At 37.4% G+C, this 1,153,433-nt stretch overlaps 4 protein-coding genes and 1 long non-coding RNA gene across 19 annotated transcripts; 3 read left to right on the forward strand and 2 right to left on the reverse strand.

Annotated features, from left to right (window-relative positions):
- The first annotated feature begins 9,832 nt into the window (after positions 1-9,832).
- Positions 9,833-71,711, forward strand: COL9A1 (collagen type IX alpha 1 chain). The gene is made up of 38 exons (XM_054279915.1): positions 9,833-9,960; positions 10,287-10,360; positions 11,756-11,833; positions 11,969-12,101; positions 18,996-19,392; positions 24,341-24,418; positions 25,162-25,182; positions 26,178-26,252; positions 26,816-26,851; positions 26,960-27,022; positions 28,926-28,979; positions 29,584-29,619; positions 34,445-34,468; positions 34,784-34,837; positions 36,384-36,437; positions 38,002-38,034; positions 38,129-38,185; positions 38,902-38,955; positions 40,170-40,223; positions 42,406-42,459; positions 43,835-43,888; positions 44,547-44,600; positions 44,783-44,836; positions 44,944-44,997; positions 45,211-45,264; positions 46,361-46,405; positions 47,219-47,272; positions 47,370-47,423; positions 56,025-56,078; positions 56,833-56,904; positions 60,789-60,824; positions 60,928-60,972; positions 62,716-62,748; positions 65,346-65,492; positions 66,699-66,753; positions 67,698-67,886; positions 69,888-69,965; positions 71,173-71,711. The coding sequence occupies exons 1-38, from the start codon at positions 9,947-9,949 to the stop codon at positions 71,355-71,357; spliced, it is 2,760 nt and encodes a 919-aa protein (XP_054135890.1). The 5' UTR covers positions 9,833-9,946; the 3' UTR covers positions 71,358-71,711.
- A 5,235-nt stretch (positions 71,712-76,946) lies between these two features.
- COL19A1 (collagen type XIX alpha 1 chain) lies at positions 76,947-254,871 on the reverse strand. 4 transcript variants are annotated; one of them, XR_008483184.1, is made up of 51 exons: positions 254,733-254,871; positions 252,638-252,764; positions 244,197-244,271; positions 243,587-243,686; positions 223,556-223,679; positions 222,886-223,161; positions 221,063-221,143; positions 218,712-218,837; positions 218,169-218,231; positions 210,631-210,684; positions 187,856-187,900; positions 168,716-168,769; positions 161,472-161,525; positions 160,736-160,771; positions 148,670-148,717; positions 134,683-134,736; positions 127,420-127,473; positions 122,914-122,976; positions 122,097-122,141; positions 121,124-121,159; positions 120,188-120,223; positions 120,026-120,079; positions 118,042-118,095; positions 116,409-116,462; positions 115,082-115,171; positions 114,401-114,445; positions 114,196-114,273; positions 113,265-113,300; positions 113,124-113,177; positions 112,985-113,038; positions 110,688-110,729; positions 109,576-109,629; positions 108,693-108,746; positions 105,578-105,631; positions 104,604-104,657; positions 102,434-102,478; positions 101,777-101,827; positions 101,649-101,693; positions 100,789-100,815; positions 100,236-100,289; positions 97,583-97,627; positions 95,468-95,512; positions 95,296-95,358; positions 93,796-93,831; positions 93,604-93,648; positions 90,994-91,164; positions 89,994-90,060; positions 88,010-88,165; positions 81,553-81,630; positions 78,676-81,328; positions 76,947-77,143 (listed from the first exon to the last, which is right to left on the reverse strand). XR_008483184.1 is itself a non-coding variant. In XM_054279127.1 (50 exons), exons 2-50 carry the CDS (start codon positions 252,726-252,728, stop codon positions 81,192-81,194), a joined length of 3,357 nt encoding a protein of 1,118 aa, XP_054135102.1. In that variant the 5' UTR covers positions 252,729-252,764; positions 254,733-254,871; the 3' UTR covers positions 76,947-81,191. The 4 variants fall into 4 exon arrangements, 3 of the variants coding, with proteins under 3 accessions (XP_054135102.1, XP_054135104.1, XP_054135105.1); XM_054279127.1 differs by having other exon boundaries at positions 76,947-81,328; XM_054279129.1 differs by lacking the exon at positions 254,733-254,871 and adding an exon at positions 253,607-253,685 and having other exon boundaries at positions 76,947-81,328.
- A 22,900-nt stretch (positions 254,872-277,771) lies between these two features.
- LMBRD1 (LMBR1 domain containing 1) lies at positions 277,772-347,170 on the forward strand. Of its 2 annotated transcripts, none has more exons than XM_054279884.1 (16): positions 277,772-277,877; positions 278,336-278,512; positions 286,553-286,613; positions 291,109-291,206; positions 292,171-292,238; positions 296,641-296,729; positions 300,572-300,645; positions 320,090-320,215; positions 322,618-322,770; positions 327,205-327,269; positions 328,024-328,126; positions 329,123-329,227; positions 329,661-329,810; positions 334,880-334,955; positions 344,950-345,041; positions 345,202-347,170. In XM_054279884.1, the coding sequence occupies exons 1-16, from the start codon at positions 277,818-277,820 to the stop codon at positions 345,319-345,321; spliced, it is 1,617 nt and encodes a 538-aa protein (XP_054135859.1). In that variant the 5' UTR covers positions 277,772-277,817; the 3' UTR covers positions 345,322-347,170. The 2 variants fall into 2 exon arrangements, with proteins under 2 accessions (XP_054135859.1, XP_054135860.1); XM_054279885.1 differs by having other exon boundaries at positions 292,174-292,238.
- An 87,517-nt stretch (positions 347,171-434,687) lies between these two features.
- On the reverse strand, positions 434,688-879,890 carry ADGRB3 (adhesion G protein-coupled receptor B3). Of its 11 annotated transcripts, none has more exons than XM_054279269.1 (33): positions 879,643-879,886; positions 876,157-876,925; positions 701,866-701,976; positions 699,573-699,602; positions 696,552-696,713; positions 689,245-689,409; positions 686,181-686,345; positions 685,146-685,310; positions 678,408-678,509; positions 677,738-677,844; positions 662,802-662,996; positions 656,276-656,344; positions 651,696-651,804; positions 623,999-624,145; positions 623,197-623,272; positions 614,317-614,419; positions 608,335-608,378; positions 530,857-530,983; positions 529,133-529,236; positions 526,340-526,442; positions 477,352-477,502; positions 476,720-476,789; positions 471,902-471,968; positions 469,696-469,781; positions 466,107-466,205; positions 465,623-465,794; positions 459,291-459,386; positions 457,911-457,950; positions 454,723-455,366; positions 454,451-454,564; positions 445,456-445,491; positions 437,428-437,532; positions 434,688-435,507 (listed from the first exon to the last, which is right to left on the reverse strand). In XM_054279269.1, exons 2-33 carry the CDS (start codon positions 876,908-876,910, stop codon positions 435,319-435,321), a joined length of 4,707 nt encoding a protein of 1,568 aa, XP_054135244.1. In that variant the 5' UTR covers positions 876,911-876,925; positions 879,643-879,886; the 3' UTR covers positions 434,688-435,318. The 11 variants fall into 11 exon arrangements, with proteins under 11 accessions (XP_054135244.1, XP_054135245.1, XP_054135246.1 ...); XM_054279270.1 differs by lacking the exon at positions 879,643-879,886 and adding an exon at positions 879,392-879,520; XM_054279271.1 differs by lacking the exon at positions 879,643-879,886 and adding an exon at positions 878,141-878,562.
- Positions 879,891-880,072: 182 nt separating this feature from the next.
- LOC128938791 (uncharacterized) lies at positions 880,073-927,540 on the forward strand. The gene is made up of 3 exons (XR_008483186.1): positions 880,073-880,155; positions 905,380-905,430; positions 927,247-927,540. It is a non-coding gene; the product is annotated as an uncharacterized LOC128938791 (long non-coding RNA).
- The last annotated feature ends 225,893 nt before the right edge of the window (positions 927,541-1,153,433 follow it).

Consider the following 1,153,433-nt stretch of genomic DNA (forward strand, 5'->3'; position numbering starts at 1 on the left):
TCACCATACCCCAACACAAGCAGGATGTTTGTGCTCTTCTGTCCAGTACCTTCATTATTCTAAGATTTCGCTCAAGAGAACTCAGACCTAAAATGATCCTTTAAATTGCTAACATAAGTTAAAATATTCTTAACAATTTAAACACAACTGTCTGTCTCAAATAGAGTATAGTACCCAATAGAGTGCTGCTCACATGTACCTGTGTTTTCCAGATGGATTCACAAGGGCTTGAGAGATACTGCACTCCTGGAAATCATCTGATTATGCTCAAAACTGTTAATTGCAGGCAAGCAGCTACTTGCTCACTCTTTCCCACTACCTAGTTTTATTCTTAGCCTGGAAAGACTTTGGTTAGAAGAGACAAGGTAGTTAATTTTCTGTGTCCAATTAGTTCTTGGCTTTCTTACAAAGCTTCCAGAAGGGAAGTGAGTGATTTTGCAGTGGGGTTTTTGTCTGCCAGGGATTGGCCTGGGATCATTAATTCATTTCACATGGACTATCAGACAGGAGATACTAACAACCTTTATTTCGTTCTGAGTAAGGCTGAGTGCTGACCTAGAAGAGGCAGAAGTCCTCTCCCGTGGCTAATCCCCCCTTCCTTGAACATGCATCTTCCCTTTCAACTATTTAAAGTGTGCTGTAAATCTTTGCAGCAAGTGGCTGCTTTCTGGAGTGGCTGCAGCATGCAACACTGTCTGCATAACCCAGGCAAGATCTCAAGTTTTGTGAAGAAATGTGTTTGATGGTTCAGAACATTGTAGTGAGGTTATTTTTATTTCCTTTTTTTTTGTGTGCATAGTTCCTTTGGATGGAGATGAGAATCCTGCACACAGGAGACATTCCCACTTGGTTTTTGTGGGGAGGCACCTGATTCTTGATTTGTAAACCATAATAGCAGCTAGATTTGAATGCTCCTCTTCCTAATACTTTTGCTGGAGGGCTTTTTTTAGATTGATACTTAGTTTAGGAAGGTATAAGAACAAAGTACCATCTCAACTGTAAGCAAAGTTAAAAAATCTTGAGGTACTTAATGTGAAGTTGTACTGTTAAAAATATTTACTTCAACCTTACATAAAGAAATTTGACCAAAAGACACCCAGAAAGTATAGCATCTTTGGATAATCAACTTATTAAGGTTTGTTGTACATGGAGCCCACTGGTGGCAAAAAAATCTGAATTAAAAAAATAACAACAGTTGTCTTGGGCAATCCAGCTATAGAACATAACAAAATAAATGAGAAAGAAACAAAAGAAGTTCTGTGACATTTGCAGGAGTGAGTGACTAATTTACACATGACAACAGGAAATATCTAATCATGTATGAGATGCAGTTCAGAAAATTGCATCAGTAACATGGGAGACAGAGAAGTTTATACCACTACATAATCAACATGTATTTATTTACAGGCAGGCCACCTTCCTCCTTCAGTGAGTTGCAGTAAAAGATTTGCTGATCTTTTTTAAAGTCAACCATTAAGACATGAATCAAGATGAAGAGATGGTAAACATTTTTCTGCTCAGACTCTTTTTCTCCTTTTTTTTTTGTTTTGTTTTGTTTGTTTTTTTTTTTGGTTTTTTTTTTTTGTTTGTTTTTTGTGGTTTTTTTTTTTTTTAAGAAAAGATTCTCATGTATTTTTTCCAGAAGAAATATCTTCCAGATATCACTGTAAAATGTTGGGGTTTTTTTTCTGAATTCATGTGGTCTTGCATGTCTCTTAAACATTTCTCTTAAAGTGAGCACAAGATTCCTCACACACTTGCAGCAGAAAATACCTACTTACAACCACACAAACTAGATGGAAAAAAACTATCAAATCACTTGTTTGTGGTAGTGAAACTCCTTCTCACATTTATTCTCAAGGGCAAGAGAAGGAGGAATGAGGCAGATGGAGGTTCCAAGGTGCTCTTCATATGTAGAAGTGGAAATCTGCTTGAACAAAGAGTGCAGTCATCCTGAGAAGTTCTGGAGTCTCTGCCCTTGGAGATACTCTGGTCCCAGCCTGCTAAGGCCCTGAGCAACCTGCTCTGTCTCTGAGTGTGATTCTGCACTGAGAGGAGGCTGGACCAGGTGGTATCCCTGGATCATTCCTTCTACGCTTCTACATTTTTGGGTTCTTTTCCAACATCCAGTCTGTGAGGTGATCTTTGAGAATCCTCTCTGGATACAAGAATAAGACTTCCATCCCAGTATCTTGCACTCTGAAAATATTAGGAAACATAAGTAAAATATTCCTTTCCTTCTCAGACCTTGCTTGGCCTTTTTTTTAAGTGTACTACTATGTCTAAGTCCTCTGAAATGTGTTCTGGGGTTACAAGGGCAGTCTTTCCCTTTTGAATGTTCAGTATTCCAAATTGTTTAAGTATTAAAGGAGAGGAGCAGCTGTATCATGTCAGATCAAAGGTCCATCTGGTCCAGTATAATTTCTCTGGTCAAGGTAACAGTGGATGCCTAGAGAAGCAGGTAAATGTAGCACAAGTACACAGGAACATTTCTCCTATGTGTTTTCCCAGCCAGTATCTCTTTTTGGTCCCATAAAAATTTTAGCATTTTCAATGGTGAATACTAAAAGTGGTGGAAAAAAAAATCTCACCCCTCACCTATGAGTGGTATGGGGAAGTGCTGTTTGTTGCTTATTTTAAAAATTCTGGCTTCCATCTCTCTTTGTAAACTTAGTCCTTGTTCTGCAACAGAGTGACAACTGTCCTTTACTCACTTTACCATAGTGTTTAGACTTCATTAGATCTCATGTTTTTAGGCTTGAAGAATCCTCATCCATTTAATTTTCTCCCTACTAAAACCAGTTTGAACCTTTGATCATCCCTGCTGACCATGCTTTATACCACAGCAGTTTGATGGTTTCTGCTTTCCCTAATTTCTCCTAACATACAGTGTGTTTTTTGCCCCCTGCTGAGCACTAAGGTATGCTTTCATAGCTCTGCCTCTGACAGCTGACACATAACTTTCTACAACAGTAGAAACCACCATAAATTTAGGATAACTTGTTCACTATTATTTCTTAATTATTTATATGGGATTTGACCTGCTATTTTGTGAAAAGCTTACTAGGTATTTTGAGAACTTCCAACAATTTATACCATCAGCTTACACTGAACCACAGAATCACAGAACTACTGAATCACAGAACTGCTAGGGTTGGAAGGGATCTCTGGAGATCATCTGGTCCAACACTCCTGCCAAGGCAGGGTCACCTGGAGCAAGTGGCACAGGAGCACCTCCAGGCGGGTTTTGAATATCTCCAGAGAGGGACACTCCACAGCCTCCCTGGACAGCTTGTTCAGTGCTGTGTCACTCTCAAGGTAAAGAAGTTCTTCCTCATGTTGAGGTGGATCTTCTTGTGTTTTGGTTTATGGCCACTGTTTCTCCTCCTGCAATTGGGCACCATTGAAAAGAGTCTGGCACCAACACCTTGGCACCTGCATTTGAGCTGTGTCCATGTATCAATAAAATCCTCTCTCACTCTTCTCATCTCTAGCTCCTGCAGTCTCTTCTCATAAGAGAGATGCTCCAGACCCCCATTGCATTTAGGGCTCTCCAGTGGAGCTTTTCCAGTAGCTCTTTGTTTTTCTTGAACAGTGGAGACCAGAATTGAGCACAATATTCCAGCTGTGGCCTCACTAGGGCAGAGCAGAGGGGAACAATCACCTCCCTGGACCTGTTGGCCACACTCTCCTGATGCACCCCAGGGTACTTGGCCAGCCTGGACACAAGGGCACACTGCCAGCTCAATTTTTATTGCTTGGGTAAATTTCAAATGCTCATTTTTATTGCTCAGGTAACTTCCTTTATCTGCAGATGTAACCTCTCCATTATATACCTGTCTTCCAGATCACATTTATGAATATTTTGAATGGCACAAGCTTTTGTACAAGTCTCTGTGGGACTTCACTAATAAGCTTCCCTCTGCTTTGAAAATTATCATGAAATTTGCCCTTTGATTTCTTCTTGGTGGTTTTCATTTTGGCAGCACACTGTTCCCATTGTGGCATAATGTTGGGTTCACTGGGAGAAAACAAAAGGAATAATGTTAAAAAAATTTTGTGGTTCTTAGTTTTTCTCAATGAATTCCTGTCCAGAAGAATTTTTTGCAACTCAGTAGCTCTGTTGAGGTCAATAACCAGGTGTAACTGGAAGTACAAAATCAGTGCAATGAAATTGCAAACCTTAATTATATAGATTTAAATACTTACAAGCTTTGAATATTATACTTCAAGTATTTAATTATTGTGTTGTTATATATTTATGTCCTTTATATTTCTTGTAAGAAAATAACAATTTTTCAAATTTGGAACAGTTCTTTTGATACAGAACATGTCTTGAAGATGAAAATATATATTCTAAATGTCATCAATTCTATATAGAGGTCTGTGTGTGCCAGTTTTCTGTGGTCTTAACACCCCACTTTGTTAATCACAGCTTTCATTTCAAAATGAACAGAGCACCCTACTGTCCCCATCCCAGAGCTGTTCAGGTAGTCCTTAAATAAGCATGAAACTATACAGTGGTGTCCTGATCTGTGAAAATCCTGAAATTACTTCGAGAAAATCAGAGGACTTTGCCATTTTAGAAAAATCCTCATGGTCATTGACAATGTGAAATAGCTTTTTTTTTTTTCCCTTATGCCACAAAATTCAGAATTTGTGCCATAGAATTTGCTACTTTGTGTAAATGAGTAGCCATGTACATGCATTTCTTTTCTTTCCCACCCTGTCAGGGTCTTTCATTCTGAGAGATCCTGATGGATGGGGGGAACCTGTCCTATCTCTGGGTCCAAGCAGCTGGAGCTCGACTGGGCTGAGGACAGGAGGCAGGATGCTGAGTCTGGCCAGGGGAGGCAGGCAGAGAGGTGGGGAGAAAGCCTGGTTTCTGCCTCAAGTAATCAAACACTAATTTTATTTTTATGAGTATTTTTACCTATGAGCTGATGTTGTGATGTTCATGTGCTGGTGTAAGAGAGGAAAAACCTGATCCCATTTCAGATATTTTCTTACTGGTATCATGATCTCTTTCAAAGGGTATTTGATGACAATAAAAGAAATTATGCTTGCTGCAGTCTTTAGAGATAAATATTAACAGAACTAAGTACCATCATGTCAAAAATTACAAAAAGTTCAATTAATGTAATTTTGGCTAGAAAAGAATCTTAATATATTTAGAGGTATTGGAAGAGAGAACAATATAGAAGAATATTATCAAGACTCATTAAACTCTGACTGAAAATACTTCCAAATTTGGGGTGGCTTTTTGTTTTTAGTTACATGAAATTTGGATCTAGCTCTTGGTAGTAGTATTTGCTATTATAAATGAGAAAATTTCACTACATTTTATAATCAACAAATTAATAAATATCAGAGCCCATTTCTGATATTATTATAGTTTTTGAGAATGTGTGTGATCAGTAGATGTGTAAGTGAGGTTAGAGTAATAATCTCTGCTGAAACACAACAGTGCTCATGGCAATATTAGCATAGTTGCACTTGAAATCTGTTTAACTTTTCTCTTTCTCTGCTGTTCCACTGGAAAATTAATTCTGCTGTATTTAGAATAATCTGAAACACTGACTGTAACATTTGGGGAAAATTGCTGTCTGACACCCCTGGAGACAACATACAAATCTTCTGACCTAGAAAGAAATAAAAATAGGAATGATGCCACAATATAGACTTTGATCCAAAGTTAATGGGAACTGCAAGCCTCATCCACAGAAAGAATTATTATGGCAAGGGGACATAGAGCTAAGATGGAAGTTTGTCTGGCTTCATACAGAGATCATCTCTATTTGTGCTCCAAGAACACTCCTGAGGGATTTGTTGAATTTTGTACTCTACATTGGACAGCCCAGGTGTTCACAAATTGGCTGCAGGGCCAGTACAGTGAGGTTCACCTGCAAAGAGGATCGTGCTGAGGAGATGAGAATCTGGCCCTAAGAATTCTCAGGTTTCTTTGAGTGACCTCTACTAGAAAGAAGCTGTTTGGTCTTTATGCAAAACAGCATCTGACAGCTTGGAAAGAAAAGCTGTTTTTCTTCCCATGCCAAAATTCACACAATTCTAGACAGAAAAGGACATTTTTATGATGAAGGTAAGAACTTATTGGATAATAGATTATTTGTTAAATTCCAATGATGTGTTGGAACCTGACAAGGATTATAGTTTTGCTATCAATTCAATTACCCTACACTTGAGGAAGCTGGTTTAATTATTTTTTGTTGGTTTAATTAAAAGGCGCTTAAGTCAGTGCAAGTTTTGCCCCTGATGTCAGTGAGATCAGTCCCAGGTCCAAGTTACCTTAACTCTTAGCATGATTAATAAAGAGTAGGTGTTTCAGAAATGCCATCATTTACAGCCACCCAGTTAATCTCAAACTGAGAGAGCCAAACACAATGTTACAACAAACCTACTCATGTTAAGAGTGTGCTATGTGCTTATCCTGAGGTCTGGTAAAATTCAGAGAGAGCAGTGACCCCTATGAAGGTTGGAATGTATAAAGTGGATTTTTTAAATTGTAAACTGAACAGAGAATGTGGCCATAAGAGGCTGAAGTCACATGAAAAGACCGAAGGCACAATTTAGAGAAGGCCACATGGGAGAGGAGTGTCTGTCTCCAGGAGATAGGCAATAAATAAGAAGTAATTCCTCTCCTCTCCTCTCCTCTCCTCTCCTCTCCTCTCCTCTCCTCTCCTCTCCTCTCCTCTCGAGGAGCCACGAAGGGCTGGAAGCACGAACCACTTGGTTCTTTATGGGATCACTCACACAGGCAGAAGCTCCTCTTAAACAGGGGCAAAAACTAGACTTCCTCCAGTTCCAAAGCTTGTTCTTGAGACCCCAGTACCTGCACATGTGTCACAGATACCTCAGGGGAAGAACAAACTGGCCTAGGTCCTTCTAAAAGTTCTGCTCAAAAGTGACATTGAGCTGCTTCAAGCCCAGACAGAAAATACACATCAGGAAAGGATTTCCCCCTTAATTTAGTCATCCTAAATTGCTGTAAATTCAACCTTCAACTGAGAAACCTTCTTATTTGCCACGTGGTCTTCTCTAAATCATGCCTTTTTTGTTTTTAGCTGGATAGCAGCTTCTGAAAGTCCAACTGCAGCCACCTTGCTGCAAACAATTCACAGAGACCAGGCTTTATATCTGCAAGAGAAACTGGGTCTACCCATTTGCTATTTCTCTCCAGCCACATTCTCAGAGACAGCTGTTCTCCAACTCAAGCCACACAGATGAACAGGAGTATGGAATGAATATGGAATAAGATATTTGAGGAATGGAATGTGAAGTCAGGTGTGTAAGAACTTCTCCACATGCTAATGAAGTGATCACCTTCCTACATAGCTTATTTTCAGGAGTCAGCATTTGAGCAAAGTCACCACTGTTTTATTCATCCACATTCAAAAGATGAGCAGTTAGTGTTTAGATGATGAATCCCTGAGCAAGGGATCACTGAGGTTTTCTGAAAATAACTATACTGGCCCAATTCATAAGAAGAGAAAACTATGAAGTGATGTAGAGTGACATCGAAATAGATCAGCTAAACATGAGTGTTAGTTGGTTGGGGACTGTCTCTGTGATAGCAAGATATGTAAGATACATACTCCATCTATCCCACTTTACATTTTTTTGAAATGGGAGTAATATTGGCTAGGTCATGGGGCTATTAAATTTGCTGCCACTAGTCTGTCAATTAGTATTTTTCTGGCTCTTTCAAGGTGATGTGATAGTTATTAGTAGAGCATCTAATCAGGAATTTCATCACAGACTGTGAGTTTTCCTTCAAGAGCAAGACATCAAAATGCACAGAGGACAAACAGAGGCTATTAGTCTTCTAAAGAATTTTTCTTTTCCCCACAAACAGAATAGTAAATGTATTTTCCCAGCTTTAGTTACATACTATCTCCCATGCTTTATTTCAGTAAAAATGTCTTTTGAAGATCCTGTATTGGAAAAATACTCCAGACATAAAAGTAGTTCCACCCTTGAGAAATGTTGTAATGAAATGCAAGCAAAATTAGATTATAGATTGCCCAGAAACAGAGTATATGTTCTTTGAATTTCTCTGAACAAGACTCCCCCTCTAGGAGAGGATGATGGGCATGTGAATTACCCCAGACACAATGGATGGCAGACATCTTCACACCATGTACCAAAAAACATTGCTAACTTCCTGTAAGGTGCTACTAATTAGTTCCATATCTAACTACAGAAATGGCTTTTTCTTTCTTAATACCACCTCAAATAAATTGGCAATACTAAGCAGTCTCAAAGGCAAAGGAAATGCCACAGCTTATAGACAACAAATGAGATGGTTTGGCACTTGACTCTTTTCCATTCCTTCACAGAGTTTCTGGTATTCTTTTTAAGTCCTGGGTGCTCTCTGTCATTCCTTCACATGCCGGGTTCCCCTTTGTTACAGCTTCAAGTGACATCCATGAACTGTTCTTCCTCCAGCTCCCTATGGACTCCTTTCAGGCCCTATGGCTACCATTGGATGCCACAATGGAAATACCTGCAAGGGAAATCAGGCACTTGGGTGTGTGGTGATTTGGGGAAGCTTCTTGTGAGATCAAATTGATACTTCACTTTTTTTTTGTTTTTGAACTCACAGAGGTTTCATGTGACAACCCTGGTGTTGATATGTAATGTTCACAATTGTGCTGGACCACAAGGGTCCCTGGGTGTATCTTTGCCTTGAAGGGTGAAAAAATGGTATCACTAAAGCTTCACTGCCTTAGGCATAAAAATCAGACATTCATGGCAAACTGTTCATGTGTGTGATCCAGCCTCACCCTTTCTAAAAATAGATTTTAAAATTGTAAACCACATTAACATTGAAATTACCAATACTGGGAATGTGATTTACAGCTAATTGGGATGAAGGGATAATACACTACCCAGTTATTTATCCAGACACTTATCAGACAGCAGAGGTTATTGCATTTCCTATATTCCACACTTTGAAAGATCTGGAAATTTAGGCTGTTATTAACCACAATATCAGTAGTCTAGAGAAGATGAAACCTTACAAATGTGATGTATAAGAATAACCTAGCATACTTTTCCATACATACATGACTGTCGTTCCTGTGAGAACCTTCTGGCTTTTTATTATAATTTCCTTGATCTTTGCATGCATACAGATTTCAGTTTCTCTCTCTCTTTTTGTATCCGGGAGAACAAATATGAGTAAATGTCTTTGTGTGTCCAAGTATATGTAATCATCTCTTTGGAAAGGGAGCGCTTTATCAATGGCAACAGAACAGGAGTCTGCTTAATAATAGTACCTATGTGTATGCCTTGGAGGTTAGAATCTGAGCAATGAAAACCCTTTTACATAACCTGTTTTATTCAGAAAAACCAACTGGAACCTCACCAGACAGGCTTCTCATGATGAATAAAACAGTGAGAAATGGAAATACCTTCTTTATAGGGCAGGGATTTTCTTCTTCTCAGAACTTTTAGTCTTAACACCCTATCAGGGCCACCAGCTTCCTCACACCTCCTGGTCCATATAATTCTTTCCCCTGCCTGGCTGGACAGCAGATCCCACCATTCAGAGACTCACATTTTCCGAACTGTGAGTGAAACGTGAGTGAACTCACATTTTCTGAATCTCCCTACCCTTGTGCTGCTGAAAGAAGCAGACTTTAATTTGCTCTCTTGGCTTCTTTATATTCAGCTGGCTCCAGAGGTCCGCCCTCAGAGCCCACCAGGACCCACATGTCTGTCCAGCCTCCACCTCCTTCCCTTGGAGAGATTAAAACCAGCCCAGCAGCCTGCACCTCCCTCTCTGCAGGGTCCTGGTGGGGCAGGAGCTGCTGTCTGCACCCTCTGCTGCACTCCCCCGTCGGACTAATGAGAGGGAAGCAGGCAGTGTGACGATTTACCCTGCGCATTCACATGAGAGAAGTGAAGAAATCCAGCAGTGAAGATGAAAAGCCACTGGTAAGAGAACAAGTGGGATTTGGAGACATCTGTAAATAAGAGATTAGAACAGTGAAAGCTGTCCTTGCCAGCATTATACGAGTGGACTACAACAGAAAGAGCTTTCTTGACATATTTTATTATAAGGCAAAAATAAAATGTTGTCATGTAAAGAAATTATCTTGCCAAAGAAATTGTCTTGTCAAATCTGTTAGCAGATCCTTAGGTGGTATTTTATCCTTAGGTGGTATTTTATATGTTTAATATGCATGGCTTGGGGGAGAAATTTAATAACAGAACCTGTCAGAAACTATAGATTCATGCTGGAGTTTTCTTTCTGTTTACAGGAAAATTACAGCTTTCTTTTACCTGTGTAGTTTTCTGTGGTCTTTCATCTCAGCCACCATCCAGCACCAATCAAGTAAGGAGACAGACTTTATCTACATTTTATCTTTGTGTAATTTTGAATGTCAAAAGAATTATTCTGTGTTTATTCAAAACTAAAATCCTCTGTAACTAGCCATCACACAAAGTGAGAGCTGTCTATGTGCATTTATATATGCATGAATGGGTAGAAGGATATATATGAAAACCAGGAAAAAAGAAAGAGCTATGTGTGTTGCTTTAAATTTGCTACTAGATGTATTTTTAAGGTAAGGATTAAAATCTGGATGTAGATGGCAAATACAGGACACAAACCTTCCCTGTCTTTCAGTGCTTCTAGTTAGATATTCTGCTACATGTGGCAATAAACTGGTCCTACTTTATTTGCTGGGCATAAAATGTAAATGGCTGGATGTCAGCCATGTGTCTCATCAAAGAATATAGAATGAGGTCTTTTCTAAGGTGCAATGTGTCAACCTGAATGTTCTCTTTAAGCCTATGTTGTCAGAAGGAAACCCACATTTAGGGTTGAGCCTTTGCAGCACACAAGAGGCTCTCTGTAGGTTAGAAATGCTTCTCCTTCCAGCTTCCACTCTTCATTTTTCCCTACCCACACTCTGCTAACATTTTCCAGATTGACTTGGTACTAGACTTGTATATGGCTCTTAAACTCTTCAAATAAATGCTTGTTTTTCCTTCTTTAATTCTGGGTATCTTGTAGGTCTTATGGCCATGACAAGGTTTTTTGATATATAATATTCTGAAAAATAGGATTTTTAGATTTAGTTTCCTCAAACAAATTTCTTCTACATTCTCATTTTGGTAAACAAAAAGGTCTATAAGGTCTTCTTGCCACCACATTACATTTCATAAATGTTTATTTCATGAATGTTCATTTTCTGATCAAATCTGCCACAGAGGAAAGTGGGAAAGCTTGGAATACCAGAGAGGATGGAAAAGATGCCAACTGATTCACAACAACTTCTTTAGTTGGCATGAGGTTTGTTTAAGTTTCCCTGGGAGTAGAGAGACTGTTGATTTAGGTAACTGGCCTTTTTTTTTTAAGTTTGCTTGAACCACAAAAAGTTACAACCCAAAACCTCCTTACACAGCAGTTCTTCTTACACTATTACTATTTCTCAACAGCTCTGCTAGAGAAGAATTATTACAACACTCTCATTTAAAGGCTTGAAAAAAGATCAAATAGCATATCAAGTTCCTGTTTTTAATTTGGAACTCTCTAGAAAAAGATTATTATTTTCTTATACCTCTTACTTTACTGAGTACAGTTTAAATTATTATACACCTCTAATTATTATTATTTATAGCTCTGTTTAATTAATAATAATCTTACAGTTGCTTCCATTGATTTTATACGGTGATCTGTGGCAATGTGCAGGTGCATGGTTAGTAAATTCACCATTTTTTGCAGGACTTCCAGCTATTCTGGGTGCCAGTCACAGAATTGATATCTGCCCAACAATCAGGATTGGCCAAGATGACCTACCAGGCAAGTAGCACCCTGACTTTTTCAGGAAAAAGCTGCTGTTAAAAAAAAAAATCAGGTTATAGTCATCTCTGTGACAGCACAATTCTGAAATAAAATGAAAGTTACATTATGGATATGTATACTTTTTTCTTACAGGCTTTGACCTGATTTCTCAGTTTCAAATAGAAAAAGCTGCTTCCCAAGGGATTATCGAGAGAGTAGTGGGATCCACTTCTCTACAAGTAGCTTATAAATTGGGACCCAATGTAGACTTCAGGATACCAACCAGGTAATGCCTTCCTTGTTACGCTTTAAAATATAGATATTTTGCAATTTTATCTTTTAAGTGGTAGATCTCCCATCAGCTAGATCACCTAATTTAAAAAGTTTTCAGAAGAGGAAAGAGGAATTGAATTTTTTTTTTCATTGCTACCACCAGATCAGACTGATTCTGTAGCAGCAATTTCAGGGACTTCCCTCTAACCACTGATATTGCTCAGAGTGCTTTAAGATTTGCTGATGCTAAGGGATTCACCTCTAGAAAGCAATGTCAGAAGTTGCTGATGATTTGAAATAGGAAGGCAAAAAAATGTAACAGGAGGAGAGGGAAAAAGTTTTCTTAAAATATTGACACAAAGGGATCTTTCTGAGCATGTGAGGATTGCAGAGATGAGGTAGGAGAAGAACTCACTGATTCTGAGGTGAGGGGGTTTTTCATTGTGTGCTTCTTTTAGGTAACAGGTACATGAATGGTCACTTAATCTATAAAAGTTGAAAATTATTATTTAGCATGTTACAGTGAATTTGTGATAGAAGTCAGGATTTAAGGATCTGATTGTGTTAGTGCTTTACAGGCCAGACTTGCTGCTGGTGAAGGAATAGAGACAGCACAGCAGGATAGAGATGTCTTTGCCAAATTTAGGCAAGTCTGGATTCTGTTCCAGCACCTTATGTAATTAAGAATGCCTCAACTTAGCAATTAAGTGGCAAGACCATTTACTGGACTACTGTTTCAGCTCAGAATAATTGGATTGTGAAGTGTTTCTGTCTTACTCCACCTATCACTAACAACTTTTCTAGCTGCAATCCTCCCTGGCTCCTACCTTCATTGCCACTAAATTAAGCTACTTTAGAGCTTAAGTGTTTGGTTACCTTGGGCTCATGGCTACTTTCAGACTCAGACACAAATCAGGACTGCTAGTGCATGAATGTGAATCCAAACACAGACAGCAAATGGGATCATCACTTCACTAAAAATTGGAGATTCTCAGATGAAAGCAGCAATATTTTCATTTTCCATGGGCTAGAATCAAAGGCACAGGTGTTTTTGACTCCGTGCCAAGGTTTCTGAGCCCCATGCCAGAGTCTCAAGTCCTCCAGGGCAGCCAGAGGAATATCCTGGATCCCGACATTTAGGCTTTTTGCTATAGATGGTTCTAGTGAAATATGTGCTTGATAAGCACAAGTTACCCCTCAACAAACCTATGTCGACTGCCTTACTCCAGCATCTGAGCTGACTCCTGCCATTGGGGTCATTGGCCCAGGAAATTAATTGAAGGTTTGAGCCCCGACCGTGCTCCAGTTCCTCAGTGTGCTGCTCCTCTGTTCCGGGGCAGAGCTCGCTGCTCTGCTCCAGAGTTATTTTACAGCGTGGCCCCCTCAGTGGGCGGGAAGGGGAGGGAAGAGGAGAGAAGGAAAGGCCAGGGCAGAGAAGGAGGGACTGGGCAGGGCTGGCAGGGCTGGGCAGGGCAGGGCAGGGCAGGGCAGGGCAGGGCAGGGCTGGGCTGGGCTGGGCAGGGCTGGGCAGGGCAGAGCTGAGCTGGGCAGGGCTGGGCAGGGCTGGGCAGGGCAGGGCAGGGCAGGGCAGGGCAGAGAAGGGCAGGGCTGGGCAGAGCAGAGCAGGGCAGGGCAGGGCAGAGCAGAGCAGGGCAGGGCAGGGCAGAGCAGAGCAGGGCTGGGCAGAGCAGAGCAGGGCAGGGCAGGGCAGAGCAGAGCAGGGCAGGGCTGAGCAGAGCAGAGCTGCCCGGCCCGCCCCGGCTCCCGGAGCTGTCCCTGCCCGCGGTGCTGAAGAGGCGCCGCCGCGGGCCGGGCTCACACGCTGGGCTCACCCTCCGACCTGAGCGCCCCTGCTGCATCCAGAGGCGGGGGAGGGAAAAATAGAGTGAGTTTGGGGAAAATGGCCAGTCTGGCTTTCCCGAGATGGCTGGCTGATATAGCCCAAGTGCCATGGGAGCAATGGGGTGGGACCCTCATCAAACACGTTGGCAAGAGGGAAATAATTTTTTAGGCTAACACATGATGATTAACACTAGGGCAGAAGAGCCCATTTTAGAGTGGCTATATGGTATGGGAGTGAGAGCTCAATTGGATGGGCATGGCTCAGCATTCAGTCTCTGATGTAGCAATAGCTTATGCCTTGAAAAACTCACAGAACTTCCTTTAAATGCTACCGAGTTGTAGCTTGGTCTTTTTGCTGCTTTGTGTGCTTGCCCAGAAGTATATCCTAAAATAAACCAAAAGGATTGCACACAAGTCATAACTTCTGCTTCTCCGATAATCCAAATAAATTTCCATTGGCCAGTGCTTCTTCTAGAGTAAAATCTGCTGAAGGATCAATCCAGTGTTCTCCATGTAATGGCATGGTGTAATAACTTGGTGTGGAACTGCCATGACATATAGCTGTTTTCACTGGATGTGGTGAACCCATCATTTTTCAATTTAATCTGTGTATGTGTTTAGGCGCCCACCTGTTAGTAAGTACAAAATTAATCTTGTTGATTTGGATAATAATTGTTTATTTTTAATGGAAATCTTTAAAAAATATATATATTGACACAAATGACACTTTTTTAATATGTGGGAAAAGGGCTAATTATCATTGTGCATTGGATGAAATCCTAAACCTTTGACTTCATGAATGCAACTGTCATAACACACACACACAAAACCCCAAACAAAATAGGGAGGAAGTTTATAAAGCTTTATCAGTATACTGGAAATATCCAGAGAATTTCAAAGGCCTATTTTCTGGCACTTTCCCCCCACTTTGGGAATATTGCTTTTCTGTGAAGCAGCACTCTTCAAGTGCATGTGCTCAAACATCTGGGGTTTTTTACATTCAGCCACCCAAGCTCTTCAGGTGCTTTTCCTTTCACATTATGAGTATGTTATCCCACCCAGATATTGATGAGGATGCTGAAATAGAAAAGACAAAATGCAGCTGGGAAGCTAATTAGGTCATAAGAGAATTAATTAGCTTGGAAGTGGCTGTTTCTGAAAAATAAAGATCAGCTGAGGGTAATGAGTCCTAACAAATGACTTCTGGTTAATGACTTAGGACAGATGCTTTTAAAAGTGCTGAGCTAAGTTTTATTGTTATTGCTTGTTCAGTTGCTGCCAGGCAGGGTGTGCCAGGTCAGCTGTGAGTCCAGGCAGCTCCAGGAGAGGCAGCATGGGTGTCTCCAGATTGACCAAAAGAACCCTCAACCCTGGGCACACGATACTGCATTATCATGAGAATGGCCACAGCAATTTCCACAGCCACCTCCAGTGGGTTGTGCTAACATTTCTAAAATCTTTATTTAGCAAAGACTAAGTTAAGTCAGTGAGCAATGGAGTTCACCTAAGAAATTAACTCAAAACCCCCCAAATCTAATAAAATAAACAGTTACTCTGTAGAACTTAAATAGGTATATAGTTGAGCTTCTAACATAAGTCTTCTGCTCTTGGTGAATCCTGGGCTCACTGGGATGGGTCAGGTCTTTCCTCACCATTGTCAGATGACTTACTTTGGTTGTATTGAAGCCTGGGTAGGACTTAGCTTTGAAATCTCAAAGAAATCTTCTTGTTAAGTATTCATAATATAGGATTAGTGAAAATGTTAGGTATTTATTTAAAACTATTTAAAAGAAATAGTAGTGCTTCAGAAGTTCCCCTAGATGAACTACAAATGTTTCAAACTTCCCACCCTCCAATACTTTAAAAATTTAGGCAAATAGTCGAATATCTGATAAAAAAAATTGACCTAATCTTGTATTCATAAAACAACTGAAGCAGTTAATAATAGTATGAGTATACAAGAAAAGCAGGACTGGAATGCTTTCTTACAAACTGAAGAAAAAACTAAATTAAAGAAAAAGATCTGATGGCTCATATCCTGAACAATTTTAAGTGGATAGGAAATAGATTAGGAATAAATCTGAATTTTGGCCTTTAATTATGTTTCCATATAAATTCTTTCTTTGCTCATTTACCTGAACCTACGTTTAAAATTGACTGGTTCTCTTCCATTAATCAGTGGAATTGAAACATCTATGTTAAAAACAATTTCCAGAAAGAATTTGAGTGCTTATACAACTATCAGCTGCTCAATAAAGTTACAGCATACGTCACTATTCACTTTGGCAGTAAGATGGAGGGATAGCTTCTCTACAATTGTTTATTTAAATATCATGCTAAATTTGCCATGGTTTCCAAATATTTAGCATTTTAAGTTGCTGATTTTGGAAGGGTTTTGCATAGATAAGGATTACAGGCTTTGGAAAGAAATGTGTTCTGAAATACAATTAAACCATTAAAGGATCATTACTGTTGGAGTAGCTGAGATGAGCATATGTCTCTGCTTTGCTTGTAGAATTATAGGTATAAATCTTACACAGTAACAGTCCCCTGCAGAGTACCTTTCTGGTGATGGGTCATGCTTCACTGTGTTGAATCATGTTACTCATACTGAATCTTTAGTCTAAAGGCAGCAGTTCTTCTGGTTGGTTATTAGTCTTTTTTTAAATGGGAATACTTTTCCATGTTTGTGCTCTGAATTTTTATCTTTAGGGTTTGATATATGTATCTTATAATCTGATTTTCTCTTACCAATGTCAGAAGCTCTTACATTATTTCTCTTCTTTGCATATCTTCTGAAAAACTGAACATATTTCTTTCCTATTTTAATGTCTTATAAAAGGAGAACCCATGTCATGTCTTGAAAAATACGAAGTCTATAGCTAAATATGGTGCAAAGAATTCATTTGTCAATCTGGCATAAACAACCTTCTAATCAAAAAATTTGTACATGTACTAGGGTTTTTTGTTTCTTTTCTTGTTTTGTTTTTTTGGCAGTAGAGTTGTGTCAGCTGAGGTCGAATGAGAATGTGTGTGATAGTTTAATGAGTATTGTCATGACAACAAAACTTAGCAGTGCAGAGAGATGCTGAGAACCTCTTCACAGAGGATCTGGGATTAGTACTGCTTCTTTTAGGCTCAGTGTATCAGACACCCTGGTGTCACTGAACTTAACAGAGAAAGTTGAATGTCACAAGGAGGCTATTTAAAGATTACCTAACAATACCACCTTCAGTGTGGTAGTAGAAAAACCAGCTCTTCTGCAAGAACAAATGAGATTCAGCATCTGCAGAGATAAATGACCCAGCTGAGCTAAAGTTTTAGCAGTAGAGGAGATTTTTAAAAGAGACTTTATAGAGGAAGGACACAAAGAACCATAAAGGATGTGCTGAACTGGATCAGAAGCTTAGTAAGAGTGAAGGTATGTCTGAATAGGGAGAAGAACTATCTTCCTGGAGAAGAAAAGAATATATATGCTTATTGCATAGGCCAGAAATGTAAGACAAAGAGGAATAGGGCACAGTAAACACTGCAAAGGGCTCAGAACTGAAGGCAAGCTACAATATCCACAAGGTGACATTGTATCTGAGAGGGCAGGATAAAAACTGAAAATAAATGATGACAGAAAACAATGAGTTAGATAAAATCCTATCAAACAAAACCAGGTGGGGCAGGACTTCATCCTCAGTCAAAAGACACAATTCAGAGCAAAGCACAGACAGATTAAGGTACTGGTAAGGAGCCCCCTCTTCCAGCTTTGTCTATCTCCACACCTTTTATAATGAGCTAAACATTTCCCTGCCTTATACCCCAGCTCTCAGGTGTGTGCAAAGGCTCCTGGGGAAAAGGAGAGACACCAGCACTGCGGGTACTTTATTTGTAAGCCGAAGCTGCTGCTGCTGCCAGGCTTGCTGCATCCTCCCTGAAATCTGCTGAGGCTGTGCCGCTGCCTGCTGGAGCACAGCTGCACTGCAGCTTGGGACACTGCAAACTAGGGAGATTGCTTCTGGAAGTACTCTCTTTCTAAATCAGTAGTCATCAAGCGTACAGAATAAGAGCTGACAGTTTTTTTGCTTTTTTTCCCCCATAGCCCAGATTCTGAGATTCACTAATGCTATATAAATAGCTGCTGAGATAGGATTGATCTGCCACTCAAAAATCATCTTTGTTCAAGATGTCTACTTGTTTGAGAAGCTATCCTAATGCAAGCTGGGACAAAATAGCTCTGCATGTCTTCATGCTCAAGAAATTTATTTAAACTTATTCTTAAATGTGGGTAGATGGCAAGTAATGTATTGATGGTGACTGAATATGACACTAGAGTTTTATGATCCATAGAATAAATATGGAAAGACCAATTTCTTAAATATTGTACTGTGATACATTTGAAATAAAAAATGGCTTGACTGTTTTACACATTGACACAGCCAGTGCTACCTGTGTTTCCAAAGCTCACCTTATAGGAGTTGCTAAAATATGAGATATTTTATATGCAGCAAGTCTGTTCCCTGCTACTTGTAGTCTTGTGGTTTAATGTCACAGGACATAATACACTTTGAGTGTGGGTTCTCACCACATATTTGTCAATGATTTCTGCTGAAGTGATAGCTTATACCTTAACAAAGGAGTTATTGGCAGGGAGAACAAGAAAATGCATTTGCAAAAGACATTCTTATGCCTTCAAAATCAAATCAGATCTGCACTTTCTCCCTGGTCATTGTAAAGTCCTAAAATGTTGACCGACTTTGTAAGTCTGACAATGGGAAACAGGATAATTGTAGGACATACTTTCTATATCTGAAGTAGGAGTTAGTTGTGTTCCATCCATTATTTTTAGAAAGGGTTATCATAAAAATTGTGAAACATTGGAAGAACCCACACTTCTGAATCAGTTCTTCTGTCATTACTAACACCTTCTTTTGGGGCTCAGCATGCAGGAGTGCACTGATACAAGAATGGTTGAGATATGGTTCCACTGAGTAATGGTTTCTCATTAGTCTATGGTGTACGTGGAGCTTTTCAGAACAAGTACAGAACAAATGTACTGTATTTTAATCCTACACAGTGCCATATATTCCAATGGATTGCCTGATGAATATTCCTTTCTAACTACCTTTCGGATGACTGGGGCCACACTTCAGAAATACTGGACTATTTGGCAAATTCAGGATTCTTCAGGAAAAGAACAAGTTGGAGTGAATCTCAATGGTCAAATGAAAAGTGTTGAGTTTTCTTATAAAGGAGCAGATGGAAGACACCAAACAGCATCATTTTTACATTTGCCTTTCTTGTTTGACTCGCAATGGCACAAGCTTATGATAATTGTGGAAGCAAACAGTGTCACACTTTTTATTGACTGTATTAAAATAGAGTCCTTAAACATAAAACCAAAAGGGAAAATCAACACTGATGGCTTTGCTGTGCTTGGAAAACTTAAAAATAATCCTCAAATTTCAGTCCCGGTAAGTTTCAAAATTTTTATTTCTTCAAAAATAAAATGTTTTACATTAAATATGGGGTTTTGTGAAATGCATATTTAAGTTATTTCTGAAAGCAGAAATGGCAGAAAATAACTCATTGGCAGGTAAGTATTAACTTTTTTTTTTTAATTTTTCACTTATACCTTGTAAGTTAAGAGATGACCCAGGTTATGCCTAAATTTCAGTAATGAAAATTCCTAGACATCCCTGTACTTGTTACAACTTTGAAGTAAAAGAATGAAGTGAGACATAATTTTAAACTATATCTCACACTGTTTGCAAAAAATCCCATGGACATGGGTTAATCACTGTTGTGTAAAACTGAAAGGGAAAACATTGCAACAAAAGAAGCATCTCATATTTCATCACCTCTGTATGTTTAGTTGCAGTATTGCACTGGATTGAAATCAGTTTTACATGAGAATGCCAGCAGAAAGCTGCCCCATGTGTCTGAAGGGATCAATCTAACATGCTGTTATAGATGTGGATGAGGAAATTTCAATAGCTGAAAAGTCATACTAATTCTGTTGAAAACAAGAGTTAGTCTTTGAAAATGTCATTAAAATAATCAGCTGGAGCTGATAATGTGGCAATTAGCATATTACAAATTAGCATATATATCTTAGCTTTGCTAACTGCTCTGAGCAATACTGATGGATGCGTGGATAGGTGGGATGATGAAAACATTAAAAGTTACATATATTCCATGCATGTTAGTAGGATGAAATGCTAATATTGTTTTCCTCTTTGGAAAGGTAGATTAAATGCAGAGAAATCTATTGGTATTAGTGCATAATCTTACAGCACCTGGTACACAGTGCTAGAGCAAACTGTGCCCTCCAGTTAAACACAGAGTCATCCCTTTAAAAACAATGAGGGTTCCTTTGCTTCTTGAAGTACATTCCAAATGGCAGGTGACAAGTGAGGAGAGAGATGTGATGTCAAGGCCATCTTGGCCTTCTGTTGGTGCTCTGACTGACCTTTGGCCAGGATTGAAGAAGTGAGGAAAAGCAGAAGAGAAATCTTCTTGGAATCTTATCCACTTTCCTCTCCAGTCTGTTCTGCAGAGACTTTCTCTTTTCAGCAAGGTATACAACTGAGCAGCATTGATCACCCAGGGCTCTGCAGGCATTTGGTAGGGAAAACTGTCTGGCATTAGGTTCTGCCTGGCTTGTGCTCAAGACTGTACATCTTCAGGCACCAGTGTGGGGCTACATTAATTATAGGACAACCTCCTTTAAGGATGAAAGGACAAATGGAATTAAGGAATTTCTATGATTCACCATTTATAATGCAAAATATTTGTTTATAACTTAAGCATGTTTCTGGGAAGATTTGGTCATATGAAGTATATTTTGTGAAAAAAAGTAAAATCTTTGCATGAGTTAGGCTTTAAAACAGGAGTATGATGCACACTTCTGGACAAAAAGAATAATGAAGCACTGTAACAAATTATCAGGGAAGACAGAAAGTAAGCATGACACCATATTCTTAAACTGAGTTTGGATGCCTAAAATTACACTTTATTTTAGACAGAGCTGACTTAGGACTCACTTGACTGAATTGCATGGCCTGTGCTGGGAAGCCCAAAAAGGCAATGGTAGTGGTTCAACCTGATATTACAATAATGTAGATTTAAGAACCCCATAACCTCTGAGATGATGATAAAGGAATTACACAGTCAGATGGACTAGTAATTTTAAAATGTCTATTTATATTGCAGAAATTTCCGTTTTAGCCTGTGTACTTTATTTCTCTTTAAATTGAGTAAATAAATCTATGTTTGGGGCTATTCTAGTCTTTAACTTGCTTGACTGTAAGTTTAAATATCTCAAAAGACTTGGTTATTTTATATGCCCTCGGCACAGCTTTTAATTTACTCCCAGGCATTGTTAAAGTATATTACTTCCAGTGGTAGAATTTTAAAAGGACATAAATTATGTGTTTCCCATTCTTTTTTGCAGCATTCTGGTGAGGGCCCTATTTATCTTGCAGAATAGGTCAACTTCTCAGAGGTGCACTGTAACACATATAATTTTAAAAGGGATTCTTTATTGCTTGTTATTACTATGAGTGCCTAGGAGAATATTAGATACAGCTCCATTAGAAACTCCATCTTGCCTTTCAGCCTTTACAAAGATTTATTCCAGGATTTCTGGAATGCTTTATGGAGGACAAATTTTTACACAGATTCACAGCTGCATTTTATCTTTTCTTTTTTAGATAAAAGTATAAAAAAGTTTTGTCTTTTTATTGAAAAGTAATTAATATAATACACTATAAACTCTAAGCAATATGAGATTTAGCATAATTTCAAAAGTGAAAATGAATTTACTTTCTAAATTACATGTCTATAATAGGAAGGCAAGGGAATTAATTTCTTACTGCTCAAATTATAATTTCTGTGAGATTACATAATTGCCTTAATTACTGTGATTTCAGAGGCATTACCATGTTTTTTTCATAATAGATACCAAACACTTTGCTAGAAGTGACTCTTGGTCATTATTTAATTGACATTTCATGCTGCTAACTGGCTCAGGGAAGCTACATGACTTGTAACATCTAACAGGAAGCTGCTTGTCAATATTTGTTTAACAGGGATTAATTTACACCACAGAACAGATTGTGTCTGTGTGCTGTAAAAAGTCACATCTTGTCTTTTTTTCACCCTGTGAAATTTCACATTCAGAAGGCTGAACTTCAGCTATGGAAAGCCAAATAACACCAGAATTGGCTGTAATGTTCAAAGGTTTTAAAAAGAGGTGCAAGGAGAAAGAAGCTCTAAAAGCCTGTTTCAGAGATGTTGAAAAATGGATAAAACATGATTAAAATAGCTCTGGAATGAGTTGCAATTAAATGTATGTAGTTTATTCTTGGTCACTTAACAAATGTACAAACAGTTGACAGCAGACCTCTCTTAGGAGAAATGTAGATGTCCTTGACAAGGTACTGTAGATAATCTCCAGGTGGAAAATTGCTTAGCTGAGTTGTGCTTCCCCAGGAGGGGTGACTTCCCATGGATCACCACCAAGCCAGCAATAGCCCCTATGGTGCTGATAAATGCATTCCTGTGACTGATTTTATATGGAAAATACTACCCTACATATTTAGGTCTCATTTGCATTTTACCTAAACTTCACCTCTCTCAAATAAAACACTGATAAGACAACTGAATTATGAGGTTGATATTGAGATGTGCCAAGATGGTGGGCATTTGCAGGAATTTCTGTAGAACTTAAGATGACAAAACAGTGAACAGTCAGACACAGTTAATCATACCTGTGCTGACTAAGAAATAAAGATGAAACAGAAATTCTGTAGGAATCCTGCCAAATGTGTGTCAGGAATACTGATCTATGGGCTTTAAACATTCCTTGTAGTTACATCTAGATAGCAACTAAGCCCCACATGGCCACTTGCTCACTCTATCCCATGGTGGGATGGGAATTGTAAAAGTGAAAGTAAGGAAACTTGTGGATTGAGATAAAGACATTTTAATAGGTAAAGCTCAAGCCATGCACACAGGGAAAGCAAAACAAGGAATTAATTCCCCACTTCCCAATGGCAGGCGGGTGTTCAGCCATCTCCAGGAAAGCAGGGCTCCATCACATGTAACAGTGACTTGGAAAGACAAAGAGCATCACTTCAAACTCTGCCTACTCTTCCTTTCTTCTCCCAGCTTTATATTCTGAGCATGACATTGTATGGTCTGGGATATCCCTTTAGTCAGTGGGATCAGCTATCCTGGCTGTGTCCCCTCCCAAGTCCTTGTGCACCCCCAGCTTCCTCACTGATGGGGTGGGGGCAAGGGCAGAAAAGGTCTTGACTCCATGCAAGCACTGCTCAGCAATAACAAAATCACCCCTGTGCTGTCAACTCTGCTCCCAACACAAATCCAAAACACAGCTCCATACCAGTTACTGTCAGGAAAATAAACTCTTCCTCAGGCAAAACTAGCACACCATTTTTGGGTTTAAAAGGTTACATTTTAATATCTTTGCTTTATGATTACCCCTAAATTATCTGAGGTTCATTTCTGAAAACTTTATGACTGCACTTACTTCTTAATAACACTGTATATTGATAACAGTGGAATACCTATATGAGAAGTCTTCAAAACAATGGCATCCTTTAAATCATCTTAACTTAATCAACAAGATCATTGTGAAATACTGGCAAGGGAAAAGATGTCTTGACAGCGAGGCTAGAACATATTTGCCCTTCTCTCACCTCTCCTAAATCAATGGGAAGCCAGTCACATCTTTTACTACATTGTGACCAGAAGAGTTTTATTTTAAATTTTTTTTAAAGTTAGAGAGGTTTCTTATCAACTTTTGTTTTACGCAGCCTCAAGCTGTGTTAGCTCTCTTCTTTTCATAGCTGCTACAGAGCTGTGTTTTGGATTTAGTGTGAGGATACTGTTTACAACTTACTCCTGTTTGGGCTGTTGCTATTGTATGGCTGCCTTGTAGTATTAAATTAGTATTAGTTCTTTTATATGTATATTATGGCACTCAATTGGCTATCATTATGATGGTTTAAAAATAAGAAGTGGATAAAGGAGGGAAAGAATTGGCCCACAAAGGATGGTGTCAGTTAACAGATAAAAGAAACAAGGGTACTCCTTCTGTTGTGCTCCAGTCTCAGCACTCTGGAAACCTTGATGGCCGCAAACAAACAGAACAGTAGAGATGTGATAAAGAGGATTTCAGGAGTGGCAGCACCTCGGCCGGTTTATGCCCTCTCTTTAACATACCTCCACAGTTAGGGATGGGCAATGCAGGGCAAATCCCTGCTCCGCCTGTAGCTATTGACATGAAATACGTAGCGTTTAATCCTCTGCCTAGTGTGCCAGTATTCCACCTCTTACGTGCTCGGTCAGCGTGACCCCTGACCCGAATTAACATGATCTTTTCTCCTTTGCCAGTTCGAGATCCAGTGGATGGTGATCCACTGCGACCCCCTGCGCCCCCAGCGCGAAGGCTGCGGCGAGCTGCCCGCTCGGGTGAGACACCTGTGCTGTGCCGTGCCGTGCTGTGCCGTGCTCTCCTGCGCTGTGCTGTGCCATGCTGTGCTGTGCTGTCCTGCCCTGTGCCGTGCCGTGCCGTGCTGTGCTGTGCTGTGCTGTCCTGTCCCGCTCTGCCCGCCGCTGCAGCCCACGGGAGTCTCATTATCTCTCCCCCCTCCTGGCCACCGATACTCTATTTTACCATACCTGCCCGGTATTCGGTGCTTTTAGCAATCCAACCCCCCAGAGCAGCAGCAGCAGCCGCTGCCTCATTTTAACCCTTCAGTGACTCTGTTTCTGCCTCTCCTCTGGCGGCTGCTCGCCTGTTCCCTGCGGGCGCTGTGCCTGCCCTGCCCTCAGGGGCCGTCGCGGCCGCCGCCGGCTCCGCCGCCGCACCGGGGCCTGGCGGCGGGAGGCCCAGGGGCACCGCGGGGTCGGTGTCCGACCCGGCAGCCGCAGGGCAAAGGGTTAAGGCGCTGCCGGCGCTCCGTCCTCGCCTGCCCGGCCGCCAGTCCTCCTCCAATCCCCGCCACCCTGCCCCGGGCCGCAGCCGGGAGGGGCTCCGGCCGCGCTCACCTTGCCCGCCCGGCCCGGCAGCCGCAGGCTGCTCCCTCCATCCATGGCCCGGCGCCTCCTGCCCCTGGGGCTCTTCCTGCAGGCGCTTTGCCTCGGCCTGGCTCAAGTAAGTTTGTTCTGACTTTGACTCTGCTTTGTTGTTTTTTATTTTTCCTCCCTCGCAGGTAACCCAGACGGGAATCGAGGTGAGTGCGAGGGAGCGGACGGAGCTCGGGGTGCCGGTGCAGAGGGAGGCACCGAAGGCAGCTCTCCCGACCCCCGGAGGGTGTTCGTGCCGTGTCCCCCCAGCAGCTGCGGGTGACACGGCCGAGGCAGGGCGGTGACACCGCCTGTGCCCTACCTGGCGAGCACAGGGCAGGTGGCACCGGCGGGGCTGAGCTCCACATGCCGCTGTCGCTGGACGGGCTATTTCTGGGAACCCTGGTGTGTGGAGGAATTGTGTCCAGAGCAGCAGCGCTGTGGGGACCAAGGGTCCAGGCTCAGGGCCCGGAGCAGCCTGCGGCTCACAGAGCCCCGTTGAGGGTGCGCGGGCAGAGCTGACTGCAGGGAGAACAGAGCCCCCCATTATAGGCACGGAGATCTGGAACTGCCTTTCCCTGAGTTTCCACAGGCTGGCGGCGCCTGCTGCCTCCCCCCGGGAGCCCGGCGCTTTGAGAAAGAGCCTCTGTAGATGTTCATGTAATCCCGAGGAACCAGGGGAAACCGCTGAGGCTGTCAGTGAAGCACGGGTGATTTAAATTTTCCTTGCTAGTATGAGCTCTTAGGAAAAGCGTCTCCTTTGTGTTGAAAGAAAGAGTAATTAGTGTTGTGCGTTTTGGTGTTTGATCTGCAAAGATCACTTTTATTTCTGCCACGCTGTCATTGCCAGGGGACATTCAGATCCTGCTTGGTGGGGAGTGGAGCCCACCTGGCCCTGGCAGCATTGTGGGCACAGGAAAGTGGCTGGGCCCAGGGAGGGGGTTTAACACCTTCCCCATTCCTTTGGTGAGGGCAGTGTTGCCAGTCCTGATAGTGATAGTCAAAGTAGGATACAGGGCCTGTGATATACATGGGGTGAGGATGCAGGTCCTTGTCACAGCTGTGACCTTCTGACTAACCCATAGCCTCTAGCTGTGTTCCCCCCAGAACGGCTCCATGGCTTGCCAGGCTCTAATTGCTCCTTTCTTTTACTCCTTGTCAGAGAGGCCCCCCTGGTCCACCAGGCCCCCCAGGTCCACCAGGGCCACCAGGAGTTCCCGGTATTGATGGCATTGATGTAAGTGTTTCCCATGCCCTGCCTAGGAAATAGGAAATGCTCTGAGCTGGATCTGCATTATCTGTCAGCCTTTGATCTTCAGGAGTTTGAATTTGGCTGCAGATACAAGAAAAATTGATGGGTCTCATGCTCTGTAGTGGGCTGGAGTGAGTGGAGGAAGCAGATTTTCAGATTATCTTTGGTATAGAAAACTCAGGATTATTTATTTTGTGTGATCAGCATCATATGTTGGGATTATCTGCCATTAATGGGGTGTAAGGGTTTTATAAATCTAATTTCAAAAGAAATTACGTAGTGATGCCCACTCATACTAAATTCTGATAAGGATTTGTGGCATTATTCCTGATAGGAGCTACTACATGTGTTCCCTTGATTCCTGTCAGAGGTTTCTCTGATGATTTCTGTTAGTCTGTAATAGAAATTATATGGATTTAATATTTATTTTCTACAATAAGAGTCAGTTCAGGATTTTTTCTGGTAATCTGTAAATCAGTGATTTTCATGAAAGACCATAAAAGGTTATTGCAGTTCTGACTAATACATTCCTTTTCATATCTTGGTAGGGGGAGAGAGGCCCAAAGGGCCCCCCTGGTCCACCGGTAAGTGATTGCAGCTACTTTCATTTGCTTCTGCTAGAGAAGAAATTCTGAGTTTTGTTTCTGCTTCTCTCTGTGAAACATGTTTAACTGTCCATTTAAATCCTGAAGGGTCCAGATGGGGATGCAGGCAAGCCAGGATCCCCTGGGTTGCCAGGAGAGCCGGGAGCTGATGTGAGTACATTTGATTTTCTAGAATTTCCGTGTTTGTTTGTTTGTTTTCTTCAAGAATAAATAAATAAATAAACAAAGCACGGGGGCTGTCGGTGCTGCCACCTGCCCTGGAGAGGGCACTGGGCAGTGATCTCAGGGATGACTTGACAGTGCTGTGGCCTCTGGAAGCCACCTCTGGTTGAAGGGCAGAGCAGCAAGGGCATGAGGAAAGTCTGCTGCTGCATCTTCCCATCCTGTGGAAAATAATAGAGAAAAGTTTCAACGTCATCTAGTGTTGATGGCCTATTAGGTCATACCTCTTAAATAAATTTGTGGCTATAAAAATGCCTTCAAACATTTTTTCGAAGCTTCATATTTCTCTCTCTTGAGAGAACTGTTAAAAAGCACTTCTTGTTATGAAGCAAGATTTTTGCATTAGAACTTAGATGTTATGCCAGGAGGGAGGCAAACTTATGTTTAATTTACAAAAACTTTTAAAACTTTAAAAATTTAAAATACCATAAATAAAGATTGTATACAATAAATCAGTGTGTTAGAGGGTATTGCAAATTATATAAATGAAAAAGCCTAGTATCTGTTTAAGATTGCAATGTTGTTAAATGTTAATATTTAATTTGCTTTTGGGAAGAGAATTAGTGGACACGGAGCTGGAAGAGTCTTTAACTAAACTGTTCAAATTTCATATCTGTAAGAAGAAATGGGCTTTGTGAGTGAAATCTCTTACCACTTCACATCATCTTGAAAAAATACAGGCCCACAACCCATTTGTACGTGTCAAAACCCTATAAGCAGATCTTTTAAAAGGCATTGCCTCTTACAATTTTCACCTCAGGCATAGTTTTATTTTCCTTCCCAAAATTAATGGGAACACAATCACATGAAACAGAATGCACTAAACTCAGCTCAGCTTTTGGTATCTGTTCACACTTGTGTATTCCCTCATATTAGTGGATGAGTGAAAATTTAATACCAGAGTACAGTCTTGAAATATTGAACCTTTTTTTTTTCACTTGAAGAAAAAAGAGACCTTACTGTACTTCCACTGTCTATTCAACCTTTAATTGGTGTTTATGATTTATAATACCTTCTGTGTTTAATTGGTGAGGCAGTTTTGACTTTTAAAATCTCATTTATTTCAAAAATTATTTAAGTGTCAGGTTTAATAGACTGTAAAAAGGTACTGTACAGTAATTGCTTGTAATGATCATGTAAGCTTTCAAAATCAAATTGTTGGAAGAATTGTGTGAACACTGAATTGCTGGAAGTGTACCAAAAAAGTAGAAGTGTACCAAGAAAATAAAAGTAATAGATAAATATACAAGAAAAGCTCTCCTGGATATCAGGAAATTTCTAAGCCATATAAGCTGACTATAAAATTGGAAACAAAAGGAAAAATAAGAACTCCAAATGAATTCCTAGTTACAGTATCATGGTTAGATAGTTTTAATGGTTTTAATTAGATAGACAAATTCAAAGGGTAAATTTAAATTCAGCCTGGCAGCTTTCTGGGGTTTTGTTTTGTGTTGTTGTTGTCAATGAAACTTTTATTTGAAACACACAACATTGACAGTTTTTGCTTTTAACCTTAGCCGTGAAATAAATTCATCAATCTCCCTTTAGGAGGAAACAAGATCATGTGAGATCACATGCTTTATTTAACTGTGATTTAACTGAGTAATTCTTGTAGATACATATCAGAGGCACTGATGTTTGTCACTAGAAGCTAGCACTTTAAACTTGTGCAGTTCTATCTGTACATGTAAATAAATATTTGGATTGCAAGGCTCCTGCAGTTACTAATTTCATTTAATAGCCTCATTTTTCTGTGTTGTATAATGTTTTTTGTTGTGATTAAGAAAAACACATAACCCTTGAATTAACATTAGATAACTTACTTCCAAAGGGATTCACAGGACCCGATGGCTCACGTGGAGCCCCAGGACCAAAAGGACAGAAGGTAGGAACAAAATTATGCATATAATGATGGATTTTTGTTTAAAGCAGCATATTTGTTTGTCTCTCTGTGACTGATAAGATGCTGTAACCTTTTTTACAATCCTAACATAGCTATAGAATACACATGTACTGGGCCCTTTCCACACAGCACAAAGGAGGCTCCATTGCCACAGCCAGCAGTAAGGAATGCTGGCTGGCGTTATGTTGTTGACATTAAGGTTGAGCATCTTCAGCAAAGTTGAGGCCCTTTCCATCTTGTATTACAATTGTGCCATTGTAATATGCAGTGGGAACCAGCACAGTGAAACCTGACTTCATCATCAGTTAAACAAACGAAATATAAATCAGAAGTCAGAGTAAGAAGCATGCTTGAGTTTTGGGGGGTGGGGGAATAAAAGGCCAGAGGCTGTTTCTTTTTAATACTGAGAGTCTTTCCATTCTATCAAGTCTTACTGAAACCAGCATAGCATTAATGAAATTAATAATACTTGCAGACTATGTCCACTTAATGATACCCTTCAAAAGGTGAGAGAACATTTTCCTGTATATTGCTTAAAAAACTTGATGCTAATGCCTCTTAAAAGCTCATTTTTGTTCTTTTAAAGGGGGAGCCAGGACTGCCAGGTGCTCGTGGACTTCCAGTAAGTAATGCATTTAGTATACAAAGAGGATATTTGCATCTTAAGTATTATTATGAAGGCTTCTTACCATTAAATGTAGTGAAGAAAAGCCCAAAAGTATTTCTGAGGTTTCATAAGTTACTTTAAGGAACAGTTTTGTCTTCGTATCTAAGTGTGCAAATATTACTGAAAGGTTATGTTTGGTTTGAATGCTGTAGAAAAGAAAGGAACATATGCAACATATTCCCAAGGTTTGGACTTTTACCATTCTTTTCCATCTCTTTGTGAAAATGCTATGGAGATGAGAGAGCCCATGTTTCATTTGCATATGGGAGTCTACAGCTATTCCTGTTTTCAACTTCTTGCCATGTGTTTAAATGGCATCACTGAAGTGTAAATTCAGTGAGACTCCTTGTGCTGTTTTGCAGTTCTGTATGAAAACAGGCCAAAATATGAGAAAGGACATGCAAAGAGTACTGTTCCAGTTAGCATGCAGATGGATCTGACATCCATTTTTAGGGGCTGAAAATAATTGTAAGTTTTAGGAATTTTGCTGGTAGAGAAAGTGAATTATGGTTGGCATGTAGGAATTTAGCTTTGGAAAAACCTCAAGGAACATGAGTAAATAACAAGATGGCTAGAATAAATTATAATAAGACAGCATATAATTAAAAGTTAATTAAAAATTAGAACAAAATTGGATGAATTATTTAAATTAAATAGAAGAGGTATGGTATTCTAGTATAACACTCCTTGTGCATTTGTATTTTTGACCTTTTCCTATTAACTTTCATCAGATTTATATTTAACAATTATTTTGATAGTTGGCCATAGAGAAAATTATAAAGTTATTCTTGAAGATGTGACATTATAGACCTGTTCAAACTCAAGATGAATCATTTTGTGGACACTTCAATTTTCATGGAGGCTCATTCTTACCTGAAAATTTGGAAAATAGTTAATATAACGGCTGGCTGGTCTGCAGGCTCAATATATGGGCTGAATTTAGTCACAGAAAATGGCAGAACTGAGGTAGGTTCTAGGTAGACTGAAACCCCTAGATTTTTCTGTTAGAGAGGGGTTTTTGTTTTGTTTTGTTGGTTTTTTTATGTCAACTAGATGGGGAAGTAATTTCTGGGTTGTAGGCAGTGTATATTACTAGATACAATCTAGCTGAAAAGAAGAGGTAGTTAAACTCTGTCAGGTGTGTTTGCTCAGATCACATGGGAAAAAATGATCAGAGGGATGGACAACCTATCCCATGAGGAAAGGCTGAGAAAATTGTCATTGTTCAGCCTAGAAAAGACATGGTTTGAGGCTGACATAATTGCAGCCTTCCAGTACGTGAAGGGACCCTACCAGAGAGCTGGAGAGGGACTTTTTACACGGGCATGTGGTGGCAGGACAAGGGGGAATGGCTTCAAGCTGAAAGAGAGTAGGTTTAGATTAGATATTAGGAAGAAATTCTTTGCTGTGGGGGTGGTGAGGCACTGGAACAGGTTGCCCAGAGAAGATTTGATTGCCCATCCTTGGAAGTGTTTAAGGCCAAGTTGTATGGGGCTCTGAGCACCCTGGTCTAAGGGAAGGTGTCCCTACTCATGGCAATTTCAGCTAGGTGATCTTTAATCTCCCTTCTATACCAAGCCATTCTGTGCTTCTGTGATAGGAAAAAATGGGGAAATAAAATTGATTTACTGAAATACTTGGTTAAAGTACTGTGGCATTTTAGCCTGTCAGCCAGAAGAAAAACTGAGTTGGGGGAAACATACATGGTTTTAGCTCACCATTTGCAGAATAATGCAAGAATAAGTAATTTAAAACCCTTCAGAATAAGTGGATGCATAAAACATGTACAAAGAGGGTTAATCTCAATTCGGAGGTAGAGACATTAATTTGGGAAGGCAGGAAACCGGTCCAACTTGTCAAGGTAGAATGCTGATTCTTTTCAGAGCAACAGGACTTTTGTCACCATGTTTTGAAACTGTAAAAGCAATAAATCTGATAAGATTTTGGAGCATTGTTCAAAGCTGAGAGATTTTGTTTGCCCTGAGACTTTCAATCCTAAGGTGATAACGCTTCAGTGAACCTCAGTAGGGAATGCCTTGGGAGTTGTTCTGCTTCTGCTTAATAAGCAACTGAAGCTTGTATTTTCAGGTGAATCCACAGGAATATTTATAATGAGGAAAGGAGAATTCCAATTTATTTTAAAAAGAGAAAAGATGGATATTCTTAGTCAACTCATGTAATTTCCCTTGTACTTATTAAGATTTATCCTTAGACCTCACATGTTAGGAAGAAGCCTAGTGATTGATTTTGTAGCTCCATTGATGTTAACCCATACATGCTGAGTCCATATAGAGAGATTAATACTCAAAATAAAGCTCATAGGGAAGCCTGTATAAATGCAGTTTTCCTTCTGGGGAATGGCTGTATGCTACTGAAGAAGTCATGCAGCTATTGGAAGATTCTCAAAATGGCCAGCACTGGTCATCTGACCTTTAGTGAGATTGTACCTACTAACAAAATCCACAAAAACAAAAAAAAACCAAACCAGCAACAACAACAATCCCCACAACACTGTTACCTAAACAAACAAAAGACCCCACTATAGAATCCCAACAGAACCCACATACTGTAAAAACAAAACAGAAAAATAACCCCCAACAAACCAGTAGAAATGGTAGTGCCAGACTGCAATGGTTCTAATTTTCAGATTCAGAGACTTTTGGAGAAGCTCTTTCTACAAATGTGAAGTAATGGGTCTGTTTAACCTTTGCACTTCTTTGGTTTGATCCATGAAACCTCATTTACCAGAAACATAGTGAGCACAATTATGAATCTGCATACTGCCTACATGATTAATGGAGTGCTTTGGTGTAATTATGCACTGCTTTGAATACTGTCAGTGGCTTTTTGCAAGTGGAGTAGTCCCTAGATAGTTATCCAAAGACTTCATTTTTCACAAAAACTCTTAAGTTGTTAAAATGCTCAGTACAAACAAAATCAGAAGCCTTGGGTACAACGCTAATTAGTTTTAAATTATTATCACTGTTTTTCATGCTCCTCTAGTGATATTTATCAGCCAAGTTAGGACTTCTGGGTATCTTCAAGAATGAATATTAAGGACATAAAGTTTTATATACAGCATTTGCTTCTCTGCTGCTGTCACCTCTTCTTCCCCACAATGTACCCTGGCAATCTTCAGTTATCATCCCCATTTTTTACATTTTTTCCTGCTTCATAATTTTGTTTTAATTTATTCTCTTTATCTCATCTATTTGGCGGATAATCTTTTAAATGACAAGGTTAAAAAGTTCTTAGAATTCTTGTGATTGATTCAAGTAACTTTTTTTTTCAAGTAATTTAAATATGCTGGTATCTCTGACCTGTCCTGGTAGATGGAGCTGGGGCTGCTACATTAAGTGCATCTATTGCACTCTTCAGTCCATTCTCTCTTTTAGTTCCCTCCAAATTTTCTATGAGCTGATATTTGATGTGGCATATGGGGAGGACTGTGTGTATTTAGTGACAGAGAATTTGAAAATATTTTAGGATCTGCTAAAACACAGTGTCCAGCACAGGGTACACTTGCAAACACTGGGTTCTTTGTGGTGGATAGCAAGGGTTCTTAGCAGATTACAGGCTAGGTGCCTCTGAGACAGGGGATTGCAGACTCTGGGTTGCTGGCCAGAGTCCCTGCATTTTGCAAGGAAGGTGAGGAGATGCAGTGGAGTGGTCAGAGGAGGGGAGAGCCTTCTCCTGGGCCCCTGTGTGGGCTGGTCACAGTAGCTGTAGCTGCTTCTTCTGGTGTCATTGACCTTCCCTGCCTCTGGTAGGGGGTGTGTTAGGAAGGGGTAATCCAATGAGACCTGCAAGCAGGTGGTTTCCTTCTTTCAGAGGCAGAGGATATTATAATATTGAATATGTGATGCAGTGAAAGTTTGATTTGTCCAGTCAAATATAGATATATATGTGATGAATTGTAGCAAGGCATTATGTAGGTTATGCAAGCTTAATTTCTGCTGTGTATTAAATGGTTAAAATGGAATGATTCTAATGAATACTTGAAATTTTCCCTGTGTTATACTGACTTTTCTAAACAGGCTTACAAGTACAACCCTGGATTGACATTCAGCCCATTTGCCTTATTACATCAAATCTCCTGAATATTTAAGTATATTTGGGATTTTGCATTTTAGTGTTTCATATATATCACCAACACTGTTCTCCATAAAATTTTCCATTTGCTTTAGTAGTGCAAGACCAAGGGATCTGTTTTCTTAGAGGGAGTATATCATCCAAATAGGCAGAAACACAATTATATCTTGGGCATTTCTCGTTAAAATGATTCAGAACAACACTGATGAAAAATATAAACAGCAGAAGTTTGGTGTTCTTTCTCATAACCAAAAACCATAAGTTTAATGGATTTAGGCCTCAGGGAAACATGTGGGGAAAAAGTTCACTTTTATTATAAATTCAAATGTACCTTTAGAAGGAAATTATTGTAGCATAGATATATTTATCGTGGTACCTTATAATTAGCTAAACACAAAGCCTTTAATGTCTTCATTCCCTTGTGGAAGTACGTATGTTTATAAATATGTGTAATGGTACTGCAAGGCAAGTTAACCAGTAATTTAATATTCTATGCTGATACCGACTACCTAATAATAAAATTGATTTTTAAGAGTAGTTAAACAAGTTTTCAAAACAATTTTGCAGAATCAAATGGGGACTTTTTTACACCTTTTTTTTTATCTGAAAGACTCTGTTCTTGGAAAAGAGCTTTACTAAGTTTGGAATCCTCCCCATATTTCTGATCTCTTTTTTCCATATTTCACAGGGCAAGGGGCTTCTTGGGCCACCTGTAAGTATCAATTTTACAATTCATAAATATACTGTTCAATGAATCTGTTTGAATATTTAATAAAGCTATTATACTGCAATTGAAAGTAATTCAGTGCAAAAAGAGATGGGTTTAATCCTGATGTTCTGTGGCTATTATGTATGTTTTCTTCCGCTACGCCTGAAGTGTTGTGTAGGTCTGTGGTATATGGGGCAAGAATATTGGTGTCTGAAGGCATGGTTTGTTGTTTGTGAGAATTCCATGTTCCCAGTCCTTGGATGTTTGTTACATTGGTGTTATATGGTATAGAAATATTATTTACTTTGGTTGTTGCAGGGTCCAGCTGGTGCAGCAGGACTTCCCGGGGAAGTAGGTCTTGCTGGTCCACCTGTAAGTACTGCTGTGTTTGCTGAAAATGCAGCTTTATTCAATTAATAGAAGGTATTTAAAGAAAAAATGGGCCATCTAAATAGTATTTGGGCTATCACAGCATTTCCAGTTTTTTTCTCTGTCGTGATCAATGGTAGAAGAAGGATTATGTTTGAAGCTCATCAGAAATAAGAACAACATGTAGCACAAAGTCAGGGCCACCTGTCAGATTAGAATTAAACATTTCAGTGTGTCCCATACCTAATTCTCTTATTCAAGGAAAGCTGAAATAAAAAAGCAAACCTGACAGAAAGACAGGAAATGTAAACCTTAACTACTCAAACTACTGATTTTCATTTGCACACCAGCAGTGAGTATGGCAATTCAGTGTTTCTTCTCTGTCTCACTTTAAGTGTGGCTCCATCTATTGACCTTACTGCTGAACTGTGAGCTCAGTTGCACCACACTCCTGTTTTGACACCACACTTAACTGAAATGGAAGCTGAAACCAATTGGTACTTTTCTACTTGAAATCTGAAATAGCATTAAAATTTTATTTAATAAAACCTACTTTTAAATGCAATTATATAAATGAATTTAAAAAAGAATATTAAAAACTACAAATTTGCTTCAGAAGATGATCCATCTAGCTCACTGTCTTGTCTGTAGGAAGGGCAAGAATGGATACCAAGGGAAGTGTACAGGCTATTTATAAAATGGCATTTTTCTGTCACACATTCTGTCAGTCAGTTGGTAGTTCAGAGACTGCCTGAATCAGAAATTGCATCTGTGATGCCTTTTCAAAAGCTGCATGTGAGCCTATTCTCCATTAATGCAGTCAGCATCTGAATCCATTTATATCCCAAGCCTCCATAATACATTGTAATGATGAATCCCATGATATAATTATGCATTGCATGGAAAATTTGGCTCTATAGTTCTCATGTTTTGAGATTTAATACCTTTTCTATATTAATCTTGTTTATTGCATTTATGACTTAGTGAAATGTAAAATTAATATTGAAATGACAATATTAAGTTAAAATATGTTCTCTGCCCAATTATTAGATCTATTTTAATTAAAAACCTTCAAAAACTAATTTGCAGAGGTTCCATATTCGCTTTACTTATAAGAGCACTTAGCATCAAAATTTCACAAACGGGAAAAAATTCTAACTTGGCAAATTCCTCTTGTGCTCTGAAAAAGTGGATTTTCTCCTCTGTCTCCTTTTGCCAGTTACTATAATTCTTTTTGTTCATAACTTAATAGCAGTTATAGAGGAGGAGTGCATAGATAGTCCTGTGGTCAGGTGTTTCAGTTTTCTAAAGCAGGTGAAAATGTTTTGCTTTTCTTGTGACTCCTATTTCACAACATGGCTGCTGTTCTACTGGAAAAAGTAATTTTTCCATTCTGTTCTGGGAGTCGTGTTGAGTTGATGTTTTACTGCCTACCCAGTCTGTCCTTTTGAACCCACTTAATTTCTCACTGTTGTTGCATGCTCTGATTTTGTGACTGCTGTTTGTTATTATTACTATCAATCAACTAAAATATTTTACCCTTTTTAAGGGAGATCCAGGAAAAAGAGGGCCACCAGGACTACCAGGACCTCCAGGTCCTCCTGTAAGTGAATATGTTTAATATGTGCTTACATCTGAATTTTGTGTTGTTGCTGCTTGAACAAATCTTCTCCCCGAGTTCTACAGCTGAATACTGACTTTAGGATATCAGAAAGATTTTGATCTTCCACTTAGAAAGCAAGTTTCCACTTTTTATTGTCAAAAAAAGGCAGTTCAAAATGCAAATTTTGTAGCTTCTGTCAGGATGCCTTCCTGTTTCTGTAAACTGCAAATTCACGGGTTTTAAATTCCCCTGTGATCATAATACTGTAAATGTAGTCTTTGTTGGGCCTCACTGGTATTACCTCAGCAGAGGAAGGCTTTTCTCTGTTAGGAGAAGAAAAAAATATTTGGCTCATGAGGCAGAAATACAGACTTGCAGGTAGGTTGAGTTCTAATGTCTTTCTTGCAATCAGATCTGCTTGCAGGGAATAAAAGAAAGCTTTATAGCAGTGCTTTGCCTCTCCAGGGGAACAGCTATCTTTTTTTAACCTCTGGGGAGGAGGGATGTGTGTTATGCCTTTATCTTGTGGCAAATTACCTGCCCAGAGAAATAAAATGGAGAGCTTGGCAGACACATCTCAGTCTGGGGGCTGGGAAATGCAAACCACTGGGAAAGGTGTTGTGCTGATGTCTTCCTCTGCTGGGAACCTTCTCTCCCCACTTTTGGGACAGATCCTAAATACATATGCTTTATTTATGCTATGTTTCTTGTTTTAATGCCAGTTGCCAGAGAATTGGAGGCAGCATTTCAAAAAACGTGAATGGTAAATTGGAGAAGAGTAGTCAGTGGTGTATTGTGCTTCTATTCCTTAAAGTTTTGTCTGTTTTAGGTTTCTGGAGTGCCACAGTCCCACTCCAGTTGATAACATTACCACCCAAATACTCTTGGCTTTTAAAAATCCTTGTGCATACAGGACCTTTCTTTAGGAGCTTATTCCTTAAACTCTCCTGTGCTTTTCTCTGAAACAGTGTGCTCCCTCCCCCAGAGCTCCAGAGAATCCAGCTGCTGCTGTGAAATAATCTTTCTCCCTGTTGTGCCTCATAAACCTCCTGTTAGCTTCCATCAAGTATTTGATTTAATATGAGAAAAGGCCTTCCCCCCACTGAGTCAACCTCATTGTACACTGATGTCTAGTTTATTGCAACTGTCATCTACCAATACTTTTGGGAAAATTGTTTTCCCTGTAAAAATAATTTTCTCTGTAAAGACCTGAATCTTTTGGTGAATGGCACAAAGTTATTCTTATTGTAGAAATTGCCTTGGTTTCTGTAGGAAACTAATGGGGTTTGGATATATTTGTTCTATATTTAACAGAAGGTATATTTGATGTAGTTTAAAAAGCAAGAGAAATATTTTGGGGATTTTTGAAAAGCTGTTCTAAGATAAAGGATGGGACCTGCAGTCCTATAATAAGGTTAAGGTGCTTTCCATGTGAGAGATGCTTTGGTTGATTGTATTTCTGATTCCATTTTGGATAGTAGTTTTGTCTAATCACTGTGTTGCCTAATGACTCATGTCTTGCTATTTCTGTATTGCTGATTTTGATAAATTTAATTTAATTTAGGGAACGATTGGCCTGCAAGATGGTGACCTGTTGGTAAGATTATTGTCCATGTTTTTATTTCTTTTTAAGTAATCTCAGACAATCTTATTCAGCCTAAGGGGTAATAACTATGTGAATGCTTTTCCAGTGTCCCAGTGCTTGTCCTCCTGGCCGTCCAGGACATGCTGGCTTAATGGGTATGAAGGTAAGAGAGCTTGTTTGTTCCAGCATTCCTTCCAGAGGTGCTGTCTCAAGGCACTAGGAAGGGTAATTACTGACTTGAAAAAGGACATTTCCCTGTTAATTTCAAAAAAGATTGCATCACTGTGGTTGCTTATGGTTATTCAGCTCTTGACTGCCAAAACAACCTGTTGTTGTTGAAATCTCTTGCTATTCCTCTAACCTTCACTGTAAAATTTATGTGTGGTCCTGAGAGGATTAAAGTGTGAGAAGGATTGCTTCATTCACTTCCTGGATAATTTGTGCTCTGACTCCGGAAACTCTAAATATTTCCCCAAATCCTTGATCTTTTTGACTTCTTTTTCTCTTCCTGGGAGACCTGTAACATACTGAATTGGAATTCGCATGTTTTGAGTCTCCTTTTAGCTAAGATTTTTTTAAAAGATATTCTTTGCTGGTTTCCAGAAATACTGTTGGCCTCAGGAAATTTTTGTTGGATAACATAAGAAGTAATACTAACCTGCCAAGAAATGCAGCCTTGTTAGATCCAGAAGCAGAGATTTTGAGCATGGTACTTAGTAAGTAGTGTTTCCTAGACAGGTGAGGAAGGAGTAGTGAATGGGGTTTGAGAGGGAAAAGCAAGACAGCTCTCAGTAGTCTATGTCTGCTTGGGAAAACTGTATTTTAATTTTGAATAGTCTCTATTTATTAATTTATTTTGGTTTTTTGTGTTTATTTTAGGGGCAAAAAGGTTCAAAAGGAGAGTCTGGTGAACCAGGAAAACAAGGTTATAAGGTAAAATAAAAAAAGAGGAAAAAACTGCTGTTGTTTTTAGCAAACTTACAGTAGTTTAGCCTCATCTTCAAAAACAGTATTATATTCTGTTAGAAGTATTAATTGTTTTAACAGAATGCATGAAGTGATACTACATATCATGGTGCTCCAGAGTAACCAAAGGCACTTCTCTATTCTTTATTCACCTGTACAATCTATTTATTATGATGCACAAGTCATACTCCTCTTGCTTTTGATTTTGATTGTTCAATTTAATTATTATAAAACTTATGGGGAAAATTAAAGCTAAGTTTATTAATTGAAAAACTTTCAAACGTTTAAATGCAGGATAATTCCCTTTATTTACCAAGTTAGCTGCAGCACAGATGAGTACTTAAATGAATAAGATGGAAAAATACATTTGAGAGGGAAAGGACATAGTGTAAGTTCATAAAGAGAGGCCAAATCTGATTCGTCTTGAAAACTGAAATGTTAACTCTCTCAAGGTGTTTAATTTGAATTAACCTTTTTATATAACCTCTTTAATATTGAAATATTTACAAGTAATTTTCAGATTTGCCCTGCCTTTGTCCATGCTTCAATGCTGCAGGGAAAACCATTAGAGAAAACTTTTTGCACTTTTAGTCTGGAAGAACAAGAATTCATAGAATCCTAGAATATTAAGAGGTTGGAATAGACCTTAAAGATCATCTAGTCCCAGCCCCTCTGCCATGTGCAGGGACACCTCTCACTAGAGCAGGTTTCTCCAGGCCTTACCCAGCCTGGCCTTGAGCACTGCCAGGGTTGGGGCATCCACAACCCCCCTGGGCAACCTGTTCCAGTGTCTCACTGCCCTCACAGTAAAGAATTTCTTCCTACCATATAACCTAAATTCCCCCTCGTGCAGTTTGTACCCTTTACTCCTTTCCTGTTACTGCAGTTCCTGACGAAATCCTAAAGGCGTTAATGCCAAGAAAAATGGAATGACAGATTAAGGGTAAAATATCATTATTCTTTGTACTGAGGTTTCTTTAAAATTACCCTTTTGACTAATAATTTAATTGAATGTGAACCTAAATTAGTATCTTTCTGAGGAAGTGGTGTGACTTCATTTGGATTTCTTTCAAGTGGGATATGATGACAGAAAGCATTAAGTAGGACATGCACCTCATACAATGACACAGCAGTATGCACAGTATGGATTGGCTACAGATTCATTCCTTTTGCTTTCCCAGGGTGAAGAAGGGGACCAAGGACCCAGTGGTGAAGTGGGAACTCAAGGCCCTCCAGTAAAGTATTTCCTTTTAAAATCTTACTCATTTTCTTCCTAATGGCATATATTTTTTTCTTATTATTGTCAGAAAATAAATATTACAAAACTTCCATACACCTTTCTCTTTATTCTGCATTATTGTCTATGAATCAAAGTAGAATTATTTAAGTCCCTCCTAATCTACATTATTGCTTGGCACAAAGCTCCATATAGTTCTATGGAAAGGCTATCTTTAAAAACTATTTCATGTCCTCAATTTTGTGTTCTGCTTAGATTGTGAAAATAGTTGCATTTTTTCACCTTCTTTTTCACAATTTTGATGACTCTGACTTCATTGTTTTTGAAACACAATCAGCTCTGAAATTCAGACTTAGCTAAGATTTGAGGATGAAGTTGTGACCACTGAAGAACAGGGTTTTTTTTTTCCTGATGTTTTTTGCCTTTTGCACAGGGAGTATCCTTCAATCATATCTGGTTATTTTATTGTCCTGAATAACTGTGCTTCATTATGACACATAGCTCTTCAGCTTGTTCCCTATGAGGAGCTCTTAGGGTTACTGTGACTGGAAAGGACAAGGGAACAGAATAAAGGGGTCATTCTAAGGAGGAGAAACAGGCATAACACCTTTAATTTCTATGGTTTATTTTCTGATGGGGTCTCATGTTTTTTTCTTAGCTGTAAAATGCCATTTATTTAATGCCATTGCTGTCCAGATTTGATGCTATACAGGAACTTACCTTTAGGCACATGACACCTAAATGCTAAATCACAAAATTCTCTATGAACATAAACATATGACAACATAAACCTCTGGATTATGACTAGAAAAAGGTAAAGAACAGACTAAATAAAGGAAAGAGTCCATTCCTTCTGATGATTGATCCTGAAAAGGTATCCCTGAGGCCCTGATGCAGACAAAGTGCTTAGGTAAGAGGCAGCTTCTGCTGTCTGAAAGGACTGTGGGGACCAATTCATTTTACTCATTTTTATTAAAATTTATGATTCATAATATGCAGAAAGTGATATCAGATAGATAATCCATGTGAAAAAGGACACAGAATGCTTTAGAGGCACAGATGGAGAGTCTGTGGACTCTGCTGTATCTCCTTATATGCTCCTTACATAAATGAATGAATGGGGATGAGTATCCAGTCTCCACCACAGCACCTGCAATCCAACCAATGTATTCCACTGACAAGATCTGCATAAGATAGCCACCCCTGGGAGAGGTGTTGTTTTTGATAGAAAGTATTGGATACCACAGTGTGCTTACTGTGATCTGAGGAGCAGGAGTAAGCTGTGTTCATCTCCCTTGTGGGGCTGCTGTAGTGCTTGTTGCATTACCATGATTTTCCCCACCTTTTGGGCTGACAAGGTTTCAAATGTTCTGTGCAAGATTCCAGTCAGCTTTGTGAGGAGCAAGTAGAGGCTGCCAATGTAGAACCTGCTCGAGGACTGGGTTTGCCCAAGCTGTGGGGAATGGCCTGTAGCTGTTTCAGTAATGCAGCTGCAGGACAAGCATGTTATGCCTGGGGGTTTGGTCTCTGCAGGGAGGAGACATCTCAGGCAGTGTCAGTCTCTTGGGAAGAGGAAGACAGTGAAGCCAAGTTTCCCACAGGACTCTTTTTGAGGGAAAGTGATAGAGAGAAAGTGATGACAGCTGTGATGATGGTTATGATACATCTTCCTGCATTAGGATGTCTACTCAGTTTAGCCTCTTAGTGAACACATAAACTTAGCACTTGTACTCTCAAAAGCCTTGCTCTTTTTTATCTGCCCCTGGGGCTCTGTCAAATCTCCTTCATCTGTCCAATCCCCCACTTAAGACAACTTAGCACTTTTGCAAATTTGGTCATGTTCCTTTCACACAAGCTGCAGGTCAGAATGCTTCAACTCTGAGGTAACCAAGAAGAAAAATTAATGGGTTTTTTCTGTCCTTGTGGTGTATTTGTGGTTTTATAATACAGCCTGATAGTTCTGTTACTCTTTTTAAAATTCTAAAATTAGTAAAATATCAAATTACCATATAAGTTAAGAATTCTAATGCAGCAGTAGTTAGAGGTCTCCTTTAATACTAAGAAAATAGTTGAAATAATTGTTAAGAAAGGGTGTAGAACTCTTGAGTCTTCTTTCTGAAAACTAGGACAGTTCTGATGAGAAGAATTAAGCATAATTTGAATATACTTTTCTATTTCAGGGCATTCTAGGTATCAGAGGTATAACTGGTATAATGGGACCTAAAGGTACCAAAGTGAGTATTAACCTTTCTTCCTATAACATTGCCTGTATTTAAAAAAATGTACACCTCTGAATGTTTTAAAAGCTTATTTAAGCTTCTTCTTTATTTCACCTGTATTTTATTTCTCCTGCCAGCTGTATTTCCATAGCTACTGCACTTCTTGTTAGGAAGAAAGGTAGCTCAGTCCTTCTGATTGATAAAAGACATGTAGTCTTTACTCCTTGCCCCCACTCCTTGCATTTATGGCAGTTTTACATATATGCAAGTTTGTAGTTAGCAAGATAGCAAGTTATAAGAATTATAAACTATAGCACATTTTAATTAAAGCTAAAATTTATTAAGTACTCCCTCTGTGATTTGTATCTTCCTAAGGCTTTTTACTTCCATCATCATCTGAGTTTTAGTCGGGAGTTTTTATTGAGAGTTTGTTCTTTTCCCCATTCTTTCTTTGACATCTCTGTGTCTTAAATTGCTGCCAGTGGGATTAATATTTATTGGGTTCTTACTTTGCTGGACAATTTTCCTTTTGTTTGTCTAAGTCTTTCTGTCTTTTGTTACTTCAAACCTGGGTGCTACATTTCTATTCTCATGATCTTGTTAAAGCTGTATAGTAAAAATTTCTGAAAGGAGTAGAACACAGCAATCCTGCCATTGTCTCCTTCTCCAGAAGTCAAATCATGTAAATCTTGTGATCATCTGTCCTTAGAGGCAACATCAAATTTCTCCTGATTATGAATCTTCTCATGATTGATCCTTCCTAACATCTTGGATGTGTTGGCTAAGCTATTACTATCTTGTACTTCACTCTTCTGGCCTTTGTGTGTTCTAATTCTTTGCAGTTATTTGCCTATATTTTCTGTAATGTTTTGTCTACTTTAAACATTTACTACATCTGTTTGACTAATGAGTTCCATGTTCTCTCTAAATCTTTTTTAAAACGTTTTTTTCTCTCCATTTACCTTTATTTACAGGGCATTGATTGCATTGTTTCCTTGAAACATACGCAATAAAAATAGCAGCAGTGCACTTGATGATTTCTCTGCATAATTTGATGTTATTCTATTATGTGGTGAAGGATATAGTATTATTAAAGAAGACACAGAGATTTTTGAAGTAACATGTAAAGGTCTACCTCCTTCCTAGATTTTTAGAGAGTGATTTGAATGTTGTTTTTTGACTGATATTTTTTTAATATTTAAATATATTTGCTTTCATATCTCCACAAAAAAAAAAGAAAAAAATGGATTTTTTTTTTTTAATTGGAGACATAAAGCCCTCTCATCTGTAGAGACTTTGTAGCTCCTAGCAAAGCAGGAGGACATATAAGTTGTTAGTGCTCCAGCAGCTCACTTTAATATCTGTCTTGTGTTATCTATTTGTTTGGTAGGGAGCTCGTGGTCTTGATGGTGATCCTGGTCCCCAAGGTCTTCCTGGTGCACCTGTAAGTAGAGTTTGGGGTTCTCCCAGCACTTCCCAGTTAGTGCAGCTTTGCAGCTGTGAATCAAAGAAGCCTCTGATTAATCCAATTCTATTGATTCCCCACAGGTGAATAAATGATATTACAGTGATACCAAGTAATGTCTTAATGTTCTCAAAGAATTTGAGGTAGATGAACCCATTTTAACTTCTTAGTATGTTATGGTTTCCTCTTCCTGCTGTGCATTAGGGTGGCTTGGAATTTTTCAGGTATCAAACCAGAACAAAACTCATACAGGGTGATTTGGGCAATTTTTGTTGGAGGTTTTTAGTGTGTGTTTTATTTGTTTGGGGTACTTGGTTGATTTTTTTTTTCTTAAATTCTTCCTTCCTCTCTGCTTCCATAGCTGGAATTTGTGCTTGTAACTCTGTGTTAAACAAGTGCGACATTCTTTGCTTTGACACTCCTGAATGCTCAGGTGATGATGGCTTGAGCTGTGTTTTTTTAAAATATATCTGTCAACTGCAGTTTTAAAAAACTGCATTTTTAAGTATAGTGTGACTTTGAGTTGTCTACTTTCACCAAATATGAATTATATTTGTTGATTTTCTGAGAGTTTTAGCTAAAAAATACAAGGAAGTTTATTCTGATTTTATTTCTAAAATTTATTTTTTTTCTGTAGGGGGATCAAGGACAGAGAGGTCCACTAGGAGAGGCAGGTCCAAAGGGAGAAAGGGTGAGCACAGACAAATTTTGACTCTTGTTGACTTGCAAACATTAATTACTTAATGGCATATAAACATTGCATAACTGGTACTCTCTAAATAATGTATATCTGAATGAGTATGCATTGACATTCTTTTCAGCTGCCATTTCATTGTCTTTAGCTTAATTTTTAAATATTGTTATTATTCTTAGGGTCCTCAAGGTACAAGAGGAATAAATGGCCTCCCTGGGCCTAAAGGAGAGCCTGTATGTATATTTAATTTATTTATTTGCTTCATTCAATGCTACTTTGCATATTAGGACTTAGGCAAAATCTTTTCACTATTACAATAATTTTTTTTTCTTTTTTCCAGGGTTTACCAGGAGTTGATGGCCGTGAAGGGATCCCTGGCATGCCTGGAGCTAAAGTAAGACACAACTGGCATGTTTATGAGCTTTGGTAGTGCCCTAGATTTGTTCATTAATTTGTGGCTGCTGCTCATGGCTTTATGCACATTATTAGGGTAATTGAATTAACATTTCTGTACTACAGATCCAAAAGTATGTCAACTCTGTGTTCCAGAAATAAAATTTTCCGTCATGTTTGATTTGCATAAATTACAACTTAAAATGTTTTACAGGGTGAACCAGGAAAACCTGGAGCTCCAGGTGATACAGGGCTCCAGGGATTGCCAGTAAGTATTGAGTATTTTACCTTTGAAAGGTAGGCTCAGTTCAAATCATAGAAAGGCTGTGTATTGGTTGATTTGACTCTGATGTTGGAGTAATTCTAGTGAAAATCTAAGCAAAAGGCTCAGGGGACAGTGTGTGTAATGCAAGGGGAAATTCTGCTATGTGTCTGCAAAACCTTTGTACAGCAGTCTAAATCTCCTTAGGATGCCATTGTGGGGAGCTTGGCCTCACAATACACTTGTGGCCAGGATGTGACTCTTCTTGTGTTTCTCCTACCTGAGACCCCCTGGATCCTATGGTGTCACCCCATAATTAGGGCTGGTCTCTTAATATTGGCTGGGGCCCAGCTATTCCCTAACTGGGCAGGAAAAGCTGAGCTGCAAGTCTGACATACCTTCCATGAACAATCATCCTTTGATATTCTGCTGGCTCAGAACATCTGGAATGCATCACACTCCTGCTTCTTTCTGTGGGTGGCTTGGAGGTCTCCAGTGTATTCCCTGTGGGGAACTTACAGGGAATCACTGGTGCTTTATGGCTCTTGCAGAAGGTAATCCTTGTGCATTAACTAAGTCTGCAAACTGTACCAGTTGTCAAAAACTAAATAGAAACCCCTTTAAAACACTTTGCTATAGGAATAATTGCTGTGAGGAATAGTAATGGAGATGTTTTAAGACAGAACTGGACATAAATTTGTAATACTAAGTGAAATCCTGAGCCTGGAAGACAATTTAGTAAAAGCATACTTGCTGTGAGCTGTTGCAGAGAAGTGAGGAGGGAATGAAAAATGTCCAAAGGTATCTGTAAAACTCTGCATCTCCAGTCTCAGCACACTGGGACAAGCATGTATTTCTAGTCTAAGACAGAAAAAGTCACAACTCCTCGCCTATCCATGCTACCTTTGCAATTTATGAAGAAAGATTAATACTTCTTATCTGTTACTTTGTAAACAGAAAGAATTCAAGCTTGGTCCCTTATTGAATAAGTGTTTTAATATAAAATAAAAGGATTAGAAATACTCAAGCATGAGAAATATTTTTTTAGACACCATTTCCAATCATCTTAACAACAAATAAATGTAAATCTTTTTTCTTTCAGGGTTTCCCAGGCTCTCCAGGTATGAAAGGCATTCCTGGCCCAAAGGTAAAACATCTTGAGTATTGTTTTTCTTATCTAAAGTACAAATAAAGTGCTAAAGTATCTAAAGTTCTAAAATATTCAATGAAATTGTACTAACCTTCTTGTGTTAAGAGACAAACCTTAGGCAGAAGGAATACAGTTTTTATTCAACTTTGGCCTGTACATTTTCATGATTCTTGTGCTACATTATGTGGTTTTCATTATTCTAGGCATTAAGTAATACCCTAAGAAGGCCATTTCCTTTTAAGTTTGTGGAGATCGTTGCTAGAGAAAGATTTTGATGTGCCTACCTCACTGCATCTTGAAATGAACCATCTTGTAATAAGAATAGTATTTATAGCCACCCTAAGCTGTTTCAATCACAGGGGTTGTTACCTCTATTTAGGTAGCACCAAATTGCAGCATCAATTCCAATTTAGTTTAAAAAATTGTTGTAAGATTGAGAAGGAGGAATGTTTAAGACAATGAGGCTTGAGTTTAGCTGTAAGTAATTGAAAAAGAAAACTAGACTGAGACATGACTTTTGTCTGAAATTACATGGAGTGATATTGCCTTCTGCGATTTGAAAGCAGCAATCAAATCTATTTGGGATTTGTCAGCACATAAACAGCAAAGGAACTGAAATCTGTTTTTTGAAAAATTAGATAGGAAGTTTTGGTCAAAGTTAAAAGAACACTAAAAATAAGGCAGAAGTTATAACATTAACACAGGCTGATTGTGTTTAGACCTTACTGCTTTGCTTATTTTAATTTTTGATTTCAAAATGGAAATGCAAACCATTGGCTCTGCTAATATTTTTCATCTTCTGCCCAACAGGGTAATAAAGGTCCTCCTGGGGTGCCAGGGTTAATGGGAAATCCTGGTAAACAGGTAAAACCATTAATCTTATACAAAAGATCTAGAAATATGTGTAAAAAAAAAATCACTTCTCCAATTTGTTGCATTTCAAATTTGTTCCCCAAAACAGGGTCAGCAGGGCCCAGAGGGAGAAGCAGGTCCAACAGGACCCCGGGGACCACCGGTAAGTATGGAAAAAATTTCTAATTGAGCATATGTAAAATTGCGGTGTCTCAAGATAGGCTTGCTGAAGCTATAGCCACAAGGTAAAATTATTATTTATCTGAAGTTCTAATTTTGAGCTAAATACCAGTTCTTTACCTTCTTTACCAAGGGAATGTGCATTGCCACACAGAGAAATACAGTCCTATATATATCCAGTAATGTCCTGTGGTTGTTTTTGGTTTTGGTAACAAGTTAAATTTTTAACCTTTGTTTATATTCTTCTTGTCTTTGTCTTTAAATGTTCTGAATAAAAGACAAAAGAGAGGGAATAAGTGTGTTTTGTGACACACTTATTAAAAGCTGGAAAAAAACTCCTGTTCTTCCACTGCAACAGTCTGGTTGGCATTATTAACATTGATATAGTGGTGTGAAGAATAACATTTATCTTTCATTGGAAACACTGCTGTTGTAATTTCTTTCCCTGGAGATTTTCCTTGACACTAGAAAGATTTGGAAGATTGGAGAAATTGCTGCTGGGCAGGTAGCTTGCTGCAGAAAATAAATCTGCTAAGAAAAGTGAACTGATGGTATTTGTTAAGGCTCAGTTTTGAGGACAAAGAACAACTGGATACTGGAGAGTGTTGGGTACTGCTTCCTGATCCTCTCTAGAGGGGACCTGACATAGTTTGAAGCTGCATAAGGCTGATCTAATTTCCCTTTGCTGTTAATCCTTCTGGGTGGAGAGGGATGAGAGGATCAGTGATTTGAAGAAAATTTTCATGCACAAATATTCACTCTGATGACATTAACCAGACTTCAGGCTCTGCAAGCAATTGCTTTTCCAGGCTTCCCTCTTGCCACTGATACCCAGGGGATGATTTCCTGGAATTTCCTGAGCTTCTGCTATAATGCAGTGACACAAGTTTTGCTCGTGCAGTTGTAGAGTGATTCTCATTCAAGGTTTAGTGAGGTACTGTCTGTGATATATTTGTAAGGGTCAGGAATATCTTTTCTGAACTAGCTCCTAAACATGCACCAGCAGTCACCCAAGTAACAGATTCCATTCTCTTCTGCTTTTTTTTCCCCCTGTTGTTTATGCTGTCAGGTGCTAGATGTATTAATGACATCACATTTATTTTGGACAGTTTTTGCATTGCTGCTGTGTCCACAGCTGCCTAAGGATGATACAGAAAGGGGATTATAAGGGCATTTACTAGGATGGAATACAAGCACCTTCAGCCTACCAAACACTCAGCTTGCAAACAAGTTTTTGTTTTTGTCTTAATTTTTATTCTTTATATTTAAAAGTGTTGGGTACACTTGAAAAGGTTTTCAGCCCTGTTCTTAGGCTGATACTGTACACTTGTGACAGGAACAAGAATTATAATTGAATCAGACCAAAGTAATTGCCCACTCTGATAATGCACTGTAATCTGCTGAACTATTCTTTTAATCCTTTCAATGTGAACATGAACTTACAAAACCAGCAGTCCGTAGAACAGGGGTTGACACACAAGGTTAATTATTAGTAACCCTGTAGATGAACAGAAATACTTAAAGCACATTAAATAGAGTGATATTTCTTTTTATCACTCTAGAGACCAACAAGATATCTGGATTCCTTGCCTTTATTTTCCCTGTGTTTACAAAGTGCACTCAATTTGGAAAACATGTAAAGATTAGAACCAAAGCATAGAAAGAAAACTTTTGGTCAATACAACATGGAGAAAGGAAGTAAATTATTGATGATGAAGTAAGCTTGTATGTATTCCATCAAATAGTAAGCTGCTTCTCATCTGTAGTTCCCTTAAAGCCATGAAGAGTCTTGGATAATAACTATGTTGGCTCTCATCAGAGGCAGCTTTAGACTACAGGCAGCATATGACTGGACTAACTCTCTAATTTAATTTTATTTTTTTTAGGAACACTTTACCTACACAAAAAGGGGTTTTTTGTTTAGGAAGGACAGAGTGTTGAACTACTGAACTTCAGAGAGCTTTGGTCTAATCTGAGTCAATATTTATTTCAAGGGCAGAATAAAGAAGGTTTTCTCTTTCTTCTGCAGCATGTACATGTAGCAGATACATTTGAACTTCAGCTTTTAAGATTCTGCCCTTCTATTTTTAGGGAAAAAAATAAATCTGCTGGTTAAATAATTCTACGTGGCATGATTTTCAAACTTCTAAAACTAGACAATTTGGCAATAAGTTGAGAAAAAGCAATTATAATTCAATTGTAATTGTTCTAAAGAGAATTTTTCATATATAATTTTTTTCATTTCTTTCCTAATTTGAATTTTTTTCACAGTTTTAACACTTGCTTGTTTTAGACCAAAGTTGCACAACCAAATGCTTTCAAAGCCTGAGGAATTTATGGTTACTCTTCAGGTATTTTTCTTGGCCTAGTTCTTCTTGTTTTGAATTATACACTTTATAATTATCTGCAGTTCTTTCTTTTTTCCTCTCTCCCTTTGCTTCGTTTTATTTTTGCTATAGAAGACTCAGGCAGAAGTCAGGAAGGGTTGGGCTTGTTCCTTGGAGAAAGAAGAAACCTTGATGTTTTGCAGGATATGGGGAATTGTAGTCCCCTAGTATATTGGTTGCACAGCAACAGCCACATGAAATCCTCTTCACTCCCCTATTTCACTTACCCCTGTTCTTTGCATTGCAACTGTGGGAGACATCATGGCTGGCAGCTCCAGAAGGGCCAGATCTCTAGAGAAAAAGATGTCTGGGCAAGATCTGTGGGGGCATAACAAAGCTGACTCTGCTAATATGGCCAGCAGACTGGTATTTGCATTAGGGAAAACCTACATGCCCACATTTGTGTTATATTTAAAAATCATGGGACTTTTCAGCTTTTTCTACTCTCAAAAGACATTTTTTGAGAAAAATTTTTCACTTCAACTAGTTTTTTGAAAGGTTACACAGGAGAGCTCTATCATAAGTGTTTTTTGAAAGGTTACACAAGACAGCATTGTCATCAGTGGCTCTGTGGGACAAATAATACTTTTGTACTGTTTGCCAAATAACTTGTAGAGTCCCCTGTCATAAACCATGTTATTTCAGTGTATTGTATTTTTAAACAGCTGTTGGAATGTAGTTGGAAGATATTGTTACTAAACAGAAGATTCAAATTTTGGCTTTCTGTGAATCTGTAAACTTTCACAGTTTCACAGGGCAGATACTAAATATTTGAAATACTAAATACTTGAAAACAAGATTACTAGCTCTAGTTAAAAACTCATGGCAAACTCATGCATTAGGAGACTTTTCCCTCACCTCTGACATAGATCTCTAAGAGAAACTTGCTTTAAAAAGTATCATTGTAGTCTATTATTGCTTTTCCTTAAAAAAACTTCAACTTGCATCTGAGTGTGTAGGGGAAAAAAAACCCTTTTGCTATCCATGTGTTCAGTTAACTAGAAATGTGGAACAATGTGGAAATTTTGTATTTTATTTATAAATGAAATATATTCTCCACCCCACTCATGGTTAACCTTATGTTTTCTTCACATTGTTCTAACCAATCCAAGTAATTACCAAACTCATTTGTGATTTAAACCTTTCTAAGTCAGTCATCATGGCAGGTGGGCCAAGGGAAGGAATTCTCAAATGTGGGAGTGTCATTCCTAATCAGTGGAATTTAGTCATGCTCCCTAAGCTGCTTAACCATTTTCTTTCATATTTGCTGAGATTTAGTAATCTAATTTAGTTTCTCAGAAAATACTGACCCCTGCCTCTGCTTTTTCATCCCTTGCTTTTCTTCAATTATTTAACCTATAAATTGCTAACATTTTGAGACCCTGTATTGCACCCTGTGGTTTTGCAGAGAGCTTGTAATATTGAAGTAATCACTTAAAGTTCAATACGTGTCTAGCAAACTGAGCAAACTTCATGTATATGCAGGCCAGCATTCATACATGTTGCTTTGTAATTAGGAAATAATACATGATTTCCCAGCATTGCCAACACAGACTGAGTATCCAGCTGCCCAAGATTTGATTCCATAGCCCCTCTGAGAGACTTCCTGGTCAGTTGGGCTGGCTTCCTCTCTGGAGGTTGTGTCACTATAAAGAGAAAACCTGGAGAGTACCTTGGATTTACTATTCAAATGTCACACAACCCAAAGTTATAGGAGAATGCTCTTAAATTACTTTCAGCTAAATAACTTTCTGGTCTTTAAAGGTATTTCTGTCCTGCCTATGCTGAAATGTAACTTTGGTTACCCTATGTAGTTTAGTTATAGTAACTAAAATGTCGATTTTCTGTCATATTCCTTTTACACGACTGCAAGGGAAATAACGTGTCACTTTCTGTAACTCTTCATGGTAGGATGAAATGTCCTTGTCTCAGTTTATATGCCCTGTTTAGGAATTAGTGGACATGTTTTTTATACGTAATTTCAGACATGTTCCAAAAGTGGCATCATAGTTTACATTCAAGGTAGAGCTAAAGGAGTTAGTTAACATTAGAGTGTTTATAGCAGAGTCAGAAGGGCAGAGCATGTTTCCATCTTGGCAGGTACTTTTTATCCAGCAAACCTAAGTCTCTAGATGAATGTGACAAAACTTTTTGCCCCTGCCCAATTCTGCGGCATGGTCTGTACAGGGTAGCATTTTTTCTGTCATGCTTGCAGACTACATATCCCAGTCAAACTTTATAAGCTCCAAGCCTCTTCACTTCTCCTGGTATCCACCCCTGTCTTCCTAAATGGCATGGCCAGGTTCTTGTCTGATACCTCTTTGTTTACCCCTCCGCCTCCAACAACTTTCTTTGAGTTTTGGGCATGGTAGACCTCTGGATGTCAGCGAATATCACAGTGTTGGCTTCTCCTCAGCAGTGTAGACTGTAACCTGGGTAAAAAAATGGATTTGTTGTGGAGCTAGTGTACTAAAGCTGTCCTGGAATTCAGCTAACACTGCAGACACAGTCAGAATGAAAGGTCTCTGCCCTCTAGACTTGGCCACAGTATCACTTATGAAGGGAATAACACCTAGTGGGTTGCTGCTTCTGGCCAAAGCATGGCTTTTTTAAGAGGAGGGAACATTTCATGCTACATCCACCTCTTACCATTATCCTGAGCAGTACAATTTAATTATGGCAAAGTTGCAAAGTTACATTTAAAGTCTCAGAGAAAGTTACTTGTATATTTACTCTTCTGTCAAATATTAGTTTACATACTTGGGAGCTTTTCAGTACTGTATTGAGGGTCAAAGAGTCCTGTTGATGCTTCTGTGGATAAATCCTTGAACTTAAATGAGTATTTCCTCTGAGATCTTGCATGACAAAAATTTGGTGAGTTTAAGTCTCATAAGTGTATAGTTGATAAATGGATTACATTTTGCAAAAAACTTTGAATGTGATGTTTAAAAAATCCAAAATGTACTTTATTATTCTTTATTCTGCGCAGATTTAATTCTCTTGGCCTACATATTATTAAATATATGTCCTATGACATATATTTAATAATATGTAATAAATTACTTATAATTAATGATAAAATTTTGAAGTAAAAACTCTTAAGTAAAGGGTTATTACAGTATATGCTGTGGATTACCTCTCAATGGATTCTGCTTAGTGTTTCAATTATCTGGCCAACCAAGTGAGATGCAAATTACCTGGAATGTATTCTCATTCTTATTATTGTTCCACTTAATTGATGAACAGGAAATCAATAAGACAGTGAAACTCTCTTAGCATGCAAATGCATTCTGTAACTGTTTGTGAGAATTCTACAAAAGGATCAAGTCTTCAAAATTTCAGTGAGGATGAAAGCCATCCCAGATAACTTAAAGGAAGATCAGCTGTAAATACTGTAAGGTCTTCTTATGTATGTTACATTAAAAGGCTGAATATAACAGGTCTGTGAGAAAGGCACCAAAGCTTTAAACATATTGAGTGGTTCAGCTGTCGTGCCTTGAAACGAAGGGAAGGTAAATTTTGTGCTAACCACAAAATCTAGCACAGGAGCTGTGGAAGGGCTGCATCTTGGTGGTGTTCAGATTGCAGTGCTGTGCCACCATTTCACACTTACCATTTTGCATGTGCCTTTTCCTAGAAGCATGGAATGTTCACCAGCATGGATGCAAGTCTCTGTCTGTCTTAGCTCACTCTGAACTAAAGTGGCTTCTTTCCCTCAAGCATTTCACCTCTAGGAAAAGCACAGATTCTGAAGTGTGTCAAAAGTGCATGAAACCGTACAGATTCTGGCAGTCTTTTTGTTAAATCCAGTGCTGCATGCCTGTTGGTTGTGGATGGCCTGAAGCTATGTACTGTTACACAGAGGGCTGCTGTGTAAGAAAGGTGGGCTGAGGACATGGCCAAACTGCCTTCTGCTCTAATTCCTGCCTGTAGTGACTTACAGCACAGAGGAACATTTCATCTGGCCAAAAACAGATGTCAAGACCTGAACCAGCTGTTTCAGAAACCCTCCTATAGGCTGTGGGGAAAGTTAGGTGCTTCTAAGATGTGACTTATGTTGCATTTTAGATGTTTGCGTGAGGACATTTCAAGATGCCTTTTTTTTCTTCAGAACTATGAGCAAGCAGCTTACTGTATAACCTATCCTAGGGCCATTTCAGTCTGATATAACTTGGAGGAAGCATTAAAGTCTTTCTAGTTATGCCAGGGATGGGATTCCTCATTCTTTGGGCTCCAGTTACTCTTTTACTTGCTAAAACACTGCTGCAGATCTTGCAGTGGTGGCCCATAGTTTGAAACAATCTGTCCTTACAGACATAATGTCAGTGTTTACAAGGAAATACTATCTATGCATTTGTATTCTGGTCTTCTGTAAACTAACCTCCTTCTTTGCCTCCTTAGAAAAGCATTTTGTTTGACAAAGTGCCTGTGGCAGACATTTGACAAAAGATTTTTTCCGCATTTGAAATAAAATGAAAGTTTTTTTCTTGAATTTGGTGTGAACAGCAGGACTTTTGACATGCTTAAGAGGTTTATTATAAGATTTTAACTCTCTAAGTATTATGCTGCTTTTGTTTCATCTCTGCATAGCAATGACTGTTATGGGTAATGAATGACTGTTATGGGTTTCATGAGAATGATATGAGAAACAAGTTTCTAATGTTGATCATAATTTTAGTCTTCACATTTCCTGCATCAGAAATATAGCAGCATTCCAGGTCAGAGATGTAGTTCAGAATTTTGTGATTAAATAAAATTGTAATGCATTTTCTGGGTTGTAAGATGAAGGTGAGTTAGGAGACATTTTTCATTTCTTTCTTTTTTTTTTTTTAATAAAAAAGCTTCTAGAAATTATGCAAAGTGCTTTGCTTTAAAGTAATAGGTGTTTTAACACCATAGGATATTTTGAAGGAAATGAATTGAAAAGTCTGTTTATGTTTGGTTCTGTGATCTCTCCAGGGTACCTAATTATTTCTTGAATTGTAGAATTAGCTTTCCTAAGCTTGTGTGAGAAGTTGTCATTGCATTTATGACCTAATGTAAAAGGCCATGTCTGCCATCTCCTTTTATTTAGTATGCCACAACATTTCACAATATTTTCTTTGTTAGGAAAAAATCCCCTGTATTTAAAATTATCCATTGCATGCAGCCCTAGAATGCTAAGTTTTGATTCAATCTAAAATTGTCTATGTAATTGTATAATATTTTATTAAGGTGAATAGCTAATAACATAAATTCTTGACATTTTGTGATCTTAAATGTATCTTTCTTTTATTACAAATAGCACTTCCATAGTCACACTGTGAATTTAAGAAGAGTTTCATAAGTGAGACCTAAGTTGTGTTGGGAGATTGTTTGAATTTATCTGTCCAGGGATATGTCTGTATATGTGAGAGTAAACCTCTAAAATTGAGCTGTTCTGAAAAGTTTAATCATAAGAGACAAAATCTTTTGAGAAGGGTACTTTAGTTTGAAAATTGTTTAAAATCTTTGCAAGTTTGGCTCAATGTCAGATTTACCCAGAGTGTGTATTCAAGTGGCTGCACTAAGAAATAGTGTTGTAGCACTCATGTGAATATGATGATCTGAATGGATAAACATGTCTGAAGTGAAGATATAAAGATGCAGTAAAGCACATATTTATGCTTATCACTATTATAAATAGTGACTTTTAAAAGTTACCTCTCCCTGTAACACTCTAGACTTTTTTAAACCTGAATGAGTTTGTTAAGCATTACTTCTATATTCACTTTTCACATTTGTGTATTAGGGATCAGGTGCTTTAAATATGTAGTCATGTCGGAGCTCAGGTGATGAAAGTAAGCAAAAGCCTAAAGTTATACATGCCTGCCAGAGTTGTCATAGTGAAGTGATTGTGTTTGTGACAGGTAACTCTCAGGTGTGATCCCATGAAGGGAACTTCTTTTTGCTTAATCACTCAACAAAATTATTTACTTGAATCATTTAATGCCAAATAAAGGTTATATGCCATGGTTAAATAAAAATGTTTACTCAGAAAGTTTCACTGGTTTTAATGCCTATGGTATTTTTGCACTGTGAAAAAGAAGTCTCAATTAAACCCAACAACTAAGTAGTGTAAATCACTTAATATTAAGGAAAAAAAATAATTATACTTTATTCCCAGATCACAAGAAGAATTCCAGGAAATAATGTTGTCCCTCTGTTTTTGCTTCCAGGGTAGCAGAGGGGAGACAGGTCCTGCAGGTCCTCCAGGTTTACCAGGGAAGTTGGTAAGCAATTTATTTCTATATTCAGTATTCATTTTACTTTCAAGGAGCTATAGTATCATCTGAACTACACTTACCCATTTATCCATGCAGGGAACTGAAAATAACATTGAAATGAGTGGTGGTTCAGTTTCTTTTTTAGTCCTCTGTGACTGTGCTAATATTAGAAAATGCTGTTTTAAACTGCATGGAGATGTGTGTGACTTTTTTCTTCTACTTGATAAGCCCATAAATCCTATGACATGCAAAGCTGAGCGGCACACTCCTGTGTGGGCTCCTGGGAGCAGGAGCAGTGAGAGACTGCCTTTCTGCTAGCAGCTATGTGAAACTAATGAGTGGAGCACATTGTGAATGCCACCTTTTACCAGAGGCTCCAGCAGTGTTTACACAGAATCAGTCAGAAGCATAGCTGGGGAGGTCTTGCCTGAAAGAGCCTACTGTTACAGAGGAATGTGCAAATCGCAGAGTGCAAGATCTTGGGAAGGATTTTTAAGAGAACCAGTCTGTCTTTGAGGGACTGGATGGTAGAAAACTCTGTAAGTCATTTCTGTTGGGATTGTCAGCAATAAATTCATAGTAAGATTCTGTTTAAAGTGCCGTACTTTGGATCAGCCCAATTTGCATCAGATAATCCTCTTGCATCAAGCTAAGTCTGTTCTGGGAATAAGGTTCTGCCCTATCTGCTTCAGGGTATGACCCTTAGTTGTTCATTCTAAACAAGATTGGCTAAGTTTACATCCTTGGCTTATTTTCACAGGGTCCCCAGGGTAGTATTGGACTTCCTGGACTGCCTGGTCCTCCAGGCCTTCCTGGTGGTAAAGGTGACCGGGTAAGAAATGCACTTGTACATGCAGCTTGGTGTCAGGAGTAAACACAACAAGTTGAGCACTGTTTTCAGTTTTTCCATGAATTAACATGTTTTCTTGTTTTGTGTGTAGATATTTAACTGCCTGAAAGTGGTGCTCTCTGTGCCCATTAACTACTTCTAGCTCATAAATGTGTAAAGGAAAAGTCTTGACAGTTCCACTTAGGGGACTGAAATAAGATTAGTGATATATAAATTATTTTGGTTTTTTAAATTTGAATCATTTAAAGACCTAAATTGTACTGCAAATCATTGACACAGCCAGATATGAAGTGGTCAGTCAGGATCTGTGGTCACTATAGAGCTTTGCAACTTCAGCTCTCACCTACTGTAGTAGTCATGCCTGTTACATGTCTTGGGGCCTCCTATGGAAATGCACATGCTAATGCAACTATTGAGACACCTATGCCTACATGCAGAATTACAGGATGTAAATACTTCTTCAAGTATTTTGTTGAGAAGGAAGGATTGAGCCCCAGGGCCCAATAACTGCAGAATATGTCTTGCTTTGCTCAATATATGTTAGTGAAGACAGTGCATAAAGGCAGAGATGTTTCTTATCTTCTCTTGGCTATAGGAGACTGCAAAGGATGGAATTTATTTGCCTAAATTCTGACATCTTTGATATAAAAATTTTCTCTACTGTGCCTTACTTGAGGCATGTCTACATGAGTATCAAATGAATTACACTTGTGCAGTGCCTCTTACATCCTCCTGACAACCAGGGCACTGTTGGACTGTTAGTCAGACATGGGTATAACTGCTGTGGAATGTCTCAGCTGAACAGAGGACTCCTGCCCTTGGTATGCTCCCAGTGTACATCATAGGGTTTCTGGATAGGGTTTGCTGTTGTTTTTGGCAGCTTTTTAAAAAAAGCTATTCAGGTACTTAAAAGCAATCTTCTAAGTCTTTGATGTTCGTGAGGTATTTTTTTCATGTTTGTTTGGTTTTCTTTTAATGCTGAGATGAGGAGATGTTTCTAGTCAAATGTAAGTAGTGACATAAAGCAGTCTCTTTTTATTCGATTGGTAATGATTCATATTTGAGACTTCTCCAGAGGGAGATTGAAGGTACTGAGGAGGCAAAGGTAGAAGGAAAATCCCTAACATTTGTTGCAGTGCTGACAACCTCCCTCCAAAGGTGTTTGATTTTCCTCATTTGCCATATAAACCATCTGGATCTCTAGGATAAAAATTAGAATGTTGATACTGTAAACAGACCTAGAGAGATCCAGGCTACAGCCAGGAGGTTTCTGAGTATCTAACTGGCAGATGACAGTAACTTATGCCAGGACCTTTTTTAAAAACCTGAGGTCAATTTAATGCTCTGTGGAAATACCTTAAAGTCCAAAGTGCTAGGAATTATTTCATCCTATAATTGTTTTTTAGCTCTCCGCTTGTATCCTTGATTCATATTCTATTTTACAGTTGCATGGAGGTTGCAGTGAATTTTCTGGGACATGTTTAGCATGGCTGCAGCCTTGCCAGCAGCACTGACTTGCAGTATCTCTTCTGTCACAAGCCTGGAGAGCATTGTGTCACTCTATTCTTCCTCTTCACTTCAGCTTTTGCAACTGCATCAGTCTTACACGAACAACCTTGTCAGGTTGGAAATAGCCATCTCTGTAGCCTGTTAACCCCATCCTTTGGGTCAGCCCCTTCTAGGAGTAAGTTCTAGGCTGAAGTAACCTTTTTTCACTTTCTGATTTCAAAACTTCGTGGTTTTGTACACAGGAATGCTATAAAGTTCTGTTACATAGCTATATATGCATGGTAAGAGTTGATGTAAATAGCAGCCAGAAGCCTGTAGAATTCATGAATTTAATATATCAGTAGTCATTCTTGATCCCGAAGCTGTTAAATATTGTGTACTATCTGTTGACATCTTGTTTTCATGCAGGATTTATTCCACTTGAGGAATAAATCACCACCAAAGATAGCACCAGAATTTTTTTTACTGAAATAATATGTAAAAGTGAGAGCTGACAAAATTCAATGGATATAATAATGATTGAATATTACAAGGGTAATATCACCTGCTAACAGCAGGGTTGGTGTTCCAAGCCCACATGGACCAATCCTCACCATGTCACTCTGTGCCTGGATGGATTATCAGGGTTGGAAAAGGAGGTCACAGCCTAGGCCTTTGCCTCTTTTGGAGCCTGAACCAGACTCAGCATTCACCACTTAGGCTGCTTCTGATTCATGTATTTTGGACTGGTTTCATACACTCGGGTTCTGTCTATTTTAGTCAGTTAAACAGCACTGAGCTAAGTGCCAGACCTTGGCACTGCAACATGATCCTTTTTGCTGCTAAGTAGTTAAAGGAGCCCCTGGTACAGTTTTGGATCATGCTGTCAGGCAGTTTTCCAAAGAGTTTTTGTGTATTATTTGAGAGAGATTTTTGCAAAATAGATAGGCAGTATATCAATAAAAGTGAATATTTTCATAGTTTAACATCTTGCCTTATTTCCTCCATTGCAATTTTTGGAGTCAGTGTAGAATTGATTCCAGTAGTTTCAGTTGTGATTTTTATATTTGCATATACAAACACTGCAGGACAGGCTCACAAAAGCAATAGATTCTTCTATGTCAGCTTTATCTATTGGCAGTTTTATTGCTATAAGGAAGAGTAAGGGGAGAAAAAGAACCCCCAAGATAATGTTAGGTTGGAAACCAATGTCTTTTTTATGTAATTGGGAAACCTTAACAAGGCACAATGTTGAGAACACTTCAGACAAAATAGTTTCAGTGTTGTTTGACAAAGTTGGAGTGTTAAATAGTTCTGTCATTTTTACTGCTTAGCTTTGTGGATAATTTAGTATTAGCTCTTCATCCTCAAGAACATGAGAACGTGTCAGAATTCATTAAATTCTGTAAAAGCTGTGAAAGCTATACCAGTCTGTATGCCTATATCTTATGTGAATTAAATGGATCTCTGAAATGGGAGAGAAACTGCTGCATCTCTGTCTGTTTTACAAAAAACAGGATTATCACATACAGTTATAGTTCATTTGGAATGCATATCCTTAAACATGCACAGACTGGAAAGAATATTAAAAGGATGGTGTGACTGGTTTTCTAACAGAATACAAATCCAAAAAGATTTTTCTAAATGATATACTGTTCTAAAAAAGTAGTAGTTTTGCTCTAGATAAAAATTGCATCTGTTTGAAATTAATTGGGTCATTAATTTATTTCTCTTTGTTTCCTGCCTGTCCACATGGGTATGTTTTGTTAGAGGATTCTAAGATGAAATATAATCAAATTTCTTTTTAAAAAGGAATATTACCTTTAAGATACAAACCCTTCAGCTTTGACTACAATGATCAAAATTCTAGACACAGGTTTGCTAAAACACATTGAGAATTAAACAGCATGCAGGACGAGATTGTGGCTGTCCTTGTGGATGTCTCTCTGCTTTTCCCACATTAGCAGGGCTGGTATAGCCTACAGCAATATGGAATATATAATGGTGCTACAAAAAGAGATGCACTTACTGGATTTATTTACTTGTAGCTTCTAAGCAATTCTCAGAGCAGATCTGTAGCAGCTGCAAGAGCATTTGTCCTGTAAAGGGGAGATGTACCATTGGACAGTCAGAATCTGTGCTGTACAGTGTGGTAGTGGATTATATGTTCCATACTAGTACTTGCCTTCACTTTGTCACATAGATTACATTGTAAGATTTAAGTGCTTTCATTGTAATTCTTAAAAATTTGCAGCTTTAAAAGTCTCTTGCATGACTGTGAAATTTAGGATCAAATAACATTTAGTGTCCTTTTAGAATCTGAACTTTAAAATTCTGAAGAGTTCTTATCTTTTTATTTTTAATCTTTAATGTTTTAGGGTTCAGTGGGTGAACCAGGACCTAAGGGTGAACAGGTAAGTCGTGTTAAAGATCATGGGACTTCAAAATCACAGTACCAAATGTTACATAATGTTAACTTTATCTGAAGTCATGACAGTCTGTCTTTCTTTGATGTAGGGTGTACCTGGAGCAGAAGGAGATGGAGGAGAAAAGGGTGACTTAGTAAGGCACTTTTTTTCCCTTTACTTGATATAATACTATGTTTTTGTTTCAAATTAAAAATACAAAGTATTGTTGGAGTGCTTCAAGCATTATGTTTGCATCACTGAAAGGCACATTTCAGTTTTATACCAACTGGCCCTTGCAGAGCACAGCAGTTCTATTTGCCTAATTACTCTTTTCCTGCTATTTGGAAAACACTGAAATATACAAGTTCTGTTAGGTGTACAATGTAGTGCAGACTGCCTTGAAGAAAAAAGGATGTGTCTGTGTTTGTTTGTATATACATATATATATATATATGAGATATATATGTATAAGGGTGTTTATATATAAAAATATATATATACATGCATACACAAGCACACAGATTCTTGATGTTTGAGGCAGTGAGGATGAGCAAGTAGTTTAATTCAGATGAAACAGGAGGAGAGTTAATGAATATCCTTAATGAATCACACTTAAAGGTAGTATTTTGTATTGTCTTTATCTTTGGAAATATGATTTGCAACAAGCTGTTAGAGGAAAAATGGACTGGGAAGAGGCTGTGGCACTGTGATATTGCATCCATCCATCCATCTGTCCGTCTGTCTGTCTGTCTATCTATCTGTCTGTCTGTCTGTCTATCTGCTGCAGGAGTATGGCATGTTGTGAATTGACATGAGTAATGTCTGGGTCAAGTCCCCTTGGGTAAAGTGGGTTTGTTTCTCTGCCAAAAGAGAAACCTTCTGGTCCAGTGGCTCCCATGGGGCCTCAACCAGCAAAGCCAGACCTAATCTTTCCAAGGGAAGTAAACTGCTCCCTATTCAAAGAATGGCAGCCAGGTTGTATGCTGGAAATGAATGTATTTTTCCCACAGGCTGCAATTTTGAAAGCCTTAGTCAGCATTACAATTACTGTACAGATTCCCAGGAAGAAATAGTATAGATTGTTTAAGTGTGCTGCCAGCTAGTCTGGTTCTAAATTGATAAAAATTATTTCTATTTCAATTATTTCACATTTATTAACAAACAGGCCCTTGACTGGAAACCAGTTTTTTCACCAATGGCATTTAGGAACTGGGAAAGTACAGTGTACAGAAATTACTCAAAGTTTCTTCAGTGTTATGCTAATCTATTTCCCAGGTAATTAAAATATTTTGAAAGTTTTTTTTTTCAAGTTGAGAGGAAAATTACTGAATAGTGGGATTGCTATTCTCAGTCAGATGATCGAGGGATTTTTGTATCATTGAGGCCAGGAGAAAGATTGCTGGAAATAGGAACTTGCAGGGGTTTGGCTTCTTCACAGAACTTTAGGTAGTTTCTGTTGCAATTTTTTCAGCACTAACACAGCCCCAATATCCATAGTTCTGTTGCTTTGTAGAAACTAGAAAATCCTGGTTAGAAAAATGCTTCTTCTAAAGGTTTCCAAGAAATCTATCTAAGATTGTCCTCTGGTGTAGCTGTGTTTGAGAGGTTAGAGCCACATGTCTAATTCCAAGAGAAGCAATACAAAACCAATTATAACAAACATGCTTTCTCATTTGAAACTTACAGAAAAGTTTTTGAGAAAGGAATTGTATGAAACCCTCTCAAAATAAAGGTTCAATTCTCAAAGGAATTGTAATTATTTGTGGGGCAATTTTGCATAAATCAATTCAATATATGAAATTTCTTTTTTATTGAAAAAACATTGTGTCACATTTACTGCTTTTGTAATGTCTGTGGTAAGGAGACTCTCTTCTAATATAGTTTGTCTTCTTTTTAGGGTGACATGGGATTACCAGGAGCAAAGGGAGCTGTAAGTACAATGAATAGCATTGCTACAGAAATATAGAGATCTAGTAGATCATATAGATGGTTTTCTCATTTTAGGAAAGAAAAATGCAAATAACAAGGTGACCTCTTTATTGCAGTTAAATGGAATGTGTTTTAGCAGATTTTCTTCTGTTTAAATTTTGAATACAGTTAATATAAAAATGAATTAGCTTTGAAAAGGAATTAGTTTCCTGGATTCTAACTCCATAAAAGAGAAGCATCATTCAGCAGCAGTTTTCTGGCCAACAGTTTTTTTTCAAGAAGATGAAGGCACCCTTTGTACAGTAGGTGTTGGATAGAAAGGAGGCTCAGTGCAGTGGCTGTGTGCCACTGTTAAAAAGCTGGCAGCAGGATTGTGATGTCTGTGACCCTAGAAGTATTTATGGCCCAGCTTCCTTTATTTTATTTTTATTGTGTTTTTATCTTATTTTTATTCGTTTTGTTTTATTTTACTGCAAAATGATGACTTTGATGTGGAAGGTGAGCGGGATTTGTATGTCACATAAAAAATAACTGGGGAGCTGAATTCATTCTTTTATTTCAGGATCACTGAAGAGTTGGATTGTTACAGCATCTGACAGTATGAACTGTGATATTAAAATACCAACAGTTCTCCCTATGGGGAACTGAGGCTGAGCATAACAAAAAATCCTGTGCATGTGTTAGTAGTGTTCTGGGTAACTTTTGGGCTAAGCAAATGCAAGCTAAAGAGTATTTACTGCTGATGAAGATCCTACAAGAAGGACATGAGGAAGAGATAGATTAGAAGAGAAATCCACAATTTTATCCACTTAGATATTTCAAATCCTCTTGAGAGCCTAGAGTGTTTGTATCTCAGTGAGCACCCTCACAAGAATGAGTAATCTGTCTGGGATCCTGATAACTCGCCAGGCTGGGAAGAAAGGAATGATGGCTTCCCAGTTGTGTAGTCCATAAAAACAATTATTCTGTCTCCTTAATGTATCTATCAAAGCGTGTTCTTTGGGTTTTGTTCTGATAGGGGCAGCCATCGGCTGTCTGGGATGCAGCACAGCTGGAACCAAAATGGTCCCACCTTGTGGATTTAACTGATATACCACAGCTGAGAAATTTGTTGTTTAGCATCTCTTTCAGAGGGTGTTACTCTCTTTTCTTTTTTTTTCCCCCAGTAGATTTGGGAAGTTGTGAGTATGTAGGATTTTTTTTTCCTGCTCGTTTTGGGCTTTTTAGGTGGATTTTTTTTCTTCTTTTCTGCCATATTTTTCGTTGTTATTATTATTATTGGTTATTAGGAGCAAATTAACTTGTATTGAAAGAAACTGTGGTGGTTTGACCTTGACTGCACATCAGGTGTGCAAAAAAACCATACTGCCACTCCCTTCCTTAAAACTGGCCAAGGAAGGGAAAATACAAAAAAAAGCTCATGGGCCCTGATAAGGGGCCAGGGAGAGATCCCTGACCTGTTACAGTCATGGCCAAAACAGACTTGGGGAAATTAACTGATTTATTACCAGAGTCAGAGTAGGAAATGGGAAGTAAAACAAAAGGGGAGCACCTCTGTCCCCTCCTTCTGCACTGAACTTGGTGTCTTCAGAACTTTTCATTTCACATATTCTCACCCTGCTCTGCTCTGGCTGTAATCATTTCTGGGCAATAATTTTTTCTTCCTTAAATATGTTGTCCCAGAGGCTTTATTAACATCACTGCTTGACTTGGCATTGGCCAGTAGGTCTCTTTCAGAGCTGGCTCATGTTGGCTCTGCTGGACATGGGGAAGCTTTTGGCAGATTCTTAGAGAAGCCACACCTGTAGGCCCCCTGCTATCATAACATTGCTGCTCAAACCCAATACAGTAATTCAGAGGTGCCTGCTGGAATAGGTCACCCTCTGCATGGTATTTAATAACTCTTAGTAAAATTACTGGAGCAGAAGCAATAGCTTTGTTTTCTCAGTGTACTGAAGTGGATATGTTGACATAGTCACATCAATCCTTCCATTCCCCAGGGTCAGGAATAGCTTTCTACCCCTTCCCTGAGTGAAATAAGGCAGCACTGCATCTGTTCAGGCAGTTTGTCAATGTCAGTTGGAGGGAGGATGTTCCTTTCCCTCTGCCAGCAAACTCCAGTGCAGGCACTAGAACTAGCTCTGGCAGAGTAAACAAAGCAAAAATGTGTGTTCCCAAACAGCCTTGGGCTACACAGTAGAGGCTCACACCGTGCTACTCTCTAGAGAAGGACATGAAAGGCATTTGGAGCAAGAAGGGACCTGGAATTTTCATACCTTAAGCAGCACTTAATGTCTAGAAATGTTCCATGTTGACATACACAAGGGCAGAGAGCCATCTTGAGCATGTCACTATTTGATTTACATATGTTACTATCTGATTTACCTGTTTTGACAGATTATTTTTCCACTTTTCCCCTGTAAGAGACATCTTAAAAATCATGCAACTACTGACACCAGTTGCTTACTTTAGAAAGAAGTTCTGTTGAACAGCTGCATTTCAGCAGTCATTTCTTTGCATATGTGAATAGCTCCTGTTGTCAGAATGAGTCTATCACTAGTACAGCATTCTATTGAAATTCCTCTCTTTCCTTGTCAGGTTGGTAATCCTGGAGACCCCGGTTCCCGCGGGCCTGAGGGGAGTCGGGGGCTCCCGGGCATGGAAGGGCCACGTGGCTCACCTGGACCACGAGGCTTGCAGGGTGAGCAGGGTGCCCCAGGCCTGCCTGGCAGTGAAGGTCCAGCTGTAAGTACTGTTTTCATGACATTGGTATCTTCTGAACCTTTATCTCTCACTCACAGCGCTCCATGTTTTGCATGTGCGTGTGCCAAACTCTAGTGCCACAGCAGGCTGAAGTACAGCGTGCCCCTCATCAGACACAGGTGTACACCAGAGCAGTCCTGGGTTGAACAGCTACACCCTTGGGGCCCCAGCTTTCAGTTCAGCTCTGTTTTTTTATGCCCACCTCACCCCTGTAGTGTGCATGAAACCAATCTGTGTTTGATACAAAGGAGCATCACTCAGACTTTACCTTGCTAGTTAAGTTGACATCAGCTGGAATAGTTGCACTTGCAGGAGCTGGAACACCTTTTAGTGACTCATGGATTGTTTTTAGTTGGAATACAGTTAAATTTCTTCATAGTGGCTTGTATGGGGTTAAAATATAACCGCATACAAGTGCTGAAAATAATCTTTTTAGCATGCTGATGGGAGCAAGTAAAAGGGTAATGGTTTCAAAGTGAAAGAGCATAGTTTTAGATTAGATACTAGGAAGAAATTCTTCACTGCAAGAATGGAGAGGTACTAATAGGTCACCCAGAGAAGTTGTGGATGCTCTATCCCTGAAGAGTTCAAGGCCAGGTTAAAAGGGGGACCTGAGAAGGAGGGTTGGAACTAGATGGTCTCAAAGGTCCCTTTCAACCCAAGCCATTCTGTGATGTTTCAGTTACTCATGAACACTGCATAGAATCAAAGCCTCTCCTGCTCCTTACACTGCACCATCAGTGAGTGGGTTGAAGGTGCACAAAAAACTGGGAGGGGGCACAGCTGGGAGAGCTGACTATAATTGGCCAAAGGGATATCCCATACCATGTAGCATCAAACTCGGCCATGTAAGCAGGGAAAACTTGTGGGAGTGGTGAGCAACTGCTTTCATTTGTACCACTTGCACTATCATTGTCTCTTTTGTATTTCATTTTCTTATTCTTCTTCATCTTCCCCTTTTTCCTACCCTTTCCTCTTCTTCTTCTTACTTTCCTTTTATTAGACTTCTTTTTCTTCCCCTGTTCCATGGGTGATGACTGTGGATGTGAGCAGCTGTGTGGTGTTTGGCAGCTGGGGTTAAAGTGTGACAACTGTTTATTGACAGCATTTTTTTGAATCAGGCACACTCATAAAATGTAAGTGTGACATCAACTGTTTTATTAAAATCCTCTTTTTTTTTAATCCTAGGGAAAAGAACCAAGTGATCAGCACATTAAGCAGGTTTGCATGAGAGTCATGCAAGGTAAATAGGCTAAAAACCATTTGATGTTTCTTGTGCATTTAAATTGGGATCAGCTGTTTCTGTGAGGGCAACTAAGATTTCCCCCATGCTTACCCAGAGCAAATTGTATGGCCTCAGCAGGGGACATGGTGGAAAACTTTTCCACACGTGAATGTGGATGCAGTAGGAGGAAGTTCCTTATTTATATATATTTTGTAGCCTCATTAAAATGCCTGTTGATTGCACACTACTGCTGTTTTAAGCAGGCCATAGTCCAGTGTAGCTGTGTGAAATAAATACATTTTGTATTCAAATCACTTGCTGTGTTTACATACATAAAAGTACAAGCTTCACTGAAAGATCTTTAACCTTTTGTATTTACTATTAGATTTCAGCAAACAAACTGTGCAAAATAGGTGAAGAGGAGTGCAAAGAGAGGTTTCTGGAGATAACATACTTTAAAATTAAAGCAATACAGGGATACTCTAAATTAACCCTAATTTGCTGAGTTCTGGACACACACAGAAGTTTAAAGCTTTTCTAATATGTTTGGGTGCATGGATATTACTGAGATGAGAAATTTATGCTGCACTATAAACACAAGAAATTTTTCACTACTTGCTATTGAAGATGTCTTTTGGGTTATTATGCCTCTGTAATGTTAAGAGTTTACTGAATGAAATTGCTGCTCATGTTTTAAAAATTTTCAGTAGTCACTGTTCTTGATAATGCTCAACAGGGTATTTAAAAAAAGACCCTCTATAAATAGGATTAATATCTTATTCTATAATAAGAGAATACCTTATATGTAATGAACTTTGTAAATAGCAAAGTAAAAAAAGGAAGGTGCTGTAGTGTAATCTGTCAGTTCCTGTAGCAGTGAACATACATTTTCTTCAGTGATCATGGGAATCTCTTCATTCTTGTTCACTTACTCCATAACTCTGTCCTCCTGCTCATTGCAGAACAATTGGCTCAGCTGGCAGCCAGCCTTAGGAGGCCAGAATTTGGTGCTCCAGGTCTTCCTGGCCGACCAGGGCCTCCAGGTGCTCCAGGCCCTGCTGGTGAAAATGGTTTCCCAGGTCAGCTTGGGCCCCGTGGCCTGCCTGGCCTGAAAGGTCCCCCTGGTGAGATTGGTCGTAAAGGTCTTAAAGGTAAGAAATTCTCCAGCTGGCTTCCACTTGGTGACTGCATTAGTTTTGGTTTTTGGTGGTTATTTGGGGTTTTTTTTGTTTGTTTTGGTCTTGCTGCTGTTGTTGCCCCCTTCCTTGGTTTACAGGTTGTGGATGTATGCTGCACACATTTGAGCTCCAAACAGGATGAATGCAAGCTATTGGTTACTGGTGTGTCAGTTACCGCAGTGATTAAAGGGCTCATTGCCTTCAGCAAGACTTGTTTAGAAATCTGCTTTTCAGCACCTAAAAAACCACAAAACCTCAGAAGTCCATGAGAGTGAGAATCAATATTAGGACTCAGCTGCTTCCTTCTAGTTCAGGGCAGACGCCTGTCCCTTCTCACATTGTACAAGTCATTGATGACAAACACCACATGTGATTCCAGCACTGGTTCTCTTTGCCCCATTCAGCCTGGCTGTTGACCTAACTTCTCCAAGAGCTGATGTAAGCAGTCAGTTCACTAAAATCCAGTCTACTTTTCTAAGCACACCGAGCTTATCACATTACAAAGGACTGATAATAATCTGCCTTTTTATTTGCATATAATACTTGAGCCATTTAACATCATTTCACCAGGTGCCAGAGTCTATTGATTCTTTGGAAAGGACAAATCCAAATAAAACTGACTTACATTTTACACAGAATCTTTGATCTAAGTAAATCTCTTCTGTTCATGACTGAGAGGTTCTATTTTCCTCCAGAGAATTACAGGGTAGAATTTTCTGCAAAGTCTTATGGCGACCACGTATTAGTTTCTATTCAGCGGTGGTTTTGATTTGTTTTCCAAAAAGGAATTATTTAAAATTGTCTTTCTGCAAAAAGCTGGGCTGTTGCTGGAGTAGGGTGTTTACTTTTGATTCAAGGTTTATTTGAAAGTGAAATTTGGAAAACCTTTGAGAGAAGGAATAGAATACAAACAAAGCAAAACCTAACAGCATCATTTCTGAAGCTTTGTTGCTGTTTTAATTCAATATAATGTCATCTGCAGAAGAAACAAAAATAAGAAATACAAAGGTGATGTATGGGATATGCAAAATTTGATTCAACACACAGCAGGCTACACTGTATTAATATTAAAAGAAAAAAAAAATAAACACAGCATTAAACTCTCCCCAAAACAAGCAAAATACTTATCATAACTAACAAAAAGCTATCATAGCTGTCATCAAATTCTGAGTTACTTTAGAGTAAACCTTGCAATACCATTACAGATACAAGGGAAGTGATGAATGCTCTCATGTGCAAGAGCTATAATGATGGTACATGGCAGCCAACCTGAAAACTCTCAGTGCCTCACTTTGAGTTCCTGGTTCTGATAGATTCATAGATAACAGTGAACAGAATTTGAACTTTACAACCTAAGCAACAAAAAATGCTTCCTCTTACTAAGATGATTCAGATTTGGAGCAAGATATGGGCTTGAAGAAACTCTGGGTGTCTACTGAAGGAAAGTCTCCATGACATTATTATATGAGAAAAGAAATTATTTTGTGAAGGTAAAATTATTCCTTATGTGAGTATCAACAGAATACTGTCATCTCTGTAGCCACCTTTTGTCTCTTCTGCACTGGCTGTCTCGAGGATCAACACTTGAGAATTTTTACTTCTTAACTGAGCTTGTACAGTTTTGCAGAAGCCAGTAGTGTCAGTCTGTATCCCAAATATCCTGAAATCCTGGGACTTTGGTTTATTCCTGTCATATGGGCTGTGACATATTTCATGTGGTACTTACTGTCCCAGCTCTATGTGGTTTCTTTCCTCCCCAACCTGTCTCCTTCTTAGTGTGACTCAAATGAGTGAAAAAACCTAATCAAATCCTAAAAATTTTACACAGATATGTGCCAGGACATCATTGAAAGATGCTAAGAAAACATACAGCCAGCTGAATTCTCTGCTTATTAACTGTTCACTTCTGAAAGGGGATTTACAAAAATGATACTCCAGGCAGACTGTAACTAATGTGTCATGAATTTGCTTTAGGTGAACCAGGAGAAAGAGGAGAAAGAGGATTTCCAGGCAGAGGACTGAAAGGTTATCCTGGACCAAGAGGTCTTCCAGGTAAATATAAGAGGGTGAAGATAGAGAAGATATATAGTAAAAATTTGCTCAGAACTGATACTTCAAGCTGCCTTGAAAAGATAAAAGGAGTCCATTAAGCAATAAACTCTGAAATTACAGTTCTTTGTACTTTTTACTTCATAGGTGGTGTCAGAAATCAGGCTTAAAAACTAAAAACCAAAAAGCCACCTCCTCATTTATTTCAGTGATTAGAATAATCACTGAAAAAATTTAAAGAAAGATTAGAAAAATTGTAAAGAAAGCATTTAAAAAAGGAGGCAACTACCTACGCATGAAAAAAAATCGCCTGTCTTAATGTATCTTTTATATATTATGTACACATATAATTATATATGAAAATAAACAAAAAAGGCCATAACCGCCAGATTATCTCACTGGCAGGCACAGCAGTCTTTAAAATCTCCAGTCATAATTTAGGAGATTATTTTATTTCTGTGGTAATTAATTGCAGGGTTATATAACATGGCTCCAGGAGAGATTCCTGCTGATGGCTGAAGCACAGCTGGCCTCTAGTGGCCAGCGAATGAACATAAATATGTTATTTGCACCAGTATTTCTACAGTAAATTTCTGTGTTTATCTAGCAAGACAAACTAGTCATATTTGTTCTCTTGTGAAAAAGGAAAAAAAAATAGTTTAGTATTTACTGATCCCACGGATGTCTGTGTAACTCAGAGGTGTTTTCTGTAGAAATTTATCATTGGAAGAGGCTTCCTGAAATCACTGTTTTTCCTTTCTTCATTGAAGATTTAGAAGGAAAAACTACTTCAGTGCTCAGCAGTTCAAATCTTTACATATATTTCCCCAACCATCTGAGTGGAAAAAAAAATTGACATTTCTTTTTCCAGAGAGCTAATGAAATTCTGTGTTAGCAAGTAGCATCTACCCTGCCCTAGGTCTTGGCAGCAGGGTTGGCTGAGTAGAGCACCCTGCAGAGCTTTTTGTACAGCAGCAGACCTGCACTAGTACACCTGGAGAGCAGTGGGACTGAAATTTCATTGCTGTAGCTGTGTAATCACAGATTGGGTGTCAGGTAGAGGAAAATTGTCCCTGTAAGCTGGCACCCCTCTTGGGAATCCCCTGAGAGCAGTGAAAAACCATCTTCATACAGCTTTTAAGGACAGGGTGCTAATTATGCTATGCAAGTCCTATGCTGCCAAAGTTTAGCCCTGCATCCACTTTTGCAGGTGAACCAGGCAAAGCCAGCTACGGGCAGGAGGGCCGTGACGGTGACCGAGGTCCCCCTGGGGTGGCCGGGCAGCCGGGGGTCCCCGGGCCCCCGGGCCCTCCTGGCCCTCCTGGGTACTGCGAGCCAGCCTCCTGCAGGATGCAGGCGGGACAGAGAGCAGGGAAGAACGTGAAAGGACCCTGAGAGTGCCACCGTGTGTCGCCGTCCGTTCACATCCTGCACGGACAGCTGAGGACGAAATCACGAACGAAGGAGAGATGCAGACACGGACAAACCTTTCAACCAAGGTTTCAGTAAGGTGTTTTTAACACAGTGGTTGTACATTCTTCCAGAAGGAGTGCTTAGCAATACAAGCTGGAACAATGGTGCTTTCAGAAATACACAGGTGCTGCCTTCTGCCTTCTCCTTTTGGGGGGAAATAAAAGGTACTTGTCTATTTTTATTTTTGATTTTGTTTAAGAAAGATTTTCTGTGATTTTTTCCTCCTCCCCTACTTAATCCCTATGTCCCTGTATGATGTACAGTGAAATAATGTCTTCAGTCATCAAATAAAAAAGGATAGTTTTATTTACTGCAGCTGTATCTATTCTTTCATATTTCTAAATTCTAGCACATACTCTTCATGCACAGTCACTTCACACGTGTCTTGCATGAAATATGCTAAACCTCCTTCAGCTCTTCAATTCAATCACAGAAACCCAGGTGGGAGGTTCTTATGAAAACCTGCCACCCCTGGCACTGTTTATGCTGCCAGTATCTCTAAAGGTAAAATCACAGGCTCACCATGAATAACTCGAATAACTCATGTGGAATAACCACTTCATTTTTTCACTTCAATTTGTGTTGCATTTGTAATTCCATATGAAGCCCATTGCAGCTTGCCTTGTTATATGTCACATTAAAATAAAAGGCTAGTAGCCACTATCAGCAGAATTTTAAGTCCTATAAATATGTAGTTTTCCTATAAAAGATTACAAGTCCCCAAATTAATATTTTTTTAAAATATATGGTTGCATTCAGTATTGATGGCCAGAACAGCAGAAGGCAGCCATTAGATGGCCCAAGTTGCCTTTTTTAGATACTTAGTTTTTAGAGGAAAATGTGCAATGTGGGTATTCTGTTCCTCTCTTTAGAAATTGAATTATTTTTGGTTTGACTTTACCTCTCTGAACTTTATTCTCTCTTCAAGACAACGATGAAACCACCCTATGATATTTCTTTTCTTCTCATTATGGGCTGTCCAAATTTTCCTATACAAGCTTTGGCACATTTGTTTTAAGCACTGATTTTTCTCCTAGCCCTTAACTGTGTGCTCATGCTTCAAACACTTGATGCCATGTGACAACAGAGAGAAATAACAAGATCCATGGAGAATTTCGTTTTGCACGTAACATGTAAGATAACACTAAAGGGAAAAGTACAAGTATGATGTTTGCTTCAAAAGGAGTTCTTGAAAAAAATAGTAGTTAAACCTACCTCAAACCAAAGTCACCAAAATTGGCAAGTGCAAAGAATTTCATTTGTGAACAAATCCATAAGACGCCACACAAGGTGAGTGGCTTGGGAAGACATAAAGGGGTTTTCAAAAGTTTTTGAATTAGGTCGGTTTTTACTGTCTTGGAGCAGAGTCCTCAAAAGTACTCCTTAGGTAGTGGAACAAATAAAACACTAGTAAAAAACCCTGTAGTTTCACCAGCAAACTTTTATTTTGACTATAAAGTGTGTAAAACTGCTGAAAAGGAAAAAATCTCACCTGATAACAGAATGAAAATATTGTTTTCTGTATGTAATGCATAAACATATGAATCAAAAGAAGCAAACCCCCCCACATTTAAATATAACTGTGAAGCGCTTTAGAAAATATAGTCTGAAAAATGCATAAAATTCTACAATAGAAGGAAATTCATGTAGGAGCAAAAATATGCGTATGTAAAATTCAAATAAGAATTATTACAATCAAACAAATTCCAACATTGAGAGTCAATTCAATGCAGAATCTTCATAAGTGGACATTTTAACATTGTGACAGATTTTCTGCCTTTGAGCTGACTCACAAGTTTTAACTTAAAGAACAGAAGAAAAACTTCTCAGGCCCATTGTAATTCCTTATGGGATGCAGAGGTTAATCTAATTCTCAATTCCAAATCTTACACAAGAATGGAAAAGAGGTACTTGACAAATGGTAGACTGTACACTGGAACATACCAGAGATGGGATTTTTAGTAACAGCACATTCAAGTAAAATAAAGATTTAGAAAATAAAGACAGGATTATGAATTTAAAATAAAGATGTATTGACTATGGTGATACAGAAAAAAGATTTTGAATAAAGTTAGAAGATACAGTGCAAAGAGACTGAGAGGTTTCACAAGCCACTGTCAGTGTGCCAACAATTTTAACTAGATGGTCCTGAAATCTTGCTGAAATCCCAAGTAAATCTTGTTCTCATCTCCTTCAGGTTCAGCATCATAAAATTCTGTGAGATTTATTGAGCACAAGACTAGAGAAAATCTTTTACCCACCATGATCTCTGTCTTCATTTCTAGTTCTGGAAGTTTAATTGCAGGGTGATAAATATATATATATTAACTCCTCAGTTACTTTGGTATAGGCAGGAACACAGAGAAAATCATAATGAGAACCAGTTTACAGACTTGTTTTGGTTGGACAAGAACTTCAAGATGATTGAGTCTGACTGTTAACCTGGCACTGCCAACAAATTTGGTGGCCTTCTGGCAGGGTTGTAGGGGTGATGGAGGAAGGAAGAGGAAATGACATCATTTATCTGGACTAAGAATTTGACACTGTCCTACACAAAATCCTTGCCTGTAAACTGGAGAGATGTGGATTTGACAGACAGACCTGGTGGCCACACTAAAAGAGTTGAGGTCACTGACTCAATGTCCAAGTGGAGGCCAGTTCCTCAAGGGTCCATATTGGGACTGTTTAGTCTTGCTGGTGCCATGGACCACGGGATCAGGTGCATCCTCAGCAAGTTTGCCAACAATACCAAGCTTTGTGGTGGGATCAACGTGCTGGGGGAAGGGATGGGACATAGGCTTGAGAAGCGAGTTCATGGGAACCTCATGAGCTTCAGCAAGGCCAAGGTCCTGCACCTGGAACTGGTGATGGGCTGGGACAATCCTCAGCATCCATCCGTCCATCCATCCAGACTCCCCAGTTTACAGAGCCTTCCTATCCTCCAGCAGATGAACACTCTCGCCCAGCTTGGTGTTGTCTGCAATTGACTGAGGGTGCCCTCAATCCCCTCATTCAGGTCACTGATAAAGACACTGAACAGGACCAACCCCAATTCTGAGCCTTGGGGAACCCCACTAGTGACCAGAGGCCAGCTGGTTTTACACCATTCACCATCACTCTATTAGCAAGAATTCATAACACTGCTGCCAAATATTGAGCTAAGATCTAGATGTATTACACAGCTATAGATTATATACACATATAATTAATATATCAGTTTATATATGTTTTCTGCCTCAGCCATCACTGGGTTCGAGCAAGTTACTATGAACTCCTGCCAAAAAATCTTGAATGTTTCACAAAGGCCAAAGTCTCTGTAGCCAAAGAAGCTCTAGAGCACTATTTGGAGCTCCCAAATTATGTATGAAACCAAGGCTAAGGAGGATTACACTATATTTTGTGTCCTTGAATACTTCGTCATGATCTGAGCTCATCCAGAGCCAAGCACAGATCTACAACAAAATTTGTTTTCCTTCAGATATGAAAAGTGTCAGCAGATGGTATTTTGAAGGTTACTTGAAGGACAGAAGGAAAAAGAAACCAAGTTTCCCAAGAAACATTTGTTTCAGAGACAGCAGTGTTAATTCATCCTGGCAGAACACAGCAGTTGTGCTTTACATACAAAGGCCGCATTTTTGCAAATGTTGTTAAATTGCTTAGATAATTGTGTGAAATGTGTTTGCTTGACCTGCTCATCACTGTATTATTTTTTGGCCATGTAACCTCTGCTTCCTTTATACTTAAAAAATGCAGTTGCTGCATCTCCTCTGCTCATGGGCCACAGGTAGAGAAAAAATATCTATATTTTGTAGGGCAGGTTCCTCCTGTGGGATTTGCTACAGCTTCAGTTTTATTCCCTCCCTTCAATTTTTTGTTACTCCTGTTTTCTTTTGCCTGCTCTCTGTGCATTCAAAAGCATGAGTAAACCTGACAGCTTCAGACAATGAACAAAACAAAATTTCTGGAGTCACTATGAAACTGGAAGAAAGAAAATCAAGTAAGTGGTGAAATTATTACCTAGAGTCCTTTAGAATGCCATCAGCCTTTTTCCTCCGGGGAGAGTTAGACAGGACGAGAAAAATGAAAATTCCTACAGTTCCTAAAGCTCAGGGAAACAGTTTCCTGAATAAAAGTGATTATCTCCTACTTGGGCGGTAAGTTTATCTGCATTCAGAGAATGCATTAATTTCCATAAATTTTATACATATTAAGACCAAGGTTTTGCATTTAGTTGGCTTTGTTTGTTGGTATTTTAATCCAGATTGTAGAGCTCCGGGCTTAGGAAGCACAAGCCTGACTTCAGCTGGGGTTAAAATCCAACCCCCCAAATTCAGCCAACCCAGCCTGACTTCTCCCCAGAGCTCACTGCAGTGGCTTAGTGCCTCTCCTTTCTCCTGTCTGCAGCTGCATCCTCCCTCTCGTGATTTGACACAGAATGAAAGGCTGTCATTTTTGACAGAGCCACAAACAGAAAGTATGCAAAATATTTCCATTTCCATCCATCCTGTTTCAGATGTACATGGCCACACAATAATGTAAAAAGTTATTTTTCTTCCACTTAATACATTTCCATTGAACTGAACCTTAAATGCTGCAAACCAAAAATATAAGGAAGGATGAAAGCAACCAGTCATCATGTTCTGTGATTCATTCAGTGACAGCTGCATACAATTCAGAAATGAAAGAATACAAAACACCAAGGTGTGTCATTGAGAATCCTTCAAACATTTTGACTGGAAACAGAATATATTTACATTAAAACTGCAGTAAGCAATTAAATGCATTCGTGTTTATAGAATAGCAGACTAAAAGAAAACTGCTAAAAGACATGTAGACTCCAATCTTTTTAGCTACAAACTTATTTTTGTCTAGAATCTGTAATATTTGTTAGCAATTAATATTTGAAAACCACATTTCCTTACATTATCCTGAAGCTTGAATTTTCCACTTAAATACCAACCATGACAAAGTCAGGTTTAAACTTGTTCTCCATGGCTTACACCCACCTATGTGCATGGAGGTGATTTAAACATCCATCCAGTACAATCAAATTGAGGTGGACATATCAGGTTTCAGGAAAAATTTGCATGACTTGGTACATCCGGAATCTATGAAAAACTCAATATGAACACACCCCAAATCAGCAATGTTTTGATTCTGAGTTACTTTTCTTGTTCAAACATTTCACATTGGAGCAGCATTACTACTGCATTGGTAAAATGCAAGATTAAGAACTGATTTTACGTAGTCTGTGTGGAGAAACAAGTTTATAAAATGCTAATTTAGCCAGTGGGGTTTTTACAAGATTTTCATATAAACATTTCAGAAAGAAAAAGAAAAGAACTGAGTGCACATAGAAATGAAAAATAACATTTCACCCTTGCAAAAAAGAAGATCCAAAATACTTTGTGTGATTATCCATTAATTAAAACCCCCACTTATTTAACAGTTATGCATACCTAACATCTGTCATAACCCACAATCATAAAATGTAAGGGAAGGATGGATAATCAATCCTGTTTCTGTATCACAATGCTCTTTTAACATTGAAACCAGATCCAGCTTAAGGTAAGAAAATTGATTCTCAAAACATTGCCAGGCTGCACTGCTGCCCAATTGTACCTGGGATGCTGCTGAAGCTTTACTAACCAGAGGTGACTCCCTCCTCCCCTGGGGACAAACATCATTGCAGGGGACATGAATGGTGCCTGAAAATGAGATGTCACCACAACACATTCTTTTATAACATACATAAAACACAATATAATAATAAACACAAATAAAATCTTAGCTATATTATCTTACAATAATTATCCAAGAAAGGCAGTATTTCTGCAAATACCACCATGCAAACAAAAGAGATTTGAAGAAAGAAAATAGAAAAAAGTAACCCTCAAGAACAAAATCAGAAACAGAGACTGTTGTGCTGTGAGAATACACATGGCTGGCTCTTGTTCTGCTGGGCCAGTTATGCCTGGGCTGTAATCGTTGTACTGAAAGGGTGTTTTGCACTCCACCATGTGGACAGCAGGAGATCTGCTGCAGCCTCGGGAAAGCTTCCCTATGAGGAAGTTTCTGTACTCTCTTTAGGCAAACTGAGTAGTTCTGTACGTTGCTATTTAAAGAAAATCCCAACATGTGCTTAATAGGTGATAAAGCAACTCGCCATAAAATATAAAAGTCTGACCCTGAACTAGGATAAAGCTTAAAGAGCTTTTAAAAAAGGTTTAAAAAAAATTGTCAAAGTTATTTCACTTCTGAGTCTTGTTGCATGTAAACAAACCCAAAGCAGAATAAAAGGCCTTATGCTACTGGAAAAAAATAATCCCTCGTGTTTATTTCCTTGCAGTGCTTACTGCAGCATGAACTGCTCAAAACAGATATAAAATTGATAAAGCAAATTGCAAAAGAGATTAGCATCCCCTCTTCCCTCCCTGGCCTCCTGCCCAAAAACTAAGACAACATCAGTCTGAAACTGCAAAGAAATTTCAGCGGCCAAACCTGAAAAGCATGCAGACACATGTTTCCAGCTACTTTCCACTTTCAATTCTAAAAATGTGAATTAGGAGCAAGCCAGTGTGAAGTAAAGTTAAGCTGGGATTAGCTCTGCTCTACCCTAGTGAAGAGAGTGGCATCTTAAAATAGGTACTAAGATAGCCCATATAAAAAATTACCCGTTTTCTCACATGAGAAAATTAAATTGGGCTTTTAGCAAAATAAAAATAATGCGACAAGATAATTGCCAAAGCTACCTGCAAATCAACTGAAAGCATTCAAATACATTTTAGAAAGACCTTTCTCTTTAAGCCTATAAAAAGAAAAAGGCATCTGTAGGAAACATAGATGAAAAAATAAAACTTCTTCAAATATAAAAAGTGTTCTGCTTCCCAATAAGTTCAAGTAAATTAAAATACAGCAATTGCATCTGGCAGATAACAGATGCTGGGTTTCAGCAAGCTAAAAACCCCAAAATATACAGATACCACCAAAGTGGTACAATGGTCTATGTACAGCCTTCCAGGATGGGGCTGCTTGGGAACCTCTAAGTCACTCAAGTACTAACACAAGACAGCACCCTTTTCAATATTATCACAGAAAATGAAGTTCAAAATTAACTTCTGAAGTAAAAAATGTTTAGATTATACATATATTGGAATTACTAGAGAAGTAACAAAAAAAACCCCCAAAAACCCAAAAAAACCAAAATCAAAAAGAAACAGAAAATGTTTATGCAAGATACCTGACCAGCAGTTCCTTTCAGAGAACGGACACCAGTATGTGGGGCTGCTCCTCTGGTGTCCATGTTTAGACACTGGGATGTGCTGTGCCAGGCTGTGCTCTCTGGCTGGGCAGACCCATGGCAGCAGTCGGTGCCTCAGTGCCCTGTCTCAAGCTGCCTCACCATTCCCAGCCCTCCCACAGCCCCAGAGCTCTGAGGACCAGGACTGGAAGGGTGACCAGTTCCACAGGGCAAACCAGAACATTCTCCATGGGCACAGCAGTTCTGCAGTGGGAGCAGCTTGTGTTGAGCTGAGCTCAGGCAGGACCACGTGTCCCAAATGCACCTTCACCCCAGCAGGACAGTGCTGCCCACAGGGCAGGGGCTGTGCTGGCCTGGAAAAGGGACAGCCATTGCCTCCTGAGGAGTGAGGGCTAAAAGAACAGGAGGTGTGAGGACTGGGTTTGCCTGTGGGCTTTTGACCCCATTCTCACAAGGAAAGATAAAGCACCCTGACTCCCCAAGGCATCCCCAGCTTCAGGGTGAAGTGCAGCTCCTTCAGGAGATAGTTTCATGGTGTGCCACAGGTTTTCTGCCATCCTCATTCCTGCTGCCCTCTCCTGTCCCAGGTGTTTACTCTCAGCCTTCCATCCCTGTGTTTCCTTTAACGTCCTTTTGTAGCAAGCACCTTCTCTCCTCCAAACACCTAACCAATGAACATGTCAGGGATCTGTGCTTTCCCTTTCAGAAAGTGTCCTGAGTGCCCCAGCTGCTGCCTGAGTTAATTCTGTCACCTCTTGCTCTCACCTTGCTCCTCTGCTCTGGGTGCAAGTGCTAGGAACTATTTAGAACAAATGCCAATGTGCATCTCTTGCTAGAGAGTCCCACCAGTCATTCCTTAACTGCTTTTGAGCAAAACCCAGAATTCAGCCAGATTCATGTATCACAACAGCTTCTCTGGAAGCCAGGACTTCCAATTTGAGAATACTTCCCTGGTAGCTCAGTACTGCTCAAGCACAGTTATCCAAACTACTTCCCTGCCTAATGTGGGAGAGTGACTGCCTTCCAAACAATGGGATAAAAGCTCTCAGTATGGCTTTGTACTACAGGAGCATTTTGCAGTTGTGGGTTATAGATGTCTGTGTTCTCTAAGCAGCACGTTCACTTTCTATTGCCCTGTACAAAATTCCACAGGACTAACTTAGGGTCATCTCTTTCCTAATAACCAGAAGTGAAATTTTGGCCATCCCTACTCACTCCTTTTCAGGATCTTCTGTGTGATCAATTTTCTTCAGATTTTCTTTTGCTCAACCATTTGAACTCTACATGATTTACACATTGTTCTGTTTTGTTCATCATTGGCGTTTTCTGTTCCTGCAGCCTTTACTAAATGACTGAAAACTGGATGCTGTTGCTCTCAGCAGTACGCCTTTCTAGGAGAGTTTTGGATTTTTTCCGAATTTCTCTTGAACTAAAGAAATTTTCTGTCACCAGTAAATAGGATCTGTGAATTGTGCACTGTACAGATTCCATGTTCTTCTCAAGCTGATTTCAGCGTGTGAATATTGCAGGAAGAGGAAGAAAACAGTGCCATCACCAAGATTAGAGGCTTGTGAAGTTCCATTCTTGGAATATGCACTCACCAGCCTCTGCTCTAAAGCAAGGGGTCACCTTTGCTGTAGCAGACTTAATAGCAGAGTAGCTTGATTCCAGACCTTAGTAACCTTACTCAGTCCACCTAATGGTTAGAAGGCGTGCCAGCTCTCAGTCCAGAACACTGTCAGCAGCCTCTTGCACTTAATATCTGGGGTATGCGTAACCACAACTAAAGGAACACACAAGCCCCTAGCTGGGACTAATTCCAGTCAGGAGAGACACTTCTGGAGCTACAGCCGGTGATCTTCCAGTCAGTCTGAAGCTCACTGTTGGATGGGATAAGGAGACCACAAACACATCTTTGTTTCCTTCTTTGCCATCTTGGATGTGCCTGTGATGGTGGGCAGCACTCCTGGAGCACGGCAGACCCTTTTCAGAAGGTGAGCTGGAGCCTCCTTGGGGGACACGAATATTGAGTCTGAACAGAGTTCCCAGTGCTCCAGCTCAGGTCCTGCATTCGCCATGAACGAGTACTCTTTGTGACTTCAGAAATGTATTTTTTCCATTAAAAATTCACCACCAGCAAGAAAAATAAAGCCAGCTTACATATGGAGGCATACATAATGTCTTAAGTTATAATAAAATATTTTTTGTTTGAAGAAAGAAGTTTATGAAAATTATTTGGGCCTATTTTCTGTTCTAAACAAAATAAATAAGAGAAACAACACATGGAATGCACTCTGGAAAATACATGACATCATGTCATCATTATGACACTGCAAATAACATAGAAAAAGGCTCAGTTTTGTGCCTTACAAATTATCTATATACCATGCAGTGTCGAGAGAAAAAAAAATACACCAAATATTTCAAAAAATTAAATAAACTTATTGGAAAGAGTGAAAAGTGACCGTGAGCCCAAGTGTCAGGGGGGAGGGATTTTATTTCCTGCTGGTGCGTGAGCGAGTCTGTGACACATGGTAGTAGCAATCCGCCGGGTTGCACCTCCCGCTGGCTCCAGGCGGCCCCTGCGGTCCCGGGGAGCCCGATGCTCCTGGTGGGCCTGGCAGGCCTGCAGCTGGCAAAACAAAGCTACAATTAGCAGGGTCCTCACCAGAGCACGAGCAGTGCCCTGCTTTCCATCACCGACATCAGGTGCGCTCCAGCACATCCGCAAGGAGGCAGGTGGGGCTGACCTCACGCTGCGATCCGGCTCGGGAGGAAAAGCAGGAGTGTAAAACCAGGAGAAAGGCCTGTTAGTTCATAAATAACAATAGCAGAAATAGATCTGGAGACTTGTACCTGCAGGGCCAGGTGGTCCAGGGTTACCAGGCAGTCCAATTCCAGGCTCGCCTCTTTCCCCTTTCTGTCCTCTATAACCTACACAGAATAAAGATATGAAAATAAGAGCACCCTCTTATTTTAGGTAGGGATTTTCTGTATATCTTGTTGACATGAAATTACCAAGACAAATATAATTGGGAAAGCACATGCTCAGTTCTCTTCTTCAGAATTCTTTTTTTTTTTCGACACCACTCTTAAGTTTATAAGTTCCTTCTGGAAAATATGAGCATTTCTAGCTGTAACTGTTACATCATTTGTCAAAGGGCTCTTGCTTTGTTCACTAGCTTGACCCTTCCCCAAGATTTTAAGTTACCTGAAATTCCTCTAATAAAGAGCCAAATGCAGATTTTACACTCTCTGTTCTGCATAAATCCTTACACTTGCACTTTTTGGACTTTTTGTAAAGTGATAGTTTTATGATTAGAGATTCTCCTGTATGTGAGAGAAGTCCCACTCCCTGGCCAGTGTTGCCCAGCTCTCCTCACATGGAATGAATCATCTCTGGACCTTGTGCAGATTTTGGGTTTGAGGTTTACTTTGACCCAAGTAGCTGCATATCATTAACAAGATGTGGTTAGTAATCATATTTTGAGTACTTGAGTCCTTTTCCTTCACAGGCCATAGTTTTGAATTTATCTAAATGCTTCCACCTTCTCAGGTGCTGCAACCCATGCCCAATCTCTGCTTCTTTTTCCTTGAACTGTTTGTAAAAGTTTTATTAGTTGGAATCTTTAGAGCAGAGGACTTATTGCCATAGTAAAATATTTTCCAGATTATTTCAAGTTAAGAATGTACCTTTATTATGCAGGAGAAAGGATGAAGGCATTTTTAGAGGAGACACCTGCCACAAACCCTTACTTCAAAAGGGCTTACAAGGAAACACTTCTGTACCCAGCACTTCAGATGCTGGCATGTAAGGTGACAAAAGTTTAGGATTAATTTGCTGATTTCTGGTCACATTTGGAATGAAAATCTTCCTGCTTCAAGGACCAGTATATTTTTAGCATGCCATACAATAAACTATTGAGTTCCTCCTCTTGTGAAGAACTGTTACTTAGTTTGAATTAAAAGAGAAGAGCACAGCCATGCCAATCCACCTGATGTCCCATGAGGGTGCCAGATTTACTGGCACTGACAGGTGGATGGTGAAGGCTCTCTTTCCAGTGTGCTGTGGTCTGTGCAACACTGCTACCTTACAGGATATTCCAGAAGGAAATTACTTTGAGGGCTGTGGGTACCAATTCAGGGTTGCTACAACAGACATAATGCAGTAGGAATGGTACACAGAGCATTCAAGCTTTCTGTTACACATAAGCTCATTATACACTTCAGCAGAAAGTCTGCTATCTGTTGCAATCATTCCAGCTTTCAAAACAGAGCATCAATCATCTTACTCCTCTCAGCACCACAACAAGGAAATTACAGTGAGGCAAGAATGTTATAAAATGCATGCAGGGTGCTATACATAACACAACTAAAGGAAATCAACAGTTTAAAAATCTCACTGAAACCCAAATTCAAATTAACCATGCATTCTGGTCACTGAGTTATGTTAAGCAGAATTGTACAAGGCATATACACACACAAGCTATAAAGACTAAGAAAAAGGAATATGCAGGTATTTGTATTGGATTTTGAATCTTGGATTTACTCTCCAATGACCACAGTAATATTTATAACTACACCAAGTTGGTTTGTTCTGAAAAATCTCGTGCAACTTCTAGTATTGCTGCTTTTTGCAAAGCTCAATAATAAAACCACAGGATCCATTACAAGCCCTATTTATTTTATATTTCTCAATGTTTTTTAATTTACAATCAACAGTTACAATGCATTTCCCACTACAAACCCAGTTAACTCTAATTTTACAGGACTGCTGCCACTAATGATTTGTTTTCCATTTCTTTAGTTATGGAGAAGAGAGAGAATTCAAAGGTACCATACATCACATTTACAATCTCCATGATAAACATTACTGCAGGTCTCTGACACACCATAATTAAAAACAACTGAGATAGACTGAATGATTCTGTCAACATCACTGGAACACAAGAAAATAAGGAAAAAAACCCCTACAATAGGACAAAGAGCAGCATGGTTTAGTGATAAACCATTATTGGCTGTATCCAAATACACGTGCAAGGGTGTAGTTTTTACATGGTGGCAGGTAAGTTCTGCTAGCACTGAAGTTTAATACACAAATTCCCAAGTACCTTGTGTAACAATAAGGCTTTATTTAATAGAACGCAAGAATTTTAATAAACAGACTTATATGTAAACAATGTGAACAATGTAAGTTGTAATTCTGGCAGAAAAATATTTGATTTTTAATGAGGTATATTTTGCTCAGAAGCAAGGCCATGATTACACCTCTAGAGGATAATATCACCTTCTTTCTGAGCTTAGACTGACAAACTCATACACAGTCAAAGGAAAATATTACCATACACACAAAACAGATTTATTGTTTTTAATGTAAAGGCACATATAAGATGCTATCTACTTTTCCTGGTAGAATTACAATTTCAGTAAGAGGCACCTGCTTAATTAAAAAAGTAACTGTTTTAGCAGAACCTTTCATTCAGGTCCTAGAAGTTTTGTTGTGATTTCCATAACCCCAAATGTTACACACACATACCCAACGTGGGCAGTATGGTAAACACTTGGTAGCAGTATATAGCAAGTTTGTGTTCATACAGATAAGCTTTTGCTCACAGATGAGGAGTCACAGCTGGAATTCAGCTCTCAGTTTGGTGCTTGCCACAAACAGCACAATCAGAAGTGTCACTACTGCTACACCCTTGGCTCCACATGGAAATGACAGAAGTTCATGTCCATGAACTCAGAGGTGAAAGGTATTTAAACTGCTCCAGAAGTACTGCATCCACATCATGGAGACCCTCTTCCATCAGCATGGACAATGCAGCACCCGAAACTAACATGTCAAGTATCTGAGAAATCTGAGGTTCTTTAATACAAATGCAAGGCAAGGAGATTGCCACCACAGGGAACAATGAGAACAAAGTACCCACTGTGCTTTCCTGTGCAAATACTCTGTGTCCTTAAAAAGCTGCAAAGCAACAGAGAGGGTGCCAAGACAAAGCCCCCTCATCCAGCCCCCAGTACATGTTCTGACTTCCTTCTGTGTGTTACAGCTCTCTAGCTGAGGGAGCAGCTGGGTTTCAAATTAAAGTAAAACAGGTTAACTTTAACCTCCACAACAGAGAGCACTTTGCAGGAGGTATCTTGAAACCAGTGCAGCCATTTCAGAAGAATGACTGTCTATAGACAACATCCACTAAAATGGGTTCCTGATGTCAGCCAAGGTTTCTATAAAAATTAGTATTTATAATAAGAGACATAAACTTTACAACAGAGATTACCAATAAGGATAAGGAGCTTTCACTATTCATTGCATGGTATTTTTATTTTCTGGGCTGAGCTATTTTTTTTGATTCCTTGAGGCTACCACAAGTTACGAGGACCTATAAAAATATTTTCCTCAATTTTACAGAAAGTCTGAATTTTAACTAGGATAGAATCTTTTCTCTATTGAAAAAAGAAATCAAGTCATATTAACATAAGGAATCTCTGGATTGTTAAATTATCACAAGGTGCAGTTCATCTAATGGACCAAAATTCCCTTACTATTACAATTTTAAAAATCCAATTAAGTCAGTGGAGTTAATTGAGCTAGATCCTCTTACACATGACAAGCTGACTGTTTGCAGATGGATGACATTGATATATCTTGTTTGTAAAGACCTGAAATAAACTTCTAATTCTGTAGGAGGTTTTAAGGTACAAACATACCTTAAAACTCATGCAGAGTAAAGTCCTTCTGTTCTCCCTTAAGGACATGCTGTACTTTTTACCATTAGTCCTGCCTCAGAGCATCAGCTTGCAGGTGCATAGGTTTTGAAATGAATATATATATATATACGTCTATAAAAAAATCTTCCATTGGCTATTTGAATACCAATTATGTGTTTCACAATTTAAGTTGCAATTCTATTTTGCTTGCATGCTATATTTCTAATGACAACATCCTATAAATTATATCTACCTGAACCACGGGGAAGTTTGTGAGGAACACCATGAACAACCTTGCTGAAGGCCAGCAGGTACAAAATCTGGACTTCCTTAGAAGGGAATGAATCTCTGCATAAGAGTTTAGCAATTCTTCAAATACACTTTTTGAAAACCATGCCTATAAGTACAAAAGTTAGTATCTTTCTTTTTGCTTCTGAGACTAACCCACTACCTATTAGTTTTCTGGGCAGAAGGAGATTCTGTTGGAATCCGCACAAATCATTCCTGACCAGTTTCCAGGGGAACCAGCACCACACTCAAGGTGTATGGAGGGACCCCTGTGAATCCTCAGATGAAGTTAACACCTCTCCAGACACCCAGCAGCATCTGGCTGGCTCTAGCAGGCTCTGCATGCAGCATCACAAACAGGACATTTCACAGAGGTCCTGTTAATTGCTTGCCACAAGCATCCACTTCTTCTCACTGCCTGTGGGGGACAAGTGACTCCCTCTGCCACGTATTACTGCACACAGCAAACCCCTGGAGCTGGCAGTCTGGGCTACCCCCAGGTGAGAAATAGAACTAGAAGTGTCTATCAGTCAATACCAAGCCTGTATCAGGACTTGTGCACACAGCATGCTACCTTAAAGGACCCAGCCACACATGCACGTAATGTGCTTCACCAAGAAGTCTTGTTTGCTATGTATTTTAGGGCTGAAGACAAGCTGGAATATAAAAAGATACTTTTCAATCTGCTCAGAGATTTGAATTTCTTTTTACTCTTGGCACAAAGCAGTAACATGCACAGGAACAACTGAGGAAGGTGTGAAAGGTATCTGTAAGTGTGCACCTCTTACAGGACAGTCTCTTATTCACAGTATAAAAAAGAGGCAAGGTAAACTTCTGGTTTTCTTTCCTTGGAAGTGTAAATTTTTGTATCTTTTTATGTATCAGAGAATTAAAGGTTTCACACTTAGCTTACCTTTTACTAATCAAAACCAAGTATTGAGCATATTGGTAAAATAAATGGAAATCCTGTGTACATGGGGCACTATTTTACTTAACTATAAGATATGGAAAAGCAGCTTTTTTTTTTGTTTGTATTTTTCAAGCATAGCTATCATCTTTTAGTCTTGATGCTCACTAGCTGGAAATGAAACCTAGTGCAGCGTTTCTCTTCCCAGAAGTGTTTGAGACTATCCAGTACATCCATCATCATTGAACAATCTGGCACTGACACTGAAGGTGACTATTTGCAGTGATCTGAATATTTAGGTAACGATGAAGTCAGTGTTGTAAGATTCTAAGCCTTTTATTGTTTTCCTTGATGCTTTATTCTTGTTCTTCTCATTCTGAGCTCATCACATTTTTCAAGCTTCTGTCAGTGGTTTGCGCTTATCAGTGTTAGTAAGTCCTTATTCTTCTGATAGCTTTAGGATCCACACATCTTCAGCTTTGCTGGTATGTTCTTCATTCCAGTCTGACTTGCTCTGACTCCAGAGCAGACCAAACTAACAAAAGATAATAAAGAACTACCTACAGATAAACTGCAAATTACATGTTACCCACCCACAAAATATTATTCATCTATAAATTCTTTTTTCTTTCTAGTCTGTCCTCATCTTTCTTTTAATCTCTGAAAGGCTGGCTCTACAGTAGAGCACAACTACAAAGATCCTGGATCCCTCAGAGCTAATTTTGCACGAAATGACACTTTTGCAGTAAAAGTAGTTCACAGAAATGAGAGTCCGATACTGTCCAAGTGCATTGCAATGCACAAATTACTGTTTGGGGTACAGTTGATGCCTCAAGTTAGTGAAAAACTGATTGCTCTGATTTCTTCTTTTATGAAAATAGGTTCCTTCACCATAAGAAAAATTAATTTAGTAATATTTCAGTTTTCACTGTTTCTTAAAGAAGAATATTTTTCTTCAGTTTTTCATGCCCTGTATTTTCTCAGGATATGAGCTAAGAGCAGTTGGACCAGGAGACAGAAAGATTTTATTTTCTTAAAAAAGATGGCGTCTAAATATGAAGCTGACTCTAAATAGCAAGAGTGTTGGCATTGTTTTTCTTCCTTATTCAAGTATTTTGTAGGAAAAAAAAAACCTACTACAGTAGTTCTGTCAGATTTAGATATCTGTCAATAATTAAATTTATAACTGATTAGAATAAAATGCACTGATTAGGAGTTTTTAATCAGTAAAATTCACGCATTTACTATGGGTTAATATTTAGATGTGGTCTGTAAAAACATAAGTACATAAGTTTAAAGTTAATCATTAGAAAGCTAGATAGCTAGTCCTGGCTTATTTAATAAACATTAGCAAGTGTATAACGATTTCAAGATACAGCTAAAAGGAACATTTTTTTGAATGCCTACCTTGAATTCCACGTTCTCCTGGTGGCCCTGGCAAACCATCCTTTCCTGGTGGCCCTGGTGATCCATCTTTTCCTGGGGGCCCTGGTTTTCCATGAGCTTGGGAGGCAAGCAATGCAGCAGGCAGCTTCAGCTGGGATACAAATTGACCCATCCTTTCTTCATGAATCAAAGACACAGGAAAAAGTTGGTAAGAAATCTGCTAGCAAAAAAGGGGAAAAAATCCCCAAGCCCCAGCTAAAGTTTCTGTAAGTACGGTGTTTAATTCTTCTTAAAGTCAAGGTATTAAATGCTCCAATAAGCACTGAGACCTTCAGTTCCAACTCAGATTCATGTCTGAGTCTTTACCCTTTGAAATAATCAGAATTAATTTGTATAAAAGTTTCTATTACTACTCTCCATTACTAACATATTCCAATATTTCAAATTATTTCTGACTCCTGTTCATGGAAGTACTTAATACACATAGACAGAATAATTAGTACTTAACACACTGATGGAGGACTACCTTCTATTTTTGTAACTCATATTAAGCTGCAAAGTAGAGATTAAATCCTGTGAACAGTTCTTGGAATGTGCTGGAACCCTGAAAACTGTTATAAAAAACCTGAAAGCACTCAGCAAAAATTGGGAATTGCAGATATTTTAGAATAGAAATTTTCATGCTAGTGAGATAAAGTGTCCTTGGTAATATTTTACTGTTCCTTAGAGGTAGGTAACATAGGTACTAACCTTGGCGCTGTCTCATTTACACCAGATTAAAGCCCTAAGCATTCCACAATTTAGTGGGTATTTACAGTGGTAGAGTTTTAAGATTTAAGAAAAAAATTAGAGAAGAGTGGGCATCAAACAAAAAAGAAGGAAGGTGACAGAAAGTAAACAAAATGAAACTGGAATGCCAAAACTGGAAGATCTGTGGGAACAGTAGCGAGGTGTAGAAAAGGGAATAGCTATAAAGACAAAACTACTTTATTCCCTGTGGGCAGGGCACCTTATAATGCCTTCTTTTTGTGAATAGACTAAATATTTGTTACCATTCTATCTGAATGGGAAAAGGAAGTGACTTCACTCAACAAATTGCTCTTGAAATACATTATAGGTTGAACTCTGAGGGGTAGCACCCTGGGGAAAGGTGATAATGCACAAAGTGATAGCCTTGTTACAAAGCGAAAAACTGCCTGAACATGTTAAGAAGTCTCAAGCTTTAAATAATTTCTTTTATCTCTAAAAGACAGATTTGCCCACAAATATTATGACAGAATAACAAAGCATATTGAGGACATAAGAAATTCATTTTGCAATGGAAGAGAAGATACTGTTAAGGCGTGTTCACGAAAAAACTTGTTTCAGAAACCTGAGTCACAGCTTTTCTACCATGGTCAAAGGAATGCTGGGGAAGAAAAATATTCCCTTTTCAGAGTAAGGACTCATCTAAGAAATCCTACATAATACAAAGGCTTTGGCTGAAGCTGGTACTTGCCTAAAACTGTGCCAGATGATGGTGGTCTGGCAGGGAGCTCTGGAACTCAGCAGGGATATTTGCTGAGAAAACTGCAGAGCAGCTTAGACCTATATGACTGAAGGCTGTTGAACCTTTCTCTTATGTAGACAGTCTGCCACTAAGTGGGCAAAATAATTAGGTACATCTGTGGTCTCTGCTTTAGTAACATTTCAATACCTTAATGGTATGTAGTAGATAAACAGTATCTGCAGTAATACATGATACATATATGTGCCTACAATGACACTTCTGTTTGCTATTATGATTTGGAGCAGACTACTCTTCAGTGCTGATCGTTTACATAGGAAATACTCTGTTTAACAGATACTCTAACCTCTCATTGCTTGAACAGAATCATGTAAGATAGACTTGCTAAACACAGCTACAGCAACAAGGTGCCTGCTAAGTCCAATGTAAGTTAGATGACATGTAAAGAAATTTAGTGCAGAATTTCAGATTTAGTTGTATAATATTTCCTATTCTTACCTTCAAATACCTTAAGAACCTCTTGTTTGATATATTTCTTTATTTCTTCAAGTGAAATTGCATCAGCCTGATGAGGAAAAAGAAAGGTGACATGTATCAGAAGGAATATGCAGAGGACAATTTATGATGCTACAAAAATAAGAAATGCTCAAATTAGCATTACCAATATAAACCTTTCACCAACAGATAAGTGTTTTAATTTATTTTTGTTATTTATTTTACTGCAAAGGCCACTTTACTGCAAATACATTATAATATTGTAAAGACACTAGTGGCATGAAGTGGGAGAAGCACTCCCAGCTGCCAAGATGACCAGGATGTGATGAGTATGGAAGCTACCTTGAACAAGACAGTAAGGATGATCAGGAACAAAAATCTGCTTTACTTTTTTATGGCATCTTCCAACTTCTCACCTGCCCTGGGGACTACTTGCTCTGAGGCACTGCTGACCAGAACAGAACCATGGTCCCAGTAACTTCACTGGAAAAGTGTTTTAGAGCTTTACCTTACATGACTGAGGTTAAAAAGAACCCATAATATGGATGTGTGAGCCTGTGTCCTCATTCAGAAAAATCAAGATATCTACAACTGGCAAGCAGAATTTTATTGTCTTTCTAAATTTTGATTTCTCCTCTATTGAGAATCAATTTTGGCCACCTCCTCTTCTTTCCCAGTTGCAAAGGCTCAGACTGCAGCTCTTAATCTTATGGAAAATATGAAAATTAACAGTACTGAGTAGTTGTATTGGTATGCAGGAACTAAAGAAATAAATAATTAAAGCTTATCCATAGCAGATGTTTTAAAAAATAATTAAAAATAACTGCCTGATCATGTGGATATATTTTTTTCATCTTAAATGAACAGTGAAATTATCTGAGAGAAATCCTTAGTTTTTCTAATACTGTGCTATTTCTCAGTTGAATTTCCACTGCTCAGCCCATGTTACCTTCATAACTTGTCTGAATACACAAACAACCAAGATTAACTTATATTAACTTACTGGAAACCCTGGGGGTCCTGGTGAGCCTGGGGGGCCTTGATGACCTGGTGATCCTGGGTAGCCTCTGTCTCCTGGAGGGCCAACAGGACCCACATCCCCCTTTTCTCCTGATGGGCCAGGCTTCCCTCGTTCCCCCTGGGGACCTCTGTCCCCTGGAATACCCTGATCTCCCTGTGTAAAATAAAAGCAGAAGGAAAACCATTGCACATCGTGGAACAAACCTGAACAGCCACCAGAGAATGCTAAAGAGAAAATTATTGCCTGTTCAGAAACAGACTGAATCATGCAGGGAAGATGATTTTCCAGGCTGAACCTTGTCTCTGAAAATATATTTTGTTTTCTTGCACTTTTGATGTTGTAGTCGACTACAAAAAGAATAGCTTGACTCTGTAGCCTACTTTTCAAGGACAGAACTTGAGTATAGAAAGTTTTTAGCCCTTATTCAAGGAACTAAGAATGTCAATTATGTCATAGGTATTATTCAGGTGCTCAGATTCACACAGGCAAAAGACACCAGGATGTTTCCTGTAACTTTCTTTAGAAGCCTACTATTTTATGTCTTCATTTACACAAAATTATACTTAATCCAAGTTATTTCCAGTACTCAAAGATACTAGGAGGAAGCTGGAGAGGAATTTTTAAGAAGGACGTTTAGTGACAGGACAAGGGGTAATGGCTTCAGACTGAGAGTGAGTTTAGATATTAGGAAGAAATTCTTTACTGTGAGGATGCTGAGGCACTGGAACAAGTTGTCCAAAGAAGCTCTGGATGCTCTAACCCTGGAAATATATTAAGGTCAGGCTGGATGGGGCTTAGAGCAACCTGGTCTGATGAAAGGTCCATGGCAAGGTGGCTGGAACTTGATGATCTTTAGAGGTACCTTCCAGCCCAGGCCTTTCTATGGTTCTGTGATAGATAAGTTCTCAGGTTTATAACCCTGCAGAGTAGCTACAGATAGCTCTTCTACCAGAGATAAAGAAAAAGGCAAGTTTCTCTAGAATCATGGTACTGTGCCAGTGTGAAGCTGATCCTTTTCTTATAAATAATCCATGTTTTACAGGCTGCCAGTGTGTAGGAGGCAAATCAAATATTACAAGCATTTTTTAACTGCCTCCAGTGTTTTCTTCATGTTTTGAAAAAGGTCCTTGTAAAAATTCATAAAATAGGTCACATATTCCTCCAGACTCCTCTTTAATTGTACAAAATTAAATTGTACACCATGAATTGTACAAAATTCAGGACATTTGTGTTTTGTGATCTCTGCCTAAAGTGCTGCTTTATTCAGCCTTTCTCCTTTCTAGCATTCTCCTATCTCTTGTATTTTATCTTTTACCAGATTCTGTGCAGAAGGAACTGCTGTTTTTCCTGTGTTTGTACCTGCTCTACTCCAGCAGGTTCACAATCTGTGATCAAGGTCTGGAGGTAACGGCAAAAACCAAGCAAGACACTAGCACTTGTATCTTTGAAATCTCTAGAAAACAGGTTGGTATAAAACATGTTTTCAATCTAGTTTGTCACTCAGTTTACAAAGTACTAATAGCAGCAGTGTTTAGTCACTCAAAGGATATATAAAACTATTTCAGCCCAGGTGGCTTATTCCTTCTTAAAATGGATTCTATGAGGGCATTCTTATATCAGAAAAGAAAAACTCAGGAGTTTTATTCTTTCCTTCCAATTTTGATGCTTCTCTTTTCTGTAACTACAACAGCTGGTCTCAAACTGAAGGAGCATGCTGTACAGTAGTAATAATAATAATGGCTGCAAGAAAACCTTGACTTTATTTTCTGTACTCAATGCAATCTCGCTCACAAATGCAGGCCTGTGTCCTTAAAGGCAAAGCCAGAACCTTGCAAACAGTTTTTAAGGGATAATTGTAGTAATTGTTAAACCCTCATGTCTTGTCTCTTCAGTGTCATGAAGCAGCATTTCCTTTTCCAGATTAAACAGGGAGACGCTTCTCTGAGTTATCAAATAAATGTGGCAGCCATGTGATTAGGACATCAGGACTTTGGGAATGTTATAAGAAGACTGTCTTTCATATATATATATATATATATATATATATATATATTTATATGTATATATATATATATATGTATATGTATATATAAACTCATCTCTCACCTCCCATAGCCATTCCTGCCCACCATGGCCTTGTTCCCACGATCAGAACTGTCTGAAGAATTTGGGAAGCAGTCAGGTATTGCACTGGCATTCCTGCTGCCTAAGTGTGACAAGCTTGTTTTACATAAAACATGATTTGTGTCTGTGACATAGAAAGGAGGACAACAGGGCAAGTTCATGGCTTTTGTGAAGTCTGACAACAGAATAACTGGATTATCTGCTTTCCATTTTCAGCCTATTGATCAATTTACAGTGTCCAGGCCAACTGTGTGAGAAAGTCTTTAAAATGTGTTTTTACTCTAAATGCAGAAGCCAAATCAACTCTAATTCCTTGAAGCGGTGTCTAGGGCCTAAACCTCTTAGATGTTTGGGTGACTGCTTGAAGTTCACAGAGAATTAATTTCTTGATTTTGCCTATAAGATAGGTGCTGATGAGGTGTTTATATGCTCAGTGCAAAGAGAAAAGTTATCATAATAGGGACTTACACGTTCTCCTTTGGGTCCTCTGTCTCCTGGTCTCCCCACAGCACCCTGAAATATGGTTTTTGAAAAAAGGTAAACTTATCAGTTAAAGGCTTTGTTGTGTATTCATGTGTTAGCAGAACAGAAAGCAACTGCCTAAGATTAACAGCTGTGGTTTCTGTGAGGAATAAAATGAATAAAAGCATGTTTTCTTACCGGAGGACCTGGCAATCCATCTTTTCCATTGATTCCCTAGGAAAAAAATTAATATGTTTATGTGTTTTTAAAGTATAAAGGGTAAAGCTCAGTGTTTAGTGTCATATCAGTAAAAGCTCTGAAGCTGCAGAAGAAGCAGTTTGTGTGGCTACAATATAGAAATACAAAGAGCATCAAGATGTGCACCAAATCTAATGATCATCCAACTTTAAATGACAAATTATAGGGAAACTTTGCAAATTTGGAATATTTGCATATGCACATGCACTTTTGCAGTAGCAGCTAGCCATAATACAACCATGGGAGAGAGTTCTTGTATTCTAGATATTAGCCCTGGTGCTGAATTACCCTTCTGCTCTTGCAGAGATTATGCCTTACTATTACAAATCCAGAACCATTCTTTGGTTGTCAGGACTTGCAGCATGGCACAGTTTTGGTCTCATGGGTTAAAGCCATTTCTTTCCCTAGAGAAGGTGGCTGCACTCATAGCAACTGCCGGAGACAGTTCCAGGCCCACATTATCCTCCAGACTGGAATGTGGCATGATCTGAGAGTCCTGGGTGGTATGGGCCAAGATAATGTCAGAGAGTATATTAACAATTGTACAATGCCAGATAATTGCAAGATAAAGGCTCTGGCAGTGTTTAATTTAGTAGGATATTTATGGATCTGCACATGTAGCAAACTTACAGCTGTGAGTGAGAAAGGATGACTTGTATGAGCAGAGACAGCAGGAATATTTCTTTCTCCTCATATACTGCAAAGTGGAGTTTGGCACAGATTAGTCGCCTTGGGCTAATTTGCTGCTGTAACTACAGAAACTGTGTGTTCTTTCCAGGCAGAAGTGTAAAGTGGAGACGTGCTGACAAGCTGCAAAGCTCTGCTGCTCATGCTCCCCCCCAAAACACCAAGGTTCAGGGGAGATGATGAGTCCTGCACTACCTTGGCTGAACCCCTTCTGGAATATAAACTAGGTTTGTTCAACCAGCTCAGACAGGGCTGGCTACACTGCTGTCACACTTTTATTACATAAAGGGAGCAGATTAGACATCTCCTAAGTGAACAGTAAATGCCTCAGCTGCTGTGCTGCATCACCTGTATACAGAAGAGTCTCAAAGTTTATTCAGTCATGAAGCCCACGCTTCTCTATCTAAACTGAAACTGAGAACCTGTTCTGTCACCCTATCCTTTACCGACTGTGCTCAGTGCCTGGGCACCCCTGGAAAAAGTACAAGAGGAAACTTTATGTCAGCAAGATCCAAATGACCTTCATAAGACCTTTAAAGGCAACATCTTAGTAAGATTAACTATTAAAACACCACAATACCAGGAATAATTCTTTTTTAGATGGTTAATATTGAGCAGTGCAGCTCTGTGTGTTCTTCACATGTTACCTACTCTAACACAAAGCAAGATGCAATGTCCTTTCTTTTGTAACTTCTGATAAACTAAACCACATCTTTTTGTAGCAAGTTATAAATTCAGTATAAAATTCCTTACTGGTTTTCCTTGTGGCCCTTCTGGACCAGGGAAGCCTATATCTCCTATAGGTCCTCTTTCACCCTAAGGAAGAAGAAAACACACATGAAAATACTGCATGAAAAACCTTGCATTAGGTGTCTGAAATATTTGTTTGCTATTGTAAGAATCCAGAACTCAAATCTGTACTTACAGGTTCTCCTGGCAAGCCTGGGGACCCAGGAGATCCCGGCTTTCCCTGCAAAAAGAGAGTATTACACATTCATATTATTAGGAAGCCAAATGAAATGTACCTCTATATCAAAAATAAGAGAGTATATATATATATGGGAGAAATATTCATGGTAATGCTCATTAATGCTTTAAGAAAGGAAAAAGTCATATTTAATGAACAGGCTCTTGTTTTAAATGTTACTTAGTTGCTTAGTTTTGCTTATCCTTCTTGAATACTAAGATGCTTTCATGAAATTTTTTTTACAACACCATGATTTTCATCTTGAGAAGTCATAGTCAGATCAAGGTTTTTTAGTGTGTCTGTAAAATCAAGGTTTTTTCCTTCAGGTAATTTCTAGTCCTGATTTTATTTTTTTTTTTTGTATATGACTTTACTACTCACTTAACACCTTTTGCAAATTTTCTTCTTTTTTTTGGCCATTTCTACTGTCATTTCATGTTCACCCTGCCAGAATTCACAATTCTCTCTTATGACATCATTTAAATGTTGATTTTAAGTGCCCCTTTAGGATGCCCTTCTTTTAACAACTTGGACCTACATTTTATGGAAGTGTCCTTAGAGCAGATCCTCAGGTGACTTTGTGCAAGTGAGAGACCAAACCCATCAGCACCAGGGACAACTCTGGGAACAGCAGCACTGAGGGTTTGTGCTGAAATGGGCACTGGGGGCAATGCTTGCAGGATCTCAGTCCAAGCTGCCCCGACAATCTCAGCAATCTCAGCAAAAATCAAAGGGAAAATAAGAGGTTTCCATTCTCAGGTGGGGAAAAGGGTTCACTATTCCATCTAGGGAATGATGACAGGTACAGAAGACAAATTCTTTTCCAGCAAGATATGTGGATATGTCTCAAAATCCTGCTAGACTACTGAAAAAAATTTGTCTCTCATATCTACTAGTTTGTTGATTAAAACTCCTTAACATAATTGTGAAAAAATCCAATTTATTTCAGGGGAAAATATTTTATTCCACTGGATTCTATTAGAACTAAATATAGTCAACAGAATGTACCTTCACCCCTGAAGAAGGGGGCTCATTAAATATTTCTTATCCAACTTGAATAGAGAACATCCAATAACTTGGGAAATTCATAAGAGTGGAAAATTCATAGGAAATGCACAACTGTGCAGTGTCATTATTAACAGTGCAAAATCTCTTTCAGAACAACAAGCTTTGAAATTCTTACATCTGCTATAAAGCTCAGAGAAATACTTTCCCCCTTAAATGTGCAATTCTTTTAGGAAAACTCAATGAAATTAGGCTATTTAAGATTATGTTCTCTTGGAACTCACAGTAAACAGACTAAATCAGTGGCTAATGGAAATGGGACTGTGTAGACACATACTTCTCTTTATTTCATGAAACACATATTTATAATTTAAACAGCTCCTGAATGTGTTGGTAGCTGCCAAAATTTAATAATAAACCTATTTGCATATAAATAACTCTGTATTGCCTCCTGAAATATGGATAAACTTTTTTATTAAACAGTAAATGAAATCTAATATCTTCATTTCCTTTAGGAACACAAATGAATAATTATAATTTCAATTTATTATTAGTTACTTTTACTTTCACCTACAACAAAGTTCCTCTATGACTTTCAGAAACTCCTCTGAATACCATATGTAAATAGCTGACAAAGCACTCTCCTAGAGCAAATGTTTGATTGACTTGATATGCAGATCCCTGTGGGCTGCAATAAATAATGTTCATGATTTTCCTTTGTGATAGAAAGATGCTCAGAAATTTGTGCATGCCCAGGAACACAAAAAATGTCTTTATCTATATTAAACAGAGGCAATGGGAAGAATCTCATGTTTCTTAACTAAGCATATGCAGCTTTGAATTCCAGCTTTATCATGCATTCACTTCACTCTGTCATTTTAATAATAATATGAACCCTTGCTGCTATTAAAACTCTAATTTCTTTAGGGAAAACCCATAATCATACCTACACATAAAGCACAAACCAAGCGCTGGTGTCCCACAGTGACTGAGACTACAGCTCAGCACCTTGCTTGACCTGTTTTTTCAGCTTCTAAAACCAGAGTTTTCTTTAAAGAATATACATACCGGTGTCCCTGACAGTCCTGGTGCTCCAGCTGGTCCACGGTCACCCTAAAGAAAAGATAAATCTATGTTTAAACTAACACAAGCCAGAAGTTTCTTGGTGGATTCCCATTAAAACCCAAGGAAGTGAAATGAAAATGAGGACAAGAGCCAGGTTAAATACTAATATTTATCTGTGCCACTGGCTCATTGTACAGACTTGAGCAAGTAACCAAAACCCTGTTTAGGTTCTCTCATATAATGTTTCCCTTTGTTTCTGCACGAGACCTCCCTTGAAAAGGGATGGAAAGTCCCTGACTTATCTGGATTTCTCCAAATAATTATAATTTGTGGTCATAGCAATGACCAAAATTTACACAGGGTAATTCACTTTCCTATCAACATACCCATATTTAAGATGTATCTTCCAAAGAAGTTTTTGCTTTCCTGCTGCCCAGTTATCCCTTTACTACAAGCCAATGTCCTCTGCTTGTGCCGCGGCCCTTTCAGGGCAAGGGTTCTTGTTAGAGCACACAGCCACCTCTATCTGTGCTTTAAGCTAGGACAGTGCTGTGGTTTTGGCTGGAACTGATGAGCTACAGGGACAAATTCATCGTTCTTGACAGGACTGTAATCCAAAGCAGACACACAGAGCTCAGCAAGTGGTAAAACTCTGCCCAGAGGTGTTTCCCCACTGCTGACGTGTTGGTCTGCAACACTGTGCCCTGTTACTGTAACGTTGGTCACAAATGTGAAAAACTCAGGCTCCTCTTTTCTGAATTTATGTCAGAAAACCCTGGTACTGTTGAAGCCATACTAACAGGACAGTATTTTTCTGAGATGGGTTTATGTTACCTGGAGCAGATGTACTAAAGCTCTGTAAACATAGCTACAGCCACGTTGAGTTCTGCATAAGAGCCCCAGGAAGTTCTGGGATTTCTGGTTTTTATTCTTATAAGCAATGATGGTTTGTCTCATCCTCATCATTCTGTTGAGGTGCACAGTGCTATTGCTGTTGATTAGAAACACTCAGCTCCCTTACACACAGTGTGGCAGGTGACAAGTTACATGTGTGACCTGGAGTTGGGGGGAAGCAGCTCCGAGGACACAGCTCAGCCTGTGCTGTCCTGGCAGCAGTGACCCAGCGAGGAGCATCCACCTCTGGGACAGCAGCTGGGGAGCACGGAGTGCCTGCAGCAGGCAGGACATGCTCCCTGGAGCCCTGCACTCTGCCCCAGGGGCTGTTCTGAATCCAGGACTTGTGGTATTTTCCCTATAGGCTGGCTATGATAGTGAAACTAGAAATGACTAACGCTTCCCTTGCAACATTTTTTTCTTTCTTTCTTTTTAGGGTTATTCTGGTCCTTTCAGCAGTCTGGCTTTAAGCACAGCTGCACCAGCCTCTGTCAGCAAGCCTGAGGTAGGGGACATTTTATCCAGAGGACATGAGGAGTTCATGAAATCACTGTGAGATTACAGCCAATGTTGTCTGTAGTAGATGGCATTCTGCTACACAGAGGAGCATCATGGCTCTATATTAAAACCCAGCATGCACTATACTGCTGGGATTGTCAGGCTCTGAGATTCTGTTAGGCATTTCTATTTTCACTTATTTGCACCACAAATATGAAATTCTGACCAAATTTAGTTAAGGAAACGATATTTCTACTTTGGGAGAGGGCCAAACACTCACTCAGCTGGTTTATATGATCTGATCCATTGCTTATTCCCTTTATTTAATTCCTGTCCCCACTTTGTCTCAGTTAGACCTGTAATGTCTCCCTGTGTTTGTTCATTTTGCAACCAGACTAGTCTTTAATTGCTTGTAAATTGCAGAATTCCAGAGCACGAACCATCTCATGTAATTTAAGCATCTAGTACAGATCTTAGATCTTGTCATTATTTAGCTCTTTCACAAGACCTTGATCTTGTCACTGACTGAACAAGTAGGAGGAATGCACAGTGATATTGAGAGGGAAACTTTTAATTTACATTTATTTGTGATGAAAAGTAAGTTTCAGTAAAGTAATTTTGCATTAAGTCATTTAATAGCATAATTCAAATAAGCTAAAAAACATTTCATTTGCAAAAAAATTTACTCTTTTTTCTTCCTAAATTAGAAGATATGGGGAAAATTAAACTGCTTTTGCTGACAGAAAACATATTTACAGATTTTTTTTATTTCTCTGCTAAATGTTTTATACTTTGCTATATTTAGAAATGAATACTTTTTTTATCTTGACTTTTTTAGCCTTTTATAAAAGCTTTTCTTTAAATTCATAATCAGTCTCCAAAATTAGAAAGTAAAAGGCTGAGAACAAGACAGGCGGACTGTAAACAAAAGATGATGTTCAAGAGGGAACAAGAACCATACAGAGGAAAATATTAACAATATTACTCTCAATTATAGTAGTATTCTGCCAAGAACTCCTACACACAATTTTCCATTTGCAGAAAATGAAATTTTATGTTCAGTGAGTATATTATTTACACCCATGCAAAGCATGTTTTTTGTTTGTTTAAAGCAAGAAACCGGAAAATATAAATAAGTATGCAAAGATTTTTCTCATAGAAACATTAACTTACACATGAAAAATAAACCAAACAAGGCTTCAGAAAACATTTAGCTGCAGATAGGGGCTGCTAAGAAATCATGCCTTCTTTTTAGGAGTCCTACCTTTTCCCCTGGGAGTCCTTCCAGTCCTGGTAATCCCATTGGTCCTGGGTCTCCCTGTTTTTTAATTTTTTTAAATTAAAAGATTGCATACATTAGAATTTCTTTATTCAACATGGGAAATGTTGAAGAGCAAGCAACAGCAGATTATTTAACTTGAGATTACTGTAAAAGCTAACCAGTTATTAGGTAAACAGATTTTGTTATGCCTTATTTTACTGATTTACAAATTAAGCTTTTCCCAGAGGTTGTGTGTGAGTATTTGGCTCAATGGTTTAATTTTGATGAAAGATGTAATACAGAATTACAGAACTAGGTGCTGGTACAAAAAGCTGTATTCAGCTTCCAGGCATTATGGTGAAACAAAAAAAGAAGTTTTGCGAATTTTTTTGAAAACAAATTATTAAACTGTTTTAGAAAACTGTCTTACAACTCCATGTTTGGCTGTCACTGCTGAGAGGTTTTGGTTTGGGTTTCTTATTGTCCTTCAGAAAGTACCATGTGTCAAACTACTTGGGGAATTCTCTATAAAATCAAAAAATACATACATACATACCGCTGTTCCAGGATCCCCTTTCGGACCCTGCAAAAAAACCCCAAAAAACCAAGCTACATTTAAAGAAAAGCAGTTCCATGATAAGATGTTTTTTTTAAATGACTGCATTAGAGTATAGTTTGCTAATGCAGTGCCTTTAGAATCATTATTCATTCCAGTCCCAGCTGATTAATTTAGTACAAAATCTTAGTAATATTTTGGGTTTGTTTTGCTGTTCCAGCATACAGACAAAGACAGCTCTGTTGCTTGGTGCCAGCCCATAACTGTGGTTACCAAAGAGACAATCTAAACAGAACTTGCTTATGGTGCTAAAAAGGAGGAGAATGTAAATAAGTGCACAGCATCTTTAGATCCATGGAACCAAAGCAACACTGTCCAGCTGCAAGGTACTGCATGCAGTGTGAAAGACACCAGCCCTGTATTACTTCCACAACCTAATTCTTAGTTTTACACCTTTTCCTGCACTGTAGCAACATGTAGTGAATCAGTGACAGAACTCAGATCAGAATTCCTGAGCTTCTCATTTCTGGCACCAAATTTCACTACAAAACTATGCCTCCAAGAACTATAAATACAAAATTACACATTTTTAGTATAAGAATACTTTCAATAAAGGCTCCAATACCAAATTATGTACCATTTCTGCAGCCTTTACTTGTTAGGATGAAATGATTTATTCAAAATAAACCACTCTCCAAAATGGGCTAAAATGCTTGGCAAACATAAAATCACAGTATGTATGCTACATACCAATCCTTATTAGTGACATCTTTCACAAATAAAATGCAATTCCATGCAACTAACCCTCCTCTGTTTCTATGCCCTTAGATGCTAGAAATGAGATTTCTGGTAGCACTTACTGGAGGTCCTGGTGGACCCGGATAACTCGCGACACTCACTCCTCCCTGTAACAGCAAGATTAAAAGTTGAGTTGGGCTAAAATTGGGTGGGGATTGAAAAAAAAGCAATTAACATTAAAGAGAAATACCTGCAGTTTATATAAGCTGCTCATTCCATTTCTTTCATTGTAAGGCATACCCTTTAAAGCATAAAAACCAAGTAAGTGTCACTTATGAATTATAAAGGCAGAACTATTGCCCTGTTCAAGTCCCGTAGTTCAGCAAAGCTGTGGTATCCTTTTTGTTCTCAATCTGCCAAAGATTCCACATTCCAGAAGAACATAAGATACACACCAACACAACTTGGGGCTTTTTTTAAAATTATAAACCGAGAAACCTGTAAATCAGTGTGCATCATTTTTTGATTTTTATTATTATAATTCTCCAGAATAAATTTTGTGTTAGGTACTATTCCACTTAATTTAGAGTCCAGTGAGCTCCACAGACTTTCCCTAGGTTGCCTGGGCTCTCTGATCTCAGGGATCCAAGCTGTCAATTTTACTCTAATAATATTGGATTGGTTAAGTAATTTGAACAGGTTTCTTAGAGGGCTTTAGTGATCTGAACTTACTCAGTGATGAATTGAGAGAAAAAAAATGGAGTCGGAAACCTTTCGGAAAAAGACACTGTTACCTTCCTGCAATATTAATTTTTATTAGACCAACAGTCAGTTCTTTATATTGCATTACATTTTACCCACACATTGTTCCTAATATAAATTCAAGATATAAAACAAAATGTCTCACCGGAGGCCCAGGTGGTCCAGGTTTCCCAGGAGAACCTTCACTACCCTAGTACAGCAAGAGATTGATGTAACTCATTTACTGTAACTGGCCACATCTATTCCACACTCAAGCCATGATGACCACAATGACAATAAACAAGAGATACAGTCAATAAGAGCAGGTAATATCAAGAATAAATTCTCCTGCAGTGTTCCTGTTTTAGCTTTAGGGAAGGCATGAATCATTACTTTTTACTAGTTTTTATTTTGTTAGTTAGCTTTATGTGTAGTAACTTCCTTATGGCAAAATAACAGTGGTAACCTGGGTTGGGAATCATTTCATGTGTACCAGGAGGGCGAAGAAGGAAAAAAAAAGAGTTGTTCATATGAATTTCTAAACAACTGGCAGATAAAAGTTAACATGAATTTTATGCTTTGTTTATTATTTTGCAAAAGCCAGTCCTCAGCTGATCATTCATATGTAAAAAAAGAAGAGCTACAGTTTCAGAAATTCAGTTTACGTAGAAACATATTGAATATAAATTAAGATTTTTTTTTAATAATCTTCCTTACTAAGAGATAGAATGAATATTTTTTTGGTTTTTACTGTAAAATATTCATCCATTGTTACCTGTATCTCTAGCCTGTTCTGCTATTGTGTACTGAATTGCTTATATTATACAGGGCATAGCTGCTGAGATTTTTACCCAGCAGAATCATCAGGTCTGTGGATAGTAGAGCTGCAAAGTTTTCAACATAAAATTTCCCAAACAAACTTTTCAAAATATCATCACCACAATTCAGATAAATACACTGTACAACTTGCAACAAGTCTGTCAGAATTTTTCACTGGCTTTGTTGGATCTTATTTAATGCATGTCAGTGATACACTTAAGTCACAAATTTAAAATTACTGGAGTGGCAAAAATGAAGCTAAGTGCTCAATGCCAATAATTAGCTCAGCACAAAAATATAATTCTTACTGAACATTAATACTAGGATAATTTACAAATGGCCCTGTTAATTGTTAGAAATTGTCAGCCTCCCAAGAGTGGTCTGAAGAACTTCATGGGGAATTAAAATCCTATTATTTCAGAAAGCACATTATGTGATCAATTCTCAAGTGTGTCCCAGATGAAGGACAGAGGAGAAATTTACTGGGGCTTTATTTCAGTTTACTTCATTACTCTTCAGCCATGTCACTTTTTCCACTTTTAGAATGATGACACACGAGCTGTAGAGCAGGGGCTTCTCTTTCCCACCTGTGCGTGAGTTGTGAACAAGGAGCTATCAAAGATATGTGTTTTGCATTCAGTTAGATAAAAAGGAAAGAAGTGGGGTAAATTTCTGTTACCGTGATCTGCAAGGAGACAACTCTCATTCAAATTTTATACTGAAATAATTTCAGAGCTTTACAAAACAGTTTTCTTTCTTAGTCATACCAAAGTTTTGTGGGGAATTAGAATCCCACATGTGGATATGGCAGTGCTAGGCCTGGAAAAGCCCAGAGTACTACTGCAAGAAAAGCTGTATTCCTACACAAAATGTAGAACTTGACCCAGAAAAGATTTTGCGGCGAAGTTTGGCTCTGCAGTATTGCTCTGATTTGAAGTAATCATGAAATTGAATTTGACCTCATAATATCAAGTTTCTGATAAAAGAACATAAAAAATTTTGAAAAAAGCACTTCTTTATATATATGTGTGTATGTATATATATATATATACACACACACACATATATATACATATTATATGTATGTATATATAAAAGAGTGTAATATAAGTATAAAGTCAGCTCACATAATTTTTCAGAATAAGTAACACCCAATAATTTTCAGTTCTTGTACAACTGCTTTTGAATATAATATTCATAAAAGAATAAGAAGTACAGCAAAAAGTCACTAGTCATATTCTATGTCAGAAATATATTTTCACTTTCCTAAACCTTATATATTGTGTTATGCCTAAAGAAAATTCTCTGCAAAAAAAATACACAAGGACCGTACTTTAAAGTATAAGCCCATATGCACAGCCCTGCTTAGGGAAAGTTGTGGTGAAACACGAATAAAAATTTGAAATTTGAAACATTTTTGTTACATTCTTATACTTGTTTAAAAGACCCCCAAAACACAGTGTAATGGGATTGCAAAACCTTCACAGACCTGTACCAAGGTCAAAAAGAAGGAATACCTTTTCTCCTTTTGCTCCAGCTGGACCCGGATGTCCAGGTCTTCCTGGGACTCCCTGCACAACACAGAATTGTTTGCATAAGTTAGGAAACAATGACACACAATATTTTTGCAGTGTCACTAAGTTTTTAAAACATGCTTTTTGGAGGTATTTTAACCTAATTGTACTTCTCCTTCAGGTTTAAATATTTCTCTTCTCTTTGTTACAACAGCTGTGTCCTCCTGATAAGTCCTTTGAAGGGTAAAACATGTCTTGACCATTGCATTTTCACCTTGGCAAATTAAATGTGGTGACCCTAACCAGCATATCTTGATCCAGCTGAGATTCACATTTTACTGCTAAATGCCAATTTATGTATTCCACATTAAACTTCTTAAATGTGCTACAATTTTTGAAAGAAGTATTAGTATTGTCATGAAGCCTAGGAATGAATAATGATCATACTAACTAATGTCATTCCCATATGTAGAAAAGAACATTTGAAAACATTTCAAAGAGGACCTCTCCCAGTAATTCCAACAATTTTAATGATATATTTCAGTGTCTTTAAATATTGTCAGCTTTTTCTCATTCTTTGGTTTTGAATTGTGAAACCAAGTAATTACTTTGCTTTTGCACTAAATTTTTTTTCAGAATGACTAGCTGGAATTATTTTTAGGTTTTATTACTAACATGACCCTAACTTGGGTAAAAATACACATTTAACTGCAAGTTTGCACATCATAAATCATGTAACTTCACAGATTCTCTATTAATGTCAAAACTTCAAATCTATTTAAGTTCCATAAACTTTGAGTCCAGACAATTATGGTATTTTCAGTAACATCAACAGCAGTGTAGTTTACTTCACTAGCGTCAGAATGGGGAAGATTTTATTATTAATCTCCTAAAAGAGAAAAGAAAGGACTAGATCTAGGCAGTTATAGCAAGCCCTACAGAAATAAATGAGATCACAGGTGATACCGCACACTTACGGATGGGCCACTGGGTCCTGACACACCTGGCAGTCCAGGAGCACCTTGGAGACCCTGGAGATTAAAAGAGCACATGTCTAGTTCCTCTCCACTTATACTTCAAAAATACTTATATTCAGCATGTCCAGCAGCACCATACCTGCATTACAGTCTATTTTCTTCTAAAATGTAGGCCTTATTTTTAGTAATGTCTAAAAAATAACCACCCCACCAGGTGGGGAAGAGAATCAGGTTATCACTGAACCAGGTTAGAGGCAACTTCTTTCTTGAGTGATAAACACTACTTGTCCTTCAAACTTTCACATTTTCAGCCTACATTTTGTAAATAGTTTTGTCCTTAGTTGTGCAGATAAGAACAGATGTCAAACTTTTCATTAGAGATTAATATTCTATTTTCTTTTAATAAAAGGCCTTTTTTTTCTGGTGAGAAGACACTTAAGCAGGCTTGTCACTATTACCTGATGCTATCTAAATGAAATGGTACTTTCTGCCTCATTTTTGGTTTGGCTTTTTGGTAATTGAACATGACATTTTACATAGTATTTAATGATCTCCTTTCCTGCTTGTATTCTATTTGATTGTCTGAAAATCAGTGGACTCTAGTATCTACTTACTAAACATACCAGCTGTGCAACTCACTGCAGTGGATGGAGGTGGGATTTGAGACAAGTCTGTGCGTCACTGAGTGTCTTTGCTCTGCCACACCAGGCTCCGGTGCGATTTTAGACATGTGAAAGTGATGTACTGATGAGAGCTAACACTCTTGGTTCTCCCTATAATCCACAAAGAGAAATGGATTCTTCCAAGCAGTGATTGATTTGTGACATCTGTCCATCCTCTGACAAGACAAATCCCCTCAGAAAAAGCACATTTCTCATTTGAAATGCAATGTTTAAGAAGGAATGGCTAAGGAGGCAGCCTAGAAAGCCACAGTGGTCAGGAACCCTGAAATTGGTGCTCTGAGGGGGAGACTGAGGGAAGAAATTTGGCGAGAAATAAATCAGCAAAAATGTAGAGATGGAGAGATATTGATTTTTCTTTCTTGCTCCTACACACAGAGAACATTGATCCACTTCTGCAGCTTTTCAGAGTGGCAAGGTAACTGCTAATGTGCTCTCTGCTCCTTTTGCACTCCTTTACCCTGATGGTACATTTACATGAAAAATTAATATGAAACCAAAGGAACATCTTCTGTAATTCTTACTATTGATATTAAAAAAACCTCTCCTGAAAAAAAGAAGTGCTTTGAAAATGAAGATAGCAAGTTCACCAAAGATTAAAGGGTGATTGGAAAGCATATGGAAGTTAATGAGCATATTTCAAAGGGCTTCAGGTAGGTCTCTCTCTCTTTCTTCCCATTTCTTCCCATTCCAATAAATGATCAAAATAAAAATATTGAAATTTGTAAAAAGAAGTTACTTTTAAAATGTTTTCATACATGTTTCTGAAAAGAAGTTTCACTTTCACCCTCATGTCATATCCAAAAGTTGCTGCAAAACATTGAAAATATCAGAGCTCACCAGCTCTTAAAAGGTGAAGAAACATATGAATGATGAACTTATTAACACAGCATTAATGAAAAACATACAATGAATTTGCTCTAGACTCCTTTGAAAAAATTTGCCAGACATAAAGTTGCTGTTACCTTATAACTTCTTAATTCCCTGCAATATCTTATTTATGTCTCATCTGTTTAATAGTATTTGAATTGTCAAAATTGTTTTGCTAATGCCTCATTCCTCCTAGGGCTGACTGCTAAAGGTATCCCATATGGCACACAAAGTATGTGTTACCCTTCCATTTATTTTTTAAGTAAAATTATGAATGAAATTTGCTTTTGGCTGCCCCATCTTTTTAGGGAATACATTCTGAATTCCACCTCAGGAGGCACATGAGTTGTGAGGTCTATATATCATCATCTAAAACCAAATATATATGTAATATATATGTAAAATATATATGCAATGAGCTCTATATATTACATATAAAAATAAAGAAAAAAACAAGCATGATACTTTAGGCTGACAACATGCTAAATTCTGGGGCTAACAGTAGCAGGAGCTGCATCTTTTTCTTCCACATACAACTGTGTACTTTTGTAAGCCAGGAATACTGATAAACACATTTTTTTTGGGAAAATATTCTCTTATTCTACTACTCTTTAAAAATTCTTAAAATATCATGGCCTTAGTGCTGAAGAAATGTGAAATGCTTATAAAGAATTACAAACCCCTCAATCAATACACTCTAAATTCCTCTTGTATTTTCCAGATGCTGTGTCTTGTAACCAGCACTCCTAAATTAAAATAGACATGTTTAATCCCAGTTAAGTAGTTTGGAGGTTCAAAATGCTCACCACATACTTTTTAATGGGCTACTTATTTTAACTCCTCAGTTGGCTAAGGCCACTAAGAAATTCATTTATTTATCCAGATTGATTTCCCTAATAGCTTCTGCTGTGGTGACTTTTTTTTTTCTTTTGCACTGATAGTGTTCTTGAAATGTTAACTGCAAATATTTCAATTGAAAATGAAAGCTATAGCAGCTATTTTGGATTTGGCACCACAAGTCATTTGGCTTTTTTTCCTTCTCTATAAAGACATAAAAATAACTCTAAGAATGTAATATAAGATGCAAAATATTGTAAATACTTTAAATTCAGCCTATTCAAATATTTTTCAGTTTCCACTTAATAGTAGTTGCTGCTATTACTGTTCCCATCAGATTATTTGCTTAATGGGAAGTTTTCAAAAGTGAATTCTAAAGGGGAACTACCAAAACGAAAGCAAGTATGTTACAGACATGAAGTATTTTCTGAAAATATTTGGCATTAGCCTCTTTATTGCTGTATCTTATATCCTTAAAGATTAGCATGCAAATGTATGTGAGGCTTTAAAATATACAAATGAATAAAAATTCACTGATGAAAACCAAATCAATGTTATTTAACTGAACAATAATATTCAATCCTATTGAAAAATCAGGATCAAGGGCTATTTATAGCACTACATTACTATCTCAGCAGTTATAAAGAACTAAACATTCTGTGCATTTAACTTTCAGTCTAGGTCTTTACTCAGGTTCAGATAAGAATGTAGAAATGAAGTAATTTTACCTCATCGCCCTTTTCCCCCACAAGCCCAGGAAATCCACGTTCACCTTTGCTTCCCTATGAAAACATAATATTCAAACAAATATTTTCTATTAGAGAACAATGAATTTCATGCTCTGTAGGGCATTTTATATACACTCAATGAATGCTAGCATGATGCCCTTACAGCCATAGTGCCTAAAACATAAAGCAAAGGACCAAAACCATCTGAAAACTTCCAAATAAACCTCCCCACAAGGTGAAAGGAAATGAGTGGTTTGTTCCTAGGAGGCAAAATACTCAAAAGACCTTAAGATGGAGACATTAACACCAAAGAGCTTGAGTGCTTGCTGAAATGGAGAAAGTTCACTTCCATGGGATTAGTCCCGATGATAGGAGCTATCTATATCTCAAACCATGTGGCTTTTTATCTGATTCCAGAGAAGCAGGATTTTGATTGATGCCAGTGACCCTTCAAGGCCAGGGAAATGGCTGTGCTGCTCCCAGGGGAACAGGGGGCAAGGGCACACGGTGGCCCAGCTGTGTTGCACACGAGGGAGATGGGGGAAGTTTGCCTCTTCACTGCAGGATTCTCACCCAAAATGAGTCCAGAGACAGCAAAGCACTGCTGGGCACTCAGATCTGAGCCAGCTTCAATGGAGGCATGACACAGAAAAGCTATCTGGGCCTGGGACTCAACTCAGGCTATTTTACTCACTCAACCTAGACAAAAGGCAAAGTGACACATGAAAAGGCCTGAAACATAAAAATCATTTGAACTTTTAGGCTGCCCAATGCTGCAGGGATACAGATGAGACAAAGAAGTCAAGTCTCACAAAGGTAAGAATCCGTCCTTTTGCTTTTAACAAGAACCAAAGCAATGAAAAGTACACTCTTCAAAACTTACTTTTGGTCCTTCTCTGCCAGGAATGCCTGGAGGACCTCTTGTGCCAGGATCACCCTGTGGAGCAGACAGAAGATGAAGTGACAAATAGATGTTTTTATGACATAGATCTGATCCATGCAGACTGATCCATGCATACTGCTTCCTTCCTGTCCTTCTGACCAAGCCTCTGTTTTTAACCCAAAGCTTCTCTTCAGTCCTTGCTCTCTTCTAAACCATGTACTTGCTCAGGGAGAATTCCTTGTTTTCCTCCCTATCTCTCACACTCTACTCAAACCATGCAAACACATTTTTAGCTTTACTTTGGATAGCCCCAGACACACCTGTGTTTAGCTATGAGCATCTTCCTTTCAAGGATTAGTCAGAGATGAAGGCTACTTGTTACTCTCTCCAGCTTCAAATCTGTAGTTATTTAAAAGTAAATGACCCCTGCATTGCTGAGAGAAGCGTTTGCCAGCTAAATTGCAGTCATACAGAAGTGCTAACCCAAAACCCTGAGAAATGAAGAATGAAGCTTAAAGAAGCAGCAAGAGAGAGAGCTCTGACAAGAAAAGCATGTACAGCAGAAAGGCAGCACAATTACAATCAAAAGGAAAGACTAAAAATAAATCAGATTTGGAAACGAGAAAGTCAATAAACCCTAAGTACATGTATTAATAAAAGGCAGTAGAAATGATGTGAGCTTTTCATATTGAAATACTCCTGAGCACAGTCTTCATTTCGGAATATTGCAGAACACTCCAAATTTCATTACTTTTCAAAATAATATCTTAGAAATTCTAGACTATTTTCCTCATTTAATATATTACTGAAATTAATGCTAGAAAGTAAAGTGAAGAACAAGGTTTATTTGTAGCAATTCATACTGTGGGCTGGATATGCTGAATAGGCCCTTGCTGGCTACTATCTCCCTTGCTGTTCTAACACTATTGTGCAAAATTTCTATAAAACATATTTCTTGAGTGTTTTTAAAAAGAAAACAAAAAACCATCACAATACTATTTTAGGCTAGCCCTGTAAGTCAGAAGTGAACCTATAGAAGCTGTCAAGTGCACATGTTTGTTTAAAAAGCATGTTTATAGCAAAAAAAGACATTTAATCTCTGAAAAATTTACCTTCAGTATAGCACCCATGTCTCCCACAAGTGGAAGTGCAACCTGAAATTTAAAAAGGCATCTGCAGTTAATGTTTTACAAAGCACTACTGATTCTGATGTGTTTTCATTGCTTCTAAACTTACTATCATTACACATAGAGTTGATTTTATATATATATATATGTTGGTTCAATCTACTTTTTGTAGATTGAATGAAAAGTCAAAAGAAAAAACAGGTTTTCAGGTATAGTTAAATATCACAGTCTACCCAACTTACTGATTGTAATTCTTAACTACAAATGCAATGAAATGTCTCAAACCATGACAACAGCCTAACTCCTGAATATACACTAATATTGTTTTTGTAGCACATCAGCAACAGCTCAATGTTACTGGAATGTCTTGTACTCTCACCTGATTATCTTCAATTGCTTTCCTCCTCCTTTCTCCTAGGCTTTGACTCTACTGTCATCTGTAGTACAAATTATGGAGATGCCAAAGCTAACTTCAATAAATTAGCTCAGATACTGGAAATAATCCAGCTACAGCAACAAAAGCAACATATGTAATATTTTCCCTGCATTTAAGCATTAATAATTAGTGTGTTACTCCTTGGTGCCACTGCTAAATTGCTACCAATACTAAAGCTGAGCCATTTAAATATCAGTCAGTGGATCTATACTGTACTGAAACAGATCCCAGATTTCCCAAGACCTGCCATTAAATTTATCTTTAAAGACTCCCTGTTAAAAACTCATTGCCATGGTTGTCATCAGCTTCATTCACAGACTCTCCAATTACTAATTCTCTTTTTTCTGACAATTCCTAAATCTAAAATCATATCTATCCTGGGCATACTATAAAATTAGACACATTCAAAACAAGCTAACTTTTTTTTGTTTAGCATGTTTCAATTCTTTCAATCTTAAAAAAAAAAATAAAATATAAGCACTTTCTTTAGCATATTCCAAAGACTGCCAGTTAAAAGCAATGAGTGTCAAAGATCAGCTCAAGAGATGCACTGCTGAATATAATTAACCAGAAATATAATCAGCACACCGTCTATAGAGTGGCATAACCACCTTTGAAATCATGCCAAGTTGTTTGTTAGGGTGAGACAACACCACCTAGCACAAGTTGAGGACATTGTTATGTAAGGTGTGAGTCCATCCTCTGCACAGAGGTAAACTGTACATAGACAGGATCAGCTGCTCTTAAAAACCATTTGACAAGACTTGAAAGCAAAAACCTACGTGGCCTGACTTTTCACCCTTCTCCTCAGGACCTTCTTCAGCTAGGCAGGCTATTACCATATCACCTGTTGGTATTCCTACTGGACTAGAAGTATAATTTCCCCAGCCTCTCCCCCTTTCTAATGTTATTTTAGCTGCTCTATCAATGTCTGGCACAGACCCCAAACCCTGAGTGTGGAAGGGTCCTCACCCCAGCTGCAAAGGGCACACATGTACGAGACCAAGCCAAGTGCATTTGTGCCACACAGCCCCCCTGCTCTGGGTGTAAGGCACGCCCAGCCTGGCTGCAAACACACTCTCCAGAGCCACACATCTGTGTGTTGATCTCTGAAAAAGTGTATGAATTATGCTGGGATTTTGGGAGTGTTAAAATGGTCTTAATTCTCCAGATTCACTCCTGCTTGCTACATCTTCCTGGAAAAAAAAAAGTTTTTTCCAAAGAGAAGAGTATTTCAAGAGAGAAAAAGGCAATAATTGTCCTGTTTGTGAGTTTTACCATTTAGACCTGTCTGTTTAATAGCAGCATCAAACATTTTACCTACATTTAGTTTACAATGTGCTGTGCATTGCAGACTTATTCTACTTATGGATTTTGGGTTTCATTATTAAGCACTTTATCCTCATCTCTCTTGAGGTAAATCTCGTTGACTTCAGACAGCCTCTGAATTTTGATTACATCTTCAAAAAGCAAGCAATCTTTCCCACTCCAAATTCAGAGTTTTATCTACTTACCCAAATGAAATGAAATCACTGACAAGAACTGAGAATGGGGGAGACCTCTCTTTCCAAGTTTGAGAATAATCTGCTAAGTGACACTCAGCTCCATGATTTTTGATAAGCATTAACTACATGGTAATTAATTCTAAGCTTGAAGAAATATCATGACAGTCTCAGTTTTATTGAGGCCACGTACATAATGTGGCTGTTTTCTGTCTTTCCCAAGTAAGTATTTCTACTTTATCTTCATATCACTGGTTCTTCTAGGCTTGCTGTGCTATCTCACCTCATATAAATTTAATATATTTGCACCAAAGCAAATGCAAAAGCTTTCCCTGTACACGTACAGGATCACCTGGAGGGCCTGGTAGTCCTGGCTTTCCATCTCTTCCTGGGGTGCCCTAGAAACAAATGGAAAACTTGAGGGCCTAAATTCTTGATGAGGTACACAGTACTTTTTCTTGTATATATATAAAACTCACTTACATTAATACCAGGGGTACCTGGAGCTCCTGGCAATCCTGGAGGTCCCCTAGGGCCCTAAGAGCATGAAAAGTCATTTAGGATATGAGAATACCTTTCCTGCGAAGTACTGTTTTTGTATCAAAGAGAAAACTTATACCCTACCTGCACACCTGCTGATCCAGTTGGACCTATAGGACCCTGTAAGAAAACTCCAAATAATCAGCAGTTACACTTCCTGGGATAAGGGAGATGAACTTCACCTAAAAATGCTGCATGTGGGATGTTTGCGCAGTTTTCACTTTGAGAAAGGCTTACTTTAAGATTTGGCTTTAAATCCACATGTAATTTTGCCAAAGTCAGAGACCTCAAGACTTTGAAAATGCCCATTTTTTAGGGCAAGCATTTCCAAAAATGAATGATCTGTAGTGAAACTTGGTATTTAGCAAGAAGATTCATTAAAAAAAGCTAATGAGCAGTTGAATAGAAACAGATAATTTACATATAAATGGGTAATTTTTTAAATTCAGATTAAAGATAATATTTTCAGTTACAATATTTTCTAAGTATTGATATTTTAGATTAATACACACGGGGTGAATGCCTAGTCTCCTTTCACAAATATTTTCCCTTTATACCAGAGCACTGTCCATAAACTGAATTGTATCAGGTGATACACAGTGGTTGACCGAAGAGAGATTGCCTCAGTGGAGAGGCAGAGATTGTTTCACTGTAAAACTCCTGCAATAACATGTACCTCCTACCAGGTACACCATCAACATCAGCAATTCTTTTTACTGCAAACTCTGAAGGCACTGCAGGTGGCTTTATTTAAAGGCATTAAAAAGAAAGAAACCTGGGAAATGAGCAGAATAACTGAAACAGTTATTGCTGTACAAATGATTTACTATGAATGCCTCAGATGTTTGTGTCAACTTGCTGCATGTTTGCATTTAAACTGCACAGCAACCCTTGAAGCAAACTGGGAGCTGGGAGTCAGGCCAGAAGGGAGTTCATGGCTTTTTACTGTGCTCTGTTTGCTGTTGCTCATTGATGAACAGCAAGAAGCCCAAATTCTGGGTGCTGGTTTACTTACTGGTGATCCCTGAATGCCTATTCCAGGGGGCCCCATCTCCCCAGGTGCTCCCTGTACACCAGGTAGTCCTCTTTCTCCCTGTGAAAGGTACAAGGCCTTGCATCACAACAACTCTGAAAATGCAAACTATCATATTATCTTTTAAAATAAAATAAAATAAAATTTTAAAATATTTTTAGAAACAGAAATAATGTATTTGGCCTACCTTTGGACCCCTTGGACCTGGGTTGCCAGGAACACCAGTGGGACCCTAAAAGAAACCCAAAACAAAACAAAACAGGAAAAAACCAAGACAAAAAAAACCAAATTATGTTTTGAAATCCAAGAGTCTAGATAAATTTAATGGCCAAAATTAGCAAGTCCTTAGAAATAGACTGTGACAAGTTTACATATCTTCCTTGTTAGTGCCAGTGTCACTAGGATCATATGTGATACTTACACTATCTCTAGACCACACTAATAGACTTACACTATTTCTATATTTTAGTGCACTTATAATACCACCGTAAAATATATTTTGATTTTGAAATTACAATTTAAAAAAGACTTGCTTTATGGATTTTAACTGGAAGTGACTAAGTTTAGATTAGTTACTAGGAAGAAACTCTTTACTATGAGGGTGGAGGCACTGGAACAGGTTGCTGAGAGAAGTTTTTGGATGCCTCATCCCTGGAAGTTTTCAAGGCCAGGTTGAATGAGGCTTTGGACAACCTGCTCTAGGGAGAGATGTGCCCTGCCCATGGAAGGGGGTTGGAACTAGATGAACTTTAAAGTATTTTCTAACACAAACCATTCTGTGATCTCTTTCCTTGCACAGTGAGAATTCTTTCCCAGTTGCCCCTGCAGAAAATAAAGTCAGGAGAGACTTTTCAGATTATGGACTTACTGGTGTTCCAGGCAGACTTGGTCCAGGAGGCCCCATATCACCTTTTGGACCTGGATGTCCAGGCGGCCCCATAATCCCACCAGGGTCACCCTACAATATAAATTTGAATCACCAACTGAAATGTGAGGATTTTTCCCTATGAAAAATCTCTAAATATTATCAAGTTTATCATAGAAAGTGCCAGTACTTTGAAAAGATATAGAGAAGAAAAAATACCCTCATATTTTCCTTCAGAAAGTTACAGAATTGGATACATGGATCATATAACCATCAACAATAACCAGCATTCTCTTGGTTTTCCATGCTTGCAATGCATCTGATCTACATTTCTTGCTCCCCAGGCTCCTAATATGGAGGTTGTCATTAAACTCTGCCAACTAATTCGTAACAGCAGCTGAAACAACAGCTGTCACTCCCAGCTATCAACCACTAGTGCTAAACCTGGGGTCTTGAGTGTGTTCCTCTTTACACCTCTGCTCTTATTTCAATACAAGCAATGTCTCTTATTCCCCATGGCTAAACTCTGCTGTTTTTGCAGTAAAATTGAGCCTTTTGTTATGCTGGCCTCTTGTCCCTTGCAGGCTCCTGCAACACCCTTTCTGATTTTTTCTGAACCACCACGTCCCATTTTGCAAAATGAGTATATTTTTGTCCTTGTTCCAGTTATTTTCTTTGCCTTTCTTTCAGCTCACTTCAGACTGGAGTTTATTGGTTTCCCTGGTACCCCACAATGTATAAATACCACAACACATCCCATAGCTCAGAGCACCCCTGTATATCCTCATTTTTTCTCCTTCTTTACATTTAGTATATACACACATAATTTTTAGTTCTTGCTGATGGAGATGAATTCTAACTAAGGGATTTCTACACAGCAAAATACAATGTCCTAAGGAGCTCCAGTCTTAGCTTACATGTGAGCCAGTGCAGCTGCCCTAGAGCTCTGCCAAGACGAGTATGTCTGATTGTGAAGTGTGATTTTACACATTAGTCTGGGTAGGACACTACCCTGAAAAGGTTGTTCTGTAGTCAGGACCTGAAGTGACATTTCTGCACAGCCCAGATCTAAGGGCACAGTCCAATCTCTTTGAAATACTACTTGAATTATTCATCTAAAGAGCAACTGGGTTGCCAAACTGGCCTGAACCATCTCCAAGTGCAGAGATGTTTCTTCTCCAAGACACAGGGGGTTGCTGCTGGTACATTTTAAAATCACTTCACACAGCAGCCACACAGATGCACTACAGAAGAATGGAAGGTTTCTCTCGAAGTGAAAATTTAAAATGCTTTAACATATCAAGCTTAATGAAAAACACTTAAAACATACCTTGTCTCCTTTAATTCCTGGGTTTCCTGGTACCCCAGGATCTCCTGGTAAGCCCTGGAATCAATAAAAATATAACTGTACATTTTTATAGCTATTCCCTTAATGGTTATATAAAAACACAGATGAAAATCAGTTTACACTGAAATATTTACTGTGCATTAGTATTGACCCCAAATGTTAAAGACTATAAGTTAATGAATGCCTCCATAATTAAATATATAAATCATTTTTCTTTAAGTTAAAATGTAATAATCAAGATTATTTTCTGGACCCTACTGGGGAGAATTGCAGAGACAAAACAGTTTATTTCTTCTATTTCAAAGTAATTCCAAGTCTTGAAAATCAACTGTTTTTTCAAGGAAAGAAGTAGCACATAAAAACTTGAATTTTAAGTAAGTGTCTCATCTCTTTTGCCCATGGAGGGCTGCATGATTTCCTGTACTAGTTAATTATTCAAACTGATATCTTAAAAGCCTCAATTAATTTCTAATACTTCACATTAGTTAATCCAACAATTCCTTTTAAATGTTTTAGATGTGTAATGGACAGTCAAACATTTTCACTAAATAAAGTATGTTCCAGCCTTTCTTTTGTCTAAATCTTCTCATCTTTCACATTTTGATTTTAACTTCAGTATTTTCCCTTTTCCTTTTCATGAAGGATTTTTATAAATGCAGAGAAATGAAGATAAATGAAAAAGATTAAAATCTAAATAGAAACTATTAAGTAACAAGTAAGGCTTAATTGGGTTCTTTCACAATACTGCAACAAATACAGAAATTTTTTTCCATGATCATTCAATGTTATTTAACCAACTATTTAGTCAAGCATTTTGTTAAGATACCAGTAATTTTCACAGTAAAGGATAAAATTGCCCAAACTGAACAGTAAAATCTTAGTATGAAACTTAAGCTGGACTGGAAAATGAACTCTCTAAGAAAAAGACAAGGAAACACATATTGTTTTAATTTTTCTTCTCAGTGTAAAACACAGTTTTGTGTACACTGACATATGACAGATGACAACATTTTCATGCCAGTAGTGAACGTTCAGCAGCTGTGTTTGCTTTCTCTGCTGCATTCTGTACTTAGTACAGACGGCTACTCGTTTCACCCAGGCATCCAAACTAGAAGCATAAGAAAGTACCCCAATGAAGAATATTCTGCTTATACCAACACAAAATCATTATGGAAATGAAAATTTATGCTTACTGATCATGGCCTACCCTATCCATTTTTGATATTGGTATAAAATACATACAGCCTCTCCTCTCTCTTCTTTTCTAAGGATTTCCCAAATTTTTTTTTTAGTTGGGCCAAACTCAAGTGGTTTCTTAGGAAAGAAAGAAGTAATCCTTATCTGCTAGATGACTCTTTGACAATGTAATTTAATGTAAAAAGTAACCCCAATATCCAGATCCACTCCAGGCTATCAAGCAGTGTAAGAAGCACGATATAGATGGTTTACTGAAACTCAAGATAATAGCCTGTTGAGGGAGGCATCCCATCCTACTGTGCTTCAACCTCTGATAGCTGCAGCACCACCCACAAAGGAGCAGCTCTAGTGACTTCTGTGGCACTGCTTCACTGTGCACACACCCCAGCTACAGCTGCAGAAATGGCACAATACATACAGCTTCTCCTGGCAGTCCCCTGGGTCCAACAGGTCCTGGAGGGCCTTGCAGTCCCTATGAAATGATATAATACACACCTGAGGTAAAAGTCAATCAACTACTGCAATATGGTGTAAAGCATTCTTATATGTAAATATATTAAAACATCAGGCATTAAGAATTGTCTTCCACATGGAGTAAGAAGGACAGAGTTTGCTCATTCTCCTTTACTCTAACATTTAGTTCTGTAAGTCTTGTGGATGGATACATACAAAATCCAAAGTATGTATATATAGCAAATACAAGTAAATACAAAGGGAATACTTAAAGGGAAAGACATAAAAAAAGAACATATCAAGATTTCAAGAATCATTTTTACGACAACAATTTTGAGGCTTCTATAGCCACATCCATTCTCACTGGGTCTTCTTTTCATGATCTAAAAATTAAAATACTATCCAAAATAAATACTGTTGGGTGGCAGTTAGATTTAATATTTCTAATTCTATCTGTGTTTCATACAATTCAAGGCATCATGAGAGATTCTCAAGAACGTTTTTTCATGGAATCACACAATTGTAGAATGGGTGAAGTTGGAAGCAACCACAGTGGGTTGTCTGGTTCAACCTTCCTGCTCAAGCAGGGTCATTCTAGAGCACAATGCAGTTTCAATGAGGGAGACTCCACAACCTCCCTGAGCAATTTGTTCCATTGCTCAGTCACCCACAGAGTAAAGAAGTTCTTCCTCATGTTCAGGTGGAATTTCCTGTGCATCAGTTTCTGCCCATTGCCTCTTGTTCTATTGCTTGGCACCACTGGCAAGAGCCTGGAAACCTCATCACCTCATCACCACTTATAAACAGTGATGAGGTGTACTTCTTTTCTCAAGGCTGAACAAGTCCAGCTCTCTTAGTCTTTCCATGTAAGGGAGATGCTCCAATCCCTTAATCATCTTTGCTCTCCACTGGATCTGCTCCAAGAACTCCATGTCCCTTTTGTTCTGAGGAGCCCAGAACTGGACACAGCACTCCAGATGTGCCTTACCAGGGCTGAGCATAAGGGCAAGATCACCTGCCTCACCCTGCTGACCATGCTTTTCCTAATGCACCCCAGGACACCATTGGCCTTCTGGCCCACAAGGGCGCTGCTGGCTCATGGTGTTGTCCACCAGGATCTGCAGGTCCTTCTCCAAAGAGCAGCTCTCCAGCAAGTTGTCCCCTATGGTTATTCCTCCCCAGGTGCAGGACCCTACACTTTCCTCTGTTGAGTTTCAGACAGTTCTCTGCACATCTCTCAAACCTGTCATGGTCCCTCTGAAGGGCTGCACAGCCCTCTGGGGTATTGGCCTCTCCTCCCAGACTTTGTGTTGTAGGGAACTTGCTGAGGATGCCTCTGTTCCTTCATCCAAATCCTTGATGAACCAACTAAACAACACTGGGCCCAGTACGGAACCCTGGTGGACACCACCAGTGACAGGCCTCCAGCCAGACCCTGTGCCATGATTATGAGCCTCTGGTATTTGCTGTTCAGTTCTGAATCCATCTCGCTGTCCACTCATCCAGTCCACACTTCCTGAGGTTTGCCTGTGAGGACAGACTCAAAGCCAGGCCATGACTGCTGTAATATTATCTGCTGCCTGACAGGACTAAGCAAAGGAGCTGCTCAAGTACTGGCAGTGATTGCTCCTTGCCTCACTAAGCATAAAGAGAATTCACCCAGCTACCAGAGGATTTCTAATTGCAAAATGGGTGCTCATATTCTCAAGTGACAAAATAACACCTGAGTGTTGCTTGCATATTCCTTTCTGTGTGACACTGAGAGCAACAAGAACTTAATGTATAATGTAAATTTTATGTAAAATAGTCATGATCCAAGCACAAACTTTTGACATAAATTATTTGCATTCTTTGCCCATTAATACTAGATAAAGAGTTGATAGCTTCAGAGTCCTGTTATATAACAGCATAGAATGCAATTTTTATTGGATGAAATAACTTTCACTTACCTTTGATCCTGGATTTCCAGTAAGACCAGGTGGTCCAGGATCTCCCATTTCACCCTAATGATTTTGTTTGAGAAAACAAAGAAATCCAAGTTTACTGCTATGTCTCCCAGTATCAGCTATGTATACTGGCAATGTATACAGCATGTACAAGTCCAAAAATACCTTATTTCCTTTTGATCCCTCCATTCCAGTCTCTCCCTGAAAATAGTAAATGCAACTATAAGAAGTTAGAAATTAAAGTAGGATCAAATAAGAGCTCAATTTGCTACCTTAAAATATTGTTATGCAGTTTGAAGACTTAAATATTGAGAAAATATAAAATAATTTCTGATGCCTTTTGCAAACTCTGAAAGACATAGCAACCTAATTTCTTCTGCAAGTTTTCCCAATGTTTTAAAGGAAAAATGTTTGAAAACACTATATTTTCTTAGCAGCGTTTCCAGTCTATTCATCACCACTACATCTCTTCTGGTAACCAATATTCACCTCCAAGCCCACATATTATTACAGTAGGACTTATTCTGATTATTATAATATGTTAATAAAAAAATCTCAGTAACCTTGAGTTTTATATTTAAAAGCACAACTAGTTTTGATCAAATATCGTAAGAGAGGACAAAAAACTAATTACAAATACGGAACATAGGTAAAGAGAGTCTTACAGAATGAGTGTTCTGAAAATTTGTCTCAAAATAATAAAAAAGTTATGCACACATTAAACAGCTGTATGAGAACAGCCTGATGTTAAATGCCACACTAGTGGCATCAAAACAGCACAGTTCAGGCCACATAAAACTTTCTGGAAAAGCTGAAAGAAAGAAACATCAGGGAATAAAAAAAAAAGCATGTGCTCTAAACTCAGTTCATGGACAGTACAGCAACAGAAATGCTGAAAATCAGGGCACCTCTGTTTTTTATTTATAACCTGGGAGACCTTGATGGACATGTACGAAGGAGACAATACATATGCTATTCCACATAATCCCTGCATCTAGTGGATGTCTACAAAGAAAAGAATTACAGAATGAATATGGTGTGACAGTAATCTCAACTGTGTATTATTCACAGCAGTGAATATTCAAAACATGTTATACTTACTGGGTCTCCTTTGTCCCCTTTTTCAGAAGGCTCTCCCTAAGGAAAAGTAGAAAAGAGGTTAACAGATTTATTTAAAATGGTAAATAGCACATATGTCTAGTTTTGCTGAAGAGTCCTGGAAAATGTGGCTATTTTAAAACCGTCTAAAATACAAATATATGTATTAGAAAGTTTGCTTGAGAGATGATGTTGATTTAATGCCAAGACCATGACATTCATGATCCCTTCAAGCAGGAGCACAAGGGAGGGTCAAGAACATGAACTAAAGAGAGTAATTATGCATCCAAATCTGAAAAATTCTTAAGCACAGGTGCTTTATAACACACAGAATCATAAATGTGTTGTATCAATGGAGTAAAAATACTGTTTCTGCCTGCATGAAAATTATATAGGAATATATAGGTATGACCAAAGAAATCAAGAAGCCTCACAGCTGAATGGGAAAACAACTATTAATCAGTAGAACTATGTACAGCACACATTCCTAGAAAAGCAAAATACACTTCTGTTCCCAAGTAATACCTTCTGAATCATACTGTAAAATTTATGCTTAAACTAAGATATACTAAATAAGAATGTTAATGTGCAAATTTTAATAATTTAAAGCTTCTTGTTTTTTCATATAGATATTGAAGATCATAACTTGAAAAAGTATGACTGCCACCTAATTAATGAGGCAGCCTCTGATCATAAATATATATAAAAATAATTTTCAATAGGTATTAAGTAACGGTCTGAATGCTATTAAAGGTAAAGGCTTGGTGAGCTGGTAAAACAGGGAAATTTACTTGCCTATGTAAATACCCTCCAATAAGGGGCTTGAATAAAGTCTAAGGACATTTAGAGACGGACAACTTTTCCCATATCCAAATATTTTCCCTTGATCTCAGGTATATTTTACAAGATTTCATTCAAAATCAGTACATTGCATCAACTTCTAGCACATGAGCACAGAAGTAAGGAATTAACTCACCTTTTCTCCTTTTGCACCAGTCATTCCCAATTCTCCTTTTTGACCCTTTTAATAAAATTAATTATATTTAAAATCTTTGTATTCTGGCAAATGTAAATAATCCCCTCCTCTTCTTTAAATGTACTTTTTTCTGTGTGGGCTACAAAATCTTAACGATTATTACAATGGAAATCAAGCTTAAACATCTGCAAATGAATTTAAATGGCTGTTTTCTATAGAAGATCTGCAGGCTTCTCAATAAAGTGTTGTCAATTGTGTCACATATCCAGAGCACTTGTCTCTTCTCTTAAAAGTTTGAAAGGCATGCAATTGTTAAAATATCAGTGAACTCTTTACACAGGACAGATACCTATAAACAATGAAGTATGCATTCAGAATTATATTTCCATGTAATTTTTAGAGGCTGTCTGTGAGTATTTTTGGTATAGAAAGCCTCATCGCTACAGAGAAACTGCTTTAAATATTCATTATTTGCTATCCAAAATATTTTCTGAATTTCAACTTTTTCAGAGTCTTTCCCACATAACTGGCAAGGCAGCTCATTTGACTTCTCAGATGGCATTATAGAAACCATCCATAATTCCTTCAGCATTTCCCCTTTCTATTTATACTAAAGGAGAAAGGATCACATGCTGCCTCTGCAGGATAACACGATGAGTGGATATTAGTCTACACAGATCAAAGTGCTAGTCATCTCAAAAATCTATTCCTTCAAAGCCCATTGGGATAAATCAAATAAAATGCACTGTGTTGAGGGCGGCAGGGACAGGTTGGGTAGGCCCTTTGAAACTTCTCCAAATTCATCCCAAATGCTTACAACATCTCCTTTCTGGCCTTTAAGTCCAGGGGTCCCAAGTATTCCCAGTAGTCTTGTGTCACTCTGGAAAGAAATATTACCACAAATATTAGAAAATGCCACCATTTAGTTCCAGTAACAACTTGTTTACCATAACAATTTATTGTAATTAACCAGCTGTAAATTCAGAAGTCCTAATTTACCACTAGAAAGGGAATAATAATAAATGCCCTTGCAGTACAAGTAGGTAATGTGTTGCAGAAAACATCCTTTATCACACATTCACATTCCTGCCACACTAGCAGAAAATGAAAAAAAGCATAAAAGACAAATGTCTATGTTACCGATTGCTATGCAAATCTATGATTTTTTTTAAAGTTCAACACAAATAACATATTTTTATGGTCATTGTTACAAAGCATTTCTCAAGCATGTTAGAAAACCCCCAACTTCTATGAAAAAGAACTGAAAGTTTTTTACTTTGGAGTACCATGAAATGTAAAAACCATAGATCTAATTTAAGTCTACTCCAGTAGAAAGACAAAGGACAGGGAACAGGCTCCTCACATTGCTTCTCAAGGAAGACAGACTTAAGGACCAGAAGGTTCAGGTTCTATACTTGCTCAGCTGTTATTGCACTGCATTTATTTACTCTTCTGTACAAGGTAAAGACACAATAAAACACAAAGCAAATGGTTTCCTTTTCACAAAGTCAGACATCCTAAGGGGAACATGTTTCTTTGCAATGACAATGGAAGAAGAAACAAAACCCCAATAACACTGAAAAATGAGCTCCTGCCAAGAGCCAGGGAATCCCAATCCTAGAACACCTGCCACTGGGGTGAGCAGGAACCCTGAGTAAGCCAACTCCCCTTGTCACATCCCAGCTTCCATAGCTCTAAAATGGGAAAATATCACAATGAATAAATGTGCCATTTACACTGTATTAATATTTTCAAAGATAGTAACTGAATATAAATTGAAAAAAATCAATAATTATTTTAGAAATGCTAATTTCCTGATGGATTCTCCTTGGTGGTTAGGGTTTGTAACACTGTGAGTATAGTAATTATCAAAATCACCTTCAGAACAAGATGCAGAAACCCAGATACCTGAGTACTGATGAGAAGTAGATGACCACCACTGGGCTGAGAATCCAGGTGTCTGTTACTGTGAGTACACTACAAATTATGATTTTACTCAATTGTGGTTTTTTTTGTATATATGAAGGGAGAAAAAAGGGGAAAAGGCTCTTAGACCAAACAATTACCCTTACACTCTTTGCATTTTTATAGGTAATTTGCTCTTTAAAACCAAATGTTGGTAAAATACACCCAAGCAAAAAAAATCTTAGAATGTTATTACTGAATTATCCCATAATAGTCTAAAACTACTACAAATTATAGTGACTCCAAAACATTTCCTGACCAGATTATGTTATAGTTTCAATTTCTTTGTGTTTTGGTTTAATTTTCTATTTTTATGTGTTGGAGAACATTGTTGATGAAACTGATTTACATGCCCTTTCCAAAGATATTTAGAAGCAAGTTCAGCTAAACGATCTTATATCTCCATATGGAAAATGGGTAAGTACGAGGGATGACAAACAGAGGCCTTGAAGACCCAAGCAAAGGATAACAAGGTCTGAGAGTATAAAAATGCAAATCATGAGGCATTGTGCATCCATCTCTGAAGGAATGTAACATACAGGGCAGAACTAGTTTCTTGGCAAAAAGAAGAGAACAAAATGCGTTTATTGAACACATGTAAAGCATCTGATTCATGCTGAAAATGCAAAATACATAACAAGAAGGAATATAAGAGCTGTCACCTGTAAAGACAGGCACACAGGAAGAATGAGGGCAGCAATGCTCCAGCACTGTCTCCCACCCCATTAAGAATCAATGCCACTACTTATCCTCAGCAGGTTCCTCTCACCTTCATTAAGGCAAGACTGCTGATCTTGGTTTGCTGTTCAGCACAATTTGCTGCTGCAATCAGCAATTGTATTTATAGTGCTCTTTCACTGTATACATGGATCAAGTACATTATGCTTCTAAAGGCTTGCACTCCTGCCTCCTTAAAAATCACTCTGATAAAGTGATTGATGCTGACCCAGAAAAATCCTGCTTGCAATAAATTATTTAAATACATTGTGCAATTACCAATACTTAGTACAGCAATCAGAAATTGCCATACAACAATTAGAAAATTTGCAAACAATCAGATAATAAACAGAGAAATTAGAAAAACAGAAAAAACCATTGTTAATTATGATGGGCCTTAAGAGCCAACACATTTCTTGGTATCAGTTTCTCATGGTTCCTAGAAATACTAACACAAAGAAGCCATACTAATATTCTTAGGATAAAAAAAAGAAAGGTGTGAAAATACTTATAACAACTAAAATGTGGTCAATACCTGAACACTTTAAACACCCAACCGAAAGAATACCTTGTGACATCCTTGAGAACTTGGATAAAATGATGGAAGATGACACCACCATTCCCTGTGCTGTAGGGAACCTCAAAAACCTCAGGGTATCACTCAAATATCATTTCACTAATGGTAACTGAGGCACACTGCAAATTCAATACTGGACTGTGAAAGACTGCTTAATGTCTCCAAGGTGCTGTGGACAAAATCAGCTTCTGTCACAATATGTAACAGCATGGAGAAAAGACAAGTTACTGGTGCATACATCTGCCTAAGTGCATCAATGGCAAAGCAGAGAAGCTGCTTTTTCTTTGAAGACCTCTTTGTCTTGTCCTTGATAGGAATATCTCAATCCCATCCTAAAATGTATAGGAATTAATAGGTTTGTTGTTGTAGACTTAAGCTGACTCTAAGAGTCAACTTTAACTAGAAGTTTGCATATTTAGAACCTTCTACTTGAATCAGAAAGCCAACTCCTCTTTCATCTGGAATCAAACAGCATTTCCTTGTTGAACAGTTAATTGCTTAAGACAGAGTCATTAAAGTCTTCAAACTAGACAGCTGAAGTAAGAAGGAAGTTGATAAGTTATGCAGGATTTAAAAGATAATTAATTTATAGACACAAACCATCTGGTCTACATTTTTTCCAGAAGATTGTTAGTTAGGAAATATTGTCCACCTTAAGATTACTTAGAGCATTATAGTTATAAGAAACACAACTTTTGGAGACAGAGGTGTGTAATTTCCTGGAGATCATCACTGTTTATATTTCCTCTTGCAGAATTAACCTTAAAGAGACTATCATGATTTAAGAGGTTGATAAGGTAGAGGTGGGGAATGAGTTACAAAAAATATGGTATCAATAGAGAAAACATTGCTGGTATCAGTGAAAGCTTTTTGGTAGGAAAAAGAATCTGGTAAGGAAACCAAATGTGAATGCCAAAATATGTAAAACTTCAATGCATGTACATGAAACAGGAGACCAATACAGAAACTAAGCCTCTAGGCATAAAAAATGCTCTATGCTTAACTCCTAATACATGCTTCTAAGGTGATATACTGATTTGGGATGGATTACATATCATAATTAATATCAAAGAAATCACTTCAGTGATAAAAGCAGCTGGAAAGGTATGTTTGACATGAATTTAACTCCAGAATCCCTGTTCAAGGAAAGATTTTAGCACTCATCTGGGAATGCTAAATAAGAAAAATACCCTGAATACATGTGCATTCTATTCATGTATAGTTAATGCATTCTAATATTAAAATAAATGAATGAATTCCCTCCAGGCTTGACCTGCATGACTTAAGTTGTGATACACACATTAACCACTGTACTGGGGAAATAATGCTGGAATAGTGCACCTTGAATTTTTGAACAAAATGGTTTTCTGATTAGAGAGGTTGCATACTCGCAAATCAATTAAGCAAGCTCCTCCATTCTCATACACTGGCAGACACTACCACAGCTTAAATGACTTGATATATCTTCAGTAAGAATGTAAAAGCTCTGTCAAGGTGAACAGAGTCCTATGCAATTTTAACATTTTGAGTCTTTTAATTTCTTTTTGCTGCAGGTGGTTTTATAATTGACACAGTATTTTTATTAGTCTGTAATACAAACATAAGGACAATTCTCATGGACTGCTGGCAGATATTTTTTAAATTATGCCTCCTTGTCTTTCTACTTTACTCTTAGAATCATGAGAGAGTTGGTCAAGAAAGAAATATCAAGTTCAGTTTAAAGCAATTAAGTTTAGAAATGGGGAGCTGGTGCTTCACACTAACAGCCAGGTGGTCCCCACATTTCCTTTCTGAGTTTCACCAGTCAAAACCAAGTAATCAGAAGATGGATGGGAGGCAAGACACATGGCAGCAGGATAGATGACAAGGCAGGAATGTGACTGGAGTGTGGACTGAAACTTGTAAAGGGATGCAGAAAGGGGGCAGGAAAGAAACTACCTTTTGAATTAATTTGAAATTAGGTTTGGAAAGTGGTTTGGAATGAGGAGTCAAAACTTTCATCATTTCTCCCTTAGATACTACTTAGTCATAAACCCACACAGACACCAAATCAAATCTCCATACCTCATTATAATGCTTGTTCAATGAATCCAGGATTCCTTTTAGTCCAGATGGGCCCTATATGGAAAAATATGCATCAGAAGGTCATTTTAATTTAACAAATTTTATGTTTGTTTGCATATTTTTTTTAAAAAGCAGTGGAGATATAAAAGTTGTTGATTTTTTTTTGGGGGGGTGTACAGTAAATTGTCTTCTGTAACTTCATTATTTCTTTTTTCTGGCACAGAGGAAGAAGAAAGTTGTTAAATCTGAATTTTGAAAACCAGCAACTTATTGTCAAGTGAACTGGTCAGTCAGATCTGGCAGCAATTAAATCCATATAAATTTTAATGCAAGTTCCTTCTGGTATGAACAATATTCTTGTTCTGCAGCATTTTAAAGCTCTTTCTAATAACTCAAAGCACAAGTTTTGATGTAAAGCAGCTCCTAGTGTGAGCGAACAGCTAGGACTTTAACCTGGGAGTACAGTAAGTGAAATTGAGGAAAGCAAGAATTCTCCAGAATAATAACTTTCTAGTTTTATTAGCATTGAAAGTTTTTACTTACACACATATTTAATCAAGAAATTCAACACTGTAAAAGGAACTTACTGATAAAATTAACATTTAGGACAGAAACATTGAAAAATGTGCTCAGGAAAAAGCATTTTTGGACATTAAACCTGCCCATTTTTAGGCATATTCTGCCAAAAAGCATGCCCTCAATGAAATTTTTAAGTTTTATAGATGGAGCAGAACACAGAAAGTACTGTCAGTTCTTAAGCCTCAATTAAATTTACAAGTTAGTGTAGTTACTCTCTTTGAGTTGAAACTTTCACATAAAGCAGTATGAACAACAACCACTCATGATGGCTGTAAGAAACATTTGACTGTATTTATAAGATTAAAAAATATCAAGTAAGTAATTTAGCCTGATTGACCTGGATGTAAAACAGACAGGGTGCAAAAGCAACTCTCCTCCTCTGGGGCTTTTTATAATTACAATTTATCCTCTGCAGCTTTTGTTTTAGTGTGGGTACTAGGAAAACTTGGAGGCCACTTGAAACATCTCAGGTGTTTCATTCCCTCCTTCTTCCCTAAATTGGAAGAGACAAAAATGTCTTCCTGTTAGTTTGAAGTGATTTGTCACTTCAAATTTATGTTAAAATTAAGATCAATATGGTCGTGATGTCTTCACTAAGATCTCACTCCACTCTGATTTCTGACGTTAAGGGCAGAATTTTTATTTTACTATCCATAATAAAGGTGGAAATTCAGAACTGGGACTGAAGCAGAATGACACTGCCTAGACATCTCAACATCAACACTGTAAACCTGCTGTACTGAATCCTTTAATCCAGGATTCCTGGAGACATCTGAAATCCTGCAGAGTCAAAAATAAGAACTTACTCTCCCTTTGCATTTGACATCATGTATCATTCTTCTTTTAAAGTTTTTCCACAACTGAAACTGCTGCAGCCACACAACCCAGGAAGTAATTAATGCTGCCATCAACCCCAAACTCTCAGATATTATTTGCACATAAATAAACAATTTTTGACAGGATGAAAAGTACATTGGTACAGTTATGAAAAACAAGCATATCCTCAAAAATCGCCAGAATGTCTCATGACTAAGACAGTCAAAGAGAACTTTAGGCATTTGGGTTGCATTCTTGACTATGCCACAGCCTTTGTGTTACCAGTTTAGTATTTCCGTTTTCCAAAAATTTATATAAATTTAATAATTTTATATTTCTATTTTTTTTCTCTAATAAAAAACTAGTAAAACAAGTGTACAACAACAGAAGATATTTTTATTCAAGACTTTTTCCCAAATCACAGTCTCTTTTCTTCCACAGTTTCACTACACTAATATATTTGCACAGTCTACTCTGAAGTCTCTACAGACTAAAAAACCCCAGCAGCACTGGTTTGAACGTGGAGAAGCAATGAAATTAACAACAGTTGAAGAATTATTGTACCAGAAGTTTCTAGCTTTTGAATGAAAATTTTGCACATCTGCCACTTTGAAGCTCACTTGAGCAGGGTTTCCTTTTTTTCTAATATCAAGTTGTGTAATTGAGAAAAGCGAAGCACACAGAGTAGAGTTTTATGAATAAGAGAAGAACTGAAAATGTGTCCTGATTGTTTCCCAAAATTGCAAACAGGTTTCAGATGTTATTTCTACAGACAAGGCAGGAATAAAACCAGAGGTGCTTAAACGGAAATAGCTCCAAACTGTGAAATTACTGGGGTTTACAACATATTTTCCTCCCTTAACTTTTATAGTTCACCTGCATTTCTGTAAAGATGAGACCGTTGAAAAAATCGACCCAATCTCACAGTCCATGCAAAAAATGGGTAACAAGTAAATTGCATTGGTTGCATCTCAAAAATAGGCCATTTCAGAGAACACAGTCTGCAAGTGACTCAGTGCAGTTACTTTATCCCTGTATTTCACTTTGGAGTCTGCCCATTAAAATAAGACCCAGTTTTTCTGTTTATTTTAATGCAAAACCTCATGAAACTCATCAGGGCAGATGTACAATATTGCATAACTATTCCAAAGAGCAAATGGAAAAAATGATGAAAACATGATGCCTCTCACAATAGGACATAAGAAAGAAATTACATTTTTATATGGATAAAAAAACCTTTATGCATAGAAACAAGCAATATGACCAACCTCTGCCAGCCTTTCCCACACTATAATGGAAGTGTTTCCAATATTCTTCTAAGAAGCAGCTGAAAGTCCAGGAGAACCAGAAATGCTACTGACAATTTTCACTTATCATTGCTTTGATTTCTTCTTTATTGTAATTAAGTGATAACATTCACTCACTCCCAAAATATTGGTAGAGAAATGACAGTATTTCCTGAGGCAGAGGAAATGAAATTTCCAAGGTGAACTGCTGGCTACTTAAGATAACTAGTTTGGGGCCACTGACATAAGTATTGAATCACAACAACAAAAGTGCATGTAATTAAATGAAGTTCAAGTGAACTCCTTTACTGCATCACATGCAATGCAGACAAAAATTAAACCCTGTTTTAATTTAAAACTTTAGGGAGTAACACAAAGCTCATCTTCCAAGCAAACATATTGAGAAGATAAAAAATATGAAGTTCAGCCGCTTGCAAAGGTAAATGATAACCTGAATGATGAGCTTCAAAAGCTATAGCAATGAAAAATGAATCAATTATATCTATTGGTTGAAAACAATAGCTTAGCTTTGGAAGTATCAGTTTAAGGGAATGAATAATTTTGATTACAGTTTCCTAGCCAGTGAGTTAACACACCTTAGGTTGCTTTCCCACCTCTGCCACAGGTAGCAACACTGGACAAGATTGTGTTTGCCCAGAACAGGCAGCCCTCATGTTTCTAACCTTTACAAGCCAGCACTGATAACATTTCACTTCTGCTAAAGAATAATTGGGCAGAAGTCAGACTCATCTCAAACAAATTTTTTTACACTGGTGCAAGTCTGTAGCACAACTCTAGCTTATCACTCTTGATTTTAAAAACAAGTTAATCCACTAAAATGGAAGCTTATTAAGAAATGGAATTACTCCAGTCATAACAGTTCCAGTAGAGACAGAGAAAATTAGGATAGGAAAGATAAAGTTAACTCTCAATAGAGAAATGAGTAAAACTCCTATTGTCTGTTCTCTAGCCCATCTATGTAAATAGCTATACCTGATGATTCATGTCAAGGCAAAAATAAATAATCAATAAACCCCCAACCTCAACAGTGACAGACATCAGGGACCCCATCCTGTGTTGCTGAATCCTATGGAATTTTAGTTAGCAGCTATGGAAGAAGAAAGCAACCAGCTCAGTTCTGCACTCAGATCAAAATGCTGTTCTTACAACCTTAAAGCATCCTATTATCACAGTAATTCTTTTTGTTTCATAAAATCAGCATTTAAATTTCAGTGGAGAGCCATGCTGAGCAGGGTAACAGCATGTGACAGTCTCTCTTTCAAGACTTTAGAAGAAAATGGAAGTAGGCAAATACATAAAATACATTTGAAGGGTACAGAGATATTGATTTTACAATCACAATTTTCAGAATGCTTGTGAGAGCAAAGTGAATAGTGTGTTTAACAGAAGATTTTCACTGCTATCCAGGAGCTTTGGAAGTGGAGAAAAGGTCAAAAAGCACTAGAGGGAGCTGCTGCTCCACTTGGATTCTTGTATTTAGCACAAATTGCTACTCCCTGGATTGAGATGCTGTGAGCTCACATCTGGGCTCTCCTGTACTGAAATAACAGGACAGTAATCAAAACCAACAGCAGACATCAAGGATGCACACTACCAATTCTGACCCAGAAGGGAATCAAAGAACACCTCAAAAGTCTAGAATATGTAACAGACTTTAAACTAATACAAAGGAGGAATATGTTCCATAAATTCACAAAAATATTTTTTATAGCTGATCAGTAAAATTCCTCATTGACTCCTTGCCTTTTTATGGGCACAGGACTTGTTCCAAAGAGAAAAAAAAATAACATAAAAGAAAGGATAAGGAAAAAAATGACACAAAAGAAATTATATCTGGAAGAAATTTCATAGGAAGTCCCACTTTAACTGAGCAGTTTCATTACTAGATGCCAATCAATCTATGTTTCTGACAGTGATAAAGGTTTTTAACCAAAGCTATGCAGATGATGTTAAGGGACTAGAAACTTACACCAAGCATTAATTTTACTGAAAAAAGTCCCCAGAAATTAGCTTAGGGGGAAAAAAAGAAAGAAGATGAGATATTGGGAGAAGGTTAGGAAAATCTAAAATGCTGCCATGCTACAAGTAGATTTTTGACTGTCAGCAGGTGCTTTTACACTCTTGTCACATGCAAGCACAGCATGCATGCTGATGGCAATTTTTGTAACTTTCCAGTTTTCTTTAATTGTACCCCAATCTTTTCCCACAAATCCCTGCATGTGCACATTGTTATTAGGACTGTCCTTTATAATAAATACCCCGAGTATTGTATTTTCTTATCACAATTTTTGTGGGTTTTTTTGTCACTACTGAGCACTTGACTGTTCTAATATATAAATGAAATACTTAACATCATGGCATAAACTGATAAATAAATTAGGTAAACTTATTAATTTCAAACACACACTTCATGCTGTAGCTACCCTAACAATTAATGACTGAATCTCCTTTTTCTCAAAAAAGAATTTCCTATATTTTTGAACACCAGCCAAAACCCTGGTTTTTTTTATGCTGGAGAGTCTAACTTTTACATATTCAGACAATCTTTTAACCACTCTGTGCTGTGTAGGCCAAAGTTATGACAGCAAGCACCCTGCAGGTGTGAGTGCTCTGTTGCACTTCGGGAAAGCCAAAGAAAGGGCTAACCATGCATCCATGTGCATGAAGAATCTGCTTACTATTGGGAGAGAAGGGCACCTGGAAGCAAAGCAAAACTGAATATAGTTTGAGCCTTGAGAAAGAGAGGGGGAATGATGGATCCTGTTGAAGTTTTTTTGGTGCATACAAGCTGTGGCACTTGAAGTATGGGGATCCTGCCAATGCATGTTAGCAGGCATTACTGCTTTTAGAGTATGCCTTTTCTACGTGTTATCTTCCCAGCCTTGGAAGAGGAACACAAGATGGTGGTATAGCTGTATTCAAAGCAAGGAGTGCATCAAGAGAGTTATACCAGAAACAAATACTTCAAACCAATATTTAGGCCATGGCTGTTTAAGGAATGCTTCTCTGTATGTAGTCCTAGGCTACAGTACCCAACACAGAGCTCCTTGTAGTGATGTTGCCATGCTCACAAAGTTGAGCTTTCCACTTGCTGTAAGAAAATCTGAGCTACATCTCAGTAATAGAAGTGCAATTTAGCTTCCTCTCAAGATTTCTGGTATATCTGTCAAGGATCATACATCTTCACAAGCCTGACCTGCCAGCAAATCTAGGATGGCAGAAATCTGTAACACAGAAACAGCTTTTCACTAGCTCACAAAATGCTAAGTAGATTAGGTCTAACAATGACCTCTGCTATGGTTTGCTTTTTTATCCTTTAAAGGTTATATTTGGCACTTGTATTAAGAAAGATTCTGCATCAGTCCTTCCCTCTGTTTGGCCTCCTGCAATCTGCAATACCATTTCAGCATTAGGACTGTGCAAAGGACTCCAACAAGCAAGGCTTCAATATGACTGTATGCAGGGGGAAAGAGTGAAAGCGAGGGATTTTTAACTGGTTTTATGCAGGATAAACAAAGTCCATCATAAACGCCTCTTTCTGAACACATTTTGCAAGAAAAAATTATTTATGAAATGCATGCAGTTTTTGTTTTGGATGAGGATAGATGACATCTGTTTCATTTTAGTCATTGTATCCCATGCAGCAGTGCATTATTCTCTGCTCTACATATAAGACCAGGTTGAAACATTTGAATCAAATGTTCAGATACATAAACCACTAGCCTTTATCCAGGTAAGTAAAAGAAGGAATTATAATGTTTTTTGTTTTATATTAAGAATGTAAAGCAGCAGAAGTTTACTTAATCCACAAATAGGTGTTTTGCATTTGTGCATGACAGCATTTTTACAATACAATGTACAGAGAATTTTACAAATATGACTAAGTCTTCCACCAACAAAAAGGGCTGCTTTCATTGAAGACTAATATACATTTATGCCTGACTTGAATTTTAAATCCTTTATCTTAAAAAAAAAAAAATAGAGAAGAAAAATAAAATCCCAAACCTCTTAGATCTGAGCTAAACCCTTTAGTTCTCCACATTACAAATCCTTTCATAAAGTCATGTATTTCTTAATCTTTTTAATTCTTCAGTCAACTCATTTGAACTACAGCTGAGTGCTCATTCCAGTGCTGGGTATAATCCTCCCCATCATTCAGACAGTTGGCACATGCTTCACACAGTCCTTCATCTTTCAAATTACCCCTCTGAGACAGAAATTATCCCTTTTACAGAGCATCACGCATTTTGCAAAGGGAATGAAAGCACAGTATTCACAGCTAGCATACATGGCCAGTCTTTCTTTGAAATGCCAATTTCTGCTTCCTCTGCTGAAGTTTCCATCTTGTTCTTTCCCTCCTGTGTAGTCCCTCCTACTTGTGGACCCAGTCCTTTTATTAATGCTGCAACAACAGGCTACCAGTAGTAGGTGTTTGATACAGCAGAGTACACACAGATCAATTATTTTAAACTATAATTATGATCCAGTAACCTGCTATAAAAGAGTTAACGAAGTCCAAGGACAGAGTGAAAATTTCCCATTCCCCTCATTAGTTACTCACAGGAGGTCCTGGTGGCCCTGGTTTTCCTGGAAGGCCTGGTTTGCCTCGTCTGCCCTGGAAACAAAAAAATTACAATAGACATTTATAAATGCTGTGGGTAGGGACTGATTTGAAATAAAAATTTTAAGAAAAGATTTGTTGCCTTATATATTAACAAAAAAAACCCCCCAAAACAACAACAAAATCCATCCAAAATGAATACTCTCTATCAGTCACTGCAATACTAATATGAGTATTTCTAGGATTGTTTTTAATAGTTATAACAAACTATATTTGTATCTCCATCCCAGCAACGTCACATTTCAAAGCTTTGTCTCAAATATGAGTTCACATTGATAGGGTTATTAACAAAGCACCTTGATGAGGCGTAAAGAAATCACATTTGTATGAATACACTGGAGCTTGGGATGTAAAACTGTGCTGCAGCACAGTCAGTACATATGTGCTACATAATCCAATTAACAAACACACATACCTTCTTCTCTGGGATGTGATAATGAGCACAAAAGCCAGAGATTTATTTGCACACACAACTCACCTTCTTTGTGCAATTACTACCACCTGTGTATATATAATACACATGCAAAATCATTTGCATTAAAACATAAAGTCCATAAAAGTCTACTTAAGGGAGACTTTGCACTCAGTTTCTAAAAAACACATGCATATGTAACTATTACAATTTTTTAGTACAGAGTTTGCTTGAACAACTGTTTTCACATATGCTTTTTTATAGGAAGATCAACATAAAAATGGAAGTAATTTGCAAGAATTAACATCTTTATTGCCAAGCTGAAATCTGATGCACATTTTTTAGAAACAACAGCTGAGAACCACTAATATCTAGGTGCAAATGGCAAAGAAGAAAAATGTTATATCCATTAAGAGTAAACTTTTCCCTTGCATTTGGAAAATGTAAATTAATGTTAAGCATTAGAGGGAGTGTCCTGGTGAAAAATTGGCTTAAAAAGTGAAAAAAATAAAATTCTGGCTGATAGTTCACAATTAACACATGGAGATATTTCAGTAAGCTCTGTTCCTTACTACTAAGTCTGCTTCTGTAGTTTCTTAAATAACAGTGTCATATAGGCTGCAGCAGTATTCTCAGGAAGAGAAAGAAATCCAGTTTTGCTATTTCCAGGTGAGAGCCTTGATCATGAAATGCACAGCATGAGAGTGCTGTAGGAAAGCACTCTCATGCTGTGCATTTCATTAATCTTGATCTGTGCTGAGGGGATGTCAGTAAGGGTGGAAAATCCCTCTCCCTCCCACCCTGCAGCTCTCCAGAGCAACCTCTTGCCCAGAAGCCAGGGACTCTCCTGGCAGTGGTAGGTATCTCAAGCCCTTCAAGCAGAAGAAGAAACAGAACCAAGACTGTGTGGATGTGTTTCAGCCATTGGGCTGTGCCACACAACATGGACACTGCCACCACGGTTTTATCATCATCCTCAGCCAGTCAGAGTGAAACAAAACCACCTCAGCATTTTTGGAGTGCCAAATTCCTGGGTCTTAACTAGCTGAGACATGTGTCATGTGCTGAGCTGTTTAATCCCACCAGTACTTGCACATGCAGAGCTCTAACTGGGGCAGCTAAGGGTAAATTTTTAGAGCCAGAATACAGTCCCAGGTGCCTAGGCTGGGCTCAAGGCTCTGCTGGCCCTCACTACCCACCCCCAGCACGTCCTCTGCTGTGCTGGCAACACTCACCCTGCAGCCCCAGGACCAGCTAGGCTGGCAGCTCAGCCAGCAGGTTTTGGCTTTGGTGGAGCAGGAGAACTGCAGGTGGGGCAGGTTTTGACTTTGGTCAGCTCACTGATGCTGCTCACCCAGCAGCTGAGGAGCGTGCCTGGCCTGCCAGGGCACACATGCACAAGCACAGGGGGCTGCAGAGCTACATCCGTACTCTTGGACTCATCTCTACTCCGGAAATACAGGTGGAAACTGATATTTCCTGACTTAAAAAAAAAAAAAACAAAAACAACAGTAAACTTCCCTTAGAAAGAAGGAAAAACAGACTGAGGGGTAATAAGGTAATAAACAAAGATAAATTACTCCATACTTTTAAAATAGTCCCTCTGAGTTATAATGATCTACAGTGTTGACTTCTTGAAGCACCTTCCTTTTCCTGTTTGAACTTATCTAAAGTATCCTGAGGATGACACTTAAAGTCACAGCAGTCTAAACAAAGTATCAAGGAAGTGTCAGGATGAAGAAGACGGGGCTTTGACTGGCAGACACAACTGTGAACGAGGTGTTAATTACACAGGAAAACATGGAATATGTTGGGAAGGCAATTTTATCTCTGTTTACAAGATGGACTAAAATATGATTTATGACATAACAAAGACAAAACTTGATTAATTTTCTGAAAAAAAACCCAACCCAGTTATAAAAAAAAAATGGGGATAGTTGTTTTTCACCATTTATTAGTTACTAAAACACATACCCAGTGAAACACAGAGGAAACATCTGTCCCACTTTTTATCCCATCATTATATTATTAGCCATTATACAATGTTGCATGTAAAACAACCTCACAGATCATTATGAGGCATAAGCTTTTTATAGAGTAATAAAAGTCCTTTTTTTTTGCCTCCAAGCACCTTTGTAACCTGTCTGGTATTTTAAATTTAATACAGAAATGTATGAAAGGTCACTACCTTTCAGCAGTCATTCAGATACAGAGACTTCAATGTCAGGAATACCCAAAACTCCCCCTACTTGTCAGCACTCCTGCTTCTCTTTGACTTCCCAGCATCAGCAGGGGAAGAATATATATATATTTACTATAGTAAGAGTGTAAGTAGAAAATATTGGTTTATGTTTTTGTTTAGGGTAATTAAAACAATTAGAATAATGTTTTTGACGAGCCCATTATGATGCTGCCTTGGGCAGACCATGAGCCAGACCATGACTAAATATTTACATTTTGATTTTGAGTCATCCTTCTGGCAAGAAAGAAGAGAAAAACATCTCAGTGCCCTCTCTGGTTTATAGAGTAGGCTTAGCAGAGTTCCCATCTCCTGCTCAGCTGTGGGTCTTGCTAGCCCCATGAGAGCTGTATTTATTGCCACTGTGCAGAGGGCTGACAGCCCACACAGGAGGGCTGTTACCTTCATTTAGCTTAGATCACTGAGCAAATATTGAGGTTCTAAAACCACTCAAAATATAAATAAATGTCCTAGGCATCATATTGTTCCTTTAACTAAATAAAAATTGCATTACCACCTACATTCACTTAAAAACGATATGTGGTGTCAACAAGTTGTCTAATCCTACTTAGAATACCTGAAGGAGACCAAAACAGTTGCTGGCTATTTCCTTTGTGCTGCATATATCTTTGCTGCCAATCAAAGTGATAAGAAGTTTTCTAAATGTTCCTGCTATTGTATGCTGCTCCCTTGACTCCTGCCCCAACTAATTTGTACAGCAGGCTACTTTCCTCTTTCCCAAAGGACAGACTTCAGCTGGATCATTCAAATGACAAATCATTCAAATAACAACTGCTTGGTTAGGGGCAAAAAAAGATAAAATACTAAAAATAAAGTAAATGAGAGATTATATGCTTCAGGAAACCCAGCTGAGTGCCTAGCTGAAGTATGTGGTCAGCTGCATTCTTTATTTCTCTTTTCCTTCACCCCTTCTGTGAATTGAAATGACTTGATGAGCTTTGCCTGACATGAGATGGAAAGCTGCTCAGAAGAAAGCTCTGGCCATCCTCCCATAGGATTTGTGCTCTGGTTCTGACTGCTGCCCCTGGGCACTGCTGCAGGTCCAGCACACAGTGCAAGAATTCAAAATCTGTATTGTAACCCCCTGCTGTACCATGCCATATCCATCTACTCACATCTCTCTAACTTTGGAAGAGTAAGATCTCTAATCCTAGTGTTTAAAAATAAACAGTGGATTATTTAAGGATAAAATCAAGCAGTTACGTAGGAACACTGACATGATTTATGGAGTTAATAATTTAAAGACTCTACACTTTAGTATGAAGGTAAAAGTTCTTAGAATAAACCCATGTGAATTTTCAAGGGGAAGTGCTAATTAGTGGTTATTGAAACACATCATCACATTTCAAAACAAGAAATAGTTCTAGGGAAAGGAAAAATCTGGGCTTTAAAGTCTTAACTACTGTAGTTATGCAAAATTAATGAGGTTTATGTAATTTTTTTGCCAAGCTACACTATGATTCTCTTGGTTAATCCTCAAAACCAGCCTTAAAAAGGCACAGATATAACCAAAACAGGAGGCGAGTGGGGAGTTAAAGACCCCTGTCTCACAGTGCCTGACCTACTGATGCCAAGTGCCAGTTCCAGTGCCCACATTATCTCAGATTACAGCAAGAGTTGGGATACTCTCTCCCCTAAATTGAAAATCCATGTTGCAGACAATGAAACCTCGTTAACTTCAGCAATACAGTGTTAGGATTTGACTGTACAATCCCGTCTTCAATCCTATTAACTTTGGCCTTGAGGACGTATGATGGCAACCAGCATATTACAAATTAACCTCTGTATGAGATGCTAAACCTGAACAAAAATCACAGGAAATAAGGCCTGAAGGCAAGAAATTAAAACATTTACAGAACTCAAGTGCAAGACTGTTCACCATACCCCACTAGAACCTTTCACAGAAATGTGGCTCACAGAAGAATAGAGCACACAGAGCCCAATCCCCTCTTTGGGAGAAAAGTCAGTAGGGAGCTCCTCACTGATGCAGAAGCCTTCCTGAACTCAGTCTTGGATTTCCAAATTCATTTTAGGAATGATTTACAAAATCTCTAGTTTCTTCATTGTGACATTATTAAAATGCTTAAAGGGAATGCTTAGCCAGGCTACATAAAATTGAAATGAGTTTAACAAACAAAACTAAGTCCCTAAACAGGTACAGCATTGCCAAGAAGTCAAATGCCATGACCTCTTTTGCCAAAAAATCACTAGATGAAATCCATCACAATGTTTCAAGTGTATCCATAAAAATTCAATTTCATTTCACAACCGGAAAGAAATAATTTTCAACTATACTTACATAGTTTATACCTTCATTTTCATTATTAGATATAATTTCTTATTCTCTCATATTTCTACACCTTTGGCTAATAGACATTAAAAGAAATATTAAAAATACAGTATTTGGAAGAGAGTCTGAAATTCTAAAAGAACCTCTTAGAAGTTACACCATTTCTGCCATTCCATTAAAAGTTAGGTTTTAATTTCTACAGTGGAAATTGACAACGAAAAAAAAGAATTTTTCCAATTGAAAAATCTATTTTCAGCTTTCTAAATCACAACTGTTTCATTCCATTTTTAAATGCCAAAGTGGGAAAAATAAATATTTTTAAGCTGTATCCTAATTTAATGGATATGTATTTCAATGTGGAGACATTCTGGGAGAAAAACTGTTTTACATTAAGCATTTTTGGACTCTTAAATGTCAGAGTGAAGGAACATACAGAATTCTAACTTAAAGATGAAATCAGATTGGAGCTTTGCCTGTTTAAAAACAACTTACATCAAAGTCAGGGACTGAGAAGATGAAAAGAGATTCCAAAACTCCAGAGTTTTAGCTGTGAAGAAAATGTTTTGCATTGCGCCAGGAGCCTGACCTGCAATGCAGACATTATCGTTGTTCTGTAAGGTTTGTTTTATAATTGGTTAAGTGCAACATTTATTCACTGAACTAGAAAAGAAATTATGTCAAAGAAATATTAATGTTCTATAAATCAGATAAATGCAATCTGAATTTAAATTAATTTTGATGTCACTCTAAATAATTATGTTAAGAAAATCTAACAGTTCTCCATTCATTTATTTATGAAGATTTTCCACTCTGTCAAACTAACTTTGTTCATGCTTAATTAGAAAAACTTGTAATCTCAGAGAATAAGCTGATTATTAACATAAGGCAAATATTGTAATTCCACAGAGTCCCTCCAGATGTAATTTTAGTAAAATCAATGTTGAAATACTAGATATGACAACAGATTCTTGGTTTTATGAGGTATTTAATTTATTACTAAGATAATGCTAAAATAACTTCCTCTTAAGTGAAGTATTTGGTATTATAAACACAACTATTGGAAATAAGGAAGTTCTTTCAAAAATATTTACTTCAGGACACCTGCAACCCAAGGACACCAATCCCAAGGAATTTAAAGTCAAGGATATGGCTGTGATATTGCAGAATATTTTTAAATGCTTTAGCCCAATTCACCACTGGAACCAGGGAAACCACCATGATGGAGAAATAATCTGCTTAAATACATATAAAAGACTTTAAAAATTTGTATTAATCCATAAGAATGAAGTTGTGGTAGCTATGCTGAGAATAAGCTAGAGCTAGTCACATAAAAACCACTGAATTGTCTGGGTTGGAGGAAAGTCTCGAGATCACTCAGTATAATCCCTGTCCCAAGCAGGATCAATTGTCCAGGACTGTGTCTACTCAGCTTTTGAATATCTCCACAGATGGAGACTTCACAACCTCTCTGGGCAGCCTGTATCAGTATTTGATGAACTTCACATTCTTTCTTGTGTTGAGATAGAATTTTCTGGGTTTTGTTTTTTTTTCTTTTTTAAAGATTTCTTACCCCTTGCCTCTTGTCCTGTCACCAGCTGTTACTGAGGAGAATGTGTCTCCCTCTTCTTTATTCCCTCACATCAGATATTGACACACTGATTAGATTCCCACTGAGCCTCCTCCTGGCTGAAGAGTCCCAGCTCTCAGTCTCTCCTCCCAAGGAAGTTTCTCCAGTTGCACCTTGACACCCCTGAGGAAATCTGTGTCTTCCTTGAGGTGGTCTCACCGGAGCTGAGCAAAGGGGAAGGATATTTCCCCTGACCTGTTGGCAGTGCTCTTTCAAATGCAGGCTGGGATATTGTTGGCCTGTTTTATGCCACAAGGATGTGCTGCTGGCTCATGGTCTGCTTATTGTCCAAAGAGTTCTTCTACACAAAGCCTTCTTCCAGACAGTTTGTTTTCAGTGTATGCTCATATCTGGGGTTATTCCTCCCAAGATGCTGAATTTTGCATTAGCTCTTGTTGAACTTGATTTGCTCTTGATTTCTTCTGCCCCATTGTCCAGGCTGTTAATGAGGACACTGGACACTCCTGGCTCTAGGAGCAGCCCCGTTAGTGGGGTACACCACTAGTGACTCATCTCCAATTGGACACTGTGCCCCTAATGAAAAACTTCTGGACCTTGTTTTTCAGATGGTTTTCAATCCACCTCACCATCCACCCATCTAACCTGTACTTTGTCAGCTTGGCTATGAAGATAATGGGACATACTGTCAAAGGCTTTGCTAAAGCTGAGGTTGGCATTCACTGCTCACCTCTCATCCACCTAGTTAGCCACATCATATTAAAAAGCAAGGTATTTCATCAAGCAAAATTTTCCTTTCATAAATCCATGGAGACTATCCCAATCACCTTCTTGTCTTCCATATATTTGGAAATGGTGTTCAGGAAGATTTCCTCTTTCACATTGCCAGGGATTGAAGCCTATTGACCTGTAGTTCCTTGCACCTTCCTTTGTGAAGACAGAAGTGATATTTGCTCTTTTCCAGTCTTCAGGAGCCTCTCCCAGTCACCATGATCATTCAATATAACCAAGAGAGGATTGTATTGTGTGAGCCCTGTGGACAGACAGCTGTGTCCTCCATCTGGGTACGAAAGTCTGGCAGCAAACAGCTGTCACTGCTCCTTCCATAGCGCTTGGGTCCTGTGCCTTGTGAGCACCATCCCTAAGGATGTGCATGCTGAACAGAGAAGGTTAGCTGGCCTCTTTGTGCCCGCTTGCACGAACTGCTGAGCCCCCTGCTGCATCTCCTGGCTGCCTCTGCCATGGCTGCACAAACTGCTCCTAAAGAGGCCTCATCCTGGCACGGGCCAGCAGGGGCCTGACGTCCCTGCTGCGGCACTGCTGCTCAAGGACAGAGCTTGTCAGAAGCTGCCAGAGCCACCCTTACCTTAGCCTCACCTGGAAGCAGCAGGCATCCTCAGTGGCTTCCCAAAAGTGCCCAAATCCCAGAAAAAGTGCCTAGAAGCTTATAGTAAAGCAGGACATCCCTGATATCTGGGGGAGAAATGATGCATCTGACTCCATGGATATCAGAAAGTTAATTAATTACTTCATTATACTATATTATTCTATACTATATTACACTGTATTACATTGAATCTGCACAAACCTCAACTCCACTCAACTGCACAGAATCTCATGACTGTCCACCCACAGTCCTGACACACACACCTGGATTCAATTGGTCAAGGAATCAAAACACACCAGAATCCAATTACCAATTCCCTTCAGGTAAACAATCTTCCACAATGCATTCCACTTGTTCCAGAACACAGGAGCAGTAAATGAGATAAGAATTGTTTTTTCTTTCTCTGAGGTTCAGAGAATGTGGATCTCAGAAAATCCTTGGGAAGTTGTGCCTTGCTTTTTTCTGTGACGAGAAATGCAGCCACAGGAGCTCAAGAAGGCAGCAAGAGGATTGTAAAGAAGCAGAAACTGCTGCACAAACTGCTGTGTGTTTCAGCTGTGTGCTGGGCCTGGCTCTTCTAGAGGCCAGCTGAGAATGCAAAATCATCCTGTCTAGATTTCGCAGTATAGCTATCTAATAAAATTGCCTTGATTCTTCACATTAAGAAAATTCTTGGAATTCCCTGAGGTATTATATTTTTTAAATGGAGTAACTTTCAGAAAAAAATGGTATTTATAAAAAATGCACCAAGTTCAGGGAAAATCCCTTCTACAAAGATATCCAACTGAAATGAAGCATTACTTCTCAAAACATTTCGATATTATTTTAGAAATATAAAATTAATTGCATTTAACATAATAAAGCCAGAGTCTGGAAAGCTTCATGTGGCCCGTAAACTATAGGTAGTAGAAATTTTTAAGAATACACAGCAACATAGCAAAATTATTTGAAGACTTCAGAAAATTCTTTGCATGGGGACTGAAGGCCCCAGTGGAATTTTTTCAGAAATTAATGGAATAGTGATTTGATCGTAGAGAAAAACTCTAAATACCTCTTCAATATAAAGAAGACATTTAAAAACCCAGTTGCTAGAGGCTAATGGAAGATTAGATACATGCTAAGTGTAAAATAAAATGAATATTTTGAAATGTGTGATTGACAAGAAACACTGGAAGAAAGAATTCAAGGAGATTTGCAAAGAGTCTGTCTTTGATATTCTTTGAAGTGAAAACTGGACGTCTGCAAAAGATGAGCTTACCTAGAAAGTGCAAGATGACTGAGAAAAGTAATGGTTCTGCACAACACAGGAATCCAGGAAGATGGTGTGGTAGCCCACTGTGATTAAATTCCACGCAATGCTAGGTTAGTACCCAATCTCAGTATGGTTTGTGGGTTGGAAATACTGGACCAGGGACTTTTCTGAGTAATGTGTAATTACCTTCTGAAGCTCCTGATGTCATTCTGAGCAGTTGTATAATAATATCAAGTTGCTACAGCAGTAACATGCCTGAAGTCAATGTGATGGACACTGAAAAATGATGTATGAATGCAGTGCCTGCCCACAGAGCAGTTTAGTGTTTCTCATGCAGGAATGAGTAGCTGTTTCTACTGGCCCTTTTCCTTCAGTGACCAGAACTAAAACCCAAAACTCCTGCTGATTAAGGCCTCATGTCTAACACAAACCACCTCATTCAGGATCAAAAACCTTAAAAAATGTTTTACAAAGTCACTACTTGTAGAACAAGAGGAAACACCAGACCTTTTAAGAAGAGTAAACGTTTGAGGACTCCTTGAGCTCATAGGAAAACACAACATTGATAACAAATGTGAATGGTAAGTGTCAGGGGTATCTTGGCAAAAGGAGAAACACAAGTCTGTACATGCTCACAAAAAAATTTAACTACATTCACTGATGACATTATTACAGCCATTTAAATGAGTATTGTATAAGTCTCTGGTTGATTGAAGAATCAGAAATAAGTTCACTGTGTGCTCTTTGAATTTGGCCAGGTTGTGATATAACCAGGTAATGATGTCTTCTGCCATGACAATTACTTTTGCTTTCAGAGTAACAGTCTAATTAAGGATGGAAAATATATTTTAAGATTTTTTGTAGAGCTACTGACAGTTCTAGGAAGTTTCTTTTGTGTATATGAGGCTTGGTAGTAAACCATGCAAAATTGAAAACAAATTCCTTCACTTCATCTCAAAACTCTGTTCCTCCCTTTTTAGTGCTGTGTAAAGAAAACAAGATATGCAAGTCTGAAGGTCATTATTTGTACCCATTGCTCACAAAGGCTGCTCTCCTGCATAAGCCAGCCACAATGAGAGGAGATAATGGGGATGAGAGGGAAAGGTGTCACAACAAGTGAGGAAAGAATGGGAACTGATGAGTCTACTCTTAGAGACACAACCAATACTCATGATAAATGCTAGACTATTAATCCAGTTGTTTATTCAGAAAATAAATATTTATGCATTTTGGTACTAGAATAGTATAAGAGAAGTAATATGATTATGAATCCAAATTTTATTTATCGTCACATTCATTGTTCTCCATTACTTCATTACCTGAAACCCTGTAGTAAATCTGCAATTTTCTGTTAAATAAAGCCAAAAAATAGCCTGGTCATCCTGATACAGGGCCCTTTAATGCTGTTCAAAACTAGAATTTTCAGGGCTTCTCTCTCCTTCCAAATGATCTCCCCATACTACATTTCTGTAAACATATCACACTAGTGCACTGCTTTCTGCAAACCTTTTTATTCTTTAGGAGATCTGGAAAGTATCCAGCAAGACCAACTAAGATAGAAGATATTTCACACACTTCTGTCATCAATTTCCATTGCTGACCATCATCTAAACAAGTAAGAACCTAAACTGCTCTTTGATGTGGGAGTAAGATGATAACCCAGTATGACCATACAGTAGTAATATACTATATTACTATATTATATATACAGTATAATATATCAAAGACACACAAAGTGACATATTCAGTGTTTTAATAATTAGGCATGGGCTCAAATGACACCCATAACTCTGGTGTCTCTGGTCTACAGTGCATCTATCAGAAAAAACTGTTATCACCTTTTCTGAAAAAATGTATTGATCCCCCTTTACACTTGAAATAAATACACCACTAATCTAATTAAGTAATGATGTAAATTTGCATTCCTAAGCCTATTTGATGTACATGTCAACAAGCATTTTAAGGCTGACATAAGTTTGAGCTCAAAAACCACAGTTATCTTTATGTTTATTATAATAATAGCAACATTTACTCAATTTCTATAATAATTACTATATCTATTTTTATGATGTGATTTTTTGTGCAGATTATTCCTGTGAGGTGAAAGAAATGCTACTATTCAGACTTATTCCTCTCACTAGGGGCACAATTTTCCTAGTTCCCTCTTTAGTGAATGCAGGGAGATGGGTGCCCACTCTGGGACAGGACACCTTTGGTATTTCTTAGTAGTTCTAATATTAAATCCTGATCTCTGTTGATATAATAAAACCTCACTTAAAACACTCTGAAAATGAAAATGCATGCTGTTTTTCTTGCTTTTCACTCATTTTCTATTGCCATTTACCTGTCACTAGCTCTAACCTGAGCCTTCTATATGTTTCTTCAATATGGCCATTAACACTGTTAATTCTTCTTGCTTCAATGTGTATTCTGAGGTCTGTAAGTTACACACTGTATGATTGTCCTTTCAACTCCTTACTAATCTAAGACCAATTTTCAAAGGAGCATTTAAAAATGCTCCAGATGCAGGTAGATTAAATTTTGAATATAGCAAGTACCATATGAATGGCAACTTAAAATAAAAGTTCATGTTCTCAAAGTGAATAGATACTTTCAAGTGTTTCTGGAATGGCTTTTTTTCCCCCTAATACGCTACAGTTCCAGTCTTCAGAATGGACACAATATTGTTTTAGGTCTGAATAATTTGTTAGAGAAAAAAATATTAGCTGGTTACACACTCAATAATATGCTTTAATCTTCAAAAGACAGCCCATGAGAAAAGCAATAACTTCATATAATGTGAAAGATTTGAAGGATCTGCTGAAAGTAGAACAGAGGAACATGACATCTGTAATTGAATAAAAAGGAGCATTTAATAGCCATTAGATGTGCACTGTCCTGTTTGTCATTAAACAGAGCAGAGATCTTGTTACAAATGGTATGTTATTGTGTAATTAAATGTATTGGAAATGCAAGAGCACATGGGAGTTGGATTACGCCTGCCAACAATGTTGTTAATGCTGGGGCGGGAGTGGCCAGCAGAAGGAGAATTGTGAGCATCTCACTGGTAGAAAGATAAAGACAGATGCTGAGACTCCCCACTCTGCTGTTCCCATTGTTTGGCTCATGGCAGCTGTGTGCATGGTGAGATTACAAAACCATCAGTGCTCCCATTTTTATAGGGGCTGGAGTGTGACAGCAGCTCAATTTTATGTGTGAGTAGGAAAATGTCCATGATGAAAGTATCAACCCACTAACTAATTCCTACTGCAAAATGAAAAAAAAATTAAAAGTATTTCCAAATCAATTTATCCACCGTTAAATATAACACAGTGTGTTAACTCTGAACTTTTGCATAAAAAATGAATTTCCAAGAGTGAAGTTTCTAAAACACAAGAATCTTTATAACAGTTCCTAAAGAAGAATCAGTCTTTTTGCAGATTCAATACTCTACAGAACAACTCTAAAATATACTAAAACAGGATAAAACTATTTTTTCACAGTATCCTATATATTTAATTGCTTAACTGTAATAGTAATAGTAATTATAAAATTCTTAATAAGGACGTCAATATGCTAGTAAGTGTGCTTTAATAACATTTTCATCACACAACTTTGAATTCGGCATTACTACACTGAGTTTTTCTGATCAGATTCTCAATCCTCAGCGAGAAACATAAATAAACTCAGCTTTCTTGTCTTCGTGTTCAGCTTAAATGGAATTTAGTACTATTTTTAAAACTTAACAACCAACATAAAACATAGCTTTGAGGTCTACATGCCATTACTCATTTTGTTCAAGGGCTAGTCTTCTGTTAGTTTTATTACTATTATTGGAATCATTCAATTAGCCTTTAAAAATTCACTGTAGTTTACTAAGATCAATGATGAGAAACACTTAATCTTTTTACGTCAGATATTTTAACTGTGATATTGAATATCAAGATGCCTAAATAAACCAAGAATTATTGAGACCCCACTTCAGAACTGCAAACTGGGCACACACTTAATTTGTAAAAATATTGAAATGCTTGAGTCTTAATACCTTTCCAAACTTTTAGGAACATACTAGATTATAAATTTACAACAGTGAATTAATTCTTGTGATACCACAATCATAAGTGTTTGTTATCTGCTCTAATGAATTATCAAATTCAATAAGTCAGGGAAAATAAAAACAACATGGAGAAACCAGTCAGTTCATTACTTAATCATATTAAAATTATAAAAACCCAAAGGTTTATTTAATGTATTTGGCATATTCTGCACCTCCCCCTCCAGTCCCCTTTACTGTGTCATTTGTACACATATGTTGGGTGCTGACAATTGCATAATGGCATTAAAAGACCTGGGTCAGCATTACTGGTTTCTGCTAATATTTTAGATAATGACCCTAAATTCATATCTTTATATATCTTAGATGTTGCAAAGTATAGTTCACCCCTACTAAAAAGGGAAAACTGAAGTTTTAATATTATTTCAGTTAAAATTACAGCAGAAACATACTGCACAAAACAATTGTACAATACAATACATCTGTTCTGCCAGTCATTAAAACACTTTAGATAGTTGAAATTGTTAAATCTCCCTCAACTGAAGAGAATCCTCAAGTGTCAAGGCTCAGTTTGTTGTCAGCATGCTTCATACTCAGCTGCTACCTCACCATTTTTTATTAGTGCTAGGCAGAAGTCACACATCAAGCTGTTAGCACACTGACCAGTTGTTCACCAAGTTTACTCACCCTCTGACCTTCTTTGCCAGGTGGACCTTGGGGACCCTCCAGCAAACCCTGAAAATACAAACATTAAACAATTATAACATTCAGTGCTATTCTCATCCTCTTTTCTACAGAAGTAAGACTAGACCAAAGCTCCAGATGGCAAGACACGGCATTTATTTCTAATAATAAGAATTGCCGTTTCCTAACAATTCCTTTACTGTTATATTAGGGTGCAAGAAAAAGCACAAACAATAATTATTAATCACATGCCATCATATAAAGGCTGTATCCTTTGGAAAAGAAGAGGTAACTCGGCACTAATTAAGCATAGTTGTATTTAACTACAATATTACTTGAAAAGTGATTTATCTTGTTAAGTTAGGATGCCATAAAAATTGACCAAAAAAGTTATTTTAAATGAAAGACAACTTACTCTACAACTCAAATTCAAATATAGGCACTGAAGGGGGAGGGGAAGGCAGGGAGAGGGAACTAAATATAGCAGAAGGCCTTATGCTCACTGCATCCTAAGAACCAGCCCTGTGCTGCTTCCTCTGCAGTTCTGGCTTGGCTTTTCAAAACACTTCAGGGTCTCTTTTTTTCCTCTCTCTCTCTCCTGAACAGGCGCTGGAGCTTTGAGTGTTTTGAATACATCCTTGACTTGTGAGATTCCTTCTGAACTCAATGCAAGGATCTGCCTTTTTCAGCCAGAGACCAAATCACAGAGCAGGTCTGATGCTTTGGGGATTTAATTTTATATCTGATTACTGTACAATGTAATCATAAAGCCTTCAAATAACAGCTCAGAACAACTTAGAACTGTCATTCCCCCCACTCTCCCTTTTCTTCATGAGTCACCTTGGAAAACAATTTAAAAAATTACATTGAGGAAGCAATCCAATTTCCATTATGGCAACAAGAAATGTGAAATAATTTTAAATGTAATCAGTAAAGAATATGTAACAGTTCTGCATTGTATAATTAAAAAACAAAAGCCTTGCATGTTATATTCTTATAGATGTCACGCAATTAAAGAACTTCTGTTTTGTTTATTTAAGAATTTTAAATACTAATATTTTAAAATCTTTAAAATTACTCAGACTCATGTGTTGCTTCAGCATGATTTATATCTTTGGTCAAATTCAAACAACTTACTTAGAATCAGTGACACACATTTAGTGACCCAATAAGGGTGAATTGAGGTGCCTTGACTATCATAATTTTTTTAAGTACCCAGATTTCTAGAAAGGAATTTAAGAAGTTCGTTTATGATCTCTAATTCCCAAAATAAACTTGAGAAAGTAAATAGGCATTCCAAAGCTACTAGCTCATACATTTTCAAGTAATGTTTTAAATTGATTAGAATGTAGTCTGACTTCAATTTTAAAACGAAGTGGTCACTTCAAGAGCTTTTCCATTTCTACCATTTCTCCAATTTCAAACACTGAAGCTAAAAATATATCTTAGACAGTATTTCACTACAGGATATTTCTCTTATCATTTCAGTTTATAATGTAAACAGCATAAGGTGCAGGATCTTTTACAAAACTGATGCACACCATGTCCATCTTTCACCATAAGTTTATGGAACTAAAATATGCATGAGAACGTGTGTCCAACAAACAATATCATGGTAAGTTAGTTACAGTGCAAGTTACGTAGCTTATACATACACAAACCCATAAAGGAGCATGTCAATGTGACCTCTGTAAAGCTTCTTTACTTTCTCATCTAGGTAGTGTGGAACTTGCAGTGTTCTGTCTAATGGTTAGCAATATTCTAAGTCTGTGAAGAAATTCTGAGAATTCAGGAAGAGGTGGAATTTTGTTTTGTTAATTTTTCATTTTAGTGACAACTTTATGCAGGGGAATGAGATGAAAACCTGTAATGTCCATTTTATGGGGAGGAAATTCTTAACCTCACATATCTGTACAATAAGGCTCCAAGGGGACAAGAATTCCACAAGAATGCAACTGCACAACAGTGATAATTAATAGCCAACATTTTTATCCAAGGAGTACTTTTATTCTTTTTCTTCTCTCTACAATATTATTGTCAAGAAAAAGGAACCAGATAAGGAGATTTATCTTCAAGGAAAGGGAGGAGAGCTGTGTACAATTGGTAACTAGGCAGGGAGGACTCCCCTGTACAAGGAGCCACATCCTGATATTGAAACTGAGGTAAAAGTTCACACCAACCTCAGTGGTATCTTCCGTTTAAAAATTGATAGGACAACATGGGCCATGTTAACCAACACAGCTCTAAAACTGTAGTAACTTGGCCAAAGTAATGACTTAGCAGTGCTATCCCTGCTCAACATTCACTGAAAGAGATCATGGAAAAAAACTGCAGAAGAAACCTGCAGGAGAAATGAAAAAAAATACCTTCTACAGTGAATTTTCTCTAAAGGGACGAATAAAAGATCTACCATTGAACTCCTACAGAACTTGGCAATGAACAGAAATACATGTTTGTAGGAAGGCAGACTAAACTATCTACTTAGGTTGCATTCCTATTTAATTTCTGGAGATCTTCCTTTGGAGATCAAAGATCAGATTTGACTGCCACCAGCTATGGATAGCACAGCTGGTCAGAGGAGCCCACCACCACAGGTAAAGGGATAGAACATACACTGAATATACATATCTATAGCTATCTATCATCCATCCAATCTATGGTATATGGGATATACTGAGGATTGTGTTCTAAACAGTACATCCACATTTATGTCAGAAGGCAATCTATTCTACAAGTATAAAGTCTCCAGTAAGCAACAGCCAAAGCAATTAAGATCACAGAACCACAGAATGGTTTGGGTTGGAAGGGACCTTTAAAGGTTATCTAGTCCAAGACTCCTGCAATGAGCAGGGACCTCTTCAACCAGACCAAATTTCTCAGAGTCCTAACCAACCTGGACTTGAATGTTTTCAGGGATGGAGCATCCACCCACTCTACGGGCAAACTGTTCCAGTGTTTCATCAACCTCATTGTAAAAAAACCTCATTCTTGTATCTAATCTAAACTTACCCTCCTTCAGTTTAATACCTCCTTCAGTTTTATCCCTTATCCTATTTCAACAGGCTCAGCTAAAGTCTGCTCCCACCTTTCTTATACCCTTCAGGTATTGCAAGGCAATTAAAGTCATTCACTATGTGTCACTGTCGCTTTGATATGTTTGACCTGGCAAGAGCATGGCTATGGTGATAAGCAGAACAATGTCTAGGAACAGCACAAGGCACTGTGAGGTATAAAACCAGGCTATTGGTGTGACATCAGGCTGGCAGGAAGATATGCTGCATCCTTCGAGGTCACCTAACACACATGGGCTTTTCCTGACTCTGCCAGGCCACCTTTGAGGCTGAAAGGTGCCAGCCTTCTACCCACCTTGTTGAGCAGTGGATTAAAATAACATATACAGTCTATAAAGCCTGTTCCTGCCATGGACAAGCAAGCCCCTTGGAGTAACATACCTGAAGGAGCTTGAGGAACACGAAGTGGAAACCTCTACAATATTGCCGTGTAGCTTGGGGAAAATTAAAGCCAGTAAAATGCAGATGTTCTTAAGTGCAACTGAAAGTTAGAAAATCTACCACAGTGAGTGAGGGTGGCTGTGAAGAGAGATGATACATGATGCACTGGTAGGCACAAGAGGGTTGTACAAAATCTTGGAAATGAAGAGCAGAAACTCTGAATCCCTTTATAAGAGGCAAACCATAAAGGGAAGTACTGACAAGGGAAAATATGCTGGTTAGCACAGAGAATTGAGAAAGCAACCACACTGTGAAGAACATGTGGGCAGATATTTAAAGGAAATATCATCAAAACTTAGTGTAAGTTGATGGAAACTAGGAAAAACCAACAGGTTTCAAAATGCTGCAATAGGGAGTTTTTAAAAGAATTTGTATTGAAAATATCTGTAGGATATACCATTTTAGTACTTTAACAGCTAATATTTTTTGAAAGTATCAGGTGATAAAAATTAATAAAAATTATTTAACTTGAGACAGTAGAAGAAAAATATGTTAGGAAGTTACAGAAAAATCAGTGAACAGTTCTGCCACTTACTGTAGAAGGGCTAAAATCCTGTCATGTGACTCTGCAGGTAAAAAAGCATTTTTAAATACCTGATACATCAAAACAAGCATCTGCAGAGACATGGTGGAGGCACTGTTCATAAATGTAATAACTCAGAGAAAGTGCCTAAGAACATATTCTCAAAAAAGCCAAGTTTTCATTGTGACTCCATGGTGAAACAAAGAATGTTAAAAAAAAAAAGAAAAAAACCCAGCTGAAATAGAATAGTGAGGTTACTTAAAGCTGTTATTCATCTGCTTCTCACAGAAGATTATGGTTGATGCCAAGAGAGCAAAATATTAGACAATTACATATATTTTTGGGATCGTGTAAGTTGCTTCAAAACATAGCTGATAGTTTTTGAAGCAGAAGGGTCGACAGCTGCCTTATGTACTTGTAGGTAGTGTTGCTGGAATACATTCTGAGCGAGAATAAGTTTCCTTTTCAACATATATTAATATAATACAAAAGTTAGCAATAATAATGCAGGTCTAATTAAGGCACAAAATTTATTTCATTTATTGACTGGTTTGTGTGTTCTATACACAAGCTACTTTCATCCAATGTTTCCTCACTATGAATTCCAGCAAACACATGACCTCAGTTTTTACAGAATAAATGCTATTAGATGGGGAACAAATGTATGCAGTTTAGTAAGATAAGTTAAACAAAGACAGAGACAAAGTTTAAATTAGGCATGCATATATGCCTTGTGATAATGTAAAAATAGATATTTTTTTAATCATTTGAATATGCAAGCTTTTATATTGACAACACTTGCTATTTCAGAAAGACCCAGCTATAATAGATATGATTTTGCCATGCAATTTCAAAACATTATGATGATAAATAGAAAGGTATGGTTCCACTGATACAGCATCACTGCTGAAACATTTTTACAAGTAAACTGGCAGGCAGTTCCCATTGCAAGCAATTGATGTAGTTCTTTTAAACACAGTCCTTGTTCAGGATTAAGAAAAGCTGTCACATTGTTGAACTAAATTTTCAATGATCCCTCTGTAACCTCCACAAGTAGAGCAGCATGGAATCATGGTAACCAGCATTCAGGTAAAAAGTGACCACAGATTTCCAAATTCCTGACATGGAATGGGTGATCACAGTGAAGAACTGCAGCATGACTGACTTGAAGAGCACTCTCCAGCCACCCAAATACTGCTTGTGGGGTGGATGGTACTGCTGTGGCTGCACTGATGTAAGAGTGGCACAGCATCCCAAACAGGATGCAACAAGATGCAGTTCAATAGGTCTTAAAGGCATCCACTTAAACTGGAGATGTTTGTAGAGAACAAGTTCTACTGTGCAGGTCACTGTGATCCTTCTACCCTATTTTGAGAACATTGTCCTCTTTGGCCTTTACATATTGAGAGTAAATGAATGGCTTCCTCTCAGCTAAAAACAGACAATCACACTCAGCAAGCAAAGGAACTCAAATATGCATAACTTTCCTCCAGTCAAGATGGTCAAAGTGTTGGTTTCTCTGCTATCCTCAAGGCAGTTTGCTTGCTGCAATAGTGATGCAGCCCTATCTTGAACCCCAAACAGGAGGATGAGGAAGTGAGAGACCTTAAAATTCAATTACCATAGTTTCCTCCTCTTGCCCAAAAGATTGTCCACCACCACCCACACGGAAGCCCACAGAGCTTGCAGACACACCCCACTGTTACAAATCTGTTACAATGGGAAAAACGGCACAGGAAAATCAGAGGAGGATGACTAATTTCCTGTTGTATTACCATTTATAAGGGAAATTAAACTACCTCTATCTTAAGCATTTCCAAACATGACCTGATCTCAGTCACATCCTTACTGAAGTACCTTGAGACAGCAAGTGGAAAGATTTCTACACCTGCTGGGCCCCTTAAATTTACTGCAGTGACCATAATGTTCTGCTGTTACACCACTTTTCTTTCTAAACTGCTTTCAATCCATTTACTTCTACAGAAAAGGAGACAGCATTTAACAGCAGCATTTCAGTCTGCCAGAAAACATGATAAGCTACATTTTCTTCACCTTTTTTTACTGGAGTGAACAGAAAATATGTTCCTCACTGACATCATTATTCTTTGGATTTGGCCATTTCTTTAGCTCTCTCTGTTAATTAACCTTAAAATATACTTTCCTTCAGAGACAATAATTTGAAAGTGAAATTGAAAGGGTAATTTCACTGAAGTTTACATTCATGAACTGAGTACTTTTATCAACTTAGGTTTATTTGCTAAGCAAAAACAAAAGTATAATTAAAATCCTGAAGTGTAAATCAAAATTATTCATTACATTGATGTCTACTGCATATGGGACAATTTTCAAATCATTATTGTAATGAAGGACATAGAAATCACACTCATGCCAATCTATCAGAGTAAGAATTATTGAAAAACAAATTTACTGTAAGGTTAAGGCTTCAGTCGTCACTTGAGCCTTCACTATCAGTATTACTGCATAAAGAAGATTAAAACCTCACTGTAACTAATAAATAATCTTCTATTTCAGCAAATGGGTAATCTTAATAGCACCTGCTCCCATAATTAAAAAGTGCTTTTTGAAGAAGAGGATATTTGTAAGTTATACTGTGGAAGTTAAATGAGCACTGTATTTAATGACAAACAACTAAACAGTTTAGTATTTTCAGGAAATTAATACACCTCATTTAAAAAGCTCAGACAGATAAACTTCAGATTTTCCTTAAAGTAAATGTATGAAAAGAAGAGATTTAGACTGAAAATGTAATTTGCAGTCTATACTTTCTTTAGTTAAACAGGATTACTTTCCTTCACATCATTACATGGAAAGAAAGTGAAGGTAATATTATTTGACTGCTTACTACTGGAGAGTGCATGACCATTTCTTTAGCTTCACATGAATAACTGAGGAGAAAGTTGTGCAATCTGTAGCTGATGTTTGTTTAGAAAGGGGAGAGCCAAAAGTTACAGTGGAGCTTGCCTAGACCTGAATCTGCAACTTCCTCCCACAGCCGCCTCCACACGGCACTTGTGCTCCAGCTTCCTTGGGATCGCTTTAACCAGAGCCAGGAGCCAACATTCCAAATATCTGTTTAGTAAGCAAGTCCTGAGGACTTCTGTCTGTGACCGACTTAAGCCTTGGCTTCTGAGTAAACACTTGGTGCCATCTGGGTGACTATTTTATAACTCCTGAAAGGGATAGGTTCTCAGGAACGTACGGGCGGACGCTCATTTTCCCCAGGAACTAAAGGCAGGGTATCGAGTGTCGAGGGGAATAGTTCTCGTATATTTTACAAGGGATGGCTGTGCTACCTTCCCTCACCTGTCACTCTTGTGACACAGCACGCACAGGCTTAAGCTGGGATACCAGAGCGGGCAAGCTGCGGAGCCAGCTGTGACCCTGCAGAGCACAGCCCCCAGCTTCTGCCTCTGAATCCCACATCTAGGCAAAAACCACACTACAGAGCAGTACAATCCCTCCTTTTTACTCACTGAAGGTTCACCAGCTACAATGCAATTTATCAGGGAACTTCAGCTTTAAACATCCCCCATATTGCTTCATAAAGCTGACATAATAGAGGAGAAAAGTTCAAAATTTAATCACAGCATTTATTCATAAGACACCTGAAAAGTACTAAAGGAAAGAGACATCTACTACTTAGAGAGCAATTCAGAGCATACCAGAGAAATTAGAGACAGCATAAAAAAGGCTGAGAATCAATCATGATTTTGGACTACTCCCATAAAAATACCACCATAAATGAGAAAAAAAATACATACATATATCTGGACTTGGGGAGTGTTAACTGACTCACAGAAACGCAGGAAAACTTTACGCCTTTAATAAAAGGGCTCAAATATACACATATATATGTCAAATTTACAAAAAATGTATTTGTATGAATAATGCCCCAGTCAAACAAATGTACTCAGAACTATTGAAATTGCTAATTTCAATAGGGTTCTATGGAAATCCTATCAAATTTAACATATATTTCTTCTTACAGATTAGCATATTTTACATCACAATGCTGTTTCTTTTCTCTAATTCTTCATGCATGATTGATGAAATTGTACTAGGATTATGTATCTACTTTAAATAAATGCACAGAAACACATGGAATTCTAATCCCATCTCTTTCTGAATTCTGTGCTATTGCTACAAGTGAGAAGTTTTGTTAAACGTTAATGTTGTTGGGATTAAAGTGTGAAATTTCTGTTAACTCACATCAAACAGGAAGATCCAGAGCTCTACTTTATTTTTCAGACGCACTTTCTGAGCTAGGAAATTTCAATTTCAAACTCAAAAAATAATTTTTGCATCTCAAAAAGCAGTGCTATTGTTTTGCCTGTTTTGCAGTTTGGTATGTGCTCATCTATCTAATAGGTTGCTACAGCTGTTGGGTATTTATGAATTCTGCCATACATACTGCCTTGAAGTTTCCCTCATTCCATACTATAATGGCTATATCTGTCAGTTGAACACTTAAAAATATATTTTTTCCCTCGAGATACCAATCCCTTCATTCTCTTCTGTATTTTCTCATGTTCCTATGTTGCTCATGCTTCTGAGCTGTGTGGGATTTCCTACTCATCAGGGTTGCACAAACACCTTTAGACACAGAGGCACTGGCATCTTTTAGACTTTTGCAGGTGCCAGTAGCACAGACAGGAAAAAAAACCCCAACAAACCCAAGAATTTCTACTGCATGCTGTTACATATTTGTATAGACTACCTACAGGCAACTCTCCCTGGACCAACCAGCTGCTGCAGTTTTTTGTTACTTTCACACTCCCTGTGCTAAGGATAGAAGCATGGAACAGGCCTGCGTATGGGAAGAACATTCTGACCCTGAACAACACCACTGATGGTCTAGTTTATACTGAAATAAGAATATATGATAGACCTCATACAGCTTGCTCCACTGATGTATGATTCCTATGGAAATAAACAGGAATGGAAAGGCTGCACAGGGCAGCAGAGCTCTGTATGATGCCATCATTTACCACCTGTCTCTGTGTGCAGAGGCACTGGGGCAGAAGGTCGATGACCCAGGCCCAGTTGTCTAGTTTAAACAAAAGCTGGTCCCTTTTAATGTTCCCTTCCTCCCTGCCCAAAAGTCATACTTAGGACTTAGTTCTAACAGTGTGTCATCATTTTCACTTCTCTCCCTGCCCCCCAGCATAATTCATTTATCTTTCAGATAAAAATAAATAATTTTCACATTAGAAAAAAATACAAATTACTGGAAGCAGGGGATAAATTTATGACATTATGTCTTCATCCCAAATGAATGGAACATTTTAAAACTTTAACAGGACTCATAATTGAAACACTTACATCATATTTTGGCTATAACAGCATGAATGGTTCTGACACAGTAAGTTCTCATTAAGTGACATATGAACGGTGATATTATCTGACCTACTTTTTATTCACAGCAAGATATGGCATCTTCCTTTCATGATTATATATTGAAACAATCACAGCCACACAGAAGCCACACAAATAAAATCACTCTGAAAACTGAATTTTCCGTTACCACCATCACTCATGTAATTAATATTCTTTTAGCTCTTGCCAAGAGAAACACACAACGATTTACAGTGGCCAAGAGAGAAAGCCTTCCTGCTGGGCTGTGCATTCCCACTCTGTTGTAATCTGTCTTCAAATTGCTAAACCCATTCACACTCACTCTTGTCTACATCACTTACTAACATCCCTCTGAAGACTACATCTGCTTTCCTAAAATTTAAATCTTTTCTTTTTAAAAGTGTAGAGGTGACCATCAGTAAATGCACCAACACAAAGACACCTTGCTGTGGTGGAATCAATGAACTATAACATTTGCAAAGCATTCTGCAATCAAAGAAATGCAGTTCTTTGACATCCATTTTATGAAATTGGATCACTTCAGGTACAGTTAACCTGAAAGCAGTGTGCCCTGGCAGCCAGGCGGGATAAAACTGTTCTGGGAGGCATTGGGCACAGCATGGCCAGCAGGGCAAGGGAGGGGATTGTCCTGCTCTACTCTGCACTGGGGCAGCCTCACCATGAATATTGTGGGCAGTTTTGGACACCACAATATAAGAAAGATATAAAGTTCCTAGAAAGTGTCCAAATGGGGGCCACAAGGAGAAAGAAGGGCCTTGCAGGGAAGAGCAGCTGAGGGCACTGGGTCTGTTCAGCCTGGAGGAGACTGAGGGGAGACCTCACTGCAGTTACAGCTTCCTTGTGAGGGGACAAGAAAGGGCAGGCACTGATCTCTGCTCTGTGGTGACAGTGACAGGACCCAAGGGAATGGCCTGAAGCTGTGTCAGGGGAGGTTTAGTTTGGGTGTCAGGAAAAGATTCTTCACCCAGAGGGTGGTTGAGCACTGGAACAGGGTCCCCAGGGCAGTGGTGACAGCACCAGCCTGATAAAGTTCAAGAAGTATTTGGACAGTGCTCTCAGGTGTGTGGTGTGACTCTGGAAGATGATCCTGTGGGCAGGGCAGGGAGTTGGACTTGATGATCCCTTCCAACTTGTGTGTCCTTTCTAACTCAGCATATTCTCTGATTCTTGGTATCATACTACTGACCTCTGAGTATGATTCTTAGGAAAGCTAAGTGACCACAACTGCAATTTAAGACAATGAACACAAAAAAAAAAAAGAGATTTAACATATCCAGGTACTTCTATCAGAACAGATGTACTAATTTTTCAATCACTTACATAAAAAAACTCAAAAAGACTCTTCTGTGGTGTTAGAGCACACACAAAATAGATATCCTCAGGTTTTTTCCCTGTCTTATCTTCAGATGTGTCTGATTCCCATTCTTAAGATCCCTTCAAGGCCTGCAAGAATCTATCTAAAGCAAGACAAACTCCAATGCATCTACTACAGTAAAATTTCAGGTTACCAATAATATTTTAATAATATATGAACTCTTCCAACACACAGTTTGTATATTCAAGAACTAAAGGACATAAATGGACCTGTTTGCCTCCAGTAGGATATAAACTGCAGCAAAGAGTCACTGATCTTGGGACAAAACACTAACTTTTTCCCAGGAAATAGAGATACAGGACATTATAATTCATAATCCAAAAAACAAGAAGTCTAAAACACAGCAACTTAATTTTGACACCTAAAGAGTAGAATTTATTTTTATCATATGGGTCTCTGTTATATCCTTCCATGTTTGTAAGCTCTAATGGAGATCCTGCTGCTATAGTGTTGGAAATTAAGGGAGGGAAAAGACCATGTATAAACTATTTACATTATAAATGACAGTTCTTTTGAAGTTTATTTAGGATTACATGGGTAATATGAACAGTATAGATGCGGCTCATAACACTGAGTCTGGGAGAAGAGCTACTCATGTTGTGAAACTACAGCCTGGGAATTTGGAACCTTTTCTCATCCTTTTCTTTTTCCATTTTCTTCACACTCTTTTGCACCATTTGGAACTGGTTTTGCCCAAATAGACTGTTCAGAAGGGAAGGGCTTTTCATTTCAGTTCACGAGCAAAACCACTAGAATTCATAGAATTCAGACAGAATTTTTTACTTTTATGAAGCAAACAAGACCACCCTGCAGAGTTTTGGGGACACTTTTCTTCATGCTTTGTACATGCTTGGGGCCTGGATTGCAAGGAAATCAAGAACATTTTCCACCATCCATACAGCAGTGTCTAGCCAGAATACAATACCCTAAAAGCCTTGATCATTTTTGCAACCTTCTACTGAAAAATGCTTTCCTTAAAATAACAAGGGAACTCCTTCACTAGAACAAGTCTATACTATTTATACATGGAATAAACAAGATAATATCCTTGTTAGCATTTGGGAGGAAGCAAGATGTTTTCAACCTGCTTATTTTTATTTATATTTACAGAATTTCCTACACAAGTCGTACAGAAAATGCAGAGGCATTCTGAAGAAAGGGACTTTTAGACTTATTAGGGGGAGTATTCACATTGCAAATTAGTGAAAAACATGCAGTATTTCTTAGGGATTTTCTTTTGGCTGTACTTTACATGTACTCACACTCAAGGCAGCTGGTCCTGGAGGTCCTGGATCTCCCTGGTTAAAACAGGAGAGGAAGTAAATCAACAATCTCTTTAGTTATACATACTTAATCTCTAGACCTTTTAGAGAATATGCAGTACTGCAGAAATTATTTCAGTACAATCATTAAACATGTTGATTATGAAAATATGTGAGCAAAGTGATTTTCTTCTCCAGTAATGGCAGAGATACACACAGTTCACCACAGGTTAAAGGGAAAAAAGTGCCAGGCCTCTGCATAAATGAATCACAGCTTAAAAAAAGCAATCCTTCAAAACACATTTCCATATGTCAAGTTACAAGCTGCAGCTTACATGTACAAGGTGGCTGCTGAAGCCAGTGTGACAGCTCACATATGTAAAGAAATCTGACATTTTGAATATTCACAGAATTAGGTCACTGAGGTACAAATCACATCTGAGACCATCAGGTTTAGTTCATGGGAGCAAATTAGTGCAGCCAGAGAGCAATTCAGAAATTGCTGATTTAACACCAAATTTAGGCTCTTGCTCAGACCTCCTTTTAAAATTCACTGTGATAAAGGGTACTCATCTTTTGCATGTACAGTTAGCCTGTACTCATATTCTTTAACCCTTAAATTGCACAAATGGCAGCACTGGGTGTTTGCCACACATAGTAATGGCAACATGAGCAAAATTGAAGAATATCATGCACACTCACATAAACATACAACTTAATAGATTTAAAAATGTACCTTTTCTCCTTTGGGACCAGCCACACCAGGACTACCAGGGTCGCCTTTCAGTCCCTGGGCAAAAAGAGAAATGCGTATTTGTTGTCATCTGTGAAAAATTCTAGGATGAAATCCTGTAGCACTGTGAAGTAATATACACTAAACAAATAGGCCTTAGAATTCTATCACATTTTTAATGCTATCTCGAAATACTTTATTTTCATTATTTTGTCAACAGACACATATCTATCAGAGACCACATGTGTCTTCAATACATAATTAAACATACAGAGCCATTCTACTTTATTGTGCCCCATTTTGGTAAGTAGTGAGAGGAAATGCAAAGTTCTTTTGCAGTCTTGCATGACCAAAAATGATAAAATAGAATATCCGAGAGGGTGCTAGTACATTCACTTGAACTCTGCTAAAATTGGGAAAGAGGCAGAGGTGGACAGAGACCTGCAGATTTTATGTTTCAAGTAGCAGTGCTGAACTGATGAGCTCCAGGAAAGTACAGCTCAGAGCTGCTGCACATCTTCCAACACCCTCATTCTCACCAGTGTTCACAAAGGCAATTAGAGAAATAATTGATTTCCTTCATACCTCCTTCTTTAGTTCTGCCTCCACAGGAAAAGCAATTAGTACTGCCCAGCCTTACACCTTGCATCCACAGCCATTTCACACTCCCAGGTCAGAGTGGTTTGGGTTGGGAGGGACTTCTCAAGATTATCTGGTTCAACATCCCAGGCAGCAAACAGGGACATTGGCAACTGGATCAGGCTGCTCAGAGCCCTACCCAACCCACTCATTAATGTTTCCAGGGATCTACAGCCCCTCTGAGAAACCTTTTGCAGTGTTCACCATTTTCATAGTAAACTGTTTCCTACTTACACCTAGTCTGAATCTACCCTCTACAATGTCTCCTATACAACTCTTCAACTAAGAAGTTCTCACCAGAAGCACCAAAAAAAATCCCCATCAAAAATCTTTAGTACCCAGCACACAATCTTTGTTGTCTTCTCCTTGCAGCAGAACAAATGGAAAAATGAGGGATTTCAAAATAGGCCCAGCAAATTCAAGCCATTCTACAGCAATGAATGAACTTAATTATCATGCTGTACCATGCTACCAGGAATTCATTTTTATTTAAGCCAAGAGATTTGTCTTGTGCCTTCCCTCTGACCACTGCTTTAGTGGCATGAGAGACTGTGCATATTGAAAGGCAGAGACACCTCTACAAGTTCAAAGATTTTACTTAGAAATGAAATGGCAACAATGGAGGCAATACAAGACCAAATTATAATAAGATGCTCCACAAGCAGACCACCATCTTTATTATTCTGGAGGTTAAATAGGTCAAGGGTAGAAAAAAGTAATTTACATCTGAATTAGGGTTTGCAAACTAAAGTTCTTCCCAGCTCCCTTTTTGTCCTTGCAAACTCTCTTCCTCAGTTTGCAATTATTAGGAAGATAGAGACAACTGGCACGAAAATGGTAACTAACATCTGTGCCTTGGTGGGTACAGAAACATGAAATCAATGAGTGTTCTAAATACTGCGTATTTGTGCAACTTCACTTCCTGCTAAAATTACATTAATTCACCATCTGGAAGGAACATCATTTAGAACTATATGAGCATTTAAGTACCCACTTTGGATTAAATTTGTGGTTGTTGTAAATACCCCTGATTTAGCTTTGATTTGTTCTTTATTAAGCTTGCCAAATATGTAATAGTTAAATCAGAAGTAGTTTTGCTGTTTGAACTTAAAAAATGTAATAGGCAGATGGATTCAAAAACCAAGCCAAAAAATTGCTTTCTTTTTACAATCTGCATATTTATGACATGGCTTTAATATTGTCTCCATTTGCTACATTTTACTTTCAACCTCCTTCTGAAAGAATGCATAAAACACAACCAATCCATATATTTAAAGCCATTTAAGGGATTTTTCAGGTATGCAAACTGTATGGATTTGGTTCAAAATCAATACTAGCAAATCTGCCATGGAACAATAGTTATGAGTTTAGGAATTAGCTCTTAGGCTGTATGTTTACAGAAGATAAAAGATAAGGCTAAAAAAAAATCTGCATCTCACAGATGGTGACATATATCTGTGTGTCTCTACTGAATAGAAAATACAACTGCAGATGAAAGATGCTGAGCCTGAGCCATGCACTTTCAAACTATGCACCTTATTTTTTCCTAATTGCTGTATTTAAAGCTTTTTGCAGTCTATCTGCAAGAGCACCTTAGTGAGGTGTGCAGTCTGTCAGCTACTGCAGAGATGATGACCTCAAACAAATACAATCGACCTCAAGTAAAAAGGACAAGGGGAAACTACATGTTTTACAGGAAACCTTACAGTGTTTGAAGGAGGATTTTAAAGGACCCAGTGTTATAGGCCCACTATAAGTGTTTCTGGTTTGCCTAGACATTATATATGCATTTAAAAATATTATAGTAAGTTCCAGACACAGTGAATGCTTGCAAAAAAACACATCTGGGAATGCACCATGCCTATTCTTCCCTTCAGTCACCCTTTTGAAGCTGCTGAGAGGTTTAGCTGCTGGCTCACTGTCTCTGAAATGCCATAAGAAGAAAGAATTCCTATGCCAAGTCAAATCTGCAGCCCCTTTAACACAGTACAGTAGGGTATTCTGTCTCTGGCAGAGGCCAGAACAGGATGTTTCAGTAAAATGAATGTGGTTATCTAAACAGATACAATTTGGATGATTTTAGATCAAGCCTTAAGTTAGAAAAGCTCATTTTCTGCAATGTTTTAGAAGAACAAGGTCAGTTTTAAAAACAAACAAATTTCTATTGATCTAAGGGGCCTATTGACCCCTTAAGTTAGAAAAGCTCATTTTCTGCAATGTTTTAGGAGAACAAGGTCAGTTTTAAAAACAAATTTCTATTGATCTAAGGGGTCTGTTACCAGATTTGCCTGAAATTTAGGAACAGATTAAAAATTCCTCCTGTAAGAGTTAATTAATTGGGTATTGAATTCTATCTCAGTCTAATTCTAGCTTTTTGGGACCAATATAACAATATACATTTATGAGCTCATGAACAGTCTTCAGCTAAAACATTTTATCCTCTAAAAGGACTACAGCTTAGTCTTTTTACAGGTCATTATAAATTTACATTAGGGCTCCTTTTTGAAGGAGGAAACCAAAATGTAAAGCAAGCACTAGAATGTGTATATACAAGGCCAACTGAAAGCTAACAAGATAACAATACTGGAAATAGAAAAAATGAGAAATGTTCTAAATACATATATAAAATAAGACTGATAAATATAATGCAATTTCCAACCAACAGAGAAATTACTGGGACAAGTATATCACAAATATCTGTAAGGGTGTGAGTTGGGGTCGATAAGGGCAAGATTAAATTAGAGGCAGTGTTTTTGTTGGAGAGGATGACAATGGTGCTTCTTCTGGTGGAATGAATGAAAAACTGATAAAACAGGTAAAATGTATCACCAGCTGACACCAGGTACTTTTCTCAATGAAAAATTGCAAAGATCAGCTGGACCCCAACCAGAAGACTCCAGCAGCTCCTTGCAGGAGCCAAATGTTGCCTACTGGAATTGCACCTATTTGTACAGCATAAACTGTGCTGCACACATGTGGCAATGGAAAATGCAGTCAGACTGCAATCATATATTCAGGAGAACAGGTTTTCAACTCTAAAAGATATCTTTTGGGGAAAACATAATTTGTTATTTGCAATCCTGTGGCCATCATTAGAGTAATCTGGTTCAACGTCACATCAGGGGGAAATCTCCTAGAACAATACATATTATCTAATGTACTGGAAATAGGGTACACAACCCAACAATTTAACAACAATGTGCTACCCCATTATTACAGATCAGATCAGTTATCTCTACTGAGTAACAGAGCTTGGGAATACTCTAAGAGCAGAACTACACTTCCTGCACAGACCAGCCTTAAAATCTAAGTTAACAACATCTTCAAAGTCAGGTGTACAATGCCTACCTGGATATGCTGGGATAACTTTCCTAATTTAGCAAAGTGTTTTCATAGCTCCAAACAATATACTTTTTTTCAGTTTATGTCTCAGGTGTTTAAAATACTGACACTGCTCTCTTCTCATTAATGGAATTCCAAAACTTCAAAGTGATATATTACTAGAATTCACTGGACCCTAAATTAAACCTACTATCTTCTAATACTTTTGTTCCTAGCAACATTCTCAGACTCTAGATATAAACAAAAATCATAACCAACTTCGCATTTTTAAACAATAGGATAATTCTCTTCCTATTCAGGTATTTCCTTGCAATGCTAATACTAAGAGAGTTCAAGATTAAACAGACAGGTCCTGAGGGTGTGAAGGTAAACAACTATTGCTATTACAACAAGATGCAAGATCCCTTTAAAAATGATCATACTTCTGATTACCTTTTCCCACAAGCATAAAAATTAAAAAGGTCTATTACGTTTTCCATCTTTCCATTGAAAACCTGGGATTCTTTTATTGCTTACTGAACTTAAGAGCTTCATCTTCTGACATCAGGTATGTAAAGAATTAAATTTTAAAAAAGTCACTTATGATATTACCTCCCCCGGCAAGAGAAATAAAAATAATCAGGTAAACACTTGCTTTAATACATATATTGGATTTTAATTTTAGATTTAACTTTTTTTCCCCCACTTACAAAAAAGACACTATTCCTCTACCAGCTATGCATGACACATGCTGACAGATATGATAAAACTTGCTGTTTTGACTTACTTTTGCTGAAGGATTTAATTTATGTCAGGAAATAGTAATTGGCAGTATCCCATGGCATTCATTCCTACCTGCACCAGTGATCAAGGAAACAACATGACTCAAAAAAAGTCTAAAAGTTTCTGTGATAAAGATCTTCTTTTCACTTCAGATCAACAGGCAGACATATGGATATAACAGAGAACATATTCCACAGATAGCTTCATGGATATCTATATTGCAAATGTGTCCTCATTCCACACAGGCTATGTGTGTTTTTAAATTTTTTTTCCAGAGAGTGTCTCTATGAAGCTTCATTTGTTACAGTGGATAGCATTAATAGAGAATCACAGAATCATTAAGGTTTGAAAAGACTTCCAAGATCATCAAGTCTAACCTTTCACTGATAACCACCTAGTCAACTCGACCAGACAACTCATAACTCCTCAGTTATAAAAGCAGACAAGTCACACACCCAACTGTAAAACAAAATATCCACAAGAATGGTGAAGGGAAACAACATCTTAAAAAAATTACAGGATTTCAGTGGCAGCAATGTGTCACCTGAGTTTAATGTCAAGTGGCTAAAAGAGTCTCAAGGATGAAAGAGATACTATTCAATCAAACTGGCTTTTCAACCTATGAAAGCAAATACCTGCTTAGAGACATGGACATGTACTACAGGAACTCTATTAGTAATATATTAAGTTATTTATAGCTACTCCTTAGGAAACTAAAAACAATGGCAACCACAGTCGTAGTATTTATAGCAAGTATTCATGTTGTCAGATGGATTTTGAATAATGTCCCAGGCTGGGACACAGCATTGTAGAACTTGGCTTAGATTACTGGAGAGATAAACTGGGAGATGTGCAGAACATTCAGATATATTCACGGCTCCCGCCTCGAAACCTGGTTCTCAATGAGATTAACTGAGCCAGTCAGCTCGAGTGAGAGAAGAGGAAATTAAAACTTTCTAGATATTTCATCACTACAGCCTAGACTCCAAACCAGGTCTGGCTTCCCCTCTGTCATGCTACTTCTTTCTAGCAAGATCTTTCTGTACAGCTAAGAAAACACAACTTAGCAACAGCAAGCAAAAGTTTTCTGTGACACCTACTTTTCTGATTTTGATTAAAATACATTCAAATATGTTTCTACCATTTGTTCAAGAAAAAATGTTCAGTCATCATCTTCAAGTTCTTTAGAGGATGGAAACCCTCACTCCCCCAGGCAGAGACAACACCTGCCAGAAGGCAGTGCCTCTAGCTTTAAGTGTTTTCAGGCTGCTTTTATACAGCACTGCAGATTACACCAATGTAAGTAGGTTAACTTGATTATGGCAGAAATATCAGATGTTACATTTCTGCTTGCAGAGCAAGTTAGAGAGACACTTAGAAAGTAAGAGTCAATGATACATAGACCTGTAAATTTAAAGACTGATATCTCTATGCAGAGTGATAATTGAATTCAAAGCATCTTATGTAAGCATTACTAAAGGAGAATTATGTGTGGTTTCAAACAATACAATGTTATACTGCCATATGCAGTTTTACTTCAGTTTTAATGTTTTAATGACAGTTTCCATAATAATAATCTACCATTTACTGACACATTGCAACAGTTCAGTAAATATTCAAAAATATGAATGTACAGTATTTTTCACTTTCATAGTGCCACTATGTTAAATATGCCCTAGAGTTAATTAGATCCTTGGTATACCTTACTCTTCCTAAAAGGTTGATGGAACAAGATCTCATGTAGTAAAGAAGATCATGTAAGACCAACACAGAAATGTCACCAGAGCTATGGAAAGAAACACAGATGTGTTTTTTCCATGCTGTCAGCATATATGTATGTATGAGAGAAGGATATGGTTCACCTTTACAGACACAAAGTCTACAAGAGAATACCTCTACAAATACCTAAATGTAGTTTCAGCTTAGTATACAGTGCATGTTGTCACATGAAGGACAGCCACTTAAAAATAGCCTGATTTACCCAGCATTAAATTATAATTACCTAAAACAGGAAAAATATTTTTATGGTTACAGTGTGCATGGAAAGTCAGGTGATGTAAAGAGTGTCATAATTTCATAGCCTGTGTTACTGCATTTTCAGTACCCCCAGCTAGACTGCCATAGTATTTTTGTGTTAAATGCTGACCCTTTAATTCCTTTGGAAAAGCTGCTTAAAAAAGGATTACTGAATGTTTTTTCCAACTCCTGTATCTGGATTCTACTCCTAATGTCAGTCATTCCCCATCTGGGAGGTGCTCTCTGCCTTCAACAGCAATGCTTTGCACCTGTAGAGCCAAGATCATCCAGCATTAAAACCTAAAGCCAGGGTAACCCCCATCAAGGTCAAGAGGGAGAAGGACAGGAAGAGGGTATAAAGCAAACTTCATCAACAGGAATACCCAATTTCTAAATCCATCACTCTACTTACATAGAGTCTGAATTGCATTTCTTACCCACCCATCCAGAAGTTTGTGACTTGACTGTTTCACTATTGTTCCATTTACCTCTGCTCCAGGAAGGCCTTCTGGTCCTGGTTCTCCTTTATCTCCTTTTTCACCCTAAAAGAATTAATATTTATTTTATTATATTTACTCATGGCACATAATAACCCACAATACTTTTAACAGCAAAAATATTTTACCCTTCTGGTCTGTTCTACATGTATATTTCTGGATGCACAAGCAAATCTATTCCTCACATTCCAAAAGAAATTCTTTCCAAATAAATGTCCCTAAAATATGTCTAGCACTCTGATAGGTACAGTTCTCTGTACTTCCTCGTGTCATTGAACATCCATAAAGACTCACCACAGAAGAACATTCTTGTTTCTTGTTGTTTTTCAAAAAGATGGTGGTGAAACAAAAATTTACACAAGGAAACAGTTTAGTTTTTGAAAATCATAATCTTAATATTGCATTATTTTTTTAATTCTGAGATGCAGTTTTCTTATCAGATGCTTAAAGTAAGTGTTTATTTACAAAGTCCTCAATATTATTATTTGTCTTTGACCCATCTGGTATATGGTTCACTATTTGCATATGAAAAATGGAAAAAACTTTTGTTCTGAAAATTTTCTTACAAGTATGAATATGAACAACATGATTAATCAAAAGAAAAAAAATGGTGGGAAGGTTCCTTCAGAATTGACTATAGCTGGTTCCTGAGTTTGCTCATGAAACACTGACTACAAAACACAATAATCTTTTTAGAACACATGAAAGAATTCAGTTCCATATTAACTCTAACAGCCATACTATCCTAGTTAAGACATATTTTATCAAAGTGAATAAAATACACCTGAAAAGAAGGATAATTTAAGAGAAAACACCTCCCAGAAGCAACAAGCTTGAAGAGCTCTACAATTGAATCTCTGACCCTCAAATGAAGCTTGCCAAATCAAAGTAAGTAACCATAAAGTAACATAATTCTGATGGAAGTGCAAGGACTGACTTAATTAGAGTCTAAACTCTTCACATAAACCAAAGAAAACAAAGAGCTCTTCACCAAATTTCCATTATCTCCAGGGGACTACATTTGCCTGAGCAGAACCTATTCGTTATATCAGCATCATCTTCCTAACTCTGTTAGGTAAATGGCATTGAGCTGAGATCATTCAGCTAACTGCATTTGTGACACAGCCCTGATTCAGAGCTATTTCTCCCATGGCAATGACAGAGGGCTTTTCATCTAATAATCAGTTTTGCAAAATGAGTGTACGAGCTTTGCTGAACAACTGAAGCCTACTAACAAATTAGCAGCAGCAAACTGTGAATCTAATAATCCCACTCCCAAGATGGCTTTGCTGACTCATTTCTTCCATTTTAATACATCTTGTTGATAAGAAACTTAATGCTACACGATTGTTTGAATCATACAGTTAAGGTTTTCCCTCAAGTATTCCCTTTCTTACTGGTCAAAAAAAACCTCCACCACATAAATCTGTGCATTTACTGCAAAGTTCAAATGACACCAAACAGTTATAGGAATTTAACACTTATTATTTTAGTATGTTTAAACTATAGAGTCCTCTTTGTTCTATGGATTGAGATACTGGTTGAGAAAGTAATTTTCTTTCACTGTCAGTTTAAAAAAAACCCAGTTGAAATCCCAGGCGTACTGTTCTTTTTAAATAGCTCACTTAAACTTTTAGAACTGCAAAAGTGACATTTTACTTTTCATCACCGTGACATACTGAATACTTAATACTGCGTTCAGGGTATTTCAACTAGAATCAGTTACACTGCTGCAATCTTGCAACAGTTATAAAGGTACACTCACATATTTGACATAATATGTCCTTATCTGAATATATTTTTAGAAGATTTATAAATTTATGGAGCTAGTTTTTTTATTCTATGGCTTGTATATCTGCTTTCACTTTAAGAAAAATGATGTAAATATGTACAGATTTGTTTCAGAAGTAGTAGCATCCTGTAAATGCCTTGATGCATAGGTGGAAACCTAAGGTGAAAGTTTCTTGTCATAATTTTTTATGCAACATCTGCATTGCCATAAAAAGCTAAACAGAGAGCCTAGCTAAAAGATGCCTGTTTCTTCAGCCTCAGCTATCATTTGCCTGGCTGTGAGATGAGCAGTACGTGTTGGTGAACATGCCTTTTCCTCTCCAGCAGGCAGACAGTGACTTCAAAATGCCACCAGGCAGCTCTAGACACACAAGTGTGGCTGGTGAGTGCAGGGAAGAAAGAAACCTCCCATTCCTTATGGTTTACACAATATTTGGGTTTAAGAGGTTTCTCAGTTTCTTTGACAAAATGATAAAAAGCACCCTCTGTTAATGAGCCTTGGACCTCTGCAGAGCCTCTGGCTTTCTGCCAGGTATGCAACTTTACATGAACATACCAATTTTTTAATGGAGTACACAGTTTGTACTTGCCAAGCCTATCATATGGAATGTCCATGTTCTCTGTGAAGCCAGAATGCAAACCAAACAGAGGTCCAATTTCTACAATTTATTCTCAAAAGATCTGAGCCAAGTCATATTCATTTCTGTCTTTATGAAGCACACTATACTGCATAATTAACAGCTTCAAATCTAGCCAATTTGCAGAGTTGCTGAAGCCACTCTGCAGTGTAGAGGAGGCTGTTAATAATCAACATGGCTTTGTGGCAATGTACCTTACAGATTACCAAAAAGAGAGAAAAATGTGTTAATGTCACTTTATATGAAGTGCTCCTGCCTGCTTATACTACAATCAGATGAGACAATTAAAGACTATTTATTGCAAAAACAGGATGACAAAACTATGAAAGCATCAAACCTTTTTTATTAGTTAACTGAAACTAACCCAATGTAACACTGAATTATTTGTTTTTCTTTGGGTGAATTCTGCACTCCATTACCCGGATGGAACAAGCTGATGGGGTTGCTCCAGAGCAACTGCTGGGAGGGATTCAGTCTGCTGTGTGTAATGGTGGATGCACTGAATTCAGTGATAGTATTCTTTAATTAGGGCCAGGGGTACATCCACAGCCTCTGCAAAATGAGAGTAACAGCCTCCAACTCACTTGTCTACTTTAAGATTGCCCCATTTTCCTTGCACACTATTTCCCCTGTGTTAGAACGGCAAAGAAATATATTTGGAAATAAAATACATTAAGACCTTAAAATTGAACTAAAAAGATAAAGATTTTTCTGCAACAGTGCCCTGCTAATTATATAAATAAGGAATTCCTGGTATCAGTTTTTGGAAGAATTTTAAAGTGCCATTGTTAATTAGCACTTGCTGAATTACTCTCCAAAGTACACAAACTATATAATACCACTAAGTCAGTGTGGACACCTTATAATTTTTAGCCTCTGAAACTCCATGATTTTACCTACATGTCTTTAAGACAGTTATGATTTGTCATTTTTTAATACTTTTTTTCCTGTTATGTTACAGATCTGTCTCAGCAAAATGTTCTAAGTGAATTTTATTTTCTTGTGACCACTTCTCCATAGCTTCTTTTAAACTGATCTCAGCTCGTAACAATGCTTATTGATTTTTCTTGAGTAAGTTATGAATGAAAAAAAATCTACACCTTCAGCTTTAACAAACCCAGCCTTTGTTTCTTTCTGATTTTCTGACAGATGTCTGAAGAGCTAGGGTTATGAAGAGCTCCACCCCAATAATATTCTTATTGCCTGACCTGTAAATCTTCCACAGAGTATGGGATGGTATGCTTTAGGAAAGGGGCAATACACAGGACTGCTGAGAGACTGTACCATTTAAAAGGAGTGGAAAGCAAGGCAAACTAGTGATTTTGACTCAGTTTAGACTGGGAGATACTATGCAAGGAAATGTAAGAGTGACACATGAAGCTCATTTCCAAACAGTCTGTAACCCTGTAGCACACAGGAGTATTTCCAAAGCAGGATCAGAAGGCGACAGTGTAATACGTTGCAGAAGTACACTTCTATTACAGAAAACAATAATCAGCAGAGATGATCAGGAAGGATGTCACCTTGAAGCCTGTGTCTTCCCAAGCCCATATATTTAGGATACTCAGACAAAGCAATAAATGAGGTTGTCCCAAAGCTTTATAGAGATCAGATGGCTCAGGAGACACACTTTTCAAGAAACAATGACCAAAAATTGATTCCAAACTCTGCCTTTGCTGTCTTGTACCAGAGTCCTAAATAAGTGTTGTGCCTGAACATACTGGATACCATGTCAGGAAAAAGATCTTTCCATCCTGTTTTTCTACATAGACTGAGCAATACTGAAAATATTCACAATGGTTAATTACTGCTTGTTGTCACACGTCACATTCCTAAGCAAGCTTTAAGCACTTCTAACCAGAGAGGCCATATAAAGGCAACTAACCACCTCAACTAAAGGCAAAACCTTAGGCACAGAACAATCTGAATTCAGGCCAGCCCAAGGCTCCAACGCTGCACCAATGAACTGCCTCATTCTGTCAGCAGGAATAAGGCAGCCATCCATTTTTATTCTTTGTAGAAAAACATTAAAATGGAAAATTATTTGGATCAGTTAGAACAGCAACCAAAGAAAAAACCAATCTAAAAAACCCCAACTCAAACCCCAAGTCCAGCAGAAGTTTCAGTGTAGTGTTCTCCAATAGAGATATCCAATGCACAGAGAACAAGAATAACCCCTGGAGCACTACTGCAGAAAAGTATCTGGATATGGTTGTGGATCACATAGTACATGGAAATCTGTAACACAAAGACATTTTTAAAAGGCTCCATTCTCCATTTGTAAAATGCAAGGTGAAAAAACCCAGCTATTCTGGCTTACTTGCCACTGATGAGAAAAGTGAAAAATAACACCTAGTTCAGGGCATCATATTTTTCTGCTCTTCTCCAAGCTAGAATGACAGAAAGTGTGAAAAATAGTTAGGAGGTAAGAATGAACACAGGACATGCTGATGGATCTCAAGTATAGGAAAAAATCTTGTAAGTGGGACATCAAGGTTTCTATACTGATAATACAAATAATAGATTTCATATAATAGCCAAATAGGGTGTGGGGGGGGAATTTGTGTTAAAAAGGCAGAGGAGGACTGTAATGATCTAAGATTAGAATGAATTTGCTTTAACCGTAGATTTTGCTTGAGAATGCTCTAAACAGACTTGATGATTCTCTATTGTATGTGTGCCTTCCTGTAGGTGAGGCAGATACAGCCCTGAACACCATTTCAGGATAACATTTCCTTCCCACTCATCCCTACTGCTCCAGGTTCTGCTATGAGTGCTCTCTCTTTAAAAATGTGCCAAAGTCACATGCTGAAATAGTTTTAGCTTTTCTTAGGATGATGTCCTTGCTGAGTGAAGATTACAGTGTTTGCAGGTACCTGTCTTAAAGAGTCAAAGCTCTCTCATTTAACAATGTCTCCTTTTATCATAAAGGTGTTGAAAGACAGACAAACATTAATACAAATGCCACAATATACAGAATAACAATGTGATCGAGATGTTTGCTCTGTCCATGTGCCATTACTGCCAAGCACGATTGAATGCGTTCAGAGACACAGAATAGCAAATAAAAATTAAACCAAATAACACAGGCAAAAACAGGAGTACTCTGATAAAAATATTCTGAAGAGCAAGCAATCACTTTGGATTGAAGGACTGCATGCACATTCATTCAGGTAGTTTAGGTATACATTCCTTTCTCACACATTCCTTATGAAAGTTCAACTCTCCCATGGCAGCATCGACAAACACTGATTTCTAAAACAGTCTATTAATTCCATGGCACCCTGACAGGCAATAAAGTTTCCTCAGTCACAGTCTTACTGAAAACTCTTATAACATAGGCTACAGAACTATGATTGAGAACCAAGCCTTAAATAATGTCTAAATCTATTATTTCACAACTAGAAAATGCCACAGCAAGGCTACCAGCAATGCCTTATTGAAAAGACAGGTGAAGATTCCTATGATCTCTTAATGTGTTCCTTACTAAATCTCATCTTGGTTATCATCTTCAGTGTAACCCTCTCCTGGGGAAAGCTAAGAGATTGCCTAACATTCCCTAGTGCTGACCAGAGCCATTGAAGATCATTAATGAAATGAATACTAAAAGGGATTCAAATGTACTGTGGCAAGTGGAAAAGATAAGATACACAGAACACCTTTTCACCTAAGAGATTTGGTAAGGTAAAAGAAACATAAAGACACAACTTCATCCTTCTGGGTAATAGATACTAGCCAGCATAAGAAAGAAAATACTGAGATTCTGGCTAACTCTTGCTTGCTACAATGTATGCAAATTTAATCACAATCACATATTTAGTTTTTTTCAATAATAAATGTCCCAACATAAATAATTAATGACCTAATCATGCTTAAGATGCTCACACTGGCTTTTCTTTCTGCCACATGAAATTTAGATTTTTTATTTTGCAAACTTTCCTTTGCATGCTATCCTGCCACAGCTCATGCTGTCATGACCACTTCAATTTCTTTTTTCTTTTCCTTTAAACCTTTCAATGTCAAGGAGAAAAATTCTAATAAAATCAACAACCAAAACTCCATTCTTTATGGTAATTATTTGATCATCTATTCCCAGCCCTAACTTGATAGAAAAATTCTTAACCCAATATTAAAGCTTTATTCATAGACATAAGAAAAATAGTACAACCTAAAGCATGAAAGCATCTGAAAGCAGAGTTTCAATCTCCTAGATAATAAGTATTCTTAACATTCACTTGAATATATTAATACTCTCTTCAGAAAGTATCATCAGTCAAGCAAAACGTGTTTATAAGGAAGAGTCACAAAGCTTTTTCATGGTGATCTTAATTTTCAAACCCTACTTTGTACTTCTGTGCAAAAACTTTAGCGGGTGCAAACAGTAGTCTAACTCCTCAGAAAAACCCAGAATATATTTTAAAACTCAAAATCCATCATTCTGAATATTAATGAATATTCTATTCTTTACTCACTCCATCTGGCTGAGCTCTGCAATAAATTTGACACACCGAATACCATTCCAGTTTAAAAACTGGTGTACTACATATAATTTATTGTGCTATACCTTTCCTCATAATCCAAAAGCAAAAGCCTTTCTAAACTATAAAGACTCCTGAATTCAGTCAGACAACTCATACATGTATCTTTCCATGCAGAGGCCATAAAGGGAGCACTCATGGTCCAGTCTTCCTCTCCTTCTACAGTGTCTCTGGCTAAACTCATCTGCAAATATAAAATCAACAATCATTTCTGTGAGTCATCAGTTACATCCAGACTTGACTACTCGCCAAGAGCACGTCTTAACTTTCCAGTGCCTCATATCTAATCTATGTTTGAATTGTTTTAAATATTTCTTTCAACATTTTTTACTTGAGGAAGCTTCCTCTTTTTGTCACTGTGAAAAACACTAATTCTGTTGGTCAGCAAGAACTGGAATTATCTTGAAGTAGTTCTCTCAGATACAATCCACATCCAGAGCACAGACAAAATGTTTTTCATCCCTTTACACAGCTTCCACTTTGATCCAGGCTATTTTCACAAATACTCCCTCATCCTGCTCTCACCTACCCATTAGGATTGTCATAGTTAAAACTCCAGTCATCATTTATCTTCTCCTTTGATGGTTCTCATCCACACACACTTAAATACCAGGACATCTAAGTGTAAAAATCAGTGCACAGTTCGGCATTGCAGGGCTTACACAAGGTCATCCCATTTATTTTCACACACTAACCACTCCCTTCAACTCAATTTTCCTCTAGTGTTATGAACACAATATCTGCACAATAGATGTAGCATCATTTTTGGTATTATCAATTTTTTAATTAGCCAGTCAGGTCTGGTTGTTCAGCAGGTATCCATCTTCTGTCTTAATTCTTACATTTTAGTTCTAATAACCCTTGTATTAAATAAACGGTCCACTCTGTCTTTGTACATTGCATAACACAGGGGATTCATAATACATGTCTCAGCTTGCACAAATCCCTGAGTTATTACAGAGTTTTGCTATTACATCGCTCAAGAACAAAACTGAATTTGGCTCTGTTTCCCCTCACTGATCTTCCCAGTAATTTTAAACTTAAGTATCTTGTGTATCTATCAATAGATTAAAACCTCGAAAGAAAAAACTGTCTCAATAATGAGCAGATTATTTTTCCATTTCTTAAGTAAATACTAGAAATGGATTTGACTTGCAGCTACAATTGTTTAAAATTCTATCTGCCTTTTAGTGGGGAGGTTTCTGTTTATAGAGGGTTGGTGTCAGTGTTGAATGAAGATTTTTCCGTAGGAGGAATAAACTAGTTTCTTTTCAGGGCTTGTCTCCTAAGGCAACCGAAAGCCAATCTGTTCTTGACATCAGGTGACAAATAGTATTGCTTTCACAGAATGTAGTATTTTTTAGACACACATGCTTTCATGGCTTTGGCAGGGGATTGCTATTGTTATTTATACTCCAAAAGATGTTCTGCAGATGGTTAAAGCCACATCAAGTGTTTGCACAAGCTGATGGACTGCTACGTCTTTCCTGCCAAAGGCTGCACCTCTAGCTTGATTTCTGTCACATGATAACCATAATAATAGCCTTTCCTGTAGCTGTGACTATTAACCATGTTCATCAGGCCTACACAGAGAGCAGTATCAGTTTTCTCTATTTTCTTAGACTACAATAAGTAGTTTATTAATGTCATAGAAATCCATCCTTTGTATCCAGGAAATAGGTGTTTCAATAAAGCTCTCACAAACCTGGTAGAGTTTAAAGATGTGGCATGTTCAGTCTCCTAATGGGTATTTATCTGAGGTGGAGACTTGATCTGTTCAAAATACACCCACCCTGCTCAGTCAGACTTCACTAAGGTCAGTTCAAAATGTAATTAGAAAAGTAGGAAATTTCTGCCCTTTGCACACAACTTAGTAAATAGAGATTTAATAGAAGTTTTCTCCCCTTTTGAGAGGATCAAAATAAACAGCTCCCACCTTCCTGGCAACTGTCCATACAATCAGCCCATATAGGTTCTATGAGTACCATCATAGAACAACTACATTTTTCTTCCAGCTGAACCACTGTGCACTGAAGGGTGGAAAACCAACGTGTCTAGAATAAATAGGTGGGACAATATTCTGCTGCTGAATGGGAGGAGTTATCTTTAGAAAGGTCATCCTGGAAAATCTGAACTATCTCTACTGGCCAACTACCAACAAGAGGAGTTTAACTTACTGCTAGCCTTCAATAGGTAGATAAAATGCTACCAGGATAAAGCCTTTTTCTTTCTCTGTGCACAAGATATACTTGCCTCAGCATATCAGAAAGATCAGTGATATGTTCCCTGTAGACATCTAAGACAACTCAGCCTTCACCTACTTTTCACCTACTGTCACAGAAACTGTCAGCAGGTGCTGCAAATTAGCTGCTCTTCTAATCCAGCTTCTTTGGCTTCTCAAACTGAAATTTAACAACACACAAAGATGACAAATGTGCATACTGTAAAATGCAGCATCATAAAGCTGCTGACGGGGTTAGCTACATTAGCACATCCTTCTGTACAATTTACCATTCTTGAACTTTTGTGCAGATCCTTTATAACAGCCTTTATACCCTTGACTTCCATGCCATGTTATGTCAGGTCTTCCTCAAAGTATTTTTTATTTATGTCCAGATGAGCATAGAGTATAGCACAAAAGACATGATTTATGGAGAAAATGGCACAGAGTACTAGATGCTAATACTGTATTGTGTTGGAGTCATTCCAAACCCACACTGAAGTAGCTCTAGTCTGAATTCAAGAGCCATTAGAAATTGCAGCAACTTAGGCTTATTCCCAACACACATCTTTCAGAGTAGCTTCATCCAACAAGAATCATACTGTTCTCCAACCTCAAAAGTCATCCATATAGGTCTGCAGCACCTTTTAGTCACTTAAATATGCCTATTCTTCTGAATTACTTTGGTTGCTGAAGAATAGCCACATACCAGTCTGGAGAAACAGAATGTGCTGGGATATAAACCCAGTAAACAGAGGCACTTTCTTGGTCTAAACAGTTCCCCGACTTGCTTCTTTTACTAGGAATCACACAAACAGTTGCAATAGCAGTGCATGGGGACACTAAGGATAGCAAGAAGCAACTGGAAAGGAGGAGATTGGGAGGAAGACCACTTTTATTACTGACAGTATTACGTTAATAAACATCAACTACTGCTAAGTGGAGGGAAAAAAAGTGCTTTGGAACTTAAATATACTTTATGATGTATATTGCTGGCTTTTCAGAAGTAACATCCACATTTGTCTTTGCAGGTTGTAGAAAGATTCCCCTGCTCATATGCACACACTGAGTTCTATTTTTAGTATATTAATGAAAACAGTTCTGTCATCTCCTCTTCTACAGTGACCAATGTCTATGACCATTTTGTTGTTTCTTCTTTCATCGCATTGTTCATGAGTTCTAATCTTTTCCTCATTGAAAACAACTCTCACTCAAAGTTGCAAAAGCTCACATACAGAGTCCATTGACTTAAACTTGCTTAAGAAAAAGAGGATAGATTAAGATGACATAAAAGAAAGAAATTGTTTGCTGTCAGGGTAGTGAGGGACTGGAACAGGCTGCCCAGAGAATTTGCCCAGTCCCTGCAAGTGTCCAAGACCAGTTTGAATGGGGCTTTGAGCAACCTACAATCTATAGGTGTCCTTGCCTATAGCAGGAAGATCGGAACTAAATAAGATTTAAGGTTCCTTCCAAATCAAACCATTCCAAGATTCTGTGATTTCATCTACAAATTTTCATACTTGCATTCATGCCTATTTTATAAATATTAAATAAAAGAATTTTAAAAGAGATTTCAAAGTATGAGGCTAAACTATAGGAACTGCAAGGCCCCATAAGCATGTGTGCAATTTATGCTAAATGTTATTTTCAAATATTGCAGCATCAATACTCTTTATTAAATTATCCTATTTTTTCTTCTCATTAGATACCTGTCAGTAAAGTCTTTTTCATAAAGAATAATCCGCTGAAACAGTTCTCAGTTGCTAAATCTGCTAAATGTGCACCATGTGTTACAGGTTAAAATTTTTACATTAATTTTAAATTAATTACCATTTATTAGCTACCAGTCAAAAAGCTTACAGGTTTGTTTCCAAACTAGCAAGTGCTTTCTCTAGACATTACAGCTGTAATAACATCCAGTCTTCCATCTCTGGATATGTCTTCACAGAAATCTCCAAAAGTAGCACAGAAGGCACAGAATGTACTGGAAGCAGTACATTCAAAGGACTCAGCACTCTGCTCACACTGTTAAACCTCATATCTCAACAGAATTCCCCCTAAGGAAGCTGCAGTGCTTCTGATACCCCAGAGAGCTCATCAGAACAGCCATGGCTGTTTGTGCAGAGTACTGTGTGAGCTGCCTTGCCCGGAGATCCACATCTGGGCCTCCCATGCAAGAAGCTTTCTACACTGTGGGTGAAACTGGAATTCGGGGAGCTTTGTGGACCAAAGTAAAGTACAGAACCACAGAATATGATGAGTTGGAATGGACCCACAGGGATTCTGTCAGGCTCAAGTCGCTTTTGAAAAATTGTACTCAATATATGCAAATCACCATTTTCAGAGCTCAAGATAAAGATACCTTTCTAATGCCAAAAGCCCTTCATACCTGTCAAATTTGGATGTTTCTAGTCCAAGGCAGAAAGAGGGTGAGAGTCCACACACACATTTATGTATTATAAAAATCAATATTCCGCTAATCTTGTTCTCAGCAAGACTTGGAGTATTTACACTCAAAACTGTTGCAGACATCTTTTATGAAAAATCCTTTCCTTAGGATTTTTCCTCCTGAGAAGCTGAGAGGCCTCAGGAACAAAATGTAAACATTGATTATCTGCTGCTGTGGAATGCAACAGGTGCATCTGTTATTGGCCCATATTGGTTGTTTCTAATTAGTGCCCAATCACAGCCCAGCTGGCTCAGACAGAGAGTCCGAAAAACAAGCTTTTGTTATCATTCTTTCTTATTCTATTCTTAGCTAGCCTTCTGATGAAATCTTTTCTTCTATTCTTTTAGTACAGTTTTAATGTAATATATATCATAAAATAATAAATCAAGCCTTCTGAAACAAGGAGTCAAATCCTCGTCTCTTCCCTCAACCTGAGACCCCTGTGAACACTGTCACACAAAACCATTTTGAAGTACACAATAATCTAGTCAAAACAACAAATTATAAAGGATAAAACAGATGAGGATGAACTATGACAAACTCAATACAGTCATTATAAGATGAAATGACATGGCAAAAGAACATATGAAGTTCAGTGTAGATATACATCAAATGATGAAGATTGTGAAATCCTTATATCCTCTATGTAGCCATAACATCTGTGAAGACAAACACAACTTACTAAATGGAGTGACTGTTAACAACCAGTTCAAAAGGATCAAGAATGAGATCCTGAGACCTCACTCAAAGCTAAAGAGAGCATAGAAAAGTCCCTGTGAGGAGACAAGAAGGCAGAGAGGATAAACCAAAGAATTTCACTGTGATATTACACAGACTGAAGTTCTTGTCTTTTCCACCTTTACACACTGAAGCAGAACTCAGTAATATCCAGAAGCAACTGGTAAGGATGATCCAACAGAGAACATATTTCATAGTGGGAGACACTAATTGCTATTCTTCAATTTGAAAGAGACAGCTCAGGAATGTGTAACAGAAGCTTATTGATTCTCAATTGATACTGAAAAGGAGAACAGGAACCTTCTGAAAGAAGTAGGGGCCACCAAATCAAATTAAGAGGAAGCAGGTTTCAAATAAACAAAAGGAAGTGTTTCTTCAAACACAAAGATAAACACTGTAATTCCTCACCACAGTACATTGCAGATGTTTAAAGTTTACATGAATCCAGGAGAAAACTGTTCTTTCTAGTGGGAGAAAAGTCCATTGAAAACTACTAAATTCACTGAAAACACATCTGCTGAGATGCAGTCTCAAATAATTGAAGGCTGGAAGAGTACTGTACTTGCTTACTTTGTCCTTACTTTTGTTCCCAGGGCACCACTTCAGGTTATCATTAGAACAGGATGCTGAGCCTGATGAACCTTTAATCTGACCAAATGGGCATGTGTAAGTAAATTAAACAGCGATAGATCTTGGGACCTGGAACTTGGTCATCTATATCATTTAATTGATAGACCCCAGCTGTGAAGGTTTTTTGCAGACATTTCAATGAGTCAAATTAGCATTTCCTGATATAATTCCCAGGCAGAGTTCAAAAGCTAGGGACAATTTCCAACAGACACTTTTGATTAAGCCTGTTTCAAAGGGCAAGAGCATTAAACAACAGGAAGATGGCCAGATCATGCCGAATACCACAGAGCTACTTGATAAGCCCTGGTGATGTTTAGCTTACTAGGATGCCAATGAGCCTGCATTTATTTCAGGGAGAGAAATAAAAGAAAGTGTAAAGAGGTAACTAAATTGTTACAAGATGAGAAAATCTTGTATACTTCTCTTTACAGCATTAGGAGACAAGTATGAAGTCTTTTTTCACATTTATATTCAGCTGGTAAAGCACTCAGTCTTACCTGCATGAAACAGGATTTCAAGGATTTCAAATATTCTTCTCCCTGCCCCAATAAAGCATCTGCACTGATGGTTAGCGCAGGTAAGAGACAAATTTTAAGCACAATGGCAACAAACTCCACTCATCTCCAAAGAAACCAGGGAACAGGACCCTAAGTCTATAATGCAAATTGCACATTCTTCCATTACTCCAAGGACATTAAGACCATGTAGTCCATGGCTGCACCAAGATTTGCAGTTTATGGAATTTACTCTTCTAACCTTTTGCTCAGACTGAAGCATTTCTAGCAGAAACTACAGCTCATAAATAGAAGCACTCTACTAATACACAGTGTTACTAACTGCTTAACTTAATAGTATTTTTTAGCATTTTTAATTATAGACGTTTGTCTTCCATCTATGCAAAATAGCTTCTATTTTTCAAGTAAATTGGAAGCTTCCCCAGTACTTGAGCCGTCTGGTTTTACCACTGAAATTTATGTTACAGACATTAGAATACTAGAAAAATAATGACTAGCTTCAAACCAGCATGTTAGACCTAGGAAAGGTGACTCCTTCATTTCCTTATGCTTATTTAAGAAAAGCATATTAAAGACTGAAACAAAAGCCTTCACCTGGGGACACCCTGGAAGTTTATAGCCCTCTGTGTTCTGGAAGGATAGAAGGTAGACAGAGGAGTATTTTATTATGTGTGATAGAATGAAGTAGAAAATGCTGAACCTCCAGGAAATCTTCTTGACAGTAAGATCTATTAGGAATTGTCTTCTAAAGGAAATAGATGAAGCCCTATTTCCTGGGATAATTCAAATTGTACTTCAGAAAATAGTAAATATATACAAAGAACATCCTGCGTTTAGAAGAAAATGGGCAGATGAATTTTTTTTCGACATTTAGGCTGGACAAGCCCCAGACTCCTCCTCTCTTCTCATATGTATACACAGGCTAAAGCACAATTAATTAAGACATGCAATATGTAATGTAAAAAGGATGGAACTCTGGGAATAATAAATAACTATATTTATAGTTTTATTCTCAAAGTTTCCCTTTTTCAAATACATATAACTCTTTAATTAATATCACTTTACTAAGACATATTAAACACAGAATTATAGTAAAATAATAACTTTACCAGAGATCAAGTGCTTACAAGTGCATATCACAGCACACAAACTGCAACATAGCTCATGTCCAATGACATTCAGTTTTGAAATCCTCAAGTGTGAGAAAAAAGGGAATATGCTTATTGAAGGAAAAAATCTTCCAAGTCTTCTGAGATATCAGTGAGTCCTGTTATTTCATTATATAACAACACACCTTGCCTCTCTGACTTAAAACACAAAGAGGGATTTTATACTAGCATTTTGAAATAGTTAAACAAGGCAAAGAATTTAGCCTTGCTCTCTGAAATGACTCCAAGCTCTGTGAAATGACCAGTATCTATTAGTGACAAACAAGTCATGTTTGCTTAGCTTAATCAACATGTAAATGTTTTGGCTTTTCTATCACCACTTTTTGAAATAAAATTCAGATTTGTTCCACATATACTGAATGCTAAATGTTATTGAAATCGATATGGAGTTCACGTTTCATGTGTCCCAGAAAACTGAACTCTCAGGGTTCTAGCTCATTTACAGAAAGAATCATATCTGTCAAGTGTACTAATGAAAATACATATTCTAACCAAAAATGTACACAAGACGACAGAAAAAGTGGGGGACCTGGTTAAAGAGTACTAACTGGAGTGACCAAAGGAAGCAATAACCAGGAGGAAAGAGAATTAATTACAGATTTAAAAATAGGAAAAAGGTATCTGAGAGGTTATTTGTCTAATTTGGGTATTTAGGGTGGACATTAGACAAGTTCTTCACAGAAGGAGTGACTGGACATTGGAATGGGCTGTCTAGAAAGGTGGTGGAGTCACTGTCCTGAAAATTTTTAGAAAAAGACTGGATGTGGTACTTACTGCCATGGTCCAGTTAATAAGGTAGCGTTAGGACATAGGTTGGACTCGATGGTCTAAAAGGACTTTTCCCACATAGCTAACAGGCACTGGGCCTGTTCCAACCCCCAAGTGATCCACATACTTCTACCATCAAAATAAGTAGTAATAAATAAGATTTCAGCCTGTGCAATTTCAAGATAGGTCTGAGATCCTGAAACCTGCAGAGGTTGAAATCCAGACCCAAACCTATTTATCAGGCCAGATTGCTCAGGGCTTGCCTTGAAAGCCTTAAGGAAAAGTTGCTGCTGGAAAACCACCTTGGGCAACTTGTTCCAGAGCTTTACGGTCCTATCACAGAAAACTATTAACTGGACATTAAAAACAAACAAGTATGTATGTTCAAAAAGAAATGGTCTTGCCATTCTCTGTGTTTATCAAATTAGAAATAAATGTAAGGGATACCTTGCATAATTTTGATGCTATTAACAGAAAATGACAAAGTCACTTAAGATAATCTCATCTCATGAAGCAAGTCTTTATTCCCTTTTGTGTTACCCGGATAAAAAGTGCATACCACTGGAAGAGGAAATTACTTCTGTAATAAACAACAGTGTTAAAATTAAAAACCCTTTCCTAATGGCTACACAGCATCTTCCTTGCTGCATTTCCAGCCCACTGCCCTGCATGTACTACAAACACACAAACTGACCATTTCCTTCCTCCTTTGCAGCAATGTTATGTATTTGAAGGCTGTTCACATATTTTCAGTGGACTCTACACTAAGAGTAAATCATGCAGTCCTTCCTCAAAGGTTCTGTATTCCTGAGCACCAGTCATTCCCAGTGCTTGCCGTCAAACTGAAGCCATATCAACACCAAATAGCACTTTTTAATAGGACTTTTTAATTTGTGTTGTGGACAATACTTCACTTTGGAACATCTTAGTCTTTCAGTTGCAATTTCATTTTTATTTTCAGGCTACATCTCTGATTTACCAACATTCTGTATTTTAAAGCTTTCTGCTAGTTAATATCAGTACCTTCTCATTCCTATCATCATGAAATGTAATAGTCATATTTTCTATCCCATACTGTAAAATTAAAATTCTAAGCAGTATTAGAAGGAGAACAGATCCCCATGACACAGTTTGCCTACTTGGCAGCAAGCCAATTAAAACTGCTCTCAGCATATACGTTTTCAGTCACGCTATAAAAGGGTAAACCAATGTTTTTGTTGCAGTTATAAGACTATCACATAAGAGTGTCATTATCTATGTAACACAAAGAAAACAGAATACAAAGGAGAACTAAAATAAATTCATAGTGAGAGTATATTTCCCTTGGAGGGAAAACTTGCAACATAACACCTGAACTTCTTGAACCACTATTGGCTCTTGTAAGAGAGAACCAAGTTCAGCCATGACCAAAAGTAGAACAAGACTTTTGGATTCCTCAAGAAGAACCAAGTGTGGCAGAGAAACCCTTAAACAGCATAAAGAAATCTCCCTCAATAATTTACATTATGGATGCTTCCCATAACTGTAATGTACAAATGATCATGCACTGTCACCTCAGCTGTCTCTGTCTCATTGGTGTCCCCAAGGCTTGCTCTGCCAAAGCAGAACCTAATACAAAAACCCAACTATTTTCATTTGATAAAACAAGTTATAAGGCTGGGTTGGTTTCAAGTATTCAATCCTAAGAAATTATGGGGTCACTAAACCAAAAGTAGAGAGAGGATGGTTTGTTTCCATGTACCTCTGCAGGGAGTCTGGAATGGCAAATACCCCAGGCTGAGGTAGCTGTGCCCCACCCTCGGTGATATACAAAATAGCAAAATAGTGTGCGCAAAAATTTTGTTCCTTAATACGCAATACTAGGTAAAATTTTGGGTAATAGGAAAATTTTCCATTTCAGGCTTTGTAATCATGTTTGTTACACAGAACGTAGTATAGCTATTTCATTTTGTGCTGCTATGTAAAAATGCAAATGTGTTGAAAATCTTTTCTATACTGGAGTTTAGTAGCTGAAACTCTACATTGTTATTCTTAAAAAATTATTTGAATTAAAGCTGAACTGAATAACTGCTGAAGACCCACTTCCCATAGCCTTCAAACACACACTTCCCACACAAATATGATGTGTACCTTCTGATGAGGTAGCCCAAATTATTTTTGAGTGATGACTGGTAAACAAAGAACCTTCCACTCTTATATTTCCTTTAATTTGAAGGGCAGTTGAATGCAGCATTAATAAGAAATAACAGTAAACATAATAATAAACACTGGGAGTATTTTAAAATAGGACCTTTTAATTATCATCTGAGTTTATGAGACAGAAAGAAACAAAATGGTCTAAGCATACTGGTTTAGTTTCCACATAAGAAAAATGTAACTACCAGTGGTTGGGTCATTTTATCTCTCCTTTAAAATCAGGGAAATCAAGCAAAAAGAGTGGCAGCAACAGCTGGAACCATGTGCCTGTGCTCAAAAACAATTTATTCATAAAACTCGAGGAGAGCATAGCACAGCTGCCGAGCAATTATGGGGAGGGGAAAAAAAATTAAAAAAAAAAATCCACAAACCCTTCAGAACTGATGAATGATGATACTACCAAGGAAATAAGATCTGTCATTGGAGTGAGAAACACTCAAGCTTAACAAGTGGGTTTTTTCAGAGGCTGAATCCTCACATTATAAATGTTAGTTGCTGTGGATGCTGGTTTTTACTTCTGATACTTCTTCCTTCTTGGCTACTGGGATACTACCTCTTAAAAAAAATCCACATTTTAAATCTCCTTCAATTCTGTTAATCCATAGGATGCTTTCTTTAAAATATGAACACTGGAAAGCTGTCTGACACTTCTGAAGAGGTATGGTGGGTGAGTGAATATATCCATGTCCAAAGCAGCCTAACTCACAAATATATTACACTTTTTTAAATTCAGAAGCTGCCACCTACTCTCTATTTTCATCAGCCTGAATATTGCTAGAATAGCAGCTTCTGTCATTCTTCATCTTTATGATATATAAATTCAGCAGAAATGCTTTTCTGCACCCTTTTTAGACAATGGGCTGAAGCACAGAGAAACTGCTTGTTTCAAGAAAGGATTCTTATTTCAGGTTGCCTAATCCAGACCAGACAAAACTAGTGAGAAACCAATAACCAGGCATGAACATGGTTAAGAACTGAAATTACAACTACAAAGTATCACCACTGTTACTTGAATTCCTATTAGACAAGCTGGTGTCTGGCTCTTCCTTCCATTTGTACCTAACACACTTTTTTGCCTTTGACTGATGACCTAGGAAGACTTACCTGTCAGAGATAACACGAGAAGATTGGGTTGCATCATCTGATACCACCCAATGCTGGCATCCTATCAGCCAAGACAGCCTTCCACAAGGCCAGTTTAGCTCCCATTTTAGTACAGGCTACTGAACTATTTCCTGCCACTGCAGAGGTTCTGTTGGTTCCTCCAAAAACTTTTTCTTAGAGAAAAAAAATCTAAATGAAGCCCTGATGGCACTCAGCAAATACATAAAGAACTTCTCATTCTTCAGCATTTACATGTCAAAAATGTAAGAATTTTATGAATAATGGGTTAAGGTAGACAGTCAGAACAAAGCTCTACTTGGTTTGCCATATATCATATTGTTAAACCAATAAATCACATGGACAGAATAATTTACCTTTTCACCTTCTTCACCTTTACTACCTGGAAAGCCACGTTCACCCTGGAACACAAAAGGATAAAATACAAATCTCAAACAAATATTGTTCAAGTAATTGTATTCTTTAAAATAATTTTACTGCAGTGAAGTTTTATTATGAGACAAAAATGAAGTAATTTGGATCCTGATTGTCTCTCATTCAAAAAGGTGGGAAATGTCTACAAAAAAATGATATGGCTTTCCATAGTTTTGTCAGTTAATAGTAGTCATTTATTTTTCCATTCATCCGAAGGGATTTTCTCAGATTTAAAAATTCTCAACTATTTATTGACTCTAGACCTGCTTATTAAAGTACTTCTATTCGTCTGCAGAACCAATTTTAATACATTTATTCCTATTAATACCTTAATTTTAATTTTTAAATATAACTAGTCAACTGTGAAGGTCTCCTACCCAGATAAACTGAAAAAATATACAGATACGATTTATGAAAAGAAAACTAATTTCTTTAACTTTGAAAAGCGTATGAAATGACCCAAGTATTAAAAACAAACCAAAACAAAGAAAGAGAAAACACAGAAGGGGTGAGTTTTAAACTATTAACTCAACCTCAGTTTATTTCAGCAGATTGAATTCTTTTTTTGATGGTATTTCAATTAAAAGGCCTATTATAATGGTCTTTCCAGCTCTAATTTCCTAACTTTAAGCTCAGAAAAGGAACACAGTGTACAATGTTACTATGTTAACATCTTCATCAAATGCAATCTGCAGCCTGTCTATATTATACAAAAATAACACCGGCTCTAGGTTTTTATTAACGTATACTTGCATGTTTTGTGAGACATGCAGAAGACAGATGGGCAAAATCATATACAGACAGCACAAAAACGACCTAATTAAGAAAATGCAAACTTTTCTTTCTCCCTCAAATCATCTAGCAGGAGATAGTTTGCATGTTGTTTCCAGTCTCCAGAATTCAGTCTCATGGCCTCAGTACAACACACGTTATTTATACATCTGTAGACAAAAAGAGTGGAAAATATCCAAAGAGAAGCTTATGGTGTTTTTAAAATTCCTTTAAAAAAATTAGACACAGCAATGTCTAAACATCTTTCACCCTTCAGAGAGTGTAATTTCCTTAAATAGAAGTTTAAGGTTTAAGTGAAGTTAACTAGAACAGCTGGCTATAACTTGAAAAATTTGTAGCAGCATTTTGTCAAATCTTTCAAGTAACGTATGAGGTACTGATCATGTACTACACATCTGGGAATTGAATTCAAAGCTTTGGAGGTGTACAGACATATAAATTATCAAATAGTTCTGGACTTTTCATCACTTCCTACAGTGGCTGCCTTTTACTTTTTCATTTTGGAGGGGGTGGCTTATACAATCAACAGCTCAATTTTAGAAGCAAGCCTGAGAACAAGCATACAAAATGGTATCTAGTGAAATAAACTGCATGTCCTCACCTAAAAATGAGAGGCTAATTCCTGAAATAATTTACAAATGTATATGACTTCAGTTCATCTAGCTTCCATTTTTTGTGAAAATTTGTGTCAGATATTCTTTTGAAGCCCCTTCCAACCTGTGTTGTTCTATGATTCCCATTCTTCCCCAACTGCTGGACACACAACACAGATAACACTCTAAAAAATTTGTGGAAGTGTTTTCTTCATTTAGCTTTCCCCTTTGTGTTTTTACTCAATCCCAAATTCATTATATGAGATAGAGTCAAAATTTCTCTAATTTTAGCTTGTATTCATTGCCTCTCATCCTTTCATTGCTAACCTCTGATAAGAGTTGACTCTCGCTTTTCCACACCCACCCAGAATTTGCAGACAGCAATGAGTCAGCACACCACCCACCAGCCCTCACTTTCCAAATCACCTCACCTTAAGGCTGAACAAGCCCAGCTCCCTCAGCCTCCCCTCCTACATCATGGGCTTCAAGCCCTGGTGATCTCGGTGGGCCTCTGCGGGACTCCCCCCAAGGAGCTGCTCCTTACCCTCTCCAGGGAGCTCCGGAGTGGATGCAGAGCTCCAGATGTGGCAGCACAAGCACTCACCAATCACTCTTCCTGGTCTGCTGGACATGCCCCTGCTAAGGCAGCCCAAGATGCCTTTGGCCTTGTGCGAACAAAGGGCGTCCAGCAGAACTCCCAACTCGCTTTCTGTGGAGCTGCTTTCTAGAAATGTGGCACCTGGCCTCTACTGTGGCATAAGAGTATTCCTTCTCAGAGGCAGGCCCACATGTTTTTCTGTGCTTAACTTTAAGAGCTCTGTGATAGCTCATTTCTCAATATTGTTCCTTCCCTACCTTCCAGCACACTGAGACTACTTCCCTGCATTTGATAACATCCATAAACTTTCTGAGAACCCTATCATGCATGTTATTAATAAGGACATTAAATAACATCCAGTATTGCCTCATGGGTATGACACTTGTTATTAGGGAGCAGTCAGACTGCATAGCATCATTCCACCTTTGGCCCCAATCTTCCACCCACTCTATTGTTCATTTATCCAGTCAGAACTCCACAGATTCTAGTGTAATTATGTGTCTGAAGACTAGGCCAAAAGCCTGGCTGGAATCAAGGAATACAACACACACTGCTCTCCCCTAATCCACACTGACAGCCATTTTATCAGAGCAGGCAATCAGGTTGGTCAGGGTGATTTATCCTTGGTAAATCCCTGCTGGCTGTTCGCAGTGACCTTCTAGTCCTTCCTCTGTTCAGACATGCCTTCCAGGATTTGCTACATCATTTTTCCAGGGACAGAGGTGAGGGTGACTGGCCTGCAGTTCAATGGATCATTGAAGATGGACATGATATTTGCTTGTTTCCAGTCATCAATGACCTTCCCTAGTAATTGTAATTTTTTGATAATGACAGAGGGCAACCCTGCAGTCACATCAGCCAGCTGCCCCAGCACCTCTGGATGCATAATGTTTGGCATTGTGTAAGCATCCAAGTAGCTTAAGTGCTCCTTAACACTCTCTTCTGTGGCCAGAGGTTCATCATTACACTCTCTGCTAATATGCTTAAGTAAACTGGGAGGCCTGAGGGCAAAACTTATTAGGGAAAAAAACAAGGTGAAAAATAATTGGGTCGTCTTAGCCTTTTGCACACCCCTCGCCCATTAAGCAGCAGGTCAACCTTTTCTTCAGCTTTGTTTTTGCTGTGGATGCAGTTAACAGAAGCTCTTAAAACTCTCTTACTAGTTTCAATTCCAGAGGAGTTTCTGGTTTCCTAACTCCATCACCACATGCTCTGGCAGTGTCTCTATGTTCCTACTGGGTAGCTCACCCGTGCTTCCACTGCATACTTTCTTTTCTGTCTGAGTTCAGCCAGAAGCATCTTGTTCATCCATGCTGGCCTTCTGCCATACTCACTCAACTCCCTGCATAACAACATGGAGTGCTCTTGGGGTTTTAGGAAGCTGTCCTTGAAGATTAACCAGCTGGACTCCTCAGATTTGCAGGACAGTTTCTATCATTCCTTGGCTTCCTCTTTGCCAGATACAAAAAATTTTTCTCCTTGATACTTTCCTCAGATGTCTTGTTTTCTAGGCCCCTATAACATAAACTAATTCCCTGCTGGACCCTCTCTGGTTTCTCCACATCTCTTATGGAAGTGAGGGTGGAGGACTCCCCCAAACATGACACAGCATACCAGGTGCAGCACCACCAAGCAAAGAAGTGAAAATATCTCCCCCAGATCTGCTAGGTGCAATTTTAATTATATAATCCAATATAGTGACTATATAAGTAGGAGAACGCTGTTAGCTCATAATTCAGTCTCATGTCTACATCCCCATAATTTTCAGCAATGCTGGTGTTCAACAAGTCAGTTCTTGCCTGTACCAGTGTTAGTGATCAACAATGCCTTATTGTTTCAGAAATAGACCAGATTTTTCTGCACATATTTGAATTTAAAAAAAAAATGCAACTTAGAGAAAAAAGGAAATATAGACAGCAAAATGTAGGTAAAGAAGTTTAGGAAATTTCCACTTGACAGTATAAAAATTATAACAGTATTAGCCACTAGTAACTTATTTCAAAGAATACAAATAAAAAAGTGAAATTTAAGAAGTACCACATGTATGGCTGACTTAAATTCTCTTTTGTGTGGCCAAATTCTCATATTAAGTTGGGCAAAACATTTCACACAGATCTTTGATGGACAATCATTGATTGCTTGTCCTGATATCACTGAAGGATTGCTGATCTCATATTCAGTGTTTTAAATATGCCTGCAGTACAAGCCAGTGGGATCCTGGCTTTGAGTGTAGAAATGGATAGACTGTGGTAATCTTGTTGCTGAACAAAATGCTGGCTACCCCATCTGCAGAAAATAAGTTCCTTCCTTCCTTCCTTCCCCTTGTGCTATATTACAGGAAGTGTCTGCCCTAAAGACATACAAATTGCATCAAGGTCATGTTGCAGAACATTTTCTCAAAATTTTAATAACAACAAAATAATGGGGATTTTTTTTGTGTGGTCTCTAAACTTATTGAAGCAGCAGAACTATTTCCCCTACAATTTTCTAAAAGGAATTAGCAGGACAGCCATTAAGATTTACTTCCAAATATTTGCAATTAAAAGCACCTGCAACCAACAAAAAATCCGACCATGAAAAGAGGCAATTTTAACAAGTATTACCAGCAAGGTCTATTATAAACATGTCTCTTTTTGCAAGTTCTAGCCTTCCTACAATATTCCACTTCTGGAAAGGAGCAAAATGGAAGAGTGGAAGAAAAGACATGTACAATTTGAAGAATTGAGCAACTGGTACTAAAGCAAAACAATAGTGCTGGCCAGGTTTGTACCACAGCACCACATGTCCTTTCTCTTTTGAAAGAGAAGTCAATAGTAAAGTTCCTCTTCCTCTGTCACATTATATAACTGAGAAACTGGATATGTAATTCAAGTACCATTTATGTAGATACTGGATAGCTGGCAAAAAGGATGTTGAGACTGCAAATGGTTAGAAGGAAACTTTTTTATTTGTTTGGGTATTTGTTTGGTTTCTCTTCTAACTTGGAGCTAGTAATACTGGGTTTGCCAGGAGCACATACTAAGGCAGTTTCCCCCTGAAACAAACTGTACACAGACATCATTTTACAGACCTGTCTCATGACTGAGCTAAATTAAGAGAAAAGGGCATCTGGACATGTATTGCCTCTCATTCCTTTTCTATGGAATAGCTGAATTAATTTCAAGAGTTATATTTTTCTCCTATCTTGTATTTGGTTAATATGTTTTTCACTTTTAAAATAATAGGCCATTAACAATTACAGGTTATCTAATTCGGTAGCAGATACAGCTGTAGGTTGCTTCAGACAACTAGACAACAGAATTTAGAGAATTTTGATCACATGAAAAGCTTTCTCAAGCTTCATTTCAGGCCCTGTTCTGAAGAAGACAGTCCAGAAGGCACTTGCATGCTACCCAAGTATTTAAAACCCCAACAAGTGTGCCACAGCTTCCACTGTCTTCCCAGCACCTATTAGGCACTTGAGCACACAGGGATCTACCCTTAAACCATTAGGTCCAACAAGGAGCTGCATGCACAAGGCAGGCTGCTGGTTTCCAGGCTCTGCTCAAAGGGCCATTCCAGAGCTCTCCTTCATCTCCAAGTGCCCAACTCACTCAGCAGGGAGAAAGGCAAATCTTGATCCTCTGCAACCAGGCAGGCTTGCCCTACTTCCCAAGTGAATGTTCTATACAGGCTGTTAATTTACTGTGTCCTCTAACCCATGTTTTATAAAAAGAGTAAAGTAAGTAATCTGTACAGTTGACTGTGACCCCTGGCTCCCAAATTACTTTCTCCTTACACTACCCATGAAAATTAAGGATCTGACTTGAACTTGCAAATTCCATTCAGGGAAACAAGATGCTTAAAAGTTATATACAGAAACTGAGCATAAGTAAAACCAAACATCTAGTTAACCAAAAATATTTTTAAAAGGTTACTGTTCAAACTGAGCAACACAGTAAACTTCCTCCTCAATATTTGAATAAGGAGTATTTAAAGAAAAGCAAACCTTAAATCAAGAACTTTGAGTTGAGAGCTAGACAATTCAATTCTGCATTTAATACATAGCTTTACAATGAAAAAGCTATACTTAAAAGCCTAGTGATATCTCATTTCGAATTAAAATATAAAAAATTGCAGTAATTTCCTTTTCCGTTCCTTCTTAGCAAAGTGTATTAAATAATTACAGACCTAGTGAGAACCTGGCTCTGGCACTCAAAGCTAAGAATCACCCTCCATTTACAGATTCATGAAATACATCACCATGAATACATTAAATTTTTTGTCATAATTAAACTATAGTTACTGAACTGAATTCTGGTAGAATTCATTTCTGCTCATATGGCTTCTAATAGGAACTTAGAAGTCTTATTAAAAGAATCTAAAATGAAATCCTTTCTCCATTCCATTCATGGATGTGATGTCCTTGACAGCAGTTGGCCCTAGTAACTTGTACACCACCCAGTTGAGTTTTCTGTTCACGCCAAAATTCACCAACAAAACAAAGTTTTGAAAGTTCCCTTGCTTGATTCCAAGCCAAGCAGGAGACAAATGACTCAGAGACACAAAAAGAACAAAGACAAAGGGAAAACTCCAGGCTCTCTTAAAAACAGAAAGAGCCAATAAAAGAACGAGTATTCATCAGAATGATGCAAATAATTAAGCAAATAAATACAAAGCCCTCATGACATACAACAATTAAAATAAATCTTAAAATAGCTTGCTAAAATGGCATTTTTGTAACTCCACTTATGGCACAATTTCCAACTTTTTCTTTCCAGTTCCTGTCTATAACAATACATGGGAAAAAGTAGAGGGGAAAAAATCTAATTAATCATTACAAGTAATTGTTAGCACTTCATTTTCTCTAGATTTACAAAATGGATTGTGAAAAATTTTCATAGTCTGCTACCAGATAATAAAATTTCACCTTCCCTGCTATACTAGATCACTGTAAACTAGAAGAACACCCCCAAAACACAATCACAGATTTTTTTTATGAAAAGAAGCCATAGGTCTTTTGTCTTGCATCGTTTAATCAGTGCTCTACAGATTATTATTTCTTCATGCAAAAATTCACTTTTACATCAATACCATCAGTATTGGTTCTTATTAAATCTAAAATGACTGATGTTGTAATTGCTTTAACTGTTTTGGAAATGTGTAATGTATTTATATACATAGTCCTTAATATACTTATAATTTATTGAGTTTTTCAGTTTATAATTGCACTGCAACAACTTATAAAATTAGAGAAGAATTCTGAAGGCAGAGTAAAATGCTTTGTTGCTTTCTATGTGTGTATATAACAACATTCTTAGAATGGATTTATATCAGTTTTTATCCTTGATTTCCACATTTAGCTATTTCTCCCTCCCAAATAAAGGATTTCCACACTAAAAAATTGAAAACAATAAAAGTAGAGGCTATCTTAACATATGAGTATATGAACTTTATCAGGAGTCTTATCTGCACTGTGAAATAACATTGGAGCAAAAAATTAATTAGGAATCACATTACCTAAACACACACACACACACAAAAAAAAAAAAAAAACAGAAAAAGAACAAGTGTTGAAAGAAACTTTTATCAATCACTTGGAATGCGTTTTGCTATTTGGGCTATTTAAGGCACTAACAAGATTTATAATGGCAAACATACTGGAACTTCATGAGATTCTCTTCAAGGCTGGGAAAGAGAAACAATTACTGTAAAATACTTTAAGCATTTTTCAGACATGGTTCTATGAAATTAAAAACAAACAAAAAAGAAACCCAGAAAAAAAATGCCACCAAGAAGCAGTCAGATGTTTCTCCATTCTCAATATGAAAACCACACATTTTTATTTTTAAATTTACTGGGGCACTGCCAGTAGCTTGATTTACTAAATAGCCTTGATACTCCAGGGTTACTAGCAAGGAAACTCATCTTAATAGAAGCAAAATCAGCACGGTCAAACACTAAGTAGTGTTTTGATAATTTATGGATATGTGCCTTCCATTAGTCTAAGTATGCCAGACCCTTGGAATAATCTAATAGCCTGGTGTTTTAAAATGAGGACAACTATTTTTAGCATTGCAGAAATGGAGCGGAATGTTCAACAATTTACTGTCAGTGGGCTTGAGCAGCATCCTCCCCTGTGGAGCACATACCCAGCCAGTGCAGAGCCACCAGCAGGGGCAGAGCTTTGCCTTAAACAGATAAAAATCCCACACCAATTACAGTCCATTGTATGACACCTTTCTTAGCCTACTGGAATATTTCCTTGTTTATTTAAACAGGCTCTTGTTAATGGTCTGGATCACTTGGTAGAATATTAGCTATGTAAAAATGTATTCAAAATATATTTATTTAAACTTGCTCCATGAATTTCCTGGATTACTCATGTCAAAAAGTTTCTGCTGAACATTATGACATTTTGGCTTCACTGCATCTACCAAGCCTTTCATTCCCTCTTGGTTACTGCTGAGCTACCAGCACTTCCTGAGTTCTTGCTCAGTGCTATCCTTGTTGTAAACTTGATCCGTGTGAGCAAGAATAAGATCCTCCCTTAAAATAACCTGATGAAGAAGGGCTGTGACAGGTAAATAGTTCATTTCCTTTGCTCTGTCCTGCTTCCACAGTGGCGCACATACACTGTGGTTGGGCCACGGGGGTCAGGGCAGGTCAGAGGGCTCATGTTCAGTAACTGCTCAAGGGAAAGGCAAATGGCAATAACCCTACTGTCTTATTTGCATATTATAACACGGACTGAGTTCAGAAGGCACCAATTCCTCATTCCCATCACTTTCTGTTACCCATCTTTGGGACAAGACTGACTTGCCTATTCATTCAGGCAATTGGATGTTAATATACTCCACATTATACTCCACTTGAAAATCTAGATTTTGATGCTTTATATTCAAACTAAAGAATCAGCAGTTGTAGGCAGCTCAGAGCATCAGAGAACATTCCCAGAGGGCTCCTTACTCCAGACTGCACTCTCTTTAGTTGGCATTGTTTCCTTTTTTTGCTATGAGCATGTCTCAAAAACCATGCAAATCACACAATATCTATATTCAAACACATGAAGCATATCTATACTCAAATACATAAAACATATTTTCATACATAAAGTACATAAGTCAAAAGTTTGTTCCTATACCTTTCCTCAAAAATTATTTCCACCCAAAAGAAGAAGTCAGAGAAGTTGTTCTGAAAAACCAAAGATGAAAGGATCACACCATTTATTGACATGCACAATTACAGCCAGGTACACTGCCTTTTTCCTTTTTTATTTTTTTCCTGTTTTCTTTGGTAATTAACAGACTAAATCTTTGGGACATATGTCAAGGAGTGGTTTCTGTGCCATCAAAAAAGGATCAGCAGAAGCAGAGCCTCTGCTATCAGTAGGTCTTCTTTCTGCCTTTGGCAATTACAAGTGGTATTTACTGCTATTGCATGTCCTTGAAGAGGGGACAACTTAAAAATACAGTGCAGACACAAATTAAACATGGGCTGGATAACAATCCAGTTAATTTGATCTACAACATCATACACAGAACATTAAAAAAATGCAAAAAAATTTTACAAGAACATTTCCTATGGAGTAGTGAGAATATGCAAATAGGATTCTGGCTGAAAAAATTCTCAAAGACTTAAAAGTTCTTATAGATGAACAGTTTAACAATTAAGTCTAACCATCTGAGTATTTTCATTATCTGAAGTAATACCATTGAAAAAAGTTTGAAGCTATCTTTTAGTCAAGGACAACTGATAATTTATTGCAACTATGTTTTTTCCCCTTAGAGCAGCTCTGTCAAAAGGAAAATTGCCTGACCTACACACCATCTATTAATTTACTGCTAATCCAACCATAACATAACATTAAAGCAAATCCAAATCCTATTAAAGTTTCAACAGAACCGGAAAGTATTCTAATAGATCTTGCTCAAATAATATTTGAAATGTAATAATACTAAATGTATGTTAAAAAGCATTATTCAATATGAACATATTGCTGAGGACTTTCAAAAATAATATAATATGAATATTATTCTGAACATAATAGTTGGACCCTCAGGCTTATAGGAATGTAAACAGCATTGGTCAATCTCTTACATCTCAGAAGCTATTCTTTATAAGAAAACTATCATCAACATCATCTTCATCAGTATCCAGTTCCATAATCTGAAGGAGGCAGGAGGCAGATTGTCAGCTGGTACAAATGCAAGTTTAACTAAAAAAATTCAGACCCACAGACCATTAAATATTAACTTTAATGTTTAACCACCACAGATATGAAATGCAAAAAAAAAAAAAACAGTAGAAAAAGCAATTATTTAGGCTGAACCAGAGACAAATAGAACTGCAGATAGACTGAAATTTCTAGTCTAAGAACTAATTCCTATCAGTATTTTTTCTGAAATGCCATATTGTCAGTGTGTTTGTAGCTGCAAACCTCTTTTGAACCACTGATAAATAAAGCAAGGTACAGTTTTTAGGCCTCCACTTCCACATAGATTTTTAAGGCTTTTCCAAGAAATGTCTCTCCTCACTTCCAAAACAGTAATTTTGACATTTACTGTCAAAAGACAGACTTTTGGAGACAGATTAAGAGGATATACCAACCTATATAATAATAGGTAATTGCTATGTTGTTAAGACAAACCGGATATATTAAGACTAACCCGGAAATCAGCAGATCTACTGTCAGCACAGGAGCCCTGGAGCTGCTCCCTAAAGGTAAGTCTCCATTTCCATAAATTCTGAGAACTTCTGTGGGTAATGATGACATCTCAGCCTAGTAGGGTTGTAATTTTCCCTTTCAGGCCTTTTTTTAACCTCTTTGAGGCTTATTTCCCTACTCTGCATACTGCATCTGGGATGCCTGACCGAAAGCAACTTCTCCGCTATCTGAGGGACACAAATTTTTGTGTGAGTTTTCAACCATTCTCCATTAAAGCCTAATGTTTATTTAGAGAATCAACACTACTCTGACACCCATTTCTCCAGCTGCATTCCTTTCTCATTCTGTGGTTCAGCAGAAGTTCTGCCAGTACAGTGTATTCTAGAGGGTGGTATTTCTCCTGGCTATCTGACAACACTGGCAGTATAACCCTGTCACCACAGAGAGTCATGCATTTTTCTTAATAGATCCTGAAGTCTTACCTCTTTCCAACTCATGGATTTGATACCAGAAGACCAAAATGTTCAGACCAAAGTATGGAGAAATGGGGTGGGGAAGACAAACTGGCCACAGCTACTCTTACATTACATATCCTACCTGCTTAGGTTCCCATTAATCAAAGATGATCAAAAATCATCCTGCTACTCTTCTGTTTTCATTGCTGCCTTGGCTAGCAGAGCTGCTATCATGGCACTGACTAACAAATGCCTTCTTCTCATTAAAACAAAACCAATCCCTTTCCCCCCCCAGACTGTCACTGAGACAATCTCTCTCCATTTATGCCATGTGCTGTAATGCAGCTTACAGCAAAGCTTCAAAAATTCATTAAGGAATAGCATGGTCCACATTGTACACAATTCCCACCTGTTAAATAGTTTCCTACCTTTGCTCTTCTATTGTGGCCTTGGGTGCACCTCTATCAATACTGTATGCTCCCCTGGACAGGGAGTTTATTTTACACCAGGTTTGTGCTACTCTGTCTGAGAAAGTCCCAAAACCTTGTCATGTTACAGGAATACACACTAACACAGGGTATATGGCCACAGCCCAGAAGCCTGGCACTCTCCTTCCATTCATACTTTTAAAGTGACTTTTCATTCTGTGAGGTGGACAGCTAAATAGAAGAACTGTCATTCACAAAAGAACGGGAGCATAGTGAAAGGGGTGTTGATTCTGAAGAAAAAGCATTAGTTGACTAGCTTCTAGGTCTCTGTAAAAAAAAAAAATTCTGTCTTGTGTGAGGTACTTGTTAAACACAAATCAAACACCTGTCACCCAGCTGGGCCACGTGTGTCACTGCTGAGCCATCTGCAGGAACACACTCCGTGCCAGTTGCTTTACTTAGTGTGGCCTGGGAACAAGAATCCATTAGACAAAAAGTCAACAGTGGAATTAGCAGCACTTTTTCTTTTAGTGCCCTTCCACTTACTTGTTTGACTTCTTGTGTTACTATTTTTGGGAGCCTCATGCCAGAGAAACAGTGCTGACTGCTGATTAGACAAGACTTGGCCCAGCCTCAGCGTGTCACATTAATTTAATCGGTTCAGGCTTGAAACATGCAATATGGATCTTAGGTGTTTATAAATATGGGCTAGCAGTGAGAACTAAAAAAATAAAAATACATTCTGGTTTGCAATACCTATGAATGATTTTACTATACTAATAAAATGGAAGTTTTCTTTCCAACAATTTGGTATCTGTGAATTTAAAAAAGCAATTTACATTGAATTTAGAATATAAAAAACTGTGCTACAATTTTAGTGTGTTTGGGGGCAAGAAATATATTCATTGACATTAAAAATGTACATATGAGCTACATTTATTTAAATTTTAATAATATAACTCACCCACTAAAAAAAGGGCAAAGGAGAGTTAACAGGCCACAAGTCACAGCAGCCAACAGTATTATCTACAACCTCCGTATAATTTGTACTGTGTATAAATTTTTTACTGTATGAAATAAAGAATTTTTTTAAAAAATCTAATGTGCTGCTCATAATAGCAGTTATTAACCAGGCAGAAAATACTCTTATATATAATTTTAATGAAGCACAATAACACAAGTTATCCATAATTATCCTAATATAGATTAATGATTCATCAGATCAAAAGATCTAGTATTGTGTGAAGTTCAATACCTAGAGCCTTAAAAGAAGACAAAGAAAATGAAGTAAAATGTGTGAGACAAGATGTACAATGTGGCAGTACAGTGAGAAAGTTCCTTCCTCCCCAATTAGCCCATTTCCTGCAACACACTGCTGCCAACTTTTACAGTGCAATAATGGGTACTTAAAGCTCTGCATTCTGATGAGATGTGGAAAGTTCAGAATATCAGTTTCATAAACCTACCATCTCTAGCCCTCAAAAAAGAAGGGGAAAATCAGGGAAGATTAAAATCTATGTGCCACAGAAACCTTCCAAAAAGAATCCAATAAATACAATTTATGAACAACTGAAGAAGGATCCTCAAGCCTCCCCTGCCCTTTCAAGCTCTGTAAGGTCCTGACTGAAGCTTTTCAAACACAGTTAAGAGCCCCAGAGCCAAGCAGACTCACAGCTAGAGTATTCATGACTCTGATTAAGGAACAAAGGGCTGCATTTAATGACTGCATTATTTAACAACTGCATTATGTTTTACTTCCACGTTACATAAGGGGCTAACAAAGGCCAGCCCTGCATGGCACCATGCCACGCTCTGCTTTGCTCCCTGCATCCCAGACCCCTGGAAAATGAATGGTGACCTTTGGTGGCTTTGGCCACACCTCACATCACATCACAAAGGCGGCTGCTGAGCTCCAGGTCCAGGAGCAGCCAGGCTCTGCTGGTTATGGCAGCTGCAGCGCAAATCCCAGAGGGTACATATTCCTCCCACTCTTATCTCACCACTGCCACCCGCCTGCAGGACAGCACGGCTTTGATGCCAAGCAACACAAGTAATGTCTGGCTCCAAAATCACATTTGTACTTCTGCTCTACTGAGACAGACTAATCTGTTTTTGAGGGAACCCATGAGAGCACAGAAGACAATGCTGTAACTTTCCTCAGATGGAACTGAAGCATATTTCCTTTCCCTCAAAAAGCAATGATTCCTTAATTAAAAAATGAAGTCTTTGCTCACCAACACCTACAGCAGTCACCAGCACCCTTCCCTGCAGAATGGAAATAACGCCCAAGCAGTGTCACTGCATGCCAGGTAATTTGATTCCACAGAGCTTTCTCTGGAGAACTGAACTGAACTGCTGTCGTTTAGCTTCAGGAATTGAAAAACCAAGGAGCCCGACAGTTCCTGGAGTTGTGAACTGCAAAAATCACCTAATAAGGCAAAAATAAGTCAGCACAGCAGACAGCTCTCTGGAATCAAATTTATGATCAAAGGCTATTCAAAACACTTTCTTGTAAAGCTAAGGAGAGAGCAAGAAGGCAAGAACCATACATGCTGAAGAAATGAAACAAGTTTTGGAAAGCAGAATGATCTAAAGTCTATTTTCCAAGTAAGATAATTTATTTCATTTTTAAGCATATCTATGTATCACAAATCTATTGAGACCTACTATTTTCACATGTGTATCTCTCTTAAAATCAGATGTATATTAATGTCACACTAGGATATCACTGAAAACAGAAAAAGAACACAAACCTTGTAGAAAATTTGTTGCTGCTATAGAGGGCATCCAACTGCCTGATTTACCATCACCAGCATTTCTCAAACTCAAGGCTTTAAACACAGTGGTAATAAAGTTTCCAATTGTATCACATTCTTACAGCTCACAACTCTCTTTGAAAAGATTTCTGATGTCAAATATTTTTCCTATGTTACTGGTTATGTTATTTTGTTTCTTTTAGAGACTCCAGAGCAAAGCAGCACAAAGATCTTTCAAAAGTTGAATAACTAACACAATTTATGCCCACACATGATCTAAGAATATTGAAATATAACTGATTAGCAGTGACGGGAGCTCATAAATTGGATGTCACTTAATAAAAGACAGATAAACTGAGTAAGATGGCTTTAAGCAGTACCTATCCCAGTGCTCCACCCGCATTTTGTGTAAGATGGCTTTAAGCAGTACCTATCCCAGTGCTCCACCGCAAAGATGCTGATGAGCTACTTCGGAAATATCCTGATCCCTGTCAAGGATCTGTACAGGACATGAAATGTGGAAGGCAGTATGTCCCGAGATCTTTCAAGACAGCTGCAAGGAAAAGACTGCATTACTGAAAACTCAACACCAATGTCTCCTCAGATTTGTACACTTGCATGAGTGATTAATGCTCCAAAAGCATACGCTGAACTGACACAACAGGCCAAATATCCATGGCTCTTCTGCAAAGTCAAATATGCCCTGGAAAATTCTAGAGTTTGCATGGTCTCGCTGGAGCAATGGGCAAAGCAGAACAATGGTCACAAGGATGTTTATGATGAGGTTTTGATTTGGATGTACATTTAAAACAAGTTTTCAGTTGTGGATTTCATGACACAGCTGGCCCTGAAACCCTGACCCTGAGGTAACTCAGTATGGAGATGGGTATTAAAAACATTTCTGAAAGTAATTTGAAGTCATATGCTACAGTAGCATATAACGTTGGGGGGTTTTTTTCAAAATTTTAAGTTCATGTATATAAATTAAATCATATTGGAAAACAAAGCACTGGACATTTCTAAGTCACATTTTATATTAAGAAAAGAAAAATCTTATAATGTAGCCATTTTCAAACTCATTTTCTCAGGTACCACTAAGGGAAAGGAGACCTCTTCCCACCAGGCAGTGGATGTTTCAGGAAGCTGTCTTGATAGCATTCATACCACAAACAGTATCTCTATCACATTTTGAGTAGTCTTTTTCTAATTATTTCCTTACCTGTTCCAAATATAAAGAGAACCCTACTCCAAAGGGATATTCAAATTTATCAAAACTGAAATCAACAGTTTGGTTTCCAAGTCAGCTAAAACTGAAGACAGCACAGTGATATCGGACTTGAGAAAACTGAAGTACCAGAGGACACAGTTAAATTAAGAAAAACAAGACTACAAGCAGCATTATTTATACCAGTACTCTTATCTTCTAGCTCATAAAATATGTGAGTTCATGTACATTTTGTTGGTTAATCGTCACACATACATGTGCTTGAAAACAAAGGGCTAATCCTTTTACAAATACCTGCTGAATGGTTTTACGTAAAACTCATTTCATGTAAATCTCATTTTCAATATCCAAACTACAAATAGCACTCCTAGAGTTGGTAGAGCTCTTGAAATGTACTCTTTTTTTCCTCTGTTCTGACTTTGATCTTCATCATATTTTACATGTGATTTTACATGATCTCTGTCACTATGAGTTCTGTACTGTGAATTTTATACTATGGATCATTAGAAAGCAATTACTGTAGAGGTTTGGATAAAGGGGATTGGACAAACCCAGTTTAATTTGGTAAATATTCTGAATATAAATCTGTGTAGAAATAAACACTTTTTGATTTACATAAGTATGTCTTTCTCTTTTTAGTCTAAACTATTTTATTAACATACTGCAGAAGGATCTATGGAGTGTAGTAGCAAACGCACAGCATTGAATATCTCTTTGCTTCACGCTTATATGCAAGACCAGCTATTCTAAAAAGCTTATTCAATGTATTTAATATTTTAGGAATAGTGTTCGTAATCTAGATTGCAAAAACATCAATGCAAAAAGTTAAAACAGTAAAGTTAAACCATTTGAAAGTCAAATATTCAAAGTGAATGTTGTCACAAGTATTTCACAAACTGGAGTTTGTGGTGTATTAATTGTATCATTGTATCATGAGGAAGCACTTACTATAGAGGTTTGGATAAAGGGGAATGGACAAATCCAGTTTAGTTCAGTAAATCTGAATTTTCTGAATTATCTTACTGCCTACATCAATTTTATTTTTCAGAATGTAGTCATTGATAAAGAAGAAAAAATATTTTCATAATAGAAAAATTAGAAAAACATTGAGTCCTTTGAGCCTTCCTCCCATCAGCCCATTCTCAGAAGCATAAGGAGTTTCTAGCTAGCAGGACCCATAACACACACAAGCCACAGAATCCTTAAGGTTGGAGAAGAGCTCTAGGATTGAGTCCAACCATTAACCTAACACTGACCTCTCCACCATTGAACCATGTCACAAAATGCCACATTTTTGGAATGTTTAGAGAAATGTTGACTCAGACCTCTTCCATGGACAGCCCATTCCAAAGTCTGATCACCCTTTTGGTGAAGTTTTTCCTAATATGAAATCTAAACATCCCCTGGCGTGACTTCAGGCCATTTCCTCTTATCCTGTAACTTCTTCATGGGAGAAGAAACCAACACTCACTACAGTCTCCTCTCTGGTACCTGGAGGGAACCATAAGGTCCCCAACTCACCAAGAGGCTTAATACTTTGTATCAAAATACCTGCCCCAGGTGGCTCTTATCTCAGAATCATGACCTCCTGCTAAACTTCTCAAGCATGCAGAGATGGTCTACCCTCTAAAATGTACATGCCAAAATGCTTGAGAAATTCACCATGACTGTCAAGGCATCACAGACCAGCAAAAACTAACCCTGTAACCCTCCAAACAGGACTCCATCCCTTAGCATGCAGAACTCAAATAAACTTTCAGTTTCAAGCTTCATTGCCATGGCATTATAGAGCCAGAAGCAAAGAGAAGGAAAGGATTTAACTTATTTGGATCAGTAACACAAGAAGGAAAGTCTCAACTATACAGAGGAAAATTAAACCCAGCTTGTTTCAAGTTTACAAAAAGCTATGAAGGAAAGTAAAAAAATGAGCTCCCTGTAAGTGAGAACACTGAGATCAGGTGGTTGGTGGAATTTCCCCCCCCCTTATCCTCAGAAAATGTCCAACACATTTTTAAGGCTTGAGGACTTGATCTTCTAATCATGGTCAAAGTGCTGTCAAACTGTTCGGAAAGCCTGGAAATACCCCATATAGGGAGGATCACAGAATCATAGAAAGGCTTGGGTTGAAACAGGTCTTGAAAATTATCTAGTTGTTACCCCACTGCCATGGGCAGGGATGCCACCCATTAGACCAGGTTGCTCAGGACCCCATGCAACCTGACCCTAAACACTTCCAGGAATGGGGCATTTACAACTTCTCTGGGCAACCTGTTCCAGTGCCTCACCACCCTCTGAGTAAAGAATTTCTTCCTGACATTTTATCTAGAGCTCTCATATTTCAGTTTAAAACCATCCCCCCTTGTCCTATCATTATCTGCCCTTGTAAAAGGTAGCTCTCTCTCTTTTATAAACCCCCTGTAAGTAGTGGAAGGATCCATCCCATCATATGCTTTGTGCAGAGCCACAACACAAAACACGTCATGGAGGTCTGTAACAATCCCCCAGCGGGTGCTGTGGAAAGGACCTGCATTTGACCTGTATGGAAATAAGATGATGTTATGACTTCAGTTAGGGAGAAGCCTGTGGGCCACACAAAAGGAATGTTTTCTCTCCATTTCAGTAGTACAGGAAGACTAGGAAAATAATTAAAGTTTTTAAAACAGAAATATTTTACAGCAATACATTGATGTTTCTCAGGTTATGCCAGTGATGTGACCCTGTACACAGCAGTGAGAGGTGAAGCCCATTTTTAATGGCTGAGCAATCAATTTTTGTTGCCATAACGAATCTAATTGCTAGATCAGGATTGCTTGATTTCTAGAGCAGATAGGTGACTGTCATATTATATCTTAAAGCAGTCCAGTCACCTCAAACCTCCACTTCAGAGACAGATTTAATTTCTCATGCCATAACCAGCACTCTGGCTATAATCCAGTTACACTAAATGACTTCAGAAGTGTATCCAGAGGCATTTTCACTTGCTAATCACCAAAAAGTAGGCTAACAGTGCTTCCTTCAACACATTTCTTCTGTACTCACAGCCTTTGCTGACCATTGCCAGAAGGACAGAGCCTAAGGTCTCACACATGTAGGGATTCTGATTAACCGCAACTTCCAGCTGTTCTTGTATCATGGTTTGACACATTGAAGAAGTGTGCCTAGAAGGCTGAGCTACAAATCAGTCTCCATTGCAAGAAAGGGATCATGTCACTGTATTCCATCTCTTCTGATAGTCCAAAATGGAAGCAAATTTCCCTCCAAGGGAAGCCTCCTACCCTCTTATTTCAGAATTATAAACAAGTACCTCAGAACTATCTCCTCTGATAATCTCAAGAGTTTGTCCTGTTGCTCTAAGCATGTTTTACTATTTAAAAGAAAAATCTCTTCAGACATTTTCCTGAAAAAGGATGGGGAGAAGGAACTAGATAGGTGGACATCAAATAGACAGTCACATATGTAATGGTGCTATCTACTGTTTTGTGACTTTGGGGGCCTGAGGTAGGGCTCCACAGGATCTGTGTTAGATTCTTGACTCTCCAGATTAGTCATAAGCACCATGACACTGACTTCTTTTAACCCAAAGGCAGATGGGACAACAGGCATCTAGTGGTGTGCCACCAGTCAATGAAAACCTCATTTTTTACTTTGGCAGCTTACAAGAACTGCATCAGAAAAATCAAAAAAACTGGTGAATTATGGCCAGAACATTCCTCTGCTTTCTTTAGAGTGTTAAGGTTATTCTTATATTACCATAGAGTCATCAAGCCTTAAACTCTGTTCTCTGTATTAGCCTTCAGCAGATCCATCCTCTTAAAAGACAAGAGCCTCCTAGAAGCCTACACCACTCACTTGTGCACCCATTGGCCAGCAGGCTGTGGCAAAACCACTGCAGCATTTAGTGAATGGGAAATTATCTTGTCAGTGACAGTATGTCTTGAAAGTGACAGAAGGCAAAGTGTCACATTTGAAGACAGACTGAACAATTTTCACACTTAAGATCCCTGAAAGTCAGGGGCGTTTATGAAGACTCACAGATGCCTCACCATTTACCTGCATCTTGAAAATTAAGTCTATGAGCATCCAGCACTCTTCTGGGAGATTCTCCTGTAAAGATTCTCTCAAGTAATAAAGCCTATTGATAGTATTATTCTAAGTTTAGTTTTTCACTATATCAGGTATGTTTAGGATAATAAAGCTAAAGAAACAGAATTTTCAACAGCCAAGTTTATCTCATTCTAAGGTAAACATCTAAAGTAGGTCAAATGAATTGATATTGTTCCTTGTGCATAACAACATAAGTAAAATCTATTGCTTATTTATTCTCTGAACCTTTTCCCAGGGAATGAAGTATAAGCAAAGGAGTATTGCAGTGGATAGGTTTGGGAGTACTATCAAGAGCACTCCTGTTCTTTGACGCCTCAATCTTCAGTTAAATTTTTTAAAAGAGTATAATTTATTTTTCCTTCTTCCTGTTTCTAGCTAGTGACTCAGGAGCACATCTGCACAATGCTCAGAAACACACAGTGCAAAAACATAAGAAAATCCATACTAAGCAATTTAACATCTCCAGCAATACTTAAAGCATACTGACAGATTTAAGAATATATACAAACAGCAGTAGCTCCTCAGAATGCTTTCCCAGCACTGCACAGTCTGCACTTCAGCAGCCTGAAAGGTTGGAGATGCCTTTGCAAACAACAGTGCTTGGGGTATTTTTAACATAGAGTATGTTGAGTTGCAAGGGAGTCATCAGAATATTTAAGTCCAGTTCCTGGCCCTGCACAGAACACCCCAAGAATCCCATCATGTGCCTGAGGGTGTTTTGTCCAAATGCTTCTTCACCTCAGGTTTGGTGCTGCTCCTTCACTTCATTGTCTTTAACTCTGTCTTTAGCATCTGGAATACTACACTTAGGGGAGCACAAAAAATAAAAGAGTTTATAAATGTATATAGTTCTTGATGCATCATCTGGGTGAGAACACTTTAGCACCTTCCACAGCACAAGGAAAATATTCATTCCAGTTCCAGGAAGGAGCTAACACACACAGCCCTGCACTACTCCACACAGACATGACCATTCCAGCTAGCAGAAGCTGGATAGCTGGATCTCACTTTCTTCATCTAGCTATGCATGCACAAAACACTTGGCTTTCTTTTTTTATTTTAGAAGTTTTAAGCTTTGACAGTTTTGAAATTCATGGTAGTTCATTTTTAATTCACAGTTCATTTGTAATTTGTATTTTATATAGGCTGAATTAAAAGAATTGTAATGTTCAGAAAAAGTACAATGTCTGGATATTAAATAAGATCTGACTGCTGAGCTTCATGTAAACTAACAGGAGCTTTGGGATTTGGCCTGACAATGAATTTGCAAGGCACTTAGCAAAAAAACCCAAACAATATTAACCATGGAAACTGCAATAATAATAACTTGGACTGGAAAAGTAACCTAGCCTGGTAAGTTTATAGCAAGATAACATCAGAGTAGGAGCTATGGAAAGAGCCAAGGGAAAACACAGCTTCACTCTAGATCAATCTCAATCTACAATGCTCTACAATAACTCTTTCCATTAATTCACATTTAGGAGCACGGTAAAGTAAAACACTTTCTATCTGGATCAAAACAAAGGTTCCTCCAGTCAATTACAGGACTACAGTTATGGCAACAACAGATGTCTACAGAAAAATATAAGAGGGCAGCCACAAAGACTCCTCCTGTGGCTTTCCCAGATTCCAGCCTCTTGAAGTACAAGCAGACTGACACACTCAATTGAATTTTACTCCACTAATCTTCTAATACATTTTCAGACTTTCCAAGTTCTGTGTAGTGTTCAAACTGTACTATTGTAGCAGGAAGAAAGAGCCTATCTTTTCTTTTTATCCTTTTTGAACCTCTTATCAGATAGGTTTGATGCTCTAATATTCGTACAATGAAGAATAAAATAAATAAATCAATCCCTATTAATCTCTTCTGCTCCATTCAGCACTGTACAGAGAACAGAACATGACACGTTCTTTCTTAATTGTGCCTTTTTGAGATTGAAGTCCACATTGTCAGACTTTAATTGGAAGATGTCTGGTGCTCTTGATCACTCTTGACACCTCTGAATCTTTTCTGGTATTATTAGATTCACACGGAGGTGTGAGAACCAGAACTGTATACATCATTCAAGTTGCAGACGGATTCATTAAAAATGGTGACATTAAAACTCTTTTGCTTTGTTCCCTATTCTCTTCCTAGTAATTTGACTAGTGCTAAACAGTGAGTCCATTTTTTCCTTGATCTGTAATTCCAAGATTGCCTCCTGAGCAGTAATAGCTAGTCCAGTCTGGCATGAAATGCATAATGCTTCCTTTGTTTTCCCCTTCATCTGTATCACTTGTCTATTGCTTCCTCTGAGTCTTACATACCACTTGGCAATTCAGTTCTTCAATGTTGCAAATTCCTTTGAACATCTTTGCAGCCTGTTCTCCATTTTCCTACCAATATAACTTAACGTCAGCAACAAATACCTTGATTTTCACTCTTAACTTTGCTCATATACATCTACCTCCCATTTTTAAAAAATCACAAATTGAGATAGAAATAATAAGTAAAAATAAAAGACAATTTCATTATTTTATGTCCTGTAAACCCACAGGTTTTAAGCCTGACAGCAACAAGCTGTTTTCTCAGTGTTATGAGGGTTGTCTCTACACTGAAGATTCCAGATATTAGACTTATAGACTTCCTCTAATACAGGTAAGTAGCACTGAACCCAATAAATGCATGCAACTGTCTTATTTTGCACACTAACATTCTGAAATGCAGTGACACTTATCCTTGAATACACCAGTAGGCTGGCATGCCTTCTTAGCCATGGCTATTCCAAACCTTTGATTAAGAAGTCAGTGGTGTTTATCTCAAGCTCCACCAAGCAGACTGCTGAGTGCATAAGAGCTCTTATCTAAGCTTGCAGACCACAAACTGAGCAGGTGGAACAAGAAGCTTCCTTTAGCTCTTATATAACCCCACTTCTTGGGGAAAAACCCACAAAACACACATATCAGCAGATCTGAACAGCTTTTTCAGTATGCTACAAAAACATGGCAGTGCAGGTAAGACATTAATGTTCTAACAGAAATGTTCTATCCTCCCATTTCTGTAAACAATTACAGAGAAGCCACTGACACAATGAACACTTTCCATGAGTTAAACCACAACTCAACAAACAGGAACATACCTTTTCACCAGGCAGACCTGCAACACCGTCTGGTCCTTTCACACCCATCTCTCCCTGCGAAACAAATTGATCAATTAGAAGCTCCACAGACTTCTGACGTTAACAACTACTCAAGTCATATCAGACTCAATAGAAAAGTGTCTTCTATCTGATTTTTTTAGTAATGCAGCTACTGTGGAGGAGGATGCCTTATGTGTCATACTAAAATCAGCAAAATAAATGCATTTTAAACACCTATAACATGAATTAAGTCCTTCATCATACAAATGCTTGCACATCCACAGTTCCATAAAAGCAACTAATTTTAAAGGAATTCATTGCGACAGAAGACAGAAACCAAGAGGGTCCATTTTCAGTTCTACACTGAGAAAGCTCAATGTGTAATACAGATTTGTACAAAGTCATGTGCCCTCAATATTTCTGAAAGGCATTATTAAAATTTCTCTCTCCCTCCCTTTTCTCCCTTTAGAGAAACCAAACCCCATATCATAAGCAATCTATTAGAAAATCTTAGTTTTGAGAGAAAAACTGACTCTCTTCCATAACTCTCCTGATTGGTTTGGAGAGTTATGGAAGATCCCAGCAGGGATTGGACCATAAATTGGACCATAAGTCTTAAAAATTACATAAGAAAACATCAAACCCAGAAATGTTGCTAAATAATGTAAAGTATAAGGTTTCAAAAATTTGAAATAAAATTATTTGGATGCCACAGGAGCACAACAAAAGCACTGAAACCATGTAGTGTTCATTTAAAAACAAAACAAAACATTAGGTATGCCTACTTCTACCAAGAAAAGAACATTCTCCAGCAAGAATAACATTATAAATCTGGTCTGAGATTATTAATCTTTCTGAAGTTGAGAAAGGAGCAGTAAGATTGGGCAGAAATACACAACAAGAGTTGTATCAGAATCATAAAGGTTAAAAAGTTCCTTCAAGAGCATCAAGACCAACCTTTGACTGAACACCACCATGCCAATGAGACCGTAGCACTGAGTGCCATGTCCAGTTGTTTCTTGAATGCCTCCAGGGAGAGTGACTCCACCACTTCCCTGGGCAACTCATTGCAAGGACTGAGCAGCTTTTCAACAAAGAAATTCTTCCTCATGTCCAACTCGAACCTTCTGTCGCACAGCTTGAGGCCATTTCTTCTTGTCCTGTCATTGGCTGCCTGCCTGACCCCCACCTGCCTACAACCTCCTTTCAGCCACTCGTAGAGAACAATAAGGTCACCACTGAGATTTCTTTTCTCCATCCTAAATACCCTCAGCTCCCTCAGTCACTCCTCATAGGACTTGTTCTTACTGAGTATGCACTGTATGCCCTCACCCAGACCATGGATAAAGATATTAAACAGCTCTGTCTCAAAAATAGACCAAAATCCTGTATGCATGAATAGCATGAATCCACTGGCACTGTGAGAGGTAAAGGTTACCGTATCTAATCACCCACAGAGTCATTCTCTTATCTATGCATCCTCTGTTCCCTTCTGCCACTTGCCAGTATTTCAATAGACCAGTACCACTTTGTTACCTTCAGTCGTGTATTTTTATACACTGAGTAGTCTAAAATTACACAGCCTGCTACATGCCAGGAAACCTTTAGCCTGTGTGACTTACCAATTAACCAAGGTATGTTTACACTACTGTTCCACTAACTGCAGACAGACTCCCCGTCTTGAAGACAATTATTTTCCACTGCAAATTAGATCTGCAAGTTATGCTTCTACCTTCTAGTTGTGATTTTAATAACCACAGGTGGAAAGGTGGTAGTTTTTCATGCCTTTAAGAATATAAATATCAGATACTATAGGTATCAGTATTCATAGTACCACAGAGTAAAACCAGAAATATAGGAAATGCATCTTTAATATTTTTGTATTTTTCTTAATGGTATTTTCTTTTCCTTCTGCAGGCCTTAAAGTCCTTCACAAAAGTGAAAGATAAGTTGCTGGGAAAACAGCTTTGTAAGGTGGTGAACAGCAGTAGCAGAAGACTGGCATTTATAGGTTATGAGGTACGCACAGTGTAACAGCCAAAGGTAGAACCACGAGCTGTAAATCTACTGTCAGGATTTACAAAGGGTGACAATGAAAATCCTTTTTAACTGAGCTTCTCATGGGAGGGCAGGTGTTCAGCCATCCTCAAGAAAGCAGAGCTCCATCATATATAGTGGTGACTAGGGAAGAAATGGTGTCACTCCACGTCCCCCCGCTTCCTCCTCCTTCCCACTGCTTTATATACTGATCATGGCACCATGTGTAGGGTATTCAATATCCCTTTGGTAGTTGGTTCACTGTCCTGGCTGTGTCCTCTCCCAGCTCCTTGTGCTTTGCCAGCCCCTCACTGGTGGGGTGGGGTAGGGAGCAGAAAAGGCTTTGACACCGTGCAAGCACTGCTTGGCAATAATGAAAACATCCCTGTGTTATCAGCCCTGTTTCCAGGACTAATCCGAAACACATCCTCATACTGGCTACTGGGATTAAAATGAACTCTGTCCCAACTAAAACCAGGACACAACATCACCAGAAATATTCTGGTTAAAAAAAAAAAAAAACAAACAAAAAAAACCCCAGAAAACAAAAGTGTCTATTAGCAAGAAGGAAAAAAAAAAAGAATTCACACTCAGAGAATATGCTGGGAGAAAGAAAACTCATCCCAAAGGCAGCATCACTCCAGGGTTTCCCTGGTACTGTGGGAGCAGCAGTGAGTATACAGATAAGGAAGTATCACTCCTGTTATTCCCAGCAGAAGCCCCCAGCTGTGTTCTGTCCCATCGGAGCAGGAGCTCAGCTCACCAAGGCCTGAGCTGGGTGTCACTGGTTTAACTCCTGCACCAGTGACAGTGACTGCTGGCTCCCCTGCTCCTGTTTCGGCTCTGGAATGGCCCCACTGGGGAAGTGTGACATTCTCCCACACCCTGAGCACCTCAGAGTGGTGAGGACTGTCGCAGACATCTTTTATGGAAAATCCTTTCCTTAGGATTTTTCCTCCTGAAAAGCCGAGAGGCCCCAGGAACAAAATGTAAACAATGATTATCTGCTGCTGTGGAATGCAACAGGTGCATCTGTGATTGGCCCATCTTGGATGTTTACAATTAAAAAATTAATGGCCAATCACAGCCCAGCTGTCTCGGACAGAGAGCTGAGCCACAAACCTTTGTTATCATTCTTTCTTATTCTTTCTTAGCTTAGCTAGCCTTCTGATGAAATCCTTTCTTCTATTCTTTTAGTATAGTTTTAATGTAATATATATCATAAAATAATAAATCAAGCCTTCTGAAACACGGAGTCAGATCCTCATCTCTTCCCTCAACCTGAGACCCCTGTGAACGCCGTCACAAGGACTTGCTGCCACCATCTCCCCTCCTCAGGAAGACTTAAACTCAGGGCTGAGATGAGTACTGGAATGGCAAATATAGTAATAAAGACAGTAAGTCACATTTCAGAATTTTTAATAAGAAAAAATGGTTGCCTTCCTAATGATATTTTCCCTTTTTAGTTTGATAACTTGGACAATTAGATGGTAAAACATAAGTGGGAAAATCCATAAATTCTTAGGTTGGTAAGCACAGTGTTTCATTCTGCTTATTGTAAGATTTTATTCTACTAAGTGTACTGGCAATTCCTGACTTTGTCATAACTGAAAGCCAGCCATATTTTGCTCAATTTTCTTCTTTTTCTTGAATTCCAGCTTCTAGGTCCCTATCAATAACCTCAGCAAAAAAGACTGGGCCAGAAAGGAGCCATTCTCAAGGCTGCATAGTACAATAGATATGCTTTAGGTGGAATCAAGTTGACTGGATTTTAAGAGGAAAGTCAGAGCAGAGGAAAGAAAGACTAGCAAGGAAAATGGAGAGAAAGAACAGGTCAGACATTTCATTTGTTCTCCAGGAGATCTTTTTTTCGTATCATTCTATTACAAATATTTTCCTAGTGCAATAATACATTGCATAAACCTATCTCTACCAATCCCAAAATAGCCTTTTAAATGTCTTTTTCCTTAAGTAAAATTTAAAGTAATGAAGTTGAATAGCAAAAAATTTCTCCGTAGTGTACATCAACAGGCATTTTAATATTTGAAAGCAATCTGCCTCTGGCTTTTTGGTCCCTACTTCACTTACAGCATTAACTAATGACCTATTAACACAGCTAACACTGGCTTAACATTTTATCAAAATATTTAATTCTGTTTAGATTTCAATTTAAAATATTTCATGGGCACTTAGTCTGCTTAAAAGAAATAAAAGTAGAAAACTTTTTTTTAGCCTCCATGGGAGAGAAAATCAGTTTATAAATTCAGCATATATGTAATCATTCCAATTATGGTCACACATATTCTGTCTTTCTGAAGAATTTCTACATACTGAGGACAAAACAGGACCTTTACAACATTATTAAAAGACATTTGCTAACAACAAATATGTTTGCAAGATTCTGAGTAGCTAAATACGATGCTGAAGTAGTACAAATTGCGACCAAATAAAAAACACAGTAAATATCTCACTCAGATCAGCAGAAGATATCAAAATGTGTTAAAATCAGAGAAGACTTGCACCTGATTTGTGTCCACTTGCAACTTGTGAGATACACTGTGCTAAGGATCAAGCTGCCATGAGAATATACAGCATATTATTTAGGGATAGTCCAAACTGTGCACTTAGTAAGCAGCAAACAAAGTTGGTCCAGGCAATTTTTCCAGTCTTAATTATTGAGAAATTAAAAACCAGTTGGTCCCTTGCTGCAGAAGCTGATCTCCCAGTAAAAATATCCTGCAGAGCAAATCAACTATTCCATGCCCAAAGTATGGGAGATAAAAGTTTTGAGTGAAGAACTGTCCTCATGAAGTCATAATGGAAGGCCAAGTATACAAACAGGAAGGTCATTCACACCAATGGCATAATTTTGATCAGTGATGCTCCTGTGCATTCAGATGCACAGCTTGCCAGGGATATATCAGTATTTGCATGAATGCTTGTTCCAGTGAAAATATGGCACTCCAGTCCTTTGGGCCTGCAACATACTTTGAATTTTGGCTCAGACCTGTTCAGGGGTACTAAGATAAGCCAAGAGTAGGAATGGAGTGGATACAGGCTAATAATTACATTCAAAATGCCTAAAATGGCTTATAAATTACATACTTTACACTACTGATAGCTTAGATGTTCCTGAATAGTCTGACCTTAGGGAACAGTGATTTTAGACTGAAGAGAAGGGCAATTTTGAGGGGCTTGAATGTAGCCTAATATCAATCTGTGTCAGTAGAGACTTCCTTTTCAATCCCATAGCAACAAAAAAAGACATAAAAAATTAACATTTTCACTTGGATGCTGCAATGGCACAGACATGTAAATACAGTTAGTTGGATGCCTATAGTAAGAGGATTTAGAAACAAAAGAAACAATAAAATGAGAAGCTGAACACAAGCAAAGGGGGAACATGTGCTTAGGAGCCACAGAACTCAGAGAAGACCTGTTTTTTGTAACTGGCCAGCAAAGTTATCAAGAAGCTGCGTATTTTGTGTATATTACATTACAAGACACTCAGCCAGAATCTGTTAGTTTCCTTTACATAATCTGACAATAAGTCATGTATCCTACATGACTGGAATGTTCTGGAGCCTTTCTGCCTCTTCAGGTCTAATTATTGATGTAACAAGGCCGTCATTGAGAATGAGTCTTACTGAAAACTTGCGTAAATGCAGAGTCAGTGAGAAAAACGGTATTAAAATCTCAGAGAATGTTGCTTTCAGCTCCATCATGGCAGCCACTATTTAACACAAGATTTGTTTGCTCCCAAAGGTCAGTGAGCCAATCCTGGTCACAGTCATACAGTCATACTGTGCCCTCCATCCAACCCCCTTTCCCCATCCCCCCAAAAAAGAAAAAAACCCCACCCACTGTAAAGCCAGGAAGTAACAAGTACTGGTCAATTGCAAGAAAAGTTCAAATTAAGTAGCTTTCTACCTGTTTGGTGTTCTACCCCTGACTTTAACCTGCTGATTCATTCAATTTTGTGGAAGGACATTCATAAATGTCAATATACTTTCTTTAGGTTAAACTTCTGGGTGCAATGGGGTTCATTGACTCTCAGACAGTTCCATGCGCAGAGAATCCATGCAATGAAGCTCTTTTTGAAAAACAACTGGGAGAACAGAACCTTACATGTTTTGTTTAGAGGTAGTATGCTTAGCATGGTAAATACTGCTAATTTGCTGGGAGATTAAATGTTAAAAAAATCAGACTTGTGAAGTCTGTTTTCCCAGCTTAGTAACAATAATGGTCTAAATGAATCAGGTCAGGAGCAGAAGAACTGTTCCCCAAACAAATGCCAGGAAACTCCCTGTGCTGGTAGCATAAGCTAAAACTAAGAACTGGCAATTGTTTAATACACTCCAGATCAAAACTTCATGATTAGGTCTGAAAACTGACAGCAGTCCCTCTAGGTTCAGCTGACAATATAAACTAATGTGACTGAAATTTTTTTTTCACCTAAAAATACGGCTTGTGTCAAAAAGTGAAATATATACTGGAGGGGAGGAGTTATGGTTGGGAGAATTATACTGTCAAGAAATGTTCTTAATTTCAACCAGCTGTGTAGATAAGCCTTCTCAGAACTGAGCCCTTTTCAGCCAGACACTACAGCTATAGGAACAGCCCTGGCTGTCTTCACAAACTATTTCAGATCACATATTAAATGGTGTGCTGCAAGGTAGGATGTTGGGTTAGGATACCTCCATCTAACCTCTGGATTAGGACAGTCTAGGCATCTTGCTCTCATACAAACTGCATTCCCTGACCTCATTTCCTATCTCACTGTCTTTGTGGCAGATTTACAATAGTTTAGTCAATTTGCCTCCTCTAGTAGCACATGGAAAACACATTCCCAGCTGTGTCTTAATTCAGCATCCTCCAACAAAATTTAAGGAATGGAGTGTGAAAGGAAAACATTTGCTATGTTGACCTACAGAATTAGGAAATTCCAAGCTACATAGCGTAAGAATATCATGGTAAGCATTACAGGAAAATTCAGAAAAGCCCAAGGAATGGACCAGCTGGCCTGTCCTAGAGACTTGCCAATGTCAGATTCTTCTCTCTTCACAATAAACAGCTTCAGGTACGAGCACTGTCAAAGAATATATGGAGGTCATATTTCCTACCCTCCTACTGATGATTGCAAGGATGATTCCATCACATGGGATTCTGTCCATCAGCAGTGATGCACACACAGGAGATGGAACAATTCTTGTCAGAATATATACATGCCTTCTGTACAGGGCTTGGTGACAGGGCTGGGGAGGCATGTGCTTCCCAGGCAGGTAAACTGTGCTCCACAGAGCGATGGGGTGACCCCAAAGGGGGGCAGCTGTAAAATGCCTGGCAGGGAGCTCACACACACAGCCAGACACTGACTGATAAAGGATCCACCCTGTGTTCAGGCAAATTCCTTCATGGAATAACAGAATCCATGTAATTCCTATTTAAGAAAGATAAGCCAATGACAAGGCTTGAAAAAGAGAATTCAAGTGATATTTTACCTTTTCACCTTTCTCTCCTTTGTGGCCTGGCAAACCAGCTACTCCTGGTAATCCTGCTTCTCCCTGATTTTAAAAGAATTAAAAAAAGTCAACAAAGCAGATCTAAAATATATTTGGTTAGGTTTCCTGTCTTTGTCACAAATGCCTAACAAAGCAAATGACTCAATAAATATAGTGCAACACCCAGGAGGAGTATTAAAAGAAAACAAACATTGTGTAGAATATAATTCATTCTCAAGTGAAAACATTTACACTAAATATTATGCCTAAATATAATTCTCAGTTTTACCATGGTACTTTTTTGGGTGTATATTCAAACAATTAAACCTTACTGACGTCTCTAACTTTACTTTACTTTTTGGATTTAACTAAATTCAAAATGTACTGGTTCTTAACTGGGAAATACAATATAAATATGTTACAACAATACTACAAATCAGTAAAATTTTTTCATGACTGCAAAGAAAACCAAACCCAACTGTTTTTATATCCAACAGGATTAAACAGCATGATGCAGTAAAAAGCAACAGGAAAACTTTATACTTTATTTGGAAAGCAGTAGCATCTCTGTGTAGATTCTTGCTGCATCCCTGGAAGTGTGTATATTTTGCTGGCATGAGCAGTCACTGGTGATGAAGTTGTAGCCAGTAACCTCTCCTCATGTGAGCACTAAAAAAAAACCAAAAAAATATTTTCTGGTTTTTGGCCCACTTTGGTTAACAGGTAAATACCATCCAACCTTCTGTTCTATCTTCTGTTTTAATACTCCTGTACAAACCATACGTGGAAAGTGAAAACAACTTACAAAGAGAGAAAAAAGCTGTAAAAAAATCAATTCTAGATATTTAGATCCTTCTGTTCTAAAATTGATGCCAGTTAAAACTGATATGACTGTCCCATTTCTTTCTTCCAAAAGACAGAAGAATAAAGAGGAATAAAGTCTCCCAAAATCAGAAGTAGTGAAACAGAAAATATCCATGAGGAGAAATAAAAAAGATAGTACTGCACAGTCTCATTCTGTCCTCTGCCCTGCCCCTAAGTGCAAAATATAAGAGTGCAAAGGAAAATTTTTTGTTTCCTTGTCATAAAATACTTCTGGTATAGACAGTTTGGAAAAAACAAAAAAGCCCTGAAGCCAAGATTTACCTGTCTGTGACTCTTGAGCCAACCTGAAGAGATACTTCAGGACAAGTCAACAGAACCTGCTAAACTTCAGTAAGTCTCATTAAGATGTAATGAAGTTTTTTTCAAGCCTTCTGTCAGAGAAATTCCCACAGGATTTACTGCTTAGCATAGAAATTTATATCCAAGTATAAATTCCTTCCCTTAAATTACTGAAAATGTGGCTGTTATATTGGGTAAGGAAGTTGTGAAAAAAATAAGTCAGAAAATGTAATACTAGTTTTAATATGAAAGTCATTAACAAGCAGTCCACCTTTTCTTACATCTTAAACATACATATGAGACTATAAGATGTACAAATGAAAATGATGGTGCTTTTAGCTGCATAGAGGAGTGAATATTTATGTGTTATTGATAAAGCCTATTGTTGAGCTTTTTGTCTTCATATATAATTAGGGTTTGTTTTGTTCTTGCTTTTTTTGCTATTGCGTCATAACTGCTCAATAAACTGTATTTCCAAGCACTAAGGAGAACATACAGGAATGTAATTAATTCCACTTTTTCATAAGCTTATACATTCAAGAGAAAGTCTGCATTTCCATCAAGACTATATTTAGAAATATATTTGAACTATTAGTCATTGTTTAAAATTGAAATTTGCCCCCTGAAATTAGACCATGCTTCTGAACATCAAGCAGTCTTGTGGTCTTCTGTTCTTGGGCAGATTTCTCTCTCCCATCCAGGTACACCTTCCCCTATCTCTTTGTGGATGTAACCAATCAGTCCTTCTACATGCTCAGGGTTTTTCTTGCTGTCTATACCTTGGTGGTGATGGCACTGTCCACTGCCTCAGAGGAGCCTGATCATATGGACTACTTATGACTAGCAGGCCAATAATTTAACACAATGTCTTTCTGAGGCTATTTATAGTCTGGTTGGGTTTTTTGTGTTTGTTTTTTTTTTTTTTTTTTTTGGCGGGGGGGGTGTTCTGTTTTGGCTTTTTTTGTTTTGGTTTGGGTTTTTTTTTTTTTAATGGGCTAGATTGAGCAAAATAATTACATCTACAACTTCAAGTTATGGTTCTACTGTCTTCCAGTTTACACTGATTCTTGTCTATCAAAACAAGAGGGAAAAGTGAACCCTTTAAACTAAATCAATGTTTTCCCTCATGTTAAACAATATATACACTTCAGCATGTGCATTCTAAAGAAGAAAGTATTTCATAGAATCATCAAAGTTGGAAGAGACCTCAAGGATGAAGTTCAACCATCAACCTACCACTACAACTTTCCAGTTATTAAAGACCCATTCCTCCATTTCAGTATATTAAAATAAAGAAAACTCAACACCACCCTATTTTCCTTCTCTTCCACTGTCATGAAGACTCTTTCATGGGCTTTGCTTATTTTATCTGTAAAGCTTTACAAGATGCAACTGGTACTGAAATGGCCTCTGTTGTTGGAAACCATTCTCCAGCCATCACAGTGATTTGTTTCCTACACTGTGAGGCTTCTTTGGTTACTAATTAGAAATTAATCAATGTTAAGGAATGCATTTAAAAGGCACTAGCAGCACCTAGTGCCTTTTGTTGATGTTCCATTGTACCATTTATTTAGGCAGCAAAAACTATGTACCATGACTCCAGATATGGAATTAATTTTTAGGAGGTAATTAAATTATCACCTGTGTTGAAAATTTTTTACAGCTCTTTAGCAGGAAACAATAATGCAATTTCTTTTGTATTAACATTTGAATTTTAACAGAAAACTTACCAAGTCTGCAGATATTTCACAACATGTATCTTCTACTGCAAGTTGTGAATTACAATACACTGCTATGTGGTGAAGTTCAATCTATTAAGGAATACAAAAGAGATTAATATGAGGTGTAAAAAAATATGTGTCATGGCATGCTTTTTCTTATCTTGAGGTAGTAAACTTTCTCTTTGAAACACTGCATATTTTTAAAATGCTAGAAAAAGACAAATCCAAAACAATTACACAGCTCCTCATTTAAGGAACAAATTATGCAGTCTATTACTTTGACGTAAATCACATTTTAGATTTCATTTATTTTCATTTAATCTGTATCCATCTGTATTGGTTTGCTATATTACACAAGAATTTTAGCCTTGTAGACATCCTTTACAAACCTTTTCAGGAAAGGTAATTTTCCTCTGCAGGAAACTAAAATAAAGGTTTGATAAACTCTCTATCACATGCATCCATTGCTTTGGACAGACTTTTTCCTGGACATTGCCACTAAATCACCTGAAGAGCAAAAATCACAAATTCTTTATGTACAGCTTTTGTTTCAGAGACTTTGGGTGGATTGGAAAGACGAGAAGCAAGTAAAATTCTAACTAGATATTCTTGTCATCATATTCCTCTTCTTGCATCAGTTTTATATCCTTTTAATCTCCCTCTTGCACTTGGTATTGAGAAAAGTGACTATTGATATAGGATCTGGTCTGCTGTCTTCATCAGCTTTAAGCCCACAATGTTTTCCTGCAAATGTGGAAATCCCAATTGATAACTTCCACTCAGAATTATCCAGCTCATACCATGCAACCAGCAGAAAAAACCTGCTTCTTCTGCTGCATGCTATTTGGAAATGAGGACACAGAGCACACACTTCAAATAATGTTGAACTCAAGTCTGAGAAAATAAAACAAAGCATGAGCTTGGCTCCATGAAATAAGAGATCTGAGTCCTGGCCAAAGAGCTTAGTGCCCCACAAGAATGACTCCTCCTGCAATGTTAGCTTGCAGTTAAAATGTGCTGTTTTCCTCTGGAGCCCTACGGAGTACATAACATCGCTGAAGCTTTCTGATGGTCACTATAAACCCCAAGACAGATGCTTTAAACCTCGTAGCTGCATGTCACTGTACTTAAACTGATATTTCCTGAAGATTTCAAATTACTTGCTGTGCTTTCAAATTACTTTCCTCCCTGCATGAGGAAACAGAAGAGAGCACTCCCAGGACAAAAAATACCCCAGAATATCATGGGGTTTCCTTGAGTAATTCTTGCACCAAAGGCTGTAGGAAACACACCTCTGGCCACTTCCTAATCACTCTCTTTTGGATAAGGGAGAGACAACTATGAACAATGTGCCCCTATTTCTACATAGCTGAATTACTCTAGAAGACCTCAATACAGAGGTAATCCTTAATTATTTTGAGTCTCCCCTTTATCAAAGACAAAGTGCAACAGACGACTGATACAAACCTATAAATAAATCTTACTAAAAATGAAAGAAAATAATTAGGACTGCAAGTTACCTTTAAACACAGAAACACTATATCTGTGGTAATTAGGTGGCTCTTTCTCCAAATTAAATACAGAAAAACAGACTCCTTAAACCAGGACTGAGTTCTATGCAGTTACTTTGGCAACAGCTCTGTCTTAGCAGATGCTACGTAATTGAATAATGTTTAGAGAAAAACACTTAAGGACTTCAAATTAAGAATACACACTCAAAAATAATGACTGGGTTTGAACATTTTATCTATGTGATTCTATACAACTGTGTTAGTAAAAGCGTGGCTGAAACATTACTTCAGGTTAACTGTTTGTCCTTTCACACTACTCACATCTACAGGCTTATCATCCGCAGCACGAGAAGCAATCAGTGTCCTTCCCTGCAAGTCAATGGTGAATTTTTCATCAGTCTGCTTTCTTTCAATTAAATTACAATCCAAATAGAGGGAAATGATCCCTGACTGCACGCTAATACCAAGCTTATGCCACTGCCGATCAAACAATGGATAAATTTCTCGACTCTTAAAAGTGTAGTGCAGTATATTTCCCTGAGAGGATTTGGTCATATACTCCACCACCTTTTTTGTACCATCCAGGAGGACAGAGATCTGAAAGCAAGACAAAATAAGATAAGTGGTTATTTAAAAGTTATAAGAAAGAAGCACATATATAAACCATATATAACAAAAATATTTCAACTACATATACTGGGCAAGAATTATGTTATGAAGCATTCTTTGACGTAACTTGGTAAATACATATCACCTATAAAACAAAACGCATTTATTTTATTTTGCAGTCTAAACTGAATAGATTTTGCTAAATTTCTGTCATTCCTGCCACAAATTATCAATTATTTCAGAGCAGTCTGTCTATTTCACATTAACTTTAGCTAAATCCATTAATGAAACATCCATTATTACGTGTGCCATATTACGTGCGCCATATTACGTGCGGGAAAAAAGAAACTTTTTGAAGGAATAAATCAAAGATGACTCTAACCTCAGGTGTGTCATACTGATTTAAAACTTGCCATATATACCAACGCTCTTTCTTGGTATTTCGCCGTACACGGAACGTAGCAACCAGAGAGTATTCTTCAGGAAGCCCATTTGGAAATACTTGCCTGGAACAGGAGGGAGGAAAAAGATCTCTTGTTATTCTTATACAAACAAGCACTGCTTAAAAGGAATGAACAGAAATAATACCTGGCAAAAACAAGAAGCCAAACACTCAGCATTCAGAAGTGTTTCTTCTCAAAAGTACAATTCAGTCTTTTTATAAGAATAAATGACTGAAAGTTTTTAAATTCATTTTCATTCTAAATTTTTTAGCATCTGTGATTAATATAAATAGGAGTCTAAAAAGAAATGATGCAAAGTGAATATCCCACATGAAAGTATTTTAAAATACTTCTTTTTCCAGTTTATTGCTTGGCATAGATAAATAAATTTTGTAGAGGATTTGTGGAATAATCCCGATCCTTGGAGACTTTCAAAACACAGCTGGACAGGGCTCATAATAACCTGCTCTAACTTTCAAGTTGGTCCTGCTTTGAGCAGGGATTTGATCCAGTGACCTCCATGGGCAATGACTCTGACATCTTGAGCATCAGAACAGTTGGACTTTTAGCAAGCTTGAAAACAAATAAGGAATGTGTTTTAGAACAAATTATTTTGTGTTGTTTGATTTTGTTATTACTTTCTCACCTAAGATGCATCAATGTCTCAAAAAAGTCTGACCTATATCACAGGATGCGCCTCAAGACCACTTCCATGAACTCTGAAAAGTCTGCATTTCACAAAAAATAAAATCTGTACCTCAACTCTGCAGACTTTGGCAACCATTAAATATACACTAATCCTCTACTAAATAAATTAAGATGGTACAATCAACTTATTTAATTTGAAGCTTCTGCATTTCAAATTATTTCTTTTTTAAGACAGAGGTAAGAAAATTAAAACCACAGATCTGTACACAACACAGGAGTAGCAAAAGCGTTCACATTGCTGTTTGCAATCAGCTAGCCATGGTGCAAAAAGCATTCCCTGGATCGGAGTTCAGGAAACCTGTGGACCCCCCTACGCAGCAGAAAAATTTCCTCCATTTTATTTCCCACAATCACATGAAGCAAATGGTTTAATTCTAAAAAAATACTGATGGGATTACAATTATAGAGCAATGTGCTATAAAGCTTTTCTTAAAAACAAAACAAAATAAAACAAACAATAAAGGTGGGGGCAAAGAAAGAACAAAGCACTACAGCTGATGAAACAATAGCCCCACAACCCTCCTAGACACTGTTGTACTTAGGAGCTCAGGAAAAATGCCTCCTGTGCAGAGAAACCTGCTCTAAATCCTGCCAAAGAGCTTCTTTAAGGACTAGCACCTATTTAAGTTTCTCATGTGGGAATCACACTTCTTTGGCTTATTTCCCACAGCTGATTCCTGTTTTATCCTCGGACCAAATTGGCTGCTGTCCCACATTGTTAGTGGACCCATATGCTGTTATACAGCTATAGACATTGGAATGTCAAAAGGCAAGGCAAAAGAGAATAGACTTGGCTGTACTTAGACCTAGATTTCATACTTTGTATTTCAAATATAGCATAAAGAACATGTTTCATGATTTATAAAAAAAATACCTTCACCAGAAATGAGTGTGTGACTGCAGAACAATAAACTATCTGGACATGGGATCAGCCCTATGATTTCCTGCACTCCAGGCAGGCTAAGGAGATGGTATCTCAGGTTTACAGCTGTAAGCTAGACAGGATATCTGGCATCTGATGTGGATGGGAGCATCTGATTAGCTCTCCAAAATCAATTAACTTTCCCAGCTAAGTTCCATTCTGGGGACACTGGGGAATTCACATTTATGGACAAAGGACAGACAGCTGTGGAAAAGAAATGATCAGAACTCTTCATCAAATGAAAAGAGGGGAACCGTGATTGTTACTGTAGGTCTGGAAGACAAGCAGAAGCAGTCTTTGGGCAAGGTGGCACTATTTTCTGCACTCCCACACCCACCCTCCACACCACTGCTTTTCACTGCATGCCTTCCTAACGCTTTCGCAGCCATCTAGATGTATGACAGTATTAAGTCTTCTAAAATTGTGTTTCTTTCAGAATTTTCTCAAATAAGTTTGGTTGTGTGAGTACACATGATATAAATTTACCTTCCTTAACTGTTTACCAAACGATTCAGGAAACAAAAGAAGAGCTAAGGTATGGGCCAGTGTTACAAAAACCAGCAGGAGCTCACTCTAACTTCCCTTACCTCTGAGCTGACAAAGAAAACTGTATTGAGAGAAGTGAGAAAAGCAGACAACATCAAATTAATTCCTAAGGACATGAACAATTGCAGTGAAGTCAACTAAAGAGGCAAGATTTAAGCAGAACCGGACCAAGGATAAATTCAGTTCGTTTCACAAAATAACTTAGGTAGGAAAGTACTTCTGGAGGTCAATGGATTTAACCCAGGGCTTAAAGGAGGGACAACCTGAAAATTATATCAGGTTACTGTAAGTACTGTCCTGCTGAGTTTTGGAAGTATCTAGAATGGAAATTATTCCAAAACTCTTCGAGACACTTGTTCCACTATCTGGCCAACAAAGAGCACAAATTTAATATACAACCACCATATACCAAAGATTTAACTTAACAGAAGCAGTATATTTATTCTGAGAAGAGTTATCATTGGTGCCTATATGAAGACTCCTTGGTGACCAAAAAATCATTAACAGATGCTTTAAAGTATACACTTCACAGTCAACCCTTCTAGCTAGATGGTGAACATGAAAAGGAACAAAATAATGGGATGAAATATGCAGAAAACCTGTCTGCTGTCTGGCTGTCTGCTACCATACACAATTTCCCCTACGCTCTTCCTCCCTAATCGGCTTCAAGTGACTGTAACAGAATATAAAAGCATGCATTGAGCACTGAAGTGACTGAGGTACAGATGATTAACAAGATACTTCAGTGATATTTAAGTATTATTACCATGGCATCTTCTACTCTGTAAAATCAGTTAAAAATCCTCAAAATTGGGCAAAGTATGTACATGTTTTAAAGAATAAATATAATGATATTTGATGAGAAAAATAAAAGAACAAACAGAAAAATGAACATAAAACCTCATGTTGGAACATGAGAAAAGCCAAACCAAAATTTCATGGAATACTGAATTTGAAATTCAGAAGTTTTGAATGTTTACTATATTGTTTCACCTGCTTACATCTACAAACATTTAAAACCTGAGAAAATTTATGAGGTATTTTGTACAGGGTGAAAACAATAAAGGAATGGCATCAAACATTAATAAAAAAATTCAAAAGCAAGTTGTTCCTCAACCCAAAAATCCCACAACCCAATATCCACAACTCAAAATATACTCCAACACAGAGTATTTAACCTTTCCACATGGCACAGTATAAAAACAATAAGAAAAGGAGAGACAAAAAGGGTGAAGGAAACCTACACCAAGCTCACCTCAAAGTCTACAGATGTACACACAGTACAAACAGAGAACATGAACTAAGGGTAGTAAATCATGGTGTCTACACCAAAAGCAGTAAGAGAGATGACAGGTTTTAAGCGAGTTATAATGTTACAGAAATATGGGTAGCAACTGTTAAGTGTGCAAATTTATCTGTAAAGACAAGACAAAAGAACTTAGAAATTAACACAGACAAGCAGATGAGGATATCCTTGACATCTGATCACTCAACCAGATGCCTTTTTGGACAACAGTGTCTCAACAAAATTACATCATCAGACTTGGGAGCAAAAAAATTGAGGTCTCCATGAAAAGCAAATATCCTTCTCAGTGGGACAACAACTAAGTTCTCCCATTTTTGTTTAATTTCCTTACCAAACAAGACATCCTTCCCAGATAACTGCTCAAACTTTTAAGAATATTAAAAAGGTTCCCTCTTCTTCTTCTACACTCAAACACTCATGTCTGCTGTGGTTTGTGTTGAATTCAATGCTGTCCAAGCTTACTATGTGTGACTGAAGCACAGTCAATGGCTTAGGCTCCTCTAGGGACATGGGCAATGTTCTGGCATCTCTGCACACATCTTTGAGTCACAATGGAACTTGGGTGGGAGTTACATGCCTGTCTGCTTAAGCCATGGTGCTTCTAAGCATGCCTGGAATTTATGCCCAGACGCCAGGGGAAATCAGTTGTCCAAAATTATTCATTTTAGGTGCCACTAGGGCTTGGGTGGTGCTTGAGAGTGGGCAATTTGAATTATTCTCAGACTCAGGTGCCCAGAGTCTGATTAAATTATACTTTAGGTGAAATTTCAGTAGTTTGATTCTCTCCCTCTGTCCATATTGTCAGTAATATATAATAAAAAATTCAAGTTGACGAATGGAGCACTGTTTTCTCAAAGCAAAGCACACCCTTGGTGGAAACTACTGAAAACAATAGCAGGAATTGAAACACATGAACTGAATACAGAGGTTTGAATTTACACCACCCTGGGCTGCTGGACTGAGATGTACTGCAAATTACAGAAGCCTCAGCTGGTAAAGTTGAGAAGACCATCAATAGCCAGCACGAAGTTTTAGATTGTACATAGATATGTTACAAATCCATACATTCAGGTCTTTCTTAATGTTTCACAGGTTGAAACACGAGGCAGATGCAGCCAGAATGGTAACAAACACACATGTTCTTGCAACAACTGTGTGCCACTCTATCAAAGCACATGTATGCACAGAATTGCAAAGGCTTTTGCTGCATTCTCCTCCTTTATACTGCATCAAATGTAGCCATAATTTTTCCTAAAAGCAGATGTATACTATGACTGTAAATTATGAGGTTACCAGAAGAACAGTTATAGGAATGCTGCGTGAACATTACCACTGCATTTGTTCATACCTTCCACTGTTTATAAAGATTAAGTATAGAATGATTTTTGGCAAAATATTTTATTTATTAATTAGTTTCCTCAAAAGTTCTGAAGTGCAGATACCAGCTGGAATTCCTAGTGCTAGCATACTAAAAGAAGTAATTATGAATGAATTAACTGTGTATTCACTGTGCTATAAACAGTTTTAGTTCTATCTTTGTAATACAGCATTGAGTTACCCATATCAAATTTAGTAAGGCAATCCTTTATTTACCTTTTGTTTTTATTTTTAAAAAAAGCACTAATGGAAAAGCAGTATCTATTTTTGAATCTTATGAACTCCAATTGTTCCATATCGAATGAGAATACACTACAGTATATGATAAACTTCCGTATTTACAAGTATCAATGAAGCCTCCAGCTCGCTGTATATCTTCCAAGAAGAGAAAGATGAGCCAACTTGCATTTCCTGAGAGTGAAGTGAGAGATGTTTTGAGTTTATGGCAAGACATATCTTTTCCAGCTGACATATACCATTACCTGGTATATGTCACTTGTAACATGACAATGTTACAATAATTTGGTGACCAGAGCTCAAGGAGTTGGTTTAAAAAACTTTCCTGTATTGGGTAATGATTTATTTCATATTTCATTGATGGAGACACTGAAGTGTTAACTTTTTAATGTTTGCACAGGGCTTAAACTCAGACCTGTTATGAATAAAAAAGTAAAGCTCAGGTGGACCAAATACAAAAGTCTCCACATTATTATTAATATTTCTACAACAAATTGCTATATTTTTGATTCTCAGTTTTTTTACCTAACTTGATTGGTACAAAAGGAGAACAGGAATCAACTAACTAGAACAATCTACCAAACCCATCCTAGAAAATGTATTTCAAATTCTTTTCAAATAAAAGCTGAGAACAGCTGTCTTTTCTGTCAGAATAAGAAATAATTTCCTTCCCATCCATCTTCCTCAAATCACTTTAAGATGCACTATATAGTTTCATGTTACATTAGGCCTCAAGTTGTTTTCATACGACACATTATATGATGCAACTCAAGGGAAACTATTCAGACAGCTTAAGAGTTATTAATTACTTAGGGAGAGCTCGACCCACTCATGAAATGTACTGCTGAAAGCAAAGCTGCAGATTATTTTAACATTGAGAAGAGAGATTTACCTAATATTTCATGTACTTTGGCACGTCTCTGCTTTCATTTACAGAACAGGTAACAACCTTAATGTACAGGTTGTTCAGGAATTTTTTGAGTGAAAGTCAATTGTATTGATATCAAAATTTTAAGAGCATTTGAAAAAACATTGGTTTTAAAGAGTCACAGAAATACCAAAATGGTTATGCCTGTGATTTTACCCTAGGGTTTCCAGCATTATCCTGAATCCTTATTTACAGGAATTATTGGTAAACTCCTGGCCCTAAAAGAAGTCAAAGGCCAGTCTTCCTCTGATTTTAAAGACGTCAGACTAACTGTCTGCTTTCCAATTTTAGCCTTTTTCTGTGTATTTTAAGTTTTCTGGGACAAAAAAAAAATAGTAATAAGTAATAAGAACAAGACAATTAAAAGCAGTAATATATAATAACGGATATTGAAAATACAACATTTTTTCTTCTCTTTTTCCCTAAGTAGAATTCTGCTGAGTTTTGATGAAGTTTTTAGAAATTTCAAGTCAACAAAGAATTTTGGAGTTTTATGTTGTGGAAGGCAGCTTTCAGCTCTTTTGATGAAGTGACACACTTGCTGGTTTGAGCAGCATGGGGCAGAGGGATATCAGAAAGTGTTGTTCAATTCCATGATTCAGGGTGGAGAGGAGATGTTTTCCCCTGTGTGAAAAAACTAGAGACCCATGTCTTTCTTTCTTTGTTCCCCATCTCTCAATTTGTTTGTTCTCTGGTCATCTAAGCAAAAGAAACACTCTGAACACAAGATCTCTGTTCAGCATAAGTCACAGCAACATCCATCTACACTGAAAATATAAAAATAACCAAGAGAAAATAATCTGTTTTGAACTCCAATCATTTCCTGTTGAGAATTATGATCCTCCTAGATATAGGAAGGCCTCATTCTGCTTTCGCTTTAGTACTGACGCGTAGAACTTTACACACGTGCATCCCATCCCCAGTTTTGTAATAGGTTTCTACTTCTGTGATTCGCTGTAGGGACTGAAACCAGCCTGCACTCATGAAAACCTGGTTTTGTTGTTCAGCATGAACATCCCAGAAAGCTTCAGTGCTTTTCCTTACTCAGAACCACACTAGTAAATTGATTGACCCTATAGAAAAATTTCCTTAGGGTCTGACATTCCTCACAAGGAACACACCAAAAAAAAGACCAAACTAAATTTTCCTCTTTGGAGATTATGGCAGAATCCAGAGAAGTGTGGTGATGTGTCCTTTTCTTCAGTGGGTTTGTGACTGTCTCCAAAGATAGTCTTTGTTAAAAATTTAAAACTAAAATGTGCTTAAGAGAATGGCAGAGATTTAAATTGTCTTCAGCTCATTCAAGACTCGCATCAATATTTTTGGCCTTTAGAGATTATGCAAAAATGTTACTTTTCTGTCCTAAATATCCTAAAATCAAACTGTGGATGGCAACCATCAGGAGGAGAGGACAAGAACTTAAATAGTTTCAGAGGAACTCTGGATATTTTTTCAACATCCACCCCTATATTTATTTTGACATTTTAGGAGCTGTTTTCTAACTGACATGGTCCTTCTGGTTAGCTACCAGAAATGGAACAAACACAAGAGGTCTAGTTATTAGAGTAGTCTGTTATTTGTCAGACTCTGAAGTCAATGAGATATTAAGTTCTTATGCTAAATATGATTATCTACTGTGGAATGAAATTATTCAGCTGATCAAGAAACCTTCTGATGATGTTAATGAAAAAAATTATGGTAACCTATGGCAGGCAACTGACAGAGAAAATTGCTCTGCATGCATTTTTATATGCTTCCTACCCTATAGTAGGAAGCAAGACCTACTGTATAGTATTCAATATTTGTGCATTTAAGTGGTTGCTGTTGCCTGGAAAAGTAAAGAAAATTCAAACTACAACAGACAATTTGTCTACTGGATGCCATGAAGATCGAGATAAAATGCATGTCATATTATGGAAAGGAGGGGTGACATCAGGAATCACTTAGCTTATATATCCACAGAACCTTCCCTGTTGGAGGAAGAAATCTAAGCACCCACTTGTCCAGATACCTAGAGACACTAACTGATTGCACAATGGTCTCTTTCGTTGGGTACAGAGGAGGGTGACTCAGCTTCAGCAGAGCTCCATGCTGAGAGACTCACACCCTTTTACTTCTCATGCTGGGGTTTTGGAAGGCACCTTGTGTGTTTCTGCATGACATCATGCTACCCAACCTAAAAACATTATTTCCATAGAACACTCAATTTCTTCCTGTTTAGTCTCCCCTCATCCCCATCCCAAACTTCGGGTAGCTTTTTACAATGAACCAATGGAACAAGTACTAGCGAAGTGAACTGCTGATTACACTTGGAACAGGCTCTCCCTTTCCTTCCCGGGTTCATTCTGCCAAGTCCTAGACAACCCTGGCTGATGGTAAAGGGCAAATCATCTCACAGGCCAGAGTCCCTCTGATGAAAATGCTGAGCACTCTCAGTGCTAACAGCATGGCTGGCAGTGGAAAGGGAGAGCCAGGACTGCTGTCTGGAGTGCAGCTGCACCAAACTAAGAGGTGCTTTTTTTGCTAACCCCAAATAATTGTCTGGATAACTAGCCTCCTCCTCCTCAGCATGCAGGACTGCCTATAAATAAACAAACTCATTCCTGGCTAAAGTTGCAAGCAAGCTGTGCTAAGAAGTGCATGAGAAAAACAGCACAGGCAAGACCAAAGACATGAGAGCCTACAACTCTGTTACAAATGGGTATATCTACCTGCCTTGGTTCCAGTCGATCTCCCCAAAAAAGAAGGTGTAAGTAGTGAAGATTGAGTTACCAACAGAAGAGATCTGATCCAAGTAAGAAAGAAGGTTAATGACACCAGATAGCAGGGTCAGACCCGAAAAAGTAGCTGTCAGCTGCAAGAGTGAAGCTACAGAGAGAACATGCTTTTGCTTTAACACCCCCTACACACAGCATGACTAGTCTATGCATATTTAAGCCTGGTGTTCTGCTTACACTTAAAAGGATAATTAGATAAATAAGATGCTCTTTTACAGTATATAAAAACTGTGAACATTCACAAATTTTTAGTGAACGAGTATGGAAAAGAAATTATCAAAAACCACATCAGAAGACTTACTAGCATTTTCAGAAACTGGAAATTATTTTTATTAAGTCTCAGGACTTAAACTGTATAATTAATGTCCAGTTTAAAAAAACAAAACAAAAAAATCCCAAAAAACAAAGAGTATATACAGTATATACAGCTTAGCCTGCAACTCTCACAATTTCTCTAATAATGACATTTTTTTAAGGTACAGATTAAATGGGGTTAAAAATAAACGCAGTTTAAAAATACCCACATAGCTATCTGCTGAGTCATAACTATATTTAACAGGATGGACCAAAGACCATCCCCAGTGATGGGGACTTGCTAACCCTGTTACTGTCAAATCGAGCTGGGGAGTGTCCAGGTATTCCCTTTAAAGTGCTAGGAGAGAAACAAAAATCAAAGCTTATAAAGAGAGCTGGGGCTTTGCATCTGACTCAAGACAGAGGTGTTGAGAGGATACCTCAAGTAGTGATACAGATAAGTCATGAAACATTTTATTTAGGTGAATTCTAAGCTTCACATGAAACTTGAAAGAACACTGAATATGACCGGGAGCCCTTCTCAGACTGGGGAATTAGGCTAGATGTCTTATATACAAGCAAGGAAGCTTAATATGGTAGGAATTCACAAACTTTCCTCAAAACAGTGAGGAAAGCTCACTGCTCCACAGCAGAAAAGAACTGTGCATTAAACCAATGCATCAGCTACAGCAACTTGAGGTTAAATCATCCATGCAATTTTCATGCAAAATAACAGAAACAAAATGAGCCATTATCATCTCTTTCAACACTACGACTGAGATTAGAGTCTGTACTGCTGATGAAAATTCTAAGAACACTATATTATGTAGTGTATATATCAGATTAGTAGACAAAAAAGTAAAAAAAGTTATAACAGTAAAGAAAATATTGCTATTATCACCAATATTTTTCATTAAATAAAATTGTAACATTGAAGCATGCAATGAGATGAAAAAAATATTTTGCAAGTTTTAAAAAGGAAGTATTTGGTTCTCTCATTACCCCATTACAAAACCTGCATTTTGATGAATTCACTCTTACCCTATAATTTACATGGTTGACAATGAAATTACATACCCAATACTATGGGAAAATACATTCCTAAGGAAAAGAAACTATTTACAGAATAGTTTATAATACAATCACAGAACCCCAGAATGGCTGAGGTTGGAAGGAACTTCTGGAGATCATCTGTTCCAAGGCCCCTGCTCTCGCAGGATCACCTAGAGCCAGCTGGGTAGGAGTAAACACTCACTTGTGTGGTAGAACAAAATCAGCACAAGCTTTTTGAAGAGATTACTTAATTGTAATTAAAAACGTTAGGGTGTTGGAAGAAATATATTCTTAGGCATAATATGAATTCATATGAGTATTTCTAACTTATTTTTAGGGAGAAAAAAAGAAGCAAAGGTATGTTATAACTCTTTGATCTTTCAAGAACTCTAATTGGTTAATGAGTCATGACTTTCCTTTCCACGAAATCATTTCAGCTATCTTGAATCACGAAGTGTTTTTTCAGTCCTCCTAACATTTTCACAATAAACCAATCTTAAGTTTATGTAATTTCCTGGTAGCATAGCATATCTGTCTCCACATACTAACAGTAATGCAATAATTTATCACTTTCTAAATTGAAAAAAAGTTCTCTGGAAAGAAAAATAGACTATTAAAAAAAGAAATTATTTCAAAGTTTTACTCCTTTTTGACTTAACAGATACCTGATGGCATTTCCTTTTCAGACATTCAAATCATCATATACAGCCTCATTACTAAAGTACTGCTAGAACTTACATTTTATATTTAGTCCTTTTCTAATACATTTTCTTCCAATGCCTCTATCCATATGATTATCTTATTAGTTACTGTCCTTATCATATATTGTTCACAGTTCATATTAGAATATAATGCCATATGCTAAACATTCTAATTCTCAGCAACTTATTCTCACAGGAGATATTTTAAGAAGTCAAACAAACTACTGCAATAGAAGATTCACATCCCAAATCTTCCTGTTTTCAAATACCACTTTTACCCATAAAATGAGTTAGCATTATCAACTAATTCTGAACAAGTCACTGCTAGATGCCCATCCTGAACAAGAGCAGTAATTTCACGCTGCAATTGCACATGCTGCACTTCAAAGTGCATCCACCACAGAGGGTCCTCAGTGCAAGAATTGGGCTGGAATGGCACTTCTTCCCTGCAAGCCTTGGCAATCAGTTCTCGTTACTGTATACACTCCTGGTGAATACTACTACACTTTTTGTTTATTTCATAGATTAATTTAAACTGGCAGTCACCTAGCACTCTGAACTGCTCCTGTAATAGACAGATCCAGTAACAGGAAAAAAAGGTGTGTAGAGTCATGGCCCCTCAATAATGTTATTTGTGTTGTTACTTCTCAGGAGTGGTGCAAAGCAAACCTCACGTGCTTTAACCAATTAATATTTTTGGAATATGCATTCAAAAGTATTTGAGTAAATCAGTACTGCTCACCATAGATTATGAGCACACAAATTTCTTACCAAACTCTCATAGAATCATAGACTCAAAGAATTGTTAAGGCTGGAAAAGACCTTCAAGCTCATCAAGTCCAACCTAGCACCACCACCATGTCCACAACAAATCATGTTCTCAAGTGCCATAGCCATTTGCCTTTGTACACTTCCAAGGACAGGGACTTCACCACATCCTGGGCAGTCTGTTTCAACGCTTTACAAAACTTTCAGTGAAAAAAAATTCCGCACATCTAATCTAAGCAGAACTCTCAGCAGAGTTCACAAAGAAAACTGAGTAAAAGAGGGAAATTGAAGTTGATCAAGAGCTTCAACATTAACATTTTTAATATAGGTGTATCAAAAATTAGTAGTCTAATCCCCAAAAATGAAAGATACATGAATTTTCCTATGAAAATTAGAAGCACAATGCCATATTAGGAACAATAATCAATAAGTTATTCAAAGCCTAAACTGTCATGCCAAATCCCAGAGTATTTTTAGGATTTTTTTTAATAGAATTTAGAGATACTGGAACTAGTCACACTGACTAAATCCAAAAATAACATGATCTCTTGCATGTGGTTCTGTTAATATACCAGTAACTGTACATCTTGTTTCTATAGATTACAGATTGTTTCTCAAGTTGAAGTTTATTAAATCATTCCAAGTTTTGAAATGAGTTTGCGGCATGACAAACATTCACTTGAGACAGGCAAGACTGCAATCAGCAAACTCTCAGTGCTTAGGATTGAACTCAAATTGATACCCAGACCTCTAAGTGAAAAACCCAGAACATGGACTGTACTGTCCATTCAAAATCCAAGAAGTATTTTTAAAAAATTGTTAATTTATCTCTGTAAACAAAAAAAATACTTCATAGAATGATGATAAAAACTGCAAAGAGCAAACCACATAGAAATGCTAGAGGCCAAAAATCTTTCAGAACCAAATGAAAATAAATGAAAATCAGGGTAATGAAAAAAACACCAGGCAGTTTCACTGTGAGACAGACCATGAACTATTTTTAGGTATAAAACCTAAAAACTCAGAGGCAAGATGGAGGAAGGGTATGATATCTCTATGACATGTTTAAACAAAAAGCCCCAGTATAAACACAGATATAGCAGCACAAACGTATTTTTCTAGGTGGAACTTTAGTTAAGAGGAGAAATGCCTGACAGCATAGCTAAAGCAAACTAGATTACACAGTGTTAAATCACAAAAGCCAGGAAAAGAAAGATCTGATTTATTACAGGGTTGTTTGTTGTTTTGGTTTTTTTCCTCCGCCTGCTGATAAATTACTTTTGAAGCACGTGGCACCATTGCTTCAGCTAGAAAAATTATATGCATTTTATAAAGACACTTGAATCCTCTCAGCTCAATCAGCAAAACCGATAAATGATCATTCAGTCTCTATATACAACATAATGGGGCTACAGTGCGTCCTCAGCTGCGTGCATTATGCCCAGTACATATCATTGAATTCTGTGTGGTTGCTTATTGCATGGCTGCAGATACCCACAGCTATTCTGGTTTTCCAGAAAACTTCATCTGTACTTATTTTGCAACCATGCTTTTGTTCTAAGACTATCAAACGCAGACCTTATTAAAGACTTAGATCTGCATCCTCCCTGTACTCGTTTCTAACAGATTTTTCTTCAAAAAAGGTGGCCAAGACAAACCAAGAAAACACTGAAAAGATTTTAAAAATCAGCATGTTTGGCAGGGAGTAAGAGGCATGTAAACTTTTCTGAAAGTTCCCCACACTCTGGAATCACTTGAGGCTCCTTCAGTTAATGTACTGGTAAATTGAACAACCTTCTTCAGAATTTGTGTCCAAGTTTTTGAACAAGGGTCATTGAGAAGCATCTAGATTAATTTCTCCTGCTGAATGTAGAAATCAAATAACACAACAACTTTGTCTTGCAATTGCAGTATCTATGAAAATCTATGTTTTAGAAAACTGAAACATAGTTTTGGCATCCATTTCAGATGAAAATAGAAAGGAATTCCCTACAGGAATACATAGCAAAAGTGAAATTGCAGATGCTGCTGTTTCAATCAGAACACTGGGATTGTTTTCCACAGCGCAGGTTAAACCATTAAAAACTCAAGGTAGAGTTTCAGGGTTTGTTTTAGCTAAAGGCAGTGCTGCTGGGGTTGGGGGCAGCCTCTCCTGCTCCTTCCCCACTGTGGCTGCTCAGATAGCACAGCCACAGGGATCAGCCACCAGCTGAACAGAGAGGCTGATGCTGATGTGGAGGAAGTGAGATGAGGCTGAAAGATGGAGATGGGTGTTGTGAAAGCAAGCTCCTAATTTTATTCTCTTCCAAATAATATTTCTGGCTTTGTTTATTTGATTTTGTTTATGGCCTGCCATGAGGCTCATGGGATTCCACACAAACACTGCTTGCCTCCTGCCCACTCTGGCTGTGGAGCAGTGCCCTTAAAGCGCACACCTCACAAAAGCCTCTTCCCTTTATTTGCAAGTGCTTTACAGCAAGAACATCATCACTAGGAAATAAAAGGATGAACACTGCTTCATCCAACAATGGTTTACCAGTTCAGCTGGTATGACACCGCTCCACTGAGTGTTCCACTCTCAGGGGAACACAATACAGATCAAAGAATTCTAATTTGTTACAGACAGTAGCTTGATTTAAAAAGATTTTCTAACTCTCTGTTCCCTCACAGTGTGCTTTTAATCTAAGTGCTATACATTTTTAAATGTACTCTTCCCCTCTGCCACCTCGGTCTTTGCCTTTGTTTTCCCAATTCTTTCTGCATAGTAAATTACATGTTATATTGTAGGATGATTCAAACTAATATGGACATCAAAATCCTTTAATACCTGAATGTTTAATTTTATAAAAATTGCCATATTGTACATTTTCAGGTAGAAACAAGTCCCCAAATGCAGAAAGACATTGACAGGTGATTATTCTTTAAAAGAAGCATTGGTCTGTCATTTTACATGGTAAGAAGCCCCATTTTTGTCCTTAGCTGTGAAATGAAATAATTGGTATTTACAAGGTGGGTATAACACCAATTTCATCTTTCAACAGTAATCACTGTATTTTCCTTCTTTTTAATTTCTGAAATAGAGTAAGTGTTGAAGTTTCTGGAAATAAACACAAAATATACTATTTCAGGATAAAAGAAAGTTTGAATCACTACAGTTTCTGATCCACTGCTTTAAAAGACCTGAAGAAACATCAGAAATTGTACTACATTCAGGCTCCCACACTCAGGAAGCAAATTCCAAAGGCAAGGCCTTTTTCTTGAAAATACCCTGCAACTAAAATACCAGACATTTCAGTCTTAGCATTGTTGGCTTCAACTGCTCAAATGACCTCAAATAAATGTGTGATATAGTAAAGGAGAGGTGTTTTCTTGCATAACCATCTAATATTTTAATAGACCAAAGGTTAGCAGGATTTAGTGTGAGCATAGATAAAAGCTGGTTTGAATAATTGTAGCTGCTGTCTCAAAACTGGGATAATACCTCATTGCCATTTTCAGTCACATCACGCTTTAAAAGTCTTCAATGAATTGTTTTGGAAATCAGTGATTATCATGTGTATCTATTCTATACCATTTATAAGAAAAATGTATCAAACTTCCTAAAATGCGTCTTAAAATGTTTTTCAAGAAGACTGTTGAAACTAACTCTGATGTTCGAAACAAATGCCATGTGCAAAAATAATAAAAAGTCATGCCCATGAGGATCTTCTTGGAGAGCTGAAGTTTATGAAAGGAAGCCAATATTTTTTAGTTTGGTGAAGAGAGTGTTCTCAGCAGATACAGCCAGAGAACAGACAGCAAAGCAAATGGTTGCAAAATCACATCGAGATATGTGGCTCTGGGAAAGCAAATTGCTGTCTGTGAAAAGGCTTCTAACAGTGAGCACAGAAACCTCCTCACCTGATGCCAGCTGTGCTCTAGGAAAATGGAATTCCCTCCACATTTTTTTTGCAATTAAATGCTTAGCACTAAAAACAATCAGAAAACCCCACATAAATATTATTCATCACCAATTTCTGTTCTTAGCAGAAAGAATCCTCCTGCCTGGAATTTACTGAGGCAAGTGGGAACAGTATTTCTTCCTCCAGAAACAAGACATCCCAAGGAGGTGAAACACTTTCTCTGAAATATGACCCAAGCCACAGCTCTTCTGGCAGCAGTGAGTAACAACTTTGCTGGTGGAGCTCATAGTCCAAATACAGTCAAAATCCAAGCTCCTTTGTAGTATCTTACAAAGAAAGGGGAAGAATTCCTAAAAGAGTCGTGAGAGCAATCCCAACTGCTGTAACCCAGATCATTTAACAGCCAGCTATGATAATCTCCTCAGCAAATTAATATGGTTTGTCAAGCCAAACAAACTACAAAATAAGAAAGCTGTGACTGTGCCATGAAGATTTGCCAATCATGAACATGCATTTCAAAAACATTCTGAAACTCAGCCGAAACCAGCTTATTATCTCCTTTATTGGTGCTTTAAGAAAAGGAAAAAAAAATGGCCCAGCAGCACCTCAGAAAATTGCGAATGAGGAGCAACTGATGTCTGATACATCTTTGGAGAAAGACAGTGAAATAAATTTATCATAGAGCTATTTAGGGCAACTGAAGAACAAAGATTAGCCTAAAAGGTTTCATGTCCAGAAGGACTGAATACTGCTGGCAGGTCTAAAGGAATGCCACCAGCACAGAGCCCTGTTCTCCTTTATCAGCAAACTCTGTGCCACACTGGAATACACTACATGGGCAGAACATGTTAAAGTCTGGAGAAGAAATATGACTCTATAAGGTATTTGTTGAGATAAAACTAAACCATTATATAGTTACTATTTTTCTATGATTCTGTGGTGTGATTATGACTATATAATTAGACTGTCTGCCTAACAGTACTTTACTACAAGTTTATGACTCAAAAGCTCTGTTACACTGCTTTCCTCAGGAATAAGTTCTGTTAAAGTTCACTGAGAACTTCAATAAGCAATTCAAAGTTTTAATAAGAAAAGTATTACTGGCATTACATTAATATTTTACAGTCATTTACATAAAGCATAAGAGCTACCCATCTGCTATCACAAGACAAAGTATATACAGAACTGTGCCACAAAAAAAAAGAAAGACCTACAGCTGAAGTCCAACATAAATAAACATAATCAATTTACCAAGCTGACAGTGCATTGTAAATTATTTACAACATATAAATAGGTGAAACACTACTCCAGGTCCATTGAAAAAAACCAAAATGGCATCAGAGAAGAAAAATGGCACAGCATAGCTTTCTATTACCCACACTACAACTGAATGAATGAAATGCAAGAGGAGATGTGCCAAGTTACTTGATACTTGCGAGTCAGCTTAATCAGATACTCTCAATTTCCTGAAGGATGGATAACAAACACTGTTCTGCTGCTTACTGCACACCACGTCTACTGAAATATTTTCTGAGGCAGAATGATCCCTAAAGCCGTCTAATAACACAAGGGGTCTGGAACCACACAACCCGACATAATGTAAGAGAAGTACGTTTAAATAAAAATAATTAATTAAAAGATCTTGTACATGGGTAACTGAGATAGTAAATTATAAGGTTATGATGACAGATACCCAAGTTTCTGACTATCCTTTATTGTAACCCTACCATTTAAAAACCCAAAACTCAACTTTGTGCTCCTCACTGCCATCTGCCCTTAAAGAGCCATCCTAAAAGTTCAGAAAAGTTTAAAAAGCAACACACTTAAAATTTTAAAAAACTATTTGTCCGAAGTATTCTCTCAATACCAGAAAAACATTTTATATTCAACAAACTGAAATAATTAAGAACAGAATTCATCTTTTAATGACATGCATTTGTGTGAAGAAAGGTTAATAAAGGATGAGCAAGATTATTTCCATGAATAACAAGGATTTAATTTTAGAAATTCTGCAGTGCTTGCATGTTATTGAAAACCATTTTAACCCTTTCATTGTTCAGGAAGGCACATGTATGAGGTACTACTTACTTGCACAGCAAGTTGACTGAAAATCTTATCTCGTACCTCATTATCATCAATAACACAGTATTAATTTTCTGCCCAACTATATTCATTTTTCTGCCTAATTTTATTCATATATTAGCACTGATATGCATTTTATTAATCATCATCTCAGTTGCTTCATCCAGCTAAATTTTTCATCCATTAGAGATGCATATTTCTAGGGAAAACTAGTAAGATTTTCTCTTTCATTTTACTTTAATGGGGATACACAGAATAAAATAACAGGGACAGTGAGGAATGTGAGAACCAAGAGACCACGAAAGCCAAGCCACCTCCCTCCCAGGTTTACCCCTAACTGAAATTCTTTAGCCCCTGCCCAAGTTACACTGAAAATGGGGAAAAAACAGATAGCCATTTTTCTCTCCTTTCAAAAAGCTGATGACATAAAATATAGGAAAAAATATATAGTAAAAAAAAAAAAAAATAAGCCAAACAAAACAACCATTGTGACTTTCCTTGCAATAGCTGGTAGTTAGGGCTTTGCTAGGTCATAGCTATCAGCCATGGTGTGAATTCCCCATTTTCATTGCCTTCATTAATAAACTGTTTTCAAAAGAAGAAAAAAAAGACAGTAGTATTCAGGCCTACTAAATAAAGCTAAGAAAAAAGCTTTATGTTTTTTAACCTCAACATGACCTCTCAGACCACTTCTGAAACCACTCAGAAATTCTTAGAAATCAATACTTTGAATCAAGAGTTTTACCTCAAAGTAATATGAATTTTAAATAATTAACCCTTTTGCAATTTCTATCTCATCTCTGTTCCATTTTTGGCACTAATTTTCTCACTGTTTCAAAATAAAGTCGGCTCACAAGATGCATTTCTTAGCCCTACTCAGGTTCTTATTCCTAAAGGAAAATTGCTCCACATGTTTTGTTATTGCTTCAATTTTCTACCTTTCTGTAGTTTCATGTTTCCCTCAAATTCCCATAAATTGGATTAAAAGGCTTGTAAAAAAGGAAAATTTATAAAAAGGAAAAATTAATATTTTTTTAAAGGAAAGTTTTCTTACTAAAAATCTCTCAAAATAATTTTTGGTAAAAACATTTATGGGTGGTACCTACTATGTCCTGTTACTCTTCTAAAGACAATCTGAATGATATTGGAAAGGTCCTAATAAAAGAAGAGCACTCTTTGTCTCAAGTAATTTTGTCCATTCAATTTTCCTTCCATAGCATCCAATGTATTTTAAAAAAGAGACAGTGATTAGTTTAATTTTGCACAATTACACAAGCACAAAAATTTGCATTTACAGTATCTAATATATCAGAAAAACTGAAAGAACCTAAATGTTCTAAATTGCTAGATGAATTCTTTCCGTAGTCACACTCCTCCCACAAAGATCATTTGTTTTGTGTCTGGTTGCCTCCAACTCTGCTCTTCTTCCTTCCCCCTGGCCTCATGCTGCTCACAGACCCTCTGTGCTATGCCCAGGATCCAAGCAAAGGGGAAGTCCAAGGGCCAGGTGTGTTTTTTACCAGGCAAGCTGGAGCCAGACCTCTTGCAAGAGAAAATACCCAACCTGAAGACATGGGAATACAGTTGCTTCCCTCGTCATCGCAGGAACACGCTGTACAGAAACCACAGTCCCATGACTCAGAGCACATCTCAACCAAGAAGCTCTGAGATGATCCTCTCTCTCCACTGAGCTCAGGGAACTTGAAACTACATTCCTAACTGCTTCTTGACATTTCCTTGTCCCTGTGCAAACTGAAGTCCATCCAATCCAATTGTGCCCTGATCTCTTTCACTCTCCTGTTGATTTTTCGTGCAGTCTCTGCTTTTCATCCCACCCTGTGCCAGAATAGGATTTTGCCTACTTTCTCCTGTACACCTAATGCCCACTATTCTGTTGCTGCTGAAAGGCAAAATGTGAATACCAGGAAAATTTAAAAAAAATAGCATTCAAGGAAATGGTGATACTCTCTCTCTTTTTAATCTTGACAGCAGTAGTGAGAGAGAGGACAGACAACTTCACTGAGAGGAGATTAGTATAATACTTCCTGTCATACTGTCATACCATGAAAGTTATATGTTTCCTTCGTTTTATAAATATTAATGTATTAACAGTGGAATTTTCAGTATTAGAATCACGATTTGAGAAAGTACTATTTACAATTAACTTACTACCTACGTACTCCCAGATTCCAGAAGGATAGCACACCAAAATCAAAATGCTTCCCACAGAACAAAATTGAAAAAAGCCTAAAAACAGCCATACTGCTTTCTGTGGCGTTCTTTAGATGCATGTTCAGTGATCCAGTTAATTAGTAGCATTGAGGCTGAGCTCTATCTTTTAAAAGCTAAGCATGAAAATAGTGTCTTACCTTGTATCTCTAATGAGAGGTGCACTTCCCAGTTTAAAGCAGATCTTTTCCCCACCACAAGATGTTTGCCTTAAAGAAAAGCTTTCTGCCAGATCAAACCCTGTAAAATAGAACACAAAACAATACAATTATAATGGAATTTAAATACTGTAAGTAAAAAATCATTTTTAGCATACTTGAATACAAGTATATTAGCATTTCTAGAATATAGACAGATAAGATATTTTGAAAAGTAGAACGTGAAGTCAGAAAAACTTTCAATATTTATTTTATTAGAACTATTCATGCAAAATTCACTTGGGTAGATGACTTTAAAACCTGAAAAATTAATTTGCTAGTTCTTTTATCATCTGAATTGATAAGAATGCAGGATGATCGGAAAAACACATGGAAATTAGCGTGGCTGCTGAACTTGAACCAATATTTTTGGGGAAAAACATGTTCTGGGATGCTGTCACCTTCCTGGGAGGAGCAGCAGCTTTTGGTGCTTGGGGATGGCATTCTGTCCTAACCTTTCAATTTTAAAGCCAGCTTCAGTCAGACTATAATTACATCCAGCAAACATTAGCAGCTAATTAATACAGATATCCATATTAGCTTGGTCATTTACCTGATACACCATGACTGTCTCTGTTGATTTGTTTGAGATGACGGGAAACAGTTTTCATTAAAGGACACACAGCACCTTCAAGAGAACACAGTTTAGTATCTATGGTAAAATGGTATCAAACTAACAGAATTGAACAAACTATCATGGTAGTTTTGGTAATATTGACAGGAATGTTTCTTTTTGTTGCTTTAGGATATGAAAAGCAGCAATAAACCAAATTACACAATCTAATCAAAAGCAAATTTTATACTACACTTCCAATAATACAAGCAGATAGAATTTTTATCACATTTTAATTCAGCTGCCTGTGGTTAAAGTTCATATAAACATTAGCCAGAAGAAAACCATTAAATTCTTACCATGCTGTTTCCATTTATAACACTCTATAAAGCAGTACTATCTGTTCCAAGTTCTTTTTGTATTTCTCACTGTGTTACTAGAAAATATTTTCCCCCATTCATGAATATGAAACAATATTGTATTTTGGGGAAAAAAAAGCACAAAAATTAAGTAGGGGAGTAGTCTGGACCAAAGTATTTTGGTAAGCAAACAGAATGTTCTAAAATTTGGAACACGGTAAACTGAGGTTAAATCTAACTGAACCCTTAGATAAGACACTGTATTATTAATATGCAATATTAATTATTATTACTTCTTACTTGCACTAAGTCCTTTATGCTTTTTTTTTAATAGATATACAAGGATGTCCACTTTTAAGAAGGAAATACAGGAAAATGTCGCTTTTGTGCAGGAGTCTGAAATAAGGCTTGCTATTTAACAAGTTTTGCAAATAGCCCTGCTAAATCCTAAAAAAAAACCCTAGTAAATCAAAGATGACAAGTTGTGATATTTGGCCTGTCAAGCACAGAGCTTTGTGAGCTAATGCAACTGAAAACATGTCCAAGGTGTATCTGAAGCTGCTGAGCAATGAAGGTCAAGGCACCTTCTATACCATTAGTTCAATTAAAAAAGTAAGGAATGTCCTACCATTAACCTGGAAATTATCTATATTTGACTGTTTCATGAGAGCATCCAGACCAAACATTAGTCTTAAAAATAGCTTAATTTGTAATCTTAAAGAATGTGAAATTTTTCATTCATTCTGTAGTTATGTAGACAGCATATTTTCCTTCAAAACTCTTAAATGCTATTAAATATATTTCAGAATTTGATCTCAATTAAGAATGGCTAATTGGAAATAACTAGTAAAAGTGACAATATATCATATAATACAGACATAAAGATATGCCCTGATAATATGTTTAATGAAAGCTATGTCAACTATTTAAAGAACAGACTGGATGAAACACTTTTTTTTTTTTGTAAGATTCATTAAGTTCCATGTGCTTCACATGTAAAATTACAGTTACAACTAACAATTGACTACTACAAGTAACATCACAGATAAATTAATTTACTTCTAAGGCTCTCAGAGAATAAATTTTTTCTTTCCCTCATACAGATCCATAAATACGTGGATATGCATGTTTTTCCCTGTACAGATAGAGTTTCATGATAAAAGAGATGAAATATATGTATGAAAAACTCCGTAAATTCCCATTCCCCAGAAAAGACACTGAACTGTAAAGAATATTCATGTTGAAAACTCTGAAGTGAAATCTTTCATCATTCTTGGTTAGCAGGAAGTTTTATACAGTGAGAAAAGCATTTGCTGGAATTACACAGTAACACAGCAATTTCAATACACCAGTTGATATATACACACATGGCACAGAAACAGGTTCACCTTAGATACCCTTTAGTTTACAAACCTCAAGCTTCAATCAAATACAGATTATTGAACTATAGAATTCTATACACAGCCACTCTAAACCAATGAATGCTGTTAGGGTACATTTACATAACTATAGCTCTAAGAAATAAGCTGACATAAAGGAAGCCATTTATGGCTGAAGTCACAAAAGAATGTCAGACATACATGGACAGATGTTTTTTCTTAAATCAACAGGTTTCCTAAGGGCCTTTTTCAAAAATATTCAATAAATTTCAAGATAGATTCTCTTTTTGGTTAAATTCTTGGCAGTACTTATAAGAGCAGACAAAGAGTATTTATTGCTGATTTTACCCTAAACTGATGTAAGCTTTTGAGAACTTGGGACACAAGTGTGGTTTTTTTTTTTCCCCCAGCATTAACTTACATGAGTGTTGAGCAGTGAAAGACTAGAAAGTTTGAGCCTATTCCCCACAGCCACTTTCTTCCAAATAAAGACTCAAGCCTTAATTTTTGTGCTATCCAGATGATAGCGATGATTCCTCACATGCCACAGACTGGACCATGGACCTATTTTTATCAGTGGCACAAGAGTCACAGCATAGGCAGGCCATTTAAGTGTTAGTTATTTATTTGTATTCCACATCCCCAAAAGAACTGAAAGAGTTACATGAATCTTCTATTGCACTCCTTTAGTTCAGTGCTATTCCTTCTACCAGAGAGCTAAGGGAAAACGCTCAAATAACAAGACCAAACTCTCTCCATACCATGACTGACAACTTTCATTACTATAGAGTGTTGAAAACTCTTTCTGCAGTTACAGCTTGTATAGTTAACCTCTTCCACGATTTTTTTGACTGCTAGCAAATCCTTAAATTTTCTTTAGCCTGAGACAAAACAGGCAGTTTGCCCATTCAACATGTGGGCAGCTGAACGACAAGGTCTACATGAAGACATTCAGGAAAGAAAAAGAACAAGATAAACACTTGCTCTTAATCCAGTGGGAAATCATGAATCTACCTGGCCTGTTAAAATACATTATTATAAAATTCATGAAATAGTAAGAAGAATAAGCTTACATTTATGCACTAGATTGCCCTGCACATGATAAAACTGCATCTGTGTAGACTGAAATAAAAAATTCATATTAAACCAGTGATATCATAGGTCAAGTTAACGTATCTTTAAATTAATGATATCTTTACCTATCCATAAAAAAAAAAGTTGGCCTGGATCTTTATAAAACAATGAGTTCCAGCTATGAGCTTATTAATATAAAATCAATCCAATAATCTTGAAAATATCGATTTATTCAGACCAAGCAGGTACATCACAGATCATTGTCATCTCCCTCATTACTAAGATTAATAAGAATTTTTTGGGTTTTTTTTCTAATAGCATAATTTAAAAAAAAAAAGGCATTGCATTTAGACATATCTGTTGCAACATGCAATGGCGCATTCCAAATTCCTGGAATGATCAGGACACCTGTTGAAGCACACTGCAACTTCCATCTAGGCAACATGCTCAGCTTTCCATTCCATGCAAACAAGGACAAAAGAGACTGTGGTGTGTGCCTCAGTCTCCCTCTTACAGATAGATATCTCTTGTGTGCACTTCCTGAGTGGGAACTGAAACTTCCAATGGGCAGTCTTGGCTTCTCCAGATTAGTGTAACCTGTAATGGCTAGATTCATATCACAAGTACCCATCTGCTACTTTATAACCAAACTTCACATTCAAGTGAAGTTTTTAGCCATCTACCACCACTGACATGCACATTGCAAAGGCACTGAAGCTTCCATCAGTACCCATGACCACACCAATGAATGTGGCCAAGCACCAAAGCCCAACCTAATGTATATCCACGTCCTGTGGGTGTCTGCCTGACTCAAGCTTCAGGCAAAAACCCATATTACCTAAATTTTTCTCATACTTCCCATACATGGATCAGGCTTCATAAACACACAGACACAGGCAACCTCTTCAGAGCTAGCCACACAGTTGCAAATATCAGCAATGATATCCAGCAAGCCCACCTCAAACATATTCATAATGAAGATAAGCAGATCCAGCTGGCTTGCTTTCAAGGTCAAGAATTCAGATTTCTTACATATCTCTAGCCTCAAGTATACAGGCATGTGATTTTTTTGTATTCTGTTATTTTGCTCTGTAAAGAATATTATATTACATTAAAATGTATATGTTAATTAAGACAAGGGTGGGAAGAACGAAGGGAACGTGATACAGTAAAGAAGTCAACTTCAAGTCTGGTGACTATTTAGATGGTTGTGAAGTAACGTAACAGCATTGGCAGGCAGAATTAAGAAATCCAAGAAACAAAGTTCAAGGATTAGGATATTCACACTAGGCCCCTGGAGAACTAAATTCTCCCATGAAGAGTAAGTAGTGAAAAGCAGGACTTCATATTATTTGAGACAACCAGCACCACTCAACTTCAACTTCTCAACTTGAACACACTCAACACACCTCTCAACTTCATTGAGACAACCAGCACCGCTTCACCAAGGGTAAGTCTTGCATGACTAACTCAGTGGCCTTGCAGAATGGAGTGATTGCATCAGTGGACCAGGGCAGAGCTATGGATGTAATCTGGATTTCTGCAAGGCCTTTGACGTGGTCCCCACAATATCTCTTAATTATAGAGGTTGGGATTTGCTGTGTGGACTGCTCAGAGAATGATTAATTGATTGGACAGTCACATCCAGAGGGGAGTGGTCAACTCCTCAATCTCCAGATGGAAAACAGTGGCAAGTGGTGTCCCATTTGGGATCAATGTTATTTAATTAATGAATGACATAGATGAAGGGATTGAGTGTACCCTCAGCACATTTGCAGATGACACCAAGCTGAGTGGTGCAGTTGACACACCTGAAGGACAGGATGTCATCCAGAGGGACCTGGACAAGTTTGAGAATTGGGCTCATAGGAATCTTGTGAGGTTCAACAACCTCATGAGATGCTGCACCTGGGCAATGCTCAGTATCAAAACAGGCTGAGGGTTGAAGGAGTTGCGAGCAGCCCTGACAAGGAGGCTTTGAGAATACTGATGGATTGAAAGCTGGAGATGAGCTGACAATGTGTGCTCACATCCCAGAAAGCCAATCATACCCTGGGCTACATCTAAAGAAGCATAGCTAGCAGATCAAGAGAAGTGATTCTGCCCATCAGCTCTCATGAAAAGTTCCCCACCCTGACTACTGCATCCAACTCCAGGGCCCCAGCACAAGAAAGATGTGGACCTGCTGGAACAGGTGCAAAGGAAGGCCACAAAAACGATCAGAGAGCTGGGGCATCTCTCCTGAGAGCTAAGGTTTTCAGCCTGGAGAAGAAAAGGCTCCAGGGAGACCTCACTACATCCTTCTAGCCAGTGGGCCTGTAAGAAAGATAGTTACAGCCTTGTCATCAGGACCTGTTGTGACAGGACAAGGCCTAATGGTTTTAAATAAAAGAAGTTAGATTTAGACTAGACTTTACAATAATGGTGGTGAAACACTGGAATAGGTTGCCCAGAGAGGTGGTAGATGGCCCATCCCTGCAAACATTCAAGGCCAGGTCAGATGGGAATATCAGGAAAATGAAGACATTGTATATGAGAGATACTGTAGGGTCATTATATTGATTTGGAGAAGTATCTAGCTGTACTAAAACATTAAAACCAAAAAGCTGAACTCATTTGCATACTTGAAATCACTCACTGTATTTGGGGTAAAGCGCCTATCTAAAATCATGATCCATAGCCAATACTTTTCACAGCACGTTCCATGTCAAAAGACAAGGAAAATTCACCATGCCTATTAGTCTCAGGACTCTGTTTATACTACATTTTTCATGGATTAGTAAGTGGCTTAAAAAAACTCTAATTGTAAAAGAAAGTTGAAAAAGAAGCAATGATCTGGGAATGAGACATAATAGCAATATTCTTAATATAAAACTGTCAGGAATGATCAAGTTAGAACTTCACATGTCACTACAGAAAGAGCTAACGTCCACACTCAAACTCCAAATATTCCCAATAATAATAAGTTGACAACATGAAGAAAGTATGCTTGCAGTCAGATCAAAAATATGCCTCTGGAAAACTCCTGAACTCTCTCCCCTCAGATTTGCTATACCCCATCATGGGAAGCGAGTGCTTCCTTCTAATGAACACGAAGCACATCAAAACATGACCACTGAAAGAAATCTTCTATGTGAATCTAATGCTTACTGGCACCCTCAGAGCCTAAGGAGGACTGCTCCAAGAAGATCCCGCATACTCTCTCAGCCTCTGACTCTTTTTTCAATTCTGGCATTTATTCATTACAATATTGGTCCAATGAATAAGTCAAAGTATATTCAGCATGTCTGCTCAGAAAGCTCAAATCACTCCTTCCCCTAACACACTTCCTTCTCTCACCACCCTCAAATTAATTCTAGTCAGCACTTTTCCATGTATTTGAAGCCATTCCTTTAGATTCAAGTAGATTGGGTGAGAAATATCAAGATGTAAATATAATAATTTCAGATCCTACCTAAATGCGCTTTGCTGGAAAAGTTTCCATTTTAGCCCAGAGAAATAAACGCTATGCATATGTTGTTGAAGGAAGAAAACTAAAAAGATTGTCTGGGCAGATATTGAAGGACAGATGCTGATTTAAACAGAACTTGTACATGGGAGGGAACAAAGGCCCAAGAAAGAATAACTGAATACAAGACAGGAAAAAAAACCCCAAACTTTTAGATATTACTCTCTCCATGAAGAAAGCAGATTTCAAATCTGTAACACATTCACCTGCATACAAATTATAAAACTGGAGCAAGACAACTTTGCCACACAGAGGGCTCAGTTCAGCTGAACGGAGGGGAGTAACAAAAGGTTGGCAGAAGGATCTGTACCGCTTTTACCACTGCTCCACTCCTGAGTCCATTCCCAACTCCTGCTTTCTGGTCTATAACTCACATTTCTTTTTTCAATGCAAACTCTTACTAGAGTCTCTTTCCTCTTATCAACTGGAGTTTATCTCTGGGCTTAACTCACACACCTGCTGTTGGCAGAGCCGCTCAAGCTGGCAGCTATCAGCCTGTTATTCCTCACCATCTGCCTGTACCTCCACAAACCGAAGAAGCCTCTTTCAAGTGCACCCTCAGTTACTCACAGGAGAGGTTCAACCTCTCCTTTTCTTCCTCACAGTTCAATTAGACCCATATTTGATCTATTTGTGGCAATCAGGCTAAGGAAAACTGCAACTTCACCATGGGCTGCTTAGCTTAGCTACAACTTCTAACAGAACGTACTGCACAGTTCAGACACACTGAACTGCGAATAAACAGTGTGCCTGCCACATCTTCTGTGGCTGGCCCAACTTTTACTAAGGCAACATTTCATTAGGAAAAGAAAATATAAAAGAAAAGAGACAATGCTTCCTGGAATTTTGTGTTAACATTTTTCAGTCTGTATCGCTTGGGGACCTTCCGTACTCGCACCATTTTAGCACTTTAAAAACTTCCCTTCTGCAACCCACTACCTAGCAATAACAGAGTAAAACCTATTTATCTTCTTTCAGACAGAATGATTTCACAGCTATGATGTAGGCTTGCTCTCTCAGAGGGGTTAAGAATAATTCATCAGCAGAGCACTTAGCCTCACTGCCCTAAAAATACAAGAGGAAAAAGACTTTGACTTAAATTCTGGCTCTTCACAATGCATTATTATTACCTCAGAGCCCACACATTACACTTATTATTTATTCATTATTACTGTTTATATTTTCCAAGGGTAGTAAAAGGATTATTTTCCTAGTCATGGACTTTTAAATTTCTTGGGCCTGAGTTATAAATGAGTTATTGAAATTCAAAGTTGTTGTTGTGTGTATAGTTTCTATTATCTTTCATAAGATTTCTGGAAAGGAGCAACGTTACTAAGAGTTAATTTTATTTTTGAGAAAAAGCCCAAGTCAATTTAAATAGCAATAAACATGTTCTCCTCGCTAATAATTGTAGAAAATTATAAGTTGAAGTACTTGCTGAGGCTGAGTAATTCTATAAAACTAATGTTCCATATTTGACAAGCACATATGATGTGTCTTTAAGACAGAATTTGCCACATTCTGGAGAGGTAATGTAGAGTTTAAGTGAGAACACTAGGTAACATGTGGAAAGTAAAAGAAAGAGGAAAACAGAGAAATATGAGAAAATTTGCAGAAGATGGGAAACAGCTTTTAAGTTAAACAATATCTTTTTATTTCTTTCCCCCATGTTCTCAGGAAAAAAAGGGTTTTTTTCACTCTGTGTGAAATATATGACCCAGTTTAGGGATTAAGTAGAGGTGCAGTTAACATGAGCATTAGACTGTTTAGGTTAATGTGATAACTGGTCTGCACTAATAAAGCTACATGATTTTGTTCACAAAAGTTTTGCAAACTCTGATTTATAATCTTGTTTTGTATGGTAGGAAAAGAAAAGTACAAAATGAAACTCCTTAAAACTACAATTACCTCCAAACATGAATCTTCCAAGCACAGGAAGCAGAAAGGCTGCTCTGGAACTACTTCAAACTTAGTTCATTTCAGAAAAGAGATTAAAACAACCTTGTACAATTTTATTTGTTCATATTGTTTATTTTCTATGTGCTCTTGTTATTTGCTAAAAAATTTTCAGTACTGAGATTTATGCCTTTGGTCTGTGATGGACAAGAAAAATGGAAGTACCTGTGTGGTCACTGACAGCCAGAGAAGTAGAAACAGGAAGGAGGAAGACTGCCATACAAAGCCAAACTATGCAAGATCCAATGTACTTCATCTCCCCCTGGACACATGTGAACAAACAGCTACAAATCTGAAACAAAAAATAAGCATATTCAGAACAATCTCGTCTTATTCTTCTCACCTCACCTTGTTAGAATGCTGCAAACAAGAACTTCTTAACTGTGAAGAGGAAGTTGCTAGTCATATACAAGTGTATAATTTACCTGTTTAAGGAGCTACAAAAAAGATTTATGCCAGTTTGGAAATAAATGATAAATATACTCCTTTTTAGTCCTTTATTAATGCATGCAAAAGTAACACCTTAGAAATACTAACTTGGAGATATTAATTTTAAAGGCACTGAATGTTCATTTCATTAGTAATGACTAATTTTCTTTTATATTTCTCAGCAAATTATTTTTCAAAATTCAATATATTAGTTAAACTGTTTGATGTCACAACACTTACAGTGACTGCTAAGGTAGTCCTCAAATGGAACAAAGGCAACATGCAATTGTTTAACCACAAAAGAAACCAAAATGCAGTATTTCTCCACCTTGCAAAGTGCCTAGAGCAGCCTATACTGAATTTCTAGTTTAAATCTCACAAAAGTACAGGCTTCAACAACACAAACTGGTACTGTCATTAGAGGACAAAAGCTTCTTTCTAAGCCAACTGCGACATATAAATACACATGAATTTAATGAAACACAGAAAATATCTAGTATTTTTCTAATCACATCTTCTGTAAGAAAAGGAAATCACATACCTAAGATGCAATTGTTATAATTATTTTCGCAAGGCACCTTATTTATCATGAAAGATATCCTGTCATATGCTGACAGCAACTACATCATGATTAACTTTTCTAGCCTTCCCACCAGCAGCAAAGCGAATACATGTTCAAATGAATTATCATTTAATTTCCTGCACCTGCCTTACAAGCAGGCATCGGGATCTCAGCAGAGCTGCCGCTCCGGAGCTCTGCTTTTCTGAAGGGCTCTGATCACCAGCACCGCTCCCCCCTCGCTGCCGCCGCACCTCCGGGCTCGGCTCCTCTCCCGCCGGCAGCTCCGGGAGGCTCCGCTCCCTCGCACCCCCGGGGCGCCCGTGCACCACGCGAGCCCCCGGCAGCGCGGACTGCAGCCCGGCAGCGCCGTGTCCCTCGGATCGAGCCGCGCTTGCCGGAGGGAGGGCTCAGCCCCCGGGCGGGAAGGCGAGCGGGCAGCTCTCCCAGCCGGGCAGCGCCCCCGCCCCGCCGCCGGAGCCGCTCTCCGGCCCTGGGCTCCCTCCGCCGCCCGCCCCGTCCCCCCGGCCCCTGCCCGGCCGGGACCCGGGCAGCGAGCGAGGGCAGGCGGCCGCCGCCGCTTCCTCCGCAGCCCCGGGGCGGAGGGGGCCGGAGCCCGCCCGGCCGGCGGCGCCTGCGAGCGGGGCAGCGCCGGGGCGGCGGCGGCACCTGCCCGGGCCAGCAGGTGAGGGCTGCCCCGGCCGGGGCGGCATCGGCCCCACGGGGCCGGGCCTGGGCCGGGCCGTGCCCCAGAGCCGCGGGCGGCGCGGTGCCCCCTCCCGCCGGGCACTGCCCGCCCGAGCCCGCTGCTCGCTCACCCGCGCGCTCCTCCCGCTGCGGGCAGCCCACGGCACGCGTGCCGGCTACAAGGTAGGCTTTTACACGTAAATATATGCACAATCAGCACGGTGGCAATTCGCAACAGTTTAATCAGTTTTGTAAATTACTGCTCATTTAGCAGGGCTGTTTTTATTTGCATATCTTAGCGTACACCTATTGTCACCCATTAGCATATACAATGTATTTACACAATCATGAGCAGAATACTATGGCACAGGCTGATTACAGTACGTTAAAAACTTACGGTATACATCATGTTTATATAAGACACAGTTAATATTAGCAATGATAAACTTAAATGACAGTTTTGGAAATCAAAACCAAAAACCCTTGAACAAAAAAACCTCAAAACAAGCCAGGAATAGTGTTGCGTGTGTGAGTGTGCACATGTAAGATGTTTAGATAACTGACTACACATAGTGAGTGGCTTACCTTTAATTTTTTTATTGGTGTGTCCCCCAGAAGCACTGAAAATGCCTGTACAGAGCTGCTGTAGTGCCGAGGAGTTGCTAGAGTGAGTCTCCAAAGAGTGGTAGAGGGGGATGCAGCTCTGTCCTTATTAGTCTCACAGTGTGACCCTCCCACTCAGTGAGCACAGAATACTCTGCAAGAAAGAACAAACAGCCACCCAGACACAGATTTTACATAATTATATGTGTGCATCCCAAGTCAGGTAACAATATAAGAAATGTTTGGAGCTTTTCTCTCCTTCCTCCTACCTCTCTAAAAGCACCCTCTCAGCAGTTCCATAAATTAGACAGCCGTGGTATGAATGCATGAATGAAAGAGTATCTGGTTTCTAGCTGTGAAGAACCAATTATGTACATTATTATACTGGCAGAAACTAGCTTTTATCTTTTAAGTGTAAGCATACATTAATTTTAGATACTTTTATATACTTCACCATAAATTTAAAAATCAGCCATGCAAGCAACCAAGAGAGTACACCTATTTATGGCACTGATGCTGCAATGCACAGTGAATTACAGAAATTTGTTCTGCCTTTTAAAATCTATCATTTACAAACCCGAATGTTCTTGCACTTGTAATATCATCTGTCTGTGATGGCATGGTGAGACTGAGCACTGCCACTGGCTCTTAGCTGAATTTGCCAAACTGCACTTTTGTCAGGTTCTCCAAGTGTGCTTGTGGCAATTTTCTGAATTGCACTTTAAAGATGTGAACCAGATGGAAGGACAAAGAGAAGTAAAGCAGCTAGAAACAGATATACAGAAGACAGAGAGTAGGGTCTCAGTATATTATTTATTTATTTATATTCAAGACATATTTTACCTTTTTCTAGTTGAATTATTCTGACAGGAGAAAAAAAGGAACATGGTCATATGAAAATTTATCAGCTTAACATCAATTTAGCCAATTGGTCTTCAGATCAGAAAATATATAGGGTAAACTTTCTTCTAACCCCAGCTCCCATACCCCAAATCCTCCCACCCACTCAGCAGATTTTGTTTCCTCAGTGTTTCCTCATTTCAATCAAGATAACTAGCCAGTATAACCAACAAATCACATGGAAAGACATGATTATCTTCCTGGTTTGAATTTCAAAACAGTTGTTGTTCTTCCCAACTTAGAATCACGAGAGAAAGATGAAATTGCAGCTTATGTACACATCTGCTGGGGTGTTTTATTCCACGGCTTGCCACAGGCTTGTGGTGTAACTTTAGGCAAGTCACACTTCTTGCTTGCTCATTCTGAGACTTACAGAAAGTAAAGCTGTCTTACCTCTCAGGGTGAGGTGCAAGAGCCGAATCCCACAGCTGACAAATCATCGGAGCATTCTTCTTCTCCTTCAGACTGTTCATTTGATAAAGGCCTCAGTGTTGAGCCCTAATTCTGTGTTTCAGAGTTGTGAGATCCTCAGTTGAAACACCCTTTGTGAAAAGCCTGCCCACAATAAAAGGCATAATCTTTTTTTTTTTTTTAATTTGAGAAGAACTGCATTTCTCATTGCACTTTCAAGCTACAAGATTCTAATTTTTTAACTTCTTTTTATATGTCCTAAATACCTGGATTTATCTACTTTACATGAATGTAAGCAGTCTCATTAATTTCTATCAAATATGAGCTCTGAAGTTGCTAAGCATTTTAATTGCATAAGAGTTTGCACATACAATCAGTTTATCCTTTAAAGAAATATTTCTTCTTCTTAAAATTTCAGTAATGCTTCAAGGTCCAGACCAAATGTGATCTTCATTTCCTGTAAATCAAGGATGTTGCTTCCCTTGCAAAATACTGACACTACAAATAGAAAACTAAGTATTTTATTTGGACCATGTAAACTTAAAAAAATACTTTACATCTGCATGAAAGCAATAAGTAGAAAAATTAGAAACTGCTACAACCTTCTCTGCCTAATACATACACTTCCTGTACTCTGGGCCACATCTTCAACTAAACTGGATTATTCCAGTTCGCATAAATCGAAGGAATTACAGGCATTTATACTAGTTGAGGAGCACCACGTTAGGGACTGCCATAAGCATTTATGGACAACACTGTTGACGTTATTTTAAAACCAGTTTGAATGACTAGTGACATGAAAATTGGGGAAAAGAAAAACCTTACTGTTTAAAAACCTCTGTCATGACCTCCAAAACCTGGTTTCTCTGTGTCTCCCATAATATAGGAAGCAAAGCCACAACTGGTGACATATCTGTTGCTCCCAGTAACAGCTTAGAAGTCCCAAACACTTCCTCACCTGCAGTTACTGATGCACTCCCGAGAAAATATCTATACATTGTCTTAACTTCTTTAAATCTGGGAAGTACTGGGAAAACTGATAAGCTGAAGCAGCAGCAGCCAATGGATGATATCCCAACTTGTCTTTGCAGCAACATATTTTTCCAGCTATCTCAGAGTTTAGCTAAAGCACACAGAAGGCAGAATTAGACCTGGATCCAGGAAATAGTCAAGGAAAATACACCAAGAAGCAGAAAGTAGAGAAATTTAGGTTTGAAGCCATACTTAGCACAGACATGCAGAGAACATTCCATCTCCTGTGCCAAGGCAAAACTGCTCCACTGAACAGCTTTTACTACAACTACAGTTGCAGGCAAGATGCAGAGGGAAAAGGTGAGAGAATCAGTGGGCTAAAGCACTGACTTTTTTTATATAAAACTTTTCTTTATTGCTAACACTCACTTTCACCCTTTGTTTCTTTTCTTGTCATGATTAGTTATCCAAACCAGCCAAGTTGCATAATTCGCTCTCTGTGTGGTGTTAACAGATTTGTCTCCATCTCGTTAGACCCACGTTTTAAACTGTTGCTTACAACAACACGCATGCAGGAATGAAGCTGTAAACTTGGACAAAAGTCTTTAAAGGCAGCAGTATCCTACTTGAAAAAAGTTTTGTAAAAGGAGATTAATTTGAAACGCCCCTTACCACGCAATTTCTCGCTGAATGTAGTGCTCAGTGTTTCTGTTCTGTTGAGTGAGCCCTTATGTGGCATTGTTCCTTGCCAGATGATCCTTTCTGCCCTCTGCAAGATTTCCCGGTCACGACAACTGCATTCCACTGAAGCAATTAAAATATAAATGCTTTTAAATACATGAGACTGAACTATGGTGAACTTAGACGAAACAGGTGGAATCCCAGCCCTGGGGAAGTTAATGGAAATTTTAACATTGATGTAAATGGAGCAAAAATGTCACTCAAATGAGGGCACTTTGGCAAAAACTACATAAAAAAGGGAATTATTTATATGCATGTGCACACATACTAAGCACTCCTAAGCAGCAAAGCCAACAGAAAAGCTGGATGTCACTTCGTTTCTGCTATTGGAGACAAAAAGGAAAAAACCCAACTGCTACTTCTTCTACTGCATACTTAAGCAGCTCTCAGATTTTCAGTAGAGGGGCCAAAATAACTCCAAAAAAAATACAGACAGAATACTTACCATTATAGTTTTGTGGTATTTGTTGTCTTAGCTCAGGCCTTTTCTCTACTCTTTGACACTTTACAATTTGTCCTAAAATAACCAATTGGTAGTAAATATTTTGGTAGTACAGCAACCCAAAAAAAAAAAAAAGAAAGAAAAAAAGGTACATTCTTTATCTTGGATTCCAATGCTACTGATAAACCCAATCTCAAAAATATAATCATTCACAATGTTTAATGTTATCTGGTTCTAATGTGTATCATATTTTTAATAGTGGCATTTTAATTCAAAATATACACATTTCAAAGTAAATAAAACAATGTTGTGATATATTGGTTATATTTACCAGTCGCAAACGTGCCAAAAGCTGTATAGCTGTATCATATGCTTTGAACAGCATTCATTATTATTCAAAAAAAGTACATTTCTCAGTATATACTGAGAAATGTAGTATATACTACTCTTTAAAGTTTTAGTTCAAAAATTCAAAAGCTAAGGTATTCAAACCTGAAATACTTCTGGATTTGTAGAATTCAGTAAAACATCAGTCCAGGCATAGAGAAACAATGCTAAGATTAATAGCAATAAAATGTTCCTTATCTAGTGAAAGGCACACTTTCCCTTTTCTTCCTATGGATATAGATATATATATATATACATATAGCCATACCCTAAACAACTTGCAACAAGTTCTATTGTTTCATGAACCAAAGATACCCCAAAAAAAAATTAAAGTTCACCACAGTTCTTCTTCCTCTTCTTGCCTTCATATGGAATCTGGTCTACATGTAAAGCAGAAAATACATGCGTTATGGTGGCTTTTGTATTGCACAAGAAAAAAATAAGTGGTCAAACAGCTGATTATGGAAAAGAAGAGCTGAAAGGCAATTTTCTAAAACAAGTGAAAGCACGTCTTCTGGCTTGTTTTAGATTGAAGTATCCATTTGTTTTTAAAAGTCATTATACATAATGAAAAGGTCATAGCCAGGTTTTAGACAGCTTTGCTGGGAAGTGTAGCAATTTGCCCAATATTTCTATATGAATATGGTAAAATCCTACACACAGTCTGAAGGCAACTATAAATCAGTAAAATGTGTTAATTTAATATAAAATTGAAATTTGTTAATTTATACAGTGCAAATATTAGGAAAAGGAAGTTGAAGAGCAAAAAAAAAGATATCAGCAAAATTAAAAATCCTACAAATAGATTAGGCTGTATAAAACCTGCATGTTTAATGGGCAGAATTATTTCAGCTCAGAGAATACTCTATGCCTGTTTTCTTTCAACTTCAGCAAGATGAAGCAGAGATTTTAAATTGTAACAAATATATGTAAGAGTTTTCAAGTCTCAGTATTAGCCGGTGTCTCCTACTGTTGTATCCTTTCTAGCCAGCAAATTTGCCCAAATAGTATTTAAAAATGGAATACTACTATGATAAATAACCCACTTTTTAGGCCCATTTATAAAGAGTTTCAAATTTTCAGAAAGTAACTTCTTTAAATTTGCATATGCCGTACTAACTGATATACAGTGACCATCAGTTTTATCAACACACAGTAGCTAAAATTATATTCACCCATCCAGGATTCTGAGTTCATGCAGAGTTATTTACTATTATGCTATTTCAGTGCTGTCAAGCAACATAAAAATGAAATATTAAAATGACAAGTATTTTATTTACATTTATTGCTGAATAAATAGGTGCAATAATCTAAAAATTCATAATAAGTGCATATTTAATCTGTATCTCTGCATTCACATACTTTATTTGCCTCTCATCTTGAAGTAATAGTCTCAGGGTTTAACCATTATACTTTTAAGAAAGTAGTTTTGTAGATTTATGTAAGCTTGATGTGTAAGCCTAGAGCTATCTTGTTATGGTCTCTGATGTAAAAGAACCATGAATTCAATAGTGTCTAAAAGACTGCAGCTAGAAGACTGAAGTACATGCAAAAAGAGAAAAAAAGATCTGGCTGTCGCATGCCCTCTAAACCATCCTACTGACCTATACATATTACAATCAATGTCCTGTATCACCCTGTGTATTTATGTATTTTTGGGAGCTGAGGATTTCAGCACTAGTAGAAGATGACAGTCCAAAGGGAGAACCTATTAGGCCATGTTTGCACAACTACTTGTGTGTTTATGCACTGCAATTCGCGTAAATTTTCCTGTTTACTAGGAATGAAAATTCCAATGCTACCTCCTACAAAGGCCACTGTTTAAATAAATGGAAGGTTCTTAAAATAAATGTAGCCATGTAATGTATCAAGTGTACCATTTGCCTCAATCTCTACATTGTTTATTTTTGGCATGTCAAAACTGGTTTGTACACAATGGAGAAATTTAATTTTGGAGCAAGGCCAAGTGATTTAGCATGAAAATGCCATTTTGATGAAGCCTGGAGTTGCTACAAACTGCTTTGGTTTCTTCCCTTTCCTGGTAAGTGGAACCCAGATAAATCTTGTTAGTAAACCGTGTACTTAATCTTGCCAATTAGGCATCGAATAATTGTGTTGGAACCAATTATTAATGCTGGAACCAGCTATGTTCAAACAGCTTAGACTGGCATCCTGCAGCTGTTTAATGAGGTTATATTTTTACATGACAAACATTTTCACATTCTGCCTCCTAGGGTAAGCACATGATGAAGAGGAAGGAGAGGAAGGAAGGAGAGGAAGGAGAGGAAGGAAGGAAGGAAGTAAGGAAGGAAGGAAGGAAGTGGCGGAAGGAAGGAAGTGGCGGAAGGAAGGAAGTGGCGGAAGGAAGGAAGTGGCGGAAGGAAGTGGCGGAAGGAAGTGGCGGAAGTGGCGGAAGTGGCGGAAGTGGCGGAAGGAAGGAAGGAAGGAAGGAAGGAAGGAAGGAAGGAAGGAAGGAAGTGGCGGAAGGAAGGAAGTGGCGGAAGGAAGTGGCGGAAGGAAGTGGCGGAAGTGGCGGAAGTGGCGGAAGTGGCGGAAGGAAGGAAGGAAGGAAGGAAGGAAGGAAGGAAGGAAGGAAGGGAGGAAGGGAGGGAGGAAGGGAGGAAGGGAGGGAGGGCAGTCCTGGCTCCAGTGTTGATCCAGCTGATGCTCCAAGAGTTCATGGAGATGCTTTTTTGTTGCCCTTGTAGCCCTAGAGTTAAGTTTCTTTCTCTCCAGTAAGTCAGTTAGCATGTACAATTCATTCTTCTTGACTTTTCTGGAAATGGGTTGGAGGGCTTCAGGGATCCTGGGTGGTTTTGATCCTCCCTTACAGTCCATGCCAGTTTCTCCACCTCATTCCAGTGCTGTACTGCGTTGCATGTATCTCCAGGAGTCCAAACAAGGACATTTTACCCAGGAAAGTGCTGCTTCACCTCCATGTTTCCCCCTTTTCTCCAGCCACATCTTGTTCTTTCTCACAGTGTATTATTTCCTACAATCCTTGGTTGGCTCCACCCCTATCAGTGCATGAGACATACACATCAGCTCTTTGTCTTCTGGGCTTCTACAAAGGGAGATATTTTTCACAAAGAAACAACTTTTTTTGTAATAAAATTGTGTTTGTCCAATTTTTTTAGCATGAACAATCATAGCTTGACATGCTTTCAAACCTATGTGTGAAGAAGTAATTCTGGTTCCTGTGTTAAAACTAAAAGGTCAAATTTGTTTAAAAATAAGAACTTGCAAACTGTTCTAGGACTGAGCTGCTCAAAGATTCATCAGTGTCATTGAGCCTATCTCTCCTCTTTGAATATTGCTCCATTTCCTAGGACTTAGAATAGAGGTTACTTCTTTAAGGAACTGTTAATATGTTACAGATATTTCACTGGTCTTTAGGGAACTTTAAAGTTTACTTCAATGGATGATTTGATGCCTGGAGAATAAAATTAAAAAAAAAATAGGTTAAACCAGAATACACTAAGCCTGTTGGCAGGAGTGGGGAAAAAAACCCAAACTAAATCAAATAAACAAAACCAAAAAATCTCCTAACCACAGAAGGCCTGTAAGGAGAATACATAACCAAAAATGAGGCACACATTTCTGTTACACAGGGTTCATCATTCCCACAGAATTACTTCTTGCAATCAGAGCCTGGGTTTGACTGCCAAATTAGACTAGCCTGGCTCCAAATGACGAATCTGGCAAGCCTCCTTCAGAGTCCTCCCTCGTACTGAGCTTTACTGCATAAATCAGTGGGAGTCTGAGTGTATCCCGTGTCTGCCTGGGGCACATCCCAGCAAACCTCTGGAGAAGGGTTACCAGTGCACAAAGAAAGAAGCTGTCTATATCCAAGCACACTTCTATATCCAAGCACACTTCTGAATTACAGCAAGACACAGGATTACACACACATTCACTTGATTTTCTGTGTTCCTGCGGTGTGAAGACCACCCAGTTAATAACCAAAAAATGGTTTAATCACAAGTTTAAATCCAGATTTAAGCACTGTTAGTTCAGGCCAAAGGAATTATAGAAGGGAGCTATGCTTCTATGTAAGCAAACAGCAAGTAGGCTGAAACCTGAATGCAAGTCATGTGAGGCAACTGAGATGTCTAAAGGTGTAATTTCCTTTGGAAAATACAGATTTGGGGTTAACTGTTCTCTCTCTTGATTTTAGAGTGAGAGTGTTCTTAAATTCAACATGACACCTTAGTTTCTGAACTGAATCTGGGTGTGATTAAAGGTTTTATAGAATCTGTGGACTTTTAAGCAGTTTAAATAAACTTTATGACCAGCACAGCTTGTAGATATCTTTAGATAAGGTAATCTTATGTACCTAGAAATATTTATACTCCTTTTATGGCTGAAAGTTAACTACAAAAATGAGCTACACTACTGCAACACATTTTACAATTATGTAAATTGTTCACAAAGTAAATTGGGCTGATACTAATAAATTAGTCAAATTCTATGTTCAGAGGACTTAAAGGAATATTTCACCTGCAGAAGACATGGTTAAATAAGAGTTTTCAGTTACATCTACATAAAGACCTTCCATTTACTTTTGGACCAGGTCTCCTCAAGAGTTTCATTAACACAAACTCACCTTGGCCTATAGCAAAGGTGTGCACATCCTTTTTAAATATAATCTAACTTTATTATGTAGGAGATGATAAAAATTTAAGTAGTATTTTCAGTGGAGGACTTCCACTCCTGTGATTTTATCAGAGTATTAAAGATGAACATTAAAATTTGTAAAAGAGCATTTTCCACTTGCATTTTAGATCCAGGCAGTACTGAGAGGTAATCATAACTGCTCAGATCCCTACCTTACTATAATTTCTCGTGTCAAAAGTTAATTCAGAAGTCTTAAATACTCCTCAGTCTATGTCATTGCCATCACTTAGAGTTCAAAAATTGTCCCATCAAACTCCCCAGTCCTCTGCCTTCCTGCATGATGACAGCTGTCTCTAGACTGGAGAGACAAGGCAAGGAAAACCATAGAAGGAAAAGGGGCAGGAGGCAGGATGACATTTAGCACCTGGGAGGCGAACACTGCTCACCTATATAAACTTATCAGCATTAAGACCAAGAACGCCACAAGTCAGGAAAAAATGAAAATGGAAAAAATACCCTTCACTATTAGAATAGCACAATGAGAAACCCTCTTGAAAATAGCTTCATTAACCTAATTTCTGCTTAAATAATACTTAAAAAGAAATCTTAGCATGGTTCATTTAAAAACAGAAACATTTTTAAACATGTTAAAAAATCCTCATGTAGAAATAAATTTTTGTAATTCCTTTTCTTACTGTTTTTCCTGAAATAAACTTTCTCCCACAGGAATGACCCCAGTTCCATTAATGACCTTGCCTTCTGCTGTGAGATTTGCTTATTTAGCACATGTTTGTTCTCTCCTGTGCTGCTTGCAGGATGCCAGTGCTATATAGCTCCACTCCAGGATCTCACTGGAAAAAATGAGAAAAAGAGAGCTAAAAAGTCAGTGCAAGTAAAACACCTCTGTTTTTCTGCTGAGCATGGGAAGTTCGGTTGATTTTTTACTTAAAGTGAAATTTTGAATTCAGAAAGTCAGAGTATTCTCTGGCATAAACTTAGTTTGGGCCAGAATGTCACACCTGCTTTCTGTGACCTCCCATCAGCAGCTGTTGCTGTGAGTTAGGAGTGTTGGAGACCTCAGGGAAGCCAGGATCCCACTCTAAGCACAAAGTATGACCAGTGCTTGCTGTCATCCTCAGAGAGAGCACAGTTAAGAAATAAATATACCAGAAAGAGACTGCTTGCTTGGATTATGATATGCCTTTATCTGTTAAATAGTCTTATGGAATCAGAAGTCTTTTTTTCTATGTACAAATTTAGGCCATTCAACTCTTTCTGAATAACAAAGATGGATTGAGGAGCTTTTGTTTTATTTCGTCTGGTTTTTGCTACAAAGCACTGTGGTTTTGTGGTAGGTAGGTTTTTTATTTGGTTGGTTTGAGTCTTTTTCTGGAACCATTCCTGCTCATTGACATCAATTAGCAAGAAGAATGCTTGGACAGTGGAAGCTAACACAATGGCAGAGCCACACAATCAATACCATATAAAGCAGCAACACAGCTACATTACTGCTACTTAGCATTTCTTACTGCTAGATCCCAACTTTTTTAAAGCCATCCCAGTGTGTGTGAAGCTATTGTTACCTCTCTTAAAAAGTTTCAACTTTCCAAAATGCTGTATGCTGCTCAGTAAGGTTACCTCTGCAGTATTTGCTCCCACAAATAAAACCTGATATTTGATTTCACTGTATCACCTTTTTCCTGGGCAATCTTAATGGCCCTACAAAAATGGATGTACCATTATTTCCTACTCAATCATTTTCGTGTCCACAGCAAGCTGTTCACAATGTTTTCTAGCCGAGGAAAGCAAAGCCTTGCATTTAATTTAATGATGTTTATCTCACAGTAAGGCGATAGTTTTGCAGCAAGCCAGCTGAGCAATCTCCAAATTTTAAGGGAATGTTCTAAGTACATGTGAGAACATTATTTTTCTGACAACTGGAAAACTGGAATAGGAAAAGTAGGATTGAAACAAATTTTGAAATTGCTTAGCAATGACTGATCTAACTTGTAACTGCTTATTTTTCAAAAATATTTGATTACTCACTACTATCAAGTAGGATAGTATACTACTATCATTCAGAGCTGCTTTCTCTCATACAAAAATGTGCATTGAGACCTTGCTTGCAGACCTGCTTTGCTTATAAAACCAGTCCAATTTTAGTGGCAGGCATATGAATTCTCTCAAAAACCAATATAGATATTGCTAGAGAACCCTGTTGTTGAGGAGAAAATAGATAGCAACAACCAAAATGAATGATTTATGTAGAAAGCTATCCTTTGGATGCCAGGTGTGTTTTAGAAAGTGCTCATGTTTTCAATTGATGTAGTGTATTATTTTTTTGAATGCTACCACAAGTCAGCACAAGTAAAACCCAAATGGAATAAAGCATGATAACATCTGCAATGGCTAGAACTTCAAAGGTCATCAACATGAAACCACACATGAGCAAAGATGATGGTGAATATATTAAAAGTCATAATACAAATACTTACACATTGGAAAATCAACCTGTAGAATGCTAGAAAATATCACACACACTCTGAACTTAAAAGAGCACAAAAATACAAATGAACTAATTTATGCAAGACCAACAAGTATAAGTTATGTTGTTGTCATTGTAGAACACAGGGCAAAACATACATACGTGCTGAATGACATTTATATTGTAACATTATGGAGTTTACACAATGGAGACTGTGCACAAACTTGGCAAAGTTGAACTGACACCTACTGTAACAAAGAAACTGGAAATTAACTGATTACACCAGGTAAGGCGGGGAGAAATTTGAGCAATTTCTACAGAGAATGACGTTACCAGTGTAAGAGTACTGGTGTGAAGTGCTACAACAATAGTAATCAGCAGCAGGTAGTGAAGCAAGCCAGGGCTTGAAAGCCTCCAAGGAGGGAGGCTACATCTCTGCAGACATCCTGCTCCTCTGTCTGACTGTCCTCATGGTGAAGAAATTTCTCTTCACATCCAGTTGGAACTTCTCTTGTTTCCACTTGTGCCCAGCTGGCATCCTCCTGTCATGTACTTTCAAACCTCTCAGCTTCATTTTTCTCAATGCCCTGTGTGTAGGCTGCTATTAGGTGTCCTGAAGACTTTTCTGTGCTAATCAAAGATCAGTCCCATGCCAAAAAAATACCCTCCTGGAATAGCAAGTTTGCTGACACAGAAAGCAAACTGTGTCTTTCTTGCAGACTGTACTTGCTCTACATCTTTTATGCAGCCAACATGGAAAAACCAGGAAAATCTTTGCAAAAAAATGAGGGTCAAAAAATTTGGCTACCAACACATCTGGGTTTATTTTCAACTCCTTCATACCAGATTCCCATCAGGGTTTGTCTTCTTGGAGTGACTAAAAACAAGCTTTGTGGGGTATTTTGGTGTCCTTGGTTTCTGCAGAAAGTACTGCCTGTGCTCGTGGTTCTTTTGGGCACTGGTCTTTCCTCTGGCTAAAACTTTGGAGACATTGTAGCAAAGAGTTACCTTAAATAGATGAAATTTCTGGTAGACTTGTTTTATTTGGTGACTATAAGAAAGCAAATAATAACCCAGTGAAAAATAGAAATGGAAAGGGTTTTAACATCAAAACAAATACATGCACAAAATAAATACAAGCACATAATCATTTAAGTGAAAACTTGCCATGTATCGTTTTACAAAAAAAAATGTACATTTCTAGTGTTTTGCACTGAAAAATACTATCTGTATCACTTTGTTTTTGTGCCAAAAAATGGGGACAAAATCCAGCAAATGAACTGAGTGCTCTGTGACAAAGCAGAATAGCTGATAGTTGCTGAAATAAGGGAAGGAGAACAGTCACTGAGGTCTGTCAATACGTAGAAGAGATACAGGATTGTACAAACTCCTGTTAGTGTGTCTGTCATGTAACAAGGGACACCTTGTCTGTCATGGACAGGGACACCTTGCACTAGATCAGGTTGCTCAAATAAAAGACCAACAGAGACTGGAAGATTAAGGTGAAAAGATTAACAGGATGATATTTATTATGACTTTCTATCTGTTCTTGAATAACCAAGTTCATCAGAGTTCAGAATGAAAATGCTGTGGTTGCAAATATTGGAAAGAATGTTTTAGGTAAGTTAGTCATACATTGATAGAAAAGAATTCTTTCTTGAATATATAGTGAAGAAATAGCAGAGTTTATGTAAGTTCTAGCTGTGCATATCTACAGAATTGGATATTTTTATGATGGCACTGAATCATAGGTTTGAATGCTTTGGAAAGCAATGGTGCCATCAATAGTGACAGAGCTTGACAAAAAAAGCAAGATTTGGAACAATCCATTTCAGTTTTGAAAAACTTGATTTAAAACTGATACATACTTAGCTTTAAAAAGATAAATAATTCACATGTTACACACCAAGTCCCGAAGCTCTTGCTGTGCTGAGATTTGGGCGGGAACGCGAACTTTGTGCGAGCGATGTTTGGGAGATGCGGCTGTGCCGGGGCCTCGGGCGCAGCCCCGGCCCGAGGCGGCTCTGGAGCTGCGCCGCGCGCGCCCTCTGCTGGCGGAGAGCGGAGATGCCCCGGCCGGCCCCGCGAGGCCTCTGCCGCCCGAACGGGATCCTCGCCTGGAACCGCCGCCATTCCTGGCTGTAAATTGATTAAAAATATTTATTTGAATCACCGATTAGAAAACTGTGAGTTTCGATATCACTCTTCCTCTGTTAATATCATCTGTTTCCCTTACATCCTTCTATGATTATTCAACTGCCACCCAAAGAGGAAAGCAGTTCGCCTGCAGGAAATAATGACACAGGAAGAGCACCTTAAACTAAATCCTTGCCAAAAACATAGAGCAAGAAATATTGCTGTGACGTGCATCCATCTCTGCTGTTTCCCTTACCGGGTACAGGGAAGATTAAGCCTTAGTGGTAGCTTGAAGCCCCAGCGTTCCTTTGGGTCTTGTAGAATAAACATTATACAAGCCAGAACTTTCAATATTGAATCAAGACTCTGAGATTGCTCCTCACTATGTACATACACATGCCTGTCTCTGCAAAGCTGGTTTAGAATCATAGAATGGTTTGGGTGTGAAGGGACATTAAAGGTCATCTAGCTCCCATCATCCTGCCATGGACAGGGACACCTTGCACTAGACCAGGCTTCTCAAAGCTCCATCCAACCTGGTCTTGAGCACTGCCAGCATTGTGGCATCCACAACTTCTCTAGGAAACCTGTTCCAGTGCCAGAATCAGTTATTCTGACTCCATCTGCTTAAAGTTTTTGCCTCAGGTTACAGGCATATACAGAGTATGTGTGTTTGCTTCCATATTCACTGAAAACTAACAGATAAGGATCCACATCATTATGGAGCATACATTACAGATAGGACAGAAATGGCAGAAAGTAGAATTATTTGCTCTTTTGTGAAGTCAAAACTACGGAGGTAACTACTGCTATGCCACTACTGATCAAAAAGGTTTTAATGATAAATCTTCAGTCAGCAGCTACAATCCCATGCCATTCTTCCTCTCTAGGATATTGCTTTGTACTACTGCCCTACTATCCAATTCCTGGTGCAAGTGCTGAGAATAATGATTTCCTTTGCATTGTCCAAAATATTATCTTCTATCTACATACAGTTGGTGTGCCAGTGGCATTAATCACTGACATGTTCAGGTTGGAAATGACTCTCAGCACGCTCCTTGTCCAACCTCACACCCAAAACAGGGTCACAATCAATCCAGACCAGATTGCTCAAGGTTTTTTCAGTCAAATTTTATAAACCTCCTAGAATAGATGTTGCAAATCCTTAAGGTTAATTATCCTTACATTTTTTTCCCTATATATTCAGTCAGATCCTCCTATTTTAATGTATGTCTACTGCCACTTCTCCTACTGTGCCCCACTGACTGCACTGTCTGGCCAGGCTCCCTGCCAGCCTGCTGTTCAGGTCCCACAGCCATCTCTTCTGTGGGCTGAACAAGCCCAGCTTCCTCCCCTCTCCACACAAAACAAGTACTACACAGTCCAACACCCTGGTGACCCTCCCCTGAACCTACTCCAGTTTATCTGTCTGTTTCTTGAACTGAGAAAATTAGATGCATCAACTGTCTCTTTACACATGGAAGCGTTAAGCCTGTTTTTTGCCATTTTGAAATAACAGGCAACTTCTTGTGCTCCTGGGTATGGGCTTGAGGCCTACTTTGAGAGAGGAGGCTCACCTGTTTGTACTGTTCATTATAAAAATAACCTCTTCTATGCTGCTAGACAGCCCTTGATGCCCAGGATTCTTTATGCAGTCCATATGTTGGGTTTAAATAATGTAGAAGGCTTTGAATCAGTCTTCTGAGCCAGAAGAAATTCACCTTTATCATGAAGATTACCATCTAACTCCATCAAAGTGACAAACCCCAGCCTTTGTTGATGTCCTAGAACTGGCATGCTGAGCTGAACTATCTCAGAGATAGCAAGTGAAATGACTGAATAACTGTATAGCTTCTTATATTGACCCTTTAGTGCCAACAGCAAACCCTTTGGAACATAGGGAAAGCTTAACAATCTCCCCTTGCAAATCCTGTCCGTTCTGGCACTCCCCTGCTTAGGGGCCTTCTGAGCTGGAGGCTGTTTCTCTGTGCTAGTGCTTAACACTGCTTGACAGACCTCTCATCCATGAATTTCTCTATTAAATTTTAACATATGCATACTTGGCATTCAAATCATCCTATGTTAAGAGCATCTTTTGGTTGAAATTTCATGAAGCACTCTCTTTTTAAGTCTGCTGCTTGTTGATTTATTTTGTGCCCATTTTCTTTTGATATGAATATGGCTAATTGTTCTCTATTCTCTGTTCCTTGTGCCAGTCAGAACCTTTAAAATGCTATCACTTCTCCTTGAGCAGCATCTTTTCCAAGATGGTGATTCCAAATTACTTTCTGTTTTCTCTATGCAAGAAGGTACTCCTCACTTTGCTCACACTGTCAGCCCCTGAACTATCAAAAATTTCGGGTAACTTTTTGACACTGATATCAAAGCAGCTCACTGTCCATGGAGCATAATGACAATTACACTGTGCCCTTCCCAGTAGTATCAATACTTAGCTAAACTTAGTGGCAGCTTTTCCATTAAATTCAGGGGCTCAGAATTTAATGTATTGTTTTGCTTACTTTCCATCTTGTTTCTTCGGTGTATCCTGGGAAGATCTCCAGATATTTTCCTTCCAAGTTTATGCCTTGGTTGTAATTTTCCCATGTGCAAAAGACTAGCAGTAAATTTAATAATTTCAGACAAACATGCAGAAAACAGTACTTTAGATGTTCTAATATGATGAAGGAGTCAGTTCATTGTTTGATTAGTGCCATGATAAAAATACTGTGGTATTCTCTTTTTTCCACTGAAAATGGCAGGCTGAAAGTTTTATGGGAAAACAACATTCACACTCATTTTTGTTGTGGGAATGTTCACACACTTCTGTAGTGGAAGTTCACAGTACTTTTATTCTTAACACTTCATGCAGAACTATAATTTACATTCAGAAAAGCTTTTAATTATTGAGGAAAAAAATGAGCTTTGAAGGCTTCAATTGTTTTTACAGCCCTTCTTAAAGACAATAACCTACACTCTCTATGTCCTGGAGAAATTAATCACCTCTTCTGCCTTCAGAATCCTATTTTAAAATTCTGGTTTTGTTCAAGTAAACAAACTAAGGAACCAAGAATAAAAAAAAAGAACCTCCATAAAGATTACTGTGCAGTTTTTAGCAATTCATTAAAAGAAAACCACTCTAAATTCTTCCATAGATTATTTCTAAATTTCTGATTCAACTTCTTATTTTTATTTGCATGTTGTGACCTTTAGAAGGATGACCTCTGTTCCAAAATAAATAAAAACTTCAAGAAAATCTCTTTTACCCTTCTTCAATACTACCACAACAAGAAAATACACACACATCTTGGAGCACAGATTAGCTATTCCTCTCCACCTTGTGACAGTTCTGTGCCTTCATTAAGAGTTGACTAGTCTCAAACTATGCCAGATTTTCTTTACATGTTAGAAAGTCACATGTTTTGGGGACTGGGCTTTGCCATTTTAAGTACTTCAACTAATATATATATTGATTATACAAAGTTATAGAAATTATTTATATAAGTTATTTCATTGACTTTATTATAAAACTGTTGTTGAGAAGGCCATGCTAAATAGACACAAAAAGTGAACTGATGGCACAGAAAGCCTGCCTTTAGGCTCTGAAAATGGTGACTCAACCTTTGACTTGTGCTACCCAAAACCAATGTCCAGTGCTGATGTGTATGCTGGGGAGAACACCACTGTATACTTACCCACTACATGCATTTTTTCCCTCAATTCTACTAAATATTGAGAAAACCTTATTCCCAAACCAATGGAACCATCTCTTTTCCTCATCATTACATCATTATTTCTTTTGAAAACTCTTTTCTTCCCTCTTCTTACCCAAAATAAGAATTGAGTCGATTTAAACCAAAATAAAGTCAAACTGAAATGTTCATGAAATGTTGAGTCACTGATACATCACTATAAAATACTGATATTGAAAAAGGTTTAAAGAGAAAATGAAGTTTCTCTTAGTGAAAAAGAATGATAGACTGCACTAAATCCAAGCACTCTGAAAACAGGTATGACTGAGGATCTTGAAACAAGGAACAATTTAGGATAAGGAAATACAAGCAGCAAAGATGTGAAGGTGGCATCACGTTGTTCTTTCTGTATTAAACTAGCAATAAATAACATCCAAGTTTGTGGGTACAGCAGAAAATCATACTCACAGAGTGAAAATTAACTATTACTGGCATTTATGAAGAAACCTAAAGGTGTGCTACTGGTTAAATAAGACTAAGTAAGCACTGAAGTACAGTGATGGAAGAGAGATGCACGACACACCAGAAATCTGAAATCCAGCTTGATCTGCAGTCGTAGTAAATGAACTACAGCATCACATCAAACAAAAGACATTTCAAGAAGTTACAGTCAATTTTATTCATAGAAGTTGAAGCACTTGAAAGAAAGTTGTTATTATTCCCAATGGTTAATTGTATGTACTTGGAGAGTACTAGGTCCAATGTGTTCTGTGCCATCAGGTTTTATTGGATTCAGCCACATAACATAAAGAATGATTACACCTTCAAGTATAAGATCATGACATATTTTGTGAAATACTGTTAAACCCAGTTTCACTATCTTCTCTTTTGACATGAGAAAAAAAAAATAAAACAAGTAGAGTTAATAAGGGAATTTTAAATTATGGCATTGCTATTAGCCCACACATTTCCAGCCCCCTTGAAACTTGGGGGATTATCAAGTGGTGACACGAGCAGCTCAGGCAAGTGAGAAGCAGCACCTGCTCCCTGTTGGTATGTACACTATCCAGCTCAAGCATGACTCTAATCCCTCGTCCTGGTCCAAGTGAAGATGGTGTCTTGTTTCATATACTTTAACTTCTATAATACCAATCATCTTCTTTCTCTGTCTTTTTACCACATGAATACTTTAGTAAAAGTAAATTCCACAAGTTATTAAGTAGCACCTAAGACATTTTCTCTAGTTTGAATTTATTTCCAATATACATAAGAATTACTATAACAGTTCTTTTTAGACAAAGATTTTATTTTGTAAGCAATATAATTAAAGTTTCTTTTAAAATGATGTACTTTCATTATAACACAAAATTATTGTAATCCTTTTTTTTTTGGCATTGTGCAACCATCTGGTGTGGGAAAGGAGAATGGTATTTAGGGAAGTCCACTGATATAATTCTTTATTTTTTCACACTATGGCTACTACCAGCACAATGCCTATAAGGTTTTGTTGAGGAATACAGTAACAGCATTCTCTTCAGACTTATTCTATTTTCATTCACACATTATCCCAATGACTCACTGAAATCCTCATTTTTTAAGTACAGTGAAAATTTTTAAAGAGATATTTAATTATTAGCTTGCAGTTATCAACCCCTGCTACAAACATGCCCAGAAAACCTTTACAGAAATAATTTTTTGTACTCTTCTCACTCTTGACTCCATACATGATTTCCTACATGCGTACTTCTATCCACCATCACTCTTTGGAGCATTCACTGATCTTGCTGCACATGATGGCATCCTGATGAAAAGCTTTCATTAGCAAGAGCAAAGAAGCGTGAAAGAGCACAAGACAAATTTCTGTGTGTAGGCAGGAAAAGAGGCACATCCACTACTGAAGTGTAGGAGAGAGCTGCACAACAGCTCTCTACAGGCTGTTGTGGGCCTTTCTACAAGCCATGTGAGCTTAACCTGGCTGTTGGAAACACAGCACTGCAGCCAACAGTAGCACTGCTGATCATGAGGATCCCAGGCACTCAATGTGGCACCACACTGGCTTTCAGCTTGTAGGTGATCAATAACTTTGGTATTAATGATGCTGCTTCACTGGCTGGCTCATATCACAACCATCTACCTTCTCTCAAGCACTAAGTTTCTGCAGAAAAAAGTACATTTGTTCTTCTCACCTCCTCTTCCATTTGTAGAGAGTGGAAATATTTCTTCTGTACTGGTGAGCAGTTGCCTCATTTCTTATTTCTTGACCCATGGTCTCACATTGATTAGTCTTACTGACTCACTGCCTTATGTAATTTTGTTCTGCCCTTGCTCATTTTCACCCCATGACATAAGACTGCAATTGAGTAAAATGCAGGTAGGCTTGGTTCACTACATCCAGCCATCCTAGAAGCTGTCTGCAGTGACTGAGAAACACAAACACGGCCCTGATATACTAGGAAACATCTAACCAATTTACCCTCAAGTGTAGTGCTGCCAATAGACAATGTGAGTACTCAGGAATCTGATCTCCAATTTATCCATGAGCGCCCTCTTACATAAAGAGCTATGTGAATACAGGCATGAAAAATGCTAGTCTTAAGTTCCTCAGGAACAGCGACAATGGATGAAATTTCCACCTCCTCACTAGAGTCAACACACCAATTGAATACCGTTTTTAAGATTTATGTTTCTAGGACTTTTGTTGGTACAATGTGTATAGACAAAGGTCATTATTTGAACATTTAAAAAAAAACCCACAAGCTTTGCCATTAAACTGGGGAATAAAGTAAATTGATCCTCTAAATTTTGTTTGTAGATAACTCCTGAGATAAAGATTTTCTAATTTTATTAAAATAAGGGATAAAATAATTTCAATTTATAAACCCTGAACTTTATGGAATAAGAAAAAAACATTCAGAATGCTAGTGGTGACATGGTATTGAAAAAAACAAACATATTCAGATACCATAGTGGTAACATAAGAAAAATGTCCATTTTGCCTGTACACTTCTTCACTTCCTGTACTTAAAAGCATTACTTCCATTCCAACAGAAACTGGAGTTCTTCCTTTAAACTATGAATTACCACTAACCATTTAACACACAGGGACACGGCATTTTTTACTGAAACCTTGAAAACCTTGCCCACTACCCAATTAAACCTAGGTTATCAACAATATTTACCAAAAAATAATAGATCTGACAGAATGATGGGAATTTAATATTACCATTTACTGCAAAAATATAGAAAGATTTTAGCAAAAAACTCAAAGATTGGATTTTCTGTTAGTGGAAACGCTATAATTCTGCGTGGTTGATTTTTTTTTTTTTTCCCAGTCCTTGTTAAACTATACGAATTCAGCTGTTTAGAATGAAAAAAGATTTTTTGATCATGTTGAAGTACACTTAAGGCTTATTTACTACAGCAAGTTAAATATTCATGTTACCATTTGATTCAGAACAAAAAGAACTCTGGTAGCATAGAGCTATAGCTTTTTTTTTTATTATTTTAACAGCAGCCTTAATTCTTAAACAGTTACAGGTCCCTGATGTTTGGTATATCAATATTTTATTGGTAAAGGTGTGCTGTACAAAACATAAAAACTTTATATACTCCAAGGGCAAATTACTTCCCTTCCCTCTTGGGAATAGTTTATTTTTAATGTAGTTCTTCGAGGGCTTTAATTCTTCATGGGTTCTTAGGCAATTTTGAATTACAACATACATATTTAATAGTAATGACATCCAGGGAAATATTTTCTGTGGTGGAGATAATACACACACATTAATAGTAAAATATACAAAGAAAAACCCTAAATCTCCAACAACCAAAAGGACGTACACAATATGCTTACTGACCTGTAACTAATTATAGTTATATAGTATCTGCTGCTTTTCGTATCTGACTACAAGGTCACCTGGATTGTCATGAACTATCCATTCAGCTCATGAGCTGCACAGCCACTGCACAGCCACCTGCTTACTGCCCTGCCTCACACCTTACAAGACACAGCACAAACACCTGCCCCTCCAGAACGAGCCTCCCAAAAATACTTCTCCACCAGCAGACCCTTCATTGCAATGCTACAAGATCACCTAAAAACTGCAGCCATAACCAACCATCCAAGCACCTTGTGAATATTCACCTCATTGTGCTCCCACCTGCACTGTCCTCACAGGAGCTTTTGGCACAGGTATTTGCCCCTGCAAGCAACGTTTCCCTCCATGAGTCAGCACAGCCCCTGCAAGTGCCTCCCTGCAAGGTTTGCAAGCTCTCCAGAACCCTCCTCAGCTCCATTATCGCTGGTTTAACGAATGCTGCCCCGTGCATGGCATGCATTCCACACTGCCCTGACAACAAATTACAGCACCCATCCACTGCTCTGGGGCACAGCTTCCAATTCTCCTGTTCTCCCAAGCTCAGGACCCTTTCTTGCAAAGCTGCAAGCCTATCCCAGCTCCTGCTGCCCCAACCACCCCACACACAGCCTGTGAGCGCTGTCACAACACTGTCAACACAGCAAACTTATCAGCCACTTTGTAACAAAGCTATTCCACCACACGAGAACTGGTCCACCTGAGCACACACCTCAGATGCCCTGGATATAGCTCACAGGCACCACCACACACTATTGTCCCACATAAATGGTCCCCCATATCAATTAAGTCTTAGCAGGGTCAAAAACCAGTCTGGGTAAGGCTCTCACAGCCCTTTCATCAACAGATTTCTCAAGGTTATGAGCCCACAAGAAGTCCTTCCATTTACCTGACCTCACACTTGGTAAATGAACACTGTTGATACCAGGAGCTCCCATCACCCCACTGGCCTCACAGCACCTGAAAGTTCATCCCTCCCAAGCTGAGCTCTCCCTGCTCAAATCAGTCTCTTTTCTCAAGGCTACAAACAAAACAGTCTGAATTTCCCCTCTTACTTGGCACGAGTACATTTGTTCTCACAGCAAATGGAAACACAGAAAACGTATCTGTTGTTTCAGGACATGAATGTGGCCACCCCTGCCTGCCTGCTTAGGTCTCCGAGCCCCTTGTACCAAGGCTGAGGAACGAGCAAGGCTCTTAAACATTTCCACCCCTGAGCTGCCTGTGCACCCTGCAGACACCCAGGACAGCAGCCCACGCTCCGGATGGGGCTCCGGGCTATCCCTGGGCCCTCCTGCAGACAGACAGAGCCCTTTGAACCCAACCTCACAGCCTTAAGCTGAGAAAGAGGAGGTTCAGATTAGATATTGGGGAAAAAGTCGCTGTTAGGGCGGTCAGGCATTGGCATAGGTTGTGGTGGAGTCCCAATCCCTGGAAGTACAACAAGAGATGTCGGGGTCTGGTGCTGGGTGATGTGGCTTCATGGTTTAGGGGCTACAGTGGCAAGTACCATGTGGAGGGTCGGACTGGACGAGTTTAAAAGGTCTCTTCCGACCTGATGATTCCATGATTGTATGCGTGCAGCACTTAGAGCAAAATAGCAAATAAGACACGCGGCAGCACCCTGCACATGAGGGTCTCCCACTCCCCGTGCCACCAAACCCACACTCTCGGGAGCACGAGCTCCGCAAGGCACCTCCTAACCCCGCACCCCTCCCGGCTCACGGCTGCCCTCACAGCGGGCACGGCGTCCCACCAGCCCGGGAGCCTGCCCGCAGTTTGGCACTATCGCGATTAAACAGAGCCCGGGCCAGGGGCAGCGAGGCGCGGGGCCCCCGCACACCCTCCCGGCACTGCCCTGACGGAGCGGCCCCGACCCGCCGGCACCGCCCGCACACGGGCGCGGCAGGGCACGCAGGGAGATGGTTTAGATACTTTTACAGCAAGAAGCAAAACCAAAAGGATTGAAAGTGCTTGATACCTCCTAGCGCACCTTTTACCTTTCCTCAAACCCCTTCCAACCCTCCCGCCGTCCCTCAGGCAAGAGTCCGCTCGGACTGAGCGCTGCCCTGTCTCAGGAGGGAAGGACAGGAAACCCTTCTCGTGAGCAAGAGGTGAGGACAGCTATTCATCACCCCGCTTTCCCCTTCCTGCCCCCCGATAGCTGCCCTCTGCCACGGGACGGGGCCGGGGAACTCCCGGCTCCGGTCGCTTCAGCCCTCGGAGCAGCGCCGCTCTCCCGTCAGCAGCGCGGGCGGGGCGAGGGCAGCGCGGGCGGGGCGGGGGCAGCGAGGGCGGGGCGGCCGGGGCACGTGACGTCACGCGGCGTGGGGCGGTTGCCGCGGTGACGCGAGCCCGCCCCTCTTTAAGCACCGCCTCGGCGGGGCGGCCGCGCTGCCGCTGACGGAAGTGAAGATGGCGGCGGCGGCGTCTGACCTGCTGACGGGATGGTGCCTCTTCGGCCTGGCGCTGCTGGTGAGAGGCGGCTCTCCCGCCCTGCCGCGATCCCCTCACACATCCCCTCCCCTTCCCTGGGCCAGCTGCTGCTCCCTCTTCGGCCGCTCGCTGTTCCAGTGCTGGTCTCCTCGCCCATGCCCCTGGGGCTGCCCCGGCCGCGAGTGCTCCCCCGCGGGTGCCTCGGCGGTGGTGCCGCGGGGCAGAGCCCCGAGCTGCAGCGGGGGCTGCCTTGCCCCTCCGCCCGGCGAGCCGCGCTGTTTGTGTTGTCGCGGGTTCCGTGTGTGAGCGCTGGTGGCGTTGCTCAAGCTGCTCTTAAGGAAGAGTGACTTTTGTGTGGTCAGTATAACCCGGGTGCTGAGTGTTCAGGTAAAAGTGTGCTGATGCTATGCCAGGCATCCGTACAGGGTCTAACATCAGTACCTACTTGCTGACATTGTTGTTATACAACTCATAATTGTTTTTCCCGTGTGTTTCAGGCGATTTTAATTTTCTGCTGGGTTTATGTGCGCAAGTATCAGAGTCGGCGGGAAAGCGAAGTGGTTTCTACCATAACAGCGATTTTTGCCTTGGCCGTTGCTCTTATCACATCAGCACTCCTGCCCGTGGACATATTTTTGGTCTCATATATGAAAAACCAAAATGGTACATTTAAGGTATGGACTTTAAATAATGTTAATTGCCTCTTCAAAACAAGCACTTGTGTTGCAAAAGGATGCTCCTGGGTTGTGAAAGTGTTTGGAACCAGTGCTAATACCTGTTTTAGTGACTTGACTTTTCTAAAAGCTGGGTACTAGTACTGTGCATAAAACACTCATATCTGGTATTTGAACTGGATTTCGATTTTGACTTCTATGCTTTCTCAGATCTTCTGCTCATTTCCAAGTGCTTGTTCCTTCTGTTGTGCATTAGAGTGAATGTACTGTCCTGAAGATACAAGCAAATTGCTTAAGGGTTGCTTTTTAGTGCCTCATGATGGGGCATTGTAGAATAAAACTTGTTGCACTTTTGGTCAAAAATAGACTGTATAGCCCCTTTGTAACTTAGGATTGTTTTGTCTTTTTAGTCAGCAAAAAAATTTAGTGCTGGAACATTTAAACATTTATAAAGATTTACTGTGGTAATCTACCTGCAATGTAAAGCTTGAATTAAGCATTTTGAAAGCTGCAGGAACCCTTGGCAGAGGGGAATGCTGTAGTATCTCTTTTTGGCTGATAAAGCCTTAACTGAACTCCTGCATTTATAAACTGTAGGGGGTTGCTGTGCAAAATGAGTTCCTAATGAGATGAGTACTTGCTGTCATCTGCTCTAAATATTTCTGTAAGAGATCTTCCCAATGCTTCAAGTATTACTTGAATTTTCAAGCAGAGTTCTTGAAGATATTGACCCAGTGTCTTTGTGAGCACATTGTGAGTAACAAGAGGTCGAACTGGAGCATGTAGCTAACTTCAATAACAACTTACTTGGGTTTGGAGCTTAACTGGATCTCTTGTAAAAGTTCTGATCCTGAAACAAGTGATAGTGGGAGAAAGGGAAATGCCTGCTCACCAGATTGTACTGCTTTCCAGCCTTACTTCCAAAGGAAGATACAGGGCTTGCCCAATGTGTGTAATGCTTCAAAACCAGCTTGCGGCTCATACAGTGCTTTTTGGTTGGTGCTTATATAAATGCAAGTTATGAGAAGCCTTTAGAATGGAGCTGTGATGTGTTTTTTGTCATCTTTATTGCTCCTAGTGAATACAGAATAAATTAAGCTGTTACTCAGTGCTACTCAGAAAAGTGTGTTTTCAGGCCTTGCTTGTTTGGAATTAAAGACATTCTAGATGATGGAAGAGATCTTTCACATGTCAGGGTTCTAGCAATTCAATGAAAACGGTAATCTTAAATACATTGAGCTTGACTATCTAGAGAAATAACCATGGTGCAACTAAGTCCAGCTAAAAAATACACATCTAGTGGGGCCTAAGCAGAATTCTGTGCTGCAAAGGACACGTTTTGCTAATGTGTACTTTGCCTGATTAGAAACAAACCTGTGAGAACAGGTCATCAAAGGTGGTCGTGCAGTCACTACAAATTTTTACTTAAGGAAAACTACTTATAATACTGTTTTTTGTGGGCTAGAATTCCTTGTTAATGGACACATGTTGTGATATGGTGAGGTGGATAGGTGCTATTTAAAAATTCTACTGAGAGCAAGCATTCATGCTTGTGGTGAACCCTTTTTTTGGAAAGTACCTTTTTGCCTATGCTTTTGAGGCTTCTTTGTTCTGCTTAGTTCCTAAAGTTGGCAGGTACTTCTTATGGCTTGTTAAAATACAATTGCTCCATACTGCCTTAAAGAAGCATTCCTCTGTGGCTTTTAAGTCTCAGCTGAATTGAGTTTCTAGCTTTGCAGAAATAACATTAGATCTACTGACATTAATGCATTTGATCCAAACACAGGTGTTGAAATTATGGTATAGAAATATTAATGTGGCCTTCTAAGTGGAGTGAATCTGAAATCAGTCAGAACCCACAAACCCATAGGTAAACACAGCTTTATTGATTTGGTAATTCTAGTTCAAGGGGTAATGATGTAGAAGGCTGACAACATCTTAAAATGGGGCACATGGTGTCCTGCACAGGACTGGGAGTGCTGATCCTGATGGTCTCTTCCAATTCAGTATTTTCTATGATTCTGTGGTCTTCATTAATTGTTAAAGCTTTTAAACTGTCCTCAGTAACATGTGTTTCTTTCCTACCATTGCTTTGCAAGTGGGATAGACTGAATTGTGTTTGGAATATTTCCTGAAGATTGCTGGCCTTTCTCTGGACCATTCTTTCAAATCCAACACTTCCAAGACCCTATAAATGATGCTGGGGTCTGAAGGACTTGCTCTGGCAAGAAACCTTCGTTGCTTTGGATGGGCAGAGTGAGTTAAGTCTTTAATCTTCTGAGTGACTTTTTGAGGGAGATCCAGGTAGCAGATGTGGATAATATTCTCTGTAGATAAATTAGTAGTTCATCAAAAAACTCCAACAGGATGATTTCAGAGCTGATGCCAAAAGAGTAGTGGCAGTTATCCAGATTCTAAGTAAAAAATTCTTCTTCTGTGTGTATGCTTTTCCTCTATGTCCCAGCTGTGATTCCTGGTATCAGTGGCAAGAGTCATGAGAAACAAGGGTGCTCAACTTGAAAGAGGTACTATATGTGAACTTCCAGTTCACTTTTGATGTATCTGACCTTACTGTCAACTTGTGGATATAGCTGAAGGTTTACAAGATGAATAAGCTTGTAGCAAACCTAGGGAGAATCACATTACACTAACAGCAGAGGTTAAATTGAAGGCTTTGATGGTTCAAAGTTCTCATTGGGAATTGTGTGTGTGTCCTGTGACAAGGGAACGTGGTATGTCCTGGCTACAAAGATTGGCTGAACTGTAATACCCAAGCAGAGTCTCTTTTTCTGGAAGTTATGAATATTATGCTGCTTTCTGGAGGAATTCACTTTAAAGTGTTGTGTAGCCCTTTTCCATGTGTTCTGAAGTGCCTTCCTTGGCAAGGGCTGTATGCTGAGCCTTGGTCAGCCTTTGTTAACTTGAGGTTTTATTAATTTCAACAGGACTGTTAAGATACTGTTTATACATCTTTCAATTACTACAAATAATGGTTTGTGGTGAAATTGGCTTGTAGTATTTAGCACATAATGGTGTATCTCACCACATTTTGAGACTTAACAAATATTATTTTAAAGTTTTTATACTGCATGAATTGAGCGGGTTTGGTACTGGCAAGTTTTGCACAGTAGTTACACAGTAGAATTCACTGTAACACCTTTTTTGGAGGGTAGGATTACTTTGATTCCTAGTACTGTTAAGTAGGAAAGGAGGATTTTGGTTTAATACTAATGAAAACTTGAGTATTACCTTGTAAGTGAAGTCCTCATAGTGCTCAGCAGCAGCATTTCAGCTCAAAGGTTTCCACTGTGAGCACTGTCAGTGCTTTAGATTGTTTCATAGGATTTCAAATGCATCCAGTTTCATCTGATCTGTTTGATCTGAAAACTTGTTGGACTTACAACAAGCACACAGGAACAGAAAACTTTGCCATAGCTTAAAAACATAATATTTTTGCTGGAACCCAAGTTCTCTGGGTCTGACCTACAAGTCTCGTAAATATTTAAAGCATAGCTGATGCTGTCTTGCAGCAGGAAGACTACTTGAAACAAGGATGCTTCCTTTTCTGTCTCTTTTCCCACTGTTCTTGCAGAAGGCAGAAAAGGTAATGAAACCTTTCATTTCCTTTTTGAAATGTATGAATTCTTGCTAGTGCATGAAGTTAAAAGCCAGTGGCTTCTTTCAGTCTGATTAAGACTGAATGTGTCACAAGCCCTGGGTGTCTGTGTGAGCTGTTGAAAGCCAGTGGTCCTCTTAATGATTCTAAGAGTAGTGTCTGCTTGATGGGAGGTACTTTGTGTAGACCATTTAAGGTTTTTTGCATCTTACTAGGGTGAGAGGGGAACAACTCATTATGTAGATGCTCAGAATACAAAACCACTAGAAATGTCCAGGGTTTTTATTTTTAGAAAGGTGCTAACTGAGAAGTTATTATTGACTGAGACCATGCTTCCTTCCCGAGTAAGAATTACTACTTATGAAACAAGAATACTTGGCCAAAATTTTGTTGCTAGGCAGATGAGGCTGAGATGTGCATGTTTCTGGATGCTGCTTTCCATCTGGTAGTCAAAATCCTGGCACTGTCCCATTTTTGAGGTAACAGGCTGGAAAATATGAGATCTGGGTATGAAATTTCCTCATATCTAACCATGCTATGACTCAGTCTCCAGTCTTTCATACTGCATCTTCCTTTTGTTGCCTAGGCTTTGGGAGAGGCTAATCAGAAGAATGAGTGCTTCATCTGCATTTGATGAAACATCACAAATACTGAGACCTGTAATGTTGCATAACTTTAGGCTCTGTTAAGGGACATTTGCAGAGATTGGGAGCTAGCTTCCCTGGGTACTCATCAAAGTCTTACAGGGTGCAGCAGTGACAGTAAAAATGTCAAAATTAATGGGGATGAAAGAATGAAATTCATGGCTGTTCCTCACCAAAAACGGTGGAAAGTCAGATTAACTTGCAATGGTTTTATCTGTGGAAGTTATCTGTAGAGTTCAAATAGTACTTTTCTGTTAAAATATGTTAACATGAGTCACTAGCTGGACAGAGTTGCTGGGAGAAAGACTCTGCTCAATGATTAACACAGGAGCAAGTGTTCTTTGTAACTGATTTTCCATTAATATAATTATAAAATTAATCTTCTAAGGGAGCTTTGCTTTGGCTTTAGCATTTAGGTAAACTTAGTGTCTTAAGCTGCTTTTTTTATATCTTTACTTACACAGCAACATTTTATGAGCATATGTACTTTTTACACTAGTTTTTAACATGACCTACATTACAAAATACTTAAACATAATAGTTTAATATGGGTCATTATGCTCATTGCACATATCATTGCAATTTGTAGTTTCCCTTGTCTCTCAGTGCAATGCATTGGTACGGGTGTTTTAAAGGTGATATGTGTTTGCTGAACTGCATGGAACAAAGTGAAGTACAGCACAACAGTGTGGATTGCCTGAGTTCTGCAGGTCCTTAGAGAATTTGTGGTCCCATTTTGACCACCTTAAACTGTTTGTTGAAGGCAGTATGGATTTTCAGCTCCCTAATCTATTGTGCTTCTAAGCCACTCATTGTATATACTGTAAGCTTGGTTGTAATGAATGGAAAAGAAAAAGACCAGATCTAGGTGGCTGCTCAGATGGGTTCTCAGCTGAGTCCTGGATGTGCTAGTTGAGTTAATTCCTGTACCTAGCAGCTTAGTGTGTCACCAGAGATGTTAAGGCTGTTGGAGCTCTGATACTCATTAGGTAGCAGTGCTTGCTTTTGACAAGACAGTGCTGCTGTCTGTAGCCTTTGAAACATCTCACATGGACTGTTACTGCCTTTGAGCTGCTGATGGTGTGTGCATATGGATTATCTGCCAGTTAGAATGGAGCATTTTGCTTTGTGGTTTGTTTAAATGTGGGCCTGTGGCAGCTGACTGAAAGCTGACATAATAATTATGATATACCATTAAATTGGCTTGCATTACGTGTTCTTCTTGTGAGGAGTAATGCAAAGTTTGTGTTCTGAGGCACAGGTAAGTAATGGTGAAATGCACACATGTGCAATTTGAGCTTGTTTGGTGTAGTATAGCAGCTCACTATTGTACTATGGTGTAGTGTATGTTTCCTAGTATACTACTCTGGTCCTGTGTGCAACTTAATTTGGAAAACAAAATGAAAAGCAATTGCAATGTTTAAAGTTCTTCATCTGTATTGTGTTAAAAATGCTTCTCTGTAGCTGAAGGAGAAGCAGTTCTCGGGCAGCTAAGCCATTTTGTATTTCCTTTACTAGCTACCTCTTCTGTACAATGGCTGTGTCTCTTAAACTCTCTTAAACTTTGGGTCTCACTGTTGCTTTTCTTGCTTCTTCTTGGTTTTTGTGCATTTTAAATGTCTCCATTGCTCATAGGAGAGACCTTTTTTCTAATAGCTACTTGGAATCAAGTAATGCAAACAGTCCAGTTCAGTCTTGATTTTCCCTTAGCCTTGATTAAAGTAAGCATTTTCTTAATACATAACATGAGGCAATTTACATGTTCTGTATCTGTTCTTATTCTAGTCAAATTCTTTTGTGGTTTATTTTAATACAAATGCCTAGAAATTTCTTTTTTAAAATGCTGTTGGGTGTGAGCCTGGCAGTCTTCAAAGACTGAGCTTATTGTGTACCTGACAGATACTTCAGGTGTTGCTTCTGCCCCTTCTGCTATAATATTTTTCATCCCTTTTTTTTGCTGATTAGATGTCAAAATGGATGTGTATTTTTCTGCTCAAATTCCAGCTGGATGATAATCTAATTTAGTTCATACAGTGAATTTTAAAACTTAATGTAAACTGATCTACTGGAAGTCTTAGTATAGTAAGAAAAAGGAAGCTGGTGCTGATTTTCTGAGAGATTTGAAAAAGTGTTCATGGTATGTCATCAAGCCCATATTCCAGTTGACTTTATGCAGTTCTGAGGGAACTGAAAAACCAGATGCCAAAGTGTCTTTATGTCTTAGGGGAGCAATGTTTAAGTAGTGTGCTCGTTTGCATTTTCATGTCTCCTTGTTAATGCGTGTCTTTACAGCTAAAAGGGATTGACCTTACTGGTTTGAAGAAACTCCATACTTCTGTATGCAGGCTTTGGCAGTACTGGGTATTTTTTTTTCACCAATTCAGTTATGTTGGTGTGTTCTCTAGCTTTTAAAGAATTGTGCTTGTGGATAACTACTTTCTTGCTCTTGACCACGTGTAGATTGGATCCCACAAAACTAAAACAATTCTGAAATATGTTCAACCTGTATGGGCAGCATTGGACCATTTTATTCAACCCTTGAGTTTCTGTCAATGATTGTCATAAAGTATTTAGCTTCCTTAAACCAATAGTTTCTCTCTTGGAGGAGAGGGAGTGGGCACAAGAACTTGATTTCATCCATCTGGCTGCAGTTTCCAATGTAGTTAAGAGTTGTATTTTCACTTCCTTTGTTTCTATTCTCCAGATCATTCCCTGGGACTGAGTAGTGCTGTTACTTTTGCTCTTGTTGAAATAAGGGATATAAGTGCTCTTGGAATTTAACTTGTAAAATTAGATATTGCTAAGTTGAATATTCATGTAATTCAAGTCTTTGTAAAACAAAAAAGTGAAGTGTTGTACTTCTGAAAAAGGAGATGATAGCTTAAACTGATGTAATAACTAACAAGTTAATGAATTATTTCTCACTGAGCATAATAAAAACTTCTTTTGTATTATGTCTAAGTATTGTTGCATCTGTGTATGCAAATTTTAAACAAAGCTATTCTACAGCGGAGATATTGTGTACATTGTGTACTTTGTCCAACTGTGTGGCCATGTGGCCCATTTTTGTGGCCTTGTTTTAACAAGAAAGCAATTAAAACAAGGCCACAAAAATGGTCAGAGTTGTGGAACACCTCTCCTGTGAAGACAGTCTGAAAGAGTTGGGGTTGTTCAGTGTGGGGCTGTTGTTGCAGCCTTTCAATATAGAGAGAGCTTATAAGAAAGATGTAGAAACAGTTTTGAGCAGGGCCTGTGGACACAGAAGAGAATGTAACAGCTTGACACTGAGGATGTAGATTCAGCTATAAAGAAGAAATGTATGGTGAGGTTGATGGTTCTCTGGAACAGCATTCCCAGAGGAGTTGTGAATGCCCATCACCAGAAGGATTCCAAGGTCAGGTTGAATGGGGCTTTGAGCAACCTGGTGTTCCTGCTCATGGCAGGATGGATGGGCTAGGTGATGTTTGATGTCCCTTTCAACCCAGATCATTCAATGATTATCTTCCCAGACTCTTACAAAGATACTGTGGAAATTAGCAGAACATATATGGGAGCTGCCAAAACTGCTTAATGATCCTTTGGGTCTAAAACCTTCCTTTTGTGAAACTGTCCTGTGCTTATTCCTGTTTGCCCAGGGGTTTTCACTGTTGCTAGCACTCTAGCATGGAATTCTTTAGAAGTAGCATTTTTATTTCTCTCTCTTTATTTGTGTTTAGTGGTTGATTCTCATGTAGTCTTTTATTACATTTGCTAATAAATGCTTCTATCCTTTATTGCTAGGTCTGGGCTGATGCTAATGTTTCAAGGCAAATTGAAGACACTGTACTTTATGGATATTACAGTAAGTATTTTAGCTGCTTTTTTTTTTTTTTACCAAGTAATAGGACCTTCAAGTGAAGTGATGAAGTTTTTAGAGGTCATATTGGGTTATCCCTTTTTGGTTAAACATGAGTCTTATACTTAGTGCTCTTCAGAGAATATTTTTTATCTTCAAGAGCCCCCTAAAACTGCAAGTATACTGAAGCCAGTTCATGAAAAGGCTGATGGTTGCTGTTGTGTCATCTGTGGTTCACATGTTTCCTGTGTGTGTATTTAGTGGTCCCTTAAGGGGAACACGTGGTTTTGCTGTAGCTTTTATGGCATTTAACATATGCAGCAGTGTGAAACTCATCTACCACGTATAAAGTTCATGCAACCATGAGTGCAACACTTAAAAGTGTTCAGATTCAGCAACTACTGTGTTCCAAGTAGCAGTTACTGTGCAGGAGCATAAAGGAGTTAATTCAAAATGGTCATCCTAAATAGAACTGATGTTTAAAAAAGTGACTGAAATAAAATAACTGTTCACCAAAGATCTGCACAGTCTTATATCAGTTTTTTAGCAGTCCTTATGAAACTTATGAGAAGTTTTACTACTACTGGATATATGTAGTAGGTGTAGAAATGTGCTCAGCACAGTTTGAGTAAAATGCTTGTTTCAGTTAATGGTGCAAGCTCTGAGGTGGTTGCCTGCTTTTGGTCACATTTCCAAAGACTTGAAGTTTTTTCTTTTAGATTATTGTGGTTCTTTTGAAAATATTTTTTAGTTCAGGAGATGATTTAAAATAGTGGACTTAGTTCATTAAATTAGATTAATTATTGCCTGCCAATGGTAGTAACAAACTAGAATTGGCTTCACCCTGCATAAAAATGAATAAAGTCAAAAGTAGTAAGAAGACTTCTGTTTTCAAAAAACAACTTTTAACACAGATTCTTTGCTTTATAATAGTGGAATTGATATGTATTTGATTTCTTTTCTTTGTAGTTTACCAAAGTCTTGTTTAATAGATGAAATATTTCACAACTCAAAAGATGGAATAATCTTCAAGCTCTTCTGTGGTCTGTTTTCCGTTAGATTTGTGAAATGATTGATTGATGAATTTCTGTAAGGTGTTTTGGGCTAGCTGAATGTTTTAATAAGTCTTGAACTAATTTTTAAAAAACTTAAAAAAAACCCAAACTTTCCCAACTTAAATTGGGAAAACTGCTTTTGTTTTTGGCCTTTCTGGACAGGTCTACTTGAAATACTGTAGGAAAATGTCTTATTTCATAGCATATCCTCCAGATGGTGGTAGAGATTTAAACATGGCTTTAAAATTGTTTTCTCTTGCTATCTTAATTTGAGTAGATACACTTTTTCAAAACTGGTTTTATAACTAGAGCTATGTTGAAGTGAACAATCATAGTAACTTGTTTTTCAGAGGTCTCCAAAAATCATGTATAAAAACACAATGCCTCTCCTACATCATCTAGTGCCCTGCTGCTGTTGCCCAGCATAGTGCCATAACAGCTGAGAAGGAGAAAGTTAAGCAACTCTTCCATTGGAATACTATTCCACTTTTTTTTTGCTATCTTCCTTAGAAAGTATTTGGTAGTATTTTTGGTTTTTTTGTTTTTTTTTTAACAGACAGGATGAGCAGTAGTGAAGTACCCTTTTGTACTTAGAAGATGAATACCAGATTTTCTTGTCTCCTGAAAATGGAGAATAACTATATAGTTACTACTTGACTTGTACAGTTGTATTGACAATTTATGGTATTATTAATTGGTGGGCTTAGGTCATTGTCCTTCAATCCAAGTCACTTGTAATTGTAGCAAGAATGTGGAGACTGGGATTTAACTGATGTTTTAGAGTATTAGTCATTACTTTGCTACTTGCATTGCTTTTTACTTATAAAGCTGTAACTTAACATAGAAAAGCTTTTTTGGTTTTTGAGTAGGTGTTAGCCCCCTTGAAAAGTGTTCTGTTTCTCATTCCCACCTGGTTTCTTGACTAGACTGATACAAAAGTAGAATGAGTTTGTATTTGTAGAATGGTAAGTGAGGTACCTCTCAGAGTGAAGCTTGAAATAGCTGTGTCTTGAAGTGGGATTTCAGCAGCCTAAAAGCTTTTCTTAGGAAATCAGTACTAATAATTGCTTTGAAGCCATAGTGGCTTAGTGTGTTACTATTTCTAATCCCAAATGTAATAGAACATGCCTCACAGTACTTTAGTGATTGAACAATGATCAATGGTTGGCAAATGCTCTAAAAAAGCATGTCAGTTTGTGTGGAAGGAAAACTCTCTTGCAGAAAGTGTTGTAATTGAAAACTGTTCGACACTGTTTACTTTGTATCACAAAGAATGAGGTTGAAACAACTGACAGTAACCTGGAGATGTGTTGTGTAGCTCTTCCTCTAGTGAGTAAATGCTACCTGTTGGAGTCACCTCGATGTCCAGTGTCCTTTGATGAAATTTTGTGTTTGGTGACAGGGTATTATTGGTAGATTCTAATCTGCTTGTGAGATAGACCAAGATCTTGACCTACATGTGTTAGGTGAATCCCAGCTACAGTGTGACAAGGACTGTCTGCTAAATTTTATGGGATCTCTTCATGTGTGCTTTGAGATCTATGCTAAACTTGAGATTTTTAATTTCCTTTTTGAGTCAGCAAAAATCTGGTGATTCCTAGGTTAAAATTTGAGTAAGAATTTATCCAAAAGGTTAAGTGGTATTACTTGGACGATTTTTACATGGAGCTTTGTCTGCTTGCTGCAAGTGTTTGATAAGTCATTGACACAAGAATTTGGGCTTCTGGGAACTAAGTGCAAAGCAAATATGACTTCATATTTTCATGGTCTGGTTCTAGGAGAAGCCATTCTCAGTACTCTGAGAGATCTGTAGCTGTGCTTGACAAATACTGTGAAGTTGATCTACAGAAACACTTTCCTAAATAGGGTAATGTTTCTGAGAGCAATGTGCTAGAACATAAATGGAAAGTCACACTTATTCACAATATTGAGGTAGTATGACTGCTGCTGTAGAATGCCTAGGAAGGCTTCTTTTTCAAGTTTGAGTTTTCAAGGTGTTATATAGCACTGAATTTGCTTTTGGCAAATGTGACAGTTCATGAACTAACTGAGAACTTGTTTCTCTTCTTGCATTGCCATACTAAATACACCAAGCAGTAGATACCTTTAACACTTTGAAACATTTTTCCAAAGAATGAGTTCTATTTAGATATAATTAGAGATTCATATTTAGATTCTAGGTGTTGAAACTTATTTGGCTTCTATACTAGCTTCAGGAAAAAAGGCTAAGATTTCTTTGGGGCATGTGGGCACTGTGAGGAGTGCACCAGCCAAGATAAGAGGTCACAAACTTAAGTTGGGAATGAATGTATTCATGGGAAGGTGTTAATTACATTTATATGTATATGTGGAAAGGTGTTAATTAGTCATGCAAAATGGGGCAAAGATGAAAAATAGACAAACATTACAGGACTTATGTAGTCCTGAGTACTCTTATTTATTCCTTCAAAGGTGCAATTTTGTGCTGGCACAAGCAGTCTTGGTTGTGTAGCAGTTCTGACATTTTGAAGTCTTAGTAAATTATTCTAGGATACTTTTCTTGTGGGGTGCAAATACTGTAACATACTGCTTTCACAGTTTTTAGTTTCCTAATGGACTTCCCAATGTTCATAGTATAAGATAATGTGGAATATTAAAAGGTTTTCCTAAATAATCATGTTCTAAAGCATGTTCAGCTTATAATACAGACAGCTGAAGATTTAAACTTCAAGTTGTCTACCTGAAGTTGGTCTTTTAGCCACTGGCTAATTGATCTAATTGATTTTGACCAGCTGTCTTAGTGTCTTCAAAACTTGACAGTATTTGTAAAGATGTGTGTTAAACCTTTTACTTTCTTATGATCACCTGAGCATCAAAGTGACATGACAGAAGGACTGGTTGGTTTAGTGGCTACACAGTTAAATATCTGTTGCAATCTCCAATTAGTCCTCTTAAAAAGGGAGCATGAACTGATGATACTACACTGCTACAGCTTGTTTTGTGTTGTTAATTGAGGTCAGTAACAGCCATGTCTTTCATCCATGATGTACTTATGTTAATAGGAGAATCTGGTACAGAGTCCAGTGATCAAAATACCTTTAAATTAATTTCATTTGATTAACATTTTTTGAACGATAATTGAGTGGCTTAGCTTGCTTTTATTCACTGCTTTAAGCTGATGTGCTAGTATTGTATATCACTTGCATGCAGTTGATTACTTTTAGTCTTTTGTTATTGCTGAATTGAAGATAGATCTGAAATCCTTAGCCTGAAAGGGTTCACTTTAAAGTTCTTTGGAGTTCACAAAACGGTAGTAGTTTGTATGCTGGCTAGTGACTTCGACTTTTCAATGCTTGAAATTAAGAGCTAGAATGAGAGGAAATGAATGTTTTACTCTTTCCTTTGAATTACTGTGTGGTAAATGAAGTGCCAATGTAACTGTCTCTTAATTTAATTCTTCCTCCTAGCTCTGTACTCAATCATTCTGTTCTGCGTCTTTCTGTGGATTCCCTTTGTCTATTTCTACTATGAGGAGAAGGAAGAAGATGATGGCAACACATGCTCAGTAAGTTTACTCTAGTAAATGCACCAAGCAATGAAAAGGCAAATCATTATTGCCAAAACATGAAAGCAACAATGATTTTTTAATTTACAAATGGTATTAACATTGTGATATTTAAGTCTATTGCTATAGTTCCATAAAAATCCTGGAGCAGTTCTTAGTAAGACCTAATCTGGCATTGTCTAGTCTAAGCACTGTGGTCTTACATGAAATGAAACTTTAGTGAGATAAGTAATTAATGTCTGTATTTTCGTGAAGTCTTGAAACTTTCTAAAAATTCTTTTGAGGAGAATGTCATGCACAGGAATTTAAAACTTCTTATGTGAGACTCCATAGAATAAAAACCATATATAGTGACAGCTTTTAAAGTAGAGAATAACAAGGTGGTTCTGATTCTGGAATAGGTACTCAAATTTTGTCTTTCTACTGTAGTGTTTGCTTTTTTTCCGTGAAGTAGGTGGTAGTAATTTACCTGAAGCTAAGATATTTACTTTTGTAATGCTCTGGTTTGAGACCTGCCAGGGAATACAGTAACTGCATGCCAGTAAGGTACTATGTTTCAAATGAAAATATTTTTCTACATAATCTTCTGATCAATTAATCATGATTGTTATCCCTTCTGTTTAGTTGTAACCTTAACATAAGAAGACTTCTAATAATAGCCATAATATAGAGTATTAGGAGTATATATTTTCTTTTAGTGTATTTGCAGTGAATATATCCAGGCTTCCATCCACAGCTGCTCGGATGCATAGCTTATGGTGGAAGCAGAGTTCTATGTCGTTGTTCACAGCTCTCAAGCTATGAGATATTTCAAGAATGTATGCTTATGAGTTATATATAAAACTACTCATGCTCTTTTTGGAGGTTTTTTGTAGAATACCTATTATGCTAAGTATAATACTTCACAGTTTGCACAAATCCCTTTATATTCATTTTATGTATTAACTTTCTCTTTAATATTCAGCAGGTTAAAACTGCACTCAAATACACTCTGGGATTCATCACAGTTTGTGCAGTTCTTCTGTTAATTGGGTAAGTATTTGTATTGAGCACTGTTCTATGCAAGATTTGTTTATCAGAGTTCTGTGCCTCTAAGAGGTAAATTATGATACACTCAATCTGTATAATCAACATCAGCTTAATCACTAATAGGGCTTAAGTATCCTGAGAATTGTGTACCTGAAAAGTAAGAGTTTAACTGGAAGATGATTCTTACTTATGGGGGTGCTTGTGTTTCCAGGCTGATTGAACGTGCAGTGCAAATTGGTATCAAGGACATGGTGGCTTTGACACAACTACATTAATGCTTCAGGGTACAACAGGAGTAAAAAATTTGTCCTAATCTATGTTCATCAAATAGCTTTTTGCTTTTCTCAAGCGCTCTTTCTGAAATGGACTTTGCAAAACAGCTTCTTAGGAAAATTATTAGATGCTATGTGCTTATACTTTGCTAAATAGAAATGTTGTCTGAAGAATGTTAGTATGAGGTTATATTTGACTTAATTGTGCCTTGTATGATAAAGCTTTTGCTTGTCTTTGTTTAAAAGGTAAATGTTACTGAAGTGAGTAACCTGTTTGCAGCAAGTGCCATTGTTCTGAAACTCCAAGTAGTAGCAGAAAATTGATTTCAGATCACCATTAAGCATGACATGTGCACACCAATACTGAATCTTTCTCATGCCTGCTGTATCATAAGCTTTTTAGCATTTTGACCTCAGCAATAAAGTTGGTAAAAGTTGCAACATGTATGCTAAAATGATCCATGTCAGAGTACTGGAGTGTGAAGTAGAAACTAGAGTGAAATTAATGCTTCCAGTTGTACACCATCTTACTGGAATATTGTTTTAGTTTTGATAGAAGTTAAAGGTATGTTTCTATCAAGTCTCTTGTCCTTTTAAGTGAAAGTAAGGTATTTGCTCTTATAAGAGATTGCAGGAGTTTGTTACCTTAATCATTGTCTAGAAATGTTGCTAAAATTTCTGGCAAAAGCTGTTTCTGACAGTTAGTTCACATCATAGGTATGGATCGATGTATTGTGTTACACATCCAGTTTGGAAATCTTTGTAGTGTCTCTAGTAGGTGTCTGCTGAATCCTCAGTAACTGAAGGCATGTTTGTTCCTCCCTCCCAGTAAGACAGAAGAAGGTAATTCTTGTATTTCCCTTTTAAGAGAAACTACAAGACTCCCTTCAAGAGGAACAGGTTGAGGAGGCAACTGAGGTGTCTGTGCTGAAGAAAAATGTGAACTCTATTTCCAGTATAGTTTTATTCTAGATTAAGTAGCATGTGTCTCAGTGTTTATGTATATGTTTTTTCTGAAGTTACCTTATTCAGCTGTTTTCGTAGCAAGGAAGTGGCCACAGAGTTCCAATGTGACCAGAAAGAGATGAACATGTTGGAGCTGAAGCTTCTGTCTGAGTGGTTTGACTGTAGTGAAGAATACTCTTGCAGTAGTGGGAGATTCTCTCTGGTGGTTAGGATCAGAGTAATGTTAAATAGGCTGGAATTTTATGTTCTGGTTTTGACTCTAGGTGTCTGGGCTTAATGACCTAGAGTGCTGCTGCACACAAGTTGAGAATTAGGGAGATAGGAATATTTCCTGCTGGGTGCCTAACAAATAGCCTTTTTCCTGTGCTTACATGGCTGGTGTCTCATGCCAGACAACCTCCATTCTGATTGGTTTAGGAAGTAATCTGTATGATTAAAAAAGGCCAACAAATAGTTTAAAGTCTACATAAGGAATTTTTTGCCTCTTCCCTGGTCGGCTGTCCTGAAATGAACTATAAAAGCTATATTAAGCTATTAAGCTCAAAGTTTGAGTGTCTTTTTTTACTGGGATGTTGCCCTGCTCCACTAGAGATCATTGTGACTTTTTTGGGAAGCAAATGTGTTTAGTGCCACATAGTATTGGAAGTTTTTCTGACTTGATAACACAGCTCAGTGAGCAGGATGTTGTTGTCCAAATTATCAGGAGCAGTGTTTGTACTACTTACTTTACTTGTCTGTTACAAAACAGTTGTCTGGCAAAAATGTGCATGTCTGAAATACTTAAATCCTCTGCACACAAATAACCTGATACAGAGTACCATGAAAAACAAAGTATAGGGCAAATTTATACTGGGATGCTCAGAACTAGTTTTTACTTATCATGACTTTCCCTTCCCATAAGCTAGGCCCTTTTCCTCTACTGTCTCTAAATGTCATGTGCTTCTCAAGGGGCTTGACATACTGCAATTTACATTAGGGAACCCTGAAGCAGTCTAGTATGGAAAAAAGGCTGTTTTTGAGGCTAATGAACATTTGGTTCCAAAATGCCTGCTTCTCTGGCTGTCAGTGTTTAGAATTAAACTGGTTACCTTAGATTTTTTAGAACCATTAGCTCTTAAAAAGCTATGAATATATCTAATTATCCTATAAATAGTTATGCAAATTATATGACAGCAGAATACACTTAAGGAAACGAGTCTAAATCTGGTGTGTTGAAAAATAATTTCCTAAGGATGACAGTTAATGGCACTCTGATTTAAGAATCAACTTTATCCATCTACACTTGTGTATTAGCCCTGCCAAGAGTGAATAGTTTTAAACTGCTTGTCTTGCATTTACTTTCCTTTTTCTGCAGCCTAGATATTGACCTAGATTTTAATCATAATTTACCAAGGATGTGTTTTAAACAGCGTAGCAATTTGCGTCTATTCTTAAAATTACCACAGTTAATAATTTGTGTCCAAAACTCCAAGTATCAGACACCACAGCTGAGCTGTTTTGTTTGCTTGCATTACCTAAATTTATAACCCCTGTGTTCCTTTCTGGGGCCTTTGGTGCATGGAACTTGAGCAGGAGCAGAATCAGATGTCCATCTCCTTCAGTCAAGGTTTATCTGAGTACTGATTTAAGAGTATAATGTATTCAGTAGCCTCTGCTCTGATTAGTGTCCTTTGACATGCTGGTTCAACCAAAAAAAAAAAAAAAAGGAATCTTGTTGTTCTCAGTGGGAAAAAAAAGGCAAGCAAGTTATAAATACCCTAAAATGTTCTTCCATCTTGTTTGTTTCCTGCATGTGGTCCACAAATAGCAAATCCATAGTCGTGCTAAAATAAAAAGGACTTGAGCTATGTTCTCAGTCTCCTTTAACCATTTTTAGCAAATAAACCTCCAGTTATTTATTTTTATCATTTATAAGTAGAGATGTTGCCTAACTTGGTTTTAATACCTGTGTCTTCATTTTGTCTGGATGCTGCTGTACAGAAAGCATTACTGCTAGAGGCAGATACAAGAGCTAAATCCTAAGTCAACAAGCATGTGTCAACTTAAGCAAATGCTAGCCCTCAGTCTGCCTCTTGCACAGTCAAGAAGCTTTCTTTAGAAATTAAAATCTTGAGTTTTAAAATGTCAACTTTTTTTTTTTTTTGGCAGAGTGTCAGTATTTTTTGGTTTTGATGTGATGATTATGTGTGCGCACAGTTGGTGTAGCCCTAACCTTGTAAGCAAAAGCATGTTTTGTACTTTGAGACTGCTCCTGGAATATATGTATTTGTTTGGGACTTCAAGCAGGGGTCTAATCATGTCATAAAAATAATATCAATTTCTTACCCAAGTCCAAATGATAGTTATGAACATTCTTTCTGGACTTAGGTGTGAGTTCTTTCATTCTTTGCCTAAAGTGTTTCCCTCTAAATCTGTCTTCCCTGTGACTTGTAGACATTCTATTTCATGTCTCAAAGCTACAGTCTCAGTGTTTTTTTTGGTATGGAGGCACTGTTTTTGCAGCTATTACAAACTCAGCTGTTTTGTCTGTACAGGTGCTGAAGAGTTATTCTTATTAGTTGGCTTTAGATGGTGAGCCTGACAACAGGAAGCTTTCAGCCAGGGGACTGTTTTACCTGACATTGTTCTCTGAGCATTCTTTGCTAGTGTGCTTATTGGAAGTACAAAACAACTTAGTGAAGTTCCCTGCAGCTCAGTTTTCTGGGCTAAGTACAGAACAAAGAATGGAATGGAGCAGATGTGTTTAGTTGTAATAATGGAAGATAAACATGTCCCTTTTTATTTCAATGCTTGTTCAAGAAATCATTAATTATTTTATTTTGTGTATATTTGAGAATTTGTCTCAATTGATGCTTAAAGTGTATTTGCTCCTCTGCATATGAGTCAAATCAGGATAGTACATCTTATGTCCTTTAATATACTTGAGTGTGGAGTCCTTACCTCTTTTAGGATGAGTAAATAGAAAATCACTTGTTCATTGACCTCAGACCTGACTGTACATGCACATGCATGTACTCTGCTGATCTAAATGCAGAGGAGAATGTGAATAAAATGGAACACTGCCTTTTCTTCAGGAATGAATGGGTTTCTATTTTCTTAATTTAGAAATAGAGTTCTTCCTATTTTTCAATAATTAGGGTAAGAAAGATTTTTTTTCTGTATTACAGTGCTTTTGTTCCTTTGGATATTCCCAACAAGAAGAATTCCACAGAGTGGGAGAAAGTGAAGCTCCTGTTTGAAGAATTTGGAAGTAGTCGTAAGTTTGAGATTTGTTCTGAGCTTTGCATGAGTTGCTACTCTACTAACCTCTGCCACTTGTTCATTGACTGAACAAGATAATTAACTTCACTGGTGGCAGTTTTCTAATTTTTCTCTGACTACTTACCTAGAGTAGGTCTTTACAATAAGACTTCCTGTTCAGAGCAAAACAAAAATTAGGACTATTGTGAAAGCAGACACTGCCAGCGTCTTGTCTCTGTTCTTTAAATACAAGTCCCCATTTGACAGCAGGGACTCCAATGTTGTGTCCACTGATATTTATGGTGGGGAGAGGGGATACTTGCTTCCATAGACTTCACTTAGCTCTTAAATGCTGCTTGGATGCTGAAGTTCACTGACTTTGAGGGTATGATGAGTGTGTGATGGTTGTGAAGACCATTGTCTTGTGATGGTCTTCATTCATTTACCCAATGAAATGCAGTACTGCTGTTCACTGTAAAAATGAGATGAGTTGTTCTGTCTATTTGGATGGGAAAGTCTTGTGGGTGTTACAGCTTCTTCCCTTTGCTCTTACAGTACTGACCTCTTCTAAAATTGTTGTTAGTAGTTGTTATACTTTACAGTAGGGCTGTAAAGAGCTGTTGAGAAGACTAAACTCCATGGAATAGTGTTTAACACTTGTGGTGTAGTTCATGTGCTTAGCCAGGGTATGTTTTCAGGGTAAAGGTGTGAGGGAAGTGTTTTATAGGTGAGCTAAAACAGACTTGATGTCACTTTTCAAATACATTCAAGAAAGGGTAACTAAAAGTTGTTTATCAGTATTGGTGTCTGTGTGAATGTTTTAGGCTATAATCATACAAGCCTTCATCAGGTCATATTCAGCATTAGTCTAGGAATTCTGTACTGAATATAAGTTCCCTGCAATGACATATACCAAACACTGACAGAGCTGGCTAATCCCTTCAGGACCCATCAACTTTATATGTACAGTTTGCTTAAGTATTCTCCAACCTGATCCTCTTCCACTAAGGGTAAATATTCTTCCAGTTTTTCTCACTCTACTCCCTGGCCTGGATTTCCTGAAGTCTAGTCTTTTACTAGGAAGACTGAGGTAAAGAAAGCATTCAGTGGCTCAGACTTGTCATTGAAAAGTCTTGTCTCACCAAGTCCCCTGCCCCATTCAGCAACAAGCCCCTCTTTTTCCTCTCGCCACTTAAATACTCAAAGCCCTTGTTTGCTGTAACATCCTTGCAGGGTCTTTAATCATAATATGTTCTGTGCTGTAATCTGTGCTTGTAAGCATAGGAGATGGGGAGGACAAATCCATAGCTTATTGAATGTTTTGGCTGTCTGCTTGTTGATGTTCCTCTTGCTTTGCAAAGATTATAACAGCTCAGGATAAAATGCTGCTTAAAGTGTTTGTACAGGTTGTGATAATGGTTGAGCTGAGATGTAAGCTAATGTTTCCAGGTGACCTTGATATGACTGTAACAAAGTATTTGGCTGCTTTTGCTATGAAATACAGTATAGCCTATGTTTATTTCTAGGAAAGTAAACTGATTAGGATGCTGGGTTGGGATGTGAAAGTCTGATTTTGTTTTCTATCAGCCTTCTCTTGTGATTTGTAGTTTCATAGGATAATTCAGATTGAATAAACCTCAGGTTATCTATTCAAATCTGCACCAAGAAGGAGGTTGTAAGATCAGACTGGGTTGCTCAGGGCTTCATCACCTAGCTCTTCAAAACCCCCCAAGTTTGTAGACTGAACTCATTCTGGAAAAATCCCTCACCTGTTGTGGATATGCTTGCTGTCACCCAGCTGTCTCACACTTGACAGCTGTGCGCCACTGAAGAACCTGGTCTCCCCCTGTTTGCTAAGCAGACAGGATGTATTGGGGGTCTCCAAACCTGTCTCTGTTCCAGGCCAAACAAGCCTGACTCCCTCAGCTGCTTTGCACAGCATGTGCTCCAGCTTCCAACCACTGTAATTCTTCCCTTAGCTTGCTCACATTTATCGGTCTTAACCTGCAGCAGGGGCCTCAGAACCGGTTGCACTGTATGGTCCCTTCCTTTAATAGATGGACGTGCTGCTGTTGATGCAGTCTGGGATGCCATGGGACTTCCATGCTGGCACAGCATGCTGCTGGCTTATCTTCAGATTGCTGTCTCCCAAGACCCTCATGCAGGGATCCCTTGTGTTTTCATTGAGCTACTCCACAGACGGCAACTCTCTGAAAAGGGTTCTTTTGTGTTCCAGGTGTTGGAGAAATAAGGACAAAATGCTTGTCTGTTGTCTTTACTTGTGCCTGTTGTCCTGTTTTTATATTTATTTACCCCTTTCCTTTGTCTGTCTGTAGTGGCCCAAGAAATACAAAGATCTTGAGATGTAGAACAAACATCCAGTCATCACTTGGTAGTTGGTTCTGCGGTTATGAAAGAGATGCAAACTCATCCACTGAGGCAAAGCCTGATAATATACTGCTGGTATACAATTATCAATTTTTCAGCCAGTTAGTTTCTTAATGTTGCATTGAGCACAGTTCAGACTTCTAAAGTGGATATTGTATGTTGGTTTCAAATACTTCAAATACAGGAGGATCATCAGATACGGTGTGTAAGTACATTGTGTGATATGTTACAAATAGGGGCCACCTGAGGGGTATTTTTTGCCCCCTAAACTTCAAAAACAACTCAAATTTTCACAGGTACTGAAGGAAAAATGGTGCTAGGTGGGTTTTGGTAGGTTTTTGGGTTTTTTAATAAGTTTTGAACATAGCTGTATTGTTTGAAACACAGGAACACATTGCTTTTAGCTCTGGGGAAGTTGTTTGGTGTTATCTAGCAAAAACAGTGAAGGAGAGATTTGAGCAGTGAAGTTGGATTTGGTTGTGCTATTCTATTACTTTTTGGTGGTTTTGGAAGGAGGCCTGTAGGGTTGGTCAGAAGAGGGGTGCAGTTTCCCATAGAGTAAGGTTATGATTTCTCAGTTGGCGACTGCTTGGTGCTGTGCTCAGTAAAAAAGAATGGAAACTAGCCAATGAATGGAAGCAGGCTAGTATATCTGTGTGAGTAGAAATAAAAGTTATTGTAAATTTTTGAGTTAAGTAGAGGGGAGGACATGGGGGAAGACAGTAAACTCTGGTTATGACTGAGCATAAACATGAAATTGTTTGCTGAAGGTCAATTTCTGTGATTTACTATAAGTTTCAGTGTTACTAAGTGACCAAAGCCACTTGTGATGTCTTGTGTGGTGAGGTCAGGGACAGAAGATTTTAGTGAGTTAAATGCCTTTTATTTGGTCACTCTTTTACTGTCTCTTAAAATTACTATAGTTATGAGGCTACATTAACTCTATAGTCCCCTGAGCTTTGTCCAGTTTGTTGGTCTGTAAATACATTGAGTGAAGCTGAGGCTTTTTTGGTTGGTTAGAGGATCCATACTTGTCTGATTCTGGATAATACTGTTAGTAGGAGGAATCAAAACTAAGTAGCAAACAAAACTAAGATGAACCATCCAGAATGCACATGAAAGTTGTGCAAGTTACCACAGCGCCCTGGGAGGCCAGAAATAGGTCTTGAAAGGGGTATTAGAAACTTATGGGAGCAAGTTCATTAGTGTCTTTTCAACCAGTTGGGTCAATGTAACTTCTGTGAGCTTGTGAGAATGACAAGAGTCTCTCCTGGATCCTGCAATTTCATATAAAATCTGTTCTGGTCAAAAAGCTCTTTTAGGTAAGTTTTTCATCTGAGTTATAACTTTTAACTATGTTTTCATCTTTCTCATGAACTTAAATGTGTTCTGGAAACTAATTTAGGAAGAACTGTTCTTACACATCTACTGTATTTTCAACAAGTTGTTTTTTTTTTTTTTTTTTTTCAGATGGCTTGACTGCACTTTCATTTTCCATTAGCTCCTTGACTGTGATTGGAATGTTGGCAGCTATCACTTACACAGTAAGTTGTTATGCAGCGTTTTCAGATTTTTACCTTCATGATACTTGTGGTTATCACAGTCTCTACCTGTGTGGAAAACTTGTCATACTGAAAAGATTCAGCAGTGTCTTTAGCTCTGGATTTTCATGGTTTGTAGTAGTCATTCTAAGTTCTAAATTTTTTGCTGCAAATTTAAGGACTGCTGTTTTGGTAGTGAGCAGAGATCAGACTTAATTCTGATGTGTTTATGGAAGGGGATGTCACATCACTTATGACTTGTAACACAGTCACTGACTTTATTTTTTTTCTCCACTCTGACATTAGGAATTAAATGTTGCACTTTTTTTATTCATTGAACTGTGGCATAACCTAGAGTTGATATGGAGCTAAGGTACTGCAGTTCCTTATGAGAGGGATTTGGAAGGGTTCATTCTGTAACCAATTGTAAATGGTATGATTAAGGTTATGTTAGTTTAACTGCTTGACTCTTGCTTTTACATAGAGAGAAAAGGAACTGTTTTAACTTACTGACATTGGTCAACATTTAATGCTTATGTGGTCATTTGCTTTTCCAATTTATTCTATTTCTTCATTCAGTGAATAATCAGCATGTTTGTAATGCTACATGTTTTAATTTGTTGTCAAGGTAAAATTTTGCAACAATGAAGCAGCTTAAAAGCTTAAGATAACGGGCTGATAACAGACAAAGCTTTAAAGTTTCTCAGAAATTACTGTTTTTCTGACAGGTTTTTATCTTTAGATTCATGTCCTTGCTAATATAATGTTTTCTTCCATTGGAAGCTGACTCTAACATAGTTGTTCCTATCTAGATTTGCTAGTGAATTTTAAGTGCCTTTGTAGCCATAGCTTGTGCAATAAATTATTTTGAAGCATTGGTACCCAAGAAGGTGTCTGTTTTAGGCAAACTGTAAATCTATAAAACTTGAAAAAGGATTTAAGAAAGAGGGAAGGGGGTAAGTGCCTATGAAATACTGCCTTTAGAATGTTAAATGAGTAACAAGTGCAGCTAATGATTTTCTGTCTCTCCAGCTGGTGTAAGTTACAGCAGAATTATGGAGGGCAGTTCAGTACAGGTTCACAGATGTGTCAGACCCCTGACAGCTTAGTGGCCATCAGGGTCTGTGCAGTAGGTAGGAGAGCAACTGGGTGGATGAACTAGTGGGTATTTTAGGTGAGCTGAATTGCTCTCAGCCCCATTGGCGAAGTCCTTTAACCTGATCAAGATGATAAATTTTATTACTTTAAGCCTTTTCTTAAAGTGACATGGGTCATTAAATTATTCAAGCTAGCTTGCTGACATCTGGATCATGTAATGGTCAAAAAAGATCTAGACCTCCACTTAGCCTGTAATAATGTGCCAGATTTTAATTAGTTTCCCTTAATTAGGAAGAAAAGATCCATTTCTTGTTTGAATTGCTGAAGAGCACATACTGTATTATTTTAGCTATGATGCTAACAAAAGAAAAAACACCTTAGCTGAGAGAATGATACCAGTGTTTTGTTCAAACAACCAAGTATGGTTTTTATAACTGTTTGCAAACATCTAAAATATGAGATTGTGAAAATAAAGCCACTTTATTCCTGACTGAAGTGTAAACAATGTACAACAAAAACCTTAGCAGATGTGGCACTTTGTGATATGGTTTTGTGGGCATGGTGGTGTTCCATCAAAAGTTGGGCTTGATGATCTTGGAGGTCTTTTCCAACCTTAATGATTATGTGATTCTTGGAATTTTTTTCAATTTACTGCTAATATTTCCTACTTCCAGTGTTATTGCCGACTTATTTTTGAACCCATACTGGTTGTAGGCACCATTCAGCTGAGTATCACAGTATGCTTCTGTCTTCAACACTAGCTGAACCTGGAAATATGTGGAACCTGGAAATCCATGTTCAATAATTCCAGTGTTCTGTATTGTCTGTGTTTTCTCAGATGAAGACAATACCTAAATCTTCAATACTGTTGCTTTAGTGTCAATGTAACTACAACTTATATAAATACTGAGTGATAAATGAGGTGAAACATCAGGCATGAGAACTAACTCTTATCTGAATGTCTTAATTACTAAGACTTTTGTGCTAATTTGTTGCTTTGTAGACTTCAGCTGAGCTGTTTATGCAAATGCCTGGAGTGTGAAATTGATTTCCTTTATTTTTAACTGTTGTATTTCATTCTTCTGTAACTCTCTGTTTTACAGTAGGTGTTAAGGGAGAGTGGGAGAAATGGAGGAGTTATTTTACATAAGTTTTGGGCATGAGCTCACACAGGAGTGGGTTGTTATGTATGTCTGATGTGGGGTTTTTTTTCATTGTTTGCAGGCAGTTGTAGAATCTTAGCAGTGAGCTGGCTTTGATATATGGGTGGACTGAAGTACAAATGTGTCACAGACAGTGAAAAACACCTATTAGAAGGTCTGTTTTCCTACCTGGAACAGTGTTTTCTTTGTTTTTTTTATGAAAGCTTTAGAGCTTTCATGACACCTTTCCCACCAGCAGTGATGGTCAGGCTTCCATATTTAAGCTATTTTCACCTGCAGCAGCATGGGCTGGACTTATCCCTGTGGTATGACATAATGCAGAAATTGCTTTAGTAATGAAAAGTTTCTGGGTTGTTGTACTTGCCTGAACTTCAGGGAGAGGTGGACTTAGAGTGTCTTTGCCAGTTTGGATTACTCCACTCGCTCTACTTCAGAGCAGGAGAACACAATTCTGGAAGGAGTGACTCTTTTCTCTTGCTAGTTTCCCATGTCTTTGTGTTGTGGGGTGGGTTTTTTTTGCTGTATTAGCCTTGTGTAAAAAAATCACCTCTAGGTGAGACAGACATGAGTGCACAGACAAGTCTTTGTTTTTCAGGTAGCCTTCTGCTGCCTATCAAATTGTTTATGCCAGTTTCTAAAGGTGGGAGATCTTTGTGCTTAGTCATCAAACCACTCTTTGATCATTGGTATTAGTTGTTGTTTTTAAGCACAGAAAGAGAATATTATAATGTAAGAGTGAACACAAGAACTAGGACACCTATTTCAAAATTTTCCACAAATGCTTAGTAGATGATGGAAAAAAGGATAGGGATACCATGTGTGGTCTGAGTTCCTGTGTCTCTGGACAGAGGTGATCTCAGATCTGTGGTTTACACAGTGAAGAGTTCAGGATTTGTGGTATAGATGTATCTGAAATTTTTTGATTTTCCCCTGACTTCTGCATATCCTCAACCTGTTTCAGTGCCAGAGTTTGCTATTCCATTCTTAAAGGGAAATTAGGAACAGGTCTATCTGGTCTTCTATGTGCTCATTCACAGTAAAGAAAAAAATCTTAATGCTAAATGCTTGCCTAATAAAGGTTGTATTGTAATATGTTAGCAAATCCCTTCATACCTAATTAAAAATGGCCTTACATTGAATGCCTACTATAACAGAAAACACTAAAAATAAATAGGAGTGCTGTGACTGCAGTTGACTGATTTCATCTTAAAATGTTATTTACGGAAGAAACCATGAAAGAGATGAATCAAGTGATTTTATTAACGTCTCTGGCAGTGCAATTTATCCATTCTGCAATTAGTTAAATGTATGTTAACAGTACTGCTTTGTGTGGCCTTCAGCATGAAGAATTAGATGATGGCTGCTCTAAAATTGAATTTGTGTTGTGGTAATATGCAATAATGTGAGAAGTTGGAGGGAAAAGGCTTTGGCACTGTCAGCAGGTAGCTTTGAATTCGAGTAGAAATGGAGAGCAAAAGCTCACTTCAACCTGTGTATGTGCCCAGGCTTCCTTTATGAATGCATATCCTCCTGCTTCCACAGGAGAAGGGATATGGCACGGTGGTGTTACTGAGGCTGTAAATGGCTGCAGTTTCAATTATGGAACTAACAAATTTACCCCAAGGACTAATGTAGTTAAAACCTAGTTTTTAACCATCAGTCCAGTGTTTGGGGCCTCTCAAGGCCCTGATTGGTTTGTTACATTACTCTGAAGTACATGGTGAACTGTTAATGCAATGAAGAACAGAATTCTTATCAGATCATATTGTGTTGTAGCATTTGATATGTTGGGATTTGAGGGTGAAGGTGACAGTTGAGGGACAGTACAAACTGAAACATCGTGCTGGACTGGATTTGCAGATAACTGAGCACCTGTGTTACTGGCTATGATACATACGTAGGTAATACTACAGTTCAGTGGGGTTGTCATTATATTAGATTGCTGGCTTCCATTTTCTGTGGCTTCAAACATCAAAATCACAGTAAATTTGATGTAGTGGTACATACAGAGAAGAGCTTTTCTTGCAGTTTGAGGGGAAAATGCAGAGTTCTGCTTTTGAGTTGTGAGCTTTTCCCCGGCATCTGAATGGGGTAGGATGAAGTACACTGTTAAAACTGAAATTGCCAAAAAAATCAAATTTCTTTGGTATGAGAAGTTCCCGATCTCCTCAATTTCTGTGAAATACTAGTTAAAAGATTTTGGAGGTATTAGTAATAAATACTGATCCTGAAAGCATCTCATCCCTTAAGGTAAATCACTGGGGAGGGCTAATAGAATGGAAGAAGTTAGTGGAAAAGTTGCTTTTCCAAAAAAAGGTCAGTGAGAAAATTCACAACTCCTTTAATTGCTGAATTAGCACAGAAGATTGTCTATGTATTTGGTACCTACTAAAAAGCAATAATTATTATAGGAATTAGATTTTAATTCAAGTTTCATGCTTGCTAGGAAATATCTCAAGGAATCCAGTGCAAAGTAAATGCTTTATGGTATTTCTTAACACCATGTCATTCAAATGAGAAAATGAGTTGCAAGGAAGATGATTAAGGAGTATGTAGAGGATTTTGACTTCACACTTTAAATGGACCATAAATTTGTTTGTTCTGTTTAGTTTTCCATGTGGTGATATTTGGGGCAGTCCTGCAGAATGTGGCAACAGTGTCTCACCTTATTAATAAGTCCATAGCAGTAAATTCTCAAATTCCTTCCTTACATTTGCCCTAAAAACTTCCACTTAACTTTAAACTTTCACTTTTTTAGTTTTGGGTTTTTTGATTTTGGGTATTTTTTTTTAAATTATGGTCATTGCACTGAACAGTTATTTTTCCTAAGGTACTTACTTTTTTCAAGATGTGGGCACAGAACTGAATTGTCTAAATTTCCCAAAAGCTTCAACTGTAGCAGGCATATAGCTTAGGACCAAAGAAACCAAAAATTTATTAGATGTGCGGTCAGCCAGAATGCTTTTCAACAGCATGACTTCTTTCTAACTGTGTATAACAGTTTAAATGAGTGCTGTCTCCTGATCTTATTCATATTGCTGCAGTACAATTTTTAAACATAATTCAGAATTCTGGAAGCCAGTTTATGGACAGATCTGCATAGCACTTAATTCTGAAGCTTCAGAAGTTTTATTCTGAAGAACACTTTTGAGTTAAGCTGTTTTCAGAGTAATAATTCCCATGTCAGGCTTCAGCTCTTCCCACACTACTGTACTGTTGCAACAGGCAAACACCATCTCTTGTTGGTCATGTGGCTTAGCCATGTTTGGAAAATCTATTTCTAGCTCACATTGAGCCTCTCCCAAAAGATCCTCATAGAGAAGCTGATGAAATATGGGCTGGATGAGTAGATAGTGAATTGAAGATTGGCTGAATATCTAGGTGTCGCAGACATTTTTTCACAGAAATCCTTTCTTTCAGATTTCTGCATTTTCTGGGAAGCTGAGGGCCCCAGAAGAAGAATGTAAACAATTGTTATCAGCTGCTGTGGAATGTAACAGGGACACCTTGATTGGCTCATGTTTGTATGTTTATAATTGAGGGCCAATCACAAGAGCAAGCCAGGGGACCGAGTCCCTGGGCACAACTTTGTTTGGGATTCTTTCTTTTCTATTCTTAGCTTAGCAAGCATCTGAAACTTCTCTCTTTATTCTATTTAGTATAGTCATAATGTATTTTATATCATATATCAATAAATCCAGCCTTCTGATCAAGCAACAAGATTCACCGTCTCTCTCTCACCAGCAGCGACCCACTCAGGCGCTGTAACATCTGGTGACCCCTCGCGTCAGAGCAAAAATTAATTTGATAAGACCAGAGGAGCAAAATTGCTGCACTGGGTAAAAATCCTGTATGTGTAGCATTTGATGGTTGCTTTGAAGTGACCACAAAGAGAACCTTCTTCTGGAAAACCTTCAGGAAAGATGATGGAAAAGAGCAGCAGACCTGTGGAGCTGGCCAGAGCAAGCTGGACTCTTTCAAAAGGTACTGTGGGCTTTTCTATCCCTGATGAACCAGCCCTTCGTAGTCTGTGGCTGTTTGTATGGCAGACACATGCCTTGCCAGAAGAGATTCAATTCTCCCCTTCAGAGGAGAAACTTATAGCCCTCTGGAACCATTGGTCTAGAGAAGATGGTTGCTTTTTGTCAGAAACAGATCTCTATAAATTCTTTAGATGGGCAAAGCTTTTTGGGTTCTTTACTGATGTCCTGTACGCTTTAGATGCTTTTGTCTGGGAGTGCATGGACTCCATTTTCCAGTTCGTCTGGAGCCAGGGACGTGTCCTGCCTTCTATCTACCCAGCATTTATACAGCTTTTCCCACTTCTGAAACGCAGAACAGCTTGTTTCCAATGGATTTCTAATTGTTATGGCCAGGCACCGTTTCCCCCCTCCTTGGCAGAAGACCCGGTGGGTGATGACTTTGGGCTTTTCCCCCCGCCCTGCTTCGCGGCGGGGGGGGCTGAAACTTCGCTGGGCGAAGAAGTTTTTTTCACTCTTGCTCCGGAGCATGCTCAGATGGAGTTTTCTCCTTCCCCCCCTTCTCTCTCTCCGGGGGGATGGGAGTGGCCGCTCAAGCCAGCGCCGGCCTCTCAGACTCCGCCTTCAGACATGGGGGCGGCACCGGTCTCTGAGGTTTCTCCGGTCCTGCCAGAGCCGTCACTCCAGGAGATCCCGTCTCCGCCTCTCCAGGCTGTCCCGCCCGCGGTTTCACCGGCCTCCCCGCCCCCTGAGCTGTTGCTAGGCAACGACAAGGATGCGTCTCCAGCTTCCGGCTCAGCGTCGGAGAAGGCAGAAGAGACAGCACTTCCTGTGCTTGAGCTGTTGCTAAGCAACAGCGATGCTCCGCCGCTTCTCCCGGTTCCGCTGCTGCCTGTGCCGTGCCTGCCGCCGCTTTCAGAGCCAAGGGACGCAGCAACAGCGTGTTCCCGCGCATCCCCGCCGCCTCAAGGCGAGACAGTTCCTGTTCAGGATGGGGCTGAAAACGGCGCTGAACCTGCGGGACCCTCCGAGCAGCCCGCGGCTGATCCCACTCTCAGCGCGGTTCCCTCCCCAGTTCCGGCCCCCCCCTCGCCGCTCGGACTGGCCGCTCCAGCGGCTCTGGCGTTGTCGGAGGCTCTGTCCTCCGTGTCGGCGTCAGAGACTGCCATGGCACCGGCGGCTGGTTCGAGCCCGGACCGTCCCGGACCGGCTGCCCCCGCAGCTGCCCCGGCCGGGGGTCTCTCCTTCGGTGGAGCGGGGGCTGCCCGCCAGCTGACTCTTGCGGCAGCCCGGCTGCCGGCTTTCAAGCTCGGTGGTTTGGGGGGTGGTGTTTCGGTTGCTGTCCCATGGAGGCTGCCGCCTCTCCTGCGTCCTAGTGGCATGGGGGGGCAGGTGCATCCCGAGAGCCCTGCCTCTGATCCCCAGCCCGAAGGGGATGGGGATGGTGATGCCACGGGGCGGATGAGAGACAAACCCGATGCAGTGCAGGGGAAGATGGCACAGCTGGAGGAGACCATAGCTGGTTTGCTGTGGGAAACAAACATCTCCAGACCCCAGATGGGATTGCTGGGGAAGGCTTCTATTTCCTCACTGCTGGCATGCCTCAGTGGTTTTGGGGAAAGGAAGCATCTCACTACCCGTGCTGCCACTGTGCTGGCAGCAGGGTTCAGGCCTGCGGGAATGCGGAGCCTCTGTCATGGGTTTGGCCTGGGCCATTGGGCTGAGAAAGTTTCTGGGCCAGGGCCAGCATTTGGCCTCCTGATGTTTCTGGGGGTTGTGGTCTATCCGACAGGCCCTGGTCCCCCTTTGTGAGCCAGTTTTGGGGTTCCTGGTCCAGCATGGGCCAGGGCCCCCAGGGCCTTTACTTCTCTGGCACTGCTCTGCTCGGCTGCTGCTCTTTTGCTTCTCGATTAAAAAAAAAAAAAAAAAAAAAAAAAAAAAAAAAAAAAAATTTTAAATTAAATAAAAAAGATTGAAAATAGCGGGCAGCAGCTCTGAAGCACTGAAGCATTGAAGGGTCAGAAAAGGACGTTCCAAAGTTGTTCAAATTGTTTGAAATTGTTTGAAATTGTTGTAGGACTGTCAGTGGGTTTTTGATAACTATTGATAGGATTCCTTTTGCAGCAAGTTTGTTTTCAGGACCGAAAAGGACTCTCAGATGTCCAAAAGAAACAACTTCAGCTGATGGACTGTTCCTGAAACTCAGCTGCATGGACTTGAATTCTCTTTGCATTGTTTTTTGCATTTTCTTAGATTGTAGGATTGTTTTTAGTGATTTGTTAGTATTGTATATTTTACAGGTGAAGAAATTTCCTGTTCATTCCACATCAGCATTTTTCTTTTATTTTATACAATTTAGAAAGGTGAGATGTCGCAGACATTTTTTCACAGAAATCCTTTCTTTCAGATTTCTGCATTTTCTGGGAAGCTGAGGGCCCCAGAAGAAGAATGTAAACAATTGTTATCAGCTGCTGTGGAATGTAACAGGGACACCTTGATTGGCTCATGTTTGTATGTTTATAATTGAGGGCCAATCACAAGAGCAAGCCAGGGGACCGAGTCCCTGGGCACAACTTTGTTTGGGATTCTTTCTTTTCTATTCTTAGCTTAGCAAGCATCTGAAACTTCTCTCTTTATTCTATTTAGTATAGTCATAATGTATTTTATATCATATATCAATAAATCCAGCCTTCTGATCAAGCAACAAGATTCACCGTCTCTCTCTCACCAGCAGCGACCCACTCAGGCGCTGTAACATCTAGGCCCTCTGGATGGTGATCAGTGGCATGAGCTCTAGTTGGAGGGCAGTGACTTGTGGTGTATGGCAGGGATTGATACTGGTTCCAGTCCTGTTCAGTGTTTTCATTAATGATCAGGATGATGGGGGAGAACCCTCAGCAAACTTCACACAGAACTGGGAGAATACCCTCTGGAGTTGCTATTGGAGCTGTCCAGAAGGACCTTGCTAGGCTGGAGAAATGGGCTGACAGGAACATAATCAAATCCAGCAAGGGAACATGCAAAGCTGAGGAGGAATGAGTGTGTGCATAGCCAGGGGAACCACTCAGGAGAAAAGCAGCTCTGAGACTTGGGAGTTCTGGTGGATGCCAAGTTAACCATGAGCCAGGAGTGTACTCTTGCTGGGAGAAGGCCTGTGGTATCCTGAAGTGCACTAGGAGTATTGCCAGCAGGTTGTTGGTGACTCTGCCTTTATTCTCAGCCTTGGTGAGGCCACATCTGGGGTTCTTGTCTTCTCAGTATGAGAGAGATGGAACTGTGGAAGGGAAACTGGTGAAGGACTGCAAAGATAATCAAGGAACTTTCTTCTTATGAAGGACTGGGAGCCAGGACTGTTAGCCAAGACAAAAAGATGACTTAGGGGAAGTCTTATCAACATGTGCAAGCATCTGAAGGAGCAGTACGGAGAGTGTGGAGCTGGGCTGTGTTCACTGGTACCTAGGGATGGGACCAGAGCAGGAGGCACAAGCTGAAACACTCTGCAGGTGTCTGACCACTGGCACAGGTTGCTTAGAGAGATTGTGGAGTCTCCTCCTTGCAGATACTCAGGAGCCATATGTACAGGGTCCTGGACAAGCAGCTCTAGGGAACCCTGCTTGGGCAGAGGTGTTGGACTGGGTGACCTCCAGAGTCCATCCAAACCTCAGGCATTCTGCTGTGTGGATCTGCAGGGTTTACAGTGGTACCAATGGGTCACATTGTACCTCATGGTGTGAGGTGTCTTCTCTTTAAGCTTGGGTCTTGTCTATGAAAGGGTTGAAGTGACAGTGATTGACAATAAGATTGGTTCTTTATTGGATTAATTTTTTCTACAATACTGGTTTTACTGTTAGAACCTCATTTAGCTTGTGTTGGATAGCTATTTATTCCATCACAGCTGTTAATTTGTGGAAAAAATAAAAGATTTATTAGAGATTCTTACTGTGATTTATTCACCTCAGTACAACTAGTATTTCAAGAAGTGTGCTGGGCACTTTGTTGTAAAACTACACCATGTCAGAAAATAAGTAGTTATGTATTAATAACTGCTAGTTTGTGCAAGATTATTCTGTCAGAAGATAGTAATAACTTTGAAGTGCTTTGATAGGTGGCAATTTTCAGAAGCTCACTGGGTGAGTGAAAGGGAGACTGCCAATTCAGAGTAGGGGAACAACCCAACTTTTAATACCTGTTCTTAATCTAAGTAATGCAAATTTCTTTTTCCTTTATTTTGTAACTTTGCAACTTGGTTGGATGAAAAGCAAAGTTGCTTCCTTCTGTGAATGGATGTAAAAATATAAAAGCTGCGGTTATGTTTCTTTTGACTGACTTTGGACTGATACTTTTTTGTATGTCTTTTTAGAAGATAATATTAAAACTTCATGTTGGGTTTCCCTGCTGAATATACCAAAGAATAATCTTTCCTTGATTTTAATTGACTGTTTGGAAGATCAGGAAGGGACAGAAAAGATGCAGCTTGTGTATGCTAAATTTTTAACTTGTTAAGGGAAAAAAAGTAAAATAGCATAGGTGAATAATGTAGATGAAGTCTACAAATGTTCACTTTATACATTATTACTGGCAAGAGCATAAACATATTTCATTTTCTCAAGTACTTGCAATGTTTAAATGAACAACATTATTTAGATCTATGTCTTAATATGTCTTAATTCTCAACACAATTCTTAATTGTTGGTTGCTTATCTGTTTTCAAGCTTTATCACAAAGTCTACTTTTTTGGTATTATGTAATGTATAGTACTGATGTACAATGCTTGATACTTAAAATTGTTTTGTAAGACATGTGAACAGGTGATCTTCAAGAGGGCTCTGCAAGTCCATGACCTTGATGATTTATACTGACAGCTTTCTATGCCTATAAATATGGAATAGTAACAAGAAAATGATAAATTAGGCCTGCAGTGCTATGCTGGTTTTGGCGGGGGGAGAATTTGAAACAGTTTCACAGATGATGTAATTTGCATCTATTCTTTCATTAATGTGTTTTTCATTGAGATGGTTCTACATGGCCTTAGGTATTAAAACAATAGTTGTTGTCAGCTCCAGGTTGCTATTTGAATTTGAGACAGAATAATGAGTTGCTCATACAACAGTAGGCAGATTAATTTTTGAGTGATCTTGTGCATCTCACTTAGCATGTCCTTGAAGGATGTAATTTTTCTGTAATTTTTCCAAACATTTAATAAGCATTATTTGATTTCTTATGGAACTATAAAATGCTCATTTTTTTCTCCATCCTGAAAGAAGAAATGTTAGAAAGCTTAGCTTGTCTACTCACAAATGTGATGACCTTTTCACACCTAATTTTTGTCTGGATTATGATTTACTTTTCTGCAGTTGATGTTATTAACAATCAAAGAGCTTAAAACCTTTTAGAATCTGCATAACATTAAAAGCGCTCATTCATGAATGATCTTTTAAGCAGATGTCAAACAGCTATTGAGAAATTGAGATTCATCAATTCATCGTCATTACTATTTTATAACTTCAATGCCAGTTCTGAAATAGAAATGTAATTCTTTCCTTATGTTCACTTCTCTGTGAAGTAGTAAATAACCAAAACAACAAACCAGTTTGCTTGTTTTAACAGCCTGATTCCTACTACACTCTTGGAGAACTGTAGATATTAAACTGCTGGGTAAATTGTTTTGTACTTGAAAATTTTAGAGTTGGCAAGTAGGTAAATCTTTTGGTTGTTAATGCTTTTCTAAGCCTGATGGGGCAGTATAGAAGGTGACTGCTAGGCAAAATAATTCTGATCAGTATTGTAACTGAAGTAGAATTAACTCTTTCACGAACGTTTTATCCAGCAAGCACAAGTTGACAGTGTGTAGTGGAACAGCTGTAATGTAGAGGCTGTTGTACTTGGCTTCTGTATCCTAGAAACTTTGACAGCATTTTTTGTCCACTTGAACGCTGGCAAATAATGAGTCCTAATAGTGGAGAGAAAACACTACTATGAGAAATGAAGGTGAGTGTATAGCAGGATATGGTAGGGATGAAGAATAGAGAAATGTGCTCAGTGCAAGATTCATGTTGAGTCCAGCGGATCATGCAAGAATTGCCGTAGTGAACCTGTTTGGTCAATCTGTTCCACCCTTTGACATGTTTTTTACAACAATGTTATTCAAAAGTTATATGCTCTCATAGCAACTGAAGACTGGATGCTAAAACTTCTTATGAAAAACTGAATTTTCACCAGATAACATGTTGAATGACTTTTGAAGATGCATCGCATGAAATTTTTAGAGGAAGCAAATAGCCAACTGTCCATGAGAGAGCTTGCCGTCTTCAGATGCATTTAGTAGGCTTTCTCCTTTAGCCCTCATAATTTAAGGGAAGATATATAAACTGTTGTTATTATTTGCCATGTTTAATGATGTTGTGGAATTAAGGTTGTTAAATTCCAATTTTTATTTTTGAATGGTAGTACGAGTCAGTAGTCAAGAGATGGGACAGGTGGCTTTAGAAGAAAGGAAGTGATGAATCCTTGGAAGGTCAGATAACTTTTCAGAAGAGCTGTGCAGTCAAGCTGCACCAAGAAGGTACAGTTTCAATCAAAGTGGAGTCCCAGTTCCTCTTTCACAAACTCAGTGTTGCTTGGTGTGACTCCTGAAAGTGCACCTCCCTTGAGGCTGTTTAATTGGACTGACCAGTGTGCTCAGTCAGAAGCAGTGCTGGCAAGAATGCCTTGTGTCCATAGGAAACTGTTCAATATAAGCAACTGAATTTTGTCAGTTGTTGCGAAGGCTAAAAGGTATCCTGTGACTTCCCTTGTGGCTAGCATAATTGAAATAAAAAGCTGATTAGGCTACTAGTATATAAAAGCATCTTCTATACCAAAATAACTATTTAAATGGAGGGGGTTTTTAACTGGAGCATTTGTATTAAAGAAAATTAGCTCATACTTGACTGTATTTCCTAAATCCTGCATATATTAAAATAGTTTAGCTGGTTCTAACTTGAATAGATGCATTTTTGTCAGTCCAGTTGGTAGAACTGAACATTTTGTTTTTCATGGTCACACTTTGAGGTGAAGTATTGAATTAAGCTGTTGTAAGAAAATAGGAATATGAATATTTGTGTCTAAAGCTGAGAACATTTCTGTTGTCTTATACAGTGGTTATAAGAATTCTCTTTTTAATTTGGCTTTTTTATGTGACTTCGCTAGAGGGCACTGCTGTGCAAGAAATGTTTGTCACTATTTATTTCTGCACCTCTTGCCCAAGATTAGATAGACATCTTTTAAAAACCTCAGTAATAACCACTTTAAAGCCACTTGCATGATATATAGACCCCCTAATAATAAATGTAGTAGGAAGTCTTTCTGATATGCTACACAAGTATTTTTCAATAATTCATTGAAATCACAAGTTTATTTCTTAAATATCTTTAACCAGAAAGAGCTGTTAAGCTATCTTTATTTTTAGTTCTGGTTGTGCACCAAGCCGATGAGAAAATATTTACTTGTTCTGCTTGATCTCTAACAAGGAGGGATTATTCTGTTTGGGCCACAGGTTAATCATTTGACCATATCTTACTAGCTGAACATAGCAGATTAGAAAATGAAACACAATCAACTTCCAGTTAAATTATAATGCCTGATGGCTTCAGGCTTTTTTGTGGTAGGTGTTCAGCTTTAAGTCATTTAACTCTATTTTAAAGTGATTTAGTATATTAATTTTAATGTGGTTTGCTGTCTTCCTCTCAACTGATCTATGTGCTTATGGCTGATGTGGCTGATAATTAGGTGTTCCCACCTTAACATTCCCTTTAAATTATATTCTTTCATAGTTTGTGCAATTTTGAAATCTTACACTAGAGGTTATAGTTTCCAGTTGAAAACCTTTCTGGATCTTTTTAATACTCAAGAGTTTATCCCTGAAGTAGTTGCTTGATGCAACAATGTCAGTAAAACATGATTTTGCAACTTCTTGCAACCTCACTTATGTTCTCTTTTCTGTTTCTGAGTGACTATTATCAGCATGGTGGGCAACTAATAAGAAAGACTTCCCTTATCTGCCCATGGGTTATGTGAGTGTGACACGTCTCAAGTGTTGCAATGTGTTGAGTGTGCGAGAGACTAAGAATCAGCACAGCAACTCTTCCTTCTAAATCCCAGCTGTGAATGACATGAGAGTGGCTGAATCTGCTGCAGGATGAGAAGGAAAGGGACCTGGGAAAAGTGGAGATTAAGCAAATTAGACACAATGCTTATGTGGTTTCTCATAAGGTATTGAATACTCAGTCTGGAGCATGGATTTTATTGGGTTCAGTGGCATGTTCAGAGAACAGGTAGAGCATGCTTCTTGCTGCTCTTCAGTGCCAACTGGTACTGCATAAAGGTACTGATCTGTTTGTGGCATTCATGGGAGTGACAGGCTCTTCCTGTAGATGGATTTATTTTCAGGTTACTGTCTGACTGAACTACCACTTCCATGAGTAACAAATAGACAGGAATCTCAAAAGCTTTGTTTAGACTGTTCTCATAGGGTTGAGAAGCTGGGTTTTCTGTTGCAGTATGTTGTTGTGTTTTTCTTCTTATCCTTTAGCGTAGAAGGCCTTATGCTTCAAAAGGTCTGTAAGTAAAAACCTCATCTATCCAGAGGTGCCTGTGGACAGAAACTCAAGTGAGAGCAAGACAGCTTCTCATGGACAGCTACTTCTAACTTGTAGTTAATAGGTAGTGAGCTCTCAGGATTTGGCTTTCCAGCCCTTAAGCTAAATGATAGTGGTGGTCTCTTACATTGAGCACTTGTGGTAATTTGAGAGACAGGAGATGTCTCTAAAATAAATTGGTTTAACTATAAATTGAAATTATTTTTCTACTCAAAAATGTGGTTTCAATGAAGCTGATCTGGCATCCAAGCAAGAGCAGAGATAGAGCCTGAGGCCTTAGAGATGAATCCTTGCAATATGTGTTATCAGATACCAGCCTGAACACTTGGTGTTTGGTACCAGAGTCAGTTCATTTTTAAGAGCCTGTGTTACAAAACTACAGGTATACTGTAAATGACTGTACATTTGGATGTCTGGTTACTTACTCTTTGGTAGTGTCTCTCATTTGATTTAACAATTCTAGACCAAAAAATTGTCTAAGAATAAGTCCTGGAATCTGTTGTTTCAGTGGTATAAATATGTCAAGAATTAATTATTTGTTTTATGTAAGTTCATGTGCATCAATTAACTTGTGTTAACTGCTTTAAAGGCTCATTTTGATATATTTTGATTCATGTTTCAAACTTTGAACCCACAGTTTGTTTCAGGACTAAGACCTCTCTTGGCTGGAGTGTGCATCTTTGGTTTGTTTTCCTTGGCTATCCTCTATACATTGTTTGCTTGTTAAGTTGCAGATGCCTAACATAATAGCCCTTGAATAATTTAACACTTGTACTAACCCAAGGGATTAAAACTTTGTCCAGGGCAACTTTGAACTTCTTTATCTGCCTGAAGGGAAATGCAGCCCTGAAAATGAGCTAATAGAACTTCTGTTGAGACCTGTGACACATCACATGGGATGACTCATTTTCTGTCCTTCATTCCATATATTGTTATCTTGAAGGACCAATGTGTTCTTTTCCCACACTGATGATGGGAGCCTTACTTGCATAATCATGTTACTATTAGCATCTTCTGTATTCAGAGAAGGACCTTAGACAGCCTTTATCACTGGAGCAAGCTTGATGTTCAAGTATGTAGTTCACATTTTCAAAAACAGCAAAAACAATGCATCACTTTGACAGTTGTATTTTTCTTTGTAGAAACTTAAACTAAGCTTTAAAGCCCTGGATTTTATTTCTTAACTATTTCATAGAGTGAATACTTGCTATGTTAATTGATATGTTAGCTGTTTGAAGAACAGGTGGAAACCTCAGATGTTGAAATCTAATTACTTCTAAGCTCAGGTTTGTAAAATTGTTCAGGCACATTTTCATAGTAATGTCTTACATGTTTCTGCATACTGGCACTGGCTAGAAGTGTTTTGTGTTCCGGAGAGGGACCTCAGGTAAATTGTGACTTGCCTTTTAGTTGACGGTGTTCACGTGTCCCCTAAATTCTGTAGTTACACTGCTAGTGACCTGAGTGAGCTCCTTGGGGTCAGTATGGGCCCAATACTGTTTAGTCCTCACAAATGATCTGGGTGATGGGGTCGAGTAATCATATAGTTGGAGAAATATGTCAGACTTGGAGAAGTAGATTGAACCAAGAGCCACCATAGAGATGTTGACTGATGAGAGAATTGGCCAACAAGAATATCAGGTTTAGCAGATCTTAAGGGGGTTTATTGCAAGCAACAGTTAGTGCTTGGGTCTGATCAGCTGGGAGATAGTTCTGCTGGAAATGACCTGGAAGTCCTAGTGGGCAGCAAGGTGAGCATGATCCTTCAGTGTGCCTTGCAGCAGAAATACAAACAGTGTCCAGGGCTTGCCTCAGCAAGAGAATAGACATTGCCATTGTACTTGTCACTTCCAAAGCCACATCTGGAAATTGTCTGGTTTTGGTCCCCTAGATTATGAAACAGAAGCTCCAATGAACACTTATGGACATGATTACAAAGTTGTAGAGAGCAACCCATAAATGAAAACTGAAGGAATTTGTTTGGTCTAGAGAAAAGAGTTGTAGGAGAGGGCTGTTCACAGAATCAGCTAGGTTGGAAAAGACCTTTGAGATCAAGTCCAGCCTATGACCTAATACCACCTTGTCAGCTAGACCATAGCACCAAGTGCCACATCCAGTCCTTTCTTGAACACCTCCAGGGTACAGTCACTCCACCACCTCCCTGGACAGTCCATTCCAATGCCCAATCACCCTTCCTGTGAAGAACTTCTTCCTTATGTCCTAAACCTTCCTTGGTGCAGTATCCTCTTGGCCTGATGCTGGTCAGGGAGAAGAGAGGTGATCCTCATCTGGCTACAGCCTCCTTTCAGGGAGTTGTAGAGAGGGATAAGGTCTCCCCTGAATCTCCTTCTCTCTAGGCTAAACAGCCCCAGCTCCCTCAGATGTTCCTCATAGGATGTATGTTCCAGATCCTTCAATAGCTTTGTTGCCCTTCCCTGACACATTTCAGCATCTCAGCAGCCTTCCTAAATTGGGTGCCCAGAACTGGATGCAGCACTGGAGGTGCAGCCTCACCACTGCTGAGTACAGGGGTACAATCACTGCCCTGGCCCTGCTGGCCACACTCTTGTGACACAGGCCAGGATGCCATTGGCCTGCTTGGCCACGTGGGCACACCCTGGCTCATGTTCAGCTGGCTGTCCATCAGTATCTCCATGTCCCTTTCTGCCTGGCCACTGTCCAATCACTCCCCCAGCCTGTAGCACTGCAGGGGTTTGTTGTGGCCAAAGTGCAGGACCTGGAACCTGGTGTTGTTAAACCTCCTGTGACTGGATTGAGCCCATTGATCCAGCCTTTCCAGGTCCCTCTGCAGAGCCCTCCTACCCTTCAGTAGATGAACTCTCCCCCAGCTTGTTATTTGCAAATTTGCTAATGGTTGACTAACTGCCCTCACCCAGATCATTAATAAAGACATTAAACAGAACTGGGGGCAGCACAAATTCCTGGGGGACACCATGGCTGCCAGCTGGATGCAGCACCATTGACTACCATTCTCTGGGCCTGGCCATCCAGCCATTTCTTAACCCAGCAGAGTGCTCCTGTACAAAGCTGCTGGCTTTTCCAAGAGAGTGCTATGGGATATGGTGTTGAAGGCTTTGCTGAAGTCTAGGTAGACAATATCTGCAGCCTCATGTGGGTGGCAAAACAGCTTATATACTTACATACTCTCAAAGGAGATGGTCTGAAGGGAGAGCTGGCACACAGACAGTTGTCAAGCCCAGGCTAAGTTATGGCATATTCAAAGATACAATCAGAAACAGGCAGTGCCTTGCTCTGGGCTCAGCATGAGACTTTAGTATGTCGAAGTAGGTTTCTAAGCAGGTCAAATCATGTCTTGTGTACAGAAAACTCATGATGTGACAGCATGTATGGTGACGTTTTTAACACACTAGCATTTGTGTTAGATCTATTCTCAGTAGAAAATGTAAAGCTGTGCTTGAAGGAGGAAGTGGTATTTTTGTGAATATCTAGAAAACTGCTCTTCAAACTTCTGGAAATATTGAAAAGACTTGTAGACATGACCATTACAGACATGGTTTAGTGGTGGACTTGGCAGTGTTAACTTACTGGTTGGACTGGATAATCTTAGAGGTCTTTTTCAACCTAAACGATTCTCTGAAGTTAGCAAGTGTTCAGATATCAAAGACTCTAGTAAAATTGTGTGTGTTAATTGCTGAGGGAGGGAAGAACGTTTCTGCTGAGCTCTGCACTAAGAGCAACATATCATCCACAATAAACAAATTACAAGCTTATGGCTAATGTCTCTAAACTGCCTGGAGTAACTTCTGATCTTGGCCTTGATCTGTAAGAATCATAGGGTAACAGAGAGAAAGTAATGCCATTTTCTTTTTTACCTTGCCACAAATATGTTTTTTTGTTAGTGGAAAGCTTATGGACTTTGCATTGGAAAAATCTGGGTGTACTGTTGATGTAGAAGCTGGCAAAACACATTGAATGACATAGAATTTATAATGAGGAATAAATTCTGAGGAAATTTATGAATGGTTGTCTGAGCAGTCTTGGAATATAGCTGAGTTCAGATGTTCACATAGCTTTTACTGCCTTTTTACTGCAGAATTTTGGTTTTAGTAAATTCGGTACTTTCAACTCAATTTTATTCAAAAGCAACTTGAACACTACTGGCTGCAAAGAAATTGTGTATGCTTTGCTTCTAAAACTACTAACATTCATTTTCTAGAAGTTTCTGTATTGCACAAAATGTTGATTTTGATCTAAAATGGGAAGGTTAAGGTTTCTGGAAGCTATGTGATTTACAAAAGAACAAGGGCTAGTTGAATAAATCATCCATGTACTGTGCTTATATGAAATCTGAATAGATGTCTGAGTAGTCATGAGACACTTAAGTACCACTGGAATGATGTGGGATGATGGAATTTGCATGGCATGTTTGTTTTGTGCAAAAGGGGAAAGGAATCGGATGCCTTCGTAAGAGATGGGATGAAAGAAACACCCATTTGTGCTGCCTCATAGCTGTACAACATTGATCAGCCTTATCAGATGAAAATATATGGCAGAAAATTTGAGTTTGTATGTTTCCTTTTTATTTAAGGCTTATGGTATGTCAGCTTTGCCTCTGAACTTGATTAAAGGAACTACCAGTGCATCTTATGAACGTTTGGAGAACACTGAAGATATTGAAGAAGTGGAACAACATTTATTGAGGATTAAATCAAAGGTGAGATCTTCTTTGTTCTCACTTTCTTAATGATTTTTTTTTCTTGCTAACTATGGGCATGCTGTAGAGTCTGTTCCAGAAAGAATAGCAAGTCAGAAATTAATAGCTTGCAGTTATTTGAGTTACTTTGAAACGTGTGTGGTCGCTTGTGTAGCAGGGATTACATGTTTTCAGTCCTGCAGCAGTAGTTATTTCTGTTTAGCTAATAAGTGTTAACAAATTAAGCTCAAGCTTCGCCAGGCCTGCTTGGATGGAAGAGATGCTTCGTAGGTATTAACCTCACTTAGTCTGCTACCAGAAACAGCATCCAGTTTGTTGATTTACTCAATGCAGTACAGTTAACACTGGATACTTGCTACAAAGAGCTGTCATGATTTAGATTCATCAAACTATTAATCATCTTTAGGAATAAATAACAGCTCCAGATATTCTTGCTTCCCAGTTAATGTACCTTGCTGTTATAAATAATTTTTTTAGGAAAAGCATACAGATGGAAAGCTGTTCTGAGTCCTAAATATCCCTAGGATGTGAACACCATTTGTAAACCCATAATGGTTTTGCAGCTAATGGGAATGCTGTGCCTCATATAAGCAAGACATTTTTAACAATCTGAATGCAAGCCAAAGGAGGGTAAGATTTCTTTACAGACAAGATGATAGGGGAGAATCTCCCACCTCTTTTTTCAACCCATTTCAGATTGACCAGTGTTTTTGCAGCCTTGATTGAGAAGAGTGACATTGAGGTGCCTCCCTTCCCTCCTGGCAGTCCATCTGTGCTGTTATATGCTCTGTGATAGTAGACCTTAGAGATGTTGAAGCAGTTCCAACAGTCTTCCCTGGATACTTGGCTTACCTCTACAGTGTGGGCATCTTCAGTGTTCTAGACACTTTGTCTGTTTAAATGATCGTGTTTTGGTTTTGCACAAAGCACTACAGCACAAAGGCATCCCCTACTGGAATCAATATGAGAAAAATGAGAAAGCTGTGACAAATGGATCATTACTTATTATAGAAGACATTGTTGATTATGATAATTGGCATGCAACTGATCTTACTGTTCGGTCTGGCAAGACTTTAGGTTCAAAAACTCGGAAGTTCTTAGTTTATGCCTATATTGTAACATGACCTTTAGTGCAAAGTAATTTTTCTTGGTTTATGCATTCTGGTCAGGATTCTGCTGCATTCTGTAATGGAAATCTTAGTTCTTCAGTTATGTATGCATTAAGTTGTGAATAAAGTGTTACTGAGACTACTATACAGTAAAAACTAAAAGTATGAAGGTGTGCTACTGAGATTCAATATGTAGTATGTTCTTGTACTGTTAGTGCATCTGGTAGGTTTATTTCATTAGTCTTATATAATTGAAGCTTGAACTTGTAGATTGGGAGCTTGAACTGTTGTCAAAAAGTCCTTTTTAAGTCACAGAGGTGCCATACAGGGTATAATATTGTGTTCCTGTTAAAACTACATTGTAATCTCCAATTTAAGTATTATGTACAGCTATGATGTGGTCATAATCTTTTTGAAGAATTTATTTCATTTTTTTTCTTCAGTGTTATAAACTGTTAGATTATTTGTAGGAAGGATCCTTTAAAATAAGAAAATTAATAAGGAATTTCAAGACTTGAAAATATCATTTTAGTGCACTTCCTACTATAAAAGAATCTTTTTTCCCCAAGTATGAGTTTGTAATACACAAGCATCAATGTTAGAAACAATTTTGGTTCAGCTCCCTAATGCCCATTTTGTTGCTTTTGCTTATACCAAATAACTGAGATGTGAGCATGTGCTACTCACTTTACAGCCAAGTGTAAGGGTTCCTGCTCAGTGTAAAGGCTCAAAATTAAAATATTTTCCTAAACATAATAATCAAACAAACTATCTGGTACATTCACCTAATTCTTGGGGTGATGCTTCCTCTTATCTGACCTCTGTTTGTTGTTCAAGAAACATAACTGAGTATCAAGTGGAGTATTGGAAAGAAAATAAGAAGTGCTGATAAATTAGAAGTTGGATATATAGGCTTAATTGTGGAATTTAATGGAAAGTGACCTGAAAATCACTATGTTCAATCCGCCACACAAAATGTGCATCTTTCAGTTTAGATTGGGTTATTTAGATAATGACTGTGCTTTTAAACTATTTATAACAATGGAGACTCTCCACCCTGTTGAAGTTTTTGAAAATTTTTATTATGAAAAGTGGTTTCTGCCACCTAATAGGAATTCCTCTTGTTGCAGCTTGTGACTTTTGTGCTTCATGCTCTTGATAGTCATAGGAATTATCCATGCATGAATTATATACTAGTAATTCTTTAAGAGTTGTTGTAAATAATTGAAGTAGCTGTCAAGTCTATTTTCTTGACTTGGTGGCTCTTGATCTTTTGCACTCTTTTGTTACCAGTGCAGAGATGGTCGTCCTCTGTCGTCGAGGGATAGACGGACACTGCAGCAACTGGAAGAGAGGTTAAGGACACTTCGAAGGAGAGAGAGGCATCTGGAGTCTATTGAGAAAAGCTGGTGGACAAAAGCTTGTGAAGCTATTCGACCTCTAAAGGTAAAACTTCTCACTTTTTGGCACTTAAATTGAAATCACTTCCAACTTCCTTTTTCCCACATAAATCACAGGTGAAGTTTATCACTTACCGCCCTGAATATCAACTGCGCTTTTTTTAAAATTAACTCCAGTACTACACAATGATAGCCCTATAGTGTGTTGCCCTGTTCTTCTAAGTTCCTCAAAGCCCTCTGATGTTTACATTTTTTGCAATGGAGTTCTCACACACTTTTGTGTAAATAATGATTGTTTTTGCATTCTTTTCTGGAAGAGGAGAAAGTTGATGAACTGTTGGTTTGACCAGTGTCATTGGAGAGGTGGCAGTTGCATCCTCCAATCCACTGTCACTTTTGAAAGTTTATCAATATTGGAGTTCGAAAATAAATTGCCCTTCTTTTTACCTTAGATGTTCCAGCATGTGTCTTGTTTTATTTTGTGCCCTGTTACAACAGTAGTGAACTCTGAGCTGGTGGAAAATCTTCTACTTTGTCTCAGCTCTGATTAAGATTAAAAATGAACAAATCCTAGCTGATTTACTGTGGTGCTTCTGCCATAGGAAATCTGAATATCTTACTTTTTTAATCAAAAATATGAAAATGGGAAGAAGGAAGAATTCTATGGCTGTCAGTTAGCTTAGGTTAATCTAAATTACATGTATCCAGCAGAAATGAGAGACACTTTGATAATATATGCATTTGGAACAAGCATCTTGCCAAGGAATTACTTGATAAATAGCAAGCTACCTGAGTAGAATGTAATGTCATGATACTTAACCAATGCAAAGGAGATGGTTACTGGGGTAAAGCTTTTATCTTGCTCTCTTTGATCTTAGGACTTTGATTTTCAGTAGATACCTGGTTTTGAAGACTAGTACCTTTATGAACAGTATTGCCATATAAAGTATTTCTTGCCAACTAGATGTAGGAAGAAATTTCAGCATTACTTTCAACTGTAGGCTGCTTTTGAGAAAGCTGGGAGGGGGGTGGGTAAACCATTTCTTCTGTCATTGCTGCTGTTAATGCTGAGTGCTGGGCTGAAATTGCCACTGAACAGAAGCTTTCAGTGTGAAATTCTTAGTGGCGTTATCTTGCTATGATACATTACAAATACAGACTGAGTCTTTCATTGAAAGGACAAATATCCCTAACTATTCATCTTAACAGTTTGGAGGCCTCCTTTTGATTTAAAAATACTTAATACAGCTTGTGTATAAGGTATTAAGCTTCTACAACTTTTCACATAAAGCTCACATTTGAGAAATATGTTGGCCATATATTTTGTCTCTGGGACTTGAACGTTTCATTGTGTTCTCACAGGAAAGCATACAATAACATTAGTTACAGCTTATCACCCACAGTCTGGATGGTATTCCAGTGTCTCCTTGTTTTCATGGTTTGAAAGCTTTGTGTTCACTCAGTAACTGTGACAGTCACTGTGAGTTGTTGACTCATGAATCACAGACTAAAGTAGAGTTGCAGGTGGATAATTTTTCCTGACAGATTTTTCTTAGACTATGGTTGTGCTATGAAGCATGTCAGAGAACTTGTTTACTTTGACTAGAGCTGTCCTGTGAAGGTGGTAATGTCCATCACTTAATTGCATGTTAACTCTTTCAGAGCTGTTTTAGTGTTGCTTGAAGAGCCTTTGGGATGTCTTTGCAGATATATAACTTTTGAATTGTTCAGTTGGGCTTTAAGAAAAGGTGAAAATCTGTTTGATATCCATATGTAGTACTTCTGTTCAATGTAGAAGTGCAGAAAGTATCTTGGAGCTTTGCTTACTGTTTTACAACATTTTTACCTTCAGTGCCTTCAATTTGGATATTACTGTTCAATTATGTGACTGCTTCTCAGACTTCAAGAAAAATTCTGTTTCCTGTGAAGCAAGTACTAGATGGAGAATCCTTTTTCTGCTTTATATTTGGGATGGTCAATATATGGGAGTTGCTGGCTCTTATTGGGACTGACAGAACAGAATAACATGTTCAGGAATTGCATTTAATCTTCAAGGTCTTTTACAGTGTTAGCATAGTGTCTGCATTCAAACTTCTGTTATGATATGTCTTTGTATAGTGTCCTCAAGTGTTCTTGCTTTAATTGTTTCACTGCTGCTAAGTATCTATGAGCATGTGATTTGTTGCTAAAGGCAAAACTTTTATCTTTAAGTAGAAAGCCTCATTTGATGATTATTTTACTCAGAGATGAAGCTGTTAGGTTTTCAATTCAGTCAAAAGCTTCACATCTTAAGATCCCAGGGAATTGAGTATTGGCCAACATGAGGTTGTTAAGTAATGTTAAATTAATCTAATTTCTACAAAATGTGACATTTCCTTTTTTATGGATTCTTACACTTTCATCTGATACTCTCAGCAACAAGAGAAATGTTGTATACTATAGGAGTTCTAAATTTTTTTTAGGGAAAACAAACTCCAGAGCACATAGCTATGTGTGCTCAATATATGAACAAAACTATAGGATATGAAACATGGAAGTCTGCTCAAAAAGCATAAGTTTGCAGTATTGCATCTGTATTTTCATGGTGTAATTCACAGCTGTTTGGAGCAAACTGGAAATGCCTAAAGTAATATGAGGAAGTCAAGTGCTCTGTTTTGAGATCTCCATGAGCAGAGATGCCCACTCTTTCCAAGGCTCAACTCCTTTTGTCCTGACTCTGGAGTGGCACAGAGGGGAAATAGGGAGTTGCCATCAGTCCATAAAACTCTACTCTGCCTTTGCTTCCTCTTCACACTTTATTTCTATTCCAGTTTGAGTGGACTCCATGAACTGTAGTTCCTCTCACAAGCACATGTGGGATCTCTGTAGGCTGCAGCTTCCTTTAGAAAATATCCTCTTGTTCTGATCTGGGGCTCTCCATGGGCCAAGTGTGGTTATTTGCTCCTGCATAGTCCTCTCAACAGGCTGGAATAGAAATGTCTTGCTCCATTCTCTGGAGCAGCACCTCTTTTGCTGAGCTTGGTGTCTGTCTACAGGATGAATATTAACAGTTTTTGGAAGTATTTTTGAGGCTTTTTAACCAAGTACCAACTGTTTGTGGATTTCTTAATGTTAGATGTCACTTCATAAGACAGGCATATTCCAGAGGCGATGCAAATACCTGTCTAGTGGGCATAGCTGGCAGAAGGTAGTGAAGAATTAGGATATTCAGACTCTTGGTCTCTATTGGTTTTCAATATCCATTTCCCATACAGCTAATATCTAGTAGGATTTGCTGTGGAGAGGTAAAATCTTTGTACATGTAATGATGTGGAAATGCAGAACTTCATACTTACCTTGATATTGATCTCTAAATCTATATCTAATAAGACCTACATAATTTGAGTTGTTCTGTAAGTGATGTTCTAATATTGTGTTAGAGTTTGCAGATGGAAGTTTATCTTCAGAATTTAATGAACAAAAATAGCATTGTATCTCTGAGAGTCTTTAATGAGCAGCTATAATAAAGTTCTTAACCTTTTCATGATGGTTGTGTGCCAAGTTTTGAGGCTAATAAAACTGTGTAACTCCCTTATTCACGTGGAAGACCGTGCACTGTGTACCTGCGTTTAGAATTTCGAAATGACTTTGTCGAGGTCTCAGGTCTAGCAATCTGAAAATGTTGTTTTGGGAAGTTCAGTGCACTTACCTGATTGTATTCCATGACTAGGGTTTCTAGGAAAATACAGTGAAACTGTTGGAACTGTAACTGAATGAGTTTCATATCTGGGCTCTCTTCTGTGTATCATCCCCCAAACTTTCAGGGGAAAAGATTGTGAGGGAGAAAACCTGTCAGGAGGGAGAATAGTTTCCTGAACTAGCTGGTAATCCAGGAAACACAGTCGGTGGTGTTCTGGTTGAGATGGCTTGGAGAATCAATTCTTGGGGGGAGTGCTGTATTTGTTAGGCGTAACAAAAGCACTTCTCTGTGTTTTAATGAAGACCTGGCATTTGGGATTGGTTGAGTCTTTGATCACTCCCAAGTGTCTTGGTCATTGTGCATTTCAGAATAGTGCTGCAGAAGGGCGCTGTTACTCAGGAAGGGGTAAGCTGTGCACAGGTTGCCTCCCACTGGAAGCACGCATGGGGTGGTCAAGGCTTTCCAGATAATAAAGAGAATACAGGTTGTGAATTCTGCTAAATGCTATTTTTGTTAAATGTAATGTGCCATCTCTTCTCTTAATGTCACTTTTGACATTGGGGTAGATTTTTGTATTACACTAGAGCAGGTGATATCAGTACTTGACAAACTATGTTTACATGGTAAAAGTTTTGTGATCACTTGTCCCAAGTATTTACCAAAAAGTTACTGTTTCAAGTGTATTTAAGCTGTGAAGTGCTCCAAGATCATTAGTTTGTTATTGAAACAAAGGCAAGTGTTCACTTCTTGCATCAACTGCCAACGCTTTCAGTTAAATTGTTTTAAATTTTTTACTTGTAGATTGTGTGGGGAGTGTTCTTCATCATTGTGGCCTTGCTCTTCACTGTCTCTCTGTTCTTGTCAAAGTAAGTGCATTTCAGCATTTTCCTTGACCATTTAAATTACCTAGTTTCCACTCTGATAGAAAAATTTGGATGGTTGCCTCAACCCCCTTCTTTTCAATGTTACATTTCTGTCAGTAGAGTTACACTTCTCATTATAATAGTTTATATTGAAATGGAGCAAAATGTACCAAAGCAAACTGAAGAAAGAACATTTTTTTAGGTGGGGAACAGTTCTGGTTCAGCAGAGAAATTAAGTATATATGTTCAGGAAGTTTGAGTTCAGGTGACAGAAGCATTCTGCTTGCTTGTATGAGTCTTATTGCAGGTACTTTGACTAGTTAACAGGTGCTTAAAATCTTGCATAAATTACATGTTTAATCCATTTTCATGTGCATTACACACAGAAATAGTTTTATAGTGTCAAAAGCAACATACCCAGCTGCAAATCTGGTAGATGTCAGCGTGGATTGACACTAACCAAAGGTCTCAAATATTGGCATTTTTGATCTGTTAGACTGGGAAAATATGCTTTATGACCCCCCAAACCAGGGAAAAGCAAAAATGCTGAGGAGATGCAGAAATCAATGTATCTTTCACAGAACAAGTGCAGTGAGTGTGGTAAAGCAAAGCATGTGTCTGTATAGATGTTAGACAGCTGTCGTCTCTGGGATTAGTTCAGTTTGTTGTTTTGTTTTCTTTTGAGTTGCCCTTTTAAAACTAAAGACAGAGCTCTGGGAGAGCCACAGTACTTACCCGGTTTTTCTAATTACTGCAGTTTGGACAAAGCTCTGCATTCAGCTGGCTTCGACTCAGGATTTATAATTCTAGGAACCAATCTGACCAATCCATTGAATATGCTGTTACCAGTTCTTCAAAGGGTAAGTAAAGAAGTGCTGATGTACATATGTAGGGATGCTCTTCCCAAGTAATTCATTAAAACAATATTGTCTAAATGTGTGTTCAGTAAAAGCAAGGCAACTTGTTATTAGTTACTATCTACTGATATGAAAATCTTGGGTAAGTGAAATCTAGTTTGGGCAAGGAAGGTGATGCTTGGAACTGATTTCAATGTGATGAGAATACAGTGGCAACAGAGAATGACAACTGCTATCACTTAGGCATTTTTAGTCAAGTAAATGCAACTTTTCACTTTTTAATATATTGCACACTGAAAAAATGCAACATTAGCTGTATTATAGTAAGGCATTAGTGTTGGAAGCAAACCCAATGTAAAACCATGCATCAGTTAACTTCAGTAGAGTTGGATGGCAACAAGTGCACGCACAAATTTGAGTTTGTGATAAGTAAACTGAGAAAAAGAAAAACTTTGGTATTAAGCTAGTGCTCTATTCCCACTCCAGTTGAGGTATTCCTGTATTGTTGGTGTAATGGGTCAGCACAATGCTTTGCTTCCTCATAGCTTTTAAAACTGTTGAACATCTAAGCTTGTAGTTCACTGAGAAAAGTAGTGTTCAGCAGCACAATATTATGTCAAGCTTTTATTAATGTAAATCTAAGTTTTGTATGCAAATATGATCAGAAAAATAGTCACAAATATGCAGTCCTAAAATAATTGTTGCTACTGTGGACTTGTCATTCTGTGGGTGTATTTAAAATAATTAGGTATTTCTTGGTCTAAAAATGCATAACACTTCAAAATTAAGGCATGTCTTAAATTAATAAAAATGCTTAATGCTTTTCCAGATTAATTGTCTAAGCTCTATTAGCAGCAAGCTGTGTTAGCTATATTTGGAGTCAGCTATGTAAAATAGGACTCTGACTACCTCAGATATAAGCTATAGAAGTAGAAGCTACTTAGTTTTGAGTGGGAGAAGAGCTTTTTTCCTTTTTAACTGCTTGTGTTCTTGTTTTAGGTTTTTCCACTTGATTATATTCTTATCACAACCATTGTTATGTACTTTATCTTCACTTCAATGGCAGGGATTCGAAATATGGGAATATGGTTCTTCTGGACAAGGGTAAATTAAAGAGTTTGTTTCTAATACTCAGATATTTAAACAATATGTGCTCTTGAATATATTTAAGATTTTTGTAGTGCTTCATGAATGTGGGGTGTTTCCAATAGCATTGTCTGTATGTCTAATGAGTGCTAAAAGCCTATTGTACCATATGCCCTGCTTTTGGAAGGTGTTTCATTTTACCAAGCTATCAGACTTTTGGGCCATTAATACAAATAGAACTTAATTTGGTTGAATAGCTGTGCTTTGCATTTTAGGTAAATACACCTGAAAACCTGCTTTGAACCACTGGAATTAAGTTGCCAGAAGATAATTTTAGCAACCTCCCACTTCTGGCAGTAGATTTAAAACTTACTTGAACTAAAGAGCTTTCTGAATGCCTTCAGAAAAATAAGCTATTTCATTGTATTAATATTTGTTTTTCTGATTTTAGCTTTATAAAATCAGACGAGGAAAAACTCGACCTCAAGCACTCTTGTTTCTCTGTATGATACTTCTGTTGATAGTTCTTCATACAAGTTACATGATTTACAGTCTTGCCCCACAGTATGTAATGTATGGAAGCCAGAAATACCTGGTACAGGTGAGATGCCTTTTTTTTTGTTTAACTTTTATTTTCTGTAGTAAAAATGTACTGTTTACAGAAACTCTGAAAGTCAGATGCATTTTCAATTTTCAAAGAGATTTTGGTAGACATTTTCTTTAATACTAGAAGGGCTCTTGGTAATACACAAGCCAAAAACTGATTGTACTATACAGCTTAATTTCCCAAGAAATTATGACTTAGTCATCTCAAGACTTAGTGTGAAACTGAGGTTTGTTTTACTCCTTCTGATAAGACAGTTGATAGCTTCCACTAGATCTTGTGCTGGTCTACTTAGGTTGCTGAGTGACTGCAGGGATAATTATTTTGAATGTGTAAAGCTGTGTACAGAATGAAATCAATACTGTTCCACAGTTGATGATTTTTTATCATGACAGTAGAATAGAATTGGTACAGTAGAAAATAATAAACTGAGTGGAGCTAAGTGTGTGCACATTGATCACATTTCAGGCACTTTGGACTGTCCAACTTAATGAAACTCCAGGCAGTTCTTGCACTGTAAAAAATTCTACAGCATTACGCAATTAAAATTTTATTTCTGACTTTGCTATTGTACTTTTGTGTATTTCAAGGTTTTGATTTTTTAAGTCTTTCATCTTCTGTACCTGAAGAATTAAATTATTGTATTACATCTTAGTTTGAGTGGCAGCCTGCATATTTATGGGGAAGTTCAAAGTTGTGTATCAGAAGCATCTTGAGAGGTTTCATGGATGGCTGTTTATTAAGGTCTGGTATCTTACAGGGATAGAGTTCATTAGATCTGATCTTGCAAATGTAGACAAATAACCAGGTTATGAACTGGTTGCTTATTCAGACACAGTGAAGTCAAGATCCCTTGGTGTGCTGTTTGATGTTTAAGTGTCACAAAGACAAAACAGTTGAGCTGGAGTGGTCAAAAGAAAAGATTTAAGTGAGATTGAAGTGGTTGGATGCTGCTTTGAGCTTTTGGAATATCTCTGTAATTCTCTGGGAGGGTGTTCCTGTGGGAGGAGAACACACCTGCTTTACAAACCAAGCACCTGCTGACATCCTTCAGCTGCAACAAATTAGTAATTTTTGTACTTTATTACTATCAATTCTCTTAGTTTAAACAGTGGATACAGAATTCTTGGGGCAAAAGGATTACAAGGAGAAATTGAAATTGGAGTAGTGTTAAATAGGCTAGAGAAGAGGAACTTGCTCAACTTAAATGTGTTGGTGTGGTAGGATTGTCACTGCAGGAGGTGGAGGTCTCAGTAAGTGCTGCTCACTGCTGTCTTTACATTTGAATTCTCTGGTAATGGGCAATTGGTCATCCTGATAGCAATCCAAGCACAGTAATAGAATCACTGTAGGTAATGTGAATATTTGGTATTTAGGAAACTTAATTCATTCTATTAGATTGTATGCTAAATATACCTAACACAAAATAAACATGCTTAGGTATGCATTGGCTCAACTTGTCAAAATTAGGGTAGTAGTAGCTTGAAACTAAGATGGAAGTCAGTTTAGGTGTGTTTACACAGAGCTTTATCATAAAGTTTGTAGATAGCATGGAAGATTTGAAGAGAAAATAATAAGGGCTGTAGCTAGCAGTTTGTTTTGCTTTATGAATAAAATAAAACGTGTGTATATTACAGGAGGCAGAAGGATTGAGATTTAAACACTTGCATGTTAGCTGTTTGTGACAAGAAGTATCTGAAGAAAAATACATAATTTCTGAGAAAAAAAGGGTCAAGAGAATAGAGCACATCAGTAGAAAGGCTCTTGTCATTCTTGCAGCTATTGCAATATAATCCTGATCAGCACTGCAAGAAGGATTAGCTGCAATGGTTGAGAAGAGCTGTAACTTTGTGGTTGAAGGATTACAAAATGTTCTGGTCAAGGTAGCCATCCTGAGTATTCAGGTTATGTCTCATTTCAAAGAGCTGTGTTTAAAGTACATAATCTAATTTGAGTAGAAACTGGTTTTATTGTTAAAATAACATGAGACATAAAGAATGTGCTGGTAAATTACCTCTGGGCTTCTCTGGCATACCAAATAGATACAAGGTTTTCTGAAAACATCCTCTCCAAGAGTATTTCAGAATGTATGAGAAACATTTTCTGTGTCTGACTACCTTGGAAACGTGGATGTTAAATTGTGAGATTTTGTAGTGAGGAGAGATGGAGTCTGGGAATGAAGAGAAGCAAGGTATTTTTCTGTGGAGGTAGTAATGAAGAGGTTCTTAAGAGTTATTGAATTGGTGATTGTGGATTTAGGAATATCCAGGAACACAACCAGGAGCAGGACATGTGAACTAGGCACAGCAGGCTTCCTAATGATGAGAACCAGAGAACCCTATGCACCAGCTCACTTTGACAGTCCATGTTTTCATTGTGCTCTCACACTACAGTTGATTTCATCCTTTAGAATTCACCACTGGTAACCAGCAGTGTGTAAGAACCAAGCAATAAATGAGCTTAGGAAAGCTTAGTGGATGGATGGGCTGACAAACATGTGTATGACAGTCTGGTGGCTCATAGACTGTGTGAAAGGAGCACTTCCCCCCTCTGCTTTGCTCTACAGTAATTCCAAATCTAGTGATGTGTAAAGCTAGGTTGTTATCACAATCCATAGTAATGCATGGGATAGGTTAGGTTCCTGTTTGAATCTTGGACTGTTTCCTTTGGAGACTGTTACTCTTGGCAAAAGCTTTTAATTCTTTAATTTGGAAGTGCTGGTAACTTTTCCTTTTAACTGAATATATATATATGTGTAAGTGGAGCTTTTGTGAGGCAATTAACATTAACTAGACCTGGGCTACTTGCTTTATTAACTCTGAGCACTGGTATGTTCAAAGCATGTGACCCCAATTCATCAAAAGTGTCTTCAGCTCTGATGTCTGTAGGAAACTTTTGAAAATTTCTTCTGGATGTTGTGCCCATACCAACTGAATCCCTCTGCAGGAATTTGTTCAACTTTCATAGCTCTTCAGACACCAAGGATAGCTTAGTTTCACCTCTTGAAGCAATTTGTCTTAACTGTTAATCAGCAATGACTCTTTATAACCTTTCACAAAGAAAGAATTGTATCCACATCTAGGTTACCTTCTTAGCTTTCTAGCAAGAAATACTTGAGGTATTATTCCTATTTCTGTTCAATAAGGCCAAGGGTTATTTGCCTTTGTCTGAAAGAAAGACCACTGCTGCCTGATATTTGTAGCCAGTGGACCTTTAAGACTTGATTGAGCCAGACAGGAATTAAAAAGCCAGTACTTGCCATAAGCAACATGGATACTTTTCCAGACTGGGGACCAGAATAGCAATGATCACTTTCTTTTTCAGTCATCACATAGATAATTTGGAGGAGTGGAGCTGAATTGCAGGACTCAGTCTCTCCATTGTCAGCAGCAGGAATCCAGAAGTATCATCCCTTGGATGGCTAAGTGTGGAAACAGATCTTTTCAGGTTCTTGGTCCTTAACATAAGCAGATACTAATCATGTAGGTGTAACAGGCTGTATCCAAACCCTTTATATAATAGCTTGCTATTTTCTGAGGTGTCCAAAATGTGTCAACCCTTGAAGCACATACTGGGTTATTGTCCATAGTTTTGTCTCATGCTTGACCTTGATGCATCCTGCTTTCTACTTTGGAGTAGATGGGATAACTCACCACTAAAGTTTTCCTCTGGCAATACTTATACTAAAAATGTCTGAAATTATAGGAGTGTTCATGGAGAACAGTGATGTAAGACCTGGAAAAAGGCATAGATGTTGTCTAAAAAAGCCCATAGGTCTAGCTGTCGTTGTATTTAAAGTTCTGGTAATATGGTGAAGTGAATGAGGATAAGGAAGGCAAAACTTTGAAATGGCTATGTTGTGATTGTTTTGTGCTGTTGGTGTGTCCATGGAATTTTACAAGGTATGATACTGTTCTTCTGAAAGAAGTGCTGGCTATGACAGCAGTGTAAGCTGGAATAGTGACAGTCAGCTGGAATACATGCTGGAGATGGGAAACTGCTAAATGCACACTGAATGATTGAAATTTCATGTGTTCTGTTCTTACCCTGTTGTTTGTCTACATGTTCTCTTTTGTTCTTGATCCCTGTGACTAACTAATATTCAATTTAGATCCATTTTTTACGACAGTCTCCCCACTTTCATGGCCTTGCATGAAACAAAACTAGCTGTGTGTACAAATTGCTACTTTTTTGTACAGACACTGAGTTGTTTCTCTTGACTGTTCAAAGTGAAAGCTGAATTTGCTTAATATTGATAAACTTCCTCAGAGAAGTTAGAGCTTAGTTTTATGTGCCAGCTTGTTCTGATTGCTGATATGTTTTAAGGAACTTCTTTCAGTCTGAAGAAAAGGTGTTGACTCTTACTGATTTCTTTAGAGGATTTTCTGTTTGGGAAATCATGAGGGTGCAAGGAAGTGCAAGTAGGTATATTACCCTTTAAAGTGAATCAAGGTATAAAAAAATCATTGTAGAGCAAAGGATTTACATTGCACTCTGCTAAAATTATTCACTGATTTTTCAAAAATGTGGAACACGGAGTTCATGTTCCCTGAAAGGGTCAGTTTTCCAAAGATTTGGGACATTTAAGCAGGTACATTTGGGTTTTCAATAGTTCACTCAAGCATAATTTTTCTTCTTCCACTCTGGCAGTCCAAGTATGTTGCATGCAACAATCTGCCTTTTAGGCCAGAAGTAAACTGTATTCATTATCGTTATCCTTTCTAACAATTCTGTGATGTCTTCATCACCAAAGTTGATTTTCAAATTAATTTTATGCACAGTTAAAAGGTTTCTTTTCAGACCTCAAGTATATTTTTCACAAGTCTTCCAAAAGAACACAAGCTATTGTTTTGTTAATGAAGTCATACTTAGAAATGTTCTTGTTTTACTGCTCACAGCTTACTGTGTTTATGCTGTTCAAAAATAATACTTTTGATTAGTCTACAAGACTTAAGGGTTTTTTAAATTAATTCCCTGGAAAATATATTTGGTTTCTGCATTATCATTGTCTATGGAAGACCACTTCATGAAGACTAATGTACTAATTTTCCATATTTACAATGCAGAGTAATAAGACAATTGATGGTCAGCCAAGGAATGTGACACTTGTTTCTAAAGACTGTGATGCAGATGCACCTGAAGGTAAGATAAATTAGTTGCTTTTATTTCTATTGTGATAGGTACATGCTCAGCTGTAATAAGCAGCTTAATCTGTCTTGATGGCTTTCATTTGCCTAACATGAAGCTTTGATGTATAGTTAAGGCTTACTTTATTCATTTGAAGAAATGACTATTTTTAGTAGAAACCATGGGTAACAAAGCATTCCAGTTAAATTTAAAATCTCACATTTGCTTTAATGTGTATGTGGAAGATCTTAAAAATAAATCCCAGCTGGTGAATAGCTTAGCATTGAAAGTGCACTTCACTGTGTCTCTTTATCATACAAACATGCAGACAAGTATTCTATTTGGTCTCTCAAGGTACTCAGGAAAACAAAGGTTTGAGCTTCTCAGTGGAACTTGAGATTCTCAGTGGAAACTTACAGATAAGACAACTACATAATTTTTAATGAGATGTAAATGTGGGCTCTTCCATGAGCAACAATAGCAGTAGAATTAGAAATCTTAGACTATTTTTTCTCTAATTCTCTTAGAGGTATGCTGGGGATAATAGGGAATGATAAATTTTCTCAGCTGTATTACTAAATGCCCCCTTTTTGACTGTTACTTGGGCAGAAGATGTATTATGGTTGTTCTGGAGTTAAGTAATGACTAGCAAGCAGATGGATAGTGCTGGAGTGTTCCTTGACTTTCTATCTATGCAGGCCTTAGTGGCTGATTTTTTTTTTTTTTGAGACTAGTAACATTTTATTTAGTGCTTATTCCTCTGTGGAACTTGAGTAAGGTTGTGAGTGACTTCTAGCCTGGTTTTATTAAAATACCAAGCTACTTGAAATCATGCTAGTTTTATTTTTTGCAGTGTTCCTTTACACTTCCTTTCCTTCTGTGTATATACGGTTTTTTCACAGTTTGAATTGCAGAAGGTATTGCAATACTGATAGTGCTCTTTAAGGTCACAAACATGTTGATTGCTAACACTGATCTCAGCATAAGATTTGTACCCTTCAGAATGGTCCAGACTTTTTTGAACCCAAGCCTTCAATTGTTCTTACTCTGGCCAACTTTCAGCTCCCCTGTATGAACAGCAATTGTATTATGCACTCACAATACAATTGCTGTTCATACAGAGGAGCTGAAAGTCATCTGTATGTAAAGCTGCAAATGCTTTACAGCGTTGGTTTGTTAATAGAAAAGATAAATAGTTGTCCTGTGTTCTCCTCTTATTATCAGTATTCTGTAACACCTGATTTTTTGGACTGCTTCTTGGAGTTCTTAATACCCACTCAGTTTTGCTCTACTTTTATTATTGGAAAGTATGAAACTTAATTTATTTTTGTTCTAGAAGAGGTAACTGGACCATTAGTTCTTTGTTCTGAGTCTGTCAAACCAGGTCTCTTCTGCAAGGCAGTTCCCTTGTATTTATCTTCAAAGTTGTTGTGTGTATCTTCAAATTTAGTATATATGTTAGTCATGTTCCTGGTGGTTCGTAGCATTTCTCAAGGGTGATTTTTTTCCCCTGTTTTTTTCCCTTAATTAAAACATTAATTCTTTTTTTTTGATGGCTGTTTTTAGACGTAATGCAGTTTCAAGTATTTAGATATTTTGACAAATATAATTGTTCAATTAATGTTTAGGCTGTCCTGTTTTTGTGATTAAATATAGAAAATTTGGCAAAATTTAGAAGAACAAATTTGTTGCCTTTCAAAATGAGATCACTTTTGTCCAAATTGTACAGATGTTTGTTTCTTGTAAGCAGCTTCTTGACTTGGCCAGTATCTGCTGAAAGCAGAATATACTCACTGGCATTGATAATCTTGTTAGTCTTGACCTTTGTGAGAGAAATTAAAATAGTCTGATTTCCTCAGACTTTGCTTAATTATAGAAACTGGGGTTAGATTTAAATAAACTTGCTCAATTCCACCCATGCTTGAATTTTTTTGAATACTTTTAATACATTACATGATTTTCTTTCTTAGTTTACTTTCATCAATGGAAACAATATGCTGATGCTTAAAACTAGTCTTCTGATGTACTGAACAGAAGTTGGTTTGTGTAAATGATGGCTTTAGTTTGTCATCATGTTGTTGCAGTGGCTATCTCTGAGTCATGGTCTCCTTTCTTAATAGAAAAGAGCTGAACATGTTGATATGCTGTTCTGTGCTGAGCTGGTATAAGTAGAAAATGGGTGGATATTTTTTAAATGTGAATATCAATGTGATCAAAAGGCTTAAGTAGAGTTGTGTTAACTGTAGGTAATACATTCAGGCCATTCATGTATTTTTATAATAATTTTTTTATAACTGAAAGAAAAGCTTATTTTGTAACAATCAACTTTTTAAAAAAAGATGCATCAATGAAAACACTTCAATGATTGTTTAATCGAGTCAGTTTTAGAAACTGGAGATGTAATCCTTACCTTGGAATACCTGCAATTTTTAATAGCTGCTAACAAAACTAATGAAAAGTTGATGCTACTGTTTTTCTGTGATCAGACAGAGCATCTTGACAAGGCAGATATATTTCAAAGGTAGGAACTAAACTTTTAAATACAATTTCTCTTATTTTGAGGGATATTAGATATAGGCAAAAATAGATGCCAATAACTTTAAGATAAAGAAAGGTTGGTCAAGTACTTTCAGTTTGAATTGCCTTCTTTGGTACTAGGGTTTTGGGTAAACCAGTGAACTATAACTACATGCAAACATTGATTTGTCTCCTCAATTAATTTTGTTCCACTTAAACTGATTTAATTCTAACAGGTGTTTTTCATTAAACATAAAGCAAGCAATGACTTTTTAATGGCTGTGCTGATAGATAAGCTTAAAGCAATCTGCTGTCTTACTGAATGCTCAGATGTTGGAGATATGATCTCTACTTACTGTTACTAAGTAAATTATTGGTTTTTTTCTGAGATGGTAGAAGAGACCTGATCAGGTTGTAACAGCTAATACTTCAGGCTGTATTGGGCAGTGTTTCCTGTAGATTTGTTTCAAACAAATGTTTTGTTTGGTCCAAAGGACATTTTCACTTCCTGGAGAAACACAAGGCAGTTAAAATGCAATCTTACAGAAAACACATTCTTGAGTATTTACAGTTATATATATGTTTTAGCATTGTTATCTGCTTTCATTCATCAAAGCTTGTCTCTATTTATTCCTGATATGCAGGAGGTAAATCTGTTTTATACTCAGATAAGGGCCATAATAGTGTAACTACATGAAACAGAATAAAGACAAAAAATAATAGGGCAGGGTACATCTTTTAAGACAAGTACCTTTTTTTAGTTAATCGTCTTGCACAAAAAGTTTGTGTTTTGGTTAACTTAAAAGGCTCTTTAAGTAATCTTTCGGGGGCAGCAAATTATTTTTGTTCTAAGTTATATTTGTTATAGGCAAAACAAGCTTTAGTTTTCCATGTTCAATACACTTGGGCAAAAATATCATTTGATGACTGTTCTCAAGGCTAATGACAGCTGAAATGTTGGGTCCACAATTCACTTGAATATAAGGTAAAGCAAAGAAGTTCAATCATTTGATTAAGCCTCTTGGCAGCAGGATTAATGTGTTGAAAACTTGGTATAGGTTTACCTTAACAGGTTAATGGGATTTAATGTAAATGAGCAATGACTCAGCTGCAAGCCTGAACTGTGAGATCTGACAAACACTATCTTCCTCTTTCTAGATTAAAAGATTTAGTTTTTAGGCATCACTCACTTTAAATGCATAACTTGCTCTGAATCCCCCTTGGATTCTCTTCCCTCATTGAGGCAATGAGCCCTGCCCAAGGCCTGTTACATGCTGGGTACAGTCTATCTGCTTGGCCTTTTTCAGAGACCTGAGCTGATTTGGAGCTACATGTGAAGCGAGAAAAAATCTGATTTCTTAGGCTTTGAAATTACTTGATCTGTGCTGCCTTTTAAGACACACTTATTAGGTAGAAGTCAAAGTGTTCAGGACCTCAGGCTTTATTTTTGCCTGAAAAAAGACTAGATATAGACATTACTCAAGCTGGAAAGGAGGCCCAAATACAAATGCCAAAACAGGAGCATGTTCTGTTTCTCTTCTAGAGAAATGCAGGAGATGTGCAGAGGGAAACCACAAACAAGTTTCTAAGAAGCCTCTATTATTATTATATTAGTAATTTTGTATGAAGAGTTGTATGACTATAGGTTATCACTTCCAAACTGTCGTTCCGAATTAATTAATTTGAAAAGTTACAAAATGGTTAACATAAAGTAAGGATTTTAGTGAGTACTTTACATTTTCCTGTTGCTTTGTGAATGACTTCCCTAGTACTTTACCCTGAATCTTTACTTAAACCTAACACTTTCTAAGTCCTCTATAACCATAAGAACTCCATATAGATAAGCACGGTGGTGCATATCTAAACACAGAAAGCCCTTTTTGGCACCTGTAAACAATATGAACAGCTAAGACTGCTATAAATATCTTTTTGCAGTACATTGTTCACTGACGTGGAGGTCTGGATATGTCAATTCCAACAATTAGTTTTCCTAAAGGAGGTTTTGGGAAGAATGAAAATAGTAGGTTAGGCTGTCTCCTGCTTTCTTTGTAGAGTTTTACATCTGTATTCATCCCTACAGTATTGCCTTTGATGTTTATCACTGGCTACATCCTTATAATAAGAATTGTTTGCCTCTAGTTACTTTAAAATAAGGTTTTCAAGGGAGACTCAGAAAATGCCTCTTGAAGAGCTTGAAGTTTAAGGTGGCAGTTCATAGGTGTGAAGTAACAATTATGGCTTGTGTTAAAACCCATGTGCCCAGTTGTACACAATGTTTCAAAGGATCTCTACTTTCAACAAAAGCACTGAGAATACTCTTTCTATCAGCAGGCTGATCCAATGGTTTATTGCTTCCCTGTAGAAACTGGGTATTATCTCTTTGGAATTAAAGTGGCTTCAGATTTAGCTTTTGGCAAATGCTGTACCTTTTCACTTTATACATGGACTTGTAGCATTAGTATTTTCCTCACTTGAGGGTACTTAATAAACATTAAAATCAAGTCATCCTTTAAACTTATGAAAAACGAGATTAACAGGTTTAGCTCTTCAAATCTCATTAAATGTTTTTCACCTAGTCTGTTAATACATGCAAATCTTGGCGCCCTCACAGATCCTCTGTAACCAAAGTGGAATAGAAACCTTATAGCTGGATGAAATTTAGCATTATAATGCCATAACTGTGCTAGGATGAACTCCGTATCAAAAACAGCCAAAAAAGGACTGACAGACTCTTTGAGTGTATAGAGGGAAGTAGTGAAAACTCTTGCTATGTTTGGATGAAGTTTGTTTCTGCTTGGTCGTAAGATGCAGAACCTTCTTTCTACAGCTAAATCCTTCATTCATACATAAATGCAAATCCTGTTCCTGCATGTCACTTCATTTAAATTGGACTGTTGGGGAAAAAATATGACACTCAGATCATTCAATAGGATATTATTTTTATTATTTAGCATTAAGTAACTTTGATTAGTGACTTTTTTCTTCTTTCAGCACAGAATCTTGGAGGATCCTACTGGAAGCCTCCTTATGCTATAAAGCCCTGCCATAGCACTGATGTGACTTAAAAATTCTTGAGCCACTTAATGTAAACATTTATAATGTGTAATTATCATTAAGAAATTTTGTGACTGCTGCAGTTGTTCATTTACTGTAAAATAACTCCAAATAGCAATTGGTTATCTAAACTTGTAACTTTTGTTACAAAATCAGATCTATTTGTTATAAAACCAGACTGATTCACATTGATTACATCATTTTTTCTGCCCGTCTAGTTTTATATGAGGTTGGGATTGATTTGCAGATAGACCATGAGAAGTATCATACACAATTTACCTGTAGCTTGAAGCACTGAAAAAACACAGTTTGCTCTCTAAATAATTTGTCCCAAATAGCTTTTTCCCACTCCTCATTAGTTCCTGGTTTCCAGGTTTCTGGCTCCTCCTTAGCCTGCTAAATACTTTCCTTTGTCAGGATTTGATTCCAGACCTACTGAGCAGCTTCTGTCGAATAAGAGCTTTTTGGACTAGGCTTATCTGGCTAGACTTTTGGTCTCTACAGGTCTAATTTAGGTGCCATCTCACTACCACTTCCAGCTGAGCAAGAAAAAGCTGCACCAAAGCCGGACAACTGGGATGAAACAGCAGGCAGCTTTTTTTGCTTGTATGTTAGACCTAGATTTTAGAAGATTTTAGATAGCTGCAAACTGTTGTTTAACATCTGAGTGATTTGATACCCATGCTTCTGTTGTGCTCTGTAGTACTTCAAAGTGCTGTCAGCTTGAAGTGTTGGAAGCTTAGTGATTCACATCCCTAAGTGGGGACTTATTGTAGCTACATACAACCAGTTGAGAAATATTTTCAAATCCCTGCTATATGTGAGTAGTATGTGTTCCAATATGCTTTTCAGTCTGATAAGGGATCAAAGGTGTAATTTTATTGCAAAGTTAACCTTGAAGCAAGTGGTGCTGAAGCTGTTTAATACTGGCATTATTGTGAAAGCTGAATGAGCAATGAATTGAAATTTAAACAGTTTCTGGGAGAAGTTAGCTGAGAGAAAGATAACTGGTATAGGATGCCACAACCCAAAAGTTATAAAAGCTTTGTTTAGGTGATTAATTCTAGCTTGTGAAACCAGAGAAGTAGCAACAGTGGAGGGGCTGGATTGCCAAGTGCAAAGACAGGCTCAGCAACTGAATGAGGCTACTATTAATTCTGTGTGTATATGTGTGTGGGCATATATATCACAGCAGAGAAGAATATGGAATAAGTGGGGATATGCTCAAATAGTATATTTGAAAAACACTTGTAGAAACTAATGACAAAGGGGGTAGTAATTTTTTGCTGTTTAGCCAACAAGAAAATAAAAAAATCCTGTATTTGTGTCTGGGACAGCTGTTGCTGTCATTCCATGAATCTGTTTCCAGAGAAATGAGGAAGTGCTATGTGAAATACAATCTTTACCGTAAACTTCTGTGGACTTCTGAAGCACTGGAATGATCTGAACACTATGAAATATCGATCAAGATTTAGGTTGTGAGATGATAGGTACAAAATGGGGGAATTTTTAATATACCTGTTAATATTCTCCTTTAGAGACTCCTGAAGCTTGCTTTGTCTCAGCAATTTCATCTGTGATACAAAGCCATACCTGGAACCTTCAAAGAGCAGCTCCTTTTTGCTATGATTTGCAAAAAGCTTGATTTATTGACAGGAAGGTTTGGATTTTTTGGTAGCAAGGCTGTATGAAATAAATGTTCTTGGATACCTGAAGCTATGCCTTCAGTACTTCTAGGGTCTGAAATTTTGCAGTGCTTAGATGTTCAAGCACAGTAAGGATGTAGCTTTTCCTTTGGAAGTAGTTTTGAGTATATTTTAAGTAAAACTAAGTTTTGCTTGAATCTGGGGACATAGACTTCATCTGTCTTTGGATAACGTTCTCATTCTGGGGTTTTCCATCCAAAAATACCATTGGTATTTAGATTTGTGTTGTTTCAATATCTACCTTCATGTAATGATTTTGAGTATGCACAGGACCTAAGAGGTCGTCTGGTCCAGCCTCCCAGCAAGGGGCAAGGAGTGCAGATTGCTCACATCCATCCAGCTTTGAATTTCTGAGGGACTGCCTGCTTCAATGTTTGCCTATGCTGATTGCCTCTCCTACTATTTCTTGGTGCAGCTCTGTCATCTGTTGTACTGTTATGCAGGTCTAGGAGGAATCTCATTGAATACTTTAAGTCTCTACTAGACAGCAGAGGCAGCAGTAAGACACTCCTGCTTCAAGGGGCTTGAAAACAGCCCTCTCCTAAATCTGACCATCTAGTGTGTTGGACCTCTGCTCTTTATTTCTCTCTAGCTTGATCTATGGATTTACAGAGGGTATAATCTGTTGTCTAGTTGATTAATAAATAAGTAAAACAAGTGTACAGTATTGACTTTCAAATAATGCTAATGTTTATAAATTAGGTTGTTCACAATGAGGTGTAACTCTTCCCTAAGAAACTATTTCCTTCTACATACTTTTGTGAAAGCTAACTGTGTTTTGAGATGTATAAAAGACTGACCTCAGCAGTAAGTTCTCACAACTTGAGTTTTCTGTGCACACAATCATGTTTTAGACTTTAATATTTGGCTTTGAACAGAATTATCATTGTAATTCATCATAAGCTAGCTAATTCACTTCCTGAAAGAAGCCTTAATTTGAAAATAGCACATTAAATGTAACTATTTCTTACCATAATGAAAAACTTCATCAGTGGACTCAAAACAAAAAATAGTTGACTCTTCTAGTAGTAATGACTATTTGTAGTTGTCATTCTTCATTTTGAAATTCTTTTGTCTTGAATCCTGGCTGTTTAGCTGGGTTCCTTGGTCAGCACTACATATGTACATAGAAGATACTGTATTTTTTAAATGGTGACATTTTAAAAATGCAAAAAAAAATCAAAATACAAAAAAAATACAATATCTGTTGGAGGCTTGGTAGCTTTCCATGTGTACTTTTGTTCCACATGATCAAGAGACATCTAATACTCACATTGATCATTCTGGATAGTAAGTAGCTATCTTAATTTAGGCTATTCATTATAACTTATTCTACATTGAGTCATATGGAGGAGTCAGTTAATGAAAAATGTCATGTCAGCCTATTAAGTAACATTTGTTCAGAAACAATAGCTAAAATTTAGTTATCGTCTCTTGCAGTGTTGCACAGAAATATTCTTGCAAGGTCAAACTATTCCAAAATATTTATCATAATCTATTTAATCCAATTATTATGAAGTGCCATCTGAAGATCTTTTAGTTGTTTTTTAATTCAAGTAACCAGCTGGAGAGCTGCAGATGGTATTGACAATATTATCTGTAATTCTGAAGTATCTTCACTTCACTGGCATTTCTTCCTTAGATGGCTGTGGGAAGTGAGCTATGTAATTATAAAAGTAGTGTATCACTCAGAGCTTTAGAAGGCAGGAAATCTTTACTTCAGCTGCTCCTGGGGAATATTTCCCAACCTGGGGTCTGAACTCAGGGACAAACAGGCAGTTTCTGGGTTACTGACTTTCTCTGGTGTTCAACATGTTTGCACACCAGTTCCTGCTCTGAGATGACCTTTAGGTGGGGTTTGAAGCATAGGAAGCATAGTATAAAAAAACAAGATGACCAACCAGGAATTGATATTTTAGCTTAGCCTGAACTCAGTGCCTGCCCTTCCTTGCATTTGAGAGATTAATGAACTGGCTTGCATGTGCTGCTGGCCATCCTCTAGCATGACCCCTTGAATGCCACAGATTCAGTGTCCTGTACAAGCCTTTACTCTCTCTATCTGCGTCTTGAAAATTCCTTGGAAATTTGATTCTTAATTTTAAAACCTCCCAGTTAGAAATGAAAGACAATACACCCGCATCAGAAAATCCTACTTCAATATTCTTGTTGTTAGAGAAGTAAGGTTTAACCAGTACAATCAGGTCTTGTGTACAAATAAGACTTCTGTTATCTGGGTGGCAAAAGGCCCAGTACATGTTGGAGTTTTTTTGTGTACATGTAATTAATTGACATTTGATTTTTTACAAAGCTTATGTAATCCTGGTAGCAACACAGTTTTTCAAAGCCCTAAAATCTGTGTTTTAATCCAGAACCTGCTTTGTATGGCTGTGGTTTATATAAAATGGAAAGTGAGTTCCCTTTTGCACCAATTCTAATTAATAATTGACACATCTGCATGGGAAATTGTCCTGAGTAGTAATAGGGTTACCTATGCAACTTGTAGCTTTGTGTAACCTGTCATGGTCACTACCCTGTAACAAGTGTCCTTTTTGTGTACATTCTTGGTGGTAAATTCTCCTCCTCCTTGGTAGGAGAGTGAATTAGATGTAATAGAGTGTAATTGTTCTGCAGAGTTAAATATTGCTAAATGCTGCTAAAATATTACACTACTATATGGTATTAAGCTGATTTTGTTGTTCTGTGTTAATCAGTACTATTTCCTTTCAATTTAGATCAGTGTATTGTCACTCGGACGTACCTCTTCCTTCATAAATTTTGGTTCTTCAGTGCAGCCTATTACTTTGGGAACTGGGCGTTCATTGCAGTAAGTACTTGGAATTTGGAGACCTCTGAATCGAGTTGGGTAATTTACAGTAGTTGCCATTGCATCATTTGCATCACCACACTACAATTTGTTTTATTTATATTGCATTTAAATGCCCCTGAACTCAATAACAGTAACACTTTTTATTTTCAATTTGCAGGTCTTTTTAATTGGATTAATTGTTTCATGCTGCAAAGGCAAGAAATCAGTCATTGAAGGTGAAGTAGATGATGATGATTCAGATATGAGTGATGATGAACTGTCTGTTTATTACCATTGACAGCCTTTTACCTTCAAGATGAAAAAATTTAAAATTACGTTGAGAGTCATGCCCATGTGGAACTTGTATCCAGATAAGCATCTTTGCACCTGTAAAAATAAATGAAATGAGAGTACTCACTTAAAGGGATAAAAAACCTGAATATCACTTTGAGTATCACTGTTAAATGAGAACAAATGTTGAAGCAGAATTTGAGTAATATATAGAAAATATTGTTTTATGATTAAACATATATGTAACCTTCTGATGTATAATTTGATGAACTGTTGTAACTATTTCATAATTCACAATGCTTTTCTGTTCACTTAGGTTTTCTTAAATACTTTCATGCTTAACTTGTAGGACTTTTTTATTCATAAATACAGCTAAAATCCTGCAAAACAGTGCAAATAGTGCAGGAAAGATTTGGATGAAGTTTACATTTTCAGAAGGACTTGACTTAACTTCTGCATTAGTTTTGCTGTAACTTCTGTATAAAACTAGAGCTAACAAGAGACTTTCCATTAAAGTATGCCAAAAATATTGTTTAAATTGTGAGTTTCCAATCTGTGAAAAATAAGTAATTTTCATACTGTGATTTCCACTGAGTTACCATGGAAATCCACTGGTAACTATGAGGTGGCTTTTGCTCTCTCAAAGGAAATCATAGTGTAAAATACAGTATTCAGCACTGATGCATTGTTTTAGTATGGTTAAGTTCTGAAACTTCCAGGTGCCTGATCTAGTCATAACCAATGGAATAATTAAGATGTGATTAATTTTTAACTTATTTTTCTCTTTAATGCAAATTGTCTAGTTTGAAGTTCTTTCAATATTTAAAGTAAATGTTGTCAAGTTGTTTACAAACCAATATGTTTATATAAACACAGTTCAGAAATATTTTTGTCATTTGTGTTGTCTTTGTAAATTAATCCTATTTTAGCTATATAGTTACTGAGCTATATTTCTAAGGATGAAAAAAATCTTCATATATCCTTTGATGGACTCTGAAAGAGAAAATGTTTACAAGGACAGGCTTTTAAGCTTCTAATGCTACCTGAGGGACATTACAGTCTATGCAAGCACATGGAAAGGCTATTAGTCTTTTTTGTAAGACTAATTGTTAAATAGTTATTAGAATGTAGGGTAGTTATCAATATTATGTCCTGCTTTTATGTTTGCAAACACTAAAGTTATCTCAAGAACAGTCTGCCTATTTCTGCAGTATTTCAGAACAGCAGACTCTCAGGAACTTCTGAATTCTAATTTAGTTTCATTATTGGAGAAGATCTTGGGTGAGTTTTGTAGGTCCTGCAGGAACACAAGGAACTGATGTTTGAACTATAGGAACAACAAAACCTGATATCTTTTAACAAGCCTTGTGTGCTAACTGCTCCAGTAATATAAATGTTGATGTGGCAATGTGGAAGAATCACACACAGAATAAGCTGAGTTGGAAGGGACCCACATGGATCTGGAGTCCATCTCCTGGTGTTGCAGGTGGCTCATAAGCTGAAAATACATAGTCAGGTCTGCTCAACTGATATCAATCAGTCTGTTTGCTATCAATGTGACATTTGAAAGGACAGAAATGTATTCAAACACTGAGAGTAGGTACTGAAATTTGACTAGGCAGTCTAAGCTGTCTGACTAGAATTAGCGGAATATTATTTAAACATGACAACTGGAGAAGCTTGCAAGGAATTAGTTATAAGGAGTTCAAGTAATTCAAACAGAAGATAGAATGTGATGTTGACTGTCTGGAAGCTGCATCAAGAGCATAGCAAGAACTTGAAGTATACTTATTTGTAGATGCCCTAGTGGAAAGCTTACATGAGACAATTTAAATAAAGTTAAATGCTCAGATGTCCTCCTTTCTTTCTGGGTTTTATTAATTTATCATCTTCCATTTTAACCAAAAATTGTAACTTCCTACTTACAGATTTGTTTGAAACACAGCTTTGCACAGTTATACCCATTCTGCCCTAAGTTTGCCCTGGGGAGATCACTGCTCATTTGGGGAAGATTGTTGGGAAGGTGTTGGTTTTGTGCCATGCAGCTGCTTCCTGCTATGTGCAGGCCTAGGGGATCACTGGCCAAGGTGCCTGGCCACTGCCTAGGTACATTTTGTTATAGGTCTCTTATGTTTCTAGCATTTCCTTAATTTCCTGGAATTTCTCCCCAGTCCAGTTCTGTTTCCTGTCTAAATAATCCAAATGCAGTAATACAGTGATCTGCCTTTGAAATGGTGACTTTCTTTTTAATTGGAAGACTCAGTAAGTACCAGATCTTTTTATCCAGATATTAATCAGATTTATAAGCAGCCCATTGTTAATTGCAGCTATCAAGAAGCAGGCTTCTCTAGGAGAGTTCAAAAGTTACTTCAGACATCTGCTGTCACCCTCAGTCATAGAAGCAGTAAATAACTGCCAGCATTCATAATCAGAATTATTCGTCACCTGCCACTTCCTCACTAAAATTTTTCAGGAGTTCAATGAACCATTTGACTGACAAGGTTTTAAAAGATTTTCCATGCACTAATGTAATTGTAATGAATATCCACTCAAGAATTCATCTCTAAATACTTCATGTGATGGAAACTTGACTTTTTAGCTGTGCTGTGACTTTAAAATGAACTAGAGGTGTTTTTGAAGTTTACTGAGTGAACTCTGTTTTTCTACATCCATTATCACCCAGTCAAGAAACCTAGCAGTGAAGTTTAAGACAGCTGTGACCTAAAATACTTGGCTTTGATCAATACTTCCAAGAAACAGAACTTCCAGTATGTTTTCATTCTAGTTGTCTCTTGTGTGGTCTTAAATACTTGCAGTTAGAACAATTCATTACTTTTCATCCACAAAGTGCTACTATAGCAGCACATCTACTCATTTAGCTGTTAAATATGAAATGATAATCCAGTTTTCTGCAGTTTTAGGAGCAAATTTGAACTTTGCAGTCATGTTACAATAGTGTTCTACCTTGCAAGCAAACATTTAATATCTTCAACTGAGTCTTCTGAGATCTGTTTTCTGAACTAAAGTCACTAAAAGACATCAGAAATTTTTCACTACTTTCTTTAAATGAGTGATATTTCAAATCCATCTCTGACGTGTGAGCTTTCAAAACTTCTGTAGTGCTATTGTCAGACCTGCCCTAAGTTACCTTTGTTGTTGCACTTCTCTAGTTAGATTCTGCCATGTTGGAGGTTCATGACCATTTAGAAACTAGAGAGCCTTAAATCTTGCTGACATGTCAAATAAAGCAAGATTACTCAGAATATGTTGGATAGAATTCAACAACATGTGCCAAATAGTTTCTCATTTTGCTATTTGGACTGCACTGATTGGTAGTTTATTCAGAGTTCCAGGTCATAAGTATGATAAAGCCTGTAATTGTTTGCTTGTTTCATATCTGAAGCTGAGACTGTGCTGCAGATTTCCTGCTGATTGTCAGAAAGAAGTGAAAACTCTTTCCTGGTAAAGATGAAAAGAAATACCTGCTAACTTTTTTGTATTTTCTGCTTTAATTTCAGGAAAATGATTGCAGGGTAGGCATGAGATTTTTGCACTGAATATTTTAATGTACTTCTGGGTAGAGTGTACCTGTACAAGAGCCACGCTGCAGAGGATGGTAATTGTGTGCTCAGAAAATTTGACTATTTAAGCTGAAAGCTAATGAACCTTTTCAATGCTTATGATTTGCTTCTGAATAATCAGTGTAGACATAACTATGCAGTTTTTTTGAGGTGTCTTATACTGCTTAGAAACTGTATTTCTTGGATTGTCAGCTTTTATTTGGCTTTGTCAACACAAGTTAGTTGGACAGTTTGAGTTGGCCTACAACAGAGTTTTGAAAAGCATTGCCCCCCTGTAGAAACTATTATGTGGTTTGTCCCAAAATAATGCAAAGTGCTGTTATGCATAGCAGAGGTATGAAGTGTTTGTTGAAGTGTTTAAGGTTGAAGTGTTTAAGGTAACTGGTGAGGTGTACCAGCTAACTTCTTTTTCAATAACTAAGCAGATACTCATTCATCCCTTGGGACTGCACTGACACAGTTCTGGGCACAGGCAGGAAAATAAAGCCTTGCTTCAGTGATAAAGCAAAAGAAAAAATATATATCACTTTCTAAAATTATCAAAATAATTTGAAATACTCAAGCTGTAACATTTTTCAGGATCTCAGGTTAAAGATTATGGTTCATATTGAAAGTACTTCTTCCATTTGTGTAGATCTGTTCTCTTTTAACCTTCTGCAAGGTCACTTTTCTTGCAGATAAAGCAAAGAAATGAAATTGAGAATTACTATCTCTTCTCCTGCAAATGTGTATTTTGTATGTACTTCCCAAAAGAAATAAAAGCCTTGTTTTGATTGTGGCAAGATACAATTTTCTATTAATACTCTAAACCAAATTCTGCTTCTAAATTAAGACACTTGCCAATTCTGGATAATTAAATGGATCAGAAATTCTTCAGCTTCAGTGAGATGTGGTTATTACAAGAATTATCTGGAAGCTGGGCTATTTTTAACTTCCTTCTATTCAGAGAGGTTGCATGAGTGATAGCACTTGTGTCAAATTTATAGCTATAAAGAGGGTTATTTCTTTTAAATAAACAGACAGTTTAAGCGCATTTGACAAGCTGTATTTACAGCTGTCTTCCAGATTTACCTCTAGAAATGTGGTGTATTCAGGAGGTCAGACAGAAGAATTTGGGTTTGTAGAGGACTGGTAATAGTGGTAAGCCACAGATGTAAGTTTTGTGATCCTTCTGTATTGATGTTGAGTCCTTATTTTGTATGTTATAAACATCTGTGTTTTTTCATAAAGAAAATATTGTAGGTTGCCTATGAAATAAAACAGCTTAATTTTTTTTGAGCATTTTTGCAGGACAATTTCAAAATCCTTATCATGAGAATCCAAGTCTTGCATAAAAATGGAGATTGTGGGACATTCAAAGTAAATGTGAAGCTGAACAAGTGTGTAGTTCCTACTGAAATTCCAGTCTGGATATGGTGCTTTTCACTAGTATGTGTGGAACTTCCTGCAAGGAAGTAAAATACAGATTAATACCTCTGCTTCTGCTACGCTGCCTAAACATTAATCATGACATTACCACTTGTGGAGAGTTATTTCTTCAGCCAAGAGTACTTCAGCGTCAGGACAGCAAGGACTTGATGTGAATGACTAGGAAATTTCTCACACATATAAGCCCCTTCCCAAACTTACAGCCTATGGACTTATCACTATATTAGGCTTTTGAAAGAGTGTCCTGGGACATAAATATATTTGATTCTGACACTTAGTATGTAAGTTAAAGATACCATATCAGGTCCAACAGTAAATCTAATGCTGCCAAGTCCACCAGTAAACCATATCCCTAAGCATCACATCTACAGGTTTTTGAGTTCTCTGAGTTTTACTTAGTCTTCTTTAAACTTTTAAATTAGAAAGCACAAATCTACATCCTTATTGTATGGTACCTTTACAATCTTTCCAAATAAAAATGGTAAGATGCTGTTGGCAAGTATATCTGATTTGCATGGAGTGTTCTTTTGGAATGGACTAAGGAAGAAAACTTCTGTTTATTGAAAAAAAAGTGGTGCAAAGTCCTGAATCTAGAACAGCTTTTTTTAAACTTAGAAGTTAATTTCTTAACAATGGATGTATCTTTGCATGGAGAAAAAAGAAATCATAACTAGAAAATATGAACTCTAGAGGATTCCTCATTTTCCCAGCTATGAGGCACTATTTTACTTTTTCAGAAATTTGTATCAAAGTAATAATATTTTTATTAATTTCCTTGTGTAGAAAGATAATGCCTTTTTAGTTGTGCAGAGACTGATATCAGAATATTCTAGGATATGTTTTTCAAAAATGTTGAGGGGAGCTCCTACTGAAAACATCAAGGGGATTTGGAACATGCTGCTTTGTGCTTGTAGAACTTAGGGAAAATATAAACCCAACTGTTTTCCTGTCTGTTCATAAAGTAATTAAATATATTAAAAACATACTTTTAATGAATGGAGTTTAAAATGCTATCAGTTTTAGGTATTTGAAACTACATTCCTGAAAAATTAATATTTGACTAATTCAATCACTGCAGAACAGGTTTCAGACTTACCTGGACTTGTCCCTGGTTCTGAGAGGCAGCAGAAGGTACTGTCAGAATTGATTATAGATCAATTGTGATCGTTCCTGAACTATCTTTGAGCATAAAGTTAAGGGACTAACTAATAGAGAATGGGGTTTTTTGTGGAGACTTTTTAATGTCTGTCTCTTAGTCCTGTGCTGTTCTGCTTCACAGCTTGTCCAAATGGTACCTGACAGTATTCTGGAAGAGACTGGCAGCTCTAGGAAACAATTGTTCATAGAAAAGACAAAGGTTGAGAGAAAAGACTCTTGCACGTGCTAGATCCACAGCATTTAAAGTTTGCACCCCAGAAATCCACACTTCAGACAGTCTGCTATCTAACAGCTCAGTGCTGCTTCACTCCAGGCTGATTTGCATTGTGGAGAGTCTTTATGCTGCAGGGTGGCGTAAAGCAAAGCTGAGTGCTGAGAAAGGAGCTTGCTGTTACAGGTGTGCAGGACCTCAACCTGATCTCTGGGTTTCCAAATTTTGGTTTACAAGAAGGCTTTCATTACTGACAGAGAATCAGATTTCTCCAGTCCATCACTGGGCAAGTGATGTAGTTGAAGTTGTCCCTGCTCATTGCAAAGGAGGTTAGACTAGATGACCTTTCAGTTCCCTTCTGATCCAAACCATTCTGTGATTCTCTTCATGGAGTCATAGAATCATATTCTTGATGAGTTAGATCTCAAGAGCTGTATCACCTCTTGTGGAATGTGGCAAAGAGGAACATTTGGTAGAAGCTGAGTGGGTGTTGATCCTGGATGATATGACCTTCCACTTTAGTTCTTTCACATTCATAGCAAAGGTAGATTAAAACATGTGGGCAGAATTTAGTCTGAGCAAGTCCTATCTGAAAACTGAGCCATTTAATTTGAACAAATTTATTCTAGGTATTTTTAAAGCTTAGTTCATGGTTTGGGTTACCAAACTTTCTAGATAATCTCTAATTAAGGTCCCTTGTATATTCAGAGATGTCGTTCTCTGCAGATATTGTATTATCTGACATCTGACTATTTTGTGCAGGCTGGCTGCAATATCTACGCAGTACTGCTACATCATTAAACTGTCCACATTTTGGGTGAAGCAAACTTGTTTTCACACCTGGAAAAGAATGCTCATCACTGTGTTCTGAGGGAGAACTTTGTCCCTGCTGTTCAATTGGATGTATTATAGACTTCTAAACATCTCTTGACATCAAAAAGGAGAGTAGAAACAGCAGCTTCTGTGACCTATTGCTCTGTGGCGTGTCCACAAGGCAAGGGTGGTGGTGGTGGTGGTTTGACCAGAGAGTGGTGCATCTGGCTGGCAGCAAATTAGAGTTTTTCTGGTCTTGGAGGCATTCCAAGAATAGCTAGATTGGTCCTCCAGGCTTGAAAAGAGCTGTATTGTGGCATAGTTCAACCTAAAAGTACATTCATTGCTCATCCAGCTATGCTGTCCTGCTGAACAAAAGGTTTTTCATGTTGTGGGACCAGTACGACCTCGTGAGGTGTGTGGAGCTAGCACTGATGTGCAAGGCTTGCTGAGCAGACAAATGGTGCCAGTTCCAAGTGGTAACAGTAGAAATCCACATCCTACCAATAGGAGTCCTGTCTTCTGGAGATGAAGCATGTCTATTTTTTGTTTTTGGAAAAGCTCAAGATCAGCATCCTGACAAGCTGGCATCCTCCTACGGTGGAGCAAGGAGCTGTTTTAATGCCTTTCAACTGCTTCCGCAGATTTCCGGTGCCACAGTAGAAATCATGTGAGGATGGTTCTGTCTCATCCTCTTAGCAATGTGTGAACAGGCCCTGTTTTGACAGGCTTGCTGGATGTGTGTTCACAGTTCCCAGTAAGGCTCCCAGGTCCCATGCCAAAGACATGGTGATAAGTACGTCATTCAGATTTGGCAAATCTATCATTGGGCTGGATGAATAATGTGGAGAAGGGCTGCTCTTCATGCATGTGAATTTCTGTCTTAAGGAATGTACTGAAATAGAAATGTTTTCATATTAGTGGCCTGTTTTAGGCCAGTGCCTGAAAAAATCTTTGTAGCAGCAACTCTGAGTTGTCTCATACGATGGGGATGTTTTGAATTGAAGAGCTCATCTCAAAAAAATGTAGTGTATTACTCCTGGTAGTGTTACATTAAATCTTATTCCATGTGTTTCTGACAGGTTCTATTTAGATTTACCTATTCCATTTAAATTAAAATTAGGACTTCACTCACTGTTCTCCAATAACAATTTTTAAGCTTTTCCATATAACATTTTCCATTTTTTTTTTCAGCCTATATTTTAAAATGCTTTTTCAGGACTCTAATCCAATCCTGTGGCAAATGATCTTTAAGTGCCTTGAGAAATCCACTCATTTTATGTAATAACATTGCAAAATTTATCCTCAAGTAGTGTTGGAGCTCCACTTAAATAATCTGGTTGTGTAGTTGAATTCTCCTAAGCCATGATCTTCTCATGGATAAAATAAACTATATGATCTGGTTGTACCTTGTGCCCCATTGTTGCTCTCTGTGTATTGTTTGGATTCTTTCCAAAACCATTCCTGATGAGTCTTTTGCAGATCCTGAGCTCTTTAACTGCAAAGATTATGCTACTAGTTGACAGATGTACTTTTTAAATTTCCCTTACATTTCATCACAGCTCATACAGTATCATTATTTTTTGAAATATGCCAGTACTCCTAAATCTGTAGTGCTCCTATGTGAGTTTTATAACATTGCAGTTATAAAACTTTACATGTTGGCCTTGAGTGTTAAATTGCATGGATGAGAGCTGTTCTCCATACTGAAATGCATTCAGCTGGCTGCTCTCATTCCTGCTGTGCTGAAGAGGATCCTGCTCTGTAGGCACCTACCATGGCAGTCATCAATATGAAGGAAAAAATAAAACTCTCTAATGTGCTCCACTCAGGAGTTTGTCAGATTCTCTCTGAGTCTGCCCAGCTCCAGCAAGCCATAGCCAGTTTTTAACTATCCTTAAAGCACTTCTAGTTCTTTACTGTAGAGTTATTATCTTCCAAGAGCAAGTAATGAGTCATATTGTTTGCATATTATGTGTTCATGGGGTTAGTTCTTAGTTATGAAAAATGCTCTTCCACAGCAATGAAGTTAATTTTAAAAAGTTCCTAGGGTGGGAATGGTTGTGCCAAAGAATTAAAATAACTTCCATTATGTCTCATCTTGCCCCAGAGATAGGAATGTGAAGCATAATTTTCATAATGTGGACACTTCTGTAATATTAATAAAATGTGTAGTTTGGTGTAGAATATAAAGCTTAGTCAGTTATGTTGTATTTATACAGAATTCTCAGAAGTGGCAGTTATAAAAAACAGGGGGAGTTCTCACTCTCAATTTTTTAACTAGTGAAATACAAAAGTATATATTCAGGAGTGAAACAGTGCCTGTTTGTATTAAGAGTAATCATACATTGTCCCTTAGGTAAGGAAACAATAGGATGAGTATGAAATTGAGTCATGCTGAACTGCTTTAGTAGCTTGCTGCCAAAAGGGACTGTCTCTGCATATTCCTGCAGCCTGTAGTGCTTGCTTAATCTGTTTGAGAGCTCACTCAGTCTGCTACTGTAATAGCAAAAATAAAGAGCAGCTAGGGAGCAGAAAGGAGGGAGCACTAAGCATGAGTGGAGTGGGGTGATGAACTGGGGAAGGATAGTGACTGACCTCAGGACAGCCAGCAAGTGATCACATTGTAAGGCTCTTGAAAAAAATATTTTCCATCTGTGTAAGACCCCAGAAAGACAACTGTAAGAACTAAGGTGCTTTACCAGAAAAAGAGAAATATCTGTGTCAGAACAGCAGACTTGGATATTAACGTGGATGTGATGCTGTCTTAGCCATGCTGGAGGTCACTTGGTTAGCTAAGGGATATCTATGTCCTAGGGAAGTCTGGTTGCCAAGGGCTTCTTTTCCTGCCCCTTCTCTTTCTCTACCTCTGCCTGTCATCATTTTGTCATTTTACATAATTTGTACTTATGTACTGCTAGTATATGGTGTCCTTTTGGCCTTTTTTAAAAATCTTTTTGGAATGTTTTGCTATACCGTGAATTGAAATAAAAATGGTCTGAATGGCAAGTTGATAACATGACATTTGTCAGCTGAAGATGCAGCAGATCTCTGCAATGCCTTGGCTGTGCCCAGATCCCTTCCATGTTGTTCAGGTATCCAGAGAACAGCAGACTTGCAGGGACTAGGGAACAGCTGTCACCTGCAGACAGAGAAGGCAGGTTTTTTTGACAGGTCACCACAAAGGGGTTTTTGAGTTGTGCTGAAGCACTGCAGTGCACATTTGATCCTTGAGGGTCCACAAGGAACTGATGAGATAGGTGAACTGACTGACTTGTCATTGCCTGCCAGTTCCTTGGAATGTGTGTTTGCACTGCTTGAGCAGGTGGGCTCAGTAATCCTTATGGAGTAAGTCAAGCTCAATTACATGCCTAAAGGGGGAGCAGCTTAGACTCATCTTTGAGACAAAACTAAAAGAGAAGAGCTTTATTTACAATAAAAAAGAATCCTGTGAACATCAGAAAACAGGGAAAGACTCCTCTGGAATCGCTGGTGACTCAGGAATCTCAACATGCATTGCCTAAGGCCATCAGAGGATTTACTAAATTTTTGTTGAGCCAGTCTTCACTGAAAGGGTCAGTTAGCAGACTCCTGTGAGCTGGTGCCTGAAAGATTTAATCCAGTGATGAAAAGGTAAAATTTAGCTTTGTATTAAGATAGACATACTAAGAAGGAACTTCAGTAAGATACTACCAGTTGGGTTAAACCTGTTGAACTTTGTCCTAAAATTGACCAGATTCTTCTGCTGCTGCCTGCCCAAAACCTGTCCCACCTCCCCATCCTGCCTGAAAAAAGGCTGATGAAATAACAGACTCTTTCAGCTCTTTTGGGTATGTCAGTGATGATGTGTCACAAGACTGAAAAAAAGGGCAAGGTGAGTGTTTCTTTTACTTGTAGAGCTGAAAGTAGTATCCAGAAAAAGCCAGCCCCATCAGCTTCCAAGAAAAAAATGGTTGAATAGTTGGTAGGTACCTGTAAGCTTCCCAGCAGATAAGTCATAGTTGCCATAGATTTAGTGAAATCAGTTTCCTACCCTGAGAAAGGTATGGGCACTGTGGACAGGGAAGGGCATTTTGACAGTCCTGATAGTGTTTTGATAAGCAATCTTGGGAAACCTCCTGGAGCCTAAATGCGGAAGTGATTGGAGAACTGCACTCAAAAGGTGTTAACTGATCATTAATAAACCCAGAAAAATGTGTTAGGTTGGGTATTTTTGTCTTCCTTGTATTCAGTGTTATACTATAGTAACATTATGATTGGACCAGGATGATGAAATGTAGAATAGATTTAATAAGCCTGCAAATATTTTAAGTTTTAGGAGGAATACAAGTGCTGTAGAATAAAAGAATGAATATTTAGGCATTCTGAAAAATTACAAGAATGGTTGATGTGACCAGATAAAGCCAAAATAAAGAACAAATGGCTACTGGGTCTAGCTTAGAAATTTCTCTGAAAATTACTGTGCATTACAAGATGAACAAGTACAGTTTGAGGCTACAGGTTTTTACAGCCCTCAGTAAATTTATGGGAACACATAAATGGGTAGCTGACCTTCAAGAACTGTGAAATCATTTTTTCCACTTAAAAATGTTAAGACTTGACCAGGAGGAATACATCCTGCTGCTCTGGGTACGGCCTTTAAGAAGCTTGAGAGCAAATCAGATAAAATTCGTGTGATAGTAACAGGAGTGATTAGGTGTCAAGACATGATTTGGAGGCACAGGCAGGATGAACTTCTAGAATAACTGTTCTAATAGCAAGAACTGTGAACTTTTGGAACATGTTGTTTAGGAAAGTCATGGATGACCTGTGTCTAACCTGTTCTTATGCTTTTTTTAGAACGAAGGTGGGGGTCTCAAGGCACTGCAAAATCCTGTGTTATGCTTCCAAATGCTTATGCTGTTGAAGACAGGCTTGCAAACATGCTGCCCAGCACACATTAGAGCCTGTATCTCTAACTAACATCTGTCTGTGAAGGTCTCTTCTTTGTGAACAATGCTTCTAACCTGCTGTTCAAAATTTTCTGGTAGTCTCTGTTACACCTTACAGGTGATAGTATAAAGATGTATTGGTTTGGCATGGCCTGGTTTTTGGTACCGGGGGGGGGGGGGGGGGGGGGGGGGGCACAAAGATGGCTCCTGTGGGAAGCTGCTGGAAGCTTCCCACCATGTCAGGCAGAGCAAATCCCTGATGGCTCTGAGGATGGACATGCTGCTGGCCAAAGCTGGGCCAATGAGAGAGGTTGGTAATGGCTCTGTGATGACATATTTAAGAAGAAAATCAAAACAAAAGTCATGGGTTTTGCTTCTAGTCAAAGAAGAGGAGGAGGTGAGAACATGTGAGGCAAACAACATGGCAACACCAAGGTCAGTGCAGAAGGAGGGGCAGGAGGTGCTCCAGGCTCCAGAGCCAAGATTCCTCTGCAGGCCATGGTGAGACCTTGCTGAGGCAGCTGTGCCCCTGCAGCCCCTGGGGATCCATGGGGGATGCAGAGATCCACCTGCAGCCCACAGGGAAAGTGCCCATGCCGGAGCGGGTGGAGGCCTGGAGGAGGCTGTGATCTGTGGGAGACCCAGTGGAGAGAGAGGGCCCTTGTTCCAGGCTGGAGCAGCCTGTCCTTGGAGGAGTGCACCCTGTGAAAGAGAGACCCAGGTCACAGCAGGTTTGAAAGGACTGTGTGCCCGTGGGAGGGACTCACTTTTACAGCAGGTGAGGTCTGTCTGCTGCTTGTGAGGTTGGATCCACACTGGAGGAGTTCACTGAGAACTGCCTCCCATGGGAGAGAGACCACGGCCTCACAGGGGAAGGACTCCTCTCTCAGAGCAGCAGAAGAAAATTTCAGTGATGAACTGACCAAATCCCCATGCTCTGTCCCCCTGTGCTCTCAGTGGGAAGGAGAGAGGGGCTTCCTCTGATTCTGTTAGTAATAAATTTCACTTGGCAACTTAAGCTGAACCTGTTTTTCCCTTGAAATTTTTCTCACGGTACTTATCTCACTCATGAAGTGAGATAAGCCTTTGTTAACTTTTCTCTTTTCCTTTCCCTCTGTTGCCCAACTGTGGCAGGGGAGGGTGAGCAAGTGACTCTCGAGGGTGCCTAGTGCTGGGCCAGTGACAAACCACGACAAAAGGAGATTGGAGCCAGGAGCATTGGGCTATAATTTATAGCACAGGGGTATTTTCATGGGGATTTAAAGCATTTATAGATGTCTAGGTTGCGCATCTTTCAGAGGTTGAATTCACACTATAAAAAGAAGTGGCCCATTTGACATTAAGGCCTCATTTTACTGGTTTATTCAAAAAGAAATTTATCCTTTTTTCAAATATTGTCAAGGAGCAAATGAAGAAAATATTGCAACTGTGACTTCCACTGATTTCTCTTTAAGAAGGAAAAGCAAGGCTGAATATCCACTGCTGGTGACTGCCAAGATAAATTGGGGCAAAAATAAATCTTTCGAAAGCTGTAAATCAATTTCAGTGACAAAAAAATCACTCATGAAAACAGGCTGTTTTGTGACAGAATTTCTGAAAGTTAAGCAAACAATGTAGAGCAAGTAAAAATATGAGAATGTGCAGCACTTAAGAGGTGTACCATCCCCCTCCCTCCCCATCCCCCTGTTAATTAGCACTGTGTTCCTGTTTTTACATTAGAACACTGATAGTAAGTGCTATTCAGTTAAGATACCACAATGATGTTATCCATAGAACCAAGTGTACAAGAAAAGTACAGAAAAATGCTGTGGAAGAAAATGCAATTGATTCAATGACTTACTCTTGACAGGTTAAATATTCATCTTCACTGTCTGTGCATTGCTTGAATATAGGTTTGATTATATGTTCCAGTCTTTTCTTTGAAATTGACTTCAAGGTATTTTAGGGGGGGATTTGACTCTGTTGTGCCCCTGTGAAAGGCAGATAATGACACTTACCATCTTTTCTGGACTTTCTTCTCTTCAGGCCCCTGAATTTCATCAGTTCTAATGCAGAAGAAAGGTAAAGAACACAGTGAGAGTTGTAGTGTGGGTCACACCAAACACTTTTCTAGGCCAGAATTTTGAAAACTCAGAGATGATGATAATAATGTCTGATACTTTCTAAAACATCTCAATATCCACTGATTCAGTTGGGTGTTGCCTTTCTTCTTTTCCACACAGAATTCTTGCCTTCTTTCTCTTTCCCTTTTGTGCTTCCTCTTGTGACTCTCATGTACTGAAATTTTTTTTGTGATTATTATCAAGAAACAACATGTCTCTCACTTTATCCTAGACTTTCTCATTTGAGTCTTCTACATTTGGTAATTTGAACCTATTTTTATTTCATGTACTGATTTTTTTCAAGTTTCAGACTGCTGAACAGCTCATGAATTCTTGTCCTTTGTCTGCTAAAACTATCATTCTGTAGTAATTGGAAAAATCTCCCTCCGCCCCACCCTATCCTTGTCTCCTAGCTATCCTAGCCAGCAAATTTGTCTTGAAAGCTATGTTCTTAAAATCTCTGCTCTTCCTTTGTTGCCTAACTAAAGATGCATTAGTATCATTCCACAGCCAGTTGTGTACAAGATTTGCCTCTTACTGTTATCTTTTCAACTAATTTTTCTAATTTATATGAATAAACTATAGGAAAATATTTTTCTCCAGCTTGGAAGAGGTAGTCCACTATTTTTTTGCTCTAAGACATTGATGAAGAATCTGTATTGTATTGTACTTGTTTCCACAATGGAGATCTAGATACTGGAGTATCACTATGTTGAGCACTTCAGAATTTTTCAATAGGTATTCAAAAAAGCCCCAAAACCTTGACTTGTCTGGTCTTCATGGTTTGGTGCTCTAAAGTAGTCCCTATATCATGATGAAGGGCTCAGGTTTTTGATTTTTCTTTTCCTTCCCTTCATGTCCTCTAGTTTTATTGGTTTGGACACAATGCCAATCCAATGTAGCTGTTTGATATTTAATTGGTTTACAGCCTAGACAGATTCATCTACTTCTTAGACATGAGTAATAGTAATTGGAGGGAGATGCATGCTGATATCGATTGGGTATGACTGTAGGTGAAGACCTTACCTGGAAGATTTGGGTTTGGCTTTCCTTTGGTCTTGCTTTCACTGTAGCCTTGTCCTCAGCTATCCCAGCTGTGTGCTCTGTCTTTCAGGCTGGTGGCAGTCTCAGCCAGCGTTTCAGCCTCTGCTCTCTGAAGTTTCCAACTGTATCAAAGCCAGTAGCTATTGAAGGAGAGCTGTACACTCCCCTGTCTCAGTAGTGCCCATGGCCACTGAAAAAATACCATCCTTCTGGCCTCAGTGGGCTGAGCAGGGCCAGCAGCTGAGCACCCACCCAGCTGCCTGCCCGCTTTCTTCCCCTCTCCCCCACAGCAGGATGGAGGAGAGAAGAGCAAAACCAGGAAAGCTTGTGGCTTGAGATAAAAACAGTTTAATAAGTGAAACAATCTGTGCACCCAAGCAAAGCAAAATAAGGAATTTATTAACTGCTTCCTCTCAGCAGGCAGATGTTCAGGTGCTTCCCAGACAGCACAGCTCCATCTTGTGTACTGGTTACTTAGAAAGACAAAAGCCATATCCAGGAGTGTCCTGATTCCTGCTACCTCCTCCTCTTTGCCCAAGTTTTTTGGGTTAATCTCAATGTCATACCATATGGAATATCCCTTTGGTCAGCTGGGGTCAGCTGTCCTGTCTCCTCCCAGATTCCTGGCTCACCCCCAGCCTGCTCAGTGGGGAGCAGCTTGAGGAGCAGAGGTAGCCTTGGTGCTCTGCAAGTGTGGCACAGCACAGCCACAGCACGGGGGAGTGACCTGGGCTCCAAGTCACAAATGCAAGTGATCATGTACTTCAGGTCCTAATTGGAACAGTAGCCTATTTGCATCATTTATTTCTGAAATTAATGATAAAAGTGACATGTTCATTTCTGAGAGGTCTGATACCTGTGAAAGACTTAAAGGGGCTGCTGTTGGTGCAAGCATATTTACCTGGCTGTCAATAGAATGCAATGGCAGTGTGATAAAACTTGTGCTGGCAGTAAAGCATTGCTTGGCCATTTCACATATGGGGTGAGACAGCTGGTGTTTGAACTGTTCTCAGCTTCTCTGGGGTCAGGCTCCAAGAATTTGTGAGGCTTACAGGAGCCCTTTAGCTGTTTTTTTTTACCTTTCTGTATTGTAACTTTCTGCACGGTGTCTTACTGCTAACAGGATGGACAAAAAGTGCTTCTCCCTTTACCCTTCCACAGTCACACAGTGATGCTGGGCTTAGAGAACTGCTGAGGAAGTGGGAGAAGTCTGAGGAAAGAACTGACACCATGTCTGCTCTGTCCGGCCTGAATTAATTTATTACCTTATGATGCTGACACAAATACTTTTTCTTTTGCCCTAGGTGCTGTGGCTAAAATCTTTTTATATGTCTTAAAGTGTGTCAGGTTCTGGAACTGTTTCCCACAGGCACCCTGAAATTTCAGGAAAACATGCTATGTTGTATATGACTGACTTTGTCACTACTTATGGATACCTGCCTTGATCCTAATTAGAAAGCAAGCCAGCTGTGTGTTCCACTCTTAACTTCCTGCCCCTATTCACTTTGCAGGGGTCTAAAGTGTGTAATTCAAGCCTGTGTAAACCCACACTGAGTACTGGGTGATGGAATGCTTGGATATAATGACTTCATTCTCTGGACTGCACCATCAAGGATTTTACTAGTTTGGGAAGAAACAGATGAGTGGCCACATCCTTTTGTTGCAGCTCCCAGCACAATTTCAGAGCATCATTTACTGAAGGGTCAGGACCAACAATGCAGAAATTAAGCACCAGACAAAATGAAGCCTGTTTTGCTAGCAGCCTGACCATTCCTGTGTCTCAAGTGCTGCTCAATGCTGCAGAGCAATTTAACTCTGCTCTGAGCTGCTAAAGTGATGAGGGGTGAAAAACAGTACTTGTCATAATTTCTTCTATTTGTATGGAATTTTATCAGTGCAAATGAAGATCCAATATTCCTTTCAAAGCCATAGCATATACACAGCACCTTCTTCGTAATTTTTCTTCCTTGAGCCATTTGAAGTATTTGTGCAGGATGACTAATAAAATTCTCATTAAGTTTTCCTCATTGCCTTGTGAAGATTCACTCTGAAGACTAGTATTAGTTGCTTTGTTTCAAGGGATGCTATAACTAAAATTCTTGCTCTCAAGTGAAATACATTATACTGAAGAGATGTCAAATGTGCTCAGTTCCTGTTACTGTAGGAATTCATGAGTAGCAGAAGACTATTTTATAATTCTAAAAGCCTTTCATTTCTTTTTGTAATCCCATTTTATTTGAAGAGGAAGCAAGCTAATGTTTTGACTCCAGAAAATATTGTCTGAAGGGTCAGGAAAACAGGCCAGCTTCATTTCTCCTAAGAAGTGTAATGACAATACAAAATTATCACTATGAAAAGAGAAAATAAGCCTGGCTTTTGTGTCTCCTGAGTGTCAGTTCTTTTCCTGAAGGCTCTGCTCTGATTCAAAGATTCACGTTGATCTTAAAATGTCATCCAGCATTATTCTACACAGAGTTTGTGCAGGAATGTGCTGCAAATGAAATGCAACTCCCAGCAGCTGTTTCTGCTCTAGTTTCTAGATGCAAAAGTAAACCCCAGCTCCTCCTCATAGAATCAGGAAATCAAATGTGCTTGAGCTCCTGTGTATACCCTGGGCTTTGGACAAGGCTTTGAAGTATGAAGAGTGTGGAATAATTGTATTCTCTAGCCAATTTCAAATCTGTTTGGGAAGGGAGGTTGTACATCACAAGACCAGGAATCACCAGAACATCTGTAATTGAAGATAATTTTCCTTGATCTCCTAACAGGAAAATAGCGTAGCAATTTCACTGGCTGAAAAGCTTCAGTTTTCAGAAAGATAGAGACAAAAATCCCAGTATTTGCAAAAGAGTACTGGAAAAGTGAAACACTAATGATTGAAGTGGCCACATGGCTGAAAGCCCACAGAAATGTGTAAGATAAGGATGCTTTTCATATGAGAAAGGACTGACAGAGCTGGGAGAAGAGAAAGCTCAGGAGGATCTCATCAATGTATAGAAATACCTGAAGGAAGGCTGCAAAAGAGGACAAAGGGAGGCTCTTTCCAGTGGTGCCCAGTGGGCACAAGCTGGAAATTACTTTTCTTAATGTATCACCCTTTTCTACATTGCAGTAAGGCTCTTGAAAATTCCTTTCTTTTGTCTGCTCACATTCTGTGTCAGTTCTCACTTTCAGCTTGATTCATCATCTGTTCAGTCTCAGGTTTTGCCATCTACTTGAGATACACAGTCTCCTTAAGTGCTAATGTCTTCACACTCAAAGTCAATCTTCCCTTGCTGACCTTGATGGAATGAGTGAGGAACCCGTGGCTTGCTGTGGAGGGATCATGACAAGTGCCATTATGCTCGTGTGTGCCTATAGTAGCATCTACACATACATGCAGACATATATATGCATTCATGTTTCTCTTAGCCATTACACATGCTTCATGTTGGCCCAAATGCCCTTACAACCTTCCTGCCCTCATCTCCTTCCAAATTTGTCCTCTTCACCTTAACTAGATTTACTCAATAGTTGACTGTAAGTGGTAGGAATGAGAACACTCTCTTTTAATGGCTTTGTTAAATGTCAGCAATAATGGAGTTCAATCATGATCTACATCTCTTGGGATTCCTGTAGCACAGACAGATGGTTTCTGCTCCAATATTGCTCAGTCTCACACTGTGGGGAATTGTATTTTCAATCAGAAATTAAGCAGAAGTCCCCATATATTTGCTCATTACAAAATGACACATTTGTTATTTAAATGTTTTTTTCTTCCCATCTTTATATTGTTCATTGTTAAAGATTATCCTAGACTTTACACTGAGGTATTAATGATACAGTTGGGTATTTAAGGTATTCAGAAGAAGTGATACAAAAATGTGGTACCTTGCAAAAATCTATTTGCAACAGCTCCTTAGAAACCATGTGTGAGAGCACTATAGTCGTGCTGAAGAACTTCACATGAATACTGATTTAAATTCTATTGAGAATATCATTTCAGTCTAAACTACTGCCTAGATTAAAAAAAAGAATAGCCCAGCTTTGCTTTTCTATCACAGGTTTGGCTCTTTGTGCCTACAGCCACACTTTGTATCTCCATCATTGCAGCAGAACTTCTGAATGTTAAGAATAGTATTGACTTTGGAGAATTAATCCTTCTTTTTACTGAATGCCAGATGAGACTTTAGGAGGCCTGGATTTTTTTTTTTTTTTTTTGATTGCAATAAGTGGTATGTATATAATAAATTCATCAGTTCTCTTTTCAAAAGACTATTTGAGCACTTGCGAGGATCAAGCCACAGTAAATGAACCACGATTTCCTTTTATAGCCTTAGTAGTTTATGCAGGCATGTCTCCTCTGCCCCAATGGCAATGAAACAGGCCAAAAAAAGTGAAGATTAGCTATATCTAGAGTTGCAGATGGTCTTGTTTGCAAGTAAAAATGGTAACTTTTGTCATGAATCACAGAATATGCTGAGTTGGAAGGCACCCACAAGGATTATTGACTCTAGCTTCTGGCCCTGCACAGGACCATCCCCAAGAGCCACACCCCGTGCCTGAGAGCATTGTCCAAACACTTGAACTCTGTCAGGCTGGGGCTGGGACCACTTCCCTGGGGAGCCTGTTCAGTGCCCACCCCTGGGTGAAGAAACTTATCTTGATATTCAACCTACACGTCCCCTGACACAGCTTCAGGCCATTCCCTTGGGTCCTGTCGTTGGTCACCAGAGAGCAGAGATCAGTGCCTGCCCTTTCTTGTCCCCTCACAAGGAAGCTGTCACTGCAGTGAGGTCTCCCCTCAGTCTCCTCCAGGCTGAACAGGCCCAGTGCCCTCAGCTGCTCCTCACACAGCTTCCCCTCAAGGCCCTTCCCCACGTTTGTTGCCCTCCTTGGACACTCTCTAATAGTTTAATGTCTTTCTTACATTGTGGTGCCCAGAACTGCCCCCAGTACTGGAGGTGAGGCTGCCCCAGTGCAGAGCAGAGCAGGACAATCCCCTCCCTTGCCCAGCTGGTGATGCTGTGCCTGATGCCCCCAGGACAGGGTTGGCTCTCCTGGCTGCCAGGGGTGGCATGAAAAGGGAGATACTTTATATGTAGCAAAGATTTCTTGTAAGGGTTATTTAAAGTGTAATTTTTTTTTTTTGTTGCTTTCCAAAAGGGTACCAAAGGCCATTGCAAATTATGTGGAACCTTTAAATTCTGGTCCTGATTATTTTAGAAATTCAGGACCTCTGCTGAGTAACTTTTAACAGCTAGTTTTAGCAGGACTTTTGTGAATTGGCAGCAATCCAACTCATTGACTCATGGTCCTAGAAAGTGCTATGGATGATTTGTCTAATGGCCCAGCACAGTGCTGCAAAGAAGAGTAAATCACAGCATGAAAGACTTGGATGTGTGACCAATGTGTTTTGTTCACTGGGTCAGGAAGTAATTAGAGGGAAGATTCAAGCCCTGGCACACAACTGGAGTTATCTTGAGGAAGAAAGGTAATGCCATCACTATAAGCTATCAACCTTGGAATGCTTCCTCTTTGTCCCCTAAACTCATCAACTTAGAGTCTAGCATTAACTGCAGCACTGGTAGGAGTAATTCCTATTCACAGATACAAAAGCAGAAAGATGTGAAGCGTTTGCACAAGCTGTTATCTCGTGTCATAAGTCTTCTTTCATCTCCCTTTTCTGTCTTAACGTTTTGTTTACTGACATACAAAAGAAAAAGAATTCTTTGCTTGTGTGCATGTGTGTAAGCTTTTAGGAATACCTGGATAGTGCAGATAAGGAAGGTGCCAGAAAGAAAATTCCTTTCAGCTAAGTATATTTTTTGAAAAGTAAAATAGAAATTTTTCCTAACTGTACTGAAATATAAAAAAAAGCTGTGTTAAATACTTTTTTTCTGTCAGGGCTGTTTGCTTACTTTTTTGGATGCTCTATTAGACCATATATCTGAGTAGGAAAGGGAATGAGAAAGGTCACCTAAAACTTATGTGAGAATATTAAAATGGCTTTTAGGCTGTGATTTAGAAAAAGGAATAATTTAGAACTGTACGAACTAATAATTTAGGAACTATAGAACTTAACCAACAGCAATAAATAAAGACATTACTTGGATGAACATTTTAGAAGATGGCTGTACCATTTTTTAAACAGTTTGTAGGGCTAGATTAACAGCAGTATTAACTTTATGAATCCATTCATGTTTTCAGGCTAAAACAGCAGGTATAACCCACAAGTGGCATTTTTAAAATTAAAATGTATGGTGTTCTGAAAGAAGAGCCATATTCTTAGGACTACTCACAATGTGCAATAGAAGTCTGATATTGATCCAGGAGAACGTATCCAGTTCTTGACTGCCAGAAATAGAGGAACTCATGGCATAGTAAATGTTTTACTTCTTTTCCCTGAGCATGGAGAGGTTGCCCTTTATATTTTGTCAGGTTTCTCACAGGGCGAGTCTGCCTCTGCATCCAAGAAAAGAAAGAATAGAGGATGCAGTGTCAAGTTCTTTTCTGCAAGACTTCTTCCTTATCACTTCTCTTTTTGGGTACTGTTTGTTCCAGCCAGGCTAGTCAGGTGTTCCAGGCATGGCTGCCCTGAGCTGGAGAGACACCATTTAATCCTTTTCATACAGCAGCTGAGAACTGAGCTTGCCTGATGGCCATCTCTCTTCATTTTCCTTACACTTGCTTAGACCTCCAGCTTCCTTTCCAGGTCCAGTTCTTTTGATTTCTAGGGAGAAATGGTATGCCATGTTGTCTTTTTTCCCCTTGTCCTCTTAAAGATAAATGGCATTAAATGCCATATATCTGCATTTGGGATGCATTTCCTTGCTTTCTCTGTTCAATCAGGATAAGATCAATTTTTTATTGAACTTGTTTACTCTGTGAGTGTGCTCTCTTGGAGCTCTTTTACCTCTTTCATTAGTAATCTTTTACCTCTTTCAGTAGTGCTATCTTTTCTGTTGATGCAAAGATGCTTCCTGGGTGTCTGGCTTTGTGCAGAGATAGAGAATGAGGTGTTCATTGTCTTCCACTTCTTAAGAGGCTTGCCTCTTGGCAATAAATAGGGTAAGGCTGAACTGACTTCTTGCAGATCTCTTGTTTCAAATATGTGAAGGCTTTTCCAGAATCATCTGTCCATGAAGTTTTAGCTCTCCATATTTGTTATCCTTATGGTAGTTAGGCAACCAAGTAGGCTTTTGGAATAACTATCAGTTACTGAGTGCTGTGTTAGTAGATTTGTGTGGTGAATCCATGGGTGTTTCCTCTTCTGTTTGTAAAACCAACCTTGTTTACTCAACCTACTGTCTTCTTATCATACAGTCCCCTATAATATGCAGGTTGGGTTTGATTCAGGGTAGTCTCTCTCTCCCAGCCCCATGTTTCAGTTGTGCAGTAAGGAAAATTGGAGTGTTTCCTATCCTGCCTGTGTCGTTTTACCCTTATCCACTGAGGTGAGGCTGCAGTGAGAGAACCAATTCAAATCTTCCTTTTCTTAATGTCACTCCTACCTCAATGAGCATGTCTTCTCAGAACTTTATTTCATTTTGCCTCTTTTCAGAGCAAAATCTTAATGAAATTTGCTTCAAGATGTTTATTTCTTCTTGGAGATTGTAATAGAACCTCTGAAATGCTGAGCTAAAATGGCTTGCTATTGTAAAGTGAGATGATGCTGGCATTGTTTCATGTATTGCATGGATTTGAATTATGACAGCACTTTCTCAGTAAATGGTTTTGAATTCTTAACATGCTTCACTTGACGTTATTTTTGTCATCAAAATTAGAAATAATTAAACCCAGAGAAAATTCCTTTTCATTCAAGAACTCTGTATATTTCCTTAGTTCTCACTCACTTGTACTTCATCTAGAGTTGGAAACCACCCATGAAAGAATGAGTGAAATGTGAAAAATTATTTCCCCAGAGCTTCTAAGGATGACTTTCATGCTGAGGTTGTTTAAGAAACAGAAAACTATTTGCTGTCTCCGTAGCAATCAGATAAATCCTGTGGAGTCTGGATACCCAGTTGTGGATACATCAAAAATGATGTACTTGCGTGCTCCTCCAAGTGCTTCAGTGTAGCACTCAGCTCCCACTAATGTTCACAGAATATCCATTAGGCTTGCAGCCACTGAACCTGACTCTGCAACTAAATTTTACTCATCATTGCCTAAACTCTGGTACCTTCAAATCTCTTCGTTTCTGTCATATAACAGTACTGGCAGAATTGACAAGACAGACATTTGCTTTTGGAACACAGATGTCCCAATCCACATTCAGATGTCACTTAACGAGATTAAGTGTATATCTCCCCTCCTCTCCTTCTTCTTTTAGAGACCATTGATTTTAGAATCAGGGACTGTGAAGTTTTTCTACCAGTCCTTAAGTTTTATTGTCTTGTAATAAATCTACTTTGCACACACTACTTAAAAATTCATTAAGTGAAAGACAGCAAGCAGAAAAGGCTGGGGCTGTCCAGGCCAGTAGTTAGGCTACCTGCTAGGGAAGCAAAACAGCATCATTTGATTGCATGCTTCAATGAATACTTAATATAAAATACTGAAATATTCATTGGTAAGTGGAAATGGTATCTGACCACATAAGACGTAACATGAAGTTTAAATTAAGGCAGTCCTACAATGAGCCTGAGGGAAAAAAATGTCCAGCATCTGACATAGTGTATAATTACCTGGTTGTTAGGAAGTATTGAAAGAAAACTTGCTGACAGTGCTGTTGAGAAATGTTTTTATGGGCTTTTATCGGGAGTTGAAGGTAATGTATAATTGTTATAATGTAAGATATGTAACTTATTTCTCTTCTATCAGGCCTGATGGGACCATACAAAAATTATTAAAAACATAATAATTTTAATATAATAATAGCATAATTTATATAATTGTATAAATTATATATGATGTATATTTATATAATTATATAAATTTATATAATATTATAATATTATGAACATAATAATTAATAAAAACAATATAATAACAGACAGAAACCCCACAAACAAACAAAACAAAACCAAAAACAAAATAAACAAAAAACCTCACAAAACCCCCCGTTCTCATTCAGAATAGCTTTGTCCATACCAGAACTGTAAAAGACACTCTGCATATTAAGTAGCAGATTAAATCTTCAAAAAGGAATAGGGACATTTGCAGTGTGCCCTGAAGTGATGATCACTAAACTAAGTTATTTCGGTGGGGAATTTGTTATACTGCACATTAATATTTTGCTCCATAAAGTACAGGACAGCAGGCAATATGTTATAGTGAACTAGAGAAGTCCAGGCTTTCTGTGAGGGCTGCATAGGTGTTAACTCATAAAAATGTGTTCCTCAGTACAATCCAGGTCCTAATAATGAAGTGGATATTCGGTTATTGGGTAGATGCAAGTGGTAGGAGGCTGTAGATGGATGGGCATGTCACAGAAAGTGCCACCAAAATTGCCATTAGATGGAAACCTTTGTTGGTAGCTTCAGCTGAAAGGTCAAATCCTAAATGGACAAAGAAATTAATCTGATATTTCTGTCTTGCCTGCTGATAGTAATTAGTCTGATGGATCTATTTTGTCCCTTTGCTGATCTGAGGTGTTTGAACTCTGTGGCATTTTAAAAGATTCGTGTCCCCTGTAAATTCTCCTACGTTTGGAGTTCGGGTAGGCGGTGCGTGGGTGAGGTGAGCAGCTCATCACTCATTGTGCACTTCTGCCCATCAAACACATCTCCTACTTCTTTCTCAGTGCAGAACACTGGGTACAATTTTGATCCTCTCTGAAAAACATTGGGAGAATATTTTCAATAGCACAGGTAGTTAGCCTTCAGATATTACACTCTTCTTTAAAAGCAAAGTAATCATTAAGTAAATGTTTTCTTCTTTGCCAATAGCTTCTAAAAGTTTTAAAACGAAGAGACTTGTCTGAAAACTTGTTTGATGATATCATATAAATGTGCCTGAAACTGTCTTTTCATGAATTTTTTAAGAATTCTGTATTCAGGTAATTATTGTTTATTGAGAAATCATTTATTAGGGGTTTTCTTAATCTCTGATTAAGTGATATAGAGGTAACGATTTATTCTGTCCTCACAGTTAAATTTGGTTACAAAATTAGCTTGTGTTTAGTTACCATGGTGATAAGATTTTTTTTAATATAGCTTTGTTCTTTTCCCCTTTTATTCTTTGATGAGCAAATGTAAGCTTCGAGACTTTTCTTAAGCCTTTACATGAACAAAAACTTGATGTATAAAATGTTCATAAATTCCAACTGAAATACTTTATCATTGAGGTCAAGAAGAAATATTTGCAGATGTATCTTTTTTTTGTATTTGTAAGTAGCCTCTTTTTAAGCTATTGATCTAGGCAATATATCTCTAAAAAAAGTGCTAAATTGGCAATTCAATAAAAATGTAGTGATTTTGGCTTCCTCTTTTAAATACCTTCTAAAGAACAAAAGAAATTCTGGCCCATCCCTCTTCAACTGCTAAGGATACAAGTTGTTGATTACTGAATCATAAAATCATAATTGACTAATAATTAAACTTCCCATGGACATGTACTGATAAAATCACAATAATGGCAATTTTTCCAGAACTGAGTATTCAGTGCAAAACTGAATGCATGACCACAGGATGTATGCTGGAAGAAGACTTGAGGGGTTGTCTTATATGTCTTCTGCTTCAAGGGCCAGAATATTTCCTAGGGATGTTTCCTCTTTTTATTCTTGATGACCTGTAGCCAAAACATCACAGTTTCTCATGGATAAAAAGAAATGGATGAAGTACATAAAAGTGCTTGAAACTCAAATGTGGTGACCTTGGATTTATATTCTTTGTCTTTGCAGACATGTCAGGGAAGCCAAACTGATTGCACATTTCTGCTACAAATCCTGTGCTATATAACCCAACTTCTGTAGCAACTGTGCATGAAAAGAGGTTCTCAGAGGCACCATGACTTTTGTGACAGTATTAGGGAGAAGAGAAAGGAAGAAGGGGCATTACTGATGGACATAAGTGTAGGAGTTTTCTCTCAGAGAAAAGTAATATTCTCTGTAAGACAATACTCCTGCAGTCAAGACTACTTCTCTAGTGAAGCTACAGATGATTTGATTATATCCTTACTCTGCAGCTTGATTATAAGATCCAAAGATGACAAGATTAAGGCAAATTCAAATTAAATTTTGAGTCTTCATGCATTTTAAACTTGAAGATATATACAGTACTACCAACAATGAATAAATTAATTGGAACGTTTCAGGAGGATTCAAAAGCAAGATGTGCAGCATGTAGGAGGTGAGTGGTGTGGACAGAAATAGGAAATGACAAGCAATGTAAAATTGTAGAAGTAAAAATATTTAATTGAATTTTTGTGATTTAAATAACCTGTCACTGAACACTGAAGCCTTTGGTGCAGAAAAAAAGTATTTCAGGTAGAAATGGACTCTGATCTGTTTTTTTTACTTTGGTCCACACTTCGGTCCAATAAAGAGATACCTTATTCTTAAATCCCTGGGTGTGGACAGCCTTTTATATTTTTTTGTGATTATTTTTTCCCTATTATCTTAGAAATTAAAAAAAAGGCAGGTTGAAAGTTCTTCTTAAGGTAGTATTTAAAAATATCTACTGTCCTTTTTTTTCAGAACATAGAGTGTAGAAACACTACAGATGACACTGTTTTTCCAACTTTGTAAAATTTCACTTAATTTCTAAATTTTTTTGTCTTTATGTTTTCTTATATTTAAAAAAATCATTTTTCTGTCTGATTTGTTTGCTTACTGTTAAAGGAGGAATGAACACAGGAGGCATGATCCCTTTCTCCAAGCCATATTTGATTAGAACTAACCATTTTTCAGGTGTCCCTTTAAGAGTAAATCACAGCCTGTGCACCCCTGACTGCCTGAATACTGTGGTAGAAGTTTAACAGCAAAACCTCACCTTGTCCTCTAGGATTTAACCTTGTCACAATCACTTAGCACTTAAGGTAAGAAGAAGAGAAAAAATTGTTTAAAATTAACCTCATTCAAAATACATGAAGTCATCTTTATAGTGATGTAAAGGAAACAAAAAGGAGTCAGTGCTGCAGGTTTTTCCTGTTATTCACTGAAATTTTTTTGTCTTCTGTTGCCACTTGGCCAAGTGGAAAAATGGCACTGTGATAAATTAGTCCCTTAGTAGATTTATTAGGACGCTAATCAGATGTTTGAAGTGAACTTTATTAGAACAACTTTAATGATTGAGCCCCTTAGCAATAAGAAAATAATACAACTATTATTTTGCTACCAAGCTTCCTTTCACCTTGCAAGCACAGGGAAAGCATTCTTCAGAAAAATTTGCCTGCTTTGTGATGGCTTTTTCAGTGATTTTTCATGAACTTAGTCACACAAAAGGGTGAAGCAGTTTAATTTGTTTAATTCAAGTACTGCATATAGCAATATTGTCACTAGCAATCCATGGCACCCTGCTGTAAAAAATGGACCCCTGTTCCACTTAAAAACTGTCCTGAGGCTGGGATGCAGCATGAGACTAATTATTTGGGACCTCTCTGTCTCCCCACTGGTGTGAGAAGTACCAGTTCTTCCCCTTTGTGTTTCCTGGTAATTGCAAAAACTAATTTTTATTTTTCTTAAGGAAAAAAAAGAGAAATAAACAAATAAAAACAACAACAGCCCTCCCCTACCTTGATGTACTGGAGAAGAAAAAGATATTTTGCTGCTGCAGCCTGTTAAAAATGGGAATCCTAAGGAGGGAAGAGATAATCTGTGTCTTTCTCCTGAACAGCTTGAGCCAAGCACTCAGGGAACACGCTGGGAGTGTAGGGCAGGATGGGCTGGGAGAACCAACATGAAGACCCTACTGTGAATGCTCTCCATAGAAATATATTATTGGCAGACTAAGTAAAATATTTTTTCCCTTCTCTAAATGAATTTTTACTACTAATAGTTATACTTTAATTGTGTCCTAATAAGGTTTTGTGTCTCCAGGAGGCACACAGTGGAAGAAAGGGCATAATTTCATTTCAAGTCTTTGGCCTGTTGAAGACCCTGCCCCAGTTCTGCAAAGTCCTCTCTATGTCCCCAGCCCTGAAGGAGGAAGATGATCCTTTAAGAAAGTATCTCCTTTTTCCCATCCTGTCTGCACATTTTTTGTTGGTATAGAGAAACTTAGGCTTGGAGCTTGTGTCCTAGCTCTTGTACACATCCAGTAATAACTGATTATTTCTTAGAAAACAGCAGAGGATGTAAAAGTTCTTTTATTGCAATAGCAACAGTCTTTCTGTTTCAGTTTGTGTTTTCTGAATCCTCAAAGCACCAAGTAAGACAAGACTTTTGTAGCCAGAGGACAGAATGAACCACAGAAGTTATTTTTGTCTTAAGTGGTAAGCAGAAGTGAAAACACTTTGCTTATCCTGCTAACAGAAGACTTGAGTTTATGTCAGCAGAGCAGGACTGAAGTTCACTGTACAGTACCATGGGAACCCCATGAAAACCCTGAGAACTTCTTTCAAACACTGACATCCAGACCTTGTGTGAACCTGATTCTGAGCTCCCTTGCACTGGGAGGGCTGTGTTTGAACCTGTGAGGATTTATGTGCGCTGCCTTTGCCTTTCTGCCTGAGCTGCTTTCAGCTGCTGCCCTCCCAGTCCTTGAGTGAGAATGTGCATAAGCAGCTAAAAGATGATGGCTGTACCTCAGGGTTACAGGGGTCAGAGGAATATACTGCTGCCTGCAATGGGGGCCTCTGCTAGGAAGTTTGGTAACAATTTCTCACCCAGCTTAAACCAGAATTGTCAATTCCAATTCTCCTGTTTGAGGCTGTGTCTTCTCAAAGGAACATAGAGATGACACTATACGGTTGAACCAAGGTCCCAGTTCAGCCAGCACACACAGTGTTTGGCACTGAAAACTTGCAGAAAGCAGAATAGGACTCACCTGTTTATTACCCTGTCAGAACTCAGAAAATTATGACATGAGGTTGGTATTGAGTAACTTATGATGGTACATTTAGATGTGTCAGAATACATGCTCTCTGACAATATCCTTTTGACACTTCTGCCTTTGTGGCCCATTTTCAAGCCTCTCCCTGTATGCAGAAGGGTCAGGAATATAAAGTGGGTTTGTTGATTTTTGTTTTGGTTTGGTTTTTTGTTTTGTTTGATTATATTTGTTTGGTTTTTTGTTTGTTTGTTGTTATTGTTGTTTTGGTTTTTTGTTTGGTTTGGTTGGTCTGTTTTGTTTTGTTTTGTTTTTTCCCCTGGCATTTCTTTTAAAAGTTAATTTAAATTGGTAGTAATGTTCTAGTATCTTCAGACAGTAACAAATCTAAATTTTTAAGATAAAACCCCATGATTAAAATCTATGTACTGTCAACACAAAAAATTGGATACAAACGTTGTAATTTAGTCTTATTTTAGATATAAATTATATGGATGTCCAATATAATTCTTATGTCTATAATCATGGTTCCTCTTAATTTACTGTTTAGCAAGTGATTATCCCAATAATTCCTGGCCTTTAATATCTGTAATAAAAAATTGTTTGCTTTCTCTTTTCTGGGATGTTCATTTGCTCCAGTAAATGTAGCCAAAGTTTTCTCCACAGCACAGAAAAGCAGCTCTATCAATGGAGATTTTGTACATAATTAGCAGACTGTGGTTAGAATTAAAAATTATTGATTTTCAGGGTAAATTATTATTTGAAGATTTATGCTTAGAGCCATACATTCAGTGTTTATATCTGATGCCAAGTTGCAGAAAAATACTCCTGACAATGTTTTCCTCATGCCCTGTACTGACTGATTGAAATTTACAGCTGACCTCCCTGACAATAATTCTGTCAGAGGATCAGTCCTTCAGGCAAATTGCCAACTCAGACATGAAAGTCAAAAATGGAAGAATGCAGAAAGCCTTTTCCTTTAAAAGGAAAAGATGTAAATTTTCTGTAGAGATGTAAATTTTCCCTGACAAAGCTGGCATTGTGGGCTTCTTCTGCAGCTTTCTCCTTTGTCATTTTTCTTCCAGCTGAGGAGAGGAAAATGATACTTTTCTTCTTCCAGAGCATGTCCAATCATACTGAAATGCAGTTGTACTAAATGCCAAGGATTCATTACTGTTCTTGAAAATTTGTCTCTGTAATGGAAATTTGTAGCCTCTGAGAAAGTTTCAGTTAGTTCCCAATTCCAGGTATCAAAATTACTTCAAAATGTCAAAATAGAAGAGTTTCATTATGAATTTATCTAAGGAAAAGATTATTTTCATTGTGGGGTTTTACTGGTAGGTCACAGCCCTTAAGAGCTTTATGGCTATCAAGTACAATGCACTGTAAGAAGTCCCAGTGATTCATTAGGACACAGTTTTTTATTAACAAATTGATATATGGGACAATTTCACAGGCATTATGTTGCTGAAGGTGATGTTTTTTAAGCTGGAAAATACATTTAGCCATTTAACTATGTTCTGCCTTATGATTCACTTACAGTATAATTAACAATTTCTGTACCCAGACTGGGTACCCTGTAGAACAAATATTGTGTATCAAAGATCAAGAAAATGAATCCAGAATTTAATGAATAATTAACACACAGATTTCATAGGTAAAGTGCCTTGGAAACCCCAGGGATGAAAAGTGCTATGGAGAAGTACTACTCTGACAGTTAGGGTGAATTTATTTAGAATGCAGACATGATCTCAGTCCAATTCCTGCTTCTTTTGGACCCTTCCCAAGTAGTTACAGTTAATTTATTTAGACTCAGGTCTTTGTGTCTGGTCCCTGTAATAGACCACTGCCCTCATGAAGGTGTTTTTCACAGAAGCAGTCAGGAAGATGAAATAAGATCCCTTAGAAAGGCCAAAAAGCTAACAGAAAACTCCCCCAAGCAAGAAGCAGCAGATGATGCACTCAAATTTATTTTTCTTTTTTGCCAAAAGGGAAGACATTATACATGCATATATATGTATATGGAAATTAAAATTTATTGTGATGTTGATGAATACTTTAAAAGTCTAACCAAAATACACCAAACAGGTATTATTAGTCCAGCTGCAGGGATACCAACACTCATTGTCCACGCTGATTTAAAAAGTTGAAAAATTTGCTTTTCTAACACAATAACATAAGGAAAGCTTGTAGATCTTGTTGCTTGAGTATCATGCTTATCCTTCCAATGCAGCTTGGCCAATGCAGGCTGACAGCTTCCTGCCTCCTGGAGCAGAGGGGCAGAACGTGTTGTGACAAAGTGACAGCATCCTGCTGTCCTCAGCAGGAGGAGAGTGATGGCCATGGTGGGGCTTTCTTCTCCTCAGTGGTTTCCTTCTCCTGAGCTGCCAGCTGCAGCCTGGCAGTGCCCCCAGCACACACAAGTGGCTCTGGTTTGTCAGGCAGTGGCTGGAGACAGGGGCTGTGTGTGCCACCTCCTCCCCAGCAGGGCTATCACCAGGGCTGGAGCTGGGGCTGGGGAGGCAGCAGTCCCTGCCCCCAGCCAGGGCTTAAACCTGCAACACTGATCAGATTCTCCTCACTTCTCTCTATTTAAGTTATTCACTAGTTAGCTTTTTACTAGTAGACTTGGAAGTGAGCCACAGATTTGTGATTAATTCAAGTTTTGCTGATCTAAGCTTATACTTCTGGCCAGTCTCTTGTTGGCAACAGCAATGTTTATTTCATTGTCTGATTTAAATGCTGTCAAGACTGGCTTGAAAAGCACAAGCACTGCTTAGGTAGTTCAAAATATATGACAAGTTATAGCCATAACATAAAAACTAAAGATCATGTTTCTAACGTGAACAGTTCAGTGCCTGTCACCTCAAAATGAAAGTTTTAATCACTGGTAGTGATAGGGTCCTTCCTCTAGGGGAAACTTCAGTGGAATCCAGAACTCATCAGGAAGTTTTCATTTGACAGCTGGGTGCTCACAGGGAGTCAGGCTGGGCAGCAGGACACTGAAATAGCTGCAGAGCCTCGAAGCCTCACCTGTGCTTGCAGCAGGTCACAGGAGGGAAAGACCCTGGTTGTCTTTGAGCTGTGCTGTCACAGTGCAGGAAAGTGAGATACCAAGGTGCTGCTGAGAGCACTGGGCCTGATGAGAAGCACTGGCCAGGGCTGCCCCTGAGGGTCTGCCCTAGGGCGGCTCCAGGGACACTATCAGATGGTCCTGACAACAAGTGTGATCACCTGATCTTATCCTTCTATATATTTTCTACAATAGGATTGGCACAGCCCTTTATACCATATTAACATGCAAAATTATCTCCTTGTTTGCCCCTTCTAGCCTAAGGAAAAACTTTTATTTCCATATAGAGGCTGTGTTTTCTTCTATCTTCAAGATTTTCAAGTCTAACTCTATATATCTTAAATTGCCTCTCCTGGGAACTTCACTGACTTGGAAGCCATGTTCTGAAGAGAGAAGCTTAATTAACTACTTCCAAATAATGAAAATCAAACAATTTAAAGATTTGTCTGCTTCACGGCAGAGAAAGACCTAGCTAGGTTTCCTCCTTCGTGTATTCCATGTTGCATATAAGACACTCATCCAGGATGCAGAAGACTTGGTTCTACTTTCTCAAGGAAAAGGATTTCAATTCCATCTCTTCTCTGTCCCACCTTCTTGGAGAATGTCTCACTGCTGGACTTTAGGGGCTGAGAAAAGGAATTCAATTCTCTGCCTTAGAAGTTCTGTCACTGACGTAAGTACTCGAATCCTTGTGCCTCCGAGTGTGGCATAGCTGTGTATCCTACCTGGTTTGCACAGCTCTCCCTCTGTGTGGGAGAAGTTCTAGCTTTGACCTCTGCAGCTGGGTGGATAATATGTTTATAGAACATTCACCATGAAATTAATAGAGAGACCTATAGACACAAAAAGAGGTCTTTATTTTTTGTATGCTTATTTGAAATATGCAATAAACATCAGAAATCACAAACCTGAACCAATGGAAATCAGTCATAGGGATATATATCTATCTATATCTATATCTATATCTATATCTATATCTATATGGTGTGTAAAAACACCTCCATCCATTTTTCTTGGTCTACATTGATATTAAGTTCATGAATTAATAAAGTACATCTTCAATCAACAGTTTTATGTGACCAAATAAATAGGGATCAAGCTGAAAAGAGATGATTTAATTTACTGATTTCTCTTCATTGTTAATCTTGCTATTGCAGATCAATCACTGCAGTAACTGGTAGAATGTTCTGAGCCCTGGAATTCTGCATTTTGGGTGGAAAAAAAATACACTGATGGATATAAAAAAAAAGAGTGAAACCTGAACAATCAAATGAGATTTAATAACAAAACTTTCTCATTTTCCTGTGCAAATAGTTCTATTGACTTTTGCAAGACTACTATGAAGTGAAACTAGTAATTAGGGCTGTCAATTTCTAAAGGATTAATCTCTTCCTGCAACAGAGAACCTTCCTTTCTCCCCCTGCGTTATACAGTTAAATAACATCCATTTCTAGTGGGTAGTTTTTTCTGCAAAGGATTGTTTCTGACTCACTTGTAAACTTAGAAGAGTATTCTAATAATAAGGGCAGGTTTAGGTGAGATATTAGGAAGAAATTCTTTACTGGGAGTAGGGTGGGGCACTAGAACAGAGAAGTTGTGGATGCCTCATCCCTGAAAGTCTTCAAGGCCAGGTTGGATGGGGCTTTGAGCAACCCAGTGTAGTGGAAGGTGTCCCTGCCCATGGTAGGGGGTTGGGATCAGACAGTCTGTGAGGTCCCTTCCCACCCAAAGCATTCTGCTGTGTTCTGTTCACAGCGCTGATGCTCTGGGCTTACACACTGACGGTCTGTCCCAGCTTCTTAAGATAGTACCATGACAGATGTCTGAGCTCTGTAAGACTGTCCCCTTGTAAATGCTATTTCTGTCCCTTGTTGCTTACAGCTATTCCATAACTCTATCTTTTGTGCTTTTGAACTATTCTTAAAGAAAGAAGAAACAAAAGAACCAGACAACACAAACCCTGATTCAACAGTGTGCCACACTTTTGGAGTAATTCTTGAGAAAACAATAATTGAAAAGTTGGAGGTGAAAAGGGGTAAAATCTAAAATGATGTAGATGAGGCCACACTGGCAGCAGTAGGGGCTGTGTCGGGGCCCCTGTGAGGAAAGACTGGAGCTGCTGGGCACAGCTAAGCCTGCAGCCAAGGTGCTGATGCCTTGAGGAAAACATATTTAAGAAAGGGCAAAAAGTGCCCCAGGGAAAGGAGGAGGAAAAGGAGGTTCTCCGCGGCAGAGCAGTTATCCAGGCTGCAGCCCTTTGCCGAAGCAGGGGGATATGACCTAAATCAGCTGCAAGCCATGCAAAGCCCTCACTGGAGCAGAGAAAAGAGAGACAAGGAAGGAGTAGCAAAGAGAAGCTGTTAGGGTCGGACCCCAAACATCATTCCCTGTTCTCCTGTGTGGTTCAGGATAAAGGAAAGGTGTAAAATTTGAGAGGGAAGGAGGTAACTGTAGATGTGGAGTCAGCCTGGGAATGGGAGGCAAGGGGCCAGGTGAAGGGTGTTGTTTCAATGTCCTTATCTTCTCCTCCGTTCTGCTGACTGGAAGGGAAGCAGGAGGGTGAGAAGCTGGGTGGAGGTTTGGCTTAGCCAAGGCTAATCCCCCACACAGTTTAATTTCATACCTTCTTTAATAATTCTTTCTTACCTTTAGTAGCTGGAGTCAGAACTTGATGTCCTGCAAAAGCTCTGTTAATCTTACCTCTCCAACAGTTTGTCATGACTGTGGGTGGAAATCCAGTTTGAATTCTGAGCAGCGAGGGAAGAGGTCACTGAGACTTTTTTTCACAGAATCATAGGATGGCTGAGGTAGGAAGGGACCTCTGGAGGTCATCTGGTCCAACATCTCTGCTCAAGCAGCTTCCCCTACAGCTGCTTGCCCAAAACTGTATGCAGACAACTTTTGAACATCTCCAAATAGGAGGAGATGCCCCAACCTCATTGGGCAGCCTGCTTGGTCACTCTCACAGGAGAATTTTTTCCTTATGTTCAGGCAGTACCTCCTGTGTTTCAGTTTGTGCCTATTGCCTCTGGTCCTGTCTCTGAGCACCACAGAAAAGAGCCTGCTCATCTTCTGTACACTCTCCTTTCAGGCATTCATATTCACTGATGGGATTCCCTGCTGAGGCTCCTCTTCTCTGGGCTGAACATGCACAGCTCCCTGCTCTTCCTCACAGAGGACATGCTCCAGTCCCTTCACCATCTTTACAGCCCTTTGCTAGACTTTCCATTGTATCTCCCACGTGAAGGGCAGCCCACACCTGCACACAGTGTCTCAGGTCTTGCATCCCCTGTGCTGAGTGGAGTGGAAGGATTGTCTCCAAGGACCTGCTGGTAGCACTCCTCCTGATGTCTCTCAGATGCCACCAGCCTTCTTTGCCACAAGGGTGCATTGCTGGCCTGTGCTCAGTGAGGCGTCCACCACACCCTCCAGAGCCTTTCCTGCAAGGTGGTTTTCCTGATGGTGGTTCCCCAGTGTACACTGGTACCAGGGATTGTTTCTTCCCAGCTGGAGGATTTTGTATCTCCCTTTGCTCTTCATGTGGTGAGCTCTGTCAGCCCATTTCTCCTGCCTGTTTGGGTCCTTCTGGATGGCAGCACAAACCATTGGCACTTCTTTTATGGAAAGAAAGAGGATCAAACCTGCTGGAGCATTAAAGGAGGCAGTTTTCACTGGAGAGGGAACCCCTTCTCTAGCCACAGATGGCACAAATCCCATTTGAAGTTCAGTTAGATAAGGTTTAGAAAGCTTTGTAAGACATTTGTTGTGCCTTTGGAGTAATAAAGTAGTTTTTGTTCATGCTGGTTATCAAAAGAATAAAATGTTCATCTGGCAAAGGGTCTATATCCCAATTTGCCCAATTGAGTCAGGGAGCTTATATGAGAAACTCAAGTCTTAACTTTACAGAAATGCAGCCAGAAAAAATGTAGACCTGAGAACCACACCTGATGTGAGTTGCATACTAAGTATGCTGAAACATAAGTCACCTTGTCTTCTAGAATAAGCTGGCAACTTCAGTTAAAGACAAATAAAACCAGTATATTTGTGTTTGATTTTGCAAAAATTGTTTGCATATGGGGAAATTGCAAAGGGAATATTGACATGGCAACAAATTAATGTGTTGACACCAACTTGGTGAAGACAATTTCCATAATTAATCATAAATTCTTATGTTAACATATTAGGTAGACAAATTAAAATGAAAAACTATTCAAAATGAAGTGGTTTTTAAGAGTTCTTCTATCATTAGTGCTCCTGATTGTTGTGAATTCTTTCTGCTAGAACACATTAAGGTAAAATAGGGAGCCAGATCTAGACACTGAGAAGTAAATTAGGTTCTTGATTCCTGCAGTGTTTGCAATGACTATATTCTGCACTGTCAGTGACAAATCCATCTGGTGTAATTGATGTTGTGTGAGCCCTGTCTAACCCCATTCTAGTTGGAACACAGCAGAGGGAGAGTCTCCTCCTAATCTAGGAGCATCCTAGGTCTTGTAAGTAAATCTGTATAGCCAAAGCAGCTACAGGGTGGTGGTGACAGATTGAATGTGGAGGCAGCTCTGAGGGCTGAACAGTGTACAGGTGACTTAATCCAACCAAGCTCCTTGTTTAGGAAATTGAAGGCTGCCTAAAGGGGTGGAATTCTTGCAGGATGGACAAGGACTGTGTAATAGATAACTCCACTGACAAAGGTAAATCAGAGTCCTACATAGTTGTGGTTTGTGCTGATTTTGTTTTCAGAGGCAATCTCGAGGTAGTTTAGCTGAGCCTTTTATTGATGTCAACAGGATGCTTGCAAAGAACAGTTATTTCAGCTTTAACATATGTAGAATGGAGTTTCATGTGGTGAGTTAGAAATATGTGGAAGAAACATGATAATCTACAGTGGTGAAAGTAGTATCATAGATCTGTACATTAGGAGTGATATTTCTGGACTTATGAGCCAAATTCAGAAATGATCTGCTAAAGTTTAAGTGGGGGAATTTATATCTTCATAATATTCTCTCGTATATGATCTGTATCTCTTAGGCTAGGTATATTACAACCTTGTTTTATATCGTTTTTTATATTGGATCATGGCTTGCACTAGATTTTTAGAATTTACTTGTTCAGAGTCTAGCAGAATGGTGTGAGACAATCAAAGCAGAATAGCATTAATTTAAAGAACAGCCCTTGAGTCTCTTGAATTTTCCTTTAGCATGGGAACGTATACACCAGCAGAGATAACTTTGTTGTAGGCCAAATTAAAAAGGTCAGGTTTATAGGTTGCAGTGTAAATGAATCAGATTCTACAGGAGTAGAGAAGAAATAAAAGCAATAGCTCAATCTCCCTTGCACCCATTTGCATTCACCTCTCTTTTAAGCTCGGTGAAGCTGGTTTTTAATGAACCATGAACTCTGGTTTTAAAACACTAATGTAAATTCTTCCAGGTTTGATTAGCAGAGCCTGCAAGGTATTAATTTTTTAATGGGATGTTCTGTGTGAAGAAGATTTCTGCCAAAGTGTATCCTAAAGTCATACTTAAGATGGAAATCTAAACAAGGTGCCAAAGGAAAAAATGAAATAGAATTGTCAGCTAAATTGTACTAGACAAGATTATATAATGAAGACTGTAATATTACATTTCAGTGGAGTTCCACTCTCAGAATTACTAATAAAACACTGAAACATTTATTAGGCTCAATTATGCATATCTGAAGCCATTGTGTGGAGCTCTTCATTTAGCCACAGTTTTTAAATGAGTAAGATCGAACAGATGCATTAACTCCCTTGTCCCCTTCCCAAGCCTTTATTCCACCATTAGGTTTGCTAAACTGAAGTCCTCTGTGCTTATTCTACAAGCCTCCACTCAGAGGATGGCTTCAGAGTTGGATGTGGGCACCTCTCAGTCTGCACAAGGGCTTAGACAGCAGCAGCAGAGCCAACATGACACACATGGGCTGTCCCCATGTTTTGTCTTGTGAGCTATTGGTTTGTCACAGGCTGTTTGCTCTGAGCCATTGTGGAGTTTAAGAAATGGATGGCTGTTTCAAACTCATTTGAAATTTAACGGCCACCATGACAGGGGTTAACCTAAAGCAACTGATATATCCTTGAGTATACTGAGGATCATATTTAGGAAGATATTCAGTGTTTTGATAGAAGAGGAATTTTCCCCCACACCTAGACAATCCCATCTTGCAGCTTAGGTCACAAGTTTGCCTTTGTTTTATTTATGATAAAAAGTTTTCTTTTTGGTTCTTTTATGAAGATCACTATGTCTGATTCAGTTTAAAAATTCTTTAACAGTTTATAATTTGTAGCCATCTGTCAGTGGCCTGGTAATGCATAATGACTATTTTCTGTTCTCAGGCATTAATACATTACTCTGAAGCATCTTTATCCTAAGCCATATAAGTCATTATAATTTATCCTACATCCATTATGCTTTAATTACCTTATCATCTGTGCAGATTATGGTTCAGTATTAAAAATAAAAGGGAGATTCACAATGTTTGTCAGAAGCAAGTGCCCTTTTTGCATCTTCACCTGCTGTTTATGTTTGCTCCAAATTAGGCTGAGGTTCATAATTGGAAAAATGAAAGAGGTTGTGTGGACTGAAAATCAATTTGGTGCACAGAAACACATGGCACAAAGAATGTTTTCTTATGAGACATTTTTGCGTTTTGCCTTTTTGTGTACCCACAATTATTTATACTAATTATAGCTAAAATACCTCTCCCTTACATGCACATGAGGCTGGCAATTAGACATGACCTCCAAACCCAGAAATTTGTAAGAAACAAGTTAGAATTAGAATGCTGCATCCAGGTCTGCATTTGTCCTGGAGCAAAGGCAATGTTCTCTCTTCACTATGCAGAACCACAATTTCAATTTAGAGCAAAGGAATTGGCTCTTCTAGTAATGTGCTATTCAGTTATATCACCAGAGGACATGTTTAAAACCCCCTTTTGGTTGAATTTAAGCCAGTTCCTTAGCTGTATGAATGGCCTTGTCTCTGAATCTGATGGCGCTATGTTCACAGACCAGCTGAAGGTCTTGATGGATTAAGGACAATTGAAAGCACCTGATCACCTAAAATGCAGGGTGGTGGCCCCCTGTGCTATGGAACTGAGACTCCCATTCCTGCTGGTTGGGAGCCCTTCTCTCTCATTTATGGATGGCAGACTTCCCTGTTTCCTCATTCCCCTGCTCCCTCTCTTTGCTTGGGAAGGCATCTCACCCTGATTTAGGCTCTGTCCCTATTCAGTCAAAGAGTCAAGACCAACAGCATTTTAGTGCAAGGTCCAGGCAAAATTTCCTGCCATGTGATTTTGAATCATGCATAGAAATAGGCCTTAAAGACCATAATGACCTAGAAATAAAACAACATACTTCCGAGACAATATTAGTATAGGAGGCAATATAAAATCTGTTCATTAATTGGAGGCTTCCAGAGTCAGATATGGAAAAGTGCCTGCCCCACATAGGGTGAGTACAGTTTTATGAGTGTAGCAAATTAGCATAATTGACAAGAATTCCCAATTAGAAGCACAAGTAATGAGGTAAACCCTCTCCTTGGTTCCACCTCCTCTGGAACTCCCCCTTTCTTGCTACTAGCTGGATTAGTTGTTCTTTGTTTATGAGAAAATATCTCAAGAAGCTGGTTTTTACCTTGGTTCCCAGAGGAGGCAAGATAGGAGAGGAGCTTTTGTAATGTGTTTTGTGTTTTTCTGCCTGTCAGGGTAGGAAAAGTACTGGAGTTAGCTAGTAGCCATATAACTATACAGCAGTAGTCTACAGAGCTATGAATACGTGTGAAGGAAATATAAAAGCAAAAATCATTTTGTCATCGCTGCTGAGAAACAAAGAAGAACCTGCAGAAGGGTATTCTTACTATTTTATTTAGAAAACTAAGTCAATGAAAGTAACTAAGGTAATATAGACCAAACATTTTTTTGCATTGGGAAGTGGCAGATAGTACCAAAATTATCATGTGTTATTCAGGTTAATGCTCTATTTGTGCAGCTTCATCAGTAGTTTTCACTCAACTTTAGTTGATGGGGTAGAGATACAAAATAAATATGGTAATGTCAAGAAGTTAAATTATTATTTTCCCTGCAACATATGGAAGCAGCCTTTGACCTCCCAAGTCCTACACTTGAGGGGTTGGAGAGGTGTTAATTTTGAAATCTTTCCTGCTCCATATGCTGTTCACCTCATGATGTGGCAACAACTGCTTTACAGCACATGCCCACTGTGTCTTTGCTCACCACATTGTTGCATCTTTACCATTCTAGTCCTGTGTGTTTTCAGCATTGGTTTGTGGTTTTTTATTTTTTCTGTCACATGAGTTCTTGTGGATTGTATGGGCTAGATGTGTCTTGATGCAAATGGGAGACAGGAAGGCCACAATCATATCATTTTAGACAGATACCTTGTCAAACAAGGACACGTGGCACACTGGGACAAAGGACTGAGGTGGGCCTGGGACACAAAGCTTTTGGCACCAATCTTGATTGCCAATAGAATATTTTGGAGAAGGGTAGGATTGCTTGAAGGGTTTGTGACCAATGATAACATTTTTGGCTATAATGTGTTAGTCTCATAAAATAAAAGATATGTAAGTACTTCAAGGTCTGAGGACCTTGTTACATGGATGAAACAGTTCCTTTGACTGTAATGATTGGAAAAACTTCACAGTCAAAATAAATCATACTTGATAGCCTTTACCAGACTACCTAGAATGCTTCACATTTTCATGTAAAATTGAATTCTTCTTGTAAAGATATATGGTGAGGAGAATGAGTTATATGGTGATAGACCAATAGCTCGAGTTATGCAATAACTTCAGATCTTCTGTACTACTGTCTCAGTTCTTCAGTTTCAAAAAGGCACAAATGTATTTGCTTAATTAAAGATTGAAATACCATACTATGGTAATGAGACATAAATATTCTCAAAATCAGGTATTCCAACCCCACTATTCAAGGTTATATGTATAGAGTAACCTTGTGAACTGCAGTAAAGGCAAATCCAAACTGGCATTGCAAGAGCCAGCTGGGATCTAGAAACCCTGTATCTCATTTTATGCAGAATGGACATCCAAGCTGAGACTGCCTGTTGATTTGGATCAAGTGTCAGATGGCTTATTCTATCTTCAGATCTTGGTTGGATGTCCATATTATATTTCAATTGTACCATATAGGAGGACAGCCTTTTTCTTCCTTGGTGCAGGGATCTTTGCCTCACTCTTCACAGATGAAAGCAAGTGAAATGTTTTTTATGTCTATGCATTGAGCAGTGTTAGCCTGACCTGGATTACAAGGGAATAGATTCCAATCTCCTTTAAAATGAAGAAAGATTTCCTGAAAGATGATTCTAGTTTTATCCCATCATATATAACTGACTTTGATGAATATTATTTTTGAAGTATTAATGAAGTATAATAATATGGGTGCTATTGAATATTAAAATATTGAATATTAAAAATATTTATATTTTTCCTTGGATTATATTTCTCTGTATTTCATATTTGATCTTGCAGGTACACTTTAGGTGTTAAGTTACTGTTACTAAGTGCCAGTTTGCAAGAAAGTAGACTTTAAGGAGTACTATAATAAACAGACCCAAAAAATGCTGTAAGAGGCTGAGTAATGTACTGAAGAATGAACGGTTTTTGGCAACATAAACATATAATTAATATAAATTACAATTCATAATATTCCATGATAGTCCTAAAAGTCCATTTCCTGAGGACAAATGAGTAAAATGAGAAGGTAAACTTATGACTAGTTGCTTGGCAAGACTAAATAAATTAATTGTAAAGAATGGAAACATAGCTTTTATGAACATGACTTACACATAGCCCTATCTCTTCCTACAAAGATAAATAACCACAAAACCCCCTCCACAAACTTCCTTTTTAAAATCTTCACCACTATCAAAAATTTGCCTCAGCAATGACTTTGTGAGACTGAGTGTCCTAAACACTTTTGAAAACAGTATGCTAGAGATAATAAAGGAGTGACTCAGTGCTTTGGCACACTCCTGAAAATGTCAACAGTTGGGACCCCAGCTATCAGCAACAGATGGGAAGTGCTCAAGCTTTGAATGTTCAGTAGGAGACCACAGCAATTCTGTAAGCATGCCAAGGAAAACATCGAGTTGTAAGAAACAATTATTAGATTTGTCTTCTCGGCTCTTTAATCCTTAAACTTGATAATCAGGGCTTTCCTTCATGTCCACCTGATTATTGGGCCTTCATGATCTTTTCTTGTGAAAAAACAGTGGCAAAGCTCACACCAGAATGAGAAGTACCTCTCAATTTCCTACATCCTTGAAGAATTTCAATTTACGTTGTCTTGTTGTGAGGTTGGCTGGGGATATTTCATGTGGGAGTTGCAGAGTGCAAGGACAGTTTATTACTGACAATATTAAAGTCATTTTACATGGCTGGTGAGGCTTTTCTCACAGCACAGTTTATTAATGTCCCCAGCAGTTTTATTTATAATTTGCCCATTTCTACCAAGCTGTGTGCTGAACATCCCATCTCCCTGTTGGGCCTCAAGAACAGGTAACAATGTGGAAAAAACTGCAGTGATTTTGATGTTCTACTGACACTCAGCTTTCTATCACCATGCCAACCTAAGAGAATAAATGCTGAGGCCATTGTCCAGGGATGATGGAGGCACATTTGGCAGCCAGCCAGGCAGGGACCATACTGTGCTCATGCTGGCGGCTCAGATAAAGCATCTGTCGGGGAGGAGAGGCTGAGATGATACTTCTGACACCTTTTGGACAAGACTTGTGATTTGATGTTGCATGTTTGATTGTGGCTGCAATACTGAATCCTTATTTTCTCTTGGATAATCATTTTGCAGCACCCAGGATAGGATTTTATGGGCACTATTCTGTTTTCTGTGTGTAGACCTTGCACCTGAGCCATCAACTGTTAAATCAACCATTTCAAGGCTTCCTTAGCTCTGGAGCTGTAACTACAAGTTTAACTTTTTCAAAACATAAACAGCTATGACAGGTGCAGCTCACCCATGAAGCAGAGCCTTGCAGTGCTGCTTATTACAAGGCTTCCAAAACTGTTTGTTGGTTTCCAGGTGATTGCAAGATATCAGTTTTCTCTAACAGAACACACACTGTGTGTGAGTAGTCAACTGGAGATAAAAAGGGCAGGATTCTGCCCAGATTATTGGAAACCTAATCAGTACAGCTAACAAAGTTTAAAATACAGTTTATCTAACCAAGTTCAGATGTCTAAGTGATTTGAACTAATCCTGAGTCACCACTGACTCTACTGGATAGATCTTCCTTGGCCATAGTAGGAACTTGGACACCTTGTGTACTTGTGGACAGCTGTGTACATGTGTAAAGGTAGGTGTTTTAGTCTGATGTCTAATCACACTTTTCCTTTTTGGGTCATGTACTGTTAGAGTACAGAGAGTAGGATGGACATTAACCCTTACCAAGAAAAATAAAGGCTTTTAAGATAGACTTTTATTTTTCCTAAGCTTATTTTTCAGTTTCAGATTTAGAATATCCTGTGTCCAGTGAAATTCCATATGTTTGGAAAGACATGTCCTTTAGTGGGCACTGTAAGAAGACCAAGCAAAAGTAGTATTTCTGACTACTTGTTTAACTGTGTGTGTTTGTATTCTTTAAATCAAATTGGAAAATTCCGAATTTAAGCTTAACTATCAGAGCAAGCAATCATTAATTTCAACTTGTGAAATGAACAGCAATAATAAGCCTGTATTTTAGAAGCATATATGTATGCATACCTAACTCTAAATCTTTGTATAATTAGGCATAGTTTCCGAATAACTAATCATTGTTGTTTTTTCCAACTGGTATTTTGGAAAAATATATTAGACTGACGTGTCACAATATAGAGACCAATAACTTCTCTGTAAGTGTCATCAGTTTGCTGGTTAAGTGCTCCCACTGTCAGGAATCTGTATGGACTCAGCTCCAAAATCTCCCATAAGCCACTGTAGTGAGCATTCTGGATATTGTGTTCCCCCTGTGATGGGCAGAGGGAGCGCTACAAGCTGTGTGTGCCTCCCAGCAGCTCAGCCCCTCCCTGCAGAGACATGCGCAGAGAGGTGAAATTGAAATAGTTTTTCCCTTGAGGAGCATGTGATAAATAGTCATGACAGCAGTCAAAGGAAGGATGATATTTTTAACTTCTGCTCAGCTTAAGCAGTCTTGTGCAAGATAACGGAGAAAATCTGTGGTAGAATGAGAAAATGACTTTTGATACCCTGAGTCACAGCTCAAGGCCTTGCCAAGAACATGCTTTCCCTTCAGGGAAACTTTCCTCTTTTTCCATAAGAATATTGTCCTGTGAAAGTAGGATGATGTCAGTTCCCTGTTGCTTTTTAATATTCCTGCTATTATGCTACTGCTGGTCAGACAAAGAATATCAAATAAATAAAACCACCTCCACATGTCAGTAATGCACTCTTTTATTAATCATGCTGAAGGTAATTATTTTAAATGAAATCTGAGGTGGTGCATTTTTCTAGCTTTTCAAGTGTGTGAAAAAAAATATTAATTCCAGCATAGAAAATAAGGATAAAAATGATCTGAAATCTATGTATTCTACAAGGAATAAGAAAAATAAGCAAGAACCTTTTCAGTCTGTTAATGATGCTGTGGGAGCTAAAAAATATCAATAAAGAGTCCAAAAGAGCTGATTTAAGCAATGATCTAATGAGCTCCTATTTCATAGCATGAGATTTTTTCTTTTAAAGGGACATAGTTAAATAAATAATCTTAGGCATGATCTTGTTTTAAGGTCATTCTGATTTTGTGGAAATATCCCTAGTTATGCAAGCAGTTATTTTTTTTCCTAAAATATTTTACTTTAGGAGAAAGATAATAACTGATAAGATAGTAACTGTTTACAGGCTGTAATGTCCTTATTTCCCCTCAGTTTTTGTGCAGGAGCCAAGAAGTCTTTCCATATTCTTTTTTTTTTTCCCAATTAATCTTAGTAATTTCCTTATGATGAAACCAAATCAATTGCTTGTAATCAACTGGGAATTAAATGCAATTGAAATATAAGTAATTTAAATGGGCCACAAATCTCTTTCTGAAGTTTGACTAATAAAGAAAGAGAGGGGCGTTTCATCCAGATCCACATAGGTCCCCAAACTTTCTTGTTTCAGAAATATAATGACAAGATTGGTGATTATACTTTGATTTTCCTTTTCTTAGGGATTGCTACTGTGACATCTACCTAATGTTTTGAGCTGAAGTTCCACTTTTTTTCCCCTAATCCTTTCTCTCTGTCTCTCCTTTTCCCTCTCCCTCTCTTCCTCTCTCCTTCCCTCTCTTTTCCTCCTCACCTTGTTTTGTTTAGCCAGTGCTTCCGAAGACCAGAATCCTATTTTGCAACTAAGGGAAGGGACAAAAAAAACCAAACAAGTGGCCCAGAGAAAATATAATTTTCATTTCAGTTCTGTCCCCTACTGCATAAACAGGTATGATTATTCCTGAAATCAGCTGCCAGTAATTCCGTATGCATCTCTGCTTCCATCAACATTGCCTTGTGAAAATCAGTCAGTTGCTGCTTGCACACTGCCCAGTCTACAGAGTCAGTAAAATTCAACAGCAAAAATGGCTCAGCCTCTCCTAGGGAAGGTCAGCCCCATGTTGAGAAGGAAGGAAGCAAGGAAGAACTTCCTCTTGTGCTACCAGAAGTGAGAGGTTTCTGGAAAGGAAGTGAGAAGCAAGAGCCTGGTAGGAGCACTGTTGCAGTGGAAGGAGGAATGGGGCAAATGCAGTTACCAGATTTGAGGCAAGGCAGAATGGAAGTGATCCGAGCTGAACCTTACTTGGTCTCAGTAATTCCAGTACCCTGAAGGGACCAGTGGTGTTCCTAGAGGTGCTCAGAGTCCAGGGGGATGGCTGAGACATGTGAGTGAGAACATGAGTCCCATTGCCATGAAAGGATGTCATGCACATGGTTGGTGCCCTGTTCTTTCTTACACTGAGAAGTTGTACCCACAGAGGCAAATAGGAGATGCAGATGGTTGCCTTGAGCTACCCTAACAGATCAGCAGAGACCTGCAGAGCTTTCCTGGCAGGAATATACCGAACATGCAAGTGGCGGCAAATCAATAGGAATCCTATAACTGTCATTCGTGTGTGAAATCTTAAATTTCACGGTACCTTAAGTCACAGTTATGTGTCACATTAACCTACCTTTGAGAAAGCAGTAAGTTTCAAAGAGGAAAAGGTGTCTTTAAATGGAAAAAATCTATCTTATAGTTGGTCAGCCATTAATCTGAACAGAGTTTAAGACTTTCAGACTTGTTGATTCATATATCAAAAGCAGGGCTGCGATGTAAAGGTTTATGGCTAAAGGCGAGGTAGGTTAATTACTAACCAATGGGCTGAATCCTAAGTACTCTGCAATGTGATTTAAGTTTTATATAATGGTGATTAATTAATGCACAGTGTGGAATAAGACCAGGTAAAGGAGGGAAAAATGCTGGTGGAACAATAAAGATGATAATTTACTGTGGTTATATAGAAACGTTCTGTTCTCTTTTTCTGAAGTGCCCAATAAGTTCCTGAGAACCAGGGACTTTTTGTAAGTAAATATACCATTATTTCCACTGCCATTTGATGCATATGGTGTATTTTCCAAGGTGTTTCAAGATAAGTCTCAGCCTATAAACATGATCTGTCTTCCTCAACCAGCTCTTAATTATAACAGATTTCTAACTGCAGCCTGTTAACTTATATATGTGTCTTTAGATTTCAAGGTCTTTCTTACAGAGGTATGTTACATTTGCCCCAGATTCTGCACAATGATCTTTAGATAAAATTAAGGGTATTCTTAGTGGAAATAAATCCTCATTTTCAGACCAAGAAGGGATTTTACTGCTGGTAATGTCTTTCAAATAACTTTGTTTTTCTCCATGATCTTTCAACCAAAATGTCCTTGCTCTGCTCAGATGAGGCTATGGGAAATATAAAATGACTGTAAACTCTGATGGTTAGTATTGAATTTTACTAGATTAATTGATTCATGATATAGATACCCTTCCCTTCCCTTCCCTTCCCTTCCCTTCCCTTCCCTTCCCTTCCCTTCCCTTCCCTTCCCTTCCCTTCCCCCCTACAAAGCTACAGATGAAGGAATTGACCCTTGAAGACCATATTGTCTATTCATATAATTTAAAAATTACCCTCTGTTCTTCAACAACACTTTATGAGTGGTATGTTTGTTCTTTTTATTCCACTTTTAAATATCCTTGGGTTTTGTTTGTCAAAACAAATGCTGAACCTAATCTGGATTCCTTATCTTGACAGCATCTGCATCAGACCACAGCCTATTGTGAGGCCAGGCTAGTGGGACTGTAGGAACAGCACAATCAGAGGTCATTAACCCAGCAGGAAAATCATTTGCCTCATTGGCTGTGGGTGAGAATAAATTGGTGAGATAGCGAGCACAGGTTGTTCCTTGAGAGTGGCTGAAGCCACCCATTTCTAAAGAATTGCTGGCACGTTGGAGGCAGTAATTTAAAAAAAATGATTGACTGACACAGCTTTAATTTATAGAAACAACAAATGATCATTTCAGTGTATGCCATAAGGAAGGTATTAGCTAGTGTAGCTTTTGATTCAATGCCTACATTGTGATTTTTTTTTTATTCTTATGAAGGCAATATCCATAAACATTGATGGAACATATCTGGTGATTTGAAAGCAATAACTGCAATCTTGGGTGAAAATTTGCATCTTTTAATGCAGTTGAAATCTTGAGTAGCCATCAATAAATCAATACAAAAAAGGCCCTAAATCACTGTAAATATCTATAACTATTTCTTTCTGACTGAAGTCTAATCTATATTGAGAATATAAATGATGACTTCTATGCTTTATGTGATACCCTCTCTTTTCCGAATTCAAGAAATATGATATACAAACACAGGTTAGATGAAGTAAGGCTGTAACTCACTCTGTGCAGGGTTGTTTTATATTGAACAGTCGTTCAGGTTCTGGTCATTTAAATTCAGAGTGAATAAAGATGGAGTGTACACATTTTCCTTTGGATGCTGGTTCCTTGATTTTTTCCCACCTAATTGGATTCCATTTCTCCTAATTATATAGACTTTTGCTATTATAAAGGATTAATTTTCTTTTAAAGAATGTATATGGGCATTATAAGCAGATTTTTTTTCAAAAAATAAGCTACGCTATGCCAGTTTCAAGTGGTTGTTCTGCTCAGTATATAAAGACTGACTAATAAAAAACATCATGCCAAATATCTGCAATATTTGAAGAAAGAATTCAGAGTCTGGACTGTAGCAGTAGAATGTTTCACAAAACTTCAAAAAAGAGAAAAATTATAAATTCCAGATTATTAAAGGAACTTTGCTCTGTTGCTCTTAACCACCCTTAACCTCATTTTCAGTCCTCAGTGCTTCAGAACTGAAATCCTATGCAATTTTGTCTGGGAACCACTTGATTTCTATGTTTAGAGCAAGCTCAGGGGGCCTACACAGGGGACCCTTTTCCTGTCTTTATGTCAATTCACAGCCCATGATGTCTCCTGAAGCCCATTTCTTTTTTTCTTGTGACATGTTGGTTTTTCTTGAACATTAATTTTCCTATTAGAGGTTGCATTCAGCATAGCTGGTGGAGTGTGTGCCTGGGGAGGTCATGGGTAGTTCCATATGGCTTGGCCACAGCTTGAAACACCACACAGCACCCCCAAACTGCAGCCGGTTGGAGCCCCATGATCCTTGGAGGTGACCAAGAAAGGCTGGGAGCTGACAGAGGCAAGAGATACCTGTGAGCTCACCTGAGGAGTTACATGAGGACACATCTGGGAGACACAGGAGAGGTGCAGATGGGGACACAGCTGGAGTTTCCCTCACGGAAAGGAGTGCTCGGCGACCGAGCTAGGGTGCCTCTGAGGGACTGTGGCCATGGGTGGCCCATGCCAGAGCAGGGAAACTCCTAAGGGGGTCCAGTCATGGGTGAGTAGAGGGGCAGTCAGGAGAAAATGAGTAAGAAGACAGAGGGGCAGAGAGAGCCATCACACCCAGACTCCAGCCTCCTGCTCCATCCATCCCACAACCAAGAGCTTAGGAGGGCTGGAGTGCAAGAATACTGAAAATGTGGGAGCTGGGATGAGTAAGGGTGAAGGAGAGCTGCTGAAGGGAGGAGAAGTTTGGGCTGAAGCTGGGGGAAGGAGAGGAAAATTGTTTCTACTGGTACATTGAGTTTTATTTATTAATCAACATCTCTGAACCACTAGCTAAAAGTTTATGTATGTTGCCACTGAAGTAAACTAGGTGTCACTGTCATATTTTCTGAAAAATCTCCTTGCCCAGGATTCTTCTCCTGAGAAGCCTCAGAGAAAAAGGAAACAATATTATCTCATTTACTTCTTCTGTGTTTTGCTGCTTTGGAATGTGGTTTGGAGATTGTTTATGCAACAGGTGATTGTTTCATTGGTTTCATGTGAATTGTTTTAACTTAATGACCAATTATGGTCAGGCTGTGTTGGGACTGGAAGGAATCACAAGTTTTCTTTAGTATCTTTTAGCCTTCTGTCTGTATCCTTTCTCTATTCTTTAGTATAGTTTAGTATAGTATTCTTTAATATAATATAGATCATAAAATAATAAATTAGCCTACTAGGAACGAGGAGTCAGATTCATTCATTCCTCCCTTCGTCGGGGGTCTCAGGAAATAGCACAGCCAGGTACAATTGTATGAGTTGAGATTGTTTTTCCTGCTTTGACAAGGCCCAGCAGCGCAGGGGCTCGGCCTCGCCGCGGCCTGGGCTGGTGCTGCTGGTTCACACCCTGAGCTGGTGCTGGTGGCTGCTGTCACTGCCTGGCAAACCACTGTCCTCCGTGTCTGTGGGGCTGGGGGCCACTGCCAAGCAGCAGCTGGCAGTCTGGGAGCTGGGGAAACAGCCAAGGCCAGAACTAAGGGGAAAAAGGCCCCACCAGGAGGATCATGCTCCTCCCTCTGAGGATGGCAGGGCGCTGGTGGTTTGTCATAATGTCTCCTGCCTCTACTGCTCAAGGGGCTGGAGGCTGTCTGTCTGCTTTCACCAAGCTATGCTGCAAGGACAAGCATGATACCAGCCAGGAAAAGGGATCTGTATTTGTAGACTTCTCTGTATAACAACTTTAGAGGTATTAAATGGGCTTTTTAAAAGTCAATTTGGACAATAAGTGTTGGTATTCCTGAAACTGGGCTAATGGTAGTGGCTATAATTTTAATTGATTGTTAAAGCATTCACCAACTTAGCAGTACATTTTAAACTCCTCAAATACAGTTTTTTCCCTTTCCCTCTTTAAATTTTTGAGAATAGCAAAGGAGGACAGAGAATAGGCAGACTTCCTGCTAGCATATTTTTCAGGTGCGGCTCTAAGGAACAGAGATCCACTTTTTCAGCTTGCATGTCTCCTGCAAGTCTGGGATTTAGTGACAGGATTGTCCTTTGTTTCATTGGACCTTTCCTAGAGAGTGCAGTGCCACATCTTTAAACTGCCAATAAAAGGATGTCCCCATGGAAATGCAGGACTGGAGAAGACCTCACAGGATTACCCAGCATAATCCTTTCTTCTGAAGCAGCATAAGGATTCATTCAGAGATGAATATCAGAGGCATTAGAAACTTTGAAAGGAAGTATTTGTACAACTTTCCTATGTGGCATTCCATTCTCTGCATCCATTAAAGAGTTTATCATAACAGGATATTTTTGCCTTTGAAATTTCTGGTTTTATACATTTGTCCATGTTTTCTGGACTGTGGGCAGCTCTGACAGAGCAATAGTGCACTACCTCCAGTTGCCAGATCAGATCAGTTGCCAAATTCCAAACATCTTGTAAATGTAGGCACAGGGCAATGTTACAATGGATTCACAGTTCACTACTGCTGCCCAAACAAAAAATGTTTATGTACACTGTAATTGACCAGTGCAGATTCCTAACTTACCTGTCCAGATTTCTGACCTACACCATGTCTGCCTCTCCAGCTTGGTGTTCCCTACCTGGCCTGCTCCTTTAGGTGAGTATTTAAATTGAGATCTTATCTATATTTTTCACTGCCCCTGTTTCCTTTTATCACACTTCACTTCCCATTCCCCTTTCTTTCACTCACTTAAACTCCTCTGACCTCTGTAGCCACATGTTCTTTCTCACCCTGCGCTTGCAGCCAAGCTGTGTCTCACACCTCCTGCCTTTGGTGCCCGAGCAGCTGCTGCTGAGCACGGCCTGGAAGTGGCTCATGCAGCCCTGCTGTTTGTGTTTATGGTGTGAGAACAATCGATCCAGGTCATATTTCTTCAGCCTTTCCAGAAGAATGTGTCTCCAGACAGTTGCTAAGTCCTTGCTAAAGCAAGATACATTACATCTAGTGCTTCCCTTTAATCCATTATGCCAATTATATTGGCAGACAAGGACATTAGGTAGGTTTGACATCATCAGTTCTTAACACACTCAAGTGAGCTGTCTTTTATCATCTTACTGTCTACTGCTGCTTTTGAATTGATTGGTTAAGAGTTTGTTCCAGAATCTTTCTGGGAATTGAAGTCAAGTGCTCTGTAATTCTCTGGATCCTTCCCTTAACCCCTCTGCCCACATACACCACACATTCCCATTTTCAAAGTTTCCTATTTCTAGTCCTTTGGGACTTCTGTGGTTAAAACTAGGTAGACTTCTGATAATGTTCTTAAATCCAAAGGGATGAAAGTGGTTTGTCCTAATTCCTTTTCCCTAGTGCTTTTGGTGAGTATCATAAGACCTTACTGAATTGAATAAATTTATTTACTAAACATTGAACCTCTTTTTTTGGCTTAGTTTCCTGCTGGTTGTTAAATTTAATTTCATTAAGCCTCAACAAACTAATTTTGGGAGGACTGAAGCCCAGAATATAAACATTTTCTGCATCGCTTGCCATTGTTCTTTTTTTCTGATCCTTTAACTTCTTGACAGCAAGGGAATTCCTTTAATATTTCTTGAAATGTATTTTTCTCATAGAAGAAATAAATCCTGTTTGACAGACTGTAATCTTCTTCATCCTTGCTTTTTACATGCTTAAATCTAAGCAGAGAAACAGTCCCTTAGAGATGCCTAAGACCTTACATTTGAATGAAGCAAGTGTCTAAATGTCTGGATTAAAAGAGATAATTATACAAACATGGGGAAAACTACTGTGTGGAGATTAGGAGCAGCATTGTCTGTTAGGCATAATCACTGGCTTCATGCCTCTTTAACACGAACTTTGGATCTCCTCTGTGGTTAGATTGCTTCCATCTTTGTACCTTTCAAACAAGAATTTCTCATAAACATAAAAGCCATGTACATACTTGTATTATTTCAGTTGTACACCTGGGGGAGGGCTGAAACAGTCTAAAAATAATCTTTCAAGTGGAGAGCAAAAGCGCCATGTATGAGTCAGAAAATATTTCTGTAGGAACTACTGTTCCTTTAAAATATCAATTTATATTTATGCAGCACTTCCCACTGAAAGAACTCTATATTTTTGGAAATGCTAGTTGATTCTCCTGTGGTGAATCCTAAGAACTAGGAAGGAAACACCTAAAGTTTAGATGAGGAGAATCAAGAAAAGAGCATGAATCACTTACCTAATGTTACACAGAAAGCCTCTGATGGATCGGATTAAAAATCAGGTTCACAAGTCTTTGTCTTGTTAGCCTTTCCCCATAAATTTAAATAACTTCTTTCCCTATAAATAGAAATAACTACTTATAGTAAAATTACCTTTTTTGAAATGGAGTTAACTGCTTTGCTCTAATCATATTAGGAAATGTAGTATTAATAATAATAATAATAATAATAATAATAATAATAATAATAATAATAATAACAATAGTAAAGAAATCTCTTTAGTACCCATCTGTTGCAACTTCCTTTCAAGGACCTGGTCTACAGAGAAGCTTCACTGGGTATGCAAGATTCCTTTATTTTAATTAGAACATTAATATTCCCACTGTTTCCTTAGCTTCTAAAGCTAATGTCAATCTGTCCCCCTCCAGTCACTTGGCAAAGAATGTGATGAGAGTATCAGGGTGAGGTTCTTTTTGCAGGGCTTTCCAAGTGACAAAACATAAGGCTGTGTTGTTACACCTGTCTTTTTTCTTTTTTTGTATAGCAGTACCCATGCAGACAAACTTCACGTTATCTCTGTACCACAGCAGGATTCATCTGCTTTGCTCCTTCACTCCCCTGAGCAGCATTTTCCGGTATTTTGAACTGAAGTGAATTATGCAATGAAAGTGCGTTTAAAATGGTTGCAATATAACAAACACTTTACCTCTCCTAATAACAGCAGCAACAATAATAATAACAATAATAAAAAGCCCTACCAATAGGCATATTGCTTAGCAGCATGACACATGGAGCTGAAGGGACTGCTGGAGCCCATTGGAATTGACAGGGATCTGCAGGTGACTGATGGAGCCACCCTAGCTGGCAGTTCTGGGAAGCAGCTGGAAAAAAAAAAAGGATTAAAAACCCCCAAAATTACTAATAGGAGAGGGCGGAACGAACTTCATGATGAGAGGCATAGTGTGATACAAGAAAAGAAAAGAAATAGTAGAAGGTAAGGAAAAAAAGTGAAGGGGAAAAGCAAGATAGAGTAAAAAAATTACTAGGACTCCATTCAAGCAATTGCTCTGTATAGAAAATATGATTAATGTTCATCTCTAAACAATCACAGGAAATAATTCCCTGTGGTAAGTGTGAAGTGACATGAATAGGAAGATTTGGGTATGAGCATTTTCACAACCCAAAGTGCAGTGATCCCTGCACTTGCTCACTCACACACTTGTGTGGACTGGAGAGGGAGCTGGGAGCCATGAGCTGGACGTGCTTTAGGGACCTGTAATCCAGCTCCACTGCTTAGAATGGCAAGGGCATAGCAGGAGTGGGGATTGTTCCTCTGTGCTCTGTAAATTCGATGTGCTTGAATATTCATACTATTTGAATAGACATAAAAACAGAGGCCATATCATTCATTGTCAGTGTGTGCACCTTTGGGATCACAAGTCAGGCATCACATGCTTTAAATTGATACATGACTACCAGATTTTCAGCTCTAGTTTAGACGTATGCAGCCACAGAGGGTGTCTGAGCTGAGCCAGGTGTGTGTTAGAGCAGGTGTGGGAATACAAAGCATGTTTTCATTCCCCAGCATTTGAACTGGCTTGCGCTATGTTTCTCACGGGATCCAGTATTCCCTTTCTATAGTCCTTTGCAGTTTATACTCAGACTTTCTATGTGTGAAAGTGTGCACATCGATAACTGTCAATATGCTTTGCATTTCTTTTAGTACTTCTTACCTGAGGGCTTTCAAAATGTTTTAGAGTTTTAATAAAAATGAATATGCATTGTGCCCAAATTCTGCTTACTCTAATGCCAATTCATAACTGTGTGTACTTTAATGGTGGTGCCAGATTTACACCACAGGATGTAAGCTGCTGTGCCTGCACTGATAGCTTTGGATGTGCAAGAACACAGCACACCACATGGCTGCTCTCTTTTCCCCTGAAAGATTATAATCTCAGGAGTACAATGTTATTGGAATATAATATAACACAATGTGGCAACTCTAACAAAAGCACAGTAGCTATTCAAAATGCACTAATAATCTTTTGGGAAACAATAGAAAAAACTGTATGATGGGTTGTATGACTTCAAGAAGTGTACAAATTATGTATTTGATTTCAGATGATTAATTATAGCAATTCATTTTGTACTACAAGGGAGAGACATTTTAAATCACATTTTTTGTAGTTTCAAAAACTGATATTTAGTATTTTGACATGATTCATTTTTTAGTTACTGATATAAATTTACGTATTTTTTCTCTATGAGAGAGAATACCAAGCATCTTTACATTCATGTGTTGTCAGCTACTGCATAAATATGTGAAAGTGAAAAAAAAGGGACTTTCCAGTCAAAGCCACTAAATACCTCTAAGTCAATGCCATGTTCCATTAGTTTTCTCAGTAAATATGGGGCTTAGCAATGCTTTCTAAAGAATTTTTTGAAATATGAACAGATATTATTGAATACTTTCCACATTGAATGTAGTGGAAATGCAAGCAGTCTTGAGAAACAGGAAGAGAAGATAATCTTACCAATTGCTATGCTGGTTAATCAAACTTAGATCTGTTTAGCAGTGGGACCCTAACTGAGTTTCCTTTCTCTTCTGTGGCATGTTGGGTATAATATTTGAATGTCATAGCCCATTTGTTTCCTCCTCTGAGTATTCTCTCCTGGTAGGCTTTAGTGATGATGTTTCTGTGTGTGATTAAAGCTTTCAGCTGTGCCTGGGTCGCTGGAACTTTATGGGCTGAGGTCAGCAGGCCTTCTAAAACCATCCAGGGGTTTATACTGCATGTCATCTGCAGTAATACAGTGTATTTAACATCAGTATTCAGGAATTTCTCATAGATACAGAGCTCTGTGTACTCAGTAATATATGTTATCAGTGTTGGGCCTAGTGACTTCTCCTAATGCTAAGTCAAGCTCAGTATCCTGATCCCTGCTTGCCCTTCTTGTTCTCAGCTCAGAGTTTCCAAGGTTATGTCAGCATTGCACAGCAGAACCCAGTGCTGTGGTTCCCCAGCTGGCACCCAAGCAGCTAGCAGAGGGGTGGAAAAAAGAAATAGGGCATTATGTCCAGGATGACAAACTTCAGGACACCAGCAGAAGTGCTGACATTGGCATGGATGCATGCCAGCTCCTGCAGAGACAGACTTCACTGCTGTGCTCAAATGGACATAGCCTAAAACAGCTCCTGCCAGTCTGTAAAGACCAACATATTGGTACCCTTACTCAGGTACAGGTGAAATCAGTAACTCATCTGTTCAGTGGATAAAGTTTTGAGGTTGCTTTGAACAAAATCTGTCAGGAACAAGGAATCACCTTTATATCAACAACTTTAATGCTGTCAGTTTTCCAGAGAAAGTGCATGACATGTATATTTTTCTCAACAAAACCACTTCCAAAATCTGGCAATCTGGGAGTCTGTGTTTCCTGTCTCCCTCTTCAGAGAAATCAAGGGAGTAGAAACTTTAACCTTGACCAACATTACTTTTGTCACCCTCTGCACTGGAGGCTGGTATTAAATTCTGGGATAGCAAGAAGGGAATGGGCACTTCTGTGGAACCAATGGTTACTGCTTGCAGGCAGCTCAGCTGTGTCAAGCCTGGCTGGCTCCTGCTTGTGTAGGCTGCTTCTGGGGCTGGTTTCACTGCTGGTGTCACTGAGATTGATGAGGTACTGTGGGATAACTTCTGTTCTCTTACTCAAAAACAGCTTGTGTGGCATGATGTCTATGGTCATTTTACCTAGCAGTTACCAGTTTTTAAGGGGTGGCAGCTGTCATCTCATGCTAGCTAAAATGGTTAATTCAGAGTTTACTGCATTTCTGGTCAGATTTGAAGAGATGAGGGAATAGAATGTCCTTCATGTTTCTGGTCCTCTATTTTCTTTCCTCCTTGCTATACCAGTTTAAGTGCCAAATACTGTGTGTGCCCTTCTCTTCAAATGCCAGTCTAAATCTGCTGCAGCCTAGGGTTGCTACATGTGTTGGTCTGACACTCTCTACCTCTTTGGGCTGTGTCAGTGCCAAGAACTGTCATCTCTGCCTGTTGCATACACTGTGTTTGTTTCTCACAAGTCTTTCAGATAAATAAATGAAAGAATTTGTGTAGGTGTTTTGTTGGTTTTTTATTTTTATTTTATTAAGTTGTTGGTTTTTTTAAACTCAGCTGTCACCTCCTTGTTAGAAATGTTCTGTTCTTGGTCTTGAGGGAGCTCTTAAATCCAGATATGGTGGGTGGCCCAGATGGCGCCTCAGCTGAAGAAGGAGGTCTGGAATAGAGTGGAATTTAATACTCAGCAGTGTGCAGGCCACTGCTGTGTCTCTGAGGCATTCAGGGTACAATGCATTAGCCACCTCAGAACAAATGAGTAAATGAACAGAATTGCTGAGGAGAGGGCAGAGAGTGCATAATTGGCATCAACTGTGTTATCAGGACATGCTTCAGATGACAGTTTTCAAAAGACATATGAGAAAAGGACCTACTTAAAAAAGACATGAGAAAAAAAGTCAAAACCAGGCTTGTGCCCATTTCTGGTGGTTATTCAAGTGGAAATTTAAAGATCCTTCAGTGCTTTCTGAAAAGAAAGAAAATACAGCTTTTCTGGCCTGTACTCCATCAGCCAATAAAAGTGACTTTTAACTTAAAAACTTCATGTGAGTTACTGCCAGAGCTACAGTAGCTATTGCAATTGCCAAAAGAGGCATTTACAATGCTGGTATCTTACTTATTCCTATGAATCCCCCTGAGATGAAGACAGCACTCCACATAACCCTCGTCTTTATTGGAAATTACATTTCTAGATACACAGTTTTATGTAGTCGTTCCATTTTGTCCCCACTGTGACACTCAACCTCTCCTTGTCGTATCAGTCTCCTGCAGGAGTAGATAGAGATGTTTCTCTACTGCCTTCTGCACTCAGAGAAATGTTGTATCTATTACCAGGGCTTCTGATAAACTGAAAACCCAAGTGAAAGGAATTCTTCTGTCCAAGAAATGACAGTGGTATCCCAATTGCTCAAAATGGTTAAACTGAATTTCTCATTAAAAAAACCTCTTATTTTACTGTCTATCAATTTCCTAAGCTTTCTAAGCTTTCATAAATTAAATAACATTTATCAAAAAACCTCATAAAAATTCTTTGATACAGTGTGAAAGCAGTCAATAGGGACCCTTCTCTCTTTTCCACTTTGAGTTAAAAACAGAGACCCAATTGAATGCTCTTGTATTTTTACATTACTTTCAGATTATACTGGATCACATTTTCATCAGCCCGTGCACAATTATCGTAACAGTTGCATGGGAGCACATGTGAGCAGAGCAAGTACAGCTCTGTGCACCCTTCACCCCTCTAGCTGTTAATTTGCTAATGAAAATCTCTTCAGTGAAAATGAGGAGGACAGTCTCAATATGACAGTGGATCTGAATGAAAACTTTGCTATGTAGTCTGGAATTTTCCCTGTTTTTATTTGAAAACTAGCCATGCCAAGAACTGAAAATGCCCAGGTTTGAAAATGTTTATTTATTCCCAGTTTTATGTGGCAGATAACACTTGGTGCAGTTTCCAAAGGAGCTGCTCACAGAGCTGGTAACTGGCATATGAAAATCCTGTGGGCTGGCTTATGATGAAGGCTGCATTGTCAGCTGTGGGCAGCATCCCTAACTGGGCTTTAAGAGTTTTCACCCTGCACTTGCAGCACTCAACACAATGAGCACCCCCTCCAGCGTGGCATTGTGTCAGCTGTCATCAGCTGGGACACTGACACTAGGGAAAGCTGGGGAGTGAGTTTGGAGGTAACAGTGAAAATTGAGACTGAGATGGGAGACTGGTTTGGGAAACCTAGTGGACCTGAAGTAAGAAGGAGAAATGTGAGGCAAAATGTTACTTCAGGTGGAACCTGCTTGTGAAGAGGAGATAATTGACTTCTCCTGTATTGTTGAACTAGCTGGTGGCAAGGCTACCTGGCCCAAAAGAAACTATATCAGAGGCAGTTCTAATAATTTATGGGTACGAAGTATGGATGAAGAACTCCTAGGATCAATGTCTATTCTATTTACTAGTGCAGACAAAATCTGAAATTATGCTAACTAGCTACTGCAATCAGTTGTCCACTTCAGGCTGCATGTGTTTTTTGCATTACATAATAGCTTTCCTCTTGACTTATATGACAGAAAAGCCTTCATAAGGAAAGATAAAAAAATATGTTAGAGGAGTATTTTCAAGGCTGCAAAATCAACCTTTCAAAAATCTGGAAATACCACAATACCTTTGTTAAATATACATTAAGATAGCCTTCAACCACATAAAACCACATGCTGTTTTTCCCAGGACATTTTCCTCACTCAGTGCATACAGTAGATACTCTTGTTTTTTTAAATCATGATATCTCCCAGTAAACAGCTTTTATTACAGTCCAGGTACATCAGTTTTTTTGCTGACCATCATGGAAACCATCTGAGAATGTAATTTTGTTAGTTTTTGTGAGAAAAAATATGAAAACTCAAACAGAGGAAGAGGTTATATATTAAGGGAAGAAGGAACAATCAGACTTATACTGAGTATATTCATAAGGGTGTGGTAGACACTGCTGTAGTCAGTGTGGTGGTCAGCTGGGTCAGACATCACCTGGAAGCAGCAAGCCCAGCTGGATGCAGGAGTGATTACTGGACAGTAAACCCAAAGTAGCTGTGGCTTGGTATGAGCACAGACTTACGAGGGAAATGTGGATGTGAGGGTGGTTGTAGCTGTCCCTGTAGAAACATTCATAGTGCTCTGGGGGAAGCTGTCAGTGTGGGCTTGTCAATTCAGCAGCACAGCCATGCTCTGCTTGTGCTCCCCTCTTTTTTTTCCTCCTTGTTGCTGGGGTGCTAAGAGGACAGAGTTGTGTGGCTGCAAAGAGTCAGGCTGTCTTGCCTTAGACAGTTTGCTATGAAGAAGAATTATAGCTAACACAGAGGTTTTTATTTGTTCATTCTTTTTCCTTTGTTAATGTTACTATTATTCTGTATTCTTTATGCATGAACATATTTTATTATTATTCACAGAATCAACTAGGTTGGAGAAGACATTTGAGATCAAGTCTTACCTATGGCTGAACATCAGCTTGTCAATTAGACTGTGGCACTGAGTGCTACATCCAATCTATCTTTAAACCTCTCCAGGAATGGTGACTTCACCTTTTCCCTGGGCATATTATTCCAATGCCCAGTCACATGTTCTGTGAAGAATTTCTTCCTTGTGTCCAACCTAAACCTCCCCTGGCACAGTTTGAGACTGTGTCCTCTTATCCTGTCACTGGCTGCATGGGAGAAAAGACCAACCCCCACCTGGCTACAGCCTGCACTCAGGGAGCTGTAGAGAGAGAAAATGTCTCCCCTGAACCTCCTTTCTCCAGGCTAAATACTCCCAGCTCCCTCAGCTGCTCCTCTTACCCACTCTAGACTCCTCACCAGCCTTGTTGCCTTTCTCTGGACACATCCCAGCACCTCAACATCCTTTGTAGATTGAGGGGCAGAGAGCTGGACACTGCACTCAAGGTGCAGCCTCACCTGTGCTGGGAAGAATCCCTGCCCTGCTCCTGCTGGCCACACCATTGCTGGCACAGGCCAGGATGCCATTGGCCTGCTTGGCCTCCTGGGCACACCCTGGCTCATGTTCAGCTGCTGCCAATCACCACTCCCAGGTCTCATTTTGCCTGCCTCTTGTCCAGCCACCCTGTTCCCAGCCTGAAATGCTTCAGGGCATGGTCATGGCCAAAGTGCAGGACCCAAAACTTGGTCTTGTTAAACCTCATATCCTTGGATTGGACCCATTGATCCAGCCTTTCCTGGTCCCTCTACAGAGCCCTCCTACCCTCCAGCAGAGGATCACTCTCTTCCCCAAACTTGTTGTCATCTGCAAATTTGCCAATGGTTGACTAACTCCCCTCACCCAGATAAGCCATAAAGACTTTAAACAGGACTGGGGACATCACTAATCCCTGGGGGACACCACTAGTGACTGGCTGCCATGTTAAAGAAGAGTCTCTATTTCTAGTATTTTTCCTCAGGGGGTTCCAGGTGACATTTACTTATGGATAGAAGAATTGTCACTTCCTGTTTCATGGGCTGTACCAGCATTCAAAGATCATCTAGCAAATGGGGCTTTTCTGTGACAGTATGGGCGTCTGTTCCACCTGCCAGTGGCTAATTCACTGGTACGTACTCTTAAACCTATTGGACTTTGCTCACTCTTTTACCTGCACACTGGTCTCCAATTTAATTAATTACTGACCAGTCCCAGCAGTATCTTTTACCCTATTAAATTAATCACCTGCCCTTTCTTCAAAGCTCAGCTGGCTTTCTATAGAAATAAAGAGTTACTTAATTTAATCTGAGCCCTTTTACAGTGCTTATCACATTCAGTCTCTCTACCAGACTATCTGTGAAGTTGACCTGGCTTCTCAGAAAAGGTTTCCTCTTTCCTTGTAAGTGATTTCTTGAGTGATGCTCCATTTTCGAGGAGACAGCATAATTCTCTAATGGCTCTTTAAGAAATTAGTCCTCTTCTTATGGAAGGGTTGAAGAAGTCTGGGCAGCAGCCTCTTATCTGGCACACTTCCATTCCCTGCAAATGGTAGTTCTCTCCTCAAGCACTGATTCCACTACTTTGATGACTGCAGTCTTGACCTTTTTATGAACTTTTCTTCCATCTCCAGGAAAGTGTGTTTGAAAATTGTTTCAATTTATGGTGCCTTGCTTGACTGTGCAAGGTTTTTTGTCTGATGAACACAGAGACCAATTAAGTACAATGAGGGTCCTTTATTTGTCCTTCAGATTTGCATAAGAAATTGCAGTTTTGAAATAGAAATGGTTTTGAAGGAATATAACAGCTTAGAATTTTCAGGTACTAATTTTTACTATGCTACTAACAGAATGTGAGAAATGGTCTCTCCTCCTGAAAAGCATTCAGTCCTCAGCAGCCTGTTAGCATAAGTAGCCTTCAGTAAGAATAGTCCTTTAAACATTGTTCTCCTGGAGTCGTTCAAAATTCTCCAACATTTCCCCAATTGTGATCCTAAATTGAGGCAAACATTATTTTTCAGACAGCATATATTTTGCATGCAAAACTTCCTGACGTTAATAATTCATACTGAGTAGCATTCAACTTAACAGTTTCTCATTTGGCTGAATAAACAACATGGGGCTGTTTATTACAACATGGGCAGCTCAGCTGGAGTAAATTAGTGTAATATTGTCTCAGTCACTAGAGTTACAGCAGTTTAGACCAGCACGGGCTTTTGTCACATATTTTTATTTAGGTTTTTTTTTTTTCATTTACTCTGGCATTCTTAACTGTAGGAGATGGCAGCTTCACAGACATAATTCATTCATCCAGATAGTTCCCTTGGGGGCCATCCCCTAACTATTCCCTTTGGAAAGTAGGGAGGTATGGTATTCACTTTACAGATGATCAACTAAGGAACAAAAAGTGATGCTTTTTAAAGACATTGACATTTCTAAAATGTCCACTGTCTTGATGCTGTAAAAAAATTGCATCACAGTATTGCAGAACCATAGAAATATTGTTTGGAAATGACCTCTGAAAACCTTGATTTTTTTCACCTACCTGAAACAGAACAGGTTTTCCATAGCTTTGTCTAATCAAGTCCTGAAAACCTGCAAGCACAGAGTCCATAGTCTCTCCAGACAACAGGAGTCAACACTGAATTGACCTTCTCATGATTTTTCCCCCCATCTATTATTTAATTTGAATTTCCTAAACCACAACTTGTGGTGGTTGCCGAACTTTATATCACTTTAGCTCCAGAACTTTTGCAATTGTTTGATGTAGTCATAGGCAGGTAGTTAAATCCCCTCTTACCCACTTTTCTGTTGCATTAAATCAGCCCAACTCCTTCCAGATGTCCTTGCAGCCATGTACTCTCAACCTTTGACTATCTCAGTAGCTCTGTACTGGATCCTCTCCAGTTTCTTAATATTGGATTTATCCATTATAACCTGCCCTTTCTGTACCCTAATGTCTTTAAAAGTTCATTCCAAATACAAATACTGATTAATTTTCTCAAAGCCAACCAAGATAATTATTCGTAATATTTTCTAAGGAATTTAGGAGACAAAAAAGATAGATACGATATTAGAGGTATTTTCAAAATTACCCAGATATCCATCAGCTTCTTCAGAGTAACCTTGGCTTGCTTCCTACTGACTCTCAGGCAGACTTTCACTTACTGGCCCCAGTGTAACTGCATATGAAACAAAGAATGTGCGGATATAAATTTAAATCAAGATCAGGACATTGTTTGTGGAGCAAGGATACGTATAAAGGTTTGTTTGGAATGGTTTACAATGATTGATAACCTCCCAAGTATTGGATTCTTATTGAATCCACCAGAATTCACTTAACTATGCTTGCAAGTATTTTTCCAGTCTGGACATTTGTTGGTTTGCACAGAGTCTTTTAACATTCTGCATCTTTATCCCTGTAAATATCCCCAGAAACTAAACAGAGGTAGTGTATGATCTTTGGATATTGTTCAATCTCTAGAGTGAAATGACTAAGGTTATTAACATTGTTTCACTTATTTATATTGCCATTGCCTCTAGGAGCTGTGATCATTAACCAGAGGATCTACTTCAACTCCATGCACTGTTTGAATGCAGAACAAAGAAATAATCCCTTGTCCAGCCTTTATGCAGCATGAGCATGAGGAAATAGGAAGCAGATGGGTATAAACACAAAAGCAGGAAAATGACATTGATCAGAAGGAAAAGCAGGACTGTCAGGGTACCAGAGGATACTTTGAATTTTTGTAGGCATCACAGTATTGGAAAAGGAGTGGGTTCTCCTTTGTGAAAGAAAAATGGGATTCAAGTAAGGTCTGGGAAAAAAGAATAACAGCTTTGCATCACATTTATTGGCATAAACTGATGACAGAATGCCCATCACAGGACTCCTACATGACAGTGTAAGGTTTTAGTGAGGACACAGTAAAGAAGATAAAATTGTCTTTTCTGTTTCCCTGTTGTTTGGTGTAAATGACAGACATTTACACCTGGAGGTACAAGTATTTCTGCTTGGAAAGGTGGAAGCTGAGGCTACCTGTGGTAACTGCTGTCTGAAAAGAAAATGTGTTAAATCTGTGGTAGATAGCAAAGAGCCAGGTGTGTGAGCAATTAATCTTGGGCAGGTTTTTCTCACTCTAGGAAAAGGTAGGAAGCAGTGGGGACAGCTACTTTGTAGAATACTGGGTTTGGCACTCTTCTTTAAGCTGTAGCACTACTATAACTTCTCCCCTTGGGTGTGTTTGGCTTTACCAGCTTGGCAATATTTCTTCTTCAACATAACAGAACCACAGAAGCACAGAAATCATCAAGGCTGAAAGAGACCTTCAATACCATCCACTCTAACCACCAACCCAGCACTGCCATAATCACTCCTAAGCCCTATCTCCAAGTGCCACATACAGACACCTCTTGAACACTTCCCGAAGCAATGATTCCATTACCTCCCTTCGCAACTTATTCCAATGCCACATCACTCTTTCAGTGAAAATTCTTTTTTTCTAGTATCAAATCTGAACCTCCCCTGGCACAACTTTAGGCCATTTTTTCTCATCTTTTCACTTGAGACATGGTGGAAGACACAGATCCCCACCTCGCCACAGCTACTTGTAGAAAGGAGTGAACTTCCCCCCAAGCTTTCTCTTCTCCAGGTTAAACACCCCTGGCCCTCTCGGGTGCTCCTCATGGACTTGTGCTGCAGACCCTTCACCAGCTTTGTTGGCTTCCTCTGGGTTTGCTCCAGCACCTCAGTGTTGTTTTTGAAGTGAGAGGCTGGGCATGATCCCCTGGTTGTCCTGCACATGCTGTGATGGCACTCAGGATGATCTGCACTATGGCCTTCTGTGGTACTGAGCTCAGGCTGACAGTACTCTGGATAATATTTCCAACCTTTCTCGTAGATGATGTTGCATTTGCTAATTTCCAGATTACTGGGATTTCTCTGATGAACCAGGACTGCTACTAAATGCTTGAAAGTGGCTTGGCTTTTTTGCTGGCTTGCTCATTACTCTCAGGTGAATCCCATCTGGACCTGTAGACCTATGGGTGTCCAGTTGGCATTTTCTCCTGGATTATGGTGCCTTCACTCATCTCTCGGTCACAAACTTCCAGCTCTGGGAGCTGAATATCCTGAGGGTAACCGGTTTTGGTCTTAAGGACTGAGACAAAGAAGGCATTAAGTACCTCTGCCTTTTCCTCATCTGCTGACACTGTGCTCCCTCAGCTGTGCAGATTTTGCAAGGACACGAGTCCTGCAGCAGGCTGCCGTGCTCTGTAGTGCTGGTGGCATGCAATGATGGCACTACTCTCATCCCTTTTGCTGGTGATTGCTGAGATGGCACCTAGTGCCCAGGACCTGCAGTGAAGTTTTGACCACCTGGATAAGTTTCTGTCTCATTAACCCCTTCCATTATTTTTTAGCTCTTAACACCAGGTGGTAAGCAACAGGAGGATCACAGACAAAGCAGCCATTTAATTAACATATTAGTGCACCATCTGCCATACCTTCCTGACTCGTGAGAGAAGAGCTCTGCTCTTACTGCTCTCACCCTCCTTACTATAAACTTTATTAAGAGTTGAGAGATAGGGTGGCATGAAATGTAGGAAAAACCAGAGAAGCTCTTGATATATAATGAATGGCATGAGCAGCTATGCTGAAAGTGGCATCATAAGGGGAAGAAAGTGGAAAACCAGAGAGCAGGTCTACTGGAAGAGTGGTGGCTGTATGAGAGGATAAGAGTTGTCCATACTGTTTAATTCTTCTCTCAGACTTATTAGAAAAATCATTGTTTCTTTTGATATCAAATAGCAGGAAGTGGGTTCCAGCTGGTCCTGGGTTTGCCTGTATAAAGTATCTTTGTTGATTGAACCACTGTGAGACAATGGAAGTATGCAGATTAATCTAACCTGATTAACCTAGAAATGTACAGCTGAGTTAAAAGGGTTTTGTTTCAAATTCTAAACATTCTTCTGAACACTGAGATGTGCCTTTCTTACCATCCTGCTGGCTTTCACTACTTTTGCAAGCCCTTGTTTTCCTGAGATTTCCTGAGTTTTCTTACTCGGGTACTGACAAGTAAGACTGAACCTTCTCGTCTTAGAGCATTTTGCCTGACCCACAGTCCAGAAACCACGAGTGTTAAGCCCAGGCACACCTATTACTCTTTTCTGTGCAAAAGAATGACATGGAAACATATTACAAAAATGAAGAAAAATATATGACATGCCATAACTGTGAAATAACATTTACCTGCAAAATCCTTCTAAGCATACCAGAGTCCTCTTTGCATAACCTCTATATTTTGTAAACAACGTGGAGGGCAAAATTAAATAACAAACGCCTGCATTAGCTTATATTATTTTAAAATAATATAAGCTAATGCTAATTTTATTTTAAAATGATGTGAAATGCTTATAGTGATAAAATCTAAAGCTCTTAGATCTTGAATAAGATGTAAAAGATTTGAAAATAATATGTATATTAATATGTTATTCTTACAGGTCTTGTTGAACTCATGTAACTCCAGAATAAGACAAGCATTAATAGACGGGTCAAGTCACCTAGAATGTTTTTCTAGCTGTCTTTTCTAGTTAGTGTTTTGAAAGGTTATAGCAAATCAAGTTTTTCTTATTGCAAGCCAACTAGTTCTCCAAGGTGTGTGACATTTCAAATAACTTTGTGGAACAAAATAAAATGAATTCTTATTGGATTTGTCTCAATTGTGTTGTTGAGTTTGAGACAGAACTATGTGACTAAGCTCTGAAACACACTTATATTTGTTCTTTAACCTTATCTGAAGATCTTAAGATTTTTTCCTGCAGCTTGTCTTTCAGAAATTTCTTTCTAGACAGCCTTTTGTTTTTCCCTTCGATGTTATGCCTCTCACCCAGGCATCTAGCACAAAGCCAAAGGAAGTGCCAGGTTAACACATGTAGTCCCTACTCCAGCTCACCCTTTGCTTTCTAGCCAGGCTCAGGTCCTCCTACTGCTTGTACATGACATGATAGGGATAATCTTTGCTTGTCTGACCCTGACTATTTTATTCTCATCCTCCAGGCATTTTGCCTGACATCTGATACTATCTGACATGACATTCTTTCAAGTCCCTAGAACCAATGTGCAGTTTTAGATACATTGCTCTGTCATTTTGTTTCACCTTTCTTTGTCTAATTTCTTCTTTCTGTGCCTGAAAGCCTCTATTCTTACACTTGGATTTACCTGCTAGAGGCTTACATTAGTATATCTTAATTTTCTACCTTAAAAAAAAAAGCACTGTGTACTAAATCTACATATTGGTTATCTGACATGAGTTTCTTACATCCACAAAAAAATTATTTAAGGAGTAGTCCAGTATTTAGATTTAGGAGCATATATTTCTTAAGTGTGTCCTAGTTCCTCCTTCATTTCAAATGTAAAGGCACATTGTCATTTACATTCATATTTTAAAGCAGAAATGTCAATAAAAAAATCTTTATCTGCCCACTTTGTCTAAGAATGACAGGTCTGGAGTCTTCAAAGATTTGAAGGTGTTCTTTATTAAAGCTATTGTTTTTTTCTGGGAAAAGCATGAAAAATTAGACTGACTAGACAGTGTTGCTTTTTATTTGCATGAAGTCAGACAGAAATATTAACAGACCAATTAGGCCATCTTCCTGCAAAGCATTAGATGTATTAGTAGATTACTACTGATGCAGAGAGACAATTCCTTTTATGTTTTTTATCAAATACTTTTCTCCTCTGTGTCTTTTAAAACCTCAGTTGTTTGCTAGAGCTATACAGAAAGCCACTGCAAACTGTTGCTCTTGAATTACTAAACATTCAAAAGTACACTAGTAAAACACTTTGTTATATTCCTGTAAAAGTCACCACGGCCATAAAAAGTCAAATTCTTAAGTCATATAGCATTTTGAAAGTCTACAGTAATAGCTCAGGAAAGCAGCTCACACTGTTACCAGCAGCACTGGAGATTTTTATAATAATTTACAATACAATATGTCAAGAACAGACAGGCTTTGCATTTCAATTTTTGCATTGGGCCACATGCAGCAAGCAGTGCATAAGACTACTATAAAAGCACAGATATATTGAAAGAATATTCATCCTTTTATTAATGATCCTTTGAAGAGGCTTTCACATTCTTACATGTATTTTCTTGCAGAAACTGTCCACTTGATCTATTATATCCAATAAAGAGACCTTGTTTGCATTGACAGCTGCAGTCTTGGAAACAGACAAATGGAAACTCTCAAAATTAATGTATTGATAATGGTTATCTTTATACTCTTTAGTTCTGGTGTGTCAGAATCCAAAACCACAAATGGTTTTAACTAATCTGAAGGAAAGCAGACCTTATTTTTGTTTTATATGGCAGCACTGACATGCTCTGCATCGTAAAAGAGGAGTGTTGCAAAGGGCAGAGATACTCACCCTCCTGACCAGGCTGCCAACCCTGCTGTGTCCTGGGGAGCAGCTGCTCACTGGAGTAGCCCCCCTGACCTCAGCCAGTGGCACTGAGCAAGTAATTGGTGCTCACAAGTGAGTAAGGACATGGACCTGAGCCCAGGGCATGGATCTGAACCCAGGACATGAACCTGAACCCAGGACATGAACTTTCACCTGAGGAGCAACACTGGAAACATCTCAAAATACAATGCAAATCAGAAAGTCTCCTGACCATGACCATGGTGTTTTATAAGAAGGTTTTGAGTGATGTTATTCTGCTCTGAGTCCAATAGCATCCAGAGCTATTGGAGGTTACATGGGTTTCAGGTCTCTCTTACCTTAGACCTTGCATTGAGCACATCTCTTTAGGTCAAAATTTCAAATGCTGACTTTTTTTTATTGCCATCCTTTGCTTGTATATTTATGAGAACTCAAATATTTTCAGAGCAGGGACCTCACATGGGGTACAGGTATTGTAGATGCATGACTTGCAGGTTTATTCACAGCTTCTACTGTCAGATAAGCAATAGTAATTCAAATTATTCCTGATGTGCTTCATTTCAAATAAGCACCAAGCCTTTTCACCCTAATGTAGCTCCTAGCAGATCTCTGGTTAAAAAGCTGTTTAGGCTGGGCAAGTACAAAGGCTTATGCACACACAGTAATTCTTGAACAGTCTAAGTATGGGAGATTTATAGCTAATAATAAGTGACTGTGGAAAGGGATGCTTAGGGTCATTGCAAAATTACAGGCTGAGTCTGCCAGCTAGCTGGTGGCTCTGATCAGTTCAAACATTTGGTGTTTTATCTTCATTCAAACAAATGTGTTTATACATGCTGGTCCTGGCTGCCAGATGTCACCATAGATCTGAAACCTGAGGGAGGTTTTGATGCAGAAATGACTTTAGGGAGATGTGGAAGAGTCGCATGGAGTATTCATCATTACAGTAATTAATGTAAGCAGTAATGACCTCCAGGTCAGGTAGATTCTTATCCTTAATGACTGTCTGAGCAGGGAACACTGCCTCAGACCACTAGCTCCTCCAGACAGTCATTTTAGTGAGCCTTGACTGCCAGTCATTCTTGCCCAGTATTAACAATACTCATAACTAGTTTCCCAAACTTCCCCTATCATTCAGTGGCATGGAGTGCTACACCTTCTTCATATTCTCAAACAGTTTAAAAGTGTGCTATTTTACATAAAATTTCCTGAAAAAGTGATTATCTGGCTAATAGTTCACAACTGACTTGTGCCTTAGTAGAGTGGATCAGATATTTACCATTTCCCATACTTAATTTAATTTGATGAGAAAAAGCATACTGAGACTAAATATTTTTGTGTGGAAATAATCTTCCTGGGACATGATAGCATGGAAAACAGCTGCAAACAAAATGGATTATGATGATTCACATCTATTCATATTTACCTGAGTACATAGCAGATACATAGAGGTTTTTGTCTTACTGTTTGCAAACTAGTACTGCCTGAGCTCATTTAATTGCTGTTTTTAAAAAGTGGACTCAGGTACTAGTTTCTTCTGCTGTGAGAGTTTAAAGAACAGTTTAGCATAGCATTTGTTCCATTGCAATATCTCTGCACATCTTCCTAGAAATCCTGAAAAGGTCCAGGATACATAAAAGAGATGCATTCCATTCTGCAGCAAACAAATTGAACTTATTTCAGTAGATTCAACATTAGATGGTATTAGATAACATTTTCAAAGGTAATTCATGTCATCTGAAATGCAAGAGTTTGCAACTCATGGTGATATTTCTCTTGTTACTTTGCCAGCTCAGGGTCTACTTAAGGAGTCAGTAGTTGTCTGTGCTCCCAACTAAATTTTACAATGTTCTTGTTTTTGAAGAAATCTAGTTGGTCTTCTCATTTTGACAGAATAACTAAATAAGCCTTTGGAGATAACTAAATAAGCCTAGCATAACATTCAGTTAAGTAGTTAGAAGGCAAATTTTCAATACCTGTTTCTAAATTTATTCTGGTGAGGTCATTATCTAATGGTTTCACATCTTGATGGAGGAATGGAAATGAGAATCAAAACCAGTTATACTAACTGGATGTTCCAATTCTGTCCTATTAAAAAAAAAAAAAGGTGGTTGAATGGCTCATTTGCCATCTTAGGCTGGGTCACAATTGATTAAAAATAATAGAAATGGACTGTAGAGGTTTTGGGAGTCTTCTGAGAAGATTCTGGGTGTTGACACATGAAAAAAGTACTGAGGTGAAACCAAGCACTTGTATTACCAAAAATGTAGATTTCCTTCATATAGTGATGATTTTATGACAGGTGAAGCTGAAAGTGAAACTATATAATTTCTGGCTTGTAAAATATCATTATTAATATTGTTGAAGATACTCTCTTTGCCCAAAGCAAAGTAACTAACTTTTTATTTACAGATAAATTAGTGGGAAACTTCATATTCATTGAACTTTGTATACTTTGAATTATTTTTTCCATCAGTTTAAATAAATTACAACAGTCCTGTTGAAGATGTACTACTAAAAATTTTTAGTCACAATTCAGTAGAAAATGAAAAAGTAAAATATTTTAAAAATTATGTTAGATCTATAAAAATTTTCTGATTTGGGAAAAATGGAAGGATTTTCTGAATGTTGCTAGCTTCAGATATAACTTGGAAATGCAAATCTATGGATTGTCTTATCTCCTAAAATTTTGTAAAATATATGTGTTGCCAAAATAGTTAAGGAACTGGGTGTTGTCAAAGGCTCATGTCTCTTATAAATGTATTTAGAAGTTTTTAGCTAACTTACTGCAGCAAATAATTCTGTAGTATGACTTATCTCCTTCATGAATTACAGTTGTCTTCTATAATTTCTAAAAAGATTTAAAAACTCAGAGGAATATAGTGGAAATCATAGTGATTTGTTCAGCTGTGGTATCTCATCAACCCTTTCTCCTTTGTTTCACACAGATTTGAAGATTCTGACATTTTAGTCAAAATGTTAAATCAAACCCTTCTGGGTGAAAGTAGATGTGCCTCTGTCCATTTGTGCAATATCTTTCTGAACACTAATTTTAAAGCCAAACTTGCAATTATATTTGTTTTTAGGTGCCTATCCACTTCTGGGTTAAACAAAGAGCACTTTCATTACCTATTTGAATTTTGGTCAAGGATTCCATTACAAAGAAATGCAAAGATGAACATTGTGAAGAAGTCGCTCTTTCTATTACTGCTTCTTTCCATTTCCAGTTTCAACTCCTCATTAATTTCATATTTACAAAACACAGCTGTGTTATTTTTTCGACCTCTTTGTAATGAACTTCTCTCTCTCCTTAAGTCTCTTGGAGTACATTTTGATTTTTCCTGAGATGATTTCCAGCTTTTTGATGACACCTTTGCACTTTTCTTGCTCATATAATATGTTTGACTTTTGACTTTATAGAATTTCTTGCCATTTTTAAACACCTAGGGGTAAAAGCTTTAATCCCAAATGCTTTTCAAAGGGTTTTTAGTTCCATTCAACATTTATTATACTTTCATCTTTATAAGCCCTTGTTTATCTATCAAAAAATGAAACTATCCTCCCTGTCCTACCCTGCCCAATTTTCTCAAGAATGTCTTGCAATTCAGAAGCATCATGGATTATAATTTTATGAGATTGAAGGGAATTTTGATAGGATAGGATTTCTGGAGGTCATCTTCTTCCATAGAGGTAGATCATGTGCCCCAGAGCTCTGAATGTTTTGGAGACTTTCTCCACTTTCTCCAGGACTTCTGAATGTCTTAGAAACCCTCTCTGCTTTCTCCACATCCCTCTAGAACTGTGGGTGACCAAAACTAGGCACTAGAAGCTACTTCAGATGCATTTCACCCCTGCTGAGGAGATGGAATAGAGTTTCCCTTACAAGCCATGCTCCTGCAAATGTAACCTGCAATGTGAACTCTGCTATCATGGGAGAGCATCTTTTCACCTCAGTGCCCCCTCTCACCTCACCTTTGCAAAGGTTTTCAAGATACACTCTTCTAAGTTTTTGCACTCATAAGAGTAAAGGCAAGCACATGGGAAACAGATTTGGAATATGATTAAATGATGGATCTCTACTCAAGGAGCCAGTCTTCTTTCTCTTGTGGAAAGTGGAAAATTTGTTGCAAATAAAGTAATTTGAAATTATGTCCTTTTCTCTGCTATGTATACATAAACAAAGGGTTGGTGTTTCTTTTCCTTAATTCCATGTAGATTACTTCCTTCATGTGCGTGTCTCAGCAGCAAGCCACATTTTTAAAATACTGTATTCAGTAATATCAACCTGTTACCCTGACTTGTGTTCCTAAATCATTCAAGGACACTAATAGTCATAGCTGTCAGAAATCACATCACTCACAAATCGTGTGTAGATTCAGCACATCCATCTAAAATGAGTGCTGTTAAACAAACCAGCCCCAGCAGATTTGTTAAGCAGTATTCTCTTGCTTTAAGCTTACCAAAAAGTGTCTTTTTCTGCAGGCGGGAAAAAATGGCACTGAAAAATATTATTTAGATGGGAGAACATCAGGCTAAGCCTTCTAAACCCCTGATATTGGAAGACAGTTGGGGTCATCCAAAATAAGTCAATTTAACAAGAATTCATGTGTCATGAGTGTTAGCTCTAAGGGAGCTCAGGCAGCTGTTTAGCTGAAAGGGGCTAACTATTAAATTGTATTGAATTGTGCTGGGTTGTGCTAAGTTTCAAGTGCCTCATTTTGGTGGCCTCTGGTTCAAGAGGGATGCTGCATAACAAATGTCAGGCCAGTCATTCCCCCTATACCTGCAATTAATTGCACACTCCACACAGGTTATTCACAGCTCTGAGCTCCAGAGGGTGATGGAAATGTTCCTCAAGGTTGTTAATGACTTTTTTTATGTTCATAACCGTTCTTATCTTTCATTATCTACATCCTCATGGCTACTACAGACTTACTTCTGAAAAGTTTTGAATTAGACCAGTGTTTCTGCAGCCTCATGGCAATATATTCCTATGGCTATGAGTCTGGGAGGCAGGTCAAGAGCAGCCCTCAGCAAACAGGACTGCTTTGGTGTGAGAGGCTGAAGGGAGTGACTTAGTGACTTTCCACGTGTTTGCAAAATCTCACTGAGCTTTTTTTACTCCTTGTTTGGCTTCCAGTTGCCTTATTTGTATGGCAGCAAGAAATTTCTGGACCAGCCCAGCAGAATGTGAGTTACTTTATTCAGCTCTGGGGGACAGGCTGCTGTTATTTCAGGTGACTTGTGCCTGAGCATCACCTGAGATGAGGGCTGGATATTGAAAAGGACATGACTACTTGTTGCTCACAAGTGCACTCACAGTTACCAGGAGCGAGCAGATAAGCCTGCAGAGATTTCAGGAACCAAGGTCTTCAATTGCCCATTTGAAAGTTTTTATGCAGGGAACAACAGAATATAGCATGAATTCAAATATAACAGCAGGCCCTTGGGATACAGTAAGCATGGTCAGTGTGGGTACGCTTTTAATATTAGCTTAATATAACGTAAGGTAAGTGCACTTGTAATATAAGGTAAGGTGAGTGCACTTGTAGCACACTTAAGGTAAGTGCTCAGTGTAGCATTAGAAGTAGGAGGACATTTCTGTACGTGCTCAGCTGTGGGCAGCTCATACATTTATAGCAATTGAATGCTGAATCACCAGAGTTCCTCTGTACCCTGAGATTTTGAGCTACAGGCTGTGGATCCCTCGGTGCAAACATTAGGTTGTCTCTTTCCCAATTAGCAGTCGTGCAATTTCATAGCAGGTTTGGGGATTTATGTAATACATTTATATAACATTTTATTTTATTTATTTTTCTTTTAATGAAATATTTTCTAAAAATACATGGTTTTCTTGGAGTATCATCTGCTTTTAATAATTTTAAGATGTGGAGAAATACATGTCATGGGGATTTCAGATATGAGTTGCAACAACAACCAGTGGAACCAAGCATTGTCACTTATGCTGCATCCTAGTCCTTTTCAGCTCTATCTGTGACTGACAATATCTGTACTTCCATCTCACCTCTCTATTATTTTTGTGTTCACCTCTTGCTCTGTTGGGGAGCTCCCCTACTGTAACTTTTATCATTTTATCTTGCAGAGTGCCTGGCTCAGGACCACTCTCTTTTTATTTTCTGTTGAGTCTCCTGACAGAACCACTCATTTGTTTTCTTATCTGTATGTGCTATTCTGAGCCTGCATCTTATTATATTCATCTTCACTTAGCTGGGTTTTTTTTCATTTTTCTCTTTTTTAAGAACCTCTGTGCTTCTAATCCATAAGTCATTGCAGGAAGGACACACAGATTGAAAACCTCTCTCTCCAGGCAGAATGGTAAATTGCTTTTCATTATATGATTCAGATTTCTTAAAGTCTTCAATTTTACCTAGATCCACTTCCATTGAAAAAACCACGACAACATCCACAGCCAAGCAGACAAATCAAAAATACCTTTTGAGAATGATGTTGAAAGTAAATATTTTATTTTGCATCTATTTAAGTGAAATTTACTGATGGAGTGCAAAACTTTGATTTTTAAAGGCAGAGTAGATGTGTTCATTGCTAAAAACACCTGATGATTTACTAGAATGGCAAAGAAAAATGCAGAATTTCAGAAGTGAGATCTTGCATGGCAGCAGTGAGGATTGTGTCTTGCCTGGTGTTCACAGCTTTGCTTGCAGCAGTCTGGGAGTAGCTGGTGGTGGGATGCCTCATGGTCTTTTTTATAACTTGATTTGGTGAAGATCCAAATGAAGAGCCCTGATGTCAGTGTACAGGAATCTGACTTGCTGGAGTTATTTGTGGAGCAAAATTGTTCCTGCACAGATCAAAATTGTTCCTGCACAGATGCATTTCTTTTTTTTAATTCCATTGGTCATGCACTAATGAATTTCTTTCAAAAGACCAACTCAGTTAGTCAGGACAAAGTTGAATTTTGATTTTGTAGATGAAAAGTGAGGCATTTCTTGGCCATTGAAAACCAGCATCTCTTCTTTATTAGTGAGGATATGGAACAATGAAGAAAATAATGAAATTGTTGTGAGATATGGAAGAGGTAGGAAAGCACATTTTAGTATCTTCCTTAACATCTTTCTGCAAAGAAATACGGTCAGAAATACATGTAAAGGTCAGGGAAAGCCTCCAGCAGCTGTGGAAGCTAGTTTTGTTTCATTCTATTTTTAATTTTTTACTTTAATTTTTTTTTTAGTTTACTGCAATTCCTGAGCCCTTGCCCTATCTGTAAGAAGTATGGAATCTTTAGGCAGAAAATAATTTCATAGCCTGGCACATTTGATGCACCTATTGTACATTGTCTCCTGTCCTCGTGCTTGTACCAATCTGTTAGGATGGCATGGTTTCATGTTGGTCAGATTTACCCTAGGAAAATAAACAATCTGCCAAAATTAGTCTGAAGCAAGGAAGAGGATCCTAGTGACACCTTCCCCTCCTCAGAGCATCTCAGATCTGCAGTATCAGTGCACTGGAGGCTTGTGGGGTTAACTTCTGTTCCGTGATTCCTCTGCAGAACAAGAGGAGCCCATCCCGTGTTCCCAACTTTTCAGATTACACATGCACTGATCCAGGAGAACCTCGGCTTGAGCTAAAATCATCCAAATCTGCCATATAGCAAGTTTCACTCAAAGAAAGATGTCTCAAATGTGCAGTTCAGGTGGAAAGCTGGGTTTTGTCTGCCTTTTCTCTGATGTTGAAAATATAACCAGCTGAGGTCAGAGTGACTGTGTTCAGGATCCGACTCGCCACATAAAATTGTTTTTACTTACTACAGAGTCACTTGTCTCAAAAAGCCTAATGCTTGGCACTTAAAATAATAGCTTTGCTAGGCAGGAGGTGCTATTTTTCCACTTCTGGATTTTAAGGACAGACTGAATGCATACAATAAAAGATTACACAGCTGTGTATCTGTGACATAATGTATCTAGGAAACGCTGCAATTATGAAAATCTAATGACTAGTTGTTAAAATTTTCAGAACCCTAACTGCAGGTAATATAATGATTTTTTTAATGTTGCCTGAAAGGGAAGCTTTTAGAAAAGTTCCAAACAAAACTGAAATTCTCAATGTTTCTGGAAGGTTTCAGATGGTATTTGGGACATCAGTAATGACAGCTGGAGTTCAACTTCTGCCTCTTGCCAATGGGTTGTCCTTGCCAGAGTCTTCCTTAAAACAGGAAAAGAAAACAAATGCATAGATGTATTTTCCTGATTTACATGAGAGTACTACACATAAAGAGAGATTGATAGAACAAAATTAATCACTTTATATACACATCAAATGTGCAAATCTCTGTTTACTCTACATGGGAAAAGAGCTAACTAGACTTTTCTTGCTTTGCTTACACTTGTATGAATAAAAGACAGCTCTGATGAGGCCTATGGATTTATTCCAGATTTATCTGGTATTATGAAGAACAAAACCTGTCCTAATTTGCTTATCTCTTCAGGTAAGGTGATCTACCTGCAGTTCAAGTAATTTAATTTGCAATCTTTCTCTTTTTTTGGAGCAAAATTATTATGGTTCTTCTGTAAAAGAGAGGGATTTTCCAAATACTCAGGAATTTGAAACAGTCAGCTTATGCATCTACAAGAATACTCTGGTGAAGGGAAAACCCTGAACCTGGGTATTTCAGAGAGTACCACAGCAAATTACACCTCCCCTGCTGACCAGAGCAGACACTGCTGCTCCCCTGATTAAATGGGTTCCAAATTTTGATGCTTATACCTGCATCTTGCATGTGGGAATTAATCCTCAATGTGACTGTATTAGAGCTGACAGCCCTCTGGGCCCCTCCAGCTGTCACCAAAACAAATTCCTCACCCTCCTTCCTGCCTGTCCAGAACGCCTCAGGCAGTAGGGCATACATTTTTCTTGTTTGTGCCCATCCATGGTGACACAGATGACAGCAAGACTGCAATAAAGCTGAAGCATTCCCTGGCAAGAAGAACTCTCTGGGTTCTCTTTCTCATGCAGGTTAATTCAGTTTTCATATTTGACTCTGATGCTGTGGATGTGTAGCATGAAGCTAAAAAGCCTACTGGCTTCAAAATAGGTGCTGCTGATTGCAGTCAGGGCTGCTGACTGGTGTTTCACAAACATTCACATCCTGGGGAGAACTGTGGGGTGATTTCATGAGCTTTGAAGTAGAAGTGGAACTAACTAGCACACGACTGTGTGTCAGTTCAGAGAGAGGGCAAATAGACATCTGGGACACAAAAAACAGCTGCTGAGATGAGGCATCCCTTTGAAATGCTAGTAAACTTTGCGATAGTCACTTCATGAACCAGGAAATCAGTGAATTGTAATAATTTGGTTTCTGATCATTGTGAAATTCCTTTGATGAGTTGCTAAAGGTTTTTTTGAAGAGGCTCTTGAGATAAAAATGCCACTTAAACAGCCTTACTTAAGTCTTCCTGTCTTCAATCTATTTTAGACTCTCCTTTTTCTCCTGTAGACCCCTTAATCTTTTCAATACTTTTCTTCAGGCAGCAGGCCAGAAAATAAGAGTCCACAAAAAAGCTCTTAGTGATTCCATCATTCTTAATTCTTTAAGAAGAAGGATGGGATATTTGACTCCTTTTTTCCACTAAATGGCTGAGACAGTTCACTTTGTTTTCCCATCCTTCTTACATCCAGACAATCAGTACTGCTGTCAAGAAGGAATGGCAGGAAGGTCAGCGGCAGAGGTAGAACCATCAATTTGCTTCTGCACATCCCAGATGTGTGCTGCACATCCCAAATGGTGCCAGGCAGGGGGTAATGGGAACCCTTCAGCAGTTTTAGGCCTGAGAGAAGGATGGAGGATTAGAGCCTTCACTTCTCTCCTGCTTTGTAATAAGGACTAGCACCAACAGGATCTTCATGCTGGAGTGCAGTAAGGGTATGCAGCCATCTCCCCTCAGGGAGAGAAGAATGGGAGTGCACAAGGGTGGGATATGCTGGTGCTGGGATTTTTTTCTCCTCTCTCATCTAAGTGTTGCTAATTGCCTCACTTCTTCATGGGCCAGCAGAGGAAGGAGATGGATTTAGGCCTGTCCCCACACTAAGGGCAGGAATTTCAATCTGGTGGTGACAGAGCTTCAGCACAGGTGGAGGAGGACATGTTGACAAGCCCCTCCTGGGCACATATCTGCCTGTATTCCTAGTGGGGTTTCACTCTGGGAGAGTGGCACTGTGCATCTTCTCAGGAGCTGGGAGAAAGAATCAGTTTCTGGAAAAATGCACAACCAACCTCCTGGTGCCTGACAGGTCTGTGGCTGCTGGGCCATCCCTTCTGTGTGACACCTCCTTCCTGCCCGGGCCTGGCAGCCTGCTGGGGTACAAACCCACCCAGTGTGCTGTCCTCTGCTGTCAGACAAGGGAGAGGGTGGCAGAGCAGCCAGCACGTTCCTGTGCCTCAGACCTGCAGAGGTTTTTGGTGGACAGAGCATCACCTGAATGCACACACCTGCTCCGTCTTGGAGCAAGCTCTGGGGACTTGGAGCAGAAACTTTCCCTGCCCAGCCTTGGCATTTCCCACAGCAATCTAACTGCAAAAAACAATGTGGTATAACACAGTTACTGTGTAAAAATAAGATTCAAAAATATTCATCACACATTTTTGAAAATGGATATATTACCATCCTGAAATATTATTCATACAGGGTTTTTTATCACTATCTTTTAATAAGTGGTTAGCATATTTTGAAAGATATTTTGGGAGAATGGAGAATTTATTAGTATTCACTTTCAAAAATATAAAAAATATATTTTTCTTAGTCAACAGTGTAATGAATGTTAAGCCCCATCATCCGTCTAGGGTGGAAAATCTGGAAATTTAATAAAAGTTATAACTGTATCAATATTTACCCTATAAAAAACTAGAATCAATATCTAAGTCACAGTACAGGTCACAAGTAGTCAAAATACAGTGATTAAAGAGAGATAAATACATCCTGTTGTCTTTGGCCTGTGTGATAAAGTTGAATGTGGACTCAAAGCTGACAAGCATTTCCTGATAGAACAGCTGGTATGGTGGCAACTGTTTAATTATCTGAAATACATATTTGCAATTAGACAGATTTCCTCAAATAATCTTGCTTGCTCAATATTTTTACCTGTTCAGTAGGTCTTCAAGCAATGTGTGAGCTGCAGCCTGTTAAATTCCAAATATTATTTCAGGAGATCCAGCCTTGCAGAAGTGAAACGGTTTGAAGATGTGACAGTTGTAGGAGCTGATTGTTTTTGTCTTATTTTTGGTAGTGATTAGATTTGAGCAATCTGGTCCAGTGGAAGGTGACCCTGCCAAGGCAGGGGTGTTGGAACTAGATGATCTTATGGTGCCTTCCAGACTAGGACATTCTATGATTCTGTAATTGTACCCAAGTCAAGATGCCATGAGGATGGCAGTAAATGGATGAGAAGCCAGGTGGGTAAAAAAATTGTTGAACTCAGAGAGTTTGTGGGTTTGGAGGCACACTGTAAGTGCAGCACTGCAGGGGTCTCTTTTGAGACCTGTTCAATTTGCCAAATGTGCAAGGTAAGGCATTCTTATCAGGCTGGCATCAAACCAGGGCAAGGAGCTGGTGTGTCCAGGCTGGGCTGCCGCGCAGAGACATAGGAGGGATGGGCCAAAGCACTGTTCAGAAGAGAGGTACACCAGGATCCTGGGCTATTTTTTTTTTTCAATAATAAACCTTTAGTTGATGCCTTTTATCACAATGATTCAAAATCAGACAGCATATCTTCAGAAAAAAAAAATCTTTACAAAATTACCCCTCTCCAAAATGTTATCTGCTTATGTCCTTGCTTGCTAATACAATGCCACACAGCTGGCCAAGACTGCAAGAAAATGTTCTGAACACAAAATTTCAAAATGGCAAAAACATAAAAAATTACTTGAGAACCCAGTTTTGTGGTCAAGTACTTAGCAGCTAATAACCCATACAAAATGTGCTATTGATTTGCATACTTATTGTAAACTCGGTGGTGTCTTCAGATCATCGAAGTTTCAAAAGTTCTCCAGTGCTTTGTGATTTTAGGTGTAATGAAAATGGAAGAAATGGTTGTCTAGCAGAGGTTTTAACCTCCTACTTAGATGCAAAACCTGGATCTTGTCCTGGGATCTCATTCCAAACAACATGAAAAATGGATATTTGGTTTTTCTAACTTTTTTTAAACTTTTTTTTCCTAACATTTGGAGACTTTTTGCATTGAGTTCTTAAGAAGTTGTGATGCATACTTTGAAGGCTGTCATCCTCAAAGAGGGTTCTTTATTAAAATAGGGGGCCTCTTGCTATGCAATTATTAATTGCTGTGAAAAGAATGATCTTTACTTCCATTACCAATATTAATTAATTTCTTTACTGCCATCACAGTTTTAGAGGAACACAGGGTGTTAGGTGACCATTGTAAAGTAAACAAAAAAAAATTACTTAAAATCTTCTTTTAATTTAATATGAATCTTTGTAATGAGCTTTTTCAAAAAAATGAAAATTTCAGGTCAAAGTAGTCTCTTCACTTTGAATATAGGTACATGTGGTAATACCTTTTAATTGCCTGGATAATTGTCCCTGTTGTGGTTTAACACCAGCACTGCACAGGTGCTCACTTTCTCCTCCACCAGAAGAATCCAGGAGAGAGCTGGAAGGGTCAAGCTACAAAAATCATGGGTTGAGATAAAGACAATTTAAAGCCATGCACATGAGTGAAGCAAAACCAGGAATTAATTCACTGCTGCCCATGGGCAGGCAGGTGTTCAGCCATCTCCAGGAGAGCAGAGCCCCATCACAAGTGACAATGACTTGGGAAAACAAACACCCTCACTCCACCCTTCCTCCTTCTCCCACCCACTGCACTCACTGAGCATGATGTCCCATGCTCTGGAATGTCCCTTGGGTCAGTTTGGGTCATCTGTCCGGGCTGTGTCTCCTCCCAGCCTCCCACGCAGCCCCAACTCCCTCCCCAGGCTGGTGGTACAAAAAGCAGAGAGGCCTTGGCTCTGTGTGAGCCCTGCTCAGAATAACAAAAACATCTCTATAATTAATCAACCCTGTGTTCAGCACAAATCCAAAACAGCCTCATGCCAGCCACTGTGAAGAAAGTTAACTCTACCCCAGCCAAAACCAGCACGGCCCCAAAAGGTAGCCATCAAGTTATAACATGGATCTGAGACAGATGATTTGGAACCTTTTTTTTTTAGTTATGTATTATGAAATTATGGAGAGTTACTTCAGACCAAGAATTAAGCATGTTTTAAAAGCTTATAATATTCTTTTATTTTCTTAGTTGAGAGATAATGATTTTTTAAAAATATATTTTCCATATAAAACCTGAAAGCCACCATTTGTGTTACAGGTTAGGGTTGGACTGTAATACAAAACATTATTCCCTCCTTTCTCATGCAATGATAATTGGAGGGTTTTTTATGGTGTAAGAGATTTTCCTTTCTACTTCTGCACAATCTCCCTTGAGAACTGGTTGGTTTTAAACTAATTGGTTAGGGAGCCACTGAGAAACCATCCCTATGTTTTTGTGTCAATTATAGTGTGTAATTTTTTCTCAGATGGCATGGCCTGGGTCTACCCACTAACTGCTAGTGGCTTTATCTGCTCTGAGGGGGGGATTGGCTTTCCTTCTTTGCATAATTATTTGCTGGTCAGAAGACAGCACAAGGAAGCTGGAAAGCTTCCCCATCCCACTCATCTGAGAAAGGTTTGAACCACCACAGTTTGAGTTTCATGAAGGCATCACACACTGTCCCTGTTAAACCTACTTGTCATCTCCTCCAGTCTGGCCTCTGTGTAAACAGAAATAAGAGCATTGGAGGGCTAGAGTCCAAAAAAAAGGTAGCTTGACTATTGCCCAATTTTTAGGAGATTCTCACAGAGTGAAAATCAAGACTGCAGTGCCAGGCAAGCATTCATATTCTAGCACACCACTTGTGGCTGAAATCTAACATCAGCTCAAAGCATAACAATGTAATTTTCCTGGCTCCATAACTCTGTCATACCTGCCTGACCCATAATTAATCTTCCAGAATTTATTTCTTTACAGTCTACTGATACTTGGCAGCCTTAATTGTCCTGGGCTGGGGTCCTTTGCCTCTCAGGAGGACAAGAATCTGGATAATCCACATACAGGATTTAGAGGTGTAACAATAAAATTATCGAGAAAGTGAATGTTCAAAAGAGGGGCAGGCAGGGTAGATTCTGATTAAAAAGTGGCACTGTGTGATAGTGAGGGTAGCTCTGACATTCATAGAAAGTTGGGAAATCCAGCATGGCACCCATAATCCCAGGCCTTCCTTAATTAATAGCTGGAAGCAGGATATCCTGGAGCATCTGAGAAACTCCTCCCCTGGAGTGGGATTCCCATGTAAACACTAGTATCATTGTAGATGTGGGGTGAAGTTTTCATGTCCGGGTGCAGTCCCCATGCAAATGTTTCACAAAATGTGATTCATCTCATACCATCTGCATCCTTCTTCTGGTAAAGCTGAACTGCCTTTCAGACTCCATTGACTGTATTGACCTGTTCTTCAGTGATTATAATGGGAGTTTAGACTTTAGCTCACGAGTTGATGTCTAAATCCTACTAAATCTGATGCTTAATTTAGAAGAATTTTATTGCCCTCATGAGGCTTTTAAATTCTTTGTGCAATCAATCTGTACTTAGAGAGCTGGCTAGGTCTAGCTGGGCTTCAGAAGTGCTTCTCTTTTTCTGCAGGTTGCAAAAATAGCCTGGATAGCTACAATAGGCAGAATTAGATTGCCCTGCAGAGTTCTGTGCCTGAAATATTGATAGGACGATGTTTGGGTTAGAATTCTAAATTAGATAGAAAGGAGTCTACCTATCTGTCTTTACAAACCATATATAACTCTTGCTTGATTTAGGAACCTAATTGCTGAAAACAGCTCTGAAAATATTTTTCTAATACATAGCTCTTGAAAAGAGCATGAAAGAAAGTGGTTGAGCCAAGGAGACACCAAATAAGAAGCTGAACATCTACATACATACATACTAATAAAATCCTGTTTGTTTGTTTGTTTGTTTTTAATACTGTGAGGTCCTTCAGGTATCACTTTTTGTAATTTCCTGAATCAATAATTTAGGGTAGGGACATAATTCAATAAATCATTCAACTGATAATAGGAATAAACACTATTTTTTTCTTAAAACTGGATTCTGAGAACTAGATTTTTAAAGTATTTCAATTCTTAAGGATTTGCTCCACAAAAGGACTTGGATTTTTTGATGGTCAGCATTGCATCATGTAAGGTTTAGGTGCCTGTTTCCTATTTTTGCCTCCATGTGTTGGACAAGGCACATTATCTGCTTATACAGTGCATACAAAGTATACATCTCCAGCTGGGCTTCCCAACAGCTGCCCAAGGTAATCACCAAGAAAACAAGCACTGAGACCAGAGCTGTTCCTTCAATCCCACCTCTGCTGAGGACCTTAAGTCACAGGGATGAGCAGACACAACAGCAGATCCCAAGCCCTTCCCTCTCTTAGATGCCCATTCTGTGTTTTCAGGAAGAGTCAGGAAGTGATGGGCATCACTCTGAACACAGAGCTAGAGCAAGGAGGTTCACCAAAATGGAAATAAAAGCTGAGAATTCAGCACACTTCCAGAGTGTGGGAAACAGCTATTACTCCATCTGAAGGGATTCACACAGTCCTTGCTCACTTTTGGACTGTCACCTCGTCAGTGGGCTGTAGAGATCTCTGTGAGTCTTGGTGCAACAGTGCAACTTAGGAAAGAAAATCAGCCTTCATGTCACCAGGGAGAAGGAGCAGCAAAAAAAAATTATTTCAGTGTACTCATCAAGAGAATTGCTGAAGAGAAGCTGCTGATGCCCATTTCTTGCTTAAAGGGATGGTGCATTTTCCATTATACAGTTAGATAAAAAAGTGGAAGTTTAAGTATTTCTGTGGTTTTGTTTTCTCCTACTGAATAAAAAGGAATTTTAGAAGCTTCCTCGTTGAGTTTTTCCTTTTTCTGCATGAAACAAACAGAATACTCTAATGAGTTTTACTGAGAGAATACTCTAATGGATTTACTGAACTAGTTTAAGAACTTTAGCAGACTTAAAAAAGCTGTAAAGGACAAAGGGATAGTTGAAATCAGAGAAGGATTTGTACATGGGAACTAACTGAGCAGGGGTTTGTAATCCTGAAAAAAGAGGCTACTGTGGGGCCAACAGCAGTAACTTATATAGTTGAGGGAGGAAGTTGAATTGGTTAGTTATTAACTGTTCTTCATAAGAAGTAATGAGGTATAAAATGACACCAGTGAAGAACAAACTAGAGGATCAGTACTGTAGCATAGTTAATTGGAGTAACTCAGTGCCACAGGATGGTCCAATGCAGCTTAAGAGGCAATTTTGTCAAAACCAGATAAATGGCTCTTACTTTATCCTACAATTGTAATTAATGGACAAAACACTTCCGTGGGAGTGCTAGGGTTGGTAGCCATGCCTATCTTATCTGTAATTGAATTTCTCTTAGTGAGGCCATTTGTGCTTTCCTTGCAAAGAAAGATGTTTCTAAAAAAGTAAGCAGAAAAGATTACAGCATTGCACTGAGGGCTGGCTAGAAATGAACCACAGCTCCCCAAGCACATCTTCAGCTGGGTACCTCTCAGCTGGATTCCTCCCTCAGCACATGAGAAGGGGTTGGATTGCACAAGTGAGCCCTATGGCACTTTTCTGAGAGAGGGAAATAAAGTTTGCTCCTAAAAATTGCTTCTGGTGCCTTATCCAGAGATGCAGCACAGCCTCGAGCTAACACCCGAGGAACCGAGACTCTGCTATCAGAGCATGTCTCCATCTGCTGATTGCCAACAGAGATTCCCATATCCCCTCACAGAGCCCAATGGAAGGCATTCTCCTGATTCTGTGATGGATCCTTCCAGGGGGGAAGGATGCTTCCTCTTCCAAGGGGGAAGGAGGACTTTGTTAAACCTGGTCTGGCAACTATGAGAAACAGAGAGAAGCCAAAGCATCACAGAGCATTTCTCCTGATACAGCTTGGGGCTTGGATGTGTTTTTGCTTGCTTCATTGTTTGTTTTTGTTTGTTTTTAAAAGAGATCATCCCAGTTTAATCCTGTGTAAAACAATATTGGATGATTTATGTCTCATTGTCATGGAAATGAATGACAATCTCAAAGGAGGAGTGTCAGGACAACACTTCCAGGAGCACTGACATACTGCTGGAGAAGAACTCAAACTCAGCAGTTAATTAAATGGAAAAGACCTCTAGCCCTTTATGTCTATTTCCCAAGTCTTCATCATAAACAGTAATTAGCATTAGATGTATGCCAACATTAAACCACTGGCACTCCAAAGGTGCATCAGGATGGCAGCACTGCTATCCCCCTCTCATCCCTTGTAGCATCACTTACACTTTCCTCCCTTCTTATCTCCAAGAGATATTCTAGAGCGTGAGCTGAAGTTTAATCGTGACTAATTCATAGTTTACCTCCACGTTTCTGGGGTAAATAGCATCACTTTGGCAAAGGCCTGTGTAGCAAATAATTTTGGTAGAAACACAAAACCCATTTACACTGCCTTGGGTCTGAAATCCTTGACATCTTGAACTCTTGTTGAGTGATCTTTGGCAGCTTGGCTAGATTTCCTGTATGCACTGCTTCCCTACACTGAAAAGTCCAGACCATATTTTCTTTAGCATTAACTTGCCAGGGGGAAAAAAAAAAATCTTTTCCTGAATACGCATGTAAGAAGGAGACAGAGAAACTGCATAGGGTTCTACACAACTGTTAATGTGTATTTAAACCGTTGAGAAAACGAAGCCTTTAATAAAAAAGATTTTTGCCTCCTGTATATACATCTAAGGAATATGTATTTTGTGTTGCTTCTGGGTAAACTCTGGGCTGAGCTCAGCTGCCTCAGCCTCCTCCAGTGTTAGTGACAGAAACATTGGCTGAGCCCTCAAACAGCTGAACCACCCTCAAACACCTGAACCTTTCTGTAGCTGCAGCTGGGCCCCAGCTGGGGTAGCCAGGCCTTGCAGAGTGGCACGAGCTGGCAGGCAGATGCAGGGCCCCTGTCATGTCTGTGTCTAGCATGATTTAGGGAGTCCTGACTTAATTCTTATTTGCATATAATAAAATGCCAAACATCTGCTCAGTGCTTTATCTGCATTAAAGCCAGTGCATAAAAGTTTGTACTCTCCTGCTGGGTTCAGTCTGACATGCATCATTTCCGAGACATTGAGCAGAAACTGCAAGTATGAGTGGCATCTTGCTTAGGGGAAACAAACTCTGTTTTAATAGGAAGTAGCCAAATCAGTAGGTAAATATACTGGGTTTCAGCATAATTTTATTTTCTAAATATGAAATACGTAAGAAAATAAAAATGCCTAGAATTTTCTGCTCAGAGCAGCACCAACTCTTAATAAAGAGGCACTGAATGTTGCTGCTCACTGAAAGTCACATCTGTGACTGCCGTGTGATGCACAAACACCCAGGCTAATGCTAAACCTGAATCCACTGGGTTATTAATAACAGCACAACTGGGTCAGCAGTGTATTGAGTGTAAACTGATTTATCACGTTTCCTGGGTAAGTTTGCAGCCTACCCTAAGCTTTCTGCAGTTGTAACTAGACCATCATTGAACTGGAGTTGGGTGATATAAAGCCTATACAAATAATTTCTGCATTACAGTTATTGAAATACCCAGGTGTTCAAGATTTGTATTATGTTTAGATCAGTCAGGGAGGATGCTAAGGCTTATATCTGGATTCAGGGGTCTAAGCTTCCTCATTTGGGTTCAAAAATCATAAATTTGTAAAACATGCTCTGAGACTTCTTACCATATGGAATGAAATCCTTAAAAAATGTGCAGTTTCTGTTGTATGTAGTGAGAGGTTTTTGGTGCACTATCTGATCTGAAAAGTTAGGAGGCTGCATAGCCAGCCTTGCCATCTGCCTCCTTCTGCATCAGCCTCTTGAAAAACAGCCAGTTCTGTTTGACTGATGTATCACAGTGTAGAATGACAGAACCATAGCAACATTAAGGTTGGAAAAGACCTCCAGGATCATCAAGTCCAATCTTGACTGAACACGACCTTGTCAACTAAACCACAGCCCTAAAGTGACACGTCTAGCTGTTCCTTGAACACTCCAGAGATGGAGGCTCCACCACATCCATGGGCAGCTCAGTCCAATGCCTAACCACCCTTTCTGTGAAGAAATTCTTCTTGATGTTCAACCCAAACCTCCCCTGATGCAAAGGAGGCCACTTCCTCATCCTGTCACTGGTTGCCTGGGAGAAGAGATCGACCCCATCTGGCTACAGCCTCCTTTCAGGGAGTTGTTGAGAGGGATAAGATCTCCCTCAAACCTCATTTTCTCCAGGCTAAACAACCTCAGCTCCCTCAGCTGCCCCTCATGGGACTTATTCTCTAGACCCTTCTCTGGACATATTCCAGCACCTCAACATCCTTCCCAAATTGAGGGGCAGAGAACTGGACACAGCACCCCAGGTGTGGCCTCACCAGTGCACAGTACAGGGGGACAATCCCTGCCCTGGTCCTGCTGGCCACACTTGCTGACACAGGCCAGGATGCCATTGGCTTTCTTGGCTGTTGGGCACACCCTGGCTCGTGTCCAGCTGCTGCCACCAGCACCCTCAAGTCCCTCAAGTTCTGCTGGGCAGTTTTCCAACCACTCTGCCCCCAGCTGTAGCACAGCATGGGGCTGTTGTGACCCAAGGGCAGGACTTGGCACTTGGCCTTGTTGAACCTCACAGCCTTGGCCTCTGCCCATGGATCCAGCCTGTCCAGATCCCTCTGCAGAGCCCTCCTGCCCTCCATCAGATCAACACTCCTGCCCAATTTAGTGCTGTCTGCAAACTTACTCAGGGTGATAGTACTACATCATCTAACCTCCAGGCACCTAAGCCAGTTACTAGACCTGGCACCAGGCTGGTGGCTAGTTATTTCTTACTTGTTTGAAGATTTAGACCCTGAGGCATTAGATTAGAGAAGTCCTCATTCAGCATGACGTGCTCACTCAAAGCAGGCCAAGGCAGGCTCCCTTTTGTGGCTTAAAAATACCGTATGGCCTGAAGAAAAAATTGTCAAACTGAAACAGTTTCTGAAGATTGGTCCTAAGGTTGATCCTAAGTACTTTTCTCTTAACAGATGGATGCTGATCTTCCTCTTCCAACTCTCTGGGTTAAGTTCTCACTGACACGCCTCTATTCTTATCTTTTCTTTTCCTAAGCAGATTGGTGGTCATGTTTTCTTCTTCTCTAAGATCTCTCCAGCTAGTAGGCTGCAGCATATTCACTTTCATAGAGCAGGAACCAAAATAGTTTTTAAAACTTTCTTCTAGAACTCTGACATCTGAAGATTTGAGATATCCTTCCATCTCTGTACCCCACAGATATGTTGTAGGTGAGATTTTTGAAGATCTGGTTTTGATTCTATGCATGGAAAAGGAGATTTAATCTTCCTATTCCTAATAATTTAACTGTATTTTCAATACAAAGAATAACCAAATTCTGCTTGTGATTTATGATGAAACTGACTAAATTTTTGGGGTTTGGTTCATTGGTTTTTTTTTTTAATCTAAAATACTTAGGAACTTTTTTATATTGAGAACATTTTTTGTTATACAGCAAGAAGAGCATGCACAAGTTTCTAAGTCAGTGGTTATTTTGGGTGCTGCGCATTGAAACTTAACTTATTTTCAATTATTTGTCTTTCTACAACTAGACAAAAATTCTAATAAAGCAGAAAAATTGTAATAGTATTCAGACAAGTCCAATTTATATGGTACATTGTTGGAAAAAAACCCCTAAGAAAATGCAGAATGGCTGCAAGCCTAATACGATTTAGAAACTTTTTGCAGAAGCTACATACAACATGCTATTAAAACTGCAAATACATATTCAATACTTGTGTTTTATAGAAAATTGTATAAATATTCAAATTTAAGAGAAACAATATGGAATAAAGTGCACTAGGAAACTGATATGTAGACAAAGGTTTATTTACACCATACAACATTTTAAATATTTTATACACAGCTGCAGCAGAGAAAGCTATTCTGAGCTTTCCAGAGAAAACTGCAATAATAAAGATGTGAAATATATTATTCATATAAAAGTGAGATTATTACTTTATTGCATTTAAAGCAATGAAGAATGTAGCTCAACAGACATTCATTTAATGACAAAAACTTTGCTTTTATATTATAAAGTAAAAAGTGTAGTAATGGCCAAACAGACTGTTATAAACTTTAAAAACTGCATAAATATATACATTGTGCTTCATGGTGAAGTTTTTTGAAAACTAAACCAGATGAAGCTGTTACAACATGAATCGTTGCTTGAGGTTTATCTATAAAGATTACCTTACAAATCCATTCCACGGGTACTTACAACACACGATGGTAAGAATTGTACACCTGGTTCTCCACTAGCCGCACTAGTGGGAATAAACTGTACGAAAAAAACCACTGACATTTGGCACAGGAAGAGCCTGACATAAAGGAGTTGCAGTGTTCAGACAGGAGTGTCAGGATCGTCAGGATTCCCAAAGTCTTTTTACTGTCAGTGCAATGAATTATTTTTACTTTGTTTCTGTTTTGTTCAGTTCGCTTTTGTTAAACTTCTGTTTGAAAGTCACCTTCTTGCACGTCTAAAGGCAAGTTCAGACACTTCTCCCATTCTGCTGGTCTGAGTTCTAAAGCATCTTTTGCCTCTGTGTCTAATACATTTATCGTTGTATAGTGTTGGTAGTCACCTGGGGTTTTGAAACTGTCCCATGGAGCCTTGCTGGGTCCTGAGTTCTCCTGAAGACCAAAGAAAGAAGAATTAAAATCAAGGATGAAATAACGCAGTTTCCATTTATAAGGCTGATTGCTGACGTGCTCTCACGAGACACAGAAGCTGGAGAGGGGAAATGGCTTTGCAGGGAGCCAGGCTGGCGGGTGCTCGGCACCGCTGCGACTCTTTCTCTGTGAACAATCAGCACTTTGGCAGGCTCCTCACCTGAGCTGCCAGCTAAGCCCTTTCTTTCACAAGAACCAATGTGAGAGGAATGGGCTGAGAGATCCAGTACCAATAGACATCTTTCTAAGAGTGGGAGAAAAGAGGGAGAAGAGAAAGGAAGGTAACAGAGAAGAGTTTGTGGCTTGAAATATGGAGTGGATTGAAACAGAGACTGCCAGCTGGATTTTAAATTGTGGCAGGTGCATGGCAGAATGACAGAAACCTTGAAAATGCTGTGAGAGCCACCTTGCCTTGCAGGTGGATGAGCTCATGTATATTAGGATTAACAGACTGAAAGGTGGTTATTTTCTACTGAATGATTTAAAATTTTTTTTTAATGCTACCTTTTATAAGGTAAAAGACTTGATGGACCAATTTAATTAGAGATTTCTGCAGTAATGTGATGGGTGGGATTTAGTTGCTAAAATCCAGTATTTTTGCACCATCTAAGATGCCTTTGAACTTTCTGCTTGATCTCCAACTATCTTTCACGAGAGCTGCAGGTCTCCTTTGAGCCCTGTATCATTGCTGCCTGTACTGTGATGTAAACCAAGACCTCTGTCTAAAATAGCCTGAGATGCCTATATTTAGGTACCTGGATCACTCTCTGACTGTCTCACAAACAGACCATTCCTCTAGGCAGCTTTTATTAGCAGACTTTTCAAAAGCACAGCACCAATGTGAAACAGAGTAAACACAACTCTTCCACTGAGATTCCCTTTGAGATTTTGAATTAATTCAAGCTTTATGTGAATAGCAAATCTCAAGTAGGGAGACAAATGAAAACATTACATGTCAGCTGATCTCAAAAGGAGGAGTGAGTGAGAACTTGATACAAAATAACACATATCACAGATAAAGGTTCATCAAAGAATCAGGGCTAAATTTCTGCTGGATTAAGATGATGTAAAAGATGTAAATCCATTGGCCTCACATCTGCTTAATACCTCTTCTTCATGTCTGAAAGCAGCTCTTCTGAAAAAGTTATAGAATACAATGATTCTAGCTCAATTCCATTTAATATGCAAGTTTCACATTATAAAATTATATAAAAATTATTACTAATCCAAATATTACTGATAAAAATATGTCAGACTAAATGAGCTGTTTTAATTAGGTAGAATCAACCACTTCCTTGCTCTCATTATCAGGTGTAGTCAGAGTGTTATGCATGTGTGTATGAGTGTGTGTGTATAAATTTGAATTATGATGATAGCAGCCTCAACTCAGGATGATTTAATTTTTGCTTTTCCCATGGTAAATATTTATAAATCTGCTTTGGAAAAGACATGGCATTACAGAGATCTTGTGTGCTTTCTGGGCAATTGCATGAACAGGTAAACCCATCTGGACTTGTTTGTAGTATCTAATTTATTATCCCCTTGCCTAGCTAGAGGAAAAGCTTTATTGGTCAAATTATATCAGTGAGCTGCTTTTTCTGAATAAAGGCCCTTAGACACAGCAGGCACATACAGATTTGAAATGCATTCCCTGCAGCTCAATTACTTGTCATCTATAATGATGTTAGTGAGTTAGTTGTGGTCTAATTGTAGAATGCAACGAGTCTTGTCATAGGCTGGATTACTGAAAATAGCTCTGGTCCTCATTTCTGAGGTACCTAAAGGTGAGGTCTTCTTGGGAAATGCACTGGACTCAAAAGGCTCTTGTTTCACTGTTGTTTAGGATCCACCATATTTTAAATATAATAGAAGGACACTTACCATACTGCCTGATTTTGGTACATCCCGAAATCTGTCCAGAGTCTGAAATTTCTGATTTAACTCTTGAAACAATTCCATATGCCTCTTTCTTGTATGCATGACCTTCTGCAAAATGGAATATACTTGCTTATATATATAATTGAATCTGGTTGTTTTGTTTTGCGTTTTTTTGGGGGTTTTTTTTGTGTTTTTTTTTTTTTTTTTTTTTTTTAAGAGAAGCATTACTTTTTCCAACATAATAAAGTAAATTGAATTTGGCAGGGTCATTTTTTCCCTATAGATTTGACCAATGGAAGTGAATTGCCCTGGCCATTCTCTCTGCTGTGTTTAATGTTCCTCCTGTGTACAAGAGACTGTTTTAACCCTATGTTTATTAAGTTGTTGAAATTAGAGGCCACTAATGTTAGGTTGGAAGTTTCTTGAAAGTAATGGCAATTTCTCAGAAGAATGTTTTTCTCAAATATCAAGAATATTTTCTAGAACTTCTATTTTCAGCATAGATGCTTAAATTTTAATTTCTATAGGAAAGCAACAGCACTTTTAAATGGTCCCTGTTGGAATAATTTTTATGAGAATGCTGCACTCAAATCTTGGCTCAAAATGGAAACCCCCAAATGTTGTCTTTTTAATTAGACATCTTCTTGTCATTCAAATCATCATAAAATGCAGTGGAAATTGCATTCATATTAAGAAAAGTAGGCACATTTTTTCAATTTTACTTGCTTTCTTATTTCAAAGAAATTGTCCTCCCTCTAGCCCATGCTTAGGGCACTCTTCCACAGAAATAAATTATTGCATTCGAATATTGGCATTCCTGTGGAAGAGGGGTGACCCCAAAGAGCCCCCACAATGCACACCTCAGTGCACAGGCCTCAGCTATGTTCCTGCCTGGGCAGCTACTTGGAGAGTGAAGCCCGTTTTCAAGCCTAGATTGTGAGCTTTGCCCATCAGAGCTGTTTTCAAAGGGAATTCATGCTCAGTAATGGATTCAGAGCAGCCTCTGGAGCCAAGCTGAAGGCTGCTTGCTGTTTGACCAGTCTCATGGTTCTGTGGCCTGGAGATGGGAGGCTCTGAGGATGCTTCACCTCAGCCCAACAGTGGATGGACTTGGCTTTGCTTTTCTTAAGCTCTGCAACTGCTTGAACTTGAATTACAGCCAGGGCAGCAACCAGGAATGCTGACAGACAAGGTGCAGGACACAGGCCTTTGTGCAAGTCCTGACTTTGTGTCAAGCCTGATTTTCCCTGGAGTTGTGAGTGAAACCCTGAAAACTTATGTATGTGGTGCTTGAGTGTGACCTTTTCCATCAAGTAACACCCCTGCCAAGCCTAGGTTAGTACCTTTTAAAATGGAGTGGCAACAGCTGACTCTCAATATTCCTTTATCAATGCCAACTTTGCCCTCCATTTGCATTATGTCTTTAGAGATTTCCTGAAATGTGTCTGCTCTTTTGGCCACGAATTTCTACTGCTATGCTCTAATATCTTTATTAACTTTAATACAGCCACACAGTAGCTTGAGAAGTTGTTCACTTCTGAGGAAAGGAGTGTGGCAATATGTCTCACAAAGAGACATGAGACATCAGCAATTAAAGACCTATTAACTTGAGTTGTGGGGTGAAAAAGGGAAAACCTTTTGCAGTATTTGGTAATAAACTCCTTGCAAAAGGTAATTTAACTAGACATAGCTAACAAAATTTATGAGGGAAGTTTTACTTAAGTGACTTCCTAGGGATTCTTTTCAGATATTGCTGCTATGGTAGACAAGAGTATTTAGCAATTTTCATATACATAAAATTTAAAAAAAAAGGGTTCTACCTCAAATATTATTATTGGTTTAAAAAAGGAGACATGGTCATGGGAATAAAACAGTTTGGTGGGTTAAAACACTAGCTCTAAAAAGCAGGAAATAACATAAGGCTGTGAAACAAGTATCTCCATTTGGAAACTTTTTAGTAGAAAGCTGGGAATACAGAGAAAGCTACTTTCTGGTATCTTTTCCTTAATCATGGACCCAAGATGTCATTAAATAGCAAACATGAATAATGCAAATGTCTTACTCAGTTCATTACATTATTCCTGAGGAGAAGCAGGTGGGAGGAGAAATAAAATACTTGCACTGGGAACTCTGCCAGAAAAAAAAATCTTTACATTTTATTCTTTATAGCAGCATGACTAGTATGAACATGTACCCATGGATCTTTTGGTTACTTTGTGTTTTCCTGGCTTCCATTCCATAATTCCTATCCACTGACACCCACTCCCTCCCTATTGCTTATAAAGAACAATCTGAACTGAAGGTGCAGCAACTTAAATTTCCAACTTTAAGTCTCAATTTCTAGACTTTTAAAAAATTTTTGGTTAGAAAGCACCATCTTATCTCCTTTCTAGAAAATATGCTTGGTTGGGTAACTCTTTCTCTTTTATGAGAAAACAACCTATAAAGTATTTGTACCATGTTATTCTTGTTTTCTCTATTAAATGAGCAATGTGGACAACACCAGGTTATTAACCTTAGAAATACTAAGTTTTAACAATACAAAGCTGGAGGTCTTGACCACTAATACTAGGATGACTAGCATCAGGATCTGAAAAGGATGGAAAATGAACTTGTGCTGCCCTTTTTTCTTTAGGTGCAGCTGCACAGATGCCCATTGATGCTGAACCCTGCCAGAAGCACCAGAGTCAGCCACCAGGCTGCAGACACACATCTTGTGGTGTCTCCTGAAGGTTCCATAAATCCTGTGCCCCACACCCTAAAGGGGGTCAAGCTGAACTGACACTTCTTCCACATTTCTACTCTTCAGTCAGACAGAGTGTGTGTTTTGAAGAGTCTATGCCTTGCTCTGATGATCACCTACTCACAGAAAAGGATTCAGAGTGTGGATGGCTGTCAGCAAGATAGGGAGAACTTAGAACATAACTCTGTAACCAGCTCCCTTTTCATTTTTGATAGGGCTTTAGCTGAACTCTAACTGAAGACAAATATACTCATGAGTATTTAATGACACCCCACCTGCAGTACTGTATGCAGCTTTGGGGTTCCCAACAAAAGGTTCATGTTGGAGTGAGCGTAGTGGAGGGTGACAAAGATGATCTGAGGGCTGGAGGGCTTCTATGAATTCAGACAGAGAATTTGGGCTGTTCATCTCTAGCAGAGATGAGAAGCTTTGGAGAGATTGTACAGCAGCCTTGCAGTACTTGAGGGGGTCTGCAAGAAAGCTGGAGAAGGACTTTTTACAAGAACATATAGAGACAGGATAGGTGGTGATGGCTTTAAGCTGAAAGAGGGTGGGCTTAGATTAGATATAGAAAAAAGACTTTTATGATGAAGGTGATGAGACACTGGAACAGGTAGCCAGAGAAGTTGTGGATTCCCCATTACTGGAAGTGTTAAAGGCTGGGTTGGATGAGGCTCAGCCTGGTCTAGTGGAAGGTGCTCCTGCCAGCAGCTCAGGCTTGGCTCGAGATGATGTTTAAGGGCCCTTTCAACCTGATCTAGTCAGTGATTCTATGATTTGTGGTCAATCTCATAAATACCAATATCATCATCATCATCACCAATACCAGGTAATTTAATTTGCCTTGGAGATTTTCTACATTGTTGCAATTAAAAATGGTCTCTCTCAAATCTTGTAAAAAGCAGCTAAGTAGAAAGAACAGATGGGGGAATGCCTTCCCAGACCTCTAATGGAAACATGCTGCTGTTTCAAGATGTTATAGGTATGATCAGTTGCCAAACTTGGGAACAGGAAATAATTTTTACCTGCAGGCATATTTATTTTTTACCTTTGCCTTAAAGAGATGTCTTCAGGTTAGTAAGAGAATGATTTTAAGCTTTTGTGAGTTATAGTAGCATTATAATAAATAGCTATGGCAGATGAAATTCTGAAAGAATGCAGCTCCAGCAAGCAGTGATCAATTTAACACTATTGTTGGTGCAAGTCTACTGATCTGTGGAAAGGAAAGAAGACAGTCTAGTATTCACACTTGTTCTGTGTATCCTTGTTCTCCCTCAGAGCTAGAGATGATTTGACTTCTGGCAATCAAGGTAATAAGGAATTTTCTGAATTATTTGGCATAAATGTTGTTAACAGAATAATCCAATGAATGGCTGATAGAAATGAGAGAGTGGGGTGACTGGGGAAATCCAAAAGTCAGAGTCTCTCATGGAATGTAAAGGTAATTGTGATCTTGAATCCTAAAATGCATGCCAATAGTACTGTTTAGCTCTCCTGTATGTTTTTGTAACTGCCAGCATTCACCTATTATAAAGCCCTCCTGGGAATTTCTACAGCATCTGTATTTCTGTTCAACATAATTATAATGAATTTTATTTGATCTGACAGCTAACTGTTAGTGCTGAGACTTAATGAAAAAGCTACCTGTCCATCTGTAGAGAAAAAATGACAGGAGTTGGAGGGCACTTAGCTGGGGTTAGCACAGCCTGTGGCAGAGAGGATCCAAAATGTCCAGACCAATAATTTTGCTCATGTTTTGGACACCAGACTGCATGAATGAGTCCAAACTTATCTTTATTAATAGCAAGAAAAGAGCTGTAAAGTTATTTTATGTTGACTGTTCATTTAGCAAAATTCAAAGTTCAACTAGATTAGTCAGTGTTTTACAAATTCTAACTGTGGACAGTATATTATGTAGCAGAAACTATTAGGTATAGACTAAGCCCTGTTCTTAGTTTTGTCGTGTTCATATTGCATAGCAGGTGGCTTTGTGTTCTTCTGTGGGTCTTGGAGAAAAATGGACTTTTTTCCATTTTATGTATTTTTAAATGTATTTTTATTGTTTTTGTTTCAAATTTTTTATATGAAGGTGAATGTTCCATTGGAAGCCACTAGAATAATCTTATTTTCCTTTTTAATTTAAATATGAAACCATGAGTAAGTATATAGTAATAAGTCAAACATGTCCAAAACTATTCTCTGGCAACATCTAACAAGGAATGGTCTCCATGAATACTAAACTCTATTAAATTCTCTTAGTCTAAAAGCAAATTGTCTGTTGTGAATGGTACCCAGATTGAACTGAGTTCCTTAATGACACTCAAGAGTTTCTTGGAGAGACAAGGGTGGTCTAGATGAAAATAGTGATAGTCTTTCTAAAAAATAATCCATTTAAAAGCTGGCATTTTTGGCACCCAGGAATATTCCCTCAAACGTCTAATTTGTTAAGATTGACATAGCTGGAGTATTTGACTTGAATGTGTACAGAGACATGTGTGAAAGGTTGAGGGTGTAGAGACTGCAGAGAGAGTGTCAAAAGGAAAAGGACAGAAGTAGCCAAACTTGTCCCACCCTTGTTCACATTGCATAATTAACGTTTGTTATCTTCAGAACCACACCCATGTCATTTCATGATTTGGAATCCTCAGAAATATGGAAGGGCATTGTCTCAGAGAGTGCCAGCTGGCACTGGTCACAGACCAAGCAGAGAAAGTGTTAAACATTTAAGTAGAATGTTCAATCCCTTTGGCTTGATCTTACCTCCAGACTGTATTCCATTTTGCAGCCAAGCTGCTTTGGGGGATCCAAAGAGCAGCGTTTTGGCCACACCACATTATTTCAACATTTTTTGGCTTTTTAATTTTATTTTACCTTAGACAGCCGTGCTATGTGTAAGGATACAGAAAAGTCCACAGACTTAATCAGAAAAAATCATAAAGCTGGGGGGTGAGATGGGGTTAGTCTGCATCAATACTTGTAAAACACAGTAGCAACTGGCACAGTATTGCTGAGGCTCTCAGTTCCTCAGCACTCACTCCCAGTGGCCCCATCCTTTCCTTTTTACAAAAAAGTATTTTCCTGCATTTTAATAGTAATCCTAAAAATGCCAGGCCATGGAACAGCAATACTGCAAACAAGTTAAGAAAAAGGTGTAAATAAACAACAACACACAGCTGGGAGAAATGGCTGGTGCCCCAGAGGGCTGTGTAGCCCTTCAGAAGGACCAGGACACGTTGGAGGGGTGAGCAGAGAACTGTCTGAAACTCAACAGAGGGAAGTGCAGGATCCTGCACCTGGAGAAGAATAATCCCCTGCACCAGGAACGGCTGGGTGCTGACCTGCTGGAAAGCAGCTCTGCAGAGAAGAACCTGGGTGTCCACGGACAACATGGAAGAAGAACCATGGATAACAAGTTCTCCATGAGCCAGCAGTGCCCTTGAGGCCAAGAAGGCCAATGGTGTCTGGGGTGCATTAGGAGAGCATTGCCAGCAGGTCTAGGGATGTGATCCTGCCCCTCTACTCAGCCCTGTTGAGGCCACATTTGGAGTTCTGAGTCCAGTTCTGGGCTCCTCAGTAGAAGAGGGACATGGAGCTCCTGGAGCAGCTCCAGGGGAGGGCAACAAAGATGATTAAGCGATGAAGCATCGATCTTTTGAGAAAAGATTGAGGGAATTGGGCCTGATCAGCATTGAAAACAGACAACTGAGAGTGGACCTTATCACTGTCCATCAGTATCTAAAAAGTGGTGTTGAGGAGGTTTCCAGGCTCTTCCCAGTGGTGCCAAGCAACAGGTCAAGAGGTAAGGGACAGAAACTGATGCACAGGAAGTTCCTGAATATGAGGAAGAATTTCTTTGTTGTGCAGGTGACTTTGCACTGGCACAGACTGCCCAGAGATGTGGAGTCTCCCTCACTAGAGCTATTCAATAATCATCTGGACACAATCCTGTGCCATGTGCTCTAAGATGACCCTGCCTGAGCAGCGAGGTTGGACCACATGACCCATTCTGTGGTCACTTCCAAAATAACCCATTCTGTGAGTCTGTGAAACCATGAAGGCAAGAGAAATTACGTAATGAGGAATTCTGTTTCTTGAGAGAAATGTGTACTGCATTGTGGGTGTTTATTTGGTGTTGGATTATGTTCCTGAGTGACAGGAAGAATGTTTTGGTATCTGTTGCCACAGAGAATGCTCTCATTGTAATATTTCTACTTTTCAATGACAAAACCACTAAAACTTAGAATTCTTTATATCACCACAGTTATAAAAATCCTGACTGAATTAAATTTTAGAGTTGCTTGCTCATCAGAATTTTGTTATTGTTTCATGTATTTCTTCTTCCTTTCTATGCATTTATCCTAAAGCATATTTAGGGTACTTGCAAACAGGGGAGTTTTTGAGCTATGGTTGATATGAGCTGATCACAGGCTTTCAAATTTTAGCTCACAATCTGTAGGTTCTATGCAAATATAATTGTTCAGTTTCTTTGGAGACACACAAAATGTATTATATCAAACTACCTCTATGCATGAATAGACAACCTATGTGAAAACCTCAAATTATGAACAGCCCCTTGAAAACTAACTGCTGTATTCCTTCTGGTAGAAATGAGAGAGAAAAACTTCAAACAAATCTCTAAGAGACTTAATCATATTGACTGAGAACAAAATGGTCATTAATGAACACAACTACACCTTCTCACTTGACAGGATCTAAGTCAGAAATTATGCATATCCAACCTAAAGAACCTTACATGAACCTAATTTTTTATATAGCATGTGATCCATAAGCTTTCACACCTGCAGCACTACATCATTCAAAATCTGACACATCCATAATCACTACTTGGATGTGAAAGTCATATTTCAGTAAAGTAGTATTGAAGAAAGAGAAAAGAAATTATTGAAAATCTCTTGAGCAAAGCAAACTTCTGTGATTTAGCCTGTCCTATAAGAGTGTCACACTGTTCCAGTAAGTAGTTAGCCAGCCAAAAAAAAGAGAAAAAAATCAAAAAAACCAAACCCAGATGAAAATGAAAAGGCAAAGAATTTAAAAACTGAAATCATGATGGTTAATATTGCAATATGACAGTCTGATCTCAGAATATTTTGCAAACAAGTTGCACCAAAGTAGTTTTAATGAATTGTTCATCATGTTCTGTACAGCACCAATTGAACAACCCTATCATATTTACTAGGCCAGAAGGCTAAAATCTGCTAAAATGAACACTTCACATTTACTTTTAGGAAAATACTTTTAATATTCAGGAATAATTCAGTAAAACTTACTTCAAAGTCAAGGTCCGAATAACGTGATTTTCTTCTCTATTAAGCAGTAAGAAAAAAGAAAAAAGAGGTTTTATTAACAAGGGGACTATTCAAATCATATTAATGAGTCTAAATAACATTCTTTTTTTCCTATCAGGTATTTTGTAAGAAGATAGAGATTTTTATCTTGATAATTTAAGAGTAATGTGTGACTTTGCATAGTTTATTAGACCAGTATCATCATATTTTCTCTGAAATAAACCAGAATGCATTTCAGTGGGATGCATAATGTGCATGTTATTTGCATGCAATTGAACCTGTTGGTGTATAAAATATTTCTATATTTTCTGTGATATTTGAAAATTATCATCATATTTATACATTTTTACACAGGTAGCTATACATATCTATGATTTAGACTTTTTATAGGTTTACAGAAATTGATTCTTTCCTACATCAGGCTTACATTGGTACAACTCCATTGATTTTAATGGAATAAATGACAGCAATACCAAGCCAAAGCCACAGCTTCAGCTTGTTTGTTTGCAATGGCAATCTGAATGGAGAAAGCAATGACTTTGTTTTAAACTTATGACAAATCTGATTCAAAGCATCTGATATAAAGCAAGAATGACTTACTAGTGAAGTAACCACTTGTATAAAATGCAACAGAATATGATTGCTTAGACATGTTACAAATAATTTAGCACAGAATTTTTTAGATCCAAAAAGAAATCAATTACAAAGTCAAATTATATCAAAAAGAAGCAGAAATATTATAGAGAAGGGATAAAAATATATTTTTTCTTTTAAAGTTGGAAATTAAATGGCTTGCAATAGATTAAAGAGATGTAGAAAGAAGAAGCTAGGTTGTGAGAGCTGAAAAGAATGCAAAAAAATTGAGAATGAAAAAAAAGATACATTTGTCTTCAGGAAGGAGGGTTAAAGAAGAAAAAAGTACTCCCAAACCCAAAAAGGCTTGCTTTGAAGCTTAACCCTAATTTTTATGAGAGGGTATGATGGCTTTAAGTCACAGTGAAGGAACCTTTTCACACTGCATTTAATTTCTTCAGTGAAGAAGAATCAAACTCACTAAGTCAAGAGGAAGAATCTTCCTGATTTTGATTTTATCTGGTTTAACAAACCTGCAGGTTTTAGTAAGCTGCTTTGTTTTCCTGAAATTGAAAGGAATGACTTTACAAGTCTTCCGGCTGTAAAAAGTGGAAGATATTTGGTCCCTGAGCCCTTGATTATACCACTTTGTGACATATTGTCTGGTTTTGTAGTGAAATTTTAATGCTCCATTCCACAATAATATAAGGAATATTACTGCAACACTGTTGACACTGATGCCTAAAGGGTTCTGAGGCTCTATAAAAGAACAGTCTAAGTTAAAACAACCAACAAAACAAGCTTTGGAGAAGCTATCTTTAATCATCCAGGCCTAATTTAAAGAGAATCTATGCATTTGTGATGAGGAATGATCTACTTTTAAGGTACAATTAGACCACATCTACCATTGAAAAGGCTCAGTGACTACAAAATAAGAAACATGTAGAACAGATAATGCAGTGATATTTACAGAAGTAACTTTGAAAAATATTTTAAAAAGCTATTTTTAAGTTAGAGTTCAGTAATAAACCTGATACCAATGAATCCTAAGTAAAAATATAGCAAATTTAGGAAAAAAAAGTTCAGTTGGCTAGGCACTGTGATTTGTAAAATTGAAACTTTTGTATATTGCTTTGTGCACTTGACTCCAGTGAAAATATTCCTGGCATAGCTGGATTATTAGGTTTTGCACCCAGACAACTCTATCACTGTTTACATGGTGAAAATACATAACTAACAAACTGCAAAATATTCAGTTGTGCTACTGTCAGAGAGAGGCAAGTATTGCAATTCAGCTGTTAGTTCACACCAGTTATGACTAAACAGGTCATATAGCACAGGTTTTTCTCAGTGAGGACTTTTCTAGGGCTCAACACGAACCTATCACAAAAGCATTTATTTTAAACTTATATAGTAAGGAACATCTGTTCTGAGCTTGTGCTTCACATTTTTTGTGTGGCTGCATACAATGAAATACAGTACAAGCGCTGCCCGAGCTTAAAACATAAAATGTGTGTAACTGCCACAGGAGCAGAAAAGTTCTGCAAGGTTTGAAAACCAAAGGATGCTGATTCTGAATGTGATCCTGAACCATGGAAAGTTATTTGCAATATTGTCACTGACAGCACTAGGTACACGATCAGGTCCTCCTGGGTGCTACATCATTGTCCTGAAATGACAGCAGTGCTATTTTTTGAGAGGGGGAAGCATGAAGTCATTAGGAAACTTACAAGGATGAAGGAGTTTCCACTTAGTCTCATTTGGAAATTGAAATTTTACTCAATTGTTCTAGTTTCTGTATGATATATAACAGCCAAGAAAATAGTTGCATTAATTGTGACTGCATATAGTCTTTTCCTCTTATATGAAGTTTGTTATGTCTCTTTTGGCTGATGAAAATGGAGCTTTCCACACATACCTAAATGCTTTCAGAAATCAACCATCTAGCTCATTCTACATTAAACTGACAAAAGGCAACTGAGTGGAATAAGGGGGGAAATTTCCTTGTGTCAAATGAGCTGCTGAACTGGTCACATCAATATGTTTCTTTCCAAAAAGCTGTTCCCTTTATGCACCTGCAAAACTGAGAATTATTTTAGCAGCACAAAAATTACACTGGAAGTTGGTGGGTTTTTCCCAAGGATCGGTTGGAGATTCACTCAAGTATTAATGTTAAAAGAATACAAATAACAAAAACCTGTAAAGGATATTATCTGTGGTTTGCCTCATTTAGTATTTTGTATTTGACCAGGTTCTGCTATGACATTTCGGAACGATACAGAGAAGGGCAAGTATAAAATCACATTTCTACCACAATACCTTCCGTAAGTCTTCGGTAGTTTCAGAATTTCCTTGGGAGGAGCTTATTCTGAAATCTAAAATGTGCTGAGGTAGTGAATTCCACAGTTTAAATATGTAAAACATGACAAAGGAAATTAGGTTGTTTATCTCTTTGACATCTTATTGATGTTCCTCTTTTTGATATTATAAGACATGAATAATAGTTTCCTATTCGCTCCTCACTCATCTGTTCTCCAAGCTGAAGAGCCCCAAATGCTGGAGAACTGCAAGGGTCAGTAATAAAGGGAGTGTATAAAACCTGAAGATCCATGCAATTAGTTTTGCATGGAAATTACTAAGGGAATTAATTAATTAATAATTACTTAAAATTAATAATTACTAAGGGAAATAGTGGAAGTCCTTCACTCTAGTCTTGAAAGTGAAGTTTGACTAAGTTTTAGAGAAATATATTGCAGATGTTCTTGCAGTGATAGAAAAGATGACCTGACAAGAATTTTTCCATCTCTGATTTCTATGGCTCTTTAACCTTAATTGATAAAACCCATTTTATGTAGAAAAAAACCCCGTACCCTTCATGCCAGAGCCAAAATAAAACTCTGTGAAAAAAGATTTGTGGTAGTAATTTATTTTAAATCAATTTTACTTTGTGCTAATCATGTATAGCTTCTCTGTGTAATTCCAGAACAACTTTAAACTCTGCTGAGGGACAAAAATAGAATTTCGAAGAATAATTTCCATACACCAGGACACACAAATCCGCTGGCACCAGGAAAGAGCTGCTCCTACTAAAAGACTAATAAAATCCCTCTCCATGTCTGTAAAATGACAAATGCCTGTTTTCCTTCTTATTCTACTCTGCATTACACCACTATCTGATTAATTACATCAGATACTCCTAAAGATATATTTCATTGTGTAAAGCATAATTGAAACCAGAGATACCATATTATAGAGAGGGCTATAACCATGCTTCCATTAATATAAAGTCCTATTATCAGCAGTTTATAATTTGCTCTGAGATAAGATTTGACACACAAGATCTTCGCCTGAGGAGGATTTTTTCCCAGAACAAAAGTAAAGAAAAATCTGATTTGGCCCTCAAGAGATATAAAGGTGGAACATATAAGGATGGTTTTGATTTTAAATGCCTTTTGTGTATATATAATTGAAAAACACTCTAGTTTTTTTTAATAGAAGATTGTTGGCTACTAGCTCATAATATAAGCTAGACATAAAGGCAGCAAATTTTCATGAAAACAAGAATTTAATGTGGGGATTTTAAGTCTTTAAACACACTAGCCAATTCAGTATGCCAATACACAGCATAAACATAACTTCAAAGATCTCACTTTAAAAGTATTCTGACAAATTATTGTGTCCTGCTGCTCCCTGTTTTTATAGGGCAGCCTGCATATTTATTTTATCAATCAGCTAAGACCACTTGCTTTGTGTTTCTGAATGCTTTGAGGGAAAATGTAGCACTTGTTAAATAGACAATGATAAGATAAAGTCTGCAATATATGCTGCATTTCACAAGACTGATTAAAATTTCAATTCTTCACATCTTCAGTTACTACAACAAACTCTGCCTGATTCTACCCCTACCTCTGTAAGATACCCTGAAAATAACCTGCCTCAATTTCTGAAGTCAGAAGACTCTGGGACCTACTCACTCAAGTGAAAGAAAGGGAGGGTTGTTACAGGGCCAGACTTCATTTTACTGAGAGTCACAAAATTGGCAAGAGCTGTCTCCACAGCTTATTGAAGAATGAAATGAGGAATGGGAGGGATAGAAATCTGAGATACAGAATGCCTGAAAATGTATGCAATGTGGAAACATGATAAAAAAGAAATTCCTGTGGTGCTCATCTCTATATTTTTGTTCTCTCTTTTTTTTACTTCTCATGTCATAAATCAAAATCACAACATTTTGCTTTATTTCCCTGCCTGATGCTCAGGTACTTTATTAATGAAATTGACTATTTTAACTTTGTATTTTTTTCCTTCTTTTCCTGGTTTGGGGATTTTATTATTATTATTTTAGATTTTGTTCCTTCCCTGCTGTTTTTATCTCATTCTTCCTAATACCTTAATTTTGTTTTTTCTCCATTTCTGCCATATTTCCCACCTTTTTTTAAAATTTTTTTTTCTGCTATTTACCTATCTTTAATTTTTCTTTGCATTTCACTATCTTAAACATACCCCTTCATTTTCTCAGCTGTAGCAGTATTTTCTTCCTTAAGTCCCCTGTCAGTGATTTGGCCAGGGACCTACAGAGTTGACTGAATGTATTAAGAGCTCTCATAAATGAATACAGAAGGATTATTTTGGTCACACAATCAACTTAACACACATAAAAATCTCACAGCAGAATCTGAGACAGAAAAACAAAGAAGATAAGAGTCTGGAAAGAGAATTCCAGTTCTTTACGTGACAAATAATTTGTGAAGTCCTTTCCTTCCCATTCTTGTAAAGCACATGACATTTCCCCACCCCACCCCCCCTTAATAAATGTTTCTATTGCCTGTATTTGCTTGTTTTTAATTTTATAATATTTTATAGTCTTTGTCTTTCAGCTCTCTTCCATTTCTGCTCACACTACACTAACCACAGTTCCCTTCAAAGAACCGTTCATTCTTCCACAAAGCTACCAATGCAAGTCTCTTCATAGGTATCTACTTCTTCATCCATTTTTTTTGCCCAATAAAAAGAGATTAATTACTTTTCCTGGAAATATGTTTCCCAGATCAGCTTCTTCCTCTACATTTAAACCTCCTAACTTTGCTCTGCATCTAAGTGTCTGGGAATGCAATACTTCACTTCAAAGTAATTTCATTTTAATGAGCACAACACTCAGTGTACATTTTCAAAACAAAAACCAATCCAAAAGAGTGTATTGAGTGTTCTTTTCATTAAAATCAAAACACTTTGAACTGAAGGAACGTACTACAAGCCACTTTGATGCCAAGGTAGCAAAGCCAGTTTTAATCCATGCATATAAGGAATGTTCAGGAGATTAAGCAGATGTTCGATTAGTCCTCCTCAGAAACACTGTGTTGTGCTAATATGCCTGCCTGTGCCTATAATCATGTAAGCACTGTTGGGTGCATACCAAATAAAATAAAAATCACCAATTTGCACATTGCAAATCTGCACATCCTTAAATTTATACTTATCTGGGCAATACTTGTATGTAAATATTATGGCATTTTCAAGCTATCTTTTGCAAACTAAAATTCCTCCAGACATAGTAAAGCATTTAATCGTTCACATCTAAGCATTTCCTTCAGAAAAAAAAATAGATAAAAAAGTTTTAGAAGAAAGTTTGTGACAAACAATAGGATGCATCTGACTAAATTTAGGGCATAACATTTTTGGTGCTTGTGTTTGAACTACTCATTCTGGCTTTCTCTATGGAATCTGAAAAGAGACACATGCACTGAGGTATGTAATTTACTTCATCCTGGAGCAGATGTCTAAAAGTGGCCTAAAAATGGCTATTTGTCTCAATTGACTCTATAGGGGAGCCAAATATGAAGAGCTCTTTTTCCATTTCAGAAGGGGAATGTCTACATTTAGATATTTAATGGTAGGGTTGGTGGATCCTCCCTTCAGGGTTAGAAGTCAGGATATAAGTTTTTGTGCTGATATTGTAGCTGTGTTCCTGCTACAAGCTGACAGGAGGGGGAAGCTTTCTGCTGCTCCGGATCTTCTCCTTCAGAGCTGGTCCAGTCATGCTCTGTCAGGAAAGAGGTGGGCAGGGTGATCTTGAATGTCCTGCTGCAGGTTTTGCTGCTCCATAATGTCTGACAAAGCCCTGTCTTTTGAAAAGTCTTGCAATCTTCCAAAAACCAAATTCCTTGCCCCCTCACTTTTACTTTGTTTAAGGCAGCCGCAAAAGTTAATCCACTGGGTCACTTCCAGCCAATCACATTTTGGGCTTTGCCTCAACCCTTGCTTCTTACACACCTGCATAGTAAAAACACAATCACATTCTTTATCTGGCTGGATCTGCTTATCAGGATCTGTTTGAGACTGATTTTCTTCTACGTACAATTTTCTTTCATGCTCCTATCTTCAGTTCAGTGCAGCACATCCTCATCCAGTAATGTCAGGAATCACAAAGGCAGACACAAAAGCCAAAACAGTTTCTTTCATTTCTGACCTGCCACAATATCTGTGCTTTTTTCCTAATACATGGGATTATGCTGGGTTTCATGAGGTTTACAAACATAACTGGCATTCTGGACCAAAATACAGCCTTCTAAACCTAGTATGCTTCCCAAGTTAGAAGGAGTTACATATTTACTATCTTGTAATATTTTACTGCATTTTCTACTACATAGTTATTAGTCCCTCCTGAGTGCAAAAATGATATACAGAATGGTGACTGAGACTCTGTGTGTACATCCCATCTTAGAAAGTTAAAATATGATACAAATACAGTTAGAAAAATAACTTTAAAGGAGCAGTACATTATACTGATCAATTTTCAGGCCTATATTCCAAAGTGGTGTCAGGAACTATAATTTTGTGTATGCTGAAGTAACTATTGTCACAATTTTTACAACTTAACTAAGATCTGCTCCTTTTTTTTTTTTTTTAAGGTGTCCTCGATGAACTTTCTCACCAATGGAAGAAAAGAGGCATCACCAGAAATTTATTTAGAGTGGAGGTTTGGTGGCAAATATGTCCATCTTCTCAAAGAATTATGAATCTTCCTCACATATCCATATGTCTAATATTAACTGGACTGGATTTAAGCCTCTATATCTGACAAAAAATGATCTGAAAGATGGAATTGTGGATAGCTGGGAGAGGATACCGCTGGAAGGTGACCTCATCTATTTTGCTTCTGGGGTTGCATTAAATTTGAGAACTCCTGTGCATCACGCAAGATCTATTAACTAATATACCTGAACTGAGGCCTGTCACTTCTTTAACAATGCAGACTTGCTCTGAAAGAGCCTGTCTGTCTGAGCACTGAAAGGGCAAGGACTTAAACTATCTTCTAGAAATAATTTTGAAAATTCATTCAAGATTATACATATTCACTTTAACAACAACCAAAACATGGATAATTTTTGATTCCTTGCAGATCCGCACACTTCATTTTCTATTAATTTTAAAGTTAAATCAACTCTTGCAAAAACTGATTGTAGTACACAGACAATATAAACGGCACAGAAAATATTTTGCTTTCAAAGCCTGTAAAGAAAGCTCTTGAAAAGAATCTAAATTCTGATCTTCTGCCCAAACTCTTTGTAAAACTTCATTTTCATCAAACTTCAATTCCATTTTAAAAGAAACATCTATACGTAGCCACCATTTATGAAGTATCAGCTGCAGTTGCATCTAAAAATTGAAAAATAAGGCTCAGTCTCTACTTCCCTACCCAGACAGGTCTAAACACTGTAGAGTAATAGCTAATGGCTTCAAGTTCGCACAATAAAGCAGAATTTTTTTCCATGCGTGACTTCTTTCAGAGAATGAGCGAGTACCATGATTTTCTCATTTGTCCTTCTCTGTCCCACAAAATGCCATGTTTCACAACATTGTACGTGCTGGTGAAATGTATTCCCAGTTCTTAAGGAGGTTCAAGTATGAAATAAACTCCAGCTCGCTCCTGGCTTTCACATGTAAAAGCTTAATAAGAATGGCAGTATTTGATGCTTAGGTCTTAACCATTTATTTCAACAGTTTTCACTTTGAAAAAGTTTAAATCCCACAGACAGATTGTAGTAATAACTGAAAGCCTTTTAAAGGCTTTTCAGTTCACTTTTGCAATCTGACTGGAATCTATGATACTCCACATGAAGCCCACCTGTACCTATTGCACACATCAGTTGTACCAATGCCTGCATGCACACGCAAACAACACTAAATCAGTAAATGGTGAACTGTTGGATGGAAGAATCCAAGATTTACCCCAATGAGAGCAGAATCAGACCTATCATATCTGAGACAGATATGATTGTCAGCAATAAAATGGCAAATAATTTCAACCGCATGTGCTTGCAGGTAGGGCCAATGATAAGCACTTGTATCTTGCAGGAATAGTTTTTCTTCTCATAGCAACACAGAATTTTCCAGTGAACTTTACCTGGTAGGTCACGAAATCCTCAGCAGTCGTGTGGAATGTTAAATCTCCAGAACTATATTTTTTCATACAGACTGGCTCTGAAACTTTAGTCTTGTTTTCTAGGTATAAACACTTCTGATAATAAGAGAAATATGAACAGCAGTGTATGATCCCAAACAATAATTTATACTGAATTAAAACATTAGCTTCACCCCTCAGACACAAGACACAATTTATTGTCTTACCATAAAATTAGAAAAACAGAGCATGCAATTTGTTTATGCACCACTGACCTCTAAAGAGCTCATTGATATTGTGGATCCAGTTTCACTTCTTGATAATCCTGCATTGTCATCCAGCTCTGAAGCAATGAAATTTTTCACTGCTGTGCGGGGCTCAAACGGCAAACTCTGCATATGTTCTTGGGTGGGAAGATGCTGGTCTAAATTGATATTAAATTGGTCCATTACAGAGGGATTCATATTGAACTCTGGATTAACTTTGTAGTGCAGCAGCCTTTCATGAGGCAAGGTATCCATGCCTATATTCATCTTGCTTTCATCTTTCAGGGATGGCTGGGTATTTACTGAGCCCCGGGGCATGACTATATAGTCGCTCTCTATCATCCGCTCCTGAGGATGGACTATGTCCATATCTGCACCTCTCAAATTGTCGTCAGTGCATAAATACACAGTCCTCCTCAGCTCGCTGTTGTCTTTTTTCAAGCACTGATTGGCCAGTTCACTCATACTCATAGGCATGTGGAGACCTGTTGGTTGCTGGATGATGACTTTGGAGATGATGTTTCCAGGCAAGGTTGAATAGCTCATTCCTTCTGGGTTTGGTCCCTTTTCCTCCTCTTCATCATTTAGTGAAATTCTAGAAAGTGTTCCTGTTATAGTGGCTGCTCTGCAAGGTCCAATGTCTTTATGCAGAACTGTGGGCCAGAGAAGAGGATTCTTACAGCATGAAACCATATCAGTCTAACACTGCTTTTTCTTGTGGCTTTATCTAGCAGTGCTTCTTTACCATTGTATCTTCTAAAATATTTTCTATCCACTTATTAGCTTCCATGTTATAAATATTGTTTTTGGAAAAGCTTTTCTGTGGTTTTGGGTTTTTTGTTCTCTTAATTTGCTGTGTATAACTGACACTGATCGCTGACTAACTTCAGTCATTTATATGAATTAAAACCACTTCATTTGTTCCTACTGACTTCTATAGATTTTAGGTGAGTTACAGCTTAAGCACAAGCCTGCCATGTGGAACTCATTAAGAGTTTTCCAAAAAAATACAGTATGACATCCCTACTGCCATTATTAACTCCACATAACCTTCTGGAAAATGTCAAACAGATTGTAAGGCAGAATCATTTTGTCAACCCATTGTAATGACCTACCATAAGACTGTAACTATGAGCATGTGTTCCTAAACTCCTAAATGTTCCTTTTCACTGACTTTTAAAAACTCTTCTCTGTTAAATTATGTTTTAAATAAAAGTGACAAAAGAATTACCACATTGGGAAAAAATTCCATTGGTATCAGAAAGAATATTTTACTGTATCTGGAAAGGTTATAAAGAATATAAACATGTTTTATAGCAGAGTCATAATCCACTTCTGTTCTAGGCCTAGACCTTTCTGGTCAAACTTGTAGCAACATTCAATGATTTTTTGGGGGGCGAGGTTTACAAGTAAAACTTACTAATCCTGTTATAAAATTCAAAATTTCCAGAAGCATTGAAGAATGGCTTCAAAAGCAAAGCAGCTATTCAGTTATAATTATTCATCTTTCAAAAAACAAACAAACAAAAAAAAAAAAAAGAAGAAGAAAAAAAGTACATCTATAATCCAAAATCTGTAATGAAAGAAAAAGGGTAGAAAACAATTAAAGTAACCAATTGCTGGACTTATTCCAGCTGCCTACAGGGATTTTCTGGTCCTGGTTGAAAATATTTTCATTCACACCAGTGCTATTTTATACAACAAGACCCAGCTCATGGGCTGAGACAGAAAGAAAGATTCAAGTATCTAGGTTTTACATTTGCATAGATTCTGGTTGCCCAAGGGCTCTGATGACCCAGATCCCCCTGTACCCGCCTGTCAGTTCACTGCCTTTTCCATAGCAAGCAGCTCATAAGACATCTGATTTTCCTTCCTCACACTAAACTAACTCTCATTTTTTCCCATTATGAAAATAATGATTTTCTTCTAAATAACAGTGCACAAATACCTGAATTCAGTGTCTGCTTCATTGCTTCCAGTGACACTCGTTCAGACATTTCAAACAGTGATCTATCCTTAAATTTTTTCATTATCAGAAAGTGAGTTCAAATGCTTATCAAGTAAAGCCTGTTCATGACAGCATTCAGAGTCAATCTCCTGTAGGACACCTCTGGCAAGGCCCTCTGTACTGCAGAGCTATATTATCACAGAGGTGGGAACTACATGGATCTACACTGGATTTTTGTCTGTGTTGGATGGTGACACACAGGCATTTGTGCTACAATGCACTACCCTGATTCCTTCAAAATACATGTGCATATTAAAATAGATCTGTGGGGAAGAACTAAGTCTATATGGCAAGAAACTCAATTGGCACTTTTTTAAAGGTGAGTGACTGGAAACTCAAACTTCACCTTAATGAGATCAGCTTTCTTGGCTCTGCATTTAGCCAATGAAGAAAGAGTGTCCTTTAGGTGGCTGATGCAGAAGAGCTAAATCAGGCTTCTGCTCTGACTCACCCCAGAGAGAGGACACACTCTCCCTTTATTGAAAACTGAGGGTGTTTAGGCAAGACTGTTTCCCTAGGAAAAACTGTCCTTTGGAAATATCTCCTAGATTTAAATATTTCTGTGGAGTTTAAATAGTAATTAATTTTATACTGCACTATTTAAACAAGGTTGGCAAATAGGTGAAAATTTGTTGTCTTTAATATATGGAAACAAATATAGCCAACTGATTAAAGATCACACTACTGAAATATACTTCTAAAACCTGCAACTTTTCTCATTAAAGTGGAATAAAACTTAATTTGCTTAAACTATTGTTGATTTCACTTAAAGTCCTAAAAAAAATTATCAATTTTAAAATGAATGGAAATTGATGCATCTTTCATATACACAGCTGTCAAGATACACTAATTTTTTTGTTGTTGAAGTAAAATGATGTTTTCACATTTGCTTGTGTACCAGGGAAGGAAAGCTTAATGCATTAAGAATTATCTTCTTTCCACAACTATTTGCTTTCTAATAGACAGTCACACCTTTGACTACTTTCTAAATGCTCAATTCTAGTTAATGGCCGTAGTAACACAATTAAATAATGTATTCAAAAAGTGACATCATTTTCCACATTTTATTTTGTTTAAATTAATAAATATTTCCTACAAACAGCTAAACCCCAAAATTTTTCTGGTTTTCACTTCACAAGGAACTTGTACAAGACTATTTGTTGGCTAAATACTATCTCAATGTTCTTACCTGACCGACACGCAATGTCTACATCCTTCTCAAAATCAGTCTGTAACAAGAAACAGTGAAACAGGACAGCCATTAATAATTCAAAAATAAACCACAATACCTTTTTGCCAACTAGCACTTCCAAAATGTCCTACTTACAGGGTCATAGTCTGTTAAAAATGGTTTCTCGCTGCTGAGAAGGTGAAGTGTATTGTTTTACAACAGCAGAACTTTATAAATTTCCTAAAGTACAGCTGGGTGGTTTTCAAAGTATACTGCCTGACCAGAAAACATAAAATAAAATAGGTGGAAGTAGAGTATATAATTTTAATAAAATGATACAGTGTATAGTTTTTAAGGTATATGGAAGAATAACTTCTATATCTCACCAAAAGATCTTCTTTAAGGAAGATTTTCATGGTAATGTTAAGAAAAAAAGTATGAAAAATAACCTGAAATACAAATTACTGTGAATTCAAATAGTCCATCCTGTTTGAAACGTCATTAATTTGTGTAAATGAAGTCCTTATGTTATAAAAAATTGTCATTTCTTTTTATTAATGTAGTCATATAAAATTGTTGTACTCCCTGAAAACAACTATTATTTATTTCATTATTCAAAAATTAATTGTGAGAATAAGGAAGAATTTTAACAGTTCAAAATCAAAGCACACTTTTCCTAGTTAAACAAACTATTTTGTTAGAGAATTTATTGACTTTTTCTTTTTTTTTCACAAGAAGTTTATTCCATGCTAAATGTTCAGTAAAACTGATCTCTTTCTTGCTTGTGAAGTCCAAACATTAAATTCTTTTTTTGATTCATCATTTTGAAGGGCATCTGCTTGCTGCACCTTGCATTCTTGCTGAGCCTTGCATGTCTTTAGGGCCTGATTCTGACCCCATTATAGTCAATGACAAACTGGTGTTCAAAGTGAAGAGCCCACTATGTTGTATTAATACATTACCTAATAATAGTAGCAAAATTCACTATCTCTTAATTTAACACACTAAATAGATTCCCCCTGTAGAATGTCTAGCACTTTCTCCTTATCTTGTTTGAGAACATTTTTCAAGACCTCATGAAGGGAAATGCATCAGTACTCTACAGCAACACTAGAAAAAGTCACAATATATTATTAAATTATTTTTTATTCTCTAATTTAAGATTCTTTTGTCCTACAGAACACTGGTGGAAGATACCAACTCACTCTGCTCCACTAAATAAACACACCAATAATTTAAAACTAGCTAAGATATTTAGGCAAGCAGATAGTAACCTAAACAGTCTTTTGCTTAGGTGTAAATATTTCAGCCATACAAACTTGTCACATACAACACAATAAGTTTTTCTTTCTATTAGGAACACTAAATTCATAGTCAAAGAAGAAAATAAAAGCTAACCATGATTTGAGCATGTCCATTAGGAAAAGAGCTTGAAGAATCTGCATTGATTGGATCCTGGCAATTTCTTAGCCGACATCTGAATGCATCTTGAACCTGTGAAAAAAATATACTGATTCTTGTGAAACATTGTAGACTCCTAGTAGAGATTAAATTAAATCATATGGAATATGATGCATGACTTTTCTTTAGCCCACTTCATAAATCAGAGGCAATAAACATAAATGGCTATTTCTGTCATTTCATACATTTGTTATACTTTTTGGCTGCTTTGAATTTGTCAGTCTATCACATAGAGACCACAGAATTAGTTTTATGTATGGTCAGAATTAGCTACTAGACAGTGATTATATGGTATTTAAGCCACATTTGTCTTGGTGATAGTATTTGGCTTTGTCTTATTCACTTTGGTAGATGTCTGATAACAAGATTAATAGACATACTGTTAACTGTTAATATTGCAAGATAAAGTGTATCTTCTTCTTGATAAATATATTATTCTTGAAAGAGTTCTTTACAGTTACTGTAACCAGACAGTTATTGAAATCAGTTCTTAACAAGTATTGTAATCTCCTAATTGTACTTTAAAGAGTAAGTCTATTTGAAAGACAATACTGATTCCAATAATAATCTTTAGCTCCATGTACAGGGAATCTAATGCATCTTCTAGGAGTAAAACTCTCCAGATGAGAGAAGTATCTTCAATGTGAGCACACAAAGAAAAGTGCACTTTTTGCACATAGACAGATTTTTTGAAAGTACAAAAGCAAGATGTGACTTGGGAAACAGCTTGGTTGGGTGATCCAATTTCTTGTTCAAATATAAAAAGTACTACGAATGAAGTGCCTATAAAAAACTACATTCCATTTATTATCTGTAAAAATTACTTGATGTCTTATTCAGAATAATTAAAAGGGATAAAATTGTCTTCTACTTGTGGACATTTTGTGAACATCAGAAGAGGATAATTCATCAATTGTTGCTAGTGAGAGGCAGTCCCCTTTAAATGTATCATATTCTAATGTGAGTTGTTGAGAAGCTATCACAAAAGCAAAAATGAAATGAAAAACATTCTAAATAGCAAGCATTTCATTAAGGGCTCAACCATTAAATGAATAGGAGTGCTTTGCAGTCTTGGTAGGTGACTGCTACAGGTGGAGGGAGCAAAAATAGGGCAGAAGGAAGAATGAAGCAAGGTGGGAAGGTCTGGATTGATTTCAAAACAACAAGACTTACCACACGTTGTAATTTAAAGTGTGCTGTATTGAAACTCAGATTGTGATTTTAGGTCACTACACTTGCTTTGGTTTCCCATGTTTTTGATTTTAATTTAATTTGGCATCTCCCAGTTGCTGCAAATTTAGTCCAAGTCTTCTCTCACTTTATCAATGCTAAAGTTAGGTCACACTTCAGAGTTTTATACTCTTGGATAAGCACTGGCACAGTGATTTGACACAAAATATAATAAAAAATGCTTTCTTCAAAGCATCCCCAGCTGTGCTGAATCTCATCTCCAGGCACATGATGCTTGACTCCAAAGCATAGTTACTTCAGAACATACTGTATATCTCACTCCACTCTGGGCCTCCTACAGTGGGCCTCCTAATTTTTGGGACTCTTTGTACATGGAGGTTCCCCAGTTCTAACGTCTAGAAATCTCAAGAATCTCATGCCATATTTTCAGTGCCTTCTACATTAAAGCAGTGAATCTTGATTTTAGGATCCTCTTGAATGTGCATGTTTCTTACTATGCTTCTGAAGTGCAAGCAACATATGATCTGAACATGTTAACAGAATGTAAAATGTAGCGTTATCCAGGATACTGACATATGTCTCAATTTTTAGATGTCCTCACCCAAGTCAGAATCAAAATGGTTGAACTTTCTAAATACCAACTTGCTCTTCTAAACTGCTTGTTCAAAATTGTTGTTTGAGTATGTAAAGATTGTGCTGTCTTTACATTTTACTTTGAAACATAATCTTGTTTTCTCCCCTGCCTTTTAACATCAAGTTACAAGATTTTCTTAGAGCCAGGCAGAGAAGGAGAGACAGATGTGATGAACGTGCAGATACCAGGGAAGTAGTTTCCTTAGCAACAGTAACCAGCTCCAAGCTTTTATAACTTACCCTTGCCCTACTCATGTACTTTTTATTTTTCTCCTTCAATTCTGAAATGTGGGCTCTAGACGCCAACGATGAATTTAATCCAAATGCTCTCTACGTTGCAGAGCACAGCTAAAGAAAAAATTACATGTGGATTCCTCCCATCACCAGCATTAATATAAGTTAGTAAGCGCGATTCAAATCAGCTTTAAAGCATCTTGTGTTCAAGCAGATCAGGCAAACTGTTTTGCTGAGATAGATAAGCCTCAATGCTGACCCCTGGTATCGTTCTGTGACACATCCATCACCATCTTCCAATGCCCAGTTAGGTGTTGAAACAGGAAGGTGAGAAAAAATAAAAGAACAGCTCTAGGCTCTCTGGGATAAGAAGGCAAAACGAAGCAATAATATCTAACTACTTTGCATTTTTCTTCCAAAATTTCCAAATAGTCTATTAAAGGTCTTATGCTTAAAAAGTATCATATTCTTTCTTGAAGTTAGGAAATATAAGTATAGAAAGATTTAATGCCTTTCCAAAAGACACTGAATTGATGGTGGAGAGAAATAGATGACACATCACTTAGTCCTCTTCTTTGTACATCTCAGTTGGTAAAAATCCCTGGCTTCCTAACCCAGCTTCTGTCACAAAAGGTGTTCAATACAGTGTGTTAGAGAAAGTAACAAATATTTCCATCATTTATCCTTATGTCAATACAACTAAGAGAATAAAAAGGGACTTTTATATATAATTGTAGAAGTCTGTCTCTTTTTGTGATGTAATGACAATAAAGGCATAGTAAAGCAGGGCTGTCCTCTTTGTTTGAATTTTATGGAGATATACTCCTCCCAAAATTTTTTTCCCCCTGACAGTCAGAATTATTGTTTTGCCTGTGCTGGCATGCTATAAATATTAGATCAATCTTATAGGCTATAACTGAGATAGCTTTCTAGCTGTCATCAAGAGTGACAAATATTCTGGCAGGATTTCCTTGACAGGCACTGGCAGAGCTAAATGCTCTTGCAGACAACCAGAAGCACCAGACTATTCTTTCAGCTGGGAGGCACCATGTGCAGTGCAAAGATGGCATTGCCCACTCTGCATGATGGCCACTCTCTTGGCCTGTACTCACCTGAGGGTCTCTGGAGCTGGAAAGCCAGACTCCAGAATCAGACTGAAACATAACTTACTGGACTTACATCTCTCTCTGTGTAGTAGACACCTGACTTTGCTGCTACTGACTGAACCAAATAAGTTTGAAATTAATATTGATTCAAGAGCATCAACTTGAACTTCATGCTTCTTGAAGAAATTTCTATGAATTTTTTTTCTCATATGAAAAACATCTCCTTAAGTAATTCCTCAAGTGCTTTGACCAGTTTGCAATTTAAATCTGGAGGACTAAAGAAAATTAAATGTGTTCTGTCAAATAGAGTTCAATCAGCAATATACCTAGGCTTCTTTGTCTTCCACAAACACCACTATCATAATTTTGGCTGCAGATAATCTGCTGATTAGTGAATAAGTTGTCTCTGTACATTGACTTCTGCCTAAGTTGTCACGGCTGAAGAAGAAACATCTCCTCCATTTTGACAAGGCAGAACCTTATCAAACCTTGGTGCTTTCTGAGCCTCACTGGCAAGTCTTCTCATGAGATAATTTTTTAAAAATACCCTGTAAATAGATTATTTAGCTGCTTTATAAAATGCCTTTCCTCTAGAATTTCCATGTTAGAACCACAATGTGTAACTGCTAAGACTGACTTGATGGAGCAACTTCTGTTAGTTGTTAAATTGAGTAAGGATTCTTTGCATATATACATATATATATATATATACATATATATTATGTCTGTGTGTGTATGTGTGTGTGTGTGTGTGTGATTTGCTAAACAAGCAGTGAACAAAATAAACCATAACTAGCTGATTTCCTACACATAAATCTAAAGAAAAGATTCCTCTAGAATCATACTTATAAGTTGATATTTTTGCATATTGCTTACATGAGAAACAGTGAGCTAAAAGTGGTTCCAGTCAAGGTATCCTAGGAATTTGAAAATTGAGTTTACATATCGAAAAGACTAATTCCACCTCAATCACCACAGTCCTACCTGTGAATATAGTCAGACAAGAATGTTTCTATGAGATGTTCAACATTATTGAAGTATTGCCTGGGAATGAAGTATTTGCAGCAAAGAGCTGCCATCAGACTAGGAAATCCATCTTTAATTCAAGGCTTAGGGAATTGTTGGCAGATATCTGTTGATATTAATCTTTCATCAACAGTCAAAATACATTTTTTTCCAAAAAAGCTTCTTGGTCGTGGCTCCAAGCCATAGTCAGAGTTCAAGGGTGTCTGGAAAACTCTTAGTCATACAGTTTAGTTTTAGGTAGACTCACGAGGAGCAGAGAGTTGGACTCCATGATCCTTATGGATCTCTTCTTACTGACAATATTCTATGACTATGAAAGATAATGTTGTTCATAATGCTTTAGTTTTGAATTTTTCACATGTAACTGTGAGCAAAAGTATATATTTTAAAATAAAAATTATTCCCTAGGACAGTCATTGGGACCTTGTATGTCCTTTCTAGGCTAATTAATAAACCCCAGTGGATACAAAAATTTCAGAGACAGAAAAACCAGCATAAAACCACTCTCTTCTACTAAAAATAGATGCAGTGTCTTACCATTATACCAAAAGAATATATGAAATGAGTGCTTTCAGATTTACAGATGAGACTACCCTCTTTCTCAGATGCAAATCATATTGGGAAAGAAATTACTGAAGAAAATAAGGGGATTGCAAGGCAGTTCTACGTAAAATAGATTTTTCTTGAGTATTATCTCTTATTCTGCACATATTTTTATCCTAAACAAAAGTCAAAGGAAGAAAAAAAGAAAAGGTATTAAATGAGGCAAGCCCCTTCCAATATGAGAGCTGATAAACCAAGAAATACAGAAGTTCATCACTCTTAACAGAGTGATTCAAGTGAGAAAGATTCAGCACAATGTAAGGTGCTAATTTTTGCAAGACACTGATTTTTTCTTTAAATATTGAAAACTTCATTATTTGATAAGATAATCACATATGCATAGTGTGAAGGACAGTGATATAAATCTCATGCAAAGTGGCACAATGCTGAAAGAATTGAATAAATTATGTCACTCATAATTATTTTTCATTAATATACTGAAATTCAGTGTTTAAAGGGTGTCAGTGGTGAAAAGGGACACCCCTGTGTGAGATTCCTCACTCAGCATTGAGAAAAAACCTTTCTTGAAACATCTTCCTTAGTTATTTTTTAGTCCTGAGGTTTTCAAATAACTCTTTCCCATCCCAGGGAAATATGCTGGACATTATAATCTGGTTTTCAGGTTGAAGTTGATAAATGAACAGCACATAGGTATGCCCATGGACCAGGAACTACTCTCCAGTCCAGCTCCACCTGCTCATTTTTGATGGAGAGCCCCATTACCACAGACCTGCCAACAAAGCTTTATGCCATGGCTCTCAAACCCATCTCAATAAAATGTGGGGTTAGTTAGCAGGTTAGGCAGGTTAGAGAAGCTGTCACTAGAGCCAGATTAAAGAGCACCTGTGTAGGAGCTTTGCCATCAGATTTCAGTGGTGATGAATCCTGTGGCAGGTGGCACTGAGCTGTGAAGGGCAGGCCAGGGTACTGCTAGTCCTTGCTGTTCTCACAGCATTCATCTGTCTTCATCCTGCTGTCTCCATAATTTTAGTATGTACCTGAGGTGGTAGATCTCAAAGTATAGATCTTCACCAACATAACACATCATCTCCTTGTGCCCTCTTTCAGGGACAGTATAAGCTGAAAAAATGTTGTGTTTGGTCTTGTTTTAGAGAGTGTAAAAAGCTATAGCTTTTGATAGGGCTTCAGAAGGGCATTCATGTTCATCTTTTCCTGTCCTTGTTGGGAAAGACTGACACTTAGAAATCAACTATACCTGGGACTGATTAAAAGACACCTTGAATTAAGTTGGTAAAGTTTTATACTGATATTTTGCACTTGGAATTAACTTATCTCCCCCTTCTCTTCCCCTTTTGTTCTTTCTCTATTTCACTTGTTCCTATACATGTCACCATAAATTATTTTTCTCTTTCTATGAAATATATTTCTGCAGAGCAAGCTGTATACACCATTAAAGAGCAGTTGGGAGATTAACAGGAGCACAGCCCTTTGGAAAACTGGGAAGCCATTTCTCACCTCCCTTCGGAGAATACAATGGACCATGACAATAACAAAGCCTTGTAATGAATCAAATACTGCAAAAAGTATCTGAAATAATATTGATCTTTTGTCTGTCATGGCCAGAACTGCAGACATCCAAGTCAGTGCTAGAAGTGGCAACACCACGCAGGAGCTCCAAAGGGATGCCCTATTAAAAAAAAGAGAAAAGCAGCATATTGAAAAAAAATATTAAAAGCTCACCATTAAATAAAACGTATTTAAGGATGTCACTTTATCAATTTAACTTGAAAATTATAGACAAGAATGTAACAGTTGTACTTTACATTCTAAAGAATATCCTGTATTCAGTTAATAAACTCATTCGCAATTTTTAAAAAAGTATTTAAATGTGCTTAGCACTTTATTCAGTGTTAGCAAACACAGTTGTCATAATCAAACTATTGTCTCACATGCACTGTATAAGATTTGTAACAAGAAGATGTAAATGATCAGGACTAACATGGCATTACTGGCGGTGGTGGCTGACAAAGCTGTTGTTGAAACTACTCCACACTTGGCACATTTGAGCGTCAAACCGCTATGAGGCTCACTCATCTGACTGCAAACAAACAGAACACCCACAAAAAGAACAAAATATTGAATTGTCACCAAAAAACGTTGCTACTGAAATTTAGCTTTTAAATATGACGTCATGCAGAAAAAGTAAGTAGACTTATTCAAGATGAATGCTCTATATTGTTGCAAAACTGTATTTCGTACTTTACATTACTGTTAGCTTCACATGTTAATGTTATGGGGCTTAATTACATGCAAACTCTATTTCTTCCACTTAATCTAAAAAAGGCCCCAAATGTGATCAAAAACTGCTCAGTACACTGAAGTAAACATAAGCACGTGCTAATATAGACACAAAAAGTGAAATCCCTCTATTCAGACCTGATGAAAGAATGTTGCATCCAAACATGCTTGAGAAAGAGCACAGGTCACTTAAAAGAGAAGTGTGAACTATGGACCATTACAGAACATTAATAGGGAAAGAAACCTGCAAAATTTATTCAAGCCTCAAATCAGCATGTCCATACTGTATAGACAGATTTTTACTAGTGACCTGCATGGCCCATTAATATCTGGAATAGATTTATTCATGTCATGTGAAGGTCTGAATACAGGGCTTGAAACATATGGAATCTGATGAAATAAGTATCAGTTGGTACCAAAAAAGGGTGACCTGTTTTGCCTTTGAATACAACACAGTACACAAGCATTAAACTCAAAGCATTTTGTATAGACAATTGCACCTCTGCACCTGTCAGAAGAGTTAAAGGACAAAACCTGGAATTTAAGTTTTCCATACAGCATGCAATTAGCTTCTCAAATCAGCTTAATAAATATTTTTCCTATTCCTTCTCTTTCTGCTATCAGAAATGGGAGTAACCACAGCTGAATAAGATGTGACATAGCTGACAGGAAAGATATTTTACTTATTTCCAGCTGGAAAGTGGTCAGCATGGTGAACATAAGTAATATTTTGTTTTTTTTTTTTCCCAGATATTTCAACCAACTGAACTCTTTGCTGTTGCTAAATCCAGCACTCACAAGACTTTTAACATACTGTCCAAAACAACACTGAACTCCAGTATTTTCCACTTTGAAAAACTAAATGAAGATTTTCTACTAAGAAGTGCAAAGTATATTTCACATAAAAAGGCAGTGTCTTCTGTAAGAAAACAGTGAGAACCAAGACCTTTTATAAGATGATTTTGGGGTGAGAAAATAACTCAGTGAATCCACATCAGTTGGTATCAATTAAAAATATAGATTAAAGAATGAACTAGAAAAATGCCTTGGGTAAGTATGAACTAAGCTTGTGAAAGTACTTTCTGTCTTTGCCTTGCAGTGCTTCAGCATTATTAGACTGGATTATTCTCTTTACCTCTACAAAACTGCTCTGGATCTTGAAAATAATAATGGAACTTAATGTGTGTGTAAACCAAATGTAAATGTTCAGCCTGGGTATTTGCATATACTTCGTCTTTTAGCAGGAAAAGGATTGAGGTTGTGATTGAGATCCATCAACATATTTTTTTTCACTTGTTGATTCCCCATATGCTTATCAAGGTGATATAAGTATTTGGAGTTAGTATATTTTGTCCCATTCACTTGTTTTAAATCCTAGGACTAAACTTTTGACTGAACTTCTGACAAATATAAGTTCAGTGTTTGCCAGGAAGAATGAAGTTGCCTTCCTGAGAATGGCTGGCAAAAGATACTTGAGGTATGAGTGACAATCACTTTTCTAGAGGGGATTAAATGCTGAACCAATTTCTATGCCCCAAAGAATGACTCAAGAGATGTCATCTGCCAAGTAGTATCAAGGAATGCTGTTGCTAAGCCACCATCTCATAATATCGCACAAATTAAGATTGTTTCTCATCAGGGTATCTACATCCTTTCCCAAAATAGCTGGGTTATTTCTAATAGAACAATCTATGATTCTTTATCCATTTATTTTAAAGATAGATTATTTTAAAATAAAGTATTTCTTTACTAATTTGCACAATTCAAAAACAAGCTATTTATTTCATCAAGAAAATAAAGTATAAGCAAATAGATTTCTATAGCCTACAACTGAGTAGCTTGAGGAAAAAAAACAAACCAAAAGCAGTTAAATCTAAGTTTGAATATCCCTACAAAACTTACAAAGCCAAACCTGTGGCTGTTCCAGCTCCTTATATCACTGAAATTAGAGCATATGTGAATTTGAATTGGTGATTACTAAGTCATTGCTACTTTTGAAATAATTTGGGTAGTTTTATAATAGTCTAGATTTCACTAGTGTTACTACAGAGTTCAGAATGTTGATGGAGCAATGTAGACAAAAGAAAGGTTATGAAATTATTATTTTCTAATGAAAACAGATGAAAACAGAAGAAATAAAAATACAGGGTTTGGTACATGTTTGTCAAAATGATGGTGGAAGAACTGAAAACCAGAAATACTTGATTGCATTAACATGAAATGCAAATGACACTAGCTAAAGTATTTATTATAAGTGTACTCATCAAACTTATTATGAATGATACTGTTAGTTACATGTAATAATGTAATTTAAAAATAATTAAGTGAATCTGCAATAACTTTGCCCATAGCAGTAATATACATAAAAATGAAAATACCATCATTTATCATTGTTAAAAACTCAGATATTGATGGAGTTAAACTACAACCTGGCCCAAAATACAATACTAGAAAATAAAACTGTAAAAAATCATTATTCAGAGTTTAAATACACTTTCATAAGCATTGGGAAGGTGATGATACAGTTGTGAAATATTTTTCTCCAACATGCAATGAATATAGGTTTGCTGCTGCAGTACTTCATTGTCACCCACTCTAGAACAGTTTCTGATTCCACCACTGTCATAATCTTTTCTTCTCATGATAATAAAGAATTTTTGTGTTAATACAAGTAGGTAATCAATAAGACACATTTATCTTTTTTTTTTCTTTAACTCTTTAACTATGGGAATTTTTTACTACGATGTTCTTTTACGCTAATTTAGAAAATACACCTATGTAGATGTTATGTAGATGCAACAACAAAGGCAAATTCTTAATGTAGTCAAAATGGCAGAATAACATTGACCTATATAAGGGGTATATTGCTGTAAAATACATTTTATAACTATTAAAACAAATGAATAACACTTATTGCCATAGTAATTAAATTTGACAGCTAGACAAAAGTAATCAGTTCCTTCAGTACACACAGTTCACAAAACTGTTATCCTAACTACAATAGCTTTACAAATGTAACCATCTTGTGAAACCTCTGCTCAGATTCGTAAATCCTCATTCTTATTAACTTAATACTGTTGTACCTGTGTTTTGTTTTGTTTAGCTTTTTGAGTTGCATTCCCTCAGGATAATGCAACAGCAGCTTTTGAGATTATTGGAACCTGTGAGAAACACTGTTACACCGATGTAAAAGTTCATAGCACAATCAAAAGAATTTTTGTTGAATATCTGTAATTGAAAACTGGTCATAAAATTTTAATATGCTTTAAAATTACCCAGCTGTTGCTTACCCCGCTCTGTGTTTGAGTTTTTTATCTAGGATTCCATCTCTGGAAACAAGTTTATTAAATACCAAAATGCCAATCACCATGTTGACCTGTCAAACAGAAAACAAACAGTTGATCTTTCAGTGCCTAAAATAAAATATTGTATCCTGGCTCTATTGTATTATAGGCCAGCAAAATGCCTCCTCTTACATTTCTGAGCATTCGTGTAGCAATGTCCCTGAACACATCGAAAGGTTGTGACAAAAAGGTGACATAATCACACACACTGCAACAGGCTCGTTTTGGGACCTTGAATTATGCTTGGTATCAAACTGTATATGTGTACATGTCTGATGGCCAGAAGCTTGAGTAATAAACTTTAATGTTTTGTCAGTTTTAATTGCACCAATATATATCCTATTCCAGGAAAACTACTGCAATTTGAGTTCCCTGCACAGGGAAGAGCACAGTTCCTTTTTAAACATTTATGGCCCATGTGGGTGTTCCCACTTATGCAGAACCTGCCTGTGGTTTTCCATATCTTCCTGCACCTAAATCACTGCCTATGTCATTCACCAAAATGTCAGTTTGGCTGCAATTTAATATTTTTGTGGACCAGATAAATTCCTGGGATGTCTGTTTAGCCCCACTAAAGTAAATGGTGTTATGATCACAAACATGGGTTGAAGATCTAACCTAAAAAAGACTTAAATGTTTCAGCTGTCGGACTTTGGCACTTAATGGACATATTAATGGCATTTAATGGACAACTTAATGACTGTTATTATCCATTTGTATTATTGGACTGAACTCTATTAACCTGTCTCTGCATGGCCCTACAAATAGGTAATACCAATTTTTGAATCTATTAATGTTCCTTTTTTAAAATTTATTAAAGAAGGAAAATCCTTTTTTCCTGTCAAACTAGTTTTTCAATACCTGTGCCAAAATACCTAATTGTTGCTAGTCTGCCCTGCCAATTACTTTTCAACTTTATTTTCAGCATTAACATTTTCCAGCTGGTGTTACATAATTCTTTGGCTTCAAACACTTAGGCTTAAGTGGCTGCATGGAACAGCTCCTCTGCACAGCTACCAGCTAATGGTAGGGCAAACTGCGACTGTGAACTTCCAACATCTCCGAACAAAGACTTGCCAATTAAACAGAGAACATACAGTTACTTCCATGTGAAAATTATAACTGGTTTTTTGTAAACATCCTTGGCTCTTCTACCATGACAGGGACTGTGAGTTGTACAAAAGGATCCTGGCTTGACTCCAGGCAATGATGAGACAAACTCCATGGGAGTAGTAAACATCCATTTCAGGAAAATTCATGTAGATGAATAGCTTTATCTTTGGTGACTAATAAGACTGATTCTCTTTTACAAGAGAAAACCAGAAATAACCAGTGCTGATAGAGTTATCACAGTATAAAATTTCTGGAGTGGGAAGAGGAATGAGATTCAAAATCTGTAAGGGAAAAATGCTAAATAAATTGTTGTAAAAACTCCATACAGACTGCAGAGCAGATGTCTGATAGCCAATGGCACAGGTAGGATGTAATTCATCTTACCCTGAAGTAGACAGCTGAAATACTTCTGATGATTTGATCTCTAAAAGTATGTATTTTTCTTCACTGACAATGAAATATGGCTGAGATAACTGACTTAGATGCAGAAATCTACGTTGCAGATAGCTACAATTAGGCAGAAATGAATCCTACACCTAAATGCATGTCCAGAGATGTGGAAGATCAATACACAGACGAGTAACATTTCCCAGCTATGAAAATTTTTTCTTTGCCTTCAAAAACAGTAGCCATGGAGAACTTGCTGGCAGGTTCCACTCCTTCTGTTGCTTTTGCTGGCACAGCAATCCAATGCCAAGCAGCACTCTATCAAGACTGTCACTGACTTTCACAAGGCAGTGACAATTGCGTAGATGCTGCTGATAATAACTCGGTGATGCCTGTAACAAGTTTTCTGTGCCACTAATCAGTACATTACTCTTTCACAGCTTACTGTGTAAACATGGAGAGATAATTGGTATAAAGAAGTGATATAATCAAATGAATCATGCATTCAAAATACTGAAGGTATGTTAAACAGACAGCAATGATCTCCGTATTTACAGCAAAATGCATAGTTGATGTATATCTAAGCTTTATAATGGACATAGCACTTTCTGTCATTTCATACAAAAATAGTGGGAATTAGATTAATGTTTACCAAGACAACAGCAGCTGCAGGTCCAACGAAGGCATAAAGTAGCCCTCCTTCCAGAGACAGCCAGCAGCTGGAAAAAACATTAGAGAAGAACTAACACAAATTAAAAATAAGCGTAACACACTGTCAAGAGAGCATTAATAATTAATGCAGCATATTTTTCTGACGTATGAGATTCATCTGCACACACAAAAAAGAACTGCTTTGTTGATATGAAGCAGTAGAGATAGTGAAAGACAAAAGTGAAAGATATTTCCATTACCAGTGGTTAACATTTCAAAATCTTTAACATGAGTTATATATAAACTGAAATGGCCAAAATGTATAAAGACCAAAACAGAAAGTAAGTTTGCAAAAATGTATTGAATCTCCTCTAATCACGTATGATGAGTTAACTTAACAGGCCTTGCCAAATAGGCATCTAGAAACATTTCTAGCTTACCATATCTGATAGTTCTATACTTAAAAGTGGTGAAATGGTCAAGCACCTGTAATACGGAACTTCAGAAAAAAACAGGTTTCTACATATCCTGTCATTTAATAATTGCTATTAGAACTACACCTTAAAGATAATATGTCCATTAGAGAAAAATCATTTACGATATATGATCTGTTCTGTATTCCTTCTAATATTTTGCAAACAATTTAAATGTATATTTTAAAGCATCTGAAAACTGTATTTTCTGGAGACCTCCTAATCTCAAAGAGTTTGTCATTCTGCATCAGGGTTTTCACTAAAAACCATCAGATTTCCAAACACAGAGCACTTACAGAATCAAATTCTAAATATTTGATATACTATGATGTAAAGCTTTTCAAATCTGCAAAAGAACAGGAGCTACACACACTGAAGTAAATGCAGCTGTGCTATTTTTCCAGTGATTACACATTCAAAGAACAGCATGTTTATTTGAATGCATGATCACACCTACATATGAGGAAACTCTAGCATATACATTCAAATAATTTACTTGGATTTCATATCCAGAAACATTCACATCAGAATCATGCATATCTTCTTTATTTTCCATTAGTGCTTTTGTACTTTCCAAAACCAAGTAAAATAAATGCAGACACACCATAATATTAATGGTCTGCTAGGGCTGGTATTCTCACTGCAAGGAACAAAAGCATTTTCCATTGCAATGAAGCCATGTGAAAACTGTCACATGAATGCAACAGCACCAGTGTGCTAAATTCTGGAATGATAAAAGGATGCAAATAGTTCCTATCTGCTTCACAGTTAAAAAGGTAGTACATGCCAAGCTATTTTACATCCCACTTCAAAAACCACCTACAACACTAATGTTCAATTTATTTTTGCAATATCAAAGAAAAATGCTTTCAAATTTTTCTGCTGCTTTTCCTGCTATTTTTTCAAAAGCTAGGTTATTATTGTCAGTCTGGGAACACAGACTTCTGAGAGGGGGAAGTGCACATTCATAGAGCACTTCCTTACCAGTATGAACTTTCAAACTTAGTGAAGATGACCACTTGGAGTAATCAGGACTTGTAATTAAAATTTTCATGTTAATGGGAGACAGAAACAGCAGTTCATAAAAACAGTTGTTGATGCATTGTAGTTTGAAAATAACTTCAGTTACCTGTGCTGAAAAAAGGGTCCTAAATAAAAATAAAAGTTTCTATCACAAAACACTTTGACATAAAGGAAAAATGTTTCCCTCTCTTTTCCATATTATCAAGTAAAATGGCTGTTCAAAAGTGATTTCTGCTTAGAGGCAGAGCTGGAAAAAAATGTAGAGGTTGTCCTTTTTTTCACTTAACCTCATTTTTACACAATCTGAATTTTCAACAGTCTGTATTTTCACCAGTGTGTGACATCATTATTGCAATATATTCAACATTTCCTAGCTGATGACTGAAATTAAATTTTCCTCCATCTTCTTCTGTTGAGGACTGACTGCAGATAGATTTTCAGGTGCCTTCCTACACCACGAGGCAATTCCTGTTGATTTTTTACTAGTTTTCCTTCTCCTCTTTCTTTGCTCTGATAGTTTTCCCCCCTGTGTTTTATAGTTGTTTTTATTTTGTTCTCATGTTCTCTTCTTTCTCCCTGATGTGCACATAGCAGAAAGCCATATAAATTGATTAGTGTTAAGAGCAGCCACTGGTGGCTTTATGGGACCATGTTACATGATCATAAAATTCTGCTGAGTGATGAAGCATCTGTACACTTGCTCCTGTGTCCTGTACATTTTGTGAGATGTTTGATGCTCTCCAGGAGATTGGTTCCTTCTTTTAAGAGAGCATGGCAAGAGTATGACTATGATAGAATTTTAATTTTTGCTGCTACAATAAATTCCTGGAATTTATCTCCACTGTATGTTAACACGAACAGTTCACACAGGTTTATTAACCGTAAGTTTTAGTAGTGATGCCTTCCTAGCTGCGAGTGTCTGAAAAGAGATAGCAACAATATTTAGTAGATTAAAGGCTGGAAAAAGCTATTAAGCTTTCAGACACATTACTCTTTTCCAGATAACCTGAAATATCTAAAAGCTTGTCTCTGTGGGTTTTTGAATTATTTTTAGGAAATCTCTTCAGCCTCTATCTCTATCCCTGTATCTCTATCCCTACAAGTGTCTGGGTGAACTATTTTTCTTATGCAGTATAAAAAATACATAAATATAACTGTCTAATAATTAGGACTCAGAAAAAAAGACAGAAATCAGAGATTGATGATCACAGAAATGGCTCCAGTGTGAACTATTTGAGCACTCTCATCATACATACACCATAGAGAAATGAGACGTGCTGCAAAGATTCTTGAACCTTCTCCTTTTCCATGAATCTCTTCATGTGTGGGACTATGGAATCAGAATAAATTCCTTAATTTTCACTTTTAATGTTCTAAAAATGAGCATCTTGAAGGGCATGAATTGTTTGCAACAGGGTGTGTTTCTGATAGCAGCATGTGTGTAACTGACTGCAACCGATTAGGCAAAATATAGTGTAAGCAATTAAAAAACTTACACAAGTGCTTTAGTTATGGTAGGAGGAGCAGGACAGGAGCTCTGCTTTTACACTGCCCAACAGCTGTCATGAGACAAAATTCTTTGCTGCTTTCTGGAGGGGGACAGCACATCAGCTGGTGATGGAGGAGGAATCTCCATTCCTTGACTTCACTGTTTTCCTTATGTAAATCTGATGTCAAATGCCAAGAAAATATATTTGCAAATAAGATGAGAGAGCTGAATTATGGTTCTATTTGTCCCTTGTACGCCTTCATTTGATCTTTTCTCCCATAGTACCATGCCAGCTGCATTTGGATCCTGGGAGAAGAGCTGCTACATGTACAGAGACCTGCTCTTTTTTACTTTCCAGGTTGCTCTTAATGAATGATTTGTTGCTTTGTCTGAATATTTCAGAATATCCTCTTTTAAAAATGCATTCAGCCCAGGAAGGAAGCAGGAAGAAATGTTAACTAAAGCAAGTACTCACACATGAATGATTTCAGTAGAGAAAATGTAATAGGATTAATCCTGCAAGGGACAGAGCTATTACATCCCCAATGGGGGTCTGGACATCCTTATTTAGTGATTTGCAATTCTCACAGCCTAAATGGTTTTTCAGTTGAGGTTCATAATAAAAAAAATAATAAAAAAAAGCCAGCAAGATGAAAAAAGAATTCAGAGGAGTAGGTTCTCAATATAACACTCAAAAAGGGACTAAGACCACTGTTGCACTTGCCAGCTCTAAGTGTAATTAAGCATTTCAATTACATAAGACATTCCTCATTGAAAAACTCAAGATGCACGTTGTCACAGTTTATAACTACAGAGCTTAGTGGTTGGAGCCAGAACTCAGGAGGAGGTTTGGTTTTGTATTCTTACCCACCCAGAGCTGGAGTGCCAAGATGATGAGACATACAGGGAAGGGAGGGGGAATCCTGATCTCAGTGATGATGCTAAAGAGAATAATTAAATATTCATTGAAGTGAAGGCTTGACCTAACTCATCCACATTGCTGATGAATGCCCTCATTACCAGTCTACAGAGTCATATTTCCTCTTTCTGTCCAGATGCATACTCAATTTCTTAGGCAACGTGAGGAGAGCTCCAAACAGGCTGACCAGAGGAAGCACACCCTTGCATACATAATGGTGGTTGGAGTGCTCCACTGGCAGGAGGAAGGCTCAGCTCCTTCTTCATCAGAAGACTGAAGGGCAGCCTCTCTGAGGAGTCAATTTTCCAAGGTGCTAAATACACACTGGAACCAGCCAGGTGGCTAAACTGGTACTCAATTAGTTGAATGTAAATGAAGCACACACATTTCCTCTTTTCTGTCTCCCAAATACAGCACAGTCCAGGAAATGGGCTGGATCAGGATGTCCAGGAGAGAGGGGATGGATGGGAGAACTGCTTTGAGATGTTTGAAAGGCTTTGGCTCCAAGCTGCTCAGGGGCATTAAACCTGAGGTACCTGCTTGGTGTGCAGAAACCTGACTGCCAAAGAGGCTCTTACCAGTACAGTTTAGGACATGTTTAAAGGTTGGCAGAACACTTAAGGTTCTCTTTTGTAAATCTATATAATGTTAGCTGTTTATGTGGACCCGATGCTCGGTGCTTCTTAAAAGCTTGCTATTTCAAAATCTCAAATGAAATATGGGATTCCTGGTGCTTTGCTGAGCTCAGTCCAAGACTGACATGCTGTTTTCTCTTTGTTTTTATATGGATCACTCAGTGATTCTCAGGGCAATTCCAGGTGTGAATGGATAGCTGTAGAGTGTGCTATGCAGTTCCTGATGGGTATGACAATCTTGGTCAATAAAAACATAGTTTATCATTTCAGATTGACTTACTAGTGAGCTGTTCCATATCCTTTTGTCTTGGTAAAGCCTATTGATATTGCAACCACTAATGCTGGCAGTCCTGAAAAAAAACCAAAACAATAATAATCAGCAGATGCTGAGTAAAATATTGCTGTTCTGCCTGGACAAAAAATGACAGGGCAAGCTAATGCGAAATGGGCCATTTTACATGGAATTAATTATTTAATGAAGCACATTGCTGTTGTAGGGTTTGTTTTTCTAAAGCACTGGCAGGGAGGAGGACACTGTTTTCTGCCCACGTGTACTGCTTTCATGTAGCTAAATTACTGATACATTTGACAGGTCTTAGCTTGAAAGGGGTTTCATGAATATTCAGAGAATGTTTCTTTCTTGTTTTATTTGGATTTCTTGATATTACACTACCTTGCTGAAAATCCTCTAAAATTTTGTTAAAACATATTTAGAAAAGAATGTTACATTATACACCAGCATACCTTGAGCTTGACATACAGTGGAGAAACTTCTAACATAGTTTTCCTTTTAGAAACATGCTGTCTACTATTTTTCAGTTTTACTGAAGAAAATGCTTATATTATTAACATTACCACTGCATTAAATGTTTCATTCCAATGATTCTTAGGAAATTAATTTTACTGACTTACCCCATCCAAGGCACAGGAAACGCTTCCTTATGAGTCGCGTCCTAATTTTTCCAGTAACAGCCATATATGACTGCCACGCTTCTGTCAAAACCCAACAGAATGAAGCTAAGAAGAAGAAGTGTAAAAATGCGGTGGTTGTGGTGCAGATGCCCTGCAGGGAGCAAAGAGAAGCTCATGCTGAATACTTAGGGACAGTCATTTCTGTTTTCAATTCAAAGAGCTGTCATATTCTATCATCTTGACCTTTATCCTTAGCATCAACTCTCCCTTTTCTCCCTTTATGATGTGGTGGCCACAAAGAGCAAGAGAGAGAAAAATGTTGATGGGGATTAGGCAGAAGAGGTTTTGACTGGTTTTCTTAAACACTGAGTGTTCTGAGCAGAGACAAAAACACAAAATAAGTCATGCCAGCAGATTTTTCTCTACACATTTACTTTGACCAGGGACCATCATAAAGCCATTCTAATTCTGTAACTAGTAAGCCAGTTACAAAATTACTGATTATAAAATCACATAGAGCTGAACAGAGAAAATGTGGGGATATAAATGCTCCTAATTACCAGTTACATTTTATTTACCTCTATGAAGAAAGACCCTAATTATAAAATTTAAAGTTGATTTTTTTTATTTTTCAAATATAAATTTTATAGAACATTAGCTTTAGATATTTTTAGGCAAGTTTAAGTATCATAACCCTAACAATTGCCCTGGATATTGTTTTTATGGGTATCAGTCATTTGTCATCTGAAAAGTATTTTGAGCACATGCAATTGACTTTCTTTTGTCACTGTAGCCCTTAATTAAACTTGACACTGTAGCTTGCGTAAATGAGCTTCTTGGCATAAATGATCTGTGCTCCAATGTGCTGCTTAAAATGCCAGCAGCAGGCTATAAAATGCAGTCTGCATAGTACCCCAGAACCAAGACCACACCAGTAATGTTGAGAATATCACTAGCACAATTTATCCTTAGCACAAATTAAAGTGTCAACATTATGTTTAGATTAAAAGGAAGAACAGTTCACACCCCCAACATCAATGAGGTAAATTCATGGAAAAAATAAAAGATATTACTTTATGATTATTTCTTTATGCATCATACACATCTAATAGCTACCTTATGCTTAGCCTTGTATTAAGGCTAGTCAAGAGCTTTTACTAAAATCCCAGTTGAGCAAATTATTTAGGGAGAGAATATGCACATTCCTACTTATATATAGGTGCTTGCACATATTGCTGATTCAAGGCTGATAGGAAGGATACGACATTTATGACACCCATGTATTACACCATCCATGCTTTTCAGTTCTTTTTATGTTCTCAATTACTTCCCAATATGTTTTGAGTTGAATTTTCTGTGGTGTTAATTTTCCCAGATTCTTATTTGAAATCAGTTGTGCTGGGTAATTCCAACAGTTATCTTAAACAAATAGCTGATATCAGCTGACATTAGCATTAGCTGACATTTGAACTTTCAAAAATTTATGCACTTGAGGAGTCAAAATGTAATGTTCTCTTGCTTTGAATTTACAGATGTGACAAACACCTTGTCTTCAAACCCAGTATCAAATTATCTATTTAAATCTAGAGGAAAGGGGTTCTGTACAATGATATGCAAGAGAACTGTTGTCAATAACAAAAACCAAAAACAAACCAAGTAATGTAAACTGGAAAAAAACAACAGATCCTGAAAAGGCAGTACGTATTCCATCCTAGGCTTTGCCATTAATTCTTATGTTTAGATGTCCCTAAGGTATATGGATTCATAAAATCTATCCAGTTGAAGTCTGACTAATAGCAGTGTTTCCTGTGTATGAAAAAAATACCCCAAGCCCCACTTATTTAAAATGAAAGTTCTGCATTGAAACACACAATAAATACAACAGAAAATTCATAAACGTCCTCTCTTTAACTAACTGGTTCATATGTTATTAATTCCTATTATGCAATTTTAATTTGCTTTCCTCTCAATGTTCTTGCAAAAGCTAGAGTTCTGTCAGAGCAAGAATTTGACAACAAAATTACTTTTGAGGAACAGTACAGAATCTTTTATGGAGGAACTGCATAGGTAAAAACACATCCTGAAAAAAGAAAAGGTGAATATACTATTTCCCTTATAAATAATGTAAATACAAATAATCCTGATTTTTTGGTGAAAACACTGCTAACTCTTATGGTTGGCTTGAGTGCCCACTGTAGGATTTAATTAATAATTTATCCTCTATTTTGAACAAAAGAGAAGATGAGAATAATCTGAGACAAATGTGGACATGGCTACTGTGGAAGAAAGAGCTGTGATGAAAATGTTAATGATAATGTTGAGAAGAAAATGAGAAGACAGAAGCAAATTTTATGAGAAGTGATCTGTGCTCTAGCTGCAATATATGACTGTTGATTATATCTAATTCTTGTGAGCAGCAGACAGGTCTTTAATGAACAACAATGGTAAGTCTGTACCACTGATATAACAGTGTATTTGCATCACATGCCATCAGAAATATGCAAATCAGCCTGCAAACATCACCAAACAACCACTGTGGGGTTGTGATGACAGGTTCATGTGCAGGCAGAGCTTGCAGAGAACTCAGCTTCCCTCCCTGCAAGAGGAGCAGTCCTGGCACACAAAACTGCCCCCTCCCAGGCAGGCCATGGGCTCAGCACAGCCATCCAACACCCCACTGGAAATCTGGCTTTTATGTACTTCCTTATCCTTCCCCTTTGATAAATAAATAAGGAAACAATGCTGTTCTGTCTGGAAAAGCAATGCATCTGGGAAGTCAATTTCCAAATAGAAACAAAAATCCATTTTAACTGAAGGTTGTTATTAAATGAGCCATTGAATATGTCTGATTTTAGAAATGTACATTAGCATTTTTCTTTCTCACCAAGTTATGAACTACTGCCAATTGTTCCTCTCTCTCCTCTTCTCCCTTGGCCAGGGACCACCACCTCCCCTCACCTTCCTGCACATGCAGCAGCATCACTCAAACCTTGTGGCTCAGCACCCCAGAAAGCTGCAGTGTGTCAGCCTGCCTGCACCAAGAGATAATGATACACATCTTCCCCATCACTTTAGGAGGAGATGTCTCTCATTTGCTGCTAATTCTAGTTTATTGAAACTCACTGAATTAATCACCTGTGCTGAGGACCTGTCAACCTGCAACAAAATTAATTTAAATTTAATTTATTCACTATTTCTTCACGCTTCTGAAATTAAGTAAACTTTTACTCTAACCTCCCCTCCCTCCCATAGCTTTTGTTCTTGGCTCCCCATATTTACTCATAAGGAAGGGGAAGGAGCTTTTCTGTCCTCAGAATGCATGGTTTCATGGACTTCAATTGAGTCTCAGGTGTTAAGCTACCTGGAATACCTAACTAAGAGCATTCATCCCTTTTTAATAAACAACATACTAATGAAAGCAAGAACACACATCAGGCATCAAATTATTTCCTTCTCTCATACTTGTAAGACACCTACTTCAAATGTGTGTACTGAAGCACAGCTGAGAAATCTAAAAAACAAGGAAATTCAAAGCTACATTTTCTAATCATTAATATTTTTATATAATAATTACAAGTGAAGTTGAGAATACATCAATTTTTATGACCTGCAAAGTAGGTCACAAATGTAACCTCAAAATAAGAATTTCTCAACATTCTTTGAGCATTTGGCTGCTGTGTTTTGGATTTTTTTAAAAGAACAATGGTATTTTTTAAATAGAAAAATATGTGTTTGTTTGTTTTTTTTTTAAATAGCAGTGTCTTCTGCTAGATTTTTCACACAAAGGCAAAGAGGGTTAAGTAAGAACACCTGATTTGTTTTCTGGCCCTGAAACCAGTTGTTTTCCCTTCAACAAACTTGTTGACTCTCTTTGGATTTTGATAAACAGTATAAAAATCAAAGCTATTTGAAGATGAAAATGAAAAATGAAATCTGTATTGGTGGCAGCAAAATGAACAGGGCTAAAATTCACTCAGATTATTAAATGAAGCAGAAATAAGAGGTAGTAGAAAAGCATTTAAAAAATAAAAGTTCTCAGAGATTGGAATCTTGCCTTTGAGTTCTCTCTGCAGAGATAAGCCTAAGGAGATAAATTAAATGGGTGCTATTCTTATGATGTTCTGATCATGCACTGAGTTCATAAAGAGCACCTAAAGACCAGAATAATGAATAAATGAAACAAAGAGCAAAAACCCCAAAGATAATGCAAAGGACACAGTAAAAAGCAGAAAAGTAATTCTATAACAAAATTTGTACATTTTATTTTCTTTTAGTCACTCTTAAGCCATCTACTCTCAAACAGTGCATCTTTCCCCTTTTTAAATCAAAAATGTAAATTCATAAAATAAGATACTGCTTATTATTCTGAATTTTATTTTTTTATTATCACCTATTTTTAAACTGACTTGGGCAATGCCGTGTCTTTGTCTCAGGACTAGCAGACTTCCAGAATACAGGGATACAGTATATTGGCCAGATAATATTGAATGATAGATTAAATACTGATTTCTAGAGTAAAGTGATGTGTTAAAATAGACTTTCAGAGACTGTGGGACAAAGAAGTAAGAACTTTCTTTTCAGGAGTGGTTTTCTGGAAGAGAGACATGTTTGCAATAAGAAAAAATATGGCTAAAGAGGCTGTTTCTTCAGTTGCAAACGTATTTGAAACTCTTAGGATCTTAAATGTCTGAGAAAACATAGCTGAAGTCTTTACAGTTCTCTTCCAGGATCATTAATACTGTTGACATCACAAAGCTTTGAAGATACCCTTTAAAAAATCCCATGTTCCTTTCTTTTGACAGACTGTGCTGCTACCACCACTTGTTCTAGCAAAGAACTCAGGAAATCAGATATACTGATATTGTAAATAGCAATATAGTAGAAATAATTGTTCTGAAATAATGTTATTTGTGTTTTCAACCAACATCTATGAAAGTGTTTATTTTAATTAACACAAAGGAAAACTTAGGGATCTTCTAAAAGTCATTTCTGGTGTCCTTAGCAGTTGAAGACTCAAGTGGTTTAACTTCACTACATTTTGCTCTGATATCTGACATGATAGCCCAGAATAATTATTAATTGACTTAAATTTGTGTGACGAGGTATACAGTTAATTATTATACAGAAGGATTCTATATGCAGTACAAGACAACACGAATGGGAGCCTTTACTTGGATTTTTAAAGCAAGCTATATTTACTGTGCAGCAGCAGTAATCTTTGAGCAATTAGGTGATCTGCCTTACAAAGATAATGAGTGATAACTAAGGACACAATTTTTTGTCCTTCTACTCAATCATTTTGTTTACCCACAACAAGCAAGATGCCTTTCTAGGTTCTGATAAATAGCATATAAGATGGCTGTAAATGACCCAGCTCTTTCTGCAGTTCCTTTAATTTTGTTTACAATTGTGCTCCCATCTTTATCAACAGCACGGCAATCTCACAGCGAATGTTTTTCATGATGAGATTTTATTTTTCTTTTCTTTTTGTTATCACATGTGAATTATCACAATAGTTGCTAAATGTTGGGCCCATTTCATGTGCCCAGTCTTAGGGTGCAATATAATTTGTTCAGCTACTTTGATTTAAGGTTTTTCTTCTTTTCTGGAATCTGTCTTTTTATCTGACAATATCACCACAGCGATCCTTGCAACAGTATAAGTGTATCTGGAAGTAAACTTACAGGTCAAATTGTAATTTTTCTCTGCATTTGTGCTTTGCACATACACTTTTGATATCCTTCTTACTGTTTTCTCCTAAAGTTTCTTCAGATTTTACTAACAAATTCATTTCCTGTTCCTCTTTTATCAAGATTTACCTTGAAGATATTTCTAAAAATCACCCCTCTATGAGTAAAGCATTTACAATCTCTTTTCACACTTACTAGTCAGAATGTCTCCTATTTTTCCCTGGTGCAGAGTTCAATAGAAGTGCTGTTTATATGTGATCCACTATGTCTATGGAGCCTTCTTTTTAACTTCTGCCCTTTGGAGTTACTTTTCTTCAAAGTTCTCCCTTGATAGCTGTCACCTCTACTACTCATATCAACAACCTCTGCATTTAAATTTTTTACAGCATAGTTGTACTGCAGTTATGCCTATGGAGAACTGCTGGGTTTTATTCAAAATAATTCCTCTGCTAGCCACTATTCTCCAGATCTTATAATACATATAGTACAAAATAATTCTATCAACTGGATATGAAGAGACAGTCTCCTGGCTTTTGGGGTGAAAAAGAATTCAATAAAGTTTCTAGCTGCATGTGCAAACCTTTCTCAGTCTGTCATGTGGCAGAATGTCTACACTAGTGACTGCAAAGGTATCCTTTATGCACTGGCATGTGCATGAATTAGTTAGTAAATTCCTTGGCATAGTTTTGACCTGGGCCAAAAATGGTTCTCCCAGCCCAGGCCCACACAGAGACAGAAAGAGAGCCTGGGCCAGGAACCCTTCCTGATGGTCAGCTGGCACTCAATGTCCTCCTGCCCTGGGGGGCTCGGGTCTAAGGGAGGGAAGCTGTCTTGTGCTAATGTGCCTTGGGGCTATAGAAATATTTGTGTCACATTTTGGTGACTAGGAGGGACAGAGACAAGATGTCCAGCTGGATAATTCATATTATGCTGAGCTATGACTAATACACAAGACAATAAAATTCATTCCATGTTGTTTGCAGCATTTTCTGGAGATTGTCAGTACAAAGCTCAGGCTTGTATTGTTTAACTTAGAATTGCTTTCTTGGTGACATGCCTACAGTAAATTGAAAGGCAGGTGGAAGACAATTCTCACACAATTTCCTTACACTCGTACTCATTTTAGTCCTCTGCCTGGTTTGGATTGTTATTGCCAACAGGTTATATTTAAGCAAATGAGTTCTGCACAAGCAGTATCACAGAACAGGTTACTCAGAGGCAATTTAATTTCTTCGATTAAAAAACCTGGCAACAGAATCTCCTCCCCTTCTGCCTTTGTGCTGTGAAGATGTGTATTTTCCTGGGCAGGCAGGGAATGAAGGAATGGGATCCTCTACTCGTTCGCAGTCAGTGGAAAGACTCCCATCAATTTAATTGGGTTTTATAATGGGTGTTACACCTATAGAATAAGGGATGAAATGTGCATGAGCAGAAGCTTGTGATCTCACTTCTTATCTTAAGTGCTTTAAATGTTTACAAAGTATTGGATGAGCATTTTTTCTGGTAAGTGAATATGGCCTACTTCACATCATAAATGTATTGTGTTGACTTTTATGTTAAACACTTTAAACAAGGTAAACGTCAGCTCTGCCAGGACAAAAAAACTCAGTATTTTAACTGTGACCTCAATAAGTGTGTTTAGAAGTTTGTAAAGCTCAGAACAAGAGGTTTACAGGCAGAATAAAAGAAAATAAGAGGCCCTTTAAAACTCCAAAGCATAAAATAAATTTATACAAATTTTTCCCAATTCCTTCCTGTCTAATTAGTCTCAAATTGCTATCACAGTGCTGTAATAATGACGCTTCCCTGTACCAGAGAAGACCCTTTTCAGTGATGATGCTCAGTTTAGGTAAAAAAGTGGAAGTCACTGGTATGCTTTCTTGAAACAACTTCTTCATTACTGAGTTATTGAGGAATTAGAATTAAAAAACTGAATTGATATTGATGCTGTCTTGAAGAATTGCTCTATAAAAATAGGTTTGTGAGGTTTTGTGTTAGAAAGTCCGAAAGAATTATTATTTAAAGAAGGATATAATATAGATTTGTGGATAAAATATAGATTTGTTTTTTGAATTGATGGACAAGAAAAAGCAACCTGGTCTCTGAAAACCATTGAAAAATTAAGTTCTTGTATATCATTGTGGGTAACAGCAATATAGAAGCAGAACTGAAGGTGAAGTGTGAACAGAAGGGACTGGATTCATATGGATGCATGCACAGTTTGGCCTGAAAAGTCTCTGCAACCAGGGAACTAGTGACTCAGAGGAGAAAAGAGAATGCATGCTGGCTGTCAGAATGCTTCTACCGGGCTGTCAGAAAGACTTCTACTTACTTGGGAACTATGCAAATTAATGTATAGATTATGGATCAGTAATAAAAACGCTTCACTGATGGTATTACACTTTGGTTTTCAGGACAGTTCTTTCTCAGGAACTGTTTTTAGGCTCTGAAAATTCCATATTGCTTTAATTTTAAAATATGGAATGTGTAGTGTGCTCTCTTAAATGAAGAGAAATGCTCTTGGCAGATTTGAAGAGATAATAATGAGACAACTATGTTAGCAGTGAAGAAAAAGCTGTTTCTCTGTAACATATGATGTGCTGTATAATCATTTCAGCTTACTAGGTAAAGATATTCAGCTTTTTAAATCTCTCTTTGGGTTGCTGCAAGTAATATTAAGTTACAAGAAATATTTGTTTGCTTTAGCTATATGGCTATATCTGTTTGGAGAATGGAGAATACAAGAGCCATTAGTCAATTAGTGTGATGAGCAACCCGTGTTCCAAAGGTCCTGAGTCTTCCCAACTTTAATTTATTTAAAAGTTCATGATGAGGGCTGTGTGAGTAGCTAGGGGCAACGAGCCAGGATTGGAAATGAAGAGGTGGCTGAGCTAAGCACAAGGGTTACACCTGAGTCAGCAATGTCAGCAAAGAAAAGAGTGGTTCAGGGCACAGTTGAGAGGGATCTCCCTACGGAGCTCTGAGAAAAAGAGGAGGAGGTGTCCAGGCACAGACAAAGGCAAGGAATTGAAGGAGCTTCCTTGAAAAGATGGTGTAACATAAGGTAGTGGAATGGATATTGATATGTGGGACTTCAGATTCCTACATGAGGATCCAAATGCAGCCAGTACAAACTGATGTCCTGGTGAAACAAATTACCAGAAAAAGCTGCCATTAGGTAGGCAGAAAATACTGCCTTGTGTTGCCCCCCCAGTGCAACACATTCTTGTAAAAGAAATTTTTCCTCTAAGAAAATGTTATCACTTGAGTATCTCTACTCTTAAATCAGATCATCTGTTCGTTCTATTTCAGATTTTGATGGTATTTGCTAACAATAAAATTGCTGTAATTTTAGGGAGTTTCCTCAGCAATCAAAATGATGCCTAGAATGAGAAGTTCAACAACAAAGCCTGCAGTTGTCTTTCAGTTAGTCTGACTGTGATGATTATAATCCTGCCATATGAAAACAGTCCATCTTCCTGTCTGGGACACTGGTGTCAGCAAACATCCCTTCTCTGCATATCTGTAAGAGTTTCAGCCCTTTACATGATTGACTGAAACCACTGAAGTGATAGCTTTGCAATGCTATTACAACAGTGCCATATGTCACCTACCTTCATTCTTTTTCTGTTTGGCTTGCTTTGTTTTTTTTTTTTTGTTTTTAATCATAGTGTGTACATATGTCTTAAAAGTCTTTATCTAAGAATAATAAAATGAAAAGGATGATTTTGCCCCTAAGAGCATCCTCAATTTCAAGCATGCTCAGTTTTCCTCCAAGGACAATGTCTTTTGGGATTAGCAGTTTGGACACAGTAAGAAATGGTCATTTTGAAAGAAGTAGTTTAAGTCCAAAATGGAAAGAATCCAGGAAAGGGAGATAGTATCTACGTTATTGTGGCAATCCAAAGTCCTCTCATACCACAAAACTTCTGTTTATTTTTCAAAAATAACAGATAAAGCAATTTTTAAAAAGATATGCTATGGTTACATCTATTTGTACTTGCTAACAAAATGGATAAGAAAGCATTCACTCATCCTGCAGCCAGCTGGAATGGTACAGAAAATGTCTATGTAAGTAAATTTCTTTCTACTCCAAAATAAGGTGGCCACATCCAAACTGGTTTCTTGCCAGTTCCAGCTATCCCAAGCTTGGGGATAATGTGAGCTAGTGTGGGACAAAATCATGCCAGGAGGCATGCTAATTATTCCAGAGTATGGATGACTTCATGCCAGTGCTTGGGGTCATGCCCGCCTACAGAGTCATGTAGAACATTTTGACTTTGTTCTCTTACCCAGCAAAACATGAAGTGGGCTGGAGCAAATGTGGTGGACTGACCTGGGCCAGCAGCTAAGCACCTACCCAGTCACTTGATCACTCCCCCAGCAACATGGGGAAGAGAATCAGAACAGCAAAAGTGAGAAAAACCTGTGGGTCGAGATAAAGATGGTTTAATAAGTGAAGGGGAAAAAAGCCTGCACCAAGTGATGCGAAAGCAGTCACTCACCACCTCCCACCAGCAGACTGTTGCCCAGCCAGTCTCCAAGCAACAGGCACCTTTAAAAGACCAGGGCTGGTTGTATTGCTGAGCATGTTGTCTTACAGTATGGGATAACCCTTGGTCATTTGGGGTCAGATGTCCTGCCTCTGTTCCCTCCCTTCAAATTCTTGTCCAGCCAACTCACTGCCAGGGCAGCTGAGAAACAGTGAAGGTCTTGATGCTGTGTAATCATTGCTCAGCAACAGCTAAAACATCAGTGTGTTAGCAACACTCTTCTTATTCAAAAATCCAAACCACAATACCCTACAGGATTCTGTGAGGAAAATTAGCTCCATCTCAGCCAAACCCACTACAGAAACCTAAAAAAGAGCCCAAATGCAGTGTGTGTGCACGTGTCCCCACACATGCTTATCAACAAAGGGCAACAGATGCTTTTGGATCTGTTCATAGGATGTGTAGACATACACATACAAACAGGCACTTAAAAAAATAATGTAAATGTTTCTGAAAGTTGTTTATGGGATACATATATGTATCCCATATATCCCCATATCCCAGTTCAACAATTTCTATTGTTTCTTTTAATTGAAACCCCAAATTTAATTTTTTTTCAGAAATATATATTCTTTCTCTGTAGATTTAAAATCACAGCACATTATCACCCTAGAAAAGCAAGTGGAAGTAGAGTGACCTTTGGATGGATAATGCATTGCAAAACAATATTTTCAGCAGACAGAAGACAGAGGAGGCTGCTTTGCAGCTCTGTATCAGATCTTGTCAACCTGTGTATGTGAGAGTGAATGCAGAGTGAGGGGAAAGAACAGAATCTCCACTTTGGGGAACTGACAGTGTCAATACAATCTTATTATACAATAGCATCATGAATCACATTAATTCCTCTTATGGTAATTATATTAATTTCTAATGCCTTTAATGCATTAGCCATGGGTTGTTTCAGAGCCCATCCATTTTTTGTTTATGCAGAGATACACATAATGGCAATGAAGCTGCCTCATCCTCACGATTAAATTGCATCTGGATTTCTAATTTCTAATAGAGGGCTTTATTAAATACAAAACATAGCTACAAATAGGTTATAAATTTAGAGTCCCTCTAAATACAGAAGAAGGAAAACATTGAGTAATTATGTGTTTCTAATGATATTAATGAAATCAGCGATTTTCACATCGATGGAAGATTGTAGAGCTATGGATGCCTATGCACACTGAGATAATCAAAGGAGGCAGTTTCTTGTCATTTTTTACCATGGCTACTGGAATCAAATTAGATAATTCATGGAAGTTGAAAGATAAAAGCAACAGTATCCACAACCAGAGAGAAGAGACTGTGACCACACATGTATATGGAAATTTGATTGAGAATGGGAAGGACAATAGGTTAAAAAGTCAGCTAATATTTTGACATTAGCTTCTATTCATTGCTTGCACAAGAAAGAAAAATGTCAAGAATTTTTTTTTCTTATAAAAGGTGAAACCTGTTAATACCTTAGCATTGTCTTCCAGAAAGGAGGAAATTGTGTGGTATCACATTCATTCAATTCTCTTTATCTGCTATGTTAAACCAGTAGGATAAAAAGGTTTAATATTTATGAAAAAGCAGTGAGGAAACTTTCACTGATTCCTTTAGCATGATTTAAAAAATTTGTAATGTTGCGATTATTAAAGAAGAACACTATGACAACCTGGTTGTTTTAAAGGAACAAAGGATGAAATGGTTTTGTAGAACACTCATATGCAGCAGAAGTTGTAACTAATAAAAGCTCCTTTATCATATTACTTCAAGCCAGGTTTCTTGAAAAAGGGGAATAGCAGTCTTTTATTGGCTCTGGCTTTCATGCCTGTGTTCCACTTCCCTCTGCTTCTTCTCACAGAGCCACAGAAAAGGTTCAGCTGAGTTAGTCCATACTTATGATGTAAGGTAATATGTCAGCACAATCTGGAGGAAGAATCTGGGACATCATTACTTTTAGGATAGCACTGGTTGCTCACAGATACCAGTAGGAAGAAGGCTCTTCCTCCTATATGTTCTAAATACATTCTCCCCATGGAAGTCTCTGTAAGGAGCCTTGTGAGCACCCAAAGCTCTCTGCAAGGCCTCGTATCTACTGGTTCACTTTTGTTTAACTCCCAGGGTGTCTAAGAACATGAGCTTCCTGCTGGGAACAAAAGAGGTTTCCAAATGAGGAAGGAAAAATTTTGTGGAGAGAGTGAATAGAGATTTCAGCAAGATGATCTACAGAGAACTAGTGCCTAGCAACATGATAGCTTTCTTCAGGAGGGCATTACCTGTGCTCTTAGATAATGCTTTCCAAGGAATTTGAAGAGCTTGCCATTAAAGATGCCTACAGCAATAAAAGACTTACAGTGTCTCCATATTTCAGGAAGCAGGAAGAAACCAAAAAGTCTACAGGATCAATTTAATATAAATTAAATCCAATATAAATTTCTGAGCAGTGGACATCTAAGCAGTGACAAGAGGAAGCGGGCAGTATACAAATTCCCCATTAAGAACATTTATTTAAAAGGTATTTTATTCTTGTATCACATGAAAGAAGCTGGCCTGAGATTCCCATAGTTATTTGAGCTATTTAATAGCTAGATGCTGCTCCATTCAGCAGAACAGTGGCCACTTAAACACATACACACAGAAGATATTAATATTTTATAAGAAGGTGATTTGTAGTCTCTAATAGTGTATGAGATCTGTGTGAATGAACATATATTTTACCAGAGAGGATGGACTTGCACAAGCCTACACCTTTATTTCTTTCACCTCAGTGTTGTGAACTGTGTGTGCTCTGTGCCCAAGTCAGGCTGCAGTTTCCCTGAGAGAGGAGGCCCTGTGAGAGAGGTGCTCTCCCTGTGCTGGTGCAGGACCCAGCACTCCAGGACACCTGATAAACATGATTGCCAATAACATAATCACCCAGGGCAATGCCTGGACAGAAGTTTAATTCCAGCACTGTCTTCACCCCAGGGTATATAAATTTGCTTTTGACACAAATACATCTGTGAAAGTCAGGTAGGAAAAGGGCAAGTTCATTTCTTGAAGTCCAGTTTTACATATTCGTCAAAGGGCAAACACAATTTCTCAGTTCACAAAACTGCCAATTTGTCTTCGGCCCACATATCTGAAGAAGGACTGATTTTGCAGTGTTACTTACCCAAATCTATCACTGCTTAATAAATTACTCATGTGTGTCTGGCTGCCTCTTGTCATTGATTTTAGTTCTAGTCAGCTTTAATTGTGCTGCTATTTCCTCACTCTTTCCTTCATTAATATTACCTTCTCAATTCATGCTAGCAATATAGTTTCTAAAGATAAATTGTTTTCAGCCCTTGAAGGTGGCAATGCTGTGATGGCTTTATGGTAAGTGCTTGCTACTAATTACTGTAGAACTACTGTTGAATAAACTTCATCCAAATGAAGTGGCTATTTAGTGGCTTTCTTTTCCCTCTCTCCTGTAAATAACTTTGCTAATTTTAGCAATTAAAATATTTTTTAAACTATTTTTTTACTCTTTTATTCTACATTTAGTTGGCCAGTTTTAAGACAGCTTGCCGTCTGTATGTGGTACGAAAATACTGGTTGATATATTGACACTCTCTTTAAAAAAAAACCAAAACTTTTCTGGTGAGAACACCCATTTTAATTACTCACTTGATCTCAGTAAACTACCCCAATACATTCCAAAACTTCCTCTTAGAGTTTCTTATTCTAAATCAAACACTATCTAATATTAAATTTTCAATTAAATAAATTGCAGAGTTTATAGTATTTGTGAGAAAATTGCTGGTGCTCAAAAATATAAGCACATTCTGATGAAGCTGAAATGATGACACTTTGGCTTGTATCACAGCACTCTGGGTTTTGCATGAAACATAACAGCCAACAGGATGCAGCCGATCATCTGCAATTTTGTCTGAGTGTTGGATACACATGAATCAGTCTCATCTGTGGTGCTTTTTAAAATTTACTTCCAGTTATTGTGAGTGACTGTAAAGACAAACAACTCTGCTCAGGATACAAATGATGTAATTTGCATTCAAATAAAATTTTAAGTGTTAGAACTAGGATGCTCAACTTATTATTTGATTTTTAAGTCATTGATACACAACAAAAATTGAAATGTGGAATCGCTGCTTCAGGATTTGAAGGTAGCCAAAGCGATAAATGAGTTTGAAGTGGATTAGAGAATAGCCTGACTGATGGATGCTTTGGATGGAGTCCTGGCTGAGAAAATCTTTAAACTGCTGAATGCAAAAAGTCATGAAGTGATATCAGAGACAGGATCATTCATGCTCTGTTTCTGTAGTCTTTCCTGCATGTCTGGTTAATGTAGACAGCACAGTGCAGAAGGCAGATCACTGAGCTGAGCTGGTACTGCTGTTCTTATGTTCTAAAGCTGGCAGGTAGCAAAGTTATACCAGACAATTTTAAAAATCAGGTCACTTCATGGGGGATAAGAATTCTTCAAGTGTGAAGAAAAGTCCTTTCATCTACACAGTGAAAAGAAGCACTCCTCTGCTGTCTGCTTCACCAAGGTCCAGATCCTCAGTAAAACTCTTGTGCAGGTAGCCCAGACCAGCACCAGCCACTTTCACTCCAATGCTGCACAGGACTATCATCCTCACATTATTACAGACAGCACTCTTCAGTTTAAGCTTTTCTTCCCCCAATAAAAACCATACATTTCAGACCTACTATTCTTACATTAAACTTTGGTTTATTACAGCTAAATAGGATTTTTTCAAAAACAAATTTCCTCCGCTTTCATAAAGATATCTTTTTCTCTGTGAATTTACCAGCTGTTTGAGGCAGTAATTTTGGCAGTTCTTGGGGTATAGTCCTATTTCCTGCTTGTTTGTGGGCATTTTTCATGCAACAGCAGAAGGGACAGGCAAGAATACAGTGAGCCAGATATATAAACCTGCCAAATAAGGAGAGCTTAGGTACAAAGTGTAATATCAGAAACCACTTGTTAATGTACTGAGAATGTGTAAATCTGCTACTACAGTAAGTGAAACTGCTAGCTGGTTGGATGACCTGGGAAAACTATTCTATTTTCCTGCCTGTATTTGTCTGCCTCAACTGAAAAACAGTGATGATGACACACACACCACCCTCTTCAAGCACAAACTCAACAATGTTTACATCTATGCATGTTCGGAATAATTGCATTGCAAGTTGAATGCATTTTTCTTTTTTCCTAGTAATTCTTTTCTCAAAGAACAGGAAAGAACTTTAGTGAGATCTTTGAAATATCTGTTTAAGCAAAAGGTCAAATACAAAGCAAACAAGTGTCTATTCTTCCAAACTCAACAGGTGTTTGTATGTGGACATTGCAAGAAGGCAAAGAGAGAAACAGAGATTAAAAAAAAATCTAAATAGGTTAAAAAATGTTGCCATAGAGACTGATTCAGACACCACAAAAATAGCTTCATGTATTGTTTATATTGTCCTTTTGCCTTCTGCTATTCTATCTGACTGAAGTAGACAGCCTCAGAAAGATGCCCAGAGTCATAAAAAGGCAAAGTAAGAAGTCAATGAAGGATCTACCAGGTTATTTTGAATCTGCATGGATATCTGAAATACTGGGTTTAATTACTTGATTCAAAGCCTAGTAATGGAAGACAGGCCAAGAAATTTGGCTTTTTATAGCTGTTTTGTTTTATAGAAGCTTCCTGAAAATTCTATAAATTCTCTTCTTTTAAAATGAAAAACTGTATATGCTTATATTTTGGGGTTTGGTTTACTTTTGTGAGTTGAAAATATAAGTAGCATTCTTGAAATTGAGGGCTGGTGATATTTATTTCTCTCATAGTCTTACTGCATACTTGTAGCCAGTCAAAGTTATTTGGAGGATTGAGTTTCTTTGGGTGCTTTTCTTTCTCTTTTGTTTTATTTTTCCCTTTGATTTTTTTTTTTTTTGTGTTTTGGTTTTGTTTTTGTTTATTTTTAGCAAAAGAACAAAGTGATGATAAGAACATTAATTTTTCTGTTAACAGAAATATTGAGTTTCACACTCAGTTTTGATACAAGAATCATTGCCTGGTCTTTCCTGAATGTGATAGACACACTTCTTGACACATTTTTCTACTTCAAAATATATATTTCTTTGTATTTAATTTGTAAAGCAAGTTTTTAGGAAAGGAATGCTTTGGGTACTGAAACAGATATCTTCAGAAGGAAAGAAATTATTACAAAAATAAAAAAGAAATGGAGTGTATATGTTTCTAATAAAAAGGCACAACTGAGAATAGTAGCTGCACTGCTTCCCATTCCTCTTGTGGCTTAACCCCATTAAACAGGACCAAGCAAGCCTTGCACTTGTTTAGTTTATCCCAGCCATTGGACTGTTTCACCTTGTTGTAACCCCATTTTATAGTGTGTTTTGAAATTGATATGACAGGCATATTTATACATCACTTTTTCCAGAGGTGAAGGATCTGAGAAATGTGCTATGATGTGTTAACAAAGCCACTAGAATTAATGGAATTATATCTGCCAAAACATGGTCATAAATTTCAAAGAAGAAATCTTCCTAGTGCAACTGGAATTGAATGGGCCAGATCTTTGCTCTCGCTGTGCCTTTTTGTGCTGGCAAGGGGATTGTTCACCATAGGAAATTCCAAAGCCACAATACTGGCAGATATTTCACCCCCTTTGCCTGTGGGGTGGAAGTCTGGGGAAGGGAGGTTTGCAAGGCTCACCTGACCCTCACAGCTGGGCCTGGGTTAGAGCTCCTGCCAGGCACAGATGGGTTTGAGTGCAAAGCTCACCCTGATCCACAGCTGTTGCCCATACTGTCTGCTCAAGAGATTTGTTTTGACTGTTATTTCTGGTGTTGGAAAATTTCAGTTTGACCACTAGAAAGGAGTTGTGCCTTTATATCTGCACATGAAACAAGGGGCTGGGCAGTGGTCTGTGCAATTTTTTAGAGGAGAGGACTCCAACCTGCAGAAGGATAAAGACAGTAAGCAGAAAGAATGTCCACATTAGAGATTTTTTTCTGCTGAAGCTCAAATATTAAGGTGTCTTTGTTATATGTGGCCACCTACAGTGGTGCAAGAAGTGGAGAGAAGCTTGCTGTCCAAAGGAGGAATACAGAAAAAGAAACCTTGCAACAGCAGTGCAAGGGTGAATTAAGGAAAAAGAGGAAATTTCTGAAAGAAACTGAACTCCATCTCCTTGCAGTAATGAAGCCAAGATTACAAATGTTTGTGTGATAAAGGCTACTGCAAGGGCCTTGCTCTGTCTGGAGACATCAGCAGCATCAGGGGCTTGTAACATAATTTGCAACATCAGGCACACATTCTGATTCATGACACAGGTGACATTGCTAAAGTCCCTATATGCCCCTTCCCAGAGGGTGAACGGAAGAAAAGGATACAACAAAATGCAAGGAACTTTTCAGATGAATAGACTAGGCAAAAAAAAAAAAAAAAATATTTGATAATGCCAAATCTATTGAAATCTATTGGAGGGTTCCAGGAGTAAGAGAGGGGGGGAAAAAAGAAACAGGTTTTAGCTGCTGCAGTTCAGTCTTGCTGAACCCTGCAAAAACAGAATGTTAAAAGCAGACACTAATAAAAGACAAGATAGCTGATAGCATCAGAGATGCTAGTTTGCCAGCACAGCTTTATTTAGACCCAGATCTCACACCAGGAAAAGTGAGGTCTCACGAAGCCTTAAAAAATAGCAACATCGTTTATGTGTTAGCAGCAAAAGAGGGATTTTATCAGGCAATTTTGAGGAAAAGAGAAAGTCACAACTGTGAAGAATTAACCAAAGCCCATCAGGGAAGTTGTGCATTTATAAGGACACACAGACAAAACCATTTGCTGTCTGTAGCTCACTGGGCATTAAATTGAATGTCAGTGACCAAAGTGTTCTCACAGTCAGATGTTATTGTAGGTTCCTGGCAAATCCACCCAGCTAAGGAACTGCTGTACACCTGCAGGAAAGCCCTTATCAGGAAGCTCGGTATCTAATGGGTGTTGGTCATGGACCTTCACCATCTGAGCACCTCTAGAGCCATCATTCAGACTGTCTAATTGCAATGCCTGTCCATTCTCTCTAAGCAGAACTGGTTGTGGTTCAGACATGGCTCCATCTATAGTTCTCAATATCCAAATATATGGCCAGAATATGTGCACTTACAGCAGAGATGTTAAAAAATATGGTACATTAGTAAATACAGATTTGAGGTCCAAAAAATGGGTATCTCTCTGACTGAAATATGAATTGGGAAATTCATAAGTGTGACATAAATAAATAGGAAATTCAGACAATTTTAGAAAACCCTTTACTATCAAGGGTGCCTCTAATATAAGACAGTACCTGGCTATGATGAATAAATTATTTTTAAAAACTATTTTTAATTCTTACATTTATAGAGTCTCACACATAACTTTAAAAAATTACAGAAAAAGATGAAGGGAACCATTCTGAGACTATATTTTTTACAGAGTTTTTTCATAACAAGACCAATGTTGGTTACAGCATCTTGTAATCAGCATGCCATAGACAAACACATAGACAAAGTAGTTGGAAGAAGACCAATGAAGAGTTATGGCCATGTGAAAAGTCCTTACAGAAAAGGACTGATGGAGGTGGAAATGGAGATACTAGCAATCTTTTTTTTTTCCCTATCACATTATAATGAAAAAAAAATTTGAAGGCTCAGTGGAATTCTCTGGTTCAAAATCTTTGTATCACATTCTACACCAGACTTCAAGATATTTTGACTGATTTTTATAGCACTGAGTGCAAAGACAAAAACATTTATGACAGTGGCCACTATCCACTGCTTAAATTAAGCAGCTACCAACACAAGGAGAAAAGGCTTTAAAGAAAGATTTTCAGGTCTACATTGACCTTCTCTTGGAAACAATTCCAGTATCTGACAGTTAATTTCAGCAAATTAAGAGATGAATAACTAATGGACTAGACTTGTGAGAAACCTGCCAAATTCTGCTAAAGAGAGAAGTATTAGTGAAGTCAGCATTCAACAAACTTACTATTGTTTTGGAAAGATTGAATTGATTGCACACAACTGATGGCCAAATATTGAGGAGGCAGCACTTTCTAATCCATATTGTACTTCAGGAAGAGATCTCTTCCAAAATTTGAGAGACACATGGATCAAGCAGGGTCAGCACACTAAGAACAATAACTTATATGGTGGCTTGTTCTGATTGAGTTCAGACACTAGGAGAATAAGGTGATGGAAATAAGCAAACAAAAAAATATACCTTGTCAGATTCTAGAATACTCTCTGGCAAGGGGCATGGAGACTTTTTAGTGCTGTTATTTTAGACTTTACTTTTGGACTTTTTTTTTTTGTTTGGGGTTTTGTTTGTTTTGGTTTGTTTTTCCTACAAAGAACATAGGAAAATTCCTGTAGCAGTGACTTTGCTAGATATACCAACTTGATTACAGTTTCAAGACTTCATCACATGCACACAAATTAAGTCAATCAATATTTCCAAAATGCAGACCATGACTAGACTAACCAGCTAAGGAGGGATAGGCTATGGGGTCCAGTACCTGGCAGGCGATTGTCCGTACTGTTGGAATTCTGGCATGATCTTTGCCATGGTCTCTGCCAAGCAATACCACTCTGTCTGATACTCATCACACTCCACTGGACTGCACAGGCCAAAAGGCTGCATGGATACAACTTGCCTCTTCTGGAATGCAAGAGCTTTTATGGCAAGAGCCAGAGAAGAGTTCCTGGCTCATTTAATTGATTGCAGATGTATAGACAAAGCCAAAGTCTCTGAAACCCTTGTAACAAAACATGGATCTTTTATCTTTGTGAAACCATTTGATTAATGCTTCTTCTACTGCCTCAAGGCTTAATTTAGAAGCCAAAATTTTCAGAAAGTTTTCTATAATTTCTTTTTGCTCAAACATGCCTGGGTACTTATTATATGAAATATTAGTGATAGCCCCTCTCTTCCCCTGCATTTCTGAAGTGAGAAAAATAATATTTCCCTCCAAAAGTACTGTAAGGACAGATACAGTGATGAATGTGAAACTCCCAGACAATGAATTATGAGAACTACATATTTTTCTTTAAGTCAGAGGATTTTACAGAATTTTAAGACAAAAACCAAACTAATGCTTTTATTAATTATCACTAGTATCTTCATGGAAAATGTTATAAAAACAGATAGCTTGCATTGTCCCCTTCCAGATACATGCTGTCAGGAAATCATTTATATTTCACTTACATACTAGTTACAATAGATAGATTTAGTAAAAGACTTACATTCTTTTCAGTTTTTCCAGATTCATCAATAGTAATATTTGTACTTCTTCCCTTACCTTGACTTTGTATTACCCATGTATAGATCAACTACAGCTGTAATAATTTCAAAGTTTCTACTACTTGAACTTCTCTGGCCATTGCACATCTTTGGACTTATCCTTTCTCTTGATGAATAAGCACTAGATGCCTCTGTATTTATATACCTATATATTTCTTAACTTTTGCTAATATGACTTAGAAGCAGGAATACCGTTCTCATTTTGTGGCACTTAGACCCGCTTTGAACAACAATAAATGGTTATGTGGAGTCTTTGGAAGTAAACAGTCCAGCCTTCTATTTAATTCTTCTAAATAACTCCAATTTTTCATAGAGTAGCACTTTCAGCTAAAACGTTTCAGATGTCCTCAATGCATGTGGCAGATCCCCATTTTTTAAACAAGACCTTTCTTTCATCCCTGCACTGTTGTGTGAGATTACTACAGAATTAAATACTACAGAATTAAATAGGGATTTGGAATATAGCAAACCTCACAGTCTGGATTCTTTCAGTTTATTGCCCTTCTTAACTGCTGATACTATTCAAGATGTATTACTGTACTAGTGCAGAACAATTAAACAGGAATATTATGCAAAAGCACTTTCACCTTTCCTATTAAAATATTAGGGATAAATTATTCTTTTCAGTCATTGTAGATGAAACAAAAAAAATTAAGGAAAGCAGGAAAAATTTAGTTCATCTAATAGGAAAAAGCTTATAGTCAAGTATGTGCATTTACACTCCACAGAAAATAACAAGCATCAACATTAAAAGATAAATATTTTTTGTACAGGTGACAATATAATAAATATTGTTTGTATGTTCAACACTAGTAATTTTAAATGCAAAACAATGGATAATATGGTGCCAAACAAAAATCTGAAGAACTGCTATTAAAGCCTTATGTAAAGTGTTGTATATAAAATGGTCTTAAATTCTGCAGTGTTCTCCTTGTTTGAAAACTGTTCTCTATATTTGTAATGGATGGCCAGTAGCAGCTCACAACAAATGAGAGAGTGAGCAAGTCAAAGTAGAGATGAGAAGACCAAATCTGCATCTATAGCCTGAACTTTCCATTGATGCACCTCTAGATGCCTAAGCACCCACAATAATTTGGTCTTCCCTTTGGAAACCCCCCCACCCCCCCCCCCCCCCCCGTATTACACACATAAATCCCCTTCTTTCCAGAGGGTGTGTGTGTAAGGGTGGGGATGTTACTTTGTGTTTGCTACAAATTCATTTCTGATACTGATGGATGGATGGATGATGGTTGTGTCAGATGGCTGTTACAGAAGAAAATGAGGAACATTGTTTCTTCCTCTTCTACACTAGGTGGTTTTGATGGTCTAGCAACTTCACATTTCAAATTGTATTGTTCTCTGTTGATACAGAAGTTTGCTGCACAGCAACAGAAAGCATCCTATTTATTACAAACAAGGGGCAAGATAGTTTACTCAACACTTACAAGTACACTGGTCAAAGTCACTTGGCTATTATTGTCAAGGGCTATTGTATGCAAACACAGTTTCACTGCTACTTCACTTCATATTTGTAGCTCTTATGTCTAGAATTTTATATTCTCTATTCTCCACTGCATAAAGAAAACTACAGGCTTGCCTTGAAGACAATAAAAATTGATGTCTGGCTTTGCACAATTTTGATAGTTGTATATTCCCAGAGGTTTAACAACAATTTAAAGCACTAATATAATTCTATGTGCCTTTTACATCAACATTAACTTTTTAATTGAACCAATGGGGTTTTTTTGCTCTTTTAAAAATGATTTTTCCTTTAATCTTTTTAAGTTTTATTTACCATTGTTGTTATATCCTTTCCTTAATTTCTGTTACAACTATCAATCTCCTCTGAACAGACTGTTCAGTATTGACATTCTCCTTCTCTCTTCTATTGTCCTTTTAGCCTCATTTGCCCCTGGCATACTTCTCTGTCATTAAAAAAAACCCAACAAAACACCCTTAGTATTCCCTATGGAAATATCAGATTCTTAATCAGAGGGGGACACAGAAAAAAAAAAAAAAAAAAAAAAAAGGTATATTTATCTAAAGCTTCATTCTGGAAAGATGGATTTGCAATTTTATGTCCTATACAAAAACCCTTGTATTTTATCATATTGATGTGACCATAATCAATTAAGTCTTGTAATCATTAAAGAAGGACAATACCCTGTCATTCCAGAATTCTGACCCAATAAGTCTAAGGTTTGCAAATTCTGCCACTAGCTCCTACTCATTCTATGTGTGTTATTGCATTTTCTCCAGAAACCACATTTCATGAATGATGGATAACACACCATTGCACTGGGTGCCATTGCAGGCAGTCAATGGGTGGTACTCATTCTCTATTAATGGTCCACCCACTTTACATCATCTTCTCCACTTTCATTTGAAACGTTTGAGTGTCTCCTGCAGTATCACTAAACAGATCTGTCCACTCCCTTGACAAATCAGAGGGCTGGGCACTCAGCAGCCATATGAAATTCAACAAGGGAAAGTGCCAGATTCTGCACCCGGGCAGGGGCAACCCTGGCTGTACAGACAGACTGGGGAATGAGACGCTGGAAAGAAGTGCCACCAAAAGAGACGTAGGAGTCCTGATCATGGCAAGTTGAACATGAGCCAGCAGTGCCTGGAGCCAGGAGAGTCAACCCTGTCCTGGGGGCATCAGGCACAGCATCACCAGCTGGGCAAGGGAGGGGATTGTCCTGCTCTGCTCTGCACTGGGGCAGCCTCACCTCCAGTGCTGGGGGCAGCTCTGGCACCACAATGTAAGAAAGACATTAAACTATTAGAGAGTGTCCAAGGAGGGCAACAAAGATGGGGAAGGGCCTTGAGGGGAAGCTGCGTGAGGAGCAGCTGAGGGCACTGGGCCTGTTCAGCCTGGAGGAGACTGAGGGGAGACCTCACTGCAGTGACAGCTTCCTTGTGAGGGGACAAGAAAGGGCAGGCACTGATCTCTGCTCTGTGTGACAGTGACAGGACCCAAGGGAATGGCCTGAAGTTTTATCAGGAGAGGTTTATGTTGGATTTTAAAGAAAGGTTCTTTACCCAGAGGGTGGCTGGGCACTGAACAGGTTCCCCAGGGAAGTGGTCACAGCACCAGTCTGACAGAGTTCAAGATGCATTTGGACAACGGTCTCGGGCATGGAAAATTGAACATGAGTCAGCAGTGCCCTGGCAGCCAGGAGGGCCATCCCTGTTGGATGTGGTGTGATGCCTGGGGGTGGCCATGTGCAAGGCCAGAAGCTGGAGTCAATGCTCTTTGTGGGTCCCTTCCAACTCAGTGTATTCTGTGATTCTGTCATTCTGGGATTGTGCCATATTAAACATCTTTCAATTATTATGATAATTTTGCTGCTTAGGTAGGAATTTAGGACACTTCTGTTCATCTGGTTGTGGTTGTCTGGCTTGCCTTGCGGCTTAAATGCTAATATATGTGATGTACTTACATGGATCAAAACCAGCAAGAAAGCTTTATGGAGCCCTGACCTTGCTTCACAGTTAGAGAACTTGCATAAGATAGTAGAAAACTTCACAGATATAAATGGACTTTTGTCTAATCAATTAATTAGGCAGTTTTGAGGTTAAGTTGCTTCTTACTCTATTTGTGCAGTTTAATTGACAAATCTGTACAAATATGACAATCAGATTTTAATGGTTTTTCCAAAAGCTGTCCTTGTTGAACTCTTTAGTGATATGGAATTTTAATTAAATACTTCAAGACCTTCTTGGTCTTAAAAATGTAATATGAGTATGGCTTATTTCTTTAAAATGTTCAAAAAAATAAGTTTCCTTATTGATCAGTTGGGTTTTTTAATACAAAAATCTTACAACATTTTGTAATGAGGTCTTCAGGAAGTGATGTAAATCATATTCTATAAGATAAATGGGTAAATGAGAAGAGAAAAAAATCAATGCATCATATCATACTCTCTGCACAGCAACTCAGCCAAGCATATGTGAACAGGCAGAAACCTCTTGTTTTACTTTCTATAAAGAAGGTGGGGGAATAGCGTTTGGACCTGTACAAGAAGGATAAATAATATTTCACATGTTAGATTTTGGGTTTTGTGCTGTAAGGTCCTTCAGTTAGTCCCACCATTCAACTGATGACTCTAAGACATTAACAGACATTATTATTACAGAACTTCAGGGGCAGCTATGATCAAGTCCTTAAAATGTTAACTGATTATGTCTTTTGTAACTGTAAAGAACAAAAATTCTGCTGCCTCTCTCCCTCTGAGAAAATTCACATTCACTCTTCAGATTTTATAAGTACTGAGCTATGAAGCTTACCTTTCTGTCACCAGATGAAATCTGATCTTTTTGCATCTTAATTTTTAAAAGAGTATACAAGTTTTTACTTTTATGTTACTTATGTGAGTGATGTGAATTTTTGTAATGACAGAGATACAAAGGACATTACTTGCACAGCACGTGTGGGAAAGCAGAGAGAAAACTGCAAGTCTGATTCTTGAAATGGAAAAGCTTGTACAATATTGTCAAGATAAGGACAAAGACTGTTATAAGCAGAGAGCTGTAGGTATGAGAGAGAACACAATATTCCCAGTATTGGCAGATGTTTCTCTCTGAGTTGCTCTCATTAGTCTGTAAGTATGTGAAAATAAACTGTTATCCTCTACTTTGGAAAGGATGAGTTTGGTATATGAAAAAAACACAGCCAAGGTGATAGTGGGATCTCATAATTAAGCTATATAATGTATAATAAATTAATTTAGAAGAAAAAATAACCTTAAGGCTTCAAGAAATTGTCAGTGCCTGGTGTTTGTTCAGAGAGATTTGCTACGCAGTTTACTCTGCAAGCCTCAATATACTTCTGTTGCAATGTCTTCTTTGCCAGTCGATCAAAGAGAAAATTGAGAGTGGCTGTAAAAAAATTTGCCAGCAATTGATGGAGTGTAATGGAGTGTAGCTGATAGAGTACCAATAGCTTGCTATGCATTCTCCCCTTAAAACAAGACACCACTAACGATTCAGGCATAACAGGGAGAAGTTTCCAAACTTCATGTACCAGCAGACTTAGCCAGCAGCTTTAAAAAGCCAGCTTTCCTAGGTACTCCAGTGCTAGAGTGGGGGATTTTATTAGGAGGGTCCCTATTCTCTGGAGGGTCTGTGGGACAGACAAACTGCACTTCCTCTGCCAGCATTGTGGCCTTATCCTCAGCCTGTAGCTAGGTGACTTCAGGGAATATTTCACACCTGGATCTTTTCTCAGTGGGGAAGACTGAAAGTGGGTATTTTTGGAGTGAAACATGAAAAGGTACTTTATTGCAGCAGAGTAGCAGGATATATACTAGCAATAAATCTGTAAATCACTAAATAGGTGTTTCCACAAGGCTTTGTATGGTGTCTCCTCTCATCAGGGCAGGACACTAAATGAGTTTCCTGTTTGACTTGACAAAGGATGAAGGTGGGGAAAAAAGCTGAGTGAGAGAAACTAGCAATGTACTAAAGTCACACTAGTTGCATCATGTTCTAATTGTGTTTGATAGGTTGGAAAAGAAAGGTATCTCCTGCCATTGTAATGCTGAATTAGACAAACTGAGAAACCTTGCTGCCTATACAGAGGTGGATAATGACAACTGTCATTGCACAAGTCCATTCTGAAATATTATGGTATGTGGCTGTGACTTTGCTATGTTCAGGTCTTCAATTTTTTTCAGTTAGTCAGGTTAAAATTAATAACTTCTCTCCATTATTGTGTTAGCCTATATGCTAGAGGGATGAATGCAAATAAATGGAGGAGTGGAAGCTTAATCAATTGCTGGAGACTCAGTAAAGCTTTAAAGACATGTAGAAGATACTGAAGACTGTCCTGAAAGGAACATGTTGCCATTGATTTGATTTAGTCATAAACAGCTGTGAAGATTTGCAGTAAAGCAATATTCATCTTAAAATTTCAGTAGTTTATGCTCAGACTTGTCTTCAAGATATTTTAGAATAAACTTGACATTTATGGAAAATATTCTGGCAGTAACTGAATAATTTTGATTTTCAGAAACAGATCCTTTCAGAGTTTCCCCCTTTAAATGTCAGAATGTTTTAATCTTCATTATTTTTATACCTGGAAAGGATATTGGAAACATCAAACAACTCCATGATTGATACTTTCACTGATCAACTGAGAGTGCAGGAAAACTTGAAATCAATGTAGAAATATAAAACAGGAGATATAATACTGTGCTACTTATAAGATGGTTTTCTAGTTTTATTATTCTCTCATGAACTTTAATGAATTAAAACAAATTTTTAGTGCAACTTTTCTTGTTAATTGCAACTTTTCTTGTTAATTGCAAGAGGATGGCTGTTTCATTCTGCTGTGACTCCTGGGAGACTATCAGAGATACTAACCAAGCCTTGCTAGCTCACCTTGGCAGGGAACTTGTTAGCTCTCTCCAAAGGAGGTAGGAAACACATTTTTCTTCAGATATCTGAGAATGCAGCCAAAGAAAGGGAGATGGAATGAGCTGGAGTTCATTGTTCATTTCTGATTAATTTTGTACTAATACAAATTACCAGTAATGGGATGAATTCTGATCCAGAAAAGCCTGTATTGAGACCTTAAAGACCTTCTGTTCAAAAACTATCACAGCCTTTAATATATATATTTTAATTTTTTAAGACTTTAAGTTGTATTTTCCAAATAGGTTAGTTGCCTTCTCTAAGGCTTTAACTCTGCAGTTTCCGTCAATACTGAGGAATCAAAAAGTCAATAATTACCATAAAATGTACTATCATTTGTTCAAAATTGACACTTAAAATAAGAGATAAGAATGGTCCTACACATTAATGAATTGCATGCTATTTGTACCTGCACATTTCTGCTGCTCTGCTTGTAACTGTATTTTCAAAATAAGACCAGTGGTTTAATCTTATGGCTGATACAGGAAGGCCCATCCTGGAACATCTGAGATTTACTGATTACACGCTTAATAAAATAAAGGCTACTAAATATTCACAGAAGTCTAGTGACCAGTACCCTGACAACGCAGGCTCTCTACATCCCTATGTAATTAGACACATTGTAAACACTTCCCCACATTCTTTCACAAAAGGTGGAAAACTAGTGCGTCTTCTCTCTGTTTCAGAGACACACTCTGTCTTGCTTTAAGAACCACAGACCATTCTGGCCTCAGCCTATGTATCTGTTTTGATAGTGGAGTGAGCTTATTCCACATAAGTGGAAACTCTAGCACTGTGATTTAATTCCACCAGTCACTAGACTTCTGTGCATATTTAGCAGCCTTTACTTTATTATGCCTGCAGTTAGTAAATCTCAGATGTTCCAGGATGGGTCTTCATGTGTGGTGACAGTGTACAGAGCACAATTCAGGAACAGATGCAACAGGTGCACACACACAGAAGTCTTTTCCCTGTAATGAGTTTGGTGCTGGTCTACACACGGCTGCTGTTGGAACATTCTATGAATTGGTGTGTCAGGAACAGAGCTGCTATGGTCCCACCTGGACCCCTGGTCACTACAGGACAGGAGAAAGGGGGAATGGAGAAAAATGTCCTCTTTTTCTTATTTCTGTAATCTTGGCTTTGAGATTGGTCTTATGCTACTGAAATAATACCACACTGGGCTGAGAAGCTCACATTGAAATGATCCTATGAGGGGTGCTAGACACAGCCTTCTGTCCATTTTAACTCTGATGATACAGAAGTGTTCCATTTCAGAAAAAAATCCAAAAAACAAACAAAAACCCCAGCATGAACAGCCACATTTAGTTACTAACCTAAAATTCTTAAATCAAAAGCAAAGTATGTCAACTGATGGGATGTTTTTTGTCAGATGAAATGATATAACCCAAGTTTGACACTACAGAAATTAGCCCAATGCTGGCAAAGTCAATGGAATTTAGCATGCTAATTCCAATAATCTACTTGGCTCAGTGCCTTGTGGTCTTGCCTCATGAGGCACTCACAGCACAAAAAATGCTCCATTTTAAAGAACACTGATCAAACATATAGAATTAGATGTGTATTGCTGAAATATGTTGTCACCAAAAGGTGCAAAAAGCAGAAAAAAAATATTTAAAGTGTTTAGTAGCTGGTGGGATCAAACAGAAAGAGTCAAGGCAATTTAAAGATTTCACTGGATTAAAGTGTTATCACAGGATAACAGTCTCCCAGTGATCGATTCTGAGGATATTTACCTTCAAAATAAGAAATATTAAATAGTATCAAAATACTCAAATCATCAATTATTTTCTACTGTACTGAGGAATTAATCAACTGAAAAAGAAAGATAATGAATTATTGGTGGTGGACTGGTGGAGCAATCAATTTAAATTAAAGGTGAATGGTTAGGTTGAAAAATCATGTTTTGTCTAATTAGAACCAAGGACTTGCACACAGTCGTGAAGAGGCAAGATGAGAGCCAGGGACAGAAATAAACATGTGTGTCTTGCTCCCCCCACAAAGTGGGAGGGCTGACCTGAACTTGGAAAGGGCTCTCTGATTTTAGAGCAAGTAGAAGTGCTAAGCTTGCAGTGGTGACCTGCAAACCTCTCCCCAATGCTTCCTCATTTTCCAGTTTAGACATTGCTGACTCAGCACACTGATATCTGCGCACACACTTTTTCAGGACTCCCAACAATTTATACACTTTGAGCAGAGGAGCCTTGCCATCTTATGTAAGGGCACAGATGGCATTAGCTTCTATGGCTTTTCTGACTAAGAACTTCAATATTACTGAATTAACACCTAAATTCTTGCTGCAGATCTGGGCCTGAAATAACATAGCTGGCTCAAACGCTTATGGATACAAAAGATACGGGATTTTAGACAGTCATTAAATTAACTCAGTACAAATTAACGTGCATACATTGAGAAAACATCATGCATATGACATTTTATTTGTGTATGTCTGTTGCTCTAAAACATAGTTATTTTTCAGGTTGGTCATAATTTTAAATTTTTATGCAAGACAGAACTATTAAGAAGTCATTTTTTAAAAAGAATATAATAGTTTGAGTTCACTTAGGTACAACTATATTTCTACTATATAAAGGGGATATTTATACATGGCAAACAACCTGGCAGAAATCTAAATAAAAATAATATTTTGGGTTTTTGATAACTGAGATTACTTGTTCGAATGTAATGTACACAAAACCAGTTTAAATATGCCTTTAAAAAATCTACAGGGATCTTTCCCCCATGTCTTCACACATTCAAGAACAAAACTGTGAGTAAGGTTCATAATAAAGTTCAGAGTCAGCAAAAACTTAGACTCTCTGGAGTCTATTCTATGTGCTGCTACTGCAGTAACAATGGTATGCTCATTTAGCATTAAATAGATGATTGTACTTGACATTATGTATGAAAAGCTCTAATCCTGAAAGCTTGAGTAATCTAAAACCCATCCCTGACAAGATTTCACTGCTGGAAGCCTAATTTCAAAATGTCAGCCAAGGCTGAGGAACCATATATTGCATGCTCATTAAATGTAATAAATCCATTACAAAATTTTCAAAATCTGCTATAATCTTGCCTGCAACTCTGTAATGGGTGTGAGACTGTACAAAAATGAAAAAATGTTGCCTTTAATGCTATGTAATATATGAAAATAAGGCTAAATAAGGCTAACAGCTTTCATTTGCTTAATTGTATAGGCTGTAGCCAAGATTTATCTTTCTGCGAATTAAATGATACTTCTTAACTATTTATGTCATTGGAAATCTATAAAAGCTCTGACTTGAACCAAAACTGTGAAAGTTCAAATTTTAAAAGTATATTTCTTTATCTCAGTGCATATCATCACAAGAGAATGACAGTAATGGTAAAAATTTAGAAAGAATGTGAATGTCAACAGCTTTATCACCTTGATTTCTTTTTCATTTAAATGAAACTTGACACTGAGATTAAGAATCTAAACAAATCCATCATGTATGTTAAATATACCATTTTAACGGTCATATTTTGTCACAAAGTGTGTACAGAAAGCAGTGTTAGAAAATAACACTGATGAGCACACAGAGCAGCTGGTGTGAAAAATGGGATTCATACGTTTAGTTCCTCCACGTGCCAGGGAGCAGAGCTGTGCACCAGTCCCAAGGCAGCCCTGGATGCAGCACTCCATCACTGGGACCAGTGGGGTTGTGTACAAATCTTTGACCAAGGACCAGCCTAACTGCTGCTGAAGGAGTGCAGCTGATGTGTATTTAGGCAAGACTGAAAACTCTCTAAATATGATTAAATCCTATTACAGTCAACCAACAGCACATTCCTGTTATGGAAAGATAATTAATATCAACACTTCCATGAATAAATGCTTGGTGTGTTATAATCCTCGTTTAAGAAGGTGTTACTGACAGGCAGTTTGGTTTCACACAAGATCAGAAGAGAAAAACAGTTTTAAAAATTTAAATTATCTCAAGTTAGCATTTGAATTCCACAGATGCTGCTTTGTATATATTAGCCCTGAGTTTTACCTTCCACTGGTTTCAGAAAAGCAGGAGACTCCTAACTATATTTTAACATGAATACCTGTAGTACAAAACTTGACAGTGGGAAAACTTGAATTTATCCCTTTAGCAAGAGCATAGCTTCAAGGGAGAAAAAAAAAAGCAGTGGTGTTTTTTCCTTTTTTTTTTTTTTTTTTTTTTTTTGGGAGGTTTGCTCTGTCACTGTAGAATTGGTGGGCTCTCAGAACACAGAACAGGATGAGCCCTTCAGAGCTGGCGCTTGGGGGAATATCTGGTTTCTGTATCATACATGGGTTTGGAGGCAAGCAAAATCCTGAGCAGTTCAAATCCATAGAGGGGAACATTTTGAAGCAAGTCTGACATAGAACCTGGAAGTCATAAGATATAAAAAAAATTATTCTTCAAAAAAATAATTAAAAGTGTCTGGACTTAATTTTCAAATACAGTGCAGTAACCTCAAGTGTTTCAGTCCTTCCAGAAAGGACAAAGTCATGAAGCTATTAGAGTTGGCACAGAGTTCTCACTAACTTCATTTAGTCTAGACTACTAAAGTTCGAGTGATATTTCACACATATCAATGGGGATGTGCCCTGTGGAATGTGCCTAATAGTTAAAATACAAACAATTTTAAAGCTCCCTGTCGTTGCATCTGTGTTATCTTTTGCTACTATAAGTTAAGCTGCCACAATGTAAGGGGATTTCATGACTAGTGTGCTTGAATATCAGTATTTACAAGAAATGATTAAGTTATGAATACTCTCTTATTAAGAAAACCCAAGTTAAATGATAAACACCATACTAAATTCTCTAGTTAGATTAATAAATAAATCAATTCTTTCTACCCTAAAGACAGATAAGGTAATGAAAACCAGGCTAAAGTCCTCCATGTTACAAGAACTGGTGCTCATACATGGTAACAGCAGTAATAGAAAAGCTGCAAACTGAAATCAGTTCAATAGTAGATTGCAAATCTATACTAATGCTTCTCCTGCTGAGATGGAGGAATCTAGAAGCATAAAGAAAGTGGCACAGTCACTTAAGAGAGCCCAGCTTGTCATTTCTTTTTGTGAAAGGACTGGAACACCCACTGTCCCCTGGGAGCCTTTAGGCAAATCAGCCACACTAGCTGCTTAAAAATGTGAATATGGCAGCCTTGTCAGTATTGTGATTGCTCACAGAAAAAATTAATATAAAGAGTAATAAATTCATCTGGATATAACATCATGACTATTTAACATAAGACATGACTCGATTCTCAGATCACTGAAAAGCAGCTGCATCACTGTGCAAAATAAGATCAATTCAAGCTGCTTGCCCACAGATCTGTAACATGTTCACAGTTTCTCATAGCCATAAAAATTGCTGATACTTCTAACAAAAACTAAAATTTCATGAATGTGAGACAAATGATACAGGAAAACACATGATGTATAGAACCAGGTGTCAAATATGTACAAAGATATCAAGTGTGCTGTTTGAGTAAAAACTTCACCTGCCACTGTCACCCTCTTTAAAAGTCTAAGCATTATTTTTAACTCTAAAATATTTCTGAACTAATTACGGCTTATTATTATTTGAATTCTTCTATTTGGTTGATACTAATCTCATATGAGACTGAAGAGGTATATAAATAATATTAAGAATTCATATGCATTATGATATTGCAATATTAAACAAATTTTTTTGCTTTGATTTCAAAAGAAAATTGCCATGTTCATTATTTTCAAACATATCTTCAAACAAAGGAAAAAAATAAAATAAAGCATATTACCTTTTGATTGAATAGTAGATTCCCCATATCTCTGTGTTCAGACATTTTTGTGAATTGGTTATATGTATCTGGCACATTATCTTTGTTTACATAACTCGCTCATATTGGAAATGCATCAATGCTGCATTTTCACTTCAGGGTTCTGTGCCTGTTTGATCTAGTCACTAAAGAATTGTATTCTACTCTCATACACACTTGCACATCCCATCATAACTAAACAACATTGTGTATTTAAAAAATATTATATGACAGATTCCTATTTGGAAAATCCTACACATATCAGCGTATAAAGGCACACGTACATTCACAAAGAAAATTCCATAGGACTTAATGGAGTTTTTGTTTTTTAAAATTTATTCCAAACTGCTTTGGAATTCTGTATTTTCAAGAGATTCACTGAATAATCCCTAAGAATCTAAAACAATGATACAATATTTTTAACTTTTTTTTAAAAAAGAATAATGGAAATACGAAATATTTACTCTTTTGAAAGAAACGTGCAAAATTTTCAAAAGGGTTTTAAATATGTGGACTGTGAATTACTGGAATTTTCATAATGGTGTTAAGTATGTGGACTGTGAATTACTGAGGCACAATGACTTAAAAACCATTTGGTTCACATAGCTGTGTGATAATGGTTACTTTAGCTTTTTTAACCTTGCCACAATCATTACAACAAATGACCTATCTTGAATGGAATTTTTGCACAGGTCCCAGAGCTTTGGTAGGGCAGGAATTCACTGAAGAATTATGGTCTGATTCAGTTGTAGATGCTATTGACTATCACATTCTGTTGATTCAACATCCTGCTTACTATAACTTCGTACAAATGGTTAGATCTTCTAATGTCAAATCCACTATAACTCAGGATACAGAAAACTGTCCCATTAGAAAAGATGGCTTAAAAAGAATTAAAAAACAAAAAGGATTGCTATATGCATTGCAAAGAAGAGCATCCCACAGGAAAGCAAGTTAATACAATGAAAATATAAATTTTGCTTCTGTGTTGGAACTGCCACTGTTAGGTTTTTATGACCTCTTTTGTAAAAGTTTGCAAAAGTATAGCAAATGTATGGTATCCTGTTATTTTGGCAGCCATAGTCAATGCAAAATGGTGTTCCTTGAATGGGTCCTGTCTGGAATGCCTTAATCCTGTCCCAGCAATATTTGTGAAAATCCTGGGCCTTTTGCCACTCTTTCTCCAACATACTGCTAAATAAATAGCCATTATTTCCAAAGCACTGCAGGCTTTTAAAGTTAAATTTCAAAGCTCTGCAGGATTTCATGCTACACAGCCCCCATTATAATCTGGGGGTATTGTGCAACTTAGAAAGCACTGTATGGAAAATCTGCCCCTAAATGAGACCTGGGAGGGAATAAATCCCATATTTGGAATTAGAGAAACTAAGGAAACAGCACCTATTCTATTACTCCTTGACAAGCAGCTAGAAGAAATGAAGAAGGATATATTTGCCAGTGTATTCAAGCTACTTTGTGCTGAACTCTTGAAAAAAAGCAATTGCAAACTAACTGCTTAACTAGGCAGCAGAGGCTTTATGGCCTGTCTACATTTTGAAAGGAATGCAAAGGAGTTGAATAATACTTCAGGACTGATTTTCACCATTTTTCACTTTACCTAGTGATTCATACTGATGTGCGCTGATTGTGATGGTCTTCAAGTAGTTCTGCTGTTTCACTTTTCACATTTTGCAAGGCTTTACCGGCTGCAGGTATAAGTTAACATCCAGTCCTGTTCAATATTCTTGAACCAGCCCATAGTTTAACATTGATTTTAAAAGGTAGACAGAAAAAGATGTAAATGACATCATGTTCTGAGCATCAATCTAATGTTCTCAATCTCTGATAACACAGAGATAAAAAAAGGCCTAAGATCAGCCTGGAAAGTGGGTGTTTAATAAACAACCTCTTTCTTTATTCACTGAGTTAAGTTTTGTCTCTTTAAAAAGTTTCATTCTGTTAACAGGTTAAAAAAAACCCCACAATTTTGTAAAAGCAGATTTGATTTTTAGAAGGTAGTATTGGCCACAAATTAAGGGAAGAGCACCTGGTCTACTTTAGAATATAACAGAGTACTTCAAGACACAAGTACAGCAAGGAAGATAGTGATGGTCAGCTTCCTAAAGAAATAAATGCTATATAGTGTGATTTCCCATAATAGCATAAAGCCACACAGGAACAGGACAGTCACATGCCAGAATGCATATTTTCCTGAAGGGACTTCAGAACATGCTCTTACATCATTAGGCTATTTTGTACCTGTGCATGAGGCAGTTTCTCAGTCCTACTCTGTGCCATGGGGCTGCAGGAGTGTCAGTGATGCATTAGATTGCTGTCTAGCTTAGGACATAACCCCTAGCCAGGGCTAGTTAATTTTGAGTGGAAGCCTCCTTAATTCATTCCAAATTTGCAAAATCTATGACAAAAAAATATACGACATCATTGCACACTACAATTCTATATTAAGTATAAATAGTGCTATAATCTCTGCTCCCCACAGCCTTTTAAAATATATCCAACAACAGAAAGAAGAACAAAACATTTCTTGTGAGAAGCACTGCAATGGAGAACTAACTCCTTGTACACAATATATGTCCCACTGGCACCTCATAAGAGTCTTACTGAGCTATCACATCTCATAACCACCCTTTATTTCTCATTTTTCTATCTATGAGGCAGAGCTACTGCATTCAGTTTTTATAACCAAGCTTGAAATGTTCAACTCATCCTCATTGAGAAAGGGAATTTGATAATTTGAAGGCAATAACAGAAGAGGATAGCCATTACTCTAAAGAGATTATCTGTTGAGAAGATTGACAGTCGAGTGAAAAATTGGACAAGAAATGTAGAGGGACAAAGTGAATAGGAAGATCTCTGGCTCTTAACTTAGAAAATTAAAGAGAGGCAGAAAAAGGGGGTGGAAATAGAACAGAGAAGGAACTTTCCTTCCTCTAATATGTAAATCCTTAAGGAAGTTGCTTCTGTCATTGTCCAAGTTGGAGCCTCCAATAGTCCAGGAATGTGATGAGCTCCTCTATAAGAAATGATCTGGAAACAAAACATGCCCAGTTGGCCAGCGCCATTAAGACTTGAATACTGTAGTTGGATGCTACTTCTCTTAAGAGTTTCAGTTCCTTGCTACCATCAGAAAAATTTTCTCCAGTGAAATACAAATACTGAAGAAAACCTATACGATCAGAAGGCAAAACTGGTACCCTTTAAGCTGTCTTTCTATTTGGAAATGGAGAAGTCCTGTGTAGAACTCCATGAATTCCCAAATATTGGCTTTGATCATAATGTTGGATGACAAAGAACTGGCATGAAACAACAGAATGGATGAGAAAAGCCAGACCAAAAGCATAAGATCACAAATCATAAAAGCAAGGCAAGCAATTAATGAAGAAAGAAGATAAAAGAATTGAAGGGAAGAAAAGAAGAAGAAACCACAACTGATGAAATCAGAGACTATGCAATGATATTTTTTCTTTCTTAGTCTTTAATTCGAAAACAGATTATTTTTTCCACATGCAGGTCTGAAAGAGAAATCTCCAGTCACTATGAACACTCCTTAAAAGAAGTTGATAAGAATGGAAAATGCAACCTTTAAAACTAGGACCATGCTCCAGAGCAGGAGCAATGCAAAGTGGTGCTTGGCTCCTAACAAGACAGTTCAGCTGAAAAATTCTTTCTCCTCTCCAACAGCCAGTGAAAGACATTACACACTTACTCCTGCCCAATAATCATGAAATCATAGAATTGGTACACTTGGACTTCTGAGATGATCAAGTCCAATTGTCAATGTAGCACAAGTTATCTACATTTTTTAAACTAGGAAACTAACTAGGAAATAAAATAATTTTACTGTGACTCCCTTCTCTCCAGAGCTGGAAGTACCACAGTTCTGTTTTCAAGAAGGATTTTTCCTTGGTGCTCAAGAGGAGAGGAATGGGTGACTGTCTTGTCCACTGAGCATGTTGGTCAGCTCTTCTCCACTCAAACTCTCTATGGCCTGGAAGGCACTGCATACAACTAAAGACACAGTAACTGTATTGCTAGGAACACATTATCTTAGGTTCTAGCATTTTTCTTCCTAATTGGAAGTCATTAGCATATATAAACATTCTTTTTCTGAAATGCTTTGAGCTCTGTTCCAATTTAGATTCTGTTATTCTGAAAGGTAAATAACCATAAAAATATTAAGCAAAATACAACATGTCCCATAAAGCTCAAAGAAACATAGATCTTTACCATACAGCTTTAGATGGAAAGTAAATGCTTCTGTGTTGTTTTGAGTGTGTGTGACTTCAAATTGTTCCTAAGTAGCAAAATTATCATTGACTAAGCCCAGGCATTTTATTATATACAAATTATATCTTATTAAAGAATGCATTAGTAGCCTTTTAAAGGAAATATAATCTATTCATTTATTTTAAGTCATTAACCGCATGGCTAACCACATGATTAACCCCTGGCTCTATGTCTCACTGAGTCTTGCATTAAAAATTTCATGTATATGGGATGCAAACAGTTCTCATCTAAAACAATATGTACTAACAAACAATCTGCAGAAAAAAAAAAAGTGCCTCAGTGGGAGGAGATGAATTTTTATCTGGCACAGAGCTATCCATGTGGAATGCACTAAAATCAGAGAACATCTAAGATCAAGGAGTATCTTAGGGAAAGTAAGAAATGCACTCAACTCCTTCTGACCACACATGTGGCCTTCTAACTTGTCATTCCTAACTTTCAACTTGTAAATCCCTAAATCTTTTCTGTCAAATTCCAGGCTGGAGCAACAGACAAACCCCACAACAGTACATGAACATGGTGGGCTCCTCTGTAGGAAATGCCCAGCTGGCCAGAGCCATTAGAGATTTGAGTACCATACTTGGATGCTGCCTCTCTTTCTTACGAGTTCCTGTGCTTTACTGTCATCACAAAATTGTTCAATAGTGAAACTGAAATGCTGAAAAATCCTACATGATCAGAAGGTAAAGATGGTATCCTGTAAGCTGTCTTTATTTGAAAGTGGAAAAGGCCTGTGTAGAAGCCCCTGAATTACAAAATGTTGGCTTTTATCACAATACCATTATTTGCACGCATAACTTTATAGAGTAGAAGTTGAGACCTTTCTTCTCTGCTATGTGTTTCACTGGTACATCAGTTTTTGAGGACTAAATATTTAACCACTCTAATCTGCTCTACATGTGGAGTGCTCAGTAGGTGACACTTCCAGACCAGTTGGAAGCCTCTACTTATGCAAAAAAAAAAAAAAAAAATAAATTCTTTGGTTCCACTCATGTGTGACTGTAATCAATAAGAGCAAAGTTTGTCCCCTACACAGCACTACTGCTTCTGGTACAGCTTTTCCCTGTAGGTGACCCTACTCTCACTGCTGGGTGAAAATGGAGCATCTCTTTTGCTTCATTTTATCTGTCAGAGTTTCACATCCAGCCTTCTTCATAACATCCACTGCTTCTGTGTACCAATCAACATTTCTGTAGTCAAAATCCTCATTAATGGAGAGAAAACAGTCTTAGTACAGCTGAACAGGTCCTCACTCTGTTTCTAAAGGAGACGTGGCAGATCTCAATGTGCTGACATTGAGAAAAGAGTGCAAGGCTGATACATTTACTCAAGCTTTTTCCTATGGGAGGGACAAGTATGAAATAAGTTGAGGTTCTGACCAGAGGGAAAAATAAAAGAAAAATATTTATATCCATTAATAAATCAAATGGAAAATTTGTTGATGTTGGAAAAACTCTCAGAGCCTTAATGATAGGTTTATTTTTATCAACAACAACAATAATTAATAATTAATGCTTTATGTCTCTCAGATCCATCTTGGCAACTAAAATTAGCAAGTATAAAATGTTACATTTTAGATAACATTTTTAGCAGCGCAAAGTCTTGCAGGCTATATCCATGTCCATCACACTCTGGATGACATGATATAACCAAATTACCTCTGGAAAATTTATTTGTTTTCCCTCTGCTCCTCTGGAGGGAATTCCCTTACTGATGCTCTGCGACCTGCACAGATCAGATAACTGCCTGCAGAGCCAACAACTAAAATCCTCTGAACATGAAGCAGCATCTCTAAACCAACTGATACATACGGGTTTAGAGCACTCTGGTTAATGTTTTATTATAGATCTATTCTCATATTTTAAAAGCCACAGGAAACAGAAGCCTCTTGCAGATCATGGTGAGAGAACCAGACTGCCACAGGGGACTATCATACATATGAGCCTAACAGGAACTTTGGAGAAGAAGGAAGCTAGGGATTGCACTGGAGGGCGACCTGTTTGTGCATTCGTTATCATCCATTCCTTATTCCCTAGTTTTCAACACCATTTAGACAAATTCCTTCCAGAAGTTTAAGCTTTTGTAGTGCACTAGCAGATTTCTGCCCATCACTTTCTAAGGGAGACAACTGAATCCAAGTGCCCTAAACCAGTTCTTCTAGATGACATATGATGACAGGTTTAAATATAGAGAACAAAATGACCATGAGCTGAGATTAGAAAAGCCCATCTGAGTTATTATTTAACACTAGGAGAGTGTCACTGACAGATACCAAGGTCCAGTTGCACTGAGTGTAGCGTATACATACTTTGAATGGCAAATCTGTAAAGTGCTCCTTTGCCAAAAAACAAAATCTGGATTTGTTTCTTTGGCTCTGCTTTGCTCATCATACCTACCCACTGAAATATTGAAATTTCAATGAACTGAGATCTCCAGAGGCTCCAGCACATAATGAAGTCATCATGGCATAACGCGTGTCATATGAGCTGTATCAATAACTTGTGTGTATGCTCCTAGCCATGGCAACTGCAAGGCAACACAATTTGGCTTAGTTCTGATTCATTCCAGGCTTTGCATTTGCTACTGGAAAATGTGTGCACTGAGATTAATGCCACAACTTGAAGTTTTGAACACTTCCTATTTGCAATCAGCAGGAAATTTCCTACAGTTAAAAAGATATGTTTGATTGTTTAATGCCTAATATTTAACAAGGACAGATACATTCTTTAGGTATTCACGGACTATGACTGAGTCTTCCCATTAATGTTTAAAAAACTCTCTAGAATATGTTTTTACTAGTGTTAGGTATTATTGCTGAATCCTCTTTCCCAAAGGAAGAATCCTTTAGAAGTGAATGAAAGAAAACACTTGATCAGGTTTAAGTCTTACATATTTGTTTCTGCAGTGATTTTTATCAGCTGCAGTTTCTGAATAACTACAAGAGACAAACTGAGTCTAACAACTGTTCTTGTCCATCATTAATGCTGACTTGATACCGAGGTCTAACAATTATTCCTAGCAAAACCATTTTTCTTCCACTGTAGTACAACTGCTATGCCTTGTCGAATCATTCAGTTCAGTAAAATGTTATTACTATTCTGTATTTACTTTAAAAGATAAGCAGTGTCAAAATTAAGGTTTTATAGCAATAATTAAATTGCTAATACTCAAGCATGAATTCTGATTGATTTGACATAAAAGGATATACAGTAAAAGACAGAGACTTAAAAGCCCTCTTAAATATAAGAAGTGTAATATCTAAATATTGCAAATAACAACAGCTTTACAATTAATCCCATCTTTTTAAACCCCAAGTTTCAATAGCTGTACATTCTGACACATGAGGTTTTATTGTCCTATATGGCTCAGCTAAGCTTGTTAAGGAAGCCATTCTCTTTCTAATCTTTCACCTAACTTTAAGTGGTATTTAAAGAAAAATACATCCATTTAGACTTCTAGCTCAAAGAAATTATTTAGCAAATATGTGATAGGTTGCAAATGCAATTTTTCATTAAATGGAAAGCACAGAGCACAAATTATATGCCACGCCACTAATTAGAGACAGAAATGTAATCACTTACTAATGGAACAAGATTTTGTGCCAAACTTATTCATACTTCCTTCCAACTGCTGGATTCCTTGTGCCAGATATATTTCCATTTTCTTCAGGAGAGAAAGATACTAACATGTTTTCCATCCTGTTTTTAAACCCAGAAGTCTAGTGCATACTGAACTTTCTTGACATTACAGGAATTCTATCAACTTTAACAGCTTGAGGCCATTTTGTTACAAACATGTACACTTCCCTGCAGGGTTCTGGAAATCTTACAATTACATTCATTAAAAATGTCCATGATTATAGCCAAATGCATGTTTTGTAGATTTACCTTTGCAGTTTCCTTTCAACAATTATTCTGAGCATAACTTTCTATTAAATTCCACAAAATACCTACTTATTCATCCAAAATGTCAATTTGATATGAATTTTGACAAAACCATTAGAAGAGAAAAAATACCAGAGCACATTTACTGTCAAATTTGTCAGTACCAGGCTTAATGTCTATGGTATGACTCACTGAGATTCAACAAAATAAGCATGTATGTCCATGAAAACAAGTATAAAAAGGTCATGTTTCAGCAGCAGTCCAAAATTAGAAGCATTACATGCCTTTTACATTACTATCAAGAGGATCTCTAGGTACATAATTTTGGGTCCCTGGTCATACCTAAGAGTGTCCCTTTATTTGGCAAGCTGAGCATCCCTCTCATGACAAAACCCTACTGTAATTCAGAGAATCTACCAGCACTGGTATTTCTCATGTCATAAATATGCTCAGATCACACTTGCTGAATGCTGACTCCATTGACTTGGGCACACAGTGACCACCATCTCTTTCTCAGAAAGCAAAAGCAGGAAAGGTCAGAATTCATGTGACCATCCTTGTCTTTCCATCTGATTGTTAACCTCAGCCTGGAACAGAGATTTGCACACTCTTGTCCCACTCCCCATGAAATTTTACTTAACATCACCTTAAAGAAAAGACAGAAAGTGGAAATGAGAATGAAACTCTAATCAGACCAGTCAGAGAATCAGATCAATCCAACAGTCATTTTCTGTTAAAATGCTCTCACTGCTGTGATTGCAAGATATAGGGCCTAAAAACTGTGACCTAGGAAAATAAAAGCAAAACTGTACAAATGAACTTCATAGTACATGTCAAGGTTAAAGCATACCATATGTTCCTAAAAATATGCAGACCCAACAGGGAGTTGTAGTGATGTATAAATAAAAATCAGTACAGTAGGTGGACAATCTTTTGCAAATTTACACTATTATTTGTTAAATAATAGTCCTTTAAAAGTGACTTTGTTTTCTGTTGTTTCATTCTGTTACACAGAAGGAGTGATGATGTAATAATTACTATTTTAGGGCAGAAGATATATGTTGCATTTATCTCAGAGCTGTGATTTTTGATGTACTATTTTATCAGGTATCTATTAAAAAAAGTAAATCTTATTGTGTTTCTGTATCTGTTTAGGTTTATGTGACAAAGACTTTCTATGCCTAGATTCTTGGAAAGGGTAATTCACATATGAAAATTCATTGGAAGTTCAACTTTTGTATTACAATGAAAATAACCAAGTAACTTGGTTTTGATGTTGCTATTGTTATCATACTTAATTAAACCCTTTAGTCCTGTGATGTTAATTGCCATGGTAACTACATTATTAAAATAATTTTTACTGTTGCTTAGAATTGTCTATTGCTTCCTCTTTCTTAAAAGTAAGATCATGTAAGTGAAAGACATGAACATTTAACTGTTTGTAGATTGTTCTATTTCCCATTGACTACCTCTCTATTTCTCTTGAAATTCAAAAAATAGGCAAAAGAGAGGTGTGAAAAAGGTATGAAGCCCAAAAATAGCTGCTTGAGTCATCAACAGATTGTCTGAAATAATTCAGAAAGGTGTTTGTTAGAGAATGAGCTATTTTTCTTAGAGCTGTGGAGGTGAATTCTGGAACAGAAAAAACTACTCTAAACAGGTTGTGAAGATCAAGGAGGAAAAAACACACAATTCTGGGAAGAGTAGGACAGCAGAGAGTTACCTCAGGAAAGTCTGAGGTAGCAGCATCTCAGAGCAACCTGTCAGTGCCTACAGATAGGTCACTGACAAGATGAAGTCAGGTTCTTCACAGTGATGGGTAGTGGGATGACGATGGGCATAAAGAAACAAGAGGAGATGGATCCCAGGTATATGGAAATACATTTTGACTGTGAGGACAGTCAAGCTGTGGATCAAGCTTGCCAAGGAAGATGTGATGTTTCCATGCCTGGAGGTTTTCAAGACCTTACCATTATAAAAAGCCCTGAGCAAACTGTTCTGACCTAACAGCTGACCCTGCCTTGAGAAAGAAGTCGGATACATTTTCCAACCTTAACAGTTTTGGGATTCTAAAGTAGTTCTAAAAGCTTTTTAAAAGGTTCTGGGGATAGGAGACAGAGAACACATGCACCTAAAATCTAACCAATTTCTTCTTTGTAACCTGCTTACAATCAAAATGTCTGTTTTGTTTAGATATAGCAAAGTGAATGATAAAGTGGATGTATTTTGAGAAACAGTCTGACAGGCGTTTTTGAGAAGAATGTTACCTTCTCCTCCGAGGCAGGTAACAGTCACATGAATGACAATGTTTAGTGATCTAGGGTAAGAAAGATCTGCTCCCAGAGGTTCTCTTGAGAATCTAAAAGCAGGTAGTTAATTCAGCTGATGTTAACAGGTTTTGTCAGAATTTGGCATGGTAAAACAGCATTGCTTAAACAGACCTACTCCTGTAATAGTTATTCAGCTAAATTGGCTTTTCTCCCTTTTGTTGTTCCAGAGTTTCGAAACACACAGCAGACAGATGTGTGTGGTGCAGTGCACTCTGACTCCTGACCTATTCACTGCTGTGTGTCTGGGATGGATGACCCATACCAGAGACCCTCTGGGTCAGCTGTTCAAAAAGCTGTTACATGCACAAAAAAAAAAAAAAAAAAAAAGACAATCAGCAGAGTAGGTGTTAATTTGGAAGTCAGATACTGACAAAAATGGAAGGATGTATTTTCCCAGGCTTCAGCTTCTTAAATGGAGGGTATTCCCTTGAAGTTCTACAGAAAGACTTGAAATATGGAGTGCTACTGCTTGACATACTGAATTCCCTGCTTCCTCATTGATTTTCTAAAACAACCTTAATGCTGTGTTAGCATCATTTCTCTGTTCATTCCATCTGCTCTGAGGTCTCCCCCGCTGTTTCCTAGGAGATATATTGCCACGATGCCTGCATCTGCAAGTCAGTGGCAGATATGGGGCAAGAGGCACGTGCTTAAAGGCAGCATTAGTATCACCTGAACATTTGCAGGTTTCTCAGGGGATCCCACCACCCACCGTCTCTCAAAACCTGAGGGAGCTCCAGTTTTGCAGTCAGCTACTTCAGAGTGCTATGGGAATGGGAGGTTTGGCTTCTCAGCTTCTTTCCACTTCTACTTGTTTCTTTCAACATAACACCTCTATTAAAAAAATACTAAAAGTGGGTTATTTTTGTCCAGTCAGTCGATTTACTGAACATTCTAATCTTATTATCTACACATTTTCATGGGGTTTTGCTTGTTTACAACGTCAGGCTATTGACAGTTTATGTTATGGTGATCAGGACAGGCCTTTTTCATATCCTTTAAGTTATGGTCTAAGACATGAACTTCAAAATACAATAGTAAGCATAATAAACTCAATTTTGCAATTAAACATGAATGACACAGAATATCAGGGTTACTAAATCTTGCATTAACATCTTCCCTGCTCTTTCCATAGCAGACACACAGAAATCTGACTATGGCTAAAAATGCACGGAGTCATACAGCATTATTAAAGCATGTTTTAAAAATATTTTAAAATATGACACTTTTTCACAAGTGACCCAAATATCAGCAATGAACCCTTAATTATAGCCAGTATCAGATTATATAGAAAATAATTAACTTTTCCTCATATGTATAAGGAATTCTATTGGTTTTTTTCAAAACGCATTTAGCTTTGTTTACTTCACAGGAAAAATAAATACACAGGAATTGTTTATATCAAAAAGCAAATGTGTTTTTGTTTAGGCAAAACTGTGAACAAACCAAGGTATTCTCTGAATGTATACAAAAGGAAAGAGGATTTATGAAAAAAAATCCACACAATACTAATCAATAACTTATGGGGGTAGGGAATCTATTCATTAAATGAGATCAGAAGCCTAGTAAAAGTTTATAGCTTAAATGTTAAAGGGCCACATATAGGAGAAATATAGCCATTTTTCTAGATGGAAAGAAGAACATTAGGAAACATAAGATAGCAAGAGTTATGATATAGTGAAAGCTACAAATCACTGATAGATATTTCCTAAAAATACCTGTCAGTCTCTTCAAAGTAAATATTTTTATTTGAAGTAAGTGTAATCTATAAAGTAATGCTTTTGTAGATGCTAGGGACATCCCTCAGGTTTTGTGAAATAACAGATATTTTAGCAATTAGGTTATACATTAGAATGTATAGAAGTTTTACCCTTCCTTAATTCAGGACACTTAATTTCAGAGTTAAAACTAAATTCAGTGGTTAAAGTGTAGCAATTGCATATTGTCAAGTTTAAATATGATTATGCGACTAACATTTAACAGTGGAAAGAAAACGAGACAGAAAGAAGTACTAAAGTAAATTAAAATGCTTCTCATGCACAGTATAACACCAACTATACTTAAACAAGATACATAATTAATTTCATAATATTTTTATAATTTCAGCCTTCAATGACCTGTATTTCAAAACAGGATCTGACAGAACAGAAATCTTTTACACAGTCTGAAACATTAAGAAAGCTTTGAATAAAGTTCTGTGTTTTCCAAGGTTTAGGGAAACAATGAAAAAATCAGAACATTTCTCAGCTGTGTCCTTCAACAAAATGCAGAACATGTTTTGCTAAGAAGGAACAAAGGGGCAAAGCTTTTCTGTTGACAAAAGGCGTTCTGCTATCCCAATCCAAGCCTTACAAGGGAAACCCTACTCCCCTCCATGACTTCCCTCATGAACTACTCTAAAATGAGCTGAAATGATCCATGACCTAGACCTCTGTTCTACTGTTGGTATCCTCAGATTACTTAAAATGGACAAAAAACATCACTTTTAAACAGGTAATATGTGAAATGGAAAATCTTTTGGAGCTTGAAAAAAAATAAATCCCTTCTACATGTCCTCAGTAAATATTTTGTCAATTTCTGACCATGGGAGGCAATCTATTTTACTGATAAAAAGGACAGAACTTAGTTGAATCAAAGAGAAAGCAATTTTCAAACTTACTCAGGTTTCATTAAAAGAAGCTTTTGCAAAAACATTGATGATATACTCAGCTTTCAAAAAGCAGCGATAAACCTAACATTATAGAATATCTATGATATTTTTAAAACCAGAAAAAAAAATAACAAAAAAACCTGTGCTTATCTAGACCAAGACACTCAGTGTTTTTCTCTATGTTGTAGATGTCAATGGGTGTAATTAAAACAAGCCGCAGAAATTTCTTGGAGATTGAATAGCACTGAAGTTAATAGAAGTAGTTTGTGAAGTGTTTAATACAGATAAAGGAAACTACAAACTGCAAACAAATCAACAATATGCTGTTTGTAATAATACATTTTTAGAATGCTAAATTTACATACTGTTCAACTTTAAACTGGAATTCAGCTTTGATGACATTTATGAGGACCTACTCAAAAAGCAAATAAACACAAATATAGAAATACAGACAATTTCAATTCAGAGCAAAACTAAAGCACAGAGAAATGGGATATGCTTCAGTACTGTGAATATTAACATCATCATGTGGATATTAACTAGCTACCCCAATAAGGTAAGAATAGTGTAACCAGAAGAATGACAATGGAACACAGTAAACAAACTCAAACTTGGCATATTATGTTTCTCAAATGTTCTCCAATACATTAAGAAAAAAAAGAAGAGCTCCTCTTGCCATAAAATACTCCTTCAGCATTCATTCATCAAACAAGTTTTGCTGACTTGGATATTATATTGTCTTAATAAAATATTCCCAAGATTTCTACCAAAATTTTCAAACACTAAAAACCTCAAACAGTTTCACTTCCAGTAAATAATAAAATCTCAGAAACAAATCTAAGATATTTTTAATCTTAAATCACAGGTCAGGACCTGATTCTCTTTCTAAAGTTTTCATGTACGAATTTAATTTTCCAGCTCAGAAAATGAAAACATAATTTTTCCTACAGTTGCCAGTACTGCAATCTAGATGTATAGACTAAAAACCAAACACTTCTTGGGATCATATATTATCTTGAAAATGAAAAAAATCAGAAGTTGAATTCAAATACACCTGATGCCTATACACATCCCTACTTACAAACACAGTGAAGTCATACACAGATATGATTGTTTTTTATTTGAGTAAATCTTCACTAAACAGTGGTGTTAGCTGGCCATTTTTATTGATGGTGCATTCATAGGCCAGCCTCTAAGAGCTGCAATATATTCATGTATCAGTCAACATTGTGATAAAAATAGTTTTGGTTTGTAATAAGGGATGTCTTGCTAGATATAGCAGATGTATTTTGCCTTTGATCCTTTTGAGGTGCTCCCTGGCTAGAAATTCCTGGTTGGTAGATATATCAAAAGCAAGATGTGGGCTTAAAAAAAAAAATGTGTTGCAAGAATTGTTATTTTACAGTAATTTTTCAGACTGCATATTAAAAGTATTAACCTCGTGATGTGCTTTTTCTGTCAATTATTTCCTTTGAAATCTGAATTTTTGGAACTGTTGGTCTCAGAAATATCTCAGTGTAATATCTCTGTCTTTTGAGAAGTTCAGGAAGCAGAAGTGAGGGAGCTCAAAGAGATTAAGACTAATAGAAAGGAACTGGATTAAGAGCATGTTTCAGCTCAGAGCTCCCTGAGTCAAGTATCAGAGAAAGGCTGCCAGCATATCTAGGAAATGTGTTAGCCAACACAGTTGTTCTGATACCCTCAAACTCTGATTCCACTGTGGCAATGTACACAGGAATTTGCATCTACTGAACCGTATCTATTCTTGAAATGCATAATAAAATAGTATATATGACTATGTATGAAATTCCAGGTAGGATTAATTCTGCACTCTCTTATACTGAAGTTGTTAGTACATTGCTTTTCCCTCCCTGAATAAAATCTGTGAGAGTTACATGGCTTTCTTCTGGAAATCCATATTTTGCTTATTTTTACCTCTACACACTTTCAAAATTTTAAAAGCATATTAACATCTTGACTTCAATAATTTTGTTACCATATGTGCTGGAAATGACTGTGCTTGGTTTGGATATGTTTTACAAAGTACAGCTATGTGACTTGCATTGAATTTATGAGAATTTTGGCAGCTAAACTGCTAAGCACTTATTTGAGAAGAAGTAATGATTAATTGCAGGTGTGTTGTAGAAATATCAGTTCCTATAGCAGATGACCAACATTTTTTCATTTGATATCAGAAAAATCAAGATAAGCAGTGCATTACATAGTTTAACATGGTAGGAAAAAAAACTACTTTACAAGCACTTGCTTACTCCAAAACTTCACAGCATTCTATCACATATTGCCCAGTTAACCAACTACATCCTATTTTCCATTCCAAGCAATCCTGTAGTTATGGTTGATTTCAAGCAACCACTCATTGACACTTGTGAAAGCTGCCTAGCAGCACCAGGCACTGAGTGATTCCTCCAAACATTGGCAATCCTGCTGTTCTACAGGAGAGGCACAAATGCCAATGATGTTCAGAGAGCAGATTATTAATAATCAGCAATACATCACTAAGTGAGGTATGTAGGGTTATTACTTTCTTATAGCTACATCAGTCAGAGATCTAACTGTTCTATGGCTTGTTATCATGTCTATTTCTGCACATTTTCAAGAATTGTACTCCAACTTCTAAGCAATTTCTACTTGCCTTTCGAGTACCAGTGTGTTAATAAAAAGACAAAAACACTGTAGCACAATCCTATTACAACTATTATAATGAACCAGTATTTGTGCTTTTGATGTTGAGCCTTTGAACTTTTTTGCTTTGAAATTTAGTTATAAAACACACAAGTCTACCACAGAGAACACAGCTTATCTAGAGGGAACAATACCAAAAGGGATTTTTGGAAGGGAAATAAAGACTATGCAAGATGGTAAATATTTTCCCTTGTCTCTTAATATTTTACCAAAACCACCAAGTCCTATGAGTATAGGACTAAATTGATGTAATTATTTTAGGCTAAAAACAAGTAAAACAATGATATTAATCTTTAAGGGAAAATTTAATACAATCCATCTCATACCTTGTTATGTGTCTGAGTTTGTCCAACCAGGATAAGGATATTTGATGAGATAATCGACAGGCAGAAATTGATTAGAATTATGGACCTCTCAGATCTGATGTACCTGTTTAAAAAAAAAGAGAAAAAAAAGAGAGTGGTACAAATTTTATAAAAGGAAAACAACTACTAAGTCACACAAAGGTTTGATTTAGTTCTTGCATTAAATATTGCAGATACTCTGAGAGGTGTTCCCTTACATGTGCTCAGAAAGAGTATTAGAGAGTTATAACAATACAAACATGAAAACTACAATATTTTGATAGATATTGCACAATTTCCTCTTAATATCTTCATGTATTTTAAAAATAACCCACCAATGATTCTTTTGAAAATTGCGGGCAACATGTTTCTAACACCATCCTGACAATAATGGGCTTACATGCATTCATGTCAGGAACTTCTTATGCTCTCTGCTTGTCCCTGGGAATATCCACAGCTGGCACAGACCACTCATAATTACTAACTTCAGCAAAAATATGGTGATTAATATAAACAGAAGATTTGATCCATGATGTGTAAATAAGATGCAGGTTGGTGGATGATACTGTGGCAGTGAATTTTGAAACATGTTATTGGGGCAAGGATAACATTAATCTTGATGTTCCAATAGTACTGTAATATACTCATAAGATTGAATGGCAAAAACACCCAAATGTGTACAGAAAGATTAAATTATAGCAGTGAAAATCACAGTCACCCTTGCAAACTTATCATATTCATTTTACAAATATGTTTGGGATGAAAAAGTCAAAAAATCTTATCACATATTTGATTTCAAGATGTAAGTGTTCTCATTTTTCTGCATACAGCCTTTCTATATGCTACAGGACAAAAAGAGAATGATTATGGTTACAACGGAAGTGCCTTTCTGACCTGATTTTTAGAGCTGTTAACAGTAAATGCTGACTACTAAAAAAAAAATGAAAGTTTAGGGTGTTCAGTTCCTCTGAAGACCATGCCAGATCTTTATATATGCTATGACCACTACTATATGCTTCTCACTGGAGTTAGTCAATATAGCTGTCTCTTCCTGGGATCTACACCCATAGCTAACTCTGAGGAAGAAATAAAAAAGGCTGTTGAACGCACAAGAAATGCTGAGCTTTGGTCATGAAATTAATTATAGTCCTTCTTGTTTGCATATCAAGAGATGTAGCATTACGCTTTTCCAGTTAGACAGAACAACCCAAATACCACAATCCACGTTCTTCCTTAAAATATAGCAACATTCTGGTTCTATGTATTTGCAAACAAATACAAGAAGTCCTGTGTGCCTTTGCTCACACAGAAAGCCCACTGCTACTTTCTAACTTGTCAACTATTGATTCACCTGGGCCAATTCCCAGCCCTGAGTGCCCATGGATTACAAAGGACCTTAGTGGTTGAGTAAATACAGTGCAACAGGAGCGCACAGCATTGACCTAAGCCATAACACATAACACTTCATCTCCACTTAGAAATTCACAGTATCATAGAATCATAGAATTGCTTGGGTTGGAGGAGAACTTAAAATCACCCGGTTACAACCCCCTGCTATGGGCAAGAACACATTCCACAGGACTAGGCTGCTCAAACCCCCATCCAAATTGGCTTTCAACACTTCCAGGGGTGGGGCATACACAACTTCTATGGACAACCTGTTCCAGTGCCTCACTACCCTCACAGTAAAGAATTTCTTCCTTGTATCTAATTTAAATAATGGAGTAGACCAGTCACACTGAGCATGACAGTTTTTCTATCCAAGTGCTAAATATAGTGGGAGTGCAAAAATAACACTATAATTCTTTAGATGGGAGTTATATCCTGAAATACTCTCATTCTTAGTTTTGACAGACAAGAATTCATAATTTTTATAGTCTTTTATGATAACTTATGTAACTGGATATTCTTAATAATTATATATATTTCTAATCCTGAGTCTCTGTGGTACATAAGAGTGATAGAGAAATGGGTGTAAAATTATCAAGCTGCTTCTAAAAACAAAATTCTATTGGTTGGTTTTAGATTACTCTAGAATTTATTGTTTCATCCCCTTGTTTCTTATTACTTTCATAAGAATTTATTTTACTTTAATTATTGAAAAAAGTGAAATGAGAATCCATGTTCACTTTTTAAAAACATTTATTACTTTGCATGACTTTTTATCTTATTTTTCTGCACTAAGACATTATGCTATTTCTCATTAATTCTCAGATTAATTTAGTCCATGTGTATTTATTGCACTTTTAAGTCAATATAGTATTTTAATATTGCATACTCAGGACGGAAAGAAAATCTATCACTGGGATGTACCATCACACTATTTAAGACTATTTAATTTATGGTCTTTATTCAAACGTATAACTGATGTGAAAAAACTCAAAATCAGCTGACTGAATCTCCCTAAATGTGCCACTGCAATATTATTTTATCTATAAGTTTTATTTAAAAATGTAAATGGGGGAAAAGCAGCTAAAGATATAGGCCAGAAGCCTAACATGAAATACATAATATATAAGAATCCTGCATTTAGCACTATGAATACCCCACCAATAGAGGAATACCATTCCCACTGAAGTGGGGAAAGAGAAGAGTGGGCTCTATCATCATTAGCAGGCCAAACCCGTAAAACTGATCAATCTCATGAAAAAATGCATCAAAGCATGCACTACGTTTTCCTCACTTTCCAAACATGGCTCTAATGCTCTTTTTGAACTGCAATTCCAATAAATATAACAGTGTATTTGCATTTAGCTTTCTCAACCCATTACATACCTCCATAATGCTGCATAGACAACTGCTAGAGTGATCAAGGCCAAGCAGGAAAGACCACTGCCTACTATTAAGGTCACTGAGGGTGTACCAGATGATTCCATGATCTGTAAGTTACAACAGGCAACCATGAAGAAAAAACATCCTCAGCACTTAAACCAACAAGTCAAATGAAAAAAAAAGCAAAAAGAGCAAAATTAAAAACAGACAAACTACTGCAGATTGTTTCGGTAATATTAGTTATGAGGGAGAAATCAACTTAATTCCAAAACTGATCCCTACATAACTCTAAGATCTGCTTAATACATTCCTCAGAGGCCTCTGAGCTTTAAAATGCCTTGTAATACCTGCATGATACTTTGAAAAATAAACTAGTAATATTACAGTGTAACAGGAGACTATGATGTTAGCACAAGTTTAAATGACTCCCCAGTTAACATCAATTAAAAGATTTATTTCTCTTCAGAATAGCAATATTTATAATTGTGCATTAAACATACAGTTTGGTTTCACTCTAATATATTGAAGACTATACAGTAATTTGTCCCATAATTTGATTCATGCTTGTTGCAGAATGACCAAACTTTCTGACTTTTAATAACTTTGACTTCAATCCACTGTTCTCACATGCTTAATTTTCTTGGGCCTAGAAGGAATGGCAGGATATCTATGGCAACAGTATCATAAGCCTTCATAAAAAAAAAGCTTCAAATTCAGAATTATTTCATTTTTACTCTGTGTGTTAATAAAAAATGAAAATAAATTAATGACCTTGAAAGCAAACTAGCTTTCCCTGCTCTAAGGCAAGCTATTATCCTTAGGTATCAGGTCAGTTTTTCCTCTCTATATATATGTGCTCATGTTCTGAAATAGACATGGGTTTTACTAATAAATATGGAAAAAATTTTAGATCTAAAAGTTCTAAAGGATATCATGCCTAGTTTACTTAAACGCTTTTTAAGCTTCAGAGACGTATTGTAAATTACATTTACCAAGATATCTTTTGCCACCCAAATAGAATATAAGACAGATGTACTTTTAGGCCATATCTCAGGCAGAAAGTAGTATTTTATTTCAATCACTTTTTTTCCAAATGGATTTACTTTGCTATTAAAAAGAGTCTGTTTGTATGTTTCCAAAACCAGGAAAATGAAATCATGCTTTAGCAAGATAACTTCACAAATATTTGCTTTTCAGCTATTTTTACATTCAATAATACTGGGAGTGTCTGCTCATACACTTAATGTCCCCTCTTTCTTGTGAAAACTTGATTATTTTTCTTACATCATATCAACAGACTACATAGAAAATCTGTGCTGAAAACGTCCAATGCAGATCTGCAATCTGTTTAACTACAGTATCTAGGGTTTTCCTACCAAGAGCAATAATAGAGACCTGTACGTTCCCTTAATCGTTCAATACAAAAGTTTTCTACACATTTGCACCACAATTACAAGGCTTTCTCTAAAAAATTTATAGAGTTCGAGAGCATGCAAATTTCCCTAGGATTTAGTTGTATCACAGAATCTGGAATTCATTTATCTGAGACACTGAAGACACCAGGAGACTAACATTTGGCTACCTGCAATATTAAACAATTCCTCAATGCAACGTCTGCAATATACCTGAGAGGAAAGCTGGACCAGCTCTCCCCTCCCCCCGCAGTCCCCCCCGCATTCCCTTTTCCATTAAAACCGGATTTTTTTCCCCCCCTCTTTGTTACTTACTATTTCTCTAGGTTGCTGAGCCAAAATGGCGAAGGTAGAGAGACGATCACATAAGCATTTCGTATGGGATGCATCGGTAAGCACAGTTTTACATCCCTGGGTGGACCAGGTTCCCAAAGAGTCGTTCCTGCAAAGGAGAGAGAGAGGAGGGGGTGGGGGACACGGGGGTGATTACGCCTGTCGGCCGGTGCCGTGAGGAGACAAAGCCGCGGGACGGGCGGAGCGCGCCGCGGAGTTGGCGGCGGCGGCGGGGACTTGTTGTGGGGCAGGGCGGGCGCGGGCGCGGAGCTGTCCGGGCGGCGGTGCTGAGCGCGCGGCCGCTGCTGCGCCGAGCCCCGCCAGCCGCGGCAGCAGCCGCCCCCTGCGCTGCCAGCCACCTCCGAGCCTCACCAGAGCACTGCGAAAAACTCATCGGGGGAAGAGGGGGAGGCTTTGTTTCTCTCTCTCTCTCTCTCTCTTTTTTTTTTTTTTTTTTTTTTTTCCCCTCTCCTTTTCCTACCCGCTCTGTTTCTGGCCTTTTGTGAGAAATGTGATGTTCTGTAGTTGCGGTGTCTTTTTTGGTCCCTTTCTTTCTCCACTCCCCCCCCCCCCCCCCCCCCCCTTCGTGTGTGTGGCTAGGTTAAAAGCATGTGGTTCTCAAACGTCTGCCTGGGTTATGCCAGTTGGACCGGGAGATGCCGGATCTTCTGTTCTGACTGCTATTTTTGCTGAGGATTTGGGATTTTTTTTTGGTTGTTGTTTTTAGCTAGCAGCCTTAGAAATTTCACCCTGGAAACGGCAGCATCAGATGCCTCCAACTCTTGCCTTAGCTCCAGCAGAGGGGTGGATTTCAGTACAGCAGCACACATCACCAAAGAGACACACGAGTTCGCCCTCCAGACATCACTCAGCCAACTCGCCTCTCCCCGGCTCCCTCCCCCTTCTCGAGTCCTTTTCTTGGGGTGGCAGCACCAAGCTAAACCCCAAACCAAAGCACTCGTTTGGTGGCACCTTTCACCAACCACCCCTAAACAAAACACGATGATTAACACAGCCCCCGAATTCAATTAGACATTCAATATGCTAATGTGAGGTCTGAAACCCACCCCAGCAGAACAATAAAAATGGTATCAACCCACGTTTTCTTTGTGCAAGCAAGGAGAAGGAGAGGGAGAGACAGAAAATCATCTCTCCTGTTTCCTGAACTGCAGTGGGGAGGGGGAAATATTTTCTACAGGAAAAAGGGGTTGGTTTCAACTGAAGAAAACATATTATCTTTACATGTGTTATATTTAGAGAACAACTGGGTTTCTTTCATCTTTTTTCCCTTTCTTTCGTGTCCAAGGAGCAACTGCAGTGACTCTGCTGCCAGCAACAGCATGTGTGCTGTCAATTCCTGTCCATTTCACCTCAGGTCACTAAATGACTTTAAAAAAAAAGAAAAATGAAGGTCGAAGAAAGCAGAAGGGGGAATAAAAATTTCCAGTCCCCGTGACCACCCTTGTTTCACCTCTTCTGCCTTGACAACACACCTCTGTAAGTCATTCTATATGCCAGGGCCCTCATGCAAAGGCAATTTGTTATCCCAAAGCCTGCTCTCAGAGTGCAGTTCACCCCAGGCCATCTCAGCATTTTGTGCCACTAGTTTTTGAACACACCAGATGTAACCCTTACACACTATTGTCTTCAAAACAGAATCCTGTAATAAACAAAACAAGCAGTGACTGAGGGAAACAATTGAGAGAAAATCACCAATTCTTCAAGCCACTAAAGCAGTTTATTAGCTTTCCCTTGCAAATTGTGTTTTTCAGAGAGCCATAGCCTAAATCAACATCCACTTTGAAAAATAGAGTTACATATTTTAAACTCAAAAGCATTATCTTCTGGATAACTTAAACAATTTATTTTATTAGCTTTCTTGTCTCTTCTCTTATTGTGGCACACAGTTAAGGCCAAATGAAATGCATTTATCTTTTCTGATTAAATACTAAGGATTGATAGCTTAAGAGAAATTGACATATTTAAAAACAAAAGGTATTCTTCATCCTGAGAATAAGATTCAGTAAACTGAATTCACCCTATGCTGAAAAGCATTGGATGCACAATACATCCAGTTAGCACTAAATCCTTGCAAAAGGTGTCCAATGCACAAGAGTTAAAGAAGTTCAAATTATAAAATCACAGACACCAGTTTCGTTTAAAACAAAGCATCTGTTAAAATTATAATTATATTGAAAGTACTATAAATCATGGGCAGACCAGCAGATTTACACAGGTTCATTCAGTTCTTCAAGTCACTTGCACAAACAGAAATTTCCGGTGATAGAGTAACTGAACCACAATTCAATATATATTTTGCAAAATTTTTTCAATACTACTGAAAATTTTGTAGAATTTCCAAAAGCAGTCTGAAATGAACACAGGAGTCTAATTGGACTCCAAAATAAGACGTCATGTTAGGAGCCAAGTCAGTCTAATATGAACACTTTTTGCATTTTATTGTTCATGTTTTTCAGTGATAAACTTCAATTTCTTACTTAACAGCATTATGTTTTTATATGTTCCAGATCAAAATTCATTAAATAAGTTCCTTTTCTCTCTTCTAATCAGTGCAGTTAAAAAGGAAAAAAAAAAGCCTCATTAATAAATATATTTGTAGTCTGTTGAAATTACAGCTAATAGAAGCTGCACAGAATGTTACACTAAGTCCATGAAAGAGACTGAGCAATGAGAAGGACCAGAAGAAAAGCATAACTGCAATTTGTTGCATGAGGCTTACGCCAGCAGAACAGCAAAAGCATGATTACTAATTCCCTCAGAGATGCTGGTAATTTTGACTTGTTGACATAAAGTAATGATTTGGTTTTAGGTATAAGTAAATAAAGAATGGAAATATGAAATAAAAATGGATATATTGCATTTAGTACATCTCAATGCATCACTTTTTATGAAGCACTCCATCTATGATCTGTCCCTCAATGCAACTCTTCTGGTCTAACCAGAATCTATCTCACACATAGAAGCTTCATTGCTTTTCAGTGTGATTTTCTTTGACTATGTGTCTAACATTTAGGGTTATCACATGAATATGCAAAAGGGCACCTATTATTCCTGTGGATCTTTCTTGTTATGCAGAAAGCTATAAAGGAGTGACAGGTACTATTAACACATGTTCTATTTATATCTAGGGAAATTATTGAATTGAAAATATCTAGCAAATATAGATGTAGGTTCATGCCCATTATTGGCAATTTTTGTACTCCTCTACTGAATTACAGATGATTTAATCAACCTGGCAACAGTCCCATGATAGAAGCAAAGGAATTCCCAAGAAGCATAGATTCACCATTGCAGATCTTGTGTCATCCTGCAGTTGAGGCAGCGAAAAAAAGCAGAGGAATCAGGGAAATAGGGGGGAAAATTCTAAATAGGATGTAATTTGAGCCTAAGGCTTTCTGGCTAATCTGGCATATGGACCAAGAACACCCTCAGCTCCAATGCTTATCTGTAAGTGTGCCCTTCTCCAAGGAGTCTTGCAGCTAGTGGAATATGGGAGTGTCTTTTCAGTACCTTTTCAGAGTTTAAGGTGAACTTCCTAGTTCTATGCAACAAAAATGATGGCCAAATGATATACAGAAAATTATTTTAAAGGTGTATTATATGGAAGGGAAAAAAAGTGAGTCTTACTCAAATAATGTTTTATACAATATTGCAAAACTATGCTTAGTACTGAAAAAAACTGATATTGCTATCTCAGATATCAAAAGGGAAATGTCATTTAAAGACAGAACCATCTTTCTAAAACAAAAATTTCACTGATGACACAATTGCTTATCTGACAATGACAATCAGGCCACATTTTATATTCTAGAAGCTGCTTCCTTTATTTTGTAGTATTTGTCTTGGTCTCATGACATAGTTATTAACAACTTACTATTTTTTAATATAATTAATAATAACCATCTTTTACTAATTGAATTGGTTTGTTTACTTTAACTTCCTGATATATAAAAAATCAGTTTTGACTTTGTTATCAGACACACTCACTTAATAAAGGACTTCACCTCATACCATACACTGTCTACTTTATTAGTGTATTTTGAAGAAATATTTTTCAAATGAAAAATTTTAACTTTTTTATGGAGATTCTGTGAGACAAATGAGCTAACAACACCTAAGCAAACACTTTTCCTCAGACTAGCAACTAGTGATCCAAGTAGTTGCCTGGGTTTTGATAATCATAAACAAAGAGTTAACATCTTGCTATACATCTATGATAGTAGTCTACTCTAGTAATTTACTAATTGGTAACTGGTTAAATTAAGATAAGAAAGCTTTTTGTTGTATTACTTAGCAGAAAGAAGCTGTTAAGTATTTAATTACAGCTTTGTAGAAAGTAAACTACACAGAATTAAAGAAATTATAATATTATTTCTGCTGAGATGATTTTAATTCTTCTTAATTCTTGTGTGTGTACATTTCTATAATTTTATTTTTCTGTTCAACTAGATGCTGTTTTCCTTTGGGACAGAGTTTGGTATTCCAACTTCATTCTCAGTAAAGAATGATATATAATGATAAGAAGCACATGGAAAATGCAAACATAAGAATTTTTTAGACAGCAAAAGGCAACAAAAAAGCTTGTGGCCCTTATGAATAGCAGGCTATAAATATCACTGTGCCTGTTCAGATTTTCTAGCTGGCACATTAGTGAAGATGAAGTCCTTCCCACACCTGCTTGCTTCTTTGCACCTGGATCTAAAATCCTAGAGAAGCCATAGAGAAGGCTCAATGGCAGGAGCTGCCTTTCACTTGTGCATGTTATACATCTGAGACAATGACCTAACGCCTAGCATGCACAATTTCTCCTGTGATCAGTCCTATTCCTACCAGCACTATATGGCAACACCGGGTTTATTGCCACAGTCTTTCCTAAAGTAAAAAAGTAATATAAAGGAAAAAGATAAAAAGACGAAGAATATGTGGATATGAACACACTTTCCTTAATAATGTCAGCCATAAAACTGCAATTTTAAAAAGTATTGTTTACTCTGAAATTTTTAATATGACTACTATTAAGTCATTATGACTCAGGGCTTTCTTTCCCCTCACCGAACTAAAAAAAAAAAAAAAAAAAAAACCACAAAAAACCAAAAAAACCCCAACAAAATAACCCTCCAAAAACCATGAAATCGTGGAAATAAAACTGAAAAAACCAACTGCCTTAAGACTACATGTCTAAAATACTGCAAAAGTCCCAAAAAGGACATCTGCATTTGTGTGGTGTCAGAAAAACAAACTGGGAGATGAATATCTTGCAATTGGATTTCCAACCAGAATACTATAGGGAGTTCATTTTCCCAAAGACTAAGGCCACTTTTCCAATTCAGACATTGAATTGTTTAATTTTCCTCAAAGACATTCTTGTGAACATCTTTTTTGTCAAAGAAAACAGAAATCTTTGAAAATTTAATTTTCTCGCTGCTCTTATATTAAAAGTAAATCCTATATAAATAATTGTTTTGTAAAACAAACATGCATCTGGGCTGAAAACCAAGCTTTATTTTAATATGATTTAAACTAGAGATATTAAACTGTAAAAAGTAGGATTTGTAACAGAGACACTATAGTTATAAGCATATGTTGTTAGATTAACTTTCTAATAATGTACAACTTAAAGAAGTTCCATGGGAAGGATCAAAAATTGCCTTGGTTATCTGTTTGGCTGCAATAAATAAATGATTCATCAAAAGGAGAATTATGGAAGTGAGTAGTAATGCTTGTGGTAATATTTTATTAATTCCTCTATTTCCCTGTCCATGCAGTTTAGGGCGTGGTCTAGCACACAGTATGTTTGAAGTGTGCTGTAATCCATAGTTGCCCTTCTAATAGCATACTGCAAGTGTATCAATGTGTAAAATGAAAAGAATTTTTAAATAAATTAAATTACAAAACCAGGATGAAACTAATACTAGAAGTTTCCTGCCTCCTACTGCATAGTTCTTGACTAGTGGTCCTCTGTACTACTGCTACTACACAGATTTATCATTATTTGATTTATGGGATTCATTCATGTTTTTGAACAACATTGGATAAACAACAGCCGTTCAGCTCCATTTCTGTGTCCTAACAAGCCTTGTGGATTGCATTTGAACAAGACCATTTTCCCCTCTTCTCAAAATTATAGAGAAAATCTCCTAAGAAGATGAGTATTGGTACATCAAAAATTTGGAAGGAAACCAATCAGTTTCCATAGCTTTATCTCTCTCTGACTCTGCAGATGGTCTCAGAGAAACTACAATTGAAGTACTGTGTATACAATGCCCAAGGATGTTGGTGTCTATTTAGAATTTTTGAGAACTATGTCTTCTTTCCTCATGAACCCCCAAAATGATTGGTGCAGACAAGAGGCCCTACTTCCCTCCCAGGTTATCTTGTCTCTTCCTAGCTTGTCTAGGAAATCTTGTTGAGTTCTTAGAAACTATGTGAAGCAGAGTTCTAATCAAACTAAAACAGACTTATTGTGTCAAATTGACAAACCATACTATTGGTGAATCTGCGTTCATGAAAGTTCCTATTAAACCTCATGATCAGACTTAGTGTTTTACAAGTAAACCACATTATTTGTGAATCTGTGTTCATGGAAGTTCTTAATGACCTGGACCAGATTTATAGGGTTGAACTGGTAAGCCACAAAATTGATGAATCTGCAATTGAGAATGATACCCACAGTACTGGCACATCTGAGGTCTCATTGAATTCAATCAGACTTAGAGAACTGAATTGGTTATAATCAGAAATTAAGCCTAGCTGTACTGAGCCCCTATGGTCTCTGAGGACTACCTGGAAAGTAAAAGGGTTTATTTTCCTCCCAGTTTCTACATTCTTAATGCAATACACTCCTTACAAAATCAGTAAAATCTTTCATGTTCTTTTGTTTAGCCTACAGATATGTATATAGCTTTATGGTGAACTAAGGAAAAATTGTCATGTGGTGCTTTCCAATTGATCAACCTAAAAAATCTTTCATACTCTACTATTATTCACATGGATTCCTAGCAAAAAGGAACCTTGTAAATTGTCTATGGCCAGAGGCTGGGAAAAGTTAGGGGCTCAGAAGTGTATCCTGGAAATTAAGAATGTCAAAACTTGGTATCTACTTTTAATGTTCCTTCCAAAAGACAAGCAATAAAGCACAGTATCATTAGTTCAAGTTTCAAGGCCAGCATGACGAGCAGGGAGAGGAACAGGTGTGGAACAAGTGAGGGAAAGAGAAGAGATTGGGCTTCCATTAGTGTTGCTGCTACAACATCCTATGCTATCCTACATTATATGGCCAGACAAATCTAAAACCATTACATGTCCAACCTTCTCAAAGCATCCTTTGGATCAGACTTCAGAGATACTGACCATAATGTAGGAAAAAAGACACATAATAAGAATGGCAGAAGCAAACATGTTAAGTGGTCAGACACTGCCATGATGCTCATTGCTGTGGTGATGCATGTGAGAGCCAAGCTCTTCTTTGGTGCTAGATGTTTACACACGACCTTTCAAAATCTCGAGTTAGGTTCACCTCAGACAGTGGAGAGTCTCCCTCTTATCTTGCAGCTCAATGGTTCTGAGAATATGTGAGTTCAATATCATGCTGTTTCTGAGGGGTGTTTGAAGGAAAAGGATTTGCAGAAATGACCTAACCCCAAACTACAGCATATTCTGGAGTAGGAGTTCTTTCACATCTTCTTGTTGAAGTCGAATTCTGCATTGGGCCAGAAGCTAAAACAAAGCATGGACTTTGTAGCCACAGTGTAAGAAGACAGGGTTTGGCATCTTCATTCCAGTCCTGCCACATTCAATGTTACTTAATCTGCAGATTAAGCATTCAAATTTCAGTATTCCATGTTGTCTGAAGATCCTCAGATTTCATATTTGTTCCTTCATATCTTAGCTGTATGACTAAGAACACTCCTAGTTGTCAGCATCTCCTCCCCTGTATCTTGTGATACCACCTGCTGCTCTTACACAATCCTACTGCATATCCAATAACTGCTATCCATGGGTTCTTGGAAGAACATGCCGTGGGCTATGGCAATTGGAGATAAATTATTGCCCTAGTGTAAAATTTTAAAGAAAGAAGACCTTTTTCTGTCTCCTTACACTTTGAAAACAAACTTAACTCACGCCAGATTGAGATAAAACAAACAACCAATAAAAAAATAGGACACAGTTACAAATGTTTGTAACAAAAAAAAAAAAAAAAAAAAAAAAAATAAAATAAAACTGACATTTGTTCTACTGACATGGAGATTATGTCTCCCCTTTTATCCAGCTGTTAGTCTGCAAGATTTCTTAAAAATTCAGTTTACAAAGAGTTCTATCTTCTCTATGTGTTAGGCTTCAGGTTATGTTCTTTTTCTTGTGTAAGACACTTGCTTTTTATAACCAATCCTTTTTTGTAAGTCCTTCCCGGAAGCCTAAACAGATCTAATCTGTTTTTCTTCAAATGCATTGATTTCTTTCTTATTTGGGAGATTATCTGACCACCCCTTTTAATTAAAATGAGTATTCTTTTTTATTCTTCCTTAGAGATGTCTCTTTTTTAGATCAGATGTTATCTTCTGTACCTGACTGGCCAATTAACAACTGCTTCAATAAGAGTAATCCTTATCAACCTATTCTCTCTTTGGTGAGTCAGCATGCATCCTGGCTGAATCTCCACCAAATCTTTCACTGGTTATCAGGCTGCACATTAAAAACACATTTGATACAAATACCTCAGTAGGAAAAAGGCATATAGATTGCTGTTGGCTCTTGACTGAGATCAGACACGTAGTAATAAGCCAGTGACAAGGGGTTGTAAGGATTGATGCTTCACATTTTGGTTAGGTATTTTCTCTTCTGCAAAAACCTTAATTACAGAATGTAAAACAGAGCAGTTCTTTTCCTTTCAGATAGTCAATATTTAGTTATAATAGGAAAGAATAAGATTACTGGTGAATAGAGGGAATTAGACAAGCCTCCTTACTCCAAAATGCCCTACAGCCTAACGATTTCATTCTTATAGCATGGAAATTTCATTCTTGCAGCACAGTGATTCACTCCTCTCAAAATGGCCTTGAATCTTGCAATGATGAGACCCCCACCATGAGTCTCTCCTATCTTGGGTGAGCTTTCTAACCACTGAACTACCAGACAAAAAGCTTACAGTACAGGGCTTCATACATGTGCTGTCCATGTTTTAAGCATCAGTCAATTCACTGTTAATAAAGGCCACAGTCAAGACTGACAGAGAGATAACCTGCTTAAGTACCTTGATGAAAGTTGATGCTAAGGTTCTTCCGAGCATTTTAGAAGAAAGACTTGATGGCCAAAACAGTTTAATATAAACCACAAAATATCCTCTGGATTTAAGATCCTCCAGAGTTGTACAATGGCTGGAGAGGAGGGCTGGCAAAGCCAATTAAGGATTGAGTAGTGGGTATCTCTGTATCTCATATAATAACTCAAACAATTAAAATGGGGCAATGCAACAAATCTGAGTGAGCAGTTGAGATGTGCTGACTTTTTACATGCCCAGCTATGAGCAAATAAAATGCAACACAGCTAAACACAAAGCTTTTTCAGAGATTTTATGATCTGGTTAAAAACTGAGAGTAAATAATCCAGATGTTGCTAAGCTGGTAGATGTAAAATGTATATTGAAAACTCCCTTATTCACAGAGCTAACTTCTATATCACTATAAAGTAATGTGTCTTTTTTGTCTTTACAATTTCAGTTTTAAGATGTGGGAAAATCACTGTGGTTAAACAAAGTCAAGTACAGATTTAGGAAACGGAGGTTCTCTTGTCAAAAGAAAAAGGAAAATGCAAGAGACACCTCCTTAGTGAATTTTTTAGCCTTTTCTTTTAGCACTGACATTACTGTCTTTTGGTCAGGTTTATTACCTTGGGACTTATTAATGTGTCTGCTTAGCTTCCAAACTTAAAGTACCCTCTTTGGACCCCAGCCATGTGAGGTACTGCTCATCTGAATCTTCCTGAGTGTTGGTATGTACAAACCAACTGCCCAGAAAGGTAAATTACAGCTAACCAATGTTTTTAATACCTCCTCACACCTGTGTAATGGTAGCATTGCCTAAGAAAAAAGCCAGCTGATGATGCTAATCTCTGGAGATAATACCCTAAGTGTTTCACTGAGGTTTTGGCTAGGAGTGCATGGAAGAAGGATACGTGCATCACACTGCACAAAACATGAAAACAGACACTCTGGAAAGAGTGATGGTCTGCACTGTGCCACGTCTGAACAGCAAGCTTTATGTACTAGGGATTGTGGCCACTCAATAGTAAAAGGGCATATGTTGCAGAGGAGGCCACTGTGGTCCTCAAGGCCCACAGGTGGATTCTGTGGATATGCTTCAAATTTAATCTGCACATGTATAATATGTTTGATGCATTCACAATGCAACAGATAATTTGCATTTGTAATAATAATATATCTGGAAGTCGCAGAAAAATTTACTGCGCTGAATTTAAGTCCTCTTACTCCTCTGGTAAATAAATCCATTTCAACTAGTCACATGCCAGCTAGAATGTTTAGACAAATGTGACTGCTGGCATTAAAAACTGAATAAATTGTTTAAGAGATTGGACAAGTGATTTTTTTTCACAGTCTAAAAAAGGGAAGAGAGGAGGTGTTGGGGAGTATGTGCCTTAGTAGGTGCCAAGAAAGTGCCTGAACAAATGAGTAAAGATTACTAGCCTATCCACTTTCATCTCCTCAGAAATTTTTTGTTTTTGTGTGTCTTCCTGATGGGAAGTAGCACCAATACTCCACAGGTACAAGAGTTGTAACAATGGGGTTATCTTCTATCCACTGATGAAGTTGGTATGGTCTTCAGCCTTCAGATATGATAGAAAAAGACTGAAAAAAGTGTCCTGCAGTAATCAGTGTTAGTATGCTAATGACGGCGGGATAAACTGGTGAGGGCAGAACCATTATGCAAGATGGGGGAATAATACAGAAAATGGGGGAGCAATCAAAATAAACCAACAAAACACACTACAACATCAACCTTGAAATAGACAGTGTCATACTAAATCTCAACATAAAGCAGAGATCAGCTTGAGGACTGAAGGTCAAAACCAAAATATGAAGGTTCAATATGAAGGTTCAATATACATTCAAAATAAATACAATCAAATACAGTGCTATACTTATTTCCTTCTATTTTCACACAAAGATAGAGATGCTTGCAGCACTTTTTATATTTATCACACTGTATTACTTAATATATTGAAAATACATGTATCTAAAACATATAAAATAAAATTATTCAGTTAATGTTGCAGTTTTTTGTTCTCATTGGCATGAAAGGCATATATCATCATGTCTGTCTGTCTATGGTATGTCACACAGATGTGGCATGCTTTAGTTGAAAACTCCAAATCTGAAATGCCTCTCCCTCCAGTCAGACATAATATTGTAAAGAGAAACTGCTAGAGAGCCTTTTTACATTTTGAAGTAATTTACATTCTGTTATGTTCTCACACTACTTGATGTTTTAAAAGTGCAATGAAAAAGAATACAATTAATTTGGATTACACTACTTGATCTGAATTCCACACAGACTACATAGTACATGAAATGTATTAACTAGAATATATCTCCTAGAAATTACATAATGAAAGCAGTTGCAATTATTGTCTGTGCATGTAGTATTCAGGAAATGTCATGAATCCACCTCATCTCTGTGCATGCTGTATATTGATTGGACCTGTCAACTTCAATGGAATATCCTCAGTATAACTCACATCAGAACCTGGCACTATATTTTGATCTCTCAGACAGCTAAATTATATCTAAAATTACATATAAGCAAACATCTTTCTATTGACTATGCATTGGAGAAAACTCATGTGTATATTTTAATTCAAAGATGCTGGAGCATGTCAAGTGCATGATGTGTTCTTCAGTTATATTCATTTTCAGCAGGGGTTTGGAAATAGCAAAACAGAAAATATGACTACGCCACTCTAAAAAAGTCTGCAGTATGCCCACATTGTGAATGCAGTATGCAGTTCTGATCTCTTCCTAACTCTAACAGATCTAGTGGGACTAGAGGGATCTCTGGAGAACATGGGACAGCTTCTATAAGGTAAGTCCCTCCAGCCTGGGTAGGAGGTGGTTGAGGGAGCTCTGATAATATTTGTAAGAGTGCCATGGTAAAAGTGAACCAGAAATGATTGTTATTCCTTGTAATATATGATCTAAAGGCATTAAATGAAGTTATTAAGTTGTATATTTAAAACAAACAATAGGAGGCACTTTTTTTTTTCTCACAGGGCATAGTTAAATGATGGAAGTTGTCACCACAGGAGCTTATAAATGACAGAAGATTATGCGGACTGAAAGAGCAATTAGATAAACCCACAGACAAAAAAAATCTTTTAAGGCTACAGCACACAAAGATAAAAAACCTGACTGTACATCCCAAATGTGTCAGAATTTAGGATGTATACCAGGGGAATAGCTACTAAATAAGTACCTTGCTATTAAGTACTCTTCTAGGCATTTGTTAACAGTCTCTGTAGCAGGCAGGATGCTGGGGCCAGACTAATCTTTTGCCTGTTCAGCCCAGCTTGTGCTTAAATTATTATTCCTGATTTAAAGGATTTGCTTTCAAATGAATTGCATTTCAGTTTGCTGACTGTTTCACATTGCATGTATGTCATTGAGGGGAGCATATCCACTGCTGGCACAAATGGCAGTGGTGCTCTCTTGCACAGTGTACAATGGGGTTTCCCAAACCAGGGGAATATCAGGGAAGCTAAGAGAGCTGACAGAAGTCTGCAGCTTGTGTGGTAGTGGCTGACAAGACCTGGGCAGGCCCAGAAGCAACAGTGAACAATTCTGCCCCCCAGAAAAAAAAAGAATCCTTCAGGGAGCACTACCAGTCAGGGCATGGCATGGCAATTGGTGGAGGGTATGCAGGAAGAGCACAAAACCCCTGCAAGCTCAACCAGGAAGCAGTGGCATCTACCTGGCAGAAAGCTACAGCCTCTCTAAGCTCTGCACCCAGCATGACTGATGCAGCTGCCCACAGTGCTCCAGAGAACATGCTGACACTCAGAAGTCAGCTGCAGGGTGTGCTCTGCAGAAGGGAGGAGTGAGTACACCTCTGGGGAGGTGCACCCAGGTAGAGGAGCTCCTTTGATTACTGACAGAGCATGACAGAGAGAGAGACACCACTGGAATTTCACCCTACTTTGCCTGTGACAGGCCTGACAGGCAGAGGATGCATAATATGGAGGATTCCCTGTCCACTTTCACCCTGGCAGAACACAGTTACTTAATGTCTAGAACAGCAGGCACATTTTCCCTGACTTTTCAGGTGCCCTGGCCTAATAGTGTGAGGCTCTGCAAGTAGACCTGAACAACAGCAAGGACAATGGTTCATCTAGCTTGGAAGTGTCCTGAAAGGAAAAGGAGTCCAGGAAGACCAGACACTCCTCAAGAAGGAAAACTTAAAGATGAAGGAGTAGGCCATTACCATATGCCAAAACACAAACTGGACAAAACACTGCTCTGTTTGAACAGTGAGCTTTGGCTGGAACTCAGGGTAAAAAAAGGACTATATCACCTTTGAAAAAAAGGGCAGGCAATTCAGGAAGACAAGGATGCCATAAGGTTATATAAGGAGAAAATCAGAAGGGCCAAAGCCCAAGTAGAACTTAATCTGGCTAATGTTGTAAACGACAACAAAAAAACACATCAGCAACAGACAGAATCTACTAAAGGGAACTGAGAGAGCACTGAAAGTGTTCACCAATATATTTATCACCAATATATTTATCACCAATTTATACCAATATTTTATCATCAATTATTTACCAGCACTCCTGTTAAACCAGGGCAGTGTCAACTGACTGGAAGTTGGCAAATGTGACTTCCAGCTACAAGGTGGACCAGAAGGAGGGTACAGAGGTCCACAGGCCTGTTAGTTTGGCCTTGATGCTGGGGAAGGTCATGGAGCAGATCATCCTGAGGGCCATCACACAGCAGGTACAGGGCAACCAGGGGATGAGGCCCAGCCAACGTGGGTTTAGGAAAGTCAGGTCCTGCCTAACCAACCTGTGACCTGCCTAGTGGATAAGGGAAAGGCTACAGATGCAGTTTTCATTTTCCCAGACATTAGCAAAGCCTTTGGCAATGTCTCCCACTGGATTGTCTTCAAGAAATTAACTACTTAAGGCTTGGATGTATGAACTGTTCATCACATAAAAACTGGATGTCTGGGCCAGAGAGTCGCGGTCAATGGAATCAAATCCTGTCTGCAGAGGATCACTAGTGGAGTTTCTCAGTTCTCAGTATTGGGGCTGATTCTGTTTAAAGTCTTTATCAATGTTCTGGATGAGGGAATTGAACTCAATTAGTTCACAGATGACACTAATTTGGATGGGAGTGTTGATCTGCTGGAGGGTGGGAAGGCTGTACAGAGAGATCATGACAGACTGAATCGATGGGCTGAGAATGATAGCATGAGGTTCAACAAGGCAAAGTTCCAAGTCCTGCACTTCAGTTACAACAAAGCTTGGGGTGCTACAAGCTTGGGGTAGCGTGTCTGGAAAGCTGCTTAGCAGAAAGGGATCTGGGGCTGCTGCTTGACAGCAGCTAAACATGAGCCAGCAGAGTGCCTAGATGGCCAAGAAGGCCAATGGCATCCTGGCCTGTATCAGCAACAGTGTGGCCAGCAGGGCCAGGGCAGGGATTGTACCCCTGTGCTTGTCACTGGTGAGCCCAGACATCAAATCCTACATCCAGTTCTGGGCCCCTCACTACCAGAAGGACATTGAGGTGATGGAGTGAGTCCAGAGAAGGGCAACAGAGCTGGTGAAGAGTTTGGAGCACAAGTGCTGTGAGGAGTGGTTGAGGAAGCTGCTGCTGTTTAGCATGGAAAAAGGAGCTGGTCTCTACAATCCCCTGAAAGAGGATGTAGAAAAGCAGGAGTCAGTTTCTTTTCCCCAGTAACAAGTGACAGGACAAGAGGGAATGGTGTGAAGTTACACCAGGGAAGGTTCAGATTTGACATTAGGGAAGATTAGGCTAGTCAAGCAATGCAATAGGATGCCCAATGAAGTGATGGATTCACCCTTCCTGGAGTTACTTAAAAGACGTGTAGACGTGGCATTTAGGGACATGGTATAGTGGTGGACTTGGCTTGATAATGTGATGGCTTGATAATTGAACCTGATGATTTTAGAGGTCTTTTCCAACCTTACTAATTCTATGATTCTACAGGCATATTAAACCCAAAACATAGTGCTGAGACAGCAGTATCTTAGCTGTATCTCAATATAAAGTGAGGTGCTACGACATTCTAAACTTACAAATTTAATTTCTTGGCACCACATAAGTGGACACTGAACAGAATTTAATCTTTATTGCTTTGAATTAATATTTTGTCTCATATGAGAGAGAATATCTTATGTCCTTAAATTTATAGTGTAGACTTGGGATTTTACAAGTACATTCACATCCTGAAATGTATTATTCTATTAAGATATGTATTTGTATATATATATGTGTGTGTTTGTGTGTGTGTATACACAAATACATTTCTTAATAGAATTATTAAGAATTACTTAAGAGTATAAGAACTACTTAACAGATGCTGCAGTAGGGATATTTGTTATTGTATCTTGTCTGATTTCAATATATTTCATAAGGTCTACTTTTAGATTTACACTATCAATGGCTTCACACTTTTTATTCTGTGCACGAGCTTAACTGTTAAGAACTTACAAAAATATTTGCTACTTTTCTTCACAGCATTGCCTTTTTCTCTATAAAATTATGCCTCCTGACCCTTAGAATGGTCAAGTTTTAATCCCAAGCCAGTAGCATCTACTCTGTATTTAAAAATGTCACTGCTTTTAAGTCCAATACCTACTAGTCCTGCAGGGCTAGAGGCAATAACTTGTAAAGGGAAAAATCCTCAGCTTTGCAATTGGTCTCACAGACCTTGCTTCTAACCCTTCAGTCCTGTCAGCTATCAAACTATGAAGTCATGACATTTTAAAGAAAATGTACAGAGGAGTTATTTTATAGGAACAGAAAACCACTTTTAACTTACCTCAGAAAATTTTTATTGCTCTTTCTTGCCCTATGCTTTCACTGAGTAAAATATCTAGTTTTACAGGTGGGTGCATATGAAAATAGTACTAGTAAATGCTTTAAAGAGTAACTCATTCTATAGGTTATATGCTAGAAACAAATATGCAAAAATGCTAGAAATTTTTGGAAAAATAGAGGAATGAAACAATCACTCAAGGTCAGAAATACAGAAACAATGACCTCAGCTATAATTTTTCTTGTGTTTTAATGTCTAATATCTTTTTATCCTTCAGGCCATCTAATGTTAAAACTAATTAAAATGATTGCAACATTAGTTGAATTAAACCATCCTTCATTTTCAATGGTATCTTAATTAATACTAATATGTAGTACAATGCAAACTGTAGTTTCCTGTAGATTTCTGTGGAAGAATTATAAGAATACTAGTACCACTACTTCTTGATGAGATTAAAAAAAAATTCTTCAGAAAAATGTTAATTCAATCACTTTAAAATGTCAAATATTTGACAGTTCTATTTTTCTATGTTTCACAAATACCCAGTTTTTAAATCAGTTGACTAAAAAAAAAAATCAAAATGAATGGATTTTAAACAGAATTAATTCCACTTTTACTGAAATTACTGTCTTCAAACTCTGGGCTGTTTTTCATTTCAATTACTTTAGCTCTGGAATAACTTTCTGTGAGTAAAATTCAGGTTTTTAGTGTAGGAAATCAAATTCAAAAATGCCGTAATCCATTACTTCTCTGAGACCATGGATCAGCATAAAATTTAAATATGTCTATAACTTCACATGCCAGTGATTTCAGCAGATTTCCTCATACAGTCAAAGGTATTAATATGCTCAAGTTCCATGTGAAATCACAGATATTTCCATCTTAAAATCACAAAACATCAATGAATCAAAATTCAAAAGTAAGGATCAGTGGTCACATATTCTAGACAGCAAAATACTATGCTGCTGTACTTGATAATCAGAGCAGATAATTCTTGAACTTTAATCCTGATGACCTTTAAAAAATATAAATTCAAATAAATGATCTTTATAGTCTTACTATAATTTCTATTAATAATATAAATTATGTTTCATGATTAAACCCAGAGTGAAGCAAATATTGTAAACAGATTTATGTTAATTTAATAGCTTTTTGCAACAATTTGCAGAATTAGCAATCAATTCCAACTTGATTGCAAATAATAATGAAAATCATTGAAACACGCCTATCAAAACATGCTCTAAAGGCCCCTCTGTACATGTAATACAATTCTACCTCATCAGCCCCTCCTCACCAATTTCTAAATGAAAAATGACTGATAATACATTCCAAACTTGTCATTTACATGATCTAGAATTATTTTTCTTGATGTTTCTCAAATGCTTCAGTTCCTAAGAGAAGTCACTTGAAGTCCAGAGCACCTATACAAGATTGTTTGCACAACTTGTGCTGAACATCCAGGAAAAGACACCCCACCTTATTAATTTATTGGCAATATCAATAGGCAATTAAATATTTACTAGTAGTTGCAGAAAATGTTTCTTTGTTAAGCAAAGTTCATGTTAACATTGTCTCACTTAATTGTCAGTCATTACTGCTCAATGTCATCGGGAAATGTACATTTACTGGGAGAAATACTGGTACATGTCCTGGCAAAACTCAGTAGATGGCAAGAGAGATCATGCTGCTCTACTTTCTACCTGGATACTGTAGTTTTTCTATGAGCGAAATCGTGTGAAACTCATGTGAAGTTTCACTGCTGACATGAAATGGTTTGAGTAGAGACAGTTCCACGGAAGTACCTATTAAAAAAATGAATGCTTACATCTGAGGAAAAAGTATTATTGATGCAGCTGCCCTTGTGCTACTCACAGTGTTAAGTGAGAACTGGGGCTGGAAAGGGAGCCCTTATTGACAGAGTACAGCTAGGGATACAAGGATGGCAATGCAACTTGAGAAAGACCATGGCCTGGGGCAGCTCTGAGGAAAAGAAACACTGCACTACTTGTGATGGGTGTCAGGAAGAAGCAGAGCTTATTGCATAATGCCTCTGTGCATATTCTGTCCAAGAAATTCTCTTATGTCGGTACATAGCAGATGGCACTTTAATTAAAAGTTCTGTAAACTTTCCTAAAACATCTTCGTGATTTCTGTGTTCAGCATGTTTATGTACCTCCCCCAGCAAATTAACACGTTTTCAAATATCTTGTCCTCATTTAACAGTGATGTATGTGAACTGCTTCATGATGAAGGACCAATCCAGCACTACCTGCATGATGTTAATAAAAGTTTTGCTCAAGCCTTTAGTAAATGTGATTACAAAAGTGAAGAATGGGACAAGAGCATGAGGGAAAATGGTCTTGGATATGAGGAATAAATATTTAAGAGTTTTTGACAAATGAATACAAAAAAATTATTGGTTAATACCAATTTGTGTTTTTAATAGCATTAGAAGTTAATTAGAAAAAATAGCAAAATTATATGAACAGATGTTCTGTCAAATCATGGAAAACATGTGTTTGTAAGAACAGTATTTTTCTCAAAACACTTAATTTCTGATTTAAAAGTTAACCTTAAAAGACATAGTCTTTTAATCAGTTTTGTAAAAATTACTTTAGAGATAAATATAAAGACTAAAAATCAAGCTGCACCATTAGATTTCAAAACTAGTCTGCCATTAAATCTTGTTTTTCCTTTGAAATTAAATTGTTTACATAGTATTTTTGTTCCTTTGAATTGAGAAGGGAAACCTTGATATACAGGAAACTTCACTGTTCATATAACTGAGACTCTAAGCATTCACACAGTTGTCTATGCAATGTTATACATGTAGATAGTCCCATCTTAGCATATTTAAGTCTATGAAAAATCTGGTCCTAATGCTACCACGTATACAATGAAATGGTGTTTTTGAAATCTGAAATGCAAACGGCAGCAGCAACCTGTTTGTTTGCTAATTCTGTGTATAGTTTCACAGAATTTATATAAGAATTTATGTATGTCCTAGTGTAGTCAGCACACAGTCTGTTTCCTTATCTGTACTCATGTTCAGAGATTTCCTGTGAAATTGCTGCCAGAACCTGAAAAGGTCACATTAAGGTTTTGTGAAGGGCTTTCTGGATATGTTGCTTCTGTGTCTGTGAGGCAACTTATCAAACACAGCCATAAATGCATGTAATGTAAGCACTGCTTTCTGTGACAAGCCATCATATTAATGAAAGGAAGAGGCCTCCAGCTATTGTGTGACTCCAACATGTTTTCTTTTACCTTTGGGTCCTTTCACAAATGCACACCATGCCTTATACACAGAGAACTAGAATAATCATTTTAACTGTTCGTTTTTTCTTTTGAGTAAATGAAAGGAGGTTGCTCCATGAAAGAAAAGACAGTATATAAAAATACCAAAGCTTTATTTTGGAAAAGCAAATTCTTCACTAACTCCCAAGGGAATTGTGTGGAAAGCTCATGCACACACAAAAAGAATGTGTGTATATTTATGACTCAAGCTATGAAGTTACAGCAACATACTGTATTTCATTTTGTATTCACTATCAACCACAATTGCTTCTCTTTCCAGCTAATCTTTCATCTCTGCAGTTCCTCTTTTGAATCTCATTAGATTAACAGGTCACCAAAATATTGTTTGATCATATTATTCAACCACTTTTCTTCAGCTTATGAGTCAACTCTGCAACATATGAAAGCCACATCATTTTTGCATTCATTTCCTGTAACATATTTTAAAAATTTAGAGCTAAGAAAAGATCTATTTCTTCCCACCTTCTCTTCTGTGTCACAAGGTAGTAGGTATTTTAGTTCAAGACTAACATGAAAAATAGCTAATTACACAGATTTCAAACTCATCTGACTGAAAGATGTGCAAAATCCAACAGATAGGAATATGCAAAATATCAGGAGGATATGCAGAAGAAATTAACTCTTGAAAGACAGGCAACAGCAGCATAAACTGGATTACTGGAATCTTATGATGCCCAAGTAGACCTACATCAATAGCTGGCATTTGGCTATATATTGTTGACAAAATTTGTGATCTGATGTTTGATCTTACTATCTTCTATTCTGCTTAGTGTCCCAAGAAATGTGAGACATGAAATATTCCCCTTCCTTTGCAAGTCCAATGAAAGTAGAAACATATATATGTATAAATAATATTTTGATAGTTTAATCCTCTATCGAAACCAAGCATCAGGGCAATGTTCAAGACACAACGCTTGATGAAAAGGCAAAAAAATTGGAGACAGCACAGAAGAGAGTAACAAAGAAGATAAAAGATCCAGAAAACATGACTATGAGAAAAACTGTAACAACTGTGATATTCAATTGAGAAAAAAGAAAACCTGAGAGGAAACTTGACAAGAGTTTTCTCATGTATAAGAGGTTGCCAGGAAGAGAAAGTACTTTCCTGCTCTTTTCTGCCAGAGACTGGAAAAAGGTGCTCAGACTGAAGCAGGAGTTCCTAAGGAAAACTTCTTAGCTGTAGACACAATGAAGCCTTAATCATACTGCCTTGGGGAGCTCTGGAATTGCCATCATCTCAAATTTTGAAGCCTACAAGACATTCAACTGGGAATGGGTCAGAGGCAAAGGTACATGATTTCTTGAGCAACCTCCTTCAATATGATTTCTTCTAAAGGGAACTGCAGTCCTGAAAGTGCTGAAGTGCCTTCCACTACCAATGACTGTAACAGGACTGTGCTGTAGCTGGTACAATTGAGCATAAACTTGGGAACTGGACAAGGTAAAACTTGGCAGTCTATCCTCAAGGCTTAGAAAGCTGTATGACTTCTTTTTTAATTGTTGTACGTGTGTCTCAGAATTTGCACAGATGTGACCTATTAGATTTCAGAACTGAGCTGACCTGTTTTACAAATGCAAATGTAAGATCCAAAACCAGCTGAAGTAAGCAGGAGAGTTTCAGCTGGCTTTGATGGCTTTGGAGCAGGTTTGTGTGTGTTCAAGGTCATATATGGGCTTCTGTGCGTGTGTGTGCTGGGGAGAGGAGGAAGGAAACATTTTTACAGCCACTTGCTCTGACTTTGAAGTGTTGGCTTTGTGTAATTGACTCAGGGGTGTATTTAAACTGCCTCATTTAGGAATTGCAATTACTGTGGTATTCTGGCTCAGAACAGAAAAAGTGATACAGCCTAATCTCTGGGGTGGACATGCTCCCCATTTGCCAGTTAAGAGACTTAATCTCTGTGCTTATATGAAACGCTTATTATAATCTGAATACATACTTTACAATCAAATTGAACGTGTTTTTAAGCATTGGGCTTATCTTAAGTGTGTGAACGGTGCTTCAACAGGAATATAATATGGAACATAAACCTGAGTATCGTGACTCACAAAAAAAGGAAGTAAAGTTTAAACATTTAAAAGGTCATATTTCATTTTCAGATGATGCAGAAACTATTTCATACGTTCTTAACAATCAATTGGAAACAGTTGAATTTTTTAGCAATTTGTGAAGCTAATTAGTTGGCACACTGAGAAATCCAGGCTATAAAGCATACCATAGTCAATTCAATGATAATAAGAAGTATTTTTTAAAGTTTTTATTGTTCTATACAGGAACAAAAAAAATATTGCAGAAAATTGATTTTCTGTGGAAAAGTTCCCTTGTTAAGCATTGTATTCATCATATTGAAAAACAATGAGATTTGTAAAATGGACTAATATCAAACAGTATTACAAAGTTCTTTCTGCCACAAAGAGAAACTCAATCTGTGAAACTGAATCATGAAGTAGTCAGTGACCAAAAGCCTAATTTTCTTATACAATGACCTCCTGTGAGGGTACCATGTTCTCTGTGAAGTTATTTAGAGTTGACAAGACATATCACCTCTGGGAAGGTAGATAAGGCTCTATATTGCACATTTTATAATTCTGGAAAAAACTTTTTTTTTTTTTCCAATTACTGACCTCTGCAAGCAACTCCTGTTGAGTTAAATGGAAACTTTGAGGACCAAAGAAGATATATGCTAATATTGTAGTATAGTACATATAAACAATTAAAAAAATCAAAGCTAAAGTGACTGGCAATTAGAAAGGGCACTTTTATAAAAGCTCTATCTTCTTAACAGGTGTCAGAGCCCTAATTTTGCCAACAGGCTTTGATTATTCTGGTGAATTTATAACTTTGTTTTTCTACAAACCTCCTCTGTGACCTTTTTCCTCCCAACACTTCCCAGAGGCCTGGCTTCCTGTGCTCAAGGTCACTTCTGTTCTGCCAGAGCTGGTCTTTTTGACTGCTGCGAAAACACCTCTGCCATAAGACAGAAGGTGTGAAAAGCAGGACCTCCCAGCAATGCTTCAGCTGCTGTCCCAGGGGCTGTGCTGAAACCCAGGTCCCTGCCCATGGCTCATGTCTGTGCTGTTGTTATGATGTTCTTGGCCTTGCACCATGCCAGTCCTGACCTTGCTGACTTGACTTCCCAGCTTGATCTCCGACCTGTCACATCACTGCAAGCTGTCTGGTGATCAGTGGGCTATGGCTGAACCTGCACCTCTCATCAGTGGTTTTGCTGTAAGCTCCACCTTCCATCAGGACCCTCTCCTGATGCTCTCTGAGGTCAACGTGCTGTACCATATTCCAAGTACATGTAGACAAAGGACATGTATAATAAGGATAAGATTTTTTTCTCATTTTTTGTCTTAATCCATTGAGGGCAATAAAAAAGCTTCATCACCTTTCTGAAGAAGCTGGGATCCTTATTAACCAGCTTTAGGAAAAACTGTATTATCCAGCACAATGAGCAATGTTATGCAAATTAATACAATACATTGAACAGGAAAGGACCTTGAGATGTCTTTTCCTATGGTATTGCAAGAATGGATTACAAATGTCCATTAATTAATTACACTAATCACAGCTTTTTTTTTTTTTCCCCCTATATTACAGGAAACATTTGAGTTCTGTTTGATTCTTCCATGCTTTCTTTGAAATCTTGGCCAGGCAGCAGGATAGGGTGCTGTCACTCAAGGCTATTTAACAAAAAAAAAATCCTTACAGGTTTGCATGCTAACAACACTATGATAATTTCCCAATGCATCGTATCCTGTAAGCTGACCCTAGCAAAATTGAAAAAGTTTTATTTGTACTAGTAAGGTTTATTTTTCTTCATTTAAGAAGAATTTTCTCTATCACTCATATTCTATGTATCCATCCTGAACTCTGGTTTAAGGCAGGTCCATAAACACAGCTCTATCATGATCCCATATACAAAGAATACCACAGAAAGCTTCAGCATTAATAGAAAAGAACTACTTTCTTAATGGAGGTGAGATGAACATTGGAAAAATTCTCTTTTCTCCCTTCTAAAACATGGTGGGATGCAGTGTGTAGATACTAGGCATCTCTGACTTAGCCATTTGAGAATGATTGGAGAATGCCTAGCAAACTCAGTTTGCTGTGACAGACCTAAGGCTTTTAGGTTTGGATGGGCCCTGGATGATCCAGGACTACTGGGTAGGCCCTGTGTATTTATTTTGTGCTGATGCCCTTAGCACAGGGGGAAAATCAGGCACAGAGAGTCATAATTTTGTTGTGTGTGAGGGATGTGCCCTGAAATATTTGCACTGGCATTAGTACAAGGGAAAAAAAAGTTTAAAAACATCTATGTGTATTATGAAGGGGAGAGAAATTTCTCATATTTTTGTTCTCTGAGGGGACAGAGTTACCTGTATCTCACCCTCCAGGATGGTGAGCCTTGCAGCACAGGGCTGCAAGTAGAACCCCAGGGACATTTCAGGCTGAAATGAACCACAGACAGAACACAATTATGGAACCAGTAACTAAAGTAGATTACGACTGTCTGTAGAAATGCAGGTATGTCCCATTCTTGAAATGTGAAACAGTCTTGGACTGTGACCTGCTTTCAGGGCTATGTCAGAATTGCTGATACAGAAGATATCCAGGATGGGAACATGATGAAAACGTGCCCAGAATACAGAATTTTCCCTTCATTATGTTTTCTTGGAAATCAATTTAGCTACAGAAACAGAATTTATCTAATTTCATCCCTCTACTCCTATTAAGCTATTTTTTCCAGAATTACTCAACTTCAACAACAGTAAATGTGGTTGTGGTTGAAACTTTTCTTTGAGAAGGAAGTTCCAGGCATTCAGAAGGAAAGTAAGGGTAGAATTATAGCTTCAAAAGCAAATACTTTTAAAGGCCATCACCGAGTTCATCATATAAAAGGCCATCATAAAAATCCATATTATAATAGATGTGTGCCTCATTGATCCTCCTTGATGAAAGCACCTAGACAATTTTCCATAAACATGTAATGTTGTCTACAACTGTAAAGTATTGAATTAAGCTTCATTGAGATGTCTGATTCTCCATGTCTATTTCTACTTATGTACCCAATACTGAAAAGAAAAATATTCCAGGTACCCTTCTTCAGTATTCCATACTGTCTGATGTAGTCATCTCTCTGACCCTGCACTGCTTATTATGAATCACATTATGAGATGACAGTTTTGCCCCTTCTCTGTTGATTTGGGTTTGGTCCTGGTTTTTTGTTTTGTTTCCTCCTGTTGTTTTTGGGTTCGGTGTAGGAATTTTTTGTGTGGTTTCTTTTGTTTGTTTGTTTGACAAATTAATTTCAATTTCTCTAACTTTTGCCTAAATTCTCATGCATGAGGCACTTGTTCTGGTTTTGCTCAATTGGAACAAAGCTGGTGAAGAATATTTCAAGTCTGCCTTGAAGTTCCTCCTAGCAGATAAAAAATGAAAAATGTTCTGCTGACAAACTGTGCCAAGGGTTTTCCTTTTCTTTCCTTTCTCTGTAAGTTTACTGCAACACATGATATTACACACTGTGAAATTTTGTTTTCTACTCCTGAAACATGTCTGGTAATTACTTGTATTACACTTGAATGCTTCTAATGGATTTAACACCCTACACACAACTTTTAATCATCCATGTGGAGTCAGACTTGAGGCATTCCAGGGTTCAGTAATCAGCCCTTTGTTATCTATTATCAATGTGTAACCACTGGATATTTATCAGGCATTATACTAATTACAGCATGGGAAAATACTTTCACTTTTGGACATACACTAACATGGATTGATTGATTCCTCTGCTACTGTTGTAAAAACTTGAAGGTAACCTGGGAGTGCTTTCTAGCACCTGTGACAAATTGCTTTGATTTTTTTAGTAACAAAGTAGTAACATGCTCTCAGATGCTCTCTATTTTTCTGGCTAGGATTTGGTACTTTATTTCTTCAAAATAGCAGGTGATCATGTCCTAATTACTCTTCATGGTTTCCCTTATACCTTATACTCAAGCTGATGGTTAAACCAAAAAGTGTTTCAAACCCAAGGAAATATTCCCTGTCAAACCATCTCAGAGAAACAGTTATCAATTTGGTAGATCAGAAGACATGAGGCCAGCAGGACTAGGGAGTGACTGTCCTTATTGTTTACAACTGCCTGAAAGGAGGGTATGGTGTGGTGAGATCCCATCTCTTTCCCCAAGTAACAAGTGACAGGGCCAGAGGAAATGGGCTCTAATTGCATTAGGAGAGGTGTAGATTGGATACCAGGAAAAATTTCTTCACAGAGAGGATTGCCAGGCATTGGCATGGGCTGCCAAGGGAAGTGGTTAAGTCAGTATCCCTGACATATTTAAAGATGTATAGATGTGGCACTTAGGGACATGGTTTAGTGTTGGATTTGCCACTGGTACATTAATGATTGGACCCAATGATCTTAGAGGTCTTTTGCAATCTAAATGATTCTATGATTCTATGTGATCTGTTAATATCCTAACTTTGCTTCAGGAAACCTTATTCATACTCATGTTAGTCACTTCAAAAATTTGTAAAGGACCCTAAAATTAATTTTAACTTTTCTCTTATAATTAGATCATTTATTCGAGAATCTTATTTTTTCCTACTAATTCTCTTGAACCGATAGTTGTTCTATTTGCCTTCGGATAGGCACTTGTTCTTTTAAGATTAGTTTGGCTTCAGATCACAATACATTAGCTAGCTTTCATCATTACAGTCACCAGCAGTTCCTTGAGAATCTAAGCAGAATTTTTCCTAGTTAGCCTCCAACCTTTAATAGTTATCTTTGACATAAGTAGATATTCAGTTCTTTTTAAGAGGTGCTTTGAAGTGTTATTTCTTGGTTCTACTTAATTCTATACAAATTAGACTGTCTTACCTCCTGTGGCTTGATCAGTTCCACAAAAATTTCTCTGCAGGTGTCACACAGGTTTCTCTCCTCAAGGTCCTGATTTTTAATCTGTACCTCGTTCTCTTTAACAATCTGATCTGTCAATGTTGGCCTAAATTTCATTTGTATGCTGATGACAGACAGATTGATGTTATAAAATTAGCCCTTAATATTCCTTCTCATCTGTGTTGTCTGCATGCCAAGCTGATTACAAGGTTTGGACATTTAGAAATTTTGTTCAATTTAATGCCTCAGAAATATATGATACCTAAGGGGAGCAGACACCATTTTAAATCCTCATTCTTTTCTAAATCTGTCATTATGGGCTCACTATAAGGAATTCTGCCACAGAGAGGACCAAGAATCAGATCTCATAGCACTAAACCCATATGTATCTTTTTATACACCACAGAGTTGTGGCAAGTGTGTAGCACTAGAGTTCCAAACCAACATGGTACACACCCAATAACAGTAATCACAATAGCCACTGGCAATTTTTAACTGAAGAAACTGAAATGGAATTCAAGAACTATTTTGCCACAATTTTCAGAGTATCTTTTAATTTTATGTAATTATAGATAGATTTTGGATCATGTCTTTTAGAACTTATTTGGAGAGCTTCAGTGTTCTTAAAATAATTTTTACACAACAATTAGATTAATATTAGTAGATGGCATCAAACTCAGATGCAATTCCAGTGGACATGCATCAATGAGTGTCTCCAAAATATAGTTTCTGGCGGAGCTCTTGAAGAGGTTGCAGTAAAAATCTGAAGCCAGGTTTTTGTTTTCTGGTTTTGTGTTTTATCTGAATATAAAACACAAGGCAGAACTTTTGAGTTTTGCTTACTCAACAAATAGTCACTTAGTTTTAACAAAAAGCAGAGCCTACTTTTTCAATTAATTCATAGTTAAAAGACTTGAACCAGCCAAAATCTGAGGAATTTTAGTCTAAAATTTGAAAATCAATGTTTCTTTCAATAGGGTCTGGAATTCAAGGCAGACTGAAAGTTTGCATAAAATTTACACAGTCTCCATTTCCAGCTTTCTATCTCTTTACATGTGAAATAAATTTCTAAAAAGCCCCCAAACAAGTCCATAAAAGTAATCTCTTATCTCTAGATGAAAGGAGGTCAGCTGATCATAGGTTCTCATCTCACGTCAGAATAAGAACAGTATGTTCAGATGGTCTGCTACGAATAAATGCCACATGTATTTTTCATGTCACAAGTTTTTGTCATTCTCATATAAGGCTTGCTAAATATGTAAGGTTCCCCCTGAGGATTTCTAGACAAGAAATTTTTCAGTGATATTAAGTGATTTCCTCTTTGTCCAAATGACAGAGGAATTATTTTCCTTTCTTTTTCTGAAGCATGGGTATTTAAGACCCAAAATTCCTGAATATTTACAAAAATTGCCCCAAAATTCTCTAGTTATGATGTTACTGGTTTTCCTTAAAGTCTATAAATTTGTATAGAAAATAAATTTAACCAATATTCCAAAATGAAAACTTCTGTCAACATGTCTTATGAGCAAATATTTTTATTGTGAGTAGTTGTTTCTCCTGCTGCTCATCTAATTAATTTTGTTCTTTTTCTTAATGCTTCTCTGTAACTGGGTATAGGGAAAAATGGCTGGAAAACATAGGGAAAAAAATCCTAAAATAACTATACTGCTTGCATGTAATTTCTCACATCGCATTGCCCACTGCATTGATTTTCTCTGTGTTAAAAGCAGGCTTTCCTGTTCAAACAGAGCTGACGGTGGCAGAGAGCCAACTTGCAGCTGGGCTGGGAACTCCCACAGGCAGGTCAGTGGAGTAGGAGAGTTTAAAACAATACATCACTGCACTGCCCTTCTTTTCCTGGTGCTAACAACAGCAATGGGTTCAGGATCTCATAAGGAAGATTCTCTGGGTCAAATCCACAGCTATAATGTGATCCTTAACTGCAAGACTTCAGGTTAAAGCCAGCAGACAAAGTGAGTGATGTGGTTACTGACTGAAGCTAGACTCTCCAGAAAAGAGGAACAAAGAAAGTTGGGAACTAATTAATTTTATCTGCTTACAGATGTCATGCAAAAAGAGAGCCATCTCCACTTCCAGGTTAAACTGTGAGCATTTTGGAGGCACCTTTGGTGTGAAGAAATGTCACTGGGCACTGCATACATGCAAAAGTATTCATCCCATGTAGTCAACCTAGACCATAAACTTACCATGAAAACTGTACAAAAATTCATATGCATGGATATTCTTGGAATTTATTCGTAACTGGAGTCTGCACCATCTTTGGCATTGCAACAAATATCTTTACACCAATCTTTGTCATCCACAGTCTTAAATCAGCCTCAGGCAGTTCAGAGCTACATGGAATTTAGGCTTGAAAGGGAGGGCAGACAGCTGAGAAAGGGGCTGTACCCCAGTCTCTAAGATGCAAATATTTCACAACATTTGCATCCCTTATTCAGATAAAAAGTCTGAACTTTGGTGTTCATGTTAACATATTCTTTTACAGATAATGGAAAGTATATATGAATGTAAAAAAAAGCCTTAACAAGAATGAAGAATCACTCTTCCAACTACTTCTGGTTAAGAGAAGACATAGAAATCCAGTTTTAGGCAGGGTCAAATAAAACTCAATATCAGGATACCTGCATCTCCTCAATTTTGATTCTAGTTGCTTAGTCGTTAAACCTAATGCATTTTCAATATTATTTGTAATATATTGAGCCAGTTTCACTGGTGACTGGTGTGCTTTGCTTTGCTTGTTTGTACTTCTTCAGATATGCGCAGCAGGCATGAACTGAGTTTATTCAGCTGATTAAGGTAATTGGCACCAATGGAGCACTGTGAGACAGAATGTACCAGTAAATGTGGCCCTTCTTTAAAAAATCAATGTCAAGTGTTGAGCTCCCTTCTACCTCTTTAGCAAGCTAAGGAGGAATACATTGTTTTTTTATTTTAAATATAAAGAAGGTCACATACTTGTTTACATTTTTCTGTGACAACGGTAATATGCTTGTGATTGAGTGAAATTTTGGGCAATTTGACACATTTATGGGGAGTGTCGTGTGTGTAGATGGCAAACTCAAATGCCAGCACATCAATTCAACAAAGTGTGCATTCAGATTTCACTCTTGTTCCCTCACATTTCTGAGCATTCAGATGGTTTAAATGAAATTATAAAAGTGCTATGCATAAATTTTTGTGTTTGCATGGAATGCTGCTCCACACTCTACTTTGCAAATGTCCGGAAAATTCTGGGTCAATGGTTTTACACAAAAAATATGCATAAAAGGGCTGAGCATCCAGCAGACTGTATCTGAATAGTGGAGAAACTGTTTTCTCTGACTTTGTTTTATTTATAAACACTGGTGCACTATGAAGTAGTCCTTCATAATTCAGGATAGGTTGTGGATAGAAAGCAAAAATTATGCATATACATCACTAAATCTTGCATTGTAAAGCCTTAGAAGAAAAGCTTCAATATACATTCTTGCTGTTGTGCAAGATAAAAGGAAGAACTGAGGAAAGACCTGGTTCTCTAAATGCTGATCAGCTCCTGGCTCTGGCTTTCCCAGCCTACCACAGGAGATCATCACCTGGTTCTGTCAATAGTAACTACAGACGAGTTTTTGTGGGCCATATATAGAAAAACTTAAGGATCTGCAAGTAGTCTGAGGTCTGTACATATTCTGTGATAGAAAATGAAGAAAATGTCACTTTCAAAAAGATACTAAAGAACTTAGCTTTCCCCAAAAATACTTTGACATTCACGATAATTAAAAAGAAAGGTTTTAACATGACTGTGAAAAATTCAAGAGCATCAGAAATGGAACATATGAGTTTATATTTATGTAGCTGGTTCAGTTCAGGATTTTTTAAATTAACGATTTAAAATGAAACTAAATTGTAATTCTAGTCGTGTATTTGTAATTTAATTCAGAATTATTTCAGCAGTTTTAAAAGGTCTTCACTTTGGAAAGTTTAGGATTTGGATCTAGAGTACACAGCAATTTAAAGTTATTGGAGCGCTTCACAAATTGGAATTCTAATTTGGAAGAATGAAGGTCTCCTAAAAATATGAAGCATACCAATAATTTTAAATTATTTTCTCATTTGCAAGCTGAGAATCCCTACCATTTAAAAGAAAGACATGTATTACAAAAAGTGAACTGCTGCAATAATTTCAAATCAGTGAGTATGGTGTAGAGCCATCCTGAGGCACTGAAGTGCTCCACTTTTTTATGGAAGACTTTCAATCTTTAAAAAAAAGCAAGTCTAATAGTTTCTTCTTGGCAAAACCAAAATATAGTGAAGCTGTTTGAGATAAGCAACATCCATAATATAGAGGAGTGAGTAAACATGGACAGATGGACAGATGGACACAAAAACCACATGGGTATCTGTGAATACAGCTGATAGTTTAGTTTTCATTATTTATAGGTGTGCTCATTTATCATCACTTGTATTATATATAAAATTAGCAGATCAGCCTACTTTTTTATCCTCCACTTGATGCTCTTCTCTCTGTGTTAAACTGTCACTATTTCCCTAGTTTTGGAAAGCATACATATTTGACCTCATAACCTCTAATATCTTCTTATGCAAACCCAATGATCATCCTCGCTGTTTCCTGACTAGGTTTTACAACACAGATTCCTTGATGATTTTTTAACTTCAATTTCAGTTTTCACTCTGCTCAGAACATTTCTTTTACAGGTTCTTTAAGATCTATCATGTGATTCTGATTATATCTTTCTGAGGTTTTTATTTTTCCTTCCACTGTGTGTGATCTCAATATTATTGATCTTTCTTGAGGATCTCAAAAAGAAGGTCAATACCTACAGCTTTTTCATCTCTTTTGAGCCTCTGCAGCTAACTGTTCTTTAGGCAGTTTCTTTGGAGTTCCTGCTTTCTTTGCCCCATCAATTATGAAAATTTTGAAAGCTCTCCTCTTTTCTGCCATATCTGCATATGAGTAGCTCTGAATATCACATTCATTCAGGTCACACTGACTTTGTAACTTTTTCAACTAAGTTTCTTTTTCCTTTAATGATTGTGAGAGAAATATTTGGAAAAAATAACAGGTACAAAGCAGGTAAAGTAGGCCAGAGAACAAAATCGACCTGAAGAAACTGACCACTGAGTGGAGTTAGTTTGTAACTAATTAAATAAGTTTCTGTTAAAATGAGTGAACACATCACCGAAGTCACTAAAAATGAGGGAAAACTAGAGAGTTGTACAACTGTGTATCTGAAAATAATTTTGCAAGTGAATTCTACATTATTTTTATGTCAGAGGTGATAAAGCTTTGGTACAGAAAAGTCATTTTCCCAGCATCATTAAGTATTACTGGGAATCTAAAGTGTGTTCCCAGCCAACTGACCTCTCTGCTTGGCAACTCTGCTAGCAGTGCAATCTCTCCATATCACCTGCAAAAGTACAAGCTTCAGAGGAAGCAGAGACGGGAATAAAACACCACGAACAAGTATTCACTGCATTCAGTAGTGAATTCCTGAGATACTCAAGAACACCAAAGAGAAAGACCAAAACTGGAATGGTAATGCTGGCTTCAGTTTTCATGTTGCTGGAGAAAACAGATTCAGAAAAGCACTGGAATATATTAATGAAGAACCTGATAGGCACAATGAACTTTTCACTTTCGAGAAACTGTATAGTTCACTAACAAAGTTACATTTAAAAAAAATCCATTAGATTTCCCTTATGTATATGTTACACTTTCAAAATGGCAAAGGCTTAAGATTAGGCCAAAGTTTAAAACTGTGTTCTGTTTTTCTTCCTTTTCCTAATTCCGCTTTCTAACTGAAACTTTCTAATTCCAGTTTCTACCAACAATGGCTAACTCTAAACTTGTTTTTCTCTCCCTCTGCCATTCATTTGATAAACAGTTCTTTTCCACGCCAGTCCTTTCTACATATCTCTTAAGTAGCTGCTGAAGCCTTCACTTCTACCCCACCAATCTGGAAATGTTTCTCCATGTACTTTGAGTCACCCTAATTTCAAAGCTATGCCTTCTGTCTGTGACCCTTTGTACAACCTATACAAAGAATAAAAGTACATACTTGGAGCGTCTCGTGAATATATTACCAAAGAAACTCTTGGTGCTTGAACAAGGAAAACAGTTCTGCTTCCAAAATCTTACAGTGTAAGAGAAAAAAACCACTATCAATGGTTCAATGTCTTAAAGTAATTCAATTGATACAGTTTTAACTTTGCTTACAACATGTTAATTTGGGTGTTTAGCCAGCAGAGTCTGTTTTTCACAGAAGTTCACACTTTGTTTGAATATTTTCTTTTCCTGAATACTTTGCAGTTAATTACAGCATAGGACACTTCTCCCACAGAGACAGGTTCTCAGCCTTGCCTCTAGCACACATTACAGTGTATCTTGTCAGCATTATGTTTGTTGTTCTTCATGCTGTGCCTGGAGCCAGTCCAGCCTATTGTCTTTCTCTGAGTCTGAGTTCCAGCCTCACCCACCCCCTCTGTTCCTTTTGTCCTGTCTGCCACCGTGAGTTGTGCTTTTATTTCTACTGACCTAAATACTGACAACTCACCTTTTCCTCCTGAGTTGTTTCCCCTTAGCTCACATACAAAACCACCCTTGCTTTCTTTATAATGCATGCTATTTCTGTGTGCTTAAGAACTTTCTAAGAAGCACAACATGTATTACAAATCCAGTACTAATACAATAGAATAATAACAGTACAACAGAAGTAGTTAAAGATGCAGATACAGTTTTTTCAAAGTTATGTATAATTTCAATTAATTTTAAAAGTACAGGAGTACAGGGAGTTTGACTACAAAGACAAAACACAGGCCTGACCTCTCTGATGTCAGTGATAGTAAGATCTGTATACCACAATAAGATCTTTGACCACCAGATTAGCCCTACAACGAATTATATACTCAGATCTTCTTCACAAACTCCATTTCTGTTGGCTTCTGAGTAACCTGAAACTTGTACTTCACTGTGTTGGAGGTGCTGATTAGTATTTTTGTGTTTCTACCCATTTGTCTAGTATTTCCTAAATAAAATTCTGAAGGAATAAACTAAGTATAATTTAATTTTCCTCATTTTTAGTGCAGATATACAATCTGGATTTTCAAGAATTCTTTTGACTTAAACCTCTGAAATGCAAACACAAATTCTGCCTATCTCAAAATTGTTGTAAATTGAACTTACAGATGTATTGTAATACAAGGCAAGAAGAGCTGAACAAGATTGAACAGCAGCCAGCAGCAACTTTTCCATTTGTGTCTGTAAACACCCACCCATTTATACATGTTGGTATAATGAAAACGTGTGCTGAAGTATGAAGAGTTCAGGACTCATAAAAATAAGAGTTAATTTTTGAAATAAATTATTTTGTTTATATATATATATATATATATGTATGTATGTATGTATATGTATATGTATTTTCCTTTTTTTTCATTATGACTCCAGTTAGCTTTTGTTTAAAGGTGACTCAACTTCATTTTAAGTATCAAACCCAGCTAGAGAAGTACACAGGAAATCGTATTGAACTATGGCCTAATGAAGGAGAATTCTCTTTACATAAGTCATCTTTTGTATGTATTTTGCCACCATTTTGCTACTTAAGTGAATAAATTTCTTTTAATTAAAAATATTATTTAAAAAATCTCCAAGAGTTGTTTGTTGGTTGAGGAAAAATGTTATTCTTCTAGACATTTTGTGTCAGAGAAGAAGGTAATGAATCTCTTTGATCTATCTTTGGAGCACTCCAGACAATGGCAAGCAGGTTGAGTCAGATGTCAGACAGATCAATAGCTTAGAGGTGATGGAGTCATTGGACAAGCTCAGCACTAGCAGAAGGAAAGAAATGGTCACAAGGTATGTTTATGGGGAAATAGAAGTGATTTCAAATTAACATAACAAAGAAAATTAAAACTGCTCTTAAGCACAGATTCTGTAGAATTATAATATACAATCTCTCTCCAATGTAAACTAGGTTCCCATTAAAGATGCACAGTGATTTATATAAAACAGAGCTGTAAGTAAGGAACAGAAACAGGTGATCAAAATAAAAATACAGCAAACTGAGAGTGTTTGGGAAAAAAATGAAAAGTTCACATGCTGTTCACCACCTTTTAGCATTAGTCCTTAAATCTTTTCTATTAACTATATTGAGGTTTCCTGGATCATCTCTACCTAAAGTATACTTTCCTAATAGTGAGCTGACAAAAATTATACCTAATAAAGTAAAAGTCTTAGAACACCAAATGCCATGCAAACACTCAATTAACTTGAAGTAGACTTTTCTCATGTGGCCACTACTGTACTAGCTGCAGAGTTTTGCGAAACAATTAGAGAGATAAATTGTGATTAATGATGCTTGGAGATATGAACTTAGATTAATATGAAGGTTTTTTTCTTTCTTTTTATGTTAAAGTGCCTGTGAAAATATCCTGAAATTATTTGCAAATGCAGGTTGAATTTGCTGGGCAGATGTGTCGGGAAGAAGCAGTGCAGAGAAAATTCACAAAAAATTGTAGTTGGGAGAGATGTAGTTCTCTTTTTTCCTATTCCCTGGGTTAAAGCACTGCCATAGGGTACAGAAAGCCTTGGGTCCCATTCCTCTGTATTTCAGGAGGAATCTGAATGCCCTACTTCTCAACAGAGTGTCCTACTGTTCTGAAAGAGAATTTTGGTGTAAAACTTCTCAGTGCCTCAGGCTGAAGCAAAAGACATCAGCAGCCAAAGTAACAGAAGAGGCATGTTTCACCAGCACTTTTACCTAGAAGTTAGGAGGTAGGTAATTTCCCATGTTAAAGGAGGGAGGTTTATAATCTATTCTCCTGTGAATCTCTAATTATAGGTATGAAACAGGGCTGTACCAATACTGACACTGAGATCATCTTCTCACTTTCATTAATTCAGTTCAGTAAGAGTTGTTTATAGTTTCAAACACATCTTTTTGCCCTTACCACTTACATAACTAGCTCTCTTCCCTTTCTCCGTCCTCAAGACATATTCATGGTCTCAATTCAATTCCCCATTGTGTAATTGTGATGTAGAGCTTTTGGAAGGCAGATTGCTGGGTTAAATCACCCACAAAGTGTGGTTATCTTAAATCCAAAGGTGCTTGTTACTTCCCAGCAGCATGTTTCCCTTCATGGTACTCAATTTGTAGACTTTTGTTGTTGTTGTTGTTTTAAAACATGGTGAGACTTGTGAGCCTTTTTCCTCCACTAGAAAGATAGTATGAAACAGAGTGAAACAATATAACTAAATAATCATGGCCTGATAGCTTGACATTGCAGTTCAATACTTCTAAATAGAATAGCACTGATACACAATAATTTTGTGGTACATCTATGGAACATTAAGATGTGTTTATCAGTAAGTTGTAATTGGGTATCATTTCACCATGACTAGCTGCAATTTCATCCACTGAAAAAGTGGCTCTTTCACCTCTGTGAGTCTGCAGAATTCAAATTCAGTGCAGCAGAATACAACTTTCTGACAGAGATGTACACTCTACAGAGGACACAAAGGGTTCCTTCATATAAAAGCAACAAGAGTTTCACTTTTTTTACTTTTTGTCAACAGGGAAAGAGCACAGTTTAAAGAAATCCATATCTAAAGATGCAAACTTGTACTGATAAATTCACACAAGCTGTATTTTGGCCATCTGTGATCCATTGTTTTGTAACAGGAAGACAGCTTTTTATGAGCATAACCTATCTTTAATTATAGACACTGCTACTGCCCTTTATGCAAATTTTCTTGCATTCAGACTTTTTTCTTCTGTGCTCAGAATATGTTTACTGTAGCTTTCTTACCTTTGAGACCACACTTAATTTACTATTATAACCACACTGTGACCTGAATGAAACATTTGGTCTCTCTGATGTCTCTATGCAGGGCCACATAAGAATCAGTTAACAAAAATTATGAGTCTGAAACATATTTTTTGCCCCTATGCAGCTGGAAGATCTTTGTCATCTCCTTCTACAAGAGCTACTGATTTCTAACTTAGTTTGAAACCTACATGGGGTTTGAGGGAGAACACAACAATACAAGTGCTGTAAGCATTCTGCCTGCCCCTTGTACTTTGAACACCAAGGAAAATTCTTTATGCTGAAATACACTATAAACAGTTCTGCAGCAACAAATGGTTATATTTGTTAACCTCTCATTTTTTGTAATAATCTAGTTATCAAAAATATATATGTAAATGTTGTATCCATTCCTAAATTGATACTTTGACAAATTTTTATTAGGAGATGTATTTTTAAGATTGACAGAATTCAGCAGGATTTGTCTTGATTTTAGGTTATCCTTCAGTAACTTTGGGACAATTTAAACCAGCATCAGCTAAGTTTAATATGATTTAAAGGGAATTCACCATATTGTCTGGCAAAAAAACCCCACATTTACAGTTGAGGCAACTCCAGTGATGTGTGCATTTAGTGTAACTATGCTGACAAATTTAACAGCAGAATGTCTTACTTGGCCATGGCATCGTGCCTGAGACGTACTTTCCCTCAATAATAACTACACTCAGAAGCAGAGGAGCTAGTTGGAATTTCCTAGGCTACTTCATACCATGCTCTCCATTGTGGAGGCAACTCCAAGATGTGTCACTTCCTGAAATGCACAGTACTGGATAGCAGGAGGCCAGTTGCTGTTACATGTTTTCAGGAGATAAAATTCAGAGCAATCTCTTCTTGAGGTCATTGGATATCTTTAAAAACCAGAGTGGTTTCCATGCATCCCTGAGCATAAGGCCAACAACTTTGCCTGGATGTGACATGGAAATAAGTGTACTTCAGTACTGCAGTGGTTTGGAGCCAAACACAGTATCTACACTTGAAAAGCTGAAGTTGCTCTTCAGCATTTTAAAAATGCAAATGGTTGCTACTCAGGGCAAACCACATGAGATTCACTCCACCTGCTTTGCACAGATCTGACTGTACAATGCAGCTGGGCTTACAGATGTTCTCCATTGCTGAGACGATGCAGCACAGCCAGAGCATAGCGGTGAACTGAACTCTGAAGGTACAATTAGCATAAATAGTTCATGTGGGTTAAGAAAGTATTTTTTATGCTTGATAGTTATTTCCTTGTTGGAAGAATGGATAATAATGGGGCACAACCCTTGCCTCACTAATTTTTTTAAGTCTGGAAAAACTATGGAGGACCCCTAACAACAAAACCTGCTTCACTATCACCAAGGATGTAACAGGCATTGCTATATTGGTTGTACAGACAAGGGTAAATGGTTAAAATATTGCAGAGTAGCTTCCCTCCATCCAAATTAAAACCATCATTGCACTCAACAATTAAATTATCAGTGTCAGCTTTTAAAAAATGCTTTCATGCCATTAGGATCAAGTAAAAGTCACTACTACCATAGTGGGAACCCCTACTAGAGACTGTTCATTTGTTTGTTATCAAGAAAAAGTAGTTTTTAAGTAAAATAAAAATTATGAAATACTGTAGACAGGAGTCACTCTGAAATGAGTCTTTTACAACACTTGTAAGAACATGACTCTACACAGTAGAGCAGAAAAAGGTCTAATTTAGCTCAGCATCCTTTCTGTTGTGGAAGACAGAAACAAAGCAAGCCTATGGTGATATGTCTCTGGACATCCTTTGAGATGTCAGGGACTTGGGGACTTCCTGACCTGGAGGTTCCTTTCAAATCCACTGAAGTTAATAGCATTTATAGACCTGACATCAGTGAACATGCCTAGGAGGTTTTGGAATTAATTTCAATTTTTGTCTTCTAGAACATCCAGCACATTCAGCTCCACAATTTAATTACATACTAAGTGAAAAAGTGCTTTGTTTATTTTAAACCTCTTATCTGATAATTTCATTAAGTGCCTACTCATCTTCCATTATTGTGTTTTCTGCCTTTGCAGTATTTCTAGTTATTCACAGTGCTCCAGAGCCACTGCCGCCATCTCGTTTGGTTAATTGACAACATCCTTAATGGCATATTCTTAATGTTCAGGCATTAAAGCTCATTTCATAGAGACCTATGCTACATTTGAATCAAACTTAACCCACCCTATGTTATACTTTAAGGTAATAAGTAACCCCACTATTACATTACCATTATCATAAAATTCCTTACATATTTATTATAAAGGAAGTTGCAATTCAATTCTTGCATCTAACTGCTTAGGCTACCACCATTAAAAAAAATACTGATACCACTGGCATTTTGCTACCTTTTTAATTTAATATTTTTCATTTGATTTTTTTTTGTTGTTGTTCTTCACTGCTATTCTTTTTTTTCTAGACAATTTTACCTTCACTTTTCAGGTATGTATCATTATTAAATATATGCTGTTCTATATCTAACAAGTTTTCATACATTTTAAACTGTCCTATAATGTTTGAATTTGCAGTGCAAGTCACCTGACCTATTCAGATTTAGGGAAGAGTCCGTGCCTTTTAGTTGGTTTTAATGTAAATGTCTTCCCAGTTTCTGTATCTTCATACAGCAAATGTGGATGATTGTCTACATGTGCCATGGTTTCCTATGTCCTGTAAAGGAAATTGGGAATATTTAAAGTCTTTTTACAGAGGGAATCTCACCTGTTTACATTTGGGTAGCATTTTAATTTTGGGTCTTAATTTTTACTCTTTTTTATTTCCAATGTCCTACACACCACAGTTACTACAGGAAGATGATGTCTAAATGCTTTGGATGCTCCAGCACATTTTCATTTAGTACAGAAGTCAGTCATCAGTAAAAACTCAAACCTGTTTGTGTGCATTACACCAGCTGCTATTTACCTAAGAAATGTTCCACTCTTCATATCAATGAAAGCAACAAATCCATTCTGAAGGTGTTTGTGTGTTCTCCATCTCTTTCAAAATATTTTCAGAACAGTGGTCAGAAGCAAATGGGAGAAAATAATGTCTTCAAACAGTTTTGGGAAGAAAGGCAATAAATTTATCTTCAGCAGCACCAAAAATGCTTCATGACAATAATTTTTTTTTTTTTTTGGGAAGACTATCTCTTGAAACAGAGAAAAATTATTCTGTGATTTTCTTACACTGATATGGATTTAAAATAAACAAATTAATTTTTTCCCTCTCCGTATGCAAGATTTTCCTTTTTTATAAGCAATATATCTACTTCTTTTAATCATATTGAGATGTTCAAAAAGTCCAGTGCTCTATTTGGAGACCTCATTATTACACTCCATTATTTGATAGCTGGAAGCATTAAGCATGTAGAACAAGCAAGAAAAATAATTTTCCAAAATTTTACAGCCTTCTCCAAGGAGAACACTCCTAAGAATTTTGTAAGCAAGAGGCAATATTTGCATTCAATTTATGCTGAGTTTATTAATTAAAGGATTGATTCAGATCCAATGGATTCTGACTGAGTACAACCACAAAGGCTCTAAGCAAACTTGCCATGCAACTCTACCACTTATAGCCAGAAAAGAGGGCTGCTAGACACAGTGTGACTGACTTTGAGGAAGAAAGTGTATATTAGGAAGAAATTAATATTCTTAGAGATTCTTCACTACAAGAAGATATTCAGATATTTGTCTTCTTTTCTCCTTGTATTTTTGGTTACAATTCCTCAATTTCAATAATTTTCACCAATGGGCTTCCTTCAATCATATAAAAGTGTCAAGGAAAATGTTTACTTTTGAAAAGATCATTGGGCTTTTTTAGCTGAAAATTAAAACTAGAGTATTTTTGTTTATTTAAAATTTACACGGAACCATATGTGTTTATGATCCTAAAGCCACAGTCTTGTGAAAAGATGGCAATAGTCTTTTGTACTCATACATTGAATTCCTAGCTATTGCCACTTGCAACTATACTCCAATAACTACAAGAGAAACAAGAAAAATGAATATGAACTCCAATATTAAATAAAAACCCCTCAGAAATAGTATATGTTCTTGAATGACTCCTTTCGACCAATCTAGCAGTTAAAATAGGCTAGTGTATCTAGCAGTTAAAATAAGGCTAATATAAAAAAATTTAGAGATATATGATGGACAACAATGAGACGGTATATGTGGCCACTTAGCTTCCTCTTTCATTTTTGCAATTCACAATTTGTATTTTAAGAATCCAAATGTCCACTAGATAGTGCATGTGATTGAAAAAAAGCAGTGAAGAGTCAAGTCCTGTGAAGCACCAGATCATAAATGATACTTAGGAGTGTCAGAGGAGAAAACATGGTTGTTTTCAGAGTTCATGAAAGTTGTTTTCCTTTTAGATAGTGCCATTAAACTGACTGAATAAGATGGATAGAAACATCTCTACACTTACAGGCCAGTAATGTCTCAATTTTTCTTTTGCCTTTAGTGTTTTTTTCCTTAATAAGGTGACAGCTTACTGGTCTTTATGATGTGGATTTTATAAAGCACTTTTATAAAGCATCAGTTTTTTTTATATATATGCAGCAGATACATTTATGGAACTTAGTGACAGCATAATATCAGTTACCACATCTTATATAAAGTTAAGAAAGCTCTCCAAGAAGTGCTGTCATTTATTGTGTCAGGCAGAGCAAACAAGCAGTATCTACCTGGTGACTCTGGACGTTGTACCTTAGACTCAAGTATGGAAGGCAAAGTTTTGTGGTGATGCTATTTTTTCAGTAAATATGCCATTATTATTTAAGGCCACAAGGTTTGTGTTAACCTGACAGTGTGAGGACTCAGGACAGGTCTCCCTGTACTGACTTGTTTCAGTTGTGAAAGCAGTTTTATAGCAGCCTGAATTTGCCTTTGCTTAGTTTACAGTAAATGCAAGTAATTATTTTGTGTGTGAACTGAACATTCTAATTGCAGAATAAAATGCGCTTTGGGAGTGTGGAGACACTAGTTAGTATCAGAGTTCCCAAGAAACACAAAATGCAGTTAATACAGCCATAAAACACAAACACAACAAATCACAGTCCATTAGTGGTCACTACATGCTAGTGGCTTTGTAATTAAGTAAATCCAGCAGTGGAGATTACAGAGGTAACTGATTGATTGGGAAACAAAAAAAAGGAAGGGCATGTGAGCAGACTGTGTTAAAACACATATAAAAATAACACCAAGCATATTCAACACCAAGGAAGCAGCAGCTTCCACCCTGAACATTGCACTTCTCCTGTTGATGCCTCAGAATGCTGATATCTCACTGTAACCCTTCCCCCTGTTCTGCTTGAGGAATACAGGCAGCATCAGCTTAGGACACAGGAATGTTGGCAGAGAATCCAGTACCAGAGAAAAGGTGCAGATTGTATGAAATTTTGTATAACAATTTTATCTGTATTACTAATGATGTTTTTCTGCATTAATTTGGTTTGTCATTGTTGGTAGCATTGTAGCTGAACTAATGACAGATTTTTGTCTTTTGATATGCCTGTAAAAATTTCAATTAAATGAAACCCTGAGCTTTACATATGTTTGTTCTCTTTTGCCTGCAACAAGATTTTGAGTGTGGAAATAGATACCAAAATGGGAATGGAAGATGTTTCAAAAGTTTCCTCTGGTATTATCCACAGAGTAGATTTCAGATTATTAGTAGTACTTGCAGGGGAGAGGAGTGATTCTAAGTAGCTGGCTGAATGTAATGCATACTTCTGAGTCAGTCACAGTATAATTCTGTAGAAAATACAGATGAGAGTAGGCTCATAACTTGATTAATTTTTTTTTTTTTTTTGCAGCTATGCTTCTTTTTGAGAATGGGGAAGAACAGCTGGCAGAAATGTAACTGCTTGCTTGGTCTTAGCCATCAAAGTGGCAAGAGAGTCTCTGAAGAGCAGGAGGATCACTTCTTGTCCAGCAGCATTTGGGCAGACACAGTTACATCGTCTAAAGGTGCGACAGAAAGTGTGAAAGCTCAGACAACAGGCTGCCTGGAACAAGAATTAAGGAATCTTGAAAAGAGAAGAGCACACACACAGACTCTGAAGTGACATTTTAGAAAGAGCTTTTCTAGGGACCCAGCAGGAACTACAGTTTGCTGTAATGTTGCATTTGCCTTTTAAAAAATATTTATTCATTATTTCTTGCATTGCTTCATATCACACTTGCTATTCCTCTTTTACTTTACTCCCCTTGCTGATGGGAGATATTTAAATTTATTTAAGCACAATATTCATACTTGATTCATAGTTAGATCTGCCTTTTTGAGATCCCATGTTTTCTAAGAACTCTTAAACAGTCCCTACAATAATGAAACATCCTAGGCAATATCCATTCAAGGGATGCTTTCATCATTGGGAAACAGACAAAATGTGGTAAGTTTGTCCTAAGTATGTTCTATCATCTTTTAGTTGGAAGACTCTTCAGTGAACCAGCTGAACTCTGATCTGTTTTAGTCACTGATCACAATTTATTTGTCTTAACTTCCTTATTTACCCTTTCCTGTGCATGCATCTCATTTAACAATAAGTCTTCCAGCCTAGTTACACCACCTGAATTGGAGCTTGTTTTCATGCACATTTGGAGAAACTATTGTTACTGTCCCATAAAGTCACAGTAATAGGTACCAATGGTATATCATGGGATTTTCTGAATTTACCTTCTTTTTAATAAATACCAATATCTTCCAACATATCAGTGTTTCAGAATCCTACCTCAAGGGGAACAGGCTTTCATATTTCTAAGATGAATAGCATTTTCCAGTTTTATTTAATCTATAATTTCTCAAGCTCCTATTAATCTTTTTTCTTTAATTAACTGCACACTCCTTCAAGTTTAATATCATCTTCAGATTTCATTAGTTTGCTCTTTTTCTTTCAGACTACTAATGTAGAAATTAAACAAATATAACTCTTGCCAACTCTGGCTAACAAATGCCAACTTTTAGATTCCTTTTCCTAATATGCTGCTGTTTAATATTTCTGGTTTACGGACTCATTTAGGCAGTTTACAGCCCGCATGGTTATGATCTTATTGAAAGCAGTACTGAATCAAATTTTAAAACTGGAAATTCTGAAGATGCCATATCAAATGCCTCACTAGAATCCAAATGTATATGATCTACTTCATTACCATTGCCCATTAATTTTGTAATTGCATCAAAATAAGAAATGATGTTTGACTGATGAATTCTAATTTCTCACTGCCTACTGTTCATGGCTCTCTTGTTCCAGCTACTAATGATGGAATATTTATTTCATTGCTTTGCAAGGCACTCAGATAATATTTATGGCATCATAATTGTCAGTATCAATCTTTTCTTTTCAGGAAATATACATTTATTTTTCTCAATCTATTCCGCACATTTTCCTTCATCTATAAGGTTTTAGAAATGAAAATTTGTAGGCTTACTGAAGTTAGTTATTCTTTTGGTCTATGTGTCTGCTTGTGCTTGGAGTATATCATTAACATCTTCATGAACAGAACTTTTAGAGGTCCTTCTTCCACAGATATGTGGGATGTAGGGTCAGCTGTGATATACAGAACATTAATCCATGGGTACTGAGTCCTGTTTACAAATATAACAACACTCCCTTGAGAATAAATATGCCAGTTTTTATCCTTATTTGCCAAATAATCTCTAAAATTTGATGGCTCTTCCAGAACATGAGGGTAACCAAGCATTGGAGCAGGCTGCTGAAAAAGGCTGCAGAGGTTCCAGCCTTGTGACTACTCACAACTTGAGTGAACCTGAGCAACCTACTTGAAGTGCACCCATTTGAGCTGGGGATGGAACTAGATGACCTACTGAGGTCTCTTTCAACTAACATGATTCTGTGATTTTATGAATTTAATTTCATGAAGGCTTAATTTTCAGTCTCAAATGCTAATGAACTTCCTGTAGTCATTTGTAATCATGCAAGTGTTATTTGTGCACACAATGCTATTCCTTTTCTGGTATTTAGTCCCTATTATAAATAAAAATATTATATATATATATATATATATATCAGCATTAGCATGATTATTAGCATAATAAATCACAGCATATACTTTGTGATAACAGGTTTTTAAAAAGGTGCTTTTTCTCTTCTTAAGGTATTATTAATTTTGTCTTCTTTCTAATGCCTTTTCCTCCCTCAATATTTTTCTTTTAAAAACACTCTGCTAATCACTTTCAGTCACTGATATTTGACTCACTATCTAGGCTAAAAAGAATACAATATAAATGTAAGTGTACATCATTCAAATGTAAATTGAAACTTGATGATATTTTATATTCCCATCTAATTTTGTGCATCATTATCCACTAGCCATCTAGTGTGTGCATAAATAAGATTTGAATATGCCAATTGTTTCTAAAATATATATTTAACTATATTACACATTTTGGGAGCATGATTTTGAATCAATAGCTGGCTCAAATACTTTTTTAGGGTGTGAGAACACTCAATTTGTGGCATTATTGGATCAGTTCTCTAATGAATATCTATCTAATGATTAGGTATGATTTAATCCACAAATCAAAATTATGAACTAGAAGAAAATGCTTTTGATACTGAACCCTGCACTGCTGAAGTGAAAGGCAGCTGGTCTTGTTTCCCAAGCTGACTGTAAGTGTAGATGTGTAAGGCAATGAAACTCTCTTATTCAACAGAAACAAAGTAAGACTTCTTTACACTGCACCTTTTGTAATTAAATTTCACAATCTTAGTAAGTTCTACTGTCTTATGCTGTTGTTCCTAGCCAGACTGTAGACAGTGCAAAATTGTTCCAAATCTTTTCACTGCAACTGACATTGAACCAGCTCTCTACGTAATATCTTGACCCCTTCCTTAATAACTATTATTTCTGCCTATTAACAGCTATCAAAATCTAGACTACATTGCAATTAGAAAACTTCTCAAATATGAAAAATTTATTATCTCTGCCCTTTTAAATTTGTAATCAGTTGATATATACATACTATGCTGTCAACCCAGTCCTCTCACAGCTGATTCACTATAATCTGCAGGCTGACATCTCCTCACATTCTTAACTGGAAACATATTGTATAAATATAGGTCTCCATTTTTTTTTCTTCTTTGTGGAAGAATAGAGCTAAACAGTTGAAAACTCTTGGGCTTGAGATTTGTGTATTGCAAGCATGCCCACTTGATTGGAGGCACTTGCACAAATTTAAATCAGAGAAGAATGTAGCACTGTTAGCTCCATACCATGTACTCTGAAAGAAAATCAGGCTTGCTGAAGCATACATAAATTAATCTTTGAAGTTTGATACCCTATTACTTGTTTCAACAACAGCTACTTCCATCTTTTTATATTTACCACACTTCCAAATATGTCTGTAGTTGTTTCCTTTATCTTGTAACACATTTATGAGATGTTCAAAGTTTGAAAGTAACTTGGCAATGTATGCTAGAAAAATATTTATTGCTAATCCTTTACTACTGACTTCCACTTTGTACCTGAAAGCATCTTTGAGGCATGATTTTGTGCAACTCATAGGTACAAACCATTGAATAAATGTATATGATTTGCTATGATTAATATAAAATTGCTTAAAAGACTTTTCTAGCCAGCCAGGTAGTTATATAGCTCAGGTAGGGATTTGCAGACTTTTTAAAACTAGCCACATAACTATGGATAAAAGAATATTTTAAAACAGCCCCAACTTTACTTATGCAGAGAAACTCTTTGTTTAACATTCAGACATGCACTTGCCATCAAACCTGTTTTGATTGGATACAAAAATTAAAAGCTAGTCCTAAGAGCTCCCAAAAATGTTTGCTAAAATACTTAAAGAATAAAATGGGCTTTGGTTACTTTCATTAGTGGCCAAATATTTTTTGAAACCAAATTACAAGTCCGTTACACTTACATCCGGATTCACTTGATTCAGGGGAATATCACTGGAATTACAGCCATAAAAGGAAAAAGCATTAAAGGTATTGTAGTGACACAGAATCCCTGTAGCATGCCTTAAGGACTATGACAGCAGAACTATAGCTGAATATTTTCCCCAGTGCAATAATTAATTAACTGAATTCTACTGAGTCCTGTTTATTTTTGGAATTGTCATATGCCTTTTACTTAACAAGAATATAAATGCTTAGGATAATATAATCTGCAGAAATTTTGAGATCATTAGAAACTTATTTTAAAATAACCACTTTCTCTATAAGACAATTTATCAGACCCTCTGTTAAGCACAAGAAGTCACCGAACTTGCAGATTAGACAGGCTGAAGCTTGAAGACTACACAAGTTGACATGCTAGAAATAGACCTGAAACTCTATATTATTCTACAAATTTCTTTTATTTCTTTTTCACTGCTGTGCATTTTACTATAGATGTAACTAACAGAAATGCTTCTCAATATATACATTTTCAATACCTGCATGTGGGAAAAAATATGCTTCTTCAAAAGCATAAAGAGGCTTAAAACAATGAGGCAGAATTATGCCCAAAGATAGGCATAGTTGTTTGTTATTAAAAAAAATTAATTTTTTTTTCCAGGTAAAATTCCTATTACTCAACAATTTCCCATCTTAATTTACAGCTAAACATAACTTCATTCAATCTGGGCAAAAGTTCCAGTACTAAGAGTTTTTTTTTGGACTTCTGTGGTGAAAATTTCTGAAAAAGATATATTATGAGGTACATTTCAAAGGCAATATTTCACACTAAAGGGTATAATTTCAAAGAAATTTATGTATATAAGTACAAAATAAATTAGGAAAGCAAATTACTAAATGAATGTGCAAATAACATAGTTCAGCTTAAAAGCAACTGATCTTTTTTAAAGGAGATAAAAACTGAACTATGAACTGACATTGTACCACATACAATTAAAAACATTCCCAACAATTAATCTCTGCTCTGCAGCTTTCAAAATACCTGAAGTGTCCAAGAAGTGCATTCTTACAGTGACTTAAGCTACATTTAGTACTCTCTGCAAGAAAAAATAGCTACCTTACGTTACTAGAAGTTAAAGAAAAAAGTTTTGGGACAGATTCTGGACCGCCAATTTCTGAGAAAAATCCAGGTTGTGTCTCAGTGGTGAGGGTGGCACACCTCACCTGGTTAAAGTACACAAGTTGTTGAATCAGCACCTGTGGAGGTGTGGAGGTGTCTCTGCATAACGTGGTGCCTGAGCACCTTGATGATCCAGCCTGGGAACCTACTGCTTGCACCACAGATCATTTCTGGGATTTGTGTGGTCTTCACAATGAGGAGCAGAGTTAGCCAGTGCACAAATGGTGTGTGCAGGGCCATATCTGGCCTTGGATGCGGGACACAGGCTGGAAACCTGCTTGAGAAACACTCCTGGAAACAGCTGGGAACTTACAAGAGGTACTGCCTGCTGAAACATACCGTGCCCCAAAAATGGTTTAGCAAATCCTGAGCAGAAGTCTGCTTAAATAAGTCTTACTACTTGGCAGTTTCCTTGGCTACAGAACAAAAACTAAGCAGGGCAGCAGGGCCATACCACTGGAATAGCTTGTGATCCTCAGAACCTTTAGTTTCCACAGAGGTCATGCTGTTAAAAAACCTTGTAAATAGATGCCTGCTCCCTGCTTCTCTCACACAAATTTCTTTCTGTGCTCTGTGAATTTGAACTTGAATTTGAATTTTAGCTGAAACTAATTGCAGCATATATGAAAGTTATAGCATTACTGGTATATGCCTCTATGAGGAAATCAAACCCAATTACATGGCTTAACAACAATGAAAAAAATAGGTTATTTAAAATGTATGTATGCTGATTACTAGGATTGTAATTTGTTTTGTATTCTTTATTTTAAGGTTATTTCAATTTCTCTTCAGGATGTTTATCAATTATATTAAGAAGTGATTAAATACAGAATGAGAAGTTAAAAAAAGATCTTCATTTGGCACACAGTTATACACAATAAAAAATTTTGTAAGCATCCAAGGGGAATTCAGAAATAAGTCCAGAAGAAGGGTGAGGGACAATGAAGGAAGGCGATCAGGGATAACACAGGGCAGAGGCAAAAAAACCTTAAGCTTTGACCTGTCCAGGTAATACCACTACATTTTAAGTTAGGTGATAGGGTGTTGTGGAAAGTAAAGCACTTACTTTACTCAGGCAAAGCTCATTCAAAATAATAAACTGGATATTTGAAAAAAGAGAATTTAGTTTCTTCTACCACCTTCTTCCTGAAAGGCTCCCTCTCCACATTTCTAATTTCTGAGATAACAGTCCTCTTAGTCTTCATACCCGGTTGACTCCTTTCTTCTTAAATGTTTTGGGAAGGGCTGGTACTCCTGCTCTCTTTTGCTCCCCTTCTATTTACTCTTGTTCAACAGTCTGTCTTCTCTTTTCTATTCTCAATTTCTCTTTCTTGCCATCCTTTGGATACCCCTTTCCTCTTTTCTCCTTTTCTGGATTGCACTAAACATTAATCTTTCTGTGTTTGTTTAGTGATCTCATCTGCTCCTCGTTTGTTGCAATCTGCTTCACTTATGCCAGTGAACACAGGAGAAAACCACACCTCTTGGTGGGTAATGTTTACCCAAATGCTCTAGGAAGGAGGAATGCCTGAGTACCTGGAACAAAAGATGTGTAAAAGAGAAGGGGAGTGGAAAAAGAGGAAAGAAACCTGTGCAGAGCTGCAATTACTGGAAGTCTTTCTACTGATGTTGTTTGATGATAAATGTCTGAATCAGAGAGCCTTCACAGTAACAGGTGTGTAAAGCCACCTACGCAAAGCAACTCAGATTTTTTATGTCCTTCACAAATGCTCTCAAGCTGCACTGCGGTTTGAACAACACTTACATTTACCTTTTGAAAAATGGTGTGAAGAAGAAGTATTGCCGCCACATTTACATTTTTATAGTATGGCTTGCTCTGAAACTGTTAGAGGAGATTGCCTGGCTTAAAGCCTGGCTCAATGATTCCTGGAGGATATTTTTTTCTGCAGTATCCAACTACCATATGGAGTGCCAAGAAGCATAAAAGAGATTTCAGAAGCAATTCCATGATTACAGTTACTATACATTAAAGGCACAGAAGAACTGTTGTAAATTATCTATATGGTTCTTGCATAATAAATTACTTTACTCACATCACAGGTGACAGGCTTCCATTACAGATCATTTTGTTTAAATACATAGCAATCTTTTTAAACAAATGACTTCTAGCTTCAGAACTCCTGTGATTCTGACAGTATCTCATTCCAGACCTGTCATTAAAAGTCTTCTGAGTGACCTTGAGCAAATTATTCTTCATCACACTGTCCTGGTTGTCTCACCTCCTGTGGTCTGCCTGTCTTAGGTATTCACATAGTGACAATCTCTAGGGTAGAGAGATAATTTTATCACTTTTTATATTCTTAATGCAATGGAGCCTACACTGGTCTGTATGAAATTCTTCAATAAATACTTAATAATGATAATTAATCATACTAATAGGATGACTTTTGGAACACGAGTGGCAAGAAATGGTCAATTATTTCAAAGATTTGGACCAGAGGATGAGTTGCAAGGAGCAGTGGCTGAGGACCATACAAGCAGCACCACCTGTGAAGGCTCTGATTGAAATGACTCAGCACAGGGAGGACAGAGGGAGGAGAAGAATCCTGTTTTCCATAGCAACCTTCAACTCTCTTAGATATGAAGCTATTCTTTTCTCTGCTGAAATTGTGTGATATTTTCTATGATCACTTTTTTGTCCATTGAAAGTATTTCTGGCCACAACCATTACCCAGCTCCTGGGTAGCACTTACTGCTCCCTTTGGCAATCAGCAGACTACATCTTCCTCAGAGCCTCCTGGGTTTCTTTGTTTTCTATTTATAGTCTTTTGAACCCTTTCATTAATTGGACTTCTATGATGACTTCTAGCTCTGTAAATTCATGGAGCCTATAAGGATTTCAGACTTTTTTGAAGGGTAGTCCCAGTAAAAATGGACTCTCCTATTCCTGGAAGGAGTGATGTTATAAACGTCTTATCAATTTGCAGAGGATGTGTATGTACTGAGAGAAGCAGGTGTCTTACAGCAAACAAGAAGTGCAAGATTATATAATTTAAAATTGTACCAAAGTACAAAATGGCTGAATTAAGATTACGCAGCTTCAATACTGTCATTTTCCAACTCTCTAGAACTTAAGTGGTCACATGAATACTAGTTCTTTTGCCTTAGGATTTTTTGGTTTTATGGAGGTTCTTAGGTTTAAAAGATAAACAAGCAAGAGTTCTCAACCTCTCTGTTTAAAATCCCCTTACTGACAATCTTGTGAAGTTTAGGAATTTTTTTTTTCCTCTCAAAGTTCTGAGTGGACTCAACACCAATAGTCAGAGCCTTTTCACTTTACGGTGTATTTTCAGTGCACTTGTTTTTCGTTTCTTCTTGTCCCCACTTCTGTTGCAGTCTCCCTTCCTTAAACGCCTTTTACTCCCTCCCCCTCTACTGTTTCAAATCTGCCCACTTTGTTTCTCTTGCCAGTATCTCTCTCTCTCCTACACATCATGCCAATATTCCTTCTTTACACACCCCCAAATCTTCCTCTTCACTCTCAGGCTTTGAAACTTGGCTGTTTTTCCCCTGTGCATTGAGACACAGGAGTTTTCCTCTATTGATTTTCTACAGCCAAGTTCCACACCAATATTTTGGTGGTTTCAGAAGTCATTTTAAGAATACCAGTAATGCTTAGGACAGAGTTGATCTTCAAGAAGTTTAGCAATCAAACACTGATAAAACTCAGCATCATGTGTTCTGTTATCTTTCTCAAATTCTTATCTTGGCTTCATACAGTATAATGTTTTCAACTGAGGTGCCTACATGCAGTGTTTAACTCTTCTTATCCTATGCCATAGCATGTGAGACCTAAATCTCTTCAGTGAGCTAAGTTTAGATACCAGGAAAAAAAAAAAAACCAAAAAACAAAAAACCCAAACCTCCTGTAAATTCTACATAAGTAAATGACTGATAATTTAGCTTAAATTTTACCCCCTTTACATTTTAGGCAGGGAGCAATAACTGACACATACATAATAACCAGTCCATTCATACTTAGACAAAGTTGTAAACAAATGAAAGCTTGATATTATATCAGAAACAAGAAGCTAATTTTAAAATCGACCAACTTTAAAATTATGGGACTACCTGTGCTCCATAATGCTTACATTTATATTCTAAGTGCTCATTCCTTCCCACATTGGGATACTTTCTGTACTTATCTGTGCAATTTTTTCCTCCTGCCCCTGCAAAAGCACCTGAGAACTTCTAGGGAGTTGGAGGCTGACTTGGAAGTCGGAAAACCTTTCTTCTGAGTCCCTGCCAGCTATTGCAGTTTGTGGAGATATGAATTCCCATCTCTGAAGGACGGATTGCTCTCCTTTCTGGAAAGAAACCATATCTGAGGAAAAGGTGTGCTAAAAAGCAGAGCCCCAAGGGCACTGCCAGGACATCACGTCCCTGCCCTGCTACACTCCTGGGGTTCCCCCTACCTGACCACATCCTCTCACCTGGGCCATCAGCCCCGCTTCAGTGACACCACAGCAGGACTGTGACCAGCCCCTCCTATCAGCCCTACACCCTGACACCATGAACAAAACCCTGCCTGTACTTTCACCTTGCTGATGAGAGTCTGAAACACGAGGCAGCAGTGAGAGCAAACTTTAACGCTGTTGGAAATAAATCAGTTTCTCAGAAAGGTAAGCGAAGCAATAGAAAAAGACAAAGTCTGCCTCGTGATTTCATATGCTGAGGAATGGTTTAGGTGATGCAGAAATAATGAGTTTACTAGGCTTCAGTGATGAAAGGAAAATATTAAAAACTTATAAGTGCAAGAAGTCATTGGAAAATTTCTTACAGATAATTATTATGATGTCCTTGGACATGATGCTTATTTTTCTGTTCCTGACATAAATAGAAGATAATAAATACTAAGGAGAAGGTCAATGCAATGCATCATTTATGTTGGTTTGAATATTTGGATTCAAGAAAAAAAATAAAGTAATTTTAAAGCAGCCTGAATATATGTGCATTTTATGGATCTTAGTCAAAAGGGTGAAATACACCCACATATTCACACATAACACAAACACACTTTTTTTCTAATTCCAGACTGACTTTTTAAGTACCTTCATTTTACTGGATGTAAAGGGTTTGGGTATTTTTTGTGATTTCTCTGGTATTCCTAAATTAATTTACCTAGTTTTCCTTCTAGATACAAAACAGCATCTTCTAAATGGTCACACAGAGTATTTATTGCTTTCTGGACAGGGAGGGTAGTCATGATCCTAGGTATCCTCAGGAGGGAAGCTGGCAGTCAGCTGATGAACACACAGTGAATTATTTCCTGAAAAGTCATGGGAACTTAAAAAAATGGTAGTTTTCAAGACTTCAGGCTTAATATAAGAAACCCAAATAATCTAAGATGACTCTTGTCTGAATCGCTGCAATGAGTATGTATCTACTTTTTGTGGCATGGAAGACATATTTTGTATTTTTCTGTCTGTGGAATCTCACACAGTTATTGTGGCAGAGAGAGAGAAATAGAAACTGAGAGAAAAGAATAGCTATTTTTTCAGTGTTCTGGTTCTGTTGTCTTAATGCTAAGTGGTGTAACTAACTGGGATGGAGCTGTGAATTGCATTTATAAACACAGAGGATCTGGAACATCAGAACAGCAAGCATTTATCAGAGAAGCAGAACCAAGTTAGAATTGCAGCTTGAAATACAACTTCCAAAGATTACAACTGCATCTTCAACACACCGTGAGAGGAAGGGAAGAGGCAGGTGCCGATCTCGTCACTCTTGCAACCAGTGACAGGACCTGAGGACACGGCATGAAGCTGAGTCAGGGGAGGTTTAGGCTGGATATCAGGGAAAAGTTCTTCACCCAAAGTGTGGCTGGGCACTGAAAGAGGCTCCCCAGGAAACTGGTCACAGCACCAAGCCTGGCAGAGTTCATGAAGTATTTGGACAATGTTGTCAGGCACATGGTGTGATTCTTCAGGTGTCCTGTGCAGGGCCAGGAGTTGGACTCAGCGATCCTGGCGGGTCCTTCCCAACTTGGCATGTGATATGGTTCCATTCTATGATTCAGTGAGAATTATCAGAATATGTCTGCCTTGCAACCATGAAATAGCAGCCTATGCCAGCCATTATCTCACCCTGACTTACACATATAACATGACTGCCAGTATGGTACAACTGCTTAAGAATAACCCCAGGCAGTTTAAGTGCCCCAAACTGCAACCTGCCATCACAGCCAGGTTATTGCTCATTTATCCAGGGCCACAGGCAAGTGAGGTATTTGCTCCTGTCTCTCAGTGCAAGCTGTTTTTGCTATGAGTGGCCAATGTCACACTTTCAAGCTTCTGATTGCAGTGGAAAGATGGCCATAATAAAGTAACAGTGACAAGAGCAAAAGAAATGCCACTTCCCCTTTGGAGAAATTGGGAGTTGAGAACAGAATTTTAAACCTCACCAGGATTGATCATTACTGATTTTTCTGAGCTAATGAATAAGGAGAAAGAATTAAATCTATTGTAATTCAGATAAGCTTCACCTGACAACTGAGAACCTCTAGGACATGCAGGCAAACAGGCCACATATCTGTGAACTGAAGCAGTAAAGGCCTCATCTCAGCACACTGTAGTTAATAACACTCCTGGTTTCAGAAAAAAACCCAACCCAACAACTTAGGGACTTTTTCCTTCTACTCCCACTCCTATTCTCCACCTCCCACTCCTGACATATTATAAGAAAAATCTCAGACACATGATGGAACAGTTGATTTTTTTTTTCCATGACCCACTCAATCAGAAATAAAAGAAGTGCCACTGGTAAAGCACCACAGGATATAAGCAGCAGAATAAACTTGAGTGTCTTTACCACAGTTGAGGGAGACACTATAAATGAGCCTGTATAATCCTTCTTGTCATGTTGTAGAAACAAAATTCTGCACAAGATTTTGTTTTCTTGGATATTGTGGGAAGTGGATAACAAAAAAGGATAGAAAAAGTTGCCAGGAAGTGAATTTCAGTTCCATGAAAAATGTAGAATATAAATGTATCCTATCTAGTGGACAAAGTTAAGCCATCTTTCTTTCTTTCACTTTCTCACAACAAATTATGCAATAGAGAAAGAACATAAAAATCTCTCTTGTAGAAAACTATGCAGAAATATTAAATAATTCACTAGATTGCTCCAGAAGACCAGCAGATGATGGCAAAAGAGAAATACCTTCGCATTTTCTCAGTGTGACTGGAAAGAAAAATATAATGCACTAAATCTGGACATAGCTCTGCTTATTTTTAAATAGGAAATGAGGAGCAATAATAAGAATTACTTCAGTAGCTGTCAAATATTTTGAGCATAGTTTATTACTTTGCTTAAGGTAAAAAAAACCCACTAGTGTTTCTTTAAATGAAATTTAAATCCTCATTGAATGTGAAAAAACCTGAGGAAGATAAAATGTCTTGGTCAGTCTCAGTCCACATACTTTAGAATTAATTGCCATTCTCCTGCAGTTTATTTAAGAGTGTATCTCTAAATCATGAAAATTGGGTAGGAAAAAAACCATCCATTTAATTTAATTATATTAAAAAAATTGCATACATGTTGAGGATTTAATAGGACTTCAGTTCAAGAGAACCAAGATCTAAGAAGTGACACAAAACTGCCATAATTTTCAGGAGGAGTTGCCACTGATGACTACTGAAGAAATGAGTCAATGATTGCTTAATGAATTCCTGCTTTTATACTCAGGCCAAGCTGTTTGATTTACTGCTTTGTTTCTCTTCCAACAATATAACTTTGCTGTATAGGCAGAAACTCTTCAAGGGAGCGATCATCATACTTGTGAAACATGGGATGTGTGTTTGTGCAGGTCCTACAACAAATCTCAATCCCTTCAGTTCCACCTAGAGGCACGAGTGCACAACAGCAGCAGGAATCACCCAGCACGGACGGACGGACTCGTGCAGGAGCTGGGGAAAAATGAAATGGCTAAACCATGAAAACATTATTTTTATGGATATGTGTTCTTTTGTCACATTCTCAGACCCAGCTGAAGTTCTCCCTGTGTTAAAAACATTTATAAGTCTGTTTCTGAGTAGAGCCTCTTGTGGTGGAAGCATCAGAGCTGACCGGCAGGCGCTCCACTCTCATTACCCGGTCACCCAGACACGTGGAGTGTGTATGAAGTGACCCAACCAGCTCGGGATGGGACACGTCCAAGCACAGCCAGGTCCATGCTCGAGCAGAGAGGAAATCAGTATAACCACCATTTCCTGAGGTCAGTTTGGTCAATCTGAAGGGTCCATTTGTCACAGGAAGCAAAGACATGTTAAAAGGTCTGCTAAAATACACCTTCAGACTGATTTGGTTGAGGGTGTCTTTCATTCTATATCTAAAGAGAACTCTGGAGTCCCTAATTCCCTGTGGATTAAACTACGGGAAAAGAAAATGTTAAAATGATAAAGAATTTCTGTGACTTTTATGCCTGTGAAAACCACTAATTTTATAACTCCTGGTTTTCTTGTATTAATATCCAGGCATACCATGACCACTATAATTCCCTTTTGAATGTTGTCTTAATGATACACAATAAATGAGCTTCCAAATATACTCGGAAATGAATACTGAAACCACACAGTGCTGAAGTTCACACATATTTGATTATACATTACACTTCAGACATACTCAGCACAGAGTTTACAGGTCCCACTCCCATCTGATTTGGTCTGGTGTTACTTGGCAGATTTCAAGTTACACTTTATTATAGCAGATGAGAATGCTCCTCCATATCTATTAAAACTCATTAAGCCAAGCATTATTACTGAAGACAATTCAATAAATAAAAAAAGGAGCATTTTTTGCATAAAGCCACGTCACTTATATTTGTAGTATTTCCTATCTCTTTTATTAGTCTTCTGTAGAGTTAATTCCTGTGGAAAATGGAAGGACAAGAGGTACTTCAATACTTTTAATACTTGACTCTTTGCATTTCAGTGTTTGTACCCTCAGCAGAAGTAAAACAGCTGTTCCAGGAGCTTCCCATGCAAGGTTTCTCCCAGAGAAAACTTCTCACCTAAATCTGCACAGGTGAATCATCTTTTAGATCTGGTAAAAATTTTCCATATCTTCAGTTTCAACTGGAGAAACTTTAAGAATTAAATAGTGTCTCTGTTTACTTTATTTTAAGTTAATGTATGATCACTAAAAACCAAGGTTATTTCACATAGGTAGCTATTTTGCAATCAGTGTGTTTATTACTTGCCAAAATCAGCTTTTGAAAAGGCAACATACAACGTTTAGTTCATGAATATAAAATTTTCTATAAGCTCTGAAGTGTTGAAGTAATGAGGTCCCACCATTTGTGCTGTACAGTTCTAAGTCATATTTATCTCCCTGTTAACTTTAAAATAGCCTCATTGAAGGTCAAATCTGACATTTGTATTTAAGAAGCATATCTAATTCTATTTCATTAGAAGATCCTTTACCAGCTTTTTCCAAATCAATTTTGACTCAGATAGATTACCACGTAATTCTTTGTCCTCCTCCACATCATTAAAGTGCAATATTGAATCCATGTGCCCTACTTTTGTCACTCATGCTCAAGAACATGAATTCAGATTGAAAGTGCTGTGCAGAAAGGGTTACTCGATTTTCTCTGCCCTATCTATTCTGAAAGAATTTGTTAAATCTTGCAAAAGAAAGGCTGAGAGATATTTGAGAACAGCAGGTATATTCACCAGAAGAATAATGACGGAAAAGAGTGGTTTAACCTGGGTAACACTGGCACATAGACAAGTCACAGTCTAACAGGTTTTGTGATACAGATTTTATAACCAAACCTTACCATGTGATTGCCTGCCAAAGCTGCTTGCAGTGATCCAGGAAGCCCTGTCCAATCCTGCTAGACACACAGTGAGCAAACACCATGACAGTGCTGCAATTAGACTCTCAGTGGTACTTTGAGGCTCCACTCTCTCTTGCATTATTTTGTAAAGACAACTGTAGTACATGTTAATTCTTTTCTGGGTTTAATTTCTTCAAAGATGAAAAAAAACTGAATTAATGAACCATGTGCAAAGGAAACTTGTTAGCAACTTACTGCAGTAAAACAAATGTTAGGTGGTTCAAAGATGTATCATTATTTCTGAAGAATAGTTAACTGAAAGTAAACCGGATTATGCTATTGCATATGACTTTAAAATCCAAATCAGTCCATCTTGAAGTTTCACCTTAACATGGATAAGGTGAAAAGTTGTTTTATCCTCTGCAAACATTTAAAACAATAAATAAAGTTTTAAGTGTGGTGAAATTTCTTACATTTGAAATTAAATTTAGGAAGAAATATTGTACAGTTTAAAAATAATTTGTCATAGAGAAAGTCCACTAGTAAAGAGACTCAGAACATCTGGATTCAAAATTATTAAAAACTCATTTCACTGGCAGCCTTGCAACAGAAATATACATGTTATAATTTAATGTTAGGACTGTTCTAACACCTGAGGGTGTGTGGTATGCATATTTCCATAAAAGTATGAAGAAAATAAAAAATGAAAGCTGAATATTTGTTCCAGTGAAAAAATTTCTTTGACTTCACTTTGGAATAGGTGTATATTTAATTACAAGGTATTGTATGTACTTGTAAAATTCAAAGGGTAAGTGAAAAGAAAGTGGTACATGGAAGAACAATACTGACTGAGTAATTCTGTGGCAGACAGTGCCAGAGGCACTATTGTAAGTACAGAACATCCACCAGAGGAGATAGCCACAGTACTGGATGTTTTAACAAGAGCTAAAAGAGACAAATTTTGAATTATTGCCTTTGGGTCATGAATTTTCACTCATGTACTGCCTGTGGATTTGTACACATCGAGAGGTTTTGGGGGAAGGAGGCAGGAGTATAAAGGTCTGCTGTTCAATTAAAAGTGTTACAGCATATGATACAGGCAAACAAATTTGGATTCTGCCTTTACTTGCCTGCTAGGTAGAGAAAAAATGCCTGTGTGTTTCGAAATTTGTTTAAATACACTTAGGTTGCAATGGAGAAGGGATGGTCTACATGGAGATATTATTTGACTTTCCCAACACATTTAATGTACAGGCTTTCTACAATGTAGATGAAGTCACAACTTACTGATGTTCAAATAAATATTTCCTAAGTCAAGCGCTTTTAGCACTTTTGTAAACAAACTTAGAACTAAAATTAATAAGAAAAAAAAAAGAGGAGAAGAAAACTTTAGAGTAATCCAACTTCTTTGCACTTATCTGGTAACAATTTTCACTTTGGTAGTAACAGCCTAGATAATGGTCTATGAAGCATGGAGAGCTGAAAATTTTTCAGAGTACCTCACAATAAAGGCTTCCATCCATTTCTTTCACCCTCCTGTTATGTAATAGATTTACATCTCATCTTTATATCTGAGGGTTTGGCATTTGGGGAGTATGGCTGAGTGGAAATAGAATAAAATATTAGGAGAAAAATGATACTATGGCTACATAGAGATCTGACTTAATAATTTCTGCATTAATAAATGGAGAACATTCCTTGACTCAAAAATATGTACTGGGCACCTTAGAAATTCCATCATTTATAGAAATACTTATATTTATTTAACTTTACCCTTCTGAGTTGGGAATTATGCACTTTCTGCCTTCCTGTTATAGGTCTACTCAACATCTTGTAAGTTACAGTGACATTTCTGCAGTTGGCTCTCTTCCTGCAATGCTCTCTCTCAATAACAAACTCCAAGCCCACCAGCATGATGAAGTATTTTGCCTGGTCATTTTCAATTTCTATACAAAGTTCCCAAATGGCATAATAGTAGGAAAAGAAAAGGCATTGCAGTATGATTGACAACCCCAAAAAGTCCTAGTTTGGAGAATATATTCAACTATTGGAATCACTCAGAACTATATGAAACTTTTAGCCAAATGTTTTCATTGTGGTGACCATAACAAAAAGACATGATGTAGCCTTGAAAAAGGGAAGAGTATATTTTTCTTTTAGGTATTTATATATTTCAGAGGAAGTGACATTCAGATTAAATATACTGTTTATCAACAGGAAAACCTGATAGATGAATAATATACTTTTCTCAGATAATAAATGGACAGAGTTTATTGTAGCTTCTGGAACACTGCAGAATTCAAATAACTCTTTAATAATAGGAACCAGAGAATATTTGTTCTGAGCATCAGGGCACTGATGTTTAGCACTGTCTGGTTTACATTAACACATGCTTAAACTAGATCAGAAACATTGTTCAACTATTTGAATTCTCACAGCATTACAAAAAAAAAAAAAAAAAGACAAAGAATAAAATAAGTATCCACAGAAAAAGAAAATTACATGTAGCTACTTAAATGTCAGTCTTTGCTTGGATTTTTCTCATCCTTCCTTGAATGAATGAGCAAAGAGATAAGAATCATAATTTTCATAATCTATTAGACTATATGGTGGCACAACCATTGTATATTTCTAATGAATGAACCAGATTTAGTCTATTCATATACAATATAGGGGAAAGAAGTGGCCTATGGCAATGCTCATTTTATATATGTCTAGCTTCATTTTTAATAGGTTATGAATTTCAGTCAAACTGCAAAATTAAATTATAAAAATTGTTGGAGTATTGCAGACTGAAATATGCATGTAGAAAAATGAGCAGATCTGAGTGCATTTTATAGCAGACAGATAACATAATTTTCTTGAAATTATACTGGAAGATTTAAGAAATGCAACATGAATTGAAATATCAGGAAAAAAATGCTTACAGGAACTTTTGCTGATCAGGAAAAGAAAAAGTATATTTAGTACTAGCAATGGACTTTAACAGATTACTTCTTACAGAACCGCTGACTCAAGAAGTTTTCAATGTTCTCCTGCCTGAAAGTCCCTCTCTATAAAACCTCATCTGTCCAATTCCACCTAAGGGTTACTTCAGAGATTTTTTTGAATGCCCACAATGTGAACATAGAAATAAACTCCAATATTAAAGTAACTTTTTTTAAGCTTCCAAATTTCCCTCTGAAGTCACTGTTGATACTCTGTAAAATATTTGCTCAACATTTCCACTGATTTTATGTGGAGGACAGAGAAAAATCTTATGGTATAATAAATTTCTAACTTTTGGGTCCTAATTCACATCAACTTTCTATAGACTGCTTCCATTTCTGCTGCTCTGGATCAAAGACTAAAGGAAGGCAGGCAATTTCATTGTCCACATGCAGCATCTGCAGTTACATTCTTCCTTTGGTAAGTCTCATTTCTGCATTTAAACACTAACTAGGACCACTGACTTTCTGACTGGGAGACTTCACTCCAAAACAAAAGAAAAAGCCCAAGCAGACAGATACCAAATGTCCCACACGAGTGCAAAGTGTGTGCACACATAAGCAAACAGTAAGTTATTTGACCAGTACTTAGCAAGGTAAAAGTTGCTGTTCTTTCAGTGTTAAATAGTGAATGAAATAATTTTCTTGAAATGTGTACGTAATATTATTCACATATCATAGTCTTAATCTTATGCCATAAGCATGTATAGTTAAGAAATTACTATGGCCCCAAAAAGCGTATTTATTTTTATTTTAGTCTAAGAGTGTTCCTTTGCCATACTATAGCAGTGATTTTTCTCAGGAAAAAATGGCTCCCAAAATAACTTTGGTTTACAGAATCAGAGAAAACTCTCCTGCCTGTGCTGAGCTGTTTCTATCACAACCAGGCAGCTACCAGTATCCAAACCAGCAACTGAAGGTAGTGTAGAATTTATCGACTCCACATTGCAGTAGACTGCAATGACAAGGTATAGAAAAAGTTTATAATTGTTATTTTTCCCTTTGCATCTAGATGTCTTGGGAGATAGCTGGCATCTGTAGTGATACTCGAAATATTGTGATCAATGTTACAGATCACTGGATGGGAAAATCAAGGAAACTAGAAATAGCAAAATGTGGGATGCTTCTTGGTAAGTGTTATTTTGCAGTTCATCACAAGTCCAACATTGAAATGTTGCCATTAGTCACATATACTTGTTGCTGTTTTTATGCACACAACTAAGGCTAAAAACTGAAAAAAACATCTTCCAAACGAAACACCACTATAATCATCTTGGTTTTAGTATTTTCCCTTCCCAAAGGGAGGGTTTTCCTCCTTACTTTCAAAACCACACAGAATAGGAAAACAACAGAATATATACACCAAAAAATTTCCTCTGGAAGTTTGCATCTCTCTGTACACATATGGAAGAATCCAGAAGGTTTGAGGATATATGATAGAAGACTTAAATACTTCTAGTTTAATTTGCAACAAAGCATATCAAAATTTCTAATCCCATGTTGAAGACAACTTCAATTGTGCAAGCTTAGAGATGATCTTGAACACTGCCCCCCTGTAGATTTCAGATAAGGATATGTGTTTAATCAGTCTTAATCTAATACTTTGGTGAGATGTGGGTCTCAAGAGAAACTGTGAAATCGGAAAGTCACATATGAAAATAATATCTTACTGAACTAAAACATCAGAATCTCTTTGAGTTTAATCCAATTTTTACAAGGCACTAAATGCCTAGGAGGAAAATGCTCGATTTGCATCAGATGTGGACTGATTCTAGCCCAGTGAAACTGTTGCTGTGGGGTAGGTGTTAAAGAGCCATGTGTTTAAATAACTTGGTAATCATGGCACTGAAAATAAAATTTACTAACCTGAGAGTTAGGTGTCTAAGTTTCTTTTAATAGTGAATAGGTAGAGTTAGCTGCTTGAGGACAGAATTTTCAGCAGCTTTGAATAAAACACAGATAAATGAATCAATAGAAAAACTGCAAAGTGAAATGTTAAGAATTCCACTTAGTTAATGCCTACAGAGATTGACACCTGAAAACACTTTCCATTCACAGATAACAGCATCATACAGATAACTGGCTCATTTCCTTTTAAATAAAGCTGCCAGAAAGATAGAAGCAGTGTTGTCCCAAACACCTTTTACTTCAAAAAGGGGAGCCCTGGATAATAGGTCTTCATCAGATAGCACGAGTTCACGAGCATCTTAATTCAGGTCTGGAAATTCTGGATTGAAGATCCCTCTTTTTACAACCTGTTGCACTGTGCTGCAGTCTGCATATATATAATACATAAACATATTATTCATATGGCCAGAAAATGACAAATAGGCAGACTATACTAACCAAATGATGATGTCTCTTCTCTGAGAAGTTTGGGAATCCTGCTTCAGGGACTTATGTACATTTGACCGTACAGAACCCCTGAGAGTTCACATGGACTCAGAAGTCGTGGGTTCAATATCTACCTCTGAATTGTTACTGTTTCACCACTGTTGAAGTTAAACAAGCACATCTGGGCTTAAGATTTTTCATTTGTAAATTTCATTTGGAAATTATTTTCCTTTTTAAATGGCACTGACAAGGGCTAGCATACCAGTATCATCCAAGCAGCAGCAGTACCTCTTTTACCAACAGAGACCTCTTACAGCTGGGGAGAGTGAACTAAAGAAAATGTGAAGCTTCAGAACATGAGCAATCATCTTGTGGTGTGCAGCTCTGGTGCATCTTTACCAATTCTGTGAATTCACTCCAATGGGAAGAATTATTGATTGGCAGAAAAGACACCCTGGACTTTTAGCTCTCTGACTGAGGTTTTATAGTGAGAACTGGCTGTTTGTCTGTTTGTTTGTTTTTAGTCATAAACCCATCCAAAGTTAAATGAAAGTCACTGAGAGAAGATATGACACTTCACAACGCCATTCTGATTGCACTTTTCAGAAAAGTGCCGTATTTCTTTTGCCCTTATTTGGACAAATTGTTACAGTATATTAAATTCTCTCCTGTATGTATTGATGAATTTAAACTTTGTTCAAGGGCATCTAGATGTCTTGCCTGGAGTTTTATTGAGGAAGGAAGCATACAACTAAAACAGAAGATGAAGACTTCAATGGTCAGATGGTCAGTAAGACTACTGCAAATTATTTTTTCTTGTATAAGCATATCTCAGTTATAATAAAAACAAAAATTAATCTATCTCTTTATAAACTGGGTCTACTCATGTCTACTTAAACTACTAAACTTTTGGATGGCATCACTGTTCTCTGTTCTTACCTGAGAAATCCTTTTTAACACAGGAGTACACTTAGTATTAAATGTTCTATTTTCTTTCTTTTAAAATTTAGCTACAGTTGTACTGTGGCCTTTAACAACCTATTGAAGTTTTCTTTCAGCAGATAAATGATAAAAGAACTCTCAGTTCAACAAAGCAGGAGCTTAAATTTAGGTAGACAATCAGTGCCAATAATTTGACAGACAAGCTCATTTAATGTGCAGATATCAAACTAAACTCACATAGACTGAAGGTAATGAACCTACTTACATAACTAACTGGAATGTCTGCTATATAGCATTCTCCTATATTGTGGTTTTGGTCTACATTTTTTCACTAAAAATTAGCAGTAGAGGCTAATCTGCTCTTTTCATAGTTCATGGAAAAAAAATGCAAGTGTCATTGACATAGTACTTGTGAAAAGTTTTAACGTTTTCACCCAGTTAGAGAGCAAATTGAAAACACAAGGAACTTTATCTGCAGGACTAAAAGATGACTTTATATGTCAGAATTCCAGAAGATTGAGGAAAAAAAGCACATTGGCTAAAGTAAAAATAACTTTAGATAGATATTTCTAAGTTACCTGATTGCATGCACAAGAGCAAAATAAGTAAATATTGAATTATTTGTTAACCAGAACTTTTTTCCCTCTGGAAAGAAATATGATCCCTATGTTATTCATTGCCTTTTACCACTCAAGTAACTGCCTGGGAGTTTCCACACGTTTCACTGATTACATTATTGTAAAGGGCAAAATATCCCTCAGACTAAAATTTCATTATTTTTGCACATCCTTCTGGAAAGAATGCATAAAATGTAATAAAAAAGTGATTTAATGATGATCAGAATTTATGTCCTGTACAGCATACTGAAGAAGAGACTAAAATATGAAGTTTAAGTGAGAACTGAGAGCAAGCAAATTCCAAACATGATAGCAATTACTCAGTGCATGGTAGAGAAAACCAGTTTTGTCATATTTATAAGACACAATTCATTAAAGGCTTTTTATAATGCATCTGGTCATGTTTCATTGTTAATTAGTTTTCTTGCTATGTAGTCCTGTTTGCTGACATAGGTAAGCCCTGCAACCAGGATGTTTGCATCTAAATGGGTTCTACTTGTAAGTGTGAGTGCTGTCTTATAAAATTAATTTCAATTCACATGACAAAATAACAGCACCATATCAGTGGATAGGGGAAAGGGGAGTGTGATGTCAGCCATTCAGCTACAGCTTTTATGTTTTAGAGTACACTTTAATGAAGAAAGGTTAACAAGGTTATTTCTCAGGTTTTGGCCTCTAGGAAATGATCTGAGAGACAATCAAAACCATTGAGCTATAACTGGTATTAAAAAAGTAATGGGAAGTTTGTATTCTTAATTTGTGTCACAATGCAGAATCAGACTAGGTTTCCTGCTTCACAAAAGTCAGACCATCTCACTGTTTAAAAAGTACAGCAGAGGAACCATATCGCTAGAAATGTTCACCTGAGTGAATCTTTGCCTGTATAAAGTCATTAATGATATACTGTGACAGGAATTAAAAAATTAAAATCTAAAAAAGAAAAAAATCTGAAAAACTACCTAAAACCACACAAAATGTTGTCACATGTATGAAATCCTAGACTTGTTCTCACTTCAGTAATACAGTAATTTGTTCAATATCAATTGTGGCATTCAAAAAGTTATGCAAGATTATGGTGAATATCAGACCATTTCGCTGTTATAATGATAATGGATTGACTGTATACCACTTAAGCAACTTCATTGTAATCTCTGCTTGTTAACTGTGATAACATGATGGAAGGCTGATAATACATTAAAGTTCTTTCACTTCATAAATAGGTTTGTAAACAGGGCAGAAAATGCCCCCAAAATGCTATAGGAATATAATCAACCTTGTAGGATCACAAATATACATTTTTTAGTATCTTACCCAAGTGTGGAGAGAAGGCAAATTTATTACATCCTGATTCTCATTACAAACTATGTGTTAGAAATTAGACATTATGTTTCAGAGCATGTCTTATTCCTTATGAGGACTAATTTCTCCTTTTATTTTATTCAAAAATGCCTATCAAATTCATTTCATATTTCCAGTATTAACTTTACCCAATTTATTGCCTGTCCTCTGAGAAGATACAGCTATTTTCTAGGTTGCCTTTGGAGGACATTTCCTTCATTAAGTTACTGGTTGTCACTATGTCCTTAACAATGAATTTACAAAGTTGGAAAATGTGTATCTCTAAAAACTAATGGCACACCATGTTAATTTATTTCTGAACCTCTTTCTTCTATACCTAGTTTTGTGAGTTCAATGTCAACAGCATATATACCATATTTTAAATTATGCTTATTATTTTTATACAGCTTTATGAGATCATTATTTGTAGTGTGATGGTCACGGCTGTCTCCTGGAAAGAAAAAGCTGTAAGAATCCCTAGTACTCCAGAAAGACTTTGACCGTGGGTTATTTTACAAAAGGTCATCCTTATCTCTTTGTCAAGTATGTGTTTACCCCAAGAACATAATTTAAAAATCCATATGCTGAGGTAGAAATTTAAATATAGTGCAGAATTCAGTCTGGTATTGAAACTTCTAATTATAAGTACCTATAGGTATGTAAAATTTTTAAGTTTCCATTAGTCAAAGGACATCTTGCCAGTACAGTCTATAGGGCCTAGAAGACACTTCACCTGAATACGGTACCCCATGACAGTGGCACTTGCAGCTACAAACATCTGAGTGATTTCTCAATTATGTTGTTGATTCTGCTGTTAGTAATTGATTAAATTTCCTACTAAAGAAGTATACTAAAGTACTACTAAAGAAGTCTTCCAGTGCCTTCCCCTGCTTTGAAGATGTATTTTCTCTTATCTTCTGTACATATATACTGAAATTGTTCTACATGCTTATATTAGGGTATCTAAATTGAGGCTTTAATATTAACCCTTAAATTTAAGGCCTATTCAAACACATTAACATATCAAAAATACCTTCTCTTCTACAAAACTAAACAGAAAAAAAATCTAGAAGAGAAATTATTAAAAACATCAGCTTTAAAGTTGATCACTGATGACCTACACTTCAAAATCAAATACAAACAATACCAAAAAAAATTATTAACTTCCTCAGAACATTGGCCTGGGTTTTCCTTGATTTTGTGATATTTATTTTCTCAGAAACAATTGGATTAATCAAAGTAAACTGTAAAGGTCTCGTCAAACCAAAAGGAGCATTAGTTGTATAGGTTATAAAATGACATTTGGATAATAGTTTGAGCTGGCAGTGGCACGGAGAGGTTGTAACAGAAGGGCATCTCTAAAATAGAATGCCCAGCATCTATAGAAACTCCTTTCACAGCAGAATGTGTCAGCAAATGCCTTCTCACCTCACTCCCTGCTCTCCCTGGCTCTTCCCCACAATTGTCTGAACAAGCAACTTCCATGTTTTCCAGAGATTAAGATGGTCTTTGTCCGGGATTTCATCTTCTATCATCATTCTTAGATAGCTGTGCATCTACACACTAGTCTTTCATAGCTCCTTAAAATGACACACAAGAGATGTTTCTATTTTTGCAGGAAGGTGAGAATCACATGGGTCCTTTCACAAGTGCTAGACATATTCTAGACTAAAGAAAGACAGGCAATTCTGATGGCTAGGTCACAGGGCTGTGGACCTAAGAGCACCTTGTTCTCTAATTTTGGCTCAAACACTGACTCACTATATTTAGAAATCCATATATTTCCTTGACTGTGATGAAAATTTTTCTATCTACTAGAAGAACCTCAGAGGAAAAGAATGTCGTGTCTAATGACATTTTTCTTGTGTAAATCATTTATAAAAATATGAGGGCAGATTAGTCTGCTTCAGATGAAAAAACAAAAATAAAAACATATTCTAACAGTCAACTGTACAGGCAAATTAAGTAAAGAAAGATTAATGATAGACACATGATAGACAAAGAGATAGATAGATAGATAGATAGATAGATAGATAGATAGATAAACAAAGAGAGAAAAATAGGTGGTTTTGTAGATTTAGTATTGCTTTTCTCTTGCATTTGCAACAAAGCAGAGGCAATATACAAGAGGTGTTTGCTATCTAATTTAAGATCAGTATATGTTCCCCAATATGAATTACATTGAGAGCATGTAGAACCTGACATCAGATAAATATACACTGCAGTATACAGAGCATGCTTTGCTGTATAATAAAATAAAGAAATGGATGTTTAATATTTTTAATTGTACTTCTTGAGGGGGTAGTGGTAAATATTTTTACATGCTTTATTCCTCAAAGATTTTAATCTCTGCATGTACATAGAATGAAGAAGTATGTGTGTAAGCCCACACAATTGTGTACCTAAACCATCAGATGTTTGGCTGTCCATTTACAAGAAAAAGTGGGAGGGAGGGGAAGAATGGGCTGAAGATGTGGTGTGCATAGAAAAAGATACTATCAGCTTTCTCCTGTGCATGCTACAACTTTTAGAGTACAAACTGCTTAAAAAGAGATTAGACTGCTTCCTGAATGCTGCTGACTCTTGCTCTCTTTTAAGAATTTCTCTACTAGCTGCAGGGCGCTATATTGGCTAAATATAATCAGAAATTGTGCAAATGAAATAATTCTTTTTTGTTTTAAGCATTTTTGTTTGTGTTATTATCTTATACTTTATATATTTACCTTTTAAGCTATTTTGATGTATTAAAATCATCTTATTTTTGTGAATAAAGATTAAAACTGACCAGGTATCAAAGAAGTACACACCAACATTTAAAAAAAGACGTTTAATAGCTCTATATTTCAATCAAAATAGCAATTGTGACTAAGTATAAACCTAAAGGATTTGGTTTTAAGTCTGGTCAAAATAATGAACTCTTTACAGGCTAAGCATTCAAATATATCAGATTCATTATAAGCAGTGATATTATTTTTCTAGTTCTCTGTTGCTCTACATGTCAGTACATGCAATCCCTTAATTATTGCCATCCATGTTGATGGAATGACTCCTGGATTTGTGTCAATACCTGCAGTGTGATTCCAGTTCTATTTTCCAAATCCATTTTTAAGCCTGAGCCATCTAAGGATCTATTAGTAAACTTGACATCGGGATCATATTCATGTTAAGGCATGAACTGACAGTCACTTGATGACATTTTGATTCATGTTTTTGTTACATGCAGAAATATTTTGCTTTGCTTCCATAGTTATGGGTAGATAGAACAGAAAAGACAACCACTGGAAATTGCATCATTAGTATAACATGCAGCATCAAGAATTATAACTACAGCCTGTGAAATTTAGAATTATATTATGTACTCCATTACTTTGAATAATAGCACAATTGCAGAATGTTATTCCCAGCACATGCACTTGAATGTATATGTATATTACATTTCATTAACTAGCTATACAGGAAATTTCTCTTACTCAACATTATCAGGGAAGATGATGACAACATTAAAAAACCATCACAACTACACCATGCTTTCAGCTAAAAATCTATTTAGCCATAATCTAGCAGCTATTCAACACAACAGTTTTGGTTTTTCTGTGAAATTGCTTTGCTTGGAGCTCTTCATCTAGCATATTACCTTCCATTTAAACTCACTTAAATCCTGACATACATTTGTATTATTCTCATTAAGGTCTGGCCACCCTGCATAGCTTAAGCTTAATAAAAGATCTTCTATTCAAATGGATAAGTTGTACAAATATTGTCCCTGCAATCTTTAAATAATTTAGAATTCAAACTGATGAACCCACAATTTTATCCTTGTTTCTGGTCATTTCAGTTTTATGGCTAATTCAATTCATATCAGATATATTCCTTTAATCAAAGGCCACTTTATCAAATGCAACATTGCCCTCAAATTATTTCTGTTTTAAAGGAATTAAACCAGCCTAGGTTATGGGAGAGAATGGTAAGTTAAGTAGCATCCTCACTAAGTAGAACTGGATTGAATTAACTACAGTAAAAATATAGTTTATGGTAAACCCCCTCCATGTATAATCTGTCATAAATTGTAAGATAAATATGAGTTGATATATACACGTTATGATTTCTCTGTGCTGAGACAGAGTACATGGTGAAGTAGTCTTATTTAATGACTTGATGTTCTTTTGATCTGTTTATCTGGTATATGCCAAAGAATTGCTTATACAGGATGAGCTTTACCAAAGGGGAAAAAAAACGGAATGGAAGCATGGATAACTAAGGGAGAATCAACAAAAAGATATCAAGAAAACAGGGTATTTCATCTTAGATTTTGTAACATGATGCAAGTGCATAGCTACTAATTTACTAATATTTCAATGTATTTTCCTGAATATTGGGATGCCTCAAAGCCTGCAAATCTTAAACCTGTCTTCTTTATCCACTCTACACTGAATTTCTTGTCTAGATTCAAATTCTGAAAACATGACTCTCAAAAACAACTCTATATTTTAAACAACAACGGCCTCTGGAAATAACCCACACAAAATTTTTGTGTATGAAAGAGTTTTTTTTTTTAACCAAATAAGCCTTTTTAAAATTTTTAGATTGCATGCTGACCAGATTTTGTCAGTGAGGACATACACATTGATTGACGTCATGAACAGGCACGTGAAGGTCTTTGCTTCCCTCTAGTGACTGCTCCAGGAAGAGATTTAACTGAATCTTACTCAACTTTGGCTCGGAGATTCAGCAAAAGATTAATTATGTGTAAAGACACGTGAGAGGTCAGTGAGATGCTGATACAGCATTAGAACATGTATATTTGTGATATAGATTGGTAACATATGGCAGACTTACACTGGACATGTGTTTGACTGGTTTTGATGTAGTTTTTATGGTTTTATCAGGCAGAGATAAAATTTCAATGTTGACAATTCAAAAACAACTGATACAGTTGGAAGATGACCTCTAAGACGAATTTTAAAACATAATTTCAAATATTTATTTAAGGTCACTTTGCCAAAAAACACTTGTAGTAAGACAGACCAGACTCCATGAATTACATGATGTTTGATTTACCAGAGGGATTACTTAGTAATTCAAGAAAATTAGATATACACATTTTCAAGTAAAGACAAGCAAACTTACACTCTGCAAGTGTTAAAAAACCCATTGCATGGTATTGTATTATATTTTCCTTATCATATTACTACAACTACCTATATTTATACCAGTTGTAGTTCTGTTTTGTTGGTTTGTTTTTTTTTTTTTTGTACTGACTGCAAATAAATTTAAAAGTAACAAATAATATTATTTACTCACAAGAAAATTTATGCACATGATCTGTACCCCTATTTTCAAAGGAATAGGGGCACAGTTCTTCTCACATGGATAAGCAAATATTCCCCAGATTATTCAACTTCTTTGGTGGCATAAGCAGGTTTTGTTTTTATTTAATGATGGTATAATACAAGGACCTTTAGTGCTTCTGCATGACTTCTGTTGCCTAAACAGAGCTAAATTCTCCAAAACAGACAACAGTCCTGAGAGCATCAGAATGAATGAGGGGAAAAAAAAAAAAAAGAAAGAGCAATATCATTCTAAAACTATTCAAACTTCAGAGATCTGCTTCATGGCAGGAGAATGATATTGGCTTTGAGAAGAGGTAGGGAACATTGTCACATAGGACTCAGGAATTTGGAACTCTACCATCAGTGAACTTGGATGAACAGCTTTGCTTTCATCATGGTCTAGTTTCCCCTACATGTAAACCAGGGAGAATGGTATGAACTTCTGTGTTAAATTGCTTTTAAATTTGCAGGTGTAAAAACTTTTAAGAGGTACATGACATAAATAAGAAAGGTTGCTAAACTTTTGCAGTTTCAATTGTGCTATTTTGTACTTTTGAAAGCTGTACTATTTGGTACACATTGTTTCCTTCTACAAGTCAGCCCAAGGCCAGCATCATGGTGGATCTCCAGATCCTGTTTTTTGCATTTCTTGGTCAAGATTCATGAAGAAAAAAACAACTTCATTTTATTTGACTTAGTAAAATACATGAATTTTTCTGGAAACCTAGATACAAAACCAAAATATGACTGATTTTTTCCTGTAGTGAAGTTTATTCAAACTGCTCAATTATCTTTTGTCCTCATTATGCATTAAAAATCTGTCAAAAGTCCAATTATAATTTCTAAATTTGATTATGAAGATACAATCACTGGTTCTTTTTAGTTACAGTCCAGAATTTAAATTGCCTGATATTACAAGAAAACACTATTTTTAGTTTGTGAAAAATCTACATTTACATAACAGCAATAAATAGCAATTGAATTCTCAACAAATGGAGTTGATTAATCACCCTGTAAGAATTAAAAAGTGAACTTATTATCAGGAATTAATTTGATTTCTTTTTTTTGTTATAAGTCAGTACACCATGTAAGCTCTGTTCATGGCTGTGTAGGTGTTGGTGAGGAGCAGTGTTATAAAAAAAGTACTAAATTATAAATTCCTCCCATATATACTGATTCATTTTGTGTGACTTAAGCAAAGAAAATTTTGGTCTGACTCTTTTTCAACATAAAGAAACTCCATTTATATTGTGCAATATTTCAGAATTAATTTTCTACATTACAGTATAATTTTAACAGTTTGTTAATTTAAAAGTTTTTAAATTTAGGTCTTACATGGCTTGCATGGTTCTCCACTTGATCTAATCTGATTCAAATCAGTCAAAGCCTTTTGGTTGTCTGCAAAGGAGTTTGGATCAGGTTTTTAATTTCATACTGTTTTAATGAAAAAGAACATGATTTTATGAAGTGTTCCAAGTCTTTATGCAGGACTATCAGGAATATAATGTGTACACCTGTTACACAGGTTCCAGTATGGAAAGTTCTTCATAAAAACAGGAGTTCCAGGAGGCATTTATCTTTCAACTTCATTAATGAACATAAGCATACAAACTAACATAGAAAGAGAATTTTCTGCCTTGAAAAATGTGCCAGGAGTAAAGTCTGACTGTAAAGCTGGACCAACAAGACTGACTGCAGTCAGTGGAAGAAGCAAAGCTTTATCTGGCATGTACTGCCAAACTATACTTACTGCCATTCAACTTCCTCAATATCTTTCTGGGGACAAAAGCAATATGACTGTGAACTAACATAAAGTAAGGAGAGGGGAAAGGCTACTATTAATATTTTCAGAAGAAAATTCTGACTTAGGATATTCTAATGATTTGATGATTAGTTTGACACATTTTGAAAAAAGCTATTAAGAGTTGTCAAACCTATTTTCAAAGGTTTAAAGGCTAGGACAAAAAACAAAAAACAAAACAAAAAAAAAAAAAAAAAAAAAAAAAAAAAGCCTAAACCTTTAGTGGTCCATGGTGCTAGTTTTAAAAATCAAAGTGAAGAGGAGAGAGACATAGCAGATCAGTGTTCCCTGTAAATTTTACCACCAGGCAACAAAATGCACAAGTTTTTTGTTGGTGTACATACAAGGTTACATTGAAAAGCTGAGTTGCAGAAAATCAGCTGGTAGACTCTCATTTATTGGACTATTTCTCCAGACTGGTATCCAGGGACAACAGGAGAAAAAAAATTAAAAGCCGTAGGGGATAATTAAAAAAAAAGTAATTGTACACTTTTTTTAACCCTCTTTAATGGAGGATGCTGAAATATGTCTAGAGTGTAATCAAAAAGTTATATAAATGCATGCATTTTGTCATTTTGCATATATGGGTATTCATACTTTCATATAGCTTAAGGGTAGAAAATCTAAGGCCCTGCCCATGGAAACTTGCATATGTTACAACATAACAATATTGAAAAAAAATAGAGGAGATGTACCACTTGTCCTCATCTGAAACTGAACCAGGTCAAAATTCTTGCAATATTAAAATTTTCAGCTAATTGCATTGTGCTTCTTCCAACTGTATAGTCAGCAGGCACAAGCTATTATGAGCACACATATGGTCAAATAAAACACTGCCATACTGCTATAACACCCTTCTGCAGCAACTGGCAGAGAGAGCTTCAGAATGCTAAAGCCCTTTCCTTGCCCAGTGCTGAGAGATGTTGTGCTGCACTGCATACAGATGTGGAGAACATCAGCAACAACTGACTCTGTCCTGTGGAGAGCACATGTGCCCACATTATGTCCAACACATTTCTAAAAGAACAAACACCAGCTGCACTATTTTGCTAGTCAGTTGGTGACTAGAAACTGCCATGTGAGATATCCCTTCCACTCTGTGGCCCAACACATCTACCCCACCTTCCCTGCCCTCACTGCAGTGGTGATAGCTGAGGGTTGCATGTGAGGGAGGTACTTCCCACATTCAGTACTGTGGCACCTTTCCAGCCTCCTACTGTGTTTTGAATTCTGCACCTGGTTCAAGATTCCAGGGGCTGGGTCCTCTAAGACAAATAACTGGTTTTGTCAGGCCAAACTTTCATAGATGCTAGAGATCCATTGTGCTTCTTCTGACTGGAGTAGAATTGATTGTCTTCACAGTGGCTACTATGGAGTAATGTTTTGGATTTGTGCTGAACACGGGCTTGATAATATAGAGATGTTTTTGTTACTGCTGAGCAGGGCTTACACAGAGCCAAGGCATTTTCTGCTTTTTGTGCTGCCATGCTGGTGAGGAGGCTGGAAGTGTTTGGGAGGCTGGGAGGAGACACAGCCAGGACAGGTGACCCAACTGTAGGCTGAGGCTGTTTTTGCTGTCTCCCTATCCTTTCTTGTTTTCCTCTCCAGAAAGCTAGGAAGGACAAGGAAAAGCTTTCAAGTTTTGTTTCAACTTAAAATCTTTAAAATCACTTCTGTCGTGCTAGTACCTGTCCAACTCGTTTCCCTTCTCTTTGTGGACTGAGACTCTTGAACTAATGGATCACAAACAGTTCCTGACAGTGGGGATTGTTTGCTCATGCTAGGTAATGCAAAGAGGAAAGACAAAACTCTTTCTGATTTTTTTTTGATTGATTGGTTTAAGAAACTGAATTGTTTCTCCTTAGAATGTTAAGTAAAAATATTCCAAGAATTTTCCTACGAACTAGATGGAGAAGCATTCAGGATCCTGAGATTTTACTGAAGGCAACATCTGAATACATTTTCTGAAATGAGTAGGTGAAGTTATCACTCATTTCTGAGGGAGAAAAATCACCACTTACATACAACTGGTGCTACCAGCTTTGTGTAGGGAAGCTGGAAGTATCAAAGGAAGCACCAGACATCATAAAAAAGCCTGGTCTCAATCACCACAGAGAGATGTGCCCTATATTTTGGGATAATAAACTGAAATAAAATGTTGCATTATTGCATTGATTTTAATACATGACATATTATTTTGTTCTTTAGTTCCACTGTCTGGATATTGCACACACATTTGACTAAATGCCTACAGAAGGGGCACAAGGCTGCCAGCTTGATAAATGGGAATTCTTATAAAACATAATCAGAGGGAAGAATCACCAAATCTCATAGAAAGAATGGATGAAAACTACTTTTACTGAAGTAAGGATGACAGAATTGTGACAGATACCAATGGCAGTAGAATAAGTTTGATGATCTGGTGTGATTAAACATCTCAGAGATCCAGAACTTTCTTCAAGGATGGAAGTTAGAGAACTGTAATCATTATTCAATCTCCTGAAATCATGTCCAAATCCAGGTAGATAAAGCCTTCCTTGCTGCTGGAGAAGTATTAAACTGACAAGATCAGTGGAAGGAGTATCGTTTACCAAATGTGAATTTCCAATGCAGATAAAGGTGTGGGAGAAGTGGCTAAAAAGGTGGAAAAACCCATTAGAGGTTGCTGCTGGCTGGATACCAATGATAAAAGCAAACACAGTTTTCATCTGAAAACCACTTAATTTAAAATACCTGACTCATGACAGACTATTGATTAGTTAAGCACCCTCAGCTAAAGCAGACTACTTTTTGTTGGGTTTACCCCAAAACGCTTGCCAAGTCCTGGTTATGCAAAAATTATCCCGTATGGAAGGACATGAGTACATCCCAGCTCTCTAGGATTTGCAATGTGAATTAGGCTATTAGTCCATCAAATCCAGTTGCCTGCTGGTGAGGACAACTAATTCCTGAGGCTTAGAAAAAGTAGAAAAATAAAAGAAAACCAAGCCACCAAAAACCCAACATAATCATGAGCACCTAACTAATTGTATAGTCCTCTACATATTTATTTGTTTAGATTTATAAGTGATAGAAATTGACTCAGCATTATAGAGCTTTCATAATTTAAAAACTCACAGTGTCAAAGTAAAAATTCTGAAATATTCCTAACCAAATACAAATACAAATAAAATGGTCCAAATGAAAAAGGAAACAAAATAATAAAAATGACGAAAATGTATTTTGAATAAGCTAAGAGAAGAGATATTCTCCAAAGGGATGGATGAAAAAAGTAGAAGTTTGCTCTTGCTCTTGTACATTCTGATAAGAGATAATGTCACTGTCTCAAAAAATATCACACATACATTCTCAAAAGAAGTGACACTGGTGTCCGTGCAGACCTTGCTGCATCACATCTTATTTGGAATATTTCAGGGCTCAAATCACTTTAAAAAATGGACAAGTCTCCAAGAATACCCCCAGTCTTCATATTTTCTAACATATTCAATATCTAATATTAAATAATAGGCCTAGAAAAGATATCCTTCAGAACACAAAAGCACACGTTTCTCCCTCAAAACCTCAAACTTTTTTATGTAAGCTTTATGTAAATTTTAGATGTTTCACAAGTTTACTTTTCAATCTAGATTCTAAATCATATTGAAAGCAGTACATATATGTAGCACTGAACTTCTCCATAAAAATACTAAGAGAAATGCAAAACAAGTGGCAAGTACAAAATGCATTTGTTTGCAACTACTTCACACATTCCTCCCAAATACCTGAATAAAATATTTTAATCACATTGTTAAATATGCAGCATGGTGTTGGATTTTTTTTTAGCAGTCTAATTATACTCAAATGTGCCTTTGACATTTTGGACTGGAACAGTGAAATCAGAGCATGTGCTCTAAATACACAGTACTGAAAGTAACCCATATAAAAAATTATAAACAAAGCACTGTATCACTCATGTATAAGCAAAATACTGTGAAGAGAAAACAATGTGGTCCAAATCTTTTGCATTTTATGTGCTCCTAATAATGCATAATAGGAAATATGTACTTCATTCCAGAGATTTAATGGAAATTGAATACTATGATGTTACTGGCAAATTATGATTCTTTGCAGAGGCACAGACCATGGTACTACTTGTATTTGGAAAGATTTCTAGTATCATGTCCAAAGTTTCATTTCTGCACTATGATGCTGTTTCTCAGCCATCAGTGTGCTGGTGTAAATCCAAGCTCAAGGATAAAAACACTCACAAAATCACAAAAATCATGCAATTCTAACACTGTAGATAAGTCTGTATTATAAGACATATAAAATATACCTGGATAAGAAGTACAACATCACCCTTAAAAAACAATAACCTGGCAATCATATAGGGATCCTTCTTGAAACACCTAATCTGCATCGATGCAAAGTTCATCTTGACCTTAATGGGAAATTTACTGTGAAAGATTAATGCAGCAAATTACAACTGCACAAGCTTGGGATAAATTTTAAACCACAACTGGATTTTACCAATTTGCTTTCTTATAGCAACATTTTATTTTTTGCTATAGAAGGGAAACAATTTTATCAACTAAAAAATGTAGAAGACTAATAGTAAGATTTCACTGCTTAGTATACAGCTATTATTTTAATGAACTTAAATGAAAATTGGAGCCTACTAAAATGAAGATTGCTGTGGGGATCACACTTGAAAATTGTATTTCTCCCTGCAGTAACAGAAATGGGAGTCTTCCTTAGTTATTTGTCTCATCGTTTACCCACTTGCCTGTTGCTCAGCAACTACCATGAAGGAACTACAGTCCTTAGCCATTCTAATTTTAACCTTGAAAAAGCAAATTAAAATTACTATGTGAATAGTCTCTTTCTGGTGAGATATTGCAATATTTCAGTTTTTATAACTGCATAAAGGAAACCAAGTGACTGAAGAATTCAGTACTTCCATTCTGTCAAAGGTTCACTTTCTCTGTCCTTGTATCAACCCGTTTACTGACCAACTATTTAAATATTGTTAGGTACTTTGTAATATTTGAGCTGTAGCAATAGAAGCAAAAATCTGTCACTTACATTCTTGAATCATCCCACAGCACACAGTAGGGATTCAATGTGCCCTAAGAAGAAAACAAACAGACCTATTAGTTACCTGAATGCAAAAAATACTTGTCATGCTTGACCTAAAAATTTGTTTGGGTCTCCTCCTACAGGATCATCCTCATACTCTGATGAATTGATGCCACTGAAATGGCAAAAGCTTAAGGTTAATTCTTACAGAATATTTTGAAGGCACTTGAACCTCAGAGCAGAGTAGTTGTGCATTCTCTGCTTAGATAAGGAAAGCATGAAGTTGTTTATTTGGTATATCCTAGTGGAAGTAAAATATGAGATAATAGTTGATCTGTTAGGAGATTTGACTGAACATTTCTGGTATTTTTAGAGGAAGTACTTTAGAACCCTTAGGAACTAGGATGTCAAAATCAGTAATGGTTTTAAAAAGTTTAAGCATATGTTGGGCAAAATGTACTGAGGTTGGGATTTCAGATTCCCAGACTCCACATTCTGTGTCCAAAGGTTTTGTCAATTAGGTCCTCAATCAGCAGAGGTTTTCTCAAAATAAAGGGTTTTTTTTGTTTGTGATTGAGCTTTACAATACCAGCTCCCATCTCTTCAAAGTCTGTGGAAAATTTCTGATTTGATTTAGAAGAGAATGGGAATCTAGTACTTCATTACAAATCACTGAACAATGGTGAACTTTTTGGGAAATTGAATTATCTGTAAAATTGTTCATTTTTATTTTGTTGCCTAGGAAGTGTAGAGACAAAACAAAAATTCCTTCAGATTGACTTAGAAGTACTCAAAATGGCAGCACTATATTCCTGTTCACCATAAGCATTAGATGTTCCCAGGAGTCAGAACTACATTAAAAATTATATTAAATTTGGAATAAAAATACATTTTTAAAAAATCATAAGTGATTTGAAGAAACAGGTGGAATTCACTATTTGTGCATGTCAATGCTAGTGATGAGTGTAGATGCAGTAGATATAAAGGTACTTTCATATAAACAAATCACACCTTAATATTTTATTCTCAAAAATGATTTATTTATAGAAAAGCATGGCAACCTGTAAAGTAAAAATCTGTTAAATATTTAAATTATTCCATCTACCTCTTTGTCAAAGATAAAAAAAGTCCTTTTGGAGGTGCTTGTGAGAAAGGCATTTAGGGAATTTTTGAACCTCTACTTCAGTATTTTGCTGACTTCATTGAATTTTATGAGTAGAATATAAATATTTAAAACCAACATATACTTATGGCACTTTATATTTACATAGCACTGTACAAACATAAATAAAGGATGCCCCATCCCCTGAAGTATTTATAATATAAAGAAGAGGAAGGGGAAGAGGGCACAGGACAAAGCAGTGGATAATAGGGCAACTGAGATTTGGAGAGCAGGTCCTGCATCACTTGCCAGGAGCTTTCAGGTCTAAGGAGATAAGACTAAGAGATAGAAGGGTAAGAATTGGGAACAAAAGTATATCAGAGCAGAATTAAATTTTCTTTAAAATGTAATTTTATAAAGATTATTAATTTGTATCGCAAGTCTAGGTGAAGAAGTTTTACTTAAAATCTGATACAGCTATATGCATATTAAAACATACTTCTACAGCTGCATCATAGTAAGGCTCTGCATCTCTCAGATCTAAGACTTGCCTTTCCCAGCAATGGAAATAATACACTTCATGCTGGCTATTCCCACAATGCAAATAGAATGAATACAAAAACACTTTCAGCAAAAATGTCCATTATAAAGAAATCTACAAAATAGAGGGTAATAAAAACCTTTGCAGAAAAGTGAAACACAATAGAATTGCTGTCAGATCACACACTTTACTCTCTTTGAAATGTATTCAAATGGAAAGAAAGAGTTTGTTTGGCCACTGCAGTCATTAATGAGAGATGAGGCAGAAACATGGGAAGCAGAATAAATAATACTCCTGTTCCACAAGAAAGTCTTGTGGGAGGGTTTGTTCCACCAGAAGTGGCAGCTTGTAAGGGCATAGCACCCTTTTAGGACTTCTTCCTCTTTTGATACTTGATGAAATACCCTTCAAGCACTGCAGGGACCACAAAGTGTTTGTTTCTGTATTTGCTTCTTTGCCTTTAATCTGTTGCTCGCTTTTTCACAGCCCTTCTGGGGTACCTCTAGGCAATGTTGCACTGCTGCTGTAGGGCTGCCTCCATCAGCCATGGCTGTCAGTGAGGGCAGTGCTCTTACCAGCTAATTCCCCAGCTGTGGCTAAGGAAGCAGCTACTGTGTTCATTAGTGTTTTCAACTGCTGTAGCATTGATTTGTACACTACATTGCATTATCTGGATATCTCAAAAATGGGCATATGTGTGTGAGTGTGTATGTGTATGTATCGCTGTCTGGCATATAAAACTGAACTTTTGAGATGTGATTGGCAACTCTGACAGCAATCCAGCACCGTGCCAACTGTGTTTTGTAGCCAGGGTTTTCAGTCACATTGAAAGTTTCCTGTCCTATGCTACTGCTGGCCTGTTATTTCAGTGGCCCTGGAGTAAACTTCTATGCTGTCAGAAGGTGAGAGTTCATATTCTCTCTAGAATAAATAGGATTCTGTTTGAGTTATGCATATTTTTAAAAGATTGCTTTGGTGTCCCTTTAATCAATCTACTGGAAAAATGTGGCCATCATTCCTCTACATGTTCACAGTTTATAAGACCAAATACCACATTCTCTAAATCACAGATCTCGTAATATTCTGAATTGAAAAGAGTCCACAAGGATCATCAAGCCCAACTCTTAAGTGAATGGCCATATGGGGATTGAACCCACAACCTTGGTGATATTTGTTATTAGCACAATGCTCTGACCAACTGAGCAATGAAGCATTGCAACCCACATTCCACTCTGGTCATCTTTCTTTTATATTTGCATTTATTTACAAATCCAAATACCATGCAATATATCTCAAACAGCCCATGCAGTTGTGGTTTGCACTTCCTCCAAAAGATAATCCTCCAGTTTTGTTAATAAACTAGATAAAAAGTTAAGACATTATTATAAATGTTGAATAAATTGGTATTTTAAGCCTGATTTTAATTAACCATATGAACTCTTTTAAAATGATCCATTTGCCCATCTTTTTTCATAATATCTTATCTACTTAATTTAGGCAATAGATAAGGAGGTGAAAGAACAAATGTGTGGATATACGCCTATGTACTAGTAGGCATGCTCTACAAAATGCTTAAAATATCATCATTAAATTAATTTGCAAACAAACTGTTCTGAATAAATGAACAGCATTTGTAAGAACATAGGTTTGGAAAGAACAAATATAATACTGAGACATTAAAAAAAATCAGATGAAAGAGAACATATTTTCTTTTTAATAATTAATCTATTTAACTGACATAATGTTTAATCTATGAGCCAATAATGTATAATGTTCCAATACTAAAGATATTTTAACAATGGTTTTATCTTGATGTATGTACATGAAGCTCATTCTATGGAAATATATTATAATAGAATAAATCCTTACTTTCAGCTGAAAAAAATACAGCAAATTGGATTTAGAATTGGATTCTAAAGGAATACTCAAATTTAAAAATTATTATTTCTGTGCATCTTCAGCCTTATTTCTTTAGTTCCATTTATGGAAAAAAGTTTCATTATGAAGGCTAAGTCTTGAACACAAGTGACAAAATGTTTAAAGATATTAAAATTATATAATTGATTTTGTATTCACAGATTTTCTGAAGCAATATATTGTCATTGTATCTGTCAATCCAACCTGTACGTTCAGATGGATTGAGATCCTACATAAATATAGCATGCATGAAAATTTGATCCAAGCACTTGATGCTTCTCTGGATTATAAGACAAAAACTGAACCAAAAAAGAGAAATTATCTGATATGTATTGGAAAGGTTATTATCATTTTGCTTTGGCAAGACACTAGCTCATACAATATTAATTAATATTCTGTTACTGAAAGATTGCCAAAGCAAAGTGACAATCAGTGTCTCTAATCTGATCTTTTGTAACAATGAAGTTTAACTTCCAAGTTTTTCAAACTTGGCAAAAACGTGCTCTCTAAATTAATCAAAGGGATTGATAAAAAGGAGTTGAAAGAGAAAGTGCTCTCTAAGAATTTTGTAGAATATCACTTTCTGGGGTGAGCAGTTCAACCTTTTATTAGTCTATTCTTGCCTGTGTTGTGCTTGTTTTATTATCTTGTGTTTGGTCTAGAAATATTTTCAATGCTTACGAGTTTTATTTTTTTTATTTATTTACATTGCTTATGAGTGTTAATTTCTTATATAATTTTAAAACTTCTTTTCTTGCATGTGACCAAATTATTGAGAAGTTTTTTCTTACCTGTTACCCCACATGCCACCTTACCTGTTACTTTTGCAAGCAGTGATTTCAGTTTCAAAATATAAATGTCATATTCTGCAATTTGTGTAATAGCCCCTCAATCATTGTTAAAATAATTGATTATAAAATCTAGCATTGAAAATTACCATAAATTCTTCTTAATAATGGTCATAGTAAAATCAAAACAAGTAGTCTATTTCAAAGGTGATTATTTTTTCCTCTGATATATAGGATTAATTTGTGTTTACTTCCGCTAATATTTTGTAATATCTTTAGTAAAATATCAGACAGAAACAAAAGTTATCTTAAAATTATGTTTCTTCTAATATAGACAATGCAATCTAGGTCTGAAGGAAAATAAAACAAAACAGAAAATTATATCTACATGTCCTAAACCATCTTATAAATAAATTGAAACAGAGAACCATAAAATCCCAAATCGACACAATTCTTCATCAATACACTTTTAGTGTTGTGGAAAGGTAATGAGTCAGCTCAGCTTACGTTCTTCTCTTCCTTTTTCTCTGCCAAACTGTCATTAAGATGCTCTTTGCATTGGTTTTTTTCAGGGAACTAAATGGCAGGTCAGAATGACCATTGATGGTAAAATAATTTTTTCTAACCTTGAGTAAAATGTTAATGAAAGATCTAGAGTTCAAAAAGCTTTCTTCATGCTTTTGACCAGACTCACTACTTCAATTTTGCTACTGAATGAAATATTTGGAACATCTCTAGGTGAATTGTATCTATATAACCACTTAAGTAAGTAGTTTTAACTTAAAAATTACAGTTTTAAAGATTTTTGCATAGCAATATTATTTTCAAAAGTTTGAGTAACTGTCTCTTCTAACTGACTCTTTATGACTTTATTCAAAGCTGACACTAGCTCTTAAAGCATAAACAGAGAGAGTTTATATATTGTGCCTTCACACAAATAAGCCCCATGCTTGCTATTTAACATTATTTTCCCACTATTGTATATGACAAAATTTTTCCACAAAAGATGCATTTTATTCTCCCAGTGAGCACTGGGAGACTGCTAAAAACAGAAAGAAAAAAAAATTTATATTTTCATATATTTGGAAATAAGGTCTTTTTTTTCACATTTATAACCTTTTTAATGAGATTAAAGCCTGAAAAGTATAGAATTTAAATGACTGCACAAAAAAATCTCAGGCATTTATGAGGACTGTAAGCTAAATTGGAACCCAAGCATTTCTTCAGTATGCTACAATGGGTTAAGTAAAAACTGGCTTCGGTAAAATAATGAAAGAAAGGAAGAAAGTGCCTGAAGAACAATTATAGCTCTATGACCTATGCAGGGAGCAAAAGGTTAAGTAGTCAGTCCAATAATACATTTTCAATTGTAACCATGAATGCATTTAATGGAAACTATTCACTAGAAATTGCTGTTTAACAAAAACCTTCAACATTCACAAAACAGCAATTAATTTTGTTTTGTTTATATGGATGCATGAAACAAGTACACATTCCTTTCAAAGATGGCTACATTATTCCTGGGCTTAAATTTTAGAAGTTAAACTGCTTTTTATTACCTGATATTTAAAACACCACTTTTCTCTCATTTGATCTGGCAAATACTCTTGTAAAAGCATATCAACTATCCTTGTACTTACATTAGAGAGGTGGGCCAGCTCTATCTCCAGGAAAGAATCTGTAGTTTTAGGCTCAGGTCGTATAGTAACAACAATGATTTTTGAATTAACGACTGTAAAATTCCTGTAAGAAAATGCAAAAATGGAAAATGTAAGTGTTCATAAGGTTAAATGAGACTTCAAATACTAAATCTTAAGATTTCATCAGGTATTTTCTGTGACTTTAGTTGACAAATATTAAGGGAGAATATAATTTGTTGAAAGTGGTGAAAACATTTATTTCCAACTGTACTCCACACATTGAAGACTGAAAAGCACCAATGATGCAGAACTGCAATTCCTTAAATTACTATTTATCGATTAGAAGAATGCATTGGTAACACATTCTATGCATGTTTGAGTGTATCTCATCTATACTAGATATGTTTTATAAAAGACAGTAATTTTTCTTCCCAGGTGCTGTGCTGGGGTGTTTTCTGACCGTTAACAGTAGGACTGTGAAGATGGATGAGTGCAATGGGAGACTGTACAGTTCTGTTGATTCTGTGCTCATGAAAAAAACATACCTGTTTCCAATTCTAAAAAATTGTATTTGGTATTTGAGTGGGCAATTTCATCAGCTAAATACTGTTCAGAATTTAAACCACAATTGTGCCCTGACAGAAATCCTGCCAAAACAAATGAATTTTTTCTCATATGTGAGATTAGATTTGGTCTTATGTTACTGTACCAGGTTATGCAGAATAATAACTTTCTGTCAATTTTTCTAATGCATTATCAATTTATTTTTTCATGTAAAATGTGGAACGCTATGTATCATAGCAACCTTTCAGGACAGACCTAGTAATGCCAAGGTTATGCTGATACAGCCATAAAGACATGTTGACACGTTCATGTCTGAGATCCTTGCTTCTTATGACCCCATCAGGTCTAGAATGACCATCAGTTATCAGCCTGACTGTTTCTGGTGATCATTATGGTATTTGCTTTGTGTGTAATGCTGCTTTCCACACCTCACAGAAATGTCATCAAAGGATGTTATCAAAGGATGTTTTCAAAGGATGTTATCAAAGAAGAAACAAAACACTTTAGATCTAATTATAATTGCATAAATATTCTTTTGCTTCTGTTGTTGTTTAATTGCTTATTTTCTCTAGGGAGTTTGTATTTAGGAGAGAATTCCATTTTGCTGGATTATTGAAACAGGAATTGCCATGGCTACCGTAATAGAAACTTAGCTCAGCAGGCATTTCATTCAGCACAAGGAATGAAATTGTACTTCTGGGGCAAGGTACGAGTTCTAGTCCAATTTTACTCAGCCAAATCACATAATGTAAATATAATGGAACTGACTTTCTATTTTACTTAATTCCTATTTCTTCACTTTGGTTAGACTTTAAATCTCACACACTATTGACAAAAATGTATCTATCAGGTTAAAATGTAAAGTTTAGCTAATTTTCAGAGCATTCTGTTGAGTTATAGTAGCTGAATATCTGTAATTATTGAATTAGAACCAACTTCCCCCAAAGTAAATAAAACTCTAAATAAATAAAATACTTTTTTTAGTATGTGATTTTTAATGTGTGATTTCTCTAACACATCATGACAAGAGAGAATGGCACTTACTATTTATCCAGAGATTACATCAATTTTGGAAATTCATGCAAACTATTGTAAATACTGCTACTTCAGTACTCTTTAACAGTCAGTCTTTGCGATTTAAAATGTTTTCCTTGGTCTATCATCTCCTTTTGGTACAGTTCTAACAGTTCTGGGGTGAGATCTGAAGGCACATCTAAGCACCTAGTTTGCAATTTCAGTACATTCATTTTAGCTCAGTATCATTAAAACTCTACCAATCCCATTACATTTACAAGAGCCCCTAGCAAACTTTTTCACAAGAAAATAAATATAAGTCCCTACATCACTGTGAAATGAAAACTGCATCCCTCATTGCTGCCCTGTCTGGGCTGAATGCCTACTTGCATATTTCATATTTAACTGCTTGGACAGTCCCTGGAAGAATACAGTCTGTCAAGTATATTCTAAAGTACATTCTAAACTCACCCAGCATATTAAGATGCCTCTAAATTAAAGCTCAAAGCTTTGTAGTAAAAAAAAATTCAAAAATTTGAAAAAAATCTCAAAACCACTGGTGCAGTGCCACTGCTATCTTTGTTGGAAGATATTTTTTGTAAAAAACAGCCTAGTTTTGAGAACACTTATCCAGGAATTTAAGTAATCAGCTTCTACGAAATGTCTTTGGACATTTTAGCTTCAGTCCCTCTAATGTTGCGAATGACATAGAATGGGGATGATCCATCTCACACTTGGGACAGTGCATTATATTACAGATTTTTTATACTGGAGAGTGACTCCACCATTAAGCTCCTTCTCCTTCATCAAAAATAATCTAAAATTCAACTTAAATGAGAAATGAAATTTTACAGGATGGTGCTCAGCTGACAGTCCAGAAAGATGCTCATCAGGGTTAAGTTTTGAAATAAATTATTCAAAAACAATCTATTAAATTTCTTGGAAACTATGCCTGGATAAATCCTTGAAGATTCAAGATAGCAAAGTGATGGAGTAAAAGCTCAAGAAATGCTTTCAGAGCTGGTGTCCTAGAGCATTTTCCTGATGTGAGTTAATAATGATATTAATAAAAGAGTTGTTTAATTAAGCTGTTTTCCTATCAGGGTACATACAGTTCGAGCATATTCTTTTATATAAGAGAAATCATATTGATCCTATGTGGCGTGAAATTCATGTCTTCTTCTCTTTTTAGAATGAATCTGTTACTTAAGAAAAATGAACTTATGAATAAGGCATGTTGTTATCCCAAGACAGCATGATTGAAGTTATAGATCAATGTGTAAAAGTTGAATGCATTACAGAAAAATTATGGATGCTAAATCTGTAATGTGATGCAATAAAAGCCTGTCTGAGCAATAAAATCCTTAGTCTAAGAAAGCTGACCCAAAGAAAGTTAAGGGTCTTTTTTAGTTGTACAGCCCCTGAAGTTCAGGGTTAGAAACAATGTTTCAAATGGGGGGAAAGAACATTTCAGTGAAAAAAAATTTAGCAAGAAATTTGTGGTGGCTGTTTTAGTGATGAAAAAAACCCTCTTGATACAGCAAAATCATTGATTCTTTATTTGTTCTTATTTCTTACAGGAAAAGTTAAAAACTATTTTATATTACGGCAACATGCAATGATTTCTTCAGAGTGCTCAAGAGAGAAATTATAGATAATATCTTTTAGATGAGTATTGTACTGAGAATCAATTTTCTGTGAACTTAGCAATAACATAAATGTGCTCAGGGGTGCAAGAGCTATGGAAATAATACTCAGTCTCAAGTTCTGAAAATATTCGATATTTCAAAATCTGCTATGAAAAAATCCGTAAGACATTACAAGAACAGTGCAATGCAGCAAAATACATTAGGAAATAGAATCAGATGAAGTTTATTTACTTGCGCATGGAAAAACCCCCATTCTTCCATTTTTATAAGGAAGAACCTTTTCTTTTTGTTTCCCTAAACTCTCATTTAAATACTCATGGCAAAATTCTCTGAATGCACATGTACCCGTAGGATTAAACACAAGTCCAAAAACTTCTATATTAATGCAGTAGCAAGTTCCATCTCACACTGCGCTTAGTAATTTCCAGTAGACTCTATGCTAGTAAAACCAAGGAAAATCAAACACATATGGTATAATGCAGCTAATTTTGGATTTTGTGAAATATATTGTATAGGCTGCTCTAGATAATGAAATCCTCATTTTACTCACAGAACACCTGTGATGTAGCAGATTGGGATTTTGTTAGGTACTTTGGAAGACTTTTCCTAAAAATATACTGACATTTTAAAAATTGTTTGTTTATTTTTAAAAAGCAGTTCCTTGTGATGATGCAGAAGTTTGCATACCTCTGAGTGATAAAATTAAGGAATGCATTGAAATGTATGTTGTCTTTATTCTACTGGAAACTACAACCAAATATTTTCTCTATTCCCACCCTAACTCCTGTAAAGCCAGGACTGAAATCACATGGGAACTGGTAAATCTTTCTAGATATCTAACTGCAGCTGGTAGAAATCACCTTTATTATTAGGTTATCAGGTGCAACTGATGTGGCCTTCAAACTCAATCATGAGATTATTTTACTTATTTTACCTTGGTTTAATTTTTTTTATCTTTATTCTCACCCTTGTTATATATTTAACTGTCGTTTTACTTAGAAAATCATCACATAAGATACTTATCCAGAATGTTTTTTAATTCCTGTGGTGTGCACTTCTAGGCATCATATAAAAAACAGATGATATTACATTCCTTCACATCTTACAGCGTTTGCTCCATAGAGAACAATAATGCAGTGAAGCATATCATTGTGTTCAGCACTAATATGGTTATTACAATAATATTTATTACAGCTAAGCAAGATTAGTACAAAGAGTAGCTAATATAAACCTGTGCAAGATATTTTTTCAATGCAAAATGTGAGCAGACTAGAGTAAACCTTTTCCAAATGCAGTGGGATACATAGAAACCTTCATTCATTTCTCTAAGCAAGTGTAAAATAATAAAAAACAGACCATCATAAACATAACTTTAAAACCTGCATGTCAGTTCAAATTTTCACGGAGTGTAAGAACTCAAGTTCAGCACTAACCACAGCTGCAGCTTTTTTCCCAACTTCAAGTGACAGAATCACCTAATCACCAGCATCACGTAATCACTTGGTTGGAAAAGACAACAATGATCATCAAATCCAAGACCATAGCACTAAGTGCTACATCCAGTCATTTCTTGAATACATCCGGGGCCAGGGACTCCAACACCTCCCTGGGAGGCCTATTCCAGTCCTTAAGCACCATTTCAGTGAAGAAATTCTTCCTGATGTTCAACCTGAACCTCCCATGGCAGAGTTTGAGGCCTTTTCCTCTTGTCCTGTTGCTAATTGCCTATGAGAAGAGCTGAACCCCCACCTGGCTACAAACTCCTTCCAGGAAGTTGTAGAGAATGAAAAGAGATCCCCCGAGCCTCCTTTTCTCCAGGCTAAACAAACCTGGCTCCCTCAGCCTCTCTTCACAGGTATTGTGCTTCAAACCCTTCACCTGCTCCGCTGCCCTTCTCTGGACTCACACCTCAGTGTCCTTGTAGTGAGGGGCCCAGAACTGAACACAGGATTTGAGATGGGGCCTCATCAAGGAGCGAGTCAGAGTACAAGCAGACAATCCCTACCCTGGTCCTGCTGCTCAGACTATTGCTGACTGGACTTCTTGGCCACCTGGGCACACTGATGGCTCATGTTCAGCCTGCTCTTGACCAACATTTCAAGGTCCTTTTCCACCAGGTAGGTTTCCAGCCACTCTGCCCCAGCCTGTAGTGCTGCATGGGGTTGTTCTGACCCAAGTGCAGGACCCAGCACTTGGCCTTGTCAAACCTCATACATTTGGCCTCAGCCCATTGATCCCTCCTGTCCAGATACCTCTGCAGAGCTTTCCTGTCCTCCAGTAGATCATGATTCAACTTAGTATCCTCTGTGAACTTACTGAGGGTGCACTTGATCCCCTTATCCAGATCAATGAAGGCATTAAACAGGGATGATCACAATACTGAGCCTTGGGGAGCCTCACTAGATACTGTTCATGAACTTGAGGTAGTACCATTCCCCACCAGTCCGGGCTGGTCATCCAAGCTAGTTAATTACCTTGTGAAAAGAGTATCTGTCCAAGCCATGGGCTGCCAGCTTCTCCAGGAGAATGCCATGGGAGACAGTACCAAAGGTTTTGCTGACATTCTATATGAATGAACATTAAAATATCTGAATGTGTTAAAATGCATTCAAGAGTATTGAGTATCTTCATTGACAAAAGGATTGAGGCCACCTTCAGCAAGTTTTCAGATGACACCACAGTGTGGTTGACATCCACAGTGTGGAGGGAAGTGATGCCATCAAGAGGGAGCTTCCCAGGCTTGAGAGCCAGGTCCATGCAAAACTCAGGGAGTTCAACAAAACTGATGGAAAGGTCCTGCATCTGGGCTGAAGCAATCCCTGGTATCAATACAGTCTAGAGGGTAGAGGGACTGAGAGCAGCCTGTCAAGACATACCAGAGGATACTGTAGATGAAATATTGAACATGAGCTGGCAATGTGGGCTGCATCAAAAGAAGCATGGCCAGCAGGGTGAGGGAGGCTATTGTGTGCCTCTACTCTGCTCTTGTGAGGCATCACTTAGAGTGCTTTGTCCATCTGAGAAATTCCCAGCACAAGAAATGCATGAAAGTGTTAGAGCAGGTCCAGGGGAGGGCCATGAAAATGATCACAGGGTTGGAATATCTCTCCTATTCCAAAGGAAAGGTTCAGAGGGCTGAGGTTTTTCATCCTGGAGAAGGCTCCATTGAACAGCTTATTGCAGGCTTTCAATTCTTCAAGGGGGCTAAGATAAAGACCGAGAACTTTTACCAATATCTGTAGTGACAGGGGCAAGACACAAACGTTTTAAACTGAAATGGGATAGATGTAGATTACACACAATGAAGAATTTTTTTTATAAGGGTGTTGACACACTGGAATAGGTTGCTTAAAGAAGCTGTGGATGTCCTGTCATTACAAATGTTCAGAGTCAGGCTGGATGTGGCTGTGAGCAGCCTGGTCTAGTGGAAAGTGGCCCTGCCCAGGGCAGGAAGTGAGAATTACATGATCTTTTGAGGCCCCTTCCAACCCAAACCTTTCAATACTATAATTCTATGAAAAAAAATTTGAAACTGTGACTTTTTGGAGGTACTATTTTAAGGCCATGAGATCATATTTTGAAAATGACTGCCATGGGCAAAGAAATCCAGCATGATACACTTCCTGATGAGGTAAGAGATGTAAGCTTAAAAGTTTCAGTATAGCTTCATTATAAGAAATATATTTCATTAAGGAAATGCAAAGTGCTACATTCCAAACAAAGAAGAGACAAGAGGTACCTGGGCATGTATTATATTTTTATATCGCAGATTAATAATTACTTTGATTCCTCATTCACATACATACGAGAAAGTAATAGTGCTAGTTTCCTTTCCACATCTCAGAATTAGATTCAAATAATACTGAACAAATTCAGAGGCAAAGTAGGATACCTTTGTTTTTAAATTTCTAAAGACTTAATTTGTTAATAGATATCCATAGATTATTAGACCATTTTGGTAAAGTAAGTTACAAAACCTATCTATGAACTAAAATGTACAGAGAAGTGGTTAAATTTGCAGTGTAAATAAGTAACCAGCTGAAAGCAGAACAGACAAAAGCAACAAAATTTGGGAACAAAAAAGCACCCGTAATCCATAGTGTTTACATTGCTACACTTTATGCCCCTGTTCTGCCCTTGTTCCCACTACTTGGTATGGTTTTGTTTCTAGGAAAAATCCAGTAAGGCATATTAACTTCACCTTCATAATGGATGAAATAAGAGCCCTGAAAGACTTTTCATATAAGCAAATATTCAGAATTTAAAGTTTACACCTTTTTTTCTGTAAATTAAAACTATTGACATGTGAAAGTTGAAAAGGCCTGATCATAGACTGCCGTTTATAATGTAAAGATCTGAAAAGCACATGGCCATATTGATGCTTTCCTAGGACTGGCAGATTTTTCCTAAGGTCTACCAAAAAGAACTAAATCAAATAAGTCAGTTATCATGGTTCTTTGAGTATGGGGTAAAAAAAATCTTTTACAAACATCTCTTCCTTCCTGGCTAATTTGAGAAACTGGTACAATAGATGGAAAGTGCTTGGTGACACTTCAGAAGTGGATGAGCTGTCATTTATATCATGCCTTAAGCACAGATGGCCCTTGCCAGCACTTTCAGGCTTCAAGGTGTTCTGTCAGGACATCACTGTTCAAATTGTGCTCTACCTCAGAGACATTTTTGTCCCTAAATTGCAGCTCCTCATTGCACAGCACGCTGAAACTTTTCTAGGAAGTAGTTTTTTAATTTTCTTAGGAATTAGCCCTTTTTGTTTTCAGATAGATTGTGGCAAAAACCTCTTGCTTTTCCATTCTTTGTCTCAAATCCTGACATTTGGGCTAAGCAGAGTAGGGAAAAGTGTCCTGGTGTCTTCCTTATTACTATCTTTTCTAACTATTGTGAATTCACTAGCACCTTTTGGGACACAATCTGCATGTGCTTCTTGTAGTATAAAAGGGCATTAAAAGACCAGGATCATATAAAATAATATAGTATAAATGGACCACAAAATTATCATAACTGGTAATTAGAAAAGAGGAGGTGAAATATTTATTTCCAAATTGTCTTTTGGCAAGTACAGAAAGGAAACAGTGAAACAAGAGGCCTTCCTTTATCTGTATGGCCCACAAAACTGATATACTCCAGCTGTTCAGCACATGCATGTCTTGTTTCTAAAACAGATCTTCTCTATAGCCCTGCTGTAGATTCTGAATACAATTTGCATTGAAAAAATATTTGGAAAACTACTGCTAGAGACTTCTGTAGAAGTAGAGCAGACAAGTTTAGTACATCAAGTTATAATGTCATGACAAGACCATTTGTACTAACTGGACAAACAGCAAATTGAAGCACAAGTGGCCTGAGCATTAATTTACATCACTGCATACACTTCTGATCAAACATTTCTGTAATTAAGTCTAATATAGATTACATAAAATAGAAATTAAGGCAATTTGATGAAAAGGCTAATTATATCATATAAGCAACTAAGCATGAACAAAAGATTAATACATGCATAAACATTATAAATATAATGAAAAAAATATCCAGCAGTACTAACATGCAAGTAGCCTTGACTGCTTTTATTCTGACCTATAGTATATTTATTATCCTGAAATATTTCAATTCATATTGTATTTATGAAATTTCTTACCTCAAAGTGGGCAAAATGAGTTCTAAATTTTTGTATAGCACGGCTCCAAGTACAAATACAGTTGATTCATCTAGTTCTGAAAAGAGTAAGGAAAAACATTTTAATACTTTCTTTCCCAAGCTTTCATCAGCATGAAAACCTCTGAATAACATTTATTTTTGCAATAAACGTTTTATTTCAAATAAACCATCATAATTTTGAATTATCTCCTATAAGTCTGTCATAAAAATGCAGCACTATCAGGAGCATATCAAAAGATTTAAACCATCAAAAATCACATTTTCAAAAAATCCATCATTGTATGCTGACATCCATTCTAGTTAATTTACATTTATAATTAAACATTCTCAAAGAATGTCTGTAAATTCTCTAATGTCAGAGATCTGCACTGCAATGATATTTATAAATTGTACCTGAAGTTAGGCTAATTTGCCTGCTGAGCTTCCTTTGGTAAGAGTTATGTTGGAATGAGTGTCTGCTGGAACACAGCAGCTTCAGTGGATTCAGCAGAGCTGCACTTCAGCTCACCTCATATCAAACAGATTAAATCTCGTGCACAATAACTAAGTAAAGCATTTTTTCTTTGGTGTAGAAAATAATGGCTAGGATTTATGCAGCACTTTTTGTTCAAGGTGCTGAAATTAAGCCCATTCATTTCTCTCTAGGATAAACTTATGAGTACTGTATTTCTTTTGAAGAGGAATAAAAGAACTACTCCCATATTATACAGCAATCCCATGAGACAGTCACAGTTGCCTTGCTAAAGCTAATAAACAACTCACATGCTGATATGCTTTTTTACCTGTTGACATAGGAGTGAAGATATTTTTTGGAATGACAACCCTGTCTTCTGAGTTTCGTGCCCAATCAACCATTCCTTTTCTTCCTTTCATGGGGAAATTGATGTCAGTTAAAACAGATGCAGCAGGAAGCTTCTGAATGCTAGCCACTAGCAAGAGAAATCATAAAATCATACAAATTTAAAATTGTGTTTCCTTTGTTAAAGCATCATAGAGTGACAACAGTACAGCAATAACAAAACTTTTAATGACACATTTCAAGTAAAACATGAATTCATAGGACAATAACTGACTCAGAAAGCATAATCTTCTGTTTATTATGCAGTTCTACTACGGATTAATTGTGTGGTATTGATTGTAGCATTTTTCAGTAAGATTCTGATTAAATTTCTTAACAGGGATCATTGGATGTACCAGCTTATACCCTGAAATTCACACATAAAAACGTTGTGTCTTCAGAGCAAATTCTAAAATGATCAAATGTGACAATAAAAGTAAGAGGATGCTTAAAATTGCTTTGGGAAACATAACTTCTAGATACAGGCTAATGAAGCAGTAGAAGAACTTTTATCCTCTATACAGGCACAATTTCAAGATAGATACATTAAGGAGATTAACATATTAAAAGACCTTGTTGTTTTCATACAAAGTAAAGTAGAACAGTCTAGCACCTAATTTTTTTTTCTTGAAAGAATAATCTCCATTCTGAACTCATAATATTTTCCACCTAAAAAAACCCCAATACCCAAACAACACAAGTGTTATGTCTATAACAGATATATCAAGACAGAAGAAATAGGTGTCAAATCTAATAATAAGTCAGTTTGGAATTTGGTTTTCTCATTCTGGTTTTTTTCCCTGTTTTCTAACTCAACTATCACCTGGAAATCTATTTCAGCTTTGCTGTGAAATCTAAGTACAACTCCATGGCAACACAGTCAGTGTCTAGTAAGACTCAAACTGCTTTAAAGGAATTGACAGGGCTGCAAGTGTTTACATACAGTCAGAGAGATAACAAACACCACATTTGGAGCCTAGCTCCATTCTTAATGTAAGCCACATTGATAGATATTTCCTGTGCAATGCCTTTCCTAATCAATTTATGGAGAGGCTAATGTAGGTGGGAGAGTTTGGATATCAGGACTATACTTTGATCTGCACAATGATTTCACTGCAAGGACTCTGCAAGGGGGTAAAACATAAATACAGTGGGGGACTGCTGTAAAAACAAGCAGAACAGCAAAATTAAAGTAGAAAAACATTAGGTGTCTCATCAGAACTTTTATTTGGAAGAAAACTGTGATTCAAATCCAACAGAAGTGTAAAATTACAAAATTAACAATATTAACTCTACAAATATATTCCTGAATAACTGCCTCTTATTTTCAGATTGGTTATGCATACAGAATCACATTAATGAGGTGGTACTTCAGGTTGGTTCAAACTTTCCATTATAAAACTATCAGGGCTTCATAATGCTGGTTACAATCCCCTCCAGGCTGCAATTGCCAAATCCATTCCCAGAACTAAGGGGGATGCTTAGTCTTGTGAATTTTCAGGTGGTGTGTGGAGGGAATAGAGTTCAGGTGTTTCAGAATTACTGGGCCATAAAATGGACTGCGTGCTTTCACATGCAATCAGTGGTTATACAGAATATATTAACATTGTAAAAATAGATTTTTCCAATAGCTCTTAAAATTTAAAAATAATTTTATTTTCTCTTAAATAAAATTAAACTAACAGTTATTTAGTTTTCAAAATTAAATACAGCCTGTATAAGACAATACTAGGCTGTTTTTTTATTTGCACAGTATTTATTGGTGCTTCTACATATCTAGCTATCTATCTAATTAGATAGTAGAGCCTTAATATTTCATCCCCCTTTTGGATGACAGTTCCCTTTATTGAAATAGGAAATCAATGTTATTCAATGAATTCACTGCAAAACAGAAAACCACTTTAGGACTGGATAAATGGTGAGGGTCTAGGACAGTACTTTCTGTACTCTGTCTCTCTCTGTATTTTAAAAAGGGCCATTTATCACGGCACCTAAACAATACTCAGAACCAAAAATTCCAAAATATTTGTTATTGTTTAGGTGATGAATAACAAAAGCAAAGCATAAAACCTAAAACTTTGGCTTATAACTTATATGGAAAAAATATAAATATATGTGTTTGTTGGGTAGTGTTGGGTTTACAGTTGTACTCAATGATCTTGAAGCTCTTTTGCAACTTAAATGTTTCTATGATCCTATATTTTTCCATTCATGGTTCAGAAAAGTTTTTTTACTTATAATCAAACAAAAGTCTTGCTTATCAAGCCTGATCTCCTTTTATGACAAGGTAACCTACCTAGCTGATCAAGGGAAGGTAGATGTGATCTTGGATTTCAGTCAAGCTTTTGATACTGTCTTTTACAGAATCCTTCTGGACAGAATGTCCAGCATTCAGCTGGACAAACACATCATGTGATGGGTGAACAACTGGCTCACAGGTCAGGCACGAAGGGTGATGGCGACCCGTCACTAGAGAGTTTCACAGGGCTTCATCCTCAGCTCTGTTCTCATCAACAACTTCAGAAATGACTTGGCAGCAGGACTGGAATAGGTACTAAGCAAGTTCAAGATGGTAAGAAACTGGTAGGAGCTGCCGAAGCTCCCTCAGAGGCAGGGAGACCTCTCCTGCACAGAGACCCTAATAGAGGGCTGGGCAATCACCAACCATCTAAAGTTCAACATGGGAAAGTGCTGGATTTGACATGTGGGATGAGGCAAACCCTGGATTTCCATACAGACTGGGAATGAGATGCTGGAAAGCAGTGCCATGGAAAGGTAGCCAGGCATCCTGGGTGATGGAAAGTGGAATATGAGTCAGCAGTGCATATTTCACATCCTTCAAAGTCTGCCCCTTACAGATCCACACAGATTATAAAGGCCTTTTTTTAGATACTTTGCCAAATAATTCTATGAGGATGTGCCTAATGTGGCTCTGGTGGTCCAAGGTGTAAGATAATTTAATGGAATTTGACTAGACGCAACTAGTTCAGGTCTATCAACACAGCGGATACATGAAATAATTGACCAGATGGATACATGAAATAGTTCTCAGCTCTTCAGTATGACTTTAAACTGTATTTTATATTTTAGGAAAGCTAATATTCTTATTAAATACTAGTCTGCGACTAGTTTCAATGAAACTTTGGCTCATTTCCATTGCGAAATGAGGCTCTCTACCTCAGCTTTAATCTGCAGCATAAAATAATTACTTCTTGTGAACTGAAAGTCAAGAAGCCATTTAGAGGAGAATGTATATAATTCGTGTGCTGGGTCATTCATATGTCAGAAACTCAAATGCAAGGTTCTTACACACAGGTAGTAAGATGTCATGCACTTTGCATGTTATTGCATTCTTTTAATCTTAGGTTTGTATTAGAAAACAATGCTTCAAATTCTGGAACTCAAAGGATTCAGTTCTGCAACTGCCACACAAAGACTATGTCTTCTCATTTAAAAAAGTAAAGGTTTCTCACAGGTTTGGTTTTTTTAATAATTATTATTTCAAATTACCATACCAAATCATCTGAGATGGAACACTTGGCAAACAAGAATACCTTTAAGCACTGTGGTATGAGTAGTTTTGCTTGTTTATAAAACACACAAATTGTATACTACTGGAAAAATAGTCAAAGAGAATATTAATAAGAATAAAAAATGTAAAGTGGGAAAAAAAGATGAAAAACAGAAAAAAAAAGACATCTAAAATTAAAATTACCTAAGCAGAAGCTAAGGAAAATATTTATGTATCATGTTAAATTAAACTCTTCCAATATGGACAATTCTCTTTTTATTTATTTGTATCACAGCAATTCCTACAAGTCATGTCTGCTGTTCTGGGCACCACAATATAGAACAGACATTAAGCTATTTAGAGAGTGTCCAAAGGAGGGTGAGGAGGATGCTGAAGAGTCAGGAGGGGATGCTGTATGAGGAATGGCAGAGGTAACTCGGTCTGTTCAGCCTGGAGAACGCTGATGGGAGACCTCATTGTGGTTTTCAGCATCCTCATGAGGGGAAGGGAAAGGGTAGGTAGTGATCTCTGCACTCTGGTGACCAGTGACAGGATCCAAGGGAATGGCCTGAAGCTGTGTCAGGAGAGGTTTAGGCTGAATATCAGAAAAAGGGTCTTTACCCAGAGCATTTGGGCACTGGAACAGGCTCCCCAGGGAAGTGGTCACAGCGCCAAGCCCGACAGAGTTCAGAAGCACTTGGACAAAGCTCTCAGGCTTATGGTGTGATTCCTGGGGTTCTCCTGCACAGGGCCAGGAGTTGAACTTAATGATGGGTCTGTTCCAACTCAGCATATTCTATAATTGTATCACTCTGTGATTTAGTACAGGTGCTCACTGTGCACATCTGCAGTGCAAGCTGCAGGTTGAGTTCTGGGTGGAGGAAGCCTGAGACAGAAGGCTTCTTTCAGTATATTTTGATGCACTTTGGTATAAACTACAAGACAGTAGTTCAACTACACATAAGTATACATACATATTTGATGATTCCATAGTAATTATTGATTCAGAAGAATCCATGTAAATAGTCTAGTCTAATCAATTTAGAGATGCTTTGAACTGTAATCGATTGATTCTTAATATCCTTTATAAATATTCATTTTCCTTTTATTTCATTTTCATGTTGCAGTTGCAGACAATCTGTTTGATACTGCTGTACTGAAAATTTCAGAATTGGTAACTACTAACTGATCATACTAAAACCAACACAAAATATTGTTGCAACTGATTAATGCCAAGCTGATAGGAATAGACAATTTTCCATCACTATAAAAATCACCTGGTTACACACAATAATATGTTAATGATATTTAAGCAGATTATTTGGCACAGCACAAAAGTGGTTAATTCATGTGTAAAGAAAACTTGGAGAGAAAAAAAAAAGTGTAGTTCCTGTATGAGTAGCTTTTGTAGATCATGGCCTAGAAAAGAAAAGCTGAAATGTATTGCCTTGATCCCTACAACCCTGAGTGAGTTATAAGCTGCCTAATGCAATTTATAGTAGCTCTCTAATTGATCTGGGATGCTAAACAACAACAAAAAAAAAACCCAACCAAGTCTAATTCTGAAATTTAGATCTTTGAATAATATTAATCAATTTGAACAGAAAATCAGATTCACTGAAAAGCATGACAGAAAAACAAGTGAATGTTTTCTCATGTACTAAATGCAACTTCAGATCTCACAATAGAGATTCAGGTTTTAAAATTACAACATGCACAGGACATCGAGCCCAAGAGTCACACCATGAGCCTGAGAGCGTTGTTCAATTGTTTGTTGAACCCTGGTAAGCTTGGTGCTGTGATGCTTTTTCCAGTGCCCAACCACACTCCAAGTGAATAACATTTTCCCAACATCCAACCTAAACCCTTCCAACACAGCTTTAGCCTTTTCCTTGATTCCTGACACTGGTCACCAGAGAGAAGAGTGCAGCACCTGCTCCACCTCTTCCCCTCACAAGGGAGGCTGTAGACCTGAACTACAGGTTGCTACAGATCTCTCCCCTTAGCTGCAATACCAGTTCTGATTCTGCTTTCTTAAAAGTAATAATATTCTGGGTGTGTTGCGATTTAACAGCACAGTAACCACGTTGGTCTGTAATTTTCAATAACTCACAATACAGAATTTGACAGGATCTCTGTTACAGACAACAGAGAATGAGTATATTAGCAGTCTCATTTGCTATTTTCTTATCCTATTTTGACTGCTCATTGATGGTCTACTAGGTATATATTATTCAGCATTTAGTAAACTTCATCACTTCACACATTTTGATTTTTGAAACCGACAATGTTTTACTGCCCTTCTGGAACAGCTCCTGCTAAATCTATTTCTGGGTAAAATATTATTGCTATTGTCACAGATGATTTTAACCAGAATAAGAAGAACAAAGAATTTTAACAACGAATATGAAAGGTTTTTGTGCTGAAATTCTGAACACTGAGCATTTCTGCAAAACATCTCTGTTAAGAAGAATCAGCTAGAAAAATATATATTCTAGAATTGCTATTTTGACCCTAAATGTAAAACCTTTGTTTTTTTATAAAATGAAGAATCTTACTGGTCAGCCCATGTTGGGCACATGGGGAACAAAGTCTTTCCTGGATCATCAACAAAGAGCGAGATGGACATATTGAAGAAGAGATATTTATAACAGACTTTCTCTATCCACTTAAATCCCATCATTTTAAAGAAAATTTGCAACAAACACAAATGGTGAAACCCTTATTTAAAGGAGAGTAATTTGTGGATCTCCAGATTTGCTACAGAACTCTGCATGTGAGCAGGCTTGAATAAAATCCTTCTCTCATTCCAATGATAAACTCACTTCTTACCACCTACAAGCTTATGTATAACAGAAGGACTGTGGTGAAGTGGCATCCTCTTACACGAACATGAGAAAAACAACATGGCAATTTTCCTTCTGTAAATAATATTCATGAAATCTCACAATGAACCAACATGAAACTATGTTCAGAAAAAGGCTCCTAGGAAAATAAAACTTAACAGATCATCTACTTCTCAGAGCTATCCATACAAAAGTGATAAATTCTTAAATTAGTATCTACTGCTCCATGGGCAGACAAGACAGGGATATCCCTAGAAGCCTGCTGTGCACTTGAATTCCTGAGGCTCATCAGACCAAGGCAGCTACTGTCTCACTATTCAAGCTTTGGATAGCAAGACACAATACCAGTATAGGCAAAAGCAGAAATAGACACTTCATAGATATTTTCACTGATCAAGGATGAACTTTGCATGAATCCTTCCTTTGCTGTCAAGCAAATTCTTCCTTAAATAGACTCACTGTTTGAAGGTTAAGAATAATGCTTTGGTTAACCAAGAAGCTAAGTTAACAGTGATCTCTGAATATTTGTCTTCTGTTTTCTATAGATAGTGCAGTGGGGAAAAGATTACCGATTACCATAATATGATATATAGGACAACTTAGAAAGCAGCATGGTTTCAGGCAAAGATCAGGATGCATTTAACAATAACTCAGATTGTTTCTGCTACTTACATAATTTAAAAAAATCATAGGCAGCAGGCAAGTGTTTTCTTTTGGTTGTGTGTACTTTTGTTGCTCAAGACCAAATTCTATATTTGAGGAATAACTCAAGAATATACAAATTTCATAGACTCATGAAATATCACATATGCATAGTCAGTCTAACAAGTGATTTCTGATTTCACATTCATTATGATAACTTTGTTTCAGGGATGGGAATAAAATTCTAGAATCAAAAGTTCAAACAATAATTAGACATCTAAACATTGTATTTATAGATATTAGCCTTTCTTTAAAAAAATTATGAAAAATATTAAAATTTATTCCCTGAGAAAGCTAATTAATGGAAATAGCTATCACATCACAGAATTTCTATATGTTCCAGGTACTATTTCTACATGTTCCCTGGGGCAGGAGGTGGGAGAAGTGGAAGCTCAGCATTTTTGTAAATTTTAATAATTTTTTACTATTTACTAATTAGCAATGCACCCTGTAAGTTTAATATGTCTATTTGAAGCTAGCACATCTGGAATGTAAAGAGCAAAATCAATCTCCTAATCTGAATAACAAGTATGAAGAAAATCCAGTTGAACTAATGAAAAGGTAAACAATTTTTTATGAGCAAATGGAAGAAAATGTATTCTCGCGATAAATTGAATACTTCCTGAATGATGTGATAATCTAGAAAAACATTTTAAACATAAGGTAGGAAGCTGTACTTCTTTAATTAGAGGACAACTCCACGTTCTGGGCAGTACTTTGAAGAAGATGAAGATATGAGCAGTCAAACAGACCCAGAGTCACATCAAAGGTACTCTGTTTCTGAAGGAGCTTTATTCATTTCCATTCCTCTTAGTATTACTAGGCATTCATGCTACTAAAACTGCGGTCTCAGGCAGCCTCTCCTGCCTGGTCATAAAATACTTCTTAAGGAAAAGAAAGACTTGGTATAAAGCAACACAGAAGATGGAGACTGATGCAGGAGATAGAGGAACTCGCATTTAAGTGCATGAGTTTCAATTTACAGACATAAAGTAGAAAACCATAGAGGGAGCAAGATCACCTACAACACAATATTTGATTGACTGGTCAGGTAAGGTGCAGAAGCCAAACATTTTTCAGTCACTAAGGTGACTTGGTAAAGTGTCTGTGCTGATGATTCTAGCTGATAGCAAGAACAAAGAAAGTGAGAGTGAAGACAATGTTAAAGCAGTAAGCTCAGAAGATGGAAATGATGATGAAGCAGAAAAGGGGGAAAGAAGAAAAGCTGAGACTGAGAGATCATTTACATGTTTATTTATCAAGCTTACTCATCATTAGCTATCCAATAAAACCCATGAAAGAAAGATGGGGAGAACCTGACAGGATAAGAGATCAGTAAGGAGGCAAGCAGGTATGAAAACCATTAGCAGAGAATTGATAAAAATATTTTATGAACATTACATTGCTTGGGGTGATGTAGAGCAGAGTAGAATGATTGCTTCTGAAAAGCATGCAGCAAAGAAGAGATGGTTATACCTCTAGGGAAATGATAACTAAGCCTATCATTCAGAAATCTATAAAGATGTGAACTAAGTTATTCAGGATATTGAAAGATGATGTAAGAAGCAAATTCACAGGCATAGAGGTAGAAAATTTGATGTAGGAAAGCCACACAGAGGGAAAAAATAAATAATGGGAATCAATATATGCTTTTAATCACAGCTTTTTGTAGGAAAATAAAACCAGATCTCTACTATATTTCATTGTTGAACAGCTTTTTTTAAATCATAAAGAATGGCATGGTGAAGAACTTTAGGATAACACTACAGCAAAATTAAAACTGAGAGAACTGTAAATTACTCTGGCATAGAAATACAGAGATTACTAGTATGGAAGCAGCTAGTGAATCCTGAACAGGAACGATCGATTAAAAGCCATATCCTGCAGAACAGTGGGTATGGAGGAAATGCTTGCAGCTGGCTCCTGTTTTCACAGTAATCCACCAGAAATGTATAAGTTTCTCCATTTTTCTTTCCAGAAGCAGAAGACGGAGCTTTCTTTACACTTCAGCTCCACGAAGGTTGAGAAATTAGACAGATAGATTCCCCAAAGGCTCTAGCCTTAAGGTATGTTTATTAACCAAATTAGTCCCCTCTTTATATGCATCTGCAGTTGCTTTCAATTTCAAAACCTGGCCAAGTCAGAGAACGACTTACTGGTCAAACATTGCTTGTTAGAATACTGAGTTTATGTTTTGAGCACTTCAAGTAGAAAGATCTGCTAGCAATTAAGTCCCCCTCTAAACATGGGGCCACCATCTGAAGGCATTACAAACCATATCTTCCTTACCTTGGATGACAATGTCCATTGGGATTCAAGGCTATTATCATCAAAACTTATCCACGAGGAAAGGAAAACCAACTCCCCATTTGAATATTCATTTGACCCCTGGCATAATATATAAACCAAGGGTTCAGAAGGAAGGCAGGTTTGTTTTAATTAGTCCCAGATAACTGCGTGATGTCTCAAATTAGTGCTTTAGTAAATTCTTGACACTGGTAATTTAGGACACAGAATTTTGCCACAAGCTTAACATTTCCTGGTCAGCATCAGACTAATTTTCTAGTGGATATCTACCATTCTGAGTTTGGCATTCAATATGATGCTCAAGCTGTCAGTACCAGTGCATCCCCATCACACACACACACACGCACACACACACACACACACACACACACACACACACACACACACTCTCTCTCACACTCACACTCACTCACTCCTCTACAGCTTAAGCTGCAGGTACTCAAAATCAGCTGTGAATGCATGCAACTTTGTGGCTTAGATCAGACTGCAGTGAAAAGGCTGTGAGAAGCCCCACAGCCCCTTCTCTCAGGAGCTGCACTTAAGCTGAATCTGCTGTGGCTGTGCACTGTTATGCATTTTGCTTTTCTGAACCTTGACCTGTGGATGCCATATCAAGATTTAATGACCTCTGACCTACCCTATCACTATTGGCTTTCCTAAAGCTCACCGGACCAGATCCTGACCCTGACACTTTGATTTGACTGCTTGGCTTGATGTCAGATCATTACACAGGCTTGTCTGCTGATGTGGAATATTAGCTGGGTCTGGCTACCATCACAGACCTTCTCTGCTCTTCTTGTTTGGATGCTGTGGAACCTTGCCTTTGCGGTGTGCACACGCTGATGTCTCCTGTTTTCTCTCACAGAGCAGCCTACTCTTGCTTCTCCCTGAACATAGCAGCTAATAAGCAAATGCTGGAACACTAAATGCCTTCTAGACAGGCTTGAGCCACACAGAAAATATGAAACAGAACTGTTAGAAACAGAGATCTCCTGTGTCTCAGTTTCATGTTGAGGCCATGATTTTAACCTACCTCAAAGGAGTTCATAACTAGGTCTTTGTATTCTGGAGGCATGTCTAATTCATCTTGAATATTTTCCATGGAGGACATAAACTGGATTAAGATTTGCTCAAGGGATTGTAAAAGGTTGTCCTGGGGCACTGTGAAATACAATTTTCAGGATAATGCACACATGCTTTATTTAGATTGTTTACATCATGCATGGCAGAACAAAACCCAGTACCTCACTGGGACATATAGATGCTATCCAATCTAAGTAGTAAGTAATACTAATTAGACTGAGTTTGATTTACTTGTTCACATTGTTGCATTCTAAATTAACTTTAATAACTCGGGAGAAATATCTCAGTGTTATTATGGTCATTTCAATAAAACAACCACACAATGAGGAGATGCTTAAAAAAAGATCTAACTAGAAAATTGGGCCTATAAAGAATGACAGAGCTTGGTTATTACGAGCTGTTATAACGCAATCACATGAATCACTATGGCATGTGGACCTTGTGCTCAGCTCTTGTTATCTAATTCTGGCCATCCCATCTCCAGCATCCCCCGCTTTTTCCCTCCCACTCCCCCCAAATGAGAGGCTTTACTTGTTTATCAAAGTTGTGGGAGGAGGAATCAAAAAACATCCAAGCATCAAGGAAACAAACAGTCAACTAGGCAGCTAAGTCAGATGTTACACCATTACTGTTTCCTTTGTCAGAACTCAGGTGTCTTACTTTTTCATTCATTTTGAGTGCAGTTGACAGAGAAAGATAGAGATGCCTAATCAGGGTTGCTTGTGTTGCCTTCTCAGGGTTTTAAAAAATCATCTGAATTTTGATGCACAATGAGCTTAAATTGCATATAGGGATAACAGATTAACCCTTACTTGTACTGATGAGTACATAAAATGCACATTATTACTGAGCTCAATGCCAAAATTAAACATAGAATATAGTCAAAAGAATCAACTCAAGATATAACATAGCATTATACCTGCAGCAGAGAGGCTTCTACATATTAAAAAAAGTCTATTTGGATTCAGACCAAATTTTCAGATGCCCTGAGCGTGCCTTCAGTTTTGCTCTTACATGCAGTAGAAAATCACCACTTGGGACAGTTAATGTGTAGAAATTACTGTGATTAAGAAAATGTCTCAGGTTTTCCTGAGGCATGACAAATACAGTTACAAGGAGCCACAATTGTGCTGGGTAACACAACACTTGCATTCCTACACAAGCACCTGATGGAACTCTGTCTTTGGCACTATATCCTACCTGCAACCTATTTTCGGTTACAGTTATTTCAATACAAATCTGGGGCTTATTGCTATTGTTCTTTCCTCAATTTCTTGTGCCATTCATTGCAGTATGTTTATGAAATATTTATTCAGAATAGGAGTCCCCCAAACTGGAACTATATTGCTTCAGTGGACTATTTCTTATTTTCTGGAAATATTGCCTGTAGGTAGAAGCTCTGTAAAGTTAAAATGTGATTCTACATTGTGCAGTTTCCAGAAAACACAATTATACCTACGAGCTAAAGTGAAAAGAAAGAGTTTCTGCATGTTATTACATAAAAATCATGATGAATTTTTTCAAAACAATATCTGAACATGAAATTTGGAAATAAGAAGCAGGGATGGAATTTTTTCGTTTTCTATTGATCAATAGTTTTTGCAACCCATCAATACAACAAAATGGAAAGTCCTTTACTTGAAATTCCTAAAAAAGAGTGACTGAATGTATATGCCAGAGAAGCTATAAATTTAGTGAAAATGTTTGCAAATTATTTAAAAAAATAATCTATATACTCAGTCTTGCAAAATTATTCAGTGTCAAGTATTCTATACCTCAGTCCAGTTCTGCTATTACTGCCATGCCTTACTTGGGGTAGCTGTAATTATCTCCACAGCTAGATCGAGGAGATAGCCAGAAAAAACCAAAAGATTTCTTGCCTTTTAAAAGTATTTGTATTATAATCTGTAGTCAAGATGGCTTTACTACTACAAATCATACCCTGGAGAACTGGACAATCAAAACGTGTAACTTATATATGATCCTTCTTGCCCACAATATCCTGATTGTAGCATTGTTACAAACAGTATTTTACAGGATCCTGGAAAGAAAATTGCTTTTTTTCCCCCCTTTAGTTATTTTCCTGCCTTTGCTCTGCGTTGTTTTTTCAGTGCTTTTGCTTTTATGGAATATTTTCTATGTACTAAATGATTTTTCTGTCTCTAATCCCAAAACATCTAAATGGTGCTTTATTGGAAACTAAAATGACTGCACTCTGGTGGCAAACATTCATAATAAAATTTCCAAGCTGAACAAAAAACGAACAAAGTTAGGGGTCAGTGTGAGGATGCTCAGTTATTTGATAATATTTCAAAACAGTCCCTTTTTCCAGAAGCATAGATGTGGTCAGAATAATCTGGACCAATCTTGATGTAAATTGTGGCTATTAATGAAATCTCTATGATTTAAAAATCTCTGTTCTACATTTACATTAAGTTTATTGCAAAGGAATATTTGCATTGTAATGAACCATTTTCAAAAGGTGCTCAAAGTCATCATTCAGTGCGTGTGCTGAGACAACATACTGGTTCCAGTGCTTGGAGAAAGAAATGAATTGGACACAGAAAAAATTTTCCCCCAAACTTACACAAACAGTCACATCTGCAAGAGGGATTTGCAAAGAGGATCCAGAGAACTACAGGTCTGTCACCCTGACCTCCTCGTCAGGCAAGGTCTTGACTGAGCAGATCCTTTTGAGTGCCAACATGCGGCGTGTGCTGGACAACAAGGGGACCAGGCTGAACCAGAATGGGTTGAGGAAAGACAGGTTCTGCTTGACTGATCTGGTTACCTTCAATGACCAGGTGACTTGCTTAGTGGATTAGGGAAAGGCTGTGGACATTGTCTGTCTAGACTTTACTAAAGCCTTTGGCACAGTCACTCTCGGCACTCTCCTAGAGAAGTTGGCAGCCCATGGCTGGGACAGGGGCACTTCTCACTGGGTTAAAAAGGGTCTGGGTGGGCAGGCCCGTGAGTGGTTGTGAATGAAGTCCCATCCAGGCAGCAGCCAGTCACTAGTGGAGTTTCCCAGGGCTCAGCACTGGGGCAAGTCTCCTGTTTAATGTCTTTATCCATGACCTGGGTGAGGGAATCGAGTGTACATTCAGCCACTTTGCAGATGATACCAAGTTGGGTGTGACTGCTGGAAGCTGGAGAGTAGGAAAGCTCTGCAAAGGAATCTGGACAATCTGGACTGATGGGCAGATTAAAAAGATATGAGGTTCAATAAGATGAAGTGCAAAGTCCTATACTTGGGTCATAACAATCCCATGTAGTGCTACAGGCTGGGGGCAGAGTGGCTGAAAACCTGACTGGTGGAAAATGACCTTGGGGTGCTGGACAGCAGTGGCTGAACATGAACCAGGTGTGCCCAGGTGGCCAAGCAGGCCAATGGCATCCTGGCCTGTATCAACCACAGTGTGGCCACAGGACCAGGGCAGGGATTGTACCCCTGTACTTGGCACTGGTGGGGCTGCCCCTCAAATGCTGTGTTCAGTTCTGGGCCCCTCACCACAAGAAGGACATTGAGGTGCTGGAGCGAGTCCAGAGAAGGGCAATGGAGCTGGTGAAAGGCCTGGAGGACACTGCTTTTGAGGGGTGGCTGAGGGAGCTGGGGGTGTTTAGCCTGGAGAACAGGAGGCTTGGGGAGGGACCTTATCACTCTTTACAACTGCCTGAAACGAGGCTGTAGCCAGTTAAGGGTCATTATCATCTCTTAAATAAGAAGTAGAAGGACAAGAGGAGATGGCCTCAAGTTATGCCATGGGAGGTTTAGGTTAGATGTTAGGAAAAAAAAATTGATTGAAAGGTTTCTTAAGCACTGGAACATTCTGCCCAGGGAAGTGGTGGAGTCCCCATCCCTGGAGTTATTTAAAGATGTGTAGATGTAGCACTTAGAGACATAGTTTAGTGGTGAACATAGAAATGTTATGTTAATGTTTGGACTCATTGATCTTACAGGTCTTTTCTAACATCAACCTTTCTATGGTTCTACACACATTAAAAATAGAGCTGATGAGAAATTAGTAGGGTGACAAAAGAAGTAAAATTAATAAAGTGAAACAGTTCATTTAAGTACATTAATAGGAATAAACAAGTTCTATTATTCAACAAAGGTATAAAATATTGGGAATTATACACAAGATAGGATAAGAGTGGAATGGAAGCCTTCAAATAAAATTTGCAAGTATGTTTTAAGAAGCAAATTGTTAGGCTTTTTAATAATGATACACTACATTTAGGTTATCTTTATGGAATTTTTATGTTATGCCTTTTTTTCTATTTTTAGGTCTTTCTGCAACAGATCAATTTTACATGGGTGCAAATGATTAAACTGAGAACAAAGAAACCTCACTTGATTAGTAACTCGGCTTTGTTTTCTTACATTCCTGGGAAAATCCTAGCCAACAACAACAGAATAATTTTCTCCTTTAGTCCAAACTTCAATATATTATAGAAGGGATCTGAATGAAAGAAAATTCTTCCCATTTACATACTTCTACTAAAGAAAACTATTTCAACATGAAAGATTAAGACAACAATATAAATATGAAGTCCTAATTTTCTGTGCCACCAAGATGTTCAAATTTAACAATTTCTAGCTTGTCAGACAGCCTGTAATAATTGTCTAACACAGCTGTGAGGTAATATTACTTTGTTTAAGATTTTTCAGTGGAAGATCTAGCTATATTTCCATGAAGCACTAAATGAAAGAAAAAAATAAAAAAAAACAACCAACCAACCCCCCCCCCAAAAAAAAAGAAGAGAAAAGGTTCATGTTAAACAAATTCATTTCATGACCAGGTATAGCTAGGAAAGACTAGAAACATTTCTAAAGCCCCTGACAGTGCAGATTAATGCTGAATGACAGGTAAAAATTTGGATACAGCAGCTAGTGATATCAATAAAACCTGTATCAATAAGGAAAAAACCCATTGAAAATGTGCATGTGGCTCTCTAGACAGAGACTCTGGTAAATCACGTATTAAAAACCTCATGAGTAAATATGCTGTTAGAGAATTTAAAAAATAACAAAATTATGAACAGAAGAAAATATTCTAACAAATGCCTACAAGAAACAAGAATTACCAAATTCCTACATATTTACTTGCCTACTCATTTTCCCATCTTTGAAAGAAAATTCTTAAATCCATTCTTTAAGTATACCCAAAGAACCAACACAAACAATCAGCAAACTACATCTAATATCTTGTCAAATGAACTTAAAAATAGTATATACATAAACACTTCAAAATCCTCTGAGCTTTGCTATTGAATACCATTTCCAATTAGAAGAAGCTGTCCCATTTTTGAGTGTCTTACCCTGTTGACATGCAGTCTCTATGACTTAGCTTTACAAGAGTTTTCGGTATGTATAATTTTAACTTCTGAAAATTATTTCTAAGTACAACCACAAATGTAAAATAGATGATGCGGTATAAAATCACCAGTCATGTCTTCCAGCAGTGGAACTATTCATCCAAGAAACAGGTATAAGTTCAATTTGGCAATGCTAAATGACATTCATTTTGCAGAAATTAACTTTTCTTTGTGCATTGTTGACTGTGAATGGAGACCATTATTTTTCATTGCCTAGATAGTGATGCAATTTTCAAAGCTAAATGAGCATTAAAAACATTCATTCCATGCTTCTGCAATGAACAATCTAAGATACCTAATGGCAAAACGAGACATTCCCTTTAATCTTTATGAACATATTCTATTCCCTTGAGGTTAAAATGAGCAAGGAGGGGATAAGCTTGCTATATTTTTGATAAACGTTTTTTTTCACAAACAGGAGAAGTCTTGTGTGTGCAGATGCAGCAGCCTGCCTGCTTGCCAATCCCTGAAGATCCAATCATCCTGATGACTGTCCCACAGTTCCTTCCCTTTGGGCAGGTCAGTCTCTTTTCATTCCTCTGTATTATTGGAGGTAAGATTTTGGTGCCAATATAGGGGAAATATGTTCCACCAAGGGGCACAATTCATACACATATGAATGGGTTTCCAAGTACTTGTCTTTGATGTCAGCTCACATTCTGGTTATGCTGCTCTACAACAGGACCCCAGACAGGATTTTCTGGAGAAGTGGCTGTACCAATATACTATTTTCCCATAGGTGTTCTTGAAATCTATCTCATTTCAAAATACTTGACTACTGAGTAAGGGCAGACAGCATGAGGCCATACGATTTTACTAGCAATGTGTTACAAAAAACCAGCATATAGTTAACCCTGCTAATAATTAAAGTAACTGGTGACCTAAGCAGAATATCTTATATGTTAGAAAAAAAATCCACAAAAAAATAGTAATTAAATAACACCATAAGCATTGAACCACAGATTATATGAAAAATCTTTCAATGAGATCAAATATCTTTTCTAGAAGACAATTTCCCAACCTATATGCATAGAAGATTTACAGAATAATGCTGCCTAGGGCTGATTACATGTCTTCATGATTGCAGAAAGTGTTTGTTCAAAGAAAAAAAGAAAAACAATCACAAGAAAAACAACATCAAGCTATTTGGTGCCACTGCAGGTGATTTAACTATTTGTGCATGCATCGAGTGCCATTCAATCACTGTAGGCCACAGAGCTGTACCACATATTTTGAGTGAGAAAAAGTTCTTTCTCTGTCTCCTTCCCACTGTAATGGGGCTTAGAGCATGGAAAAAAAAAATAAAATGTATATTCATCTGTAGTAGAACAAGCGTTTGATTTTTTACCATAAATTTTAGCAAAGATTCATTATCTCTACCTTTAGACAGAGCAACAAATGAGGTCCTAAAACTCATACCCGAAGCCAAGGGAAAGAAAAACTTACACTGTGAAACGGATGAACTCATGGGTACAGAAATCACAAGGCAAAAAATATGTGTTAGAAATTTCAGAATATGTGTTAGAAATGTTGGTGATTTTTAGCCCACCCAGTACACGGATCCTTTGGAATGCTTTGAACTGATCTTACTGACACTCAGCTCTGTTGGCATTATACAGTCTGACCTTAACAGAATAGCAGAGATATATGCAGTCTCTTAGGTATATATACTGAAGTCCAACTCTCCATATTGAAAAAAGATATAAGAATTACACTTACAGAAACACAATTGTGCAGAATTACATCTGCATATGTTTACATATGTGTTGCATATGGCTTTGAAACTTGACCTCAATATCTGACAGTCTCACTTCCAAAATAATTATTACCATAAAAATACTTTTATCTGATATTGTTAGTCCACTGACACCCTCATGAAGCTGACTCAAAAAATGAAATATTTCTCTCCAGTTCATTACCTCAATTGTTGCGCTACCTTCAGGCTACGCAGTTTGAAAAAGACGGATCTTTACCACTATTTGGAATTAAAATCTACAGTCATTACCAAGGAAATAATACTTTTTCAATACAGCAAGTTGATTTGTCTAATATTTAACATGGAAGTTTTTCCCTCCTTTTTCTGTTTTATTGCTTGGTTGGTTGATTGTTTGGTTGGTTTTTTTGACTCTTCATATTTTTATTGTTGTTGCTGTTTCTATTGTGGGGAGTTAATTTTTTTTTATTTTTGGGGGGGAGGGGGGTGTTGCACTTTTATTCTTTATTTGTTTGAGGTTTTGTGGTTTTTGATGTTTTTTCTTTCCTTGCCCTTGAAAGGCCAGGAAATGAAAAAGAGCTTTGGCAGTATGCCATATCATTAGCTTGGTATAAACTGTGTTAACTCCATATTCACAACGGAGCTTTTGGCAATAGACCTGTTTCTGACACAGTGCTAGTATTAGGCAGAGCTAATAGCTGGCTTTACTCCTATTTTAACTGACTTATAATTTTGGGGAGTTTAATTCTATTTCGTTTTCCTTCTTTCATTTTCAGTAGCAAATGAGTAAAAAAAATGCTGTAGAAATCATTAAAACTGGGCCTGAACTTTGCTATTTGCAGTACTTAGCCACACCATCTCTAGCTGATGTACTACCAGATGATGGCTGGACACTCTTGTGGTAACACTTTCAGGGACAAAAAACCCCAGAATGAGTCATCAGTCCGTGCAGAATTGCATCTTGTTATTGGACTGTGGTACTCCTGTTTAAGGAAGGACTGTATTGTTTGAAAATCTTGACACTACACTCACTGAACATGATTGCTGCCACTTGGCACTACCTTACTGTGAAACAAACTCTCTGGGGTGTGCATTGATTCCATTACTGCATTAATGTAAAATTACCACCACAGATGCTTCATTTCTATCCCCTTAAGCCTCATTCTACTTGGAAATTGTTGGAAGTCACCTAAAGGTCCACCTGTCTGAGGCAAATGAGTGGATAAGGTCAGGTATTTAATTTCTCAGGTCAATAGCTAAATACACCAGTTAAAAATGGCCTGTCATACAAACGGAGTTCTCTAGAAAACAACAGTTTTTAATTGCTCATTTCAAGAAACAGAATTATTCAGAAAGGAGTTTGCAGAGGCAGAAATTTAGACATGATACAACTATATGAGATACACAGATACTATAAAAAGGAATTTTCACAAATGGCCTGTAGATACTACTTTCTTTTCCAGTTGGAGACATTTTTTAATGAGACAAGATCCTGTATCTTGGTGTTTTTCATAGCTTCCATTTGTTTAGAATGTTTTATTCCACTTAAATAAGGTAGATAAGGGAAACACTTTCAATTATTCTAGTTTCCATAGCACCCATTTAAAAATACTGAATGGTTAATTTATTTAACTTTATCTTTAAGGTTACTTAATAAACTGTATACACAAAACTAACTACAGAATTATGACTGTTACTAAGAGCACAGCTAGGGAATCAAGTTAGGTTTTTATCCCAATTTGTGAAGACTGATAAAGATTCATATAGTAGTTTTCTTCATATTTGGAATTTTCAATCTTAAGTAACAGAGTTTTATTTTCTCAGGATCATTGAGTATGTAGGTTTAGAAAAGAGTGAAAAAGTCTAGTCTTTTATGCTCTGTTCACAGCAAGTTTTCAGGGAATGTGAATCATTTAATAAGCTTATTTTATACTGAGAAAGAAATACGAGCTCTTGAGCATTTACTTCAGGCATTAAGTCAGATGCTGCAGTGAGACCTTCAAAGTGTGCATGAAGTCTTTCCCCTTTAATCAGTGGAGAAAACTTGAATCTTCTGAAAGCCAACATATTGATCTGATCAAGGAATTGCTGAGGCTGCTGCAAAGGAAATTATATGAACATATATAGAGTGCAAGTATTAAGAGTATAAAAATTTGCAATTGACCTTTCTCTGTAGTTTCCCTATTCTTTTATCTATTTTTTCTCTTCTGGAAGTCTTTAGCTACGGATTGTTACATATGGTTTGAGCAAGTAAAGAATACAGAAACAGGAGAGTGATACCAGCAGTGTGTAAATCCTAGGACTTGAAGGATATTTTGAGAACTGAAAAGAAAATGTGATAGGTGTTCCCTTTCACATAAGTAGAGCATCTGCCCAATCAACAGCATAGAGGTTTGGGGCAGGAAAGACTGATGGCCTACATCTGAGTGTGAAACAAAGAGGATGAGAGCCAGAAGCCAAAGTCATGAATGAAAAAAAAATGTGGCAGAAGACAGAATTTAGAACTTCTCTGACCACCATGTTTTACAATCCAAGAACAAGAGTGTGACCAACTGTGCTCCACAGGACAAGGAGAAAAGCATGAATTTTGCCTGTGAAGACTGTTTTCTCACCTGGCCTATTCCCTGGAAGATTCCTTGATGATGTTTACATATTTACACATGAAGTAGGACACACCACCACTACAAGGAGTGATTCCTGCTTGCCTTCTTAAAAGAGCAAGTACAATTCACACAGTTGCTTAAAGCGAAATTTTCCTTTCTGAAAACATGGGGTACTCTGGAATAATTTGATGGAAACAGGAGAGAAATCTGAAGGGCTATTTTGGGGCCACTCTACAGGATCTGAATTTTTATATGTGTGATAGGTGCACCTTTCTTTCTATTAAGAGAAAATGCTGAAATACTAGCAGCTGAACTTTTATTAACTATAAATACCCACTTTAAAATCTACACTATACTTTAACACTACACAGATTCAGAACAAGAAGTAATTTAATTACAAATGAATTCTGAGTATCTGTGTATACATTTATTGAAATACTTGTTTCCTTGCTAAAAATTTTAGACATTTTGTTTATACATTTGTACAAGTACTATAATCTGTGGCTTTTTTTCTGTTTTCTTTAACATATTTGAAAAAAGACCCTTTACAAATTTTAAATAAATTTGGTCTCTTGGTATATTTTAGGCCAGCACGACATTTGTGATATATGAGTCAGAGGATCTCAAGTGCTGCATTGAAGACACACATCACTAATTCTAATACAAAAAAGATAAGCAGACTAAGGCAGACGCCATTCAGATAAGTAAACAAAGCATATAATGTGAACAAGTATCTAGAAAGTATAAACAGGATTTACAAATCACAAGATGTAAAAGTCTTAGACTGGGATAAGGTGAATGAACCGCAATAACAGACAGCAATCCAGCTTGCTTATTTTCTAGCATTCCCAAAGCTCTGCATGCGTACCATTGGTCATGTCTTATAGCTAGAGTAAGTACATTTTCTGAAAGGTCCTTTTGGTCACATTTCTAAGTGTCTAGCTAGGACTGGAAAATTTTAAGATACACTCCATTTGCCTGCAGGATTCTTTTGTGTTTTCCTAAAATTTCATGGACATGAACAAGAAATGGGAGATTGAAGGTATAACAATAAGGTGTGCAAAGAAAGGAGACAATGGGCACTTTCAAAACATCTTTTGCCATATGGCATCCTAGACTGTCTGTGAAGGCAGAAATCAGACTGTTTCCTGCCAACGTTTAGAAAACTTATGTAAGCAGCTCAGTTTCAAGTTTTAAATGAAATGTTAATTACTATACTAAATCAGATTACTCATCGGAGTAGCAGTGTCACAGCAGCCATTTTTAAGTTGAGAGATAACAGGTTGTTAAAAGTTGATTTATGCATGGAAATATGGTTTACACCTCTTCATTTTTTCATATAATATTATAGCTAGCTGCATCTACCACGTAGAAACATATCTACTTGTTCCTATTTTGTACCTTGTAGGACTTTGACTTCATGCTTATGCAGAATTAAATGTGGTGCAATAGAGTTAGGAATCTTCATTTTTTCCTGTGAGCAAGATTAAACAGAGATGTCAGTCTAGTTTCGCTTTGTATTCACTTTTCAGTTGTGTACATGCAGTCCCTTTTGACAATCTGTTCTCAAATATCTGTTGTCATCAGTCCAACTCTCAATCTGATTTTTAATTATTATACTTTATTTATTTTTTATTATTTTATTTGGGTTTTTTGATCATTCAGCTCTGAACCTCTCTGTGTTCACAGGTTTTATTGACTCACAAAAAACCACTCTTCTTTGCTGTAGATGACCTGAATCATTGAAACATGAGCTAGTCACCAGGCTGCCTTTACAGCCAGTGGCAGAACTTCCACAAGGCAATCCATGCCTTCATTTTAGATGTCTGAGATGATATGAATTGCTCTCCTGAGCAGTACTCTCCCTTGATTTTAAAGGAAGCTTAGAATGACTTTGGCAATTTTTGTGATGCTTAAAGTAAGTAAAATGAATCCAAGACATATAATCTCAATTTAAAAGAGTGTTGCAAGCGATAGCTACTGAAAACTGAAAAAAAATTTCTGTATTTTCTTTAGACTGCTAGTTTTGCACACTAATGCTGTTATTTTCTCTGAATGGCTTGATTTACTCCCTCTTAAATGCTCTGTCAAAATCGAATTTAATATGGCAGTGTATATCCTCTCCTTTTCATTTTGCTATATGTCCTGGAAATCTTCAATCTTTCCCATCTTTGAGTATTCTAAGTAACTTTGTGATATCTGCACATTTTATAAAACTACTGATCATTGAAACCTCCATATTCATAAAATGAACATTAACAGAAAGTGGCTTTTCACATGCTGAAAATTCTCATTTGTTTTTCCTTTCAGTTCTAAATAACACCCATGACAACATATTGCTCTTCAAGATTATTTGGGTTTTCATTAATATCATCTTAGAGCTGTAAGCTTGATTTTTTGACAACAGAATGTTCTTTAACTATGTTTTTTTAGCTGCTGCCCTTAAGGAAATCTATTTGACAACACCGGGAAAATTTCCCTTACAAAAGAAATCCTTACAAAAGAATCTGAATCTGCCATAGAAATACATATCCTCTAATATGGCTCTCTATTTCCAGTTCCACATTCCACCTCTATCTTTAAAGACAGCTATGCCTGTGGCACTCCAATCTTCCAGTTAGAAATTTCCTTTTTAAGTCAAAGGTCGAATAGTTCTTAATAGCAGTTCACCCACCTTTTATTCCATATCTTCAAAATTCTTAATTGTTCACCTTGATGAGAACTCAAATCAGCCAAAGCACTGAGATGATCTGCTCAGGTCTTTAGTGTTCAGAGAAAAATTCAAAAGGCTATTAAAAGCCAAGGTTAATTCTTTAATCTAAAATCAGGAATTTATTTTAAAACAGACAAAACTGAAAGCTATTGGTTAACAGAGAATGGTGACATGGTTTAAAAGCTTTTGTCACACTGCATGTTGTACCCTAGCAGGTGGGTCTGTGCTTTCAATGAATTCAGGGACACTGAGGGATAGTGAAAGCTTCTGTTTGTTCACACTATCATTTTTGTGTGCCTGCTCAGCTGGTCTGGAGGAGGAGGAGGTGGAGGAAGAAGAAGAAAAAGAGCAGGATGAGGAAGAAGGCTTCTACCTCCCATCAGAGGCTTTTATTTCACCTAATCATTTCTTAAAGAAGTGCAGATAATACAGAGTGCAAGGATATACCATATACAAAACATACACCATCTGTCCCCACCATGCACAAACAAAGTAAATGGTTGCTTTTACATTTGTTATGTTTTTCGTAGTGTATTCACTATCCTTGAGAGGAAAGCTAATAGGAGATGGGCCTTGCTTTAATGGAAATACATTTGAATTGACTGAGCTTCCCCAATAAAGTACAGATATTGGATTATCTGGATTTGAAGCCAGTCTTTGATGTTTTGTTCTGAAGAAATGAAAAATTTGTGTTAAAAGCCATCACACTGAAAAGTTTAACACAGGCATGGCAACTTTTGGTCTTAGCTATTTTCAAATGTATTATAATGTGGCTTGTGATAGCCTTGTGTATAGTTAATGTACCTTTCATCACTTCCCATTTGTCATCAATTGAGAATGTGCAATGGAAATTCATTGCAGCATGGCTGTTTAGTAACTTTTTAAGCCACAACGACTTCTTTCTGTGTCTTGAAAGAAAGAGAAAATAAAATCCCCTCTGTGGAAGATCTCAGGGGATTAGCATATCTGTGAAACACAATTAGGTGCTCAAATTTTACATTAACTACTATTCAATTAGAAATGTCATTCAATTAGCAATGAACTTATAAACTGAAATTACTAGAAGGAAACCAAGAACTCACTGTGTTACTGTGAAATCTGCAACTAAACTGGATTTTTTTTTCTCTGACAAGAAGCAGCAGTTCATATGTAGCTCATATTTAGTTCATATTTAGGGTAATTTTTCTGAACTTTAAAGTGATTTGGAAATGAAAACATAGCAAAAAGCATTTAAAGCATATGAAGATGCTGAGGGAATATTTTATGGTAAATAACTATTGATTCAACAGGACCCCTGTGATCCTCACATCTGTGCCTGGAAATCTCATAGAAACTATTCTAAGGCAAATGGAAGACAGGGAGGTGATTAAAGACAGCAACACAGCTTCACCTTGGGCAAGTCTGTCTAACCAACTTAGTGGTCTTCTGTGATGGAGTGACTGCATCAGTGGACAAGGCAATAGCTACAGATGCCGTCTGGACTTCTGTAAAACCTTTGACACGGTCCCAACAACACCCTTCTCCCTAAATTGTAGAGGTAAGGATTTAATGGGGGGATTCTTTGATAGATTAGAATTTGGTTGGTCACATCCAGAGGGTAGCAGTTCATGGCTCAGTATCCTGATGGACACTTGACAAGTGGTGTCCCTCAGGAGTCTGTGCTGTGACAAGTACTGTTTAATATCTTCATCAATGACAAAGGTATCAAATGTGTCCCCAGCAAGTCTGTAGAAGGCACCGAGCTGAGTGATGTGGTTGACACACCTGAATAATGGGATCTGGAAAAGTTCAAGAACTGGGCCCATGGGAACCTCAAGAGGTTCAACTAGTCCAAATGCAAGGTGCTGCACCTGGCTTGCTGCTACCCAACCCCTGGCATCAGCACAGGCTGATTGAGGCCAGCCCTGAGGAGAAGGACTTGGGAATACTGGGGGATCAAAAGCTAGACCTGAGGGCTTGAAGCCCAGAAAGCCAGTTGTATCCTGAACTGCATCAAAAGCAGGGTGAGGGAGGTGATCCTGCTCCTCGACTCTGGTGAGACCCCACCCGCAGTGCTGCAGCCAGCTCTGGGGTTCCCAGCACAGGAAGGACATGAATCTGCTTGAGTGGGTCCAGAGGAAGGTCAGAAAAATTATCAGGGGGCTGGAGCACTGTGCTATGAGGACAGGTTGAGAGTGTTGGGGTTCTTCTGCCTGGAGAAGAGAGGGCTTCAGGTAAATCTTATTGCAGCCTTTCACTATCTAAAGGGGGCCTATAAGAAAGATGAAAAAACTTTTTAGAGGGCTGTTGAAATAGGACGAGGAGTGACGGTTTTGATCAAACAGGATAACTTTAGACTAGATATAAGGAAAAGATTTTTTACAATAAGGGTGGGTGAACACTGAAACAGGTTTTCCAGAGAGGTAGTAGAAGATACCCCATTCGTGGAAACATTCACAGTTACATGCCATAGGGCTCTGAGCAACCAGTGAGTTGAAAATGTATCTTCTAACCCAAACTGTTCTATGATTTTATTCTATGAAATCTTGGATTTTTCTATTTAAAGATGAATACAGTTGAAATTTGGGTCTCATTTATGCACAATATCTGCTGCCTATATTAAATGTGTTTGTCAACTTAAAAGAATTGTTACAGATAAGACTTCACATATTTATAAACTCTTGTTGGTATAGGATAATTATTGCTGACCAGTCCAAAACTGCATAGTTTATTCTTTTCAGTTGAGATCAACATAAATATTTCCTAAAACCCACACATACGCTGTCAGACAGTTATGCCAATACCCTAAGGACAACTACACTAAAACGGAATTATTCCAGATACATTCCTTTCTTGTTAGTGAAAATAAGAAATTATTCCTTACTGATAACAGCCTTCTGTCTCCATCTCAGCATGTCACCTGAGCTCAAGTATTCTGATCAATGATTTGCACCGCAGTGACCTTGTCCTTTTGTGATGGTTGAACGAGCATGGGGTGGATAAACTCATGCCAATACATCAAGGCACAGAGCTAGGAAGTCAGATTAAACCTATAAATTCATTTCCAGTTTTCACCACTCATTTCTCAGTTTTTTTTCTATTCCTTTGATGGTTTTATAGTTAAGAACAGACCTCCTGAGTGCCTAAAAATATCTTATATGTGGGAAGAGGAAGATAATCAAAAGAAAGACTGTAAAGATTCTGCAGTTATCTAAACCAGCCAGTGCACAGCAAAGTTTCTGATCCAATTGGAATGTTATTATGTTTCCCATGTGAAGCCATGAATATGTAGAGACATAGATTATTTGAATGCAACTTCTTAATCTGAATGCATTTGCCTGTTTGATATTTTTTTCACATTTTTCAGAGGACAAACAGATTAGAATGTACTACAATGTGCCAAGCAGCACTGACTGTGTGCTTTAAATAAGTTCAACTTTTTATTTTGTCAGAAAATTTTCATAGAACAAACATTTCAGAAAAAATACTTTCTTTTATAAATTTGTGGAGAGTCTAGCACAATGAAGGACTGACAACTGGAAGAAGCTTTCAGTGGTGTTAAAGTGCAAACAGTAGTACCACAAAAATATTAAATCACTGGTTAAAACCCTACTGCAATGTTTTAAACATTTTAAGGCTGACAGAGTTCTTTTTGGGGAAAGAACTCTCTTTGAAATGTCTACAGTACAAGGTTGTGCCTTATAGTAGTGTCACTCTGTAATATGACCTGGACAACAATAATAAATATTTATTATTGTAGAGCAGCAAGTAAATATTCAATAGGGACAATCCAACATTTTCCCTGCTTTATTCCACCAACTAATTTCAAAATGACCATATTTTCTTACTCATTCCAATGACTTGCTGAAAAGCTGGCATATATGTGCAGTAAGATGCTAACTTAAAATCAGAAAAAATGTATTAACACCAGAAGTTTTGCTATCAGACAATACATATTTTGGATTTATTCCTTACATACAACTTGCTAATACTTTCCTGGCACTATAAAAATGCAGCTACAGCAAGTTAATTGAATAAAAAAGCTACTAAAAAAAGACAAAATTATTAGAGAATAGCTTTTCAAACAGATTTTTAAGTTTAATTTAAAAAAAAAATGCTTTCATTCCAGCTCATTTATAAGTACTAATAAATGTAATTGAGTTGCCAGGTATTTTTATATTTGATGTTTGTTATTATATGACGATAACCTGGCAACTCTCCAGTGGCAAAAACAAAGTTTGAAAAATAAATCTAAATAAAATTTTGAAACTTTTACACATAGAAAAACGAACATAATAACAAATTCTATACTTTAATTATTTTGGCAACTAATGTATATTTTTTAAAATATACATTTTTTGTCTATATTGATTATTATCACACCATAACATTTGCAAAGAATTTTTTTTTGGGAAAATGGAATATTAAAAGACAATGTCAACAAAATAAAAACTTCTCACGCTATAACCTATATGAATTTTAACTCAATTAGCACAATTTCATAAATTAGCATTTGAAACACTACATGTCCTGGAAGCACTCTAAAATCTACCTACAGCTCATAGTATTCTGAGTATTCTGAGTATTTTCTTAATTTTGATTCTAAAACTTTGCATTAGATTTTGAGATGTAATTATGAAGAAATACGACATGTAAGCCAATCTGCATGTGCTAAACCAGAGAGGGGATAAACAAGCAACACATAATCTGGAATGTGATAGAAGCAGCAACTCTATAGTACATACTTGGAACTTCTGATTTTCAATAGGTCATAAATTTGATAGAAGAAATTTCTATTTCTTACCTACATTTCCAGTCATTAGGTATGAATTCTGAAAGTCCATCATTCCCATTCCAACAATATGTATAAAATCTTCAATCACCTGCATTAACTCCACTGAACCTGGATAGATCTAACAAAGGAAGATCAGACATGACATTTACTATAATACAAAATGTCCTCAGCTGCAAATTCAAATAAAATCTAAATGCCATCAAAAGCAAATTGAGAAGTAACAGTTGCACAGATATAACAGTCTGTTTATATCCTCATATAAACAGACACTACTTCCCATAAAGTTACGTGAAATCAACTGTGCACTGGAACTGTGGAAAATGTTTCCACTAAGTCACTGCACTTCTCAAAAACTTAGTGGCCATTACTTTCATTAACGGTTAAAGCATTTTGTATTACAGAACAACTCTAATTAAAATATTCTTCCTTCCTCTGAAGATATCTTCAGTAACTTCAGAACTACTGATACAAACAGTAATGCAAATCTTACTGTGGCCTTGCCAGTATGACAACCTTTGTTGCATTAGTCAACATGTAAGTTAAATTTTTACTGGTACTATTATTTGCATTGCTGATATGGAGTAGTAGAATCATAGAATATTGGAGGTTAGAAGGGGCCAGTGGAAATCATCTGGCTCAAGCCTCTTTGGAAAGCAAGATCAGCTCTAGCAAGTTGCCCAGGAACTCACACAGCTGGATTCTGAATGTCTCCCAGGAAGATGACCCCTGCGCTTATCTGCACAACATGTTCTAGCATTCAATCACTCCCACCCCCACCTTTTCTTATACATGAATGGCATTTTCCATATTTTAATTTTTGTGCCTTGTTTTTTACTCTGTCCACGGACACCCTTGAGACTTGGCTCAGTCTTCTTTACTCTTTTCCCTTTCAGGAACTTTTAATGTTGTCATGTTTCCAAGCAAAAGAGTGTCAGCTATTTCAGACTATCCTTGCATATCTAATGTTCTACTCCCCTAAACAACTTCATGGTATTTTTCTGGGCTCATGCCATTACTTTGTGTCTTGTACTGAGGAGCCCAGAACTGGACAGAGTAAACTAATATAAATGGCAGTAGCCTTGGCATTGCTAATGTAGCCTCTCAGTTTGGCTTTTAAAAATATAAAACCACATTTTCAAAAAATAAAATTTATTTGCAAAGCTGAATGCTTTAAAAAATATTTTAAAAAGTTTTAAAATATTTTTAAAGCTTTAAAATATTTTAATAATTTTAAAGCTTTGAAAATTTAAAATATTAAACATTTTCTTTAATATTTAACAATAATACAATAATGATTCATCAACAAAACAGCATTAGAGATCATAACAGTTATTAATAAGACTAAAAGTTCTGTTCCTATCACACACATGCAAAAAAGAATTTTGGTTTTTATTGCCTGTTATGAACAAGACAATTTTCAGTAACAGAGTGTCTTGCAATAGAAAAAATAACAGATGACATGTTTATGGTGGTTTTTTCTTCATATCAGTGAAATGTTCAAATTTCACTTTATAAGCAATATTCAACCCATTCTTTCCACTACTGGGACTGCAGACTCTAAGAAAGCCCTAATGAGACTATAAATTCCAGCATGCTGCTCTCCATCTTCATCTTGCTCTATCTATCTAAGTCCACAGTTGTTAGGTTCAGAATAGCGAACTTTTTGCTTTGTTTCCTGCATGGATCTGTTAATAAAAGGTAGGGCAGTAATACTGTTTTGAAAAAGAATTTGTTGTGATAATTATGATCCTAACAGGTTGCAAATTCTGCTTCAGGTGATAGAGACTTAATGTCCATCTTAAGGATGAATTACTGAGGTCATAAGTGTGGGTTTGGCATCCATCTCATTCAAAGCACACATACTCACAGATTATGTATTAAGGAAAAATGTCAGATTTTTTAAACCCTTGTTCTTGCATATAAAATTGTATAATAGTTAACTGTTGAGCACTCAGTTGAGCAGGTACTCTGGGTTTTTCTGAAGTACTGGTTAATCAATAGGATGCTGGCAGATCTTGATGAAGAATATGCAGAACAGCTCCCATGTTTTGAAACTCCAGTATAGACTTACACATTGTGGATTGAAATGGCTTGTGAGCAGTGCTTTACATCAGCTCTTAAAAAAAGGCAAGTATTAAAGTGAGCGCTGCTTATCTGTATGGTATATAATCTGTAATTAATGGTTATTAACTGCTGGCATTTCAGCTAGAAAAACAGATGTGCTGAGGCATTGCAGCTGTATACTTGATTGAAAGTCAGCAATTTGCTGACAGTGAGTAAGATTTTCTTTCCAGCAAAGAAGCTAGAAAGCAGGCTAAGAGATCTATGCTAACAGTAGCTATGGAGTTTAAGAAAACTGTGCAAGCTGGCAAAAAGGTTGGTCAGACTGCACCTAGGTTTGCAATGTTTTATTACAGAAAATTAAGCTGAGTGGCTGAATCAGAAACAGAATCACCTTTATTCACTAGTGCCTGCTCACTCCTCCAAGCTGTTATGAAGAGCTACTTGCTTCCAAGGTTACTTTGAGCCTGCTTATGTAACTGCACAAGAACAGTAATAAGACTAGGGGCATTGGGGGGTTCATATCTCAGTGGTCTAAAATTTAGTGAAGCCTCTAGCTTTGCAACCAGGAACCTATGGCCCCAATACTCCTGGATTCAGCTCATCTTGGTTCCTTTGGGTTTCTGCTGTATCTAGATCTGTGAGACAATGATTTACCAGGCAGAGAGAAGGAGGAAAAGTAGAAACAACTTGTTCCCTCTCTGTTTTTCAACATTGCTCCTTCTACAAGCAGCAGTGGAAAAGAGGGAACTGGAGATTTACTGTTGCCTCTTTGTCTCCACATTCTCAGAATTTCCTCTTATGTGCTGTCATCCCCAAATCTCCAGTGTCAGATGGCTGACATGGCATGGGTAAGCAGGCAAGATGGAGGTAGAAGACAAGGTCAATACCATAGGATTGGTATCATGTCTGTTTATTAGTAGGGCTCAAATAATTGCTTAATATTGGTCTCCTTATCTTGGTGTTGTTTATGGAAACTGCCCACATGTATGTGATTTTGCTGCTTCCATCCATCACTGCTAAAGAAAATGACACACTTGGTCTATTTTTGTATCTGGCTCTTCTATAGAGGAACCGAAAAACAGGAAAAGAAAAAATATGATTCCCAGCTGAATTGTACTGGGTCAGCTGCAGTGTCATGTGCCTACTGCAAGGTTTGAATTAGCAGTGAAAAAACTTGATCTTCCCTTTCTCAGTGATATCATAAATGTGAACTTACAGAACTGAGGGTAAATAGCTTCAATGATCTTTAAGTACCTTGGGATTTATTAGGAATGACACAAAAAGTGAACAAAGTTCAAGTATCTATAGAACACAGCCACAATGACTACACAAGAGTAGAGCACAGATCTATGTAAGCTATTTTCATGCCTTTGACAGTAGCAAAAAGCTGATATCTAAGGAAGATCATAAGGGGGCAGGAATATAGTGATACTAGCTTGGAAAGTCTTGCCCAGCTTTTTTTGCCAAAAGACTGCCTTATGCCTTATGGTTTTTCTTCAATAAATTTGCCTATTTACCTTTTTAACTTGTGTCCTTTCAGTTGTAAGAAGTTCTGCAAGGTAGCCTTGCAGAATAAGTATGTCCTGTATTCATTCTACATCTGCCACTATTTTGACATCCTTTAGTTATTTTACAAGAAGCACAAATGAGTAGATTAAGTATTCCTGCAGCACATTATACAAACCACTCCTGCTTTTAAAAGCTTCTATTGCAAATAAGTGCACTTGACTCTTCCATTCTGAAGTATCTTGTTTTGTTTGATCCTTCTCCATAAAAAATGTTTCCCTGCCTTTGAGCATCCCCACAAATTTTCCTCTTTACATAACTATGTTCATCCCCATTGCCAGTGTTATTTGTACCTGAATAAACCTGACAGTATTATGGTCATGTTCAAGAACACAAATCTTAACATTGTCCAGTAACTTCTTGGTAAAAGAAGTTCCCACGCAGGAAATATAGGAAATTCTTGTATGCAAGAAAAAAAAAAGGGGGGAGGGTATTTGAATTTTACCTCTTTTATCATTCATTCATGATTTTTGCAAGACTTTCCTATTTTAAAAAAATTTCTAGACCAGAAACTTTTCAGTCCTGAGGATGACAACTTTTCTTCTAAATACAACCTTATATGACAGGTCACCTGTTTGCATTTCTGTAAGTTGTTTAGAGGTGTTGCATGAGGTCTCTGGGTGGGGTCTGATGTGTTGTGTTTGACAAAAGCAGCATTGCAGCTAGCCTTCAGTAGCATTTTTCAGCTTTTGTATGTACTTCATTACAATGTCCAAAGTAAAGACATAGTGAATAATCTGCAATGTTAATAAAAATCTATTTGTATCAAGAGACGCAGCTTATATTCTAAATATAATTTCAATATACAAAATTAGCTGGTGGGTCCTGAATTGCTCCTTTTTGGAAAGGACCAATTTTTCTCCCAAATATTCTATCACTTAGGATTTTCTTTCAACTACAGCAGGGTGCATCTTTAACCTGATTTCTGAAAACATATACTAAATTTTATCAAATCTTACCTGTTGCGCATCTTCCCACTTCTCTTTGTTTTCTTCATCTAATAGATTACTTATGATTTGAAAGAAGTTCTGAAAAATCAAGTAAATGAATGACTAAGTAAAATGATTTGAAAGATATGAACGACCACATCCTTAATCTAACATTAAGAAGGCTTTCCTTTCCCTATTACAGACTTCTGCAGCCTATTTTCTGTCAGTAGAAGAGATGATGTAGCAAAGTAATACATTTGATAAGAGGGCACATATTTTTTTGTAAACTTTTAATTCTTGTGTATATAATCAGGTTCCATAGTACCACTTCTTATGAACAAGAACCATTTTAAACTTGCTAAACTTTTAAATGTGATGGCATTCTATTCACAAATTGCTCTCATTCCAGAAACTAGACAACCATAGATTTTGCAAAAAACCAAAGTACGTTTAAGAAAGCACCAGTCTCCAGTCTTCAGTTTCTATTCAAAATGAGAAAATTATCCTTAATAACCATATATAGGGCATTCAATGACATTTCATTGGTCGATACAGTTTCAAATCAGATGCTTCTTACTTCTATATGTCACACTTGTCTCTATCCTTTTAGGAATTTCAACTTAAAAGGAATAAGCAGTTTCTGTTTCTTTGACCTCAAGCTGTTAACTCATTTTCTGATTCTCCTATTCATTTAAGTATAAGGGGAAAAATGCAGAACAGTTAGATACAAATTATATATTTTAAAAAAATCACTTTCCTCCAAATGTTTGTGGAGAAATCTCCTTTCTAATTTTGTCTGCTCTCTCTAGCAATTTGTATTCCCAGCTTCTTCATCCCTAAAAGCTAAGAATTTGTGCATTCTGTTCTCATCTCTGTATCACATTTTGTGCAGAATGTCAATTTTGTCTACAGCCTGCCAATTATAATTTTTCTGTTCCTTCATAAAAGATACATGTAGTTTCCAGTAACCTTAGCTGAAGAGTGCAATTAAGTTCCCCACAATTTCAAAAAACTTTAACTTGAAGACCGACAATGTGACCTTGCTGGAACTCAGATTACTGGTCACTACCTCACCTGGACTTACTTTTTAGGCATTTTGGGGAATAAACAGGACCTAAATAAGGTTTAAGTAAGAAGCAACTTTAACTCAGTATTAATGAAAGCACAAAGGATTCAACTGCACAATGACTAAAACCAGAAAGGAAAACCTTCTAACATTAGTCTGTGGTGGGTATGCTTGAAAAAACATTTCAAACGAGAGATATCACCAACATTTTAGGTGTCTCACAACTATATAAGTAAAACATTTTAGGATGCAAAATTGAAGAAAACTTGTGAAAACTATTTTTTATAATAACATTTTACAAGTCTAACCTGGTCCCACTACTAAGCACCTGACAAACAAGAGGATCTATCTTTGCCTAACCATTAGGAAGTTAACAACGCTAACTGTAAAATTCACATGGATAAAAATTTCTTTAACTTGACGAAATTTACTCTAGAGGTGACTGAGATTTTGCTGAATTTGGACAAAATAATCCTGTTCATTAATGACACTACAACTCTTCTCTCACAGAGGTCACTAGCAAAATATCCACAAGTTTCACTAACACTTAAACTTCATGAAAAGAAACAAAATGACTCAGCAAGCTCCTATGAAAATTGTAAGTAAGCATTTGGACAAGATGGGAATTAATGGTAGGACATAAAAGAAAAATGTTTTCATTATTTGATCCAATTTACAGCAATACTAAAGAAGTTCCAGTCAAGTTAAGAATAAGAAGAATAGATATAGTTACATACTGCTTCTATACCTGGAATACGTTTAATCCCTTTCTGACATTCCATAACAAAATAAAGCACAATGCAAGGAGTTCCATTTGGTATTTGTTACAAAGGATTTGCCTGTTTAACCAGGTCGGCAAATCACAATTCTGTAAATGCAACTTCAGCTATGAAAAATGTACATCTTCACTGGTCCCCCAAGTAAAAGAAATTATATTGGTCAAAGCATGCCAGTTTCATGGCACTACAATCACACTTACTGTAGGGCATTGTAATTTTGTGAAGACTTCTACTAGGTAGAGTCGGCCTTATGAACGATTTTGCCTGAAAGAAAACACTTTTCCAAACATGGTAGTTCTCAACTCTTCCAAAATGCAGTGGATGGAAATTTTAACTTTAACTTATTAGGGCGTTGGTAGCAGTCTAGCAGCAGCTGCACGGAGCTCAGTGTGGGACAATTTATCATACTAGAGAGTTGTTCTGAAGGAAGTTTTGTGTTACACTGCAGACACTGATTCCCCTGCAGTCTAAGCCTTAATTGCAAAAGTATCCATTCTGTCTAATGAGTGCATGAAGAGCACTCAGGAGTTTAAGATGGTTCTTGCAGGAGTTTAAGATGGTTCTTGCAGATGATATATTACGTGGCTTTTCTAATAATATTATGTATTAGTTAACTTTTATATTTATTTTAGTTACAGAAAGCATTAAAATTACCAATAATTGACAGAAATATATGTGGAAAAGTTTATAAATAATGCTAGACTCAAACAAAAACAAAAGATGAGCAATAAATTGCCTAATATATATTTTTGCACTTGCCAAAAAAGTATAAATTAGGTGCATGAAATTAGTAATACAAATATATTTCTTCTTGGGATCTTTTTTCTCTATTTCTAATCTTGGTTAGTGCCATATTTACGGCAGCACTGGAGGGTGAGATGAGTGCAGGTTTTTCAGTCCAAGTGATTTTTCAAAGCAATGCCAGTGCTTTGTGAATTAAACGGAGATGAGTAAATGGATTTGCTGCTTCAATAATGAATAGATATGAGATGCATTTAAAAAATGTGACAGGGGAAGAAGGGTTAAAAAGTCTTTGTCCTACTTTGACTACTCTCTTGTTTATTGCGTTAATCATGAAAGAAACAGCGTTGTCCTTTAGTAAAATGATTGACAGGTGTGAAGGCTAAATTTTAGAAGCATTATGGATGTGATCTGAGGGAATTACTGCAGTAAACACTGGACCTCCCTGTAGAATCAAGCTTCTTTCTTTCATAGCTGGGCTTGCATATTACTGAAGTGGTCACTGTAGAAAATGTTGGGACAGCCAGAACCAAGTTTTGAAGTCCTTTATTTTTGCCCTTTTATTTTTGATGATCATGCCAGTTACAGCTGGGAATGGACGACGACATTTTCCTAATTTAATTTCCTTCCTTTCAATTTTTTCTACTGTAATACAATGGCTGCAGTTCTCTGTTCCAGTCCAAATTCTTTGACCCTCTCTGCAGGCATAAAGCTGTCAGAAATCCTTTTATACAGTTAGAGAAGAATTCCTCCCTAGGAGGAATTAATGGATAGCCTTAAGTCACCTCCACTTTTGGACTTCAGCATAGTGAATGAGTGTGTGGGAGGGGGAAGGTGGAGGGAAAAAGGATTGGACAATCCTGTTAAACCCTGACTCACAGCAATAGTCCCTATGGCAAATATAAAAGGGATTAGACTGCTCTAACTTCTTTGGGGAGAAACCTTTTTTCCTGTTGGTTGATGCATCAGGCGATTGTAGAACTTGCTTTGCCATTCTGTCCTGAAATGCAGTTACTTTCCTGCCATCCTGTCCTTAGAAGGAAGTTCAAGCACTTTTAGACCAGTTCTGGATAATATTTCAAAACATTGCTTTCATTTTGCTTATTTAAAATTTGTATTTTCTTCCTGCTAGAATCATTCTCACCTAAACGCAGTGACCATCTCATAGCCTCAGTGTACCTGCAGAGGGTATTTTAAAGAATTCCTATATTACATGAAACACCTTGCTTATAGAAGAATTGAATGACTTGTCTTGCAATAATTTCTGCTACTGCACTGATATTCTCAGTCACTGATGCAAGACACCTTCTTGTTCAACTGCGTCATAAATGGTTATTTTTGTTCCTGACATTGTATGTTCAAGTATGCATAGATATTTTTGCAAAAAACAGTTAAAAGATGCAAAATAAAAGGAGTCATGTAATAAATAACTTGGCACTAAATATGCATACCTTAAAAACTTTATTTTGCTCTTGGAAATATCTGCCTAAACAAGAGGCATTTTCAATGCAGTACATCAGGCAGCAGCCCCTTCATTTTTCAGAATTAGCTGGAAATTTTCAAATTTTATCTCACTTTTCTGTTCATTCATTTTGTTATGGAGTCTCTGAATTACAAATTTTGCACTATTCATGAATATTAATACTGAATATAAAACAGATATTGTAGTCATTTGAAGAACCATCTAGATGGATGGAGTGTATAAGAAACAAATATATTCAGACATATATACTTTTTCTTTCTCAGTCATAATTCAAGTGTTGTTTTTGCATGGATCTTAAAAAAAGCCTGTTGTCCGTAATTCATCATAACCTACTTTTCCAACATCACACAAAGTGATAAATTATGGCTTTTAGGGATTTTAAACCTCACTCATGCAATTCTGATAATTTCTTAAAATCCAAAATACATCAAATAAGAAATTCTACTCTTTATCTAGTTAAAATATAGAATGGAATTAGAACATCATACAGAGCTTCTACATAAAGAAGACTTTTCATGCAATTTTAATTTTTACCTTTTTGTAACTCACTTTGATGATGAGCTAGGAAGTATGAAAGTATGTCCTAATGAAAATAAAAAATAAATACAATACTCCAGAGTATGGTAGAATATGACATATGTTTACATATGGAAAAATCCACGTTTCTCAGAAATTTATAGAAATTTTAAACTTTTGTTACCGAGCCGGGATTTCACTATATATCATTGGAAGTCAGTAAAAGGAACCTTTCTTAATACATCCCCTGGGCCAAACACAAGTTTTAATCTGATTTCACTTACTTTCCTGAATACTGTCCACTGTTTTTTTCTTTTTTTTTCAATTTTAGCTTAGCTTGATGTTCGTTCTTTTTCTTTTCTTTTTTGATACTTTTATTTTTTCTCACTTGGAGTTTGAGTGTCTTTTTAAACTGGGATTAAAGAACTCTTTGTATTTAGGCATGCAAATACTGAAATACAGTTATTTTTCTTTGGTTTGAGAAATCCTTCAGAATATGGCTTACCAATTGTTATATTTTTAATTTCCTAATTTCTACATTATTTATTAAAATTCTTTAAAAATATTTAATAACATAGTCAAGTTATGCCTGAATACTATTAGAATTTTGGAAACAGATCTACATTGCAGAATGAAGCAAAACTTTTGGCACTATCATCAGTGGGAAAAGAATCAAATTCTCTTTAACATATGTAAACTGCAAATGACCTGATCTGCTAGGTCCATGGACAAAATCACTCAAGATTTCACTTAATTTCTCAAGACTGGTTCTAATAAAGAGTTTTTAGTGCCTGTGAACCACAAAGAAGTCGGACTGGGCTATCAGACTCTTGACTGCATGCAAATTTTCAGTGTATAACATCCTGCTTAATGGTAAAGCTATTACTGAATAGATACTGACTCTCACTTAATAAAAAAAAAAGAATTTCTCAGCAAACATACTTTTTGAAAAGCTTTGTTTAAAAAAAATACTTTCAGCTGGCTACAGGCCAACACAAGATATGTTGGTTTTACTGTGGAACTGAATTGTTCTTTGTGTACAGAAAAACTAGAAAAGTGAAAATATAATAGCAAGTCTTGAATAATAAACTGTGAAAAAAGGTCTTTTCCAACATAACTCCCTTCATCTGCATGATTCTATTCTGAAGTGTATTTATAATTTATGCTTACCTTTACACAGATACGTATACATGACCTGCATTAATAACTTCATTTGTAATTTATGAATGATCATTAATCTCTCTTTTTCATAAATATTATACACATCTGCCTTCTTAGTATTCTTTGCCAGTAGTCTACAATCTTTGAAAACTGTCTAAAATTTTCAGATATAAGATGAAACCAATATCTTTATCCAAAAGTCCTAAGTAAGAGTTGTCCAGTCCGTTATGTAGAAATAATTATATTTATTTTACATCTAACAGCATTTTATTTGTCCTCTTGCACAAGAAGACTTAATCTAACATGTAAAATAGCAAATTTATATAAAATGCACTATCCATCACTTCTGTGCACTTTTAATAAGCTTCATTTATCTGAAATGAAGAACCAATGGCAGAATTGTTATGTAATTCTGCTGGATTGTGTGGCTGGATTTTGAACTGAAATGAACTAGTTTAGAACTGAAATGAACTGGAACAAAGAACACTAGCAAAATGCATAGTGCCAAAAATTACCAACACCACCTATCAGTCAACGAAACCTTGAAAGACAAAGATCCTGAAATGCTACAAATAAAGCATTTTACATTTTTCACCTGCTGCATTGGTTTGGGTATTTGTCTTATTAAACGCAGCTGAGTCTTCTTCCAATTTTACACTTGGATCTTAGTTTTTTGTGAAGAATGCTTATGTCTAACATGTGGAAGACTTTTGTTTCCTCTGTGGGCAAACCAGTTGCCATGCAGTATACTGCAATATACAGACATAAACTCCATCAACTGAAACATTACCTTTACAATGTTTCTCTTACCTGCACCCCATCAGATGCAGGGATATAACTTGCTCTTTTAAATGTGTCTGTAACATTTCTGAGAATTTCCACAGAAATTAGAAGGTCCCCAGCATAAAAATTTTTCCTCTGTGTTAAATCCAATAGTGTCTTGGTTACTTGGGACATGCCATCACCAGCCAACATCCTCTGACCCTTGGCAAGATGCTCTTTAATCTGTACCAAAAGGAAAAAAAAAACCTATTATCAGAACCTACTTTACTGAGAAAAATGTATGACAAATTCTAAACACAGCCAAAACATTACATGTTAAAACCAGTTAAAAAAAAAAAAAGTCCCATTAAAGATAAGACAAAGTAGTAGTCTACAGTGATAGAAATATTATTTTTATCAGAGCGTCATTGATTTTATACCAAAAGCTTCTGAATTTGTTGTGGTTCACACATTTGCTTCTTGAAACTCCATGGGCTGGACTGCAGCTTTAATTTGTCGTCATGACACAGCAAGGAACTGCCCTTCCTCAGAGGAACACCTGTACAACCACAGCTGCCCCTCATTTCACAACTGAGACCTCTGAAAGGAATAAATGCTAAGGCAGTACGTGTTATAATCTGATTTACTATAGGAGAGCAGACCTTTCACCTCTGCCAGCCCAGCTTGGCTAGTCAGTGCAAGAGAGGTGGTTTAGTTGGCAGCTGGTTATGGTGCTCTCTTCTGTAGCAGTAGCATAAAGGTGTTAACTTGGAACAATCCTGTTTGCTTTTTCCCAGAAATGCAAGTTTAATTATTAACAGCTCCTGTGTATCTGCCAAAAGAGCATACTTTAGCAGTAGCTCTCCCAGCAGATGTGTTCAGGGCTAGTGATCCAAAACAAATATGCTAGAAGTACCTCCTGATTAGAACCTGAACTTGTGGATCTGCTTAATTCTAAAAGCTGACTCAGCATCCCAGGAAGATGCATAGAGTATCACAAAGACAGGACAAGGCCAGACAAGGCTAAAACAAAGAGCACATGGATTAAACAACTTATTTTTAAATATACCTTATAATTTAAGCATAAAAGCACAAGTTCTGAATTGAAAACTAGAATACCATAGAATCATAAAATATCCTGAGTTTGAAGGTTTTTAGATAATTAGCCAAGACAGACCTTATTCTAAGCAGGAGGGCTGAAAATACTATGAAAAGGGCAAAAAAAAAAAAGTTGTCATGATATTTAAAAACGTTTCTTCAATTGCTTTTTAACTTGCCTTATTACTGACATATAGAGGGAAAAATTACTAATGTAACATATAGTTGAACTAGATGGTATTGCAAGTCTCTTCCAACCTTGATGATTCTGTGATAACAGGGTGGTGATGTAGAAGGAAGAATGTAAAAACACTTGTTGCCACTTCCAGATCTCCCCAGACACTTTGTGTCAATATGCAGGCCTTCATTATAAAAAAATAATGCACAGGGAAACACTATGTAATAAAACTGTTCAAAATGGTTCAAAACAACTCCCACGAAAGCAACTTAAAAAACACAATCATCCTCTGACATACTCATTCTAAGCAGGGTGGGGTTTTTTCATGCTTTGGGTTCATATTTTGGTTACATTCTCAACCAGTCATCAGATAAACTAGATACATGTCACACAGCTGGGGCTGGGCAAATTGGCTGCCTCATGATTGCTCCATGGAGGAAGCTCTTAAATAATCTTTAAGAGCAGCTGAGGATTTTTATGGACCACCAGTGCCTTGAAAAAATCCTAGAAATACTGAAGACCTGGGAGAATACTTGCCTGCTGCATCATGGACAGGGAGTGAATCTGTGCAATAGCATGAGTACAGAGGTACAAGTATGATAGTATTATTGATATTTAAAAAAAAATCAGTGATAACTGATTGGTTTGTTTGGTTGGTTGCATTTTTTAAACAAATATTTCAGCAGAAATACCTCCCTTAGTCTTCAGAATCCTGCAATACCTAATCAGGCAAGAAGCTTGCTTGCAGAAATAATTTAATGCAGCTTCTATTCCTTTTAGAATATTTTCGACATAATTGTGTAGGAAAATAATACTGAATAAAAAGGTGTGAGAATTTAGGAAGGAAATTAATTTCAGTAAATTCAAGAATCTGATATTGTACACATAACATTATGAACTACTTTCTTGGGAAAAAGTAAAAGCAAACATGAACTTGATTTGTGCATTTTTGCTGAGACAATTTTCTTGTGAAATGTTGCCATTTGTCTCATCTGCTCACACATTGTGTCTCAGTAGCAAGTGAAAAGAGCATCAGCCAGCACAGTGACACTGAAGAGTAGAACTTTTTCTGTAACTCATACACCTGTTCCTTGCACCAGAACATACTTCCAGATTTTGAGGATTAACAATACTGAATGTACCTTTAGTCAAACCCAAAAGACATAAAAGACAGTCCATAGAGCTGAACTCCCAAATCTAACGTGTGCCTCAGAATTTACTGTGGGAAAGGCATCACACAACTTGAAGGCAGGGTTTAAAGAGAGAAAAAAGATGTTCTTTTAATATCAGTAATAACAGCAATTGATCAGTCCTCATAAAAACTGCTGTGCTGTTATATCTGTATAAACACTGGTAGGAAGGCTGTTGAACTATTCAGCAAGTGATTTTGTAGTGCATTATTTTGTTTCCTTCTGCTTCATCTGTATGTTCACTTCCCATTTGTTTTTCTGTGCTCTTGCAGGACTTAAAATTCACATTTTAAAGATGCCAGGGGCTAAGTTGTTGATGGTTTTGGGACATACAAAGCCTGCAGAAGTCTTGGCCTCAGCTGCTTTTGGAATGCAAATAATAAATTGAAATTATCCTACTTTTGACAAGTTTTAATACTTTCAAACAAGTAAGGCTATGGGTTTTTTGCAGATCTTGAGGAGCAGAAGCGGGAGCTGTAGTGTGGCCTTTGGTGCTTTCAGGAAGACATTTTGGTTCCTCTTTGGACACAATGATAAAAAAGTTCTAGCAAGTGCCCACAATGTCACAGGACTAAGTTATTACACTTGCTTCAAAAGCAGCCAGGGTTGTGATGAAGTTGTTTCAAGTATATCAGAATTTACTGGCTCTTAAAAACTACAGCTCAGTTTGGAACTCTTTTTTTGTTAAATGACATACCCAGAAAGCTTGATTTCCCAGCTCAAGGATCCTCTCTCCCTCATACACAGCTCCAAGAGCACCTTTCTTTTCATCCTCTCATACAACATGGAAGTCCTTTTTCTCAATCCCTAGCCAGACCCACACTACTTCAAGTTAGACTAGCAGCATATCCTTACAAACAGCACAGCAAAACAGAAAGTTGTAATGCATTTAGCTAAGAAAAGAGTTGAAAATTAGAGTTAATTAAGAGAATTTTTTTCTAAGACCAGCAAGCAATGTGCAGGGAAAAATTAAAAGCCTCCTTATTATCTGTTATGTAATGTATTTTCTTGTTGTAAGACAGCTTACAACTCCTAAACACAACTTTAAAATCACAGGCCATTCATTCAGTTGATGTAAACTGACACAATACCATTAAAGCCACTGAAGATGCTCAGATTAGTATAAGTCAAAGGCAGTGAAATATTGCACAGCTACCACAATAATGTTTCTGTATGAAAATACAGAATATTCTCATCAGTAGTTAGTACAACATCTTTCTCACCATACTGCTTATTTTCTGTGGTCACTGTGATATTATGCACTGCCCAAGAAATCTATTTTGGTCACCACTCCACGCCCTGTGTGAAGGTCATTTTTTAGTGGTCCTACGGGCAGGCTCATTAAAAATAAAGTTTATGAGCTGAGAGATAGTGAAATGAAGCAGCTGTTAAGCTGACACTTCAGTTGTCAGCCCAGCCACTATCAGCCTGCACTGTGTGGCTGCATACTTGAAAAATTACTGAAATGTTTAACTGGACTTTGACTCAGGGTCCAGCTGCCTTTTTGCCCCAATTTTTCAGAAAGTATGATATCATAAAAATGCCTCTTTACAAAGTCAGATCTCCTAGGCTGTTTGCATTGGAGTAGAATTTATTACTGCATAGTAATTACTGCAGACTTAACAGCTAGATGTAGTTTAAAAGGACAGAAAACAATGAACCCTCCAGAAACATATAAAAGACTGAAAAGAATTATTAATTTGAAGAGTAACTACACCATCAACCATTTTTCATTTTTTTTTAAGATGATATTGGATTCATGGCCAGGTATTACTAATGATGTCATTAACGCATTTTAAGGTAGGGGGAACTATAAGAACCCAAATTAGTAATTATAGTAAAAAGAAGTGAGAAACGATCATTTGAAATAAAAATATATCCTGAAATTGCTCATAATCTGCAAACCACTTTGCTTTTGAACTTCAGAACTCAAGACTAATATTTTGTAAAATATACTGCTCTTTAGATATAGAAATTGTAAGAATATTCACACCACACCTGTAATGTGATGTCATTGTAAGAAATTTGTTCCTATTTACAAAATCGTCATTAGTCAATAGACAGTCCTTTAACTGCTTTGGCACATAACTTTGTTTTCCCTCAATATAATAAATTATTTACAATCTGTTTCTCTATTTTCAGGCTGTTTCAGTGTTTGAGAATACAATTTCATCCATCTTTTAAAAGAAACAGAGTAAGTCTAAAGATAGGGCTATGCATCTTCAGGTATGCATTCAAATATTTATAACCTAATGTCATGCAAGAGATGTTTTCTATATATTCAGTATTTTATGAAGGAAGGTCCTCAAGAAACACAAAGTAATTTTCCACTTTTTCATCAGTGAAATTAGTTAGCAGTCTCAATTTCAGTCACGATAACACACTATTAAATAAACATTTTGTGCAAAGAAGAAGGCAATCATATATTCCCTTTGTGTGCAGCAGCAAAGGGAAAAAATAATTTGTATACATTATGTCGAGGAAGATTAAGGCTATAAATTAAGGAAAACTTTACAACTGCAAAGGAAATGATGTACAGTTTACCTGAAAACACTATGCAGACTTCCATACTGGAGGCCTTGATAAAAGCCAAGGAAAAAAAGCTGGAATAACACAAGTATAGCTGATTCTGATAGGACAGAAGCTTGGGCCGGATGGTCTCATGAATTTCCTTTCAGTTCTGTAACTCTGTAACACATCCCTACAAATGTTCCAAAACTAAAGCCTCCTATAATTTATCCCAACCAGAAAAGTCAAAGTTTAAGGAGTGCCCTGAAATTGAACTTCAGCCTTCCTGCATTCATACACTCATGGTGTGCAATCTTCTGAACCAAGTTTTTGCAGAAACTGTGCATCAATCTGTGCCTCTCTGCACTCAGCTGAAACCACTACAACCTAATGCTTTAGGAACTTATTTAAAATGTATATAGATGAAAAAAAAAATCTAGGATCACTTCATTATATTGAAACAGTCATGACACTGTCATATAATTCCAAACATTTTTAAGCAAAATGTTCCCTAAAATAGAGATTTGGTTTTAGAGAAAAGAAGGTGGATTATTTACACAGAATCCTTTGCTGTCTTAAAAATTAATCTCAGGCAAACTGAATATCTGCACAGATGAAATTGCATGAGCTCTTCTGTATGTGATCAGGTTTATAGAAGAATCTTTGAAAAAGAAAAGTCTAGTATGTGTGGAGGTCAAAAATGTTTTCAGAAAAATGTGAACAGCTCAGAGAAATGCTTCACTCTTTCTGTACCTTTTTTCCCTCTGCTCTCTTTTACAAGAAGACTCCTACTATGCTGTTCAAGAGATTTTTTACCACTTTAGCCCATTACATAATTCCTTTTTTTAATCAACATCATCATCCTAATATTCATCATCATCAATATTGTCAATTCTAATCCTTGAGCTATAACCACTAAATAGGTAAGAGAGAGAAAGTAATTACACATTTTCAGTATTTTGATTTGCGCATGGATCCAACAAAACATTTTAATGGATATTTTGTATAAATTAGACTGCTCTCAGTAGAATAACAAATGAGTCTCAGGATTAGGACTGAATAATAATTGAACAGATCACTTTTTTTCTTATACTCATTTTTATGTTTGTTGACCAAGGCTTGTATTATTATTTTATTAAGCACTGCTCTTAAATGTTCCAATTATCTGTGATTAAATCCTGCTCACGTTGGCATGTTGTGTGAGAGATCTTGTTGTTGTTACTGTTGTTTCTGTTTTTAACCAGAGGGCACTTCTTCAAGATTTGTGTTATCTATGTATAATGCAACCTGACAAGAGCAAGAGTGGAGAGGAAAAAGAGAATGACGACTCTGAGAGGGTTGTTTTCATTTTATGACAGACATAACATTGCTTGGGGTAAAGTCTCCTGGTTCTCCATAGTGACTGAATGGCTGAAGCTACAGGTCACAAAGGGACGTACTACAAATGAGCTGTCTTTCATTTTTTATGCTACATGGTCATCCTTGTAAGTATATGTCCCTAAACCATAAAGCTCTGATAAATGCTAAAATTGAAATGCTTATTTGATTCTAACCAATTTTTATACTTATATCATTTTGCTTCCATACAGTCATTTCCATGACACTCACTTTTATTTGCAAGAATAACCAAAAAGTTTTTTTCAAGGAAATTATCATTACTTGGGAGTCCTAATCTCTGCATGGGCATGCTGCAGAAAGTAATGGGCAAGAGAAAAATCCTTTGACCCTCATGTACTTAAATAAACCATATTGGGGAAATGCAGCAAATGAAGTAGTGAACAAAAAGCAAGGGAATAATTGTAGGTGTAAGATGCTGTGACCATTTCTTTGTCTCCTGCTGCCAAGCCAAACTCTTGCAGTCATTTCGCAGTCAGTGCCACATTCAATTGGAGTGGAGGTTCCAGCAGTTCTGGTAGGCTTAAAGGGAAATTTAGATGAAATCTTTCTTTACCAACCTCTTAAATGGCTTTCTATTGTTTTACCTCTGGCATACCTTAGTGAAGTTCATCTGTGGCTGCAGTGTTGGTTGGTTGGTTGGAATTATCAATGTGATCAGGGAACACTCAGTTGCTCACTACTGCAGAAGACGCAGCAGCAGCAGCAGCAAACACAGGAGCACATTTTATTTAACACACTTATTAATCTTTGGTAAATGTGTATGTTCCAGATATGGAAAAAAATATTATGGACCCTGAAATGATAGTGGAGACTTTTCTTTTAATTTAACAAATGGGATTGGTTGGCTATTAAAAAACAGATATTCAAAAGCAGAAAGGATGAAAAGGAACTCCCGAGGTTGAATTAAGTTATGATGCGCTTGTGCAGAGAAGGAGACAAATGTTTTCTCCTACTGTATAGTGTCTCTAAGACTGAGGTGCATGTATATTTTGACAAGATCACAGAATCATAGAGTTATTTATTATTTAGAATTATTTAGGTTGGAAAGGACCTTTAATATCATTGAGTCCAACTGTTATTTCAGCACTAAACCATGTCACCAAGTGCCACATCTATATGTATTTTAAATACCTCCAGGGTTTGGAGGTTGACAATCTTTCCCAGGAAGAACTTTTCCTAATGTCTAGTCTAAAGTTTCCCTGGTGCAACTTGTGGTCATTTCCTCTTATCCTGTCACTCCTGTTGCCTGGGAGAAGAGACCTCCTTCCAGGCAGCTGTAGAGTGCCCTCACCATCAAGTTAACAGTGACTAGCTTTTTTTCCCTTAAGTTTTAATCTTCTTCTGTGTAAAACGGGAAAATGTGAGTGAGGCAGGAGAAAACTGTTGCCTGCACAATCTCTTATCAGTTGCTCTCTGATGAGATAAAAGTTTGTCGTCCTGCAGACAAGATAACAGAAATGACAAAACAGAGCTGCAAATTCTGGCCTTACAAGGGAATCACAGAAAGGAAAGCAGATCATATACTGACACCCCTGCCTATCAAAATCTGTGAAGGTGAAGAGGAATAGCTGGCATATACCAATATAAGTATAGACTGAGGAAGAAGAAAAATGTTGTTTTTGAGGCATCTGCATTCAAATCTATAAAACTAAGCCTGGCTGCTTTGCTCCGTAGCTATATAAAAAGAAATGAAGCACTAAACTAGCAAAAAAAAGGAGCTGTAAATTTTTTAGTAGGAAGCCTTTCATTCCTCAGAGTACAGCAGTCATTTCAGTGAGAAGTACATGGACAGGCTGGTACGCTGCCCTTGTAATATAATTTGGAAAAACAAAATCATCTCTAATGAGCTGCAGCTGAGCAAATCATCATTCACCTCAAAGCTCTTTTTATCAAATTATATTTTAGCCAAGCACTTGCAAAATTGTGAATAACACTGCTGTGGAAAAAGTTGAAACAAAATTATAGTATGAGCAGAAGCAGCAGAAATGCATTTTTATGGCTATATTATTAGTTTGGTATGTAAAGATTCACCTGCACAACTTCCCATGCTCCTTTGTAAGTGCTAGTATTTTGACATCAGTGTGGTTATTCATATGTAGATTTTTACTTCCTAACTCCCAAGAGTTAAGAGATATTTTACTTTTTCGACTTTCTGATAAAAAGCAGCCCATTTGGCATGAATGCATATTATATTAGGTGTTATATCACCAAAAGTGGCACTGTGTTCTGGGACCCCCAACATAAGAAGGGCATAGACCTGTTGCAGTTAGTCCAGAGAAGGGCTACAGAGATGATCAGAGAGGTGGAGAACCAGCCCTATGAGGAATGGCTGAGAGAGTTGGGATTATTCAGCTGGAGAGAAGGCTCTAGAAAGATCTTATAGTAGCCTTCCAGTACCTTTTTACAAGAACATGTAGTGACAGGACAAGTGGGAACAGTTTCAAACTGTTCAAAGGGTAGATTTAGATTAGATATAAGGGAGAAATTCTTTACTGTGAATGTGGTGAGGCACTGGAACAAGCTGCCTGGAGAATGTGTGGATTCCTTGTCCCTGGAGGTGTTCAAGGCCAGGTTGCATGGAGCTCTGAAGGACCTGATCTTCTGAAATGTGCCTTGCCTATGGCAGGGAGAATGGAACTAGATGTTTTTTAAGATCCTTTTCAACCCAAACCATCCTATGAATCTATTAAAATATTGCCTTATTTTTATCACAGAAGCTAAATACAGAATTTCATGATCTAGGCATGAAAACTGTGCTACACAGGTTTATAAAAGGGTCTGTATCAGTACAGATTTTCTGATACTGTTGGAGATGTCTTTCAGGAGCAAAGTTTCTTGATAACAGGTTTAGTCTTCATCATTATTTATGAGAGCAGTTCAAATCTCTTCCTAACTAGACCATGCATAAGACATGTAGAGGAAAAATCACTTTAGGCAAAAGGACTATTTCAGTGTGTGGTAAGAGAATAATACATTACTAATACTTTTTTAAGCCAATTCCTTACAAAATTATCTTTTTTTTTTTTTTTTTTTTTATAATTCAATAAATCCTATTGCTTAGTTTGAGTGCATAACAGAGGAGAAAAAAGAAATAACCTGTGTATTCAAGTATTTCCTCAATTTTCACAAAATCAATTTCTAAAGCTCCATGGTAAGATTTTATGTATTAATGGTTTTTATTAAAAATGGTCAGAAAAGCTTAAGTATTCAATTCCTAGAAAGCTCATAAAATGTGAAATCTCATTGCTCTTCCACACCTAACTATTTGAATCGCATTTTAATTTTTTTCATTAGTCCTCCTTCAAGTATTTTCTTTCCTGTTTTTAGATTTTGGACAGTTGGGGATGAATTGAGTGGATTCTTGTTTATTTAGTTTCGTTTAGCATAGTTTTGTTTATTTTGCTATGTTTTTCTCTAATTTCGGTGGCTATTACCCACACACTGTATTATGAATACATGAAGAATTCTTTATTTATGCTTCTTGGAAGAATGATAATGTAGACTATTCCTAATTCTGAGGTCTTGCTTCTTAGTATTATTGCTTGCACCATACCAAATTTGGTAGGCTTCTAGAGTGTATGAAAGCAAAATGTACTCTTATTTGAGGCATTTAGGTAATTTTTTTTTCTTGGGTACCATCTGAAGTAGGCCTGTGGGGTCCTAATCACTGATTCTATTATTGGTCCTGCAGCCATTCATAAACACAGTAAAAACAAAATTTCTAAGTCTCAGGAAGGATTTTACCCTATTTATACAAATAAAGTAAAAAGAACCTCAAACCACACCTCAGAAGACATCAGTCCAGACTAGCCAAGTATTGGGTAAAGTACACAATTCTATGTGAAATAATTAGGCACATAATTTTCTGCTTCCAGATCAAAAGAAGATAATGAGCAATGAGGAACATACTTCGTAATATTATACAGACTAAGTTTGGGTCATTAGATCATCATCTAATTTGCCTTTCTACATATAACAGTCCATTAAGCCAGCAACAGATACACTTTAAAGAGATTAAAATATGCTAGACTGAAGTAGTTCAGTTTTCAGAAAATGAAACTATAGGCCAAGGGTAGAAAGAGAAAATAGGCTTCAGCAAGGTCCATAGCTTCTGCTATTAATAAAACATAACCGTCCATTACATTTTGCTATAGAAGGAATTGATTTGGTAAAATGATCTGAAAACCCAAATTATGTCTGTCCTACAGAAAGGAAAAATCCTCCAAATTCTGATAATTTAATCTGGAATTTAAGAAAGAAGGAATTTCCTCACTATTAACAAAACTCTGGTGATCAGTATGTGATTAAGAACTTTCCAGAAGGAAGTGAAGAAAAGATATCCTCTGCCACTAGAGTTTATTAAACCTTGTGACTTTACTTCATTTCCATCCACAATAAAAAATACAGTTGGACTTCTTGTCATAATCCCCTCTTTCTCAAGAATACATTTTAAAAAATGCACATAATTGGGCAAAACATTCTTCTCAGCTACAATGATTGGTAACAGATTCAAGACAACGTGCTTGACTAAGAAGGTTTTCCTAATGCAAAGCTGCAGACACTGCAAACACATGAAAACAATGCAAGAAAACCAGAAAAAAATTTGGTATATGATTTGTGATGTTTCTTTTTCTGCTCATCAAGTTATTGCTTGATCCTCTAGGTCCAGGAGGCAAAGTCTACCTTTTTATCACTCTGAATTTTCCACTTATAGTGCTTTGGGGAAAATAATCCTAACTAGGTTCTTTACATATTATTATTACTGTTAATCAAATAGTTTTCTAAAGGTTTATTTCATGGATTTGGGCATTTTTGTCCCTTAATATGTTCAGTGAATAAATTTTCTTATTAGTCAAGCAGCTGTAAAGGCTGGTCAAACAGTATTTGTTGAATTCATTTGATGATTGATTTGTACCAAATGTAGGATAAATTGTTCATGACTAATTGGTTCTGTTATTCAAAGAAATCTAATTATCATCCCTAGCTTTAAAGGAACCTGTACCACAGTGCACAAGGTAAAATAAACTAACAGAAGTACAGGCTGTACATTTGTAACACAGCTGACATTCATAATTCTCTTAAACTGCTCTTCCTCAAACTCCTATCGTGTAGGACACGGTGCCCTTGAAAGACATAAACTGAGTGTTGATCTCCACAAGTCAAACCATACCCCTCTACTATTTCATCATGTTCAAGTACATAGTCTCTTTAGAGGCTTTGTGTTTGTTATATTTTTACTATGCCAGGAATTTCCTGAGTTGTCCCATGGACATGTAGGAACATTAAGAAGGAAGAGTGTCTAGGCAATAATTCAGAAGACTTGAGATAAATTTCCTGCTTAAAAGTGGTCTCAGTTCCCCATCAACAAGAAATGCAGATGTAGTACAGACTCATCTCAAAAATATATTGAGGACATATATTAATTTAAGATTGGGAATTATTCTGAAACTGTTGCAATAGAATATTAAGCATAATATTGATATATGAATCAAAAAGTGGTCCAGGAGTCCAGACAATGTTACTCAACCCCGTTTTCCTCTGAGGTGCCATAACCTACATCTGAAGCGCCAGGGCATGCAGTAGAGGCAGTAATTCTGCCTGACACATTCTGTAAGTGACTGGAAAAAGTCTTGTTATTCATGGCGCTGGGGATTACGAGCAAAGTATATTATCTTTAATATTATGGGTGTATTTTTAGCTTTAATCACTCTCCATCTTTACAAATAGACTTTCAAATGGATTTTAAGATTAAAACATGGTGCCATTCTAGCATGATTTACAGAGCTACCATGTTGGTCTCAGCACAACTCTTGAGTCAAGTTGAAGACCACACAGCACTAACTGGGTTTCAGCCTCTCTAAGGGTTGAAATTTGTCCCATGTCAATTCCGGGTGAGTAATAGAGAAAACTGTAAAAATACAAGAAGCTTTGTGCATGAGGCAGTGAATCTACAGTAGTTACATACAGTAAGGCAACAGTCTTCAGGAGTCAATCACCTGTGGTTATGTGGTAAAATTCTACACTATATATAGCAAAGAATTGTGGTTTTCTCACTTTAAACTTTCTATCCCTCCTCTGCCCCAGAAAATCATGTTTTAATTGCCTGCTGACAATGGCCTCTCAGCCCTGCTATCCTCCAAAGGGTGGTAGGCATTCTTTGGGAGAGTGCTCACTGGTGTTGTCTGAAATGGTCAGGGAGCATGCTAACACATACACAATTAAACTGGGCAGATGACTAGAAGGATGGCTTTTAAGCTTAAGTTTATTTACTAGTACAACTATAAGCTTCCAGGTCAGCACCTGTGTAGCCAGGTTAGCAGTGTCTATGGCCAAGGAAATCTTCTCTGGCTCCCATCATACTGAACACTTTTCTATAGATAGTATTTTCTTAGGTACAGCATCATGTGAATTCTACTATGTGATTTCTGGTTCTAGATCATAAGCAGCTTGACTGGAGGGCATAAAGACAGGGACTTGTTTGTCTTCTATGCTTTAATGTATTAAATATTTATAATATTCAAATATATATAAATATAAAACTGCTTTATATCAGCTTCAGGAACATCATTTTTTTGAAGACTGTGCATCTCATTTTCTTTTATATATTTCAGACAATAAATGAAAGAGATTCAGCTAAGATTTTATGGAAATATTCAGAGAACTGAGTGATACCCCACTCTATTCCTGGTCTGCATTGGTAAAATAACTTTATCGGTAAGTTAAGCACACTGAGACAACTCATACATGCTTTCATAAGCACACATATTTATTATAGCAACACCGTCTGTCAGCAGCTTCCTTATAAAGCTCTATTTTCAGGGATTTATGGAACTGACATATGTATCGTGGGGGGACAAGCCTACATTTGCTGGGCAATGACCTTATAGGTCTTTACCTCTATTTTCTCTGATTCTTTAAATATGCTGCGTTGTTCACTTTGAGAAGCAGAAAGATGTAAGACAGACCAATTTTCCTTGTGAACAGTTCCCAAGTGTAAAAGAAGTCCACTTTAATTTGTATGCACATGACCCAGACTTAAATTTTGTGCAGGAAAAAGATATGTTTAGGTGCTTCTGCAATTTTAAAAAAGCATTACCAATTTTTAAATGTTCTTTGGCAGAAAGAATATTTCACAGTGTAATTTATTTATATTAATATTTCAAGAAAGGAAGTATAGAAAAAAAGAGAAATCTGCTCTAGGTTAGAAATGTCTTTTGTGCAACAAGTCACACTTGCGGTTCTTGGAAAATTACCAGTGCCTACCAAAGCCAGGTAAGTCAAACCACTGAATAGCATGAAACAGCATTCTGCATAGTTTGAGCTGCAAACTAGCATAGACCTAACAAATGAAATTGTTGCAACAGAATAAAATACTGAAATTATTAAATGCAAAAATGTTACAGCCAACTTAACGTGGTTTTTGAGCGTGAACACTAAAGGGAGAGATAAACATGCAGGCAGTTGTGTAAAATAGAAGCTTCTGTGTAGTGGGGAAAATTCCTTTGACAATCTATTCTGTCCTATCTTAAAAATAATTCTTGCTTTGGCCTACTCTGAAACTGAATCCCAGGCCTCAAATAAATTGGGTTGAACAAAACAGAAATGCAGCTCAAAGGAATTAATCAAAATCTCCTCTAAGTAGCAATCCAGATTTGAGAACCGGCAGTCAGGCTACTGCTTTTCAAGCCACCAAAGAATTCTAAACATGTTACAGAAGTGTTGCACTTGGTTGAGAAGTTGGGAAGTTATGAAGCACAGAGCTGTATTAGTGTGCTGCTGCTGAATGATAAACGGAGCAGTGGCCTTTGGAAAAGGATGCAGAGTAATAAGAATGTCAGTAGAATACATCATGCAGGGAAACCCACTGTCCATGAGAATCTTCAAAGGCTCATTTCCCACTATAGTATTAACCTGGCTGAATGCCTCAGCTAGGGACATAGAGGGTAAGTAATATACCTAACATAAATGATGGTAATACATTTATAAAGCAATATACATTATGTATTACATCTATCCAAATAAACATGTTTAGGCAGTGCATAATTGTATAATGCCTATGCTTTGCAAAGAAACTTGCTTTTTTTTTAGGCTTTTTGAAAAAAACTCACATAGTATTTCCTCATCTAGAGTTACTTTACCTTTTCCAAGACACTGTGATACATTTACCCTATAATCATTTCCTATTGTTACATCCAAATGTGAAGTTCTAAATTTGAGAGCAAAAAGAAACATTCCTGGCTTCCTACTCTGCAATTAAAGAATACACAGTATTACAGAATTCTCAGCAAGTTGCTCTTCCAGTAAATCTCATTTTCTAATAAACTAAAATATGTCTTGCCTCTGACCCCTATAAAAATTTCATGCAGCAGACATGAAAGAAGAGAATCTGATTCATTTTTCCACTTCTACAGTAGGACAAGGCTTATTTCACAAACACCAGCATTATACAAGATCAAAATAATACCCATTAACATAAATTATTCTTTCTCAGATCTTTTTTCCTCTTGGTATTGCTTAAGACAAACCTGAGAGCAAATAAGTAAGTTTCTTTTTTACACCAATGATAAATAATGAATAAACAGAGCAAGTACTAAAGCTGACTTTGCACCTACTGAATGCTGCAAGTGTCTGTACTCGTTTGATATGCATCTAGCAAAGCTTGGTTGTTCCCAAAAGGCCACTCCATGAACACTGAGAGAGCAGCGTCTGCTAGTGGTGCCTGTAAGACACAAAAGAGACAGAAAATATTTATATAAGTGAGAGCAAATGGAAAGAATAAACCTTATTTTATTTATATTCCATGCTATTTTAAAGGCACACACAGAAACAATTTCATGCAATGATCATCGGTATATAGAGAGTAGTATAAGATCCTGAAACACATTTCAATGTTTACTTGATTGCTTTTCAGCAGTGTTTCCTTAATTAAAAAGATTTTTATGTTCGCCCTCATTTTCATCACTTTGCCTGATAGATCCAGTCAAACTGATTTCTTGCCACCTTTTTCTTTGTGGCTATAATGTTCACATATACATGTATACATATGTATATATACAGATAAAAGTGCATACATCACATACCCATGCATATATGTAAGCTGTAAGAGATGTCATATGTACATGTGTATGTCTTCATGGACATGCATAAGTCAATGTGTGTTGTTTATACAGGTATATTCATATATATGCATATTTATATGAGTCCAGTAATAATTTATCTAAGACACAAAGCAAAGTATTTCTCCCCTTTTAATCACCATAAAATTTCAAAGTAGTACTGTACCTGTGGCATTGAGAGGACATCGATTGAATGCCATGTCCCCAGCTGGGGTCCTTTTCCACACCATTGACATCAAATAGTCTTCAGGACATATTTCATAAGGCGCTGTCATTTTCAAATGAGAATTTAAATAGAAACATTAACATATTTTATATCAGAAAAATAAGTGCTCCATTTCATCCTACTTTTTCCTGAGATGTTTATGTTAACATACCTTGGGTTAATTTTAAGTTTGAAGTAAAAAAATGAGAAGCCTGAAATTTTGCATATCTGTTTTTGTGACAGTATTTACTTCATATAACCCATGGCTTTATTCTCCCCAGCAATCAAGCACTTTTTAGGTTGTAGTTACAATGTTAACAGGTTTGACTCTTTCCTTGTTGCTCTATTTTGATCAATAGCACTAAGAAGCTAGCAGAAGATGATGAGACTTAAACTGTGATAAGTTATAATGCTAATCTTAAACTAAAATTTGTAAAGATTTTTCTAAAATTGAATCTTTATGTGAAAGAAATAGTTCTGAAAAGATAGTTGAAACATTAAATGTGCTGAAGGTGCTAAATGAGAATTGTGTATTCTGAAGGATATTATAAAACCAGGCTATTTCTTTGAAATGTGGTTCAGTACAAGCTGGTAATTAAGAAAGTATAGTCAATAATGTGGGACTGAATGTCTATAAAGCAAAATAACCTTTTACTGGTTATTGCAATACCATTTAAAGGGAAAAATATTGTCACAATTTTGTACTAACAGAACTGCATGGGGAAAAATAAACTTCAGCAAATACTTCATGTTTTATTTTCACATGGTCACAACAGCAGATTCCTCTTGCTCTTTATATGTTAGTGTATATTCCAGTTTATGATTTTTGAGTAAATTAGATTAGCACAGAAAACATCTGGCTGTAGTCATCTCACAACTCACATCACTGACATGTTAGTTAATGAAATCGAATTCACTCCAAGTTCAATGGAGAAAATCAGGAATTGTTTATTATTAAATGTATTTCCAGAAAAAAAAAAAAAAGTAACCCTGCTGTATTACAGCAAAGTGGTTACAAAACAAGAAAAAAGAAAAGAGAAAGGAAATTCATTCTAGCAGATGGTGTGATAAGGCAGAAAGCAATTCAATGATTCAGTCATGGTTGCATGGGAAATCTCTAGCAGAGGCAGGAACAGACTACAGATTTTGCCCATCCCATTATCTACCCCGTAAAATCGTCCATCTTCCCTGTTTTGCACTTCTGCTGACGGAAGTGTGAGCAAGGGAACTGAGTAGACTTTTGCACAAAGCTGTACCCTCTCTTTGTAGAGGACAAAGAATACCTAGCAGATGGCTCAGTAATACTAATATGAATCACAGTTGGGCAGAAAAATTGCTTGCTAAATTTGCCTCACCATCAGCATTCCTGAATCGTAAATCAAGACAGTTGGTGCTGCATAAAACGCAAGAGATCCATTAATGGCAAAACCCAAAGAAAGTCAGTGAAATCCATAATCTAGAATACTAGCCCTGCTTCAGATATCCCCACAGAGTGAATGCACCAGGACAGTGATACACTGGGAAAAAACAGATTTTGATAAACATAAGCCATCTGGTGACATAAGCAAAAGCAATTACCATTCTATTATGACCTTATAAACAAAAGAAATGTTCTGTTTTGAGGAGCGTAAATTAACATAATAAGGAGGTTATATTATAAATTACATAAATTTGCCAGAGCTTATAGCTCTGTGAGAACTATATTTGTTATGCAGCTGTGGCCATTTCAAATGTGTTGTGTTCACTAATCAGCAATTTAGGTGCTGATTCTCAGAACTAAAACTCTTCTCTCCACATACTGAATGTTACATGTGAGATTTTTTGCTTTAAAAAAAATATATAAATACATTTATATGCACCATATTTTCTCTTTCACATTAGCAAGCCTCAGGTAGTATCAGAGATTTCCCATCTACTTGAAAGGGTACTAGTGTGCTTTTGAATTAAAGTTTTCAGAACTCAAGATTATATTGAAACTTTGACCTAGTGCTGGAGATAAGCGGGGCACTTTTGTGTTCAAAAGTAAAAGGCACTCCCAAGACCTTGAGTCATCAGGAAAGAGGTATGGGAGCAGCTGGAACTTGGAAGAAGTTTTGCTTAGCCCAGGCAAAGCCCTTTTCCTGGTCTCTGGCTGACTCTTGGCCTTTTAATGCCTCGTACAAGGATCAAGGAACGCTGCAGATAAAAACAAACTCCTTCTTCCCAAAGCTCAAACCTATCTGGCAGAGCTTACTCATCAGGAATTCGCCCACATTAAAGCATCTGTGAGGCTGCAACCCATGTCGCTCATGGAGGCATTACAGGCACACTATAACTGACTTAAAAAGCCTTGCTGATCCTCAGAACCAGTTCAAGTATTTCTGTAACTATGGCACAATTAATTCATAACACACCCACAGGTAAATATGAGTTTGCTGTACAAAGTCATAGAAAACGACCAGAATTTAGAAGCAAATAGCAAATACTGAGGTAAAATTTGCTATCATTGGGAAATAAAAGGCAGTCCTCTTTCACTCTTGATGTGAATCACCAGCATCTTCCCACACAGAGCATGCACTCAAATGTACCACGCTACACCCCTGTAAAGATAGACCTGAATTCATCCCACCTAAGCACAAATATTCAACAAAGTCAGCGGTCTAGAAGCACAGTCTTCTTCTGACATTACTGGAGAGAAGACGTGCATCTCCCAGAGGCAATCAACCCAATTGGGATCTGTGGAAGCTCAGACAGCACACAAAGCAAGAGACACATGTGGTCTCACAGACAGAGTCTACCATCTACACAGGCAGATCACAAATATGGCAGAGGGTAACAAAAGGGTGAGACAAGTGAGCTACAGCACACAGCAGCTCGAATGATGGTAGAACTACACCTCCTCTCTTGAATCCTAATTCAATGCCCCTGGCAAAATTATCATAAACAAAGGCAACAGGAAAAAAGCTTTTGGATGTCTTATAGAATAGTGCTGTAATCGGAGACAAAAAAAAACTTCCCAAAGCTTTTATTTTATTATTTAGCTGAGTATCATTTGAATTACTTGAATCTTCTCCCTTCTCCTATTCTGTCTTATCTATTTAATACTGCTGCGAAAAAAACCTTCCATCGTTGGTGGGAAATGATCACTCAATCTTTGGTTGTTGTGCACTCTTGCCTTTCTGTTAGCTAATAAGATAGTCTAGCGCTGCTTTCAGTTATACTTTGGTATAAAGTACCCCCATATCAGGCTTTATAGTTTATATATTTATATATATTTTATATATATTTTATATTTTTATTTATATTTTATCTATTTATATATACTTTATACTTTATATATTTATAAATGCTGAGAAGCTTTTTTGAGCAAAAGCTAGGTAAAACATTAATATTGGAAACAACTATAGAGGTAATATACATTTAAATATTGGGAAATTAGGCATTTCTGGAAACCAATACTGAATTGTTGAAACATGATATATTCTTCTGGCTGTCATAAGAACATAGTCCTATTTTTATAAAAATAAATTTACAGGAGTCTTCTACCCTGTATAGTGCTGCACTTTGGTTTTGGTAGTCCCATCTCTTCATTTTTACTGACACATTGGGTGGAAATTGCCTTATTTCTCTTATACAATCTTCTACAAGTTTCTGATCATCTTGCCATGCAACTCCTTATCAGATGCATTTTCTTTTGTTATCTAGCTGTCTCCATTATTCTTATGGGACAGATACAGTGTTCATTCATCTCGTGTAAGTTTTCTGCGGTGACTCCTGAGTGACTAGCTGTTTACCAAATATAGAAGCATTTTTTACTTTCTCTGATTTGCTTCCAATTTTCTGAAGTTATCCTTCACAGAAAAATGTTTTGAGTGCAGAGTAGTGCTGACCTACTAGGAGTGAGGTTTAACTTAAGACATTTGGGATGCAACAAAGCAGCAATAACTGAACCCAAAATGTCTTCAGATCTTTGTTTTTCATTCCTAGATTATTACACAATGGAAGGAAAAAACAACAGTTTTAAAATTTATTGCTGTATATATAAACAAATCACAAAGAAAGATGCAAAAAATTTGTTCAGAAACCAAGCTTTTTGAGAAACCAGTTTTCAGATAGTTGTTGCATTTGGGTAAAACTTTACAAAGTGAAGGCCTTGTAAAATCTTGGCTCAGGCCTGCTACTTTGGCTAAGCAGAAAAGGACTATGGGAAAGTGACTCAGCTGATTTAGAGGTAGAAAAACAAGTTATGTAACCATGGTGTGTTCACATTGTGGTGTATGGAGGTTGGCTGAATTATATTTGCTATGATTTTAATCTATGTAGCTGATAACTGGCTAATTGTTTAAAAAGGCCAGGTATCTGCAATAAAGCAGCTCTCCTCTGCACCTGCCTGGGGACTCTGCGTCACTTCACACCCCCAACTCACAGACAGCACTTCTGAGTCTGCCTCTCTTAATGCTGCTGAAATTAATTCAGTTCATGCCCCAGCCACTTGAAGGGAAGCACTGAGAAACTACGAAAAAATTTTTGTATAATACTCAGATAATGCAGAACACAAACTACACACTGTCCAGCCATGATTTTCAGTTATCAAGTAGGCACTCTGTTTGCAAAGTATCTTATTAGCATCAGTCACTATAACAGAAAAAGGCTTCATTAGCCTTTTGCTTGTACAATTTAAAGCAGCTATAATTTAACTTTTTGTAAATCAATAGACCTCTGGGTGATACAAGCAGGTGCTGCTTCATACCCTTAACAAAAATATTCCATGGTTCTACACACCTGAGGATCTTGTTTTATTCAAAGCAATGCTAATACAAGAAAAAGGATCAACATTATAGTTTTCTCACACTGCTTAGTGGCTTACATAGAACAAGAAACTAGTGAGACAAAAATAGCTTTTCTGAGCTATTTCAGGAAGAAACGCATACAAATAATGAAATTTACTTATACTTTGAACAACTCTGTGTAGTACTTTCCAATTTTACTTGTTTATAGAATGTAATTTGTATATAATTTTATAAAATTTTGTTAAATTATCTCTACATTTAAATCTGAGACTTCAGTAAATGTCAGTCTAGAGGCAAATAAATCTGTAATTCATGTCTAATAGTCTGCACAAGCATAGCTTGTTAAAAGGTGCTTCAGGTTAGAGTTTCTATAAGCACACTAAATCTAATCTGAAATTAATCAAGTAAATAAATAACTTCACCAAATGGCAAATAAAGCTCTGTGTGCATTTGACTTGTAAATACATCTGTAAAATATTTTATTAACAGCAGGTGGCAACCTTTGAAAATTGGACTGCAGCAGTATGGTTTTACTTTTAAATACACAAATGCAAATTATTTCAGGAATGGTTTTATAAGCAGCATCTAGTTCATCTGACAGCTTATTGAGAAGATTCATATTAATCTTCTATTAGTGTTGTGCTTTATAGAGGAAGGCTGCATTACCCATGGAAATTAGTTTGCTTAGGAATCCAATACAAATACTATTTTGTACTGCTTTTCAAATGATGAAATTTTTATTAAAATTAAAGAGATCATTTAAAAAGCAAGTTAAATTCAGTTAACTTCTCCAGTATAGTATTATAACTTTCTAACTACAAATAGTCTTCTTGTTGTTCTTCAAACACAATGAGACTAATTGTTCCTGCAAGTACCTTGAAAGCTGTTCCTTGATGTCTGTCAAGGGGTCAATATGCCCCCTATGAAAAACAGGGGCTTGATAACATAAAATTCACATCTCATTTCCTGACGCAAAGCATCCCTGCCATTTAAGTCCTTCTCTGACCACCAGAGAACACAGCCAGCAAAAATGTCCAGAAGTCAGATTGCTAGATTGATTTTTTGCTGCTTCCTGGCTTGCAGTTCAGATTGCATAATTTCCCAAGTGGATGGCTAAAACATCCTACCCTCCTAACTACTTATTTTTTATCTTTCACCTATCCAACAATACATTCTTTTACTTTAGAACAATGTGTGTTTATGATAAATACTATCTGATTCACCAGATATTCTTCTTTATTCATCATTTTTGAAGAAGCTAAAAAATACACTTTTATTGGCTTTTAGTGGGAAAGACTTAAATCTGTTGGGAGGGCAAAGTAAAGAGTGATACAAAGCGTAATATTAAAAAAGTGATATTTAAGCATTATATTAATGCTTAATAATAGAAAGAGGTGTCTTTCAATTACTTTCCCTTTTATAAAATGCAGCTCACATATTCATTCATTCACTCTCTACACTATGGTAAGGCTCAGTTTATCTCTTATTTTTACTGCACTAGATCTTACCCCAAAAGTTTAAGAGATGTCACTTGTATACTGGATAAAAGGAATTCCAGATTACAAAAACAGGCCTGGTATTCTCAGATATAGGGCGTTCAAAGAGATTTTCTATAGCAAATTGCTCCTGCTCCAAATATAATAGACATTCCTTGGCAATCAAGTATTTTTTTATAACTATTTTTACTATGGCATTTTGCTTTGCTCAAAACTTGATGCATTGCTCATATGTCTAATAGGGCTCATTTCCACTTAGCTGCATAAACAGAAATCTACTGAGAAAACCAGCAGTGACTTGTCTAAAGCAAGGCCAGATACAGCTCCTTATGGCTATTACTCTACAGACATTGATCTCATGTTTCCTAAGGATGCCCATAAAAATAAGCCCTGTTGTAGTGTAAATAATAACAGCAATTGTGTTTTCATCTCACCAGGACACCTCTGTTCACTGCAGCGTCTAACTTCCTCTCCAGTTCCTTCACACTGCTGCCCAGTCACAGCAGCACCTTGACAGATCCTTATCCGCCGCTCCCAGCCACCGTCACAGGATTTGGAGCAGCCACTCCAGTGGCCCCACTGGTTCCACTGGCCATTTGCTGTTTGGAAAAATATAATTACAGTGGTGATATGACGACAATCACAATGGAGAATTACTCTTCTTTAAAATTGATTTGTATAGTGCTGTTGTACAGCAACAATACACGTTTAAAGTGTGCCTAAATAAGTATCCTCCTTAAAAGAAACTAAGTAAAAACATTTTTGCATGTGATGTTTTAAGATCTGGATTTTTACATGTTCTCACAGAGCAAATGAGGCTTAGAGGTAAGTCCATATAGAATCTACACACCCTGAAAAGCTGCTTTTGCACTGTCAGAGGATCATGAAGTAGTCTCAGCCCAAAAGGGAATAAGTTCATATATATTTACTTTCTAGGTTCATGAAAAACTTAGGTACTTTAGGCTTCAAAAATACCTGCCTAAAACTGCTGAATGTCCTTCAAAGAGCAATAAAACCAAAAAGGTGATGTGCAGCCTTCATGCAGCCTTTCAGGGCATGTGCTCCAGCATTTTCATTATCAAGTAAATATGAATGAGGCCTCAGGACTCAGAGAATCACAGAACTGCTAGGGTTGGAAGGGACCTCTGGAGATCTTGTGGTCCACCACCCCTGCCAAGGCAGGGTCACCTGGAGCAAGTGGCACAGGAACACCTCCAGGCGGGTTTTGAATATCTCCAGAGAGGGACACTCCACAGCCTCCCTGGGCAGCCTCTTCAGTGCTCTGCCACCCTCAGTGTAAAGAAGTTCTTACTCTTATGTTGACATGAAACTTCTTGTGTTGTAGCCATAATTTTAGTTCCAGCAGCTGCCCTGCCCCTCGCAGCCCGCTGAGGCCCGGCCAGCCCGCCCTGCAGGCCCCGCTGCAGCGCGGAGGGAGCCGCAGCCGGGCGCAGCCGCTCGCTACTCACCGGTGCACTCGGGGTTGTAGCACTCCCGGCTCTCGGCCCAGGGCCCTCTGCACTCGGAGCCGCCGTGGGCCGCCGCCGTGCACTGCCTGCTTCGCTGCTGGGTGCCATTGGAGCAGGTCACCGAGCACTGGCTCCACGAGCTCCACTCCTGCCACTGTCCGTCCACTGCCGCCGCGGCCACAAAAGAGATGGACACAGCAGAGTTACCGCCGGAGCCAGGCAGGTGACCGCCGCCCCTCGGGCTGGGCCCAGCCTGGCTTCTCATGGCAATCAAATACACAAACCAAGGTTATGAGCTGCTTTAAACTAATATAAAACTGTTTTCCTTTTCCTTCAAGTCAAGAGCGTCCCATCTCTTCTAATTGCACACTGATGTAAAAAAGGATGAAGAATTATTTTGGTCACATACTCTTTGAGAGGTGTTATTAAAAACAAGACCTAATAAAAAGACTGGTCTTTCTAGGCAAAAGTGAGAGCCGTTCTTGTATCATGTAAGTAAACCCTGAGCCCTCTGAAGTGATTTCTAAGAGCTGCAGTGATAGCTCAGACAGGTCAGATTATACCATTGGTGCTGACAGTGAAATGAGATGTCTTTAGTTGAACAGGAAAAGGAAAACGGGAGTTACCCCTTTGCCTCACATACAGGCTCTCTTCTCTGTATTCACAATGCTAAATATATTTTTTATCATTCATCCTCCCTGTGAGGGAAATTATCTCAGTTCTTCAACATTCTTTTGAGATAAAATGTAGCAGGACAGAAACTGCCTGCCTTCCTCGCTTTCTTATCAGATTTGCTGTTGTGTTTGCATATTGCATAATCTTCTTTCTGAAATGGACAAGTTAAAAGTCTAAACAAAATGAAAATGGTGGAAATGGCTCTGTATTTAGTAATTTGTAATAGCCCATGCACTTGAGCTTGGATGAATATTCTCCTGAGTAAAGGTTAATGACTGTTATTAATAATTTTGTATATCAGAAAGCTTCTTGAGGTAAATGAAAATATTAAAACCCAAGGTAATGAAAAAACATAAAGCAATTATGCTTCCATACAAGTTAAAAATTATATGGTCGATAATAATAGGACTAGGCAGTATGTTTAAAAACAGGCAAGCATTATGAAATGTGTTATGACTAATTGTGCTAATTCAAGATCCTGCATTCATAGAGATTGTGGCAATCATCAGTTCCTCATTGCCCCTGCAGTTAAATATAATCTCAAAATGTAGGTTCTAATATAATTTTTATTAATACTCGTCCTTGAAAACCTGGTTCTATAACTGCTAGTGCTATATAAGCACCACCACTCCAAACAAGGAATTTCACTTGGTGCACTTGCCAAACCCTGTTTTCAGGATTCTTCTAAAGGGGAGTTGGAATAGCAGCTCCCTAAGCTGATGGTGTTAATGTCTAAAATAGAAAGAAGAATCTTAAAGTTAGTGATTAAACATACTGTTCTGTATGGGTGTGTCACTGTTCAGTAAATAATTGAGGCAAACTATTCTGCTATTGTCAGACATAAACAACAGAACATTCCAAAGATACTATCCATATCCTGGGCCCAGGATCTCAGCACCAGTGAATTAAAGGAAGAGATTTTTCAAGGCTTTTCCCTGAAGTTCTGTATTAAGTATTCCGTGTAATGCCTGGTTGTGAAGCACTTCTCAATGCAGATGCCTCTGAAGCTATGAAGCTGAGCCCTGATAATTTATTCAGAAGAAAATGGAAATCTTTCCAAACATGGATGCTAGTTCCACTCATTAATCATAAAAGGTTTATGTGAAGAGGAAAACATTATGGAAATTACATTTCAATGCACCCTCTTCAGTTTTATTCGTTGCTATATAGTATTATTTAGGATAGGAAAGATCAAATCAATTATTATACTGTCTTTGGAGAAAACTCATTCTGCAGCTTCTCATATATATTTCATACATCTCTCTTATTTATCTTTAGGAGAAAAGAGCATGTGAGTTTTCTATTTCAGAAACACCCTTTAAAAATAGAGAATTCTACATGAAGATTCCCTTAATAAATTGAAAATGCAAATTGCAGCAAATCTTAATATTGAGCAAAGACTTAAACTGCTGCTTTTAAATGTAACAGTATAGAAGTGTCTCTAAAAGTCATTTAGATATAAATGATGTTTCAAAATCCAGAGTTCTCAAGTAATTTTTCTGACAGATTAGGTCAAAATATCTTTTGTTTTTCTTCACAATATTGAAGTCAACTGGATGCATTAGATGTATATATGCATTTTGAAAAAGTTGGTCTAAATTAATCACAATCTACAGACAAAAAGTTGAAAATCAATTTTGAACGAACACCTTTTTTTTTAGTAATCTTTAATTTTAGTAGATGGACATTTTAACATGAAGCCTGTGTATTGTTTATTTGGTTAGCGGTAATTTTTTGAAATTGGTTTCACACATAACTACCAGAAATGAGGCACCTAAACACGTAATACAAGAACTTAATGGTTATTCAATATTGCCCTAGCTTGTGTGAGCCTTTCTGTCTGTACACATGTAAATAATATCCATTTTGGATATATTAGCAATTTAAAGGTTATGGTTTCACAAATATGTTTGACATATGATGAATAAATAATTACAGTGAACCTCTAAGCAGACTGTAACTTTTAAACTGTATTTTGTATTCTATAATTTGTACAGATATGGGGGACACAAACTATGGGACCTCTGAATGTCTCTCTTTCAGGCTCAGTCAGCAAGTATTTTGCCTTTTGGTTCTCCGAGACCCAGAGACCCATCCTGAATCAAGACTTCCTACACAACATACTGTGCCCTACAGAGAGAGTACCTCAAAGAAACTAAATATTATTTGCATCTGTCCTGAACAGTTACCATCCTGACTATATACTTTAACCATTGCAGTCAGAATTATGAACAACTGTAAGAGCCATCCTTCCCAACAAACAATATTACTCAAGCTAGTCACTTTGGATAATGTTTTTTTTCCTATGTGCAAAGTGCTATGAAAGAAACCACAAACAAGCCACATTAAATGCACTGTAACAAAGCAGAGAGTTGCTGTATGAGCTCACCAGGGCAGAGTGCAATATTGCAAGGTTTGTGCTGTGTTTCAGGTCCATCACATGATCTTCCCCCATACTGGGGAGGTATACATGACCTTGTTCTAGTTCTTTGGCCTCGACCACATGTGAATGAACACAAACTCCAAGGTGACCATTCCTCCCAAACGCCATGTACTGCAACAAACCATACAGATTTTAACCAGAAATAGACACACAAGTAACAAAGGATTTCAAAATAAACAAGATCAACATTTTAAATAGGAGTTATTCTGCCACCTTCAAGGAAATCAGGTTCATAGGTAAGCTTTATCATAGGAAAACACATACTTTTAAAAGCTTAGTTGATTTTAATTTAATCAGATTTTCTCTAAAGTATATTTAAAAATATACTTTGAACTATTTTCTCTAATCTTTAAACTAATCTCACTATCACAGTTTCTCTTCTTTGACTGTTTTACACATGATGACTTTTCTTTTCAGAAGTTAGTAATGACATATTTGGTCGCTGACTTGATATGTTTAATAGCCCTGATTTTCAGGAGGCATGCTTTTGTGAAAATTTGGCATATACTTTCTGTATCAAGGCAACTGTAAAATCTAAAACCAATCAAAAATAAGCTTTCTTTTGAAATTATAGGAATAAATGCAGTAATTTCTTACTATATCAATATTACAAATTGGAGCAGTAATCTTAAAGTTTTTTCAATTGTTTAAATTCTGGTGGAAATATGGTGGCAGATGTGCTTGATTATCTTCATCAAAAATTCCAAGACCACATAAGTAAAAGAATTATATACCATTTCCATACATGAACATATTCATTGATTTAACAGACTGTAATACATGCTTTACTCTTGGAAAAACATTCATTCAACAAACTGCAAATACCTTCAGAGTTCACAATAAATTACAAACTTATAATACTATTTTTACATACAATATTTGATAATATTAATATAAGGAATCTAGAAGATGAATCTTTTTATACTTCAAGCATTTTCTACTATAGAAGAAGCTGACATACAATATCCATGTGAGCTTCCATACTATATGCAACCCCTTTACAGAAAAAATCAGTGAAATTGTCAGAAAATTCTCTACATGTACATTTGTAAAACAGTTCTATATAAACTGAATAATACTGCAAAGCCAACTTTACTTATTTTTCTTCTGCTTTAATAAGAGCAGTTGCACAAATTTAAATTAGGCAATGTCAGAACAGGAATGCAATGATGAGAACTGCAGTAATGTTCAGCATTTAAGAGAAATCCAAAGACTTAGTATCCAGACTGAACATGTCACCCAGTACCACATAATTCTGTTTCTGAAGCCCTGTCTGTTTGAAGGGTGTCTGGAGGGGCAAACTGTGTATAACATCTGAGTGTATCAGTAGTAATGATTCACAACATTACAGAAGAAATAGATTTTCTGTTTTGTCCTCACTTTTTTTCATCACTGTGAAAGAACTTCTCATGTATAGGTTTCCTTTGCCCTGAAGGCACATATACCCTGCCCAGTTTCTACACATACAATCCTTTTCTTGCAGGAATCAGAATAACATTTCCTGAGGTGAAATTCAATTGCAAGGCTGTGGAAGGACATTCAGCTCCCTGGCACATTATCACAAATTCATCAGTAAGATCAAGGGGAATTCAGCAAGTAGGTAAGTTCTATTGCTTTTCATTTAAAGTAAGAAAAATTGTCATTTCAGACACTATGTTGAGATAAAAAGTTTGTTAGTTAACTTCTGAGAAACTGTACCTGACAGAAAATGTCAAACCTAATTCAGGGAAGATTTTAACTCGCTGGACAACAGCTCAATCAATGAAAGGTTTTCATTTGGTCATGTAAAAGTGATCAAAAAGACCATATCCTATGTCCTTATTATCTTTCTCTAAATATCATATCCATCTGTGTTATTTAAAAAAAAAATAACCCTCAGGAACAGTTCAAATTAATGTTAAAGTGACAGATTTTAGTCTAGTTAGTTTAGAAACCTTGATTAACTTTGACATTTTTGTCAAAAACGGAAAGTCTTGCACTTCTAAAAATAGTAAATTTATGACTATAGCTGCCCATAACTCTTTTAGTTTCAGCTGTTCTCAACAGGTACTATACTTCTACAGCTGTTTTTATTCAGCTATATAATTGATTTTTTTTTCTCATTGGCAAGGTGTTAGATTACGAATCGAGACACATCTCTAAAATTCCCAATTTTTTATCATATGAGCAAAATTAATGAGAAAACAGTTTGTCAGATCAGATTCCAAACAATAATCAGTAATAAAAATATGACATAATTTCATACCTGATACCACAACGGTTGATTAAAATGTTCAGATGCGACAAGATTTTTAAAAAGTATAAAAATTAGCTAAACAAAGTTAATCCAAATTCGAAAAAGATTATTCTTTAGAAAAATAAAAAGTTGAAAAGGTCTTGACCCTATGAAGACATAGAGTGGGGTTTTTCAGGGCACATACAAGTTTAAGCCTATTGCTTAATTTGGAATTTTGATTCCATGTTGTCAAAATGTTCTAAGTTAGTTGTCTTTGTCTGAATTTTTGTCTTTAAAGGTCTTTAACCAAGAGGATGTGTATTTATTGAGGCAAGAGTTGATTGCATGCTAGCAGCAACACAGAACAATTCCTGTGTGATTTTGGAACTAAACACAAGCCAAAACAAAATGTTTCATTTTGGATGGACTGAAAGCAGCCTTTGTTTGTGGTTTAAATTAAGCTGTGCCAAAAATCAACTTCCATGACAAATTTCATCTCATTAAGTGAAAGTTTCACAGCACCTTCTTGCATTTATAGACTTTTATATCTGAAACTAGTAGTCCAATAACAAAATCAAGGATGGAATAGGCATAACACTAAAACAACACATTACAGAAGTGCCCAGTATTATCCAGATTATCTTTAAAAGAAAATCTTAATTAAAAGTTTCTTACCCCTGATTTTTCCTTCTGATATTTTATTTACATCTTCTTTCTTTAACACTATTTTCTAAATGCAAAAAAATCCCCTATAGCATCTGATGAATTATAGCCAGATGAGCTATGCCAAATTACACCAGATGGAGAGCTGGCCCGCAGAGGAGTTACTGTTTTCTATAACACAATTTCAGATGCAAGATTCATTATTTGGGACAAAAATATTCAGATTATTGCCAGCTTCTCTGTCAAAAACATTGCTAGCACAACAAGTTTGGATTACTGCAAAGCATCTTTCCCATCTCTCTGCCACTCTGTGAACCTAATCATGTTGAAGTGAACACCCACAGTGTTCACAACACACAACTGCTGTGAAGTGGAAGGAGGCGTTAGGCCATGCTGGCCTTCATCCTACAAACATATTTTGTGAGATTTTTATTGGGGTTTAAACACTTTTGATTTGTTCAGCTTTAAATTGAACAGGTATTGAAAAAAATATGGCCGTTGCCATGGTGCAGGTAGGTCCAGTACTGTGTGATATCTTCATCAATGACACAGACAGCGGGACTGAGCGCACCCTCGGCAAGCCTGTGGACAACACCAAGCTGAGTGGTGTGACTGACAAACCTGAGGGACAGGATGTCATCCAGAGGGAGCTGGACAAACTGTAGAAGCAGGCCCATGTAAAAGCTATTAGGTTCAACAAGGTCCTGCGCATGGCTTGGGGGCACCCTGGTTTCAACCCAGGATGGGAGATAATGGGATTGAGAGCAGCCCTGCAATGGACGACTTCAGGCTGTTTGTAATGAGATGTTGGGCATGAGCCAGCACTGTGCATTTGCAGCCCAGAAAGCCAAACACATCCTGAGCTGCATCAAAAGCATCATGGCCAGCAGGGTGAGGGAGGAGGTTCTGCCCTGCAACTCCACTCTGGTGGGACCCCACCTGGAGTGCTGCCTCCAGCTCTGGATCCTCAGCATAGAAAGAATGAACCTGTTGGAGCTGGTCCAGAGCACTGCAACAGAGATGATCAGAGAGATGGAACATCTCTCCTGTGAAAACAGGATAGAACAGCTTGGGTTGTTCAGCCTGGAAAAGAAGTCTCCATAGAGACCTTATTGTGGCCTTTCACTGGTTAAAGGGGATGTCTAAGAAAGATGCAGTTAAGTTTTTTGTCAGGCCCTGTTGCAATAAGATAAGGGAGAGAAAAAAGGGAGGTAAGTAAAACTACTTTAGCAAATAACAGCAGCCAAAGTATAGGATTTGAGAATACAAATGTTTGAAATGGCTTAGTGTATTGCTGCTCCTGACATGTCTTGCTTTACCCATAAGCCTGGAAATTCTAGGCTACAACTAAATTTTGTGGCAAAAGGTGTTCAAGGCAATGGAGAAGGAGAAACAGAAGCTGAGATGATCTGCAAGCATGGAAATCCCATGCTCTTTCCCCTCAACTTTTAGCTGTGTTAGAAATAATTCACTAAACTGAAATGAATACAGTAGCACTGCAGTAATGGATTATGAGGTATCTCCACCTGCAAAAGGACCAGTGACAATGAAAATTATCTATGTTTTGTTGTCGACTATGCTGCACTTCTTTAGAATAATATTGGTCTGAAATAAATATAAACAACCCAAAAAATATGTAAAAAGTGGTTCTTTCATTATTTTGCTTGAACTATCAGTAATGCTATTTTGAAATTTAAATATCTATTCCAATACATACATATATATGAAGCTAGTAAATCCCATTTTCCAAATTTTCCAGGAGACTGAGATCACAGAAAAATATGTTCTCTAACATCCCAGTGAGTATCTTGGACAGCATATAAAATATGTTAAAGTGTGTGTAAAGAATATCTAAAGGCAATAGAAAAAATAGTCTGAAAGCTTTGCATTAGTATTTGCAAGTTTAACAGGTTCCTTTGAAGCCTGTGGATAGATGCATGAAGTACAGTAGGCCATTCTGCATGTTTTTTAAGTTAAAGGGACAACTCTTTGATTAGGAAACATTCCAGCTCTCACAATGCCCCACATCCTTTTACTAATCATTTTGTCAAACATCTGTTTTAAATACACTAGTATACAGACTATGTATTTATTTTTTTAATGGATGGACCAGGGATCAGGAACTATGCAACTTTCTGAGTCAGGATACATAATAGAATGAGGACAGAGGATATTTGGGCAAATAATTAAAGGGATGTTTGAAAAATTAATTAGGCAATGCCTAGGAAAAGCATATTTCTAAATTGCTAATCTTGCACACTGCTACACAGTAGTGAACCTGTAGTCAGACAGAGAAAAACATAAATTAGTAAGGTATTGTAGCTGCATGGAACAATATGCAAGATTAAATCCAGGAGACTGATTATTTAGGAAAGGTACCTCAAGATACATAGAGATTATCAAAATCAGCTGTGGTGAGCTGAAAAAGAAAATATCTTGGAATTGCAGACGCTAAGAATTTGTAGCCTTTGCTACTGGGTATCTGGAAACAAAAGCTGTATCCTGAAGTGTGAAGATATAAGGAAACAGCTCCTTTGTGACCTGAGAAATATGGAGCAGTGTTTTGGGGTGAGCATTGTTAAAGGATTCTTTGTCCATAACATATCTAAGAATTAACTTTTTTCCAGTTTAAATTTGACAGCAAAGTAATCACCTTGGCTGTTGCATTACCTGTATTTTTTTTTTTTTTGTTTGTTTTTGTATAAAAACTTAATATCCCTTTCTGGAGAGAATGAAGATGAAATTCTGAAAATTAGTTTATTTAATCCTCTTCCCTCCTCTTAGTTAATATTAATTAGCAAAAAATCAGGCAGAACTCATTGTGAGAGGTGGACTGTTTTCATGTTCATTCTTCACATAGTTTCAAATGAATATTTAAATCTATTTTTGATTGTTTGCAATGTTTGTTCATTTCTTTTACAGTTCTCCTCTTTCACTTTTTTTGGGTTGTTTTTGGTACTTGAGAGTTCTTTTGCAGTATTTCCCACCTCTGGCACAATCCAAGCTACTCTAAATGTTTTAGAAATACCTGCCATTTTGTATGGAAACACTTCCATGTGTAAAGTTTTACCACTTCTAAAGCATTAAAATTCAGCTCTAACTAGGCATTTCTACTCTGAAATATTATAAAATTTCATGTGAATTGATTAACTTAAGCATGATAGGAAACATTAGGTGTTGAGAGCAATTCTTGTTACCATCATGCATCATCTAGAGACAATCTTGTAAGCTGATTTTCATTACAGAGGCTCCCTAAATGCTTATAATGCTGTACAGAAACCAATGGGATCACATGCACTTCCCATTGGCCATTTTTAAATACACAGTAACAACATGAGGGTTGGATCCTACATATTATTGCTTATTGAGATACAGTCCAAAGAGTTCTCTGTCTATGACAATTTAGTTTACTTCAAAAATGTACTGAGCTTCCCCAGAAGCTGAAGATAGCTCACCACCCTCTTGGGATCAAATGTTCCAGGGACCTGAGGAATTTGTCCTGAATTTGTACTATGCATACCATCTGAAGGATGGTATATAGTTTTTTTCTTTTTTTTTTTTTTTGCATTTCAGTCACAGCACAGGAAAAATAATGTAGTCATGAGGCATATGCCTTCCCTCTTGCTTCCCATCATAGATTCCCATCACAGATCCACAGGTAGAGTCTAAAGAAAGATGTGCCCTTTCAGCAACTAACTTGAATATGCCTGTCTCTTCTCCTTAGTGTATAACTACTGCTGAACTCCAACGATGTCCAGATCTCTCAGACAAAAGGAGTAGGAAAACTGTGATGCAAGACACTGATGACCTTTACTGTGTGTCAGATGTAAGAGAGTTACTTTTGTCTGATCTTTTTTCCTTTGATAGGTAGCTGTTGCCCTTTCTTGCCAGAACAATGTAAAGGGAAGCCCATGAAGACATAACTGTGCATAGAACACTGTCTGGCCCATTGCCTGAAAGAGAGTATTCTAAATGGGAAAACAATTGCAGTGTCAAATAATATATGTTAACCCACCCTCTTAATTAGTCTCTGCTCCTTAATGTATTCATTATCTGGATTTCTTCTCTAGCTTGTCTTTGTACTCATGCTACCTTCTCTTTTCTGAGTGAAAATTAGAGAATATAGACTTTTTGAAAAAAAAAGTGAAACTGTCAGTAAAAAAGGTGCTCTTGCTCCATATCTTGACTGTTCTGAAAATAAAAATAATAACCTACTTGAAAAAAAAATCACAGGTGAATAGAATTACAGTTCTCTGCTTTAATTGAAATGCCCCTATGAAATCCATGTTAATAATAATTAAAAAAAAAGTTTCAAATTCTTATCATTATACAGTTCAAAAACATCCACAATTTATTTATTGGCTGCTAACACTACCTGGACAGAGGGCAGTGTTATTGCAAACCCTTGATTCTCTTAAAGGGCCGCTGCAGTGTGTCCCGTAAGGTGATACACAAGTTCTGGTTCGCACCTGCGACCCTTGACCACAAGTAACTGAACACGTACTCCACTGGGCCCACTCTTCAACACCAGATTCACCTGTATTCAAGACAACAAACAAACATGAATATAGACATAAGTATTAATGACACAGCTTGTTTTGTTTGGTTTCTTTTTTTTTTGCTGAAGCTCATTATCATCCGCTCTTATAAATCAAAGAAAAAGGTACCACACCAAAATAAATATTTAAAGGTTTATGGAGTAAAGCAGCTGTGAAAATGTGCAATGAATAGAAAACAAGGACACCTACGAAGCTGCAATCACAAAACGCCTGTCAGAGGGGAACACTTTGATGTCTTAGCATCATTTACAACTTTATGAGAACTACTGCCCTTCAACACTTGAGAAACAACACTACCCTCAGGATTCTGTAAGAACATAGACAACTCTTTTTACATAATAGCAAAGGATTTGTCTTTGATATTTATACTTATCCCTCTAGAATTAAGGCTCAGTAACAGTTTAAGGAGCCCTACCAGTAAGGGAATTCCAATGGAAAAAAACCCAGACAACCAGCCCCTAATGTCTTACATTTTCTTCAGCAGAATCATATAGAATTTGAATGAAGTTCCCTGACAAAGAAAATATTTTGTTTACTAAACTTTAATCTGAAATGTGAGATGGAAACTTTGATAATTTACTGCATAAATTTATTCCTTGCTTTTGACCTACAGGTATGCTAAATTCTTGGGTGTACCAGACCTAATTACGGAAAGTAATACATACTACTATGTTCAAAATTATCAGATGTGATTTATTAATACTGTATATTAGAAAAGAAGTTTTTTAAAAAAAATTCTGAGAGATAGAATATTATATTTTTATTTTTTGAAAACAAGTCATGCATAACATTTTCTTCCATGGGTGCTCTGGAAAGAATGCTTGAATTTTGAAAGAATGCATGAACAGCTGTACACACAATTGTGGAATTCCTTTCCCAAAGGAATTCTTGTTCAGAAAAATAAGTCCCCTGAGTATTCTCAGAAAGCAAAAGCAAAAATAATGTGAATATACCTCACTGAACAATTTGAGTAAGTAATTGTGCATTGATGTTTAGCTTCTTCTGTTAAAATTCAGAATGTAATGTAAAATGGCAGCTGAAATCCTTACTGCATGCTGAATTTTTTAGTGTAAGTCCTTTTTGAAACAAATGGGACATTCTGTTTTAAAATCAGTGGCATGATAAAATTTGCAGACTTGAGGGGCTTGCTTGAAATTTCAGTTATCTCAGTATACTTGTAGTCTTCCAAAAGTTCTGATACTGATCACAGTCGAGGGACTGTCTGCAAAGCAGGAATATTCTGGTGCTATCTTCCAAGAATGCAGTAAGTGACATGCTATTTCTTCAAACTGTGCTTTGTAGCAAGAATCTGTGAATCTCTCCAAGCTGTCTTTTTTTTTTTTTTTTTTTTTTTCCCCCAGAGGTCAAGCAGGAAGCCTTTGCAAAATGATTGTTTCTGCTAGACTTCTAAGATTCAATTCTGAGGCTATTCAATGCTTTAAAAAAAAAAAAAGTGCTTCTTATTCAGTAAAAAGACAGAATGCATTATAATTAGCACACAAATTCCTCTGTTTTTAATAAAATTATATGCAATTCTAAAAGTTTCTACATAAAACCACAAAATTATGATCTTTCTAAACACAAAAATTCACCTGTGATTTTTGTTCTTCTTTTGTTTATTTATTAGGTGAAAAAAAATAAATCAATGATTATTGTTCTTGTGACATGAATTTAGCACTTTGATTAGGCAGTTCAGGTTGGCTTAGGTTCAGGTTAGATGGTAAAATATATTGAATATGTATGTAGACATTAACAATTATAAAATATGTACTATAAGCCCTATATGCATGGTGGAAAGACTTGGATTACTGTGGGTTTCTAGGCTAATACTTTTTGTCTTTTCCTACATGTTTGAAGTTTGAATTTGCCTTTGTTAAAATTGTTTAGATAAAAGGTCAAGCAGAAGAAAAAGTCTAAACTATGTTTCTCAAGATATTCCTCATTATGTAAAAGAGTTATATATACTCAGTGTAAACAATCCATTATTCAACACAGACATATTGACATTACACAACTAATAAAATAAGGAAATTAAAAATTAAAAAAAATTACATATTAAAGTGATAAAAATGTTACTCTAAACCCTTGGAATAAGATGGGAAATAGCAGCAACATGATTATCAGGCTGTAGTCAGACTTTTGTGTGAATGTATTGAGTGAATTTTGAAATTGGTATTAATTATTAGAAGTTCTGAGAATTTATGTACTGTTCATTCACAAAAAGCATAATTTCTTAATATACATCATCACATGTAAAGAAGGCTTAAAAATTTGCTGGAGGAACATCCTCCATATTGACATACAGTGCAAAAAAGAGCAAAATGAAAACAAAATAAAGAACACACTTATCTCACCAGCTGCTTTGCTTCTTTTTATACAATGCATTATGATTTGTGTTGGTAATTTTTAATTTTTCAGATTATTTTATACTGTTTTCAGGAGGATTATTCCTTATTTTAAAAGATTTGAAAGAAGCAAAACAGCTTTAAATATATATAACTTTTAATTTACCATTTTAACTTCAGCACATAAAACTGCTATATTTTCTATAATGAATCCAGGTTAAGTACATAACCTGCAAATATATCTTCAATTGTTTGCTTTCCTATTATCCATTCTTTTCTGAAATTAGAATTTTGAACAGGCTACTTTTTATTTACCTTCTTGTTTTCTGTTATTTGAGAACTCTTAAATTTTTATATCAATCGTATTAAATCTATAATCTCAAATTATTGATTTAGCAAGCTACCAAACTCTTATTCTCCCCTGATGCTTGACACGTAAGAGGAAACATAACTTACTGTATGGAAGGCCTCATTGATCTGTGTAAAACTTACCTGCATTATACTCTCTAAATCCCATAACACCTAAGGGAAGGATCAGTCCAAACACATAAAATGACAAATATAGAACAAGAAATTATTCACACAGTATTTTTTAATAAATGTTTTTACTACTTCATAATACTCTCCAAAACCAGAAAAATGCATATTTTAATACCACATTTTAAAACTCTTCAATTTCCAGCAAAATTTGGTGGATTAAGTCCACAATTCAAACAGTATTAAATGCTTTTCATAAATCTTTTCCAGGACATTTCTCTATTGCTATCTTTCTGCCTTTTAAAAACATACAAACATTTGTTGCACTTTTGTATCTGTTTTATTATTACACAAAATAAAATATCAAGGCTTAAAATATAAAACCCCATAAACTCAATAACCCAAAACTAATAATATTTCTTAGTGGATAAATTAATGAGATAGATATGTTAGGAAAAAAACCTTATGAATCAGTTTAGGAAGATATCACAATCATTTTACTGCAAGAAAAATGAATGCATTACAGGTGAAGAAAATATGCAATGATCACTACAAAGGAAAAACAAAATGAAGATATGAAAATTAGTATGTCCAGAAAGAGCACAAGTATTACTTAAAATGTATTAAACTGAGGCGTGGAAAATATATATTTCCCCAAACTCTGGCATCTAAATTTATATGCTCATACATCTCACATGCTTTCAGAACAGGACCTTGAAAACCAATCCTGTATAATTTTGAACGCTCATCTCCCACTCCACACACACAATGTATTGGAAGGTGATGGTATAAGGGCTGCACTTGTAATGCAGCTCTCTGAACACCCAGAATAGATGCACTGCAATGCGTGACTAAAAATTATCAAATACAAGATTTGCGTGATATTATTAAAGTTTTAAGGATTTATGTGGGTAAAAAACCCCAGATAATTTTATTATTTTTTTGAGTAATTGTATGAATTCAAGAACCAGCATAAAAGCAAAGGTGTTATTCTATGTAGTAAGCAACTAACATTATATGTCTGATCTAGGTATGTAAGTGATAAGTTCTACTTTCCTAAACAAAAACTGCATGGAGACCTAGAGAACTCTAGGCCCCTTCTTCCACTGCATTTGCTTACAGTAGTATCTGGGAGTTAGCCATAAAAGCAATCCTATAGATTAATATGAGGGAAACAGACTTTTTCCTATTCTAGATTTGTTATCAAACAGATCTATACTGATTGGCTATACTTAGATTGCTTAATATACCGATTTCTGCAAATCTGTTAAGTAAAGCACCCTACCACTAAGGAAGTCAACATGCAACATATCTAGAAGCAATTATAGCTCTTTTACTGAAGTGCATAAAAACTTGAAGCATTATGTACAACTGATGCAGGCATATATTCTAGGTTAGTTACTATGGGATACAGAGGAAGTTGATTCAAATCCATACAAAAATTATGGGGCACAAGATTGTCAACTCAGTAACTTACTGGAAAGAAGTGTGTAGGGTACCAATAAAGAGTTAGCTTTTACCAACAGATACATAGATCATTACTGAAGTCAAAATGGGCAGTAGTTTTGGTGTATGAGAGCTTAATTCAACTCACCACTAAAATTTTATCATTCACCCCAAAGACAGCTGTGGTAGCTGTTGGTAAACAGGCTAATCAGGCTTTTTTTTTTAATTACTTCAGTTCCAGGTTTCCAATATCATCTTGGTATCTTTAGATAAAGAAGATGAAGTTGCTCAAACAAAATTAGAAAACATGTTTTAGATGAAAAACTGTTAGATAATTTGCACATTCAATTAAAATCTACTTACGGCCAATTTCATTTAGCAATTATGAATCTGGAAACTAGAGACCAGAGCATCGTGCTGGGCCAAAGATAGCAAATGCTGAACGCATGCACATTAAAGTCACCCCAGTAATTAATTAATTTGATAAAAGCCTAAAGCTGGGATTAGACATTCTATTTATAAAGAAATTCTGAAGCATGTTCTTAACATCTTTGAAAAAAAGTTAACATGTCACAGCGAGCTGTCCTGTGTTTGTACATGTGAGACTGCTTTTACTACTAAAGAAATTCATGCTTACATTAAATGATTCAGTATTCACATTCACAGTGCACGTTTTTGCATGATCTACCTAACTCTTAGCTACTTTATTTATGGACTTTAACTGGTGAAAAAAAAAATAAATGACTCAAAAAAAGTATCAGCTTAGAAAACTGACAAATATGCAGCAAAAGATTATGGAAACATGCAGTGGTCTTGCTAAAATTAACAACAGTAAATAGAAAAAATGTAACTGATGTATTACCAGTTTGTGCCATAAATTTAGCAGCATCAGCTTGTTCCTGAGGGACCCTTTTCTCATGAACAGATCGAGGTCGCTGACTTTTAATTGTATGATCTCCCATCATTCCAAATTCTAAAGACAGAATAAAGGTTTATGAAAGCTTGTGTGTAGACATTTCTCAAAAGTCACATACTGTCTCATGCAATATGTTCCTAAACATACCTGGAAGTTGCTGGCAAGAGTCAGGCAAGTGATCATGGCAGTTAACATTAACTTAACTTTGCTACACTCAGCTTTCAATAAATACTTAAATTTATGTCTGCAGATTTTCCAATATGATTTTATTTTATGAACCAACATTCAATGTAGTGACACATTCTATAAATCAGCTGTATGACACGGGACAAAAACAGTTATTCAAATGCAGACATTTTATTCCTTTATTTTAAATCTGTGCAAACCACACCAGAAAATGACGGTGACAGTGTTAGACATTGCTGTTCTGTGGCAGAGCCTGCTGCTCCTCCAGAGGACTTCTATTTCTGCACTCATCTTTCAGGCTGATGAAGCCTTCAACAGAGATAAAAAGTCATCTTTGGGAATGGTGGCAGTGGGAAATTATAATAATTTAGCCAATGAACTGTTTAATTTTTTAGGTTGAATACAGCAGAACAAATGCTTGTGATCTGCTTCCTTCCTGAAACCTCTAAGTTAAAAGACTATAGATTGTACTTTGCTCTCCACATTGATTTTAATAGGGAAAACCCATGAAAAATCGGTGACATCAAGCCCCAGAGTGTGGGAGATGAGTGCTTTAGTTGTTTATCCTGTTATTAATGCTGTCATTTACCCTCTCTTGTCCTGTGCATACCTCCTAGACTTCTACCTTAGCTCTACTTTTAATTTCTGTAATGAAATACAGAAAGTCTTTTGCACTTAGAGGGGGACTGCTGTATCTTCAGCACAGTTCCCTGTGATCCTCCCAGGCACACACAGCTGTCTGCAGCTCAGTGCTAAATATTCTGTAAAAAATCACCCCAAAAACCGGGACTCTAATTCAAGAAGCATGTGCAGGGAAATGTGGGTTAACATTAAACTACTTCAACTACAATCACATAAAGTTTCTGATGAGGCAGAAGGTGTCTGAAACACAAGGAACACAAACATTAAAAAATACCTTTCTGCTGGAAGGTTACCTTGCAAATGCAAAATTCAAAATTCTCCCCAATTTGTAAAGGCATGAAGATAATAAAACTTACCTTTCTGCCTCAAAAACCACAAAACATTATATGATATGTAAATATCCCTAATAAATATTATTTGCAAATGAATTGTCTTGATAAATAATTTAAAACATTAAAATTTCTATTTAAAGAAACAATAAAAGGTAAACTTATTTTTAAGGGGTCAATCAGAAGCAAGAGGTTTTTTTCCTTTCTAGTAAACTATTCATGTATTTCTCCAAATTAGCGTTTCTTTTTGTAAATATTCATTACTGGCACCACTTAAAATATAAATTTAATTATTCATTTGAGAACAGCAATGCGGTTCACATTCTAAAGAGAATATCTGAAAATATAATTAATAAAATATATTTTGAGGATTAAACATTCAACATTTTAATACATCCCAGAAATAAATATAAGATAATTAAATGATATATGTATATACACACATGCAAATATATAATATATATATGTATGTGTATATATACATATGTGTGTTAAAAATTCTATGAATATTTTTTTTTCCAAAATACACCTCTTCTACAGCTTCTCTGATTTAAGACAGCTTTTGATTCTGTGGAAAATCTTTTATTACAATTAATATTCTAATGCAAACTGTGATTAGAATATTTAATACAATTTTTACAAGGTGCAGTACAGATGACACATTTAAACTGTAATTAATAGCATGGTAATGGCAGGAGACTCTACACAGCTTCTCCCCTGAAGAGGCTGTCACAGCAAGGCATGTTTACTCTGAGTTTGCTGCCTGCATGATCTCTGCTTGTCAGGCAATTTAGAGGGTATGGCACCATTCTTGCAGAAGACTTAGTTCTACTTTTGAAGTTACAGAGTGCAATAATGGGAGACCTTTGCTAGAGGAAGGCTTTCCAGAGGCATACAGGGAGGTGGTGAATGGTCTGGTCCCAGTCCTGCAGCATCGCGTGCTGGGTGTGGGCACATGCAGTGTCCTGCAGGACAGAGACTGCTGGTGCAGAGGCAAAGGGATGTCTGGGAGATCAGTTGTGGATAATACCTGCCTTGTGGATAATACCTGATGTAACCCTAGTCATAACCATGGAGTTACACATACCACTCAGCATGATTATAATGCCTCGGTTTTTTCATTTTTCCACTTAAGCAACAAAATATTTTCAATTCACTTCAGCTATTGCTGATGGTCTTTGAGATGCACTTTTCAGCTAATCTCCCTTTGATATACTAAGCATTTATATAGCAAGTATATATTAAAGATAATTTTTTCATTACCCAGATAAAAAATATATTTATAAGTTTTATCAAAAAAATGGAACCAGACTTATGCAATGCTCTTATTTTCATATTCAGCTGAAGTATTTAACCAAATGCCACATGAGAACAAAAGCAGTACCAGGAAATGCAATGTACTGGCATGGGTGAGACCTCATTAAAATTCAGGCCTCATGAGAGAAAAAAAAAAGGGTCAAGTGCATTTTTGTAATGGGATCAGAAATGTCCACTTTCTGTGTATAAGTAGAAACAATGATCTCAAAATTGTTTAATCTAAGAAGCTTAAGAGTAATGCATTTTTATGAAGCATTTTTAATATAATATCTTGTTTAAGTTTGCAATAAATACTAAATAGAATGAAACTTCCCTTCATTTTCAGATCCTAGGTAATAAACACAGAAGGTGAACCCATTATGCTGGTTTTTTTCCCCCTCAATACTTCACAGAGAGACAGTATCTAAATGCTGTCTGGGCTGGGAAAGCATTTTAACCCAAGTCAGTCTAGAGTATGACTAAATGGCACAGAAGTTTCAAGGATCTGTTTGTATGGGAAAGGTGGTAAGAACCATCCTAATGTAGACAGTATTATAGCACAGAGGTGTCCTGCAAGGTCAAGTCAGCATGATTCAAGACCTGATATCTGCATATAATATTGGATATTTGAACTGACATTCTGAGTAAATTAATTTTTATCATTCTCACTCTTCTTACCTAGTTTTTGCTGCTGAAAATAAGTTTTCTAACCCAGAAGAAGGTATTTTTGTAGACATTAGTTTCTGAAGAGAATTTTTTTGGTGATGTCTGTCCTAAATTTTATTTGGGTGAAACAGGACAGTTCTTCTCTTCTTTTATCTCTAACATTGATATTAGTCATATTGTTTCATTAAATACAGGGGGAAAGCAAATCCTTTCAGCAACAAATAGGTGCATGGTCCAATTCAGAAACTGACAGTGTGACTCTAAGTTAGGCCTGGAAACATGCAAGGGTTTTAAGCCTTTTTATTACATTGTTAATGCTATGCATTAAGCATAGCATGAAGATAAAAACCCATAAATGTTAATGCTATGCATTAAGCATAGCATGAAGATAAAAACCCATAAATATCTCAAAATGTAAATAAAAATGGCATTATGGGGAACCTTGAATCATTTTAAACAGACCAAGACTTATAATAAATCATAACACATTCCAAACATTTGTGGTAGAAAACCTCAGGTTTCATTATCTGATAAAAGAATTTATTCTGCTGTCAGTGGCCCTTTGGTGGCTGTGGAAGCACAAGGGATCACTGCAATAGGATGCCTATGTTTTTGCTCCTCAGCTGCTCCTAATGGATCAATACTTCAAAGCATTTTAGTGATGCATACATTTTAATATGGATGTTATGTATCATTTGGTTAAACATTGGAACAGACTGCCCAGGGAGGTGGTGGAGTCTCCATCTCTGGAAGTGTTCAAAAATTATTGGACATGGCGCTTAGTGCTATGGTGTAGTTGGCATGGTGGTGTTTGGTCAAAGGTTAATGATCTTGGAGGGCTTTTCCATCCTAAATGATTATCTGATTCCATGATTTCATTTTACATACAAGCAGAGGCATGTAATATAGTTCCATGCCTTCTTGGACAGAATAAAAAATTGCAATTCCAAAGTTTACAGTTTGGTATTATTTACAGCTCTTATCACTAGTCCCATTGGCTTTACCTTTATTGTTATGTTATGCTATGTTATGTTATGTTATGTTATGTTATGTTATGTTATGGGAATTTTTATTCCTATTGAGTAACCTTTTTAGTTTTTAGAGGAGAAGCTAAAATCTTGCGGCCAGTGTAGGTGTACATTTTTAGAAGAGGAGAGAGGTGCCATGTGCTCTCTGTAGGAATAAAGAAGAAAAAAATCTGTTAACAGTGTAAAAATGCAAACTAGGATAACTGAGAAATACAAAAGAAAAATACCAGCTTTGCAAGGTTCTACTCACCAAGTCTTTGCTTTTTGACAAGTGGATATTCTTTGAAATTAAGGTAAATATCAAACAGATTTTAAGGCTATTTTATTATATTCTTAACATATATATTTGTTGCATATATATCCTATTAATCAGATGACATTATAAACCATGTTGGTCTGGCTTTTATGGCTATTTTTTACCATATTTTATGGGAACTTCAGAGGACAAATGTATTATGGTGTACCATCTATTATGAATTGTGCTATTTATGGTGCAGGACACACTGGCATTAATATAAAAAGCCTTTTTCATCATAGAAGTTGGTGATGACATCATAAATGAACTGGAAAAAAAAAAAAAGTGGTTCTGAGACCTCTAGGGTTACCGCCTTAGGACACACAGAATGCCAAGGAACTTCTGAGAGCTGCTGAGTGTCATCAGCTTGTACAGAACAAGTAGAGCAGTTTCCTGAAAGCTTTTCAAAACCTTAAAAGCAAAAAGAGGCAGTCAACTCCCCAAAGCAACTATCATTTTCTTTCACCCACAATGCTCCAGCAGTGTGATTCATACTACCTACCCACTCCTGACCTGTAACTAGCCAAACAAGTGTTTTCATGTACTCTTGACTGCTGAATGAACAGAATAGGTCTTGCAGTCAAAATGTGCAATAATGCAAACTGTCTCACATGCAGTAGCATGGCATCCTAACACACAAATATTTTTCCCAGAAATTATGCAAAATGCTGATAGAAGTCCCAGGTGAAGGGGGAAGAGGAGAGGGGGAAAGGAAGAAAGAAGACTACGGAAATATATAAAGAATCAGTCTGTTTAAATCAAATTTTGGGCTGCAATATTAACTAATTTCAGTAGGTCTGATCAATATCTGACTTCCTAGACCAAGAAAAAGTTTTCTGCACATTTTTTTAAACCCATTTTAGAGGCTCTCCCACAAAGATACACAGCAATAGCAGTATTTGGGGTTTCTCATCACATTAGCAACTGGTCAGTACAATTTCTTCTGGTCACTAGATGGCAGAATGCGTGTTGACTTAGAAGCACAATTTTGCGTTAAGAAGCTGTGACTTTCTGTTATATTTTCATTATAAAATTATCTCTCATATATATACATAATAAATATCACTACATTCAAAGGACTGAGGGGTTTTTGTTTTCTTCTTTATTTTTAGTTATTCTTTTGTAGGTCTGAAGATTACTAAAACCCCAACAAAAAACCCAAAATGAATAAAACACAAATTTCAGGGCTTTTTCTTTTTCTTTTTTTTTTTTTTGCTGGTTTTTCTTTCCCTCCCCCCTCCTTTTTTTTCCCCTTACAGTAAGCCCTATGACAGAGGGAAATCTGAGGAGCATTCTCACTGTAGCAGAGTACCCAGACCCCACAAGGAAGCACTTGTTCTCTAATGCTGCATTGGCAGGGCACAGAGCTTCAGGGCATTAGTGAATGCCATCTCTCTGCAGTACAGATTTAAGCTATAGCTTTCTATGGGAACCCCTTAAAATGATATTTCCTCATGAGGCAGGCAAGTTGCCAAAAGAGTAACGTAACTATTAGCTGAATTAGATTTCCATGGGAACCTCTTCTAAGTGAATGTGGAAAACGTTCTTAAAACAGCCTTTGCTTACTTCCTACGTAGATCCTGGTCCCATAAAAAGTCCCCTTTTGGCTCTCCAAAACAGTATAGAAGAGCTTTGATCAGTTTCAAGATGAATGGAATAATTTCTTTCAATAGAATGAATTAAGATCTGAACTGAGCTGTATTCATGAAGACAGTGAGAAAAATATGCTAGTACTCATGAAAACATGGAAAGGATTTTATGTTAATGGAAATATGAAACGCAAGAGCATTTGTACTAACACAGTATATTTTTTAAATTGTACTAAATTATTGGATTTTATGAAAAAAAGACAGGTAAATATTTGTGAGAAATTAGATGCAAGATTTCTTTCATAGACAGAGATATCCTAATACATATACGTATGCATTCTTTCATCTCTCAAAAAATTAGGGAAAACAATTATGTATTCTAAACAGTCAACATATTGTACAAAGGTAATTAGTTTATATTCATCTCTAGGGAGACCCATTTACTCCTAGGACATAACTTTGGATTAATGCTACTGCTGGTATTTTTAATGACATAAGAAATGAAGTATTGCTGAATTAAAATATAAAGGATAACACAAATCCCAAGGAGCAAGTTTTTCTCATGGCAATGCAATCTGCTGTCTCTATGTGGATCTCTGCAGTGACTCTCTTGACCAGCCATTATCTTTAGTGGGATCTGAACCTGTTTACTTATGGTTACAGATTTGATCAGTGAAGAATATCATAAAGATGTAATATTTCTTCACTTTCAATGTGCAGAGAATGTTGAAACGGTGCAAAATCTATTATTTGCCTTCCTGGCCCAAATTGCTCATCACCATACACCTAGGCAGGAGAAACTGAGCATAAAAATCTGGTAAAGTGACTCATACCTGTTCAAAATGAATGTAAAATGTCACCATAGCAGGTAGTGTGTTTTCACATGGGCTTTGCAGAATTATAACTAAGCAAAGAGGAAAAGGAAGGGTGGATGGAAGCCCGAACTGCAACTTAACCCCTTTTGATATCTACCAAATCTGACATTTGTAATTATCATGGCCAGGTAGGCAGAAGATGCTCTGTAGTTCACATTTTTCCCATTCAAATATTTCCCTAGTAATCCATCCCAAAATGGTTGTATTCAAATAAAATTAACAATACTGATAAAAGCACTTTACATTTTCAAGTTTAACATTTAATTCCTGTAAATTCAGCAGTATGTTATTCCCTCATGTTCCATACTGTTTTCTGAAAAGATTAATGAATATAATAACACATTAAAGAAGGAAGGTACATGGGCTTACCTTTATAAATTTTTGTTTTTTAAAATGAAACACTTTAAATGCATTTTCTTGTAGTATTCTCATTATTTGAATGTTTCTACTATAATAACTTATTCATGTGTAGCCTTTAAAAATTTAAATCATTGTATAATAACAATTCTTCAGTATCTTCATTTCTTCTTTATATTTCATACTATTTTACTTCTGCATTAAATATTTTTTTGCCATATATTAAATTAATTGAATTACTGATATGGCTAACCAGTGGAGGAGTTATTTCAGAATGGCACCAATTTTATATAAACACCCTGTTTTCTGCAGCAAACTACGTGGTTATTACACACAGGCCAGTATGTGCCTCTTTAGTGTTCTGTACAATTAAAAGTCAAGAGATGATGACTGAGAACAAACTGTAATTTCCTAAGCTATTCTTGAATTCAGTAATTCTTATTTTCTGTTCTAGAAAGACTGAAAAAGAAGTAAACTGTAGAAAGCAGGACTCACAAGGACATGTAGACTATTTCCTTGCCCTGCAACTACTTAGCACAGACATTCCTGCAGATGGTTGCCTAATCTTTTCTAAATGATAGAAGCACTCATTAAAATAGGAGATGAATTATCTACGAATTTTTGACAGGGAAGTTTACACTCTGTGAAAGATTCTAAAGCTGTATGAAGGGAAGGAACAAGAATCAATATTTTAAATAACAGCTACTGCAAACTGTAATCACTAAGAACAGTTAAACTGAGTGTGGATGCTTTTTTAGAATGGTAAAGCTTCTAGGTGAAGCTAAATGATATTGCATGCCTTTTTAAGAGCATTTTCTTGTCCTTGTTTAAGTCTCCTAAATTGTTTTTATGAGAAAATAATAAAAAATAGAAGAAGTGTTGCTGGATGTGAATTTTGCACATTACATTTTTATCACCTGTGATACCACAAAGCTGGCTGTTTTGTATACAGACATCATTCAGAGAATAGAAGAATAAAAGTAAAGGACAAAAGCCTTGGCTGTAAAATGGCCTCATTCCACCCAGGCAGACTAAAGTTTGTAAGCTGAGAAGGTGTTTACCAAAACGAGAGACCTACTACTCCGAGTTGAGAGGTTTATACAAGCAGTTCACAAGGGCACGTGCCCTTGCCAGCTGTCACTTGCAGGTTAATTAACACACACATGCAGTTTCAAACATTATTCCACCCAGCTCATCATGGAAGATCTGTGCATGGCACACTGCCCTGATAGAAAGGGTGTCGCAGTGGTTTCCAAAACAGACCTGGAACCTCTTAAAAGGTGTCTTATAGTGCCATAAGTTCTCTCTGAACTCCTGTGGGACACCTGTGGTCTTAAATATGAGTCATAAAGAATTCTTCTCTAGTCAATAGAATAAACTTAATGGGAAAAGACAACACAAATGAGAGGAAACCCAGTGATTCAAATTTAAACCTCAGATACAATTTTCACAATCATAGAATCACAGAATTGTTAAGATCAGAAAATACCTCTTAGGTCACCTAATCCAACCATCATCCCAGCACTACTATGATGTTCACCTCCAAACCATGTCCTTGAGTGCCCATATGCACACAGTTTCTGAACACTTCCAGGGATGGTGACTCCATCACTTCCCTAGAGAGCTTGTTTCAATGCTAAATAACTCAAACCAAATCTTAAAATAAATCTAAATCCTTCCTTCAGAAATACATGCACAGCATTTTAAGTAGGAAAGCACACAAGAGATCTAAACAAAAACTATCAGAGAAAATCTCTTGGACGTAGATATTTTGGGATTTTTAGAAATAAATTAGATGTTTTCTCTGGCTTTACTAAAAGCACTTTTCTATATCTCTGAAATTCTGATTTCAGAGTCAGACCCAGCAATTAATTTAATACTTTTAAGGGGTCAAATATCTCACTGAGGCTAAAACCCAATATTTTCTTCACTCTTACTGCATAATCCACAATTGAAAAAAGTATCTCAGTGCATCTGCTAACATGTCCTTCCTTCCTAGCTCCATGGGCCAGTGTTAGAGGGTACCACGGCTTATTTTACAGGTGTTGCCCATGCAATGCTTCTGCAAAAGAAAACCAACAGTTCAGCTGCAGATCTGAGCTAAACAAAGCACAGTTTGTCAAACACCTCTTACAGAAGTTCACCCTGAAGCCTGCATTAAAGAACAACTGAAGTGCAGGATTTCTCACCTACCTAACGCCAGAATAAATACCCTATGTCAAAATATAAAATAATAAAAAAAATCAAAGAGCAGAAGATTTGACCTAGGAGCAGATGTATTCCACAGCATAATCCATCTGATCACAGTGTACTGCTCTTAACACAGGAACAGCACTTTACTGGACTGAGCAGATGAATCCATTAGAATTAGTGAGACTATGATAATGATGCTCTACAGGTTTACCAAGCACATAGATTACTCTGAGACCCATCAATATAATACTGGTTTTTGCAACATAAATATTTAAAAAAAATCTTTTTTAAATGCTGTTTTTCAGCCAGAGATGCCAGAGATTTCTACTCTGTCATAGCAAAGTGCCTTCTGGGCCATTTCACTGATTAAATTAGAGAGCAATAGAAAACACAATCTAGTTGACACAACATTGATACTCATAGGGAAAATCATGGGGATGACACTACTGAAGTGGTACATCCTCAGAGGTGGAAGAGCATGCTTGTCTTTCATCAATAAGCATCGAAATAATTGATTTTAGTATTCCTATTATTCCTGCAGTCTGGTGTGATACTACACACTCGAATCACTTAAAATTCTCACGCATGTCCTCCAAATATTACTGCAGCAATCCATACCTTATGACCTCCACAATGATTAACTGAAGTGTACTCTAAAAGAGCTTCTCCTACGCATCTCAATAATAAGACACTTTTAGAAGTGTCTATTCCATGATGGCTACGAAGGAGACCTCTTACATAATTCATTTCAGCTTGTCAGCAAAACATACAATGTGGCTACCTAAAAGTTGTCTTAGCTCACCATGGACCAACATTTGCAGAAATTATGCCAATAGTTAAGATATATGAATGTGTGGAGATTGCAAGCAGGGATTTTTTCAGTGAAGGTGTTTTGTTCCGGACTTCTGAGTTTGCAATACTCATTACCCTGGGATCTCTGTAACTTACATAAATGCATTCTCAGAATGACCTATTGCTTATGGACATTTAAAAAAACCCAAAACCCCTAATATAATTTGGAGAAGTCTGCAGCTCATTATGTTTTACTTAGAGCAAACAGACTTTCCTTTAACAGCTAGAGACCTGTAACGGGAATGTATATCATGGTCTTTAGGAGACTTGAATCTCATCCTACTGCTCCTAAATAGAAACTTTTTTTGAATAATCTACAGTGCTGCTTACACATCTGCCCACAGATAGCCTACAAATCTCTCCAAATGCCTCTACTCTGCTGCCTAGAAAGGGCTGGAAAAGAATGAGTTCCCTGCAGAGCTCAATAAAATAGCTTTTATACAAAGCTATTTTCAAACAAAAAATTGAATTTCTCTCAAAATAGGCCTTTGCCTCTTTTGTGTTGGCTCTCTGAAAATATCCTAATTATTTAGTTACCTGAAAGAAGTCTACTTTAGGCATGTAGAGTGGAATAATTACATTAAAAAATTCGGAATCGATAAATTAAATTATGCTCACTAGAGACTTATTTTGACTGTCCAACCAACAGCAGAAATATAGGTATGTACTTAGATGACCATGGCTCCAACACTACTAGCATAATGAACAAATTACATATATTTCATATTCACTTAAGTGATTAACAGGAAACTTAAAAAAAAATAATAAGGCAGAGGAGATCATAAGTTCAGAAAAATCAGACAACAACCCACTATCCTGACCACAGAAGTTATACAGCATTCATTCAAGAGCATGTCATCAAGAGCAAGTTAAGTAGGCTGAAAAACTTATGCTGAAGCTCATAAGGTAGCAGTTCTAAAAAGACCAGAAAAAAAATCCCTAGCTTTAGACCAAGTACAGACTGCTCATTTTGTATTGATCTTGAGGAATATTTTTTTATATTTTCCTAGATATATTTAAGCTTGATCTGTTTTTATTTAAAATGCTACTTCAACTTGATATTCATTTACATCTCATAGTAAGTAAAGTAGTTCTAAAGACTAAAGTCTTATGATTTTAACAACAATTTTCAGCAAATTAAAATATATTTTTGTTTTTTTAAAATCATTATTTGTTTAATATGTAAGTAGCACACTCAACTAAAATCTGTTTAAGGAATCCTAGGTTATAAAAGTAACGTGCCATTAGTTTTAATGCAGGTTTGAAAGCAATGCAGCAATAGGTCTGCAAAGCCTGACTGAACTGGAATGCTCTGTGCCAGAACTGACTCTGGACTCAAGGTACTCACATTGGCAGTCAGGGAAGTTTATTTCCCAGGATGACAGCAGAACCCATTGATGCAAGATGTGCTTATACAAATGCCCACATGCTAACATATGTAAAACATCTCCAAAGGATAGCCTGGGTGCACAAGGTCTACCTCTGGGAAAAGGGCTTGATGCCATAGGACTGCACATGTATAGAATTTAGACCATAGAACAGATGTTTCCATTTTGTCCTTTCATGCAGTTTATGCTTTTCAAAAATCATTACAGGTTCCCAAAAGACATAAAGAAGCCATTTTTTATGTAACAGATTTTGTCCAAAAATAAGTCATTACTGCGAATATTCAGCCCCCTATGCTGGTAATCCGAGTTAGTACATATATAATTTTGGTCACTTTATGTTGCATTTCAATGATTTCCCACTATCAAAAGAAGACTTGTCTGTTTTGTTCTACCTCATGTTGTGTGGTTTTAATATATTAGAGTAACATTACCTACAAATTACAATACTTTGACCTCCCCCAGTGTAAATCAAAAGTAATGAAATAACAGAATTAAATGTGCATATAACTGCTGTGTGAGCAGAACTGGCTCCAGACAGATTAATTTATCTGGTTTTGAGCAGAACACAGGACTGCCAGACCCATAATAATGATTTTCTAGCTTCTAACTCTATGTTCTGTTAGATCATGAGGATTCTTCTGCATATCCATGCTATTTAATGCTTTAGATTACAGGAACAATTGCAGCTAGTTAAAGAGTGATTTCACTAAATCCTTATTCATGATGAGGTCAGCTTGGATTTGCCTCTAAGTAGCAGTTTTTAAAAATGTAATCACAGTAAATTATTCCCAGTATTAAAAATGAGACAGTGCAATAACCCAGGAGAAAAAGTGCCAGCTGGGACAATGTTTTTCTTGTTGCTGTTCTCTTACTGTTCCAAGGCCCATCACTGTTACTGACTTGAAATGTTATGGTTGTATTCGCTGGGTATGTACTAAACTGCAGTTAGGAATATCAACCACTACATCTTTTAAACTTTTCCATGGCAGGTCCTGGGCAGCTTGCTAAAAGAGCAAGAATTTATTAAAAATAGTAAAACATTTGTGCAGAGTAAAATTATTACAGGGGACCACTGGAGAATTGGTGCTCTTCTGAACAAATGCCTGTAGCAACAGAGAAGCAGACAAATTTTAGTCTGAAAAGAAGGTGCTGTTCAAAGTACATAAATAAAACTTAAAAAACCCCCACCTGACCCTAGAGACAACTCTTTTTTTTTGTGTAAGGAAGGATAAATCCCTTAGCTGGTATTTATAGTTGAAGCAAATTTTAAATCCCACACCAGTTTCAAAAGCTAGCTGTAGATCCAGACATGAGACTGACAGTTGGAGAGATGCATTATTTCCATGGTTATTTAATTACCTAACCCTGGTAGTCAGAACATAGCTTAGAAATTCTGAGTTAAAAGACTTTTAAACTGATGACCTGATGAATGTTTATGACTAGTTTGTAAAGAGTCTGCATAAATACCACTCTTTTAAGATGCAGAGTGTTGGCACAGACTTCTTTCTGGTTTCTCTCCTTACCTTTGCAAGGAATAGATACTCTTAGAGGTCGTGGAAATCTTGAAAACAGAAATTTACTTGTTGGATAAAGAATTTGGTATACCAGAAAGGAGACTTCTGCAGGCTTCAGAACGTCAGGGAAAAGTAGCATTCCTATGATTAACTAAGCAACATCTAAAGAAGAAAATCAGCCAAGCAGAAAAATGGATGAAGAAAAAAAAAAAGGGAAAAAAAAAAAAAGGAGGGAAAAAAACCCTCCAAGCCAAAAAAACAAAAAACCCAACCAACCAACCAAAAACCCTAAAGGCATGTCTCTCCAGAAGCAAAGAAATCACATATGCTTACATGTCTGATCAGGGTCAGTCTGGCTCTGCTCAGCCCAGGAAGATTTCAGTGTTGAGGAAGACAGAGTAACTTAATCATCAGGGCTTCTGTTTTCATTGGCTGTTCATGAACTTAATTCAGAGCATCCTCAAGGTATGTAAGATGAATGGTACTAGTTTTAACTGCTCTGCTTTTAACTAAAACTTTAGTGTGTATATATATATACTCATTTAATTTTATTTACATCATTGTTTACTATTATCTATAAACTAAATAACCCCTCTTAAAAATGTCACAAGAAAATTGCCTGTGATTATATTGATTCATTTTAACATAATACAGTATAGGAATAGGTAAACATTAAATCTAATTCAAGAGAGACTGTATCAATAGGGAATTCCACTGGACAGTAAGTGTTATTTTTCATATCAAGAACTTTATTTCATAAGAAAAAGCTGTTTCAAGGCCAGAATTACTGGTTCATCTAAACTAAGCTAAGAGTTTCAGACAAAAGGGAAGAAAGGAGAAAGCAAGAAAAAGAGCATTTTGAAAAAGTTGAAATAGCTTTATTTGTGTTATTTGTATTATAGCTACAATTTGGATTTTAATTGTAACTAAAACCAAAGCCCTTTCTCAGCTACACATTTTAGTCAGCCTCAAATATATTTGTGTCATGAAGCAAAAAATCAGCTATTCCAGAAATTATTTCAGTGAATAGATTTCGAAAAATACAAATTAGAAAAAAAAATTGCATCTATTGAAACACACTAGGATTTACAGTAAAAATAAAATATTACCTCCTAATTTCTTCATAATAAAAAATAATATCAACTTTACTTAGTGACAAAGGAAATAAAAGAATTATGTGGGATGTAATCCAAGAATCATAATTACATTGAGCACGCAGAGGAATAAAATGTTAAAGACAATAACCTAATGACAAGCAGGTTCAAACCTGCTCATCCCACCCCCTAAGGCTGTTAAGAAATTAACAATTCCAAATTTATAACAAGTAGGAAGTAGCAGCTCAGAATATTTGAAACCTATGTATCTCTTCACAGTTCCTATTCTATATAGTCATGTCCTGATGGAGTTGTTGGTAATTTCTGCACGTGCTAAGGATGAATAAACGGAGCCACACGGGAAGGGAGTACCTAAAATCTGTCGTCTTATTCAGCCTCAGACCTGGCATTCTCTTTCATGGCTGTGAATTCTTATCATATTCAAGCTACTGAGGCTGCTGCTTGTCAGCTGCAGTTCTCATTAGGAAAAAGGAGTTTCAGCTGACTGTAAGGTTTGTAGGAGTTCATAAATATTCTGCTACTGTTCAAAACTGATGCAATGAACTGCAAGCAGACAAATATACACATTTTTCATCCCACAAGAAACTTCAGCTATTAGCCTATAAAGCATGATCATTCAATGTGTTAATTAAAGAATGAAGCCTTTCAAATCAAATATGGCATATTCCTTCTGACCTGGTTGATGGCAAAATAGCAACTCAGCTCTTCAAGCTTTTGCTTCTAATCAGATGCTCTGCATCTTCATAACCCTTTCAATGGGATCTCCCTGCGTACTGTTTTTGGGATGGCTTTATAACAGAAGGTGTGAATAGTGCAGGTTTGTCTCCACAGCTCCTGCTTCCTTTGGTGACTTCAGCAGGGAGCTGACCTGTGATCCTGCGAGGCCATGGGACTTGGTGCAGGGCTCTGCATGCTGAGACTGAAGGCTGAGTGCCAGGCTGCCCTCAAGAAGCTTGTTCTGAGGCCACTGACAGCCTGGTAGGACATTTTCCTTGATCATCAATATCATCTAAGCATCTTCTGCTTGTACATCATTGTAAGGTCACTTTGATATAAATAACCAGTGACAGATGAGGCCTGTGGGGTGCTTGTTAGAGACCCAGCAGTAGATATTTCATTCAAAGTCTGATCAATCCTGGCACAGCAAGATTCTGGAGATCTGTGCGTGCTACTGTAAAACCATAATAAGATCTTTTCATCTTCAACCATTGAGTCCACAAACTGTGAATAAGGGCTTGTACTCCTGCTTACAGAGAGTTTGGTGAATGCAGTTGTCTTCACCTACAGACAGCAAAATTACCAAGCATGGAAGGAGAGCACTGCCTCCCTTGTGAATAAGAGCAATCTCACTTGGACCATGATGACCAAAGTTAGGGAGGCAGATCTGATCATGAAAATGGGAGCAGTGGCCTCTCTTCTCTCAGCAGTCAGCGTGGCTGTCAAAGCAGCCTGGATAGCTCCTGCACCAGGACAACAGAGAGGCCCTCCTCCAGTAATGCTCACCTCTGCAGAAAGCTGCCACTGCCATGGCCCTTGGGTATTAGAAAAGATAAAACATAAGGCTGTTCAGGGCTCTTTGCTATAAGTCAACCAACACAATTTAGATAATTTAGAAATATAGCACATGGCAGAGAAGCTGGACCTCAGAAAAAGACAAATAGAGACTTTTTTAAAAATACTGTTTTGTTCGGGCTTTTTTCTTAAAAACAAGAGATGGCGTCTTTTCTTCTACTTATGTCTTTATTATTCCGTTTTAGAAGACAATCATCCCAACGGTAGTGTTTGAGATTTGTTCCTGTCATTTAGAAATCTTTCCTTTAATAAATTTAACTCATGTGTTTGTGTGATTGTTTCATTGGAAAATTGTTGCCCAGCCAACTGAGGGAGTGTAGACTAAGTTTTGGAAAATGGAGGACCCTATTTTGAATTCCATTTGAATTTGAATTCCTGAGTTTTACTTTCACTCCCATTGATATTTGTTTCATTCTTTACTGTTATAGTTTTCTGTGATCACTTAATTTCAGAGTCTTTTCTCTGCATCCACTCCAGTTGTCAGTTTTCTATTATAAGTAAGAGCCCCTGAGCCATACACAGTTTTACTTGTAACCAGTTATCGCCATGAAAATACTTCACATCCCCCAGCTCAGACTCTATTAGCCCCATAACTTGCTGTTTGTACACCTAAAATCTCTTCCTGCTCCTTCATGTACCAGCATCGCACTGTGTTCACATTAATTAACCTAAATCACTCTATTAACCTATTAATTTCTCTGAATTCTCAGACACACTTACAAGCAAGGGACTAGATTAGATTAGTAAAGCAAAGTACACCAAGATACTCAAGTCATCCAAAAAGACTGCTCCATTTTTAGAATTACTTGCTTTGGTCAGCTGTGGCTGTATATTTACTCCTTCTGAAATACTGAAAAGACTCAGACGTGGCACTGAACACAGCGAAAACTCAATGTTAATCATGCTGCTTTAAGACCTGCTGCATCTAATTTTAATGCATCTATTTATCAACAACATGTTAAATAACTGAAGATCTATAACTGAAAAAGTAAAAGTTTTGCATCTCATTTTCTGTTTCATAAATGGCAATAGCTCTGTTCTTGGAAAGAAAATAATATTAAAAACTCCACAGTAAAAAAGTTATTTCTACCATTTTTCTTTGGAAATATGTATTGTGTTTCAGAAACATGTACAGATAGACATGTTGGGTTATTGAAACTTGGTTGGCGAACTATAAAAAGTTTGAAGAAAAAAGGAGCCACATAAAACTCTTTTTTTTAGGTCTTTTTAGACATTTTCTCTAATATCAGTGCCATTGTAGTATTTCATTATTTGCATATTCTGTATTCTGCTTTGAAACATTTGTTTTTAACTGGAGGCCTTTTAAACAAGTGCACTTGCTAGGATAGAAGTCAGGATTGGAAAAAAGTATTAGTTTGAAATTATGCATTATCCTGTATTTAAAAACTCACAAGAAAAATACCAAAATTACTTCAGGTAGGAGTGGTTATGCAAAGTCTAAACATTTAAGTTAGCACAGTGTGTTAAACAGCATAAACTATTTTTTTTTCAGTTAGAAGACTGCCAAAGTGCAAGAAATGAGCCAGTTGGAATGCACAGGTTATCTGAAAAGAATAGTTGTCTCTCATCTAGCAATCTATAAAAAAGAATTAGGAACACACCTCCATTAGACACTAAGGCAAAATTGATTACTGGTCTGTCAGTTCCACTTCCATAAAGGCTTTCTGCAGCTTCCTTCCAGGAGAAGGAGCTGATGGTTACTTGCCCACCTAACTTCATTAGGCCTCAGAAAAGCAAAGGAAAGTTCCACATTTGTGTTTAGCACACAATACATAGATTTAAGCAATAGGAAATTTTCTTGTAAACTTTCAAAAGCCATATATCCATACATTTTAAAGAGCCTGAGGTTTCCACTAATATCAATACATCCTGTATCTACACCACATGTTCAGAGGATTCTTTCTTTCTGGAAACCAGATTTTATTTTATTTTATTTTATTTTATTTTATTTTATTTTATTTTATTTTAAACAGTCCTGCCTATTCAATTAAGATAAATCCTTCATATGCTAAAGTGATGGTGACACAGTAGTGTAGCCAGAAAAAAAAAAAAAGGCAGAAATAGAGAACCAGTCAGCAGAGAAAAGTTAGATCTGTACCTTTCCTTTCAGTTGCCCAGTGGGTAAATTTATACACATACTGAGGCACATACACATGGTTATAAGAAACCTATGAGAAAGAAGCACACCTCAGATGGGAAGAATTGGATTTTTGAAATATTTCCTGCTCAATTGGTATAGAGCAAAAAAAGTGAGATGGCATATGTGGAGAACAGGGAATTCTTATGAAGCAGACAAGGAGGTATAAAAGGAGGTATAAAAAGGTGGTCAATGAGGATGATTTTGAAATGCTAAAAGAAATGCAAATCTTTTTATATTAAATTTGCAGTGATCTTGTCCCATATAGGCTGGTCAAAGTGAATAAATGAAGTTGGTTGGAATGAAACACTGACAGCTGTGTAACTCTTCATCTTCTCTTTTCTCTTGCCTTAGTCAAGATGATTGTACTGAGATGACTAAAAGAAAAAGGAACAATGTAATGGAAGCAATACTGTGAGTTTACAAAAACAACATATATTTTCGAGTTTTCTTCAGGTGGTCTCTTTGTGAGCCTCTATGTGCATTTCCTCATTCATGTCTCACACAAAACCACAGTGTGCTTATATTTGGGAAGCAGTTCATATAGAAGCAATTCCTATTACTTCAAGGTACATGTATTTTGTTCCTGTTTTGTAAAAATAGAGTAAATCTCTGAGAAATTTAATCTATTTTTTTCTTCTTCACAATATGTTTCCTCCATGATCATAGTCTATTTTATTGTAGTATTGCAGAGAAATATGCCTAAGATGACATTCAGAATAATTAAACTCCTTTTTCCAAAGGAATATCAGATCAGGACCTTGACTTTAAGAACATGATGTTACAGATCATTAAGTATATTAATTATTTAAGACTATTCAAAATATACTTGCCACAATGTGAGCCAGAGCTGATAGTCAAATTACAAATACTACAGAATGGCAGCTGTGTAGGTGATGAGCACAGAACATTCCTTTGCCTTGAAAAAATGCGAGTGATTTTTCCTTCATGAACTGCAAATGTCTTTCACGCTACTGTATCTTCCACTGAAATCACGGTAGAAACATATTTAAGACTTCAACAGCTGAGTCACAGCTTTATTTACATAACTATTGCTTCAGACCTGGCAGATGTTTGCCTATAAACACATAAATTTTCAGGACAAATTCCTTAAAACTTTTGAGTAATTCAATGCTTTGCACAAGTAGATCCTAGGATAATTTCTATAAAAGTGATAAAAAATAAGATATAGTAATAAACACAATGACATTAACCCATTATGAATGGCCCTGTATTACAGTTGTCAGCATGGCTACATTAATTCCAGTGATGCCAGACCTGCCTGTGTTATAAATGTGTAAGTCATCAAGAGAAATGCAAATACTGCAACTACATTCTTTAGCAACATTGACTACTTCATAGGAGAGCTTCCAGTCTTTATCTGATATTCCTGTCTTTAAAACTGACAGTTAACACACTGCATGTTCTACATGACAATGAAGTCATCAATGTCAATCTCATTCTCTGAACAAGTATCATCTAAATTAAAGTGAAAAACAACTAATATGCATATCAATATACTTTTGTGTCCATCTCAGTATGACCAAATAGGTAAAAAAGTTCCGTGTTGTCATTCCATTATGTAGGCAGCTCTGATCTTCCTTGTGTCACTACTCCTTCACATAACTCCATCTGACTTATCATCCCAGCTTTCTAAATATATCATCATGTGTTCTCTTGTAGTAAAGATATATGCTGATACTGAGTATGAAATGAGAGAGAAAGCAAAGTACTATATTTAATGGCATAAAATGTTGGGTCTTAAACCTGTAAAAATTATTCATTTTTGGATAGTAGGTTTCTCAATGCATGTTAGACTTGGTTAATTAAGTACATATCTGTGATATCATATATTAACCACTAGTGGGAAAAATATAATTCAGAAGAGATAACCTTTCAACTTCATTTAGATTGCTTTTTGTGGATGCAAATGCAAATGAAAGGGACAAATACACTCTGTCTCTTGCTGCCTAAAGCCACTGCCCATTAAACAGTCTAGTTGCTAGGCTTGGGTTAGCTCATGAATAACTACCAAAGCATTTCACTTAAATTGGTGGACTAAATTATTCATTCAGAGTTAAAATGGCCCTAATTCATTTTAGCTTACTTGGTAAACTAAGCTAAAAAGAATTAAAGTCATTCTAACTCTGAATAAGACTTGTCCACAAAGTAGAATAAGTACTTTATTTCAGGGTCACACCTTCTGCTGATGCTGAATTTTTTGTGGCATTCCCACAAAGACAAGTCTGGGATCTGTCTCCCTATCTCACTGCATGCAGTCCTTGTTTATTCCAACAAGGCATCTGTTTGGTTGGGGTTTTTTTTAATGTTTTATAATAGTACATTTAGATGTGGACATCTAAATGACAGACTTAAATTTCTATGATTTGCAAAGCATTAACAGGCAGACATCCAATAACTAGTGGGAAACCTGCCTATGTCTGATTTATTTTTCTTCCATGCAACCTCATGGTTTTTTGTGATCAAACTGCTGCAGCATTTTTATATGGTTCTCAAAAGAATACAAAGCTGAATGCTTATCTTTAATACTCCTTTTGTTTCAGTAGCAGGTTCCCATATAGAATGGGGAATGGGAGTTAGGAGAAAGAAAAAGGAAACAAGCTTTGAGTGTAGTAATCATTGTATTGTGATGGTCACAAAATTTGGTTTCTGATCCTTTCAACACAACCCTGCATAACACAGCCACCAAGATAGAAAATATAAGTTAGGCAAAGGTTATGATGAAACCAAGTCTGTTCTTAGCCTTTCTCTTTTGAGTCAAAGTATATCAACAGAACAGATTGAAACAGTACTATCTCAAAATTGCCAGGTGGACTTTTTTCTTTTTTTTTTTTTTTCTTTTTTGCTAACTGATTGAGCTGGTTCTCAGCTTCTCCTGTTCCTATGTGGAATAGACATATAGCTCTCCTCAGAAAAGTTCTACTATTTGACCAGTGATGTTCTACACATTGTGAGGCAGATCCTCAAAATCTTGTTAGGTTTTTTTTCCTTTGCATGTGTAGTTCAGTCAGGAAATTCTAGCACAGAGGCACATAGCTGATTAATTTCTTAAAGCCTATGTAGACTATGTTACAATTATATAGTCAGGTTTCTGACTTTCAGCATTTGAAGAATTATTTGCAAATGTGATTTATTTGAATACTGCATGGTTATGTTGTGACCAAGAATCAGTTTAGTGGACTTAAGTTTAGAAAAAGTCAGATTTAGGGTAGATATTAAGAAGAAGTATAAATACTGAAACAGAAGTTATCTCTACTAGTGTTGGGACACAAAATTTCTCTCTTAATATAATCTCTTATAATCTCTTTCTAATCTCTTATTAGAGATTATATCTGTCAAAGGAAATATAGCAGCCTGATGTCCACTCTGCCTATCCCACCATACCTGTCCACCACACATAAACACTTCAATCTCCATAAAGCCAAGGATGCGATTTTTTGAGTACCTATTTCCATGACATGCAATGCATATGAGAAATTATAAATAAATCTTGTAGATATAAGAAATACACTACCCAACATGAGATACACATTGTTCATTTAGTTTTCAGTGAATTAAAATAGAGAAAAAGTATTGTGTATGTTTTAAAAATATCCTTTTGATAACACCATATTCAGGAAAGTGCAATTTCGGCATCCTAAAGAGATGAAAGATAACCAAAAGGCAAGCTAAATTCAAGACCCTTCATTTCTCATTTCTTTCTTAGATACTAATTGTTTTTTAGAAAAAAAAAGGAAGGAAGGAAGGAAGGAAGGAAGGAAGGAAGGAATAGGATAAAGGATTTCATATTTAGTAAATCAGAAAAAATTCCATTTTGATTCAAAGCATTTTCAAAAGCTATGTATATACATGCATTGATAGAAAAACACTTCTTTATAAAAAATACATAAGTTAGAGCAGAAGTGTTAAGAATGAAATGGTCATGTAGAAGCATATTTTTTAACATTTTGAATGGTTCTGTATAAGCTTTGCTGTGTCTTTGCTGTGAACTGCATATTGAGCAGAGCACCCACATGCCTGGTCCTATCTATTTATAATTCTTGCCCACGAATAGCATTCTAGATGGTGGCCAGCCCACAACCACAACTGTTCTCTAATGCTGCCACCTAAAGGCTAAACCCAAGTACAGCTAGAAAGAAAACAACCCGAACCGGCACAAACGAGCATTTGGCAAAAGGTTCCCCAATGTGCAACATGGAAGTAATCTGCAGCACAGCAGCTGCTGCCTGCATAACACAAAATGCATTCGTGTTTATTCCTGTGTGCAGGATTACCTGGCAATAGTTTGGGTATACAGTTATAGAAATATTAAGTGTATAATCACTAGATTTTGTGTGAAAGAAGAAAACTAGGCTCTGTGTTTGGAGGAAACGAATGGATGAGAAGTCTGAGAGTGCAAAGTTCATGTACCATTGTATCCCTCCTGATTTTAGAATGAAAGCAAAGCAAGTCCTGCAGAGAGAGGAAGTATCTCCTATTATACCAACTAATGAAGTTTAATACCATCCCTACAAATCCCTGATGCATCTACTGCTGAGAATACATTTTAGACCAGAGAATTGATATTCACAGTAGTATGTTCCCAGTCCCGACCAATCCCTATAATGTCAGTGTCCTTCTATTTCACAGAAGGGGAAATAGGGAGACTCAACTATGTGCAAGGCAGTAAAATCTGATGGAAGAAAAATAAGCTGTTGAGGAGTTTGGGTTTTTATAAATTGTGACCAGTTGCATTGGTATTGAAGCCTTTATCAAATATGTCCAATTTTACCACTTTCATTGTCAGATTTCTGATATGTAAAAACTGAGTTTAGGAATAAGAGTATCCAGATTTATTTAACTGTGGTCTAAAATGAAATTTGAATTTAATTTTGTGTGAAAAAAGGCTGATATAAAATTTCAATGGTTATGCTTCCTTATTTTCTTGTTGATTTTAGCAAGTTATTTCCAATAAACACTTTGAAATCAAAACAATAGTTAACTCCCCAAAAAGATACGTCATGCAACCAACCAACGTAAAACAAAGAGTTCAATGAGAAATTATGAAAAACCTTGTTCATAACGAGGAAATGTTAATATTTTGGTTTATCTATACCTTTATTAAATCACTACAGTGATGGCAGCCTCTACAGGACTGCCATTCTGTATGTGAATACCCTGGTGTCCTTCATGTACCAAGGAATTTGAGTTTTATTTTTAGTTCAGTTCTAGCTTCTTCTGCTAGGGCAGTAGCCAAGCTATTACTCCTCACCCAAAGAAATCAGTAGGTTTAGACATTGTCCTTGCAGGTGGTTGGTAGGACCAGTCCACAATGTTGTTGACATGACTGATGATAAGGTGGGCATGGCAAGATGTATGCAGGACCTGAGGAATACTCCAGCCTTTCTGACAGCTCCTGTCAGAGGAGAAGTACAGAAAAGCTCTGTAGTTCCTTCTGGCCTGGATGTCTGCTTCCCTCCCCAGAGGGGATGGGTAGTAGATAAAAGCCAAATCTGGACACAGGAAGTGGAATCAGTGGAATCTGCTTCCAGATTCCCATAGTCTGGACAGATTTACCCAATAAGGAAAAACGGATTTTAGCAACCAGGGGGAAAAAATGCAGGTTTTTAACAACATTCTTCAGAGAAATTAATGTTACATGATGTTTCCTAGAACAACATATTTTTTAGCAATTGCTCTATATAAGAAAAAAGTTTTCAGTATATATGATGGTCATTATTATTGTCAATGGCAATATCTCCCATTGTTTACATTTGGCCAGAATTTCTTTCAAGATTCTTAGTAACAATCAGCTGATAGTGCTGTGCAGGGCAGGAATTTCTACACTCAGGAACAGCGTGCACCACACAAATCCTCAGTCTAACAGCAGCCCAGCTCTGTGAGCTGGCACATGACAGCACAGCTGCACACAAATACAGTAGGGAGGGTCCAGATTTAATTAAAGAAATTCTGCCTCTGGAAGACTAAGTAGTTAGGGTGCTTTATGAATGCTACTCCACTGATTCTGATACTAGGGGTGTTCTGGAAGAATTATCTGGACACTTCTCCACACAGCACAGCCATTAGCATAGATCACAGAACACAGATTTCAGAGTGTGCGCTGCATGTAGACAAATTTAATGGAACAAATAAGAAGGCTTAATCTCTTCTTTGGGCTAAGTACAATTGAAAAAGTACTGATTTGATCCTTCTTATGATAGCCACTGTGAGATTTGAGGTGTTTCAAGTTCCTACAGCTAATAGAGGATTGAATAAGCAAAACAAAACTAAAAGGTGTCCTCTGCTACACTGCAGTTAGAGATATTATCCCAGAAACTTTTTTTTCTGTAAAACCTGGATTGTTTTGATAGTATACGCTGATAGACTGATAAAGAATCTTGTAGCCTTATTCTATAACCTTTCTTCTGGCTTAGAAGATATGTCCTCTAGCTGCTTAGAAATAACCATGAGCTTCTCTCTGATTTCTGTGGATGTATTTCACACACTTCTTTCAAGTGTCATACGGTACCTTTCTAATTATGTTTTGTGGGGAACACATTTATACTGTCAATTAATTTTCTTCTTCTCATTAGCCATTTCCATCACAAAGAAGAAACAACAGAAAGCATAGTTAATTGCATAAGAGGCCAATTCAGGACAAATGCAATGTTTTCCCATCACATCCCATCACACAAGGTTGCCATTTCTCCACTTCTTAAATGTCTATCCCTTGCTGCTAACACACAAAATTGAACACTGCCTGTGGCATTTACTGTACCTTCATCTGCTGGATTTAATGTTGTCTCAGCTGCTCTACTCTGTCCCTCAGGGACCAGACCCGTTACCATTCAGAGTACTCTCAGCAGCAGAACCAGAAGAACACCAATCTCTCATCTAAACTAACAGCATAAAGGTGATAACTCACTACAATACTAGCCTATTCACCTTTTGTCTCATTCTTTTTAGGTTTTCTTCCTAGTTTATAGCCTTTTTGGTATCAAGCAGAGACCTGAAAGATTAACCACTCTTCAAAATTCCTGATCACATTTTATTAGAAATGAGCCAGAACCCAAATCTGCTGTTGGGCAGAGCTGTGTCAAGGATGGAAATTTTATTTCACATAGGATTAACAGACGTACAGCCTCAGAAGACAGGGCAATGGCTCAGTGATCCAGGAAATGTTTCTGGTAAGATGAAACCTTTTCATCTTACAGTACTACTCTGGAGATTTCAAAGTCTGACTTGATTCAAAGTCATAATGGACAGCAACAAATTTCCAAGTTGTCCATGGAGGAAAAAAAATGCTTTCAAGTGTTTTAGTTGAAACTGCTTCTTGTGCAATTTGATGAAAGAATCATTTGGGGAATTGGCTTTGGACATATTTCAGTTGCCTCACTGATTTCTACCACACATAATTCTAAGAAAAGTGACTCGATTTCATTCCAGTTAAGACAGAGGAGCTTACTCCAGTAGTATATAATGGTGCTCAAATTTCCAGAGAAGTTTTGCAAAGATGTAAGTGTGGAGAAGAGCTGTAGCACTTTAATAAACCAAATTAAACTCTACAACCAGATACTGGTACTGGGAACAACACTGAAACTCTATGACTTGAATTCCTCTTGAGTTGTTAGAAGCCAAACTGGAACAAGTTACTGACAACATAAACAGCATCACTTTATTTCACTTGAAAGTTTTTAAAGAGTAAGGTTTTTATGAAAGCATGCAAACAAAGAAAGCTATTAGTAAAATCCTAAAATCTGTGTTTTTTCCTTTAAGATGTTTCCTTTTTATTTACCATTCTGAAGAGAATCCATATATTTACCTAAATATTTCACATCTCACGATTAAATATATCACAAAGACTGCTAGAGCTGGTTACCTTATAGCACGGCCTTGGACAACTTCCAAAATAATATATTTAAAGGAATCTTTATAAGAATATGAAGGTTTACTCAGTTGGGTCTTCTAACCATGAAAGTAGATGTTTGCATTTTTGGAATATAACTTTTAGTATTTGGTAGCAGATGGAAATTTAGTTAAGTACTAAGTACTGTGAAATGAGAGAGGGGAGAGAGGTTCTTTCTTCATAATCCCAGAATCTCATAATATCATAGTGTGGCATAGACCTTGGTCCCTGGCAACTTATTAGAGAATGACAGAATAGGGAAGGCTAACATAACAGTAATTTCCTAATGTCAAAAATTTCTCTGCTTATTATATCTGCCATAGGCATTACCCAAATACCTTGTTCAGGTAGTCACCTATTCTTGAATGATAAGCAATTCATAAGAAAATACAAAGCAAGCAGAAAATTCTGCATATAATTTCAGTTTAACTTGAAACTTCTGAACTTCATTAAACTTCAATTAACTTTTCAAAATGATCATCTGTCTTTTATCTTACTAATTCAACCATAACCTAAAGCAAGAAAAAGAAACCATGAGGGAAGCTATGCTGATCATGGAGAACACTGGAAACATTACAAAGAAGTCTAATCTCATTTAACTTCAATACTGTTTCAGAACCAGAAACCTTGGCATGGGCATCATAAAAACCTGCAGTATGCAAATAACACAGGAACTGAAGTCGCTGAAGCATGTGGACTAGCTTTTGCCTCTCCCTATTTGATTACCTACTGATTCACATAATAGACATGAATCAAAACATTCTCTGAGGAGTTCAGACCCTGACCTCCTTCATTGGGTAAATTTCTGGCTAATTTTGTTAGGGTATTTTTCTCCAAAGCTGATGCAGTTGAAAGCAAAAGTACAAGTGGCACAACCTTGCAAACAGTCCCTCACGTTTTTGGACTGGAATTCTATTTTGAAGTCCTACAGCCAGTGCACATATGTGATGTCTGCTGTCTACCCTCATACTCATCTCAGCTCCAAAGCACAGTGCTTGTTTACAAGTTCATCAAACCCTTCCCCGGGGATATAGGTGTCAAGCAATGAAAGGTGACTGCTTAGATGCCAGTGAATGATCTGTTTAGAGAGAAAACGTTTCCAAAGTGGTGAACAAGAACTTAAGAGCTTCTCTTGTCTGCTATGTTAGTTTAAGTTAGTAATTATGACAGGGCCTCAAAACATAACCAGTTTCTATATCCATTACTGTTTTACATATAGATGATATTCAAACACTATTTAGGTAAAATTTTCCAAAAGTTTTTGTTGCTCTTTTACATTTTCTCCTGAACTTTGAATAGCTGTGTGTGAAGTGTACTTGCTGATTATCTTCTACTTCTGAACATCTAATTTCGCTTTATCTTCTGAGGTTCTGTCAAATTCATTACGCTATCACTAGAAACAACCCTTCACCATTATCTGTTTCACCTCTCCATTCCTCCCTTAACTTTCTCCATCTTTTTTCAATATTCTATGGTTCTGAGCTTCCCTCTGAAATTTCACACATTACTCATTTCTTATTCTCCTCTCCCCTCTTCATTTAATATTTCCTTATGAAGCCCAGTCACCCTCCCTTCTCATCCACCTTTTTTCTTCCTGCCAGCTGGAATGTGGCTTTTATTTTTCACTTGTTCTGTTATGAAACTGCTGCCATCGTTTTTCATGAAAATAACATCAGAGTCTTCCAGCAGTTTTCATCTTATTTTTCAGATTCTGGTTGAGTGGGAAGGGTAAGAGCAGAAGGAAGAAGTCTCATTCTAACAAGAAACTACTGCTAACCATAAAATCTCTCACCCTCTTCAAAAATAGTCCTTTTAAGGACCTGTGCAAGCTTTTACCCATCATCACTGCATGCTCCCTATCATGGATAATCACACCTGTTGATAGAGTACCTGCCAGAATCCAGTAATATAAGAAAGTGAAATCTGGATTTCATACACAATTGAGAATGCCAATATAGCAGACTGATTTACAGCAGGTGCCTTAGTGACTCATGATGGCCACCTGACTGCCAAAAATGTATTGTATCCTTTGTGGAAGCATCCCTCCTGCTGACAACAATACCAGCTGCTGGCATGCACTGCAAAGGCGCAAATCCAGCAGACTTCAGTTTACAACTTTTTATTGTTGAAAAAAGTTCAGTAGCAGAGGAGAAGCTGGCTGCTTAGAACTACAGTAAAATACCCAATTCCAAATGAATCAGAGTTTTGCACTTTAACAATTCTCAGGTAGGATGAAGCTGCATCTTGCAACACCACCTCTCCCCTTCCTACAGGGCTTCAGGGAACAAGTAGATGAAGCCAAACAAAACAAATTTAGAAGTTCAAGTGTGTTGAGCCTGTAAGGATGCATAAAAGGGTAAAAAGTGGAACCAGCCTGAATGTGGTAAAAGCACAGCTGGTTTTAAAAGGGAAAATCCATCTACAGCCTTCTTGAATAACAGCACAGTGCCTTACATAATGGGGCTTGAATCTCAGTTGTCCCTAGGCACCACCACAAACCACTTGATTAATAATTAATCATTAGCAATGTACATGTAAGATTCACTTTATAGCTGCCTGAGTAATTCTGATTTAGTGGAGCAGCTCTGGAAACAGAGTAAATACTAGAGTACACACTAGCCTAAGGATGCCAGGGAAACTTAGACCAGTGACCCAGCATAGCAGGTTATTGTCTGAAATGGCGTCAAACAGACCTGTTAGCTCAGAAAGGCAACCCTGATATTTTATTTGTTATCAGCTATGGAGTTATTGTCAAAGCTACCTTTGAGTGCCTGTTTTTGGTGTGTTAATAATAAATAGTTATTGATTTGGAATTATGATCTTGTATGCTAGATTAGTTAGACCTGGGAATTCTAGACAGCTTGTGTATAATATCTTGAGTGTGTTTTGGATCAGCACCAAGTGTGACCTATTGGAATGTTTATGTTATTTAGATTTACAGTTGTTCTACAATAATTCTTAATGTGCAAACTGCAAATCTCTGTAACTCTAAAGCTGGGAATTTAAATTACTTCTGAAAAAGTCATAGAGGATCTTTCTTCTTACAGGTGTTGAATTAATAGCAACTTGAATGACCAAGAACTAACTCCTGTACTTCAGGGTTATCTTGCCTGCAATCAGCCAAAGTAATTGCTGGTACATAGCAATGTTGCCCTCTTTGGTCTTCAGTTTAGATCTTTGAGGCAGATTTGGTACCAAAACACTGGATTTTTAATCAAAATCTGTGGGAAGTCTGCTTGTACACTGGTGTAGAACATGGCATTTTTCCTTAGCAACTTTTGGTACCAGCAATTACTAAATGTGGATCTGCCTTACAGTTGGATACCTAAGTTTGCTTTTCAAATAAAGCTCATACGAAATAATATTTATATGAAAGTATGGTATAAAATGGTTTTCATAGAACACTAGGATAAAAAAATAAGAACTAAATTCTGAAGGAGATCTTACTTTAAAAATGCTATGAGCTTTCCCTCTCATTTGCAATATTTATAAATTAGTTGTCAAATGCTTTTTGCTATGTAAATATTGTTTACTCCTTGTCACTGTCACCCTTCAGTTCCTATCACCATGAGCTGAGCACTTAAAATTGAGCTTTGAAGCTTCTGAATAAATGTTAAAAATGTTTTCCACCCTGGAAAATCCAAGGCTCCCCACTACTAATTAGTGCTGCTAATATGTTTGTGGCTTTTTTCTTTTTCAAACAGTGCTTGAAAAACATTTGGAAGCGCCTCATATATTTCACCAATCAAAATTATCATGTGTATTATCTTTTCGTGTCTTTGATCAAAAGCACCATTATATAAATAAAACCAGCACCCATCAAGTAAATTTCTATTTAGAAACTAGCTGTAGCAGACACTATAGCAACAAGTAAAGATACAGTTAGTCTTCACCAGGAAAATAAAAATAAAACCAAAACCTCTGAGACAATTTTCATATTCCCCTTTTCCATTCTTATATAAATGTGCTAAAAACAGGAGCTAGATAACTTATTCCTCTGACAAAAAGGATTTTGGACTAATAGAATTGCAAACTTCCTAAAACTGCTCTCTTCCTAATATGCTTCTTCTCCAGCACACTCATTCATCCACAACAAGCTCCACTGGCAGGTAGGCATACATCTTGTGGCTTCAATTGTTTCTATTTTATGGTCACAAAAAGACTACGTGCCACCTTGAAAAATGTGCAGGAACTGAGTCATAAAGTGGGTATACAATGCATAAAGATGTTCTTCAGTGGACTCTGTTATGTTAGTGGTTTGTGCCTGTAATTCAGGAGCAGTCCCTCGAAGCTCATGGAGCCTCACAGGACTGATCTTTCAACAGCTTAATACTTTCTGAACTATTTCCACCTGGACAGAATGAGCACAGAAGGCATGCAAAGCAAGAATTCTCTGCTCACTGCCAATTCATACTCCCTTGCCATGTTTATGAGAAATGGATACGAGGAGCAGAACAGTGGAGAAACAGACCCAGTGCACTTTTCTGTTTTCTCCTGAAACATGTACCAGCAAAAACCTGGTTAGAAAGAAAAATTTGTTCTGCCTAATGGAAGCTAGCAAGGAACATATGATATGACATGGATTATACACATTGAGACATCAGTCAGCATGGCAAGAAGCTGAAGCAACATCCACAAATTACAACCTTAATTGCTAAAAATAATTAAACAGATAGGCAGACATTTTAAAAATCACACCTAGGCATCCAGTAGTCATGGAAAGTGACTAGGACTTGGTGATGTAAATAATTATGTCATTTATAGTTTTAAATGTTTGACCTATTATTTGAAATATCTGTACTCAAGAATTTGAAAAACTCAAATCCTGTTATGCCCAAGGTTGACTGGGATAATTTTCACTACTGCACACAGTAATTTTAATTCATTCCTTTCTATCACTGTATCTCTACATACTATAATCTGTTTTTAAATCAGTTGGATATTTATTTGTTCCAAGTTTTCCAAAGTACTATGCGTCACAGTTGTCTGTAAGCATGCTAAGTATTATTAAAGTAATTTTTAAAGGAAAAAAAAAGAAGAATTTTTTTGGAAAGTAAAGGTAAAAGCAAAAGTTATTTTAATTAACTGTCAGAAAAGTAAAACCCTAAGTAAATATTCTAAAGTGGGTTTTGTTGTTGTTGTTGTTTTTTGTTGTTGTTTTTTGTTGTTGGTTTGGGGTTTTTTCCCAGCCTGATGAAAGCTGATTTTTAACAAAAAGAGACAAAGTTCTGAGCAAATTTTTTCCTTGTATCGTTCACAGGAAGAGTGAATATGCTTAAAGAAGAAGGAATTATATGCAATTTTAAAAAAACTATTTGTTTAAATAACTGTCTCAGAGATTGAAGGAACTATGGACAATTGTACATGCTCCCCTGAAAAGACATCATAGTGTTATACATATAACAGCTGAGTCCAGATAGAGGAACACAGATAATTTACTAAAAAATGGTAAAACCTAAGATTCAGCTTTCCAGTAAACTTTATCATTGCTGAATTAAATGTGAATGTCATGATAAATGAATAAAATAGAGCTGCATGGCAACAGCAAAACTAAATGCCTCCCTATTTCTTTGGGAAGAAACCCCGCCAAATTAGACTTGTCCATATTCATGACCTCTTTTTCCTCCAGCTCTTCATGAATATTCAGTAAACAACTTTTCTTCAATAGAATATTCATGGTTACAAAAAATCTCTGCAAGCCAGTATATGTAGGAGTATTTGCACTAGTATGCTGGCATATTGAAGAGCTCTTTTATTATTTGCACAATAAACTCATTAACTGATTAAGAACATTCCGTTCAATTAAAAACAGAGGGGTCCGTCGCCTACTTGGGAAGCTTGGGTCATCCCACCAGAGAGTGCAACTGTGCCACATGGCTTAGGAATCAGTCTAAGAAATAATAAATAATGCAAACTAAATGATCGGGGTTAGCACACGATCTAAAGCACTTCTGTGGCATCCATCTATCGAGCCACTCAAAGCGATTAAAAAAAAAAAGAAACCCAAAAAGAAAAAAAAAAAGAAGAAAAAAACCCCCAATCAAACCGCAACCTGCCCACGGAGGATTCGGGCACAGACAAGGCTCGGCTCCTTAGGAAGCAGCCGTCACCAGCTCTGCCGCAAATCTGGGGCCGCGACCGCGGGCGGAACCGCAGCGCTCCCGCACCGCAGCGCCCCATCCATCCCCGCAGCGCTCCTGTCCATCCCCGCAGCGCCCCATCCATCCCCGCAGCGCTCCTGTCCATCTCCGCAGCGCTCCTGTCCATTCCCGCAGCGCCCCATCCATCCCCGCAGCGCTCCTGTCCATCCCCGCAGCGCCCCATCCATCCCCGCAGCGTCCCATCCATCCCCGCAGCGCTCCTGTCCATCTCCGCAGCGCTCCTGTCCATCTCCGCAGCGCCCCATCCATCCCCGCAGCGCCCCATCCATCCCCGCAGCGCCCCATCCATCCCCGCAGCGCTCCTGTCCATCTCCGCAGCGCCCCATCCATCCCCGCAGCGCTCCTGTCCATCTCCGCAGCGCCCCATCCATCTCCGCAGCGCCCCATCCATCCCCGCAGCGCCCCATCCATCCCCGCAGCGCTCCTGTCCATCTCCGCAGCGCTCCTGTTCCCGCATCACTCCCGCACCGCAGCGCCCCATCCATCCCCGCAGCGCTCCTGTCCGTCCCCGCAGCGCCCCATCCATCCCCGCATCGCTCCCATCCATCTCCGCAGCGCTGTCGTTCCCGCAGCGCTCCCATCCATCCCTGCATCGCTCCCGCACCGCAGCGCCCCATCCATCCCCGCAGAACCCCCAAGCATTCCCGCAGGTCCCCCGTTCCCGCAGCTCCCCCGTTCCCGCAGCTCCCCCGTTCCCGCAGCGCTCGCCCCCAGCCCGGCCGCCGCTAGTCGGAGCCGGGGGATCGCGCACGGCCCCGCCTGCCCAAGGGCCCGCTGAGAGTGACCGCCTGCCCCGCCTGCCCCCCTGCCCGCCCGGGGGAAGGTGGCATCCCTCCCTCCCACCGCTCTTAGAGCACTCGTGGCTGCAACTGTTGGAGAGCACAACCCTGTCTGCTGTTTCACAATTAGAGGGTTATGGCCTAAGAAAAATCACAACTGGATTTTTTAATACGAGCTAAGTCATCATGCTCTAGTGATTTCTAGATGTTTCTCTTCCTAGCCTCGCTTCAGCTTTAGGGCGTCCCAGTGCTCCAGTGTCACAACTTCACAACTCCAGTGTCACAACTTCGGTCTGAGTGACAGCAGGCCTGGTAAGGATTGGTTTGGTTTCTGTGTGGAGGCTCTGGTTGGTGGTGTCCTCACTGCAGAATCCGACCCGCTGCTGAAAATTTAACACTTCGTTAGCTTTCAAAGTGTTAATAGGATGACAGCTGATGTTTATGAAGGATACTGAAAGGAAAATCAGAACTAAATGTAGTTCTTAGTATGTGCAAAAGGTTTTGTTAATTTATACTGTTCCTTGTTCCCAAAACTCTTACAAGATTTTATGGAAGTGTTGGAAAAAAACCCTGTAGTTTGAAAGCCCATATGACCACCAGAGTTATCTGAGCATAACTGCTCAATAACAATTTTAATACCATTTCTGAGATAAAATCTGTAGTCATAAAAATGAAAGCTGGATTTCAGGTGCCTTGTTCTAATCAAGTATTTTAGAAATTTAATTTACTAACTGCAGCACTTTATGCTAGCATGTTTGTGAGAAATATTACCTTACACTCATATTCAATTATTTTCCTCATTCCATGGTTGCCGGCAATAAAAAATTGTTTAAAAGTAATAATGAAAGAGACAAACTTCCAATTTTCATGTGCATATGGCTAGTAAGGAAGAGCTTTATATTGTTATTATTATTGTTATTATTGCTATTATTGTTATTGTTGTTATTATTGTTATAACTATTATTATTATTACTATTATTTGAGATTCTCTTAAGCATTAAAAAATGAACAGAACTGGGGATGAATTAAGGAATAACAGAGCTAGAAAGATGTCAGAAGACACAAATTCAGTACAAAGGATGTGTTGAAATGGAGCTGTTGAGATTAGAAAAGAAAGCTGTTCACAGTCTCTGATAGTTTTTCCCTGAGAGAAAATCAGACACCGGTGGTGAGAATACTTTCACTGTTACCTTGCACTCCTGAAACACAGTACTGCTATCACTAGTATGAGACCATAAGTTTTGTGCTGAGTTTACAAGGCCTTGGTCTTGCCCTGTCTGAACTCTTCTTGACTTGCCTGAAGCTGAGTTTTTTCCTGCAGATTTTTTTTTTTTTTGGTAGGAGGAGGATAGATCAGGAGCCTACAGCAAATGACAAGTTACCCCCTTTACACAGACACCCTGCTGAAGGTACTGGTTCTAAGATGCAGGAGATGAGTGGAAGGATGAACATAATGCCAGGAAAAGGCAACAGTGAAAAGGAAACTGGCAACAGTGCATTTAACAATTTAAACTGGACTATTTTTCAGACTTTGTCTTTATAGAAAATTTTTTTCCTGTAATGGTGTTAGGGAGACACTAGCTGATTGTGTTACAAGAAGGATAAGCACAAAAATAAAGTCCAGTCAAGCAGGCAACATAGAAACTTTTTGAGAAGTTTCAAAAACTGGGAAGTGGGAAGAAAGGAGGCATACAGAATAGAAAGCAACATCAGAAGTTCTTCATTTGAAAATAAGTCAGCAATATATTAGCAGTAAAGAAAGAAGAACTGTCCATAGGGATTACTTAATAAATTATCTTGAAGATTACTAAAATATCACAGTGACTGAAATGTTTGCATTGTTATGGTCTTAGGGTGTCATAACCATTTCTTGTTTCACAGAAAACCCTACAGTAGATTTCCACTGAGCTGCAACTACTGCTTGCCCTGAAAAAGGACAAGGTGTTATGAAATTGTTGGGGAAAATGGATCTCTTACTCATGTCCTCAAGGGTCAGGAATGAAACAGACTTTTTCTTCTAGAGCTCCCTGTAGCTGTGAAAAATTCAGTCCACAGTTCTTCCTTTGCCTGTTGACAATTGGGAATTTGCAGACCACACAAGCTGAATCTGCCATATTGCTCACTAGGTCTAATACAGGGCTGTGGCCTCACTTGTCACTTCCAGATGTCTTTTTGGATAAAACTGCATCTAGAGCAACTAAGGCAAGGAACAAGAGGGATGAAAACAGTTACCCCATGACAGCAAATTTGTTACAGATATAAAGGTACTACCAAGATACAAATGTGTTAATGCTACACCAGCATTAACTTGCAGCTGCCAGGATATATTGGAGGCTACCCTAATCAAGCAGAAAGGGCCAAAGCACGGGATCAAGAACAGTCCTGTAGCCCAGGCAGTGCTTGGCATGTCCTTGACCAGAGTTTGATTGTGCAATCCCAGTCCCCTCCTGGGAAGGGCTGTAAGAATAACATGGGTGTCAAGGGGAAACCAGGCACCAGCTGCAGAATTTTACTTCAGTTAATAAATTGCTAACCAACACAAACTGCTGATTACTCTTCTAAGTACTGGGAAAGAGAAGACCACAGACATCTAAGCAAACACATAAACATCTATCGTCCTCCCTCCACAAACTCTGCTTGCTGTATTTTCTCCACCAGGTACATCCAGTTCTCCAAAATGTCACTGGAGAGGGGGCAGACAGTGGGGAAGCTGAGCTGATATGCATGTAGTTTACTGCTCTAATGCCTGTAGTTTACTGCTGCTCTAATTGGAATATTTTACTACTGCCCTTTGGCCTGTGGCTCCCTCTCACATACACCTGAACAGGGCCACAAGCTCCTCAGTCTCAATGGTTGTTTGATGCTCAGTGGGATTTCCTAGTGCTTTTTCCATTGGTGCAGGTTTGGAAGGGAAGAGCACTCAGCCAAGGAATGAAAACTCTTGTGCCACATTCCCTCAGGGTCAGAGCAGACCCTGATCCTCAGAGTTTACTAATACAGACACAGTCACAGTGACTGGCTTCTGTATTCTAAATACTTTGCATACTCTAAAATCACTTGCTACTTAAATTTATGTTAGCTGCAAAGGCTTATGTAATGGGTTTAAAACATGAGTATTTTCCCTCTTCCAGGCATGCCCGAGGAGTTGGGTCACTGCTATAAAAATAAATATTTCTCTATACATATAAATATACATATTATATAAGAAGAATCAAGTGTCTTGGAAACATTCATTAAGTTTTGAGACAGCTGGGCACTGATCAAGAAAACAACCATCCCAGGCAGATGTCTGACAATCAGCCTCCTTTTGGGGCGTGACACAAGGATCCTTCCTGGTTGCTTCTGTTATTCAAAACACACATTAAATAGGCTGCTTAGGTGGTATGGGCTGCTCTCTCTCAACCCTAATTCATAAACACTGCCTCATAGCTCTGAGTAAATTAAAGCTGAAATAGATCTTTGTTTATATTTTAGTGTTTCCTTTATGACTCGTTCAGATTTTTATTTTTGTACAAAGTGATGTGAGACCAAATAAAATAAAACTGTCAAAAGTTATACCCCAAGGGTGATGCTCAGTTTCATAATGATAACTTGTATTTATTTTTCCCAAGATTAATTGTTTCAGCCCTAACAAACAAAATGCCCAGATATTTCAGTGAAGAGTTCAAGACTACAAATTATGAAATATTATTCTTCTCTTACCCCCACTGCTGATGATACTTAAAATGCATTGCTATGCATAATAGTACATTCACTCGGTCTCCTGCACCGTACAGTACTAGGTCTTTACCTTTATGTTGCAGACAATTTCAGTACTTTTGCTTTGTATTCCCCTATTATTTTTATTTTAATTTTTACTTCTCCAGGGACTACCATCCTGTAAAGTTTTTTCAAATATTTTTTTAACAAGAGGTAAATAATTGTTCTTTTCTCATTATAAAGATCCTTTTGAAGTTTTCATTTATAACTGTATCATGTTTAATGACTTTGATTCCTTTTACTTATCCTCTTAATTTTTTGTTATTACAAAAATTGATTTTATCAAACATTCAATAAAAAATATTCTTTCAGATTTAATGAAATGCCAGTAATTAAGTTTATTTTTTTGGTATTCTAAGAGCCCACTCTGCCTTCCCAGACTTCTGGAGCATACAGAATGACTCATTTGTGTATGGTTTTTCTCACCTTATTAACTATTCAACAGACCTGACAGTTATTGTGAGACTTCCATTTGTTATTTAATACAAAAAGTCAGAAATGTATGTGTTTGTTCCTAGTGCAAGAACTGTAATAGTTTATTTTTTTCCTTGATGTGTATAGCCAAAGAATCTATCAAGTGAAAAATGGAAGTCACATATCTACTTAGAGAAAAATAGAACACAGTTATAAAAAGCAACTGAAAAAGTAATTTTTCTGTCTATCCTAGTGACCTAAATAATTCCTGACAGGTATTTGTCTAACCTTTTCTTAAAAGCATCAAGTAACAGAAATTCTACATCACTGCACTCCATTGAAAACCCGATCATTCTTTGCTTTAGAATGGTTTTCCCAGTGTCCCATGCTGCCCTTGAAGCCTGTTATTTGAGAGCAATATATCTCTTTTCTCATCATAGCATCTATTTACTTATTCAAAGACTACTATGATATCTTCTCCTCTTTTTTTCCCAAGGCTTAACAACCTCAAATGCCTTCCTCAGCAGCCATAATTTACCAGACCTATGGCCAGTTTCATTGCTTTTCTCTGGACTCTGTAATTGCTTTATGTCTTTCCTGAAGCTTGATGGAGTACTTGAGCTGAAACCTTACTTCTGCATTAAGCAGGATAGAAGAATTACTCCTACAGGTTATATTCCTGTTGACAAATCCCAGTAGGATATTTGCCTTGTTCGCAGCAGCTTAATAACATTGAGTCACACAGAATTTGCCATCCACTCTGAATCCAAGATATTTTTCTGCAGAACTTCTACCTACATAGTTGTTTACTTTCTGCACTAAATAGATGATGAGTCCTGCAAACATGCAGAACTTTACATTCCTCTTAGAAGAGCTGTCTCCACTACATCTGTAAGATTTATTGACAAGACATATACACTTCTGAATCCAGTGTTTACAGATGCTCATTGGGGAGCAATAACAAAACATTATAATAAAATCCTATCATGGAAGCCCAGCTTTCAATTTCATTGCTTATGCTCATACCAATAAAGCTTTCAGCTACTGAAAAAATAAGAAAAGGAAAACCACTTAATATATCTGGAAGGGAACACCATTAAGGTTAGAAGACCCAGTGTCGAGATTTTTTTTTCTTTTTATTTCACAAAAAATTGCTTTAGTGACAGCCTTGGGCAGCTAAGTCTTCTTATTCATCTCCAGAAAAATTCTGCCTGAACAGTGGGAACATATACTTCTCCACTAATGTGTTTCAAATCTTGACTCTGGAGAAACAACTCCTTGTAGTATGAAGTCAATTCATTTTCCATATGCACTCAGCTCCTGGTCAGTCTGTCAGGACTGCCTAGGGCAAGGATTTTGGAATATGGACAATGGTTCTGTAAGGACCATGGGAAATGAACAAGACTACGCATTTTTAGGGCTGATGTGCACAGGAACCTTCCACTATTTTAACTATACTGATGCAGTTGAACTATTGTGACATTTTAGTATGGACTCACTATATTTTTACCATCAATACAGCCAAAATGCAAGGCAGCAGGGACACTCTGGATTTAATCCTGCATTATTATGTTTTATATTTGCATGGTCAGTACAGTTTAAGGGGTTTTGACTCCGCTGCCTCTGTGAATTCCCCCAGGCCTGTTCTGCACCACTTTTCCTTTCCCCCTCCTCCTTTACTATGATGTAACCTTTTTGGGACTGCATTGCAAAGTACATCAGTGCTAAAATTAGAGGAGGTAATAGCAGGTTTTGGAGGGCTCCACTGCTCCTATCTGCAGCCCAGCCATGCAAGAGTTGCCAATAAAAGCTGAAAGGGGGTAACTGCGAATGCCTAGTGAGAAACCATGGGTAAAAGAGGCAAGCAGTGATAACCTTCTGAAACCCATTCCCTGCTGCAAAACTTTTAATATCATGCTGCTGACTGACTCCCTAATCCACCTGTTAAACTGCACAGCTAGTGGAATGGAAATCAGGATCAAAGTTTTACTTCAATGAATAGTTAATTGTGCAAGAAGAAACAGCAATAAAAATGACAGGGACTTAAAAAAGATGACCCCCACAGAACTGAATAGTTTAGCTGCCTGGTGGCTGCAAACCTGTTAGAAATCACACCAGTGAACCATTTGAAAACTGCCATCTTTTACCACTGGGTACAACAGGTAGGAACTATCACTTTCCCAGCAAAGATGTGAGCTGGCTTTCATGCATAATCCAAAAGCCCTGAGCAAAGTCACATGCCTTACTCTGACCTTCAAAGGGCAGAGTTTATCCCCACTTCCTTTCATGGTGTTTTCTATAGAGTGGTTCAATCAGCTCCTTACTCAGAAATACGTTGAGTTTCATCAGGCCCATTGTCAGTATCTGGCTTTACTGCAGAGGCTGACAGTGCTGTGTGAAGATATCAAAGTCCATTTTAAATGCTTCCTACTGCAGGGAGCCTATATTCTCGAGGTACATTAGTCTGCACAACATGCTGTACAGTGGACTGTTTCAGTAGCCAGGCTAGGTATTTCTGCACTGGAAATCTGAAGGACAAAACCATAACATAAACACACCTTTCCCCAGGTGCCCCTCCCCTGCGAGGCATTGAGCAGGGGCTCTGGATATCTAATTCAGTTGAAATGATCTGATTCTGTTAACCAGTGGGATATCTAAGGATGTAAAATTACACCAACTTTCTTGCACAATTAAACTTTCTTTTTATGGAACACGGAAGTATTTAAGAATTTAAGTCCTAAGCTTCTCAATAAGATTTAGCATCCTAGAACTGTGATACTTAAAGATAGATGGCGAATTTCTACTGAACAAGTGAGAGACTAATGCTCTAACAGAGCTATACCTCTGAGATCTGGGTTTTATAGATGACATTGAAATAAGGGCATAGGCATCTAAAGTGGGACATAACCAGGATTTAGGAACTGAAATAAAAAACACAGATGCCTGAAATATCTAATTTGCTGCTGCCCACTCATGTCTGAAATCTGCAGAGCTCTATGTTTCCCAAATCAAAGCTCTCATGGCACCTGAAGTTCTACTTTGGGATTTACTAAAAAGTGAAGCACTGATCTTAGACTAAGACCTATCAGGCTTCACAAAATAGATTATTCTCTACTATGTTTGCAGAAAGGCCTCAATCACTTAAACTCTACCAGAGCAGACCCATTGTACTCTGTTTTTCTAATGAAACTGATATGCAGAGTGGGATTTGAAGAGTTAAAGCACTCAGTTACAATAGAGGTTACAGAAGCTGTCCTTCCCACACCTGTCAGAGGGAATTTTAACTGTTACCTTCTATAAAAGCATTTTACACAATAGCTGTACATTAATGGGTGGTCAGGGTGGGAGGTGGGGAGAGAAAAAAAAGGAATCATCCCATTACTGCTGAGGCTATTCCACTTTGCATATAGTAAGTTGTGAGTCCAGAACACATGAAGTATGACCATAACTCTTAAATAGTGACTTAAAAACCAGATCTTGCAAAACAGTAAAATATCAAAATATTTAGATGAGGGAAGTGAAGCTCTCCTGTATCCCAAGGTAGCCTGTAACCACTAAAACACTCCATACACTACTGAAATAATCTACATTCGGCTTTGTTTGTAAAATTTATTTTACAGTTACAGATTGGTTTTAATAAATAGTTCAATAATCATTAAGAAAAGATTAATTCTGTGAGTATGGGCTCCATGGCTTCCTATAATAAAAGAGTCTGTTATCTTTGAAGACAAAAGGCATAGCTTTAAAGCAATCTGGACAGTAAATAAAAAAAGGTTAAAAGTTACAAAAAAGTCCCACTTCCTGCCCTCATTTTCCTGGTGCCTTCACCTCCTGTTGTGCTCCCATCCACAGTTCCCAGTGGAGTTAACAGAAGGACTGAGTGTGTTCTGCACAGAGGGTGCGGAATTAAAGGATTTGGTGAGAGGGCACCTTCTCCCTGTCAGGGATATCTGGTAGTAGTAGGAAACCCCAGTTTTATTACAGTGCTCAAGCACACAATTACTTGTAAAAGAGGCTAGGATTGAAACATGCCTGAAACTAACTACATGTTTCTGAATTGGCCATGTTGACCCCGGCACTTGATAACCACGTCAGTACAAACCAGTTTTAAACAGCAAATCTCCTTAGAGGTCTGATGTTTCAATTGGCAAAGTTTATTATTTTCTCTCACATGATAGTCTTTCAGTGGGAAGGCTGAGATGCCATATTAGAGAAGTTCATCATAATTTGCATTGCTGTGCAGTCTATTCCCAGGACCTATACAGGTATTCCATTCCAATGCTGTCTATATCACAGCTTGCCCTGATGCTAAACACACTTAAAATAAATCATGTCTTCATATATATTACAGAATTATTTTTTCTTCATTGACATGCAATGTGGTACGAATAAAAAGTAACAATTACCATCCCCCCTCTGCCCAATTTCCAAAGAAATCTCTTAGTCTGTCATTTGAAGAGTTAAGAATAGTTTGTTTGGCTCATTAGTTCCAATTATAACACACTGCTGCTGCAAATACAATGACAAACCCTTAAGCATTTGAGCATTGTAAGGTGAAATTCAACTTTAATGAAGCAGACAGGTTTCTAAGAAATAGTGAGCTCTACTGGAGACATGGCTGCATGCTTCATCTTTTTTTACTTAGCTACATTTAAATAAAAACATTAAAAAATTACAAGTTAGTTTCTGTGCCTGAGGGTTCCCAGGAAACAAGAAGAAACAGTGACAAACAACAAATCAAGAAAGTGATAGCAGCAAGTCATCCAAATCCCAAACTGCTTAAACTCATGGATTTGGGTTCTTTTTTAGTTGAGACTTAATATCTGAAGTAATTTACTGAGCAAACATCCCAGTGATGAAAAACTGTCTGATCAACCAATTGAGTGTGTTGACACTTTCACATATATATATACTGGCACAATATATTACTTTTTTATTACTCTTGAAACAAGAGTAGGAATCATCTGATTAAATGTGGATTATCTATACAAACTCGATATTTATAAATGAGCTACCCAGCTAGACTAATTTTATAACCAGTGAAAAGAAACATGCACTTTTAGGGTCTGATTCACCTTGTGATTCATTTTGTGTTGAGGAAAGCAAACCACATATCATCCATAAAGCCTGCTGGAGGCCTTAAGCGTGTTATGCTAAATTCTAGCACATAGACAACTGACATATGTTATAGATTATTATGTTTACATAGATGTATATGTCACTGTTTTACTGAAAGCATATTAGACAATAATAATATTTACAGTGTCACATAGCTTTTCCGACTCTGTTACTGTAATTCTGTAAAAACCAAGATGTGTTAAAACCATTAGCATGGAAGGAAAAATTTTTCTAACCTATAAGCTATTGACTACAAAGAGAAATACCAACTTCATTTGTTTGGATACCTTTTTTTTCTGTTGGATATTTTCTGTGAATCACCTGTAGTTTACAGATGACTATAAACAATATATTTTTCAAATAAAATATTAGGAAAAAAAAAGCAACCAAACAAGACACCAGTTTAGTCTTACATAAATCAAATTGAACCTGCTGCAGATTAATTACCATTTTATCCAAAATTAATTTTATATGCTTTGCGATTATACAGTGCTCTAAGGAACTTCAAAATAATCCCTATATGAAACTACAAACTATTTTAGCATTTAAAAAGTCCCTAGGAGTTTTCTTAAACTTTGTGATGATACATGGATTATGCCACAGTTTTAATGACTATATTAAGGTAATAACTTAATGGAATTGCAATAATTTTCCAGAGAAGCTTCCTGCCATTCTCTTATTTACATGCTAAGCTGGCTCCCCAAATTGAATCCACAAGTGCTTCAGTGTTTCCCCTGACACCCAACTCGCTGACTTTGCTGCCCCAACGTGCTGTGGATGAGCACAGCCACCAGCAGCCAAAGCTGGAAGAACAGCGTTACACTCAGAGTGACACTCTGAAGGACCAGGTTGTTTACCTAGAACGTGAGTTACCCTTGACCTACATAAAGACAGTCAGATGATGTTATAAATACAAATTTGCTGTTCTTCCTTTGTTTCTCTTTGCTACATGAAACTTTCTCCTTTCAATTTTGCCATCTTCTGAAACACAATTGTCTTAAACATTGCTAAGTAGTACCAGAAATATTGCCAGTCTTCATAAAAAAGGATGTAACAGTAGAATCTGGAGTAGCATTTGGTATTGAAAAATCCAGTCTGTGTAAAAATGAGATTTTAAGGGCTAAACTGAAAAATGCATAGAGCATTTTTGCAGATGAAAATGCTTAATAAATGATGATTTGAATGCACATTTCCATCAAAAATATTATCTATCTAGCAGAGGCGACTACAGCAGAGAAAACGTGGCCCCTGCTCACTGCTGCTGCACTATTCACAGGACAACAGACAACAGAAAATAAACCAATTACAGATTAGTCTGGCTGCTACATGACAGAGCTTACCAGTAGCTACTCACTCATGAATAAGAAGTGTCTTCATGCAAATTGGAGACCTACCACAAAATATTAGTGGCAGTCTAGTGAGTATGTCCAAGGTTCTATGAAGCAACATGCAAACATTTATGGAAATACAGGTTTCTTCATCATTACATTTTGTTAATGCACTACAAATTTTAATCCTGATGACTTTGTTCACTCTTTCCCACACAGGACTGAACAGTGAGAGCAAAACACCCCACCAAGGTTGTCGCTTTATATTCCAGTCACACTTGGGGACATGGCTTCCCAGTCCTGGCATTTCAGCCTGTTGAGTCTAAAGAAGTAACTGTTATTATCCTGCACTCAAAGCCAACATTTTCCACTTGAGACACAATTCCAGAAAAATTACTGTCAGATGAGAAAAGCATTAATTCTTTTTCCAAGTAAATTGGTTATCTAATTTTTGACAACTTGTATCGTTTCTGTGCGCAATGCTGCAGGCAAGAGAAGTCTTAAATGAAAAAAAAAAAAGGGAGAGGAGAGTTAATCTGTTACTGAAATATGCACAGAGACCATTATGAGCAGAGCAGGCTACTTAAAAAAAATGTCACAGTTCCTTTTTTGGCACTGGCCCTAGCACAAGTGGATTATATCTGCATTTCAGATTTTATTAGAAAAAAAAATCAGTACCTCTCTGTTATGAGGAAGGCTTAAGTATATTTATTTAACTCAATTGAAAAGTAATTCCTGATAGGTATTGTGTGATTCTTTTGTGAACCATATAACAAATTAATTTTTTTCTCTCATAATACATTACCCCAAACTACAGCAAAACTTGAGATACAATATATACAGGGACCAGATCTGAAATTAATTCTATTTTCATCACTTCACCTAAGTAATTTTATATGTATATATTTCCTTCCACATAATCCAAATATCACTTGCAACTTTTTACAGAGTACCTTTATAAAGTATTTTCAAGTTTTCTTTTGTTAATTGTTTAGAGGAAGGACTACCATAATCAATCAGATTTGTTTTGTCTCTCAAATGAATATGACTACTGTGCATGTTGCACAAATAAGACATTATTTACAAAAAAAAAAAAAAAAAAAAACCAAACCCAGAACAACAAAGCTGGCAATTAAGAGATCGAGATCTCCACTGCAGGTTTACAATTCCAGCTATTTTTCAAACACTTTATACAGAAGGAGAAAAATTGCAACTAGTAGATCCATTATAAACTATAAAGTTAGCATTTAGCAATACCTCCCTGAGCTGGAAACATAAGTAAAATTATAGTGCTCCCACTAGAAGACATAGTTATGAAACCAGTGAATTTACCAAGTAGTTCACTTTAAAAAAAAAGCTGCACCCAAGTCATCCCCCCTCCCACCGCAAAAAAAACCAACAAAAAACCAAAAACCCAAACCTCAACAACCCCCCAAAACCACAAAACAAAGAAACAAAAAAAGCTAAACCAAAACCTTTACAAACAATCTATTTTATACTATTGAATTTCAGTAAATTCAGTGAAAAAAATCTAGAAGACACAAGACTCAGTTGAAGATCTCTATCTGACATAGCCTATGTAATCTAAATAAATTTTTATAGAAATTGTTTTTATCTGCATTTTCTCATTGTGTGTGATGAACAAAGCAGCTTTAGTGCTGGGATATGAAGAAAAAGAAATGTGTTCATATTTTTGTCTGTGGATTCATATTTAAGAATACACCTAGACACTAGAATTGTATATCATATGTGAAATGTGCATGTGTTATGTGAAATGAAGCCAAGTTATGGGAAAACAAATGTCCTTTATTACAATTCCATATGCATTTTTCACAGGAATAGAAGTGTTATTCATGGAGTCTTGACTAAACTCTAATACGGGAACATCTGCAAATCTAAATTTGTCCTGCAACTTGAATAATGCAATTTTTATTTCTCTGAAGGAATTATTCAACTGTTGGAGATGGGCACAGGAGAATCCATGCTTACATTTCATTTTGTTGGCTAATTAATCCCATCCCTAAACATTCCTGTAAAGTGACCATTCCAGTCTTTAGATACAGAAACTGATATAAAGGGCTAATTGACTTATTTGAAAAGATCAAATATTTTAATAGCAATAAAGCACTAATATAATTAAAAACTGAGCTTCCAGTTTCTCAAATGAAAAGAAGCTGCTAGTTACAGCCTTTACTAAAAGGACATTGCTGGAATCATGTCAGAAGCAAAGATCAATCTGAACTCTATGCTAGTGAGAGGCAATATTTTAACAGTTTGCAGAAAGAAGAAAACAACCTTTGTTATTCCCTGAAAGGCAGGAAACTACCTCCCATCATAGCAGCAATTACCAACCTGGCCAGCTCATGGGCAGCTCACTGACACATGCTGGAAGCATAATCATAGTTTACTCATCTATTTAATATCCTGTGAATCTGACAGAGTAGGAGGGTTTCATGGACAATATCTTTCATGTGAGTTGTGTGTCAGGTTTATCAGATGAGTAATGCTGCATTTTTTTTTTCCTAGTTTATGGTCACTGCAGCATATACTATACATAGAGTTCCAGTTTTGGAGTACCTGGTCAGGAAGACATTTTGCAAGCCCCAAACTGTGGCCAGTTACTGATTCCAGGTGATCCAACAGGAGAGACTATTGACTGCAGACAGACAGAACCTGTGCATACTTCCCACTTCTCATATCTCTGTTGACTTCACTGGCCATGTTCCAACTAAATGATGGGATGAGACATCAGGACACAGCAATGCTCCTGCTCTCCCAGGCTCTCTCAGGAAGGGAGAAACAAACTTAGAAGAAAATGACAAGCATTGCCTGACCCGAATAACCAAGAGGTCAGGACTACAGGGGCTGCAAAAAAAAGTCTTCCCTAATATGTGGATATATCCACAGATACCATCAGGGAGATAAATATATTATTTCAATAATTTCAATAACATTAGTCTAGAAAGAAATGGAACTGTTTCCTTTCCAAGTGAAGCATAACAATGCAATGTAGGCCTTGCATAAAATAAGAAAAGCCCTGTTGTTTAAAAAGAATATTTTTTTAAAAATCAGTTTTTGACATGATATATACCTTTGGCAAGGTTCCAAGGCAGACTTGTGTTCTCCAAAACTGAAATAAATGTATAAGCTCCATTCTTGAGGTAAATGAACCTTTCAAGATCTGCTGTTTTCCAGAGCCTCTTCCCAAGCACAACACTGAAGTCAATTTCATATTTGATGACCAGCAGATGATGTGAATGCCTGAGGGCAACTGTGGCCTATCCATGCTCCTCCAGCTGGCTCAAAATGGATTTTCAGTCTAGTAAACACCATTGTTCAGTCTCAGTTCTGCAGAACTTCACTGAAAAAATACCATCCCATATTTGTCTTGGAGAACACAAGAAATGAGAAAATTAAGACTGAAAATTACACTGTGCATCTGATTTCTCCCTTTCTAAGTAATGAATTCTAGTCCTGGATTCCTCTGTTCCTGGGGATGGACACATCTCATGCAGGTGCATGTCTTCCTTTTGAATCTGAAACTCTGAATTTTAGTTTATAGAGGATTAAAATAATGGATCAAAGGACTTATGGTCTGATTTTAGAAGATCACAAGTAGCATTAATACTTAGTTTACCTGTAGGTATTGGTACATTTATCTAGGGCAGTGATGAGCTATATGAATTAATTATAAAGAAAAGATGGCCACAGTTATTCACTGCAGTGAGACTATACATTATTAATGAGGCTGCTATGCAAATTAATCAGTCAGTAAAAAAAAATATGTGAACCCTTTGCCAAAAACTTGATGCAAATCAACATCTGGTTCAGTCATGGAGGAGAGGCAGTCCCATCTGGCTGAAAGTAAGCCATCAGATTTTAAAAAACTTAAAAAGTCAGAAAGGAGCCTTTAATTCCAGTCTTTCCTATAAGGCAATCATCCTGAGGACCAAAAATTATGACGTTAAGGCTTGAACTACTCAAACTGAAAGATGGTTATTAAAAAAAGAAAAAAGAAACTAGTATTACACTGGGCCTGCTGGAAATGTTGTTTAAACTACTGAAGTTGAAAAACTCAGCTGTACTTCCATGGATAGAGTTCATTTTGATGAGCTTCTTGATCCCTGAGTTAAAAACCTTTACAGCTAAAGCATGATATGTGGACGAAAAAAAAATGCAATTACAGGGCACCCCTGCTAGAGAGGGTTAATTTTTATAAGCAATCTGTGATTCCCAGTCCTCTTTCCTTTTTTCAAGAACCAGATATTTGCCCAATCTGCACCCCTGAACAGCCCATGTTTTCACAATAGGATTCCTTGTCACCTCACCTCCAGTTAAACAGCTCACAGAAATGTTTTGTCACCTCCTGAGCTTGATTGTGGTCCTGAGCAGACATTTAACTTTCATCAATAATGTTAGACAGAAATCCATAGTATTTTCTTCTCAGATTCCCCACAGGTTTCAATGATTCCCTTCTCATTTACTGGGGAGACAAATCAGAGGCCTGGGCTCTGGTGCTCTCAATATTCTCCTATTGATGGGCTGGGGGATGTCTAGACAGTTGCTGTGCATCTGCTCTGCATTATAACAGAGACAAGATATATCTTGTATATGTAGATGGAAAGTGACTCATTCAGCTGAATCTTGACTCTTCCAAAAAGAAAAGTGAATGAAGAAATTTCTCTGTGTTAATGTATTTAACTCCAATGTGCTTCCTATATATGAAGTGCTTACTTTTAATTTCAAAAATGCAGCACTAAGGAGAAGTCATGTATTGTAATAATTTTGTCAAGAAGCATCTACTGATTATTTACAATGATTTTTATTATAAACTTTTATTCTCAGTTGCAATTTCAGAGAGGTTTTTATTTATATCTTCAAAGATGTATAACCTTAATATGTTTCCATTTAAAATTATCTTCTGGAAAAAAATGGTATTCAAAAATAAAATCAAATTAGGAAGATAGGAAATAATACAGAATTATGTAATAGTGTAGAGTGATGAAATTCCCTTTGAAAAAATTATTCTTCTAATAATTTCTGTCTCTAAACAATCACTGCTTTCAGATGAGAGAATGGCCACATATGTCAAGATTGCAGATTGTGATGCAAAGGATGGTGTCAAACAGGGAGTGGCTTTTCCAACAAAACTACACTATTACTTTTAAATATTGTGCAAATTATTTAAGATAAGTTACCTATTTCATGTAGCAAGGCTATAATTCTAGCCTATATACAGAGATAATTTTCATTTGCTAAGTCAGAATCAGTTTGTGCTTCTGGTGCTAGTACATCAAATATGTTCCTGTGTTATATGGACTGTTAACCTTTAGTGTTAGAGGCCTACAGAAAGTAAAATTTCCCTCCCTAATAGTACTCCTTAAGCAAAACTAAATGCCCAAGATCACTAAACACCATACAAATATGAATGCTTTCAGATTTGCTGCAGACTTCATTATCACATTTTAAACATGGGTAGTGAAAAGCAACATAACCAATTAAGTAACTTTCAGACAAAAGAAATTAATTTATATAATTTTCTATAGCACTGTCTTTAAAACCTAATCACAAAGTGGTTATATGGTTAAACAAAGAATATAAACCCAGCCTATGACTGAATGGATTAGAAAGCATTGGTACACAGCTGTATCAGACCAACTACATTGATCCCACAGTTGCTCTAGGATTTAAGTACCAAATTAGCACCATTAATTTATTTTTCTTCCCTAGCCCTTCCAGAAAAATACTATCAGCAAAACAGAAATGAGAAGGCCTTGATGAAAAATAAATGACAAATTCCACTTCAAAATGGATAGAGGCAATTTCCTGTATAGGTAAATCCAGACCCAAACACTTCAGCTCTGTCTGATATTTCAAAAGAACATCTCATGTTGATTATCTCTAGCAATTGTTGAAGAACTGAAAACAACCAGTTAAAATAAAAGTAATTTATGCAGGAAATATATTGAATGTGTGAACTGTGCAAATCTATCTGCTTCTGTTTAAGTCTGTTGTGAATTTTTTTTTTCTTCTGCTACGGAGAATGTGCATTATGCTTTAGCTAAAAAGAAACATTTCCTATTCTATAGTAGTGTCACTACAATATTTTCAACATCACACATGAAAGTTAGGTTACCATACTTTACAATAAGTTCTCATAACATGGAGTGATTTTTAGAGGGGAGTATTTAACTCATTGTCTTATCTCCAAGGCATTTACATTTACTTTGCCCTGGACACATGAATGAATAATTTCTGATATGAAAAATTTCAGAAAAGGAGAAAAGGGACAATCCAAAGCAGAAAGGCTTACCTTCTCAGACCCTAATTTGACATGTAATCACAAGTTTAAAGACTTCTCAGACTGTAGTATCTTTCCATTTTAAGGAAGGAGAGAAAATCCTCATAAAATATTAGAGGATGATGGCAAAATTAATAGACTATATCATGAGGATACATTCTAAACACCTATTGTTTTCAGATGGACCTCACTTTCTGTGCATATTCCTTTTCTAGGATCACAAAAATAGACATGCTATTGGTTATATAACTTTATGCCTTAGGAATTGAAATTTTTCCCTGCTATGTTTTTCCCTAATCCATCTAAAGTCTACAATCCTATATTTTTTCAGATTAACTACTCACCTAGCTGATGTCATCACCTCTTCTCTAGTTTTGCTAAAGGCTACTTATGTTTAATATATCCTCCCTCTATGAATTTAATCATTCTCAGTAGAAATAAGTCCAATCAAAGCATCACTCAAATTATTGGAATACTGGTATGTCCTTAGGATAACTACATTTGCATTCAGCAAATATTTTTAACCACTAAGTTTCACTGTCTTTTGACAACTGAAAAATGGGAAAAAAAATGGTTCAGCCATTTTCAGAACAGAATTTTAGTTTTAATTGCTTGTGATAAACTATAGGTTAAGAGAACAAAAAGACAGTAGTTATGTTGTTTTAGTTCTGGATTGAATCTACTGGATACTTATTTTGTACACATGCAAGATGCATTATATTAAGGAAGTTATACAAATAGATATATCTTTATTGTTATTGAAAGGTCATTGTTTTCAGTCAGCTTGAACTCCCAGTCAAGGCCAATTCATAGTCCTTAATCCTGTCACCATATCTCTCCTTGCACTTAAATATGTGACAACCTCACTCAAGTGCCAAGTGTGCAGGGGCACAGGTCCATGCTTTTGTGTTTTCTAAGTTGAGATGCAGTTGCAGTGGAAGATTGATTTCCCTACTGTTATTTCAAGCATGTATATAATTATTTTAAGAATACAGTGATACTACTTCTGTGAATTTAATTACTTTAAAATAAGTGAAACATTAATAAAACGAATTTAATTATAGGACATCTTTAACTCATTGTCTTGGCTCCCAAATATTTATGTTTCCTTTTCCCTGGACCCATGAATAAGTAATTTCTGACAAGAAAAATGACTTTCAGAAAATAAGAAAAAAGACAATCCAAATAGAAAGGTTTACCTTCCTAACCCCTTAATTTGACATGTAATTAAAATAAGATTAAAGACATCTTAGAGCATGACAGCTTTCTAATGTTTATATCCTAACATGAAGCAGAATCTGGCAATAGTGGCTGTTCTGACATTCTTCTCCTGCATTTAGTCTTTCTGACAGATCTGGGACAAGATATCTGCTTTTCCAATTTTCAGGTTGGAACACTTCAGATTAATTTGATTGAGAATTTTTTATGTGATGGTCTATAGTACTGTCTGTTCCACTTCAATGGAAAGACACTTAAGCTACTAGAACCAAAATTACAAGCCCAAACACTTTGGAAACTGCAGGGTAGAAAGTCCAGGTATCACCCCCTGCCTGTAACAAGGCTTGATCCTCAAGCCTGATGGAAATAAAGGGGAAACTCATGGCCATGTTGTGCATTAAAGAACTTCCATGGGAACCATTGTATTAGAGGCTTGTCAGGCTTGTGAATCAGCTTTTAGAACAAGAATCTTTTTCCAACTGCATAATCCCACAAAGGATTCCCAGGAAAGCAGAAGCATGGGAATCTCATTCTAGCACTGGAAAGGAAAAATATGACAATATTTTGTAAGTCTCCAGGAAGGAATAGGCAGAAGTCAGTCAAAAGCAGATAACTCTATTACTAATGAAAATAAAGCAAGAATGCCTTGTCTTCCTCTGCATCCTAAGAGCTACACAGTGAAGATTCCACAATGAATAAAAATGCAAAAAAAGAGGCTTTTAACATCCTCTTTAAAAAAACTATATAAGGAAATTTCCATTGCTGTCAGCGCTCAGATTTGTAGCAGTTCAGCATGAAGCACTCTCTTTAAAGTATCAGTGTAACCCTTTACATATTATGCTACAAAAAGGACCTGCTGTTCTACTGCTTACCTTTCTTTAGGAGTGCCTCCACATTGGCTCTGTACTTGAACACATTGCCTACTATGCTAATTCTTGAAGAGGATTTTATTTAAAAATAAATAAATGCACCTCTTTATTATACACCCAAACTGTGTTCAAAAATTGAAAACTGGGATAAAATTAATGTATATAATAAGACCAAATTTGATCATATGAGAATCACCTATAGATTTGTCTATGCAGCAACAGAAGACCTGCCTCAAATACTGTGTATCTATTACCTTGCACATACACTGTGCACTCTGTTTGCATGAAAATCATTCCACAGCAAATCTAGGCCACATTTAAAAATACGTATTTTTGATATATATACATTCAAGTATCTATTTGTGCACATGTATACAAGGTTGCAAAGAAAGTGTCAGTCCAGATATAACACCTAAGCCAATATAAAATTCAATAAAATACCTGCTTGGTCAACTGTTTTATGTCTCAACCTTGTAACCATTTTCTTACTGCCGATGTTAAGTACCTTGGAAAAACATCTGTTCTTTGTTAGTAATTTTGAAAACAGAAGTTTTTAGATCTAACCTTGGCTACAATCATGGTTGTGCTAAGCTGAGTGCCAAAGACTAGAACAAGTGCCAGGGATCAAAGTTTTCCTATTAGGAAACCTTCAGCAGTCAGGATGCTTATTCACAGGGTGCTGATGTAAAGTCACATCAGTAGAGCCAAACTCAGCTTCTAATAGTACTGGTTGTTTTTACATGTTTTCTATTTCATAGTATTTGTAGTCATTTACTATGACTTCACTCACTGTTCTGATGCTACATTAAATGGAAGAAAAGAGGACATTTTCCTAACTGGACAGCAGCTGGAGATGGTCCACATTTAGGGAAAGATTGTAAGTGACAGTAAAAGAAAAAAGAATGAAACTACAGGCCTTGATTTTTATTTGCTCCATTTTGTTTAATTTGGGCCATCTTTCCTTAAAACACAGGTATACATTATTTTACAGATATGTGAAAATAAATTGTTTTAATAATCTAATTTACTTTTTTAAAATTGTGGTCACTGTACTCTATGAGATGTCTGTAGCCAGCTGTGTCCCTGGTTCATAGGGAGGGGTATGCTGATGGAACTTCATCTTATTTACTTATTTACTTATTTTACTTATTAAGCTTCATCCTTAATAGGAATCATTGATACAAATGTCCACCAGAGAATCTATTAGTTCAGTCAGGTCAGATTCTGGAAGAACGCACCACATCAGTTTGCATTTCAAAATGCATATTATCTATACAAACACCTTTTCATAATGTATTCATTCCATACCATCATCCTTAAGATACAGGAAATGCAAAATTCATTTTACATAGAGAAGGCTATAGAGATCAAGACTCTGTCTGGAAATTATTTATTACTCGTCCTTTGTGACCAGATATTCAGATGATAATAAGATATAGCATCATCAGATTCCCAGTGTAAGGGAGTCCTGCACCTAGCAGAAGCCAGCTGTTTTCAGGGAAGATGTGCATTTGGCAGGTACTAGAAATGAGTTTGCCCAGAATGCACAATTTCCTATTTCTTAATGGTGAATCAGTATAATCATATTTAGGAATAAACAGATTTACCCGTCAATGAATGGAAACTATTATGTATGGAAGGTGGAATATGGAAGAAAAAGTTGAAGAAGGAGGAATATGGGATTTTCTATGATAATGGTACAGTGGTCTGAAATCTGAACCCTTCTAAATCCTTTCAGATACAGTTTGGAAAGGGGATGGTAAGAGTAATTCAATTTTAATTTTAAATTATTGTAATTTCTGTCAGTAATTATGTTCATCTGGCAAACTGAACAGCTAGAAACAGGAAGAACAATAAACAGAAATGACTAGCAGCATCTTTCTGAAAGAGAAGTTCTGAGAAACTGAAAAAAGAACGTATGTGGTTTCCTGGCTGTATTTATTTTCTGTGAGCTTGTGCTCTCTGAAATAGTCTGCTATCAGCAAGCCATTCAGAAGGTAGTTCAGATATCTTACTTTGAAAATGAATGACAATTTTATGCTACCTCTCCAGTGCAAAATCCACCTAACACATCTATTAGACCAGATGTTCCATGTCACTTCTTGTCACTTTGTCTCACAGGGATGGTCCCTTTTACACTATTTCAGTTCAAACCATTCTTATCTAGCAACAGAATTTAGAGGGATAAAATAATAAGAGGAAGGAATTTTTGTGTCTTTGTGCAAGAAAGACAAGTAGTTCTGTCTTCAGACATTTAAAGTTTGATAGAAAGATTGGTCCCCTATCCATCAGGTTTGTACCCAGCCCCCAGACAGCCTTGAACCCAGACCAGCTCATTTTTCAAGATTAGAAAAGCTTCCATATTGAGGTGACAGGGAATATGCCTGAAGCCCAAGAGCATTTGGAGAAGTCTTAAATGTTGCAAGACTCTGAGAGCATGGCTTAAAGAGATATTGGACTTGGCAGTGAAGTTTGACAAACATTCATGTTTCATTCATATTCATGTTTCTGCATTACATCCTGCCCCAATCTTCTCTTTGTGCTCCAGTGATTAAAGTTTCCTCTTCCTCTTTGTACAGTTCCTTCTGGAGCCATGCCACAACCTGCATCACTAGAATGATACAGGCTACAATCAACTTATTTGGGGGAGATAAATCTATACAGTAGCTTTTGTCCAATTACACCTTTCTTTTTCCCTTTAGAAGTAGGCAATAGATTGGGAAAGACATGACTGTGTCTCTGGGGTTAATTTGTAATTTATGCTGTCTGGAGAAGTCTGTGTATATTTGAGCGATGCTATATTCTACACAGGCCTGACAATTCTTTTTGTGTAATGTCATCATGTGAAATGTAAAGGAAATGAGAACTGAAGTTGCAATTTACCACTGTGAAGAGTCCTGCTCGTTGTGTCATTGTGAAAAAGTATGTACCATGAGAGAAGATAAAGACATATCTTTGCTTCCACAGTCTGTTAAGACACATTGCAGGGATTTTTTAGCTAGAATTTAACAGGTTCTGTATTCAATTTCCAATACAAATTTTCCCCAAAGTGAACATTTTCCCCAAAATGAACATTTCTCCCTTTCCTTTCTCATTGAAAGTCCAGGATGTTCTGAAAAGTTCTACACAAGTTAACAGATAAATAAATGAATTTTTACATCTATGGTGAGTATGAAATCCTTCTTCACAACATCTCTTTGATGCCACACCAGGAGACTAGTGGGATTTGGTCAGGAAAATGTAGTGTGTTTTCTCAGGTCAGAGAAAATTTTCTTAATTAACCTAAAACTGTTGTTACAAGTATTTTTTGTATTTTCTAGCTCCTTAAGACAAAAAATTTTTCCTTTTAATATTCTCTTACCCTATCCAGCAAAATCACCTCTGACAACCCAACCTGGTAATTGTACCATATTTGATAATGGAATTGCAAGAACCAATATGGTACAAGATTCTGCTCACATTTATGGCTTTGGAAATAGAGAGGTAGCAGCAGACAGATGAAGAAGAAAGAATTTATGACATCTTTGTCATAAGTAAATGGTTATAACTTTGCAATACTCAGACTGTATCCATCTTTTGTAGTACAAATTACCCATATTAAGAGGATAGCCAAAGAGAGGCAGAGAAGCATAGTTCTATTCAATTTATCAGCTGAGGTACTCAATTACTGCTTACATGAAAAAAGAAAGGTACAGATCTGTCAGCTTTCATTATTGCCTTTTTGTCTGAGTGGGCAGAGCAACCTGAACTCTATCTTTGGCATTTCACTTTTTACATTTTAACACTGTCATCCAATTGGGGAAAAGTGTGACTGGACTATAAACTGGGAGCTGGCAGACTTAAAAGGAGAGAGACACCTGCCTTGACCTGTATAAAACCAAGGGAGGGTAGAAACTCTGAAGAACTAAGCATGTGCTATTTTAGAAATCAAAATGATCAGGTGCAGTTTGCATGTGGAAAATAGTCACAGACCTGAAATGCAATGCAGAGAAAATTGTATCCTAAAGCCCATTAGCTAAACTGAGTGACCTCAGATTACAGAACTGTACAGACAGATCTGGTCTTTACATGGAACATTGGTGTGGATTGCTGTGCCTACAACACCAAATGATAAAAACTGCCACAACTTAACCCCAGGCAGCAATTGAGAACCCCACAACTGTCCACTTACCTCCTCCATCCCTGTGGAATGGGGAGAAGAATCAAAAGTAAAACTTTTAGGTGGGATAAGAACAGTGAAATAATTGAAACAAAGGTAAAACTAATAACAGGAAATAATAGTATTGATAATGAAAAGAAGATCAAAATCAAGGGAAAAGAAAGTGATGCACAACACAATTACTCAACAGCTGCTGACTGTTGCCAGACCCTGTCCTTGCATCCCCATCCGCCTCCCTTCTGTGCTACTCCCCCCTTTTTTCATCCTGGGCATGATGTTCTATGGTGCAGAATATCTCTTTAGCCAGTTTGGGTCACCTGTCCTGGCTTTGCTCCCTGATGGCTTTTTTATTTTCCATCTCCTCACTGCCAGAACATGAGACAGAAAAAAAGTCCTTGACTTAGGATAAACACTACTTAGCAACAACCAAAACATCAGTGTGTTATCAGCATTATGCTCATACTGAATCCAAAACACAGCACTGTACAAGCTCCTGAAAAGAAATTAACTCTATCCCAGCCAAACACAGGACAGAACTGCAGCAGTTATAACACCAAATGATAAAAACCCCCTGTTTTAAGAGGAAGTACATTCAAAGTTAATCCATTTGTTTATTAAATAACTTGTCACACATACTTTTCCTCTGGTATTTTGTTCTTCCGAAGGCAGCGAAGGGCAAGGTCTTTTCTTTATGTATTGAAACTAGGCTAAGTCTAGAAATGTCAAAAGTAATATTTGTCAGTGAAGGCTGCTAACTGATGCTGATTATGATAATGCATCGGATTCATAAAAAGATGAAGCCTTTTGTTTTAAATAAAAGCATCATCTGCCACTATTCTTTCTGAAGGTCAGCATTTTAGTGCTTTCAAACACAGCTATTTCTTCAGTGTGCTTCTTGGCACTTACTGTAGTCCTTATTTCTTGACCTTCTGCAAAGTAAATTTTTTGCCTGTGTTTTTTTATACTTTGGACAAAGTATAATAGAACTTTTGTGTTCCATTCTAATTAAAGACATGGAACAGTACTACTTCCAACACATTTTTGCCTCAGCTGTCACTTATGGTCAATTTTGTAAGGAGGTTCTTTTTTTTTTTTAATAAAATCAGTTTCATCAACCACTTATTACAATTGATCATACAAAAGAGATATGAAGGACAGCATGAGTCCTTTTAGATTCTTTCTGCAGGTTCAGCCTAAAATTGTGCATGTTACTTCCCACAGAAAGCAAAGAGGATCACAAATGGACTCGCAACTTTCTGCACTAAGGAGGGGAAGAAAAACCCCAACAGCCCCTCTTGACATTCTGAACTTGCCTTCAGTAACATTGACATGTATATATGAATATATTACTATATATTTTGCAGATGCATATATATATATATATATATATATATATGACACAAACCCAATAAAAATAGCATTGAATATTCTACAGAAATACCAAGTGTTAGAATGTAATCAACATGCAATAAACTATTGGAAGATGCTAACAATACAATATATCTGGCATAGGAATTTTCATATAAAGTGTAAATCAAGAAAAGAGATACTCAGTTACACTTTATGCCTTAATTTTACTAAAGTTTTATTGCAGGGGTAAATTGTTCAATGTAATTTTGATTGTACCTGAAAAGTGAAGTAGGATAAAACTCTTCTCATAATTTTTCTTCAGCCTGTTTATATAGAAACTGCTAGCATAAGCCTTACTGCCTGAGTCTAGAAGGTAGTGTGGAATGCTTTATAAAAATATAGCTGTTTTTTTCTATGTTATCTCTATTTGATATTAACACCATATTAAGGAGGGAAAAAAGAAAGTATGTTTTTTTATACATTCTCTTTAAAAAAACCTTAAAAAAGAGTTAAAAACAAAGTGCATCATAACCAAATATTTTTGATATCTGAGTACCTCACTCTCCTATTTAGTCTATTAAAGGAAATTTAGAGACAGAATTTGCCTCCCTTGGTGCACAAAGAAAGTGCATTAGTATCTGTATAGTATATCTACATTAGTATCTGTATAACTGTGATTTATTCCAGGGTCTGACATACATCTGGAGAGCCTTAAAACAGATGGATCAGAGATGCTGTGGAACATCAGTTCTTGAAGAGTGTGGAAAGTTGACAGGATAAGACCCTGAACAACCTGATGTAGCTTTGAAGCTGGCCTTGCTTGGAGATAGCAATTGAATTTGACAGTCCCAAGGTTCCTTCCAACCCTTTGTTCACACAGTAATCATCCTCCCTTCAACAGATTAGCTGCTTTTTGGTTTTGTTCTCACTCATCCTCTATTTATGACTTAGGATTTTTAGGTGAATACACACTCTAAAAAGCAGAGGTTAAAGCAATTGGTTACAGCTGTATATGAGTTCTCACCCATCTAATGGTTTTGAAAAAGTGTACCAAGGTTCAGAAATAGCAAGGTAAGACATTTTCTGCCTAGATTATACATTCTGTTCAGCAAACAATTCTATAAAGCACTATTTTTGGTCCTCAGACATAAGGACAAAGACCTAAGAAATTTCTTTTTACCTCAGAAAATCAATGTATTGAAAAAAATAAGCATATCACTGTACAAGTAATTCTCTGCAGCCCAGTAGGAATTTGATCATGACAATACTGCATACCAGCCAGACAAACAGCTCTGATTTCACATTTGCAATCCATACCTGAGAAACATGCACAAAAAGGTACTGGGAAAAGTTATCACTTGGGCTGTGATACAGCTTTGTACTGTCAGACCAGTGATGGATACATTCATTTTTAAGAGAACCAGCATAGCCTTTCAGATGAAATGTATTAAGTCTTCTTATGGCATTCATAATATTAATTTATAATTACAGTGTTCTGAAACAGGACTTAGACAACTAATAGTGTAAGGAATTGCTTTCATATCACTGCTGCACTGGTTTGGAAGGATAAAAAAGTGCTGGGAAAAAAGGGAAGATGGTTATTTGCAGTTGTCCCTGCTAAAAGTTCTGCGTGCCATAGAATCCATGTCTGCACCAATAATTCAACCAGGGCTCAGACACTGTAATAGAGCTGTCCCTGCTTCTGCACCTCTAGCACAGATGTAGCCTGGGTCATCTGGAAGGTCTCTTCAGTCCAGAGTCCAGAGCAAGGCTTGAGAGTCGCCCTGGGATGAGGTTCCTTTCCAACAGGCAGTTTAGATGTGACTGCTCCATTTTGGGTGGTAAAACCAACTGTAGAGGTTTAAGCTGTGCTTTACCAGCCAGTCACAGAGTGGTCTCTTGTCCATCTCATTTACTGGCACACGCACAGTCAAGGAAATGAAAGTACTTAAACAGCCCACTATTCTTAGAACAGTTCTTTTCCTCAATAAAATAATAAACTAATAAAGAGGGCAAGGAAAAAATATTTTCTGTTGTCAACCTAAAATATATATTTGATTTGAGTTCTTTTCTCCAAGTAGATCTTAAAATTTGCTCTAATTTCTTTCTGCATCAGAAAATGTGGGCTTTTTAGTTTGCCGTGTTTTGTTCTGTTCTGTAATTACTGAGAAAATCTCAACAGATATAAAAGTGTTGTTATTTTAAGGTAAAAATTAAGCAAACAATCAAAATTTCCCCAAAATGGTAATTTTTCCTGAGTTAGAGGTTAGGTGCTTCAATTTCATTCAGGAGCCTGAGGGTGCTGCTACTATGTCAGCTCCAGGAGGACCATGAGAGAAAGGTTAAGGAAGCAGAAGAAACTCACAATTTGCTGGCAGGTCAGGCTGAGATAAATAAACAGTTATCAGTTTCAAAATTTAGAAAATCACTTCATGAATCAAGCTTTTGAAATAAAGAATGCATGAGAGGTTTGGAGAAATAGTCACATCCTCGGAGAGCAGGAATTCTAGTACAGATTAGCAATGGCATTTTGCTGAGCGGGCCTTCAATAAATCTGACTAGGTTTATAGTATATAATAATTTACTTCATCTGGTTTCAGCCTTTAGCCTTCTCTCCCTCCCCAGTCCCATCACTTTTTAAATTCCATAATCAGATAATTCATACTTCTCCACCTAAGCAACACAAAGTGCTCAGAAACCTGAATGTTAAGAATTACCTTAGACCAGATAAGAGGCCCTTGTAAATGGATAGTTTGCAGCTGACAGTAGCCATTATCAGATAAGCTTTTAGAGTAGTGTCTCCAACTTTTGTGAAGAAAAATACTTGCACTTTCAGACTGCAGGCAGCATCATACTTCCCTTTTCCTGTCATCCTCTGTTTTAATTTTCACATCTCCAGCAGCCACAAGCAAATGTCTGCGATTATATACTCTTCTCTAAAGCACCAACCCTTCTCTTAACACTGCAGAAAATAACTTAAAACTCTATTAGCCCTTTTCTTGACCCCATGTCCCTTGGCTTCACTTTTACCAGTATGACTTGAATCTCTGTTTAAAAAAAGGCATTTTGGAAGAAGTCGTTTCATTAAAAAAAGATTGAGCACAAGTGCTGCAGAGAACCTGAACAATGCAGACTGCTGCCTGCAAAGCATGGGCTCCAGCAGGAACAGTGGAAGGCAAGAGGCAGTGGGAACGAGGAGCCACAGAGAACCTAGTTGAAAGTGTGGAAACATTTACTGAAAGTAAAGAGTAATTCAAAAAATATATGAAAGTGATAAAAATATACAGAATAAAGGGATTGAAAAAGAAAGAAAAACAGCAATGGACTTCTGCCAGAGGCTTAAAGAGGTTTTCTTTTCAAATTGGGGTAATTATCAGAGAGCAAAAATACACTTTTTAAATTAATTATACATATACATACTCCAAATATTTTGCTTACACTTTTTTCTTCCATGTAACTACAGGATGCTATGTCAGTGACATTTCACTCAGATCTGATCCTACTATCCATGAATTATAGCTGTTTAATTTCAGCTACCACATTGTAATCTGGCTACTGTAAGATGATGAAAAATTGGTCCCACTTCATAGCTGCTGCAATAATAAAATGGTTTCTATATTTTTTAAACAATTTATTGACTGAAATGTGAAGAATGATACTCAGAATTTAATTACAACTTTATTTCAAAGTTCTTACCATAATCCTTTTTTTTTCATTAAAATTACTACGATATTAAAAAAGTGTAGGTTTCTTTTCCTGTACCAGTGCATCAGCATAGGCCTCAGAGGAAACAACTGGACAAGAGAATTGAGTTCAGCACTCCAGTTATGCAACTGTGCAACAGCATTTTAAACTGGAAATAGGCCACAGAGCATCTATCCTGCAATTTGCTACTCATTGCAGGTCTCAAATCTCCTCCAAACATTTTTCAAACTATTTTTAGATTTGCAGGGTAAAATGATTCCAAGTAACACAACTATCTTAGAGAAGGTAAGCGAAAGAAGTAACAAACTTTGGCAAGGACAAAAGATGAAAGCAGTCCAGAAAAACAAAAGGGCATATCATACAGCAGACCAGCCAGAAAAAAAATAATTAGTGGCCAAACACACCCCATGCCAGCACCGCTAAGAGCAGTGCAAAATAGAGTTGTCTTTGAAACAACATTCAGCCTCATAACCGAAGTACCAAAAGAGGTCTTCCCAATGCAACACAATGTCTGTTCTAAATTATTATGCTCTGATCAGAAGGGAGATCACTTGCAGAACTAGAACTGGTCAAAATTACCTCAGATAGTGCAACCCCCAGAGCTGGTACCACCACCACTGGGGTTCTGACACTGCAACTATATACAAACATTAATAAAATATATACACACATAAAAAATAAAATCTATGTAAAGGACAGACCTGTGAATGGTTGCACTCAACTCAAAAGATGTTACCTGAAGAATCAGCCTTCCATTTAACAATTACTCTGCTAACATTTAGCTTTAGTCCAGATGACAGAAATCACATGTGATTTAAGTTGGAAAGGACCCCCGGAGGTCAGCCCAGTCCAACCTCACAGATATAACAGGTACCCAGGACCATCTCCAGGTGGCCTACAAGGAGGGAGAATCCACAGCCTCTTTGGACAATGTGTGCCAGTGCCACCCTCCCAGAGAAAAAGTGTTTCCTGATTTTCACAGGGAATCTCTGGTGTTTCAGTTTGTACCCAGTGCCTCTGGTCCTGCCACCAGTTACCACTGAAAAATGGCTCTGTCTTCTTTGCACCCTCCTTTTAGACATATTTATAAAGTGGTAAGGTGCTCCCTGAGCCTTCTCATCTTCAGACTGAACAGTTCCAGATGTCTCAGCCTTCCCCCATAGGAAATGTACTTCAGGCCCTAAGTTATCTTTGTGGCCTCTCCCTGTACTAGGTGCCCATCTCTAATCTAGGCAAATGTGTTCTCTGCAGGTGATGCAGTTGTCAGGTACTGCAGATGGGCAGCACAGTGGGGAGTTCCTGGGCAAGAGAAGGGCTTTTTCTGTACCTCCTGTGCTCCCACCCTCTACCTTCCTACATAGAGAGAACCTTCATCGATGTGTGTGTATTCTAAGACAGAGATGTGTGTGTAATGTGCACAGATTTATATCTGTGCACACTGCTAACCTCATGAATAGATCGTGCTATGCAATGTCACACAAGCAAGCAGTGACTTTGCTAATGGAGGAATAAATGAGGATTCGATTATGGAAAGCAATTATTCTTTTTAGGTGTTATATCTAGCACCTAAAAACTTTAGCCCTGGGGAACATACAAATGTACCACATTAGCTGGTCCATGCTGTTGCAGCTTATGTAGTCAGTAAACTGCGTTAGTAAACTGGACGAAGCTCTACTCTGAGAACTCCCAGCTGCAACCTACTTCATACCCAACCTACTTCAGAACATCTGACTTCTATGAATGGCAAAGGCTAAACCTTTCTTTTGAGGTAAAATTTGAAATCTGTAGTGAAAGTTATGCTAAAAGTTGCCAAAAGTAAACAACTTTGCAACCTGCTACTACCATTCTGTTTGAGACAGTTTGTGTGATTTTCTAACTGGGGCTAGATCAGCTTGGAAATGAAAGCACCCTTGAAAAGAAGGGAAATATGGTTGTACACTAGAAACAGTTTCTTAAAAGTACCAAGGATTAAGTTCTCCATAAGAACAGCTGAAGCCAGCAGGCTAGAAACATGTTCAAAAGCTCATGAAAAGACATGACACAACAATCACACTTTATCTGGTCTACTCCACTTTTTCTGGGCTCCCTTCTTCTTGCTGGACAATTTGCATTAAAACCAGATTTAACAGCTACCTCTTCTACAGAAGCAAGGGAGCCAAGCAGCCTGGGACTATGGAGATAGTAGGTTTAAATCTCAGGAGCTTTTAGAAAAAAATGGACAAAGTGTTTCTAAGCAGCCAAAATTAGCTTGAGGCAGCTGTATCTCAGCGCAAAGCTGTGGAGCCTGGAAACGACTCCTCTCTTTCCTATCAAAGAAAGCAGAGACGAAGGAAACATCTGATCTGTGCACCTCTCAAACACAGAAGTGTGAACAAAAAGTCTGCTGCCAAATAGCAAAGAAACATGGAGAGGATGCAGGCTGAGGTAGCAGAAGAGTGTTTCACATTTAAATACAAATGTAGTTTATTTGAGAGGGAAATCTTTCATGTGAGGATTTCACCTAACTCAGTACTTGAAGAACAACTTATTCCAGTGAGGACATGTGAAGATTAGGCTTTTGTGCACTATAGTAATACAGGTAAGTAATTTTTACAGGACAGACTGTATTGAAATTACTTGAGTTAATGAACAGGTGTTAAAAGACATTTTATAAAATGAAGTGCATGTAAATTCATCATGGGGCAAAGACCTTGGGACGTTCTACAGCTATTTTCTCTGTACAGCTGCAACTTAGCAACCCTAAAGTGAGAATTTATTGGTGGTCCTGGAAGACAACAAGGGCATCTGTGCACATCCCTTGAAATTCATGGGGCCTGAGAAAAATGATGCAAGCTAATAAGGGACTTAAAAAACATAGCGGTGTCTTGAAGTGCCTCTTAAATGCCTATCCTCTTCTGTGTGCTGTGATCCCTCCAGCTGCAGCTAAGGAGGTGAGACAACACCAATTAAGCCCTTCCTAATCCACAGGAGTGGAGATCCTTCCCACTCCTTTCTTAAACGTTCTTTCTTCAACCCTTATGGAAAACTTGGCAAACAGGTAGGGCTTTGCAGCAATATCCTGAAGGTCAGCAGTGAGGAGGAAAAAAAAAGTAAAACTTGGCATTAAAACAGCTAAATAAAGGACTGACATCTTGCCACTATTATCTATTTCCATGAGAGGTAAATGAGGTCATGCCTAACTGCATTTATATCAAGCTAAGTAGCCCAAAAGAACAGCTCAAAAAACCCTTTAGGCTTGCCAAGGTCCTAAACGGTCATTATCTTACATAGGACAAATTAAGGGACATTTATTGAGGGACTAGGAGAATCTTTAATTAAGGTGAAGAATAAATCCTGACTTGCAATCCTTATACTTGTTTGGTTCCAAATTGGAGCATAAGTAAAATGGGTAGGTTAAAAGAAGAAAATACTTTCTTACATAGCAACCTGCATGCCTGTGAAGCTCAAAAAGACATAAAACCAGTGAAAGCTTCCAAAATAACTACATTGATTTCACAAACCAAACAAATAGTAAAGAAAAATGTCTTCTATTTAATGTTGTCCTAATTAATTCTGCAAGCATTATTCTTGTGCTCCCGTGGAGTTAATTACAAATCAGTTTAGTATAATTAGATATTAATATCCTCAGCAATATTTTCTAATAACTCTTAACAGTATCATGGCTCGATAGAGATGTTTTCTAAGTGTAGGCCAGGTCCTACAACCCTGCAATGACCATCGATTGCTTGCTGAAGACATATTAGACAGAATTGCAGAATCCAGCCTTCACATTTAAACTTTTAATATTACAGCAGGATTTAATACATTGTTGTTAGGAAGCTGTCTGAAGAATCCAAGTGCACAGTATTCATGTAGAATAATGCCAGTCTCTTTTTCCAAATTCAGAGCACAGTATGAATTTTCAACCCAGCATTTACAAATACATCAGACAAGAATAAACTGTGGACTGATGTAATCTAAAGCAAGATTATTAACCAGTTAGTGGAATTCATTGGGATGTGGGATTGACAGGTAGATTTGTCCCAGCCCTTATGGCCCTCTCTGGAGGCATACAGACACTTGAAGCAAAGCAGGGCCACTACCACTTCAGTTTCTTCACAAAAGCAGGATGTAAGAGAGGAATTCTAACCAGAACTCTACAAGAATGGGAGGAAGATCATGAAAAGTTAATCAATACATGATTACGTATTAAAAGTTAATCAATACGTATAGTGTAGCAGGTGAATACAATGCCTTTTCTGTCTTTTGGCCACCACCATCCCACAGCTCTTTGAAATTCCCAGCAGTACTTCCCATATGTTCAGTAACCATGAAGTTTCTCACTCCATAATTACTCCCTTCTTGTAATTTTTTATGTAAGTCACAATTACAGGATCAATTTATCAAGTGCTGCATGAGCTCTGTGTACCATAAACAGACACAACTCAAGGCTGAGAGAGCTCTGGGTATCTACTACTCAAACACCAGTCTTCAAAACATGTTTAGGAAAGCCATAGCCATAGCTGGAAATACTAAGAGATAACTAAATTATTTTCTTACTCTGTACATTTCATTACAGACTTCAGCCCATATAGATGTTATACAGACATCAAGAATCACTTTGAGAATGTGAACAACCATCTTAACTGAAGGAGTTTGATGAAAAGGAGTTTGAAAAAAACCCCAGTATGTGTTGCTGTTGGGACAACAAATAAACCAGTACCTTTTTACACTTCAGGATAGAAATGATAACTACAAGCTCATGACAGGGGGATATATGGAACCTTATAAAGGGAAGAAAATCCATATTTCTCTAGTGGAGAATGCCAATAACTTAAGGTTGGTGGGAGAGCAGTGTGTGGGAAGATAAGGCAAAGAACATGGCTTATTTAGCCCAGCAAATGTATGATTCTTGCTGAGGCTAACAGGCACCTTTCTGCACCAGATTGATATTCTCCCTTAGTAAGATCCATCTATATATCTACATCTGTCCTGTGCTACAGAACAAGATTAATTTGGATAATGAAGTAGCCTGCATTAGAAGATGTGGGAAATTGAGCTGAGTCCCTTTACTCCTGATTGATTGTCAATGGCTCACATAGAAAAATTCTTCAGCTACAGAGGACTGTCTGTGCCATTTTCTGACATTCTGTGACCAGGGCCTTCCGACCCAGAGGTGTCAAAGGGAAATTCGACTTGTTTGTTTCATCAGAAAGCCAAGATCACATCTGACAGGGGCTCTTAGCACTATTTTGTGTTTGAACGGCCACCAGGGTCTGAGAAAATCTCAGGTTATTTTCAAGTGCTATTTTTTAGGGCTCTACAGCTTCATCTTATGATTGGAAGACAGAGTACACTGCAGAGGAGAAATCTGGAGGAAAAAAAGGCAGTGGATAATAAAAAGAACAGAAGAACAGAAGAACAAAAGAAAAACAGGAGGAAAGAAGAATAGCAAAGGACTATGTGACAAGATTTTTTTACGTGAAAAAGAAATTCTACCATGAAATATTTTTGGGTCCCCACAAGGACTGATCATGCAGAACTCTGCTTCAACCAAGTGGTTGATAGGATCTGTCATTGCACTTTGTGTGCTTGGCTTAAATTGTTCAGGCTGCAAGCTTGAGGAAGTAAGTGATCTTCAACATCTGTCAGAGTTAAAATATAAAATTTTGCATTTGCATGACAAGGAAAATGAGCAGCCACTCTGTGAATGTGTATGTGAACTTCCATGACAGAAAACCAGCAGAATTTGTCACAGCTCTAAGCTGAAAAAAATATCTGGGATGAAATATGGTAAAATAGTACCTCAAATTTTCATTCTAAATCATACAGAAACTTGCCAGAATCCTTCATGGAGAGCAAATAGTGTTATCCATGACCCAATAAAATCATAAAAACATTTATCTAATTCACAAGGCATGAAAGAATTGAGTCATACTCCAAAGCAAGCACAAATTTTAGTTAGCCAGGAAGACAGAGATATCATTGATCTGAAACACCAGAAAAGGACAAAGAACATATGGACATAGAAAGTGGAGGTACACCAGTCAGATGACTTACTGTCAGGATAAACATTCATAAGAATGTAAGCAATGAATGTAATCATCATGGAAAAACGCTCTACATAAATCATGCAACATATAAAACAATAAAATACTTGAGTGTTCATAAGTAAGTGTAATTCCAAGAAAAGACTCAAGTAAGTGATAACTACCAACCCTGCCACCCTTCAGCTTTTTTACCTTTACCTTAATATCAGATGAAACCACTTGGAATACCAGAATGAAAATGCAAATATCCTGGAGTCATTTAGACTCACCTTTTACACAACAAATTTCTAGTTCATAAATTTTCCACTGGTGGGAAATACTCTACTACATAAGTAAATTCTATCAAGCTCAGCATCTTAGTGGGTAGTTTTAGAAATAAATTGTGTTATTGGTAAAGACTCCAAGTGATGAATTTACTACTTTATTCAATAAACCATTACAATGATTAATTACTCTCACTCTAAGAAGGGGTGATTTATTACGAATTTCTCTTCAACTAAACTCTATCATCAGACATTAGAACCCATGCCTCATTCATTTAGCTCCTTCTGCTCAGACCAAATTTCTGCTCCTCTGTAATTTTTGACAATGGTTTTCCATTTGCTATACATGATTTTTAATGTGTTCAAAGATCCAGGAGTGGCTTTCCAAAGTTAAAATAGCCATCACCAGCTTCTTTCTCACAATATAATTTAAATATTTTACACCTCACATTGCATAGCATATCTGTGTATTCTTGAAAAATGTTTTGCTTCACCATCAGCTTATCCTTAAAGTGGAGTGGTCCTTTTGTGTGTAGGCAGCATATAAAGTATTCAGAGAAACACAAAGGTAAGTGAAAATTTGAAATACTATTTTATTTTACATACTATATTTGAAAAACAGAGTAAAATTTCTGCAAAATCCAACAAAAATATTTATCTAACTTTAAAAAGTTGTTCTGCTTTTTCTTCACTCTTTTTAAAATGAATTATGTCTACTCTTCTCCTGATTTACATCACACAGAGAGCTACAATATACTTCAACATTTTTATCTTTTTATAGGTTTGTACATAATTTACTCTTTTACATTTAATATCATTAAGCATGGACTCAAAGTACTGTCTGAGATCCTACCTTGAAGGTATTTTACTACATCAATGTTTTAGCAGGAAATTTGCTCAGGGCATTTTTTTCTGCCACTAAGTTCAATATAAATATTAATATCCTACTAGCTTATTTTTAGATTTTAATTTTTAGCTTGCAGATATACACTCTTAAACTTTACTACTATAGCCAAATAAAATCCACTGTGCTATTTATCATAATGTATTTTATGGTTTTTTTTATCACAATGGCAAAAACTTGAATTTCAGAGATCTAAATACTGCATTATTTTTACTTCAATCTTTTTATGGTTTAGCTACAGATATACTGGCAGAGTCTTATATATGTTTATGAAATTACATTTAATCTGCTCCTACTTCAAAAAACATACTCTGACATCCAAAAGAGAATTCAATGTAAAATAAAGTCACAATCTTTGAAACTTTTAAATAAAAAATCAAAAATTTAAGCATCATTTTTCAGTGAAGGGTAGAGATTTTTCCCTGTCAATTATTTTTTCACATTATTTTTTGGCCCAGCTTTTAATTAACTCTTTGCCCCGAAAGGAACAGAAATATTTTTTAGTTTATCAAATATTTTGGGTTTATACAAAGGGAGGGACACCTAAACTATAAAATGTCTATTAAGGGGGTTTTAAAATACAATTGAGTTGCAGCATATAGAAATGTGATTGTTTTTATTTCAGTATGTCATTCCTGCTAGCAAAAATGCCAGCACTTCCAGAGACAGTTACCTGTCACTTTCCAAAACACAGTAAGGAGGATGCTGAAGCCAAACTCATTTCGGTGTAGGAGGAAAATGCCAAAAAATTGGAGTCTCAGGTTGGACATCAGGAGGTAACCCACAGCCCCATAAACACACATTTACATACAAACATGTGGAACAGACAGCCCAGGAAGGCTGTGGAACCTTCATCTTCAATGGTTTCCAAGGCTCAGGCAGATAAAGCCGCGACTCATCTGCCCCAGCGCAGGGACGCTGCTGCTCGGAGCAGGTACACGGGGAGATCTTTGGGGGTCCCTTCCAAACAGCTTTTCTATGACTGATTCTACAGTTCCATACTGCCCTTACAACGTGCTGCATTGCCCCCTCAGTCTTTAAAGTGAAAGGCACATGAGCTAGGAAATGGACCCAGAAACAAGAAAGAGTGGAACATTATCAGAGACTTTATCAAGAAGACAGCAGTGATTAATTTGATGCTTTAGATGCTGGCATGCAAATGAAGAATAATTAAGGTAATGGTTTAATGAAATAACAGATGCTCATAAGAAAAAAAAGAAAAAATGTATATAGAATAGGAATAAATGAAAGTTTAATAGGAAAGAGACAAAAAATAAGGTAGCTGTATGGGTAGATACAAAGCTGACAAGACGAGTATATTCACTAAGTATCAGCAGTCTCTTATGGATGTGGAAGGATATATCATAGGCTTGTTGACATGCTCTGGTGTCAGTTTGGGTCAACCTTTAAAAATATTATCATTAACAACATTTATGATGGGAACTTGAAAGTTCTTGTTAAGACAGCAGATGGAAACCAGGTGCGCAGATATTTCAGATACACTGGAAGACAGGATTAGACCTGAAAAGTATATTGGAAAGTTTAAGGAATTTTTTAAAAGGGATAAATGCATTCCAAAGAGAGAAATGCAAGATGGTCTATATGGAAAAATCAACTATGTAACCACAAGACACAATAAAAGAAATTGCTAAGTAGGTCTTCTCCTGGGTAAAAAATACCACACTTTTGTGAAGAATGCATACTGGTTTGGTTAGACAGGAATGCATCTTGCACACCACGTGAATTCATCTTGTTGATAGTCTCAAGATGGGTAAGACCTGAAATGCAGGACAGTTTTAGGTACTGCAATTCAATAAAAAGATAGATACCAGCTAAAGGACAATAATAAGAATGATCAGACCAAATGTCTTATCTGCTAACCAAGTCTGAAAAATCTGAATTTGCTTAGTTGCAGAAAGAGGAAGATAGGATTGTAATGCTCAAGGATGTAAAAAATTCTTACCAAAAATAAAGAAGTTTTTTTTTTCTATGTCCAGAGGTGATAGAAGAAGGAACAGCTACAATAATAAGAAATTGGGCAGCGGTAAAGATTCAAACAAAAACTAGTGAAAAAAACTAGTGTTGTGTAGATTGAAATATATTGCCCATGAACACTTAAGAAGGGATTGCGGTGGTAATGGTGTTGTCATAAAGCAAAAGTTCAGGAAACTCGTGTCAAGAATAAGTGTCCTATCACACTCTAGCCTGGAGTACATAAGTAGGCTAGATGACTTTGCATGGTGTGTTCCAGCCCTCATATTATGCATATATGATGTTAATTTTCTAATTCTTTTTTGTTTGGGAGGATTTTTCTTCTTTCTAATGTACAAAACTTCAAAGAATTAAAGGATTTTTTTCCCCTCAAGCTTTATTTTTAAAGTTTGCTGGTAAGCTAAAATTGTAATTGAATTCTTCAGCTGTAACTAAAAAATAACTTCCCAGATACAAGTATGCATGCAGTTTAGAGTTTCAAAATTTACTTTTGTAAGTTTTCTCTATTTATGTAAAGAAAATAAAAATGTAACTTTTAATTTCACATTTTTTAAGAAATAAAGAAGTTGGAATATGCAAGACTGTTTCTTGTTGGAAACAATGGAAAGAATAGACATTTTCTCTGCAATCCTTCAGTGATCCTTTGCTTTGTCTCTTCCTCTTCTTCTATAAAGACTTACAGTGCTTTTACAATTTTAAAATTCCTAAACAATTTAAAAGCACTTTAAAATATAATTGTCAATAAATTTAGTTGGTATAAATTGCAAGAAAATACATGAATACTGATAGAGAGAATAATGGAAGAAAAGTTGTGTTACTAAAAAACCCCATATTGAATGGCAAAAGCCTTGAAGATAGTGTCTGGAAGGAAGTGAAATCTCTTATGGCATGTGTTAATGATGACCAGACAAAATGCCCATATTCGAATGCTTCAGGCACACTACTATAAAAGAAGTGAACTTTTCACTAAATAATTTATGCTAAAATATGTATTTTCTGACATTAGTTTTCACTGCTTGGAAAAAATTGACCTGATTTACATAATATTCTTGTGCTGAGGATCTGACTTTTTTAAAGTCCTAGCTTAATAAAATTGTGTTTTTTAACACAATTTGCCATTGCATATATCAAGTTAAGTTTCAACCTAGAGTATTCTTCATCAACCAGTAATTATGCACATAAGTATTAAATTATCTAAGCCCAGACAAATCTCAGAATATGACAGTCATTTGAGACAATTATAACTAACATAGTAAAAAAAAGAATCTTTTTTTTCCAAATTAATTGGTCAACATTTCAAACAAGGGAATCAGGAGAACAGCTTGGATTTTTTTTTACTGCCAGATTTTCAGTAACTCAGCAGCAATTACTGTTTCACTGAGATAGGAAAGACTAAGGAAAAAACTCTGCTTAAGTGACCAAAACCACTTCTACATTTCAGGAGTCTACATTGCAGCACTTTACTCAAAACAATATTCTTAGAACGTGCTTGCCTCAGTCTCATTTTCATGAGGTGAAACCATGCTTAATATCCAGCACTTCTATGGCAGATCAAATCCACAGACATTAAATTACTGCAGCAAATGTTTTCCAAAATTGTTCTCATTTTTTAAAGATGGGAAGCTGAAATATTCAGTAGTTCAGTTCTATGTCTAAAGCACTCATGTGAATAAGAGATGAAGGCAGAAATAGAAATAGAGCTTCCTAGATATTAATCTAGTACATATGATGACACCTACTAAATATTGCTTGGAAGCCAAACAATCCACATACTATAAAAATATATTCCTAAAGTATATAGAAGGATTATATGCTATCATAAAATCAAGGGCTTTATCTGATTCATTAATATATAGGGTATGTAGGCACTGGACTGACAAGAGAGAAGGTAGCAGCACATAAAATAGATTATGCTTCTGCTTGGTAGCCACTGACAAGTTGATGGATGATAGTATCTGGCTGTTCTCTGGTTCACAATTTAATTATGATTTTGATACATCTAGAATATCTGAAAACCTGAGAAAGAAATCCAAGGAATAAGAAACACTAATGTTTAGTCATTTCCATGCAGACCCTAAAAAGAAAATCAGATCAACTTCAGATTTCAAAGTTGTACACAAATCTTGGTAAACCTATTATATTTATTCCCAGTTTTGATAAAAAGAAATAAAAAGTGTTGAGAAGAACAGCTGGAATAAAACCACAGCAGTATAAAAACCTTAGAAGCCTGTCTGAAGTGCCTTTCTTTGTTGATCTTCAAAGAGAGTTTCTAACATCTTCCCCAGTTGCCTGTGTATTTTGTCTGGGCTGAAAAGGTCTGATTGCCAAGGTGTTGAAGTATACAACTTTTTCAAGTATAAAAGTCAGAAATCAGTTCTGTTGAATGAAATCTTTGTCAATACAGATAAAAGGTCAGTGCAATTTTATCTACTATATAGGCTAAGGTTGACCCAGGAAGAAATGCTTTTGTTGCTTTATTGGCTGCAAAACATAGTCTTTTGACACATTAATTCCTTTCTCAGCCTTTTATCTGAAAAGACATTGGTGGATGTTATAAAAATAAGACATTCAGTTTTATGTACTCCTTCTCTTAGGAAAGCTCAGTACCATCATTTATATTTTTATTGACTGGTTAACTTTCAGTTGGATGTTCTCCATTTCATAATCATCACTATTTCACACATCTATATTAAAATTTTAAGCTGTAAAAAGGCAGGTCAGTGTTATGAAATAGGAGTTACAATTGCAAATGCTTGTTAATAATCTGTGGGATTCACTTAACAAGCAAAGTGAAGTTTTCAGGAATATTTAAACATATAAATGGCCCTATGGAACACAGAAAGCTAAGGCCCATGTGAGAAGATTTTTGACAAAACAATTATTACTTTCCCCTGCATCTAAAGCAATACATGCAATGAAGACTGCAGTCACTTATCTAAGCAAGGCTGCAGTCAAACTGCCCACGTACAAAAAATATGACTAGCTCTAGGTAGGCATGTCTGAAAACACTTGCCTAAAGCATTCTCATAAATAACAGGTGACTAAGAGAGACTGTATTAGATCTGTAAGTACTCCTTCCTCTTCCAAATGAGATAAGTATTTTTCAAACACGTAGCTGAAGGCAAGGGGATATCATACATGTACACCTCTCTGTGCACACTGAGGTTAACAATTGCACTTCAAAGATGTTAGTCTTTGTGTCATGTGAAACAGAATTTTAAATTATTAAAAAAGTTTAGAAAAAAATTCGAAGAAAACAGATCAAAGTAAATTAATTTGTGCATAAGGTGTAAGAAAGGTAACCAAAGCTTTGGTACACAGCCACCTAAAAAATCAGTCTTTACATCATCCATTTGCAGTACCTAAAGCTATAATTTAATGCCAGTTAAGGGAAAAAAAATTGTAAATTACATAATCTATGTGGGAATTATTTTTAAAAGTACAGCACTTAATAGGTGTAAAGGTTTTATAGGTTTGGAGAGCATTTTGTAATTAAAGAAAGAGGAGGCTGCACCAAACCCATGCCTTAGCACTAAAGAGTGTGCATTAATCAGAACTGTTAATGAGAAATTAGACACACAGCTTCTATTATTGTTAATAGAATTTTCGTGTTTCGTTCTCTATATGCCAAGTAAAAGATATAACCCTTAAAACCTTGTTTAAAGAAGGTGCTGCCAGACCATATACTGCAGAACAAGATACAACTTTTGAGAGGTTGTGTGTGTTCTATAAACATCAGCAGCTTATCTCATGTGTTACTACCTTAATGAACATTAATGAAGTTGCATGTATTTTGCATGTCTTTAAACTCCTTGTGCAGTTCTTGCGTTATCTCAGCTTGTAACTCAGCATCTGGAAAGCACTGCTGTGTTTAGAAGGCCTTTGTGGACATTTTTTCCCAGATGATATTTACTGTATGAATAGAGGAGAGATTCTTTCTTACTGGCAAACTGAGATACTACAGTGCTTACTTTGGGCACCTAAATCACTTATGGAGTTTTCCCCTCTTCTTTTTCAAAATGCTCCTCAAAACCAAGATCGTACATAAATGTCACCCTCTTAAATTCACTGAGGGACCATTTGATCTGTCCTGCAGATACAACCCCCAGTGGTCATCTGTCACTCCTCTGTCCCTCATTTGTCCTCTGTAAAGACTGGAGTCTTACTAAAAGCTACTGCAACTCCTGACTGGCTGCCATGTGCTCCTTGGGCTTCTACCTAACATCTCTGTGAAACCTCTCTGTGCAAAGCTCAGGCCTTCAGCAATCACATTTGCTGCATACCCTTAAATGGATTTAACATCTCTTTGCAGTCCTGTGCTACAGCATTTACGTGCATTGGCATTCAGAAAAAAAATATCTTGGCAATTAATCCCAATCTTCCTATAAGCTTTGGATGCAGAAGGGGAAAAGTAGGGTTTCTTTCACCTGAGAGTCATGTTTTGGGGATTTTTTACCTATGCAAGACCTTTTTTTTTTTTTTTCATTTTGTCTCAAACTATCATACTGTGATTATTTTCACAGCTATACCCATATTCTGGCCATAAATCCAGCTCATTGTGGAATTTTTCAGTATGTATTAATGATAGGCATAACAATTCCATGGCTATAGTTTCCCTGGTACCACAAAGTAGCAAGCATTGGAAAAAAAATTGGACTTTACATGAAAATTAATTTGTCTTTGGTATTTGCACTAACCATATATTTAATTTATCTTGAACACATAAGGCTCCTAGTCTCTCTTTCTTGTGTTTTGAAGTGTATTGAGGCATGTGAGCAATCATACTTTTTAAAAAAAATGTATCATTTGTTCAGCACTTAAATATAAACTGTCCAAATACAATCAAATCTTTCAGTGAAACATTTTCACAGCTGGTAAACTAGGTGATTTAACTCCATAGCTTCTGTACAATACACTGCCAAACCACGTATTTAAAGAAGACAGTGCTGCTGAAAAAAGGCAGATTTAGCACAGTACAGCCATGATCTCAGCAAAGAAAGGGGGTTTCGCTGACTTTATGCAGGATTTTTTCTCCTACAAGCTGCTTCAGTGGGTCACTATATCTTATTAGTTTACAGGTCCAAGAGCAATTGAAAAATTTGACCGAATTTTATCAGTGTATATGGTGCTTTAATCTTATTCCCACATATTTATGTTAGTCACAGAGGCAAGCTGAATAATTTCTTTGTGATTAGAAACTATTGAAATTCACGAGGAAATCAATGTACCTCTGGGAGCTCTGGCATTGAGTGAGGGTAACTCTTACAAACTCTGAGTTGCACTTTGTAGGAGAGCTCTCATTGGATCATGTTTGCCCACTGTTTTTTCCTCCTTCATTCTTTCCAATTGCTTCTGATAATTTAACTGCAGCCATTTAGTCAGCAGAGTCATTATAGCAGCAAGTTAACTCCTTCTCAATCAATACGAGCTTTTCTGCACTTTTTTGTGGCAGCAGGATCAGACCACAAAAACAAACATGACTAACAGCCCCTCTGGCCAGCTGACACACCATTATAAATATGTAACTTTACAAAAACCTCTGTTTCCTGAAACCACAGCTGCCAGGAACAATTTGCTTTTGTCTTTCTACTACAGAGTGCAAAGGAATAAATGCAGGATATATTTCTATCTCCAAATTGGCGATGTGACCAACAAATGCTCTCATGCTCAACATTAGGAGCAGGAATCTGTATGAAGAGTGCAATTCTTGTCAGGAGAAGCCGTAATCCAATGGAAATTAGTTTTAAATGACACTAAAGAATTTTTGGTTTAAATGAAAAGAGCAGTGGTATACATGTAATAAAAACTGTAGCTATTACCTGACATAAGCATATGATGTGTTATAAAATTATTTTTTTCTTAGAAATGAAGTGAGACATGAGTACTGTATGGGCAGACCAAACCTCTCCTGAAACTGTAAGGTACCTGCAAACAGATTGCACTTCCTTACATTAGCATTGACAGGAGAGTTTTCTAATCCTAGGTAATATGCATACATAGATTATTGTGTTTGAAGAATAAGACAGCAACAGAAAGCCATCAGACTCAGTTATTATTGAATTAAAGACCAATATGCATGAGGGAGAAAGAAGAGCAGGGCTGAATCTGAGCTGCAGTGTTGTTTGAGAATCTATTTGTCCTTGCATCTGAACTAAACTAGATCCTTCTCTAAACAAGTGCAGAGGGAGCGCACAACTATGGGGTTTCAATCATAATATTTTTAATAACTGAAAGAAGAGAGGACATTTTTTTAATTAAGACAAGTATTTACTAAATGTACTCTTTTACGCTGGGGTTTCTCCATTAAAATGCCACTGCTGAAAGCTGTTAGCATTTACTTATCATCCTCAGAAATTGTACTGATAAACAACAAAGACCAAAAAAGAACTAGTCACCAAAATAAAGTAATTTAAAGCTTCAAAACTCAAGTACTTCTACTCAGAAATAAATATTGAAAACTATCCTATTCAAAACAAGACGATTAGCAGACGGAGAGAAAAATGAAAAGCAAAAAATTTTTGCATAGCAACATATATTGTTTGAACTGAATTAAAAAAAAGAAATGAGAGAAAGATACAGTGTTTAGTGAAGATGATAGTGAAATAATGAAATACATTAGAGATGATCACATCAAGATCTACATTATTACTACATGAAGGTAGGTATTTCACGTTGTGCTTGGATATTTTTAAATTGCAAGATCACCCAGTAGAGCAAGCTAAGCCCTTGTTATAGCCTCCATTCAATCTTCAAAAACTGATACTGGGATTTAGTGGTGAATTGCAACGTTTCTAAGAATTATTGAGCAAAATGTCCAAATACATTACATGGTAGGAATACACTTCAGACAGAACGTTAAATGCAAGTTCTATCTTCTTTCACCCTTCAGGAACTAAATGATAATGTGCAAACTTAAAGGTGTCAGCTACATCTTCAAGAAATTTGTACGTGTGTCCTGTTATCCTTTTTCCCTGTGCTTCAGTGTGGAACTGGCATTAAATGACATATAATCCCAAGCAGGTGTCAAGGGCTTGCATTAAAAGTAACATAGATCAATTCCAAAATCTCTAGCACCAAACACTCAGCAAAAGAAATAAATTTAGATGAAAATTGAACAGAATTTCTGACCGAAAGCCTAAGGTTCCTACCTCTTCTATTCACTCTGAAACAAACCTGTGGGTGTATGTAATAGCACTGATTCTCTTAGGATGGAATTCATCAGGCTAAATTTAGACATCTCTAGTGGTTTACGATTCAGAATATCTCCATGAGATTCAAATACATCAGTATTATGAAGTTCCTCTGACTGATTGAAAAGTCCAATCATTGTGAATAGAACCCCTAATTGCTCAGATACAGAAATGTTGCGCACTCCTAGGAAGTATATTAGAAATTGGCAGTTTATGGAGGTACTCTTGATTCTAATCAATCTGTCCAAGAAACTGTTTCAAAATAAATACTTCTAGAAGTCCTGAAAAAGGCCAGTTAGGTTGCATAATTGAAGCTTGATGCAGATGCTATTCCATGCATGTGATATATATCTCTTATTTAGGATTTTTACAGTTGTAGGCAAAATTCCTGCAATCAGAAACCAACTTGTTTCTCATACCACTGAACATTTCAATCAGTTCAAAATTCAAGAACCTAATGAGTACAATCTTCCAATTTTACAAGAACTCAAGAGCTTGATTTCCAGCCTTCTGTCTAGATTTAAGCAATTTGTGTGTTCCTATTTTCACATTTTTAAATTCTTGTATGAAGCAAGAGCTATTGTGCTGCTCTTGAAGAATAAAATATTATTCATTTCTTTTATGCTGGTGGTTTTGAAACAAATTGAAACAAATTTTATATATAGGTTTTAGTGATAGAAAACATCTGCATTTCTGGAAAGAAAAAGGATGAGTGAAAACTATAAAATCAATGATTCCCCCTGTATTTGACATGAATAAAACAGTTCAGTAAGTCATGTTGCCTGAGTCTCAGTCAGTTAGCAGTTTGCAGCACCCTTTTGGTGTAGATCTAAAGGGATTTTTAACTTCTGGAAAATTAACATTCAGGATAACTCATAAATAGGCTGTTAAAATACAGAAAATGTGTGTACATATATGCACCAGAATCTTCTGCTTTCAGTCTTCTGCTAATAATTTTTCCTCTTGTATTCTTTTATAATCAAGTGTTATGGTTTAACTCCAGCTGGCAACTACATCCCATGCAGCTGCTTGCTCACCCCCTGCCCCCAGCAGTGGGATGGGGATAAAAATTGGAAAAACCTTCTAGACACATGGTTCGACATAAGAACAGCTTAATAATTGAAATAAGCGATAATAATGATAATAATAATAATAATAATGATAATAATAATACTGTATAGTAATAATGAAAAGGGGAGGAACAAAAAGAAAGAAATAAAACCCAAGAAGGACAAGTGATGCACAAAACAACTGCTCACTGCCCTCTGGCTGATGCCCAGCCCGTTCCCAGGCCGTGCCCAGTGCCCCCAGCCAGCTCCCCCAGTTGGGACACTGGGCATGGCATTCCAAGCTGTGCCAAATCCCTTTGGCTGCTGTGTCCAACCTCCCTCCCAGCCTCTCAAGCACTGCCTCTCTGGCAGAGCATGGGGGATGAAAACTGCTTGACTTGGAGCAAGCACGACTTAGCAACAACTGAAAGATCAGCTTGTTATCAACATCAATGTCACTGCACCCAAACCACAGCCCTGCACCAGCTACTGGGCAGAATGTTAACACTGTCCCAGCCAAAACTGGGACACTGGGGGGAAAGCTCCAATTTATAGAGTCACACATTTCTATTTTGTTGTATTTTAAAGGAAATAATGGGTAAGAATCAAGGACTGATGGCAGGATAGATAAAGAGGAGGACAGAACCTAAGGATGCCACCTTCAAACAGGCATAATCAACATTTTAGAGGTCTCTGAATCTGCTCGTGAAGGCACTTAAAATGTGTCATGTTTACTATATTTGACAGATGTCCTATCTGCAATATTTTCATGCTAAAAGGCAGCATATTTTTTTCTGTATGTCCACCTGTACACACTGCACTTGCCTTATATCATCAGAAGAAAAACTTTACCTTTGCCTTCCATGACTGTGAAGGAAAAGATCTACAGTGTCTCTTTATTTTCCTTCTGTGATACCTTACATGTGGTGGAGAAAGGAGGAAGAAATACAAAATATTCAAGGCAATAGACAAGCAGACAAAACACTTTTAAGTAACAGCTGTTTTCCCCTTGACACTGCACTCCTGACATTCTAGCTTTCCCTTTTTTTTCCCAGGGGTATGATTTACTGCTTTACTGCTTTTCTTCCCAGTTGTACCACAGAACTGAAGCTTGGGATAAAACACTCTCTGTTTCTGAAGTGACCTCCCTCATTGTAAGATGGATGCTTGATAACTGTGGGTGCCAATTTGAATTTTTTTTTTAATTTTCAATTTTATCTTGCTGAGGAATTATCTCAGTAATCATTCATGCAGATTTGTCACTTACAAGACTTGATCTCTTTTTTTTTTTTGTGTTGTGCAATGTAGAAATAAGTATTCTTTAAAAAATTTATCAAATATTCTACCTAGGGATGGTCACTTTCTGTTTTTTACTTAATCAGAAGTTACAGCCTGTTCTCTTAGATGGCTGATGAGAGAGACAGCAACTGGATGTGCTCAACAATTCTATTTTCTATCATTCCACATCACAGAGCTGGAGGAGTTATTTTGCTTTAATTTTGCTAATTAATACTTAAACTATATATCTCTTCAAAGGTTTTTTTTTTTTTTGTAAGCCTGAAAACTCATTTAGTCAGCTTCTAGAGTTTTTCTATAGCATTTCACTATAGCATAGTGACCTAATTTTCATGATAAGGAAAATGTATAGGTAGGTAAATAAAGGTACCAGCTCATTCTTAGAACCATGTTAATTAAAAAAAAAACAAACAAACAAAAAAAAAAAAGCCAAAAAAAAAAGAGAAGTAACAGAAAGGAATGAAAAATACAATATAATTGCCTAACAACACAGGATTCTGATCATGTCTTCCAATCCCTTCCTTCCTCATCTAAAGTTGTATAATCATACAAAATCCTTGTGGGAGGCTTTACAGCTACATGTGGTAATTTTTTCACATGTTAAATCTATTATTTAGAAAAACTTGAATTATAGCTTTAGAAACATGTAAGCAATTGTGGAAAAAAGTCAAAACAGTGCAATGTTAATGTCAAAATTAATAGCACTGAGTCACTGAATTCAAGAACAGGTTTTGTTTCACATATTTTTGTTATGCTTCATTGTGTGTGTAGCTGTATCAATATGATGACAAATTGAATACAAATACAGGGTATAACAAATAAGCAATAACTTTGTCAGGATATCTTATTTGACTATTTATACTCCAACACAGAGTGCAAAAGACTATAGTAATGCCATACATTTAAAACTTTCTCCTAAAAAGCAGACATATACTAGAAATCAAAGTTCTATTTTGACCAAAATAAGAAACATAAAAAATTTCATACCAATATTATTTCTATCATGCAGCCCTTCAGTACTTAAAGGAGGTCTATAAGACAGACGGGGATAAATGTTTTAGCAGGGCCTGTTACAGTAGGAAAAGGGGTAATGGCTTTAAAGCAGAAGAAAGCAGATTGAGATTAGATGTATGAAGAAATGTTTCACAATGAGGATGATGAAACATGGGAACAGATTGCCCAGAGAGGTGGATTATGCCCCATCCCCAGAAATATTCAAGGTCAGGCTGGACAGGGCTCTGAGCAACTGACTGGATTCATGACATCCCTGCTTGTGCCATGGGGATGGGACTAGTTGACTTTTAAAGGCCCCTTCCATCCAAAACTAGTCTATGATTCTACAATATGTTGCTTTCCTTATTTACTTTTCAGGTTAATATTTTTTGTGTTGCTAAGAAAAAACTGTCTTATCTTTGTGGAGTGACTTATTAATCACATTATTCATAAATCTCAAGATCCAGTGGTACCTGTGGGAATACAGTGCACTTAGGCATTTTCTCAAGAACTGTTTATATGTGCATAAAAATTACTGAGAAGGGAGAAGAAAAAGCCTGAAGCTCTGTCCCTTGTTAAAGACAAACAAGTGAGTCTCCTAAAAATGAATCTGCATTTTTCAGCTTCCTCTTTGTCCTTGTTTTATATAATGAACACCATTTGGAAGAGGATCCGAATTCACCATCTTTCCCTTTCTCCCTCTCATGCCATCTCTCAATTTTTGCACCATCCTACATGTCTGAGGTTTAGCTGTCTGCAAACAAGAGTGCGCAAGTTTGTCTTAACAAGAAAATCACTTGCTGAGAAAGTGGCTAACTGGCAGTGGGAACAGTGCAGCTTACTCTTCTGCCCTTCCCTAAGAACAATGCAGAAGTTAAAGAAAGGACAGAGATCTACAGTTGGTGTTGTATACAGACATTTTCTTTATTATCTCTTCATAGACATCTAATGCTTTGGCAGTCTTCCAAATATGCATATATAATACTGGGAACACTTTTCTTGTAAAAAAGAAGCATTTGTTGGCACAAGTTTTAGACTTAGTTGAAAAAATCAGCAACTAAAGCCCAGCCCCTTCCCCACAATCATGGATAAAGCGGTCTTTGTTAAACTGGCAGAGCTGAAAGGAAGAATTGAAACTTGCTCTCTCCACCCCCTTGGCTTTGCTTACATCAGAACTCCCTTATTACTTTGTTTTCATTCTCCATGTGTGCTTTTCTGAATTATGAGCTTTTTCACTTTAATGATATTAGTTTGCCTAATTCTGTGTCTGAAAAAAATAAAAACTAACACTTCACTCAGATTTCTCAGATTTGACTGGACTGATGGTTTTGTGAGTAATAATCAGAAGTAATTGCTTATTAGAAGGCAGTTCAGTTGTGAACTCTGTGGTCTCAGGCACAGGAGGCAGGTTTTCACAAATCACATGCAAATCCCTTGCAAGTGGTACTTGTTAGCTTCTTTCAGCTGAGAGGGTGAATGGATATGGAGATGATCAGGCTGAGGCAACAGAATCCTGTGCAAAATTCATACATTTATAAAAATCAGACAGCTAGTGACCCAAAAAGGGTCTTCCAGCCTGCCATATAGTTTCTCTAATACCACACTAAACAAAACACAATGTCTGTAGATCCATGAGTCACACGGAATTATTAGTGATTTTTTAATCAGGTTTTCTGTTGCTTTTTTTTATCAATTATTCTTAATTCAAATTACTCCCTAATCTAATATAAATAACATTGTGTATCCCTGAAGGCCTCCAAATATGATAATTGTCTTTGAGAAAAGTACCTCGGGCAAGGAGTGGTTCCAGGTACCAAAGGTGACAAATGTGGAGGTCAGCTGCATAAACATACGCTCACATCTTTAACTGCATATAAGATTAATTGAGGCTTGCTTTTAAAACAGAACTGGCACCAAAACTAGATTGTACAATCACATTAGTTCCACTTTCTGTTCCCTTGGCCATGGTGAAGACAGCACCCTGTTGCAAACAGCAGTTTCTGCCTGGACTGCTAAATCACTCCTTCCTCGTGTCACCTGCTCTCCAGTTGGGACTAAAATGAATACACAGCCTCCTGGGGGGCTGACAAAGGGAAGGCTCTGACTTGGGTGTTGGGCCATTGCAGTGTCCCCAGCTGGGATGGGGAATGAGGGAGCCCCAGGCAGGAGGGCAGGCTGATGAGCACAGGGGGTGCCTGGTGACCAGGGATTCCTGCTGGAGAAGTCTGGATCATTAGGAAAGAAGAGTAATTTGCCCTTATGCCTCAAGTTGAGGGATCTGATGCAGCAAGTGTCTTCAGAGATAAGAGGCAAATACTTTTTTTTTTCCTCAGTGTAGAGGGAGAAATGATCTTTTTATCTCACCTTTCAGGGAAAAGACTGAGCTAGGGCACTCTGGAGGGCTGTGCTGATCCTCCAAGGGCTGTCTGGGTGCCTCCTGGGCTGCTCTAGGCACTACACTGAGGCACACTGAGTTTTCTGCTACTCTGTGTCCTCTTCTGCTTTTTTCTCAAGCAAAAGCAACCGTGATTTCAGAAGCTCTACACCATACTCAAATTAATAATAAAGCATTACTAAAAAGGCTCTGAACTTCACTGCAGTTCTAAGGAAAGGGCTTAAAAGTGTGGGAGATGCTAGGCTGAGCTTTATACATCTAAAACTGTATGTTCCTGTACCCAGAGATCCATCTGAGTATTTCAGAATTAAAGGCAATCCTGCTCACACTGATCAGTGACTAGGTACCCCAGCAGCTGTCCAACAGATAGGGTGCAGGAACTGCTCAGTCAGTTGCTATCACAAAATTCCATGTTCTTGGCTAGGGGATGCCTTCTAAACATTGGGAACTGTTCTGTCATCTTGCAATGGCCTCTGCAGGATTTACATTTTGTTATACTATAATTCAGGGGAGCTATAATAGAGCAAAGGGCAAGACCCAAATAGTGGGTGCAGCCAAAATTAAATTTAGGCAGAATGCTTAAGAAAATTATTTAACAAAACAAAAAAGTACTGTAACCTGGAAATCTATGTGTTCCCTAAAACTTGTCAAGGCTGTGCAAATGGGTGTTCCTCTGCCTGGCTGAAGAGTTCATTTGCCCAACTAAATCAAGACCGCAGCTGCTCTATCCTCTTCTTTAGCTTTATTTCAAGGGAAAAATAAAACTGATGGAGTAACAAAGCCCTGGGCAGGTTTTGACAAAAAGGAGGGGATGCAGGGAAACTCCAGCTGTGAAAGACAGCACTGTGTCCCTCTGACTCACTCTGGCTGTTCCCAACACACACCAGCTTGTCTCCCGATTCCTGCTCTGCTCCTGGCCATGCTGCCAGACCCCCTCCCTCACACTTGCCTTGGTTTTCACTGAAGTACATCATTTGCTGCTTCAACTCACTGAATTCAAGGCAAACTCTCATTCTTTTGTTGCTAGTTTAGTTTTCTTCCAGAATAGTGAACAAAATTAGCTCCAGAGGAGCCTGAAGAGCTACAGAGCAGATGGAAAGTGCGTATCAGGAGTAGAGAAAAGACCAGGAAAAAAGAGAAGTTTCTCTTTTGCCAGAAATGCAAGGTTTTGACTGCCTTACCTCATGTCAGATAATTTTATTTGAAATATTTTGCCTAACAGGTCAACTCCTCAAGCTGAGTTTACCCAAGTTATACTTTAAGTCCTCCTTAATCAGTACTGATTCCCATTCAAGACAGATGCCTAACTTCTAAGCATATCACTCCTCGCACGAAAGAACCTTTACTACAGCTTAGAATGAATACCAGAAAGCCCCCAATAAAAATTTCTCGAGACATTCAGTCATGGAATTCTGCAGTGTAGTTCAAATTTTGAGCAAATGAATTTTAGTTATAGAGATGTCAAAGAAATCACATTAGACTTGGAACTTGAGTTGTTGCACTGAATGGTGATATATTTCATACAAGACAGAAAGCAACTTGATGACAGGGTTACCAAAAGTCCTTGATGCAGAGGCACTTAAATGAGACAGTCAAGGCTCTGCCAACACCCTTTGCAGTAAGAACCACTCACCCCCACACAATACTTCCTGTGAATGTCATGACAGAAAATTAATTTCAAAGTCTTCATCTAGCCAATAACTCTTTTGGCAGCTTAGTTTTTCCTGACAATGTGACTTTGGAAAAGACTTCTACAATAAAAACGGAAGAATTTAAGTTGTGCTTTTTTCCCCTGAAAGTATATTTATTCCATCTTATGATGCTCTTCAAAGAATTTCAAAGACCCAGTGTGTCATTCTGCCTAATTTGAGGCGTATATCTTACTTAAATTTGAGAAAAGTATTGATTTGTCTGCTTTCTGTGAGCCAAGGGAGAGATTAAATTTTATTTGAAATATTCTTCTTGTATTATTCTCTCTCTAAAAATCTTTCATTTCAGTAACTGGAATGTGCCTAGTGGGTACTTAGCACAGTCTGGATCAGAAATCTTCCCAAATTTCTATTTTATTAACACAATAACTTTACTTATTCTGGAATCGGTTTTCAAAGTTATTGAGGCATTTGAAAATGAAGATCAACCACAACAGGATTAAAAAATGTCCTTGAACATTCTGAATTTCTACACTGCTGCTGAGAAATGTCTCACAAACGCATTTATCTGAATCCTTAAGCATCTGATGCAGAGAAAGGACTTGAACTCAGTGATCCTGATGGGTCCCTTCTAACACAGCTTATTTTGTGATTCTGGGGCTTCTTTATATTTCTGCAAACTAGCCCTCTATTTTGGACTTGAAGCACATTTTAAATGTATTTTGCTTCATGTGTTTCTCAGGTACCTGGGCAGTGCTGTGCCCAGAGGATGTACCACAGTACATTTTATAAGTCTGCTTGTAAATGGCACAAAAAACAGAAACAAAGGAGCTTATGTTGACCCTAGCTCCTATGGACAGTTGTGTTCTCTTTTTGTCCAGTTTCTGTACTTTTTTTTAGTAGAAATTAATGAAAATAATAAAATCAAACTATAGTTGGTGGTTTTTTACTTGGCTATTCCACCCAAAAAAAAAAAAAAAAGGAATTTAAACAAGTTGTGGATAAGATTTTTGTGGATAAACTATTCCTTTTAGGATAGAATAAAAATTCAAACATGCTTTTTTTGCTCAAAGCTACAAGTTTAGGATCACCTCTTCCTACAAATCTTCTGATATTAAGTGGATACAGATGATGAACTGTTCAGCGTGATCAGCTATTTTAATTATTTGTTGCTTCTTGCAAAAAAAAAATATTTGGAAATTTTCTTTGGAAAGATGTTTTCTGTAATGAGGTCTTACTTTCCATACCCCACAGACAACCCTTCCATATCCCAGGAGCACCAACCTGAGAGATTTCAAGAGGCTTCTTAAAGTGCTGTGTTCTTCAGGCATTCCTCAAGACAAGTCTCTACACACGTAGTGGCAAAAAGGGGCACATACTCTCTTTATGTCATGAGAGCTCTGTCACACACTGAAAAACTGTCAGCCAAGTTCTGCAGGAGAACCTAAAGGTTTAGGCAGGTTGTTAATCAAGCTCCCTTGTTTGTAAAACTGAGATTTGCTCCTTGCCTTTGTTTGCAGTATCCAAAGGATGAGCAAAACAACTATTGCCAACAGAAGTTTGTGCATATGTTTTATCTGCTTATCTGTTTGTGTAAAATGCATCACTTTGTGTGAAACTGGAGCTGAAAGAGCTAAGGCAATAAACAGAGAGAAGAGACTACTGCATGCATAGTTAGGAAGCTCATATCTGGTGTACTGAATGCTACTCTTGAGGTCAGATCTGCTGAAAAATATTGAAAGATCAGTCAGGGTTTAGAGAAATGTCACAAAATGACTTCAGATGAAAATATTGAGGAATGTCACCTAAAAGATTGCTCAATCATGCCCTATAAAAGGATAAAGTAGATGTCTCTGTGGCCTTTGAAGGTCATGAGAGATAAACTTTTTCTAGAAATTAGGAGAATACCTGGAATAGGGGTTGTAGTTTATTACCTCACCATGTGATGAAGTGGGATTTTATATCCTGAGGGATTAATACATTAGTAAATGAAGAAGATATATTTGCTCTAGTTATGCAGCTAATTATTAGATTCTGTGGAGGAGCAACAAGTAAATACTATAGCCCTTACTCTGCTAAAGTTATGGAAAATGAACATGTAGATCCTTTCTGAATTTCTATTAAACACTGAGAGAACTTCAGTTCACATCAGGCAAGTAGCAGGGTGGAGTGAATATATTATTACCAATATGAAGAATATTGTGTGTTATCTTTGCAATAACAGAGAGAGAAATTCTATAATGGTTTGTCAACATACTTTGGAAAAACAAATCCACTTGTCTACTTTCAATTCACTGAATCAAATTTTTTCTATTCAGTGGCAAAAGAATTCCTATTTCTTTAGTATTTTATAACTTTTTCATGTTAGAATTGCTGTAAATATGCTAATTTTAACCAATAATAGTGGGACTTTGATTTGCATACTTTTAAGTCTGAGACAACTACTTTTTCTATTTTTCACACAGCTCATTGTCAATATAATGAAATATATACAGGTAAAGTTACGCAATGTACATAAAGAAAACCTAAAATGCTTTATAGTACAAAGATAAGGAATTGGAATAGTAGAAATCTCCCCAATAAACCTTATCTCATCTGCTATCAAAACAGCTACCCAACTTCCTCAAGGATCTTTAGATGTGCAAGAATTTTCAGAGAGGTTAGAACTGTCTATACCTGAGGCTTTAGTCCAACAAGTTCAGAGAATTTCATGCATGTTCTCTGGTACAAAGAGCATACTTCCACAGAGAGCTGTGACTTAGGGACATCATGAAACTCAGGTTTGAATTACCCTCCTAAGGCATGCACTCATCTATTGGCCCAGCCATCATTTTTGGTGTCCTAACAAATGCCTTGAACTTTATTATTCAGGAGGTGAATCAAAAGCAGACATATGAGAGATGTTTTCACCTGGGTAGACAGAGGACAGCTGAAACAATTCCAACCCTCAGCATCCTCCTCTGCCTGTTTAGCAATACGGCATCATAAGGCTGTGTGCTGTGCAGCCAGTCCCATTTTCTGCTAAAAGAGGTGGCTGCATTTATTTCAGTGATGCATGAAGTAATTCATCTACATAGCTTATAAAGCACTTAGAGCTCCTTTGGGATAAAAAGCACTTAAAAATGTAAGGTATTAGTATTTCTTAATGTGTTTAAGTTGTCAAATCTTCTTACTTTCTTATCACTCAAATCAGCTTTAAAATTCACTTTTGCAGCAAAACGTACAAATGCTAATTCACTTCAATTAAAAATCTATTGCCTGCACTTCATTTTTAATGGAGGCAGGTGCCTGGGAAAAATACCCCCTCAAATGTTACACATGATATAGGCTATAGAAGGCCAGCTTTCCCTGGAATTTCCATCCACATGCAGGAGCAAGCAGTGCTCTTTTGACTGTCTACAATCTAAAAATCCTTTTGCTGGGTCAAAAAATCATTGGGATTTTTCTACTTTCCTTTTTTGGGATTTGCTATTGGAATGGTAAGGAACATACGCAAGGGTTTGCTACACACATAGTTTCTTTCCCCTGTTCCTCTTCACTCTCCTCCCATTCTACAAGGTTTCCCTAAGCACAGGATCCCACAAATGCCCGTTTCTAATCCTTCACCCAAATGTCATTTCAGTAATTCGCACATTGCTGAAGAAAACTTGTACAAGATTTTCTAGTTAAGTGCTGTAGTGGATGGGACTGTAGCTGACATTTACATCAGCACTTAATGTGATTTAAAAGGGGGCAGAAGTGCTTGGGGTGGGGGGACATGAGCATGTGTGCCTTCACTGCAGCTGCAGTGATGAACTTGGAATAGGGCTGGATATGGGTAGAGGCTGGAGCACCACAATGAAGATTATTTAATATACACAATATTGTATGATTTTGTGAAATATTGTTCACTTGAAATTATTCTGTGAAGCTTATTAAAAAAAAAAAAAGCCAAAACAAAATAATAATTTTTTTTAATTTAGAAATTTGTGACATTCAAAACACTGCACTTTAGAAAACAAGTATTACAGCCTAATAGCTCTTTTGACTGCTAAAACTGCAAGTCACTGTGACTTGGAAACCAGCTGCAACAGCATGATCTGAAGAAACACCTCTCAAATCTAGCCAATAATTTGCATGTAAAGCATCCTATGAATGTGAAACCATTTGGTCAATAATCTATATTCTTTAAGATTTATTTCTCTTGTAATTAATACTGAAGCTTCTGTTGTAGAAAAGGAATGCCTAATGATGTACTCTGAGTCTTCTTAATGGAGGACCATCATGGGCATTACCCCACCATAAAAAAGTGAGCTGGCATCAGAGATTTAGCTTTCACTCTGAATTTCCTGGGTTTTTCAAGCTCAAACAAGACCCTTAATGTTGCTTTAATGTAGTTTTTGGTGGTATAATTCTTCTTAATTCTGTCCATTGCAGTCCTTTGATACTTTATGAATTACTTATCTCACATTAATAAGGCTTAACATGGAGTATTAACCTCCTATACATTCCTAATTAGTTTTTAATGAATTTTAGTTTTCTTGTTAGAAAAAGAGCTAGCTAGCTAACTACCACAAATTTAATCTCCATTACTGGAGCATAAGACAAACACCCCTGGGGATGCATGTCCTTGAGATTTTCACGTTAAACAAGAAGCTTTATAAAAGAGCCAAAGCAGCTTAAAATGGGTGTCTTGGCTTACTCCTCAGCTTTGATGGTGTAACAAGTCTTGGACTATTTATGACTAGTGACACAACACACTACATCAACTTTCAGAGATTTCTATAATATGTTATGGCACTACAAAAAAATTTAACAGGCCAAATTGCTGGTCACCTGATAGCTGGAGTAGGAGAAGAGGTGAATTAATGTATTTTCTTTTTATTTAGTTCAACAATAGCAACAGTCATGATATGATACGTATTGGAAAACAGTTTTTTTTTTTTTTTGACATGACAATCACATTTTTTCCCCTGAATAGTTTTTTTAATGTGGATGAATTTTACAAAATGCATGTAGGAACTGTAATTATTATTTGTATGTAGTACAAAAAACATTTTAAGTAATTATATTGCAAGAAAGCCACTGGAGTGCAAGTTAAAAAAGCTTTTTTTTTCTATTTGTGCAGGGCTTTAAATAAATATAATTGTGGAGAAAATTTATTAACTAGTACATTGGGATTAGCAGAACAAAAAGAACAGCATCTCGTTCTGAACTGCAGCAGTGTGTCAGGAGTGACCACAGAAGTTTTCACTGGGTGTGCACAGGATGATGCTGAAGCAGCACTCAGTGCTGGAACCAACTCAGAGAGGCACAAACCCTCAATGTCCTTTGGCTCTGCTGGGACAGAGCTCCAAGGAGGATGCTCTTCATCCCACTTCCTCCATCTGGGGGCTTGATTTCCTTGGTGATTTACAAGAGCCCTACAATTCTGCATTCAGAATATACTGCAGGAGCTTTGCGTCAGTCCCCCATGCATGACCAGGACTGGAAGAAGGTGTGGCTCTCTGGAGCTGGGGTAGGAGGTCTGCAGGGGAGAGTTCAGTTCCCTACACACCTGTCTGCTCTGACATTGCTCTATCAAGTACACAGGAGTTCTTGTATGTATGATATTTCAGAACAGGAAGGCAGCTGAAGAGCTATAATTGAATGAACATCTATGATAAAGCAGGCTGCATTTGCATATGTTGGACAAGTAGAAATTTCCTTTAACTAACATAAATTATATTTGATTAATTTTCTTTGGTCAGCAGTCAGAAGCAAAAAAGCTATGACAGTGTCCCAGACAGTAAAAACATATACATGTAAAAATACACATTATTAAAACATTTTAAATGCAGAAATCCAGTATGAAATGCAACTCAAATTAAATCAGTATTTTTCTGAATCGTGGAGATCTTTCCATAGTATTTTCCCATATCTTAAATTGGAGAAAGTCTATAAATATGTAAGGCTTATCATTCACTAGGGGGGATAATCATCATGCTAGGAAAAACCAGATAGCCAAGTGTTTTAACAGCAGAATTTCCCGACCAAAAGCACAGATGCTTGAAACTCTGCATATGCCATAGATCTTACTGGGACTGAGGCCTGGCACTGTGGTTCTGCATCACTACTGAATTTCACTCATTAATCTTTTACTTAAAAATAACAGTAATAAATACATGGTTATCATGCATTCATTAATTAGACAGCACATTGCAAGTTTCATGTTGAGACCCATCACTGTGTAGCAGCTGATGGGAAACAGAACAGCTGAAAATGAAAGGCTCTACAAATCTATGAAATGCTGGAGGCAACTTAATCACTGAGCCTGACACACAAAGTACAGGCACCATATCCAGATGTGGTTTAGCTGAGTTCACAACCTTATTAACTTAATTCTAGGGGTTAGCAAGCAATAACTTGTGCAGAGCAAATCATCAATCCTCTCCATTAAAGACTGTCATCAGCCCACGACCCATCCAAAACTGGCCTCAAATAGCATAAGCCTTTCTTGCTCTCACTTTGTGTGATGGTTCAGGGAAAAGGGAGTATCCTCTTCATTACACACAAAAAACACAGCAGCTACTGTAAAGTGCTCCTTTTGCCTAAATCCAGCATCAGGTGATCAGTGTAAGAAGCAAGCCAGTGCACTAGACAGCTGCTGTTGGGTAGAACTATTCATTCACTTACCTGCCTTCATCAGCCCTGCAGTTTTCCAGAGAGTTAAATCAGCCACATCTATCTACTTCCCAGTTTGAGAGAAACATACCTTTTTCCTCACACAGTTCTGAAGATTAATGTAGAACTTGGACTATCAGAAGGGCTTTCATGCCATTCCTTCTGTTATGCACAAGATTGTTACTGTTCTCCTTCTCTCCTCTTTTCTCCCACTGACTATATTCCTTGTCACTTGCAGAAACCATTGGTGACATAAAAAAATATTTTCACTCCAGTCAGTAACACTTCTTCCAGTATATTTTAAATACTCAGATTCCTGCCTCTGAATATTCATATTTTCTGTCAAAGACAGAGGATGTACACCTGCCTAGGATAAAGGTAGAAGCCAATGAGCTTTTTCAAACTCTCCTTTGCAAAGGCTTTTGCTCATTTCAGGTCTGTGCTGCTAGGGACAGGCAACATTTTCAATGACAGTAACAATATATGGGGCAAAATCTTCAAAAACACTATTTTCTGTAAAAGAAACGTATATACATCAAGACTAGCTTTAAATACCTACAAATACAATAGACTGAGTGGCATACAGATTTTTTTGGACAGGAAGAATGGGAAGTGCAGAAATTCTTTTCTGCAGCTACACAGGTAGATGTCTATCCCTCATTCCTGTTGCTGATCACTTTCAGGGAATTCCCCCTGGAACTGACCACTGACCACAGTGGCTGAACATTTTGGGTTTTCAGACATTAAGAATATTGTATATGTATACTAACTTTTCATCTGCAAGCACATCATTCTACTGAGAGAAACCAGGTTGATTCAGTACTCAGTTTAATGTAACACTTGTGTTTACTACTCATGAATCTCCTGTATGCTTTATTACATTTCAAATAGTTCTTGGCGGGAATTTTGAGAAGTCATAAACACACTATTTCTGTAAAGCACACAGAAACGTCTACAAAAGCCTATGTTATGTTCTTGCAATGATTACTACAGTGGATTCTAATACTTCTGTCATTCTACTTCTTTCCTTGACTATCACAGCTGAATTGGATTGACAAGGCACAATCTTCCAAGCTATATCACATGCTCATTCTAAAAACCTAATCCAACAATACAGCTCTTCATAAATGTGGGTACAACAGCACCAATAAAAATGTGAAAATGAAAAATGCAATTTTTAAAAAATGGTAGCAATAGTCTTAAGTGTTATAACTGACACTGCAGCTTTTTGCAAGTCTTTCAGCAAATATTTATCTTTTAAGATTTTTATAAGCTTTGAAATATGTGGTAAAATCTCTCATTTAGACTAATCAAACTTTCTATTGAATATATTTCTTTCTGAACAACTTGAGAAAATTCTCTAGTAACTGTTACATGAAATAAGAAACAAAAGAAACATAGGTGCACATTACCACATGGATACTCACCTTTTAAACATAGTAACACAATTTCCTATGAGGCAGGAAGGTTCAGGGTATTGCTATAGTCACTAGGTGTGGACTATCCACCAGAGATCATTTTTGAAGACAGACTTAATTAAAAGTTGGAGTATTGGAGCAGGGGTGTGTGTGTGCATTGGACAACCTTCACAGGTGCTTTTTGACCAAAATAATTCCTTGCTTGTGAAAGACTTCAAAGAGGAAGATGAAAGAAATACAGAAGAAGAGAAGAAAAAGTGGAATATCTAATGAGATGTTGGTTTGGGATAACAAGCTTCTCCATCAGAATGAATAGGTAGTTGGCAGGTGATAAGCATGTTCAAGGGGAAAGCATAAAAAGAAAATAGCTTGACATCAATGGTTTCCAAGGTGCGTGTTTATACCATTCCTTCAGTGTCTGCTTCTGTTAGAGGAGCTTCAGCTTCAACCTTGCTTCCCACCCTAAATTTCTTTCTTCTTTAAGCTCTCAGTGTCTTCAGGGAATTTTTCTCTCATTGAGATGATTGCTGTTGTTTGCAGATTCTTCTCTCTACAGTTTTAGGATGACATGAACTATATAATGTTTTGAATGTTACTCAAATGAGTTCTTGACATGACACTGAGTCCTCAGGAGATTTCTGAGGTGAAGGCTAGTGATTCAATGCTAAAATCAGCAACACTGATTCTATCCTCCACACTATCCGAAGATATGATTTTACCTTTTGAAAGGTTTTTAGGTTTTTTTTTTATTTTTCTCTGCAGCATGTTATGCCTTGACTTTCTCCATTTGGTATTTTTCTCATCTTGATCCATACAATCCTGTACTGAGTTCAGCTGCGTATTTGTGATTATGGCCAGACTTGTGATCTTTGGTAACTCTGAATTACTCAAAAAGTGCCACGCCCATTTTTGTTTTGCTTTGTCACAATCACGAACATATAATTTCTGAACCACAAGAAAGGCTGTTGATTTTGAGAAAGGTCACGGCATATCCAGGATACATAAATGCTGATGTTGATCCCAGGGGTGGAATAGATAGGTGCATACTTCCAACGGTGCTTAATTTACTTCCCTGTTTGCAGTCTTCACAGTACTATCACAACATTATTATTTAACAGATTGGAGACAGACTTCACACCACTGAATATTCCAGTGATCTGTTTCCAAAAGCGATGAACAGAATGGGATGGTTGGAAAGGCATCTGTGCACACATCTCAGTGTGTACACTGCTCAGTTTCTCGCCAATTTTGCCAGTAGGCTCCTAAACTTTCACATCTAAAATGTTTAAGGAAGATTTCGATTCATGTTTATTCATGTGTCATTTTCAAATGGTTTTGGATAGCATGGTCTAAAATCATAGACTCTAAACAAGTCCTCATGCAGAAGTTCAGAACTTCTGGACTTTGGTTTGGATTGGTTTATTGCATTACTGATAATAAAAAACTAGAAATGCAAAAGCAGAACATGTGCCTAAAGAAAACAGCATATAGACCTGTTACTAAAGCTGAATAGTTCAGTGATTGAAACCATATAAAGACGCTTTGCTATTGAAAAAATCTTCTTAAAATAAGAGTTCCCACTAATTTCAGAATTAATGTGGAGGCCAACAACATTATTAAAAAGGAGAAAGACAGGAAGAAGGAGAGACAAGTACAGAAAACACTGAAAATTAATCAATAAAAGTGCATTTAAAAAAAAACCCTACAAAACCAAAACACAAAACAACAGCAACGGAGCAGACTGAAAAGAAAACAAACAAACAACAAAACCTCACAAATAACCAGGAAAAGGCTTGCCTTTTTACTTAGCATGTCCAGCTTCCTGGAAAATGATTTTTACAATAATCTGCATTTTAAATACAGAAAACAGAAGCATCTTCCTATATTACTAGAAAGATTCCCTAAATAGAGAGGCAGTTTTCCTCCTCCCCATCCTGACCAAATAAATAAAACTAGCACATTCATTGTCCATGGAAACATCTTTATACTGGAAAACTACTGGACAATATATAGTTGCTGCTGAAGCTTACAAACAGTTACTTGGTTACTGAGATGTCTAATATTCTAATTTACTTGAAATCTTGTAATATGAGAAATGGCTCTGACAACTTGTAGAGGAGAGCAATTTATGAATAAACTGATAGTGCCAGTAATATCTGGGAATCTGATCCATATGTAGTAAATCATAAGACAAGCCTGCATGTTCACACAGCTTTTTTATTCTGCAAACAAGAAGGGTAACAGATGTGTAAAATGCAAATATTTTTGTTTTAGACAGTAATAACACAAAAAACACAGCACATTAAATTCTTATTCAAGTCTATGGGTTGCTCTCTATATTTTAGACAATTCTCTTTAATATGTATCCCTTGCCTAGTTATAGTTGCTACCTGTAGTGTTTATTCTGAGAGAGACCAGGACTCTGAGTCAGAGAAAAGGAATGCTCCACATGACTCACTGCTTTGATAAATTTTTTTTCAGCTAGTGGTCTCAACTTACTGAGATACACTCAAATTAGCCTAAAAAGCTTTTTCCCCCTTAAAAAAAAAGTTTAAGTTCTTTATAAACCATTGCCATTATACCACAACTTGTACTGATTTTCTTCCCGTTCAGCTGTATGACAAAGGTACTACGGGCAAAGTTTGAGGACCAATCCATCCCCATACTTATGGGATTTTCACATCTTTGGTGAAAAGCTAGTTCCACATCCAGTTGACCTATTGAGTCAAACTGTCAGTATGATTTTTTCAAAGGAAAAAGGAAGAATAGCTCAAAGCAAATGATTTCTATTCCATGAGATCTCATTAACTCAGCTTTTTCTACCAAGGGTGTCAGGCAGCACTGCAGCACACACCACTGCAGCTATTAAAAGTTTCCTTAACTGCTGAATTGCAGGGTAATTTAAAGGTAAACCAATATGGGCTGAACAGAACTGTAACCTAGACACTCCCTTTAAAATTATTGCTTGAAGAAATGCTTGGTCAGGCAATAACTGTTTTTCTCACCATTTTAAGGTCAAAAGAAACTGAATTACTTATTAATTTCACATGAAACTACAATAATTTAAATTTTTTTTAATCCAAAAATTTGCCTGTCTTGGTCCATAAGGTTCACCTTGCTGTATTAAATCTTACATTCTTCTTTTGAAACAGTCCTGAAAAAATTAGGTGGCCTCTAATTTAGCTGTCATTTCAGCAATATCTTATATTATTTTACTTGAAGTTCCAAAAAGTGGTATTCTGTTTATCTCATTCAATGGTCTAAATCTAGGCAATCAGAACAAATCCAAAAGCACTACAACTGTAGATTTTATTTAGATGCTATTCATCAATCTCCACAGGTAAGCCCATCCTACTGAAGTGAGGGGCAGGATTACTCAAGCATACAAATAATCAACAGGAGGTTTTCCAGCCTTCTGAAGCCAAATCTGTCTGATCCAAGCCTGAATTATGGATCTAGATGCCCCGAGGTCTGTCTATAATTGCAGATTCAAGTCTTCTTAAGTACCGAACACAAACCCATGGTAAAACACAAGCTGGCTGCATCTTAATCTAGTGATAGGAGTAATCGCCAAGGGAGCACACAATGTTTGCATCTTCTATTCTTGGAAAGGTTACACATTTTGCAACATTAAACACAGAACATAAACAGGCCTGGGAGAAGCTTTTTTTTTCATGAAATGGCTGTATCAATCAAATCTCAGGACCCATATAACTCATAGCCCTGAAAATGGGCCAGATAGGCTGATATCTTGGATACTGAAGTTGCCAGCAGTTTTTTGGTAGATTGCAAGTCAGCTAATGTCAATACAAGCTGCGGAACAATACTGTAATTCAAGATCATATATTTACATTAATACCAGAGATTCTTTTTTTAAATACCAAAACAAATATTCTAGCCTCTGTGTTACAGACAATGAAAAAAAAAATACATGCTGTGCAAAGGGAACTTGATGGAAGAATTGAGATAAGGTTAATAGAAAGAATTAGAGAGTAATATCATATCTTTAGCTGATTAGAAAGTCAAAGGAACAGGGGGGAAGTGTTTAGAGTTCAGGTCATGGAGAAGGAGATTAGTAAAGGGAGTAATTGCTGACCTTCATTCATAAGTAATTTCACTTTTTTGAGGAAGAAAATTCCATAAAAGCATCAGTGCTTGTCACCATAAAAAAGTATAGTAATGCTGTTATTTTCTGCACCTGATGGTCAGGATGTACCAATAAAGCATGAAAGACTGAGTAAGACTATTTATTGATATCTAATTTAATACCAGTATGGTAGTGAATAGCTGAGATTTAGATCTTAATACCTGTATGGTAGTGAATAGCTGAGTTTTAGATCAATGTCCCAAGCAGAAAAAAGTTTAGAAAAGCATAACAAAGAACTCAGCCTATCACTGCAAATAGACTTTACTTTCATTATTTATAAGCTTTTTTTTTTTTTAAGAGAAAAATTTAAATCTTGTGGTATAAGAAAATAATAGTATTAAGGGCAACTATGTAAACAAGTAATTTTGTGTTTGAACTAATTTAAAACGCAGCATACAGTCAACCCACAATTACTAACCTGGTTAATGATGCATGGTAAGACCATGACTTTTTCCATGTGATTTAAGAAGTGCCAAATCCATATATATGCAATATAAAGGAAAAGGCACTTGCCTCCCTCCATCATACTGCAAAAATAGCACAGGAACCTCTGATAGCCACAGAAGTCTAATGAAAAGTTGTAACTCCTCTAGCCTATGTGGGATAATTTTGCACAGTCATGATCTGTTCACAATCTGTGATCACATCACAGTTGAGTCAAACACACTCTGGTGGAAGAGCAGCTTTACTTCTTCCATTAGAAACTAAGCATCCATTTAAACTAAAATCAGCATCAAGAAAAAAAATTTAAGTCAGAAGAAAACATGAAAATAAGGACAAAGAAATAATAACAATCTTTCCTCTTTCCAACTTTTTGTCTTTAGTCTAATTTTCTTTAAACACTGTAAATTGTTAAAGCAATTTTTTAAAAATAATTTTACTTTACATACTTCTTGTCTCAGCATATTGCAGAGTCAAGACAGCCATGATACACAGAATAGTGTTATAACATTTCAGAAAGCGTTAAGCATTAACCCATACAGAGGAACACCATACCTCATCAGGAGGCTTCAGGTATCTGTCCACACAGAGAACCACCATGCCACATCAGAAAGCTGCAAGCAGCCACCCTTTGTGTTCTTTAGCCCAACCTTTTATACCCCTCATGTTGATGCACTGCACCTGAGTGCCCTCAGTTCCCTTTGGTGTTGGTCAGTGCCCCTGGGCACTCCCTGGCTCATTGCTGTCAGTGCTGCTCACCTGCTGCTCACAGCTGTGCCCACTGGGGGTGAGGCTCAGCCACAGCCCCACTCCCAATCACCACAAACTCTGTACCTACAACTTACCTTCTGTTTTTAGCTCTCAACTTCTTTTAAATTTGCAGGGGATTTACCAAAGTACTGTTATAAATGATCCAATATATAAAAAATATTGTTATTTATGTGAGCTTGTCAAAGTTTAAACAGTCACATAGTATTTTTAATTTGAGGTATTTGCAGTTAAGCTAAAGCCCTGAGTAGTTATTGCTCTGAAGTTGTTTCTATAAATCAATCTCATAACTTAATCTGAGGAAAAATAGAATGAAGCAACAGATTTTTAACATCAGAGGCTAAGATGGATTGATTTCCTTACTGTTTAAGCATTTTCAAGAGTAAACATCTGAACTTATGCTCTGGACTAATTGTCTTTTCTAGTCTATTGATTCGATTTGGACTGAAGGTAATTTGAAAAACATTCCTTATTCCCTTATCTTTTATACTGGACATTTATTTTTCTCTTTAATTGGTTTCAAAAGAAGGTTCTGTGTCATAGTTCAAATATTATTATCAATGTCTTAAACTTTTCTTTATTTAAGGTACTTTTATTTCCATTAAATTCACTTCATTCTTTAAACATCCTAACAGAAAATATTATCCGTAAGACCATCCTTTACACCTCTGTTGGTCCAGCTGATGGGAACTATCAGTAATGTAGTTGTGACACATCAAATTAACCACCTGAAGAACTCTGAATGAGATAGCAACCTGCTTTATAATTATTATGATGTCACTTGGCTTGTTAGTCATGCTTTAATCATTATATTTATGTGCTCTTGAATAATAAAAGTTATATCTTCTTTTTAATATATATTTTTCAATACTAACAATGTATTAAGCATTTTAGTAGGCTAAAAATATTCTCCCTAAATAATACATTGAGAGAATTTGGTAAATTCTAGCTGAAACAAATTTAGGATTCCAAAAGAATGTATATAAAAAAGGAAGACCTATTTCAGAAAACAGGAATGTGGGAGCAGGTAGAAGAACAAACTATTCGTTGTAGCTAACAAAAAGAATATTCATAGAACAATGACTCCACACAGGCACAAAATAAATCTGAGTATTTCATTCACCCAAACCACATGAGTAAGTGGTTTTCATCTCAACTCTCCAATCTGGACCTTCTTTTCAGCCAAGGAAGAGAATCAGGCTGTACTAAAATGCAATTCATCTTTACTACAGAAATAATGGCACTTTAGAATGAAAGGTTGGACCAGATGATCTTTTGATGTCCTTTCCAACCTCGGTTGTTGTATGGTTCTATAAATTTACTTTTCTTCTGTAAGACATTGACAATAAACAGAGTTCAGAAGATCAAGTCAGATCTTTGAACTGAAGAGATGAATCCTTAAATTCCATATAAAACAAAAATGCTTTCACTTGCTTTCTTTCATACATTCTTTCCAATACTTAAAAGTAGCCATGCTATAGAAAGCCCACATTAATATGTCCAAACATCCATCATAATTTCTGGAAATTGTGATGACAAGAAGTTGCTATGCTTTGATGAAAATTACTATTTATGAAAAATCTAGTCCCTTTATCATTCCGTGCTTTCTGAGGAGGGAGGGTGGGGGATTTTGTTTGGAGCATTTTGTTTATTTTGTGGTTTGGGTTTGTGTTTTTTTTTAAACAACTTCTTAGAAATCTCTTGGCATCTTTGGTACATTTCTGTATTTTCTGTTTACATGACGATAGAACACGCAGCCTGAAATTAACCACACATCTGCTTTTTCACTCCCCCTCAACCCCCACTGCAGAGGGACAGGAGAGAAATCAGAAGACCAAAAGAAAGATTCAATGTCAAGATAGTTTAATAGATGAAGAAATAAAAAGGAAGAAAAACTGAAAGGAAACAAAGGATATATTACGAAGGTAACTACTCACCATCACTCACAAATAGACTGATTAACAGAAGCTCTCTGAGCAAGGCTATTTTCCTTAAAAACCCCTCCCTTCAGGTTTTTTTTGTTGTTGTTGCTTGTTTGCTTTTTTGATGAATGTAAGATGGAATACCCCACTGGCCAGTTCAGGTCCTTTCTCCTGGCTGTGTCCCCTCCAAACTTTCTGGTGTGCCCCAGCCAAGTCACTGGGGATACAGAGTGGGAAAGAAAAATCCTTGGTGCTGGGTAAGCACTACTCAGCAATAGCCAAAACACTGGTGTGCTACCAATGCTGTTTCAGTCATAAATCCAAATTACAGCTATATGGGCCTGCTATGAGGAAAATTAACTCTGTCCTAGCCAGACCCAGTAAAATCTACAAAGTTATATTCATTACCAATGAGAGGAATACTCACCTGCCTACTCATGCCTGTAATTTATTCCCAGAAAAGAACTGTATTTCCATGAAATTAAGTTTATAAGAGTCAGTAATTTAGAAGGAAAAAAAGAATTATGCTGTAATCCCAATACCAGCCATTATGAAGTAGAATAATGATTACCCTTACAGAAATCTAAACATATCAATACACAGAAATGCATCTGAAAAACTAAAATAATTTTAATCCTGAGTCATAGTATTGTGCAGAAAATACAAGACAGTATCTGAGAAAATTTCATATTTGTATTCAGATTAAATTCCATGTATTAAAAAAAATTGCCTTTCATAAATTGCCTTGTTCTTTGGTGATTGAAAGAAAAAATCTTCCATTTATTTCAAAGACACCAGGAATACTGTGGTTATAGCTATAATAAATACTAACACAATTATGAAATATTTTTCTTCTTTGCAAGTATGGGAAAAGAAAAAGAAATATTTTGAGGAAAGGGACAGTTTAAAGACTTTACAGTTCATACCTAGCTGACCTTTAACTAAAAGATTATACAGAGATAAAAACCAATGATGCTCCATAAATAGTCAGAGCTCTTAGTGGTGGCTTACATCTTAATGATTATTTTGGGAATGAGTCCCAGAGCCAACCACTTAACATGACCATGGAAAAGCAACAAAACTGTGTCTGTATGACGAAACTTCTTCCCCTCATAATTCACTAAGTTGTTTTATTTCCACTGAAAAGATTCTTAACAAAAAAGATAACATAGAATTATAGAACCATAGAATAGTTTGGAATGGAAGAGATCTTCAAGGGGCAACTAGTCCAACCTCCCCTCTAGTAAAGGACATCTTCAACCAGATGAGGCTCCTGAGCACCATCTAGGATGACCATGAATGTTTCCCAGGGACTTGTTTGGTGAAATATAAACAATGTAGTTACAAATTCATATGCATCATAGCTCAATATTATGTACTATATATTTGCACTGCCATTATTGTTGTTTATTCTCATAATCCAGATTCTTGAGAATTTAAATCAAACATCATTGCTTCTAAACACTATCAAGTTAGATCTTTTCTTTTGACAGTCTCAACTAGCAATGTCACACTTATTTTTGAGGCACTCCTGATGCCTTTATTGCAACTCTTGTATTCTCGAAGCCCTGTGCGCTTGTCAGCGCGGACTGACACTGCTGTCAAACTGCTACAAATGACACAAAAAAGCTAAATCAAATAAACCTAACTCTGTCTATTCAGGTGTGCCTCTCAACCAGACAAAAGCAATCTTATCCATTAAATTGTATTGATAAAACACAGTAAGACATTTTGTTTTTCTTGTTACTTCAAGTGGTTGTATTTCATAATTACTTGAGCTGTGGTAAAAGACCCAGACTGGCTCATACAAGGCCAGAGGATTCAAGAGCCTTCAAAATCAGATGTACCTTTTCTGCGCCCCCAAGCCACAAAGAGCTGGAAAGCTATCTGGCATTGACCTGGTTCTGGACCAATGTACAGCCTTTCATACAGAATTCCATTCAATTTCTTTACCCTACTCTGAGATGGTACAACAATTTTTTCATGCTTAAAATTTCTTCTAGCTCAAGGTTAGGGTGTCATACTTGAGTGGCAATAGATCAGGGGTAGCTGAATTAGTCTACCTTGAAAATGTCTCAAATGATGAAGAACAGATTTTGTCATAACAAGCTGACTTTTCTAATCTTCATTTTAAGAAAATAAAAATGTCAATAACTAAATTTTTCTTTCCTAGTTTAAGCTATTAAAATTTTAATTCCTTCTTCAAAAATATTTCCTGTGTTCATCCATTCCATCACTAATAAATTAAAACTGTTTGTAGTGAAATTAATTACTAGGTATCTAGAAAAAGATGTTGGCTAGAAAGTCAGATTGAGAGTGCTGTCAGCCTGGACAAGAGGAAGACGAAATGGAATGTGCCTCCTATCATCCATAACAGGAGCAGCCTGTAAGTAAAATGAAAGAAAATCCTTCCATGCAGCATTTGTTTAACTGTGATTAATGTAGAAACATGAGTGAAATTAGACAATTAATGACAGATCTTTACTCTGAGGCATATGTCTTCACAGTGTATTTATACCCAAACAAACAAACAACAAAAGGTACAGTGCAGCTGCTGACAGTGAGGCAGAAGAAAAATAAGGCCAGTAAAAGCAAGGCTTTATTTTTCCATACTGAAATGTTTGTTCAAAGTAAAACCAGAAATTTTCCTTTTCGAATAGCAAAGTATGGCCACTTCACTGTGCACATCTCAAGCTTAATTTCATTTTAGTCCTGAAAGGGGTCTTCTAGAATGTCACAGGAGTTGAAGCTCCACTTAATTCTTGCTTTTTCCAACTTGGCCAGGAGTGTAATGGACTATGCATTTAGGAAAATGCTGTTTTCATGGATTATACTAACACAAGCATTAGCATTTTTCATTCCTGTTCCAGCAGCCATTTATAAGGTTAAAGGCTTAAATCAATATAAAAAGGCTTTCCAAATTTCAGGACCTTGGCCCACAGATGACTCTGATGGTGCACCACTGAACACTAACCTCTGAATGGCACACTGCACACTGTGAGTAAAGGGTGCACAACACAAGGAAAGAAAAAGTACCCCAGTGGTAAATCTGTCACCCTGTGGTGGTACTGATAACCTGGTAGGTAGGCAGCCCTCAGTAGTTTTAGCATGTAAATCCTTCTGAGATTGTTGAACAGGTCTTACACCACTGCAGTTTTTCCAGCAGGACACAAAAATACATTAAGGCATTTAACTCAGCCTCTCTGATTCCTGCCTTCCTGTACTGTTGTTTTACTGCTCTCTAATTTTAATTAGAAAACTAAATTTTTGAGAATTAAGCAGTATTAATTATTAAATATTAGGACATAGAAAGTAGGGATAGTGGCACCATACATATCTAGACAGAGAAGTAATACCTTTTCTAGGACAATTAATAAAGGTTTGTTTTCAAATGAAGCTTTGACCGAGGCTAATACTTCTAAACTCATCAATACATATTCCACAAAACCACACTGCTACAGCACTGCTTCAGTGGACCCTTCCAGAAAAAAAACTATTAATTTATATTACTTAAAATGCTACTGTATTTCTGCATATAGAGGGCACAGAATCACAGGCCAGCCAGGGAGCTGGTATAATCTGATGCATTCAAATCATGCAATCAGCTATGGCCATCAAGATTTCAGTATTTTCACATTATGAGCTTCCAGAGCAATCTGTTGAGAGATGATAATGGCTCCAAATCACATTAATACAAAGGTAGCAATAAGAACTGGTACTGTCACAATTTACTAATTAATAGTGAAGTACAAATAACTTGAAATAGGATGAAGAAAGGAAAGAAATCTAGGTTAGTGGAAAGGAGAAGATTACACTTTAAAGCACTGCAATGAATTTATCATTACTGACTTCAACCTCAGATCATTTTATTCTGAATGTTGTTTATTATGTCTTTGTTACTAGGGAGCTTACCCAATTTGAACCTCTGACATTCTCATCTCTGGAAACTGCTGGAAAATTTTTGCATTCATTAACCTTAATATGCTTTTATCGGTCTCAGAACTAAAAACAAACAAACAAACAAGCAGCTATATCCCGAACAGTAAGAGGTTCAGCTGCAAAAGCCAGTCTGCAGCAAGAACAAAAGGTGACAGCAAAAACCAGTTGATGAACTAGCTGGTGAAAGAAGACTTGAGTAGAAAGGACTGAGACTGGAATAAAGTAATGAATTACCAATGGCCAACGGGCATTTGATATTTGAAAAGAAGAGAGATTTTCTTTTTCAGCTGTTGGTTTTTTTCCCCCTGTATACCGAAATTACTTGCTTATATGAATTACTGTTTTCATTTTAGGGGAGAAAAAAATATTACAAAACAAGCAAACAAACAAACAAAAGAACTCTATGAAAAACACTATGGACAGCTGCTTTGTACTGGATAGCTTTCAAAAGGTAAAGATGCTTAACAAGATATATAAAATATTTCAAACTTGTAAGCAAAAATTTGGTTATTTCTTGCCTCCTGGGATATCCTGAGACATTAAATTCTAAGTAACATTTTTGCCACCTTCTTTTGCAGCCATGAAGCTTCATTTAGAACCCAAAGTAAAACAATTCTGTTCATTTAAAAATCACAACAGGCAAATGGTTACTAATTTCCAAACGTTTTAAAAATGCGTAAAATGAAAGTTGACATTGTGAATATTTAACTGGCTTATAAAATGCTTACAGAGCCTCAGAAGCTCTATGAAATGACTCACTAAGTCTCTGTTAGGTGTCTCCACACTGTGAAGTTAGTCTTTACACTTCTGCAGTGGGGATTTAATGCTGCTGTCACTCACACTACAGAGATCCTTCCTTGTCTGCACATTCTGATCTGGGACAATTATTTTCTGTGGAAAAGTCTGGGTCACGGCATTCATGCCACTTGGTGGATACAATCTAGGATGTCAAACTCAGTCCAAGCACCCTCCCTGTCATGGATAACTGGTACATTTCAGTCCTAATGTAACTTGCTTTGAAATTTCACTTTATTGTAGCATCTCTCTGACTGCTGAGTAAGATAAGGATGCCAGAACTAAGAGGAGGAGGAAGGAGGAACTGGAAAGGCCCATTTACAATTCAGAGGCCCTTCTGGTTACTTTCTGAGAGTATCAGGCATGTGATAACAGATGTAAACCCTATTTTATAAAGTAATAATCATTTACACTTGATTCTTCACTGAGGAAGATCTCTGTGATTCTAATTTATGAGCTGTTTAAGACATAAATTTTGGAATGGCACAGATGAGGCAACTGTGAGTTAAAGAAATAACATAAATAGATACATGAATTATCAAAACTTTCATGATGTGTGGCACATCAGAATAAAGATGTGTTATTCTCATAACCATTTCTCACTAAAAGACCAATTATCACACCCAGAACTCCTTTAGGAACTCAGTTCTGATCTTCATTTTCCTACTGCATGCTAGACTGAAATTATGAAATGCATACTATAAAAAAAATGTTTTGTGTGCTTTGAGCTTTTAATATTTCATTATCAGTTTTGTAGTTTAGGAAAGTGTGCTTTTATTAATTTATGCTTCCTACCTGACACCGTATATCTGGGCCACAGAAGCAGCTCTAAGAAATAACCTCAGAAGACATAATTTTTCAAATGTTCTCCTTTAGGCAGGATTAAAATTATAAAACAATTTAAACATTTTTTTTTATTATAAATAATGTAGATAGAAAATACTAAAAGCAACTGAAGTTTGATTTTTCACTGCAAATGCATTTACTTCAGTCTGTATTCAAAAAGATGTCAGGCCTCCAAGTTCAATGTCTTGAGATTTTTAAGGTCCAAGAAGAAGCAGTTTCAACGATATCTGAATCAAAAGAAAACCTGCAGAGGTTTTCTACCACCCTTTTCCAATCAATGCAATTTATTTGTATACTGCAAATAAAAGAGTACAGGCTCCCTAGGAGAGTCCTGTAATTTTACCTGCACCCTAAAATCTGAAATTTCAATACTCACACCATATCACAGGATAAAATAATGACACTTGACTTCAGGGAGCTCTTTCAGTCTGTTATGCATTTAATCATTTAAGGATTATCCAATTAAGCTCTCCAGTTAGTGAAAAAAATCTTTATGCTGACCCTGTCTCTAAAAACACAGTTAAATCTAATGAAAGGTTCCTGCATGTTTGAAATTGCAAAATCACTCAGACACTGAAACTGTGAAGTGTGTTTGAGCTTCCAGAGCCGCCTGCTGAGCATCTCCACAAGTGGTAAGGGAGGGCTAACAGCTTCACAAGGGTTTATTGTTAAAAAAAACCCACTGTGGAGAAGACTCTCCTGCACCAGCCAGTGAAAAGTGCTGACTACTTGTGTTTGATCTCCTGCTTGTATCCCTCCTTGTGTGTGTGCCTGACCTAGTGCTGAGAAAAGGTGTCTCTGTCTATGCAGGAGTAAATCCATTGCACTGACTTTCTGCCCAGGGATTCTAAGGTTTTAGGCATAGAACAGCCTTCTTTTTTTCTTTCTCCCTTTTTTTTTTTTTTTTTTTGTTTTTTGAGTTTTTGTTTGTTTGTCTAGGGGTTTTGTTTTGTTGGAGTATTTTTGTTAAACCTGCAGAAACATGGTGAAAGGAATACGAGATTTGTGGCAGTAAAAAGGGAGACAAGGAAACAAAGTCTGCAGCCTTGTGCAGTATTGTGATAATCTGTCATATATGTCCCATTGGTCCTGAAGAAATCAGAATATGTTGCGTAAAATTACTGCAAAGAATACAACAAATGACATCTAAGCACATATTCCCATGTAACTGGCACATGTCACTGCCTGCACTTTGCTTTGATCAGAACAATTACAATTACCCACATGTAAACAGAAATAAAAGTGCGGTTTCCTAAACAAATACTTGCAGACATCAAAAGCAGCAGAAGACAGAATGGTCTGTGGATATTTCCAAACACGTCCTAAATCACCAGGCACACAGTCCTGTGCTTTCTCCTGTCCTCTTCCTTTCAGTAATGCTGGAGTCACTCTGGAAATCAGGCTCGCTCTCCAGGGTGGGAGGAAATCACAGCACAAGCAGCTCCTTGCTGCCATGCTCAGATTTTTCTGGGATGTTTCTTCAGCCTTTCAATCACTGTACATTTTATCCTTTGCTTTAGCACAGGCATAGTTAACGCTCCTTTCTCTCTGAATCTACTTGCAACTTGAAGCCTGTTGCAGGTGAATTTTAAGAGGGGTCCCATCATGTTGGGAGGCCAAGGAGAAGAAGAGCTGTCCTCTGCCCATGCCTGGAGCTGGTGAACCTGGGGTGGCAGGAGAATGTGTGGCTGTGCCTGGCGCTGGTGTCTGTTTTACCAGGAGCAGAGCACTGCTGCAGACTAACCACAGAGCACTTCCATCACCAGGCAGAAAGGCACAAAATGACTTCTAAGCACTGCCCAGGTTAGGCACTGCTGAGCAGGGGGTGTTTGGATTGCCTGGATACAGCCTTAAACTCAGAGTAACTGGCTTCTAACGGGAAAGCTAATTCTCTGTGATGTCTCAATGTGCCATTTATGCTGTGCCACCAGGGAACTCAGACATGCTGCACTTGCCTACCTGATATGAATTCTCCTTTGATAGTTACCAGATTGCCTATTAGTTAAAGCAGTATGAATGTAACACATGTGGTTTCTATACCACCTGCATATTCACAGTTCTGCCCTGAATTGAGATTCATAAAATGGAATAAAACTTTTACAAACATTGATTTGATGGCAAACTGCCTCTGGGGAAAATCACATCTTTTGTTAAGGCAACAGCCTTCTGCCAAATGGAAATCATGTTGCTGAAAATCCCCTTCTGCATTGTCCATTTAATCTCTCCCTGTCATTTTTGCAGGGGTTTTCTTTGCAGGGGTTTTTGTTTGTTGTTTAACCTTTTATGTAAACAATAATGCGCTCAGCATCAAAAGATAATGCTGAAAGACATCCACCAATGGGGTATATACAAAACAAGAAAAATACTGTTGGTTTTTTTTCTATTCTATGTCTGCTTTATATGTGGTACAAGTTAAAAAACCCGTCTTAAAAATAAGGTTAGGATTATCTATTGCAAACCACTGCAGTGCTTAGCATTAGAACTTGTAGGATTTTTATTTACAAATACTACTTTTATGAAGATACATGTGAAATAAGATGGCTAAATTAGATAGTGTCTTTATTAATGCTGATCAGTAGCATTAAAATTACAATCAACAACTAATGTACAGAACATACCATACCTGTCCATAAATTTTAATTTAACTGAATGCTGTATAAGAAAAAGGATAAAAAAGAGTGGCTGCAGTATTTCCTAAAGATAAATTCCCTTCCTCAAGTTCAACTGCAAAACATCTTCTGTTGCTTCCTCTCCTGAAACCAGGAGCTGTACACAGAATATGGACAAAGTTAACTGAAAAATTTATGGTTTATGAGATCAATTGTAAAATTTTTAGATTACTGCTCTTCCATAGAGACAGCCTGTTGCAGTGTGTTGTAATAGCCTGTTTTAAACTTCCCCAGGTGTGCCAAAACCCCTCTTCCCCTTCCCCCCTCGCCCCCTGCTGGGCTGTCAATCACTTTTAACATTCCAGCAAGGCGTCCTGTGGTTGGTCAAGTTCAAAGGATGCCCCTCAGGCCCAGAGGTCATTGGCCTGTCTGGGTGTCCCTCGTCCCTTGAGACCCTCCCCCTCCCACCTGGTTGGTGCCTCACCTGTCCCCTCCCTCTGCCCCGGGAGCTTAAAAAGGTAATGAGACCATGCGGTCGGGATTCTGTCGGAGTTCCCAAGATTTGGACCTCTGTAACCATGGAATAAACCTCTGGATATAAACCCTCCAGCAGAATCCATCTCCTTTTCCTCTTCACCATTGCCTGAAGCTTTCCTCCTGAGGTAAACGGAGTTCCTGACAAGCCTGGACTTGTTCAGTGCCCAGCTGCAACCACCAGCAGCCAAGGTATCTCTGGGGTGATTACACCACAGTTGCTGCCTTTGGCCCAGCAGCGAGGGTCAGACTGGCCCAGGCACCATCTAACTGATAATACTGGGATTCATATTCCAATAACAGCCCTGACTCCACACCCCACACTGTTCTCTCTAAGAGCTGGGGAAAAAAAAGGCAGTAAAAACTTCTTCTTCAGCTAGACATGATTAGTATGTTCAGTCTTGAGACAGTCCAGTGGGAACATTCTATAGTAAGTGACTTTCTCCTTGACTTTTTCTACAGTCTCAGCTACTCAAGGCAAAGGGTCATCACCATGATTGAAGAAATTAAAGAACGAGGTTGAACTTTACAGCATCCTTCTTCTTTTCCCTCTTCCATGCAAAAAGGGAGTATACAACTGAAAAAGCTACACAGGAAAATAAGTAATTTATTGTAAATGGTGAACAAAGTATTCAGTCATCAATAAACTGTCAGCCTGCAAGAGCACTTTTAATCTATCAGGTATTACATTTCTATTGGTATGCGATATTGCAATTCAGTGTGACCAATGGAAGCAGTATTCAGTACTAAAGAGCCAGCAAAGCAGCAGGTCCAAACTATCTGCATCTCATTTCAGATTTAATTATTGCAATAACATCTCATTTGCTTCAAGGTATTATAATTATCTTCTCATTTGAAATGGAGTGGTATTTTAATATGAATGTAGTTAATGAGGCAATAGGTTGAAAATGTCCATAACATTGGGCTTTAAAGTAGAACAAACTCTTTTAAAAATTGGTCACTGAAAGTTAAGTGCATTTTCATTCTGCCAAATGCAGAGTATACACTCAAGTGATTTATAATAATTTTTACAAATTGCAGTGGGTTTTAGTTAAAAATTGCTAATAAATGCAGGCATTAATTAAGAGTGCTTCTGCTGTATTTGCCCATTTAGACTGTATCAGGCCATGATTTAAAATGTAAATGCTCATTTAATTTGAGGACAAAGAAAGAAGAAAAGTCTGTCACAGCAAGCTTTCAGTTCTCTTGAACATTAATAAAAATATTCTGGTACAGTTGTAATTTATCTAGATGGCAAAAAACATTTCTTCAATAATGCTGTGTACAAACATTAGCATTTTATGTCTTAATTGATATCTATTGGATTATGTAGTTCAACATATTTTTTAAAAATAATACTTTCTAAATTCTCTGTAATTGATTTTGAATTATAAAGTGTTCTCCGGAAAATTATAAAAAAATTATTAGGATGATGATGATGATTTGAGATCTAAAAATCCCCCAAAGCCCAAGGAGTTGTTTCTGCATAACTATATTATAGCCCTGAAACACCCACATTGATAACGCAGGATAAAATGCTCCCTAAGAAAGTAAGTTCTTTCTTTGACGTGAGTGACAGCATTTTGTCATTATTAAGTAACCAGTGACCAACACCTCAGCACACACTGGTTATTTCCCGATGGATTACCTTAAGATGCTGAAACTGATCGCTACCATTTCCTAAAGCCTTTCTTCTGCCTGAAAAAGCCTGAAATGCTTGCTAGTTTGCAAGTTGACAATTTCTATTTGGCCATTAGAGACTTTAAAAATTTAAATTTTTTTGTTGTTTGGTTTTTTTTATTTTTTTTAACCAGATGTAAGGTGATCACATGCTCAACACAAGAGTTTAAGATGACTCAGGACTACAGCACAAGTGCTTTATTCCTTGAGCTTCAGGAAACAGTCACAAGTAAAAGATCCTAAGACTTCCTCCCCCACCTTCCCCCCCCCCCCCCCAAAATGGCAAAGTTATCAAAATCTAAGAATCTAAATTATCAGATTCTTTTTGTTCCTGCTGTACTCTACATTTTGACTTTTGACCTTTTTCCAAATACTTTCCCTTCAGAAACCTGAGGGTTTTTTCATCTGACTTCCTTACTAGCATCCATTCCCCTGTTCTATTTTCAACCCAATAAAGCAAAATACAAGCCAAATAATGTTTATTATGTTTTTTAATACTTCAGTTTACTTTTAGGGGAATTTCTGCTTTACTGTTTCTGACTGCATGCAACATTGCTATTTGTTAACATTTCATTCTCTTCCAAACGTGCAGAATTTACATCAAAACTAATCTATGAGGAGAGAAGCAATATGGTAATGGACTTGCAGTGATTATTTTTGTCTACATCTCATATGCCAATACCACCTCTGACCCTAATAAAACCAAATCTTGGCATATTGCTTGCAATCACTTCTGTGTTTCTATTGGTTATTGCCTAGATCTGGTGTGCAGTTTCCTAAAACATTTAGCTGTTTTAGGAAAGCAGATCCCTTTGAATCTCTAATATATTTTCCCTTTCCTGATTTTTCCCTCTCCAACTTGACTACCATAAAGCTTTCTTCTTATTATTTTTTTAAAATCTATGAAAAGCTGTTGCACACATTCATTGTAACCTTCTTGAATCTATTAGCAGAAACTGCAAATCCCAATGGGACATAAATGCTTTTGCAGTAGCTCCTGATTAAGACGTCCCAGAGGTACAGCTCTGTGTTCCAAAAATATAATGCATTTTTTGTATATTCTGCTCTACATGACTTATGCCTGCTGTGCTAATCACTCATGTCACTTAATAGCTATTTTGAGTTCTTATTGCTTATTTTTTAAAACTGAAAAATTGCTTAAATCAGGATGATGCACAGTAACCATTCCAGCAGTTCACCATTGTCCAGGAGTGTTCAAGCTGTGGAACTATCATAAAGACACAGGCTATCTTGAAATTCTGTGTTCTTTCATTCTAAACCTCCCAGCACTGAGACATAGCAACATACTATGTCAACAGTTTGGAGGTTTTGCCCATAGTTCTCACTAATGAACATTTGTAATTTGAGAGTTCAGTTTTAACAGCAGGATAACCACTGCTAAGCTGGTAGTACCACTTCATCCTGAATGATTAAGCCAAAAGATCTTTCTATATTTGGGTACAGTCACAGAAGATTTGATTCCTGCTAAAAAGTACACTCCCACAAACATCTGGCTCTTCTTTTAACTTTCCTGCCATCAGTATTCTTTCCATCTTTTCACCTGTCCAGGAGCTCAGAGCAGGAATATGAAGGGATGACCCACATATCTTGCTGTTTCAAATGCTCCATGTTGTACTACTGGGGTCTGTTATTTTATATTCTTGCACGGATACTGATTTACATTTTCCTGCCCACAAATGAGGCCAAAATTTAGACAGGTGACACAATATCTCTGTACTGTTGCTCTCCACTTCCACTTTGGAGGCAAGCATTATTTTATCTGCCCTAACCCCCTAGAATCAGACTTCACTTTCTTCATTCTGATAAACAGGATACCAAATCCTACTATCTTAAGAAGACAGGTTCTCTAATTTTAGTTCTTTGTTCTTCCCTCTTTATAAGCATTACCATCCTTGGCTGTTTTCTGCCTCACTGTCACAGCTTATGACATGTACACGAAGGATGGTAGTTAAAATGTTTTCATCCCACTGAACCTCTCCTGGATGGATGTTGATATCCTTATAAAGATAACAGAATTTTTCTTTCCCTCTGTGCTTGTGCAGAGCCATCTGTAGTGACAAAATAGCATTGCAAAGACATCAGTGTACTGAACATTTCATCCAGCTCTATGTGCAAAAACTAAATGTCAGGTGCCAGATTTATGACTCCACAGGATATAAATATTCTCTCTCTGGAAAGGTCACACAAGATTATCATCAATACATAAAGCAGACACTGACAGCCACGTCCGTTTCAGTACCTTCAGTTGTTTCTAGATCTATAATTTGCTGTGCAGTTGTTTTACAACCACCATAATGATTAGTCAATATGGAGTAACATTATTTTCTGATTCTACAGTAATGGTCTTTCATGGAGGTCAAATCACAGCTTTGCTAGGACAGAGCCATTTACTCTGAAAATGGCTTCTTGTTTCTGGTTGTATAAAGCTGATTTCTTGTACTTTACATATGGAAGGTCATGAGCTGTCTTCAATCTCTGCTCTTTAGGATTCATTCCCCGTTAGAGTTCTCTAGAATTTGTTAATTACTTCTTGGCTGCTACTCACTTGAAGAAAGCTTTTATTGTTTCTTTGTTTGATTGGGGTTTTTTACCCTTTTTAAATTTAATTGATAGAGTTTCTTAAAAAACTGTGCTTGTTTCTAATTCATCCTTGAGGATTCACACTGGATTGCCTTATTGATCTGATGGAGTCTTATTGCTTCTGCTTTGACTTTGATGTCATATCTAGATGTTTTCTTGTCTAGAGTATTTAATCTATTTTATGTTCTAGGACTGAGGACATTCTCTGATCCCACATCTTTTCCACATAAAATTTTGGCAAAATCCCTCCTTGACTTGTTTCAATTGCACCTGATGCTACCACAGCTCTCTGCAACAAGGCACTTTCCATACTTCCACGCCATCTGTCTCAGTAAACATAACTTCTCCCAGCATGGATTCCTGTCATTTGTACATAGTGGGAGGGAAGCTAATGCCTGACTAGTCTTGGTTACTCATCCTTCCAGGATTTTCATTCTTGCCTTTCTATGTATTTGTATGCTAAAACTGATTTAAGATTAGGTTCCTCTTTCAGATTGGTTTTTCTAATGGTGTCCCCTCCACCAGTTTCTTTAGAATGACAAGGAAACTGGTGTAGTAGATACTATTGTGAATAGTATAATGACAAGAACTATTCACAATAGTATCTACTCCCTCATACTTGCTTTGGACACTTCAAGGATCATTAAAAATATTTTAATATTTCCAATTAATATTTCCAATTACCAATACTGAAGCAAAGGCAAGCTTTAGGGAAATGCACGCTTTCTCTTACAGTCCCCCTTTTTTTTGCACAGTGAGATCTATGACCTCAGAATCCCATGTCCACTGAATTTTTATTCTGTTTCTGTCTCTGCTGCAAAACTCAGACATCTCAGTACTTCAGATATTCCAGTACTTCAGGGCTGCAATGAAAAGTGCTGCAGTAAGCACAACTGTAAGAACCAGAGCTTTCATGTGCGTACAGCAGCCTCAGACTCAGCTGTTTCCAACTACATCAAAAACAACTTCAATTATGCCCTTAGTCCACACTAATATATGTCCTTCATGAAAACTGTTCCTTTTTTCAGTTCTGCTATAACCTTCGTTATCTTTCCCTGAGAAAAAAAGAAAAAACTGTTACAGCTGCAAATGCATATCAAAAACTTAAGATAAAGCACATGATAGAAAAACTATAATTGTTTCAATATCCACAAAAGTCAATGTGAAGGTTAAACTGTAAAGAAATTCAAGTATATTAAGGAAGAAACACACAGTATAATAACCATGCAATCTAAATTCTTGTACTGTAGTAGCACCACAAAGAAACCATTTGGTTTCTGTTAAGATTTTCAGAGCTTGTGATTTCAAATCTTGTGAAACTTATTTCTTGAACATATTGTCTTCTTTTTTCTTGCTAGTTTCACACTAGTGAAAGATAATTCACACATTTCTTTACCTTGGCATGTCTCAGAACAGAGTGAAGAATGCCAATGTTTTAGTGAAAGTACATATTTAACCCCTCCACCACTGCTTTCCAGTAGCATTTCTAAGAATGCTTTTTAAGCAATCAAAAATGCAAGACAAAGTTTATAGGCAGATGATGATGATTACTATTATTATTCAAACTATTTTTTCCCTAAATTTAGGAGATTTTGATGCATGTAAGCTGTGTCTGGAAGCAGAAGCTGCAAGCCCAAAACTAAAATAGGTGATGGGAACAAGATACTTAAATGTAAACTTCTATCTTGCAAAGTAGTAGAAGCTGATCTATTGAACAAAATAATTGGTGCAATGCACTCAGTGTCTACACTTTATGCATTTTGAAGATTACTTTAGATTTGTTTTAGTATGATCCAAAAAATGTAAGGCCCTAAGTTCCTACAGTTCATCTTCTGGTTTTCTTTTAGTCTGCAAGACTACATGGTATCAGTTCTGAGCTCATTCCTTGCCACAGCTTAAGTGCTCTAAGTGAAGATGATTTAGGGATCCTATTCTAATTGTCCTTCCAATCTACACTAAAATGATCACATAAGTGCATGCTAACTCGCCTCTCTGATCGATCTAATTGGGTTGAGCTTCTAGGACCAATCTTCACTTACAGGCTCTGTATGCCTGAAAGCTCATCTCCATCTTTCCCCCAATCTTTGTTCCCTCAGCTTGAACAGTAAGACATAGCCTGTTTCTACAAATCATCCCACATTTCTGTACCTAGATCCTCATGGCTCCAGCACTGCAATTTGCTAAATGCGTGTGTGTTTATCCAGCCATGCAGCCAAGGAAGATGGGAACCAGCTACCTGCACACACCGCTCTTTCTCTAGCTAATTTACTGGTTCCTACTAAGAAAAATATGGCCAGAAAAGAAAAAAAAAAAGGTTCTTATCTGAAAGCATTAATTGGCACTCTTACAATAATCAGCCCATAGGTTTGGAAGTGCGTGACCATTTTGTTGCAGAAACTGTTGATTGTCACTAACTATATGAGCAATTTTTTTTTGTTCCTAAAAGCTTCAAATTAGAGGGCAGAAATGGATTACATAATTTAATTCCTACATATCAAGCTTCTTTTTTTTTGCCTTATTTTTCTTTCTGAATGGGTAGAAAGATTGTATTTTGCCTTGTGGAGTATGGGCAGTTTTCCCTCACAAAGGAAACTCAACGAAACAGCGAAGAAAACTCCTGCAGGACTCATTTAGTACCCCAGGCAACATGGGAACAGCTGAAAAGCACTACTAGGTAACTCTGTCACAAATGTACTAATGCAGGAGTAGAGTATCCTCAGAGCAGGAACATATGGATATTTACCAGCTGGGAAAAAGGTACTGTCCATCGTTTCCATTTGATTTTGTACACTGCCTAATATTTAACATAAAGCATTACAGCTATATTTGCCTCTTCTACCATACTGTACTGAGATAGTTTTCCTTTGCATTACCATTCCTCCTCCTGGCCACAGCTGTCCCATCTCTCCCGAAGCATGGAGCAGAATGGGTGCAGCAGACTGAGAGTGGGAAGCACGCATTTGACAGAGCTCTCTTCCGGACTGCTCCGGCACTCCCCCTCACTGCACTGCTCTGGCTTGGTGGCTGGGTTCGGGGTTTTTTTGGTTTTATGCCTTTCATGATAAGCCAAATACTCTGTGTAGAAAGGCTGTGGGTGTATTGTGCTTGATCCGGCAGTATGACTGCAGAATAAAAACAACTAAAAGGTTTTTGTACCTTTATAGGAAAGACCCATTAAATTTTGTGAATCAGTGATGATACACACATACGTTTGGGGACATTGCTAAATTACAAGGTGTGCTGAAGTAGCAGAACAAATGATGTACTTGTCTACAAAGCAGGTACATCTTGACCACTCTATAAGAAAGCTTCAAAATTTAAAAGATAAAATTTATGGCCTAAAAGTACAAAATTGTCATTTAAACAAAAATGTGATGTTAAATTTATTCTAAACAGACTGTCTATATTAGCTTGCTCTTAGAACTACATTAGTGAAGAACAACTATTGTTGCTGGCCTTTTTTAGCCTAACATGGCTTAGAAGACCAGAGCAATTAATTGTCCCTCCATTTTGCATTAGTGGAGTATGTAGTGTCATCCTTCTCTAAAAACTGAAAAGCAATGAGATTAATGTGAAGGCTGTGCACATCTTACTGCACATGACTTTTTAAAGCTGAAGCCATGAATTCAAAAAGTCAAATAATAATTTTTTTTTAAAGAAAACAGTGTCTTCTGCATTATTTATACAGCCTAGCAGTAATGCAGTTGACATCAGCTATTCAGACTCAGTTTGTTGCATTTGTAGGACTAGAGACCCGGATGAACACTGGCTCTGCTTGGTCAGCTAAACATTCTCAACAAGACAGGGAGATCAATAAAACAAAAAGAAAAAAACACTCCAAACCAAACAAACTTTCTTTTTCAATTTGCAGTATTTTTGGCATCAATCAACAACAGCAAATGTAAGCTTCAGCAGATTTAGGTATTGTCTGAAAGAATTTAAAATGTTCTGTATAACACCATTTGACCAAGAAAGCCTACACCAATCACAATAATTAAGTTCTTAGTAGCTCAATATTATTCCCAAGATTGGATTAATTTAGTATCAGCAAGTTAAGCTGAAATTAGAATTTACAAAGAGTAAAAGCTTCCATCCGGTAAGAAATCCTGGCAATCTGATATTTTGTTTAATCCAAAACTTCTTTCTATTTTTTAATGACAATATAAGTATTACAAAGTATCCCACTTTAATATTTTGAATTATTTTTTTCCAAATTCAAAATATTGCATTTTACCTAGTGTAGTCTCAAAACTCTCAAACCTCTTAGATCTCTTTCATGCCATTAATGGCCTTCAGACTTCCTCCAACAAACAGTAAGAACCAGCAAGTTACTAACAATGATGCAGAAGGAGTCAAAGAACCATTTATGCCTCTGATCTTAGTGCATTTGGTAAAGAAGTGCAGTCATTGTGATACTTCACAGACATAGCCTGCCACAAATGCACAGATGTGATTCAAGCAGCTCAAAAACTATGGTGGATTTTGACATATAAAATGCTAGGATGGAAGGCATCCCAGCTCTAGTTTTCATGAGGTACTTGTTCAAACACAATTAAATAATGGACCAACTGATCTCAACTAAAACATTTCAGGTATATCAGGTCAACAGATTTGTGTTCCTTTGTGACTTGAAGAAATTTTTAAATTACTTTTTTCAAATTTAAGAAAATGAAATCAATGTTATTGTCTGAGAAACCTAGTTTTGCCTAATCAATACTTTGTGCTTTTTATAACTAATTTTTCAACTCATTTAGAGTTTGACAATGCCTGAGGTTAAAAAGGAGACAGGAATACAGCAAAAAAAAAACCCCAATACTCTTCCAGTCTCATTATTAGCTACAGGTTGTATTACGAGCAGACAGAAATCAAGTTAATTTTTGGCAAAATGTGAAGTGAGGAGGCTACCTGAAACTTTGAGTTTCAAGAGGGGAAGCAGGCAGGGAACCAGTCACAAGTTTCCAGGCTTTAGGGGCTGCCTGCTTGCTTGGCAAAGGCAAAAGAGCTTGTTTCCAAAACACTGACAGAAAACCCCAGAATCTATGCTCAGATTGTGAAGTTATGCTGGCATTTTCTTGACTGTGTTTGTAAGTAGTGATCACTTTACATAAAGATATGCCAAGAATCACTGGAAATTACTTGGGCAAAGTACCACAGGAACAACTTATAATATTTTCAGAAATGTCTTTGCATCAGCTATGAGAAGCTCACTGCAGGAAAAGAACTCTGAAGGAAACAGGGCTTTAAGTAATGATTTTATCATGGTCTCAAATGAGAAACTGAAGGGGACTCCATCTTATGATGACCTGAGATACTAAATCTGGATGGATGAGCTACAGAGTAAGCTCTAAGCAGATGTCCCAAAACAAATTAATCCTCTTCTCTCACAAGAGACTTAAAAGGTTGTCTAAACTTCAACTCCATCCAAGAGTTTGTTTTCTTAACTGTTTGCATCTGGTTTTGGCCATTATTTGGTATGTTTATTCATACAGTTTAGTTTTCTAGCTTTTCAAGAAAGGGAAAAAACAGTGATGACAAGGAGTGATTTTTGCTATGCAAGTCCTCATAGCTGTATGATTCAGCCAAAAATGAAAGTACATTCACCTCCAAAAAAGCACAGAGTGCCCTTAGGTTTACCACGCCCTCTCTGAAAGGTAGAAATGGTTTAATGCATTCACAAGCAGCCCCCAAACTTCCATGAAATGACACAGAAGGCTGAGCTCTGCTGCCTGACAGCTCTGTTGTGAAATGCAAGTCTTATTATGCTTTCTGCCACATGTGAAGCTATACAGGGACATGATGAAACAAATACACAACAAGATAAAAGAGTAAAGAGTCTATACCAAGTGGATAGCCTCAGCACTCAGAGTTATATTCTTTTTTCTTTGTCCTCACCCTTGTTTAAGTTTTTTTTTGTCATAACATTGAGCTATCTCCTTTGAATTCATCAGTGCCCTGAGCAATTGCAAAGAGATAAGCCCCTGAGCACTGCTCACCCCAAAGAGCCACATCTGTTTCAGTCACTACGCAGCCACAAATGAGCAACAACACAATTATAACATAGCTCATAACAACTGAAATTCAGAATGCTGCTTACATTGCTGCTTGAAGTGATAACAAAATTATGAGAGCAACAACAAACACTGAAACTGCTCAAGCAAAAAAAGTAGAATTCATGTTAGGTTTTTGTGGCAGCCACATCCTAGTGCTTTCTCCAGGCTTTCTTCCTCCCTTGATGTAATTTTTCCCTTTGACTACATCTCACTTTACATCAAAAAAAAGTCATTCTTTCTTGTAAAATGTGCAAATTGGATGTATGGTATGAGATGAAGAAGGCTAGAGGTAACAAGAATCCTAAACTGACAAATAAAAGAAGGACTGGAAAAGAAAGTTAACCCAAATAATCTACTTGCACGTATTCAGAACTCTTCGAAGAGCTATGTGCATATTGCAAGTTGCAGCAGGCCTGCAGGCAGCTTTAATTTGCATGAATGGCTGTAGCACAGAAGCGAAGGGCTGGATGACTGGGTGACCTTGGCAGCATTCTGAGGGTCACTGAAATGCAGTTTCTTCAGTCAGGCTCAGAGGGGTTTCTTCGATAGGCTATATAACAGTGTTTTCTTCCAACAGATCTTTCCTTTCTTTGACAAACATAATTACAAATGTAGTAAAGCTGTAGTATTATCAGATCATTTTTTCCTATTTAAAAATTTAAAATATTTCTCTCCCTGTATATTATTTCACTGTTTTCTATTAAGAAAATGTGTCTTGAGATTTTAACAGTGTTTTGGGATACTTAGCAGGCCATTGCTACTTATCATGATATTAGTCAACATTCGCTGTGTTTCTTACTAGATTTTGATTAATTATTGTAAAACCAGAATGCTCCTTTTCTTCCCACTTCTGAGATACAGCAGCATGCAAATGTGCAGGTAGTGTGCTTCAGGCAGCAAACATGGCAGCATCAACAGTTAGATACCTATTTTCTAATTAACTCAAACAGTTGATGCTCACTACTCCCTGATTAAGTCTGTTGCAATTTGGCTGAATATCATTAAACTGAACATAGTTCTCATGCTTTTACTATAGATAAGGAAACCAAGCCATACATGAAAATATCCTCATAACAAAAAATAAAAAAAGATTTTAAAATACTTAGGGGACAATGCATGTCCCTAAAATTTGTACAAAAACTCAGTAAGCTTCTATGAAGAAAACACTTGAATTACTATGTTAACAATGTGGAGTTATCCCTTTTCTTGGTGATGGTTCAAGTTTGCATTTAGATCAGTGTATCTCATGGCTTAGGAGGATGGGTTGGATAAGTGCAGGAATCAATAAAGATGATGAAATACCACAAGCTGAAATGCAAAACATACGTAGAGCTATTCCACTGTTAGGACATATTTCATCTTCTTAAAATACCTGAGCATAGCAAAGATGAGACGACAAGATGACAAGATGCAGAGCAAAAGGCCCTTGTTATACTGAATTTTGCCTAGTTTTCCTGACCCAGCAATAATATTTCACAGGCTGATACACTCATTCTTGGTTTGTAGATTACTGCACCTCATACTCAGAAATGGAGACAAGCTTCTTCAAAAGATTCCATTTAGTACAAAACAGTAGAGTTTAACTGCACTACATTGTGCTTGGCAAAATGGATTGTCACAGACATGCCACTTTTGCAGTTTCTTTGTGCTAGATCCTCCTGAATTCAGAGTCCTGTTCAGGGCCTGTGTCCTGCTATTCATAGCCCTAGGAAATAATTCCTTTGTGTAAGGGGCCATTCTGTTTGAGTAATTTTAGACAGCTGAAAATGGCAAAAATAGACTTGAAAAAAAAACCTAATAAAATGTAACAGGAAAACCTCGATCCATATCCATTGCTAAAAAATCTCTAAAAATTGGAATGGGAAAAAAAAATTCCCTTCGTCATATCCATCAGAAGGCATTTTTTTCCTTTAGAAGTGACTGTAAAACATGCCTGATCTAAGTCTACCACAAAGGAGAACAGCAAGGCTGCATCCCTCATTGGAACAGTAAATGTGTTGCAATGTTTAAAAAAGAAAAAGGGTTAGAATTTCTCAGCACTTTGTGTAGGACTCCGCTTCAAATTAGGATATGTAAATGGAAGTGTCTAGTTTTGAGTAATGCATCTAAACTCAGATTATAGCCCTTGGGAAGCTGGTACAGCCAGCAGAGCCTGGAGAGAGAGTCTAACACTATCCTGTTGATCTTCATTTTGAAAAATCCACATGAGTAATTATGTAGCATATTCTCTTTAGCTCAGAAAATCCCCTAACAAATATAAAAGTGCTATTAATTTTGATAGATCCTCCCATCACAAATCAGAATTAGGCTCTTCATTAATCCTTCTATTTCTGAAAGTCTTTCAGTTTTATAGCATATCTCACACAATTTTTTCTCCTTAAAACTCCAGGTTTTGTATTCTTTTAAAGCCATCAATGTCTTATAACTCTCTTTGAAAAGAAACCATCCCAGTTTAGGTATGAAAAGCAACATGAGAGCCTGAACAATATACAAAATAGAAGTGATAGAAAACACAGTCATTATGCAATGGCGTGTCATCAGCTTTAGTAAAGTTTTCAAATATCAATATTTGCAACTACCACTGCTGGTCCTCCTTGATCCCATAAGCTTCAGTTATTCAACGTGTTATGAGCATGAAAGTCTCCTCTATTTCTGATATATTTAGTTTGCCTTGCAAGTCCACTTTACACAGATACCTCCTCAGTATTGTCTGTTTTGAGAGCACAGCTGATCAATAATATTTTTTATAATTACATGTATAAATTCTGATGACAGACCATTCCCTGGGTGATGTAGGAGAAACTGGAATATTTGTTATGAATTTAAGTTACAGATTGTATCTAGCTCATATTTAATGTTCAGCAAAAGCTGGAAGTTTCTTTTCACCTACACCTTTAAGACTGATATTCTATATTTTATTACAAAGCACTTCAGCATACACGAGCTAGAATGATTACTTTTAACTTTTTAAACTTTTTTATCATCTCATGCCCTCCTCTATATTAGTTATATTTTCCATTGCGGGTAGATAAAGAAGCAACTTTTTTTTCCCCTATGTCTTTATAATATTTTTTTATCTGTATTTGCTTCATAAGGCAATCAGGATTACCGTAGTTAATAAGTAATTCTCCGCACAATAATAATGATTTGCAAGTCACTGAATTTTTTTCCAGAAATAGAGAGACAAACTAAAAATTCTGAACTATTCTTTTTGAAGCATTTTTTTAAACCAAACTTTTCAATTTTATTTTAATTACCTTCTGCCCAGATTTTTAACCAAGGTCAGAATACCACTGAATGCTTAAAACTGTCAGAAGATATTTTCAGTATTTTTCTCACAGAAGATGTATTTTTTCTCTCTGATTTCAAACAGACTTTAAAGTCTAGAAAAAATTAGAATCGTAGAATATTAAGGGTTGGCGTGGGACCTTAAAGTCATCTAGTCTAAATCTCCCCTGCCATGGGCAGGGACAGCTCCCACTACACCAGGTTGCTCAAGGCCTTATACAAAATGGCCTTGAACTTCATGGCATCTAAGTTGTACACTTCAAAAAGCTTTACTTTGAGCTCTGTCCAAAATATTGCTTGGCTCATACATCTTTTCTAAGAGGATCTGTCATGGAAAAAATCTCTAGATAAGTAAAAATCTCCCTACTGTTATATGCTGCTCAAATGATCCCTTGCTAAAACTGCAAACCAAATGAAATAGTTTTGTTTGCTATTGTATTTGGTGGCAGTTATACCATCATGAGTGAACCACCTAATTATATAAACAGCTATGATATTTCTGGGTCAGTTGACAATTGCATTTGGAGGCACAGGAGTCCCAAGGAGTATCTGAGAGCCATAACTGGCAAAAGCTACATCTGCAGTATTTCTCTATTTAACTTAAGGGGCAATGATTCAGTCATTCAACATTTGTCCACCAAAGGCCAAGTCATTACTTTAAGCCTCTGGACTTAAAATGCAGATGTGATTTTGTTCCTTCACGAACTAAGCAGCATTTTTTTCAGACTATTCTCAGCATTTATTACATAATAGAAAGGCTTTTTAGAAGGAAGATAAAATCAGAGATTCACAAATACATTAAAAAAAACTTGCCCTTATAAAATATGAGAGCTGAACAAGCAAGAATAAGTACACAGTGCAATGAGAGTAAGATTTTAATGTTTATCTATTACTACGTTGAACAGCTAAAATTCTTCCCTGTTCTCACAGAAATTTCTAGTTCCTTCTTCAGAATTATTTCTCATTAGATACTGTTTAAATGAGAATTAGAGACTTTTTTAAATTTGAGCACAATGTTCTTGATTCAGAAGATCTACTGCAGAGATAGAATAACAATTTCCCTTTTTTTTTTTTTTTTCCAGAAGGGGATTGCTGTCTAGAGAGCTACAGTATGGAAAGGGCCAGCTTTCTAGTGTGAGCAATGCAGGATATCTCAACAAAAACAGCTAAGGAGAGTCTGTGATCTGCTGAATCTCAGACTGGCCTTTGTCATGCTGCTCTTTCTGCAGCTGCATTCTACTGCTACAGCCTAATCTTGTCCTGGATTTCGCCCTCTTAAGTAACTCTGACTGGAATTTATGGCATTATAAGATATCAAAACCATAAGGATGGAAGATGAAATATTTTACGCAATTTTGCATTTGCAGCACAGTTCATTCCAGTGTTCTTACTAGGAACTAATGGCACAAACATGAAATATCCATTAATTTGGATGCAAATAATGCAGTACTTACTGATCAATCTCACTTAAAATTTGTTCGTTTTATTAGGATTAAATTTAGTCCTTACACTTCAAAACAAATAGAGAAGTCCCACCCCACTTTCTGGCCATCACTAAAAGCTTTCAGTTGTAGCACTTGGAGTAAAAGGCACATAAAGGCCATAAATGAGTCAGAGCAAACTGCCACTTTAATCAAACTTGTAGCACTTGGCTGTAAAGCACTATGAAAAAAAGTAAGAAAAACTGGAATGCCCTTAAGGATAATTGCACAAGCCAGGACTGCCATCATACAGAGAATAAATATTGGAAAAACAATAATCCAGAAAGGCTGATGCCGAAAGAATCAAATTAAATACCCACGGAAGTTAATTACTGGGGGGAAAAAAATGTATTGCATGGAGCAAAAGAGAAGATAGACAAATAAACCCGCTACCTACTAAACTTGATTCCAACTATTTCTTCTTCTATTTCCCACATATACTGTAAATTACGTGGGTACTCTGACAGGAGCAGATTACTGCAAATACTGCAAGAAGAATAAAAATTTAGCCCACACTTTGTCTCCTTTATTGAATTTCACCTGTTTCTGTTTATTGGAAATCTTGGTAAGCACCCCAGTGTTGCAGATTAGAAACTGACAGAACTTTTCCAATTATTTTTTTCTCATTTCAACATTATTCTTCGGAGGAGCCATCCAGTGCACTGACACTCCTCTCTATAGGCAGTAAAGTGACAAAAGTAGTTCATTTGGTGCTCATTCCTTCTCCATACAGGCAAAACCCACCCTTTTCTAGATAATGGGTATTTATTTAGCATTTCACATAAGACAAATCTAAGATGACATGAGAGCATTATCTAAGGAGAGGGCCGAAGAGTATAAATTGTCTGTACTTCAGCTGCAATTAATGCTTCTCCTGCTTTTGGAAGAAGGACACCTATTTCACAGCAGCAGGTGGAAACTGCCCAAAGAACACGAAATGGAATATGAGAGATAAAGTGAGGCTACCCAGAAGACTACCATACACTGAGGAGTCAGAGATCCATGTTACGGGCTGTGCTCTCCAGTGCTTTGCTGCATGGACAGCAGGGACTCAGACCTGTCTCGTGTTACTTTTCCTTGGCTGTAGGGGGATAGAATATAAGAAAATAAAGGTAGTATAGAAAGTAATCTCACCCCTAAAGAGTTGCAGTTGGGCTAATTACTAAAGATTAGGAGCAGGCCTGACTTAAACAGGCCACAGGTGTAACCAATGAGAAGAGTGCTATAAAAGAGTGGGTTGGGTGGTTAAAGGGAACTGGAGTTAGTTGGGTACTGTGAGAAGAAGACACAGAATGCTTAGAGGAGCTGCCTATGAGGAACACCAAGGAGGTATGAAACTCTTGCAATATGGAACCTTTGCAGTATAGTGACAACACTTGGCTGCAGGACAAACTTAGAGGACTGATTGTAAGAGAGGAGGCTGCAGGCAGCTCACACTTGGTACTGGTGATTACATCACTTGTGTGACCTTGTCTTTGCCTTAAAGTGAACCTGCAAGAACTTGTGCAAAAGTCTGGTTTTTTCATGGCAGAAGCTGTGAGCAGTAAAGTTTTCCTCTAAGAAAAGGCCAGAAGACCAATAGAGACTACAATGATGGTGAGCTTCTGTGTGTTGTGCCCTGAGCAGCAATGCATCCTGTGACACTCTACACCTTGGAGCTCTCACATGGGAAGGACCATGAGGCTCTCTGTTGTCTTTTTCCTTACTTTGTTAGCTCCAAGAAGTAGGGTTCTCAGAAATACCTTATAGAGACTGAGTCCCTTTCCTTTTGGGATCATGATTAACACTGAAACTAATGGGGTCTAACACAAAAACCATATAGATGTGGAGTTAAACTGCTCTGCAGACTGAAACTCTTGGTACAGTTCTGGTAATATGATAGATCTCAGTGCAGTAGAAACATATTTTGTTCTCCTTCAAAAATTCAGTTATAAAATTGATGCACATATCACAAATTTACAAACTTTCATTATAATTCCAATGCTCACTTGTTCTCAAGCATCTGAATTAAATATAAAAAAGTTATTTCTTTGTGGTCTCATTTAAAAATAATTTAATTTAAAAATATGTTTTAGAGAGTCGAAATGAGCTGTAAAGGTTTACAGAGAGAAATGTTAATTGCCTTTCACCAAAGTATTTCAGTGTGGCCTTGTGCCTTCAAAACTACTGCAAGAAATGCAATATTCTACCATGCCATTGGACACAGATTGTATCATGTGATCCATGGGTGGGAGTATAACTTAATATTAACAAGGCACCCTTTGACACAGTCTCCTATAATATCACTACAGCCGAATACTCAAATGAGGACTAGATAAGGCGGTTGAAACAAACTGGCTGGAAGGCTGGCTTCCTAGGGTTGCAGTTATAAGCAGCAAGTTTAGCTGGATGCATCTCTGGGATTGACAGTAGGGCAAGCACCCATTTGGGTGGGTCATAGTCCCCTCTTAAAATGTCTATGGGAAGCACCAAACACAGACTTAGAGGTGGACAGCAGTGTGAGAGACAACAGACACTGTTTGCAATACAGAATCATAAATTTCCACAATGGTTTGGGTTGGCAGGGAGCTTCAAAGATCATCTACTTCAGATCCCCTACCACGGTCAAGGGCATCTTTCATTAGATCAGGTTATTCAAAAGTCCCATCCAAACTGGCCTTGAACACTTCTATGGATGGGGCATCCACAACTTCCCTAGGCAACCTCTCCCAAAGAAATCTGCTATTTCTCTGGGAAATTTCCATGGGCAACCACTCTCACCATCAATTTTTTTTTCATTTTATCCAATCTAAATCTATCCTCTTTCAGTTTAAAACCATTTTTTTGCCCTGCCTCTACAGGTTTTGGTAACAAGATTTTCTCTGTCGTTCTTACAAGAAATTTTATATGTTGGAAGGCTACAATAAGATCTCCCCTGAGTCTTCTCATCTCCAAGCTGTGCAACTTTCAGTTCTCCCAGATCTACTTCATAGGAAACACAGACAAATTCTAACTTTGTGTATAAATTCACCATGACTGTGGGCAAACACTGTATCCAGATGTGTGGCAGAGATATACCTCTGGAGATGCTAAAAAATCAGATGTAAAAGTCCCTGAGCAACTTGATATAATCTGTCTCCCTGGGTGGAAAAACAATAAATATTTAACATGTCTAAAACCTGAATCTTCCACATACTACAGTGCAACTAGAAAATGAATTATCTTGTCATCCTGTGAATGGTTCAAATATCTCAAATATATTTCCTATCTTTTAACAGAATGTAAAAGAGAAAACATTTTGAATTTTCAGAAAACATTTTTTTAAATTTGGTCTAGGTCATTTGGTTATGACCTTTAAAACAATTGTTTCACTAGGATTAGTTTATTTTTCAAAATGTCACTTGTTGGTGAAAAAAAGTGAGGTCTTTCATTTTGAAAAGGTCAAAAAGCTTTGACCTTTTCAAAACTCTTATAAGAAAAAAACTGTCAAAAAAGTTTGTTTTGTGAAAAGCTGAAAGTAGTTGTTACAACAAAACAAGTACAGACCCACTGCTTATGTTAAAAACTTTGTAGCATGATTTTCAGTACAGACACATGGTCTGACTAGAAAATGTTGACTCACCTTTCTTCTGCCTGCTTAAAGCAAAACCGCATTTACCTTCATGAACAGCAGTAATCTACCAGGACACTACAGCCACATCTCAGCAATTAACATAGCTTTGCTTCCAACCATAATTGGAAATAAAAATTAGTAATAAAAATGCACATAATTGTAAATATTTAAATACTTTTAATATTAGATATAAAGAAAAGAAACAACAAAGTTTCTTGCTCCGCAACAGTGAGCATTCCTGTCTGACTTGCAATGTTTTTCTCAGCCTGTCAGAATTGCAGCACCTCTGGGCATGACATTTCTCTTGGATGAATGTCTCCCCCACAGTTTGTTAGACATTGCATACTGATGTGTTGTTTCCCCAAGGTGACATCATTACAAAAGGTGTTATCTTTTTCATGTTGTCAGAAACAGTGGCCAGCTTTTATTTTTAGCAATCTTCTTCTCTTATCTTTCGTTTTGTTTTTCCTCTTAATTTCACCAAGTATTTATTTTAAGAATATTTTGGACATTTATTGGCCTCTTCTACTACTTATACAAAATTTCATATATCTTCTTATTCTGAAACCATAGGAACAATTCTCCACATTTTAACTGATTAATCTTTTAAAAAATTTTTAAGGTCCTTATGCTGTTTCCCCAAAAATAGGCTACAACAACTTACTAGTTTATGTGTCACACTAGCAAGTTACTTTTATTGTGATAGACTCCAAACTACTGAAACATTCTAAGCACCCATATTCTGTCCCAGGCTGCTAATACCATTTCTGAGTTACTGGTTCATAAAGAAATAAAAGTAACCAGCATTTAAGTAATTTCATTCCAATTTGTTAACTTCTATGGAGATGAACTTTTATTAATCTGTGCACTTTCCAATTCATTCTAAAGTCGCTGAACTATACATAGGCCCATAACACTGTTTTGGACTGCAATATCAGGATTTAAAATTGTAAAGGGTTATTGTGTAAGAAATGAATTCTCGTGAACTTCTTTGAAAAAACTGATAAGTTTTTAGCAACATTACCTCAAAAAACTATCAAACTGCATGAATCACTCATAAGAGGACAGAAAGGGGCATTTGCCTGGCTCACTGCAGACTGAACTAAGAGAAATTAGGGATTTGAAATCCCTGCACTGTCATACAACAAGAAAGAAGTGCCTGTAGTACAGCAATTAAGAATACCTAAAGTTAAAGGGCACATGATGTGAATACCATTTATTTGCTTAGCAAGCAAAGGCAAATCTGATCCATTGATCAGATATATCCATAACCTACAGATACAAGCTTAAATTGTCCAGAGTAACAGAATCAGAATGGGCTAAATCTGGCAAAAATGTCAAATGTCAAAACTGCAAAGGGTTGTTGCACTCATTTCTCTACTTTGCTGCCAATATCCCATGGTTTTGATTTACAGCTGTCCAGCAGTATCCCTCACCTGAGCAAAGGCTGTCAATTCTACCACACTACCATATATAATTATAGTGATATACTGACTGCCTGACAAGCAAGAGACCTTTGTGTCTGCAGGCTCTGACAGTGAAACATAAGAAGAGCCACAGGTGGATGCAGGGCTGGAATGTGAGGGTCTTCAGAGCTCCTCTTGGGAAAGATCCAGCTCCCTAAGGCACCCAGCCTCTCCCTCCAGCAGCACTGGTGTTCCTGACCTTGCTGCCCAGAACCATCCCAGCAGCTCAGAGAAAGGGTAGATATTCACAAGTCTAACTTGTATTAACTAATAATTTTGAGAGTATTATTCCTAGTAGAGCTGTACTGTGTTACTTGGGTACTGAACCCACTTGGTAATAGTGGGAATAAAATCCCTGTTTGGGGTATTTCAATGTGAATGTTCTTTTTGCTGTTAGGCTGACAATAATTTCTTGTCTCCACATACATGTGATGCCCAAGAAAAGATATTAAGCTTATAAAGAATTAATTATTTGATGAACATTTTCCAATTCTTTTTTCTTTTTTTTTTGTCTTAGCACACACTAGTTCTGAAAGACATAGCTATGCAGCACCCAAAGCACCAAATCACCTCTTTTTTCCTGAGGAAAACAAGCAAAACCAAACAGGCAAAACCATCAAATGTACTGAGTGGGAATTCTGCAGATGTATAACAGCCTTTTTCAAGTCTCTCCCTTTGTATGAGATTTTTAACAATATTAGCTGTAATATTAACTGCCATGGAAACTGCGACTGTTGCTGCAGTGACATCAGCAGTGGTCAAAACTGTGCTTCAGACCGAGAAATGCAAATGCAAGCAGAATTCTGCTGCTAGGGATTTTGTTCTGTTTTGTTTTTTCTTGCAGAAATCTGCCACGTGGCTCTGAGATGTTTCAGACTGGCACCCACCAGCTGTCAGGGACTTGGCACGCTGTTATCGTGGCCACTGCTAAAACTGCTTGCAGATCAATCAGGGGACAGAAGAGGCATGCACAGACCAAAACTCAGCACAGCACCTTCTTTTTTATTATGACATCTCAGAGTGTCCTGACCCTACCTGGAGTGCTGCATCCAGGTTCTCAGCACAAGAAAGATGTGGATCTGTTGGAGCAGGTCCAAAGGAGGGTTGCAAAGAATATACAAAGAGTAGAGCAAGGACAGGCTGAGAAAGCTGAGTTTGTTCAACTTGGAGTGGAAAAAGCTTTGGGGAGACCTTATTATGGCTTTCCTGTACCTTAAGAGGGCTTATAAGGAGAGAGCAACTTTTTATATGGGCAGATAGTGACAGGAAAAGGGGCAAGGGCTCTAGACTGAAGAAGACAGGTTTAGATTAGATATTAGGAACAAATTGCTTACTTGGAGGGTGGTGAGACTCTGGAACAGGTTTTTCAGATAATTTGTGGATGCTCCATCCTTGGAAGTATTCAAGGCCAGCTTGGATGGGGCTTTGAGCAAGTCAATCCAGTGAGAGGTTTTCCTGCCCATAGCAGGGATCTTGGAACTAGATAATCTTTAAGGTCACTTCCAGCCCTAACCATTCTATGATTCTAGGATTTTATGAATTTTCATTGTATTTGCACTCAGTGTTGCTTCTCTCTTCCTCCCTCCCTGCATCCCCAGGAATAATTTGGAATACTTTGCCACCATGTTCCTACCAGGGCTGAAAAGCCAGCTCTCACAAGCTGGCCACACCTGTTTACTGCTTCCATCCTGTAAGTGACAGTGACATAAGGAAAAACATCACTACAGGGATCACTCCAATTACATAAGCAGAAATTAATATCGATAATCTGACTGCAGCTCCTCTGTTTAAGGTAAATAATTCAACCTTTGCCTTCATCTAGAGAATATCTGGAAACAGGAACTAAGAGTTATAAGAAGGTAAGGAGAATTTCTACCCTTTTTTTGGGTATGTGTGTGTTATGCCATAATTTCAATAGGTAGTTAGAAGTAAAAACTCTGTTAAAAAGAAAAAAGAGATACATCACAAATTTCAACCTGCTTATTGTGACTGAGACCAAGAATAACATTTGCCCTCTTTTTTTTCAAAAAAAAATTAACTCAAGTGCAACTTCCAGCTGGGGTTTTAATGCTATGCAGGAGGCCTGATTTGCAACAGCTGCTCTCTCCTCCCAGTCCTCACGGCAGGAATGGTCATTCTGAAGCCAGTGAGCCATAGCTCCACAAATCATGCATGAAGGTTGCTCTTGCCATAGTGCTGGCAGGAGGCAGGATGCCACAGAAACCTGGTTAACATTTCTCAGGAACATTCTTAGCCTGGTGCTACCTCAGAGTCCCTGTCTGCACCAGAAGAGGAAGGACAGACATGAGAGGTTTTCAAATCCAGTGAACAGCTAAGGATCAAACAGAAAGCTTCATGCGAGGGCTGGGATTTATTGCTGCTGGAGTTTCAGTAAAGGCAGATGTAAGTAGGGATCTCATTGGATACTCATTTCCTCTAAGTTATGGCCCCAATGCAGCCCATAGGAGCTATACTGTGGTTTCTGAAAAAACAGCCTAACTGAATTACCATTAATGCATTTCTCTCAAGAAAGGGCAGCTTAAATAAAAGTAACATCTGACTTTTCTTGGTAAGCAATGGGGGAGCAATCCAATTTACAAATATATAGGAATAAAATTTACTTCTGGGACGAGCAAAATGAAATTGAAATATGTTCCAAATGTTACTTTTGTCACTAATTCCATCTGTTCTGCAAATTAAATCCTGAGCTGGGAATACCATGAAAAACTGAACAGGGTGCAAGCCATCAGAAGCTAATTAAAAGAAGTAATTTTTAAGCACATCTTTTACAAACACTCTTATTTAGAAGTTGCTATAAACCAAAACAAATGAACGTGAGATGTTAATGACATGGAATCAATCCTCAGCTAGTTTATGAATCAGACAAACAAAAATAAATGGAAGTCATAGACCAAACAAGTTAACATAATCTAAGATATATTGTCTTCTTTCTGTTAATTTGGTTGAATAAAATTAATTTTATTATTTTCATTGATTTGCTATAGTCTGCTCTTATATAAAGATTCAGTAGCTGGTTTAGTGTAGCTGTTTTTGGAAGCACAATATATCCTAATGACTGACAGGATGACAGCAGAGGTTTGACCTGACTACCACTTTCATAATGAAGTTTCTCTACACATAGAAAAATGTAATTGAAGAGTTGTATTACTTCTTTTGAAAGGAATCTTCCATACTTTGAAACAGTGACCCCAGCAGACATTTTTTTCCCAAGACTACACATCGACAAGGACACAAAGGAAAGAAGCTATTTGAAAGAAATTATTTTCTTGTTGTAGGACGGCTGTTTTGTCAGAACACTGATCCAGGGATGTTTCATGAAACTAAAGAAACAGGATTAACTCTTCAAAGGAAAAACACTCTCTATACTAAAAAGACAACAAAAACCATTTCTTACTTTGAGAGGACTATAAACATTACCTTGTTTGCTGGCTGAATTTTGATTGTTACTCTAATACAGGCTAAAACACATTTTATAAGCAAAATTATATTTTTACAAAGATATAATGCTTTTCCAAAATTCATTATAATTTGTAGCTAAATTCTTAATAATAGAATTATAATTATTTGCAGTCAATGGCTGCTTCTTAAACTATAAAACTGATGAAAAACTGATACTTAATTTTAATACATATATCTTAGATCTTAAATTATACAAACACATTAAAAATTAGTGCATTTTTGGTATATGGAAGTAAATCATTGAGCATTATTTAAATTAATGCAAAAAACTATTAGATACAATCTGCTTAAAATATGTTTAACCAAATTTTATTGAGAAAATATGTACGAAGTTACCAATTGCTATATTTTCCTCCAGCATTTCTTTAATTTCCCTTACTGAGATTAGGTCTACCTAGTTCAAGGATCATCTTTCAAATATCATAAGATTGTAGCTATTACATTGCTCAAATATCATGGGAGGAGTAAACCACACAAACAAAAATATGCTATTTCATGAGTAACACATTGAGTAACAGTAAGAATATTTTCTCTTTAAAAATCACATTCTACGTGGCTATAATAGATACCATGTTTAAAAGAAAAAAAGCCTTAAAATTAAACAGTACAGGTAATTGCTGAAAATCAAATGTCCTCAAAAAGGAACAAAAAAGGTTTTGCAAAATGATATTTTTGAAAACACTTGTTTTCAAAACACTTGTAATTTTGTTCTATGAGTAGTGATCTAAGGTCCATCACATGGTTTTGGCTTTAAGGTCATATCCTAAAAGATTCACTCACTTCCTACACAGAAGTACTTCCACTAAATTTAATGGAATTTTGCCTGGGTAAGGATCCTTAAGATTGCTGCATTAGTGTATTATGCCCCATTTGATAACTGAGAAAGTAATGACACAGAAAATGGCAATAATTTTGTTTGGTCTAGTCACTCCTAAATGGCTGAAAATATCTTCCATTTTAAATTATATTTGTCATAAAACCTGTATCTTTAGAACTATATTTTTACCAACATTAAAAAGGAAATCAAAGCTAAACAGGGTGACAACTTCATTTTGGTTTTAGGCTTGCTTATATGATGTCTTCAACTATAATGAGAAAATCATGGGTCCTCCACATAAATTTGCCATAGCAAAGTAAGAGCTCTAAGTTCTCTTTTAAAGAAGCAGTAGAAAAACACCAGCTCAACCAAACCACGAAACATCAATGACCTTGGCACAGCCATGACCACCAGCCAGGTGGCAGAATGATGCAGCACAGCTCTCATGTCAAAAACACTGTGCTGTTCGCTATCAAGGTTTATTACTGAGGCAAATCAAGGCTGAACTATTCTTGTAGAACAATCTCCATAATAGTAATGTTCCAAATTTTTGTATTTCTAAACTCTGAAAGAAGGACATCCATAATGGAATGTGTGTTAGAACGCATATAAGAAAGAGTCCTTGATATAAAGAAGGTATTTTTCTTTCTTTCTTTCTTTCCTACATCTGTTTGCATGAGTTGCCTAGACACTGTGCCCTCCTGAGAAGATAGCAGCTCCTTAATTGTCTAAGCATTTATTGTTGCAGATTTTCAGCAAGCATCCAATTTAGCGGCCAGTATGAAAAAGGGAAAAGAGTATTCAATATGTCTTTACGTAGGATTTCTGTGACAGATCTATTAACTCTCATTCTATTGCCTTCAGCCGAAAACAGCTTTCCTCTGGTCATTTTGTAAACTTCTTTCTGTGAGTAAATCAAAGTGATGCTAAGAAAATAACTGAAGAAGTTTTAATTACCTACTGCTGATGCACAATACATTAAAAAATAGGATATTCTCCACACTTGGGATGCAAGAGATGTGGGGATTTTGTCCAAAGTCTATAGTAAAAAGATTTGTATTGCAATGATTAAAATAGAGAAAATGGAATATAAAAGGAGTTTAGAAGCATTATAGGATACTTTTTCTTCTCTAGGTAATTTACAGATTTTATTATATAAAGACTAAAAGCATATATGAAAAATACTGGCATTTACACTACTACTTCTACAATACAGTAATTTCATCATAGATATTTAAACCTAAAGTAATGAAATTCTGGTTCATTCAGGTGACTGAAAAGTCTTCTCAGATTGCAAACCTTCTGTAACACTATTGAAGTTTTTTTCATGAACCAACAGACCTTTAATTCCTTTATGTAAATTGCAACGGCTTCATCAGAAGGGGGACTGAACAAAAAATTCAGGCCCACCCCAGACATATCTATACCTGATTGTTAGGCCATCCTCCTCAATTATATGGGAGCATGTTTTTTAATTTGACACTGGAACAAGCTAGACATTACACTATTGAAGAGAAATGGGAAGTCATGAGGTAAGCTCCCAGAAAGAAAATATTAAGACCATTTATTTATGTATTTGTGTATTTAATATATTGAAGAAACACTTAGGTCAGGAAACAACTCAGGACTGAAATCCCCTGAGCATGGTAATGCTTCCCAGTAGTGCTGAGTAAGGTGCTTAAATCTCAAAGAGATATCTAATTTGAGATGTATTTCTGTGTTCAGCATTTCCTACTGGCTAACTCGGTCTCCCTGCTCAGCATGATGCTTTTTCTAAACCCTTTTCTGAGACACCAAACTCTGATCCATTCTACAGGAATTCTTTGTATTACAGTAGCATAGATTTAGATATCAGCAGGTTACAAGTTAGGAGCTGCAGTGCTACACAGCTGTGTCTCGTCCTCTTGTGACTCCACAATCTTACAAAACTCCTTAAATTTTGATTTTTCATCTTATATAATCTTGTTCTACTATAGCAAGAGAACTATATCAATTTAGATGAGTGAAAGGCTAGTCCTGATCATGCATTAAAAGTAGGAGCTTGTTGCAGCCATAATAAACACTCAATCACAATCCATATATGAAAGAGCAGCCAAAGTGATTATTGCCTGAAAACTGATACAAGAACCCTAATTTCTATTCAGACAACCTTAAATAGTGGGGAAGATGAACACCAACTAGATGATATGGCTGTTTTCTAGATCACAATTTGTATACAGGCCATAACCAAGACCTGAAGAGTGATTTGTACAGCTTAACTCAGCCCAAAGCAAAGAGGCACTGTGTGAGAACAGCTCAGCTGGTAGTTGTCCTGTTACAGAATGACAAGTGATCTGATTGTGATACACAGTGTAAGTGCTTTGTTCTCATTAAAAATGAACATGCTGTGGGAGACTTTTACCACTTACTCTACAGGTGCCCACAGTGAAAAGCTAAGATATAATGAATATGTAATTTGGATATGTCTTTTACAAAAAAATCCAAAGAATAAAAAAAAAAAAAACTAACTTGGGACGAACCCCTAGAGTTAGATATAATTGTCTGTTCTACCTACAGTTTTAAATGAGTGATTTGTTGTCCCTGAGCTGTAACACCCTTTATTCCAAGTATTTGTGGGATTGCCATGTCGTACTGTGGTATGGGGTCCTATAATAGGATAGACAAAGTATCTGTTAGATGTTATAGCTGGAATCCTATTTCTGCCACAGGAAAATTACAAAATCTATACACACATCACATATTGTACATGGTATTTCTGTGGAACTTTTTTTTTTTTTTATCCTCGTCTATCTTTTCTGAAGTCTGTTTGTAGGGGTGATGCCTGATATTCTAATCATCTGGGCAGATCCTACAAATACACTATTTTAGGAAAAACAGTACCACAGATTTACTATTTTTTTTCCCCAGCCTGAAATACTAACACTCAAACGCACAACCAAAATAAACTGAAAAATGCCACCACATTTTAACTAAAATGTAAAAAATGGACAACATTGATTGCTTATAAAATGAAAGGTTTGAAATTTTATGATCGTGGAATATCCCAGCTTCAGCATTAATTATACAATAGTTACTTACAGTATTAAAAATGGTCATCAGTTCAACTTTTAGTCTGTGAAATACAGTATTATAAACATTACCCAACTTCACAATGGTTTTTATGTGTCCGTCTGAGATGTCTGCAGTTGCATGTTTGAAAACTAAGGCATCGGAAGCATTACAGAGTAACAACAGAAGCAAGCAATATTTTGTGGGGTTTTTTTTTAAACAATCCTATTTTTGTAAGTAACATACACAGAACATATAGAATGTGAGAGTTTCAGAAGTCTCTGAGTTACATTTGGCTTCCTTGGTCATTAGCTCTGCAGCCACTTCCATGCAATTACACACACCCATCAAAGCTGCTTATCTGACAGAATGCACACAGTTGTATACAACCTCCCATCAAATCTGAAGCACAGCAGAAGGCTTGAGCATATTTAGAGCAAGAGGCAACATGCCATAATGCTATCACATTTTTCCAGGATCAACAACATTAATTTTCACTTCTCAAAAGGTCAGAAAAATAATTCTTCTTTTATTTTCAATCACTGAACAATATATTTGGACAGTGCTGAAATAGAGTCAATTAAAATATTTTGATACTCTCTGCTATACTTGAAATTAAACAATTTTAAAAGAAAGTAAAGCTATTAAAGCAGCCAGATTGTCTCCTTCATGGAGCATAAAGCAAAAGTCAAAAGCAGAGCAAATCAGAGACAGAACTAATCAGACACACTAAGAAAAAATTAGTTTTGTTCTACGTTCAGTGGATATATCTTTATTTGGAAAGTTAATAGACTCTATCATGAACAGTTCACTGCATTTAATTGTTTTTAATACCCCAAATGCACCTACACTCAACAAAGCAGAAAGGTACTGGAAAACCCATAGATTTGAGCACAGGAGCCACTGAAGAAATTCCTTTTAGGACAAATTTCCTAATCTGGCCAGATCTCCTCTATTGAGAAGTTCTATTTCCTTATAAACCAAAACATCCAGAATGCAGTTCTAAAAACTCTGCAGTAAGTTCTAGTTCATAAAACCAGGCTTTCCAGTGGTGTGGAGGTGGCAGGTGTCCCACCCTGCCCGTTTTCTATGGTGCAGTGGGGTAGTGCTTTTGGGCTGGAGTCAGATACTACTTCTTTCAGGTCCAATAGACCCAATCCAACTTTGCCTTCATCTTAAAGGATTACTCAGCTAAAGAAAATAAGTACTTTGAATCTGAGTAAAATTACATAGCATTTATGTTGTACTGCAGTAAAGATGTCTTCAAGCATTATACCAAACCACAAATACATAGGAAGTGTTACATGGTGTCTGGTCAACTTCATTAGTTAAACAATAACCACGACTAATTCTGTGTATCTGGAACCCAGCCAACACTCAAACAATCTCAAGTGGGAAGGGAATAAAGGAGTTTCCTCTTCTTCTAAGGCCTCTGCAAATGCAGTGCAGAATTGCAGCAGTTCTAGCCAGAACACAAGGGAGTATATGGATTGCTGCCAAGTTCTCCACTCAAGAGCAAAATACAAACCAGGAAAGATAAAGCAATGTGGAACAATAGCCTGCCATGCCCTTGCACTGATAGCCACTGGCCTGCCGTGCTAGAGATCACTGGTACATGTCCCCCCTTTCAAGGGAAGTTACATTCTACCATGCAAAATGTCTTCTTGTGTCACAATACAGCAGCACTGTAAATTTAGCTCATGATGATTTATGGGAGTCCTTCCAAAAGAAAATAATGTTTCTACAGCTGGGAAGAACTTTTAATAGCTCATAAGTGCAAACCTCAAAAGCATAGTTCTCACTGAGGTGCCTCAGAGCCACTGAGGGACATGTGAACCTAGCTAATTAGAAGTGTAGTTAGTATGGGTACCTTTAATCCATCTCCATCTAGTCACATATTAAAGAGAACAGTAGGATTTTTCCTTCAAATTAAAAACTGATGTTAAGAAGGTTTTTAAAATTAGTTAAAAGTCCATAGATAACTAAAATGCCGTTTATAAATTACTAAGTGGAAAGAAACCCAGTATGCACTCATACTTACCTTTATGGTTAAAATACAAATGCATTACACAAACATTCAAATGCATGAAGTAACACAGAAGTATTAGCAGCTTGAATAAAGATGAGGAAATGGCAAATTTGACATTAGTGATCCTTGCACAGGATCAACAGTGTCATTGGGCACTATGTGAGTATAAACTTCATCAGTAACTTCACTTTTTTAAAATAATTTACCAGTTATCAAGAGTTTAGGTCCACGGTTCTTTGTTAAGGAACTGATATTAATGTATTATTTTGATATTGCCTTCTGCAAAACTGTATCTTTTGATATTCACAGGATCTATTTCATATCCTAAGACACCATTAATATGATCTGTATAAAAAATTCTATTTATTATTGTAGATTTAATATGCTCAGCTACTTTTCATGAGACATACAATATTAGAATTCAGAGGTCAAAAAACTTTTATTAAGATGAATAGAAGAAAAAAGGTTTTACAGGATATTATTTATCTCAGTATATCACTGGCAAGTTTTTAAGATCTCATCATCCACATAAGTCCAGTTATTTTTAATCATGAAGATCAAGGATTAATCTCTGATATTCTTTCATCACACAAGCTTTTATCATATGTTAATAATATAACTTTATGTAATGTTAGATGTTGCAACTCATCAAACAGTAGAAAGATTAAAGCAAGAAAAAGAAACATATGTAGGCCACACTGAAAAAAATATAGATGGAAATTATTAGAAACTAGGAAAGTAAACAGACACAAAATGCTAAGAAGAAAGGAATGCCATCAAAAGAAATTTAAACACCAACATGAAAATCTGTCACACACAAAATTAGAATACCCCTAGAGAGCACACATTCTTAATGACTTCATAACAAAATAATCATTTTAATTATTAGTTGAGGAGGTCCTTTACATTGGTTTGCAAATGTAAAAAATTATCCTTTAAAAAAAAAAACCCAACCTGTTGTAAGCAGGGTTTATTAAAAAGTGCAACACAACAATATATTCCTCAGGGGAAGAGGCTTTGTAAATTCCTAAACTGGTGAAGATAATGGAAGCTTTTGGATGAAGAAAAAAAATGAGAGTACAGTATAAATTTGATGATTGAATATCAGATGTGATGTGAAAACTGAAATGGGTTTGAAGTACCACCTAATCATATCCTTGCCTAGAAGCTGATCAGTTTAAAAAAAACTTACCTAATTTTATTACAGAAATAAATTCAGGTGTAACCATTTCACATGTATTTGTTACTGAAACACTACATATAAGGACAAGAGTACATCTAATGGGAATATTGTAAACTTTAGAGTACATCAATGAATGCAAACTGTGTTTGAGTCTACAAAAGCATTTTCTATTCCAGAAGGAGCAGGTTTCTGTCCCTGCCTGTCAGCAAGCAGCAACTGTCAACCAGAGAGAGCCCATATCTTTACTTCCTGAAGATGGCAATCAAAAGAGGAAACATACCCTCCTATTGTGAATTACAAGCATGTTGCCTTGTATTCCCACATCTTCCCTGCTGTCTGGAGGCTATCATGGCACTGTGACATCTCCTAATGTTTGATACTCTATTTAACTCTCAGCTACTTAAAGAATTTGAGAGGAACAAATACAGAAGGAACAAACACCCTCTCTGCAGCCTCACACCATCACAGTCTGTCACATCAGGAGTGTGAAATCATCGTTTCATAGGAAGGGGTGAGACTCTGCAAAGGACCCAAAAGAGGAACATGGGGCCGTACATGTTGGGAGCTTGCATGCATTTGACACATTCAGCTGCTTAAAACACATCACACTGTTCACCTCTGGAGCACTGACAAAGAGAGGATGATAATAATGTGGCAGGTGAGATCTTTGTGTCTGCTTACCTTTGTGAAGGGACAGTGGCATGCTTGCCTTAGTAAAACTGTTCTCAGGATCTGAAGGGATCAAGGGAAAAGCAGCAAAAGCATAATCATGACTTTGAAAGTAATGCCAGATGATCTGACCATAACCAGGTCACTGCATGTCTAACAGCTTGGTGTTTCTTTGGAATAAAGTATCAGAGAGTAGGAGAAAGTTTCTGTGACATGTGTAAGTATCCCTTTAGTCCAATATTCAGAATCAAAATGTGAGCAGCTTGCAATATTCACATATTCCTGGTCCCCTTCACCCAGCAGTTAGCCAAAGTACTACAGCATAAAGCCTTATATCTCACTTTTTTCATAACTCTGAAACATCTTTTTTTTTTTTTGGTGGTGGTAACTCTTATTATAAGCTTCAGGTTTGGTGGGGTTTTTTTCTGTTCTGAGCAGATGCAGATCAGAATTAGAATGCAGCAAACTAAACCAGAATTATATAGAATCATAGCAGCATGCAATGATAGCATCATTTGAGTTAGAAAAGACCTCTAAGATCATTGAGTTTAACCATTAAGCCAGCACTGCAAAGTCCATCATGAAACCACGTCCCTAAATGCGACACCTACGTGTCTTCTAAATGCCTTCATGGATGTGACTGAACCACTCCCCTGTGTAGCCGGTTCCAGTGCTTTACAGGCATTTCCATTAATAATTTTTTTCTAGTATCTAATTTACACCTTCCCTGGTTCAACTTGAAACCATTTCCTCTCGTCCTATCACTTGTAATATGAGAGAAGAGACTGACCTCCATCTTGCTACAACCTCCTTCCAGGCAGTTGTAGAGAGCAATAAGGTGTCCCCTGAGCCCACTTTCCAAGTCTTCAGATTACTCCTCCCAAAGTGCAAATTCATGTGTCTACTAACTGTCCAAGTACTTATTCAACTAGTTTGGTTCTCTCTTCCTAAGACAAGTTATTGAATGACCTCTGCCCAAAATGGAACTGCACATTTGACATAATGGCTTCACTTGAATAGCTGAAAAAAATGTGTTATATATCTAATAGCTGGACTAGTAGAGTTCAAGCCTCCAATCACAAACCATTCCTAAAGCTGGTGGACAGAGATTTGTAACCCAATCTAGTATTACAGAGGATATGTCTACACTTTGAACTAGAAGACACACTCTTAAATTCCAAGTAATTATTGAATGTTTGCTTCCCAAAGCCATTAATTCCCCATTTTCTCCTTGGTAAATTGACAAAAAATCTATAGCACAGATTCATCATCACTCTTACATCAACATTATCTTTCCACTCTCAACAGCAATTATTTCAAAACTTTCCCACTGACCTTTCACTAAACCTTTTTGTAACCCACCTCCCAGTGTTGCTTTATCTTCCCCTGAGCTCTGGCAGAAGGACAAAGTTCCTACACACACAGGGTTTGCAGTTCATAAACAATTAGTTGCTGTAGCCATACATGCAGTCAAAGGAAATTTACAGTAACAGCATTCCAGAAGTTAAAATATCCTAAGTGGTGTCTATTAGGATACTCTGATTTTCTCATGCTGGACACACAGGGAGCCCTTGCCACTAAATGACAATAATTGGTATAGGTAGTCTTTCTCTCTCCTGCCTAGAGGTAGCTCTTTATTCTTCTTTCTTGTTCTATACTGACAAATTCTACAATAAATGAGTCTTGTCTTTATTTTTCATTCAGCGGTTCAACAACTGAGCTGAGATTTACAAGGTAAGTTGGAGACAAGAAGAAACTTTCAGTTTTGATAATGCACCTTCAGTCTGTTTTACATTATCTGTAAGCTTCCCATGCTCACCAAGAAATACACGTGGGGAGTCTCCTGGAGATAGCCCATCACATAAAGTTACATACAGTTCATCCCTTATCTATTCCTGATCTCCAGCAAATAGGCTGATGATCTCAAAGCACTGCACAGCCCACTGCTCACTCATTCTTCTTTACCCTTCCTTTTCTATGTACCTATTTTTTCATAGATTGGCCTTACGTTGTCTTTGCCACTCACCTCACAACAGGAAAGTTGAAATCCTACAGTTCTTATCTAGCACATAAAGACAAGAAATGTAAGTTCAGTAACAGTTAAAGGTGAAGATATTTTTAATGTTTCTTTGATTTTATTTTACAGTCCAGGCAGCAACACAGCCAACATCAACACAGCCAACCTCCACAATGCCAAGATGGCAATCACGTTTAAGTGGACCCATTGGCTACCCTAATGGAACCATCTTTTGTTTGCTCCTGTGTATAGAGATACCTCTCCTCTCAGCTCTTAGGAAAAGCCTTAAAAATTCATCTGTTTTAAAAGGTTACTTATGGTAAAGATAGCAGATAATTAGGATTAGAGACTTCAATAGCGATTACTAATATCATAATACCAAGAATCTTTTTTTTATTTAATAATGGCATAGGTACACAAGGTACTTTCAGATTAAATTTACTGTATATCCTGATTTGCTCTAGGCACAGTAATTACCTTGTACATCACTCTAAACACAAATTGATTTTCTCAGTTTTCTAAGAATGTGCTCAATCTCATTCCTAAATAAAACACTGTACTTAATCAGAACACAGAATTCAGAGGGAAAGGAAATAAATGATAAATTAGCCAATGCTTTTGGAGAGACAGGAGAATGTGCAACTGCCATCAAAGGTAAGGGAAACATTTCACTCCCCTTAGGATTTTGGATGTTAGTTATGAAAGCATTTTAGTTGGGATTTCTCTCAGTGAAAAGATGTAAATCTGATTACAAACAATGTCTCTTATAAGGAAATGGTAACATCAGTTAATGGAGGCATTGCCAGTAAGCTCCTGATGCTAAGTTACCATTTCTGGTTTGCTTTTTTTTCCCTGCTCTCATGCTTCTTCTGTGTATTTACTTCTTTGATAGAAGCTTCTGTTGTTGTGATAAAATCTAAAAGTATATAAATCATCCAACTAATGCCTGTTCCTCTTTAGCTTTTTCAAACCTAGCAGCCACACGCTAGGAAGAATTGCCAGGAATATCACAAAAGCCACTCAATTTCTGGCATGGTTTCAAGTCTTTTTCATACATCCATTTACACTTCTGCAAAAATTCAGAAGACTATCTACAACTCAACCTTTACAGAAATACTAATATTAAAATACCACCTTCTGCTACTCTGTCACTGTTAATAGGAATAAAAATTCCCCAATTAAACACAGATTTCTAATTAAGTCCAGAGTATTATAAACTTCTACACTGCTTTTCCACAAGAGAAAATAGAGGATTAAAAATTATCCTGGAAAAGCCTATGGGTAGGCTAAAGCTGATACAGAGAAGAAAACAACAGTACAAAAAAAGGTTAAAGTCTTTCACACAATTGCATTTTATTGTGTAAAGAGGACACTATTAAAAACCCAGTGTCTACTAACAATTACTGCAATTCAGCATCTGATATATTTTATATATCTGCTATGCCTTATTTCTTCAGTAATACAGAAAAAAAATTGCCAAATTTTTACAGTACCTGAGGAATCATACTTAGTTTAAAGCTCAGACTGTGTGAGACTGGCCTGTCTTTTCAATTAATGGAAATTACTGACACCACCTAAAGTAATCTTAGAACAGATTGAATAGTAAGAACAATACATTTGATCACTGAACATTTTCTTTGTATGATTATACCTTACCACATTGGGTCACATAACTAACATTCTTACCCATCCCCAGATCTTCCATTAGTTTTGCTTAGTTTCTCTACAATCTCATCTCCTGAAAGAATTTTCAAGTAAAATTTACTGACAGCGCAGTTTTTCTATTGAATCTTGTGCTTTTAAAGAAAATTAAATTGTACCAAAACCCCCCAACTGCAGATGCTTTACTCTGAGTACAGGGCAATTTATAGAAATTATTAGATGTAGTAGATAAAATAATTCACAGTTCTCAAAAATCTGCGTACATTTTGTTATTTTCTCATAATTTATAGATTTATCAATGAGGTTTCTAAATGCACATTAAAGTCTGGCATTAGTTTAACTTCTGATTTCCATTTTGCACATCTTAAAAGCTTCTTAAGAGGTAAAATGGCTCTTGTGAAAGTCACCCCATTAGTCTCTATTGCTCTGATGAACAAGCAAGGCAGAAATACTCATCTGTCCTCCAAAATACCTTTCTCTAGTCCAGAATGACTGTTTTCTCTGCTGACCAGGACTGAGGACTGTGTGGCAGTCAGGGACAGCTGAGCTCACAGTGATGGTTGAGGTTTCACCTCGCACTTTCATGCGGTTCCTGTGCTGCTCAGCAGCCACATCCTGAACCTCTGGTTTGCAGGAGTGGCACAGCACAAAATGCCATGATGGAAGCTGTGACAGTTCATCAGCTCACTGACAGGCAGTCCAGTATCTGTGCAGTGCAGGTGGCAAAAAGAGATGGAAGCAATAATGTCAACATCCATTAAGCTGTTCCCAGTTGTCATTCAGATCCTTAAGCGACCACTCAGCTGTCTGGATCATCCTGCACAGAACAGTCAGCAGAAACTTGCCAATTTTAATATTTATCCCAGGAAAACATGAAAGAACTTTTAACCAGCCCTTCATCTAAAGTGCTCCAAGTTTCTCAGAAATTAAATTTAGGAGTGGGGAGAAGGGATAATCTGCTGAAGGATCAGGGGCCATGATGGTGACAGAAGTGACAGTGACACAAGGCCAAAACCTCCACCAAGACACAGCTCTGGTCACCAAGGTATTGAAGAGTAGCTCTGCTGAATACATTAAGAGGCTTCACTTTTACACACAAGGCTAAGTGTATTTCATGATAGGGTTATCGATACTTCTAGTAATATAAAGAATTTAATGAAAATGTCTTTTAATATACAAACAAGAGAAAGAATGTGGACTCAGGTACTGAGAAGATGTTTAAGATTGTTATTAGCCAGTAAAGAGACAAAAAAAACCAGACTGGAAGAAGCAATGACATGGAGTCATTTCCTTTCTTTTATTTTGCAGACCAGGTTGGAAAAGGTGGCAGTTATGTTAATGCTTGTTTCCTAACTACTGAACAGACACTCACGTAAGGTAAATTGCACCAAAACAGTATTTTAGAGTTAAAATGGATTTTTTTAACATGTAAAGCAGTACCACTAAACTTAAATGTCATTTTACCCATCAGTTGCTGTCTTGTCATGACCTTATCCCCACTTGTGACATGGATATTTTTGGTGAGCTGCTGACACACTTGTCAGATCATCTGATGAGACAGACTCTCCTGATGAAGCACAAGCCACTAAAGCTGGTTTTGACTTCTTCCACTAATTTTATAATTTTTTTACATAGGTTTTTTTCTGTGTATGAGTTCTTGTACAAGTGTCAGAGTTCTTTTGTTGTTGGTGCTGGTTTTATTTTATTTAATATAAAAAACTAAACTGAATTTATGAATCTTTTAAAATCTGAAGTTTATTTCTGAATTTTTCTTGTTTAATAAATTGATAATTCACTTTCCATCAAACCTTCAACCTCGTGTACAAACTAAAAAGTATTAACAATTAAACTATTGCATTATTTTCTTCAACTTGGCTGAAAAGATTTTAGTTATTGAAAGAGGGATGTTTTCAGTTCTTTTTTATAAGTTCATTAAATGGTCCACAAATACCACAAATAATGCTGCAAATATTATGTTTTAGAATTAGAAATTAATAAAAAAAAGAGAAGATATCAGCAACCTTAATAACTAGTTATGTTATTTAAAAATCATAGATAAAGCCTAAGGAAAAAAGCACTTGTTACCTCATTTATACATGGTAGGAGATGAAAGCCATTACATTCCCTTTATTTTGTTGACTAAATCTTTTAGGGCTTTTTTTTCCTGAGATTGTGTCATAATTCCTGTTTGGATTGTCTTGGTCAGACATCTTTAACCATGGCAAGGAGGATATATACAGATTGAAAGTATAAAGTAGTTATTTATTGCCTAATAGATACCAAAGATAGATCAGATTTAATATGCCAGCAAACTAAGAATTATTATGCTCCCTACATCCAATAAAAAACCTCAAGAGTTTTTGCTGGCATGGTGGGCACCAGGAACAAAAGCTGGTCTCAGCTGGTCTCAAGAAACAAATCTTCAATATTGTTACACTGCATCATCCATCCCATCCAGTCCCCACCAATGAGACTGACTGGCCATCAGATTGACGACCCAATTTCTGGTTTTTCGCTCACTGCCATGGGCAGGGACATCTCCCCTAGACCAGGCTGCTCAGGGCTCATCCAACCTGGCCTTGAACACTCCCAGGGATGAGGCATCCACAACTTTTCTAGGAAACCCATGACAGTGTCTCACCACCCTCAGGGTAAAGAATTTCTTCCTGAGATCTCATCTCACCTACCTTCTCTCAGTATAAAGCCCTTACCCCTTGTCCTATCATCACATGCCCTTCCAAAAAGTCCCTCTCCATCTCTCTTGTAGGCTCCCTTTAGGTACTGGGAGGCTGCTCTAGGATCTCCCTGAAGGTTTCTCTTCTCCAGGCTGAACAGTCCCAGCTCTCCCAGCCTTTCCTCATAGGAGAGGTGTTCCAGCCCTCTCATCATTGCCATGGTCCTCATCTGGAATTGTTCCAACAGGTCCATGCCCTTATGTTGGGGGCCTCAGAGTTGAAGACAGTACTCTACTCTAGGAGATAAGGGCAAAACAAATACCAAAGTGCCTTCAAATGACTGAGTGCTGCAAGTTGCTAAATACAGTAGTTCAAAACTGTTTGTTCAAAACTGTAGTTCAAAACTATTTGGTATTTGCAGTCATGGCTCAATGTCCAAATGGAGATCAATAGGTATTTCAGTTGTCAGCATTGTTAACTATCCTCACTAGAACAAGGTACAGTGATGATCAAAACTTTAAGTTAGAGAAATTGCTTTGTATTTGGTATCACAAGTAGGAGCACTTAAAAATACCAATATTTTCCCCTTCTTCCACTCCTCTAGCTCATACGTATAAATAAATCAATCCTGAACAGCTTACTTGAATAAAAAAGCACAGTCAAACCCTCATCATAACTATGCCCAGGAATATCACTGGAGCAAAAAATCATGTTTGATTATATTCTGAATATCTATGTAGCCTGCTAAAAAAGATTTTCTGACAAACATAAGCAAAATTGTATTTTTTGAGTGAAAATGGAAAAACATCACACTGTTCTCAAGTTTCATTTTTGTTCATAGGAATCAATTAACTTCTTTGTGCTCATTACAGTCCAGGAAATTATTTGCTCTGCTCCCAATTAGGTACTTGATGCATATGGTTCATTACCTAAGGTCTTGTTTGTACGGACGGATGCAGACAGAACTCCATTCATACTGCACATTGTCAGCCATGAGCCCATTTTGGGCCAGAAGTAATTCAGCTGCATCAGAAAAATGGCACATTCCAGCAAAAGAGCTTTACAAAAGGGCACAGAAATTCACTCATATGGGAACACTGATTTTGGATCATAGAGCTGGCTCATATCCAGAGAGTTCAGAGTATAAATAGAGAAGCTCAGGTTCCCCCTCATCCATTCATGTGGATGTGCCTGGAATCATATTGGGTTGCTTCTGCTCTCTGACAGTACAACTGTATTTTTCTCCCATGGGAGAGCAACTGGGGTACAACAAAACTCTAGTGCAGAGGGTGGACAAACATCCTATGCACAACAGCTTCGAAATTATGGTATAATTTACTTAACAGAAAATGGGAATTAACTTCAAAAGCTTCAGCAAAACATAAATTGTAGTACATTCAGGGCTGTAAAACTGTTAATAAATAAGTCACCTCTTAATTATTACCTATCAACAGGATACTATGACAAATAGATACCTATTACATGAAAACAGACAACTAATGAGGATATTGCTCCTCAAAGTTTATTTACATTAAGTTGCATACTGTTAATCTCAAAAAAAAAAAATAAAATGCTGCTCTGCATACTGTTTCTTTGATAACATTAACAATAAGAATGAGGAATTTAGACATCTTTTGAAGTGTTTGACTACAATTAGGAATGGCTAAAAAAAACCCCAAGCAAACATGTAGGGGGTGACAGGACAAGGTGCAATGGCTGTGAACTGAGGAGGTTTGGATTAGCTATTATGAAGAAATTCATTACTGTGAGTGTGGTGAGGCACTGGAAAAGGTTACCCAGAGAATTTGTGGATACCCCATCCCTGCAAGTGCTCAAGGCCAGGTTGCCCAGGGCCTTAAGCAAGCTGTTCTGGTGGGAGGTGTCCCTGCCCATGGAAGGAGTTTGGAACTAGATTATCTTTAAGGTCCCTTCCAACCCAAACCAGTCTATGATTCTACATATTAACACAGTTGTCTTCAACATCTGCAGTAACAAAGAAATTAAAAAATAAAACCTAAACAGTGACCTTCATTCCAGGTAAAAAAAACCAACTTGGAATTCAAAACTATTTGGTATTTGCAGTCATGGCTCAATGTCCAAATGGAAATCAATAACAAGTGGTGTCATCCCATAACGGAGCCAGGTGTGGTATCTTCATTAACGACATTTCCTGTGGCTCTTAATGCAACTCTCAGCAAGTTTGTGGATATCTCCGGGGTGCAATTGATTCACTAATGGGAATCTTGGGGGATCTGGACAGGCTTGAGGAGCGGGCCTATGTGAACCTCATGAAATCTAACAGGACAAAGTGCAAGTCCTGGACCTGGGTCGAGGCAATACCCAATGTCATTACAGACTGGGGGATGACTGGGCTGAGAGCAGCCCTGCGCAGGATGACTTGGCGATACTGTTGGATGAAAAATCAAACGTGAAACAGCAGTAGGCACCTGCAATCTTGGAAACCAATTATAGCCTAGGGTGCACAAACTCATGCATGGCCAGCAGGCTGAGGGAGGCTATTTCTCCCTCTACTCAGCTCTCACAATACCCCACCCAGAGTACTGTGTCCAGCTGTGGAGCCCCCAGTACACAAAGGACCTGGATGTGTTAGAGCACATTTAGAGGAAGGTTATAAAGATGATCAGAGGGCTGGGACACCTCTCCTGGGAAGGAAGGCTGTGGGAGGTGAGGTTGTTCAGTCTAAAGAAGATAAGGCTCTGGGGAGATCTTACTGTGGCCTTTCAGTCCTTAGAGGCAGGGGCTTATAGGAAAGACTGAGGGATTTTTCACCAGGGCTTGTAGTAACCAGACAAGATGCAACATTCTAAGTTGAAATAATAGATTCAGATTGTACATAATGAAGGAATTTTTTATTATGAGGGTGGTGAGACACTGGAACAGGTTTCCCAGAAAGGCTGTGGATGCCACATCCCTGCAACTGTTCAAGGCCAGGCTGGTTGGGGTTTTGAGCAAACTCGTCTGTTCGAATGTGTCTCTGCCCAAGGGTTGGAACTACATGATAGTTAATGGTTTCTTCCAAACAAGTCCATTCTACAATTCTGTAAGTTAGCAGAAGAAAGAGTCCAGATAAAACTAACATGATAAAACAAATGGCAAACATAATGGAAAAGGTACTTAGAAGTAGTGGTATCACTTATGACTCCCAGAACAGAAAGCTTTATTAAGTAGAATTAAGTATTATTAAGTAGAATGCTGCAGTGTTCTATCTGGGCTCTGGTTCTATTAATATTTTAATAACATGGATAACATGTATTGCATGGATAACATAACATAACAAGGACTGCATGTAAATATTACAGGCAATAACTCTCAGATGGTAGGAAACAATGAGAATTCCCACATTTCTTGGGACAAATAAGAGCAACTACAGTGTTCTTTATTTAAGACCTAAAAAGAGGAGGAACAACTTATGAGGCAGCAGTTCTAAGGAGGAAATCTGGAGGTCTCGGGAATTTTTACTAAACCAGACCCAGCAATATGCAGCAGTTCTCAACTTAATGTAATACTTGTCATCTGTGTCATCTGAAAGACATGAGGAGTAATCTGTTTGAACTAGCAGGTGGTTTAAGCTCTGCATCTTGCTTTGAGAATTGCTCTTGCAGAAAGTGGTTTATTTGGAGTCAATCCAGAAGAGAAAAACAGGAATTATAAAGCTGTAGCAAGTGATCTGCATGGAAATGCCGAAGAGATTGGAGATAATTAGCCTAGAAAATGGAAGAGTTATGGTTGGAAGGATTTATTTAAACACATTTTTTCAAGGTTCTATCTAGAGTGTTTAGAGTCTTCAGTTACATAAAAGAAATCTACCAAGAAAAAGGAAGTAATTTTTTTCTTTATATTCACAATGATTAACAGAAGAACTGATTAATAAGAAAAATCTTTTAAAAAAACAAAACCAAGCCAAAGCTTTTATTAAGAACAGCTCGTAAAACAGGTATGTGGTAGCTGACAAGTCTTAGTTCCTGGGAGTGTCTAAAAAATGGGTTAGATGGACATCTCTCAGGAACATTTTAGATTAGGTTCAGAATTTTTTGGGGGAAAAGAGGAAAGATACAGTGACTTCCCAAGGTCCTCCAAACTTCTTTTGCACAATTCAGTTTAGACCAACTCACTGAGGTAGTGAAAGCACATCAGGTTATACAACACACAGTATTAAATTTCGGACATAAAAGATACACTATCTTTTGCAAAAACATAAACACTTCAGACACACTTCAAAGTTAGCCTGAAGTATGAAGTGTATTGCTTTATGGTGCAGTGAGACCTCACCCATATATAACAATAGCTGGTACATCTCAACTGCAGACATGACCATTTAAAGGAAATAAGTGCAGTTTGTTCTGAGAGGCCATAAACATCTCTCTCCTCCAACCCCTATGAAATATAATATTAAGTTGGATAGAGGGATAAAATATTTCACCTCATAACATGCCTGGATATTCTGTTTGGAAATCAACCAACACATAAAAAAACACAGGAATTCAGAATATAAGCATTGTAATACACTTCTTATTTTCTACCCTTACTCTGAGGTCTACAAACAGCATCTAAGAGATCTTGGACAATTAAGATCTCTCAGATGCTGTTTGTAGACTTCAGAGTAAGTCTTTTATACTCAATGTAGATTGACTGTGTCAGTTTGAACTGATTAGTTCAACTTTCTGAGAAATGTCACTTAATATAATGCAAACAATCTGAATTCAGAGCATTGTGTAGACAAGGAACCAACTCAAAAGTAAAACTAATTTTTTTTCCAGCTTGTACATGAGGCCAGGATAGACTTAAACATCCACAGATTTTCCATAATAGAAGACAATACAGAACTTGCTATGTTTGACTGTAGTACTCCCAGGTAATATGGGAGATCATAATCACATCCCTAAATGTTTTTTACTGTAAGTAAGTCTCACAATTATTGGAGTAAAGAGTTACTGTATTTCCCCTTCACATAAACTCTGTTTATAAAAGGAAATAGTTTTAAGAGCAAAAAACTGAAACAAACTTACCAGAAGTCTAGAACCTTTGAGGGACAGACAAGCATTACTCTGTATAGGATGATTAGGGGAGTTTCATGGGAGCAAGATTAGAGACAGCAGTGTTGCTTTTACCAGCACTCTAAGGATTCGAGATACCAAAGAAAGTAAGGCATATTGCAATTTACTTGTACCAGACTCAAGGGTAACCTGAAGACTTTCTTCTACCACTGGTTATTTAAAAGACAGAGTCAGAGAGATGGAATGACAGCTGTGAAAACTCATGTCTCAGGATTTTCAAAGACAAGTTGTACAAACACAAAAATGAAGATTTGGATTGTGAAATGAAAATACGCTTCTACACATAGACTGCAATTCACACATTCTCACATATGGGTTTTAAATGATTTGATGAAATGATTTGATTTTTTTAACAGTTTTTAAATTCTTTCAAGTAAGGAACAGAAGAAATTATATGTTAGTTATGTAAGCAATCATCGATTGGCAAATGGATCAAATCAAAGATTAAATTATAACAGAAATAACAATTCAGTATTTAGAAAATGATGCATTTAATAAAATCCTGATTGGGTCAAAGGCTTGCCTTTAGAAGGGAGGGTGAATCTTACCTGTATAACTTACTCATTAAGAAGCATTCCCTGATTTGTGCCAATAAATATTATCTGTAAGAAGTTAAATTATTTCACTTTTACATTACTGTATCAAATCCCACTATCATTATGTTCATGGGGAAGAAAAAGAGTAAAAAGCAGTTTACATCAGGATTGGGATTTATTCAAAAAAGGGTTATATAATACTTCTGGAGGTTGCAAAATCTTTCAGTAAAAAAAAAGTATCTGAGAATTTTACCATAAATTGTTTATGAATCAATGCAATGATGGCATAGGATATTTATTTAACAACAGATTTAATAAAAACTATAGTCAAAAGCAGACTTAGTATTATGTAAGCTTAGATTTTTTGTGTAATCCGATGATTAATTTTATTCACTGTGTTTTTAATATATGTTCTTCAAAAAAAAGGCAATGAAGCCCATCTATAGTCTCTTGTATAAAACCTATTATCAGATTTCAACTCTGTTTCAAAGCCTGCTTCTCTTCAACTGAGTATCCTGAAGAGTAGTATAGACTAAAACCAGACCTTTTAGAGGAGGTTTATATTCTAGATGCTGAAATAACTGTTAAAAATTAATAACTCTACTGATGTTTTCAGATTTATATATATATATATATATATATATATATATATATATATATATATAAAAGCCTTGAGCCTGTTAAAAGTATGAAAGTCTGTTACTCTGTTGGCTTTATGAATCTGATGGGATCTAAAGTGAAAGGCAGGATTTTACTGCAGATAAATCATTGAAGAAATGTAACTGATACTTTTACCTCAAGAAACTGCGGCAGGATTTTATTCGAGAATAGATCAACAATGCAAAAGTGGAATTCCTCTTATGAACAACCACTATGATATACAGGAAAAAAAAATGAACTCTTATTTAATGATATCTAAGTCTGGAAAAGAACTATCTTATTCCTTTTTCTCAAATATAATGCTGGAATTTTTTTTTCTTTCTATACATATGCACATATATTCTGTATAAAAGTCCATGGATTTTTGTTTCAAATTTTCCTTGTTCTTGAAGAATAAACAAAGAGCAACCTATGCAATGTAACTTGTCTTGTGGGAACCAAGAATATACACAAAATGCTATTAAAGTATTTCTCTGCTAGTCTAGTGAGTTACAGATGTAAATGAGGTACTCAATATAAAGTATACTTTGGAAAGGGTTTTTCAATGACATCTGCTAAAAAGATGAGACCTGGCATTTTTTCCATTGCAAATACTTCAGAAAGATTTATTTTCTCTTAAATTAAGAACTTTCTACATGGTTTTTCTGTAGAGAACACAGCATGTTGGGGGAAAAAAGGAAAAAAAAAGTAATTTTCTTGACATTTTTCAAAGTCTAACACATTCCTTGAGGCATAAAGTTTATTTTTATGTCTCCCCAGCAAACTACTGTGCAAAAGACTCAAATTTTGTTTTGCTGTTTCTGTTTCATTTCAGTTTTCTTTTTTTTTAAAGAAAACTAGTAGAGTTTGTTTATTTCTTGTGTAAAAGAACTGAAAAATATGCAGGTCTTTTGAATGACTTCAAGAATAACAGAAAAGTTAAGATTTCCCACAGAAAGCAGTTCTCTGTGCTCTTAAAATATCAAAGTGTTTCCAGGACTTGTACTTCCATCTTTTATATTCCTTTCATTTCAGAGGCCGCTGTGTCCTCATAAAGGGCATTTCATATTCCCTGGTGGGAAAAAGTAAGAATACTTTTCAAGGCAGATTCTTGTGAACAAATACACGACCGCATTTGTAATCTATTGTAATGCTTTTTCTAATAAAGATTTCTTCTCTTTTCAAATACTGCCTCACTATAAATCTGTTCATAGGGGCCTAGGAAATACCATGTTGGATGTATGTGGATATACCCTGAAAAGGGTATACCTAATTTAGTATTCTCTTACAAGAAGTGTCTTGCCAAGGAATTAAATGTGTTAGAAATTTGAAATTTCTGTATACTAAGAAAGCAAGATTTCCAGATTTCAATACGACTGAGCTGACATATGCCAGAATCCTAAGTTTTCTTTAGCATTGAGTTTTGGAATATATAAGAATATACCTGCTAAAGACACTTTAAATCTAAGACAAGTCTTATGATGGTTGAAGAAATCCAAAGCAGACAAGTCTTTTCCAAACATCTAACAAGTAATTTATTCTGTGCTGTAAGAAACGAATTAAACTTCTCTCTTGTATAACTGGGGATGTTCTCTTTTATTCCTATATCTGTCTAATCCTTTTTACCAATATCTCGGTCTCAGTGAATTAATTCTTTGCTTTAGTGTGACATGCTTGGTGTATTTAGCCCTAAGACAATCTAGGGGTGACACAGGAAATCATTGCAGGCTTTCCCCAGAGTATATTCTGCTCTAGTCTTCAAGGAATCAATCCTGCAATGAGAAATTGAGAAGAAAAACAAGAAAAAGTGCTGGAGGCTGACTGAAAGACTGCCTTTACCTTAATAGCAGAGAAGAAAGTCCTGCAAAAATACCCTGGATTTCTGAGTATCGTGTGACCCCTTAAGAATCCCTCCAGGTTGATGTAAGCTGCTTTTTAAATGAGAAAACAGTGATCCCTGGAAAGGCTAGGTTTGTTTTGCAGGCGCAGAATGCTTTCTGGAGGTATTTAGGATAGAGTTCACCTTACAACAGAGACTCTGAAAAACATTTATGCACAAGATAGGCTTCATTTCAGCCTTGCTGCAAGCACTGAAACATACAGTTCTTGAGCTGATTTTCTATTTTGAAATAAATGACAATTTAATACTCACATAACTCAATGAACAGAAAGGCTCACCCTGGGGCAATGGTGATGGTTGGTCCAATTTGCCATCCCATGAGTAATTAAGCCTTCCCACCCACACTGAGGTTTGTGTCATTCATGCCCACTGGTCCTTCCACCATTCATGGATCATCCTTATCTGTCGTTAAGATGCCATTATCTGCATCCTGGGCTGCATCAAAAGAGGAGGGACCAGCAGGTTGAGAGAGGTGAATCTGCCCCTCTCTCCATTCTCATGAGACCTCACCAGCAGTGCTGTGTCCAGCTCTGGGGCCCTCAGCACAGGTGGGACGTGGAGCAAGTGCAGAGGAGGGCCACAAATATGATGAGGAGAATGGAGCACCTCTCTGACTAAGACAGGCTGAGAAGGCTGACGTTGTTCAGCCTCGGTAGGAGAAGGCTCCACAAAGACTCCATGAATCGTGCTGGCCTTCCAGTACTTAAAGGGAAGAGCAACTTTTTACACCAGCAGATAGTAACAGGACAAGTGGGAATGGCTTTGAACCAGAAGGAGAGAGATTTAGATTTCATGTTAGGAGGAAATCATTTCCTCAGAGGGTACTCAGGCACTGGAACAGGCTCTCCAGAGAATATGTGGATGCTCATCCTGGGAAGTGTGCAGGGGCCCTAAACAAGCTGGTCTAGTGTAAGGTGCCCCTGCCCATGGTGGGAGGGATGGAACCAGATGATCATTAAGGTTTCTTTCAGCCCAAATCATTCTATGATTCTATAATGAAAAATACCAGATAAATTTAGCAATTAAATTAGCCTACTGTGCCTACAATATTTTAATTACTTCATGTTCAGAGGAGAGAAATTTCCTTTCATTAAGATATTTATTTATGAAATCATGTAATTTCTTTACTAGCTGATCATAGAGGTTTGAATTGAATATATAATATAGATAATATATATTATAGCCTCTCAGATATATATTCAGACTTATTTATATATATCTATATTTTTAGTGAGATAAATTGGTAAACTTATTTATTGAGTAAAAATGTGTAGCAATAATGCCTAGGATTAGGAAAAATAGAGAAGTGTTGAATGAAACTTTACTATATTATATTATATTATTCTGTGATTCTACAAAAATTAAAGACTTTTAAACATGTATCCAGTTCACAAACAACAATAAATTTAGCTAGACCTTTTCACGCTTTGCTTACATAGGGACCTTCTGTTATGAGTTCCAAATCACTCTTAACATCTCTTCCTCTCTATAATTACCTCCAAGTATCATTCACTACTAGTGCTTTCAGGATTTTCCCTTCACATTTTATTTGACTTTATTTCTAAGACAGAGTACTACAGTATTTTACAGTATTGTGAATTATATTATCATATGTCCTCCTCATGTTTCTAACCGATATAAAGCCTTCTTTTCTCACAGTCCCCAACCCTATTTGCACTTCCTCCTAATATATTGCTAAATTCCAAGTTTCATCAATTACATTATTTTCTTTGTTCAATCACTATAGAAGATATAAGTTCAAATATTACTTTTTGTGTATTTCAGTACAACATTGATATTAATTTATAGTTTTCATATAGACCCCAATCCACTTTTAAATGTGTTAAAACCTAAACCAACATGAATTAAGTTTTATAGAAATATAAGTAATATCCATAACTTCTCATTTAATACTTTAGTTTATGCATTTTACAACTCCCCTCCCCCAAAAGCTGTGTAATGTTTATAGTATTAGAATTAAATAAAAACAGAATGCCATTATAATTAATAACATTTTGTTACTTTTACAAAGTGGTATCCTTCCAGGGTTTTTTAATAGTTTTACTAATCTAGCAACTGGATTCTTAGAACACTGAAGTTAACTAATTTCTTGTTAAATATTTTACTATCCTTTGTTATTTATTTACTTCAATAGTCTATAAAATACATTCCCTGGAACACTGTATTCCTGCATATTCAGATTTGGATTCCTCCTTACTTTTAAATTGTTCCAGAATCTTAATCCTTAATTTCTCATTCGTAAAAAAAAAAGCTTTTTAACTAGATATTTGTAACAAGATTATTATCATCCCTTTTGGTCTTTTCAGCATTTGTTTTTTCCCTATGATGTTGTTAGAAAATCCTTATTATCTTAACCCCTTTGGCTAGCATTAATCCATTTCTCTTTTTATACTGCCTTATCTTTGCCCTACAAGCTTTAACTTTGAATATTTTTGTCTGGCTGCCTCTTCTCTTTCCCCTTTCCAGAACACTATTCAATAGTGATTGCTTATCTTGTCTTTCAGTGCCAGAAGCTACCAACAGCACAGTACAGCTGTGACATATCACAAGCAAAAGGGAAGGCACACAAACATGCCTCTCTTTGTGAGAATGATGTAAAAAACTGTAGAGAAACTATTAATTTATTTTTTTAATGCAACCTCTTGGCATCACTGAACCTGCCTTGCTAAATAGCAAATGGTTTCAAAAATCTATACATTAAGGATAGCCATAATTATTTTTGGAAAAATGTCTCTAGAATTTTTTATTCGCTGTTCTTCAAATTAACTATTTTGGCCATTCTGCCCACTGTCATTGTGGTTTAGGCCATTTTTCTAATAGTTAGAATACTACAACCTGAAGCATGATAAAGAATAATGGAAAAAACCCATGGTCCGTTACAGTGACTGACAGAAATAACAAAATTCACTGACAACATACATACTAGATTTGATCATGGGTCTGGTTATTTGCTTAATCCTGACATACGTACAAACTATTAGGGATCAAAAAAACCTCACCATGAACTAAGGAGAAGACTGAAATAAAATATACATCTCAATTAGTTTCACCCTGAGCAAGGGATTCAACTACATGGCCATCAGAACCCTTCAAACCTAAATTTACCTAAGAGTCTATTTCAGATAATTTCAAAAGCATTTTTTTAATCTATTCAAAAAATAGGTCAACAAGTAAAATTTTAGCCCTAAGGTATCAACCTTAAGATTTCTTCAGTTTATTATCTCCTCTGTTAATAGCAATACAGTGAACTACTCTCAAACATGAAAGAACCCCAAAATCTTGACATGCATTCATATATTAAAAAATCTCAGCCATAACCTGGAAAACTTGAACTCTTGTCTTCTTTGAGTGCTCAATACCTGAATTCTGTGCACCACATCACACCAGGGGAATGCTAAAATATAACAAAATTGTGAATATAGATTCTGAAGAGATTTTCCTGGGATTGCTATCAGTTCTACATGCTCACTTGCAATAAAAAATGTACAACTAACTATTTTCACCCAGCTGATGTTGTAAATGATTCAAGCTTCCAACCTGACTTATCAATGTTTTCCAGAGGTTACCCAATTTTAACTTTATATCCATTCAGAGCAGAATCTAAACAAACCAATCAAACAAAACAAGCAAAAAGACCCAAAAGGTTCCCCCAAAACCCCAAACCAAATCCCCCCCCAGAAACCCCCAGAAAATCAACTCCTCAACCAAATAAAGAAAAACAAGAAAAAGAAAAAAGAAAGGAAAAAGAAAAAGAAAAAGAAAAAGAAAAAGAAGGCAAAACCCTCCCCAAAAGTAAAGCTGTTTGCAAACATTTTGTTTTTCTAAATGGAGAGACAACACTGCTGCAAAGAACACCAGCACTTCTAAAATTTATGTCATAAGCACTGAAATGGTTGAGGGTAGCCTCAAATACCATGATCTTTTTGTTCTCATAAACTTCTCAGACTTACTAGTGGAGGCATAAATTACCTTTTGATCACTGTATATCAACAATTTAGGCAAAAATATAGGAAACAGTCTAATGCACATATAAAGGGGTAAGACTGACAGTAAATTCAGGGAAAAGTAAATTTAGTTTAATGGCACTGGAAAATATGTTTAAACATTTTAAGTGCATATTTCTCAGTGAGTTGGCATTGATTTTTTTACAGGTTACCGTGGATTTGTACATTAATGGAACACATAATTGTTAGAACTATACAACTGAGTTCTTTCTGTGTGGCTGTGCTTAGCATATGACTGATCAGTGGTGTGCACAGAAATGAAATTTCTTGGGAAACAGATTATGCGCACTCAAAGGCTGTAGGGGATACCTGTGTGGACAAAGACATTTATGTATGATATCTGGCCAGAGCTCAAGATTCGTGCTACTAAATCTTCACCTGGGAGAACCAAGATTACTTTACGTGTGGCAATGTGTCGGAGACAGAGTGACTAAAAAAAGGAAGGGGTAATTTAGAGCATTTTCTTGAATAAAAACCAAGCAGCTATTCAGTAATAAAAATGAAGATTAACTGAGTAAAGACAGCTCCAAGCACAAGAGGGCTCCTAGCACCACTGCCAGTCAAAAGCACATAGATGTAACATTGCCCTGAAAAGGTCATCGGTCCATCTGTTTCTTTGGCAGAGGTGACAACCAGCCCACATGGATTACTCTCTCCTAACAGCATTTAACATTCCATAATCCTCCAACCAAACAGAGTCAATCCCATAAAAATCCAGGGGACAATCTAAAGAATTTCTGTTGTGGTTCTTGCCCCAATGGGATTGAAGGATCGCAGATATTATACTATAGGAAAAAAAGCACTGGTTTTAATGGTCTCTCATCACCTAGGCCCTCCAAATGAAATTGTAAATGATGTCTCTATGTAGAAAATTATTTCAATTTCTCTGAACTTGTAGTGAGTTTTATTATAAATAATTTAAAACAGAAAATGAACAACATACATTGAACTATTTGTTTTAATCATATAATTTGTTGCCCGTTTTTACCCATAAATGAATGTATTTCCATGTTGTTTATAATTCATGTGATTCCAGAGACTTATGTCCTTTAGATTAAGGAATTGTCAGATTTGAGTAGACTACAGTGCATTTACCCATGACAGATTTATTAAAAATGTAGTGATTACTTGTGATAGTGAAACAACTGCAGTAAGAAAAACAAAACCTTGATTAAATAACACCTGCACCTTTGGCTTACGCTAATGACTAACTCACTTGTAACTGTGCTTCTATATCAACACAGAAATTAATGATTGCTATAAGAAATCTAGAAATTTCATTGTGAATTTCAGTTTTAAGAGAGTGTGTGGCTCGTCCTAGCAGTTCCTGTGCTTAAGCTGATAAGCACCCAAAACCAAAGAACATGAGACTTTATGACTAACCTTCTTACCTTCAATCCTACTGACAACAGAAGACATTAAATACTAACACAAGCAAGGCTTGACAAGCAACATCATTAAAATCCCCAAGGTTACTGCAAATGGATTAACTAACAATATTTGCACATGGTCTAGATACCTGCTAAAAGAGAGCTGAGCAGAACTGAAAGCTGTATTTCAAGCAAGTGGTGCAGATGATCTGAAATTAGCTCCTGAAGAGCCTATGTGGGAACATTCCTGTTCCCAGTGGCCTAAATAAAGGCTTTCAGGACTGCACACTGAACTCTGTTCCCTCTGTGAGCTTGGTCGGGGACCTAGGTGAACACAGGAGTGTGCAGTGTGACAGAAAAAGGTACATGACCTGCTGTAGACCAACCTCCACATGCTCTTGGGCAATGCTATATATCTGAGAGAATATTGAGCTGGTCCAAAAGACTTTTTCTTTCTTAGAAAAATACACAGCCATAGAGAAAGATGGAATATACCTTTCACATATAAACATGCTATTTAAAGGAAGTAACTCTTGGGGAGGAAGAGTTGCATGTTTGTGGTTGTACTTAGCCTGAGGAAACTTAAGCCCTTGGTTTTTTGGGATACTGCTGTCACTAGTAGGCAAAGGGCTCATGTAAGGTGTCAGTAGCTTCTGGAATTCCTATGAAACTACAGCACTGCAAGACATAAGAAAGCAAGATTTATGGGGTCAGCAGAAGCTAATCAAAGGAAACACACCATGTACTGGAGGTTAAAGTGATTCCTGACCAAGGGAACACTAGGCTGTGGGACACATACACATTTAATTCATAACCGCAATTTGGTTGCCTGACTACACTCTACCATTAGAGCAGTACCAGGCCTTGCAGAAATGAATGAGGCATGGGCTGGAAGGCATATCCTGCCTTTTCTGACTGAAACCTTTTTTGTGCATAAAACCAATGGAGAAAACCAGTGGAAGCAGATGGCACAGGGCAATGGGAGAAAAGAAACAGATTTGCCAAGAACACAGAGGAATGATGGGCAAACTAGAGCTGGGAATACTGGACTCTTCAGTGACTTCAACTGGCTGTGTGACTGGAGTAATGAGGAAACAGCAGGGGACTGGATACAGGGATTCTATTACCTTGTTCAAGCCTGTGCACTTCTCAGGCTAGCTGAAATAAGACAGGTTTTTGTTTTGTTTTCAGAGTTCATTCATTTGTAATTCCTATGAAGCTTCTGTGTTTGTTTACTTCACCTGTTTTATGCCCCAGATGTGATAAACTGTAAGCTTAGAGCACTAATAAGACTGGTGCTCTGTGAAAGTGCAAGCTTCTGGGAAATCTGAGGGTTTAGCCGAAAGAGTAATGTAAAGAGCTAACAACCCAGACACAAGGAAAAGCACAGGGTGACCAAAGGGGAAAAAATCAAAACCCATGCTTAGAGCGAGTATAATTTCAAGGGAAGCTTAAGTTGGTGTAAACCTCATGTTAGGAGCTGCAAACCAAGAAGCGTGCTCACTATTTAGCTCCATCGGGGCACTGTGACAATTTCTAACAGAGAACTACAAGTTACAAATACCAAATACGCTGAAACGGACTTTGTGGCCTGAGGGTCTGTCTTATGAGAGGAACAGTGTGTGATCATCCTTCAAGTTAGCATGCACATAATGTATTCTCTGATCAACAAAGCACTTTGTGTCTTCGCCAGCACATCACTGCTACCATGAGCAATGTGTGTCTGCCAAAGGAACAAAGAAGAATACCGGGAGTCTTTTTAACGGCATGCCAAAAGGATCCCTGTCCTGAAATGGCAGAATTCCCGACTGTATCACAATACCAGCCACAATCTTGATGTCATATCGCAATAGTGTCTTTCAACAGAAGAGACTTCGCATCTCCAGTATTTTTTCGTAAAGAAATCTCCAGTCTACCCTCGGTCTATTCACCATTGTTTAATTTATTTACGCATTTCAAATTAATCCACATAAAACAAAAAATACCGTCTAAATTTTTATCTTTTAAGTTAATTTGAAATCTGATTTTCTCGGTGTAAATATCTGCATAGACTTCAGAATAGAACACTGATTCTCCCTAATTTGCCAAAAAATTATCACCTTTCATTATTTGCCTTTAAAATGCACAAAGACTGTAAGCAGTCATGACACATAAGCTCAGGACTTGTAATGATAACTGAGCTGTAATGAAAGACTGGACAAGACTTCTAAATCCTTGGTTGGTCTCAGACATGCAACAAAGACCTATATTAGCAGAGCTATGCAATTCACAACATTATATTCTGCTAGCAAAATAACTTCCATTTTTTGAGATCAGTCCTAGCCAGAATAATAGCAACCAGATCTTTAAAAATATCCACATTTATTTTAATGTAAAGTTATTTTCTATGATTTTCTATATCCATCTATTTGAAGGGAAATACTGGGGTTGAAGTATACATGGAATAGAAAATAAACCTCAGATATGTAAAAAAATCATTTGAAATGATGCCACAGTATTACTGCAAGACACACAGTTAGGATTTTTGAAAATGGCAGTTAGTAATCTCTGAAACCTAATAATTGCTATATATTGTTTCTGCAGATAGCCAAAACACCTTGCATGCTTGTTTTGGAGTGCTCACCTCATGACATCTGAGTAAATTACAAATTCTGTTGTTAAGATGATCTTTCTGTTGCATTTTTTGATAAATTCTCCTATGTATCCTAACATCCTTTACCGGCATATATTCTTCCACACTTCATATTGTAATAAATATCATCTTCCAATACTTCATAATTTAATGCCTTCTTCTTAGGATGAACTGCCTGACAGTGACTGTCATCTCAAATGACTGTCAACTTTGTGTTTAGACATGTATTCTAGAGATAAATACAACCCCAAATTTACACAAAAACAAGATGCAAAAAGCATCTATTTCTACAGCAGTTGTAAGTCATAGCCAAACATCAGCCAACTGCTCCTAAAGAAATTCTTGTTTTTATACAGATGTGTCTAGTGCGATACCATTTGTCAAATGCAAATCAATAATGTGACACTACTTCCTTCTTTTCATCTAGCAAAAAAATGATGCAAGTTTAAGAATGCTAAAATTTTGCAACAAATTCCATGTCAGTTTCTGGACACATTCAACATAAAAGGGAAAAAATACAATGATGATAACCACTGCCATTCTTCATTATTCTAAATCTATTTTAGTTTAGCCCTGTACAGCAATACACCCAGCACTGCAATTGCCATTAAAAGGCCTCAGGACATGTCAAGTACTGTCTGAACTTGTTTTGTTCTTCTTGGAGCTTTGTTCAGCTTGTTTAATGACCAGACAGCTATTGCCTGATTTGTTTAACTTTTGCTCATCTTAGTAGAGCCATATTCTTTTCACAGAGGGCAGCAGCAAACAGTGGTTCTGTGTTTTACCCCAGTGCAGCAGTGCAGTGTGGAGGAGCACAGTGCAGGCAAAGAGCACAATGGGGAGCAGAGGTGTCCAAGCAGGAGACACTGGGGGCACTGCAGGTCTGGAAGGGTCAGTGACAGGCAAAAGATGGCTTTGGGCATCCCAGAGCTAATGAATAATAATATACTGATGGTCATCTAAAGCTGTGCAAATCTGGGAGCTACACAAAACTGAGTCCCAGGGTAACAAAAGCAAAGAATATTTATTGAACTCATGTAAGGCACTCTATATATAGTAAATTAATTGCTATTATTGATATTTATTGATATTGATTTCATTTGATTGCAATTTAGTATTGTTGATGGGATTAATTTCTAATAATATTTAGAGAAAATATTTTTAATAATAAAATAATGGCTTCCTGTTCTAATATTGATTAGACATATTTCAGGAACCCACATCTCCAATTGAGAGCATTTACCAGCAAACCTGCTTTTAATTAAATACCATTTACATGAGTAATGATGTTGATTCAATGAGTTTATTTATATACAAGTGAACACAAAAGCAGGAATTTAGTAATGTCTGAAAAATATTTAGATCCTACATCCTGGCATGCTTGGATGCCCTGTCATGTCTTATTTATTCCAGAAATTTGGTTATTTTAAAGCTACTGTACATATAATGTTACCAGACTAAAACCTACTTTTTGCCAGAATTCAGATTTCACATGGACAAAATTCCATTATCCAAAAGCTTAAAAACATGAAATAGTAGATAAATGTCAAAGCCCTTCATTCTCGTAATCTGTTTCATCTGAGAAGCAACCAATAAACTCACACATTCATTTCAACCACCAGAAAATACTCAGGGGAAACATGGATTTGATTTTCATCAAACCATGAGGGGAAAAAAAGGCTTTCAGGTTTAGCAGTAATGGCATAATCTATATACTCTAAGTAACAGTGTGACACGGCCAAGCAAAACTTTGACATACCTCATAATATTACCAGAAGGCAAGGCAGTACTATAATAACAACACCACGGTAAAGGAACATCAAAAAGCATTTACAAAAGAAATCAGGTAAGTTTATATGCCTCATCAAGACCCACACTGAGACTGAGGACCTCCAAAATGTCCATCCCAGGGCAGCCCACACCCGCTGGTGTTTCAGAGCCTCGAGGCAGCCTCAGCAAGGTGCGCACAAGGGTCTGCGTGCTGCCTCACAGTGACAAGCAGCAAACTCCTGAGCAGAGTGATTCCAAAAGGTGGTCTTGGATCACATCAGCTTGACCAACCTTTTCACAAGGCACAACCAGAGATGGCATCCTATTTTTATAGGGGCACCGTCCTTTTATAATTGTCTGTATATGAACTGTCAACCCAGGCCTGAATGTCTTGTGAACAATTGCAGCACTTGGAGCAATCTGGATCTGCTTCTCAGAAGGTTCTGTCTGGTCAAGAAACAGGAATATTGTTGATTTTTCCCAATTATGAAGCTGTTCCAACTTTCATGAAAATATTAAAGATTCAGTGAACATAATTGAAAATTCATTTACAAGGCAGGAAACACTGGTTTCCAGAGCAGATTCCAATTATTTTTAGGTACATTTAACTCTCCCAGGACAATAATCACCAAACTTTTCTGAGTACAATTCTGCTCCAAAGGGTATAACCAGTATCTATTGCATTTATAAAACTATATAACAGCATAATCCACTGAAGCCCTATGGCCCTATAGGGCTCTCACAATCTTATCAGTTGCTGGGATTGGCTAATATCCCAGCCTTGGCACATCCCTCCCTTCCAAGGAGAGTGAAACTTTATGATATGCTCTGTATTATTAGTGAATTCCTAGACAATTGATGCAGACAGAACAGCTGGACAAGGTTGTGTACTCACATTACACCTGCAGTGCTGAACGTTTTCCCTCTTCTCCTTTGTCAGTGTGAAGCACATCTATCAACCTTCAAACACACCACTACGAGCATCTGCATGTTTCCAGTTACTGCAGATATTGGCCAACACCACAGAACAAACAAAACACTTCCAAGGATAAAAACACAACCTGTTATGGTTCAAGCTGAAGTGCCCAGCTCTGCAGACAATTAAAATCTTCCATGTGTACAGTACAGAAGGGAATGAAAAGAATAGGATAGAGAAACAAACACTATTACAAAAAAAACACCTCCCTCCCCCCCAAAAAAAGAACCATTTAAGATTCAAAGAAATATTTCACATGAAATGCTCAGACTTCAGATTTTCCAAAAGCCTTTCTGGAAAAACTAGTCTTACACGAAGCAATATTGTTTCTCATAATCAGTGAACAGCATGAATTAGATTCTCTGATTTTCTAATCTGTAATTTAAACCCTTTCTAACTGCACTACTGGAATGAGCTGCAAAGGCTTTGCTGACTTATCCCCAAGCACTCCGTGCACACTTTCACAGCGATCTGCACCATTCTTTAATCGTCAGTGGGAAGCCCTGGATAAACATGTATCTTGGACTCTATTTTGAAGGATCTGCCAGTAATACTGTAATCAAACATGGTGCAACTGCCTAGAAACACAGTATTATGTAATTGGCTGCCAACCTGTACAAAAGAGCAGGCAAGGGTAACATGCATCAACCACTTTTTGATAGACTTTTTTACCGAAGCAAATTGAAACTGTGCTGAACCAGCATCGCTGCTTCTCCCCATCTCTTTTTTGTGCCACTTTTAGGTTCCAGCAGAAGCTTAGCTGGGCCATTACAGCACACTTGCCCAACATCAAGACCATACATCTAAAAAACCTAAGGTGAATAATTTTCTACTTGGCTGGTACACTGACATAACTCAGCAAAGGGAAAGCAGTAAAGCCACAATGGGGCCTCAGATTCTCACAAGCAACATGTTATAGCGTACCTCAGAGAGTGACAATGGGTAACAAATTCCTATTTAACATAAGGAATGTAGGTGCATCCCTACATAATAATTATAATAATAATAATTATGTAGGTCTATCCCTACATAACTGATGAATGAGCTAGCAGTACATGAAGAAGAACAGGCACCAGTCAGCTCCCAAAATGTTTCACATCTCCCAAAGAATTAAAGAGAGCAATTTAGCAAAAATTGCCCAAAAGTGGGTGACACGTCCACCCCATTGTCACCAATTTTTTACTAAGCTACCAGAAAATGGATGCTGTTCAAATATTACATTTTTTTGTTGTGGTTTCTGCCATTTCTAGGAGATATAAATAAAATTTGGACTTAATTACTGAAAATAGCTTGCATCCAAATTTCAGCTGCACGCAATTTCAACATCATCTAAGAAATACTAATTTGAGTGCATCATATGGTTTTTTCCCCTCTAGATAATGAAAAAGAAACTGAAATAAAGCAGACAGAGACAGACAAACCAGCTACAACTGAAAGAAATGCAACAAGAAGCTACATAAGTGAGTTTTCTTGAAAGTACATCTGCTTTGCTCCACCAAATGTCAAGGATGGTTTCAAAAGTAAAACTACAGGGAATTATAAAGAAGAATTTATAAATTAAAATTATGAAATAATTTGCTTTTGCTAGTAGAAACACCTTATTACTTTTTCACGCGTTTTTCGTTGGGTCTAATCTAGTCTGTGTTTAGACCAAATTATATTGATGGAATGGTGAATTTGTCTTGAGTAAGGACAACAACTTGGCCTTTGCAGAGCAAAGTAACAACATGAATCTCATACCCTGTAATTATTGATTGTTCTTACTAATTCTGATGGTGGCTAGTCCATCAGAAAATTGTGTCAGTAATTTGACAAAAACTATTTATAACTTCTCTAAAAGATTAACAAAACTGAGAAAGACTTTGAAAAATTTGACTGTCTTCCTCTTGAGATTAAACTAACATCAGAAAGGCTGAAACTCTGAAATATTCATAAATCAGTGATGCATAATTTGTAAATTTGTATTTTATATAATGTACAACTTTCTCTGTCCTAAAGAGCATTTTATATTTCTTGTTAACAGTGAATGCAAATAATGCTCAATGGAATTCTGCAGTGACCTTTGTTTTATTATAATTACTGCATATTTATAAATGAACAACTAAACTCCAATTTGAGAGCTACAACAACTTTGAGTTGGAATCCTTTGATAAAACACAACTGAATAAACTTCATAAATTTAATTCCCTAAGAAGAGAAAAAGAAAGTCTCCTCTGAAAATTCCTCTGTGTATACCCACAGACAAAGCAGATTTTCCCATGCTTTTGCAAGCAAAAAACTAAACAAAACAGCAATATGGACAGATTTGAACAGAAGAGGATAAATTGCTTTAAAAAGAGCACAGGAGAACAGATTGAATGTAAAACATCATATAATCACTGTATTATATAAACGCATAAAAAAGAAATACGCAGGTGTTAACCACCACATAATAATAAAAAAATCCAGTACCTGTGTTATGTCATAATATAATTCCATGTAATGTCACTAAGTGTTAACAACTGAAATCCCACTAAGTAAGCAGAATCTACATCAACTTCTGCTAATGGCTGTTCTATACTGGAACACTTCCACATTTGTCAAAAGCACACGAAAATCAGAGGGCAAGGTCCAAAATACAGTACACATATTGTGGACCTTTCCCACCCAGATAAAGGGTAATTGGGAGCGTTTGAAGACAAAAGGCACACCTTACTGGTACCAGAAAGGCCAACAAAAAAGGCAGGACTGGTGTGAAATACCTCATGGTACAGGACTCAGAACTATCAAGCACTTGTTCAGTGGAGGCAGCAGCAAGACAGGCTGAATTCTGTTCCTAATTTGGATACTTGCTTTGACTTCATTTTTAACATTTAATTTGTTTCTATACCTTACCCATTCTTTATAATTGGTTTCTGTTTATATCCTGCATTTCTTAGAGTGGAAGTTTGTAGCAGCATTTATACCCAGTTGAGAGCAAGTCTAACAATGTTTGAGTGCAATAATGTACACAAACAGAGGTTTAATTCAAGGAAAAATGACAGGTTGAGAAACTAAAATCCCGGTTTGGGTCACAACATCCTATTCAACTGAAGCCATCAATGTTTTAAACAAGCAGTGAGTTGATGAAAAACTGCTATTCAAATCCTATACAAGACACCTGTGATCCCTCCTAAGGCAAACATTAGACTGAAGCTGGTTGATTTTCCCCAAAAAATAACATGCCATCACATGAGTGTGTGAGAAGTGCTGAACAAAATACTGACAGAATCTGTGATACCAAAGAAATTACTACATAGAGAGAGAGAAGTACATTTACTAACAAAGTATTTAAATAACTGGAAGTAAAGCCATTTGTATAGGCTTTTTTGTATCATAAAGGAAATGGCTTGGGTATTTTCCTTTTTCAAAGCATCAGACTATTCACTCATGGATTGATCCAAATCCAACTGAATTCCATACACATACATGAAGTGCTGATTACTTTTGCACACAAACTTCTAAACTTCATGCCAAAACACAAATCTTCATAGTTTACTGAAGTAAATCATGTGGAAATAATCAATACAGCACAAACTAAAATAGAGTCATTAGTGATAATCACATATGATAATTTAAAACAAGGTTAAGGCTTATTAAAGGAGGCGCTGATCATAACTGCTTTTTCTACAGTGCACTGCATCAAGAAAAGAATTTGAAATAAAACTCACATGACTGTGATAAAGCACCCTATTATGAGTGGTTCAGAATGGCTCAAATATGTACTAAAATTATAACGTTTTAGGTGATCATTTTCTTCTAGCAAAGTAAGACAAAATAGGGCATATTATGTAGCACATGGGAATCCACAGGAGATTTAAAAATATTTCCTTCCGTGGGGAACCATACTCACAAACATGATCTCTTTAACTGATTCTGTTAATGTCCAGTGATATTTTTGGCCATGAGCATTTTAGCAGGAATAATATTTATGTTAAAAAAAATTACTTAAAGTGAAAATTCTTTTCTTTATAGTCTAGATTTTCACTGAAATTAAACAGCTCATTACAGTGTAATAACAAAACTGCTTAAAACTGCTCATAACCTGCATGGTAACCACTTATTTCAGTGTTTCAGTTTAAAGTTTTTAAAAAATATTTTGTAAAATATAACGAAAAATACTCTTAACAGAAAATTCAAAAGTGTGTTTTTCTCATCTTCCTTTGTCCCCTTGAACTCATGAATAAAAGAGCCACTGCAGGCAGAAGAATTTGGAAATTATTAAGCTTCTTTCAAGTATGTTACTTGTACTCATTCAATATTTTGGACAACTGTTCTATTTATTTTTGATTTTCTAAATTTTACTTTAGTCTCAAATAGTTGTTGCACGCTAAATATTAAATATTCCCGTCAAAGTACATGGTTGTTAGACTCCATTTTGTAATTTTTGATCTTACTAGACAAATCCTTCACTGATTTAACAGTTTTAATCCTGTGATGGAGCCATGATATGACATGTTATTACTGACTGTGACTTCCTGACTGGGGATGTCCAGCCTACTCATCGAGCTAGTAACCTCTGGGTATGTGATGAATATTATGAATTCATCTCAAATGTGTGCAACAGGAAGTGGGCATTCATGGAATGGCACATAAATAAATGCAGACATGTCATGAAGGTTCTATAAAACTGTGTGCATCCTACATCTTACTATTATTCAATAGTGTGACATAAACTGTTATTTTAAAGACCTATCTATTACACTAAATCTTCTATTAAGATCTCTGTGTTGTCAGATTTGAAATCAGGGGGAAAAAACATTAGTTGCTGAATACTGAGATGCTGGTACACAGTGAGCTCTTAGAATTTCTGACAAAGTAGACCAAAGCTGCATTTCTAGCATAATAAAATGTCCCTACTACAATTATTTTAGACCATGTGAACACAAAATACAAGATTAAGCCTGGAGCTCCAAATGATGAAATTTAATAAATGTGAACATCCCTTATTTTTTCCTCTTGGATGTAAGTAACAGGTCAATTCTTTTAGGAGGAACCCATCAGATCTGGCAGTAAACACAACAGGAAACTCTCTATAGTTTCTGTCTAAGTAACTATTACAAAACTCCACAATAATATTATGGCCACAATAAGAAGAAAGATTTTTGGATTCCCTCTTGGATTGACTACATACAAAGTCTTTACATGTCTACTAGTCTTGGAACTGAGCCCTGTCTTATTGACAGAAACCTCATGACGTACTTCAGTCACAGCACTGAAGATCAAGAGGACAAATTCCCCACAGCCCTCAAATTTAGGATCCTGTCAAAGTATTCACTGAGATCTATTTGCCAGTGCTTTGATCCCGGGTAAGCATCTCAAATGCAAGGCCACAGAAAAGGATCTAGATACAAGGAAACTGCGTCTAAGTAAAATGGTAGCGATTTTCAATATTGCCTTAATCAATGACACCAAAGATGATCTTCCTACAGAAGAAATGCTGAATAAATCACATATTTCCAAACCACTTTATTAAAAGCAATAGTTACAGCTTCTACTTTTTTGACCTAGATCCTTTCATTGTTCAACACTTAGAACATTTAGAAACACAATGATCGATTGTATACTTGTCACGTCTTTTGTAAAATGCAACACTTCTTAAAAAGGAAAAATACCAACTTTCATGCATTTTCCTAAGCCTGTTATCATATTCCAAATTGTAAAAGTCTTCAGAGGTTCAAAATAGAAACAGTTGGCTTTAATCTAAATGCTCTCTATTTACATAAGGGTTCTAAAATGTGACTGAAAATAGTTTTGGGAAATGATTTTACACTTCATACATCAAGACTGATGAAAGCAATTCTGATGGATGGGAAGGTTTGCATAATACTTAGAAAGCTGTCAGGTCTTTGCAATTCCTTTCTAAAAGTCATTTCTAGACAATGTCAGTGTCAAACCTCAAAATAATGCAAAAATTCATAAAACATAGTCTTACCAAATCTAGAGCACTATCTCAGTAGTAAACTCCATTTCCCTTAAAACTCAACTTACACTAGCAAAACTGTACTTTCACTTGCCACTATGAACAGTAACAACCATTTCTTAGTTATTGGTCTACCTTATTAACGCCACCTGTGCCAATCTAACTTGAACTAGATTGTCTGTGAAAACGAAATTTGTATTTCTTGCCTTAATGTTCGCTGACAGAAGTGATGAACTGCATCCCGTTTGTAGCAAGAACATTCTATGTTTTGATTCCTCAATAAGGCCTTGATCTGAACCACAAACCAAACAGATACACCTGACTGATGTGCCTAATGAATGCAACTGTATCTACAGAAGACAAACACACCTCCCTTGCAGATTTTTAGCCTTCTGGGAAAGGGAAAAAATGTTTTAGACACTGAGTGGAAAACAAAAAGCTTACTGCTAACTGAGAAGTACTCTCAGGCTTAATTTGCAAACTGATTATAACTTTGAGTAAAAATTTGATGAAAATTTTCGAAATGCCTTAACTGAAGTAATTCTAATAGTGTAAAAATTTTCCTCAGTACAAAACTGGCCCCCCTAAATAAAGTGATAAACAAGCAAATCAAACCTTCCACCGACCAAATGAAATTTCCACCCTCCATTTCTCATATGCAGGAGAACCCAAGAGTAGGAACAAGAATCAAAATATGTCTGAAATTGGAAGCAGAATATGCTGGAAACACGTTTCAAAATTTAAGGGAAGAAAAAAACCAAAGAAATGTTTGCCCTAAGCTTCCTCTGTCCTTTCAACTAAGCACGTTTCTGAAACAGATGCTTTAGCCTGGATACACTTATCCCCCTGGAATTGGGTGTATTTTGGGGAAAGATGTGAGAGCCCAACGTGCCCGCGCTGCCTCGCCCCCCGCCCCACGAGGGAGCCGCTGCCAGAGGACGGAACCGGAGGCAGGGAGGAAGGACGGACCGGGGGATGCGGGCGATGCGCGCCCGCCCTCCGCAGGGCCCCGCGCTCCCTGCGCGCGTTCCATGTTCTCCGCGCTGTTCCTGCTCTCCGCCTGTTGGCCGTGGCTCCCCCGCGTTTGCCGTGACTCACACGGCCGAGCCCGGGGGCGGAAGCGGCGCCTCCCCCCGCGGACGGGCGGTGCGGGCGCCCCGCACCCGCGCAGCGTGTGAGGCACCATCCCTTCCGCTGCTGCGGCCGGGGCTGCCCCGCCCGCCGGGCACTGCTCCGCTCCGAACGGTGTGAGCCACCATCCCTGCCACCCAACGAGCCTCTCTAGGGGCTTTCTGCGGCAGCCGGGCCGCCCCCGTCCCTCAGAACCGTTCTGGTCCCGGCCGGCGGCCGAGCGCGGAGCCGCAGGACGCTCCAAGCGTCCCGCTCGCCGGCCTTCCCCTCCCCCGGCCCTGCCCTTGGCCGCTGGCACCGCCGCAGCTGGAGCAAGTTCAGCTTTTCTTCTCCCACAGCACTGGGGCTTGGCTGCCCTTAAAGAAAATCCTCTCCTAACAACGTGTCAATGTTACATTCCTCCACAAAGCAACTTCTATTAGGGGGGCTGGGAGCTTGGCACTGCCTCGCCACAGACTGAGAGCTTTGTGGCTATGCAAAAAACAAGGAGAGAGGGAACATTTCCTGCATTAATATGCAATACCCCGGGCTCGATGATTTATCCTCACCCTCCCCCCATTCCCGCATGGCAGCTCTGAAGGACCCCCTCGCCAAGAGCCTGCATCCAGTGCCCCCATCTATGTTCAACCCACGCTTTCCCTGCCTCACAACCCTTCAAAGTCCTTCTAAAAATCACCCTCCAGCCCCAACCGCTCCAGAATTCAGGCTAAAACAGGAGGGACTAGCAGAGGGACTAGGTGGAAGGCTGCCGTGCTAACTGCTGGATCCCTGACTTCCCACCCTTCCGCAGCAGCCCCCTCCCCTTTTTCCAGCAGGGACATGAAGCAGCTGCTGGAACTGGAGCAGCTGCTGGGAATGACACATCAACCCCCTCCTCGCTAATACTGCAATGAGATTCTGAGCCTCCATCTCCGGGAGCAGGGACTGCCTGGGGAATGGGTGCAGGAGCAGCTCTGGCCCCTTCCCAGAGCTCCCAGAGGTTAAACCAGCATGTCCTGCCTGCACAGTGCCTCGCCTCTCCAGGCATCTCAGGCAGAGGCTTCACCCTTAGGAATTGCATTTGCTCTTGGTTTATTTGTAGGTTGCAGAGGTCTGGCCCAGGGACCAGGTGTCCTGAACATGGTAAATCTCTTGGTCTTTTGGTCAGGTTGCCTGCATGCCTTTGGAAATGTTTTCCTTGCAAAGTCGAGGGATCATATCAAGAAGGCCAAGGTTTTGCAGCTGGGTGGTTGCTGTAAGGAGATGGTGAGGGGGAGAGTGATTTCTGGCTCACCACCTGTGGGCATTACTGTAAGTGAGGCCTTAGAACAGATGGGTCCTACTTGTGAGGAGTTTCAACAGTGCTCAGCAGAACTACAAGCTGTAGGTTAGGCCAGTTTAGAAATGAAAATTCAGCCTTCCCTGCCTTTAAGGGAGTGTGCATCTTCTCCAGCCCTTTCACCTCATCTAGAGGAGTGCCAGAGTGGAGAGCAACTGAAACGAATGTGAGTATTAAGGAGAGCTGGCAGCAGGACTTACACACTGGCATGGCATTCCGCCCCCCCCTCCAAGGAGCACCTACCTTCCTTTGGCGGCCGCTTGGCTTCCCTGGTGAGATTGCAGACCTGGGTGGTTTGCAGCTCCTGGGTCAGGCAGCCTTCCGTCTGCTCGTTGAGGGGCAGCACCACGTTATTGAGCAACACCAGGGACTGGTCGTCTATTCCCCACTCTCCCAAATGCTGAGGGCAGGTGCATTTTGTATACATGATCCCACAGGACTCGGTTCTCCCATTTTCAGATTTCAAGCAGCTCTCCAACCAAGTGCATAACACATGGCACCCAAACTGGCTCGGGCTCACCTTGTTCAACACCAAAAATTCAAAGAAGGATTTGTGGTCTTCTTCTTTTTTGTGTAATCCTGGGAAGTTGATAGGATAGACACGACGTATCTGAATAAAATTCTTATCATACTGCAGAAATACAAAAGCATTCTTGGAGTTGCAGAGCTGCATTATAGAATGGTTATTTTTTAAAAGATCCTTTATTTTTTCATGAGAAAAATGATCAAACTGATAAGCCAAGAGGGAAAAGTTGGAGCAGCTGAAGTCCTTTTTGGAAAATTTCAGGTAAATACTATATTTGGTTGGATCTGGATTTTCCAGCGTCCAAGTGCAGTTTGTGAAGTTTTTAGGAAACATTTCACTTACAGAATACGATCCATAAATGACCCCCTTCACCAACGTGGAACACCAGAAGTCTTGGGCAGCATTAAATCCAAACATAACCAGTAGATAGGTGGAAAATATATAAATCAGCAAATTACGAACAGCCTTCATCCTATGTCATTTGGCCTGCAGGAGATGAAACGAAATAAAAATGCAAGTAGAATTCTTCACGCATAGAAAACCAAACTCCTTCCAATATTCGAGCCAGCTGTTTTCAAGCTTGCAGTTAGAGCCCCTTTCAGAAAGAAGGGCAGGTAATTTTTATTTTATAACGCAAGGGCCGGGGTTGCTGCTGTGTGCACAGCGCCACCACGCGGCCATCGCCGCAGACACGGCTGCCACGGACAAATTAAAACTCAACAGCTATTAGATTATTAATAGGAATGTCCTCTCCTCTCTAGGATTTAGTCATCATGGCGTGGACTAGAACTGCTCAACTTAAGCAAAAATCCAGATGCCTTACCTGACAGACCAAAAAAAGAGAAATTTATTTATTTATTTATCCAAAAAGTAAATAATTCATCTGCTGTAGTTATGTACGTGTATATACGATACCCACATGCAGAATTTCACCAGAACAGAACAAGAAAGCCAGTAGAATTTGTTATATACTGTTTTTCTCCTAAGTCTGAGAAGTAACTGAATTATTACAGCTATAATTTAAAAATGCTCAAATTACTATTTGTTACAGATAGAACATTATCTCCCATATGCCTACATGTCTTCACCGTGGCTGCCAGGTCTCTAAAAAGGCAGCATATACTGAGATTAATGCATTATTAAAATTTTGACAGTATTGAAGGAAGAAACAAAGACAGATGGATATAACTACTGCTGGTCTGACACGATCACTAAATGCCAGCTTTTTAAGATAATAATTTCAATGTGCTTCAGCCTCTAAGGATATACAAAATGGATCACAGTATTAGTATTACAATCAGTAGCTCTATGTAACTGGCCATGCTACAGCAGGATCTCTGCACCTATTGGACTGCACTTGCCCTCTGATTACGAATTACTTGTACTGTCTGATTAGCTCCTGTATTTTGCAGCCCTGCGCTTGAACAAGGAAAAAAAATATTACATTTTTTCTGCTAGTATCTCCAAATAAAGCTGGTTTACTGCACCTGCCAACTCTCAGAGTCTCCACATGCTCTGTTTCTTTTAACAGTGGCCTAGGTTCATACAGTGAACCTGAGTTACATTTATCTCCATAATGATATCAAAAAATTTCAGGTTGAAGGTTTTCAGCATTAACCTTTGAAAAGTTGCTTATCTCTTACAAATGAGTAGTTTTTTACTCTCCGCTCTTCAAAGCAAGCAGAAAGAAGTGATACCAACCTAATTTCAAAACTCTCTAGATTGCAGTCTCTTCCACTGTTGCTCAGTGAGCAGAGGCACACACACACAGGCACGGTTACTGAGTTTTGATGTGTGTCTTTGCCTGGCTTTTCATCTCCTCACCAAACAGCAAGGCATCTTCTGTTTCCCATTGCGTAACACACAGCAAGTCACCGGATTAAGCTCCCTTGAAGAGATTTTCCTGTCTCCTAGATTATATTGCAAACTCTGAATCCTGAAATGGGCAAAAAGCAGTACCAACTCTAACCCTCTTTATAGCAGAGGTTTAAAAAAAAAAAAGAAAGAAAAAGAAAAAGAAGCAGGGCTGCTGCTGGGTCTCTCCACATGGTCAGATTTTCTCCTTTCTGAGCATCCGTCTCAGTGAATAACATGGTTCTCCTTCTCCAAACAGGGCTGGTACAGCATTTAAGGTCTTAAAAAAGAGAAACTTATTGGGAATTCTGGAAACAATTTCCCCTTTGCTGAAGCACTTCGCAGGCAATGCAGTTCTGCGCAGTGTTATTCAGGATGGTGTAGGCGTTGAAAGCCAATGTGACAATAAGTGTCTAAATTAAGAATTCCACCCATGAAAAAGGATTAATTTTATAATCTGAAAAGTAGAAAGGGAGCTTATTTGCTTTTCTGTTTGAAAAGGAAAAAAGCCTCTGACTTTTTTCCATCCTATGTAATATCTGCACTAGAAAAAAAAAGACCTCTGCAGTGCTAGGCTGTTTTCTATGAAGAAATGTAAAGCCCTCATTTTAGTTGTGCATTTGTTCATGCACGGCTACTGAAACAGAGCACTGTCTTAATCCCTGTCTCCCTGTGTGCATTACACACGCACACATGCACACACACACGAACTCAGGGTGCCGGCAGCCTTCAGTTAGTTTGCAGCATTGCTAGATGCAGAGTGAACCTGCTCGCTGCAAGGATTAAGACACTCAGATTAAAAAGATCTTTCTTTTCCATGGAGGAAGGAGTTAAAGAATGGCCACAGAGGCTTACGGTCGCCTACTTGGGAAGGGGGAGAATTCTCTTCTGCTGAAAAGAAACGGGCATTTAGTTTGGATATTCCCCGAACTGATTTTCTAGGTGACACTGTAGTTTAGCCGAACATAGACGGCGCCATCACTCCATTTATTTTTTTTTCCCCCAACAGAAGACCCACTGACTTCTCTTATTTTAACTTCCTATTAACCTAACAATTCCCCCCACCCCCCATACAAATTACCCCAATCGTGCACAAACCTCAGGTTTTCTCGGTCTCGCTGGAAATTACTCTCAGGGAAGCAGACCTGTCGCAAAACGGACTTCTCTAACTTTTAAACTGCAGCGCTGAAGTAAATGCGGAGATCATTTCGTATGTGCTGTCTCTCTCTCTATCCTTCAGCAACAGCCTGTCCCCCTCCTCCGCCGCCTCCTCCCCGGAATCCCAAGCTAAAAGCTCTCCAGTCGTAATCCCTGGAAATGGGAAATGGAAATGCCCGGGGCACCCTTACCTTCCACTCCGAAAGCTGTCAGGCTATTTCTCTAAAACACTAGCACCATAGGCACACGTCCCAACAACAGTGATGGAGAGATTCCCCTTCTGACGGAAGCACCGTTTCCCATTTTCCCCGGCTCAGGTTCAAAACCAAGATTTAAAAAAGCAGCAGAAGATAAAAAACGCAGCGAGAAAATCCCCGCACGCCACACGCACACCCCACCGAGGGAAAAAATCAGCTTTGGCTCCGGATCCACCAAATCCAACCACATGAAGGGAAAGAAAACAGAAAAAAAAAAAAAAAAAAAGAAAAACCAAAAAAAACACAACCACCTCAAACCAGCGAGACTGCAGGGGAAAAAAAAATGGAAGTGGCTGAACAAGCGAAGGTTTTTTTTTTGTTTGGTTTTTGTTGGTTTTTTTTTTTTTTTTACTTGAAACAAAGTCTCAGCACAGCAGCCCGATGCACGGCGACGCCAGGCAGTCGACGGTCTGAGAGAAGGACTAAGGCGCTAGTGCGGATTTGTTGGTGGGTTTTGTTGTTGTTGTTGTTGTTGTTATTACTAATAGACTTATTCCTCCTTCCCTCCTCCTCCTCCTCCTCCTCCTCCCCCCAGGCACTAATGGCCGGACAGCGGCGGGGGGTCCTCGGCTGCCGATGTCGGGGAGCGGTGTGAGCGCCGGGCGCGCAGGGAGCACGGCGGCGGCGGCGGCGGCGGCGGCGGCGGCGGGAGCGCGTCTCTGCCGCTGCGTGTGGCTCTGCCCGTGCGTGCGTGCGCGCGCGCCCGCGCCTGCCGAGCCCGCCCGCCTCCGTGGGAGCCGCGCCGGGAGCGCGCGCGCGTGTGCGCGCCCCCGTGCGCGCCCGCCCCCGCGCGCCCCCGGCCGCCCGCCGAGGGAATGGAGGGGGGGGGGATAGAGGCCGCGTGCGCGCGCCTGCGCCCCGCTCCGCGCGTGCCCGCGGCGCCCCCCGGCCCCGACAGCCGGGCCCGCGGAGCGGTGCGCGCGTCACGGGCGCTCGGCGCGTCCCAGGAACGCCGCTCGCCGCGCCCGGCAGGGCTCCCCGGCCGCCGCTGCCAGCGCTGCGCCCCGGCGTCAGAAAAACCCGCGGGCGGGGAGCGAGGGAAACGGGGACGCCGGGGCGGGAAGCTCGCACTTGATCTCCTTCCTCTTGTTTTTTCTTCCAAAGCACAACCTCCCCCTCGCCGCAGCCCCGGGAGCTGTCGGCTCGGCCCCGCGATGCAGATTAACTGATACGGGGCTCCCGGGATAAACCCTCTCAAAGTGCCGCCCGCCTCCGACTAGAAACAATAGCAATTTTCTCAGCGCGGCTGCAATTAACGCCGCGTTTGCTCCCCGCCAGAGACGAGGCTGTGCCCGCTCGCAGCCGCATCCCCTCCCTCGCTGCCGCCCGCCGCCCTCTCGCACGGGAAGGATGGAGAGCCGGCCGGGCTCCGGCGCCGTGCCCAGCGCGGGAGCGGCGCTGCCCCGGCGGAGAGCGGAGTTTGCGAGGCGACAGCGGCTGAAGTGGCACCGACGGCGGCGGGCGGGGTCAGACGGGGAGGTTCGTGAAGAAAGCTTTGCCACAAGCAAGGCGCTCCCCTTTTTCTTTTGTTTTAGTTTTAAATTTTGCTACATCTGGGTGTGCTTTTTTTGCCGTCCCCTCCCGCTGTGTCCCTCCTGCTCCCCAGGTCGGGTTGGGTTGTCCTCTGGTTCTTCCCGCTGGCGTGAGATATCAGGGCAGCCTGCACGACAACAGATATCCAGCGTGAAAATTAGGAGATGACATTTTAATAAATGCTGCTGTCAGTCAGCAGCTCTCAGCCTGGCTGTCGTGTGCTCCCACTGCTGCCATTCTGCAGAGAGCACAAGGCCATGCTGAGTTCGTGGGGCAATGCAGCCCCTCCACGCCTTCAAAGTTCATATGAATCATTGTTGTGTGGTTTTGGACACGACCTCCCACCCCGATGAAATGAAAGTTTAAATTTCTGGACAACATCCAAACCAATCAGTCCTTAAAGAAAGCGTTTCTCTCCCCTACAGTCCTGCTCTAGCCCCTGCAAGGTTTGAATTCCAGTAAAACACAGCTTTTATGATTACAATTATATGCTGCACAAATTCTGATCAGAGGATTGCTGGTCACAAACCGCTTTTGACCAAAATAAACCAAAACATGGTTATAGCTTTTTACTGTATTTTCCATAGGTATAAGCTGTAAACCACGTCCCTGCCAGCTTTTATACTCATAAATATGTTATGTCCCTGTTGTCAAAATAAAACAAAAAGTACCTACCCAAAGCCAGGAAAATGTGAGAGATATTCAGGGTCTATGCCCAGCAAATGCAGTGCAATGAAAACTGAATTGTTACTGGCTTAGACATAATCAAATTCTCTCACGTTTGGTGACATTCCATATTATCTGTGGGTGATCATCATGTCACTTAAGGTACTTAAGGGGAACTTCTGTTCATTGGCAGAGAGATTGGAGCAGAACAAATCAAAGGTGTATATACAATGCAATATTTGAATATTTTTTTCATCTCCTTTAGTCACAAAAAAAAAAACCAACTTGAATGAACTCTTACCTGTTTTCTATGGCATTTGCAAGTTGTAGCTCCGTTAACTGTGAGTGGAAATTAAAAAATAATGAATCTACAAGGTATGGTAAGCAATTGTCTTTAGACATCTCCTAGGTATTCCAACCCAGCAATTAACTTGAACTTTTCAATTTTGTGAAGACATGGCAATGCTGGAGAGGAGTCTGGGATGGATGAGTCCTTAACCTCTTGTCCACAAAATGAAGGAAAGGATGGAGGTTGCGCAAGTCATGTTTAGATTAACTATGGCAGCTGAGGGGCAGAGGAGTGGGAAATGATGGGACAGGGTGGGATGGGACAGCAGCACAGAGCACTCTGAAAATTTCTTTAGATTTGTACAATCAGACTTGAACAATTCAGGCTTTAATGACTGGAACTAAAATAAGCTATACCATTTTTCTGAGTACACAAATATCTACAATTCACTTGCAGGTGTTTTTCTTCTGCAATTGAGGCCAATTTGAGAAAAAAATTGTTTGCCAGGTGTCATGCAGCATTTGAGATAAAAGAAAAAATGTTATTTTGTATGTCTGTGTGTTATTTTGATAGTCTAGAAGTGAGAGTCAGGATATGTTTAAGTCTGAAAAATATAAATAGGTAGAAATGTGACAATACATTTGTTTAATTTGGGCATGCGGATCACTTGTGTTTGGAATGGTCCTTTTTTGTGTGTACATTTATTCCTAAGCTACAGCCTGAAGGGCAGATGCAAAGTGAACCTATGCACATAATTTGGAAATATTGAGTAGATCAATCTTGTTTGAGTGCCTCTGTTAAAACCTAGGAATAATGCATTAATGCAATCCCACAGTGTTTCATGGGAGGGCTGTCAGCCCTGCATGGTGCACGTGGTGCCATCTGTACTACAAAGAAAGTATCAAGGCACTGAAGGAAGTGTTATGTAGCTCAGTAGTAGTGTTGTAGGGACAGGCACAACATAGTGAATGCTAAATTTATAGTGCTGCTTTCTAGACTCAATGCAATTGTTTCAGCGAGGTTGGGCTTGATCCAAACTAGGGAGGACAGTAATGTTTTTAAGTAATGTCCATATTAATGAGAAAAATGAGGCTTACCCAATTTAATATGTTGGATGGAATAAATTAAAGGGCTTGTTTAGTTGGGATTTTTCCTCCAGATCTGCGGAAGCACTTTGAGAACTTCGCTCTCTTGGTGACAGCAGCTAGATGATTTCAGTCCAGATTTTAGTGAACATAGCACAAAATTCAGCACAGTTGGAATTGGAATTACCACTGACAGTTCTGGTGCAAATTTAAAAAGGAAGACCACAGTCTAAAGCAAGTGGCTTTGGAGAATGGACTGTTCTCTTACTCAATCACCAGTCACTCTTAGGGGGACTCGTTTCAGGTAAAGGTCACTGTTGCAGCCTGCAGTGTCACTCCTTTGAGCAAATAAGACAGTCTATCCCCAGTACTGAAGGCACACATTTTTTTAAAAAAAAACCTTAAAATTGTTTTCAACAAGGACTTTGTTCATTATTATTATTGTTATCATAATCATTGTGTTGAACTGACTCCAGAGTTACGCTTAGATATGTCCTTCTGTGTACACAAGAAAGGAAACTGTTGTTACAGACTGAATTTAGAGGTAAGAGTTGAGGGATAGTTACACTGAGCCTCTTGGCTTATGTAGCAGTGCCCCCGGTCTGTTTCCCACGTCCCACTTTTCGCAGATATGCAAGGCCCTTCAAAATCCCCTTTGGCAAGAATAGACTTTCTACTCTGCATTACATATTATTCTGCAGAACACCAAGCTGTATTTCCCAGCTCTGAGTCAGGAAAATGTTAAATCCAAAGCTGGTGTGACCACTTCAAGAGAAATGTTATGTAATTTGGTGTGAAGAAAGGAAATAAAATGGAAGATGCTGGCTATATTGCAGGCATTATAAAATTCACTAAATACCTAAATAAGAAGAGAATAAAATATTTTGTTGTTCCAACAGATTGAGAACAAATGCAAATTGGAAAAAAAAATCATGGACTTGCACTTGTTTTCTGGTCCAGGATGCTACAAACCATTAAGATTTTAATGCATTTCTCTATTAATTTCAGATTCTAAGTGAATTTCCCCAGTATTAGTTTTCTCTCTGCTATTAAGAGGAAACATTAATTTAATAAATAATAGGCTATGTTCTGCCTTCTCAATTTTAAATATACTTGGAAAGATTATGTGATTCTAATTAATTTTATTAGAGAAGTGATTCATATATTCATAAATAGCTAATTAATAATGCAGCACCAGTAGATGGTGCTCAAGAATATATAGCATAACTGGAGACATGGGTGAATAAAATGTTCTATTTTGAAATTGAAAAATTTTGACAAAAATACTAATTTACTTTTGGGAAGTTGATTTTTTTATCAATAATGTTACCTTCAAAATTCAATCAAACCTTTGGTTGGTTGACAATTTTCAAGCTGAAAAACTCAGTGATTTACTTGCTTGTTTGTTTTCATTCTTTGTATGGCTTCTTCAGCAAAGGTTTCCACAAGTAATTCTAAATTGCGCTACTTGCTTTAAGTATTTTGATATTGTCATTCAATCCAATAAATTCAATAACTGGGCCAGTTATTGACTTTATTGGATTAATAAATAATTAATATTAAATTAATGTAATAGGTGACACTAAGAGCCTGGGCAGAAGGGACCTGAATCACATGTAAGGCCTGTACAGAATCCTGCCACAGATGGTGGCTCTTGAAGGCTCCTGAGGAAGGTGCAGAAAACCCAGAATGCGAGTATTTTTGACAATCTGGCTTCAAAAAAATCTCACATAGTCTCCAGTATGCAGAGCTCTTTTTAAGTGTCCAAATAAGTCTAAGTTCCCCTGCAATACTCATTTAGCTTGTTTAACTCCATGCATTCTTATTTTCTACATAAGCACCTAATTGTTTTCAATCTTAATTTTTTTTCTATCTCAACATTATGAAATGATGAGTCCCACAGCATAAATACTAAGTGAAAACTGATGTTCTGTTAGATTTGCTAGCTTTTTGTTTAATTCAACATATTCATATGTCACCATATTCTTGTATTAACTCAGGGAGAAGTGAGATTCTGGCTAACTTCTAGCAGTTGTGTAATATTTTTGCCATGCTTCTATTTAATATCTTTTAAAAATATTCCACTCTGTTTCCACAAAACCCTGCTTCTATAATTCTTGTCCCTTTTCTCTTAAACACTTCCTAGTTTTCTGATATCTTTCTAAGATGTAGAAATCAGCACTGCACACAGCAGTTCAGATCAGGCTGCAGCTCTGAATTTTATAACATTGTTTTTCTTTATCGTCTCTTCTTGATTCATTTAATATCGCTTCTTCTGAGAGCTGCTACACTGAACAGAGGTCTTCAGTTTGCTGTCCATGTCTGTTCTTTTTATCTGTCTCCTGTGAGAAACTTTGTCAAGCAAGTTTAAATAAATGATGTCTATTGGTTCTCCTTTGACCACTTCGGTAGTTTACTGATGTGTTGAAAACATTCTAGCAGATGAGTGAGGTATCATTTTCCTTTGCACAGATCTATCATCTCATGGTCTTGCGAGTCTTTTATTTTGTTATTTTTAATTTGTTAGGTACAGAATGTAAAATTTATGAATCTTTGATTCCCTGATTTGTTCAAAACTCCTTTTATGATGCATGTGAAACATTTGCTACTCTTTAACCTTCCAGTAAAGGAGTTGTTTTTCAATTAGAGATTGCATAGCTAAACTACTTGTTCAGGATTTTCAGTCTTGGTGGCTTCCTGCTTTTCAAATGATTGATTTGTTCCAGCACCTCTTCATCTGATAGTACCTAATTTTTATTACCCAAGAGTAGATATCTCCCTAACATCCTCTATTGTGAAGACTGATGCAAATAAATCTTCTGTGCTCCTAGCAATGTCCTTCTCCTTAATTGCTGTCTTCACTCTCTGAAGTTCCCAGAAGACATAGTTACTCTTAAAAGTTTCTTGCTTTTGGTATATTTAAGGTGGCTCTTTTAATTTGTTTTTATAATTTTAACTTTGTGCTTTTTATAAAAACATATATAAGTTACCTTTGCTATCCATTTTTTCCTTTTTTACCTCTTTGCTATTACAGTCCATGATAATTTCCCTCATTTCCTGAAAGCTGCCATTTCAGATTGTGACAATTCCCTGCTTAGCTCAAGTAGCATCTCAAATCCTTTCATTTCACTCCACTGGTTTGCAACTTACCTTCCTTGTTTATCTCCTCCCCTCCCCCATATGTTCATTTATCAATGGAAGTATTCTTGGTTTTAGAAGGAACACAAATGCCACATTTTGACTAACACACATTCTATTGAAGGCCTTTGTCCATAGGTTAGTGCTGTGACATTTTTTTATATATCTTACATCTTGTTAGATGTGTTTAACCTCATTATTTTAAGACCACTTTACATATTAGTTTGGATATCCTTAATCCTTGACTTCTTTCTGCTGATTGCAATTGAAGTCTAAAAATATGTCTAAACTCTGTTTTAATAATGGTGTCCAGTTTATCAAGCTGAGTTCATTGATTTAAGGCTGTTTTAGGTCATGCAAGGTGACACTCATTTCTCAAAATAGTTTTCTTTCAATTATGTGCTGTTTCAAGAACCAATTTCCTATATTTCTGAGAAACTATATTTTTAATCTTTGCCATTTACATATCTGATTTTTTTTCTAATTGGATTGTATAAAATTTATTATTATCCTGTTTTGTTACATATTCATGCTTTTCTTTTTCTGTGCTACACCCTTAGTATCTTAGTTTTGACTTGCATTTTTCGACATGTGTCTTTTTGTGCCCTGGGCTTCCATTCTCAAGCCCTCTTCCCTTAGAGGATTTTTTCACACTGGAATTTATAGAATCTTTTATGTTCAAAGCAAAATTCCTCACGGAACTGGTCCATTCTGTTATTCTGGGGCAGTTTACAAGGCATTGTAGGTTTAAAAAAAAATTATAGCATAAAGCCTTCTATTGGAAAGCCTTCTATTTCACTTATTTTGCTTTTAATTTTTAATTTTGCATAAATATTTGAAGTTCTTTATTTTTTACCAGATGTCATTCTATGGCACATTTCCTGGATTTGTGCTTCTTTGGTTGCATTTTAAGTGGATACTCAGAAGTATTTTTATTACTAGTAACATTTGTAGATTACTTGGTGTTCTTTACCTCTGTTTATTAGGTGTGTGGGGAAAAAAACCTTCTAGCCTTTCAATCTATTAAATCAATATTTTAAATACTTTATATCTTACATATATAATTGCTGTCACTTGATAACAAACCTGCTGCTATTTCATGTATGCACATAGTCTGGTGGTGAAATTCTAAGGCTGTACCAATAAAGTTATGAAAAACTCATTGCAGTCCCTACATGTGGGCTAGATAATAAACTTTAAAAAATTAATTGGAGAATATTTATGCAAAGATCAAAATAAAAATAAGGCCACAGTTTCCATGTTAATTATCTAAATGCACTGAAATCCTCTTTATTCTGGGAGGAGTACAAATATTTTAAAAATGCACTTTCATCTCTGATGTTATTAATGTACTCTAAAATATTGCCTAGTCATTAATCAAATTGAACTGTGATAAATACAGAAAACCACACAAACCCTGTGTCCTTTTGGCTTGTTCTACTAAAAGGAACGAAATTCAGAGTTAATATTGAATCTGTCTTTGATGCTCTTCATTTTGCTTATGTAGGCTAGAGAAGAGTAATTTTATGTACTTTGTATGTCATTAACACCACTAATCACAAAGGGCAGTGTTAAAAGATGATGTCTTGTGTTGAGTTTTTCCTTGCGTTAGTGAAAATGAAGGACTGAAAAACCTGTCTAGAGTTTAGCTTTCTGCTGTAAGAGTTTTGTGTTTAAAATGGTGGCGGTTTAACACCTGGCAGCTAAGCCCCCCAGAACCACTCACCCACTCCTGCCTCAGTCATGTTGGGGAAAGAAATGAAAGAGTAAAAGTGAGAAAGCTCATGGGTTGAGATAACAATAGATAAAGCAAAGTCTGCACATGAAAGCAAGCCCAGGAATTCATTCACTGCTTGCCATGGGCCTGTAGTTTTCAGCTGTCTCCAGCAAAGCAGGGCTCCATCAGGTGTGATGTTTGCTTGGAAAGACAAATGCCATCACTTCATGCATTTCCCCCTTTCTTCTACATCCCCCAGCTTTATTTACTGAGCCCATATGACCCCACATGGTATGGAATGTCCCTTTGGTCATTGGGCTCAGCTGTCCTGGCAGTGTCCCCTCAGCTCCTTGAGCACCCCCAGCCTCCTCTCTAAAGGAGTGGGGTGAGGAGCAGAAAAGGCTTTGGCTGGGTACAGGTGCTGCCCATCAATAATGAAAGCATCCCTGAATTATCAACACTGCTTAAAGCACAAATCCAAAACACAGCTGAACACTTTACTACTACTGTGAAATAAAATTAGCTCTACCCCAATCAGAACTAGCATAGAAATGCACAAATTATGCTGCTTGTCCTCTACCAAGTCCATCTGTTTTAAGATGTTGTTCAAGATCCTGTGCACAATCTTGATTAAATAAGTTCTTAGTGAAAGTCTTGGGTTCCAATCCATTTTTTGAGGGTTTGAAACCTGAGTTTTTTCCTTGTTATAACTTTCTAAGACAGAGAAAAGGACAGCAACATTTGTTTAAGGCTAGCAACAGCTTTTGTTATTCCTCTTAGACCTCATTCAGTGACACACAGTTCACAACGTCTGTTCAGCATGGAAGAAAGAATTTTCTAAACTAGGATCAGAATCCAAGTGGCTCTTTATTCTCTTATGTCTTTAGTTCTAGTAAGGGGAAGTGCACAGGGTATGGTGGCTCCATCACTGCTTTACTGCTATTGGCAAAGCATGGCCTGCCTGCTTCTTTAAAATAAAGTTTCTGTGAGCTTGATTTGAGGGGAGGATTCAGAACTCTATCCCTGAGCATCCAGAAGTGATAGTTTGATAATGGATTTTGGGAGGTTTCAAGTGTATCCTTTGTAACAGTATCTGCAGTTATCTGGAGCTTTAAGTTGCCCCTCACTAAGAATTACATCTTTCTGAGGCACATAGCTCTTCCCAAGAAACTTACTGTAACAAAAGGCTGCCTCCTGGCTCAGGCTTCCAAATTCCATGCTAAAGAACAGGAATTGAAGTCTCAGCACAGTCTTCCCCTGCATACTTGTTTGACCCAAATGCATACATTTTTAGAAAAAAAATAAATTAATATGGTGAGTTTATACAGATGATATTTTCTTGAATACCCAGTATTTCCATGGAAAGACCATTCAAGGATTGGTCTTCAATCCTTGAGAAAGAGAAAGGGACATGTTATGAGCCTATGGTACTACAGAGTCAAGATTGGCAAGGAAATATAGGCTGGGGATCAATAATTTTCTGTCCAGCCAAAGAACAGCAGGCACCATAAAAAGCTGAAAGGAGTCATGCTCAAAACAGAAGAGTTGCTCATGAAGCAAGTAACTGACCTTGAAACTCCTTGCCAAAGGATGTTGTAGATAATAAAAAATAAATAAAATACAAATTTTTGTGGATTCGGGCAAACTGGACAAGCATATGAAAGAGAAATCCAGTGATGGTGGGGGTTGTCAATAAGTGTGCCAAATCTGATCCACTTCAACAATTCCCCTGTGCTGAAGATAATTAGAAGTTGGGAATGTATTAGGGGGGAATCTTAAGCCTCCTTCAGCATTTATAATGACTTCTGAAATGGAATGTGGAGCTGAATAAAACTTTAGGGCAGTACAACCATTTTGATCTTCACTCTTTTTGGATATTTTAGTAGCTACTGGAGAGGTAAATTTTCAGGGGTGAAAATCTGAGGGTTTTTTTCCAGAGATCCTGGAATGGTTGAAATTTGGAAGCAAGCACTGAACATTATTGTTCAGAATGTCAGGACATCTATTTCAGTTTTAAAACATTGGCTGAGTGCCCATAATTGCCTTAAGTGAGTGCTCACATTTAAAAATTTGAGATCCAGTCCAGATTCAGATCAAGCTGAGACCCAGGGATGAAATTCTCAAGGTCTTTTTCTCCATCTAAACACCAATGGTTTTGTAAACACATTATCTGCAATTCCTCACGTCTTAAAGGAGGAAGGAGTTATGTCCTATTCTAAAATTGTCTAGTATCTAAAATTTGATGGAATAGGCAAGACTTATCTTAAGCTAAACAAATGTTTTAGAATTGGGAATAAAAGATATAATTTATAATTTTGGAAGAGAGTACTTGGGAGAAGAAAAAAATTATGCTCTCTCATAATTTCCAAGAAAAATAATTTCATTGGCTGCATGGTGGGTGTCCAGAGTAAATTGTTTCATTGAAGCAGTCTGTTTAAAAGTTTATTTATATGTCAGACAGACTTTTTTTGTACTCGGTATTTCTTTTTTGACATCATATTGTAAAAATTATTAAAATATCTGAAAAAGAGGAAGCATCAGACAGTAACAGCCAAAGTCATGAATGACAAATGCTGCTTACTGACATGGCAAGGATTTCTCATATGACTGTCAATAAGGGGTTCATGGTCTGCACTTCTGCAAGGTGGTGCTGTGAAGCTCAACTGCTTGAGGAAAACAGATGTGAATGTATCATTCACATTTTAAGAAGTGCAGCTTTTTGGAATATGTGTTTCAGGTCATTGTATTAGTCTTCTAGCATGGAATTTTAGAGGAATAGCTAAGTTTACTGAGTTAGAGGGTTGTGTGTTGGCAGTAGTTCAGCTCATATCAATGGCCTTGTATCAGTGTAAAACATATGTGAGAATGGAATCATGCTCTCGATATGTGCTCTGGGCTCAAACTGAAGAGTAAGAGGAGAGAAACACATTTAGATTACTGAAGGGCAAAACATTCTGTGAAAATGTGAAGTATTGCTGTGAGGAGCTACAGGTGGCTGTCATCATTCTGACGAGACACATTTTGACAACACTATACAAAATATGAGAGATTGCAAGAAAAGTAGTTCCCAAATTGTCAGGTACAAGGAGGGAGTATTTGGAGGGTGGGTTTTTATTGTTGTTTTTGACTATGGGTGAGTGAGTGAAAGGAAATGACAGATATGTACTAATTTATATAGCTATTTACCACCGAATCCAAAAAGGCCAATAAATAAAAGGAATTAACCCAAACACAGTATAGAGCACCTACTCCAAATGTACTAGACCTCCTGCTAAGAGCCATAGGTTTTTGTCTTTCATAAATTCTGGCAATGTTCTCTGTCCTCTGCTGCCAACAGTGTCTGATTGCACTGAAATATTTTCCCCCTCTATTTCTCCCTTTCTTTCTGTCTTTTGCCTTTCTCTCTTCCTTCCTGTATGCACACTTGAATCTGTTATTTCACTGTTGTTAAGCAGTAAATCCTAGACCTTTTATTGAAGTGATATAACCAAAAATTTCTGGTGAATGATTTATTGTTCTGTTCTTGCTGAACATTGCTGACTGTTATCACAGTAAATGTAAGTAGTGTAACTGAAGTCAGCAGATCTATGCAGAATTAATCAGTATGGATTCTGGTCCTGAGAGTCATAATTGATAAAGTCGTTAGTCGTTTGTGTGCTTGAAACAAGTCGTGAATGGATGTCTCAGTACAGGTTCCTTAAAACTGGCTTAACTGTACATTTAATTAATTTTAGAGGGTGTCACCTTCACACGGAGCAACTCAGCTTCAAAAGATATTTGGTCTTGGTAAAGGTATTTATATAATGTAATTATTAATAAACTTTATATTTGTTTATTAGTATTAGATTTTTGTCTGTGCTTTATATTTTGTGTATTAAATACTAGGCTTTTAAAAATAAGTTCCCTTCCCTTGCAGAAGGGAAACCAACAAATAGCTGTAGTTTCAAACACTACACTGTGCTGTATATTCAAAAATGACACGGGGTTTAAAAAAACAGTAGCCTGTTTTCTGTGAAATGCTTAGATATGAATATATTTCTATTTTATACTCATCTTTAATATGAGAGAGAAAGATACTGAGAAATACTTAATGATAAAACTACTAAAACATTCTATTCAAATATACTGACAAGAAGCTGTTCTAATCTCTTTTCTTCCTTTCTTTTATATGCTTCCTCTTGCTTCTTCTGTCTTTGTATATTTTAATGCAATACCTTCATCCCATTTACACAGCCTTCCATAATCTTTTTTCTTATATACTTCTTGCACTCCTTTTTCTCCCTCAACCATTTATTTCTGTCTTTTTTCTCTTCTATGTATTCAGTATTTTTTTTCAGCTTCTCTTATGCCTGTGCTACTGGCTTCCTGTAGGCATCTATATTGTTAGACTCTTTTCCATATTCTAATTTTACAATCTATTATTGCTCTTTGAATTCATTTCCCAAAGTATTGTTTCAACTACTGGAAATACAGATAAAAGTTCAAGGGTACTGCTTACTTAAACAGCAGCTTTCTTAAGTTACCAAGAGCATCTGTCAGTGAAGATCAAGATTCCTTCCTTGGCTGTTCCTACAAGATGGAAGTATTTCTCAGTCTCTTTCTCCCCACCATTCCTCAGAAAACTGTCCCATTAATGGGATATGCATTGGAATCCATCTACCCAATTTTGGACTGACTGCTAAAATGCAGATGGATGGATGACATCTGAAATGCAGATGTGTATATCTGGGCCGCTCATTCCCCTGGTATGCTCAACAAATAGAAACAAGTGATTCTAATAATGTTTTTTATTGAATCTTGCTCTGGACCTTAGAGGTAAGTTACCTGATTCACATACTGATAGTTATTCTTTTCCCTGTTCTGATGTAAATTTCTGAGGCTGTGTGAGATAAACCTTCTTTCTGGTATTTCTCATAATGTGCTGGTAAAGTTAATTCTCCGTTTGACTTCCCAGTTTTGTTGGGTATCCCCTTCCCTAAATCTGTTTTTGTGTCTAATTTGAATGGAAGTCATACCTTTTATAAAATTTCTCTGCTAGGCACTTGCTATTTGTAACAAGACATACTTAAGTTGTGCCTTTGAACCCCTCAAGGAAGGTCTCTGATGCGAGATCCAGTCCTTTCAGTCTGGGGGTGAAGACATTTCCTCCCAAGTCCTAGTAAGCAATCATAAGAATGCCCACATCTGTCTCCATGTCTTTTCCTTCTAGCAGTATCGTTTTTCTGACCCTGTTTCCATCTTCACTTCCCCCCCTGTATCTCTTGGTGTTTCCAGTGGGACCACACCAAGTTGGACTGGGGCATCACTGCAGCAGTGGGATCACACTCTCATGTCTTACTGCAAGATGCATGTCTGAGGGCAGGCTGTGTCCTGACTCCTCCTGGCCCCAGGAAGCAGGGAGGGGCAGGCAGGGGCTGCTTGCCAGCTTTGTGCCTGGCAGAGACCCAGGGCAGTGCTGAGGCTGAGACAGCATCTCTGCAGTGCTCGCTGCAGTGCTTGCCTGGCAATGGTGCATGGCTGAAAACCACCACCCCCTTCCTGCACCTGGCTGCTGTCAGCCACAGGCTGGGAACCCTGTAGGCAGTCCAGTCCGTGCTCTGGGATCCTCCATGCCTGGAAACAATCTGCCACTACAGCCCTGCTTGTAAATTTTTAGTGCAACACAACAATTACTGAATTCAGGAGGATTGTGGTACACTTAAAGTCAGGAATTCACATACCAGTTCCTATGAAGGGTTCTGAGACCCACCCTACCAACTGTTGCTGTAGAAGGACTTGCAGGAGTCAATGTCTTTTTTTTTTTTTTTTTTTTTGACTGCTGGTCTGTTAAAAACAGAGATGGTATTCTGGGTTCTTCTTTTCTCTCTGCTTGTCTTCATTAATGCAGTGCTCTTCTGCCTTTGTCTCCTTTCTTGAGTTATTGTCTTCCAACATGTCTTAACAAGTTTCTTTAAAGCTATGAACCCTTTGGGGCCAGGGACATGTCTTGTTAAAACTTAAGAAGTGGTGTAGAAGTGACTTTTACTATGCTAGAATGAAATTTACATATAGATATGAGTTATAATAAAACTCTGCACTCACATACGTGGCCACAGTTGGAAATTTACACTTTAGAGCAGAACAAGGGGCACAGACCTCAAAGGTCAGGCTCGCTAACTATGTATTCAATAATTAGTAATGATCTTCACACTGTAAATGTAACTGATAGAACTTCACCATAAATTTTTTGTTGGGTTTTTTTGTTGTTGTTTAAAAGGTTTGGTTTGTGATACATTAATGAGTACTTGTCTAAATTACTTATTGATTAATTAACTTTATGGATCTGAATATGCACATTTTCTTCAATCTGATCTTCATTATGGAAAACACCATTGAGTAGTTAACTTTAATATAGTAACTGCTACTGAGCACTTAGAAATAAGGATGTAGGTGGCATGTCTTGTGAGTTACCAACTGGCATTAATTATGAAGTTGAACTTTTGCACTGAAGTCCTACTACCTCAGTGGTTTTAACATAGATACCATGTCTCTTATGAAAACATATTTTTAAAATGCTCATGTGAATTTTTCTCCCTGTTGTATTTTTGGACATTGGATATTAATTAGAAAACTTTAAAATTGTAGTTGGTTCAAAGAAAGAGGAATAGAGGCAAGCTTAATATATAAGAAATCTGAACTGTTTCTATAGGCTCAAAATGAAAAAATAATTGTAAAGCTCAGTTATTAATCACATGCATTTTTAACAATAAAATTGCTAATTCTTCTACTATTAAGGGAACCTCCCACCAGACGAGAACCCTGTTTAGCCTAGCCTTGAACACTTCTAGGGATGGGCAGTTCACAACTTCTCTGGTAAACCAGTTCCAGTGCCTCACCATCCTCTGAGTAAAGAATTTCTTCCTGACATCTAATCTAAGCCTGCCCTCTTACATTTTAGAGCCATTGTCCCTTGTCATGTCACTATCTGCCATACAGAAAGTCACTCTCCCTCTTTTTCAAGCCCCCTCAAGGTACAGAAAAGCTGTAAGAAGGTCACCCTAAAGCCTTTTCTTCTCCATGCTGAACCCCAACTCTCTCAGCCTTTTCTTACAGGAATGATGTTCCAGTCCTGTCATAAACTTAGTGTCTCTCCTATGGAGTCATTCCAACAGGTGAACTTTCTTCTTCATTTAAAGGAAAGCATTTTCCTCATTTTTATCTTAACTTACTGTGTTTTAAGTTTAAACACTTGCTCACTTGCTTTTTATTCCAGCTGGTTGGTAATACGGTGAACATAAATGTAAAATCTGAGAGTTTGGAGTAAGAAGATGACTATGAAACATACACAGTTTTTATGTTTCCTGACAAATCAGATGGAGAAATAAGTGAAGAGGGAAATGGACTTGATTGCCTGAAATGAGAAGGGAAATGAGTAGTTCAGAAGTATTTCACCTAAGTAGTTGCGTCAGAATTACTTTTCTTACAGCAGCACTTTGCCATTGAGAACATTCCACATTCAGCCCATGACACAAAATTCTAATTATTGTCCTTCAGTGTTTGACTAGACAGTTTCTACTTGACTAAGCTATAACAATGGATGAACAAATTGTTGACCATGGAGTTAGTGGAGTGAAGACACACAAGGCTAAACAGCACAGGTGTCTTTAGTCAGAAATAAAAGAAAAGGAAATTGTTGTAGTGTATTTTATAGTAACAGTTTATAATGCACCGATGAACACACAAACATTTTTAAAGACTTTCATGTACTTATGTACAATTCAATTATCTGGAAAGCACTGGATTAGCAGTCTTGGCAACTACTAAATATTTACCCTACTCTGATCACAGCAATGTTTGACTTCTTAAAGATTCCCTGCAGCTGCCCTGTCTTATTACAGTGTTCCTCTCTAGCATTTTCTAATGCAGTGCCAAAGACACCTGTGTAGCGTTTATGTACAGGAAAAAGAGGATCTTTCAGAAAACTCTGCAGCAGCATGATTTTATTTATTGGCCCCTCTTTCCCTTCCCACTCAGCAAATCAACTGGGCCATCCTCCAGGACAATGGCCAGGTTCTTGTTCCTGACTTTTCCACCCTGAATGTTTCCATTATTTGTGTTTCTACAGTATGGACGAAAAAAAATGAAATATTCTTGACTTTCAGCTTTGTGTGTCTTCCATGTCAGATGACTCTAAGGAATGGGAGTTAACAAGAATTATCTTTGGACTGAACAGTATCACAGTTAGTCTTCAACACCCTGTATTGATTAGTCAGTAGGCGGATGTGGATTGCATTCTGCCTCAGGTAAACATCCCCGATATGCACTTTTACAGATTTGTCTTGGACCAATGTCAAAGTCAGCTTTTGAGAGGCCCAGCCCTATAATGGGTGAAGAGCCAGGCTACAGGACACACTGTGAGTTAAAAACCACAAATGCAGGAAAAAAACTTTAAGCACAGGTGAAGGACTTTTATTCTTTGCTTGTGTTTTTTTCCTTAAAGGAAGTTTAAGGCAGCCCTGTGAAGATTTCTTTTTGTGTAAAAAACCTGAATGGACAAATCCTGTCTTGGTTTGCAGCATTCCCTTGAGGAGCAGTTTAATTATGACATCCTTTGGCTGATTTTCTGTAAGCTTAGGGTGATACACCAGTTCTACAAATTAATTCAAGGGATTTCTAGCAAGAAATCTGTCTCTTGATTATGTTGACTTTCTTCCAATCTTCATCTTCCCTGCTGACTTAGCAGTCAGTGCTCACTCCAGACCTGAAGCTGGATGAGTTGGTGAAGCCCTCTGCATGATGCCTTGAGCAGCTGCTTTGAAGAACCACAGGGCACTGAGAAGCTGAGCACTACATCTCAGTAGCCCTTTGTCAGTTCTCTGGCCATGAGCTCCATGAGTCACAGTGAAGGTATTTTACTGTACTATATTTCAATTCTCTTGAAAAAATAATAAATCTACACAATACTGTCCCCTAAACTGACACTATGAAGGAATGCCTTCATTTAAATCTTCTGCTTCCTACATATCTAGGACCATTTATGGACACTCATGTCATCCACATGATCAGTCCAGAAAAGGACTTTCTGCCTCATCACTGTTTCCTCTGCCTGGCCTGTGATGTGGCTCTGGGTGTCTGCAAATGGAGCAGCTTTCTAGTGTTTATTCAAAAGAGACAGTGATGAGGGTAACCACAGAGCATTTTGGTGTGTCTTGGTCATGAGAGGTGGGAGAGTGGAGGGTGAGTTAGTGTTCAAGAGCTCAAGTGAGATGAATCTAAAGTCTGTAGATAAAGAAAGTCTTTAGTTTCAGACATCACCACCAACAGGCCTTTAGAAGACAGTGGGAAGGGAGAGGCAGGACTCACCAGCCCAGGTTTCCTCCTCTCTGTCAAAGATGCTGGTACAAAGTTAAACAGCATCTCCCATGCAGTGATACAGGGCAGATCTCTCAGATATAGCCCAGAGCAGTTTTTTTGAGGTGTGCTGTGAGAGCTTATGGGAGAGATACAATGTCTGAAGACTCCTTGTTTTCTGAACTCTGGATGTGCTTGGGATATCTGGTATGATCATGGAGGCCTGAATAGAGCACACCCTATGGGGCTGAATTTTGGAAGTAGTTAAAGCATACCATCACATAGTCACAGACAACCCAGATAATGTACTGTTCTCTATAAAACCCTCTAATCAGTGATTATACAGGGATAGGGATGAAACACAATGGACAAGGTTGCTTGAGTAATGAATATATACATCCTCTTTCTCTGAGAGGGCTGCCATTCAGTTTGAATAAAATGTTATTTTTCCTTATTTTTCCAGTATTTGGCAAATCTCTACCACTGCCAATGTATGTGTCACTTTGTTCTCTGTTTTATTTTGTGTTATGATTATCTCTTTCATAGGAATGAGGGATGGGGAATGAAAGTAAATCACTGAAGTTCAATTTCATGAGGAAGAAAATGTCCAGACACTGTGAATGAAGCAAAATGAGGCAAACTTGCATTATTTTATCCCCACCACCCCCTTTTCATTGGATCTGTTTATTTTTAAATAGTCTTTCCTTTTTTCCATTTTACTCCACTCTCATGTATTTATGATACTATATTGAATAAGCATACCTTTTTCAACAATAGGTTTGAAGTGTTTCAAATGATGTTCCAGTAACTATATTCCATAGACACAAAGATGTTAAATTACTTTGCCAAGTTAACTAAGGAGAGAACAATAATAAAAATGAGAACAGAGAACCTTTTTCTTACTCTATTCTTCAATGACAACCTGTGGTGCTTTTAGTACAGAACTGTGACAATGGATGCAGAAAAGCTGGGATGTGTTCATAGATGACATTCAAGAAAATTAAAATTATTTTTAATAGAAAGGGAATGAATACCCTGACCTCTTATACCTTTATGCACATTAAATTTTATTCATGGGAGTAATTTTTCACAACTCAATAAAGTTATTCATTTGGTACATAAAGTTAAGCATAGATTTAAGTGCCTTCAGGATGAAAGCATTGTGAATAATATTAACATTATCAGAGTTGTTTTCTGGGTTTTTTTCTGAGATCATACTCTTGACTTTTGCTTGTAATTTTTTTCTTTGGTGTTTTTGGGGTTTTTTTAAAATTTGTTTTGTTTTGTTGTTGCTGCCCTTCATAAGGAACTGTTATAAGGGAACAGCTAGTTCTTGTCTTCTGTACTAGGTGAATGCAATTTGATCTGAAACAGATGAAAACTATGAGTGAGTTGAAAAATAAAATGCAGTATGAAAATCCATGAATAAGGGAAAGTTACAGCATACAGTTAAAACAAATAAGAATCAAAGCCTTTGCTGCCTTCTATGTAAAGGATAAGTTTTAGTTTAAGTACACAAACACTCAGCTGTTTTACAGAGTTCGCACTGATGTGTTTTTGCTAATTTGTCTATTTGTACTACTTTAATATATTTTGCAAGCCATTTTTCAAGGTAAAATTGATATAACTAAATTTACCTTTGAAAAGATTAAATGTAAGTGGTTTAAAATGGGTAGTTTTAAGGGAACACCATCTGGTACATGGTTATTAAAAAAAGCCCATGAAAATATTGCATGACAAAATTAATACACAGCTAAATTACCATAAAAACCTAAATTAACAAGCCAGTTCAAAATGCTGATTATGATTAATTTTCTACATAAGTTTGCATAATTTTGAATCTCTGTTATGACCCCTGGTGAGATGTAGAAGAGATTTTTGTAGGACACAAAATATACCAATATTTGAGGGGATTAGTAGTACTTGAGGGGATAAGAACCAGTAGAAGTCACTCAACATTTTTTCTATCAGGTTACCCTATTAATAAACATCTATAATAATGAAAAATTGCAAAATTGGATTTTTGAGGAGGTTAAGTGGGATTTTTATAAGCTCACTTTTTATGAGAGACTTATAAGTACACTGAAATTTATGACAGATATGAAGTTACTATGCATTAATGTTTAATCTAAAATACTGATCAGAATTTCTTGGACATTGCATTTTTGTTGACATTTCATATTATTCTTGCCTTGGTCACTGAAATCCCATTGCTCTATATCTGTGGTGAATTATGAACAGTCCCTGTAGTATTACGCTGATTAACTTAATAGGAAGCTATGTGCAAAATAAGCAAAAATAAATAAATAAGTAAACAAAGTGCATAATCCATCCCTGTCAGCATTCCCAAGACATTAAGTGAAGGACAGTATTGCAATTTCTGAGTGTCAGCGGTTCTGGTTTTGACAAGGTGCAAACTTTGGTTTGACAGAGATAGTCTTCAAAGCGATACAACAGTTAGCAAATACCCTCATATGTTTGTATTTCTAGGAAATTGAAGGTCAGCTGTTACAAACTGCTTAGGGAGACAAGCTGACAGGAAGATAAAGGGAGAACGCTCCGGGAGCCGAAAGATGGAGGCCTCCATCCATTCTGGGAGCAGCACATTCCAGCAGGGAGGCTGAAGGTGTGTGCAGTGAGACAGGCAGCTGCTGAGGCAGGCTTCATGAAACTAATACAAGTTTTTCTTCTTGCATGGCAGCTTAACCCACTGTTGTAGCACAGGCCTTGTTCAGTGGTTCATCATTTGGGAATGTCCTGCAAAAGTATCAATGTGATGCTGCATAGGTAAAAGCCTGATACATGGCTGATAATAGCTTTCAAGGCAAATTTTATTAAACCAGTAAATATTTGGTGTGTTCAGAAAACATGACGATGAAACCTAGTTAATAAATGATGCTAGCAAAATAGAGGGTGAGAACCACTCTGGAAGATTCCAGGCAAAATTGGGTGTCTGGTGTCACCTACCCACATTCCTTTTTTTCACCTTGTCTCCCTTACATCAAGTCCTAGAATGGGATATCTCCCTTCCTTGGGCTCCTCTTTTTTTTTTTGGCCATTCACCATAAGGGCAGCCTATGGTGAGCTACTTTGGATCTATGTTTTAGATGGCTGAAATGAGGTAAGATAAACCATGTGTAAAGTTCATCAATTCTCTTTCCATGGTCTTCTCTCCTCTCCACTCTGCTTTTTTATCTATCTATCTATCTATCTATCTATCTATCTATTTATCTATCATCTGTCATCTATCTAATCTATCCATATATAACTTCTATATGGATCTGAAACATAGACTTCACAGGTTTATGTGTGTTTATGACCACATATACAAGCAGATTGGTCAGATTTTTTAAGGATGTGATTCAGCCTTTAGAAAACAACCCTCATTTATATGTGCTGTATCTTGTCTACCTATTTGAGAATTTGAAAAGTAAAGAATCACCCTTGTCCTTCCCACAAAATTTAAAATTCTGCCGGCAAATGTTTTAACAGTTCCCTAATCAGCAGCCTTCTTTCTGTTGGATCAATGGTTAACTGCTCCTCAACTGCTGTAATAAAAATCTGTAGCCTTTCCCCAAACTGCCACAAGTGTTGTGATCAACAACACACAAAGAGTTTGCTGGATCTCTAATTAGCTGGGATTGTTTTAAGTCCTGTTTTTCCCCCACAGCCCAGCTCACAGATAAAAATATATAGTTTTTAAATTAAATATACAGGTAAAGTTCCTGAGTGAGAAAATATTTGCAGCTCACTGGTAAAAATAAAACTCCTTCCCTTTTCCCTTGCTCTTATTTTAATTGCTTTAAAGAGGAGACAGGACTAGGGTTGCCTAACCACTTTTGAGGAGGTGAGCTCTGTTTTTAGGGTATCCTGATGGCTGCATTGTCATTCTGGTTGCAGAAAGGTTTAAGAGCAGGGGTGAGGCTGGATGACATTGTTTATACGTTAAGATGAACCACAGGTTATCTAAGACTGCATAGCCCATCATCTGTACTTCAGTCTCATAAATTCAGGAAGGAATAGTGTCATGGTATTTTTGCTTTGTAAAAAGGAAAAAAAAAAAAGCTCTGATCCATAATTTGTTTAGGGGTAATTTTTTAGTAATTTTTGCCTGGTTTAGTCAAATTGTGAATTATCTTCTGGGCTTGAAGTTAAAAAAAAAAAGGCAGGTGTGGCTCCAAATGCAGCAGGAATTGGCTACCATTGCAGTCAGAAGGAGCTGAGAGCCAAGACATCTGCTTTCACATCAGTAAAATCCTGTCTAAGAGGGAGGCATGAGGCTTACAAGTGCTGAAGTAATTGGTAGCTGGAGGCAATGAATTTCTTACTCTTCCAGAAATGGCATGCTCGTGTAAGAGGCAGAGCTTCTGGATCCAGGCACCTGTTGAGTTCTGAACTCCACACAAATTTACAGAAGCAATGTGGTTTCAGTTCTGTAGTTTTAATTATTCTTTCTTACTGGTGGCAGCACAATGCAAATTTCCTGAACTCAATATTGTTCCAGATGAGGAAACAAACCAGTATGATAAAATGCCTGTGATATTAATATAAGGATTCATGAATAACACGTCTGTATTTCAGTTTTCATGACTTGATCCCAAATTCACAGAACACCCTACTTTTTGAAATGTATGATTTCTGGACAAATCAAGTTCATTTAATCCTTCCCACCCCATCACCTCCCCATCCCCATTTCTACAGTGGGTGGGATTTCTCTGTGTCTGTTTTGTTAGAGCTCTGATTTTAGCTGGGCTCTGACAATCCTTTCTCTCAGCAGCTCATCTCTGAGGAGGTTACTCATGGTCTGCTCCAGTTTCTTGGGCATGGACACAGAGCTTGGTCTGCTCACCTGATACTGCCCACAGTGTTCACTGCCCACAGTGTTCACTGCCCACAGCCAGGCAATAGTTGGACTTTTACACAGAAGTGAAGAAGTTAAAATAAACAAGATAATTTTATTTTCAGTAGGCTGGAGAAGTCCTTAAATAAACTAGGTCTTATATTTTAGTTACCAGGGACAACAGTTTTAAGCCTTTGCGGTCATTTCAGTCTCTTGTGTTTTTAAAATAGGATACATTGGATACAATTCAGTGTATTGCATGTTAACTTTTAACATAAGCCCTTGAAAACATCTTTCTTAGTGCAAACCTGATACATGGATTGTTAACTTTGACAAAATAAGCAAGTGGATTTGGTATGCTTTACAAAATTATGTCTGGTTTCTCATTTATTGCATGGTGTACTCTTGACCTGCTAAGACCTGATGGCTGCCCAAGGGAGGTGATGTTGGATTCACCAGCAAGTTGAAAAGAGCTATAGTTTTTCAACAAATTAGTGATTCAGATAATTATTTAGCAAGGTTTACTTATTTGCAGCATCTGATGGCTGATCTTGCATACTTTTTTTTTGTTATTTTGGTTCTAAATGTCTCCTTTTCTTCCATTTCCTTGCCTTGCCTCTTATGTTTGTTCAAATCAGTGCATACAAATCCTCACAATTAAAGTCTATTTTAAAAACATTCAGAATATTTTTTTTCAAAAGATGTGCACTGCTGAATTAAGTTGTTTTTTACCATCCTGTGATTATAATTATAATCAGTGATAAACAATGCCAAGTGTGGACTACAGGGATGAAAGAGGTCCATCACTGTATTTTTTACCAGGCATTTTAGCACACAAGGCTTTTGCCTTTATATTTCATCTGAGATTTTGAATTACAATTAGGAAATCCATAATAATTCAGCAGTACAGTTTACCAGTTCTGCCTGTTACAGTCCTATTCATATACACACAACTCATGCTATCTTACTCTGTTCTGGAAAATAAAGTGAATATTAACAAATTTTAGTGAATAACTTAAAATAAATTCCGTTAGAATTATTTGTTGTTCTGGGATTTTGGAACATTTATGTGGCAAATATCCATGTTTTTTCTGTTACAGATGAACAAACTACATTCATGGTTCAGTGTGATCCATTCATTGGTTCATGGAGCCCAAAGTCCTTCAGGAAGTGTGACAAATCCACATAATTTCCCTGAATGCTAGGTTGTGCATGTTTTGTATCTGATTAAGTTGAAAGATGTGTTAAAGAAATGTAGAAAAATCCTCATGTATAAAAATCCTCAGACAGCTCCCAATAGCTACATATCTCAGAAATCTCTGGAGCATTTTGTTATTCAAAGCAAAATTGGCAGTAATTTACACTCAATAAATTGGTTCCAGATCTGCCTCTTTCAGATGATATCACAAGGACATGATTTTATGTGAGATTCCCTTACCTTTTATCAAAGTGTGTTCTTTTTAAGAAATTTACCATGGCAAATGCAGCTGATAAAGAGACTCTCTTGCCTTGCAGAGCATGAAATAATGCAATGGATCAATAGTTCATGTACAAGCTATGTTCTGATCAAATATAATAATAATTTTTTTCCCTAAGATTTTTGAAAAATAAGGTTCTGGGTTCATGGAAAAATCATTACATATCTCATTCATAATGTGCTGATAAAGGCTCCATTTTCTACAAACCACACAGTCTTTGCAGAGAGGTACAATAAGTTCTGATTTGTAACCAAAGAAAAGTGAAAATTATGCCTTTTAGCAGTCATGTCTTGATTCTGAAGTAGTCCTTTGTATAGTTTTACATTCATTGCTACTTAACAGCTTTACCAAATAATATGTTGTTACAAAACTGACTAATTTGGTTTAGGATTGTTTTGAAGGCAGCTGTGAAGAAATACAACTTATCTGTCTGTAAGTTGTAAATTCATAGAAAAAAAGTGGTTTCAAAAATAACAACAGAAATTGTAAATAAATATGAAAGTGGGAAATCAGGAAAATTAATATCTAGACTGAAAGACAAATAGTTTTCCTATGGTAGCATCATTTAGACTTGAAACTTTAAAGCAAAAATATTTGAAACACTGAAACAAAAAAAAAAGAAAAAATCACTGGGAAAAGGATAGCTTAAATAATGTAATATTTCTTTTATATTTTGAACGTACCAGCTCTGTGATTATGAATGGTTGTAATTTTAGGAGAAAGAAAGGAAAATGTGCATTGTTCAGATGATAGTGGTATTTTTTTCATTGCCTGCATGTCTGGGAGAAAAATGCTGTTGTGAAGTTGCTCATATCTCTATACATTCCATTATTTGAAAGAAAAAATACTTTCAGTGGAAATGCATTAAAGAGGTCCATAGACACCCACTGCTTGACTCCAGTTTAAGTTGCAGTTGTAGGATGAGGTTAACATCATCTTGTACCTCTGGTACAGGCATACTTTGTGACTTGAAATCAATGAAGTATTGGAAGCAGCAAACATCTCTCCTGTCCTTATCTCTTTCTATAAAGGAAAGCGTCAGATGGCTGATAAAGGTAGTGTTTTTATTATTTCTGTCGGCTTGGTGCCACTTGAGGAAATTCTGGTTTTCCTATTGCAGTGTAATTTTAACTGACTGTAATACCTCTACTTTTGGCCTTTATTACTTGTCTTTTTTTTTTTTTTTAAATTTCAGAAAACCTTGAGGATATGCAAGATTACACTATATTCCTGGATCTCAATATTTATGTACTCTATTTCGTTAATCTAGGGAAAAATAAATAGGCTTTGCACTTTTTTCCTAGTTACTGGCAAAGATATGTTTGTAGAATCTTTTTATCTTTTTCTACCACAACATTTTGATAAGTCTTGCTGCTAGAATATAATATTCTTGCCCCTTTTATCACTTGAAAAATATTTATTTGCATGTATTTGTCTTTCTGTTCATATTAGAGTGCTGCAGCTAGACCTTTAATTGTTGACATTCTGCTTTATGGAGCTCCTCAGAAACACATAAGTTCTATTAGACAGATCTTGTGTAAGACCCCTTTACCTGAAACAAAACTGATCCTACTGTTCTTTATGTGTTTACATAGGCTATCCATAGCTGTCTGAAGATATCAGGTATCAGAACTAGCAGTTCAAATGTAAGACATTCTCCATTTCATGTTAGGCCCAAATGTAAGAATAATGCCTATTTGCATGGTACTAATTAATTTTCCTTTCAGATGTTTTGTGACAATTATAAATTAACTTTTTCCTGGTATAAAAAAGGCATTTATGTTCAGGTGTTTATTGTTTTTCTTGTTATAAACAAACAAACAAACAAACAAATAAATAACATGGAAACCCAAGTTCTAAATCAAAACATTAAGAGAGTAGTGAAGCATTTGTTCCCTGAAAGAAATCATAGCAGATTTATGCCCTTGTTGTTCTAAAGTGCCAAACATTTTATATAGACTTATAAGGAAGTAAAACCAAATACTGGAACTTTTGAATACTGAAAAATTAACTGTTTAAAAATAGTATGCAGATATGGTCAGTTGATGAAACTTTTGGTTCATCAACTGACCATATCAGAATAATGTCTGATTATTCTGTCATGCAACTAATTTTACAAATTCTTCTGGATGCCGTGAAAAGAACTGTTTCCTAATTTACATGTTTATATTATTCTTTCCTTATAGAAGAAGTCCAGGCTTTCTTTAAATAATGTAGTGGGTTGGCAAGGCTCTGGTAGTGGGAAGATGGAGGAGTGGCTCCTGTGAGAAGTTGCTAGAGGTTTCTTCCGTGTCAGATAGAGCCAATGTCAGCCAGATCCAAGATGAGCCCATCCCTGTTCAAGGCCAAGCCCACCAGCAAAGATGGTAGCACTTCTGCTTCTGGGATAATGTATTTAAGACAGGGGGGAAAAAATACTGCATGGGAGCAATTGCGGCCAGAGAGAGGAGTGAGAACATGTGAGAGGAACAGCTCTGCAGACTCCAGGGTCAGTGCAGAAGGAGGGGCAGGAGGTGCTCCAGGTGCCAGAGCTGAGGCTCCCCTGCAGCCCCTGTGCAGCCCCTGGTGAGGCAGCTGTGCCCCTGCAGCCCAAGGAGATCCGCAGGGATGCAGAGATCCACCTGTGGCCTGTGGAGGATCCTCATGCCAGAGCAGAAGGATGCCTGACAGAGTCTGTGACCCCATGGAAAACCCATGCTGGAGCAGGCTCCTGGCAGGACCTGTGGAAAGAGGAGCCCATGCTGGAACAAGTTTGCTGGGCAGGATTTGTGACCCTGCAGTGGATCCACACTGGAGGGTGGAGCAGGCTGTGCCTGAAGGACTGCACCCAGTGGAAGAGTTTATGAATAACTGCAGCCCACGGAAAGGACTCATATTGAAGAAGTTCAGAGACTGTCTCACTGCAGGAGGTGAAGAGTATGAGGAGCTCTTCCTCAGAGGGGAAAGGAGCAGTAGAGACAATGTGCAATGAACTGACCCCAGTCCCCATTCCCCGAGAAATCAGGAGTAAAGTTGAGCTTGGAAAGAAGGGACAGGTGAGGAGAATGTGTTGTAAGATTTGGTTTTATTCCTCATTACCCTGCTCTGATGTGACTGGTAATAAATTAATTTCCCCAAGTCAAATCTGATTTTGCCCATGACAGTAACTAATGAGTGATCTCTTCCTACCCTTATCTCAATCTGTGAGGCTCTTTTAATTTTTTTCTCCCTTGTTCAGTTGAGGAAGGGGAATGATAAGAGTGACTTGGGTGGGCACATGGCATCCAGCCATGGTCTACCCACCACAGACACTCATTTACGGGATCTTGTGGTTGTGGGCTTGCAATCATTAGCAAAGTAGCAGATTAGATATTGCTGCATTCCCATTAGTACCAGGTGATTGCACCTTCCTAGCTCTTGCATCTTGAGACCTTTTAGGTAATAATACTGACTTCTTGCTACAAATTTCTCATGAGATGTTGTAGGAGGGAATCATGGTTTTATTTCAGATTCATGCCCATATGCACATTCTCATAACTAGTGGAGAATGTGTTTGTCCAAATAGTCTGTACAACATTCATGCATGTACTGAGGTGGCCTTGCCAGGATTTCCTGTGATGCCATGGAGGGTAGTGAACATACTGAGTCGTTACCATGGATCTCAACTTTTTCCTATGTTGGCAGCCATGATAGTTTTGATATGTGTTTTATATCCCATAGGAGCTGACCTAAATTATATTTTTTATTCCATCAATTGTTTTATTCTTTCTGAACCCCCTCAAACTTTATGCATAATTTTGATTATCTTTCCTTTCTCTCTGTACCTTTGTGTACCTTTTGTCTCTCTTTGTACCTTTGCCCATCCTGTTCAGGGTGTGGGCTGTCCTTTATTTTCTTCTTCTTAATTTTCTTCTCCTTAGTACACTGCATGTACCAGCACAGAAATCATCTTAATTTTCTTATCTACATGCCATAAACACTGGGTTTTGAACATTCCTCTTTTGCTGTTTCAATAGCTAGACTATCAATATCCTTTGATTCTCCTGTATCATTTCTGTTGCAATTCTGGCTGGGGAGATGTGACAGCATGAGGACCTGAGATTCAACAAGGCCAAGTGACAGGTCCTACACTTTGGCTGCAACAATGCCATGCAGCACTACAGTTTGGGATGACAGTGACTGGAAAGAGGCCTGGTAGAAAAGGACCTGAAGGTGCTGGTTGAGAGCAGCTGAACATGAGCCAGCATGTGCCCAGTGGCCAGGAAGACCAATGGCATCCTGGCCTGTATCAGCAACAGCGTGCTGGGATCATCCCTCTGTACTTGGCCCTGGTGGCACCACAAATCCTGTGTCCAGTTCCAGGCCCCTCACTGCATAAAAGACACTGAGGGGTTGGAGCAAGTCCAGAGAAGGACAACAGAAGTGGTGAATTTTCTAGAGGATAAGTCCTATGAGGAGTACTGAGGGATCTGGGGTTGTTCATCCAGGATGAAAGGAGGTTTGGGGGGACCTTATTGTTCTCTACAACCACCTACAAGGACTGTGTGGCTGGAGAGGAAATTAGTCTTTTTCCCCAAGCAATAAGGGACAGTACATAGCCTCAAGCTGAGCCAGGGAAGGTCCAGGCTGGACAAATTTCTTCACTGAAAGGGCTGTTAAACCGTGGAATGGGCTGCCCAGGGAGGTGGTGGAGTGACCATCCCTGGAGGTGTTCAGGAAACAACTAACGTGGCGTTTAGTGCTATGGGCTAGTTGGCAAGTTGGTAATCAGTCATAGGTTGGATGTGATGATCTCAGAGGTCTCTTCAACCTAAATGATTTGTGATTCTGTGCCATTTCAGGACCAACTTTCAAGTTGCACTGTATATTTCAGCTGAGGTTTTAAAACTACTGCAGTCAACAGAGTCCACCCCTGTCTGAAGCCAAAGTCTTGTTCCTTTCATTGGATAAGGACCAGCAGAAGAAGGTGACTGTTTAAGCAGTTTTAGTCCAATATTACACCAAGCAGGAAAACTATACACAGAAAAATATCCAGGATGATTGCTGATTTTCTAAAAGAAACAGGATTTGCAGGTTCATTGGTTCTCTGAAAAGAATTTTGGTGATTGGCAGTCTTGGCTAAATGGACACAAAAAGGACCCTTTTCTCTGACCCATTGATTTTTTCATGTTTTTACATGTCATGGAAATCAGGAGATTTATGAAAAGGACCTCACATTTGTTAACCTCTTGTTGCAGATATCCATTTATCATAGCATCCAGAAGATTTTACTAAGTTGTTGAAAAATATAAGATGCATTCTAAAAAGAGCTGAAACTGAAAAATAATTTCTGAAGTGAGTTGAACCAGTGTAATGTGTGAATACGTGTAATATGATGTCTTGTGATATACACCTTTGACCAAATACTATTAATAATGGTATGCAGGATAATATGGCATTAGTAGTAATAATTGGAAAATCACCTCTTCTTTGGAGATGAAAACAAACAAAAAAACTAAATACCTGTCTACACAGCGGTGTCTATTTTTTCTTCAATCAAGTCTTTAATGAATCTAAGATGTGGGTATAGTCACAGCAGTTCCAACCCCCATATTGTAAATCTGCAGTGAAAGAGAGCATATGTAAAGAATACAATTTAACAATCCTTTAATGCTATTTTGAACAAGCTGCAAATGCAATTGTAGAACTATTCTATTTTTCAAATGACCTGGTAGGAACTGCAGTTTGTGTAACTCATTTTGTTACGGTATTATGTTTGTGTTGTCCTCTTTTATCATTAATCTACAGAATTATAATTAGAAGTTTGGTTTGATTAAGAAAAACCATAATATTAAACATTTACTCAAATAAAAACCAAGCCTTTGAGGTTTTCTTTTTAATAAAAAATCTTAATAATTCTTGATTATTTTAAAAGGTAGACAAATGGCATAAAAATGTATTTAAAAAGCGTTTCATATAAACACTGGAGTTGTACATAGGTGTTCATATCTATTCTTTCATAATTCTGCCAACTTATTTTAATGTGTATAATGATATATCATAGAGAGATTAATTAGCAATTGCTACTTGACTAAGAAACACTTTGCGTATTTTTGGTACCATAGAAACCGCCTATTAAAAATGCATATAAACATTAATAAGGGTTGTAAATGAAAAAAACCCCAAAACTGTGGTAATTTTTAGCACATTTCCACCCAGATGCTGTTGGAATTATAGTAACAGGGTTGAAAATGTTGTGGAGTTATTGTCATGGGTAAGTTCATTGCCATGACTAATAACATCAGTGGGAAAGAAATGCAAGACCTACTTCAATTACGTACATATACAAAACAGTAAAATGAGGAGAAAGTTGGAGAGAGTAAGTGTTAAATTGTAATGCTAAGGATGAGCAGCATCAGACTTGCCCTGGAGTTGTTGGAAAACATGTTGAAAAAGATGCCTTGCTGTTTCTCATTTACCAAATTGTTTTCTAAAATGTGTATAAATTAAAATATTTCATAGAACTCTCTTTTTTATTACTCTTCATTATCCTATAAGAATGGAAAGGAATTATAGTTAACAATTTAAAGATATTGTGCCACTCAGAATGAAATCTTGCATCTACATGTAAAAAGAAAGATGCTTGTACATTATAATTCATTTTTGGCAAATTTTTTCTGTATAGAATACACACAAGCAAAATATTTACAGCTTCTTAACCTACTGCTAACTAACTCCTTTTCAAAGTTAACCATATCCCTTAAGCTAAATGGCTAAGCCAGATAAATAGCCAAAAGCGTGTGAACTTATGTGCATATTGCAACGCCTACAATTTACTGAGTAAATGGCATATTTAGAATTATAAAATTATCTTTGAAATTGACAACTAAGAATGGAAAACAAAAATTCTATGCTGGACAACTAATAGAGGTTTTCATTTATAGTAAAGTGTTTTATGGTGTGACATTGGAAGCAGAGGGATGGTGATTAATGGGAGAGCAGAATTATACAGCATCTTTCAAGCAAGGCACAATCTCACACCATCTCTGGTGAGGATTAGGTGTTTATTACAGGTTTACTAGGGTCTTTACCAAAGACAAGGAAAGGTCTTGTTCCCCTAAGTCATTCCTGTATTGACTTAGAACCTTGAATGGATCTGAACTGAGCTGTATTGAATTGAACTGAACTGAACTTAGAACTACGTAGGAAACAGAGAGAGTCTGGAGAGTAGTGGAATGGGTTTAAAACTTTTGAACTCCAAAACATTTTTGAATGGGCAGATCTTGCAGTCATTAAGTTTTAATACAGGAACAAAATATTATATAATTCTGTACTACTTGATTGTGTATTTTAATAGCTATGTATATCCACATGTATAGAAGTATAGGATACCAGTAGGTCAGAGGTATCTTAATACTTTGAATTTTAAGACACTTTTTACTTTACATATATTTCTTTATATTTGTTTATTTGGGCAAGGAAATCCTGTTGCTTTTAAATTAAATCTGAAAAACATGCAGACAATGAGCTGATAATTCTTGTGGAATGAATGTGAAAAATCCTTTTTTGCTGTTTACATAGAATGTAAACAAATTAACAAACCAACCCACCTCCCCTCTTTTGATGTCTTTTTTGCTTTCATTATCTAGCCTTTGAGGTACTGAAGTAACTTTCCACAGGGTTTTATTACTTCAGAGGCAAATTTTGCCTTTCATTTCCACCTGGAAATATTTGCCAAACTAGAATTGTAGTTCAAATGTTATTAAGATTATATGGCTCATCTCCTTGCCCCTTCCAGATCAACTTCACAATTTCACAGAAAATTCCTTCACAACTGGTCTTTGAAGGAGTATTAGATCCAGAATCCACTTGTTAATGCTTCCCTCAAGCAGTTGCTAACACTATTGCAGTCTTTGAGTTTCAGTAGCATTTGTAGTGCAGGTTAGAATGAGGATTATTTTGACATAGGGGCCATGAGTCATTTTTTTGTGCTAAACTTAGATATGGATGGACCTGACCTTGTCTAATATTGCTTTTTTTTTTTTTTTCCAGGAGTTTTTACATTCTAGCAAGCTCTTATAAGAAAGTAATTTTGGATGTTCTTTTGTACAAAGAATCTTGCTGTTCCTTAACTATTGTTAAGTTTCCAAGAAACTAAATGCAGAAGCCAGTGGTGACTATATGTTTTATATTGTGACAGAAAACAAAAAGAAGCCTGGAGCACTGTGTGAGGAGTCTCTGACAGGAAACGTTCAAATCAGGATTTTAGTTAAGATTGGAGAAGTATTTTTGAGATCAGTCTTGCAGTTAGCTCCCATTCTGTGATATCATTGGTGTCATAGAGGCAGGTGTTGGTGTCACGGAGCAGGTGCCCTGTGCAGAAGTGATGAAATTAAGCTGACTGTGTTGGGTTAGGCTCCTGGCATGCCTATCTCAGGCACCCTGGCTGCTTAGAAGTATCTGATTCATGGTTCCAAAGCAGCTTTTAGAGTAATCATCTCTGAAACATGTATTTCATCAATATCAGGTCCACAGCCCCAGGTGTTTAGCTTTACCAACCTACTCCTACTGTGTGCCACTGCTTGATATTTGTAAAAGCAGAGGGCTGTCACTCAACAGTGGCCATTGTAACAACAGAGAAATGTGCAAGTCTGAAGGAGCTGCCAGCCATGTTGCTGTGCAAAAGGAGGAAGCAAATTTTTGGTAGCCCCATTACTTGGACTACCTGAACCACGAGTCTGTGTTTCTCAGTTTAACTATAAAAGTTTAGGAACCATGATCACTGGTGAAAGTGTAATAGTTCTATAAGTGTTTGAATGCTGCTGTTAGTATAAAAAAAAAATTCTCACTAGAATAATGTAGATTAGATGTATCCTTAATTTGTAAATGCAGCCCTTGAAATACTGTGAAATACATTTGAAAAGCACAAAAGAATAAGGAAATGAATATTTGCACGTCTGAGAGGCTGTTACTAACTATAATAAGTAAAGTACATGTATTTGTTACAGCCCTCTAGTTATGTACACTTATCAGATGAGTGCCACACAAATTAGAAAATCAGAACATCTATGAGGTCATTAAGGTAATGCTTTTCTCAGGGTATGATTCTTTCTACAAAGTGCTGTCTAGGTATTTATATAGTCCAGTTTAAAATTACTTAAAGTCTTCCAGATTTCACACCAGGACATTGCTTTGTAATTGAATGCATATCATTCTGAGATTGCTTTACAAGTGATTGGCACTCTTCAGAATGTATTTATAACACAGCTCTGGTACAACAAACAAGTGTACCCAAATTAGATCCCGAGGAAGCTAATTTTCTTTCCCTGCCACTGCAGTACATCTGTAATTCTCCTCACTATTGACACAGTGTTGTTATGCTCAGGCATATAGCTCTTAAAACCTTATAATTCACCTGTAACCTGTGTTTTATTCTTTTCTTCCTCCTAACTGCCTCCGTGTAAAATCTTTATGTCCAATGTGTGTGTGCTTTGACTCCAGACTCAACTGCGTGAGGTATCTACATAGCATTACAATTGGTGAAGATATGGAAAGAGGCATGATCTTCTGTTAAAGAAGACTTTTTTTCTGTCCAACTTGTAGTGAAAATGCAGCATGGTTTATGTTGCTGAGATGAACCAAAAAACTATTAGATGTTGTCTTGCCACACAGAAGAATACAGCAAAATTTCTCTTACATTTGCAAGCTCTGCAATGAGCAAGGATTAGGAAGAGGCATTTAAAATGTTCAGGCATTAAAATATCTTAAGGAATTTTATAGAAGTGAGTATCAAATAAATGCCTCTCTAGGATAAGTGACTGCATATGGTGGTTGTGACAATGGAATCCTGCTCCTTGGTTCAGCTTTCATGTTTCAAGTGTTCCAGTTTGCCTATGGGAAGTAATGACATGTTCTTGCTGTAAACATGAATGAATCCTTCTTAATTATCTAGAAGCAGAAAATATTCTGTGTCTTTGTCAGAATTTTCTTACATCCTTCTAACATAGCTATTAAACCGTACATAGCAAGAGAGCACATCAGTTCTGCTGCTCCTGCAGCTTGATGTGTGCTGGGCCCAAAGAGAGCAGTATGCAGAGCTCAGAATGTCACAGGGGAACAGGCTAATAGTAGTGCTGTAGGAAGCCTTAGGAAAAACAAATACATTTTGTCAAAATATCTCACAAAGTGACTGGATAATTAAAATAATAGAATTTCGAAGCAGCTTTACAGTCATTGCTGGTGCATTGGTTGTAGATTGACCTTGATGTGTTGCACAGGGTTTGTGTGGGCAAGTTTTCAAAGTGTGGGGACTGCAGAGGTGTCTTGTGTGAGAAGCTGCCAGACAGTTCTCTTCATGCCTAGCAGAGCCAAGTCCAGCCAAGTCCAGGATAGATCCTGCTCTGGCCAAGGCTGAGCCAATTAGGATGATAGCAATGTCTCTATGATGGTATGTTTAAGAAGGAAATGAAAGTTATTGCACAGATTTAATTGTGGCCAGAAAAAAAGCAGGATGAGAATATGTGGGAGGAATAGCTCTGCAGACAACAAAGTCAGTGCAGAAGGAGGGGCAGGAGGTGCTCCAGGTGCCAGAGCTGATTCCCCTGCATCCCATGGTGCAGCCCCTGGTGAGGCAGCTGTGTCCCTGCAGCCCATGGAGTTTCACAGGGAATGCAGAGATCCACCTGCAAACCACATGGGAAACCCATGCTGGAGCAGATGAGTGATTGAGAGGAGGCTGTGAACCCTTGGGAAACCCATGCTGGAGCAGGCTCCTGACAGGGACTGCACACCTATGGACAGGGAAGCCCATGCTGGAGCAGATTTCCTGATAGAACTTGTGGCCCTGTCATGGACCCACTCTGGCCAGTCTGTGCCTGAAGGACTTCACCCCATGGAAGAGTGACCCACGTTACAGCAGTTCTTAGAGAATGGTTGCCTGTGGGATAGACTCATGATTGAGGAGTCTGTGCAGGACTGTCTGCTGTGGGAGGGACCCCACAGTGGAGCAGGGGAACTATTCCTCCCCCAGAACCACAGGAGGAACAATGTGTGATGAACTGACTGTAACTCCCTCTCCCTGTCTACCTGCACCATTGGGAAGGAGAAGGCAGAGCTGGGAAGGAGAGAAGGATGGGGGAAAGTGTTTTTAAGATTTGCTTTTACTTCTTATTGTCATGTGTAAGGGGATAGAACATAAGAAAATAAAGATAGTGTAGAAAGTAATCTTACCCTTACGGAGTTGCAGCTGGGTTAATTATTAAAGATTAGGAACGGGCCTGGCTTTAACAGGCCACAGCTGTAACCAGTGAGAAGAAGAGTGCTATAAAACAGTGGGTTGTCTGGTTGAAAAGGGAACTGGAGTCAGTTGGCTGCTTTGTGAAGATGAACGAGTCAGTGCTTGGAGGAGTAGCCCATAAGAAAACACCAAGAAGTTATGGAACTTTTGCCAATAGGAGACAACAGTATGGAAATCCCGAAATAAGATGACAACAGTTGTGCTCTGATTTTGTTGGTAATAAATTCAATTAATATTCCTGAATTGAGTCTTTTTTGCCTGTGACAGTATTTGGTGTGTGATCTCTCCTGGCCCTTATCTCGACTTGTGAACCTTTCATTATATTTTCTCTCCCTTGTCCAGTTGTAAAGGGGAGCGATAGAGAGGTTTTGGTGGGTGCCTGGCATTCAGCCAGCACCAACCCACTACACAGCTGCCCAGCAAACCACTCTCTCACCCTGCCTTCTCAGCTCGACAGGGGAGAGAAAATAACATGGAAAACAGCTCATAGGTTGAGACAAGGCAATTTACTAAAGTGAAAGGTTTAACATACACAGGCAGAGGAAAAAAATCCCAAACTTTTATTCTCTACTTCTCATCAGCAAGCCAAGTTTAGCCACTTCCTGAGAAACAGGACTTCAGCATGTGCAGCAGTTACTCCAGAGGGCAAACATCATAAATAATGAATGACTCCTCTTCCTCCTCCTTCTCTTTAGCTTTCTAAACCAATGTCCTATGGTATGGAATATCCCTTTAGTCAATTTGGGTCAACTCTCTTAGTTTTATCCCTTCCCAACCTCTTTCCTGTCCCCAGCTCACTGATGAAGGGGAGGAATGCTGGACAGTGCTGATGCTGAGGGAGCACTTCTCAGCAGTGGCCAAAACACTGGTGTGTTATCAACGCCCTTCTGGCTGCCAATGCGAGGCACAGCATGCTGAGAGCTGCTGTGGAGGAAATGAGCTCCTCCTCGGCCAGAGCCATCCAACATCTGTCTTGTGCTGCCAAAACATCTGGTGAGGAGTGTGTGACCACTACCTGAGTGTAAAAACAAACCTACTGTTGTCAGACAGAGAAGGGCTGAGAAGCCCCTGCTCTCCATTAGGACCTCAGAAATCCTGGAGCAAAATCCAGGTACATTTCAGCTGGGCTTGATTCTGGAGGTGTAGAGGGTACAGGTGTCCTGGTGCTGACAGTGGGGTGTCAGTGAAGAGATGCCAGGGCTTCCCTGTGCTGGATATAACTTGTTCCAGCCAGCTCCCACTGCTAAGGTGGGGGCACCTTGGGGGAAAGGTGTTCAGGAGAGATGAAAACTTCATGGAGAGAAGAGGAAGGAACAGAAAAAGTGAGAAACAGCAGAGCAAATGCCGAAGTTAGAGAATAAGAAGGAGGAGGTGACGGAAAGATGGTTTCGTTTTTGTCTTCGTTTCTCGCTATCCTACCCTTTTGTAATGACTAAGAAATTAAATTAGTTTTTCCCGAGCTGAGTCTGTTTTGCCTGTGATGGCAATTGCTGAGTGATCCCCCTGTCCTTGTTTCAACCCATGAGGTTTCCATCTGACTTCTTCCCCGCTCCTCTGCTGAGGAGGGGACTGATTGACAGAGAAGATGGTGGAGCTCTGCAGCCATCCAAGGTCAGACCACAACCCACCACCCACTGTAGGTGTCCACATGTGATCTTGGCAACTCTTGGTTTGTGTATCTGGGAGTTCAGATATATCCAAAAATATACCTGGGTGTGAGTGAGCGTGAAGTGTTTCAGGAAGAATAAATTGGTTTCCCTGGAAACCATACAAGCTAAATGCTGTATGCAGTCAAGGTCATGGAGGAAGTGGAGTCTAGATGGGGGAAAGGGCAAAGGTTTACTGTAACATTATGTGTGTTCATGTTATGGCACCTCAGGATTCTTTTTTAATTCATTTAAACATAAAAACTAAATCCTTTGAAGTAAAAAAAAATAGAAATTCTTCAGTGAAATGAAATCTCATGCAACCTGCTGTTATAGACTAATTGCTCACAATCAATGAACTCTTATCTTTTTCATTTCAAAATTATTAACACTACTTTGGTTATTAGTGTAATTTGGTGTTATCCTTTTTTCTTTCCAAATTAAAATGCACCATGTTATGCTCTAAAATGAATAAGAAGTTTAATTATTTTTCCAAGGGAAAACATTTAATTTAAGTTTATATTCAATACTCCTGTGGAATCCATCAGTATTATCATAAAAAGGCAATTTTGGTGTGTGAGTAAAATAATTGAAAAGTGTGTGGGGTGTGTATGGTTAAAATGCTCAGCTGACAATAAATTGGTACAAAAATTCATCAGTATCTTATAGTCTATTTTCTTTCTTTTAATGAACATTCCCTGTAACTCAGCTTTCCTTTTGCTAAACCATTCCTTGCTTCTGTCTGATCCTTCAGACACTTAGGTATCTGGTCCCTGAATCTTATTTAGTGAATCATTGTCTCCTTTTTGAATAACAGACAAGGCTCCAATACTTAATCCTCTGGTCTCTACCTACTTTTACTTTTTTATTTTGGCTTGTCACAAGAATCACAGATATCTAGTTATCTATTGGCTTCCTTCAAATTTCTTCTGAAAAACACAATTTTAACCTTCATAATTTTTTGTCTGAGATTACCCAACTGCTAAACTGGCCTTTTCAAGCAAGTTTATTGAATCATTAGAGATAATGACATTCCTTATCTTCATATGAGCTTTGGGGTGATCTTGTGGACTATTTTGAATGTGACTATTGAATTTTCATAAAACATAAGTCATATGGTTTTGTTGAATAAATATTCAGAATGCTTGATTTGATGAGAATGCTCAAATTTAAAGCTAATATTTCCTGCTTTTGTATTTTTAAAAGATGACAAGATCTCATTTTCAACTTTCTTTTTTCTATTATTGTTGTTTTTATAATTATTATTAATATTATTATATTTAAATTTAATGGAGATTTTCAGATTTTATAATGTACACTACCCCACAATACTTCCTATAGTAAAATGTCTTTATTTGCTCATTTCAGTCTTGACTGGTTTATGACAGAGAACAACCGGTCTATGGAAGTCAAACATCATTACACTCAATTCTAATTAGTCTGTTCTTCCATTTTCACAGGAATGTACCTCATTCATTTTCATTGTTTGACTGCATCTCACTTTCCTATTTGGTCTTTCAGGATAGTGTCTTTCTGGGTATAAGATTAAATGACTTTTCTTGACCTCTATATTACTTCCAGCTTTCTGATATTTAAATCTGTACTTTCTTCGTTTTGCTAATATATACATCCATTTTGCCACTTCTGGATCCTTGTCAAAACATTGAACTTCCTATAACAGTAATTGCAACTCCCTCTATTTACCATTTTTTCAACATTTGCATTCCATAAAATCTAAGCCAGTGAAGCACTTAAGAGCCAAGGGGTAAAATATCTCACCACCATTGTGGTGCTGTACAAAATCTTATGGTTATGCAGTTTCAATTATGCATTTGGACAGTTCACTGAATTTTTCCTTCAGTACTCCCTGCAGCTATAAATTGTCTCAAAGGAGCTGGAAGGGAATCAGAAAAACTTTATTCCATAGAATTAATGGTCATGTTTGTTCAAAAATCTGTAAGTTGGAAACATCATGAACTGAAGGTGTCTCTGCCTCTTGTCTGGGCCAGCATCACTTTTTCAATATGCATCTCATTATTCTGTTCCTTATCCCTTGAATCATTGCTCTCTGACAACAGTGTCAAGGTGAGACGTAATGATGTGAAGAAAACAGGTGATTTAAATTGTCTTGTATATATAAGCTTCAACTTCCTTGTATTGAAATATCCTTATTTCTTTAAACTAAATAATTTTTATCAGAATGGAGCTAAACAGGACTGTTTTTCCAAAGTGATATTTCTTTGACCAGATAAGATTTTTTTTGCAAGTGAAAGAGACAGAAGATATTTTAAAAAATGATGAGAAAATGAAGACATGGCTAGATATGTGTAAAGTATAGATGAAGTTAAAAATTGTACTGACTAGGTCATTAACCATAATGAGTGTGTTTATAAAACTAGAGAAGTGTACATTATCTGCATTCCAGCTGTTTCTCAGTGAGGGTGAAGGAAAATGAAACTTCTTCTGGGAAATTTTGTTTCTCTTTTCCTGTGATATGTTTAAAGCACATCTGTTACAAAGTTAAAAAGGATATTATGTCAGAATTGCCAGGAGAAAGATCTGATTGTTCTTTTAATTTTACAGTGACTGCAGGTAAAGTTAGATTCTTTAGCCTAGCTGTAAATGTGTTTTGAGAGAGAATTATATGTTCTGTTCCATTTGTTTGGAAGTTCTTCAGAGACTTACTGTTACAAAAGCAACCTAGAATCACAAGTGCAGTGAGAGATAGGCAAGACATCATACTTCTCATGATTACTATGAAGAAGATCCATAATTGGAGATCTTGCTGTCCTAAAGCCAGTCTGAAAGATTATCATCAACTGCAGGATATACTTGCCTCTGTAACAGGAGCTGGGAGTAGATATGGAAAATGGAATTATGGCTGGAGTACCAGGGAGGGATGTACAATGATGCTCTGAACATGCTGAAACGGAACTGAAAGATAAAAATTCAGATGGAATCACAAATGGAAATAGGAAGAAAAATAAGTTATGAAGGAGAATATGAAAGGCTCTTAAAGCTGCATCAGAAACAAAAGGAGAACCAAGGAACAATTTTGGCATGTTGGATGGGGTGATTTTTCACTAATGAAGGACACAGAAGAGTTTCTGAAGTCCTTACTACCTTCTTTTACCTTCAGTCCCTGGGACATTATTAAGAAAATTCTCTTGGAAGCCAGTTCAAGACACATAAAGATCAAGAAGGTGGTTTGAAACAATTAGCGTTGGTCAGGTAAGGGCACACTCCTGTGCCAATGATTGTGCCCTCTCTGAGAAGATGGCTGGCACTAGGGAGATCAGTGGATGACATTTACTTTAGTAGCGTCTAGACTTTGGCAGTGTTGCCCATGGCATCATTGCATACAAGCTGGGGAGATATTTACTAGATGGGCAAATTATAAATATGAAAAATTTGCTGTTCCATTAAGGTTCATGCTTTGAAACCTAACTGGCAACTAATTGTGAATGATGTTTCTTGGGTAATACTGAAGTTCATGCTACTTAAGATCTTAATCGAGTCTGCTTAGGGGACAGAATATTTGATCACAAGGTTGATGTGAGACCTCAGAATGGGAGAGCTACTTGATACACTGCATGGCAGAGTTTCCTTTCACAGAAACCTTGACATGCTAGAGACAGAGTCCAACAGAAACTCAGTAATTCAGGAAAGACAAAAAGTCCTGCTATCTGAGATGGAACAAAGTCATGGAACATTACAGCCTGCCAGCCAGGAAGATGCACTGCACAGAAGGATTGTGCAGCCCTGGTGGACAAAACATCTGCATCAATGAAAGCTAACTGCATACTGTGTTAGTAGCAGTGGTGTCAGTGAGTCAATTATTCCTTTCTCTTTGACACCTTAGGGCATATATATGATACTCTGTCCAGTATTGTTTCTTCCTATACAAAAGGGAGATTGACAAACTTCAGAAAGTCCAATATTTGGTTAAAAAGATGATTAGGAAATGGAGCACATGATGCAGGAGGTGAAGAAAACTGAATAGGAGTTTTTCAGGTTGGAGAAGAAAAGATTAAGGAAATCTAATTGCAGTCTACTAAAAGTTAAAGAGGTTTAGAAAAGACATAACCAGACTTCTGACAACCATTCACAGTGAAAGAACAAGAGACAACAGACACAAATTTTAGCAAAAGACCATCCAGCAGGATACATAAAGAAAAAAAGTCAAAAATCATAGTGAGAGTGATTAAGCATTAGAGCAGTTTTCACAGAGAGGCTGTAGAATTACATCCTTGGACATATTCAAAGCTTGACTCGACAGGGCCCTGAACTGCCTGACCTAACTTTGTTCATGATCCTGCTTTAAGAAGCATGCAGACAAAATGACTTAGAGAGATCCCTTGCAACCCAAAGCATTTTATGTTTCAAAAACATTTCAGGATCATTGTCTACCATTATTTGCAGTGTAGTCAAGCTGCTTGGGTTTTCTTCCTGGGCTCAAATTCATTCAGCTTCCCGTCTGGCCCACACTCTGAGATACTACAAATCCTATTTCCTCCAACTTGATCCACTATTGTGCTTGACTAATGACTTCCACAGTAGCTTTTGTGATAGCTGGTTCATGTGATACCTGGTAAGCCTGAGTTTTGGATCCTTAGATGTCAATTATACCCCTGCACCCCCAGAAATAAGTGGTCTGAGTGTTAGCCTTTGAGTAACTTGTGTCTTCCCATAAATTTTCATCCTTTCAAATATCTATATACTTATGTATAGGCTTCTGTACTTCCAGATTGAATCATGGTCTGGACCGAGGCATCGAATCAGGTTACTGCACTGTATCACCCCTTGCTGCACAACTGGATGAACTGGATAAAAATGTGGAATTCTGCTAACTTGTCAAGCTCCTTGCTTTTCTTCTTGCTTTCTGAAAGGCTTCTCTTGCTCACCACGTCTAGGCCAAGCATCCTTAGGGGATACCTTCCTCTGCCTGAGGTTTTATTCTGTAAGTCTTCAGAAAACTTTCTATTTCTGAATAGGAAGAGGCAACTTGCATCCCCTGCACACTTCAAAATAAGTACTGATGTTTAAATAATGCTTTTAAGCATTAAAAATAATGCTATAAATTACTACACTTTTATATAACAGTATATACAAATGCAATGTTGGATCACTTTGAATTTTACAACATCAGTTCAGAACTAAATAGAACTAGAAAGTATAATTATTCTGTATTTACATGAATATAAAATAATATTAAATATTGTATTAATTATTCTGTTAATATAAATTAAAGCAGGAAGACTAAGGTTTAAATATCAGCCAGACAATAAACTCCTGTAATTCCTGTATGGGAGAATATCTCCTTGGGTTAGTAAAATTAGTGCTTCAGTGACATCAGTCACATGATATATCTTTTGTGTGGGTGTTTGTATCAGTTAGTAACTTTTAAATTGATGATCAATTCTAGGTACAACCCTAAACCTAGGTTCTCTTTTCACAGAATCATAGAATCGTAAAATAGTTTGGTTTGGAAAGAACTTTTAAAGGCCATCCAGTCTTGCAATTAGGAGAGACATCTTCAACTACACCAAGTTTCCCAGATCCTCATTTAAACCTAACTTTTGGATATCCTGGTGATGGGGCACCTACCACCTCTGATCAACTTGTTCCAGTGTTGCACCACCCTCATCATAAGAAAATTCTTCCGTCTTGTCTGAATCTACCCTGTTTTGGTTTAGAACCATTATCCTTTGTCTTATTGCAACACTCCCTGACAAACAGCCTGTCTCCAATGAGCCCTGCAGCATTTCTGGAGATCATAGAAACATAGAGTATCCTGTGTTTGAAGGGATGCACAAGGTCATGCAGTCCAGCTCCTGGTCCTGCACAGGACAGCCCCAAGAATCACACCATGTGACTAAGTATTGCCTAAATGTTTCTTGAACACAGGCAGATTTGATGCCATGACTGTTTCTCTGGCGAGCCTGTTCAGTGCTCAACCTCTGGGTGTGGAATATTTTCCTGACATTAAACCTAAACCTTCCATGAAACAACATCAGGCCATTCCCTCAACTAGAACCTCTTCAGATTCCAAAAAGTGTTCAGAAATTGTTGAGAGGCCTTGTGATGACATAAGCCAGAGATTTGAGACTTCTGAGATGAATTCCATTGAACTCCCAGAGACTCAGAGAAATGCACCTAAGGCAGTAGTTCCTGAAAAGTTCAGGATTGACAGGGATTTTATCATTCTCACAGACATGGTGCCCAGCTCAGGTCTCTGGGACCCCCATAGCCCAGCATTGGTGATGAAGAGTGAAGGGAAGAAAGCATTAAACACCTCTGTCTTGTCTGTGTCCCTGTTTGTGAGGTGACCATCCTTGTCAAATAACAGGTGCAACCACTCCCGTTACAGCAGGGTCAGCTAGAACAAGATTGTTCTGTTAGTATTCTGTTGTTCGGAATATCTTGAAGGATGAAGATCCCAAAACCTTTCTGGGAAACCTATTCTAGAATCCAATCAACTTCTAAAAAAAAAAAAATTAAGATTAATTTCTTGTCTTTCAGTTTGTGCCCAGTGCCCCTTGTTCTGTCACTGGGAACTATGTAAAAGATTCTGGTTCTCTCATCTTCACTTCTTTCTAATCAGGTATTTATTTAAGGAGATCCCCCTTAATACTTCTCTTCTGAAGGCTGAACAGTTCCAGCTCCTTGAGTATCTACTCACACATCAGGTGTTCCAATCCTTGATCATCTCCATGATCCTTCAATACATTTTCTTTATTGTGTGCATATCTCTGTTTTACTGGGAACTCCAGAACAGGACCCATTACTCCAGATGTGAGTGAGGTGCTGAGCAGAGGTAAAGTGTTCTTCCTAATGCAGCTGAGGATACTGTTGACCTTTCTTCCTTCAGAGCACATTACTGGCTCGTTAATTTGATTTTACACTGGGATGCTTAGTTAAGAATTTAATTTATTTAGATATGGTGTCTTACTGATTTGTGATAAAACTCATGAACAACTGTTTTTCTTCCAAATTGAAAGGAGAGGTCTGAGACGTACACAGTACTGTTTACAATAAGCTGTAATTTTTGTCAGGTTTTTTGGGTATTTTTAAGCTTTCAAAGGATGTCAGCATCAGGGGAATTATATAACGTGCATGATCTTAATGAACCATGCACAGCCCGCAGGTTTCAGCTTTAATGTTTAATATGATGATCTGACAGAGTTTTTATTACTCCATCTGGCTTTGTATTTGCATGTTCCTGGATAGGTACATCTACCTGCAGTACCTGTGAGGGTGGTCACTTTGGTTGTAACGCCAAGTCTTCCTTGCTGAACAAAGGCGCATTGCAGACACATTTCAGAGGAGATGTTTTGGATTGGACAGAATGATATAAATTTCAAACTGATAGCTTTGCTCCTGTCACATAACACATTTTTCTTACAACATTTATTTCTTACAACACATTCTTCTTGCAACATTTATTTATCCTTCACATATCACTCTTATTCCATCACTTGGGAATTCCTTACTAACCCATCCAAGACTGAAAACCGAAGTTACTCAGCTATATATAGTAGGAAAATGTATTAAAAAGACAAACTAATGTGCCATTATCTTTCTTTCCTGCATATAACCAATATGAAATGTTTTCTATGTTTTATGAAATCTATATTTATGGATCAGAGTTTTATTTTGCCTTTTTTTTTTTAACAGGATACAAAAAAGGAAACACTGAGCCCAGTCTTGTCAGTATTTTACTGACAGCATGAAATTGTCTTGTTGTCCCAGAGGTTAATAAGAAAAAAATCTCTTATCAGACATCAAAGAAAATGCAAAATTATCACAACAGAAAGCAATATTCCTTCATTCTTTAATAATAAACAGTGCATGTTGCTACAGGAAACAAATGTACCCAACTGAATAGATAAATCCATAAATAAGAGCTGACTTTTTGCTTTAGCCAAGAAACAAATTGAAAAATATTCCACATATGGCTGAAGCCAAACTGTGTTAGCAATTGGGAGATTTACTGGAAAACACACTGCTTTTAGTGGTCCTTTAACCCTATCCACTAACACATTGTGGAAACTTAAAATAGAAAGCAAACCTCTGGTTGGAGAGCTCTCCAGTTTAAGACAGGAGCAACACTAAACACTGACAGACAATATTTTCAGATTAACTTCATAACTAGAAGGAAATCAGAAAATATTAGGATACAATAAGAGGGTTCACGGCCTTTCAGCAGGCCTTAGAGAGAATGTATTGCCTAAATCCAAAATGGTGTTGGTGAGAAACCACTCATCTGCTACTTAGCTCTGCAATTTCATAAAGTTTGCAAGCCTCTACTTCCTGGTAGTGGGAAATGAGAAGTTTCTCCTGGATGTGTTTTGAAAAAAAATGTGTGAGCCCTGATAATGCTCAAGAATCAAGGTTATAGTTCATAATTTCAGGGAAGGCTTCAATACTATGAATGCTGAGTACATCATGTGTCTTCATAAATTCATCTGGGTAGAGAGGCAATATGCTGCATGCACTCTGTTCTCATTGTTTTCTTTTCAGAGACCAGACTGTTTCTTTTTTCTCTTTTCAGAGACCAGACTGCTTCATATTGCATTTGGAGGGCAGCAAAATGCCTTCCCCAGGCCTGTTCAAATTTGCCAAACTCCTGCTTGGGACTGTCAGTGCTTTTCTTTGGGCAGATGTCTAAATGCCCATTGCTGGGGAATCCCAAGCAGCTTGGGCAAAAGGCAACTCAAAAAGAAACCACTGAATATCTATCATCTGAACCCTAACTCTTTGCTTTATCTAGAATCATCTGAATTATCAATGCATATAGGTCTTAATAAGATCTGACTTGTTTTTCTATCATGAAAAGTCTAATAGATATTCTTTTTGATTCAAAGATTTTATTTAATTTTAGATTTCTCACTTTGATAAGGCACTGTTGCTTGCATTTGATTTTAGTTTGCTGGTATTTTTCCTCTCAGTTCCATTTAGCATCAAAGAAAATACTAAACGAGCTACCAGGAATCATTCTGCACTTTCAATAATAATTGCAAAAAAAGTCTTGTAATGCCAAAAATAAGCTAGGACTTCACTTTACTAGCGCTAAAACTTTTTTACCTTTAATACAAATAAAACATCTGAGCTTTTTCATCTAGAATTGTGATAATTAACATTGTTATCACCCAAGAAATAAACAATTGTTTAAGGAAATGGGTGAGAGTGGTTCTCAGTGCTACAGTGCTGAGTCAGTCATGCAGAACTAATTTCCTGGCTGTCTCTGAATGCACATAAAGCTGCTCTGTAGATGCTGCTGACAATGAACTAGTGACTGGAAAAAGGAATCTTAAACACAGTCACATCTCTTGACTGTTAAAATCCTTTACACAAAGCATGCTGATCTAATGTACTGTAGTAAGCAGTATCTTTTTTTTCTCCGGCTTGTTAGTAAAAGAAGTTTTAATACCTGAAGCTGTTGCTAAGTAACCAACTGCTTCCAAAATACATCCTTCTTGATAATAAAACTGGTTTGTTTTTCTGATAATTAATATAGCTACACTGGAATTTCAACACTGGTATTGTGTAATGGGAAAAATACCCTAACAATAGAAGACTGTCATGCATAACTGAGGATGTCTCATTCACGTGGGGAGCATATTACAAGTCACTTAATCAGAAAATCTGTATTTGAATACAACTGCCCGGCAGTTTAAAAGCAAAATGCAAATAGAAGTAAGATGCCTGTGTGAAAAGGGGCTTCCCTATTTCTTTAACTCCATCATATGATGCACAAAAAAAGAACTGATGCCTGTCCATAATATATGATATTTAGAACCGGGTCACAGATATTTTTGCTTTCATAAATAAAATGTGCTTTTTTTGAAATAGTGTTTCAATGCAAAGATGCTCAGAACCAAAAAATTCCAGAAACAATCGACCAAAATAAAAAAAAAATTGCCTTCCTGTACATAGATTAACTAAGACTGCAAGAAAACAGAAGATGCCCACAAGTAGCAATACTGCTTCTAGCTTAATGTTGATCTAGTGTTATTCTTCAAATGAACTTTAATGGCTGGAAGAAGAAGAAGGTGGGAGGAAAATGCACTCAGATCCAAGTTTGCAGTGTAACAGCCCACACAGGGATGTAAATGAAGATTTGGACGCAGGATTTGCTCAGCGAAGCAGAAGGTTTTACTGCCCTCTAGTAAAATGCAGTTACGAAACTGTCTTTTAAAATGTATGCATGCTGAGTAAACCATTTCAGTTATTGTTACTGAAAATGTGATTAGTCGTGGATTGTCATCTCATTGTTTCCATAGTCAAAGAATAAAACATTTATGTTCAATCTAGACTGAATTATTTTTGAATTAAGGAAAATAGCAAAAATGAAGCACAAAAGCAAGGTCTCTGTGGCTGCATCTGCATGAACAAATCTCATGCCAAATTTTCAGCACTGTTATTAGGAAAAGACTAATTTTGCACAGTGCAAAAATTCCTAACGACAGGGGAACTTACCCTGTCATTAGGATTGTATCAGCACTGAATTAGCAGCTCAAGAATGAGCATGATTTGTGTCCTTTAATTTCTGCCCGCAGCAACTCTGAGAATTAAATGGCAGCAGAACTCTTTACCTAGTGCTACAGAGGACTGGAAGGTAAGTTGCAGGGAAGCTGTAGACATTTAATAGCCTGACACACAGGAAAAAAGAAATGAAATGATGGTGTTGTTGCCATGCCCAAAGCTGCTCCATGCAGTGCTGTACTGCCGGATTATTCCTAACAAGGATGGCATGAAAGGATGCGTGAGGCTGTCACTGTAAAACGCCTGACACTGATGGCCATTGTTGTAACTGTATGCACTGTGACTTGTTACACAGTGCAGCCTCTGCCTCTCAAATAGCAGCAGGAGAAGTGCTTGGGAAAAGGCAAGTGCTAACTGCAGCCTCACAAAGTACCTAGTGCATTTTCCCCTGCATCTTGCTTTTCTCTCTTTCTCCCTTTCTTTCTTGCTCTTTCTCCCCTCTCAAATGTAAAGCATAAAACTGGCAGGTTTTTCAGGAGCCACATAGACCTTCTGGGAAAAATATATTTTCAATTTTCAACATCAGTCACGAAAAGTATAAATATTCTGTCAATCCTACCACTGTGTTTTTATAAAGGAATATTTAATCGCCATATATTCTTGTTTATATAGCTTCAGAAATATTCAAATACCTGGGGAAAATGAGGCTAGAGATGAGGACTTTGTTCTAAAGTAAATATAAATTAAAATAAACATTAAGAAATAGAAAGAGTTTGTACGCATTCATAGGAAAGATCCAAGTAGTGGGTAATGTAGCTTACTTCTCCTACCTCTTGCCTCCTTCTGCCAAGGACAGAGAATGCCAGGGGCAATATCTTGTTCCACCACAGAGGAGGGACTTTCTACCCTGTGATGCTACCTTTGCATACTCTCTCAAGACCAACACGTAACTTGAATCTAGAAACTCAGTACTATCTTGTACATTGGTGGTGCTCTGGGATCAAAGAACTGCAGCTGGTTTCCTGACCTTTTCTCTTGAGATCTGCTGAAATGTGGGTGACAAATCAAGCTCTCAAGTGCTCCAATACTTTCTTCTATGTAGGAACAGATGCAGACAAAACACAGTTTTCAGGATTTTTTATGAAGGCTCTCAGGTCATTTTCAAATCCAAATCCATGCATCCCTACTAAAAGAGGTCTGGGAGGGGCTGTGAGAGACAAACTGTAATGCAAGCTTCAGAAAAAGGAGTATAATTTGTACCTCAGTCATTGTTGACAAATGCTGACACTAACTAGCCTGTCCTTGAAAACCTCAAATAGCAGCTACTCCAGGTACTCCAAGGTCTTTTCTGTCTTCATTAGGTAAGATCCCTGATGAATCTTTACTTTTAACTGCTCTCCTGTTCACAAGCTACTTACCTCTTTATCTCATTGACTGAGTCCTACTCCCTTAAAGGCTGTTTTACATTTAACTCTCCTAATGATTTATGCTCTACAAGAATATGTGGGAAAAATATATTGTTTGAGCTTCCTGGAAATACTAAGCTTACTTTTTAAATTCCCTATTTTAATTTAAGATATATTTTTGCCTTTTCACTAAACTTTCTTAAATAAGATAACATAGTCTATTTGTTTTCATTTTAAAATTATTTAGTGTGGGTATTTACACTGCATTGTGAATGTGGCAGGTATTGCATTATGATCATTTGACCTTCCATTGTACATTAGTAGCATTGTTTATTAACCTTTTGTTGGTTTATTGTTCTGGTACTGTGAGCGTATTTGGGGATTTGAGCTATGTGAGGGCTTGGTCGGGTTTATTTCTATTGAGCTATGTACAATTAGTACAACAGCCATGTTAGTGCTGTTTCATGCGTACGAAAGAAACTTAGTCTTGTATTAGGCACTTATATAAAAATACCTTCCATGATTTTAGACAGCTCTATAATCTTATATTTCACCTGAGTTCTGAAAAGACCAAATGTGCAATGGTGAAAAATAAAGACTTCAGAGAGCCCCCTAGATAGGTAATACAGCCACAGCTGGCACTATAATCTCCTTTGAGATTCGTGTTAATAGCAGCAAAATATTTTCTTCATAGCTCCATTCCAAAATATGGCCCATATGTCTATGCATAACATGCATTAAAGAAAGAAGCTGCAGGCTTTCAGCTAAAAGAATGATGGGTATAAGAATCTTAAGTGAAAAAGTCTCAAACTGTTTTAAATTAAAGTCAGGATGTACTGATGAGGCTTGGATATCTTTATTTAGTTGCATTATTTTCAGAAGTCACCATCACTTTTGTATGTGCTTAACCTAATCTGTATTTCTTCCCTTTCCCCCAAATTCTGTAAGTAGAAGAAATATTTTTTTTTTCTTAATGGAGGAGACTTTTAAGAAATTCCAGAAATATTTTAAATTACATTGTGAACACAATTTGGCCCGTGTATTTCTTGTCCCTGGAGATCTCAGAGTTTCTAAGTTCTCAACAAATCAGATTGTGTGACAAGGTCATAACTAGATCTTAATGACCTACTTTCTATCAACATGTTAAAATTTTCCTATCATGAATCATATGAAATTACAGCCTTTAGAATATTTTTAGGAAAATAAAAGTGTAAGCAGCTTGCCTCTTGTTTGATGCATAAACCACAGTTTCCTCCCTCCCCATTCAGCATTTGATTTAAATCTTGGCCTCATAAGCCATGTCCTGTGTGAACAATTGATGAGGAAGGCCCTGGAGTGTAAATGGTGAAGTGCATACTCACATCTCTGCCTGATTTAGACCAGAACAGGGATTTTCAGCCTTTGCTCTGCAGACCCCTGTGGATTTCAGCAAAAAAACCCCAGCAAATAAAAATTCAACTTCCCATATGCTGCTGAAATCTACACACATGTGATATTTCTGAGAGGATCCACATCTCCTTTGGGAAATTTATGCAGGTAAACAAACTGAAAAGGACTGAAAAACTCTGGACTAGAAATTTGGGTTAGTCACTCTGAATGGTTATTTAGTTCTCATGCTGTTTGGAAGCTCATGTGTTTTGTTGGGTGAACTGTTTCGCTTCCTAGGAGGGATTATGTATTCACTGAATGGGTGAGGCAAAGTGTCTTTGAAGTCTTTGCAAAATATAGGTATGGAACTATTTAGACAAAGTTGAACAGCTTGAGCAGATGCTTATCTAGAGCTTAGAGGCTATTTTATTATTTTTATTTCTTTTGCTTTTCTTTTTTTTTTTTTTGAATCAATGTTCTACAATAATAAAAAAAAATCTTCTGCAAGACAAGAGAATGACAAAAATTAAATCTCTTCCAAGAAAACGGTGAGATTAGGCTTTCTGTATATTTATGAATCCTGAAAAAATGCTTGGATGAAATCAGCATCACCAATTCACTCCTGTTGTTCTCCCTCATACTGTGAGTCTTTCCGAATCAGTAGCAAAAATAGGAATGATTGAATCAGTGAAGCTGTGAACATTACAAGATGCACACTCCAACAAACATAAAATGCGTGAGTGCCTGGTGAGCATTAGGAAATCTGTCACTATGAACAATTGAAGATGACAAGTTTAAATAGACCGAGGAATTCCAGTGTTAACTTACTTTCAAACAAAACATTTTCAAAATTTTCATGATCACTTTTTTTTTAAACTGAAGATAGGCTGCATGAAAATAAGTTCATTTAAATTCCTTTTACATAAATGAAAAAAATAAAAGGTTCTGGGAAAACCATTAAAAATGGACACAAGAGCATTTGTGCACTGCTCACTTTCCCTTATTTTTGCTAGAACTTTCAAGAACACCTTTCCATACTTGTAGTCTGGATGACTAATCCAATATTACAGCCTCTCATGGGGTGCTGACGGTACTTTGGCTAAAAAGTCCTCAGTTTTCTGTTGTTTTCTTGAAAAGAAAAGAATGCTCTATGTTTGAACTGTCTACTGTTTTCATAAATAACTTGTGAGAGTCTTATGTGATTCTATAGTGAAAGACTTCAAGTCCTGCAGAGACACCCCATCAGGCAGCTTCAGGAGCACCTACCATGCTGGCTCTCACAGCAAAGTGGCAAGCACGGGGAGCGACCATTAAAAGCATTACAAGCAGTTTGCCTCCAGAGTATTTTGTTCTGTGAGTTGTTTTAGCTGGTTAAATTCTACAGAGAAGAAGACGGGAAATGATAATGAGGGCTAAGGAGAATGGGACTGTCTTGAGATAGTTAATACCCCTCTCAGTAGGCAGATAGATTATCTGAAAGGAGGAACAAAAATTGCATTTTTTGAAAGCGACTCTAAGCTTCAGGGAGCCAGGGAAATTGTTTTCTGTTGTATTTGTGGGCATAGTCTCATCTGTGAGATATTTAAATATGAGTACCCTTTTAGCACATAACTTCTGCTCATTTAGCTATTTAAATAATTTTGTTGATTTTAGTATTAAACTTTAATCTAAATGCAGGAAAAGCAGAATACCAAGGAAATCTTTGTAGTGTCTGTGGACATAATAAGGGCAAAGTGTCAGAAAGTAGGTTTCTGTCTTTTGTACAGTGAGTATATTCTAGTATAAAGACTTTGTAAATTACCTGTACACTTTCATATTTCAACTTTCTTACTTATACTGCATGTTAGATGGAAGTCCTAACTTTAAAATTAGTCATCCTAGTGTGCAAAGCACTGCAAAAAGATGGATGTTTTGAACATAACAGGCTTTACATTAAACTCCAGCACAGATTAGATGAATTGTGGAATTATGTCTAATACTCTTAAGGGGTTTTAGTGATCAAACACACAGTAGATCCATGCTGACATTAGGTCTAGCACGTCTAAGAAACACATAACAGACATCCAGCACCCTACAGACCTGCAGTCCTACTGGTTTATGTTTAAATGTTTACGGTGTAAAAATGTTGACTGAAAAAGCCCATTTTTTTATAGTCAACAGTAACTCCAGTGGTGTTTCTGGGCAGTCCTGTCCCTGTGTATTTCACGGACTGCATGATTGCTGTATGTGAGCAAGCATACATACAGCAAGCAATACTACTGCAATACTGTGCAATCTACTGCAATACTGTGTGGCCCTCTTACACTGTAAGTAGGCTGATACTTGCAAATTATACCTATTTGCTAAAAGTATTTTTGCCTTCACCGTAGGACATTGGCATGAAGTCTGTTATGATAATGTATGAAAGTCTATACGTTTGTAATATTCTACTTTTTGGAAGATTTAAATTAATGTGTTTTAAGAACCACTGATTTGCTAGTGTTCAGTTACCACTGAGGAATTCTTTACCCCATCCACAGTATGGATTTAATCTCAGGAATTTTATTCTCCTAGACTATTTCATAAGATAAGGAGAGGTATCTAAAGCCCATGGCATCTAAAGCAGATAAAGCCCTGCCTGAAATCTCCTGTCTCTGTCCAGGACTAGACTAGTCAGCTGAAGTTAAGTGAGATGAATCTTGCCTACAGTATGGAGGGCAGCTACAGCAGAGCTTTAGATCCCTCAAGATGGGAAGTATTTCTCATGCTTGCAGAGGAATCTGAAACTTCGGTTGCTGCCAGAAGTCACAGTCAATAGTTCAGTATGGTTAAGTACAGTGACTAATGAAGAAGCTGGTAAGTTTGAGTTGCAAACAGATCAATTTTAATTAATGAACTAGGTGTGAGTATTCACAGCAAAGGATGAAAGTAAATAACCATTTTTACTGGTAGTCAGACTGCATAAAAAAAATTAGCTCTGTCTGGTATTGCCATCAACGAATATGTGCATTTTAGATATTCCTAAAGTTTTTTGGTTTTGTTTTTTTTTTTTTTTTTAAATATTTTCTATTTTTCATTCTACAGCCTTACTATGTAGGGTGGAACAAACAGAAAAAACAAATTTGATCTGTGTGGCAAAGTTTTGGTAGTTGGGGGCTGTGTGAGCAGCCTTTGTGGGGAGACATCAGGGGCTGCCCTTACATCAGAGAGAGATCCAGCTGGCTCCAAGACAGACCCACCACTAGGTAAAGCTGAACCCATCAGAAACAGCAGGAGCATCTCTGCGGTAGCATATTTAAGAAAGAGAAAAATGCATCCATTGGAAGCTGGGGTAGAGGAGTGAGAATATGAAAGAGAAACAACTCTGTAGGCCCCAAGGTCAGTGAAGAAAGAGGGGGAGGAGTTAATCCAGGCATACAACTGGAGCTTCTCGTCTCCTACAGCCTGCAGAGAGAGTGTAGTGACAGGTTTTTCCTTGCATCCCATGGATATCCACTGTGGAGCAAACAGCCACCTGCTGCCGTAGACAACCCCACATCAGCACAGGTGAATAGCCCTTAAAAGCAGCTGTGAGTCATGAAGGGCCTATGCTTGACCTCCTGCCAGGAATTGCAGACTGTGGAGAGGACAGCAGACAGGAGAAAGCCTGCTGTCAGACCTGTGACCCTGTGCCCAAGGACAGCACTCCACAGCAGGACCCAGGCCGGACCAGTCAGCCTGGGGGAAGGACTAATGTTACAGAAGTTCATGAAGAACTGTCTCCAATGGGAAATTCCTTGTGATGGAGCAAGGGAAGAGTGTGAGGAGGAAAGAACAGCAAAGATGGAGTGTTATGAACAGCCTGCAACTGACCCTTTTCCCCATCCCACTGCACCACTTGAGGTGCAGGAGTTAAAAGAGTTGAGAGTGAAGCTGAGCCTAGGAAGAAAGGAAAGGTGGGGAGAAAATGTTTTTTTTTTAATTTGTTCTTATTTCTTATTATTTTATTCTGCCTGGTAATAACTTAAATTTATTTTCCCAAGTCCAGTCTGTTTTCCCTGTGACAATTGGCAAGTGATCTCTGTTATCTCTGTCCATGTGTTCTTCATTGTCCATCTGTCCTGTTAAGGAGCAAATGTGATAGAGTGGCTTGGTGGGTGCCTGACAACTAGCCAAGGTCAACCACCACAAAATAATAAAGAATTTTTTTTCTGAACCTGAGACTGTGGAAAATAGGAAGGATACAGAAAAGTAACTCATGAGGGATGAGAACAAAGTCCCCAAAACACTGAGCTTCATCTATGCACTAGGTTATGCAATGTAATTAGAAACATGATTAATCATGGCTCAGTTATCAGTCTGAATCTGTCCTGATGAAACAAGATTTAAACTTGCAGAAAAATGTCTGTTCATGCGATAGGATAGTTTAACTAGGATGAAAAGATAAGGGAGTCCAGTAGAACTTGATGGCATAGACGAATTTCAGACTAATGTAAAAGCAGCCCCTAAACAGTTGAAGATATGTAAGGCTTCTTTTTTTAAAATAAATTTCATCATAAATTGTTTAATCAAAAATGACTGTGTTTTTTTCTACTTTTTTTTTGCATTTTTAAGCTTCTCGTATTACTTCTGTATTCACCTGCGTGACTCCTGAATCACTTGGTCTATGTGAGCCGTGGTAGACGTGACTGTAGCATTTGAATATTGAAATTGAAACATCTGAATTAAACTTCCCCTTGCAGAAACACTTGTCAGTTACTGAAGTGATCTGTTTCCCCTGTGAACTGATGCATAAGGGATTTTAAACATGTGCCACTGAAGTGCATTTTAAAGGCTGTTTTTTAAAAAACCTTTTGTACAATGCTGAAATCTATTTAACTTTCTCTTAACACTGCTTTGCTGGGCACTTGCCAAAATAAATTTATAATGCAACATGTTTTATCTGGTTTACTAGTTTGGAATTTTGTCTGTGTCTGCATCGTCAGTATCGATAGAACTGAGAATTTTCTAGGAAAAAGGTTAAATTCTAAAGGCAATTTCATGGCTTTGATCTTTGTGCAGCAATCCCAGTAACAGAGAGAATAACCACAAAGAGAAATGAGGGTATGCTCCAACAACAACTTCATACTTTGGAACAAAATGAGAAAAAGGATTTTGAGGAAATGAAGTAAAAGAGGTTGATCCCCAGAATATACAATGAATACAATATCTTATGTTACAGGTAATATATCAACTGATCTTATTTTTGCCTGTGCCAGGAATTGCTCACTTGCAGACCACACTGATCTGCATCAGCCAGTAACAGGAAGCATATGATTTCCTCTGGAGACAGGCAGGGGAGCTCTTCACACTGGCATAATGGAAGTAGATGCTTTCTACAGCTTTTTCTGAATACTTCAGAAAAACCAATGAGATGGATTCTATAATTCCTCAGAAAATGTTCAGATCTTTTTTCAGTAGCTTCTCTAATATGCATGTCAGAAAAGAGAAGGGCTATTTCTGATCTCCATAAAAGAAATGTATGAGTTAAATCTGGCAGTTATTACTATTTCTAGACTGAATTTTGATCTTAGTACCATATCGCTCTGGCTGTTTTGTAATTAGGTGCCATTAAAAGAGGATGTCTATCAAAATGTTAACAAGGAGGGTGGTCAATCTCTGTCAGATTTATTGAAAGCAAATACATTTACAAGTTCCATCATAAATCTTGGTCAAGTAATGAGATTCTCAACTTATTTTCCATAAAGCGGTTATTGCATTATGCAGGCAAAATGTCATGGTACACAACAGTTCAATTTCATCAACTCTTCACACAGCAATGAAATAATAAACCAGTACTGCTCAAATTTTGATTTATTTCATTGTCATATATTAGCCTAGATTACATGCATGTATGGAATATTTTGGCAGAATATATATTAAAAATCCTCAATAATTCTCTTATTTCCCTTGGAATTCTAGCAATAAAATGCCAAACTCTTATTTAAGAACAAAATTAATTATGAATATTTTTAATGTTTTGTTTTGGAATGATGAAATCAGTGTTTGAAATTATTACTAGATTTGGCACTAACCCTGAAATTATTACATACAAATAATGTGCAGAACCAAATTATGCAAAACTACTTCTTCAATCTCTCAATTTTTAGTGAGCAGTTCCAAACAAGAACTTGCTTCCTCTGCATATCTGAAATAATTAACGATTTAATGCAACTTGGAGCTCAAGACAAATTTTCAAAGTTCTGGGCTATGGGGTAATATTTACTGTATTTCTCAAAAATGTTTAGGTATTTTTCAAAGATCAATTTTTACTTCAATGCCCGAGGAAGCCATATAATGGTAAATAGTTTTCTTGTGAGCGCACTTAATGAGGAGGTAGGAACTTGTGGTTCATCTTTCTGCACTGATCAATGACTGAGCAATCAGTTGATATTTGGAGAATTCATATAACTAGTATGGGCTGTGGTCTTGGATTCCCTCAGTTGGAAAAAGAAACTGAAACTATTTGCTACTATTCAAGGTATGCACTTCTCACAGAATAAACAAAAAACGTAATGTTAGAGCATTCAGCATTCAGTCCTCCAGAATGTTATAACTTCTTGTTTCTTCCACCTAAAATTATGCAGGAAATTTGGATAAAATTGAGAAGTAGTTTGGGGAGAAAATAGTACATTGTTTAAATGAATATGCTGCAGAAGAAGAAATTCTTCTCCAATACAAGACTATACTTATCTGTGTGGGTCTAGTTACATCTATACTGAATGTTAGGTTTAATCATAAATTTATGTTTAAGCTTGTAACTGTTGATCTTGGGTAAAAAAACCTACCTTAGTGTAGTCCCCAACAGTTGGCTTTACCCCAAATTCAGCAGTATGTGGAATGTCCAAATGCAACACACTGTGTCTACTGGTGTCTACTGGCCCCTCCTGCAGTATGTGAAATTCATCCATATACTGAAAGTCGTAGCTGCAGAAAATCCAGCGGTGGTGATTCTGCAATTTCTTGGTCCACCGTTTCTAGCCTTCTACAAACTTTTATTTCTTTCTTTCTTCTTACTTGTGATTAGAGCAAGTGGGGACTGAGAAAGAAGGCTCAGTCCTAAAAGGACTTTGAAAAGCAGATTGTGGATCACTGCAGGGTGGGTCCAAAGTAATGGATGTAAAAATGTGGATTTTGTGTCTTGAGTCAGGTGGAGATGACCTTCAGATTAGACCCCAGGGATAGCTGTGTGCTATATTACTCGATGGATATTGTTCCTGAAAGGTGTTACTGTCTGCTTTGTTCTGCTTAGATGAGCAAAACAGTCAGATCAGGATTGATGTTTATGCACTATGCGTTCATTTGTGGCATAAATTCAGTTTAATGTTCCCATTGTATATGTCTTTTCTGCTCTTTTTGCATTCTGTGAAAGACTGCACAGAGACAATATTGTGAAATTGAGGAAGAATAGTAAATCAGTTGATTGATTTTGATATAGTTTCTGTCCAAAAGAATTTTAGACTCGAATTAAGCATCTGAATAGAAGTTGTATTTTTCCTATGAAAATAGAACTACATGAGCATGGCTATGTAGTTCTATGTTTGAAATGCTGAAGTGAGCCACAATTTTCTGGATTCATGGTGAACCACTTCAGATCAATTTTACCCTGTCTGAATACATGTTATATCTTGGCTGACTCCACAACACAGTTTGGAAGTTATCCTACAACTAGATTCAAGCACAGATCCCCATTTATCATGTAAGTAAATATGTCATTTGTGTTTAAATGATTTTTTTTTCTTTTCCCTGCCCAGGAAAGGGGAATTTGATGACTTGCTGAAGGTTTCAGAAAGCTCCAGAGAAATGACTGCTGCACTTCATGATCAGTTTGGACACACAGGATTTATGTTCTGTGATAAACATGATCTGGCTACCTAGGAACATTGCAGTTTGCAGTTTTAATGGCTAAAGGGCAGCAGCAGCTACAGGGCTCACAAAGTATATGATGGCATATTCTCAAGCATGTGGTGACTTTTGTGGGTGTTCCTCTTAAATTTTGCTGTGAAGAGGATTAAAGGAGAAGAAAACATATTTCCTTGGCTAAATTTCTGCTCACTCATAGGGGAAAGGTCCAGAATTATATCCTTTCCCTACTGAAAGAGTATTGTAACCCTACAGTGAGAAACTTGTGCCCAGCATTGTTTCTATGAATAGTAGATTGCAAATTGTTACTGGACAGCCAACAGACAATAGTTGGTGGCAACTCTGGAAAGTAAATGTTACAAAACTAAAGAGTAATTGAAGGAAGCTAGTAATTATAGTTGTTCTTCCAGAATTCCATATTGGGGGAGAAAAACAGGCACTGGAGTCGACAGGATCAGGGAAGCAATCAGGAATGAGGTGTGAGGGAATAAAACAGTGTCCAAGGAAGAATCACATATGATGCCATGGCACACTGTTGCCCTCTCTCTGTAGCCCCCCACTGCTGGGGTTTGAGCTGCTCGAGTAGGGAGTCCAGCTTTGATACATTCCAGCTGTGTAACCTTGACTCAGACTGCTGAGCCAGAGCTGTGAGACCGTCTGTGCCGGGATAAGAAAAGTAAAAAATTACAGAGAGCGGCAGGACTGCTGATCTGTGATAGCTAGGAGAACAAGGACTCAGCAGAGAAAACATCAACATGAAATGCTAACACCTTAAGGAAAATAAATGAAGGTAGCTGAAGGGTGGTCTAGTCAGGGACAGTCAGGGGCTGCCAGGCTGGGGTTGATCCATCAGTGTTGATGGAGTAAGAGGGAGGAGCAGCTCTGCCCCCAGGGTGGCTCTTGGGAGCCATGGCCACCAACCCCTCACTCCTCAGCAGCCCCTGCCTGCCTGGTGAAGGCTTTCCAGCTGCTGTACTGGACTGTCAGCACACCCCTGCTTAACCCCACAGTTCACGAAATACCAGGTGTGCTTTATGTGTACTGAACAGTAAAGAATTGCTTTATACCTGTGAGTTATCCATATTTTGCTTGCAAAGTATTTTCATGCCAGGCTAATGATGCCCTAACAAACTCCCTATAAAAATATTTTGTAGAGGCTAAGAGGTGATTTTATTATTATGATGGGAAGCCAACATGAATATTTGAAAAAGTAGTAGCTTAATAGGAAAGGAACATCATCTTGGAAGAAGTGATTTACATTTCTAGAATTTAAGAAAAAAAAAAGGTCATCTAGCAGAAGGTACACTGTGGCTGGGATGGATGAAGAATCCTTTGCTGCAGCCATACATCTAGAAAAGCTCTGATGCTTAGAGCTATCTGACATTAAATCATGTCAAGCAGAAGCAAACAGCAATGGAATAAAATCATTGATGTTTTTAATTAGGTTGTCTTGAATGCTCATCTGCATTCTAAAAGCAAAGGGCTTATTTCAGTAAAAATCATGGCCAGCTCCTGTAGCAAGGAAACTGGCTGTACTCAAGCTGAATTGGGCCCTAAATTTGTTGCTTGGCAAGAGCAGGGAAATGTTTTGCTCTGGTGTCTGACTCCATTGGCAGTGGTGCTTGTTAATCACACAACCCATTACAATGCACTGTACAAGAAGGAATCTCAAAAACATCTTATTGCTGAGCTAAAGGCTATAAAGTGCAGTCTTTTCTGCTAACCAGATTTGTGCTCTGTTGTGTTTAGTGGTAGTTGTGCCAGTCTGTGATTACTCACAAGCGGTGACTAGAGACTGTGGCTGAGAACCCTGCATGTGAGTGCAAGGAGGGGAGGACCTCAGAGCTCATGCTTTGAAGCAATATTTAGGCTAGCTTAACACTGAGCAATAAAATGGAGACAATAACATGGAAAAGGAAGGCTAAAAATGTTTAATTACTTTACCCAGATCACTCCTCTCCTTTCCAAGTTGGCAAGCAGGAACTGGAACTTGCCAAACATGTTTTATTTTTAAATCTTTTATCCATTGGCAAATCTGCATATTGCATCAGACCTCATAAAGGTGTTTTACAGTTTTGAACAGTTTCCCAGCCTGTACAAACCCATGTGTTCATGCACACACACTAAGAGAGCTGCTGCATAGAGGGGCAGCTCTGACTGTGAGGTGTGTGGGGGTCCATTGCCCACGGAATTTTGTAACTAGGCAAAATCTGAGTTATGCTTCCCCCTTTTCTCAGTGCAGCAGCAGCAGCAGCCTTAGCAAGGCTAGCCTTAAGGGGAGCTCTGCAGCCCACTGGAGGCAGTGCTGTGCATCCATGCATTCCTTTGAGGGAAGGAAACCTGCCCTAGCTGGAAAGCTCAGGAATTATCCACATATAGAGTGGGTTTTTGTATGTTGGATGCTCCTTCTAAACTTTGCTCTAGGATCTTGTTTCATGTATAGCAGAGCGTGTGAGTATCAGCAATGCTGGAATAATGACAATAATGAGTAAATGGAGAAGGGGTTTAGTCTCATAAAAAATAGATATCTGTTTCTGGAATCCTAGTCCTGGCACAGCACTGCCTGACTTCTTTTCATCTGGGAGACGGGAATCACTGCAGCTGTGTACACTTTCATTTACATTGCTCAATTCCTGTCCTCCTTTCTAGTGCATAAACAGCCCAACTAGCAAATAACTTATATTTTTTGTATATCAGCATTCTGCTGAGTGTGACATTTAAATTGGGATATTGGCCAATAATCACTGTCTGGCATTACCTGATGGCTGGTAGCTCAATGGAGTGCGATTTTTTTTTCACATTGTTAAATTACTTTCAGTTAATTTTCCATTGTTTTATTCAATGAGAAATAAACAGGGACAGTAGCTAGGTTTTTTCTGGGAATGAGGTATTTTAATCCCTTTTTTTGAGGTGCCACAGATGAATGTCACGTCATCACTGGAGTTAGAGCTATTTTCCTAGACGGATTTGTGTGCAGTGTGTCTGTTTCATGCATCTCTGAATGTGCTCTTCCATGCAATGTAGCATGGTCCAGAGGTGCCAGAAATGTTTTGTGTTACTGTTGTGGCTGAAATGTGCTTTATTATTACTATGCTCTGGCTGATCTGCAGAGAAATTAAGAAGTGTCACAGGGTGAAAAAAGACCATAACTTATAAGTAAAAACAATGCACTTAGAGAGGCATGTTCATGCAGTTTGTGTATTTTTTATTTTCACAAAAGCTAATTATTTCTTACCGCTGCCTGGCTCAAAATTAATCCTAAAAAATTAATTGTTTCCAATCCTAAACAGTTGACAATTACAAATCAAGATTTAAAAATGGAACTTAGTGATAAAAAAAGACTTGATTACCTTTAAAAGGTCCCTTCCAACTCAAACTATTTCTTGATTCTATGCATATAGAATCTATATCTAATTTTGACACTATTCTTATTTTTATCTTAGGTTTTAATACAGTTCCTTTGCATATTCCAACAAATGACCAATGTATATTACAATCATGTCAGTTCTGCATCCAATTTATTTTTCAAATAGTCAGTGTGCTGAATCACAGTTATCTTAAAGACCACACTTCTCTTCATTACCTGTCAACAGACTGTGCTCCATAGCAGCAGTGTGGCCAACAGAGTCCAGGAAGGATGAACTCCTGTGCACTCCATAGCATATTAACACCTTTAAGCCCATGTCTTCTTAGCTAATAATAACCCACGTATTTCAGCCATGTTCTAGGTCTCTTCCTTCTCTGGTATTTTTTCTTCAGGAATGAGAAGTTTCAGATAGCAATCTTTATCATTAAAAAATTCAATACTAGAATGAGTATTTAGAATTAATAATAAAACTCTGAGATATATAGAAATCATTATTTTTACCCTATACAAAATAAGAATTTGTAGATATAAAGGAAAGTGGATTGATACATAGAGATTAGCAACATATTTTGCCTTTTATGGATTTTGAAAGAGATGAATTTCATGTAAGGAAACACAAAACCTTGTCATGATTTTCAGTGTATAACATAACTTACAATCTATCAGCACTGAGATTTCAATAAATCCTTATTCTAAAATATATTGGTCAAAAAGGGAAATTTGAAACTACAAATGGTATCTAAGAAGAAACAATTCTTTCCCAAATTTGCAGTTCTTCCAGGCTTACATTTTATTGAAACAAAGTAGAGTAAATTTCAATGATTGCAATATAATAAACACACCGTTTTAATTTCTCCTTCTACCAATATTTATATTTTTTTTATGTGGTAGTTTAGAGACAGCATAATCTGAAGGGGTTAATGGTGGTTCAGAATTATGTTTAAGACTTCTTTCCAAAAGATTTTTTTTGAGCTTTTCAGCTACTGGCCCAAAAATTTGAGTTGGTCTTTAGTAAGGCCTGTGCATACCTGACAGTCTAATGCAGATATCTTGGAGACCCTAGGATATGGCAATAGCAGCTGACTTTAGAAGCTGTGTGTAGTCAACTGTATTATTTTTTTTCAGATAGATTTTTGTAACATTTAACTTCAGCCATCAGAAGTACAGGGGAAGGATTCAATTCAATATTGATACCTAAATTACGTCCTTACCCTGTCATGTGGCATATATATCATCTGTGTGCAGATAGACAATTTGGGAAAGCTCAAATGGCACTAAGTGTAGTTTTGGCAATTGAATTTGTCAATTCAGTTGCTAGTATTCTTACTGAAGCCTAGTTGAAAAGAGATTTAAGTGCAATTCAGTGCTTATTTACCTGCTGGGTTTCTCCTGCCCTGTGTGAGTATCTGCTTTAGGCCGTTATTAAATCTTTCTGAGAGTCACCAATTTATGAAGAAGGACCTATACAATTAAGACCTTTCCATACCTTAAAAGTTTAAGATAAATTTAATAGTTTAAAGCAGAATACCTAGGGTTTGTATAGTTTAAGAGAGAAAAGATAAAAAGATAAAATATCACATATGCTAAAGTGTTCAGTCTCTTATAGTGCATTAAAATAAGAACGATCAAAAATCAAGATAAAGCACTACTTTTATTCTGAGTAATTCATTCCTCATTATACAAAAGTCAACTGTCGACCTTAGCTACACACAGAAAATTATAATTTCTGAGAGCTCTGACATGTTTTGCCATTTCCCACTGCTGGAGCGTATGAGGTTATTGCCCTAGCACTCTGTCCTAAGCAGGCAGTATATCTGTTTCTTACTGCTTCAGTTGATAACTGGGTATATGAGCTCAAAGAGTCACTAATTGCAATTACTGTCCTGGTCTGAGAACTGCAATGCTACGTAATAGATATGCTGCCTACTCCATGTCCCTGCAGCCGGGTAACAAACAGTTGACTACTGTAACCTCTTCATAAATTGCAGCATAGAGGTAACAGATCAACCCCCTGGCAGACTTCTCACTTATGGAAAGAAAAGAAAATTAAAAAACAAATAAAAAAATCCAAGCCATGAAAGTCAAAGCAATGAAGGGCATGCATTTGTTTTTCGTCAGAAGGATCACATAAAATAAGTTCATACTGCTGAAGAACAAAGCAGATGGTAATAAATGCCAGATTGTCTTTAGATATCTGGTGAGAAAGACCATTCTCTACTTCAAAACATTTAAATCTGTAACTCATACAACTTCTTCATACATCTTAATAACTTTATGAAATAAGGAGTTTATTTTTCATTAAGACAGAGGGGAGACATTGCAGTTATGACTTCCTTGTGAAGGGAAGACCAGGGGCAGGCACTGATCTGTGGTGATCACTCTGTGGTGACCAGTGACAGGATCCAAGGGAATGGCCTGAAGTTGTGTCAGGGAGTTTTAGGTTGGATATTAGGAAAAGGGTCTTCACCCAGAGGGTGGCTGGGCACTGGAACAGGCTCCACAGGGATATAGTCATGGCATCAAATCTGCCTGGGTTCCAGAAGTGCTTGGGCAATGCCCTCAGGCCCACGGTGTGACTCTTGGGGATGGTGCTGTCCAGAGCCAGGTGTTGGACTTGATCCTTGTGGGTCTCTTCCAGCTCAGCTTATGTTGTGATTCTGTGATTAATAGCTTGGTAAATTCACAGGGACTGGGTTTGCTTTCTTAAAAACAGAATGCTTTTAAAATTTTGATTTGCAGAATATTTGAAAACTTGAACTCTTCAATCCCATTCAGACTAAATGAAATTTGAAGAAAATTTGAATTTTCTGTGAAAGAGAAAATTTAATTTTAGACTGACTTGTTGAAACCTACACTAAAAATATGATTTATCTTGTTCTCACCATTGCACTAAAAATCAAGATGTTTTCAGTTATTACAGTTGTGGAAGTCACATAGCTTTTAAAAATAAAAGTCTGTGCCCACAGGTCTTCCAGCCTATCCATACCAAAACTAGCAATCTATCTACAATAAAATCCTTTTCAAAAATTATATCACTAAATTAAAGTTGGTCTGTCTTGCCATGTTCTTTAAGCTTTATGCAATAACGTTTTATTCATTAAAACCAAATGGAATAAAAACATAACCTTATGAAAGACAGACAACAGAAGACATACATAGGAAGCACAGAAAGATGACGAGGACTTAATAAAAATGAAATCTCTATTCTCTATTTAATTATTAAAATTTTCTATATTAAAATAACTACAGTTGAGCAAAAGGACAAAACCACAATACTTACCCTTCTGTTTTAGAAGGGTCTGTTATGCTGGTTATTAATTTTGGTTAGTATAATAAACATGCCTGAAAGTAGCACCTCAAATAAATGATCAGACACATGGAAAAGAGAACTGACCTGTTTAAATGTCAACAAATTGCACATTTAATTAGCGAGCTTGTTATTTCTCACAAGGAAAATTATCAGATGACAGCATTCATATTTTAATTAGGAGAGAATACCTTTGCACTCTTCCTGAGGCAGAGTACAAAATTTGTCATGCGAGCTGATTTTCTTTGTGAACTGTTCTGCTCTGACTGCAGGCCTGGACTGAAATAGATAGCATGCATACCTGAACAGCCTGGAGAGCCTTGGACAATTTCTTTGGCATGAAAATGTATTGAAGACGATCTAATGGCCTCTTGTAGTTGAGGAGATGTGCTGTCTTAACAGAGTCACAATTTTGCCCACAAATCTAACATGACTTCAGATCTGTATAGTTTCCATATACTCCCTTGATCCTCTTTTTTTGATCATTTCAGCTAACTAGCCATTCCCAATTAGAAGACTGTTTCAGCACCCATTTATGGTCATTTTTGCTCCTTATGTTTTTAGTTGTCTTTGATTCCAGCAGAATGAAATGTCTACACACTTCCCTCACCTCAGCAGAAACATCTGTTCAGTCATTTTCTTTACTCTCTCTGGCTTCTGTTCTCAGCTCACTTCTGAGTCATGTGTCTGTGTTCTTGTATTCAAGCAGCTAACAAACATTGTGACTGTTTCTTCTGAAACAGTCTTTCATGGGCTTCACTTTGAAGACCAACTCCACTTTGTCTTTTCAGCATGAAATTGAATGTTCTATTCAGTCTTTAATATAGCAGGAAGGTTTGAAAACATTGCTTATAGTCTATGCTGCTTATTGGTCAGGATCTCTCATTTAAAAAAATAATAATTATATACATATATATGTAGATATATATATAAAAACACACCACATTCTATATATGCCACCACATTACACTGATGACAGCAGCCATAGTATCCTAGCAACAGCCTCCTTTTAAGATGAGTTTTTCAAAGGGCTACTGTCCAGAATGCTTCAAATAGGCTTAATTCTCCATGCCTAGGAGATAGGATCTCTATCTCCATAATTTTTTTTTTTATGCAAAATCTTCTTGATAAGGCTGTTGTCACCAACAAAATATCATAAACCCTAAATTTTTTAAGTTTTGTTGTTTTTTCTTTTTAAAGTCTACATTCTTATAATAATGTCATAACAAGGAAAAGTGGAAGTTTTTCTCTTAGGAAATCCCTCATAGCAAACAGATGAAGAGCTTTCTACAGAAATTATTTTAATGGGATATGTGTTTTCTCTGCATTTGCCTTCATAAAAAGGATTGATTTTGCTTTTGAAAACTTTTTGAAAACTGAAAAACTTCTGCTGGTCCTCAGGGAGAGTAGAATGCCTCCACTGTGCACTCTGCTCCAGAGACCTCCCATTCTGCCCAAGGACACAGCTTACAACAGAACATCCATCAGATAACTCTGGGTGCCTAATGCTTGAATTCAGACACCATTCCAATATGGGTGGTATGCTGGCACCTAACTGGCAGATGACAGAATCAGAAATTAGGTCTAACCCTCTGACCAGCTAAGGAGAGAATCAGGGCATCAGTGTGCAGGAATACCACTGCCAATAAAAAAATGGGAAGTGGAACAGATAGGTGGAAAGCTATCAGGGAAAATATCTGGCTTTATTATTCCTCAGACAAAAATTATATTAATGCTATATTAGGATACTTATTTTAGTTTTACATTCATTGTATCACATATATTGTCTTCTATTGTCTGGTTCTGTAAAATGTCCAAAATATGTACCTCTGTCAAGTCTTGAAATAACTGTTCTGGTTATCATGAGATGGGACTTTAATATTTAGTTACCTAGGAGTTTAAAATCTTTAGTCAGTCCATTTTAGTCTCACAGAATGTCAGAAATATAATAAATTTAGACTTTGAGCCTTATTTGAATGTTTCATAGATAAAAGGAGTAATTATATAAGATATATGAGCAATTCTACAATTAAATCTTTGCCATTTTTTTCTGTGGTGTTAATGTTTGAAATTTCTTCAGTAAGAAAATAAATTGAGCTGGAACTTTTAAATTTGTTTAGTATGTGTTGATTATATGTTGATTAGCATAATTCTTCCTGTGATACTGGTTTTACCAGTATTATTTGGAAATATGTTATTTGCCCTGTGGAATATGTCAGCAAACATATAGAGATAACTTTAGAGAAGAACAATGAGAGAAAGCCATTACATGTATCATTGAGGAAGTGAGAAGGCAGAAATCTTCCGGTGATGTCCTAATGACTCCCTGTGGCAGATTATAGAAACATAGCTTTTCAACAAAGTAAAAAATAGAAATGACAGGAGTGCTAGTGCAGTGGAATTGTTTAAATACTTTATACTTCTTAACTCATTTTCATATTCTTCATATGGTTTCTTAAATTTTCCTCTGATTTTTTCCTTCTTTGATCATTAGAGTACAATATTCCTCTGGGAGATCATAACATTACAGCATTCCCTCTGCTGTGGAGATATGCCAGAAAAACGAAGAAGAGAGCTGCTCTGGGAAATGTTAAGGAAGAGTTCAAAGCCTTATAATTTTTATGGTCAAAAAAGCCTAGTGTGATTGATTACTCTGACCACACCAAAAAAATAAGCCTGGAAGCTTTAAGCCTGTTTGTCTTCTGACTTAAAACATTTATGGGAGGACACTACAAACACCAGTACTTGGTGGCAACTAACCCTGGGTCAAGAGAATCTGACATGTCTTGGTGAGGTTTAGCAACAAGATGTAGGCATGGCCAAGGATGATCTCTTCTGGCTGTTTTGCAGAAAACATGCTGTTTATATTCCAGCTATCTCCATTCACATTAATTCTTTAAAGTGCATATATATCTAAAGGGGAGGTGTCATATGAACATTTCCAGGCTCTTCTTGGTGGTGCCAAACAAAAGAATCAAAGGCAATGGGCAGAAGTTGATGCACAGGGAGTTCAACCTAAATATGAGGAGGAGCTTTTTTACTGTGGGAGTGATGGAGCACTGAAAGACATGGCCCAGAGAGGTTATGGGGTTTCCTTCCTCATGTGCCATGTGCCATCCTGTGCCATGTGCTCTAGGATGACCCTGCTCGAGCAAGGAGGTTTGTCCATCCACTGAGGTCCCTTCCAACCACTGATTCTGTGATTTCCTTCAGGTTTTATTCCCTTCGTTTTAGAGGTTTAAGTTTCAACTTTCTCCACACCCTGTAAAGAAAGGAGAAAATGCAAGACAATTTAATCTATACAGACATACACGCTTATGCTGCACTGGGAAATAATAGAAATTTGCATTATGATACCTTACTTAAAACATTTCATGTTTTATTTCTGACTGGATGCAATAGGATTTTACGGAAACAAAGGACAAAATAACAACCTTAAACAAAACTACAGATCCTCCCTTAACTATGTTAGGATGAGAATACAAAGAGAATTGAAGGTTTACTAATCTTGCAAAATTTCTGTGAATCTCTTTCTATAGTGCTTAAGAGATGATAGTCCTGGTTTCTGTGGCCCACATCTCACAATCCCTTCTCCAAAGACTTCATATGCTGACCTTACACACATAAGGAATAAGCAGTGGCGAACTTAAATTATGCACTACTCAGTGTAAATTCCCCAGGTTCCCTTTGGTGAAATTAATCTGCAGGTGGCAACATTAATGAAACAGAGAAGGCATCTGCTGGGATACATGATTGTTAACACCTACTTTCTCAGGATTTGTCCCTTAATTCCTCAATGATCATGCTACTTGTCTGAAAGGCAGAAATATAACATTTTACCCACATAGATGTAGGAATAATGAAAATGTAACTTGCTTCTCCTGCCAAATCAGAGTTAATCCTAGGTTATATTAAAAAAAAAAAAGAAAAAAAAGAATTTTCCTTCTTGATTTCTACTGATGAGGAATGCAAAATCTTTGCAGCAAGATAGTCTAGCTGTGAAATTGGTGGTAAATTAAAAGTTTAAAGACCACAGTTTCCTAAACACAGGAACCATGCTCACCGGCATGTTTTCTGTGATAAAAGTATTCTTGGAATTAAGAAAGAACAATAGTTTCCTGAGGTCATGAGTGATAAGTCACAAATGCCTGGAAACAAAGAAGTAGATGATAGAAGGAGGGAAACAATTAAAATTACTGTGGAGGTTATTTGGTAATGTGTGCTTCTGGTTTATGGTAAAAGAAAAAAAGCAAACTAGTTAGCATTTACAAGAAATTCTCAGTAAAAAGAAGTTAAAGAAAGTATTATTTCTGCCTAAAAAACTCTTTCATTTTGCAGATAGTTACTTTCTTATTCCCTTTTATCCATGTGGGAATAGAGTAAATGGAAACTAAATGAAAAGCAATATAATGAAAAAATTAAAAAAAAACCCCCAAAACTTGCCACACTTATTAGTCAATTTCACAGTGTATTGTTTTATAGCCAGCAAATTCTTAAGATTTTTTAATGTGAAAAAAGTGACACATTCAATTTATTACTATGCCACAGCTGTTGTGAGAAGTTAGAAAATACACAGGACTGAGCCACTCATGCTCTGATTTGAAAATCACCCAAAAAGTTGTGATTTAGTTACTTTTATAATCTCTACTGCTTTTCCAAGCAGCCAATTCCTCCTGCTGTAGCTGATGTGAAACCAAGCTGTTTCTAGTGGTGAGACACTGTAGAAAATAGATCACTGCTAACTCAGACATGCACTTTGTGAACCAGTCAGTGTGTATATTAGCTGCTTAGCAAGGGAAAAAAGGTAGCCAGCAAATCTTGTTGAAACTATTCCTAAGCTTCAACTCAGTAGAAAAATGGTGATACTGTCTATCTATTTAGGTGTGTCAATAAACTTGGATTTTGCTAATGTTCTCTGATAGGTTGTCTCTGGTGACTTTGATCCTACAAAACTCTTGGCTCAAGCATCAATAATGACTGGTAAGAATAAGCCTGCTATTTTATTGTTGGAAGACAAAGAACATAATTTTAATGTCTAGTAAGCAAATAAATGCCTCCAAAACAATAATTATCTGAATATACACAGTGAAATGCTATTACTACTGAGACATGTGTGGCATGGTTCTTCCCACAGCAAACAATAGAAGCATTAAATATAGGGGTATCTTTGGGGTGAGCAAATGGCCCTCAGAAACTAAACTATATCTGTGGCTAATTTATTTGCTTTAAAAGTTTGAATACACTATTGTTCTCATGCCTAATAGAATGTGTTTCACAACAGGACTCTACTGGCAACAACTTTAACATTAGCGTTCTGCAAAATTGGTGTATAAGGACATAAATGCATTGTTAATAAACAGAAAGGTAGGAAATGTTTTGTATGCACACAGAAAGAACAAAGTTATGCATAAAGAAGAAGATAAATCTACCATGAGTGTTTTCAAATTTAATCAGGTCAATAGTCTTAGTGCGTTTGAGTTTAGGTGCATCAAAATGAAAGAGTGAGTTTAGTGGCTAGAATACAGAATTGAGAATCAATATTCCTAGGTTTTATTCTCTGACACTAACTTGTTGTGTAACGTTGGGCAAATCATTTGAGAGCTTTGTGCCTAAGGTTGTTCATTTTTCAAATGAGATATTTGCATGATTTATGAGGATGTTGTAAGGCTCAAATCCCAGAATGTTTGCAAGGAAAGGTACAGTCTGAAAGGTACTAGAAATGTTAGATGTAATGACAGTAATACATTGCTGTGGCCAGCTGTAAACTTTTCTTTCTCTTAATGATGGAGCCAAATTGTGACTGTTGAGTATGTCTTCATGCTTCCAAAAGTAGAAACCCATCTCAAGGGTTTTTACCAGTATAAAACTGGCTGCCTATGTTTAAGTATAAAGCAAGAATTCTTAGGAATTCTTTGTAACCTCTAGTGCCCTATGGGACTGCACATACTAGCTTTTTGCTGTACTGTTTTCAGAACTCCTGCAGGATGAAGGATGACCCAGCAGGAATACCAAGGAATGGAGCTGAAATTAAAAACAAAAACCAACAAAATCTGTGTTGCAAGTCATTATAGCAGAAATACATCTACTTTAAATAACAACAAGAAAAAAACAGGTGCCTGCATTGTGCTGATTTATGGTGAAGCTTTAAGTTGAGTAAATGGGAGAAGATGGATTATTTTGCTAAGAGGAAATGGCTAGATACCCATTAGGAACAATCTGACTTTTTTGATTGATAGGTTAAAGAGGAACTGGCTGGAGAAGTTCAGGTGAGCCACTAGATCACTGTGCACTTGGCATGGAGGTACAGATATGTCCTGCCAAGAGCATCTTTGTGGACAAAAGGGTTGTCCATTGTTGGTACCTGGTGAGGTACTTGATAAAGAAGAGTATGTGCTGCTTTAACTTACCAAATGACTGATGTCCAGAGAATCAGATTTTTTTTTTCTGTGAAAAAGCATGTACAAAGAGTTATTTGAAAAGCCACCAGATATTCTACCAGCTGTCATGATCCAAGTTTGGGTCCAGGCTTGGGTCTCTGAGGTGTGAGACAGTAGTCTTATTTAAATAGGTAGAATGAGTGAGAAAGGAATTATCATAGAAGTACAAATTGGTTGAGGTTGGAAGTACCTCTGGAAGTCATCTGGTCCAACTGCCCAGACTGATCTGGTGGGGCCAGAGCTAGTTTCCTGGAGCCGTGCCCAGATCTCATTTGAGTATCTCCAAGGATGGAGACTCCACAGCCTCCCTGGGCAATCTGTGCTATTTATCTCCTACCCTCACAGAGATAAAGTATTCTCTGATGTCCAGACATCAGCTCCTGTATTCCAGTCTGCACCTATTGCCTCTTGTCCTATCACTGGGCACCACTGAAAAGAGCCTGGCTCCATCCCCTTTGCACCTTCACTTTAGCCATTCATATGCGTTGATAAGATCCCTCTGAGCCTTCTCTCCCTAGGCTAAGCAGAGCCATATCTCTGTCTTTTGTCATGTGTGAGAGCCTCCAGTACCTTTGTCATCTTTGTGGCTCCTTGTTTGGTCTCATACTGAAGAGCCTGGAGCTGGTCACAGCACTCCAAGAGAGGCCTCACCAATTGACAGAGAGTAAGAATCACCTCCCTGCACCTGCTGCCAATACTTTGCCTGATGCACACTAGGATAACCTTCTTTGCTGCAAGGGCACAATGCTGGCTCACATTCAAGTTGGTGTCTCCCAGGATTCCTGGGCCTTTTTCGAATTTGGAAATTTGAACTGGGTGGCGGGAAATTGTTCAACCCTGGGTGCAGGATTTTGTGCTTTTTCTTGTCAAAATCTACGAGGTTCCCACCAGCTCATTTCTCCAACCTGTTGAGGTACCTCTGGATGGCAGCAGAACTCTCTGGCATATCATCCAGTCCTCCCATTTTTGTGTCATACTCAGATTTGCTGAGGGTACACTCTGCTCCTTCATCCAGAAAATTAAGATTTAAAAAAAAAAATTGAGCCAGTATTGACCCCAGAGGTACACTGCTATTAACTGGACTCCCAGGACACTTTCTGTCACTGATCACCATGCTCTGACTTGGCCGTTCAAGCAGTTAATAACTCACCTCTCTGTGTGCTTATCCAGTCCATACAGCAACACCTTGTATATAAGGATCTTATGAAGGATTTTGTCAAAGGTCTTCCTGAAGTCCAGGCAGACACTCACTACTCTCCCAGCAATGTAATTTCATTGTGGAAATTCAACAAGTTGATACAGAATGATTTTCCTAGTGTACTCCTGGCACTCCTGATGATTTTCTTCTTTTTAATGAACCTGGAAATGGTTTTCAGACTACCTGTTCCATCATCTTCACAAGGATTGAGGTGAAATTGATTTGTGGCTGCCTGTGCCTCCTTGCCCTTCTTAAAGTTAGGAGTGGCATTTGTTTTCCTCCAAGTAAAACTCCCAGTTGCCACAATTGATAAAAAACTATAAAGAGAGGCCTTGCAATGACATCTGCCAGTTCCCTCAGTACTTGTGGGTGCATCCCATCAAGACCGGTGTGCTTAGGTATATTCAGTTTGCTTAAGTATTCATTGACATCTTTCTCATTCCAGCCTTTTTCTGTGGTCTCTTTTTTCATCCAGACTGGCATGCTGACATTTTTACCTGACCTATTCTATTTTTAGAATAGAATATTCGAGTTGGATGAGGTGTCCCTTGAATAGTAACCTAGATAACTCTCCTGAGTCCTGCTTCCCTCCAGGGGCTTATCCCACAGGAGTCTGCCAAGCAGATCTCTGAAGAAGCCAAAATCTGCCCTCCTGAAGTTCATGGTTATGATCTTGCTTTTCATGTCCTCTGTGCCCAGAGGAACCTTGTCCTGGTCATTGGAGCCAAGGTTGCCTTTGATCTTCACACCCCAAGTTCCTCATTGTTGGCAATATGAGAACCGGGAGACCACCTCTCCTCGGTGGCTCAGCTTGGAGGAGGAAGTTATCATTGATGTATTTCAGAAACCTCCTGGACTACTTATGTCCAGCTGTGTTGTCCCTCCAGCAGATAACTGGGTGGTAAAAGTTTCCCTCTGGGAACCAGACATTGTCATTCATGAAGAGACTGTATCCCTCCATTGCAACACTAGTCATGGCTGCTATCTCACCATGTTTCCCCAATCCCAAGAAGATCAAAGCCCCGCCTTTGTGCAAAGGTCTTTAACTCATCACATGTGTTCCCCACAATTGCACACATTAGTCTAGAAGCACACCAGTATGTGGAGTTCTTGGAAAGGGAATTACTTCTGGGATAGTCAGAGGGATAGTTTTGATAGTCCTCCCAAAACATCCAGGATCCTGGGCCCTGGTGGGCAGAAAACCTCTCTAGATTGTTGGTTTGTCTGACAGTTTCATGTCTCTTTCCCCTGCAGCAGGAGTTCACCTGTAACAATGACTCACCATTACCTTCTGGTAACCTTGCATGATGCAGAGTTAGGTGAACCAGGTTCTTGCAGGCACGTCTGATATCTCTTCAGCTGTGAGGAGTGTGAACCTAACCTCTGTAATCACATAGATGGGACAGGAGCCTTCCTTTTGGTACTAGAAGCCACCAGATTCCATCCTTCTTCTCCAGAGCTTGCATTTACCATGACATTGAGTGTTCTTCAAGATGTTCATTCCCAGACAAGATGCCTTCTATCTCCCTTTCCTCCTTTGATGATGAACCTTGCCACAGGAATTTCATAAGCTTCATAAGAAGGTAAAAGTCCTTCCAAAGCCCCAGTGATCTAGATGCTTCCAGTTGTAGTACTGATTACTGCTTTTATTTTGCCACTTTCAGCTCCCTACTATAGCACAAAGTGACAGAAATGAGTTTATGTGGGCTGACTTTACAAATTCTCCTGAAGTCCTGAAAAGCAGTCAGCACCTGGCTGCAGAGGGACCACCACAGAACACAGTGGAGATCCTACACATAGCATGGAAATTGCTCTCAAAGCATATTTTGAAAATTTACTTTTTACACAGGGGAACTTTCAGAATTTCTGGCAGCCAAATTGTGAAGTGCCTCAAGAGAATGAATACTAAGCAAGGTATATATGATACCCCTGTATAGAAAAATGTCCTTAAAAAGGGCAAGACAGTGGTACAGAAGGAAGATAATTCAGAGCTGTGTAAAAAATTATAATAAAAAGTCCATGTTAAAAGAATAATTTAAAAAGCTGTGGTGAAGGAATAAAAAAAGGGTGACATTCTGATGCAACTGATGCAAAAATGAAACCTACATGTCAGACCATTTGATGAGAAATGAATGTGATTTGAAAATGTGTGTCAGAAGCTAAAAGAGCTAGTGCAGTCCAGTGAGGCCTTAGCCTCCTGGTTTAATAAGAACTTCCTTTTACACATATAACTTTTCCATCAGAATACATATGCTCTATTGCCTCTCCTTCCTCTTGTCCCTGACTTTTCATTCAGTGTGCCATAGTATGTTGAAAATACTGTTGATCAATGGCAATTTTAAAGTAAAAATAAAATATAAGATTTCATGCAAGTCACAGACATAATAAGCCAGTAAGTGCTGTAAAATCTTTATGGCTAAGGCCCTTTTAATTAAAATAGTTGAGAATATTTTCTGCAAAGTGAAGGTCTTTGAAATTGTGTTTAAAGTTTTAGTGTTCCTGATAAAAAAATCTCCAGGAGAAACGATTACTTCCTTTCCATGTTCTACAGTGGTTGTACTAACAGATCCCTAAATGTCAGATAAAATATTTTCATAAATAATATATACAACTACATATTTGCCTTAGCTATTGCCTTTTAAAATTCTGGTAGTTATTCACCACTTACTGGAGAAAATCATATCTCTTTGAGTCGATGTTTGAAGCTGGTAGGGAGGGGATTTCTCTGGTTTCAGTTAAACATGTAGTCAAGATATGCTTTCATATCTATGCTTTTTCATAGTTTCTGTGTATGTTATGACAGAATACTTTTGAAGCTTAAGCATGAGAGACCTTTTTTTTCCTTCGTTATCACACATTACTTTATATTGTTCTGTTCACTTGGAGAAAATAATAGAACAATCACATACTATTTTTGCCATTCTCCAATTCTTCTATATCCTTGAAGGAATATAACCCCATTAAAAATATTTTGTACTACTTATGGAAGTAAAACAAATCCTTTTCAAAGTTTAGACTCACTTTCACATATGAGTCTTACTTAATAATAGAACACACTAATTCGTCAAGCTTTCAAAAGACATGCTGATTAAATATTTTTAACAGTTTTAATAAGCAAAAGCTATTGTTAGATTTAAAATGTGAATTTTTAAGCTGGTTATTCATCTTAGCCCAGTAAATGGCTGTACCTCTTTCATAAGATAAGTCTTTTGTTTTTCCTCATTTTATTGCATATACATTTCAAATCTCAAGACTTCTTTTACTCTTACACTATGTAATGAAATACAATGGAGGTGAATAAATGTGACTTATAATTGCCACTGATTAAGACCAAGAATGTGGTCAACTGTCTCAGACAGTAGTTTGTTAAGCCATGGAAATATAACCACATTCAGTCATGTGATCATACCCATATTTGCAAACAATATACAGCAAAATTTCTGTAGTAAGTAGAGAAAACCTTCCCTGAGGAAACTCTACGTTTGTAGGGTTATTTAATTTAACACTTAAAAATCACTGTTGAATAATTATTAACAGACTTTTTAAAATATGTTTTGTCCTTCTGGCATGTGGAAAATTCATATAACCTTGCTTATTACATCTTCACCATCACAAAGAGGCAGTTGAATTTTGCTTTAATAAAATTGAGGTGTATCCTTACTGCTTAAAGCTTGCTACAGATGAATGTGCTTTCATTAAAAGGCTGTGTGATCAAATCTGCTTAAGTCTGTTTCTCCAATTCTCCGCCCTTTTGCGTGGAAGTTGATGACAGATGAGTAGCTAACAGTGAAAAGCAGTCATAGTACACATTTTAAACAAGCTTGCCATTCCAAGTGAAAAATTCTTGTTACAATGTTAGTGAAGATCCTCATGTTCACTTACACATTTGACATAGATTTGTCTATGTCACAAATCTATGTCAACAACTGGCTGTGTTGCCCAGAGGTGCTATAGCATAAATAAACATAGCCTACGGCTTGCAAGAGTGCATTTTTGTTAAGGGAAGAACAAAAAAAATGTTGAGCTCTTGAATGAAAAAGCTTTCCTGGGAACATCCTTCTATCTAAAGAGGTCACTGATAACCACGTGAAAAATAGATTAAACTCCTAAAATATTTCCTAGGCATGTTGTCCCCCGGGGTTAAGGGTTCTAAGTGATAGCTGTATGGAAAGGTTTCTGTATTTCAGAAATAACATGGCAACAAAGTTCACCTTGGCATCAGCAGTTCCAGATGATTAAGTTGGACATATCTTACATTAATAGGTACAAATCTATTGAAGAATGACAGGTACAGTGTGTAGAGACTAAATGGCAGCATTCTTGTAGTTTCAGACTTTATGAAAATGGTGTTTATAGATAAAATGTACTATTAAAATTATGCCTACACTCCCCCCCCCCCCCCTCCCCCAGGTGTGTTCCATTGAGGTGGCAGGTGCCACATGGCTGATTTTGATAGAGGTGGAGCTGGATAGAGATCATCTAGAGATAAATGGTAGATGTCTACAGTGACAATTACATTCACCAGGCAGCAAACTCAGGCACTGAACACTTGTCTGTCCATCCTGCTTAATTGTCAGCTTGTTCCCAGCTGTTCTACAGATCATCACAATTAGCTTTCTGACAGACAAGAACTAGTGATGTTTCTGTATTTGGTCTTAAAAAAAAAAAAAAAAAAAAAAAAAAGAAAAGAAAATAAAGAGATAAAAGGGGAAAAAATTAAAAGGAAAAGCAAGCCTAGCCTGAGCTAGCTTCATTGTTCCTTCCTTTGGTAGTGCTACTATAATACCCCTGTAACACTTGCTGAAACACCCAGCATGCGCATTTTATTATGCTATAAAAGCATAGCTCTGGTGGCCTGTAACACAATTTTCATGCTGTTTCAAGAAATTTGAACTGAAAAAGCATAGGAACAAAAATTACCAGAAGCAGAGTGCCCAAGTGACCAAGAAGGCCAAAGCCATCCTGGCCTGTATCAGCAATAGTGTGGCCAGCAGGCCCAGAGCAGGGATTGCCCCTCTGTGCTTGGCACTGGTGAGGTCACACCTCCTGTGTCCAGTTCTGGGCCCCTCATTGACAGAAAGATGTTGAGGTGGTGGAACAAGTCCAGAGAAGAGTAACAAAGCTGAGAAAGGGTTCAGAGCACAAGTCTTGTGGGGTGTGGCTGAGGGAACTGGGATTTATCCTGCAGAAAAGGAGGGTCAGAGGGGCTCCTATTGCTCTCTAAAACTACCTGAAGGGATGTTGTAGGCAGCTGGGGATCTCTTCTCCCAATTAAAAAGTGATAGGAGAAGAAGAAATGGCCTCAAGTTGCACCAGGGGAGGTTTAGATTTGATTTTAGAAAAGATGTTTCCACAGACTTCTATTGTGAAGCAGTGGAAGAGGCTGCCCAGGGAGCAGGGAGGTGCTTTAGTCATGGTCTAGGATTGAGTATAAGCCATTTTTCCTATGTTCCAGGAACTGGTCCTTGAAGCCTTGTATTCAACAGTCTGGAAATTACTGTGATTACTTTGTGAGGCCATTCATACTGCTTCTAAAAAATGTTTTAGAGGAAAGTCATGGTGTATTTCTGTGAAAGGGGCAATGAAGATTAACTATAATTTAATTTTTCCTTCAGAAGTTTTCTGGACTTTCTCAGACATTAAGCAAAGGACGCTTATTTTTCCATTCCAGAAAAGAGCAGACTTTTCTGCATCTCTCCCTTCCTTTAAGGTGTTTTTTCCCCCACCCACTGGCACTCAGACATAAAAAAGTAAATGCATCACAGAGTTGTTCTGAAAATGTTTGTTTCCTGCTATTCTCACTCTCTGCAAAACTCTGGTAAAAAGCCCTTGACAGAGAAATCAAAATTTCTGACATTGCTTGAACCCCACTTCATCTTCTTAAAATCATGTTTTGGGTTAACTTTGGAAGGCAATTTAACCCCACATGGCTACTCCCTCACTCCCACAGAGTGTGATGGGGGAGGGAATCAGAGGGGTAAAAGTGAGAAAACTCATGAATCAAGAAGAAGGAAAGCAAAAACTGTGCACTTAAGCATAACAAAAAAAGAAATTACATTGAGGCTTTTCATTGGCAGGCAGGAGTTCAGCCATTTTTTAGAAAAGCAGGATTTTATTATACATGCACAGTTACTTACCATCACTGTGATTGTGTCCCTCTTCCTTTTCTTACTCCACATTTATAAGCTGAATATAATTCCCAGCCTCCTCACTGATGGGGTGTAGTGAGAAGCAGAAAAGGCCTTGATCCTTTGAGATCAGTGCTCAGCAGCAGATAAAACATCTCTGTGCTATCAACATGGTTTCCAGCACATATCCAGAACACAGCACCTTACAGTCTGATGTAGAAAAAATGAGCTTCATCCCAGCCAAAACCAGCACAGATCGTGTTTTGTTTGTTGGGTTTTTTTCCTTTAGAGCTGTATCTTCTATTCTTCGTGTACAATTTGTGGTTCAGAAAAAAACCCAAAAAACCACAAATAAATAATTATCCATGTAATTATTATAGCTGTAGAAAGACAGTCTGTTAGATAAGTTAAAGGTGGCCAGTACAGACACTTTATTAGACAATACATGTAGAGTTATTGGAGTAGCATTAGGGGAAAAAAAGTAGCTATAATACATGAAAAACGAGGCATTGTTATGTATAATTTAGATAAATGTCACATGCTGCTTAGGTTATCTATGTGAGAACTTGTTTTAATGCCTAAAGAGGCTTCCTGGAACAGAGGCTGGACAGAGTTAAAGGAATAAAGTAGGTATTGAAAAGCCTTCAAAGGATACACCTTGGACAGCACAACAGCCTGGCCGAGGCTCTACCCAAGATAGACCCAGGATGGATGACTGGTCACGAGTAAAGGAAAGCAAAAACTGTGCACTTAAGCACAGTTATAGGTTATACATTTTGGTCCATTTACATATTTGGGTCAATTGTCCAATTACAGCTTCAGATTATGAAGTTCCATCCTCCCAGATTGCTCTGCTCAATTCGCTGTTGTTTGTACTTTTTGGGCCTGAAACTGCAATGGTGTCCTTGGTTCTCAGGCTGGAAAAGGATTGTTTTGTCCAACTAATCTGTGAAGAGAACTCGCTAACACTTAATATGAAGTTCAGAGTTACATAATAATGCAATACAGAACCTAGAAAATATGACAGCTAAAACTGAAGGTGTCAGAAAATTTTGAATTAAATGAAATTGCACTTCATAGAGAGCAGAAGAAAACAAAATAAGAGAAAGAAGAGCTGTGCTATAGCATACCAAAATTCTTTTGAGGAAAAAAAGATAAAATCACCAAAAGCATCCCAGTTGACCTGGTTATGTACACTGTTCTCTAACTAAAATCTGAGGTCAGAGAGAACATTATAACCTGCATGCCTGAAGACAAAGGTTGAAGTAGATTTCACTAGAATGAGGCTGTGACACAGACACACATAACAATGTGAAAATATGCTTAAACCAGGAAGCAAAAATTCTCCCTAAAAAGTGCAGAAGTTTATGTGGCAAAGGAGTATCTATATTTTCCAGACTTTGTTTGGCTCCTTCAGCTGTTATGAAACGTATTTTCAATTGCTTATAGTCTTTTCAATCCATTCCAGTCTAGGACCGACAACAGGATTGTAGTGGCATTTCTTTTCACAGAGAAAAGCAGGGCACAACTTCCCAAGAATATTTCTGGGATTCATGTTCCTGTACCTCAGAGAAAGAAAAAACAATTCCTATGTCATTTACTGCTCCTGTGTTGTTCACAAGTGGAATGCATTGTGGAAGATTGTTTACCTGAAGGGAATTGGTAATTGGATTCTGGTGTGAGTGTTTTGATTCACTGACCAATTGAATCCAGGTGTGTGTGTGTTGGGCTGACAGTCATGAGATGCTGTGCAATTCTGTGCAGTTGAGTGCTTGGCAGATTCAGTTTAGATGTAATGTAATATAATATAGAATAATATAGTATAATAAAGTAATTAATTAGCCTTCTAATAAGATGGAGTCCTCCTCGTCATTACTCCCAGATGTCAGGCAAAAATATCACCTATACACAATAAAACTTATTCTGAAATGGTAAAATGTAAGAGTATCAGAAAAGAAAACAACACAGAGATTGTAAAATTAGACTGAGTTGCAGAAGTTCTATATTAGCTGTTAATCCAGCTGAGAAACCATCATCTGAAGTGTTTAAATAGGAACAAGCAAAACACTAGAGAAAACACAGAGGTTTTTCTAAGAGGTGTCTAAGCACTAACTTTATCCTGCCTGACCCCCAGCTGCCAGCCCTGAAGAGCACTGATCTTCCTGCAGAACTTGATTTACCCTCCCTAGCCCCTTTGGGAAGTAAACACCTGAAATGTTTCAGATGCCCCAGTGCCTGCTAAGCACTTGTTGCTAGGTATTTACACAGCTTAGTCTCTGCCTGGGAGACGTAATTTAGAGAGCAGGACTGTATTGCCAGTAAAATAAGCAGCTTTAAGTGACTTTCTAACTTGTGATTCATGGATTTGATGTTTCATTTAACCTTTTTTTTTTTTTTAAAGTGATTACCAGCTGGTCTACCCATATAAGTTAAAGCTCCATCCCTTACCATATAGCCAATCTTACTTGCTTAAGTATTTTTGTATCTTTGGTATCACATTTTTTATGGTCTTCCTCCAATTTAGGCTTTACTGACTTCAGTTAATTTTGAGAGAGAGAAAATAATGGTTGTTTATTGATCATTCTCATTCTCAGTAATTTTTGAGGATTTGGCATCTGAAAAGTCTCATTGCGTTGTCTAACTCAAGTGTTTTGCGCTACTAAACACAGTTTGGAATATCTTAGACTTTAGTTCAAAAGGTAGCATTCATTTTGTCATTCTGGATTAATATTTCTAATATCTTAAGTCATATTTTCATGATGGTTGCTAGCTCTGAGGTTTTTGGGAGGAGACAGCCAAGAAATTTTCCAGTTTAATACATCTGAAGAAAAGATCTCTTATCTCCATGTTAATTTGAAAGAAACCTTCCCAATTTCATGTCTGTTTATATTTATGGTGGGACAAGTGGCTGCATGTTCATTTCAAAATCTTGACAGCCAAGTGAACACTGCTTATATTATAGAAGAAATAATGCAGATACCATGTTTCAATGACAGGCTTGTGTTTTCCTTTTCCAGCAGTTTTATAGCCAAAAAAGCTTTCAAAATTAGGCTTAATGATAAGTCCTCCCAGGAACATTATGGTGTTTTGTTTCCAGGTTGCTGATCAACTTTCTTCACCCGTGCCTGACAGCTGGTAGGTAACCCAGTGAGGGTTGTTGTTTGCAAGCCAACTAGTTGTATATTTTGCAAGCAGTATTTTAAATAAAGAGAAGAAAATATTGATTGTTTTCACTAAAAATGGAATTGCAGAGTGTCCTTGAATGCAAATTGCTCTTAAGAATTAAATTAGCAATTCACCAAACCCAAGAAATATTATTTCTGACCTCATTACAATAACAAAGCTATCTAATTCTTCTACAAGTCTATGTGCCAGAATCTAATTTGGCTGTCTTTAATCTTCAAAGATAAAAAGGTTTAATATTTTAGTAAACAGCTTACAAATTATATCAGACAAAGAATCAGCAAGGAATTTTGCAATACTCTGTTGATTTGTCTTCCATGCTTTCCCTCTCAAGATAAATCACTTACAGTGCTTATCACAATGTTTTTTCACTTCAGAAAATTATATTTACCTGCATTTTGCTCTGCCAGGTTTGTAAAATTTTGGAACAAAACATTAATTTGGAACAAAACATTTCTTTTAAATAAGATTACCTTATCAACTCTTTCTTTCTTTCTTTCTTTCTTTCTTTCTTTCTTTCTTTCTTTCTTTCTTTCTTTCTTTCTTTCTTTCTTTCTTTCTTTCTTTCTTTCTTTCTTTCTTTCTTTCTTTCTTCTCTCTCTCCCTCTCTTCTTCTGTCTCTCTCTTCCTTTCCTTTCCTTTCCTTTCCTTTCCTTTCCTTTCCTTTCCTTTCCTTTCCTTTCCTTTCCTTTCCTTTCCTTTCCTTTCCTTTCCTTTCCTTTCCTTTCCTTTCCTTTCCTTTCCTCTTTCCTTTCCTTTCCTCTTTCCTTCCTTGTTACTACTAAATTAATGTATTAGGTCAGAAATAACAGATTGTCTGACTACATTTCTTGTACACGATCTTTTATTTTGTGATCACACTAGATAGACAAACAGGAGACACCTACTGCAGAGATACCTTACTACCCTTGTAATGACAAACTTTCTACCTTGAAGCTATAATTTCCTGAAATACACCAGAATCTTTCTGGAATATATTTGGAAAATTATTTTATGTAGTGCTTCATATTTCTTTAATATTTGTTAAATATAATTAACTTGTAATTAATAAACTAATAATTTATTAGCTGTATTAGAAATAAAACAAATATATCCAGATATCTGTCTGAGTGACTACATGAACAGCATCACAAAAAGCATTTAAAAGTTCAGGGACATAGATACCTACAAGTCACATTGCAAGGACCTCCTCTTTGAAACTGAGTTCTATTTTTTTGCTTGCTCTGTAATTATTTATTATTTCTATTGTGGTAAAATTTGTGTTCTTCAGTTAAGCTTTAAGTTAGACACTTACTGAATAAAATTTATTTCCAGTAAAAAAAATTGTTTACAATAAAATATAAAAATACAGCAACAGTGATATAATTAAAGCAGAATGGGGATCACAAGAAAGAAATTATATATTATTGGTTTGCTTGCTCATAATTTCTAAGACATAATGATGCACTTTCAAGAAAACTATTAACTTGGGAAAAAGCATTGCAGTTACACATTGACAAGTCCTGGTAATTTACACAAACGTCTGTCTGTCAAGGTCAGTTTTATATACATCTTAAAAAAATGGATCTACAGCACTGGAAAGCTTCTAATCTTTGAGTAACTACCAAGAAAGGACAAACCAGATGATCAGCTGAAATACAGCCCAATATTTTAGCTAATAGTTTAAAACAACAAACCCAAATATAATGGGATTTGGGTTGTGCTCAATTGAGTCAATAGGGCCTTGAAGGAAATAAATTTGGTTAAGCAGACTTGATGAAATTTTAAAAATGACCAGATACTAGCAATAAGTTTAGGAATTCTGTTAATGGTAAACAAGACAATCACATGTGTCGTTTTGTTTCTGTGTTTGCTCATTAAGAAGCTTATTTTGGAGTATTTAATATATTCCTCATATGGATTCTTGTTGCCTACCCAAGACAAAGTTAATTGCAATGATCAGTATCTTTACAAGGACACAAGTAGATGTAGGTGCAAAGAGATGATTTTTTTTTTCCTTGAGATAGCCATAAAACAATCTAGGAATGCTCACTAAAACAAACAAACAAACAAAAAAACCTAAAGAGTGTAGGAATTTTTTAAACAAAGACTAAAAGTATGGAGAAGTTTTCAAAATGGTGGGCTGTCTGTCAAAATGGAATTTTTCAAGACATAGACTTTAGCTAAACATGAGATTTTCAAGAGAAAAGCTGGAACAATTGGATAACTTATCATATAAATGAGCTAATAGTTTCTGGGGTATTAAACATCAGAACATCTCTATAATTCAGTGTCTTGAAGAAATTGACAGATTTTTAAGTTAAGCATTTCAGTACAGTTAAATTAACAGTCGAATTTCTACTAAATACATCCTTAAAAGTGCTGACAAACAAATAAATAAATTAAAATATTTTAATTCTTATTTAAATTTACAAGGCAAACACTCAAAACAGTTGACTATTTTCTTTGAGTAATATATTAGGAACTGAATAAGGAGTAAATGATCATTTATGCATCTAATACAAGTATTTTAATTTTAGGTTTTAAAATATTTTTTTCTGAAGTAACTGATTTACAGATGAACTTGTCATATTTATTTTTGTTCAGACACAAAGGCCCAAAGTGCAATCCAACACTCACTGAAGCCTATTAGAAACCTTCCATTAGAACAATGGACACTGTATCAAACATAGAAATTAAATAAAGTGACAAATAATAGGGTAGGAGGAACCAGTGGAGGAGAAAATTCAGAACAGATATACAATGGATTATGCCAGCACAATAGTACAGTACAATTACTAAGGGTGTGGAAGTTTCAGCGTTACACAAAAAGGGCGTTTGTGGAACACCTAAATGTGAATATGACATGCATTTTAAACTTTTAATACATCTCTAGAATTAGTTAGTAAGGTTGCATAGTGTTTTACAAAGGAATTACATGTTACATGGCATTACAGGTGTCAGAAAGGTGTCCGAACACGCCATTCCAACAATTTTGCAGTGCATAAGAAATAATTATTAAAAGTAGCTATGAAATAAATCACAACAATTATTGAGTGAATATTTGGCCAATGCAAATATTTAGGATTAAAATGTGAGATGTATCAAAATTAACAGCAAGTACATGAATACCTGAAAAGCATTTATTCTTTCCATCAGGAAAAACTTGATCCCAACTGCTATAGGTATCATTAAATAGCAAATGTGGACCTATGAATTTCCTGTTACAAATATAGATAGAATTACCATAATCCCTTTAACTTAATTTGAATGAAAACTCTCTTTTCCACTTTTCATACTCATTCCTCCTCTTTTTTGCAGTGACTAAGAAATAAAGTAGAAAATATCTGTGTAAATGGATTCTGTTCATTTCCTGCTTGGAAAGAGAAAAAGAACATTTCACTGTTCATTATTTTTTCTTTTTTCTTTTTTTTTTTTTTTTTTTGTTTTTTGCTTTTATATTATTCTCTAAAACAAGAAGGAGGAAAAGTAGGACAATCTTTTATAAAATGCTTATGCCAAATTAAACAGGCTCTAGGCCACTCTGATGACAATTTCCATTGTTGGGCTGAATGAATAGATGAGAACAGAATGCCAAAATGTACTGTCTAATTTTCTGGAAGTCCACTGACTTTCAGTGTCTTAGTTCTGCTGCTATTTCCACTTCTTGCAATTAGGAATAGATCTATCAGCCTCAGCCACACACACCCTGCCCCACCTTCTCTGTAGTGCCTCCATCCAGCAGCTGGGTTCACAGCAGGAACTGGAAATGTTCAACAGATAAAAATGAAATCACCTTTCTTCAACCTATCCCTGCAAGGATAGAGACACTGTGAGGAAACTAAGAGGATGAGGCAAACATAACAACCCCACCTCCATTTCTTCAGAAGAAGGTCTCCTATTGTGTAGGCATTCTTGGACTGTGCTTTTTCTTCTGCCATTGTTGCACTTACAAGCCTGGATTACTGCAGGTAATACACATGCACACCAGTGGACATATATACACCAAGGAAGGCGATGCTTGCAATTCCAGACCTACACTGGATGGCTGCAATAAAGTCAACACTTAGTAAGAAAATAATGGGAAAATAATACAGATGGAGGATGACCAGGTCAACAGAAGAATAAATCTGATTAGATCATAAAGAGCAAAATTCGAATGCCTGGTGCAAGGGAAATAATAACAGCCCCCAGTGTCCAACTAGCTACATCCAGCAGAGGTAGCAATTTCTCTAATTCATCCAGACTAACAAGCATCATTCTCTGCAACATATTCCTTTACACACTGAAGTGCTATTCAAGTGTTGCTCAGTTATAACTTATTTTCCTAGCTGATTAAAATGTTGAGTATTAAAACTGGCACTGGTTCAACCATCAGTGTTCATTAAATTACTCAGGAGATGTGGACTGTGATAGTAAGGCCCATGAGGTAAAATGAAATGTTCTATTTATCAAGTCATACCCTGCTGTGCTATTCATTTGGTAATAAAAACTTTATTTTCTCCACTTGTGTCCTCTCTCATTAATGAGATAAAAAGCATAGTCATTTTATTGGTTTGTACAAATACCTAAACAATCAATCAAAAGCCAACAACCCTATATAAAGCTTCACTGGAACAAAAAATAAGGGTTTATTTTTTGGGAAATAATTATGTTCCTTTTTATAGTTTCATGGGCTTTTTGGACTAATCAGTCATCACGTATATCAAAGTGACAAATGTCCATCATCTGACAAAGATCATTCTAATGATATAAGGACAAAAACAGCTTCAGTTGTGCAGCTCTGATATATTTGTTGTGCCCCTTTTCACATGAATTTGGTAGAGAGAGGGCAACAGGGGTGGCTCTGTGAGAAGCTGCTAGAAGCTTTCCCCATATCCAAAAGAGCCAGTGCCCCCCAGCTCCTAGATGGATCTGCTGCTGTCCAAGGCCAAGCCTATCAGAGATGGTGACAGCATTTCCAGGATAAGGTGGTCAAGAAGGGGAAAAACCCCGGCTGCAACGCCAGCAGAAGTCGACGGAGATGAGTGACAATATGCAAGAGCAACAACTCTGCAAACCCCAAGGTCAGTGAAGAAGGAGGGGGAAAAGATGCTCCAGGTGCCAGAGCTGAGATTCCTCTTTAGCCAGTAGTGCAGCCCCTGGTGAGGCAGCTGTGCCCCTGCAGCCCATGGAGGCCGTGGTGGAGCTGAGACCAACCTGGAGGGCCAGAGCAGGTGGATGTCAGAAGGAGGCTGTGACCCCAGGAGAAGGCCATGCTAGAGAAGGTTTGCTGGCAGGATTTGTGACCCCACTGGGGACTCATGTTGGAGCAGTCTGCTCCTGAAGTACTGCATCCCATGCTGGAGCAATCTGCGAAGAGCTGCAGCCTGTGGGAAGGAGTTGTGTTGCAGGAGCTGTGGAACACTGTCTCCTGTAGGAGGGACCTTGCACTGGAGCAGGAGAAAAGTGTGGTGAGTTGTCCCCCAGAAAAGGAAGAAGCAGCAGAGGTTTGTGATGAACCCACCCCAAGCCCTGTTTCCCATCGCCCTGCGCTGCGGGGGGACAGAAGGTAGAGATTGTGACTAAAGTTAAGCCACAGGATTGGTCCTGACTTTGAGGACCTCAGGACTGAGGCTTGTGAGGCTCACTCTGAACTTGTCTTGACCTGTCTGGAGTTTTTATTTTACCTGGTTTTGCTGTAGCAGCAACTTCTTTTGTTATCAGGAGTCTATTTCTAACAGTGTTACTTTTGCTTATCTCTGTGTGATATACCATCGTTTTATACAGATAACAGTAACAAGCAGTTATTCTTTATAAATTAAAAAATGTATGACTGTCACTCACTTGATAATGTAATGTGGAGAAATATATGCTTCTTATAAGAGCAGAGGCCCAGAGATGTGGAAAAATAGAGTGCAGCATAAGGGAGTACCAGCATGGGATGTTAATATGTGGTTCATGGTCTTGGTATTGGTCATAACCCCATCCTTATAAACAACTGACCAGCAGTCAGCTAGAGAAGTTCAGACCTGGAACTAGACAAAGACAATCTGAGGAGTAGCGAAGAGAACAAATAGGAAATAGTTTGCACCCTATCTAGCATATTTGAGTATAATGTGAGCTTGCTGACCAATCAAGGAAAACCAAGGTGTAAAAGCAGATTAGCAAATATTCAAATAAACTAGAGCCTGGAAAGGGAAAAAACCCCACAAACATCATAGCCATCCTTGGTGAAGGGCAAGGGACTGATGACTCATTGTTCCCTACCCCAACAGATGGAAAACATCAATATTACCACCCCAGAGAGAAGTGAAGAGTAATTCAAAAAACCCCAAACAACAGGAGTAATAAACTCCAGGAAATGTGTGTAAAAAAGTTAAATCTGTTGCTGTTAATACTTAGAACTTTTCTATAAAAGATATTTTTTTTAATTTTATTTTTTTCTTGTGGTGATTTGACTTTGGCTGATTGTCACATCACCACCTAGCAACTCTTATTTTCTGTTCTCAACAAGACAGAAGATGTAAGAAAAAACAGTATGTTGTGACTTCAGATAAAGACAGAACATCACTTATCAAGTACCAACATGGGCCAAAACAGACTCAGTTTGAGAAAACTGATTTAATTTATTGTCAATTAAAATAGTTGGATGGTAAGAAAAGAAGTCTAAACCACTCTCCCCTCAGCACACTTTTTCCCTGGCTCAGCTTCACTACTTCATTGACGACTCTTCCACTTCCTTCCACCAAAAGCAGTAGAGAGGGAGGGGGAACAGAGGATTGTGGGCAGTCCAGGTCATCTCCAATACTGCTTCTCTTCATGCTTTTCCCCCTCTCCAACATGGTCTCTACATGGGCCACATTTATTTTAGCAGTTGCCCACACAGACAATTTCCATCTCCAGGCCACCCACTACAGGGCACTGTTGAGTCTGGCCACCAAGGTGGTGGTGCCTTGGGGAAAATGGATTGAGGAAAGATGAGGAAACATCACTGAGGAAGGAGGAGGGAACAAAAGGAAATGGCAGAGGGTACACTGAGGAGAGGGAAGCAGGAGGGGAGGAGGTGCCCCAGGTGAGGGAGAAGAGACTCCCCTGCAGGCCATGGAGAGACCATGGTTAGCAGATATCCACTCTGCAGCCTCTGGATGACCATGCACTGCAGCATGGATGTATCTGGTGAAAGAACTGTGGCCTGTGGAACCTCACACTGCAGAATGGGAAAAGCATGAACAAAAAAAGCATTGGAGAGCAGCATTAATGGATTGACCACAATTCCCCTCAGACTGCACTCATTCTTCCCTGAGTGGTACTTAGGTAACACTGAAGCAGTATTTGTTCCAGAGATTTCATACATTTGTAGGAAATACAGAAAGTACTGTTATAGGATGTAAGGAAGAAAAGCACTTTCTATAATTAGAGATAATTATAGCTATGAATAACTACTCCATCATTTTCTATATAAAGAGCAGTGACAGAAAAATCAGTGAATAACTTAATGGAAATCACACAACTATTACAGTAAAAAATTAAATCAAGCATTTCAGACATCTAGGCCAGTAGCATAAACAGAACATATTCTGCCACTTCTAGTGTACCACTACAGTATCTGTTATAGATGCATTTCCACCCTGGGATTACATACTACTCGTTGGTTAACACAAAAAAAAAAAAAAAAGGTTATCCATCTTTCAGTAGGAACTAGGTTACTTAGCCTGAAGCTTTGGCTTAAGTACTGTTGGTCTGACACTGAATCATGTTATCCAGAATTACCCTATGTTTTGTTGTACTGAGTTGCTCTAGGTCCAGGTAGACTCTGAATGATTGTGAGAATGGAAACTTCCCTGAATTTTCAAGCAAAATCAGGCATTTTGTAACATTTTGGATAATATAGCTATGTATATTTTAAATGTAGCAAGTTGGAATGTCAAGAGATCACAATTATCTGATACTGCTTCTATAAATGGCAAATTTAAGCGTCCATTTCTTTGCTTAACATTGCTAATTGTTTTGCCACCTACTTATCTTTTCTACACAACTTGTTTCATCTACTTATAATGCTCTCTCTGGCAACAAAATGAAAAATAATAAGTTAAAACCTCTTCTAAGCTTTACTTACCATTGAATATGTGAGCAATTGCCAAGTGGGATTTGAAGAGGACTGTAGAGTCACAGAGGATATCCAGAGGGAAGTAGATAAGAATTTAGGTATGCTTGGCCAAGATTAGTTTGATGCCTAGGTAGAAACATGTTGGAAAGCATATTTCATTGCTTAAATATAGAGTTTTAGGAGCTCTTTTTTCAATGTAAAATTCCCTCTAGCCTTCCATTTCTCAGAAGATTTCTCCAGCAGGTCACACTTCCTATTGCAGGAATCCCTTGCAGATATCCCAGACTTCATAAGGGTTTATGAACATGTCCTAGAGATGGAAGCTTGTGTTTGGGGCCCTGAATTGTACCTCAGCTGCTTTCAGTTTCCTTCCAGTTTCTTTCACCTTGCCTGTGTGCTGCAGTAAGGTATCAGGACTATTCAGAGAGTGGGGATTAGTGTTTGCCCTGAAGTGTCTTTGGAGAGAATCTGATAGGTAAACTCTGCAAAGCAGAGAGAGTGATGCTTCTCACTGGTGGAAGTGAGAAGCAGATAAAAGGTGGAAGTGTAGGCAGCAGATAAAAGGGAGAATTGCAATTGTGAGAGAGCATGTGATATATTTTGGCATTTGAGAGAGCAGGTGATGATGGAGAAAGGCTCTCAGGTGAGGGAGAGATGAGGAGAGGTTGCTGAAGTCCTGTCTTAACAGAGAACAATGGGAAGATATAATCTTGTGGGTTTAAGATTACAAATCTATTTTTCTCTTTGTCAGGAAAACAATAGTTTTCCCCAAATGATATTTTTTGAATCTTGGCTTCATCAACCAGTCAAATAGATCTATTTATAAGAATTAAATTATTTCTAAGTATGTATTGTTTTAAAGTATCCATCATCGCTATCAAATGTCCTTGATTATTGCAGGCCTGGCACTGAAACTCAAAATAAGTATTCATGAGATACATTTGGGAGGCATTTTTGCTATGAAGATGCATTTTAAATCTTCCAAATTAATTTAAGAATGGGGGAGTTGCAAATTTAGCCAGAGACTAAATTAGACTACATTCATATGGATTCCTATTAATAATAGGAATAGTTAGCAAATTAAAGTGGGTCATTTCAGTAAGGCTCACTAGTTTACAGATTTCCAGGCCTATTCATCAAAATTTCAGTATTTTCTAGTTGTGACATAGTTTAAAATTGGATATTTCTCTTATAGAAAGGGATTGATGGAACAGTCCTGCAATAGATGATGAAACAACAAAAATTATAAAGGAAAAAGTCAGTGAATGTGCTTCATGTCTAAGGGTAGAACTGGCAGAAGATACTCAGAAAAAAACTAACACAAGTAGTGAAGGGTTAACATGGTGCTGAAGCATAAAACTGGAAGAACAAATATCAGGATGGCTATGTAGCACATGGCTTGATGAAGGATACTTAAAATGTGTATAATCTCATATTATGCAAACCATTCTGAGCATGAAACCTCAAAAGGCAAAAATGACTTACTGGCTGAAAGGCCAACAGAGATTTTTCAGTGTCAAGAATGAGAAATAAAAGCATTTGGATTTTATGAGCAACCAGACAACAAATCTTGCAAAAGAACTAATGGTTTCTTACATTTCCTGGCTAATTACTAAATATAAACACGTACACACAGTCAGAAAAATAAATGCTCATTCTTCCCAATGCATTGAGAAGATATTTTGTTATACATGGTGGCATATTTGCAACTCTGGTAAAATGTATTCCATTGTCCAGTACTGGAATTATTTGTGTTCAAATAAAGTTACTTGATGCATTTCTATGAACTGCCAAGTAACAGAACCTCTTAAAATGTAATCCCAAAAGACTCGTAATTCACTGAGTGTAGAAATGCATTTAATTCAGCTTGACCAACTGCCACTGAAAGACACTTTCTTGATGGGAAACTATAGGGTGCTGTGTTATTTAGTAGTTCATTTTAAGAGAAGATAATAGAAAATATTGTATATGAAGAAGGGCTGTATTGAACAAATCAATGTTGCAAGAGAGCTGAGAGGTGTTGGAAAGCAGTAGAGCTTAAAAACAAAAAGTAAACTTGTGGCTTCCAAGTCAAATTTATATCAAGTCTAAGGTATTCTAAAAGTGATGTAGAAAGAATAAACTTAAGAGTTTTTCTCTTGAACTTGAAACTGGTTTATGTTTTGCAGAAAAATGGGAATAAGCCATCTTGTGGAAAAATTGTTATGCTCTTTTTTGACATCAAAATTGCATTTATTTCATATACTTGCTTGAGCTATTCTATATCCAAGTTACAGCCAGTAGGGCCTCTGTTCAGCTGGCTAAATATTACCACTTGAGATGACCAAAAGGATCCGAGTGTCTGTGTGTGTTGGCAGTTTAGAAAACATGCCTACAAAAGGTTATCGACAAAAGATCTTACTGTCATGGCACATGAATGCCAGGCAGCATAGCCCACCGTATCTCCAATCACAGGAGAGACCTGCCTTTAGGGAATAATTTAAGCCCTGTATCTCAGTTGGTTATAGTAAGAGCTGGGAGACAGTGTGCATGTAGATGTTAACATAACTGGGGTGTTTAGGTATATTAACCTCATATTGAACCCCAGATTAACTTCCTAAAAGAGGAAGATATGACTAGAAAGAAACATGTAGAGATAATTCATTTTGTTGAGGAATTTAGGTAAATAAAGTCGTCTTGGACTGCAAACAATGAAGCCAGTTACGGTTTGTTATCTGCCTGGTCCCCTTAGGCACTTTAAAAATGTTTTGATGACATAACTGTTGATCAGCATGACTCAATTTAACAACCCTCATATCTATCTTTTCACTGAGACAGATGAGGCCCTCTTGGAGATGTCATGGAATCAATTATACAATACAATATTTATTTCCTGTTTACTGAAGTAGTTCTGGCTTTCAGTCATCGGAGGGTATTACTTGTTCGAAGAGTTTGTATTTAACATCTTAACTGATGTCTACATAATGAACATTGCTTCCCTTTGCCCAGGAATGTGGCAGAGTCACCATCCCTGGAATGCTCAAAAAAGCAAAGGATGTAGTACTTGAGGACATGGTCTGGAGGTGAACATGGTGGTGGTGCTAGGTTGATGGTTGGACTTGATGATCTTTGAGGTATTTTCCAATCTTAACAATTCTGTTATTCTAAGATTCTGTTATTCTATAATTCTGTGTATGTGAAAAGGCCTTTTCTTTCTCAGACTTCATGAACAGAATATGGGAGTAGTGTCTTCCAGAGAGAATTCTGGGTGACTATTTCAATTTTCACTCTAGTACAGACAAGATCTGTCCCATTGAATGAATGAAGTAAATGAGAAGTATTAAAAGTAATATATTAAACTCTTAACATTGCCTCAAATTAGTTGTAATTAATTAGTTTGACCTAATTTAAAGAAAAAAAATAAAAAAGATACATTTTACAAGTCTGTAAAAGAAACCATTAAATCAAATTGTCTTGATAACGCAGTTCTTAAGGATAAAAAAAGAGTTAAGGAAAAATATGTGTGCACAAATACTAACTATCCCAAAATGGAAGAAGGCAAGGAAGCACAAGTGGGAGAGCAATGTGACTTTCTTGAGTTCTTCATTAAACTCAAACCTAAGCAGAAATCTTATAGAAAATAGAAACATGATGCAAGTGCCCATTAGGCTTATAAAAAAGTAACACAAACATGAAAAGATTTGGGTAGGAAAGGCTAAGACAGAAAACAAGATGCAAATAGAATGAGTAATCAAAAATGGTAGTGAACTTTGTAGGGGGATTAGTGTGAAATTGTTGGTCTACTGTTCACTGGGGAGGGTGGATTGCAAACAGATGAAACCAAGGAGGATGGAATATTTAATGCATCTTTTTCCCTTCTGTCTTCCCCAAAATATTAGCTTGAGCTACTGACTAGAGTAGTCAATGCCAGTGAAGGCAGAATAAGAAAACCTGTTCCATTACTGAAATATGGAATGTAATTTTTTAAAATGAACTTTAGGATATCTGCGATATCTTCACAGAAATAGCAGTTATGACACAAATCCTCCTGGAGAAACAACTGGAGGTCAGTCAGCACACCTAGAAGCATCTTAGAGGCAGTAGATAATTAGTCTGAGCAAAGACTACATGTTTGAACTGAATCTAGGCATCAGTAGGAATTTTATACTAGTGATGATTCATATAACTCTCAATTTTTAAAACATCTCAGGGCAATTCATTGTCATCTCAAGAAGGATCTATGAATGCATATCAAATTGAAATTAGAATCCTTAAATTCAGATTTGTCATTTAGGTGCTTAAAGGTATGCCAGGTACTGGATTAAAATACCCTCATGTACCCACACCAAACAGGGAACTTGCAGAACTTGAATCAGGGTAAGAATACCCTGCAACATCTCAAATATCAACAGATATTACTAATCCTACATTCCCACTGTGGTCAGTGGAATAAAAAATGCGTTTTGCTTGCTCAGATTTAAGCCTCTAGTTCCACTTGTGGTCTTCAGGCTAGCTAATGAGGACATGGGGCTCACACTGATCTGGTATTACATCTCCAGTGGCTGTCTGGAAGATGCTGCATGACCTCAAATGGTACTTGACACTTGTATGTGTAATTCAATCTAACTGGGAGTGGGGGGAGTCTATATTCTCTGTGTTAAGAGCTTAGACACCTTCAAAACTTGTGGAAGCTTCCATGTAGATAAAAAGTTATGCTATTATACCCTTAGAAACTTAGTAATATATATGTATTTGACATATATTCTGCCCTGAAGTACAAGGAAAGACAGTGCAGTAGTGGTCATAGAACTTGTGGGGAAGAAGGGTGTATAGGAAAGGGATAGAGATTTATATTGGTACAGAAAAAAAATCAGAATTCATAAACTACATCAAGTTTCTGAAAGATAATGGACAGATGAATTAATCAGAGCTTGAAAAAAAAAAGTGGTCTAACTCAATCTTTTTACATCACAAGATCAGAGGCCCAAGGAAATTAGGAATTTAGTATGCTTTTGTCTGTTGTAACTTCTTTTTTTTTTTTTCTTCCTTCCTCTTTCTTTCGCTTTCTTTCTTTCTTTCTTTCTTTCTTTCTTTCTTTCTTTCTTTCTTTCTTTCTTTCTTTCTTTCTTTCTTTCTTTTCTTTTCTTTTCTTTTCTTTTCTTTCTTTTCCTTCTTTTCTTTCTTTTCTTTCTTTCTTTTCCAGGTAAAGAAGTAGATTTTTGCTGTCTCTTCTACAGAAGACTTAAACAATGTTTGGAAAACTGTGCCCAGACAATTATTTGTGGTTCACTGCCAGAACAAAAAGATTTACAGAGTGGAGCTTCATTCATTTTTTTCATTAACAACAAGGATGATGGAATCAAGAGCATATGATTAAATTTTCAGACAACACATAGCTGGGAGGGACTGTAGGCATACTGGGGGATAGGGTGAGAATCAAAAATGATCTTGACAAATTGAAGAAATGGTCTGGAAAAAAAATCAGATGCAGTTTAACTGAGACGAGTGCAAGGAACTACATTTAGACAGATATAATTAACAGTGTAAATGGGAAGAAAAACAAATGGTTGTGAAGAAATTAATTTCCTGCCTTTCCAGGGATTATTGTGGATCATAAACTGAACTTTAATCTGTAAAATCATCCTGTTGTGAAAGAAAACAAACATCATATTCAAAATATAATCAAGAATGTAGATGTGCAAAATGTGTTAAACCTATTTACTCATTAGTGGGGCAACAGGTAGAGTATTCTTGGGGTAAGTCACCTTCCAAATGTGTGTCAGCCAAAGAGAGGAATTTTAAATTATAGCAGTCCCAGATGCAGATTGGAGATCTAGAAAACAAGGAAGCATTGGGTAAAGCACAGTGAATAGGATATCATGGAGAATAGGCCAAAAAATTTTCTTTTTAAAAAAGGTTATTGTTACAGAAAAATACATCATGCTGGGTCCAGCAGACCAAGAAGCTTCTGAGGCTGTGACAGCTCCATGCCATAGGTGCAACCAGCAGCAAACTGAGCTTGTGGCCCCAGCAGGCACATGCACACACAGAGCAGACACAGTTTTCCACACAGACCACAGACACACAGAGCACTCCCCCAAACACAGAGAGCAGAAGCAGCTGCCCCCTTCTCTAGCTGAGGAAGGTGGAGGTTTGCTAGTGAAAATTTATTTATGCACATGAATAGAAATATGTATCTACATATGTGTAACATGGACCTTCCTCAGAAGCTGGGCTCTGACACTCAGTTTTTCCAGTAGCTGTGCCTGGATCACAGTCTCCCTGGTTTCTAGCACCTGGGCAAACAAGCCCCTGACACTACAGCCCCTCTCTGTCTGCTGGTGCAGACCATCTCTCTCAATGCACACATGATCACACCCAAACACCCAGAGCTGGCTGAGACTCTCCTGGTACCCTGCAGCCAAGTTCCCCAGATTCTCACCCTTACAGACACACACACCAGCAGGTCTTGCCCTTAGAGACTCCAGATCCTATAGTCTCTCTAGAAACTGCTGTCACTCCTCTGCTTTTCCAAAGTCTGGGAAAGTCCCATTTTCTCCTGGAGTCTCCCTTGTGGAGATACCTCTTCCCTCCAGACACCTGAAGTCACCTGCTGGCTGGCTGGTCTGACTGAAATTTTGCTGGTGATCACACACTTTCCTGCACCAAGGGTAACTCCAGGGTAACTGTGGACACATGGGCCCGTGACTCAAGTCCCACACCAGGACTGGTGCTTGGGTTTCACTCAGTTTGGTCTCTCCAGCCCAGTTTTTGGCACTCAGGCCAATGCACCCTCTGACCTGTGGTCCCACACCTATTGCTGGTATTCAGACCCCATTCCACAGACAGATATACAGAAGAGGAAGTCCTTCCCACAGAAAAAAATAGCTAAAAATTGTGCTTAGTAAATGCATAGTATGGCCAGACAAATTATTTTGAGCAGCAAGTTTTTACATGTGACTAGCCTTTTTATCTCCATATCCTTATGCTTTCCCAGTCTTGTTCCTACACAGATCATCTGGATTCCCTTTAACACTTTTGGTTCTTCCCTAAACATCCCCTTATGAGTCTTGAGCAATCTGCAAATGCTCTTCCCTTGCATCCCATAAAGTGTTCTATATACCTAGGCAGTCATCTCACTCAGCCCAAAAGGTGCTCCAGCATTGATTCATTGTGATGAGTCCACATGTGACACCCATCACAGAGAATCAATGCTGGAGCATAGGCCATATTATGGGATGCAGGAAAGTGTTAAAAAGAGTGCCTGTGGGAAGGGGTCTGGAAGCCAGCAACAGGCGTGGGAGACTGTACTGCAACTGGACTGGAGAGACCAGAGTGACTTCTTGGAACAAAACGTTTCTGAATGACCAGCCTGGATTGTTTGGTTTTATTTTGAAACTGAGACATGGTTGTATCATTCATAACAGTCTTAGGACATGTCTCCCATTGGTGAATGCTTGGCCTGAAGAGTAAAGGTGCTCACAGGAAATCTCAGGTTGCAAGCAAAGTCTAGAATATTTGATGGAGATATAAATTACAGAGTGAAGTGCTTGCGATACTTCCTGAGTATGAACAATTGACCAGCAATGAGATGAGAGAAGAAAAAAAATTGCTAGTGGCACTCTTTCATGTGTTCAATAATTTTGCACAGCTAGAGCTGTAACAGATTTCAGCAGAATCAATCCCTAGATCTTCAATTCTTTCAGGTTACGTATTATGAGGGACACTTTCAAAAACAAGTTCCTGCAGTTACTAATGTCAGCACATAACTTTTCTTCAATAGCTTAGTGCTTCTTTTCAGCTCGTTGAACAGGCAGTTGTAAAATTTCTGTTTATGTAAACAATACTTACCCAGTTAACAGTCTGCTCATAGTAATAACAATTTGCCCAAATTCTACATTTTCCAACTCCATGGAAAGAAATCTAGTGAAATAATTTTGATTAGGTCATTCCGTCTTTTGCTAATACATGCAAAGTATGCATTAAGTAGTCAACATTAAGAGAAGACATCAGAATAACCCCTGAAAATGCTTAGGAAAAAGCCATTATCTGTGGTATCCAGTCATGGAATTACGGAGTTTTTTTCCTAATTAAAGTGGAAAAAATAATACAGTCTAGATAAGTTTTGGGTTTGTTTTTCTTTTTGTTGTTGATTTAGTTTTGTTTTTTTTTTTTTTCTCTGCATTGCACTTTCACATAATTAGCATTATACATAGTTATAAGAACAGATTAATCTTCCCTGTAACTTGTCTTTACTTTGGTTAGATGTAATACTTGTTTGGAATGTTAATTGTTGCATAATTTTTCTGCATATGAAACAGAAATATTTATAGTGTGAGGATGACCTAACAGTTAGAGAGGGAATCCTCTGAGATCATTGATTTCATTTCTGAATTCTGAAGATGAATCACAGTTTCAGTTCCTAGACATTATAATTTAATATTTTGTTATATCACTTCTTGTATTACTATAAATAATTTAAAAATTCAGAGTATGTATTAAAGTGACTGTTCACTCTTATTTTCACCCCTTTCTCCAGAAAAACTATTCAGCATCAGGATGATGAAGAGGATGTAGAATAAATAGTAAATCAGATTACGAAAGTTAAGGACAAATTAATCTTTTTAAGATATAATGCATGATTAATCACTGAGTTTAGAAACACTTAGATAATCTTAAATAAACACCATTGCTATTCTATGCATGAAAATACTGCTGTATTTTTGAACAAAGGACAGTCTAAAATCTAGGTACTCAAAAGGAATCGCACCAGACTACAATGTACCTAAGTACTTGAAAATATATGCCAAGATATAATGCTTTTGTATCCATAACCAACCAATATATACAAAATTGAAAAAAGAAAAAAAGGAAGAGACAAGGAGATAAAGAGATTAATTAAGAATGAATTAAAGAAATTCATTTACATTTACTTTATGAGTTCATGGTAATATTGCCTATTATTAACAGAAAAAATATTAAGTTTGAAAATAACACTAAGCAATGGGAAAAATCATTTTACCTATATCAGGACTAGTTCATTATTTATGTACCTTACTAAAGTTCACAGGACATGGAAGAGTTGATGCAAGAAACCGAGGAAAAATGACCTGTCTTTTTTATCAAAAAAATAATTTTAATAATTAAAAAATATCATTAACAAAAAGTTGTTTGGTGCTGGCTCCTTTTTTGATCATTTTGCCAAAATATTGAAAGGTAATAAATTCTCTGTGTCTACTGGGAAAAAGAAAGACAGAAAGCTGTAAGCTAAAATGTCAGCTGATCCTGACTTGGGGCAGAATGGTTTGACTGAAGAAACCTGTGAGTTTCCTCTCAGTCATATTTCATAAGAGTACATAATTAGAAATTGGCAAATGTTTTGAAAAATTCTTAGCTGGAGTAAACAGAGCAGTCACGTATCTTCCATTGTGTGTCCCTGGAGCTGTTTGCATTGATGACAGTTCTGTGACACAGAACAGTCTTGCACCTGCCCAGCTTTTTTTCTCTTACTCATGTCAAAGTGCATTATAAAGAGAGCCAAATATATTGTCCTGATTTCTCAGACTGTGTGACAGAGTCAATTAAAGGTTAATAGAGTTGTCCTAGGTCTGGCAGGAAGTTGGTGGCTTAGGAATATAACCAAAATTTGATGATTCCCAGTTCAAACACAAGCATATTACACCTAGATGTGTTAACAGTACTTTGAAAAGTTACATGTACTTCATGTATACAGTTAGTCACTGGAAAAAATGTAACTGACATGTTGGTATGGCATACTGGAATATTTAAGTTTGCCCAATCACAGAATGGTATAGGCTGGACCTTAAATATCATCTGTTTCCAGATTTATCCATTTTTCCAATGTTTTGGAGCTATGCTGACTCAAAAAAATATTCTCAAAAAGGAATAAAGATCACACCAGTTTCCTCCAATATTGTTTTTTCCATTCTATTATTCCACAGAAAGAAAGAGATGGAGAGTCCCCCACACTTAATATGCATGTCTGTGTATGTGTTGTGATTTTTATTATTATGTTATTTCTATGCAGCATAACTAACTCCATCTTTTTCTTTTACTGTGATTTCTTTAGTTAAGTGGTACAATCTGTAGGGAAAACTTTCACTGCAGCTGTTCCCCTCCATAAAGCAAGATTCACATCTTAAAGCTTTTCTTCTGCAGACTAAATAGAAAGAGCATGTGAGGCATTTCTCATCATTGTTATATATTTATAAATGCTTTTTGATGATATGTTTATGCCACAACATATATCTACATATTTAAAGAGAAGCCTTAAAAAAAGAAGAAAAGCAAATATAATTCAAGATTTTTAGAAGTATTGACATACTGTCATGACTAGGAATTCCAGTGATTTTAATGTCATAAAAATTATGATGTGCTTTACATCTTTGGACATTCATAACTTCAAAGCCTGTGCAAAACCTGAATACATTCAAAGTCACTTTTGGCAGGCTGCACACCCTGCTGGTGGCGTAGGTGTAGCCTCTGTGAACCAAACCCCCTGATTCTATTTTCTGCCTCACAATGAATACCTCTAAAAGTATGACCGAGACATATTGGAGATTATTTTAATTCTAATGCCTAGTTCTTCTGGTGAAATGAAAAAAAAAAAAAAAAGGACATTCTAAATAATATTAAATTTACATTATTTTGGAGGCATGGATGGCTCTTCATCTTTTGTAGGGGCTGAGCATCTGGTTGTATGTTTATCCATGCAAATAAGCATTTGAGAAACCAAGAAAATTACAAGACCAACAGGAGTTTCCTAAGAATTACAGCTTTTGAAATTTGAACCTCAGGAGGACAGCCTAGAGTCCTTACCAACATCCTTGCTTGGTATGTGGTAGCAGAGTTTAATTTTATTTGAATTTCTAATAAAAAAGGTTTCGCAGATTGTTTTCCTTTATACAGGAAAGAGCAAATGCAAACAAGAAAATACAAGTAGGAGATGGACCACAAACCTTTCATTTCAGACAAGGAAAAAAAGCCAATAAGGTAGGTAGACTTCAGACAACAACAACCACAAAAATGTAGTAAACAAGCTGTGGGATCTGACAGATGGTGCAAAACATTTTGTATGCCCTAGCATGAAATATGTTTTTTCCTTCTTGAATTAATTTTAATGCTTTTATTTCTATGGGATGAACCTAATCAAAACAAAAAGTATCCAATTCCTGGAATAATAATTTTGGATAGAAAAGATTCAAATTCATGTTCCTTGTTTACATTAAGCCAAAAAATGGATTTAGCTGTTTTGTTCCCCTGTACTCATCAGACTACTGCTGAATCCTGAGCAGTAGGATACTTGCTATTTTAACCCTCCTAATCTGTTTTTGTTCAGAAATTCTTTTTGCGACTCTGTAACTTTCCCTAATTTCATTTCTGTTGAAATCAACACACTGTGTTTCAATACTATAATCTCTGAAGAAATGTTTGTGTTTGACTCAGGTTATACATTTATCTCAGAATACTTGTTTCAATATATTTATCTCTTGTTCATCTTTTTTTAGTCATACATTCTGATTTTTAGTCATACAAAAAAGAATTAACAAATATTACAAGCAGTACAGATGAATGAATAGCATGAAAGTAGAATTAAGATTCTTTTGTGCTGAAAACAAAAATTGTTAATGGCTTGGAACACTCATGAAACAGTGTCAAAAATCTTCAAAAATTTAACAGAATAATCAAGCAATTATAATACCCTGTGTTAAGAAGAGTTTTGACAATGGCTGTTATGATACAAAGAACATCACAAAATTACATGCCATCTGTATGTGTGTTTGCTTTTATATGTGTGCTTGTGTGCATATTATGAGAAAATAATATTACTTTGTAGACAAGAGCTGCTAAATTGAGGAAATATTGAATTAAACAATGGAAAATCCTTCAAATTATTTTTAGAGAAATTGTGCCAAATGGCAAGCAACACAGTTTGAAGGTCATAACTGTAGTGACATGTCTGTGAAAAAAACATGTTGCATTTACTTCTCCCTTCTAGTAGTGTTTCTAACAGCCAATGTTGTTGCAAAATAATATTTATGGTGTCAAACTCTGTCTCTTCTACTCCTTCATTCATTATTGCCACTCACTGTCATTACTTTTTTTTTCCTCCAGCAGCACTAACCTTGTCTCTGTCTGTAAAAGCACAGACTACTTTAGCTTGTAGACAATAATGAGTAGCTTCAGTGCACCCTTGGAGTTTAGATCATTATCTAGCACATATTTCCCATTTCTCTGCTTTAATTTTTAAGGTATTTGAGTAAATTTTTCTCTGACATTTTACTTCCAGTGCAATATCATCCCCCACTATAGAGCTCCTTCCTGAATATATCAATGTAACTTTTTCTGAAAAACACTTTTTAAGAAATTTCAGCAAATCTTGGCCACCAAGTCCAGGTGATTGATCACTTAAAGCCTGAAAGTACATCAGTGCTGTGTTCTGACCATTTTTTAAGGTTTCTTATAATTTCTAACATCTCAAGAAGGACTATATAATTTCTTTCCAGAATCACGACCATTTTTTTCTGATCTCACAGAATAAACTTTGTCCCATAACCACTTACCTTGTTCGTGCATTCCTGGTATCTTACTCATTGATATCACCTTTTCATTTCCATTGTTTTATTTCTCTGAAGTTCTTCCTTTTCTGCCACATGACATTGAATAATTTTCTACTTTTTAAACATTATCTTCCACCTTGCCTCCTCTGAGATTTTGTTGTGCTTTATCTGTAGAACTGTTTCATTGAATTTGTCTTATTTTTTTGCTTTTCCCTTATTTTCTTTTTCATTGTGACTGAAAGCATCTAACACAATTGGCTAAAACTGTGCCATCTCCCATGGCAGCAAATATTGGGCAAGTTTTTCTCCTAGCTATATCTGCATGCAGCTAAAATGGAGACTAAATCTTCTTCCATTTGTTCAGTGTTCAATTCTGAGACATTCTTTTCTGTCACAACAAATTTGTGCATTTCTTCATGATGATCCTTCAAGATACCTGGATGTATTTTCCTCAGTGTCAACTATTCACTTGTCAGTATGAATATTTTTCATCAGGTGTGTACATTTCACTTTGAAAAGCATGTCAGAGCTTGTGAAATTTATTTTTGGATCATGAGCTTTGTCTTTTGCTGGCTAAAGTTTATTTAGTGATGCCAGCAGAAAAATCAAACAAATACAATGAGAAAAATATCCAGTCATGTTCAAATCACTGTAAGTGATAATTAGTTCTCACCATGTTCATTTTTCTTTTGAATTTAATTTCTGTGGATGGCTACAGCTAAGAATTATGACTTAAATTTGATCTGTTGGATATTCAACAGCAAGAAACAAATGATACATATAAATTTATCAAATTTAAAATAATGAATAAACACTGACTGAAAACACCTGTCAATCTTGGGTCATATAAAGGCTAATAGTTGCCTGGAGCCAGTGCTGCAGCTAGATGTCAAAACGGAACGCTTGTAGTATAATCTCACCTTCTTTTCTCTGTAGCCACCACTACATGTGCAAACATGTAAAATGTTATCCTAATTGAAGATTGCATGTTTGTTTCCTTCTTAGGGCTATACTTACCACAGGTAAACCAATTTACCTCTTAGTGTATGCAGACATGAGCCCTTACTTGCTACCACTCTTTTCCTCAATTTTTTTTTTTTTTACTAAAAATCTATGCCTTTTCTTATAAAAATTGACTCAGTATAACTACTATTTATAAAGTTTACTTTTGTGATTTTTATTTTTTCTCTCCCACAGGTTACTCCTTTTTAAAAAGAAAAAATCAACCTTGAAAAAAATCTTTGTTCTTTGGTATCTTCACGCTCCCTGAAATTTATTTCCTCAGTGCTATCCAATTTAAAAGTAGATACTTTTCTCCTGAGCTTATGATGTGCCTACTGAGATAAAAATAATCCCACTCTAGTTCTATGAATAAACATTTAGCCGATTTCTTCTACTTATCTTTTGCAATCTGTGAGAAAGATTGTGAAAAAATCCTAAATGACAGGTCTATAAAGAAAATCATCATAAAAAATTAGTCTCCTCAAAGATTTATCCAAATGTTTTGTTTGCAGGGTGCTGTACTCAATTGAAACCTCACACGTGAGGTGAGCAAAGCACCAGTGTCTTCAGCTGTGAAACAAAGCTACAGAGCATTTCTTTGTTAGGATTCATTAAAGTGGTGCTAGCAAAGATTGCTTCAGTGTGGCTGAAGACATATCTGGAGGCTGAAACTTCACAGAATTTTTTCTGTACACTAGTTTTAGAAATATTAAAATTCTAAGTTTTGAGAAGCACAATGTCCCCTGTTCAGAGCACTCAATTTCTTGGCCAGACAGATGTATTTTCCTTTTTTCTTCTTTGAATGATTTCTCTGGGATCCAGATGGGACAAGCAAGGGACACAAACATGGTTTGGTGTGTTCTGTAGCATGCAAGGGACACAAACATGGTTTGGTGTGTTCTGTAGCTTGCAGGGGACACAAACACGGTTTGGTGTGTTCTGTAGCTTGCAGTATAAAAGACTCCTCAAAAATTGGAGCAGTCAACAGTATTTAATAATGTTCGTAGCATTTAAATTCTTCCATTCATCTGTTAAAAGGAGTCCTTTATAACCTTCATTCTTTTGCCTCTAAGAAAAGTGCTATGAGTTACATGCTGTTTCAGTTGCACACTTTGCTTTATTTCATTATAGCACAGCATATAACAAGAGTTTTTAATCACAGTTATGAACAGTTTTATTCTCCCAAATCCCATCTTTCAGATGCATAAGTGAGAAAAGCATATTCCACTTCCAAAAGGGATGGGGAGAAATATTCTTTCTCCACCTATTCCAAGCCTAATCGTTCAAATGTTTTTCCTGCAGAATTCAGGTATGTAATACTTTTTTTTTCTAGTGGTCTGTAGTGCTTTCTCCTATTTGTTTTAAGTATCTCCAGTACTGTGTATAAGGAATTTAATATTTGAGGTTTTAAGTAGTAGTAGTGGGTAGACTCGGGTTGGATGCCAGGCACCCACCAAAGCTGCTCTATCACTCCTCTCCACAAGTAGGCAGAGGAGAGGAAACACAACAAAAGTTTTCTGTGTTGGCAGAAATCGCTTGCTGAATAGTCAGGGGCAAAACAGACTCAACTACATGAGTCCACCCCATGGGCAACAGTTCTCCGCAAACTGCTCCAGTCTGGGTCACTCTTCCATGGGGTGCAGCCCTGCAAGCACAGCCTGCTCCAGCGTGAGTTGCCCACAGGGTAACAGGTCCTACCAGCAAACCTGCTCCAGCATGGGCTCCTCTCTCCATGGCTCCACGGGTCCCTGCCAGGAGCCTGCTCCAGCACAGGCCTCCCATGGGGTCACAGCCTCCTCCCAGACAGCCACCTGCTCCAGTGTGGGCCTCCTCCAAGGGCTGCAGGTGGATCTCTGCATCCCCATGGCCTCCATGGGCTGCAGGGGCACAGCTGCCTCACCAGGGGCTGCACCAGGGGCTGCAGGGGAATCTCAGCTCTGGCACCTGGAGCACCTCCGGCCCCTCCTTCTGCACTGACCTTGGTGTCTGAACAGCTGTTCCTTTGACATATTTTCACCCCACACTTCTTTGGCTGTAAGTAAATCTGTGCAATACCTTTTTTCCTTCTATTACAGAGGTGTTAACACCATTTCTAATCGGCCCAGCCTTAGCCAGTAGCACATCAGAGCCATCTGGCATTGGCTCTGCTGGACATGGAGGAAGCTTCTGGCAGCTTTTTACAGATGTCACCCCTTAGGTCCCCCTGCTACCAAACCCATGCCAACCCAATACATAAGCCTATTTTCCCATATATCAATGCCCACGCATAATTTTTTCAGAAAGTAATTTCCATGTGACATTTTTTATTTGTGCTTTTTGTTCATTGAGGTTTTTGTATTGTTTTTCATTCTCTTCTCTCTTGCACTCTTAGTAATTTCATGTTACTTTTTCTTAATATTAAGTGGGATCTTATTTCAGGAAAGCTTATGTATAATTATTTCTGTTTTCTGTGTAAGGAAGGTATTAATTAAAAAGTGGAAAAATAAAGCTTCTCAGTGAATAATTATGTGTATACTGTGATGTGAATGTGGTTTATACTCCACAAATGTAATGCTTTTATTGTCCACCCTTGGGGATCTATCAGGGTGAACAGAAGCTCTCTCTTCTTAGAATTATTAAAAGGAAAAGAAAAGGTGCCTCACTAGGACTGACATAGCCCAACATGAAGTATGGCTAGCTTATATATGTGATTTTGAGACAAAAATAGAAGATTTGGATGTGTAAGCATGTGCTGTTTAAGTTTTCCATGTGCCATGCACAAAGGAATTTTTGAAACAGGAGGAGAATGGAATTTTCTGGTGCTCACTTGAATCACAGCATCTCATATCCAGTTCCTCTTGCCAGCTTTCCCCAGTGGAAGCTGTTTCTCTATTAGACAATGTTTTATGAGTTTTATACTGGTAAATTGTTATGTTGTTTGTTAACTGTTTCAACAGCCTCCTTAAAGAGGCTGTGTAATGCTTTCCAGGCATAGTTCAGCTTCTCATGTTATCACTGTAATGACTCATCCAGTTTTCCAATATAAAACCAATTCTGTCTTGCAACAGATCTCTACTGGATGAGGGGAAATTTAGGAGCTTGCAACTAAATGAAAGTACTATTTCAAAGTTAGTATTCATGCTGCCTAACCTTGTGCCACTTGATGATCAGTAAGACAAATACTTTATTGTTCTATGTGTCCTGCTCCCAAACTATATCGCATCAAGAAGACATCATAGGTGACTTTTTAATTGCCTCTTTTCTGGTATTTACTCTGTAGAATAGATCTGTTCAATCTGTGGCTGTTTTTTGTTTTTCCTAATGTTGCTGTGGTTAGACAGCAAAGCACCACACAGCTGCTTCATCACTCCCCTTCAGTGCACTATAGGAAGGAAGGAGAACTAATATAAACATTCAATTAAAAATAGTTTCACACTCGAAGGCAAATATTTCCCTCTATTCTTTCTCTCTTTCATCCTGAGATCTTAGTGATTCCCATTCTTGATTAAATACATATTTAAATTAAATGACCTCTCACCTTCTTTCTTAACTCCTTAATTCAGCTCAAAACAAGTGTGTTTTGTAAATGTTCTTAGAGGAATCAATAATAAATATTTTCTTGGTTTTTTTTAAATTTCAATTTTCAGAAAAATTCAGTTGAATTTATCAAAAGCTAGTTGCACCTGTCAGTTCAAAACTTTTAGTGTGTGATGAATCAAAGAGAGGAACACCTGTTACTGTAACTGAAGCCAACTGGAGAAAGGTCAAGGTACCTAAAATTAGTGAATAATTCTATAATCATGGGTAAAAAATAATTTTCTGTTCTCACAGAATTTCTTTTACAAGTTCTTTTTTCTTCCTTTCCTCAGGTCCTCCCCACATATAATAAAGCTTAAGGATCCTAAGCCCTTAATGGGCTGTTTGTGTTTTATTCAGCATAACATGGGCCTGTGAGGGAATAAGGATTTCCACTAAGCCTTCCAAATCTGGGGCTCCTGCCCTCTAGACTTTTTTTCACTTAAAAATTGACAGAAAAGGCAAGAGGCCAGATTTACTACAACTTTGTTCAGAGCGGATGGAAGCAGATGAAACTATAAATGGCAAAGTAGCTGAGCATGGAAGTTAACTAAAACACTAAGTGAAGCTGTTAAATCTGACACAGGGACTAAAGATATACTTCAGAAAACATTGTTGCTGAATTAAGCACTGACATGAAAGCAGGAGCTGATTTCATAGAACAATGAAACCCAAAAAAGTTTGTTAAAAAAGTTAGAAAAAGATATTAAGAAATAATCAGTGTTAATTTAGAAAAGCATCAGATTAGTTGGTCTAATGAGCCTTAGAAACTGCCAGTATAATGTGTTCTTGATTTCCATCATAAAAGAAAATGTGTAAATTTTGCCCTTGGTGAGTAAACTACTTTTGAACATGAAGAAATTGTTTCCTTTTAGGGCCCATAAACCTGCCTCTAATTTTATCTGCATAAAACTATAAATCATAAAAAGACCGGCTATGAGGGAAGAAATATTTTTGGAAGTCTTTTCAATAATCACAGAATTATAAAATCATAGATTAGCTTGAGTTGGAAGTGACCTGAAAGTTCCAAACTCTCTGCCACGGACAGGGACACCTTCCACAAGACCAGGTTACTCAAAGACCCACCCAAACTGGTGTTAAATACTGCTGGGGTAGGACAGTCACAGGTTCTCTGGGCAACCTGTGCCAGTGCCTCACCATGCCCTGAGTAAATAATTTTTCCCGAATACCTAATCTAAACCAGCTCTTTCAGTTTTAAACCATTCCCTCTTGTCTTGTCACCACGTGCCCTCATGAAAAGTCCCCTCTTCATCTTTCCTGTAGTCATCCTTTAGGTACTGGAAGGCTGCAATAAGGTCTTTTCCAGACTGAACAACCTTGTCACTCTCTAAAGGTGCTCCAGCCCTCTAATCAGCTTTGTGGCTCACCTGCAGACTCACTCCAGGTCCATACTCGCAAGAGCAGGGTAGAGGAGCAGAATCACCCCCCTAACCCTGTTGGCCATGCTGCCTTTGACTAATCTCTTTCAAACTCCTTCCCTTTGGCCAGTAGAATTTATGACCAAAAAAAAAAAAAAACCAAAAAAAAACCCAAACCAAAACAAACCTGTCCTCCAGAGATCCTTACTGCCTGTCCAAGGACTCCCTAATCCTTCTTGGTCCTCTTCATGCTGCTCCTATCACTGGTGCCCACAAAAAGCAACAGTAGCAGGGAATAGTGAACTGCACAAGGCTTGGTGTTCTCTCGGTGACATCCCTGATAGGAGCACACAGCAGCAGCACACCCCTGCAGAGAGGGTGTCAGGCTCACAGACGTGTGCCCTCACACCTCTCAGGAGGGAGCTGCCTCTGCCACCACCCAGCATCTGTTGTGTGAGCTACCAGCTCCTGGGAGGTCTCTGCACTCTCCTGGGGCTTTCCAATTTCAGGACCCACTCTGGTGTGCCGTTACCCCACTTCACTGTGGAATGATCCTGAAGATAAGCTTATCACCTTGACAAGCAAATTCATCACTAAGATGCCTTTTCTTTCAAGTGTAGGTACTTACTAGTTTCTGTGGGAGTCACAACTGGCAGCAGTCTCTGCCTTAAGAGAGACATTATTACTTTTGTGCATTATAGCACAAAACATGGTTCAGGCACAGTTTGTTTTGCTCCTGACATGCTAACTAAAATGGTGCAAGGCTGGCTGCTTATTTACTCTTCTCTTCCCCTGCCTCTCTCTATTTCTGGTAGCCAGGTTGATTTCCTGCCTGAATCAAGACTGCAGTAGGTGAAAGCTTCTATAATCTGTCATTAACCTATGGATGCCTTGAATTAGTAATGATGCCTTTAACAGCAGTAAGACAGTGGTGTCCAATTTCTTTCACTTATTTCCCATTTCAGGCATAGTATGAAGAAAAATTGTAGTCTCTGTTGCTGTAGTACATGCTTCTTGTTAGTGTTTTCTCTGATTTTTAGGCACATATATTTCTGACATAATGCTTGATTGTAATCTGTTTACAGTTGAGTGACTATAATTCCTTAAAGTGATCACAGGATTGGGTTTATGTGGCAGGGTTCAGGTAGTGAGGGGGCTATAGGTGTGGCTGCTGTAAGAGGCTGCTAGAAGTTTCCCCTCTGTGTCACCGAGCCAATGCCAGCTGTCTCCAAGACAGACGCCCTGCTGGCCAATATCAAGTCCATCAGTGGTGATGGTAGCACCTCTGGAATAGGATAGTCAAGAAGGAGGAACAAAACCCAGTTGGGCAGCTGCAGGCAAAGAGAGAAGTGGGAAAACAAGAGAAAGCTCTGACCCCAAGGTCAGTGAAGGATGAGTGGGAAGAGTTTCAGGTGCAGGAGAAGAGATTCCCTTGCAGGCTGTGGTAAAGAGCATGGTGGGGCAGGTGTGCCCCTGCAGCCCCTGGAGGTCCATGGTGGAGCAATCTCTCTACAGCCCCTGGAGCATTCCACACCAGAGCATGGATCCCTGAAGGACACTTTGAGCCCATGTGAAGCCCATACTGGAGCAAGTTCTTGGCAGAACCTGTGGTCCTGAGGAGAGAGCAGCTCCTGCTGGTGAGAAGTCTGGACCCAGTGAGGGTCACATGCTGGAGCACTCTGTTCCTGAGGGAATGCAGTCCATGGGAGGGACCCATGCTGGAGCACCTAATGGAGGACTGTAGCTTGTGGAAGGACTCATGTTGGGGAGTTTTATGCAGGACTGTCTCCTGTGGCAGGGGAAGAGTGTGAGGAGTCCTCCCCCTGCAGAGGAAAGAGCAACAGAGACAATGTGTGATGAATTGACCAGAGCTCCCATTCCCTGTACTGCTGAGCTGCTGGCTGAAGAGCATTCAGGAGTGAAGCTGAGCCTGGGAAGAAGGGGAAGGTTATTTTACGATTTGGTTTTTATTTTTCATTACCCTCCTCTGAGTGGATTACCAATAACTTAAACTAATTTCCCCAAGCTGAGTCTGTGTTGTCCATGGTGAGTGGTCTCTTCCTGTCCTTGTCTTGAATCATCAGCCTTCTCTTGTATTATTCTCTCCCCCATCCAGCTGAGGAGGGGAGTGTCCACTTTGGTGGACACCTGGCATCCACCCAGGGTCAATGCAACACGTCATATAATTTTGATAAAAATAAAACCCAGGAAGGAGAAAAATAGATGTAAATTTTATGGGGACAAGAAGGGCATTCTAAATTTCAATCATTCTCTTTGAAATACTCTAAATATATTTATACAAAGATGAGGTAATTTAGAAATAAAGCTTCTTGGCTTTGGAATAGGCATACAGATGAGGAAGAAGCTAAATTGATGTGTCCCTACAGTTTCTGTTATGAAAAAGGAGTGTGATGGGGTGACAGTAATTAACATCATCATGTGAAGAAATGACACCATCCATGTTCTCTTTTAGGGAATATAAAATGGATTGTTGATTGTAAAACTAAGAGGCAGATCAGAGTATGGAGGGAATGGCACTTCTGATAGAGAAATTTTAAATCCCAGAGATCTCAAAAATAAAAGCCAGCAGAATAGAAACTGCAGATTGTTTAGTCACAGGAACATATGGCATCATGCAAAATACTGAAACTGAATGATTAAACAGACAGACTGAACATTTATATGCACAGTACAGAGCTTGTAGTCTATTTAAAGTCAAAGAGAAGTACTAATTCTAAAAGCTAATGAAATCAGAAAATCATTTCTGGAAGCAATAGGCACAATTTTATGATGTTGAGTACCTTGATTACCTCAATTAGTTGCATAACATGGATTTACCAGAATTTGCTTGCAAAAGTCATTTTTGGCTAGCAGAATGTGCCAAGGTAGTTGAGTGTGGGTGTCTTTATGCATGTGTCCTTTACATTATGCCTACCAGTATACTTTTAAATACATATATATGTATATGTGTATGTATATAGATATTTGAAAAAAAATTCTTTTTGTTTATCATTGAAGACTGGTGTTTGCAATGCTGGTGTTACAACATGGAAAGTGTCTGATTCCAGCAGAACTACTATGAACACTACATAGAAATTGGAATTTATTTATCTCCATGGTATCTGAATAAATCATATAAGGACCAAAATTTTCTGCAATAAATAAATAACTGAAATACACTCCATGGGACAAAAGATGCTCTACTATTTAGCACAGACTTGTCAGAAAACTAGTCTTTAAACATAGTCATAATCTGAGCTAGGATTATTTTTTCCTTTGTTTCCTCTAGGTTTTTCCTGTCACTAGGCATGTGAAGTCACGAAAAATAATGAGTCTGTCTGCTTCAGTACGTGTGAAATGTGTGAAAATTATTATTAATAAAAATAGATTGAATTTATTTGCTCTTGAATGAAGATCTGACTCTCCTGAAGCCAAAGAAAATTGATTTCATCCTGTTGGTCTTTTGTTCAGGTGATATGTTTACTTAAGAATTTTTAAAGAATATTCTTACTTGTACTGCCTTTTGGGTAGTTATAAACTAAAGGTGTATAGACTTAGATATAGGCTGCTTGTTGCAGTGACTGCTTGCATATATACCATGTGTTTTTTATGACACGAAATCCTATAATTTTATGGGGGTTTGTTCATGTTTTCTTTTTGATTGCTATTCTTTATTTAGTTTGATTACACTTACAGTTTGTATAGTCATGACTGTTACAGAATAGTTTTACATCAGCACAAGCAAGATAACTTCTTTGGAGGCTGCTAGATAAGTGCCAAGAATAAAATAAAATGGAATTTAATATCTATTTGTTATAGTCAATATTTTGATGCCTCATGTTCACTTTTTAGCATTAACTGTAGGATGTGCTCCTACTGAGCTATTTATCCAACTGCAGTTTTTTTCTAACTGTGCTTTTCAATTTTCATAGCCTAAATTCTCATAAATTTTTCAATTAAAGCATACACAGAAGAATATTTATGGTGCGTGAAGTGGCAGGTACACATTAACCTCTAGTTAATTTAATACTTTTGCCACTGCCTGTTAATATTCTTAATTGTTGTTTTCAAACAGTAGTTACCTTAGATCCAGATGTTCCAGTAAATATTTTGTGCAAATCTTTGAGGAAATCTATCAAATTAATTTTCAAGAAAGAGTTGAAAATAATAAGGAGAAAACAAGGACCATTAGTTAATGAGGCAAATCCTATCTATACATGTAAAAGTGCTGAGAAATAACAGCGGTATAAACAAATGCCCTGTTTGCATTTCTTTATTCCAGTGTCACTCATTTTTCCTTAAGGGAGGATGGGATGAATGTATTGCTCCTCTAACAGTCATATGACATGGATCTAACAGATGTAACACTTAAAGGGAAGCTTGTTTCTCCCCCAGCTGGAAATCTGTTTGAGCTTCACACTTTAGAGCTGGGCAGATGAGAAGGAATGTAGCAATGGGTTGCTTTAGTCCTGCTGACCTGTTTTGTGCCATCTTCTACTGATCTTCTCATTCCCAACCTCTCTACTGTAATTGTGCTAAAAGAGTTGTGCTGAAAACTGAGGCTTATGCAAGTGTTAATTTAGCAGCTGAAAAGATGGTATGGCAAGCTGCTTAAATTGTGATCACTGTTTTCCTTGCGTACTGCTCCAAGTGGAATGTATACAAATGAACCCATAATGTATCTATCCAGTAGATAACAATGATCCCATAATAACAAATTTTTGGTCTACAGTGGTGGTTGCTTTTTGAGGAAGTTAGTCTTCTTTCACAGAATCACAATATGCTGACCAGAACAACATATCACATTTCCCTCCTTCTGCAATGTTGGGTCAAAATATTAGATGGAAAGATGTAACAATTTCCATACTATTTATTCTTTTCCTCAAGTATGAACCCTTCTGATTCAGATTCAAATACCAAATCAAACCATAGCATAAGGAATCTCAACTTCTGGTCAAATACTTCTATAATTGTGCATTGCAATCACTATTTTCTGTGAAAAGTAAAATTTTCCTAGTGCCACTCTCAATGCCAGCTTTTAGTGATGGCTACACTAGAAATGCAATTCATATGGCTAATAATTTTAAATCCTTTTATTGTTCCTATACTACTCCCCAAACACTTTTTCTGTCAGCAACTAAACTATTCTATAAAATATGAATGACAAAAAAGAAATTAATATTCTTTGTTCAAAATGTATGATTCAATCTTCTAAGTACCTATGTAGAACCATGTGAAATTCAGCAGGGAATTATTACTTCAAGTGATGAATAATATCCCACTCTGAATGGATTTTTTCTGCTATTTTGATCCTCGAATGTGTAGCAATCTACTTGAAACACTGGGAAATTTATGCCTATTTTCCATCCCAATTTGCTACCTAGTGAAGTTCACTAAAAAATTTTGTCACTGAATCCAATGGTAACTGGATTGCGTCGGTGATACCTGGGACTACAACTATAGTAAGAAGAACTAGGAATTTTTATAAGTAAACACTTATTCTCCATGTTTTTACTTGTTTATTCAACTGTCAATCCTTATGGATAAATTTATATCAACTAACAGTTAAATTAAGCAGCAGTTAGGTTTTCCCAATAATTTACAGACAAAGGAAGTTTCCTCCAAGAGGATATCACTGGTTATCTTAGCAGGAATGAGTTACTCTTTAGAGATATTGGTCTTTGCTTAGAGTTTAATTTCTTTAAGAATGGATATAAAAAGGTAAGACACAAGCCTGAGACAAAAAGAATTTTGGAAGAAGATTAAAATCATTCAAGTTTCAAATAATCAAAGTTATTAAAACTTGGCATCACTTTCAGTAACACCAAAGGGCCAGAGTATCCCGGGCCAGAGACAGGATGGCTAATGGCAGTGTCAGAATAGAAATGGAAATTACCACATCTGAGGAGGAAACAGAACTCAGAATTTAATGTGCTCTGATCAAGACATTTATTGACTGTCACTGCGGAATAATGAAAAACTGGCATACTTTTAAATTTTGATGAGTAACCGATTTATCAAATTTGGAGTATACTTGTAAAATAATAAACATTGTACTTTAATTAATAGAAAGAAAAACATTTCCCTGAGAAAGAGGAACCTATGTTTTAAACTCCAGAGTGTAGAATCCTATGGAATAAATTAGGAAGTGTTAATTCTAGAAATAGAGATTAATGAAAAATCAAAACCATCTTTTAGAAGATAGATAATACCAAGATAACTTGGTATCTTTATTTGATAGAATAATTGATTCCCTGGATATGAGAGAAGTAGAAAATGTAGCTTATCTTTTTATGAAGTGCTGGAAGTGTTAAACTATAGAAAAATATAAGGTGTTGAAGATATAGAATTAATAAAAAAAATTGATGTTGATTAAAAACTAAATTAGGGAACATCTTAAGTCTGCTATCATTTATACCTTAGATATTATTTTTATATTTTGTGACTTTGCTAAATTCTTTGCTTGCAAAAATAAACCCATTTCTGATCTGAAGGTCTTCAGCATAAATTGTTTCAGGATAGTATTAGGAGAATCAGGAAGAACTCTTTAGGTATGGTCAGTTAGAAATCATAATAATAAAACAGACAAAATGCATTAGAAAGTGCAGTGCAAAAGTTCAGCATTTTAATTGTGTTGAACCATTTATGTTACAGGCCTATCTTTGCTCCTTGCTCCAAATTCTTGGCCCAGGTGTAGTCCAATAATCATTAGGCCCTATCCATAACCATGGTAAACAGGGCATAGCTGCTCTGATGTCAGTGAACATGCACAGGTTTGCAGTAGCTGAAGGCTGTCAATAACAATTCATGGACAGATATAGTTCATGTGCACAATACCCTTCAAATATTAACAAATTCCTGGCTTCTTAAAAGACCTAATTTCAAAATACTTTGAAATTAGGACACTCTTGTTCTGGAGAAGAGTTGCACAACTGATTTCATGACTGATCCAAGTGTTATTGAAATCAAAGATAATCATGAGAATGACAATAATTTTTCTTTCATATACACCAAACTAGAAGTTTTTCTTAGAGCTCGCTTACTTGTTATCATGTAGGAACTTTCCCTCATTACCATGGACCAGCTTTCCTTCATTTCCCTATCAATGCATCTTAGTTTTAGGGATGAAACCATTTGTTGTATATGGTTGTGTGTACAAGTGTGTGTACACATGCATACATGTACACTAAAAGGAATCAGATTTCACTGTAATGGGTTAGTTTAAAAAACATTATAAGTAATGACTGTAATGGTAAAATGAAGCTTTTCTAGACTGGTAGTAATTAACAACACATTTCTTTTGTTCTTTTTATTAGCCATTATCATTACATACTCAAAGCCATCACTACCCCAGAAGCACACTCAACATTAGCTGTGAGCAGTCAACTGCACAGAGTTCACCTGTGTAATTAGCAGGGATGGCAACAATACTTCAGGTCTTCGGTCACCAGAGGGCAGATGACCAGGCCAAGAGCTCTTTTTTTAAAAAACAGAAGTGAAGTAAGCATCTCCTCACTCTTATCTGTTTCGAATTTCAAGTTCCTGTTCTTTCACAAGGTGGTTGATTTTCAAGTCAATTCCCAGTCCTTGGCTCCCACACTGAGCTACACACTGCCTGAACCTGGGAAAAAATTATTTTCCAGTCTGCAGCACGTGCCTCATCCTGTTGCTTGGCTGCTGCTCCCTTGCCTAAAGGAGAAGCAGTCTTCACAGGTGCTTTTTCCCTATGATGAGTAATGGCCCATCAGTTCATTGCTACTAAAGCTGTTGGATGCATAAAACCTTTTACAGGTATGTTGACATGCTATTTCATACAGGTTCATGCTTTCTTTCTTTCTTTCTTTCTTTCTTTCTGTACTTGTCTGTCAGAATAACAAGCAAAATTATAAAGTGTCTTAAAAAAGCAGTTTTAAAACATCATGAGACTGAAAGCTTTTTATCACATAAAATGATATGAAATCTGGATATTTTTATTTTGATCAGAACCTTCTTAAAGCAGCAACGTAGCAATTTTCAAAGCAGCCATGCTATAGCACTCCCTGTTGCAGTGGGATGGAATTTGTTTATCCAGTTCTAAATCAAATATGGTAAAATTGTTTCCTGGAACAGGAAATTGACACTGAATCTGCCTTTACACAAAATATTTTTCTTTTCCATTTTCAATATCTTGGCCCATACTTTATGAATGCTGCTTTGCGACATAAATATATGAAGGAATAGGTTCCCTGATCTATTGAAAGAATGCTTCTGTAAAATGTATATTTCTTAATTCCGGCCGTTGGATAAATAAAAGCTGTCAAATAACTAGGCTCTTTTCCCTCTACCCACAAAGGAATTGACTAGTGGTTAAGTCTTTGTCTTCTTTCATTTTATTCATAGCTTCTAGTTATGTAGCTATTTCACTCAACCCTGATAGACTTCAAACATTTTACTGCTGATTTAGCCATAGACATATCTAATTGTATCAAAAGGTTGTGAAGTCCCAGTTGTTTTAAGTCTCTCGCTGAAATGTGTGACTGTAATATTGTGGAGAAACGTCTATTTTTCATTAGTTAATACATTTTATGGATGAATAACAGATTGTCATTCAAATTGATTGTTTCACTTAAAATGTTTAACTGATGAGGTGGATTGCTCTTGTACACCATTACTCAAAGCAGACAATATACTTTTTAGAAAGGTTTTAAAATGGAGTAATTAAATGATATTGAAGTATGGTCACTGCCTTACTAAAAGGAAGGTCAAGCCTGCAGACCATATTTTAAAATTATTGCATTTATTTTTATGAATACTCGTGGAAATCATTGTAACATGAATGTCTTCCTTGTCACAAGGTACATCAGGTATATCAGACTATGGGGTTCTGAAGGATTTTATTTCAATTCTTTGTATTATTATTATTGGTACATAATAATATGATAAATTTAAAAATATTTGTGAGTTTTATGTAAAGGGAAAGATTGTGTTACCAAAAGCTCATATAAAAATGGAATATTTTTTAATAGATACCAGGTGCATTAATAGATACTATCCATTACAGGAAGCTGTTGCCAATTAAAAATGATATTTGATTAACTTTTGTCTGCCTAGAACCTGTCCCTAAGAGGCAAAGCAGTGAGGCATTCTTTTGCTCCATCTCCTTGGAACTGAAGAAAAAAGAAAGCAGAGAGAGGAGCAATGATGTCAAAATTAGCAATAATGGTAGTGACTTTTATTGGGAATTGAGTCTTGAAATACAAACACAGAGAAATCCATGACCAAGACCAGCCATAAGACAGAAGCTGATGAGCTGGTGATGATGGAGTTAGATCATTGAAACTTTTCCCTCTCCATATATTTCCCTTATTTTTTTTTTAAATTTTCCTGAAAATCATATATTTTGCTATGCTTCAGTTTGTTTAGATTAAAATAATTTTAGGTATGTTTGAACCTTGGGACTTAGAAGTTGAATGGAAATCCTAGACAATAAAATATTGCAATAAGCAACATTATAACTGTATAGGTAAAAGCTTTTATATTCAATATAAGTTGCATGCATTTTGAAATGTAGAGTTTTCACCTGAAGCAAATACTACAATGTCTAATGAATGGATTGCTGTCTTGGCATCCTGATTCATAGCACCTTAGCTAAACAGACAGACTCCCTGTCCAGTCACTAGAGAAAATGGGTGCCTCTGAAAAACAATTTTAGAGAGTCTCAGTGATAGGTACATCCATAGAATGATATAATACTTGCATAGATTGCACAGGGACTTTTCTAGACCCAGCAAATAACAAATCACTAGATATTGAGTATATTAGCATTAGCATATACGAGTATGGAGTAAAATATTCCTCCATCAGAATTTACTGATGACCTTGCTTTGCAGAACAGATGCCTAGTCGTTGGCAATGATTTTCTATGGGCCATTACATCAGCATAGAAATCCAGAGCCTTGACTATATATCTTCTACTCCCATGTCAAGGAAGGATGGAGGAGAGTTAGTGCTACTAGTTAATTAATGAATACAGATAACACAAGGACAGAACAAATCAACTTTTACTCTAGTGGCAGAACTACATGACTTTTTTAGGAAGGAAATTGGGCAACATACTTGAAGAAACCAGAGGAAAACTTTTTTTTTGACAGAATAAAGTAGTAAGAACTAGCATTTGGCTTGATAATATCTTTATTTGGGTTCTGTGCAGTCATCTGTAGTGACTGCAGCAAGACCAATATATTTCCACGCCTCCTGAAAATTGGCCTAAGTTGTGAAAATTGGCCTAAAATTGTGACAAAACCTTTCTGCAATAATGTTTCAGAAGACAGATACCATGTACTGAGTTACCAAATCCTTCATGGGATGATCAATGGTTTCCTTGGCTTCTTTGTTATAGAAGGAAAGAGAGGAAAGAGAGGAAGGAGGAAAAACTAGAAAGAAACCCCACCAGTGTATTTTGACTGTCTCTTTGACTCTCATAGCAGAGGGGCAGGCAGCTAGAGCAGAACCGTTATGCTGATTTGTCTTGGCTAGAAAATCCTCTAGGGAGGGTGCAGATCAGACAAGTGTAAAAGCTGAAAAATCGGGATATGAACCACATTTAACACTGGCAGCACACAGTGACAAGATGCTAAAAAGGTGTTTTTATCTACGGTGTATCCAGATTCTTAACAATGAAATAATATTTAGAGGTCATTCAGTGTCACTATTTCGTGCAGGGATAATGCTCAGCTTTCTGAATGTGCACCTTTAAATTTATTTTGAAGCCACTGATTCTACCTATTTATTTACCTACTTTTAGGCATTTCTCAGCAATTTGCTCTGTAGCATCTGCCACATAGAAGGGCATCGTGATTTATCTACAGCTCTGAATATATTACTTGTTAACCTTTACGAACACCTAGTGTGACTCATTCCATCTTATCACAGCAGACGTCAGTGGGAGTAAGCATCACTCAACAGGACAACCAGTTTGTACAGGATATAGGCGCGTGTACGAAATGTACCCAGATAAAAGAGACAGTTAATTTTTAAACTGTTAAAAAGGAGTATGAATACAACAGTGCAGTCTGCCCTGGGATATGAGCTGTGTGCACTGGTAGTCCTAATAAGGGGATCAAGAACCTGACAATAGCCTAAATAATGAACAAGAGAAATTCATTGTAATTGGTACCTCTATGTATCTCTAATAAAAAAAAAAAAAAAAAAAAAAAAAAAGAAGAAGAAAAAAAAGATTGCTTTAGCCCCTTATGAGTCTTTCCCTTTTCCCAGGAATTCCAGCGTTGTTAAACCAGAAACTGCTGGTCTCCTGAGCAATACCTTGTTTGCTGTATTTCTCTGTCTAATGCTAAACTCTGCAGACTTGGGAAACATTGCACTTAAACAATTTAACTTTCACTAGTTTGTCCATGCTGCAATTTCTAAACTTTTTGTGCTCATAGAGTTGAAATTTTCTAAGAAGTGCATGTACTGTCTTTTGGATTGATTTATATTGTTAGATTCACACAGGTCTTTCCACAACCAGTAGTGCTCTCACAAAACAAATTTTCTAACAATTTTTACTCAAATGCTCAAAATAACATATATAAGTATATAATCCACATAATGTGTTGAACCAATTTGAACACATGCAAGCAAACAATCAAAGTTATGAAGACTGTTGTCTCTCTCAAGTTAAGATTTTTCTATGAGGACAATTGTCTTCAAATTTCACTTCCAAAAAGAGACTTTGTGAAGGTTTCCCAGTAGTTTCTTTCTGAAATGCATGGAATTGTAAGAATGGTCCAAAGTAAGCTTATAAACATTATGACCAGAAAAGGTTGTGGGATCAGCATAGAATCTAAATGTTTTGGGTTGGAAGGGACCTTAAAGACCATTTAGATCCAACCCTCTGCCATGGGCAGGGACATCTTCCACTAGACCAGGTTGCCCAACGTCCCATCCAAACTGCCCTTGAACACTGCCAGGGATGGAGCTTCCACAACTTCTCTGTACCACCTATTCCAGTGCCTCACCTTCCTTACAGGAAAAAATTTATTTCTAACATCTAATCTAAGCCTGCTATTTTTCTGTTTGAAGCTTGGTGTCACCTGCACATTTGCTGAGGGTGTACTTGATCCTTTAATCTATATCTAATAATATTACTAAGTGTTCCAATATTAGTGAAAATATTAAACAGCACCAGTTCCAGTATGGATTCACTGAGGGACACCACTGGGACTCTGAGCCATGAACAGCTATCCTCTGGATGTACACAACTAATTCCACCTAGCAGTTTCCCCATCAAATCCTTCTGTCTCCAATTTAGAGAGGAGGATGTGGTGGGGACCCACATCAAAGGCTTTACAGAAGTCCAGATAAATGACATATGCATCCCTTCCCTTGTCCACTGATGCAGTCACTCCATCATGGAAGGCCACTGGGTTGGTCAGGCAGGACTTGTCCTTGGTGAAGCTCTGGTGGCTGTCCCAAATCCCCTCCCTGTCCTTCATGTCCTTAGCACAGCTTCTAGGAGAAGCTTCTCCATGATCTTCCTCAGGCACACTTTTTTGAGTTTTTTTTTAAAGTATATAGATTTTGACCTAGATGCATTAACTGCAAATACTAAATTTGCAATGTAATCAGCAACCACTGTTGCAAAAGAAGGTCTTCAAAGCTATACAGAAAGGCATTTTTGTTGGAATTATTACAAATGTCATGTATTTGATTAAGATTGTTCCTATATTCTACAGTAATTCACCTTTGTAAAGTCTAGTAAATTTGCTCTTAGAAAGACTTCCTCGACAACCAATGACTACAAGAGATTAGGAAGGGCTTAAACATCTACCTAGGTGGCTGAATTAGACACCTAAGAAAGACAGTAAGTTACTAAGTTTTTAGATTTCTAGACAAATTTTGGATGCCTTAGAGACTCTTTAAACAGGTTGTAAGTTCCTAAATCAGCAGCCAAATTAAATGTTCCAAACAAGGCTGGGTGAATCTTTTCTTGGCTTATTAATGCTAGACTGTGCACATTTGACTATGCACAATTGTTCTGATTTAAAAAAAAATCAATCTTTCCCACCGTTGCATTGTTGATCTTGTAAATTTTCCATGTATGATAAATTTATGATATCTCAATGTTATATCTTACTATCTTGTTGTAGCTAGTTTGTTTGTGAAAAGAAAATTCTACTCCTTCCATGCAAGGGTAGCCCTGGGCATGGCATGTAAATCACTAACATTATTGCCCTCATGAAGCAGAGGTTTTCAGATTAGAAAAGGCCTTTGCAAACCATAGCTAACATGGCTTTTCAGCACTGAAAATTTTCGATAATGAAGTTGTCATAGATTGGATTACCTTGGTAATGATGTATCTGCTTCTGACATAGAATGTCAGGTTGCAGCATTTGCTTAAAGTTACTTTGTGCTTTGTACTCTGACATGGTGTGACTCACAGAGCTTCCCTTGATATGTCTTAAACTGACAACTTGCCATAGATATGCAAATGCTCCCTTTTTCTGAAAAGAGCAATTAATATACCCTTGATAAACCAAGAGTTCTAAAGAAAAATACTGATATTTTTCCACATTGCCAGGATATAAATGGTATGATCCAGGATTTGCTACCACACTTTAGTATTTCTTTAAATATACTGAAGTACTTCTGGAAAGACAATTAATGATGCTGTTCTGAAAACTATATTTTGTATAAGACTGGAAACATGCTGGTAAACACTAATGCTAATTGATCATACACTTTACATGTATTTTTGTAGCTATATCACATACAAATATAAAAATAAATCTAAAATAAATTAAGCATATGGTATTTACTTTCCAATATCCATTTTTCTCTTGCTGTTGGTTTCTGTTGTACATACAGGAATGCACAGACTCAGTTATTGTTTATCCTTACCAAGAACAAACTCATATAATTAAATGCTTTCTACAACTTGTTAGCATCATTTATTGGCTTGTTTTATTTCTATGGTTGTCCAAAGTCCTAATTTTAAAAACTCTTTGCACTTAGTGTCCTTCTTTGCAATTTTCTAAAGATTTCAGTTTCCCTTAGAGAATGTTCCAGATGAATAATATGAAAGCTGGAGGTAAACATTGTCAGTCAAAGGGATTTGGAAGAAGAAAATATTTCCACTGGAAATGTTTTTGCATAATTTAAGCTGTAGTTTAAAACATGTTTGAGGTTTATACCTACCAGGGTGAAGCTGATAATCTTATTTAAGTTTATAAATTACTAATGTTGTGTTTATTACTACAGATATAGAAAAACAACTGCTGTTTGTTGTTAGGCCTAACTTTTACTGGGCTAGTCCTCTTTGGAATCATCAGAATGGTATCAAAAATATATGTCTCCCCACCAAAGAAGGTCTCTTAAGGCTCATTTGCTCACATTTTCACTTTTGAGGGAAAATGAGTAAATGCTGTCTGAGGTACCTAAGGGCACCCTAAGCATTCAGGTGTCATTGGCAGGCAGGACACCTGTGTCAAATCTGGGATCTTCTGGAGCAGCAGCTGGGGACCAGGTGGTCCCTGCTAGGGAAGGTGGGCTGCCTGAGGCTGGCAGGGTCACAGCCTGGTGAGCCAGTACAGGTCCATGCATGAGTTCAGCCCTTAAACCAGGGTACACATGCAACTGCCAGTGACTATCCAGGAAAAAATAAGAGATGGTAAATTTAAAGGAACTATTTTAAAATCTACTTTGCCCAGAAGCTCTGTCAAGTGCAGCACAGAGGCGGCAGTATCCAGACTCGTGTATGTTTGTGTTTACTAGGTCTTGACTATTTGATTTTTGATTTTGCATTGCATTGTCCTCTTCTCTTTCTGAATTTCTTTTACTATTCAAAGAGAGCATGAGTCTGTATAGGAATGATTGTGAGTTTAATTTCAACGACTGAGGGAAGATGGGATAAGTGGGGCAGGTGATAGGATGGTCCAATAGGTGTTTGAGATTTGTCCTCAGTGCTTTAAGGACCCACAGCTGTCTAGTTAATACCAGAGCTCTTTTTATGTCACAGAAATCCCAGTACTCCCAGATCAACTCTGCAGGGCCAAAGAGTCATGGTATTAATTAATATTCTAGTCTTGCAGCTACGTTGCAGTATATTTATTTTCTCCAGTACAACTACTGAACAGATCCAGTGTTACTTGAAAAGGTGTTTCAAGTGCCTATGTACTCTGACACTGTTTCATTCCACCAAGATTATCACTGCTGCTTCGTTTACACCTGAGATACATTTTTCTTCCTCATGCAAGATCCTATTATGTGTAAATTGAAGAATCTTTAATACACCCTCATAAGAGGTGTGCCACATATTCATCACATAGCACTGTTATCAATGGGCAAAGTATTCTTAACTGGGAAAATATTTTAAACCATCTGTCTCATATACATTAATAAAATTTGGTTTACTAGTACAGTGTTGTTATATTTTTTATTAATAGAAAAATTTCTGCATGAATATGTGTTTTTATATTATGATCTCTGCTTACTAAAATCTTTACTTAGAAGTTGGTAGAAAAACACTTCCCTTACTGAAGAGCAACAAATATATAATATATTTCATGACCATGGTACCTTTCTTAACTACTGTCTTTCTTAAGCATATAATGTGGAATAAACTCCATTTATTCCAACTGAATATGAAGCTCTATCAATATGCGACAAGAAATGCAAATATATCTTGTCAGAGAACAAACAGAAAGAAGACAAAAATCTGCAGACTACTGGTTAGATCATACCAGTTTTGGACAGGAAAGACAATGTTACTGGATATTTGAAGGTCATTTCCTTTTGTTGGATAGTTCTGTGCTCCAAGAAATACTTTAGGGCCGAGAAAGAAATAGTGATGTTGAACCTGACCTTAGTTGAGTGAGAGTTCCTATGTCTTGTTCTCTCACTTACTTCAAGGCAAATTTTGCTGTGTGATGGAAATGGCTCTCAGACTAGAGATTTATGTCGTCAATTAAGTGATCTCACTTCTAACATCTAACTTCTAACAGATGTCCCAATGGAGAAACAGAAAGCAGGGAGTCATCCTCTCACTGAAAAATGCTCTTGCAAAGGTAAAAGTGTGTAAGTCTATCGAAGCTCAGTTGTGCATGATAGGTGGTCCTGCTCTCTTTGGCCTGTGATGTTTAGGTAAAATACAGGCATTACTACCTGAGTGGTTCAGTGGAAGACAACCATGTTGGAGTGTTTTATGGATGATTTGTGTTAAATTTTCAGTGTGGATTTTGTGGGTTTTGTTTAGGTGTATTTTTTTTTTTTGTGAAATATGGCATTATGATTTTGTGGCAATTGAAAAGGAGACTGGAATTTGTTTTCTGTAACTAAGTAAGGTAATAGAGAAGAATGCTTTAAAAATCCATTTTCTGGAAAAAGGATTAGGTCTCTGGGTTTAGGCAATATGAGATCTCTAAAGACAGAAAGCTGTGACTGAATATTTGTAGTGGACTTTATCAATATCTTAATTTTCTTTTCTCTTTTAAAGAATAAGCCTCAATAGAAAAATCTCTGCTCGGTGGATCAATTTAAGTTTAGTGGGTCAGAGTTACTATTTTAACTCCTATTGTGTTATTTCTCACTGTGGCTATGTTTGTAAATCTGTTTCTTGGCAGGACTAGATATATTTATATGTTAATTCTCATATATCCCAAATTTTATAGAATCCAATATGTTATGAAAATTAAAACTTTTGAATTTTCTTCACTTTGATATTTTTAATGACAGAAATCGTGACTCAAAATTAAGATATTTTGTTTATAAAGAGTCTATTTTGCTTTATGTCAAACTTTCCATATAACATTTTTCTTTATGCAAATTTGAAGCTGCAGAGTTGAGCATAACCCCACTTTTACGAAGGTTAATGCAATTTTGATAGACCATGCTAGTATTAAAAATTCTTTGAAAATTAAATCATTATTCTCATTGCACTGGCATCATTCTGAATTTACAGCTGTGTTACAGTGTTTACACATCACTGGAGAAGGATTGTAGGTGTTACCAGGAGGATTGTGTAAAAAGCACTCCTTAAATGGAGGAAGCGTGCAGGAGATGCTGAAGTGTCTTGGTGCTCCCAGCCAGCCCCTGCTGTTGACTTTGCTTTGAGTTACAGCTCCTCTGATGGTGGGGATCCTCTCCCTTTGCAGAGGAAGAGATGAGGGCAGTTTGCCTTTATTTTCGTCTCTGCTCCAAGTGCCCCAGGAAGCTCAGACAGGTAGGAGGGGAAACAATCTCTGCCAGGTAAATGCCCAGCTCCCATTGTTCTCTAACCTGGGAAAAGGCAAAATTAAGGTTTACCTTGTTATTCCTTGAATTGAAGTTCAGTCCCTTGTCAGGTAAAATTCAGACAACAGATATTCCCTAACCCTTTATCAAGGCAATTCATTAATTTTAAGTCTTTCAGAGAGTGCGATAGTTCAGAATTTTCAGCAGAGAATGTTTGTCTCATTAAGGGCTCCTAAGCTGCTGTTTCCCAGATTTTGAAGAAAATAGCCAAGAGCAGTAAAGTGATGGACAGAGATAAATATTCCAGAGGTTCAAAAGCTGCCTTCAGAAACTGGAACCAAATAAACAAAAAAATTAAAAAAAAATATGAGAGAAGTATAAAACACTCTTTATTAAGAGCAGAAGGGCAAGATAGCCAATAAAGGAAAAATGGATTGAAGCTCTACCTGCATATGGAATTATTTTATAGAATTAGTTATTCAAACATGAAAAGAGTTTTTGATCTTAATATAGTGAATAGTGATGCTTCTGCTGGCCTCAGTAAAATAATATCAGCTAATAGAAAAACAAACATAAAAGATGGACTTCACTCTTAATTAAAAGAGTCAGGACGCTGAGGTATGTTGAATTAGCATACTGATAATTTTGATAATTTTGTACTATAGGAAGTTTCTTAAAAAATTGAGATTGAAAAGACCCTAGCTAGTGGATGGCTTGATCAGTCAAGCTTTCTGCATACTGAAATTTTAAAAAAGAAAAAAAGAAAGAAAAAGGAAAATAGTTTTCTGAGGTAAATATATAATAAAATACATATAATATATAAATATACATAATAACCTCCCCCGATAAGTTACATGTCCTTGTATCCTTGTATATTATCCTTGTATAATAAAATGGGGACTGACAATTGCAATGTTTTTTGGTTTAGTTTATCAATTGAAAATGAAAACTGGATGCTCACCACAATACATATATTAGAAGAGAAATAAAAAAAAAATTAAAAATTTGAAAATTAAGTCACCAGAAACCAGGGAGTTTTAACACCAAATTATATATTTACTTTTAAAACAATGAAAGTGATGCATACACAAACCTTTCATCTGCTGAGAGACTAAAAAAAATTTAAGATATCTTCAAAAAGAGTGTATTTGTCCCAAATATGCTCCAAGATATACTTGCTTAGATTAAATAAGGTCATAAAAATATCTTTAAACTTGGTATATTCATATCCAAGTAGCTGTTATTTTGAATGGAGCAGCAGATTAGTCACAGCTCAGTGAAATGGTAAGCTGCACTTCCATTTTCTGGAAAATGATGTGCAATATTTATATTAAATAATTTATAAATACATTATTTAGTAGTATTTCAATTTTAAATTATCATAAGTATATTACTTGAACAATGTGTTATCTAATATAAAGTTATTTTTGATTCAGCAAATGTAGTAATCAATTGAAAACATCTCTGAAAAAAAATTTTATTAAAGAAAAACCTCAATTTTAAAAACAAGAAACTCTAACTGAATTTTCAAGTAGGAGAAACTGTTCTTAGACTAGGAAAAATCCATAACAGATTGAACATTCTAAAAAACATTGCAAATGCACAACACTAATTATCTTTCAGATATAAGAAACTCTTAAGATGAATTAAAATAGAGTAAATATCAAAATAGATTGGTTGCCACAAAATTAAAGCCAAATTATTCCAACAGGAAAAAAAAGTAGACATCTCAATTATGAGCCCTTCAAAAGAATTTGGAAATATATTTTCTCCAAGTGCATTTACAGCTGAGCCCAACAAGAGCGCTGCCAGAGCAAACGCACTAAAGCTTAAAGTCGCAGACCTGGATACCTTAAGTATCTGCAATGCAAAACAATATCTGCACCCAAGAACTGCACCCAGCTTTGAATAGATTTAAGGTCTGGTAAAACATTCACAGTTTCTGTCAGAATGACTAGTGTTCTTTAACCTGGAGACACCATGCTGCACATTGAAGGAGCAATATAACTATGTGGACTTGTGGTGGAATGTTTTTCCCCACCAGGGTTGAAAATAGAAGTAAATTTATGCTTGGGATCACTCATGCTTTATTGAGGAAATTAACTTCCAAATAACAATCAATAAATTGATCATGACTATCTCCAGTAGGACACAAAAGAGTCTATTTCTAAGCTGGTAAATAATAAACAGATATTGTAATTTTGATGAAGTTTTCAATGTTTTGTCTGTTCCTGGAAAGCTGCCAGACCCACTGAGTTTTTAACTTGGAACTGACACAGAAATATCAAAGGACATTCCAACAGGGACTGGATGAGTGAAAGTGAATACAAAAAATCACAGAAGGACACTTTTGTAAATACTAGATTCAATGAAAAAGGCAGATAGTTTCCTTTAGCCTTTGAATAACTGAAGTCAAATAAAGCCTTTGACTGTGTACAGAAGGAATCTCTGAAAATAGTCCTGTGAAATTTCACTGATTGTTTGAAAACTACCGAAAATATTTACTGGGATCTTGGGGCCACAGTAAAATCACAGCAGAATACACCTCCATTCAGGCTTCTGAGAAAATATATCCTTTCCCATAATTTATGTTACAATAACTGGAAATAGAATTGTAGAATAAAAGGGTTATAAGGGGATATTAATAGCTTGATTAGGAAACAATACAAACAGTAAAGACTCAGTATTGTTTCTTTCATGGAAGAGGGCATGATGGTTGGATAGACAATGTTCCATCTCAATCTTCATATAAAGCTTGCTTTTCCTTCTTTCTTTTGAATTCCCTCCTAAATCCTCAAAATGCTTCTGGGTACAAAACTTTGCTGGAGTTGATATTCTAAAATGTTTACAATTGGTCCTTTTTTTATTTAATTTTTTTTCACTTTAGGCTCCAAAGTACAGAATCTGCAGTGGTGTTTGAGGGTCCCCAGGATGAGGGAAGAGATGAGAATCTTGACTCCATGTTTCAGAAGGCTGATTTAATATTTTATAATATATATCATACTAAAAGAAAATTATATACTAAAACTATACTAAAAGAATAGAAGAAAGAATTTCATCAGAAAGCTAGAAAAGAATGAATAAGAAAATCTTGTGACTGACCAGAGAGTCTGACACAGCTGGATCATTATTGGTCATCAAGTAAAAACAATCCACATCAGACCAATCAAAGATGCACCTGTTGGCAAACCATCTCCAGACCACATCCCACAGCCATCAGATAGTTATTGTTTACATTTCTTTTCTGAGGCTTCTCCACTTCTCAGGAGAAAAATCCTAGTGAAAGGATTTTCATAAAATATGTCAGTCACACTGCTTCTTACGGACCTTTGTAAGGAAAGAAATATAGCCCAAAAGGAATGGAATTGAGCACATATTAGTCCACTATGGTTATGTACCATACACATGAATCAGAAGGCAGATTGCTAACTAAACTCCCTTTATTGGCTGTAGAAGACAACCCAAGGATGTATGTTGGCTTCCTAAAATTTGACAATTTGAATAATAAAAGATAACCCAATGAGTTCTTCCACTATACATGAGATCCCTTTGCTTCCGAAAGCAGAATAGTTAGCTGAAATGAAAGGCAGACCACATTAGACTATAATTTGAAGACAGCTTACCTGGAAGTGATCTAGAAGAAATACATCAGCAAATACTACAGAATAATAAAATAAAAATGTTTCAGAAACTTGAAAACTTACAAAAGTGTGTTGACATGGAAGAAGGGTAATGAGAAACTAAATGGTACATTAGGACCTCTTAATGATCCGTAAATAAGGAGAAAGCAAGGATTACTATGAAAGAGTAATACAGCTAGGGGCCAGAGGGGAAGACTAAAAAGACTTACAAAAGCCAAAGACATAAAAAGCAATGAAAGGGAAAAATGCACAATACAGTGGTAAAATAAAAAGGGAGGACTAACTAGGCAGATGGTCTTAAGGCAGAAAAGAACAGTGTGTTTCAATGCACTGCAAACTTACTGTAAATTAGCAGCATTATTTATTATTTGCACAAATAAATGAGGAATAATTCCTTTATAGAGGAAAATGCTGCAGTGCATTACAAAAATGTATAATGACATTATTGCAGTTGTGATAATCTAAATTACATTCACGGGGCTAATAAAACATCTTACCTTTCCCTACAACTTCTGCTTTATTAAGCGGAATAATGCTTGTAAGACACAGAAGGTAATTATGATGCTTTGTTTGGCATGGAAGACAGCTGGCATACTGCCTCTAGGATTGGGCAGTGGACTTAAAAAACAAAAGGACTAATAGGAGACACTTTGGAGGACAAGAATATAAATTATTAGGGATATGAAATGAAGACATCAAGAGAAAGAAGAAACTGAGGCAGCAGTAACATTTGGTTTGAAATACTAAATGAAATGTAAAGGAAAAGTCAGTAATTAAGTATACTTTATGATTACTGATGATAGAACAAGAAATAATAGACGTCTTTTGAAAAAAATTAATTATTATTTTGTTTAATATTAGCATGAATTTATCAAGTATCTAGATGACTCTCTAGGGAGGTTGTAGGGTTTCAATGCTAAGAGACAAGAACAATAAATAAGATAGTGGATCTTCAAATGAAGTGGAGAAATCACACATCACAGAAAATGAGAGCATTTTCCTTGGAGCACGACTACCCATTAGGCATTCTGCGGGTCTTTCAGGTCTCTCTGTCATCACAGCATAATTCCAGGAAGTTACTGTGATTCCCATAGCACTGCCCAGCTGACTTGGCATCTGTATCAGCCATTCACATCTTCTGGTATCTGTGCAGTTTTGGTGTGTTAACTGTGACTGTCAGATGCTCACCCAGCTGCTTGCTCACTCCCCCTCCTCAAACAGGCCAGGAGGAGAAAATGAGACGGAAGGAAGTTTTTTGGTCAACCTAAGGGCAGAGGGATTATTTACCAGTTACTGTCATGGGAAAAGCATACTTGACTTGGGCAAATTAATTTCATTTATTGCCTGTTCAAGTATATATCAATGATTATATAAGATATGAACAGTTAAAATCTCAAAACCTGCCCCTTGTTTCCCTCTTCCCAGGCTCATTTCTGGCTTGTCCTTCCACCACACAGCACTGAAGGGTTTGCATTCTGGGTTGTGGTGATCTTATAATAGCTCCTATCCATCACTTCTTCTCCTTCTTGCTTTTCCACTGCTCCAGCATGGGCTCTCCACCCCTGCCACTGCCAGTGCTTTGACAACTAAGCCCGAAATAGCAGACAAGACAGTCCTGGGCTGTTAGAACGGCAAGTTTTGTAGTATCCTAAGAGCAGGGTAGCTACAGGTCATCAGTAATGTGTGTCAACCTGCAATAATAAAGGCAAGATTACATTGTCAGTCCCTCCTGGAGAGAAACAGGAGCTGATCGATTTTGGGTGTGAGAGAGGAACTCCAAATTTCAACTGTACAGGTACATCTCTGTAAGTTTCTGTGTCTCTAAAAACTTAATACAAGACCACAATCTTCCTTTTTGTGAGTCTATTAATTACATCTATTCTCATTGCTCATCTGTTCAGTTCTTCAGGGGCTCTTCAGCAAATTTATGTCCTCCAGCAGAAAAACTTGTATCAATCAGATAAAATCAGATAATCAGAAAAAAAAAATTTAAATTATTAATCTATTTTAGACAACAATAGATAATGAAAAAAAAGGTAATTTTCTGTGGAACAGATATAGAAATTTCAGATGTCTCAGATATCTAGGGAAACAAATTTTGGATATTTCTTCAGGACAGTTCAGTTCCTGATAGTGATATTCTGTGCCAGGTCATCATGACAAGCAGATGATTTTCTGAATCATACATGATTTAGTAGTTTCAATGGAATCATTATTGTTTATAATTTTCCTACTGTCCACATATATTCAAGTAAATATAAGGAAGTATATCATCCTTAGATATGTGCTCATAAATGATGAATAACTCTACTTTTTGCTGACTTCCCATAAAATTATATGAAGATTAGTTTTTCCCTGTAATATGCATGTGAGTATACCAAGTAACACATTCATATGTGATTTCATATGTATTATACACATATGAAGTATTTAATTCCTGTAAAGAACAGAGAAATTAAAAACTAAACTTAAACCCAAGCTTTCAGTTAGACCCATTTACTGTTTTTGTAAATAAACACAGTCTTTAAAAAAGAAAATTTCTTGATTGGTTGTTTAGAACATATAAATTAGGATTATGTGATGGTTTTACCTTTCCTTCCTCTATATTCTTTCCTCATTTTTTGCCATGAGTTGTTATTCAGACAATAATTGAATATGCTTTATCTGCTGTGCTTAGGGTACTTCGTAAACTTAGAGATTTTATGACGTGAAAATTTCAGCTATTTTAAACCCTATTCTCGTAAAACACTTTTGGTATACAGGCACTATAGAGAAAAGCAGCACTTTTGATCACAGCACCCAGATATTAATTCTTACACTCTATTACACTGCAGATGATTTAAGGTGAAGGGCTCAACTCTGCTGCAATGAGTCACTTAGCAGGTTAAGCAAACAAAACTCTAGAGTAAACATCTTCACACTTCAGAAAGAGCAAAAGCTTTTCTTTCTTTTTCTATCAGCCAACAGTCAGTTGCATTCCTATGGAGCCCTCCCTGTATTGTTATTGCTTGATTTCATAAGTCCTTTACTGAAGAGGCATGAGCAGGGGAAGTTGCTAGGGAAGGAGTGAAAACAGCCTCTATATTTAGTATCATAATCTCTCAACACCATTCTAAACAACAGCAGATTTCAGTGACCATCATAATGGACATTTTTAAATCTGTATTTATTCTATACTCTTTGTGTTCTCCCTTCTCAGATAGGTTTTTTGGGTGTGGTAGAATCAGGAGCATTGCAGTGGTGGTGAGCACATCTTATGCAACTGATCCAGCTTCTCAATACAGGTTTGGAAAGCACAATATTTGTCATTGACATGGCAGAGATATGGGCTTGAAGCAGTCCCTGTAATGGAGTAGATGTTTACTTTCATATATACTTTGCAATTTGCACCTTTCAGTCTTTATTGCACCTATATGAACAATTTAAACTCTGAAAATTATTTTGAAAGATGAATCATGAGGCTAAAAATCAGTTATTGATAGTCCTCTTGTAGTCGAATACTCTTCCTACACATAGTTGTAGAGAGCAAAGAGTCAGTTGCATGTCAGATGGAAGAGTGGAAATGGAAAATGTTTGCAAAACTCAACATTTTTAACTAAACCTCAGAACTTTCTGAGATTTTTTACTATCTCCTTATCTATAATACAACCATATATTTGTAATCTAAATTTTTAATGTTGCACGTATGTGCAGAATTATGACCCTATTAGACAAGAATTCAAACACTTCTCTCAAGGTCAAGGGAAATGGAATGAGATTAATACTGCTGAAATAATACTTATTATTTTGATAAACCCTTGGACTGTTTTTTGGTAAAGGAGCAACTATTGCCAAGTACTTTGTGATGCTTTTTTGGGTAACAGTGTATTTGATATACAGAGTATACTGTTGTATTTTTTCTTTTGTCTTTAAAAATCTGCTTAATAGTTCAGACTGTCAGAGGAATATGTATTATAACCTAAGCTACAGCTACATTTTGATTAGGCAAATAATTCCATTCATTCCACTAGTACAGTTCCTGAAGTATGGAACAATGTAATGAAACCACAAAATTTGCACTGATTTATTCTATATGCACTTCCTATTTTGAGAATAATTTTCGATTACTTCCAGGTGGTATTGCAAGAGTAACTTCAGGGTAAAATATACGTCACTCAGGCTATCAAACCAGTGTTCCATCTTCATACCCTTTTTGTTTTCTGGGCCATTTTCACTTTGATTTGATAGCATAGCTCATATTCCATTTCATTATAGATTTAATTTAATGGCAATACATTAGTGGTGAAAAATATTGTCTTTTGAAATTTGTATTCAGGAAATATTGTATTGTCATTGAGCATAAGGAATCAAATTTATGCAAATTTCAACCACTACTAATGAAGGCTTAGAATCAGTCAATCAAGTGTGGGTTATTCCTGTCTGGATGCCAGGTACCCACCAAGACCACTCTATCACTCCCCATCTCAGCTGGATAGGAGAGAAAAAATATAACAAAAGGCTCATGGCCTGACATAAGGACAGGGAAAGATCACTCACCAGTTACCATCACAGGCAAAACAGGCTCGATCTGGGGAAGAAATTAATTAATAAAATTGATTGCAAATTTGTCCCCATTTTCCTTGTAGGTCCCCTTTAAGTACCGAAAGGTCACCATAAGGTCTTCCCTCCTCACTTCTCCACATTTTTGATAGAATTTTCCTCATCTCTTGACACAAAACTGTTATGCTTTAACACTCCTAACTCCTGTTGATATATTTACGAAATTTGGAACCTGTGACCTGATGAACCAACTCTTTGAGCGCATATGTGCATGTATCTGCCTAACAGAGAGAATGGACACAGGGGGAAAACAGTAAAACTAGCATCTCATAAAGAAATAATGTTTCTTTACTGGAAAATAACATCTCAAAATATTAGTTCAGTGCCAGGCTGGGCTGGTCTTTCTTCCTCTTTAGACTTAACATCTACTCTAATACTTCTTAAGCAGCAATGGGAAAAATTTTAAGCTGTTATGAATTAATACATATTACAAAACTAAAGTCTATTTATAATATGCATTACTTATTTTGGTAGAACATCAGCAAATGAATGTGCATTCTTTCAGTTAATACTCGTCTCTTTTATAATTTGTCATGAGGAAAAACAAACAAAACACAAGATATTCCAGCTCCTTCATCTTTTAATGTTTACTTCCTTTTTGCTCAAAGGTTCCTTATAAATATAAAGATGAAACCAGTTTTGGAAGAATAATGTGGTAAGTACATGTTTTCTTTTTTATAAAATAAAAAAATCTGGAAGCATTGAATATTTGAAAGCTTTTTACAAAAGAAAAAGCAAAAAACTTCAGCTTATTTTAAGGAATGTTGAGTTAAATGTACTGTGTAACATATGTTCACTGGTATTTTGCCTTCTTCAGAAGCCAGAATGCCTGTAATATAATATTTTTTTGTTAAAAGGAAAAAAAAATGAGGGGTGAAAATTATTATCTAGAAAATCTGAACAGAAGGATTTTTGTTTGAGAGTTCATATTCTAGCTGAACTGAAAAGGAAGAAAAAGGGAATGATCATAAAGAGAACCATATGGGAGAGAGTCACTAAGCTACTGAGCAAAGAGATATAGTTCTCTCCCTTTTAAGTTTCATCCATGCATGAATTTGTCACTCTTGTTTAAGAATTATGTATTTTATTTGCTGGAGATTCAGTCCCCTTCAGAAACCAGTAAAAAAAGTGCCATGCTGAAAGGCAACATTTTAGGTCTCTGAAAATCCCTTTTCTCTTTTCTGAAAATCCCTTTTCTGTTTTCCATAAAACTGTTTCTTGGACAGCCAATCTCCTAAGCAGCAGATTTAGGACCTGATTGGATTCCCATTTCATGTCAATAAAATTTTGACACTTGAGAGTAGGACTAGGTCTACAATCCTGGGGTAATTATGATTGAGAGGTCTTAAAAAAGCTGCTTTCCATTGAGTATTACAGCCATCAGTTTTTGAAAGCCACCATTCCATATCCAGCTCCTTCATTTTTCAAATCCCAGCCTTTAAGACATACTTAAGTGCATAGAAAGTTGCAATGAACTTTTGTGTATAAAGCTGTTTCCATCATGTCTTGCTGAATTACAGTCTGAAGCAGCAATTGGATTCCAAAGCACCAAATGTATAATGGACTGAGGAGCCAAAACTCCACAGAATTTTGAACCTTATGTACTTATATACTCCCTTCTCAAAACCTCTGTAAATAGGGCATGAATTTTGTAATCATGAATATTGTCTACATATATTTTTATTAACGTCCTAATAGAAAAATCCTTGAGCTCACATTGGAAAATGGCATTACCTTTATCTAGAATGTCTTGAAAATAATAATGGTGTTGGAATTGGAGATTTTTGGAATTGCCTACAGGACAAGGAGCACAAAATTGTGTCAAACATATTACTAACAAAATATTTTATGCCAAAATTGTAAAGAATATGCTCTACTGTCATATCACAGTAGATAACTTGTCCTTAAAATAAGCTGTTGATGGAATCAGTTAGTTTCAGCAGAGTTTTTTTGGTAGTACTCAGGCTAAACTTGCAATTGGGCAGCTCTCTAAGCAAGGCTTTTTCATCTAAAGTTATATTTATTATTCTATTTTCTGACATTGCATTCTCTTGCTATTAAAGTACATCTTCACAAACCAAACGACTGTGGCTCCTTGGGATTTAGAAGTGCAATTACAGTGAGAGCAAAGTAAACACTGTTTCAATTACCAATTTTTAGTGAAATATGTGGGGGGTTTTGCAATGTTGTTATAATTAAAATTTTGTCTAAGTTAGCTTTGTTTCCCTTGTTATCAGATGATAGTAAATCTACAGTGAAGACTGAGAAATTTTTGAACAAGTTTTCTTTTGATTCATAAACAGTTTTCTTCTAAAGTAAACAAATAATAATTTACACACTCAGCTGTTTGATGTACAGATGACTTGGAAAAAAAATTGTACTTTTTTCCCCCAGAAACATACCTTTTTGATGAAAGTTATTGAGAAAGGCAATGCCCCCTTCTTATTAAAACTTTGGAAAATAGCTGGAATAATCATTGTAGTATTATGCTTCATGTTTTAGCCCTTCTATTTTTCAGATTCTATTCTGCCTTAGTGTGCAGGTCTAGGCTTCATATTAGGGGATAGTAAGCTCTCTTCACAGAATAGGTAGACAAAACAATTCCTTCTCTAGCTGGGGACCCAAGGACAGCTGATCCAGGTCTCAGGCCCAAGAGCATAAACAAGGGTGGAACAAGAAGGATGGGACTTCATGGGCTAAAGCTGTAATTGGACAATTAGCTCCAATATGCTAATGGACCAAAACTTATAAAAATCTGAGACAGTCCATTTTGTGGCCATTTTGGATTGTGTTGTCCAAGGAAGATCTATTCGAGGCCTCTTAATAAAAACCTACTGTGGTAGATAGGGAAAGGCACTGCGGAAGATCTTGCGATGTCACGGAAAGGCAGGACCCTCTGTTCCCCTTAGATAAGGCCATCTGCTTCCCGTAGATAAGAAACTAACATAGGAAGGTAGCCTCCCTTAACCAAATACCGGTAATTTTCCATCCCCTACCCAGTAACTGTCCACCCCTTACTAACCATAGATGGTAAAGACAGACCCATGCTGACGTAGAGACCCCTTAGACTATAAAAACCCAAGAGATGAGATAATAAAGGCCTTTTGACCGTCCATCATATTGATGCCTGCGTGTGTCATTGGCCCGAGCAGCCCTGGAGAGTTTGGGCCGCCGTGCTGTTCCTCTGAACCAGGTCGCCTGCCTTGCTCCAGAAGGCAACAACCTACTTTATTTTTTAACTCTGTCTAGTCTCTGTTCTAGGTCAGCCTTCACAAGGCATCAGTGGTGATTTTTTTGGGAGGGGAAAAAAATATCATGTCCTGCTTACAGGACTGGGAGCTATACCTCAATGTCATCCATCCTATCTCCACTATGACTAGGAGTGCTTCACTTTTTTGAAAGTGGGCTGTGAGAGATAGGACACAATGAAAGTTTGCGTAGCTCATGCCATCTCTGGATCACAGATGGGCTCAAAGCTATGGAAGTAGTTCAGTCTTCCAGTATGAAAAGAGGTGCTCCTGAAATGACATCTGAGGGGCTGTCAGAGTTTCAGTGCTCCAAGTGACATACATTAAAGGACTGCTTGAATTTCTGGAATAAAGAAATGAAGAGTGTAGTTATTAGTTCAATAGAGTTGTAGCCGAGTTGTAGAGGTATATGTAAAGTTGACGTAACTACTCTGGCTTTATTCTGATATCACTGAATGCAGACCATGGCCATTTGCTCCTTCCATTGTTTGCTTTAAGTAATAAAGTTTAAATTACTCCTTGCAGATAGCTTTGTTTGTTTACTTGACATTTTTAGTCAGTTTCAGAGATATCTTTCTAACAAGTGTCTTGTCACCATGGATTTATTTTATGTGCGCAGCAAAGGAATTGATTGGACTGAACTAATTTTGTGTTAATGCTGCTTCCACCTGTACCTCTTTATATCTTCTGCTTTAATCAAGGATTAGTTAGGAATTGGTAGACACTCATTTTTTTTACAAAATTGGTTTAGGATTTCAAGCCACAGACATCCTTGGGGTCACTTTAGGCCAAAATTTATGTCCTTGTGCTTAGAGTTCTAGCAGAGATAAGTGGAAGTCTTACTGTTATTAGCTAAAGTGGTAATATCTATCAACGTGATGAAGATCGGCTAAATGAGAAATTTTACTTTTAAATAGTTTAGACAGACAGAGGGGGAAAGGGACAAGAGAGGTAGATGGACCTATGTGGTACAGATTAAACTTTTAAATCCAAAATTGAAAACTTTATAATTATCACTGAGATGTTCTCTAGATCTAAACCCTGCCAAGCTGGATAGGTAGGTGTTAAATTCTGAGCACCAGGGTGTTTGCCTCTATTCTGTCCACAAAGCAGCCTTCCCACTGCTTAGCCTGTCCCTGTGGCAGGGACTGGGACCCATGCCTCTGTCTGCCAGCTGGCTGTTTTAAAGAAATAAGAAATAATTCACCCTTGCTCTCCTTGTGTGGCTGAAAAATTATTTAATTACTTCACGCAAAGTGGAACACATTCAGTGGGAAAAATTAAAAGTGTATTGATGGACTAGATGACATTTAAAGATAACTTCCAACCCAAAGTATTCTATGATTCTATGATCCAGTAAATTTGTGACTGGATCTTGAATTAATTTTTTGATTGGTCCATGTACAAGTTATAGTCTTCCCCAGTAGCAAAGAACTCATCGTGAGATAGTTACCTAAAAACCAAAATGAGTCCCACTAAAAGTCTGTCAAATTCAATTTACCTTGCTATATTTATAGTAATTGATTCCTGGGTCATGTGATTGAAAGTTAGCAATCATGTCTACTAGGGCTTTATCTTACATTTTTTTTTTTTTTTGCCGAGAACATTGAAACAGAATTATTTCATTCATGGAAATCAGAACAGGTAGAGGCAAAACTTGATAAGAAACACACTTTCTCATCCATATTTTCTGCAGATTCACAACTTTATAATCAGGACATTCATTCTGTGTTTCACAGTTTTAGACGCCATCATAGAATATGCTTAGCTCTAAGTTTCTAAGTAACTTTTTCAATGTTATATCTATATATACACACATGTAGATGTGCTTCAAGATTACTTTCAAAGTTATGCTACTGTATAGAAACCCCTTAAAATCCTTGTGAATCTGTTAATCTCTTTTCAGCATTTTAGGAAAAGGCAGATATACAGACCCTAGAGTGAAAGTTTCTTCCTGACACCCAATGTAACCGGACACTGCTTATGCAGCTCAACAATTGACTCTGTGCCAGTCCACTATGAATTTTTTATATGAAGCTCTGAAATATACTAGCAGTGCAAGTTTTATTTGATTTTCCATTTTTGAGCCCCTGCAGAAATGATAATTAGCCTCATCTCTAGAGGCAGAAAAACTGAAATATGTTTGACTTAGTTGATGAGATATAAACCCATTTCAAATATGGAAATGATATGCTGTGCTATATATGAAGAAAAAAACTCCCTAATAATCTGGATTTTGTGTGTGTGACTGCCTGACACAGCTTTAATTTAGAGTTACTCATTTTCTTCAGTCTCTTGTACTCAGTATAAATAAAATATGCACCTCAACTCTTCCCATAGGCCCATAGCCTAGGCTAGACCCACTGAGACTTAGATTTCTCATCATACTATTTGATTTTAGAAGTCCTTGTCCAACAATATAGGGATATAAATAAAACAGAGATTTTTCAAATAGTTAAGAGTTTGCCTAAACCCAAATGTCTAGTGTCATTTGAGATCCCACTGGGTATCTTCCTGGCTTCCAGCTGATGCTCTCCAAAGGACACAGTTCTCCACAAGTCCTGTGTTACATCTTGTAACCCTGCAACAGCAGCAATGTGTATGCGTGAGGGTGCTTTAATGACATGAAACGTCCATCTTCAGGCAACTGAACCTTATGCCAAGGTGCAAGATTCAATCTGAGATAAAGAACTGAGTTTGTAACTACCCGTGTGGCAGCAGGTTGTAATATCTTAGTTAACTAAGCTTTCATACCAGACAGTAAAGGCTTAGTCAATAGACTGTGGAGAGCAGTTTGGCTCACTATGAAGAAGATCCTAAAGCAAACATCATATTACTAATTAGCTCTGGGATCCATCTATTGCATTTACTAGATCTCCATTATCTATGATGCAAGTCTTGACAGCTCATATGCCATTAGACAATTTAACATAGAAACCTAAATATAAGTGTTTTAATCTTGAACTGAATCTTGCATGCTAACAGCTGAGCTTGTCTTTTGTAGTGACTGGAAATTTTAGATTCATTTCAGACTTCTGCTTTTGATTAGTTGAAGTGCGTGCCAGCAGTGCCTATTTCTTTTCCTTTACTGTAAGGGTGACTAGCTCAGCCATTAATATCTGCTAGTTTCTGAAATACACTCTGTTAGTGGTTCACCCAGTTTCTTTATGCCTAGGACTGCTCACAATCTTAAATTTAACATCATTCTCAAATGCAGTAGTATACTATAAAGTAAATATGTTTATGGCTCAACTCCATCAGTCAGCTAAGTACCAACCAGTCACTTGCTTACTCCCCTGCCCTAGTGGGATTGGGAGAAGAATGGGAAAAAAGTATAATCTTAGTGCTTAGCTAAGAACTGTTAAAAAACCCACAACAACAAAAACTCAAACAAACAAAACAAACAAACAAAACAAAAAAAACCCACCAAAACCCAAAAAACAACAACAACAACAACAAAAAACCCCAAAGAAAAACAAGTGATTTTTTCACAATAGAATTTCTTACCACCCTCTGAGGAATGACCAGCCTGTCCTGAAGAGTGATTGGCCTTTCCTGGCCAGCTCCCCCCAGTTTATATACTGAACATGATGTTCTGAGGTAAGGAATAGCCCTTTGGCCTGTTCAGGTCCTGGCTGTGCTCCACACTGGCTTCATCTGCACTTCTTCACTGGCAGAGCATGAGACACTGAGAAGTTCTTCCTTTATAGCAAGCAGTAGTCTGCAAAAGGCAAAACATCAGTGTTTTATCAACATTATTCTCATACTGAATTCAAAACACAGCACTCTACCAGCCATTAGAAGGAAAATTAACTCTTCCATCTGAAAAAAGGACAAGTAGAAGAAGTTAAAATGCTTCTTTCTTGCTGAATTTTTAAGAGCAAAAGGAGCTCCTGACTTCATTCATGTTTCTGTTGTCTTGCTGGTTTTCTTACTTGAAAAATGATCTACTGAAATTTTTACCACACTTTTACATTTTATATTAGCCAATTAAAGGTGCTTGTCAAAATAGTAGCAACTAATCGTTCCCACAAAAGCAGTAAAGAATTCAGTATTGATAGCATTTTCAACTGATGATTACTCTTATTAAAAAAAAATCAAAGTGTGAATTTAATTTGTTTAAATTTTCAAAATATTTTTTTTTACAATTTTATGGAAAAATAACAACCATTTTTGCTGGTTTTGACTGGGATAGAGTTCATTTTCTTCATAGTAGCTAGAATAGGGTTAAGTTTTACATTTGTGCCGGAAAGAATGTTGATAACACAGGAGTATTTTCATTATTGCAAGCACAATGTCAATGCCTTTTTGGCTCCTCATGTCATCAATGAGGAGTCTGAGGGTGCACAAAGACTTGGGAGGTGACACAGCCAGGACAGCTGAACACAAATACCAAAGGGACATCGCATACAACATGGGGTCATGCTCAGCACATAAACCTGGAGGGAGAAGGAAAGGCAGGACATGCAGAGTGATGGCATTTGTCTTCACAAGTCACCATTACGTGTGTTTGTGCTGGTTTTAACAACCAGCTAGGAAATAAAATCCAAATATGCTACTCTGCCCCCCGCCCCCCAACCCTTCTGATAATGGAGGGACATTAAGGAGAGATTATAAATTGAAAATAAAAATTTTACTAAAATCACAATAACCTCAGCAGTAAGTACAAAAACCATAGGAAAAAGTACAGAAGAAGAAGGTTTCCTGTGCACAAAAGGGCATTCACCACTGGGAACAGAGCGAGACAGCGCCCAGTGTGGTCTCCAAACAGGGGCAATGTGGTGGGGAAAACTTCCTTGGATTAACGTGTTCCACCCCACACCCCCTCCAGCCCAAAACAAATGAAAATCTGTGACAAATCAAAACCTGTAGGCTAGTTCATCCAAATAAAGTGGCTTTACAGCTGCTGGCTGAGCTCAGTCCTCTGTGATTGCTTGAAATAACACCTCCAACTCTCTGCCACTTGGAGCTGTCTGCTTTAACTCCGTAAATCCATAGCAGTGCTCTGGAGGAAAAATAGAAAGAGGGAATGAAGCCAGCAGGCAGCAGAAGGGCCCAAGTACACTGGGGTTGGAGAGGGTAGTCCTCTGCATTACAGTGACCTAGGCAAGAATGACAAGCTCCCTGCTTCTGGTCCCAGTATTTCGTGCTGACACCAGGCACCCAGCAATGACATGAGTGGAATAAAGAGCATTAAAATCTCCACCACCTTTTCAATGTAACCAGGAGAGTGGGGGAACTCTGTTTTCCTAGAGATGTCCGAGTGCCTCCCTGCTCATGGGAAGTGATGATTGAATTCCCTGCTCTGTTTTGCCTGCATGCAGAGCTTTAGCTTTACCTGTTAAACTGTCTTTATCTCCACCCATCAGTTTTCTCAATTTACCTTTCTGATTCTCTCCCTCATCCCACCAGAGGGACATAAGAACCAGCTGTGTGGAGCTCAGTTTCCCAGTGGGGCTAAACCATGACAAAATTTAAGGCAACAATATGCCTTCAGTTTAGTAAGCAACTTTTAGACCTTTGTATTAATGCTAGTCTGAAGATACATGGTACAATTTCATTTCTTTCCCGCCTTATATTAAATTGAAACATGAACTTCCATTATATTTGACTGTGGTAATTCAGTATAGTAAAAAGTCTGAAAATAATAATGATAACCAGGAAGCAGCTTAACTAATAAGGAATTTTTATTTACCTTTACATAGCAAGATTTTGGTAGTGGAGGGTTTAAAGGGCTGCTTTCTGTGAGAATCTGCTAGAGGCTTTCTCTGTGTCTGATGAAGCCAATGTCAGCTGGCTTTTAGATGGACCCACTGCCAGCAAAGGCTGAGCTCACCAGTGACAGTGGTAGTGCCTCTGGGATAACATATTTAGGAAGCAGGAAAAATAAAAACCTGTGCAACTGCAGTGGAAGTGAGTAGTGAGAATATATGAGAAAAACTGCTCTTCAGACACCAAGGTCAGTGAAGAAGGAGGGGGAGGAGACGGTCCAGGCACCAGAGCAGAGATTCCTCTGCAGGCCATGGTGAAGGCCATAGTGAGGCAGCCCATGGAGGAGCACACTCTGGAGCAGATGGATGTCCCAAGGAGGTTGTGATCCTGTGGGAAGTCTGTCCCAGAGCTGGTCACTCAGAGGATCACCACACTGGTCAGGACTTGTCATCCCATGGAGGAACCATGCTGAACAGTCTGCTCCTGAAGGAGAGCACCCTGTGGAAGAGACCCATGCTGGAGCAGTGGGAAGGAATGGAAAAATAAAAGCCCGAAGGTCTGCAAAAACTTACAAAATTTTATTAGTAAATGATATACTTGGCATGGAATGTTAACTTGGTAAGCTAGTTTCTTATCTTGTAGCATAAACACGTGGTGCTAGGTTTTGAATAAGGAGTAGGGTGCAAGAGAAGAGAGAGACTGAAGAGAGGGACAGTGAAAGAAAAGGGAAAGGAAAAGAAGAAGATCAGTTCTGGCTCCAGCATTGATCCAATTGATGGGGTGTCCATGGTCCTGGGGGGGCTGCCCAGGATTTGTGAGGATACTTTATTATGGATAAGTTCCTCCACCCTGAAGCTTACTTTCTCATTTTCTATTATTTATCATGCACAGTTCATTCTAGACCTTTCTGGAAATGGGTTGGAAGGCTTTGGGGATCTTTTGTGCTCTTGATTTTTCCCCCTACATCGTCAGTCTTTGCTCGAAAATTCATGCCTGCTTGTCAACTTCATTCCTGCGCTTGAGCTTATATCCAGCAGCCAGAACAAGGATATTTGTCCCAGGAAAATGCTTCCCTACCTCCATATGGCTCTCTTATCCATTTTTTTCCTGCAGTGTGTTCTTAACAACAGACCTTGGTTGGCTCCATGGCCATCTGGCTATTGTATTGAGACAAACACATTAACCCCTTATCTTCTGGGCTTCTACACTGTGCCCTTGTAGTGCTGATGCAGTGGGGTAGAGTAAATCAGGACAGGTAGTATCACAAGGTGGGGCAAAAATGGTTTAAAGTTTGATTTTTTTCTCATGCCTTACTCTGATTTGGTAATAAATAATTTCCCCCAAGTTTCCCCAATAACTTTCTTTTATTTTTGATAGGAATTGGTGAGTGCTCTCTTTTTTCCTTCTCTTTATTCATGACACTTTCACTATATTTTCTCTTCTCTGTTGAGCTGAGGAAAGAGTGATAGAGCAACTTTAGTGAGCACCTGGTATCCATCCAGAGCCAAACCACCACATATTCTGTACCTGAAGTAAATTGCATATTAAAATAATATAATTTTAAATTATAACTAGGCAGCCAGAGAGTTAAAATTAGGGATGCTACTGAAGGTAAAGGCTTAATACTGAAATAGGAGATATGAAGAGCATTGCTGGAGAAGTTATGTAGACTATCAGGATGCAAAACTATATTTCACATCACTAGATAGTCTTAGGATTTCTGTTCTTCCATGTCTACTAGTAACAACTTCCTGTCAATATTAATAAGAAAATGTAAAAACAGATTAGGTGGCAAAATGTAAAATAGCACCTACTTTGTTTTTCATACACAGAAGCAGGGCTTTCTTACTGTATTTTTTGTCATATTTTGAGTCTCTCTTTGCATGCACGATTTATGTGACTTTTCAGAATCTTAATGATTCAGGTGTCCCTGTGATTTCTTAGTTGTGTGTCTGACAATGGAAGCACCTAAAATCATTGATTCACTTAAAAATCCAGGTGTTCATGTGTATATATTATTTTATATTCTTTTTACAGTGTTTGAGAAAGAGCACTATAATGTTATATTAATAAGGAAGTTCTTGGTGACAATGATTTGACAAAAGCATTTCCATATAATTTGCAAAGCATATAGCTCCAATTTTATTGCATTTCCCCGCAGAGTTAGCAGTGAAAAACCTTTCAAAATTATAGTATTATAGCAGAGGCAGAACTGAAAGGCTTTTAGAAATAAACCAGTCTGATTTACCTGTCTAAGTAAGATGAAATGGAAAAAATAAACTCTATACAGTGACGAGCAATGTAGATTAAAAGAAATTATTTGGCATCTAGAATGTCATTTAAAACACAGACGAGAAGAGATTTTTACAAACTGTGGTAGGACAGAACTAGTGTGAATTGGCAGACCTCCATTGATTGCATTGGAACTTTGCCTATTACATTAGCTGAGAATGTGAGTTTATATGAGTTTTAACTTCATAGCATCCCTTAAATCATCTGGAATAAGATGCCTTAGTGACTCAGTAAATCAAGGCAAGATCAAATAATTATTAAAAAATAAATGAGATCTGTTCTTTAGTGCAATACAATTTTATTTTGAATAGCACTTCATAAAAATGCATCCCAAGACACTTTACAAGAAAAGCTATAAATAATAAAATTATGTGGTTTAATAATAAATAATAGATTAAAAGCCGTTAAGGGTGTTGGAGAAATAGTTTCATCTTATGCGTAGAATAGAGCAAAGATTTTGTGGGTTGAAACAAGGAGGTTTTGTGGGAGGACAAGGATGCTAGTTTAATCAGAGAAGAAGAGATATTCAAACTATAATTTGAATGAAAGGGCAAGGGGAAAAAATAAAAATTTTTCATGGCTGAAATCTTATATGCAAATAAATCTATATTTCCTTACTCTGGAGAGTAGTTCAATCTCTAGATAACAGCCTACTCAGGAATTGGGAATATTTTCAGGCCTGCTGAAAACTGAGCTGTTTTGCCTTGCAGGAAGAGAGCATGGCCTGAGCAGCGAGTATCATACTGAACCTTGTATGTAGCTTTATGTGGAGAAGAGAGTCAGTGTCCCAACCCTCCAGCCCCTTCCCCAGGTGAGAGGCTCTTTAAAAGAATGAGTCAGACAATGCATTTGTTTGGTTCTGTGTTAAAAATGTAAGGTGAGGAAGAAGTACCATAGGGGGAAGAGTGGAGCCTAGTTGCTCTTTACACTTCTCCTCACTGTTGACTCCCAGCACAGCATTGTTTTTTCCCTAGTTGTTATGGACTTCATGTCTCTGCATGTGACTCAAGGCTGGTGATTCAGATGCTGAGGAAGATACTAATGCTTAGGAATTACAGCAGCATTGCAGTGACCACACCACTAATGTATGTATCTTTAAGCTAAAAATTTTGTTTTTAAACTCTTAGATATTTATCCTTTTTAATGTGTGTGTCTATCTTTCAACAAATTATTTTATCATTCCAGTAGGAAAGTTTTCAGACATGCACCTCAAAGATTGTAGGAGGTAAGAAATTAATAGTGCAAGGGTGACTTGCTGCCAGGTAGCTTCTAGAAATCCATTGGAGATGCAATGATGAAAATATGCCTAGGACATGCCAAAGAGAAGGTATTGCAAGGGTATTTAGAAAGAAGAAGGAATCAGAGAGTCAAAGGGAAATTGGGGAACAGTTACAGCAGTGGGAGACACGCAACGATTCCTGAATGAGATGCAAAATTAGCAGAGCCTCCTGCTGTTCCTTCTTGCGCGAGGGCGTACACGGCCCTAAGTCCGGCTAGCTGAAGGGGTGAAGCGGCCGACGCCCCTGCGCATCGGAAGCCAGCCCCCCTTGGCGTCCTGGCCTCGGGCTGGGCTGGATTGCGGACTTGGGTTCGCGCTGGACGAGACGAGAGAGGAGGCGACCACTTGCTGGGGGTAAAACGTCGGTTTATTGAAGAGCCCACATGCAGCACAGGGCAAACCAACAGGTGGAAAAACCCACAGAAAAATGGCCCCGAACAAGGGGGGAGACAGAGTTTTACAGGGAAGGGGTGGAGACGGGAGGGGAAGCCCAGCTAACCAATAGGGGAACATGTGGGGAGGTACATAAGAAAACTGACACAAGAACTTATCCAATAAACATAGAACAAAGGAGGGGCCCCGGGACGCCAGCCAACCACAACCCCCAGAGAGAAGAATGTTCTAGAAAGCAGGGAGGAGTGGGGGGTGATTGACTGGGCTCAGGGAGGAGGAAAACTTTACTTATATGGTGGGATAAGGGAGGAGCAGTTATGTAACTTGGGAGATTGACAATTAACAGGGGCAGGGGTAACCATAGTAACATAACTGCCAAAGGCTCTGTGGCGGGAAAACTGGAGGGGGAAGAACCATTTTACAAAGAACAGGGGGGAACAGTACATAAAATGGGGGAACAAAACAAGAAATTTAAAAACACACTACAACACCTTCTCTACCCAAGAATCTCTTAGCTTTATACTCTCAGCCCACAGTAACTGGCAGCAAATGTAACATATCTGCTAATCTATTTTGAAGAATATTTTGGTAATAAATTCTTTCCTTTCTCCTTATTTGCAAACCCAGTACATTCTCCTTGAGAATGGATAGGAGTCTATAACTTGTTACCAGTCTTTATAAAGTATTGCTAAACTTCACAATGACTTAAGAAGCCCCCATGTTTGGAAATATTCTGTATCAGGCCAGCTGCTGTTCAGGGTCACCATTTCCTTTCTCCAAGGCAAGCAAACTGGGTAAAATAAAGTAATTTGTAAAATCCTTACATATGGGACAACTTTTTGAAGGCTTCTGGAGTAGTGTAAGTTATCAGGTAACAATACCAAAGAAAATAAGCTCTCTATGACTAGAATTAAGTAAACATTCGTATTATACTCAGGTTTTGGTAATGTATGCACACATTCACTACACAAACAATGTGTACTTTATATAGTGATATGCTATGGATAGATGCATGGCAGGTCTCATGCTGGGCCTTTTCATTTTTATCCATGTTCCTTTGTGGTCCACACAAACGTTAGAATGGAACTATTCAAAAGATGGCATGAATCAGATATGGTAGTTTGGTACTTTGGTTCTACAAGCTTAAGGATGTCTTAGCCTCATATTGAACAAATTGCACAGCTACATTAAAAATTATGGTCTTCTTCCAACCTTGAGAGCTTAGCTGCCCTTCAAAACACTTGAAGGCACTTCTGTCTTCTTTATATGCATTTGTATTTACAATCAAAATTAATTTTGAAATTTTTATAACCTATCATTGAACAGAATAATTTGGCAGGCCATGACAAAGGATTTATTATTTTTAATACCCTCTAATGCAAAATTTGTAATAATAATGTCTTACTATTAGGAATTATTTTTATTTTTAAAATTGCAAAAGCCAATAATAGAAAAGTACACTTTTAAAGCTAAAATACTGTACAAAAGGATTTTACCTGTAACTACAGTAGCAAAAGCTTTTTTCCAGGTGGAAAAGACCTATTCCTTTACCTGACAAACATCACTTCTTTGGACTCGTTATTCCTGCACTCGTTATTCCAGTGATTAGTTGGGTGACTATGACAGTTATTTGCATCTTTCTTCTCTGCTACAGCATTGGTGCCTGGGGAGAGTAGGAAACCTTGGTTAATATTAATGAAATATTTTGGGACGTGGAGCAGAGCACTAACTTCTGCTGCCTGGGAAGTAATATTACTCCTCATTAAAGAGGAAGTTCATCTGGCATTCAACTAAGATGCCTGAAAACTGTTTTCCAGGCAATCTATGCTCCTTAGACAAGAGGCAAGGGGGAGGAAAGGATCTGTTTCCCCCTGGGATTTACTGCTCTCTTTACATATCCTACTGGTGACCAGCTGGAAGATTTTGTTAAGTGACTGGTTGGTCAGAGAGATGTCATATTCAGAGATGATGAATGACTCTGGGCTTCTGCTCTAAGACCTAGCAGAAATAATGCAATAATCTCAAAGGAATATTGGAAGTTTTATCTGTAACAGCTTCAGAAATGCAGCCGCATTTATGATGTTCTAAATTCTAGACAAGTAAAAGCCCAGCAGTTTTAGTTTTTGGGTTTTTTTTTGGAGCATAACATTTTGTACACTGTTAACCCTTTTGAATATGAGTCCAATGGGGCTGTCTTTGTTCAGTAAAAGACTGCAGGGCTTGGAAGTTCAAGAGGAAGAGAGCAAGCAGAGAGGTCATACAACACTTATGCAACTTGCTGGTTTTTGCCTCAGCTTTCATTCTGTAATGTGATTTTTTTCTAATCAGTATAAAATACATGATTCTCTTGTAAAGATGCAGTTCAGAAACACAACACAAAGTCAATTCTTATGGGTTAGAAAAAGAGAAGGGAGCTGATGGAAATTATGAACTATTTCAAAGTTGAATTTGAATTGTGTTTTGGGTGAGATACTTTGTTTATAAAAACTTGTGGAATTCAAAATCATATATTTTTCCCTAAATCTCCATTTCAGCCTTATTGAAGACAATACAGTCAGTCTTAAGGAGTTGGCTGGAAGGTCACACTCAAAGGCTTGAGGTCAATGGTTTGATGTCCAAGTAGAGATAAGTGAAAAGCATCCTTCTTCGGGGGCTGGTTTGGGACCGGCACTTTCTGTTGTCTTTGTTGGTGGCATGGACAGTGGGAGAGTAATTGCCAACTGTGCCTAGCTGCGTGGTGTGGTTGACACTCCAGAGGAAAGGAATATCATCCAGAGGGATCTGGGCAACCTTGAGAGAGACAGGCTTGTATGAACTTCGTGAAGTTCAACAAAATCAAGTGCATGTAGATTAGGGAAATTCCAAAAACAGCTGCAGGCTGGGTGGAGAATGAATTTGCAGAAGCTCTGAGGAGAAGGACTTGGGTATGTTGGTTCATGAAAAGCTCAACATGAGGCAGCAATGTGCACTTGTTGTTCAGAAAGCCAAATGCATCCTGGGCTGGATCAAAAGCATCGTGGCCAGCAGGCTGAGGGAGGTGATTCTGCCCCTCTACTCCACTCTGGTGAGACCCCACCTGCAGTACTGCATCCACTTCTGGCGCACACAATATAAGAACATGGACATTTTAGAGCAACTCCATAGCAGGGCAACAAAGATAAGAGGGCTGGAGTGAGGAAAGGCTGATAGAGACGGGGTTATTCAGCCTGGAGAAGACAAGACTTTGGGGTGACCTAATTGAGGCCTTTCATTACTTAAACAGGGATGACAAGAAAGCTGGACAGGGACTTTTAAAAGGCATGTAGTCATAAGAAAAGGGGAAAGAGAAAGAAAGTAGGATTAGACTAAACATTAGGAAATTCTTTACTGTGAAGGTGGTGAGATGCTGGAACAGGTTGCCCAGATGTGGCTGTCTTATACCTGTGTGGAAGTGCTTAAGGCCAGGTTGGATGGAGCTCTGAGTAACCTGGTCTAGTGGAAAGTGTCCCTGTCCATGGCAGGGGGTTTGGAAGTATATGACTTTTAAGGTCCCTTCCAACCCAAGCCATTGATTTTATGATTCCATTATTTGCTGTCATATATTGTGAGAAAATATTCATTTGCAATATAAAACATAATTTCACAGTCTCTTTTTGTGCTGAATATATTTGTTAGTTAGAATCTACCTGAAGATGAAGAATCAACACATGCAGGAGAGGACAATTACCATATATTTTCTGCTGTTTAATGCTCTTTCCTTCACCTCCATTTTATTATGAGGGGAGAAAGAATTTGAACCCAATAATAATGAAAGGACCATAAAATAACATATGCTGACACTTGAGAATATTAATTAAAATTCTGGACTGTAATTGATTTTTGGAATCCATGGAAAAATCTGAAATCCATTGATTTTGGAAACCATGATATTCACAAAACAGAAAGTTTGCTAGACTGTGATATAACTCGGACCAGTTTCCCTTAGAAAGTTTTGCTGAAATAGGTGTTTTAAAAGAGAACCCTAAAATCTGAAATTGGAAATGATCATTACATGCAATATTATTTACAGATATATTTTTTCCCTATTTTAGACTGAAATATCTTTTTTGCAGGACAACCTTCACTGCTTTCAAGTGGGGCATTATTTCTACCTGAAATACTGTTTGGTTCCTTTTTTAACATTTGCCAAATGCTTATTAACTCTAAGGCCTCTCTCTCATGTACTTTAAACTTCCTCTGTTGAATCTGATCATGACTTTATTTGCAGGTTTAGGAAACAGTACAGAGCTATAGCGTGCTCAGCATGCGAACGACAACCAGCTCCATACCCACAAATCCTGGCAAACCCTGTAGTCTGAGGCTGTGTTTCTACCTTGGTAACATTTTGTTTTCAATTATTATTTTTTATTTAATAAGATTTTAAAAATGTTTCTATATGATTTTTTTTTACTTGTAGAGGGATTTTTTTTAAATTATACCATTGTTTTAGTTTTCAGAACATATATTTTTAACAGTTCATTTACAGCATGTTCTAACTGCTTATGATACTTAAAAATATAAGTAACTATTAGATGAAAGTTTAAAAACAATATGCTCAGTGCACAGGCAATGATTTCAATGACATTTTTGGTGGAGTTGGAACAGAGAGGCTGCACACACACTCTCAATGGTTGTAGTGAAATGATGTACCACAAAGGTTCCAAAGGAGCTGTTACAATCTACCCAGTCAATGATCCATGAACAAAGAAAGATTTAGTCAATTTGAAACCAATACCTTCTAACATGTTAAAAATAAACAAGCAAATGGTCTTATGCTCTGCTGCTCCACAGAAATTTCCTTCTTTACTCACAGGTAATGCACCTATCTCCTGCCTCACCCTCATAGCGCTCCCTACTCTGTCTTCTGAAGTACTTGAAGGATTAAAAATAAGAAAATGTTTTAGTCTGCTTTGATTATTTTGAAGTCTTGGGAAGAAGAATGGAAGATATGCAAATCAATATAATGTTGTTCTTTAACCCCAGCCTGCAACTAAGCCCCACAAAACAGCCCACTCATCCCCCCCACTGGGATGAGGGAGAAAATCAGAAGGTGAGAAGTGAGAAGAGTGAGAAAAACGAATGGGTTGATAGTTTAAATGCAAAACCTTTGCATGGAAACAAAACAAAACAAGGACTTCATTCACCACTTCCTATCAGCAGACAGGTGTTCAGCTATCCCCAGGAAAGCAGGGCTCCCTCACATATAACAAAGGTTTGGGAACACAAACACCTTCCAATTCTGCCTCCATCTTCTTCCCTCAGCTTCATATGCTGAGCATGACCCCATACAATATGGGTTGTCCCTTTGGTATTTGGGGTCACCTGTCCTGGCTGTGTCCCCTCTCAAGATCTTGTGCACCCCCTGCCTCCTTGATGGGTGTGTGGCGAGAGGAGCAGAAAAGGCCTTGATTCTGTCCAAGCACTGCTCAGCAATGACTAAAACATCCCTGTTATTAACACTGTTTCCAGCACAAATCCAAAACACAGCCCCATTCTGAAGAAAATAACTCTATCCCAGCCAAAACTAACACAAATAGGTATTACTAGTGACTTTACGAAAATGAGCTTTCATACCCAACTTAACCACAGACATGAATGCAGCTTTTTTCTTCCTATAAATATTTGATTAATATAAAAGAATTGTAGGATCATAGAATCATCAAAGCTGGAGGAGACCTTTAAAATCCTCCAGTCTGACTGTCCACCCAGCACTGTAACCACTAAACCACATCACCCAGCACCAGATCTCGGCACCTCCTCAGCACCTCCAGGGTTGGGGACTCCACCATATCCTTGGACAACCTATTCCAATGCCTGATCACCCTAACAGTGAATTTTTGTTTGCTTGGAGGACTTTGAGCAGGTAAGAGATTGAGGTAAGTAATTCAGATAAGAAATTGATAAATGCTTCGGAACCCTAATTAATAAGTATTAAAAAATTACCAGCTGAGCAAATGAATGTCACTATTGGGTTGAAAACCAAGTGTGAAAGTGTGAAAGGAAGAGTGAATACCACTATCCTAGCAGTTGTGCTAATTCTTATGTTTTAATAATAAATTAAAAAAAAATATAAGTAGTTATTAGCTGAACTAAACATATGGAGCTGAAGTACATATAGTAAAAGTCCATAACCCTTTAGAAATACACTTATTTTCTTTTACTATGTCTTAAAGCTTTAGACCTCGTATGTGGACATGTTACGCAGAGAGAACTGAGAGAGTTATAAAATTTATTCCAACTCATAAGTAATCTGATGTTTGTTTACTAAAATCTGAAGTTAAACTATTACTCATTCCTGAACAGGTTATCAGTTTTAATGAAGTACTTGACTTAAAATGAACTTCTAAAACTTATTATGCTGAACTTTATATCCATCATACATAAAAAGGGAAAGGTAAGATCAACTTACCGTAAATTCTTCAGACATGAGTAGTTTTTGAATTCAAATATGACTTGATAAAAAAAATTATTTCATCATATTTATAAAAAAATACATAATGCCCAATACTGGCATTCTCCCTAAAAATAGAATTCCAATACATTTTCATTAAAGACATTTTCATTATTATGATTCATTTATTCTTAAAAAATATTACTTACTTTTTATTAAGTACGAGAAAGATCCACAAAAATTCCATATGCTACTTAAAATCTAAGCTACGTGTGTGTTTTCAAATATGATCACACTTTTTAAATTTTTCACTAAAAATAACACAATGAGACTGGTAAATTTTAGGAGGACCTATTAATATTTTTTTGTCAGCGCCCCATTAATTCTTGCATAAGATCCTCTTTTGTATGTAACTTTCACATGTAACATGTGTTAAGTGAACCTTTCTATTACAAGACTTGTATTATGTTTTACTTCATGAAAATAGACACATGTGCACACAGAAATATACATCTACCCATCCATCCACACATCCATCTGCCTATATATTAAAGAGATTAATTTATCAAACATTAATCAATCAAAAGTGATGGAAATTCTGTACTAAACTAAGGAAAAATAATAAGTATGTGTTCTCTGCTTTAATTAATCATTATTCTGCATTGGAAAAAAATAGAATTCTCAATCTAAACAATAGCAATCAAATATAGGAAAGACAACATCTGATGCAAGTTGTCATAGATCCAGTGAGTTCAAAATATTGACCCTACTTTGCACACGTTTAGCTAATAGACATGTGAATCCTTACAAGTATTTTAATATATATGAATATTCACTCACTCTATGCACCTTTTATCTGGTCTTGAGATTTGAGTCCTCACAGATTTGTTTATTATTTTGAAGGTTCTGAAATCAAATATCTCAGTTTCTTCTGTGATAGTCTACCTAACCTAAAATACAATAATATCCATTTCTATACTTCTCTAAGAAATTCTTGTAATTTCTGCAGAAGACAGAGATTTTCAGGTGCATTTCTTTTCCATGCGCTTGATACTAGAATTCTGTAAAAGCTTAGTTTTTGCTGCTTTTACTAGGTTTCTTTTTAACCCATCTCTTTCTTATTCTTTTGCCACTGTTAGATACTTAGCTGTTTTTTATGACTTTAGATTCAGGTAAACAAAAGTCAGTGCATTTCCAGGTGCTGGTATAGAATAACTCCTGATCTGAACTTCTGTTTCAATTAAATTTTAGAATTCTACTAATCAAGAGAATTTTCCTGCTTGGCAGAATACTCTTCTTCAGAAGATTTCTTCAACTACTGTAGACAAAGGTGATGTTATCTTTTTACCTTCTATGAGTAAAATCAGACATAAGAAGTGTTTTGAGGATGAGACATAGTCAGTGTTTTGATTTCTTCACTATAGATGTACACAGTTACAGCATGGCATACCTCTTTATGTAGCAATTCAATATTTGGAATAAATATGTGCAGTATCAACGGCATCAAAATAAGTTTTACAAAGCAATTTAGTTGCCATAGCATTAGACTTTTCTGGGTCTTCTGCAGAAAGTGTGAAAACTCATTAAATTTCTTATATTTTTAAAAGAAGTTGGGCGATAACTGTAGAAGTTTGAAGGCTTCACATTTATTTCATTCCCTTTCTTTCTTAATATGAGGTGAGTTTGCTCACAGGATCATAGAACTATAGAATCATTAAGGCTGTAAAAGGCCCTTAAGATTGTCAAGTTCAATCATTCTACTAACACTGCCAACTCTACCTCTAAACTATGTCCCTAAGTGCCATGTCCCTAAGTCTATACCTCCAGGGATGGTGACTCAAAGAACTTAATCTCATTTGTGTAAATATGGCATGAAGTGAGATATGCACTTAGGTTAAACGAGTGTAATATTAATAAACAATATGAGAATGAAGTACTAAAGCTAGGTGTTACAGAAGCAAAAGGCCATAAAGTTGCCTTGTACATATGCACCTCATTAAATTTTAGGCAAAAATCAACTCATATTCAAAACTGTCCAAGAGAACTCTGAATTGGAAAACACTATTTTAAAATGTAGTTAACTTTTATTGCTTTCCTAGAATAGGCAGGAAAATATTCATAGTTTTTCAAGCATTATTTTTCTCTCAAATTATATAATCCGTCATAAATATTATAAAATCTCTCAAAATAAATATCTCATTGCTTTGTAATTGCATTTGCAACTGATCTGATGGACTTTCTCAAAATATCTTGCAGAAAAGAACAATTTTTGAGCGATTGACCTTATATATGTATGTGAAAGTGTATGTATACATGATAGAGGTATATATAGATTCTGTGCAAAAAAGGTGTTATTAAAGATAAAAATATTGTTCAGTGTAGATTTCAAAATCCTTACAAGAACTCAGCAGATGCCACTGAGTTTTACAGAAAAGTCTGTACACATACCAGCATGAACTGCAGTATGTTCTCCAATTCTAAAAACAAGTTAGTGTGTGGCATTTCAATGCCTTTTTTCTTTTTATATTTTGTTATTTCTTGGCTTTAAAAAGAAAATTCACATAAATTTACAACTTTGAACTTAAACATATTTTGACTTTCTTACATTTATTAGAATTTAAATAATGCAGAAATTCAACTATAAGGAAGTTTAAAATCGTGTTTGGGGCTTATGAAAATGTGCTATGACAAAATGATACAAGAAATTCTGTTCCACAGGAATCATGACAGAGCCACAGGCAGAGGACAAAGTTTAGCTTACAAACTGGTTTCCTAAACTCTTGGGGGTGATAATGCTACTTGTGCTATAGTATGAAAATACTTTTTATGCTTTTATAAATGACTATTCCCATAAGAGAAAAGTAGTAGAACTGAGACTTTCTTTGATGCCTTTACTGCTGTGAAGGAGATTTCCTACACCAACTCAAAGAGGCAGAAGACCAAGCACATAAGAGTTTCATGACTATAAAAGGAGACGGCATAAGGTGTCCCACTTTTTGACTTTGAAAATCTGTTCCCTATGCAGCTGATGGCACGGTGACTATTCTGTTACATGGTGACTTCTGAGATTCTGACATTTGCTTTTGTTCTCTGCTGGAAGGAAAACAGAAGCCTTTGTGAAGTACTGTATTATATTGGTATTCAGGGCAAATACAGGACCTTCAGTGTGAGGTGAGTGCTCTTGTCCCCTTGAATGTGAGGGGTTTTGAATTGTTTTGAATTGAGCAGGATAAGAACTTGATCCTCAGCCTCCCATGTGTTTGTATCTTAGGCTTCCAACATAAGAGTCATGCTACTCCTCTTTTTCCACTGACACTGTGCCTTAGCTTAGAGAAACCTTTACCATGAGAAAGTGCATCTCTGGGAAATACACTAGAGATGTTAAAGTTGATATTAAATTCACTGCTCTGATGAATTCTGCTGTTTGCTTCATTAAAGGAAAAGAAACACTTCTGAATACTTTGGGAGCCTCTTCTTGGTTTTCAACCCAAATTCAAGTAGAGAAAGGATATACAGTAGGGAAAAATGGATTAATAATTTCACACATGTGGATTTATTTCTCTTTAATTGTCTTTTTTAAAGTACTTAACATGTTTCTTTCCATTATAAGCAGTAGGATGGCATATGGTTTAGTTCTGAAATGATTAATTTTTTATTATATACTGTTTTGATATATACTTTTCTGATGTGTTGGATTTCCTTTTTTGCATTTCTTTTGTGGAAAAGCAAAACCTTCAAGTGAAGTAACAGTCTTGCCATTCCATAGAGAATCAATAAAATTTCTGGTTTCTTCTTCTGTGTAGCTACAGTTTGTCAAATGTATAATATGCACCTGCAAGCCCTTCTGGTGTTCAATTATTTTTTTACTGCAAGCACAATAAGAAAATTATAATGTGCTTTTATTTAGCAAATGAAAAATGAGAACTTGGACACTTAATTATGGTGCACTGAAAATGTGAATGCTGAGAGGGTTTATCAATATTTCTGGGATTTTAATTTTTTTGAGAGAAACATGCAATAGAACCAATATGTCTATTTAAAGGCAAATGGGGCTGCTTTCCTCACTAAGTAAAATCATGCCAAGTGAAAATGCTTGTTCACCCTGATTTTGAAATACTAGAAAATGAAATAATAACTCTAAAGAATACTGCCAAAATTCTAAAGAAGAAAATACTTCTACCAAACAACATTAAGAATACTGCTTCAATTAACTTCCACCAGTTAGGTTCATTGTGTTGAATACTCAGTTTCAGAGCTGATTTTTTTCCTCTGTCTCTTTACTTAATTTATTGCCTTTTGAGGTGTAGAACCATATGGTTATGGAAAGCTACTTTGAGGAAAGAAAATTTTAAAAATTCTGACCTTGCACTAAAGCAAATTTAAGATGTCCTAAGCCAGTACATGAAAGTACTTATATAGCATTTTGAAATAGAAACAAATAATGTTTTAATGTTATTACTCCACAACTCACAAAAAATGAGACTATTTATTTTATGTATACAATGGGAGATAACAGTACTGCTGCACAAAATAATAAAAATACAGAGAGGCAAATTGGATATTTATTCTTGCAGTGTAGGAACAAAGGAGTACTCTCAAAGGAAATGAAAAGCAATTAATGTAAAATTTATAAAATAAAACAGGATTTTTGCTTGTTTCTTGATTTACACAAAATGTCTAATCAGACTTTGGAAGTCATTTGATCAAATAAACCACTATCAACCTAAGTATTTTTTTTTTTTAATGAGTGTTTATAACAGTGCTGAAAATTCTTACATAAAATAAATTTTTTAACCTACTTTTGTTGCCTGAAAACATTGAAAAAGTAGTAATTTTGCATTATAATGAGAAATTTCTGGGGTTTTTTTCTTTTAATGTTTTTTATATCATTTATAAAACAGACAATGAGATTGGCTATAGGTTATTTTTCTTCTCTAGTATATTTTTTCTTATGGTGTTATAAAAAGATCTTATTTTCCTTCCCTTTTTAACATTCAGTTTTTAGAAAACAACAGAAAAGTTTATTGAAACTATTTTAGCATAATCTGAATTCAATGGGAACATAATTAAACAAAATCAAATTTTTTTATTTCCCTGCACTACATAAAACTGACCTTTATAAATCCCTATAATTTTAGTAGTGAAAGACATATTGGGAAAAGAAAAATCTCCATCATCATTAGGAAAACATAACCAACAAAAAAACCAGGCCCATTTCAGCATTTTGCTGTAAAAAATTTAATCCAGACTTGATCATCAAGATTTATAATGGTGTGCTTTGTTTCAATTTGTAGATTTTGTAATTGTTCTGAAAGAAAAACACTGTAATTAATCAGAAAAAATCAAAAGAATGTTCAGCAATATATTTCATAGTCCAAGTTTATTGGACATAATTAGTGCGATTTGGCTTTTTCATTTTTCACAAGTCACACTGATACACAAAAAATATGTTACAGTCATTGCATGAATTTTTCAAACTTCAGTTGAGAAATTGGTTTCCACAGTACTTTTTATGTTACAAAAATTTCTTAGACATTCAAAGAAATTACTAATATCTAATGTATTTCTGGTGATAAAAGCTGTAAACGTGGGGCATGAGTTTCCCTTTCTTTGCCTGGGTCTCAGAAAAGGCTACTCATGGATGCCAGCAAATCACAGATAAGACTAGTTCATGGAAAAATAGGTTTAGAAGGGATTGTAAATTACTATACAGCCCCTCCCCATATCACAATGTGAGTAAAAGACAACTTTACTCATAATATAAAATAAAAATCTTCATTTATGGAGAGTCATGGCAATCTATTCTAGCAGGTTTTGGAGTAGTGAGCTTAGGTAGGCTCACAGACATTTTTATATGCTAAGTCTGCAGTGCTACTCCTTTGGCTTACCTGTGAAATCTCAACTATAACCTGTTCTGAGGGCAGCAGTGCGACAGTGAAATACTCTTCAGCTGGTTTCTTGGCTTCCATAGCTGAGAAAAGCCTCAGAGATCTTTGCATGTCAGTTTGAAAAATAACCACGATCTCAGATCTGTTTTCAGTATTTGCTTTCCAAATTTCTATTTTTTTGAGTGCGACTTCTGCTTTTATTGTTATAATCAACCTAAAATCTCTGTGCTTTGGTAAAGTAAAAAGTATTGGTTGCATTTAAATTTTTTTCTGACATTTCCAATGCATTGCCCATGCTTTAGAAATCATTATTTATTTCACTGTTAATATTGAAATAAAATATAGTAGAGTAGAAGACAAATCCTTGGGTAACAACAGCTTTGTGTATTTTATTGATCAAGTATTCCACAAAGCTCTGCAATTCCTCTGCAATTTTGATCAGAGTTTGGTAGTAACACGTGCCAGAAAAATGGAAGAAATGTTTTCTTACAGTCATTCCCCAAGGCCTGTTTGGCAAAGCGCAAGCAAAGGGGACACAAATCACATATTGTCATCTCATTACCTTTGTTCCAGCCACAACATTTGTCCCCTCCTTTTAATAGATGACATTTCAAGAAGCTACCAGATACATTCTATCATATATTCCTGCATCTGACAGTGGCTTGCATACCTGAAATCTATGAAAAGATTAAAGGAACATTGATAATTCTCACACAGCCCATCAACTTACAGATCAGGGAGTTTCTGAGGTAATGTTTTGATGCAACTTTTTTTTTTTTTTGTTACATGGAATTCCAATAAAGTAATTGTTATATATGTATTTTTGTCCTTTATTCTTTATGGTGATATTTTTGTCAATCAGGTGATCAGGTGTGAATAAAGTATCTCTTTTTTTTCTTTTAAAATGTCCCCCTTCCTTAGTATATCCTTTGAGAATAAATGGTTGCTCCCTATTCAGTTTTTTTTAGTTGTGTCCATGATGTCATGGTTACCTTTCATAAATACCTTTCAATATTTTTTTACAGAATTATGCATCCTAATTTATTTAATCAAAACTTAATCAAGATGTTGATCATCTGTGTAATGGTTTTTTGTACTTTCTTGAGTTTACTTTTAGGATAGAAAGAAGAGGACTACATGCAAAATATTGCTATTAAAAGACCTAAACCATTGTAGTATAACTTAATGTTTTGGGTTTTTTTCTTTCTCCTAAAACTCTTAGTATTTTTTATTTGTTGCCTTAACTGCTATAGATCAAAAAGTTGCTGACTTCAGACAACATTTCAAATTTTATGTTTAAGGACAGAAGATTTAGATTAGATATTAGGAATAAGTTCTTTATGTGAGGTTGGTGAGCACTGGAACAGGCCGCCCCATCCTTGGAAATTTTCAAGACTGGATTGGGTGGGACTCTCAGCAAACTGGTCTAGTGAAAAGTGGCATAGGAAGTTGGAAGTAGATTATTTTTAAGCTCCCTTCCAACCCTAACATTTCTATGATTTTATTCTAAGAGGAAAAAATATATTTTTGAAGGCAGATTAGGTAAAACTTTCATCACCTTAAACAAAACTGCTTGATTTGATAACAGAGTGAAATGTTCTTTACATTTAGTACAACTGAGGCAGGGTCAGCATCCCACCCCTTGTTTGCTATTTAATGCTATGCAAATCTGTGTCTTGCATTGTGAGCATTGTAAGCAGTTCCAGTACAAGCAAATTAAAAATGGGATGGCTGAGTGGCAGTTTAAAAGAAAACTCACATCTCACCTCTGCTTCCCTGTTGCCTTGCACCTGGGATGTATGTTTGTGATGATGTAACAGCTGGATTTAGCCACAGCAAGTCAGGAGATTACTGATATCTTGTGCACACTTGGGACTGGGACCAGGACAATATCAGGAGTGAGAAGTGGCCATTGTATTATGGCTGTAGTGGGACTCACAGGTACTTGGTTCTTTATTTTCTAGTGATGTGAACACTCTGAGGTCGTTATCCAGTAGAACAGGGGAACTGCTGGGCAGATTTCAGATGCCTCAAGGACTGTGAAAGAAACAGCTTCAGCTGATGAGAAGAAATAATGAAATTTTACCTTAATGATTCAATTTAAATTTTCTAGTCTTAAACAAGCTCAAAGGTACTTTTAAACTTAAATAAAGTAGGCAGAGTACAGAGATTAGGAAGGTTTGCATAGAGACCTGAATTTTCTAGGTCTCAGCCCAGAAACCAAAAGCTTAATGTTTATTTGGTTTATTTGCAATGCATTTGGTCCTATTTTTCATCTGCATTGATTTTTATTTTTACAGTTAATGAAAATAATTTATTTAAGTTGATGCTGAAAACTTCTGCTATAGGGACAGCTTTATAACAAAGGAAGCAGTAGAAGCTTCCAAACACATCTGCCACTGTGACACCCATTTATAAGAGTGTTGCCTGCAGATTGAAGGAGGTGATTCTTTACTTCTGCTCAGCACTTGTGAACACATCTGGAGTGCTGAATCCGCCAGTATGAAATGAGAATCCAAGAGAGTAGAACAAATCCAGCAAACTGATGCTAAAATATTGAAGTGCTGGAGTACCTGACATAGGAATGTAGAGATGGGACTACTCATCCTGGAGAAAAGAGGGTTCAGGGGAAAATGATAAATTTGTAAAAATAACTGGTGGGAGGAATAAAGAAGACAGAGATAAACTCTCCTCACTGGTGTCCAGTGGCTACAAGCTGAAATATAGAAATCTGAATAAACATAAGGAAAAAAGTTTTCCATAACTGTGGCTGAACACGGGAACAGGTTCTCCCAAAAGGCTGAGGGGTCACCATCTGTGTATGTTCTCAAAACCCAACCAGACATGATCCTGGGAAACCTGCCGTACCTGACCACACTTAAGCAAAAGGCCTGGATTAGATGCTCTCCAGAGAGGCTCTCCAACCTCAGTCATTCAGTGAGTCTGCTTCCCATCGTAGCACATGCCTTCAGAAATGTTTCAGTTGTCTTCATCTGTGCTGTATTAAAAATGACTGACTACTTCAGTTCTTGTGAACATGTAAAGATCTCTTTGACAGTCGCAATGTTTTACAGAAGTGCCATGGTAGTTGTGGTTATTTGGGGCTAAAACATGTGGGAGTTTTGAGATGTTTCATGTTAATATATGACATAGATGCTACAAACATGACTGATTCTTCAGAAGGATAGTAAACTAAGCTGGTTTAAAATTATGATGAAGCACACTGAATTTATCCTGTATATGAGAAATGTTAAGCATTTCTACTCTTCCATAGCTCTTCAAGCATGACGTTGCAGATAAATGTGAAAATCCTGAAAAATTTTAAGGTGACCGTTTTCCATTTCTGCTTTGGATTTCTCAATGGCTGGAATTAAATTGCTAAATAATGAATCTATGCTAAATAAAATACTTTATTTTACTAAAAATATATAATCAATTTACAGAAAAGCTGAATTTGCAAGTGTAGATTACTCTCTTTCGTAAAAGAGATTAGGAGCATTATTTCAAAGATGAATTTTTTTTTTCTTTTTTTTTTTCTTCTTTCCTTTTTGGTACTTGACAATTTTTTTTAAATTAGGAAGCGAATATTAAAATTTATGAACACTGAGTGGACAGCTTAGATAGTTCATGTGTGGATAAGTTTATTTGGGCAGTGTTTCCTAAAAGTGACATTTATAGCCATCAGCACTTAGATTCCATTTTCAAGCCAAACTGAGTGTCAGTAATTGGTGTACCATACTGCCATATAGTAGTTCATAAAGCAGAGCTGGCTAAAAAGCAGCATTACACTTTCCAGAATTTTTTTTAAGGGTTTTTGTTCTGAATCAGCCCAAATGAGCAAATAAGAAAAAAATCTAGAATTTCCTGTGAGCTGGAAGCTTCCCAAATTTTGCAGCTGCTCAGAGAAATGAGCACTGAGCTGTGATACTGGCAAAAATGCAAAACCTGTCAAACTGCATGCACTGATTGTAAGATGCACAGTGTTGAGCCCCTTCTCATAATTGCCTCATGTATTTCTAGTGTTGTACCTTCGCCTTTCTCCTTTTTCAGGACTTCACATGCCAGACAGTTAGTTGGTGTTGTGTTAATGTGGTAACCAGCTGCTCCTTGCACACGGGTCAAGGGGTAGACAAGGATCCAGGGCTTTGCACAACAGCTGGGGCAGTGCTTCTCAGGGAAAGGTCTATGCTGACAATATCCCTGTAGAAGGCATATTGCTTGGTTGCCATGTGTCTTTTAAAAACCTCTCTTATCATGTAACCCCATGTGGCTCTCCAGTTGCGCTACATCACCTGCTCTTCTGATTGATTTCTCAGCACACAACTTGATACAGCATATCCCCATAAGCTAAGGAAAATGAAATTTAACCAGCTGAAAATACATGTTTAGCTGAGGAGGTGAGGGAGGTCTCCATTTTGAGTTATTCTCATGTGTTGTACTAAACTTTGAAATGAAGGTGGGAATAGTTTCTGGTGCTGAGTTATTCTCACTGTAATAAAGCAGTAAATTAATATTTTCTGGTCAATTTTCTATTTCAATTTTCTATTTCCTTAGAAAATATATGAATATCTGCACTGCTGCAATTTAAATAGATTCAAAGGAAGAAGATGGTAATAGTGTCAGTGATACACGTCAGATATTGTCAGATGACAATCAGTCCTGTGGAAGAATCAATATTGTTCAAAGGTTTCGGAGCCACAGGGAAAAGACAAGCAGCATCCATAAGAGAGCACAATCTCACATATATAATATGTACAAATCTTGGTCATACAATTAAAATAAATTATATTATTTATGGTTTTTATCTGAAGAAGTATTTAGAAAGCCATCTTTTGGAGCACTTTTATCAAGAAAATATACTGGTTAGGGAAACTAAAATTTAGGAACTATGAGCCACAAAACTAGAACCGTGACCTAAAACCACAGTGAACTTATTAATGTAAAAGAAATGGAGTAGAAGTCAAGCCTGGCTTCATGGGAAAAGAAGGAGGAGAAAAACACAATTAAACACATGTTACAGACAGCCTGAGGTAGCCTGATGGGGCGATATGAATGAAAGGGAAGAAAAAATTTAGCTTGATACAAAAGGCAGAGGAAGCACAGAAGGAACTAAGGGAAAGAAAGAACAACAAAAGGGATGACAGCACTTTCCTTTATTCTGTTAAACCATGATTTATAGATTTTCCTAAAAGTTAGTATCAGTTGCAGAGCAGAAAAATACATAGTAGTTAACTGGCAAATTAAAACATGTAGGAGTCACAAATTTAATTTCTGTATTGCTCAATTTTTCTCTTCTATCATGCACATTTTTACACATGGTGTGTTAAAAATCCAGGGGGAAAATTAAACCCACTCATGATGTCCCCCCACCCTTTCTGATACTGGAGGAAACACTAGGAGAGAGTGTAAGATGGAATCACAATTTATGGAAAAATCACAATAACCACAGCAATATTAATGAAAGAGAGTGTTTTACCCAAAAAAAGAGTATTCACCACTCAACAAAGGAAAAGATTTCCCAAAGACAGCTCCAGGTGTTGTTTTCCCAGACAGAGGTGAAATAGCCACTGGCTTCTGGCTGAGCCATGTTGTATATAGGAAAGCAGAGGCAGTAAGCCAGGGAGGGTCATGGTTTAAATTCCCTCCCCCAGTCCCCAGCCCAAACACAATGGAAATACAAGGACAAGACAAAACTTGGTGCGACCTGACAGGGCTCTGAAGCAGGTCAGAGGAACCTTTCCTGGGCCTGACTTTACAGGAGTGGGACTGGAGCACTTGATGGTTCCACTGCATCTTGGTCACCGTCTGCAGCTCTGCTGTGGTCACTGTCTGCAGCTCTGCTGTGGTCACCACTGCTGCAGCTTGGGGTCCCCATGGTTCAGCTGGGCTCTGCTCCTCACCCATTCTCTTTTCTTTTTCCTCAGAACAGCATCTTGGGCTTGCCAGAACCGTCTTTTAGCACCAAAGCTGGAAAGCTGCAGCTCAGAGGAGTGGGAAGGGGACCATCAGTGGCAGAGACCACGGAACCTGAACACCCCATCCCTTGAGACAGTGCCCCTTCTGCTTCCAGCTCCATCTTCTTCCTGCTTAAACCATGCCTCTGCCATGATGTGGGTAGTATGAAACCAAACAGTGCTAGAAAATCCACTCCACATGATATTATCCACCCCTTTTTCTATACCACCAAGGTCATGCCCAGATCTTATACCTTTCAACTTTATACACACACACACACACGCGCACACACACACACACACACACACACACACACACACATATATATATATATGCAGAGACATAATTATACAAAAGCACAGGTATTGTTTCAATAGTCACTGACAATCCACACAAGATGTTTGTTGAATTCATTTAGTCCATGACTGGTGTAACTGGAGCAGTCCATACTCAATGTTGATGGTATTGATGACATACAATGGCCGTGTTATTTAGTAACCAATATCACATATGCAATTAAACATTGCAGGCTGTTCTCAACCAAAGATCAAATTCCTGTGGGTTATACATCCTGCTTCCCTGTCCCTCTGTATTACCCACCAAGTGCACCCCAGACCTTGAGAAAAACAGTGCCATAGATGGGTTTGCTCTTGCTTGAGCCAAGACTAATCTGAACTGTCATCCCAACACTCTTCTAATGTTCACCATGGGGCCTTTATCTCCTTCTATGGTACAGAGGGGTTTTGACTGGCCAGGTCCAGCTTGACTGGTGGAGCCTCTAAGGTTAACTAACCAGATGGCCTTCACTAAATGTAGATCCCAATGTCTGATTCCACCATCTATTGCTTTCAATGTGCTTTCTAACAGTTCCATTCTACTTTCCCAGTGCCTGGGGAATATGATTGGGAATATGAAACACCCACTCAATACTGTGCTCTTTGGACCAGATATCTATGAGTTTGTTTTTGAAATTAGTCCCATTGTCTGGCTTTGGGGTTTTTTTGGGTGCTGGATTTGTTTTCAAGGTTCAGGATGGTGTTAGAGGTATGGTGCAAGGCACAGGGTACGCCTCCAGCTATCCCTTAGTTGTCTCCACCATTGTCAGCACATAACATAAACCTTGGCAGGCTTGCAGAAGTGTGATGGAGGAGTGTGATTGCAGGAGTGTGATGTAATCAATTTGGCAGGTCTCCTCATATTTATGTTTTGACCATTGTCCCCAATATCAAAGGGGCTTCACCCACATGCTTCATCACATCATAAGTTTCACAATTATTAATAATCTGGGAGATAGCATTCATGGTCAAATCCATCCCTCAGTCGTGAGCCCATCTGTATATTGCATCTCTTTCCTGATGACCTGAGACATTATGGGCTCACTGAGCCAGAAATATTTCACCCTTGTGTTGCCAGTCCAGATCCACCTGAGCCACTTTTATCTTGGCAGATTGATCCACCTGTCCATTGTTGCATGCTCTTCAGGAGCCCAACTCTTGGCCACTCTACATGTGCATCTCCATGATGTACTTTCAAAGACAACTTCTCTATCCAGGCAGGGATGTCTTGCCACAGTTCAACAGCCCAGATGGCTTTTTCCTCTGTGCTGCCAACTGGCCTTTTTCCATCGGCCTAGCCAAATCCAGAAAGCATTTGTTACCATCCACGAGTCAGTGTAGAGGTAAGTGCTGGCCATTTCTCTCATTCAGCGATATCTAAAGCCAGCTGGATAGCTTTCAGCTCTGTGACCTGACTGGATCCACCTTGTACCCCAACAGCTTCTGAGACTCACCATGCAGGACTCCATAAAGCAGTTTTTAGTTCTCAGTTTGTCCCTAATGGTATAACAGGAACCATCAGTGAAGAGAGTGTGTTGCTTTTCATTTTCAAGCATCTGATTGTGTGGTGGGGTCTCCTCAGCACTTGTCACTTGTTCCTCATTCTCTTCTGATGATAGTATAAAATTTTCACCTCCAGGTCAATTTGTGATGATCTCCAGGAGCCCTGCGTGACTGGAAATCCCTATTTATGCTCACTTTGTGATCAAAAGGATCCACTTTCTCCACAGGGCATGATGGCATGATGTGTATAAAGGACTTTTCCCTGACAGTCGAAGTGCCAGGAGAAGCTTTGCTTTCATGCCAATCACTTCTGAAGCAGCTCAAATTCCTTCATAAAATGATAAGAACTCTTTTTCAGGTGGGGTTTAAAAGGGCTCGTATTCTTTGTATCCCAAACTCCACTACCCCAGTGGCTGTCCTCAAGTCTCCCTAGGTACTTTTTGCTAGAGGTCCTTCCTTGGAAAGAACTCCTTCTTCCCTTCTCTGGTGTGGAGTTCCTTCTATCACATCATGTTCTTATTCTCCCAAGGGCTACTTCATGGTCAATCTCCTGTCTAATTTGTTCAAAAGCTTGTTGTTTTTTGGGACTCCATTTGAAATAATTTCTCTTCTGTTTCATAAAGTAGAGAAGGCTTACAATCTGTCTGTTCTCTGGGATATACATTTTCCAAAACCCCATGGTACCTAGGAAAGCTTGTGTTTCCTTCTTGCGGTTGGTGGGAACATAGCTGTTATTTTGTTAACCACATCCACTGGAATCTGATGACATCCACCTTGTCATTTTGCTGCTAAAAACTAAATTTTCTGGGCAGATCCCTTAACCTGTTTTTTGGTTTTTTGCTTTTTTTTTTTTTTTTTTTTTTTTTTAATGACAGAACAGCTTTCAGGAGGATCTGGATTATCTTCTGTTTTATGTCAAAAAAAGCATTTCCTTCCTCTGCTCTGTTCCCCCATACAATGATGCCATCTACATAATGAAAGTGTTCCAGAGCCTCACCTTTTCCCAGTGCAGTGTGGATCAGCCCACGGCAAGCAGTGGGGCTGTATTTCCATCCCTGAAGCAGTCAGTTCCAGTGTGCTGCACCCCTCCCTCCAGGTAAAGTCAAACTGCAGCCTTCACTCTGCTGATAGAGGAATGGAGAAGAATGAATTGTCAATATGCATGGTGTCAAAGTCCAACACTTTGCTGTCTTGAACTTTAGTTTATACTGAGGCTCTAGCATGCCCAGCACAGCAGCACTCAGCCATGGTGTTCCTTCATTCAGGCCACAATAGTCCGCTGTCAATCTCCACTCTCCAATGGACTTAAGCACTGGCCACATCAGACTATAAAAGGTGAACCAATGTTGTAGTGTGTTCGTTAAGTTCATTTAATTCCTCCCCCATTTTATGTATCTGCTCCCCCCCATTTTGTGTAAAATGGTTCTGCCCTCCTCAGTTTTCCCGCCACAGCCCTGCCAGTTATATTGTCAATCTCTTAGGTTATACAATTCCTCCTCCCCTTTTTCCCTTATATGTATGCTTTTTCTCCTCCCTGGGCCAAGTCAATCACCCCCCCCACTCCACCTAGTATTATATAAACCCCTCCCTTATCCACCCCTTCCCTTTATAACCCTGAGGCACCTTTTGTCTGGGTCATTCGCTGGTACGTCAGGGGGTCCCTCCCTGGCTGGCATTGTGGGCTTTCCAATAAACCTGTTTCGCCCCCAGCGAGTGTCCAGCTCCTTCCTTCTCGTCGTTTAGCAGCGATCCAGTCTGCAACCAGCACAGCCCGAGACCTTACGACACCGAGGGGTGCTGGCAGGATATGCAGCTGGGTGTCGGCCTTACCTCAGCTAGCTGGACTCTGACCTTCTCTGCTCTAGAAGGCCAAATACACCTTGCCGCAAACCAAGTCTTGCTGACCAAGCCAATGTTCCTATAACCTTCACAAACTTCAGCAATTAAATATTTCTCAATACAACCACCTTGAACTTTTCTGTTCTGATATTGTATTTTAAAAATATATGCAATAACTAGTCCCATTTCTGATATGCCAGACTGAAACTCCTGCCTTTCAAAATGCAGTCTTGCACCTTTAATGCCCTTAATGCCTCCCTTATTGTCCATTCATCATAGTCTAGAAAGAAAGTTTTGGATGAAAATATTTTGATAGTAGACTGACACAATAATTCTACTTAAATAATATTTTTTTCTTTCATATTGGATATGATCTATGTTTTACAATCTATTGTTAAAATTCAAAAATGCTATTCTGGAAAGATTTATTAGAGTAACCTCAGAAGATTTTTTGTTGTTAGTCTGAGATATACCATGGTGCTCTTAAATAACACAGAGACAAAACTCATACCCAAAGAAACCAGTAATCCTGTCCTGTTGTTCAGCTATCTGACTTGAACTTGTTTCTCATAGGAAATTTTTTTTCCTGCTCTAAAATATTCTATTAACTTCTGAGTGCTTGCTACAAAATCCCTATAATTCCCTGTTTTGTTTTGTTTTTTTTTTTTGAGGTAGCAAAAAAATATCCATGAAGTTAAACCACCTAAAGAATAACAACAAGGCATCTGAGCAGCATCCATCATTTCCAAGTCAGTTGTACGCAATTTAAAATTGTCAGATTTGCAGCTCAAATCAGCCCAACAGATACTGGATGCCCAGAATAGTCAAACATGCACAAGATACACTTTCTAAAATTATTTCTGTATCATTCAAAGCTGTCAAGCTGTTTGCATAATCAGAAATAAGATTTTGGCATTGCCTTATGGAGGTTTATTCTGAAATACAGAGTCTAAGTCCACTTGTTAGAGATTCAGAGCATTATAAATATAAGACACTAGTTAAAATTGCAATCATTAGTTTTATCCTCATGCCTATTGTGCCTTGTAGCTTAGATCCTCATTTACTGTTTTGATCTTGGAAAAAACATCAGTCTTTGGGGTTGAAGGTACACTAAAAACTGATAGACTCCTTTTACTTGCAGTTCCTTCTTTAGTGACCATGAAGATATTGGCAATCTGTTATCACTATGTTTTCTGTATATCTGCTTTTGATCAGTACTTAAATGTGTTTTTGGTAAATGGAATTGCTTACTAAATCCAGGTAAAAATAATTCATATGAAAAAACCCATACCAACATACAAACAAGAAAACCCTAACCCAATACTAAAAACTAAACCCCAACAACAACAAATCTTCTGAACAAGAACAATGGGATTTATCCTCAAGAATTCTTATATCTATATTCAAGAGATAATCTTCACCTCTGTTTAGTTGTTCCCATTGCTCCTGTTCTGGGATGAAAGTACTAAAAATAGGTAGGTCTTTGATGCTTATTAAATTTAAAAAAAAAAAGGCAACAAAAATCCTCTTTCTTTTTACATAAGAAGAATCAAACATCTGGAGACTATTTCTTTGCTCAGATTCCAAGACATATTTTTGCCAGCACTCATCCCAAAGGTCTTTTCTCAGGATGTTATTCAAATCCACATGTGTTCTTATCCAGCCTATCAATGTGTATCCTTTGTTCTTATGTCATTATTTTTACCAACAGGGACAGTTTCAGCAGAGAGCATTCAGCATTTCAAAGCTAACCACGGTTTCCATAGGCTTTCCCCTCTGGTTTTAGCCTCAGTGACAGGCAGTCAGTACTCTCACCAGTTTCAATATATATGAAACCCAGCTTCAAGCATTAAAGAAAGAAAATACACTTATATATGCAGGTTGCTTTCTATGTGGAAAATATTAACAAGAACATATGATAAAAGGTCATATGTTTTGCAGAACAAGAGGGATAATGTCAAAATAAATAATTGCAGTCTTCTAGTTTAAGAGATACAGTCAAACTTCAGGTAATTGCAGTCAGTTGAGAGACAAATTACAACCATTTCCTGAAAACACAAATTTTCTTTCACAGATAAGAAACTATAGGAAGAGGAAATGCAGTTTTCTTTCTGAAAACAGGCTTCAGGAACAGTTGTAATATAAACTCTTTACCAATTTTTACTTAGAAAAAAATTATTAGGGTGGAGCATGGCTAGAAACCCATGAAAAGAACAGAGATGTTTTATGAAGTCCAGTTAGTAAACAGCTATTAATCAGCTGTCCCTACAGGAACAATCTAAGCCTATTTTTCAATTCAGTCTGTCTTCCAGTGAGATATTTTTCTGAACAATGTTTAACAATCTTTCTTAAATCAGGTTCTACACTGTTGTAGCAATATAAAAAGTAGCAAGAAGTGACAAGAATGGAATGATCCTCTCAATAGCATACAAATTCAGAAAAAGCTGCTCCTTTAATCTGGTGTTTTAGATGATTCAACTTTCAAGTGGAATTTAATTCTAAGTTTTATTCGAGTGCCTAGGTCTAACATATATATTAAATAAATTCTGAACATAGTATGGCCAGCAGCATGGAAGATACGTCTTTGTTGTGGCTTTCCTTCCCATTGACTTTGTAATTACTGACATAAAATCATAATATGAAAATTAATAAATTTTAAAGGAATTATTATTATTATTATTATTATTAGTAGTAGTAGTAGTAGTAGTAGTACTAGTAGTAGTAGTAGTAGTAGTAGTAGTAATCATCATCATCATCATCATCCACCCTACCACAACAGCAACAATAATAACCCCAAACTAGCCCCTCTACCACCAAGAATTATTTATATTTTAGGTCTCTATCTGATACCTTATCCTCCTTTATTTTGTTCAACAATGCATACATGCTAACACAATCTGGATGACCCTAACAGTAGTAATGCACTCAAGAAGACCACCATAATCCTTATGTGGTCTGTATAAATTGAACTTGATTCAAAGTTGCACTATAAGAAATTGCTGATCTCAAACTCTTAATTGAGATCTAAAACACTGGAGAACAGAAGTAACTGAAACTTCAATTTCAAAGAATTCTAATTAGGAAAGAAAAAATGTTCTTTTCTTGGCAAATTGGAAACCAATTGCTCTTGATGTGGTGTCCATAAATCTTCTTTCTGTACATGTATAAATATGTAGGGTAAAAAACACCATATACACCAGAACTGTTCATGAATTGTGGCTTACAATCAAAGGACAAGTTGGAGAAAGCACTGCCTTTGAGAGGGTGCTAAACAGAACAAATGCATTTTCCTACCTAATTTTATTTTGAGACTCACCAGTACTACAGTGTCATCTCTGTAAGACTCAGAAGATTTCTTGGACTTTCTGTTTACTTCAGAAGAGTGCCTGAAAGTAGCTCCAGTCCTTTTTCTTGCAATAAGTGAACAGTTTCTTTTGCTAGTGATAGGAGTCGTCACAAAATGTCATTGTTATACCATGAATTTGAACTGTAAAGGTCCTTCCCAAAGAAAACAATTTATGCTTTTGACTAAGAGGGAGAACAAAGAAGGATTCAAATGTTCCTAGAGGCAAACTCAGTGATTCAGAAGTCAAAAGGAAGGCTGTGACTGGGGATGGGTACATTTTGGAATGCACCTGTTTGTGCATTTAGGTTTGTGAGGATTCACAGATGTTTAAACATACTTGTTTCCTTTGCGTGTCCAGTAATAACAAAGGACCTTGTGTCAGTGAAAGAGAATTTAATAATTTCTACCCTCAATGACCTATTCTCTGTCCTGCACATGTGCCACATATACGAATCTATTGTTTCATAGTATTCAATGCTGGAGGAAAATGCATTCGTTATTATTAGTTATTATGTTCAGTCTTTTCTGTTCAAATCACAGATATTAATCTAACGTTATTAATTTAATCATTGCAGATTTTGCCTTATGTTGACCCACACTCTTCATCCTGTTCTAGGATCTTAATCTGATGGTGGTACCTGCTTTTGCAATAAAAATATGGGCACAGTGAAATACAGAACACAGAAGGCATGCAGGCAAAGGAAAATAATAGAGGAAAATTAAGAAACCATGCCAAGGTTTTTTAAATTAGAACACACAGAGTTAATAAATGCCTTGAGACATTCTCAAGAAATAGCAATCATATTTCATTTTATTTCACATCAGTGAGGGAGACCAAGCCTGGAAGTGGAACACACACATTTTGTCAGACAAGTACATCTGATATCTTGACTAAGAACATAAACAAATTTTTCACCATTTAGCAGTTGCTGCTAGACATATAGTAGACATAGTCTCTGTGGTTTACAGACTTTTTTTTCCACATTATATGTCTTTAAACACAAGTTTTCCCTCCTATCAACCTCTTTCTTTACAAGTAATTCTATTTGGATTTCTAGAAACCTAGAAGAGGTTATACCATTTTGTATTTTTGCAGTAGGTGCTAAAGACTTTGCAACAATCTTTTTTGTTATTATCACATTGCATAAAGCCCTGAAAAAATATATTGAGCATCTGCCTGTTAATTCTGTAGAGTCAATGGCAAACTGAATATCTAGAAAAATATCACCTGCACTGAAAGAAAATCAGTATGTGAGCTGTGATGGGCTATGATCAAGAGGAATTAAGGCAGTCTGTGACTGACCCCCATAACAGAAAAAGTTAAGATATAAAATCTTCCTTATACTTCATATGATAATACAAAAAATGTGTTCAATTTTACATACACATTTTGTATTTTCTAAAATAGAAAATCCCACAGAAATCCTCCAAAGCCAAGAAAATAAAATACAGTGCAATGAGCTATGAAATGGCTTTTGCAGATGAAAGAAAATTATGCTAAAAATGGTGTTTAGAAATCCAGACTTTAATTTATCTTTTCCCATCCAAACACAGGGTTTGGACAGATGTGTTGAGGCAGAATTAAGTTTGGCATTTGAAGAAGATAAGCATCTTGTTTATAGTAGTAATAAAGAAGAAGTTAACAGATAAGAAAATTCTGTTACTGTGGAAGGAATAAGATGTCCTAAATGGTCCTTATAACAACTAAATTATTATTTACCAGGTGAACATTTGAAATCATAAATGATCATATGTCTTAGCCATGGTAATTTCCTATAAAACAAAGGAAAACTAAAACCATAACAGAAATCCTGAATTTTTATGTCGCAGGTAACACCTTATTTGAGAAAAAGTTTAATGATATGCATGGAGAGGTGGAATAAGTTGTTATCAGCACTTGTTCATGGGCAAAACCTATATAACATGGAATGTTTATCTTAAGCCAGAGGAAGACATGACTATAATATAAAAATCTGGGGATTTTTATTTCCTTTTAAATAATCTGTTTAGACATTTGTGGAAAGTCCACATGAGTATGTGTTTTAAGATATCTAGTAGTCAGTAATATATGTCAGCTTAATACATAAAGCTGTTCATAGATTTTTGTACTTAAATGATCTTTTGCTTGAAGGTGCAGGTTTTCTTCTTATTTTTAAGGCAAACAACAAAACCTGGAACAGTGATATAAAATATGAGAATTTTGGATAGTTTTCACAAACAAGAACTGAACACGTCTCCCCTAATTCTATTAAATATTTCCCTCAAATTATTTGATTTTCAGAATTTTTTTTTCTTTTAGCACTGGAAAAATGGCAAGGTCCTATGGAATTTTTGATAGAGCTGATTTCTTTAGTCTTGTCTTTGAGTGGATCTTTCTGAACATAATTTAGTAGATTATGGTTTTAAATCTCAAAGGCAAGCATAGGGTGCTTCTGCATAAATAAAATTGAACTAAGAATTTTCTGGTTTTCATATGAAGACGTCTGAAAGTCTCTGAAGCCTTTACAAGAGCTATATTTAATTCAGGCACTGAGTGCTTATTTGAATGTTTAAAAAGAGGTTATAAATAAGCTTAAGTAGTTTAGTGGTATACATTTTTCTTGGAAAATATTTTTTTAAAAGTGTTTTATTGACTTCAGTAAGTGCGAAATGATTGAAGCTATAATGAACAGTTTATGCTTGAGCATACAAGGACCCTAGGTATTTATAAATGACAGATCTACAGAATACCTATGAATGAAAATGACCCCAGGTAACTGAACACTGCTTTTGGAGCAGGTATATACACAGCCAAATAATGAAATGAAACCCACAGAGGACTCTCAAGATATTTGACATGAAGTAATGTATGATTACCGGTGGAGTAAAGAAAGTGACATTCAGATTTCCTACAGATCTGTTAGCAGCTACAACAAAACTTGTATCTAAAGCAAGGCAATAGAGTGCTATCTTTAATATATAACATATAATATGTTATACCAGGACAACATGGTGTGTTAAATTAGGTATGTACAGCAATGAGACAGCATTAGGCTGTCTACTGGGTTCATAAGTTTGTTTGGCACAGAGCATGATACCATATAGCACAAACCTTTTTTTCTACTGTAAATATTCAGACACACTGATAAGTAGTCATGACTCATTCATGTGACCTGATATCAGATGGATTTTCAGAGACTGTATTATATATGTGTGTTCAACCTGTCAGCCTGCTAGGCAGAATCACTACCATGAGAATGATTACACTTTCTTTTTAATAACTCAGCATTGTAACATTGTCCAAAGGCAGAAAAAGTCCTCTTCTCTCCCAAAAAATAGCTCTGAACACAATATAGAAAATAAAAAGCCTTCACTTTAGGCTTCACCTATCTAGATTTCTCTACTCTTTTCCCATTATGAGAATTCTTTCATACCTTCTCTTTTTTAGACTGAACATAGTGCTGATTGTCACTCTCACTGAACTCCTTGCTGTGACTGTGCAGCAGCAGAGATTGCAGGCAGTGATCTCAGCTGAATGAAGACCAATGCCAAAATTCAGGCTACACAACTCAGGTTAGTATGCTGGCAGAAGGACTACAAGTTGAAAGTCTGAGCCCACAGGGAGCTGCAGGGAATTCCCTGAGAATCAAATAGTTGTATACAGCTGGATCAAGGATGCAGCCATAATGAGAGAATTCAGCCACTGAGTTCTACACTTGCACACTTCTTTTTCTTTCTTTCTTTTTTTTTTTTTTTTTTTGCTTTTGCCTTTCTTTTTTTACCCAAGAGAGAGATTTTTCATTTAAAATTAAATTAAATAATTAAATTCTCTAATCACAAGCAATTCAATACCCCAATGTTGGGGCAGCCAAAATCTCAGATTTTTTTTTTCTAAATGTTATATAAGTGCCTGATGAAGAATGTGCCATGAACAGAAACATATGGCCTTTCTAATATGAAAGCTGCTGCTACTCCTTTCAGCAACTTGCAGCTTACTTGCTGTTCCAGAGCCCAGCTGTTCACAGACTGGTCAATGGCAAATGATTTTGGGGTCCTTCTAACCTCTTTCAGGAACCCCAAAGCATTCAGTCACCAGATCTCTTCCGTGCTGGCCTCATCAATCAGGCTTCTTTGTTTGGGCAATACGATGAGTATTGCCAAATGTGCCAAAATCAAGTGAAACCAGTCTAACCCCCTTCCTGCTGACCAGGCAGCCACCCATTACAGAATAGGCACAGAGGAGTTCAAGTCATCTAGTGCTCTCCATATATTAGATAGGGTTATTTTTATTGTGCTTATTTATTATTAACCTTCCACCTGGCATTTATAGGACATTTATAGCTCTCTAAGTGGTTGCACTTGCTAATCAGCTATTACAGCTGCCAGGATGCAGCAATAGCAGGCAGCTCCTGCCAGGGTAGGTGATGGGGTGGCAGGCAGTGGCAGCAGTGCAGGGGACACATGGGATGGACGCAGGGAAGGAGGTCTGCAGTGATCAGCCAAGAGTCTAAAACATCAGGTAGACCCATAGTAATGAGGCAAGTCCAACATCAAGTTAAAAAGTCAAAAAGTCACCTGCAAGGTGGGGTCTGTGTCAGAGTCAAGGAGGTACAGGACTGGGACACCAGAGAAATATCAAGAGTGGGAGCCTAAGGTTAAAAACCTCTCCCAGGTGCAGTGGGCTAAGTCACTGCAGGGGTTTCTCGTAGCCAGAGAGAAGCATCATCAAAGTTTTCGCTGAGTTCAAGCAGCTAAACCCTGGGGGCTCTAGGGAAGGCACACAGAACCTTGAAAACATTTAATGCTTTCAAGAACTGGATATGAGAGAGCATTAAAGCAGATCAGATATAAGTAGGTCAACCATGCTTGGCTCCTTTTTGCTAGTTGTACATGTGCCTTGTATTTGGCAGGCCACTGAGCTGCAGCCTCCCTCTTGTCTTTTTACTCCAATAACAGCTAAACCTAAACTTGTTTCCAGGCTCACAGTAGTGTTCTTTACACATACTGCTGTCATTGCTCATAAGTCACTTAAGACTCACATCCACCACCTGTAAAAGTGTTGTTTTCTTCCTTCCATGACAAAATGTCAGTGTTTCTTCAGAAAACAGGAATAGACAGGTAAGTGAAAGGAATGGGTATATGCATGTGCATGCATGTTTGTGGCTATGTGCACTTGTGCATATCTGTTTCCCATTACTTTAAACTCCCCAGTAAAGTCTTACATCTGAGAAAGTGAACTTTCATAAGAGTGTAAGCTGCATTGCTCCCCCTAAGTTATTGTGCTGACATCACAATCTTTGTCATATACACAATTTTACAAATTATAATTAATGGTAGTACTTATTCTTAATTTTGAAGTTATTTGATGTATGTTTTTAAGTCTTTCAGAAGAATTCTCTCACTTTCTTTTCTTTTTTATTTTTGGAAGGAAACAAAGAGCTATCTTATACTGGATTCCTGTAGAGTTCTCCAGGGTCCATGGGGTCTTCACCTCCGTGGGGTCACCTGTAGCCTGTTGCAATGCAGGGAGGCAGCAAGGGCAATGTCTGATGATATGAGCTCATGGTAAAAGAGGAATGAGGAACTGGGGACTGAAGATTTGCCTGTTCCCTCTTCAACTTCTGATTAAATTCCCATATGTAATTTCTTATCAAGGCTGGACACAAACCCCACGATGGAAGAAGAGAGAAGACTGAGTGTAGACAGGATATTTCTACATCTACTGAGCAAAGCATCATGGAGTAACAGTCCACATTTATCTGAAGAAACTGATGTATATTTTGTTTTTACTTTCTCTTAGATACCACAATTAAGAGTTGTATCACTCTCCTTAGTTTATACCTTGCTTGCTTCTTCATTCAGATTGTATTATGAAATTTAAATGAAAAAAATACTATCAAAGACATTTAATGCTTATTTATAACTCTAGTAAAGGTCATAAACTCTGGACTTTGGTTTGGGCTTTTCTTTTTAGTTTTTTTACTCTGTTATGCTTGGATGTATAAAAGAATGACTGGAATTTTTTATAAATATTGACATAAAGTAGATAGGGGGATGCACAGATAAATGGGGTTTCATAATTAGTTTGAATATTTCCAACATAGCCAAATAAATGAGGAAGAATATCTCAGAGGAAAACCTGAGCAAAATAAATTATGGTTTAAGAAGATAGAATCAAATTATCAGTGGAAATTGGGAACATGTCTTTAGATAGGGATGACATTGGAGAAGAGAGGAGAAATTTCAATTGCATGAATTACAAAAGATACTAAGGCCCAGAACTATACTAAAGTTTGTGGACTGATAAAGGTTGACCTATGACAGAAAATCAAGAACAATTTTTGAGGGTAGCTCATTCAAGATGATCTTCTAAAACAAATGTTAGGGAGAAGCTGAGAAAAGAAAGGGTGAATCTGCAGACTAAATCTCTCTTTACATCTGTGTGCAGTAAAGACAGAACTGGAGCTCAGGCAAAAATCATATCTCCATCAGGGTTTTTGACCTTCCTGAGGACTTAGCAATGGTTTACAGTGTTTGCTTTGCCAAGGGTTCTCCCAATATGTAACTTTCTCAAAAAGACCCATTTGAGCAACCTCCAATTTTATAGGACCCAAAGCAGTGAGATAAAGTGGACTAAATCATGAATCAGAAATTATACTATGTTTTTGCACTTAACATCTTATCTATTCTCAACAATCACAGAACATCCAATTTTAAAAATACAATGTTTCTCTACCACTATGCTAATTATCCTTTTTTCTTGAAGTACCTCGAATGACATACTTGGCTTAATTTTTGTTCCTTGTGTAATCTTGTTAGCTAAAATTCTTAAGAACAAATAAATCCATAACCACACATTAACCTTACCTTTTTAAAGAGCGAAATCTACTACATAGAGGAGCCTCTGGGCTAAAATAAGGGCAGCTTCTGACCATAGAGGTCCTGAAATATTACAAACCCTATTAAAAAGGAACTACAATCTAATTGACGTGGTCTATAATTGAAGAGCAGTTATGTATCAGTGGATAAATGGAACTTAAAAAATAATCAAGCAAACAATAAGTGAGAAAAAAAAATCCATCTGTGTTGCTTGGAAGTGTAAATCTCTGATTATAATGGCTTGTGTTACAGAAGGTCCAAGATGCCAGGATGAGGAGAACCTGTTGCCTGCAAACATGCCCAGCGATAGCTTATTTTCCCAGCAGGTCAGTCAGAGTTTGAATCTCTAGAGACTGAAATTTTAAGTTAAATATTTACTCTGTGTGGTTCTTTCTTTACTGCTTCTGACATTGGATAACATGGTACATTAACAATTCCCGTGGCAGCAGCAAGAGTTTTTGGACACAGGATGAAATTTACTGTACAATACTGTCAGGTTACAAATCTAAAAATGCCTCTCAATAATGTTGCTTTTTAAGAAGGAATGGTTAGGTCTACAAAAAACTGGTTGAAAGGGAGTCACTGTTATCTTTCATGTTCCTGTGTACTCTGCAAATTACATATGTAATATAGTACTACAAACATCTCCCAAGTGAAGAAAACAGAAAGGAATACTGTGGAGGACTTCATTTGATCTCACAAACACAAACTGCAGCCGTCATCTAGAGCACAGGAAAAAAGTTTGAATGGAGTTTAGCAGATACAAGAGTAGTTTGTCAGAACACTGGCAACTGGATGTTTAGAGAATTTTCCCAAGAGCTAAAGTAGGTTTAGACAAAAAAAAAAAAAAAAAAACAAAACAAAAACCGCTTTCTGCGTCTTTTATGAAGAAATTTCATTCACTAATACAATATTTACTTACAAGGGAAATAAACCAAGCTTGTAGCTAGCAGCTATAAGGATACTCAGGTGAAAGCAATCCTTCTTTCCTGTAGCAGCCCTAAAAATTCCCTTTGACATTGATTGGACATGGCACCTTGCACAGTAAACAATGCTGCAATTACTTATCTTTTCTTGACAAAACAAACCCAAACCCCTATGGAATTTTTAAGGTAACTTTAGGCCCAGTCTGGTAACACAGTAATAATTATTTTGTGGGGCAGACTTCACTTATCAATATTTGAAGAGGAAATAGCAGAGGAAACAACCTGATCATGAAAATTTAGACAATTCAGAAAGAATGGGTTTAAGAAAGGGAGGTATTGATTCCTTTCCTGGCTTCCAGAAGCTTTCAAAAGAATGAAATAAAAGAATTTCGCAACCCGTAATAGATGTATCTTCTATAAGATTTTGACTTTTTTTGGACAATGCATTAAAGAATAGCCTGCCACTGCTGCATGGAACTTTGAAACAAAAGCATATAATTTTTGCTGCTTTAATTATGCTGCTTATTAAGCTTGGCCATTTCAGCACTTATTAAAAGCATCATCTGGTGGTGTGGGGGAAAATTGTTTTACACATACCTAAATTTTATTCTGTTAGGAGCTTAAGTGATGCATCAACTTCATCTGAACATAATTTTCTTTGAAGCCAAATCTTAAATCCCTGCTGATAGAATCTGAGAGAGAAATTTAGTCCTTGAGACTATGCGTGGTGAGAAAGGCACAAAGGTGAAAAAAGACATGGCAGAAAATCACAGCATCAAAGACAGAGGGTCTGTCACAAAGGATGAGGGTGAGTAGTTGAGAGAAGCAGTCAAGCATTGAGAATAATCAGTGAACAGCTGGAAAGGCCAAGAGGGACCCTGGAAGTCAGGGAGTATTGGAGAAGTTTAAGTGTGTCAAAGCCCAGGATACTGCTTCTTGGGATTCACACAAAAAAAAGCCGTAAGTCAAGATCTTCTTAAATGATTTATAGCTTTAGGGGAGTTTTACTCTCCAAAAATCTCAGAAATCCAGATTTCCCACTGGTGCATCTTCTGTATTTTTTTTTAATTTGGAACTAAATGTTGTGCCCATCTGTCCTACAGGAACTATTTCAAAAATGCTTCTGGGTCTGCAGACGAATGATTTGTTTTCTGGGTGAGTACAGAAACACTGTCACTGCAATGTCAGGGAGTAACACCTGGAGGGTGTTCATGCTGAACAGCTGTTCATGCTTGGTGCATACCCTAGAGTGAGAAGCACTCCCCAGCTCCCACAAAACACACCCACAGCAGCAAATTGCACAGCACTTAAGTGGCAATTATACGTCCTCGTGCTGTATCCCAGCACTGGTGAAGTTTTGTACACCGCATGACTTTATCTCTGTGATGAGCAGATGCAGTTTTTAGTTTTCCAGGCTTCAGAACCAGTAGGAACGGGCTCATGGACTTCCCAGGAAGTTTCCCACTCTTGCCACAGCAGAATGTACTTTCACCAGGACAGCACTAAGAGTGCAACTATAACATCCACCATTTCTGTGGTTCTTAATTTAGAAAAACATTTTATTCCTCCTCAGCAAAAATTCAATTTTTGTTGGAGATCGGCACTACAGTGCTGCAGAAGTCCTTCTAGGAAGCAAAAGATTCAGTAAAAGATGGCACTAGCTACTCATATGTTCTGCCTTCAAGCCTTAGGTTTTGAGGTTCATCATTCATAATGAATGAGTTTAGTGAGATGCACACGCTTTTCTCTCTGGAAAGTGAAACCAGGAGATATTGATAGAATTGACTCAACTTTAGTGACCAGTGGGGAAATTATTCATAAATGCTCTTCTAAGGTTTTCCTTCATAAATTTTCCAGGAAATAAAGTATTTGCTATAAATTAATTTTATGTTCTTACAGCTTATTCTGCAAAAAAACGTTTCCAGCATCAGTTCTGAAATTCTGAATATTGTTAATAAATATTGATTCCAATAGAAATATTTTTTTCTTCAATCAGATAGTCACTTAATGTTTTTAATATGTTAACTGCAGGCTGTGGAAATTTTATATCAGCTCATATATTTGTACTTTTTTTTCCTTATGTTTCATTCTCCAGTTTATAGGACTGCACACTCTTTGAACTGAATCTCCTTATGCCTTCAACAATTACCATGGCTGAAATGTCTGAGCATGGCCTTTAAAAAACTTAAACAATAATGAAAGAGCATTTGCAAAAAGCAAAGAGGGAAATAAACCCAGTCTTGCAACATGCTTTATAATATGTTAATTGGTGGCAACCGAAGATTAGTCTGCCCCACTTATTTTCTGAACAAGTTCCTGCTTGTGTCAAAAAATTGTTCTCCCCTTGTCTATTAGAGAAAATAGAATTGCCCTCTCTGGCCCCAGTCTTGCAGACAGCTATATCTTCCACTAACAGTTCCATTAACTTCATTTAAACTACCTGAGCAAGCTGACTTAGTTGGGTATGCAAGTGACTGGGAAATTGAAACCTTTGTCCTTAGGCAGTTTCTGGATGAATTTTCTGTCTAGATTTTTCTTCTCTCCAAACCATCAGTCATTACTGGATCATGCAGCTGTTTAACAAAATGGTTTGCATAGCTCATTCTCCAGCCTGTCTAATTTGATGTTGTTACTGCTAATTATTTCTCATATTGTTAAACTTTCTTTTGCTGATAGCAGCAGCCATTCTAGAAATGCAAATTATTTAAAAGCTGAGCTTTATGTAAAAAGTAGTAGGAAATAGTTTCTTGGCACCATGGAGAGAGAAAAAAAAGGAAAACCATTAAGATAATATTAGAAGACAATTGAAAATATTTGAAAATTGTCATTATCATTATGTCTCATGTTTTTAGGCAATATTGTTAAAATAAAAAAATTATCTCATGGTTTCTTGGAATTTGAAGACTGATGAGGGAACTCTACAGGATTGAGGAGTGGACTCATGTAAACCTTGTGAATTTTGACATGGCCAAATGCAAGGTTCTGCCTCTGTGCTGGAGTAGCCCTCAGTATCAATATGCGCTGAGTGCTGAATGGATTGAGAGCATCCCCACAGAGGACTTGGGGATACTGGTGGATGAAAATCTGGCCAATAACTGATGCAGCCCAGACAGCCAGCTGTATCCTGGGCTGCACCACAAGAAGTGAGACCAGCAGATTCAGGGCGTTGACTCTTCCTCTGAACTCAACTGAGGAATCCTCAGAACAAGAATGACATAAACTTGTGAGAATGGCTCTAGATGAAGGCCACAAAAATTGCCAAAAGATTGAAATATATCTCCTATGAGGAAAGCCTCACAGATGGGGTTGTTCAGGCTCCATTAGAGAAGGTTATGGGGAAACTTTGTCTTTAAATATATATTTGACAATCATAAGAAAGAATGAGAGTGTTTTTACCTAGGACTGTAGTGACAGGACAAGTGGCAACAGTTTTAAATGGAAGGAGGATATATTTATATATATTTAGATAGGAAGAAATTTTTTATGACAAGGTGAGGCACTGGAACAGGTTGCCCAGGGAAGCTGTGGATGGCCTATTCCTGCAAGTGTTCACAGCCAGGTTGGTGGGGGTGTTGAACAGCCTGGTCTAGTGCCATAAGCTCCTGTCTATGACATAGGGGTTGGACTACATGACCTCTGAAAGGCCCTTCCAACCCAAACTGTTCTGTGATTCTGTCATATTGCAATCACTGAAATCATTGTACATAATTTATTAATCTCATAAGTATTCCTCAGAACTTCTAGAAAATTTTCTAAGAAGAAACCCAATAGATCAAAATCAATCATTGAAACTATTTTTTGAAACAAAGATAATCTACTTATTTACTATTCTCAAACACATTTAAAGTTATGAATAAGATAACCATTTTCCGTACTCTGACATCTACTTGTGCTCCATCTCCTGTATTCACAGAGCATGTGACCTGCTTTTGAAGGTCTGTATCCTCCACACGGAGGTCAGCAGCACTTTGCTAGGGAGAGTTGCAGCCAGGAGCACCTATTAGAATCAGGGAGAATGACCTGTTGCATTGGAGAGGAAGGATGGTCACATATTTTTTAACTGATTACTGACAGGGCTATTGGATCTAGATATGTAGAAGCTACAGTTTTTTGGAACAAGGGAGGACATATTTTTCTGAGCAAAAGCAGACATTTCCATGTATGAACTAGTCACTTCAAAACTCCTATTATGTCAGTGAAGAGAGAGACAGCAGAAAAAAAATAAAGGGAAAACTCATGTTATTCAAAAGCAGAGATTAAACTATTTTGTCACAACTTTTTTGTTGTTGTTTGTTTGTTTGTTTGTTTACTAGATGGGAAAGGCTTCTAACATGGCTAATTTTGAAATATGACCTTACAATATGAACATATACAGTTAGATGAGAGAAATCTCATTCATGATGCCTTTGGAGAGAGAGAGAGGGGTAAGCAGTATTAGCAAGGTAAAAAATTCACAGGAACTTGAGATCTTGGAATGGTAAATTGCCATCAAACTCTTCTTCCAAACCCTGGTTTGCATCTCTGGTTATAAAATGGCTGTGTTCAAGAACTACTACTGCGGTCTTGCTGATACATTGGTTTTGTTCTGTTAATGATTAAGCTAAGGAGAATAGAAGTTTTCTAATTTTGAAAGAATGTTTCCAGTTGAAAGAGTGTTTCATATTGTAGTGTTGAAAAAGTTGCTCATCAGAAATGCTGCAAATCAGGAAAATATAGTAACTATTTCTGGTTGTACAAAATATACTGAAAAAAGTAATTTAAAAAGTAAAACAATCAATGGAATACCATCTACCTGTGATTTACTTATGGAACGCTTAGTTTATTTCTTTGTTGTATAATGTTGACTGGAAATAATTTTTTTCAAAAAATGTTGAAAATTTTTGGCATATTGGCACTTGGAATCCAGCAATGCTACTATTAAAGTCTTAGCAAGCCAGTACTGTCAATTGCTACTGGTTGTTCTGAGAATATAATTTGGATAACACAATCATAATTTTGTAAAATCCATAATGAGTCTACTCCCTTGCCAGATTTTCAGTTGTTCAGCTGTCAAAAAGCTTTCTTATGCAATTCTTTCCTGCCATTATGAAACCTATAGACTAGTGAACTGTAAATATGAATTATAATCAGGAAACTGTAAATATGAAATGAATAAAAATATAGTGAATTGAATGTCAAAAGAAATGACTTGGTTTTATAGTAGTTGTATCAATCCATTTTACAGCAGATTTATTAATACACAAGACCACTCCTAACCTTCTTCTCTCTTCTTTTTTAAAATACATTAAGTTGGAAGCCTGTCACTAGTGGTGCCTTCCAAGATTCAGGACTGGGTCCAGTATTGTTTCATTATTTTTTCAATTAATTCAATTATTTGTATTATTTTCATTGAGAAATATATATATTTCTCAATGATTTGGATGAAGGAGCAGAGACCACCTCAGCAAGTTCACTGGTGATCCAAATCTGAGAGGAGTGGCTGATACCCCAGAGGGCTGTGCAGCCCTTCAGAAGGACCAAGACAGGTTGGAGAGATGTGCAGAGAACTGTTTGAAACTCAACAGAGGAAAGTGCAGGGTCCTGCACCTGGGGAGAAATAACCACATGCAGCAGCACAGGCTGGTACTCTGTGGAGAAGGACCTGGGGGTCCTAGTAGACAGCAAGATCTCCATGAGCCACCAGTTTCCTTGTGACCAAGAAGGCCAATGGTGTCCTGGGGTGTTAGGAGAACAGTCAGCAGGTCTAGAGATGTGAGCCATCTTTTCTACTCAGCCCTGGTGAGGCCACATCTGGAGTGCTCTGTCCAGTTCTGAGCTCCTCAGGAAGAGGGAAACATGGAGCTCCTGGGGCAGGTCCAGGGGAGGGCAACAAAGATATTTAAGGGATTGGAGCATCTCTCTTATGAAGAAAGATTGAGGGAACTGGGCCTGGTCAGCCTTGAGAAGAGATGCTAAAAGGGGACCTCATCACTGACTATCAGTATCTGAAGGGAGAGTGTCAAGAGGAGGTTTCCAGGCTCTTCTCGTTGGGGCCAACCAATAGGTTGAGGCAAATGGCAGAAACTGACACCCAGGAAGCTCCACCTGAATATGAGGAAGAACTTTACTGTGAGAGTGACTGAGGAGTGGAGCAGATTGCCCAGAGAGGCTGTGGAGTCTTGCTTTTTGGAGATACTCAAGAACTGTCTGGACATAATCGGGTGCTGTGTGCTCTGGGACGACCCTGCTTGAGTGTGGAAGTTGGATCACATTACCCACTGTGGTCCTTTTCAGCCTTACCAGTCTTGGGATTTTGTGAATCTGTGATTCTGTGAATGTGACAAGATCTTTCAAATATGTTCATTTCCACAGTAATTTTTAATATTCCAACATCAGCCATATTCAGTGACATTTAATATCAGATAAACATCACCAGGCTCTTAAGGGACCTATTCCGTGTCCGTGGTGCATCACGTCAAGAAGTCTCTGATATCTTATCACCACACACATTGCAGTTCATGGTGTTTTTCAGTGACCTGTTGCTAAACAAAGTTTTCAAGAACACTATGATTTTATGAATTGCATACCATTTCCCAAAAAGATGCACTTTGGTAAGAGTATAAGGTAGCTCCACATAAGTGTCTAGGTGCAAATGCATAGAAAGTTTCAGATTATTTTCTCCTAAGTAAAAGGTAGACAGGTTCTGAGAGAAAACCACTCAAATTCTTTGAACATTTGTGAAAAGTTATAAATCGAACTCAAATAAGGGCAAGAGAATCAAATGGCATAAGAGCCATTTCAGTCAACTGGGCTTCTCAGTGGTATCAGAATGCTCTGCATATGGATATGCTTTTCCATGTTATTAATTTAATTTTGAAATATTCCTAATCACCACATTACTATTTTGTAGATAACTGCCTCTGAAATACATGGAGACATATTTTACCATGCAGTAGTGTATACTAAGAAAGGAAGAGAACTCTACATTTTTTGTACTGTCTTTAAACCCCATTTTGTTTTGGATTGTTTGAATTTAAAATGGACAAACAATGAGAAAATGTTCACTAAGGAATTATCTATTGAGGTTGAGGGCCAGAGTTAATTTAAAATATCTTTTCCATATTTGGATTCTTTCATTAATACTTGAGAATACTGTAAGCTTGAAATAATAATTCTTCCTTATTCAGCTTAAAGTATGTGATACAGAAAAGTCATTGAAAGTTAAAACCACATATTTTAATTTGTTTGCAGTGTGGACACCCTCCCAGGCAGGGTGAAATAGTCAAAAGAAGATTAAGTACTCCCTGTCTCTGAATATGTTATAAACTATTAAAGTAAGAGGCATTATTCTGAGAGGGCATATGAAAAACAAACAAGTAGAAAAGGCCTTGCAGAGACTACAGCTGGTTTGTTTTTTTTAATAAGAAAACTGCATTGATTTGTATTCCTTCTGGATTTGTTCTGTTTGAAGAATAAATTGGATCTTGAAACGAAGGCCCTGAAGATTCTAGAATAATACTGTTTCCATCTTAGGGTGCTGAAATAGCCCAAAAGCATGCATATAGTCTCTTATTCTATTTGAGTTATTAATATAAAAATTGATATTGTTTCTTTCTCATATACAGACTTTGACTTACTTAGTGGAATATACCATAATGAAGAGGCCTATTCTCAGATAAAACCCTGCTTTTGAATGTGTGCCATTTGACCAAGCTTGCTTTTGATACACACAACTTTGCTAGTGTTGCCTGTTAAACCTTTATGCTATTGTTACAGACATATTTTCACAGAATCACTTTCTAAGGGGAAATGAAAAATTACAAGAAAACCAATGTTATTAATTATTCTCTTTTTTTTTTTTTAAGATGTGAAAAAAATTCTCTGGTATGGAGATATGAAAGGGGATGTTTCATGCATTTATTTTCCAATTTTTAATTCCACATTTGTTGAACAAAGCTCAGATTTGAAGGAGTTGAAATCCCTATATGACTACATCAGGTATTAGGTCAGAGAGTCAAATTTCTATGTTCTTTTCTTCTTTATCTTTTCTTATTGACATTTAGATTCTTGGTATTATTGCATTGTGCTTACATCTGACTCAATTTCCATAAAACTGGCAGATTGAGTTTGTTGCTTTGTCTGTGATAAAGTATTCAAGAAAATATCTGCTTCCACGGCTTTCATGACTGTGTGCTTCCTAAAACAACATCAACTATATAATATGTGGGATCTTTAAGGTACTTGTATACTTCCTTTGAGATTTATAGAATCGTGAGGTTTTGAATGTTGGAGGGACGATTTGAATATCTAGTTTGATATCCTCTATACTAGAGACAATAGCCCATTTCTTGCACTATTGTTGTCAAAGCATCTGTAACTAGTTTTTACTAATTTTTCATTATTTAATTTGATTATGAATTTTTAAAGATAACCATCTTTTAACATAAGTAAAAAACCCTGACAGAAAAATAAAAGGAAAGGTTCCAAATAGAATTTAATATAATTTGCTTCAAAATATTTATTCTGTAATATTTTTACACTATAAACCTTCCTTCTGGGTACAAATTCATATTAGATTGTGTAGTTTGTCTTTCTTGCCTACTGCTGACATTTTAACAAGATGATATTTACTGCAACTGCTTGCTTATCACATTAATTTCTAATGTCATCACAATATTTCTTTTGAAAAGCTTTAACACTTTGGAAAGCCACTGACATTTCATCTGTCTAGGTGGAGTAAGATATTTCTGAATTCAAAATAAACTGTAAACTGACAGTGGTTTTGCATGTGAAATTTTTTCTAGGGTTCATTTTATTAATGTGTATTTGGTTACTGATAGGATTATTCCTGCCAAAATAAAAGTAACATTACTGATTTCAGTGAGCTCTTAATGAACACTTGTTATCACCTACTTATCAAAGAATGCTTTTTTTCTGATACATGCATTCCGTCTAATTTTCTAAGAAATATCCCTGACAATATGAAGAAGATAGCTTCTGTATTCTAATTTTGACAAAGTTCACTTATGAATTTTTATTTGCTTTTTGCCAGTGACTTTGACATGTTCAGGGACATATTCTACTTATGAATAAATCAGTGAAAAAAACTCTGGCCTCTCTATTTGAAGAAAAACTTTTGTTTGCCTAGTGCAAGTGTTTTAAAGAGCCAGTTGATATCCAGCCCACAGGCTACAACTCTTGATTTTTTTGCTATAACTATCCTGTTTTCTTTTTTCTTGGACTTAAAACACCAGCAGGGATCTGTGTGATTCTTAAGGATTTTACCTTTTTCACATCACTATGTTAAAATATTTTATGCTTCTCAAATTCAGCTCAGCCTTCCTGAGTGGACTTTGAAAGTTGCAGTGTGTTGATCCCAGTTAGCAGCTAAGGCCCCACAGAGCAGTCCATACACCTCTGCTCCAGCAGGATGGGGAATAGAATCCGAAGAACAAAAGTGAGAAAAATCTTGTGTCTGGACATAACGACAGTTTAAAAGGAAAAGCAAAAGCTGCATGTGCCAGCAAAGCAAAATAAAGAATTAATTGAATAGTTTCCCTGAGCAGGCCGGTGTTCAGCCATCACCAGAAAAGCAGGGCTTCAACATGTATAACAGTTTTTTGGGAAGACAAAAGCTATCACTCCAAATACCACTCCCTTTCTCCTTTTACCCCAGCTTTTTTTTGTAGAGCTTGATATCATATGGGATATACCTTTGGTCAGCTGGGGTCAGCTGTTCCATCTGTGTCTCCTCCCAAGTCTGCTAGTTCCCCCTCCTCAGTCCCCTAGCTCAGGAAGCAGAGTGAGACAAAGGAAGAAAAAACACACCCTCAGTGGGTTTTATTGGAGGGGTGGGGGGCACTGTGAGAAGCAAAAACAGCCTTGATGCTGTGCAGCTGCTCAGCAGTAGCCAAAGCGCTGGTGTTTTAACAACTTTTGATCATAGATTCAAACCACAGCACCATAAGGGCTTCCATGAAGGAAATTCGCTCCATCCCATCTAGATTCAGCACAAAAGTCAATTTCCTCCATGTTTTTACTGGGCCTGATTATTAGAAACTTTGATCCATATCATTCCATCTCTAGTAGAAAAAGTAGAACGTAGCTACAATTAACAGCTGAGTTTTTAAGCAGTTATTGGCATTTAACTTTATTGGCCTAAGAAGATTTTGAATTTCAGGTTTCACACTTCTCAGGCAAGTACTGCACCTTGAAAATGGGGTACATTATGGTGGCCTCCTGTCGCAGACATCTGTTTATGAAAAATCCTTTCTTAGGATTTTTCCTGCTGAGAAACTGAGAAGCTACAGCAACAAAATGTAAACAATGGTTATCTGCTGCTGTGGAATGCAACAGGTGGATCCGTGATTGGTGTCCTGTGGATGTTTAGATTTGGTGACCACTCATGGCAGAGCTGCTCTCGCTCTCTGTCCGAGCCAACTGCCTTTGCTATCATTCTTTTCCATTCCATTCTTAGCTAGCCTTCTGAAGAAACCCAGAAACCTTTCCTTCTATTCTTTTCAGTTAGTTATAGTGTAATATATGTATAATAAAATAATAAATCAAGCCTTCTGAACAGGGAGTCAACATTCTCATCTCTTCCCTCATCCAAGAACCCCTGTGAACACTGTCACAGCCTCCTCTTTCCCTTGCAGAGCTTTTCAGAGGTCCATCAGCCCTATCATGTTTTTGGTCTTCGTTTGTGTTCTTCTTTCTCTTTACATCAATACTCTGCATCTGGCAAGCTGAAATGTTTATCAAACTAACACGACTTGTGTAGGGTTTAGGCTGTGGATTCATAAATAGACTTGTGTGTTGCAAGTCTGACAAGAAAAAGGTTTTAGTGCAGTTTCTCAGTAATCAGAGTATTTGTCCGAGACCTGATTTCTGTGTTTTCTCCAGCCTCTGCCTTTCCAGGATCAGAAGCCTTGCCTTTTTAAGCCATGAATCAGGCTGGGGTTGATGACAAGCTTGTGTTCCTCTTTCTTGAAACAGTATGAAACAATGAAGCAGAAATATGTTGCACATAGCAGAATATTGCAAGTCAGAAAAGGCAGAGAAAAGAAAGAACCATTATGCAGTGAAAATAAATCTGTGGTATAGCAAACAAACTATTATCAGGTGATATTTCAAACTACTGCAACTATATTATTTAGAAATTATATTCATGAACTTTTGTTATAGAATTCCCAAATTTCCTTACCCTTGTGTAAAAACAACAACAAAAAAAGTCTGATTTGCATCAGAATTAAATTAATTTTGGTAGGATGAACTACCTAATAAGCTAGAATTGGGAGAGGGTATTTTTTATTTAACTACATATTTTTCTTTAAACAATTAGTTCTGAAATACAAATTTAGTTAGAATTTCTAGCGTTCCACTGATTTCAGTGGAACTTTTTTTCTTTTTCACAAACTTAAGGGTATCACCAGATTGATTGGTTACCTTACAGGTCTAAAAGAATTTTCTTATACTAACATTTTTAATGTATTTTATTATTAAGTAGAAAAGCAGAAAAAGGCTGAGAGATAGAAGCCATTCCATTCTGGAGCTTCATTAGCCCCAATAAATCCTGTTGCATGTAAATGATCTGAGCAACTCAGAGCAATTAGCTTTTCATTTTAACTTGAGGGTTTTAGTGCAGATTGGTAGCTAATCAAGCTGGGAAATTTTAATAGAGTATGTAAAAAATTGTTTATGAGTAGTACTGTAAACAAGCATTGCAGATAAGTCTGTACCTGCTTTAGTGCTATAATAAAATAAGCAGTGAAATCAGCATTGCATCCATTTAGGTGTAATTGTACAAATTGCTAGCTAATCAGAGTGAGAAAATTGAGCCACAGCTCGGGAGAACAATGCTGTTTGCTATTAACTTGGTGTTTAGCTACGTATTTAAAGCATTTGGAGATGAAGTATTTTTTTAAAAATGAACATATTTTTATTTTGTTGTAAAAAGCATGCCTGATTCTAAGTTGGTTTCATTAGTATAATCAAGAAAAAATTCCACTGACATTTGTGAAGTTAATCCAAACACAAACTGATGTAAGCAATATGAGAATCAGCACCATTTAATTTATTTTTTTCTCCTGTGTTAAGCCATAGACATTTTATTGAAATTTGAAACTGGGCAAATGCATAAAATTCCCAGAAATAAAAAGCTCAGTATATCAAGCCAGCTGCGGTCAGCAGTTCAATGGATTTTGGCATGCACAACACAGAAGGGACTTAACTGGAGCCATGTAAGCCTGGCTCTAAGGCTTCTGGAATTTTCAAAAAGTTCAAAAAAGCTTGAGAATTCATGATATAGCAAAGGATTGACTTGATGCTTCTTTCCTGTAAATTCTATTTTGTTTAAAGTTTTACGTGCTCTAATGCTGTGCATCAAGATGTGAACTGTCCAGCCTTCTGAATGCAACCTGATGGTTTTGATTTTTAAGAGCTAGGACACAAAGTAAAGCTCACACATATTGATCTGTCAAAAGACATCTAAATACTCCTGTCATTTACTCATCCCACAGCAGTACATTTGAAAGGTTCTGCTGCTCTACTTAAAAATATCTCTGTATTTTTAATATATCTACTGCATAAAAAGAAATAATCTAAAAAAATCTAAATAAAAATCTTCTAATAATGTATTCATAATGCTGGAATGAGCTGCAGTAGGTTACCTAATATTTTAAATATCCCAGACAGGAGTAATGATCCCTCAGTTCTTTCTAACAGAGTAGTTCGGGTCACAAGAAAAAAAAAGTGATGCAATGGCACAGTCTTACAGGAAGCTTCACTAGTAGGACCATGAAGCACTTTTTTTCTAAATGTAAATTTATATATTTCTTAGACTGAAGCCAATTGTTATTTATTCTGTCCCCTGTGGTCAAAAATATAATATTCCTTTCTTTCCAACAGCAAACTTTTATATTTTTCAAGACTATCTCCATCCACCTAAGTCTTCTTCTGGCTAAACAATTCTAATTTTTCCAATTTTTTCTCATAGGTCATGCTGTCTAGACCTCATATAGACCAATATTCTAGACCAAGAATTCTCATTGCTCTCTATTATACTCTCTCCACCTAATCTTTCTGCCCTGGGACCTTAGAGGTAATAAAGTGGAAAAAAATAAGAAATGCATCTGACAGAGAATGTCACTTTTTCCATATCTATGATAATCTCTGGGTGGTGTTTTCTTGTTTTTGTTTTTGGGTTTGTTTGGTTTGCTTGGTTAGGATTTCTTTGGCAGCATTTTGATTCATGTTCAGGTCATGATCTACTACAACCTCTACATGCTTTTATACAGAACTATTAACTAGCCAGATGCCTCTAAAACAAGATTATGCAAATGATTAATCACTTGGACCTTGCTTATGTTGAATTTCATGCAAGTGTTTGTTCAAATTTTCAAAATTATTTTTAATTTTCTTTCAGTCTGGAAATATACTGGCTACCCATGTTGGCTTAAACTTTGTGGAATGATTAATAAAAACAGTCTGCAGTTATTCTACTGGTGAAAATATTGAATGACACCTCACTCAAAACAAGAGGAATTTAACTTGACAAAGGAAACAGACATATGTATTGAAGCGCATCGATTTTCGTAATATACACATGCACAAAGAAAGATGTATAAGTGTGTATGTATATTTGAAAAGGTTTTTTTGGGTCTTATATATGAAAATATTAATATTCAATACAAAGATAATTAGGAAAGGACAGAAATACAGGTTGAATTGTGCCTAAGTTTCCTCTCTATTTGGATATTTAGTTAAGATTTAGTAAGTCTGACCTTAAGTTACTCACTTACCTCTTCACAATCGCCCCTTCCATTTCATTTCTGCCACAGTCTAAATTACTTCAACGCCCATTTCCATCTAAGAAACCCACAGGGAGAAATGCAGTAACAAGGATTGTGTAATGCTGTGACATCTACAGTATTGTATCAGGCAAAAAGTTGTTAATAAGAACTAGCTAATGATTGGCAATGGAATAATAGATCAGTAATTGTGCAGCCTTGGGGTAAGTCAGAGAGAACAAAAAATAAAAGGAAGGAAGAGAAGGCTGCTGTCAGTCATCAGACACCATCACAATTCTTTAATTATGTTGTGTTACAAAGCCAAACTATAGATGTACCTTATCAGCTTTGCTTTATAGTAGCCCATCTATATAATACTAGTCTGTCACTTTTTTAGAAGCAGTCACACTTAAATCAAAATTGAATCCCTAATGTGTATATATATACATATAAAATTATTTGTATATTAAAAACATCAAAGGTTATATTGCATAAGCAACAAAGAAAGTGGACAGCACAAATACAATAATATTTCTCTCCTACAGCAGAAATATCATTCAGTCAGTGGATTCCTCTGAATGGCTTAAAAGAGAAATAAGAAATTGGGTTGCATGCTTAAAGATTGGAGTACAGTATTCATTAGTGATATACTTAGCAAAATTAGTCTGTGATATTTTAAGAAGATGATTGCCATTTGATAGATCTCCCATAAGACTTGATTTTTAGGACATTATTTTCCTGCCTTTAAAAATTGTCTTTTTACAGTGACTGAATTAAAGCTCAAATCAAATTAAAACAGGATCTTTTGAGGGAATATGGGAATGGCTGGGAAAGAGTAAGATACAGGGACACTGACATAAATAAAAACCTTTTAAGGTAAAAAAAAATTCTGTGGAATCAGAAACAAGCAGAAGGGGTTTAATATGAATTCAAGCAGAAGGGGCTTAAGATGAAGAATATTCTTTGGGGCTATAAAAGAGGGATCTCTTCTGCAAGTGGAATGGTTTAATGTAGAATTGTCACGATGATAACATACAGAAATATATAAGCAAACAATCCCTGCAGGAGGACTTACACTTTGTTCGCAATACACAAGGAAAAAAGAAAACTGATTCAAATATAAGATTTCATTGTTCATCACATAGTTTCACTGACAGATTTTTTTGAAATTATTTTAACGCCAGAAATCAACCCCAGAAACTGGAATTTATTCTACTGCTTTTCTCAGCAGTTCCTGAATGAGTTACTATCGCAGCATGAAAATAGAGTGTAATGTGTAGTAAATATGAATAAAAATGTGCTGGAAAGGCCATCCCATCTGCTTCCTTACTGATTCTGTATCAGTTAATAGTCAAAAGGGTATCCTGTGAGAGCCATTAGTCATCAACAGGCTGATGTAGTCTTAACCAGACTGGAGCACCAGAGAATCCTGTGAGTATTCAAATGTAAAACTACCATGGTGTGGTCATGCTGGGAGCCTACACCCATTTATCAGTCAAACTGAAGTGGTCTGGAGAAAATAATAAACCAGACCCACCAGGCAATAAAGATAGCTATCTATGAATGCAGGGCTCCAGAGCCCAGGTTTGTTGGCTGTGTGTTTAGCCCAGCTCAAATACAAGCAATAATGGCTAGATCATCCAGGGCCACTTGACATGACTGGCAGCTTATGACCTGAAATTCTAGGTACTCTCCTTTCTGCCTTAACTCTTAAATACTTTCTATCAATCAACCTCAGTTTCCCTTAACAGTGACAAAGTGCAAAGAGCAACAGAAAATGACCAACAAAGCCAGTGAAAAAAAGTCACCTTCTCATTTAGAACCCATTAGCACTTGGTCTTGCCCCAGCTATTGTAAAGCATAATTGAATTGTTTAAATTGCAGCTGGATTTTTTTAGCAGAATTTTTTCCCTACTGTCATTATTGAGTGATCCTTCACTCCCATAAGGGTGATTTAAAATGAAAGTCTGCCTTTGCTTTGCATAAAACCGAGCCCAGTTGCTTTGTGGTGAGTAAATAAGCAATGGAGTGCTTTAATCATTGATGTTTTACACCTGAAATCTGCTACAAAAACTGCAGAAACACTTCTATGCTCTTCTACATATGTCACTTATATTTTCTACATTAAGCGTTTAATTAGATTGGCATCTGAGAGGCTAACTCAAATCCATTTATTTTCATCTGGTGTGAACTAAACATTGACACTAGATCTCTGTGAATACTGAAAAGAGTGTGATTATATCCAAGATTAAAACAATTACCTTTGCTGAGCATTATCTCTCTTCCTCTTAAACTTCTGACCTCTCTCCTGAGCTCCGACACTAAATCAAGATAATTATTATACACATGAGATTAACAAAATAAGACTAATTGTTTTCCAAGATATGTTATTTAGTGGAGAGTACAGATAAGATGGTGAGTAAGATACCCCTATTAGCACTTAATAGGAGGCAATAATGATGGACCATTCATCGATCAGCAAAGAAAAACGTGACACACCATTCTTTGAGTACTGGGAGACTGCTTGCAGCATATTCCTTCTTAGAGCTGTTCTTGCATTTACTGGGATCATGTATCTCATTTAATGATATAATTCATAAAATTAGTACCCCCTACTTTATTTAGTATTGTAATGTCAACCCATTTAATCATTTTACCCAGCTTAGCCAGGTAAAATGATGAAATAAGGTGGTTGAGGTCCTTGTATGTTGGATGAATACAATTAGATACTTTTAAGAGCTTAATTGTCCCTCTTGATATGTAAACCTCCCAGGGAAACCAAGGCCACTAAGAGCAGCATGTGATTGAAATCAGAGAAACTGGACTCTAGATCCTGGATCCTTGGCTTAAAAGTTATCAGATGATAACTTTTGTCTATTGAGAAGTCTGCATGGGGGACATCTTCTCCTGAAGACAAATTCTTAACTCATGAAACCCCTATGTCCTTTGTAAAACCAAGAAAAATTAAGTATTATATATAGTAATTCAGTGATGAGGCAATTGAGTCTCTGTCTAAAAATGTTCTCAAACTTGTGTATGAAAGACAGTCTGTCATTTTGTTGGAATGTAGAAATCAGATGAGAGAGAAAGGGTCTATAAGTAAGCCAGAAGAAAGATCAGAGCCTGATCCCCAATATATACTTTGTGTCTCATTGATCAGATGAGGGAATTTAAATTAACCTGCAGAGGGGAATTTCTGTTGCCTTCAGGGTTACATAGCTGCAGTACTGTGGGGATTCTAGTACTTTGTAATTAGGTGCATTTAAATGCTTATTTTTAGAACCCTAAATAGATGTTTTGGATTTTTTTCCTAAGCAGCTGCACACTGTTAAGCCATTCCACAGAGTTTTAAATATATGAGGCTGAGAAAAGCTTGGATACAACCAGTGAATACTTGAAAATTAGGTGACATAACTGTCATGCAGTATATGTAGCTCAAAATCCAAGAATAGCAGCTCATTACTCTCTTCCTCAATAGCTATTGACAGTCTCAGCCACAAAAGGGTATGTAAAGTATGAACCCTGGATATGGCACTGAATTGTGGCAGAGGAGTCAGGAATGTTCCTTGAAGCCAAGTAATGGGTACAAAGACGACTGTGATGGCTTCTCTGCCTAATAGGATGTAACAGGAGAGGCAGAAGGCAGTTGAAGATACTTAATCAAGGTTTAGCAGAACCTAGAGGACAATGTTGGGTTTTGGATCAACGCTTCATGTTTTGGAAGATTTTCTACAGGCGTATGAAATGAGATCAACTTTTTTCCAAAGCTGACCTGGTCAACACTTAGAAAATGCCATCAATATATATAAGGGATCCTCTGCTGGTAAACAGAGGGAAGCTGCTCCTTTTCCTAAGGGAACTCATCCAGCTATAGATTTAATAAAATTGCACACCCCTATGTAGTTTTCAGTCCCTGATGCTACAATTATATTAGTGTATAAAACATCTGTAGCTAAAGCAGATGCCTACTGCACCTCTAAATGTAGAAGCACAAAAAGCAGACTTTAATTGCAGCTTCTTTTGAACCCAAACAGGAACACGGTAATATAGATTAACTATGTGAACATTTTTTTACCTAAATCCAGTAAAAATTTGCTACTAGTGCTGGCCATGGGCCTTATACTTATTGTGCCTGATGCAAACAGTGTGAAGTTCTAGTTCTGGCTTGTCAGGCTGAATATCAAATTGTTATGAGAAATGGTTGACATGGACCTGATGCCAGGTGTCTCTTGTTATGATGCATAGTTTAAGTGCCTGTTAATAGCACAGACCTTGGAAATATGAACACTGGTTGAGGGCAGCATCTCCAGAGCTATTAACAACACACCAACGGATGGTAAGTGCTCCATTGAAAAATGTAACCTACTGAACTGCGGGAACATTTCTTTTGCTCTAGGAAAAGCAGCAGTAGCAGATGAACGCAGGATAAAGAAGCTGCCACAGCCTGGAAAAGTAATATTCCCCAAGGATCAGGCAGGTAGTAGAACAGAGTTGAGGCTGAGGGCTGACTAAGAACGTCCAGGACTGCTGCCATCAGTGCTAATTAGGTAGCATCAAGTCCTTGGTATTGCATTTTTGCAGCTGGTGCCAGTTGTGATTGCTAAAGACTGACTACTTTGAATATATACCGATAAAATTATAATGACTGATACTAAGAACTAGCCACTAGCAGGAAGGGTGTTAGTAATTGTTGGAATCCATAAAGTTAGAGGGTTTTTAGGAAATGGTTAAAAAAGTATAGCCCTCAGACTGAAGTTTTGTTAGCATTGCAAATACAGCAGAAAAGTTTCTCGAGCAGTAGAGCATACGTGATAAATAACAATAGGCCTCTGTAAAATTAGCTTAAGGATGGCAACAAGGTTATTTAATGTATATCTTTAGAAAGTTAGCATGAATAGAGCTCTGTTCTTTGTCTCTTATGAACCAGTCTTTGTTTTAACTACCATTATGTGTGTTTTATAAGTTTAGATAGAATACTTGTCAATATGTGTTGTTCTATGTATGATTGGATGAAATCTAGGGTGAGATGGTTTTATGCTATGCTGTAATACTCCACCTCCTTAACATTCCCTGTAGATCAGCGAGCTGTTAACATCCTGTCCCCATTGTCTAACAATGTCCTGAGACTGATGTGCTGAAAAAATAAAAAAGCTCTTGTCACTAGTCTAGATTGTCCAGTGTTGTCCATATCTAGACGTAGTTGCCGCAGCGAGTTCCTTTTTTAAAACGTGAGTTCCTGACACAATTAGACATATATTTCTCATATATACCCCTCCCCCACAGTAATGACTTCTAGTCCAGGACAGTTTAAAACTGGACTAATGTATCAGTCTTCTAAAAACTCACTTTCTTTAAATTTTACTTCTGTATATATTTGGCCATTAAATAGTCTCTGGGACTGTTCTGTTGTACTGATTCTCACAGGTGATACTTGTGTGGAAGATTGTTTTCAACAGTCAGCTTGGATCCACCTTCTTTGTGGAAGTGGACAACAGAGATCACTGAGGGGACAGACAAAGCATTTGAATCTAGAATTCAAAACTACTTCCAGCCTGGGGAAAAAAAATACAGAAGAGAGAATTTCTTAGACATAATCTAAGAGTTCTTCATGCTTACAAAGAGAATTCAATTGTTTGTTCCATATTTTATGTATTTATTTATGTACCTGACTAGCATTGGGACTGAAATGTCTCAAAATTTTTGCTCAGTATGCAGGAGTTCTGTTGGCTCAAAGAACTAACCTAGAGTAAAAGACATGAATTAAAAGACCTGCAATGATGTGACTTTATTCCAAGTTTGCTGGGAGTAAAGTATGAGGTAAAGCTGCTTTCATGTCCACTGCTCTTTGCAAAGTCTCCTACATGTCTGTTTTTAAGCAAAGAGTCTGCATATAGCCTCTGTTGAGGTACTGCTTTGGGGGACTTTAGGAATCTTCTACAACTGGAAGCTAAATTCCTCTGGGAGATGGAGTAGAGAAATAATTCTGAACATCCTTATTTCTGTTTCTGCCTGAGAAGTAGTTATAATCTAGTTTATAAACAAACTTAAAATAGGTATGCCATTTCAAGTCTATATTATGAGGCATTGCAAATATGGCAAACAATACAGAATTTAAGTTAAAAGTATAAAATACAGTTTATGTGTTATAGTTATTGCATTGCTGGGTACCCGTGTGGTACCTCTTACACATCCAGTTAACTTGGATCATTAATTCCTTGGGGAGTGAGAAATTTCCCCAGGCACTCTTCTGCAGAGGCAACTCACTGAACACTAGACAAGTTGAATGACTGAGATCCTCCATCCTTCACAACAAAGTATTTGAGCAAATGCTGTAAACGATTTCAAAGTGGCCTCAAGAAGTCTTTTGGAGTATTTCCCTCAGGCAGTTTCTGCTCTGGCTGTACTAATTTCATCTACTCAAACATGTTGATTAAAACCCCAAGTGGAGAATCTGGCCCTTCAGGAAGTTCCCTTGGGTATTTCCTGCTGTAGATTTATCAAAATTGCACCTAGATAAGGCACTTTAAAATGGCCAATAGAGACTGTTGCAGCAGATGTAGAAGTAGTCATGCAGACCAGCCTTTTGTATATAGGGAAGAGAGTTAAGAGAGATTTTATGTGTAGTTAAGATGGCAAATAACTGGAGCAGCCATGTAGAACCAGGGACCAGCTGGAATTTACAAACTGAACAGAATAAAAATTTTGTGATCCAGCTGAAGACACTATTGGTAGGATGCATGCAACAGAGATTTCTGTTTCCATCTGTAGAGCAACTCACTGTCCTGTTATTGATTCTCATTCTCCATGCAAAAGTTGCCCAGTGTCCAGAGCACAAAAATTATTTTTTTTAACAGTTTGTCTCTTTATGTCTGTGCTACACAGTCCAGATCATCCGAAAGTTAATTTCCACATAAAATCTGCCACACAAATAACTAAATGTTTCCTAGCAAAAACTGAGCCAGGCCTTCCAGCTGCAAATGAGCAATTGTAAGTGCCTGAGCGTATCCTGCATCAAGGTCACTTAGACTATAGCAGTTTGCTGTGTTATTCTGCAGGTACAGCCTGGGGAGAGCTGCAAAAGGCTGAAGTGTTCATTGCAGAGAGTCCTTTGGCCCTGTGGATGTTTTCAACTTAGCTGCCAGACAACTAACAATGTGAGAAACTGCTCTAGACCAATTATTTTTTAAAGGGAAAGACTTCTGTATCTGAAGGTTTAACTAGCTCACCTGGATAATTATATATTTTCTTCTTATGACTGAAACTACCTGTAACTGCCCCGTCTCCACAAGTTGGAGGTATTTCTCTATGAAAACATGGCTTAAAAATATTTATAATCAATTTATTTTTAATAAGTGTTTTGCGATTTCTACTGTTATAAAAGAATAAAGTTCATCCAAAACAATTCAGACTTTTTTTGTAATACATCACACGAAATGTTGTTGCTTATTGCTCTACAATAGAAGACATACATTCAGTAAAGCAGTGACAATCTGTACTATATTGTTTAAATAGATATAAGCTTAGACAGTCCAAGGAGTACTATCATATACTCCAGTGGCACTTTTAATATAGAGGTTAACTCATATTATTTGGAAAAGTATATTACTTTTGTCTAGTATCTGAGACAGTTGAAATATTTTCCTATATTTTGTCCCTAATTAAAGCCATAAAACATAATGAAGACTTGTCAGAAGAAGAAAATACTTCCAGGGAGCGTGTGATTGTCCAGTTGTACTTAAAATATTTCTTCATCTCTGATGACAGGTCAACATTATACTTTATGTTTGTAATAAAAAATGGCATGTAATGATCCATTTTTAGAATTAATCAGCAAAACCAAGAACTTTCCAATTAGTTCGTGTATCTAAGGGATTCACACCATTCCCTAACTTCATCTTCTCAGTCACAGTTATGACTTGGCTTCTAGGATGAAGGACCTTGATAAATCAGGTGTCCATTGAGATATTTTCAGGAAACATGCACGGTTTCATGTGATTTCTTTGCTGACTGTAATGAAGATAACACTTTTTTTGTGGTAGTTGAAACTGAAGTAGCTTTTATGAAGCAGCTGTATGTGTAGATTTAAGTGCATAAGTCCTCTTTCATTTCAGTGAGATTCCTGGCAGATCCTCTGATGGTGGGGACATATTTAAAGCTGCTTATTATTAGGTAGGAGTTAAAAAAAAATAAAATCCCTCATATTAGAAGAAATTGGTCAAGTTTTGAGGGCAGTACTGGGTTCAGGTTCCCTGGTGCTGGACACAGCCAGTTCCAAGCAGCTCCAACCCACCTGGTTCAGGGCATAGCTGAACCCACAGCCCTAGTGGGGACATCCCAGCAGAAAGATGTGAAGAAAAGGAAGAAATAATGGCATACTGAAGGTTGTGAGAGAGAGGAGTGAGAATATACAAGAGCAACAAGTGTCTGCAGACACTTAAGTCACTGAAGAAACAGGGGGAGGATGTGCTCCAGGCACTGGAGCAGAGATTCCCCTGCAGCATGGGAAGAAGACCACGGGCAGCAGATATCCACACTGCAGCCTGTGGAGGAGCCCATGCTGGAGCACAGAGAGATCTCCTGAAGGAGCTGTGGCCCATGAAGGGCCCATGTCAGAGCTGGGAGAGAGTGTGAGGGAAGGAGCAGTGCGGGAAGCAGTAATGAACAGAGAACAACCCCATTCCCTACCCCCTGCTCTGCTCAGGGATGGAGAGTTGGTACAAAGTGAGTGAAGCTGAGGCTGGAGAGAGGGAAGGAGAGGTTAGGATGTTTTAGTTTTTGTTTTATTTCTCACCATCCTATGAGCATAAGCAGCATAACCATTTTTCAAATAAGCAACAATACCAGAATAATCCGAAAGCTAGTGTAGACACTTGCAGTAGCTAACTTATTCATTATTATTTTGCATTCAATAATATATATTCTACTAGAACTTTAATATTTCAATTCAAATTCATAGTCTTTGTTTGGCACGAGCAGCATTTTTTACTACCATTTTAAAATCTCAAGAGAGCAACTCCCTGTGGAGCAGGTAGCTGTATTTCAATTATTCAAGGACGTTTTTCTGTCTTCTGATAACTTGCTACTTTCCAGCTTTGGAGGAAGCTTTGATATTCCTATTAGATTTGACTTTCCGTTTGTATCATGAAAAATGGCCAACAAAAAAATTACACTCCTTTTGGAATAAAACTTTGTGTCTGTTTTTTTCTAAAGAAACCTTCAAAGGTTAGTCTTTGTACATGTAATATTTTGGATATTTTTATTGTGCTGTCTCCTCACTTCTAAGCTCTGACTTGCCCTAAAAATGAGTCAGGAGTGCGGATTTGACTGTAGCACTAAAACTTTCTCTACTGGAGAAAGCAGAGAATCCTTCCACCCCCAAATGTAGGCTGAATTCTTTGCCTTTCTCCTGGTTTCACACAGGAAGAGATTTGAAAGCATCTGCACAGTGTCACTGAGCAAAATGCTGTTCTTTGTGCCACCACAGTACCTGCAGCAAAACCATATTAAAGCAAGAGGAGTTAATTCATGCTAGGGAAACAGAAACTGTTGCCTAATAATTGTATGTAAATTAAGATATATATATATATATAAATAAGCATTATTTTAAATAATGCTTGGCACATGGCAAAAAAAGTAATTTCTTTTTTTACTGTAAACACTAAGATAATAGAGAAAGAAAATGCAGTCCTTATGCATCTGGTAAGACAGCCTTATAAAGGTCTTCAAAATGAGTTCAATGATTAAATATATCCAAGATAAGTGCAATAACTGGACTTGGAACAGGGCTGGTAGATACATCATTAATTCTCAGTTCTTAAGCTGTAATTTTTATCAGACCTCCCCCCTCACACCCTGAGGAGAAAAAAAATAAATCAGGTTTAAAGAGAGCCTGTTTACCATTGCAAGAGCTAGAGAAATTTTTTCAGTCTGAAACTAGATTGACTAGATTATATTATTTTTCTTTAGTTAGTATCTTTAAAAAGTATCACATTCTGAATAATATTATAATTGGAGTATAGAGAGCAAACTGTAGTATAAATACTAAGTTTTTGACAGATTATTTTATAATTAAGTGGTTTAGAGTTGGCAAGATAAATGGAGTGTATTAAGAACTGCTTTGTTCCATAGCAGGGATGAAATATATCCAGGTTCTGTGTACGCTGTGGAAAAAAAAATAGTTACATAGTTGTTCAAAAAGTAGAAGCATCAAGGAAACAGAAATCCCCTAAAGCCTCTGCTCTGTTTTTTATTTTCAGTGAGAAATTTGGAATTGTCTAGCTTATCAAGTCTAGCATTCACTTTATTTAGTCAAGCTGCTCCAAAATCAAAAAAGGGTGGCAAATATTTACATAAGGAATGGTGGAATTGGTTTATTTGTGTTATGAGGCCTATAACTGATAAAGACACATTTCAGGTAATTGTACAGAATTATTTCAAATTTTAAAATTGGTATATTTGCAACAGAATTTATGAGGACAGGAGGCTGTCCAGGCATTGCACACATTGTGAATCATTCAGGTGTTTACATGTGGATATCTAATGTCCAGGGCAGCTCAGGTCCCTTTCAGCAGCCACTTTTAAAAAGGTATGGGTCATCCACAGCTCCAGTATTGTATCTGTTGTTGTATCAATGTGGATACTTTGGACACCTAGGGGATTCCTTAAATCTTAGTTCGCCTATCTTTTACAAGTAAATCCTGCCCTTCCAGCATGCATGGTCTTATAGCTTGTATTTTTGTCACAATGGACGTTTTGACATTCTTAGTAGAGCTGTGTGGCTGTAATAGTCACACAATATAGCCGCCTCAGATAAAGTCATATTTCCTCATCGTAATTTTTAAATAACAATTGTCATGCTTTCCATTAAATTCATCAGGCTTATTTGACGTACAACAGTAAAGCAGTGAGGATGTGTTTGCTCTACTTGGTTTATATTCTCACTCAATGACAATAGTAGAAATTATTTAACTATATATATTTCTGAACAATATGTTAAGATTATGTATCAAAAACCTTATATGTTGCTAGTCCTATTCAGGTAAAGAAAATAATGAGAATGCAAGAAATTCAGAAGAAATTATTAGGTCAAGCTAGCCATTCTGAAGTTTTCCTTCTTCTACCTGACCTAATTATTGCAACCTTTCTACATATAGCATTACACACAGCATAAAAGCATCCAGAATTATTGCATTGTTACTCTGATATTACTTAGTGTCACTATGGTTGGCTTATCTATGCACTTTCATGATGAAAAATATATCAGAAGGGATTCAAAATGTTTTAATTACGTGGAGAAAAACATATAGGTGGGACAATTTACCACTTATTGGTAAAAGACCCAATGATGCTGCCCTGAAACACATGCTAACCTGTGTGTTTTCATTTCTGATGGAAATGCTCAATGCACCAAACTGAAGGACTGATATTCTGTTGGCTGCAGTTAACCTGTCTTCATAAAGAATGAGAATGAAAAAAATGTTCTGCAGGTTTTTTTTTATTTTAAATTAATACATAAGAATTCACCTTGATTGTATAATCACATATGGATTTTTATAATCAAGCATGTCTCTTTTATTTTACAGAGAAGTGTATTTTAAAACTGTTACCTACATATCTCTGTAAAAATCACTTTATGTGACTCTTCTCATGATTCACACATAAATTCAGACTTATCAACTGCATTGCAAATATAAAAATTTTAGCAATGTTGCTAGTAAAGACTTAACAAATTTGAAAGACAGGACATGTTATAATTCCCAGACTGGTTAGATATACCAGATGGGATTCTACCATATGTTTATGAGAAAAATAAGTCCCTATTTTTGTTTTAGTTGCTGACACAGTGTCTGAAATCTTGTGTTGCATCCCTACATGATCTCCTTTTCATACGTTGGAAACGGTGCAGTATATTTTCAAGTTTTTTACAATTATATTGCAATGCAATCATCATTTATGTCTTCTTTTCAGAGACTATTCTTGCATTATTAACAGACCAAAACATTCTGCTAAAAAAAAATTGAAATTTAATCTGAACATACCCCTTCCTGAAGAGTAATTAGAAATGAATTCAAGACATTAAGTGAGATTCAGAGGCAATTTTTCAGCTAATAAATTAATACATAGGCTCCTTGCAATTTGAGGTCTCAAATTACAGAGATGGAGGATAATTTGATGTTACAGAATGGAAGTCTAAAAAACCTGCCTTGGTTTTGGTTTAGAACTCTTTTCTGGTGTGGAATAATAAGATTTGCTTATTTATTCCCTTCTCAACACATCTGAAGAGGCCCACAGAAAAGCATGATTTTAAAATCCAATGGGAAATCAACAGAAAATTTCATGTAAACATACAAATTTTATGACAGCTAAGTATGGGAAACATTTCCTGTGTGTTATGTAGTATTTTCAGTATTACAATACACTGTTGCATGATCTATCCAGTATTTTCATGACAAGACTCTTTAATCATTCATTTCTATAAGGAGACATTCTCTTGATAGTACTGGCTGCAGTCCATTAACTAATTCTGCACATAGCCCATAAAAGAACAGTGCTGGACCTAAACTGACATAGAGAAAATTAGGACCTTATTGGAAGGTGTTTGAAAGCAAAAATATCAAAATTTCATTGGTATTGTTACATTTAAAGTAAATGCAGAACATGATCTGAATCTTCTGAATTTACGGTAGATTTACGGTAGGTCTAAATCCATAAAAAGATTTGACGCTATGGTGAATTTGCTCTTGCAGCAACAGAATTTCTTGATGCCACTGCTTACACTTAGAGTAAGAAAATTGGTGAAGGAGAAATAGAAGGCGGCTGTTCTTCAAGAAGTCTGTACTCCTCTAATATAACTGTGGTTTTACTACTGCTGCAGGATGAGAAAGACCAAAACTGTGACATACATTTACATGTGTATGCTGTGTCTGCTCAGAAGGGCAATGCAAGATTATTATTGCTTCCCACGGAATTGCTCCAGCATCTTTTAAACAGGACCCCTACATTTCAGTTTGGGACAATAAAATTATTACTTTGGCTTTCATAGCTAGGTTACTGGTAATCTACAGGTACATAAATATTATTTAAACTGATAACAGATCAATAATCTGTTATTTTGTACAGTTTACTGAATAATTGTGAAAACCTTTGCAGCATGAAATATAATGGTACAATTTCGATCTGGTTTGGTTTTAAAAAGCATAATTGCACACAGAATATCTACAGTCTGTTAACAAAATTTATTAAACACAGATAAAAGTGTTTATATCATAGAACAGGAAGACAAATGCTGACTTGAGAAGCAATCTGAAAGGAATTAGCAAGGAATTATGCAGTTCCTGAAAAGATGATAGCAATTGTCTCTCAGCAGTAAGGTAAGTAAAGGTAAGAGAGGACCAGCTAAACTTCAAATGTCCCAGGTTCTGTCAAGTTCTAACACTAATTACCAGCTTCTTGAGCAGTTCCCTGTACTGCCCATTTCAATATTTGCCTGCATTTACACACTGAATTTTCAAAGGTGATGTTAGTAATAAGATTTAGATATAAAAGTGCACCAAGCATCGATACTTCAATAAAAGTTGATCCCATCTTAATGAAAAAACCTTTTAAAACTATGTGCTCCACAGAGTGTTTCCACAAGATATATTGAATAGTTTGGGGCCTTTTCCCACATTTTGATAGCTTTTGCTTAGAGCAATGTCATAATTCTGGCCAGAAAAAATTATCCAGTGCATAATGTCTAAATGTTTTCACTGCTGCCACTATCCTCTTTGCCCTATTAGAAGGGAAAAAAGAGTTTCCAGACTCATTAGCAGATGCACTGATAGTACTTACTCTGTATTTCTTAATAAACAGGTTGGTCTGTTTATATTCATTTATGATCTGTGGCAGCATTAGGAAATTTTTTTTTAGTCTTATCATATTACCTATGAGATTTATGAATCTAGAAAGGAGCAAAATACTTTTAAAAGGACCATATGTGGGTTGCAAAGCTTTTCTAGGAGCCCATAGGGGTCTCTGTGGGACAATCCATATGGCTGTGAGTTCTGTGTTGCAGCAGGCATAAAACAGCATCCCTGCCTTTGAAACAGACAGAGCAATTGAGATGAAATGACAGAGATGGAAATACTGCTAAAAAAAAAAACCAGTGGAGAATGCTGTGGCTACAGGAAGAATAAACTATTACTGTTCACTTTATTATTCATGCAAAGGATTGATTTGGGGCTTTTATTTTTCACCTCTAATTTAATTTTGATTTGGTTTTTTTCAGAATACTGGAAAATGTAAACATTATGTTTAAAATAATTCTTTAATTTCAAGAAGACAAATAATGATGATTATTCATGTGTTTTAGAATACAATATAAATTCTCCTGAACAAAGCTTCTACTCTAGGCTTTTTTTACAGTACTTGGAATTGTAATACAATTCTAATTGTAATACAATAATTTTTTATAATACTTAGAATATGAGTGAAAATAAGATTAAGCTTTCATACATGAAATTTACTTCAAATTGAATTTAAATGATCTCTTTTTTGCAAAAACAAGGTATCATGGATTTGTCATGACCTTATTGTCCAAAGATCTGTTCTACAGTGTTCTGTTCTATATGGGTGAGATTTCAATCTTAGTCTGGGTACCTATTCTACAAGATTTCACTGACAGCTCTTTAGTCATGACTGGAGTCTTTTTTAAATCTAATTTTTCACAGATTTTACATGGGAATCTGTATGCACATAATGTAAGAGGAACCAAAGCAATATTATGGACAATGAAAGCATAATCTTGATTTTACTCAACTCCACACACAGAAGCTGCAGCAACTGCCTCTGGGTGTTCTTGGTTCTGTTTCACCACTTTGCCACTTGGGGAAACATGAGAGAATCAATAGTCAGATTCTGGAGGTTATGCTTTAGAGGTTATTTCTTTGTAGCAGAGGAATTGTTTTACACCTTTTCCTCATAAATATAATCAGAGGAAAGTATCTAGTGGTAACTGAGATAGCTAAATACTGCAGCTTTTCTTAGCTACAGATAAAAAAGTTGTAAACCTTGCTTGACAGTGTCCAGTCATAGCATGAAGGACAAATTTTTCATGGACTTTGCATTAGTGCGATGTATGGTTCTCTTTGCCCCCTCCCTCACAATAAATTAACTTCATCCAGGATAAATGTAAATACAAGAGCAAGCAGTAACATTACTTGATAATTTAATTCTTCTTCACTGTGCCCTTGAAACTTTTCAAAAAGCACTGTAATCTTTTAGAGTGACTTAATGCATAAGGTAACAAAGTATTGAGAGAACCCAGTTTCACAAAATTTGACAGGCATTGATTTCGAACTGAGAGGTTTTCTTTTCTTCTTTATTAACATCTTTCTTTGTGTACTAAAGGAAATTTGATGGAATACTTCTGTCTCTGGTCTTGAAAATTATAATGCCAATTGAGATGTTTATTTTTAAATAGTTGGCATTATTACATTTTATAAATTTTAAGATTAGAGTGTTATTACATTCCTCCAATAAAATTAAGAATGCATGTACTGATTTATTTTCAGTTAAGCATGAACAGAAATGGTTTTAACTTCTTGATCCTGTGAGAACATGCTACCTAAAGGCCTTCATCTGTAGAAATGTCTCGAATAAATATGTGTGAACATGACTGGGATTTTTATTATTCTGAATAAATGTGTAATGCTGAATAATTTTTACTTGCATAATTTATGTCTTATCATATAGTTGCAGAGATAAAGCTCCTTCAATTTTCAGAGGTCTGAATGCAAAGTTGATCTGCCCCGATGACATAACTTCCTACTAAGTCATATTTTGCATTGTGTTTGGAGACTTAAGAGGCAAGAATCCTGGGCTCTTGGCTGTGACCACTGAGGCATCCTTCTCATGATGCTACAAGATATTGAAGCCTCCATCGTTCAGCTGAAGGAATTGACTCACCAGGATAAGCCCTGCTCCTTTGTGCCTTTTCTCCATCTTGCCCTATGCTCTCATCATGTATGATCACCTGGGGCCCAAAATTAATCAGAATTGTAACAACTTCATTTTAACAGACCCTTGGTTATGCTGGCTTCATCCTCCTTCTGCCAAAGGTATGGGATCTCTCTTCTCCACTGTTGATGGGGAGATGTCATACCTTTTTCTTCAGCTAATCAAGTGCAAAACCCAGGAGTTTCACCACTATCCCTTTTGGAGAGTTGAGTTTGAATTCAGAAATTAAACCAAGGAAACTGTTAGACTGAAAACAGAAATTCTTTAAGCTTTGTTAGTATTAGAAAGGTGCAGGGCATGATAATAATGCAGTCCAGTTCACAGCCTGGATGTTATTGGATTGAAGTCTGTGAACTCCTTGGGTGGCATTGCTGTTTGCTATGATTTGTAACACAGAACATGGAGTTAAAATATATATGAGAAAAGAAGCAGAAAGCTGAAAAAGTTGGTTAGTACAGACACAATACTTTTCAGAGATCATTAATATTGAATTGATAGTTACCAGCCAGTAGAGGAAAAGTCTCTCTAGTCCTTTTACTTCCCTGTTGGATATAATAACATTTCCATTTGGTTTTGTTTTTGTCAATACTGTTATTACTGTAATTGTTGTGAACAATTAAGACAGTATTTAAAGCACAGGTACCCCAAATTCTCCTTGCAGGAACACAGTGCTGCGTGAATAGAATATACATTCTTAATTCACAGCTGGTAATCATCCCTGGAAATATCATTGCACATTAGACAAGGTCTTATCTGATAAAAACAGATGTAGTTCCACAGATATATTTTATATTTCATAATGCTCTTGTCTGTAATTTCCATGGGTTCCTATTACTCACAAATATAAGTTTCCTTCTTCTACGTAAAGTGTCTGAGCTGTAACTATAAACGTGATATGAAGATGTGAAAGACCTGGTGAAAACTAATGCCCATTAGCCAATATTTGTGAGAACAGACAGTTCTGTTTAATGTTGACTGAAAACTTAGGACTCCTAATGATAAATGCAGCAGCCCTGTTTTCTCCTGTGATAAGTGGCTGTTACTCAGCCTTGGGCATAACACTAAGAGGCTTCCAATTTTTCATCAGATTTTTTTGTTACATTGATTTTAGTGGCCCTAAAACAAAAATTAATTTTACCCAACATGCCCAACAAGTTTAATGTCTTCACTACAAATGTTTGTAGATTGAAAGAAAAAGAGTGTGAATGTTCACTGTATGTATTTTTCTACTCTTCTTATCTACACTTGCTCTGTGCAGAAAACTAATGTGCACTTCAACAGGATCTGAGGACCACCTGCTATGTGGATCATCTGTAATAGTCATTATGATAGTTTTGACTCAGTTTTTAGTATCTGATTTTTCCAAAACAGAATTTTAACCAGATTTTTAAAATTTAAAATTGTTGGCAGATTTTGAATTAATTATATCCAGCTGTTGGCAGAACTAGTGAGAAAACAGTCAAAATGTCTGTCACACAGCTGGAACTGTGGAAGTAACCTTTGTACTACACTTAGGAAAAGCATCGTGGACTCTTTTGTTCTCTTATCATACATTCATATGTTATTAATTCCATTTTTTGAAAGTTGGGGTCCTTGGAAAATTTAATATCTTTTTGAATTAAACCTGCTTCAGTAAAAAAAAAACATTACCTGTTAGATATTGTGATATAGATTCTGTCTCATATAGGCCTTTTTAAACCAGTGTACCCTGCCTTGAATTAAAAAAAAAATGTGAAAAAAATTGACCTGATAGAGTATCCTTGGCAGTGAGAAAGAAAATTATAGATGTAGTAGATATTGCTAAAGTTCTGGTGAGACATAAAAGCACTATGTTAGCCAGCCATATCAGGATATGATTTATTGTAATCATAGTTTATCATCCAGTGGCCATGAGTATACTAGACCTATCAAAACCAGAAATCTGAATTCATCTTATTTCCTTTATGGTGCTTGGATAATGCTCTGTAGCAATGTGAACTGAACAGAGAGATAACACTACAATACATGTGTTGCATAGCTTAAATTATTACAAAGTGCAAGAACAAATTTTTACTGTCTTTTTCCATTGTTTCTAGATATTATTTTATATGAAATGTTCAACTCAGTGATGACAATAATATGTCAATATCCAAGACAAGAATAAAAGCATGAATTGGACAGTGAAGATTTTTCTAGTAAAATTATATCAGGTCATTTTCTCAAAATATTAAGGGTTAGTGACAATATGCTGATTTTGAAGATAAGTCAGTTTATACTATGTAAGAGCTTCTGTTCCATTTGGCTATTAAAACTATATTTCCTATTACACAACCTATAAGATAAACAGTGGCTATGTGACAAGCTTAAGTATACCATAAAGCCTGAAAAAGAAACAAATATCCAAAATATATGTGCTAGAAAACTAAATAGATCTAAACAGCTCAGCAACAGGTTTCCATATCAATAACTTAGTCTTCAGATTTTAATAGCTTCAGTGATCTAGGGAAATAGACTATATCCAACAAAATGCAAGTTTATAGCTCAGTGGATGGAGATTCAGGCTTCCATTATAAATAAATGGCATTGCATTAAATTGCCCTGGCCTCTTACTGCACAGCACCATCTGACACTAGTAAAATATTACTACGTTACCTTGCCCTTTGTACCAACAGCAGAAGCACATATTGCCAACAACAACTAGTTTGCCCCAGGGAACACTGGGTTCTTTCTAAACTGCAGTACTCATGAATAGAGGTGGGTTGATCATCTGCTTCCTCCATTAATTTCCAATGCAAGAAATATTGGCTTTTGTGGCAGAAGGATGGTAGTGCAAACAATTGAAATGTCACCTTATTGAACCATTTTTGCTTCTTTGATCTAATCATTCCTATGTGAGTATATTACATTAAAAGTGTTGATTTACAATATGCAGCTTTTTTGAGCTTATCATGGTTTATTTTATTTTCTAAATAAAATATGAAAAATTTGTGTTTAAGACTTTAATTTTTTAAAGTAAAAATCTTAGCCATTGACAAAAAGACATATGGTCACTAATTTAGTAAACATTTTGCAGAAGATTGTGAAATAAGATAGATATTTTCTCTTCACTGGTGCATTGCAGATGGGTAGACATACACATTACTTTACACAGATATTCAGCATCTTGGACTTTCAGCATTATAAATTCACAATTGGAACAAAACTTGGTAAAATTAGAAAGGATGAACTTAAATTACTCACAGGCACATGGTGATCAATGTTCTAACATCAGTGTGTATTTGAAGTATAACTAAACACCATTCCTATTGTTGTTGTGCAATAAATGTGATATTTGACTCGTTTGGCTTACTTAGTTCCCAAGTTAAAAACCTGTGTATGTAGAGATGTGATGAGGAAAAATACTGTAGCTCTTCAATCTCTTACAACTTCAAAATACACCACACAATTGTTGCAAAATTTGTCCTATGTTTTGTCCAAAAGTCTTGGTGACTTCCCACGTAATGTGCTTTCAAAACCAATGCCTAGAAAAATTTCCTCTGTGAGTTGCTTCTACCCTACTGGAGTGGGCTTGATACAAGCTAAGAATATGCTACAAATTGTCTGCCATTGGGATTGGGACAGCTTGTATGTTTACAGTGTTATATCTGAACTATAAGAGAAGTTAGGCAAGCACTAGATGGTAAGTCAGGATCAGTCTTATAAAGTAAGGGTATTACACACATAATCTAGGATTTCAGAGAGTTTTGCAGTTCATACTTTAATTATTTAATGGCATTTCTAACTGCAGGATGTTATGATTTTATAATTTACTTATGATTGGTGTTTGAAAATTGTGGAAATTTTTGTACTTGTGCTCCACCATTTTTCCCCCATGGTATCTGTTACTGGTTACTGCCAGAAAGAAGACTTTGGTTAAACATACTCTTTGGAACTGAGGAAGTATTAAATTAAAGCTTGAAATTAAGAATTAAATTAATTTCAATCTACTTAAGAAAACTTTGGATTACTTCTCTAACCTTTCAAATATGCTGATTGTTACTGTTCAAAAATTACAGTTTGTCTAAACAGTGAAATAGTAGCCCGCATGACTGAAAACATTACTTTTTTTCCCTGCTCTGACACTTTCCCCTTGCAATCACTTCACCCTACAGAAAATCTGCTGTTGTTGGACTGCCCTACACTAGAAATACACTGTAAGACACTAGTGTGTGATAGAGTCAAAGCAGTCTCTTAATAGAGACAGAGCTCTACCAGGAAATCTGCAATTTGCCCTGTAATTGTTAATTCTACCACTTTAAAACAACCAAGCTCTCTTTAAGTGCAATTTGGCAGTAAGGCTTTACCTTTGATAAAAGTTTCCATCACGCATAGATCACCCCTTATCCTTCTTTAGATCAGCATTGTTGTTATATTTGGAAAAAGAAAAGATACTGTAATTCTAAATTTTCAGCATAATTGATGCAATATTCAAAATGATCTAGAAATGTGGGTGATTTGGCTGATATTTTCTCAGTAATTTTTTTCTCAGTCATTTAATAATGCTGTATATGCTGCATAGTTTGAACCCAGTAACCCAACTATCAGAAAAAAAATAGGCATTTATATGACAAAAATGGTCATGCATACCCTTACTGCAGTCAGGGCAATAAAATCAGTGTAACACCAACTTAAGAGTGCTGTACTGAAGCCACATGACCTCTAAAAATATGCGTACAGAATTAGAGGACGGGGCATGATTTACTCACTATTGAGTCAGGTTTTGCAACCTTTGCTGACTTCAGTTTAGTTACAGCTGTAGTTATTCTGATATCTATGCTAAGTAGTCTACTACCTTTCTGCTCTGAAGGGTAGGTCAGGCAAATCTCTTGGTGTCTGGAAATGCCACTTCCAGTTCCTAGTGTTTGTTGTTCAAGGAAGAATTTTATTCCCTTTGTTGCAATTACCTTGGTTTCCTGCTTTATGAAGTTCTCTCTGTTGGTGCTCTAAGTCTTAGAGAAAACTCCTCATACACATGATCAAAACTATTTTAATCATAACTATAGTTCATATGCTGAGCTTTCTTGATCATAACTTCCCTTGTTCAGAAACAAACAGAATTATACTCCCAGAATCACTTCTCTCCTTGTCTTCAGAAGTAATCATATCTATCAGCCTCTTTACTTAGTCACTGAGAAAACTCACCCCTTGCTGTTAGGAACTGTAAATTGAATTGCAATACAGAATATAAATTATAAAGACTCAGATAAAAAAAAAAAAACCTGACTGCAATTATAATCACACACAGAAAAGAAAAAAATACCCACAAAGGGAGACTTTTAAAGCTGAGTGTCAGACAGGCGAAATAATACATAAACCAAACCAAAGGTAATCCACTTAGAAATAAAACACTCCATATGTCTTCTAACTCATAAGTTTCATTAGACAGATTGTGAAATATGTTAATGTGGAAGTCTGTTGTGCTTAAATATTGGTTGAAGCAGTGATGATAGTATCATTTTATCTTTCAATTATAAGAAATTTAGGTAACATGGGAGAATATAGGCTTGGTGAAGCATAAATAGGTCTTGAGTACTAATTCTCTCCCCACTACCTACCTGTGCAAATAATTTTTTTTGTGCTCTGTATCAAGTGGGAATTATACATGTATTTTGTGGATTAATGATGCGAAGATTCTGAGGTATGCTTTCTGAAAATATAGAGTACTATGCAAAAATTAAGACTCAGATCCACGCAAGTTTTTAAGCACTTAACACCTGTCAACACAAGATTAAGTGCCTAGCTCACATTTTGCAATTCTGACCTTTTGTGCTTCTTTGAAACATTTGTATTTCCTTTAATCAAAAAGTTGTTGATAGTAGAATGTGTTAGGGAACAAATTCACATGGTGACAAGAATATTTCAAATGTCGCAATTTATTATAACTATACTTTCAAGTTTGTACAATTCATTTTCCATGCTAAGGCCTTATGTAGCTTTCTGCTGACCTAAGTAAAAAATAACTAGAAAATGGAAGCCTTTATTCGCAAAGTTGCTGCACTCTTTTGGTGTACGTGTTTAATTGCAATTATTACTCTAGGGAGCACTAAGCTTGCAATGGTTTTCATTTGGGGGGTTTTGTTGTTGCTTTTTTGTTGTTTTATGGAAGTGATTTTTTTTCCTTAGAAAAAGAACCCAATTCATCCGTTTTTAGTCTACAGAAGTAATTACTAGTGCCAAAGGACTGGGCTTCATTGTGAGTCGTATGAATAGAAGAGATTGCTTTGTAACTGCACAGAAGGAAAGAATATGTGAAAGTGAGACTTGGTGAGAGAAGGGTTTGATAAACTTACAACCAGAAGGTTCCTTTCTTCAGCCTTTTGCAGATTGCACAGTTTGCAACAAGACCTTGACTGTTGTTATTCCATTTCTAGGCAGAGTTTTCATTCAGCTGCCAGCTGCACAGGCCTTTTTGCCCCTTGTCTAGTGAATTAATCTATATGAACCAAATATGTGTGTAACATACTGCCATGAATGAAGGAACAAGCCATTAAGTAAAAATGAATTCACAGATTCTTTCACAGATAAATAAACAGCATGCTGAAGCCATCATTGATGTATTTGATACCTCTAAACAGAAAATAATCTCCAATAATGGCATAATCTCAATTTAGAAGATAAAATAAATAAGTTGTCATTCATCTATTAGTTTGCAACTTGAAAGGATTAGTCTGAGTCTCACAAGTAATAGGAAACAAATACACAACAAAAAGGCAAGAAATGCAGGAACATATATGAAAAGAATCACACAGATAAAAACGTTGTTGCACTACTAGTTCTTCATTAGTCCAATCAATTAAATTTTAGCAAATAATGAGTGGGTATTGAATTACATGTTGGCAACTTACTTGAAAGTATCATTATAAGAATAAGACCTGTTATAATTCTTGAAAAAAATAAGCTTCTGTGAAATAAACTAAATAAAATATGCATTGATTCCAAACTTACACTCTTATAAATTTGTTTCTTAAACATGCATATTTGGGATTAACAATCTTTTGACAATCTTGAAAGTAAGGCTAAGGCTTATACCCAACTAGAATGTAATGAATATAATGTTTAAGACTTTTAGTGGCCATGTTGATGTTTTTAACATAAACCAATTTGTCTGTGTAACTTGACTTAGTTTGAGTCTAGTCCAACACACAGGGAACAGAAGACAGGCGTTTTTCTCACCAACTTTCCAGAGATTGTGGGCTTTTTCTTATTGTCAAACTTTCATAATTGTTAAGAGAAAAAGAATCAGTTTAAAGGCTTTGGCCTAAGACAGCACAAAACCACCAGGGAAATTCAAGGGTACTAGAGAAGCCTCTTGATCCACGTAATACAGTCTATAAGGCTGAGACTCCCACGGGGGGTCTTAAGGTCCTTGTTTTCAGCTTTGTGCCTGTGATGCCTTTTGGACTAGTACCGTGTGTTTCAGAAGCTCCTGAAATCATGAGGGACTTGGCATCCCAGAAGAGGATCCTTCATAAAAAATTAGTAGAGGCTCATTTGATTCCAGGCTATAAAGCTGATAGTATCTGAGGGTTTCTGATCTCACATATATTTTTAATAGGGACTGAAGAAGAACTGCTTGCAAAGCTCTCTTACTATAACTGTTCTGTGAGGTTTTTTAAAATCAAAAAAAAGGATGAAATGAAAAATTATTTTAGAAATTTGAGACTAATAACAAACCTTTTTTTAAAATAAAGCTAAGGCACTATGAAACAGTATTCCTTTTTAAATGAAGTCAAAGTTAAAATTTTTTACATAAATATATTTTAATTCAGAACCATTCTCTTTTTTTTACTTGCTCAAACTTACTGCGTTGCAGTACATGTTTGTAATTTAATGTTGGCAAATCTTTCCAAATGCTAACTTCGTCATTTAAACACAGATATGCATTTCAGTTTGAAAATGTAATGATCACTAAACCCAGGAGGATCTCATTTAGATGAAACAGCAGAGTAGAAGTCAGGCACAATTATTTGCATAATCAAATAGAATTCATTATTTTTGTGTGTGTTTGTTTACCCACTGAACAGTTCTGACAACAGAGCAACCACATACAGATACCTGATTTCAGTGCAGCAGCCTACTCATTCACCCACCACTTTCAGCTCTGCTGGTGGAGCTTCTGTAGAGTGTGACAGAAATGTTGTTACGTGCTCAAAGTCATGCAATCAGGGGACAAAACCATGAGAGTTAAGATTCATGGCTATGGTCTGTGAAGTAGGTTTCTCTTTCACAGGAGTTTTCAAACTTACATGTATCACAAAACATATCTAGGATGACGCAAACATGCCCATGAGCAGAGAAGGGGTTACTATTTCCCTCTGAAATAATTCCAGGAGTGCTTGCCACAGGATGCTCTCAGAATGCTTCCAAGTCAAAGATTTGCTGTGCAATCTGTATTTTCTTTTCAATTTCTGTCTGTTTTAGTGCTAGAAAGGGGTCTTTGTTTCCAGACCTGCATTTTTGCTCCAAGACAGCTTGTCACAGTTGTAGGTAAAGGAAACTTGAAAGCTATTTTAAATGTAGACCTTGCAGTCTCATTAGATGCCTCATCCCAAACATTCTCCATTTTCAAAGTAATTTCTCTGAATCAAGGGTGCAGCTCGGATCATAGCATGGCTACAGAGTTTGCCCTGAAGCATACTCCCCTGGGGAGCATTTTGCAAGTGTTACAGCTAATTTATATTGCTTAATCTGTATTTTAATTATCAGTGGTTCTTTACATAAAACCTATTCATTTGGTAAGTATTTTTTAGACTCCTTTTGATTTGTTTCAGTGCACCAACAAGAACATCTGTACAAAATATCCTTTTGTTATGATTCATGTTTAGTACCCTACAATGTCTGGAAAGAGAAATGCTGTTTTTTTTCCTTTAAAATAACTTTTTTTTCAGTAAATGGAGACAATTTTTTAGAAAGACAATTAATTTCTTTTTCCAAAGAGGAAGTGGTTTCTTCCTCTTTGGAAATTATCTCAAAGTGCCTTAATTAGTGCAATGCAGTCTGTTCATAAACAGCTTTCTCTCTTACCAATGAAATTGATAAACACTTAAAATTTTAATGTAGGCTAAAAGTGTCTTTATATTTGTACTAATGTCTCATAAGGATAATGCTCTTGTTTGAAATTAGCATTATGAAATAAAAACCATATGCAATTGTTCAACATTCTCTTATGTCTTCTTAACTGTTAGAACATTAAATCTGTATTTGACAAGTAGGTAGGACACAGTAATTGAACTTTTCTTTAGTAAAAGACATAGGATATTATTAAAGATTAAATTTATACCTTTAAGTACAAACATTTATCAAAGCAATATAAGTAGGAGAGGTCTTTTGTTTCTATTCCAAACCAGGTTTGGTCTCTGTTCTCCCTTTCTTCATAGGGTAATTTGCATTTTTCCAGGTGTTGAGAGAGCATACTACTTAAATGTAAATTACTAATAAGAAAAGTCACAGTAGATCAGCTTTCTTCAGGCAAAGTGATTGAATAACAGAATCTTTACAGTTGAAGAATCTTTACAGTTGAAGAATCTGATTTCTGTGAAAGATCTTGATCCATCATGAAACCTAACCTTTCTACTTTCTACAGCAGTTTTACTCATCATACTGTAATTATGTGGGGAGAAGCAAGGTGCAGAAAGGAGGCTGCAGCACATTCCCTCATTTATTAACATTAGTAATTCTACATGGAAATAAAGGAATTACATTACAAACACTTCATGCAACAATCTCAAACTTCCCTGCTGAGATCAGCTTGAAATTCTTGGCATTGCTTATTTTTTTCACAGAGCATCCCAATGAAATTACTTGTCAGATAATCCTGCTTCAAACTATGAATCATTTTTGTCCCATCATCAACAGGATAACCTGCCATGCATTGATACTTCAGAGTAGTTTCCAGGTTAAATTTACCTGTGGATTAAAGGTGGATTTGTTTACACTTTCAAATGACCTCACTTTGAATTCTGGTTTCTTCAAATTCTGGTTTCTTCAAATTCTGGTTTCTTCAACCTCTGAACACAGGAGTCTGCAATGCCTTATGCAAAACTGAAAATACAAGCCTGGTTGTCGCAGCATTAAGCTTCTGAATGCTTGACTTATCAGTAGATAATTTTACAGGAAGCACAAGGAAAGTGTCCTAGATAGCAAATATGAGTGCCCAATTATAAGTAAAGTGCAGACTGAGAGCTTTGTAAATGCAAGTAAATTACACAGATAAGAGTTCTAACTTTGTTACCTTCCCAGCTGCCATGTCTCTAATATTAATCTAAATTATATTATTTCCAATAGGATAATTTAAATACAAAGCATTAAATCTGTTTCACTGGATTATTTCTATGTGCCCAGATATTAATATTATAAATTTCTAATCCATTGGTTGTTTTGTGGATATTTTCCTCTCTTAGCCTAGCTTTGACATCAGCAGGCTGACAAACTTTTTCCACAATGAATTACATTGTTCAGAGGTGTTGATCATTCTAGAAAAGTGTAAAAGGGATTTTGCTGGCTTATTGATGCTGGTTTCCCTATTAACCTCTTTTTGAATTAATGAGTTGGGACAGATCTCTTGACAAAAGATTTCAGATGCATAGAGGAGCTATGAACCAGATACGCCTGGCTTATGATTCTTCATTTGTATTTCATATAATACACAATTTCATAAGGCATTCATAAGGGGAATATATTGGAATAATTAATAAATCCAAAGAAGCTGTGATCTGAAAATATACTGTATAGATAGAAAAATGACTACTTGTATCAAGATAAATATTTGATTTATTTGATTTATTCCTTCAGCTGCATTCTGTATATTAACAGTTTTCTGTTTTTGAAAGTAGTGCTGCTGACTTACAATTCCTAATGAGCACATGCAACTGTCAGCAATTTTTATCATTCTATATTGCATACATAGAGTTATGTGCCTGCTTTGAGCTTCAGAAAGTTTAAGTTCAGATATTTTTGAATAATTAAAACAAAACAAACCAATTATTCTTTGTGACCATTGAATCAAAGCCATATTTGTCTGTGCTGCAGTTCCCTTGGCTTGCTGGGTGCTTTTTGCTTTTAATACCTTAGATATAATCAGAAAGAACTGAATGGCTTACAATCAGAACTCTGTCTTGTGCCAGTTTGCCTTAATTATGTGTTGAGTTGGGTGTCAGCCCTTATAGTTCACAAAAATGGGACACAGCAGGGGCAGCTGAATCCAACTGACCAAATTGTCTACCAAATTCACAGTTGCATGTGATGGAGACCTGCTTTCCTGGAGATGACTGAACATCCATCTGCCTGTTCATGGGATGTGGTGAAAGAATTCCTTGTTCTGCTTTGCTTGGGCATACCGCTTCTCCTTTCCCTGCTAAAGTGTCTTTATCTCAACCCTTGAGTTTCCTCATTTTACCCTTCTAATTCTCTTCCCCATCATTCTGTGGGAGAGTACAAGCATCTGGGTGGTGTTTAGCTGTCAAATGGATTAAACCAGGACATCAAGATAAATATTTTTACCTCATGAGTAGCGTAAGTTTATTGTTCTTTAGGATCCCAATGAATTCCTTTCACTCCAACTTTCTCCTCATGTCACAACCCATAACTGGTGAAGACTTCATGATTTCACCTGATAAACTCCTGCTATTGATTTTTAGCAAGCAAACTTCAGGCCATTTTGTGAAACAATAAATTTGGTTACAGTAAATGTTAATTGCTCATTTATGACGCAAATTTGAAATGCGTATACTTCAGTGCAGTCTGCTAGTTAGGCAAGACACTGCTGCACTCTTCTGCAGATTTCTTCTATATATATGTATTGCTAATACAGAATTTTCAAGAAAAAACCTTGGTCATTTTATAAACTTGAAATAGTTGAATGTATTGAGAAATAACATCACCTGAGAATCCCCTTGAATTAAGCATTGTTACTCATCAAAGTTTGGGTTTAACATTTTCTACATTGTAATTAGGTTTTTTTTCTATTGCAATCAAAATGCTATTATGGTGATTCTGTGAGGTGTGACAGCACATAGATCTTACAATTGCACTTTTTTCTAAATAAAAGATCTCATCTTTTGGAAGCTTCTATTCTCTTTAGGCCATTGAAGCAAATCTATGTTTACCGATTCCCTAGATGAGGCAGGATGAATTACAAATAAGAGCAAAGAAAACACTCTATAAATACACTGAATTCCTTTGGGTACCTCAGTCCATTCTCTTCAGTTTAGCACATTGTCTGCAAACATCAAAGAGGTGCTGTATGTTTCCAAGTCAGCTGGATGATTAGGGAATTGTAACTTTACAGTTTTGCTTGCACGCTGGCCTTCAGTATTCTCGAATGAAAAAGAAACTGCAGATTTTCAGATGTTTTCCTCCATAAAGGTTGGATGCAGACAGTTTCTAAACTTTTGGAAGGTGATAGAAGAGAAGTCTGATAAAGATTTTAATATAATTGTGGATATCATGATGCTAGGCCACAAACAATTTAAAAATGGAAAACAGGACCAGAGAAGACTTCTTTGTTGTAGAGCTGTTTTATTCACTTAGACAACTTCATCTACCATTGTTCCTGTTGGTTTTCCCCTTTGGGCTGAGCAAACAATGAGTACAGGAGGACAAAAATAAGCTGTCATGTCTCTGCCAAAAACCACGTGCTATATGGGGGATTAGGCAGAGCACCCTGAACAGTCTGACTACTAATGGCCAGAGTTCTTACTCATGCCAATCAGCATCACACAATAATTACACTGAAAAGTATATCTACTGTTCCCAAATGAAAAACAGAAAAATAGAATTGAGGCAAACAAAATAATCTCAAGGGACGGTAACTGAAAAAAAAAAGGAAGAGAGTGAGTGCTGTACTACTGGAGATGGCAAATATAGGAAAGCCAATGTGTGGCACCAAAGAGACTCTTCCTACTGTGACAATTTGTATCAGCATAAGAGTGTCAAAAAGGGTCTTTGTTCTGACACAGTATGGCTGTTGCAGTTAGAGTTTCCCTTTGGATAACAAAACATGACTCTGGAACATAAATGCTTTTCAGCAACCAGCCACCATCCTCTGAAAATCCATTGATAGAACTAGGTGTGTGCCAAGTCTAAACCAGTTTGAGTATAGGTCAATTGAAAGAGGAACTTTCACAATCTGAAACAGATAAATTGCATCTTGATGCCAGATCTGCTTTTCTTTTCTCATCCAAACCAAAAGTCCAAATTACTTTGAATGGAAGAAAAAGAAAACCATGTAAAATCCTTAGGCTTTTGTACATTGTAAACTATGGAATATGGAAATAGTCTTCATCTTGGAATCTTTGTCTTATCAGCAGAAATTATACCATTACAAATTTATCTTTGATACATTTCCTCCTTGAACTCTAACCCTTTCATAATATTTCTGACTTCAATTGTAAGCCTACTTAAATTGCAATGTTTTTTTCTTAGATATTTTACTCTACACCCGTACCATGGTTCTTCTGAATGCCCTTGTGCTAAAGCCAGAGTATTGAATAAGCTATTATTTATATATTCAAGCCTGTGCATGAAAATGACCCAGAAACTGAGAATCCACCTGATTTTTTTCATCCTTTCTTCTTCTAAAATAGCTAACACTAGAGCTGATGATTTTAATTTTGCTACCTTCATTCCATCTTTGCTGATTTTTTTCTAGTTTTTTGTGTTTCAGAGGAGATCTCAAGAGCTGCCTACCTTTTCCATCTTGGAAAACTACTACAATGCTCAGATGCAATTAAGATACCAGCCTTGAGGCAGGATAACTTGCTCATGGAAAACCAATGTCCCACAATCATTTGACCTAGTTCCTGTTTAAAAAAAATAATTCTGGTGGATTGACTTGCAAGATTTTTCTAGATCGTATTATGAAATAATTAGTAAAAAATTAAATCCAGACCAATTATGAATTCATCTGCTACCTTTGATATGTAGGAGTTTTGCTTTAAATTCAGAGGCTGAATTTTGAAACATAAATGTCTCTTCCTCTCCCTACTCCCACCTTCCATGGCAACCAGTTCCTCCTTGTTTCATCTCAAATAAGCTGTTCATATTTACTAATATTTTTAGCCTGCCTAGGCAAACAAATGTCAGCTCGAATTAATGCCCAGTACTCATGGATATTATCATGTACTTTGTTTCTGTAGATGTGCTTTCAAGTAAAATTCTAGCATATTTTTTGTAGGTTCTTTGGTAAAATATGTTCTATCTATATGTACAATGTTATGTTACTTTTTTGCCACCACACTCTGGTTTAACAAGAGTGCATGTCACCTGTGAAACTGCAGGGGAATAGAGCAGATGCATCCTTGGAAAAATCGTGTAGGTATACATAAATAATTACTATCTATATGCATTTACTCATCTATTGTTCTCGGGGGTTTTTGTGGGTTTTTTTTTGGCGGGGGGGGGTGTGTTTTGGTTTTTTGTTGGTTTTGGTTTTTTAGTCAAACTATTCTGGTTCTGTGCTTTTTTGAGACTACACCCAATACAGGCTGAGGTTAGCAGAGAGATTAATATGATTTCAATGGAGAGAGATCAATTCCATACAGTGTCGAAACTCAATATCCATTTTAATTGAAAATATTACTTTAAGCTTTTTAAAGTATGAGCAGAACTCTTTTTAAGTATGAACAGATATTTTTGTTGGTTTATTTTTCAATACCTTCCTATAGGGAGTTAATGTTGGACCTTTCTTTTCTATTTGTTTTTTTTACTTTTTCTCCTTTCTGTTACCTTAGCTAGGCTTATTTTTTTTCCATTTGTTTAATTCGTTTAATTCTCCGATTTTTTTTTCCTTCTCCATTCCAGTTTGGTTTTCTGAGATGTTTAAAAGCAGAGTAGTTGAGTTTCTGACAACTATAGTTAGTGTCACCTCTTTTTTTCTTCTTGTGCTGAACCAGCTTTTAAAAGCCACACCGGCTCTCTCAGCAGGTGACTGCTGACTTGTGCTGCTGGAAAATCATGTCTTTCCAGACAGTCAATGCCAGAGGAAGAGAGCTGCCTTGTGGCAGTTTTAATGACCTAAATTGAACTGGTACAATTGGGTGAGGAAAGCTTTTGAATTACACAGCTGATTAAGAATTGCATAATCTATAATTCTATTCCACCAGAGACTGCCAAGTGGCTCTTCATGTCAGTAAATGAGGACAATATATTTAGCAGCATGGAAATTCACACTTGAGGCTGTTTTTCAGTGTTTTACAGTTACCATATTTTTCACCGAAACTTATATCAGAGAAAATAAAAGGATATCAAAAAATGATATTTTAAAGTCAGGAAAGCATCAAGTTGCCATTTATCTTTATTTTTGGACAATAAATCATTGGCATTTTTTTCCCATGGTAAGAATTAAGAGTGTTCTAAAGTCGAGACTCAGCAGCTCTCACAGCAATCTGGTAGGGAATACTCTCTCAATTTCAAAATATATTGTAGAATTTTTTTTCTTTTCTGCTAAGAAGAAAGATTTAAAAAGATTTTTTAAAGATTTTTAGACTATGGGGTACATTATCAGAGTACTTTGATTGCATTGGGTCATGTTGTTAGTACATGACTAACAACATGTACTAACATGACTAACAACATGACTAACTACAACATGACGAACAACATGGCCAAAAATAAAGAATAAAGAACCTATATTCTTTATTCTTTATTTTTGGCCACAACAGAAAAGTTTCTTAGATGGGAAAGCTCACCTGTACAAAAGTGGGCATGATACTGGAAGAGATGTATAGGGATGGGGATGAGAGATTTTAGCTGAATTGTTTATATGTTTACAGAGGAGTAGGAGAGAAAAGAATGTATTTCTCAAAAAAATTTACAGCTTTATCAGTTCTACAGAAAAGAAATATAAAGAGTGTTTTTGAACTGAGAGAATCTGTTTGTTCTTTTTTTGCTAGTCCTTTCCTGCCATGTAGGGCAGATTGTTAAGTTACCCACTCATACTGCTGAAATCCCTATCCAGCCTTTCTTATTCAAGCAGGGTTGTCACTGATTTCAATGGCAACTCTGCCTGATTAAAGAGAATTGAATAGAGCCCTGAAGCAATGGTGTTTTGTCCTTGTCTTTGCACTTCTGGCCCTTAACCATTACTTTTAAAGAGCTTGAAGCAATACTGGCACCAGCAGTGTTTCAGGTGAAAAAGCAAAAGGATAAAAAACAGTATCATGAGCTGTTTCAAGTAAGTGCTACCACAAGAAAAACAAGTGTATATCATATTGAAATAATGGGAAAATTGAACAATGCATAGAAATATTTTACAACTTTCTGTAGAGTTTTAAATACATAAACCATCAATGTATTATAAAAATATGTAAGCTTTGTTACTGCTTCTATTTATATTCATACAAATATGTTAAGTGGAACAGTAGGCATATGCTTATTCCAAGGTTATAAACATTCCATTGCTAAATCCATTCCAACATTGGCAGACATTAAAAATATTACTAGTTATTTTTTAACTGCCCCACCAGAATTGCTAAATAAAATATCAATCCTACTGTTTTAAATAAAAGAGCTGAGACAAGGATTTAAGAGCAAAATTCTTCACAGTATTAACTGAGAAGTATGATTGAATAAAGGTTTGAGTTGAACTCCACAATATTTGAACACACAGGTCCATGACAGTGGGACTCATATGACTAAATATAAAATATATTGGAGTCCAGCACTCTGTAGTCTTTTTGTAGTCAAGTGAAAAATAACTGATTTTACCATAGGATTAATACAATTTAGATCTCTGCTTTCAGGTGGAAATACCACTATATATACAGAGACTGTCCTGACTATTACAGAGATGAACCACGTACTTTGAAGCAGATGACCATATTTAAAATACCTCTGTACTATATTTAAGTGCAGAATCTTAGCTACTGGATATGATTTCATCTTGGGCAGTAAGATTGTTTAAAAAAAATAAATAATCTAACATGCTTATTCCTCCTGTTCTGTTCTTCCACTTCTCAAACAACTCAAGCTCATTCTTAGAAGTGGCTGGCAGAGTTTCCATGTCTTAGATTTTACCTTTTACTGATTTCCTTCAGGCCACCTCTTATTTATTTGTCAAATTACTGTTCTTTTCATCTGCTTTATACATTAAAACTATAGATCAGAAATATGTATTGGTGTTTTCAAAACAAATCTATGTCTACTATTTAACCCAAAAGATAGAGAAGACATATAACAAAGGATCAAATCAACAGAATCCTGCCCACATTCTCACATTCTCCCTCATCCTGTTGTTTGGTTTTAATTTTGTTTTGTTTTGTTTTGTTTTGTTTTGTTTTTGTTTGCTTGTTTGTTTTGGTTGGTTTGGGTTGGGTTGGGTTTTTGTTTGCTTTTTTGGTTTTGGGGTTTTTTGTTTGTTCGTTTATTCTTGTTAAGTATATTTAAAAAATCTCCTTGGTAACATATTTGCTTGGGGACATCAACACAAGTGTATCATTCCTTTTTTTATTTCCAATTCCTTTGGAAAAGGAAGCCTACTTCCTTTAATATGCTTTCAGCTTTAGCTTGAATCCTTTGTTCAATGCTCTCTTTCTGTTAAGACCAGAAGGATAGATCAAAGGTCTGGATTCTGGAAGCTGATATAGAGCTATTTTGACAGAATAAAACTAAATAGAAAATAAATTCCCCACTGGGATACCTTATTCCCTCAACAGTTTTCCCTTGTTTTAAGGATTTAAGGAGATAAAACCGCACCTAAACAAGCTAGATGTGCTCACTTTCAATCAGGAGACTATCACTTTAATCTATCTGGTTTTCCAATAAAACCTACACTGAGACTACCTGACTTTTTCTAACATTTGGAAGATTTAGCAAAATACTGAATTCTGGCTTTGTGTTCTCCTCCCATAAGTTTTTTTAATGTCTTGATAATCCCAGCAGATTAAGCCATTCCAACTCAATTTATTTCCACCTTCATTTTCAATGCAGTAATTTTTTTAACAAAACCAGAAAAGGAAAATAATAACTCATTCATTGCAACATGGATTCATGTATCCCAAATCATATAACCATTCACAAGGCAGGTTGCAATTTACAGGCTGGTGTATTGTGGATAACAATATTTCTACTAGAAGAATGTTTTTATGTAGCACCCAGCAGAATACAGTTAATAATGCATTGCTTAGCATTTTGAATAATTTTAGCAAAGGAATAATTTTAGCACTATAAACTTACTTGAGATGAGTTTTCCCCAATAGATCTTCTTTATAGCTCTGCTCATAAAGTCTTTACCTATCTTATTGACATACCTCTCTAGCTTTCTTTTCATAGTAAATATAAAGCAAAATTAATAAATTGAAAAGATGCTTTCCTAAGTGAAAAGTTGGAGGTGTTTACAGAATGCATTCTAAAAAGCTCTTTCAATTGAAGCTTATTTAGTACACCTGGTTTGACTAGAATTCATTTTAGAGATTTGGTAAAAACTTGTGCATTTCTGATCTACTATTTATGTTCTCCTCATGATTGCATTATTTCTTTCCTCTGCTTAATTCCTTTTGACTTCTTTTTTATCAAACCTGGTTTACCAAGACTATATCCTGATGAATATACTTGATAAAAGTAATATTTCCTTAATTGCACTGAAAAATTTATCAGCTGATGCACCTTATATTTGTATTTCTCTTTCACAGATCAAAAATGGTGGCAGTTCTAGACATGTCATATTAAAACTCTTGTCCTCTTCCTTTTCAATTTTCATTTGACAATTCCACTGGCCAGAAGTTTTGTAGGTTAATCACAAAGTGTGTGACTATATCTGTACTAGCCATATCAAATTTAATTTCTACTATCATGATTCTCAAGGCCATCATGTTCTTTCTATATTATTTCTAAACAGTGCTTGATGATGTTTCCAACATAATGTCTTTGGCAAACTTCATTATTATATTTCTAATATCCATGCCAATATCGGAAATGAAATCATTAAATAACAGTGATCTCTGAGCTGATCTTTGATTAGTTGGTAGCTAGTCTATTATGTCACTGCTTTAGTTTTTCTTATTAAGAATTATTAGGAATTTTTATTATTTTCTCATTAGGAATTTTTCTTATAGGAATTACAAGCTGTCTATTCACCTTGTAATTCCTCCATTAATCTCTGGATTGTCCCCCTGGTAATATTTCCAGTGTTGAGCCACATTAAACTCTTGACCAAGTCACCAAATCACAGAACTGTTAGGTTTGGACAGGACCTCTGGAAATCATCTCGCCAAGGCAGGGTCACCTAGAGCAGGTGACACAGGGGCACCTCCAGTTGGGTTTTGAATATCTCCAAAGAGGGAGGCTCTACAACCTCCCTGGACAGCCTATTCAGTGCTGTGCCACCCTCTGCTCTGCCACCCTCAAGGTAAAGTTCAGTTCTTCCTCATGTTTAGCTGGATCTTCTTGTGTTTTTGTTTATGGCCTAGACTTCTTATCCTGTTGCTGGGCATCACTGAAAAGATTCTTTCTCTTGGCACCCACTTTTGAGATATTTCTATGTATTGATGAAATCTGCTTTGAGTATTCTCTTTTCCAGGCTAAAGTAGACCTAAAATCTTTCCTCATAAGAAAGATGCTCCAGACTCCTTCTGACCTTTATGGCCCTCCAGTGGACCCTCTCCAGTAGGTCTTTGTTTTTGTTAGACTGTGAAGACTGGAATTGATATGGCCTCACTAGGTCCAATTAGAGGGGGAGGATCACCTCCCTCGACCTGCTGGCCACACTCTTCCTGATGTGCCCCCACAACACCATTGACCCTCCTAGCCACAGGGGCACGGTGACAGCTGAATTTCATACTGAAATTCAGGTGGATTTGGTTTATCACCTTCCTTTTTTTTTTCCCATATAAAAATGACTTTATGGAAGAACGTTGTTATATTAATCTTCACAATTCACATTTTTAAACTTGTGGTACACATTTTCTCAATTTCTGTATTCCTCTGTGTATTATCTTCTTCTTCTAAGCCTTTTTAACAGTCCAGGAGTTTAAGTCTTACTAACATCAAACACACAGACATGTAAGGGCTTAGATCATAACTTTCTTGATTGAAAGAGAAGATACAAAGTTTTCAGGGTCTCCATCTAATAAACATCTCCCTGAGATCATAAAATTGCAAAAATCAGCGGCTATTAAGACTTAGTTTCCATTTTTCCATAACCTTCATGACTTACACGCCTTTTCTCTGCTCCTCTTAGTAATCTCCATGCTTGCAAGTGACTTGCTTTTGCTATTGGTGTGACCCTTTCCCTTGGCAATATCTTGCTACTTTCGGTAATTTTTTCCCCTGGGACATTTATTGGAATTAAATACCAATATAGCCGGATGGGACATGCCTGGGCTCATCTGGCCCTTGCTGCTAGACCAAAGGTGGCAGCTGTGGTGGTGTCACCTCAGAGACACCTTTGGCTGGCTGGATGCTGCAGCTGGCCCTTGGGACAAGTCCAGGCATGCAGGAGCTCAGATTTATCTCTGGCAGAGAGGCTTCAAAGTGGGGTGAAGGAAAGGAGTCGGTTCTGATGGAGGGTTTTGATCCAGAGCTTTATTCCTGGCACACAGGCCTCTGAATGCAGCAACAGCTCCAACAAAACTTCTCGAACCGTGTGGTTGCTGTGTCTTTTAACCCTGGGGAGAGAGGGAGGGGGGGAGTCTCAGGGAACCAATGATGCCTGGATGGCCCAATGTCCCCCAGGGCTGAGAGGCATCTTTTGAACTTCGCCAGTCACAGGATGCCCTTTCTGGAATGCCAAGATTGACGGACAGCACTCAGCAGGGGGCAAGTGTGACAGTGGTCACAGGGGTTCTTGGATGAGGGGAGAGACGAGAATGTTGACTCCATGTTCAGAAGGCTTGATTTATTATTTTATGATATATATATTACATTAAAACGATACTAAAAAGAAATAGAAGGAAAGGGTTCCTCAGAAGGCTAGCTAAGAATGGAAAAGAGTGAATAACAAAGATCTATGGCTTGGACAGAGAGTCTAAACTATCTGGTCTGTGGTTGGCCATTAATTGTAAACATTCAAGATGGCCCAATCACAAACAAACCTGATGCATTCCACAGCAGCAGATAACCGTTGTTTACATTTTGTTTCTGAGGCCTCAGCTTCTCAGAAGGGAAAAAATCCTAAAGAAAAGGATTTTCACACAAGATGTCTGCAATAGGCAAGGGAGGGGAAGGGAGAGGTTGTTGGCACACCTGGGGAAGGGACCGGGATAGTTGAGACAGGCTATTACATCACACCACAACAGGGACATATTTTTTTCCCAGCAGAATCAATCTCCCCTTGCCTCTGAAAAATTTAATTTTCCACTTTTAAAATCATGGAACATAGAAACTGATAAAAAAGAAATAAGAAAAGTCCATCCTTCCGCAATACATACCATTGACAATATTATAATATTGGTCTTCACAAAACTCTAGGCATCCTTGAAAACTCAAGGTCTATTACTGCACACTCTCAAATATTTTAGTTATCATTTTATCTTTTATGTTTGAACACTTTGGATTTGGCTTTCGCTTTATTTTCATTTGACTATGTTCTTAAGAGAAGTTTATTTTCAATTATTAGCCTTTCAACTCTGTACTGCCCCTAAAATATAATAAAGAGAGTTGGTTTTTGTTCCTTTGGTTTGTTGAAAAAATGTGTAAACTTTTTCCCTGTGAATATCAGGAAAATTTTTCAAAACATTTCTCAATTTAAAGCTTAAATTTGAAGGGTTAAATTTAAAAGCAACCTATTAGGCTTAAGGGGGATCTTTCTCCAGCTTTTCCTGGAGTTTTCCAGATGGTTTTCTCTCTCTTCCATACTATTGAATAGTTTTTCTCTGTCCATTTCTTCTGTTCTGAGCAACCATATTATTGTGGCATTTCTTTCTCTTTTTTTATTTTCTAGTTAGATCAATTGCTGATCTTAAGTGAGCATGAATGTTTTTCCTTTATAAAGCTTATTTGGCTTAAGAATGTTGTTGGATAGCTGTGCTCACAAAATAAAAGAGCACTTACCAAGATATTAATTAAATGTTCATTTTGATGTAGTTGCATAAAATGTTCCTAATGTAGGACAGGTGTATTATGAAGGGATGTATTAATATGATATCCGTGTTAAAGAAACTTGTGCTTGGAAGTCAAGAAGTCTGCTTTAAATTTTTGTCAAGATTAAAAAAAAATGAAGAATTAAGTGCTGTTCTGTAACAGTCTGTGAAACATGAGGTCTATGCGCTGCTAGGACATGATTAACAAGTATGATGAATCCCTTTAACACCTCATTCATTCCACCAAGCAGGTGCTTGCAACCAGAATTTTAAAAACGACAAATAATGATAAAGGTAAGAAGTTTTCCACATATTAACTCCAGCAAGATTGTGGAAGACAGATGAAAAGATGAAAATATGTGGTAAAAATCTCATCCAAGAAGATATGTAAGACATTAATTATGTATAAGGAAAGCCACTGAAAGTAATCTTCAGATTCAAGTTGCTGGATGACTGAACTCTTTATCTTTCCATTTGATTACTTGCATGCCAATACTTTTATTTGTTGTTTGTTTACATAAAGAACAAGTCTTCTTTCAAGGTATGTGAACATTTTGAAGAGGCAGAAGTAGCTTGGAGAAGCCAAGTGTGACTAGGAGATGATGAGCCAAACTTTTGAACTGCTCAACTAGAGCAAGAGTGGAAAGGCTTGAAACAGACAACAGCTCTATCTCCAGCTCCCTCTGTCATTCACATCTGACATGTAAAATATTCTCTGTGGAATATTCAGTTTTACATTGTCCTGAAGAGCTGGCCATGCACATGGTGTTCAGGGTTACCTGAGCAGACTTCCAAAGTATGCTGAAGGTAAGATTGATGAAAGGTCATAGGAGAGGTGATGACGACAACAATAGAAGCAAAAGGAAGAAAACAAAATAAATTTTGGAAAAAGTTGTACCTTAGTGAAATGACTGCATGAACACTTTTAGTTATCTAAAACCCAGTTATTAGAGACTAAGCAAGGTCTGGAACAAAATTAAGTCTACCTATCAAGGGCCAGAAATACTTATGACTCTTTGGGGTTTGGGGCAGTTATATGTTTGGATTTTGTACTTTATAGCTACGTAGGAAGTGCTTATTTTGTAAGATATTAGGAATATCAATGTACTTTTAACACAGGACATCACTAGCCTTACTAGACATTTTGAACAAATGAAACAATGGATTCTATACTCAAATTACTTTTTATGTGTTGTTACATTGTGTTCATTTAGTGCAGTCTTTTGAGGCAAACTTTTAGTGCTTTCATTTATTTTTTTTTAAAGTCTAAGTATTAGGTGTATAAACAAATAGGAATTGGTTCACTTCACTGGAGGCAAGATTAGTAAAAATATTTAATGTTCATTGAACATCTTATAGGCTTTCTTGAGTTTTGCTTTCAATGTGGTTGCCATAAGTCTTTAGTTGCTTCCTGTAACAAGGATTAGATCAATTTCTTTTCCTCTAAGTCCTGAATGAAAAAACATCCCCAAAAACATAATGCTCAGCTGGCTGCTGACTTACCTTGATATCCTAATTGCCTCATGGAGTGTTCTAAGAGTTCATGGAGGTTAATAGGATACAGAAGTTCTTTATGGTACACATGGACCTTTTACTTTGTTGTAGAATGATCCTTATACCTGCTGTTGAAAAAACAAAGTTAAAACTCCAACTGAAAACATTCAGGGAAACAGTGAGGCTATGAGAAGTCTGTACTTTAAGACTGAAAAAGGGCTGGAAAAGACACTGTTAAAAGCTTATCATCATTCAGAAGTCTTTCTAATTGTTCTGGCCAGAGAATTTTCTGGTAATTCTGGATTCATCAATATTCTTCAAAGAAAACAAATGGGAACATTAAAATTCTTCCTATTTTCATATTAGGAAAAAGCTAAATGGGAAATAACCTTGAGGTGTAGCTTTAAAATTCTACCTGATAAAAGAAAGGGAAAAAGGCCCCACAAACCTGGAATCTAGCTATCTCCTGCATCCTTTAAAATCTATGATTACTATATATTAAGAATAAACACAATGCAAAACAAAACAAACAAACAAAAAAAAGAATTGAAGCATGTTGAACTGCTGAAAGCAATGCTTAGAAGTGCTTTTATTTATAATATGTCTTAATGTAACTTATAAGTTATTAAATATTTGCAATGCTTATTTATGTTATAATCGTCCCTTTACTGGTTCTTTTTAAGCATTTCAACAACACAGTCATTTGTCTATTTTTTCTTTCACAGCTGAAAGTAAAAGAAAAGGAATACCTGACACAAACTCCTGTGGTATTTGATTTCTTCTAATTCAGTTTTTTCAGTGCACTACTTCCATTTCAATAGAGATGACATCATTGGTGATTACGTTAATTTTAATATTCAGTACCTTATCAAAATTAAAATTCAGTAAAGTTTTCCCAAGGGCAATAATTCTGTAGAGTACATGTGCATGAAGCTCAGGCACATTTTCAAGCATCAAGCAATGAAAGATTGCCATTTGGGAATTTATGGTTTATTTTATTTATATATATAAATAAATATATATATATATATATATTTGTGTGTGTGTGTCTCTGTGTGTGTGTGTCTGTGTGTGGTTAAAAAAAAAGTTTCTTTTGCTGCATTTGTTTCGGGGTTTTGGCATGTTGGGTTTTTTTCCTGTATTGTGTGTGCAAAGTTCATGTTTATGAATGAGTTTTATTTGTTTAAAGCAAGGACTTTTTGGGGGCTAAATACCTCAAACACATCCTTTTGGTAGAAATGGGTATTTTAATAGTCAGACCTTATAAGCTGTGGGTACCAGTGATGAAGTACACTGTGGAAACATAGACCTTTTTGCAAAGTCATCTTCAATTCTTCCACAGTATTTATTTTTGTATTGTAATACTACTGAGTTAGGATTTTCTATTAGTAAAGTTCATGGCTGGGGAATTGATCTTCAGGAGAATACTGAGTGCTAAAGACAGGGCCACATCTTTAATTAAAAGGAAGCAGATGGATATCATAACTGTAGGTCAGAAAGTATTATAAATGATCCCCTGAGAAAACTTCTTAAATGAATGATGAGGGTAAAAGTAAAATAACATCGCTTTCTTTATGGTCTTTCTCTTTTTATATTTGACTGTTGGAACACTGGTGGACAATACATAAATCACTACATGGGTAGTGTTACAAGACTCCTAAAATACCCATGTTTAGTGAGAGAAGTTAATGACTTCTCTCACCAAAATAGATGTGCACTTCCATTTTCTATTTTAACCTGAATCTTCTCTTTTACACATGAATTCCAGTATTTGACATCCTTCTGTTAGAAATAGCAGAAGCTGCTCATATTTCAAAGCAGTTCCTTCCTGCCTTTTACCTTATAGGTGTAGATCAAGATTCACAAAAGTCTTGTATGTGGCATATGTTCTCTGGCTGAATACGTCTTATCTGATGGTTGATTACTTTTAACACTTCTCAGTGCAATGCATACATATCACACTTTTCTTAATTAACTTAATCTGATAACATTTGTCAGATATAGGAAAATAACACCATATCTAATCAGGTAAATCTGAAACACTTTATTTTTAGTAATTTCTGCTTCCTTTTTAACTTTCATTTTGCCAACCATAACAGAACTCAACTTACGTAACCTTAGACTTGATAAATTGATAGTTTAGTCTTAGCTTCATCTGGAGACAATGAAAAGAGAAAAATATTTCAGTCATTTCTTCTGCCTATTCATGTTGTTAGAGTTTCTTCTCTCAGTAAAGGAAGATCCCATTAAGCTACATAGGTGTGTTGTGGGCCAGCCTTGCCTGGCTGCCAAACCTACGTCCAGTTGCTGTCTTAAAGAGTACTGGGGAGAAAATAAGATGCAAAAACTTGGGATAAGAATAGGGAATAATTATTACTAATTAATGTCATGGGCAAAGTAGTCTCAAATTTGAGGGATTTAATTTAGTTTTTTGTCACTTAAAATAGATTTGGATAACATCAAGCAAAGAACAACGTTTGCACCCTGTTCATTCGGAGCTCCACTTCCAGTCCCACCCCAACTGACATATAATTAGCTATCAGCAACAACTCCTCTCTGCCACTTCATCCTCAAGTCTTCCCCACTGTAGCTTGGCCTCTACATTGTCACCAGCCTTTCAGGAATATCTAACTTCTCTGGTGTAGGATGCTCCATGTGAATGGATATCTACTCCACGATGGACTTCCCTACAGGCTGCAGATGTTTTCTTTTTCTGTTCCTTCTCTGGCCTTGGTGTCTGTAGGGTTGTTTGTTACACTTTTTGTTCCATCCTCCCTCTGTTAAGTGTTTTAAACGCTTTCTTGAATACATTTTCCCTGAGGTGCCCCAAGGTCAGCTGTGCCCTGCAGTGGGTGGGTTGGACCCAGCTTGAACCATCTGTGTCTGCCACAGGACAGCCCTGGCTCAGGGAGCTCCTCAAAAAGCTCCTCTGCAGCCCCTTCTGCCAGCAGCTTACCAACTGTGTCCCATACAACACAATGTCTGGATGGTTAAAGATACGTAACAGCACAAAAATTTCTGAGAGATAGAATACTTTAAAATGTAGGAGATAGGCCAATTTTGTGGAGGAGACTTTTAAGCACCACAGAACTACACTTGCATGTGTATAACACATGCAAAGCCCCACAAGGAACTGATTCAACAAAATTTAGAAGTTTTGGTCAATATATTTATTTTGCATGTAGGTGATTGTTCATATTCAGTTTAGAATAAGGTTGCCTGTTTAAGAAGACCTGCATTAACACACAAGTCCCTAGTTTCCTCACATCCTCAAGAAGGATGTTTCCAGAATAAAACCATCTTAAAATAAAAATTCAGCTAAAATATTTAAAATAACTTAAAAAGAATAAAGTATATATGAGATATCCTCCACTTGCTCATTAAAACAAAACTTTAAAAATGTCTTAATTATTTAGAAATATATCTTGCTATTTTTGGATTGTATTAGCCTCATAAAGTATCCCCAATTAATTCCCATATCAATATCAAAACTGATAAGGAATATTTTATACAATCCTTCATTAGTGTTATGGAAAATATTGAATAAATAATAAATTCCTTGCTTTGTTGGTAGTATATTTGCTAGGGAAGACTGGTGATACCAACGCAAGGTATAAAATCTTTTTATATATCCCTCTGCATTTTTTTTCTTCATCTCTTCCATCTTTAAAAGCAGTATAGAAACATAACTAACAATCATAGGACTGGATGGCTCAGGGAACTGCTAATCAGGATCAAAGCCAGTTCTTGCTTTCTACAAATACAAATCTATCTTGACTTGTTACCAAAGGTTGTGACTTAAAACAATTCAATAGAATATGCTTATTTGTTGCACTTGTGGTCTTAGCCTGTGGCACAGCCCTCACATATAAAATTGTTCCATTGCTAGTAATATCAATAAAGTTGTCATGGACTGAATGGTATAGACACAGAATTGATGTTTTTTACCTGTCTCACAGGACAGTGTGGAAACCTTATGCTGCAGTTTCCCGTGGTGCATATAAAGAGTAATTATTTTCTGAGGATGACAGGAGAATGTTTTCATGAATATGAAAACTCACCTGTGTTAAAGTGAAGAAGGGCAGTATGTTGGAGGAAGCTCTGACAGCAGAGAGTAGTACAATAGTATTACAAACATGTCAGACTTCAAAGGATCTACATCAATGAGTCAATCTCAAGCAAGATACTTCCTTTGGAAAGTCTCCTTGGAGGGAGGAGCGCAGTTAGCAGTCTAGCTGTGTCACGTCTCATTTATACATTTGTTTTTTAAGCAGCTGACTTTATCAAAAAAATCTTCATTAACTTTATTTTCTACTTTCAACATGCATTTATTATAGCTGATTTAGTCAATTCAACTTAATATGTCTGCTCTTAATTAGTTTCTTGACTTTGCAACTGAGACTACCTACAACACAGAATTTTGCTGAACGCTTTCTGAAAGTTCATGTGATGTGCATATCCCCTTTGTCTAGGCTGATGGCCATATCCTCTGAGAATTCCAAGGACTTAGTGAGTATTTACCTCCCTTGTCTCTCCTTAGGCCAATTTAAAATAATGGCATAATGCTGGCTGCTCTCCAGTCATCTCAGATTTCACTTCATCTATTTTGAAGAGTAGAAGTACATAAAAATGTCTGCCAAAGCTTCTTCAATTTCTCTGTTTATTTCTTTAACCCTTCTGGACACATGCTATTTGGTCATGGCCCAATCAATTTTAGAAGCCATTTCACCTTATAATAACCATATTTGACACACTCTGTACATATCCTAATTCCTAATCATCCATCTCCATAAATATTATTTCAGATATAATGAAATACTTACTCTGATCCTTTATAAGGCCTTATAGAACCATTATATCCTCAATCTGCTTATACCCTTCCTAGAGGACAGTTCTCAACATGAAATTTTCTTTCAAGAATAAGTATGGGTCCAAAGCTCAGGACTGGGCTAGTGAATTGGTTTTCATTCAGAATTTAGATTAATTTTGTGTTTCTTTCCTGCTGTAGGGAGGAAGCAGACTGCAATTAAATTCCTGCTGATAGTTATTTGCTTCTTTATTACAATTTGACAACCAAGAGACGTTATTCTCCTCAACAACCTGCAGACTGAAGGTTTGCAGCGCCATCAGGGAAGGGAGAAGTATTTTTCTTCCCCACATAGACAATCATCTAGATTTTCTCTTGAAAGGACCTCACGAAATTAGGTAATCTGTCCTCCTACCCCAGAGTAGGACTTTCTAGTATTTTCTACTCTTAAAATCCTTCAGTTAAGAAGATCCCATAACCACCTTGAGCAATCTGTTCAATGCTTATTTAAACTTTAAGTTTTCAACCCTTCCTTATTTTTTTAATATAATTCTTAGAAACAAGATTAAAAAATATTGTATGCTACTGCACACATTACAGCAGTTGGAAAACCTCTTAATGTTTCTGTGTGTGAGACACTGATTATGCCTAACAAAAGTTTAGAGACAGAGCCTGGGGCTGATCCTAAACACTTACAAGATCTATTTGATGTGAGTTGTCCCACTGAAATCAAGATGACAGTTGATTATAAATATTTCATATTGTCATCTACCAATGCTTTTTGGCTGTAAAAGCTCTCAGTATTGAGCAATATGCTAATTCTGAGGAACTTTTTTGAATGCAGCACTGATCCTAGCTGTATTTTTTGCAGAAAGTGAAACTGGAGCCTTTGACTTCAACAGAAAAGGCTGCTACTGTCTGAGTCACACTCTGAGTTATATCCACTAGAAAGCATAATTAGATTAGGAGATCTCTGTACATGTCTTTCCTTCCTGATCACTGGACAAAGCCTAAAATTATGTTGGCATGACTACTTCAGCCTAACCATAGAAATTGAAAAAAGACAAAGCCATAAAATTCTATGGTCCAGACATGAGTTGCTATCATTTAATGGTCTACATCAAACAGTGATCCAGTGTGAAACTTCATAGTCATGGAATCTTACACTGAGACAAAGGCTCACTTTGGTTACTTCCCTGACACCACAAGCCAAGACTGAAAACCTGTGCATGTACAACAGGTCATCTGGTAAATGCTGTCTCATTACTCTCTAACTTTCTTGATTATTTTTTAAAGAATTTCTGCTTCGGTTTAATGAGGCAAAATGAACACTTTGGCATTTAAAATTTAGAATAACTAGGTTGGAAGAGACCTTCAAGATCATTGAGTCCAACCCATGCCCTAACACCTCAACTAAACCATGGCACTGAGTGCCACATCCAGTTTTTGTTTAAACACATCCAGGGATGGTGACTCCACCACCTCCCTGAGCAGGCCATTCCAGTAATTTATCACTCTTTCCTTAAAAAACTTTTTTTTATATTTTCCTTTACGCAGCTTAAGACTTTGTACCCTCATTCTGTCAGTTGCTGCCTGGAGAAGGGGACCAACCCCCACCAGACTACAGGCACCCTTCAGGGAGTTCTAGAGAGTGATAAGGTCACCTCTGAGTCTCCTTTTCTCCAGACTAAACACCCTCACCTCCCTTAGTCGTTCCTCACAGGGTTTGTGTTCCGAGCCCCTCACCAGCCTCGTTGCCTCCTCTGGAAGCGCTCAAGCTCTCAACATCCTTCCCAAACTGAGGGGCCAGAACTGGACACAGCACTCAAGGTCTGGCCTCACCAATGCCAAGTACAGAGGAAGAATCACATCCCTTTAAAGAGTGGAATTCAGGTACTGATTGTGGAGATCCACTTCTCCACTTCTTCACACTTGATTGTGTTGGTCACACTTGAGTGTGAGAAAATTTTAAAGACCATTTTAAAGAGAATTTTTATAGCAGAAATATTAGCCTGGAATTCCACACTTTCGAAAAACACTAGTCTTATAGAAAATTTGTCTCTGCTTCTAACATTGAAGATTCTAATGGTTACTGAGCAAGCAAATCATGATGACCCTTTGTTAAGGTAGGGAGAGGAAGACACACTGAATTATACATACTAAATTCTTTTTCCTTTTTCACTGATGACAGCTGATAAAAGTTTTCTTTTTCTAATTTTTGCCCTGTTTTTACTTGCTCATGTCTTCTGCTAGGTTAAGTTCCAGAGAAGAGGATCACAATAGCATATTCTTTTGTCTTAGGTTGTTCCTACTATAACTTTAGTTGTATAGGCCTGTGTAACTGACCTTTGTATTGCATTGCATTTATTGCAAATTGCAGCATAAGTCATTGTTATGCTTCCCAATTATATGCTGGAAATCAGTTGTCATACTTTAAGAAAAATGCTTCCAAGACAACAGAGCCCTATCAGAGCTCACAGGAGGGCATATTGTCATATGACATATTGTCAAATGACACATTGCCATTTGTTACACTAAAGTTTTAACATTTGTCTAAAAGACAAAGGTATCAGTCCAAACATACCAAGAAATTTATATGATCAGACACACATGTATCTGCACTCAAGATGATCTGTTCCATAACCCTCCCTGGCTCTGAGGGCAGGCTGCCTGCCTATACCCTGTAGTTCCCCAGATCCTCCTTCCAATCCTTTTTGTGGATGGACATCATATTGGCTAGCCTCCAGTCAACTTGGACCTCTCTGCTTGGTCAGGAGTGTTGATAAATATTTGAAAGTGACTTGTTGACAATTTCCACCAGCTACCTCAGTACCCTTGGGTGGATCCCATCTGACCCCATAGACTTACTTGTGTTAAGTAGCAGTTCACTGACCTATTGCTCTCTGATGTGGAGATTCATTCTGTTCCTCATCCCTGTTTTCCAGCTTAGGGGGATGACCTAGAGAACTGGTTTTACTATTATAGACTGAAGTAAAAAACATTAAGTACTTGTGCATTTTCCTCATCCGTTGTCACTCTGTCTTCCTCTGCATCCAATAAAGGATGGAGTTTCTCCTTAGCCCTCCTTTTCTTGCTGATGTATTTATAGAAACATTTTTATTGTCTTTTATGGCACAGACAGATTAATTTCTACTTGGGCATTGGTCCTTCTAATTATTTTCTCCCTGTATAATCTCACAACATCCTTCTGAGTTGCCTGGTCCTTCTTCCAAAGATCATAAAATCTCTTTTTTCTCCCCAAGTTCCAGGCAAAGCTGTCTGTTCAGCCAGGCTGGTATATCCCACTGACTCGTCTTTTGGGACATGGCAATGGCCTGTTCTTCCACCTTCAGGATTTTCTTCATGAAGAATGTCCACCCTTCCTGCACTCCTTTTCCCTTCAGGACTGTCTTCCAGGAGCTGTGTTGGCCAGGTTCCTAAGCAAGACAAAGGTTGCCCTTTAGAAGTCCAAGGGGGCAGTTCTGCTCACTCCCCTCCTTACCTCTCTGGGAATTGAAAAGTCTATCATTTCATGAAAGGTATGCCCCAAGATGTTCCCTATCCATCCAAGATTACCACTTAGGACTAAGAAGTTGCTGCTTGCTTGATTTTATAGTGTGTTATTATGCTTCTTTGGTCTTTGATGGGGTCATCAAAAACATCCGTTTGATCAAGTGCCTAGGACCTTTGAGGCTGGGAAGGAAGGGAATAATTGGCCTGGCACACAGAGATCTTGAGACTGATACAGAGTAGAAGTAGAAACATATTTTATTTTATTTTATTTTATTTTATTTTATTTTATTTTATTTTATTTTTATTTTTCGACTTGGTTTGCAGGACTTCAGCTCTAATAGTGACAGGACAGGAAATGAAGTGTGACCCACTTGGTCACAGAGGATGTCTGCTTGCTTTATCAACTGGTGTAAATTATACTAACCACATTACCAGGGGTGTGGACCAGCGGAATACAGGTCATGTACAGGCTCTCCTTGGGTCCTAGGTTTGATTAAAAGAATTTTCTTCAGGAAGAAGTCAGACATAGGAAATTACCATCCCAAGCTCTTTGGCAGAAGGAATCTTATGCTTAAGACAATGATTTCTCCTTGCTCATTTGGATTACACTGAGATAATATTTAGACTTTTTAGATAGTAGAATTTGCGTATTTGTTATTTTCTTCATTGGCTTGCAATTAGATATGATATCTGAATTTACTATGTGTGTTCTACTTTAAATGCATTGGGTATTTGTTCTTTGTTGTCTTTCTTCTCTCTGCAACAGGTTTGATTTTTTTTCCAAAAGACAGAGTATCAAAAGATAACACTATCTTGTCTTGGACCATTGGATGTTGTAGACTGATATTTACTGCTCACTTCTTAATATGAAATAATTAGTCAGAGCAATGCATAATATAAATAAAGATTCTGCCAGTAAATTTGGCAAGACATTTAGATGTCTTCCCTTTCTACAGTACATTGAGACACAAATTAAATTTTGTAGTGCTTGTAAATGATTGATAATCATCTAACTGATGGCATGCATTAAAGTATTTTTTGGGGTTTTTTTTAGCTTTTTTTTTTTTTTTTTCTGAAAGAATAATTATATGATCATCTTCATCAGAATCTGAAATTCATTTGAGAACTAGCTTACTGAGAAAGTTGTTGTAATGTCCTGGATTAGCTGCTATTTCTTAAAAAAACCAAAAAAACCCTAAAACCCCCAAAAACCCAAAAACCTCAAACCAACCATGAGAAGAGTTTAAAGATTGTTGGGACAAGGTGGTAGAAAGACAAGATTAATAATAGTAGTGGACCTTATTTTTGTTTTATTCACTAATCTCTAAAGTGATCCAAATATCTCATGAGAGATTCAGTACATTGTCATGACTAAGAGCCTATGGACTATTTTTTCTAATGTCACTGAATGAGGAAATCTGATTTCTTATATAAATCATAAATAATCTTATAAAAATTTTTATATAAATCACATTTATATCTTAAAATATGAAATTTGCGCCTTCAATATTTGTATTGAAAATACTGAAAGGATTATGTCTGAAGGAGGACTTCAAACTTCTGCAATTTCAGCAGTTATTTACCAGTGTTGTGTACTTTATCCTGTCTCTGACTCCTGCTAAGATGTGCATTTGGTGAGCTCCTATTAGGCTCATGAACATTATAGGAAAAATGTCAAATTTACAACAATAAGATTCATTTAGTTGGGCACACAGTCATTCATCTTAATTATGTCTGACACCTTCACCATTATAAAATCAGTTTCCCAGAAGAAGAGAAACTCACATTCTGTCTCCTTTAGGAATCCTTCATTGAAGGAGACTAGTTACTGCAGTCGTCTGAGGAAGCTAATAGTGTAATTGAAATATCAGGGGAAAAAAAAGAATATTCGTCAAGAGCAGGGAAATACTACACTGTCATGGCCGATAATCATAATTCCTAACCAAACCACTTTTTTGGAAGGTAGTTGTTATGATCCAGTTTAAACCCAGAAAAGCAAAGAAAATTAAGTCACTGTATATAAAATGGAAAGAACTTAGAAGGTTCAAAACTAACACAAAAAATGAGATTAAACCAAATGAGGCTAGATGCTGGTGCCAAAAGATTGATATATTTTATTTTATAGTGAAAGAGGCAAAGAGAAACAAAGAGAAAAGAAAGAAAGAAAGAAAGAAGGAAAGAAATAGAAAAAGAAGTATCATGGGAATAGGAGGAGAGAGTGACAGGGGTTAGGTGGAAGCTTATCATCCATCTGAGGGTCCCAGCGATGTCTTGTTGCTCCCCCCCATCTGGTTTTCTTGCTGGTGAGAGTCCCCGGTCACCACCTCGCAGGGCCACGCTGCCACCAGGCCATGCCAAAGAGTACAGAATTCCATGGATTAATACAGGCTTTGGGCAGGTGGGAATGCCCAGGTGCCTCCCTTGCTAAGGCCAGGTTTGACACCATCCCTTGCAACACTGAGGGTTTGTTGCATCCTCTGCAGTGCTCTGGTGCAGAGACCCCTGGGGGACCCCTTTGGGGGCCCTTTGATGGGCCATGTCCCCTCTCTGCTGTGGATAAGCTTTTCCTGGGGTGAAGGAGCCCCTCAGCTGGGCACCTCTGCCCAGAAGAGGATGGGCGGTCGCTGCCTCTCACCAGAGGTTTCCAACACACCCCAAAGCCTCTCCCCCATTCTTTGGTTCAAGGGTCTGTTGGAGCCTGGCAGCTGATAACCCTGGGACTGTCATCTCCTCCCTGAAGGGGCTAAACTTGTGCTTTGTGAATGTCCCCAGACCTGAGCTCTTACTTTATCTTATCTTCATCAGCAAAGGTGTAGGGCCTCAGTCAGGAGGCCTATTCAGGGTATGGTGGTCTTTGCAGCTTTTGTAAGACAGTTCTAAAAGTCCTTCATAAAAATGTTTAAGTCATAAACCATAATATTTCAGTCTCTGACAGTAGTAGACTATAGTACATAAGATTTATGAAGAATGAGATGTATAAAATTTAACAGAAGGCAATGCTTTACACCTTCTGCCTTCATTGAAATGAACAATAGCTTATCAGTGAACTCAGTGAAAAACTGTATTAGATAATTATTTATTTTCTGAGATATATTTTATTTATATTTTGCAAGAAAAAAAAGATAATGAAACTGCTAAAAAACCCCTCCAAGCATCTTGATTACCTTAACAGAATACTAATTATTACCAAATTAAGACACATTGCCATGTGCATAATATGAAATTAAATCAATTTTACCTTGATAAACAATTAATGAAATAAAATCATTATTACAACCATCATCAATGTAGAATTGTCACACTGTAGCACTTACACAATGAGTATTTCACTATTCACAAAAGGATAAGTAAAGCTGTTAAGTCAGATGCTGCATCAGATGATGCACTGAAAATATGTAAATATGACCTCTGCCTTTCAAACAGTCTTTTCCCCTCAAAGATAATAACACAGGAGGATGGAAGATCTTAATTTTAAAATGTGACAATTTGTGGAGAATAGAAGTTCTAATGCAAATTTGAAACCTAATAAATGCTGTAATACAGCTACATAAACAGTATTTATAAGCATTAGACTACAAAATCTCTGTAAATATATCACCTCTCTCAAAACATTTATGACAAGAAAACAATGTTCAGAAGAGTATTAGGATTAGGGAATAAAAACTTTTCTGATATTGTACTGTCCTCATGTCAAGGATGATCATTGTGAAGACAATCTCAAGAAAAATATCTCCTGCTTTTTTCTTTCTCTGCTTTTTTTGCAGAATAACAGATTCTTTTAACCAACTTAATCAGAGAGTCAAGTGAAAATGATCTGCAAATTATTTTGATTATTAAGAGATGGAATGGTTCTGAAATCACAGAAAGCTGAATCTGAATATGCCTCAGTATGCCCTCAGTAGACTAACTATTTTTTATTCTGTCCTTTACCTGTACGCTTTTTGAGGCAAAGACCATCTATTGACATGTAAACAAAGTAAAGTTTCGTAGCTTGATTTGAGGGAAAACCTTTGTAGTAGTATTGAGAAAATATTGAGGATGATGATGATGAGACCGCTATGACAGAGGCTCTGAAAAAAATCAGTGCCCTAATATGGACAACTGTAATGTGAGGATTGGGCTACATTTCAGTAACAATGCTCGCATAGTAGTTGCCAGAGAGCTCGTAACTGCTTCATTACCCATGCTTGACCCCTTGTGATGAATATGCTGAGCCATGACAGATTCAGATGGCAAGGGAACAAGCAAATTAATTACTTTCCCAAATTAAATTTTTCATCCGAATTGTAACGAAAAATTAAAATGCCACCAGGGGTTGAAAATGCCCAAACTAAGTGCCAAATGGTGATCTACTGTCAATTGAATTGCTCTGGCTTCATAGTGGACTAAAGTGTAAATTTTTCCTCAGTCATAGAGAAATATATTTGACCATCTTCACATATGATCATTCTAGTCAATAGCTCTAGTGTAATGTGCAAGACATTATTTCTAAGGATGGATTTACTTAATGAGTACTTACCTGGGCTTTTTTTCTTTTGCAAAGTCAAAATAGAGCTTCATTCAAGAAATACCAAAACATTTAGACACCTTTGAATTAATTTCACATTTTCTTTTTAAAATGGCGTGACAAACAAAACAGATATATTTTAAATACCCCCCAAATTAAATGAGATTTACGTTTAACGGAAATAGTATTTGAATATTTATCTTTCCATAAATGGGTAACATGGGAAAACATTCACTTTTCTACCAAACTGAAAATTTCAACTATTGCACCTGTTTTCAGTGGTCACTTGGTACTTTGAATGGCTAACAAGCAAACTAACAGGAAGCAATTTTATTGTTAAATTGATCAAGAAGATAAAAACAAGAACAAAAGCAAAACAAAAAACCTCAAAAAAACCCCCAAAAAACAAGAAAAACAACCAAACCCCAAAACGAACAACCCAAAACAGCATATAACAGAAAATCAGAAAATTTGTGGTAAGACTTTGTCTTATTGGAAACAATAGCTTTAAGAAGCTATGGACAGGCAAGATTGAGTTTTTAAGACAAATCACTGAACTGCAGTAATCAAAAGGTGAAATTTGCAGTGGTTGTATCTAAACTGCTGAAATCTAGAATATTATCAAGGTAAATCTAAAGGTGTTTGTTCTCCAGTCATGTTCTGACCCTACATTTGAAATTCATAAACTCTGTTTCATCATCTTCTTTCATATGGGCAAACCTCAGTTCCTGTGAAAGTAAAAGTCTGATGGAAAGGTTGTTCTGGTATGTCCAGCTTACCCCCAAAATAAATAACCAGGCAAGTAATAGTCAGAGGCAAACAGCAGTGCATATATTAAGTTTAACTTTCTTCACAGGCATCACACAGTTTTGGGACAACTACTTTAGATTACTTCAGTGACACTAAAGTGAAATGGGATGTATTGCATTAGGGGCTTGGTTTGTACCTAGCCCAAAATACAGAAAACAAAACTCCACTTATTTAAGATTCAGTTTCCCATCTCTCTACTATCTTTCATCTTTATACGACCACCTATTTGAGATTAAGTGCATTTAATTGCATGTTAACATAGAACATGAAAGAATCAGGTTTCAGTCTTGATAAGGACCTTGGTACACAACAGTTCTAAGAGTGGTTAACCAAACGTAAGTGAACATTAACAAAGTTTACATTTTGAATTACTACATAGCTCACCAAAAAATTCATCTTCAAAATGTAAGTTCCTATTAGCAAGAAATTCAACAATCCACCAGACAGCTGAAATCTTATTCTGTCATTTTGTAAAAAATGGAACCTTCCAAGATTCAATTACACATATAGCTTAAATCCTTCTGGAGAGAGTGCATTTCTTTCTAACATATCAGAGGACACTTATCATATGCTACCCTATGTGTCAAGACTGGTCTCTTTTTTGTTCTTCTGCTTGTAAAGTAGAGATTACCTTGACTTGGCTCTCAAAAAGACTGGAGCAAAACTGAGTGATGATCTGTGATTTACTTTGACTTCAGAGGGGAAAATGTGCATTTTAAAATGCACTAGTGATGATATATTTACCTTTAGATTAATAATACCTTGCATATTACAAACTATTAGACATTTGAAACCAATAGGATATCTCTGAAGCTATTCTCCACTAGAAAGTAAAATCTTACAAATGTAACTTGGAATCTGTCTAGTCATTCAAATTATGTTTCTTTGCTGAGGCTCCTGAAGGTTCCATTAAGGTTCTCCTTCACCTAATAATCTCATGCTACATATGAAACTTTATTTAATTGGAGGTCTTTTGCAGTTTACTTGCTGCAGTTATGGTATTAGGAATATTTCTTTCTTTATATGAAAGGAAATGTAGGAAATTTTTATAGTAGGAAATGTACTATACAAATACAAGTGCAATTCTTCAGAGAAAAGGTTGACATACTGTTCTGTAAAACAAATACATACTAGGCAAATTGGTAGATGAAGAACAGAAGTTGTTCTGTGCACAAGTATAGAATAGTGGAAGAAATCAGCGCTGCTTTAGGAAAATTTTCTCTTGCTTTATTTGCCTTGTTAAACAGTCAAGTTTGTGAATAGGGGTCAATCCCACTGACATGTATTTTGTTAGATTACCAAAACTCTTTTGACAGGGAAGTAGAAAAACTTTAGATGAAAATATAAGGCCTTGCATGATTAGGAAATAGAAAATAGAATGTAAAGACAAATGATCAATTTTCATAGTGATCAGAGTTCACAGAGAAGACCCCCAACAAACTGCCAGATATGCTTATGTGACCTTTGATAAGAGAAAAACGACAAATTTTCTGATGTCATCTTGTTACTCATTTTAGTAAGTAAAAAGACAGTCTGTGAATAATAATGAAAAGTTCTTACAATACTGGTAGGCAATAAATCCACTAAACCAGAATATAGAAATAAATTAATATATCACATTGCATAAAAAATAATGTGTTCTGAGCTGATCATTGTGACTCAGTCTGAAATCTGGGGGTTAAGGTAAAATGTTTCATATGAACATTTGTTCAATATTTAGTAGGAGTAGATAACAGGCATATGATTATATTGCTAAGAATTGTTTGAAAATAATAGAAAACTACTATACTAGACTGTAAAGAATTAGGTCAAGATATGAATGTATATACTGGAGTTCTAAGTTTCAACAAAAGCGTATTAAAATGGAAAGCTTCAGAAGAACAGAAATAAAGGCAGTGCATGAAACCCGCCTGGGAAGGAATGACTAAGGCACAGATAAATACATTCGGGCTCTTCATTTTGAGTAAAATATGTGCAAAGGAGAACCTGACAGAGATTTAAAGGGGCATGAAAATTATGGGCAAGGGAGCAAGGAGGATAGGGATTGATTTTTCATTTTTTTTCCAACACAAGATTGAAGGCACATTGGAACAATCCAGGAGGAGACTAGCTTAAAAGAGTAAAAGATGTTTCAAGCAATGGGTTACCAAGCTGCATTTGCTCTAGGAAACTGTGCCTGTTAAAAGTTTAACAAGTTTGATGGAGACTGACTATTAATGAAGAAAAATCACAGAACCTCTTAAGTTTGGGAAGAATCCCCGAGTATTATCTAGTTTAACATCCTTGTTCAATCATGGTCAGCTACCATAGGTTGCTCAGGACTATGTGTCCACTGATGAAGCCTTCACAACTTGTTTGGGGCAATCTGATCTTGTGTTTGATCCTCCTCACAGTATTTTCTTTTTCTTATGCTTAAATGGAATTACCTGTGACCACTATATGTGACCACTGTGTGCAGTCCTGTCACTAAACAGCTCTGGATACAGTCTGGATCCATCTTTTTTACTTCCTCCCACCGCATATTTACACACATTGATAAGAAGATATACAAATGACATCTGTCTTATGACAAATGAGTACATGAGGGAGCAGCCCACTGTGGCAATGACTTATGATACTGCTGCATTATGGTCACACAATGCTAACAGGAAGTCAAAAGTTCACTTAGCACTCTGCCCAAAAATTTCTGTGCAGGCTACAGAACAAGCTTGATTCATTTACCCAAACGTCCATGTAAATAGGTGTTTTGAATGTTATAGGATATTAGCAATATCAAGAAATCTGAAAAATGTGACTTGGAATTGATGGGAGAACTGTTCCCTTGTGAAGCAGAACCTGAAGGCCAGGCACAGTGTTTTGGGTATCTCAAATGTGATTGGACAAATGTGTGTGGGCTACAAAATCATCACAGATTAATTCATCCACAATTTATGTGTTTTCTGGCAGCGATCCTTGTCTTTAATAATACTTTTATATTACATATTTTACATATTTTAAAATAAAATATATACAAAGTGTTAAAAACCATCCTGTTTACTTTCTTGAGTGTTAAAGTAGCACACGCATTGGTAAAAGGAAACTGTATAATTGAAAAACTTCTAAATTCTTTGGAGTAATATTTGTTTCTTTCTGGATAAAAATGTCCTGCAAATTAGTTTGTTATTGTAGTTTCTTTCTTCTCTCTTAGACTGGCACAGAAGTTTCAACTTGTATGAGTGTTAATTAAGAAGAACAAATTCAATAGTTCAATACTTCTGTCACAAATGCAGACTGCAAGAGTTATCAGTCAGACTCATGAAATGACAAACTGTGTCAGATTCACGGGATGACAAACTGTGTCCACTGTGATGCGGATGGATCAGATTGCAATTTTCATTTTTTTTTAAAGAGTGCCTTTAATCAAGTTAAGAACTGTTAGATTTGGTGTGTTATTACTAGTACTTTCTTTGTTTTTCTTTTATCTTCAAGTACATGTTTTCAATCCGGACATAAAAATACCAATATTCTGCATATTTTTTGTTTCATACTTTTCAATTATAACATGTGAATGTAGTACAATTTGTTAAGATCTCCAGGTACTCCTAAAATCAGCAACAATAATGCAAATAAAATATTAGTAATATATTAACATTGTGTTTATTTAATTTCCTTTTCTGCTTTACCTCCATACCTCTCTGCACATAACCTTTCATTTTTAGGAACTACAAGATTATTTTATGAAGTGCTATAGGGCCACTGTGTTGAACAGAAACACCTTAATTTGCAGAAAAATGAAAAATTCCATTCTGCTTTGTAAAGAGTAATCTGGATATGCTTGAATTCAATGCCAACTCCTGACCTTGTCTATATGCATAAATTAAGTTTACATTTACTTGCTTTGAGTCAGTTCACAAAATAGCTCAGACTAACCACAGATTATTTCAGTTACAATTGGTATTATTTCTGTAATGCAGTAAGAATATATAAGAACATAAAAAGGAAAACCAACAAATAAACACCCTTCCATATGCTGAAGTTTAGAAATCTTGGGGTTTTTTGGGAAGGTACATACATGTCTGACGTTATACCACTGTGGAAGCTCAGTATAATCGACGAAACAAGACTGGCATGTAATTGGAGGCTATAAACATGACAGTGGGAAAGAGAAAAGATTGTTTAGGTATAAACTGGATAATCTCAGTTAAGGGAAAGCATAGACTGATTACAAGGAAACACTCCAGAACACAGGGCAGCCTTTCAGACTGCAAAATAGCCCACGTGGACAGGTGGCACAGATTCCATATTTGAGCTTTTAAAGCTAACTTGAGCAAAGCATTTTCAACACACACTTTTCAGAAACCAGTAGCATCAGAAAGATGGAGAAGATAATCAGAGATCAGAAAACTGGTACTTGGTTAGTTCCAAGTCTGATACAATCCAAATGAAAACTATCCATAATGAGAGAATACAATAAGAAAAGATTTATGGGAGAGGAAACTCAGCTGTTACAGTACTGTGTTAAGAATTGCTATGCCAATGCAAAACCATGTCCTGTGGGAGAAAATTGGAAAGTCTTGATTTCAGTTGTTCCACCATTATTCCATATATTAGCACATTCTATAAGTGACATTGAAGTTAATGTGAAAAAAAGAAAGGAAAAGCCCTCCCATACACAAATAGAACAAAGTCAAACACTCATTTGTTTTGCAAGTCTTGTGTCCTTCCAGTGGTGTCTGAACAGCAAAACAGGCCTGGGCTTCTTTCCTGTTGACTTCAGTGATCTCACTTCTGAGTTAAAAATTAGCTGCCCATCATTATTTAAATACACTTATCATTACAATTTCAATCATATGAAAACAATCCTGCTGACTGGATATCTTGATATTATTTATTATAAGTCTTCTGGGATACCATAAGTAGGAGTGGGAGTGCAAATTCAATATTTAGAGTGCATTTTCTACATGAGTTCCTTCACTTTGTGTCACTATATTTATAAATTACCATTAATGAAAGCTTCCCACTTTTGGGGAGGTCAAAATGTAAGAACTTTATGACACACCGTGCTACTTAAAAGGTATTTGTTTTTTTTTAGATAATATGATAACTTTCCTATTTTCCTACATCTAAATAAAAGAAAACAAAACTAAATTTTTATTATAATCGTTTAAAATGCTTTACTTGAATTAAGCTGTTTCCACCTATTGTAAACCAAACCCAAGCAAAAAAGACAAGTAATAGGCAAATTATGCCATTCAACAATTTAGTTAGAAAATCGTCAGTTACTTCATAAAGAAGAAATGGTGAATATGGTGCGAATTTGGAGATTATCACTCTATTTTATTATGACACAGTCACATCTCTGGTTTCCAATTCCTCATTAGGCAAAAAATGTTCCTTGCTTAACTCAGTCTTCTGTTAGGATTGTGTAATCCAGTGCTTGATTATGAAATCTGTGGTCAAAAGCAGGCCAATGTCAATCATTTTATAACTTTAAATATGTATAAACTATCACTGGTTTTTTTGTGTATATCATCCAGTCTACAGTATTTAATAAATGTTATTTTTTTAAAAAATTATATAGATCTTAAGGAAGATAAATATAAAACACATTTAAATGTTTGAATTAAGTACTTTAAGGATAGAAATAGGAATATCATTTTGAAGACAAATTTTGATAAAATATGAAGACTGTTTTATGCAATTTCAACATTAATTTCAATTTATTTAATTGTATTCATGATCTACTTTCAAAGCAAACTTAAATGTATTTTAAAATAGATGGAAGAGAAATAATTCATAACTGGTGATCAGTGATGTGTACTTACTGGCCACTACGCCCATGTTAGCCTATTATCATTGTCAGAAATTATTTTATAATATTAAAAATGCAACAGTATAGAATGAGACCTTGCATATAGAGAGTAGTTTGAAACAATAATTTCTTTCCTTTATGTGGATTTCAAGCATTTAAAAAAAAATCCCTTTGACTAATCAGTCACAGAATCACAGAACTGCTAGGGTTGGAAGGGACCTCTGGAGATCACCAAGTCCAAACCCCCTGGCAAGGCAGGATCACCTGGAGCAGGTGACACAGGAACACATCCAAGTGGGTTTTGAATATCTCCAGAGAGGGACACTCCACAGCCTCCCTGGGCAGCCTCTTCAGTGCTGTGCCACTCTCAGTGTAAAGAAGTTCTTCCTCATGTTGAGGTGGATATTCTTGTGTTTTAGTTTATGGCCACTTTTCCTCTTCCTGTCACCGGGCACTACTGAAAAGTGTCTGGCACCATCCTCTTGGCACCTGCCTTTGAGGTATTTATACATAATGATGGGATTCCTTCTTAGTCTTTTCTTTCTAGACTAAAAAAAAAACCACAGTAGTGATAGCTGGGATTCTAAAAAAGAATTTCCTATCTGGACTGAAAACTTGTGAGGCAAGTTTTAGCTTAGTGGTGTTTTTGTTGTAAGAATAAACCTTTGAAAAGAGGGCTTCTGTGAAGAATGTTGATCTTACTTTTATCTAAATCTCAGGAGAAGAAAAAGATACACAGGATGTATACCAAACTTATATTCAACCCAGCTAAGATTAGGGATTTTAATTAAATGTCTAAGTGGAGCAATTAAATTTATGAGAATTGAATTCAGGTCCCATATTTTTTAATTATGAGGGTATATAACTTTCACAATAAGGTTATTCAGCTAGAGAAAGAACAAACAGTTTTTTCTTTATTTCAATCAACATATTTTCTATCCTAATTCTATGGTAAGAACTGTGAGGCTGTTTCAAAGATAGCAGTCTTTTTTTTCTTTTTGATGGAGTTAAATGGATAGGCCAATTTTCTCCTTCCAATTCCATTTGTACTGAATGAGTCACTTTTCTGTAACAAAGTGAGACCTTTCACTGCTAAAGCTTTACCTATTGTTACCCTTCCAAAGTTTGAAAACACAGCTTTTGAGATTAAAGTATTTTTCATTGTGTCATTTGGCAGTTGATAGGCTAGACCTACCTCTCCTGTAAAGCAGGGTATTGTTGATTCATAAAACAGATAAAAACCAACAAAAAAGTTTTCACTGTTGAAATACCTTTATTTTTTTCTACATATCTAAGTTGTTTTCAGTTCCTAAGGCCATTACATTTTCTTTGATTAGCTTTTGAAGATAGTCTTTGTCGTTTTCTGTACCTTATTGAAGTTTGGGTTACATTTTGTACCTAACTATACTGTAACTAATAGCTATTCCTGATTCAGTGATATAAAATCTTATAAAATGAATAAATAAATGAATATTTATAGTTTTCCTCAACAGAGATGTGTTTTCCAACTACAAATATAGCACCAACGTACTTGCAAGTCCTAATATTCCAGGACATTAATTTGGATTATTAAAGGGCTTTGAGAAACAAATGAGAACCAGAAGACTTTGGCCTTTTGTGGAGTTGTTTTAATATATGTGAAAGGCTGGTCTAGCAAAGTATGGTCCATCATCCAGGGGTTTTAACAGAAGTCCAATCAGTTTTAAGCTTTGCTTAGTCAATAAAAAGTATTGATTAAAAGATGGATTTTCTATTTTGTAGAGCAATGCAGCAATTGGATAATACCAGGTTCCCGCTGTAAGATTTTTATGAGGATATCACTTTAAGCTGAATTTTCTTTACATGGCTGCTTTAAACTCAGGTTAATTTAAAATCTTCTATATAATTGTAATAATACACTGTAGGGTATAAATATGTATACAAACGCAATCATAGTAGATGTAAAATGTTTTACTGTCAATGACCCATGGACAAATACCAATGAGCTCAATGAGCTGTAAGTCAATATTGGCTTTATATTCATTAGATGATAGCGTTCTACAGACATTGTGTTGAACACTAAACTGTGATACTTGCTGAATAACATTAATGGTTTACACTTAAAGATTATATGACACAGCTCCCATTTAAAATTGAGCCTAGTTGTGCTTTGGTACATCATAGACACAATAAGTTTTGCGTTATTGAAACACAGTAAAATGTACACAGCCATAAGACTATATTGCATCATTTTAATGTTGATTGCTCAGTATTTCATTCATCCAGAAGGAACTTTATTTTGTAACTTCTTGATCAACAACAAACAAAAGAAAAAAGGTGTGGATGATGTAATGTCACTAGGCTTTGGGGCAACAGAATCTTCTATATGAATATCAAGACTGGACAGAGATACTTCTTTTTTAACAAATATATCTCATTTAGTGTAAGACTCCAATACGGAATTGGAAGGAGAAAATGGGCCAATCCATTTAACTCCATAAAAAAAAAAAAAAAAAAAAGACTGCTGTCTTTGAAACAGCCTCACAGTTCTTACCATAGAATTAAGACAGAAAATTTTCTGAGAGATCAGTTTATAGGCTTGATTCTTACAGTTTCAGCCTTGGGTGACTCGCACCCTTTGAAAGGAATCTGTGCATGGTTTGGGAGTATTAACAATATTGGTGCAAGTTGTTTCTGGGCTTGTGGGTCAGAATACAGCCTTGGCACTGTTTATGATTGTATTTTTTTTATCTCATCTCCCTTTCTTCCCCACACTCCAAAACTACAAGACATATGTCAAAGATGCTTCCTAAAAAATGCCTATATTTTTTCCAGGGACAGTTAAGTTCCTCTCAAAGGTATGTACATTTCTTTCTTCTATTTTACCTCTGAAGCCTTACTAAAACTTACTTAATCACACGCAATACAGAGGTACAAGAATGTGATTCTTTCTCTATCCCAAGTCAAGTCTTTCATTAAATTATCATGAGAACATTTGACTGAGGTCACATTCCATTTCCCAAGCAAATAAATTCACATCCAAGGAGTTCCACCTCAAATTCTATCAGCTGGTTATTAGAGCTCCCCAGAAAAAGAATGAATGCCTTCTGATTTTACTGGTGTTATCAAGCATGCAATGTAATAAATATGTCTCTCAATGTAATAAAATGTCTCTCAACTGGTGATTTTAAAATGTGGAGTCATTATTTTTCCTTTCATTGTTTACACAATAAACAATTAAGTTAGTTTGTGTGTTTGCTTCTTTTTTTCTTGAAACTAGAGGTTCAATTTTGATGTGCCATAGACTGGACCCACTTTCTTTTTCAGAAAAAAAATACCTGCCCAGAATGAGAGAATCATGAACCTTTTTTTAAAATTAGAATTCTGTGAAACACAATGCATTTTCCATGTAAAGCTGTTGCCAGACAATAACGTCTAGCATTACTGAGTTTAAAAACACTGAAATTTTGCTTTCTGTAGAAGTCAAGAAGTAGCAGTCTGCTTATTATTCTATATTTTCTGTATATTTTTAGGGTAGAATAACTTTTTTGTAATCTTAGGACACCAAAGATGTGATGCTGATATTTAGAGTACAATGACAAAAAATGACACCTCAGTGTAAGAATCTGATATTGAAAAACTGTTCCATTTTTACTGATAAAAATTTTATTTTTTCTCTCCTCAGAAAAGCAACTGTGACATTATTCTTCTGCTTTTTTTTTCTTTTTCTGCTGTTCATGTAAAAATATGATATTTATTTTGTTAAAATTTATTTAATTGTATTAGATGACAGATAAGAAGGTGGGAGACATGATATTGTTTTCTATAGCCTAAGAAATTTTTTGAGGATACAGGAAACTACCAGAATATCTTCCAAAAGGGGATTAGTCACATTGTAAATTCCTATGCAAATTGCTCAGAAAGGAACAGAATATTCATTGAAAGAACACATTTATCGGGGGACAGGTTCATGTACATCTCATACAGGTATATTATATCATGCTCTAATTTCTTCTTTCCAACCATGCTTCAATTCCCTAATACTTCCTATATATTTTTTTACAAACAAGAGAGGAAAAGGGGCTTTCCAGGCTACAGTATTCTGTCCATTCCCCGGTACTTGTTAAAATAATCCAAGATTTTCAGTTCTTCCTGGTGTATCTGGAACTCTTTCAAATGCTCTGTCCTTGACTCACCTCTGTTTTATGATGGCAATAAAGGTTATGCATTGGTGACCCAATCTCAACCAACCAAATGCTGCACTTTCTCTAAACCAATCACTTCTCTATCACAAAATATATACTGTGTAGCAGATGTAATGGTAGAATAGAAACAGGGAGAGGAGAAACTATAAAAAAAATTGTCTTGCTTTTAGGCTAAGTCTGCTCATCATCTGCTGGAGAGAGCTAGGGTTGACAGCGATACTAAATATACATTTAACAACTACCCTGCTAGAGGACAACTGTAACAGATTTGAATCGCTCCACCACCGCGCACCTGCCAGCGTCTGTGGTGTTGGTACTCGCAGTAAGCCCTAATGGCCATTTGTTATCTTTGGAAGGATGGACTATTCTTTTGTATAGGACAATGAAGTTGAAACCAGTCTTCTTTTAGCAAGGACAATGAACCATGAAATTGGGCAGAGACAGCAATGAAACAATGTAGCTGATACAGAAACTGAGCCCAGCATTGGACAGCAAAAGTGTTTGTGGTTTTTTCTTCATCCTTTCTGCTGCCTGCTCTGCCTGTGGGCATTGTTGTCTTTCAGATGTTTTGCATGTAGTATATAAAAAACTTAATGGCTTTTAAGTCTGAAATCTTGACTAAGAGCCACATTAAAATATTTCTGAAGAAACAAATATGAAAAGAAACATCATGTTGCTGTTCCCATGAAATCTTGGACCCCATTCCTATTTGGATAGTCATTTTGCCTTTCATATTTTGCCTCCTTTTGTCTTATATATTTCTTTTTGTCCTTATATTTTCTCCTTATTATCTTCTTGAGAAATGTAGTTCCCAGTCCAAACAATTCCTCTCTTTCTGCTGGAAAATATAAGGTTAAGTGTTTTTCAGAGTCTGGGAACAGAGAAGCCAGATGGCCATTTGAGCAGACAGAGCATCTGATGGCTACCTGCCTATCTGCTAGCTGTAGATGGTGACTCTAGTGTGCTGGATATTCAGTGGAGCAGAGGCAAGAGCAGGGCTTTGAGACTAGAATGAGGTACCAGATAGGAAGCTGACAAAACCAGTAATGACAGGCATTTGTACAATTTTCTCAAGTAAAAATAAGAATTCAGAAAAGGTTGACCATTTGTTGAGACCCTCAATCAGTATGCATTCTGCTTTTTTTCTTACTACCCAGGTTCATCAGCAGACTTCTCATATGTGTCTGCTTTTGCTCAGTTTTGGTGTTGATTTAATTTTCAAAGGAACTAAAATTAAAAGAAACTACATTCCTAGCACTAATGACATTTTTTAAAATTTATAGGTCGACAGAAAACCATCAGAGATGAAGACAGGGAATCTATCCTCAAAAACAAAAATAGGCTTTCCCGTTTGTTGTGGTTTCACATTGACAGGAAGTAATTGTTTGGGATATGCCGTGGTTACCAATAGGTGCTCAGATTTTAATATTGGCACCTGATGTAGCCACTGAAGTTTGGACACACCTCTGAGAACACACAGGGGTTCAAAGCAGAGCTTTGTGCCTGGGAGCTTTTCTTGGGACTTTGAGGCAAAGAGGTCGGATCTCCCTGTCCCATCCAGCTGCGGCTGCTGGGCGGGAGAGGGGCAGCATGCGGTAGGCCTGGGGCTGGACAGAGATGGGGGGTGAGGAGGCCCAAGAGACATCGGGCAGCCACCCAACCCCCCCAGGGGAGAGAGAGAGAGCCGGCATCTGAATGTGATAGCAGCCGGCCCGGAGGAGAAGGGGGGAGTGCGGCGAGAAGGTGCCCGGCCAGAGCAGCGTGGGAGTGCTGGAGCTCTGGGACAGGCAGAGATTGAAATTTTTAACCCTTTTCTTGCATGATAGAAACTGCAGCGGTTCCGCGGCCGCTAATCCTGTGCCTGGCTAGCTGAGCGAGCGGCCAACAGCCCCACTACAGCGGGGGGTGTCAGTCCCGGTGGCAAGGCCCCAGGACTGGCAGCTTCAGGCACCCCTCGGCGGTGAAAGCCTCGGGCTGTGCCTGCAGGACGAGGTCTCGGAGGATAGCTGCGAGGCAGGGCGGAGTAAGCAAGAGCCGGACACTCTCTGGGGTAAAAACTGGTTTAATGTCCCGAGGGACGACCAGCAGGGATGACGAACTGGGGAGGACCAGCAGGGAGTGCCAAAGAAAATGAGCAGAACATGAGATTATAAAGGGGGGTGGTAACTGGGGGTGAACCAATCTGGGGAGGTCAGGGGAAGGGTTTAACACAACAGACTGGTGAAAAGAACCAATGGATACAGTGTAAAGGAGGGGCCCCGGGACCTCAGCCAATCACTACTCCCATTGTAGGGAACCTTCTAGAAGACAGGGAGTGGTGGGGAGTGATTGACTGGGCCCAGGGAGGAGAGAAAATGATACATATTTGGGAATATGGGGCGGGGGAAGTTACATGACAGGGGGCAACCATAGTAACGAAATAATAGACAGAAATTAGGGAGGGGAAAACTGGGAGGACAGAACCATCATAACAAATGGGGGAGAAACGGAACAAACCAACACACCACAACAAGAAACCTTGCAAATGATGATCATCCTGGAGCTGAATGAGAAGAGAGATAAGAGATGAGATAAGAGGGAATGGGCCCAAGGGACATGCAGAAGACTCTTGAGTGGGGGGAGAGATGGAGTGGCCTTTTGGCTGGACTTTTCTTGTGTGGCCATAGACGGAACCATTTTTATTCCTGTGACACAGAGACGGCATTTAGGGGGAGGCAGTGCCTCAGAACCAGGAGGGTTCATTGTGGGGACCCCTCGGCCCCAGGGGGTGCAAAACTGGGGGGGACAGATGTCCCGAAGGAGAGACTGTGCCTTTTTGGAGTGAGACAAGGCATCCTTAAAAGACAACCCTAGAAGCAGCTCTGGTCCGTGCACAGTGGTGAGAGCACTGGGCATGGAAGGAAGGTGTCACGATGGCAAAGGATTTTCTGGGCGGTGCTGAGTGACATGGAAGCACACGAGGTTTCAGCGTGTTTCCAGGGGAAGCCTATGGTGCAAGAAGGACTCCTCTCCTCTTCATGAACTGAAGTTTGATTATTCTACAGGGTGGTGCCAGACTGAGAGTTGGTGATCTGGGGGAATGTATTGCATTGGGAAATTTGGTGGGGGGGAGGAGGAAAATGCTTTTGTAAGGTTTTCGTTTTCCTTGTGTTTTTTTTTCTTTTCTTGTAGTTTAGTTAATAAAGTTTTCTTTATTTCTAAGTAGGACCCTGCTTTGCTTATTCCTGGTCACATCTCACAGCAGACACCAGGGAGAGGGTATTCTCATGGGGGCACTGGCATTGTGCCAGTGTCGAACCATGACGCCAATAAAAGTAATAATTTATACTTAGATGTAGATTCTAGTAAAACTCACTATGCAACTTTACTCCTATGAGGAAATGTCTGTCCTTCACTGTGCAATTAATATCTAAGGTAAATGTAAATCTTTTCCATCTTGGCTGGTATTTATTTGGGTGTTTTTTGTTGGTGTTTTTTGATATGCCTAATTTTGTACAAGTTTAAAAACACTGACTTTCTAGCTTCTTCAAGGTTTTGTTGTTTGTGCTTTGGTATCCTTTTCTTTCTTCCTTTCTTTTTTTTTTTTTTTTTTTTTTTTTGCATTATCTTTGTTTGAGTTAAATTGTCAGGATCATTGAAAATACATATTGAAAACAACTCCTTTTTGCTTGACTTGCTTAATGACTAAAGGCATTACTGAGATTCCTGAAACCCAAGGAGATAAAATTGGCATGATTCAGTGTTTTCCACTTAAATATATCATTAAAAGTATCAATTTCATCCAGTTATAAAATGTGTGCATAATTCTTGGACCATGAACAAAGCAGTTGCACATAACTGAGGAGAAAATCTTTCTGGACATGTTATCACTCCTGACAGTGGGAGGAAGGGAGGATTTTCTTCTTGAACCAGAAGAATAAAATTCTTCAAGTGATTTATCTGGATTTTCTTCACTAATTATTCATTCTGGTAGATCTTGAGGAAAACAGGAGATAAATTTTTGAAGAAATTAAACAAAAGAAAACCATGCCATAGGTTCAGAGTGAGCAGTGTGAACACAGTACTGAATTAAGCTAAATTAGATTTATTTTGCTGTCTGACATAAATATAGTTTTACATTTATCATTAATGAGGACACCATCTGTTTAAACAGAAGATGTTGTGTTTAACACTGCTACATATATATTTGGGAGGCAGAAAATACCAGTGGGGAGAAAGGTTCCATTTTACTGTTATCTGTCAGAATTTCTGTATGTGATATTTGAGGAAACCTTTAATAAGGTTTGCTAACCATATTAAAATTCAAATTCAGAACAGTTGTATAAATGAAGTAGATTATGGCAGACTGGTCTATGGGCATCTTTGCTGTTCATCCTTCTAATTGTACTCAGTAGGGCCTTTCATTTAGAACACATTAACAATTGTTTTGTTTTTATCTCTTTGTCTTGATAAATGTCTGCGTTGCACATAAATTATAAGAGCTGGATAGATCCTCAGTGTGTGTGGTGGGTTGACCTGAGTTGGCTGCCAGGTGCCCACTAAACTGCTTTCTCACTCTTACACCCTTCAACAGGATACAGGGAGAAAATATGATGGAACAGCTCATGAGCTGAGATAAAGACAGGGAGACCATTTGCCTGTTACTGTCATGGGTAAAACAAACTAGACACAGGGAAAAAAGTTTAATTTACTGACAGCTCTTTGTAATAGGGTAAGACAGTGAACGCCCTCCCTCTCCCCTCCCATCTCTACTCCTGTTTTTTTCCAGATTCAGCTTCACTCCTGACTATTCTACCTCCTGATCATGCAGCCAAGGTGGACAGAAAACATAGCTGCAGTCGGTTCATAATGCTTTCTCTCTGCCACTCCTTCCTTCTAACACCCTTCCCCTGCTCCAGCATCAGGTTTCTCCCACAGGATGCTGTCCTTCATGAACTGTTCAGAAATGGGTCTTTTCCATGCAACACAGCTTCTGCCAGAAAATCTGCTTCTGCACAGGCTGCAGATGGAGAAATAGTGATTTCAGTAAGCTGTCTTTGAAGAGGACGGTGTCAATGTTTTTGAGGGTTTTTTAATTCTTGAAGGGCAAGATGTTTGCCTTGTAATATTTGTTGCAGTAGATTGCCTTATAGCTATTAATAAGGATTAGAATTATCAGATTAACACAGCACATAGAGTATCAGGAAGCATTTCAGCTTTTAGAAATGGAAGGGTTTAGATAATGTGTGCTCCCATGTCACTATTACTACAGATTCAAACCACTCAGATCTCCTGTGATTGCTAAATAGTGAATATAAAAAGGAAATAAAGAGCTACAAGACAAATGTAGTTCAGAATGCTGTACTGGTTTTGCTGGAATAGAGTTAATTTTCTTCATAGAAGTTGTTGCAATGCTGTTTTATATTTGTGACCAAAACAGTGCTGATAACACAAGGATATTTTAGCAGCTATTGCACAGGATCAAGGTCATTTCTGTTCCTCACATGATCCCAAAAGCAAGCAACAGGGGCTACACAAGAATTTGGGAGACAACACATCTCGACAGGTGACTTGACCATAGGGGTATTCCATGTCATATAATGTCATACTTGGCAATAAAGGCTGGTCAAAAGATGGAGGAAGGGAGGACATTTGGAATGATGGTTCTTTTCTTCCCAAGTCACTGTTACACATGATGCAGCCCTGCTTTCCTGGGGATGGCTGAACACCTGATGGCCCATGGGAAGGAGTGGAATAATTCCTTATTTGCCCTTGCTTACATGCATGACCTTTGCTTTCCTGATTAAACTGTATTTGTCTCAACCCAAAGGTTTTTGCACTTCTACCCTTCTGATTCTCTTCCCCATTTCCCCTGGGGATGGACATGAGAGAGTGGCTGTGTGGCACTTAGGTGCCTACTGGGGCTATTCCACAACAGATGCCAACCCAAATATACACATGCACAGCCTATTCATATATAAATAGATATCTGTAAAATCGGCCAGTTTCTGATTAACATTCTATAAGACTAAATATTTAAGTCATCAGAAGTTAAGCAGATTGTGTCTAGAATTCTCTTTCCTTAATGCTTGCTTTTCACTAAAATTCCTATCTTAGCTTTCAATGAAAACTTAATTATTTAGCAAGACATCATGTTTCAATGCATCCCTGCTCAAAAATTGTGGAAGTTATTATTTTATAAAAACTGCTGAAAGTATAATCCCATGCAAACAAGGATTGGTAAAGGACAAGTAATATTGAATCCCAAAATCTGTGCATTCCATGATAGATGGTATGAAAAATTCAGGTGAACCAAACATTTACTTTAAAATTAATTATTTAATTCAAAGGATACTGGTACCACAACAATAAAAAAAGAAACCATAACAACCCCCAAAAACCCCCAAAACATTCATACTGAATGAATAGCTTCACTGACAGATGGTGTCTGAGAAAAGAACATGTCTCAAAGATTCAATTTTTTAGACTTCTGGTGCACTGAAATAGAGTATAACTTTCCGAATGTAAAGAAGATCTATAACAAATCTAATTTGGTAATAATATGAAATATCAGGTGCAAATATTTCCCCAGATATATACATTATAAGTGCTCTAAATCTAATTTGCTGTTTTAAAAAGAACACATCATCGAATATTTTTGTTTTGACTGAGATATTAGAAAACATTATCTTATAGGTTGTAAAATAAGCTCAGATGAGTGATTATCACTGCCTAGTGAGTACCAGAGCTTATCAGTCACTTCTAATTTATGTAAATGTGACATAACTCAGCTTTATCTAACATTTTTAGCACTGCCTTTAAAAGGTTTGTCAAAGAAGCAATTATGCTTGGTTCAAGCATATCCTGTTGGTTTTTCTTTTTTTCCTTTTCAGTGTGAAAAATGTTTTTGTGATTTGTGTCCGTTGGAAATGGAATCAGTAAATGCTTGTATCTGCTGTGTCGAAAATAGATGCAAAAAAGAGTTTTGAAACTTTCTGACTGAATAGCCAGATAAAGCATCGAAATAAAAGAAGTATAATAGAGTAAAACAGATGAGGTTGCAAGATGACTGATGCTTAGAATAAAATAGAGGAAGTTGTGGTAAAGCTAAGATATTGCAACAAAGCAACTAAATACTTATATATAATAAATAGTTTGATGCACGTGACAAAATCATGTAGCAGACACCAGTGTAAGGCCTCCCTCCACATGACCATGAGAAGGACAGGAAGCCAACGACCACCTGGAAAGATTATGAAATTGCTGATCCCAGCTTATTGATATTTGCTGATTTGAACTAATCAAGAACATTGGAAAATGCTTTGTAGGCTTAAAAACAGTAAATATACTTTACTGAACCTGTAAGTGGTGTGTGCCGTGAGTGGAGCAGTGACTCCCTGGCCACCCAGCCCTGCTTGCTTGCTTTCTTTAAAATAAAAGATATAAAAATGAAATTTGGTTTGGACATCAAAATTTTATATCATCAGTATGACTTTGGATGACATGAAAGCCTAACCTATTCATAATTATAATCCCAAGTTTTCACATATCCTACCATGTAATCTAATTTTGTTTAATAAATTTTAGTAAGGCTTTTCACATTAGAGACTGGACTGAAAACTAGCTTGGTCCAGAGGGTTGTGATTAATTGCACAAACTCCATCTGGAGGCCAGTCACCAGTGGTGTACTCCATGTGTTGATACTGGGTGGAATACTGTTTAACAACTTGCTGAATGACCTAGAAGTTTGGACTAAGTGCACCCTCAGCAGGTTTGCAGATGATACAAAACTAGGAAATACAGTTGATGTACCAGACAGATTAGCCTGGACAGGCTGGGCAATTGGGCTGCCAGCAATCTCACAAAATTCAACAAAGGAAAATGCAAAGTTTTAATCCTGCAGAGGAATAACCCAAGGCACTAATACAGATTTGAGGTTAACTGTCTGGAAAGCTGCTCTGCAGAAAAGAATTTGTGAATCCTGGCAAACAACTAGATGACCGTGAGCCAGCAATGTGCTTTTCATGGCAAAGGAGGTCAAGAGCATGCTGGGCTGCCTAAGGGTAAGCGGTGCCTGAAGGTTGAGAGATGTGATTCTCCTCCTCTGCTCAGCACTGTTGAGACACATCTGCAGGTCTTAGTCCATGCCTGGACTCCCCAGTGCAAGAAGCTCATGAATTGACTGGAATAAGCCCATCAAAAGGATATTAAAATTACGAAGGGACTGAAGCATTTTTCAGTTGAATATAGGCTGAGAAAGCTGGACCTGCTCAGCCTGGAAAAGGTTTGAGGGGATCTCATGAATGGGCACAAATTAAAACACACAGAATTCAGTCTAAACACAGGAAAATATTTATTTATTTATTTATTTATTTGTATTGTAGGAATGGTCAAACACTGGGACAAACCACCCAGAGAATTTGGGAGTGTCTACATTTCGATAATAAAACTACGACTGGACCCAGCCCCGGGTAACCTGCTGGAGCAAACTGGTTTTGGACTAGAGAATGTCCAGAGGTTCCTTTCAGTTACAGGTATTATATGATTCTGCACGTGTGTGAAATAGATTTTATGCAATAGGTTTATTTAATGTTAAAAGGTTATATTAAAACTGGAATCTAGGCACCATCAGACAAAAGCAAATATATATAAATATATGTATTAAAATGCTGGTTCTTTTTGAAAAATATAGCAGGCAAGTGAGTACCTTTTTTTACTATTTTAATAATTTCCTATTTTTTTTTTAAATTAGGAATTATTGAACAGAAAAAGAACACTCAGCTTTGGTAATATCAAATATCTATAGTATAGTACAGTCCACAGGTAGTTGTTCTGTCAAGTACATAGTAATAGTGGAATTTCAGTGATGCTTAGACAATGACATATTTTGACCAGTGGGAAAGGAGTGAATAGGATCTCTTGTGATTCTAGACTATTAATTTTCTTTTTGTACTGGTTTCTGAAGAGCATGTTAAAGAGCATTTTCAATGCCTCAAACAGATGCCCTGTGAGACATGACAAAATTAGTCCTTTATGACCTACAGTCCAGAAGTTATCCTCTATATTTAGATATGAAGTGCTTAAAATGTTACTTTTTAAATGTAGTGCATTATTTTTTGAACATGTTATGATACTTTGGCTCACAACGAATAATCCTATATAATCAGAGTTGTCTGAATAAGTCAGATCATTTGCAAAATGCTTTTCATCACCGTCTATTCCAGTCATTATAGTCCTCAGTCTTTCATTATCTTCTCCATATCTTTAATTTTAGAGCATGTCAGAATGCCTGAAGAGGTTCACTAGATTTAACAGTCACATTAATATTTGCTGTTTTCAAAGAGTTTAGCACATATTGGAAATCTCGGGCATTTAGTGTCTCAGACTTCATAAGTCTTTGTGTTTTCTTATGATAATAAGAAATATACAGTTAAAAGGGGATGGTGGCCAAACGAAAAAAAATAAGAAGCAGGAAGAAAACCTTGAACAATCAATTGATGGGCATGATTTATGTTACCAAGACTGCACTAGCAATATTCAAGAAAATGGGTGGAATTTTTGTTTCCCTGTTAATCTTGAAGGTAGCTCTCATTCTTTCAGAAAGGTTTTGTAACCTGGTTGAATGGTAAAAATGTACCACAAAGCCCTGGTTCAGAAAAACTCTCAATATAAATAAACCATCAAGAATTATACTGATCAAAATCAAATTTAACTGAGAATGATGATGTAACTAGCTGCTTCCTTAATGAACAATAAAGTGACTGATAATTTGAAATAATTCAACCTTCTTATTGTAACCTAATTTAGGTTATAATGCAAAATGGTTGTCATGCAGAAAATTTAGAGGCTACTATCCATCATGACTCACGCCCACTGCATTTTTTCAGACATTCTGTTATTTGCCACAGACCAGTGCAGAGGTTTTCGCCTATTCCGTTAATCCTTTTCCCTGTGCCTGTATTCAGGGCCTGGTTCTGGTCTCAAATGTAAAGTGAGGGTCTTTGAGGGGTTTAGCAAATAATTGTCCAATTTTTACCAAAAAGGAGGCCATGCAATAGCAACATTTTTGTTGATGTTCACTTTTCCTGCATATAGTTAATTTTCTTCCCAATAGCTGGTATGGGGCTAGGCTTTGTATCAGCACTAAACACAGGGCTGGTAATACAGAGATGTTTTGTTATTGCTGAGCAGGGCTTAAACAGAGTCAAAGCCTTTTCTGCTTCTCCAACTGCCATGCTGATGAGGAGACTGGGGGTACACTGAAGTTTGGGAGGAGACACAGCCAGGACACGTGACCCAAACTGATCAATAGGATATTCCAGACCACATGATATCATGCTCAGTATATAAAGGGGGGGAAGAAAGAGGGAGGGGGAGACTTTTGGAATGCTGGTGTTTGTCTTCCCAAGTCACTGTTTTGTGTGATGGGGCCCTGCTCTCCTGGAGATGGCTGAACACCTGCCTGCCTCTGGGAAGCAGTGGCTAAATTCTTTGTTTCATTGTTGTGTGCATGGCTTTTGCTTTCCCCATTAAATGGACTTTATCTCAACCCATGTGTTTTCCAGCTTCTACGCATCCAATTTTCTCCCAGAGCCCACTGGTGGGGGAGTGTGGCTGTGTTCAGCTTGGTTGGTTGGTAGATGGGGTTAAACAATGACATGACTAGGGAAGTTAGAAAAGGGAAGGGAAAGGAAAGGGAAAAGGAAAGTATGACACCAGTGAAAATCCAATTACAGAACTCATTTTGATGTAGGGATCAGATGAAGACAGGAAATACTAAGGCAATTTTGAAGAGTATATATTGTTGCTAATTATTGAGGAATGGAACATCAAAAAAGCAAACCATGCCCTTGTGTTAGACTTTTGGGGTGCAAGCAGTGCTACATGTAATGAAATTGAGGACCTTATCAATAAACTGACTTATAAAATTCACATTATGCACAGTGAAGTTTTCATTGTCTTTAATTATAAATTATATTGTGGCCTGAAACTGTTGCTAAAAAATTTGTAAATTGAATCAGTCAGTATCGTCTACACCTGAAACTGACTCAGAAGGATCACTGAGTCCAAATCACCACTCCTAAAATGAGTACCTAAAAAGAAACCACATTACTAAGAGCACTGTCCGGATCCTCCTTGAACTGTCACCATTGGGACTCTGTTCCAGTGACTGACCATCCTCATAGTGGGGAACCTTTTCCTAATGTCCAATCACCACTTCCCCTGAGACAGCTTCATTTAATTTCCCCATGTACTTCTGCTGGCCACTAGGTAGAGGAGACCACCACCTCCCCCTCTGTTTTTCCCCTGGGGGAAGCTGTAATCTGCAATGAAGTCCCCCCTCAGCTTTCCCTTCTCCAAGCTGGAAAAAAACAAGTGAATTCAGCTGCTCCTCATAAATCTTGCCTTTGAGGCCTTTCATCATCCTGGTGTCCCTCCTCTGGACACACTCTCAGAGTTTGATTTCCTTCCTATTTTGAGCTACTGCAAATCTGCACTCACTTTGTGAGGAAAGGCTGCATCAGCACAGAGCAGAGTGGAACAATCACCTCCCTCAGCTGGCTGGAGATGCTGTGCTTTATGCATTCCTGGATATGGGTGGCCTTTTTGGGTGCCAGGGCATTGAGCTGACTACTACTGAATTTGCCATCCATTGAAAACCCCAGATTTTTTTTTTTTTCTGCAGGGCTGTTCTTCAGCTTCTAATTCTAAAATTTGTACATATAATTAGAATTACCTTATCCCAGGTGAAAACTTGGTAAATTTAATATGTTTGGTGGTGGCTTAGCTCTCTAGTCTACCCAGATCTCTCTCTAAGACCTCACTATCCATGAGGGATTCTACAGCTCCCCCAGACATAGTATCATCAGAAGATTTATGTACTGTATATTCGATTCTTGTGTCCAGGTCACTTACAAAAACTTTGAAAAGCACCGGCCCTAAATCTTAACCCTGGGGAACCACTTTGGTAGCTGGCTACCTGCCTGATGCAGCATCATTTACTATAACCCTTTGAGCCTGACCCGTCAGCCAATTGCTCACCCAAAATGCTACAGACTTGTCAAGTTGTGAGCTGGATATTTTGCCCAGAAGTATATTGTGAGAGACAGCATCAAAAGCTTTGTTAAAACAAACAAAACCCCCAGAACACATCTACTGGCTTCCCTTGGTCAACTAAATGGGTGACTTTGTCCTAAGAGAAAACTGAGTAGGTTAAGCAGGACTTTGATGCTGTCTGTGACCGACTGCTGTGTTTTTTCTCAAGTGGATTTTAATTCTCAGAATAAACTTCTCCACAATTTTACCAGACACTGAAGTGAGACTGATGGGCTTGTAAATACCATAGTCTTCCTTGTTAAAACTGGGACACCATTTCCCAGCTTCCAGTCAATTGGGATCTCTTCAGAGTCTCAAGACTATTGAAAAATAAAGACAAGAGTCCCATGATGACATCAGTCAGTACTTTTGGTACCCTGGGATGAATCCCATTGGGCCCCACAGATCTATACACATCCAGCTGGAGCAGCAAATCTCAAACAATTTCAGAATTGACTGAGAGTTCACTGTCCTCTCAGTCATGGTGTTTCAACACCAGGCTCCAGAGTCTCAGGGCCAATCCCTGGTGTTAAAACAGAGGTGAAGAAGAAATGTAACTTCTCTACTTTGTCTGTGTTCTTTTTTTGTGAGGTAATGGACCTCCTGAAATAACAGATCAATTTAATTTGTGATCTTTTGCTGTTAACAAATTTTTAAAAAGCCCTTTTTTTTGTTCTTCACACTGCTGGCTTGCTTGAACTCTAATCAAGCTCTGGCCACACAAATTTTCTTCCTACAGTGGAGAAATTTGTTGAAAAATCTTTGACAATTTGATGAATTACATTTTTCTTATAAAGTATTAAGAATTATGGTGTTCTGCAGCATACATTTTTGGCATTAATCTGAATGTAATATTTCAATTATCTCCTTTCTTGTAAAGTATATTAAATAAATCCCCTATCTACCTACTGTTTGTTTGGTTAGCCACTTATCACACAGAATGGACTTATGAAACCATAAGGTAAGGAATTCCCATATTAGTCTTGCCTTTTCCTCCCTGCCCCATCCCAAATGAAAGACTTAAGCAAATTGATTCAGCAACTTCAGTCCAATCTGAAGAATTACTGAAGTGACAAACAGTCAAGTCCCATAAATAATTCCTAATGAAAATGCACCAATTCTTAGTCTTGGAAACAGTGCATCAAAAACTTTATACAGCATTAAAACTGCTATATTACATTATAACATATTTTTATGTCATTTTTACACTGATTCTCTAAAAATCACATGTAACCTTATCTGTTTAAAAAAATTAACATGTTTTAACTAACAAACCACCTCAACATTTTCTGAAGTAATATGCCCTGGAAAAGCCTTGGGATTTTCCAAAAGAGACTTTAATTTTGTTAGAGCAAATTTGAAAAGAGCAATTGAATAATCTGCCTATGTGAAATGTATGTCTTATTATTATTTGAGTGATTGGCTGTTTTGTTTTTTTTTTTGTAATTTCTCTGGCTTATACAAAGACCAGTGAAGAAAATAGAATTACATTATATGTAAGCTAAGTGCATTTGCTACATTTATAATTCTAGAAGTATAAATTTGAATTGTAGAACTATAGCAACGTGCTTTTAAGAGGCAAATACGGCATGTGGTGTAGAAAAGTTACTTTATAAGATTATGCTTAATGGTTACCTATAATGTGGTTCATTGTATTGTACCTGTGACTGCAAATCCCAAATAATCACAACTTTTAATCATTCCAAGAATGACCAGGTGAATGAGCAGCCACCAACTTTCCTTCATCAAGAACTATTCACATTCTGGCTATTTTGTAAGATAAAAAATGTAGCAATTGCAGGTGAGAAGTAGGAGATACCATAAAGCTTGATTTTCGCAATTCTTTTGATATGGCCTACAATATTTTCCCCATAGGATTCCTGTCAGATGAACAAAAAGTTGATTGCAAAGCTGTTCAAAAAGAACAGTTATTAAAGGTTTACTGTGAAACTTGAGGGGGGGACTGAGCAGAATTCTAAGGGAGCCTGTGGTGGCTCTAGTAACGCTCAGCAATTTTATTAACAGCCTGGCTGATAGAATGGCATGTACACTGATTAAATTTACAGATGACATCAACCTTTTTGAATCTGCAAGCACAATGAAGCAGCATTCAGAATAATTTTGAGAAAATGGAGAAACTTTCAGAAAAAGAGATTCAATTCTATAAGGACATTTGCAAGGTGGAAATAATCAAGCATGAAATGAGGACAGAGAATAATTGGCTAAGTTATTGAATAAATTAGGTTATTTTATGTAGAAAAAAAGGAGAAAGAAAGATCAAATAACAGCCATTACATATAGAATATACCTTCCTAGAGTAAGGTAATAAGCTGTTTTCTCCAAGTCACCTCTAAATAGGTTAAGAAGTGAGCACTCCTTATGTCAGGATATTTTATTTTTTTTTAGCTATAAAAATAGTTCAACATTAGAACATATTTGCTAGAGAACTGCATGACCTCTATCACTGCAAGCATTGTGGCATTGTGCAGCTGCTTGCCCCTCTCCCCACTTGGGCCACACTACCTGTGGGAGCTGAGATGCTGCGTCCAGGTTACTCTGGACTTCGGAAAATGAATTCACAACATAGTTTGGGCGATGAATGGCAATGTGGTAGCCAAGAGCTGCGTGGAGTGGGAAACCCAAACATCTTTCTGGTAGTTAAATAGGGCTACAATTCAATCACAGAACCATATAAACAAAGAATGGTTAAAGTTGGAAAGGACCTTAAAGTTCATCCAGTTCCAATCCCCTGTCATGGGCAGCGACACCTCCCGCTAGACCAGGTTTCTCAATGCCCCATCCAGCCTGGCCTTAAACACATCCAGGAATGGGGCATCCACAACTTCTCTGGGCAGTCTAGTCCAGTACCTAAAAGTACTGCAAGAGTACTGGACTTTACTAAAAATAAAGCAGGCATTATCATTTTTATAAACAGTGGACAGCACAGAGTTCATTGAGCTTTCCTGCACGCCAGGATCTTGTCTTGAGCAAAGACACCTCTCCAGACTGGTCCTCAAGATGCAGAGATTTCTTTCTGAAAGAGTAAGTGACTAATAGCACGTTAAACTTTGAAGTTTAGGTGACTGATGTGAGAGATTGATTGTGAATGTGCTCTTTTAGAAATAAATGTTGACCATGTCTGGGACTAAGCTGCATGTAAACTCTTCTCTGAGATGGAATTTAGAATACAAAGTGATATTTCTGAATCCCATGACTCAGTGTATGTGGGGTGTTTCTCTGACAGTTTTGTCTTACCCTCTCCTCTATAAGGTAAATAATCAAGTGTATCTTGCCATTGAATCTTGATAAATCACTGTTTAATTTCCTATAAAATTTTGTTAAATCACTTTTTTATATCAATTAACATATTTTTACTTGTCTCCTACAAGGAAAGTGAGTCACTCCATCAACTACAATATATTTTCAAAGAAAATAGGAATAGATTTGCTAGTCTTTCCATATTAATGGAGTGAACTAGCTGATCTATTACTGATGCTTTTGGAAACACCTCTTTTGTAGGATTATATGTATGTGCATATATATATATATATATGCATGTTTGAAGCTCCATGCTTCATTGCAGTGAAGTGTTACTTAACAAATTAATTTATTATATTAGAAAGTATCATGCACTATGGTAACATAAGAGTTGCTTGTCAGCTCCACTACACTGGGTGCAGGATCTTAGGGAAAAAGATATTGGTAGTTGCTCTTATTTTTCTTTCAATTTATGTTCCTCTCCGTCTTAACTTATGTCACTCCAGAACATCCTGTTGGGGTGAAAAAATAGATCTGAGTCATGTGCAGGACATATTAGCACACTCTTGAAACTGCTTAATTAGAAGCACATCCTTAGGTTTTTTGTAGAGTTTCTATAATCTGCAATCTACTGTAAAGTTTGTAAAGAAGGAAGGAGGAGGCTAATGTTTTATTCAGAGATGTATACCGTATATAAAATATTTTGGTTGGAGTGTTTTGCTATTTACCCCTTACATCTACGGAGAATAAGATGCTGCTGAGAAAGAGCTGCCAGTGAAAAGGGTAATCTGTTTGTCAGTGTCTGCAAATGTGATCCCTTCCATTGCTTAGAAAATTTTTGCAGCTAAAAATAGTTCAGATAAATAGACTGTCCAGTCAGTGTGACCAGATTCTATTTTTCATCCTTTTATCCTAGTAACTTTGTGACAGACATTTTCTTTGCAATGAATTATAGATGACAGATATGCAGAAATTTCAGTTATTAGTGTAATGGCATTCTGGAATATAATATGAGATTATATATGTATGTAAAACAAAACTACACTGATCTGATATATCAATAGATTGGTTATAATGCTTTGATATTCATATATATCACTGTTTCACTTTGGTTCTCTAAAATGAACTCAGAGGACAAGAGAAAATGTGTTTTAGCTACCTTAGTGTCTGTATAGAAAGAAAGGGTTGGCAGCTTGGCGCAAACACAGCAGTTCAAAGCAGCTGCAAAGTATTCTCAGAAGATATTTGGAGCTGAATGGAAGTAGTCACTGGGAATGGATCAGCCAGAAAATGATGTATTCTCAACACTAAGAGAAGAATTTGACACAGACAAAAGTGAATCTATGCTGTGGGCAGGACACAGTGCCTCTGCCTCTTTCTGTGGATTGACATTTTACCAGGGATTGAAGAGGTAACAGTTCCCAAAAGACTGAAATATTATTTTCAATATTTCACATAGGCAAAAACCCTTTGTGATTTCTGCAATCACTCATAAGTTATCAATAAAGACAGAGTCTTGATATTCTCTATCGTTATCGGGAGAAATTCTGAAGGTGTATAAGTAAAATGGTGAGTAAATAATAAATAAGTAAATAAATAGGGTTTTTTCCTCTCAGTAGAAGAATTTTCTGCTTATTTAGTAAGTATTGTTTTGGGAATTGTGAATAGTTTTCTGTATATAGCTAGACTGAACTAATAAATTATAATCTAGCTTTTTTTTTCTTTTAATCTGTCAAAATAAATCCCTATTGCATTATGGCAACAATTTCAAATATAATAT

Source organism: Melozone crissalis, unplaced genomic scaffold (genome assembly GCF_028551555.1).
Source record: "Melozone crissalis strain CALT ecotype California unplaced genomic scaffold, PUWL_Pcris_2 ptg000027l_1, whole genome shotgun sequence".
Classification (NCBI taxonomy): Eukaryota; Metazoa; Chordata; class Aves; order Passeriformes; family Passerellidae; genus Melozone; species Melozone crissalis.

Bases quoted from the DNA above. Each gene is read 5' to 3' on its own strand.
- COL19A1 (XM_054279127.1), bottom strand. From the start codon at position 252,728: ATGAAGTACATTGGATCTTGCATAGTTTGGCTTTGTATGGCAGTCTTC. The intron at 218,838-221,062 runs GTAAGTTTTCTG...GTTTTTTTTTAG, and splicing joins GTGAAATATCTGCAGACTTG to TGCTCACATGAGGAGAGGTT. The intron at 100,290-100,788 runs GTATGTATGTAT...ATTAAAAAACAG, and splicing joins AAGGGGATCCTGGAACAGCG to GGAGACCCAGGACCAATGGG.
- COL9A1 (XM_054279915.1), top strand. The intron at 24,419-25,161 runs GTGAGACACCTG...CCTCCCTCGCAG, and splicing joins GCGGCGAGCTGCCCGCTCGG to GTAACCCAGACGGGAATCGA. The intron at 45,265-46,360 runs GTAAGTATTGAG...TTTTTCTTTCAG, and splicing joins CAGGGCTCCAGGGATTGCCA to GGTTTCCCAGGCTCTCCAGG.
- LMBRD1 (XM_054279884.1), top strand. From the start codon at position 277,818: ATGGCGGCGGCGGCGTCTGACCTGCTGACGGGATGGTGCCTCTTCGGC. The intron at 328,127-329,122 runs GTAAGTAAAGAA...TTCTTGTTTTAG, and splicing joins TGTTACCAGTTCTTCAAAGG to GTTTTTCCACTTGATTATAT. The intron at 345,042-345,201 runs GTAAGTACTTGG...TTCAATTTGCAG, and splicing joins GGAACTGGGCGTTCATTGCA to GTCTTTTTAATTGGATTAAT.
- ADGRB3 (XM_054279269.1), bottom strand. From the start codon at position 876,910: ATGAAGGCTGTTCGTAATTTGCTGATTTATATATTTTCCACCTATCTA. The intron at 701,977-876,156 runs GTAGGTGCTCCT...TTCTGTCTTTAG, and splicing joins CAAGCGGCCGCCAAAGGAAG to AATTTGGAATGATGGGAGAT. The intron at 437,533-445,455 runs GTAAGTTTTACT...TCCATTTTGCAG, and splicing joins ATTCGGACCTTGACTTTGAA to AAGGTCATGCATACAAGAAA.